This window comes from Onychostoma macrolepis, chromosome 23 (assembly GCF_012432095.1).
Source record: "Onychostoma macrolepis isolate SWU-2019 chromosome 23, ASM1243209v1, whole genome shotgun sequence".
Lineage (NCBI taxonomy): Eukaryota > Metazoa > Chordata > Actinopteri > Cypriniformes > Cyprinidae > Onychostoma > Onychostoma macrolepis.
In genome coordinates this window covers 16,445,929-17,490,622 of record NC_081177.1, presented here as the reverse complement: position 1 = coordinate 17,490,622, position 1,044,694 = coordinate 16,445,929, and the positions used below count along the sequence as shown (strand labels likewise).

The window sequence follows — 1,044,694 nt, the reverse complement described above, 5'->3', positions numbered from 1 at the left end:
CCCACAGAGGTGATTCATAAACATCACAGTTCCTTGTGGAGTCCCTTTATGACTCTAAAAAGTGGTAGCTTGCTGAAATTAAATTTAGTTTTGTTAATTTAAACTAATGTGAGCTCATGTATTTAGGTTGATTTAGTAGTGTTAAATATTCAAACCTGAATAAAAGCATTTACACAGTTTATAACAATTAGTTCCAGTTCTCGAATCTGATTGGCTGGGCGGAGTTCCCGCAGCACTCGGATTTATCAGTTTTTTGTTTATAATATTTCACTTGTCAGTGTTTGCAGTTCCGGACTGTCACGCTGTGTTTGTTATTTATATATTATTACACTTAATATATACATTGTTATATATACCTATTAAAGGTGCTGTATGTAGGATTGACAAATTAAAAATATTGGAGAACGCTTTTTTCACCCGGCCCCACCTCCTCAGACTTGCTGCCAGATTAATGACACCAACAGGAACGAGAGCACATGAGATGAATGAAATGATATCCGCCAACTGGCAACTCGCGGTGCCGAAATACAATTAGGTAAACTGGCAGTGGGCGGGTTTCACAAACCATAACAAACACAGATATTCTGGGCCTGAATACACATTTTCAAAGGAGAATAACTGACTGTAGCATTGTTTTTCAGATAAACAAGTATGTTAACTTAGCATGTTTTTTAAATATCTGCAAACATATTATGGTATTTTTATGCTTTAGTCAAAATCTTACATACAGCACCTTAAAGTAATGAGTTTTTTTTCTTCTATTTTTTTTACATCGTTATGCCCAGTAGGTGGCGACAAGTGACCGTCTTTGTGAGTGAGTCACTGACTCGTTTATTCAAAATACTGTTTCATTTAGGAACTAAACACAGCTTGCTGACACGAGAATGGTTCTGTTGTCCTTTAGTTTGAAACAATTTTTGTTGGCGGCATGGAAACTGACAACATAACTAGCAATAATGTGCCTATGTGTTGTTCAGCATTAACTAATATAGGAGGAGTAGACTAATATCTTTCCCTGCATATTTTTAATCAAAATTCTGCTGCAAACTAAAAATAGCTTACCAAGGAAAAATGAAGACTCTTGCTGCGTCCCAATTCGCATACTATCCGTCCTAAATAGTATTCGAAAATAGAATTAGTATGTCCCAAATCATAGTATGTTGAAAAAAGTATGCCAAAGATTCCCGGATGGTCTACTATTTCCGGTTAGAATTCGAAGTGCAGATCGATGCACACTCTAACGGCTAATATTGCCCACAACACATTGCGCGGTGGACGAGGAATCGATCAGAACTACAAACACGCATAAAACGTGTTAAAAACTACAAACATGGCGGATATGCGAGACCAACGAGTGATTTCAGTTACAGGATGCACGTAACTAAGCAACAGAGCGTCCCTTAAAGAAACAGTTATGAAGAAGTAGTATGTCCCAAAGCCTGCCTACTATTCTGCTACATACTCAAAAGTATGTACTTTTTCTTCACAAAAAGAGTACATACTTTTAGGGCATAGTATAAGTAGGCGAATTGGGACGCAGCAGTTTTATTTTCCTCCACTTGATGTCACTGTTTCAAAATGTAATTTGGTATAGCGTCGTAGTTCCGGTCCTTGATTCTGATTGGTTGAACCGCGTTCAAAGCTGTTGTAAATTACACTACAAATATACATCTTTTTACTTTGTGTGTTGCTTGGCAACCACTTTGTTGTAACCATAGACATAATATAGGCCTATATATATATATATATATATATATATATATATTACACACACACATATATATATATATATATATATATATATATATATATATATATATATATATATATATATATATATATACGTTATATATATATTTCTGAGGAACTACATTGTTTGGTGGAAGAATACTGTTTTATTAATATCATAACACTTTATTTGCTCTGTTTTATTTTGTGAAACCTTACTACGTATATAAACGCTTTAAACGTTTTATAAACGCAATAAGTGCCGTGAACAGCTAAGGGGCGTTGTTAGGCACGACGCGAACCACGGCTTCTTGGGGCATATTGCGTTATTATGTTATGGAATGTTAGTTATAGGTTGGTGAAGAAATGAAAGAATGTAAGCAGAAGTTAACCCAATGGAAGACCTTATAAATGATCTGATATCGCAGCTGTATGCTGAGGTTATTAGTTTGACGTGCTTTCCTGTTTCTCATCACTTTCTCACATCTCGTACTTTAAAGCTTTCTGGGTTGGTTATTCACCTTCCTGTCTAAACAGATAGGCTACTCTGTCAGTGAGGCAGAAGGTGGATGCCACAAATGCTGACATGAAGCAGAGTCGGAGTATTTCATGTTTTCATCGATTTGTAAGTCTATGAATTCAAATACTATTGCTCGTCATTCATGACTCTTGAGCTAAAACTGAACAACATCTCATCATGACTGTGTCAACACTGTGTTTGGATTCGGTAAGTATTTAATTTTACTAGCATTGCTGTTGTTGTCTTTCCTTGGACAGACTGTGCTATAATTGCTATCTTTCCTTATTATAAATGTCTGTACCTCATTACAACATTGGAAATCCATCAGTTTCAACTGTTTTATATATATATATATATATATATATATATATATATGTCCATTTCTGATTATTGATTGTTGAGAAATACCTTTTCAGTAACCACCATCCTGTTACAATAACATCTAAATTTGGCAAATGTTGTGACACGTTTGGTCAACCTCAACGACAATATTAACACTTGTAATTAACGCCTGTTAAGCTGTGCTTGTTGTCTAAATTGTCATGGCTAAGTAGTGGTAGATCATTGCTATCTGCTATACTTTGTGATATGTGGGAAAAATATATAGATATTATGATATATTTAATAAATAACATTATCTTTCGTAAAGGTCTATTTTGTTTCTTTAATAAAATAAGACATTGACAAGCTACATTGGGTTATGTAGACATTATCAGAGAAATTAATAAAAACTAAAAAATATTACTTTATTATTACATGGATGAAATTACTGGAAACTATGACATTAATCAAAATTCATCTCAAAACTGTCTCAAATGGTTCTCAGATTTGCTAAAATGCTAAAGCAAGTCAGTATAAACTTAAATATTTCTCATCAAATTCTTCGAATGATCTGCACTTTGCTATCGACATTAATTTGACAGCTCTGTATTTTTAGTCAACAATTACCTGCCTACTTTTATTGTAGGAGAAACAATAGCATTGTCCTTTCTGTATATTATCACACTTAAAATATTTCTCACAAAGTATTTAACATTTATAAGGGAACATGATTTGGGGGTCTTTGGCATTAAAACATTGGAAAACTCCTGATTTAATAACTATTCAGATTTTTTTTTTTTTTAATTTTGAGTATTTAAGTATTTAAATATGATGGTATTATTTCTTATGTTCAGAAGACAATGACGTTTATTTGATTGCAGTTAATTGTCTTTATTTCAGGTATTTATACTATTTATAGTCTCCCAATGCCAATGCCAAATTAAAATTCCACTCATGACAGATGGACGTTGTTCAGCAGGTAAACAGACATGCCTCCCACTAACTAAAATAAAAAATAATAGTAAAACCACAGTGAAAAATACCCATAAAAGATGGACCTTTGTGGAATATATTTGCTGAAAAGAAATTTTCTTTATTATTGATTATTTTGATATTTCCTGCAGGATATTACAAATTACAACAGGTCTGTGTGAAGTGTGCGAGCGGTTTTTTTTCTGAATTACCAGGTAGACTGGAACAATGTTCAAGATGTACGACATGTGATAGCGGTGGTAAGTAAAATATCAGAATACACTTATTGCAATAATCTAATTAATGCATGTGGAATTTAGGCATTTGAAATTTATATAACTGTAGCAAGGTGGACTTTTTATCTAAATATAAGACTCCTGGTTTTACAGCTAATGAAGTAGAGAATACCTCCTGTACACCAACACAGAACAGAGTCTGCGCTTGTAAACCTGGATTTTACAAGAGTAATGGTCACTGTAAACACTGTAACAGTTGTCAAAACTGCACAGAATGTAAGTACCATTAAAGGAAGTTAATTTATGGCCAAGGAACAAAGGTGATACTTTCTGCAGTATTCTAAATAAAAAACTGAAAATTAAATATTCTTAATATCTTGTGGCTAGGAAACTATAACTGAATAGTATGTTTTTCCTTTTATGTGTTACTCAGGTCTGAACTGTAAAAAGAATTGTAACCAAGAAACAGCTATTAAAACCACAGCAGTAGGGTGTGAGCTTGGAGATTTTCCGGAAAGTGGAAAATGCCAAAGCTGTGTTAAGTATGGGGTCTAATATTCACATTTTCTGTATCTTCTGAATCTTAATGGATTTTTGGTTGATTACTCTATTTGTGGAGAATAAGGATTTTTAGTTTATTCAAGTCTTTAGCTTGTAGGTTAATGGGTTGTGGTTTTCCTGTGCATAAGGTTTGGCATCCGCATCAGAATTTCCTGCATTTGTAATAATGTTCACCAGCGTCATTAGCAACGAAACACTATTTCAGTTTCCAGCACACCAAAGAATATGATGAATCTTTTGTTTTGAAACTTGTGATTATGGAAATGTTTTTATGGTAAATACATTTGTAGTTATTTTATAGTTATGTTTTACATATGTTTGTCATGAAAGTGTCTTGGGTCAAAGCACATTAAATGTAAATGCTCTATTGCTTAATGTAATTTGTTGCAGGTATAAGTGCAAGAATGAATCCTGTAAATCTTTTTGTTCAGCTATCACACCTGAAAGACAAGGTATCACAACATCCTGACATGTATAATTAGAAAAATGTATATATATGCAGACCTTTCAAGTAAGAAATACAGAGGTTAAACTTTGTGTGATATATTGTCCCTTTTCTTAGATTTTCCTGACCCGCTGTTGCTGGTGTTACTCGTCATTGTGACCTTATTGGGGGGTCTATTCTCTCTTTTTCTCATCTGGTTCTACAGACGAAGATGGCTTTGCTGCCGAGCCAGAATCTGGAATGTTGGCAAACATCCAGACATTCAGATTCAACCAGGTTCATATACACTCACGTGTACTTAATTTAGATTAATAAAGCTGGTTATACCTTTAATGGGGCCTTGCATCGTTACAAAGTAAAGCAGCTTAACATTGTTTTCTTAAAATAGGAAATGCACATTGATTTAGGAAAGCGGCATGTTGCAATATTCGAGATAAGTGAATTTTGTCTTTGTTTCAGTAAATCAACCTAATGATGTAATCAGCATTCCCACAGCAATGGTTTGTAATTTTTTGATTTAACATGTTTCTGTTGTGTACAATTAAATAACAAGGTGGAAATTATGTTGAGGATTTTATTTTTATTTTTTTTCATGTTTTCTGACATTTTAAGTGATAAGCATCACCTTAATAAGCATTTGTTTGTCTTTAAAGGAAAGAAATGGAGCCACTATCAAAACTTTACCAGTAACCAGCTACCCACGCAGCATCCTCAGTGGAGATTTACAGAGCATCATGGCCCCCCTGATAGCAAACGGAAACCCAAAATGTAATTATATAAAACATTAAAGGGGTCATGAAATGGAGAATCAACATGTTCTTGATATTTACATTCATAAGAGATTACTCTACAAGAAAAACATACTGCAAGTTTAAAAACTTAAAACTAACTCTCTAATTTTAAATATAAACTACTGAAATACCCGGATTTGAAATCGGGAGAATTGTGACGTCACAATTTCCCCTCAATGCATCCCATATGTAATGTTGTTTGTGAAGAAAAAGTACATATTTTTGTGTGTGTAGCAGAAGAGCCAGCTTTGGGACGTACTACTTTGTCGTAATCACGTCTTTAATGGACTGCTCTGTTGCTTAGTTACGTGCGCTCGGTCATTGTTTAAGCAAACCTGTAAATCATCTTATCACAGCTAACATCCTCCACATTTCATTTACAAGCATATTGAATGAAGAGGCATGTAGTTCTAATCGAATCCGCATCCAATGTGCAATGGGTTGTATGCGATATTAGCCGTTCGAGTGTGCATGGATCTGGGCTGCATCTGAAATTGCATTCTATCTTGAGTAGGTACTTTTTTGAATAATTAATTACATTGCAGCCACAAAAAGAGTACATTTTTATAGTATGATAGTGTGTAGTATGAATGTAATTTGGACATACTGCATTCATCATGTTGTCACTGTCACATGACCTATCAGCATTAGTTGAAAGATGTCACTGCCATTCATAAATCCTCTCCTGTGGCCTCATGGGAAAAGAGTCCATCATATGTACATTTCAGAATCATGACAGAAGTAGTAGGTCATCTGGGTAATTTTTGCCTACTCTTTTACGAGTACTGTGAATTCGGACATACTTCTTTTGTGTTTTTTCCCTACTATATAGAAAGTTATTACGTGGTTTTGAATGCAGCTTTGAGTACTATTTAGGGCAGATATGGTAGTATGTAAATTTGGACTGGAGCAGTCAAGATCAGCATGAATCTATCAGTGATTTCTGCATTTTCACCAAAACTTCCTTCATGATCAATGGCAAAATTTACACTGCTCAATGTGTCTCTTATTTACATTGTGTTTTCACTGTGTTAGTTATGATGGTAGTATTGGCAAGATTGCAGGAGATCAGTGTGTGCTCAGTAGACATGACTTTGTCCGGCTATAGTGCAGTGCTGTAACTGGAGTAGTTCTAAATAAAATGCTTTAATCAACACTTTTCAGGATTAGATAATAGTACAATGGCTGTTATAGTACAAATGCAGTAAAAGTTTTTGAGAATTTGCAAGGTCATTTTATATGCAAAGATGTTTCAATCATAGCAGTGGGCATTTAAATTGAAGTCTCAGCAGGCACAGCCCTTCCAACAGAGCGCTCAAATCAGAGAGCTAAATCCAGGGTAGAAAATTATCATTTATGTATAAATTATGATCTAAGGAAACATTATAAAATTTAATAATGCATTTCATGACCCCTTTAAGACATTGCAATACTTAATATAGTATAGGTTTATTCTTAGAACTGTTCAAATGTTGTGATTGCTTTTTTAAATATTTCAAGTTTTCTTGTCAACTATTTGTCTTATCCTTTTGCCAATCGTGTAGGTGTATGTGAAACTGATTGTGATCAGCTAGCCTTCAGGCTTACATTACAAAGTCTAAGAACTTCTGAGAACTGTTTAATCTGATTGTAACTTCTAATAACCTGCACACTTTTAGTTGCTTCCTTGGTGTGGTAGGAGTCTCACAGCTTTATGTTGAAAAGGCATTAAAATGTGCTGATTAAACGAAGTAGATAATTTTCAGAGTAAATGAGAATAAAAAGAAAGGAGGAAACTTGGTTTTAGTTGTCATGATATAGCCTTAATATTTTATTTTATTAGGCACTCTGCTCATCCGGCACTACTTTAATTCTTTCATATCACACCAGGGATTCGCTCAGTCTCGTTTGACAAAAGTGCAACTGGCTTATCAATTGTACAGTGAAAGAAAAAAATCAGTAGAAAAACGGAAAAGGTACTGGTAATTTTCTGCCACCACATTTTCTACGGACATTTCCCTGAACCCCGAAGCACAACGCAATATAATGAAAAAGTCCAAATACGGGGAAAACACCTGTGAAAAATCAATACGGAAAATTCCTTCATATTACCCATACATTAAACCCTATTTTTACAGACTTTTATAGAATGTAGCCTAGTGACAGTGACCTCAAGAGGAATTCAATATGTTAATGTTGTTGCAGTGCTCATCTTGTTGCTAGACTGATTGATATGTACATTGTAATGAACTATTTGGTTTCTTCGTAATGGTTCTTTTGCGATAAAACTTATAATCATTTGGCACTGATAGGCCTACTCTATGTGAGAGCTTGGGGTTTCTCAACCTTTGTATCTAAAGGCCATATCTACTTTCCCCCAGTGATGCAGGTGTTGCAGAAGGAGTCCTGGCCAGCACCAGTGCTCTATACTGTCATAAAAGCGATTCCCGTGATGCGCTGGAAGGAATTTTTGCGACTGCTTTCTGTGTCAGATGATCAGATGGAACGGATCGAACTGGAGGCAGGCCCGTCCTATCTAGAAAAGCAGTATCATATGCTGCGTCTGTGGAGCCAGAGCAGTGGAGCAAAGATGGAGAATATCTACTCAACATTACACTACATGAACCTGTCAGGCTGTGCCCAGGAACTGCAAGAGAAGCTAGAACAATTGCAAGCAATTATGTAAAACTGACTCATCTTGACTCCATCTCCTCATGTGTGTGAGCTGCAGTTGCATTTCAATCATTTACAAGGATGCTTTGTCTTGTGAGCAGGAAACCCTCATGGTTAAAAATATTCTTTGTGAATTGTTTTATTTAGCCATAATGTAAAAGTAATGCAGATTATTATGCATATCATAGGTGCTTTGTAATAACTTATTACAATTATTGTTCTTTTTTTATATGAATCAGCTTTGTGTCACTATACTTGTACAAATGTGAATATTTAAAGATTAATTGACCAATTCAAAGTTTGAACTTCGTTTCAATTTTAGCATCCATCAACTAGGGTTTTTCAGGATAAACTTAGTTGCTTACTTGTGTGTTATAAGTTCTCAGTCATATTGTACACCCGTGAGGTATTACTTCATACTCACTTTGTCACACCGGTATTCATTTGTTACTTTTCTTAATAAAAACAATGAATGTGCGGAATATGTCTGGCTCCGATCTTGACAGCAACATGTAGTTATAAAATGGAAAGTGTGACAATGAAAGTGTCCTAGCTGTGCAGACAAAGAAAAGTTCTGACATTAAGTTTAGTTAATGTCAGCAAACATTTGCTGTGGCCTCTGAACTATGCAGAAGGAAATTCCCCTTTCATCTGGTTCCCCCAGGTTCATCTGACTTCTGCTTAAACCACAGTGAAGATCAAAGCAGTTTAATTGTTTTTTTTTTTGTTTTTTTTTTTTCGTTTTTCCAGGCAAGTATATAACATAACCTATTTGCTAGGCTGTGGCCTATATTGTCAGTTCAAAGAAACACAGTAGCCCATGCTCACTGGGAAATGTGAACTATAACTCCCACCCCCAAATATTCTTTGCTAATATCTTCCAGTCCAGAAATACCCATTCAAACAGGGAAAACTGATATGTTGTGAAATTAAATTTAAGTTTAAAGTAGTTTTTCATTTGGCTATATTTGACGTTCTGTTTTATTATTCCTTGACTGTATTTTTGTCCAGTCCTCTTTAACTTTAGTCAAATTATTTAAAAGTATACATTTGAAAAACACTTTTGTGTACATTATAGCTCACTTAGAGGGACACTTTCGGTAAACAACATGAATAAAAGCAACATTACCGAGAAAACGCCAAGCTGCATAATAAGAAAATATGTTTTGATAACGTGTTACGTTTTTATATATATATATATATATTCGGAAATAACGTTTCTGTAACGTGATGGTTAAACGTTTAAACGTAAACGTTTGGAAAATGTTCTTAGAACACAACATTGTAAGGTGAGTTGGTCGTTTCCATAGCAACCAGTGAACACATGCTGCGGGAAGCGAATGTTTGCCATGAACCAAACTTTTTGGAATTTGGATGAAACAAAGTCCCTCAACAGCTGCTGAATAAAGACCATGGCGACTTCATTACATTTTTTTCTTACGAGACGAGTTTTGAATTAAGACCGACGCGTTGTGTAACTTAGCCATAAATAATTATTAGTATTTTTACGAGAGAACAAGCAAACATCTGGCCAGACCTATAAATTCGTCGTTGTTCCTAATATTATCTCCTTAACGCCTTAAGTGTTGTCTTTTGTCGATGTTAAAGTGTTTTCTTTTATGTTTCGTTTTCCTATCGTCTTTCACTTCACACATGGGGTCGGCATATTGAGTTTCGGCAGGAGCTTCTTTTTAGAGACTAAGCTTTTCTTTAACCACAGTCGGATCTTTTGACAGCTGTATGGAGTAAAGAGTAGGAACATTCATCTGTGGTCCATCTAAATCATGTTTAATATGCGGTACATCTCAGAACACAATGTTTAACTCGTACAAGTCAGAATTCGACCGAAAGTGCGTGGACTGCACCCTCAAACTCACAGACACAGACAGGTGAGTAAACCATCATTAAGAGGTGTGCACGAGCTCATGTGTTATTGGACGATATAATGTCGTGTTCTACATTATATCATATACATTATGTATGAAAATTGTAATCTGTTTTAAATTGGTGTCTGCAAGGACAGGTTCTGCCAGTTTAGAACGGACTACTGTTTAAACTAGTGCTGGTATTTAATTACTTAAAAATAACCCGACACTGACTAGTATCTTTTTCAACTTGTATTTTTTAAAATAATTATTCATTAGATAGCCTACTACTTAATTCAAACAGCGAATAGTATCTGTTCATTTAATCACTAATGCTGATTTGGGATACTAGTAGCCTACTTGTTAATTTGCTGCTAGTCACTATCCAAACAATGACAGGTAACTATTTATTCCACCAGTAAGATTATGCCAAAAGGAAATTGTTTAAGAAATGTTACTAGTAATAAATGTAACATATACTAGTAATATTAATAAAAAAATTACTAGGATCTAATAATTAAGTAATAATAATTTATTTTATTTATGGGCACCATTTATGACACTCAAGGTTACCTTACAAATATTAAAATACATAAACAATAAATGAAAAGAATAACAGTGCACAATAATACACAAAACTATATCAATCCGAATAAGCTAATCTAAAAAAAAATAAAAAAAATAGTTTTAAGATGCAATTTAAAAAAATATTTATAAGTACTAGTAATGCTGGAATTGTCAAGTGCGCGTGAAAGGATGAGAGCGAGGACTCTAATGCAGGAAGAAATGGCTTTTATTAACAATAAATATAAACAAAAACAAACAAAAACTACCCCGTAGGGGAAAACAGACTGGCAAGGCAGGACAAGGCTAGACAGGGCAGGACACCAGGCACGCACACACAACATTCGACGACGAACTCGCACGGGACTGCAAACACAAGGAGATTAAATAGGGAGCAAAAGAGGAGGGTAACGAGGTAAAACACAGGTGGGGCAAATTAGCCAATAATCAGGTAACAAGATGGGTGGGGTCAAAACAAATAGACATGAGAGCACATGGCAGACAGAAAACTAAGACAAAAGCCATGTGCTCACACAAAACAAAAACACAAGCACATGGCCAGCAATACAAATCATCAGCCATGTGCTAAACAGGACACGAACACGCAGCTAATGAGAATACTCATAAGCCACGTGTTCACACAAGACATGACAACATGAAAGCACGGAGCCAATGAAAAACACAAGCTGCGTGCCAAACAGAACAAGACCAAACAAGAGAAAGCACGCGGCCGAACCCGAACCGCGTGCCGGACAAAACACAACACATACGGACAGAGGAGCGCACGTCCCGAGCGAACTCGAGACCACACACTCCCACAGCAAGACAGACCTGGAACGTGAGTGTCCGAATCCCGACATGAAAACCAGAACAGAGCCTGAACAAGCCAGAGTTCCGGGATCCGAACACCACGCTCCAACATGAAACAGAGCACGTAGACAAGAGAGCGCTCACCAGAAAACAAGACAAGAAGGGAGTGTCAGAGCTCTGTCACAAAACCACGAATAAATTAGACCGAAGTGACAGAACCCTAACACTACCCCCTCCCCAAAGGGACGCCACCAGGAAGTCTTTAGGATGGTCCAGGGTGGGACGGGAGGGTTGAGCCAGGGAGGCTCCAGCAGTTCTGGAGTCCTGGCGGACGGCCAGGGCGGGGCCGAAGCGACAGAACAGGCAGGCTCTAGCGCATCAGGGGCCCCGGCGGGAGGCCAGGGCGGGCCAACAGCTTGGCAGGCAGCAAGGGCGGCCCCGGCAGGACAGGAAGCAAAGGCGGAGCCATCAGAGCTAGGAGCTTGAGCGGAGCCGGCAGGGCAAGGAGCTTGAGCTTGGGTGGAACCTGCAGGGCAAGGAGCTCGAGCTTGGGAGGAGCAGGCAGGGCAAGGAGCTTGGGCGGAGCCGGCAGGGCAAGGAGCTTGAGGGGAGACGGCAGGGCAAGGAGCTTGGGTGGAGCCAGCAGGGCAAGGAGCTCGAGCTTGGGAGGAGCAGGCAGGGCAAGGAGCTTGGGCGGAGCCGGCAGGGCAAGGAGCTTGAGTGGAGCCGGCAGGGCAAGGGACCTGGGTGGAGCCGGCAGGGCAAGGAACCTGGGTGGAGCCAGCAGGGCAAGGAACCTGGGTGGAGTTGGCAGGGCAAGGACCTTGGGCAGAGCCGGCAGGGCAAGGACCCTGGGTGGAGCCAGCAGGGCAAGGACCTTGGGCAGCTCTGGGACGACCTCCTGGCCAGCAGCAGGTTCAGGAACAGCCTCCAGGCCTTGAAGGGTGAGAGAAGCCTTCTTCCTCCTCCTCCGTTTCCGAGAGCGGGACGTTGCAGCATCATCGGCCGCCTCTGGGGGCATAGCAGCAACATCGGCCACCACCGGGGCAGCTGCAGCCTCCTCGGCCAGCACTTCTGGAGGCGTTGCAGCAACATCAACCTTCACTGGGGGCACTGCAGCATTGTGGTGCTGCAGCCTCATTAGCCATCAGTGGGGGTACTGCAGCGTCTTCAGCCGCCTCTGGGGGCACAGCTGCAGCAGGCCCATTCCTCCTCCTTCGTTTACGTGTCATCGGAGGACTGGGGACTAGGTTGTTTGTGAGGGGAATGGGAGGAGGGCCAAGAGGAGGAAGTCCACCCTCTTCTCCACGGTGGTAGACATACCCCACAAACTGCCAGAAGGACAGTATCCTCCAGTGTTGGGCAAGCTACTTGGAAAATGTAGTGAGCTAAGCTAACAGTTACTCTTCTTTAAATGAAGCTTAACTACACTAAAGCTACAGCCCTGGGAAATGTAGCAAGCTAAGCTACGGCAACATGGCAAAAGTAGTTTACTACATCCAAGCTATTAAAAAAAAAAAAAAAAAAAAAAAAAAATTCTGTTGAACCAACATCATGCCAAGTCAATGCTCTCTCAGTGATCAATAAAACTGTCAGTCAAGCAGATAGACAGGCATGTTCAGTTTAATTGTTTATTCAACAGCTGTTCCAAACCAATTTGGCAACATAATCAGTATCAAATACAGGGCCGGATTTACCTCATATTGTGACATAGGCAAAATAAATTTTTGCTGTTGGCCAGAAACCTCCTGGTAGTTGGTATTGTGGCTTTATTGTATACAGATACATTTATATAAATGGTAACACTTCACAATAAGGTTCAGTAGTTAACATTAGTTAACTAGTGTAGTTAACATGAACTAAGAATGAACAATACTTCTGCAGCATTTATCTTAATGTTAATTTCAACATTTACTAATGCATTATTAAAATCAAAAGTTGTTTGTTAACATTTGTTAATGTACTGTGAACTAACATGAACTATGAACGACTGTATTTTCATTAACATTAACAAAGATTAATAAATACTGTAACAAATGTATTTTAATGAAATCGTATTGTATAGTGTTACCATATACAGTGAGGAAAATAAGTATTTGAACACCCTGCTATTTTGCAAGTTCTCCCACTTAGAAATCATGGAGGGGTCTGAAATTGTCATCGTAGGTGCATGTCCACTGTGAGAGACATAATCTAAAAAAAAAAATCCAGAAATCACAATGTATGATTTTTTAACAATTTATTTGTATGATACAGCTGCAAATAAGTATTTGAACACCTGTCTATCAGCTAGAATTCTGACCCTCAAAGACCTGTTAGTCTGCCTTTAAAATGTCCACCTCCACTCCATTTATTATCCTAAATTAGATGCAACAGTTTGAGGTCGTTAGCTGCATAAAGACACCTGTCCACCCCATACAATCAGTAAGAATCCAACTACTAACATGGCCAAGACCAAAGAGCTGTCCAAAGACACTAGAGACAAAATTGTACACCTCCACAAGGCTGGAAAGGGCTACGGGGAAATTGCCAAGCAGCTTGGTGAAAAAAGGTCCACTGTTGGAGCAATCATTAGAAGATGGAAGAAGCGGGGATCACGTGACCCTTCGACGGCGATGCAAGCTTAGTCTTTCGCTCTGCTCACTTTGCCACATATTGTAAGATCCTGTCAGTAAAATTTGAACCACTCTGCATTGGACCCATCATGAGTGCTAAGGCAGACAAAGGGGATCGGAAAAGAGAGATTGAGCAATCGCCAATGAAGAAAAAATTCAGAGATTCCGCCATCTCCAGAGAAGACCTTGACGATGCTATCGCTAGCCGTATTGAACTAGCATTTAAACAACAGCAAAACACTTTGAATTCGGTTGTGAATTCGGCAGTAAGAGATGCGATGGACTCTGTACTGATTCCTGCATTGCGCGAACTGCGTGAGGACATACAAGCGACCAACAAGTCTGTTAAAGAGCTAAGAGAGGAGTTTGAGGCCATAACTACCGCGGCGAAGCAGACACGTGACCGCGTTGATTCTGTTCAAGCAGATGCACGTGAGGATAGGAGGGCAGTCACGGACGTAAGAAATCAGCTGGAGAGACTCACCGAGAAGATGACGGATATGGAGGACAGGTGCAGGAGGAACAACGTACGACTGGTGGGGCTGCCAGAGGGGGCTGAGGGATCCGACGCGGCTGGTTTCCTCAGAGTTCATCTTCCCAAGTGGATTCCTTTCTTGAGGGGCCGTGACATTGAGATTGACCGGGCGCACCGCGTGTATGACGGAGGGAGAGGCTCCGATCGGCCGCGCACTCTTATCTTCCGTGTACTGAGATGGCATGACAGATCAGATATCCTGAAGGGTGCTCGGCAGGCCTATCCGGTGAAATGCGCACAGAACAATGTTACACTACTATTTTTTCCCGACTTTAGTCCAGCTACAGCGATCAGGAGAAAGGCATTTGGTCCGGTTTTGAAGAAGATGACAGCGCTTGGCCTCCAGCCCTTCCTCATCTATCCGGCGGTGGTTAAACTACGGCACAAAGGGGAACAGAAAAGCTTCGATTCCCCTCAGAAAGCGGAGGATGTTATCAGCTCCCTGTCTCAGCAGAAGACATATGCCGCGGCTCTGCGGGTCTCTCCGGTCCAGCGGGAGGAACTTTATGGCCGGGATGGACATGGTTCTAGCTGCCCAGTAGGGGATGATGGTAGGATAGACATGGACGCTTGCTAAGTCTATTTTTTGCTTTTTCTTCTCTCCTCTCTACTACCGAGATATTGTCCCTATATATCCGGTACAACGATCTCGTTGCTGGTAAGACTGACACTCCTTTTTTCTTCTTCTTTTTTGGAGGGGACTAATTGAGAGTAGGTTTAATTAAAAATATTTTTTGGCTGTGTGGGCCTTTCGGGAGACATGTCTTGCGTTGGAGTGGATCGGTCACGAACCATCACTATTTTTGTTGCTCAGTCAGACCTATGTTCTCGGTAATGTGCGGTCTGAGTTGTTCCTCGTTTATAGTTGTTGGTTGTTCAGGTTTTTATGTTGTTTTTACTTTTTACAACAGACATTTATACTGTTATTTATTTTACCTTATTTCTAAAGGGATTTTTCATCTAGGAGGTTTGGTATCTAAAATGCACGTCAGCGTTTACATGCTATTTACAGAATGGAAGTGCTTTTGTTTTTTTTCATTTATTGAATACAATTTAGGGATTGTGAATATTCAATGCATACTCTAAATATTTTATCACTGAATGTGAATGGTTTAAATTCGCTGTTAAACGAACCCGTGTGTTAGAATATTTACACCGCAAGTCTATTTCCTGTGCCCTAATTCAAGAGACGCATTTAAAACAAGCTGATGTGGCACGTTTTCAGAATAAATATTATAAATTAGTAGCTTTTTCCTGCGCTCAAAATAAAACTAAGGGGGTGCTTATCCTTGTTAATCGAAAGTTAAATTTAACAATTGAACACCTTGGTAGTGATGAGAAGGGTAGATTTGTGTTTATCCAATGCAAAATATATAATAATAGGTTAGCATTGGTCTCTGTTTACGGTCCGAATGAGACAGACAGCGCGTTCCTTACACAGATTTCCAAAACATTACTTGAGCAGACTGACTGCCCATTAGTTGTGGGTGGGGATTTTAATGCTGTCATAAATCCTGCTTTAGATAAATCTCAATTTGATACAACAGCCAATCCATCTTCTAAATTACTGAATAAATTTATCACGGAGCTCAACTTAATCGATCTTTGGAGAATTCAGAATACTAAAGCTAAGGACTTCACTTTTTTTTCTAATAGACATAAGACTTTCTCTAGGATAGACTACATATTTCTCAGCCCATCTTTAATTTCGTCGAATTCGTCCATCTCTATATTACCAATTTTATTATCTGATCATTCTGCTGTGTTGTGCAGTGTTCCTCTTTCCGATGTTAAAGCCAAAGCCCCTAGATGGCGCTTTAACATATCATTATTAAGTAATCAGACTACATTAAAAGAATATATTAAGGAATTTCTTGAAATCAATATGCCCTCTGATGTGGATCCTCAAATAATGTGGGAATCGACTAAATGTGCCATACGAGGATTCTGTATATCTTTTTCTTCTACTCTTGCCAAAGCGAAAACTTAACAATTTACACAATTGGAAAATAAAATACAATCATTGCAAAACCTACAAAAACATTTTACTGAGCAACAGGCTACACAGTTGTCCTCTTTAAAAGAAGAATATGATTTACTTTCACACTCAAAGGCGGAATTTATTTTACATAGGACTAGGCAAAAATATTATTTTGAATCAGAGAGACCTAGTCATTTATTGGCCCTTAGGTTGAAAGAATGCGAGTCTAAGGCATATATTAGCGCAATAAAATCATCGGATGATCAGGTCACCATGAATCCTGCGGCAATTAATGACATATTTAAAGGTTTTTACATGAATCTGTATAATGCCGAAACAGATTTTGATGAACCAATTTGTAAGCAGTATTTAGATAAATTGGAACTGCCTCGGATCACACAGATGGATAAAGAATCTTTGGAGGCCCCATTAAGTTTGGAGGAGCTTCACGTCTCTCTAAAAAGCCTTCAAAAGGGCAAATCGCCGGTCTAGATGGTCTCCCCTGAATTATATTTAGAAATTTGGGATTTGGTAGGGACACTTATGCTTAATTCATTTAATTTTGCGATTGAACATGGGGTTTTCATAGAGATCAAAAACATCACTGATTTCATTACTTCTTAAAAAGGAAAGACCCATTAGATTGTTCCAGCTACAGACCGATTTCGCTTATCCCATGTGATCTTAAAATCTATGCTAAAGTTTTTGCTTTTCGTATGGAGAAGGTAATTCATAGTCTGATCAAGGAGGACCAAACTGGTTTCATCAAGGCGCAATGCATCTGACAATATCGTCGACTCCTTCATATTCTGGACTTTGCAGACTCCCACCGACCCCTTGTGCGGTCTTTTCACTTGATGCAGAAAAAGCCTTTGACAGGCTAGAGTGGAATTATATGTGGGCAGTTCTGCAATGTTTCGCTCGCGAACACTTCATTTCTATGATTAAGACATTATACCACTCACCTGCAGCATCAGTCATAACTGGTAATATTATTTCCCCCCCGTTCCCTTTGCAGCGGGGAACAAGGCAGGGATGATTTCACCCTTATTGTTTTGTCTATCTCTTGAACCCTTAGCACAAGCCATCAGGAAATCTGAAGTATCGATTAAGATTCATGATCATAATCATAGTATTTCGTTATCGCTGATGATATTATTCTATATTTAGACCACTTTGATGTTTCAGTCTCTAGTGTAATTAAGGAATTTGATAATTTTAGTAGCTTATCAGGATATAAAATAAATTGGAGCAAATCTGCTTTAATGCCAATTAACAATGTTAAAGTCAATTCTTCTATTCCCTCATTTATCCCTATTAAGGAATCTTTCATCTATTTGGGCATTACCATATATAAAACATTCATAAGATTGCCAGAGACAATTTTAATAATATCTTAGTTAAAGCCAAAAGGACATTCAAAGATGGAAGAATCTTAAAGTCTCTCTTCAAGGAAGAATTTCCACTGTTAAGATGAATTTGTTACCTCGATTTAATTTTTTTCTCTATGCTACCACTTTCTCCCCTCCAGGTTATTTTAAGGAGATTAACTCCATAATTTCTAAATTTATCTGGAATGATAAATGCCCCAGAATTAAACTTACCACATTACAACATCCTAATAGCGCAGGAGGACTGGCTGTACCAAATTTTGAACTGTATTATTGGTCGCTCCAGCTTAAGGCTCTTCATAATTGGGTTGATCCTCAATCTACAGTTTCTTGGAGAGTGATTGAAGCTGACAAGGTTAAACCAAATAGACTCCAAGATATGTTATTTACTGGCACAGGAAAAAAGGGGATAAATATAAATTTGGTCCGGTTGTGGCCAACTCTATTAAAATCTGGAAAACGGTGGAACGTCGGATAGGAGGAACCTTCAAATTTTGTAATAGTACACCTTTATGGCACAATTTTAATTTTGTATGCGGAAATCGTCCATTTGTCCAACCCTCTTGGTCCTCTTTAGGTGTAAACACATGCGGTGATATATATGATAACCAGGGCCTATGTTCATTTCAGACATTAAGAACCAAATTTTGTCTACCAGCATCCGCATATTTTGTCTTTCTTCAGTTACGTTCTGCTCTCAAAGCGTATGGAGTTCCTTGGGCATCTCCCATCTCCTCTCATCCTATGCAAGATTGGATTGCACCATCTGTTGGTCGGCCGTCTGTTTCTTTAATATATAATAAGATTATTGATTGCGTTACAAAACCTCTTTCTATTCAAACTATTTGGAATAGGGAATTATCTGACCTTAATTTATCTGTCGACTGGGAGAGAGTGTGGTCTAATCTCAGTTTAACATCTAAAAATCTGGCTCATCGTCTTATTCACTTCAAAGTCATTCATAGAGCATACATAACTCCTTACAAAAGATTTAAAATGAAACTACAACCGAATCTCAACTGCCATATATGTAATACTACATCATCAGGTACTTTTCTGCATATGTTTTGGGAATGTCCTGTCGTCATCAGTCTATGGACACATGTAAACCTGGTTTTATCATCCTTATTGCAAATGGATTGGTCTGTTAATCCAAGTTTGTGTCTTCTTAATGATGATTCTGATCTCTGTATAACCTCAATGCAAAAGAGAATGATGTTTGCTGGTTTTACAGCTGCGAAGAAGACAATAATACAAAACTGGTTTACACCGCACATGTGTGGAAAAACATATTGGATCCGTAGTCTCCTGCACATAGTGGCTTGTGAATGTACAACTGCACGAATAAATGGGGCCAAGCCTTCTACCATCGATGCTTGGCAGTGCTTTCTTTTTGATATACGTGACTGTATAAAGGAGTGACTTTTGTGTTTTTCTTGCCTTTCCCTCTTTCCCTCCCTTTGATTGGACTTTGAGATATTGAGTATGTGTCTGTTGTTGTTTTTTATTTTTATTTTTATTTTTTATTCATTTATTATTATTTTTTTTTTTGGATGTTATGTATAAAAAATAAATAAAAATGTTGATAACAAAAAAAAAAAAAAAAAAAAAAAAGAAGATGGAAGAAGCTAAACATGACTGTCAATCTCCCTCGGACTGGGGCTCCATGCAAGATCTCACCTCGTGGGGTCTCAATGATCCTAAGAAAGGTGAGAAATCAGCCCAGAACTACACGGGAGGAGCTGGTCAATGACCTGAAAAGAGCTGGGACCACCGTTTCCAAGGTTACTGTTGGTAATACACTAAGACGTCATGGTTTGAAATCATGCATGGCACGGAAGGTTCCCCTGCTTAAACCAGCACATGTCCAGGCCGACTTAAGTTTGCCAATGACCATTTGGATGATCCAGAGGAGTCATGGGAGAAAGTCATGTGGTCAGATGAGACCAAAATAGAACTTTTTGGTCATAATTCCACTAAACGTGTTTGGAGGAAGAAGAATGATGAGTACCATCCCAAGAACACCATCCCTACTGTGAAGCATGGGGGTGTTTTTCTGCACATGGGACAGGCGACTGCACTGTATTAAGGAGAGGATGACCGGGGCCATGTATTGCGAGATTTTGGGAACAACCTCCTTCCCTCAGTTAGAGCATTGAAGATGGGTCGAGGCTGGGTCTTCCAACATGACAATGACCAAGCACACAGCCAGGATAACCAAGGAGTGGCTCTGTAAGAAGCATATCAAGGTTCTGGCGTGGCCTAGCCAGTCTCCAGACCTAAACCCAATAGAGAATCTTTGGAGGGAGCTCAAAGCCAGAAACCTGACTGATCTAGAGAAGATCTGTGTGGAGGAGTGGGCCAAAATCCCTCCTGCAGTGTGTGCAAACCTGGTGAAAAACTACAGGAAACGTTTGACCTCTGTAATTGCAAACAAAGGCTACTGTACCAAATATTAACATTGATTTTCTCAGGTGTTCAAATACTTATTTGCAGCTGTATCATACAAATAAATAGTTAAAAATCATACATTGTGATTTCTGGATTTTTTTTAGATTATGTCTCTCACAGTGGACATGCACCTACGATGACAATTTCAGACCCCTCCATGATTTCTAAGTGGGAGAACTTGCAAAATAGCAGGGTGTTCAAGTACTTATTTTCCTCACTGTAGATGTTTAGGCCTACAGATAGGCTATGTTTATTTGCATCGTTGCATGAATACTCATAAGCTGCGTGTTCACACAAGACATGACAACATGAAAGCACGCAGCCAATGAAAAACACAAGCTGCGTGCCAAACAGAACAAGACAAAACAAGAGAAAGCACGCGGCCGAACCCGAACCGCGTGCCGGACAAAACACAACGCATACGGACAGAGGAGCACACTCGAAGCCGCGCGCTCACCAGAAAACAAGACAAGAAGGGAGTGTCAGAGCTCTGTCACAAAACCACGAATAAACTAGACCGAAGTGACAGAACCCTGACAGGAATAGCTACTTGGAAACAAGTTCATAATGATTAGTTACTAGTAGAAATAGACTGACTAATAGGGACCCTACTACGCATTATTCTAATAAGTACTAACTAGTGTCTAATGAATAGTTACTGGTAAAATAGAAAAATATTCTAATCACTCTACATTGAAAATAAACTAGTAATATTAAAAAAGATACTAGTTAGTTGTGTAAACAGCTTGCTACATAGTGTCATTTATTTATGCAATTTATATTTAACACATTCATTGCATGTTATTAAGAGCAAGAGGTAGATTATGTTTTTTAATTATGTGTTTTTCAATTCTTTTAAAGGTTGTTGAGGACGGGGACCCTTGTAAAGGAAATGTTATCCAAATCTAAATAGCATTACACAGAAGGGAGATGAATGGCATACATAAAGGAGCAGCTGAACTGTGCAGAGAGGGCGACAAAATATTGCTCTCTGGGGACGCTGGCAGAGCTGCAGCTCTGTACACCTATGCTTTTGGAAATAATGCCGGTTCCACTGTAGGACACATGCGTGGCCTTAACGCAGGTCATTTAGAGGAGGTGATCTCAACGCTGGAGGCCTGGCTTGATGGCGTTTCAAACAATTCTATTGAGGGCCTGAGTAAAGGTCTTGTTGCTGTATTTCTGTCTACATTATGCCCCAATAATGTGTCTGCTTCTCTTTACAAAATGGAGTCTGTCCTGCAGGGTACAGGTCATGCTTCAGATGAGATCTTTGCACGGTGTTCTGCTCTTCTAGAGGGAAAACAAATGCCTCAACCTGAGGGTCGCACAAGATTAATTCTGGAGCTAACTAGAGCTCTGGCCTGCTTGCTCTCTGACACACAAAATCCCAAAGTTCCTCACCTTTATCTGCAGGCCTTTCATGGAAATAAATCAGAAACTATTAGACTAGTTAAAGAAAGGCAAACTCAATATGTGAAGCTATTAATTAAAGCCTTTTACCAGCAAATATCTCCAAGATATTCCATTCTCCATACTAAGGGGCAGATGGAAAAAGCATTTAGTCCTACACAAGCAAGTGAAGACATCGATGTTCTTAAAGCTGTTGAGTTTTTACTTGCCATTGCACCAGACGACATCCAAGTAAGAGAGCTTCAAGCAGCAGTCTTGTTTTCATCTGAAAATTTCATAGAAAGTGCAGAAGCTTTGTCGTTGGCTCTTAAACTAGGTGAATCACAGACTGAACATGCAATGGTGCCAGAGAAAAGAGCTTGTTTACTCGTGGGGAGGGCAGCTGCTCATTTTTCTGCAGGAGGACGAGCAAGAGAAGTCTGCAAAGATCTAGGTGACGGCTTTGGACTTCATCCGGCCACAGCAAGACAGCAATTTCAGAGTCTTTTCTCGGACACTGGCGTAGGGTTGGCTGCTCGCATCCAGCTGCGTCAACAGGCCGAGAAGGGTGTCTCAGAGTTCAGAGAGGCCGTTCTAATGAGGCCTGACCTTAGGTCTTTGAAAGGAGTGGAGATGTTGGATCCCGTTATCGCTCAACTGCGAGCTCTATGCCACCTGGAGTCAGACGGAGGAGGCAGGGAACTGCGTGTGCGTCTGGCAGACTGCCTCCTCCTGCGTGGAGAACATAGAGAAGCCCTTTCCATAAGTAGCCAGCTCGCCGCTGCAGCTCCAGCCCAGCAGAGCTACCAGAACACAGTGCAAGTGCTCAGAGGGTATTCCCGACTATTCTCTGAAGACCATAAAGGTGCTCTGGAGGATTTCCAAGCGGTGATTGAGCATAGTACTCCTCACCCACCCAGCTGTGTCCGTGCACTCTGTGGTAGGGGTATCCTGCGTATGATGGCTGGCTCACACTACCTTACTGCTCTAGATTACATTACAGCAAGCCAATTACAGCTGCAGGATGCTTCTATAACTGTTAGGTGCCTGGTGCCTTGGAATTACCGTGGGTTGCTGTGCACCGTGTTGCTGGAACAGGGAAGAGTCATGCTTGAGGGGACCGAAGAGCAAAGAGCTGAGACAAACCCTAGAGCTCAACAAGAGCATGAGGAGGGTCACACCAACAACAAACAGAGGTACATTTGCGTTTTTTTCATTTGGGATGAAACTTATTTGTCGTGCTGTATCTTTCATTTTGTCTTTTTTGTCTTATTTGGGGATGCACACTATATATCGGTACCATCATGGATTACACTCTTAAATATAACGGTTCTTATTTGACATTGATGGTTCCATGATGGAACTTTAACATCCATAGAACATTTTAATTGCACAATAGGTTCGTTATAGTAGAAAAAGGTTAATCAGCTTCATGATTAAAATGTTCTTCACACAAGTTCTTCATAATGATTCTTTAAAGAACTTTTCATGGAAAGGTTCTTTGAATAACCAAAAATGGTTTTCCTGTGTCCTGTGAAAACCTCCTTTTGGAACTTTAAGTTTTAAGAGTGTACCTTTGATTAACTTTGTTAAATGTAATCTTTACCAAATATAAAAATGAATATCCATTTTTCATCACTGATTTTGATTCTCTGTTAGACAAGAAAGTATAGAATTTTAATATTTTTCAGTTATCAGCAAAGACATGGGAATTGGCCTATTAGAAACGGTCATAGCTTTATTATTGGTTCATTCCTAGTCTTATTCAGGGGTGTCCAATCCTGCTTCTGGAGGATTGGACACCCCTGAATAAGACTAGGAATGTCCAATCCTGCTTCTGGAGGGCCACTTTCCTGTAGAGATCAGCTTCAACCTACCTGACTAAAAGTTTAAAGATTCTGCAGACGTTATTTAAAAGAGGTTGACCGATAGTGGATTTTACTGATAACAATAACTTGGATTGTACTGGCCGATCACTGATTAATCAACCTCACCTCAAGTTTTTAAAATGGATACTGAATAAAAACAAACATAACACTCCAAGTAAATTAGTGCTAAACTTAATTACAGAAAATAAAAAAGTACTGAACCATGAAAATGTACTGTACTTTTTACATATAAATAGATATTAATATAATATTATACCTTATTCATTCATGTTAGTTCATAGTGCATTAACTAATGTTAACAGATACAACTTTAAAATCGAAAAATGTATTAGTAAATGTTGTAACTTTGTTGGATAATGAATGCATAAAAATGACCAGCTGGATAAAATCTAATATAAACAGATGCTAACAATTGCCACATTAAACATTCGGGTTGGACCTTCTCAGCCGGTTGACCTCTATTAATTAGTTGGTTCATGTGCGTTTAATTAAGGTTGTAGCTGAACTCCGCAGAACTTTAGCCCTACACGAGTAAGACTGGATGGCACTTATTCAGTCTCCCGTGCTTCCTTTCAGGTCTGCTGTTGGTGTGCACGCTCTCGCTCTTCTCCTAATGGAGTTACAACCTGGTGCCGATGGACCCCAGATTCTCACAGCAGATGCTCTGTACCAGTTGGGTCGTGCTGAGGAGGCTTATCGTCTTCTTCTGAACATTGAGCACACAGCCCCACGGCCACCGATTCTCGCACGCCTTGCAATATTGCAGCTGCATCGAGGCTTCCTTTATGATGCCTATCAGGTGCTAGATTATATTTCTCTTACAGTTCACCTTAGTTAAATCGCATAAAAAATGTATCCATAATAAAATATATTAATTAATTATTATAATTAATATTATAATTAATTTCCGTCTTCTCAGTAAGTAATTTCTCTGTTGTCTTACAGCTACTGAAGAAGCTGATCAATTCAGGAGACACTAGCTGTTTGCGGCCCCTTCTATCTGTAACATCTTTACAAGACCTAGCCCTTCTAGAAAAACACTGTCACACTGCTTCCAAGCGTATACTGTGTGGCCAACAAGCAGAAAGTGCAATAAGGGAAGCTGTGGCCTATTTGTCCATTGCCATTATGGCTTCAGGTAATGAGGGCATGTTGTTTTCGGACACATACAGTACAGTAATATATAAAATTACATTACAAAATATTTATGATTATCATAGTGAAATGCAGAGGGGAAAAGTGTAAATGCTAACAGGAAATCACACCATTGATTCTATCTAATTGACGCAGTTTCTATGGGAAAATACAGCAGTTTCCTTTTTTTACTTCTGCAAATTTCAGATACTTGCTTTTGTTATTGATGTTGATTTTATATTTCGTATAACTCATGTGATCAGCTTAATATAAATTGTATTCGAAAGAGAAGAAGGTAATTCAGAACACTGATGTTTTATATGTCCTAACAAGCTAACTGATTATTCTGTAGGTGGTGGAGCAATAGATTCCCTGCTGGAGAGAGCAAGATGTTATGCTCTGCTGGGCCAATGGAAGACAGCTATCTTTGACTTCACTGCAATCCTTAAAGAGCACCCAGACCATGTGCAGGCTTTGTGTGGAAGAGGATTCACTTATCTTATGCTGAACCAGCAGAAGGTGTGGTAGCAAAAACAAAGACCTCCACCTATGGGAGCCACCTCATTTTATCAAAACATGTTTTTGCAGGTGGTTTCAAAATTCAGTAAGACATGGCAATAAGGTTAATGCATAAATAACATGAAATGACAATAAACAAACTTTTACAGCATTTAATAGTCTTGGTTTAGTGTTAACTTCTTCATACACATTTCCAATAATTTTTCCTTTTAATTTGTAAAGTAACATATAAATTAAACTTAAAATAAACAATATTTTAACATCAGTGGCTGATATAACAGACGCTCAAAGTCATTTTTTCCTATATGCTTGTAAACTGACACTATAATATCAATATTTTACCAGGAATGCACACTAGACATACTGGTTGCCCTTCAGTGTGGAGCTGAGGAGGTCACTCAGAGCATGCTGTCGCTTAAAGACAAAGCACAAAAACTCGTCAGTGAATGGTTGGGTCAGCACTGTCGCAGTAGCCTGTCAGAGACTCTGTCAGCCAACCCTGTACCCTGCAGCGAGGAGCTCCTTCGAGAGGCCTTTTTGATTAGTGGAGCACTAATGAACACTGACTGCAGGGAACCCAGGTGGCACCTCCTGTACATAGATACACTACTTGCCAAAGGTAGGGAACAGAATAAAGCATGTAGGAGTCAAGTATGTGGGCCATGTCTATGTAAAATGTAACTTTTATGTTTGTGAAGGGGAGGTGAATGCTGCAGGTGCACACCTGAAGCAAGTGTTTGGTCAAGAGCCTCGAGATGCTGCAGCTAAGGCCAGGTGGGGTGTTGTGAAGGCCTGGCAGCAGAACTACAAAGTGGCAGCCAACTATCTGAGTGTGGTGGCTCAGAAAGAACCAGCAACTCTAGACTTCCTGATCACTCTTCTGCAGTCGGCTCAAAGAAAACGCCTGGCACAGGTACTTTCTTTTTTGATTCTATATTAATGTAGGGATTCAATGTGTACAGTACATTTATTTATGACTACAAGTTCAATGGTAGATGTGATTGATTTGTTAAGTTTTTTTTATCCATTCACAGCCCTTTGATTTTCTTTTGTATTGATTTTTCCCTATTACTCAAGGCAAATTCAACTCTACAGTGACTAATAAAGTGATTTTGTGCTTCCAGGCAGCTTCTCAGCAGGCCAGCATTGTTTCTGAAAGTGGTCAGTGGGAGCAGGCTTTAGCTCTCCTTACTCTAGCAGTGCGAGCGGTCAATGAGATGAAGCTTCAGTACCTCAGGCAGCGTGCAGCCTGTCTGGCCCACCTAGGGCTCCACGAGAAGGCGGTGTCTGATCTAAATAAGGTCATCCAGGGCCACAGTGCAGATGGCAGAGAGGAGCAAAGGGTTTGGGCAGAGGACCATTGCCGCAGAGGCCATAGTTTGTTGTTGTGCTCCCATGAAGAGTCTGGGTTACAGGACTTTTCTCAAGCCCTGGACCTGCACGAGGAACAGGCTCTGCTGTGTGTAGATGCTGGTCTGGGAACACAGCGCCTTGCCAAAATTTTTCTGCGCTTTGCCCTGCAGAACTATGGGCAACAGAAACTCGACAAAGCTTGGCTTATGACAGAGACCGGGCTTAAAGTGGACAGCGGCCATGTAGAACTGCGCAGACTGAGGGCTAGAATAAAACGAGAAGTCTCTGGTCCATGTACTGTACACTAGAGATGAAACATACATGATATTAGATGATGACAAAATGGTTTATGTTTTTATAGTTTATATTTATGGTTAATCAGGCAAACATAATGGCAAGAATTTCTGTTTATAAATTTGCTAATATTTCTGTAAGTTATTGTGTTGCACAAGTGTCTTACAATTGATATTTATGTAATAGTAATTTTTTATTGCTTTTTTTGTTATGTATAATAAGTTTTGTCAAATTTAACATTTGAAGTATAGTCTTGTTTGACATGTACACTACTGTTCAAATGGGGTCAGTAAGTTTGTTTAGTTTAGTTTAGTTTTACCAATGTTTTCAACACTGATATTAATAAGACATGTTTCCTTAGCACCAAAACAGCATATTATAGTGATTTCTGAAGGATCATGTGACACTTAAGACTGGAGTTATGACGGCTGAAAATTCAGCTTTGCCATCACAGGAATTCATTTTAAAATATATTAAAATAGAAAATGACTATATAATATTACTGTTTTACTGTATTTGTTTAAAAAATATTTGCAGGCTTGGTGAGCATAAGAAACTTATTTCACAAATATGAAAAATGATCCTGAAATTTTGAATGGTAGTGTATGTTTAGATATTTTAGTTTTGTTTGTAAAATGTTTCTCTTTGAATTTACATGCAATTATGCTACTTAACAACTATGAAGTTGTTGTTGTCATAAATTATATAATCTTGTTAAGATTGTAGTATAGTTATTAATTATACGAATGTTCCATAATATAAGACATGAAAGAAATTGTCATAATTGAAAGTGTTTGAAAATCATTTATTTGTTCTTGTTGAAGTCTTTGTTTTGTTTATTGAAACAAAATTATGTCCAGAAACGACTCTGCAAGACAATTAACCCATTCATGGTCATGGTAAACCCTTCTTCTGTTAGACACAGGTAATAAATCTAGATACATTTAAAAAGTGTACAATGCAAGCATAATGATATAAAGTGCACATAATATACACGACTGTTCAAAGGTTTGGGGTCAGTAAGATTTTTTTTATGTTTTTGAAAGAAGTCTCACCAATGCTGCATTTATTTGATCTAAAATACAGTAAAAACAGAAATATTGTGAAATTGTATAAAGTAAATGTTTACTATTTTAATATATTTTAAAAATGCATTCCTGTGATAGCAAAGCTGATTTTTTAACAGCCATTACTCCAGCCTTAAGTGTAAAAATTTCACATTATTATCAATGTTGAAAAAAGTTGTATTGATTAATCTTTTTGTGAAAACCATGATACATTTTCTCCCAGGATACTTTGACAAATAAAATAAATAAATATACATTTATGATATATCTAACAGTGTAATGTCATCTCCATTGGAAACTAGTTGTGCTTAGTGGGTCAGGATCTTCAGAGAGAGGACACTTTGGAGGATATTTTGTAATATTGTTCAGTAGACTGATAGGCTGCTGAAAAAGCTTCAGTCTTGTTGTTTTTGTTAGGATGTTCATAAGACTTCTCAGTCCTCAAAGACCACTCAAGTTAAGTAATTGTCACTTTCTTTCTTGTGCTTCTCAGAAAAGAATCCACACCACAACAGTCTGTCATCTCTGTACATTTTCTAGAACGATGAGCCGTCCGTCATCTTATTGTCAGCAAGCTTTATAATGTGGCTGCAAAGGTGACACTTGTGGGCGAGTTGTGAAAATTTGAGAGCTGAAAAAAAACCCAATGTTTGTTAGGGCGTACAAAATAAACATGCAGTTTTTGTTACATTTTTGCACCTTTGTGTGTGTGTGTGTGTGTGTGTTTTAATTAAATTAAATTAAATTAAAAAAGATTCAAGATTCAATTCTTGAAGTTGTATTAATCACGCGAGTCCACAAGAGGGAGAACTGCCATACTCTTTGGTATTAATCTCAGATTTGAATTTCCTGAAGGCTTACAGTAGTTAAAATATATTAAAACATATTATTAGAAGCTGTAAACCCAAATATAAATGGGGGGGAAAGCAAATAGATGAAATGTGAAAAAAAATAAAAATAAATACAGACAGTATCAGTGCAAAACAGATGTAATAATAATAATAGAAAAGATCTGACTCAAATACATTTTTTTATTCATTAATTGGATTGTACGTCTTATAAACATCAAGATTTTACAGTGATTTCCAAATCCTAATAATCCAACACCATTCGTTTGGCTGCAAAGACTCATGCGAGTCGTGTGGAAGGTTTATGATAGTTCCTTCATACTGGATGTTCTCAGAGGATGTTCAAACATGTTATGGGTTCCGAAGACATTAAGCGCGTGACGATGGAACGTTCGTTTCTAGTCTCGCGCTTGCGTAATTTGAACGTCATCGCTCAAACGTAAACAAGGAAGTAACTGATACACTGTGAATGAGCCGAGCGCTCCGTTTTACGTCTGTTCATAAATGTAGCCTACTCATGCATGAAGTTTGTGTTTATACACGTAATCAAGCACTTATAGAATCCTAACCGTTTTCAGGATCAAGAACTCCGATTTCTTATTGTGTAGTTAAAGCGCACTGGGATTTCGTTATAAGGTAACACTTGAGAACACATGACACTCTTATTTATTTCTTCATATAATATCACACAGCGTTTGACCTGTTTACAAAAGAAGGTTCACTTTAGTGTCTTAAGATGAACACCGTATATTGTTTGACACTGCAAAGATTTGGTTTATCATCAATGCTATGTTTAAACATTTACTGCATTCTGGTAAGCAGTATCTAACCCATCACAGAGTCACTGACCTTTATTATGCTGTGAAGTTAAAGACACACCTATAAAGCAAAGTCTCAACCTTACAGATCTTCAGTCTGCTTTGCATGGTAATATGTCCAGTGCTAGACTATGTAAGACATAGCTCAAATTATGTAGGTATATCTAGTATTTAATATAATATCATATAATTTGGTTGTAGGAAGAAAGAAACTTTAAAATATTATTTAAAATATAAGTCTGTGTGTTGTTAAATCAGCAGGGATCCGCTATAATGTCATCGCCTGTGGATGTTATCGTGGTTGGAGCTGGTAACAGAGGAGAAAACTATTCTGGCTATGCTGTGATTTTTCCTGACCGCATGCGGGTATGACTTCTGTTTTAATATAATTTCAACAGTCAGAAATTCTTCTGTTTCACCACCACATGAATAAACATATCTTTGACATTAATAACAGGTAATGGGAATTGCTGACCCCAGGGATTTTGCTCGAAAGAAACTTCAGGCACGTCACAAAGTATCTGATGAAAACACTTTCAATGGTATGTCCGTCTTTTTATTACAGTAACGTTATTGTAACTGTTTAGTTTTTCAAATGCATTAGATTTTTTGTTTTTACATAGATTGGCGTTGCATAGCAGAGAGAGAGAAATTTGCAGATGCTGTTTTGATCTGCACTCCTGATCGTCTTCATAAGGTATGTCCATGTGCGTTTGGTCAATGTTTACATGATAGAGTTCTCTTGATCAGCATGGTGTGCTTAGCTATTTTTTTTTACTGGTTAATGAATGGCATTTAAGTTGTCTGCTTTGAATGGGTTCAGTGTCCAACCGTTTTATTGTTCTTCAGGACCCTGCTGTGGCTTTAGCTAAGAAAGGCTACCATGTATTGCTGGAAAAACCAATGGCTGTAAGTGTTTGCCATAAGGCTCCTTGACATGATGCTTTTTGTTGGGCTCTATTAATTGATTCAAAAGCACTTTAAAATGCAGTTCACGCATTCATGATTTATAGGCTCCTCTTCTATCATGAGCACATTTTTCATTTCTGAATTAAAATTTAAATATTTTTAATGGCAAAAAAGTTATAAAATACTGTCAGCTGTCCTGATATCATCATGAAGAAAAAACTCAGAATTAGCAGAGTTTACTTCTTGGGAAAAAAATCCTTATTAAGTAGTTTTTTTCACAATCATTTATTATTATTTCTTTAAAAAATGTTATTTATGTTATTTAATGTTTATTTTAAAAAATACTTAAAACTATTTGTTAAACAGTCAGGTACATACAGGTGCATCTTAATAAATTAGAATGTCGTGAAAAATTTCAATTATTTCAGTAATTCAACTCAAATTGTGAAACTCGTGTATTAAATAAATTCAATGCACACAGACTGAAGTAGTTTAAGTCTTTGGTTCTTTTAATTGTGATGATTTTGGCTCACATTTAACAAAAACCCACCCATTCACTATCTCAACAAATTAGAATACTTCATAAGACCAATAAAAAAAACATTTTTAGTGAATTGTTGGCCTTCTGGAAAGTATGTTCATTTACTGTATATGTACTCAATACTTGGTAGGGGCTCCTTTTGCTTTAATTACTGCCTCAATTCGGCGTGGCATGGAGGTGATCAGTTTGTGGCACTGCTGAGGTGGTATGGAAGCCCAGGTTTCTTTGACAGTGGCCTTCAGCTCATCTGCATTGTTGGGTCTCTTGTTTCTCATTTTCTTCTTGACAATACCCCATAGATTCTCTATGGTGTTCAGGTCTGGTGAATTTGCTGGCCAGTCAAGCACACCAACACCATGGTCATTTAACCAACTTTTGGTGCTTTTGGCAGTGTGGGCAGGTGCCAAATCCTGCTGGAAAATGAAATCAGCATCTTTAAAAAGCTGGTCAGCGGAAGGAAGCATGAAGTGCTCCAAAATTTCTTGGTAAACGGGTGCAGTGACTTTGGTTTTCAAAAAACACAATGGACCAACACCAGCAGATGACATTGCACCCCAAATCATCACAGACTGTGGAAACTTAACACTGGACTTCAAGCAACTTGGGCTATGAGCTTCTCCACCCTTCCTCCAGACTCTAGGACCTTGGTTTCCAAATGAAATACAAAACTTGCTCTCATCTGAAAAGAGGACTTTGGACCACTGGGCAACAGTCCAGTTCTTCTTCTCCTTAGCCCAGGTAAGATGCCTCTGACGTTGTCTGTGGTTCAGGAGTGGCTTAACAAGAGGAATACGACAACTGTAGCCAAATTCCTTGACACGTCTGTGTGTGGTGGCTCTTGATGCCTTGACCCCAGCCTCAGTCCATTCCTTGTGAAGTTCACCCAAATTCTTGAATCAACTTTGCTTGACAATCCTCATAATGCTGCGGTTCTCTCTGTTGGTTGTGCATCTTTTCTTCCACACTTTTTCCTTCCAATCAACTTTTTGTTAACATGCTTGGATACAGCACTTTGTGAACAGCCAGCTTCTTTGGCAATGAATGTTTGGAGCTTACCCTCCTTGTGAAGGGTGTCAATGATTGTCTTCTGGACAACTGTCAGATCAGCAGTCTTCCCCATGATTGTGTAGCCTAGTGAACCAAACTGAGAGACCATTTTGAAGGCTCAGGAAACCTTTGCAGGTGTTTTGAGTTGATTAGCATGTCACCATATTCTAATTTGTTGAGGTAGTGAATTGGTGGGTTTTTGTTAAATGTGAGCCAAAATCATCACAATTAAAAGAACCAAAGACTCAAACTACTTCAGTCTTTGTGCATTGAATTTATTTAATACACGAGTTTCACAATTTGAGATGAATTACTGAAATAAATTAATTTTTCCATGACATTCTAATTTACTGAGATGCACCTGTATATATTTGGACACTGACACAATTTTCATAATTTTGGCTCTGTATGCCACCAGAATTAAAATCAAGAATAGAAATAAATCAAATCAAGATGAAATTGAAGTGCGGACTGTAAGCTTTAATTTAAGGGGTTGAACAAAAATATAACACAATGTTTGGGAATTACAACCATTTTTATACACAGTCGTCCCCATTTTCAGGGGCTCAAATGTAATTGGACAAATAAATATAATCATAAATAAAATGTTCATTTTAAATATTTTGTTGAGAATCCATTGAAGGCAATGACTGCCTTAAGTCTGGAACTCATGGACATCACCAGAGACTGGGTTTCCTCCTTTGTGATGCTTTGGCAGGCCTTTACTGCGGCTAACTTCAGTTATTGTTTGTTTGTGGGTCTTTCTGCCTTTAGTTTTGTCTTCAGCAAGTGAAATGCATGCTCGATTGGGTTGAGATCAGGAGATTGACTTGGCCATTGCAAAATATTCCACTTTTTTACATTCAAAAACTCCTGGGTTGCTTTGGCTGCATGTTTTGGGTCATCGTCCATTTGGCGTTGCTAGCGCCATGCTCTACTATTTGAGCTACAGGAAAGCTTACAGTAATATTATGAACAGTAATATAACAGTAATATTATGAATACCTTTATTGTCATTTGTCCAACTGTCCAAAACGAAAATCACTTTCAGTCTGTCGCTCCAAAAAAAGTACACATACCTGCTTACATTCAAAAATTGCACAAATCCCGTAAAAAGTGCAAATACTAAATACACAAATCCCTTACTTCACATTTGTCCTGAGGCATTTAAAGCTTGTACAGCTATTGGATAAAAACTGTGTTTGAGTCTATTTGTCCTTGTTTTAATGGCTCTGTACCATTTGCCTGATGGTAACAGATTGAACAAAGAGTGACCTGGGTGTGATGAGTCCTTTTATAATGCTGTGTGAGTTCTCACAAGACAGCGGGAACTTTTAAGGTTCTCCAGAGTTGGGAGAGTGCACCCAGGAGGCATCCATATACACTTCAGAATTCATCCGGCTGCTTCTGTACTCTGTCACATCATGACTAAACACCAGTAACCCAGTGCCACTGGAAGCCATGCATGCTCATGCCATCACACTGCTCCACCATGCTTCACAGATGATGTTGTTTGCTTTGGATCATGAGCTGTTCCAAGTCTACTCCATACTTTTTTCTTCCCGTCATTCTGGTACAGGTTGATCTTAATTTCTACCGTCCAAAGAATGTGTTTCCAGAAGTGGTCTGGCTTTTTAGATGTTTTTTGGCAAAGTCTAATCTGGCCTTGTTTGCACCTTGTGGTGAACCCTCTGTATTTGCTCTCGTGAAGTCTTCTCTTGATTGGAGACTTTGACAGTGACACACCTACCTCCTGGAGAGTGTTCTTCTCTTAGCTGGATGTTGTGAAAGGGTTTTTCTTTACCATGGAGAGGATCCTCAGGTCATCCACCACTGTTGTCCTTCGTGGACGTCCAGGCCTTTTTATGTTGCTGTGCTCACCAGTGCATTCTTTTTTTTTTCTCAGAATGTACCAAACTGTTGATTTGGCCACTCCAGTTCCTGCTATCTCACTGATAGATTTGTTTTGTTTTTGAAGCTTAACAATTGTCTGTTTCACTTGCATGAAGAGCTCCTTTGACCGTATGATGTGGTTTCACAGCAACAGCTTGCAAATCCAAATGGCACACTTAGAATCAACTCCAGACCTTTTACCTGCTTAATTGATGTAGAAATAACAAAAGAATAGTCCACGCCTGTCCATGAAACAGCTTTTGAGTCAATTGTACAATTGTAAAAAGAGGGGAGGTACATATTGAAGAACTGTAATTCCTTAAAGGTCCCATGACATGCTGCTTTTTGGATGCTTTTATATAGGCCTAAGTGGTCCCTAGTACTGTATCTGATGTCTCTTTCCCGAAATTCAGCCTTGGTGCAGAATTTCAGCCACAATGAGCTTTCCTTAGGACGTGCCATTTCTGTGTCTGTAGCTTTAAATGCTAATGAGGAGGAGAGAGGTGGGGCAAGGTGGAGGGTGGGTGTGTGGCCTTAACCAGCTTGCGCTACCATGCACTAATGTTGACAGTGGATGTATGGCAATGGCTCGTAGACACGCAGTCCTTCAAGCTTTTCAGTTTGACCCAAATCTGATCCGGATGGAGAAGCACCAGATGAAGAAGTTTCAACTCAGCGGCTACAGCAGGACGTCTCCGAATGGTTAGTTTAAAATATTGTGTCTGGATACGGTAATTTAGTTGGTTTGTTTATGTATGCTGTTACAGTTATTATCATGTAGCTAATGCTAGCCATAGGCTCGGATGAAGGAACTAAAAAAATACTTTGGTGTTCATTTGTACATCCAAACACTGAGCAACTGCCATGCTTTGCTCGTTTGCAAGCCATGATGTCTCTCGAGGAAAAAAAAATATTGCGCTCACCTCGCACGGTCGTAGCTCATTTTCTCATGGGCGGGCAAAGCAGAGAAAGGGGAGGTAACCTTTCCCCGTATGACGACATAAAGGGAAGATTCCAGATTGGGCCATCTGAGCTTTCATTTTCTCAAAGGCGAAGCAGGATACCCAGGGCTTGGTTTACACCTATCGCCATTTCTAGCCACTGGGGGACCATAGGCAGCCTAGGGGAACTCATATTACTGTTAAAAAAACCATTTAACAAAAATGTGAATACCCTCAAATTAAAGCTCAGAGTGTGCACTTTAAGCCCACATTTATTATATAATTGTAACTCGAACAGCAGCAGTTTTGGTCAGCAACTAAAATAATAAAAATTATGCCTGTGTCCAAGTATATATGGACCTAACTGTACATAAAAATATTTATTATACATTATATATACATTAAAACTTTTTTGGAAGAGATATAAGGAAAATATGTTAGTTACACAACATGATATTTTTAGAATTAATAAATTTTAAACTTCAAAATATATATATTTTTCAAAAGCATGAAACCACTATAAATACAAAAAGTACATAAACTACACTCTTTACTCTTATATGTCATTGACCCACAAACATCTGTGGTATTTTCCATGATTTGTGTATTGATTTAATTTTATTATTATGTTATTTATATAAAATAAATATTTTATATTTTATTATGCTTTCTAAGGTTACAGAGGAGGACTGCACCGAGATTGTAGAGGCTTGCATTCAGAGTGGCGTCATGCTCACAGTGTGCCATGTTCTCCGATACGACCTTATCATCCACAGAATTAAAGTAGTTACACTTTCCTTTGAGTCTCAATAAACTATCCAAGTCTCAGGCAGAAAAGAACATATACATTTTTTTTCAACAATTCAGGGGCTGATTGACAGTGGAGTGATTGGCGATGTCTTCCACATTCAACATCTGGAACCGGTAGGATGTGTTTAATGTGTTTGCGGTGTGCGTGTAATGCCTGTCTCTCTGTGTTGTGTCAGCGCTGTCTTCTCTTATAGGTGGGGTTCTATCATTTTGCTCACTCCTTTGTCAGAGGAAACTGGAGAAACGAGGCGGAAAGCTCTTTTGCTCTGCTTGCCAAATCCTGCCATGATTTGGATCTGATTCATCACTGGGCTGGTGGACGAAGGTACACTTGAATTTAATTTGTAACGTGTATTGTATTGGAACATGATTTATGCACATATGGTGGAGCTGAGCTGAAGAAAAGTGATAGTGAATTAACAGAAATAATGAGTGAAATACCGTAACATCATTTCTTTGTATTGTGAATTATCACAAAAGTCATTTTTTTCTAGCTTTTTTGTTTATTAGTATTTGTAAGTTTTAAGGAAGATCTTAAAGTTTAAATGATGAAAATAATATTTGTGGGAGGTTAAAAATTAAATGTTTTATTTGACAGGTGTATTAAAGTTTCATCATTTGGGTCTCTTAGCTACTTCACAAAAGAGAACAAGGTTGGTCTTTTTTATTATTATGTATTATTATTTTTTAATATTAAATGGAAAATAAAATGAATGACAAAAAATTAAAAATTAAAATTCACAATTTTCTTAGCCAGCAAATGCTGCAGATCGCTGTTTAGACTGTCGTGTAGAGGGGGATTGTGCGTACTCGGCAAAGAAAATCTACTTGGATCAAGTGAAAAGAGTAATGTATTCATGTACACTACAGTTCACAAGTTTGGGGGCAGTAAGATTTTTTTTTAAAGAAATGTATATTTTTATTCAGCAGGGATACATTGAATTTTCAAAAACATGAAAGGTGACACACAATTGCTTTCTTTACTCTGCTTAATGGAGTTTATAATCATATGATGTACAGTGGGGCAAAAAAGTATTTAGTCAGCCACCAATTGTGCAAGTTCTCCCACTTAAAAAGATGAGAGAGGCCTGTAATTTTCATCATAGGTATACCTCAACTATGAGAGACAAAATGAGAAAAAAAAAATCCAGAAAATCACATTGTAGGATTTTTAAAGAATTTATTTGCAAATTATGGTGGAAAATAAATATTTGGTCAATAACTAAATTTCATCTCAATACTTTGTTATATACCCTTTGTTGGCAATGACAGAGGTCAAACGTTTTCTGTAAGTCTTCACAAGGTTTTCACACACTGTTGCTGGTATTTTGGCCCATTCCTCCATGCAGATCTCCTCTAGAGCAGTAATGTTTTGGGGCTGTCGCTGGGCAACACGGACTTTCAACTCCCTCCAAAGATTTTCGATGGGGTTGAGATCTGGAGACTGGCTAGGCCACTCCAGGACCTTGAAATGCTTCTTCTGAAGCCACTCCTTCGTTGCCAGGCGGTGTGTTTGGGATCATTGTCATGCTGAAAGACCCAGCCACGTTTCATCTTCAATGCCCTTGCTGATGGAAGGAGGTTTTCAATCAAAATCTCACGATACATGGCCCCCATCTCAGCATTCTTTCTCCTCCAAACACGACAAGTTGAGTTTTTACCAAAAAGTTCTATTTTGGTTTCATCTGACCATTTGGATGATCCAGAAGAGGATTGGGAGAATGTTCTCTAGCAAACTTCAGACGGGCCGGACATGTACTGGCTTAAGCAGGGGGATACGTCTGGCACTGCAGGATTTGAGGCCTTTGTTACTTTGGTCCCAGCTCTCTGCAGGTCATTCACTAGGTCTCACTAGGGTGAGATCTTGCGTGGAGCCCCAGATCGAGGGAGATTATCAGTGGTCTTGTATATCTTCCATTTTCTAATAATTGCTCCCACAGTTGATTTCTTCACACCAAGCTGCTTACCTATTGCAGATTCAGTCTTCTCAGCCTGGTGCAGGTCTACAATTTTGTCTCTGGTGTCCTTTGACAGCTCTTTGGTCTTGGCCATGGTGGAGTTTGGAGTTGGATTGTTTGAGGTTGTGGACAGGTGTCTTTTATACTGATAACCAGTTCAAACAGATGCCATTAATACAGGTAACGAGTGGAGGACAGAGGAGCCTCTTAAAGAAGTTGTTACAGGTCTGTGAGAGCCAGAAATCTTGCTTGTTTGTAGGTGACCAAATACTTATTTTACCAATGTGATTTTCTGGATTTTTTTTTTCTCATTTTGTCTCTCATAGTTGAGGTATACCTATGATGAAAATTACAGGCCTCTCTCATCTTTTTAAGTGGGAGAACTTGCTCAATTGGTGGCTGACTAAATACTTTTTTGCCCCACTGTATATAGCATGAAACTAACAAATATTTTATGGATGACATTTTATTCATAAATCAGGGCGGTGTTGGCTGGCCAGTGTCAGTGATTTGCTCCAACTCAGTTCCTGACATTGAGTCTGTGACTGAAGCGCTCAGAACAGGACCTTACGGCCGCTGTGTGTATGAGTGTGACAATGATGTGTGCTCAAATCAGGTTGGAGAATACTGTATACATGCCTCTCAGATAATCAGTAATGTTGTTCCCTTTATGTTTGTCAACAAAGTAGAATACATCATTTTATTACTGATTTGTTGCAGGTAGTGAACTTGGAATTTGAAGGAGGCTTGACTGCTGCGTTCACCATGGTAGCATTTACAGAGGAAATATGTCTACGCAAAACATCTATTCATGGTAGTAAGGTAGGACATCGTGTTCATTTGTGTCAGCATTTCAGCTCTTTGATGACTGGCTTTAAAACATTTTTGCTTATCATCTCACAAGGGGGAATTGTCCTACAATGGATCTGAGATCAAAGTGTTCGACTTCCTTACTAGAAAGACCACAAAATACACTGCAGACATGAGAGTTCCTGGTAACTTTGGTACTGGGGGTCACAGTTCTGCAGATTATCACCTAATCGACTCCTTCATTGCGGCTGTGAAGGTAAGACAATGGATCTGGAAGATGGTTTTCTCTCTGTTTGTCTCATAATATCACACCTAAGGCCTCTCTCCTCTCTCTTGCTCAATATAGCATAAGGACCCATCTCGGATTAGGTCAGGTCCTAAGGAGACATTAGCGAGTCACAAACTAGTGTTTGCAGCTGAACGTTCCCGTTTGGAAAACAGAGTTGTGTACTGTGGGGACTCATGTGATGGAGAGAGCCAATGAATGTATATGTGAAAAACAAATCTGCACAGTGTGTTTTTTTTTTTTTTTTTTACATTTCACTACATATTCACATTGTCTTTGTTGCGTCTAGACAGAACTTACAATTTTTTTGTAATTTTTTTCTGTAATTTTCAAAATAGACCAACTGTGTCAAATGTGATTTTCTTAATATAATCATGTCTGTTTATTCAGATGAATTATAAAACAGTAAATGTTGAATCACATTTCTTGCATTTTATGTATTAAAGATACTTGAATTTATTAATGTAAAACCTAATATTCCATTTTTAAATGTACCTAGATCAAGTTATGTAATCAAATTAATCATGTGGACCTAAATAAAAATCTTTATATTTTATCCCCTTTTGTTCAGTTTGAATATTTTATATATATATATATATATATATATATATATATATATATACATACATACATACAGTCATGGCCAATAATATCGGCACCCTTGCAATTCTGTCAGAAAATGCAACCCTTCTCTGAGAAAATTGTTGCAGTTGCAAATGTTTTGGTACTCGCATGTTTATTTATTTATTTTTTTGTTTGCATTGGAACAACACAAAAAAAACAGAAGAAAAGTCAAATCTGATACAATTCCACACAGAACTCAAAAAATGCACTGGACAAAATGATTGGCACCCTTAACTCAATATTTGGTAGCAACCCCTTTGGAAAAAATAACTGAAATCAATCTCTTCCTGTAACCATGAATGAGTTTCTTACACCTCTCTACTGGAATTTTGGACCACTCTTCTTTTGCAAACTGCTCCAGGTCATTCAGATTTGAAGGATGCCTTCTCCCAACTGCTGTTTTGAGATCTCTCCACAGGTGTTCTATGGGATTCAGATCTGGATTCATTGCTGGCCATTTCAGAACTCTCCAGTGCTTTGTTTGAAACCATTTCTGAGTGCTTTCTGAAGTATGTTTCGGGTCATTGTCCTGCTGGAACACCCATGACCTCCGGTGGAGACACAGCTTTCTGACACTGGCCACTACGTTGCGCCCCAACATTCTTTGGTAATCATCAGATTTCATGATACCGTTCACACAGTCAAGGCATCCAGTGCCAGAAGCAGCAAAGCAACCCCAAAACATCTTTGAACCTCCACCATGTTTAACTGTAGGGACTGTGATCTTTTCTTTGAAGGCCTCATTTCTTTTTCTGTAAACAGTGTCTCATCTGTCCACAGTACGTCCTCCCAGAAGGATTGTGGTTTTGTCACATAAGTTTTGGCAAACTCCTGTAGCAAATTAGCTTAAAAGGGAATTGTATATAAATAATTACAATTAATTATGATTAATTACAATTATTTATATCGGCTGACAGTGATAACTGTAGCAGAATCAAATTGCCATCAACTGATCTGGTCGACCAGCGTCTTACGAACACCTTCGGTAGAGACCTTGTGCTTGTTAAAGGCCTTCTGTGTCAGGTCACGCAGTTGTTAAACTGGCATTGTGGGGCAAGCCATAATGCCTATATGGTGACTTACAATGGGGTGGAGGTTTCGGAGGAAAATGCTCTTAAAGCTAGTGTCTTCCTCTATCCCAGGTTTACTGCGAGCTCCGAAGTAAGCTCGTCGCAGTCTGTGGTAGTAAGCCTGGGGAGTTTCATGACGGCCCTGTTTGATGGCTAAGGCAGCGATCAGTCCGTGTTCAAATTCTGGGTCTGAGAATTCCTTTATGATAGCTTGTTTAAGCTGCTGGTAGTCTGATTGGATATGTCCTGGCTGTCGGGTCACACTGGTCCACGACTGCAGGAAAAAGTCAATCTCTCTTAAGTAAGCGTAAACATCATGTTCTCCTTCAAGTTCTGGTGTGAATGCAAGGATGTTTCTGGCCATTCGGTTGAGGTCTTTGAGTGTCACTCCATGTGCTGTTTCAGGGCTCGCCTGAATAAATCCCTTTCCTTCTGCAGCTGCAGAAGTTTTCAGGAAGCTGACTTGTGAAATGTCAGGCAGAAGGCTTTGGCTCCCCTCTTCGTATCTGTGTACAGGAGTGAGGGGATTTGCACTGCTGGCTGTGTGACGTGCAGCAGGGTGCCTTTTATTTGAATCCATGCACAGCCGGTAGGACTGTTTCAGTTCTCTCTGAACCATGTCAAGCTCCTCGTTAATGCTGCAGAATTGCTGAGTCAGAGTTTGGACTTCAGCTCTGGCTGCATGTAGATGGCCTTCTAAGGCCTTAGTTCTGGTGTCCCTCTCATTAAGTTCCACATACGCTGTTTTTAACAGTGTCTTTGTGTGAAACAATTCTCTTTCCAGGTCCTGTCTGGTGGCTTTTTCACACTGCACTTGGTGTCCAGCAGCTGTTAGAGCCTCTTGAAGACTGATGATTTCCTTCTGTTGCGCCATTCTGTGATGTTCTTTACATCCGTTCTGTGCCTTCTCTCGCTGAGCGGGTTGTCAGTTCCCTGTAGGACTCTGTGACTTGCAGCTTCAGTTCATTTACCTCCTGTCTGAGGTCCAGGAGATCGTGGACCAAGGAGGAGATGATGCTGGTCGGCTCCTGGTAGTTCAGGCTGGGTGTCAGGTGTCCACTTGTGTCACAGTCTCGCTGTTCCTTTCTCTGCCATTGCAGGTTGTTGGCTGCTTTAGGCTGAAGGATGTCCATCACCGTGCTCTGCGGGGTTTTCAGGTGGTCCTGGTGAGCTGGCAGGGCTGGATGTCTGTGGAATGTCTGAGACACACTGGCACACTTGGGAGAACACCAGAGAGAGAGAGAGAGGCAGTAGGCAAGTGCAAGTACGTACAGAGGTGTTAGGCTATCTGTATGGGGAACGGCTCTGTAGGCCGTGTAAGCTGTGAATAGCTGGTGAGGGGCAGCTAGTGAGGTAGGGTGCTAAGAACGTAAGGAGAGGGTTTGAGTAACTTTGTTGACGAGGCTGTAAGCAGGGGTCAGCTAATGACCGGCTATGCGTGTGGTCAAACTATTACTCAAAGCACTGATGGTTCACAGGTTTGGTCACTATGAAGGTTTTACATAAACAAAACTGAAATAAAATCAGGAAGAGACAGCGGGAGAAAGAAGGGCTTTCCTTATTTAAGGAGATCTATACTAAGCAGATCTCACTTGTTCAAAGGAATGTAGCAGGGTCGTAAAACCTAGGGAGACTGTTGGCTAAGCTAACAGGGGCACATCAACCACTTTAAGGTAAACAAACAGAAACAATAGGAAGTGTTTCTAGTCTGCTCAGGGCCCTGGTGCAAGAGAGTAGTAGAAAAAACAGGAATTAGGCTACTAATAAACTGTACAGCTCATTAAGGGGACAACAGTTGCTAGAACTGCTCTAATCCTATACCGAGAGGGAAGATGGTGATGGTCAAATAACTAAAATAAGGTAAGGGTAAAATGAAAATTCCCTAATAGCTTTAGGAAACTAAAAGGAATAAAAACATTTAAAAAAAAAAAGTAAAATAAAAATAACAAATTAATTTAATTAAATCTCAGATTTAATTAAAATCAACTTAGCTGAATTGGTACATTCAAGCTAAACAAAGGTAAATTAATGAAATAAAATCAAGAAGAGGTAGAATAAAGTCAAGATAAAAAAATAAAAAAATAAATAAAACAAATGGAACCAACGTATGTGAGGAGGGGCCAACCTGAATCTAAACAGAAGGTAATGGCACAAACAGGAAGTGAAAACAGGATTGAGGGGGAGAGAGAGAGAGAGGAGTGGTTCAGACGCTACACTTTACACTCACACAGTGTCAGTTAGTCGGATGCTAACAGCTAACAGTTGAGGTAAAGGGCTTAGATAGCTTATATGCCTGCTCGGCTGCTAAAGAGTTAGCTTGGGCTACACTCAGTTGTTTGTTTACACAAGGGTCTGTGGTGTGTGTGCTGTTATCAGATTGAACCGGAAGAGGCTACTCTCAACTTCCGTGATCAGACCTTGCTAAGAGACCAATGCAAGTTTACAACACGCGCAAGTGGAGCAGAACTTGCACTGCTGTAAACATGCATGGGAACTCACGCGCAGTCAGTTATAACGTATCGCATACAACTTCTTTCACAAATCAAAACAGCACATTCACTTCACAGACAATAGTAAAATTACTAGTTAGCTAGGCTAGAATTACACCATTAATTTGCTGTTCAATTGCATCACTTCAGTGACTACAATGATACGCGATGGTTACAACAAGGCCTTAAATCTGGGAGATGAGGAACATTGCTCAAATCATCATTTAATTAAATATCCTGTAGCAAGATTTCTTCGTTGCCCAGTTTTAATATCACTGCAAGTGGGATTTCTTCGCCACGCAGATTAATTTGTGCTGCTAATCTGAGATTTCTTCGTCAGAGAAGATTTACACATTTAAAGATGAAATGGGGATATGTTCGCCCAACATCAGATTAATTTAGTCTGGTACCATCTATACGGGCTGCTAATCTGAGATTTCTTCGTCAGAGAAGGCTTACGCTCTACTAACAACAGAAATTAGGGTTTCTTCGCTAATATCAGGTTAGTTCCTTATCGTACGATTTAAACACGCATTATAGCATTGATAAACTTTCTACTGCTCGCAGTAAGGTGCATTCAAGCTACAGTCTATCTGATTTTATCAGAAACTGCATGTGTTAGGCGTTATAAAATTATGAGACAAACACACAAGTTTGGTACTGGGTCTGCTTGCAAATAATGTTTAAACGATTGCCCCATCATTCTCCACCATAAATATGTAGCAAATTAGGAGTGTGTTTGTCTCAAGAAGAAGAGTTTTGAGCAAATGATTAGTCTGCGTTCAGAACTTTTAAGGGTTCATTGCCGCACCCATTTGGTGGGTGGAGTGGCCAATCAGAGGCATGCATTTTGAGCGGGAGAGACATTCTTTGTCTCCTTTTATGGCCCATTCGCATTTTATTGCTGATCTGGACCGCTAGTGCAGCTTTTAATTCAAAACATAGTAAGAATTGTTCGATGCACTTCACGATCACATAGTGTACATTATTGTGTGAGAAATAAAGAGAATATCATTTTGATACCAAGAGGGTAACCTCCAAATGATATTAAAGAAGAGATACACTTGAATATAGGCATTTAACGTCTAACTAATACAAGAAAAGGGTTTTAACTAAGTTAATATAACAGGGGAATATACATACAACACATGCATATAGCAGATACATTTATAACTGCTTAATTATGGCCTAAATAGAGAAAATGTCTTTAGGTGTGTGTGTGACGTGTATTGGAAATTGTGGAGACAGACAACTGGTCTGGTCCCTGGCACGGGGGGTCACCCCCCCTTCTGTGGAATGTGTTTGAAGCTTGATAAATGTAAACGCTGAGGCCAGGTCAGTAATTTATATGCAAATGTCAAAAGGCTAAAAGGTTTTTTTTTAAACAAAGTGTAATCAGCCATCACTGATCTTACACAGACGTTACACTCCAGTCTTGCTTTTTTATGCCTTTGTGTCAGCAGTGGTGTCCTCCTGGGTCTCCTACCATGGCGTCCCTTTTCATTCAGATGGCGACGGATAGTGTGAGCTGACACTGTTGTACCCTGTGTCTGCAGATCAGCTTGAATTTGTTTGGAAGTTAATCGGGGTTCTTTATCCACCATTTGAGCAATCCTTCGTTGTAATTTTTCATTAATTTTGCTCTGCCGTCCACGTCCAAGGAGGTTAGCTACAGTGCCATGGGCTGTAAACCTCTTGATGATATTGCGCACAGTGGACACAGGAACATTAAGATCTCTGGAGATGGACTTGTAGCCTTGAGATTGTCCATGTTTTTCTCTCAATTCCACAGACAACTCTTTACACTTCTTTCTTTTCTCCGTGCTCAGTGTGACACACAACACAGAGGTTGAGTCAACTTTTCTCCATTTTAACTGGTTGCAAGTATGATTACTATATTGCCCACACCTGTTACTTGCCACAGGTGTGTCTAAATACAAATTACAGGAGCATCACATGCTTGAAAAACAATTCTTTCTTACAATTTTGACAAGGTGCCAATAATTTTGTCCAGTCCATTTTTGAGTTCTGTGTGAAATTTTATCAAGTTTGACTTTTCTTCTCTGTTTTTTTTTTTTTTTTTTGTGTGTGTGTGTTGTTGCAGTGCAAACAAAAACAATAAACACGTGAATACCAAAACATTTGCAATTGGAACAATTTTCGAAGAGAAGGGTTGCATTTTCTGACAGAATTGCAAGGGTGCCGATATTTTTGGCCATAACTGTATGTATTAGTAGTCATCAAAAATTGTATGCTTGCATACGCTTAGAAGCCTACATTATTTTCCCTCTATTTAGTCCAGATCTTCAGCTATTTAAAATGATAGTGTGTGAGGAACTAAACCATGTTTTAAAACAACAGCAATGACAAATGATGATTGAAATACATGAAATGTAAACTTTGATGATGTGGTAATAAAATAGTCTAGCCTATAGTTATATAATAGCAATTTTTACATTAGTCACTAAATGTAAATGGCGTTTCAGACTGGGAAGAGGTGGCGTGTCACAGTGAGTTGTAGGGTGTCATAACCTTGCAGTCTGTCCACACAGTTCCCAAGCTTGTTAGTTTGCTGACTTTGTGGGGAGGTTACTGGAACAGCGCATTGTATTTGACCATTTTGAATGTTAAAAAAGAAGAAACCTTTATAAATTTAGGTCCCTCTTTATATTAGGTGGCCTTAACTGCTATGTACTTACATCAAAAAATAAGTACAATGTACTTATTGTGTTCATACTGTATTGCAAAACACTATTGCTGCTATTGAGGTGGGATACGGGTAAGGTTAGGGACAGGTTTGGTGGTAATTGGTAGGTTTAAGGGTGAGTTAAGGTGTAAGGGATGGGTCAACAGTGTAATTATAAATGTAATTACATAAATTAATTACAGATGTAATTACATATAGGTATTTTTAAAAATGTGCAATATAAAAACATGTATGTACACAATAAATGCATTGTACCAAATGATTAATTCAAATGTAAGTACATAGTAGTTAAGGCCACCTAATATAAAGTGGGACCTACATTTCTTTATGACCACCTGAACACCATGTATGAAATTTTGCTTTACAAAATGCTCTATGTAAAGGCACATTGAATCTGTTTTACAAAAAAAAAAAAAAAAAAAAAAAATGCAGAAATCGTGGATGTTGAACAGAATAAGCAGAATGAACTATGTAAATAATGCACTTAAGTTTGGGGTCAGTGAGATTTATTTAATTATTTTTTTTTTTATAAATTAATTATTTTATTCAGCTAGGATGCATTAAATTGCACAGTTACTTTAAATTCTTAAATATGCATTTATCACGCATGTCCACAAGAGGAAGCACTGCCTCGGATGACTTTGATGCAAAATCCTACAGGCGTATTCATCCAGGCAGCTCATATGAGTAAAATGAAGTATAGTAAGACATGACCTGGGAAAAGAAGCAGAAACTCTTTAATAGGCCTATTAACATAAGATTGGCATTTTCTTAAGGAAATAGGCCTAGCCTATTAAATTATATTTTAGAAGCTATAAACCAAAATATAAGTCGAAGGAGAAAAGGAGATGCAATATAATAAAGAATTTTTATTTAAGACTGACTGAAGACAGAAAACAAATAAATTAAAAAATGTAATAAATGTAATTGCCATCCAATGCAAATATCATTATAAATACCCGACTTAAATAATCCGTTTATTCATTTATTAAAGATTTTTCAGCGACTTCCTACACAATTACTCATATTCGTGTGGAACACTTGAAAACACATGATACCCTCATGTTTTTATATCACAAAGCGTTTGACCCGTTTACAAAAGAAAGTTCACTTTAATGTCGTCAAATCTAAGTTATAGATTGTATGTCAGTATAGTAGAAGTTTTGTTTAACAGTGTTAGTACAAGCCTTGGGTGATATCGATGATTTGTCAGACTTCCAAAAAGCCAGTTTAGCAGGAGTGTCTAACCTTATCAGCCCAATTATTTTGGTGATTCAAGAACAAGTCTTTTTGATTATGAGTATGTACACAAAGCATGGCAAGACTTCATCAGCGAAGAAGAATAGTGGATGAAAACTGAAAGTGAATCACAGGGATCCACAAACACTAAGATTGTGCCCAAACAACACAGAACTGCTGCTGCAAAGTAACAGCAAACATTAATATTCACACTGAAGGGTTTTCCACAAAAACTAGCCAAAGACAACTTCACAAAGCCAACATCCAATAAAGATGCAATTGCTAAAACTTGAATCAGACGCCAATGTTAAAATGCGATGGATGGAGCAACAATCTGCCCTGGCCAGCTCAATCACCAGATCTGAATACTATTAAACCATTAAAGGGTAGTTTTGGAGAGAAGAGAGAGGCAGATTTCCTCCTACAACATGCAGATGTTTCATAGACAGCATTCAAAATGTCACATTCCATTGGAGAAAAGTTCAAACGTTTTAGGAATCTCCACTAAGAAGGGAAGCTGTGTTAAAGGCAAATGATGGTCAAACACCTTAATAAAGAAATAGCTTATTTTTCAGGTGTTAACAGTATTATGTCCAAGCTCATTACGTGTTGTTAAATCAGCAGGGATACACTATAATGTTATCGTGGTTGGAGCTGGTAACAGAGTAGAAATCTATTCTGGCTATGCTGTGATTTTTCCTGACCGCATGCGGGTATGACTTCTGTTTTAATATAATTTCAACAGTCAGCAATTCAGCTGTTTCACCACCACGTTAATAAATTTCCTCACAGGTAATGGGAATTGCTGAACCCAGGGGTTTTGCTCGAAAGAAACTTCAGGCACATCACAAAGTATCTGATCAAAACACTTTCAATAGTATGTCCAGCTTTTTGTTACAGTAAAAGTGTTTATTCACATAGAGTGGGGCTGTAAAGCAGAGAGAGAGAAATTTGCAGATGCTGTTTTGATCTGCACTCCTGATCGTCTTCATAAGGTATGTCCATGTGCGTTTGGTCAGTGTTCACATGATAGAGTTCTCTTGATCAGCATGGTGTGATTAGCTTTTTTTTTACTGGTTAATGAATGGCATACTTGCACTTTAAGTTGTCTGCTTTGAATGGGTTCAGTGTCCAACCATTTTATTGTTCTTCAGGACCCTGCTGTGGCTTTAGCTAAGAAAGGTTACCATGTACTGCTGGATAAACCAATGGCTGTAAGTGTCTTTTTTGCGCTTTTTTTGTTTGGCTCTATTAATTGATTCAAAAACACTTTAAAAATTCAGTTCTTACATCTATGATTTGAATACACCTCTTTTAATTTCTGAATTATAATTAATTTTGATATTTTTGAGGGGCATAGAGTCAAAAATGGTATGACTGATATTATCACGAAGAAAAAAACTCAAACTCTTAACCTTTAGTAGTTTTCTCATAATCTTGTATTATTGTTTATTAAAAAAAAAAAAAAAATGAAAAGGCAAGGTTCGTTTAGGTTGTGATGTGATTCCCCAAAAACGTAATGATATTTGCAAATTAATAATTCACAATGTTTTTGAAAAATGTTACTATGAACTGTTAGTATAAAGTATTTTCAAAACTATATGAAACCACCATGAATACAAAGTATAGCTAGATTTTTCCTCTTCACTCTCAGGACCTACATACATAGTATTGTCCATGATTTGTGTATGTTTTTATTACTACATAAAATAAATATTATTTTTATTATGCTTTCTAAGGTTACAGAGGAGGACTGCACCGAGATTGTAGAGGCTTGCATTCAGAGTGGCGTCATGCTCACAGTGTGCCATGTTCTCCGATACGACCCTATCATCCACAGAATTAAAGTAGTTACACTTTCCTTTGAGTCTCAATAAACTATCCAAGTCTCAGGCAGAAAAGAACATATACATTTTTTTTCAGCAATTCAGGGGCTGATTGACAGTGGAGTGATTGGCGATGTCTTCCACATTCAACATCTGGAACCGGTAGGATGTGTTTAATGTGTTTGCGGTGTGCGTGTAATGCCTGTCTCTCTGTGTTGTGTCAGCGCTGTCTTCTCTTATAGGTGGGGTTCTATCATTTTGCTCATTCCTTTGTCAGAGGAAACTGGAGAAACGAGGCGGAAAGCTCTTTTGCTCTGTTAGGCTTATGCTGACATGATTTGGATCTGATTCATCACTGGGCTGGTGGACGAAGGTGCACTAAATCTAACATGACCTGTGCACATGTGGCGAAGCTAAACTCAGTGAATTAATAGAAAGAGTGCTTCTTTAATTAGTGTGTTTAGGCTGATTGCACAGGACAATAAGAGTTTAACCTCATTGGATGATGATGTGATGCTGCTATTATAATTATATTGGAAAGGGGCTCTTTTGGCTCTGGCCTGTTTTTTGAGATTTCTTTCTTCAAATTATCGTCAAAATATATCCTTTTTTTTTTTTTTTTATCAAAATTCTTCATCAATATTCATAAAGTTTTAAGGTAGTTCTTGAAGTTAAATAACATTTTTAGATTAACATTTTATTATGCAGGCTTATCAAAGTTTTGTCATTTTGTTGCCTTAGCCACTTCACAAAAGATAACAAGGTTGGTATTAACATTATTATGTTTACTATTGTGAGATCTCATGAAAAAATGTATTTCACAATTTTCCTAGCCAGCTGCAATGCTGCAGATCGCTGTTTAGACTGTCCTGTAGAGGGGGACTGTGCATAATCTGCACATAAAGAGTAATGCATTCATGTACACTACAGTTCAGAAGTTTGGGGTCAGCAAGATTTAAAAAAAAAAAAAAAAAAAAAGTAATACTTTTATTTAGCCAAGATAAAGAGTTTTATGTTACAGAAGAAGTGTTTCTTGCAAATCAGCATATTAGAATGATTTCTGAAGGATCATGTGACACTGAAGACAGAAGTAAAGGCTGCTGATAATTCAGCTGTGTCATCACAGGAATAAATTACATTTTAAAATATATTCAAATAGAAAACAGCTATTTTAAATTTTCATAATATTTTACAATATTTATGATCAAATAAATGCATCCTTGGTGAGCATAAAATATTTCTTCTTTTTTTAAAAAACAAAAACAAAAACAAAACATAACCCCATAATTTTGTAAAAGTGACACATCATTACTTTCTGCTTAATGAAGTTTGTGATCATATGATGTATATAGCACAAAATAAAAACATATATTTTATGGATGACATTTTATTCATAAATCAGGGCGGTGTTGAATCTTCTGTTGATTTATTATGCAGATGAATAATAATAATAAAAAAGGACCATGAATATAGCCCTAGATGCTGGAATGGCGTTAAGAAGAAAGTCTTTTTTATTCAGATGAATTATGAAACAGTAAATGTTCAATCACATTTCTTATGTTTAATATAACTTAAAGATATGCACCCATGTAATCAAATGAATTATGTGGAATTTCTAATTATCTAAATAAAAATCATCATATTATGGGTCTTTTGTTTAGGTTTAATAATATAAAAAAGGAAAAAAGTATTTTAGTAGCCATTCAGACTTTGAGAAGAAATTATGAATTTTACTGGCATCAAAGAAGTAGATGAGATTATTTCTTCATCGGAACAGATTTGGAAAAATTCAGCATTACATCACTGTGAATGGGTGCCGTCAGAATGAGAGTCCAAACAGCTGATGAAAACATCACAATAATCCACAGTAATCCACATGACTCCAGCTGACCAGTTAACATCCTGTGAAGCGAAAAGCTGCATGTTTGTAAGAAAAAAAAAACTTTAAACGGTCACTTCTGGCCAAAACAGTAGTCCATAACCCACAAAAACACTTCCTCCAGTGAAAAAGTCCATCCACTGCTATCCTATCACGTCAAAATCTGCCGACATATTTGTTTAAGACTGTTCTGGACTGTTTTCACTGTTTTGGAGTTGTTCATATTTCCCTCCTAATTTAGATGAGATTACTTTTTCACTGGAGAAAGCAATATGGATAAAGGACTCATTTTATTTTAGCAACAGAAGCAATGGTTTAAGTTAAAATGTCTTTTTTAGGTGAACTATTCCTTTAAGTAGATTGTCTGCATATGCTCAGAAGCCTGTTTTTATAAAAGAAAAAAATAACATTTATTAATTTTTACCTCTATACATTATGCTCCAGATCTTTAGCTATATTTAAAATGATAGTGTATGAGGAGATAAACTTTGGTGTGCTAATAAAATTATCTATAGTTATATAACAAATAGCAATTTTTACATTAGTCACTGAATGTAAATGGCGTTTCAGACTGGGGAGAGGTGGCGTGTCACAGTGAGTTGTAGGGTGTCATAACCTTGCAGTCTGTCCACACAGTTCCAAACCTTGTTAGTTTGCTGACTTTGTGGGTGGGTTATCTTGGTTGTGGGCAAATTACTTAAACAGATTACAAGATCATTGTATTTGACTCTCATGGTGGATAAAAAACCTTTTTGAACACCACATCTAAAACTTTACTTCACAAAATTCTGTATGTAAATAGGCACATTGCGTCAGTTCTACAAAACTTTTTTTCTTACAAAAATTGTGGTTTTAAATATGGCCCTTAGACAGTGTTGGGCTAGTTACTCAAAGAATGTAATATATTACTCATTATTAGTTACTCCTTTCAAAAGTAATATTGTTACTTTACTTATTACTTTCTGGCAACAGTAATTAGTTACACTACTAGTTACATTACTTTTTCTTCACGCCCCACAGAAGTTGTAACTGTGTATCTTCCAGATAAAATTCTTCTAGAATGTTACTAACAACATATTTCTGCCTCATCATTTGACCAAAATCCACATTGGGTCACAGTCAGAAGTTATTACAAACACTCAGTAGTGACTGATAGTGGCATTCAAGCAGAAGTGTTGTATTCATCTCGTTAATTGTCATGAGTAGCTTGAAGTAATTTTTCCGTTACCCATATGCGATTAAATTTCGTTATGTATTTTATCAAATCACATGAGTTTTTAAGAAACTGTTTAATTTTCCAAAAATATTTGTAATTATATTAATATAATGTACCACATGCTGATCAGAGGGATGTAATACCAGAGTAAAGTAAAGCCACAATTTACACAACATTGTTCAGATCATCGTTTTTCCTGACAAAATCAATATAATGCAATATTTCTATTTGCTGAATGTAAGCTTTTCCATATTCCAAGCTTGCCTGCTGCATTGGGGACATCACATGCATGTGCGAGTCATGAAAATTATGAAAATAAATCTAGGAATTATTTGATTGTTAGATTTTAAATCAGCGGGTTTGAGGCATCAAAAGTAATTAAGAAACTTAGCTGTCTTATGGAAAGCAACTCTAATATTATTACTGAAATCTTATTAGTAATTAGTTACACTACTAGTTACTGCAAAACGTAATATTATTACAGTAACTAAATTACTAGTAACTAGTTACTGCCCAACACTGGCCTTGGAGAAAAATAATACATTTTTTAAAAGAAATTAATATTTTTATTTAGCAAGGATGCATTCAACTGATCAGAATTGATCTCAGTTGCCACAAAAATATTAAGCAGCACAACCTTTTTCAAAATTGATATTAATAAGTGTTTCTTGAGCATCAAATCGGCACATTAGAATGATTTCTGAAGGATTATGTGACACTGAAGACTGGAGTAATGACGCTGAAAATTCAGCTTTGCCATCACAGGAATAAATGACTTTTTATAATATTTTAAAATGTTATATTCTACTGTATTTGTGATTAAATAAATGCAGCCTTGATGATAATAATCTTAATGGTAGTGTATGTAAAAAAAACATTCTTAAATAGTCGATTTCGATTAAATGTGTGTACAAACGAATTGCACAGAAAGTCCAAACGGTAGAGCTCATGAAATTTTATTATATCTCTTTCTTAAGCTTTGTGGTTAAGGCTCTCTGTTGAAGTCATCATTTCGTTCTCTCATATAGAGAGCCAGGGGATAAATCTTGGTGCATTTTGATACCTCTGCCCTAAATGACTCACAAAATGTCAAATAAATACTCTCTCCTTGCCACAATGCCTAAAATACAGGATACACCACATTGCGTCACTCTGCACACTGGCCACTTTTAAACAAGCATAGTTTCATTATGACTGTGAGGGAGGGTGAACATTGAACTCACTGGTTGTGTAATGAATCGGATGACAGCTGGCTCCCACCTCTAACATGAGCATTGTCCAGATGGATCTGGTTATTGGTGCGAGCAGTAGCCAACAGAATATGTTCTTTTTGCTATGACATCTGATCAGCCAGGCCAAAGTGAAGAACAAATGATTTCCACTCGAAACCAGCATGCATCATCATGAGCTCAGCTTGAGAACCTCGTGACTCATAAAATACAGCTGTTGACTCAGACAAAGGCAGGCTTTTTATTCTTTGGAAGTACAATCGCATTCTTATAGGGCTGTGTGATATGCTTAGTTAGTTATCTAGGTTTAGTGATGTCATTAGGACGTACTGAGTTGCACGACTTTTAAAAGTTGCACACCTATGGATGTTTCCTCACTGTAATTTGTATGATGATAAAGTCTCCAGTCTGCTTCACAGATGTTCATGCCCATCATGGGTCATTAGGGTTTGTATCTGGTGCAAAAGTCATTCAATACTGCACTTTGTTGAGAAATTCTGTTTTTAAACTTAAGCTGTTGAATAACCCACTCTTGGGATAAAATGGTTCTTATCATGTTTTCTCTCACAACTGAAGCTGAAACAGCGAACTGTCCATCCAGAAGTATTGTTTTTCTTTGTGGTCAGTTTGGGGGAAGCAGTGTGTGTTTTCTGAAAACTTGGTGAGTGGGAGTTAGAGTGGTTTTGTTTGGTGAACTATAAGTCACAGGAACACGAGGAAAAAGTGAACTTCAAAAAGTACACATGGTCTAAATCTTTGAGTGGCATCCTGAAAGACTGTGAATGACGTTCAAAATCTGTTCTTTTGATGTATGTAGGTCACGCTGATGGAATCAGGAAAAAGCTGGGCCAGGAACTGTAACTGCTCAACATGACTCTGATATGGTGAGTCACAGGATGTAGCTTGTGAGGTGAGTGCTGGCTGAAAAGCGTGGAGGCAGCAGCAGACTTCTGGATTCCAAAACAAGTTCCTGGCTGGGACCTCAGAGGAAATCTGTAGGTCTAAATAGACAAACCGCTTCCGTATTTACAACCGGATACTCCTTTCCACACATGACTTGTCACTCCCTCTCACTTTTTTTAATCTCTTCTGGCCTTCAGTAAGAATAAAGACATAAGCATAACAGTATGGTCAGCATGATTTTTTTAATGTCTCTGATGCTCTCCAGGGTTGCATTTAAATGAAAACAAAAAAAAACAGTAATATTGTGAAATATTATTACAATTTAAACTAACATTAAAAGCTCTAGGAGGAGTAGCATTCAGAAATTTTGGTCTAATAATAAAAATAATAAAAGTTTAAGTAGCAGATCAGTATCTGTTTTCTAATTTTACATATTTTAAAATTATATATATTTTTTCTGTGAAAGCTGAATTTTCAGCAGCCAATACTGCAGTCTTCAGTGTCATATGATCCTTCAGAAATCATGCAAATATGCTGCTTTTGTGTGCAAAAATCAAGAATTATTGTTTTACAGAAATTCCGTCTCTCTATCTGTCATGTTGTAGATTTAGAGCTGAATTGTTAGTCCACACTGGTTATGTGGGTTACAATATAATATAATTTCACCAGGATCATGCCATTTTAATGTTTTATTTTATTTTTTAATTTTATGGTAGAATTTATGTTTTTATATATATTTTTTTATGTTGTATTTTAATTTGTTTCATTTGATTTATTTTATGGTAGAATTTATGTGCATATTTTTAAATGTAGTGCTTTTTTTAATTGTATATATTTTATTTTGTTTTATTTTATTAACTTTTTATTTTATGATATTTATTTGCACATTTTGTCAAAGTGACCTGGTAATGCTTTGGTACTAATGCAAATGTGCTTAAAAGCACAAAATTAATCTCAGATGTTGTTGTTTTATGAATAAGGATACTGTTTTAACTATAAAATTAGTGTGTTTTAGCAGTCAAAACACATCCCTCATTCCTTAAAATGATCCATGGAAGTTTGTTCTCTCTTCTTATTCCTCTATATCAGCCTCTTTTGTATTCCTCTCTGAGTCTTTGGAGCCCAGCCTAAAGAAAAAAAGGCACTTTTGGAGGAGATTAATGTGCTGGTCTTTTCTTCACAATGCTCTGCGGAAGCCACCCCTCTGGGTGAGCAAACCTCATGCCCTTTCTGTTGCCTGGAACCATGGGTAATTGAGTGACCCGTCCTTCTATTGCCGTATCCCAGGCAAACAGCAGTAATTACCTCTTTCTTTTCTACGATCCAGCCTAAATGGCCTTTCATAGTTTCTGTTACCATGAAATCATTTGTTTTTTGTCCTCAAATCATTTGCTACTTCCTAGCACACTTATTCAATTAAAAGACTCCCTTTGTCTAAGTTCCCTTAGCATCCTGGGAAAGTGTGCGTGACTTGAGAATGGATGCCCTTGTATTTGTGTGACTGGAGCTCAGTGTTTGTGTGTGTGTTTGTCCCAGACTCCTCTTGAGAGTGGCCGTTGTGATTTTGTAAGCTAAAGTACTTGAATGAAAGGAGGAATAGATAAGCATTTTGCCTCATGTTTTTGTTATCTGTATAATACAACCACTTTTTTGTATGAGCAGCTGCTTTGGTATAAAAATACACATCTATACTTCCGTTTGCTCTTTGGTCCCGCTTGTCATGGTTGATAGTGCCGCACTTACTGTCATGCAGCTGCTCTCGCCACTCAAGGTCACATTTAAGTGACTCAGAGACGGAGGAAATTAATCCTTCCCTCCAGTAAACCTGCTGATTTATTGAAGAAACTCCTGTGCGGATTTAATCTTCCTGTCCTTTAAATATTAAAAGCCTGTTTTTATATGTTAACAGGCCATTTTTTTGTCGCTGGAGTTTTGAGTGGTATGCATATGGCAGCATGACACATCCCAGCAACCTTTGTTCAACACACAGAACAAGCAAATATTTCTAAATCAACCTTTGGGACTATTCACATTTCCAACTTTGGTATAATTTGTCTTGCGACATATCCTAAAAGCATGGCTGTTTTCATCATGCATGAAATAACAATGAGTAGCACTTTCTTGCAGCATATTCTTTTTGATACTTTTTCATTGATCCCGGTTTTGAAATATCATTGAAATATTATTGAATATCACTGACAGCAATGCAACTGACACTTTTAAGGCTCAGAAAGGTAGTAAGGACATCGTTAAAATAGTCCATGTGACTTCAGTGGTTCAACCGTAATTTTATGAAGCTATGAGAATTCTGTTTGTGCGCTACGAAAAAAACCTCTTATTCAACAATTTCTTCTCTTCCGTGTCAGTCTTCGACGCACGTTCACAAGAGTATCACGACTAAGGGGAACTGTCCCCTTAATGTTATTGTAATGTAATGTATGTATTTACATTATCATGTGGAAGGTTGAGGTCAATAAGGTTTTTGAATGTTTTTGAATGAAGTCTCTTATGCTCACCAATAATCAAAAATTCTGTAAAAACAATAATATTGTAAAATATTATTACAATTTAAAATAACTGTTTTCTGTTTTAATATATTTAAAAATATTATTTAATCCTGTGATGGCAAAATCTTCAGCTCACACTTTAAGAAAGAAAAATCTTTAGAAAATTACAATTTTCTGCAAAATGTACAGACATTTCCTTCAACCATAAAACACAACACAATGCAATGCGTAATTCTAAATACGGCTAAAAATAAAAATATCATATCACATTAGACTATTTACAGACTTTTCTTAGTGTGCACGTGATCCTTCAGAAATCAGTCTAATATGTTGATTTCTAATATGCTGATTAAGAAACTTTTTTATTATTATCAATGTTGAAAACAGTTGTGCTGCTTAATATTTCTGTGGAAACTGTGATGCATTTCAGGATTCTTCGATGAGTGAAAAGTTAAAAAGAACAGCATTTATTTACTGTCACTTTAATTAATTTATTGGGTTCTTGCTGAATAAATATTCATTTCTCTGGATAAATAAAAATCTCACTGGACATCTGTCTATGTATATAACAACATATGTGACCCTGGACCACAAAACCAGTCTTAAGTGTCAATTTTCTGAAAATAAGCTGAATAAATAAGCTTTCAATTAATGTTTGGTTTGTTAGGATCGGACAATATTTGGCTGAGATACAACTTTGAAAATCTGGAATCTGAGGGTGCAAAAAAATCTAAATATTGAGAAAATCGCCTTTAAAGCTGTTCAAATGAAGCAATGCATATTACTAATCAAAAATTAGGTTTTTATATATTTACGGTAAGAAATTTACAAAATATCTTCACGGAACACGATCTTTACTTAATATCCTAATGATTTTTGGATAATTTTGACCCATACAATGTATTTTTGGCTATTGCTACAAATATACCCCAGTGACTTTAGACTGGTCTTGAGGTCCTGGGTCACATATTAGTTAATTCATAAATTTGTTACAATTATTATATATTTTTTTTTACATATTCTGATATAAGTCCATCTAACGGCATTCTTGAATCTCTCAGCTATTTTATCTCTTTCGATAGATTGTTTAGATTGTGTGAAATGCAGCAGTACAGTGGTGCTATGGAGTGACAGGGGCAAGCAGTGTATTCGCATGACCCCGCCTATCGAGTGAAGCTCACTGCAGCGCTTGCTTACAAAGACACTTACTCATAAGAAAAAATGCAGTGGGTGATCTGAGCCACCATGACCCATTAAAACAACAACAGAGAAAGCTACTCAACAGCCCTGTCAGGTTCCTCCACCTATAAACTAACTCAGGTCAATCATGTAAAAGTAATGGTTACAGTGTTTGACAGACTATCTTCTGCAATCAACTCCTAAAACATGAACAGAAACAACAACAAAAAAAAAATTATTTTGCAGAGATGAGATCAAAGTGTTTTTGGATGCAGATAAGAACTTTTATTATTTTATAATATACGATTTTTATCTATTTAGTATGTGAATGTTTTTAAGCAGAGATCTCCTCCCATGTTATAATGTTATTTCCATTCAGTTGTTTCCTTCAATTGCCTCTAGAGATAAAGAGTATCTCTGGAGCACGTAATCAGGGCAGAGGAAATACTATCAGTCACCTGCTTGTTCCTTTCTCTATTGCTCTCCAGTGAACTTGCAAAAGAGTCTCAGCCTGCCATCATTCATGTTGTGGAGAACTCGGGCGGAACATCCAGAACAGAGAGTGAAAAGATGTATGTGTACGTCAAGGGAAGCACTCAGTGAATTGACAAAACATGCGCTGAGAGCAGTCATCCTTGTAAAATATTTGCCTTGCAGTTTATGGCACGTAATTCCTCCATGCACGCCAAATGCATGCGCTGTGCTTCAGATACGCATGGCTAAAACAGCAGTTACCATGGGTTCATTTGGATGATTTTGCATCAGGAGATAGCATTCAGATATATAGTTCCTGTAGAAATCATTTGTGGTTTTCAGAAATGCTCTGCACCGTGTTCGCCTACCTGGGAGCACTTCATTTTGACCACACACCCACAGCTCATTCCCAGAAAGGCCCAATATTCCAGATAAGCTATTTCTCAAGAATGGTTTTGGGGTTGTTAAAAGGCCCACGGGGTGCCTATTGTTCATGGCTTTCACAGGAAGTTGGTTAATCTCAAGGCTACGATGTTGGATGCTGCTCACAATAGTTATATTATGTGACTGCAGATACAATACAATACAACCAGTGCTATTATTGCTAACTGTTAAAATAGTTTTCAGTAACTGAAATAAAGCTGAAATCAAATAAAATGTATATCTCAGATGGACTTAGATAAAAACTTTTGAGTTGTTAAGAAATGTTTCCTTGGCAAGTAACTCAAAAATAAGTTTATGTACTGAAATGACTAAAATTAAAGTGATTTAATTCAAACTAATAAAAATGACAAAAGTACCTACCAAAATTGCTAAAACTTAAATTAAAATGAAAATATTCAAATAAAAGCTGTTCAAAATAATAAATACTAGAATAGAACTACAATGACATTGATTACAAACAAAAACTATAGAGGTTATAGTATTTTCAAGAGCATGTGTCATGTTTCAACTATACTTATCACTGATTTTAGCAAGATATTTTTAGTTCATTCTTTCTGATCAATAAAAGCATAATCATATCCTGTTAATTAGGATGATGCAGAGATTGTGTGTCTTTTTTATGATCATGTTGAGTTGAGCAATCAGTTCAGAAAGGTCACTGATTTTCAGAATCTGAATAATAGAAACAGAAGTAAAAATAGAAAAAGAAACGTAATATAATATAACATAATATAATAAAAATGATCTGTAAACTTATATTATTACACAGAAATACTCTGAAACACCCTGAGGTATTGTGGGTCAGCTTTGATATAGTTATCTAAGGACGTTGTTCACATGGGATGCATGGCATCAGCAGCTGTGTGGGACCAGGGACAGGAAATGAATTGACCCTCTCCTTGGGAGTTCAGTCCCCTTGTGGCTTCCAGCCTCTCTCAACAATCATCACAGGCTTCAGGGACACAAACAGCACATCAACATGCTGCTGAGCGGGGTGTTTTTCCACAATGATTTATAGTTCAAACATTCATCTGTTAAGTTAGTGTGCTGCATTTGATTGTGACTCTGTTTCCCATATGTGATTTGTCAGAGTGATTTATTCACTCTCTTAAGAGTGAATGAAATGTGTGTCTGAGTCTGAAGGTTTTATTCAGTCTTATTAATGGATTATGTGAAGCCGTCTTCTGTGACCAGAGTAGACGTGATTCATTACACGTTAGTAAAACCCTTTTCTGTAACAGCCTCAGAGTTGTTTGCGTTCTAGAGCAGTGATTCAAGACCACACATCTCCATATGGAAGAAAGATCCAGCGGAAATGATCAGCCTCCACAGAAAGTTCCACCCTCACACTCCCACTTTCTACGCCCACATGCTATGACAGCTAGACATGCCCACGTGTGCCTCCCGAATGGAGCCTGTGCGTGTGGAAACAGCAGTTTGGATTTGAGCAGTGTTGCCAGATCTTTCTAGAAAACAAGTGATGGTCTGACAGAACAATCCTAAAATAAGCAACTTGCCTTACAAAAAGGGATTTCAGTTTTTGCGTATACTTCATATGAATTTCTTTATATAATTGTTCTGATTTATTCAACAAACTGCATCTTTCTGCAACAAAATGTTTATTCATTTATGTTTATAATAATCCCACAAAAAAGGCAACCCTTCTGCCCATATTTGGGCTTTATGAAATGTCGAGTCACCTTTATTTATATAGTGCTTTATACAATACAGATTGTGTCAAAGCAGTTAAAAAATAGTGTGTCAATAATGCAAACAAAATTCAATTCTGCTGTAGAGCAGCTCTAAAAAGAGGACAACAGTAAACAGTCAATTTTTTTAGTTAAAGTCAGTTCATCCTTGATTTAGTAATGTCATCGTCCAGCGCAGTTCAGTTCCCTTCCAATAGTATCTGTGCAATCAAGTCGACAATATTGCCAAACATTAAGTGTCCCCAACTAAGCAAGCCAAAGGCAACAGTGGCAAGGAACCCAAACTCCATTGTTGACTGAATGGAGAAAAAACCTTGGGAGAAACCAGGCTCAGTCAGGGGGCCAGTTCTCCTCTGACCAGACGAAACAACACGGTGTGGTTTAATTCCAGGCTGCAACACAAGTCAGAATTGTGCAAAGGTCTTGTCTGGCTCTCGTAGTCTGACGAGGTCTTCACAGGGGATCTGTCTCTGGGGCTCATCTAGTTTCTGTGGTTTCTGCTGACATTCAGGGCTGTCGAGGTCGTCTCTAGGTGCTGATCCACCATCTGATCTGGATACTGTCTGGATCTGGTGGCTACGGTGACCTCAGAATAAGAATGAAACAGACTAATATTAGCGTAGATGCCATTCTTCGTATGATGTAACAAGTACATCGGTGTTCCTAGTTCCTAATTAATGCAGCCTAAAAATCCTTTAACGGATTTCAATTATAGAACTGTGATAATGTGTTGCAGTATGTGTATGCCAGGTTTCAGAGATGGGACTTTAACCAAGATTTAAACTGACAGAGTGTGTCTGCCTCCCGAACAATGCCAGCAAGGCTGCTCCAGAGTTTGGGCACTAAATAGGAAAAGAATCTACCGCCCTCAGTCGATTTTAATACTCTAGGTATTATCAAATGGCCAGAGTTTTGAGATCGCAGTGGACACAAAGGACTATAAGAGCTCGCTCAAGAACTGAGGAGCTAAACCCTTCAAGGCTTTAAATGTAATCAGCATGGATTTAAAATGTATAAGATGTTTAATAGGAGCCAGTACTCTCTCTCTAAAAAAAAAATGAGCCCAAAGTCGATTATAATAAATGGACATGGCAACACTGGATTTGAGCCTCCAAAACATGCAACATAGTATGAATGTTACTTCATTGCTAGCTTATCTCAAGGACCTCATAGCAATTTGAATTTGTATCATTTTGTCAATACAGGAAAACTTGCTGCGTTTTACGTCAAATAATCCAATACATATTACTCAAAACGCGCTGTTTGTCACAAGCCATATAAGGTCGCACAAAACGGCTCCTTTAAGACAGTGGGCGGCGCCTCCGAGCTGACGTAAACAGTCCTTATAAATAGTTTCTTGCTCGCAGCTTTCAGTGATGAAAGCGGCAAGTTGAGCGGCAGAATATATTACTACACGTGCGTTTTGTTTAATATATTGTTATGAAAGTTTTATGAAGACACTCAAGGATTACTCCGAGCACTCCTTGTACAAGCTGTACTGGATATAAGAGAGCACCTATAAACACAACCCAGCGAAACATTTAACCTGTAAGTAGCTTTAAATATTTTAAAGTCGCTTATGTTTTACATTCATCATACAGATGAATATGTCAAAGTGTTCAGTGCAATTCACAGTTTATGTGCAACTCCTATTATGGCTGTCCTTTGGACTGGAATATAGTTTGAGATGAGTCGCACCTGAGTCAGAAAGGGTTTGTCGATGGGTGTGTGTTGAAATAGATGTAGAAAACCTGTCCGTATATCAGATTGATCTTTATATTCCTACTGCAGTTTTGTATTTTATAAGCTGCCCTACGTCACTCCAGGGAACTGTTTACAAGACAGCAACCAGTTGAGTACGATCTGTCCTGTGTAGTAGTAACCTAGTTTATCATTGACAGCAGCTTTATGAACTCTTGCACGTCTTCTGTTATGGATTCATCGCGAGTGCGCCTGACAGCCTCGTGCCTCCAGCTGATTCTGCTTTTCTGTTAAATTACCTATTTTTTATTTTATTTTCTTGCATATGAAACTTCGCCAGCAATGCACAGAGAAAAGTATCAATTATCACTGCATACCAATCAAAGTGCCCACTGTATGTTTCTGTTTTGTGTTCAGGTGTTCATCTTTCTTGTTTACAGTCTGTCACGTAGGCCTATTGATTTAGAGGGGATTGAAATCTCTTTAGTTAAGTGGGAGTGTCTTATGGGCGTTAATATTATTGCATACATTATTATGTAATTATATCATTAAGAGAAAGAATTAATTAAGGTGAGGTACAGTGACTTATTAAAATAACTGAGTGAAAGAAATATGTCTAGATGCATACACCAGCATATAGCCAAGGGAAATACTACTTAAAGTAAATATTAAAAAACAGCCAACTTGAAACAAACAAAAATGCCAACTTTCTTGTAAAATGTATAGTATAATATAAATGCACTGCAATCAAAGCGATTCCTATCTGAATATTAATATTAATAATAATGTGCAGTGTATTTATATTATATTGTAATATAATATGAATGCACTGCAATCACAGAGATTCCTATCTGAATAATTCTATCGTAGTGATCTAATCTAATGTAGCCTAATATCTAAATTAATGTTGTGTGTGTGTGTGTGTGTGTGCGCACACACACACGTGCACACAAGATAGCTCTGGTCCTTTTATCCTTTTTAATTTTTTTATTTTATGATGATATTTAGTATTTACTTGGTAGTCTTACGCACTGTGATTAGACATACAACTAATTATGAATGTTTGTATGCTATGACAATATCAACACTTTTAGTGACGCATTGCTAGCAAGGTTTCATATGCTTGTGTGTGTATATATATATTTATTTATTTTAACCACACTTTGTTTGGACAGGATTAAAAACATAAACTACTGTAAAAAGTGGATTTATTTCCTGTCCAAGTTCTGTGGAGATTTATTGTGAAAGCTTAATTTTGTGTTCTTATGTGGTGTTAGGTTTTAATACATAATTTGCCCCACTGTACTGTTTGGCATAGTAGATGCTGTTCCTCTGAGTAGTGGATCAGTACGTCCTCTTTGGCTGCTGTCCCAGGCCCCTCTGGTGACGTCCTACCTCACACCTCTTTCATGCCTTTATAGCAGGGCTTTAACCTCACGGATAAGAGCTGACTGATGTTGAAAATGCACAGGCACTCTCCCCAACGCAAACACACAAAGAACCGTTTATGCTTTAGCGTCGCATCTGCGTAGAGGTCTTTTCTGGGAGAATTGACAATTGTTAGTTTCTGCCTTTCGAGGTTCTGACTGAGGCAAAGCAGAGGCCGAGCATGTGATAAGTTGCATAATGGAGCCTGCATGGGTATTTCATTGATTACATTCTGACTTGCGCCCAGGCATTCCAGCACATTTCTCACTGAATGGTTTTGTTTTGTTTTCTAGCACAGATGCTTTATTGTGTTTTGGTGTAATGTCTTAAAGAACTGATGTTGCATCACTGCAGCTTCATAGCTGAGCTGTTTGTTATATCTGCCTGCCCATATATAACAGTGGAAAAATAATCTTTAGTCACGTGGCTTTTGCAAGACAACCCATTTCTGCAAAGAAGGTTTTTAGTGTAATTAATGTTTTTGTCCTGTTTAAATAGGTAATTTATATTTAGAATATTAATTGGGGCGTTGATTGCTTCATGAAATAGTATTATGAAAAACTATTTGCTATGTTAATATATTTTAAAATGTAATTATTTCCTGTGATGGTAAAGCTGAATTTTCAGCAGCCATTACTCTAGTCTAAAGTCTCACATGATCCTTCAGAAATCATTCTTTGATTTGGTGCTCAAAAACATTTTGGAATATCAGTGTGGAAAACATTTTTTAATGCTTAATATTTTTGTTAGGGATGGGCATTTTTCAAAAATATTGTATTTGAATATTTGGCCTCATAAACGAATAATCAAATGTTTAATGAGACTTTTCTTTTCTTTTTTTTTTCTTTTTTTTGTCACAATTTCTGAACAAGCTTATAATTGGGCTTTATACACAATGTTCTACAACAAAGTTACCGGTAACATTATATCTCAAGGTTTTATTTGGTTGAAAATGTGTGTAAACAAAAAATATACATATAAACAACAGAAGCATTCAAGTTCAAGCAGAGCAAATGGAAAAATAAAGCAAGCCATGCCAATTACAGTACAGAATGTACATAAACTCGAGTTGGACTGTTTATTGTTTATATTGTTTCACATGTTATTTATTTGAAATCGAAATCTTTTGTAACATCATATGTTGATACTGTCACTTTTGATAAGTTTAGTGCAAGGTTCCTTAAATATTTATTTTTTTATTATAAATCTAATGATCCTGAAGACATTCATGGGCATGCTCAGGTGTGTTTGATTAGGGTTAGAGCTAAACTCAAAAAAAGAGGAAAAGTGGATCTTGTGGGCCAGATTTGAGGATCCCTGATTTGGTGTGTCCTTGCTGAATAAAAGTATTCTTTTTTAAAAAGTGGTCCCTTTTTAAAAGGGGGAAAATGAAAAATTTAGCTTTGAATAAAGATAACCTTTTAAAGATTTATCTTGTCGTTATTAAAGATAACTTTCTCTTCTCACCTACTGTATATTTAAGCAACTTTTTCTTTCTTCTTCATACAGTTTTTCCCATTGCTGTTGGAAAAGTGGAGCATAAAAGGCTTGACTTGGTTACCCATGGTTGGATTATGAGTTCTGCAGGTTCAAGGAAGGTGGAGACCCCCACAGGCCTGAACTAGCCTCCACTCTCTTTTACATTATGGCCTCAGCCCAACCGTACTGGGATCAACACCATGACCACGACACCTTGGATAAGTGAGTGTGAGCAGCAGTCCTCTGCTTAAACGGCTGTGTTCTATATATTAAGAGATCTACTTCTCCAGTCACCAGAATTAACACCTTCCATTTTCATCTGTTGTAGGCTGTTTTTTGGATTTGGTTCGGAGTCCATGGACCACAGCTTGAGAATGTATCAGCAAAACTCTGCAAACGTGGGCTTTGAAAGTAAGTGAACGCTTGATTTTGAATTTTATCAACTATATCACAATCTGGTCACCCTCTGTTCTCGAAGCCTGCTGCGGATGTTTCTCAGGAAGCGCAGAAGGTTATAGGAAGTGTATGATTGTCATTTGCTCTGCTGATAAGTGAATCCTTTGATAAACTCGCTATGTTGAGGCTGACACCATTTTAAGAGATGGAGCTATTGAAAAAATAACTTGAATAAGGTGTCATTTTAAAGGGTTTGTGCTTAAATCCTCATTTTTTTCGCCTTTGTGTTTTACTTCACAGGAAAGATGTCTGGCTCCTGTTCTCCATGTCTATCTCCCAAGGCTCACAATCCTACACAGCTGCTGTTTTCCTCTCAGTGCCACCCACCTGCGGGAGACCAGGTGGTTCCGTCCTTACAGAAACTGTCTGTTTATGAACACATACCCCCTTGTTCGCCCAGGAGAACAACTAAGCCCCTCCCGGACATAGGTGACCTCTCCTCTGATGAAGCAGAAGACGACGAGGTGGAGTTTTTCTCCAGCACCTCTGAGAGCCAATGTCTGGTGCCTAAAACCCCATCCTTCCAGTATGGCTTACCAGGGAGGCGCAGTTTTCGGGGAAACGGTCAGATTAACTTTGCGTATCACGAAGGACCTCAGTGGGAGCAGATGGTTACACAGAACCAAGACAGGCCCCAGCGCCGGCTGCATCGCTCCCATTCTGGCCCTGCCGGATCCTTCAAGGCCACCAACTTCAGACCAGCCGGCTTTCACCATTCTCCCCACAGCCACCCGCAGGAGAAACCCGAAGTCCCACCTCGCGTCCCAATCCGTCATCGCTTCAGTGAAAGCACGGACAGCAGCCGACCGTCAACCGATGACTTTGATGCAGACAAACCCCCTAAAGTGCCGCCAAGGGAGCCCATTCATCAGGTCATACCGCGTGCCATTAGTCCAAAAAGTCTTCCGATTTACGTCAACGGGGTAATGCCTCCTACTCAGAGCTTTGCTCCCTATCCAGAGTACGTCAGTAAGGCTCAACACAAGCAGAGCTGTGAGGGCTTTCCGGCTCCCCGTAGCCCCTGTATTCTGCCCATCATGGAAGATGGGAAGAAAGTCAGCAGTACCCATTACTTCCTCCTCCCTCATCGGCCCGGGTACTTGGACAAGTTTGAGAGGTTTTTCAAAGAATCCGACTCATAGTGATTATTAGTGACTGAGTGGTTAGTTGTTTGCTTGTATAAAGTGGAAATAAGGAAGGCTGGATATAAACTCATATGTTGATTGACTGAACTGATTCTTCAGTGTTACGAATTACTGGTCTGCCTAAGAATTGGATAAGTATGTATTTGGACTACACACAAAGAATTGGTTTACCACTGCTGGAAACTACAGCACAGCTCTGAAAGTGTCCTTTGTTGGAAGGGATGCATGATTAATCAAAATGAAACCGAAGTTGGGATTTTGACTTGAACAAAAGATTTTACAGTCTCCCTGTGGTTTTCTGCCAAAATAAAATCTATGGTAGATGGTTTAATAGTTGAAAAGAAGAAATTAAGACATTAAATTAAGCCATAAAAATTAGTATTGTAATTTTACAGTTGTTCTGTAAAATAAGACTATTAGTAATAAATACATTATACATTACAGTGAACTATTACAATAGTAATATTTCTTGTTTTGCTTGTGTTGTTGTTATTGTTATTATTATTATTATAGTCATATTAATAAGCAGAGCAAACATGGAGCTTTTTTTAAATTGCATTTTTAAATTACAATTGGGTTGTTTCCCTCGAATCGTGCCATCCTATTTATTGATGTCCATGTTCTTTGTTGTACTATTTCCTTGCTGTATTGTTAAATTAGAGTGTGCAGTATCCTTTAATGAAGGAATAGGATTAACTGTTACACTGTTAACACTGTGTAGCCAGAGTATAAGCTGGTCTTGTTTTTTTTTCCCGTCTCTGTAACATGGAATGGTAAAGCTGCATGTCTTTTTAATATTAAGACATTATACACCAACAGTATAAATTCATATATTGCTGAAAAATGGAAAGACTAGTATTAGGAATAGCACTCACCTGAATTCCAGATAATTAAGAGCTGCCAACTTTTATTGGTCGAGGACCATGCCATGTGATTTACACCTATGAGAAGCGTGATGATCAAAAAGACTCAGTACTAATGTAATGGCATAAAGGTCTGGGCACAGGGGTTAGTATTTTAGCTTTCATGTGAAGAATGCATATTGCTTTCTTTTGTTTTTTTTGGCCATTCAGATGTGACACATCCATTTATCTTTTGATTTTTTTTTTTTTTTTTTTTTTGTTAGAATGACACTTATAGTTGCATTTTGCTAAATAATAACGGATTCATTTGTGTTAAAGCCTTTTTTCTTTGGACATGTCTGTTACAAGGGTGGAAATGCCACTGCCTTGCTGTTTGGTGTCCAAATGGCTAGTTTAAAAAAAAAAAAAAATTTATACCGTTTACAATGAAGTTATAGAAGCCCATAACTAGTCCTGGCCTTGTGTTTCATGTATTTCTTACCAAACATTGAGCACACTTGTTGTTGTTTTTATTGTGATTTTAGACTTTTTATAATCTTGACATTATCAGACCAGTAACTGTTTACGTTTTCAGCTACTCATGTTTTGTCCATCCAACAAAATGACTTGGATATTTTCTGTGTGAAGGCTAATGTTAACTTACTTTGTTTCATCTGCTGAGGAAACATGCACTTCTAAAATGTACAGTATTGGTGTAGTTTTTCACACCAGACTATTTAAATAAAGTAACTTATTTATACACAGATTTCTTGAATTATTTTAATTGCAGTGTGTTGAATTGATCATATCCTGGGGTTTTAAATGAACTGTTCATGGCAAACCTTTTCATAGGCTATCAAAGGACAAACCAAGATGACAACACTTATCTCTCTCTCTATATAAATATGATCAGTGGATGATTCACATTTTTTTTTCTGTTCAAGCCAGTCTGTTCAAGTCAAGTCTGGTTTATCAGTATAGAGGCTATGCAGAGAGGTGATATCAGCTTTATTGTGAATGCTGTGTCTTTATCTCTGAGAGTGCTGTTTGCTCAAAGCTGTGATAGTGAGGAGACTGTTAAGCTTTTGAAACTAAAGCCTGAGTCACTTCCTTTAGAATACGACCACATCAATGTGCGAAATGTTACAGGAAAGTGGAATATTTCTAAAGTAAGCTGCCCTCAGTGAGTCACCGCTGGCGTCTATGGTTTCTGTTGTGGACTCCAAACAAAGTGTTATTTCCCTTAATGTAACTGTCAGATCATGTGTATGACCACATAACTACCAAAGGAAGCAAAAAGTCTATATGTACAACAATTTTGCTGTTAATTAGCTGTAATAGTCTTCGTTTAAGTTAACTAAAATTTCTGAACATGACCACTAAACGTTATACCATTTTAAAGCACGTTGCGCCATCTACAGCTTATAGTTAGTAATAAAGCGTTTTGAATTCTGGGAGTTTATTGAGACAGGCGAGTAGCGCCATCTCTTGTTCTTACATGATATGTGCAGAAAAATCTGGCTTCTGCGTCATTCTGTCCTGTGACAAAACATTTGTAGCGTATATATATATATATGCATATAATTTCTACCATGCCCCGTGCCAAAATGTATTATTATTATCATTTATTATTATTATTGCACCAACTAAGGTCCACACAAATCAGTGGTCTGTTACTTACGTTAATTATCATTTTATTTGATCTATTTTACGCATTTAATATTAATGTTAAGTATAAAGTAACTCTAAGTATTTTATATACAGGTGCTGGTCATATAATTAGAATATCATCAAAAAGTTGATTTATTTCACTAATTCCATTAAAAAAGTGAAACTTGTATATTATATTCATTCATTACACACAGACTGATATATTTCAAATGTTTATTTCTTTTAATTTTGATGATTAGAGCTTACAGCTCATGAAAGTCAAAAATCAGTATCTCAAAATATTAGAATATTTACATTTGAGTTTGAATAAATGACCATCCCTACAGTATAAATTCTGGGTATCTCTTGTTCTTTGAAACCACAATAATGGGGAAGACTGCTGACTTGGCAATGATCCAGAAGAAGAACATTGACACCCTCCACAAAGAGGGTAAGTCACAGAAGGTCATTACTGAAAGGTGTGGCTGTTTACAGAGTGCTGTATCAAAGCATATTAAATGCAAAGTTGACTGGAAGGAAGAATTTGGGTAGGAAAAGGTGCACAAGCAACAGGGATGACTGCAAGCTTGAGAATACAGTCAAGCAAAGCCGATTCAAACACTTGGGAGAGCTTCACAAGGAGAGAACTGAAGCTGGAGTCAGTGCATCAAGAGTCTTCTTCTGAACTTCTGAACCAGAGACAACGTCAGAAGCATCTTACCTGGGCTGTGGAGAAAAAGAACTGGACTGTTGCTCAGTGGTTCAAAGTCCTCTTTTCAGATGAAAGTAAATTTTACATTTCATTTGGAAATCAAGGTCCCAGAGTCTGAAGGAAGAGTGGAGAGGCACAGAATCCATGTTGCTTGAAGTCCAGTGTGAAGTTTCCACAGTCAGTGATGATTTGGGCTGCCATGTTATCTGCTGGTGTTGGTCCACTGTGTTTTCTGATGTCCACAGTCAACGCAGCCATCTACCAGGAAATTTTAGAGCACTTCATGCTTCCTTCTGTTGACAAGCTTTATGGAGATGCTGATTTCATTTTCCAGCAGGACTTGGCACCTGCCCACACTGCCAAAGGTACCAAAAGCTGGTTCAATGACCATAGTGTTACTGTGCTTGATTGGCCTGCAAACTCACCAGACCTGAACCCCATAGAGAATCTATGGGGTATTGTCAAGAGGAAGATGAGAGACACCAGACCCAACAATGCAGAAGAGCTGAAGGCTCTATCAGAGCAACCTGGGCTCTCATAACACCTGAGCAGTGCCACAGACTGATCGACTCCATGCCACGCCGCATTGCTGCAGTAATTCAGGCAAAAGGAGCCCCAACTAAGTATTGAGTGCTGTACATGCTCATACTTTTCATTTTCATACTTTTCAGTTGGCCAAGATTTCTAAAAATCCTTTCTTTGTATTGGTCTTAAGTAATATTCTAATATTTTGAGATACTGATTTTTGACTTTCATGAGCTGTAAGCTCTAATCAAAATTAAAAGAAATAAACATTTGAAATATATCAGTCTGTGTGTAATGAATGAATATAATATACAAGTTTCACTTTTTGAATGGAATTAGTGAAATAAATCAACTTTTTGATGATATTCTAATTATATGACCAGCACCTGTAGTGTTTATATTATGAGTGTACCTTTGGGCGTTTGTGTTTGCCTCACCATGTACTAACACTGTCTGTCTGTGATGGATCATTTCAGGTAAGTTACGATGCTTTTGAGGGACATGTATCACTCGGGTGAGTTTTTGTGTATAACTGTTGACTTTAATCACACGTGCACAGATGTGCGTTTTCTCTAGCAGTGGTCTTGGGCCTACACAATATGTTTGTTTGTAGTTGTAGGAAATGTCTTAAAGTAGATTTTATTTATTTATTTATTGGTTGATTAGTATTATACCAAACTAAAGCTACAGTATCATCATATTGTACTTTAGGTGTTGGCCAAACAATAAAATAAAGGATAATTTTCAGGTTGGGGCAAATTGTCATCTGTTTTAAAGTTTGTAATTTATGTTTGTAAAATTTGTAAAAGTTTGTGTGTGTGTGGCTAAACAAGAATTTGGTACACGTTACCTTTTGTTTATTTATTTATGCATACATACATACAGCCAGGTTTTTAATTTGTGATACAGAAAGTTACTTATAATAAATAAAATAAACCTACCCTAAGAAATATTTGAGTGAAATCTTGCTCTCTATGCCCACATTATGTACTATCACAACATATATTCATGTAGTTGAGATTAATATGTATTACTAAAGCCATAATTATATATAATTACTATATTCAGTAATGATAACATTAATCGCCACGTCTGTAGCTTGCCATTTCACGGCAAGGCATCCAGTAGATGGCGGTAAAACATTGTTTTACATTTTAAATTCTCATGCTGTAGTGTAGACAGTAAAAATGAATGCATGGAAAAGAGCAAGTATTAATAAATAAAGTTAAACCTTTCACAAAGCATGCTTTAAAATTATTATATTCCAATTAACATTTCGCTTTTTTTTTTTTCTTCTCGTTTTTGTTTTGATCATTTTGTGATGTTTTATTGCTTTGCTTACATTTTCAAAGAATTTTTTTGTAACACATTTTTTCAACCCATATTTGTCTGTTACAAATGAGAGTGATAATTGAGTATCTGCTGGAAAATAAAATGTAATGAATGTAAAAATAAAATGAAAAACTGAAATTAGAAGTTTAGAAGCAAAAGTAATCATCTCTGTATCACTGTAAAAATGTTGCTTGCTGATTCTTTGTAATTATTAGTGAAATTTACTGTCAATTTCTGTGTGAAATTTTGTTTAGAAACAAGTTTGTTTCAGCTAATGTCTAACTGTTGTTAAAACTCACTCTGTGAGTCATCAGTGTCAGTTTAACTGAATTATAGCGATTTCACCATGCAAACTCCACCATAAATACGAACTCTGTTTAGAATCAAAGAGTAAGTTCACCCAAAAATGACAATCCTGTCATCATTACTCAACCGTAACCTCTGTGGAACACAAAAGATGATATTTTGGTTACCATTGACATCTAATATAGGGACAGACATTTCTCAGGTTAGAATGATATGAGGATGGCTACATTTTTGGATGAACTATCATTGAAGGCACATACAACTTTAAGGCCATTTGTAGTATACATTATAAAATGACTAATATGTGACCCTGGACCACAAAACCAGTCTTAAGTGTCAATTGTTTGAAATTGAGATTTATACAAAATCTGAAAGCTGAATAAATAAGCTTTCCGTTGATGTATGGGTTGTTAGGATATGATAATATTTGGCCGAGATACAACTATTTGAAAATCTGGAATCTGAGGGTGCAAAAAAATCAAAATATTGAGAAAATCACCTTTAAAGTTGTCCAAATGAATTCTTAGCAATGCATATTACTAATCAAAAATGACGTTTTGATATATTTCCAATAGTAAATTTACAAAATACCTTAACGGAATATGAGCTTTACTTAATATACTAATGATTTTCGGCATAAAAGAAAAATCTATAATTTTGACCGATACAATGTATTTTTGGCTATTGCTACAAATATACCCCAGCGACTTAAGACTGGTTTTGTGGTCCAGGGTCACATATATTAAAACTACATTTACATGTTAAAAATGTGGACATTATTTATTTAATTGTCAGTGCAGCAATCTATTTAAACTTTTTAATCCTCTAAAATATTGGTCACATTTTAGTTTGGAGACCAGTTCACACTAATAACTAAGTATTAACTACAACTTTTATCTAAACTTTAAGTACAGGAAAGGACTAATGGATCTAAAATATGGTCATGCAGAATAAGCCATTAATATGTGCTTTATAGTAATAAACAGCCAATATGCTAGAATTATGGGTAACACTTTATTTTAGGGTCTCTTAACTAGTTGCTTATTAGCATGCATATTACTAGAATATTAGCCATTTATTAGTACTAATTAAGCACATGTTAATGCCTTATTCTACATCTCTAATCCTACCCAATACCTAAACTTACCAACTACCTTACTAACTATTAATAAGCAGCCAATTAGTAATTTATTGAGGGAAAAGTCATAGTTAATAGTGAATTAGTGTTCCCTATTCTAAAGTGTTACCGAATTATGTTAATGCTAATAAGCAACTAGTTGATAGTAAGAATTTGTCCCCAAACAAAGTGTTACCAAAACAAAGTGTTACCAAAATATTTCTACATAGCACTCTATTTAGTGGGAAACTGACAGTAAAACATTCAAATAAAGTCAATGCATGCATTAAATAGAGAAGCACCAGAAGCCATCTCACTCTGTTAATCACCTATTGTGCCAAATAAAGACTGAAGATGTTATTCAACCATACAACGTCATTATCATGCATTCTGTTTGTGTGTGAAAAATCTCCAAATGAATAGAGACTTCAGATAATTATTTAGCAAACAAAATGCATCTTGCATGGTGGATCTGCAGTTCTTGATCAACAAAATGCAGACATTGATCCCGGAGGTGGCTCAGCCCCGCATGAAGGTCTCATGCTCTTCTGGATTCCAAGACTGTCTGTTCCAGTCATAATCATCTATGAAAAAACAACTTAGAGATGCTGGGATGACCTGATAACACTCTGAGAAGCGCAAAAAAATACACCACCGTACTAAATTAGCTATGTTTACAACGCCTTTGCAAACACAAGACTGTGTGTTTAGTTGGCTGTTTGCAAAAGTAAGTTTTAAGACACGATTCCTGTCTGATTGCTATATTCACATTGCATCTGGTGATTTCTGCCTTTTACGATGTGACAAAATGCGATTTGATTAAAAAATAAAAACAGATTTTACTTTTTCAGACCACATGCTGGCCCATGTGATAAACTCAAGTCAAATCTCAAAATAATGTTTTTTAAGGTTAGCCAAAGTGTAATTAATTCCATTAACAGTCTTGACTGTATTTAGGAGACAAAACATAACATTATTTATTTTACAGTCTTAACTGAAATCTCCAAATGAATTTTTTAAAGTTATCCAATCGTAAAATATTTATTTATTTAAAAATCTTGACTGATATCTCAAAATCATTTTTTAAAGCTTATTTAAAATGTTAATTTTACTAAATAAAGTTTGAGATATTCATATATAAATAGTATATGCCATAACTCTCAACTCTAAAATAAGAACTAAGGCCTTCTTGAGTTTTGAGGAATTTGGGAAAGCTTTCTTCTTCAATTTGATTATCATTTGAACTAACATTTGCGTTTCAGTGTATTGCTGTAACCTCCACGCCACTGGACAGTGAATGACAACAAATTGAGACAAATTTTGCAGAGTAATTTGATTTGATTCATTGTTGATGCCCTGTTTAATGCATGCCAACTCACTCCGACTAATTAGGGTAAAAATGGGGATCAAATCAATGTTTAGGCTTTCTAGATATATTGGTATAGTTTAACAATCACTTTTTATATTTTGTCATTATTGCCATAATGTTATGTGGCTTTAGCATTTACTCTGAGCTCTACATGCTAATCATAAAAAAGATAATAAAAAATGACTTCAAGGGAAATGAATAGATTGAACATCAAGCTTCCAGTCTTGGCGTTTAAGAAAGCAACTTGAGTTAAAGCTGAGGTCGCGTGTCTTTCAGTCAAAGTTTTGGAGTTACTAACGGGAACTGAGTCATTTGATAAAACTGGGACCCTAGAATATCATGCATCCTTTTATGCACTCATTTTTTCATAACTCTTCATGTGCCTTTTTTAAAAATGAGCAAGTACACACGCAAGGGGCAAAAGTCACAGTAAAGGAGAGCCACAAGGGGCATCAAATGATTTTCTTCATGCACCAGTCTTTAGATTGATTTAGTGAAACCAATTGGGGCAGCATGTAAAATCGGGGATGTTACTTTCATCTACATGAAACAGACCTCTTTCTTCTCTGACATTTTCTGGGAAGGTCCAGAGAAACTGATTATGGCAAAAAAACAAAAAACAGCCAGTCTATCACATGCTGATAAACCTTGAGACATGTCTTGTTAGTGGAGGTAACCTCCCGTTCAGCCCTCATCATACCACTAAACAGAGAAGATGAGACTGTATCATTTTTCGGAGTATTTAATTGAGACGATTTGGGTCAATCGTGGGATGCTTGTTTTTCCTACCTGTTAGTTTATTAAACAATTCTCTCTTACAATGATACTTGAACACATTTTCTGTGTTTTTCATTTCTGAAAGAAGTTTCTGAGCATATGAGATAATTTAACCTTTTTTATGAAAACCAGTTCAAGTGGTAAAATGTCATGGGGTATGACCCGAAAGTGTGATGATATTTATGAAATATTTACATTTGCAAAGAGCCTTTTTTACTTGAAATAAATATTTTTAAATGATTTTGAAAAAAGATTAAGATGTGTACACTATAACATATATTAAAGATGTGAAGAAAATGTTATGGTTTTTAACTGATGCTTAGACCACATAACATTTTAAAACCTTACTTGAAAATGGTATCAGAACAAAAATGAAGGAATCCCGCACACAACATAATAATGAATACATTTATTTTTTTGATATGTTTGCAAGTACTGATAGTATGTGGGATTTATTCATTTTTGACTTGTTTTTGGTTGTTTGTAGCAACTATCGATTACCTGCAGGTGTGTGAGGGTAACTGTTGATTGATTGCTTGAATTGTTTTTTTTTTTTTTTAATAGTAGATTATGTGTCATTTACAGTGTTGGGGAGTAACTAGTTACATGTAATGGAATTACATAATTTAATTACAAAAAAAATAAAAAAATAAACTAAACTGTTACAGTTACTGAGACAAAATGTGTAATTAAATTACCATTACTTATGAAAATGTTAACAATTACTAACTGGGTTACATTTGAATATTTTCACACAACGTACAGATATGATTGATTTCTTTCCCAAAATGCATTGACTGCTTTATGAGACACCAATGTTTCAGGAGTTTAGGACACATACTTATTGGATAACTATTTTATTTCCTATTTAGGTTTATGTATATACTTTATTTTTTTAAGATTAACTGCCCCCCCAAGGCATTGTGAAATGCCAGTGTCTGCTTTCATAGCTATGCAAGGATTTGATTTAAAAACAGTATCATAACTATTAAACTACATCTTATGATTTTAATCTGTATTTAACCTCAAAGTAAAAAGAGGTGCTAAAGTCTGATTTTGTGGTGTCTGTGCTGTAAAATTAAATTATTATAATCTTAATTCAAGTGAAAAGGATTTTGAAAGTCTGACGGTAATCAGTGTTGAGTACTACCATAAGGTTAACCCTGTCTGCTTTTAAAGTTTCAAAATGATTAACAGTTGAAAACATTCATTAGAAATTTAGAAAAGTAATCAAATGTAATCAGTTACATTACTTAAATAAAGTAACTGAAAGAGCTACACTACTTTTAAAATAGGGTAGCTTGTATTCTGAATCCTATTACATTTCCAAAGTAACTTCCCAACACTGGTCATTGACCTAAAAACACTTGTGGTATTGGCCATAACAGTGCATGGTTTTTACTTTTTTCATTTTTTTCCCCATCCATGGACAATCAAATTTGTCTTTAACCCAAATAACTACTTGTCATAATTGTATATTTAATGATATGGCTTGCAGAATCGAGAGTTCATCCAAAATATGTCAAATGCCACATTTGTGTACTTATTTCTGATTCTCATTTCCTAGATTGTTCATCTAAGGTCAATCCATGATAATATTTACCAGGTTATGAGTGACACAGTGATCCCAGATCAGCTCAGTTATAGAAATGCCTGCCCATGACCCCTGGTTTGTATTTAGTAAGTAGTTAATAGTCTCAGTGTATTCAGGTTTAAGAGAGAAAGAAACACCCCATGCAGCATGACCTTCCTGGTCACGACCTATTGATGCTCACTCATGTCCCCCCATCAGCCTTCACAGCACTCCCCAGCACATGAAAGAGTTCATCAGAGGGGAGGTATCGTGTGAGAGGATGAGGCATAAGAGTTCATAGTGCAGTAGTTTGGTACTCCTTGACGAGATCACATGCTTGGCATATGAAGGCATCCCGAGAGCCTTCATGGTGCATTTTATGTCTGAATAAAAGATGGGAGGAGAGAGAATAATATATCTGTCGTTGGACCAAGCTTTAAATTCCATTATTTTATTGTGAGATGAGAGTTTTCAACTCTAACTGCAAGGGAATAACGCCACTGCATTAAATAAAGAGTGTCACGTTTCAATTTTAAATGAATATTTTATTGAATTAAATGTATGGTAGTTCAAAAAAATTGTTGCATTCTTCATTGTTTATTTTTCTGATTGGACACCAGGGTCACTTTATCAGCTCTTTCCACTTCAGGGATACCTCAGTTCAACAGTAATTTACAGTAATTTATTAACCGCATTCTATGGACGGAATATTACTTCTGTGTTTATTTCAAAGCCTTTTATTTTCTTGTGTTTTTGCCTGAAGGTTTGGAGATCTGTAAGATGGTTTTGAAAGAAAAGTATATATTTCTTTACCTAATTATGATTTAGATCAGTTAATACCTCTAAAGGCTAGAAAACAGACCTCATCTGTTTTGCTAGTTATTTTGAAGTATCTCAGACAATCAGCACTTACAATTGGACTAAGCTACTGTGCTGTGGAAATGGGTAGGAATGCTTGTGAGAAAGACGGGACTACCTCAGACATTCCTTCCCTTGCTTTCAGTGATGTATGGGGACAAAATGTCATTACCAAGCCAGTGATTTAACACCGTTAAACGCTTCCAGCTGGAATGTTATTCTGCCCCAATGCTAAAAGTGTCATATGGAACTCAACCTTAGTCTGCTGGGCTTTGTGTGATCTGGTGCACCTGCTCTCTTTCCCTCTCCCTCTCTCTCTTTGCTTGCTCTCCTTCTCTTGCATTCATGCTTCAGATATGCAGCTCTGCGCTTTTACTTCCCTTACTCTTCTTTTTAGTGTCCACAGGACAGCAATGGCCTAAAACACCTGTGATTTTTATATATATATATGTAAATGTTGTTTATGATTGTGTGTCTATTTCTAAAAACTTTTAAAATATAATTAATAGTTAACTATGATTGCAGAACAATATTCAGTCATGAAATCTCAGCCAGTATATGTGTCAAAAGCCAACGCCTTTTGATTTACTGTGTATTATGGACATTATAAAGTGGAATGAAATCCTGGAGTAAAAACTGAAGAATTGCATTTTTGGTTCTTTATCGCCATCTAGTGTCAAGTGCTATAATTTGTCATTCGTGGGTAACGAAGCCCTACTGTATATGCAGCATAGTTTTCACATTAGACCAACAGTGAGCACACTTGAATCAACATACATTTACATACATGTCGTGTAGATTTCTTTGTATTATTGTAGAGAAAGAAATCAAAGAAGGGTATTCAGGAAATATTTAGTTTTCTTCAAGTTTCAGAGGTGTGTGTGTGTGTTTATTTTTATAATAGGCTAATGCAAGCACATGCAACCTAATTGGAAAAAAAAACTTAAAAAAAACTTGTGCTATTGCTTTCATGCAGTATACTTAATAATTTACTAAACTGATTACTTGCTGAACAAAATATGTTAAAAACATTGCATGTGCAATATGAAAGTGAATGGAGGCATTAAAGCAACAAATCTTTGAAAAGTAACGATTATCTTCCAGAAAATTGGGTTGCGAAAGTATACATTTAAAAAATAGGAGATACATTTTCTACAGCTTGAGCACAATTAAAGAACTAGAATGTACCTTAGCTTAATCTAATTTCTATACGTCTTTATAGACATATTCGTTGAAGTCTTTGCCCAAATAAATCGTGCCAACAAGAATTCTGTCTTGCTTTACTCCGACGTCTGCAAGAGACCTCAAAGGCATTCAAGCTACCGGTCCCTTGGGATGTGACATGCTTAGTCATGTGGAAGTATATTAACCAGCAATGCACACAAATTAACGATGCCATTGTTAACAACAAAGCGCAGCTTTCAAGTCATTACTGCCTGTCTGTTCTTAAAGTTGAATTCCAGTGTTTGATGTTCTTAAGCATCCCTTTCCACACAGGATACCTAAACAATCACTGCTAATCGTAGGTTTGGCAGTGGTTAATCATGGGACTGTACAAGTTATAATTTAATGAGTTTCTTCCTGACTCGTACAAATATGTTAGTAGAGTGTGATTTGGACTGTCAATGTATGTTCGTATGGATGAACGTGTTATAATGTATCATTATCTGATGCAAGAACGTTAGAACTATTTCAGGTGACACTTTATTAGCTTTCAAATATAATATCACATTTTATAAATAACCATAGCCTATATATAAATGTTATGAAATGTTTATTGCTTTTTGAATGTAAATTATATTAAAATTATCAATCAATTATTATTGCTGTTAGACGGATTTGCCATTCATCAGCCTCACATTTTAAAAATGAAGACTGAAGACTGGCCATTTGTTGGTTATTATATCATTTATGAGACTCAATAATTTTTTCCTTATCCGCAAAACGAAGTTTTTTAATGTTTGTTAATGGTTTTTAAAAGACACTTTTGCTTTTTCATTTGGTGCTGGTGTGTACAGGTTCTGCTTAGTTTTGACCGTAATGAGGTTTTTTTTTTTTTTGGTTTTCCTTTGTTTGGTTGTTGTGGAGAGATGTTTAGGAGAGTGGTGTTGAATTAAAAAGATTAAACCGACTACTATAAAACAAATCGTCGAAGTGCTTCGTCAATTTAAAAAGTCCCACAGGGAACATTATTAGATTATCTGTGCTTACATTAAAAGTTGTATGCTATGGTAGCCTACTACAGAACAAATTAATTAGCACAAGATTTTTTTTTTTAATGGATGGACTGGGTAAACCAAGGTTGTGTTTTCGTTCCTACAATGGAAAACATATTTTAGTCGCACCGTTTTGTCTGTACAATAGGCCAAGTAGGCTATAGCAACATTTGAGAGTATATTAGTGAACAAAACACACTTATCTATAGGTAATATTATATGAAAAAAACAAAAAACTAAAGTATATAGGCCTAAACAATTGCTGTTTTATTCGCTCATGACTTTTAGGCATCGTTAACAAATGGAAGTCGATCGATCGAGTGTTTGCATTGTTTTCTGCTCAAAGGCAATCTGATGAAGTGAATGAAAAGCTAGGCACTCCGCGTGTGCGTGCGTGTTTGTCTTACCCTCTGCTTTTTGTGATTGGTGGAAAAAAACTTGCTTGTTCCCCTCCATGCCCACATGAATAAAAGAAGACTGCAAGAGCCTATCGGCGCGCGCGACACCCCTCCTACACCGCGCGCTAAAGTTATCCACTTCAACTACTCCCAACCCCTAAGCAGACTTTGTCATCCAAAACTATCAGACCTTTTAAGAAAACACTGCAAAGAATTAAGTAACCTTTGTTCACTCGAGAGCGTTTGGAGTACCCCCTCCCTGGCGCGCGCTGCATCTTGTTCTTGCGGTAGTTATTTTGCTCATGACCCCCTCCGCACAAAACGACAGTGTTTATCTTTGTTTGATTTTTTGGAGGTTTCACATCCCCGCGATAGTGTGGCTGGATAACAATTTTTTATTTTTTTCCCCCCTTTTTTGAAAAGAGGACTTAAGTGAATTTTAGTCATTAAGGAAACATTCATCAACAAGTCTGGACTTGCTTTCGCAGTTTAAACATCAGCCTTATTGTGCCTCGTCGTTTATTAAAAGTAGAATGTCATCTTTACCGGGAACAGTACCGCGAATGATGCGACCGGCGCCAGGACAGAACTATCCCCGCACTGGATTCCCCTTGGAAGGTTGGTTGGACAGATGTTAGGGTACTTTGTTTTGCTGTAATTAATTGTTGTAAATAATACCAGGCCTACAGATTTCCTATAGCCAAAAAGGATTTTACAGAGTTTGAAGTGTAAGCTATATTACACTTGTGAGTAGCTTACACCAAAGTTCTCGACTGAATAAGCTGTACGCAAATGTCCGATTGGCGTTTCGTTTAATATATATATATATATATATAGGCTATATATATAAGAGATGGTTATTGGCTTTGCCGCATTTTGATGAGCAGAACGCATGTGCATATTAGATGCACCTGAATTAAAAATAAAATAAAAAAAATAAAACTTTTTCCAGGACCATTTTGTTGCTGGTAATATTGTAGTGGTTCAAATAAAACTTTCAATTACAAAGCCTGTCCGTCACTGTAAGATTTGTTGAAGTGATCTAGTGTCGCAAGCTGATCCAAAATGCACTAAAGACAAATATTTGAACAACACCGAGTGCAAGAAAAATAATGAAGCATAACGCATGCAGGCCGAGAGGACCACTCAAGAGCAATCTGTTAAATTACATTAAGCAAATTCTCTGCTAAATTGTCTTTCATTAATTGAAAGGAAACACAATTCTTAGCGCATCTCAAGACACCGGTAGGCTAAATGTTAAACAACAATTTGCCAGATTCAAGTTAAAATTTACTTTTTACTTTTTTTTTTTTTTTTTTTTTAAATTTAGAACCATAAAGACAATTATTTATCAGTGTATTTTTGTAACAGATAGACTGGTTAAACTAAAAAGCGTGGCTCTACTATTTCAAAGTGCTTCTGGTGTTTTTTTGGTATTCGTATAGCCTAGATACAATTATTATCGTTATTGTTATTAATCCTACTTTTGAGGGGGAAAATACGTAGCCTATTTAAGAGGGTAAACTGGAAGTCTGAATTTCGAGTGAAAGCTAGCCAAAGTTAGATTCAATTCCCATTTCTTTACTGCAGTTTCAACTCCTCTGGGTCAAGGTCGAGTCAATCAGCTTGGCGGAGTTTTCATCAATGGCAGGCCTTTGCCAAATCATATCCGCCACAAAATAGTTGAAATGGCTCACCACGGCATCCGTCCCTGCGTGATCTCCCGACAACTTCGCGTTTCCCACGGTTGTGTGTCCAAAATCCTCTGCCGGTATCAAGAAACTGGCTCGATCCGTCCTGGAGCAATAGGAGGAAGCAAACCCAGAGTAAGTATAGCCTATTATTATTATTTTCATTTTTGTTATTATCATTATGCATGATGGCTTTTTGTGGCTATTATTTTTATTTGCAAAGCTAATTAAATATTTCATTTTAAATCGTTTAAGAAAAGTTGGTACGGTCCGTATTAAATGGAAAAGGAAACACGCTATGTACAATTTGTACTAAATTTGTTCTCCTGTCTTTTTTCTTTTCACCCATATTTTCTATTTTTTCCTTTCTCGTCGTATTTTCGCATTTTCAATCAAACACAAAAGCAGGTGGCAACACCTGACGTGGAAAAGCGAATCGAAGAATACAAGCGCGATAATCCCGGCATGTTCAGTTGGGAGATTCGGGATAAACTGCTGAAGGACGGTGTGTGTGACAGAAGTACAGTTCCCTCAGGTGAGGCCTCATCTGGTAAGCAGCCCCTTTTTTATCATGTCCACATCACCTATCTCATACCTCCAGATTAATTTTTATCACAATCATTTTGTATATAATCTTGAACAAACTGAATTGAAAATAAAAGCATCGATTAGTTTATTATTACTATTGTTATTTTATAATAACTAGGCCTATATTAATGATAAATTACGGATATAATTTATTTAGCCTACTTTATTATTATTATTAGCCTATTATTACGCAAATATAATTATTTTGTTCACTTTGTTCTTTTATTTATTTATTTATTTATTTTTAATTATCTCATCAGTAAGTTCTATCAGTCGGGTTCTTCGTGCGCGATTTGGCAAAAAAGACGATGAGGACGACTGTGACAAAAAGGATGACAGTGGGGAGAAAAAAACTAAGCACAGCATTGACGGCATACTGGGAGACAAAGGTAATTCATTTTAATTTTCTTCTAATCTTACGCCGAAAAACACCTGACTTCTTGTCAAAATAAATTTTGCGCATGAGTTTATTGGGGGTCTTCTCTGCACATTAAATCGGTGTTTGCTTTTTGTGTCGGTGCTCGGCGTCCTTGCGGTTTCTCTGCTTGTTGAACTGTCATTTAGTCATTTGATTTAGTGTGTATTTATACTGGCTCTGACGGATGGTATTTAGGCCTTGATCTATTTGTACAACAGACTCATTTGACGCTGAGTAAACGGTCCCTTGAAAACGGTAACTGACAGATGACCGATGTGGCAATCAATATCAATTACAGCCCATAAGTTCAACATTGCCCGCTGGTTCTCGCGATAATTCGGCACGCTTATCCGCACGTTAACAGACCTTTCCATCTGGCAACCGGTAACAAGTAACAACGCTGTAATAACATAAAATTATTTTAGGTTGTTTCATTTTCTTTTTCTTTTTTTTTTTTTAATTCATTTTTCCACGCTATTATGAAATAAGCTAATGCAATCGTATATTTTAGCTAAATTTAATAAATCGTGCTCAGAATATGTTAATATTTCGGGAGAAAAATTACTTCAACTAAGCAAACAATACGATTGTCTTTTTGAAGTAACACTACAAAACATTGTCGGTTTTGTGACAGTCTTTTTTTTTTTTTTTTTACACTTGAAGATGAACTTCAGTCCAAAGATCTCTGCTTCACTGAAGCTCTTTTGGAGCGAGGAATCTATGCTACAAAGCAAAGCCTAAAAGCAAGGCTTCGAAAGAAGGAATGAACCCTTCCTTTCACATTCAAAAATCCGTAAAGGGGGGAAAAACTTTTAACAAAAGGCCAAGAGGGGAACTATAGAGAGATGAATTATTCAATACACCCTGCTGGTAGATAGTTTTGTAATATTATGGAATCGTCTGTTGGAATAGAATGAGATTTGGAGGGTGCAAAATGTTTTATTCTTGTTTGGAAATGCCCACTGCTCTTTTTGGAATCACTATTGTGTTTCTTAGCTGACGTTTAGAGAGGTGGTTTAGATGTAGGAGCTGCCCTGTTCGTCTTTTACGCGTATGTTATTTCAACATTGGTTATTTGTAAGAAATTCGTCGGCTTTTATTTATTTTTTATTACCTATATATTAATAAATAAGTGGAACAACACATTATTTTTGTTCAGTTTTAAAATATTGCAAAGGGCTTTTCTTTGTTCCTGAAAAGGATGCGTACTTTTCTGCATTATTTAAAGCGGCTTTGAACTGTATGCACGATTGATCTAAAATTTGTGTTGTTTTAGAACACATGTTTGTGTTTGTGTATGTGTGCTTGCGCGCGAAACTCAAAAGCCTCATACAACCTCCGTGGACAGATTCACAGGCCAGCATGAGCCACAGCTATTGGATTACGGATATACAAAGTGGCAATCCGTGATTAGAAATTTCTGCCATTGCCCTAAACGCTGTGCATTAAGAATATGAATATTTCCATCCGATGAATGCATGCATATCTTCTAGGATTCATTAATAATTTGTGTAAATATCAGTTTATTTACATCTCCAAATTCACTCCACATGTCTTTTCACATTTTAGCTATACGGTGTCATGCAAACGAGATGGGGCTAAAATGCAATCTTTTTCCAGACTTAAAAAGATTTTTCTCGGGGCTTGTTTCACTTGATCATCCAACTGGCATTTAATAATGTTAAGACTTATTAGAGTTCGTAATGAAAACGTGTCTTTTGAACAAGCGGCTGTGTTGGAGATGGGTGTAATAGCTCACAGGCATAGTACGAAACTTATTTATCCCCAATCAGCTCTCACTCGCTGAGTTCCAAGCACAACGTTATTTTGAAAGGTTTTAAAGCAGATTAAATTGAGCCTTTTCTTTCTCTTCGCTTTCATCTTTAAACGGCCCTCACTGGCTAGCCTTCGGCACAACTTCATGAGATTTTACATTTTTTTCTCACACTTGTTCGTATATTTATTTGATAATATTGTTTTATTGTATTTTGGTCTATTTTAGTTGATTCGACGCACAAACACATGGCAAAAGAATGAGACCCCAAGCACGCCATTTGTGGACAAATTGAGCAGTTTTGTATGATTACGGGTGTGAAATTATTGAACAATGAAAAATTACTCCTGGTTTTAAAACCAAAAACTACTTTTTGTCCATAATCATGCAGGTTTAGAACAAAGTTGGGTTATTTAATGATTTCTGAAATAAGCCATCCTCATGGATACCTGTCATTTTGTATTTATCGAATTTTGCCCCTTTTGTTGTGCTCCTGTTTAACGTGTTCTGACGTTCACTGCCCTCTTTAACGCACAGAGCATGAAAGGCGCGTGCACCACATGGACTTTACTCGACCAATAAATATGTCATTTGACCCAGAGAAAAATTTGGCAGCCAATTAATGGGGATCGACAGATTCCCCATTTAGGCTTAGTTGATTAAACCAATTGGCTTTCAGAGACTTATCCCACAGAACAACGCAAACGATCGTTTAAACAAATCAGTGGATTACCTGCAGCTCTTACCTGATCTCGGTTAATTACTAAAAAGATGACTCTTGCAACACGACCTTAGGGTGGCACTACGCATAGCCTATTAAATTAACTCGTTAAGTGACCACGCTGAAAATGAATCGTTTGGCACATTTAAACAAGAGTTACAATAATTACAGAAGAAACTCAGAAATCCAATGAAGTGAAATATGATTTTCCTATTTGTGCATTTAGCATAGCATTCATTTTAAGAATGCTGCAAAAGGCCAAATGCATAGAGAGAATGAAGTGTTTGCACACGGGTATAGTTCCCAGATATTTGTAGAGAAACGAAAGTTATACTGTATATTTGAGACTTTGAAATAAGCCTCGTTTGAAGAAAAGAGACCATAGGATGAGTCGGGAGACCACTTCAAACAAATCCATCTGTAATGGAGAGAGAAAGAGAGAGAGATTTAGTGAAAGTATGGGGAAGTTATTTAGCTATTAATATTTTTCCTCAGGCATCGAGAGTCACTCCATCTGCACTTTCTCGCAGCTATTTGGCTGGGCTGAAATTGAGGGAGACCCAATGTTGGGAAGAGATAACACAATCATCACAGCCGCGGTCCTGCGCTCTGCATCAATGTATTAAACTCGGATTAACCTCCCCTTTCCCTACACTGCTACCCAACACATTTTATTGGAATTTTGGGAGAGGGAGCGTTTTTGTAAAATTGTATTATTATTATTATTATTTTTATTATCACTTCAGGTCAAATTTGACATTATTTAACGTTAAAAAATGTATATACACAGAATTAGCCTACTCATTCATACAAATGAACTGTAGTTAATGTGCAAGAATTTTATGGAGCTTAATTATTCATTGTTCTTTTAACTGTAGGCTATTAATAAAAATATGTTGTAACGTGGTCACCTCTCTGTGTAAAGTTCCTTGCTATTATTAGTCGTAGTGCTAGCTGTAATTAGAATGCGCATAATATGATAAAACTGTTGGGCAGTAATGATGGACAGTGACATTGGTGCAAATTAATAGAACAAGTCTGGCGTTAGTATAACCAATCTCTTTGCTAGGTTGTCGTCTAATGATGAGACTATGCTGTGAAAAATGCTAATCCATAGATCATGACACCAGAGCGCCAGTTTAGTGTCAACGGCGTTGCTTTGTAAAACATTTGCAGTGTAACTGAATTACATGCTGGTTAACTTCAGTCCTGCACTTTGCTGAGGAAATTATTTTCCAAACGTTCACCCAGGATGAAGTTCATATAAAAACTAGGCCTGCGCCAAATCCAGGTCCCTAATTCGTGGAACGAATCGAATGTCGGAAAACGTCGAATTCAGTAGTGCCCTTCTGTTTTTAACGGCTTTTGACAGCTTTAATTTTATAAATTCTTACACTGCTCTCTTTGAATTCGTTTTGGGGTAGTTTTGACAGAATAATTGTATTGTTGTATGTGGATTGTTTAATATATATCTAAATAATATTTTATCGGATACAACAAAAATAGCCGTAAATATTAGACTAAATGTGTCATCAGAGTCAGTCTACGAATGCCATTTGACGTTAATCATTTTTAAAATGTAGAAAGATTACGTAAGTCCTCTTGAACAGAATATTAATATGCAATTATTTTCAACAGCTTTGCTGACCTGTTAACCTGGGGCGGATCCAATAGATGCAATGAAGAGGATTTTGTGTGTTTCAGATGTTTAAGGGAGAGAGGAAGAAAAAAAAATAGAAAGTAGGTGCAGAAAAGTAGAGGCGTCTGGAGGAAATTGAGAGGCTTATATTCTTTGATCCTTGGGTGCTTTTTCTTATCGGAAACATTTGTGGTGACACCACGACAATGGGAGTTCATCATATTACAGGCTGCCAGTGCTGCTTTCAAGACGGCCTGTCTATTAATTAAAGTATTTCTTGCCACGTGGGACAAGGACTATCTCAGTGCACATATTACTATGCGAATGGCTTTTGGATATCTGCTAGTTTTCTTTTATTTATTTATTTGGTTAAAGGGACAATCTCCCATTTCATTTGCTGAAATTCATAAGTCCACTGCAGAAGACATGTGGTTGTTTTTCCTTCGCATAAAAAGGAAGCACATAACCCCTTCTCACTCACCTTCGCTGTCGCCAGAAATAAAATGAAACCAAGTTTTAAATTAAACCCTGACAATACGTAGGCTGCATTTAACATATTTTGGGAAATCAAACAATTAGCTGGTCAAAAATCCATGTCATTCACCGAGATTTGCACTGTGCAGTAGAGTGGGGGGCATCCTGTTGGACCAGAAGAACAAAACGAACAAACGACTGGGGAAAACTCCTGCTGACACCAATAAAAGTATTGGCCTCCGGGCTTCCTATGTAATGTCACAAAAGTGTTTTTGATGCCCTGGACTCGCCATCGCTTTAGTGCTGTATGCTGCCATAAATAGGCTAAATTGGAAGAGCACGAAACTCTTGGTGACCCTACATAAAGACGTGGATGTTTCGTCCATTGGTCCAAAGAGTCGCTAAAATTACCATTCAAGATAGAAATCGGCAAAACGTTTTGGTTGCGAACCATTTTTTATTTATTTCTGATGCAACGTGTATGTGGCATAATAACCTAATGTTTTATAGCAATATATAGCCTATAAAATAATATCAAGAATGTATCGAATAAAAATAGAACGGCTATTTCTTTTTGACTATACCAGCGACTTGTTAAACATATTTCATAACACAGTATAGGTATAGGAAATACTATGGAATAAAGCACACGGAATTAATGGCAAAATGGCAATTTCTAGACCTATATGTATGCTTTAATTGCCCCATGGTGTTCAATTTAAAGAAACAAGCAAAGACTAGCAAACGTTCAACATACAACTCGACTTGTTGATTTTGATCTCATTGTTCGTATCGCTTTCAAACCAGCTTTAATGGCCTCTTTGGGAATACAAATATACGAAAAGAGGAGTTACCAAAGTGGAAGAGGGGGGTTGAATCGGGGGAATTGCTGCCCACTCCTTTACCATGGAGTGTTCAGTAGCCATTCCTTAATCCTGCTTTCATTTTTGCCGACAAATGCCAAGAATCCTGTCTGGAGACCCAATGGGAGACTGATCAGCTAACAAAAGGGAATCCTTCCACAAAGCAGGAGTGCCAAACGTGGTTCAGGGCACTCATAAACAGACCAAAGGAAAAGTAACCTTTTGCCGATAGATCTTATAACATTTTGAGCACAAATGTGGAAACGTATCGGTCCACATAAGTGTCTGTGCAAATGAGAATATGCTCAGGCAGTGTTTATTCACTGCAGGTGTCCGTGTACAAATACGGTAAATAAATACTATCGTTGTAGGGTCACCGAGTAGACAAAATAGCCTAATAATTTGTGTTTATTTGTTTTACATTGTAATTTATCATCTTCCATTAATTTATGTTGCATAAATAAAATTTTAAAGCATGTTATGCCTCTTTCGATGTAATATTTTTCAGGCCTGAAGTCTGTTATTTTACACTATGTATTATTTGTTTTTAGTTGACCTAAAAGACAAAAAGTTTGAAATAAAATAACCTACTTGAATTTAAGCTGCTCTGACTAAAATCCCATCAAGATTTGCATAATGGGATGCCATTAATTATCATTTAGCTCATTAATTATTGTAGGAACAAATCTACCATGTGATGTTGAAGAGTTAAGACTATGTTTCAAGGTGCACCTTTATCAGTTTCATTTAAAGAGTCAAGTCCTCCATTCTTCTGTGAATTAACTTTTGTTCCTTCGGCCGTTTGCTTTTTTTGTTTGAGCAAAAATGATTCTGGTGTCTGACAGCCCTCTTTCCTGATTTAAAGATAGTCACTTCAAAAGGGAGAAAGAAAAGGGAAAAGCCAACCGTCTGTTATTTTGTGTCTCTGGCCTCTCTGCATTGGCTATTCAGGCAAGTTGATGAACTCCTCCAAAAGTTTATTAAGAGGAGCAAAACAATGGCGTCTAAAGCCTTTAGGCAGCCAAAAGAGACAGTTTATAAACTAGCTGCCATTGTTCCTCAAAGGCAGATGCATGAATACCTTTGAATGGGCTCCCTCAAACTGACACGATCAAGCTAGACAACAGCATGTTAAAAGGAACTGCCTTTCTTTCTGCTGCCCAGATTTGTATTTTTCCTGCATTAATGTACATCTGCGGTAGGAGGGTCCAAGCTGGACGAGCTCAATCCCAGTCAATACCCAAACCCACAGCCTTTGGGCTGTTTGAAGTAAAGTCCTATGTTCTGCACGCCCTCAGTGGGCTGCAGGTGTCACAAGCCCGAGAGAAATATGGTAATCTAAGAGCAAAAGAAAAGAGTCACCCTCCTTTTGACGTTTTAAACAGAGCATTTTCCAAGTGAATGACTTGAAATTGCCTGTTTGTAGGGTTTGAATTTTGTCTTAATGCAGCCAATAGGATTTACAGGGCTTCCATGTAAAGGTTTAAAGTTTTCAAAATGTAGACAGGCGGTGTGTTTAATATTTCAACTTTTAATGCCATATCTGGTTAAATAGTTCTAAAATATAGGAAAAATATAAACTAAACTAATAAATAAGCTAAACTATAAAATAAAAACAAAAACCACATTGAATGGCTTTATTTTCAAATGCTTATTGATGAGCCATAAAAAAACTTTGTTTTTTTTAATAGCAATAAATAAAGTACTTTTTTTCTGTTTTATGCTAGCATTCATTTGTAACATCTGCTTGTCTTCTCTGTGTCATTTTCAAGCAGTCTTTTTACTTGTCCCTTTAAACAAGCATCATATCATGTTATGTATTCATGTCCATAATGAGTTATTTATTGAGGACCCATAAAGAGGCTAGTGAAAGCTGAAGAAGCATGCACTGCTGTCTTTCTGGCATGAGAAGTATAATTGCACTCTCCTCCGGTCCACAATGTCGACTCTGTTTAGACATGAATAAAAGCAATTTAGTTTTGGCTGAAAATTTACTTGTTCCTGAATGGCTTTCACATTGCCAGCTCCAAAAACAAGTCTTTGAGAAACAGAGTACGTGTACAAACAAGTGATTTCCATGGTTTCATCATTACTGTTGTGATTTTAGCAAGTTACACTAATGATAAGCTGTAGCTGATTCAGTGTTTTGTGCAGTTTGTATTTAATGGATAAGATTTAACAGAATTGATAGTGAAAATTGATTTAAGCCTTCACCGTAACTTTGTTTACATCAGTGTAATTTAACATCCGCTAACTAGTTGATGAATCTCTCTGGGATGAAATTACCTATATTGTGAAAATATATGCACTATGAAAATACAAGCCTGTTGATTTGATCGTTGAGCAATAATTTAGTCATTTGAACTTAACTATGATTGTTCACTGGATGTTTGGCACACGATATAAAGTCAGCACAGTAGTATAAAAGGCCTTTAACCCTCAATTTCTCACAGTGGATGTTAGATTATCAATATGTGAAGACCGTGATTAGGAATAACAGGTGGCATTTCCGTAATATGCTGCAGTCATAAAAATACCCTTAAAATCCTGCCCAGTTTTGATGACTAAAGAAGCATGGCCCATATAAAAGGTAACAGTAATTAAGTGAGGAGGGCAATTGCGCCGCATCAGTCCTACGATTAGTGCCGAACAACATGGTCCAATGGCTTAAAAATCACCATCAGCCCACGCTACTTATGGCCATAAAATTTCCCATTTTATGCTCTTTAGCAGCCTCACCCCGAGATTCTTCATTAGCTTTATTTATGTGTGTGTTTTGCACTTGCACAAAGACAATAAACACGTTCCTAGAGTGTTGCAAATCAGAAATTTGCTCAGATTTTTTCCACCAACTTAAATGGTGAATGTGCGGGGCAGTGTGAGAGCTGCAGAGGGGCCACGCAGCTGTGAGGGAGTCTATCCCGCTCCCCTCTCCCCACGCAGGCTTCAAACAGGGCACTTGTCGTACATTTTTAACTAATGGGCTTATTTATGCAGCCTTTGTCAGTTTCTCTTCAGGCTACTCTTTCCACATTGACTTTTTTTCTCTCACCCTGCAGTATACAAAAGCAAGTGCTGCTCAGTTTTTTGCATCTGTTGATATGAGATTTGCCATTTAAAAACAACTGTTCTGGTTGCAGTGCTGAATTATTACGGCCTCCATTAAATTGTGTTTACCGCGTTGGCACGTAAAGACATCAGAGCACCTCGTTTATGTTATAGGGTCTGCATTTTGACACAGCGCTCAAAGAAAAGCTTACCTCTTCTTTAAGAAGCACTACTGTATATGGATGCATTTCAAATAACTTTTTCTTCATCTCTGATTATTTATCTGCTTTTCTTTTGGAAATAAGATTATGCCTTTTTTATTATTATTTATTTTCACTTTTGGCATTTGTATTTAAGCCCTAGGCTGTCCACTTAAAGCTCACATTGATATATTAAGATTTATTTCCTATAAGCTAAGTCAGTGGTAAAATTGACATTCAGCATTTTTTTGTTTATGCAACTGTTTTATCTCGAGAAGAGACACACGCCACCGCTGTGGGAAAAGCGGATAAAGGCTTTGCATTTAATAAATGGTAGTTTGCTAAGACATAAAGCCATGATAACACAAACATCTTTGTGAGGATGGAATTAAGTTCAGCTGCAGTTTTACCCTCAGTATTTACAGGGAAGGCCTCACATGGAGAAGCATAAAGTTTTCTGCGAATTTACTTTATTGCAGTAATGCAAGGAAACTTTTATCTGAGGCCAATGTTTTCCCCTTTGACACGATGCATAGACAAGTGATGTTAACAATGGCATTTTGTGTCAGAGCTGCTTGTAATGTCTATTATATGGAGCATTTAAAGGATATTTCACTTAAAAATTGAACATTTTACTTACTCACCCACATCTCTTTTTAACCTGTATGTATTTTTCCCTGTGCAACACAAATGCAGATATTTTGAAGAATGTTTAAGCTGTTTTTACTCATACACTGAAAGAAAATGATTGACCAAAAATGATATTGTACCCCACTGACTTTCATTGTTTGGACAACATATCTTCTTTTGTATTCCACAGAATAAAGTCATACTTGCCCTTTCTTTGTTATTATTTGTAAAATTTACTAGTTTCAACATAAATCCTACGCCATTTTTTTGTCAGTTGGAAACAACATAAGGACTGAGTAAAGGGATGAGAATGAGTAAATTAATTTTCACAAAGATGAGTAAATTCATTTTCTGCTTATAATGTATATAATGTGGGGCAGGTAAAATCTTTCATACTGACTAAATTGTGCTGAGGGATGAAGTATGCTCATGTCTTTTTTTCCTCTCTGACACACACATTATAGTTTAATAAGCTATAGGCATGCTAGTTTAAATGGCTGATTTTGCCATCTTTCCCACCTTTTAGATATTTGATTAACTTCCACGGTGCTGATTGCTTTTGACCTCAATTAGCAAGATCTCAATCCCAGGAAATGAAAACTTGATATTAAAAGAAAGACTGAGGCGGAAAGTAAACGGACACCTGCCTTTCAAACTGAATTAGAGCTCTCTCCCTCTTCCATTGACCAAGTTAAGTCAGCACTTCCCAACAAATCGACTGCGCTGCACATATCTTTAAAGAATTTCCCCCCTAATTGCCTAAAGATATTTTAAGAACCATTTCGAAGTTGTTCTTAAATAGCACTGCAGCGAAATTCAGCTAATACAGCAGAACAGATGTGATCTTCACATTCATGTTCTGTGTGGATCTGATAACTTCAGCAAAACATGATTTCTTTAATGCGATGTCTAAAGTAGGTCTTATTATCCTAACCAATTCGGTCTCTCTGTTCTTTAGCCTATCTGTCAATAGTTATAGTTTCATTGTCAAAACTCTTTTTCAGTCACCACATTCCTGAACATTTGAAACCCAAGAGATACAAGCCATCCTTAGAGTGTCCCTCTCGCTGTCTCTCTGCGCTGCCGCCCCCTTTTCCCTGCCCTTAAGTGGATTCATATTCAGGCAGCATTTTCCAGTGGCTCTTGGGCACAGAGAGTCAATATGTCAGCATTTATTGATGCCCCACAGAGCTGCACAGGGTTGTCAGGCCTCTTTTCAGGCTTAAATGGCCCCCTAAGGTGCGTCTTCTATTGGGCCTGAAAGGCCACGGAGGCCCCCGAGTCTCTCTGTTGTTTAAGGTGAGCACACTCTCATACAGGCACGGCGGACAAAAAGCCCACTGAGCCTTCATGCACATGACAAGACCTATAAAAGAGCATCACCCATCACCTCTCCTTCACATCTTCCCTCTCTTTCTCTCAAATGTTTTTGAATGCTACAAAAAGAAAGGAGGGCTAATTGTTTGTTGTGGGAGCCAAAATTACAGCGCTTTCCCTCCTTTTCCCTTCTTCAATGGTGTTCTTTTATCCCATGGAAAGAAATTAATGAACATGGAGCAGAAAGCAAATCTAAACTGAACGTTTTGTTGGTTTTGTATCTAGCATGTGGTTGAATTAAAAAAATTGGACTCATTTGGACATATTTTGGTTAACATTTTTTTCTCTCAAAAGTTTTAGCACATTTTTCAGCATTGTCAGATTTATTGATATTTGGAATAACCCAAATTAATTACTAGAATCTCTATTATGCTCAAACTTATGTTAATGGGTTTGTTAAAATCCCTAACCATAGATATTCAAAATTAGCACAACTTTCCTACACAATGCTACAAACATAAATTATTCCTAAAATTGTGTTCCTTTTTGAAGAGAATTTTAAAAATCATATTCATGATTATTGGGTGATAAGTCAGTGAAAACAATCCATTTGACCTTGAAAGATGGTCCAGAGTCATATCTATGGGCCACAATATTATGGAGATTTTTTAGGAAATAAAGTTTCCTTATTTAAATTTGGGTAATTGTACTCCTTGTGGTGTTCAGGATGTCATATTTAAAAGTGATAAATTAAACCAGTCATACACTTTAAAAACATTAAAGTTCTTTATTGGCATCTATGGATCCATGAAGAACCTTTCCATTGCACAAGGTTCTTTATATTGAAAAAAGGTTCTTTAGATTTCAAATTTCACACTAAAAATGAGTGTTTTTTTAAAAACTCAGAACCTTCTATGGCATTGCTGCTAACCCCCCTTTGTAACTTTTATTTTTTAATATAGTAAAATGTTTTTCAGCACCAAGATTTTTTCAAATTTTGCTATTCTACATTCAATTTTGGTTCATCAATTTTTTTTTTTTTGGCTGAATATTCTCAGTTGCCAAAATTTCAGTTCATCACTGATGGCACCCAGAACCACCTTGCATTGTGGAGGAGAGTTTTGCCTTGGCAAACAACTCACATTTTCTTCAGAACATGTATAATTATAGTTTTCATAGCCTTGCAACTTACACAAAAATAGTTAGGAATCAAGTGCAAATGAATGTGTAAAATAATGGAGTACAATGCTGGTATTTTACCCATATGGCGAGAGAGTGTGGACATGTTTGAATGAGAGTTCATTAATTGACAGTTTGAATGATGGTTTAAACCAGTAATCATTTAAAAATAAATGGGACAGACACTGCTGTACCTTTACTATTATTATCAATCTAGAGTCTCACAGATGAGTGCATATGTCGGAAACAAGGAGGCCAGTTGTGTGCCACATTGAATACCGGACCCAACCTGAGTATAATGTTGTTTTGAGAGCCAACTCTGATGAAGACAAATGTGTAAATGTTTGCTACCATGCTAAGCTTAGTGGAATGTGCAGCTGTGGACGAGCACTTTACCCCAGGCCCTTTAGCTCTTTACACAGAGACTGAGAGAGAGCGAGAACGAGGGAATGAAAATAAAAAGACAACACAGAGGAGAAAGAGGTCTGAGTGTGGCCGTGATGATGAATATCCCATCTGCTCACAAGCTCATCGGTGATGGAAGTGGTCTAAAGGCTTATGTTGGGTGGTCATGACTCCTCTTTGGCCTTAGTCGCTCCTCACCCGTAGCGGTTAATCACTGTCCAACGAGTAGATGCTTTCGGAGAGTTTTACGCCCAGCTGTCAGCAAAAAGCTCTATAGAAGCAGATCTATGTGAATCAGTTTGAATGTGTTACAGCGACTCTTCTGGTTCAGCTTCACCAAAGGGCTTTCAATCAAATCCATATTCAAGATATATTAGGCCAATTCTCTCCTGATTAACTGTCTTTGATGTGTAAGTGCTACAAATCAGGTTCATCCCATGGGGCATGTTCACCCTTAATAACTGATGAGATGCAAAGAGACAATTTTAAGTTCAGAAAATAATAGGATTTGGGGATGCAGTACTTGTCAGAGTTAGTTTGAAAGAAAACATCGCTCATTCGCTGTCAGATTAACTTGTTTGCTTCAAAAATAATGTTTTTTTTTCTTTTGCATCCTTTTGCTTGAAACATATTGAAACAAGTTGAACAATACCGCAAACCCTGGAGGACTACATGGATAAAGGAATAAAATTCACAGGGAATTTTTTAATTAAGCCCACATTTTAAGATAAAAACATTTTATCAGTGTCCCTTCAATTTTGTAATAGATTTAAGAGGGTCGTCTTATTGTAATTGGAATGTTCCTGTTCTTTCCCGATTAGTGGTTTGGCGAAGAGCTCTTTTTATTTTTAAAACCCAGTTTTTGCTCTATTTACCTTTATTCAAAAGCTCTCACTGCTGTCTGCTCCAGGCCATCTCAGACAAAATGTGTCATACTCCGTTATATTTATGCCGCAGCACATTCGACAGATCTGGGTACTTGCCATGGTTGCATTCGTGTGATGGGACCCAGCATGTCAATCGTGGGATCTCGCAGAGACAAAGATGAGGTCCAGGTTTAGACGCGTATCTGCATCAGCGTCTGTTTCATTTCCATAATCCTGTCCTCATTATACTGCGAGTAGGAGAGCGAGAGATGCTGACCTTTAGCAGGAGAGTACTGTCAAACTTATTCAGGTTTTATCTGTCTCTGCAGGGCTGGCTGAGGAGCAGCTTGTGGGTTGTCTGTTATGGCAGCTAAATGACATCGTAATTGTTGTGACGAGGGCAGAATGGGATGTGGCAGAATACTCATCAGTCATGCAGGCGCAACTGCATCAAGCTTGTAGCTTTTCAAATTGTGTTTCTTAGATTTGTCCCCTGATTTTCAGTCATCTGTCTGAAGGTAAAAATGTGGGGAAATTGAGAAGTTTATCTCTTGTTTTTTTTTTTTTGATAATTGTGGCAGGATTATGGCTGTTCAAAAGTTTGGGGTCTGTAAGATTTTAAAAAATAAAAATAAAATCCTCACCAAGACTTAAGAAAAAATACAGTAAAAACAGTAATATTGTGAAATATTTAGACAATTCAAAATAATTGTAATTTATTCCTACGATGGCAAAGCTGAATTTTCAGCAGCCTTTACTTCAGTCTCCAGTGTCAGTGATTTGCTGCTCAAGAAATATTTATAATTATTATCAGTATTGACAGCAGTTGTGCTGTTTAATATTTTAATATTGGAAAGCGTGATACATTTTTCAGGACCATTTGATTAATAGAAAGTTCAACAGAACAGCATTTATTTGAAATAGATGTAACTTTATACATGTATTTACTGCCACTATTCATGAATTGAATGCATGCATTAATTCTTCTAATTTTTTTTTTTTAAATAATCTTACAGACTTCAAACATCTGAACAAGTAGTGTAGTTGTTTTCACTTATAGGATATATATATAGTCCATTGTATTTTGTGTTTTACAGGTTTGAAACGGCATTAGGGTGAGTAAATGATGACAAAATTTTCAAATTTGGGTGAACAATCTCTTCAATGTCTAGCAGCATGTAGGGAAGAACAAATAAATTCCATGTTGTGTCTTTAATAAAAGTAGTGGCCACTTTTCACAAAAACCATCAGTATAGATCACTGCACCGGCCTCAAGTGGTCGTCATGGCAAGTCAAAAGCAAATCACTTTGTCACAATCTCTCCAAAACCAACAAAGGGATTTAAAGAACATGAGTTCCAATATATATGTACACTTCAGTATGATTTTTGCAGAATGTTGGGATGAGGGGAGAGTGTTGGCAAAATGAATCTTAAAAGAAAAGGCAAAGGAATTGATTTAATTAATGCGGCCTCATGTCCTACGGCCATGTGTAATCCGTCGAGAATTCCTGAGTGTGAGCTCTAGGAGACAAAAAGACATCTACCAGAGGACTCCTCAAGTGGCCTGTAATGAGAACCTCCCTGTAATCCCATAATTCCTTGTTTAATTAAAAGACAGAGCTGGCCTGGAGTCGAAGCCACTTTGATGGCTCTTTCATTGTTGTGCTTTTGTTTGGAGGCTATTTTTGGGATGTTCAGTCCAACCGGCCAACAAACAAATAGAGACGTGCACACATATTCATTCTGTAATCTGGTGTTGCTGTTGGTTAGTTTTTGTTGTTGTGACCAAACCAATGTCAGGTGACAGAGGCAAAGTAAAGACATGACATTTTCACATTTAAAAAAATTGACTCTTCCAACAAATAAAATAATTTGAACTCGAACTTGGGTAAAGAAGCCAAATGTTAAGAGTTTGTATAAGCATTTCTGTTTTTCAAACTCGCCTCATTGCTGTCCCCTATGGTGTGGAATGGGAGTGAACAGATCTGCCGTTGTTGACGAGATTTAATGTCATTGAATTACCTCTCAAATCCATCTTGAGTTTCACCTGGCCTGAAAAACCAGTTCTCACTGTACTGTACTAGCAAAAAGCGGATGCTTAGGGTGTAGAATGTATGTTCTGAAGCTCACTGTTGAATTGTGTGTATATATATATATATATATATAGGGCTGGGCATTGATACAGTTTTCCTGTTTTAATTCAATTTCGATTCAAAATGCAGCAATGCCATAGAACAAGCATTTTGGGTTCCTCAAAGTACCTTTCAGTGAACAGCCTTAAAGGTCCTTCATGGAACCATCAATGCCAATAAGAATCTTTGTTTTATAAGTGCAGAGTAAATGAAAGATTTTATCATATATATCAGGATCTTTTAAATGAAGATTGTGATTATGTGGGGGGGGGGGAACAAACATTTTTTACCCAGCCTTAACATATAAGAACAGGCAAAGCACACCCCATTCCTCTCCTCTATAATCAGCCCTATTCAGAGGGGCCAGTCTTGGAAGCCCACACCAGCATTAGCCAATAAGAAGCCAGGGTTCAGCCATCACTAATGTAGAATTGCTTCAATTTAGCGGGAAGTCATGGCCTGGATTAAGGCCAGTGTCTGCAGAGCTAGGCCCCCAATGCTGCTGAAGGGATTTTCAAGGATCAGCCCAGTGCCAGCCAAACTGGAAATAAATAAGGAATCAACTCAAATGAAATGATAAAAATGGGCTGTAAGATCTTCCCTGTCATATGTGGAAATGTGACTAAAGAATGGGACATAGGTAGATTTTTTTGAATCTCTATTGTTAGTGAGTTTTTTTTTTTTTTTTTGCCAGCATACTTGTCAATCTTTCATGTTTACACTCATTAATATTAATTCTTGCTACAATTATTTGCAAAGTTATCAGCATCGTGCATACACACCTGTATAAAGGTCACTGTTCCGCACAGCCCGGATAAGCTAATGTGTCATTTTCGTTTCATCACTAAGCTACTCGGCTTGAATTGCCACCCACACGCCTCTGGTTTGCATCAGATCAGATTTGGGCTCATTGTTTCTCATCTTTTCTTCAGCTAACCACTAAACAGAAATGCTGTAGTTGACATGGCTGCATTTGACAGATAATCCACCGCTCTTATTTTGAAGACGGCAAGATTGCAAATGGCATTTAATGAAATAAACTTGAGTTATTTACAAAGTGCCAGTTTTGTTTCATTTTAGCACCGGTATGAGAATCGCTAAGGTGGTCTGCGGAGATTAACTCCCCCCACTTTTCCCTCTATGGCCTCAGGGTGAGCTGGGATTCGCACTGATGTGGGATTGTATTTACAAGAGCTTCGCTTATATAAATAGCTATGCATTGAAATAATATTTGCTTGAAAGCCACACGAATCCATCTCACCGTGCTGCAATGCATCCGTGTTTTGGGTCCACATTCACTTACACACATCATATCAGTATGATGACAGCATTCATGACCAGAGAGCTTTCTGGTAAGTGCGTGACTTTTTTAGCGCCATGCACAACACACTTAGCTCTTCCATTATCTTTCCTCTATGACAGGTCGAATGGATGATGGCTCGGACATTGAGTCTGAACCGGACCTGCCCTTGAAGAGGAAGCAGAGGCGCAGTCGGACCACCTTCACAGCCGAGCAGCTGGAAGAGCTGGAGAAGGCCTTTGAAAGGACACACTACCCAGACATCTACACCAGAGAGGAACTAGCCCAGAGAACCAAGCTCACCGAGGCCAGAGTACAGGTATGGCACTGCCAAATACTAAAGCAGTTTCTGCAGTTGCTAGATATACACATGGTTTGACTGAGATGCAGATCAAAATGTGTTTTATTGAATCTACATAATTCTGTACATAAAACTTAAAAGGATAGTTCATCATTGTCATCTTGAACACACATACTGTAAAACTGAAGTCAAATGGGTCCAATGTTGTTTGAAATCCGTTTAGAATGACATGAGGGTGAGTAAATGATGACAGAACTTTCATTTTTTGGGTGAACTATCCCTTTAATTGTGCTCATCTGTTAAGTTTACTTATGAAAGGATGGTACCCGTAAGACTGATGCTCTCAGTTGGAGATGTAGATGGCACAATGAGAGCTCAGTAAGAGTTCAGCTATGTGCTTCGAGGTCTATAGAGCTCTAAAGTGTCACTGGATCTGCTGGACTGAGGTCCTCTGATTGATGACGCGTGTAACAATGCAACTGCTCGTCTCAAAGAAAGTGCTAGAAAAACACAGCAGGCCTCTTCCTGTCAGCCGTATCGGAGAAACGCGATCAGGTGGCTAACATGGCACTACTTCTGTCAAAGTTGGCTTGAAATGAAAGCTCACCCTATCTATTTTCTAAATGCATGTTATTGTGATCTTATATTGTGAACGATTTATCCATGCATGTTTCATTTCCTTTTTTTTTTTGACTTTTTGAATTTTTAATCCAAATGTCAATGTCATCTTCCAGAGAAATGAAAATATAGCAAATGATAAGTATGTTTATATTCACAGTTTTAATCAAGCAACTCATAATCGAGTTACATTTTTCTCTGTCAGAACATACATAACTGAATATCTGGAAGTTTAAAAACCTTCGTGTCACTTCTGACTTTTGTAGCATTCACACAACACTGAGACTTGTAGTTGCAGAAACCCCACTGGTACGATTTCATTTGGACCAATGCGTTTACATGATGAATTGCTTGTTTTAGTCTGACTGAATTTGGACTTTAAAAGTGCATGTAAATGTTGCAGAGCATTCACAGGACATAGGCTCCGCCCACCACTGGTCCTGACAGCTTGTCAACCATGTGGATAGTTAAAACAATAAGAGGGGGAAAATACAGTAGAGTTATGGCAGCAGCTGTTGGGAGCAAAGGGAGGGGGATAAAAAGAACAAGAGTGCATTCCTGATGGATTTCTCACTTCAGCTTTTGGCTGGGATCTTTTCTTCCCACCACTTTCAAGCCCACCACTGCTTCTTGTAAAATTTGCTGCATATCAGAGAACATCCCACATACTCTCTTGGGAACCCCTCTCCACCAGTTACATTAATCAATCAAGAGCTTGTAAAAAATAGGACCGCTCACCGTAGCCCTGCTGCCTGCTTCACCTCTGAAATGGTATGGGCTTGTGGTCTTCATATGCTAATGCTCTGGATGTTACCTTAATGTAGTGAAATGCCATATAAGGTCAATCTGGCTTGGTTATCCGATTTTGGAATAAAAGATTATTTGTGTGATTATTAAGTAAACACTGCATGTCAGATGTACACAAGCTGACTAAATGACATCATTGCATAATTGAAATGCAGCTGTCTCTTTCTTCTTTCCTCTCAGCCACTTTTTAGTTGGCTAAATTGGCTTCACCACCTTTCGACTTGCCAAATGCCTTGCTCTTTCTGTGATTTGACCATTTAATAAAGTCGTAGACCCTTTGTTTTGCTCTGTTTTACTTAGTAGCATTTGTATGCATGACTTTGGTTTCAAATCAGAATTTGTATATTACAAATATTGTTGGCTCTTTGACAAATTGCTTTGGATAAAAGCATCTGCTAAATGCAGAAATGTAAATCAGTCAAACGTTTGTGCCCAGACAAAATGAAAATGACTCCATTTTGGAAAAAGCTGACCCATAGTGGCCTCGTGGCAGGCTTTTTAGCAAAGAGAAGATCTCTCGCTGGCAGTGTCAGAGATCCTGCTGATTTTTTTCTGCCATGTCAGTGATTCGGCTCTCCCTGAAAGGAGCCCCATGGGACATTTGGCCCTTTTGTGCATTTATGGTGACTGATGCTAATTAGACAAGTGAATAAACATTACATCACTTCTGACCTGCATATATCAGACCTGAATTAGATTTTTAAAACTGATAATTCAATCATGAATATAAATTCAAATGTTCTTTTGCTGTCAAATGTTTGGGGCCATGTTGGATGGAAAGTCCAGATCACTCAAAGATCATATGAAACCACCACATCCTCAATATCTTGGCCCAACAGCTCATGTTTTGTTTTCTCAACCCTGTCACAGCCCAGCAGTTGGTGCTTGAGAGGCCAAGCAGATGATGTGTGAGGATCTCTGGCTCGAGATAGCTCACATGGAGATGCCAGGGCTCTGGGATCATTGCTTTTGTGGAGGGGAAGGTGTCTGACCCTGTTGGCTTTTGGCAGACCCCACGGCCTCAGTGTCAACCCACTTGAGTGCAGCTGCGCTGACACAGTATCCAGATGTCTGAGAGAGAGAGAGAGAGAGAGAGAGAGAGAGAAACTGGGAGAGAGGGAGGGAGCGTTCCTGCTGCCAAAGAGGGGAAGTCAGACATGGATCAGTGAGGATGTCAAAGGCTTTAATTTATGTGTTTGGTGCTTTTCTATTAGGTGTCATCAGTCTGTCACTGTGGTTATTCTTAACCACAGAGATTGTACTCATGCTTCTACTGTTTTACTGGTCCTTATGACAAATCAGAGGAAGTGATCCATATCTGACTAAGTGCTTCCAGGTCTTACAGCACTGCTGCCTGTCTGTCTGGTTTTGTAAGGCCAGAGGGAGAAACAAAATGAATTAACGGAGATTTACAGGAAATTTCATAGGCAGTGGCAGTTATGTCACTTCAAACTCTGTTAGACAAGAAATCTTGGTAATGTGTTCATGGATCAGGTTTGTGGTTGTGGTATGACCACTCTGAAATATGAGGACGATAAACAGATGGAGGGGAACCTAGACATTATCACAATGAAAACGGCCTGTATCTTTTAGATTATATTATGAAGTAAACTAGATACTATGAATCTATATGAACCTATACTAGATTACATTATGAATTAAACTGTGACCTAATTTTGACATAAACTACCATTAAAAACTTTAGGACTGGAAAGATTTAAAATGTTTTTGAAAGTCGTTTATGCTCTTCCAGGCTGCATTTTTTTAATGTTTTATTCATTACTCCAGTCTTCAGTGTAAGTGTTGAAAACAGTTGTGCTGCTTAATAGTGGGAACTGATACTTTTTGATGAATAGAAAGGTTTAAAAGAACAGCATATATTTATAAATCTTTTGTAACATTAATCTTAATCTGTTGAATGCAACCTTGCTGAGTAAAAGTAAATTCAGTAACACTTTACTTAAAGCCTTTATGTATAATGCATTATAAAAGTAGTTTTAATGCTTTAATTATGCTTTGTAATTCACCTTATACTGCATCGTACAATCTCATGAATAATGGCAACCACAGGGAATATGATAATATAGATAATATACACTTATCAATTCATTATTACACAATGCATTTTAAATTCGCTTATAATTATTTCCGACAAGCTTTAACGCATTACAATGCACATTATGAATACTTATAATGCATTATAATAAACCTTTATAATGCATTATACATAAAGGCTTTAAGGAAAGCATTACCATAATTTCTTTCAAAAAATAAATAAATAAATACAAATCTTACTGACCCCAAGCTTTTGAATTGTAGTGTATACCTGTCAGGCATAGAATGAGGAGACTTACCACATGTTACGTACAAGCAGGTTTGAAGATGTGTCCACTTCCTCTCTCTATTCTGGCACCCTTTGATCCAATCTGGAAACAAGACTTCCAGGGCACAAATGTCAGCCCCCTGATGTGGAGTCATATCCCATGCGTTGTGATTGATCCTTGCAAAATCTGGAGCCAATAATTCTGTACTCATGCTGCTGGCTCACATAAAAATTCAGGATTTCAATGAACAGATCAAACAAATATGTGAAAGTATTATATGTATGTTTATATGCATATATTTATGTTTATGTATAATGATGGTTATAAAAGCTAGAAAGAGGATGTGCATGGACTTAACAGTGTTCTACAACTTCAACTGAGTTTTTCCAACTCTCTCAATTCTGCTGGAAAGATGTCTCATTTTAGAGAGTTTTGCCACACTGTTTCCTTCAAGGCCCAGTCCAGCCAGCCTAGACCCTCTATCGTAACCCATCCTGTCCCACTGCCCATCCAGATTCCCAACACCCCGTATGGAGCCACTGAGATGTCTGCCTTTTTTTACGCCTCTCAGCTACTGTTATGTTCTTTTTTGCTGTGAAATTCAATCACGTTATCCAGGTTTTACTCCTCGTCTTCCTGTCTGCTCACCAACCGCCCTGCGCATGGCAAGTGGTAATCCTAGGAAGACATATAGCCATCGTTGTCCAAGAAAGACAGCAAAAAAGAAAGTGAGAGGAACAGATAGGATGGCCCGGATGATTGATATTGGACGAGAGCTCGAGATGCTGGCCGAAAGTGGAATGTGAAATCGCGACACAGTCCACAATCAGATTTGTCTTCCATTTACCTCCCTTCCTTTTGTCTCTCCCGCTCCCCCTGTTCGCTTGGAGATTGAGAGTATATTGAATTGAATTTTTCGACTTCCATTCCCTCCGAACCGAATGCAATCAAACAACAGCTCCTTCAGCCACACTCCACCAAATCTCCTCTCTTAAATGTTTCGCCAAGCGACTCCGTTCACTTTTAAGGAAATTATTCGAACTCTTTCAGAAATACGAAATGAGTTGGCCATCTCAGTTGGGCAGTGTGCTTTGTGTCTCAGCTCGAGCAGGGAAATGAGAAGAGTGGGAATTAGAGGGAACAGCAGAGAGAAAATCCCTGCTCAAGGTGCCTTTGCCATCGGGTTCCAGAATGGTGCATTCAGAAGCCCCAGCTCGCAGCAAGCCTCTTAGGAGATCCATTGAGCGTGGGGCGGCAGGCACTCTAGCCTCTAACACTGAGATACGTGCCTTCTAATGCCTTGTGCTACTCTCCACTTCTCGTTAATACCAGAAACCATCCTAAACTAAGACATGTAAAGTAATGGGGCTCGTGTCAGCAGGACTAGTGGTTTTATGGGAAAGGTCGTTGAAAGAGCAGTGTGGGACAGCTAATGGGGGATGGTTGAGTACTACTAGCTTTTATTTGAATTAAACTGATTTTTACTGGCATGATTTATTAATTAACAAGTTCTTGAAGTTGAAAAAATCCAGTTGTCTAACCTAACGTTGTGGTAAGGATGGGTGTTGGGAATGTGCTTTTTCAAGGTTGCTAAGCATGTGTGTAATTAGTCCCCTGGTGTGTTAATAAGAGTAATTATATAGGTCTTATAGGTGTTTCCAGAGTCTTATAGGTGTTTCCTAGTTTTTGTTTGGATATGGGAATGGAACGGGATTTTTTTCAAGGAATGCCATAATTGTTCCTTTTGTCCTATGAGTGGGATTTTTAATGATAATGAATTAATACTAATAATTAAAAAAATTATATATTTTTATTTTATGTTATTTTATTTTATTATTTTCTTTTCTTTTTCCAATTACCATAAAGGCCACATATTTTTGAGAATAAATTTCATTTATCAAATATATCTTGCTGTATTGGCTCACTTGAATTTTATATTTTATGAAAAATAATCAGACTTTTTATCTTTTCTTTGTCACTTTGTGTACAAAGATTGAAGGGGAGCCTGGGAGGATAAAAGCAAGAGGCAGAGAAAGAGTGTGTACTCATACAGTATGTCTACGCCAGCCCCTTGATCAATGCCCAGGCTGAAAGCGTCATTCTTGAGGAGCTGTTTAAAAAGGGACGCCCTCTCTTTGTGGTCTGATTCATTGAAGGGCCATTGTCCCCCTCTTTCAGTTCCACTCACAATGGTGGGGACCATTTGAAAAACAACAGTAGATTAACTGCACTGCCAGTGTATTAAAGTCTGAAGAATGGCCCCTCTGAGGCATAGATCAATGTCATTCACTCTTTTGCATACACAGGGGCAGCGCCTCGGCCCCAGAGAGGTGCAGGTTACTGGCCGTGCTCCCCTTTCAATGAGTCACATTAGAATGAAACTTTGAAAATGTGTCTTAATGTGGCAGAGGCATTTCATTCTTCCTTTCTTGCGTTCGTGCTTTCATTAAATAGAGGCTTTTTGTTCATTCAAAATATCATTGAAATGTCACATGCAGATTTTGATATAAAAACATTTTCTACATTAAAAATCATCTATAGCACTAACTTTTAAACTAACTATTAAAGGGATAGATTACGACAAATATTTAACTCTTTAAGGGTTTTCTCTTGAAGTGCACTTTATAAGTACATGTTGGAGTTAGTCGCGTAAAAAATATTATGCATATATACATCCCTCCTCTAATATTATGAGGTCTTTGTTTGTTTGTTTTTTGGGTAACACTTTACTATAGGGACCAATTCTCACTATTAACGAGTTGCTTATTAGCATGCCTATTATTACCATATTGGCTGTTTATTAGTACTTCTAAAGCACATATTCTGCATGACCATATTCTACTTCCCCTGCTACCTTAATAACTATTAATAAGCAGCAAATTAGGAGTTTATTGAGGCAAAAGTTATAGTTAATGGTTTGTTAACAGCTAGAACCTTAAAATAAAGTGACTATTTTTTCACCTCAATTAGTGATAAGCTATTTGTTAATATATTGAATTCGATTTGTGTTTGATTTATATTTTCTGGTTTTATTTTAAGTTAAAGTTTTCGTAATTTAGTAATATAGTTTTTAAATTTGTAGTTTTTTAGTTTTAGATATTTTAGTATTCAACGAAATGAAAAATAAATGTTGCTTTAGTTGAAAGTAACTTATTTTAAAATAAAACATGAAATATTTTATTTAATTTACTGTTTTAATTTATTTAAAGCAAAACACTTTTTTATGGTTTTAGTTTGGTTAACAATAATAATCCTTTTTCTAATTCAAACAGATTTAATCAAAATGACAGTTTTTTTTTTTTTTTTTTTTTAAATATAGTAGAATACATTTCAATAATATCAACCATTTTTCATTAGTTAGACATGAAATGAATAATTAGCTTAGTGGTATTGGCCAGAATTTCAGTGCACTTATTTTTATTTTTATTATTTCAGGTTTGGTTCAGCAATCGTCGAGCAAGGTGGCGTAAACAAGCTGGAGCCAATCAACTGGCAGCATTTAACCACCTGTTACCTGGAGGGTTTCCACCCACAGGCATGCCCACTTTACCAACATACCAGCTTCCTGAGTCCACCTATCCTTCAACAACATTACAACAAGGTAAGTGAACCAATGTTTTTGTGAAGAATTTTTCATATTTATTTAATTCTCATTACACAAACTCATCTCATACATGAATGGCAATAAAACGAACGTTCCCATGATGCATTTGAGAATAATTCTCTGACGTAATTAAACGTGCTGTTCTTCCCAGACGGCAGTGGCACGGTGCATCGGCCCCAGCCGTTGCCCCCCTCCACCATGCATCAGGGCGGGCTCTCGAGCGACAGCAGTTCCGCCTACGGCCTCTCGTCCAACCGCCACGGTTTCTCCAGCTACACCGACACCTTCATGAGCCAGTCAGCGAGCAGTAATCATATGAATCCCGTGAGCAATGGACTATCTCCACAGGTCAGTAAGGGTCACTGGCCACAGTGTTTAAATACTCTTCTCTATAGCCACATGTCAAGGAGTCTTTCAAGTGGAATTACGAGACCTCTCTGAAGATAAAACAGCGTATTCTTTGTTTGGTGATTAGATGCGTCTCATGTGTCCTGAGCAGACATGTTTTGGAGAAATCATCTTCTAGTGGATGATACCTCCCTTGTGCTCGTGAAGTGTTTATAAGATAATGTTTTCTAATTAATATTCCTTTGTTTTACTCACTCTCCTAATTAAAATAAAGATTTAATTGTTTGATTCTAAGAAAATTAGTTTTGAGACAATGCAGGATACCCTAAAGAGAAGAAATCCCATATGCAGTCAAAGAGCTGCTAGCACTGCGCCTTGTTCAGAAAAGAGCGTAATCTCTCTAAACTAATGGATCTGTATGTTTAATTGTCTAGAAGTAATTTTCAAGCGTTAACAGACATTTTAATAAGTCAGGATGTTTTAATTAACTAGAACGAAGCGAAAAAAAAGTATTGTCTTGTCTTGCTCCTTATTATAGTGGAAAGTGTAAAATGGGAAGCTAGTAAGGCTTTTGTAGGTTTCCATCCTTGTGTTTCTGAGCAAAGAAAATAGTTTAAGACGTTATGTAGCATTCTTGGATAATGGAGAGTAACAAATAGGACTCATTGCTCATGGCTGATTCCTAAAAGCTAAATAAAAGGAAAATGGCTGCTATTGATGCACATCATTGGTAAAGAGTGTATTACAAGCAATTATTCACCATTAGTGGGCAGTTCTGCCCACTATAGCCAAGAAGATCTGACTAACAGGCAGAAAATAAGATTGAAATGGTGTGTAAGGAGTTGAAAATGAAATTCAATACTGCGTTTGTCCACAATTACCCCCTTGTTCACACGTTTTATGGCCACTTCCCCCCCCCTCACCAAATATTTCTCAAAGCAGATTGGAAACTGGTATTACTATTTTTTTCCCAAAGAGAGGAAAGAATTAGGGATTTGATGACAAAAAAGAGATTTTCTCTTGTACTGCGGAGTTGGGGGATAACATAAGCGTTTCTCAGCATGTTTGATTGTTAATCGTAGTGGAGGGGCTTTAAGTACTAATGCTTTCGCTGCAAACCTGCATAAATAACTAAACATGGGTCGAACATTTTTATGCGGTTTTTGGGGGGACTGTTTACAGCCAGAAATAGATCAAATAAAATCAAATGTCTATAATTTATTTTATTTTATTTTATTTTAGAAAAGCAGCAGTTTTTATAGATGCAGCATGTCAACAAAAGCACAATTGTAGTTGTTAAAATCATTATTTAAATGATATTTTTCCCAATGGGTTTTGTATGAATCTCTCACTAAAATGAAGATGGTTCACCCGCCATCCGACCCCTCCTCAGCCCCTAACCTCCCCACCCCTGTCCAGCCCCTCTCACCCATCTCCACATGTCACATGTGGCTATTCCATCAGGCCCTTATTGTAGGAAAAATTAATGTTCTCTTTGACAGGAGTATCATAGTTCAACCCCAGCATCACACTGTGCCTCAATGTCCATGAAAGGGCCGCCAGTGCCCCACAAGGCAAACCCCCCCCATTCTTCTCAGCTACAGGGAGTCCACATGGCAGTCCTTACAAGCTTGTTTTTGTACATCACAATTTTCTCCATCATTTGTCTAATCTATTGTCTTTCTGTTACTTACAATTCCCCCTCTAGTAATTTATTTGAACACATCAATTTTGTCTTCAATGAAGACAGTTCATGCAAATCAATGCAAATAAGTGAGTGTGTGCAAGATTCTCTAGAATCTAATGTGGGGCAGTTTGTATTATACCGAGAGTGCAGTTTTTCCTAAATAGTAGGGCACTGTGGGACTGCACAGAGAGCGTTTTGTTTGGTTTATTTGCTTGTGAAATCTTATCAACCATTTTAAAAGCTTTATAGCCTAAAGTTGTTGTCATAGTAGTGTAATGGCCTTCTCTGATTTGTCTAGACAAACCCCTCTTTGACACTGAATTTTCACTGCTGCTTTGTGGCACGTCTAACTGACGGTTTCAAAGTAATTCTGCTTATTTGTTCCATTTATGAAACATTTGCGTTTACCTCAATCTCTTTCTGATTTCTTTTATATTTAGTATCCTGTCTTCTGAAGATCGACAATTTCTCAACAGTGGATAGGGATATTTCTGTTTTTCCACCATGCTTCAACTGTTTATGCCACTGGTTTATTCCTGTTATTTAATATCTTTTGTGCTCTGTTTTTGTTGACATTTTTTGAAATATTCTTTGGTCAAGCTCGTGCACAGTGGACTGCTTTCACAATGGCAAGAAAATTAATCACATGATAGAAAAAAATGACCTTACCCATCCAGAAATGTAATGACATTGGCATACAAGGTTATAATATATATAATATCACCGTAGTAAAATTCATGTATATGATGATTTTTATATGTAGCAACCATATATGTAAAAAATATGAAAAAATAAATAAATAAATATAGAGATATATGTTAATATATGAAATTGTTCCAATTTCTAATGTTTCATATATGATTTTGCTTTTTATGACAATATATTTCATATAATGTAATATATGTACATAAATTACATTTGTAAATTTGAGAAGATAGCGCTCAACACCTATAGGGACACAGCAAAAATGGCAACATTTTATTCATTGTATTTTGATATACATGAAAATCTGGTGCATGGTTGGAATGACCTGGATTTTAGTTTAGGAAAACGTGAGAAAGATGTGCTCATTTTCAGTTGCGCATTTGTCAAATTGTGTGGATGGACCGCTTTGCAGCTTCTGTCGAGTGGAGAAAACTTGTGTGTTTCAGTAAATGTGCTGTGATGGCTGCATGCCAGAATGAAATGCAACCCTGCTGGGTTCACAACACCAACAGGTGCACAAGCCTCTCTCACTCTTCTCATGTGCCAGCAGAGGCAGAGCGCTTCTCACTGCACCTCTGGAAAACACATTAAACAGCACTGCAGCTTAGTTCGGATGAAAATTATGCAATGCCAGACCTAATCTCCATTAAGCCCACTTTTGGACCGGGTCAGAGCTACGGACAGATTTCTATGGCCTTGACTGCATGTCTTTTCTGTGTTTCATCCGTTGCTGGACATTGAGACCAGTCCAAACATTGGACATGTGGAGAAGGAATGAATGCGGTAATAAAGCCGTAGGCTGCTTTACTACTACAGTCGCTCCTCCTCCTACAACAGATGCTTTGTGCAGGTGGCTGATTGGGTTTTACAGTGGGAGACGTTCTGCTATGGTTGTCTGATATGTGCAGTGTTTTTGTTGTTAGTTGTTGTAACTGGAGAAGAAAACAACACACACCCGTTTTAATGAACAGGTTTTACTAAAACCAACCATTCAGTATAATCAGTCATGCTTTTTGTTTCGGGCCCCGTAGCAACAACGCCACCCCTCAAGGCACTCGAGTCATCTAGTAAAGCTTCCAGTGCCAGTATTAATGAGCATTACTGCAATTTCACTCTGCAACATTAGTGTCAGGTTGATTGGGCCGTAACGGGTAATTATTGTGCAATATTAACTAAATTAACAAATGATTAAAACTATTTTGTTATTATAGTCATTTCTTTTTATTCATTACAAGATTTTTATATTTACAAAGATTTTATATTTTATTATAACTATTAGAAGATTTTAATTTATTAACATTTATACTTATTTAAATTTATTGCCTTAGATAATATTTATATTTTATTATAACAATACATGTATATTTATTCTTACATTTTATATTATAGTATATAATGTTATTTTATAGGACACTTTTATATTTATTTTCATTCATATTTTTTTATTTATTGTCTTAGATTTTTATATTTATTAACATTTATATTTTATTATAATACATTTATATTTTTAGAAGATGTTTGTTTATTTTATATTTTACATTTATATTTTATTATAACAATACATGTATATTTTGTCTTACATTTTATATTTACTCTTTTAAGAGACTTTTCTAAAAACATTTTCATATATATATATATATATATATATATATATATATATATATATAATTTTTATTTATTGTTTTAGGAGACTTTTACATGTATTTTCATTTATAATTATTTTTATTTATTCTCTTAGATTTTTATATTTATTAACATTTATATATATTTTATTATAATACATTTATATATATGTTTTAGAAGATGTTTGTTTATTTTCATTTATAATTATTCTGTAATTATTCTCTTGAATTATTTTTATATTTATTAACATTTATTTTTATCATAATATTTGTATTTATTCTTACATTTTATATGAACTATTATATTGTGTTATATATAGAACATGTATACTTATTTTCATTTATATTTATCATTTTACTTTCTATATTGAATAACATTATTATTTTTCTTTTAGAACAAAATTTCATCCAAAACAACTTAAACTGTTAAATTAAACCATATAAGTGACTAACAAAATTTTAATAAATTGTAAAAAATATGTTGAAAAAAATATTTTGGCAATGCTGTAAATTAATATAATAAATTTTAGCACTTAAAACATCAAAATATGATATATATATACATATATGAAGTATTTAAACTTAAAAAAATCAATACTCTTTGAAACAAATGCATCCACACACTTGTAAGAGAAGTGAAAGAAAAATGGCAAATGTATCATTTTGTGTGTGTGTGTGTGTGTGTGTGCGCGCGCCACTCCATTGCAGTTGGAAGATTTGTGTTTTGGAATGAAGGAACTTTGGCTAGCATTTGATGTTAGGAAGGGAGAGCGAATAGGCTGGGTTTCAGCACTGGGGGATCAGAGGCAGAGCAGTGCTCACCAGCACTCCCTTTGATCCGTATCCCCAGGCCTCCCTGCCTGAGCCACGCGCAAAACTCAGGCCTCACCAGTGATTCCTGACAACTGTCTGCTAGAGATAAGGGAGGGGGACTCCAACCTCTCTCCTCTCCTCCATTAGCACAGCAGCCACTTTAAACTGGATGAATTATATTTAAGAAGCCTGCACAGGGGTTGCCAAAAAAGAAAAATATATATATATATATATATATGAGAGAGAGGGGGTGAGAAAGAGAGAGAGAGAAAAAGAAGATGATTGAGTTTTGGTTCACTGCTTTTTTTTTTGCAGATTTTTGACAAGACATTGTGCACCTGAATGTCAATGAGTGAATCTATGTGCCGTCTCTGCTATTATTACCAGTGTGGTATTAAGCCGCTCGCCGGGCACGGTGTCAGCTGGCATGTGTCACCATCAACAAATCAAAAGACTAAATACATGCATATTTACATCACCCCCGTGCTCTGAGAGCAGAGGAGAAATACTTGTTAATTAGAACCCGTCTTAAATACAGATGCTGTTTCAATTTGGCAAGAGTTAAAAAGTAAGAGGCTTTAAAAAAAAAAGAAAAAAAGATGAGACCTGCTCAGAAGCTGCCAAGAAAATCAGGGGAATTTAAATCATATCCACTGGCAGAATGTTTTCTGCATCAATTTATTTGGTTTCTCTCTCTCTTCCTATCTTTTTCCCCCCTCTCTAGTGCAAGCTGAGAGAAATTGAAGTCTTGTGCGTGTGTTAATGAAACATAGTAGGTTTCTCAGGTCACTCAAATACATATTTAAATTTCACATTCAACATCTCCAGTGGCTCTAGACTGAAATAGAGGGTCTGTCGTATAACCGTATGTGTGGAAAGACAGAAAGATATTAAGAAAGGTTTAATTATGATCTGGTATGCATGAATCTGATTATTTAGAGAGAAGCGATAACCTTAATCAGGGTAAATGCCACACATATTTTTTTCAGTGAAAATGAGGCTGTAATATTTTTAGTTTTGCTGTCTATTCCTTGTTTTTGTCTATTTTTCATTCATGAAAAATTAAATGTGGTGTCTAGTAGAGTCCACACATTTTCATTTCTCAACCTCTATGTTCATTCCACTCTTTCTGCTCTTCATTTAGAGCATCTCTGATCTGTTTCACTCTCTCTTACTCGCTTTTCTCTTCTTATTCTCTCACATAGATGAAAGGCTGCAGCAGACAATAAGCACAATTTAAATTCAAGAGTGTTTGTGTGTGAAAGTGAGCTGTTGCATCCTGATAAATAAGGGATATATGAGAATGTGATTTACATTTATCTCACAGAGGCAGCCCAGGAGACGAGGATTTAAGCGAGACCAGTACACTCACTGCATTGTGGCTGAAATGCAGGAGAATTAACTGTTAGATTGAAAAATACTATTACTTATTAATATTACCTTAGCATTTACAATATCCCAAATACCTGATTGCATGTATTCATGCATATTGTTTATTTGTTTCCATAAGATGGATTCAATAAGCTATAATCTTATTTTCTTATGATGAACGAGGCAATCCTCAAATATTTATTTAAAGCACTATAAAAAGTGCTTGACCAATATGAACATACATTTGTACAGCTATTATTTTCATAAAGCATTACTGAAGTCTATTATTATTCAGTTTGTTTTGATTAAACAGACATAGTTGTGTCTTAGTGGTTACATGTTTCTAAACAAGGAGCTGCTGGGAATAGAAAATTGTTGTATATCTCATCAGTTTCATTTATGTCTTTTTAAATTTTTTATAATTCATTTATTTTTACATTTTACATTATTATGATATTTATTAACGTTTATATTTATATTTATTTATTGCCTTAAATGATTTTATATTTATTGACATTTATATTTTATTATAACAATACATATACATTTATTCTTACATTTTATATTTACTTATTTAGGAGACTTTTATATGAATTTTCATAATTACTTTTTATTTATTCTCTTCAATGTTTATATTTATTAACATATATATTTTATTATAACAATACATTTATATTTATTACATTTTATATTTACTTTTTAGAAGGTGTTTATTTTCATTTATATTTATTCTGTAATTATTCTCTTCAACAATTTTTATATTTATTAACATTTATATTTTTATCATAATACATTTGTATTTATTCTTACATTTTATATTTACTCTTTACCAGATGTTATATTATATATTAGAATAATTATACTCATTTTAATTTATATTTATAATTTATTTTATATTTATTCTCTGATTTTTAAATATTGAATCTATTTTATATGTTATTTTATTGTATTTATTTCATTTTAAAATATAACTATTATGACAGCTTGTACTGTTTTACAGTATGGATTATGCTACTCATTCGTTTTTATTCTGAACAACAAAATTTTTAACAAAATTGTATTTTATTTTATTTATTCATTTATTTATTTTTTCCGCTATAGTATCAGGATCATACAGTGAGTGAGTCTACAGGGTCACTGAGTATGAACAGCAAAACTTCCAACAATTATGAACCTGCTGAAAACACCATGAGTTGGGGGTGGGGGGTGGGGGGGTTGTGCACATGCTCCCTGTTAGTTCCAGATGCCAGTCTGACAGGTGTGAAGTTATGATTAATACTACAGCCTCGCAAAACTACAACTGCCAATCACCCTGCCTGCCCCCTCCACAGTTTATGACGGACTTTTGTAAGCTTGTCTCATTGTTTTGGATTTTGTATGTAAAGCTACAATAGTTTTACAGTTTCTGTGATGTGGTTTTACAACATCTCAGAGGTTTTCCCCCTCCTCCCCTTCCTTCACGCTCGCTCACCGTCCTTAGCGCTGGAGTCCCCAGCTGGCTGACACTAACTGCCCTGCTCTCTCCTCTCAGACTCCAGCTGAGAGCTATTTCACTATTTATTTACATGTAATTATCCCTATGAAGTGCAGATATTAACACTGTCAAGAACAATTTGACTTGACATTCTTCACTAGGCCTGCTCCCTGCTGTTTTTAGCAAACAAACACCCCCTCCTCCCGCCTCCTACGCCAGCTCTCCACCTTGCATTATTCTTGGACGGCGTTAGCTGCTGCCGAGCTGCTCCTTGTGAAATCATTTAAAGCAGACGTTTAATTTGGCAGAAGCGGAGGCGGCGGCAGCGCCAGGCGTGAAAAGACTGGCGGGTGGGATGAGAGGTCAGAGGGGGATGTTTTTTTCCTTGTGACTGAATCTATCTCACACATCCGCAAACGCTGAATAAAATAATCAGATTGCACCTCACACTTTTTACTATATCAGCTCAATAGGATGCATTAACCTTTGGTTAACTCCAGGCCTTGTAGCACTTTGTGACATTTAGGGTCCAGTGGTACTGAAAAGCCTTGTCTGTAATACACCAGAGCAGACTAGCAATGATTGGAATGTAAGATATTTCTAGAAAAAAATGTTTCAAGAAGCCATTTTTGAGGATAATGGCAGCTAAGCAGACAAGGCTTTATTTATATGTAAATATAGATGGAAAAAGACCATCCATCCATCCATCCATCCATTTGCTAGATTAAAAAAAATACGTATTAATAAAAAAGGCTACTTATTTTTGTATTTTATTTATTTATAATTAATTTCAATTAATATATCTCTTGTTTGCTAAAAATAGCTTTTGTTAAATAAATGTTTTAAGCAATTTTAAAATATTTATTATATATGTGCTCTGTACTTTGCCATAATATAATATACAGGGTTTACTTTTAATTTTCTTTTGGGTGGACAATATGCAATATACTTTTGCAGAGGAAAAATGAGTTAAAAAGAGATGTAAATAGTACTTCCTCATTTGTAGCAAACTGTGTAATTCTGTAAAATATTTAATATTTAGAAATATTTAGGTAGATGATATGTACTTATAAAAAATGGTGTAGAAACAATTTTCACTCAGAAATTGCTAGTAAATTTCACAAACACTATCAAAGAAATGGCAAGTAACACACTGAATTAAATGTGAAATGTAGAAAAAAGTTAAAAATCTTGAATATTACTTTCTTGTAAAACATTCCATTATTTATATATATATATATATATATATATATATATTTTAAAAATAAATAAAATATTAAATATTAAAAAATATATATGTGTAGAACAATTTGTTTTGGGGTTATTGTACAAAAGTTATATAGCTTTCAGCTATTTGCCATGTTTATTTTTCATGTTTGTGTCATGTATAGACATCTGTCAGTGTAAGTGATTTTTCTCTTTCACTCATCACATTGATTCCCATCATGCATTATCAGAGCTCTGGGTTACTGCACAGGGTTAAAAGAGCCATATGCAGAATATTTCCTACAGATAACATGTTGCGAGAAGTGACAGCTTGTCTGGTTGCACGCTAATCGCTCTCATCTGGGCCCAGCTTGTCAATGCCCACTTTCTGTCACTGTCAATCACATGCCTAATTTGAAACAATTAAAGACTCCCCAGCCGCCTCAGCCTCCGCTTCCACCCTATATGACAGTCTGTGCCATCCCCTCTCACAGTCAAACGCCCACCCCCCATCCTCTCCGCTTTTGGCCGACTCTTCTTTTCACTTTCAATTAATGTGCTGTGGCCAATTAGCGCAGTGACATCGAGCCAGGAGAGGAAATCATCTATGTCATCTGCTCCCTGCCACTAGGGGAGAGAGAGATCCCACGAAGGTCTCGACGTAAACAGACGGGTCTTCTAATTACCCACCTCTGCCTCCAGCCGTGACAAAACCACTAATTGATTTTATGCAATAGTGTTTATTTCAAAAATAGCCATTTTGTCTCTTGGGTGGGGGCCTGGTTTTGTCACCTTTCAAGGCGACTGGTTCTTCAGTGTGAGTTCATGTACTGTATGCTTACTAGACTCATAGTGTCTCTTCTAGTGAGAAGAAATGAAATAATTATATTGCATGATTAGCCCCTTGCACTTTGATGTTTTGTGTTGAGGCTTTATATTGAAGAATATCACAGAAGAGAGAATGTTATAATAGTTAATACGCGAATGGTGTAATTTCTGTTAAACTACAAACTGCAAAATCTGGGGTCAGTAAGATATTTTTCTGTTCAGCAAGGCCACATTAAATTAATCAGAAGTACAGTAAAGGTGCATTACATTATTTACATTATTACAAAAAATATTTATTTCAAATAAATAAGTTTCTTGCGAACTTTCTATTCATCAAAGCCCTGAAACCCTGGTTTCCATAAAAATATTAAGCAGCACAAAATTGAATATTAAGCGGCAAATTATAATGATTTCTGAGGAATTATGTGACACTGAAGACTGGAGTCTTTACCATTTTCTTTTATATATATTTATATTTTTCAGAATATTTACCATTTTACAGTCATCAGAAATACAGTCTTGTTGAGGATGAGAGACTTCTTATAAAATCTTATTGAAAAAAATGTACAGATCTTACTCTAACTTTTGAACGATAATGTACAATGGTGTGAATTTGGGGAGTGAGTAACTTGAAAAAATGATTATTATTATATTAGTAATAATAATGTTATTATTATTAATTATTTATATTTTATATACTTTATTTTTATATTATTTTAAATTATTTGTCATTTTTTTGTGTGAATTTGGGGAGTGAGTAACTTGAAAGAATTATAATTATTATAATTATTAATAATAATAATAATAATGTTGTTATTATTATTATTAATTATTTATATTTTATATACTTTATTTTTATATTATTTTAAACTATTTGTAATTTTGTTTGTGTGAATTTGGGAAGGAGTAACTTGAAATTATTATTATTATTAATAATAATATTATTTTATATTAATAATTATTATTAATTATTTACATTTTATATATATTTTATATTATTTTTGAATGAATTTTTATTATTTATTTTATTACTTGTTGCAATTCTGTATGTTGTCACTTGTGGTGCAGAAAGACACACTTTATTTTTAACTAATGAGTCATGATTGTATTGCCCAAATCCATGTGGAATTACATCACTCATCACAGCATTCTGGAACTACCACGCTCAAATGTCCACATTTCCATTTATGTGTTTTCCTGTTTGCTATCTTGCCTCTTGACATTGTTTGCTAGTTGATTCTGGCATTGTGGGTGTTGGGGTGTTTGAGGATTACGGCTTCTCTCTGAAAAGCGACTTTCCGACAAAGAATGGCAGCGCTTCTTTAATTACGGCTGCATTGCATCAGATATTGCCCCTGAAATGTAATGCTGAAGTCGGTGAGTGTTTTTATACTCATGTCACTCAAGAGAACATTGTGCTCTGTTTGCTAATCCCCAAATCCAATATCGTTTTTTTGGAAGCAGTGTCTTTTTTTATGTATGTAATGTATTCATACGGCATCTAGCCCCTTAACTCAGTTCATTTACTGCAGCTGATCTCTGTAAGTATGATATTAGGACTGGAGGTCTGAGGGTAGGACATGTAACCTTTAGCTGTGCAGATAGCCTTATGACATCAACCCTTGTAATTCCAGCTCCCTGCACAGGTGACATTTTCCCAACATGATTGTGTATATTCCAGTGAAACGAGAGCCGCTCTCTTACACACCAGCAAATCCAGTCTTGGACAGATTAAGCTGAGTGTGGATGTGCGTAAAAGGAGAGATTTTGTGTGTGTGAGTTAGCTGGCCCACAGACACACACTGTCCTCCTGGAGTCTCCACCCACATTTGTGCTACTGCTGTCTCTCTCTCTCTCTCTCTCTCCTCTCAGAGCAGGTGGACCGGCCAGATTTTGGGCTGTATTGTCAGGGACTCTGAGTGTCTTTTTATACTATTGTAGCTCTCTACAGGGGATTCACCTACAGTTAAACCTACAGCATAACGCTTGTTGTTCTTAAGAGTGTATTTTGGTTTAAATAAAACTTATAATCTATTGACATAAAAACTTGGTAGCATGCTGTTGATTACCATAGAAAACATCTTCCTTTGTCTGTAAAAATAGAAAAACTGATAAATGTACATATATTATATTATTGTTATATTGTTATATTATTATATTTTATACATGTAATACATATTATATGCTTTATATTAGTATAATATAAAATAAAATGTATAGACTGATTATAATTCTTCATTATTTAATTGGTTTGATTCTTATTCTTATTATATTTTATTTTTATTAATATTTGTAGTCAATTGTTTTTACAAAAATGGTATGGGATTTACTATGAAACAATTTTTGCTGAGAAATTGCTATTAAATTTCACAAATAATTACAAAGAAACTTTCCTTTGTCTGTAAAAACAGAAAAACTGATAAATTTACATATATTATATTATTGTTATATTATTATGTTTTATATTTTAAACATGTAATATATATATATATATATATATATATGCTTTATATTAGTATAATATATAATAAAATGTATAGACTGATTATAATTCTTCATTATTTAATTGTTTGATTATTATTGTTATTATTATTATTGTTCATATTTGTAATCATTCGTTGTTAGAAAAATGGTATAGGATTTACGTTGAAACGAAATTTTTACTGACGAATTGCTATTAAATTTCACAAATAATTACAAAGAAATGGCAAGTAACACTGAATTAAATGTGAAATGGTGAAGGATACTGAAATAGTATTTACTTGATTTTTTGAAGTTGTAAATAAATGTTTAAAAACAAAATACACATTTCAATACTGTTGTTGTTGAGTCAAAGTTATTGACTTCTATTTGACATGGAACATGGGGTTGACAATAAACAATCCTGTAACCTCGAAATTTAAAGTAACATTTATACTATTTCTCTAGCAAGTCCTAAAACTCCTGCTTTAATTTGCCTCCTGCCCACCAAATTACAATAGATTGTATCATGATGTAGTTATTATTGATAGATCTCATTATTAATAAAGAGTAGTGCTATTAAGCCATCTTCTGTGTAAGTGTTTAGTTCCAGTTTTGTTGAATTAGCCTCTCGTTTTTTCCCTGTCATCGCATTTCAGTTTTGTTCCAGTTAAGCATGAGCCTCGTTCCATTTCAGCAAGAAAAAAACCCCCAACAAAGAACCAAGTCACGTCAAACATTTACTCAGACAAAAAATATAATTTGACTGTTAAGGAAATTATGGTAGTGTGAAAAGCTTTCCTTTTTATTGCCACTGCGCTGTTTGTTTATCTGAAAGGATGCACATTGTATCAATTTCCAGTTTTACATTTACACTGCTGCAGGCTAGAGGGCTCTGAAGTTGAGAGAATTAATTACTTTTTATTATTATTTATAAAGTAATCTATCTGTCAGGAGACAGAAAGTGAAAAGAAGCGAGAGAGGGAGAGGAGCGAAACGCCTGCAGCTATGTCCTTTAAACTGGATCCTGCCTGGCATTATCTGCACTAGCAGCTCTCACACAGACCGACAACAAATGAAAGCCTAGCTACTGGGGGGATGCTTCACAGAATGAAAGAGAGAGAGAGAAAGAGGAAATAGTTGGGCTGGGGTGGAGGGTTGAGGGCTGTGGGGGTGGGGAGTTACTTTGAAAGGGCTCAAGAAAGTTAAGTGTGTCTCAGCCGGGTGTTCGCACTGTGTGCTGGTGTGGGTCGGCCTGGATTTGTCCTCTGGTGTTTGTGGGCCTGGAGAGTCGCACTGCCTGGGGATGTTGTTTGTCAGCCAGATTGATTGGCAAATATTCCAGCTTCCTCCCACCAGCCGTATCAGATACAAAAAGGTTACACATGTGGAAAGAATATTGATTTTTACTTAGCAATGGTAGTATGGCAGGAAATAATAGATTACAAGTCCGCGTTTGACTGGGGTGTCGACTCTACTCGGTTGTAGTCTTGGGTTATAACTGCAGGCAAGGTTATCAGAGTTTATACATTTTGCCCTTCAACAGAATCTCTGGCTTATACTAAAAGTTTATGTACACAATTTAAGAAATTCCTACAAAATTCTAATGATGTAGTAACCTTTTCTGCAAACCATATTTTGCATATTTAACCCTTATGCTTTGAAACAAATAATAAAAAAGTACTTTGATAGTTACTTAAAGTCTATGGGCTAAATGTACTATTTTATTTTATTCTATTTTTGTGTTTCTATTCTATATCTATTATTTTTTTTCCCATTTATTACATTTCATTACCCTTCCACTTTTTATTTTTGTCCTTTTTTAATTTAATTTAATTTTCTCCTATTTTATTGCATTTTATTTTATTTTTAGAAACTGAGTGGCAATGTTATTTTATATGCTAATCACTTAACCTTTATTTATTCTAGAACATAATGTAATTTTATTATTTATTTCTCCAATTTTATTGAATTTTTTCCCAATTTAATTTCCCCCCTTTTTAAAATTTTATTTACAAACTGAGTAACAGTGTTATTTTCTATACTTATCATTTTACTTATTTTAATTTTTTTATATACAAAATGAGTGGCAATGTTATTTTCTGTGCTAATCATTTAACCTTTATTCATTTAACCTTTATTAACTGAGTAACAGTGTTATTTTCTATATTAATTAACTTGCATTTATCCTGAAACATTCACACTATTATAGTCTCTTAAGAAAAGTGTCTTCTGTTTTCTTTAAAACAATTCAACTTTAGCACAGCAATTCCCATTACAAAAATTGTGGCTGATATATGATCCCTTTCTAAAACAGAGCCAGACTCTGTCGTTTCAGCCCCTTCTGTTTTGCGGTTGTCCCACTGTGAGTGCAGTAGCCCATGTAAAGAGTTCACAGGCCATCCTGCTGTTTGTTAGTGTTTGTGTTGTGGCTCCATGTGCACTTTAAGTTGAATGTCCTAATTACAGCTGGCTGGGCGCTGCGGTTTAAGGCAGGCCTCTCTCCGCGGTGCGCTGTGCGGCGAGAGGATTGAGCTGACAATAGCCTCACCACGTGCTGCCTCTCGTGATAAAAAGCCAGGCTCTACCTCTCACCGTTCTGGAATATTCTCCGTTTGCCACTTTAATTGATGTCAATAAGGTTATGCTAAATTTGAAGATTTGAATAATTTGTCTTCCAGTACAATAATGGCATCACCCAGGCTACAGGCTGCTTAAGCGCAGGGCTGAATGGAGGTGTCAGGCACCCGGCGCTCTCTGCCCACATTCTGGGCTGACACCCCTTGTGTTGGCGTTCCCCGCTCATCTGATTAAAACACCACTCCTGGGGAGATGCTGAACTTACATAGGCTCAAGCTTTACTATTAACTCAAATTACCTCATATTACAGTGAAACGTCAGTATTTGGGGAATACAGAGGATTACAGATTTCATGACTTCATTGCGGTTTGCTGGAAATTCTTGTTATTCCTAGTTTAAATGGATCGAGGAACAGAAATAAAAACTTTAAAAGTATTTCACAAAAAGAAAATCATTATTTAGTACTCTAATGTGTTTCCAAATCCATTTGCTGTTATATCTCATGAATCTTCATGCTGTGCTTTACTAGTGAACACATTTGTTGATGTACTGATCACAGTCATGTGGACATTAAATTTTGCAATGTAAAAGCTATATGATATCAAAAGACTTGGAATATGAACACCTTTGTGGTGCTTTTATGGCGTTTTTGTCATTTTTGAAGCATAAAATGTAAATATGGCTAAGTCTTCCAAAGTCATATAATGGCTTTGTGTTGTGATGAACACAATGAAATTTGAGACAATATGCATATCTATCAAATCCTGCAAAGACTTCAGCTGATGCTAGCTTTGGATTGACATACAAAACTGTCAAATAATATTCTTACGTTGTAACACTGTCCTTATATTGCAATCATTATGAAACATTTGTTTTGTTTGCTTAACTGAATACATAATGTTAACTAAACATAACTTGTATTTTATTACTGCCATGGACATTACTTTGATACACTCATATGTGGCTAATAATATAATTCATCCCAAATGTAACATTAAAACAAGCATTTTCGATACAGCTGCTTTGAAACAATGTGTATTGTGAATATGTGCTGCATATGGTGCAGGTCAGACATCAGTGTTTGTCTCATGACTTAATGTCATTTCAATATGTTGTCTAACATCTTCAATACTTTTCTATTTAAAGTCACGATGAAATGGAAGTAGCAACATTTCTGTATTGTGTTATATATCCAAGTAAAAAGGATTCTTAAAAAAGACAAAATGTAAGGTGTTGACTTGGGTCTATCCGTCAGTTGTTGATTGGATGGAGGCAAATCTGAATGGCAGCTTGCAGTGCGTTGTAAGAAAGGGGCGGGGTTTATACAAACAAAGTGATTGGAGAAGTCTGGCATACATCATCAGAATTATGAGGTCAAACATTTTTTGAGGTTAAACATTTTTTTTTAATATGCACAGGTGAATTGTTCACCATAATATCAATAATGTGCATATTGAAAACAGATGAAATTCGGTTTATGCCATCTTTATTATACCATATATTTAACACAACAGTGCTGTATTCAGTCCTGTGAAGGGCATTTCATTTAACGGCTAGAGCTGAATATAATCAGACCTCAATTAAGCGCCTGTTAAATCTGTCTCCCCTCCAGCTGCCCATTCAGCCCCCTGTTGGGCAGGCGGTTTGCCCCTGACCCATCGCCCCGTGTCCAGGGTCATACACCAGCGCTCAGCGGCATGACAGCCCACCGTGTGCTGCCCCATTAATTAACACATTTCCCTCTCTCTCTCCACCACCTTCATCACAGGAAGTCTGCTTGGCATATATCACATGAGAAGAGGGACTTTCCGCACTCATATAGTCCAACATGCTCCATTTCAAGTGGCCTTTTATGTATTTAATATGTTTCAAGTGCTGCATATTTTCCTGGAAACTTCGGGAGGATATTGGTCTAAATTCACTTATCTGTTTAGGCCATGCGTCTGAGAATGTATGCACACTGGTGGGCCGATGCCTTGTTGTAGTGCGTTGATTTATTTCCCAACGTGCAGCTGATCATTCTGAAGTCCTCTGTCATCTCCTGGGTCGTATCAGACTTCAACAAATAGCCCATGGATGTTGTTTTGAGTGGTGCATGTGGGCTTGATTTTGCTCACAGCAGCTCTGTGATGGGCTAATTGGTTTAGCAGGTTGGGTCCTGAGACGGCCAAAGGGCAGCCGGGCGTAGCGAGCCACAACGTGAACCTGATGTTCAGGAGCATGCTTTGTTTCAGTCTGCGGATGGGGAGCATGTGGCAGGCAGAGCAACCTCTGCGTCTCTGACCCTCTTTTTCTCTTTTCACACACTTTTTTTTTACTCTGCCTCCACCCCTTTTATCCGGTTGCTTCACACTGGTTTTGAAACAGCTTTGAATGACTCTGACTTTAACCTGTCAATTATACAATGGTTCAGTCATTATTAATAGTATATATATATATATATATATATATATATATATATTTATTTTATTTATTTTTATTTTTTGTTAATGGGTGTTTATGTGTGTACATAAATGTAAATGTGGTAGTCTGTGATATATTTTCTGTGGCTTTCTGTGGTAGTCATCAGCATGACACCATGACTTTGTGTACAGATTTCTATGAAAAACTATGAAAATAACTGGAAAAATCATTAGAATATTATGAATTATTGCATTATAATTAGGTTTTATTTCATTTTTACTTTAGATAAAATGTGAAGGGTGCAGAAACTAAAGAAAAATTTAAATTGATTTCTGAAAGATCATGTGACACTGAATAACAGAGTAATGAATCTGAAAATAAATTACATTTTAAAATATATTCAAATAAAATGTAGTTATTTTAAATTGTAAATATATTTCACACTATTACTGTTTTTACATTTAATCAAATAAATACAGCCATGGTGAGCATAAGAGTCTTCTTTCAATAAAATCATAATGATTCCAAACATTTTTACCACTAATGTATATTAAAATATTACTATTATTATTTTTTCTGAGTTTGCTGGATTACACTTGCTGTAAACAATATTACACGAAACAAGGGCAGACCTTGTAGAGTGTCTAATCTCCCAATCTCTGGGGGCATCTAATATGAGTGTTTATTATTTTAATCATTCATGAGGGTTGAGACTCTGGGATGGCTGAAGGCTCCAGATTAAATTCTCCCTGGGAGCTTGTTATGAAGAAAAGCCTCAGGACAGACAACCCTGGCACTCTCTGAACACCCCCACTACCACCCAGCTCTGCGCTGGTCCCTTCTGTGTCTGTTATTTTCCCTGACACTGTTTTCAGCCCAGTAAATGCTCCCTTGGGATGCAGGAAAGGGGTCGTTGTGAAGATGTTTAACCCCTATCAAGGATGAGGCCTTGAACTTCGCGTGACATGCAGTGACCAACAATGAATCGGGAAACCGATTTACTGCCTATGATGAAGTGGTTTCCATATCTTTTTGCTGATCCTGACTCTAGCTCCTTTCTACCCACCAGGTGATGAGCATCCTCAGCAACCCTAGCGCTGTGGCCCCTCAGCCCCAGCATGAGTTCTCCATCTCCCCCCTGCACAGCGGCCTGGAGGCCTCCAACCCCATCTCAGCCAGCTGCAGCCAGCGCTCTGAGCCTATCAAGACCGCTGACAGCCTGCCCTCCTCCCAGTCCTACTGCCACCCTACGTACAGCACCACCGGCTACAGCGTAGACCCGGTCACTGCGGGCTACCAGTACAGTCAGTACGGCCAGAGTAAGTGCCTCTCTTCTCTTTACTTCTGGTCAAAATGTATTACTTTTTTGTCGCATTTACTCTGACATACCCATCAGACTCAAGTTTAGATAAAAGCAGCTGCTAAATGAGTTAATGTAAAAATGTAACCCTTTCATTGACACCAAACCTGAATTGTGTTCCTTTATTCCTAATAGTAATTTATTTTTAATATTATACTGCAGTGGTTCTCAACCAGGGGGCTGCAGCAAACTTCTTCCAAGGGGACCTCAAGATAGCTTAAAATGATTTAAAATAAGACAAAAACTTTAGATAAGCTAAAAGCGTTAGAAACAAGACAAAACCGACATTTATATTTTATTGTTAAATTTGTTCCCTCAACAACTGTTATATAATTCAAGAACCAGGACCTTCTTAAAGAAATATTTAATTTAAAAAAGACACGTATTTCATCCATTATAACTTGTGCACTAATAATAATAATAATAATAATAATAATAATTAACAATATCATATATTTTAAAGCCATATGATAGCTTTGTGCAAAAATGGACTGAAAGTCAAATTAATTCATGCGCTATAGATCATTAGAGTTCATAAGAAAAAATAACAGATCTTTTGAATCAAATGAATCAAATTAGCTAATACACAAAACTGACCTGAATTAACTCGCTGGCTCAAAAAATTAGGTGTAGAAACAATGTTTATTTAGAAATTGCTAGTAAATTTCTCAAACAATTATACAGCAAGTAACATATTTACCACTTTTATGATACATTTGTGGTGTCACTTTCTATGAAAAAGAGTACCTGGTTATTCATTAAATCATTTACAATTCAGTTCATTTACATTCCGTTATTTTAGTTGAGTTTAGTACTGAATCCTAACGTCTGAGGAAACTATTTCTTTTAAGTACTCCCCGTGGTGTGAAATCACTGATTTAGCCCACCTGTCTAATATTTCATTGAAATTCGGGAGACAGCTTAAGGGCGCACTTTGTAGAGGTGCGTGTGTTTGTGTGTGTTGGCTGTGACCGTGAGTGTCAGAGAGCAGATTCGCTGCTTCTCTTAGGGAAGGCAGAGATTCAGTCTGAGCAGGATTTAAGGAGTAAACGGGGCTGACAGGAGAGAAAGGCTTCCTGAGGGAGAGAGGTTAAATGAGCTGTGATTACTCTCTCTGCTGGCTGTCAGCACCAGTGTCTCCTATACAGACAGCTAGCCCACCCACAGGTATGCGGCTGCTACCGTACGTGCCGCCGTTCCCTGACAGCTTCCTTTTTGCTCTTGCTTACAGACGCTAACGTGCAGCGCTTACTGTCACACTGACAGATGTCTGGCACCGTCCGCACGCACCCTCGCTCTGCCCCGCCTCAACACTTCTGCTAATGATGAATAAAGGAAGGAGAGGTTCAAATAACACCTCCTCGACTGGGGTAATCAAAGGGCCTCCGACCAAAAAACATCAGAGGCTCTTGATGTGCCAGCAGCTAATGCCAGCACGCTAATGCTCGCCTTTTTTATAGCCATTAATCGTAGACGTCTCCGTCGTGATGCGTTTTGTCATTACTGTTGACGTTTTGATCAAATGATTACTGTGTTTACCGCTTGTCGGAAAAGGAGTGGTTGTGGTCGCAATGCCAACTCCAAAAACACTCAAGTAGCGCAAACTCAATCCTGTCAGTTTCGAAATGCAAAGCCCTCAGGTTTAACCTCCTCCGCTTGACTGTTTCCACTTCCATTTTTTCCATTTCGGCTTTGAGGATGGGGGTGGGAAACGTCTATGCAAATAATTACCTGAAGGTTACAGCTAGCGCAGTGCTAACTTAATAAGTAAACCAATTCCAGTTGGACTCAGCGAGGGAGGCCTTTTCTGTGGCTAGAGGGGTTAATTGGAGCTTCCCTGGTTTTTTGCGCCGCACCACTTCCGTCCTGTCCTTGGTTTGTCCTTGCAACCCCAAACCCGATTCACTGTCTTTTTCCACCAATCAAATGTTTTTAATGTCTTTAGCTCATGTATTTAAATTGAAACAGTGTGAGAAGGGAGGCAGATCAATGCTGAGGTCCTGGGTTGCAAGCGGGACTCTGGGTGCCCTCTGACCCTGGATTAGCCCGCGGGATAGAGTCGACACGTGCTCCTGATAAAGATCTCCCAGCGAAGCCAGACTCCAGATCAATTCAATGCGAGCCGTGCCCTCAGGTGCTGTGTTAGTCACACCGTTTTGTGTGCTACACCTATCTGGTGGGAATCTCGCCACTCTTTCTGCCGTCTCTCTCTCCTCTCTCTCTATTGCATTTCGCGCAGACGTACAGATACATATCTCGATCAACAGTAACAGTTTTCTCAGGCGTAGAAAATCTAGTGGACTCATTATCTAAATCTACTCAGTAGAGCTGAAAAAGTTTTAGCTTCAACTTTTCTCCCCCAACTGATTGTGTTCAAAAGAACTTTAAAAAGGCTTGCATTTATTTATTTATTTAAATCTTGTTTATGCCAAATTGGGTGGCTTTTTTTAGGGAGATGGATGGACGGAATAGATTGGTGTGTCACAATATAATGTTATATGATGGGAAGTGTGGAATTTTGAGGAGAAGGATGACAGACATAATGAGGAATGTGCTGAGGAATACTCGCTATGACAGGAGTGAGTGACAGTGGGGAACAGGTGCTCCGTGTCTCTGGAATCAGCAGTGTGTTGGTGAAAGCTCACAGTGATGTGAAGTGTCTGCTCTGAAACTCAACCCAAAACTAAAACCAAAGTATTATGCTTATATGGATCAATGACAAATAAGGTTGTCTAAGTTAAAAAATGTAGAAAAGTTTTTTTGTTTATTTTGATTCAAAGACTATAAAACTTCAAGTGGTATAATCGTGAAGTTAAAAGTAATCAAATATTTCCCAAACGTCATCATAATTTTCAAACAAATTGCTTATGGATCAGTTACAAATAAGATGAAAATGTAGAAATATAACCTTTGTATTCATGTTTATTTAATACATTTTTAAAATGTATTACATTTTAAAAAACTGTCAAGTGGTGTCAAGTAAAAATTTATAAAATATTTTCCAAAACTTAATCATTATTTAAAAAAAAAAAAAAAAAATCAAGGTGAAAAGTTAATATATAGAAAATTATATCTATTTATATAAAAATATTGATAATACTTTATTTTTAATTGCTTATTTTTACAAAGCTATAACAGTATATTAAGATTAACAGTATATTATTTTTTTTTATTAAGACCAGTCTGTTACACCACCAAGATCTTTTTTATTTTAAGTGCCGCAAAAAAAATAATAATTTGTTCATTATAGAATAAGTGTATTTAAGTAGCTGTCTGTATGAACTCATGTACTTTATGTATAATACAAATATAATAATTTTAGACAGATTATGCCAATCTGTTTTTTAGAAAATGATGGTATTATAATTATGTTTGTTATTATAAATGCGGGTGTTCCTATTGCTGTTGCATTTGCTATTATGATTACTCTGTTTACATTTTTATTTTGCTCATGTTTAGTTCACGTTTTGAATGCTTTGTAGCATTTCTGATGGATATACACAGAGAGATGATAAATAAATAAATAAATATATATATATATATGTTAATTTTAGACAAATTATGCCAAACAATATACTATATTATTAAAAATGTAATTTTTTAATGAGATCAGAAAAAAATTCTAGTAATAAACAGGTTTATTCAAGTATTTGCTTGTATGAAGTGCATGTGCTTCACAGATCCAGGCAAAAATTGTTACTGATGCATATTATTTTCATATCACTGAGAAATGAATGAATTGTTTTTATCTTTGTGTGTAGCTGCGGTGGATTACCTGGCTAAGAATGTGAGCTTGTCCACACAGAGAAGGATGAAGCTCGGCGAGCACTCGGCTGTGCTCGGACTGCTACAGGTGGAGACGGGACAGGCGTATTGATGGATCTCGAACTGAACATCCACTCATCTGTTTCACCAGCATCCCTCCATGCTTTTTGCAGCGCCCACACATGGTCCATCTGACTAGGAGTGAACGAGACCAAGAGAAGTTACAAAATCACGGGCAGTCTTAGACTTTCTACCTATAGCAGCGTGAATACAAAAGCCATTCCACATAAAAAACAGACACTATTGTGCTGCATCTCCTTACTCGTCCCGATCCTTTCTCTCTTTCACAACAAAGAGACCCTTTCAGGGCTTCAGAAAGAAGCCGAGGGAAAATGAGCATCAATTGTCTGTGCCCAAATCACTAAAGCCCTGCCCGTCGGCATCCAGTGTTAGCACACATAGGCTACAGCTGCAGCCGTTGGCCATTCCAAACTGTTCGGACCATGTTGTTTATAGAAAATGATGGTATTATAATTATATTTGTTATTATAAATGTGGTTGTTCCTATTGCTGTTGCATTTACTATTGTAATTACTCTTTGTTTACATGTTTCATTTTTATTTTTCTCATGTTTAGTTCCTGTTTCTATTTTAACCACAGGGCCTTGCTTTGTAACATTACATTTCTGATGGATATACACAGAGAGATGCTGACATTCCACAAAACCTGGGCTAGTCAATGTGTTTCATCTGGGTTGGTGGAGCCTTGATATGGGGCAAAAAAGCAGTCTGTGACCTGCTCTATATGGGTGGAAAGTGTTTTAGGGTTATCAGTGTTATTTATGATGATTTTGTCTTAAAAACATACACTGTTCTGAAATATGATGACCAAATGATAAAAATACATTGTTTTCATTCTAATATTTTTTTGCATTGAACACAGACTAATTCTTGTCTGTGGTCACTATAATTACCATAATAATGAGCCCTTATGGGGAAATGCCAATTTTAGCATTCTATGGCTTTTGATATACTTTCTCATATGCCTCTCTGCTATTCATGGAAAGTATAGCTTATGATTTATCCAAGAACTTAAAAACAATCAGATATTAGCCACTGAATGGCCGAAGGGCGATTTGTGTATTTATGTTTCAGACGTTTGGAAGAGGATGTACTAAATTGGTAGCACTTTTTATTCATGATGAGGAAATTAATTAGTCTCTGTGGTCACTGTAAAATGAACTGTAGAATGGGAATCAGATTTTTCGCAGTTTGTAGAGAGAAGTGGACTTTTACTGTAAGTCTTATGCCATTTACATAGGTAAAAAGTGTGATGGTCTCTGAATAATTGTCTTGAAGAAAAAAAAAATTCTCCAAAATATTACATTGAGAGGTGGAATATATGGCCACATTTATGGATTCTGTGTTTACATTTAATGTTTGCCACCACGGCTCCTTATTCCACCTTTTCTCAACTGTGTTTTTAACCTCAGAGACAATTTCTGTGGCTAAGATGAACTGAAACTAAACTGTGCTCCAGTGTGCCCTAAAATGCCATATATATTCAGGACAATAACATGATAAACATGAACACGTGACCATGTGCCAACTTAAGACTGAGGACATTTCCATTTTAACACTTAAAATATTTTGTAGTAAATGAAAAAGACAAAAAAGAAATGTGAAAAAAATCATGTTTTTAGTGTGTAGCACTCATTTCTACTGCAAGCATTAATCTACCTTTGGGATATTTGAAGCACTATCCAACTGGGCGATACACCTTTCCCAAATCTCTTTTCAACCTCAGTTGCTCTTTATTCTTTCATTGTTTACCTTTTTGCGCATATGTAATTTTCTTTGATATATTTCCGTTCAGCATGTGTGTATATTATCATGGCATAATTTATTCAGCTGTATGAAATACTAGCGTAGTGGGAACTTGTATTGGCATTTACTACCTTCAGCCTGTTGGTGTCTTTACTGTAGCACTGGCATATCTGTTATGGATTAAAGCTCAAAAAAGTGGACAAAGAAACACAGATTGCTTCTTTCTTTCTCAACACCCACTATATGGATCATGCAATAGTCAAATATATGCTCATGGGGCATATATTTGAAAATATGTTTTCTATTTAAAAACGCTCAACTATTTTTTACACATTTAATAGTTGACTCAGTGATGATATATGGCCAGAAGAAGTATCGTGTAGGCCTGCTTTACAATCTAGTACTAAATTTATGAAGAGCTTTTTAATCTGAAATGCTCATTTTCTGTAATACTTAAAACATGAAAATCTATTGGCATTTATCATATACACTCTTTTCATTGCTTTGATGTTGCTGTCAACTATAATCATGATTTAATCCCCATCTTAACAATGCTGTATTTTTATAGCCACTTTGAAGTCAAGAGCATCATGACAGTTGGGGTGATTTAAGATACTAAAAATATCAGTTTCCAGTAATTGAGTTGCGCTGGAAGTGAATAGAGTGAAGTGTTGCAGACAGCGTCACAACAGAGACTCTCAGAGCACTGCATTCACAGAAGAGCTGCAGGGCCTGAGGGAATTTTCTGCGTTTCTTATGGGGGCACTGAAGGCTGGGCACTGAATACCAGCCAATGTGTAATGGCATTAATGGCCCAAGATGCGGGCGTTCGTTGCACCTCCCCTCAAAACGAGCACCTCTCTGATGATGGATTAACTCTCAGTGTTTAATTAAGATCTTTAAAAGAACGTACATTGTAAACAAGTTTTAGTGCGGCCATCTGGGTTCATTTAACATATTCACACAGTGAGGGAATCTTTCTGGAATGTGATTTTGTACTGAGGAATCCTCTTTATGATTCAGCTGTCCTCAATGTGATGTCATAAAATATCATTTCAGATATTTCCAATATTACTGTTAGGGGAGCAGCTGCTGGGATGAGCTCATAAACAGCCAAATTTGCTGTTTGTATGGTCATGACAGTTATTTGTCCTTTGACAGTCATTCCTGCTAAACGTATTTTTAGTATTTATTTATTATACTGTATATTATTTAGATATATTTATTGTTATAGAAAAATACATTTAAGGGAATTTGTGTATACACTGTAAAAAAAAAAAAAAAAAATTCTGTACAATTTACAGTAAAAAAACAGCAGCTGTGGTTGCCGGAATTCTACCGTAAAAATACAGTAGCAACATTTTAGGTTTTGGGTTTTAACTTAAATTTACAGTTAAATACCGTAATTTCATTAACTGATATAATGTTAATATACCAACCTATTTAAGTACTGAAATCTGTTTTGTACCTTTGTAATGCACTGATAACCACCAAAAGCAGGTGGTTATGAGAATCACATGATGAAACAAAGCCCATCACAAGCAGCTTTTAAACAATAACATATATAGAAGGTGCACAGCGTCATTTACACAAGCACTAAACACCATCATGGTGATACTCATTAAACTGAAATAGGCAATAAACATTAATTTAACAACATTAGATGTAACATACAACCCTAATAAGATAACCGATAAGAAAAAAATAAGAAGAAACAGTTATTTCAAAGAAAAAAAACATCCAATTTGAAATGCAATGCAGGGAATTCTGGGAACGTCAATTTACGGTTTTTCCCTGTAAATTTTACATTCTTTTTCACTTCCAAAAACGGTATTTCACCATAAAAATTGTCTGAAATGTCTATTACAGTTTTTCACCGTATATATTAGGAGAACTTACCGTTAACCATTTAACAGGTTTTTACTGTAGCATTTTCAGTTTTTTTTTACTGTTAAAATCACGGTCATTTTTTTTTTACAGTGTATGATACGGAAAGAAAGAATGAAATACTGAAGACATAATTATTATATTTGGGCTACATTACTATATTAAATTTATATTTTTGTTTATATGTATTAATAAATAATCTATGCTACATTAAATATTATATTTTTTTATTATAATAGTATAGTAATAACAATACATTATATTACATTATTTATTAAACAAATTAAAGCCTAATATTGGAAATGTTTAAAATTGCATTTTATGACCACATTACATCAAAGACAGCTGAATCAAAAATCGAATAGGCCTAACTAAATTAAATGAATATTATGGTTTAAAAATATAATAAAAAATTAGGCTAGGTGAATAAATAGGTGAAATAAATAGACACTATCATCAATAAAATTAATGAACCGACTTTGCAGTGAGGGGAAATTTGAAGAATTTCTGGGACGTGGTGCTTTCATGATAATGAGTATTTTGGGTCACTCACACGTTGTTATTTGGAGGTAGGAACATGCCACAAGGTGCAGACTGATTAAAACATGTCTGAAGAATTCACCACGACACCCCCGTCCCCTCCTTTGACTGTTATTATTATGTTTTAGAAACTCTGCGGTGTCAACCTCTCGAAAACGTAACAAAGAAAGCACTTACAAAGCCTAACATCTCCTTAAATCCCATAATTATTCCAGGATACATTATGTACCTGAGCCCGGGTGTCTGATCTTCACCGAAGGGATTCCACATTCCTACAATCAGCTTACACCGACAGATCGCATGATTGCCTAATAACCCGGATCGGTAAGTAGAGCGCTTAGCAGAAGATTGTTGCAGAGAGAAGAATGTATCCCTTTGACAGACTCCATTGTTCGACATATACTGCTTCTGCGAAGCATTATACTCTTCTAAAATGGATTTTTTTAGTACAGATGTCAATAGGGTAAGACAATTTTATTTCTCTTCGCAATTCATACGAAGTTTCCCTTTTTAAACCCAGTCTTTCATTTGCTGTCTCCAGGCACCTAATACAAGATTATAGTCCCCCATAGTAACCCTGGCATCCCTCAACCAAGCCTCGGTGTGCCCCTCCTTGCCCCCAGACTCTAATCTCCACACTCCAGCATCACTGCAAAATTAAGCTGTGAGAGAGCTGGGAGTCGTTTTAACCCCGCTCGGTCTAAAAGGCTCTCAATACACCCTATTGAAAAAAAAAAAAAAAAAAAAAAAAGCCTCGGTGCAGTCAACATTTTTTTCCTACCAATATGTCTCATTCGTAGCTATCTCTCTTTAATGTCTCGCGTCGTCTATTTCTCGCGTCTTCCGTGCCATCTCACCTCAGTGAGGAAAAAAGGCGGGATTTCAAGGTGAACATGCAGGTATAAATCCAAGAGATAAGTCGGAGCCTGTTTACAGGTTGCGCGAGAAATCTACAGTCAGCTTGCGGACTTATTCATATAATAATCCAAAACGGAGGGGAAATACTACAGAATGAAAATAATGAGCCGGCGCTGCTGCATTCTGTGGAGAGATACATACATAAACCTTCTTTTTGAAAGCAGTCAGCTCTTAACAAAGCGTGACGCCTGGGTATAGACTCTAATACACAAAGACAATTTTTCTAGATAATAGCCTATCACGCAGGATACAATTTAAATTAAAAAATGCAATTTTCACCTTGAAATGAACAAATGATTACAATTTCTATACAAATTAAGGCATCCAGGCAGCGCCTCAGTGCACAGCTCAGGCCATGAAACCTGACATAATTACCATGAAATACATTCTCAAATATTTGTATTTTGTCCATAGCTTTAAAACATGCCAGTCTGCTGCCTTCTGATCTCACCTTCTGGGGCAAACACAGAAAAAAAAAAGAGTGGAAATCATCTAAGATGAAAAGCCCTTCAACAGGCAAGATAAAAATGTGTAAAAAAGGGATAGGGGAAAAATAAAACAAACAGTAAATTGCTGCCGTTCAGCCTGACAGCCCCTGAAGTTATCTCTAAAAGCCAAATTACTGAGTCTTATCATGGGAATCATATCTAATGGTTATCTACTCAGATGTTTCTCTCTCTCCCTCCTCTCTGCACCCTCTGTTCTTTGCCAGAGATTGCATTTATTTATGATTAGGAATATCTTTGGAAGAAAAGATGTTAACTTGTACATTTCGTTTGGAAAGTTATGGTGAATTGCAAGTGCTACAAAAGAACGAGGCATGTAATTCAGAGGTAAGCGCAGCCTCTTAGGATGATGGGAGAGATGCATGCCAATGACCAGGTGGTAGCTATATGCAAATATTTCAAATAAAGTCTCAGAAAACATCATTTCTATCATAAAACATAGAATTATTATATTATATTATATTAAAAACTATGTATGTATGCATATATAAACAGATAGACAGACAGATATAAAACATGAAAAGATAAATAAACATTAAGCTCAAGAAACACTATTATTTAAACATTATTATAATGAACCAGAAACAGATTTATTATATTATATTATATTTCTTAAATATTATATATACACATATAAAAATGCTTATAAATAGAAACATTTTAATAATATAATGTAGGTGGATTAGCATAGACATAAACAGACAATAGGCTTCTGAGATTAGTATAGGGATTTATATTTGAATATATTTACCTATTTATTAAAATGATATGTATATTATAATGTAAAATATAATATAACTTATTTTAATAGGCTGATTAAGACAAATAGTCATAATAGTGATCACCCCAAAACAAAATGAGTGTGCTGCTGTACTGCATGATAGTATTTCTTCTCCAAGCAAATTGAAACCTATATTACAACACCACTTCACATACAACATATGGCCTTGTTGACCTTTTCCCAGATAGCTTTGCTCCTCAGATAGTTCTGAGTATTGGAAAAGGAGAAGAGCAGCAGTTGTCTAGTTGGAATGATGGAGGGTCTTGTGGATTTGCTCTCTCTCTCTCTTCCTCTCAGCACACATGTGAAGGCTTGCTTCATGCCTAGAGAAGCCCTTAACAATGCTAGGAGACAACTTGTAAAGACTTTTCCCTTCCTTACCTCCCCTCCCACTCCTCTATCTATCTCCGCGCACTGTCTGCCTGAGAGGCGCACATCAGATTTCAACACTTGACCTCATAATACTGGAGGTCAGCGCCACACCAGCAGCAATTTCACACACAAGATGAAAGGGAAATTAACATTGAAGTTGTTTGAGGCGGCAGCTCTGGGCTCTGGCCAGCTCAGGCGGCAGTCTCCTAACCCCACCACACTGTGAGCCACAAAGAGGGCGAGAGAAGAACAGGGCTGCTGGAAGCTGGAGGAATGCAGACGTCCTCCCGCTGAAGGCTTAGCCCCTGACCACCTCAACTCAAGGACCAGAAGGCTAAAGAGACCGAAGGAGAACACAGCGCTGCGGCATATCAGAAACAAGGTATTAAAAACAGGGCTTTGTGACCTTCAATTTCAACCGAGCCGTGTTTTTGATGGTCTCCTGCATGTGGAAATTCCATTTTAGTTTTATACTTAGACATGTGCACGTGGAAGAAAAGAAAAGTGTATTATATATTTTTGTAAATGTTTTTTTTAATTCTCACATAGATGTAAAGTATAGTGAATAAATATATAGAAGAAAAAGCATCAAATATAATGAGTCTGCAAGATGTAATAAAGATTAACATAAAACACTAAACAACAAAAGTTGATACTGAACCTTCAAAAAATCTCAAGATTTTTCCTCTCCTTCTCCATTCACATCATGCAGGTGGATCTTTTTGCATTCCTGAGCTGGAAGATGGATAAACTAAAAAGTTCATTACATTGTTAAAGTGTTACTAATCACATGTACCTGCCACTGTGCACCTCCGAAAATCTAATGTGACACACTGAGATGGAAAATCTATTCTATTCGTCAGTGTCCCTGACTGTGTTACCGGTGCTCAATGGTAATTTCCCTCACCTTAACCAACCCTCCCCCCAAAACAATTTACAGTTCTGTTGCCATTATGTCCTACCAAGACCAGTGCAGATTCAGTCACGACCTTCATATTATGTGAAAATTGGACTTTGCAAACTTGACACAAGAGGGGGAGAGAAGGCAGAATTGCTTTTTGCTCGAAAAGCCCAGCATGAGTTCTTCAAAAATCAGCCTCCTAGGAGGACCTGCAGTGCACACTAATGCCACCCACTCATAAACATACATGCATGCTCAATGAAAGCAAAATTAAATAGAGGCTCTAACGTTTTTATTAATATTTAAAAATAAATTAGTCAAAACAATTTTATTTCCAGTGTTTGTAACTCTTATTGTATCTCTGGAAACACACACACAAACTCACATTTGTGGTTTACAGGGACTCTCCTTAGGCGTAATTTATTTTATATTGTACAAACTGTATAGGCTATGTGCTATTGCCCTACACCTAAACCCACCCCTTACATGAAAGCATTTTTAGATTTTCTGAAAAAACACCATTTAGTATGTTTTTAAAGCCTTTTGGTTTACGGGGACATAGGCAGTGTCCTCATAAACCACCTTCACTTTGTAGTACCCATGTTATTATACAGATTTGTGTCCTCATAAACCATATATACCAGTTCTCTCTCTCACACACACACACACACACACTCTCTCTCTTTCTCTCTCTCTCATGTTTGGACACAAAGCAGCAAATTAACATCAATGTCAAACGTTTTCAACTGGTCTCACTTGGTTCTTTTGATTTGTTTGAATTGAAAAATTAGAATTCAAATTACTCAAATTAACTCAAATTAAGAAACTTTAAAATAAAAACATTACTTTAAATGACTTAATTCGTAAAAATGAATTTATTCACATTGTCTCATGCATTAAAATGTTAATATTAAAAATACACTGTAAAAAGTGAATATGTGCGTTCGTTTGCTTTGTTAAGGTGCTTTTTCAACGCTTTTTCTATTGATCCTTATACCTTATGTAACCGAAGTTAGACAATATTTACATATTAAATATGCTTTTTTTTTTTTTTTTACTATGTAATTTTAAGTTAATTGTTTCATTGACCAATGAAACTGAAGGTAGCTAATTCATTTCCTAAAAGGGAACACTTCAATGTTTTTGTTTTGTCTGTCACAAAGAAAAGTATTAACATTCATAACATGACAAAACTTAAGCATTAAGCAAATTATGTTGGACATACACATATTGAAAAGTGTAAAATGCTCGTCATCGATTTGTCCAATTATCTGTGTGCATTATGTTCTAATTGACACATCGCGAGAGGATCTGTTTTTGCAGCCTGTGACATATATTGAGGTGGACGTTTCCCCTGTTTACATACACTTTGTGTGTGTGTGTGTGTGTGTGTGTGTGTGTGTGTGTGTGTGTGTGTGTGTATGTATGTGTGATATGTTCAGCGCTGACCCAGCTGGGGCTCAAGAATTGTGTCAAACGTCACTGAATGTTTCTGTGTTTCATTTTGTTTTGCCCCCTACAGCACACTCGCATTGTTTATCCTCCAGCATGTTGATTGTCGCTTCTCCAGCTTTCTAATTTAATCAGTAGTCCCATCGGGCAGCAGAAATGAATCAAGCATTTGTTTATCCAACATGTCTGTGCGTTTGACTGATGTTTTGCCTTGTTTGTGTTATCCCAGAGCTGTGCCCACTTTGTTATTAATTGAGCTCTTTTTGGCCGTCATTTTGCTCTTTTTAATTCCCTTAAAGGAAAGATTCTTCTTTTCAGATCCGCGGCACTGCGGGTCATTAATTATGACGGTAATAAAAGGTGCTTGTGTTGTGCCAGTAAGCCTTTGCCAGTGCAAGGAATCTTTCTCTGTTAACCGAAGGCTTGTCTTTCTTTGCATTCAGGCTGGAGGGACAGTATTGTATGTAGCACCAACAGGCTCTTGGACACTGAGGCCAGATGCCACATCTTCATGCAATTTACAATACGTGCAGCGACAGTTCTCCAAGCCGCACGAGTGTGTTTTGTCTTTTGTGGAGGACAAGTTTGAATGGAAGGAAGAATAATTACGACAAGAGGTCCCATACGTCGTGTAAAGCCTGCAGTCTGGAGAGATGAAGAGTCTTGGTTTATTTTGCATAGATCTTCATTCCACATTTCTTGCTGAGCCATATTGTTGTTACGTTCTCACAAGCTTTGATTGTGTAAATATTAGATAAAAAGAGGCTTACAAGTAATCTTAAGAACATAAATGATCACAAATAAAATACTACTGAAGGCTCACTTGTTTAGCATTTAAAAGCTTAATCTTCATTATTTGTGGATGCAGTGATAGGCGCTACTATGTATCTTTCTTTATGAGCCTGTATTGCAGTCCTGTAGCGGTCTATAAAGTTGCCATGGACCAAGGAGAATTGTAGCAAATATCAGACCGCTAAATTGACCAATAAGAATCAAGAATTTCAGAGCGTTCGGATGACTGTTAAGGTGCTTTTTCTATTAATTCGTATAACTTATGTAACAGAAGTTAGACAATTTCATATTAAGCAAATATTGGACTTTTGAGTTAAGTTAATTGTTTCATTGGCCTATGAAATTGTATGTAACTAATTCATTTCCTAAAAGGGAACACTTTACTGTTTTTGTTTTGTCTGTCACAAAGAAAAGTATAAACATGCATAACATGCATTAAAATAAAGCATAATAATTTAACCTTTATTAAAAAAAAAAAAAAAATCCTATTAGCAAATTTATAAATTTAAAAAAATTTGTAACCGGCCTAATTAAAAATTTGTTAACCGTTGTTGTTAACAGCTGAAATAATTCGCGCGCACGCTGTTGTCCGCGGGAACGCGAAAATCGGAATGTGCGCTGAGTCAAATGGGTCACGAGCCAGAATACACGTGGACGCAAGTCAAAAATGGGTCAATAGTCGGACTAAACCCGGACAAGGGAAATAGGCTATATACTTTCATCTTTACCCATTGTTGTCGAAATAGTTATTTCCAAGGGTATGTGTTTGTAAGGCCAAGACCACTGCAGGAGTAGGCCTATAATGGTTTAGAGTTTACCGTATATAGGGTAGGCTACTTACTATGTTTCTCTTTCTCTGTCCCTTAGCTACTGATATCTTAGCAGTAATGACGTTTTATTATGAAAACATATTCAGAATGTCTTGTGGGGCTGTCCTTCACGTTTTGAGAATATGTTAATCCCTGAGACGGCAAATCAGCTGCTGTCTGTCTCCTATGCTCAGCACCTGTATTAAATCTATTATGCTCTCTGGAGTCTCATTGGGATGAAAATAAGAAATCCCCCTCTTATTGTCCCCGCGTGCAGTCAGGGGAATAGTCAGCGTCTGCAACAGACCTGTGTTTGGGAATAGGGCAATTACAAATGAATTTAACATCTAGACGAAAGTGGGATTACAAGGCCTTATATCAGTTATAGAATTTTCTTCCCTCATTACATTTGCACACACAGGCATTTGGTACTGATCTGAGAATAGCACAGAAGAGGGAGAACATTTTAATTTGAGGGATTAGAGCAACTCACATCAACCTGATTGTACATGATGCTGTCAAATGTTTCAGATCACAGTGGGAAGACTGAGATTTAGGCAGCCTACTTATTTTTAAAGAATGACGGGCTCAAATCCAGACATCAGCTCTTTGATGAAAAATATTACAACATGACATTAAAGATATAAAGAGAGATACTTTCGAACTGTTCGGTGCAATAGCTCACACTGTCAAACATCAAATATGTTTAATAATTTTAACCACTCTCTTCCAACAGATGTCATTCAAATTTTTCACATTTTGCAACAGTAATTTAGATGTTTTATTAATATACATAAGCTACATTTAGAAGAAATGTATTGTATCATGCATATTCTTTCTGCAAGCATAGTAGATGGTAACAATTGACTTCTTAACAGTCATTTGAACCATTTACTCAACTGATTCTTTCAAATGCTGATTCAGTCAAAAACAAAACAAGTTTGGCCCTGTCCCAAATCGCACACTAAAGCCTTGCGGTCTTTCTCTGAGTCCATGATTTGTGATGTAATGCCGCTTTGACTATCGGATAGAAGTCTGCTGCGGAGCTCGCCTCAGTGCAGGCTTTGAGGGTGCAAAGGGGGTGCTCATGAGCACCCTTCTGAAGCTAAAATGACGAATGGGATACCCTTGTGAACTTAATGGACATGTGTACGCAGTACAGTCTGCAAGACTGCAAGTGCCATTTAGGACAAGACCTTTGATGAGTGAGTCATTGAATTTTCTCAACCGGTTCATTCAAAAAGTCATTGAAAAACTCAACAGCACTGTGTATTGCTTGAAGAGGCAGAGAAGCAAAAAGCAAAAATAGACCAAGTTACTGCAGTTGCCAAGAATGTGTTTAAAATGTAACTTACTCAATATTGACTTAAAATCTTAGAATTAAAACTTATTATCAAAAGTTGTGGTATGTTTTTCAAGTTCCAGTACTGTATGGGATTTTTCCTTTGTTTGTGCCTCTCTTGTTTTGTTTTTTTCAAGTATAACTCTAGCTCTCCCTCTCATGTGGATTCACTGAATGGTACATTCTTATGTCTAGGCTACATAAAACAACAACACTGACAAAATGTGTACAGCTGTAGCAACCATCAAACAGATCTTCCTGTTCAAATTGAGGTGGGATCAACATCACAACTGAAAGCAGAACTTGCAATCCATCAAATTTAAAGGGAACTTGTGCCTCAATATAAATGTTCTTCTAAGCCCTTTGGTACCTCTCTCTTTTCCCTCACTGGGTATTACTTAAAATTATGATCAGAGGCAAGTCCTCAGGTTTCAGGGCATCAATATGGGGTGGGGGGAAGGGAAAAGAAAAGAACGATAGGGAGAGAGGGCATAAGAAAGAGGGAGCAAGAGAGGAGAGAACACTTTCCCAGGGTTCTGACAACTAGAACAGCTGAGATTCCGTCCTCCCCCATCCTTTAGGCCAGAGACAGCTCATTGTGCCCACAGATGTGTGTGAGGGAAGGTTGTGATGTTGTGCCAGAATGGGGAAAGTTGTGTAATGAGAAAAGTGGGGAGAATGCCCATTCCTGCTTAATGTTTTTTCTCCCACATGCATAAAGAGAGATTGGCCGAACAGCTGCAGTTCTTCCATGTGTCGGTATGGGTACCCGAGCAGCCGGGCTGAAGCTACACTCTCAGTTCTCCTGCTGATGGCCCTCTCAGTCTTTACTCTTTCAATATGCAGAGATATTTTATGAATGACACGTCAATGATTAGTGTTTTTATATTTTATAAGAGAAATTATTAATTATGCCATAATCATTTATCTTGTTTCATGTCTTAATTGGATTCCATTACAAGGCCCAGAGCAGCTTGTGGTGCCAATCAGTAATTATGCTAAATTGCAGGGCATTTTATCATATGCAGGAGATTTTTATGGGTGTACCATTTCTCCCCTTTACCATTTTATTTTATTTTATTAAACATCTAAAAACAATGTAGGACTCTTGCTAAAATTATTTTTTTATTTGTTTATAAAAGGTACTAAATATGTACACTTTAAGTACTAATATGTACCTTTAAGGTACCAAAATGGACCCTTTAGGTACAAGCATGTACCTTTTGAAAAGGTACCGCCCCAGTGACAGCTTTTGTACCTTTATTTCTGAGAGTGTGGGGTGGTACCTTGTACCTTATTTACATTGCATATTAGTACCTAACAGGTGCATATGATTACCTAAATGGTTCACATTAGTACCTTTTGAAAAGGTATTGCACCAATGACAACGTTTTGCCTTTTTTTTCTGAGAGTTTAGGACAATTTTATTGGTGTACCCTCTCTCCCGTTGAGATTTTTTATTTTTTAGAACTTTAGTGTGCCCAGGACAACATTTCCAGTTTTACCCTTCTACTGACAGCCTTAGTACCAACACAGTGATTTTTGTTTTAATAGCAGGGTTAAGAGAGGATGCAGAGGGTCATCTGCTGCTATCATTTGTTTAATGTAATTTTAGTTTGCCCATAAAAAACCTGAACATCAAACCTTGGAACCCAAATAAAACATCCTCTCCTTTTCTCTTAATATGGATAATACGACTCATATGCTCAGTTTACATACAATATCAGTTTGAGCCATGTGACTCCTGGCAGTTTGAATGCATTGACTATTTGAAATGCATTTTGGTATGCATCATGAGAACAAATTTAACTTTATAGTGCCATCAAAAATGAAATGCATGGGACGTGGCAAGCTGGAGGGTGGTTTCCCACAAATTTAGCCCTGGCTAAAGGCTTTATTATGAGTGAAATGCTGAGAGCAGATGTCAACAGTACTCATGGCCCTGCAACTGGAGGTGGGTAGAGAAAGTTGTGGTTATCGGGGGAGGCCCCCCAAAAGCCAACATCTGTTCCTATCACCATCAGTACTGCAGCTGGAAGTGATATGTGATGTCATCAGAGGGCAGCTGGCCCCCAGTAGACAACACAGCGAGAGGGTGCGAGTGTGAGAGCGTGAGAGAGAGCTGCTGTCAGGAAAGGTGAGGTGGGTGGATTTGCCTTCACTGCTGGTGGTGGGGAATATGATATAATGCTCGTTTTTGTCCCATCTGATTTATTTAAAAAAAACAACATTAAAATATCAAAGAATCAGCCTTGAGGATCCTCATGATAGTGTCAAGATCAATTAAAATAAATATAAATATTTTTTTTTAAATCAGATATTTTTACATTTTTAATGGTGCAGAAACAATTTTCATTCAGAAATCACTAATAATTTTCACAAATGATTACAAAGAAGTATGTCAAGTATGTCAAATGGCAAGTAACAATGGCAATCAAAAAATGTATTATTTTCTAGAAAGAATGAAATTGTGAGTAATTGGAAATAATGATTAAGATGTGTACACTTGTATTTAAGGTGTGAGCAAAATATGTTTCTTTAGACATACATAAAATAGTATATATGTGATTACAAACATAAATTAAAACAATATACTGTTCAAAATTAAGACAAAGGTGTTTTTCTTAGATGGCCATGTGCTAATTTTTCTGGTAATCTGAAAAATTAACACACATGCTTAGTCCACACAAAAATGAAAAGTAAGTCATCAGTACTCGCCATCATGTCAATCCAAACCTGTAGGACTGACTTTCTTTTGTGGGACACAAAAAATATATATTTTAAAGAATGTTGGTAACTAAACCAACATTCCAGTTTCAGTTCCCATTGATTTTCACTGTATGGACACAAAAATATGATAGAAATAAGAAAACAATTCAATATAGGAGCCAGAATGGTTTGATTATCAACATTGTTCAAAATATCTTTTGTGTTCAGCAGGAGTAAGAAATGCATATAGGTTTGAAACAATATGAGGGTGATGAATGATTTTCATTTTTAGGAGGCGTATCCCTTTAAGTAGTTAAAAACTCACTGGTGTTACTTAATGAGACCCATTGCATTAATCTTGTTAGGTATTTTAGATGTTTTCATAGGGCAGATATATACACCTTAATGATCATCATACTAGTTCCCATCAAAAAGCAGAGGCTTTATAGCTTATTCAGGAAATTGAGAAATTCAAGTAAAGAGTGGGCTTTACCTTAAACACTAAGCCTGCACTTGCAGAGAGGGTCCATAGATCCGTATCATATATTTGAGAGGAGATGTGATGTCTGATAGGACCCCACTGTGATGTGAGCACTGAGAAGGGGCCCTCTGCTTGAGAGAGACTCTAAGGCTTCGTTATGGAGCTTAGCTCACCATCCATGCTAATATAAACCACGTAAACCAAACATCTCCCTTTCTGTGCCTGTGTGTACAGACCATACCGAGCCACCTCAGGGACCCTAGCATTGCTTTTTAATAAGTGGAGCATTACAAAGCAGCTTCCTGAGACTGCAAACTCTACCCTTCGGTCCTTAACAGGGAGAAGAAGGTTTTACTGCAATCAAACAGGAGAGATGAAACTCTTACTGGAGCTAAAGAGAAAAGTCATTACTTTCTATGAATAACTGAGATGTTGTTTATTTCCATAGATGAGATTTTCAGTTGTAATGCCTGTCTATAATGGTCATGTGAAATGATGAGTTATTGATTGTTCTTGACTCCATCATACACAGATACACTCTGTTTAGAGCGTAATGAACCTTTAAAGTGATATTCGTAGAGAAAACCTTCTTCCCTACAGTGTATACTGTTCCCTACTCACTGGGAAGGGGAAATTTGGCAAACCTCACTTGACTTCACTTCACAAAAATCATGGAAACTTGCCTTTTTGCCCATCAGGACAAAATTCTCGCATGAACACTTGGGCCAAATAGGAAATACATCATGCAACACCCAGCTCAAGTGTTGGTATATTGAGATGGGCACTATGTATCAGATACGATGACATAATATACTTAAAACTATAAATGTACATCCCTTTGTGTTTATAGAAACTATATTATATTATATTAAATTTTGATATTAATATTTGTCATTTGTCATTATCTAAACCCTAAGTTAAGTGATACATTTGGGGTTTCAGCATGTTGCCCATGGTCATCATTATAGCATTAAATGTTGCATCTTGTGACATCGAAGACACCCAATTGGAAATTTCCAGCCCATTGAATTTCTTCTTTATTTTACCTGACATTGCTCATATCACCAATCTCTCTCTGCTTCACCAACAAAAACATCTTTCATTTCACACCATGTGGTCTAAAAACAAGTTGTTGTATGTCATCTTTGAAGAACCTTGGTCTGTTTATTCTGTTTTATATTGATGCTTACGGTTACGACACCATCAAAAGAAAAGTTCTCCAGATACTTTTTCGCTGCTGCCAGCCCTTGTGGGGCTTTATTCATACAAATTGGGTCTTTCCACTATTTGTCAATCTGTTCTTGGGTGTCTGGTTGAAAGGTTTTGTACTTTTTCTAAACTTTTCACCTCACAAATTTTCCACTCTCCACCCTCGTCCTTAAAACATTTATCATCTGCACCCTCTACCTCAGCTTTTCTGTGTTCAACTTTTACTGCTGCTAAACAGTTGGCTTCGAAATGAGCACTATGTTGGTAAAACAATAAAACAAATGAGCGGGCCACTGACATGCAACGCCAGTCTCCCTTCAGCAAATCTTTTGGACTGTTTTTGTCTGTAAACACCCAGCATCTATTTGTGTCCCACAATCATTTTATATGACCTTGCTCACATGGCCCGTCTCTCCAAACTACCACTCAAAACGTGGTGTCTCACATTGAGGAGTCTGAAAACAAGTTGTTGTATCTATAATAGGACTAGTGCTTTGTGGAAGACTGCTCTTGCCCCAGGAGATATTTTCCCCTCGGACACTGGGCTCACAAAAGCAGCCAGTGTACTGCGGCAATTCCCTTCCTAATCTTCAGTATCCTCTTAACCCCCCACCCTCGTCACCCAAACCCTCCCATCTCGCTCTCCTTCATCTTCTCCATCAATATAATAAGTCTACAGTGCCCATAATTTGGTGTCATGTCTCTGACCTCTGGCTCATGAGCAGCCACAGTGAGCACCACGCTGATAAGCAGAGGGATCCATTTTTCTGCATTGGATTTGGCTAATAAAGATAGACAAGCAGCTTGTCGATAGCCCTCCGCTCGTGACGCCTCGCCTGCAAAGCTGCACTGGGTATTTGTGCTGGGTTTCGATCTCTATGTCACTTAAACGTCGAAAATTTGGGGGCGTTTGGTGTGAGGATATTCTCATTGCACAATATCAACCACAATTTACTGTGTGATTTGACCAAACACCTGCTTGAAGTGCAGCTGTTTCTACCACTTATCCTAGCATTGTAAATTCCCTGTGATCAGCCAGTAACACAATTTATGTCTGGAAAATGTGTACCACGCACATTTTGTGAAAGTCAAAAGAGTCAATGTATCCAGCGGAAGGTTTGAGGTGAACGGTGAATATAGCGGATTAAGTTTGAAGACATTTTATAGCTTGAAATCCTGAGAACATATATTCTGTTTTGAACTAGAGGGGGCATTATTTAAACAGATTTTTAGTGCGGTATGGACTTTTCAGTCCTAGCTGATCATATTTGGGTCATTTCCTCTGCACTAGCATATATTTTTTGGAGCCCCCTATAATTGATAAGGGTGCCCTCTGTTGACATGATATTGCATTACAACTGTTTTTATCCACTTCCACATTTGGTTACTTCTAAGTGGAGAGAAGAATTGTATACAATTTCATATTATTCTTAATGGTTCTACTAACAGTTTAAAAGAAAATAAATATTTGGTAAAAGGAAAAGCAATTCCATTGCCAAGTAATGACAATTACAATAGGCATAATAAACAGCCATTTAACATTTAAAATAATTCTACGTTTACACTGTTTTTTTTTTTTTTTTTTTAGAGGCAGCATAAATGCGATCCAGTAACTGGCTTTTAATATTTAACAGCAATAGTAAATACACAGAAATGTGCTAATATTTATTTTCTTTAGAAAATACCCATGATAAAAACGCATACGTGTGTCTTTACACGTGTTCATACACTGTAAAAAGTGATAAGTTGACTTAACTTAAAAAAACTGAGGAAACCCGTTGCCTTAAAATTTTTAAGTAAATGATAATTAAAAAAAATAAGTTAAGTGAATTGTCAAGTTTTTAAAATTATTATTTACTTAATAATTTTAAGGCAACGGGTTTCCTCAATTTTTTTTAAGTTAAGTCAACGTATCACTTTTTACAGTGTATTAATAACTACACAAAACAAATATCACAGCTGAAAGCTTTAGCCTATGTGTTTGATTCATTAAAAACACGACTCGTTAGACTCATTTGTTTGGGAATCGGACTACACCTTTGTTGTTTTTGACTCGTGAAAAAGAATCAGCTCATATGAGTCATTCATTGAGGAATCGGACTACATTGAAGGCAAGGTATAGCTATATCCGAAACCACTCCCTGTCCCCTATATAGTGCCCTATATCGTTTGTCGGCCATTTTGTAGTGGTGTCCCAATTCTGAATGAACAACTTCATTTCCTACATTCCTTTCTGATATAGTGCACTCAACTGCCATACGCTGTATATATGGATTAGTAAATGAGTGAGCGATTTCAGACAAAGAGTATTTGTTTATTTTTCATTCACTAAAAATAACCGACTCATTTGTTTATTGTAGACTGCTTTGCAGTGTTATGGACCCATTAAAGTATTGCAGAAAACTCAGAAAGCATTTTAGCATTTAGTACGTGATTTATAACTTTTGAAAATGGAACAACTCGATGTAATCTGGTTTTCAGCTCTTCCCACAGTCGCATTTATGGACACAACATGGCTGTGTAATGGTTAAATCACTGACAGTAGCCCACAGAAGACATCAGGGAGCAACTGGGTGAGTAAATCCCGTTGAAGCGGAGGTGCCATGCACTGCACAAGCCTGAGATGGCAGCTGAATTCCGCTGTCCTTCCGCCGCATCCCACAATGCACACGTAGCTGGCTACCGACACACTTTGCTCTTGCACTGTGAAAGAGGCCTGAGGACGGACACCCAGCTCCACTGACCTGCATTAGAAAAGTTCAGCCAGCCTCTCTAGCTGTGACGCATGGACAGTGACTGGATGTCTTCATTGGTCAATTGGCTGAAACATCAATTTTCACCCTTTTAAGAGGGACAAATAGCCGTTCAAAATTAAAACAAACTGAATCAGCGTGAATCATCTTCTGAGTTCTTTCGGAGGCCTATCCAACTGCGATTAGAGCAAAAACAGAAGAAAGTCAGTGAGCTGCAGTCAATTTTTATATGTGTTTTGAATTTCCTCCTTTACATCTCATGATTAACAGTAGGAAAAGTCTGTGTATTTTCTTTTGTGAATTTAGAGAGCATTTCAGAGTCACAGTTAAATGTGTAGGTTGCATATACAGTAAAATCTCCAAATTGCAAATAGCATTTTCTGGATCATCCCACTAACATCCATCTTTATGATGCAACCCGCTGGGCAGCCGGAGAGCAGAAGATGAATGTTTGTGATGGTGAGTGACTCACTGAAGACACATTTGACACAGCTGACTTGTCTAATGACATGTAGGATTGAACAGAGGCAAAAGAGGGATGTAGATAAGGAAACATCTGTCCTGTTCTTCAACTGTTCTCCTCTCCCATATGGAAAAGCCTGTTTCTCTGTGCACATTTGTTTCCAATTCATTGGTGTTCAGCAAGAGGAGCTCCTTTTTTAACAGGAAGAGAGGCTGGGGCATGGCCTGATCTCTCGATTTCTTGATATTATTCAGGGTATACAGTACATTTGATCAGTCCATGCACTGCTTGAGAATCTAACCTTTGACCTTAAAGGGATGGTTCACCCAAAAATGTTCCTTCTGTTATCATTTACTCACCCTCATGTTCTTCCAAACCTGTATGAATTTCTATCTTCTGTTGAACATGAAAGAAGATATTTTTGCACAGTGTGTTTAGCCAAATAGTTGTACTCATTGAACCAAATGGTACTCATTGATTTCCATTGTATGGGGGAAAAAAAATAAGGATGATTGTGATATTGATTTTATACAACAGCTCAATAAGCAATAAATTAATATTAAGAGACTTACCTTTTAGACACCATATTGCCTGTTTTTGCTCCATTTCGCCAACACTGTTTTTTTGCGTCTCTGAGCAACAAGATGTTTAGTTCCTGAATGAATCAACCGTTAAATGATTCGGTTCAGTCGCAATGACTCACTTGTTAACAGTGACTTGCTGCCACCTACTGGCGGTTTTAATTTCACATTCAAAGTATCTGTTCATTTTAAAATAATTTCAAATATCAGTATTTAATGTTTTATGTTTAAAGTATCAAAACATTATGCATTTGTAACTGCAGGTTAAAGCACTCCATGTCCTAAACAGTGTGTAAATACATCTAAATGCCACTTCAGATGCAACTTCTGCAAAGATTAATTTTGTTGATACTGGTTTCATTTGTTTGGTAACAGCCTAAATGTCCTATTATTCAAACTGACTGATTAAATGTAACAAAAAATGGCTTTATTAAAAGTAAAATTACCCATAAAAGGTAAAAATCAATTTAAACTTACATGAAAAGATTAATTTCTATCACTGATGTGAACTGACCACGCAGAATATGAAGAATATCAAAAACTGGTAGTCAGATATCAGCACAATAACACACTCGGCAAAATATCGTCTAATTATCATTATCGAAAAAATCCCCAAAAATATCGAGATATTGCAATATTGATGATTGAAATTTGTATTTGAAGAACAGTCAGAATTATTATATTTTTTTTAGGTTCAGACAGTAATGTGTCCCTTATTGGAAGTTTTAGAAGATTAAAAAGATAAAGAGTTTTATAGAAAACAAAACAATTAGTGCTAATAAAAATATTTAAAATCAAATAAATTAAATATTCAATGTAAAAATTGGAGAATTTGCTATTAAACCCATATTGATTGACATTGAACACTGTATTTTAATATTACATTTTAATATAATACTGTTGCAACCACCAATATATATTTCAAATGTCAAAAACCATTTGTAATTTTTATGGAAAAAACTTTTATAGTAAAAACATTTTAATTGGTTAATTGTAAGTTACCTTATACATATATGGTGAAAAATGGTAAATAGTTGGTAAATAGTTTACCATTATAATGCACATAATTTTAGTGTAAAATGATCACATTTATGGTATAAGTGATATACCATATATCGTTTATGGTATAAGTAATATACCTAAGCATAAAATACCATATAATTTAAGGTGAAAACAGTAAAAGAACATTCCTAGGAGTCTGTGCTCTTTAAATATGATTATATTTGATGTGAATGATTTTTTTCTTCTAATTCTTGTTATCAGTAATGTACATTAGGGTGTTTAGTGTTGGATTTTATGTTACTTAATATTTATTGCATTATTTTATGTATGTAGAGAAAGATACTGTTACACAATGAATTTCTGGCAACCACATCTGCTGTAGAGTACAGAAGATTTATGTCAATTTTTCAGCAGGAAGTGTGAGGACAAGATATAGTTTGCATAGCTGATTTTGGCCAAATTATCCAAGGCTCTTTACAGTACTGTGATATGTGTGAGTAATCTCATGTGTTAATGATGTTTTCTACTTTAACATACAGTATGAGCAATGTTTAGAGCAAGGCCTCTCAGTGCTGGCTAATGAGGTGTTACAAACATGTAAACCAAGCCAAGTATTAACAGAAAAACCTCTGTTCTCCATTACCATTGCTATGTGAATCCATAGCACCATGACCAACAACCCAAATGCAAACATGTTGGCAGAATATAAAAGTCAGGCAAAGAGTACGAACAAAGAGAGTAAGGGGGGGAAAGAAACATTATACCATGATGTTTGGGTGTAAATCTCCCGTGTGTAAGGGGATTTTGAGGTTTTCAGAGGAAGGGATGGTAAATCGATGGAGTCCATATGTTAACGGAGGTCAGGGTCTTCTGTAAGTGACATTACGCATTGCAAAACCAGAGCCGACTACCAGATAAAGGCAACTATAGCCTGTGTGGAAGCTAATGCATGAATCCTAGTTAATTCATTAAAAATAGTAGCTATATGTGACCCTGGACCACAAAACCAGTTGCAAGTAGCACGGGTATATTTGTAGCAATAGCCTGGGTCAAAATAATCGATTTTTCTTTTGTGCCAAAAATCATTAGGATATTAAGTAAAGATCATGTTCCATGAATACATATTTAGTAAATTTCCTACCGTAAATATATCAAAAAAATTTTGATTAGTAATATGCATTGCCAAGAAATTTAATTTGGACAACTAAGGCTATTTTCTCAATATTTTGATTTCTTTGCACCCTCAGATTCCAGATTTTCAAATAGTTGTATCTCAGCCAAATATTGTCCTACCCCTAACAAACTATACTGTACATCAATGGAAAGCTTATTTATTCAGCTTTCAGATTATATCTCATTTGAACCCTTATGACTGGTTTTGTGGTCTAGGGTCACATATAGCAGCATTACTTCAGTCTGCAGTGTCACATGATCCTTCAGAAATCATGCTTGGAAGCTACTGTATGAAACAATAGGAAGATATTGTTATCCGTCATCCCGCAGCAGCATATTTGTTCATGAATATCTGTCTTTATTCCAGAAGGCTGACCTGTACTAACAGTGACTAAACTGTATTCTGTAAATTCAACTCATATCCTGTAAGAAGTATCACAAATCTTCGCGATGGGGTGGGCGATACGGAAAAAATATAATATCACGTTTTTTTTTAGTTTTTTTTTTAAATCTCACGATTCACGATTTTATCACGATTCTTTGTCATGTTGGTTTTACTATTTTGCAAGTTGTCTGAGCATTACAGGCAAACTAATTTCCCTATTATAAAGACAAAGCCTTTCAAGGTAACAAAACATAAAATAAAATAAAAAGTGGCAGATATTTAGGTCAAAGTGGGCGAAGATAAAAATCTTTGTTCTATTATTGTCCATTACAACTACACATAATATACAAATAAAACAAACAGTGCTTTATTTTCAGGTACAAGGTGTATTTAGCAGAAGCATTCAAGAAATTGACTGAACAAATATAAAAACAAAACACTATATAGACTGATTCCTAAAGCAACCGTATTAAAGTTCTTCAGTCAAGAGCAGTGAGTGATTTTTCTCTTTGGGTGTTTTGTTGTTTTATTAACGTTAAAGGAATATTTCACCCAAAAATTTTAATTCTGTCATCTGTCTGTCAGTTCTTTCGTAGTGTTATTTTTATACCACCGTTTACTCACTCAAAAGTTGTTTTAAACTTGAATGAGTTTCTTCCTTCTTCTGAACATAAATGCTATTTTGAGAAACGTGGAACAGTTGCTGGTCCACACAGTGACTTCCATAGTAGTTTTTTTCTTCCTACTATCAAATTGTTGACCAGCAACTGTTTTGGTTCTTCAAAATATCTTCTTTTGTGTTCAGCACAAGAAAGAAATTACTACAGGTTTGGGACAAGGTGACAGTGAGTAAATAATGACAGAAATTTAATTTTAGGGTGATCTATCCCTTTAATGAGAGTCGGCTGCATGTTTAATAGGCCTACTGTTCCTTTAAGACCTGCATGCATCTAATATACAGGCACGCATCCGTTTTTCTCTCAGCTGTTTACTTTCATTTTAGACATAACCAACTGAACAGTTCAGTAATCAGGAGCTGTTTGACAAGCTTTTGCGCGCGCTTCTGGTGTATGCGCTCAGAGAAAGCGCACGTCGTGAATGAAACATTTAAATAATGTATTTTTTGTGATTGGGAATAAGTGCGGTGTTCTGTGAGAGTAACTCTACCGCTGAGTTAACACTGATGTGAATGCATGTGGCTTGTACATATATGACGGCGGCGTCAGAACTGCAGCTGATAGAATGTGCGCTGTAGCGCGATACTACGATATTTCTTCAAAAGCAGATCGTGGAGACATTTTTATGGCCCACTATCAAAAATCGTCACATCGCACACCCCTACTTCACGATAAGGTCCATCGTGTCCCACTTGATGCATAGTGAACTGGTGAATTTCCCTCTCCCACTACCAACTAAATAGCCTGTAAATCTAATCACAGGCTTATCCAGCCCTCCTCGGATTCCTCCTCAATGGCTCCTCTTGTTTCCCCATTCGAGAGGATCGCGCTATGCAACATTTCATCACCATCGCCTCATAAAGACATCAGTCTCTCCCATGATGGCGGGAAGAAGGAGGGACACTGTGAGCAGTGAAGCTGTGAGTCATTGCTATAATCCCAGTGTCTTTATTACTTGGTATGGCAACATTTCCTACAGCTGCGTGCTGCCGCGGGATCAGTTGTCTCCTCGGCGCGGGAGGAGGCTCTTAGCTGTAATGGAGGCCGAGGGCAGCAAGCTGAAGGTGTTGATTTGACGTTAGGTGCGAGTGATACAAGGCATGTGGGGCTGGTCTGAGGACAGAGAGAAGAAACTCGAAAAGCTCTACAGGCATACATGTCATGCATATTGTATCTAAGACATGTTGAAAGCATAATAAAAACACCCTGTTATGTGGAGCAACACAGTGCTGCCGCTCTGAAAATTGGGCAGTTTAAGTTGTTTTGGAGGCTTTTTGTAGCTGCTTATTGAGCTTAATTTGTGTGGATTTTTTTTTTTTTTTTCCTTTTTCAGCAAGAGGAAATGTGTGTCCTAATATGGTCATATTTCCTAGATTACTCATTCAAAAAGTTAATAAAATAGCAGCTATATCATAACATTTTAAGGAAAATCTGTTGACTCAAAACCACCACATTTTAGATGATCTAATATTTCCATGACATATGTGACCCTGGACCACAAAACCAGTCATAAGCAACACAGGTATGTTTGTAGCAATAGCCAAAAATACATTGTATGGGTCAAAATGATCGATTTTTGATCATGTTCCATGAAGATATTTTGTAAATTTCATACTGTAAATTTATCAAAGCTTAAATATTTGATTAGTAATATGCATTGCTTTCCAATATTTTCTCAATATTTAGATTTTTTTGCACCCTCAAGATTCCAGATTTTCAAATAGTTATATCTCAGCCAAATATTGTCAAACCATGCATCAATGGAAATCTTATTTATTCAGCTTTTAGAAAATCTGAATTTCAAAACAATTGACCCTCATGACTGGTTTAGTGGTCCAGGGTCACATATATAATGTACAATACCATTCAAAAGTTGTAACAATTTTTTATTTATTATTATTTATTTATTACAATTTTTTGAAAGAAGTCTTACCATTTATTTGATAAAAATACAGTAAAAACAGTTATACTGTGAAGTATTACAATTCAAAAGCTCTATTTGAATATATAAAATTGTAATTTATTCATTTTATCTATTATTAAATAGTTGTGCTGCTTGATATTTTTATGAAAACTGTAATACTCCCCAAATTATTTAATGAATAGAAAGTTCTAAAGAAAAGCATGTATTTTAAATAGAACATGTTTGTAACATTATAAGTGGCTTTCCTGTCTGTCACTTTTGATAAATTTATTGCATCCTTGCTGAATAAAATAATTCATTTATTAAAAAAATATAGTGGGATTTCATTTTAATTTACAGTACATTACTGTCTTTTCATACTGTAGTTTCAGTAATATTTACAGTATTATTACCATATTGTGATTTATAGTATTAGTTCTCTTGTTTATTTTCATTTAGTTTAACCTTTTTTTTTTTACCTCTAAAAAAACTAACCAGTTGCGGTACAGCACTGTAAACCATATGTTTTACCACACCAACCCCATAAAAATCACAATATCTCGTGAGCATAAATCCTGATAATATTCTTTTTAATTTTCTTAATAACATTTTCTTTTTAAAAGTACAAATTACAAATCTTGACCTCTAGGATGCACTTATTAATCTGATACACATAATTTCAGGATGATGTGAACATCAAGAGTGTGATCATCTTTAAGCTATCAAACTATTATTTTTTATAGCTTTTTAAATGTCCAGTATAAATGTAAAGAGCAAAATAATATAATGCATTTAAACTGAAATAAATTACACTATGATTAGACTGCAGTTGATTTTCATTTATTATTACCCAGATTTCTGAGTATCCAAATTTCTAATTTCATGTCTAACATTTCTTTAAATGTCTTAGTGAAATAGTTCACTTTGATGAGTGAGTGTTATTGTGAATTAATAGTAGTTTGTTACAAAGACAAAGATTACAAACTCCAGAAAAAAACTGTCTTGCAAAAACATGCAAAGTTTTAAGAGATGCTACACAATACAGTGGATTGTTCATTTTTGCTGTGTAGGCGAAGTCAGATTCATTGAATTGATCATAAAAAAAAAAAAAGATGTTTTTATTTGCAGGAGGGAAAAGAATAGCTCAGAGTAATTAGTTTACAAAAGGCTTTTTGTTCTTTCCCTCCCTGCGTCTGGAGCGGCTTTCCCCTGCTTTACGACAACAAAGAGGGCTAGAAAAGAAAGTTGGGTGTTTAGGAAGATACTGTGCTATGGCTGATTTAAGTTTGCAGCGTTTCACAGATGGCACAGCGGGTGTATTTGCATCGTTAGTGTTTCTCAATCTAATCCCCATTCTTATGAGGTTACCTGGTTTACAAGCAAGTTTAATAAGCGTTCCCTCACTATGATCATATGCACATCATAAGCTTCTTTTGTGAGAAATAAAATAAATAAAAACACTCAGACGTCTGTATAGAGAGAAATAGCTGGTGAATCTCTGCGGTGAGACCCTAAAGCCCAGCTGCATATTTTGGTAATCACCACAGAGGCTGCTGGATTTGCACACAGTCATAGAAATAGGCTGGCTCAAGTCTCCCAAATCTTTGTTTAATCCAGTGTTTCAGTGAATGCTTTTAAGGCTCCCAGCTATTAAATATATCAATGTAACATAATGCAAACTGCTGCTTTAAAGTGCCTACTTATTTAATGTTCACTGGATACAAAATAAATATGGGATACAAATTAAATGTGTCTCATTTTTCAAACTGACCTTGATTTACAAGCACTACTACAGGCACTCTTTATTTTATATAATTTTATTTAAAATATTTAGTTTCATAGTTTTGACATCACATAAATACATTTAAATTAAAAATATGTAATTATTTTGGCATCTTTTTATTGACACACTTGTGAAGTCAATTATCCAGCAAGTGCACAGCACCTCACTCTTAACTAAACAAATACTACCATCTAGTGGCAGAATTGGGAAATAAGCTTCTCAAACATAGTCCTGGAAGACCCAGGTATACTGCATATTTTGGACGTATTCCATAGAGGCTCCAAAAACTGAATTTGATGTTTCAGATTCAAAATGTGCAGAGTCAACATATTAGGATTGAAAACCACTGCACTACGCATGGTATGACATATTTATTAGGCTTTAGGGAAATATTGTTCCCAGCCTTGTGAATTTTAGTCAGACATTTATAGGGCTGTTGTCAAAATCGTTCTAGTGTGCTGAAACTTACGTTTCTTAAAAATGACCACAATGCACTGCAAAATCCTTCAGCCTCAAAAAAAGGCATATTTTATGATATCACTATTATGAAAGAATTCGAACTGATCAGTTGAGTGAATGGTTCAATGATTAATTTAGAATGCCTCTTGGCCAATCAAATTCTGAATTGAGAATGTAGCCTATTTTAGACTGGAACTAAATGTTGTATAGTTTTAAAGACCTATTCAGAGAAACGAGTGTGCAGCCATCTTTGGAATTTTGTCTTTGAACTTCTGTTTTTGTTTAGCTCTATAGCAGGGATCCTCAAATCTGGTCCACGAGATCCTAATCAAACACACCTGAGCATGCTAATCAGTGTCTTCAAGATCATTAGAAAATCACAGGTAGGTGAGTTTGATCAGGGTTGGAGCTTAACTCTGCAGCAGATTGGCCCTCCAGGGAAAGATTTGAGGAACCCTGCTCTATAGCATCACTGTTGAAGAGTAGGCTAATTAGCTGGTGAAGTGTTAAATCAAAAATTATTTACTTAAATTTCCAAATGCCAATATTCCAAATCAAATTTTTACAAGCTTGAAATTTCAAATGTTTTATCATTACATATAGACTGTTATTACTAATACTTTGTCTTTTGTGTGTCATCTCTATCTGCAGATGCTGCTGTGAGCTGCTTCAATATTGTTATACCACGTCTGGAACGAATAGCCTAAAGAAAACAAAACCAGCAACGTCTGCTCGCGTGAAAGAATTTGATAGTTACTGCAATAAGACCATCGTTGCCTCCGCGGTGACGTCATGTCCTAACGTGTCGTGGATTACCTCACACAGCGACTCTCACAAATGGCGTCATAAACACCGATTTGCTTCGTTGCGCTGCACTGCTGCTCGCGTGCATCCGCGCTAGAGCTGGGAGCAGCGGGAGTTGTTCAGTGTCTATGTTGTTGTTGTTTTGTATTAGGAATTCCCCGACATCATCTCACAGCGAGAACGCATGTTTCACAATCGAGAGGTAAGACAGCTCGCGTGCACGAGAACGCAAATGTATGTTTACAACTCTGAGCGCGAGCATATTTGCAGACATCAGTCAGGCATACATGAAAATCAGATATGTAAAATGTATTTAGCATTATATAGAAAAAAAAATAAACAAATAGGTCCACCTGTGGTGGATTCCTCTGTCAAGGACAGTTCGGATATTTAATAAAATTTTAAACGGGCTATAAATCAGCGCGTGCTCCCGTGCTGCGTCGTCCTGCTTGACCTCGTTGACCCTGATCATGACCTAACCTTGTACATGACTTTATCTGTATTTTTCTTGTTGAAGAAGTGGCTTCTTCAACTTTTGCATAGTCATTGCATATTTTACCCATTGCATATTATTGCATGTAGCTCAGATGTAAATAAAGGGCAGGGAGCTTTAGTGGTATGTGGAGACTAACCTTCATTAATCTATAATGCTAATCTCACCTGGTTGTAACCCCATGGCAAACAAGGTAACATTGCCTTAACCATGTACTGTCCTGTGTGGTGGTGTTAAGCATTTGAACGGAGCACTATCCTCTTTACCTTTTTACTCTTTGTATTAGTTTCTTAGGTTGTCACTGCATTTCATTGCTTAAGGTGATCTCAGACTAATGGATTTGTCATTTAAGTAGATAAGTATTAATAGACATGATGAATTAGGGCTTTAGTTTTTTGGGACTCCTGTGATGAAGTTACAGTATATAAATAGGGACTGACAATATATCTACCAAATTTGTTATTGGCCAATTTTAGACTTTTCTTTTTTTTTTTTTTTTTTCATTTATTGTTATTGGATGATATTAAATATTTCATTGTGCATGCTCAGTTTCTCTGTTTACACATTTAAATGACCTTTGCTGTCTGGTCACATAAAGTTCATCTTTGACAACTTTAAAATATTTAATAACACCGTTGTTAAATGTAATCTTTAGCAAATCTGAGATCTCACTTGTAGCATTTCAGACATTTGATTTTAGGTTTTAGAGTTTTATATAGTTTTAATATTGGTCATTTATCAATTATTGGCCATAGCATAAAATAATTACATGCTCATCTGTATTGATCAGAATATTGTGCATCAATATAAAGAACTTTTGGAGCATTTAAGAGTGAAAATTAATATTTATTATTCTAAAACACAAATATGAGACATGATTGCATTTAATTGGAAGTGGATGTGATTGTCCTAATTTTGTGTGAAATTGATTTTATATTTGCACAGTGGATTTCAACATTGTATTTATATTTGCAAAATATTTATCTGTTATGTTGATTCAAAGTTTTTCTGATGCTTTTAATAATCTAACAACATCACTGGATTTAATGTAACTTTTTTCACAACAACAAGGCATCAAATTTCTGTTTTCAGAGCAAGTGACACCATCAGTATTTGACCTCCTAAATGAAATTTAATATCCATTGTCAGAGGACAGTTGAAAACATAATGCCAGTCACTGCTGTTTTTGCTCAATGCTGCTGCCCTTGGTAAAAAGACACTTGTTCAAAACATGGTTCAGAGAACGAATCTGTCCATTCAGCACCTCGTATACTTTTTATTGCCAAAGCTGAAGCAGCAGTAAACACCGATATGAACTTTGAATAAAACATTTTGGGAAATGAATTCAGCATGGTAATATATATATATATATATATATATATATATATATATATATATATATATATACACGCACGTACATGCATACAACCCGAATTCCGGAAATGTTGGGACGTTTTTTTTAAATTTGAATAAAATGAAAACTAAAATACTTTTAAATCACATGATTCAATATTTTATTCACAATAGAACATAGAGAACATAACAAATGTTTAAACATTTTTTCATTTTTTATCCACTAAATTAGCTCATTTCAAATATGATGTCTGCTACAGGTCTCAAAAAAGTTGTCACGGGGGCAACAAAGGGCTGAAAAAGCAAGACATTTTGAAAAGATTCAGCTTTGAGAACATCTAGCAACTAATTAAGTTAATTGACATCAGGTCTGTAACATAAAAGGGATGTCTTGGAGAGGCAGAGTCTCTCAGAAGTAAAGATGGGCAGAGGCTCTCCAATCTGTGAACGAATACGTAAAAAGATTGTGGAGTACTTTAAAAACAACGTTCCTCAACGTCAAATTGCAAAGGCTTTAGCAAATCTCATCATCTACAGTGCGTAACATCATCAAAAGATTCAGAGAAACTGGAGAAATCTCTGTGCGTAAGGGACAAGGCCGAAGACCTTTGTTGGATGCCCGTGGTCTTTGGGCCCTCAGACGACACTGCATCACTCATCGGCACAATTCTATCATTGACATTACTAAATGGGCCCAGGAATACTTCCAGAAACCACTGTCGGTAAATCCAATCCGCTGTACCATCTGCAGATGCCAACTAAAGCTCAATTATGCAAAAAGGAAGCCATATGTGAACATGGTCCAGAAGTGCCATCGTGTACTGTGGGCCAAGGCTCATTTAAAATGGACTGTTTCAAAGTGGAAAAGTGTTCTATGGTCAGGCGAGTCCAAATTTGACATTCTTATTGGATATCACAGACCCCATGTCCTCCGGGCTAAAGAGGAGGGAGACTTTCCAGCGTGTCATCGGCGTTCAGTTCAAAAACCAGCATCTCTGATGATATGGGGGTGCATAAGTGCATACAGTATGGGCAGCTTGCATGTTTTGGAAGGCACTATGAATGCTGAAAGGTATATAAAGGTTTTAGGGCAACATATGCTCCCCTCCAGACGACGTGTATTGCACAGCATGGCTTCGTAGTAGAAGAGTGCCTGCAGTCCAGATCTTTCACCTATAGAGAACATTTGACCCATCATTAAACGAAAAATACGTCAAAGACGACCACAAACTCTTCAGCATCTGGAAACCTATATCAGGCAAGAATGGGACCAAATTCCAACACCAAAACTCCAGAAACTCATAATCTTGATGCCCAGACGTCTTCAAACTGTTTTGTAAAGAAGAGGAGATGCTACACCATGGTAAACATGCCCCCGTCCCAGCTATTTTGAGACCTGTAGCAGGCATCAAACTTGAAACATGCTCATTTTGTGCATAAAATTTGTACATTTCTCAGTTTAAACATATGTTATGTTATCTATGTTCTATTGTGAATAAAATATTGGCTCATGTGATTTGAAAGTCTTTTAGTTTTCATTTTATTCAAATTTAAAAAACGTCCCAACTTTTCCGGAATTCGGGTTGTATATCTGAATATCTAAACTGAAGATGCTGTTTTATCAGATTTTAGTCCTCATTATCAGACGATCTACTGACGTATTAGAATATAAGAATATTTACATATGTATTTATCTATAGCTTCAAAGGTTCAGTTTTCTCACAAGGTTTTTTGCATGACGTAAGTGGTGTGACATAAAAGACTTCAGCTGCTCCAAGCAAGTCTATCACCACAATCTGTAAGACCTGAAGTGACAGAGAGGATGGAAATGTTCCTGTCTCTGTACTTCAAGGACAGGGCCTGTAGCTGAGCTTTGCCATCACCTACTTCAGCAGCTATCACCTCTATTTCCAGTGATGCTCCTTGAGCTTTGGGTGCGAGTTTCAGTAAAGTGTTGAATGTTTAGTTGGATGGAACAAACCCTGTGATGCAGAGTCACTTTATACAGCCCAGACAGAAACCGGAGCTTATCTATAGAAAGTGTTCCTTCACCTCTGTATCCCTGCAAGCAAAGTGATAGTTTAGCCTGGTGGAACTTGTAAAGTGATGAGGTATTTCACTGTTCCATGTGAGTGCACTTACAAATAGGATTTTAAGCGTATTTGGTTCATTATCGTGTCATTCAAACTGATTTTTATTCCAAAAGTACAAAAGGACAAGTAAGCTGAGGTTAGTTGCTAAAGGTGACAACTCTTGAATTTTAGATGTAAAAGCTCTGGAAGGTTGTAGGTTCAAACCCAGCCAGACCAGAATCTCATCACTATTAAAAATAAAATGAGACTTTGTCTCGTGAAGAACTACTATATAGAAAACAAAACTAAACCGATAGTTTAAGCTAAGTTTTAAAATAACAACATTTGTAATGATCATTTGAAAGGACAGTGTTAGAACATTTTCTTTTAACTGTTATTTACTTGCCCTGTAAATTGATCAGCATCCCAGATAGTATATCCATAAAGCATGCTGGGTAGTAGACATGATGATTCAGCATGAATGTTTTGTTCACAAAAAGACAATAGTCAGTTGAAGCACGAGGTTCTTTGGTGGAATGCTTATCTTAAAGGGGTCATCGGATGCCCATTTTCCACAAGTTGATTTGATTCTTTAGGGTCCTAATGAAAAGTCTATAACATACTTTGGTTAAAATTTTTCAATGGTAGTGTAAAAAACACCCTTTTTCCCCTGCCAAAATCAGCTCTGTTTTCAGCACACTGTTCTAGTCCATGTTGCTTTAAATGCTAATGACCTCTGCTCGCCCCGCCCCTCTCTTCCGTGGGGTGACGAGTAGTACTGTAAACTTCAGCCGCGAAACTTGCTAACTAGCACATATTAGGAAAGGCGATTTGCAAAGATTCATAAAAAACCATTATACTCACTTCTTCTGTAGATGAAGCTGGCTCACGATTGATTCGTGTGAACATAAACGCATTTAGGCAGATCGGGGATCGGCGCATTCCTTTCAAAAATGAAAGTAACATTAATCCTCTGCGTCTTCAGTGGCTCAGATGTCGGGAGTAAATGACGACTGCTATATTCATTATTACATCCAACAACAAAACACCTCAATCGCTCAATCGGAGACATTCTTGTCTTCCCCTGCACCAGAGTCGACACAATGGTGGACAGCTCTCAGCTCACTCAGGGCGGGTCTAAGGTAAAACAGCCTTGTCAATCAACTATCGTGGGAGTGGCCTGTGCAGAACTACGTCATCCTGACAGGAATCTCAGAACAGCCTGATTTGAGAAAGGGGATTTTAAAATGGGGATTAAAAAAAAAAAAAACACTGGGTGGATGTGTACACACACTTCCAACATACATTTATGTTCAAACAACATGTAAAGTGAATTTTGCATCCGATGACCCCTTTAATAAATTCTGATAAGGTTCAAAATAAAGGTTGTTTATTGGCATAGATGGTACCATGGAGAAACTTAAACATCCTTGGAACCTTTCCACAAATGGTTCTGTATAGTGGAGCTAAAACCCTTAATAGTTCCCCAAAAGGCATCACTGTGGCATCACTGCAATAACTTCCTTTTGGAATCTTGTGAAAAAATCAAAATAGTTCATCAGAATCATGACCATTTTGAATGAGCTGTGCAATTTTTCTACATGCATCACACATACTTTGCTTAATCCAGATCAGATATTTGTGTAAAACTGTTTGTGAAATCCAATAGAATACATATTGTCATTCCGTCACAATGTGAAATTTTAGCAAGAATGTGTTGCATCAAAAGTCAGCTCTATCAGTCAAGCACCACACTTTTAGAAAGAAAATCATTAGCAACAGACTGTTATCTGTTGCTAATTCTTGTCTAACTAGAGATGAATTGGTCCTTTTCCTAATTTATCTTCAAAGAGTGCATTACAAAGCATTACAAACCAATGGATCAGTAAAAACAGTCAAGCAATATGAAACACCTGTATATTTGTTCATTTATTTGATTTTTTTATTTTTATTTTTTGCATTCCCTATTTATGCATGTTTTGTTTGCCTGATGGTTGAAATGTCATTGTCACAGTATCTCCAGTAAAGACCTACATCTACAAGGCTGCTCTGAATGGCTTTTGTTTAGTTAACTCGGCACTTAAATATCAGCTTTTATTATGCTTTTATGTTTCAACCTCAAATACTTTTCCTCACATTGACACACACACACATTCAGAGTTGATGATCTGCATAGCTGGGTAGCAGATTCGCTGAGCTTGGAGAGGAATACATTACTGCAAGCCAAAGCACTGGCAACATCCTGAGCGCACTCCTCCCTTTCTCTCTCTTCCCTGTCTGTCTCTTCCTTTCTCTATCTTACACCTTTCAGACAGGATTCTGCTCAGCCCATCTGTGTTTCAACAGTGAAAGCCAAGCTGGAGTTATCAGGCAGAAACACAGCACAAGACACCGGTGAGTGTGCATCTGCAGTATGTCTTTTTATCCATACTGGTATATGTAGTCTTTTATTTTTTTTTTTTATTTTTTTTTTTTACATATTTAATGCCAGAATCCTTTGTGTTCTTTGATGCTCTGTTCTATGGGAAATAACCTTAACAAATGTTATGTCTGATAATGTTAGAAGAGATGTATTGCATGTTTATTTGTACGTTGATGCATCCCTTATGTGTATACTCATGTTTTAGCACTCCGTAGGTGATCACTGTCTACTTTCGCAGAGTTTTGGCTTCAGTTGAAACTCTGCACTGTGATTGGCTCACTGCAGTCATAGGGTTGCTAGGTGCCTCATATACACAGTTATACTGTATTTTCACTGGAGTGAGATGATTATTATAGTTCAGATGATCTATTCTGGAGTATATGGGAAGAAGAAGGTGGATAGCAAGTATTAAAGTGACTGGACTATCAGCTCAGGTTTTTGCTGCTCTATGTTGATGAGTTAAAGGGATAGTTCACGCAAAAATTAAAAATCATGTTGTCATTACTCTCATGTTGTTCTAAACCTGTATGATTTTGTGTCTTCTTTGGAAGATAATAGAAGATATTTTGTAAAAGTCTCAGTCAAAAAATAACATCTTTTGTGTTCTACAGTAGTGATACTTGGATTGACATTAGGGTGAACTATCACTTTAAAAGTGTTATTAATGCATTACCGAGTTGAAATGCATCAACTGTATACTTGGTTATGAATCATACCATACTAGTATTGTTAGAATGGCACTGTGTTTTTCACAATTTTATAATTGATTTACAGATCCTTATGAATTCTTAACATATTTGATAAGATCTATATATCAGTAAATGTAGAGTGCTCTGTTACTGTAAAGACCTTGATTCAGGATGAGCCTTACGTGCTAATGTTTTGGTTTATAGCTCGGACCCCAAAATCTGTTGTAATCTGTCATCACTCAAATCTCAGGATAGGATGTTAAAACTTTTTTAAAATCTTAGGATAAAATAGGATGTTAAAATTTCAAATGGAATGTAGACTTTTCACTTGTGTCCCATTTACTGCAAAACTGAAGATGAAGATGATTGTCATCCTACTAACAGACAACTTTTTGTGATTAGTAGATCAGTGACATTTTCAAGTTTAACTTTTTAAAATGATAATAATAAATTAATAATAAAAAAATTTTTTTGTTTGTTTCTAAATTCCTTCCCATAATGGTGGAAACTCCACATTCATAGTAATACCTTTTAATATCAGTCTCTTTATTGCTGAGTCAGTCAGTGACTTAGCAGCCAACATTTCTGTATGAATGTGCCTTCAGTCTTTCAAGGCACCATAATGTCATAAATTCAAGTGTGCTTTTGAGACAACCAAGTGAATTTATATTTTATATCCATACTTTTTTTTCCGGTATTGATCAGAAGTAAACAAAAAAAAACATTTATCAATTATTTTACATTTCCAACTTTAATTTTTTATTCTTTCCAGCATTATGGGATATCATAAGCAGTAAGGGATACATAGACAGGCTATACAAAACAGACACGTTGAAAGACAGCGTTTTCAGGTTTCAATTAAGCAAACCGTAAAGCAAACGAACTGTCAAATTTTTCTCAGGTTTTGTGCCTCGTATTAGCAGAGACTGTAACAGAGCACTTAGGATTGATTGTGTAGTTAACCGATGGGGAGAGAGAGACAAAAAAAAAAAAACATCTTGGATGCATTCCTAATGAGGACTGGCACGAGGGCAGCCAGCACTTTCTGTGTTCTTCAGCTCCTCTTAAAAGCCCTTGGGGAAGTGTGATGTCCACAATAGACACTGACCACCACTCAGCTCATTTCTAACACACAGCAGAGTTAGGAGCCATCCCACAAAGCACTGTAGAGGAGTTGAAGGAGTGCTGAGAGAGAGAGAGAGCGAGAGCATGCTGACAATGCAGTACACTGCCCAGAATCCTGAGGCAACAGTGAGGCTTCACTGCATTATGATCTCAAAGCCTGCCCCACCTCTCCCTCTCTAAACCTGACTCACTCCATATGTCTGAAGGGTGGATCACTCTGTTTCCCTGCCTACTCTGTTTCAGCTAGGATGTTACATAACCTTATGCATGCTGCAAACACCGATACAGACGATAAATTTAATAATGATCTGTTGCCATTTTTAAATAATAGAGCTTTCATGCACAGGCATATTAATGGAAGTTATGTATGAGTCGTAATTATGAATCAGGTGCATTCATGTCACATTGATCAGAGCAAGATGGTGATTCCCTGAACAAATTCTGCAAAATGTTAAACTTTTTATAAATATAATTTTTAACAAAATTATAAATACAGAATGCACATGGGTTGTTTTGTTGTTGTTGTTGCTTTTTCAATGTTTTTATTTTATTTTGTACATGCTAGTTTTATCATAAATGAAAATAATAATAATGATTTTTTATTAATTTGAATACATTTATCATCAATATAGACATTGCATCTATTTTCCTCTGACACTTTCCTATATTGGAAACTGTGGGCTTAAAGTTTTAAATTTCCCTCTTGTAATTTTGACTTTGTGGTGCAGTTCATGTGCATTCAACTTGTAAATGCAATCTTTCCGACGTGACTTATAGCGATATAGCCTTCTGGCTAATTCACATTTACAGTCATGTTCATTAATGTGTATTGCCCATGTAAACAAATAAACTAAACTTGAATGCACTGTAGGAGCTGATATAAACCGAATCTAGAAAACTAGTTCTTCATTTTGCGTCATAACGTTTCTTTGTTCTACATTCAATTAATAAATAATTTAACATTTTCTAAATATTGTTTAAAAATTCTAAAAGAGCAAAAAAAAAAAAAAAGTACTTTAAATCCTAGATTATTAATGTTGCCGCAATTTTTTGGACCCCACAGGATATGGACATTTCTGAATCATGATCAAATATCACTACGCCTCAAGATCCATTGAATTCTGGTTTTGATTTTGCAAGAAACTGCCGAGTCATGGAAATGACCTCTCTCTCTCTCTCTCTCTCTCTCTCTCTCAATTCAATTTAATTCAATTCAATTCAAATTGCTTTATTGGCATGACATACTTGGATACATATTGCCAAAGCATTGTACATAACAGAATAAAAAACAAATATACATCCATAAATAAACAAAACAAAATACATCCATATATATTTATATAAACATTAATGGTACTACTAATGCAGATGTGTTCACTCTTTACTTCTTAGTTTATGGCATTTATAAATATGTTGTGCAACCAAAGAGGAAATAGGTCCTTCACCAAGTAATATTCCTAGTTTGTCATTTTCATGGAGTGACTGGAACTCAGGAATAATCTGCTGTATTTGACAGTACAGTGCGTCTCTTAAGGACGTGTATTTGTCGCAGTGGAGGAGGAAGTGTTCCTCCGTCTCAACTGATCCTGATCTACATTCGTTACAGATTCGCTCTTCTTTAGGTAACCACGTCTTTTTATCTCTCTCTCTCTCTCTCTCTCTCTCAATTCAATTCAATTCAATTCAAGGGGTGCTTTATTGGCATGACAAAAACTATACATTCATATTGCCAAAGCAATTGCAGCTGGGCTGCTTACAAATAGTGCATATATGTATTAACAAAGAAAGAAAAAGAATAATAGTAATAATAATATATATAAAAGTATTAAGCATGTAATGCAAAATGAATTTCTAATGTATGTAAGTATATAAATTAGAAAAAAACATAAATAAATAAGATCTCTCTCTCTCTGTGTGTGTGTGTGTGTGTGTGTGTGTGTGTTGCAGTGGTGCTCATGTCTGACTGTGTATTGCAGCCGATACTATTCCCTCCCCCCACATTTTGCCACCCGTAACAGCATGAGACAGCAGAAATGTGAACTTGATATTATAAGTCTAACTTCCATTCCCTTGTTCTCTTTCCTCTTTCACTTTCTCTCTTTTTTTTTTTCTCCATTTTAAAATGCCACAGAAAGCAAATATCCACAGGCTAAATGTCTTACAACCGAGCTGTTATTGAGCAGAGTGTCATTCGCTGTAGGACGTTGAACTGAAGAACATATGCAGGACAATACTGGCAGCTATTATGTCACATTAATGCTGCCTTATGTTCATAACCACCTACAGTATATAAAGAAGTCACTTGCATTAAATTAATCAAAAATACAGTAAAAACAGTAATATGATATTGCTGATTTGGTGCTCAGCAAACATTACAACTTGTATAATGTAAATGATGTTAAAGTAATTAAATATATTTTATATAAATTTTGGTATGTCAAATTTCAACTAACTTTTGTAATGGAATGAACACTGACATTGCCATTGAATGCCATTGGCCCTTTACTGTAGGTTGTATTGAACATACGGTGCATGATGATCCTTGCTGTATCTACTGGAGCTAAAGGCCAATCAATAATCCTGGCTATTAACATATAGTCTGTCATGCATAAAGTCTTTCTCTCTTATATTGTGCATGTCTTCAAGTGCCTTCATGTGTGAAGTGTGTTCAGGTCATGCTGGATGATTACTAGCTCATGCCACCTGGCCTCTCAGAGGACACCTTTAGCAAACATATCGAGGGCCAGATTGTAGCTGTTGACTCTGTCACATGGACATCCAAAACCAAAGTGTTAGGCATCAGACTAAAGGGTTGGGTATCGTGATATGAGACGTATTCCGATACAAGAGTCGCGGGACGTGATGCGATAAAGACTGATAAAACTTACCTAATTGTCGGTGTAGATTTCAGGAGGTTGCTTTAGGTTCTTTAGGGTGTGATGCTGGATTTAGTTGATTTCTGTTTAGTGACTTAATTTTAAAATATCACAGCTCTTTATTGGATAAACTGTGATCATGAATTGATATAAAACAACTTTGTTATTGTATCATTGTAAATATTAACTTAAATTCTGTTTTCTGCATTATTTCCTTCCCTCAACATAGTTTTACTATATTTGTTCTTTCTGATTATTATTCTTTATAAAGTGCAGTTCAAAAGTAGGATACAAAATTATTTAACCTGAAAATAAGCAGACAGTTTTAGGATTTTTAAACATAGACCAATCAGCATCAGGTTTTCGAAAGAGTTATGTATAGTGCAACAGTCGAAATGAAAAACTCAATTCACTTAGTGAAATTGATTTTTTAACAATTACTTATAAACTTTTCAAGACAGACCTACTATGAGCTCCAAGGTTGTTAATTGATGATACGTGCTATTGTTGAAACCATTTCCTTTTTTCTTTTTTTCTTTTTGAACAATTGTTTAATGATTTATGGCAAAAAACTACATTATCCATGCAGGATTGTAGTTATTTCCCTCATTAAAGCCATTAAAGGAACACTGTAAAAAATTTCAAGAGGTTTCAACTAATTATTATTTAGTAACTAGTTCCACAGAAATTTTACGTTCAGTTAATTTCTGACTTCAAAGTGTTATCTGAATTGTTATTTTTTTAGTTGGCTCAACCTTTAGTGAACTAGTTTTATAGTCCATTCAACTAAAATGTTTTAATTGGTCAAACATTTAGAAGACTACAGCAAGTTATGCCAATACAAATTGTACCATTTACTCTGTGTTTTATGTTACATCAACTAAGATTTATTATTTGGGCATCATAAGAAATTGCTGGGGAACTACATAAACATGTATTTTTATAGTATAACAAAATATTAAAATGATTAACTGGTGTTTATCAACTAAAAACACACTTTACAACACATAATAGCCTTTATTTAATAACAGTCTCCATTTATACAATTTTTCATACAAACTAAACATACAGGAATGAAGAAAAAAAGTCACCTACATCTTGGATGGCCCAAGGGTCAGTAAATTAACAGCAAATTTTCATTTGTGGGTAAATTACCACTTTAAAGCTCCAGTTGACAAACATTACATCTGTAATACAACTGCAAAATTCAGTTTAAACTTTGTTTAATGAACTAAGAAAAAACTAAACAAGCTAAACAAAATGTTAGCAAACAAACATTTATAAATATTATTACTATTCACAATTACATCTTTAAAATGAGGCAGAATTAAAGAAAAAAAAATGAACCCGGTGTTACAGTATAAAATCAAATCAAGTCACCTTTATTTACATAGCGCTTCATACAATACTGATTGTGTCAAAGCAGCTTTACAGAGTCAAACAGGAAAATAGTTTGTCAATAATGCAAGAGGACATTAACAAGTCATTTTTCCAGTTAAAGTCAGTTCATTGGTGATTCATTGTTGACATCATCCAGTTCAGCTCTCTTCCAATAATGTCTGTGCAATCAGCCAAGCGTCCCCAAATATCAAGCCAAAGGCGACAGTGGCAAGGACACAAAACTCCATCGGTGACAGAAATAGAAAACCTTGGGAGCAACCAGGCTCAGTCGGGGGACAGTTCTGCTCTGGCCAGATGAAGCCAGCATGGCGTGGTTTAATTCTAGGCTGCAACACAGGTCAGATTGAGCAGAGGACTTGTCTGGTTCTTGTGGTCTTGTCCCGATGGCCAACGAGGTCTTCGGAGGGGATCTGTCTTTGGAGCTCATCTAGCTGACATGGTCTCCGCTGACATTCAGGGCTGTCGAGGTCATCTCTAGGTGCTGATCCACCATCTGATCTTGATACGGACTGGATCTGGGTGGCTACATTCACCTCGGAATAAGAATGAAACCGATTAATATTAGCGTAGATGCCACTGAGAACAGTAAAGCACATTATAATTGTAGTAAAAACTCTAAACATTTACACACATTACCTGGAATGAAAACAATAAACTCCTAATCTTGAAAGTACACACAGTATGTGGTTGCAGTGGAGCAGTCTGGCCATGAGCCAGTGTTTGGTGCCTTGGAAGAACTGACTGGGCTGAAATCTGAAATCTTGGAACGATGACAAAGCACCAATGAAACCTTTGGCCTGATGGAGAAAGAAAGTATGTTTTAAGTTCAAAAAATGAAATGATGCCTTTTAAATAATTTACAATGTATCAATATCAATTAATTAAATCTGTGATGAAACAGAAGTTTTTTTTTTTTTTTGGCACAAATCCATTCCACAATCCATTGCACAACAGGGAGCATTGATGCTGCTTGTAATAGAACATGTACATTTCATATTATAGGGCTAAGTTACCTCAAATAGCATAAAAATAATATCAAAATATAACGGTCATGCCTGTTGTTGATAAATACCAGTGGTGACGTTTTACAAATTGATTCACTTTTACTGAGCCAAGGTTTTTCCCTGTGCAGGGACTCCTGTGCACGATCTAGTGATTCACTACCTAGGGAACTGACTGAGACGCTTTGAACGGCCTTGTGAAACGATTCATTTGTTCATTTTCGTTTGGAACGACGAACTTCTCTTCCGAAGCGCGTTCACGAGACCAGAAACGCCGTTAATCCGCCCCGTTTGAAAAGAGCGACATTTCACCGTGGCTTGTTAGTCATGTTTAATGTCGTCTTTTTACTTCACGGGACAATTGCAAAAGTTTACACACGCAAAAACCCATTCAACACGCCCATGTTAACTCCAAATGAGCGCATTACTGTGGCTTACGTTACACGTTTCGTTTAACCTTAGTCGTATTAAGCATATGGCTTATTAAAGAGACCGCGTGATCTTCGTTTTATTAACGACACGGAAACACACAAAAAAAAAAAATCATACAACACGCCAAAATTAGCTAAAATTCATTTTAGTAACACAGCTTTTGATATTAAGTGTTTTATGGATTAAACAAGGTAAAGACCACATTCACTTACATTTCCCTCAGACATATCATACAACGCTTATTCGATGTATTTATATATACGTTTGTGTATAAATATATACATTTTAAATAAAACATTTACACCTTTTAAATATACGTTTTGATAAATTCAGTCACCTTACAAATTTTTATCTCGACTTAACCCTACACCTGAACTTGACATACATTGTCTTATTTCCACTTTTCTTCGGGTATACAACTCATAAAACACTTTCTAAATGTCCACTCAAAAAAAAAAAAAAAATTGTAATATGTTGCATGATTTTCTCGTTAAATTTAGTCTTAAAAAAATTACATTTATTTAGTGCAATTTACCTGACGTGTGAACTTGACAAGATGGCGGCGCTGTCTCCCGCGAAGTCACTCGGGTTCGTGCACGTGCAGAATGATCTCAGTGCTGGATTTGTTTTTATTAGTTTGGTCAACATTTAGCATTCTGAATGTTGACTGGGTTTGAAAATAACCATTCATTTTAATGTTTTTAAAATATATTTGTGCAGACTTAATATAATATGTCTTCTCAAACCAGATGAATCCATTAAAACCAGATGAATACATTATTTTAAACGAGACTACCCCCTAAGATTACTGTTATAAAAATGAACCAAGTCCAAAAGGCAAAGGGGGAGGTGTTGCTACAATTTATAGCAATATTCTCAGTATTTCTCAGAGGGCAGGCTTTAAGTATAACTCCTTTGAAGTAATGGTGCTTCATATAACATTATCTAGAGAAACAAGTGTTAATGATAAATCCCCTGTGATGTTTGTACTGGTTACTGTACACAGACCACCAGGGCACCATACAGACTTTATTAAAGAATTTGCAGATTTTCTATCTGAGTTAGTGCTGGCTGCAGATAAAGTCTTAATCATTGGTGATTTTAATATCCACATTGATAATGAAAAAGATGCATCATGATCAGCATTCATAGACATTCTCTATTGGGGTTAGACAACATGTCTCAGGACCTACTCATTGTCGAAATCATACTCTAGATTTAATACTGTCACATGGAATTGATGTTAATGGTATTGAAATTCTGCAGCAAAGTGATGATATCTCAGATCATCTAGTCTTGTGTAAACTCCATATAGCTAAAACTGTAAATTCTACTCCTTGTTACTAGTATGGTAGAACCATCACTTCTACCACAAAAGACTGCTTTGTAAATAATCTTCCTGATTTATCTCAATTCCTCAGCATATCCAACAGCACATACAAACTTGATGATGTAACAGAAACTATGGACTCTCTCTTTTCTAGCACTTTAGATATGGTTGCTCCTTTATGCTTGAGGAAGATTAAGGAAAAGTGTCCAACACCGTGGTATAATGAGCACACTCGCGCCCTAAAGAGAGCAGCCCGGAAAATGGAGCGCAGCTGGAGGAAAACAAAACTAGAGGTATTTCGTATTGCTTGGCAGGAAAGTACCCTATCCTACAGATCTCTTTTTGAAGAAAACCAACATAACCCCACGTATTTATACAGTGGCTAAATTAACAAACAATAAAGCATCAGCAGGTGTTGACATTTCCCAACAGCACAGCAATAATGACTTTATGAACTATTTTACTTCCAAGATCGATACTATTAGAGATAAAATTGTAACCATGCAGCCATCAGCTACAGTATCGCATCAGATAGTGCACTATAGATCCTGAGGAACAATTCCACTCATTCTCTACTATAGGAGAGGAGGAATTTTATAAACTTGTTAAATCATCTAAACCAACAACATGTATGTTAGACCCTATTCCATCTAAACTACTAAAAGAGGTGCTTCCAGAAGTCATATAGATCCTCTTTTGGCTATTATTAATTCGTCATTGACATTAGGATATGTCCCCAGAACCTTCAAATTGGCTGTTATTAAGCCTCTCATTAAAAAACCACAACTTGACCCCAAATATCTAGTTAATTACAGACCAATCTTGAATCTCCCTTTTCTGTAAAAGATACTAGAACAGGTAGTATCCTCACAATTATATTCCTTCTTAGAGAAAAATGTTATCTGTGAGGATTTCCAGTCAGAATTTAGACCTTCTCATAGTACTGAGACTGCTCTCATTAGAGCCTAATCCTTGGCAAATTGTTATATGATGCAACGTCCTATCTTTGAATGGATTTCAACATAAAAGTACCAAAATAGTAGTTTCTTCATGGTCGCACCACATGATATTTCAGAAAATGGAGATTATCAGACAAAGTTTGTTTGAATATTATGATGGAAATATAAATACAAATGCTTTGCATTTGCAAATACAGGATTACAAAACACTTTGGAAAACATGCCAAATAGTGCAGAAAATTAATCTGAATAAATTTAGGGTAATTTCAAAGATGTTTCCAAAACAACAGTTATGGCCGGATGGTCGGTTTTGAAAAATAAAAGTTGGTACATATGTGGGAGAGGTACTTCTAATATATGGCATCTTTTTTATGCATTTAAACCAATTTTTAACTGAAAAAATGCAATCGGACAGAAAATTAAGGCGTCACGTCATTGACCCATCTCTCTGTTAGTACTACTGGATCTTAGCGCTGCGTTCGACACTATCGACCACAACATTCTTTTGAATAGACTAGAAAACTTTGTTGGCATTAGTGGAAGTGCATTATCATGGTTCAAATCGTACTTATCTGACCGCCATCAATTTGTAGCAGTGAATGAAGAGGTATCATATCGATCACAAGTGCAGTATGGAGTACCTCAAGGCTCAGTACTAGGGCCGTTACTTTTCACGCTTTACATGTTACCCTTAGGAAATATCATCAGGAAACACGGTGTTAGCTTTCACTGTTATGCTGATGATACTCAGCTCTATATTTCTTCGCAGCCCAGCGAAACACACCAAATTGAGAAACTAACAGAATGCATAGTCGATATAAAAAAACTGGATGACGAGTAATTTCTTACTGCTAAATTCTGAAAAAAACTTGTGAATTATCGGACCTAAAACCCCCACATGTAATAACTTAGAACACTGTCTAACAGTTGATGGCTGCTCTGTGAATTCTTCGTCATCAGTTAGGAACCTAGGTGTGCTATTTGATTGCAATCTTTCCTTTGGCAGCCACGTTTCTAGCATTTGTAAAACTGCATTTTTTCATCTTAAAAATATATCTAAATTGAGACCTATGCTCTCAAAGTCAAATGCAGAAATGTTAATTCATGCATTTATGACCTCAAGGTTAGATTATTGTAATGTTTTATTGGGTGGTTGTTCTGCACGCTTAATAAACAAACTCCAGATGGTCCAAAATGCAGCAGCTGGAGTTCTTACTAGAACCAAGTAGTATGACCACATTAGCCCGGTTCTGTCAACACTGCACCGGCTCCCTGTTAAACATTGTATAGATTTTAAAATCTTGTTAATTACTTATAAAGCCCTGAATGGTTTAGCTCCTTAGTACTTGAGCGAGCTCTTATCTCATTATAGTCCTCCATGACCACGTCCACTGCGTTCTCAAAACTCTGGCCATTTGATAATACCTAGAATATCAAAATCAACTGTGGGCGGCAGATCCTTTTCCTATTTAGCGCCCCAAACTCTGGAACAATCTACCTAACACTGTCCGGGAGGCAGACACACTCTGTCAGTTTAAATCTAGATTAAAGACCCATCTCTTTAACCTGGCGTACACATCATATAATGCATTTATATTATTCTTGAAAGTCTTAATTTACATTTACATTTAATCATTTAGCAGACGCTTTTATCCAAAGCGACGTACAAATGAGAACAATAGAAGCAGTCAGACCATCGAGAGTGCAGCAGTATACAAGTGCCATGACAAGTCTCAGTTAGTCCAGCACAGTAGACGTAGCTAGTTATTTTTATTTTTATTTTTTTAAATAATAGATAGACATAATAGGTAAGTGTTAGTATTAGTATTAGTTGGTCAGGTGCAGGCGAAAAAGATGTGTCTTTAGATGATTTTTGAAAATGGCTAAAGACTCAGCTGTTCGAATTGAGATCGGGAGGTCATTCCACCAGATGGGCACAGTCCAGGAAAAGGTCCATGAGAGAGATTTGGTACCTCTTTGTGATGGCACCACAAGGCGTCGTTCACTTGCAGAACGCAAGCTTCTGGAGGGTGCATAAGTTTGAACTAGTGAGTTTAGATATATTGGTGCAGCGCTAGTTGTTGTCTTATAGGCAAACATCAGTACCTTGAATTTGATGCGAGCGGCTATTGGTAGCCAGTGCAACCTGATGAAGAGAGGGGTAACGTGAGCTTTCTTCGGTTCATTAAAGACCACTCTGGCTGCTGCATTCTGAATCAGTTGTAGAGGCTTGATAATACTTGGTAGGTAGTGCTGCTGTATACATCACAACGTGTGCTTTAAATATTTAAAGTCATGTCAATAATATGTTATTTCTATTCAGATTTCTTGCATCTTTCGCTATTTTTTTTTTATTGCATTAGCAGTAGCTATGCAATAATAGTATTATGAACATTAATTGGTATGAAGATTGATATAATTATTTTTGGATCGTATATGTGTGTGCGCTCTGTGGTAACTAAGATCTTTTAAATATGAAATTTAAAATTAGAGAGTAGAACATGTTCAACTAAATGTTCCTTATTTCATTCACTTCTCTCTCTTTCTCTCTCTTAGGAGTCAGTGAAGACGTCGTCCATGAAGTTCTTTCTATGTGGTTCACGTCATGAGCAAATTTGTTTTTGTGTGTGTTCAAGTTTAACTGTTGTAATATATTACAACAATATATTACAATCTTAATGAAAAGTCTGCAACATAGTTTGGTTAAAATTTCTCATTGGTAGTGTAAAAAACACCTTTTTTACCCTGTCAAAAACAGCTCTTTTCAGAGCAAGCCGTTTTGTGTCACTCTCCTTTAAATGTTGCTGAGCTCTGCTGACTCCGCCCCTCTCTTCCGAGCCGCTCTCTGAGGCCCAATATTATCCGTCTGCAATACCAGATGCCGCACTTTCAGGACCGCAGTTGTAGGACCGCACTTCTAGGACCCTAGTTTTTTGTGACAGCGCCACCTACCGAGCCGGAGAACCGCAGTCCCAGGAACGCATTTCCAGGACCCTAGTTTTGGAGGACCAAAAAAGTGCCACTAAGGCAGTATTTCCACCCAGTTTTAACTACATTATAATTTTAGAGTTTTTTAAAAGTTTTATTACACCCAAATACTACTTTCTTTATTATAATTAAACCTGGTTCCTAGCAATGTTGAGTAATTATTGGGTCTAAGTAGCATGATATAATAACTCAAGTAAAATAAACAAGGAATCATGGTATAGTCTTTTCAGTCACTAGATCAACCACATTTTCAAGTACAGAGGGAAGACACAAGGATGACTCTGGGGGTAGATTTAAGATTGTGTATATTTTATAAAATAATATATTACAACAGTTGAACTTGAACACACACAAAAACAAATTTGTTCATGACGTGAACCACATAGAAAGAACTTCATGGACGACGTCTTCACTGACTCCTAAGAGAGAGAAAGAGAGAGAAGTGAATGAAATAAGGAACATTTAGTTGAACATGTTCTACTCTCTAATTTTAAATTTCATATTTAAAAGATCTTAGTTACCACAGAGCGCACACACATATACGATCCAAAAATAATTATATCAATCTTTACCAATTAATGTTCATAATACTATTATTGCATAGCTACTGCTAATGTAATAAAAAAATAATAGCGAGAGATGCAAGAAATCTGAATAGAAATAACATATTATTGACATGACTTTAAATATTTAAAGCACACGTTGTGATGTATGCAGTAGCACTACCTACTGCCTGGACACTCTCCCCTCTTTTCTCAATTGTTTCTCTATCACCCTATTCAATTCTTCCACTTCACTGAAATAGTAAATGGAGAACATAATCACTGCTAGGTTAACAGAAATACTGCTAACGCTTAAAAAAATGATACATTGGGCATTGTGTAAAAACAATTCCAATACTTGACCAATTTATTTATTTATCTTTTGTCATACTATTGCCTGCCCTGAGCTGTGTCCTTGAAAACACTTCATATAGAGTACAGTACATAGTAAATGACATAATCTAACACGTGGTATTTTAACAGTCAATTATTATGATGGCCTCTCTGTTATGTCTGACTATTAAAATGTCATATGTCTCAACCAACATTCTAAAACCATGTCAAAATGAAGAGATGTACTCATAACATGTATTGTGGGGTAACGTTAAACAGGCTGACTGTGAGCACGTGACAGTTAAAACATTAAGATTATTTTAACAATTAAAATGGAAAAACAATGAGTAATTAACAAGCTTTCACAACGAACATGCTACAGTTTAGTGTGCTGTCAATAATTCAACACAGGCTTATCATGCTAACAATTCATTTTACAGCATTAGAGGCTAATATATGATGGCTATGAATTCAAGACTATTTAGCAACTCACGATCACTTCGGCTACGTTAACTTTCCAATGAAATGCATCACAATTGTTTTTAATGTTAAACAAATAAAAATTTATTCACATTTGATACTCACACTCTGACTGTCATCCATCTTCGCTGGTCCTCTAATTCGGTAGGTGGCGTTGTCACTAAAAACCTAGGGTCCTAGAAATGCGGTCCTAGAAATGCGGTCCTAGGACTGCGTTCCTGAAAATGCAGCCTCCGGTTTTGCAGGCAGATGCTACTCCTCTGAGGGACTGTTTACTTTAGTCGAATTCATCGTGAAACTTGGTAAGTAGCACTTTATTAGGAAAGTCGATTTGCAAAGATTCATCTAAAAAACCTTGTACTCACTTCTTCTGGAGGTGAAGCTGGATCACAAATGATTTGCGCGAACATAGACGCATTTAGGTAGATGGAGGGCGCATTCCCTTCAGAACAAAACCTAATCCTCTTCAGATGACGGGAGTAAATGACTACTGCTATGTTCATTATTACATCCAACAACAAAACACCTCAATCGCTTAGGAGTCATTCTTGTCTACATCTGCTCCGGCGGTGAAACAACTGCTGACAGATCACTCAGGTGTCTGGTAAGACACCAGTGCAGTCTGTGCTGAAAAGCTACTATCAATCAAACTATCGTGGGAGGGGCTTGGGTCCGTGTGACGTCACACAGACAGGCATCTGCGATAGGCTCGATTTGAGAAAGGGGATTTTAGTAGATTTTACAAAAAAAAACACTGTGTGGATTTTTATCATTATAGGGTGGTTGTGTACATACACTGCCAACACACATTTCAGTTCAAACAACTTGTAAAAGTGCATGTAGCATTATAAGACCCCTTTAAAGAGTTGTTAGGCTGCATTAATTAGGTCAACCAGAACCAGGAACACTTCCCATAACACCCGATGTACTTGTTACATCGTAAGAAGAATGGCATCTACACTAATATTAGTCTGTTTCTTTCTTATTCCGAGATCACCGTAGCCATCCGATCCAGTCTGTATCCAGATCAAATGATGGATCAGCACCTATGACCTCTACAGCCCTGAACATCAGCGGAGATCAGCACACCTAGATGAACCCCAGAGACAGATCCCCAGTGAAGACCTTGTCACCTAGACAGCCATCGGGACAAGACCTTCGGGAACCAGATGAGTCCTTTACACAATCTGACTTTTGCTGCAGTTGGAATTGAACCGCAGGTTTCGTCTGGTCAGAGGAGAATTGGCCCCTCGACTGAGCCTGGTTTCTCCCAAGGTTTTTTTTCTCCATTCTGTCACCGATGGAGTTTTGGTTCCTTGCCGCTGTCGCCTCTGGTTTGCTTAGTTGGGGACACTTAATTTCCAGCGATATCATCAACTTGATTGCACAGATACTATTTAAACTGAACTGAGCTGGACAATGACGTCATTGAATTCAATAATGAAATGCCTTTAAATGAAAATCGAGTATTTAATCTTGTCATTTCACATTATTGACACACTATTTTTCTATTTTGATATTGGAAAGTTGCTTTGACACAATCTGTATTGTTAAAAGCACTATATAAATAAAGGTGACTTGACTCAACTAAGCCCAAGCAATAAAATTAGTTCAGCTTAAATATTTTTGCCCTTCCAATATTTTGTTAATTGGATTTTTTTTTTTACAGTGAATAGTTCACTCAAAAATAAAAATTTTGTCATCATTTACTCACCCTCATGTCATTCCAACCCTGTATGAGTTTCTTTCTTACAGTATGTTGAACATAAAATAAGATATTTTGAAGAATGCTGGTATAGAGAAGGAAATATTATGGCAGTCAATAGGCCTTTATCACAGTCCGCGTGTCGTCACATCCGGCTCCAAATAGTAGCGTAAAGGAATTTTTGCCTGCTTTATTTGATGCAATTATCGAGGATTGCATCATAAAGTCAGCGCGTGAAAAAATGTGAGCATTATGTTTAATACAACAAGTTTGCCCTAAACCTTTAACTTAATCCTTCTATACAGCCTTTAGTCATAATTAATGTTTTAAGCTTTGGCTAATTCTAATGCTTATTAATGTGATATGTTGTTTGTATAGTTTTCTCGCTGTTCTGTAATGAAATAAGGTGATCAGGCTGTGAAGAATTGCCTATACAGTATGCCTCGCGCGCTCCTGTATAAGTCACGAAATACGCATCGGGATATCATGACAACATATTCCTTCGTTTCATAAAACTCAAGTAATTGTTGACAGAGCCACACAGCCATTGATGGAGGCTGCAGCGGAAGTTTTTTTACGCTACTATTTTAATCGTCCGCCTTTCGAACGCAGAAGAGTGATAAAGGCCTATGGGGACCATCAACTGTTTGGTTCTTCAAAATTCAAAATATCATCTTTTGTGTTCAATACAAGAAAGAAACTTATACAGGTTAGGAACAACATGAGGGTGAGTAAATGATGACAAATTTTTCTTTTTTAGGTGAACTATTCCTTTAAGTACACAGTCTTGTGCCTTGTGTCTGATTTTCAAATATGCTTCAAATTTAAACATTTGTAAATTTGTGACTCTTTAATACCCATATAGAAAAAATGAATGAGGGTGAAAAAAAACTTGTGGTGGGCAGGTACTAATGCACTCTATTAAGTGTATATGACCCCACAATCTTCCCCTCTTTTCTGCTCTTTCTATCGCTCTGCAGTAGCATCAGTACTCCACGTGCCAAACAGAGCTGTGCAAAGTGTCGACCCTACACTTTCTCTCACTTCTCTTGCCTGAATGTTTTATCTCTGCAGTTTATAATATACTGCTGGTAAAATTCTGCCAGGCTGGAGACGGGCCAGTTGGCCATGTGGTGAGAGGAGACAGCAGGTGGACCTCGACAGGCTTTCAACATAGTCATGCTTGTTCAGTAATATTCAGAGTTCGCTCATGCTGGAAACAACACACAGGGATTACAGGTTGACACCTCATGTAGTTATTAGGCATTGTTGTTTTAAGGCACAATGATCAAAGTTTGAAATTCTGTGATATGCAGTGATGGTTCTTGTTCCAGTTTCCAATCCATGAACTAACAAACAGGGTGCATTACAGCCTCATATCCTGTGTTTATATTGTTGCGTGAACTATTGGATATTGTAGAAAAACTTATTTAATTAAACCCAAAAATACTATAATAAAGCAACATAATTTTTCAGCTGATATTCAATTGATATTGACACTAAGGGATTTACATAATTTAAACTATTAATTTCTGTTACCAGAGTAAGAAAAATAATGCAACATTTGTTTTCACTAAATTTATTGAAAGTTTATTACTAACTAAAAATCACTTTGACTTGCAACTTAATGTAATTTAGGATACATTTGCCATTACTACAGTTTTTTTTTTTGGATACTTTTTGTTTATTTTGGGATTTGTTTGATGTTTACTGATTTAAAAAAAAGACAAGATACAGAATATGCACACATGATTGTATTTCACACTGATTTTAATAATGTCTCTAATTGTAGGTTGTAAACTTCATGTGAACATAAAACAACTTAAAGGTTCTGTTTTGTACCATATTTGTGCCAGTGATCATACAATTGTCATTGCATTCACAATTGTGGATTTTATTTATTTCTTTGTTATAAAAGGTGAAGACTCATTGACCTCACTGTTATGTCAATAGCAGTTAAAATAGTGTGAATACTATGTTAGCAATGACAGATCACTGCGAATAGAGGACATTCAGGATTGTTCTTTCTGAGAATCTGCATTTTTATGGCCTCTAACCTCTGAATTCATGCACTAATGAGATAGATATGTGTTAAGTGACTCCTGGGGCTAAAATTCACTGCTGCACTGAATTCTAATAGGTATTTAGATTAAAGTTACCCCATAATGCATCACTTAATCATCAGTGTACTTGTAAGCTCACCTATTTATGGCACGTGTCATTAATGTTGAAATATGCATTAGCATAGTAGCTAAATAAATTATCAGTGGGTCAAGCCTAGACCAAGATGTGCAGCAAAATCATGTCGATAACAAAATTAAGTCAAAATCATGTTTAATTTAGCTCAGGAAGGGTTTGTTTTCAGAAGCAGAATCATACAGATCTATACAAATAGAAGATATTCAGACTAACCAGCAATGAGATATACAGTAAATGGAAGTTTTCCAGAGTGCTTATGTACTGTAAGTTCTCCATGAGTGGCACAAAACAAATAAGTGGCGCCACCTCCTGGCCTTTCACTGGTTTACTTTCTTTAACAGACATATTTTCTGTGTTCTGTACAGAAGCTGAGAGTCTGAGTGAGAGCTGTCAGCTGGTCTCACGGCTCCATGTACCCTGAACCCAACACGGATTCCCCTGCTCGTCTCTCCACGCGGCAGACTGGCTCCCCCTATACGTAAGCAGAACCTTCTCACTCAAAGAGAGTCAATAGTTTGCTGATAAATAAAAATACCTATATGACCAATACATAACCGATGCGCTGCCTTTATATTATTCTTACCACCTTCACTAAATAAAGTTAAAAAGGACAAACTAAGTTGTAATAACACTCCTTTTTTTCTTTTTTGCTGTTGCTGTAGAGCTCGATATGGGAGTCCAAAGAGGCAGCTGCAGTTTTACAGGTACTGTACATCTGCCCTTCATGTGTAAATATAGCCAGCTCTCCACGAGATTACATAAAACGCTTTCATCCATAGCACTATACAGTAGAGTAAAATGCAGAGACGGTCCCCCTGGAGTTAAGTGCCTTACTCAAGGACAATGGAGATGGAGCGGGATTGTAAAATCAGTATGCTTAACTCTCCACTTCCTAACATGTTCTGAGACTGAAACTTTTGTGTTAACAGCAACGATTTTCAGCTGTGATATAGTCTAAAAATATACCTTGGGGGGCACTTCCAACTGAAAACGGAGGACTTTTTATGAATTCTGGCCGTTCTGTTACATGACAACAAAGTTTTGGGGGCCTGAAAGTACAAGTATTTGAAAACAATACCGTTACTACAAAAACACTATTTTTGAAAACGGTGATGTCACTCTTATGTTTATTACATGTTTAGTGTATGTGTGCAGGCGCGTGGTGTTTCTTCGCCAGCTAATGGCCTGGCATGCATACAGTGTTTTTAGCCATTTTCGTGGATCTGTGTGAACAGGGATTGTTTTGGCAGTGTTGCCATCTATAATTGAAACGTTTCAAAAATGCAGACTTGTAAAGGAAAACTTGTGCAAACTAGTAGTTTTTATATTTGGTATTCATTGTACTGTATATGTTGATAATTGCTCTAAAATGGCCTAAAAGGCTTTTTAAAATTTGACTTCAGTCAGAGGAGCCATATTTTAAACCTAAAAGGCATTATTGCCAAGTTGATGTAAGTATGGAGTATATACTTAAAATATATACAGTACTGTTCAAAAGTTTGGGGTCAGTAAGATTTTTTATTTATAGTTATATTCAGTAAGGATGCATTAAATTGATTAAAGTAACAGTAAATACATTTGTAATGCTACAAAAGATTTCTGTTTCAAATTTCTTTTGAACTTTCTAATTAACAAAGCAGCTGTTTTCAATATTGATGATGTTAAGAAATGTTTCTTGAGTATCAAATCAGCATATTAGAATGATTTCTGAAGGATCATGTGACACTGAAGACTGGAGTAATGATGTTAAAAATCCAGCTTTGCATCACAGGAATAAATAACATTTTAAAATATAGAAAACTAGACTTCATTCATAATCTTAAAAAAAAAAAAAAAAAAATCTTACTGACCCCAAACTTACACTTTGGTTTAGAAATTGTGTGTACAAAATATTGTTATTATTGTAAAAGAATCTAAAAAGCTAAGAGTGCCCTGAGTGTTCATCACCAGCACAGAGATATGTTCTCTATTCTCATCTTGTCCTCATTCCTGTCTCTGTTTAACTATTCCTGACATGAACATCTTACACAAAACCAAGATGTAGTGTGACTATTTCATAATGAGCTCTGCTGAGTCATTTGAGAGAATACTGAACCTACGCTTACTGGCGATCTGGTTTCACACGAGAGACGGAGGAACGCAGTCTCGAACTGGCCTATGAAATGAGTTATATATTTAGCCTGTATGTGACATCACAGGCAAATGGTGTATGCTAAATAATAGATGCTACTGTTTTAAGGCACGCCTGGAGTCTTTAGTCACAGGGAAATGAAGGAAACAGCAAAGGTCGCAGCATTGTTGCCCGGTTTGGAGAACTGTAATTAACAAAAGAGCAAATAAGCTACTGTGTTTATACATTTAAAGCTAATGTGATTCCTGCTGTAATGGGCAGCTAAGAACAGCACTCACCATACTGTATGAACAAGTTTACGGTCTGCTGGGTTTGACTTCTACTTCAATACGTAACCTCTTTCTTGCTCTCTCTCTCTCTCTCTCTCTCTCTCTCTAAAGTCTCATTCACATCCCTATGGTCCTGAATTCATTGTCATCATTATCTAAAATGGAATATTTGCACTTAAAAACAACAGAGTGACACACACAGTCACTTATGTGACATTTGCATTTAAATTATTTGTAGCACCTTATTGTTAGAGTTTATCCTATGTGTGTAGAACTTTAAAAATTTAATTGAATTTTATTATTTGTATTTTTTTTTTACATTTATTTTATTTTTTAAATAATTCAAAATGTATCAAATATTTTTTATTAATTTAAAATATTTAAATAATTTTCATTCCAATAATTTTATTTTATTTTATTTTATTTTATTTTATTTTATTTTATTTTATTTTATTTTATTTTATTTTATTTTATTTTTTTATCAAATCAAGGATGTCCTCACTATACCATGAACAAGGTAATATGCAATGCTTTTTTGTTCTTCATTCTGCTTGGGATAGCTGAGTTGTACTTGTATTTCGTACTCGTACGAAACAGAGAACAAGCAAAAATGGCTTTGAGTACACTTTCTTGTGGTACAACATCAAAGGCTTTTAGAGCAAAAGCTGTCTTGAATAATTCATGTTTGCAGAGCATTCCGGCACGGCAATAGGTTCGCAAAACATTCTCTCTGTGACTTTCGCCAGAGTGGGTGGTGTCTGATGTTTTTGAGGGGAGGAGCTTTTATTTTGCCGTTCACTAATTACTAAAGCTCATATTCAAAAGACTCTCGGTTTAAGGAGGAAAACGGCAGTCTTCTTTAGTGTGCTGACCAGCATTAAGTTGTCAGATGAGCAGTGTGGTGCAAAACCCGTACGTGACTCGACCTCCGAGGAACCGGGTAAGTACAAGGCTGGTACTTTACCTGAACATGGGTCCCGCTTGAGGATGTTGCATGGTGATCCCGCTCACGCCCACAGTCCTCTCTCAGGTTAGAGGCGTTAGTGTGATGGGGGAATGCAGAGCAGGACTGTCTTGGTCTACTGTAAGCCACTGCATCATGATGTTTTAGTTATGAGAGTAAAGAAGGTCGGTTTGCCTCATACTGAGTCACTTTCTTCTCACTGTGGAGCTTTTGCAGGGTAGAAAGAAAAACTAAGCTGTGAAGAATGAGCAGAGGGTGTAATGTTGCAGATTTGGTGGATTTGATCTCTGACTTGATGAGATCTAAAGCCGGATTCTACTTTTGTGATGGGAGAAATGTTGTTTTGGACCAAGATTGTGTCTTCAGTGGAGACTCACATGAGATGTGGATTCAAATGATTAGATCTGAATAAGCATGATTGTATATACAGTACATGCCTGTACATGCTGTCATGACTGCAGTGACACTAGTGGCATTTTCTAACAGGTGTTCTAAAATAAAATGTTCTGCACTGAATTTAACTGTCATATTTAATAACAAGAAAGCATCTCTTTTTAATGATGTGACATAGATGTTTGTTGAGTAAATTATTCAAACATGTCCTAGGTATAAAATGCTGTGCACAAGGGGTTCTTGTTTTCTATTTTCAGCATTCCTCATGACAATCTTACAAAGATTTAGACCTGTGATTATTAGTTGATTATTCATCAAAACCACAGATGACCAGCATCAGACCGCTTCACTTGTTTTTTTGTTGTTTTTTAAATTGCTTCAGGCTGTGGGTACTTTTGACCTTGTTTATTTTAAATCTCTTAAAACACACTTTTCACACTCTCTCTAGTTTCTCACTAAATTTGTCCTACAAATGTCCAGCAGTGATACATGTTCATCACAGAAGAATTTCTTCTCTTTCTTTTTTCTTCCAAAGTGTCATTTCTACCACATCTCAAATTATATGGTAGAAAGCTAAATTCATAGTTAATATTTTATGTATTCTTAAAACACAATAAAAAATGAAATAAGTATGTGTTGCATAATTTGACAATTGCAGCTTAGTTGTAAATCATTTAAATATATTTTTTGTTTTTCTTTGTTTTTGTCATGTTCTTCACTAATATTGTTGTCTCTTTGGTAACTCCGCTCGGTAACATTACAAAATTTGTAGAGGCAAAAATTGTTCTGTGTGGCAGAAACATCACATCAGAAAGCTGATGATTTACAGTATTTTGAAAAATTGGTTTAAATAATTTTCAAACAATAAATATTCAAATTGATTATTTCAATATATATAATTTTATACATCACTTTAATATATTTTTATATGATTTTATATATTTTTATACATTTTATAAACTATTAATATTTATAAGTTTAAGCATGCGATAATTAATATTTTTATGGTGGATTTGAATTAAGTTTAAATTGTGACTTTTTAGTCTATAAATAAGTAGTAAAAAAAAGTGATGAAGGCATGATAATTTTAGTGTGATCTTTATGTAACAAAGTAACTGAAAAAAAAATCTGTGATTATTAGTTTTAATTAAAAAAAAATCGACCTAAATCGACCCAAAACCTAATCAGCCTCGTACATAAAAGTGCCCAAAGTTGAAGAAACATGAATATAGACAATTATGTTGCTGTACTACAAGTGAAAAGTACATGATGTTTAATTTTAGGATTCTGGCCATTGTTGGGGTCATTGCCAGTCTATTTTTTGACCGTCATACGTTAGGCTGATTTAACTGACTGGATCCTGGATAGTTTTGGCATTCGGGGTCTCCAGAACAACTGTGGCAGGCCTTACAGCATTCTTCATGCATGCCTGAATGTCCTCTCACCTCTGTTGCTTGATCACGCATGTGTATGGAAGAATACAATTCCCACTTGACTTTATTTTATGAAGATCAGCCCGTTGTATTGGAGTCCCACAGGAGAAGAGGGGCCGGGAGGGTGGTCTCTGAATGCAGTGTTGATTGCCATGGGAGGCTGGTGCTATTTAAAGCAAGGGCTCTGACCTGGCAACAGTCTGCTGGTCTCTGTCATGCCACTCGCTTCACTTTTCTGTCTGTGTGTGTGAGACCCGGTCACCTGGTGGTAGGGCATGTTTGCCACTCACAGAAGCAGTTTGACTGAGCTGCGGGTCGGGCACGCTGGTCGCCGCCTCAGCCGCCAACACAGTGTCCCCTCCGAACCCCTGCAGGTCCCCAAGAATGGGCCGCCAGGGAACAGCATACGGAGGAGCAGCAGCATTAGCAGCGGCAAGATGCTGTCCCTGTCCTTCAGCGAAAGCATGCGGAGTGACATCGACCGCTACCTGTCTGACCAGGGCCTGTACCCTTTGCGGCAGGGTGGGGGGGGACTGGGGGAGATTAGGAGTCTGCGTGAGGTGCGGGCGGCCGCCCAGCTCAAAAACCTGGAGGACTTTCTGAGGACCAATGGAGTGTCTCTACAGGAGTCCATCTCCTTCCAGACTGGGATGAGGTACAGGTAAGAGCCACAGAGGATGCAAGTCCTGCTTTTAAATCTGGGATTGAGATTCACAAATGATTAGTGATTGATGATTGATGCTGGATAGGAATGTGGCTCCCATGTTAATCTAGGTTCATAATTATTTGTGAAGATGTGCTTTCTTTATTGGTAAGTTACTAAGTGGTCTTTCAACCAGTGAAATGTATTATTTATATGATATATTTTGAATTATTTTTTATTTTTATATTTTAATTTCTGTTTAATTTATGCAATTATCTTATGCTGTTCTCATTTTATTAGTTTAAAAATATATTTCTAAATAGCTTTAATTTTTATTTCAGTTTATTTTGAATAATTTTAATACTGAAGTAATATTATTTTGAATTAGTTTTTAATTTTGTGTTTTAACTTTAGTTGAATTTACGTACTTTTCTTATCTCATTTTATTAATTTAAAAATATATATTTCTAAATAGCTTTAATATGTATTTGAGTTTAGTTTTAATAATTTTAGTACGGAAGGTAATATATTTTTAATTAGTTTGTATTTTTATATTTTAATTTTAGTTGAATTTACATAGTTTTCTTATGCTGTTCTCATTTTATTCATTTAAAAAAAAATTCTAAATAGCTTTAATTTGCATTTCAGTTTGTTTGTTTTTTTTGCCGTTTTTCAGTTATTTGGCAAGTCAAATGTTTACATTTCTGTGTACATTTTTTACAAATTTTTTATAGGTTTTTATATTTATATTTTTATTACGTATTTTGTTTAATTATAAAAATAAATGTAGAAAATATAATATATAAATATACTAAAAATATATTTACATTTTAATTATATTTTATTTCAACTTTTTCAATGACCATAAACGAAGTTTGTTTCAACAATAACAACACTCTACCTTTCTTTTTTGGATGAACATTTTCTAGCATGGTTATGTTGGTCTGTTCGGCAGGAAAGTAACCTTTTTGATAATCATTTCGACACCAATCTTAGTGTACTGCATACATATTGCCTGTTGGTCTATTAGACTATTGGTTGTCACTTTGGAGGTGTAATGGAGTCTTGTTTTGGACCGTGTTGTTTGTATCTAAGTCACCCGGAGAGAATAGCAAGTGTTAAGCAGAGACTGAAGCGGGGTCTGGACCAGCTGTGTGATTTGGATTAAGTGCTTTGCTTTTATAAGCCATTGGGAGGGCATTGGTCCCACGATGGCCTGCTATAGTATAGTGTTTTCGGTCTTTACATGACTGTCCTGTCAGCAACAGATCAGGTATATCATGATACTTAGAAATGGTAAGTGTTTTTTGTAAATGATGCATTGCTAGTCATTCTTGTTTTAATGCTACAATCGTAACAATTCATTAACATAAGGTCTCATTTATTAGCGTTACAGTCGTTTCAATAGTATGAATTTGCTAACATGAATAAGAAAGTGTACACACATTTTACCTACCAATTTACTATTTTTCTAGTTTAGTCCTTTCATCTTCATAATGAGTTTGTAGTGCGAAAAGAAAATTGTCAAAGACCAAATATTTACCTCCTTGTGTTATCTACCAATCAGCATGGTTGTCAGGCAGAACTTCAAGCAATCAGATTGAACAGAGAAAGAGTGAATAATTTAAATAAATTGTAATTTTGAGTTTTTAAAACTTTCATTTGACAGATTTTGCTGACAAATAAATTAATTATACCTGTTTGAGTTATGATGGCAAACCATGGTATTTTAAGTAATGTTAATTTATGAGGACCTGATTGCTTTACAACATTAGGGTTTACAGTGAGTGTAGTAAATATTTAATTGTTAGTTCGTTAACTAAAGTTACCAAATGATAGGCCATCTTATTACATTGTTACCATTTTATAAATATACTATTATTCATTAATCATGTTTGTTCTTAATAGGCTGGAATTATTTCATGTATTATGACCAAATTTGATCAATGAGTTCACATGGTTAAAATAATGCTAACAATTTTTCCATTTTTAAAACGTTAAAACCTAGATAAATAAATAGGCTACTCTAAATTCATGCATTGTTAGTTCATAATACCCAATGTATTAATTAATGTTAATGAATTGAACCTATAAAGTGTTACCAATACAATCTTAAATCATAAATAGCCTAATTTACCTGTAAATGTGTATTGTGTTGTTTTCCATTGCTCCCTGTGGAGGCTTTTGGAGTCTGAGAGACAGAATCTCTTTGCACTGAAGATCAGGGACAGTTGGTGTTTTGTCAAAAGTGGTGTAGAATGACAGCAGTCTGCGTCTGTGTCTTCCAGTTTGGATCAAAGATTGCTCAGTGTGTGACATAATTGCACAGATGATTCAATTACAGAAGATAATAGGGCTGGGTAAAAGATATCGATACTCATTTTGACGGAACGATATCGATTCTTAAATCCCAATCTTAAATCCTTAAACTTCCCATCCAATATATCGTAATAAGCATTGTGCTTTGGTACTTTTAATATGAAACAAAGTCTCATGTTTCAAATTCTGTCCATTGTATTGCATTATTCAAACAATAAATGCCATTTTGTCGCTGTTTAATGTGGAGTGAGAGATCTCTGTAGCGCCTCAGTTCAACAGACGCGGCAGCGCGAGGCGCACGTGAGCTGATCATCTCCTCCACATTAATACCAGTTTCAGCACGAAATAAACATGACTAAACATCCGAAGGTAAGTTAAAAGAAAGAGTACAACTTTACAGTCCGTATCCGGTCTCATGTAATCGCTCAATCAGTGTTTCAGCCGCGTAAAGACGTCAATATAACGGCTTGTAGCATCACATTTACCTCAGAAAAACATATTCGGTGATCATAAACGCATTAGTCAGCTAGAAAAATAAACTGTAGAGAGGGGCATTTTGCTAAATATATGCACTATATAATATAATATATTCATATTCATTATAATTTTTACTGTTCTTCAATGTTTAATTTGTTTGAATAAATCCATCAAGTTTTTATGACAGCCATGTTAATATTAAAAAAAAAGAAAAAAAGAATTGAAGTAGAAATATTATGTAATTGTAACTTTATTATTTAAAAAACTTAAGTGTAATTTTAACAAATCAGTCAATTTTAACCCTCAATAGCCTATTATAATGTAGTACCAACTGACTCTCGTGTATATTTTACAGCATTATAGTTGAGAGATTTTCTTTCCTTGAGAACATTTGGCATATAGCCTACTGTAGGCCTGATATATATCCAAAATAATCGATATTGAATCGAATCGAATTGGGAATCGAATCGAATCGTGAAATTTGTGTCAAAACCCAGCCCTAGAAGATAGCACAACTAATCACAATGGCTTTAAAAAACGCAAACGGTGAAGCAAAGGTATCACTCAACACACAAAACGTGCTGTTTTTAGTCACATTCTGAATCCGCATCGATTAAACAAAGTGTCATGAGCAAGTGGTTTGCCAAGTGAGAAATACAAATGATCTTCCTGCTAAAATGTCCACTGTTTACAGTTTTCACACTACACAGGATCATTTCATAACAGCGTTGATATTCACAGCCTGGCATGTTGTTGCTTGAATTGTTGAAAGCAGTTGTCTATTTTCTACCTGCCACATGCTCTCATACATCTATATCAGTCTATTTAATCACGAAGTCCATCATCAACTTCCTTTACCGTCCTTTTTGCCTGTGTAGATTTAAATAGTCTCTGTGTTGTCATGTCTAAACAGTCCCAAGCCTTTTACTAGCGACTATCATGACATGAAAATCAGCTGCCAGGTCTATTCGAGTCCAAATATCTCCAATATTTGCATTTTATATATTGCCTGCGGAATATACGGCTACTTTTAAATGGTTGTAAACGTAAAAAAATAAAAAATAAAATAAAAAATGCTTTGTGTGTCCAGATAGTTACAGCAGCTACCAGCAGGGGCTAACTGGATCATGCTAGATAACCGGACAAATCCTGTCTCTTTTGGTGGCACTAATCTAATGACCTGCTGTGCCAGGTTTGTCCACCAGATGGCAGAAAGTGCACATCACCTTGGCATCATGTGTGCTGTGAAGTCTGTGTCTGTCAAAAACAGCATTTACCAGTCCATCTGTAGTTAGTGTCTTCATTTGTCAAATTCAGTTCTCATAGAATTACATATTTATAACGCTTACATTTTGAGATGACATTTTTATGGATTTAAGACATTCAGTTCTATGATTGATTGATTGTTTGTCCCAGAATCCCTCAGTAGTCCGATAGCACAATGCAATTAGCTGTCATCCCAAGACTCCTGGACTTGAATGTAATCAGTTAACCGTACAAGAGTAATAATTAATAACTAATTAAGTACTGTGCAGGAGGGAGCTGGAGTCCCTGCCTCTGTCTCTGTCTCTCTTTCTTTCTGTCCTGCAGAACTAATGAGGCAGGCCTCTTTTCTGCTCTACTTCCTCTTCAATTAAAGGCCGCCGCTCATTCTGTCTCTTTGTTTTTCCTTCTGTGTTTCCCTTTTATTTTTTATGCGGTATTTCCCCTTAGGGAATGTACTCTGGATTAAACACGCACTTACATAATGCAGCCTGGATTATACATAAATGCATACGCTGGTAGCCAAAAGTTTGGAATAATTACCATTTGTTTAATGAAATCAGCATATTAGAATGATTTCTGAAGGATCATGTGACACGTGATCGTGAAAATTCAGCTTTGCTAGCACAGGATTATATACCATATTAAAATATATTAAAATAGAAAGCAGTTATTTAAAATTGTAATAATATTTCACAGTATTACTACATTTACTTACTTTTTTATCGAATAAATGCAGCCTTGATAAGCATAAGAGACTTCTTTTAAAAACATAAATCTTTATTCCAAACTTTTGGTTGGCAGTGTATATACTGTATATACAGTGAGGGTTAATATTAACATGAATTTAATGTCTTTGTGTTTGTAATGTCCCATTTTAATGCGGCGGCACTCAAGTTGCATGAACTTCATGGTTTGAGAGTCATCCAAAGAGCATCTTGTGCTTCAATAGAAGAAAAAAAAGGAGAGGAGAGGAGAATAAATGCGTTATCATGTCCTCCAGTCTGGCATAATCTCAGTACATCAGACTAATTGGGATAATCACATTCTGGAAAAAGAGCTTTCTGCAGGCCGATACCAAGCTAAAGACAGGCCTATAAGACATGCTTCACTAGGCCTGGATTAGACGCTGCTGTAAAAAAAACTGCCTTGAATGGATTGAGTTCCATCACATCTTTGTCTTCCCTTTATGTGAAAGTTAGCTTTTGTGTATGATTTATACCCTGTCCGTTGAAGGTCAGAAGGAAGCATGGATTCTTAGTTTCTCCCAAGGTCTCTTGGGAGAATTTTTTCCTTGGCACTTTTGCTGATTGTAAGTCTTTTTGTAAGGCTGATTGTAAAGTATTTCATTCTTTGTAAAGCTTTGTGAAAAGTGCTTTGCAAATACATTTTAATTTCATTTAATTGTTACTGCTATGGAAAGAATATTTAATATAAATCCTGCATAAAAGGCTGTGCATTTGAACAGAATGCCAATGTAAATGCGAATATGCATTCCTGCTTTCCATATAAACATTAAAAAATGTGGATTTAACTATGTGATATGTAATCTTTTAAAATTTTAGTACATTTAATCTTTTGATAAAATGCACGTTTTTATGTTGTACACAGTTTATACTGTTGACCATTCCTATGCACTGTTTCCCACATTAATAGGAAGTATAATCCAAAGTGTTTTTTATTTTTTTTGTTTTACATAAGTAGTTAAAGACACCCAATATTAAGTGGGACCAAATGTGCTTATAAAATGTAAACTCATTGATTTATTCTGTTCTTTCCACTATTCAGTAGTGCGGATGGACAGGCTGTCTCCTGCTGTCCCCTCCAGGTCTGCTCAATAAAAGGCCAGGCTGTATGAATTCAATTTAAAGAAAGTGCAGTTAGCTTTTTTTTTTTTTTTTTTTTGAGTGTCTAGAAGATGGAGCGATGAAGCAATGTGAGAGAGAACCACAGGCGCTGTAGCTGTGAATTAAGCTGCTCATGCAGCGCAAGCTTGAAACGGGAGACCCGGCATTTCATCCTTATAACTGCTGCCTTATAATAGATAGACTTCTGGGGAGTTGAACGTGTGCAGGTCATAGCAGTCTTTCCCTGAGTGTGAGGAATTTGTCTTGTGGAAGTTTTTCTATATTTTCTTGCAAATAAATACAGTGGTGTCCAAAAGTCTAACATCTATTTTGCTTTTTTTAAATTTAAGTTAAAAAAAAATAAAAACATAGCCTACAAATAATGGTATTTATTTTATTAACAATACAAATAGTTAGACACTGTAAAATGAGATTGTAAAAAAAAAACTAAGACGTAAGCTAAGACGCTTTGGGAACGCCCTCTGGGTGTGCCGATTGTCTGAAGCCCTTATAGAATCACGCCAATTCATTGGCTGATGGCGCGTGAGGAGCTTGGCAGCAAACGCAGCGTCTCGTTCCCTATTCAGAGAACAAGGGTTAAGCGAGTAACCCGAGACGTTCTCTTTCATAGGTTCACTCAACGCTGCGTAAGCTAAGACGCTTCGGGAACGATATACCAAACACGCCAAGCTAAAAACGCTGCCCCATCTGGCCCGTTACGAACCAGACAGTTTACACGGCTGGCTCAAGCAGATAAAACCTGGGAACCTGGAGCCGTGTCAAGATCCAAGTTATAGAACCTGATAAAAGTGTGCGGAGAGGACCATCCTGCCACTAAAAAGAGCTTGAGAGGAAGCCACGCTCCTAGTAGAATGCGCCCGAACGCTGAGAGGTGAAACGCTGAGAAAGACCACGCACCTCATAAGCCAGCGAAATAGCGTCCCTCACCCAGTGAGAAATTCTATGCTTCAACGTGGCAAGCCCACGGCGGCCAGCACCGAAACATACCAACACGGTCTACATAGATCTTCAAATCTCGGACAGGACAGAGCAAGTGAAGGCTTTCATCCTCGCCTGAAGAAAAAGGAGGAGGATGGAAAGAGTGAAGTGTGACCACTTGAGAGCGAAACGATGCGGATAAAACCTTAGGAACATAGCCAGGCCTAGGCCGTAATGTCACCTTGACCAGACCCGGGGCGAAATCCATACACATCTCGCATACAGAGAGAGCTTGCAAGTCCCCAACTCTTTTCAAAGACGTAAGTGCCAACAAAAGAGTAACCTTGAGAGTCAGAATCCGTTCTGCAGCTGACTTTAAGGGCTCAAATGGGGCTACCATCAGACCCTCAAGGACGACTGATAAGTCCCAAGAAGGAACTCCAATGGGGCGTACTGGCCTCAGACGCCGGACACCATGCATAAACGCAGAGACCAACCGATGTCTCCCCAGGGGAATCTCATCCAGTTCTCTTTGAGAGGCGATGGCCGCAACATAAACCCTTAAGGTGGTAGCAGCTGCCCCTGCCGCAAGCTTCTCTTGCAGGAACTCTAGCACTGAACCAATAGGGCAACCGACTGGGTCCACTGCGTGGGCTAAACACCAAGACTCAAAGACCTTCCATTTGGAAGAGTACAGCTTTCTAGTGGAGGGGGCTCTAGCACTAGCAATAGTCTCCTGAACCTCAGCAGGAAGGCCAGAAGTCAAAACCTGTGACCCTGGATGGGCCATACCCACAGCTTCCAGATCTCGGGTTTAGGGTGCCAGATCTTGCCCTGAAGCTGAGAGAGCATGTCCTGCCTGATCGGAATCTCCCAAGGGGACTGATACAGGAGAGGAATCAGCTCCGAGAACCACGTCTGGGATGGCCAGAACGGGGCTACGAGAAGGAGACGGGCACCGCTCTCCTTGACCCTGCACAGAACTGCCGGAATCAGCTTGACGGGCGGAAACGCGTACAGCCTCATGTCTGGCCAAGGGTGAGCGAACGCATCTATGCCCAGAGCTGCCGGGGAACTCAGGGAGAACCAAAGCGGGCATTGGGATGACTCCTGCGACGCAAAGAGGTCCACTTCTGCTTTGCCGAACACATTCCAAATCTGGGCTACCGTTTGGCGGTTCAACATCCACTCCCCCGACCTGAGCTTCTGTCTCGACAGAAAGTCAGCTGCGAGGTTCAATACTCCCGGGACGTGAACCGCCCTCAAGGAGAGGAACTTGTCCTGAGCCCAAAGGAGGAGACGGCGTGCATGCCTGTTCAGGGTGCGTGACCGTGAACCCCTCTGGCGATTTATATGGGACACTACGGCCATGTTGTCCGTCCTCACAATCACATGACACCCCTTGAGAGAGGGGAGAAAGTGAATCAATGCCAGGAAGACAGCTCTCAACTCCAGGCAGTTTATCGAAGACCGCGCCCCAGCCTGTCAGGGATGCGTCCGTCGTGACCATCTGACGACGGTGAATCGCGCCCATTCTGACTCCACTCTGGAGAAAAAGGGGATCCCGCCATATTAAAAGGGTGCAAAGACAACTGCGCAACACTCTTACTAAGCGAGTGGCTGGACCTGTGAGTGGATCCCTGAAAGTTTCAACCACCAAAGGAACGGTCTCATGTGAAGCAACCCCAGAGGCAGCACAGGGGAGGCTGCAGCCATGAGGCCTAAGAGCCTGCGACAAGTGCTCACGGAGACATGATGGACTAGTTTGAAACTGGCCAAACATGTATTGAGGCCGGAAATCCGTGCAGGAGCCAGACGGGCCTGCATTTGAAAGGAATCCAAGTGCACTCCCAAAAACACAGTTTGTTGGGAGGGGGAGAGAACACTCTTCTTGGTGTTCAATCTGAGGCCAAGAGCACGAATGTGGCGTAGGACGACATCCCTGTGACGGCTCACTGACTCCCTGGAATGGGCCAGGATAAGTCAATCGTCCAGGTAGTTGAGTACACGAATGCCCTGGAGGCTCAAAGGGGCCAGAGCAGCGTCCATGCACTTTGTGAACGTCCTCGGAGCCAAAGCCAGGCCAAAGGGAAGAACCTTGTATTGGTAAGCCTTGCCTCCAAAAGCAAACCGAAGGAACTTCCTGTGCTGCCGAACGACCTAAATATGAAAATAGGCATCTTTCAGATCGACAGTGACAAACCAGTCTCCCACTCGAATCCTCTTCGGTACAAGAAAATAGTGACTGAAAAAGCCTCGTTCCAGGTCCGATTGAGGGACTTCCTCTATTGCCCCCTTGAGGAGGAGGGAGGACAGTTCCTGCTGTAGCACAGAAGCCTTTGAGGCACTGCTTACTACCGTCAGATGAACCCCGTCGAAGCGGGAAGGATTGCGGCCAAACTGGAGTGTGTAGCCGGACCGAATTGTGCGGAGAACCCAAGACGATACCCCTGATAGACGCTCCCATTCGTGAAAGAAATGCGATAGAGGAAGCAGAGTGTTGTAGTCTAGAAGACATACCTGAGTTGGGGTGTCGAGAAGGTCTGGAGGGGGTGATGTCGTCCACCACGAAGGAAAGCCTATGGCGTCCTTGGTTAGGATGATGGAGTCCACGGTGACCGAAGGCTGTGGGAGAGAACCAAATGTGTCTCCAATCACGCAAGTCGCGGGTGACGAAGGAACAAGTAGTAGGGGGAGAGAGCTTGATGCATCTCCCGACTGCCACATTGAAAGAGACTGAAGATGGCCGTTCACTGCACACCAAAACCTGCTGGGCGGATGTGACAGATCTGCGTGAGGAGAGTGTGTTAGAGGTGGGCAGAAACGTTTGAACGGTCTGGCCCTGCCTCGTGAGGATTCTGGACAAACTCTCCTCCTCCCGACCCGAGAGTCAGGAGCGACTCGATGGAGCTGAAGCGGCAGGCCTGTCAGGCCGCTTCAGATCAATCCTCCTGCGTGGTCGCTGGTGGGGCAATGGTCAGAGCCATTGGTCGGAGGGGGATGAACTGGGGCACTGCTCCTACTGGCGGTCTCCTTTCTAGGCAAGGAGCGCTCTCTAGACAAGGAGGAGGAGGGGGTGTTAGAGTGGTCCCTCCCTCTCCTAGGCATAAACTGCCTGAGGGCAGCTGACTGAGACTTGGCGGGTCGAAACTTCTCCACCACAGAGCTGACCTCCTCCCCAAATAGTCCAGTTTGAGAAATGGGGGCGTCAAGGAGAAAAACTTTCTCTTTCTCACGAATTTCCGTGAGATTAAGCCATAGGTGGCGCTCTGCAGCTACCGAACCCGCCATAGAGTGTCCTACAGCACGAGCAGTGTGTTTAGTGGCTCTCAGGGCCAGGTCCGTGGCTTTACGGAGCTCTTTGACTGCCTCTGGAGATAGCCCGCCACCCTCATCCATTTCTTTGAGGACAACCGCCTGGTAGGCTTGGAGGATGGCCATAGTGTGGAGGGCCATGCCTGCCTGACCAGCAGCAATGTAAGATTTCCCGATAAGGGCGAAAGTGGTCCTACATGGTTTGGTTGGAAGGAGGGGGCAGGACTTCCATGAAGGCGCCAAAGATGGTGAAAGGTGAGAGGCTAGTGTGTCCTCGATCACTGGAATGGCGGTGTAGCCCTGCTCCACAGAACCCACTAGGTTGGTGAAGTCAGCGGCTGCCGCCTTAGTAAGGTGGGAGGAGAAAGGCTGTTTCCAGGATCTGGAGATCTCGTGATGCAAATCACTGAAAAATGGTAGCTTCCTCCGTTCAGGTCTAGAATTTGGGCCACTAAGGAATCGCTCGTCAAGCTTAGACGCCTGAGATTCGCGGGGCTCGTCAGGCCAATCAATGGAGAGCTTTTCAGTGGCGCGCGAAAGCACGTCCACGAGCTCTGAGTAGGCCGCAGAAGGCCGCACTTCCTGGCCGCTAGGCGGGAGAGCAGCGGCTAAAGCAGGCCCGAAATCCTCAGAGTCGGATGCTGCTGTGAATAACACGTCATCTAGGCCGAAGTAAACGGCGTCGCATGCCTCCGGGCTAGGACATAAATACTCATGCGCAAACTCAACCGGAGAATTCACGCGCATGTGCTCAGGCGAGAGAGGGAGAGAAGAGGCGAAGCCTGTCTGCTCACTCTCCATCGCCTCGAGCTCCACATCCGAACCCCAGGTCGTGGATTTGCGGAGAGCCTCAGCGGCCTCCGGAGCACGACGGGGGAAAAACGGATGACTCCCTCTCAAAAACCGCGAGCCTAGTCTGGAGGGTTTTGAGACGGAAGTTTTCTCAGAATTAGCATTTCGAGATGCCGTAAACCACCTCGCACGCGTGCGAAAAACCCATACATTTAACACACTTACTGTGCAGGTCGTCGCTCGCGATGAAGCGAGAACACGGCGTGAAGAAATCCCAAGAAAAGAAAGATCGAAATCGGGCCAGAAAAATCGCAACAGAAGGGCTAATATGGCCACTTCGTGAAGGCAGAGAAATCTGAGGAGCAGATGGCGCGTTTGCCAGTATAAGGAGGCGACGTAAGAACATCGAAGACGGCATCCACGCCATCAGCCAATGAATTGGCGTGATTCTATAAGGGCTTCAGACAATCGGCACACCCAGAGGGCGTTCCCAAAGCGTCTTAGCTTACGCAGCGTTGAGTGAACCTATGAAAGAGAACAATTAAAACTTTAAAACTTTAAAATTAAATTCTGAACAAATTTAAAAGCATTACAAACATTTTCGTTTTGTGTTTTCTGCGGTTTGAGGTTTAACATGCACACACAGATGTTCGTATGTGCCTGCAAAAGTCTATTATTTTCTGCAAATGTTAATATTTTTGCGCATGCAACGCATAAAAAAACGTTTGTTAATTTGAGTGATTTGAATAATATTTATTTATTTTGCATCAGTGGTTCTTAAGGCAAAGTTCAAGTGGGCACTAATAGGTCTTAAATTATTTTAATTTAGTTATATTAACATAATCTTAATTAAAATGCTAAAAAATTAAGTGTAAACATTGAACTGACTTTTTTTAGTTTATTTTTGTTACAACAGCTACAAGGAGGCATTTGAATATTGTCTTGGACAAAGTGGGGGACTTGTAGTCAAAAATATTGAGAACCTCTGTTTTATCATACCCTTCACACATTTCTTTATGAACCACTTGAACATGTCCTCACATGTAAAGACTACTGAACCAGGACAGATGTCAGGTTCGCAATATCTGCACCTCCTTAGACCTGTAAGGAGTTTCTTTATTCCTTTGGAGCTGTGATTGCGCTTTTGTGTGCATCATTAGCGGAAAGAAAGCTTCTGGAATTGCAATTTTCTGCAACATGTTCATTTTAATTTGTTGATCATTACACTCTTCATTTTCCTTGCGGACCAGCTCAGCGTTACTGAATTGCAGCAGCTGGTATATGTAGCTGTAATTGCTGTCAGTGCTTTAATGCAGTAATTGCTATGCTGTCCACCTGGTGTGTTACTGCCTGCTCAGGCTCTCACACATCAAATACTACTAAAAATCAAATGAGATTTAGGTATTTTTCCCCCTATTCTCTTTGCTTGTCTGTCTACATGTCTCAATTAAATATGTTTGTTCCACTTATAATCTCTGAAACAGAGCCTCTAACACATGTGACATGTCTAGTATGTAACCACACAGCGTTTGACATTGAGAGGCAAAGCAGCTGCTCTCTGCTACACTGAGTTCGATTTTGCATTAGAAGTCTGCTCGCTTCATCATCGGGAGTGGCGGGGATGTTACAGTCTAATGAGATGTAGCTTATGTGAAAAAGACAGCTTATATTAAATGTATTTATTTATGGATTTTGCATGAGTTGTGAACTATATTGGCAGGCACATTTTCTAAGTGTGTGTGTGTGTGTGTGTGTGTGCACTTAAGTCTCTTTAATGTCATCAGGATTGCAGAGCTTTAGGATATGTTGAGTCTTTTACAGTAACCTTCAGGGCTCTGACAGAACAAAGTTATAAATATACATGAGAAGCGACTTTATGATTGCCTGCTTGTGTTTTCCCTTATTTGGTTTGGTTGTTTTATTTTAGATATAAGAGAGGAGTTGATGCATAATATGTGCATTAACTTTTATTATTCACTTGTTCTTGAAAATTTGCTGAAAATGTACTCGCCCTCAGGTCATCCAAGATGTAGATGCATTTGTTTCCTCATTAAAACAGCTTTGGAGAAATTTAGCATTACATCACTGGATCCTCTGCAGTTGAATGGGTGCCATCAGAATGGGAGTCCAAACAGTTGATAAAACATCACAATAATCCATGTGACTCCAGTCCTTCAATTAACGTCTTGAAGTGAGAAACTATTTGTTTGTAATAAACAAATTTATGAAGACGTTTTTAAGTTTGAACCGTTTGAAGTCTTCTTTCCATATTAGTTTCTCCAGCTGTCTTGTCTGAATCAGGAGAGAAATATGCACAGATCAAGCACTGTTTACAAGCAAAAACTTTTATGGCCAGAAGTGATGGTTTATGTTAAAGATGGGGTAAGTGGTTTCTGGTAGCCAATGTTGATATTTGAAATCACCAAAACAATCACGCCCCTACCCAAATATACTATAGAACTCATTATAATCAGTGGTGCTGTCTACATTGGATGCGCGACACAGCAAATCCCCGACATTAAACTGCTGCCGCGTTCTATTTATGACATTGACACAAATTTCAAGTGATTTTCAACGGTCGCTTTGTCGCGTCCAGTGTAGACAGACTTTAGCTGTTGCAGCGTGGCGTCCGGTGTACACACGGTGTAAGCCTTCTTTTGTTCCGCAGACGTTTTCCTTTTTTGTTTTTTATCCGCCATCTCTATCTGTTGTCGCTCGGTTCGGCTAATGTCCACCCTGTGCATGGAGTGCTCTCTCCTCCAGATCATGAGTAGACACGCCCCTTATTGCTGATTGGCTACAAGTTTGTTTTGGTACTGGGCCCGACTCAGTTTTCTAGAGTGTTTTTGAAAAAAATACATACCCCACCTTTAAAATGGCTTAATGATGGATTTGATTCTTATAAACAGGCAGCTTTTCGCACAAGACATTAATTGATGCGGAGTTGTGTGGATTACTTGTAGATTATTGTGATGTTTTTATCAGCTGTTACAACTCATTTTGACGGCACCCATTCACTGCAGAAGATCCATTAATAAAAGTGATGTAATGCTAAATATCTCTAAATCTGTTCTGTTGAACAAACAAACCCATCTTGGATGACCTGAGGGTGAGTACATTTTCAGCAAAAATAGGCTAAAATAGTCCTTTAAAATTTAAAGGTTACAATTTAAGGGAACACTATTTTTTAGGTGCCTTTTTTGCCTTTTTTAGGTACTTTCATTAGTTCATTTTAAAAGTATAAATATTTCATTTGGTGTCTCAGTTCATTTGAGCACACAAAAACTGGAATCCACTGTAATTAATCTTCTGAGAAGATATGTTTTTTTTTCTTTTTTTTTTTCTGTATGGTTGAGTCATCATCACTGATCTGATAAAGCTCTTGTTTGAGTCCTACTGAGAAGCCTCAAGCAGAATGAGTTGGCGCGCTCTTTTGTTCTGTTTTCCTGTACTCAGGGCTGAGCACTCTTGGTTCATGGGTAATTCACAGCATTAACTGCCACAATTAATGTTCAGGCACTCAGAAAGTATGTCTTACAAAGATGTGACATAAAAAAAACATTATAATAGTAGTATGCTAGTAGTAGACCATATGTAGACTTTATTTCAGCTTGCCAGCATATGTAGGGCCCTTTTTTCCCCTCCCAAATTCATTTTATTTTTTCCAAATTCCATTTTAACCTTTTAATTTTTCTGGATTCTTTTTTTCCCTAGTTTTAATGGATAAATTTAACAAAGTTTAGTTAAGTTTAACAAAAAAATAATAATAATAATTTATTTTTATTTTCTTTTTTTTGGAGGCCCTGTGAAACACCTTTTCTATCTTTCTCAGTTTTTATTTAATTTTTTTACCAGATTCTGTATTCCATTAATTTTCTGGATTTCATTTTAATGGTTTCATTAAATTTGAATAACTAAAAGCATCTCTAAATAATTGATTGTATATAATAAAAAAAAAAAAAATTTTTTTACTACTACTTTTTATTCCCCACAGAAATACAGTGTTGTGTATTATTTACATTTTTGTGGTAAATAAATTCTGGTAAATAATTTTTGTGGTAAATAATCCTTAAAATAATGTTTTATTAGTAGTAGTACTGCTATCATTCTGTCACAGTTTCTTCAAGTTAAACTGAACTTTTATTTTGATGGGTTGCTGTGAAAATGTTTTAAGTTTCTGTTTTAGTCTGTGATATGATGATAGTTTTTTTCTCAAAAGAAACGGTAAATGCTCATGAAGTGACTCATATATTGAGGCGACAGAGGCTGAAAATGAAATGAGACATGCAGAACATGGTGGGTTCATATTTAATTATTATTTTGTGGCTTAATATTCACAGACACTAGCATAGTGTTCATTGCATTTTGATTTAAGTGTACTGACCTGCTTTTGATATACACATCCAAAATTTGCTTTATACAGTAAATTCCGTTTTTATGACAGGATTCCATGTTTCTTTCTGCATTTTCCACATCGTGGAAATCATAGGGCCTTACATATGGATAATGATCAACCACCACTGAATAATTCCTCAAATATTTTTGGTTGGAACCACATGAGTAAATACTGATAGAAGTTTGAGTTTTGGATGAACTACTGTTTTAATCCACAAAGTTGTGAATATAATGAGGATGAGAGTGTAGCTCTGAGAGGTAATTGTTAGGTGTTTGCATGAGCTTATGATGAGAGCTGGAGCCTGCGGTGAAGCTCACTGTGGAGAGACTGAGCTCTGCTGTGAGGTGGTAGATGATTGAACGGCTCTGGAGGATTTTCCAGAGCTTAATTGACTGTGGATAAGTCTGGAGTTAGGCTTCTAATCAAAGGTGAAAGGAGGGTGCGCTTGACAGTTTAAATGGAGTAGAGGTGTTTGAAGTGCCAGGAGGTTAAAAGCGAGGAACAATGGGAGATTATTGCTTTTGGAGACCTATGGCCCCAGCCCAACTCCCAAATGACAGGGTACCTCCCTTTAAGAGAATAATGGAGGATCTCACAAGTGCTGACATCCAGTTGCAATTTTGACATGTTTTATGATGAAGTCATGAAGTGTAGTGTGCTGTACTCCATGTAAAACCATTCAGTTGGTTCTATTATTGTTAAACCATGTTTATGACCTCATAATAATTTATATGAACTAATTTGGAAAACACTTTTATCCAAAGCAACCTACAATGCAGTCCACATGTATTCTCTCTCCATCTGTAATACTAAGAAGGTTTTGATTCATGACTTTGACCTCCAGACTGATGGACTTTCTAGGCTGTACAAATGCCCCACTAAAACAAGCGCCCATAAAACAGAACCAGGCTTACAGCTGATGCACGATAGCCTTCTCTTTCTCAAGTACACCTCACACATCCCACCTCTCTCATTAGAAAGGTCACATCTCCCCTGGTGCAACACTAAGCCTCATACTCAACCGTTTGACACACAATGGGCTGTGGCTCTGGTTTCCTTTCTCTAATGATAATTCAATTACTGCTTGCACATCCGGCTGCACTGACATTTAAAACTAGCCTCTAAAATCCAATACTGAAACTATCTGGTACCTGCAGCAGTGGTGATGGATTTGATTTACGGTGGTGTATTGGAATGGCAGGAGGCTGACAGGTGATCGTAAGCGTTGCACTGGGCTGCTGTCTGTATGTAAACGCATAACTTCAGTGTTAATCCATACACAGGGTCACCGTGACACAAATACATTTGTGACCATGACAAAATGTACATTGTTCTCTCCCCCTTGTTTATTCACTGTGTCCGGTAAGTGGACTCTTTTCCAGGAGGATCACGTTGCAGCACTCTTTGAACACCTTAGAGCTTAGCATCTTTTTTTAGGGAACAACAGCAGCATTCAATAGATAGCCAGCAATGTCAGCAGAACAGTAGTGGCATAGTATTAATTTTTACACAGTTCTATCATGATAACTCTTGGAAGATTTTAGAATGGTAATGGATATGATATGACAATGTTAATGTGTTTGTTATTAGTGGAATAGATCTGCTACGCTGCTGAATTGCTGCTGTTATTTATTGCTGTTGTTGTAGATTATTGCTGCTGCTGCTGCTGCAAAGCAACTACAGGAACTTGTTACTGCCAATACATATGTCGATACGGTGCTGTGAGTATTTATGACATACTGCTGCTGCACAAGTAGCATATACAGTATTATAACCCATAGCAGATTTATACAGGTGGAGCAGGGGAAGGTGGAGGGTTTCAGAGAAACTCTGAAAGCCTGCTGCGAACTGCTCTAGTGAATGCTGACCAGCCATTTAAATGTAAAGCAGTGAAGTCTCTGGCTGTGTATGCAACATTAACCAGTCAGCTTGTGCCAAGTAGTTTAAAGCTGTGTATATCATCAATTTGTGTAAACGACCCATCAGCCTGCGCCATCTAAAGTTTCATGACAGAACTTTACATTTGTTTTTATTCCTTTTGATGAAAGTGTCCTTTAAATTTAGTTAATATTTTGTCTTTTTTTTGTGTGTGTGTATTTACAGCAACTCAAAATATGCAAACATTGTATTATTATATTGTGAAAGCATTATGCTTAATTTATTCGTTGTCTGTGTTTTAATGCATTTTTATGCGAAGAACCCTTTCACAACAATCTCTTGTAAATTGACAAAAACTTAACCAGCCAGCAAAGCTCTTCAGTTTACAGTGTTCATTGATTCTTCAGCTTGCACAGTTCAAGCAGGTCAGTTAATCAAACAATTTTAAGTACATTGCTAATATCACACAGTGCTATTTTTATTTTCCATATTTTTGCTGTTTCGATTAAAATCTCTTCAGTGCAAACATTGTGACTTTTAACATTATATATCAAACAACTTTGAAAAGTTTTGCTATAGATTTTTTTCTTTCCAGAGGTCATGTCAGTTTAGGTTAACATCGCCATCAATATTTGCAAAATATTTCAGTGTGTTGTGTTAGCATGTGACATGCCTGTGATTCTGGATCATGTGCAGTGGCAGATGGAGTGAAACAGGTTGCCAGTGGATTGGAGTTAACATATCCAAAGACACATTTTCTCATCTCATCTCAAGTCATGATTTCCTGTCAGTTTTATTTTTCAAGATACAGCGTGATGAAAGATGCCCAAGTTCACTATCCTGTTTTTCTGTCTGCCTGTCTGATTTAAAAGGACCGCTACTTTACTCAAGCCTGCTGGCAGAGTCTTTGTCCTGAGGCTAGCGAGTGTCAAAGTGCCATTCAGGAAACTCTGTATGTTCACTTAAGCCGCCTGTCCACTTGCTTTCATCTAGAGGTAGGATGACACGCGCTCCTCTAATCCCAAGTGCATGAAAACCGGGCAGTGGCTCTGTCAGTCAGTGGCTTTACGCGCAGTAGTGGCTTTAGGCGCAGTAATGTGCTAGAGATGCAGGAATAGCGTGTGTCATTTGTGTGTCAGATTATAAGAGAGCTCATCTCAGTGTTTACGGTCTGCAGGACGTACACTCGCGCTCATTCATAGACACCATCGCACTAAGGACCACAGCAGTTAGCTTAGACTAGAGAATTTTTTCATTTTTAATCTATGGCTTCCTCTCTGATCTCTGACTTACAACTGTGTCTTATGATATGCAGTGTTTCTGCAAATACTATGTAGAGGTATGCGGAAATGTTATTGTTTGTTTAACTGAAAAATCTCTGCCAAGATTTTGCTAATTTGTGTCCTCAAGTTTCTAGTGTAACACTATATATAAAAGACACTATCCTCTGTAAGGATCTATCTGTCTGTCTACTGTCTGTCTGTCTGTCTATCGTTCTATCGTTCCGTCTATTGTTCTATTTATCGTTCTATCATTCTATCTATCATTCTATTGTAATAATAATAAATAATAATAATTTTTATTTATATTTCGCCTTTCCAACACTCAAGGTCACTTTACAAGTCAGGCTTAAGGAACAGAGACAAATAGACATCAATACCAGAAGACATAACATACCAAGAGCTAAGAGTAATATACAGAAACCACTTACAAGATTAGATTAGAGATACAGAGAGAGTGGAGATAAACATCCATAACAGGGTACAATTCACAGACTATGACTTGAAGAGTAATACTCAGAGAAAAAATGGGTTTTTAAGAGGTTTTTAAAGGAGAGAAGGGAGGATGCCTGAAGGATGGTTTGGGGAAGAGCATTCCACAATCTGGGAGCAACAACACTGAAGGCCCTAGCTCCCATAGTCACCAAACGAAACTTAGGGGTGACTAACAATCCCTCACTGGAAGATCTTAAGGAGCGGGAAGGTACATAAGGCAGAAGTAAATCAGATAAATTTTAAGGACCAAGGTTATGGAGAGCTTTATAAGTGAAAATTAGTATCTTGTAGTTAATACGCAAGGAAACCGGGATCCAATGAAGATGATAGAGGATAGGGGTAATGTAATCGTACTTTCTTGTGTGAGTAATCAAGCGAGCTGCAGAGTTTTGAAGATATTGTAGTCGTTTGATATTATTAGCTGAGAGGCCACAAAGAAGTGAATTACAGTAATCTAATTGTGACGTAACAAAGGCATGTATAACAGTTTCAACATCCTGCTGACTGAGAGAGGATCGAATACGAGAGATATTACGTAGATGGAAAAAAGCTGTCTTTACCAATGTGATCGTTAAATGAAAGAGTGGAATCAATGAGAACACCAAGATTGCGAACTTTAGTGGAGGGCATAATCAGATCACCATCCAGATCCATCAGTTGACTAGAATGCTTAGATACAACAGCTTTAGAGCCAATCAGAATTACCTCAGTTTTATCAGAGTTAAATCTAAGGTAATTTGCCTCTAGCCAAAGCTTGAGCTATTGTCTATTGTCCTTCATTCCATCCATCCATCGTTCTTTCGTTATATCCATTGTTTTTTTTTGTTATATCCATCGTGCTATCATTATATCCATTGTTCTATCGTTAAATATATCGTTCAAATATGTCCAATTGTTTTATCGTTCTATCATTCCTTCTATCTCTATCTATCCATCCATCCATCCATCCATCCATCTTTCTCTCTCTCTCTGGGTGTCCATCTATCTGTCGTTCTGTCTGTAGTCAATATAGTATTTTAATTAATTAATTATTTGTAGCATCATGATCAATACATACCATTTATTTGACAGAAAAATTTGCCACATATATATTTATAATATATACATTTTTTTTTTTTTTTTTTTTTCATTATTCTACTATTACAATCACTGTCTGAAACTTACTTTATCCAGAAGAATTTTGAATAAACTTTTAGGCAAGAATGTGACTTATTCGTGAGATTAAAATTGTTGAATGAAATTAAGTCTTCTGCACAAGAAGTCATCAGAAATTAAGGCTAGCGGACAATCTGCATTCTGCATACTCAAATGTTTGTCATGAATATTAATGGCTGGTCAGACTGTATAATAGACCTTACTTCACTCCTACACTTAAAGAACTGCAGCAGTCATGTGCACTGAAGTCACTAAAATCTACTCGTGAGAATTCTGCTCATTTAATCACCACACAGTATATTTTTTTTATAGAACGAATAGAAAGAATGAAGAAAAAGCCACATCTGTTATTTTATCATCTCTTTTTAACATCTCTCAAACCAGACTTGTGTTTGTCCTCGGACATTCTGTCATGCGTAGGCAGTGTGGAATATCAGGTACGAGCTGATCTAACACAGCATAGTGAGAGCTTAGACCTTCCCACTTTCTCTCTAGTACACACACTCTCACTCTCTCTCTCTCTCTCTCTCTCTCTCTCTCTCTTGCTTGCTTGCACACTCGTCATACTATGCTGTTTTATATGCTCTCTCTCACTCAGCATTTATGCATTTGCTCAGCACACAGTGGGAAACATTACTGGTAGTTGATCTAAACCAGAAACCTGATTATGAAAACTTGCTGTCAGTTAACGTTAGGAATATTGGATGGACAACAATAAAGCAACTGAAGAAAGTGGGGGAAAAAAAGGAGCAAGTTCACTTACAGTGCAGTCTGAGGAGAGTGGAGAAGAGCGGATAAGTATGCGCTTGATGTGCTGCAGTGTGACGTGGATGGATGTGGGATTTCTCCCCTGTTCTGTGTGTTGATGTGATTGGTGCCCAGAGTTCACCGCTTCACAGGCTGCTGCTGCCCTGGAGCCAGAGCGCAGGAATTCACTCGCGCACACACACGCACCGAGACACTTACTTACACACATTGCACACACACACACGGCACATGGACAGATACACACTCTGGCAGCACTTCAGAGCGATAACTGCACTTGTGGTTTAAACAGAGTGTTGCACTCACCTTTTTGACAGCTGCCACATCCATTCTGACCTTTTTTAATGACATTTTCTTCAAGTTTTTCTCCTCGTTGTCCTCAGGGCAGGAAGACACTTGTCTTTAGTTGTTGAGGTAACAGCATTGGGAGATTTTAGGACTAGTTGCTCTTTGTAGTATCAGCATCCTCACCGTGGTAAAGCTGTCTGCAGGGGCACGCCGTCAGCATGCAGGTGTCTTTTGTGTGCACGGACCATCGAGCTGTCAGCCGCAGCACGGAGGACCGACTGAACCGACAGAACACCAACAGCCCGAGTTTGGGGACAAAAAGCAAGTTTCGTGCTGTGGCGATGGTGGCCCGCAGCCTGGGCCAACTGTCTGTGCAGAACATGCCTTCCTCTGGTGACCACTGCTTGAGAACTGGCATGAAGTATAGGTAGGTGAGAGGGCGACTCCAAGAATTAACATGTAGCACTTTAACCTTTCTGTGCTGTTTGGTTTTTGTTCCAGTTTAGACTGTTTGTAATCAGATGTTCATGTGATTTGAGCAAAGTAAATTTGTCTCAAACCGAAAATTGTGACTCTTGAGATTTGATTCGTTATACAGGCTCAGTTTGGTTCACAGGTTTAACAGTTTAAAGTTGTCATGGTTTAAAAAGAATGTCTGAAATGTTATTTAATTTATTGGTTGGTTCTGTAGTTGGCTGGTTAGATAGTTAGTTAGTTAGTTAGTTAGTTAGTTTGTTCATTGATCTCTTGTGGTGAAGTTAGTTGTTGTGAATGTTGAGATGGTAGTGATTAAGAAGCATATTTGATCATATTTTATTTAGTGTACTTCATATAATTTTTTTTTTTCTGCGTCAGCAAAATATTTGTGAATTAAAAATGATTAAAAATTATGATTAACTGATTTGGTTTGTCTGTTTGTATACTACTGTTCACACTACACTGCCTCACCAAGGCTGCATTTATTTGATCCAAGATATAGTGAAAACAGTAATATTGCAAAATATTATTACATAATAATAATAATAATAAATTAAAAAATGTAATTTATTCATGTGATGACAAAGCTGAATTTTCTGCAGCTATTACTGTAACCATTATACTTCATTGTGGCACGATTCTTCAGAAATATACATCAGAAAAATTTAAAAAATTTTGTATGTATGTACATTAAAATATTTTATCTAAATATTTTTAGGGCTCGTTTTTATACAAATCTGCTCCATATTTTTTCATTTCCAAAATTCATGTTTGTTTCTTTGTTTTAATACAGCAATCGATTTAATTAACATTTCCCCATTTCTATTTTAATTCATTTCCATCTAACGATCACTAATAAATTAGTAACATTAAATGTAATTTGTAAATGTCTTTTTGAAACACAATTTTTAATAAATCTCAATATGAATATCCATTTTTTTCATGCTGTACATTATAATGACGTCATGCCTAAATTTGCTTATAGCATTCAAAGCAACTGAATTCAGTTTTTAGAGTTTTTATTTTAGACAAAGTAGTATAAATAGTAATAGTTTTAATATTCACCTCTTGACATCTCCAGAGTTAAAGATCAAGTCTTTCGTTTGACTAATTGACTGAATTGGTGTAGACGCATTGCTCTGCTGTCTGGGTTCAGAGATTTCTGTTAGTGCCTGTTAAACCCATTAGCATGGTCTCTATATGAAATGGAGATGCAGTGTGATCATGTTCCACTGCTTAGCATTAGTAGGAGCACAGGATGCTCTCTCACTTTTTCGACTGCAGCGTTCATACAGCCCACGGTCGTTTGTAACATACCCGTGCTGCTTACTATCTGCTCACTGATAAAATAATAGTGTGCTTGATCCATAAAGTAAGCCCACCCTCCCTCCTCATTTTTCCATACTATAATTTGCGTAATTGTACATCAAAGGCACTTTGAAGCCATGCAAGGTAATGTAGAGTTTCTTCCACTTCCTGATTAAACTAATGTGTAACTGAACACCTGAAAAGCTTCTCTTTCTCGCTGCACTGCTACCAAATGTCTTGGCTCTTAAAGCTAATTCCCCCATTGTAATTAAGTCTTTGAAATTCAAAGCTGTAAATATGTAAATGTCATGTCATAGTCGTGAAGGATGGGTTTATTACACTGGAATACGAGATGAGGCTTACTGACGGTTTTTGGACTTGCTTAACATGATTTGTGTGTGTAATTTTAATTTACCTGATCATAATTATATCTTTATTGATTAAAAACAACAGATTTACACTACTTTTTGTTTTTTACACATTGGCTGTAGTAGTGAATAACTTACATAATTGTACAATAATGTAATGGATCTGTTTGTGTATGCTAGTGGGATTAGACAAATTGTAATGTATTTATTTAATGTCTATCAGTTTTTATGACTGTCTGAATATTTGTTTTCCGAGCTGAACCTTTTTGCGTTTACTGTGGAAAACAATAGAAGATATTTTGAAAAATGTCTGTGTTTTTTGTCCATATTATAAAAATCAGTTTGATCCCTTTAAGTTTGATCTGGTATTATGTTCACATCAATGTTGTGAGGGTCTTTGCTGGAATTATGACACAATCACAATTTTCCTCTCAGCAGTTTGCAGCTACAGTGCAATGATGTTGATTAACAGAAACAGACTATGAATGAGTAACATGGTAACCTCTCCATGTCTGATGAGCCAACATTAAATGTGCCCCGGCATATTGTGGTGAGGATGAGTTTATGCGCATGCACCTGAGGCAAGAACCTTTAAAAACCCTACATACTTGTGTGACTTGCGTCCGTTGTGGTCTTACATTTGTGAATGCTCACTCATGAAATGTCATGAGCTGATAAATGCAACCTGGAGGGTTTGTTCCTGTCGTCCCATTCTGTGGCGTGTATCTCTTTGGGCGCTGCAATTATCCCTTGACTATCATCAAGTTCCTGTGCCCGTTTTGTTCACGAATTCGAAAGACACAGAATGAGAATGATGAAGAGGGTTGTGTTGAGGCATTGTGTTAGCGTGTGTATCTCTGGGGTCTGCAGAAAGAAAACTGAAGTGGTGATTACATAAACGCACAAATGGGCTGCAGTTTCTGCCTGCTGTTCCCTGGGCAGTAAACAGCAGGACTGCTTCAGTCCGGCTAGCCCGTTATGCAAGCTACCCTTTATTTGTCCAAGATAAACCCATGAATTCAATGTGCACTCGTAACTGGGAAGACCCTAGAGTGGAAGATGATGTTTCTTAAACAGGAAGTGTGCAGTGCTGGATTGATGAAAGTTTTGAGATATACACCATAACAAAATTTCAACCCAGTCTACATTTCTGCAAAACATCTTAGAAAATGTGAAAAACAGTCAGAAAATTCTGTTTGAGCTTGGACATATGGCAAAGATTTCCTCATTAACACATAGAGGTTGTCACAATTTTTACAAATTTTGGAGGATTTGTGGATATTTACCCATTTTTTAAAAAAAGGTTTTCTTAAAGGTACTGTGTGTTATTTTTTTGTAAACAAACAGTTGATCTACTGCATAAAAAGTATAGACTTGCTTTATAATAATAATGAATACAATTTTGATTTGGTGGGAAATTTCAGGCTTCTGTCATTTCTCCTTTGTCATGTCCGCAAACAAAGAAAAGAAGGTTCTGCTTTTATGATGGCAGATACTCTACTTTTGTATGCTTAGGTGACAGAATTTTTTTCAGAGATATGTCTTGAAGGACCTTCTTTTATAAGCAGAAGATGAATACAGAAGGACAACACATTAAACGCAGCAAGAAAATAAAAATGTTCCTCCACAAGTTACTTTCAATTTTATGTTTCAACCACAAAGAGCCCAGAATTCAGCAGTGCACCTTTTTGCTGCATTGTGACTTTCACCTCTACCAAAATTTGTATTGAATGTGCATACCTTTTTCTGTCATTTTTTTAGATGATTTCTTAATCCAACCATAATCCTGTACAGCATTGTTTCTGTAGTGACTTTATCCTCTAAATTTATCGATATACTCTTCATTACTCCAAAACCATTTCTTAGCAAAGATTTGCCCAACAGGCCATTTTTCATCCACACATTGTGATATTTTGGCACCCCATGTGGAGTGTTTGGGCAGGGAGGAGTGGGCCCCTGTGGGGATAAGATTACTCATTTTGATAAAGTGCCCATGCCTCCTAGGCAATATCGTGCCTGTAGTTCTCTAGTGAAGCGTAGCCTACAAAACCCTTGTTGATGCATCCTCCTCCTGGTTTCCTAACTCTTCTTAACGTTTTGTCTTTAACTTCCCTCATATCCTTTCTACCTTATCACCATATTACTCGTGCCCCCAGCCTTTCTTATGTAACTATGTTGCATACCTTCCTACTCTTCCACTTAAAGCCCTTTTTTTAGTCTGGAGTGATGAAACGGTGAATATACTGGCTTTTTATCTTGCCTGAGTGGATCTTGTTTGAAAGTTCGGGCTTGATATGATGAAAACATTCTCAGAGGGATTCCTGGTGGATCACTGTACATTTGAATGTGTGTGAGGTCAAATGTGTGTTGTGAACTGTGTGTGTATCGCTATTCTTAACCCCTCTAAAGCCCCGAGTGTTTGCTCATCTGCCATACTAATGAGCTTGCATGAGAGTGTGTGTGTGGGTTGGTATTTGTGGTTTACGGGGACACAAATTTGTTTAATGACATGGGTATGACAGAGGTATTACAATTTGAAGGTGGTTTATGAGGACACCTCCTGTGTCCCCATAATTCAAAAGGCTTAAAAAAAAACATACTAAATGGTGTTTTTTTGAAAATCTAAAAATGCACAGTTTCCTGTAAGGGGGTAGGGTTAGGTGTAGGGTTGGTGTAGGGCGATAGAAAATACAGTTTGTACAGTATAAAACCATTACGACTATGCAGAGTCCCCGTAAACCACAAATACCAACGTGTGTGTGTGTGTGTGTGTGTCCTATATGTGTGTTCTTTAATTAAGACATCTGCTGTCTGGGTCAGCCGTAGGGCTGAAGAGGAGACCGCCATAGGACAGTTTTGGAGTCAAACTGTGCCGTGTACAGGTCAATGACGAATAAATGACGAATAAGAGTGTGTGTCCATGATAAAGCAAAGGAAAAATAAGAACCAAGGTCTTAAAAATTTAATTCGCGTTCATTTCATATGATTTCAAAAAACGTTTTCAGACTCTAAGAATGCCATGTGGTGTAACCATAGATTAAAAACTATAAAAATAATATAATTTATTGAATGCATTTGAGAGTATTTTGAGTATATTTGAGTGTTTTAAAGTCACTATGTATAGAGAGATGTATGTTTTAAAGTACTTTTGAATGTATTCATTGATCTGCACAAAAAAAAAAAAAAAAATGAGCATCATGTCATTAACCTTATGAACCTGCTGTGCAATTTGTCGTTAAATAATCTGTTTTGCTAATTATAAACACTCAAAATTGCCTAAATGGGCAACAGAGAGAGTGTTTGCTCACAGTACTATCCAGTTACTGTACCTCCATCAACTGCTGTGATAGTGTAGGTAGGCAGCGTGCTGCATTAAGAGACCCATTTTGATCCGTGGTAAAGGCCCTGTCGACATCCATTAACGAATGCCAAAGATCAGTGGAGCAGGCCCAGAGTTTCCCACACATGCAGCCTCAGCCAAGTGCAGCTCTCTGGGGAGATACTGAGTGAGTTTCTCCTCTCAATGTGCCTTTTAAACACCCATACACTGCTGAGTAGCTTTGCTGCCATTCACCTTAGAAGATCAAGAAAGCTTGGTTTGTTTAACGGCATGGTGAATTATTGATTGCAGACTTCATATGTTGATTGATTTTAGTAATGGGTTTTCCATGTGTACTGTTAGGTAGCAAGATCTCTGCCTAATAAACTAGCCTATAGTTCTTTCATCATTCAGCAAATGATGTATATTAAGCAGTCTGCATTGTCCCTCTGAAGTTATACAGTAGAATTTTACTATAAAACTCTCCAGACTACACATCTTTCTGTATTGCATTCTAGACAAACAGAACAGTATTGATCATTAAGCAAATCGGTGTGCACTAAATAATTCAGTTTCCATATCTGTCCAGCAGAATCATCCATGCAGTTGTAATATTTAACTCATTCAGTGTAAGTACAGTATAAATCTTTTATTCACTGTGACATCCAATAGACTTACTTAATCTGCCGTTAGAGTAAGTGTCTTTCTCAAGCTGCTGATAGATTACAATTCATGCCTTTCAGGGTTTGAACCATCAATCATCTGGATGCAAGGGCTGAACTGTATGTGAGAGTCATTTGTTTGTGAATCAGTCGACTCTAGTTGCACAGTAAGTGTTTGATCCTTCAAATGAAGACTACAATTATTTAAATAGGGTAAACGTACCTATTAAGCTCACCGAAGTCTACACTGAGACATTTTTAGTGCACAAGATATTGGTTTCAGTACAAAAAGTTATGTTAAAATAAAATATTAATCTCTCACACAAAAATATTTAATTTTATTTTAAATGACAAAAGCATTTCAATTAAGATATACATCATTAAATTAAAAAAGTATGGCTGTGCTTAATGGGTACATTTTTGTACCCTTTAAGCACACCCCTTTTCCCATTAAGCTCATATCATGTTTTATTACAAATTCTTGTTTATTTTAAGGAAAATTTTGAAAGAATAATTGTAAAAATATTTTTTTGAAGGTACAAAGTCAATCACAAAATAACTAAAATCAAGCAACAAGGCATTCAAGTCGATCAGTTATATATTCATAACGAAGTGTCATCTAAGCACATTGCAACATCTAGACTTGTCCACGTTCAGCTAAGTAACACATTCAAAAATCAAATAAAACATTTAATTCATGGAGATGAACACAGAAACTAGCCTCATTATGAAACCTCTTTTTAAATGGATGTCAACTTATCTATAGTCTGTTATGGCTGGAATAATACACTACATGATTTTTTCCCCCGATTTTCCACAGATTTACAGTCTGGAGAAGTTAAAGCTAGTTGCCAACGATCAGAGCCAGTCTGCAGATTTGAGTCAACTGATTCCATAGAAAATCGATTAACTTAACTTAGAGTGACAACCATCAGTTAATATTTAAAGTCTGTTTATGAAGTATTTAAATAGACATTCAATGTGGAAGAGCTTAAAGAGAGCTCACTGAGCTTAATTGGACCAGCAACAATTTTTAATAAATTTCATGTAATATTTATTAAAATTACAGGATTTTTGCTAAATAAATATTCTAGGTCATTAAGTTCATACACATTTTTATATGAACAACTATTATTAACAATATCTATGAAATTATACTTTTTCTTACTGATGTCAGACTGAAGCTGTGTGATTTTCATATTATTGCAGCCTTTAAGCTATCATACACCCGGCGCAAGTGTTTTTGCTAGTTTCAGCCCGATGCAGTTCTCATTTCTCCATCCTGCGCCACGTTGTTTAAATAGCAAATGTATTTGCGCCCATGGTCTAAAAAAGAGGTGTGTTCAGGCGCATTGTTGGCGCGTTGCTATAGACTGCGCCATAGACCAACTCAAACCTAGTCTAAAGTCAATGGCGCACTATATTTGTTTTGTTATTTAAAGAGCGCATTAGTAGAAAATGCACCTCTGGGCGGGTCCACAACACACGTTCACTTTGCTTATTACACACAGGGAAGCGCAGCAGCACACAAACATGCCAAATATTAAAAATTAAAGGATTACAGTGTAAAATAATATTATTGTGTAGGCTACATAAATATAAAAATGTCATAAATGTCATAATGGATGGTCATTGCGTGTATTGGAATTAGCCTACCTATTTGCTCGCACATGAGCAGAGCCGTTTTCTCTCTGGAAACGTGTTCAGTCCGTGAGCCTTAAAATTCCGCCGTTTAAATAGCGAATCCGCCATGGCACAAGTGCAACTCGCTCTCAAAGGGAATGGGAGATGAGACTCTGATTGGTTTATTGCACGTTACGCCCAAAAAACGGCCATTACTCATTAAGAGAATAGGGACCACCCGTTTAGACCATGTGCCCGGGCGCGCCGACAGTTTTCCTGTCGTTAAACTAGCAAAAGTGGATTTGGACACACCCTGAGTGCACTTTAGACCATGCGCTTTAGACAATGCGCTTAGATCGTTAAAATAGGGCCCAAGGAGACTCATATCTCAGAGTGCAATGATCTGATTAACTTGAAATTATAGGAGGTATATAGTAACAAACATATCAATTGGTTAAGACAACAAGTAGGATAATACATTATTTTTTCTTTTTATAATCTGATCTCAAAAATGGAAGTGTGCTTAATAGGTACGTTTACCCTATCAACTTCCAAAGCCATTTTGTTGGGTGTGTGGGACTTAACCATAGTATTTCCCAGGCTGCACCTGTGTTGTTCAGCTACATTGACCCTGTCCAGCAATCTTCAGCTCAGACGGTGCAGACAGCCTGCCGCAGATTCATGTGATTGCATTAAATTTCACCTTTGAGAATCAGAATACAGATAAAGGGGAAGGTTTGTGAGGGAGAAGTACACTTTTAAGGAAACCCGAGGTAGTGAATCAATGAGAGAGACATTTAAAAGTTAATTGCTTTTGTTAGAGGAGCTCAAAGAAAAGAAGACCACTTTCACAGTCCCTGAGCAGATCTGAGCTTTTTTCAGGCCAGTCAAGTTCTTCGACACCAAACTTCATTTTAGGCTAGTTTACTGGTGGCATGATGGCATCCTATGACTGTGTCACGTTGAAAGTCAATGAGTTCTTTGTGCAACCACATTCTACTGTAAATGTTTGTCCATGTGCTTGATTTTAGAAATTTGTGCTTGGTATTCTGTGACCTTTGAGTTTTTACTAATTTGCATTTGTATTCTCTCAATTCCAGTGTTGCCATAGTTAGGGTGTAAAGCAAAAAATACATTTTTTCATGCTCATAGACAATGTCTGTCTTTATTTATTTATTTATTTATTTATTTTATTTATTTACTTAGTATGCATGTGTGAATTTATAGTTTGATTCTTTTCATTAACAAAGGAATTCCCAAACTGGGGTTTGTGAAGTAACTGGAAGGGTTGGTAAACAAAAAAAAAAAGTCATTGATTGAATGTAAAATTTTTAAAAAATATATTTTTTTATAAAAAAAAACTGAATAACACTCAAAATAGATTAAATATTTTATTTGTTTAACTGCATATTGTGAAAATTATCAGGCATCAGAGAACCATGAACATGAGTTTGTGAAGCTGTGCATTAGCACATTATACATTTGATAGGCAATTATTGGTGCTTCAGACCACCCGAATACTATTAAATGATTATCCCAAATTATATTTTTTTAATTTCAGTCATTAAACTACTAAAGGGAACATTCTCTCCAGTTATTATGTTCTACAGTTTGCTGCGTTCCATAATTAAAGAGGGCTAAAGACGTGCTGACTGTCTCTCTCTCTGTTCTCTGGTTGCAGCCGCAGTCGTCTAGCACCAGCGCATAGTCTTAAATGTTCAGCACTGCACTGCCAGAGAGGAGCCTGTGTCTTGTTAGATGGAAAGATCAATTATGTGAGCATGTACAGGGCTTTGCGCATCAGTTTGAGCCCCATCAGCAGGTGGCCAGTTCACCTTCACAGTCCGGTCAATGGATCTCCCATCCTGTAACTCTATCTCCATCAAACCAGTTAAAAATTCATCACTGGTTTTCAGGACCTCCATGCTCACTGATCATTTGATTTGAGTTGATAAGTCCTCTGCTGATGTTCTGTTCAAAGCCACTTGGAGGTGACATTGATGACAGCCTGTTTACAGGTAATAGATACACTGTACATGCATCGACCACAGGCCTTTATTCAGAGTCTACACACAAGAACAAGTGCATATAAGTGCGTTCTTATTATAAATTTCAATACATTATGTACTGTACATTATTGATTATGGTTGATAATTCATCATAACTCATTGTAAAACTACAAGCCTGTGCCACTACAGTTTCAAGTGCTCACACTCTAAAATAATTCTGGGTTAAAAACAGCCCAACTTGGGTTATTTGGCAACCCAATACTGGGTAATTATTGGACAGAACACATTAAATGTTTTTACCCAACATGCTGGGTTGTTTTATTTAAGTCAACTAGCCTATTGTTTAAAAATTACTTTATTGCTGGCTTAAAATGGACTGGAAATTGATAATCACACACAGAATGACTAGAGGCAACAGCAGTAATCAAAGGATGAACATTTCTTATTAAGCAAGAACACATGGACAAGATACAAGACAAACAGAATTTATTTGGGTGAATACAGCATAGTTTATATACATTTAAACTCGTTTAACAAACATTTTAGACATAAAAATGTAACATTTAAAAGTAGCATTTTAATTTAAGTGTATTCAACCGTTCTGTAACGGTTTTTCAGTAATCGTTTTTTACCGAAATAGTGCTAATTTGCATGCCGGTGTGTCGCCGAAATCTTAGCCGGTGATGGATTGCTGTTCACTGGGGGAGCTGCGAACTTCAGACTGCGCAGCCTTGTGTTTCACTCGTAGCTGTAAAATGCCGTGACTAACTCCATAACCTGCCCATAAACAGTACTGAGATTAGAGAACATATTTTAAAATCAATTTAAACTAATTATAATGAATAAAATCCATTTATGTTATGCAAGGCAAAAGGCGTTTCCATCATGCTGACGCAGCCGACTGACATCTCGTCCTATGTTGCACTGCGTAAAATAGTACAATTTACAGCACATTAAAGACCTATAAATGAAATAAAATGTATACAAACCTTTATTTCCCGGAAAGAGTGCACCAAATTGGCAGCGCTGATAATCGCTCTCTACTGTAGTGGACTTAAAAAGCCCTGACTGTAACTCAGCAGCTAGGTTGTTTCTTTGGAGACAGGCTCAACCCAGTGGTTGGGTAGAAGAAAATAACCCAGCATTAAAAATGACCCAGCAACTTAGTTACAGAAAAAATCCCTGATAGCACACATACATCTATTGTATACATCTATTGACAGAGATGTCTATTTGATGTGCATGTTTACATCCGGAAGACGTATTTTTTTGTCTCGAGTGTTCGCTCATATACATCTATAGGACGTTTCCTGTCAGACATTAAATAGAAATTTAGAAAATGTGTTTAAGATGTTTAATGTTTGAATGTATGTAAAACTCATTTTTTGAAGATGTTTGTCAGGTGTTTACACACAGCAGATGCTTTCCAGATGAAGTGGATCTTGCAGATGTCCTGTATATGTACATCTGGGATCTTACAATTCAATGATGTGACTATATATATATATATATATATATATATATATATATATATATAAAATCGAATTAAATCCTGTGAGGAAACCATAAGAAACCACTTTTGAGACTGCTTAATTTGGTCTCTTCAAAATAACTTAATTTGTTTACGTTGAAGTTATGTGAACCAATTCTGTTTATTAAATCATGTAAATTCAACACACATTTTTGTCAGTGTGTGATGAAAACATGGTGAATAACTTGCCCGGAGGATATGAAACAGTAGGAATGTCTCTCAAGGATAAATTCATAGGTCTCGATTGGTTTCTTCTGGGAAATATTGTGCCTTTTCATAAGTGTTGCTGTCCTCTTCTAAAAGGTTTTTAAACTTATTTTTTTTTTTGTTTGTTTTTTGGAAACCATAAAAAGGTCTTGTAAAGCAACATCTTTGTTTTGTGCCAGTCATAAATTGCTTCTCATCCTTCAAATAAGAATCAAAAGCTCACTGAATATCTGTAATTATGAAGGCAGTCTGTGTCCTTGACTGTGTGGTCTTATAGTAATTGCTCAGCACTGTAACCTTGGCTCTTTGCCAACTCAAAAGATATCGAACAAAAGACCCAGGTGGTCTTCTGATTGGTTCATCGGGCTGAAGGTACTGTAGTGCTGTATCCAGGCTGGATTTCATTTTCTCTCTCTCTCTGTGAGTGGGAGTTACAAACAAAGACTGCTACAGTACATATGTAGCCTATGGCCCAGGTTACACATAATGAAAACGCAATGAGTTCAGATTTATTCATAACTGTGCTGCTGACCACAGGGCACAAATACAATATATATCATTAGACCAGTTTGAAACATTAAAAAGGACAATATATACATTGCAGTACATTTATTTATGCATTACATTGAAACACATTATCATTCATTGGCATTAATCAGCATGATTGCATTTAATTTTACCATGTGACTTAAACTGTGCGCTATTTTTTTTTTTTAGGAACCTTGGGAAATCCGGCTTACGGGTATCATGTCTAGGGCTGGGTGAGTAAAACAAGCTATCACTGTTAGTCTCTTATAAATATCAGAAATTTAGATTAGCTTAAGATTCACTGTTACAGTATGTAATACTGCATGTGTCGCTCTTATACATTCTCTCTTCAGGCACATGGGTGACATTTGGTGGTCAAATAACAGATGAGGTAGAGTTTTCATGGATTGCTACTGTTTATTCACAAATTACTGGGCAATAGCATTTAGCATGCTAGCATGTTTTGCAGCAAAGCATAACAACCTGAATAAACATAACATGAACACCTATGCTTTAAAGGAATAGTTCACACAAAAATGAAAATTCTGTCATCGTTTACTCATCCTCATGTCGTTCTCAACCTGTATTAGTTTCTTTCTTATGTTGAACACAAAAGAAAATATTTTGAAGACCCAAACATTTCCCCATTAATTTCCATAGTAGGAAAAGAAATACTTTGGAAGTCAGTGGGGACCAACAACTGTTTGGTTACCAGCATTCTTCAAAATATCTTCTTTTATGTTCAAAATAAGAAAGAAACTCAAACAGTTTTGGAAAGACGTGAGTAAATGACAAAATTTTCATTTTTGGGTGAACTATCCCTTTAAGTGTAGCTTTAATCAACCTCTACTGTACAGCAGCTAAATAGCAGCACAGGATGCAGTACAGATAATTACAACCATGTCATTTGAGTTTTGTACTGCTGAAGACAACATAAAGCTATAATGCCCTCTCAGCTGTCCGTTTTCTCTCCATCTGTGATCTGTCCCCATCTCTCCTCTCTCTCTGTCTTCTCTCAGATAGCTGAGCAGCTGATGACGCTGGCGTATGAGAATGGTATCAATCTGTTTGACACAGCCGAGGTGTATGCGGCAGGGAAGTGAGTACTCTTTACTGATTTCCCATCATTCATTGCTGCCGCTCTTAATCAGCGATAGAGATTTACACTTACATATGAGGAGATTAGTAAAGTATTAACTCTAGTTTTAGCAACATTATTATCTTTTATAGGACTGTATAGACCTACTTCTCACAGATCTGATGGATCTAAAATGCTTTCAGGAAGCCAAATAATTGTTTGCTATTAAAATATTTAAAAAATTTTTTACTATTCTGTAGCTTTGGCAACAAAGTTCATGTTTCTTAGCAAAGATGTGACACAATATTCAAGATTGTCGAGACCAAATGTGACCCTGGACCACAAAACCAGTCATAAGTGTTAATTTTTCGAAATTGAGTTTTCTACATCATCTGAAAGATGAATAAATAATCTTTCCATTTATGCATGGTTTGTTAGGATAGGACAATATTTGGGCGAGATACAACTATTTGAAAATATGGAATCTGAGGGTGCAAAAAAAATCAAAATACTGAGAAAATCACCTTTAAAGTTGTCTAAATTAAGTTCTTAGCAATGCATATTACTGATCAAAAAGTTTTTATATATTTATGATAGGAAATTCACTAAATATCTTTATTTAACAAGATCTTTACTTAATGTCCTAATGATTTTTGGCATAAAAGAAAAATGGATAATTTTGACCCATACAATGTATTTTTGGCTATTGCTAAAAATATACCCCAACGACTTAAGACTGGTTTTGTGGTCCAGGGTCAAGTTGAAGAACAAGATTGACTTCTATTCTGAATATTTGGGAAGGATGTGTTTTTCATAAAACACTTTTAGTATTAATACATTTTATTATATATAATTAATCAATTTTTATTATTTTAATAATCTTTTATTATAATACATTTTTATATTTATTTAAATTAAAGTGTATTATATTTGTATTTATGTATTTTTATATATATATATATATATATATATATATATATATATACAGTGAGGAAAATAAGTATTTGATCACCCTGCTATTTTGCAAGTTCTCCCACTTAGAAATCATGGAGGGGTCTGAAATTGTCATCGTAGGTGCATGTCCACTGTGAGAGACATAATCTAAAAAAAAATCCAGAAATCACAATGTATGATTTTTAACTATTTCTTTGTATGATACAGCTGCAAATAAGTATTTGAACACCTGTCTATCAGCTAGAATTCTGACCCTCAAAGACCTGTTAGTCTGCCTTTAAAATGTCCACCTCCACTCCATTTGTTATCCTAAATTAGATGCACCTGTTTGAGGTCGTTAGCTGCATAAAGACACCTGTCCACCCCATACAATCAGTAAGAATCCAACTACTAACATGGCCAAGACCAAAGAGCTGTCCAAAGACACTAGAGACAAAATTGTACACCTCCACAAGGCTGGAAAGGGCTACGGGAAATTGCCAAGCAGCTTGGTGAAAAAGGTCCACTGTTGGAGCAATCATTAGAAAATGGAAGAAGCTAAACATGACTGTCAATCTCCTCGGACTGGGGCTCCATGCAAGATCTCACCTCGTGGGGTCTCAATGATCCTAAGAAAGGTGAGAAATCAGCCCAGAACTACACGGGAGGAGCTGGTCAATGACCTGAAAAGAGCTGGGACCACCGCTTCCAAGGTTACTGTTGGTAATACACTAAGACGTCATGGTTTGAAATCATGCATGGCACGGAAGGTTCCCCTGCTTAAACCAGCACATGTCCAGGCCCGACTTAAGTTTGCCAATGACCATTTGGATGATCCAGAGGAGTCATGGGAAAAAGTCATGTGGTCAGATCAGACCAAAATAGAACTTTTGGTCATAATTCCACTAAACGTGTTTGGAGGAAGAAGAATGATGAGTACCATCCCAAGAACACCATCCCTACTGTGAAGCATGGGGGTGGTAGCATCATGCTTTGGGGATGTTTTTCTGCACATGGGACAGGGCGACTGCACTGTATTAAGGAGAGGATGACCGGGGCCATGTATTGCGAGATTTTGGGGAACAACCTCCTTCCCTCAGTTAGAGCATTGAAGATGGGTCGAGGCTGGGTCTTCCAACATGACAATGACCAAGCACACAGCCAGGATAACCAAGGAGTGGCTCTGTAAGAAGCATATCAAGGTTCTGGCGTGGCCTAGCCAGTCTCCAGACCTAAACCCAATAGAGAATCTTTGAGGGAGCTCAAACTCCGTGTTTCTCAGCGACAGGCCAGAAACCTGACTGATCTGGAGAAGATCTGTGTGGAGGAGTGGCCAAAATCCCTCCTGCAGTGTGTGCAAACCTGGTGAAAAACTACAGGAAACGTTTGACCTCTGTAATTGCAAACAAAGGCTACTGTACCAAATATTAACATTGATTTTCTCAGGTGTTCAAATACTTATTTGCAGCTGTATCATACAAATAAATAGTTAAAAAATCATACATTGTGATTTCTGGATTTTTTTAGATTATGTCTCTCACAGTGGACATGCACCTACAATGACAATTTCAGACCCTCCATGATTTCTAAGTGGGAGAACTTGCAAAATAGCAGGGTGTTCAAATACTTATTTTCCTCACTGTGTATATATATATATATATATATATATATATATATATATATATATATATATATATATATATATATATATATATATATACAATATGTATGTATGTGTTAATTTTATGAGTTGATAAATTGTTATACAGTGGGGCAAAAAGTATTTAGTCAGCTACCAATTGTGCAAGTTCTCCCACTTAAAAAGATGAGAGAGGCCTGTAATTTTCATCATAGGTATACCTCAACTATGAGAGACAAAATGAGAAAAAAATCCAGAAAATCACATTGTAGGATTTTAAAGAATTAATTGGTAAATTCCTCTGTAAAATAAGTATTTGGTCACCTACAAACAAGCAAGATTTCTGGCTCTCACAGACCTGTAACTTCTTCTTTAAGAGGCTCCTCTGTCCTCCACTTGTTACCTGTATTAATGGCATCTGTTTGAACTTGTTATCAGTATAAAAGACACCTGTCCACAACCTCAAACAGTCCAACTCCAAACTCCACCATGGCTAAGACCAAAGAGCTGTCAAAGGACACCAGAAACAAAATTGTAGACCTGCACCAGGCTGGGAAGACTGAATCTGCAATAGGTAAGCAGCTTGGTGTGAAGAAATCAACTGTGGGAGCAATTATTAGAAAATGGAAGACATACAAGACCACTGATAATCTCCCTCAATCTGGGGCTCCACGCAAGATCTCTCCCCGTGGGGTCAAAATGATCACAAGAACTGTGAGCAAAAATCCCAGAACCACACGGGGGACCTAGTGAATGACCTGCAGAGAGCTGGGACCAAAGTAACAAAGGCTACCATCAGTAACACACTGCGCCGCCAGGGACTCAAATCCTGCAGTGCCAGACGTGTGCCCCTGCTTAAGCCAGTACATGTCCGGGCCCGTCTGAAGTTTGCTAGAGAGCATTTGGATGATCATATGGTCAGATGAAACCAAAATAGAACTTTTTGGTAAAAACTCAACTTGTCGTGTTTGGAGGAGAAAGAATGCTGAGTTGCATCCAAAGAACACCATACCTACTGTGAAGCATGGGGGTGGAAACATCATGCTTTGTTTTTCTGCAAAGGGACCAGGACGACTGATCCATGTAAACGAAAGAATGAATGGGGCCATGTATCGTGAGATTTTGAGTGAAAACCTCCTTCCATCAGCAAGGGCATTAAAGATGAAACTTGGCTGGGTCTTTCAGCATGACAATGATCCCAAACACACCGCCCGGGCAACGAAGGAGTGGCTTCGTAAGAAGCATTTCAAGGTCCTGGAGTGGCCTAGCCAGTCTCCAGATCTCAACCCCATCGAAAACCTTTGGAGTCCGTGTTGCCCAGCGACAGCCCCAAAACATTACTGCTCTAGAGGAGATCTGCATGGAGGAATGGGCCAAAATACCAGCAACCGTGTGTGAAAACCTTGTGAAGACTTACAGAAAACGTTTGACCTCTGTCATTGCCAACAAAGGGTATATAACAAAGTATTGAGATGAAATTTTGTTATTGACCAAATACTTATTTTCCACCATAATTTGCAAATAAATTCTTTAAAAATCCTACAATGTGATTTTCTGGATTTTTTTTTCTCATTTTGTCTCTCATAGTTGAGGTATACCTATGATGAAAATTACAGGCCTCTCTCTCCTTTTTAAGTGGGAGAACTTGCACAATTGGTGGCTGACTAAATACTTTTTTGCCCCACTGTACATTACACTAACATTCATACTTATTACAACTGCTGTTTACTCTATACTTTAGGTATCTATGTTTAAGATGACCTAGTGAAAGAAGTTAGTGTTTTGTCAGCAGAAAAAAAGATGGAAAGGTGAATAACCAAAACCTGCTAGCTTGCAGTAAATTTAGCAGTGGCGTCTTTATTTTCTGCAATGCCGTGGAACTGTAACATCAGGGAATTGCTGATAAAGTTGAGCGGAAATAGCCTGACTCAGTGGAAATCCACTCAACGGTACAAAACGGCACTTTAATGAGGCAGACCTCACGAGTGTTAAAGGACATAACCTTATATATGTTGTTTGTGTGTGTGTGTGTGCGGGGCGTTTGTGTCGCATTTTTCATCTGTTTCATGCCATGTCAAGCTGGCGATGAGGCTCGTGCAGAATGATGAAGACAGCACTATAAATACTTCAGCACAGATTAACTACCCGACCTTTATTACTCATACACTCGCCGTTTTCACAAATGGTGGATTTACTCATATAGACTGCTAGTTAAATAAAAGCCGAAGACTAGTACTGTTTGTGAGTTTGTCTGAGGACATCTGCTGCCCTCTTGAGCCCACGTTACAATAGCGCTTCATTTGTTACAAGCTGTCACAAGGACTCACATTCTCGCAAAGGGATGACGAGGCCTGATGGAGAACCATTCATGAAGAACACATTGGTCCTGAGGGCGAAAATGTAACATCTGTCATTAGACGCTCTCCCTCCCTTCCAGTCTATCCCCTTTTTAAAAATCTGCTCACAGGAGGAAAAAAAACATGAAGTATTTTGCCTGTGTTTACACTGGGAGTTCCTTTCATATTGCTGTAAAGTGAACGCTTCATTAGCTTAATTCTCCGGAAGCTGAGAACAGGGAATCCCCCAGTGTAGAGGACGCTTTTGCTCACCGACTGTGATGTAAGTGAGGAGGAGAAGGTTTAGGCTAAAATAATAGCATGATAATTGCTTCTCGCTTTCTTGCAGGGCTGAAATGGTTCTCGGCAGTATCATCAAGAAGAAAGGATGGAGGTAAACATATTGACTTGCTGTTTTTAAGGGTTCAGAACTTTCTCTTATTTGATGTGATATCCTATGTTTGTGTGCTGTTTTCTCCTCTTCAGACTGTCAGAATAACTGCTGACTTGATGCTTGCTTGTACCTTGCAGCTCCTGTTAGTTTGTGAATGACTAATGTGGAATTTGCACTTAAGGGGACATTAACTTTTATTCATCCTACCATTCACTGTATGCAAGCACTGAGGCGAAAAGCCTCTTCCCCCCGGGGAGAGATGTCTAATTTTGGACCCATGTTTTTGCCCTTTTTAGAAACATGGCATGACTGCAGTTTCAAGTATTCAAAAAAATCTTCTCTTGGGAGAGGAGAATATTTTAGCATAAATATTCTACAAAAGCCACTTATTTAGATCATCTTCCGCAAAGAAGTGTACTTTTCTTTAACGGAAAAGATATTTAAAATTCAAAATTAATATATTTATTCTAAAATAAGAATGTTATTTTAGGGTTAACATTCTAATGCATTTTATGATTTTAATACATTATTTTTATTTTATTTGTTATACAAATAGGTTAATACATCTAGGGGTTGAAATGTTCCCCAAGGCTGTTTTTAAAAAAAATAGTTTAATTAAAATGTTTACAAATACAAATAATACAAATGAATAGGTTAAATATATTTATATATTTAACCTATAAATAAATATATTTTAAATATAATACATTTTATAAAAAGTTTTCTATTTTATTTTATTTCTATTTAATTTTTATTCAATTTTATTTGATTTATTTCATAATATAATATATAATATAATATAATATATACAGTACTTTGGATTTAATTTAGTTGAAAAAAAAAAAATTAAGCCCTGGTTATGATGTTCAAATACAGTGTTTCCTGGACTTTTCATTTACTGGACAGTGTAACTACAGTGTCATTTCCTGCACTGACACCGTTGTTTACCCATCAATCATCGTGATGTGTGGCCCGTCCTTGCCTTTGTTTTGCTTTCAACCACTTTGTCTCCTGTGTTTCATAGACGTTCCAGTTTGGTCATCACCACCAAAATATACTGGGGTGGAAAGTAAGTGCTGTGCTTATGTATGTGTGTGTGTGTGTGTGTACTGGTATATATGGTTCATGAGGACACGTGTATAATAACATGGGTACTACAACGTAAACATGGTTTATGAGGACACTTCCTGTGTCCCCGTAAAACAAAAGGCTTAAAAAAAACATACAAAACGGTGTTTTATGAAATTCAAAAATTGCCAGTAGTTTCCTGTAAGGGGTAGGTTTAGGTGTAGAGTTGGTGTAGGGCAATAGCACATACAGTTTGTACAGTATAAAAACCATTACGCCTATGGAGAGTCCCCACAAATACCAGACTGTGTGTGTGTGTGTGTCAGAAAGAGGTGAACGAAGATTCATACCTTCCCCCGACTGTGAGAGCAACAGGGGAAGCAGTTTAATGATAGTCTCTTTCATAGCAGTGCGAGTGAAGCTGTGTGTGGGATATAGTAAGGGAAGTCCTGCAGACCCTCACTGGAGAACGATCCAGATCGATTCCCCCCTCTGAGATGTGCTCTTTCACTCAGGGCAAATTAAAGGCCAAAGCCGAGCACTGACATGAGGTCACCATCAAACATTAATGGGTTTAAATTGCCACTGTGCTTACATTTTGATATTAATTAGTCTCACATACAGAATCAATGGCCATAGTAAATGTGACCTTTAGTAAATTTACCTGAGGAAGATTTTTTTTTTTTTAAATAATTAAAGAATCGTTCACAACGAGGTCAATAACAAGACTTAAAAACATAACCAGTAAGCTACTTCAATTAAATTTAGTAATACTTAAATGTGTAAATGTCACATTCTTGTTTGTTTTTTAGAGCAGAAACAGAGAGAGGCTTGTCCAGAAAGCACATAATAGAGGGTAAGTCGTGTTAAAAATATTCATGATTGCAGATAAACGGAAAGGAAAAAATTGCACATTACAGCTTTAAATAGTCTTTGTTTTTCTGGCCTTCAGGTCTAAGGGCATCACTGGAGAGACTTCAGTTAGAGTATGTGGACGTAGTCTTTGCTAACAGACCTGACCCCAACACGCCAATGGAAGGTAGGTGTGCTTGATGGGATGCTGGGATAGTTTTTGCATCTTTGACTCCCAGCACTGGAATGGCTCACTTAACTGCTTTGCACTAAAGCATGGGACTATATCAGACCAACTCATATAAGAGATCAAACACATTGAGACCAATGGCAGAGAGTTGTTTAATCTTTAAGTTGCAAAAGTTCCAAAAATAGTCTAATCATCCCACTCATTTTGTAATAAACTATGTCATACGGAATAATTAATTGTCTGTCTCGGAACGTTGAGCAGTGAATGGAGCATGTTGTCTAAGTGTGCTGCCAAGATGATTCGAGTTTGCATCACAGCAGTTGCATCCATTATGCATTTAATGGTTGAGTCAAGTTGTAATTTAGTCGAGGAAGAGTGCATGCTTTCGCTTTGGAGAGGTTTACAAACGCATTAAGTGGACTAGTACATCTACATCTCGTCGCAATAGATCTTTCATTATAGAAAGTAATAGTTTAGAGGGCTAAACAACCGAGGCAGCATGACTGAAGGATTTTAGGTTACTTAGCATATTCACAGCACTATAGCATGGTAGTTTTAATGGAGTCAGATCAATATGCTTTTGGCCCCACATTTCTTTAAAGTTCTGATTGGCTGATAATGCTCCTCTCCTTAAGAATGGTGAGATACTAAACAAATGCAATGTCAATTCAAGTTAAGCTGAGTTGACATCATTTAGTGCATAATTTTCATTACCACAGACATTAATTTTGATTTGTTCCTTCTTTTCCTTAAAATAAGGGCTAAAATCTAGCTTACATTGAGGTATTAATAATGGAAGTTAAATGGAATGTTAAAATACTAAAATGCTCATCTAAACAACTTTGCAGCTCATTTTAAGAGAAGAATCAATCTAAGTGCCCTTATAAAACCGCAAGCCTCACATTTCTGTCTTTAAACCCTACAAGCTTTGGTCCCGTTCACTTCCATTATAATGTCCTCAGTGTAACTTCTATTTTTGGCTTTTTTAAAGAAAATGAGGAATGAATGGAAATGAAATTTTAAGGTAATCAACATCTTACAAATGCTGGTAATTGAGCCCAACTTGACTGAACTGTGACGATACCTTGCTGTACAGCTGTGAGGGGTATGTGGACAGATTGAGACTGAGCCTGATGCTTCTGAGGTCATGGTTGCTCGTGCTTGTCACAGACCTCGTTCAAGCGTGGATTTGCAGAACCCGCTCTGGTCCAGTTCTGCTGCCTTTTTTTTTTCTTCTTCTTCAGAGATTTCATTCCATTTGCTGGTTGGTAAACCTCTTTTCACAGTCTTTTGTTTGTTTGTTTATCACCAGGAGATCCATTTAACACTTCAAAATCAAGAACATTCATCATAGAAGGTACATGGTACCCTCAGTGAGAGTTTTGACCTCCTGTCTCCAAAAGCATTTTATGGCTTTGATTTGTGATAGTTTGCCCTCTTTTCCTGGTGTGAGAAACCTGACCGTGTCCATAAAATGCTGAAGATTTCCAGAAGTTCCTATTAAACCTTGTATGCCGTAGAATGATTGATTTCTTTGACTATCCTGTCCATCTTGCAAGTGAAATTTGGAGAAGGTCATTGCGTCTTACTGACCCGGGATTATAGTGTCTTTTTTTAATCCATTTTATAAATTTTTTTGTTGTTGTTGAATATTTACCATTCATTCCATTTTAATATCTTCTCCATTATTCATTTTTCCTAGAAATGCAATTGTTATGTAGGTGTTGAGCGGATCAATTTTTGGGCTTTGCTTGTTTTTTTGTTGTTTTTTTTTCTGTCAGTTCAGACATAAATACAGTACAGTTGCATATATTATTCATATTATAATCAAATGTAAATAATTACATTTATTAAAACACTTTAACCTGCTTCTGCTCATACTATGCTTTAGCCTAATATTTAGATTTTCTTAAAGCCAATAAAAAACTATATAATAATTTTTTGCAAGATGATTGACTGCAGTGTCCTCAGCTTCCCTGCATGTGAATATTTTATTACTGCAAGTGGTTGCCCTCTTTTTTGCATGTGTCTGTCTTTTTTGATATTTTCTCTTTGTCTACTGATTGTTCACACTGATATTATTCACAAATCTTAAAAAAAAAAAAAACATAAACTGCTACTGGTGAATTGCAAAAATTCTACCATATGAACACATAGCTTGTCTTCATATGTTAGTACAGATTGGAAATTTGATTTACTAGAGGTTTGTGAATGCTGTCCTTTCCTGCCTGCAGTGTTTTACTTACTAAATAATAGTAAAAAATAATTGGATGATTTGTCATATGACCTTTTTGATTATGTTTGTCTATTTAAGTATATATTTTCTTTTTTTGAAGTTTAATATGTGGGAATTTCTTGTGGTGTAGCCTCATCATTAAACTATAAAATACAGAAATAAAATAAAATAGTAAACTATGTGAATAGGAACACAGTAAATATATTGGCATCTAATGTGGGTTTTTTAAAAGAGACTGTAGAGATTTTTAAATGAGCAGCTTTTTGGAATCCTTTAAAATGTTGCTAATCTCAATTTTTTGAGAATTTAAGTCTGAAGGATGGAGACCTGCTACTTCTTCTTACATTAATGTTTGTGTGAAACTACTGCAGTGTTCGCTACAGTGCTTGACAGATATTTTCTATTATTAACCGTTTTTTAAATCCATTTTATCTGGTTCCTTTCTCATAATAGGATATGTTCATGCAGCAGTGTAATAATCTCATAACATGAAGAAGATTGTAGGCCGGACCGTGGAAAATTGCTTCTCTGCTAAATGTCAATGAAATGCAGCCTTGTGGAGATGTCATGCAGTCCGGAGTCACACTCTGATTTATTTTCCACCCACTGAGAAACTCTTTGAGTAGAGTTACTATAACATGCATAACCTTCAGGCCATTTTTAATTCCCTGTCACTTTGTATAAAGAAAATATGAATAATGGCTTTTGTTGCTCTTAGCCTTTCTCAGAATCTACTTCTGCTCCACTTCCATTACTTTACTGTTATATTCGTCCTTGTTTTTTACTGGCTAGGTGTATTGCGGCCATCTTACTATCTCTCTCTGATCACATCTGCTTTTGTTCCTCGGTCCCTCAATATCTGAGTGTTGTCTGGACTTTGATAGTTAATATTTTGATTGACAGAGACGGTTCGAGCGATGACCCATGTGATTAACCAGGGAATGGCCATGTATTGGGGCACGTCCCGCTGGAGCTCCATGGAGATTATGGTGGGTTTGAAAGCACAGTGAATTGTTTAATGCATTAAAATAAAGCCTTTTTGTTTTCAATAAGATAAATGTTGTATAAAATAAGTTTTTGGGTTGTCTCATTTGCTGTCAGAGTATTTTGGATACATAAGCATTATGCTGATTTATCTAATTTAACCATTACTTACCCACAAAATTGACCTTTTTTGCTGTCATAATGGCAAATGACAGTCATCCTTTTTGGACCTTTTTTTAATTATTTTGCTCTATGTATGAAAAAATATATATATCGTCGTGACCACAAATTATTATTTTGCTACCTTGTTTTAGTTAATCGTAGCTACATTATACTAATTTGTCCCTTATTTTATTTAATCGTGGTCACATTATACTAATTTGTTCCCTCGTTTTAGTAAATATGGGACACTGTGCTAATTTGTTCACTAGTTTTAGTAAACTGTGGCTATATTGTATAATTCATTAACTAGTTTTAGTAAATTGTGGCCACTTTATATAATATGCTCCATTGTTTAAATTGTGTCACATTGTACTAATTTGTTCGCTAGTTTTAATAAATCATGGCTATGTTGTACTAATTTGTTCCCTTGTTTTAATCAATTGTGGCAAAATTTTTATTTATTTTTTTTAGTAAATTGTGGCTACATTGTACTTAAAACATGGTCACAAATGAAACATATATTTGTTGTTGAGCTAATGCACTGAAAAAATGTTGGTATAGAATTTACTTTTAAACAACTTTCAGATTTACATGGCAAGTAACACATTAAACTTGTAGAAGTAGAAAGACTAAAATAGTATTTTCTTGTAAAACATCCTCCAGTTGTCTTTGTTTTATACAACTAGAGGGGAAAAAATAATATCTTACAGTGTGCATGCAGGGAGATGCTTTTGATGATAAAGAAATCTGCACACACATATAAATGGATTTGTTCTGAGCAGCTGTGAATATGTGTGTATTATTGAATGTTTTTCAGGAGGCGTACTCAGTGGCACGACAGTTTAACCTGATCCCACCTGTCTGTGAGCAGGCCGAATATCACATGTTTCAGAGAGAAAAAGTGGAAGTACAGTTGCCTGAACTCTTCCATAAGATAGGTGTGTGTATGTGTGTTTTTGCTAGATAAACATTATTTTTCATGCAACCTCAGAAAATGAAATGAAGTAACGGAGTTGTTGTAATGGTGGCTGGTTTATTTGTGCAGGTGTGGGTGCCATGACGTGGTCTCCGCTGGCCTGTGGAATCATCTCAGGGAAGTATGACAGCGGTGTGCCTCCTTATTCCAGAGCCTCTCTCAAGGTATTCCTCGGCTATGTGTTACCATCTGTCCTGGCTGTTGTTGGTGGTGGTCTTCATTGATGACTCTGTGTGTGTGTGTGTTTTAAATGAAGGCCTTGCTTGAATTTTCGTTTGTATTTTGGGATTTTTTTCTATCACTTTATTGGATTGTGAAATGCTCCAACTCATCTGCACACGTGTGTAGATGAATGCACAAACACTTTTGTGTTTCTTCTCTTTTCTTTGCTGTGATTATAGTGGCTTTCCATACATATCTTTACACACAGCCATTGAGTGCTTTTGATTTCTGAAAGGTTTTATTTAATGTACATCGCATTGTATGCATAAGAATACATACAGATGTACAGTAAGTAGACTGCAACACACGCCCAACATCTCAGTAGCATGTTCACCTGATGTACACATGAACATTTGTAAATATACATAATTAGCATGATAATACATGATTAACATGATTAGAATTAAGTATGGAAGCAACAAAATTACAAATAAAAATAATAAAAAACAGTAAAATCCAAACGTATAAATACTGTAGGCTATTCCATTGAAAAGTATTCAAAATATGAAAAGTAGCATGCATATTTTAAATATAGTTTAAAAATAGTTTAGAATTTATTTGCAGATAATATTTTACAGTTTTGTGCTTGTTAATCATTTTGAAATATCACCCCCAAAATTGTAATTCTGCTATTATATACGCTATACTAAAATTAACATTAGCATTTAAAAGTTTGGGGTCAGTTGTTTAAAAGTGAGATTAAAGATTACATTTATAATATATATTTAATAATATAAACATTAAAGAAATTAAAGTTCAAAGGTACCGCATTTGTTTAAAGAATCCTGATAAAAATGTATCAGTTTCAACAAATGTGACCCTGGGCGACAAAACCAGTCTTAAGTGTCAATTTGGTTTGTTAGAATCAGATAATATTTGGCTGAGATACAACTATTTGAAAATCTGGAATCTGAGGTTGCAAAAAAATCAAAATATTGAGAAAATCGCCTTTTTAAAGTTGTCCAAATTAATTCTTAGCGATGCATATTACTAAACAAAAATTAAGTTTTGATACATTTACGGTAAGAAATTTACAAAATATCTTCATGGAACACGATCTTTACTTAATATCCTAATGATTTTTGGCATAAAAGAAAAATCGATAATTTTGACCCATACAATGTATTTTTGGCTATTGCTACAAATATACCCCAGCGACTTAAGACTGGTTTTGTGGTCCAGGGTCACAAATACATTTTTCTTGGGCACCAAATCAGCATATTAGACTGATTTCTGAAGCACACTGAAGACTGAAGTAATGATGCTGAAAATTCAGCTTTGCCATCACAGGAATAAGTGACATTTTAAATTGTAATGAGATTTCATAATATTACAATTTTACTGCACTTAATTAATCAAATAAATTCAGTCTTGGTGAGCAAGAGAGACTTTTTTCAAAAACAAAATCAATTACAATTTTGAACAGTAGTGTATGTGAAAATTCTTTAAAACATTACTTTTTGTGTGATCCATAAAAAAATATTTTTTTTTTAATTAATTTCTTTTTTTTTTTTTACATGAGATGGGCTTTCGTCTAGCAGCGAGTAGCATACATTATAACATTTATACAACTTTCATTTAATAATTAATAATTAATATCTACAACATAGCCCTGTCCTATTTCTTGTGAGAGATTCTTCAGTTGAGCAAAATTTTGAGAAGTATGATGTTCACCACCTTTAGGCAGCTGGCACCCATCATATTCCCACTCCACTCCCATCAGCACCCGCTCATAAAGCATGTTCCTGTGGCTGTGTGTGCAGATATCATCCATTCCATCATTACTTCACAAACACAATGAATATCCAGCAGCTATTCCTGTGGCTCATCAGCTGGTGGCGTGTGGCTCTCTGAGCAGGTGTGCTGTCTGTTTGAAACAGGGCTACCAGTGGTTGAAGGACAAGATCCTGAGTGAGGAAGGCCGCCGTCAGCAGGCGAAGCTGAAAGAGTTGCAGGCCATTGCGGAGCGGCTGGGCTGCACGCTGCCCCAGCTGGCCATCGGTAATACTGTCCAGGCCTTGCTGCTCTCTCTCTTTCTGTCTGTCTGTCTGTCTGCCTGCCTGGAGCTCAGGACAGGCTGTGTGTCCTCGTCTCCTGCTTCTGTCCTGTGTCTTGTTGTCTGGGGTCTTGTGTTGGCAATCTTGTGTCTGTTAAATATCTGTTTCTGTTCCTGAACTTTGTCGACCATTCAGAGGTTTTTCCATTCACTGACCTGATGCCATGGGATAAGGTTTGGTTGATCAATATGGACCTATTAAATTATGCCGGTAAATTAATTTGACCTGTTCCGTGCTTCAAGTCTTTAAAAGTCATTAAGTGCCTTAAATGTTTTGCTTAAAGGGATAGTTCACCCAAAAATGAAAATTACCCCATGATTTACTCACCCTCAAGCCATCCTAGGTGTATATGACTTAATTCTTTGTGTTCTGATTGAACACAATCAGAGTTACATTAAAAAATGTCCTGGCTCTTCCAGACTTTATAATGGCAGTGAATGGGGGTCAAGATTTTCAAGGACAATAAAGTGCATCCATCCATCATAAAAAGTGCTCCACACAGCTCCAGGGGGTTGATAAAGGCCTACTGAAGTGAAGCGATGTGTTTGTGTAAGAAACTTTAGAAACCATAATCTCTAGCTTCCACTGTCGTATGCTCATTCACAAGAGAGTGGCATTTACTAGAGATTAAAATAGATAAAGTTTTAAATATTGATGTTTTTCTTACACAAATACATTGATTTGCTTCAGAAGGCGTTTTTTAACCCCCAGAGCCGTGTGGAGCACTTTTTATGATTGATGGATGCACTTTTTTGGGCTTCAAAATCTCAACCCCCATTTACTGCTATTATAAAGATTGGAAGAGCCAGGACTTTTTTAAAACAACTACAATAGTATTTGTCTGAAAGTAGAAAGTCATATACACCTAGAATGGCTTGAGGGTGAGTATATAATGGGGTAATTTTCATTTTTAGGTGAACTATCCCTTTAAGGCACTTAAGGCAGGAATACATTGGACAACTTTTGCCCAGATTTTTCTGCAATTTGCAGTCTGGTCTCTGGAGGAGTCATGACTAGTTGGTAAAAGTCAGAGACAGTCTGCAGATTTTGGGCAATTGGTATAGTATGTGATGGAAACAGACTTGAATTTTTGTAATTTCAGACTTTTAATCTATACAGGGTGGAGCATATCAAACATATTTGATATCCGTAGATTTTAAAACACATTGTTTATATTTCTCATGCTTCATCTAACAAGGAGGTTCATGTTTCTGTGTGAGTTTGTTGTGTTAACAATGACTTGAAAGTCTGGTAGTGTGTGATCTTTAGTCGTTTACTCTGTATGTGCACAGCAAGTGATGCCCAGTGACTTAAAATCTGTTCAGGTTTTAAAAGTCACGTCGTGTATTCCAGCCTTTAGTAGTAAGAAAACTAGATATCCATAAGAATTCCTCTCTAGATGGACAGTGAGTATAATTAAACGCTGATTTCTTGTCTTTTGTATACAAATGTTTAAAAAAACTAATTAAAAAATGTTCAAAAGCTGTCGCTGGGGTGGCCCTTTTTCAAACAGTGCTAAAATGTACTATTAAGATATTAAAATGTACACTTAAAGTACTAATGCACACCCTTTAAGGGTATATAAAGTACAAAAGTGTCCCTTTTGAAAGGATGCAACCCCAATGACGGCTTTCGATTGTGTATTTCAGTGTGTAAGGCAGGCTTACCCGTGGTTCTTTGCATTATTACTTGTTGTTCAGGTGGTCTCTTCCTGTCTTAGTGGGCTGTTCTTGGCCAGAATAAGTTGTAATGGACCAGACTAAAATTCAGAAGTCTGCCAATGTGAGACTTTCTTAACGCTAAACCTGTCCCAGAAGCACAGAGGTCAGTGTTTGCTTTATAGGAACAACAAATGATGTTAGTCCAGGAATGTGTCCTAGTTGTGTAAACACACTAAGCATATAAAACAAACAAGTGATGGCTATCATTAATCAAAGGGGAAACAGCATAAGTAATTGCAACATTTTAGATTAGGTTTCCCTGTGTAGCTTCAGGATTTGTTGCTTGTATCCACACTAATAATTTGTATAAGTTTATTTAATAGAGCAGTAAAGGTCAGAGTAACAGCAGGGGTTCAGTAGGTTAGTCCTGACTGGTAACTGCAGACCAGATACACATTGTTTGGCACTTTATGTGATTGTGTATCTGTTCTTGTGGTGTGACGGTTTTAATGTGATGTGGCTTTCTGCAACCTGTGAATGTTTTTTTTTAAACGTCAAAGTTAACATTAAGCTCAGTTTACTTCTATATTGTTAATTATGTCTGAGTGAAACAGGATATTCAGTGATAAAAATGTTGTGGATTTACTGTACAGTAAGACAAAGAACATGTTTTAAGCTTGGACAACTTATTTATTCAAGTTAATGCAAGTGAGTTTAATAGCTGGGTAGAGCCTAAAATAAGCTTCCTCCTGTGTGTCGGTAGTAATGGAACAAAATTCCAGTTTATTTTTATAGTTTAAAATGCACCTGCTTCAGCAGTAACTGCTAAGTTCAGGTTTAATGCCCACACTTTAGCTTTCTGTCAAGTACACCTACCTCTGTCTTTTTGCTGTTCGGTGTTCTGACATTGTTGGTTATATAAAAAGCACACAGGCCTGAATTGCTTTCATCTCTCCTCAGAAAATCTAATATCTAGAGAATTAGCTTTTTGCCTGAGGCTAGATCTCAGGTTGAGCTTTCGAATGGCTTTCACATTTACAGTTCTAGAGTCTTCTGTTGACTGTTTAGAGAGATGTGAAGTGTCTGTGCTTTGGTGTGTCTCTAGCGTGGTGTCTGAGGAATGAGGGGGTGAGCTGTGTGCTGCTGGGAGCCTCCAGCACTGAGCAGCTGATGGAGAACATAGGAGCCATTCAGGTGAGCCACTCGCAGCAGGATGCATATATGAACATTTATTTTGGCATTGATTTTCATTCTGTTAGACATGGTTTTCATTCTGTTAACAGAAAAATATTGATGAAATGCTGAGGTTTTCTCAAACAGCAATTGCACAAGAACAATGTGTCGTAACAAGCTGTGAAAATTAGCATTACGTAATTTTTTTTAAACAAGCTACAGCTTAGAATTTTTTAATTAATGACGAGATTTCACTGTTCACACCAGAAATTCGATATATATAAATGCAAATATGAAATGTATTATGTAATTACAAAAATAATTCTGGTGATTTTTTTTTTTTTTTTTTTTATTACAGAGCATGTCAGGGCTATATTGCTTAAGCAAATATTTAAGCCAATCAATATTTAAGAGTATAAATATACCTCAAAGCCACTCAACACTTCCACAATTATTGCCCTAGAAAAAGCTCATTACACACACACATTAACCTCTTTTATTATTATTATTATTGTTGTTGTTGTATTTTAATACAAATTGCGGTTACAAATAAAACATTTTGAGCAAATAATTTAAGATTTTAAATCAGTAAGATCACATTAAAAATATGAATTTGATTACTAAATAATACAACTGTAAAATAATGTATTTTATTATATTACTATTACTATTGTACTACTGTTGTACTATTGAATTACTTTAAAAAAACAATTAATAATAGTGATTTTATTTTACAGTACAATGAATATACTAATATTTATGGATGTGTTAATTTCTACATTTTTAAATGTTAAACTATCAAGCTTTTATTGTGTTGGAAAACCGCTAGGAGCCCTTAAAAGCTTCTTGTTTTGATATTTTGATGGTTGATGCATGTTGCATTCCCAACATTAAAAAAAAAAAATTATTAATGAAACAGCAAAAATGGAAAAGGTAACATAAAAAAAAAAAACATATTAGGTGTTTGTGTTTAGCCAACGGATTTTGTTATTAATAAATTTGTAACATTGAAAAACACATTAAACTTCAACCCAACGTTCTTTCAGGTTCTTCCAAAATTATCATCATCAGTTATACATGAAGTGGACAGTATCCTAGGCAACAAGCCCTTCAGTAAAAAGGACTACCGGTCTTAAAAGGAAAGCCAGTGACACTGTGTCGACCTGCTTCTTTCTCTGAGCTTTGACTGAAAAAACATTGGCACATGGGACCAGCACTGTCACAGGTCCTGCAGGAGACGCCAACTCACACACTACATGGAGTCTGCCGACATTAGCCTGATAGGAGGCCAAGAACCGCACGGGCAGAAGGGAAGCATGCTCACGTACAAATCAGCTAGGCCGGCTCAATAAGCAGAACGCTGCTCCAAGAAACCACTGAAATCAAACGCACCGGCTCGCTTCCTCCTCCCCTTTGAAGTAGTGCAGTATTAGAGATCCAGAATTTGTACTTAGTCTAGAAATGCATGAGATCCACTGGCCATGGCACATGCTTTTTTTCCTACATTTTGGAAAACAAATACATTTGCATACGCTCACAGGAAGTAATTAAGTTGATGAAGCACTTTGGTGAATGCAGAAAGTTACATGACTGAACAAACTAAATAAGGCATTGGATGTTACTCATCTCTAGTTTCATATCGAAATTGTTAGCCAATATGCTTGTTTACAAGACCTCATTTCTACAAGCTCTATCATTTCTGGTTGTGTTTTAGTTTTAAACATAGAAGGGAAAGCTATTGTAGAGTTACACATAATACTGTATAAAGCTTTGGGTTGTGAGACCGTCAGAAATATAGACATTAAATACAGGCCTCAACAAATGTGCAATATTTGAAAGTGTTTATAAACCCATTGTTCTTTTCTTTTTATTTTATTTTTTTACTTTTTAGAAGCAAATGACCTAGAACAGACGGAAGTTGAGTGGTGGTCTGTGTGCTCATTTGTCGTCGCTTCGTCGGGCTGCAACCAAAGAAATTTAGCTCCATCCAAACCACGCATACAAGGTCGTTTGATCACGCGACTTATTGTTTAAAATGTTGTTTGGCACTCGTCGTATGTACTCAGTGTTTTATGCCTTAATGTTGTGCATTTTAAGTCGTTTTCGATGTGTGTTACTATTTATTTCTATATTTTAATGCATGTTAAGTTACCAGAATCATTTTGAGCGCACTGGATTTCATTTTTCAGTCTGCCAGATTTTTTGAAGGCATTGCGAATTTAAGGTTTTATTATTTGTTGGTATTTATCAGTTTTACCTTGTCATGTTTAATGTGTGTTGTCCTCCTGTATATGTGGTTGTGTGCGTCTTAAGTTTATTTTTTTATTTATTGTTTGTCCAATGGCGCCCTCTACCGGCCGGAAATACAGCACTACACATTAGCCTAGTACTCATTCGAAAAAAGTTTTAAAAATTAATAATATGTGCAAGGCTGTGGATCTTTTCTTCTTAGTATAAGTTATTTCGCATGTGTTTTCCATGAAACATTATAACATTATTCCAGATGTGTCTATAAAACTGGTAAATCATATCTTAGACTTTTTCAAACTAATTACTAGATTATATGCCTTATTTAGTATTAATTCGAAATATTCAGTGCTGGCAATCAGAATATAGAACAGCGTAGGCTATGCATTATGGCATTTTAAAACCATTAGTGGTGAATGGTAGGGGTAACACAGGCTTTATGGAGTAATTTATATGTTATAATAATTATTCACTTTAAAATAATGCCAAAATAAATGTATAATATTTCAAGGCAGTTCAAAATATTCTGACACTCATTCCAATATGAATGGACTTTTTACTGAATTTAATCTTCAAGTCGCAATACAGTTGGCCGCATGTACATAGTAATGAATTTTAATAATGGCCAATTATTTTAGTGTAGAACGATGCTTATGCTTGGCTGGGTATGAACGTGTTGACCAGTAGTTGGAATGCAATGCAGTTTATATGGGTATATTGTCGCCTGAGCTACATCGAGTCTTAGCAGAGGAAATGTGTCAAACATACTGTTAAACAAGAAAAAAAGCGGAGAGATTATTAATAATATCTGTAAGGCTTTTTAAGGTAGCACTTTAACCAAAGACCACAGGCTTTGATAGAAGTGGAAGGCGTTGCTTCAGTTGCCTTTAGCTGAAAGTCATTGTAAATGTCCTTATATTTGTCCTTTGTATGTTGAGTCAGGCTGCATCTATCATATGAGACTTTAGTGGTTTGCTTTCGCTCAGGAAGCCATAATATGTTGTCAGTAATTAGATGGTCAAATTGAGCCAGTTTTACCAGTTTAGTCATGTGGAGGATAAATATCATTGAATGAGAATTTGTTGGTGTACAGTTTTTTTTTTTTTTTTTCCTGCAAGGATAAAGGTTGTTGTCGAATGAGCCCAAGTTGAGTACTTTGCTGTAAAATCAGTCCAATATTGTCAACAGAATTAACTGTATGTACAGGAAATCTGATGTTTTGAAGCTGATTTGATAAGAATAGACTGTTTTTTTGGTATGACCTATGATTATGACTTTTGTTAACTGTAATATGACCATTACTGTAACAGATATGCATTACGTTATGGTGATTTCTGTAGATACATATATGGAATGGTTTGATAACATGTATATAATCTAAATATATACATATACTATACTGGTCTTAATGACCATTATCACATTTGCCTTCATTTATTTTTTCATTGGCAATTGTTGCTTATGACATTGTGCTTGAAGAAAAAAATATGTACAGCTTCAAACAACTGAAAATAAATTATTCTAAAATTCTTTAATTTAGTCTTTGTGTTTTATGTGTCTAAAGACCATAAAGGGAATACATTTATACATTTATTATGGTTAAGTGCACAACAAATTTTACACATGATTTATTTATATATAATTTTTGAAAATTATTCAGAACATTACTGGGTGCCAAGAATTTATTATTTTTATTAAAACAGAGTATTTTGTTCTGGAAAACTGATTAGAAGAAGGAAAAAGTACCAGTACAATGTTTTCCCCCCTTTTTTGGTCAATCTAAAGAATTCTAGTTCAATCATGTGCAAATTGCAAAGTAATGTCAATGTTCTTGTGATTATTTCTGCCCATTAAACACCTAAAGAGTGCACACGTAACAGCATATGAAATATCTCAATTATTTAACTGCTGTTATCAAAAACATTCTTTAAAAATGCAATGCCTATTTCTACACCCCTTAGAGACATTTAACCATGAATAAAACATTTGTAAGCTTCCAGAAAATCAACCATTACAAAACAAAGAAAAGGCATCAACCATGTTTGCCATGGTTGCTGAGAAAACAAGGTTTTAAGTACTATCTTTGGCCCTGGCTTAGCTGCAGAAGTATTGAAATATACATTTTCTTTGAGTTCATTGAGAATGCAAATCACACTTTACAAATGTATTATGTAGAGATGGTACTGTACAAAAATAAATCTGTAGCAAAAACTCTAAAATGACAAAACACTGGTTCAGTATAACAGAAATCATAGTGAGTATAAGGTTTACAGTACAGTTTTCTTTAAAATAAAATTGTACACAAGAATTCACATATGAACACTTACATTCATACAGTATGTACACAGGTTAAAAAACAAAACAAAACAAAAAACTCCAGTTTCATATTTTTGTATTACTTGAAATATTTTGAAATACGGACAATATGTCAACACCGAAATATTATACACCGAAGTAACACATTTGCTCATATTTGTGCAACAGTCTACCTAAATTCTTAAAGAAATTATTACTTAAAATATTCATTATGAATGATGCAAGATACCATTAAAAAAAGTATTCCAAAAATTCTCACTCAAGACAAAACCTGGGGTTAAATGGATACCAAACCATAAAATATGAGGTTAAATAAATGACAACAGAAGTTTGATTTTTGGGTGCACTGTCCCTTTAAGGCCCTTGTTTTCCGATCACTTTGGCACTGGGTGAAGCCAAGGCCTTGATTTGGTGCTTTTCTTGATTAGAGATCAACTGAAGTCATCAGGAAGTTCAATCTCCCTGAGCAGAACTGATGCTGAAAAAACTCCTTTGAATTCGTCCTCATCCAGGAGGAACTTCGATATGAATAGTCTTCTCCTTCACGTTGGACTTCATGTTGTCCACTTTTCCTTGAGAAAGTGTATCATTTATTGACTAAGTAATGGAAGTCTCCAGCTTAACTGCCACAAGAGTTTGTCCTCGTCAGAGTCATCTGATGGTTTGGCGGACCTTTGTGTTCAAAGATATAAAAAACCTGCTACAAGGCTTTAATTTTAGCCAGAAGCCCACTCACAAATTCAAGCAGGTCAGTTTACAGTCAGTGAAACTCTTCGTGTCTGTTACTGAACTGAGTGGGATTGCTATACTGACGAGTCCTTCCTTTTGCTTCTGCTAGTATTCTGACTAGACGTGAGCCCTGTTACAAACAAAATGACTATTATTTGAGCTTGCTGTAAAATATGAAGGTTATTTTGAATTACTAACAGTGAAATTACCCTCTCGACAGCTCGGTCCGACCCAACCATTGAGACAGGAGCAGCGTCCATTGCGTGGATTGCACTGACCTCCGTTGAGGCATTCACATCTCTCTGAGCAGTCAGGCCCAAACTGATTCACTCCACAGTCTGATAGGAATTTAAAAATACATTTTTGACTAAATAACTCAAAAAAAAAAAAAATTGACTCAAATTCGGTGGAAGGCTTACCTATATCACAGCGAGAGCCCATTTTCCCAGGTGCACACAGACACCTGCCACTGACAGGGTCGCATGGTGTGTCTCCGTCACAGTCACATTTGTGGACACAATTAGGCCCAAATTGACCTGGATCACATTCTGAAACACAAACATACAGTTTTTATATATATATATATATATATATATATATATATATGTATGTATGTATTAATTATATCTAATTTATCATCCACATCATACAAGAACTCCTCTGCACCTCTATCACAGCGGAGTCCTTGATATCCTGGAGGACAGAGACAGCGGCCAGTTCCAGGGTCACAAGGTGCATTGGCACGGCAGTCACACAAAAGCTGGCAGCGATGTCCATGGAAACCAACAGGGCATGCTTTTGAAAAAAAAAAAGAAACATTACATAACTGGCTAAAAATTGCAAAATTAGATGAAATAGGTGCTGTGTTTTCTCACCATGCTCGCAGAGATGACCGTAGTACCCAGGAGGACAGTGACACTCGCCCGTCACTCTGTCACAGGTGCTGTTATTTTTACAATCACACATTTCCCTGCAGTTGGCCCCATATCGGCCTCTGGGACACTCTGATCAACACAACAACATGTTTAAACAGCATTTAATAACCTATAAGCCATTTTTTATACTATACATTAGAATGTTAGATTCCTAAATGTATTACTTACTTTTTATTTATTTATTTTATAATTATATAATCGTATTTATTTTAATTTATTTTGTTTAGACAAAATTGTATTTAATAGAATAAAATTATATATTCTATTATAATTTCAGATATTTATTATAGCACATTAACAATTTATTTTAATAAACATAATATTATAAAAACAAAAAATATCATTTATTTTAGAATTTAAAATTTCAGCTGAAAATTATTATTGAATTTTTATATCCATGTCACTGTGTTTTCATTGTATTGAAAGCTGTGTCTGCAGAATTTCTATGTCCGTGTGAACTGTGCACAATCAGCTGACCTCTATCACAGCTGTCTCCTGTCCAGCCCAGCCCACAGGTGCAGTTTCCTGTGACCGCGTCACACAGTCCTCCATTACTGCAGTTACAGCGCTGAGCACAGTCCTCCCCAAACCAGCCCTTAGGACAACCTGAGACACAATTACATCAGCTTATTTCATACAAACTCAGCAAAATATTACTCAATCCCTTCACCGTCACTTTTAACAGGAATACAGTCAGACCTTTGCCACAGTCTTCCCCTCGCTGGCCTGCTTTGCACACGCATCTGCCTGTGACCGGATCGCTCCGGGCCCCTTCACCACACAAAGCCACTCGTGCACAGTCCTGCCCGTAACGCCCTGATGGACAGGCTTTAGAGAGAAACTAGTCTGTTAGTAATTACACTGACCTTTAAAAAAAGAGAGACAATAATTGTAAAAGTGTGACTAACTGATATTGCAGTTTGGTCCAATGTATCCCGGTGGGCAGGTGCAGGTGCCAGTGCTGGTCTTGCACACTCCGTTATTCAGACACTGGCACTCCTGCTCGCAGTTGGGACCATAACGGCCTACCGCACACTCTAAAACAACAAGGCATTATGGGTACGACATCCTTCATGCGACATTACAGTAGTAATGAGGATTTGCACCTTTAAAACCTCTCAGAATGTTAATGTGGATTCTTCAACAATGGGCATTTTGACCACTAATGAAAATTACTACTTTTTTTTTTGCAATAAAAAAAACTGTATCCTTTGTCCTGTTAAGGCTGATTTCATAGCTTTTATATCCTAAACACATATAACACATAAATAACATTTTCACACTTTTTGCATTATTTGACAGTTACAGATTGGAAATTACTCACAATAAAAATATTCTCCACGCAAATATCTAGATTTTTTTTTTTTTAATTCTTACATCTCTTATTTAATCTCAAGCACATTCCTACCATGCTTTCTACTTGGTAAATAGGTTTTGATAAAAGTTTATAAAGTGTGATGGCAGTAAATGGTGCAAATATATAAATATAAAACTTTTAATAATACTACTTTTTCACATAGTAAATATTGAGTCTTTTTTTTTTTAGATTTTCATACAGTAATTGGATAAAAATATAATTAATTTATTAATTTTAAATTTTAAGATATGGAACAAAGCTAAAACAATATCTATATATTTAAGGCATTTGAAAGGTAAACTGCGAATAAAAAATCAAAATATGCATATAAAAAGGTATTTAATAAGACATAAGGTACCATTAGTTAACAATGTTTAATTAACTAACAAGGAGCAATACATTTTAGTATTTATTTATTTTTGTTTACATTAGTTAATAAAAACACAAATGTTCACAGTGTTAGTTCATTAAATAATATTAACAGATACAACTTATGATTTTAATTATGCATTAGTAAATGTTTAAATTAACCAAGATTAATAAATTCTTTAAAAGTATTTTTCATGGATAGCTCATGTTAACTAATGTAGTTAATTAATGTTAACAAATGAAACTTTATTGTAAAGTGTTACCATTAGTTTAAATAAAAATCAACACCTGTGACATAACAGTACTTGTATTCAAATAAATAAGAGCATATTTGACCTGTCTGGTGTGTTTATCAATGAATTACTATATTTTTTCCACCCAGCCAATATTGTCAAATCTTTTCTGTTCATCTCGAATGTATGTGACTTTTTAAGACGAAAGAAAGTGAGATCATGAAGGCCACACCTGTATCGCACTTGCTGCCTTGATATCCTGGAGCACAGTAGCAGACACCAGTGACAGGGTGACAGAGCTGATTAACCTCGGAGCACTGGCACACCTTATTACAGTTCAGTCCGAACGTACCTGACTGACACACTGCAGAGCAGAGGAACACAACAACCTTTGAGATCCAGGGCAGCAGGGTTAGTGTTTAACAACTGATAAGCTGTCAAAGACATTTCGTTGAGTGTAATGAGATCAGGATATAATCACTCACTTCGCTCGCAGCCGTTACCAGTATATCCAGGTGGGCAGCCACACTCCCCGGTCACATGGTTACAGGAAGTGCTGCGAAGACAGTGGCATCGCTGAGCGCATCGCTTCCCATATGAACCAGGCAAACAAACTGAAAGAGCACAGATGAGTTACAGTACTCTGGATCTACCAGCAGGGGGCAAACAAGATAGACTTTGGGTAAATTACTTTTCTCGCAGTGCAACCCTCTCCAGCCTGCAGGACAGATGCAGGTGCCAGTGATGTGGTGACATGGGGCGTTGTGATCGCACGTACACTGCTGTTTACAGCCTGGACCGTATAAACCTTGAGTACATGCTGATCAAAACACACAGGATGGAAATAAATGTATGTTATGTCTTCCCAAAATAGATATTTTTCCTTATGGTCAGTTTTTAAAGCAGACATTATGATGACTTCTGAGGCACTATGTTGTTTTTTTACCTGTCTCACAGCTTGAGCCCATCCAGCCTGCTGGACAGGAGCACCTGCCATTCTGTCGATCACACACGCCGCCATTCTCACACTCACACTTGCGTTGACAGTCGATGCCAAAGTTTCCAAGAGAACATTCTGAACACAAAACACATAAACAGGGTGTTTGAAAAACTAAATTGGCAATTTGGCAACTGAAAGTTGCTATATATTTTCACTGTTATGTGAATTTTTAGAAATGCTGTTGTGTATCAAAAATGTCTGGTTTATGTCTTACCCAGTTCACATGCCACTCCAGTCCATCCACTTAGACATGTGCATTGCCCGCTGATTCGATCACATGACCCTCCATTCTGGCACAAACAGTGCTGGTGGCAGCCCACACCATAGAAACTAGATCGGCACTCTGGGAAAAAAATGCACAAAATAAAGACAAAGATCTTCTCTATCATGTGAACTTTCAGTTGAACATGATTCTTGAGGTGTCAACTGATTACATTTCATTTAAATCATTTCATAATGGAATGCATAGAGTAAGTGTGTGTGTGTGTGTTAATAATAATAATAATAATAATGGTGTTTTTTTTCCAGTGGCGGTAATATCTTACACCATTTTACAAGGCTATTAAGTTTACATTAAGTTTTAAACAATACAGATTTAGACCCCCTGGAATTAATTCTGTTGTGCTCTATCTAGCTGTTAATATATACACAGTATATACAGGTGCATCTAAAAACAATTTGAATATCGTTTTTTTTGTAACATATTTCAAGAAGTGAAACTTTCATATATTCTAGATTCATTACATGTAAAGTAAAACATTAAAAAAAAAAAAAAAAAATATTTTTAATTTTGATGATTAGAGCTTACAACTCATGAAAGTCAAAAATCCAGTATCTCAAAATATTAGAATATTTGAGTTTCATTAAATGACCATCTCTACAGTATAAATTCCGGGTATCTCTTGTTTTTCGATACCACAATAATGGGGAAGACTGCTGACTTGGCAATGGTCCAGAAGACAATCATTGACACCCTCCACAAAGAGGGTAAGTCACAAAGGGTCATTACTGAAAGGTGTGGCTGTTTACAGAGTGCTGTATCAAAGCATATTAAATGCAAAGTTGACTGGAAGGAAGAAATTGGGTAGGAAAAGGTGCACAAGCAACAGGGATGACCAAAAGCTTGAGAATACTGTCAAGCAAAGCTGATTCAAACACTTGGGAGAGCTTCACAAGGAGTGGACTGAAGCTGGAGTCAGTGCATCAAGAGTCACCACACTCAGACGTCTTCAGGAAAAGGGCTACCAAGCCACTTCTGAAACAGAAACAAAGTCAGAAGCATCCTACCTGGGCTACGGAGAAAAAGAACTGACTGTTGCCCAGTGGTCCAAAGTCCTCTTTTCAGATAAAAGTACATTTTGCATTTCATTTGGAAATCAAGGACTGGAGTCTGGAGGAAGAGTGGAGAGGCACAGAATTCAAGCTGCTTGAAGTTCAGTGTGAAGTTTCCGAAGTCAGTGATGATTTGGGGTGCCGTGATGTCTGCTGGTGTTGGTCCATTGTGCTTTATCAAGTCCAAAGTCAATGCAGCCATCTACCAGGAGATTTTGGAGCACCCTATGCTTCCATCTGCAGACAAGCTTTATGGAAATGCTGATTTCCTTTTCCAGCAGGACTTTAGCACCTGCTCACAGTGCCAAAATCACTTCTAAGTGGTTTGCTGACCATGATATTACTGATTGGCCAGCCAACATGCCTGACCTGAACCCCATATGGAATCTATGGGATATTTTCAAGAGAAAGATGAGAAACAGTGAATCCAACAATACAGATGAGCTGAAGGCTCAATAGTGCCTCAGCAGTGCCACAGGCTGATCTCTTCGATGCCACACCTCACTGATGCTGGAATTTGTGCTAAAGGAGCCCCGACAAAGTATTGAGTGCATAAATGAACATACTTTAAAGAACTTGAACTTTTCTGTTCTGCAAATCCTTTTTTTGATTGATCTTAAGAAATATTCTAATATTTTGAGATATTGGATTTTTTACTTTCATGAGCTGTAAGCTCTAATCATCAAAATTAAAAACAAACAAAAAAAAAAACTTTTGAAATGTTTTGCTTCACATGTTATCAATCTAGAATATATGAAAGTTTCACTTTTTGAAATAAGTAAAAAAAAAATGAACTTTTTCACAATATTCTAATTTTTTGAGATGGACCTGTATATATATATATATATATATATATATATATATAATCATTCTGTGTGTGTGTTTTTGTGACATGAGGACACAAAATTGTATAATGACAGGTATTAAAAGGAGAAGGTGACCTATGAGGACATTACCCCATGTTCCCCTTTTTCAAAAGGCTTATAGATCATACAGAATGTTTCCTGTGAGGGGTAGGTTTAGGTGTAGGGTTGGTGTAGGGCAGGGCTCCTCAAATCTTTCCCTGGAGGGCCAATCTGCTGCAGAGTTTAGCTCCAACCCTGATCAAACTCACCTACCTGTTATTTTCTAATGATCTTGAAGACTCTGATTAGCATGCTCAGGTGTGTTTGATTAGGGTTAGAGCTAAACTCTGCAGGAGTGGGCCAGATTTGAGGATGCCTGGTGTAGGGTGATGAAAATACGGTTTGTACAGTATAGAAACCATTACGCCTATGGAATGTCCCCACAATTCACAAAAACAAACGTGTGTGTGTGTGGCCACAAAACCAGTCATAAGTTTGAAATTGAGATTCATACAATAATCTGAAAGCTGAATAAATAAGCTTTCCATTGATGTATAGTTTGTTAGGATCAGACAATATTTGGCTGAGATACAACTATTTAAAAATTTGGAATCTGAGGGTGCAGTAAAATCAAAATATTGAGAAAATCGCCTTTAAAGTTGTCTAAATTAAGTACTTAGCAATGCATATGACTAATCAAAAATTAACTTTTGAACGGTAGGAAATTGACAAAATATCTTCATGGAACATGATCTTTACTTTACATCCCAATGATTTTTGGCATAAAAGAAAAATCGATAATTTTGCCCCCTACAATGTATTGTTGATTATTGCTACAAATATACCCGTGCTACTTATGACTGTTTTTGTGGTCCAGGGTCACATATATTATATATATACACATCTCTATTAAAGTAACATCAGTTAATCAGATATCCCTGGATAAATGTAATAAGAAAAATCTCTGCATGTTTTTGATTAAAGAAAGTATAAACATCTCTCAGGATTGCGTGAGGACAGTTAAAACACTACCTTGTTCACAGCTGTTCCCTGTCCATCCTGCTCCACACTCACATTTTCCATCAGCAGGGTCACAGGTGGCATTATTGTGGCAGTTGCAGGTTTGACGGCAGCCAGGGCCATAGGTGCCAGCTTCACATGCTACGACAAGACAGATATAGATACAGACAAACATGACACTCTATACACAAGGAACTACAACACATTCTGAAATACAATGCCACCAGGTTTCCACATCAAAGGCAGAGCTGTAGCCTGCAGACACACATCAGGATGAGGCTGTGCCGCCATTCGTTACTTCACATGCAAAGTGTGCCGATACATGGACACACAAACTCAGAGCATCTGTTTTATTGCTTTACTTTTACCTTACACGAAAGACAGAGGGAATGCTTTGAACATGCTTCTTGTTACCATTTATTGTTATGGGAAGTTGACTCCAGTAAAATGACTCACTGGTGTTGCAAAGAGGCCCGACCCAACCAGATGGACACTGGCAGTCTCCAGCCACGGGGTGACAACGACCACCATTCAAGCACTGGCACTTCTGCTGGCATTCAAAACCATGAAAACCCTCAGGACAGGCTGTTGAAGATACATACATACACTTAAATACGTTAACTGGACTAGTTTCAGTGATATTATGCCCCTTCTCCTCTCCTACGTTTTTCACAGTACGTTCCAGTCCAGCCTGGTAAACAAGTACAGGCACCGCTCACATGCTCGCACGCTGCTTCATTCTCACACTGGCATCTGTGACGGCAGCCCTGGCCGAAGAAATCCTCTGGACACTCTAGAAAACGCAATGAAAACATCAGAAAATGCTAGATTTGTGTTCCCTGGAAATGCCAGTAGTTGCTCATACTTTGATCACAGCGTGGTCCCGTGTAGCCCGCTTCACAGTGGCACTGCCCAGTCACAGGGTCACAGCTGCCCACGCTGCTCCTGCAGTCACACTGGTTGGCGCAGTTTGGCCCCCAGCGTCCCGCCTCACAAACTGCCACAGAGTATACATGTCTCATTACATCAAATAATTAATTCCCACTCTACCACTGAGATCATGTTATGAGTGAAGTAAAAGGACCAGATTTATTAAAGCAGTTAACTGGGTTATTTTCGGTTTTCCTGGCAGATGTTTTTGCAACAAACTGCATGTAGTGGATCCACTGAGGGCAAGGATCATTTATGTGCAGAAACCTGATGCAGGTGATTGCAATGGTTTGGCTGGAATGTATGGTGAGATAGGCACTCAGAAATAAATAAGGCAAAGTCATAAGCTGACTTTTCACTTCTTTTTACAAGTCATTAATTTAAAAAAATAAAATATATAAAAAACTAGCATTGACGAATTCTTAAAATTATAAATTCATTAAATGATTAAGAGTATTAGATTCAAAAGATATAAAACAAAACAACAAAAAAATACTAAAAATTCAAAATACAATATAAAAATAAATGTCAGTGGAGCAAGAAATATATTGATATATTTATAATATAAATAAATAAAAAAACATGTCAATGGATATTATATGTGTGTGTGTGTGTGTGTGTGTGAGAGAGAGATAATTATTTGAACTAAATAATTATATTTTGCAATTTTGCTTAAAGTGTATTTATTTACAAAAATGCTGATTACAATTATTAAATGCTGAAAATAATTTATGCAATTAGATCTTATTTAAAAGACTTGTTTTAATTACAACCTCATTAAATTATAAAGATTTTTTAGATTAAAATTAATAGAAAATAAATGTATTTATTTATTATTATTATTTAAATAATAATAACAACAACAACAAAACACATGCCAAAAACAATTTGCCATTGAAATAAGAAATATATTTATATATTAATTATAAAAAATGTTGTCATTTTTAAAAATATATATTTGTCATTTTTTAACTCATTTTTTGCAATTTTGTTTCTCAAATGTGTATTTATTTACTGGAGACTGATTAACATGAATAGAAGATTACATTTATTTTTGCATTGATGGGGTAGTGATTCTACTTGAGCTTTGTCTACATTGAAATAAGTATGTGACTGTTTGACTGGATGTGATGTGACGCCAATTTAGAGAACAGTGTAAAGGCATTATGTGGAGCTTCATTTTGGGTGAACTCAAGGTGCTGTATTATAAATGCACATAGATTACCAGATGCAAGCTGACCAGCAACGGGTGAGGTACAAAAGTGTGTGTAGTGGCAATGCAAGAAGGTCTGGATTTTGTTATTTTATGGGGCATGACGAGGCAAGAATGGGTAGTTGCCACAGCGTGACCAGCAAAGGTCAGCCGGTCCTGTAGGACAGCTCAGTCTTATGTTACATGGCTGAGGAGAAACAAATCTTGTAAAAGCTGAGCCTAAAGCAATGTGTAATAGTGATAGATGTCAAAGAGGCTGCCTGACATCCATACAGTCTCAGTGATTACTGAATGGCTGCCTCATATCTATTGTGCTTTCTTTCGCTTCTAGGTTCAAACAGCTAAATCTGAATGAAGTATAACTTTTAAGTGTGCCCTTACCTTTCGCACAGTTGTGTCCTGTCCAGCCGTCTTTACAAACACAGAAACCTGTCACATGGTGGCAATGCCCGCTGTTTTCACAGGTGCAGCGCAACTGGCAGCTGAGCCCAAAGTGCCCAAATGGGCAGACTGATCGAAAGAAAACAAGATTCACCACCATGTCGGTGTAATCAACAGATAACGTAAAAGCTGAGGAAAGCAGACTTCGAAAACCAGAAATATGCAACAGACTCTTACAATGTGTTACACAAAACCATGGCAGACGTCTGGTACTGAACAGAGTTCTGATGATCCATTAAGATTATGAAAATTAAATATTAAATCTTACCATTCTGACAGAGATTTCCCATGTATCCCGGTGGACAAATACAGCTGCCGTTTTGCTGATCACACAATCCACCATTATCACAGGAAGGGCATAGCTCTGCACATCCCAGCCCCCAGCGGCCCTCTTCACACTCTGTTCATTCATAAAGGGATAGTCCAAAAATTTAATTACCTAAAAATGTAATAAATATGAGATAAAAAAATCGAAATTATGACATTAAGTCAAAATTCTGAGATTAAAAGTTATTGGCATTGTGTCATAATTGACTTTTTAGGCCAAAATGCTCTGATTATTTTAACTTTTTAGGGTCACAATGTTGATTTTATCTCATAATTATGACTTTTTGTCATAATTTTTACTTTGTCAATTTCGTATTTTTATCTCATAGCTGGCATGTCAGAATTTAGTGGTTTCATTCATAATTATGACATAGCATGTTATAATTTCAACATTTTATCCCATAATTATAATCAAGTATATCATCATTTTGACTTACTATCTCATAATTATGATTTACCAAAGCATTCTTTTTTTCTTCCATACTTTAAAGGGATAGTTCACCCAAAAATGAAAATTCTGTCATAAACATGACATGAATACATGAACTGACATAACCAAATAATCAAGGTAAGGGGTAAAAGTTTAAGTAGACTGTAATTTTAAACCGGTGCTTGAAGACTGTATATAACTTTTTCTTATTCATACTTGTCAACATGGGAGTCCTGACAGCATCACAGCACACTTCACATTTAAACACACACACACTCAGCCAAAAGCCACAGACTGTTCATTAGCAGCTAATAGTCGCCACTGGCTCTGTGGCATGGCTTCGCTCCTCTCTTTCTGCAATGCGGCTCATTATGACTTTTTGTATTTGAGAGAGGGTCCGTGAGGCCCGTGAGCAGGGATATATTACCATGCTTATGTCTGTGATCTTTGGCTCAGCAAAATGCGGCTAATAATAGACCTCCAAAATCACAGCAATTTCTCCGCTCTAAACTACCCTGTCCACTCCAAAACAGAACAGAATGAAAAGTCATTAATGGCAAAACAATTTTCCTCTCTTTTAAACATGTGCAGAGCAAGGAGAGAAAGCAGAGGTCAGCGTGTTTAATTTGGTTCAGATGAAACACCATGTAAATGCGGTTCCAGACCAATTTAGAATATGTGATTTGGAAAGTGAATATGATGGTTCGCTTGCAAACTCGCAACTATTTGTCTCGTTTCTTTTTTTTGTTTTCAGTACTTCTTAATGTGCTGTTTTTCTTACCTTTCTCACAGTGTTGTCCCGTCTGCCCAGCAGGACAATGGCACTTCCCAGTCACTGAGTCGCATGGAGCTCCATTACAATCACAAGACTGTGAACATCCAACTCCAAACTGTCCCACAGCACACTCTGTAAAAGATAGTACTAATAGTTTTTCACAGAGTGAACAGTTCAAAATAAACCTAATACTGTTTGTTTGTACTTGAGCAGGAGGGGCATTCGGAGGTTCATGTAAAATTTGCTGGAAAAGAAGTGTATAATATTAAATTGTTTAAGAATATAAATATTACTATTCAACATTATCCATAAGTTTATACATCTACTCTAACAGTGGGTAGAAAAAGTAACAAACAATAAGGTAAATACTATACTATAGTATTTTACAGTGACAATACTAAAGATATATATTAAAAAGTATAAAAAAAATTTTTTTTAAATACAGTATTTACAGTAATTAGGAAAAAACACAAGCTTTGTTATCATGCTTAATATTTTGCCACACAGTATAAATGTGTATTTTACATGGTTTGTCAACTGAGTATCCAGAGAAATGAATGGACAGGTCAAGCAACCACAGAGGCTATGACTGAAATGCAGAGGCAAGCCAAATCGACTCCCTTCACAGCCTGTTGTTCCTAATTGATGGCAGACGTAGCACTCTGATCATTTAATGACTTCCAGGTTGTGAGGTTTGACTGCCAGCTCAGTGTTTCTGTCGAAATATTCTGGATATTTCCGTACCCCCTGCCAAGTGGACTGGACTCAGGCATGAAAGCTGCTGGGGCTCTGAACATCATGGCAGGAGGACAATTTTATTTTATACTCGTAAAAAAACATATATACATATCAATTCAAGTAACCAACTGTCATCTGGGCCGGATATCATTAATAAATAAAAGTGTGCAGGTTCCAAAATGGCCAGCTTTGGTTTTGAACTCTTTCTTACCTTGAAAGTTCCTTATTCTACACTTTTGTAGCATGTTATTTATTTCTCAGCTAAAGCACAATTAAACTGTATAAGATTTCTTTCATTAAAAAGAGTCTTAGTTTAGTTTTCCACTACCATTTTCCGACCTCTCTGACCACTTGTATTAAACAGGCTAGTTTGACTACTGTGTATATGTACAGTAAACTGACAAATTCTTGTAGTTCAGTTCATGTTCATAGTTTAAGGATGAGGGAGGGTGTGTATGCAACCATATACATCAAGTGACAGATGAACTCCCACTAAAATACCAAAATAACACATTTTTACTGCATGTACATCAACAACAAATAGGGGGGAATTATCTCCTCCCTTTTAGAAGTTTATTTTGCTATTGAGCGCTGCAAGGATGATGTATAGTTGTAGACATAAATCCAGAAATGAGTTAGCATTTTTAGCCCTTCCAGTTCCATAGTCCTGAATTGAATGGATTTTTTTGAAGTTTTAATTTTTTTGTTTATAAAGTCATGCGACCGTAGTGTAGTTAGTTAATAGCTTTATACTTCTGAAGATTGCTTCAAAATTCATAAACGTTATGTGAAGATTATCATGAATAACGAAATGTGTAAGAATCATAAACCTTTGTTGGCCACAGAGCTTATTTTTTGCAATAATCCAAAAGCTAATGGAGAAATCTTGTACGGTTTCTGTCAAGGGAACTAGGGTGATGGTAATTTACGTGTTGGCCTACAAAAATACGAAATCAATGTTCTAGCAATACATGGTTAAACTTAGTTTTAGCATTTAATTATGTGGATTAAGCACTGTTTTCCCCTGTTGACCATGTCAGAACTGACCTGCAACCTCCACAAAGTTCATCAAAGACCCAAAAATTCCTGTTATTCAAGACATTTCCCCTTTAAAATCTGTTTTGTAACATGTTGGGCTGTAATATTTATTCTAGATCTTCAGTTGAGTGAAATACAGGAACATATCTGTGTTAAGGGAGCACACTTTATCAGCAAGCCAGGAGATAAAGGTATTTCCATCATGTATTCCAGTTTTTGGCAGCTGTGTTTGGCCTGGCTGCTTATGGTATTCATACTGTCAAACGCTAGTCAGCGAAACTTACACAGAGACTCTCAGAGGTGGCCATAAATTCACTTTTATGGAAGCTCTTCTAGCACCGTGTATTGCAAATGTCACTGCATTTCAGCTAATGCATTACTTTAACTCACTTTGGTCGCAGTGATCCCCGTGCAGACCGGCTGGGCACTGACGCTGACATTGCCCGGTCATGTGATGGCAAAACACTCCCGCTGGACACTGGCATTTAGATGTACATCCTGGACCATAATATCCACTATCACACTCTAAAAAACAAAGAACAACAGATAAAACATGTTTGCCACACACAAGCTATCTATCAAGTGAATGGTACTCCCTGAACTGACCCAGGTTGCAGGTCTTGCCCTGATAGCCAGGCTTGCACACACACGTTCCATGACGTCGATGGCACTCAAGCGTGTTCTTCTGCACACATTGACACTCCAATGAGCAGCCAGATCCATACGACCACTTGGGGCAAGCTGGAAAAGACATTGTGTAGGAGAAGCAGGAGAAGCATCAGATGTTAAAAAGATAACATGATTAACCCAAATACGACATGTTCCTGGATCAACATTTTTGTTAGTTCTGGAACAACAATCTACTGAATCAATGTATCATTGAATCAGGTATTAAATTAAATTAAATTCAATTTAAGTTTTAGGAGTAACACTTTAAAATAAGTTTCCATCTGTTAACATTAGTTAACATAAACTAACAATGAGAAATAATTCTAAAAGATTTATTAATCTTAGTTGAATTTGTTAACATTATTAAATGGACTCTAAGCTAACATGAACTAACAATGAACAGCTGTATGTTTATTAACATCTCTAACAAAAATTAATAAATACTGTAACAAATGTATTTCTCACTGTTACTTAATTTTAATAATAATAATTCCTTACATTTATGTAGCGCTTTTCTGGCCGCTCAAAGCTCTTTACATGGGGGGGGGGGGGGTGTCTCCTCAACCACCACCAGTGTTAATAACATTAGTTAATAACATTAACTAATGGGACCTTATTGTAAAGTGTTTTTAACATTTGTTCCATATGATAGTAATCAAAATTGTGTGACATTGATCATGTGTTGGTCTTTGTACAGCATTTGTACAGATTTTCATTCTTCCACTGAAGCTTAAGATGCTTTTTGGATCCTATCAAATCATGCGGGAGAACATGACTATCAGGTTTTACACAAACTTGTATTCAATTAGTGAAAAAATATTTTAAAAAAGGCAAAACAGAAGCCTTTTCGTTAGTGGTCTCAGACATCTGGACCTCGCTATATCTTTTCCCTTTGATTTTATGGTTATGGTTTGGAATAGGATTAGGGCTTTGATTGCTTCATAGGAATGTTGTGAAAGTCCAGAAAAGGATGTTGATCCAGGAACATGTCCTACTTGGGTAAATCACACTGTGCGAGTATCTCCTGGAGTTTTAAAGTCATTGTCGGTCTGAAATACTGCTGGACTTACGAAGGTGACAAAACCTGCCATAGAGTCCTGGATCACACAGACAGGCTCCATATGTGCGATGGCAGCGGCCGTTATTAGCACAGTTACATTTCTTGTTGCAGTGCTTTCCATATAGTCCCTTCGGACAGCCTAAAGAACACAGAATAAAAATGACACACTCTAGCTTTAAATGAAAGATTAACATGATCTAAAATCATATGAATGTAATTTGAGACATAAAACACAAGGCATATTTCATCTAAACATGCCAACAGTGATTGGAACAGCAGATTTGGCACAGATACGGTTTCATTTTATGCTGTAATCTCACAGTCACTCACCGTCCTGGCACAGGTCTCCACTGACTCCAGGTGGGCAGCGGCACTTCCCACTAATCGGGTCACAGGTGCCACCGTTTTTGCACTTGCAAGTGAATGAACAGTTTCTACCAAATGTTCCCTCTGGACAGGCTAAAATGGACAAAAGAAAGTGTTATTTTATACAGGGCAATTATTTGAACAGTAGTAAGTATAGGCCTACACTACTGTTCAAAAATATTTTTTGAAAGAAATGAGTACTTTATTCATCTAAGAATCCTGAAAAAAAAGTATCACAGTTTCCATAAAAGTATTAAAGCTGCACAACTGTTTTCAACATTGATAATAATAATAATGAATGTTTCTTGAGCAGCAAATCAGTATATTAGAATAATTTCTGAGTAATGATGCTGAAAATTCAGGTTTGTCATCATAGAATGGAATTAAAGTTTCAAATATATTAAAATAGAAAACAGTTATTTTAAATTGTAATAATATTATCATTTTTACTGTAATTTTTAATAAGTAAATGCAGCCTTTGTGAGCTTAAGAATCTTCTCAGAACATTCAAAATCTCAAACAATAGTTATACAGAATATAAAATACACACTTTGGTTACAAATGATTGCTGTCCAACCATCTGGGCAGTCACAACCATCTCTGTCCATGTTACACAGTCCTCCGTTAGAGCAGTCGTCACATGTCAGGCTGCAGTCGTGGCCAAATGTCCCATTCAAACACACTGTGACAAGACAAAGGTAAAGGTAACAAGAAGCAAGAGCCACTAATAATAAATAAAGACACTTGATGTAACAACAGACCAAATTTCTCAGAGAGGGTGCTCTCAGCCCGCAGCTCTCCAAAGCCGTCGTCGTCCTCATAGTCGTGATAGCGCTCCAGGGGTTGTGGGTAGTCCTGGAGGAGAGTGAGATGAAGGAGAGGTCTCTCAGCCACCACTGGACTGGACAATTCCTCAACCGTTCTCTCCAGCGCTGCACAGAACAGAGAGAGAGAAGTAGATATATTGACATGATCAATGTTGTCTTGATGTTACACCAACTATGCAAGTAATAAAGTCTGTTATTACTGCAAAATAAGTCTTGACAGGATAATTAGATGTTGCTGGCTGGACAATATCCTGCTTATTGGACAGATATTTATCAAATACTAGATGCACATTCTTTATTCACATGCCCTTTAGCTTTCACAAAGTGGTTGCTAGTCTTCCCAGGGCCCATTCAACAATATTAACTATATGACAAAAACAAAGATAAAACTACTATAATCAGACCACCAGACAATACTTATTCCACATTAATATGAATAATTAAATACATATTAAAACAGATAACAAAATATTATTAAAGAATATTATTATATATTAATATTATTAAAGAATTAAAATAAAAAAATGCAGATTATTTAATTGTGTGAAAAAAGGCTATGTACTGTAGGAAATCAAAGCACAATTATGTAGAAAATTAATTACATCTATTTTACAAAATTATTACTGATACATAGCTGTCTGGAAGATTTGACTCTGATTGGTCAGCATTCTGAGGTCAATTTTTGTATGATGGACCCTCAACGATTTATTTGTTTATTAACGGTTTATATGTTTATATTGTGCTTTAACAGTCTCTTTCTACTAAACTAAACTAAACTAAAATACTTATTTGTTAAGCAGCCATGAAATAACATAATATATACACAGCTGATTGTTATCACAAACATAACCCTTTACAATCTAAGTAATGCACCACATTGTGTTTATTTTGCAATAATGGCTAGATGGCTGTACATTAATCATTACAGATCTGACCACAGAATGTTGTGATTGACCAATCAGGATCAAGTATTCTAGAAAGCTGTGTATAAAGCCATCCTAATGCACACCACATCCAGTAACTGATATCCACTGTGCCCACCATGGTGTACTTACGAATACAGGAGTGTCTGTCTTCAGCAAGCCGGTTTCCAAACTCACAGAAGCAGTGATAGGAGCCAGCTGTGTTCTGACATGTGTGCTCACAGCCCCCATTATCAGACAGACACTCATCCACATCTAGACACAAGTGGAAAACACAACACTCTTTATACAATGTGACTGCACTGTGATGTAACTAGTGCTGTTTATTATTATAGCACATTGCCAGTAACTGATATGTCTCCTTGCTCTTCTTTAATAGTTGATCAGCAGTGAACAGGTTGTGAAGTACCGTCACATCCACATCCATCAGCGTTGAGTCTGTATCCTGCCCTGCAGTAGCACTCATAACCTCCGGGGTAGTTTGTGCAGTCCTGCTCACAGCATGAAGTTCCCTCCTCACATTCTTCCAGATCTAAAGCAAAAAAAAAAAAGCAGTACAGGAAGCGAGGCCACGAGCCATCGGCATGTATTAGGACTCTGTAGACCGAGTATTTATATAAGCACATTTCCAGTTATAAAGAGGGGTCAGTATTTGGAGAGAACCTTCAGGGCACAGCCAGAAAAACACAAGACTATTGCTGAGATCCAGCTGGCTGACATTTGCTTTTGCAGGAAATGGTCATTAATATTGTTTGAGGAATGATGATTTTAAAGGTTTATCAGTGCAGCTGGATGCACGCTGAATCCAAGAGTTGGATTTCATTGGAGTTATTCTGTAAAACTTATTTATGTATCTGTCTTTACACCTGCACACTCACCCAAACAGGTTTTGAGGTCCTCCGCGAGCTGATAACCCTGGTTACAGCTGCAGACGGGTCCAAGTGTGCCGTGCTGACAGTGGTGTGAACAGCCACCGTTATCTGAGTCACAACTATTAACAATCTCTATTTCAATACCTACAGAGAGTCAATGATAGAAAGGAACAAGTGTTAACAAATTATTATGAACATACAGTAGCATGAATGTGATTGTATTAGATAACAAAAACGCTAACTGTGTGTCATTTTCTTCAAAATTTGTTAGGTTTTGTTGGACACATTCTGGTTGTCAAATGTTAATGGACCATATCCAAAATCAAGTGCACGGCCAAAATTGCTGATATTGATACCAATACTAAAAGTATTGTTATAGGTTCAAGGTTTTCTCCTCAACGATAAACTAAAGTAAACTAAACAAAATTACAGAATATGATGAATTTTAACTTCTAAGCTCGTCATTCAGAAGTTTTGTACATGTTCAGATAAGAAATAGTTTCTATCCTAACATTATTTACGGTTAGTTTTACAGTTAATTTTTATCACTCATTGACTATTTTTTTGCTAAACAAATAATATAAACTACCATTCAAAGGTTTGGGGTTAGTAAGATTTTAAAGAAACTAATGCTTTTATTCAGCCAGGACGCATTAAATTGATCAAAGTGACATTAACGACATCGATAATATTACAATATTCACATTTCAAATGAATGCTGTTCTTTTGAATTCCTCTTTAAGAATCCTTAAATAAACACTGTTTGCACAAAAATACTGATATTTACAAAGATATTTGAACGCCATGTTCGCATATTAGAATGATTTTTAACACTGAACACTGAAGACTGGATTAATGACTGCTGAAAATTCCTGCACAGGAATAAATCATTTTAAAATATACTCAAATAGAAAACAGTAATTTTGAACTGCATTATTATTTCAAAATATTTTGTTTTTATTGTATTTATGATCAACTAAATGCAGCATTGGTAAAGATTTCTTTCAAAAACACTAAACCTGCTAACCCTATACTTTTTAATGGTGGTGAAGTTAAATCCGTTATCACTTGCTCATCCACTAAAATGATGAATTCTCTTAATACAATATCATGATTTAAAGTATCAATATTTCACACTTGACCCACCGATCTCTACTTTTTGGGACCACTGTGGTATGTTTCTGTGCTTCTCTGAACCGTAATTAAGTTTACGGTAACTCACGGTAGCATTTCCTGCCATCAGAGCCCAGCTCGTATCCTGGATTGCAGATGCATGAGAACGAGCCTGGAGTGTTCCGGCAACTGTGAGCACACGCCGCCAATTCAGTTTCACACTCATCGACATCTGAAACATACCAATTACAAGTCACTGATGACATGTCGCCTTTTTCTATTTATACAGAGATCTAATTAGACGAGAATCCCACTCTGGATTTGTTGAGTCACTTTTTTTCAGACAAACAGAAATTTCTGAAATTTTAAATGAAAATCAATGAGTGCAACCTCTCAAGCGCTAACAGATTCCATTATGGACTCCAGAGTGGAAATCTCTGCTCACTGTCTCACTGAGAAGATGAACCATGTTCTACAGCCTTCAGCCGTCTAATCAAATACAGTGCTTCCACTGTTCTCACACCATGGGAAAGAAACGTTTTTTAAAACTTTGGAAAAAGAGGATCCAGCAGATGAGAGACCATTTAATACTTTCCATGACAGTGTAACTGAACCCTTGCACAGTGGAAAAGCCCTTCACCGCTGCTGTCAGAAGCTTTTACCTTCACAGCTCTTCTGGTCCGGGCCCAGCGCGAAGCCTTGGTGACAGCTGCACACAGCATGACCGCCATCACTTCGACATAAGTGCACACAGCCGCCGTTCCTCTCCGCACATGGGTTCCTCACTGAAACACATGCTGTTTAAGTCAGATTTTATATGTCATTTCATGACTGTCTCCCTCACGCACACAAACTCTCATTATCTTGTCAACACAATCCATGTAATACACATACATAATTTCTGCAGTCTTTCTCTATCTGAATTCCAATACTTCCCTGGCCTGATTTTTTTGCCTCAGTCACATTATGACATAAAACACATCATACATATACAATGCAGTTTTGATACCCCTTGGAGGACAGATTTTATCCAGAATAAATAAGAAAAGAAACGTCATGTATGGCGTCATATACTGCATTTGGAGAGCAACAAATAATGTCAGGTTTATACCAGCCATAAACTTACTTTTCAACATGTTTTTATAGATTTGGGTGAGCAAATCTGGGTCATATCTATTTAAAACCAAAGAAAAATACACATTAACTAAGTACTAAAAGTACCCTGGTAATTGCATGTCTTTTAGAAGTACTTCCTTGGAGTACCACATAAATACTGTGAATATGATATTTATTGTTGATATACTTTGCACTGTTTCACTGTATTTGTGAATTCCAGTGGTGGGGATTTTACAGTGATTCTTTCTGCATATTACATATTATGCCAGTAGGTGGCAACAAGTGTCTGTTTATATGAGTGAATCACTGATTCATTACCTCAGCCAATTCATTCCACACCGATATATTAAGGAATGGAACAAATGGCTCCCACTGTCCAAATATGCCTATAGTAGGTGAAAAACAGTATGCGAAAAGAGTAGTATGATTCAAAAATGTTGAAAATCTGATTAACATCTTATGAAGTAAGCAACGGATGCTGAAGGTCATGTGACAATAACAACATGACTAATGTACGTACTACATCAGGAATTAATTTTAAACTATATAGTACATACTTTTTTACAGTTTGAAAAGTAAGCTCTTCATCAGATATAGTATACTCGGACTGTATGTGATTTTGGACACAGCTACTGTCTTTAAGAGTCATTGAATCATTCACTTAAGTGATTTATTCAAAATCACAAATTCACTTAGCAACGCCATTACTGTGTCTTGCTCAGAGATGTGTATAAATTCTTTTAAATTCTGTATTTTGAACTCTTTTTACTGGTGGATCAAAAAAAGAGACCTGGCAAAATGCATCTAAAAATTAACCAACAGTTTTGAATCTAAGTTACTCAATATTAACGTTTGGCTGTATAATCACAATCATGTTTGTCTGAATATCAGTACTCATATACATTATTTTTTAACACAGAAGGAATCTATTTCCTGCAAATGTGCAAGACTTCCGATTCACTATAGGTAAATAACCAGAAAAATAAAAATTAGCAGTTAAATTGTACAACTATTTATCATCCCTATGCTACAAATCAATGTACTATGGTATTACCATCGCTGTAGCATTTCACAGCCATAGTAGTGTTTTTAAGAATTGTCTAAATGTGACCCTGGACCACAAAACCAGTCTTAAGTCGCTGAGTATATTTGTAGCAATAGCCAAAAATACATTGTATGGATCAAAATTATCGATTTTTCTTTTATGCCAAAAATCATTAGGATATTAAGTAAAGATCATGTTCCATTAAGATATTTTATACATTTCTTACCATAAATATATCAAAACTTCATTTCTGATTAGTAATATGCATTGCTAAGAACTTCATTTGGACAACTTTAAAGGCGATTTTCTCAATATTTTGTTTTTTTTGCACCCTCAGATTCCAGATTTTCAAATAGTTGTATCTCGGCCAAATATTGTCCGATCCTAACAAACCATACATCAATGGAAAGCTTATTTATTCAGCTTTCAGATGATGTATAAATCATTTTGTGGTCCAGGGTCACAAATATTAAACTAGCACAGAGACTTTTGTCCCAGGACTCATCTGTACTTTGATCACAACAGTATGAAAATAGTTTAATGGTAATGTTATCCATTTGCTGAACTGCACTGGTCTCTCATGAACACTCACAGATGCTAGAATGTTTTTTGTCAGTGTCAAAGAGATACAAGTTACACAAGACACACATTCTCTCTGTCTCTTGTTCTTTCCCCTTGTCTTCACCTAACTCTCAGTGGTAACACTTCATAGGGGAACAATTGGCTCTGGTGAGTGTCAAGACATTGGATCTGTGGGGCTGTGTACAGTGAAAGTGAATTTTGGCAGACACACTGGAATTGACACAGTGTTTGCCAAGATGATGATGCTGTAGTCTGAATAATATAAGTGTTTCTCTGTGAAAATGCCTATTTCAAGCAGGCCAAAATGCACAGTGGTTTCAGATATTGCTGTTCAAGTGACTCACACTGCACTGAGGTCTGTTTTCAAGTTCATAGTTACTGGAATCCTTGACCCTGTTAATACGGTTAGTTACTGCTTTTGAGCTGTACCATGTTTTGAAAGTATACAAGTTCAGTCTAAAGGTTGTCATTTGTGATTTAAGATACCAAGTCAAAGTATCCAAGTCAAGGGTCAAGGGTATCTCTGAGAAAACAGCACATCTGGGTTTTAGAGATGTTGATCACTTTCTTTAGCTTCCACCTTTCTGCCAAGAACCCTTCCATCCATACTTCCAAGAGCTACATACTGACTTTATGACATAGCCTTAGACCAAAGCTTTTCCTACTTTCATCCTCTCGTCAGCATGCTCTTTGACTAACAGCATGTGATATGCACTGCAGGGACATTTTATGGACGACATCATGAACATAACAAAACTTTCAGAAGGTAAAGAGTTTAAATAAGCAACAAAAATAACTGCTTCTACACCCTGCTGAAACGACCAGCTTTAACCATCATCAACTTCTATACCGGTCCAGACTGGTTAGCACTAGGATCCAAAACATACTGAATGATATATGACTTCTAATTACTGTACTGTAAAGTACTGTACTAAACTATCAATATTACTGTACAAAACATGAAGCTAAGTAAAACAACAATATTAACTGTTACAGCAAGTTGAACATGGAGGCTTGCTATTTTGAAACGGCAAACAAAGCATCATTTGATGTTAATTTTGGTAGACTTTTTTACATTTCTTGCAAACTCAACGAAACTGAGCACAATTAAGACAAGCCGTAGATTTCTAATTTAGATCAATGAAGAGAAAGACTCACGTCTGCAGCGCTTTCCATCAGCTGTGACCTGGTACCCACGTCTGCAGCGGCACTGGAAGTGAACTGGAGAAAGTTGGACACATTCATGCTCACAGCCTCCATTATTCACTGCACAGGATAGGACAGCTGAGGGGAGGTATAAGGAATACAAGAAAGGACAGTTAAGAGCCATTCACTGTTGAAAAAAATACATGTGTGTTTATACACAATATAAGTCCTTGCTGAATAAAAGTATTCATTTCTTTCAAAAAGAAAAAAAAAACCCTGACCCCAAACCTACCAAACGGTAGTGTACTGTTACAAAAAAATCTCTATTTTGAATAAATGCTGCTGTTTTTTACCTTTTATAAAAGAATCCTTTAAAAAAAAGTATTACAGGCTCCAAAAAATATTAAAAACTGCTTCCAACACTTATAATAAATCAGTATATTAAAATGTTTTCTGAAGGATCATGTGACACTGAAGTCTGGCGTCATGGCTGATGAATATTCAGCTTCAGCAGTATTATTGTTTTTTTATGTATGCTTGATCAATTGAATGCAACCTTTATTAGCATAAGAGATATCTTTAAAAATAAACAATTTAAAAACTTACTGCTCTCAAATTTTTGAACGGCGCAGCGTATGATACATTTACACATGCACACACACCACATGTCTGTTTTAATATCCTTGTGGGGACTCTCCATAGGCATAATGGTTTTTCTACTGTACTAACTGTACATGCCCTACACCTAAACCTACCCCTCACAGGAAACTTTCTGCATTTTTACAATCTCAAAAAAACTCATTCTGTATGATTTATAAGCTCGTTTACCCATGGGACCTCAATTTAGGTCTCCACGGTGACACAAGTGCCCATGAGTTGGTGTGTATTCAGGTCTAAGTCACCACCAGGACAGAAAAACAAGACCCACACACACATTTATATATATATATACATTTATAATGAATGGAATTCTATGCATTAAAATTCAAACAAATCATGTCAGGTTTTTTTACACTTTAATAAGACCTTGCAGCGTAAGACATTAAACTGAAAAACAAATGTATTATTCTTGGAGGAAAATAATTAAAAACTGTCAGTACTTTGTTTGCATAAGAGTGCACTCACTTTATATAATACTTTGTGGTAGCACCTTTGGCTTTAATTATATCAGTAATTCTGTTTATATTGGACTCTGTCAGCGTAGCACATCTGGATTTTCTTTTTCTTGCAGAAAAGTTCAAATTGCAAGAAGACTTCCAGTTTACAGTCCGGTGTGGGTCAGTTCACAGATTTGTTACACATCTGAAGCCTGTCCACTGACACCAACACCATTCCTGGACACTGATCTTTCTTTTTTTTAAACATTTTGCATTAATAATTTAAAAAAATTAAAATTAGTGTATTTTATTAGTAGTTTTCAATATCCACTCTTTAAATAAATATTTTCTCCAGTAATAGAAGAGAATGTGGAACAATCATTGAACAGTCCTGTCAAAAGAATTCTTCCCTAATCATCCAAAATAGTACCATGCAATTATTTTCAGAAGCTGAATCATTTAGTGAAAACAGTTCACTGCAAACAGACCATTTTTTCTCAGATGACTGATATGAAGCTTTGATGGAAAAACAAACGGTCTTTCATTGTACTCAAGTGTTTGGATTGTGATGTTTGGCGATGTTGCCATTCTTCTGTTTTTCAAAAAGGATAGTCATCTCAGGATGGAAACCAATCATAATATTCAGTAAAATACCACTAAATAGCTTTGTTCTGCGCTATTTAAAAGCCATCTGGTGTGGTGATAAGCGTGAATGTTTGTGGTTGATAACCGACATTGAATACACTCTGAATGACCAGGAACCTGTAATGCGTGATCTTAGATCTTGAATGACTAGCAAAGATGCCTTTGGAGTAAATCCTGAGGTGTGTAAGATTTAAGACTAAAGACTGCTGCATTTGCTCTTTCATTATCTTGTTTCTAATGATGCAGCGGGTAGGCGGATGATGACCTATTGTCAGCGACCTTTCAGTCTGTCTTCTCCACCCTTTTCCTGTGAATGTTCACTCACCTCTTTCATCAAACAGGGTCAGACAAAGGTTCCAGCTGAGCTCCAGATAAACACATAGTATAGTTAATGTAGTCTCCATTCACCGGCCATCTGATGTATACTGCACTCAAAAGTGGCAGTCTTCACTGAGGCTCTCTCTGTAAGTATGCTGTTGTGCTGCCGATAATACAATAAGTGCTTTTGAGGATCAAATAATCACTATTATTTACCAAATAATCACTAATATCCAAATAATCACTAATATTTACCAAATTTTGCATCAAATCTTTAAAAGAGTTTTATCTGAGGCACTATATCCAAGAGAAGAACTGCTTGTTTGCATTGTTTTCTAAATTACTTAGGTTTGTACTTACGTTGCTTAGGTACTTCGATTTTTTTAAGGTTGTTGAAAGTCACTTATGCTCACCAAGGCTGCGTTATTTGTTAAAAAAACAGTAAAACAATATTAAGAAATATTATTATAATTTAAAATTGTATTTAAAATAACTTAAATGTAAAAAATTATTATATATTATAAAAATGATTACAAATATATATTTTTTTCAGACTTCAGTGTCACATGATCCTCAAAAGAAATGATTCTTTATGCTTAAGAAACATTTCTCATTATCAATGTTGAAAACAGTTGTGCTGCTTTCTGTTAATATTTTTCCAATATAAATATTAGACATTTATATATTTTTGATGAATAAAAAAAGATTTATTTGAAATGGCAAACTTGTGTAACAATATAAATGTCTTTCTGATCAATGCAATGCATTTTTTCTGAATACATATTATCAAGAAAAGACACCTAACTTTTGAATGGTAGTATATATTATTAATTTAGTAAGGACATTTTTCATGAAGTAAGATTTGAAGTGAAATTTTGTTTTATTGTGTTAGTTGTAGAATATGAACTATTTCCCATCTGAACACACACAAAACTTAAAGCTAAAAAGTCTTAAAAGTTCTGTATATCTTGATCTCAAAGCTTTGAACAGTATTACTTTTAGATGGAAAGATATTCTGATCACAAAGTCTATACATATCAACACTGCTGAAAATTCATTTGAATTTTTATTTATAAATTCCACACCACTCTATCATTTTGTAATAATATATTTCCGATAACAATGTCCCTAACTGACACAAAACAAAAAAATGACAGTCACAATCTCACTTACAGTATATATATGATCACTATTAAAATATCTCACCATCACAAGGAGAATAATAACTCCAAACCAAAGCCATTAAAGACAAGTGCTGCCAAATGTCCCCAATGAACAGGCATAGGCATATATATGAATATATATGATATGAATAGGCATATCAGTCATCCTGAACGTGGAGGATTGAGCTGTCTGTCCTCAAAAATCCTTCCATATAATATTTGCACACCATCCAAAACATATTTAAAAATGTTCTATAAATCCCATATAATCAGACAACTGTCACTCTTTTGAAATAAATGTGATAATTTATTGAAACAGGATACGCTTTTGGAGCAGTGTAATGGGAAAGCAGTTGAAAAAATAAAAAATCTTTACATTATGAGAGTGTGTCTAATAAAGGATAATGATAATATTTCTTTTGGCAGAAAATCCTTGGGTGAATTAAAAATAATTAAGGTTTTATCTGTCGTTCATAACTCACAACTTAATAAGCTTCTGGCATGAAGTATCAGCAAGATTACTAACTTCTCAAATTACCGTTAACCAAAACCAAATGATCCTGGATAAAACCCTCACTGATTAATTAGCGGCATCTGTTTCTGGTTTATTCTAGTAGTGTGTTCCATCCCACTCAGCATTGGTTCAGATTGTGGTTGTATAGAAGATTCGGTTTGATAGCGGAAAAAACTGATAAACGAGCCTGAAGCCTGACTGGAGCTCACAGCCCTGGACTCTTCAGGTCTCTTGGGAAGGTAAAAGATTTAGCTGCTGATTCAGCTAAAACAGAATGAACGGCAATGCTGCTACTGCATCAGACTCTCAGCAAAGTGAACAGATCCCAGAATGCATCTGGAATATAAATGTCATTTGCTTTTTTTCCATGTCAAACTGCCTTGGAAACTGAAAAGAAAGTTCAATACAAGTTGTGCTCAATCATCAGAATATGTGACATGCAATTGATTATGACAGAATTTATTTATTTTTAGTAAATACAACAGCATTTCAGTGTTGTTATTGTTAAAACTAAATTGAAATAAAGCTGAGATCAAATCAAATATAAATATTAGACAATAAACTTAAACTTCAAAAAACTTAGAAGTATTCCAACTAATTTTAAATACTAAGATTACTAAAACTAATATAAAAATAAATTACATTATTTAAAATCTAAAATAACAAAATCGCTCAAATTTAAACTGAAGTTAAAATGAAAACTTAAAATATAAAATTAAAGCTAATTCGAAATATAAATAAATACTACAGTATAAGAGTACATATTTTAACAAAATACTAAAAAAATAACACTGCAGCAGTCCCATAGACTTCCACTGTCTGTTTTGTTTTTTGTTTGTTGAAAGTATTCTATGGTAATGAACAGCATATCACGGATGGTATTGAATAATCTGATGCCATTTCACATTCCTTTAATGATTTACTCAGTAATCTGATAGAATTTCATGTATTTTACGGGAAGTATGGGAAGTTTGGAAGTAAACTGACAAATCTCAGAGCCAAGAGTCCCAATGAAACATTTCACCCCACGAGCGCACACAGAAAACCACAAGATTATAACCATATTACAAGGGAAAAAAGCTATAACATTTCCAAGTCATGTCCAAATGAAAGTCTTATTCGGTTGACATGTGGCATTCCAGCTGGAAGATGATTGTGTGGCATGGCATTGGCTTTGAAGAAGGTATTTGACTGGAAAGTTGGTTTAATGTTTTCAGTGTTTCTATAAAGAAATTCCTGAGCTCTGGACTGGTACTACACAAAATCCATTCTTATTATTGCCACATATTTGAAACACAAAACCCCTATCCAAACAACATTAGCTAAATTGATACGCAAGAACTGTTTATTCCCACAGGGTTTTTCCTTTGAAAACTAAATTGTTGGGTTTCACCTGACACCTTCTACACCATAGTCACATTTGAATAGATGGATGTGATGGTTTGATAGCAGGCCTGGCAAGAGAACAGTTGGGTCCTGATCTGGTCTATCTCAAAGGTCCATCACAAACTCACCATGACAAGACCCGAACAGTACAGAACAGTAGCAAACATTCCACTATTAAGCAAACAAGAGGCCCTTTGATTCCCCCTTATACACAGAGCTCAAGGTGGGGACCCCTGCTAGCTTTGAAGAAAAACCCGTTCTAAGCAAATTTTTCTTAGGCCGTGATGATTACAGTCTCTAAACCTTTGGATGCAGGCCAGTCTGTCAGCTCTCTGTCACTGACCTCTCTCGACCCCCGAACGACTCACCTATGCAGGTGCGGCCATCAACGTGCAGACGAAACCCTGGGTTGCACTCGCAGTAGAACGAGCCTCTGGTGTTCACACACCTATGCTGGCAGCCCCCGTTGTGAACCTGGCACTCATCAATGTCTGAGGAGGAAAAAGTAGACACATGAGGCCCACAAGTTAGAATGTGATTTGACTCTTGCACAAGTTTTCAAAGCATTCACCTAAGAAAACAAAGCATGTCATTCTAACTTCATAAATGAATTTATCCACTCCAAGAAATATGCAAAACCATTTATTTTGCTGTGTCAGATGCTGTTCTGTTTTGTTTTTACTGAAGTCTCTCTAATCTCCAAAATCAACAGCTGGCAGCTCAGATACCGCTGATACACTGAATCAAAAGCAAACTTGCTTTTAATCCATAATTTTTGTCCTTTGATGAAACTGAACCAATATTTTGTAATTTTTCATACATTTTATGAAGTTTTAATCCATAAATTTAGGTAGATAATAAAACATAGATCATAAATAATCCATTCTAATCCAATCTTTTTAGATTTTTCTTAAAAAAAACAAAACAACAACAACAACAACAACAAAAAACACTAAAACAAAACACTAAAACATTTTTTCATCTTCTTTTGTGTTTCGCAGACAAAAGTAATACATGATGAGAACTTTTGGGTCATTTTTTTTGAGTGAACTATCCCTTTAAAACTGCTTGTAGGCAATTCAAAAAGTTATTACTTTAAGTGCACTTATGAAAATGTGGAAATGTGCAATCTGCTAAATGATAAAGATCTTCAGGTGAATAAGCTCTTTGTCCCGTCTGATTCAGGCCATGTGTCTTACAGTCACCCTGACCTTTAAAGTAGTATTGCCTATGCTTAATTTAATTACAGGAACAGAGCTTTTCCCGAAGCGGAACGCGATCAGGTAAGGCTCAATGTTGACAAGCTGAAACGCAGGATTCATTTTTGTGAACTATATGTATGGTGCATTTAAAAGGTCAAAACACTGCCATAAAATATGGCAGCAGCATAATATTAAAGTGAGTTTGAATAGATCTGACATTTTGAAAGGAAAAGCAAGTATGTTTGACTCAATACAGTCTACCTTCATTACTCGCATTTCACTCAACATACTTGACCCAGTGGATTCCACTGAGTAGCCTATTTAAGTAAAAGATGCAGAGGGGAGATTTTGGATAAGACTAGTACAAGTGGAGTGATGATCTAAGAGAAATCAGAGATCTGTAGCAGGTCTGTGTAAGCCCTGCTGGTGAGAGACTGTAATGCCAGCAGACTGTGTCAGTGAGTGAGTTATGAGCTCTGTTCTGTGGGCTGCAACTTTATTATATGGATCTGTAATATCAGAATGAACTTACTAACATATTGTACACAAGGAACTGATTCAGGGAGTAGATGTCAGCTTGCCATTTGTTTCAATATCTACAAGCGGCATTAATCTAAATAAAATATTAAGGGTGCTTATAATTTAATATTAGTTGAATTAATAAAAATGAACTGTTTACACATATATTACACATTTACAATTAAAATGGATTTATTATAAAGAAACTTCAAAAACAACTGAAAATCTAAGCGCATTAGGGGTTTGAGTGTAAATAATGACATTATTTTCATTTTTTCTTTTATTTAACTACCCTTCACAGTGCTGCTTGTCCTATAGTTTTATATATCTTTCCAAGAGATACAGTGAAAGAGCCTTAAGAAAATTTTCTGTAGTACTTGTTTTAATCCTCTTTATCTATAAATGAATTGGCTTATAAACCTTTTGGACAAATTAATGGAGGACTAAATAGTATTTTAAAGAAAGCAAACTTTTTCAACCTCCTTAGAGCATACGCAGAAATGGCCAATATTCTGTAAGCAAGAAATATTTTCAGGACAAATGATACCAATACATTAAAATAAAGTTACTGTAGAGCCAGAGAGACTTTTAGCTGTTGGATGCATGGCAAAAACAGTAGAATTCAAGGAGAGGATAATTCAAAGTATGAGTTACTGCAAACTATAATGAGGTGTCTACATAACTGCTTATATTTTGGCGATAAATTTAAACAAATCAGACTCATTTATAAATGATATATTCCAGTTTGAACTCCACCAGGACTCCTACTGTTATAAAATACATTCCTGTGAAGAATTAATGTGTGTGAAGGTGATTTAAGTTCATATAAGCACGTACCATTCATCTTCAGATCATCATATGTGTATAAAAAACTTAGTTAGCTTTTATAATTCATGCCTTTAATGATAATCTCAAGCAACCATACCACTAGCCAGAAAGATGGAAGTGATGGTCCACTTGACTGCAGTGGTTTTACTCATTAAGACTGAACCTTAAAACTTTAAATCAGGCATTTAGACAGACTGTCTGACCCTGAGCAGTTCTGTTTAATGAAAGTGCTTTGATTAAGTGCAATAACAGCCCTGGAGCAGAGAAGACTAAAAGGTCCACTATGATTAATATGATTTAGTGAAGATTAATTCAGCTCCATGCACTTAAAATAGAGAAAGGCATGTTACATTACAGCTAAACATGCTAGTCCAAAAAGTATCTTAGATTGCAGATTTATTGTTATTATAATAGTAAATCAATATTGTAATGTTGTGGCTTGTTGCTAGGCAGATTATTTTCTTCTTTGTTATGGACTGTTGTTATTAGCAAAAGCTTAAAGCTAATCTACAAATTTAAATCTCAAATCAGTATGTTATGTCCACACATTTATTTATTTGGCAAGAAGCCATGAAATAAGTGGGATATTGTCCAGTCAGCTGGTCATTATCCCAAATTAAACCCCTTCAGGGTGAGCAGACCAGCTGGCTATATATTATCTGTTAGTTATTTAAACCACAATGACATATAACAACAAACCCGGTTTAGATTTGGATGACAGTTAATACAGCAGTTAAAGGCCTATTTTTCAATATTTCAATATGTAGTTTAAATAACTGTTACTAAAGATGGATCATTTCTGTTTTGTTGCCAGACAAACAACTGCAAATGGAATGTAATAACACACAGCCAAGAACCAGATGAAATCCATATTTGATTTAGAACAAACAAGTAATTATCTGACACAAGGGACACATGCTTGATGTGACATATAAACAGAGGAGAAAATAGCACCATGAATATAAAGATGTTAATAGGCAGACTTTTTACATTAAATATTAAGTGTGTACGCTGAAAAAAAAAAAAAAAAATTGGCAGTGAAACAATTTTCACTCAAAAATACAAGTTAATTTCACAAATAATTACAAAGAAACGGCAAGTAACACGCCTTTTTTCTTTTTTTTTACCACAGCCTTTCCTATAGTTATATAAGTTTAAATAAAAATATTTTTTTTCTGCATAGATAGATTTATTGAAAGCCCATCTTGCCAGTGGTGAAATACCTCTTTAATATGCAAAAACAATTATAAGTAAGACATTTGTTCAATTATTTTTGCAAACTGTGGCTCTGTGGTGTGAGTATCTCGACCAGCCTGACACAGCAACACTGGCTCAGCCAATGGCGTGAGATTGGGGGCGGGACTATCAGCTTGCCAAACCAATGGAAGACAGGAAAGTGTGTAAGAAGAACTTTGATTGTTCAACTATGTGTCTTCCTTTAAGTTTTATGAATAAAGATAAGATGATAAGATACCGTGAAGGTAATCAAGACCACCTGTCCAGGAAAGCCTGAAGGAACCTTAATTACAAGAGTGCTGTACACAACTGCAAAACTGAGCTCAGACAGAGGAGGAACTGTGGTCCATTCACAGCAGCAGAGTGTAAATAAACAGAGAGATTTTAAATGAGACATGCAGCAATGCAGCAATTGAATATGAGAGCCCAGATGTGGACCCAGCAGCAGCCCATGAGCTCTCTACAGACCCCTGCAATTCATCACAGAATGCAGGAAAACATTGAAAATTGAGTTTAATTATGTGCTATCTTATTTAATATATCTAATTTGCTTTAATGTCAGCAGCACTCAAGCTGCTTGAACTCCACAAGTTCTTCCACAAGAGCATCTTGAGCTTCAAGAACATTTAACCACATGTACAGTCACTGACATGATCAATGTCACAAATTTGCTTAGACAAAGTACAGAACCTGAAATTTCTTTTTCAAACCTTAAAACTAAGTTTATTTCCAGGCTAAAATCTCAGAACTTCAATGTGGTCTCAGACTTCTGGATCCCACTGTGCGTAATAGTGAAACCCACATTTCAACTAAAATAACAAATGTTATGTTGTTTGGCCCTCAAAGTCCTGCAGTTATGTGAGGTACAGCTAGGACACTGCAACTGAATCAGAAGGTAAAATCAACGACACATGTGAACTCCTCAGGTCTACAGGTTAGAAAAACAACTGCTTCTTATCACGATAACCCTGAGTTGAGATCACAGACCTTTGCTTTGAAGTTTAGCAAAGACCTGGCTTGATATCATAGATGCAAGCCACGCTTTAATCTTGCATTACTACCTGTATTACAAACATTACAGGCTTGTGTGAGGACTGTCACATTTGGTTTGCCAGGTAAGCGCAGCGTAAAAATGCATAGTTCCGTGGTGCCAGAATCTAAGTCTGTCTCCCACATTGTTGGAGTAAAGAAGGCACATCAAATAGCAAATCAGAAGGCAAAATGTTAGTCCAATATTCATAAATAAAGAGGATCAGAGGAATTCTTAGGGATGAAAAATAATGGACATCTCTGACTGCAGACTGATTATGCCAAGCAGCCTCCCTTTAATCCAAAACACGTTTCTCCTTAATCTTGCATTCCGTGTAAGAGAGCATTACCCTGGAGCACGTTCATTCAAGACCGGCTCTCCGTTTAAGGTCATTAAGGAAACCTTGGAACCTCAAACCTTAAAAGATACAAGACCCAGATTAAGTCAAAGCGACCACTAATTCCAACTGCAATCATTTGCAATATAGACTACAGTTGGAAAGTTTTATTCAGTAAGAATGCATTAAATTGACAAATGATATACAAATGATTTGTATTTCAAATAAATGTTGTTCTTTCTAACTTTAAAGAAATTATTTTAAAAATCCTGAAAAAAAGTATTACAGTTTCGACAAAAAAACGTCATATTAGAATGATCTGCTGAAAACTCAACAATCATTTTGCCCACAGTTAACAGAAATCAATTTGTCTGTAGAGATTCTGTAAAGCACCAATTTGGCAGAGAACGAAAGAATGGAAGTTGAAGAAACTGTATATGCCGGAACATTCTTGTCTACCTGAAAGATTTGATCTTAGCGTGTGTCATCTTCATAGGTGCTGCAGAAGATATAACCCTGAGGGTATTTTAAAACTCATTGATCCCAAAAACTTATAAATAATTCTTTATATGCAAAACAGATCCTGTTTTCACCAAATGAATAACAGGCATGGAAGAAAATGCAATTTTCTTACTTTATCACTGTAATGAATTCTAGGATGACAAATGCTGAGCTAAAGTTAGTTTACTCTGGTAAAGCAAACTCAAGGTGTTCCAGTGATTGGTTACATTCTGACAGTCTGCCTAACACTGTCAATCCCTCAATTTAGAGCAAATCCATAAATCCAAGTCTTTTCAACACAGCCTAAACTCTTTGTCACTTAAAAATTGCAAGTGAAATATTACTTGAAAAGACTAAGTAGTCTAAATTACACAGTTTTAATTAGCTGCAGGTTCCTAAAACTGAAAACAAAACATTAGTCGTTCTTATAGTATTTGGCAAACACTAATGTACCAGCTTATTATTTGTTTTGTTACACATCTGACATCTGTTCACAGCAGAGTGAAGGCATTATCGTCTCCAGTCCTTCACGGTGAATTATGAGTGCTGAAAGAAGCTTCTTTAGTCACAGCCAAGACGTTACCAAATCATACAGCACGACTGAATTCTGTCCCAGAATTTCTCTGAATTCACACAGTCATTAAACTAATGCGTTCCACCACATTCCGGCTCTCAAGAGTAAAAACATAATGAAAACCACAAAATAAAATAGCAAAAACCTCAAATTTAATGCTAAATAACAATAAAGGTTATTCCCTTAACCGAGGGGAATCAGTTCACTGAATCAACTGAATCGATTCACAGTGAATCCAGTAACACTCACCTGCCCCCAGGTGTCCTGTGTTGTATCCCTGATATCCATTGAAGCAGGTGTAGCAGTTCCTGTGATAGTAGCGGTAACGTGTATTTCCAGCACCCAAACATGGGACCAGCTGAGTCCAGAAAGTGAATATGAGCACTAACCTCAGCCAGTTGGACAGCATTGTCCAAGCGCAATGTGTTACAGACCTCACTCAAACAGAAAGAAATAAGATCATGCAAACAAAACAGGATAAACAGACTCTCAGCATGTCCATTATGCAACAGGAGAGAACAACTGCTGCTGTGGGCTTGAGAAGCTATTTAACAAAGCTGTGTGATTCAAGTAATTTCACTCTCTCTCTCTCGGCATTGACAGGCATGTAGTTTCTCGCGGCTCTGTCTCTCCTGTTATGTCTCCATCGCCTGTGTCCAGGGCAGGCCTCCGCAGTCCCACCCTCCTGTCTGTCTCTGCTCCTCCCTTCTCCTCTCTTAGGTATTGATGCTGAGAAGTTTACCAAATGTTGTTTCAAATGTTCAATCAAAACAAAACAGTGAACAGTGGAGATTTTCACAATTGGGCTCACATTCTGGACACTTTTGCTTTTACTATATTGAGTATTTCTTTTAATCTTAGCATTACTAAATAATTTTTACTGTACCTTAATTATTTTTTCTGTAATTTGACTGCGCAGTTACTTTTGATGTAATTGCTTTTAATACTGTATAGACTATAGAACAATTTTATATAAAACAAGAGTGGATTGGTTTTAAGGTCCAATTCTCGCTTTAACAAACCATTAACTATGACTTTTGCCTCAATAAACTCCTAATTTGCTGCTTATTAATAAAGTAGTTGTTCATTTTAGGTATGCAGAATATGCGCTTTATAAATACTAATAAACAGCCAATATGTTAATAATAGGCATGCTAATAAGCAATTAATAGTGAGAATTGGTCCCTATACTAAAGCGTTTCCATTGGCTTTAACATCAAAATGTAACATCTAATGTTAAAATGTATGTTTCTAATGTAACCTTCACCCTTTAAATATACTCAGTTCAAGAATAATTTATGCAATTTTATATTATTTATTTGAAATAAAAGAAATAGTTTGTATTGTTCAACTGGTTGAGGTCGATATGGGATTTAGAAAGTATTAGTAATAAGTAATGCAATATTTCTTGGTAATTAGTAACAGTAATCTAATTACTCTGTTGAAGATGTCATTAGTAGCTAGTAATTAATTACTTTTTTAGAGCATCTTACCCAACAATGATTGGCAATAGTATACAAAGGTTGAGCGCCATTTACAATTGAACTTTTATTAGTGAGGAAATAAGAACAGGAAGCTGAACTTTTTAATAACCTGTCAAATATGGGCTTTCACGATTACAAAACCGCCTTTACAGCTGTCATGAGATCGTTTTATTAAAAAGATGAAAGAGCCCCGGTCTTGAATTCTCATATAGCCATTCCTGTCATAAGCTCAGTGATTTATAGAGCCTTGGTTATTAATAATCTTTACATCAATTCAACTTTTATTCTACAGCTCAGAAGTTGAACAGCAATACAAATGAGTCACAAATAACCCTAGTTTTGACAAGTTGTTGGTCCATTGCAGTGGACCTTGAGAGAAAACATGGAAAACTATTTTACAGGAGGGTAAAGGGGAACCAAAGAAAAGCTAAAACGCTGCACTTAAACAAAACATGGTACAGACTTACAAATAAGTCATGGAATAAAAGCCTGACCAGTCCAAACATGGCATATGTGCTCACAGTATTAGATATCTTGCATCTTGAACAAGACAGAAATCTATCCAAAGTGACAAGGACAAGGAAATAAGTAATTAAAAATAAGAGGGAAAGCATGCAACCAACGTAGTATCAGTTTTTCCAGAGGATATGAAGGTTGAGGGGAGTTTAAAAGGTGCAGCTGGACACAATTCAAGTGTCTCTTTTCATGTGAGTTTTGTGAGTCAGATGAAAGGAAGGTCACTACACGTCGTATTCTCTGTGTGAATGCCTTTGTGGCAGTGCGGCAGTCTAAACTGCTGCCAGGTGTGGGTTAAGGCTCATCTTAAACCATTTGATTAAATTACATTAATAAGGACACACTGAGGCTTCCCTAAATTACAGAATTCACAGATACACAGAATACAATGATAAAACAGACCATTACACATTCTGCAGCTATTTATTCTGAGAAAAACCTGAATGTATGCCATACAAACAGTAATTTCCAACAAATGATACGCATTAAACCTACTTAAGCGGGGTCCAGTGGGTTACGACTTAAAGTAGCTGAAATATAAAACTAGAGCTGTTTTTTTAGAAGAAAAAAATGGAACCTTTCTTTTTTTTTAAATAACTGATTTTATATTTTCATTTGTTTTCTTTTTAAATTGCATTTATTATTTATGTAATGTAAATAATTTTATTAAATTGTATTATGCTAATTAAAAATAAAACTGTAATAAAACTATTTGCATCATAAATGACAAATTTGACAAATGACATCATATGCAGATTATGAAATCAAATTAAATTGCATATATAAATATTTACTAAGAAAAGACATCAAATGAATCATTTTTAAGCTGCTACTACTTTAATAGATATTATTAACAAAATCTAATTGTGATTCTTCTCATTTTTCAGCCCTGTTTCAGAATTTAAATAATGTGTGAAATAAAGCTTTATGCACTTTTACAGCAGAATGTTCTGTTTTATGAGTCCGTTTTATCCAGACTGACACATTTCTGATTTGGTGTCACTGAAGAGTATAGAAGAGCCTTATTGTTGAGGCTGTGGAAGTAGGTAAGAAAGATAAAAATTGTTGGGAAACACTGACAAAGAAAACAAATAGAAAACATAGGCCATTGCCATTGAACTTGCTTATATTTCCAGCAAGAACAGCAAAACATTTGAAAATCCATTATTCACATAATTTTATGCTGAAGATATGCTTGCTTCAGTCTTGCATATGAATGACAAATGAAAAGCACCTGCTCATTTTCTATTTGGTTTGCTGGAACCAAAATCATTGATCCTAACAAATACATCAAACTAAACTGAGCATAAAATCAGTCCCATTAAATTATAGTCAGCTTCACAAGGATAAAGGCTCTGTTGGGGAGACAGAGTACAAAAACAATCAGTTCTCCAACATAGATCTGATCTCAGAGTGTCCACATGTGTCTTGAGACACACAGGATCATGGTCCAGTATAAACTCACAGAGAAGATACAGCGCACTGCCTCAAACCTGCAGAAATATTTGAACGGTCACAGCAGTTGCGATTGATTCTGGTTAAATATCCACATGAAGAACAGGACTTTTCTTAATCGGTTTTATAGGAGTACAGCGTAACTCTGAAGTTTCTTCAGAAATCCATTCTGCCACAATAAACTACAGTATGAGATATCAATCTTCTTGAACTGAATCTTCTTGCCATCTGCCTGGCACAGGTGTCAGGACTGGGAAGCATTAAACGGACAAATACACTTGGTGATTTTCAACTTAAATTTCAAGAAAAAAGCTTTCCATTTTACAGGACATTGAATTTTTAATTATCTTCATTAAGTCATGAATTAAGTTAAATAGACCATATATCTTGGAGCCCTGAAGCTGTTCCAATTATCCCTCCAGTGATTGACCATAAATCATATGGTGTCTCAGATGTTAAAGGTAAGCAGTTAAGGGAGTTAAGAGAGAGCTGTTTTTACATAATCCATCAAAGCTGCTGTATTTGGATTGAATGTCAAGCAAACTGCCAGTTTCAGCTCAGCTAAATATTTAGACCATTGCCATTTAGCTTTAGTGATGTGCCAGGTAACTTGTCGCGGATCCACAAAAAATACACAGCTATAGTTCATATAGATACGGAAAGTCTTGCCCTATAGTTTTAAAGTCAAAGTCTCTTGCAAAACGGAGACTTCAACAAGGAGGGTCTGTTAATTATTGTTTGATTCCAAACTAATCAAAACAACAAAACAGAACAAAACACAAAACAAAGCAAAGTATAGCAAAAAAAAAAACATCAATTTTCTCCAAAATGCTTGTCCGATGAAGGGTCACAGGGATATTGGATGAAACAAAAAATAATAAATAAATAACTGAATTCACACACACACACATACACACACATTACAATGATTACTAACGTATATTATGAAAAAGTCTTTGCTAAGTCCTTCTATCCGCTATGGGATATTTGACCTGAAACAGGTGGAGATGGATATCAAAGGAAAAGTTCATGCCATTGGCTTTCAGTGCCATCACTTTAGACAGCAATTGTGTTAAATCCAGTGCTCACAATGCAAGCCTTAGCGTTGGAAGTATCCCAGAAGCTCTTCCGTCTTTTCCATGGATCTGTGACCTCTGGGGAGATTACAGAGGAAGAAATGTTCCTTACATTTATGACACCGTCCTCTCGCCAGCAGGACTGATCTCACAGCAAACTTCACATATGCAATAAAACCCATCTCAGGTTGCGGGATTTTCAGCTCATCTTTATGAGCTGCAGTTCTTTGAGAGGAACTTCTTAGGAGATATTATGCCCTGCAACCATTAGCGTGAGATGGAAAAATGTGGTTTGCTAAGTATGTTGGTTGCTGAGTGGTAAAGTGGCTTCGCGAAATGGACTAAAGCAGATAAATAGAGTCATGCTTCTCCATGTATCTAATATAGTTGTCAATATAATGCACTGCCAGTTGAGCTCACTAGTATTTCCTTTGATTAATGAGGAGAAGGAAAGACCTACATTTTTAGCCAAAACCTAATGCAAACCGTGCGCTATCTTGATTTATAATATAGTCCAAACCTCCCTCTTTATCTCAAAAGCAAATCTTATTGATGGACTTGTAGATGGCTCAAAGTTTATATTATTGGCCGATGGTAGCTTTGGACTGATCCATCACCCATGCAGATGTGAATGAACATGTGCCGTACTGTATACATACAATAAACCATTTAGACAAATGAACTGCAGCCTCGGTAGTATGCATTCACTGTGGAATGTCTTTATGAAAACAGTTTTGATAACATTTCTTTATCCAGCACACTTCGTGGGAAGAAAATAACTCCTACTATGGAGGAAAATGTGATCCAAAATTTGACTATGTAGTCTCATTCATTTCACTTAAATGAAGGGTGTGGAGACAAAACAATATATTAATCATAATGCAATGATTCATGTGGCAGTCAGGTGTCATTTTTTGTGACACCTTTCAGCTTATGAAGAACATGATAGTATACTGTTGAAACATTATGCTGACGCAAACCTTACTGCCAGGATGTTTACAAAGGGTAAACTGCCAAAAGAACTCACTCCCAAGTTTCTAAGATTTTACCTTGATATGCTTGGGGTGCTTTGGTTACTGTGTGGCATTGCTATGTGTTGGCTGGAATGTTTTGGACAGATCCTATTTTAACAGAGGCTAGTAAGTGCAATCATCATAAGTCAGGTAAATTAGAAAAGTCATGCCTTCTCAATAAGCCACATGATTTGAGATCTCATTAATATCCATATGTCATAAAACAGTGCTGAAGGAGTAACTCACCAAACGTTTGTCTGGAAGAAGAATGCATATGCAAGAATTTTAACCGACACCACTAATAGGCTCAGTTTAAACAAAACTATTTACTCCGAACCCATGTACTACTTGTGTTTTCAGTTACTGACCTAAATAGTGGTTGCATGGTATGAAGGTCTGGACAAAGACAGATAAATTAATGAGTACTCCCAATGGCTACATGCCTTACCCAGTACTTAAAGAGGAAGTTTACTTTGGCCCCTCCAATGAAGTGTCAGCAGTCAAAGCACCTTTTGATGTCCACGTACAGTAGTTCACTGAGTGTCATTACAAAGACAAGCCTGTCCTATCTAATGAGAGACACTTCAGGTTTAGGACACTATCCAGAGTCCACAGGCCACACCTAAACACTTTAAAGCAGATCTAATGGAGCAGGGAGTGTCCGTCTGAACTCTTGCATGCTTATTAGGAATTCTTGGGCGTATCCAACAGACACCTGATTGGTGTGACATTTCCATTCGTTTTTTTAAATTAAAATGATAATTAAACAAAATAATGACATACATATGACAGGTCTTTCCATTCTCTCTGAGTGTTTGGTTAGTGTTAAAGCAAACTCTTTCCCACTGGTTCATGTGTATAAAATAGAGATCGAGAGGTGTTAAGTGTCTAGCAGTGGAAAATGTAAAGTGGTTGTGGTACTGTGGGAATGCAGCCTTTCCAATAAGCAAAATTGGAAAGCTGGTGCGGAAAAGCTACTATGCCATTTCTTTTTCCCCCAAGTGCTTTTGAGAATGAAAGGCCATAAAATTTTACTGTATGAACAAAGTAAGCATTCTTACTCCAGAGAAAGCTGGACACAATTTAGTTGCAGGATCGGCCTCAAAAAGACTTTCTGTTTTATTTTATTAATAGAATCACATAAATAGTGACAGAAAAAAACAAAACAAAAAAAAACAGCCAATGCACTTTCCAACATCACAAAAAGCCATTTCCCCTAATTTCACAATTTGGAAAATATGTTTGGTTTATTATATAAAACTATGCATCCCTCCTTTTTATGTGCAGCTGCAATCTGAACAGAGGCATGAACCAATTAAGACCAAAAAGGGAAATAATTCTATATGAAAAGCATTTAATCTGAACACAAGAATCAATCGTAACACAGAAGGGACCAATTCTCACTATCAACTAGTTGCTTATTAGCATGCCTAATATTAACATATTGGCTGTTTATAAGTACTTCTAAAGCACATTTTCTGCATGACCATATTCTACATCCCTAATCCTACCCGACATCTAAACTAAACAACTACCTTACTAACTATTAATAACTAACTAGTTTATCAAGGCAAAAGTCGTAGTTAATGGTTTGTTAGTAGTAAGAATTGGACCTTAAAATAAAGTGTGACCAAATCAATGCCTAACTGGCAATCATTATCACTAGCATATGTATCTACAGTATTGTAAATATTATGGAATTAGATCATTTGAATTCACGCACTGAAATATTAAGGTTTCAAATAAAAGGCATTACAACTTGAATGACTCTTTGAAGTTCCTCAGAAACCATCAACCATCTAAACCATCTTAAGCGCTTTAAAAAAAAAAAACCCAGAGACTGATACTGAGGAACCTACAGTACAGTATAATGTAATATTAAAAGAAAAGTTCACCAAAAAATAAAAACTATCTCATTATTTACTTTACCGCCCCAACCTGTTTAACTGTTTGGAACACAAAAGAAGATATTTCGAAGAATGTTTTAACTGTTTTATATGTCAATGGCGGGTAAAACAACACCGAAACACCACTGACCTTCGCTGTATGGACAAAAACTACTACTATCCACTACTACTACTTTCGTGTTCCATAGAAAAAAAATTTTAATCGATGTAGCCAATTTATAAACCAAAATTTCTTCATAAAAAGTCATAATGGAGTTTTTATGACTATTTTTATTGTCATTTTTAACAAATATTCTAACTGGCATCTGTACGTTTGTATAACAAACCTTTTTTTTTTTTAAGTTCAATGCAAAATATTGAAGCCAATACTGAACCACTGCTTATAGATTACAAAAAAGACTAATATTGTCAATAGAAAACTTCTCAAGGCAAAACTCATTCAAACGTACTCCTGACTCACGTTATTTTCCTGCTCTGACTTGACAAATCCCATTAAATTTAGGATTAAATGCTCAAGACATGGGTGTGTTTTGAGGCTGAAACCCCAAGGGAGCAAAGCCTTGCCAGTTTGTCTCTGCTGAACACCAATACTGTTCTATCTTCCGAACAGATAACCATTCCAACAAAAACACAGTGCTAGTCACGTCCCAAGTTACCATGTTCTGACGCAAACCAGTAGATAAAGCACTGAAGATGTCAAAACTGTCTAGACAGGTCTGCTGCCACTTATCCCAACACCACCTACCGATTTATGCAGCAGAGATTAGGAAAAAATATTGCAACATATTTTATGCAATTGAAATCTTAAATGAAAATTAAATATAGACTTTCCCTGCTGGGTCACATATTGTGAAATAACCAATAAAAAATAAAAAATAAATAAAAAGATGCCTTATAGTATCTTATAATGATATAATTAATCAAGCTTTCACTATGGACGTTTGGGTTCATGGGAAGGAACGGAGATGTAAAGTGTCTGCTTGATTGCAGAGCAAAGAAGTAAGCGAGGTCTCAAAGTATGGCTATATATTTAGACCTTGTTTTATTTGGGCTTTTTGCCCTAATAATTCTCTCATCCAAGTTGTACATTTGAACTCCAAGAGCACTGCAGGGGGAAAAGAAATCAAGCAGTTTGGATCTAAATAAACAGAATGGATGTAAAGCCACATCCATCACAGAGGAACGTGGAAGTCAGGCTGCTGAAGGAGTAGAGGGTCAAACATGTACAGTAAGTCTTTGTTTTACAAACATAATACAGGTCAAGTTATTTTTCCTGACACTGAAGTCTACAATAAATACATCAAAATGCAATATCTAGTATGAAACGTACAGTGTGTATCAGTTTCAAACATCAAGGTGAGGTTGGCAGTTTGGAGTATTTTTTTTAACCTTTAGCTTCTAAATCCCCCGATAACATCTAACCCAAATTCTGATGAGGGTGAAGGAGAGCACACGTCGGGTAACTATGAACAGATGGGAGGTTTTTGTCTTTATAGTCATCCGGGCAGGGAGAACAAAGGGCTCAGCATCTTTATGACAACAGTATGCAAACTGCAAAACTAAATCTTGTGGGCCCTGACACACTGACCTAAGCAGGATATTTGTTTCTTCATTTGGACTCAAATTCAGGGTCCGCCCTGAGGCTCAATTACTGTCGACACCTGCAACAGCACACCACGGGACGTTTATTCACTTAATACTTCCACATTAATCAAATGGAGAGACTGCACCTGCTTCAAGATGAATCATTCAACATTTTCTGGAATATATCTCATTTTATTTCTATGAAATCCCAGAATCAAAGCAGTAACCCTTGTAACTAAGAATTTAAAAAAAATTAAATAAAAAAAAAGATTTAAAAAAAATATACAAATAAATAAATAAAATCATAACACAAAATGAATAAAAAATAATAATATTTTTATATTTTCAATTATTTTTCAATTTTATATATTGTTTTTATTATTTTGTATTATTCTTTTTATTTTATTTTTGTAGTATTTTTATTACGAGTCACCACAGATTTTTTTTCAATTGAAAAAAAAAACAATAAAAAAATACACCTTCCCCACATGAACGGTTCAAAAAATATTTCAAAAAGTAAAAAAATGTCTGTGATCATTAAATGTCACAGTTGTGTTACAAGTACAGTAGTAGTTTGTTTTAAATAGAAATATCCCATGTACATCTCTAAATTTGGTCAGTCTAATTGAGTTAGAAATCCTTACCTGAGAAATCTGTCATCATTTTTTACTCTCATAACATTCAAAACTCATGTGATGTATTATTTGAAACAAAAATGAACCAACTGTAAAGTTTAATGTTTTTTTTAATTACATTTTTATATATATTTATAAAACATAATTTTATATGCATTTATTTTATAAATATTATATTTTTAGATATTTAATTAAAATTTTAGGAATCTGAATCAAAGTTACCCTTTCATTTTTATTTCTTACCTTTGTATATGACTCTGTTATAGATAATTCGTAATGATATCTAAATGAAGATTTCGATTTTTTTCTTAGTTTTTATTTATTTATTTTAATTTCATAAACCTTTAGCAAATATCTCATTATTATTCAGCAAACAGAGAAATGTACATGCCGAGATCTTACCACCAAAAATAGTACATATTGCCCCCACTAGAGGGCAACATTGACACATTTCTGGAAAAGTGTTTATTTTGGTGATATACTTGTCATTGTCATAACAGTGTATTGGTTTGGAACAACGAAGATGAATAAATACTGGCAAAACTTTTTTTTTTGGGCCGAACTATCTCTTTAAATCAGGGAAGAACCATTTCGTTACAAAAATAAGTAAAGGTAAAACTCATGGCAGAAAAGAGCTTCAGGTAGCATGTGGTATCATGTTCCCAAAAAACTAAATGGCCTAAGTGAGTAGAGAAGGATGTCCCAGTGAGGACAGTAAGAGGAGAAAGTAAAGGTCCCTGCAGTGGGTCCCTGCCAACACAGGTGTGCTGAGAACAATAAAGGAAAATCTCTCTCATGAGGTAATGGTACTGTCCAGACTGAGGGAAACTATATGAGGACATTTTAGCTTTGGTTAAACATGTATATGTAAATCTGCAAACGAATGAGGGGTGAATTCACTTACTGTATGAGGTATAGTGAAAAAAATAGCTTGTTTTAATTCTTATTTTATTATTCTGAGGAGCTCTAGCTATACACATCTTATGCCACTAATCAAGCCTAACACTGGATTTCCTGTTTGCTAGCTTTCTATGAAAGAAACCATTAGTGCCAATAGGATCAGAATCAGAATCACTCATCCCTTCCAGTCCTCAACATTCTAGAGCTCCTTTCTGAATGCACTGGGTACAACAGATCCTTGTGTTTTTCTAGACAGGTCAGGTGAAGTACAGGTTACAAATATGCAATCAGGGAGTTCCTGCATATCCATGCAATTTGATTTGATTCACATAGATTAATAGAAAGGATATTCCAAAACAAAGCTATGAATACAAACAAAACTAAAAACTTATTAGGACCTTATCCAAATGAAACATTCATGAACACATTGATGAAACTGTGTACATACATAGAACAAAAAAAAACATCTAAGATCTCAAAGGAAGCAAGTCCTACTGCTAAAGCTGAAGATTTATTATTTCAACTTATCTGCCACATATCAGTCAGGCTGATGCAAATCATTTCTTTCATACTGAAAGCTCTAGTGTTATCAAAACTGAGCACCCCATCATGTTGCCACAGAACTGAGAAAAAAAACAAAGCTTTCATTTTTATGCATTTCCCAGATTTTTGGACCAAATCATTTCCTTGACTTTTATTCAAATTCCAAGTTATTCAGACCAATTTGTGAACCGGTTCGATTGATTCATTGAACTGACTCGATTCAGCAAGTTTTACTCTATCCAAGAAAAATATCCATGTCTTTTCCAGGCCTGGAAAACATAATTCTAAAATTACCTGGCATTATTTCAAGAAATACAGTGTCTCTTTTTCCTTATTTATCATCTAGGGTGGAAAAATTGCATGTACATAAATAACAGCTAAAAGCCCCAGCATTTAATATGATTTTGGTAAGGACTTCATTCTAATCGAATAAATATTACATACAGAACACATCATACATAATATTTTGAATGGATTGATAGATAACACGCAAAAGCCAAAAACAAAGATGGATGGATGGACAGATACGCATAAAAACCAAATATGGATTGATAGGTGGATGGTTGGATGGACAAACAGACTTAATAACATCTTAATGTAAAGCAACACCAAACTGTGGTTTTGGCTTTAGTGACAGGCTTATGCCGAATCATGGTTGTGAAAAAGTAATAAAGATCTACGAGTAATCTGATACAGAATTGCACAATAACATACTGAACAAACCTGAACATGCTTTACATATATATGTAACCTTTAAAAATGATAGATGGCATAGACTCTGACAGGAGAAAGACGATCCTTATAAACTCTTGATTGCTTCTAAACTTTTTCCTTGTTATTGGATATTAAGTTTATATTTTGGGATCCCCACAAGGGAAATCTCTGATTAATCAGGCTTAACTGTCTTGGTAATAACTGCAATTTACTGCTGATAAATATATTTGTGTGATTTTATTATTCGTGATAAATCTTTCCTGGGGGGAAAAAAAAAATCTGGACGAGTTTCCTTTTCTCTCTTCACTAAACCCAGTGCCAACATAGAATACTGATCTCCTAATAAGCTATTATCCGGGCAATATGAGCCTTTAATACCTTGCTGCAATTCCCTCACAGGTAAGTGAATTCACAAGTAATAGCCCATCATGACAGACCAGAGACACAAACAAAATAAAGAATGAGATGGTAAGAGAAAATAGACATTTCCATTTCACTTCAGAGACTCCTAACTCCATGATCCCTCTCACATTAAGAGTAATTAATGAGAGTTAAGACCTTATACAAAGCTACTATTCTCATGAAAGCCTTTCCTCTGCACATGTCTCCAATCAGATCTCAGTTCATGGCAGGAATACGTACTGTAACTCACATACATATATTTCATCAAGTTCTAGTGGAAGCTGGATGTCTTCCAGATACAAATGCATGAGACTGAACATGCACATCTTGACAACTTGATGGCAGGCGTCATATAGTCCAGGGGAAAAAATATTATTGTCTACTCTATGAAGTTAACATTTACTTTAGCATTAACTTTACAACTAAATTTATACTAAACTTAAAGACAAACTTCAGAAACAGTCTAAAGGTTAGAGAATATAGAATAAGGTCACTGAATACCCACATATATGAATTATATCTTGTAACTACTAATATAAATACTAAATCAAAAGGCATGTGAAGGAATTATGGATAGGAATCATGAAGAATTGGTTTTGGATCCAATTCCTCTCATCAGTTCCAGTTCCTTAATGGTTCCATTAATGATTCTTGTAGTACAGTAGTAGGAATAAATATAAAAAAAAAAATAGATTTTAAAAATGTCCAATCCAATAATTAACCTTAGTTATATATTAAAAAGCAATATTACACAAACCATAGTAACAGTAAATGTTTATAAAAATGTAATCTGTAGCCTAGTTGTTTTATTCAATAAAAAGAATCTACGTTGATTGCACTATGTTTCTGATTCACTTTTTGTCGTCTTGTATTTGTCACACTTTAAATTCAGTAGCGGTGTTGCTGCACCATTGAAACGGTACAGTATTCATCCCACAATAGAGGAGGAATGCACATAAGAAAACCATTAACAAACTGATTTGTTACAGTATATATTTGTTTTAATGGAACTAATTCTGCATTAGATTCGGTTCATAATTCCCAACCCTAGGAAATTACATAAAATGTTTTCCATTTAATCACACTCATATGTATCCATTTCCAAAACAATCATTAAGAATCGATCTAGCATAAATTTCTATTTTTAAAGCACTTGTTGTTTCTGTTCTTAGGGTGCTTAAATGTCCCTCGAAGGCATCTATCACAGGAAGAAAACAATTAATCACCCATACTGCTGTGCAGCATTACTCAAAGCTGTCACTCTGCCCTGCATGGTTTTAATGAAAAAGCTTCCAGATATACAAGTCCCTACAGACTTCATGCTAAAATGCATCACCTGCTACTGCTAGTACAAACTGTAGCTCTGCGAATTAAATTACAGCCACTTAACAAAGTGTGTGGCATGAGTGGTTAAGTTCAAGAAATCTTAAAAGTATTTGAAAAGCATGCTGTAATGACTCGTCTGGCTTTACTAATGCCTGCAGAATACCTTTGTGTCATCTGTAAGTATTTGTGCCATAGCCAGCAGAGCCATGGAAAACGTCAAGGATATTGTCTAACATTTATCTAGGAATGTGGGAGCATGACCAGCATTTGTCTTGTATCAAGGGTTTAGCGATATGGCAAAGTGCTGAAGTATTTCCTCCTTTATCAAACTCATTTCGGCACTGAATTTTCAGTAGATACTGCAGACAAAAAACATTGCTACCACACCTAATGACAATAAACACAAGCATTCAGGGGAATGTAGACAGCAAGAACAGCACATCTTTCGAAAAATAACAACGTTTTTAAAAGTTATAAGGATATATAAAACATCCAACTTTATCCACAAATAAATCTGACTTGAATTTACACATCTTTGTATCATTCAGTGAAAAAGGTCAATCATATTCAGACTTTAAATTTTTAGGTGAACTGTCCTTTTAAAGGTGACATATCATGAAAATCTGACTGTTTCCGTGTTTAAGTGCTATAATCGGGTCCCTGGAGCATCTACCAGAAAACGTGAAAAAGAACAACCCAGTAAATTTTCTTTTTTTTTTTGGTTAGCCTTCCTCTGCAAGCTTGTGAAAAACAAGCCACTCAGATTTCGTTCCCATTTATTGACTTATTTACTGTATATTATGCTGCTGCCACACAGATCTAATATAAACGTGCAATTTCTTTCCCAGCTGTTTACCTTCACAGACATAACTGACTGTTTTTGTAACTCTTGTGTTTTAATATAAACTTGTGTGTATTTGACAGTTTAAGCACAATAAGACATGAAAGAGAACTTAGTTTAGTACTCACATGCCGTGTGACAGACACTTTCTGTGTGTGCTTCAGATGTGTGCGCTCAGAAAACCGTATATCAGAAGTTTAAACTAATATGGTTTGAAACGTATGATTTCAACGCGATAGACATGATAATCAAATCCAACCAGATATTTTTTGACAGAAATCTGAGGTAAGAGCTGTAAAGGCACAGTACTATTCTGGAAAAGGGGGCGGGGAGCAGCAGCTCATTTAGATTTAAATATTTAAATATAATAAATGATCTGTGGGGTATTTTGAGCTGAAACTTCACAGACACATTCTGGGGACTAGTGCTGTGTTCCATATCATCCATATCGATCCGACGATGTATCGTCACAGAGATTTGAAGATATCGATATAGTCTCTGTGTCTATATTTTGGCACGTGTGCAGCAGTGGACCGTGCTTAATTTGAATACAAGAACACCATTTAAAATGGAGTAGAAAAGTGCGAGGTTTCTAAAAAATAATGAATAGAGCATAATATATAGGCCACAACAATGCTTAACCAGGCCACAGAGGAACACAACTGGGTTGCCTGATATAAAGAGACGAAATTCCCAGTGAAGTCATGTATCGTGATACGTATTGTATCGTGGCCTCTGTATCGTGATACGCATTGTATCGTGACTTTATTGGTGATACACAGCCCTACTGGGGACACCTGAGACTTATATTACATATTGTGAAATGGGGCATAATGGGTCTCTTTTAAGACAAGATTAACCCAATTCTATTTAAAATGAAATTCTGCATAAAATATAAAAACTGTTTTTTTGCCCATTCACCAAAGTTCTGCCCACAGACAATCATGAATGCTCCAGTCTCCTCTGTGCCCATTTCTTTGACTTCAGCGGCACAGATCCTTCATGTTGCAAATACAGCCCTGTTTGCTGAAGGAAACACTAGCCCATTTCCCACTGATACTGCTTCTGTTGCTTTTTCCACTGTCTACTTAAAGGCTCTGACTACAGCAAGAAAATACCAAAAGCAATTAACTTAATCACACATCTGAGATTCATTGAGTCTCAGCAAATTAAGCTCCCGTCAGTGATCAAAATGTTTTTTTACAGTTTTACAGCACTCATCAAGAAAAGTCATTTTTAAAGCACATTTGTGTACGATATTTACATGAAAGTGATAAATGAGGCATATAAGGCATACTGAAATGGTTCAGGAAGCCTGGCCAATGGCTACGTCTCTCATGACAGGATGCCTACAGGATGTTTGCATTGCTTCTGATAGAGCACTCATCACTGACACGATGAAGGAGACCCACAAAAAGTAAAATGAGGCTTGACAAGAAGAAAAGAGGCAAAGAATCTGTATTAAAGACAACAGTGTTCAAAGGACTGTTCTTTTTGTGCAGCAAATGAAGAGTTTATATAGGGCTGCATAAGTTGTTTGCACACCCGGGATGCTCACCCAGGCATTTTTAAATACAGAATATTGAAAGTGTTTTTTCAGTAGGAGTGCAACATTTTTTTCACATTTTGTTATATTGCTGCCTTATGTTAAACTGCTTTAAAGTACTTTTTTCCCCACATCAATCTACACTCCACACACCATATTGACAAAGCAAAAACAGAATTGCCACAACTTCGTAAATTTATTAAAAATAAAAATAAACTGAAATAAGTACATTGCATAAGTATTCATACCCTTAACTAAATATTTAGCTGAAGCACCTTTACAGTCTCAAGTCTTTTTTTGTTTGATGCGACAAACTTTACTTATCAGCATTTGACAATTATCTGCCATTCTTCTCCTTGCTTCTTCACCTCTCAAGCTCTGTCAGGTTGGATGGGGGCAGATGCACATTTTCAGGTTTCTCCAAAAATATTTGATTGAGTTCAAGCCCAGGATGGGGTCGGGCTACTCAAGCACATTGACAGAGTTGTCTATAACCTACTCTTGCTGTGCTTAGGGTCATTGTTCTGTTTGAAGGTGAACCTTCTACCCAGTCTGAGGTTCTGAATGCTCTGGACTGGGTTTTCATTAAGGCTATCTCAATATTTTGATGCATTGAGCTTGTCTTCTACTCTGATGAGTCCCTCAGTCCCTGCTGCTGAAAAACAGCCCCACAGCATGAGGCTGCTACCACCACACCTTACTTTTGGGAATTGAGATTCATCAGAGCAGGTAATCTTGTTTCTCAGAGTCTGAGGGTCCTTTAGGTGCTTTTTTGCAAATTCCAAGTGTGTTTTCATGTGTCTTCACTTAAGAGAGGATTGAGTCTTGCCACACCGCCATAAAGCCCAGATGGAGTGTTGCAGTGATGTTTGTCCTTTCTCCAATCTCCACATATGTGACCCTGGACCACAAAACCAGTCTTAAGTCGCTGGGGTATATTTGTAGCAATAGCCAAAAATACATTGTATGGGTCAAAATTATTGATTTTTCTTTTATGCCAAAAATCATTAGGATATTAAGTAAAGATCATGTTCCATGAAGATATTTTGTAAATTTCTTACCGTAAATGTTTCAAAATTAAATTTTTGAATATGCATTGCTAAGAACTTCATTTGGACAACTTTAAAGGCGTTTTTCTCAATATTTAGATTTTTTGCACCCTCAGATTCCAGATTTTCAAATAGTTGTATCTCAGCCAAATATTGTCCGATCCTAACAAACCACACATCAATGGAAAGGTTATTTATTCAGCTTTCAGATAAGGTATAAATCTCAATTTCGTAAAATTTACACTTAAGACTGGTTTTGTCATCCAGGGTCACATATGATCATGGAGCTCATCTAGACTGACCATCAGGTTCTTGGTCATCACTCTAACCAAAGCCCTTCTCCATCAATTGCTCAGTTTGGCCAGGAGGCCAGCTCTAGGAAGAGTCCTGGTTGTTTCAAACTTCTTGACAGAGACTACATGCTTCAGTGAAGCAGAATTTTTTTCTGAGCTCTTCCCCAGATGTGTGGCTTGACGCAAACCTGTTTCTAAGCTCTACAGGCAGTTCTTTTGACCTCAGGTCAAAACCTTGGTTTTTGCTCTGATATATCAGCTGTTAGACCTTTTATTAAGATTTGTGTGCCTTTCCAAATAATACCCATTCAGTTGAATTTGTTGAACAGTTAACTTCACTCGAAGGGTAAGTAACATCTACAAGCAATATGAATGTTCCTGAGCTAAATTTCAACTGTCCCAGGTAAGGGTATTAATACTTATGCAATGGAATCGTTTAAGTTTTTTTATTTTTTATAAATTTGCAAATATGTTAAAAACCTGATTTTTGCTTTACCATTATGGTGTATGGAGTGTAGATTGATCTGGAAAATAAGTAATTTTAAGTAGTTTAACATAAGGCGTTAAAAAAAAAATGAAGGGGTATGAATACTTTCGCAAGGCACTGTATATTGACATTGCTAGCTACTTTATAATGTCCAAGATTCCTGAACTCAAAACAACCTCAGAAAATCTACTGTTAAAACAATCAGTTTTGCTTTAGCCACTGAAAATATTACAGTAAGAAAACTGTCATGTCCAATACATCCATTGAAAATTAGATTCACAGCCTCTCAATGTAATGACATCCCTTGAACATCAAGACTACACCAGACACCTCAGCCAAAGCTATTTCACACAGACTGGTTTAGATGTAATTCATGACACAAGGTGCATCAAGGGACCACATACTGGCTTGTTATGTATGTTTTATATATGTGCTAAAATTAATAACAAAGCTTCAGAACTTGAACTGGTCACACAATAACCAAAGGAAACTGATGACAACATTAATGATTTAAATAACTTTGATTTCCCATTTACCCCCTCGCAAAACACTGGATTTGATTAGTTTTTTTCCTTAAAATGAGTTGGAAACAAATTTGCTTCTACAAGTGAAAAATAGCCTTCAATATGTAGGCTATTAATATCATTGTAAAAAAGAATAATATGAAGAGAATTTAATGCATGATATTTTTTTCTTATAGTTTATGTCTTCAATTTCCTTTGACCGTTGTAATACTTGGTATGTCTTTAATCTCTTAGTTAAAGTTAATTTTCTTTTATTATGGATCTGGACGCAGTATTTATTCAACTTCAGAGAAACTTTTGAGAGAAAAAAAAAATCAAATTACAGAACAAAAAGAGAGCGCGGAGGGGAGAATTATCCACCGATTAATATAAAATAGCACTGTCAATTGCGATTAATTGGGTCCAAAATAAAAGTTTGTGTTTATATAATACATATGTGTGTACTGTGTATATCTGTATGTATATTTATTCAGTGTGTATCAATACACACACATATTTAAAAAATAAAATAAAATTAGCTTACATGTATATAAATCGTGATCAGTCATGATTAATCGATTTGACAGCACTAAAAGGTGTGATTAATTGGGCTAATTTGCTGCAGTTATTAAATCTTGTACTCTTCTTTCTTTCTTTTTAAAGTAAGAAAGTTCATAATATAGTGAGTTTCAGTCATCTACAATTGCTATTTTGCCAACAATTTTATGCACAGGAGAACTTCTCACAAGACAAATGTGCGCACATGAATTTGTTCTTAACCTCATTCTAATGTTAATGTATTTGGAGTATTCTAAGTGAGCAATCATTTTCTGAGGCGAGTCATTTGCATGAAACATGCCCAAACCATCTCCATATAAGGGCTTTCCACCCAACTCTCATTTATGGCCTTTGATCACTCTCAGCAAACATACAATGCTCTCTAAAGACATGGTCTATGGCAGACATGCAGAAAGATCCGAGCAATGCTAAGTGTGCCATTCTCGAAACCAGTTCAAACACAACACCAGTGCACTTTGAGTAACTAGCTCAGTTCTGGCATGAGAACTCTCTGAGAGTTTAGCATGGTAATGTACGTGACCAGAGGTGTCATTCCCATTCAAATTAAGGGGGCACGTGCCCCCTCAGATTTTTGAGCTAAGTGGATTTTGAATGCACCTTCCAAAAGACAAAAAATAGCCGAATATAATTTTTTAGATATATTTGATACAATCACACCGGCATGATTCAGTGCATCACGTCACTAGCTGCTAAATTCAAATTGCGTTTGCTGGCTGGTGCTGAGCCAAAGACAAACACCTTTTGACAGCACTGCGCATAATAATCAATCACACTCGATTCTGTTGAGCTTATGAATGCAATGACCAATCAGAGGCGTTCAGATGAGTCATCGCTGAAACATCTGTGTTTTCTTTACTCGCTAGCTGACTGGCGAATTCTCCAATCAGAAACAACGAAGTGCAGATGTACGAATGTAAGATATACATTTCACAGTGTAAACAGCTTCAGTGATTATAATGGGAGTTTTTGAGAGCGCTTGAACTCTGGCAAGACAATGTAAATGTTCTTTGCTTCTGTACAATGAAAGTGTTATAATTAGTAGCCTAACTTACTTTTTTTTTTAATTAAATTCACATTAAATATAAAGTCAGTAGTATTAAAAATATTTTATGGCATGACACCCATATCTATCTGGTACTTAAGTAAAAATACGGGTTTTTATTCATAGCTAATAGATTACACTATTAGCCTTTGCCCATTGCCCATTATAGATCAACTATAATCTATAAAAGTGCAAAATGCATTTACTTACACATATTTGAGAATCGAGATATTTCATGAAATGGTTAACATGCTTGGGAATATTTCGAATAAAAATGCAAAATAAAAAAAATGTTTTTAATTAAACATAAGCCTATATCAGATATACAGTTCTATCGTGGCTGCTATGTCAGACAAGACCAACCAATCCAACCTACTCAATGTGAATATTGAGCAGCAGCAAGCTCATTGGCTGTTTATGTGAAAAGAAAACAATCAGCTGCGCCATGTGAATAATGATGTGATTATATAAAATTGAGTCAGAACCTGTCAGCCTGCGCCATCTAGAGTTTCATGACAGAACTTTGTATTTACAATGAAATCAGTTACCGCTACAATGGGGCTTAAACAAAGTGATTAATGTAAACCTGTGTGTCAAGAACTGTTTTCTCTGATGTACAGTCATGGCCAAAAATATCGGCACCCTTGGTAAATATGATCAAAGAAGGCTGTGAAAATTAATCTGCATTGTTAATCCTTTTGATCTTTTATTAAAAAAAATTCACAAAAATCTAACCTTTCATTGGATAATAAGAATTTAAAATGGAGGGAAATATCATTATGAAATAAATGTTTTTCTCAAATACACGTTGGACACAATTATTGGTACCCCTAGAAATTCTTATGAGTAAAATATCTCTGAAGTATATTCCCATTCATATTCTGTCACGAATCCTGTCCGTGGCCTTCCGTCCACTTGCCACCAGAGGTCGCCCTCCAATTACATTGACTTTCACACCACACAAACTGTTACACATCACCCTGGACTACGTTTCTGATGTTCCACTGCACTGATTGGATTACTCTGCACTCAATTACACACACATAGCTGTAACCAATCAGACACGCTTTATAAGCCTTGGACTTCCACAGTTATGATCTTCGAGTATTGTTTAGCGTTTATCACTGTGATAGCTGATAGCTACTTTACGGAGCCTGCTCTAGTTTTCATAGTCTAGTCATAGTCTTGCCTTGCCTGTTTTCCTGGTTCCTGATTCTTGCCACGTATCTTGGATTAACCCTTTGCTTGCTGTTTCGGACTGTGTTTGCTCCTCGCCTGGATTTATGCTCACGTTTACGGATTACCCCTCTTGTCAAGCCCTCTGGATTACGTTTGCTGTCATCTGACTCAAGCCCGTTTAGGATTGCTCTTTTGTCTTAACTGTGCCATACCTGTTTGCTGTTGATCGACCCTGCCTGTGTTTTTGACTATGTTTATTAATAAAAGCTTGCACATGGATCCGCACGCCTCTCGTCTCGTCAGCTCCGTTACATATTCACAATTTTGAGCACTCCAGGGTGATTATGAACATGAAATGATCCAGCCATGGCTTCCTGTTTCACTGAAATATAAATAGGAGGGAAAACAAAGCCCAAATTCCCTTAATGGGGTCATATAATGCCCATTTTCCACAAGATGATATTATTCTTTAGGGTCTTGATGAAAAGTCTGTAACATAGTTTGGTTAAAATTTCTCATTGGTAGTGTAAAAAACACCTTTTTCACCCTGTCAAAACAGCTCTTGTCAGAGCAAGCGGTATTGTGTCATTCTCCTTTAAATGTTGCTGAGCTCTGCTGACTCCGCCCCTCTCTTCCGAGCCGCTCTCTGAGGGACTGTTTACTTTAGCCGCATTCATCGCGAAACTTGCTAATTAGCACATTATTAGGAAAGGCCATTTGCAAAGATTCATTTAAAAAACCTTGTACTCACTTCTTCTGGAGGTGAAGCTGGATCACGAATGATTCGCGCGAACATAGACGCATTTAGGTAGATGGAGGGCGCATTCCCTTCAGAACAAACCTAATCCTCTTCAGCCGCTCAGATGACGGGAGTAAATGACTACTGCTATGTTCATTATTACATCCAACAACAAAACACCTCAATCACTTAGGAGTCATTCTTGTCTACATCTGCTCCGGCGGTGAAACAACTGCTGACAGATCACTCAGGGCAGGTCTTAGGTAAGACACCAGTGCAGTCTGTGCTAAAACACTACTGTCAATCAAACAATCGTGGGAGGGGCCTCCGTCTGTGTGATGTCACACGGACAGATGGCTCGATTTGAGAAAGGGGTAAAGATTTAACTAATTACAAAAAAAACACTGGGTGGATTTTTATCATTATAGGGTGGTTGTGTACACACACTGCCAACACACATTTCAGTTCAAACAACTTGTAAAAGTGCATGTAGCATTATATGACGCCTTTAATCATCCATCACAATGAGAAAAACCAAAGAATATATTTCTGATGTGCAGCAAAAGATAATTGAGCTTCACAAATTAGTGACGTGGATTTAAGAAAAGAGTTAGAGCAGTGAAAATTCCCATTTCCACCATCAAGGCAATAATTATGAATTTCCAATCAACATAAAATGTTACGAAACTGCTTGGAAGAGGACGTGTGTCTATATCGTCCTAATGCACGGTGAGAAGGAGAGTTTGAGTGGCTAAAGACTCTCCAAGGACCACAGCTGGAGAATTGCAGAAAATAGTTGAGTCTCGGGGCCAGAAAACCTTTAAAAAAATAATTGTCAAACAGCACCTACATCACCACATGTTGTTTGGGAGGGTTTCAAGAAAAATTGTCCTCGCTCATCCAAAAACAAACTCCAGCATATTCAGTTATCAGACACGACTGGAACTTCAAATGGGACTGGCTTCTATGGTCAGATGAAACTAAAAAATTAGCTTTTTAGCAGCAAACACTCAAGATGGGTTTGGTGAACACCGGGATAAAAAGTACCCCATGTGTACAATGAAATATACTGCTGTATTTTTGATGTTGTGGGCCTATATTTCTGCTGGAGGTCCTGGACATCTTGTTTAGACACATGGCATCATGGATTCTATCAAATACCAACAAATAAAAAATCAATAAGTGACTGACTCTGTTAGAAATCTTATAATGGGCCATGTTTGGATCTTCCAACTGTACAATAATCCAAACACAAAACTCAAAAACAACACATAAATGGGTCACTGAGCACAAAACCAAGCTTCTGCTGGCCATTCCAGTCCTCTGACCTGAACCCTATAGAAAATGAGTGGTGAACTGAAGAGAAGAAGCACCAACATGGAGCTGGGAATCTAAAGGGTCTGGAGTGATTCTGGATGAAGGAATGGTCTCTGATCTCGTGTCAGGTGTTCTCTAACCTCATCAGGCATTATAGGAGAAAATTTAGAGCTCTTAAACCGGCAAATGGAGGTTTGAAAAAGTATTGAATAAAAGGGTGCCATTAATTGTGGCCAATGTGTATTAGAGAAAAACATTTATTTCATAATGATATTTCCCCCCATTTTAAATTCTTATTATCCAATGAAAGGTTAGATTTATGTGAATTTTTTTAAATAAAAGATCGAAAGGATTAACAATGCAGATTAATTTTCACAGCCTCCTTTGATCATATTTACCAAGGGTGCCGATATTTTTGTCCATGACTGTATATCTGAAAACATCCTTGACAAATCACGTTACACTATCAAACAGGTTTTCTATTACGATGAATTATTGCACACCAAAACTGTTCTTCTACCACTTCTAGAGTGATAAAACATCAGATCAGGACAACATGATTAATGCCATAACTGTAAAAGAAAGGGCTGTTGTTGTACCATCAATTGAAGACAACAATTCCCAAGATGTTCTCAAAGACAAATGGACAGCACAGGACACAAAAGCAGCATAAATCTGCATTAAGCACTTGGCATACATAAGAATTCGGATTTGGAGATTTTCTTTTGCCCTGTTGTTGATGATTCTCACTGACGTTCAGCCAAAACTTTTCCTCCAGTCTGATACATGTGGTGTGACCGATGCCTGAGGAGTGTGATAGAATACCGCAGCTGTGCTGCGACTAAAACCTCAGATTTGTTCTTGCAGTCAGCGATTACTATCAGGGTTTAGTGTGCTCTGAGGTCACATCTCTGGTTGGTTTAATACAAGGTCTACTCAATGATGTGAGTGTCATAAAGGGACAGCCAATCGAACACTTCGTTTGACTACAGGAATGAGAGTCATTCCATCAGACCCATGAGACAAAAGGGGTTATAACAGCACGTCCATAACTACAAGTCCAGCCTCTTGGGCTGCATCACACGCAATCTTCACAAGGCAGCAGATCTGGAGAGGAAGACAGACCACCTGCTGAGGTTTGTGTGTCCAATACAATCACTTGACTAAAAAGACTCTGACTGAGGGCAGAGGAGGCCAGAAGAGAATAATTCAAATTTCCAATGGTCTCGAAGAAAACTGAAGAATTATTTCTAGTAATCATGCATCCAACAAGGAAAATAAATCTCTTACAATTACTTAGAGCAGGGGTGTCAAACTCAGTTCCTGGAGGGCCGGAGCCCTGCAGAGTTTAGATGCAACCCTAATTAAACACACCTGATCCAGCTAATCAAGTCTTTCAGGCTTATTTGAAAACTACATGGTTTGTGTGTTGGAGCAGGGTTGGAACAAAACTCTGCAGTTTGACACCCCTGACTTAGAGGATATGATTTAAAAAAGCAATGAACATAACATACTGTCAATTATCACCATTCATGGCTACTAATGTAGCACAACTGAGCAGTCAGAATCATTTCAATCATCTCACATCACACTCTCACCGACCCTGTTATAACTGCAGGTATTACTGCCACCAAAAACAAATTCAGAATGCATCCTGTTGTTATTCTTGGATTTTTTCAGAACTCTGAGTGATTTCTTTAGAAACTCTCAGGCTTTCCTGTCATATTTCAGAGAAAATAATCTTAAGTTTCTTTGCAAATAACACATAGCGTCCCTTTGGAAACAACGGAATACAGGCAAGATGGAAACTGTGAGACAGCGTTAAATTGGAATTACATTTCTGTGATATTGACCATACATATCTCAACAAACAATCCAACATTTTTTGCGATTCCATTGTTTCTTTGGGGAGCTTTCCAAAAAACCACGTCAAATCTTTTTCACATTTTTCAAATTTTCACAACAAGAGTTTTAGTGAAGCTTAATTAAATTAAGAAAAACGTTTCCAAGTAGCCTAGATTAAGCCTTTCTACAAAAAATAAATAAATAGCTTGAATGAATCTGTTGTAGTAGTTCAGCATTGTTCTAGTATTTAATCTAGTATTTAACTAAATTAAATGAAAATCTTTAAAGATAAAGAACGAAAATATCATCACCATCCTCATGTTCTTTTATTTATCTTTTAAATAATTATCAGCAGGATCATCTTTTTCCTGTCAGCAGTAGTTAACGTTATGTCTGTAAGACACTTCTCATCCGGTATTATAAAACTCTTCCGGCAGGATGTGTCTGCACATAGTTGGCTTTCGTCCTGTGGGCTCTGCCAGCTATACTTACTTTACAACACAAACTTTTATCACTGCCCACTTTTGATGATGTCACAGCGCAGGGTGCTGATTACTTTTTTGTCAAAGCCTCTATCGAAGCAGGTCTAAGAAAATTAGAAACTACCTGATTAAATGTGTTACAACCTGCAAATTCGCTAGGCACTGCAGAGATGGAAGGCTGCTTTGCTATTGTAGAATGCTAAGCTACAATTTAATGATTTTCAACCTGTTCTTTTGACAACAAATAGTTAGAAACACTACACGCTGCCAAACAATAACAACACTGAGGCTACTTAATGGAGCCATAACTTTTTAAACACATTAAAACCAATAGAAGAACAGATAAACCAGTAAAAAAGCTAAGACAAGCAAAACAAATTTTTTTTAAATTAAACATATAACATGAAATCATAGGATTTAAAAAACTTTGCAACGAACAGCAGTAATCTAATCAGTAAAAATAAATTCATTTATTTGAAAAAAACGATTGCCTAAAATTTTAGTGACTCTACAAAACCAAGACCTTTTGAGCAGATCTTTGAATATTTATTGTGAGACTAAATCACATTTTTACACGTCAGAGCATCTAACACCCCCATAGTTTTGTCTGAAACACAAAGCAGCCAAAAGGTCTTTGGTAACCTGCATGAATTTCCCACCCGCACAGACAATGCAGCTGTGCATAAGGACCCCCGAAGCCTCCAGAGATCTGCTCTAAATCACAGTCACTTCACAGAGAAGCCAGACTCTCTTCCAGAACTGTATTCTCACACTCACTTTCACAGAAGTGCCATAAGGGAACACTGATCCTACAGTGTTCAGAAAGGGATTTGACTGCCCTATCAGCCCTGCTGTGACCTTAGAGTGGTTATGTTCTACTGATGCACCTGGAGGCTGTTCTATACAAAAGCAGCGGAAATGCTGAGGAACAAAATGAGTAAAGCAGAATGAACTGACTGAGAAGTCCAGAGGATGCAATAATGAAAGTGAGAAGCCCTTTGGGAGGACAACATATATTCTGATACAGGGGTTGGAGGTGCATAGAAAAGTGCACACATCAGTATCATAGGAAGGAAGAAAAACAGCCTTTCGTTTAAGTGTTATCATGACAATGATGGAACATAGTCTGTTAAAATTCATCACACAAGCCAACTGACATTCACCGAGTGCTATAAGAATGAGATAGAGCCTTAGTTCAAAGCTCAGATAACTTGTGTACTCACCATACTGACAGCTGGATCCATTGAATCCTGCAGGGCAGTCACACAGTTGATGCATGCGCCCCGTACACACCCCCCCATTAAAGCAGACTCCGTAAGTGCAGAGAGCTGGAGCAGAAAAGAGATTTAGAAGCAGACAGTCCAGTAAATTGTTCTACAGGGAAATGTAACAAGGACAATACATCTTCACAGAAAATATTGAAAGTTGGTTCAACAACATGATCAAATTATTCATCATTTGTTTTATTTCACCAGGCAGTGATAATGACAAATCACTTACAATATTCTGTTTGTTATGACAATTCAGATGCTAAATCAATTAGAGTAAATAAGAGAACCAGATGAACTAAGAAATAGAATTGCGCCTCAAAATTTAGTTGTAGTTTGATGACTGTCATATTAGACAAGTAAATAAATCAATAAAAGGAATAAATAAAGTAATACTATGAATTCATATTGTGTCCATTTGACAGCCTGTTCATTTCTTTCTAACTGAAGATCCAGAAAGCAATTTGATATTAAATACCCCTTCTATCTGACAGATGTAACTCAAAAAAGAAGAAAACAGCATAGTATAGCTTTGTATGATATTAAATGCCAACGACTACAAGTGTTGATTATTAAACTCCTGACAGAGCCTGAGCTTAGCAGGAGCAATTCACTCTCATAACCTAATTACGGGATTCATATGATAGGATATTATTGTTGAATTAAGATCTATGGGGGATCCAAAAAACAAACAAACAGTGATTTACCCTGAGATGCTCTCCAAACTCATTGCACCGAAAGCTACAGTAAATGTCCTCCACCTACAGCTGTCTTTTGATGATCACAAAGGTTCATTGTGTCCTAGCTCACTGCAAGAAGAGGTCACTAAGCCTTCCAGATTCTTACAAAGCCACTGATGAGAAGCTATGTTCTGCCTTTTTATGGCCTTTAAGCATCAAAGCATGTTTAGGCTGCAATGAACTGGCTGCCATGTCATTTCTAAAATACAAATACATGCTATGCCATATCATCAAGGGCAAACCACTCCATAAAATAAAGCAGAAGTGACAGTAGTAAGAGACCCTAAAGAGATTTAGCAATGTGGGCTAACCATCTTTTGGATTATTCTCATAGATTTCAACACAACACTGACTAAATCCAATGATTTACTATTTGATATTTAGAGAATATACAGTTCCATTGTGCCAAAACAACAATCCTGAACCAAGATAAAGAGTCTATTGAAATGTTGCTGGTCCCCAAAATGAGCATCTGATGAAAAGTTTCTGTACATGATTGACAACAGCAACAAAGCCGAAATCCCTCTCATGGAATCTCCAGAGAAGAACAGGAATCTCATTAATCATGTAAGCCTTTCACTACACAATCCTTCAGTGAATGATGTTTATGAATCCTTAACCTCAACCATACAAATCTACACAAAGTTTAGGGCCTATATATTTGTTTTTCATGTCATTTGGATGAGATATAGGACAGATCTGACAGTGGAAATACTTACGATAGAGGCAGCCTGTGTCTGCATTGAGTTGGGACCATCCAGGACAGCATTTGTTTGTAGTCTTAAAATCATGTCTGTAGACCTGCCTGTAGCCTATGTAGTAGGCAGTCCTACAAAGTGATAAAAATATGATTACTATGAAACTAGTTCAGCAAAATTTGAGACAAATAGCATGGATTCTCACAATTGGCCAATCAGAATTAAGTGTTTCAGAGAGCCGTGTAATAATAGACTTCTAAACCCCAATTAGTTCAGCATTTGTTCAGTGCAATGGCAACATTTAGCAAGCCCAGTGTCTGTTTAACGAGGGCTATTCAATGATCTTCCATAATTGCCTAGGGGGTTGATGGCTCTGAGAGTCTTGAGCTTCCTTTTGATTCCCAAAGCATCTGAGACCCTTAATAACCATCGTCTCTCAACAACAGGATCAGTTTCTAACTGCTGTCTTTCTCTAGCCCTCTGCCCATTCTCAAAAGCGGCAAGAAGTTGGCTGGCACTGAAAGGTGTGCCAAAGAGAAATGGCATTCGGGGTAAAAAGGACTATTGATAGTGAATCAGGACAGAGGGACTCTTTACTATATGTAAAATCTAGTGCCAACTTTTAAAATATTTCATTTCTTTTGTTGCAACTGTATTGAATCTAACTAGATCTTTAAGTCAAATTAATATGTACCTCCTTTCATAGTCCATACACCAAGCATGACCTGTACATCCTTGCCTCCAAACCTTCACCATACGTGTAAAAGCCTGCACACATGGCTGTTTCTCAGCTGTGATGATTTTCTCTTGTTCCGAGCATACATTTGGCCTGAACAAAGAAGAATGAAAGAATTACTTTCCATTTCAAGTGCATAATGCAGCTCTTACATCAACAACTCTGTTTTGAAGTCTTTTAGAACACAATAACTGGAAATTGATTTGTAATTAATAATAATAATAATAATAATACATTGCATTTTAATAGTGACATTACTGCATATAGCTATTTGAACAAAAGAAATAGTCATTTGCTTAATAAAACTTTTTTAAATACTATATTATATAGTATAATAGTACTGCATCAAAAGTACTTTATACTTATTAATACATAATTCTGTAAGGAAAATTTATTTTTTTAAATTAATTCATATTCGCAACAAACGTTTCATGCAAGAAAATAAACAGATTTGTGCATAAAAACCAATCTTCGATAAAATTGCAAAATTAAAATATTAAAAGCATGACTAAAATGTAATTTATTTTCATGCTACTTACATAAAAGGCTGCAGAGCTCGATGACAGCACGATGAACGGATCTCTGTAAGCAGGAATAATAACATCACCGCGTGTATATCCATGTCACAGAGCTTCACAACACTTTTCCATACAGATTAAACTGAGTGTGTTCAGCCTGTTTCATCTGGAAGCCAGCAAACAGCTGAGAAGGAACGGCATATCTGGTACTGTAGTCCTGAGTGTTTACTAAAAGCATTTACAGTAACGTGTTGCATGGATGGGGCAGGCGTGGACACGAGTGATATTTTAGAGAAGGACATCTATTAACCCATAGATTTTTTTCAAATTAATTTTTTAATTAGTTCTGGTCCTGGGCAAATAGTTTTAATTGCCTTATTTCTCAGTTGCATAACGTGTTCAGTGAACATGCTAAAATATATTTTCAAAACCCAGATATTTAAACATAACTTAGTCGTTAGAGGTAAATCGATTTGGATTACAATTGTTTTTGCGATGAGTTTATTAATAAAACAACAGCGTTTGAGCTGTAGCACACACTGAACACCTGCGTAGGTACGAACTAAAAATGTTTGAAATTGTCTTTAGATTGTGCTGCCACCTAATGGCCTAAACTGCACTACAGTAACACTAGACCATTTCAAATGAAAATTGTAAATCCCAAAAATATTTTAAAGCAGGACAAAATCATATTTAGAATTTTTTTTTTAAAAAGCACGCCCTGTATCCATGTTGATTCACATTGAAATCCATTAATAAAGCATAAATGGTGTACAATATATGAAAAAGGTTCCAAAGTGTATTACGATCGCATCTGTATTTACATTTTATACAGCTGAATAATTTATATTTTCATAATTTATTTAATAATTTGCCTAAAAATAAAAGTTCAAGAACTTTCAGACACAATTTATCCAGATCTTTCAAGTTATTTTCAATCTTTTTGGAAATTTATATTATCATCTCGCTCATATTTTATAACAGCTTTCATATCATTATTAGTTAATGTACTGTCTGTATTGTAAATGACCCTTTAAGAAGCATTTTAAATCCAGTCTATAGGCATCTCAAGCGAATGCCTGATGTAAATATGTTGAGCAGCAGTTAACACCGATACATTTAATTACATTTTTAAAAATATTTGTCTATATCAAGAACTAAATTAAATTATAACCTCTTATAGGATGGAAAGAATGCCTAAATACATTTTTATTGTTTCATTAAAGGTTGGTTATTTGGGTCCTTAACCGCAGAGCATTGTGGGAGTTGTTCCTCTGCAGCAATGGCTTGGCTTGTAGTAAGATTAGCAATATCTGTGTCTTTATTATATACTGCATCGGCGGTATTTGAAGACCAAGTTGGAAAGTTTGATTGGTATGTAAACGGAATTTATAGCTGTGTGTTGGTTTGGCGTGTAATCCATTGTGGGATTTCTGCGACTGTAAAAACAGCCGGTACTTTAAGCAAGCTGCGGACTGATGTCAGCTACACCGGGCTGGTCAGTCTTCATGTCTTAACATCACTCTAAACTACCTGCGATTTCTTTCAGGAGGCAACAGTTTATCGGCAAGGTGCGTTTTGCCTTGTTTGACACTCATTCTCAAGCGTCTAAAAAGCTCCTGGTGGCAACTGACAAGAACGTGTTTGCTTCCCTCAATTCAAGGACTGGAGACCTGTGTAAGTCATTCTGCTTAGCTGACTATCGTTTTACGTTAAATCACATATAGGCTTTCATAAATTGCAGTCAGAATCTGTTTATTAGCGTTTATTGGTTATTAGACTGTGAAAGAATGAGCGTCCATAATCAGATTTCAGCCCACAGTGTTGCTCCTAACACTGTTATAAACCACCATTTGACACTTAACCATAATTATTTATTTATTTATTTTTGGACAAAATAACTTTTACATGGCTGACAAGTGATACATCATTTATCAGTATTTTCTTTCTGTCTTCTTTTGAAGTAGACAAATGTGCAATACAAGCATATTTAAAAAAAACATGTAACCAGAAAATTTTAATAGTTTGTGCAATAGGCATAACTATTTGATTTTAAAGATTCAGTTTTATTTTTGAACCTTTACAACATTTAGAAAAATGTAGATGAGCTTTGTTGTGATATAGGCAAATTTATTCCTATGTTCAATGAATAACAGTTTGTTTATTTACAACCCATACTTAAAGCGACAGAACTTTTTTACTCAAAAAAAGATTGTCTAGACAATGAATCCTGAAATTTTTAGTGGTTGCTTCATTAAAGGGATAGTTCAACCAAAAATGTAGGTTCTGTGATTGTTTATGATTTGTTGTTACAAATGTGTATGACGTCGCTCCTTATGTGGGACACAGAAGAACATGTTTTGAAGAATGTTGGGACCCAAACCGTTTCGGTTTCCATTCACTTCTATTATACGGACAAAAAATATATATATATTTATGTATGATAGTCAGAGGGATAACTGTTTAGTTATCAATATTCTTCAGAATATCTTTTATGTTCTTCTGAAAAAAGAAAGTCATACAGGTTTGGAACATCATCAAGGGGAGTGAATGATGACAGTATTTTCATTTCTGGTTGAACTGTCTCTTTAAGGGTTATGCTATTATGTAGCCTAAATTATAGTTACATACAAACTTTAAAAGGTATTATTGTAATTAAAAACAATAGTATCTATCCTAATTCCTTATTACTTCACCATGGTTGTGCTAACTAATTTTCTAAATTCCAAATGAGAAAATTCATCCTGGGTTTCTTAATCATAATCAAAATAATCTGGCTGGACAGGTGAGAGAGGTTTGCATTATGGATAGTAGAATACACCTTCCTAGTAATGTGAACCTGTTTATTAAAAAGCAATGATTTTGTATGATTCATTCATTTAACAGTGTAGTGAAATGTTTTTGTTTCTTGTAGTCTGGCGGCATGTGGATAACACTGGACCAGAGGGCCATATTGATGCACTGCTTATGTATGGACAGGGTAAGCATGCAATAAAAAGCGTATGTTGTGAAATTAGGTTTTGTATTTTGCCTCTGAATCTGTGTTTGTTGTCTCTTAGATGCTGTTGTTGTTGTTGGAAATGGCCGTCTGCTTCGCTCCTGGGAGACCACAGTCGGTGGCTTGAAGTGGGAGACAGTACTTGATACAGGAAGGTTGTATGCTGTTTATGTTATTTTGTGACAGTATTAGGATTAACTGGTGCATCAAACTGACAGTGTCCACTTTTGACCACAGCTTTCAGGCTGCTGCTTTAGTTGGAGTTCAAGACCATGTGAAGTATGTTGCTGTGCTGAAGAAATCAGCGATCTCGCTCCATGACCTTTCAAGTGGCAGCCAGATATGGGTGGAAAACTTACCTGACAGGTGATGTAAAAAATCTTGGAATTCAGAATAACAGCTGTTCCTTTTTTTTTGCAACTTCTTATTACAGTTATTATTTATGTAATGAATTGTTTTTTTTTATTGCTGTAATTAATTATTGTGAATTCATCTTTTTGCATCCTACAGTGACTCTGTTCAGTATCAAACTATTTATTCTGGTGGGGATGGACTGGTCTTTGTTTTTGGAGTTGTGCCAAACTCCCATATTGTTATTGTTGAATACAAAATTGAAGATGGAGAAATCATGAACAAGGTATGGAGTTTACTTTCTTTAGGATTTTTTTTTTTTAAGAAATTAATGCTTTTATTCAGCAGGATGCATTAAGTTGATCATAACTGACAGTAAAAACATTTATAATGGTACACAATGCAGTATAATTTACATGTATAATTATACACAATACAGTTTTCTTATTTAAAGACTCAGATTACTTCGATAATACAAAAAGATGGAAAATATATTGAGTTTTGTTATTGAGAGAGTCAAATTACTTGGATAATAATACAATCACACTTAATTTTCTCAGAAATCAGTTGAAGCCGCATGGATGTCAAGCCTGGAGAGCAGCTGTACAGTCATCAGCTCAGGGATCCTATTGTGTGTGGATCAGATCACACAGTCCCTGTATACTCTACTACTGCAGTCTGCAGAACAGACAGAAATGAGACAGATCCACCTCCAGGTACAGATGTCGCTACGCTTGTATTTAACATACAGTGCTTCCTCAGTCTTCTGTAACTATCTATAATATCATGGGTGGCTCATCTTTTCAAAGACGCTAGATTTGGAGGTGGCATCTGGATTCCAGCCTGTTCTGACGTCTGCTCAACCCAATCCAGCACAGCCTCCTCTTTCTGAGTTCTTCCTGCAGCTCAGTCCAGATCATCACATCCTGCTGCAACTCAAAGACGGCCTCATCGTTCCGCTCCGAGACTTCAATCCAGTAAGAACTAATACATCTCAGAGTGAAACAGAACCATTAATTTCCATACAATTCCAAGTCATCAAATTTTATTGATTTACTGGTTACTCTTCACTCAAAGTCAAAAGCCCAATGTCCTTCATATTTCAGTCATATCTGGCTGCTTTTGCCACATCTGGAGAGAGGACAGTTGCTGCTGTGATGTCCCCAAAGAATGATACTGTGAGTCACATTTCAAAAACAAAACAAAAATGTCTTTCTTTGTATGTACTTGTATGGGGGGCAGATCATTCAGTGTTGTTGCCCCTGAATTATGGAACTCTCTACCCAGATCCCTCTGTTTTGCCAATAGCCTGTCTGAATTCAAATCGCTGCTTAAAACTCACTTGTTTTCAGAATGTTATCTTTCTTAGTTAACTTCTGTGTTATGTTGTATATTACTCTCTGGATGTCTGATTTTCTTTTTTCTTTTTGTATTACTGTTTTATGTTTTCCTCACATTTCTGATGTTTATTGTAAAATGTCCTTGAGCTCTGGAAAGGCGCTATATAAATGAAACTTATTATTATTATTGCCTTAATCAGTTATTATTCTTACTCAAGGCTTGCAGCATCAACCTGTTCAGTGCTGACACAGGGCGGAGGCACCTTGACACCACCATTATCTACCACATGGACCCTAATGGAGGAAAGCCAAACAGAGTGAGGGCTGATGCTGAAGTATTTAAGTTTAACCAATTATTAGCCAATCATTTTGATGTAGGTTAATTTGATTGGTCTGTTCTTTAGTTATACGTCCACGCCTTTCTGAAGAAAGATGATTCTGTTGGCTACAGAGTCATGGTGCAGACGGAAGATCTTACACTCACTTTCCTACAGCAACCTGGTATGAACTACACTACGGAGAAATTGATTTATTAAAAATAAAAATGTAAATAAATAATTCTCATTTAAGAATATGGAAAATAAATATAGAAAAGCTGTTTCAAAATCCTTTCATTTAAAATGAATTTAAAAATGTTTATTTAAAACTCATTAAAATGATTATTTATTACATTCTAAGTTTAATCAAATTAAATAAATAGCTTTGAATAAGTCAATGAATTGATTTCTCTCCTGGACCTCTGTACTAGTATAAACTACAAAAGACAAGAAGTTGATTTTTGTGTCTCACTGTAGGCAGGGTGGTCTGGATGAGGGAGGAGGCCCTGGCTGATGTGGTCACGATGGAGATGGTCGATCTGCCATTCACTGGAACACAGGCAGAACTGGAGGGAGAGTTTGGAAAGAAAGCCGGTAAAACCTTTGTTTATTATGTCTTTGTTTGCTTATTACATATTGTTTGTAGTCTTATTTTTTCATCTTGCAATTTTGGAGCAATCCAGTTAAGTGTTAGTTCAAAATATGAAACGCATCTTAAGGTCAAGATAAAATGTCATTTGAAGGCCTTTTCTTTTTTTTAATTTTAACATTTGCTAGATATAAGTGTTATGTATACCTCTATGTTTGTGATGTATGGCTAATGTATGTTGTGACATTTCTGCTTTGCTTGCTAAGCAAAAAAAGAAAAAAAACTCCTGTCTCACTCATCTGTCCTATTTTCCATGGCTTTCTTGCTATGTCTTTTTGTATTTATGTCCTTATGTGTTTTCTTTTGCCTATCTGCTGCACTTGGATCCAGCCATTCAAGGTAAAGTAGAGAGCTTCCTCTAATGTCGCTTCTCTTCCTAATCACATGTTTATTTTATTTAATGTCTTTGTCAGTGTCTCTAATTTTTGGACAATGAATTGGCTCAAGAATGTAACTAATGTGATGTTAAAGCTGAAGTGACTTTTTTCTTTTTTTTTTTTGAGATTCATTTACTTCTGTTATTCATCGCTGTGGTCTCTTGCTGCCTGCAGATGGTCTGTTACCCATGGTTCTCAAGCGCCTCTCTTCCCAGTTCATCCTGCTGCAGGCCTGGCTGGCCCATCTCTGGAAACTCTTTTATGATGCCCGGAAGCCCCGCAGCAGTGTGAAGAATGAGGTCAGCATAGACACACTGTCTCGGGATGAATTCAACCTGCAGAAGATGATGGTGATGGTAACTGCCTCTGGGAAGGTAAGTTTAGAAAGCACAGCTGTTGCTTTGTTCTTTTAGCTGTTTTGTCGGTTAACATATGGCTGTCGTTTTTCTACTCAGCTCTTTGGCATCGACAGTAAATCAGGAACGATTTTGTGGAAGCAGTATTTAGAAAACATCCAGCCCAACTCTGTTTTCAAACTCATTGTGCAGAGGACCACTGCTCACTTTCCTCATCCTCCACAGTGCACACTTCTTATAAAAAACAAGGTTTGCTTTTGTATGATCTAATGCTATTTGTTTGTTTATTTGGTTGCCTGTTTTTGTTTGCTTATGTTATGGTTTGCTTGCTTTCATGTTTGTTTACTCCTTTGTGCATTTGTGTGTTTGCTGCTTCATTTGTTTACAGATTTGTGCATTTGTCTTTTAGTTTTATTTACTTGTTTGTGTTAAATTGTTTTTGTTATTTTGTTTAATTTTTTGTGCGTTTACTTGTTTTTGTTAGTTTTTACTCATTTGTTTTTTGTTTGCTTGCTTAGTTTACACTTGTCCCCTTTTTTCATTCATTTTACTCTGGTTTTTTTTTAGGACTGTGAAGTGTTCATATGTTAAATACTGCATGTTTTCATTTTATTTATTTTTTTCTCCCACGTATATATTTCACATGTGTATATATTTTTATTTATTTGTTTATTTACTGTTTTCTAAATTTAAAAATGGACTGTATTTATAGGACACAGGTATTGGAAACCTCTATGTCTTCAATCCCATCTTTGGCAAGAAGAGTCAAATTAGTGTCCCTGCCTTACCCAGACCTGTCCTTCAGACCCTGCTGCTGCCTGTCATTGACCAGGACTATGCTAAAGTCCTTCTACTTATTGATGACCAGTACAAGGTGGGTCTCTGTTCTTCTGACAAACCCTCTGTCTTCCTTGGAGAATGTGAACCTGTTTATTTTCTCATACAGGTCACAGCATTTCCATCTACAAAAAACGTTCTACAGCAGCTTCAGGACACGGCATCATCCATATTCTTCTACCTAGTGGATACTAGTCAGGGAAAACTGTCAGGTTTCCGTCTGCGCAAGGTTAGCGTCCATTCATGCAAAGCAGATGAAAAGCACTTTTGATGCTAGTGTTCATAAATGATTTTGTTCCTTTAGGATTTGTCTACAGAGCTAATCTGGGAGGTGGTCATCCCCACCGAGGTGCAGAAGATAGTGGCTGTCAAAGGAAAGCGTGCAAATGAACATGTGCATTCCCAGGGCAGAGTCATGGGGGATCGTAGTGTGCTCTACAAGGTACTGCTGATTTGATGACTGTTCTTATTGGGCAAAAGTAATTACACTCTTTTCTAATCATATATCCTACCTGTTGTTGTTCTGCAGTATCTGAACCCTAATCTCTTGGCTGTGATAACGGAAAGCACAGACACCCATCAGGAGCGGAGCTTTGTTGGAATCTTCCTGATTGATGGTGTCACTGGCCGTATTGTGCATGAAGCAGTGCAGCGGAAAGCCAGAGGACCTGTTCACTTTGTACACTCTGAAAACTGGGTGGTGGTAAGTGCACAGATGTATCCATGCATTTATCCATTATGATTACTGTGATAGATATAAATATTTGTGGTACAGAATTTAAACCTATTTTTTTGTGTTTATTACCTATAGTATGTGTACTGGAACTCCAAGTTCCGCAGAAATGAGTTTTCTGTGTTGGAGCTCTTTGAGGGAGCGGAGCTCTATAACAGCACAGTGTTCAGCTCCCTGGACAGACCACATCCACCTCAGGTTCTGCAGCAGTCGTACATATTTCCAGCTCCCATAAGCACTTTGGAAGCCACACTTACAGAAAAAGGCATCACCAGCCGACACCTTCTTGGTTAGTATTGTGCATATCAAGCAGTTTAGAATCTTCAGAAACTGACAGTTATTTTATTTTTTGATCTATAAGATCAAAGTCTTATGAAAAATATCAGCATTCTCATATTAAATTCTGTGTATTACTTTTACTTTATAGTTGGGCTGCCATCAGGCAACATTTTATCCTTACCAAAGATGTTTCTGGACCCACGGAGGCCAGAGGTGGTCTCAGAACAGAGTCGGTAGGTTTTCAACTAATATTTACTATGTTGGGAAAAATCACATACGATTCAGACTTTGATTAACAATTTGCTTGCTGAGTAACCAAGCTGAACAATGATTGTCTCACCATGTAGGGAGGAAAACCTCATACCATATGCTCCAGAAATGCCCATTCGTGAAGAGTGGTTTATAAACTACAACCAAACTGTGTCAAGAGTAAGGGGCATCCACACTGCTCCCTCTGGCCTGGAGTCTACCTGTTTGGTAAGAGTGATGGTTTAGTCCTTTTTTTTTTTTTTATTATTATTTCACAATATTAAATAACTTTTTGTTGGTAGGATTTGTCTTAATTTGAAGGGATAGTTCACCCAAAAATGAAAATTCTTTCATTAATTACCCTTGTTGTTCCAAACCCGTAAGACCTTTGTTCATCTTCGTAACACAAATTAAGATATTTTGATGAAATCCGAGAGCTTTCTGACCCTCTATAGGCAGTAATGCAACTACCACGTTCAAGGCCCAGAAAGGTGGTAAGGACATTGTTAAAATAGTCCATGTGACCTCAGTGGTTCAATTGTAATTTTATGAAGCTATGAGAACACTTTTTATGCGCAAAGAATGCTCTTGGATTTCATCCAAAATATCTTAATTTGTGTTCTGAAGATGAATGAAAAACCTATTTTAACAGGTTTGGAACGACATGTGGTTGAGTAATTAATGGAAGAATTTTCATTTTTGGGTGAACTATCCCATTAACATCCATGCCATTCTTATTACATGAATGAAATGCATTTAATTTCTTCACCCTGTAGGTGGTTGCGTATGGTCTTGACATCTACCAGACCAGAGTGTTCCCCTCCAAGCAATTTGATGTCCTTAAGGATGACTATGACTATGTATTAATCAGCAGCGTACTCTTTGGCCTCTTCTTTGCCACCATGATCAGCAAACGTCTAGCGGAAGTGAAACTGCTCAATAGGGCTTGGCGATAACTCATCCTGATGGCCTGTTGACTTCACTCTCACCCTCACTGCAATGTGGTCGACACATTGATGGCAGGAGACTAGCTGGTGACCATGTCAAAACTGCAAGATCATTTGATAAGTTTGGTGTATTTTTGCAACCAGCTGTCTTAGAGATCTTGTGGTGTTTTGAGTGTAAGTGCATAGACGGCCATGATAGTTTTTCCCTTTTCAGAGAGCGAAGTAATGATGTAGGTCTAATCTCTCCCCTCCCCCCTCACCCCTCCCCAAGCATTGAAAAATTCACTGTCTAATTTATTTATTGTGCCTTTCGGGGTAACATAACTCATGTGATTTAAAGGTAGACTCGCCAGGTATAATATAATACCCATCCCGTTTATTTATTTAATTTTTTCTCCATTTTAGATTTCATTCAGTAAGTCTGAGTCTGCCTTTTTGAAGAAACTGTGTTATTTTGAAAATTAATACTGAGGGAAGGAGTATTGTAAAAGGACTGCCATTTTTATTTAAATCAATGAAAAGATTTAATAAAATTATTGGGTTTTAAATTTGATATGATCTGATGAGCTGTTAAAGAATATATTGCCTTTTGTACAGGATTTGAATGGGCAAACACTAGTGCACATGAGAACTGTGAAATTGTTTTCTCCTGTACATTAATGACAGAAGGTTCTGCATAGGAATTTGAATAGTCTTTTGTAGTTATTTTATGGTATGTCAAATGCACTGGATGGTTTGGAGCCATGTTCTTTCTTGATATATTTATGAGCAAGATCCTAATATGCCATATCATACTTTGATTTTGACTTGTACTCATTACAAATCCTTGTGATTTTACTATTGTGTAAAATGTTTCTACTCTTGATTTTCATGAATAATAGGCCTGTTTATATACATAATTTTGAAAGCATCCCCGCTGCTGCAAACTAATGATGTCAGAGAAAAATGAGTTTAATAATAATATTTGTAACAAAAGAGTAGACATTCAATTAAGTTGGTAACAAACCTAATGCTTTTTTTAAACATGCATAAATTGTTTGTTCTTTTCCCCCTAATCAATAAAAAAAAAAAAAATCCCCTTCCTATTCTTTGACTCTTGAATCGTTTCGAAAATTTAAGGTAGAACTGCTGCAGTTGTGGATAGTCTGGCAATACCAGTTGAAATATTTTCTGTTTGCATCATTACAGGGGTCATTCATCCAAGAAAAAAAATAAAATCTATCATCTTTTACTCACCATTATTTTATTAAATACTTGTTTGACTGACTGACTTCTGCAGAATTCTGGGAACCATACGGTTTAGTAACCACTGACTTAAATTGTACAGACAAATAATTTTGACATGTAGCCTACAATTTGTATTATTTTGGATAATATTATAGGGATAGTCACCCAAAAATAAAAAAAAATCTAAAGCATTTACTTACCCTCATGTCTTTTCTTTTTCTTTTCTTCTTCAGCAAAACACAGATGATGATATTTTGAAGACTGTTGGGACTCTAACCGTTTTGGTTATAGCTGACTTCCATTGTATGGACAAAAAATTATGGCATGTACAATTGGTCTAATTTTGGACTATTTTAAAGGGATAAGTAACCACCCAAAAGTGACATTTCTGTCAAGTTTACTATCCCTCATGTTGTTTGTCAAGAGTCAGTCACAATTCACTTACTGCATCTTTTTCCACATACAATTCTAGACTCATTCTGCTTAACATTTATGTTTGGGTTTAGAAGACAATTTTGGAAAGACATGGTGACGATTCACATAACGACAGAATTTTCATTACTGGCTGAACTGTCCCTTTAAGCTCACGTTTCCTGAGCTGTTTGGCCACAGTCGTAAATAAACAAAGGTGTTTAAGCTCATGAGTAAAACCGTTAACCACAGTCCTGTTTTTATCTTAGAGGGTTTCTACGTGCTCGCATGACATAATAACACGCGAGCCTTTTCATGTTTATCTCTGACGACAGTTCCTGTTATTTGGCGTCTGATGATTAACCTCATTTCCGCTCTTGGATTCTAATAGAGGATCTCAAGATGGCGTCGAGTGGAGGAGATGGAGAACCTGAGTGGACCGCAGCCGTGCGGCCACTTTTATCAGCGTCCTACACGGCTTTCGAAACGAAAGAGCTACCTCAGCTTATAGGATCCATCATAAACAGGTCAGAAGAGGGCTTGTTTGTTGACTTGGCTCGTGCGGGGCTGAAATAAACTGTTGAGTGACTCTGCATTAGCTGTGATGCTATGGCAGCACCGAGGCTGTGTCTCAAAACCTAGTCAGCTGACTACCTTGACAGCATATCGGGGCATCGTGAGGGGTTTGGACGATTCCAAATGCGCTTATGATTCTCTTTAAAAATACTTTCGGTGGTCAAAAACTATTTCGAATCGTTCAGACTCGCATTTGATGACTAAATGTACCGTCTACGAATGCAGCTCACCGTGTTTTGAGACACAGCCGGAGTGTTACTGTGCATTTACAGTAGCAGATGCATCAGATTCTGCTTCATCATCAGGCCGGAGATCCACTCTTTTACGTTCATATAACCTGCCTGGTTGATATTTTAACAGTGCCGCTTACTTATAATGGACGTACAGGATCCCACAACATCCCCCCTAAATAAAGTGATTTTATATTTGTGTCGGAAGTGAATTAATTGACACCGAATGAGCATGTTAGCCTCCCTCGATTAACCCCAACCAACGCTAGCTAACCTGCTAGCCACTGTCAAGAGCTATTCATAATTCTCATACTCGTCTTTTTCAATTGTCATCCTGATAAGTCTTCCTCTGTCAGTCAGCGGCAACCACATTAGACCTAGTTACTCAAAGCTTTAATTGCAGTCGGTTCAGTTTAATGCATATAGGGGGTGTGCCTGCTAACTAGCGAGCCATGACTTAGCAGCTGGTTCGCTAAATGTGAGTTAGCCTCTTCGGAATTCTCTGTTTTAGTTTGTTGTAGGGTTTAGTTGTCCATTTCAAAAGCTTGTTTGTCTGTGTGTAAAAACATGTGTACTGTCATCAGTTTCGTTTTTACGGAAACGGTGCTTGGTCTTCCTAAACAAACAAATTACGGTGTTTGTCATTTACATCGGTGTTAATCAACTATTTAATTACGAGCCAAACAACTGCCTGACCTTTAAAATAAACAGTAAACGCATTGAATTGAATCTGTGATTTGAAGTCTTTAACTGTCGTTTTGTCGATGTGCATGAACTAAGTGCAACTTAGTCAAAAGTGAAAGTAACACGATTGATAATGAATTGAGCTGCTAACCTGTTCTAGACTAAACCAGTTTAATAATAGTGTTAATTGTTTTCATTGTTTGTTACTTTTCCATATGACTGTGTTCATCTGACTGGGCTCAGATTCGTTTAATGTGATCAGTGTGTAGAATGTTTGAGTGTATTTGTTTAAAAACGTTTATTTCCAGTGTCATTCTCTGAATGGATAAAATGAAGCTGAAATGTGTATTTTTCCTAAGAGTTTTCCCTGAAACTCATTCAAAAATATGAATAAATACTAAAATAGTATAGAAATAGTAGTAAAATAACACAGGTACAACCGTTATCACACAATATTTTAGGAATCATTTAAAACCCTAAACAGCTTTTGTGATGTTTGTATGTTGTTGTTACAATTAAATCTGAAAGCAATATCTAAGTTCCCCATAAGTGTTCAGTCTGTCAGATAAGGTCATGTGAGTTTTTACTACTCCTGTGAGTTTTTCTTACAAAGAAATTCCCTTTTGTGCTTTGGAATTTGTTTTTCACCTTTTATTGCTAACCAGTTGTTACATGCTCCCTATAGGAGAGTTTTTATACATTTATCTCTGCAAGAATCATGTAGATTGCTGGATTGATCAGCATTTTGGGAGTTCTTTAGTTATTTTAGCTCTCTGTTGGGAATTTCGACATTACTGTAATTATTCATTTGCTTCCATTCTTATTGTCAATTTTTCATTTGATAATTCCAACAGAAAACATTCTGTCTTCATAATGTTTCATTAGAATATAATAACTTGCAGCTTTATCTGTAATAATTTAGCTTCTCCGTCTACGTCAGAATGGTCAGATCATGCAAACTACTGGATAATATTATTAACCAATAGCCAAATAGCTGTGTAGGTATTGGTTTAGCACACTTGCATTCTGATGCACACTGACTTTCACAATTCGGTGAATTCCTGATGGATAATCAAGTCCCTTCTTGAATTTGATCTTATTAAATATGTGGTTTCACTTGGAAGTATCACATTACAGTAGTTAAATGAGATGCAGACTGCAATTTACATTGATTTCAGCGGTTTCTCTCTTCTTTTTTCTACAGTGAATCTGAGATTCTTCACCATGACAAACAGTATGAGCCATTCTACTCCTCTTTTGTGGCACTATCTGCACATTACATCACCACAGTTTGTGGACAAAGTATGTCACATTTCAATGTTTTATTCTAAAACTGTCATTTCTAGCTAAATATAGGCATACACTGGTTTAACTGGCTTTTAAAAAATGTTCCAATTTTATTTTTTATAACAATTTTCTCTCCCATTCCAGTCCCCAGAAATCAGTTGCTGTCAGTAGCTGCAGCATGTAAAGTATTGATTGAATTCTCATTGCTCCGTCTGGAGAATCCTGATGAAGCATGTGCAGTCTCTCAGGTCAGATATGAACCTTGGTGTAATACATTTTGTCTGTTTAAGCATAGCATTTTTTAATAGACTAACTTCCTTTCTCCTTCCGCTCCACAGAAGCACCTGATCCTCTTAATAAAAGGCCTTTGTACTGGCTGCAGTCGATTGGATCGGACAGAAATCATCACCTTTACTGCAATGATGAAGTCAGCCAAACTACCCCAAACTGTCAAGACCCTTTCTGATGGTAAGAGTAGTTTCAAATTGTCACAGCCCTGTGTTACCAGATAAATGAGCGCTCTGGTTCATGTAAAGATGACGTGAAGTGTCGGGATTGGTGTAATGACCTGTCTTTATAGAAGTAATCTCTATGATTTAGCTAGATAGTGTTCCTGTGGCTCAGTGTTCCTGTGGCTCAGTGGTAGAGCATTGCGTTAGCAGCGCAAAAGGTTGTGGGTTCAATTCCCAGGGAACACACATACCGATTAAAAAAAAAAAATGTATAGCCTGAATGCACTGTAAGTCGCTTTGGATAAAAGCGTCTGCTAAATGCATAAATGTAAATGTAGATATTATAGAGCCAGGATGGGGATATGCAGCAGCAGTGTTTTGGAGCATTTGAATGTTGAGTGTCTTGCTTGTAAATTCAACACAGCTGTTCAGAAATAAACAGCTTGAGGTGGTGAAGGTGTTTCATTTGTAGGATTTTCTTGTTTGCTTTCCTTTTTGCCTTGTAATTAAAACCTCATAATATCCAGTGAAGACTGGCTCAAGTAATTCTTACAGGTCTAGTTGTGCTGATTTTGAAGGACCAGGGGTACCTTTATGATGTTATTGAAGTTCCAATAGTGTGTAAATGTGGAATTTTAAAGGGACAGATTCCATGTGGACAGATTGCCTAAGTTCTCTTTAATACATTGTCTTGCAATGCTGATGCAGTTCAGGCAGTACACAGATGCGTCATAACTATATTTGTTCTCTTTACAGCTTGTTATCTGCTGTACATGAGAATTAACGCAGCATCGTTTTCTTGTGTGCCTGCTATGCTGCTCATTTGATTATTGTGGCTAATTATATGCTCTCTTGTGAGTTTTACTCAGTTTAGATCAAGTCAGGAGGGAGCTGTTCTGTTTAGTAATTGAATTCTTTAATAGTACACATTAGTAAGACATTCTTTTAGCGTGCTAATTTAGTACAATTAATTATTAAGAAAGGGAACATGATTTAGAAATGAATGGATTTTGTCAGGCCTCCTGACCAGTACATAAATTCCATTTTATGGAATTGTCCTAATTTGGGGGCAGTTCTCAGCAAATATTTTTTTATAATTGTATGCAATTCATTTGATTGATTAAACAGTGCATCAAGCCCTACAAATTAATCATGAAATCTAATTTTTACAAAAATAGAATCCTTCATCGTGGCACAGTTTGGCAAGTAATTGGTGGCACAGATTAGTCCAGACAAAGCATTGTTATCTGAGTGTGTTAACCTTTTTTTCTCATGTGAGTGCCAGGCTGGCAGAAAGGATGCTTTGTTCTCTTTCCCCTGTCAGAGAGGATTCGAGTTTGTCCAGAATGGTTAACTCAAAGACGAGATTCTGTCTGCTGATATTCTGCAATAATCTTTGGTGCTCTTGTTTTCCAGTGGAGGACCAGAAGGAGCTTCCCTCCCCTGTTAACCCTGAACTCAGACAAAAAGAAGTCCAAATGAACTTTTTCAATCAGCTGACCTCGGTCTTTAACCCCGACATTACCATGCTGGCCTCTCCATCCGCTCACATGCAGGTCGGTGAATGAGATGAGTCTTTCGATTGAGTTCACGATGATGTGACCACTCCTGGGTTTACTGCTGTTTTGTTAGGAGCAAACAAATGTTTTTGGACACAACCATGATTTCATGTGTTTTACAGGGTGAGAATGAGTGTGATGACCAGACAACAACAGATCAGGCAACGCAGGCCAAAATGAAGAATGCCTTCATCTCTCAAAATGTGTCCAGTTTACAAGAATTAGGTGAGTTGCACTTACACTTTGTCAGTGGTTCTTAAATGTTTGATTTCAAATACAACCTGTTGAAATGAAGTTGCTTTCATTTTGTTACACAATGAAATCCTTTATTTTTGTCCCATGCATTACAGGGGGCTCAGAGAAGTTGCTGCGCGTGTGCCTCAACCTTCCCTACTTCTTACGGTATATCAACCGCTTCCAGGATGCAGTATCCGCCAATTCTTTCTTCATCATGCCGGCCACTGTGGCAGATGCCACCGCTGTGCGAAATGGGTAAACCAAGGTCACCCTCAGCTCACTTCTGTTCATTAAATCTGTTGAGATTGAGTAATCCTGATGTTCCCTCCCCGTGTTTAAGTTTTCACTCCCTGGTGATTGATGTGACCATGGCCTTGGACACACTTTCTTTGCCTGTACTGGAGCCTTTGACCCCTGGGAGACTACTTGATGTGACTGTGTTAGCACTAAGCTGCCTCTATGCAGGTGAGTTAATTGAAAAAGCTCCTTTTGTCTAGTTCAGATATACACAAAGAGATTCAGGAGTGTATTTTTCTCTCAGGTGTGAGTGTGGCAACTTGCATGGCCATACTGCAGGTGGGCAGCGGCTTGCAGCTTCGTGCGGCCTCCACTGGCTCCAAGGAGGAAGACTATGAAAACGACGCTGCTACCATTGTGCAGAAATGCGTAGGTGTCAATAGTCAAGAAGACCGTTTTATTGTCTTTGGAATACTCCTCATCTTACGCTTTCCCTCTTTTCAACAGCTGGAAATCTATGAGATGATTGGACAGGCCATCAGTAACTCTCGCAGAGCTGGAGGAGAGGTAGGTGAACCCTTTGCCACAGAGTATATAAAATTAATGAGGACGGCCCATGTCTGAGATCGTGCTTCGTGTTTCAACAGCATTATCAGAACTTTCAGCTCTTGGGTGCCTGGTGCCTGTTGAACAGCCTGTATTTGATACTGAACCTGAGCCCCACGGCCCTGGCTGATAAAGGGAAGGAGAAAGATCCCCTGGCAGCACTACGGGTCCGAGATATTGCCACCCGAACCAAGGACGGAGCAGGATCTCCTAAACTTGGCCCAGGGAAAGGGTAAGTGCCTCTGTGTTCTGTGCTTCAAGTGATGACCTAATGAATGTGGGATCATGAAATATAAGAGAGCCCTAAAATGCAAGTGCCAAGTTCTTAGAAATAGTCTGTTCATGTTAGTTTTAAAAACATTCAGTTGAGTGATTTCAATGTAAATGTCATGTGGTGTGATGATCAACTAAAAAGTAACAACCTATTTTCGTTACATCTTGATTTCATGTGAGAGAACACGGCTTAATCATTTAAAAAATATATATTTTTAATATATGTATGTATTAGGGGTGTAAATCGGATGGTTCGTCATGATAATATCGATTCTCATACCCAGCGATACAATATTTGCCGATACCTCAAAAAATTCTACGATACGATTCGATACAGGAGCATATTGATCGATATTTCGATATTATATACCTATTTTAAACGACCATCTACATTTTTATTAACTCACAAATGCAGCCAAAATATATAACATGAACATTTATCTGAAATTTTCACATCCTGTACCTCAAATGGGACACACACAACAAAAAGAATAGGCCTATATATATTTTTAATAAAGAAAATAAACAATTGGAAAAACAATTCTGGCTGCTAAAAAAAAAAAAAAAAAAAAAAAAAATTCTACAGATAAATTACAAGCAATAGCAGAAAATAAATACAATAGAACAAAAACACAAGTTCAATAAACAGTGCTTTTCAGGTTTTTCAGCTCAATCTAAAAGAAATTTTCGCTACAGAAATGTAATCAAATGTAAAATAACTGCATAGTCTTCACTGTATAAATTAAATATAGATGAATCATTGTTGATGTTACAAAGGTTATTTAGTCAGGAGCAGTGAGCACTTGTATTTTTCTTTGACAGCATTAGATTTATTAGTTTGCTTTCATGAATTTAATATACTGAGACATGTGTTTTCTTTCTCAATTGTTTACGTTAAGACATATGCCTAACCGACTGTGTTTACTATGTTATTTGCCAAAACACGCATTTTGATGTAATTTTGTCTGTATTTATTCATCCATGCACAAAAAAGCGGAAGAGAGCTCAATTTAGTAACGTTACTCGCGCGGTGTAGACACGGCTGTCTGTGTGCGTGCGCAGAAAACTTCTCTCACAGCGCTCGACTGTTCCGCAAACAATCCCGAGTGTCTTTTATGCTCGCCTTGTGCCTTCGGGCAGTCCTTATATCGAGTCCTGAGACGTGAGTTTGAACGAGAATGCACGCGTTGGCGGTAATGCATAGACGGACATTATGTGAAAATGTGGATAGTGCCAAAATAAAGGTGCCTATTTATACTACAGATATCAATATTTTACACATGGTATCGATCCATATCGATGAATCGTTACACCCCTAATATGTGTATGTATAAATTGATATTTAAATATTTATAAATTAATAATTCTATATCAGGACAGTATCATTGTCACTTTTGACTTTATGTACCCCAAACAATATCAAAGTTTTAATACAGAAATTAAACACAAAAGGTGAAATGTGTTGAATGTATGAGTTGCGTATTTTGTGCATTTTAGATTATTACAAAAATGGCACATGTAAGTAAGTGTGTCAGTAAATGTGAAGTATTTTCTCTCATCAGGCACCAAGGTTTTGGGGTTCTGTCAGTCATTCTGGCCAATCATTCAATCAAGCTGCTCACATCACTGTTCCAGGACTTACAAGTGGAGGCTCTTCACAGAGTAAGACTGAACACAACTGCTTCTTTTAAACTACTGGAGCATTTCTGTGTTGTAAATACGAGTGAAGCTGTTTTCTGTCTTCCAGGGCTGGGCCAGTGACGGGCCTCCAGCAGAGCTGAACATCATGGCCCAGAGCACGTCCATACAGAGAGTGCAGAGACTCATTGACTCGGTCCCTCTCACCAACCTGCTCTTCACGCTGCTCTCCACCTCCTATAAAAAGGTATGTGACCACAAGACTTGATCATGGTTGCTATGAGGACGTGGTCTGTTGTGTTTGATGAATGTGGTACCTCTGGTTCTGCTTGATTCAGGCGTGTGTGCTGCAGCGGCAGAGGAAAGGTTCGGTCAGCAGTGACGCCAGTGCTTCCACTGACTCCAACACTTACTACGAAGATGACTTCAGCAGCACAGAAGAGGACAGCAGTCAAGGTAGTAAACACTACAGATTTCTCAGTATTTAACCTTGTAAATAAAGGCCACAGTGAGGTCAGACATTGAAGTTGATTTAGTTCATATAAACAGAGTAGTTGCTTTTAACTGTAAATTTTCCCATTCGATTGTCTAGCTGGGTGAAACTCACAAAAAATGTCCAAGTTATATTTCAAAATCAAAAGGAAAAATTATATATTTTGCAGAAAAGGAAGCATATTTTTGGACTTTGCTCATGAAAATTGTATTTCCATTGAAGAATGTCACATTATCTGTTTAATTTTATATTATTTAATTTAATTATTTCTTTTTACAATTTATTATTTTATTTTTGTATTTATGCACACTATTATTGCTTGGTTTTTTTTTTTAACCCCCGAAGAAGTAAACTAGATACATGAACTTTATAGTGAATTAGAAATGATCTTGTTTTTGCATTACAGTAGGCTGCTGACTATAGTGAAGGGTTTATTTAAATATGCTTATTTTGATGACAGTGATGTCAAACACAAACTATTTTATTTTATGCACATTGTTTCCTTGTTGATTTTATTTATTTATTTTTTTAATTAATTAATTTTTTTTACCCCTGAAGAAATAAACTTTATAAATGTACTTTACAATTAAAATATGCATTACTGTAGTTCTGATTTCACAGGAAGCTACTGACGGTTGGGAAGGGTGGATTTAAATTGCTTTATTTTGATAACAATATTGTCAAAATGCATTTTTTCATTTTCTTTCTGCAAAATATAATTTTCATGTTTTTCCCCACTTTTGATTGAAATATAACCTGTGCATATCTTGACATCTTTAGTAAGATTCCCCCAGCAGTCTTATTTAATGTTATTAGCACGAGTTATTTTTTATACAGCTGAGGTCAGGGTTTGCTTGTGGTTTACTGAGCTAGTGTCAGGGCTGAGGAATCTCAGGGACATTCTTAGGCAGTTCCTGAGCACTGCACGCTGTAGTAGAAGGACAGCGGTCAGACCTCCCCAGAGCTCAGAGTCAGGTCAGTTTACTTCCTGTTCCTGAACACTGTGGCACGCTAAGCATGCTCTGCTTACTGTGCCGTTCTGGCAGCCGTCGCAGCTAGTGACAGTGTTCGTTATTTCAGCAGAGAGAAGACAGGAGAGGACAAGAGCAGCTTGTTTCTCAGGTCAGCAGATCTCTGTCTTAGGTCAGAATCGTAGTGTCTCATTATGCTTCTATTTATTGTGCCGTAAACAGTAATAAGATCTTAAGTAGATTTATTTCCAAGGCTAATGTAGCTTTGTTTGCATACAGTACAATGACTTGATTGAATGCGGTGCTGAATGTGGCTCTTGGCGTGTTTTCAGATGATGATAGTGAGCCCATTCTGGGGCTGTGGTTTGAAGAGACTATTTCTCCCAGTAAAGAGAAGGTGGCACCTCCACCTCCCCCTCCACCCCCACCTCTGGAAACATCCCCGAGACTCAAGAGCCCCAGCAAGCTGAACACAGCAGAGAATGGCAACATCCTGGCTAGTCGCAAGGACCCGGAGTTGGTAAGGCCACGATGTGTAGAGGAATGCTGATTTTGACTAACTTTGCTGCTAGAACTTAAATGTTTGTTAAACATTTGTTACATAACTCATAACCAACTTTGTCAAAGCAGAGTTAAAACTTGTTTATGATTTAGCTGCTCAAAATCTGAAAACCTCTGAGGCTGCTTTGATATTGAATCAAAATTTAATTGATTAAGTGCATTAAATTTTGTCATTAAATGTTTTTCTTATAAATACGTAAATAGTACTTTTAACTATTTAAAATTATTCAAATACCACTTTTATTTCTGTGTGATATTTCAGCCATGCCATTAGGTTGTCAGTATAAGTCCAATATAACTGCCATATCAGCCAGTTTTTATTTAAAAAAATATATATATGTATGTATGTTTTATATATATATATATATATATATATATATAATTTTTTAAAAATTTATTTAGATGACATAATGACAGAAATGGGTTGCTGTTTCATGTTAACTTTTTATTTTTCCAAATTTTTGAAATATATTATTTTTCAGTAATACATAATTACTTTTGTATGCTATTTTATTTATTTACTTACGTCACATTGCATGAGTGAAGTTTTCGTGTTGACCTAAAGACACGTTTCTTGTTCCAGTTTTTGAGTTTGGCTTCAAGCATACTGAACTTCATCACCACTTCCATGCTGAAGTCCAGAAACAATTTCATTCGCAACTACCTGAGCGTGTCCCTCACAGAGCAGCACATGGCCACCCTCGCCAGCATCATCAAGGATGTCGACAAAGATGTCAAAGGTTTTTTTTTTTAACTCCTAACTCTGATCTTATGTTTAGGCTTCCATTTAGGCTTTTCCTAACATGTAACCTTTTTTTTTTTTTTTTTGTCCAGGTTCCTCTGATGAAGAGTTCGCCTCAGCCCTCTATCACTTTAATCACTCTCTGGTAACATCAGACCTGCCCTCTCCATCCCTACAGGTAATTTTGAAATATGCTTTTAAAAAAATCTCAATATTAATTTAAGATTTTTAATAGATGTCAAGTATCTGATACCATGTTTTCTTTAACTTTTCTTCAGAACACACTTCTGCAGCAATTGGGTGTTGCCCCGTTCTCAGAGGGTCCCTGGCCCATGTACATCCATCCTCAGTCCCTCTCAGTGCTCTCCAGGTTACTGCTGATCTGGCAGCATAAAGCCAGCCAGCAGGGGGAGCCTGATGTACTAGAATGCATGAAGGTCTGGGAAAGGTACGACATCACTTAATCTTACAGAATTACACCTCTTTTCTTAAATCTAGAATTGGATTCTTCACCAAATTCTCACCCATGTGTATATTATGTGTTAGCATCAAGTTCATATAACATTGCATAACATTCTCAATCTGAATGTGTGGGGTTTTTTTTAGGTTTGTGAGCACTCTGAAGCAGCACACACTACAGGGAGCAGTGCCTGCTGACGAGGACCTCAACGTTGAACACCTTCAGCTGCTTCTGCTCATCTTCCATAACTTCTCTGAAAAGGGCCGCCGCAGTGTACTCACTCTCTGCATGCAGACCATCGCTGAAATCGCAGCCCACACGGATTCTCAGCTTCAGACTGTACCCCTCAACCTGGCCCGCATCTTGCTTGTGTTTGACTACCTGCTGCACCAGTACTCAAAAGCTCCCATATACTTGTTTGAGCAGGTACGGATGTAGCTGTACTTTCACTGTAAACATACCACTGTTTTGTTGCTAGTTTGTTACAATAATTTTTTATTTGATCACTCAGGTTCAGTACAATCTTCTGACACCCCTGTCATCTGGGGCCAGTACAGGACAGGAGGGAGGAAAGAGAGGTGCTGTCCCGCTTTATTATGGTTTCAAAGAGGTGGAAGAGAACTGGGCCAAGCACTGCTCGGCAGGTAGGAGTAAGTCAGATCTCTTATATTTCACTCAATTGTGCACTTGATGGTCGATGCAATAGTGCAAGAACTGTTTTATTGTTGTATGTCTGTCGTCACTCTCATTAAGATTCCACAGTGCAGCCGAAATTCTACTGCGTTCTGTCTCCTGAAGCCTCAGAGGATGACCGGAGTCGACTTGACAGCAAGGTGAGGCTATACATCACAAGTCTACACGAGTATTAGAGACATGGGAATGTCTGTGCACCTAGTTAAAGAAAACCATTTTGGTCTTTACCAAATATAGTGGACCGCTTTAATTACTCAAAATATAAAAAAAAAAAAGTATTTATTTATTTAAAAGTAATTAAATAATATATTATTATATTGTATATTAAAATTTAATATAAGAATATTATATTGTATATTTTAATTGGGGCTGTCAGTTTAACTCGTTAAATTAAATAGTTATGAAAATAACGCGATTTAAAATATTTTAACGCAGTAAACGCACTGGCCCCACCCCCAGACCTGTATGTCATCTTATGTTTCATGCAGTTGACTGTTGACAAATGATGCAGGGCAACAACTCCATAAATGCAGTTATGTCCTGAAATTCAAGATATTGGGGCAAAAAATGCCCTTGTATGAGTATTTGTCTCATATTTATATCACATAAGCAGTATTTATGTTTGAATAGCACGAGTGCAAATGTGATTTTATACAACAGTTCAGTAAATAAGAACATTAGGTATAGTACAGCATCAGGTATAGTTCACAAAAAAAAAAAAAAAAATTCTGACATTTACTCACCCTCATGTAATTTCAAACCTGAATATTTTGAAGACTGTTGTTAACAAAGCTGTTTTGGTTACCAGTGACTTTCATTTCATGAACAAAAATTGAGATGTTTCTCAAACTATCTTCTTTTGTTATAGTTTGTTAGGCCCTTGTAGCCTAAACATTTGTGTGTAATAAATTTGATGTTGAATCAAAAAAAAATTCTTTCTATAGCTACTATTTGTAATGTCTACTTGATACTTTCTCATTTAACACAATAATAGCTTTAAATAATCTTTTGTGGGTATTTTCACAGCCAAATTTAGTTTGCGATCAATTAGATTAATCAACCCACCAAGTAATTAGATAAAAAAATTTAATCGACTGACAGCCCTAATTATAATCTAATGTAATTAATAAAATATTATACAATTATTTTAATTAGAGTAGTTTTTGTACTATTTTGAGAGATAACATCAAATATTTGTTCACGATTTTAAAAAAGATGCTTATAAATGTTTATTTTAAATGTTTATAAATAAAACCACAGAAACATTACAAGATAATTAAAAAATATAGCATACAATAAGGACTCAGTACACAAAAAATTGTATTATGTACCAATAATAATTATTAAAATAAACACGTTAATATGGTGCTATAAAAATGCTATTATAGGCCAGGCTTTAATGCAGCACTCAGTTTCATACATTATGAGGTTCTTGGCATTAAAAGTTTGAAGACTCCTGCTTAATATTTTATATATATATATATATATGTGTATAATATGAGAATACAAGAAGTTAATGTGCATGCTATTTGTCGACTGTTACAGGCCTTCCAAGTGCTGTTCAATGGCGTGGTAAAGTATGATGACTTATACTCCTCTCTGATCTCCCTGCTGTCTGCGGGTTCCAGCTTTGACACAGCAAGACGGCAAGAAAACAAGCCCATCACCCCAGTAGTGAGTTACACACATTCTGCAGTTTTTACAATCAACCTTGTGTTTGCGCTGGTTGACTTTGCCCTAAATGTTGCTTTCAATCTCTGGTACAGGAAGCATGTTCCTTGCAGTACTACTTCCTGGTGCTGTGGAAAATCCTGGGAGTGCTGCCACCCTCAAAGGCCTATGTTGAGCAGCTTAAGAGCGGCATCAGTGACCCCAGTGAGAGCGACATCTTGCACACCCTAAGATGGTCATCAAGGTTACGAGTCAGTACCTACGTTAACTGGATCAAGGTTAGTTTTATCATTTTAACACTTAAGAAAATATAACCAACTGATCAAGATGCCTTGAAGTTAAGGTCAATCATCCTTTAACACTCTTTAATCAGGAGCACCTAGTGAAACAGGGAATGAAAGCTGACCACGCTACATCTCTGATCGAAGTGGCCTCAGCTAAATGCAGCGCAGTGAAATATGATGTGGAGCTTGCAGAGGAATACATCGCCAGACAGGTACACTCTTAGAGTAGCCATTAACAGCTGATATAGATTTTTCTGCTTGTCTCCGAATATATGGCCTCATAAATCCTCTCCTTCATAGATTTCGTCATTTTGCTGCGTGGACCCCAACAGCATCCTACCTCTTCACCAAGTACCCTCTCTACAAACCATCTACACATTGGATGCTGTGATTTCCAAAGTGCAAGTGTCTTTAGATGAGCATTTCTCCAAAGTAGCTGCTGACACAGACCCCAACAAATCCTCCGAGATCACCAAAAACCTGCTGCCTGCGACGTTGCAGCTCATTGATGTCTACACAGCCTTCACCAGGTGCTGATTACACCATATGCACCACAAGAAAAAAAACAACCTTAAAATAACATGAGAGTCCTTAATGAAGTGAATTCATTTCATTTTTGGATGAACCATCTCTTTTAAAGTAGTCAAGTAAACATTCGAAAACCAAACCTAGTTCTTAAGCCCTTCCTGATTGTTTTGTTCAGGTCATACCTGCTGATGAGCCTGCCAGAAGAAGGAGAAAACAAACCCACAGAAGCTAAACTGCAGGGTTATGCTGCTGTGTTGTCCATCGGATCCACACGCTGCAAAGCCAATTTGCTTGGTAAAAATTCTGGATAATATTAGCAGCTTTTATTTAATAAATATATTTGAATATCTAATCCATTTTGGTTCTGTTTTCACTCTTTCAGGTCAGACTGTGATGCAGAATCTGCCGTCAGCTGTTCAGACATTGTGTGAAACATGGAACAACATTCACACCAATGAATTCCCTAACTTTGGCTCATGGGTTAGAGTGCTTATCCTTCAGCTCTTCAAGTGAATATACTCTCTCACTACTTCACCATAAACTGATTGATTCTTTGTCCACAGAGGAATGCCTTTGCCAACGACACTATCCCATCGGAAAGTTACATCAGCGCCATTCAGGCTGCCCACCTGGGGACCCTCAGCAACCAATCACTGCCCTTAGCCTCCTCGCTCAAACACATTCTGCTCTCATTGGTGCGCCTTACTGGGGATCTCATTGTGTAAGTCTTGAGCAACACTTAAAACAGACATATCTATATAAAAGATTGACATATGCTAAATATTATTTGTGTGTTGCTGCAGCACAGAGGAGCTGAACAGTCCACAGGTGATCCGTACGCTGCTGCCCCTCCTGCTGGAGAGCAGCACAGAGAGCGTGGCGGAGATCTGCAGCACTTCGCTGGAGAGGATCCTGGGCCCTGCTGAATCAGATGCTTTCCTGGCTCTCGTCTATGAGCGCCTCATCACAGGCTGCTACAACATCATCGCCAATCACTCTGACCCCAACAGGTGGGACCCCAGATAACCATATGACTTTTAAGCAGACTCTGGAACTGGAATCTAGATTAATATGGTTCTGTTTCCAATTAGTGGTCTGGATGAGTCCATTCTTGAAGAGTGTCTGCAGTACTTGGAGAAACAGCTGGAAAGCAGTCAGGTCCGCAAAGCTATGGAGGAGTTCTTCTCATTCAGGTAGGTCTTGGCTGAATATTATTTCCTTAGAAATCGCTGAAGCATTTTTTATCAATTTAATACATCCTTTTCCTCTCTTGTCTTGTAGCGGAGAATTGGTGCAGATCATGATGGCCACTGCCAATGAGAATCTATCCGCAAAGTTTTGTAACCGGGTTTTGAAGTTCTTCACCAAACTGTTCCAGCTCAGTAAGTAGCCATGCAACGTCTCCCAGAAATATGCCATCTGATTTTCCCCTCTCACACGTTCCATCTGTGTTCATCCCTCAGCGGAAAAGAGCCCCAATCCCAGCCTTCTGTGCCTGTGTGGCTCACTAGCCCAGCTGGCTTGTGTGGAGCCCACGAGGCTGCAGGCCTGGCTGAGGCGAATGACGGCCTCCCCTCCTAAAGATTCGGACCAGCTGGACACAGTGCAAGAGAACAGGCAGCTACTGCAACTCCTCACCTCCTACATTGTCCGTGATAACAGCCAGGTGGGCGAGGGCGTCTGCACTGTGCTTCTGAGCACTCTCATACCCATGGCAACAGAGATGCTAGCCAGTGGGGATGGGGCGGGCTTCCCTGAGCTCATGGTCATCATGGCCACTCTAGCCAGTGCAGGACAAGGAGCAGGACATCTACAGCTACACAGAGCTGCCATTGACTGGCTTACGAGATGGTAAGTGACTTGGAGATATATATGTATGAAGAAATATAATAATAATAATCATAATCATAATAACTATTATTTAGAAATAATATATTTTAAATGTTATAAATTCTGAAAACAAATTATATATAAAAACAGAAGAATAATGAATATTTTAAAATAGTATTATATTAATTTCAATTATATCAATATTAAAATATTAGTGTATATATTATGTAAAATATTTAACATTTAAATAATAATAATAGTAAATAAATAAAGTATAAGGTGTTTTAATATAAGATACAATTTAAATTTAACAAATATACTTATTTAAATGTCAGCATTTTATTAGACATGCTTTTGAAGTGCATGTTCCCTAGAAGGGAGTGCTTTCTATTTTTTTCCTAGAAGAGAATAATAGGCAAAGACTATAAAAGTTTCGACCTCAGTATGACCTAAAAACTACCCCACACAGACTGAAGCCACAAAATTTCTACCTTGATTTCATGGGGTCTTTTACCTCCAATTTAATCTAAACCTGACCTTTTCATCTTTTTCTTTCAGTAAAAAATACTTGTATCAGAAGAATGTTGTGGAAAAAGTTACAGCCAATGTGTCACAAGGCAAGGTAGGTGTTAAGTCCATTTTGATGGTAACCATTTGCACATATTTGCGTCGGACCATAAGTGAAATACTCTTGTTCGCAGCATGCCAGCATGCTGGAGTGTGCCTGCCACATCATTTCCTACCTGGCAGATGTGATGAACGCTTTGAGGCAGAGCAGCGGCCAGGGCTCTTCCCAGCTCCTGATGGAGGGAGAGGAGAAGGCTATTGAAGTTGACTCTGACTGGGTGGAGGAGCTGGCTGTAGAGGAGGAAGACTCGCAGGCCGAAGATTCGGTCAGGAGACAGTCTGCTCACTGTGCCTTAGATTTAAATATTGCTTCAATGTTTCCAGTCATATCTGAGTTTCTTGTGTTTTAGGATGAGGATTCGCTCTGCAATAAGCTATGCACCTTCACCATCACACAAAAGGAGTTCATGAACCAGCACTGGTAATGGATCAACTCGGCATTCCTTTGCTATGCAACAGAAGCGTTCAGAAGCTGTGCTGTGGGTCTTTAATCTGCTGCTCTTCCCCATACAGGTATCACTGTCACACCTGTAAGATGGTGGATGGGGTAGGTGTGTGCACAGTGTGTGCCAAGGTCTGTCACAAAGACCATGAGATCTCCTATGCCAAATACGGCTCTTTCTTCTGTGACTGCGGTGCCAAGGAGGATGGCAGCTGCCAGGTGAGACCGAATACTTCAGGTCATCATGGGAAAAGAGCAACTGCGGTAACTTTGGCTTGCAAATCATTTATCATTGACTGCCATTAGCTCATTTCAGACCTCCCTCAATTCATCAGGGTTTGCAATGAATTTCATTTTTTGCTTTTTTGATAGTTAAGCAAGTTTATTCTCTACTGTGTAGTAGTATGTTGTTAAAGGAATAGTTCACCCCCCAAAAAATTCAACATTTACTTGTTGTTTCAAACCCACAGGAAGAGTTGTGCAGCTGTTTCCAAAATAATAATGGCTGTTAAACTTAAGACAAAAAAAACAACAACTTAAGTAGTGCAGAGAACTACTGAATGAAGACTTGCATTATATCTCACAAGCTGTAACAATTAAAAAGTTAAATAATAATGTCATAATTTCAGATTCTATTGAATTAATATTCAGTTCATTTACTGATCAAGAATGCAGTATTTAAGTCTACAACAACTTGTCTGCAACTCTGTTATTGCATGATTTTAGATTATTACAACAACAAATGTAGCATTCCTTAAAAGTTTACTCAACACATTACAGTCCTTTTGTACTGCATGGATGGAAGAAAAGTAAATAATTGAACCCTGTTACAAGTAGCATAGGCTTAAGTAAGTTTAACTTAGACTAAATTTGCAACCTTTTTTTGATCGCTTATCAAATATATATACTAATGTTTAAAGATTTGAGTCAGTATATTTTTTTAATGCTTTTGAAAGATCTGTTATGTTCACAAAGGCTGCATCTAATATTTGTGAAATATTAAAATAGAAAAGCATTTTTTTAATTTAATAATATTTTAGTATTTTAATATATTTTCAGCAGTCATTACTGCAGTCTTCAATGTCACATAATCCTCCTAAAATCCTTCAGAAATCAATTTCTTAAAAAATATAATCTTACGGACTCTAAACCTTTGAATGCTAGTCTATTTATGTACTTTATTCAGTGTTTATTTCTAGAAAATTGTGACATTACAATTCAAATTGTATTTAGATTGCAAACCCTCATAGAAAATGAATTAAAAAAAATAAAACCACTTCTACAAAAAGTAGACAAAAATAAATATTTAATTTTTAGTTTTAGTTTCATTTAATGCTTTGTTTGCGAAAAAGTATGGAGCAGCATGAGGCTAAGTAATGTAACAATTTTAATGTTTGGGTGAACTGTTCCTTTAATCTTCAATATAGTTGTAGTATTTCCTTAAGATTTTCGCTTAATTTTGTAATTAAAAATTTTCAGATGATCATTTCAACATTTAAGCCATATCCACTCATGCATGTCTCCTTGATGGAAACACAAAGCATGTAACAATCAAATTTGATTCCCTCTTCCCTGTGGTTCCCCCTCCTGACATAAACATCCTTTGTAATTAAGTCTGAGTTATGAAATGTATCCCATATCCCTGATCTTGGGTCTGTATCCTTGTTTTACAGGCTCTAGTGAAAAGAAGTCCCAGCAGTGGAATGAGCTCCACCATGAAGGAGTCCTCGGCGTTCCAGAGCGAGCTGCGCATGCCGGAGAGCGCCATCCGTCACCAGAGCTCCTCACCCGCGGACAAGGGAAAAGTCACCATCTGTGATGGCAAAAGCAGTGACGATGACAAACCTAAGAAGAGCAGCGTGTGTAAAAACGTCGAGGGCTGCAGAGAGGATCTGCTCATCCAAGTGGTATGAGAATTTCTTCGCTCTTCATTCTCTGAATCTGTTTTGATATTAGACGTGCATCTGACTCACTACAATCATTATTTTTCGCAGGCGAGCTCCTCCACAGCAGCCCTGGTGCTGGAGTTGCTCATTTTCCTAATGGACGCCATTCAGACCAATTTCCAGCAGGCATCGGCGGTGGGCAGCAGCAGCCGGGCTCAGCACGCTCTCAATGAACTACACACCCAAGACAAGATGGTTGAGATGACAGATCAACTCATGGTATGAACCAAACACTTGAAGACTAATTCTAACACCCATGTCGATACCTGACATTAAACATGTTTTTATCCTCCAGGTTCCCACACTGGGCTCACAAGAGGGTGCTTTTGAGAACGTCAGAATGAACTACAGTGGAGATCAAGGACAGACCATCCGCCAGCTCATCAGCGCCCATGTGCTTCGTCGGGTGGCCATGTGTGTGCTGTCTTCCCCTCACGGACGCAGACAACACCTCGCTGTCAGCCATGAGAAGGGCAAGGTAATCCAGAAATCCCGAACACGAGCTTGTGCCTTCGCTACGTTGTGTTTAATTGTGACTACATGGTGGCTGGCTGTATTTTTTGCAGATCACAGTTCTGCAGTTGTCTGCGCTGTTGAAGCAGGCTGACTCCAGTAAGAGGAAGCTGACTCTGACTCGCCTGGCTTCCGCTCCAGTCCCCTTCACAGTGCTTAGTCTCACAGGAAACCCCTGTAATGAGGACTATCTGGCAGTGTGTGGACTCAAGGTAACAAACGCAGGCAGAAATTAAGGAATTATTTAAGTTTCCACTGAATAATTTCACAGGGAGATTTAGGAATTATTTCACAGGTTTGTTTCCACTGACTTTAGTCGTGTTTGTCTGTGTCTCATCTACAGGACTGCCACGTTCTGACATTCAGCAGCACAGGCTCGGTCTCAGATCACTTAGTCCTGCATCCTCAACTTGCCACTGGAAACTTCATCATCAAGGCCGTATGGCTTCCTGGGTCACAGACTGAATTGGCTATCATCACTGCTGATTTTGTCAAGGTGAGTAATTGTACTTGTTATGGAACAGCTTATATTTTATTTCAAGTTAATCGATATATTGGCCTGGCCAAAATTTGGTCAATAATGATCTGTTCATGTGCTTATAAATGTCCAATTAGTTTGTCAGTTTCAAAATGTGTGAACAATTTATAATGCAAGTTTTCTTGCAAACATTGTCAAATATATATATATATATATATATATATATATATATATATATATATATATATATATATATATATATATATATATATATATATATATATTTTATATATAGTCTTTTTTTTTTTACTTTTTTTTTTTTTTTTTTTAAAGAAGTCTCTCTTGTTCACCAAAGCTGCATTTATTTGGTCGAATACTATCATTGTTAAATATTATTACAATTTAAATGAAGTTTTCTGTCGATAGCCTAGTGTGCCGACATATAATGCCGTTGTGTTGTGGGCGTCCTGAGTTTGAATCCCGGCTTGAGAACCTTTCCCGATCCCACCCCCTTCTTTCTCTCCCACTTCACTACTGCACTATCCTATCTTAATAAAGGCAAATATATTGATTTAGTGCTCAAGAAACACTTCTTATCAATGTTGACAGTTTTTTTTGTTTTTTGGTAAACGATAATTTTGTAGAATCTTTGATAGATTTTTTTTTTTTCAAGATTTTGTGATTAATAGAAAGTTTAGAACAGCAGCATTTATTTGAAGAAACACTTTGTAACATTATATATATATTTACTGTCACATTTGATCAATTTAATGAATCCTTGCTGATCAGCTTTCTTAAAAATTCTTACTGACTGCAAACGTTTAGAACACAACTGTATGTATAACGATAGTTCTTGCTGTATTTCAATTAAATACATTTATCCTCAAAAGTGACACACATTTGCCTATATAGTCATGTCATCAGTTCTATCAAAAGTAATCTCCCTTAAATCACTATTCTTTGCAGATTTATGACTTGTCTGTGGATGCCCTGAGCCCCATGTACTACTTCCTGCTTCCAAGTTCAAAGATCAGAGATGCCACATTCCTGTTCAATGAGGAGGGCAAAAACATCATCGTGATCATGTCCTCAGCTGGCTACATGTACACTCAGGTGATGGATGAGTCCAGCAGTGCCCAGCACGGCCCTTTCTACGTCACCAACGTTCTGGAGATCAACCACGAGGATCTGAAGGTTTTACAATGGTTTATTTTCCTATATAGTCAGATAAATATGGCAAGACTGCAGTAAGTTAACCAAGTGGATTCAGAATGCATTGAGTGTGACCGCATGCTGAGTTTGTTGTGTGTTTGCTTCGCAGGACAGTAATGGCCAGGTGGCTGGAGGCGGAGTCTCAGTGTACTACTCCCACGTCCTGCAGATGCTCTTCTTCAGCTACAGTCAGGGCAAGTCATTCGCTGCCACAGTGAGCTGCAGCAACATGGAAACACGGAGACTCTTTACCATCAATGTCAAAGGGTAGGATTCCTCTTCCTCTTCTAAATTTGTACAGAAAAGTGCAATCTTAAAATTAGATTGTAACACTTTCTCTCAAGTGTTTTGTTTTTCTCTAATGTTTGTTCTCTTGCACATGCAGATCTAATGGAGGAAGTAAGACATCTCCAGCTCTCTGTCAGTGGTCAGAAGTCATGAACCACCCAGGCTTGGTGTGCTGTGTCCAGCAGACCACAGGAATCCCGCTGGTCATCATGGTAAAACCAGATACATTCCTCATCCAGGAGATCAAAACCCTGCCTGCAAAAGCTAAGGTCAGTTCCTAGAATGTCCTAGTGGTCCTAAGGACATATAGAATATATATTGTGAAACTTATGAAAAAAAAAAAAAAAAAACGATTGATTTCTGTGATAAGTGTGAATCATTTAATGTAACATCTGTTGTTTTGTATTTTTGTTCCTCCCTGCCCACCACTTCTGAGGCTGCACTAATGTTTTTGCTCATTTCCTGTGGCTAGCATATGCTCTCACTAATTAATTGCAATTAATAATGTTAGATGTGATTAACCACAAAAAACTGTGCATTTGATTTCAAATTTATTCACAGCCTTGGAAATATTATAAAATTATAAATAAAAAAAAGTTTAGTTGTATATGTGAGTGATTTTACTGGCAATGTGCTAGCATGTTTGTATTGTATTTCTTCTTCGCTGCTCCAAATAGTGGTTGCTTGTGGCAACACAGCACAACTTCCTGTGTTTGCATTCTGAGCTGCGAAGAATTGATTTCCGATTTGCAGCTTTAAGCAAAGCTAGCAGGCATAACTACATCTTGTTTAAGAAAATGGTATCGGATCGGTACATGGGTTCAAATACTCGCCGATACCAGAATTTTTTGTGGCATCGGTGGAATTTCCGATACTAGTATCGGAATCGGAACAACCCTAGTGCAAACACAAATAAACAATTCTCTCTTTTCCCCTAAGATTCAGGACATGGTTGCAATCCGTCACACAGCAAGCAACGAGCAGCAGCGCACCACCATGATACTGCTGTGTGAAGATGGCAGTCTCCGTATATACATGGCCAACGTGGAGAACACGTCCTATTGGCTCCAGCCCTCCCTTCAGCCTAGCAGTGTGATCAGCATCATGAAACCCGTCCGCAAGCGCAAGACAGCCACGGCCAGTGAGTCATGCCACATGTGCTCTGATTAATCACATTGTTCAGTGTTTAGAGAGATTTATGTTGCGTTTTGTGTTTTTCCTCATCAGCCACACGTACATCCAGCCAAGTTACTTTCCCTGTGGACTTCTTCGAGCACAATCAGCAGCTGACAGAGGTGGAGTTTGGAGGCAATGACTTGCTGCAGGTCTACAACGGCCAACAGATCAAACATCGCCTGAATTCCACAGGGATGTATGTGGCCAACACCAAGGTAACAAACATGATTCCAGCTACAGTATAATTTAGAAATGATCATTTAATAGGTCGCTAAGACATTCTCACTTTGAGTCATTCATGTTGGTTCCTGTCAACAGCCTGGAGGTTTCACGGTGGAAGTAGTGAACAATAACAACTCAATGGTGATGACGGGAATGAGGGTGCAGGTGGGCACTCAGGCCATTGAGCGAGCTCCCTCTTACATTGAAATCTTTGGGCGCACCATGCAGCTCAACCTGACACGTTCCCGCTGGTTTGACTTCCCTTTCACTCGCGAGGAAGCCCTTCAGGCAGACAAGAAGCTCTCCATTTTCAGTAAGAGCCCAACAGACAAAACAAAAAGAAAAGAAAAATAATTACATTAAATTAGATTAGCTTCAAAAATAAAACTGCATTACATAATTTTTTTAAATTCTGAATATTATATTGTGAAATAAAATTAAAGTAGATGTTGCAGATTTTTGTTTTATTTAATGTCATTTACTTAAAGAAATTGTGATCTGTTATGTCTGAGTGTGTGTGCCATAATTTAAAAAAAAGACACTTTTAATATTTATATATTTAATTTATAAAAATAAATAAATATTTTTTAATCATAACTTTTGTTTTTAAAATTGAAGCTCTTAACATTAGTGGTGATTATAATGAATAATTCTGATGGTTTTTTTGTTTCAGTTGGTGCTTCAGTCGACCCAGCAGGTGTCACCATGCTGGACTCCATTAAGATTTATGGCAAAACCAAAGAGCAGTTCGGCTGGCCAGATGAGCCCCCAGAGGACTTCCCTTCAGCTGCAGTCAACAACGTGTGCAGCCCCAACCTAAACCAGGGCAATGGCACCGGAGACAGTGACATCACCAGCCCCATCACAACAAGTGGCACTGTACTGGAGAGGTATACTTGTTTCCTAAGCCTGGGTGCTCTGATTTCAACCTATTAATTAATATGATTTCCTGTAGAGAAATGTCTTCTATCTGTCTTCATTTCAATTAATTCACTGCATTTAATCTGTATTATTGTCTCAAGAGTGCCTGTAATTGATGTCAATTAACGTAACTGAGACGAAGAGCAGAGGAGAGGGAAGGGAGTGGGGGTGTGCGTGACGTGTCAAGTGCATGGCTGCCATCATAATGACCTCGTGCTCGCATGCTTACGTTTCCTGTGTTTGACATACAAATCATTTTTACACATTTCTTTTCTGTGATCCTCACACATTTTTCTTTTTCTTTGCTCCCTAAAACAAAAAAAAAAAGTTGTGAAACTGAGTCCTTATCAGCCTTGGACCGGTTAGTAACCGCCCTTTCTCTGCTTGTGTGCATGGTGGTTTGCTCGTGTGTGCGTGTATGTGCGAGAGACCGCAGTCAGACTGAGCTTGCTCTGGTGTAGATCATGCAGGACAATTACAACATTAGTAATCACATAGGTGTTTTACTTTAATGCTTTTAACGTTTGGTAATGTGTTATGGTTTGAATATGGCAATGCTTTGAGAATGATGTAGAATTGGAATATGTTAGTATGGATTGTTATAATTTTAATATTATACATTGTTTTATTCTAATCTATTTATGTATACGTTCTAGGTTGGTGGTCAGCTCACTGGAAGCTCTAGAGAGCTGCTTTGCTGTGGGTTCCCCCAATGAAAAGGTAAGGAGATCTTGTTCTCTTTGTGATTAGAGCTATCAAAAGTACCAGTTTAAAATGATGAGCGCTTGCATAGGATGAAGAATCCAATGGAATAAATTATTCATGGTTGGCTGTCAATAGCGCATTTCTAAAGTGGGATCAGTAACTGAAAACTTTGCGTGAATATAATTCCAAAGATTATATTGGCCTCCACAACAAATTAAAAATTTAAAAACTAAAAATTATACCATTGTAGGAAATGCATCGTACATAATTCAGTGCTTGTAAAATATTTGCTGTAATATCCATTTTGTTTTCAAAAATCTGATTAACTTTTTGTTTTGCGATAAATGGTTTTATATATATATATATATATATATATATATATATATATATATATATATATATATATATATATATATATCAGTACACGATATATACAGTACACGTAAACTTATTTTGGATGCGATTAATCACACTATTGTTTTTATTTTTATCATTTGTTTTATTATTCTTTATTTTTATTTCAGTTTTAGTAATTTAATACTATTATAGTATTATATTAACTTTTTTTTACACTTTTTAGTTCAGTTTTCATCTTATATTTATCATTTATTTTATATTTTATTTCAGTCAACTAAATCAACTTTTAATTGGTTTAATATAAAATTACAATACTGCTTTGTACTGCGAGATTTTCCCCTTTATTTTTGATTGTTTTCAATGAAATTTGCATTTACATGTGACTTTCCATCCCTACAATCTATAGGAGAAAAATAAAACTGCGGCTCTAGAGTTGGCCACTCTCCTCCTGTCCATCCCCACTCCTGCTGGAGTACAACAGCAGACCAAAGGCCTTCTGGCTAGCCTGCACACCAGCCGAACAGCCTACCACAACCACAAGGTACAAACATGATCACTTTATCCTGTGATAGACATGAATCACCATATCGTTAAGCTCAGCTTTCTAACTGCTGCTTAATCTGTGTTTAGGATCAGTCTCTGTTGAGCAACGCAGTACAGTGTCTGAACAGCTGCAGTAAAGAAGGGAAGGAGCTGGACCCTGATGTGTTCCAGAGGCTGGTGATCACAGCCCGCTCCATCGCCATCATGAGACCCAACAACCTTGTGCACTTCACAGAGTCCAGACTTCCTCAGTCAGACACTGGTACACCCCATTGAACCTCTTACACGTTCATCTTGTTGTCCTTTTATGTGCCTTTTCAGAAAGTCAGTGTTTCTTCTCTTCAGATGTAGGTGATGATGGGAAGGATGGACTGAAGCAAGCTGATACCGAGCTGTAGCTTCATAATGCAGCTGGTCACTAACTTCTGGAAGCTTCATGCTCTCAAACCCAAGAATGCTTTTTGGCTCCTGCCTGTTTGCCAGGTACATAGTCACACAGTGGTGTTTATTGGTTTGAGTCACACTAGGAGTTAATTGAATTGTTTTAGGAATCTGACACATTTTTACGTTTTTCATTTAGGTCTAACTCACATTGAAGCCACAGTCAATGCACTGGTTGATATCATCCACGGTTACTGCACCTGTGAGCTGGATTACATCAATGTGGCATCTAAAATCTACATGCAGATGCTGCTCTGCCCTGTACGTGTTCTATTATCGGTTTTCTCCATAATCAGTACATTGAGGAAAAACTAATATTGCAATTCTTACATCTTTCTCATCTACAGGATATCTCTGTGAGCTTTGCTTGCAAACAGGCTCTGATTAGAGTTTTGAGACCCAGAAACAAACGCAGACATGTGACCTTGCCTTCTCCTCCACGGTCCAACACGCCTATGGGTATGAGCCGTGACTTGTACAAACCTCACAACGAATCAACCCCAAAAATAATGCATTGCTGTGCTTTCATATCCTAGGAGATAAAGATGACGACGATGATGACGATGCTGATGACAAGATGCAGCCCTCCAACATGACTGGAGGGGAAAGCGGCAGGCAGGAGAGTCAAGAACAAAGCGAGGTGGACCACGGGGACTTTGAGATGGTGGTGAGTTTCGCAACCAGTATGAGCCCAGCTGTTGAACATTTAGAAGTGTTAATCTGCCAATGATTAGACTGTGATATGCATGTATGTCAGCAAACTAACATTTACTGTAATATCCATTTTGTTTTCAAAAATCTGATTAACTTTTTGTTTTGCGATAAATGGTTTTATATATATATATATATATATATATATATATATATATATATATATATATATATATATATATATCAGTACACGATATATACAGTACACGTAAACTTATTTTGGATGCGATTAATCACACTATTGTTTTTATTTTTATCATTTGTTTTATTATTCTTTATTTTTATTTCAGTTTTAGTAATTTAATACTATTATAGTATTATATTAACTTTTTTTTACACTTTTTAGTTCAGTTTTCATCTTATATTTATCATTTATTTTATATTTTATTTCAGTCAACTAAATCAACTTTTAATTGGTTTAATATAAAATTACAATACTGCTTTGTACTGCGAGATTTTCCCCTTTATTTTTGATTGTTTTCAATGAAATTTGCATTTACATGTGACTTTCCATCCCTACAATCTATAGGAGAAAAATAAAACTGCGGCTCTAGAGTTGGCCACTCTCCTCCTGTCCATCCCCACTCCTGCTGGAGTACAACAGCAGACCAAAGGCCTTCTGGCTAGCCTGCACACCAGCCGAACAGCCTACCACAACCACAAGGTACAAACATGATCACTTTATCCTGTGATAGACATGAATCACCATATCGTTAAGCTCAGCTTTCTAACTGCTGCTTAATCTGTGTTTAGGATCAGTCTCTGTTGAGCAACGCAGTACAGTGTCTGAACAGCTGCAGTAAAGAAGGGAAGGAGCTGGACCCTGATGTGTTCCAGAGGCTGGTGATCACAGCCCGCTCCATCGCCATCATGAGACCCAACAACCTTGTGCACTTCACAGAGTCCAGACTTCCTCAGTCAGACACTGGTACACCCCATTGAACCTCTTACACGTTCATCTTGTTGTCCTTTTATGTGCCTTTTCAGAAAGTCAGTGTTTCTTCTCTTCAGATGTAGGTGATGATGGGAAGGATGGACTGAAGCAAGCTGATACCGAGAGCTGTAGCTTCATAATGCAGCTGGTCACTAACTTCTGGAAGCTTCATGCTCTCAAACCCAAGAATGCTTTTTTGGCTCCTGCCTGTTTGCCAGGTACATAGTCACACAGTGGTGTTTATTGGTTTGAGTCACACTAGGAGTTAATTGAATTGTTTTAGGAATCTGACACATTTTTACGTTTTTCATTTAGGTCTAACTCACATTGAAGCCACAGTCAATGCACTGGTTGATATCATCCACGGTTACTGCACCTGTGAGCTGGATTACATCAATGTGGCATCTAAAATCTACATGCAGATGCTGCTCTGCCCTGTACGTGTTCTATTATCGGTTTTCTCCATAATCAGTACATTGAGGAAAAACTAATATTGCAATTCTTACATCTTTCTCATCTACAGGATATCTCTGTGAGCTTTGCTTGCAAACAGGCTCTGATTAGAGTTTTGAGACCCAGAAACAAACGCAGACATGTGACCTTGCCTTCTCCTCCACGGTCCAACACGCCTATGGGTATGAGCCGTGACTTGTACAAACCTCACAACGAATCAACCCCAAAAATAATGCATTGCTGTGCTTTCATATCCTAGGAGATAAAGATGACGACGATGATGACGATGCTGATGACAAGATGCAGCCCTCCAACATGACTGGAGGGGAAAGCGGCAGGCAGGAGAGTCAAGAACAAAGCGAGGTGGACCACGGGGACTTTGAGATGGTGGTGAGTTTCGCAACCAGTATGAGCCCAGCTGTTGAACATTTAGAAGTGTTAATCTGCCAATGATTAGACTGTGATATGCATGTATGTCAGCAAACTAACATTTACTGAATCAATAATAAAAAAAAAAAAAAGTAAGTGAAGTTATTGGGCAGTAATAATGATCATCTTTAAATGATATATGGTCATATAATTATATATTAATATACCACGTACTGAACAAATAATCATCACAAGTCAAGATGCGTTAAAGTTTTTTCATATTCCAGAATGTGCACAAAGAAAACAACAACAATCAACTATCTTTGCCCAAATGGATTCGTCAAGTAAACTGAGAACACTAAAAAGTTTAATTCATGCTTTTAAGAGCCAGCCCCCTAAAACATTGTTTTGAACAATGTAATGAAATATTTGAGATGGAGGTAGTTGTTTTAAAATGAGTCTTTGTCCAAACTACTGTATCTGAAGAAGGCGGTTGTTATATAATCCTCTCCTCTCTGTGTTTGATCTGCAGTCTGAGTCTATGGTCCTGGAGACGGCTGAGAATGTGAACAATGGAAACCCTTCTCCTCTTGAAGCTCTGCTAGCAGGGGCGGAGGGCTTCCCACCCATGCTGGACATCCCTCCAGACGCTGATGATGAGACCATGGTGGAGCTGGCTATAGCTCTCAGTCTGCAACAAGACCAGCAAGGTCACTGTTTACACTTTTCTGCCCTCTGAGAGAAACATTTTATAATGAAATGGACGCTGCTGGTCAAATGTTTGGAATTAGTATGTTTTTATACTATTCACTTGAATATTGTCTGTGATGGCAAAAATGAGTTTTCTGCAGTCATTACAGTTTTGCCATCACATTAATAAAATTGCATTTTAAAACGCATTAAAATGGGAACTGTTCTTTGTAATCATATTTTACAATATTACTGTTTTACTGTATTCGCCAAATAAATGCGGCCTTGTTGAAAATTGGAGACTTCAAATGTTTCAAAATTTTGACCGGTAGTGCATATGGTCATTCCTTGTCTAATGTGGAGTGTATGTTGTGTCTGCAGGCAGCAGCAGCAGTGCTTTGGGCCTACAAAGTCTGGGCCTATCTGGTCAGGCCCCAAGCTCCTCATCCCTGGACGCAGGAACCCTTTCAGACACCACTGCATCAGGTAACTGCACCCATCTCTCCACAAGACTCTTTCAGTCAGGGGTGGACAATCTGACCATTTTATATTGTGGTCTTTTATGCCCTCGTAATAATATAATAATAAAACTACAGCAATGACTGCCTGCTAGATGGCTGTGCTGACTGGCCAATTTATACCATATGTCTGTATCATGTGTCTTGAATTCGTTGTGACATATTTGAAAAGCAGTTCAGTGTGAGCTAGCAGCAGAGCTGTGCGACAAATCAAATTTTTCATTTTGTTTTGATTTCAAATGGAGTGAAACAAGAACAAGCAAAGTATATCTGAGGTTTCAGGAGCGTGCCTAAATGGTCAAATATACACAAAAATCTCAATGTCCATCTCAAGTATTTACATAGTCGTAAGTGAACATAAACAGTAGTATATTAGATCCGTGCATTCAGTCTACTGAAATACCTGCTGCTGTCTGTGTCATTAATGTTAATCAAACAAAAAAAAGTCATTTACTGCTCTTGACTGAATGACTTTAGTAGCTTTAATAAGAATCAATTTAATTCATATAGTGAAGACTATGTATTGATTTAAGTTTAACTTAGGTTTTAATTACCTGATTGTTTAATGCAATACTGCTTTAAATTGTGGAAATTGATAAGTCTGTAAGCTTGTTCCAGTCTGGATATTCTCAAGAGTACATCTAAAAATTGGGAAGATTGCGATTCAGATCGTGATTGAGTTAAAAAAAAAAATAATAATAATTATGATATTTTGGGAAGATTGTCCACCCCTACTTTCTGTCATGCTTACTGCATGCTCACCCAGCATTCCTCTTGTCATCCCTTCATGTCCCATTATTCCTTTCAATTACAATCATTTTCAAACAAATGGCTGTTTTTCTATGTATATGTTCGTGTGCACCTTTAGAAACCCCCCTTAGCAAAGCCTGCTGTTTTTTTCCTGTAACAGCTCTGGTTATGCTTTCAGCCCCAGCCTCGGATGATGAGGGGAGCACAGCGGCCACAGACGGCTCCACGCTGCGCACCTCTCCTGCCGAGCACGGGGGCAGCGTGGGCTCTGAGAGCGGCGGCAGCGCCATTGACTCGGTTGCTGGAGAACACAATGGTAAGACTGGATTTTTACTGTTTGTCGTTTTTTAAATTTTTATGTAAATTAGTTTGAAGAGGATTGTTTTGGATAGTTTAATCAACTCGGGATGATGTGTGTGTTTCAGTGTCTGGCCGCAGCAGTGCTTATGGGGACACAACTGTTGAAGGACACCCTACAGGGCCGGGCAGCGTGAGCTCCAGCACAGGAGCCATCAGCACCACCACAGCCCAGCATGAAGGAGACGGATCAGAGGGCGAAGGAGAGACAGAGGGCGACATCCACACCAGCAACAGGTCTGTCTACATGATGGAGCACTTGTCTCCTACTATAAACTAGAATAAAATGCACTTTATGTACTGTCTCACTCCTTTCTCCAGATTGCACATGGTGCGTTTGATGCTCTTAGAGCGTCTCTTGCAGCATCTACCCCAGCTCCACACTGTAGGTGGAGTTCAGGCCATCCCCTACATGCAGGTCATCCTCATGCTGACCACAGATCTGGACGGAGAGGACGAGAAAGACAAAGGAGCACTGGATGACCTTCTGGCCCAGCTCATCGCCGAGCTCAGCATGCATAAGAAGGTGAGACTACATTAAGAGAGAACTTGAATGCATTTTTCTTGTATGGAAACAGAATATGGATTGTCATTTTTGGTTTCCAGGATGTTTCAAAGAAGAATGAGCGAAGCTCCATAAACGAGGTGCACCTGGTCATCATGAGGCTCCTCAGTGTCTTTATGTCCCGTACCAAGTCTGGCTCAAAATCCTCCTCTGAGGTAACTCTCAACTTCAGTCTGGTAATACAGTACTCAAAAGGCTTTGTTTCTAAAGGTTTAAATGATATTTTCGTTTGAAAATGATATTTTCAAACCTGAGAATTAAACCTCAATCCAAACTACCAGTCAAAAGTTTGGAGTCGATAAGATTTTTTTTTCTTTGTCCCTTATGCTCACAAAGGCTGCATTTATTTGATTAAAAAATACAGTAAAAATAGTAATATTGTGAAATTTTACAATGTAAAATAGCTGTTTCCTATTTGAATATATTTTAACGGGTAATATATTGCTGTGATGGCAAAGCTGAATTTTCAGCATCATTACTCCAGTTTTCAGTGTCACGTGATCCTTCAGAAATCATTCTAATATGCTGATTTGCGGCTCAAGAAACATTTCTTATTTAAATTAATTAATTCCATTAATTTCTTTTTAAAAAATACTTTTTTAAACATTTAACAGTTTGTAATTCTCTGAGAAATAAAATGTAACATTTATTTTCTTTTTTTTTTTATATATATATATATATATAATATGATAAAATGGTCAGCATTTAAAATGTCCCTGACAACATTGATTGGCAGCCACACACTTTGATTGGAATTTGGCCGCCTTTTTTATATATCTATTTGCATACTCGGTTTTAGATTAGTCTTCCTGCCTTAAACATAAGCTTGCATTAACACTGTTTTGCTTCAGGAAGTGTACATTTCTAATACTGTTGTTTACATGTTTCTACCAGGTTCAGTTTGCGGAGCAGTGAATGTGAAAACTGTTAAATAATTCAGATTCGTCTCTGTTTTCTCGCCAGTCGTCTTCTCTCATCTCCAATGCAACAGCTACCGCTCTGCTCAGCATGGGAGCGATAGACTACTGCCTGCATGTGCTCAAATCCCTACTGGAGTTCTGGAAAACTCAGCAGGGCGAGGAGGAGCCAACGGCCACCAGTCAGCTCCTAAAACCCCACACTTCCTCCTCACCGCCAGACATGAGCCCCTTCTTCCTGCGTCAGTATGTCAAGGTACAGGCTGGGTCTTAAAAAGCTTGCTCTTGTGTATATGTATTGCATAAGAAAAATCATGATCTTTAAATTATGGGTGTGTTTCTCAGGGCCATGCTGCTGATGTGTTTGAAGCGTACTCTCAGCTTCTCACCGAGATGGTCCTCCGTCTGCCATACCAAATCAAGAAAATTGCAGACGCCAACCCACGCATCCCACCGCCAATCTTTGATCACTCCTGGTTCTATTTCCTGTCAGAGGTAATGCACGTAATTCACTTTTGGCCTGTGCTGAAGAGTTTTCAGTGAATAATTTAGCATGAATCAACTTTTTTCAATCATCTTCCAGTATCTGATGATCCAGCAGACGCCGTTCGTGAGGCGACAAGTGAGGAACTCCTGCTATTCATCTGTGGCTCCAAAGAGAAGTACCGTCAACTCCGAGATCTCCACACGCTTGACTCCCACGTGCGGGGCATCAAGAAGCTTCTGGAGGAGCAGGGCATCTTCCTGAGGGGAGGAATCGTGACTGCGACATCTGGCTCCGCTCTACAGTATGACACTCTCATTAGTCTGGTGAGTAAACAGGCTTGTGTGACGCCTAGGAATTTTACTCTTCTTTGAGGATTTGCATGACCTTTTTTCCTTTTACACAGATGGAGCACCTTAAAGCATGTGCTGAAATAGCCACTCAGAGAACGATCAACTGGCAGAAGTTCTGCATGAAGGACGACTGTAAGTGTACAATGTGTCCTACATTTACATTCATGCATTTGGCAGATGTTTTTATCCAAAGTGACTTGCATTTGCAGTTCTTGCTATCCCTGGGAATCGAACCCATGAGCTTGGCGTCACTTGTGGTACTAATAGATTCTCTTTCTCTGTGTAGCGGTGTTGTACTTCCTGCTGCAAGTGAGTTTCCTGGTGGATGAGGGTGTTTCTCCGGTCCTGCTGCAGCTGCTCTCTTGTGCTTTATGTGGCAGTAAAGTCCTGGCGGCCTCCTCTTCTGGAGCTTCAGGTGGAGGTTCTGGAGGTTCATCTCAGCCCTCTCAGAGCAAATCCTCCAGCAAGAAGAGCAAGAAAGAGGACAAGGAAAAAGACAAAGAAGGTTTGATTATCTTTGAGAAATACCCAACTATCATTAGGATTAATAATAACTTTGAAAAAAAAAAAAACAGTTCCATGGTACTTTTCTCAATGTTCCTGTTGTGTTTTCTGCAGGAGATGGAGCTGGCAGTCAGGAAGATCAGCTGTGTACAGCTCTGGTCAGTCAGCTCAATAAATTTGCAGATAAGGAGACGCTTATTCAATTCTTGCGTTGCTTCCTGCTCGAGTCCAACTCTTCCTCTGTGCGCTGGCAAGCCCACTGCCTCACACTGCATATCTACAGGTACTTAGCTACTACATGCAAGCATCTTCTCTAAACACACTCTCATGTCCTGTGCTTTGAACTTGATCCAGAAGTTCCATCATGTTAAATCAAATGAATTATTTACCTTGCAGGAACTCAAACAAATCCCAGCAGGAGTTGCTGCTTGACCTGATGTGGGCCATTTGGCCAGAACTACCCGCTTATGGTCGTAAAGCAGCTCAATTTGTGGACCTACTCGGATACTTCTCTCTTAAAACACCTCAGACGGAAAAGAAGGTAGTTATACTCGAATATGTGATTCGGTATTAAATGACTGGGTAGAATTTGATTTATAATTTATGAACATACATTGCTGTTCAAAATTTTGGGGTCAGATTAGAATAGGAATTTTTTTTGCTCACCAAGGCTGCATTTATTTGATCAAAAATACAGTAAAAAGAGTGAGATTGTGCAATATTACATTAACAATTTTTTATTTTAATATATTTTATAATGTAATGCTAGATTAAACAATTGTGCTGCTTAATATATATTTTTTTTTCAGGTTTCTTTGATTAGAAAGTTCAAAAGAACTGCATTTATTTGAAATAGAAATGTTTTGTAACATCACAAATGTTTCTTTTGATCAATGTAATGTGTCCTTGCTGAATGAAAGTATATATTTATTTCAAAATAAAATTTAAAACAAAAATCTTACTAACCCCAAACTTTTGAGTGGTAGTGTAGTGGTAGTTGGTAATTTATAAGATTTAAAATGTTAGTGTGAGTGTTTTGCCTCGCAGCTAATGTTTTGATTCTGTGTTTTCCAGCTGAAGGAATACTCTCAAAAGGCTGTGGAAATTTTGAGGGCACAGAACCACATCCTGACCAATCATCCCAATTCAAATATATACAAGTAAGTGTTCCCAGCATGCTCTCATCGGACTAAGATATTTTGGGTCATGGATGCGATAACCCTGAATTTTTCATTTTTTCACACTTACCTTCTCAGCACCCTCTCTGGACTGGTGGAATTTGATGGATTTTACCTGGAGAGTGATCCTTGCTTGGTGTGCAACAATCCTGAAGTGCCCTTCTCTGTGAGTGACGTTCATGACATGTCACGTCACATTTAATGGTTGTTAAAGTTGCTATGGTTCTAAATGTTGGCCTACCTTATTCCCTGTGCTCTTAGAACATCAAACTCTCATCTATCAAAGTGGACACGCGTTACACCACTACTCAGCAAGTGGTGAAGCTGATTGGCAGCCACACTATCAGCAAAGTCACTGTGAAGATTGGCGATCTTAAGAGAACCAAGATGGTTCGCACGATCAACCTTTACTACAACAACAGGACCGTACAGGCCATTGTAGAGCTGAAGAACAAGTGAGCATGCTAATCATGTCCATTTTTTGGAGCAGTATTTGTACAAATTTGATGATACATTAAAATAATTTGAAATTTGTGTTCACAGACCTGCTCGCTGGCACAAAGCTAAGAAGGTGCAGTTGACCCCTGGCCAAACTGAAGTGAAGATCGACCTCCCCCTCCCTATTGTGGCCTCCAACCTGATGATTGAATTCTCTGATTTCTATGAGAACTACCAGGCATCTACAGAGACCCTGCAGTGTCCTCGTTGCAGCGCCTCTGTCCCTGCCAATCCAGGAGTCTGTGGCAACTGTGGAGAGAATGTGTATCAGTGCCACAAGTGCAGGTAGGCATAGTTTGAATATTGTACAAAGACCCAAGAAAACTGACAGAATTGCAGTGAAACTGAGATTGTAATTGTCTGTTTTGAATTTTCCAGATCCATTAATTATGACGAGAAGGACCCATTCCTGTGCAATGCCTGTGGTTTCTGTAAATATGCACGCTTTGACTTCATGCTGTATGCAAAACCCTGCTGTGCTGTGGATCCTATAGAAAATGAAGAAGACAGGAAAAAGGTATGACAGGCATAAATATCTAATATAAAAAAATAAATGTCCATTTATGTAGATTGTGCAATGTAAAATAGGAATGTGTACAGCAACAACAGAAAACGAGAGAGACAAACAGACCTGCGGCCTTTTCCATAAAACAAATTTGCCAAATAAGCCAGGCTTATTTCAGTGTGTCTGACTTATTTTGAACCAAATCAACGGACAATAAGTCAGACTAACTGAAATAATACCTTGCTTATTTGATAAACTTGTTTTATGGAACAGGCCCCAGGTTAAGTTAGGAATAGTCTAAATGTAAAAGTACATGCTGTTATAAGTCCACTACTAGAATATATGTTAATGATTTATTGTGTCCAGGCTGTGACCAACATCAACACTCTACTAGACAAGGCTGACCGTGTTTACCACCAGCTCATGGGTCACCGGCCGCAGCTGGAGAGTCTGCTGTCTAAAGTAAATGAGGCTGCACCTGAGAAACCACAGGTCAGTCTGTCCGCTTCTGCTTCAGACAGATCAAGGACTTTTCTCTCTTGAATTACCCAAATGAGTTTTGGGTGTGTTGTTCATGTTTTCATGGCTCTTCACAGGATGATACAGGAGCAGGCGCTGGTCTCGGTACCTCCACCGCCAGTGTCAATCGGTACATTCAGCAGCTGGCACAGGAATATAGCGGAGACTGCAAGACTTCATTTGACGAGCTCTCCAAAATCATCCAGGTTAGAGATCAATAGAGCTGTTACTGTACCAGAATGGAAGCCAAGAACAATACCAGAGAATGTTCATCATACGGTTCATACCGCAAAAAATTTCAGTAGCAACTTGTGTTATAAAACTTAAATAATTTTATGTAAATATTTAATCATTAAGTAATTAAAATGTTCAAATTTATATTAACAAATGAATTTTAATATTAAATAACAGTAACAATAATAAGAATGACTATTACAATTGTTGTCATTTTAAAATTGTTATTTTTGTTATTAATATTATTATCGTTATTTTAAGTTTCTTTTTAGTAGTGTTGATTAATTATTTTTAATTATATAATTAACTGTTTATGGGTCTGGTATTGATGATAATTCTACATTGAAATTATAATGAAATTAAAGTTTTAAAAATTAAAATATATTTTATTAAATTATTTTATTTTCATAATAATGTTATTTTATCAATCTATCTTGTTTAAGTGTTGATATTTTTACATTATGTAATATATTTGTGCAGCTAGTGATGATAATTTAATATAATTATAAATTAATAAATCTTTATTATATTTATTAGATAAAGCTAAATAATGTTAATATTTATTTAATATAGTAATAATTAAATACTTTTATTACAAAATGGTTGTTGTAAAGTCTCTGTTTTTATTACTCATTCAGAAAGTGCTTGCATCGCGTAAGGAGCTGCTGGAGTATGACCTGCAACAGCGGGAAGCTGCTACCAAATCATCCCGCACCTCCGCTCAACCCACCTTCACAGCCAGCCAGTATCGCGCCCTGTCTGTGCTGGGATGCGGGTACACATCCTCCACCAAGTGCTACGGCTGTGCGTCTGCAGTCACGGGCCACTGCATCACTCTACTGCGTGCACTGGCAACCAACACTGCCATCAGGCAGATCCTGGTACTGCAGGGTCTCATCCGAGAACTGTTTGAGTACAACCTGCGCCGTGGCACTGGAGCCATGAGGGAGGAGGTCCGCCAGCTCGTCTGTTTGCTTACCAGGTATATACACGCATAAATATCCAAATCTCTGAAGAGAATAGATAATACTGTTTGTTCTACGAGATGTTAACCCTCTAAGCGCCAAAGTCGCAAAATTGCGACAAGACGTCATACTTAAAATAGAGTATAGACTGTAATTCCTAATATGGTGTAAAATATCATTTGTATTCCCTACCACTAGATGGCAAACATGTAGTACTTCGATTCTAGACCAAAATTACGTCATGTTCCTATTCAAAGTGTTCGAGGAAATAGCAGAGCAAGTGAGCCATCGTGTCAGTGATACGGAAGCAGTTCAGTTCATAGCGTGCGAGTAAATTGTGAGATTTGTGAGAGAAAATTGCCAAATGGCTAATAAAAAGTTGTACCGTGAGGATGTTGCAAATGTTATTCGCCGATTCTGACTGAAGGGAAATGACGATCGGTCATCTGATAATCACACTTCTCCCGGTACATCTTTGCAGCACAATGGTGCCGCCGTGCAAGGCGAGAGTGTTCACGAAGCACAAACAAGTGATCATTTCGACCCTTTGCCCAACGGGGATGGGGGTGGCAGGGCAATATCTATTATTTCCTGAATATTACTGATGAACTGATCAAAAAGTAGGCTACTGTTCACATGCGTTTTACTACTATATAGTATAATAATATAGTAATAATTTAGTACTTTCTCTTGTTTTATTGTTGGTTTCCTCTTTTCTGATCATTTGGAATGAGGATAAAAAGACAAAAAAAAATGCAAATAAGTTCAAACATCAATTTAATATCTACTATTTCCTGAATATTATGAAATTCAAGATGGCCACCCCCTGATGACGCCATAATATGCTAATGAGATGAGTATATTTACTCCCCACATAAACTTTCGGTCATGCCCAACATTTTTCTAATTTACAGTAGATCTCTATCTTTAAGCCCTTTCACGCCACAAGCTTTTGAAATCTTGATGTCAAAATCCAGCATTTTTCCAAAAACCCCTTGAGCCTAAATGATTAACTACTTTTACGTCAATGTATTTTGCAGAGATCACCCAGAAGCCACACAGCAGATGAATGACCTCATTATTGCCAAGGTGTCAGCTGCCCTTAAAGGTCACTGGGCCAACCCTGATCTGGTAACTGTTATTACATAGTAAAGATCACATGTAGATATTGTTTTTGATGCCTGTGGTACATCTTGTAGTACTTATTTGACTGTTTCTTACAATTGTCATCTCTTCTCATTTAGGTCAGTAGTTTGCAGTATGAAATGCTGCTTCTTACTGACTCCATTGCTAAGGAGGGAGGATGCTGGGAGCTCAGACTTCGCTGTGGTGAGTCCTGTGGCGGATTTCCAGAGTTAAAAGTCTGAACCTTTATTTTTCCTTAAAGGGGTCATCGGATGCAAACTTCATTTTTCAAGTTGTTTGAACATAAATGTGTGTTGGAAGTGTGTGTACACATCCATCCTATAATTATAAAAATCCACCCAGTGTTTTTTTTTTTTTAATCCCTATTTTAAAATCCATTTTCTCAAAACAGGCTGGTCTCAGAGCCCTGTCAGAATGACGTAGTTCTGTACAGGCCCCTCTCACGATAGTTGATTGACAAGGCCGTCTTACCTTAGATCCGCCCTGAGTGAGCTGTAAACAGACCAACTGCCATTGTGTCGACTCCAGTGCAGGGGAAGACAAGATGTCTCAGATTAAGCGATTGAAGTGCTCTGTTGTTGGATGTAATAATGAATAAAGCAATCATCATTTACTCCCGACATCTGAAGACGCAGAGGATTAACGTTACTTTTGCTTTGAAGTGAATGTGCCAATCCCTGATCTGCCTAAATGCGTTTGTTTGCGCGAATCATTCGTGATCCAGCTTCACTTCAGAAGAAGTGAATATAATGTTTTTTTTATGAATCTTTGCAAATCGCCTTTCCTAATAATGTGCTAGTTAGCCAGTTTCGTGGCTAAAGTAAACAGTACTGCTCGTCACCCCATGGAAGAAAAGGGTGGGGTCAGCAGAGTCATTAGCATTTAAAGCAACATGGACTAAAAAACAGCTTGATGAAAACAGAGCTGATTTTGACAGGGTAAAGGTGTTTTTTTACACTACCATTGAGATTTTAACTAAAGTATGTTATAGACTTTTCATTAAGACCCTAAAGAATTATATCAACTTGTGGAAAATGGCCATCTGATGACCCCTTTAAGCTGTAGCTGTTCCACAGAAATATAATCTCTGTGTCAGATCATATCAGTTATTGGCCAATATTTGAGATACTGTGATCAATAGTGAATATGTATTGAATTTGTTATATATTGGGTCATCTAATGCTCACAGTTCATCACATATTATATAGGTAATTATTAGTGCTGGACAATGATTAATCGCGATTTAATTGCATCCAAAATAAAAGTTTGTGTGTGTGTACTGTGTATATTTATTATGTGTATATATAAAATAAATATACACGGTATATGCACACATATAAACACAAAATTATTTTGGATGCGATTAATCACGATTAATCGTTGCCCAGCACTAGAATTATCTTACTTGGTTTGGCCAGAATTTGAACATCTGTGCTTACCTACTCATGCTTCTTTTTTTATTTAGGTTTTCTTTTACTGAATTATATCCTTATAATTATTATAAATGTTATCATTATTACATATTATGTAATTATGATGATTATATAGTTAATATATTTGTTATGAATAATTAACATTTTATCTGTAATGGCTAGAACTTCCTACTCAAGCCTTGCTGTTTATTTTCAGCACTGAGTCTGTTCTTGATGGCGGTGAATATAAAGACCCCTGTGGTGGTGGAGAACATTACACTGATGTGCCTCAGGATCCTGCAGAAACTCATCAAACCTCCTTCCCCTACCAGCAAGAAAAACAAGGTTTGACAGACTCATAGTACTGATTATGTTTTAATCGATACGTATTGATGCACTTGCCTGCACTTGCCTGACTTGTACTCTTTAACAGGATACTGCCGTCGAATCACTGACTACAGTCAAGCCATACAACAACGAGATCCACGCACAGGCCCAGCTCTGGCTCAAAAAAGACCCCAAGGCCTCTTATGAAGCCTGGAAAAAGTGCCTTCCTGCTAGATGTAAATATCCAGATTCTGTTTCCGCGGTGTTCTAGGCTATTTCCATGAAACGGTTTACTTAATTTTGCTCTCTCGTCTATCACAGGTCAGGAAACAGTCTCTAAACCTTCGAATAAGGCTGAGATCAGGAAGCAGTACCTGATGGAGAAGTACGTGTGGAAGTGGAAGCAGTTCATGAGGTCCAGGTCAGAGGGCCTGTTCCCTCGCCTGCTCAAACTGGGTCATAACAACTGGCTGAGACAGGTATGTGCTCTCTCAAAGGACTCTAGTGTGTCTGATTCTTTTCTGCTTAATGTGCTCTAATGTAATCTGACTCTTCTCGTAGGTGCTCTTCACCCCAGCCACCCAGGCAGCAAGACAGGCGGCTTGCACCATCGTCGAAGCTCTAACAACAATCCCCAGCCGCAAACAGCAAGTTCTGGACCTGTTAACAAGGTACATTTGACATGGATGAAGAAAACGATCCTTTTTGGACCAAATTTTTCCATATTAGGCTCAATCGACCCAAAAGTAGGAGCCATTCTCAAGTTTTTATTGTTTGTTCTTCAGTTATCTGGATGAGCTGAGCATTGCAGGAGAGTGTGCTGCAGAGTACCTGGCTTTGTACCAGAAGCTCATCAAACCTGCTCACTGGAAGGTTTACCTGGCTGCCCGTGGTGTCCTACCATACATCGGCAACCTTATCACCAAGGTATCGTCAAAAACTGTAGATACTATAGTTTTATATAGTGAGGATGTGTCATCTCCATTAACCTAAACTCATGTGGTGTTCTTTAGGAAATTGCTCATCTACTAGCCCTTGAAGAAGCCACACTGAGCACAGACTTACAGCAGGGATACGCCCTCAAGAGCTTGACAGGTGAATTCAAGCTTTTGTGTCATATTCAAGTTCAAGTTAAACTCTGAGAACTTCATGAGAGCTTGTGGCTTGTTTTAATGGTTTCTCTTCTCTCACAGGCTTGCTTTCCTCATTCGTGGAGGTGGAGTCCATTAAGCGTCACTTTAAGAGTCGTTTGGTTGGCACGGTCCTTAACGGCTACCTGTGCTTAAGGAAGTTGGTGGTCCAGAGAACCAAACTGATCGATGAGACCCAAGACATGCTGCTGGAGATGTTGGAGGACATGACTACAGGTTCCAACCTACACCTTCAGGTCTTCTCTGATATTTTTGTTATTAGAGACCAAATCAGCTCAATGCTATGTCTTCTGTTGTAGGGACAGAGTCTGAGACCAAAGCATTCATGGCTGTGTGCATCGAAACTGCGAAGCGGTACAACCTGGATGATTATCGCACCCCTGTCTTCATCTTCGAGAGGTTATGTAGCATCATTTATCCGGTAAGTAGACTTCAGCTCGTTGACATTTGCTTCTAACTTTTGGAATAATGATTTTGGTAAAACTCATTTCTCCCATCTGTGTGTATGAAGGAGGAGAATGAGGTGACGGAGTTCTTTGTTACGCTGGAGAAGGACCCACAGCAGGAAGACTTCCTGCAAGGCCGTATGCCAGGAAACCCATACAGCAGTAATGAACCAGGCATCGGCCCTCTCATGAGAGACATCAAGAACAAAATCTGCCAGGATTGCGATCTTGTGGCACTACTGGAGGATGACAGTGGCATGGAGGTACGTAATCTGCCTCAGTACTATGTCCTAGGACTTTTTCAAATAAATTACTTGGTATTTCTAAATCATTTTTAAACCTTAATAAAGCAAGAAAAAAAAAAACATAATAAAATGGGTAATTGAGGTGTTAGGGACAACTACATTAGCGATCAAATGTTCAAGGTCAGGTTCTTTTTAAAACAATGCATTCATTCAGCAAGGTCATTTAAAATAGCAAGGTCTATTTTAAATATATAAATATTTATAAAATGTATAATATACATTACATTTGACAAATATTAGAAAAAATGTTTGACTGCCAAAGTTATGAGCTGTGCCTAACTATGTCAAGTGGTGCAACCAGAAACATGCATGAAAGAAAATGTTTTTGCATAATTTAAAAAATAAATTAAAATAACTTTTTTTTTTTTTTTTCTTAGTTTTGGGCACTCTTATCTGATCCTCTTGAAATATGATTTTAAAGATGACTTTTCTTTGCAGCTCCTTGTGAATAACAAGATCATCAGTTTAGATCTGTCTGTTGCTGAGGTCTATAAGAAGGTTTGGTGCCCCACCAACGAGGTAAGCTAAAGAAGATAAAAATGTACTTTATTTTTACATATCAACCATGGTTTAAAAACTCTATTTCTTACAATAAAGGGTGAGCCAATGAGGATCATCTACAGAATGAGGGGGCTTCTGGGAGATGCAACAGAGGAGTTCATTGAGTCTTTGGACTCAACTACAGGTTGGTTTTATGTTGCAGGACCCAATATTATTTTCAGTTTTTTTCCCCCCCATGGTTTATCTCATGTTTCTCACTTGTAATTGGTGTTTTCTCTCTGTTCAGATGAAGAGGAGGATGATGAGGAGGTATATAAGATGGCTGGAGTGATGGCGCAGTGTGGAGGTCTGGAGTGCATGTTGAACAGGCTCTCTGGAATCAAAGATTTCAAACAGGGCAGGCACCTTCTCACAGTGAGTATGAAGTTCACCTCCCTAATTCATCACACTCTACAGATTTCCTCAGAAACTGAAGAAAATTCTTATAATTTTGTTTTGCTTTGTAGGTTCTCCTCAAGTTATTTAGTTATTGTGTGAAAGTGAAAATCAACAGGCAGCAGCTGGTGAAACCAGAGATGAACACACTGAATGTTATGTTGGGCACGTTGAATCTGGTTAGTAACATACCAGAGGAATCATCTGATAGGATAAAATGTAATATTTAAGAGAATATTTGTAATTGGATGTTGTATTTCAGGCATTGGTGGCTGAGCAGGAGAGCAAAGACAGTGGAGGAGCATCCATAGCAGAGCAGGTTCTTAGTATTATGGAGATCATCCTGGATGAGGCCAATGCGGAGACTGTGTCTGAAGACAAGGTCAGCAAGACATTGATTTATGCAATGAATATTATAGCAAAATCATATAGCTGTATTCATATCTCTCCTTTGTGTTTCTCCTCAGGGTAACCTGCTGCTGACGGGTGATAAGGACCAGCTGGTGATGCTGCTGGACCAGATCAACACATTGTTTGTGCGTTCCAATCCCAGTGTTCTTCAGGGGCTGCTCCGCATCATCCCTTACCTGTCCTTTGGTGAACTAGAGAAGATGCACATCCTGGTCGAGCGCTTTAAACCCTGCTGTAACTTCGACAAGTATGGAGTTTGTTCATCTCTGTAACTAGAACTCTGACTTTTCTTTGTAACAATAGTGAAATTTTGCTGCATTGAACACCTTTTGTTTTCATATACAGATATGATGAGGAGCACAGTGCAGATGACAAGGTCTTTCTGGACTGCTTCTGTAAAATAGCTGCTGGAATCAAGAATAATAGTAATGGACATCAACTGAAAGACCTCATCTTGCAGAAGGGCATAACGCAGAGTGCTCTGGACTATATGAAGAAACATATCCCCTGTGCTAAGAAGTATGACATGTCATAAGTATATTGTGTTTTATATATGAAGAGTTCAGATGCAAAAGCCTCTGTGCCATCTGAAATTTTCATCTAAAATGAGCATTTTTATCAGGCTGCTATGTTTAGGTTCAGTTATTTTACTCTAATGGCAATATATAGGTTATTTTCTGTGCAATTAAAGTGAAATAACTGAACATAAATATAGAAGAAAATTTCAGATGGCATTTAGAGGCTTTTGCATCTGAACTCTTCATATATTATATTATATTATATTATATTATTATATTATATTATATATATTATAGAAATAACAGTGTTAATTTTTATTTATTGTAAATACTGGTATATGCATTTATATAATGTAGTACTTTTATACATCCCACATTTTGTAGATATTATACATTATATTTAGATACTTATTATTTTTGTTTCATATTATTTTATAAATGTCATTTATTTATTTATATTTATTCAAATACACTATATATATATATATATATATATATATATATATATATATATATATATATATATATATATATACATATATACATATCATATACATTACATATACATTACATATACATATATATATATATATATATATATATATATATATATATATATATATATACACACACTATTATAAAACGTATAATTTATAATACTGTAATTATAAATACTGTATATAATATACTATAATAATACTAAATAAATTAAAAATAATGAAATTTTTAATCATAAAAATAAAACTAACACGCATATATGTAAATATATAATACATATATTTACTATAAATAATTGCAGTATTTATAAATTATGTCTGTGTGTGTAGAGTGTCTTTTATTCATATCCTGATATCTATAAAATGTATTTCTGGATATTTATTATCTCTATTTTCTTATGTATTAGATTTTGTTTTATATTTATAAGTTCAATAAGTTATTTATTCATATTTTTTCATTTATACAATATAAAATAAATAATTATTTTTGAATTAAAGAAAAATATAAGACAAGAAATGCAATGCATCTACCTTATCCAAAAACATTACTATTTTTAAGAGATTACCTAAACTATAAATAATATTTTGCAGCCTGGATGCAGACGTTTGGAAGAAGTTCCTTGCTCGACCAGCCCTTCCGTTTATCCTTAGACTGCTGCGTGGTCTGGCCACCCAGCACCCCCCTACACAGGTAACACTTTTATCACTAGTTTTGAATCTGTATTTTTTTATTTTATTTTTTTTTTATTTCGTGCAGTGTCCCTGTACACAGACAACAGACATAAATCATCTATTCTCCTCTTCTTATAGATGCTAATCGGAACAGATTCAATAACCAATTTGCACAAGCTCGAGCAGGTGTCCAGTGACGAGGGTATCGGCACTTTAGCAGAGAATCTTCTGGAGGCACTAAGGGAACACGCAGAGGTTAACCTGAAGATTGATGCTGCCCGAAGGGAGACTCGAGCGGAGAAGAAACGCATGGCCATGGCGATGAGGCAGAAAGCTCTCGGCACACTGGGAATGACAGTGAGACGCATATATAGAGAGAAGCTTGATGTATAATCCAGAAAAAATCGACTTTGAATTCAAATATTTCTGTTTTTCACTTTCTTTTAGACCAATGAGAAGGGCCAGGTGGTGACCAAGACATCCCTACTTAAACAGATGGAGGAGCTCATAGAAGAACCTGGGTTGACTTGCTGTATTTGTAGAGAGGGCTACAAATTCCAGGTCCATTTATCTACTAATGACGCTTTATTTAGCTGTGGATGTAAATGTTCAACCTCTTCATAGTCTGAACCTTAATCATACTTTGTACCCCACAGCCAACCAAAGTTCTTGGCATCTACACATTTACAAAGCGTGTGCCCCTAGAGGAGTTCGAGAACAAACCCCGCAAGCAGCAGGGCTACAGCACTGTCTCACACTTTAACATAGTCCATTATGACTGTCACCTTGCTGCTGTCAGGTGCGTGTAACTGCAATAGATTTGATAAGGAATATTTCACCCAGAACGACAATCATTTACTCCAAACAGTTGACGGTAGCCATTGACTTCCATAGTATGGAAAAAAAATACTGTGAAAGTCAATGGCTACCGTCAACTGAGGGTGAATAAATGATGGCAGAATCTTCATTTTTGGGTGGACTATTGCTTCAAGGAAGGTTTTATCATCTCACTTGTTTCATAATTTTCTCTCTGTCGGTCTGGATCAGGCTTGCCAGAGGGCGTGAGGAATGGGACAGTGCCGCACTACAAAATGCCAACACAAAGTGCAATGGGCTCCTACCAGTATGGGGGCCTCATGTACCCGAATCTGCCTTTGCCACCTGCCTGGCAAGGTACGTCATGCCTGCAGCTTGTTTAAAGCTAAGATGTACTCCTGAATATTTACAGGACGTTAAGCTTGTTTTATACTGTTACAGGCACAACACATATCTGCAAGAGTGCACAGGGCAAAGGGAACCCACGTACCAGCTCAACATTCACGATACCAAGCTGCTGTTCCTGCGCTTTGCTATGGAGCAGTCCTTCAGCGTGGACACAGGGGGAGGAGGCCGCGAGAGCAATATCCACCTCATCCCTTACATCATTCACACCATTCTCTACGTCCTCAACACGTACGTTTATCAAAGATGAGAACTGAGTTCCAGTGTATTTCGAGATTCTAAACATTTTTCTGAATTTAGAACAAGGGCCACGTCACGGGAGGAGAAGAATCTTCAGAGCTTCTTAGAGCAGCCTTGTGAAAAGTGGGTGGAGACTTCGTACGAGGTGGACGGGCCGCACTACTTCACTATATTGGCCATGCACATCCTGCCACCTGAGCGCTGGAGGACTACGCGTCTCGACTTCCTTCGTAGGCTGCTGGTGACTGCACATGCCCGCAAGGTCTCACCAGGGGGTGCTAACAAGTAAGGCAACAAAGCATGACTGTGCATGTGTTGGAGCTTGAACATTTAAAGAGCTTGTACAAGCATGTGCTGTACTTTACGTGCTGAGGGTGTATATTTTTGGTTTTGGCAAGTGTTTTGTGCTTACTCAAACTGCCGATGTTGGCTGTAAGCCTGTATTTTGCCTTAGAAGATTTATGCAAGATTATATCAGACATGGCTTGTACTGGGTGTGTCGGATTGTTTTAGGCCTCAGTATTACTGTTTGTAAAATTGTGACTCCTGTGTTTCAGATTTTTTTTTAAATTTAATTAAACATTATATTTTATATAATGTTATATATCATTTTTATATAATATTTAATGCAATATAATTATTACATATATGCATGCATTTTGTGTATGTGTATATACATATACACACACATATATAATGTATTATATATCTTGCATTATATATCTCTCATTTTTAAATTAATTGTGAGATACTGTATGTATACGTAATTTGTGATACATTACATTAATTTCCTTTTAATTATTTTTAATGATAATTGTTTAATTGAAGATTTTTGTTTTATTAAATGTATATTTTCTATATTAAAACTATATATATATAAACTATGTATGGTATACATAGTTATGGCCAAAAATATCGGCACCCTTGGTAAATATGATCAAAGGCGGCTGTGAAAATGTATCTGCATTGTTAATCCTTTTGATCTTTTATTTAAAAAAAGTTCACAAAAATCTAACCTTTCATTGAATAATAAGAATTTAAAATGGGGGGAAATATCATTATAAAATGTTTTTCTCTAATACACATTGGACACAATTATTGGCACCCCTAGAAATTCTTATGAGTAAAATATCTCTGAAGTATATTCCAATTCATATTCACAATTTTGAGCACACCAGGGTGATTATGAACGTGAAATTATCCAGCCATGGCTTCCTGTTTCACAGAAATATGAATAGGAGGGAAACAAAGCCCAAATTCCCTTAATCATCCATCACAATGAGGAAAAACCAAAGAATATATTTCTGATGTGCAGAAGTGGCTTTAAGAAAAGAGCTAGAGCAGTGAAAATTCCCATTTCCACCATCAGGGCAATAATTAAGAATTTCCAATCAACATAAAATGTTACGAAACTGCCTGGAAGAGGACGTGTGTCTATATTGTGCTAATGCACGGTGAGAAGGAGAGTTTGAGTGGCTAAAGACTCTCCAAGCACCACAGCTGGAGAATTGCAGAAAATAGTTGAGTCTCGGGGCCAGAAAACCTTAAAAATAATTGTCAAACAGCACCTACATCACCACATGTTGTTTGGGAGGGTTTCAAGAAAAATTCTCCTCGCTCATCCAAAAACAAACTCCAGCATATTCAGTTATCAGACACGACTGGAACTTCAAATGGGACTGGCTTCTATGGTCAGATGAAACTAAAAAATGAGCTTTTTAGCAGCAAACACTCAAGATGGGTTTGGTGAACACAGGGATAAGAAGTACCCCATGTGTACAATGAAATATACCGCTGTATTTTTGATGTTGTGGGCCTATATTTCTGCTGGAGGTCCTGGACATCTTGTTTAGACACATGGCATCATGGATTCTATCAAATACCAACAGATAAAAAATCAATAAGTGACTGACTCTGTTAGAAATCTTATAATGGGCCATGTTTGGATCTTCCAACCGTACAATAATCCAAACACAAAACTCAAAAACAACACAAAAATGGGTCACTGAGCACAAAACCAAGCTTCTGCTGGCCATTCCAGTCCTCTGACCTGAACCCTATAGAAAATGAGTGGTGAACTGAAGAGAAGCACCACCAACATGGAGCTGGGAATCTAAAGGGTCTGGAGTGATTCTGGATGAAGGAATGATCTCTGATCTCGTCAGGTGTTCTCTAACCTCAAACCTTTTTTAATAAAAGATCAAAAGGATTAACATTGCAGATTAATTTTCACAGCCTCCTTTGATCATATTTACCAAGGGTGCCGATATATTTGGCCATGACTGTATATTTATGTCAGTTTTATTCGTTTTGAATAATATCTCTCTGATAAGTGATTTTAATTGCATATTTGATTTTAATCATTTCAGGCTCACAGACAAAGCCGTGAAGGAGTATGCCGTTTACCGCTCACCGCTTCTCTTCTGGGGTCTGGTGGATCTTGTCTTTGATATGTTCAGGGTATGAGAGAGTGTTATTTTTTTGCTGTTCCTCACACTTGTCATTTCATATTAAGACCCAGTCCACAAGGACACGTGTTTAGCTGTATACGCAAAAATTTTGTATCGTATTGGTGTTTCGTCCAGACGGATCCGGCGTTTTGGGAGAGTGAAACTGCTATTTTTTGAAACCGGGTCCCAGAGTGGATAAATCTGAAAATGACGCCCTTGCGTTTTCGTGTGTACAGTAGGGCTGTGCAATTAATCGAAATCGTCATAAAATCACGATTTGAGCTTGCGTGATTTCTAAATCGCTTTATAACACGATTTTATAGCGTCCCCGACCTCCAAACCAATCCGAATGTAGCGCGCCCAAATGGAGCGCGAGAACAGAACAGACCGGGCATACAGACAGACGTAATGCCATACTCCGTCTGTGATGCGTATGCAGTGTGTATTTTCTTTCGCACCCATGTTAACGGTTTAAAGCGTTCACTCTGTATACTGTTGCGGTGCGTCTGCAGCAGTGCAAAGATCATTTCCGCACAGAGTCTACTTTTGCTGTGCTGCACGCGCTGAATTAAAGTGACAGCGCATTGTTCGCGGTAAAAATAAACATGGATTGACATGAAAATGTAGTAATTACACCATAATTGCATATAGTTAAAATCTACTGTTTCACAGTAAACGCATGGCTTTTGGCTAGATTTAAAACAAGCAAAAGTGCACTTTTAGATAAACGAGGCAATAATAGATGGCATTCCTGGAGGTAGGAAAACAAAGTTATATTTGAGTTTAAACGTGAATAAGTCTATGAAAGATTGTATTACTGTACTATGATAAAAGAGAATTACAATGCTAAAAAGCATTTTCAGTGACAACATTTGCATGTGAAATCAAAATAATGGATAAATGTTGTGTTTGTGATGAACAGCTGTAATATTTGCCATATGTCTGATCTAGAGACATGTTACAGCTTTTTGATAAAGTTCTAATTGGCTTTCTTTTGGAAATGTTTCAAATTCACACTGAATGCATTTATGACTGTAAAGTATGTCTGTGTGTGTCAAAATCGTGATTAAATTCGGAATCGCAAAATTGATCAAAGAAATCACGATAGGTTTTTTTGTCCATATCGCACAGCCCTTGTGTACAGCCTATCCGTATCCACCTTTTTCTTCAACGCGGAAGTAAGCCTATGGGTGAGACTTCCGGTTCATTAGCTGCTATAGGTAAATAACGAGGAGAATAACAACGTGCAGTAAATGGTAAAACTGTTTGCACTACAAACCATAATTTCATAATTCAGATAATACATTAAAATAAAATAAGACCACTAATTTTCAATATCAAGCAGCAAAACGAACTGTTTTGTACAGCTAAAAGTAGCTGGATGTGGATGAGACCGGAAGCTAGACCCATAGAATTTACAAATGGCCGCGCCCATTTTTACGTCAAGAAAAAGGTGGATATTTTCTGGCTTCTTGTGGATGTTTCCTAAGTTCATATTTCCATGAAATCTAATTTTATCTGCCCATTCCCACAACAGAAAGTGCCCACCAGCAACACAGAGGGAGGCTGGTCCTTCTCGTTCGCGGAGTACATAAGGCACAATGACATGCCCATCTATGAGGCTTCAGAAAGGGTTTTGAGGGCTTTCCAGGATGAGCTCATGCCTGCTGAATCCTTCTCAGAGTTTCTGGATGTCGTAGGTCAGACATTTTTAATACACTTTCCTGAACACAAAGCTCAGTGGAAAGTAATACAAATAAAAAGTGTTGAACTGTAGAATATTAATCTCTTGTACCGACTCTTTTCCCAGGTCTTCTCTCAGACATCCCAGACCCTGACGCCTTCCTGCAGGACCTGTTGAACTCTGTGCCCTGATGGCACACATTTATGCACCTCACTTATGGACTGGTGACCGCTCTGTCCAGTGCAGGTGTTCCTTAAACACGGAGTCTGTCCGCTACCCGGACACCGCTATTCGCAACTCCATAAGGACACCTTTCAATCGGGGCCCAGGCTCCCAAAACTTCTATCAGCTCGCATACACACTCATTCACCTCCACTACTGCTCCTGATCTCCGCGTGGGTTCATTCAGTTATAACTCTCTCCTAAACAAGAAAGTGACGTGTAGCCTGACGAGTTAATGCGCATTTATTCTACAATGGTTTTGTAACACCTAATACACACAAAACACAACATGCTGTTTTGATCCGACATGTTGCAGGTAATTATTTCATAAACAACCCTTATGGCTTTTTTTTTTTCTTCCCCTTTTTTGATTCGTTTATGGTGTTTTTTGACTCTAAATTGGCCAAAAGTTACAGATTCACTAACTAATCTCTCATCGTCTTGTTCTATGTTTCTGGATTTTTTTTTTTTTTTTGCAGTGGTGTTCTATGAATTGTTTGCAGTTTGTGAGAAAGGCAAGGCCTGACAGTGGTTCTGTGATGCGAAGCAAATGTGTGACGATTGTTTTCCATGTGTAAATGGTTAAAGAGTGAGATGAAAGCTTGTTTAATGTGTTATTCCCAAGAAATGAAAATACTTTCTGATTTGTAAAGGGTTTTACCTGCATTAACAATGAAACAAAGATAAAGAATAAAAAGGGCCTGCATATTTATTTTGGGAGCCTTTTTCCACTTTGTTTTTCTGGTTGGGTTTTTGTGTGTTGATCAAAATCAAGATGACTAAATTTCTTTTCCGTTTTGTCTTCCATGTGACCGTAATTCACACCGTAATATTCCGCAGATTAAAGATTTTCCCCAGAGCAAGTTGTGCCTCTGGTAAGCAAGGTGCCACTGAGAGAAGAGTCTCAGTGATTTTAAGTTTATTCTTACAATATAAACGCACACCTGCGATAGGGTGTTTTTGAGCTGAATGCATGGTGTGAAGTTTGTTTTAAAAAAAGAAAACAAGAAAAACCCAGTTAGTGTCTATTCGCCTATTCCCGCTGCTACAATGTTCAACTGTTGCTGAATGTCTGCTTTTGAATTAGCTCAAATTAATAAAAGTGTAAGAATACCATATCTGACTCACTGTGTCATCTAAGCAGTGTTATTTAGTACTTTCTGTATATACTATTATTGCATTTAATACTTTTATTTTTATATTTTCAGTTTAAGTTTTAGTATGTAGTAGGCCTATGCCTTACTGCATAGTATTTAATATGTAGTTTATATTTCTGTTTAGCTTTATTTCTTTTTTCAGTTTTAGTAATTTTAGTATCTCCTTTAATTTCTTTAACTTTCAGTCACAAAAAAATAGTCAGCAATACCAACACTGCATCTAAGATAAAATAAAACAGCAAAGGGAGGGTTCTTTACTTTTGGAAGTTTCTTCAAAGATTCTCTAAATCCTTCTGTCCAGTATGTTTTTCCCATACTGTAATATACAGTATAAAATATGAAGACCACAGTTTTTAAAGACAGAAATCCTTTTTTTCTTTCTGCATTATTACAGTTAATTGAAAGTAGGAGTGAATTTTAATTAATTTCACAACTTTTGCTTGAGTGGATGAATCATTATAGCCAAGTTCTACCTTTTCCAAAAGGGTTTTCTTCAAGGTTTCCTTTCTATAATCAAGACTTAACTTGTTTTCATTAGTGTTTTAATTGAGTTAAACTGGTTGTCAAGTCACTATGACAATATCACTTTCCATCCTGTTATGTCTTCTAGTAATAACCCTTAAAGTGACAAAAGACTTCCTCCGGGAAGTGACATCATTTTGGTGGGAAAAGAACAGCACAATCGCACCTATATAACTATTAATGGATCCTGTGCTCTGAGTATTAATCATAATGATTTACAATTATAAATGTTCTAAAATTAAAAGTGTAAAATCGTGATTTAGCATATTTATAGCATATTTAAACATTTCTGTACCTTTTTATAGAAACATTTGCTTAAATTACAACACAAAATTTTTTTTTATTTTAAGTTACTAAGGTCAAATAGGTAGTTACTGTAATAATGACCCCATGTCTTATTTATCAAGATGACAAACAAACAAAGTTCTCTTTTATAACTTCTTGAACGCTGTATACAAAGACAAATATTTAATATGTAAATACTTTTAAAGGCACAGCGATAAATGCCCGCGCCCCTCATGTAATATGCTAATTAGAAGGGCGTGTCTTACAGACAGGAGTAGCCAATGCGACTGTTGCTGGAGGGCGGAGCGGACATGTCTTCCTCTCCTCCCGTTTCCGTCGGATGGTGTTCTCAGACTGGGCTGAAACCTGAGTCTCTACGACGAGTTGAGACCAATAACCAGCCCGTTTCATCACCAGCGGATGGTACGAGGGCAGCTGTGAGTTCATGAAATGTGTACCGGTCAATGCGCTTTATCCGACCGCTAGAAGCGCGACTATGGCCTATTATTTGTGTGACATTAGATAAAGGGAGTGCACCTTGCGTCCGAGAGCATGGAGGTGACGTATGCTGCTTTACAGCATCTGCAGTTTGATGCGTAGAAACACTGCTCACGAATAAAGATGGATTTACCTCGTCGTTTTCCGGACCCGGTTCTCAACCCGATATTGTTCAATGAATCAGCGGGACACTTCGGTATGAATGAAGCTTGTGCTGCTGGGAGCGGGTCCGGCGCCATGGCAACCAGCGCGTTGAGAAACGATTTGGGTTCCAACATTCATGTGTTAAAAACTCTAAATCTCCGCTTCCGCTGCTTCCTTTCCAAAGTCCACGAGTTAGAGCGCAGAAATAAGTTATTGGAGATCCAGCTGCAGCACGCCCAAGAGCAATCCCGGTACCGACTACTGTTTTCCCGGGAGCAAGCGGTCCAGACGAACTTCGAGCTGCCTTATTCAAACGCACCGTGTCAGTCGAGACTCCCCGGTAGAATCTGGAGTTTCTCGCACACCGCCAGATACGGAGGACGATTTGAGACCCATCAGGGGCCTGGAGTGTCCTGGACTCATCCCGACGGTGTCGGGGTTCAGATTGACACCATCACACCTGAACTCAGGGCCTTGTACAATGTTTTGGCCAAAGTCAAGCGCGAGAGGGACGAGTACAGGCGAAAGTAAGTCCAGCTCGAGCTCATATTTCAAGTGTTTTACTGCAAAAAAGTGGGCAGGTTAATGTCTTTATCAACAGTTTTCTTGTAAATCAAGAAACACGGTTACTGCAGTTATTGTTACGATAAAACTCTGGTAACTTGATATTAGTTACCACTGTCATATTGTCATCCACTGTCTGAAACAAAATGAAAGCTTGTTACATTATTGGTTGGTTTTACATTAAGAACAATAACTGTAATATTGTGTTATGGTAAGTATGTACTTTGGCCAAAACTATGCTTACCATTAGATAGATATAGAGCAATAATTGGTTTGACCGACCAAAATATTGAGTATTGGCTAGCCTATTATTTACCAAAATGTCAAAGTAACCTATTTAATCTATTATTGATCTAAAATAATAATAATAATAATAATAATAATAAAACAAGCAAAACAGCCAAAATCACAGATTTGAATAAATGTTATATTATTAAAATTATTTTTTGTTGTTAAAATTATTTTTTTTTATCTGCATATTCCCAACAGGGAATGTTTTCAGAACTTTGGTTCTGTAAGGTAAAATTCATTAAACATTTGTTCTGGTCTTTAATAGTGTTCTCAAAGCTGTTAATGTTTTCATAACCAAGAAAAAACATAAAACGTTTTTGGACCTTTTGAACATTCAGAAAACATTCAAATAAAAATGTTATATCCTAATGGGAATGTTAAGAACACATTCTTAGAAGATATTTTTGTTGGCTGGGTTATCAAATATTTTAAACAAAATAGCCCTTCTCATTCTAAAAACAAAAACTTTGCCCCCTGTGTGTTCGTAGTAAACAAGAGTGTGTGATTCCTTTCTATTGTGCGACTGTCCCTGGGGCTTGGTTTTTTTCCAGTGTCTTAACAGTAAGACTCTATCAGTAACCCCTGTATGTTCTCTCCAGTATCCTATTACAAAGTGTCCAGTTTTGGATATGAAACCTGAGTAAGCAGGGGTGACATTTTATCTGACAGAAACCATTAGCTTTTTCTCTCCTCCAAATGGGGATCTGTGCAAACCCATCCCATTCAATAGCAGTTTGTGGGATCTGCCCTAGAACTTCAGTAGAATCTCTTTTTCTCTTTGGGGACCAATAAGTATTGTTATTGGTCCACGCAATACACTTCCACATATTTTGTGCGGGTTTGGTTCATACATAAGGAATTTCCCCTGATTATATTCTCTTTTCTCTGTGTCATTCAGTTCATTGTCTGATTCAACCATTTATTTTTGTCATCTGCAATAGGAATGGACCTATGCATGTTGATTTAGAAGAAAAAAAGTACATTTCCTGTTCTTGTTGCTAAAAGATGCTTGATTTATGTGTCTGCTGCTGGGAAAGTGATGAACAAAACATTTGTGCCAAATTCCTTGTTTCTGACCCACACCAGACTCATTTGTTGCTCAACACAAATGAGTTACTGTAACTTTAAGGCATTTCCGGTCATCTAGAAACCCCATAACTACAGTAACCCTGAGATGCTTTTGTTTCTCTCAGACTGTTCCTATTGGCTGTGCTGCTATCTTAGTTTGTGTCAGTGGCTCTGTTGTAACAATAATTTAATAGTCTGGCTATAGAAGGCCCATAGAGGGTTTTCTCGTCTGCCAGAACAGATGTAGTCTGTCTGTGAGAAGAAGTGGACGAATGAGCCACACAATGATTCATTTCCAGATCTTGAGTGAGCTAAAAACCCCACTTCATAAAGAGTGCCTGCTTCCTTTGATTATTCAGTGCTTACAATAGCTGTGCTGTTAGGGATGTGCTGTTTTTGAGATAAATGATTGAGTAAATAGTCATATGTTTGCCTTTCCTTAAGTGGCAAACACAAAATTAACAATTTTTTGCATTGCTGTCTCAGTTCTGCTGTCGTCTCATGTTTGTTTTGGCCCGCAGATAGAATGTCACAGTAGCAGCCGGTCAGTTAGGATGGATGTTGGTGGTCTGTTATATTAAATGTGATCCGTGGCAGGTGGAATGTGTGGCATTGGGCTCATATGCAAAGACTGTCTCATAGGAAATCGTTTAAACAAATATAAAACCGGCTTATAAATTAGGCATAGGTTTGGCAACAGGCTGAATGTTTTGAGTAGCTTGTGTTCTTTAAAGTACAAAGTAATGTGGAGCCAAATTAAAAGGAACTGCAATCTGTTAATGTATTTGCATTTGCCGATTTTAATCGCACCAGGCTATTTTCAGAGTTTCTGAGGTCTTTAGGAGTGGGATTTGTTCCTGACTTGAGCACAGCATGCTAAAAAACATTATTGTTGAAAGGGAAAAAAAGACATTCAACCCAGTTATTTTCCTGACTGTCAAAACAGCACAAACCTACAAATCATCCCGATAGTGACTGACTGAATATTTTAGGGAGCTTAACATATCTAGAGAATGGAGTCATCTGCCCCACCCCTCAGAGTGTCGTGCGAATTCTTCGCCCATCCTCCCGTTCTATTGGAGTTCTTTATCTGATTAATCCTTTGTGAGAATTCCATGGCTTTGATAGAAATTCAGGTTTATTAAATTGTTCTGGACTTCCATGGAAGATGAATGTCTTACTCTTTTACTCTTTTATTGTATTGGAAATACCAAACACTAGAAGTCTCTTTTGGTTTTGCATAATATTTTCATTTGTATCTTCATTGGCATTTCTAAAGGTGTGATTCTGGCAAAGATTAGATTAAGAAACCGTTTTAAATCATATTTATTTATCCACATGCCATGTGAATGTTGTTCTGGGGGACAGTGTATCATGTCTAAGCTCTAGCTTTGTAATTAAACACATGCCAGATTTCAGTGAAATACACTCAAGTTATAAACCTTTCCTTGCACAAAAGCCATGCATTCTGCAGATGATGGCTTTGAGGAACGCACACTTTCAAAAGGTGTTTTATAACCGCAGCAGACGCTCTCCACTGACCCGTGTGAGTCGGGCTGTAAAGCCAAGGCCGTAGACGTTTGTCCAGTTCTGGTCAGGGATGTTGGCAGTAGCTGCATGTGAGGTGATGTTTTGTGTGGGGGATCAATGGTGTGTGAACAGGAGGTAGGCTTGCAGCAAAGTGAGTTCATCTCTCCAGGGAATGATTCAGTAGTGCTGCCTCACTGGACAAGAAATCAGCTCTGACCCCCACTCATGCTGGGAGTCCAAAATCATGGGAACTAGTACATTCTGAACATTTTTACACTTCCAAGAAACAGCTATCAACTGGTGTGAGGAAAGAAAAATCCACTTTTGTGGTAAATTATTTTTTATTTTATTTTTTTGCTTGAGGGGACTTGAATTTCAAATGTCTTATTTATTATTTAAATGTTGTTTTGAATATAGATATTATTAGATATTATTTTTGTACATTATTAATAATCATGCTATTTCGTTGTTTTTTATTATATAATTTTATGTTACATGATATGATATAATAATTGAAACTGAGTTTGACAAAAGGACTGGACTGACTGACATTTTTCTTATCATCCCATGAGTGTTCCTTTAATAAACTGCAGGCAAATATTGTTTTAGTTTCTACATATGTACAGAATAGACATTGTTTTCATGTTGTGGTCACTCAGGACTGAGTAGCATATTCTTTCACACTATATTGATCCATCCAGTCTTTACCATCGCAATAAAAATCAATGGGATAATGATGCTAACAAATTATTCAGGCTTGCCAGTTTCCCTGAAAGAGGTTATTCTGCCTTTTTCTCCTGAGCTAGCAAGTTATTCATGATAATGCACATGAGTGACTTTCAAAAGATTTTATTTCCGCTAGATAGATAGATTCAGCTGGTGCAAAGCTGTCAGTTATGAGGTAAATAGATGCATTTCTGAATGACTGTGTTTATTGTGCAGGTTTGTACATTTTCAAGCTAGTGTACAGACGGATGGAGCAGCAGACGCTGCCAGCCAAGACATTATGCATTCAAAAACTGAACGTTAAAAGCCCCAGTGAAGCAAATGCTGTAATAAAAGCCTGGCTGTCCCATCTTGCTAGTTTGGATATTGTCTGTTCTCCTGTGAACAGAGGTACACTTTAACATACTTTAAAAAAAGAGTACTTCTTACAGAAATAGTACACTTCAAAATAATATGCTTAAGTGTGAATTGAATATAATGGTTTTGAACAGATAATTGCATGTTAATTGCATTTAAATGAAAATGTATTATAGATTTAATATAATTTAATGCAATTATCTGAACTTTAGAGTACTTTAGAAACCTCTTTATATGTCATTTCATAATTACTTCTATTGTCTTTGAGATAATGTGCTCAAATTGCACTGCCAAATATTCTGATAAGCATTAATGGTTAACTAAAATATAATTTAATGCATGTTTAATTTTTAAATTCTCGGTAGGATGTTTACATTACAAGTCAAACTGATACAATTTGGACTAATTTCAACAAAAATTTAAATTAAAAAAATCCTGGATGGACCAGTACTGTATTTCTGAAAACTGGCCTGAAACATAATACAGGGGTTAATGTTATTTCTATCAAAAGTGTTTGTTGTGTATTTAAATACATTTGTAATTAGACATTTGTAATGATTATTTAGCAATTTAGTACATATAAAACATTTTAGATTTAAATGTGATGTTGAATGAATAACATTCTTAAAATTATAATAACCAAGTACTATATGTCTAAATAGACCCTCTTTGGTACAGAAGGGAGGGGTTTAGATCTGCATGTTCATGTGTGTGTGATTGCTGAGAGTATCGATCTGAAACGCAGCTCACTCTTCTTCTGGTGTCCGGGTGCAGACACAGATGTGCACTCCTGAAGACCCATGGGACTGTCTGGAGATGGATCAATATGTAGGTCAACTTTGCACACATTGTCTGGATTTTCATTTAGCACTCTTTTTTTGGAAATATGTTTATAACTGAATAAGACCTTTTGAGATTTCAGCTAAACTAGCTTTAACCATTTCCCGGCAATACGCATATTTTTTGGCTTTAAAAAAATATTAACAGTATGTGGACATTACAGAACTCACAAACATGATGTTAGAGTGTTTTAGGTGGTTGCTACCCCTTTTTATCTCAAAAATATGAGATATAAATGTATACATTTCAATCATGACAACTCTCGAAGGATTTTAGTATGGTGATGGATATGGCAATGTTAATGTATTTGGTCTTGGCGGAATAGATCTACGCTGCTGCTGAATTGCTGCTGCTGTTGGTTATTGTAGATTATTGCTGCTGCTGCAAGCAAGTACAGGATTTGCTACTGCCAATGCATATGGCGATACGGTTCCATGAGTATTTAAGACAATTACTGCTGCTGCACAAATGGCATATAAAATAACCTGTAGTAGATCTATACAGGTGGAGCTGGGGAAGGTAGAGGGTTTCAGAGGAACTCTGAAAGCACGCTACAGGAATCTCAAGTGAATTCAAGGCAGTAAGATCATTGGCTGCATATGCAACATGAACCAATCAGCTTGATTGCCAAGTTGTTTAACTCTCTGAATATCATCAGTTACAGCCTGCACCATCTAGAGTTTCATGACTGAACTATATATTTTCTTTCTTTCTTTACCTCTTGTTTCAGAGGGTTTAGGACAGAAAGACATTGGCACAGGAAAAATGTTCCATCATGCAAATGAAATATTGTGTACAGCCTGACAACTTTTGTTTTGTGTTAAGCCACAAATTGTATATTTACAGCAGTATTTGTTATTTACAGATGTTGTAGGATTCTTTTAGTTTTGTAAAAAGGAAATTTTGTTCCTGTGAATCAGTATCCGGCAGCAGACCTGCATGTACAGGGATTAATGAGCCCGCCATATATCTTGTGGGGGGAAGGTCGTTTTCTAAATTCAAACGTCTGAAACAGACCTGGCATGAGGCATTCATTTTAGTTAAAAATTAAATCACAGGCTTATTTTCAGATTTACTTTGTAACTCAGTCAGTACTGAATAGTTTTATCCCATTGCAGGAACGTTTTGTGAAACTCAGAGGTGCCAGATTATATTCAAGTACTTTACATTTCTTTTAACATCAAATTGTATAATACTATTAGCCTATTGTAATTTCACTTTTGCCATCCCCCAACCTCATTTTGAGTCATTTTATGGATTTATTGACTGGTAGCAATTCCAATGCGGTTTATTGTTTTAAAATGGCTGATAAACCACTTTGATCAATCAATTGAAAACTTATACTGAATAAGAAATCAAAGCAGTTTAGAGATCATTGTCTTAAGCATATGACTGTGCAGAAACTGAATGTGGCATATTCCTTGACAACAGTGGTTAAAGAAAAGACATCTATAGAAAGCAAAGGTGATCATTTACATGCCTAACATACCACTGAACTCATGATTACAGGAAACATCAGTCTGCACCAAGCCACTTTCTACAATTTATTTTTTTTTTCTTTCTTGAAATAGCTGAGAGCTTATTGAATTACAAAATCACACCCTGAGAAAACTATGCTGAAGAGTTTCAAGACATCTTAGTAGTCATATCAGCTACCAAAAAAACAAAAAAAAACTTTTTTAGCACAAGCTATTTCAAACCGTGTTTGCTCATTTTCATTTTCAGTGTTGGGCAGTAACTAGTTACTAGTAATTTAGTTACTGTAATAATATTACTTTTTGCAGTAACTAGTAGTGTAACTAATTACTAATAAGTTTTCAGTAATAATATTACAGTTACCATCCATAAAACAGCTTAGTTACTTAGTTACGTTTGATGCCTCAACCCCGCTGATTTAAAATCCAACAATCAAATAATTCCTAGATTTATTTTCAAAATTTTCATGACTCGCATGTGCATGTGATGTCCCCAGTGCAGCAGGCAAGCTTGGAATATGGAAAAGCTTACATTCAGCAGAAAGAAATATTGCATTACGATATGAATACAACACTTCTACTTGAATGCCACTATCAATCACTATTGAGTGTTTGTAATAACTTCTGACTGTGATCGAATGTAGTTTTGGTGAAATGATGAGGCAGAAATATTTTGTTAGTAACATTCTAGAAGAATTTTATCTGGAAGATACACAGTTACAACTTCTGTGGGGTGTGAAGAAAAAGTAATGTAACTAATTACTGTTGCCAGAAAGTAATAAGTAAAGTAACAATATTACTTTTGAAAGGAGTAATATATTACATTCTTTGAGTAACTAGCCCAACACTGGTCATTTTCATAATAAGGCTAGTAATTTTTTAACATCATGAAAATCGTCAAATGGGGCATGGAATGGTTGGTGTGGCTCATTAGTCCCACTTTGAGATGAGTTCAGATTTTAAGAAGAGGTCATTTACATACCTAACATACAAGCTCATGACTACATTATGGCCTGTATAGCTTCTCTAGCTTTGTACACCATCTCTGTCTGCAAAATATGTTAAAGGGGTCATATGACGTTGCTAAAAAGAACCTTATTTGGTGTAATGCAACGTGTTTATTGCGGTTTAAGGTTTAAAAAACAAATTTTTTCCACATACTGTACATTATTGTTGCTCCTCTATGCCCTGCCTTTCTGAAACGCACCGATTTTTACAAAGCTCATCGTTCTGAGAAGCGAGGCGTGGTCTGATTGGCCAGCTATCCAGTGCGTTTTGTGATTTGTTGCATCCAGTGGGGACATAATTACTGATTATAATGACTTGTACTGTCTTTTTACGCGTTTACCATGTCTGCATTTGTGATCGGAGAAACGACAAACTAGTGCTACTCTACACAGTTCAAAACTCATGTTTGAATAGTCGGTGGCAAATTCTTTAAATATGAAAACATACTTACAGGCTGTGAGTCAGCAGCTCCGGACTGTTCTTGCAAAGTTGGAATTGCCCCACTTTATAGAAACAGCCTTTGAGCATAGCTGGTAGGCTACTCCCAGGTTCAGGAAATAGTCCTCCGTAAAATGTGATGCACACAATTTGGGTTGAACTGTTCTAGAACAGTGTTGTAAATACAACTTAACCACTGATTTCTAGTTGTGTGCTCTTTTGGAAGCCCAAACAAAGTAGTTTCACTTTCACAACAAAACACAGCGTCTCCAGGACATGGCGCCGGCGGCAGCAACAACACTAAAGCGAGAATAAAAGTCCCGCCCTTTTTCATTGTGTATACGTTTGGGCGGTGTTATGCAAATCTCCCCACACAGTGACGTAGACATGTGGGAGCGTGTTTGAATGAGCCGTTTTTGGTGGGCGTGGTCAAGTCTTAACTTTTATAAAGAATATCTCTTTGGTTTTGAGACTTCAGTCTTTGCAACTTCAGGGATCTTATCTATGCACAAACAGCTTGTAACACTCCAAAGAGAAAGGAAAACTTGAATTCGCATCATATGACCCCTTTAAGGGGGCAATAGTGGGTCATAGGTCGTGTCTTCCTCTGTCTTCTAGGTTACTTCCCTCCCCCATCTCCTGAGAAATGGCATGCATATATTGTTTAGCCCTCATATACATATATGTTTGTGGTTGGTGAGGTTTTTTTAAATTATTTTGAAAGAAGTCAAAAACTAGATGTGATATTGTCTCTTTGCACTGACTGAGGCATTTCAGAAATGGTGGACAAATGAGACAATGGGTGTGTCTCTACATAATGCTTTTAAGGTCTTCACAGGTGCTATGATAATCCCCTCACAATCACCTTGTGTTATTCTCTGCCCTATTCACATGTACACTTTTGAAGCGTTTTAAGATAACAATGGTACTCTCAGAACTTCTGACCTAAAAACAGATTTGCTTCTTTCTTTACCTATAATAGCTCTTTGAAACATAGGCAGAAGTCATTTGAACTCTCCCTTAAACTCAACAATGTGTATTAATATCGACTGGCCTGATCTCACACAATGGAAGAAGTCACAGCAGTGTGTACAGTGATGGCTTATGGTGAAGAACAAAGCAAGCAGCTCTTCATTTTGTGGTGTGTCTCATCTTTCTTTTCCTAAATAGCGGTTCATTAAATAAGTTCTAATCCTGTGCTTATTTTTGACCAGGTGAGCATTCAGAAGCTTTCAGTACGTAGTATTTGTTTCTGTGTGTATGAGTATGTTTCCTCATGCCATTGTCCACACTGCCTTGTTTTGGAGAGTTTCTGTTTGGATTGTGTTCAGTGTCATTTGAATGAAATGAAAGCTCTCGTGTGCAGTCTGTGCTGCAGCAGAGGAAATGAGAGGAGTCTGATTCTCATGACCTTGGGCTGTTGTCTAGTCAGCTCCACTAGATCCCACTGACATTCAGAGAGATCCACACTGTCCCTGCACTGTCTGATCGCCCGGATCCATGATATGTCTCCACACGTGTGTGTATCTACCAGGTATCTGGAGTTATTGACCTGTGGCTACTCCATAACCAGAACTGTCTTTCTTAAAGGGATAGTTCACCCAGAACTGGATATTTTGTCATTATTTACTCGCCATCAGTGCAGCCTGGAAAACTTTTTTTTCCCAGAAGCTTATTATATAAATACATAAGGGTATAGTAGCCTATATACACTCGTGACCAAAAGCTTGGAATAATTAAGATATTTTTAAATGTTTTTGAAAGAAGTCTCTTATGCTCACCAATGCTGCATTTCTTTGATTAAAAACAATAATATGGTGAAATATTATTACACTTAGGGTTGCACGATTATGACAAAAATCATAATTGTCGATTATTCCCTTGAGATTGTAATTGCGATTATAAATAACGATAATTTTGAACAGATTTATGCCATTGTTTGAAGCTGCATGCCATATTTTTATATAAAATATATATTTTAAAAAAGGCTGAAAACCCTCTTCCTGAACTTTTATTGCTTTTCTATAGCATTGAGCCTCAAATGTCAACTATATAATTGGTTTGGTTTCTTCTTTAAACAAAAAAAAAGGTAAAATTATGCATGGTATAATAATGTTATACTAAAACTAAAAGAAAAAAGAAAAAGAAAAAATGGTTTACTAAAGCTATATATTTCATTTACAATTAAACAGACGAAATTTCAAATTACAGTAACCTTTTACAGTACAATTTATATTATCAGGGCTCCAGACTAACATTCGAGAGCAGTGGCACCAGCACCTGATTTGGTAGCACTGAACATGTAATATTACAAGTTTTTGTCTCTTAGAAATGCACATTAGAACAGGAGCTTGAGTTCAGAGTAGGGCTGCAACAACGAATCGATTAAATCGATAAAAATCGATTACTAAAAGCGTTGGCAACGAATTTCATAATCGATTCGTTGTGTCGCGCGACGCGGAGACGTTTGATTATTTAAAAAAAAAAAAAAAAAACTTTAGTTGAGCGCGGAGCGGAGTGAACACACTCGGTCTCTCTCGCGCACGGATGCTAGCAGAGTTTGGCGCCTCATAAATAAAAAAAAAACGAGCGGAGGTAGAGGAAAGATATGGCGGAGGCAGAGAAATCCGTGCGACCCAAGTCATCCAAGGTGTGGGAGCAGGGGCGGCGTTTGCGTATGGCAGAGTATGGCACAGTCAGGTGCTGTGAAAAATTATCCAAACTTGAGTCGCTTATAATTCGTTTTTATTATTTTAAATCAGAGAGTTTTAAAAGTAGTAAATCAATGATAAGCATTAAAATAACTTGTCAGTAAAACTTCGTAACGCCATTGGATCATCGAGCTCTCAGCGAGACCTCGTACCTTCACCCGCCTCCGTTCAGATTGACGCGCGCACAGCCTGGAGAAGATGAGATGTCTGCTTTTTCGCAATGCAAGGGTGAATAAATAATTGGTGTTTGAATAGTACAGCGTTTTCTTTACTCAAACACTATGTCAGTAAAGGATAATGTTTTTGTGTGTTTGAAGAGTGGAGAAGAATTAGTTATTTGCCGTCTATATACGTTTTAAATATCCTGTGCATTATGTGCATAAGCGCTTAATTTGAGATTTTGGCCAAGTGTATTAAACAACAAGAAAAAACTAAGCGCTCATATAGCTACAATCAAAGTTATATAACCTGTAAAAGTTGATGAAAGCATAATGCACTTGCTGCTTCAGATAACAGTTACAGCCGTTCTAATGACAAACAAAACACTCCATCTCCGTCATTCTCTGGTCAAAAACATTATTAACTCCATTTGAGCTTGATTTTCATATAATGTTAAATGCAAGTGTCTGATACAATACCAACGCTAACGACGCAGTGTTGTTAAATTATTTAATTTTTTGCACTCCCCCCCCCCCCCCCAAAAGTCTATATATTTGGCAGATGTAAAGCATACATGTGTATGTTTTTTGTGTTAGTCCATTTTATTTTATTTTATTATTATTATAACAGCTCAGGGATGTTCAAGGAGCAACATGTTTGTGCACTTTCTAAAGATTTTAGTTCTGTTTTTGAATAAAGGGTTGGAAATGAATGCTTTTTTTTTTTTTTATCCGATTCATCGATTAATCGAAAAAATAATCGACAGATTAATCGATTATTAAAATAATCGTTAGTTGCAGCCCTAGTTCAGAGTATAGCAGGAGCTTGAGTTGAGATGCAGATGTACATTTGAAAGTACCATTGTGAAAACTGTAACAGCCTCATCTTTTATACATAACCAAAAGTACAGCACCTCATTACCATGGTAAAAAAGTAGCCTAACTATATGGTTTCTATGGTGTTTGCATTGAAAAACAGTAGCCTAAAGACATTGTCAATTACAAATCCACATCAACTGATAGAATACTGATAGCTGTTTTCCTTTGAGGCGAGCAGATAAAAGGTTCATGTGGCGCGCAGTTCAACGAGTACCGCTATTTTTTTTCACTTTTGACATGTTTGGCATTTAATATATCTATCATGCACAACAGAGTGACAACGACTATCAGTTAGACAAAATGTCTTTTTATCCAGTGTGTTTGAGTTTGTTAAACCCCGTACTGCAAACACCTCTTAAGCACACAGATTGGGCATTTTTAATTGTTTGTTTATTTATTTTTGTAATTGCGGCCTCCATAATCGTAATCGTGATTCGTGATTCGCGATTAGAAATTCGATTAATTGTGCAGCCCTAATTACACTTTATCTTATTCCCTGAGAACTTGTGACGGTAAGGAACTACGATACCCAAAATGCAACGTGTCAATTTTGGGAGGAGTCAGTTAAGTAGTTACGCTGAGTGAAATGGAGATAAAATTGAACACAGGTGTTTGTGGAAGGGGAGAGGAGAGTGCCCCTTGTTTGCTACACAGATCTTTACGTTGAAAGTGAGAGTTTTCGTTATTAAGAGTAAGAAGTATGGTCAGTTTGTAGATGTTAATGAAGTGTAAAATGGAACGAAATAATTGAAGATTCCGAGATATGAAAGTTGCCTTGCTACGTTGAAGAGTTTTCGGATTCAATGTTCCTGCAAGCTGCTCCTTTCTTAAGGGTGTCCGAGCCATGTGAAAGCGGAATCTTCTAAAATAAAGTCGAAATCAAGGAAACTATTAGATTCAAAATCATCGTGTTCAAAAAGGTTGCTGTTGCTGGTTGCACAGAGGACGAGTTTGGAGGTTGCTGCACCACTCGTTAATTGGCTGTGTGAAACGGCACTGGATCGGAATCTGGTACTGGGAGTTTGGAGTATCTTGGTTTGAAAACAACCTCATTGATTATGTTTGGTCTTCAGGTAGGCCTTGATCCATTCATTCAGCTAACTCGACGAAGATAATTACTCATCAGTAACTTTCAGAAAAGATGGGCTTAGCGGAACTTTCAAAACAAACTCTCCTACACACTCTCAAACAAACTCTCATACACGCTCTCATATACGCTTTCGCACTTGAACTGAACTCACTCACACAACAAACAAACCTCATTTATTTCTTTGTGAACCTTACATGTAAGAAAATTTCTATCACCATGTTTGGTTTGGATGAATCGATGCATGAATTACTGTGTCTAAAGCTTTGAATTCAAAGCTTTAGACAAAGTTGGTATTGATACTTTGCATTGTTTATGATATGCTGAATGATTCATGAGATGACCTAAATTCAGTGGTTTAATTGTGATTGTTGGTATGTTTTGAATAAGTCAAGCACCTTAAAGTTCAAGTCCCATTATTAGATTAAAATGAAAAGAAAAGACAGTTGAAATTGTAAGAGTGTGTTGTGTTTTGTATCGTTTTGTGACAAGTCACAGGGGAGGGCTGGTCTCACTACGTCACAGAAAATGGCGCCCGAACAGGGACTTGAACATTAAAAATTGTTAAAAATTGACTTGACATTAACTTGAACTTATAAATTGTTGATGGTTATTTGAACACTGAACTTTGACTTGAATTTAAAGAACTGAATATTGAACTGACTTGAAATGTGACTCAAAGATTGAAAAAAAAAAAAAAAAAACCTTCTTGAACTTTGTAAAACTTGTGATAAATGTTCACGTTTGTTTGTTTGTTTGTTTGCATTTCATATACAGACAACACATACATACTCTATCTTTCACACTGTACATAATGGCAGATGCTTTGCACCCATCATCAACTTTGGTGGACATTGATGTGCCAGACATTCCAGATGTTGCCACTCCAGTCTGGATACCTGTCCTACAACCTCAGGTACCTAATTGTCCCTATAGTCCAATTCGATTTACTGCATTGCATTCAGGAAACCATGTGCAGTTTGCACCTTCAAGCTTTTCTTCTGGTACCCCCGTGCAACCTTTTGTATGGAAAGGAGACCAGGACCAGATGCAATTGTGTACTCCCTCTCCAGCAAGGGATGGTTCTCAAGTATCTTCAGGTACTCCGTATGATTTGCCTGGAACGATTCCCACCCCCGCAATGGAGATTGGTCAACTTACTGCTCAAGTTCAAGGTAAATGGGATAAATTGTCTGACACCATGGAGAAACAAGAAACGGCTATAAGCACACTTTCTAGTGAGTTAAAGCTGAGTTCTTCACAACATGAAAGCCAATTAAAAAATCTTGCTGATAAAGTAGACAATCACACACAACAAATGTCCAAGATTGTGTTAAAAAAACCAAGTATGCCCTTTACCTGTCGCTGTGTTGAGAATCAAATCACTTGCTTATTCAATGATCTTGGGTCTAGACTTTATCTTCTTCAGTGGAATACAGATGAAAGTGTCTCAAGGAAAGTATTCATTCATCTCTAACCCAGAAGTGGATTATTTCTTTCAGCCTGGTTATGCCAGTGTGCCATCCCCTCTGAGTGTCACTCTGCAAGACGGAAACACCATTCACTGTTCCATTCCAAGTATTTCCCTACTAAGTTCTCTTCCACCCATAACATTACCATTTGCCTTGAAAGATGGTGACTGTGAAGATGATGCAACTCTCATCCACTAAGCAGTGGAGGCAGCTCAGTTACCATCTGATCAAAAAGCCAAGTTAAATCATCTTCTACAAACAAGTCAAGAGTGCACTCTTCGGTTGGGACGAACCGATGTACTCCAACATCAAATCTATACCCATCATCAAATACCCATAAAGCAACGGCCTTCTCGAATGTCACCTTCCAAACAAGTCATTGTGAATCAACAGCTACAAAAAATGTTGGAGACCGGCATTGTGGAACCGTCACAATCAGGATGGTCTTCCCCAGTGGTCTTAGTGCCGAAAAAGAATGGACAACTTCGATTCTGCGTAGACTATCGTAAGTTAAATGCTATAACAGACAATGATGCATATCCATTACCCAATCTTTCTGAAATCTTGGAATCACTTTCAGGATCTGCAATCTTTTCTACCTTAGACCTTAACAGCGGGTACTGGCAAGTTACTATGGATTCTTCCAGTAAAGCGAAGACTGCCTTTACCACTCCTGCTGGGCTATTTCAATTTAATGTAATGCCCTTCGGACTTAAAAATGCCCCAGCCACTTTTCAACGTCTGATGGAGACTGTCTTGGGAGAGCTACGTGGAAGAGTGTGTTTTGTGTATATCGACGATATTATCGTCTATTCTCCATCTATTGCTCAGCACTTCCTTGACCTCCAAGCTGTCTTCTATAAACTACATAAGGCTGGTTTAACCATCAATCTTCAGAAAATTAAGTTCTGTTTGCCTGAAGTGACATTCCTCGGTCATGTAATAAATATCCAAGGTATTACCGCTGACCCAACTAAAGTTGAAGCTATTCGAAACTATCCCATTCCAAGAAATCTTAAGGAAGTTCAACGATTCCTTGGCTTAGCCGGATGGTACCATCGATTTGTTGAAAACTTCTCTCGAATTGCTGAACCACTCAACTCTTTAAAGAAAAAGGGCAGAGTTTTCCAATGGACACCACAGTGCCAAAAGGCCTTTGAAGAATTGAAGACATGCCTGATGACACCACCTATCCTTGGACATCCCAATTTCGAGCATCCCTTCCTTGTGTATACAGACGCTAGTGAGATTGGACTGGGTGCAGTGTTAACCCAAAAGAGAAGCCAAGGTATAGAGGAGGTAATTGCCTATGCCAGCAGAACTCTTAATTCTGCTGAATCAAATTATTCTGCAACTGAAAAAGAATGCTTAGCCGTAGTATGGGCATTAGAGAAATGGCAGCATTATCTGGAACACAGAATGTTTACTGTTGTTACAGATCACTCTGCATTACAGTGGGTGATGAGTTCTCCTAAAAGCACTAGCCGTCTCATTCGATGGGCACTGCAATTGCAGGAATATGATTTCATTGTCGAATATCGGAAGGGAAAACTGAACGCAGCACCTGATGCACTTTCACGGATTACGCCTCATGTAAACTGTAATTTGTATTCACCTCAAAAGGATGTCAATATTTTTCCAATAACAGATGAATTAATCTGGGAGAAACAACACAGTGATCAGGAAATTGTGCGGATACTTCAAACTCTGGCTGAGAACCAAGGAAGTCAGCAAGAGAAATATAAAGTAATCGAAGACAAGCTATATCTAAAAACCCTGACTGAAAATCACACCCTTTACCGGATCTTTCTTCCTAAAGATCTTGTGCCATCTGTATTGGAATATTACCACTGTAACCCCATGAGTGGACATGCAGGAATCTTCAAAACTTACAAAAGAATTCAAGAAGTCGCCTTCTGGCCTGGGATGTGGTCAGACATCAAACAGTTTGTGAAGAGGTGTGTAAAATGCCAGACCTTAAAAAGTGACCAAAGAAAACCTGCTGGGAAAATGCAGAAAATCAACAGTACTCGACCAAATCAGCTCCTTGGGGTAGACATCATGGGACCATTGCCTCGTAGTACTAATCAAAACGAATATCTTTTAGTATTTGTTGATTATTTCACCCGTTGGGTCGAAATGTTTCCCATTCGTTCAGCTACTGCTCAGACTGTTGCCAATGTATTTCGAAAAGAGATACTAACTAGATGGGGAGTTCCAGACTTTCTTATCTCTGACCGAGGTACACAGTTTGTATCAGCAATATTCAAAGAAGTGTGTGAAAATTGGAATGTGACACCAAAGCTAACTACAGCCTACCATCCGCAGACAAACATGACTGAAAGGATCAACAGAACTCTTAAAAGTATGATTGCTGTGTTTGTGGATGACAATCATAAAAAATGGGATCAATACCTACCAGAAATCAGATTTGCCATTAACTCTGCAGTACAGGAAACCACCGGAATGTCTCCAGCCGAACTTCAATTAGGAAGAAAACTACAAGGGCCGATGGACAAACTTCTGAAAGGTGAAAGTTATGATCTGTCACCCGATAGGGCCCACTATGACACAGTGTATCATTTAAAACAACTACAAAGGAGAGCAAAGGAAAATAGTAAAAAAGCACATCAAAGACAACTCCGCAATTACAATAAGAATCGACGAGACATGTCATTAAAAGAGAGAGAGAGAATTTGGATGAGAAACTTTCCACAGTCAAGTGCAAAGGATCGCTTCACCGCTAAACTTGCACCGAAATGGAAAGGGCCCTATCGTGTAATTCAACAAATGGGACCAGTAAATTACAAAATAGCACTGGAATCTACAGGTGAAGATGTTCGTGTTGTACATGTTTGCAACTTGAAACCTTGCTTTCCAACTGCCTCTGAACTAGAAGAGCAAGAGAAACGTAAGCTCATTGATCTTTTTCAAGAATCTTCAGATGATGAAGAATTCTTATGAGAGGTTTAAACATCAGAATCCTAAGGAACTATGAGATGTTTGGATCAATGGAGGGGGAGTGTGACGATAAGGAACTACGATACCCAAAATGCAACATGTCAATTTTGGGAGGAGTCAGTTAAGTAGTTACGCTGAGTGAAATGGAGATAAAATTGAACAGGTGTTTGTGGAAGGGGAGAGGAGAGTGCCCCTTGTTTGCTACACAGATCTTTACGTTGAAAGTGAGAGTTTTCGTTATTAAGAGTAAGAAGTATGGTCAGTTTGTAGATGTTAATGAAGTGTAAAATGGAACGAAATAATTGAAGATTCCGAGATATGAAAGTTGCATTGCTACGTTGAAGAGTTTTCGGATTCAATGTTCCTGCAAGCTGCTCCTTTCTTAAGGGTGTCCGAGCCATGTGAAAGCGGAATCTTCTAAAATAAAGTCGAAATCAAGGAAACTATTAGATTCAAAATCATCGTGTTCAAAAAGGTTGCTGTTGCTGGTTGCACAGAGGACGAGTTTGGAGGTTGCTGCACCACTCGTTAATTGGCTGTGTGAAACGGCACTGGATCGGAATCTGGTACTGGGAGTTTGGAGTATCTTGGTTTGAAAACAACCTCATTGATTATGTTTGGTCTTCAGGTAGGCCTTGATCCATTCATTCAGCTAACTCGACGAAGATAATTACTCATCAGTAACTTTCAGAAAAGATGGGCTTAGCGGAACTTTCAAAACAAACTCTCCTACACACTCTCAAACAAACTCTCATACACGCCTCATATACGCTTTCGCACTTGAACTGAACTCACTCACACAACAAACAAACCTCATTTATTTCTTTGTGAACCTTACATGTAAGAAAATTTCTATCACCATGTTTGGTTTGGATGAATCGATGCATGAATTACTGTGTCTAAAGCTTTGAATTCAAAGTTGAGATCTAAGTTGGTATTGATACTTTGCATTGTTTATGATATGCTGAATGATTCATGAGATGACCTAAATTCAGTGGTTTAATTGTGATTGTTGGTATGTTTTGAATAAGTCAAGCACCTTAAAGTTCAAGTCCCATTATTAGATTAAAATGAAAAGAAAAGACAGTTAAAATTGTAAGAGTGTGTTGTGTTTTGTATCGTTTTGTGACAAGTGACTGAGTCACAGGGGAGGGCTGGTCTCACTACGTCACAAACTTCTTTTCTTGTTTTTACTGAAGATCCACAGCCTCCACATGCTTTTCATGCTTGGCCAACAGGTCAGCTTAACATAACGAGTGCAACTCTTTGTACTGAACATATGATCCCTTCTGGATCTTGTCATGTTGAGTCAGCACTTGCCCCCTCTTGGCGGGTGTCTTGATGTCTGGACCCAGTCAGACTGTCAGACAATGTAAGTGCAAAACAAATTGAGTCTCTAATCCCTTGAGCATGCAAGAAATGAAAGGATATAAGGAGCTTATAAAACAAGAGAACCTGTCATCCTATAATCCAGCTGATGAGGAATCTCACTGCATAACTATTCTACAGAATCAGACACGGGGAATCCCGAAGCATGTTAACACTTTGCAAGTGGTTATTTAACCCTCTGATGGATGAAGATATCTTATGTTTATTTTTACTTTTTAGAAATGTTTTTATTTATTTTTTATTTTATTAAAATCAGACGGTTGATCGTGGCATTCTTTTATCACATCTTGAAAAGTGTGTCGGCATCCAAGGAAGTGCCTTTAGCTGGTTCAGATGTTATCTTGGTAGCCCATATTGTTTTCGTTGTACATGCTTCCACTAGGTTTTTAACTGGGGTCCGTAAACGAGAACACAGTACTCTGATTTTAGTGTCTGTCAATTGGTTGCCAGTGTGTTATAGAATTGAATTTTAAGTTGTGTTGTTTGTGTTTAAGTCCTTAAAGCAGTCCATATATGATGTAACTGCTTTGATCGATAGATTCATTTCAGTTAAGGATTCATCATGTTTTTATGATTATGAGTGATTATGAAAGAGATATTGCTGGAGATAAGACTGTCTGCTAAAAATTAAGCTTTACAACCACAGGATTAAATTACATTTAAAAAAAAATATTAAACTGAAAACAATTTTTAAATCGTAATATTTCACTATATTACACATTTTTGCTCACTTTTTGATCAAAAGAATGCAGCCTTGGTGAGCATAAGAGACTTCTTTCAAAAACATTAAAAATATTCTAAATTATCATAATTAAATCATAATTATTCTAAATTTAGGAATATTTGTTTATTGCTTCACTTTTATACCCTGACACACTATAGATTCCCAGTTGCTGAAAAGCAAGAGCAAAAATAAAATGGCACAGTAATTTACCTCAAACATTTCTCCTGCAAAAGTAAAGCTTTTATTTGCATATTCTGCAATGCACTACAGTCTCCATAGTGATTTTAAGGGAGCTTTAAAGATCTCAAGAAGATTCTCAATGGTCAGTGGTATTGGATGGATACTGAAGTTTTTCTCTAGTCTCCTTTTGAGTACTGTAGATGTAACGGAACATGCCGTGCCTTTTGATACTTGTATTGAAAACCCTTTATGTACATATTTTTCTGCAGTTATATTAATACGCAGTTTAAATGACTGGTGAATTGAATTACTTTTAGTAACTTTCATCCTCCTTTGAGCGAATCATTTGAATCATAATTGAATTGACTCCAGATCATGACTTTATGACACTGACACACTGTGCACATTCATTCCAAGTACAATCAATGCCCATGTGGGCTGTTTTTGTGTTCCAGATGGGAGGAGGAGGTGTCTAAACGTCAGCAGATGGAGTCTTTGGTGGAAACATTACAGGAGGTGAGATTTCAGACCTGTTATATTGTGACTGTGTTGATGTTTGACATCCATACAGATGCACTGATGCATGGCTTGCTGTAAGTAATGCTAGTGTATAGAAGAAAATTCCCCCACCCACACTGTAAAAATATATTCTGAGACCAAGTAAATAATGCTGAAAAAACAACCAAAGATTTGCTTGATTACTGTAGTTTTGTAGCATGGAAACTTGACATTAAGTCCAGTCAAAACATTTCATTAAAATAATTAAGTAAATGAATTCAGCTAAAAAAAGACATGCAAACTAGTGCTTTCATTTTCACCCCTCATTTTTTCAGTGCACAGCAAATCCTACTAAATGCTCTCTTTACAGACTGTTCAGTCATCTGAAGCTATGCAGGGAGAACTGAATGAGAAGATGGACCGTCTTAAAACGGAGCTGGTAGTCTTCAAAAGCCTCATGCCTCATGATGTAAGTTTCCTGCTATATCTGCTATCAACTTCTGCACACAACTGATGGCACGCAAAACATGCAAATATCCATTGACAACAGCACCTTATTTAAAATAGGGAAACAAAAGCATCATTTGACTGCAGCTGTGAACAACAATAAAGATTACAAGATTGACTTTCAGGGAAATAAAGATGAACCCGTAGGTAAATTTCTCTGGAATCAGGCTGAATAGTTGCCCATAGATCTGTGTGGGCAATAAGCAGTGAAGCAGTCAGTCTTCTGGCCCTGGAACAGATGTATATTGTTCCCTCATGTTGAGTAGATGTTGCTCAGTCCCAGTAATAAAGCACAGCTGACTGCTGCTTCCCTGGATGTGTCAATGTGAATGTACACGCTTGCAAAGCAGTTCAAAAGAAGCTGTACCATCTGTTGCAGCCAAATTAGTTTGGAGTATTTATCTGCTCTTTGAGGTTTATTTAGGCCTACAAACCTATAAAAAGGCTGTGTACTGTGTAGTGCTATTTATGAAGTTTTCTAACATATAGTATAATTATATAATATAATATAAGTGTTGTAATATAAGATAATTAAAATTTAATTTATAATGTAATACTCTTTCCTTTCATTTGAGGGAATATTAGTAAAGCCAAATAAAACACGGTTTAAGCATAAAGAAATAGCGGGGTCAGTATTATCAATTACAAGTCTAGTCAAATCTTTACAAAATTATTTTACATAAGAGCTATGCTAAAATAAATTAAACAAAGGTTCAGTCAACATATTACAAAAAGAACAGTTCAAATCAATATCATTTTTAAATTTAACAAGAAAATGATTTACTGGGCAATATGTGTGTAAAAGTCCAAATTACCTTCCATAATAAACCTTTAACCAGTCTGTTCCAATAAACTATACAGTTTGGAGTAGTGACAATGTCTTTTTGAAGTAAAGAAGAAATAGTTTTATTAACATTTATAATTCCAGGGTCAAAACAAAGTTTTGCAATTGTAGTATTAAATAGATCGCCTGCAGAAGGGGCGTGCAGTACTTTTTTTGGGATTAGTTCTGAATAATGCCAAGACTCCTGTGGAAATTACATCCATGACAATAGAAAACTCTTCACTGGAATTCCATGGACAGCTAGAAACTCAGAATAAGTGAGTAAAATGCTTTCTTGATTCAATAATTGATTAACTTGTATTATGCCTGCTGAAAACCAATTAAAAATAAAAATAAAAAATATTTATGTATATATAAAATATTGTAATTTTTTCAAAATTAGGTACCTATGGGCAGAAAAGTTATGTTTATACAGTAGGGACCAGCCAGCAACAATTGTTTATGAAAGGGATAAGCTCAAAGGAATTTGATCAATTTTGTAATTGCAAATCAAAAGAAACCTAAAGCTTTGAAGAGCCAGGACATTTTTAAATATAACTCTGATTGTATTCGTCTAAAAGAAGAAGTACATATACACCTAGGATGGCTTGAGGGTGAGGAAGTCATGGGGTAATTTTCATTTTTGGATGAACTATCCCTTTAAGTCAAGGTCTTAAAATGACTAAAGTGATTATACACAGGGTAACTTTTTGAGCAGTGTTGTCAATGTTGCTTGGCCACTTTCCCATTGAGAATGGGCAATACATTTCTATTTGGATACTTTAAATCAGTCATGGGCCCTGTGTCTCACCTGGTTGCCTGTTGACGCCAACGTTGCCCAGCAACATTCCTCAAAAAGTTGCCCCATGTATCATCACTTTAAAATTAAAATAAATATAAATTAAAGCTAAATATAAATATAAAAAAAATAATAAAAATGACAAAAGCAATTAACAAAATTATTAAAACGTAAACAAAATTTTAAATATAAAAATAAAAGATCATTTAAAATATTAATAAATGCTATAATATTATATAAACAATACCAGAATAAAATTTTTACTTATTTTTACTGCATTTTTACTTTTAAAAATTAGTACTGTGAAATATTGCTTAAGTGTGTTATGTAGTTTTCCTGTTCCAGTTTTCTGCTAAATCAGCGCATGACAGATCAAGTCGGAAATATGTTTTATTCACATTCTCATGCATTCTTGTATAGGAAGTGTCTGACTTGGACACTAAAATCCAGGAGAAAGCCATGAAGGTTGATATGGACATCTGCAGACGCATCGACATCACAGCCAAGCTTTGTGATGTGGCACAGCAGAGGAACTCAGAAGACATGAGTAAGATACTGCACAGCAGCCCATCCAGAGCTCCTCCTGAACAGAAAGGGGTATGGAAACTTACACTCCCAACAGAATCTAATAATACCATCCATTCTACTGCAGCAGTGCTCCGGTAATGATGCATTGTTTCAGATACGGATTTAGCAATACAGCATGCAATAATGTGCTAATTTGGAGTACAGATTTGATTTGCATTACATGGAGTTTATATAACAGCTTATCACGCGATTTGAATCTTTCAGCAATCAGTGTGTGTGTGTGTGTGTGTGTGTTGTAGGGGATGGCGGTATGCAGGAGGAAGGAGTATAAGGGTGAATCAGAGGAGCAGAGTGTGGAGACTGATAGTGATTCTGGTCAAAAGGAGGAGGATGTGCCTGGTTCTCTCAACATCACTGATGAAATGAAGAGGATGCTTAACCAGCTGTGAGTCCTCATAGCCGTTAGAGGGCATCCTCTGATGCTTTTTGTGTGTGCATGTAAATAATTTGTGTTTAGTGGTTGTAAAAGAGCATTTTTTAATTATTATTTTTAAAAAAAAGGTACTGCAATAGTTAATTCCATTTCCATGTTTAAAAGTTAATTCCAAGTTTATTTGTGTGTGTGTATGTGTCCTTTTGAATCATTCATGAATTGCCATGTTGTAGTCACAACCATGTCTACTGCTCTAAAAATGTCTGCATAGTAAATTTATTTTTTACTCTTTTATTTCAAAAGAGCAAAGAAAATGTTATTTCCTATCAGGTGGCCCCCTTAACAATCCATAAACAACTAAAAAATAAATGACCACAAATATTGTACACAAACACAAAACTAAATATCAGCATTTTTGTTGTTGTTTAACAAATCTTGTGTATCACTGTAAGTGGGGGAAAAGGCTACAAAAGTAGTATCTATCCAATATAATATAATATAATATAATATATGCATGTTGTTAATTAAAACAAACAATTTAAAAAAAAAATGGTTTTCGGTAATTGAAATAAAGGTGAAAAATAAAATATTATATTAAAAAATGCAACTTGTGAAAATTAGACTTGCTAAGTGAAGTGTTTAAGTCAAAGCACTACATTTACTAAAACAACAGAAATAAACATCAATTACAATATTTAAATAATAATAAAAATGACAAAACCACATAACTAAATTATTAAAATTTAAACTAAAATATAAAAATAAAAGCCAATTCAAAATTATAATAAATCTCAGCATTTTGTTGTTTAAGAAATATTGGCTTGCTTGTTGTATGATCACTTACTGCCATCTAGTGTTCATATGGTGAACATGCTCATTTTGTGTGCTGTATATTTTCCTGTTTGATTTAAGATCTTTTATTATCTAATTGTTTATACTATCGACTCTTCTTACTTTCATAATCTCTTTAATAAAATCTGGTTATTGGCATGTTTTCCTTATTATATTTATTCTCCCCTTATGTTTATAGTCTTTTGTTTGAAATCTTTTAGATTGTAGATCTGTTGATTTTCCTTTTCTGTTCTTCTGTGTGTCTCCTTTTTTCCCTCTCTTTTCTCTTCCACATCTGTGTCTGCTGCTTGTCTTGTGAGCAGAGGTTGTTTAGCTAATTGGTTTGTTGGCAGGCGGGAAACGTTCGAGTTTGACGATGACTGTGACAGTCTGGCGTGGGAGGAGACTGAGGAGACGCTTCTGCTTTGGGAGGATTTCAGTAACTACAACAAACTGAACCTCGCCACCAACGCTGCTGGCACAGTCACCACAGCATCCTGCTCATCTGACTCTCATGGAGAGACACACGAGCAGGTACCTCACCAAGTCACCCCTCTCTGTTAGAGGGGTGTAAAATGTAAAGAAAAAACACATTGTCTACATATGACAACTACGTTCTGAGGAATCATTTTAAACTTACCGAATACAGTAGGCAAAATGCTATTAATGCTCACTCACAAGCACCACACAAAATACAGCTTGATAGAAGTATGTTGCTAAGCTAGTAACAATACAATACACAAATATTGAATAAAATACTATCATTACTTAATTAGCTCAATTATATTTTCTATTGATATTGATTGGTACATGTATTTTTAAATATTCAATTATAAATAAATTAATATATATATGTAAGTGTAATATAATTTTCATTATATTTAATTAGATATGCATTTGTATGTACTATTTGTAAGTATTTAAAATGCTTTAAAAAAAAAATGGTTTTCGGTAATTGAAATAAAGGTGAAAAATAAAATATTATATTAAAAATGCAACTTGTGAAAATTAGACTTGCTAAGTGAAGTGTTTAAGTCAAAGCACTACATTTACTAAAACAACAGAAATAAACATCAATTACAATATTTAAATAATAATAAAATGACAAAACCACATAACTAAATTATTAAAATTTAAACTAAAATATAAAAATAAAAGCCAATTCAAAATTATAATAAATCTCAGCATTTTGTTGTTTAAGAAATATTGGCTTGCTTGTTGTATGATCACTTACTGCCATCTAGTGTTCATATGGTGAACATGCTCATTTTGTGTGCTGTATATTTTCCTGTTTGATTTAAGATCTTTTATTATCTAATTGTTTATACTATCGACTCTTCTTACTTTCATAATCTCTTTAATAAAATCTGGTTATTGGCATGTTTTCCTTATTATATTTATTCTCCCCTTATGTTTATAGTCTTTTGTTTGAAATCTTTTAGATTGTAGATCTGTTGATTTTCCTTTTCTGTTCTTCTCTGTGTGTCTCCTTTTTTCCCTCTCTTTTCTCTTCCACATCTGTGTCTGCTGCTTGTCTTGTGAGCAGAGGTTGTTTAGCTAATTGGTTTGTTGGCAGGCGGGAAACGTTCGAGTTTGACGATGACTGTGACAGTCTGGCGTGGGAGGAGACTGAGGAGACGCTTCTGCTTTGGGAGGATTTCAGTAACTACAACAAACTGAACCTCGCCACCAACGCTGCTGGCACAGTCACCACAGCATCCTGCTCATCTGACTCTCATGGAGAGACACACGAGCAGGTACCTCACCAAGTCACCCCTCTCTGTTAGAGGGGTATAAAATGTAAAGAAAAAACACATTGTCTACATATGACAACTACGTTCTGAGGAATCATTTTAAACTTACCGAATACAGTAGGCAAAATGCTATTAATGCTCACTCACAAGCACCACACAAAATACAGCTTGATAGAAGTATGTTGCTAAGCTAGTAACAATACAATACACAAATATTGAATAAAATACTATCATTACTTAATTAGCTCAATTATATTTTCTATTGATATTGATTGGTACATGTATTTTTAAATATTCAATTATAAATAAATTAATATATATATATATGTAAGTGTAATATAATTTTCATTATATTTAATTAGATATGCATTTGTATGTACTATTTGTAAGTATTTAAAATGCTTTAAAAAAAAAATGTCGCCATCTATTTTAGGATTGTTTCAGGTACACTAGCGTTCAAAAGTTTGTGGTCAGTATGTTTTTTTTTTTTTTTTTTTTTTAAGAAATAATGCTTTTATTTGGCAAGGATGCATTAAATTTATTAAAAGTGGCAGCAAAGACATTTATTCAAATTTTTAGAATGTTACAAAAGATTTCTAGGTCAAATACGTGCTGTTATTTTAAACTTTGTATTCTTAAAAGAATCCTGAAGTATATCACCAAAAACTTCAGTTTTGCCATCACAAGAATAAATTACATTTTGAAATATATTAAAATGGAAACAGTTATTTCATTAGTAATAATAATTCACAATATTAGTTTTTATTGTATTTTTAATCAGACTCCTAGCTTTTGAACAGTTGTGTATCTTATTATTGACTCTTACTGGCTATAAAATTGAGAATGCATATTTACTACTTTAAAATATTTAGTGCTGTCAAAACGATTAATCGCGATTAATCGCTTCCAAAATAAGTTTTTGTTTACATGATATATGTGTACTGTGATTTTATTTATTACGTATATATAAATACACACACATACTGTATATATTTAGTAAATATTTACATGTATATACATTTATATATTTAGATTACTGTATTTTATATTATATAAAAATATATAAACATAACATTTTTGTTAAATATATATACATGCATGTTTGTATTTATATATACATAATAAATATACACAGTACACACTCGTATATTATGTAAACAAAAACTTTTATTTTGGATGCGATTTAATCTTTTGACAGCACTAAAAATATTACATAATGCAATAATACATTCTGCATTTATATATTGTCTTGCCAGGATCGAAGTCTAGGAAGCCTCATAAATGAAACGGAGTCCCTCTTTAAGACCAGAGAGCAGGAGTACCAGGACACCATCGGTCAGATTGAGGTGAGAGAGAACGTTTGTGAATAACGTGTTTCAGCCAGTATTAGTTCAAGTTGTGATTAAACGCCATCTTCCTCCTGCAGCTGGAATTGGCCACAGCCAAGAATGACATGAACAGACACCTGCACGAGTACATGGAGATGTGCAGTATGAAGAGAGGGCTGGACGTACAGATGGAGACCTGCCGGAGGCTCATCCAAAGCACAGCCACCCCCGGCAGGTTGGTTTAAACTATCGATGTCATCTGCACTAATAAAGCACAACAGTATGTCTCTACACAGGAGGTTTTCATCATTTATGTTCATTTTTCCTTGCAGACAATCGCCCTCCCTCAGCTCTGTGGCCAGCAGTGATTCAGGAAACACTGACGACATCCAGGACGAGCTGGAGCCTGATGGAGCGAGAGATGGAGAGAAAGAAGGGGCGGGAGAGATGAATGGAGAAGTTAGATGATGATCGGCCCTTCATCATTCTGGTTTCTCAGCTTCTTTGTGAACCAGTCACTCTTTTAAGTGTCTGGTCACTTTTTCTTACACAGTACAGATGAGTGTGGAATTTTTAGATTCCCAAAGAGCAAGTATTGGTGCTTTATATGCTGTCTAAGAGCAGGACTAGCCAAAATAAAGCAGTTCCCTCTTCATCAGCACTGCCAAGGCATGGCTCCATAGTCTTTCTCACTAGCTTTAACTGAGGTCACACTCTTTATACTGTGATGAATACCATAGATAATAATGCATACTAAAATATATAAATAATATGATATTGTATTTTATTATAATAATATATTATTAATGTAATATAAATATTATGGTATATTTAGTAAATACACAATTTCTGCTATCTATATTGCTCATTTGTTTACATAAATCTGAAAGGCAAGTTACACAACCACAACCAGTTTAAATAACAAATTAAAACACATTATAAAGGAAAGTATCGCTCTACATCGAGCTCTGGAAAAAGTTTAGACTTTCAACGTCACAATAGTCAATAGATCAGCCATGCAGTATGCTTCACAAAAATATCTCTGCTCCGAGTCCGTTCAGATGTTTTCACCACACGTAATTGTTGCTGAACTAAACCACTGTGCACTAAGATCTATGCAATAATCTGGACTGGACTGGCGTTATATTCTGTGACTCTCTTTGCTGGAGGCAGGTTCAGTATGTTTGAGGTGATTCTCCTTAAGTGCAGTTTTTCCTTTGTTTCTTTGTATTGGTTCTTTCAGTGTTGGAGAGTAGCAGTAAAACCCAAACTTGTGTGCCTACAAATATGCTGTATACAGTGTCTTGGTTGCCTTATATTTTTCTCTGAATATTTTGAGGACACGCTTTTGCTTTGTTATACACCATTAAATCGTCAATCATATCCTATCCCTGATGATGTAAAAACTGTTGTCTAAGATGTTAAATGGTGTGAAATAAGGTTTTGGATGATCTCAAGATTTGGAAGCCATACATATATCTGTCCTCAGGTGTTGGGAGGTTACTGAAAATTAGCTATTACTTTTAGTTCAATACGTGGGTCATTCTCAGGAAAATATGCCATTTGTGCTAAAAATTCTGACTTCTTTTTGTTTCTAAAAAAATAATAAATAGGTTTACAAGTTACAATACCGATTATCAAAGTACATATACTAACCCCAAAGCGCTACGTTATTTCAGCCGCGTCACAATAAAAAATTAAATTGATATACTTATAATACAGAACTGAGTAGATTCTGTAGATTTAGTATCACTCAGTTTCATTGTGCCTTGAAATATATTCATAAAATAAAAAATAACTAATAATATTAATGATAACATGGGAGTGCAAATTCTGCATTTCTCAGAAAATGCATGAGACTTTTTAAAAATACTAGATAGTCAAAGCATGATATGTAAATTTCAATAAAATACAAATTTAGTCTAAACAAAAAGAAAATATTTTTTATTCTAAGTGTAATAGTGATAAACGAGACACAAATTTCCAGGCATTTCATTAAAAAACAAACGTTTAAAATTAAAAATGTTTAACTTACAAAATATACCGTTTTTTTTTTTATTATTTGATTTTTTTATTACAAACAGTCAAATTGATTGATTGATGTGACTGAAGAGGCACACTGTCATCACTTCCTTAGAATGACCCACACTGTCCCCGGCACTTATTCAAGAGGTGGCCAGAAAAATAGAAATGATTATACATTATTTATTTCTTTTATTCTACATGTATAATTTGGGTTTTGAAACAAAATGGATGCTCATGTTATCATATAACTAGTTTTTTAAATATATTTTTGTTACCTTTGTTTTCCAATTGATTAACATGTATTGATTGATTGATTGATGAAAACAGTATCTGGGTTATTGAGGTTTGCTATTATTGTCTTTTTTAATTAATGGAAATGAATCATTCCATATTTTACAATGCTCTATATGGGTATTCAGATGTTATATGTTGATAGTTTATGATTTAATATTTCTTGCCTTAAATGTGGGTCATTCTAATAAAATGTATTAGTTTATGCTGTATACTAAAGAAATCTGTGCTGAAATCAGCATGTCTGATAATGTCTGGAAATGAGAGTTTGTTTTTGGAAATCTGGAGGACTATGCAAGTCTTATGTAATTGTAGTCTGATTTTATGCTGGTTTTAAATAATAAAAAAAAGTTTGCCTTATCACTGTTCCATGTTTTTCATAGATTTCACATGGAAATTTATGGTTTTGCATGATTAAGCAATTCTCACTTACTTTGCATGAATTTGCCTGTTGCTGTGGAATTGAGGTAGTGTTCAACATAACTCTAGAGGACCAAATAAAAACTTTGGTTATGTTTAATAGGTCAAAGTTCTGGGAAAACGCTGTTGAGATGTTGAGACAGGCAAATCCATTCCCAGTGGTTCAGCTGGTGGTACAGAAGTCACGTTTCTTGAGGAATACAGCTTTGTTTTGCAGATGAAGGCCATCATTATAGTGTCACATCCCCATAACAGCATAAAAGCAGCATAAATGTCAGTTTCTCATGTTAGACAGCACAATATGGACACGTAATAAAATAATAGTTAGACCTCTAGCAGCATTCCAAAAGCGTTTCTGCGTCACACCAACAGGAGGCGATAAGCGAGTCTTTATGAACGAATGAATCATTTGCTCATCCGATTCGTTCAAAAACACTTATTCATTCAGGTTGTTGGTTGCAGTGTGCTGGCTGTTGATGAAATAAAACATCTAACATTATGGATTAAAACTGTCCCAAAACATTTCTCTTTTTAGCGTTATAAATCTTTGAATCATTTGCTCAACTGATTCTTTTGAAATAAATTCATTCAGAAACTAAACGGTTACTATTGTTCGGTAAGGCGGATCAGTTCATTCTGAGCCGCTTCGTTTGCAGTTATTTTTGTTAAGGGAGCAAAAATATAGAAAGTGAATTATACTATTGTGTCTGAAATGTAAGTTAATCAACATTAATGCCTTGTTTACTGAACTGTTCAAAGAACAGTCTTGGCTTATCTGAATGCATGGATGTGTAACAGCACTATTGCTGTTGTTGCTGATATTGCTTCAATTTCTAATGAAGAGACATACAAAATTAGTTACAATATACAGACTCGAGTATCGCATTTGTTTGTGTTTTTGCACTAGACATTCAAACACCTAAACGCTTTGGTAACAAATTTCAGGCAAATGCATCTCTCTGTGGTAATTACACTTAGCATGCAAATCCTTGCCACCAACAGAGTATGGAGAAACAGTGGGCTGGTGTGAAGAGAGTGTTTAAAAGCTCATATGTTTCTGAATAGCCCATAACAGAGGCAGAATGGATAAGATGCTGGTCTGGTTTGTGTTTCTCTGTCTCTTTGGCTATAGTGACAGTGGAGGGCTCCACCTTCAAGGAGATTATATCATCTCTGGCTGGTTCCCTCTCCATAATTCAGATTCCACCATCCCACCGACACCTTACCTGACTGACTGCACTCAGTAAGAATTATATAAAATCTGATATATGTCATTTTACTGTACTTTGCATATTCCATTTGTCTGTGATCATGTCAGTGTTTTCTACAGGTAGGCCCTATGTATTTCTTTTCTTTTTTGATCAGTGAAAATATTTATGGGGTCTTCCAAACAAAAAACAAACAAAGAATTATTATTATTTGCCATACTTTGCAGAACACTTCTCGTCTTCAATTTTATTTCCAGAGGCTTGACCAATAAGCATGGCTATCATCTGGTGCAGGCCTTCAGATATGCAGTGGACGAAATTAACAACAGCACCCAGAATAAGCAACTCCTTCCAGGGGTTACGCTGGGCTACCAGACATATGACCTATGCTCCCTCCCAGCCAGCAATCTGGCCACCCTGGATCTGCTGGCCCAGCAGGATGACAGTTCAGTTGTGGACAGCCGTGCTGTGGCCATCATCGGTCCTGACAGCAGTTCTTACTCTTTCACACCAGCCGCTGCTCTTGGTGCATTCCTGGTCCCTCAGGTATGGCATAATCACAACAGCAGTCACTTGATTTAATATTAATAAATTCAATTTTTAATAGCAGTTACACTGTAATCAAACCAGGTTTTATGCGTATTTCAAAGATATTCCTATTTAAAATGAATATATTAATTTATTTAATTTATATATATATATATATATATAATATATTCCCATCAGATATATGATGTCTGATGAAAATGCCATGTCAAGTCAACAACTCAAAATTGTCCTATGGTGTGACTGTCCCAAGCATGGTTCAATAAATTACAACTTTTATAAATGAAAAAGAAAAGCATAAAAATGTTAATAAATACCTCTGTAATAAGTGTCTATTTTAGTAAATGGCAATCATTTTTTTTCATCCATATATTTCCGAAAGCGTAGGAACTTGATACATTGTCTCTGAAAACCATGTCCTCTGGTGTGACACCATATTCTGATTTAAAATCGGCCAATTCCAGAGAAAACTTTAATTAGTTGAAGGACCCCATTCATGGTCGTGTTACTGAAGCCCCCTGGGAAGCCCATGACATGTGCACATGGTCAATCTTTGTCTCAGAATTGTTCAAATATTTAACTTTTTTGGAACCACTACAAAAGTGTTACGTTTTGTTGTCCTTTGGTATGACACCCCTAAATTATATTTTTTAATTAAAAACTGCATGTTAAACTAGATAATTGTAACGGGGCTGATGAGACGTGAGACGTGCAGATCCATGTGCAAGCTTTATTTCAAAGACAGAGATGAGGTAATAACAGGCAGGGTCAAACAATGGCAAACAGGAATATCACAGGCTAGGCAAAGAGTCATCAAAAACGGGCGTGGGTCAGACTACCGCGAACAATATCCAAAGGGGCTCAACGAGAGAGATAATCAGAAAACGTAAGCAAAAGTCCAGGCAGGGGAAAACACAATCCAAAACAGGCAAGGCAAGACTAGGAAAACTATCAAGGGCTCTGTAAAGTAGCTAAAGCTAGGAGAGCGATAAGCGCATACAATACTCAGCAGTGAGGGAGAGAAAGTCCATGGCTTAAGTATGGTGTGCAAATGGGAATCAGCTGTGTGTGATCAGTGCAATGAATGATGGGAACTGTAGTCCAGAGGTGACTTGCAACAGTTAGTGTAGTGCAAAAGTAACTGTGGTGAGTGAGTGACCTCTGGTGGTGAGTGAATGGAAGTTCACAGACCGGATTCGTGACAATAATCATGGACAATTATGCAAATGTGTCCTGCTAACTAATGACAGGTTAGCTCGGAATAGCAAGGTCATTAATTGACAGAAAAAGGCTCCTATGGTGTGACAGATAATGTCCTCCGGTGTGACGCCTGTACTGTTTTTATCTCAAAATATTTTTTAGGACACCATAGGACAAATTTATGGTACAGTTCAGTAAAAATGTTTTTTTTTAAAAAGCAGTGAAAGAATTGACGAAGTTTATATTTCCCTCTAGGAAACCCTTTATATTTTCTCAAAGATCAGACTTCACACTACATAAATATATGCATTTCTTTTACAAAAAAAGTTTTTTTTACAAAAAAGCATTTTTTTACTGCCTACTTATCAACTACCCATATGTATATATAGCCTATATACATTCTATATTTATATGATATATATATTTTTTTTTAATTAATAAAAAATATATACATTTAAAAAACAAATATTTTTGAAAAATGCATATATATTTTTATGTATTTAAAAAGTTTATTTTTAATTATGTTTTTTTTGTCAGCCTTCCCCCGTTTTTCACCATTTTTAATTATCTATATCTGTATTTATATGTTTCTGTATATAAATAAATACATGTATATATATGTTTTTCTTCATACAATTTTAATTTTCCTTTTTTTTTTCCTTCTTTTATTTGTAGATCTCCTACGAGGCATCAAATGAATTGCTGAGCAACAAGATCCTCTATCCAGCTTTCTTCCGCACCATTCCCAGTGACAAAAACCAAGTCAGTGCAATGATACAAATCCTCGTTAGATTTAACTGGACCTGGATTGCTCTTCTCGGTAGTGACAATTCATACGGTATACAGGGAATGCAAGGCTTATCCCAGCAAGCGTCGCTTTACAATTTATGTATTGCATACCAAGCCGTGATACCCGCTGTAACTGACAAGACGAAGCAATACATGCAAGACATGGTGAAAAACATCCTCAAAACCAAAGTCAACACTATAGTTGTCTTTGCCAATAAGAGGCGGGCCGCTGGCTTCTTTCCTTTTGTTATTGACCAAAACGTGACAGGAAAAGTGTGGATTGGGACCGAGGATTGGTCAGTGGCGTCAACAGTGAGTAGTATCCCAGGGATCAGTACGATAGGGACTGTCCTCGGTGTCGCAGTCCAATATACTGAATTCAGTGGTTTTGAAGATTTTGAAAGGCTTTCTGTGCCCAGGCTTAAAGCAATTGGTCTAAACAGCCCATTCAAGCACAGTGTCCCATGTATGCAAAATACAAAGCTTTATGAAATAGCGATTCAAGGCTTTTCTATGTCGCAGTATGACGTTGTTTCCTCCTTTAACGTGTACAAGGCCGTGTACGCAGTGGCTTATGCGCTGCACAACATCCTGCATTGTGACTCTGGACTGTGTCAGAAATATAACGTGCAGCCATGGGAGGTGAGTGCTTTCAGAGAAAAATCACTGAAATATTATAGCACATTTGCAATGTGTATAGTGAATTTTTAATGAAATTACTTTCTTTGAATCCCACAGGTGTTTCATCAGCTAAAACTAGTTCAGTTTTCAATTCGAAATACGTCATTTTATTTTGATAAGAATGGAGACCCTCCTACAGGTTATGATATAGTGACATGGGTATGGACGGATGGCCAGTGGTCACTTAAGGTGGTGGGAAATTACACTCCAGGTCCAACTGAACTTCAGTTAGATGCCTCTCAGATTAAATGGACAGGTCAAGTGTCTCCTGTAACCAAGGTAAGTTTAGTTCCTTATATTTTCCTTATGTACTGTATAACAAACTACTTGCAGTACCGTACAAAAGTTTGGAGTCAGTAAGTTTTCCTTTTTCGTTTTTAAGAAATGAATAGATTTATTCAGCAAGGATGCTTTAAATCAGACAGGCCCGTGGCAAAAGTTGGGTCAACCATGCTGTATCATAAGAGTGGAGGAAAATGGGAAAAAAATATTTTCTAATTTGTCATTCATTCATTCATTCATTCATAAAACAAAATAAAAGGACTGGAATACAACTGGCTACTAAAAATGTATTTCTTGTATTTTAAATTATATTAAAATAGAAAACAGTTGTTTTAAATGATAATATTTCAAACTATTACTGTTTTGCTGTATTTTTGATCAAATAACTGCACCCTTGGTGTGCACTTGGAGAGACTTTTCAAAAAACATTAAAAATATTACTGTCCCAAACGTTTGAAGTGTGCATGCTTCCAAATAGCTTTCCATCTGCATCAATAGCTACACAACAAAAGCAGTGACAAAAATAAATGAATAATAAAATAATAATAATTATGATAAAAATGTAATTAATGTATTAAAAAAAGAAAATAATTCAAATATGGTGCAAGAAATGGTAATTATAATAATAATAATAATAATACATGTGTATCATTAATATTTTTGCTCTGTCCAGGTTCCTGAGTCACTATGTTCTCCAGAGTGTCCTTACGGACACAGAAAGCTCATGACCGGACAGCATAAGTGTTGCTTTGACTGCATGGCATGCCCTGCTGCCACCTTCCTAAACAAAACAGGTTCAAAAACACTCTGAATATTATATAATTATAAAGTGCTAGTGGATAAGGTTGTTCGATGGAGGAAACACGTATGGTGTTGTTCACAGTGTATCCAGCAGATGGCACACTTTCTTTATCCTCACCCTCCGTACTCACCCTCATGTCGTTCCAAACCCGTAAACTCATTCATCTTCGGAACGCAAATTAAGATATTTTTGATAAAATCCGAGAGCTTTATGACCCTGTTTATGAACATGAGGGAGAGTAATTAATGACAGAATTTATTTTATTAGGTGAACTATCCCTTTAAATTCTGTAATGTAAACATTTTAAAATGCGCCTTATACTAACTTGACTTCATATGTTCTCATAGGTTACACTTTCTGCGAAGCGTGTGCCAGAGACTACTGGTCTGAAGCAGAGAGTGAGACATGTAAGAAGAGAGCAGAGCTGTACCTGCCGTGGGGCGCTCCGCTCACTACAGCCCTGCTCATATACCTGGGGGTGACCCTGTTTCTCACCCTTGGCACGGCTGTCATCTTCCTGTTCAACCTCAATACCCCTGTGGTGAAGTCGGCCGGAGGGAAGACCTGTCTGCTGATGCTGGCGTCTCTGACCGTGGCCTCCTGCAGCACGCTGTGCCATTTCAGCAGACCCTCCCACATCGGCTGCCTCCTCAAACAGCCCCTCTTCATTATCAGCTTCACCGTCTGCCTGGCGTGTGTGACTGTGCGCTCTTTTCAGGTGTATAGAGCTCTTTATTTGACAGTGTAGTAGAGGTTAATATCTATTAAGAGCTTAATACGTTAGATAACAAACTTTTTTTTTTTTTTTAAATGAAATATAGCATACTTTTCAAGCAAAACATTTTGCAATAAGATGTTTGTGAGATTTATAGTTGGTGAAACCAGTGTTAATGAAAACTAAATTGATTAAAATCTGAAAATGAATTTTTATTCATTGAAATAAAGTAAAATATAAATATTAGATGAAAAATTAAATTGAGAAATGTTGCTTTGGCTAATAAATGAAATAAAGTAAGTTGAAGTACTAAAATGACTAAAACTGAAATGAAAATAAAAGTTAATAGAAATATTTTTTTTTTTTAAATTATAAAGGTCAAGAGCACTAAAATCAAATTACTAAAATTTCAACTAAAATGAAAACTGAAAATATCATTTAAAATACAAATAAATATTGTAAGAGTATATAAACAATACTAAAATAACACTAGGTGAAACAGTGTTATTGTTCAAAATTAAGAAAACAATATTTGCTCATTGTGATCAAGTTTATCTACTAATTTTTTCACGTTATAACCAAAAACTACAACTTTAAATGTTAAGTGAATTTAGGCATTACAACATTATAATGTGCAGTGTGAAAAATGCATATTAATTTTCAAATGACAAAGTTATTAAATTATTGGTATTTTTAAAGATTAAATTTAAGGGAGTGTTAGATGACAAGGTAATCTAATGGTAAAAATAGGGGAAATGAGCACGAGCAATTAAATATCCAATATTTGCCAATCACTAATATGATATATCTATATTGTGCATTCTTAATAATTAACTTTCATCCTCATCAGTTCTCATAATATGACACAAATCTTTCTCTTTTCAGGTGGTTTGTATATTTAAATGGTCCTCCAAACTGCCAAGATTCTATGAGACCTGGGCTAAGAATCGAGGCCCTGAGATGTTCATCTTCATCACGACAGTGGTGGAGGCCTTCATCTCTCTTCTTCGCATGCTCCTCGACCCTCCCTTTCCATCTCGGGACTATGACTTCTACAGTGACAGCATTATTCTGGAGTGCAGTAAGACTCTGTCTCTCGGGGCCTTCGCCGAGCTCATTTTTGTGTGTGCGTTGAGCTTATTTTGTTTCTGCCTGAGCTACATGGGAAAAGATCTGCCGGCCAATTATAATGAGGCCAAATGCATTACATTTAGTCTCATGATATATATGATTTCTTGGATCACGTTCTTCACAGCTTACTGCATTTCCAGAGGGAGCTTTGCCATGGCCCTAAACATAGGTGCCATCCTGTTTAGTGTGCTAGGGATACTCGGCGGCTACTTTTTGCCAAAGGTGTACATAATGTTGATAAAGCCCCAGTTGAATACAACAGCTCACTTCCAAAACTGCATTCAAATGTACACCATGTCCAAGCAGTGACAGCAAATAAGACTTTCTACTATGTCTCTCAACAATAAGATAATCCAGTAGAGCCTATTAACAATACAGAGCAACATAATCCCAGTTTCAGTCTTTTAGAAGCAGCCGATACTCTAATTGTCTCTGGACTGTGAATGCTTGGCATATGCGTAGCAAGTGGGCAGAATGACAGAGAAAGCCTAATTGTGTTGGCTACCGAAAGGGCAGAGCACCCGGTTCAACTGGCCTGCGTGAACATCTGTCATGAGCTCCGCTCTCATGGGTGCCCAGTTTCACTCTAAACAATTCGGAGAACCGATTTAATTGGGCAGCTGATTTAAATCATGATCTTGGTCTTGCAGATACAAGGACAGATGGTTTTACTTGTCCTGTTTGTCTTTAGTAAGTCTTTAAAGGAATAGTTCACCCAAAAATGAAAATTTGTTGAAAAACTTATTCACCCTCAGGTTATTCAAGATGCAGATGAATTTGTTTCTTCATCGGAACAGATTTGGCAAAATTTAGCATTGCATCATTTTCTCACCAACGGATCCTCTGCAGTGAATGGGTGCCGTCAGAATGAGAGTCCAAACAGTTGATAAAAACATCACAATAATCCACATGACCCAAGTCTATCAATAAATGCGAAAAGCTGCGAGTTTGTAATAAACAAATCCATTATTTCAGCACTTCTAACCAAAATAATACGTCCATAATCCATAATAATACTTGTTTCAGTGTTGTCCTCTCATATCAAAATAAATTTGTTTTGGCCTGTAAACAGTGCTTGATCTGTGCATATTATCTGTTCCAGTGAAGAAACAAACTCATCTACATCTTGGATGGCTTGAGGATGACTAAGTTTGCAGAAAACTTACATTTTTGAGTGAAATTTTCCTTTAATATTCCTTTAGGAATCTGGCCCTTCAGCCAATTAGAAAAATGGGATTTAATTTCTGTATCAAAATTATGCTGAATATAGGTTGTGCATGTTTTCGAATGCACTTTGTTTTTACAAAAACAGGTTTGGTAAAATACAAAAGATGAAAATAAAATATTTTTGATGAACTGTGATTCAAATGTTAATTTTTGGGTGAAATATTCAGCATTTGAGCTTTAATGGAGGAACATCTGAAAAATTTCATTTGATTATTGACTTGGAAATAGTGTAGAATTTAAATATTCCTGCTTCTTTGTTTTACTTTTTTCTTTTTTAAATCCTAAAGCTTTCTTTTTATTAGCAGATTTAAATCCAATTTTAAATCCTGAATTTTCCATATAGACTTTTGGACTCCACTTGTTGCTTGTCTAATTGTTTAGTGACACACACAAACTTGCATCAGCCCCTGGGAAAAGATAGGATGAAAGGCTTGCTGTTGTTAGGGAGGTCATCTCCATTGACTCCGGAACGTGTGAGTTGGGAGCACGGAAGTGTTTCCCACACTACTTTCCTATTGTGAGTGTGATATTCTCAGGAGGGGAGAACAATAGAAGTGTGCCTGTAGAGGGGAGGCTGCGTAATTGTATTTACTTGACGTTACCCATCTGTGCTGGTAGAAACCTTATATAGACATAGTCTAGATTCATTTGAGAGCCTAAAATTGTACAATTGTGCTTAAAATAAAACATTTGTATTGTGTTTTTTATGAATGCCATATGAAATTTGACTCTATTCCAGCAAAATAATAATAAAAATAAATAAATAAAAACCAGTATTTCTCTCTGTCTGCCTCAAAAAATAAATAAACAAATAAATAAAAATTGATGTGAAGTCATTTAGAATTTTTTAAGCTTGTATTTGCTTTATTTTTATATTATATACAATTCGGGAACACCTTATTTGACTTCAAACTATCAATTACAAGTAAAAATCAGTGGTTAACACAAACTGAGAGTAAGTTTTTAAACCAGTTAGCTCAGTAGATCAGCCCACAAGTGATGTTTTTAGTTTAGTTCCCTAACCTGTTAACATAAATTGTTAATATATATTGTCAGCTCTTTTAGTCAAACTATTGCACATATTGTGCCAGTTTTTTAAGCAATAAAAAAAAACATATTAGATGTCTATAACATGCAAACAGTAATTATTAAAACACCAAAAAACATGAATTGATAATGTAGAATTTTATTAACAGAACAATTTGACATAAGAGCTCATTTTCAAAACATCATTGGTCAAGACAACAAACTGGGTCCTTTATCAAAGGTACATCATGCCTTACCTAACAAACAATGGAAAATTCTCAGTGCAAACATAAAGATACTATGAAAAACTTTGAAGTACAATTTCATTTTAAAGGTCTGATACAACAAACTCCACTGGAGTCAACCTCAATTAAATATGCATACATCAAAACATACATATACAAAAAAACTATTTAAGAAATCACATGTGGTAAAAAAATCACATTAAGAGCTATTAAAACAGAACAAGAAGCACATAAATCCACCTCTTTCTATTGACAAACACATGTTTGTCTTAAGTTTTTGTCAATCAATATGATGACAACACAAAAGTACACTTTGGAAATTAATCTCCTACTTTCATGAGAGACGTTAATACGACTGTCCCTCAGGGTTTATAGTTCACAGCATCTCTACCAGGGTCTCCAGACGGGCCTCCTGATGTCAAGCTGTTGCAAACCAGCCATGCTCAGTTTAGAGAAAGGTGCCGGTGGAGTGGAGCCGATAGCAGCGCTCGCTCGCTGGGCGTTGTGGAGATGCTGGAGCTCCCGGCCAGATCCTCCTCCGGTGGAATGAAGAGTGAGGAAGTGGACAGACTCCCTCCAGCAGTGAGAGTAGCCTTCATTAAAGTCCCTCTGAGGAAGCTGCTGCTGCTGCCGCTGCTGTTTGAGAAAGCTGACGGTCATTTCCAGGATATCGGCCTTCTCCAGTTTGGCGCTGGGGTCGTGGCTGTGGAATTCCTTCTCAAGGAGACTCTTGAGCTGGTCGATGCAGCTGTTGATGCGGTCTCTGCGCATCTTTTCAACAATTGGCTTCCTCAGCTGAAATCAGGTGCAGGAACATTGATTAGAACATCTTTCAAACTGCACAGAATGCAATTTTGGTGAAGCATTTGGAAGAAGTATTGCATTGAAATTAAACATACCTTCATTTTGTCCTTGTCACTAAAGTGAAGATGGTCAAAAGACGAAAGTGTAACAGAATGGGGTGCCATGTCCAGGCTTGGACAGCTTGCTTTTCTTCGGTGGCAAAAAGAGTTGTGAGTCTCTTTGAGGAACAGCCCCTGTATTTATACAGCAGCATTAGCATTACAAAGCCATGTGGCCTGTGCTGTGTTACTGTTCCCACACTCTGAGACCAGAGGGCTGGCTCATCACAACAATAGAGGACATTAATTTTATGGTTAACTGCCTGCTCGCCTTCCACTGAAGGAATGTTTCCCAAGGTATCAGAGGGACGCCACACTTGAAGGTTTAGTGAAGGAATTTGACCCCTCAGCCAATTAGAAATTTCTGTATCAAAAAAATCATGATAAATATAGGTTGTGCATGTTTTCAAATGCACAAAAGCTGGTTTGGTTGAGTACAAAAGATGAAAATAAAATATTTTTGATGAACCATGATAATGCTTGATTGATGTTTGCGCACGCATCTAATTCACACTTTGTGTAACTAAAATATAATGCAATACAAATTCAACATAGCACAGAGTGTTCACATACATATTAATGCAATAAAGTATATAAAATATATTTCAAAAATTCTAGATAACACAAACCGTCCAGTGATTTAAAAGAATACAGACTGTAAGTTGTAAATAAAACAAAATTATTAGAGTATGTTTTACAAGAAAATAGTATTGGATACTACTTAAAATTTTAACATTTAATTCAATGTTACTTGATGTTTTTGTAGTTAATTGTGAAAATTACAAGACATTTTTGAGTTAAAATTGTTTCATTGTTAATTTTTTTAGTGTAAGGACATGCATTTTTTTTAATGCAATAAAGTATATTTTATAAACTATGCAGGGTTAATTCATACATTGTGTAACCAAAATATGCAAAAACTCTAAATAGCTCAAATTGTCCAGTGATGAAACATGATATATGCATATACATTATTAACACGAAATTTGATAAACCATGAAACAATAGCTCCATGTAATGTGTTTTTTTTTTTTTCTTTTTTCTTTTTTTTTCTTGTGGTGGGGAGGGTGCGAATTTTCCAGGAGCGTGACCAACTACTCAATGGCACGTGTTTAAAACTGCTACATAAAGGCACGAGACACCCAGCTGGAAACACAGACTCAAGTCCGTTCCCAGGCCGGCAATATTCCTTTGATAACTGTTAACAACATGACTGTCAGTTCTACTGAAGTTAGGTGGCAAAACAGACGCGTGCACGTGCCAGATTACGGAAGTTCTCATGTAGCTGTTAAACAGCACGAGAGCCGTGAAGGCACGCGTGAGAAAGATCAAGATGATAAAACACCTCAACTTTTATCTGCTAAAAATATTTATATAAGACGAAATAATTTGATTTGTAACATGATTAAAAAGTGACCTGGTTTTGCTTTCATTTATTGTAACGTGGCAGCAGGCTCCAGTGAGGGTGATTGCGCGGCGCGGTCTGCTGAGTCCGGGCGCACGCCCAGCAGACGCCAAGTGTTTATCAAAAGCCAAAAGGGTCAGAATTCGTCTACTACTAGACACAGACAAAATACGAGCACGTGAGTAAAGTGGTTTTACAGCGGCAATGAAGCGCATGGGAATGAGCAGGTGAATATTGATTATGAATGGTGCTATTTGAAGACATTACACCTAAGCAAACTCACAAATACGCACTCGTGTATAGTGGCAGCCTTTTTTTTGTAGCTATATGTAAACAGCATTCAGATTTTGTTCAGAAGACTAAAATGTGAATATTGGTCTGCTCTTTTACATTAGTCTTCAACTTGAATGGTGTAGTAGGTGGTATATTCTAGTTATTCTTTGATATCCAGTGAAAACCAGCGACATAATTATTGATATTACAATTGTAGATAACATTTTGAATAACATTGTTTAATTTTAAAGTTTGGTAACACTTTATTTTAGGGTGTCTTAACTAGTTGCTTATTAGCATGCATATTACAAGAATATTAAGCAGTTATTAGCACTAATTAAGCACATATTAATGCCTTATTCTACATGACCTTATTCTACATCCATAATCCTACCCAATACCTAAACTTAACAACTACCTTACTAACTATTAATAAGCAGCAAATTAGGAATTTATTGAGGGAAAAGTCATAGTTAATAGTGAATAAGTGTTCCCTATTCTAAAGTGTTACCTAAAGTTTTAGTGATTTTGTTTTTGTCATTTTATTAGTTTCTTTTATAGCCTATATAGTTTTTTATGACTTCATTTTAGTTTATTTAGTTAGTTATTTTAGAGAAAATTTGAATTATTGCCTTGGCAATAGATGAAATTAAAAAAATGTAAGTTTGTTTGTTGCCTCTTTTTGTATTGTGATGGATAGCAAAGACTAGTGTTTATGCTACATACATAGTGTGTGTTCTTTGTGTTTGTGTTTGCTTGTATTTTTCACATATATGCTATTGAAATACTGTGAGTTTGTGTTTGAGGACATTCCCACCATCCTGGGTGCTCTAATCTGACGAGTGCAAACAATGCACTAATTGCTCCATTGAAAATGTTAATTGCATCTTTGTTGTAAAACAAACAGTCAGTCTTAGTGTCACACACGAATTTGGTAAATCAAGCTTTGTGCAATAGTGAGGAATTCAGACCACCTTATTGCATTTTAAAGCATTTTAGCAAAGAAATATAAATTATATTCTCAGCTATAGCAGATATGAAGCCTGTTCTAAGTTTCAATTGAGTTGGATGTATGATTTTGTTCCTGTGATTCCTTTACGCTCAACCACCTGTAGCAGCAGGCCTGAAGACAAGGTTTGTGTGACATAAGGCACAGGGCTTTTACTGAAGTTCCCATGAGTTCTGTATGAGAGGCCAGCCTTCCTTTCCCACAGTCTGTTCATTGACTGCCCACAGTAAGGAAACAAAAGAAGTGTGTCTTGTTACACATCACATTAGTCACGGTGTTTGAACTCTCTTTATTAGAAGGGGACCTATAAGACGTAGCAAGACCATCTGGACTTCAGACACTGTTCAAACACTTTTAGGACTTTCCCAGGATTCAGCAGGAGATTTCAAATCAGTTCAAACCTAGAAATTCTTACCAATTCTGTCAGGTGTTTGTTCATATATTTCTTTTTTTTTTTCTCTCGCTTTATATTATTTATTTAAAGTGCTAAACAATATAGGGATATTCCGTGTCAACCCAACCAGAGGTCCCCGTTCATATTTTTGATATTGCTAATATAGAAGGATAAACATGTATAGTGATGAAAGCCAAAAGATTTAATGTCATGGGTGAATATTTATGGAGTAATCCACTATTTTGTAGAGGGGGGTCAAAATGGCAATTTTCACCTGTGCTTCAGAGCCAAATTACAGGGGGTTAAAAATGACTTCAGAAACATGGCAGTATCATTATGTTACTTTTACACAGAGATTGGTAGGTCTATTAGTAAAATCTGTTGACTTTAGCTGTCTTTGTTGCATTATGTGCCAGTGGTGACCATTCAAAAATGGGGAAAAGAGCGCACTTCAAGTTTTTTCTTAAAGTTTGCAGGCATGTAACTCAAAAAGTATTAAAGATATCTTAATGCCCTTTTAGACATTGGGTCTTAACCTACTTCCCTTTTGGCATCTTAATTTTTAAGGCCCTATATGGTTCAATATCTTTAATACTTTTTGATTTATAGGCAGGCAAACTTTGGAAAAAGAATATATAGGGCACTCAGACACTCTTTAAAACAAGACACATTTCTAGTTTAAACATTATTTGTTCTTCAGACTTTCCTCTTTAAAAGAAAAGAAGTGTCATATTTTTTCAAAGTGACCCACATTTGGTTTTTGACCACTGAAAATGTGTACAATTTAACAATTTACTCCTGGAGCCATATTGAAATTCCAAAACCTCCATAACTGAGCAATATATGGCCTTAAAAATGAAGATACCAAAAGGGAAGTTTGCTAAGACCCAGTATCTAATAGTGGCACGACTGGTCTTCAACGAGCCCAAAAGAGCCCATGTCACACCTCTCTTTATCTCCTTGCACTGGCTACCGGTTGTGGCTCACATCAAGTTCAAGACATTGATGCTTGCATATAGAACAACAGCACCCGCCTACTTCCACTCACTATTACACATCTACATCCCCTCCAGAAGTCTGAGATCTACAAGTGAGCGACGCCTCGTGGTACCATCGCAGAGGCTCAAAATCACTTTCCAGAATATTCTTGTTCACTGTTCCTGGCTGGTGGAATGATCTTCCCACCCCTATCCGGAATGCTGAATCCCTGACAATTTTCAAGCGACAGCTGAAAACTCATCTCTTTGGACACTGCTTGACTTCATCCTAAAAAAAAAACACACACACACACACACACACACACACACTTTGTCTTTCCCTTTATTTATTCCTTCACCTTTACTGTCTTGGTAATTTAGATAATTATTGATTGAGTGGATAACAAAGCACATAAGAGCTTGTTTGTAATTACATATTTATCAAATATGTAACTCAAACTAACTGATGCAATTAAAAATTTAGTGGAATGTGTGAATATGAAGGTAGGAAGGTGAATGAATGAGCACATTGCCAAAGAAAATTTGATGTAAAATAGACATTTATTACTTTTATGAAACATTTGCAGATGATATCCAGCATCTTCATTTAGTGCTTAACATTGTTTTTCTACCACTGTGCTTGATTGTTTGTCACATCTTTCACTTATTTAAAACGCAGTTACCTAAATAATCTTTATAAAAGAATTTGTTGGCCATATAGTTGATTATATAAAATCTACAACACCAACAATAAAATATTCAAAAAAGAACAAGAGGTTAATAAGAATCATAAGATCCATTGGATCTATTCAGAAACATAGAACATGTTCATAGAATATCAATATTGCATCTCGGTATGAGATATATAATTGCTAACATAGCAGATTCAATTAGCTTGAAGCATAATTTGCCAATGGCAAAAATACAGTGAGATCCAAATATAGGAATACAGGGCAATTGTTCTCTCATGAAAGAGGTAGATCTGAAATAACATGTTCTCTAATAACAGAGTTAATCGTGGTAGTTCACATTCAAATAGAACGGCTTCTACCAGGGTCTCCAGAGGCCAGCAGAGGCTGGATTTTCCTCTTTGCTGCTGCTCTGTGCGGCTGGTGAACTGATCTGAGGCGGCACTCGTGTGTTGTTCTCTGTGTCAGGCTGCGTGTGCAGGAAGTGCTTCAGAAGTCTTCTGTGGGACTCCGTCTGCACCGGACACTGAGACAGGAAGTTGACGGCCTCCTGCACACATCTGGAGCGTCCGTCACGAGCTGCAGTAGAGCTGCAGGCCGAGGGATTCTGGGAGCTCTGCTGGCGTCTCAAGAAATCCAGCGTCATCTCCAGGATATCAGCTTTCTCCTGTCTGGAGTCGGGCTGTTGCTTTAGGAACTCTTGACCCAGAAGAGACTTGAGCTTCTCGATGCTGCTGTTGATTCGTTCTCTGCGGATCTTCTCCACTGCTGGCTTTCTCAGCTGAGGAAACATTAGGACATGCATTTAGAAACACTCATCCACATTTTTATATCTCAGAAGAATATATGATTCTGTGGAGTGAGATATGAGATGTTGAATATTTACCTTGTTTGTGAGTGGAAGTTGTTCTCTGCTGAAGATTGATCCTGTGATTGTAGGTGCCATGGCTGTGTGGCTTGTGTTCAGTTCTCCGTTAGGATCAGATGTGATCTGTGCTCTGCTCAACTCTCTCTCCTCTCCCTCTATTTATACTCCCAAATCTCCATATGAATGTGTGAGTCTGGAGTTTGCTGGAGGTTCTCACAGTCTGCAGCCAATGGGAGTGTTTGGGCCGCCACATGGCTGCTGAAGCCCTTATTGCTGCCACACAATGAGCACATCTCTGGGGAGCAGGTGGAGGGTGGGAGAGTGTGTGAGAAAGTGCAGCCTTGTTGCCCACCATTAGGATTAACTGCTCACAAAAGCACGTGCTGTTTATAAGACCTACAACGAAAATAATGGTTCAAAATTTCTTCCATTTCTCCCTTATTTCTAGAATCATTTCTAGAATTATTAAATATCATTATTAATAGTGATTTTAAAAAGTCAAATACAATCATAAGGACAATAAACAGGTGGTTTCAAATTCATTTTTCTGCCAATAAATAATCAACTACTAATCATCAACAAAATGATTACACTATAGCAGAAATATTTGGAAAATTATAGTTTCACACCATTTTATTGAATGAATCTATTTATTGAATTCTCATTTCTAAGTATGAATCTATGAGTCCAAACAAGCAAACAAATGCCCATCTCAATTAGGGACAGTGTCATAAACACCCCTGTGAGGGTTCTATAGAGTCCCTTGACGACTTGCCTAATTGCCTGCAGCAAGGCACACTTCTATTCATCTCTGATGAATGGACAGACTGTGGGAAAGCTGTGGAAAGTGCAGTCCCAGTCCTGAGCTACATCACTTCCAAGACTTCATTCTGAGAGGACATCTGAACTGCAGCTGAAAGAGTAAACCTGTGGCACCGTACTATCGAATTGCTGTCCTGTCCTGTTTTTTTTTTCTTCCCAGAAAATCTTAAGCAAATCTTTTAATTAAAGGCCAATTAACTGTCATGTTAGGAAATGTCAATACTGTTGATTAAACCAGGAGCTATTCAGAAAAGCGTTATGCTTTTTGCAACAGGCTGAATTGATTCATTAGGCATTATAAGAGAATTATGTCTTCTGAAACATGACTGGATATTTTCCACTTAAACTTGAAAATGAAACTTTTTTTTTTTTTTTACAAAAATTAATTAACCATTAAAAATTACAATTCATTTACAAAAAACTTTTGATTCTACAGTACTAATAGGTCACTTATCAAATATGCAAATTGCCTGATGGCATTGATCAATTAAACAACAGATTTAATCTGTTTTTTAAATGATTTTAATATAATCTGCAAATAATTTGAATATTATCTGCATTTTCACTAGTGGTCTCAGACATACAGTTAATAAAAATGGCGCATACTCTTTTACTGCTTTCTCAACATCAGATGTGACTTCAAAAGGGGTTTCCACTTTCTCACAAACTTCCTCCCTGTAATACATCCCCCTCCACCTGCCTGTCAGAGGCAAGCTCATTGTTTCCCGTGCAATAAATGCCTCACTGAGCATGTGGCAGCCCTCTGCTCCTTTGAGACTTTCGAACGCTCCCATTGGCTGCAGACTGTGAGAACCTCCAGCAAACTCCAGACTCACACATTCATATGGAGATTTGGGAGTATAAATAGAGGGAGAGGAGAGAGAGTTGAGCAGAGCACAGATCACATCTGATCCTAACGGAGAACTGAACACAAGCCACACAGCCATGGCACCTACAATCACAGGATCAATCTTCAGCAGAGAACAGCTTCCACTCACAAACAAGGTAAATATTCAACATTTCATATCTTGCTCCACAGAATCATATATTCTTCTGAGATATAAATGGCATAAATGATGGATGAGTGTTTCTAAATGCATGTCCTAATGTTTCCTCAGCTGAGAAAGCCAATAGTGGAGAAGATCCGCAGAGAACGAATCAACAGCAGCATCGAGAAGCTCAAGTCTCTTCTGGGTCAAGAGTTCCTAAAGCAACAGCCCGACTCCAGACAGGAGAAAGCTGATATCCTGGAGATGACGCTGGATTTCTTGAGACGCCAGCAGAGCTCCCAGAATCCCTCGGCCTGCAGCTCTACTGCAGCTCGTGACGGACGCTCCAGATGTGTGCAGGAGGCCGTCAACTTCCTGTCTCAGTGTCCGGTGCAGACAGAGTCCCACGGAAGACTGCTGAAGCACTTCCTGCACACGCAGCCTGACACAGAGAACAACACACGAGTGCCGCCGCAGATCAGTTCACCAGCCGCACAGAGCAGCAGCAAAGAGCAAACTCTGTCGCTCTGGAGACCCTGGTAGAGCCACCGGCACCCGTATGATTTATCAGACAGAATTCATAATGCCAGTCTGAGATTGGCATGGACTGAAATTCTAACGTAGGAATTGATTTCCGCCTCTGCTGCTTATGCAGGACCTTTAATCTGCTTTCAGAGAAAGTTTGTGTTTCATTGAAACTGTATGACCAGTGATATTTGATCAGAATGTACAGAATCATTTGCTGTATAAATGATTACTACCTTCGTGAAAATTAAGATTTAAACAAACGTTAAAGACTTATTCAGACTGTCTTTTTGAGCGTTTGAGCTCTTGTAGCTCTTTCACCCATACTGGGTTTATTCTTTCACTGCTTTCATTTACTGAAAGCTCTTTGTTATATTTCTGTTGTTTGAAACAGACCTAATGCTTCTCTTATTATATGAGAAATATTTTTTCATTTGAAGAAAAGATTTGATTGTGTGTTGAAAGCACAAATGATTGTTTTTAATGTTTGCATGTGTTTACGTGAATGAGACGTTTCCCCTGTAAAGGGCAGTTGTTTATTGTCACTGTTTAGTGATTTCAATTTTATTCTTTGTATTCAAAGTCAAATTCTTACCTTCTTTGAAGGTGTGTTCTGCATTTGTATGACTTTATATTGAAGTGCAACATGAAAATAAATTTTAAGAATATAATCTGTACGATTTCTTCATCAATCAAAATAAATCACAGCACTTTTGCACACTATAAAGATGTTTTAATTGCAGTTTAGTCAATCTGCACATCATGGTCCTTTGTGACTACATTTAAACGTAAAATATAACCTGAATATTTTCAGTCAGTTCTTCATCTGTCAAGTCAAATGAAATCACAGCTACACTCAAAGGGTACGAAAGCTGTCAGTGAGGCGCTACCATTTAGGTAATAATATGTACACTTTAGGTACTATGTGCATTTACTAATATGCACCCTTTATGAGCAAATAAGCTACAAAGATGTAGCCTTTGTAAGGGTAACACATCAGTGACTCTTTTTTTTCTGAGAATGCTTATAATAAGTTTGATTATGATAGTATGGTTTGCCCCGTAGTCTTGTTGACTGTCTCTTGTTTACATCTGAAGGAACCATATTTGCTGTGATAATGGAATGAGGGATTCTGCTGCTGTTGTCTCAAGAAATGATCTCCTCTACACATATATATCTTTATTTATCGACTAATAAACCACACATTCGCTTACTAATTATGTTTTGTCTCTGCTTGGTGAAATTCAGGTATGAGCTATACTGGATGTTGAGTGCTCAATGTGATGAAAATGCATTATTTTTCATTGAATTAGTGCAGTTAATGTGCTAAAAGGTCAGTTGTCAAATATGGCATGAATAAATTGCAAACTAGACCTGATTAGAGACACTTTAATTTTGCTTATAAATCTGAATTGATAAATGCATCATCTATAACGGGAGTGGTGAGCTCCGGTCCTGGAGAGCCGCAGCCCTGCAGAGTTCAGCTCCAATCTTAATTAAAACTCACCTGCCTGTAGCTTTCTAGTAACTCTTCAGACCTTGATTAGCTTGATCAGGTGTGTTTGATTAGGGTTGAAGCAAAACTCTGTAGGGCTGTGGCTCTCCAGGCCCGACGTTCACCACCCCTGATCTATAGGCATATTTTTTTAAGTTCATGTGCATCTTGAACCACACCATTAAGTTTAAACTAAATAGTAGATTTGAATAATAGATTTGAATAACTTTTAAAGTGTGCAGATATGCTGTGATGTGTTAAACTCATGCACAAGGAATTATAGGCAGGAAATATATTCAAATTTATTTTTATTCTCTACTTCAATATGAAGTATTCACAGACACCTTCACAGAAGGTAAAAAACTTAATTTTGCCTATAAAAGATCAAATTTAAATCACTAACAGTGACAATACACAACTGCCCTTTACAGGGGAAAGGTCTCATTCATGTAAACACATGCAAACATTAAAAACAGTAATTTGTGCTTTCAACACACAATAAAATATCCTTCAAATGAAGAAATATTTCTTATACAATAAGAGAAGAATAAGATGTATTTCAAACAACAGAAATATAAATCAAAAGCTTTCAGTAAATGAAAGCAGTGAAAGAATAAACCCAGTATGGGTGAAAGAGCTACAAGAGCTCAAACGCTCAAAAAGACAGTCTGAATAAGTCTTTAACGTTTGTTTAAATCTTAATTTTCACGAAGGTAGTAATCATTTTACACAGCAAATGATTCTGTACATTCTGATCAAATATCACTGGTCATACAGTTTCAATGAAACACAAACTTTCTCTGAAAGCAGATTAAAGGTCCTGCATAAGCAGCAGAGGCGGAAATCAATTCCTACGTTAGAATTTCAGTCCATGCCAATCTCAGACTGGCATTATGAATTCTGTCTGATAAATCATACGGGTGCCGGTGGCTCTACCAGGGTCTCCAGAGCGACAGAGTTTGCTCTTTGCTGCTGCTCTGTGCGGCTGGTGAACCGATCTGCGGCGGCACTCGTGTGTTGTTCTCTGTGTCAGGCTGCGTGTGCAGGAAGTGCTTCAGAAGTCTTCTGTGGGACTCCGTCTGCACCGGACACTGAGACAGGAAGTTGACGGCCTCCTGCACACATCTGGAGCGTCCGTCACGAGCTGCAGTAGAGCTGCAGGCCGAGGGATTCTGGGAGCTCTGCTGGCGTCTCAAGAAATCCAGCGTCATCTCCAGGATATCAGCTTTCTCCTGTCTGGAGTCGGGCTGTTGCTTTAGGAACTCTTGACCCAGAAGAGACTTGAGCTTCTCGATGCTGCTGTTGATTCGTTCTCTGCGGATCTTCTCCACTATTGGCTTTCTCAGCTGAGGAAACATTAGGACATGCATTTAGAAACACTCATCCATCATTTATGCCTTTTATATCTCAGAAGAATATATGATTCTGTGGAGCAAGATATGAAATGTTGAATATTTACCTTGTTTGTGAGTGGAAGTTGTTCTCTGCTGAAGATTGATCCTGTGATTGTAGGTGCCATGGCTGTGTGGCTTGTGTTCAGTTCTCCGTTAGGATCAGATGTGATCTGTGCTCTGCTCAACTCTCTCTCCTCTCCCTCTATTTATACTCCCAAATCTCCATATGAATGTGTGAGTCTGGAGTTTGCTGGAGGTTCTCACAGTCTGCAGCCAATGGGAGAGGACTAATGACACAAGGAACAGAGGGCTGCCACATGCTAAATGACATGCTTACTGCTCAGGAAACAATGAGCACGTCTCTGGGGAGCAGGTGGAGGGATGGGTGTTAAGGATGGAGAGTGTGTGAGAAAGAGGAGACCCTTCGTTTAAAGCTTTATTTGTTGTGTGACACTGGGGTCATTTATTGACAAAGCACGTGCCATTAATAGTGGAACATTCCCATCGCCAAAACACAACGCAACATATTTCAATATTTATTCAACAGGAGTGGAATCAATTGATTCATCATAAGGTTTCATTTCTGGTGGATGTGCAAGTAGTTTAATAATAACTGTTCTGTTGAGTATCTTTTCAGTGTAATTCAGATGTCCCTTTTCAAAATAAATTAGTGATTCCTATAAAGCAGGCGTGTGTGGACCCCTGGGGGTATTTAGGCAGGTTCCTGGGGGTACTTGGGGTATTGGGGGTACTTTTGGTAAAAAAAAAACGTATTCATTGTAATTAATTTAATTCTTTTTCAGTTTCTTGCAAGTATAAAAATCATAGCAATTACACTGTAAAAAGTGATAAGTTGACTCAACTTAAAAAAAATTGAGGAAACCCGTTGCCTTAAAATTATTAAGTACATAATAATTTTTTTTTAAAAGTTAAGTGAACTTGACAGTTCAATAAGCTTATCATTTACTTAAAAATTTTAAGGCAACGGGTTTCCTCAATTTTTTTAAGTTAAGTCAACTTATCACTTTTTACAGTGTATTTTTTACTTAAATAATACTGGCGACTCTAATAATAATGATAATGCTAAAAAAAAAAAAAAATCAACTATTATGAATTAAATTCTGATCTGATGGGACTTTGGGGATACATAAGACAAAAAAAGGTTGCAAGACACAGGTATACGCTACCAATCAAATGCTTGTGGACAGTAATATTTTATTAATTTTTTTTTTAATAATAATAATAATAATAATACTCTTATTTAGCAAACATGCATTAAATTGGTCAAAAGTTAGAGTAAAGACATTTATAATGTTACAAAATATTTCTTTTTAAAAATAAATTAGATTCTTTTAATCATTCTATTTATCAAAAAAATCCTGAAAAAAAAGTATGACATTTCTACAAATATATTAATCAGCAAAACTGTTTTAGTCATTGATAATAATAGGCTAATACATGTTTTGTTATTTATTTATTTATTTATTTATTTTTTAAACTGAAAATTCAGCTTTTTCATTAAAGGAATATATTTTAAAATATATTGAAATATAATTTTTTTTAATAATATTTCACAATATTATTGCTTTTACTGTATTTTTGATCAAATGATAGCAGCTTTGGTAAACATAAAACAGACCGCAAACTATTGAATGGTAGTGTAAACATTAAGTTATACACCTATGAGGCAAACAGTAGGAATTACAAAGTATTTCTTGTTAGTCATGACTCTAAAATTTAACCATAATTTAAAATAGAAGTTTCAGACTCAGATAAAACATTATCTAGCTCAATCTGTCTCTATGTTTTATGTGTATAACAATGACTTAAACTTTAAAAGAGTAATCTCCAAATACTCTAAATATGTATTTCAGTAATTAAGATGAATGCTAATGATTCAGTAGAATCTGTCCCATGGGTCTCTGTTGAAGTTCTTATGGCCATGTGCTGAATTGTTCTTAATGAAACACACTATTGTTGAGTTCTCTGAATGGACAGAGTGTGGGAAAACTCCAGGGAATGGAGTCTCAGTACAGCTTTACCCCATCAGTCAGGCTTCAAACAGAGACAGTCCTCTATTGTCTCCTTATCAGTGGAGGTTGATATGTAATGGGTTTTAGGTTATTAATTACACAAAAACAAAGTTTTGTGTAACACAGACTATGTTCTATATTTTGCGGTCTCTGTATTTTAACATGAATATTCATTCACTGTGAGAACTATATGAGTTGCACCTGCATGGAAAAAATATGCAGGAATTTATTTCACAAGTAATTACTGTAAATACGCACATTTTCTGAGAGCTAGAAACTTATATCAAGTCAGGTTCAGCGGTTAGACCTAGAAGGTTAGAGTTTTTGATGAGACTCTTAAAAAATATGAAGAATATATGAAACATAACACCAAACAAAACCTTTGATTGTACAATTTATTTGTCATAAGCAATATGATTGCTGCTCTTCATGTGAGCAAATTTGACAATAAACATTTGCCTTGACTTTGAAGGACATTCAAGTGTCTTAAAGTAACAAAGCAGTAACATTAGTAACAATATGTCAAAACATATTTTCACAATCATGAAGAACTCATGTTATTATATCTGTAGTTCTCTTGAACTGGGAAGAAATTAACAATGTCACAGACATTTAAAAGTATTAAGCCAGTGCAATGTGCAATGCAAGACACCTTCAAAGAAGGTAAAAACTTGACTTTGAATACAAAGACTAAAATTGAAATCCCTAACAGTGACGATAAACAACTGCCCTTTACAGTGGAAACATCTCATTCATGTAAACACATGCAAACATTAAAAACAATCATTTGTGCTTTCAACACACAATCAAATATCCTTCAAATGAAGAAATATTTCTTATACAATAAGAGAAGAATAAGATGTATTTCAAACAACAGAAATATAAATCAAAAGCTTTCAGTAAATGAAAGCAGTGAAAGAATAAACCCAGTATGGGTGAAAGAGCTACAAGAGCTCAAACGCTCAAAAAGACAGTCTGAATAAGTCTTTAACGTTTGTTTAAATCTTAATTTTCACGAAGGTAGTAATCATTTTACACAGCAAATGATTCTGTATATTCTGATCAAATATCACTGGTCATACAGTTTCAATGAAACACAAACTTTCTCTGAAAGCAGATTAAAGGTCCTGCATAAGCAGCAGAGGCGGAAATCAATTCCTACGTTAGAATTTCAGTCCATGCCAATCTCAGACTGGCATTATGAATTCTGTCTGATAAATCATACGGGTGCCGGTGGCTCTACCAGGGTCTCCAGAGCGACAGAGTTTGCTCTTTGCTGCTGCTCTGTGCGGCCGGTGAACCGATCTGCGGCGGCACTCGTGTGTTGTTCTCTGTGTCAGGCTGCGTGTGCAGGAAGTGCTTCAGCAGTCTTCTGTGGGACTCTGTCTGCACCGGACACTGAGACAGGAAGTTGACGGCCTCCTGCACACATCTGGAGCGTCCGTCACGAGCTGCAGTAGAGCTGCAGGCCGAGGGATTCTGGGAGCTCTGCTGGCGTCTCAAGAAATCCAGCGTCATCTCCAGGATATCAGCTTTCTCCTGTCTGGAGTCGGGCTGTTGCTTTAGGAACTCTTGACCCAGAAGAGACTTGAGCTTCTCGATGCTGCTGTTGATTCGTTCTCTGCGGATCTTCTCCACTATTGGCTTTCTCAGCTGAGGAAACATTAGGACATGCATTTAGAAACACTCATCCATCATTTATGCCTTTTATATCTCAGAAGAATATATGATTCTGTGGAGCAAGATATGAAATGTTGAATATTTACCTTGTTTGTAAGTGGAAGTTGTTCTCTGCTGAAGATTGATCCTGTGATTGTAGGTGCCATGGCTGTGTGGCTTGTGTTCAGTTCTCCGTTAGGATCAGATGTGATCTGTGCTCTGCTCAACTCTCTCTCCTCTCCCTCTATTTATACTCCCAAATCTCCATATGAATGTGTGAGTCTGGAGTTTGCTGGAGGTTCTCACAGTCTGCAGCCAATGGGAGTGTTTGGGCCGCCACATGGCTGCTGAAGCCCTTATTGCTCCGACACAATGAGCACATCTCTGGGGAGCAGGTGGAGGGGCGTTTAAGAGGGATGAAGACTGATTCAGCTAGTGGCCTTTGAATGTGGGAAATTTGTGACCTCGTAAAGTGATCCAAGTGACTGCAAGTCGCTTCAGTCTTTAAAGCACAGTTTATTGTGTTCTTCACACAAGGCACAAAATTGTCCCGTTGTCTCTTGAGAATTAGACATGAGCCTCAAGGTATCTACAGTATGTTTTGCAAATTATTCAAAGGAAAAAAATTGTGCCACATACATACATATTTTTGTTTATTTATTTAGTTATCATTCTAGGAATAATTATGACATGTTCCACATAAAAGCGACAAATAAATATAACAATGAATATAACAAATATATTATTTATTTATTTTCATTTTTTAATTTATTTTTCTTTTTGGGTTTTTCAAGCTTATGCCATGGCAAACTAAAGTACAATGTCTGAAGTGTGTACAGGCTCTTTTCCTCTCAGCTTTATGAGGTCTGGGCAGCACACTTCTGTCTTGGCACACTCTCCCCACACATACTTAAGACACTTCCAGCTGTCTGGCCTGCTGTCTGCTGACGACTCTCGGTCACACGCTCCACTCAGTGAGAACCTGGGAGCGCTTGTGCAGCACGGCTTCCCACACTTATTCACTGACACTGATCCCACTGATAAAAGAAGCGTGGCCCATTACACAATGTCAGAGTGGCCCTGCCTCCCACTTCCCAGCACTCACTGTTCTCACAGCACCTCCCATGCAGCCAGGCTCGCCATCTGGAGGCATCATTCAATTACCACCCTTAAACAACAGCGTCCCAGTCCTAGAGTGTACAATATAGGCTATATCAGATAACATCATCTGCTCATTCTAGCAGTTTTTTGTTGTTGTTGTTGTTGTTGTTGTTCACAGAATTGTGTCATAATGCAGCAATTAATCTATATTCAAATGATACAATTTTATCATGGTTTCACGCATTTATTAAAATTTGTTTTAGAGCTATGCTTGTTTTAGAGCTACGAGCATAATAATCCACCACTGTATATTTAATAAATAGTAATATAAGTATGTACAGTAGACAACATTTGAAGTGGTTCAAAACCTTTCATCAAAACCTAAAACCAAAATGCGTTCTTGTCTTAGGACAACTTTGATTAACTTTTTTGATCCACTTCAAATGCTGTCCACTGTATATAATAATAAAATAGGAATAAATAAAAATAAATAATAAAAAAATATTGCTATCAACTTTTATGTTGAGTTTCACTTGTTTTAGAGCTATGAACAAAATAAACCATCATTGTATATGAATGAACAAATGAATATAACTAACTAAATCAATTAATGAATTAAATATTTAACAGTCTAAACATTTAATATCTTTGCTGTCAACTGTGTTTTGCTTTCTTGTAGTATTTCTGGACAGATGTTTAGGTGCACATTCCCACACATATTATTGGCTGACAGCATGAATGAGGTCAATGCTAATTCACATGCTCACTGTTGCTCTTTTAGCAATGTCTCAGTCCTTGACTGACAGACAAAATAAAACCCACCTGCTCATTTGGTTTTTAGGGCCTTGGCATTAATTATTTAAACAATCCTCTCTTGCACTATTGTCATTCTGCAGTTTCCTGATTGGTTAAAAAGTGTGAGAACATACATCTCATTAAATTCTGCCAGGCTACATATAAATTCAACCCAAGGGGAAGAGAAAAGTCAATGCATATCACTTCTCGACACGGCACACTGAGGAACGACCCAGTCCTTCACCATGAGAGAACTGCAGAAAACGTAAGTTAACAAATAGTCATGACATAAAGTTGTTGTGACAGTTATCTTAAAGCTTCTGAACTGAATGTAACTCATGTAAATGTTTTCTTGTCTCTTAGGTGTAAAATTATAAGTCTGGAGAGGAAATGCTCAGATGGTGTGGAGCAGATCATGGGTGTTCTGGAGCAGCGGCTGCACAATGGTGTCTCTCCCACTGACCTTTGGGGGAAAACGGTCTCTTTCTTCACCCCAAAGAAGACCTTGCTCTTCCACAATGGATACTCCAAGTATTCGAGGGAGACACTTCGCTTATTCCCAGACTCAGCAGAAGATGTGGCTCCTCTGTGTTTTCAGTGACAAGAGGCAGTGCCTTGGAAGAGAAAGAAATGCATTTGCCAAATCTTGGTTTTCTGAATGAAGTGATGAACTGAACTCACCCTGTGTACTTGAAATGGAGGACGTTATTCTCCTATCTTTTTTCCAGAAGCATATTAATGAAGAAAAGTCTTTTGTAAAGACTAAGTGGAAAAATGAAAGGAAATGAATGCTGCCCTGAGGGGATTTTTTTATTGGTCCAGAAATGGATCTTATGTTGGGATTTGTTGTAATATCAACAATTGTAGGTAATTGCTGTGATGCAATATACAAAGAAAAAACGTATTCAGAATTCAACATATGTTGAATTATAAACTTATTCCTTAATAAAAAGGAATGTCTTGAATGCTGTTTATACAAAAGATTATGTTAGTCTTGATTACTTCAGAATATTCAAATTTCATGTTTGATGAAAATAAAAATCATTTTTTATATAAAAATCCATTTCATGTGTATTATTTGCATCCGTTTCAGCTTTACTAAATAGTATATTATTCAGGTTTAGTTGTTGTCAAGTCATGCTGTGTGAATTCAGTAACAGTGGCAAAACTAGGTACAAATTAATTAACGCCATATGAAGGTATTGACTTCATAAAATCATTGCATTAAATGTGGCAGGGATTGCTAAAAATTCATATCTTTTTAGCATTTTTGTGTTTTCCTATACAAATAACTAAATCAATTTTTTAAATCAAGATACATTTACTTGAGATGCAAAGTGAAAAACAAAATTAAATGAGTTTATGCTTAAAACAAGAACAAATATCTGTCAATGGGTTTTCCCCCTTTGAATTAAATCTTACATTTTAATTAAGATTTTTCTAAACCCATTGGCAGATATTTGTTCTTGGTTTAATCTCTCTCTTTTAAATTAATTTCACAGAAAATTTCACTTCTTATCTCATGTCATTTAGCTTCTCAAGTAAAAGTGTCTTGATTTAAGAATCTTTAGACATCTGCACTAGAAAACAAGACGAATCCATGTTCTAGTGGTTGGGAGCTGAGATGTTTAAGTCTTAAACATTTTTGTGTGTGTAAAATGAATAAAAAAATATATAGATCCACTGGAAGTCGTAGGCTATTTTCAAACTTGGATATGTTGCTAATACACATTGTATGCTCCATAGACATTTACATTTAGAGAAGATAAATGCGTTGTTATACTGGCGTATTGTGTTCCTTTAAATTTATTCCTTAAAACTGCTCTTTTTTTTAAGTCTTAAATTTACCTTTATTAAATCTGCAGAAACCCAAAATAGTAGTGCGCAAGCTGTTCTGTACTGCCACCTTGCGGCCCCCAAGAGTTACTACAATGACATTCATTTGGGGGTCTGTGTGTTATATTAGTTAAATGTTACTTAACAAAAGACGTCATTGTTATAGACAGCAAGGACATTTAATATATTTAAGGAAACTTCACACATATATGACAGTGTTTTAGTTGCCTTGAAATAAATGTCATTCTAACCTAAATCCTCTCAGTTTGTTGTTTCATTGCGATTTACACGAAGATCACTGTGTTCCAGAGTGTGTCGAGCCTAAATTGGTACATCTCAGCGGTGTGTGATGCACTTACATTAAAAAACAGGAGCAGGAGGGGGGCGGTTGATTTATTGCCTCCTGCTGAGGGGCAGCGCACGTGCGTTCCCCTGGAGATGTGAGCAACTAATTCAACTGCTGTTCCACTGGACCCCAAAAACCTCCACCTCCACATTACTACTGTCATCCACCAATCACTCTCTGGGCTTCTGGCCTGGTTTCTTTATATGATCAAACCCCTGGGAGATGTACTGGGAATGAACCCCTCCCAGTTTAATCACACTTACAAGAATGCAGCGGGTGAGAACAGAACAGCAGTAATGTAGTTCAGAAATATCTTTCAGTGCATGACTGCACAGAGACATTATTAGTCAGAGTCGTACGGAGTCACATAATTAACCTGCACAGAAAATAAAAACATTTTCGTGGCCAAGACAATGCATTTTTAAATTTCACTGTCCATATTACACACTTTCCGCGTTACTATAATTAATGGCTAGCTATATAGGTCCTGCTAATTACAATTAATTATTAGGCATACACTGCTTTCTGTAATGCCTGATTGTAATTAGTCTGTTGCGGTACTGAACGTTTTAAAATTTTGTCTTATGGCAGCAGCTAAATGAAATATTTCCACACACCTGCGCTACTTTAATGTCATTTGTATTACTCCGCGGTCTCGCTCTTGTCATATCAGTAACGAAACGTAAAATAGCGCCATCTAGCGACTTAAATTAATTGATATAAATGGCCCTGAAGATGCACAGTAGGCTGTTCATTTTAATACATGGATTGTAAACATAGAACGAGATCAACAACGAAAAGAATTAACCAGTAAATGCGATACATGGGGCTGGAAGAGAAAGGACAAATAGGGTTAATATAGGACTGAATCACGGATTAATAATAATAGGCTATAAAAATTAATTTTATTATGTTCGCTTTTGCTATTGTTGATTGTCTCTTAGCAGAAGTTTTATATTAATCTACAAGTAAAATATTAACGATATGATATAAAATATTAATTTAACTAAAAAAAAAAAAATGTTTGTAGCTATAGCCTATAGCCTAATTGAAGACTATATGCATAGGCTACGAAACTATGTTACTAAATTTTGAATGGTAACTGATAAAGGATATTGATAACTGAACATTACAAACACACATAGGCCTATTTTATAAAATCACACAATTAGTTCCTTAATATATAGCCACGTTTAATAGGCTATAATATGTTTAATATAGCCTTAATGTATAGCCACATATAACACATTTCACTGGGTACAGTATTAAACATTCGCCAACACATTTCCTAAAACCTAAACCGTTAAAAACTGTCACACCTAGACCATTGGTTGAGTCAGTGTGATGAGATGAGAGCGCTTCTTTTGTTCAGGTATTTAGGTTAGGCGACGCCCGCGACTCGCAGTCTTCAGTGAGAGCTCGAGACTGTCCTCCACAACTCTCACACGCGCGCGCGCTCGTTGTGGACTGACTGCAAACAGAGAGAACGGATCACACACCGGAGAACAGGTGAACACTTTCCTTAGTCTTTTCTCTTGAATGTTTGTTATTGTTCTTTAGTCATTACTGAGCTGTTTTACGAGACATAGGTAAACAATGCAGCTGTACATAGTAAAACTATTAGCTATCAGTAGATGTTAATTCAGGATAGTATAGATGCATTAAGTAGACTATGCATTATGTTAACGGAATTACCTCAGAAATTGTTGAAATGTATTTACTGCCAAAGTATTAGCCTATATGATATGCATATTACATTTGCTTCTAAAGTGAATAGTTTTGCGATACTCGTAAGTAGGAAAAGTGGAGTCTCTGTATAAAGGAAGAACAAGCCTAGATTCCCCAATGAATTAATCATGTCACTGTTTACACAGACTAATGAGAGAAAGGGGTGAAGCTTTGATATTTTTAGGCTCCTGAGCAGCATTGGCGTGCACAGCATGGGATCCTGAAATGAATAACGATAATATGAACACATGATCAGCTGCATATGCAGAATTTGAATAATTAAATGCATAGACACTTATTATGTGTTTCATTTTCTGGGAAATTATGCTGTGCTTCAAAGAGAAATGCGTTAATGCAACAAATTTCAAATGATTGTATTTTCTTTTTGTGGTATATGGGTTAGCCCATGTGAACAAATGTTTAAAAGATACTTTCCTGAAGTTGCAATTTGTAATGTTCTCATAAAACTGTGCTGCCATATATGATATGATTTTACACCAACATCTGAAAAAGTTCTACTAAACTGAATCATTTAACTGTAAATCTTTCAACTTCCTCAAGCTTTATCTACAGCATCCAAATCATAAGCTCTTGGTTAGTTTTGCCATATATGTAAATGCAGCAGCAATTGGGAAATGTTGGATTTGTCACAACTCTAGTCTGTCAGTGCTTGAAAGCTTAATTCGCTTGTTTAATTAGTCACACTCATCTGCTCAGTGTGTATAATCCATTTTCTGAGGATAAAAATCCCTTGGCTTGGATCAGTTCTCTTCGTCCTCATCTCTAAGATGCTTAGAAAAATTACAGTTAGAGCGAATGCGCTTACATGTCTGTTTGAATATTATATTGTAATAAGTCAGATAGGGAATATAACACTTCTAAACTCCCCCAGACACCACTGCTTATGAAGAATCTTTGCACAACATATATTCAGTGCTGTCCAGTGGTGTCAAGATCAAAGACGCGACTCCCAAAGCACTGCAAATGTTCACAAAAAGAAGAGCAACATAACATCAAATGGTCTGTCAAGCTGCTTTGCTTTGGTTTATTTCAAGACATTATTATTCCTTTTCGGTGTGCGTTGAGTCCTACAAGCTTGTGGTGAGACCAGGTGGTTTTTTGAAGATCTGATGTGTGAATAGAGGGAATTTTCTGCCCGTCTGCATTTAGTTGTCTCAAAGCCAGTAACTCAATCTAAATGAATTTCTTTTTTGTACTGTGACACATTGCTTAAAATAAGAACAGATTTTTGGAGACTGGCATTATATTACAGTCTCCTTGTTCACTGCATTTTATCAGGCCATCATCATATAAATCTTTATATTAATACATTTTACATAAATATATAAAATATATTATAGAAAATAATTTATTCCTGTGATGGCAAAAGCTGAATTCTCAGCAGCCATTACTCCAGGCTTCAGTGTTACATGATCATTCAGAAATCATTTTAAAATGCTGATTTGGCGCTCCAAAAACATGTCGTCTTATTATCAGTTTTGACTCTTGTGCTTCTTATTTTTTTTTTTTTGATGAATAGAAAGTTCAAGAGAACATAAAGAAATAAATAACATTATAAATGTCTTTACTGTCACTTTTGATCGGTCTAATAATGCATCCTTGTTAAATAAAAGAAATAATTATTTTTTTTTTAAATAAATAAAAATCTTACTCACCCAAAAGTTTTGAATGGTAGTATCTAGTGATTCACTATTGTTTAATGCTGTATTATTTATTTAATCTTTTCTACTCCTAGAATGGTGGCTTTATGTTGGTATTTCGGCTCGTTTCTCCTCCTTGACTTGGTGACCATGACACTGAGCACCGAAACGGGCCACAATTCAGCCATGGAAGTTTTCAGAGGCAATGTCATTATCCCGCCCAGGTCAGAAGCATCCATACATCAACACAGTCATCACAGGAAGCACAGAGGTCACAAGGAGAGGATGACAGCAGGTCAGCTCAGAGAGAGGCCACACATTACTGTGTTCCACACCCAAAATGAAGGGCCAGACCTGGAGGGCCTCAGTCCCGTCCGCTTAGAGATGGAGCCAGATAAAAGACGGATAATCACTCCGAAAAAGAGAACCTCCATGGGGTTTGATTCTTTCATTCCAGAGCAAATGAATATTTCTCCTGGTGCTGAGACTCCAGAGAAGGCAATAAGACGTCCCACTGGTCGCAATATGTTTGGAGGGCACATCGTTAGGACTCATGATGAAGGTAAAAAGAAATCCTCAAACTTTCCAAAGTAAAACTCCTTTATAACTGTCCTGCCATTTCTTAATTATCTACTTGGCATTTTCTTTGCATAGAGTCTTTGACATTAGGGAAGAAACGGAGGGTTTCTTTTGATCAAAGGCTCAATAAAAACTCCTTTGGGAGTCCCACAGAGCCAGTGTTCCCTGCAGCCACCGTTGGCTCCTTCATATTGCCTGTAACTGCAGCAGTCAGTGGGGAGCCCGCCACAAAGCCAACCCCCTCCAGAAAACCACAGGTAACCATCATCTAGCTGTTCAGTCTTTTCAATCACACTGATTAAAAAAATATCTCAGCATCTCATCTATCAGTGTCTAGAAACAGGCGTAATAAAATTGAATCCTTGTGACCTACATTATGAGGGATAATAGGTTCATGCCATCAATTAAATCCACACATGAAACAATTTCTTGTTTATTGGCTTAAAAGGTATAACACATACCACCATAATTTGTTTAATTGATTTATGGTCACATGAAAAAGTGTAATTTCAACACTTCATATAGTGACATGAATACTTGAATATGTTGTTTTGTACCTCAGGTCAGAAGTTATTCAGGTGGAGATGTGACGCCCACTTTCGACATGGCATTCTTTGACTGGACTGATTATGAAGATATGAGGCCTCCACACAAAAAGCAATTTTCTAAGAAGCGAGGTAGATCAATATTTCAGACATATTGTTTCTGCTTTTAATGATGGGAGTTTCAGTTTTTAAGTGTGGTGGTGACTTGAGATAATTTTTGCATGTTTTGCAATGTATGCTACATTGTTTATCAGAATAATGTGTATTGCTTTACATGTGGCACCACAGGAATGAACCATTTAGGACTATTAGGCAAATTTTTCCACATACCTCATTAGCCCCTGCGTGAAATACGCCAAGTGTCAAATGCCCTAATATACAAAAATGAAATGGAGTAATTGTTATTAAGATGTTTTAACTTCTGGTGTCTGTTGTGAGGTGTTGGTGAATTACTATACTCATAACACAATTGCTCTATTTCTATCCAGGTTCTGACAAACTGGCCACAAAAAGCCCCAGCACTCAACTTGTGACACTTGCATCAGATAAGAGCTGCAAACATCACCTAGATTGTCTGCCAGGTGACTTTTCCCCCATGCATTAATACAATGAGTCCCTTATACTATATTGTATCTGTTATCTTTGTAATTTGAGTAATTATAATGTTATATATATTACCACTCAGAATATTTTTAATAATACTTTTATTCAGCAAGAACGTATTAAACTGATCAAAAGTGACAGTAAAGACATTTATAATGATACAAAAGATTTCTATTTCAAATAAATGCTGTTCCCTTTAACTTCATATTAATCAAATAATGCTTCTTGATCATCAGTTCATCACATTAGATTGATTTCCGAAGGACATGTGGCACTGAAGACTGGAGTAATGATGCTGAAAATTCAGCCTTGTCCACAGGAATATATTACCCTTTCAAATATATTCAAATAGAAAATCAAATCATTTTTGATCAAATAAATTCAGCCTTGGTGAGCGTAAGAGACCCCCATGTCGTTCCAAACCCGTAAAAGCTTTGTTCGTCTTCGGTACACAGATTAAGATATTTTTGATGCATTCTGACAGCTCTCTGACCCTCCCATCGACAGCAATGTAATTAACATGATCAATGTCCAGAAACGTATCAAGGAGATTTTACGAAGCTACGAGAATACTTTTTGTACACAAAGAAAACAAAAATAACGACTTTATTCAACTGTATTCATTATTCAGTGGAGAGTATCCACTGAACGCAAACAGTGTATGCTGTTCTGTGTTAGCTGTGCCATGCGGATTTCGTCATTTACGCTTTGATTTGAACGAAAACAATGTATCCGCGTGGCGCAGCTGACACAGAACAGCATACGCGGTTTGCGTCACATGCATCAAAAATAGCTTAATTTGTTTTCCGAACTAAGACGAACTAAGCTTTTACAGGTTTGGAACGACATTGGGGTAAGTGATTAGTGACAAAATTTTCATTTTGGGGTGGAGTAACCCTTTAAGTCAAATAAATGATGACACCATTTTTACCCCTTTTTCATGAACTTTCTCAGGGTCTTGCTGCAACCTCAGAACACATGTATGTGAGCTTCACAACCGCGGCTTCAACAACAAGTGCTATGATAGCTGCATGTGTGAGGAAGGTGAGCAAGTGTTTTTGGACTGATTGTTACTCATGCTGACAAAACAGAAACCATATTTAAAATGTTCCTTCCCTGTTTTTACAGGGCTTCGGTGCTATGCTAAATTACACAGGCATTACCGCATCACACGCAGAAAGGGACAATGTGTTGATCCTGAGGGTATAAGCTTAAACCGTGGCATGTTCATTATGGTTTAAACGAGGCAAAAGAACTTGTCATATTTTCCTTTCCAAATGCATGTGATTATATTTTCCTTGTCCATGTTCATGTATATCCTATGATTGCTTTCTTAATTGTTTCCGAAATTTGTAAAACAGCAATATTTTGGGAATGCATAAGACTGATTATGATATTTGCAGGAGAACATATGTATACCTGCAAGGCCACTTGATTCAAATGAATGAAAATTTAGCTACTGTGTGTATATATATATGTAATATTAAGATTGAGAGACATGTCATTGTGAAACAACAACAACAAAAATATTGTATTCATTGAAAGTTATTGCATGTAGACATAAGTAATTAGTATTTTGTGTTCATGTGTGGTTGAGTGTTGAGTTATAGATCAACTTGACTTGAGCATGCAAAGCCAGTCTATTTAATGTTGCAACTACAACGTCTGCCAGGTCCCCAGCTTCCAATTGGACAAGCAGCTTTGGAATGAGAAGGACACAAGGGAGATCTCCATCTCACATTATTAAACCATTAAATCTTCCTTTCAGCTCAAATCTGAATTACTCTACAACTGCTTGTACTACGCTACAATAATGCTTTTCATCATGCTCATTGAGAGCCATGCAATTGTTATTATAGGAGAAATATTGTGCTTTGCTGATTTGACACTGGCAGTATGTTTTGTAGTATTCATCACCATCTAAATTCCACATATTACAGCTGTAGATTAATGCATCATTCTTTATTTTATCAAGTGCACATGGGTTGCTGATTAAAAACAGGACCCTTTTCCACATCTTGAGTGAATCATCATTTTGGTATTATTGCTTTATTAGTAAACTGTACAATGTACATGATAAAAATACTTTCATTAAAATGGATTGTGTAATTATAATAATATTTTGTAATATTTTTTATGTAACATTAACATCTTGGCACAACCGGTTTCTTAATTTATTATTTCCTTACCAAGAAACCCATAGTGCCAATATGTTGTCAATAATGTGTGTACGTTTTGGCAATTTGTATGGTTTTACAGAAATATATTACATATTAATATTATTGTAATATGTATTATCTATTATAATGAGCCACAAAATTATTGTTATAATCATTATGTATTTATTATTTCGTTTTTTAGAAAGCATGAAATTATTCCTTGAGTTTTCAGAATACTACTACTAATAATAATAATAATAACTGGATAATTTAATTGTTTAAAATTAAATCCGTACATCAGGATAAATTAATTTTTAACTACAGTTCAATGAGCGTGAAAAAGCTGTCAAACCAATTAGTCAGCAAGTCAGCGTGAGCTCTGAAGTCACGCGAGATTTCTCCGCGAGAGCTTGCTGTTTTCAACATGGCAGGCAGCAAGTTGGTGCTAGAAGGGAGGATAAGTATTATTAGCTTTATCTCAGGACTGGGCGTCATCATAATACCTTTACTTGTAAAATTCGGCGCTCACATTGACTGGATATTCGATTACCTCACGGATGTGAACGGGAAAATAGCCATTGCGGCGTATATTACAGTTATCAATGGCTTCCTGCTAATCATATACAAGGGACCTTTATATAAGGTAAGACTCAGAGAGACAGTGTGAATCGGATGTGTGTTGTACAGATAGAGCACATGTGTAATTACTGTGTAACTGAACCACTGTCTGGTGCTATATACACGTTTTAAATGAATTAAGATATAAAGATACCTAGATGTGTAGTTGAAAAGGCTACAGGACTATGTCCTGTGTGAAGGTATAATCCTATTACATTAGCTCTCTAATGGGATTTCGTATAGGTTTCTCTGTCAATATAAATAAGCTCTCCAAGACGACAGCTTACTGTATGCGAGTTTGCAGAATGAGGAACTGGCTCACAATTTCCTTCCTCTTTGCTTAATCAGGTGGCTGTTCGAGCCTGCTTTCTTGGCTTTACCTTTGGATGTGGTCTCACTTTAAGTTTTGCAGATACAACATGGACACACTTTGGCTGGTAATTCAACTTTTGTGAAATGGGTTATGTCTATTTGAGGTTCATTTACTCATTTAACATACATAAGGACTAAAAATAATTCTGAATGGTCTTAGAAGTGAATGCATTTTTATGAATTATGGAATAATAATGTCACTCTGTATTGACTTTTATTTTGTTTCACTAGGTATATGTGTTCGCTGTCATTTTTTCACTACTCTGAGTACCTGGTTACTGCCGTCATCAACCCACGCAGTCTGTCTCTAGACTCGTTCCTGCTCAACCATAGTGTTGAGTACACAGTAGCAGCTGTTTCCTCCTGGATAGAGTTCACTGTGGAAAAGCTTCTTATTCCAGGTTTGATGCAATCTAGGCCAGCGATTCGCAGCCGGAGTTTGATTTTGCTTTGTTAAACCTATAGAGCTTTGCTCATTCAGTTAAAATAAAAACTGATACATAGTAATGTAATATAAAATAATATAACATAAAATAAAATAATATAACATACTGCCAAAGGTTTTTTTTGTTTGCTTTTTTTGTTTTTTTTAAGAGTGATTGAAGTGAAATTATTCTAAAGTTTCCAGAATTATTATTATTATTTATGAACTCTTTTTTTCTTATTATTGAAATTAAGTTTCCAGAATTAATTGAATTTCACTGTTTTTCCTCACAGATTTGAAGCAGATGAACTGGCTCTGTCTGGTGGGTCTGTTGATGGTTCTCTGTGGGGAGAGTTTGCGCAAAGCTGCCATGTTGACAGCAGGATCCAACTTCAACCACATAGTACAGAATGAGAAGGCCCAGAGCCACGTGCTGGTCACCACTGGAGTTTACGCTCTCTTCAGACATCCTTCCTATGTGGGCTGGTTTTACTGGAGCATTGGCACTCAGGTACTTTAACCATTGTTTAAAGGTGCCATAGAATGGAAAACTGTATTTACCTTGGTATAGTTGAATAATAACAGTTCTGTACATGGAAATGACATGCCGTGAGCCTCAAACACCATTGTTTCCTCCTTATGTAAATCTCGTGAATGCAAAAGACCACTGAAAAATAGGCGAATCAGAACATAACACCAACTGTGACGTTACAGTCAGGATCACTAATATGTGCACCCATGTTCTATGCCAGCCGAACCATCAGAAGTTCTGCAGGTATTGTGAAGAAACAAGCGAGGACAACAGCGAAAATGGCAGATCATGGAAATAAATGTTATGTTCCAGGCTGTGCAGGGGATGTGAAGTGCAGGGATGGGTCTGTATTCAGAAAGGCACGGAAAGCAAATAACGCATTCTAATAAAATAACGCGAGCCACTAAAGGGACATGGTTAGCTCCTTGCTAGCAGTAGCCTGTTACATTACTGAACATAAGATTTCACTTACCACATAATGATGTTTTATTAACAAAGTTCGGGAGGAGCACGTGAGATACTTAGCCTAATTAACACAAGATGAACGCACTCAAGTTAATCAACGCACGGGTATAAATACAGCTGACATACCTCTATCCATTTGACGGTTAATCAGCATCCCTTCATCGCCCCTTCTCCATACTTGAGTTCTACCACTTGGGTTCGGTAGATTTAGGTACTCTGGGTTCGGCCATTCCCGAGCTCGGAGCCCTTCCCCAGGACAGCACGCCAACTACCCATTACCATACTCGCCAAATATGCATTACTAAACTCCGACTAATTATATGCAAGTATGAACTCGTGAAAACAGAGTAAGGAGAGATGACTGAGGATGATGGTGAATGATTTACAGATCCTGAGCACCACTGACAAGCATCTGATCTTGTAAAATGTGTGGTAAGTACTGCCGCTCCATAGTATAAACAGAGTACGTGCGATCACGAATCTCTAAAGTGAAAGTGAAACTAAAAAGCAATCGTGCATTCGAAAGCAGTTTCAATGATCCGCATATTAATAGCGGCTCCCTGATGCCCGCATTTTATTTACAGTATAATTACCCAATGAACTGTGCGAGAAAGTATTCCAAATAAGCCAATAACAGACCATTTCATTCTATGAAGAAATCCTAGGGTTGTAAATGGACATGTAAAACAGTTTCTGGAGATTTTTTGCCCTTACCTAAGCCACATACCTTCTATGTAGATATCGGAGAACAATTTAAAATATTGTATCAGTGCATTCTATGCCACCTTTAAATGGAATTTATATTTATAGTATTTCACAGTACATATTTTTCTAAAGCAACTTCACTAATAATTTTTTTTAATACTTATAAGTATAATAGTAATACAAATAATAATTGTTATTATCTTTTACTTTTAAATATATTATTTACGTTTTGTTTTATTATTTTTTGTGTCCCTAAAATTCACATTACCAAAAGATTTTTTTAAAAGAAGTCTCTTGTGTTCACCTAGGCTGTATTAATTTGATTTAAAAAAAAAAAGAAAAAAGAAAACCTGTTTCTTAAATAAATACATTTGAAAAGGTAATTTATTCCATCTCAATGTTGTATCTATATGTTATTATCAATGTTGAAAAATGTTTCTGTGGAAACCTTGATACATTTCTTTCAGTATTCCATGAAGTTCAAAAGAACTGCATTTCTTTACTGTTACGTTTGATACATTTTTTTTAATTCCTCCTGAATTTTTTTTTAAAAGGGGACCTATTATGCCCCTTTTTACAAGATGGAAAAAAGGTCTCTGATGTCCCCAGAGCGTATGTGAAGTTTTAGCTCAATAGACCCCACAGATAAATTTTATAGCTTTTTAAAATTGCCACTTTTAGGGTATGAGCCAAAATGCGCTGATTTTGAGTATGTTGCTTTAAATGCAAATGAGCTGTTGCTCCCGGAGAAGGCGGAGCTTCAAGAGCTCAAACAAGTTCCAGTCCAGCATTAGCAGTGCTAGCCTATGCAAATAAACATTCCACTATTAATACAAGCCTGTTATCTTTACAGAAAACATACTCTGTTTCAAAGTCAGTCATCTGATTATATTGTGCATAATAAATTCGCATTTATGAATAACACAGACGGGGAGCACGGCGGGATAAAAATAACAACATTAGCTGGTCTCATGCTATCACAAACTTTATAAGTCCCACTTCTGATTATGAGCTCGACAAGTTGCATATGAAAGCGATCGACTCACATTGCTTTCATATGCAACTTTTAACTAAAACATTCCTATTTAAGATAATTCTGGAAGCACTTGAAGGCAGCATCAATGAAAACACGCAGAGACAATGATAGCTTTAGCCATTAGCCTTACAGAGTGCCAAGAAGCTCTTTCAGAAAGGCAATTTGGAAAACAAACGTGTGATACTTACTTTGTCTGGAGCTGATTCCTAAACATTTAGGGGACTTCACCGATTTTTTTCCAGGAAATTTAACCACAGTGTCCTCGGCTCAGATGGGGGGAGATTATGGCGACTCCTATGTTCATTAGTGCATCCCAGAACACAATGCTTGTAATGCCTCTTTGGCGCTGACACTGTATATATCTCCAGTAATGGTGGACTGCAGCTTCTCACTCAGGGCTGTGTTTATGCTAATAGGGCAGAGAGCGTCACAAATGGGCAGGACTTTTTCCCCTCAGTGACGTGAACAGAGGGAGAATCTGAAACAGCTCGTTTGGAGAGACGCTTCATGATTTATTGGTTTTATAAAAAAATTAGTTGGTGGATTTTTAACATAGGCTGGTTGTTTTCACACACTGCAAACTGTTCAAACACCTTATAAAAGTGATTTTTGCATAATAGGTCCCCTTTAAATCATTGAAGTAATTTTGAATGTAGTGTATCACAGTTTCCAAAAAGTGACACCAATGACTTGAGTAATGGCTGCTGAAAATTCAAATAGAAATTTTTCAACATTACTGGTTTTCTTTTTTTTTTAATCAAATAAATACAGGCTTGGTGAGCATAAGACACAAAAATCATAATTATTCCAAACTTTTGACTGGCAGTGTAGTTAGTCTAAAAGATATGTTTTGTCTTAAATGTTTTGTTTTAAACCTATTTTTTTTTTGCTTATCCTTTCCTCCAGATAGTGCTGTGCAACCCAATATGTCTACTGGGATATTCGGTTGCCAGCTGGCGCTTCTTTCGAGAGCGTATTGAGGAAGAGGAGCTCTCACTCATCCATTTCTTTGGAGAGGACTACATTGAGTACAAGAAGAAGGTCTTCACTGGCTTGCCCTTCATCTCAGGGATCAGGGTTAACTCCTAAAGCCGTACTGCACTGAATGGAGGAATTAGCCTGAAAGTGCACACCTGGACACCTCTGACTGGCACTCTGAGCGAGCTAGTTGCCTGGTGGCATCATGTCGCGCCCCCTGGGGGCGGCACAGATATATGAGGTGGCAGCACAGTAAAACTGACCCGCTGATCTGCTCTGAGACACATTGGTCTGCTCTGAGCAGGGTGGAGCTTCCACCCTCAACACCATCAGAGATACTAGTACACAAACACCACATTCGTCAGCATCTGTCTTGTCTCCTACACTTCATCACATTTCTGTTCTTACATTCTGTCTTACTCCTACTCGTATGTCACATATCCTCATATTTACAGTCTTTGCACCGTGTAATTTCATACACTGGTTTCTATTTTTTATTTTATTTTATTTTTTTAAATCCCCTGGTTTTGTGGTTAGAAACCTTAGAAGTGAGATTCAAGACATTGGTTTGTTACCACTTACGAACGTCCAGAGTTTTTCAGTAGATTTTTTAAATCTCTTGAGGTATTTTTATTCCGATAGGCTTTGAATTGAACTTAAGATATATTTACTGCAGTGGCCATTTAGACATCGTCTCAGAAAGATCAGCTAGAGCTGATTCTCCGGGCATACACATTTTAAAACAAATTTTTGACAATCTCTGAATATCTGATTTGTTAATGCTGTTGGACAATTTTAATATTGTGATTAGAAAAATAAACGTGATAAATTACAGGCTTAATTCCTCTTTTGATTATTTGTTCCCCATTGGTCTTTCTAGTCCTTCAGTTATGCGTATGTCCTGTCATCTAACTCTTGTCGAATGCATTAGTGTCTTTTTAACTTCACTCCCACACTCATCACCATATCCATGTCTTGTCACTTTCCTTCACACTTGCATGATAATTCAACAAGAAAATCGGTTTCAACGAAAGTGGGATTCAGAGTGGCGAACGCCGGAGAGATTATGCTGTATCCAAAGTCTTAATCTTTCTGTTTTTACATTTCTGGGAGGAAGGCTCCACTCTTCTCCTGGCATGATGTAGCTTATGTAGACATTGGGTAAAGAATAGGAATTTCTTGCACACTTTTAACCAATGACGAGCACTATAATATATGCGTACAGGTAATGGACATTTGAATACTTGCAATAGGTTTTTATGATGTTAGAGTTGCACTACGCTTGTGCAAAAAGCTAATGGGAGAGGACCACCCTACCTCTTGGATGATAACTGTACCGCTTATTAACATCTTCAGCAAAATGTAACAAACCTTTAAAATAAACACTGATTATAATGTTTATTTGACATTACTGTTATTCTCTAAAATACAATCACTGTAAACTAGTATTTTTCCTCTCTTTCAAGCTTCCATAAATTAGATTTTCATAAGTGCGTACTTGTTTTTTGGGGTACCATGTCTAAACTGACAGCTCAACACAACAGAGATTTCACATTGGTATCTCTTTGCGATTGGCTGTATCAGTGGTGTTCTTCTGCTTGTTTGGCCTGTAGTAATCTTTGTTCTTGGGATTGGTCTCTTCTGATAGGCTGTTTAGAGTCCAGTTGTCTTCAGTATTACAGGACAGCTCATTACTGTATTGGTGAAGCATGGAATGGCCATTAATGCTTAATAATTAATAACTCTGTGTCCATGTGTATATAATATACTTTGAGAAAATGCTGGTAACTCACCTGGGCTGTGTGTCTGCAGTAGAGGTACTGTCTTCATACAGCTTCAGCATGATCTCTGTGCGATCATCTTTGAGCTCTTTAGGCTCCTTCAGCCTGTTGAAGATAAAATCAGATAGAAAAAAAAAAAAATCACAAAGCCCCAATGGGAGTATTTTATATATACACACACACGAGTATGGGTGATTTCAAAATCAGCTGGGCAAATGTTAAAATATTTTTCATTTATTTTTTAAGAAGAGTATTATTATTATTATTTATGCTCATAAATGCTGCATTTATTTGATCAAAAAAAAAAAACAGTAATATTGTGAAATATTACAATTTAATCTATTTTAATATACTTCAGAAAATTCAGTTTTTGCCAATTTTGTTTTTTTGATCAAATAAATCATGGACAAGAGAGACTTATTTCAAAGACATTAAATCTTACAGATAATACTCTTACAGATACCATACATTTGAACGGCAATGTATATATATTATTTATGTAACTATAAGCATTGTGAATGATACATCAAGCTCCAGTACCTGGGCTCCAGACGCTCTTTCACTTTTGCTATGGAGCGAATGTAGGGGCCTATTTGTCTGGAAATAGTGGTCAAAAAGGAGTTCTCCTGTTTTAACTGAAGCAGGTCGTGAAGTTGTGCTAAAAATGAACACCAACAAAAATCACTTGATATGGTAACTAAGATATAACTGCAGTGAGCAAATAAATCTTAAGTATTTATTTACTTACACACCTTCATATATCTCCTGTTCGTTTGCCACCCTCTGTAACATCTCCTCCCAAATCTAAGAGCAAAATTAATTGCACAATGACATCTCTTTTTTTCCCCCTCCTCCTACTGTCAGTATTGGTAAGTATTGTCATCTCACCTCCTCGAACACGGCCCGCATGAGCTCGACCGAGGAGTACTCTGCTGAGATCTGTCTGTCCACCTGAACAGACCTCTCCAAAATCTCATTCATGGTGTCGGGTTTGGTGAGTGAGTGGTGTTTGGTCAGGTCTCTGTGAATCTCCTGCACCTGGTCTTTGAGCTTCTGGATTTCTGTCTGTAAAGTCTAGTTAAACAGACATGGAGAATTTGCCAGTTGCAGTACAGTATTTCTTAACTTTCTTCTATGTAAACATGCATTTAGTGGTTGGACAAAATAATACCATTCAATTTCATTTCCTGTAATTTCCTCTTGGTAAGAATATTAGCCTGGAAAATGGCTAAAAATAAAATATCATGGACTGAACCATGTATGCATAAGAAACGTCACCCTGTAGCTGTTCTCGTAGTTGCAGCAGTGCTCCATAAAGGGCGTCTCTCCACCCTCCGCCAGCAGGACCTTGGTGCTAATGTAACGGTGTGAGGTCGGCCTGCGCACCACCGAGGAGCACAGTGACATGTCGCTCATGGCTGGAGAGTGACACTGCACTGACAGAGATGATTGCATCCTGCAGGAAGATAATCAAAATATAAATTTAATATTTTCAATGTTACTTTTTAAATAAGCATATTTAGTTTTCTTTAATAAACAGACTCACAGTCCACTGGTGCTTCCCAGACCTAAAGCCACACTCCCTGTAGTAGACACCGAACGCCGCTGCCCCAACAGCAAGAGCGACTCCAGGCAGCGAGCAAACTCGGAGCGATACTCTGTGTTTATCTGTGGGGATAGATTACAGCAGATATAACCTAAGCACTGACTTATTTAACATACTTGAATTTAGTAAACTAACCTTACTGCTCTGTGCTGGTCTCAGCCTGTGTGGTAGTTTCACAATCTTCTTTAGTCTCTCCATTAATTGCTGTGTGAGGTGAAAATATCAGTATAATTCTTATTGTCGGTACCATGCCCTGAAATAATTTTATTTTTTATTATTTGGTAAGAATATTGTATTTGTTTAAACTCACATATCCCATGTCTAAGAACTCAAACTTATTTGCTGAGCTTAGGAAGGCAGAACATGTAACAAGATGAACCTGGAGAGAATTCAATGGAAACATGTCTGAAAGCAAGAAGAATATGTGAAAATATTAAGATGCAAGAAGACATGAAGAAAATGCGATTACCTGGAGAGTTGGCAGGAGTGCTGCAAGATGAGATAACTGCTCTTTGAAAGCTCTCTCCTTCTCCTCATGCTGACTAGAGGATAAAAACATAAGAGAAGATTATTAATAAATGTTTTCTTAAGATCTTTGGTCATCCTTTGCCTTTGTCATTTTGTGTGCGCTTAGATTACATATATTATTAGTACATTAATATGCATTATTAAAATATTTCTATATCTCAATTATATATCAAACAACAATATAATATATATAATTAATAGTGATGCACTGAAATTAAAATTCCAATAACGATAAATATGTTATGGTCAATAAATGGCAAATATTAAAGTTTTAATATTCAAATATTCAAGTATAGAGATTGAAACCTCTAATAACTAATAAATATATTAAGCATCTCTAATAATTAATATTTCACTCCACTATAATACATTTTTGATCAATATATTTTTGTCTGACAAACAGCATCATGGTACAATTAGTGCTTTAATTTCATGTTTTTATTTCTATATACCTATTTTTAAGTTATATATATATATATATATATATTTACCTTCGTGCTGCCTTGAGTAGAATCTTTTTTCTTTCTGCTAGTCTTTCCTGAGGAAAAAAAAAAACATGTGAATCACCAATTTTATTATTAATCATTTCATATTAACATCACATTTAAAATTTGTTTTAAATTATTTGACTTTTTTTTTTAATCCAAATCACATAAGTGTAGCCAGAGACCCAAAAATGAAAGTTTTGTCATCATTTACTCACCCTCACGTCGTTCCAAACCTGTATACGTTTCTTTCTTATGTTGAACAGAAAAGATGATATTTTGAAGAATTTTGAAGAACCAGACATTTATTGGTCCTTTGACTTCCATAGTAGGGAAAGAAATACTTTAAAATATCTTCTTTTATGTTCAGCGTAAGAAAAAAAACTCATACATGTTTGGAACGACATGAGGTTGAATAAATGACAAAATTTAAATTTTTGGGTGAACTATCCCTTTAAGTGATGTAATTGTGCATGACACCTGCATATTATTGAACAGAGTGCAGATGGCGCTCTCTTCTTCATCCACATTGGCCCTGACCTCTCCAATCATGGCTTTGAGCAGAATAATGGCTTCTCGCGCTGACGTCTGAAGCTCCTTAACAGCCTGAGGAGAGGGAAATGACTTCAATAGGTGCTTCACAGCTCCACACAATACAGACACAGATGAAAGTACACATTACTGTTGGAAGAAAAGGATGGGAGAGAAACTCACTAAGACGGCTTGGTCCAATTTTTCACAGCCTTGTATATATGCTGTCTCAATATCAATGCAGTGTGCTCTGCTCTCCCTATGGAAATAGATAAACCCAGATTATTTTGAAATCATATGAGTGATATGCTAATTATATGCTCTGTGAGTCAAGTTTATTTTAACTCACACTTGCATGTCTCTGAAGCAGTTGATGCAGAGCATGGACTTTTTCTCTGTAGAGAACATGATGTAGAGTTCCTCATGGAGGGCTGCAATCAGACAGAAACTGCATGAATCTCAAGACTTGTTATTGACAAAATGAATTTTATTCATTTATATTTTGCTGGGGAAAGTTGAGAAGTGGTTTTCAAAACACACACCACATTTTTTGTGGGCTTCTTTGGTGCGCTTTGCCAAGGAGACGATCTCGTGGCAGGAAAACATCTTGGCTTTGTGGGTGGTTTCCCTGCAGTCTTGACACAGTGGCTGGCAACAAGTGTTGCAATAATACATTGCATCCACATCCTGGGGTTTGTGACAGGAGATTCAAATGCATAACTAGACAAAACGTAATCTTTTTAAAAAATAAAGACATTCAGATGTACAACATAATTGACAGAGTTTCATGCCACAGACACTGCTATGAATCTACAGCTCGACCAGTGTAGTCTGATTCTCAAATTCTTTAGTGAATCAGAAAGGTACAGTGCAACTGTCAGCAAACGGAAGGAGACCATTAGGAGCCGAACAGGTATGTTTCACAGAGTTTATTCACAGGATTAGCAGAAGATATGAGAAGCAGGCAAGTGACAGGTAAACAGTTCAATTGAAGATTGGTTCAATAGACTTAGACTTGAGACTAATAGTTCCTTGTCCCTTTTCCTTGCGGGAAACACAGATGAAGATGACCGAAGACAGATGATAACTGGGGAAATGCAGGTAAGTGAGTCAGGTAAGTGGTTTGTAGTAGCAACGATGAGACCAGACAAATGCAGAGCAGGTGACTGCTTATATATGGTGGGTAATGAGGTGAATGGTGGCAGGTGTGTTGATTGGGGATCAAGTGCAGGTGTGAAGCAGGCGGGATGCTAGTAAGTGGAGTCTGTAACGTGGATAGTAACTGGGCTACTGGGCTCTGTTTGAGGGCTAAAATGTGCTCTGGACTCTGGTCGGGGACTCGTGCCTGCACTAGACCTTGGTCAATGGCTGGGGCTTGTACTAGACTCTGGTCAGGACCTTGCTCCAGGGCTGAGGCCACCTCTAAATCCTGGACAAGGGCAGGAGAGAATGCTCTGTACTCTGGTCAGGGGTTTGAGCCCTTATTGGAAGCTGGGGCTGGAGCCTGCACTCTGGTCTGAAACTGATACCCTTTCTGGGCCAAACTTGGCAACAGAATCCTTCTCTGGGCTAAACTCGGGGACTGGAGCCCTCTCTGGGCTGAACGTAGATACAGGAGTCCTCTCTGGGCTGGATTCGGGAACACAAGCCTCCTCTCGACTCTGGTCAGGGGCTAGAGCCATCTGTCGACTCGGGTCAGGGGCTAGAGCCATCTCTCGACCCGGGTCAGGGGCTAGAGCAGATCTGGAGCTGTGCGCAGAGACGGGTGCGTGATCAGGATGGTGTTCTCGTACTTACATAAGAAGGTAGGGTGAACTGGGATGAGAGAGGTTTACAAATGGAGATGGTGTGGGCACTGGATCAGACTTAGGGACTAGACTAGGTTCTGGAACTGACACGGGGACTGGACAGGGCTTAGGAGTCACACCAGGGACTGGAAAAGGTTTGGGAAGGTACACACGGGCTGAACTGGATACTGAAAAAGGCTCTGGGATGGCAGCCATTGTGAATACAGACTCGATACTGGTGGCCTTAACAGGTGGTGCTTCCGGAATAGCAGCCATAATGTGTGATGTCTGGTGATCAGCGGCCCGTGATTGGTGATGACTCAGGATCTGCGGCAATGATGGGTAAGGACTGGCCTGTACCCTGACGACCGGCTGCCATACTGGGTGATACCTGTTGATCGGTGGCCCTGATGAGTGACGGTCGCCCATGTTGCAGGCGGACTCGTGACTGGTGGCCATGATGGCTGAGGACTGAAGGTCGGCGACTATCAGAGCATGTGAGCGGTGAGAATTTCCGCTCCCCGCTCACGTGGGTGTTCGCTCCCCCTGCTCGACTGCTCAAAGTCGCACCAGACCACTCCACTCAATTCCGCTCCCCTACAATTTCATCCCGCGCCGGTGAAATCGCTCCACGCTCGCTCAAATTTAAAATTCCTCTTTATGCCTAACACCTGCCGTTTTCAACCGAAGCCTTACGCCAGGAACACACTGCCTGTGTAGCGGATGTGGAACGGGTTTTTCCGCTTCACTTCTATTCGGTTGCGGGGCTGCGGTTGCGGTGTGGTCGGACCGCACCTGATACGTGCGTATTCCGCAGGCAGCTTGGCTGCTCTAATCTGTTAACATAGGCGGAAAGGAAGATCAACACGCAGCAAACCTGCTCCGCGACGCGTCCGCCACACAGCCTATATCCTATAAAGAACTCACAGCAACATCAGTCAAAATAGAATATAAAAGTTTTGAACATAAATTAAGAGTTGGAGTGATGTCACTGACATCATGTCAGTCTGAGGCTTCATGTATGACCTGTTGGTTTGCTTTTGGAAATATTTCACGAACTCCATCTCTCCTTCACAACAAACGATTTTTCTAGTGTAGGCTGACAGTTTTGTTAATTGTTGAAGGCACAGGTGAATTCTGGGTGGATTTGTGCACGCCCTAGACTCGTGGTGTGAGCAGTATCGGAGCGGAACTGGAGAGAGACAGAGCGATCGCTCCGGCCTTTGGATAAAAACCTGCTCCACGCTCCGACTATATTTCGCAAGCTCTGCTCCGCTCACATGCTCTGGCGGCTATGACGGGTAATGACTGAAGGTCAGTGACCAGGTTGCCTGCAGACTCTGGGCTGGTGGCCATGACAGAAACTGGTTCTCTGGCGGCTGCCACAATGGGTGATGACTGACAATTGGCAGCCATGATGGGTGATGACTGTGACGAAGGACCGGATTGACTCAGTTGCAGGGCATAATACAGGCACTCTGTGAGCGAGCCCTTGAGAAGATTCTTGGGCATTCTGGAGGAACACAGATCGTCTAAGCCATCTAGAAACAAAGCTATTAGCCCTGAATCGCCCAGTGAGGAAGTTTTGGCTAGCTCCCTGAACTCTAACACAAAGTCCACCATTGACCGGCCGTTCTGAGCGAGAGAGTATAGAGAGTGGTCTTTGTTGCTCAGCTTCACCTTATTTCTTGAGTTGTTAATCCTCTTTAGTGCCGACTTAACGGATATGATGGGTGAATCTGCTACTTTTGACACCAGTTTCGCAGTGTTAGAAACCACCGCTTGTGGCCGGAAAAAGGTGAGAGAAGTTACCTTCTTAGACAGGTGACTGGGGGAACCTGGACAGGCAGAGGCAAAGGAACTGGTAATAATATGTCCAGAATCCTTAGATGAAACCACAGGTCCAACTGTATAGGATGAGCCACACCGCCTCAGAACAAGATCCAAGAACTGCTCCAGATTCTCAGATCCATCAATCCCTGATAATACTTAGCAGACATCATCATCTAATCCCTCCTTGAAGCAGTTGATGAGGATACGATCATTCCACGTTGTCAGATAACTGTACTCTAAAAATTCCTTTACATTGTGCAGGGGTAAGCTTCAGGATCAAAATAAGGTCTAGTTGAGTCCATCCTCTTTTTAAATTTTGGTCTGTTCTTCTGTCAGAAAATGGAAGGAGACCATTAGGAGCCGGAGCAGGTAAGTTTCACAGAGTTTATTCACAGGATTAGCAGAAGATATGAGAAGCAGGCAAGTGACAGGTAAGCAGTTCAATTGAAGATCGGTTCAGTAGACTTAGATTTGAGACTAATAGTCCCTTGTCCCTTGTCCCTTGTCCCTTGTCCCTTGTCCTAGCAGGAAACACAGATGAAGATGACCAAAAACAGCTGATGACTGGGAAACTGCCGGTAAGTGGTTTGTAGTAGCAACAACAAGACCAGACAAATAGGGAGCAGAAGGTGACTGCTTGTATATGGTGGGCAATGAAGTGAATGGTGGCAGGTGTGTTGATTGGTGATCAAGTGCAGGTGTGAAGCAGGCTGGATGCAGGGAAATGGAGTCCGTAACGTGGATAGTGACAGGGCTGGTGACAGGGCTGTGACAGCAACCACTGTTTACCAAATCCTGAACAAATTATTCAAATGACTCTTTGATTGACTATAATGGTTCTTTTTAGTGAATCAAACACATAAAGTCATGGCCAAAAATATCGGCACCCTTGGTAAATATGATCAAAGAAGGCTGTGAAAATTATTCTGTATTGTTAATCCTTTTGATATTTTATTTAAAAAGTTCACAAAAATCTAACCTTTCATTGGATAATAAGAATTTAAAATGGGGGCAAATATCATTATGAAATAAATGTTTTTCTCTAATACACATTGGTCACAATTAGCGGCACCCTCTTATTCAATACTTTTTGAAACCTCCATTTGCCAGTTTAACAGCTCTAAATTTTTCTATAATGCCTGATGAGGTTAGAGAACACCTGACAAGAGATCAGAGACCATTCCTTCATCCAGAATCACTCCAGACCCTTTAGATTCCCAGCTCCATGTTGGTGCTTCTTCTCTTCAGTTCACCCCACTCATTTTCTATAGGGTTCAGGTCAGAGGACTGGAATGGCCATAGCAGAAGCTTGATTTTGTGCTCAGTTACCCATTTTTGTGTTGTTTTTGAGGTTTGTGTTTGGATTATTGTACGGTTGGAAGATCCAAATATGGCCCATTATAAGATTTCTAACAGAGTCAGTCACTTATTGATTTTTTATCTGTTGGTATTTGATAGAATCCATAATGCCATGTGTCTAAATAAGATGTCCAGGACCTCCAGCAGAAATATAGGCCCACAACATCAAAAATACAGCAGTATATTTCATTGTACACATGGGGTACTTTTTATCCCTGTGTTCACCAAACCCATCTTGAGTGTTTGCTGCTTAAAAGCTCATTTTTTAGTTTCATCAGACCATAGAAGCCAGTCCCATTTGAAGTTCCAGTTTTGATAAACTGTCTGATAACTGAATATGCTGGAGTTTGTTTTTGGATGAGCGAGGAGAATTTTTCTTGAAACCCTCCCCAACAACATGTGGTGATGTAGGTGCTGTTTGACAATTTTTTTTAAGGTTTTCTGACCCCGAGACTATTTGAACTATTTTCTGCAATTCTCCAGCTGTGGTCCTTGGAGAGTCTTTAGCCACTCAAACTCTCCTTCTCACCGTGCATTAGGACGATATAGACACACGTCCTCTTCCAGGCAGTTTTGTAACATTTTATGTTGATTGGAAATTCTTAATTATTGCCCTGATGGTGGAAATGAGAATTTTCACTGCTCTAGCTCTTTTCTTAAAGCCACTTCACTAATTTGTGAAGCTCAATTATCTTTTGCTGCACATCAGAAATATATTCTTTATTTTTTCTCATTGTGATGGATGATTAAGGGAATTTGGCCTTTTTTCCCCCTCCTATTTAAGCCATGGCTGGATAATTTCATGTTCATAATCACCCTGGAGTGCTCAAAATTGTGAATATGAATAGGAATATACTTCAGAGATATTTTACTCATAAGAATTTCTAGGGGTGCCAATAATTGTGTCCAATGTGTATTTGAGAAAAACATTTATTTCATAATGATATTTCCCCCCATTTTAAATTGTTATTATCCAGTGAAAGGTTAGATTTTTGTGATTTTTTTAAAATGAAATATCAAAAGGATTAACAATTTGTTTAACAATTAATTTTCACAGCCTTCTTTGATTATATTTACCAAGGTTGCCTATATTTTTGGCCATGACTGTACCTAAAATATGTAGTTACTGACTGGTTGTTCATATGACAATGTGTTTCACTCGGACGTACATCGCAATATGGAAAAAAAGATCTTTAAGGAACAGTTCATCCAAACAAGAATATTTGCTGGAAATGTACTCATCCTCAGGCCATAAGATGGAAATGAATTTGTTTATTGATCGGAAAAGGTTTGGAGAAATTTAGCATTAGAAATTTTCTCACCAATGGATCCTCTGCAGTGAATGGGTGCCGTCAGAATGAGAGTCCAAACAGCTAATCAAAACATCACAATAATCCACAAATAATTGACACGACTCCAGTCCATTAATTCATGTCTGGTAAAGTGAAAAATCTGTATGTTTGTAATAAACAAATTCATCATTTATATGTTTTTAACTCCAAACCGTTGCTTCTAAAAATGCGAGCTCCCGCTATAATATTATTACTTTCTCCAATGAAAAGTCGACTTGTCTGAATCAGGAGAGAAATATGCACAGATCAAGCATCAAAAGCGAAAACAGTCCAATACAGTTCTAAACAAATATGTTAGTGGATTTTTATGTGTGAGGACAACAGGGGATGGACTTTTTACCCGGACGAAATGTAATAGTGAACTTTAGCAAGAAGTGACGGTTCAAAGTTAAAAGGCCTTAATGATGGATTTGTTTATTACAAACACAGTTTTTCACTTCATAAGACATTAACTGATCATCTGGAATTGCATGGATCATTATGATACTTTTGTTTGGACTCTAATTCTGACGGCACCCATTCACAGCAGAGGAGCCCTTGGTGAGCAAGTGACGTAATGCTAAATTTAGCCAAATCTGTTCCGATAACAAACAAACTCATCTACATCTTGGAGTAAATTGTCAGCGATTTTAACTTTTTGGGTGAACTATTCCTTTAAAAATTCTGTGTAAACAACTTTTGCAAGAACTAAATTTATGAAATTGCATTTTTTTCTCAAAATATTTATTCCGTAAAATTACTGTCATATTATTACTATATCAGCTCACATTCAGATCTGCCTCCATCCAATTAACTCCTGAATATAATCCGCACCCTACATTTCACTAGTTTCACTCGGTACATCACAATATATGACAAAAGAATCTTCCGCTATTTCTATTACATTGTGACTTAAATATGAACATTTAAAGTCTTTATGAAGTGCATGTATCAGTGTTGTGATGGTGATAATGAGACCTGTTTCTTGCACTCCAAATCACAGTTAGCACACTGCACGGTTTCCTCACTGTCTGCTGAACTGTCCACCAAGAACTTTAGGAGTCGATCCTCTGGGGGGAGTGCATTTATTCCTTTCACAACGGACTGATGTCTGCAAAAGAAACAGACAGCATTGTGTGCCTGTGCAGAACGTTTGACCCATTGCCTGATAATGTCTTAGTCATACATCTGGCAATGACAAGTTTATCTCTCCCTCATAGCAACAACGACACAAATAGCTCTCTTTTGAATTCAGAGATATAACAGAGACTGATGAAATTGAGAATACGAAACCCCCATAGAGTCAAAAATAGACACAAACCTGAGACTCAAATAAACATAATTTCCAGCAAATAGCCTATTTTAATATTTCTAAGCTTAATAGTTCAAAGATTCCCTGTGAATTCACTTTCATGAGAAGCATTCACAATGTATTTGACAAAAAGTGATTTAAACAATGACATATTACTCTACTTTGCATTGCTAATGCATAACGACGACAAATACATATAATGCATGCAATCACAAAGCCATAATGTAACACTCATGCTGCAGCACTCATAATGCAACACAAATAGCCTACTGAGAAATTTGCAGTAACTTAACCTTCAAATTAACACTGAACCAGCTAAAAACAAATTCATACTTACTCTAACATTCTGCTTTATAAAGACCACCAACTTTTTCCCATTTTTTAATATATTTCTTCCATAGGTGCAAGAACTACAGTGTGCGATTAAGCTGCTGCTAGTCTTACTATATGGAAGCAGAGGGGTGAGCACACAGGCATTCCAGCCATCTCTAACTGTAGCCAGCCCAGGACTCATGTATCCAATGTCAAGTGTCAAATAGTGTTAGGTTTATTGTTTGATACCACAGTGGCCTTGGCAGAATGTGCCCAGAGACTTTCGATAAAGTCCAACACAAAGGCAGGATTTATGGTGCAGCTGTTGAAGGTAATCTCTCCTACAAATGGCCTTGGCAGCATATAGTTGATCAGGCGATGTCGTTTGACCATTTAGATCTATAAATCCAATGTTAGATTTTTCAAATGTATACATGTCATATGTGAACGCCCATTTCCGCCACAGAATAAAGTAATTGCAAATTTTTATCTTACAATTATGACTTTTTTCTCACAATTCTGAGTTTATATCTAAGAATTCTGATTTTTTTTCACAGAATTGCTAGAAAAAGTCAAAATTGTTAGCTATAAACTCTAAATGCTAAATTCATTAATAATAATGCATGCTTATGAATAATCTTTTTGTGTGTGTGTGTGAATTGTCAGAATAAGGTGATCAAAGATTAAATAAAGTATATTCTTACCCACAGAGAGGGCAAGTCAGTCGGCTGTCCACGGCCCTTCCACGCAGGCAGCTGGCACAGAACGTGTGGTAACAGTCCAGTAAACATGGATGCTCATACTGTTCTTGGCACAAATGGCACACCAGAGGATGGCAGTTGGCACTGTCCGGGTCATAGAGATTATCCAGAGGGGAAAAGATCTCTCCAGACATCTGAAAATACTCTGATATAGTATATGCGTGAACACATTTACACATTGTATTTATACAGTATATATATATATATCATAAATATTATTCTAAGCATGCTTGGTGTCCTTGGGCTCTCCTTGAATCAGAAAATATACGTAAAAAGTTATTTGAGATCCAAGGTCAGTATGCATTATTGAAGCTATAAACCAGAAACAAGCCTCTGAATGAGGCCATACGCTCTTACGATAATATGACCTAAAAGATACAGAAAGAGTAAATGTACATATTTAATTCACAAATAATGAATATCTGAATACCTTCCTGTCCGAGTGCTTCTGCTGCGTGGAGTGAATGCTGTGTGAAGGTTCTCTGAGGGTTCCTAGATGCAGGACATGACTTCAACAACAAACAATCAATTCACACTCCTGTATCTGCTGTATGAGGGGGTAATATGTTGGGGCCAGAATACTCAGACCCTGATTATACAACACAAACCAGGTGCCATTGTCTGTCAAAAGCAGAGCCCTGCAGCTAAAAATAAATCACACAGTATATCTTGCTTAAACTAACATGTCATATCAGAATAATGGCGTCATTCAAAACATTAGTTCATTTTCATATATACGTGTAAATAGAAGTTTGTAAGTCATTTTCCGTAAAAGATCAACGCCTGTTCACATTTAAAAGGATACTCATTCCACGAAACCGGTACGATTTGGACTTTTAGATTTTTTACCAAAATGTATTACTTTTCTGAACACCCCACAGACATATTTAACTTCCTAAAAAACATATTTTCCCACCTCAGGCATCAAATCCCTATTATTATTGGTCATTATTTTAAGATATGGGCACTATTAATCTTCAACCCCGTTATGGACACTATGGGAGCTCTCTGAATATGATCATAAAATGTATTTGTAATGAAATCAACATTTTTCTATTAATCAGATGTCCCTCACACTAATTCAGTTTTTGCAAATATAAAAGTTACATAAAATCTCACACTTTTGCTATACTAAAGCCTGAAATGGAACTTTTTGTGACAGCAACCTCATAATTTTTGATCAAAGAAGTGGGTTAACTTAAGAATTTGAACTAAAATCAGTATTCTTATGATTGCTCTGAACATTTTAGACTGAGTTCAACAAAAAATAAATTACTTTTTCATAAACGTAAAAAAATAATAAAAATGTAGGTGTGACGGGGTTGAGACTAGGGTAACGGAGTTGAAGATGGAAACGGGGTTGAAGAGACAAATACAGCTTAACATATAAATAGTTGTTTTTTTGCCTCAAATTCACTGTAAGATTTTCTATAAACACTGTATTTCATTATGTGACCAAGAAAGACAACAAATATAAATTGCAGTTGAACTGATTTTTATTAACCTGACTGAAGGAAAAACAACAATAACATAGTATACATTATAACATTATAAACTGACTGAATAGGTCATCAAAATAAAATATATAACTTGTGTGGCTGCTTCGTGGCATTCAATATCTGGCCCACACCTCTTTCGAGATCTCCACATGGAGATGGTGCTGAAGCACACAGGCTCTGGTTTTCCACCAACATACAACACCCCTGTACAGTGCATCCGGAATGTATTCACAGCGCATCACTTTTTCCACATTTTGTTATGTTACAGCCTTATTCCAAAATGGATTAAATTCATTATTTTCCAAAAATATCTAAAAACGACACCCCATAATGACAATGTGAAAGAAGTTTGTTTGAAGTTTTTGCTAATTTATTAAAAATAAAAAACGAAAAAAAAAAAATTACATGTACATAAGTGTTCACAGCCTTTGCCATGACACTCAAAATTGAGCTCAGGTGCATCCTGTTTCCACTGATCATCCTTGAGATGTTTCTACAACTTGATTGGAGTCCACCTGTGGTAAATTGAGTTGATTGGACATGATTTTGAAAGGCAAACACCTGTCTATATAAGGTCCTACAGGTAACGCTGCATCTCAGAGCACAAACCAAGCCATGAAGTCCAAGGAATTGTCTGTAGACCGCCGAGACAGGATAGTATTGAGGCACAGATCTGGGGAAGGGAACAGAAAAATTTCTGCAGCATTGAAGCATGTAGTCTCTGATACCCTTAATGGAAGAAGTTTGAAACAACCTGGGGTGCGTTTCCCAAAAGCATCGTTAGCTAACTGTGGTCATTAGTTCCATTGAACTCTATTGGTAACGATGTAACTTGCGACCATAGTTGTTTTTGGGAAACGCACCCCAGGACTCTTCCTAGAGCTGGCCAAACTGAGCAACTGGTGGAGAAGGCCCTTGGTTAGACTGGTGACCAAGAACCTGATCATCCTCCACCTCCATGATCATACGTGGAGATAGGAGAAACCTACAGAAGGACAAACATCACTGCAACACTCCACCAAACTGGGCTTTGACAATGTGGCAAGACTCAATCCTCTCCTCAGTGAAGACCCATGAAAACACACTTGGCATTTGCGAAAAAGCACCTAAAGAACCCTCAGATTATGAGAAGCAAGATTCTCTGGTCTGATAAACCTCAATTTCAAGCTTCGTGTTTGAAGGAAACCAGCTCTGCTCATCACCTGCAAAGTACCATCCCAAAAGTAAAGTGTGCTGGTAGCGGCCTCATGCCGTGGGGCTGTTTTTCAGCAGCAGGGACTGAGGGCCTCATCGGAGTAGAAAAAAAAGGAGAAACCTTCCAAAAATAGATGTGCCGAGCTTTTAGCATCATAATCAAAAAGACTTGAGGCTGTAATTGCTGCCAAAGGTGCTTCAACAAAGTATTGAGCCAAGGCTGTGAATACTTATGTACATGTGTTTTTTTTTCTGTTTTTTATTCTTCATAAATTTGGACGGACGGATAGACAGCTAGATATAACATGGACATTACTGCATTCACATATGCATGTGGTATAAGACTCTTGATCAAATATAATAATTAATTTAAATTACTGGATAACTTCAGAACCAAAGTGTTGAAAACACAACCCCATCACAATCTCACAACCCGTTATGATCAAATAAGTAACAGGGTTGAGTGTGACAGGGTTGTGATTTTTTTGCTCAAAATAGCCCCTGCCCTAAATGTAGTGAATAACAGGAGAGTACATGGCATGCATGATATTAAGAAATCATGTATATTGTTAAAATAACAAAGATCATTTTCATAAGTAATAGTTTTCTATCTTTATTTGATGTAACAGGGTTGAGTCATTAAGCTTGACTATCACAATATTAAGTTATATTTATAAAAGAAGGTGGTAACTTGCCTATATCTGCTCACAATGTTGTTCAGAAGAGTTATATGATCTCACTTTCTGTTAATGATGTCACATAAGGATCAGTTCATTATTTTTATGGGGGGAGAATGATTTGTGTAACGGGGTTGAGGGGTTACTGAGGTACGGAACTAAATAATATGATTTTAATGAATAATCATGAATTTACTTCGAAAGAAAAAACATTACCAGCAAAAAAGCACAGATAGATATTTATGAGCATAGCAAAATGCATGGACTTTTTTCTAATTTTATTATTTATATCCCAAGTAGCTACACTTTCATAGAAGGCCATGAGGGACATGACAAAATAGGTGGTGTCAACTGAAAAAAACAAGATAATTTCTAATACATAGATCAAATGTATGTCATGTTTTTAAACCTTATTAAAGGAAACAGATTTTGGTGACCCAATAGATAAAATAGACTTAAAAGAGGGACTCAAATCGTACCGGTTTCGTGGAATGACTCAGTTCTTCCGAACATGAAATTTGTGTCATCATTTCCTCATCCTCATTCCAAATTCCTCAAGAAATTACTATCATCTGTGGGTCACAATTTTTGGTTAGATTAACGTTATTCAAACGTCTCCTTTTAACAAAAGTAATTTTTTTGTATGGTCAAATCTTACACAGAGTGCATTATTATTATTATTATTGGGTTAACCGTCCATTATTATTATTATAGCCAACAACAGACAAATCGAACACATCGATTACATCAGCGCCAGATTAACCAGTCTGTAACGTCACGCTCGCGCAGCCGTGGTTCTTCCTTTCGACGAAACCTCTCGCTATGGCGCCTGTTGTAAGTTTGAACATATGGACCTAGTTAATTAAATAACAGACGTTTCCATTCACTGTCTTGTATACAACTCATTCGAGATTGCATAATATACTCAATCGCTTTCACAAAATAAGTTTAGTAATGAACCTGTACGTAAAGCAATCGTTATGTATCATTGAATGAATCCGTGCAGACAAATTCACAGAGAACTTGATTCAGTCTTGCGCAATGGTTTTGCTATTCTGATGATAATGACAGGACTGTCATAGACACAAGACTAAAAGTATACATTTTTTTTGTATTTAATTGCAGAGGAAGCAGCAGAGCTCTAAAGGAGGAAAGAAGAAGAAGCAGGTCCTGAAGTTCACGCTGGACTGCACGCATCCCGTCGAAGATGGCATTATGGATGCTGCAAACTTTGTGAGTAACGTTAGATCAAGCCCTTAAAAAGGCTTATTGTGTAAAACGGACTTTATTATACTGTAAAAGTCAGATAACCGCTAGCTGTCTGAGTTTATGACTTGTCATTTGCGTGTGTGGATACAGGAGCAGTTTCTACAGGAGCGCATCAAAGTCAACGGTAAAGCAGGAAACCTGGGAGGTGGAGTGGTCACCATTGAAAGAAGCAAGAGCAAAATCACAGTCTCTTCTGAGGTGCCCTTCTCCAAGAGGTGTGTGCTTGATACATCTCGACTTTGTTTTGCCAATTATTTTATATTTAACTGCTGCTTTTTTACATTTTATTCCACTGTTCTCATCTTTTCTGCAGGTACCTGAAATACCTTACAAAGAAATACTTAAAGAAGAACAATCTCAGAGATTGGTTGCGTGTTGTGGCTAATACTAAAGAAAGCTACGAGCTTCGCTACTTCCAGATTAACCAGGATGAGGAAGAGGAGGAGGATGAGGATTAAATTCTTGCTGGTTTTTTTTTTTACCTTTAAATAAATTCATATATGATTAAATTTTATGTATCCAGATATGGTTCTTTATAATTGGCGTTTCGGTGTTAGATAAGCACATATCTATTAATTCATATTTATCTACCACAACAATGAATTGGCCTCAGATCTTTTCTTTTATATTGTGGTGTACATCTGAGTAACAGATTATTAGAAAACAATATTTTTAGTTCAAACGGATTTGGTTTTATGCATCAGTTTTGAAGTTTGAGCTGTGGGAATTGGAGGAAGATGAGCTTGCAGAGGGGGTTTATGCAGGCTAAATGATTGAAGAAATCCTCATGCTTCACCAGAGGAAAAAAAAATCAATTGGTCCAGTTCTGATATTTGATTTAAATGAAACATGCAGATGAATTGTTCACAACACCTGCAACAGGCATTTTGGAAAATAAATAAGGTATATTTTCACTTAATGGCAACTAAGATAACAGCACACTGTTCTGCTAACTTGAGGGATAAAAATAAAGCATATGCATGGGTTAAAAAAAAAAACTGCATCAACATATACCAACTTACATGAACCTTTATTTAATATTAAGAAAAAAAAAACATTTTAGAATTCAGAATAGGAGTTTGGAATTCCAGTTTCTGGACATATACTGCCTAAACAAATGAACACATTGCTTGTAAGTACACAATTTAAAATTATAGAACATGAAACACATCAGCTTGTTGCTCGCCCAAAACTGTGGATGGATTCTTGTATGGATTTACAGATTATGAAACAACAAATGTGATCACAGTTTAAGCCCAGATGAACACAAAGAAATGGCACAGTATTCAACATATTGCATGAAATGATGCTCTGTAAAGACATTGTGGTCCCAGATGATGGGACAATCCTACTCTTCTCAACATCAAGTCCATTATTTCAAAAACATGCTAACATCAACACATGAGAACAGCATTTCTGTAGTTAACAATACTAGCAAGGGCATGAACATTAAGGATTTACATTTCTAAAAAAGGGAGAATGAATTTAATAGAAATCTCACAGCTGTTGTCTCATTTGCATTGCAGGAGTTGATAATACTTCCCTGATCAGATTAACAGGAGTCTGTATATTAAGAGTGAGGGAAAAAAGATTACATATTAGCTACGCAGTCTTGAGGAAAATGATGTTCTTATGCATGGTGATGATAACATGGAGCTGGAAGTAATGAAAGTGATGTTTAAAAGATGAAGTGCCCCATAACACGAGTTGTCATAGGACTAACTGAACTTCCTCAGCCTGAATCATCTTACTTAAAAAGGCACAAGAATGGAGTGAGTTTGTCTTTTAGTTAACCATTAGCCCATTGATAGTCTGCATTAGAATGATTTAGCACCAGTTTTTGGAAGAGAGCAGACATGGATCTCACAGTCATCATTATGGAAAAATAAACAACAAAACAATCTGTGATATACTTCCATTAGGAATGTATAAGTAAAGGGGATGGATCCAGTGGAATCCGAGTGCTCTGAGTAGTTGCTGGCTCTGTTGTGAAAATAAAACAGGCATGTGATGCCACAATTAGCATTCTGAAACGCCCGAGCCTAGACAGATCAGTTTATGAAAGAAGTTGCATTCTTTTATCCGACATGTGGCATGTCTTTCGAAAATGTAATATGATGTCCAAAAATAAAGGAAAAATAAACAATCCCATCCCAACCAAACTGTGATTACCCAGGTGACCTAGTGAGCAGAGGCATTCCATAAAAAAAAAAAAAAAACGCCCCTGCAGAAAATGTGAATGGTGTCCAATCAGAGCGTGCGCGGGTTGTATTCGGGAAGCTTCTTGAGCTTTTCTTTCTCCTGCTCTGTGTCTTGCCGAGCAATAACCAGGGAGTGAGAATAGCCCATCACCACCTGAAATGACAAAGTTTCCAGTTGCACAGCCATACGATTATCACACATAGAACAGAATTCTGGGAGGATATGATATGAGCAGAACTCACCTGTTCAGCGTACACGCCATCCAGAGTTTTGACCTCTTGAGCAGTGGTGGATGACTTGGGTTTGTTGTCACCATACCCCTAAAAATGCAAAATTTAAATGAGAAATTTGCCATCTTACACTACTGAAAACAGTTGTGCTGCTTAATATTTTTGTGGAAACCATGCTACATATTTTTTCATGGTTCTCTGATCATTTGAAAGTTCAAAAGAGCAGCATTTTTTTTTTTTTTTTTTTAAATCTGGTCACACTTTATATTAGTAGTTAAGGCCACCTATGCACTTACATCAAAAAATAAGTACAATGTACTTAAACAAAATCCAAATGTACAGAAATTAATTACATATAGGCATTTTTAAAAATATAAGTACAATGTAAAAACATGTACACAATAAGTGCATTGTACCAAATGATTAATTTAAATGCAAGTACATATTAGTTAAGGCCACCTAATATAAAGTGGGACCAAAAATCTTTTATTTGCCGTCACCTTTCAATTGAATGTATCCTTGCCGAATAAAAATATTAATTTCTTCAAAAACAAATATATAAATAGGATACAAGATAGATATAAAGATATACATAAGATATATCTTACTGACCCCAAACTTTTATGTAGTTATAGACTTAAAGGGATAGTTCATCCAAAAATTTGATGTTTATCTGCTTACCCCCAGGGCATCCAAGATGTAGGTGACCGTTTCTTCAGTAGAACACAAACTAAGATTTTTAACTCAAACCGTTGTAGTCTGTCAGTCATAAAATGCAAGTCAATGGGCACAGAATCTTTGAGAGAAAAAAAAAAAAACCATGCACACGCAAATCAAAATTAAAGCTTGCAGCTCATGACGATACATTCATGTCCTAAGACACGAAACGATCGGTTTGTGCGAGAAACTGAACAGCATTTATATAATTTTTTACCTCTGATAAACCTCAATGTCCGACTGTCACAACGTCCGGCGCGTGACGCATCAACCTGCTCTGGCACATAGATATATACAGTGTGTGCAGAATTATTAGGCAAGTTGATATTCTGGTCATATTTTTTCCCAAGAACATTTTACCAATTCCAAACCACATCAATCTTAATAACTACTATTGATTTTGTATTTAATAATTTATAAGTGATATATAATTGTCCATGAAGGCTGATAGTCAGAAACTTCTTATTTCAGGTGTGCAGAATTATTAGGCAGGTTTTCCTTTACAGATAAAATTAGCCAAAAAAGAGATTGAACTCAAGAATAAAAGTTTAAAAAATTATTAAAATGCCCATGAGAAGGATGCAATACTAATGCAATAATAGAATTAGCTAAGTTAAGGCATGATCATTGGGCAGCGAAATGCTCATTGGGTCAGCAAGGTCAGAAAAAACAGGTGGAGAGGAAAAGACACATGTTAACTGCAAAAGAATTAGGAATTAATGTGAAGAATTAGGTGAGAAACCATCAGGAATCATTTAGTCTCCAGCACCATCATTTTCCAGAACTGCAACCTTCCTGGAGTCTCCAGAATTACAAGGTGTCAGGTTCTCAGAGACCTTGCTTGGGTAAAAGATTATTTAAAATGGCCCTCACTTAAGAATAACATGCTGAAGTGTTGTGAAATACATGAAGACTGATTTTGTATAGGCTTTATGGACAGATAAGTTGAGAGTGACTCTTGAAGGACCAGCCTCTTGTACCACTGTTTGAAGAATTTATCTTCCAGAATCTGGCAGTAAGTTTTGGGAGCTCCAAAACTTTGGTAAAAATATGACCAAAATATCAACTTGCCTAACAATTCTGCACACAGTGTATACATAGATTCCTCATATGCGACTTTTTCTATGGGCTGCGATACATAAGGATCTACATATACATCTATGTACATATCTATGTTGCAGAGCTGTTGACGCGTCACGCCGGATGTTGTGGATGAGCTCAGGAGAGTTGGACATTGCCTGTATCAGAGGTAAAAAATGATATAAATGCGGTTCAGTTTCTCGCACAAACCGATCGTTTCGTGTCTTAGGACATCAATGTATCATCACAAGCTGCAAGGTTTAATTTGGATTTGTGTGTGCATGTTTTTTTTCTCTCAAAGATTCTGTGCCCATTGACTTGCATTATATGACTGACAGACTGCAACGGTTTGAATCAAAAATCTTCGTTTGTGTTCTACTGAAGAAACAAAGTCACCTACATCTTGGATGCCCTGGGGGTAAGCAGATAAACATCAAATTTTCATTTTAGGGTGAACTATCCCTTTAATCCTTAAACAGGTTTTATCAGAACACAGATAAACATACCAGCTCTCCAAATGTGGGCGATGGTCCCCAGCTAATGGTGCTATCATCAGCTGCTATGACAATACTGCTCTTGCTGAGAGGAGTTATAAGATAACACCTAATCAACATTCTGAAAATTTCAAAATATTTTATAAAACACATTTTGAGAGTCCTCTGTTTTTACTTACCCACAGGCCAGACTGCGAATCTTCCATCCGCACAGATCCTGCACAGCTTTGGGGTACATGGTGGACTCACGGGATGTGTTTGTCACTCCCCAGAAAAACAGACCACCTGAAAAATGAAAAAGCAGCATTAACCACAAATAGATGATGGGTATGATAGGCTGTTTTTTTTTTTCCCAGGGAGGAATTACACACTTACCTGTTTCACTGACAGCAAAGGAACACTGATAGCCACAGTATATTTGAGTTGCTCCACGGCCAGGGAAGTCAAAGAGCTTGACTAATCGTGGGACCATCTCATCTTTCTGCTCGGTGTGGCCTAGTCGTCCATATCCCCCAAATCCCCATGAAAACACACGCTTTTGGGAATCTAGCACCAGCTGTGTGGACGCAACAATGTAATCTTATATAAATGTTAATTCATTCATATTTGACTTGCACCACTATCCACAAACTTGCTACTCACTGTGTGATTGGACCCACATGCTACATCCCGAGCCACGACATTGGGCACAGGAAGCACTTGGCCATCCTTGGTCTTCTCAATAAAAATGGCCACCCGTCTAGGGATCAGCTCACAGTCAAACTCAATGCGCTGGGCACGAGCGATGAACTTCCCATCTGAGTTATGCCCTTTTAGATACAGTACAAAGAGAGTAAATAATCCAAACAGATGTGTTTGGTGACTATTTCAGTTAAACCCCATTTTACGACAGCGTTACCTAGTTGGCCGTATTCAGGGCAACCGAAAGAATAAAGGTTCCCCTTGCAGTCCACAATCATACTGAACTCTGCACCACAGGCCACTTTGACTATCGGCTGCCCGTTGTACTGGATCTGTAGGTAAATCAATGCAGATGCTTTGTGAACATTAAAAATTCAATGAACGTGTTACATTAAAGCCCCATTAAGCAAGTGAAACCAAGAGAGTCTTACTGTAGCTGGGCTGAGCACCGCATCTGTCTGATTGCCTTGGCCGAGCTGCCCCAGTTTGTTTTCGCCGAAGGAGTAGACAGTACCATTTTCTGCGAGACAAAGCATAAAAACACCACATTTGCAGTTATTATTATAATTACGGCAATTACATGACAAACATACCACAAGTTTGCCTACCTGTTAAAGCCATGGTGTGGTTTCTACCACAAGCAGCTGCTACAATCACTTCCTCCCCCAGGCCCTCAACTAGCTTCGGAGCCTCCAATCGTTTAGTGTCTCCATGACCCAACTGCCCTTTTTCATTACGCCCTGAGAAGGACCAGAGGTAGAAATTCATATCTTTAAGTTTAGTCGATTTCTTTTATGAAAATGGATATTAGTTTATTGACCAATTGTTATTATATGGGAGAATATACACACACATATATACATACACATACAGTCATGGCCAAAAATATCGGCACCCTTGGTAAATATGATCAAAGGAGGCTGTGAAAATTAATCTGCATTGTTATTTAAAAAAAAAAAAAAAAAAAAAAACACAAAAATCTAACCTTTCATTGGATAATAAGAATTTAAAATGGGGGGGGAAATATCATTATGAAATAAATGTTTTTCTCAAATACATGTTGGACAATTATTGGCATCCCTTGAAATTCTTATGAGTAAAATATCTCTGAAGTATATTGCCATTCATATTCACAATTTTGAGCACTCCAGGGTGATTATGAACATGAAATTATCCAGCCGTGGCTTCCTGTTTCACAGAAATATAAATAGGAGGGAAAACAAAGCCCAAATTCCCTTAATCATCCATCACAATGAGAAACCAAAGAATATATTTCCGATGTGCAACAAAAGATAATTGAGCTTCACAAATTAGTGAAGTGGCTTTAAGAAAAGAGCTAGAGTAGTGAAAATTCCCATTTCCACCATCAGGGCAATAATTAAGAATTTCCAATCAACATAAAATGTTACGAAACTGCTTGGAAGAGGACGTGTGTCTATATTGTGCTAATGCACGGTAAGAAGGAGAGTTTGAGTGGCTAAAGACTCTCCAAGGACCACAGCTGGAGAATTGCAGAAAATAGTGGAGTCTCGGGGTCAGAAAACCTTAAAAAAAATAAAATAATTGTCAAACAGCACCTACATCACCACATGTTGTTTGGGAGGGTTTCAAGAAAAATCCTCCTCGCTCATCCAAAAACAAACTCCAGCATATTCAGTTATCAGACACGACTGGAACTTCAAATGGGACTGTCTTCTATGGTCAGGCGAAACTAAAAAAAAATGAGCTTTTTAGCAGCAAACACTCAAGATGGGTTTGGTGAACACCGGGATAAAAAGTACCCCATGTGTACAATGAAATATAATGCTGTATTTTTGATGTTGTGGGCCTATATTTCTGCTGGATGTCCTGGACATCTTGTTTAGACACATGGCATCATGGATTCTATCAAATACCAACAGATTAAAAAAAAAATCAATAAGTGACTGACTCTGTTAGAAATCTTATAATGGGCCATGTTTGGATCTTCCAACCATACAATAAATCCAAACACAAACCTCAAAAACAACACAAAAATGGGTCACTGAGCACAAAACCAAGCTTCTGCTATGGCCATTCCAGTCCTCTGACCTGAACCCTATAGAAAATGAGTGGGGTGAACTGTAGAGAAGCAGCACCAACATGGAGCTGGGAATCTAAAGGGTCTGGAGTGATTCTGGATGAAGGAATGGTCTCTGATCTCGTGTCAGGTGTTCTCTAACCTCATCAGGCATTATAGGAGAAAATTTAGAGCTCTTAAACCGGCAAATGGAGGTTTCAAAAAGTATTGAATAAAAGGCTGCCGTTAATTGTGGCCAATGTGTATTAGAGAACATTTATTTCATAATGATATTTCCCCCCATTTTAAATTCTTATTATCCAATGAAAGGTTAGATTTTTGTGAATTTTTTAATAAAAGATCAAAAGGATTAATAATGCAGATTAATTTTCACAGCCATCTTTGATCATATTTACCAAGGGTGCCGATATTTCTGGCCATGACTGTATATACACATACAAATACATCCATTCAATCGGTTGGGGTCAGAAAGACTGTTAAATAATGAACTGTTACTGTTATTCTTATAGTTATTCAGCAAGGATGCATTAAATTTATCAAAAATGACATACTATATTACTTCTACACAAACACACATAGATAGATAGATAGATAGATAGATAGATAGATAGATAGATAGATAGATAGATAGATAGATAGATAGATAGATAGAGTTTTATGTTACTCCTCATGATGTGGCATTTATGAAGGCTGGGTTAAAAACTTGAATAAAACAGGAAAGACTGTTCTTGTGTGGACACTTACCCCAGCTCCAGAGTTTGCCCTCTGTAGTGATGAGGAGACTGTGGGCAGCACAGGGTCCAGCCACCACACAGCTAACCTGGACATCATTGAGACATCCATAGCGATGGGGGCCCCACAGATTCTGCCCAAGGTTCCTGTAAGCAGCTGCAAAAACACACAGACACGCATGAAAAGTAGATCAAAGATGAAGATTCTATAAATGACTGGAACCCACACACTTCCTCTTTTTTATCTTAAGCGTGAAGTTGATTTTTGCACCTGGCCGATTTGTTCAGCAAAGACGCATTAAATGCATAAAAAGCAAGATTAAGGTCCATTACATTGTGAAGTACTGTTACAAAAAAAAAAAAAGTCTACTTAAAATAAATATTGTTCTTTTGAATATTCTATCGAGGAATCTTGAAGAAATATGTCAGTTTCCATAAAAATATTAGCAGCACAATGTTTTTTTTTTTTTAATACTGATAATATTAAGAATTTTTTCTTGAGCACCAAATCAGCATTTTAGAATGATTTCTGAAGTATCGTGTGACACTCAAGTCTGTGATCACAGGAATAAATCATATTTGAAAACATTAAAACATCAAATAATTTCACACAATATTACTTTTTTTTACTCTATTGTTTAACCAAAAAATAAAAATAAAAAGATGCAGCCTTGGTGAGCTTAAGAGAACATAAGAAACATCTTACTGACCCCAATTTTTTTAATAGTAGTGTATGTATATGTATGCATATATATATATATACATACATACATTTTGGTGGGAATATTTTATCTAGCTGATATATATTAATTTTCACTTTGTTTTGATATTTGCTTTCATAACAGCACTGTCAGGTCTGTCTTGCCTATGGCAGCAGAAACAGTGATCAGAAACAGTGCTTACCAACCTCTTCAAGAGAAAACCAAGGTGCAAACTAAAGTGCAAATTCAATTCTGGTTTCACAATGTCTCATTAACAGATTAACGCAGATGACTCACTCAGGCGAGACTACTCTTCTAACGCCTTTAAAACTATACTGCAACCCAGATTTCTCAGGCTCACACGTGATCATACCTTGCTGTTTTGGCACTTCTTTTCTGCCAATCAGGTCCCAGTTGGTGGCTCCAAAAACGAGCAACTGACCTTTGACTTTGGGAACCTCGAGTTTCTGCACAACAGAAAAAGCAAGAAATCAATCAACCATCCATTAATACAGTTTTCAAACTGAGCTCCAGAGACCCTTAGGGGGTCTATGTAAAAAATAAATAAATAGAAAAATTTAATTTTCAGTTATCAAAATCAATGTTATAGCTTTATACATATTTTTAAAAGGTTTCTACATCTGCGTTCATACATCAGTAATAGTGAGCAAAATAGTGTTATTTTAACGCCAAGTAAATAATCTCAAAATATTTTAATACATAAAAAAAACCAAAAAAAAAAACCTTTGTAATATCATGCTTACTATTTTTCAAAAAAGGAAAAGAAAATAAGTCTCCAAACATATCTAATATACAGCTGCTTTATATTTTCATGGGGCCCCTCACAAGATAGTCATATTTTGGGCTCCTTGTCATCAAAAGGTTTAATACCCCTGCACTTTATCACATGCTTGTGTATAAATATAAATAATAGGTGTGTGCATGTGACTGTATAGGTATATACAGTATAAAGACAGAAAGAAGCAATAAGAGCCAAAATATTTCCTTACAATCTTCTCCTTCACATCATCAGCCACAGTGACCGGCTGCAGACCGGCTTTAGCTGCAGGTTTCCCAGGTTTCTTTGTGTTTTCCTGTTCAAAGTCATCAAACTCATCGTCACTGCTAAACTCCCTGTCCTTTTTCTTTCCACCTCCTCTTTTTCTCTTCAGTCCACCGTTTCCAGACACATCTGTCACCTTCTTGCGTGGCATAGCTCAAAATCCTACAATAAAAACAAAAAAAGTAGTAAGCGAACAGTTTACTGGTCCGACTACAATTTGACAGAAAGAAGAATCAAACGAGTCGAAACATGGCAACGAAGACATAAAGTCAATGTGATTCATATCCCTTGTTGGTTCAATTTCCCAATTATCTCACAGCAAAAGAATCCTTAAGAAAACACACGCATGCTCTGCTTATTAGTAATGGCAATGTCTTATTTCTTCCTATATCTAAAGATATAACTGTAAAGCGTTATGAAAGCAGAGGTCTCGTGCTATGCTAACACACTAGCAGCGCTGTAACAAAAGAATCAGCAGCAACGCGTCTGTCTCACTCAGTCTCCATTTGTTTCTTTGTTATGTTTTATAACGCAGCCGCCGGTTAGCCAACTAGCACCGCTCCGCTTCAACCAGACTAGTAACTAAACTACTCCCTTACCCACGTGTTATATCTACTCTGTCCCGTAAAAACGGTCCAAATCATCAACTTATGCCCCGCGGAAAGTGCGTTTGAAAGACATATCGTGTACAGATGTGTATGATGCAGAAGTAGCCGTGTTAGCATGCTACACTGCATTTGCATCCGAAGCCGCAATCATAAACATCGAGAATATCATAACTCACCTGAGTAAAACTTTCCCCTATCTACTTTAAATACAAATATCTAAGTTCACGGAATATAGCCGCGTTGAGTTAAGCGGCTGTGGCTTGGTCTCTTGTGCTGGAAGATGCGATTATTATATAAGTAGATTTCCTGATTCAGATGCTCTACTTATGTCTGTCCGTCTTCCTCGTTTTTTTGATTGATTCGGAACAAAAGACTCGCAGCCTCGCGATCAAACCACGTGGGTGCAGCGCACACTCAGGGCTTTATACCGCTCACATCTGGCTGCAGAGCTCGCGGAGTTTGTGGAATAAAATCTTGAAAGAAATACACATTTAACGTAATTTTACACTCATTCGTGTAGAAGTACACGGAAAAGTTTATTTTACTTTAAGAAATGTAAGTTTACCTGTGTTGCTTGGAACGAAAGTGTTGAGCTCGAGAGATCTTTTTCCTTCTATTTATACTATGTTAAATTATGTTCAGATGTACAATTAAAACATTCATGTAACTTTCATGACAGTGAGCGTGTAGTAGTAGGCTACACAAAACAAAAACACGAGGATGGGATGCAGAGCTGAGCGAACTACAAATTTTGAGTCCTGTTGACTAAGCTATATAGTGCCCTCTGCTGAGGCGGTGGACGTATTATGCATTGTAAACAACTTTCTTCACCATGGAGGAATTGAATGCCGACAAATTTGCTGCAGCGCTTGCTCTCTCTCCAAATTTTAATCGGATTGTTTTTATGGCCTGAAAATATGCATCTATCCCTACTTCCGACTACAACTTCTGTAATTCTTACATTTCTTGTATTCTTGCAAAACTGTATCCGTTGAAATGAAAGGGTAAAGGGAATTCTGTAGATGGAGTGTGCATGGTAAGTGTGATTATTATATGTTCCAGATAAACAAATCCAATTTGAAATATAAAAGGTTGTGCAATTATTATAGAAAGTAATATGTAATATAAAACTGTTGCATGTTAATGAGAAGAAAATCATTCTACAAGGCATTCACTGTTACTGATTGAGATATATTAAATTCCATCTTAGGCATGATGTCTGTATGCATGTGTACTTGTTTAAAAGCTAACTGTTGGTTTTTATTTTACCAGTAGATTTGTTGCTCTTTTGAAACAAGTTGCATGTTAGAAAATAGTACAGTATGGTTCATTTGAACCAATACCAACTGGCATTTAAATTGAGGTCCTCAAGATAAAAGCAAGCTGTTTTCCTCTAATAGTAATAGTCTAATTTCTAATAGTCAGAGACAATGTTCATGTAAAGCTAAAATAATCAATATATAATAAAAAACCTTGAATGAGGGGAAAATCTAAATACAATTTGAGATATTAAGCAATATCATGTTTTTGAAGTAACTTAATTTTATTTTGTTTATTTTACTTGTATTTATTCCCCCTTAACATTACACAGCATTGTCTTCTATACATGAGAGGGGGAAATTATTTTACATTTAATTAAATATGCTTTAATTTTGCCTGACACATTTATTTTTTTAATTAAGTTATTTTATTTCAATTAACTTCTTGTTCTTAATATGAGTACTGTCTATCTAGCATATGAATGCCTCTCTTTTTCCTTCTATCAATGCTGTGTCTCCCCCCAGCAGCATGGAACTATTGAAAGAAAAGTTGCTGTTCTGTGATTGGTGGGATTGCAGGCCTGTTGGTCTGCCATTGGCTGGTTGTTTCTTTGAGTGTTTGCATACTGCAGGGAGGCTCTCTCCTGATGTACGGCAGGGGGAAGGAGTGAGTGCAAAGAAAGGAAAAAGGGAGGGACTGAGGGAAAAGAATAGAGGGAGAAGAGTTTTCATATTCGTGGGAGAAGCCGTGTCAGTTAATGGACTGGGAGTCTCAGAACTTGTTCCTTCACTAAAAGAAACATTTGAAATCAGCATTTCACAGGTGCTGTGCTTTCTGAGGAAGATACAGTGGTGTCATCAATGGTAGATTCACAGATGGCTGCACTGCGCAAAGATGGGAGCAGACATGACAATGGATTTATATTGATAGCTTGTGATCAATAAGGACAATATCAGAGGGGTGACATTTAAGGGACGTAAAGCCAGGCTTGTGAGTAAATCTTTCTTTGGAAAAAGAAGCTAAAATTCTAATGCTTATATTGTTTTACATATGAAAATCAGACAGTGCAAAATAACCTCACTGGGGGGGAAGTGAGTGATGAAGCTGTAGATAAAAATCAAAAAGCATCCACACTCTCAAAAATGATTGTGCATAATTTGACCACGTTATGCCATTTGATTTATGTACTGAGATTATTGCTATATAAGAAAGAATGTTGTAAATTCACTTACAGGGAAATTGTTTTGTTCTGATAATTATTTGATACTTATATGATTGATATTAATATAAATCTGGCCTCTACTTAAACAAAAATAGAACATTTTTGACATTTTGATAGATAAACAGATTGACATAAATAGATCGTATTGATCCAAGGGGGAAATTTAAGAAGCCTGGTGGACAATAACATTCAATCTAAGCTATATTTCATTTGATGGCAATAGTGGATGACATTTACAGTGGTATATGTGTGGCATTTAAAAGGTAATCTGACATCTGTATGTCAGTTCACTGCTAAAGCTAATCTGAGAGCAGATTCATGGTCCGTCCTTCAGCCTTACCTCCCAGTGGGTTTATATGAGCTGACTCACATAGGATGACCATTTTTTTTAACCTCAAAGCTACACTGTTTTATCAGAAAATCTCGTCTTCCTTCACTTTATCAGATCTGCTGTCTAATGCATTGATTAAATGTAAATTCACATTGCAACTCCAGGAAGTAGAGAAGGATATCATTGTAAAAGAGCGGCCATGGAGAGTTAATATGTGTGGAGGTCCAGATGCCTCTGTCTTTGTGCCTGTGTCCAAGGTGATGCCTATGTTATTTATTTGAAAGGAGTTGCTGGGCCATTCATTGGGCCTGCAGCTCTTACTATTTGCTTTACTCTCAACCATTCAACCTTGCTGCGTCTATCGAGGTGGGAATTTGCCTTTGTCTATTCACTGGCTTCAGCCTGGTCTTCCCCCTACCCGTTTTTTCTAGTAAATAATTCAAGAACACTGACCTCCAGCTGTTAGGTTATCTATCGAGAAATTAGATAAACTCTTTACAAGTATTTTGTGAAGTTAGGCAGTAACTTTTATCCAAAGCAAATTATAGTGCATTTAAAGTCAGTATCCGTTAATCAAACTCATTACCTTAGCATTATTAGTGCCACATGTTATGGGAGGGAAGATATCTGATGCGGTAAACAAATTGCTGACTAATTTAATAATAAATACTGGTACTGACTAATGTAACTAAACCTGTCCTGAAGTCTTTGCACATTTTTCTGTATCAGCCTCCGGTCAATCCTCTTGGTTGAATTGTGTTGTTCTGACACACGCTGAGAGTCTTTCCCAGTAAATGTGGGAGGAGATATTGTGCAAGGATTCAGCTGGTAAGGCAAGCCTGGATCTGCCACACACTGTTGAGGAATTTAACATTTTCACCCAGTCTCCTTTAGTAACCTGTAATGTCCATGAACAACATAAGAAAAACTTTAATTTCAGCAAAAGTCATATGTCACTGATATCCAGGGGTGTTGTTAGTTGTGCTACAGTTTAAAAGCATTGTTTCACTAGACCATCCTGTGTGTGTTTAGGGACTTTGAGTTGAACATTTTAGAATACATGTGTTGACGCAAAGCTTTTCTCTTTTACAGGAGTGCAGATATGACTATATATTAACTTCATGGCATCTCCACAGTCTCTTAACCCTCCTGAAAAAGGTTCGTACACGGATCATGCAGCTCATTGTTTTCTGGATGTATTAGATGTTTAAAATGTAATTAATATCAACTGATTTATTAAAAGAGTTATTTTAATATTATGTGTATACTATTGTAGCATTTATTAATATTTTGAATTAGCTTTTATTTTTTATTTGTAGGTTTCATTTTAATTTTAGTTTGTTTTATTAATGTATAATTTTTAGTATTAGTCATTTTTATCACTTTAACTTTAAGTGCTTTTTATTTTATTTTTTTTACCAAAAACACTTCATTAGTTTTAGTTAACAATAAGAACTCTTCTGCAGGACCTTATGACTTTGTGTTACCATCAATGAGTCTCTTAAAATATGAGATCATTTGACCTTTTATGATAAGGTAAGGTTAGTCATGTGGTGTTAATCATTTATAATATTTAAAAAAATACTTTTTTACCATTTTTTCATTTGAAAATTATGATTGAGATGTGTACACTCACATATATTCAAGGTGTAAGGAAATGTACTTTATTACACTTACATTTAAACACTTTAAACATGTAAAAGATCATTAAACCACATTACATTTTTTATTAAACTTTTTTTTTTTTTTTTACTTTATTTTTATGAACTTCAACACAACAACAAACAAACAAAACTCCTTCATGGGTACATACATTAATATTTTTCCACAAAGTATAATACAAAAAGCAAAATAAATTTTGGTCTGGTCAACTGGTTATGATATAAGCAAATATTTGTAAGCATATATACATGATATTTGTGGTCATACATTCATAAACATAATACTCATTTCCGTTCCGTACATACATTTACTTTGCTGAACATATTCCACTTTGGCATTTATCTGTCTTCTCTCTGTTTTAGTAAATTTTTTAAAACAAGTTTTTCAATACCATATGAAATCAACATAAATACATTACTGTACATTTTAGGAACTTGATGTGTGTTTTAAACTATATTTTTAGCAGATTTTCTGTACCGGGGACACTCATGCGTCATTAACCCACATACTATGATTTAAATTCAAATCTTCCGAGCCCGGTGGGGCTTAGTCATGATTTGCTAGTCCTGCCAAGATGCTTGAGGAGGTGCGTCATGTGACATCACACTGTTCACTGAACTCTCTGGTATAAACAAGGCCCAAACAAAGGGTAGCTGTGCATGACACATCAGGGTGCGCACTTTTCAAACAAAGAGAAACCATAATGACAGCATAAGAGCCGTTAATGACCTGTGCATGTCACCTGTTCTGGTATATTACAGAACAGTACAGTGTGTGAAACTCTGAAACAGTTACCCAGTTGAATACAGCATTACCCTCTTAATCTCCAGAGAGCTTGTGAAACTGCTTGAGGGCTCTGTAGCGCTCAAGGTAACTGACCATATGCTGCAGCAGAGCAATTCTTCCACCATATGCCACCTGTTCTTGACACACAACTATCCTGCAGCCATGGAGACTGCTTGCATGAGACAGTCGCTTAAATTTCTAGTTTCACCCAAAATCCACCTGGCCGGGTCTAAGGGGTTCTCATACTTTTGCTGGCGAGAGGGGGATGAGGACAAGAGGCACGGTAAACAACTGTTTTGTTGGTTTAGTGATTGTTGAAGGGAATAGAGCGCCTGAGCACTGCGTGGTTACTGACCTTTAGAGTCATTTTCAAGTCATGTGAGTTTATATTGACTTGAGTAACCGATTTGTGTTATTTTATAAGGTAAATCTCCACCATGGAAAAATTGGAGGGAAATGAAATCAGAAATTTCAAACATAGAAATGTGAGCATGGGAATTTCTCTGCTTTAATTTCCCCTCCAATTTTTCCATGGTGCAGATTTACCTTATAACATAACACAAATCGGTTGATCTGCACCATGGAGAAATTCCCATGCTCAAATTTCTATGTTTGAATCTAAAGCAGAGAAATGTGAGCATAGGAATTTCTCCTTTGTAACTGGTTGTTACACTGTTGATTTGCACAACCCACTTCCTTGGAGCAGGTGAACATTTACTAGTATGAAGTACTTTCAGTTGAGTATTCTCTATAGAGACCATATGGTCACATGTGTAATCCTGCTCATCACATGATCTGTTTTTCTCCATCCAGTGCAGAAGAGTCTGTAATCTCTATTACTGTGTTTTGGCTTCTTTGCTAAATGTAACGTTCCAATAACTGGTCAGAAATTGCCAAAAAGTGATGTCATGTTTTGTTGCTTAACTCGACTTTGTAGTTTACAGCTAAAGTTATTTGCTGTCATTACTCTATTATTTCTGGATTCAGCTCACAACTCAGTCACACTTTTGGTGTATGTAACAGATTGATTTCATCTGTATTATTTTGTCCATCTGTTCGATGTTTGTGCTATGTGTTATCAGAGGGAGGGAGTTTTGGCTTTTAGCTTGTGAGTTTTGGGTGTTTTTTCCGAACAAATCTGATGACTCGTAAGGGTTTTGTCTCCAATGTTATGGTCAAAACATATTTTTGAGCCTTTTCTTTGACTCAGTCTGGCATCATAATGGAATACAAATGTAGCTGCTTAGATACAGAATGTGTACTGAATCGTAAAGACCTCATTTTTGTTTGTTGTGTTTATGCTTTAATGTGAAATTGCATTATGCATGCTAATTCAGAATGTTTCATTGCAATCAGTCCATAGCAGGCAGGTCCTAGGGATTATACTGTGACTTAGTGGTTACACTGATAAAACATAATGCTCATGAAATAAAATACAGTAGATGTACAGGATTATTCTCTATTCTTAAAACCTTTTTAAAAATATTTCCAAATCCACATTTTTAGTAATGTACAATGAAGTTTAGGGGGTGGCTTTTTTTGAAAAACAATCACATAGCAGTCCTTAAAGGAACACTCCCCTTTTTTTGAAAATAGGCTCATTTTCCAACTCCCCAAGAGTTAAACAGTTGAGTTTTAGCGTTTTCGTATCCATCACCGGGTCTGGCGGTAGTACTTTTAGCATAACTTAGCATAGATCATTGAATCTGATTAGACCATTAGCATTTTGCTTAAAAATGACCAAAGAGTTTTGATATTTTTCCTATTTAAAACTTGACTCTTCTGTAGTTACATCGTGTATTATCATGTACACCATCACAGTGCTTATACAAACACTCAGAACACCATCACAGTGCTCATACACTCAGTCAGAACACATTACAATGCTTCAACAAACACTTAGAACACCATCACAGTGCTTCAACAAACACTCAGAACACCATCACAGTGCTCATACAACCACTCAGAACACACTATCAGTCACATAGTAAAAACAAAAACAACGCCTTAGCAACACTCATACAACCACTTAGAACACCATAGCAACACTCAAACCACCACTCAGAACACGCTTGTCAGTCACATAGCAAAAACAAAAACAACCACTTAAAACACCACCACAGTGTTTAAACAAACACAGAACATTCTTTGCAATTCTATAGCAACACTTAAGCAACCACTCACATTGAAAACACTTAAACAACCACTCATAACATGCTATCAACCACATAGCAGTGCTCAAACAACCACTCAGAACATCACAGCAACCCTCAAACACTCAGAACATCACAGCAACCCTCAAACACTCAGAACATCATAGCAATTCCATTGCAATGCTTAAATAACACTCAGAACACGCCAGCAACTGCATAATAATGCTCGAACAACCAATCGGCAATGCTCAAAGTAACTACTTGCAGCTACATAGCAAACACTCAAATAACCAGTCAGAATACCCTAGCAACTACCTAGCAACACTCAAAAAACAAAACAAAACAAAAAAACACTCATAACACATTTTCTGTCACCTAGCAATGCTCAAACAACCACTCGGAACACCATAGCAACTGCATAGTAAAACACAAATAACCACCCTTAAAGACCCAACTACCACCTACCTAGCAACATTCAATCAACCACCCAGAACACAGTAGCAACATGGATGTATACACATAGATGCCTCATTAACGCCTATTTCTGTGGGCCTCTATACATAAGCTGTCGGCCATATTGGATTGGTCAAAGTCAGTCTGTGAACATTTCCATTGGACTGTGTCTGCAATCATAGTTATACACATGTAGGAATATCTATCACATTTCTTTGGGGATTTAAATCTCAGCAGTTTTTAAAATGTAAAAATATGATTCTTAACCTATTTTTATCAGTTAAAATGAAAATTGTTCTGTTATTTCAGAGTCCATGGTCACTTCTGTGACTCAGAAGGCCCAGGAGGAGGAGGAAGAGGATGATGAAGATGAGGAAACTGGCCAGAAGTTTGAGTTTGATGACAGCGAAGATGAGCAGAATACAGTGGAGAACTCTGTTGAGAATAAAGAGTCAGGAACTCCTCATGTGGAAGCTGAGCATTCAGAAAATACTAATGGTAGCACTGCCACAAATGCACTTTATTGTCAAGCTATGAAGCGTAATCAGCAGGCGGTAAACGGAGGGATCCCTGCTGGTCTGGAGGACCAAAATATCCCCACACATCCTTGCACAACAAACTCAGGTTAGTCTGCAGTAGTAACAAAATATGACTGTTTTTATGTATGTTGTATATTAGATTACCTCACTGATTCTTGAAACATGGGATCAAACTCGTTTTTGTAACTTAATTTGTCCCTGACCCAAGAAACAGTGATCTGTTTGTTGGAAAATTATGAAACATACTTTCTGTTCTTCCTACAGAGATGGTGGCCAGACAATCTCCTGATGGGTAAGAATGTTTGTGTTGAATTTTGAATGCTATACTTCAAACATTTTCGACTTGAACAACTGGAACCTTATTGCTCCTACATGATGTCAATATAGACACTATAAATCTTTATAGGCTTACTGTTTGAGGTGTTTGTCCCCCAAAGGACTTTACTCTGTCTTAGCTGTATAGTTCTATGGTTAAATATTTACCTTTTATGTTAACATATTTCCTACTGTATTAGTTATTAAACGACTTGCTCTGGCTCTAGTGACATCTAGTGGTAACGTGATGTGACCATTAGCACACAGTGACTGATAAGAACAAACATGGAGGGGCAGTATTTCAATACTTCTGCATTTCTGTTTTGTTTTAGGAGTTCTGTCTCCGCTGAGCCTCAAGTAGCTGATGAACAAGCAAGCTTTTGGAAAAGAAATAACATTTATGAAGGTATTATACTTGGAGAATATCTCTAGTGTTTGTGGTTATAAATGTTGTGAGATGAATCTATTTAAAGCAGTCTACTTGGACTAGCTGGACGTACCAAAATGTGTCACCCCAAGAGTTCAAATAACCAGCCGTCTAGTGACTGACCGTCAACACTGAAACGTGGTTGAACTTGAAATAATGCAAGTTCTTGTTTCATTATTGAAAAAAAGTTGGAAATGTAGAAAAAATGCTGACATAAAGTTATTGAAAATATTTAAATAACATTGAAACAACTTTTTTAAAAAAACAACAACTTATAAATCAATGTTGAAATTTTAAAATTATAAATGTAAGAAGTTGATGTTGCAACAATGTTGAAATATCAATGCTGATTCCCGAAATGTGTCCCTCCCAGAGTCCAAACACCCAGCCGGCTAGTGACTGACCTTTTGACTTTGAAATGTGGTTAAAATAATGTCAGTTGTTGTTTCAACCTTGAATTAACATCGAAACAATGTTAAAAATGTTGAAACAACGTTGAAATAATGTTTTATGTTAGACATTGTAAAAAAAAAAAACAGTTAAGAAAATACTAAGTCAATGTTGAAATTTCAAAAGGACGTTGTAAACGTGCTACAATATCAACATTGGTTTGATTAACAAAATGGAAACAAAGCTCAGCAGTGATTCAGCCTTCTTCCATGGCGTTTGGGAATAAATGCTAGAAGGATTTCAGTGCTTAAATCTGACAAATCTGTTTGAAAATGTATCTCCAGGTTCACATTTTGAGCCAGAGTGCCTCTATGCATCTATCCAGAAGTCTCCCCACAAACATGCACAGACAGGTTGGTGGCTCTGTGAAGGGGCTGTGCCATGCCTTCCTGTAAATCCACACTAATGCACAAATCAGCATGGAAATCAGAGATCTGAAAAATAGCAATGACTAATCCAGTCCAGACCCACAGGAATCTCACGGGAAAGAAAACAACACACCCATGCCAAATGTCCACTCTTGGTTCAGCCTAATAAATCAGATCCTTTGGAGATTTTTCTTAAATTCTGTTGCAATCCAATCAAATAACACAACAAACAAGTGATTGAGCAAACTAAATCATACAGTGAATATAAAATCCCTTGTCAATATAATTCATTATATTCCTAAATTGTGAAATCTGCAATGGAAAAAAATGTATGCATGTTCCAAATACTTCATGTAAACTAACAAACTACTTGGCATGATTTTGAGAAGTCCTGGTAGCGTCAACAATTCAGCGGCCATAGTAGAAGTGACTTCAAAGCTGTGTCCCTTGGCTGTTAAACAGTCTCTGCTATGTGTGTGCAGCCCCAGTTCACTCTCGGGAATGGTTCAGTGTGGTTTCAGAGCTCACTCTGCGACTGCATAAAGGTACAATCCCCACTCCCCAGGACAGTTGGAATAGCTGTGCCGTTTTTGCATATGACTGTAGATCTCCTTTTTCTATTACACGGCTCTCTGGAATACTTGATTCTGATTGGTCAGTCCCCACCTTCAGCCGTCTGATATTTCATAATATTCTATGTCACCTTTTTTTCTCAGTTATTAATTGTATTGATAATTACCTCAGAGGATTTACATATTAATATTACTGCAATAGTTGCAGTGTTGGTCTTGTTGCTAAGCTGATTGTTTTGTATGTTATAGTTGACCATTTTTAATAGCAGAAACTTGTAATATTATTACAATTTATAATAACTGTTTTCCATTTTAATATATTATAAAATTGTATTTATTCCTGTGATGACAAAGCTGAATTTTCACCAGCCATTACTCCAGTGTTCAGTGTCACAAGTTCCTTCTGATTTATTACTATCAATATTGAAAACAAACAAAACAAAACAACTGCTTAATACTTTTGCGGAAACCGTGATACTTTTTTTTTTTTTCTGGATTCATTGATAAATTCAAATGACCGGCATTTATTTGAAATATTTGTAACTTTTGATAACTTTAATGCATCCTTGCTAAAAAAAAATCCTCAGAGTTTTGAATCGTAGTGTATTTATTTGTTTGTTTGATCAGTAGCCGTGCAATAATAACCAGCTGACTGTACATTATCCTTTACATAGAGCATAGTTAGATCTGTCTTGATCCCTTTGAATCTTTTGTTTACCAACATTCAGGAATAATTAGCAACCCAGTCAAGTCATTTTTTGTTGGAGTATTTTAGCATCATAGTACTGACGTTTCAGGCTGTAGATAGACTTACTGTAGTGCACTGTATTGACACTGCTGTGCCATGACTAATAACGAGAATTGGCTTCTATATCCACTCCCTGCTGCTGTCATTTCTACACCCTTTTAGATCTTTGTGTCTTTTCCTCAGTGTAGAAACATTTACGTATGTACAACATCACACTGACAATCATTGTCATCTACAAAGCCACATAAAAATATCCCGGGTTCAATACAATTAAAGCTATATCAACAACATCTGTGACATGATGTCAATTATTGCAGAAAATCATTTTGAGCCGCACATGTTGAGAGAAATGCACTTACGCAAGCGCAATACCAGAAATACAACTGTTTCCCCATAGATTTCAATAATTCTTCACACATTTTTACAAACTGCAAGATAAGAAATGATTTTCTGTGGTAAACAACATGCCACGGATGCTTAACTTGGGTATAACCTGGAATATTCCCAAGAAAGATATTTATATTGTACTCCTACTCCTAATTAACGTGTTCTCAGAATTTTAAATGATCTCCCTCTGACATCCCAGACAGTAGTCTCGATATATCCTTCAGATATTCAGAGGCCTAAACAGTTTAAAGAACCTTTCACTTTGAGATATTTTAAGTTCCCGTGGGGGAGACTCAGCAGGCGACTTCATTAGGTAAAAAGAGGTTGTCAACAAATCTCTACACACTGTCACAGTACAGACAAGTGTGCCTATTGTCAATCCGCCGTTTGTGTAGGATTATGTTTGTTATTTTGTAGTACTGTTGTCAGAATACAAGCTCAAATCTATGTCAAAAGGATTGTTAATGTGCTTTTCTGTGTTAATCAGGGCTGAATTTCATTTGCGCTCAACCTTTCCTCAGCCTGCACTGAGCTTAAAGTGATAGTCCACCCAAAAATTTAAATTTTGTCATTTACTTACCCTCATGTCGTTCCAAACCTGTATGAGTTTCTTTCTTATTTTGAACATAAAAGAAAATATTTTGAAGAATGCTGGTAATCAATCAATGGTCCCCATTGACTTCCATAGTATTTCTTTCCGTACTATGGAAATCAATGGGGACCAACAACTGTTTGGTTCTTCAAAATATCTTATTTTGTGTTCAATATAAAAAAGGAAACTTATTCAGGTTTGGAACGACATAAGAGTGAGTAAAGGATGATAACATTTTTATTTTTGGGTAAACTCTACTTTTAATGCATCGCTGAAGTTCTGATGAATGATTATCAAATGATGTTTGCATTTATTGTGCTTCAAATTAGATTCTTAACCCAATGTTCAGCCCACTTAAAGTAGTATCCTATCCTTTTTTTGATATTTGTGCTTAGAATATGCTCAAGAATCCATCAAACAGTTCTATTGGAAGTCTATTATCTTTTATGATTAGATGTATTTAGAAGTTTCTGTTGACATTCTAGGTCTCGCTCCTCAAGGGAAAGCCGTTCCAGAATCAGATGAAAATTCACCCTCTGAACAACTGAAGCAGAACTCAGCTCCTCCTGCTCGCTCAGAGGTCATCTACGATGATGTGCCCTGTGAGAATATCACGCCACCAGATGCAGGTCAGTGTCTGACTGTGGCCGTCATCTGTCCAGATCAGTAAAGTCACCCATAGGACAATTCTCACTTGAGAGCTATTGAATATCTCAAATAATTCAAGATAGCAGTGAGGTGAAATGGAGAGCATTTATCGTAAAATTAAGGAATTTTCTTCATTGATTTTTCACAGTTGTTGTACGTGTATTTTAAGTTATGAATTCAATTTTTGAATTGAAATAGAAATTTGAAATTAATACAGTGCTGCTTGAAAGTTTGTGAACCCTTTCTATATTTTTCTATATTTCTAATTTTCTATATTTCGGTCGGCACCAATTGCCTCGTGGTTAGTGCATCGATATACAGCGCAACTGTGCTCACAGCGACCCGAGTTCGATTCCCGTCTTGAGGTCCTTTACCGATCCTGCTCCCATCTCTCCACCCAATGATTTCCTGTTGCCAGTCTACTGAAGCAAATCGAAGTATTTTTGTAAGAATAACTGATATTTAATACTTTATAAACTGCAATATCTAGCTTCCGCTAACTGTCTTATGTTTTGGGTGAACTATCCCTTTAAGGTCTGGACTTTGACTCGGCCATTATAAAGTTTCTTATGCTGGAATGCAGTGTGTTCTTTTCTCCAAACATAACCCTTCTCATTTAAACCAAAAAGTTCAATTTTGGTCTCATCTGTCCACAAAACATTTCTCTAGTAGCCCTCTGGCTTGTCCACATGATCTTTAGCAAACTGCAGATGGGCAGTGATGTTCTTTTTGGAGAGCAGTGGCTTTCTTCTTGCAAGTCTGCCATGCACACAATGGTTGTTCAGTGTTCACCTGATTTTGGAATCATGAACATTAACATGAGCCACCGTGAGAAAGGCCAGTTGCTTAAGTTACCCTGGGGTCTTTTGCAACCTTGTGGACTATTACAAGTCTTGCTTTTAGAGTGATCTTTGTTGGTGGACCACTCCTGGAGAGTGTAACAGTGGTCTTGAATTTCTTCAATTTGTCCACAATCTGTCTGACTGTGGATTTGTGGAGTCCAAACTCTTTAGAGATGGCTTTGCAAGCTTTTCTAGCCTGATGAGTAACATCAACTCTTTTTCTAAGGTTCTCGGAGATCTCCTTTGTTTGTGCCGTGATACACTTCCACAAACAAGATCAGACTTTAAATGATCTCTGTTTAAATAAAACCTGCAAATCGATTGCATTGATTGAAAACACCTCTGAACAGATGGACTCTAATTTTACCTTCAAATTAACTGCTAATCCTAGAAATTCACATACTTTTGCAAAGATATGTTAAAGGATAATTTTTCATAAGAAAATATTTTTGCCTGATTTGATTGATTGGATTCTATTTTGTCTGCTTCAGGACTTGGGCGAAAATCTGATGGTGTTTAGGGTCATATTTATGCAGAAATATAGAAAATTCTAAAGGGTTCACAAACTTTCCAGGGCATTATCTGTTTTCTTCTGATTAGATTAGTTTCAAAAGACTCAAATGTTACAAACCATGCACAGATTTGCAATGTTTTCAACAAGGAATCAGATTTCAGACATTTTCTTAACTATAGGAATTTGAATTCAATTTCCAAAATGTTATATCTGCAATAAGAACTTTTAGAAGAAACATCTGACACAAAAATGTACATAAATTCTCTAAGGAAGGTGACAGATCTTCCAGCCTGGGCCATTGAACGGGGTACTTGAAGGGGTAGGGGCATTCATGAGTTTGAGGAGGCCATGCAACCCAGAACCAAAAAAGTCTGAGCAATAATTCTACAGTCAGTGCATTCATATAGCATGGTTTGTTTTCACCCTGTAGTAACTTGCTTGTACTAACCAACCAACCCACGTACAGTATGTTTCCGGTTTAGATGTATCTTGACTCAGGACATCTTACTTCCTCCTACCTCGTATCATTTTTTGTTGATTTATTTTTTAGTGGATGATGTGATCTACGAGGAGGTGCAGAGGTCTGGCGAGTCCGGACTGATAGACAATGGCTGGGGCTCCAGTGAGTTTGAGAGTTACGATGAGCAGTCAGACAGCGAGACCAAGCAGCCCACCCGCAATAAGGTACAAATACTGCCCATTTATTATCAAAACTGTCTAAATAAGTAATCAAATTAATAAATTAGATATTGTGCACTGTTAAAAGGTAGTAGCACACAATCACTAACAAAAGTCAAAAGCAATATCAAAACAGTACTCCATTCATGCTGCCCAGCATTAGCTTAGCCAATGGCGTGTGTGTAGGGGCGGGGCTGTTGATTTGTGTGACCAGTGGCAGATAGGAGCGTGTTTGAATCCTGTTTGAAAACAGTCGCTATTTATGCTAAATCTGTTCAGTCATACTAGAAGAGCAGACATGATACACTTCAGCTTTAAAAAAGGAAAGGATTTTTTTGGCACTCGGTTTCTTTCAGTTCTCCTTCCTTTCTGGGTTTACCCTGTTCCTGTTCTTAGTTAATGTCTGTTGATGCATGCTGAGAGGATCAGGTCTTAATCCACAGATGTTGCACATCATGCATGAAAACAGGTACAGAAAGACTTAACTAGACTAACCAGACTTTGCCTTATGCAGTCTAAACTTGGGTACTTCTGCTCAAGGAATAATTTGTGAGTAGCAGAGCTATTTGATGTGTGAAGTTTTAGTACTGTGAACCAAGACAGACACTCTCTGAAGCGAAATCTCTGGTCTTCTTCACGCTGTTATGTCTATCTTCAGTTCCCTCTGTTGTTGGCCTTGATGTTATCACTGTCTGCCTTTGTTTGTCACTCCCTCAATCTCATTGTTTTCCTCCTTCTCCCCTCTTTTTTTGCCGTCTTTCTTTATGCACTGATATATTTCAACCCCCACCCCCCGTACCGCCTGTGGACATGGCTTTACGGTAATGGATATAGATTTCCCCAGATGTACGACGTCTGAAGCAACGCTGCGTCCAGACCAGACGTGAGCTAGCCATGCGGTTAGGGGCTCGAGATGTCGGCCAGCTCAAACAAAACTATGACATTAAGGTACAATTATAGAGTGGTGGGTGTGTGGTTATCACTGATACTTGAGACATGTGACAAAACTTATGAGTGTGCATATATTTTCTGTCACAACTGTGACATGTCAGCTCCATAAAGGAATTGTTTTGGATTTTAGATTTTTTAATTTTTTAGAATTTCAAGTCCAATTAGTAATTAGCACCATCAGACAAACAAAATGGCTCTTGCATGTAATACTTATGTGATATTCAAAATATATTTAAAGTAATATTTCTAAATATATTGTATTTTTTAAAATACTTTTATTTAGCAGGGATGCACTGATCAAATGTGACAGAAATCTTTTGTAACAGTATAAATGTCTTTACTTTTTATGAATAAATGTGCTTTCTATCAAAGAATCCTGAAAAAATGCATTATGGTTTCCACAAAAATATTAAGCTGCAAAGCTGTTTTCAGCATTGATAATAAAAATAAATATTTCCTGAGCACCAAATCAGTATATTAGAATGATTTCTGAAGGATCATGTGACACTGAAGATAATAACTGAAGTAATAATGCTGAAAATTCAGCTTTGCCATTACAGGAATAAGTTACTTTTTAGAATATATTAAAATAGACAACAGTTATTTTAACTTGTAAAAATAGTTCTGAATACTGTTTAAATGTGTTTTTAATTTTGAGAATGGATGAAAATAGGAAACTTGTTTCAAAGACATGACAAGGAAAAATGCACATGGAAGAAGCAGTAACGGAGCTCTGCGGCATGTTTTGTCTCAGTTTTAAGGATCAGTGTTATATTACACATTAGACTAAATCTAGATTATGTAGATTTAGTTGCAATTTCAGCTGTTCACCAAAATTCATATACAGCCAGTAGTTATGTAGTAGTCCATGTCCATCATGCTAATCATTGTACAATGGAGAGTTTTTGTACAATGAAAATGAAACTGTGTGAAATCCACTGAGTGTTGCAACTGAGCAGAGAGGGACCTTGAGGCTTTGTTCTGGTTCTGCTGAACACACTGATCCACAAACAGGAATTTCTCTCTTCTCTTTTAGTTTTGCTGATTCATTTTGTTCTTTGCTGTCATCTTATGCACTCAACCGATTTCTCTTTCCTCCCATAGGTTCAACAGCTCATGAAAGCAGCTAGGAATGGCACGAAAGATGGACTGGAAAAGACCAAAATAGCCATGATGCGAAAAGTGTCCTTCCTGAGTAAAAAAGACTGCACAGGTTTGACTTTTTGACTCTCATTTCCTCTTGTTAGTTTCTGGTGTTTTTTTTCTGACACCTGGTAGGTTACAGTGCAGAAACAATGCTAGAGACTAGATGCCTCTTTGAATGTTTTGAGTTATTCTGAGATAGCAAGTGGCATGTTGTTACAGAGCTACAGAATAGTGTTTACCTAGAGGTAGAAGTGAGCCGAGATGGAAGGTATTGGAATAGTAGATGCCAGTGGGAATGAGGAGTTTAACTGTGCTTTTGACTGTCAATATGCAGATGACACAGAGGAAGATTCTGGATATCTGGATGTGACTGTATCTGAACTCAAACATCCACCACCTCAACTCTCTCCAATGCCAGAAGGGCTCAGTAGCCAACAGGTGCGTGTTTCTATGTACTTAAGTGTGAATCGGCCTACATTACTGTTAGTATCATATTGCCCTGCTCATTTATGACATTTACATACACTACCTTAAAAATATTTGTGGTCAGTAAGATTTGTATTATTTTCGAAAGATATTAATACCTTTATTATGCAAGGTATCATTAAACTGATCAAAAGTGACAACAACATTGTTATCAACTAAAAAAAAATTCAAAAATTCAAATAAATGCTCTTCTTTATTTTTAAAGGTGCCATAGAATACATTGATACGATATTTGAAATTGTTCTCTGATATCTACATAGAAGGTATGTAGCTTAGGTAAGGGCAAAAATTCTCCAGAAACGGTTTTACATGTCCATTTAAAACCCTTGGATTTGTCCCTAGAATGAAATGGTCTGTTATTACCTTATTTGGAAGGGTCATGAATAATAATGTTGAGCTCTGCTCTGATTGGCTGTTTCACAGTGCGGCTCATTTCAGTAGCTCACACAGCAGGAAGGAAACACAGGGAAAATATATATTTCAATACTTTCTCACGCATTTATATCGTTGGGTAATTATACTGTAAATAAAATGTGGGCATCAGGGAGCCGCTATTAATATGCTGGGCATTGAAACTGTTTTCGAATGCACAATCGTTTTTTAGTTTCACTTTCACTTTAGAGATTTGCAATCGCACATACTCTGTTTATACTATGGAGGGGCAATACTTACCACACATTTTACAAGATCAGATGCTTGTCAGTGGTGCTCAGGATCTGTAAATCATTCACCATCATCCTCAGTCATCTCTCCTTACTCTGTTTATGTGGTAAGTGAAATCTTATGTACTGTAATGTAACAGGCTACCGCTAGCAAGGCGCTAACCATGTCCCTTTAGTGGCTCACGTTATTTTATTAGAACGCGTTATTTGCTTTCCGTGCCTTTCTGAATACAGAACCATCCCTGCACTTCACATCCCCTGCACAGTCTGGAACATAAAATTTATTTCCATGATCTGCCAGTTTCAATACCTGCAGAACTTCTGATGGTTCGGCTGGCATAGAACATGGGTGGGTATATGCAAATGTTGGGGGTGTACATATTAGTGATCCTGACTGTAACGTCACAGTCTGTGTTATGTTCTGATTCGCCTAGTTTTTAGTGGTCTTTTGCGTTCTCGAGATTTACATAAGAAGGAGGAAACAATGGTGTTTGAGGCTCACAGTATGTCATTTCCATGTACAGAACTGTTATTATACAGAACAGTTTTCCATTCTCTGGCACTTTTAAAACTTACTATTCATAGAAGAATACTGAAAATATATCTATTTTGGGGGTTTTCACAAAAATATTAAGCAGCATAGCTGTTTTTAACATTGATAATAATAAGAAATGTTTCTTGAGCACCAAATCAGTGTGTTAGAATGATTTCTGAAGGATCATGTGACACTGAAGACTGAAGTAATGGCTTTGGCATCACAGGAATAAATGGCTTTTAAAAATATATTAAAACAGAAAACAGCTATGTTAAAGGGATAGTTCACCCAAAAATGACAATTTTATGTTTATCTGCTTACCCCCAGGGCATCCAAGATGTAGGTGACTGTTTCTTCAGTAGAACACAAACGAAGATTTTTAACTCAAACTGTTACAGTCTGTCAGTCATATAATGTCAGTCAATGGGACTCACGGCTTTGAGAGAAAAAAAAAAAACATACACAGACAAAACCAAATTAAACCCTGTGGCTCATGATGATACATTGAGGTCTAAAGACACGAAACGATCGGTCTGTGCAAGAAACTGAACAGTATTTATATCGTTTTTTTACCATCTGATCTGCTGCACTGTCCAACTGTCCTGAGTGCGTTCACAACAGCTGGCGCCGCCTTCTTGCTTTACGGCAGATCGCAGACTTATAAGTGCATTACTGCCACCTATCTCTCAAATGGACCATTGACACTCCTAATTGAGATTGTATATAGTGTCACTGGTCCATTTGAGAGATTGGCGGCTGTTTTTTTTCTCTCAAAGCCGTGAGTCCCATTGACTGACATTATATGACTGACAGACTGCAACAGATTGAGTTAAAAATCTTTGTTTGTGTTCTACTGAAGAAACAAAGTCACCTACATCTTGGATGCCCTTGGGGTAAGCAGATAAACTTTTATCATTTTTGGGTGAACTATCCCTGTAAATTGTAGTTATATTTAACTGTATTACTGTTTTTACTGTATTTTACTGCTGCCTTGGTAAGCATAGGAGCATATTAAGCCGCTGGTTTGCTGTCAGTTAACCTAATTGAATTCAAATTCCTATTTTGCATAATTTTGTATGTCACAGGTTGTCAGGCGTCATATTCTTGGCTCTATCATCCAGAGTGAAAGAAGCTACTTAGACTCACTCAAGAGGATCCTGCTGGTCAGTGACACAATTATGACATTTCATATGACTGTAATGCTATATCAGGATTCTGAATGCAATAAACAGAAATATTCCTCAAATTTCTTAAAGAAGTGTAAAGGAGGGCAAAATTAGGAATATAACACAAGAGGGAAAATATACCCTGTTAAAAAAAATTTAGCCATCTGGTCCCTCAGCCTGAGCAGTTGACAAATGCCCAAAACCCCTCTAAAACCATTCAAACTGACTGTCCATTCAGCAGGGTAAAGACAAAAACAAAATTTATGAATATACCCTTATCTTATTGTGCTGTTAAATCTGGGAGATTCATTAATTCTATTGTGTTATATTAAACTGACAATAACAAATGTTATATTTTTTTTAAATTTAAATCAACAGAGATATTAAAACCCAAGCTGAACATTCTGACCAGACTCACTCATACCTGCCATCTGAATTTATGTTTTAGGAATATAAGAAGCCTTTGATGGAGGCGGAGCCCCGGATCCTGAGCTTGAAGAAGGTCCAGCCTATTTTTTATAGGCTGAAGGAGATCCTGCAGTGTCACTCCATGTTTCAGATTGCTTTGGCCTCCCGTGTAGCGGAATGGGATAATACTGAGAAAATCGGAGACCTTTTTGTTGCTTCAGTACGTCTCCTGTTGTTCTACTAAAACGTTCAATTTTTGGTGTGTTTAACAGCTTCTGTTTTTTTTTTTTTTTTTTGTTTGTTCATTGAACTTTCTTTTTTTGCTTTAGTTACAAAGACTTTTAAGATTTCATTGATTTGCCTCATTTTTTTCACACTTGTTTTTGATTTGAAACACTGCACAGTTGCATAGCATTGATCCAGATGATTTGTATGGCCACAAATATAACTTTTTGTATTTCCCTTCATGTTAAGATGAAGATTTTTGCATAAGGGTTGTCAGATCCGCTTATCAAAGTCAGTTGGACTTTATAATGCTCTGTATTTAAAACCTAACATGACTCACTTTCTTTTGTTTCTGTGATGAGAGATCTTTGCAAATGGAAAATTGGAACATCCTATAGTCAGCAGTTCTATTTAAAGTGTGCTAATTTCCTCTGCATCACGCAGACTGTGCTCTGCAGCTGAGCACATAACGTTTAAGACAGTTTGATCAGTAAATGCAAAGCAATCTTGCAAATAATCCCTTCATATTGGCAGTTATAGTACCCTTTCAAATAATATATACACTTTAGGTAACGTTAAAGTACTAATATGTACCATTTAGGGATAAATAAGATATAAAGATGTTTAACTGCCCCATTGACAGCTTTGTACCTTTTTTCCCGAAAGTGTGTAGATTACAGAGCTTTGGGTCTCGAAGTACATTGATCTTATTGTTATGTCTGAATTGTGGATTGTTATGTCTGCCACTGAGCTGATCGTTGTTTTCATCTCCTCCAGTTTTCAAAGTCAATGGTGCTAGATGTGTACAGCGACTATGTCAACAACTTTACCAATGCTATGGCTCTTATCAAGAAAGCTTGTATGTCCAAGCCAGCATTCCTGGAGTTTCTCAAGGTAAACTTCTCAACATGCTCCTAATTGTTCACCACTTTATATGGGAAAACTGCACTTGCATTTACATTTAGAAGTATAAAAATCTAGTTCCATTCTAGTCCCTGTCTTTTCTGACCTGTTTTTGTGTTCTTCTGGGTTGCAGAAGAAGCAGGCTGCCAGTACAGACAGAATCACTCTTTATGGCCTGATGGTCAAACCAATTCAGCGCTTTCCTCAGTTCATACTCCTACTGCAGGTTAGTACTCTGAAATCTCTAAACTCTCTCTCTCTCTCTCTCTCTCTCTCTCTCTCCTTCTCTCTCTCACACTCACACACACACACACACAAACAAACAAACAAACCTAATGAGTGACAAATAAGAAGTTTAACTATTTTATAATGGTGGAATTTCCTCAGACTTTTACACATGGGGAAGTGAAAGACAGAGTACAAGTATAGCACATTACATTTACACACAACACGTACTTACTATCAAAACCATGATGTGATACTGTGCAGATAATGCTCAAATATGTAAAACTTAACCCTGATGAAATCCCTTGTGTATGCTGATTACTTGTATAAGACTTACTTATTTTACTACAGAAGCAAAAGTCAAGTTCTGCAAGGATTTTTTTGTCATTAAATCAGTCTTATATTCAATGACTTCATTTGCATGTAATCTCTGGGGTGCTGAGGCTTTTCCCGGAGGCTGTTTTTCTGGGACATTTGAGTTCATACAGCGAGTGTACTATAGCATGGTTGTTTCAAATGTGTTTGAGACTACAGTTAAAAATGAGCTGAAATAACTAAATTAGAGCGATTACAGAAAGGTTGCCATGAAATAGAATTAACAAATGTTAACTGAATAAAGTTAAATTCTAATCTGGTAACTGGATTGTTATTTGTGTATATACCACAGTTCATGGTTTTTGTGGCATTGAGCATGCCACTTAACATCATTTGTTTGCAGGAGACCTTGTAATAAGTGTATTGTAGGTCACTTTGCACAGAAGTGTTGGCTAAATGAAAAATTAGGTAGTAATTACTGAATATATGCAGACATATCTGTCTGTGTTTCACAGGACATGCTGAAAAACACCCCTGTAGGGCATCAGGACAGGCTGCCACTGCAGCTGGCCCTCACTGAGCTTGAGACTCTCGCCGAGAAGCTGAACGAGCAGAAACGGCTGGCCGAGCAGCTCGCTGAAATCCAACAGCTCACTCGCAGCGTCAGTGACCGTAACCTCAGTAAGGTCAGAGACCACCGCACTACAAACACACACGGGATACTTCAAAGCATTACCAACCCAAAAAACACAATGATTTGGCTCTACAAGATAATCTGGCAGGCAGTGTGAAAGGACATGAGCTGTCAGTGTGATCAAACTGCTATTTTCCACATTTGCTCTTTCTAGAAATAGCTTTGACAAAGATGTTTCCTTGCCAGGGAGGCATGTTGTCAGTGAAAGTAATTTTAGTAGCAGCTATTAAAGACCCCATTATATCAAAATTTTTGTGTTTTGTGGCTTTCATTTCATGTCTATTAGCTCTGAGGTCATCTATCTGCTAGCGCAAGGGACCCGCTTCCTAAAATATTGTATAAAGGCAACTATAGCAAATGTGAAAAGACAACATATTGTTTATACTGTCAAGCCAAAAAAAGTTATTAAAAGATTATCTAGATTATTTACTTTTATTTATTAGATTATTTATGAAAGAGTATTTACTTCGTATTGAGTTAACAGCATATTTTTGTGTATGTCTTTCGTTCCACTGGAAATTAATGTTTAAATATAAACTAGAAAGCAAACATTTTTCAGTTTAAATTTATTTGGAAACAACATACTTGTTGTTTGCAAAATGCAATTTGGTTTTATACTATCATACTGTATAAAATATACCATCATTTTACTCAAATTCCAAAAGAAGTTATCTAAAAATTATTTATTATCTGAAAAGTATTCATATTTTACTTTGTATTCAGTTAACTACATTTTTTGTTGTTGCTTATTTCTTTCTACCCACTATTAGCAAGATTTTAAATTATAAACCTGAAGACAAACACATTAAATTCAAATTTATTTAATTTTGTTTAGATAGAAATTTAAATAGAAAGCAGGATGAAAACCAGAAATGTCAAAAATAACATTTGAAATTAATATATGTGACCCTGGACCACAAAACCAGTCTTAAGTCGCTGGGGTATATTTGTAGCAATAGCCAAAAATACATTGTATGGGTCAAAATGATTGATTTTTCTTTTATGCCAAAAATCATTACTATATTAAGTAAAGATCATGTTCCATGAAGATATTTTGTAAATTTACTACTGTAAATATATCAAAACGTCGTTTTTGATTAGTAATATGCAATGCTAAGAATTCATTTGGACAACTTTAAAGGCATTTTTTGCATCCTCAGATTCCAGATTTTCAAATAGTTGTATCTCAGCCAAATATTGTCCAAATAACTGTCCTTACAGTTCAATTAAATACAATTTATTTAGTAATTTCAGAAGGTTCAAGATCATCATGTTTGTACTGAGGAGGAAAAAAAGAAATTGGATTTATTTTACATTCAGTTTGTATGCTTTTTTTGTATTCATTTTAATTAAGTTACAATGACAGATTTTTTTTATATTAATATTAGTTATATTAGTAATAATAATAATAATAATATATTCATTTTGATCATCTTAATTCATCCTTTGGTTAAGAACCACTCCACTACAGCGTTCCCATATCCTTCAGCAGCTGCAATGCACACATACAGTATCTCACCTTCATATGCAAATAAGCAGTTTTTTAATCCCCAAAGGTTGCATCACTCTAACCTCTGTATTTGTTCAGTTGCAACTGTGTTACATTCAAAGATGTTAGAGTGAGAATAGGAATGAAATTAAGATGATGAAGATCAATCAAAAGACATTACTTCAAAGGCAAGAATCTAAACTGAAGAGCCCAGACATACATGTGATGCAAGTGTTCTGTCATGGCGTGGATATATTCATTTACTTTTTAAAACTGTTATTTTTTTAACAGCAACTGAACTCGGATCAGAAGCAGTTGATTCTGTCTGAGACACTGATTGAGACCGTCTATGGTGAGAAAGGTCAAGTCCTCAAGTCTAAGGAGCGCAAAGTCTTCCTCCTGAATGACATGCTCATCTGTGCAAACATCAATGTGAAGTAAGCAGTCCTCTCATATGTGCACATAACAATTCTGTCTTGTCTTTCACGAGAGAGGTTTTAGCAAAATGAATTAAACTGCATTATAATTAAAAATATAATTGAAGTTGTTCACCCAAAAATGAACATTTTGTCATCATTTACTCACCCTTATTTGGAATAAAAAAGAAGTTTAGCGAAATGTTCATGCTGCTTTTTATATAATGAAAGTATCTGGTGACCTAGAGCTGTCAAGCTTTGAAAATGATGACAAAAGGCACTTTAAAAGTAGTTCATATGACTCATATGCTATATTCCAAGTCATCCAAAGCTGTATGATAGCTTTGTGCTGAGGAAAAGACAAATTAAAGTTGTTTTTCACTGATAATGTCCTCCTCTGACATATCTTTTAAATTTTATTCATGTTCAAATCTGGCGTGTCAAAACATGTCACATCAGCTTTGACATAATTTGAAGTCATTGGTTCTCTGCTGTTTTCGTAACAGATTTCAAATGCCAGGTTTAAATATGTACATATGCATGCTTACATATGTACATGTTTAAATTGCACAAATGAGGTTTGGTGGGGAGAGAGAATTTTTCTGTGAATAATCTTAAATTAAAAACGATCACTTGGCTTCAGAAGAATTGTTATATACAGTGGTGCATGATTCATATGATCTACTTTTATGATACTTTAATGTCATCTTTGGAGGTCACTATTTACTTTTGTTGTATGGAAAAGAGCAGTGCAAACATCCTGCCTAAACTATCCTTTTGTGTTTAACAGAAGAATGAAAGCCATAAGGGTTTGGAATGATATGAATGTGAGTAAATGATGACAGACCTTTCATTTCTAGGCTAATTAGCATTAAGTAATAAATGAATACAGTTAATTGCTACAGAAAATTAGAATTCATTTACATGCTCATAATTTATGAATTAAGGCCATCTTCTTTTTAACTCCCTCTCAACTGACACATAGATACATTGAAACGGGCATTGATAACATCTTTGAGGAGCCAAGGTAACATTCTCACATCTGCCAGGTTTTTTTCATTAATGACCACTGGGTCATGCTGTTTTCAAAGACTTCGGATCAGAATGATTTTACACTGGCTTCAAAGTTCTGCTGCATTCTTCAATCTCATCGAACGGTTCTCAATGCAGATCATGCATAACAGAGGAATACATGAATAATAATTTCCTGAAATCACAGTAGGTGGTGTGAGGCTCTCTGGGAATCTTTCTGATCACAAAGCTCTAATTGCCTGATTCCTGGATCTCCGTCACTATCGTTCAGACGTCCTCTGATCATGTATTATTTGTAATTGTGAGTCAGACTTTGTTGTGCAATCTTAAAGTAATGCTTTTGTATTTAATCAGGGGCCCACCAGATATCAGCAGCCTAGTCCCCATTGGTCCAAAATACGCAGTTAAATGGAGTGCCCCCCTGCTGCAAGTGCAAGTGGTGGAGGTGGGCCAGGAGACCCCCCAGCGTAAAGACAGCATCTACCAGCAGATTGGAAGCAAGCGCCTGAGCTCCACCAACTCTCAAGGTTGCTATTTTTAAAAAGTGCTCCTTTCATGTGGTTAGATGAGCATAGATAAAATGATGAACTTGGTTTTTTGATGTAGTTTGTAAAGCTGGATCATATAGAATAGAAAAGTTATTTTAAAGTGTAGTAATATTTTCAAATATTACAGTTTTTATTGTATTTTTGAATAATTGCAGCCTTGAACACAAACTATCTATCTATCTATCTATCTATCTATCTATCTATCTATCTATCTATCTATCTATCTATCTATCTATCTATCTATCTATCTATCTATCTATCTATCTATCGCTCTGTCTATCTGTCTATCTATCTATCTATCTGTCTGTCTGTCTGTCTGTCTGTCTGTCTGTCTGTCTGTCTCTGTCTATCTATATATCTATCTAGATACATAGATAGATTTAGATATATATAGTAGATAGATAGATAGATAGATACAGTAGAGATATACACACACACGTTTTAATATTTTGAAGATTAAATTCTCAATATTTTATATTATTTTCTTTTCTTTTTAAAAATGTAAAATATTTTGTCATTTTAATTAATTAAAATATCATAGCAGCATTATTTTTTAAGAATTATTATTTATAATAATAATAATAATAATAATAGTATTATCTTTACCTACATGTTGTAATATAAACAGTCTGTCAGGATTGACACTAAATGCTTCTTGGTTCGAGTTACCACATTATTGGATGTGGTGTTCTCAATAACTTTTTGTGTGCTTCATTAAAAGAACTGGCTCATAAGAGTCCTTTATGAATTGTAAAGCAATGGAAATTAATTAATTAGAGTACACTAGTTGCATTGTTTGTATTCTAGAGGAGCAGAAAACACTGTCAAATAGTATTAATATTCAATCTCCTTACAAATTATTATATAGATTTTTACTGTTCTCTAACACTGGCAAACACAAGAAATTCCAATTTCCCCACAGTTATACCAGCTATACCTTTAACAAATCATCTCAGAGCTAATATCAGTGCACAGTCCTCCTGCCGCATTCATCTTGTTCAGCAGACTTCAGGTTTCCTCAGGGCTCAATGTTAAACCCAGCTCATACTCTCCAGCAGGGGAAATATACACTGACAGTCAGAGGACACAACAGAGGGTCTAATTCCAGGATAAGATGAGCCGAAAGTCCTTGGGTGACTTTTTTTTCTTTTCTTTCTTACATCAGAACGTTCACCCTCTCCTCTACATCTTTCCTGCTGTGTTTGAGCTTTCAGTCTGATGCAAATACTGCACAGAATTACAATGTTAGTTGAGTGCAGCCATTCCGTTGCAAGAGTTTGCTGGGGGTGTATCATTTCAGACCCAAAAGCTTTAATGTGAATATAATTACTGATTATAATGGAAATGTTATTTGTTCAGGAAAGCTGTTTCTGGGACCACCGCGGCTATATCAGGATCTGCAGGAGTTACAGCATGATCTTTCTGTGGTGGAGGAAGTCACGTTGTTGGTGGGCACCCTGCAGGGATCATACCAGGTAAAGTCCTTAATCATCCGCAGCTTCGCACACCTGATCATTTTCTGACTGCCAGTGAATAATTTCCTTCCTATTAGAGATGTGCAAAGCTACGTAGTCAAATAGTCTAAACGACTTGGTGGTCTTAAAGGAAATTGAAAATTCTGTGTTCATATATTCACCCATGTTATGCGTTATATACTTTGTGAAACACAAAAAATATGCAAGATAAGACCAAATGAATCACTTTTCTCAAACAGAATTTTCATTTTTGGGTGAACTATCCCTTTAAGGAAGCCCTTAGGCTGAATTAAAGATGTTTCTACCAGACACCAATTAATAAAAAATTAAGTATTTAACATTTGACATTATTAAATATACATTCACCCAATATCCAGGCGTTACTTACAACTATTATTATATATATTATATATTCGCTAAACATCTGCAAACTTCTGCACAAATTTTGTTCACACAAAAAAAACGGATTATGCATGCTAACAGAAACATTGCTCACAGCAGGCGATTTGAAGTCCGACAGTAATTGTCTTGAAATGTATTGTTGAAGATGGTGGATTTGTAACAAAAGCTCTGCTGTGATAGCTGTAGCAGCAGTGCTTTCAAGGGGGTGAATTTAAAGATGCAACTTCTCTGAGAGAGTTTACCGCACTGACAGTCTAAAGCACAGCACGCTGTCAGCATGCTAACACTCTCCACATGAAGTTTCCATTGTAAATCAATTCCTTTTAAAGCACACCTGCTAAAAATATTGAAAATCAAAAACAAAAAATCTGAAGAAAAGCTGGTCAACCTCATTGATCGCCTAGTCGACCCATTCGTAGTCCCTATAGTGTGCAACGGTCTTCTCCATAGGGAAATTGCTTTTTAACAACAATAGGTAAATAGTCTTGTACTGTTGTCTTTTTTTGGTCCAATTTTCAGTTACTTTTTTGCTTCAAATCAAAGTTTGCAATGTTGAGGTTCACCTCAGAGCTGGTTGGTTTGGTTCATGGCTCATAATGCTTTAACAAGGCCTTTTTAAAATCCCTGTGGGAAAAATGAATGGAAAAAACACTTCTGGAACCAGTGTCGCTGAAAAACCGGGTGGGCATTAATGCACTCTATTGAGTCGCTTTCACGCTCTTTAACCTCTCCTTGTGCTAATTATGTTGCAAATGTCAAAAAGCAGGGCGCTAAGTGTGGTAACCGTGCTTAGTCAGTCTGACAGCTGTCTCCCGTAAATGTGACTGTGTACGTGTACAGAATCTCAACACTACGGTGGGGCAGGACTGGTGCATGGCTCTTCAGAGGCTCATCCGCATCAAAGAGGACGAGATCCAGTGTGCCAACAAGTGCCGTCTACGGCTGATGGTTCCTGGGAAGCCTGACAAGTGAGTGCCAGTGGGCACAGGTTACACAAAACAGAGCTGTGTATTGAATTCCCCTCAAATGTGGGTGGATGTGACATTTACACTGACTGAAACATAGTCATTCATTTCATCACACTTGTACCAGAACGATTTACATTTTTTGGATTTGTCTTGGACAGGCTCTTTGGAGTTACTCTATCAGTCCACTGAGCCAAAAGACTTTTGCTGATCAGTTGGAGGTTGACTGAACAGCTTTTAAGATTTAAGCTTTCTTAAACTCTGATGGACCATAATGGTTTAAGGCAATGAAAAGTAATGTTAAATTGCAATAATATGTCACATTTATAGTTTTTACTGTATTTTTATTCAAATAAATGCAGCATATTCATTATTTTACAGTTTACTTTATACACTGTAGCATGGGAAGCACAATAAAAGCTTTGTTTGAAATAAGTTCATTATTTTCCGTTTTTTTGAAACAATTATTTTGAGATCAAACAGTAATTGGCGGACCCCCTGCCGTACCATTGTGGACCCCCTGTTGAAGTCCCCTGCATTAAGCTGAATTATGTTTTTTGTTGTTGCCATGTGCTTTTTTCCAGCAGACACAAATTATTTTGACTCTTGGCACAAATAGAGCTGTACATACTAATTTTAGTCATGCGTGGAACTGAAAGAAGCTTTGTTTCACTTGGATTGTGATTGTGTTGAATCCCTCTTGGATTTTCACAGTTTGTGGATGTGTGTGTGCGTACATCCCTTGACAGGTCTGGCCGTCCAGTCAGTTTCACAGTGGTCTTCAGTACGCCCAGTCCAATTAGCAAAATCTCCTGGGTCAATCGCTTGCATCTGGCCAAAATCGCCCTGAGTAAGTGTGGGATCTCAAACACGAGTAACACATTGTTGACATGAATCTTTCACTTATTATTTTCATGGATTCATTTTCTTGTGTGTATAAAAGCTTTGAGTTTCAGTGACAGTATTGCGCCTCTGGCTAAGCTTATTACCGTTTGTGTAGGAGAGGAGAACTTGCCTGGCTGGGTGTGCGTAGAGGATGATGAAAAGACTAAGCCTCCGTTCTGGTGCCCGTTGCTGGCCTGCCGGTTGCCTGTGTTTACCCCAAAAATGCAAGATCTGAAGGTAAGTGAGAGCCAACCAACCAATTTGTATTTGTGTAAACTTAAGAAAGAACACTATTCAGCTACTGTAGACATAGAAGTCATTTTGTGTTATGCGTTTTACTAAAAACGACTGAAAAATTAAAGTTCTGTTATCATTGTAAGTGAATTGCAGGTGGTTAAATGTAAGCCTGACTTGTGGTGTTATACCTGTTGGAAGAAAAAATTATAAATGAGATCTTAATATGTTTCTCGTAGAGTTTTCAAGAGAATGTTAAGGGTCTGCAGATATTAAAGATTTAATTTTAAAAACATATTTTTTAAAACACTATCTTTTGGAATAATATTTTTCAATTTAATCAAAATACTTTTTAGTAACATTTCTGAATATTAATATATTTAATATATTTTGTGTGTAAAGTGTGTATATGTGTGTGTGTGTGTAATAATAATATATTATGGGTGTAACGGTTCACAAAATTCACGGTTCGGTACGAATACGATTTACGAATACGTGTATCGTTACACCCCTAATATATATATGAAGGATCCAAAGTACAGCAAAAACAGTAAAATTTAGAAATATTTTTACTATTTAACATAACTGTTTTATATTTTAATATATTTAAAATGTAATTTATTCCTGTGATTTCAAAGCTGAATTTTTAGCATCATTACTGCAGTCACATGATCCTTCAGAAATAATTCTAATATTCTGATTTTCTGCTCAAAAAAACATTTATTGTTGTTATTATTATTATTATTAGGTTGAAAATATATCAATTATGTATTTATATATATTTGCTATATAAAATATTTCCCTTTGGGTTTATACATCTAATATTACGGTAATAATGGGTAGAAAACATTCAGTTAAAAATTATATATATAAAATACTAATAATATTTTCCATATAATATTTAATAATTGGCTTTTAGTACAGACAGAATCAAATTGAATTCATTTTGAAAAGTCATCTTTGTGATTATATTAATAAAATATTTTATCACTAAGAGCAAACATTTTACTTTTTTTTTTTTTTTTTTTTTTAAGTAATTACTCTTAAACATGAAAATATAGCTAGCTGCCTTCTACTTTAGAAAAGGGGTCCTTCTAAGACTTAGACAGCAATGAGATTAAATGGAAAACATATGAAGACTTTTGCTTAAGTCTCATGCATTTCAGATTTTTCTTAAAAGTAACAGTTTTAGGAGAAACAGCTATTGAAATATCACTGCACACTCTTAACTGTGAACTCCTGAAAGAGCAACCTATGTGCAATGTTTTCTGTGGAGCTGCAGGAAAAACATTTCCTCTGGGTAGTCAGTGTTTGATCTCAGACAAGGCAGATTGTACTCAGATTTAGATTCAGACATTCATTGGTATGCATGTGGCAGACGATAATTCACTGCATATTCCTTGGCCAACATGCTAAACTTTTATCTGCCCTATCAGTACTGCACAACTTGGTGGATTGGAAATCTTTCTAACATAGTATTTGCAATCGGACATGGTATCTGCATCAAACACATGTTTCCTTACATTTACATATAGCTTTGATCTTCTATTTTGTACGGCATTGCTATCCTACACCTCCAGGTCGGTGTGCAGCTTCTCAACATCTGGTCAATACTTTGGATCCACAGGACTTCATATTTTTATTCAAGACCTTCTGCCGGTCCAGTTTTGATTATATTTATTAGTGATGAGTTCTGTTCATTGCTTTTATAGTACTGTTATGATTTGTTGTTGAACTACAGTTTGTGTTGAGGTCAGTATCTCATATTCATTCTCAATGGGTGGCTCGTTGATTTCTGTAGTGTATTTAAAAATTTTTTATCTGTGGATAACACAGATGAGGTTTTGTCGAAATTGCAATACCGACTTGTTAATAGTCATTAAAGCATCAGTAAAAATGTGTTGTAAGCCACAAACCATGTTGTTCACCGGATACCACAATTTTCCAGGAAAAAGCATGTTTGTAAATGTATGGATTTACAGTATAGCCGTACAAGTTTCGATTACGTTTCTGTACATTTTGTACATGTTATTTTTGTAACAAAGAAAAACAGTTGCAAACAAAACCAATAGCTCTAATGTAATATAGTTTTCTCATTGTCCTCAAAAAGTTCTGGTTCATTAGTTTTCTGTCTGCCTGACAAAAAATGATTTTTTTTGTGTGGCTCAAGTGTCTTCCCAAATCCCTAATGTCTAATAGCAAATGTGTTCCATAGGTAGCACTATGACAAATGCTTCAGCTCATTTGCTGTCGGTGCATTCACTTTATTATTTTCAAAATGTGATGCAATCACCCTTTAATGATTGCTTTCCATACCTCTATCAACTCTGGATGAGTGGCTGATGCGTCTTCTGGCTGCTTTATGTGTCGCTCTTACAGCTACAAACGTCACATGCTCGTCTGATCCTACACCTGATGTTTTTGATGTCTCTTGAAGGTGGATGTTCTTTTTGCCTGGGATGTGTAGTACTTTGAAGTCATACGGTTGCAGCCTTAGGACCCATTGTTCAGTACTGGCAGAAGGTTTAGATTACGGACTAAATATAGTCCCTAGTATTTTGGTCTGTGATCAAATCAAACTTTCTCCCAAAAGCTAAGGCTTCTCTTTCTGTATGCCTATATTTGCATTCAGTCAGCCTGTGATTCACCAAGCGTGTATACATCTTTCCTCTTTGGTACTGAACAAACGCTCGTCTTTACTTACGGAATGTGCATCTGCTTTCATCTGCATTCTGTCATCATCCTTTTTGAAGTACACTTCAGTGCCAGACATGCCCAAAATGAGTTTGAATATGTTGCTGTACTGTAGTTTACAAGTCCCAAGAAGAAATGTCTTCATAGCTCGTGTGCTCTTTGCAGTTGATTTGATTACTTGGTTTAATAACAAAACTTCCATGAGGTTCAGTGTACTTGCTTACCGAAATATAATACTTGGATATGAAGTGTAATGAAACAGAAATAGCGACAGATCCATATTTCTTCCATGTTGTGACAGACTGTGTACCAGATTATTGAATAAGAAACAAATCTGGGGCATTTTTTTATAAATTACAATACTAAAAAAAAAAACTAAAAATTGTGTAAAATGTTTTTTTGTGTAGATATATATTTTGTGTGTATGTATATGTATACACACAGCTGTGGTCAAAATTTTACATATACTTTGCAGTATCTGCAAAATGTTAATTATTTTACCAAAATAAGAGGGACCATACAAAGTGCATGTTATTTTTTTTATTTTATTTTTTAGTACTGACCTGAAAAATATATTCCACATTAAAGATGTTAACATATTAAATAATAGTTGAATTTATAAAAGTGAACCCATTCGATGTGGATGATTCACAGGTGTTTTTTTGTTTGTTTGTTTGTTTTTTTGGATAGAAAAGTCCTTCAGGGTCTTTTTTTTGTTTTTTGTTTTTTCAGCATAATTTGTATTTGAACCCTTTCTAATGACTGTATGATTTTAAGATCCATCTTTTCACACTGAGGATAACTGAGAGACTCGTACGCAACTGTTAAAAAAAAAGTTTAAATGCTCACTGATGCTCCAGAAGGAAATCAGATGTATTAAGAGCCTGGAGGTGAAAACCTTTTGAATTTGAAGTTCAGGGTAAATTGAACTTATTTTGTCTTCTGGGAAACATGTAGACATCTTCTGTAGCTTCTGAAGGGCAGTACTAAATGAAAAAAATATGATATTTTGGCAAAATAATAAAAATGTACACATCATCATTCTGTTCAAAAGTTTTCACCCCCAGGCTCTTAATGCATCAGTTTTCCCTCTGGAGCATCAGTGAGCGTTTGAACTTTTTTTTAACAGTTGCATATGAGTTCCTCATTTATCCTCAGTGTGAAAAGTTGGACCTCAAAATCATACAGTCATTGTTGAAAAGGGTTCAAATATGCAAAAGATTCTGGAAAACCAAAGAATTTGTGGGACCTGAAATATTTTGCTAAATAATACAAATTACTGAATAAAAAAAATAACATTCATTTTATTTTGGTAAAATAATTAACATTTTGCAGATATTGCAAAAAAAGTAATTTACAGCACAGATGACTGGCTAAAAATAAAAATAAAATACAGTATATATCCTTATATCCTGAGTTGTGACATCAAAGTCTTTTAAGACCTCCAAATAAAAAATTATAAATACAAAAAATTTTAATGTTGTAGACATGACATACCATCAGAGGCTAACTGGACCATGCTAACAAACCCTGACCCCTTGCACAGTTTTCTCCTAGTGCATGACAGGCAACGCTGTGAGCAAGCCAATTAAATCAGTGTTGAAAAATCCTTGTTTTCCAAGAAAAGTCAAAAATGGAGCAAAGTGAATGATTGTCTTCTTCAAAAGAGAAGCTTCTAGATACTACATGAATGGAAGCATGTGTTTATATTTTGTACATATACAAATGTATGTTTGTGACAGAGTAGATCTAAAGAAGTTGTTAGATATTACTTGCATAACTTATGTAGGAGAAACGTTTTTGTGGGAAATGTTTGATGGTTTAAAGAGTGGGGGGAGAAAACCTTTGTTACTGCAGATTAAAGCGAGGCAGATCTGTGCCTGCTAGAGAAGATGCAGGAATAGACGAGCGTTTGCATGTGATGTGAAGTGAGGAACACCCATGAGATAAATGTGGCTGTCTTTTAAATCACTCTTCTCATAAATACCCTTTCCACCTCCATATTATCAGAACGCAAAAAGCAATAATGAGCTTGAGAAGCAGAAAGAAGGAATGAGGACACTAGAAATCGTCAGGTCATTAAGATGTCTTTCTAAAATGCTACAGTAAGATACAGCAGCGCATAAGCAGCACATTCTGAAAGAAAATGACAAGCCTGACACAGAACCTTGTATAAATAATTCCAGTGGGCTAATTCATGTACATATTAAATATTCTGCCTGTTTTTTCCACGGAGGGGAAAATGTGAATAAAAGCCGTGGCCCCAGTAGATTGCTTAAGATGAAAAGGGGCTCCATTCCCACTGTGCATATCCAGGAAGAGCAAGTTTTGCACATCAGAGTATTGAGCATCAGGCTCACAGCAGGAGAAGGACAGCGGCAGCCTCCGATTCCCACACAATATCCTCCTCAAACACAATAAGGACCGTTTCATCTAAACAGGTCATTCTCTTGCCATGAAACTCTGCTATAGGCTAATTTGTCATGAAAATGTAATGTTCTCATTACATTACAGATAAAAGCCGTTTAGTAGTCCCCCGTTTCTATATAATGTGAATGATTCAACAAATTACATTTATTTATTTAAAATATAAATTGTTATAATCATTTTAAAAATGACTATACTTTATTATTTATAAATAAATATTTTTGTAAGCCTACATGTAATCAAATTTGTACAGCTTTGTCTAAAAGTCAAGAAATTGCTTGTTGTCTATGGCTGTACTTTTCTGCCATCACCGAGGATAAATTGTCCCATCTAATGGACATTTGAAACGCAATCACAGGAAATGTCTTGTGTGTGTGAAAAAGCAAAACACTGTAATTATGGTCTTTTAAAGCTGCTAAAATGGAAAAGTTCTATCATTATTTACTCACCTTAATGTCATTCCAAACATCACAAAAGGAGACCTTTTTTGTACATTTCCTGGTAGTTGTTTTTCCATGTGATTCGAAGAAATGGAACCTGGCGTTTTCAAAGTTCAAAAAGCAATATGTACTAGTACAAACCCGAAACAAAATAAATAATTAAATTGACTGGATGGATTTTGACATGATGATACATTCATTATTATGTTGCAATTATGTTGAAAATAAAACCCTTAAAACCTTAGCTGTATACTTCTCATGAGCTGTAATTACAAGGTGCTATAGTTAATATTAAGTTATGTGCTGAATGATGTGTTGTCTTGCTGTGGTAAACAGTGTGCTCTTAATTAATATTAGCACAGTGTCAGCAGGGGTGGGTTTGTCACCAGACATGTGGGCCCTGATGATTAAACCTGGAATAATAGCTTCTCTGGCTTGTGCATAAATTATATGTGAATGGCAATGGGTGTTTAATAACCTTATGTCTGTCTAATTTGAGCCAAAACACCCTGCAGTCAATTAACTTCCTTCACTTCTCTTTCCAAGCCAAGTGTTGGCTGTGGCCACCAGCTCTTTTAGATGTGAACTAACTCAGCATGTATAAGAGCCGCCACAGCTGCCAAAACATGGACAACAAAGTGTATAAAATTAAGAGTGCCCCATGCCTTTCCCACCCTGAAATAAAATGCAATGAATTGTACAAATCTGAAATGCAATCGTTTTTCTCTGTCTTTCTGAAACGGGAAACATATTTATGATGCCCCATTTAAAGCCTTCAATCCAAAATAAAATAAATAAACGTATAATTCTGTCCTTTAGTTTAGATAATCCTTTGGCTCCGAGTTGGTGTTTTGAACATGCAAAAAACAGTTTTTCTTCTTTGATCCCACTGTTGCAGCAGTACTCTAATGTTCATGTTTTAGAACAAAATGTGCATTCAACACAGTTAAAAGGATACTTTCCTTTCTTGACATGAAAATATCCCTTTAAGGCAATTCAGTTCACTTGGCAGCCATCTTGGTGATACCCCAGGCAGCTATGTCTGTAATTGGCATGCAAGTACAGCTCCATGAATGATGAAAAACCAGAGTTTGTCAGGATTAAGTTTAAATGACTTTCCTTTAGCATTGAGCAAACTGACATTTCTCTGAGCTCGAGCTTAAGGTCTATGAGTGACACTGTGTCATTTTGATTAATATCAAAGATTCCTGTAGTCAAAAGCAGGCTACTCTTAATGCTTGCCTGCTTGAAATCGAGCCTCAAGATGCTTACTTTGAGGGTAAATGGAATAATATCCTGCCTTTTTGTTGATCGACTCAGAATTTTTGCTGATCACTTGTTAGTGTTCAGAATAAAACTGCAGTTGCACCAGAATAGTCCGCTGTATTTGTCTGCATCCCACATTGCAGAAGCTGAAATATAGTGGTAGACATACAAAGTGAGAGTAAAATTGCACGTCTGCCAGAAAATAGAAATTACTCAAAAAAGTGTATAATTAATTCTATTTAAATATATTAACAGTTTTGTTGAAACCATGTTAGACTACCATTCATAAGTTAGGGATAAATAAGATTTAAAAGGAAAACAATTTGCAGTTAAATTGGTTAAAAGTGACAGTAAAGACATTTATATTGTTATGAAAGATTTTCTTTTAAAATACACCCAGTTTTTTTTTTTTTTTCAAGAATTCTAAAAATATTGAACAGCACAACAGTTTTCACCAAATCAACATATTTAAATATTTTCTGAAGAATCATGTGATACTGAAGACTGGAGTAATGACTGCTGAAAATTCAGCTTTGCCATCACAGGAATAAATACATTTTTAAAATAAAAAAGACTTCTTTCAAACACATAAAAAAATCTTAATGTAGTTTGTGTGTATATAGCAATTTAAAAGACATTTTATTGTATTTTTTTAGTATTGTAATTTTCAACTGATTTCCAGAGCTGCAGCTTTTAATGCTAATTTCCTGAAGTGATCTCTTCATCTTTTTTTTTTTTTGCAGTTGCAGGCTGCCCTGTATAACCCGGTCCACTGTTCTCTTCTTGGGTTTTCTGCCGCTAGCACATCCTTGCCTCAGGGCTACCTATGGGTAGGTACACTTTTCACAAAGAGAACATCTTTTCTTCTTTATAAATCATCACCACACTTGTGCAGGAATATCATAATATCTCTGCACATCTCTGATGGTGCACTTCCCTCACCTCACCTCTGATGCACCTATGGGGAAACAAATCACCCACAAACATTTGAATAGTCCACCTCTAACCAGAGCTGTCATCAGGACCGTACAACTGAGAACATCCTGAGCCCCTTACTTAAACTTAATGACAATATGCCAATTTCCCAGACCTCCAGTATCACATTTTACTAAGTAGTCATTTAGCAGGTGTTCTATTATCCACATACAGTATACTTGGTCAAAGGCACAATGGAAATAGTTCATGGATCATTCCCTGCAGGGTTTGAACCTCCATAATTTGCCTCAGCACAGTATTCAGTTTATATTTAAGCGATATTTCATAAGCAAGTGTGATGTCGTTCTGAATACTCATTAAGTAAAATTCATTAGATATTACATATAACTTGTATTTTTACAGCAAGTGTGGGTATTATTTAGGAGAGGCCTACGATCACTTGTTTTATTTTTGAATGAATCAGTGTTTGAATGAATCGGTTGAATGAACGATTCAATGACTCATTCATACTTGTCGCCACTTGCTGCCGTAACAATTTAACTTTCAGAAGGAGGCACTCCTTCACAAACTGTGAAAAGTCCCGATGCCGTTAGACCAATTTGTTAACTAACTTGTTTAATTTCCAAAATAAAAGTTTCCAGGCCATGAACCAGTTCTTAAATCTGACTGAATCACAACTCTACATTAAAATGTACTTTTGTGTGATATTTTTCTCTCAGCTTACAGAGCTTTTCCACCTGAAGTAAGTGATGGTAGCAGGAGCTCCACAAAAAAAATCACTGTTAGAATAGTTTGATCGACGTTTAAAAGAAAGAGGGAAGCAGGATTAAAAGTTTCTCGAAAGGCAGTTCTAGAAACAAACATCAAGTATTCCACATCAAAAGACATGGTATAAATCATTTATCTCATGGCTGTGCTTCCACTTTTTTTTTTTCCCCCCATCATTTTTGCCTGCAGCCCCTCAGAGGGCTATGTCAGTGAGTTCAGGCACTGGATGTCCTCCTTCTCATGTTTGTTTTCTTTTTGTTGTCTCCCCGACTGCACAGGTGGCTAGTGGGGGTGACAACTCCCACGGGCAGGTGGAGATTTTCTCCCTTAACAGACCCACTCCACGCTCCGTTAAGAGTTTCTCTCTAGGTTCCCCAGTGCTTTGTCTGGAGTATATCACAGAGCCCAGCACTGACGAAGAACTGGAAACACAAACCTCTGAAGTTCCTTCCAAGATCGGCAACACCATCTGTGTAGGATTATTGGATGGCAAGTAAGTCTGAATACATACCTGTATTGGTCTGGAATGATTTGAGTCATTACATTGCTAATTTTATGCAGTCAGCCACAATTAATTTACTTCTTTCCCAGGGAAAAGCTCTTGATATTTTGTGTGTGTGTGTGTTTTTCTCAAGCATCCTGGTTTATGGAAGCGTGGACACCGCTGCTCAGTGTCTGCTAACATTTTGTAACCCAGAGGGCTGCCCAGTTCTGTGCCTAAAACAATCTGCCAACTTTCTCTTCGCTGGACTGAGTAATGGAAAAGTCGCTGTTTATAACCGAAAGAGTGGAGGTAGAATAATTGCTGTGCAATTTTCAGTTTAAATATAGATTCAAGGGATAGTTCACTCAAACATAAAAATCAGTCATCATTCATGACTTTCTTTTTTCTGTGGAACATAAAAGAATATATAGAAGTCAATGGTCACCAAAACTGTTTGGTTACCAACATTTGTGTTCCACAGAATAAAGTCAAACATGTTTGGACACAAGCAAGAATTTTTAATTTTGGGTGAACTATACCTTTTATTAACTCTACAATAATACATTTTATAAAGTCTATTCTTTTTTTTTTTTTTCATTTGCTTTGGATTTACATTTGCAGGAAACAATATGTGAACTCTTGGATTTCTGCATGAATTCCATAAAATCTTCAACAAAAGACTAACACAATCTGTTTAAACAAATAACAAAAGCAATGATGCTTTTGCATGTCTTTATTGGGCACGCCATGTAAACAGTCACAGGGCAGGGAGGGAAAAAAAGTCTTTCCTCTTTACAAAATCATTTCAGTTCAGCAATATTTTTGGGATGTCTGGTGTGAATCACTCTATTGAGGTCTTGCCAAAGCATGTCAGTCGGGTTGAGGTCAGGACTGGGCCATATCAGATGGGGTATTTTATTGTTGATTTAGTCCTGGGCTTGGGATCACTGTCCTGTTGAACCGCTCAACTTCTGAGTTCCAGTTGAACTTACATCCTGCTGCAAAATGACCTGATAAACTTGGGAAGTGATTTTTCTGTCAATGAATGTAAGCTGCCCAGACCCTGAGGATGCAAAGCCCCATGATGCCCCTCCACCTCGTTTTTCTGAAGAGCTACTAACTACTTTCAAACACCTTTGGCTTCATCTGTCCACAGAATACTTCGCCAGTAGCACTGGCAAAACATCCAGGTGCTCTTTTGCAAAGGTTTTTTTCATATATACCTCCAGGCCCATCTAAATGTTGAAATTTCAGTTCAGCCAACATACTCTCGTAGCAATTTGTACCTATTTTTTACGTTTTGTGAAGTATAATTTGTGTGAATTTCTAAGATCTCATACGTTTTTGCACAATTTGTTTATGCCCGATTGGCTGTTAGGTTTAGGGGTGGACCTTCATGCTTACGTTTCTTCTAAAAATAGTTTATTTCCGTACGAATCATATGAATTCATACAAAAATAGTTATGTAGTTGGGTTAGATGACTCCAATTAAGTTAATCAGAATGAAATTCTGTCATCATTTACTCACTTCATGTCTTTCCAAATCTGTATGATTTTATTTCCTCTGTGGAAAACAAAAGAAGATACTGAGAAAAATGTCAAAAAATTTTATCAATGCAATGTTTGTTTAGAACTCCAGGTAAAAGGTTCACATATTTTTCCTGCAACTGTATACAGCACCAATGCCTCATTTTTGATATTGCTTTGTGCTTACAACAATATAGTTTTGAGTATTTTTTTTTATTTACTTGTTTACTAGAAACAAGTAAAGCTAAGTTCATTCTCTTCAATTTGATTTGATCCTCTCTGAATGCTGCTTTATTTTTAAAGATGTGTAAATATTAGCCATTTCCAATAGCGCCTCTAAAACCAGCATGCATTTTGTGGTTACAGTGGGGTTGTGGGATCCAGATTCCTGCAGACATGTGGTTATTGGATGTGCACCCGTCCTCAAACTTCTCCAGATAGACGAGTGTGTGTGGGCCAGCTGTGTCAACCAGGTCTCTGTAATTGAAGGCTCATCTCTCAGGACTCAGGTAGAGACTCAGAAATCATAGACATTAGATCCTTCTCCTCTGAGAAATGCGCTGGTGAAATGAAAATGTGTTGAATATGATTCCACCACCTTCACAATGAAGATGCAGTGCACAACTGCTTTTCATAAGACCGTATGAGTCAAAAGAGTGAACTGTCACATCACCTATCTGTTCTGTAACAAAGGTTGGTTTAGGAAAGCTTGAAATGATTCTTTTATTTCAGAGTTTTACATTTCATTTTTCTGGCTTCCCGTGCTAGATGCATTATGAGAGAGCATCTTAAGCCACACATAAAAGGTATCCTCCCTGTAGAAGCCCAACAGCATGTTAGGGTGCTAGCCTTTGATCACTTCTGACAGCTGAGCCAACCTCTCTATTTTGCCGCAAGGAGCACACCCTCCCTCTGCCTTCCTGATGCTTAATATCAGGATTAAATTCAGCTCTGGAAGTTGGAAGTTCAGTTCAACCAGAAGATAAGATGTGGGTACGCATATGGACATGTTAACCTTTTTAAAATTGCAAGTCAGTAGTTGTTTGCACCTATAGAGAATGCAGAATGTCAGAATTTATCTGTTGTAAAACAGAAGTAAGGTCCAGGAAGTACAGCAGGATCTATAGACATAGTCTGCAATTATGTGGCTACAAAAAAAAAGTAAACTGCAGGGCATGTAACAAGGAAACAGTAATATTGTGAAATGTTATAACAATTTAAATGAACTGTTTCTAGTATCATTTAAAATGCAATATATTCCTTGTATGACAAAGCAGAATTTTCAGCATCATTACTCCAGTCTTCAGTGTCACATGATCCTTCAGAAATCATTCTAATATGTGACCCTGGACCACAAAACCAGTCTTAAGTGTCAATTTTTCAAAATTGAGAGTTATACATCATCTGAAAGCTGGATAATTAAGCTTTCCATTGATGTATGGTTTGTTAGGATCAGATAATATTTGGCTGAGATGCAACTATTTGAAAATCTGGAATCTGAGGGTGCAAAAAAATCAAAATGTTGAGAAAATCGCCTTTAAATTTGTCCAAATGAAGTTCTTAGCAATGCATATTACTAATCAGAAATGAAGTTTTGATATATTTACAGTAAGAAATGTACAAAATATCTTCATGGAACATGATCTATACTTAATATCCTAATGATTTATGGCATAAAAGAAAAATCAATAATTTTGACCCATGCAATGTATTTTTGGCTATTGCTACAAATATACCCCAGTGACTTAAGACTGGTTTTGTGGTCCAGGGTCACATATGATGATTTGCTCAAGAAACATGTATCATTATTATTATTATTATTATTATCATTATCATTATCATTATGTTGAAAACAGTGCTGTTTAATATTTCAGATGTTTTTTTAGTAATAGAAAGTTCAAAAGAGTTGAGTTTGAATTATAAATTATATGAAAAACTATTTTTTTTAACATTATATGTCTTTAATGTCAGTTGTGATCAATTCAGTGCATTCTTGTTAAATAAAAGTATTATACATAAAACATTTTGATGCAGAACTTAAAGTCTTGGCTACAATAAATAAATACATAAATGAGAAAGAAAGAGAGGAATAAAGGAAGAAAATATGCGTAGCATACAAAAATATCAAAACATTATTTGGTCCAACAAATATTATTACTAAAAAAGTGTATAAATAAATATTTACACTTGACAGCTTGCCCTAACTTTTTTTTTTGTATGTTTTATATTTTGTGATTTATATTAGAAATATATCAAATATAAATTATACACACACATATGTGTATACACACACACACACACACACACATATATGTATATAGAGAGAGAGAGAGAGAGAGAATATAATATTTTCCTAATATAATCAGAAAAAGATAAAGTGTGTGTGTGTGTGTGTGTGTGTACACAAACACACACAGATATAAAATATTATTATTGCATCTTACTGTTATTACTGCTGTGTTATTTTGATTTTGAAATTATCCATTTCCCAAAAATTCTTAGTGGATTTAAGTGGATTATTTATTATACTAATGTAAGCTTTTATGGTTTTCGTTAACATTTGGCATACTGGACTCTGATGTAATATGCCCAGCCTCATATGCCCAAACAGACTTTCATTAGGCAGTATATACCCTGACATTGAATCATACCCTTTCTTGAGCACTACAGTCCACAGTGTTGGCCTAAACTTTGATGTTTAGCTTTGATTTTTTTGTCTCTTTCCCTCTAAATCTACCATTCCTCTTGCTCTTTCTTGTTTTTATGCATTTTCATCATTATTTTGTATCTTTTATGATTCCCAGAGTTTTGAAGTTCATCCAGACCCCATGGTTAGTGTGACCCACATGGTGCGCGCTGGAGGAGGGGTGTGGATGGCGTTTTCAGAGGGATCATCCCTACGTCTGTTTCACACAGAAACATTGGAACACCTCCAAGAGATCAACATTTCAACACCCTCTGCATATTTGAGCCCTGGCAAGTCCAACGTGTGATTATGGTGCAGGATATGAATTCTGCAGGATAATGTTTTGGCACACAGGTCCTGAAAGGGGCATGAATGTCAAGTGGATCCACAAAAATGTTTGAAATTGAGCTAGTTGGTAGCAAAATACAATACAGTACAATAATGACAATTTATCATATTTTCTTCATAGGTCAAAAAACGGTGTGTGTAACCAGCCTACTTATCTGCCAAGGACTGCTATGGGTGGGCACAGCTCAGGGCATTATTGTCACCTTGCCGGTGCCCAGACTGGAGGGCATTCCCAAAATAACAGGTAAGCCACAATTTAAACAAACAAAGCATTGCATCTAAGCCTTCTTTGTGTTACCAAATACAAACGCTACCTCTTTCCCATCAGGAAAAGGAATGACGTCACTTAATGCTCACAACGGCCCTGTTGAATTCTTGGTTGCCACCTCCAGCATTTTATCCCATGATTTTCTAAAGCGGGATTCTGTCATGGAAGGTGCGGATTCAAGTAATGGAGCTGAAGATAAGGAGGCGACAAATTCCTCTCAGGAGTCCCTCCAGCAGGCAGATGTCTCTCCTCAGGTAGAAGCCAAAGCTAAAGGAGTGCTGCTGCAGTACCACCTCCGTTCTACCTCTCAGCTCCCAGGAAAACTCCTGACGGCCCGCCCCGAAGAAACATCCAACTCGACCCAGGACTCTCTGGAGCACACCCTAGAGGACTGTTCCATCTATGAGCTGAGCGATGACCCCGAGGTTTGGGTCAGAGGGCCTGGGCCGTCATCTAAGGAAGCGGCGCGTAGGGAGAAAGTGACTTCAGCCGCCGTTATAGCCGGTGGAAAAGGGTTCCGTCGACTCGCTAATTCCTCCAACTCCTCTGACTCCAATGAGAACATGCTCATGGTCTGGCAGCTGCCCATTACAGTTTGAGGCAGTAATGAAATCTCCTTCCTCTGGCTTTCATCATGTTTTTTTGCAGTGATGGAGGATTGTTGGATCATTGAAGGACAAACAGACTGTAAGCCTGTATGGCTTATGAGGATTATTTATTCCACTTCTCCTCCAGAAGGTTTTGAAGGAATATTCCAGGTTCAGAAAAAGTTAAGCTGCGACAGCATTTGTGACATAATGTTGATTTGCATGAAAAAAATGTCCTCCTTTAAAAAAATAAAAAATAAAATCAGAGTTCCAGTGAGGCCCTTACAATGGAAGTGAAAGGGGCCAGTTTGTAAATAATTTTAAATACTTAGTTTCAATAGCATAGCCACAGGACATAAAACAATATTTTAACATGATTTTAATGTGAAAAAAGTAAAACAATGCAGTGCCATAAACCTTCTAACCCTAAACTGACTTTATTTTGGATGATTTAAAAAGCTTTGTAGCTCAAATAATACTAATTTTAACAGAATAATTAATGTTTAATAATTAAGCTTAACAAATAAATCCTAAATTGGCCCCAATCACTTCCATTTTAAATGCCTCAGTGTAACCATCATTTGTGACCCTGGACCACAAAACCAGTCGTAAGTCACACAGGCATATTTGTAACAAAAGCCAAAAATACATTGTATGGGTCAAAATTATCAATTTTTATTATATAGAAACATATCAAAACTTAATGTTTCATTAGTAATATGCATTGCTAAGAACTCCATTTGGACAACTTTAAAGGCGATTTTCTCAATGTTTTGATTTTTTTGCACCCTCAGATTCCAGATTTTCAAATAGTTGTATCTCAGCCAAATGCTGACCTTCCCTAACAAAGATACATCAATGGAAAGCGTATTTATTCAGCTTTCAGATAATGTATAAATCTCAATTTCAAAAAATTGTTTGCAATATGTATCTGAGTATTGGCTGTGACCCAGTTCTTTCTTGTTTAAATGATAAAAGATATTTTTTTATGCCGCACCACCAAAGCGGTGTGCACAGAAAAGTAAGGTAGTTGAATATTCGGAGTCGGTCTATTTAAATGTGTTTTAATGTTATTTTAGTGTGAAATGTGATAAGGAGAAGCAAAGTCTTCGGTGTAGGTACTTGTGTCTGATGGTTCTTGTTGTTCGCAGTGTCACTTTGTTAAAAAAAAATTAAATCATATTTACAATGATTGAAGTTTCTGCAATTTTTCCATTACCATTTCATTTCATTTAAAAGCTTTTCATTTGATTTTAAACTGACTGAACATTAAATGGCTTTGAAATGGCATTGTGTGTGAAGACCTGCTGTAAATTAATAGTGCAGAGTAATATTTTATGTTGAATCTCAGCATATTTTCAGCCTTTTATCTCTGGGCAGCCACTGCCAGCTCTCACAGTAAACATATCAGCAAACGCAGTATGGCGCAGCTCAGGCAGCGGTTAATATATGCACGTTGTGACACCAGTGCTACGTGAAAAGGATGCCAAATCACGTCTCTGGCAGACGTGAAGTAAAACTGACCTGTCAGGATTCAAAGGAGCTGTCTAACAGCCACTCATCGTTCTTATAGTAGACGTTTTTGCTCATTCCATCTAATAATTTTGTGCTATTCCTGTTGTGTTTTTCAAGGAAATGACACGATGCATTTAATTCATTCTCAAATGCATCAAGCTAGGCTGGTATCGAATATAAAAGCTATTATTTTTGCAGAAGAGAAACTTTGGTTTACTTTGAGGATGTTTTTTTTCCTCTATGACAGTAAGTTACTTTTGTGTTGTGATTGGTAAGGAGCCTCATTTAGTTTGAGGAGCTGTTAACTGTGCTTACATCAAAGGCTTCTAATTAGAGATGTTTGATTGCTTTGTGTCTAGTGGGAAATCAAGAATCTCATTATTGCTAATTGAAGGACTCGATCAAGATAATGCCCCTCCTTTGTTAAACTTAAATAGAAGCACAATGTTCATACCTCTGTGACTATGGAGGGTGTGCAAATAACTGTACTTACTTATACTACAAAGTGTGTTGATTTAAGATGCGCTGTAAAGAAAACAAATCCTCTTACATTTATGGAAAAAATACAAAAAATAGCAAGTATAGTTCCAAGTATATTGCTACCTATTTACAATTCATAGCCATTCATTTTTTATATTTTAATATATAAACCTGAACATACCAGATTTAACTATTTAAATAAAATGTTAAATTAAAATAATTTAAATTCTGTATGTCACATAAGAACTTATTACACTGTATTTTTTGACTCACAAAAATCATACTTTGAATTTATTTTATTTTTTATTATTTTATAGTGTGTAAGCAATTAACAAGTTTTTCCTATAGCATTTTTACATTATTTTTACATTACAATCTCTTCATATTTTTACAAGGTGGCTTGTGCTTCACTTCTGAGCGTGAATATACAGGAAAAGAAAAGAAAAGAAAAGCTGCTGAGAGAGAGATGAAAAAAAATAACCCAGTTTCTCTGGAAAAAATGTCTGACCTGCTCCTCTATGATCACAATACACTGAGGGGTATCTAAATGTCATGTAGGCTACCCTTTTATAATGTGTATTTGTGTGAGTGCCGAGAACTGACAATCCATCCATTTGGCTTTCTATAGCAGCATACAATCCTTGTATATTAGTAAACCAAATAATTTTTTCACTTAAAAATGTCCCCATTAATAAAATGCATACAATTTTACAGTAAACACAAAAGCGTTTTTATAACAACGTTAATATGTAAATAACGTAGCATTAAGTGTTTTTCCCTGGCAGTAATTTGTTCAGATTGCTCGAGGTTACGGAGCGAGTGTGTGTGTGTGTGTGTGTGTGTGTACGAGCGAGTGTGAGTATAAGAGTTAATGACTGCGCGCGCACGAGAGAATGAATTCATTCAAATCTGTTGCTCTGGTGAATCTCCGCCCGACGGAGCCCAGAGAGATGCTGCTGCTGCTCCCTTAGAAGGACACCATGAGAAATCACAGGGAGAATCGCGACGAGTTACTCAATATTTCTGCTTTATACGGAGGATGACATTAACATAATATTAAGATGGGATACTGACACTATTGCGGCATTGACTGATATTAAAATAACGCAAAAGAGATGAGTATAATTACTTTATCTTTGCTCCTGTGTGCTGACCTACTGGATTTCGTTATAGGTAAGTTTTACTTGAATTATGTATGATTTGAGCAGTCAGCTGTTTAAAGAACAGCTGTAAAAGTCATACCATATTGATATTTTCTCTGCACTTAAGAGTCGCGCTTTGGACTGAATGTATAGTCTATATGTCTTTACTTTTTCATTGTACATTTTGGTAGGCTGTTAATACCAAACTGCCTATAGCACATGTGCAGTATATATTTACAGCCTCAGGCTATTCTGTTCCGCACTATATGAATGCAGTACTGATTGAATGATTTCTAGATTGAGGTGGTTTATCCTTTAAACTCAGGTGCATTTGTTTAATGATTTTGATGGGTGGTTATTTTGAGGATAAAGCTTAATCTTTTGTCCTGACCCAGTTTTATGAGGGGTTATCTGCACTCTGAAATAATTAAAGATCATTGATTGCAGAACAGTAGTGCAGGAATATCTACAGTTAATATGTTTTTTCTTTCATATGCATGCATAAGAGAGACAGAGCGCTTGTTCTTGACATGAATCAGTAATTGCAGCCATCAAACTCTTTACTGTAACTCAATAATGCTGCCTTGCATCGTGCCATGTCTCATTCCCTTGAGTTGAGCACTTAATGTCACCGGTCAGATCATATTAGAGGTCCAGAAGCTTTGAGAAGTGCATCATTAGCAGTGTTTCTTTATTTGTAATCATAGATATGTGATTTAAGCCTTATGTGTTTTGCTTTGGTTCTCCAAGTCTTTACAACAGACATCATATTCAAGTTTTATCATGATGCATATTGCATGATTTTTGGATTTTTGTTTAATAAGGTTGACAGAATTGGAAGTTACACTGGAGTAAATTATAATGATACTGTTTAGTACAGTTCAAGATTTACAGCAAAGATTGGGGCAAACTAAATGTAAAGGTTTAAGAATAAGTCATTCAAAACCAATATTGATTGGATGTTAATATAAATATGGGTGTGAACATAGAATACACGTCTCCTTAATTATATATGGTGACCTAGCAATCAGTTTAACTGATGTCATTGATTATTTTTGATCAATTTCTCCACTGTTTTAGACTGTATGATAAATGTATCATATTCACAGATAACACAAATGCCTTCTTGTGACTACACTAGACATCTTTAATACACTCTAACCTTTGATATGCTTTTATGCATGTTTATATAATCAAAGAAGATTACTGAAATCACCACAGTGGCCCAACTAATCCTTATACATCACCATTAACATTTCTAACCAACAAATAAAACATTTTTTTCTGTGATTTCCAAGATTATTGCAGTCTATAAAAGGTCAACCCTCAAAATCGACATGGTCTCCACTCACTAAGCCTTCAAAAGGACACTCTGCAGCATTTGCTCAGTAAATGACGGCATGAAGAAGTGTGTGCTTGAGGGTCACAGGACATTTCCAGTGTCCTGTGCTGCATGTGGGGCAGCCTACAGAATCACTTGGTTGATGGAGAAAATACCATGGATTAGGGAAAGAAGAAAACACACACACACTGAAAAAAATAATCCATTCACTGACGTCACAGTTAAAAAAGCCAATACGGTGGAGCAGTGGGATTTTGTAGGTCAGTGAATCTGTGACAGATTATAGGCCGATTGCCTCCCACTCTGATGCCTGTGCTCGGTACACGGTGACTGTTTCAATGGAACTGCATCACTCAGCAAGACACGGCTGCTTTTCATGGTTGTTCAAGACATGAAGGCATTTCATGCTTTCTGTCTGATGTTGGTAAAAATTTGAGTAACAATTGTAAGCTAAGTCCTTTCACTTTATTTGGACAGGGACACAGCTCCGGCAGCACCGATGGCTGGAAGACTTGGAAGAGATGAAATATAGCTTTAGATCTTGAAGCATCAAACTACACAAAGAATCCATCTTTGTGACAAGCCATTATGTAATACTGTAATGCGCTGAACAATGTGTGTGTGCAGCATCTTTTCAAATCTATTCTAAACAGATGGGTGTTTGATTTATAGTGTAGCATTTATAGTCTACTTAGCTTTGTTTTTTGTTTTGTTTTGTTTTGTTTTGTTTCGTTTCACTTTGCTTCTTTTGATTTTACTTTTTTGTGTCTTTGTTTGATTTTGCAGTATTTATAGCAGATTTTGCATTGCTTTGTTTTTTGTTGAGTTTATTTTTTGTTCACATTTGTTTCACTTTGCTTCTTTTACATTTACTTTTTTGTTTCTTTACAATTTGTTATTTTGCTTAGCTTTGGGGTTTTCGCTTTGATTCTATTCATTTTATTTTTTGTTTCTTTACAGTTTCTTATTTTTCTTAGCTTTGTTTCTATTTTTTAGTTTTCTGTTTTGTTTCACTTTGTTTCTTTTTAGTTTACTTTGTTTTGTTTCTTTACATTTTGTTTTATTGTGTAGCATTTATAGTGTGTTTTGCTTTGCTTTTTTAGTTTTTTTTTTTTTTGCTTAATTTTATTTTTTTGCTTCTTTTACTTTTATTTTGTTTCTTTACGTTTTGTTATTTTGCTTTGTTTTGTTGTTTAGTTTTGTGTTTTGTTTCACGTCACTTCATTTCATTTGACTGTTTCTTTAACTTAACGTTTTTACTTAGTCTCTTTATATTTAATTAAATTTAGTTTTAATTTGTTTCATTTCATCAGAGAGGTACAATACATTACAATACCTGACAGGCATGCACTGATGTTTTGAAGTTTATTTTTTTTATAGTATACTTTACTTTGTTTATAGATATATAGATAATATAGATATTGATTTTTGGTCAGTTTTTCTGGATCAATGTCATTACAAGCAGAGTTTGATGAATAATGAATAATCAAGGATACACGTCATGTATTAAAAATTAAACTGATTAAAGTCTATTTTAAGTTTATTTTTATAGAGTAATTTAATTTGGTTTTTGTTTATATAAATTTTTTTTTGGTTTATGCTTTTTATTTTGCTGTTTTATTTTGACATGGTTGAGAGCAAAAAATCAGTTAATACTAATATGTTTGTAATATAGACATTGTTTTAAGAACATTTTTTTCTGGATCAATGTCATTACAATCAGAGTTGGTTGAATAATGGATAATCAGGTATACCTGTCAGGTATGTGCTGATGAAAGACTGTTATTTCTTGCTGTGAGGAGATTAAAAATTAATGAAAAATAGCACAGAGACATCTTCTTGCGGACTTCTCACAACATCCATTAATATTGGTTTTTGCAATCATGCTTTTTGATCTGAAATATTCACAACTTGGATCAAGAGCTCATTATATGCTATAATTTCACTGTCATTGCAGTATGACCTCTCTTGGGGGAGGTTTATATTGCGTTCTTCAAAAGCACTCCGTTTTGCTAACTTATGACTTAATGATTTCAGAAATGAGGAGAGCACTGTAATTTTGCTAGGACTCGTTGCTGGTAATTTAAAGGAGGGCTGTGCAATTGTTGGATGTAATAATGCATTCAGAAAGTGACACTGCTATCTTTTTCCAGGTTATTTAACAGTCACCATTGAGCCTCTCCCTCCTGTGGTTATGGGGGACACAGTGACTTTGAAGTGCAATTTCAGGACGGATGGCAACTTACGAGAGATTGTGTGGTTTCGGGTAAGTGGGGTCCGAGTTTCATCTTTGCATGATACGCCTTTTATTTCAGCATCCTAGAAAAAAATAATCACTTGTTTTTCAGTGTGCTAGTTTTTGTGCCTTTTCAAACTCTTTTAGGTTGTTGTTCTGTTGGCAAACTGACATTGTGAGAACAGAAGCTGTCAAAAATATGAAAATATATTCAGGATTAACAGTGAACGGCTCAGTGATTTTAGGACAAGCTGTTTTCATTTTGTCGTCACACAGAGACATAAGTGTGACAGTTTTGATGAGCCAATGGATAAAACATTCAATTAAACACATCAGTATGCCAATATATTTCCATGACATTTTTAAAAAGACTCTGCCACATCATTTCCAATATATCATATGTTTATTTAATATTACTTAGAAAATCATAAATTATACAGTATTTGCTTTTCTGCATCTATCCCCCTCCACATCATACAAAGGTCACATTCTAATAGTGGTCCCATAAACTATTAAAAATGTATTGATGTCTCGGTATTAGATAACAAAACATCAAACTATTTTATTTACTTTTCAAAATTAAATATTTGACAACCAACTGGTAAAACTTATACCTTATCTTAAAAGCAATGACTTTGCTTTGAGACTAAATGTCTGCCAGGTGCATAACTGTAAATGTGGTTGTCAGATGTTAATGGATCTTGTCCATAGTTAATAAGATGATACATGTACAAAAAACCACTTTGACATCAACTGGTTAAAATTGGCTGAGAAAAATGAAGCCATTTCTGAACTTACAAGAACTTGCACCATAGATGCAGTTGCTTTAATGCTGAAGTTATCTTATACAATGAAATTCATACATTTTTAAGCATGATTTTAGTCCAGATGACAGCTAAACATTTATGTGAATTATTGCAAATAATCAAGCATTTACTGTAAGTAGGAAGCATGTAAATGCAAAAAAAAAATAATAATAATAATTCTCTCAACTTTCTTTTAGCCAGTACATGATAGTATATTGTCATTGTTTTCAAAGGTGACTGAAGGTGGAACATCAAAACAGAAAATTTTCACCTACGACGCCATGTACAACACCAATTTTTCTCACATGGAGGACTTTCGCAGACGAGAGGACCTTGTTTACCAGTCAACTGTCAGGTTATAGTTATATCCAGCAGAGCACAGTTTATAGTGGATATTACATGGCTTTCCTCTCGGCACGCACAGTGCTATTTTTATGACTGCTGTTATGTGTTTAGACAGATTGTTCCTCACTGTTCTCAGGCTCCCTGAGGTTCAGATGGAAGATGATGGACCATATGAATGCCATGTGGGGATCTATGACAGGGGATCTAGAGAGAAGGTGGTCTTGGCATCTGGGAGTATCACTCTTAATGTCATGTGTAGGTTCTAGTTATAAACCATCATACACAATTTTTACGTTGAGGCATTGTATGTGGTCCAAAATTATTCTTTTTTTAAATGCAGTGATTTGCTTTAGTATCTGGTTGGGTCAACAAAATCCATTATATTCTGTTATTAACTGCCATAGTTATTCTAAAAACCTGTATGACTTTATTTCTTTTGGGCACATGAAAGAATAACTTTGGGCCCAACTGACATTCATTGTACTGACAAAAATATCTTCATTTGTGTTCCACACAAGAAAGAGGTTTGGAACAATATGAGAAAGAGTAAAAGATGACAAAATTCTCATTTTGTGTGAACTATATCTGTAACCTCTGGAAAAACACACACACACAAAAAAAACATTTCAGTGCACTTTTCTGTTATTTGAAAGGATTCTCTTTAAATAGAAAATTCATGATTAACTACTTGATAAAGATGCTTATTTTGATTCAGCAGTGTTTTAGCCTAATAATATAATAACAGTGTGTATATCTTTTCGGTATCAAAACCAGGGCAATATTTTAAATTCTCATTCTCTTTCTTAATTGCTTGCGCAAGTACCTACATGCCCATAAAGTTTGGGAATATTCAGCAGGGTATTCATGCAATTTCCCTCTGCATGTACTTGTAAATTAATAAGTTTCAATCGGATGTAATATGCCGTGACATGTAAGTGAGATACGAGCTGGAGTTCATTTAATGGCAGCTAAGAAATCATCAGAAAGATTTCACATGGATTACTGACTTAAAACAAGAGATTTTGCTATTGTGATATAAATCTTGCCTACTAATGCACTTTGCTTATAAACTGAAAGCTCATTAAATGAGGATCTCCTGGCTTGCGGTCTGAAGCACAAAAGTGCCCTTGAGGGAAAGATACTAATAATTACTTTGAATGCTGCACTGTCATCTCTGCTTATCTCTTTGAATTGCTGGTGTGAAGCTATCGATTTATAATGAGTTTTCAATGTCTTTGTTTTTCTCAGCTCCACCAAAATCAATATCTGTTGAAGCAGCAAATCAGCCAGCTCGATTCAGTCGCTACGAGGCTCAAAATTTCACACTTGTTTGCATTGTAACTGGAGGAAAACCTGCCCCCGTGGTTAGTAGAAGAATTAAAAAACAAGCTCTAAATTAAAACCTAAATAAAGACGGACATGTATACAGCAGAGGTTATTTAAATGGAAATGTGTTTCTTTGCCATTTAGTTGTACATTTTTGTAATTATTTCTTCACTAAACTCAGGTGTACTTCAAGAGGGATGGAGAACTTATTGAAGTACATCCTTTCACGTCTACTGAGAAAGTGGAAAACAGAGGCTTGCTCGCTGCCATGGATAACCAGCCGCTTATCAGTCGAGAACTGGATGATACAAAAGTGCAGAAGTCTCTTTCTTTCCTGGGCCCTTACAGCGAGCCGGTGCGTCTGGATAAGGACCGGCCCCAGCGCCACTACACGTCTGTAGCCCCTGGTCGGGAAGAAGCCAGTCCCACCACAGAGGTCATCCCAGAGACTGTGATCAGCCGAGAGTTTCCCCGCTGGGTGCTGAGCTCAAGCCCGATGTATTATTTCAACCATACGCAGTCTGAGCTTCATGACGGTACATTGGAAGTCCAAGCTATGCTGACCTGGCACTTGAACCCACAGCTGGACAATGAGGCTCTGTTCACCTGTGAAGTCAAGCACCCTGCTCTTTCCATGCCCATGAAGGCAGAGGTTACACTCTGTGAGTGTCACTTTATATACGTCACCGAATACAGTTACTGAGGGGGTCTAAAGGCCCGTTCACACCAAGGAAGATAACTGTAAAGATAGTGATAAAGATATAGGCCTAGTTTTAAAAATCGTTCTCAATATAAAAGAATAGCAGGGCCCACACCACAGCTAACGATAAAGGCACAGAAAAACGATATCCTTGGAATCACTTTCAGAATGATTTTTTCCAGCTGATAAACAAAATAAAACAGATAAGCAGATTATATTGTCCGCTGGTGTGGACGCTAAAATAGTTATCTTTATAGTTACCTGTTATGGGAACAGGCCTTAAGTATGTTTATTAGGGTCTCACAATATATTAGAGTTTTTTTTGCTCATATAGTTCTTGTTTTGCTATATTATTACCAAATATTGGATTTCTTTTGGGAGCTGATTGATTGTAGGCCTCATTGAACTAAGGTTATGCATATTGCCAAAATTATCCACACTAACAGTACGTTCCAAGAAGTAATACAAAACCTGTGTGTGTGTGTGTGTATATATATATATGTAAATGGAAGACCTTGACTCTCTGCCTCCTCTGACATAATGACAACAATTTTATTTCTCACTGTTTACAAGCTGCTCCAAAAGGCCCGAAACTCTCTGTGGTACCAAGCCGAGCAATAGTGGGAGACACGGTTCGCATCAAAGTGGAGGGATTCCAAATGGGGCCCAAAGCGGTACAATCATGAAAGAAGAAATGTTTCTAGTATATAAAGTGGTGCAAAATAATTATTTGTAAACAATGCAACTTAACAGTAGCAGTGATTATTGTTTTTGTCTCAGCAGAATACTACTCTAATTTGAATGCAGGGCTAATGTTTTTTACATTATAATGCCCACCAATGTCTTTTGGAAATGTTGAACTAAATAATTAAGTTGCTTTTGATGATTTATAGTGTACCATAAATGTTTTTGAGAGTTTCTTTTGAAAACTGTTTAATATTCTCTTCAAGTACAAAATATGAGCAAATGAATACTGCCAGTGGTGTTTAGCAATGTATATAAATGATTAAAAAGAGTCTCCCTAGCAACTCCTCATAAATATTTTAGCTTTGTTTGTAATGTTTCACACTTGAATGCCGAAAAATATAAACTATATACTCTGCAGGGTATAACCATGCTCAGTGTTTTAAATGTATGAAGTGTTTAATGAATATTTGGGTTTTCTCTTTGTGCTACAGAACAAAGTGTTTCCAGAGCCTCTGTTCACATGGACACGTGTGGGAGGACCTCTGCTGGATGGAAGTGAAGAGAGATTTGGTAAAATACTGGTTCTGGAAAGAGTCCCAGCTGAGCTCAACGGATCCATGTATCGCTGCACGGTCCAAAACCCATTGGGATCTACCAACACTCACACTCGCCTCATAGTATTTGGTCAGTATACTAGAAGATGCATCACACGTAATTCAAGTGGTCTGTAGCCAAAACTCAGATGCCTCATACTGTTCAGTTTCTACCTTAGATGTATCTGCTTCACAATGCTGGATCCACATCTGACGCTCAGAGTGACTTGTCTTTATCCAGCACTCGCATACATTAAAATTTTCAGACCATTCCCAAACATCCTTATTTCTCACAGTATTTTGTTTGTAGTCAGTAATTAAATGCCCCATACTGTTTAGTGAGACATAATCGCAGTAAGCTGTTTATTTTCAAAAGACATCACAGTGTTTGATCAGTAGGCAAAAAAAGAAGAAAAAGAAAAAACTGTGCACACATAGTGTATAGTAAGTTTTTGATACCAGCATGCATAACTATTTATGGACTTAAAGTTGCACTCAGTAATGTTGTTTCTCATTAACATGTTTTCTTTTTCGGAGTGTCTATTTACACTAAGTGCAAATAGCCAACCTTGTTGGCAGAGGCTATTTACACTAACTCCGCTCACCAACGGTGATTGGGGCAGTCAACTGTACAAAAGACGCTTGATAAATGTCAAGGCCAGTTGCGTAGATAGTAAAACTTGTGCTTTTTGACGCAATCGACCCGGATTTGAATCTACCTTTTGCCAAACTTTTTTTTCTCCCTTTTCAAATCTCATATCACATCGGAAAGGCATTTATTTTCAATAAAAAATAAAGGAAATAATCAAAAAGTTGAAAATAAAGTATCGGGTAGGGTTAGGGTAGGTGTAGGGGGACTTCCATTTAATAATTTGAATTAAAATGATCATTTACACTCAATACATTATTATTACATACTTTTTTTTTATAATGTACTACAATAGTGAGGTGCAGATAATTGACACTGTTTGCAATGAGTAGTATAAATAGCAGAAAATCCAGCTATTTTCACTCAGTGTAAATAGCATTCATCGCTATTTGCACTTAGTGCTATTGCTAAGAAAATATACTATTTTCACTTAGTGTAAATAGCATCTAATACACTAATACACTAAACAGCATCTATCGAGTGAGCCACTGCTTTTTTTTTTTTTTTATAAATATGTTTATAATTTTGCAGAGGAAGAGGAAGATTCCAGTCATATTGGTAGTTTAACAAAAGCTGTTTTCTTTTACATAGAGCAGGTAGCCTCATGGTGGTCGCCATGTTGAGATCACATGACCAGCTAATACTATTCAAATTTCAATATCAAATTTCAATATATAAAAAGGAAGATCAGCTCCTATGTGAGGAAATGGCTAGGGGTACCACGATGTCTAAATACCATCAGCCTGTATGGGCATGGCATCCTTGAGCTGCCCCTTTCGAGTTCAAGTGCACTAAAGCAAGGCAAGTGGGGAAGACGCTACGGTATGCGGAAATGGCAGATGATGCTCAACAGCGTGGCTGGAAAGTGTCCGTCCGCCCTGTGGAGGTTGGCTGCAGGGGCTTTGTAGCAACATCCACCGTCAAGTTGCTTAAGGAGCTGGGAATTCTTGGCCAAACCCTTCGCCAAACCATCAAACAAGTACCAGACTCAGCAGAATACTGCCTGTCGGCGTTCCACGACAGTTCGCACCTGTTTGCTGTCCCTGACCTCTGTCCCATTTAGCCACCTTTTTCAAGACATGTAAAAGCTTTTAAAAAATCACAAGGGTGTATTAATAATGTTTTTATTTCAGAATAAAATATGAAAATATCTTGAGCTTAGGGCTGTGCGATATGACGATATATATCGGATGGACGAAATAAAAAGTCTATCGTTTCATATTATGTTCTATCGTTTATTTCGTGGTGTCGCAAAATACATTGTTTACGGTAATACTTTTTAATAATTTGGATGAGTGCGATCTTTACACACCACCACGGGGTGCGAAGGGGAGACAGAACCAGAACAAAACGAGGAGCTCGTTCCTAAACGAGGGACTACATCTGTAGCATGGGCACATGTTTTTAAGCACTGCAGTTTTAAAACAACCGATTTTAAGCCGTTGAAACACAAACAACAGAGCTATATGCGTGCGTCGTCTCTGTTTCTGTGTGAGAGGACCGCGCATTTTTTTATTTATTTTTTTGCCGCTTTATTGACTTTGAACGATTACATAAACACACTTATATGCGACAGAATCCCCGTCTTGGCAAGTATCCTCATAAAGACAGCGATTTAGGTCTTAAGAGAGAGGAAACGGCTGAATGAGAAAACGCATATGTAACAGTATATTGGATCCGGACTTCGGTCTTAAAGGGGAAGCGGTCCAATATTCGTTCTGTCTGCCATTCATATTAATCATAGCACATTGCTAGATTGCTCTCTCACTGCTCTTGACTAAATTACTTTTGTAACTTTAATAAGAAGTAATAATAATAAAAAAAAATTATATTTATATATTTGTATAGAATCTATACATAATACAGAGATAGATAATCATAGATAGATAGATAAATATAATTAACACAGTGAAGACTAATTAATTTACACAATGTATGTAGCATTTCTCATTTATTGTAGTTTTTTGTCTTATTGCTTGCAATTAGTTTCTTATACTTATTTCATCACTGACTGTTTATTTATTTTCAGTGAGCTTGAGGGGTTTTTTTGTCTATTTTTAGGATTGTATTAGTTTGATATTGACATTGTTGAGAAGGATTATGAAAATTCTATGGTATCAAAGATTTTAATATCATAAAAACCTTTTTAAAAGAAAAAAAAATTACTATATCGTGATATATATCGTTACCGTGATATAAAATGAGTCATATCGTGATATAAGATTTTGGTCATATCGCCCACCCCTACTTGAGCTTGTGTTAAACACATGCCTTATTTAATGCATTTGACTGAAATGCATTAAAAAAAACAGTGACTTGACAATAGAACCCTCAAGTGCTAAAATGCTAACTTGTTTTTTGGGTTTTGGCCTGCAAAAATCCCTTCAACGCTATTATGGCTGAATGCAAATAGTGGAATACAATGGCATTAGTAACTGCTAACTCACTTTTGCTTGATGTTGCATCCGCACCACTAGGTGACTGTAAAGGTCCATAATGACCAGAATATCAGCAAGTTCAACATAACCAAACTACCGAGTGCACCTTTAAAGGGTTACTCCACCCCAAAATAAAAATTTTGTCATTAATCACTTACCCCCATGTCGTTCCAAACCAGTAAAAGCTTTGTTCGTCTTCGGAAACACAATTTAAGATATTTTGGATGTCCAGCGGATATTCTCCAAAATGGCGCTACGGTGACGCAGATGAGATGAATTGTTGAATAAAGTCGTCATTTTTATTTTCTTTGCATACAAAAAGTATTCTCGTCACTTCATAAAGTTCAGATTGAACCACTGATGGCAGATGGACTATTTTGACGATACCTTTCATACTTTTCTGGTCCTTGACAGTGTTATTTACTTGGCAGTCAAAAATATCTTAATTTGTGTTCCGAAGATGAACGAAGCTTTTACAGGTTTGAACGGCATGGGGGTAAGTGATTAATGACAAAATTTTCATTTTGGGGTGAAGTAACTCTTTAATGTTACATATTTCTATGCTTTTTTATTTCTCTGTTTTATGTGATTTTATTGATAACTTTTACGGTTTAACTAAAGTTGACTTTTTTTTTAACAGAAAATCCCAGGATCAAGAAGAATATACATCTGAACTGTAAGGCACAAAAACATCCTACACATGACATATCCAACAGTATTGTAGATAAACTCTGACCATGACTGTTAAATAATTTTCAGCTGGCGATTCTGTTGGAGACATGGTTGGGCCCTCACTGATGCTGCTGCTGTTGTCATTGACTCTGGAGTTAACATGAGCACTATGGGATGCACTTTCCATTAGTACCCTCTCTGATACTCTGTCAGCTCCTCTGCCATCTCTCTTGCTGTCCAGCAGCTACGCAATAATCCAGGACTGAGATTGCAGCAGAGAAATATGTGCTCAGAATGAGAACGATAAGATCAACCCTCCCTGACCACCCCAACCACGTGACAACGGTTCAGCTCAGTTTGTTCCACACCTGTTTTGTCACAATACAGTGACATATTCATGCTTTGATTTCATTTTCTACATTGTATTTGTGCACAGCTGTGTTGCAGAAAAGGATTAGAGTGAAGTGGAATGGGACGGCCCACATAGCCTACAGATAATCCTGGACATACATTACAGCTTTCATCATTCTAAACAGCTTATTGTAATATCATTTCATTAATGTTGTTCTTTATATCCGAGCTGTTGAGTGCAAAATCACTTACTTGATATCATGGCTGAAGCTATTGAATGTTGAGTATGAGATTCACCTACTTCATATGACCTCTAGATGACGGTATAGATCTTCAGACCGAATACCTTTTTTATGCCTAATATGTCCATAGACCCTTTTGGCTGGTGTGCACTGAGAAGCACCTCAAGCAGTTATGTAATGCATTATAACGCAACGTCATTATCTCTGCAGTGAACAAGGTGTGTTGCTACACGTGATACAGACTAATTAAAGGCAACTTTTGAAATTAACTTAATTTTTTTTTTCTGTTTATACAAAATTCGTACAAAGTGTAAATGATGGTGTGACAGTTTACAACGTCCAATTAATTATTATAAAATAAGATTAACGCAAACTTCCGCAAAGTAATACAGTGCTGAGCACATGAATGACCTGAGTTGTGACGTTTGGAAGGGGCGTGTATGTCGACGCGAAATATGGCGGCAAACAAGTCGGTTGTGAGTGGTTATGAGCGATGCAAAATTATTTTAATTTTATTTTATGGATGAGCAATGTTCGAAGCCGCTGTAAAATTACTAAACATAAGATACTTTGCTAGATTAGGGTAATGACCCAGCTAACAAAAATATGTTTTAAGAACGTTTTGGTAATGTTCCCATTAAGTTCTAAAAAACTAATTCTGAATGTTCTCCGAACGTTCAAAACGTCCAGCTTTTTTGTTTGTTTGTTTGTTTTTTTAATAAAAAATATTTTTCCTTGGTTATTTGAACGTTAAGGGAACATTCCATTTTTTTATAATTTTGCAAACATTATGGGAATGCTACATTAGATGAACATCCATGAACAAACATTCTATGGGAAAAAAAACTCCATGAATAATATTTTGTGCTATTTTAAGAACAGCATTAAAGACCAGAAAACTTTGAACTACTGTTTTATAGGTCTACTGGAGGAACGTTCATAACATTGAGAACCGAGAACTTTCCCTGTTAGCTGTGGAACTCGATATTTCCGAGTCCACTTGAAGGCCACATTTGGATTCTTGCTAGTGAGATTAACCTTTTTTCACATTAATTCGAAGACCAGCATTAAATTGTAATTAAATTGCCGCGTGAAAACGTCTAAGGATGTTTGAAAGTTGGATGACAAAACAGATGCACATTACTAATGAGTCTCACAGCAGTTCACACGATGAGCCCCTTTAAGTCTTTAACAGTGATCAGCATGACTTCACGTATAATGAGAGGATAACAGTGTAGCATAAATAATGAATAAATGTTTCACTAATTATCTCTCTCAATCTTCGTAAGACACTTGAGTTCCGTCCCGCCTCTTGAGCTCACGGAGACTGGCTGATATTATACCGTTCTCCATGCGCGATGCATGTTGAGAGAGAGAGAGAGAGAGAGAGAGAGAGAGAGAGAGAGAGAGAGAGAGAGAGAGAGAGAGAGAGAGAGAGAGAGAGAGAGAGAGACGTCTCACATGTGACAGTTCTTCATTCGTAGGTAGGTAAGACACTTGGCACGCTGATGGACCTCCTCTGTTAGACCTGCTCGCACTTTAAGGGACTTTCTTCTTACAGACCAAGAGAGCAGGACGCATTTCCAGTTACTCAGAGAACTTCAGCGTGCCTTTTGACAGCTGACAAGTTACAAGCACATTCGCTTCTTACGAGCTTGTTTTATTCCACAAACTCGATAGAAAGATCGGACTATCTGAAAGTCATGATGGAGATGAAGGTGCTGGGATGCGCGTTGCTTTTTCCTCTCCAGATCTTATTTTGCTTATTGAGGGCGATCGTGCGCTTCTTTACGCGCCAGAAGCGCAGAGATCTGGGCACTGATGTGATCCTCATCACTGGAGGTGGAAGAGGAATCGGCCGTCACCTGGCTAAAGAGTTTGCCAAGCAAGGAGCAAGAAAGGTAAGGCTGCGTTAGTGTTTTTATTCGGTGTAACGCAATTCATTACGATCTACTCACTTGCTCTTAATTAAAAAAAAAAAATGCTTTCCATTTCACTCTTGATCAAGGACCGCATATAGAAAATGAATTTGAGCTTTTAAATACATTTTAAAAGTCTTTAAAAAAAAAAAAAAAATTAGTATTAGTATGTACCTAATGTATTGTGAAATGTAAATTTCCAAAGCGCAATCTGAGGTTAGTCTCGCGCAACACAAATTGTAATTTGGAGCCACTAACGCGATTGATTAGCTAAACAAACGTAGCCTATTTATCTACAAAACTTTTTTTTAACAGAACAATAAAGTTCTGTGATATATTTGCATAGACATATGATCAAATGAAACATAACAAGGCTATATATCGATGTAACCCCGCCGTCACGGGCAGCGCGCAAGTGGCGTACCGTTGTTATGGTTACCTCATCTGGCGAATGCCTCTTCTCTTCGTTAGCGGACCAAGCGACCGGTGAAAATACGCCTTTTTAATATCACTATCAAAATTGCTCACTTGCTGACATGGATTAAGATATAAAAATTCACAGAACTCCTACAGTACTCACACACAGGGCCTACGTTTTAAAGTAAGAAAGAGAAATAGAAAAGCTCAGCTCAGCTCAGATCTATGTGCCTATAAGAAACGAACAAATGTGAGTAGGACATTTTTCTGTTACATAATTGATCGGTTTGTTTATTATTTCAGCATTACTGACAACCAAACAAAACCAGTAAGGGTCATGTTTACCTGATTTATTCACATTGCAGTAAACACACCTTTTTGGTTATGTAAATACACTTTGAAATGGCCGAGTTTGTCCTGATGGGGCACAGTGTGGTTTTCCAGTCAGTGCAGTCAACAGAAGGTAGTGACCTGTTGCTGCCCTCATCTGAAGCCTTGAGTTCTGTTTTATATTCCTCCTGCACACAAACACAGGTGTTTCCTAAGCCTTTATGTCTTTACAAATGCCCAACAATGGGCTGCTGACAGGCACGGCTGTTTTGTTGAACTCAAATCATGTGTGACTCTTTAACCTTCCAGGGAAGTTCAAACTCACCAGTCGTACAGGATGGACGGTCACAAATCATTTTATTTATTATTATTATTGTTAATGAATATAAAACTGATTTAAACTTACTATATCACTCTTCCCAAGAATAGAGTAAGACCACTAAAAGCACAAGCATCAAGTGTCAGGAATACAGTGTGCGTGTGAGGGAGCACATGTGTATGTGCTGCATTAATGTGTGTGAATGTGCGCCCAACATGTGTAGGTGTGTGAATGGATCAATTGCAAGGGGATGTAGTAGGCAGAGAAGCACCTTGCAGATTGGTTACCACAACCAAGTTCATTGGCAGGTCAGCCAGCTTTTGCAGAGCAGGGCTGATGATGTCATTTGTGTTATTGTGTGGGCTGCTTACGGCTGAATCCCAGAGGAACAGAATCAAACGGAAATCCAGCGGAGCTGAAGCTGTGTATAAAAAGTCAAGTCAAGCAGACACAAGTTAGGCCTCCTCAATTAAATATTGATCAAATATGTGTTTTATTTCCCTAAGAGGAGATTAAAATAGGATGAAAATCTTTCACATCTTTTCCTTATAATCTACTGCATTAGTCTGTGAGTTTAGAAACCTTGAACAGCATTAAAATATTTTAAAAGTACATTTATAATTATGAAGTTCTGCAAAGTTAATGATGAAGGATGAGGTATAAAGGTGGGAAGGTAAAGGTGAATAGAGGCTGGCACTCCCATACTCCCAGCTGGGCTTTGGCCCATGCCTGACCCCTCTGGGCCAGCACTAATGAGGGGGTGTTAAGCTTCCCCTGCCCATGTCTCCCGGTGACTCTGTTGCTTGAACTTTTACTGATAATGGGACACTCACCATGTGCTGTTGTTTGTGACATTGGTGGGACATGAGTCAGGCAGTATGTCACGAGAAAGCACATCTGTTTCACTCTGTCCCTCTCAAAATTATATTTTATATAAAAAAAATTAAGCCAATTTTACTACTATTAACACTTTTTTAAATTGCACTGTGACTATATATTGTCCACATGGGATTGTGAGGATAATGGAGCCTCTGCAGAATCTCGACCCATAGGCAAGGAAACACCCTGGATATATTATTTTTATTTTATTTTATTTTTTAATTTTTTATTATTATTTTATTTTATTGTCCAGTTGTCCCATGTAGGGTTACCAGAGATACTGGAGCATTTTCCTGGCAAGCAGGGAAGTACCCTAGATGGATTATTTTTTATTTAATTTTATTTATTTTTAATTTTATTTAATTTAATTTAATTTTATTTTTATAGGCCATAGGCCATAGGCAAGAAACCACCCTTTATTTTATTTTATTTTTTATTTTATTTTATTTTATTTTCCTGTTCTCCTATGTAGGGTTACCAGAGATGCTGGAGCGTTTTTCTGGCAAGCAGGATTATTTTTATTTTATTTTATTTTATTTTATTTTCCTGTTCTCCTATGTAGGGTTACCAGAGATGCTGGAGCGTTTTTCTGGCAAGCAGGATTATTTTTATTTTATTTTTATAGGCCATAGGCAAGGAACCACCCTGGATAGATTATTTTTATATTATTTTATTTAAATTTTTCCTGATGTCCTATGTAGGGTTACCAGAGATGCTGGAACATTTTCCTAGCAAGCAGGGAAATACCCTAGATGGATTATTTTTTTATTTAATTTAAAAACTTTTTTTCTGCACTGTCACAATGCAAAAAAACAACAACAACAACAACAACAAAAAAACAACAAAAAACAATTGGGGTGACCCGGACATGTTCTTGACAGGTTATGTGAGATTCCCCCACACTAATGCTCTCCCTTGAGAGGCTTTGAATACTGAAGGGTTCCTCAGAAGGTCAGAACATGTGACTGTTTTATGTGTGTATGTTTGTTTATAAGGTGGATTGAGATTGACAGGATGGGGAGGGGACGGACTCATCCTTGTGTTCATTACCTCTCGCTGACCTTGCTGAGTGATGGATCTAATAGCCAGAGAGTTAACCAACCTACACAGCCTGACCCTGTCCTCTAGCACTCTCACTGGCTCTCCCTAAACCTTGTGTACAATGATAAGGAAATACTTAATTCAGTAACTCCTTAGAGAACTCAACCTATACATCAATGTGTAGCAATCATGCATAATACATCACAGGGTTGGAGAGAGTTGTCCCTCAGCTTACAATGTAAAAACTCCTCCTGTTGTCTTGAAAAGTGTAAACGATGTTCTGCATTTACTTTACACCAATCATGATTTTCCTCCCTCAGGTGATTTTGTGGGGCCGCACAGAGAAATGTTTAAAAGACACATGTGAGGAGATCTCCATGACTGGAACAGAGTGCCATTACTTTGTGTGCGACGTGGGCAACAGAGAGGAAGTGTACCAGCAGGCCAAAGTGCTCAGGGAAAAGGTATGTTTAAACTCCTAAAAAATATTTTAGCCAAAAGGACTTTACATTGAATAACCCCGTCTTAAACAGCTAGTCCTGTGGCTTTTGCTTGGGTACATCCATCTACAAGACTGCGAGTCTTATTTGTCATTTTAGGTTTCAGAAGGGTGCTCTCTAGCACCCCCTTTGTGGCTGCTAGGGTCTAGGCTAGGGATTTTCAAGGATTTTAATGCCGAAGACTCCCATATGTAGTGCTTCCGTGTGTGGGACCCTTGTTCATGTTGTTTTCTAAATTAAATAATTGCATTATTTATATTTATTTTACATAAACATGTTGCTATTTTTGTTTCATTTTATTTTTACATTATTTTATTATATTATAAACGTTTTTTTTCTAATTTAAACAATTGCCTTCTTTACATTTATATTTTTTGGTTTATTTATTTTTTTATTATTTTAGTATATTTTTCTCTGCTTTGATATCTATTGTGGTACAATGTTAAATTAAACATTTTTGGCATATTTGGCATCTATTATTGTATCTTTTCATTTCCTTGGAACCAAAGTAATACAATTTTACTTATCCACACAGTAAATTTGACTCTAAATGGATGTGATGTGGTCTCACACAGGTCGGGGATGTCACCATTCTTGTCAATAATGCAGCTGTTGTCCATGGAAAAAGTCTTATGGACAGTGACGATGACGCACTCCTGAAAACCCAGCACATAAACACACTTGGACAGTTCTGGGTAAGAAGCTAATCAATATCTTAACTTACTCGCTGCTCGCATGATTGTCAATTTATTGTAGTGCAGTAACCGTGCTTTGAACCGAACATGAACTCTAGATACTCCTTTGTGTTTTGCAGAACATTTTTCAGTTACTTAATGTTAAGTCACTTGGCATGCTGTAATTCTTGGAAGCGTTCCTCATCATTAAGCATGTTTTTGCCAAGAGAGAAAAAGTAACACCGCATTCCTCACATAGAACAGTCAGAGACAAAAATACAAGAGAGATTCACAAACAAAAGCAAATGGTCCTAACAGAACTGGTGGAATAGTTAAATGTTTAGAAGAAAATGGACTGCTCGGAAGATCTAGGCTACACACAGTCATGCTTTTTAGGACACATTCATAGTCAATGAGAACAAGAGCTGATCATCCGAGACTTTCGCTGCAGTAGTAGCTCATGCTGAGGATTGCTGTAATATATTGTTGCTCTAATCTCAAACACATGGCGTTTTCTGAATGCCAGTTTTATATAGAGTTTTGCAGAGGAGCCATCATCTGACTTGAGATCAAACACTGAATGTGGGCTCATATTTCTGCTGAGCCGGTCAAATATGCTTGTTGACTTTCACCAAAGGTAGTCTAGAGAATACTAGACAATTAACACATTCCCGACCCCGAAGTTCTGAAGCTTTCATTGTTATTGTTGGATTTTCCAGAAGATGATTGAGGGAACAGAACAATGTGTAATTGTGTCTGTCTCCCCCACAGACCACGAAAGCATTTCTGCCTCGCATGCTGGAGCTCTGCAACGGCCACGTGGTGTGCATTAACTCCATTCTCTCCCTCTCCTCCATCCCTGGAGCCATCGACTACTGCACGTCCAAGGCCTCGTCTTATGCCTTCATGGAAAGCCTGACGCTAGGCCTGCTGGACTGTCCAGGAGTGGGCTGCACCACGGTGCTTCCCTTCCATACTGACACAGAGATGTTCCAGGGCATGAGAGTTAGGTAATGATCTGCTAGTGCTGATAAACATGAAGACCTAGTTAAAATTTAAAAAAAGTGGTCCATCATTCAATGAATTCATGTTTTAGGTTCCCTAAGCTGTTTCCTCCTCTGAATCCTGAGATAGTGGCTGAACGCACTGTGGAAGCTGTAAGGACCAACACTGCCTTTGTTGTCCTGCCATGGACCATGCACTTTCTTGTCATCCTTAAGAGGTGAGACTATCACTGTTGTAGGAATCAGAGCAGAATAACATATTTTTATTCACAATTCATTATTTCATAAAAGATTATTCATTATTCTATGCATTATATATTACATATTTCAACAGGCTGCACATAACATAACTGATTTTTTTTTTTACAGTCTTTTGCCCCAGTCTGCCCTGGAAGAGATCCATAAGTTTTCAGGAAGCTACACCTGTATGAACACATTCAAAGGACGGACTTAAACTTAGAAGCAGTGTGACTGTGAAAAATCCTCAAAACCAATTTTTTAATGCAAAGCAAGCACTACGTCCAGGAACATCACTCTGTTGCTTTGTGGACGCAAAAAAAAAAAGACTGTGAAAGGGTCATTGGGAACAAGCGTATCAAGGTGGATTGTTTTTCCAGGAACTGTTATGTCTGCGAGATTTACGTGGATAAATTTGGATTTGTTGCCCTATACTGGACTGCACACAGGCATGTAGGTGAACGTGTTCTTTGGACATTGTGATAGTAAGGAGCACAGACTGTTATAGTTAAAGGGATAGTTCACCCAAAAATGAAAATTACCCCATGATTTACTCACCCTCAAGCCATCCTAGGTGTATATGACTTATACAATTAGAGTTGTATTAAAAAATGTCCTGGCTCTTCCAAGCTTTATAATGGCAGTGAATGGGGCTCGAGATTTTAAAGCCCAAAAAAGTGCATCCATCCACCATAAAAAGTGCTCCACACTGCTCCGGGGGATTATTGAAGGCATTCTGAAGCAAATTGATGTGTTTGTGTAAGAATAATATCCATATTTAAAACTTTATAAACCATAATCTCTAGCTTCCGCTAACTGTCGTATTCGTGTTTACGAGAGAGTGGCATTCCAGCAAAACAAAACACCAGTCACGAATTAGAAATACAATACAAAATAAGAATTTGTACAGAAAAATGTAAAAGTATTTCAATATATGCCAAGAGGAGACTGGTTTTCTTTTTCTGTAAACAAAACTTGGTTCTCAAGAGACTAGCGTATTCTCATCGGAGCTTATGCTACGCCTTCATCCTACGTCACCTGCTGGAACGCCACTCTCTCGTGAAGGTGCATACGACAGTTAGCGGAAGCTAGAGATTACGGTTTATAAAGTTGTAAATATGGATATTTTTCTTACACAAATGTATCAATTCACTTCAGTAGGCCTGTATTAACTCCCCAGAGTTGTGTGGAGCACTTTTTATAATGGATGGATGCACTTTATTTTGCTTCAAAATCTCAAGCAACATTCACTGCCATCATAAAGACTGGAAGAGCCAGGACATTTTTTAATGTAACTCCGTTTGTATTCGTTTGAAAGAAGAAAGTCATATACACGTAGGCTTGAGGGTGAGTAAATCATGGGGTAATTTGAATTTTTGGTTGAACTATCCCTTTAATAAAGAAATGGTTCTTACAATGCTCTGAGGTTTTCATCAGGGCTTGTTTGCCCTTGTAAGGTGTGACATGGGAGTTTTATAGATTTTCACTGATTCATTTTTGTAACAAAAGTCAAGTCTTTAACCACATACGGCAAATGTATATATATATTTTTTCAAATATTTATATTTTCAAAGTTGCTAATATAGATGTTAAAATATATTTACATAAACATTAAATTTGAGTAAGTTTTAGTTTTTTTCTCATTTATCTTTTGGCCATTTTTTATATTTCAATCCAAACGTAATACTGTCCAAAACATAATTAAAAAAAAAATAATTTTTTTTTTGCATTTACTCAAGTTAAGAATGTAAGTGTATGTTCTTTCTCGAAGTATATTTTGTAATATATCTTGGTTTAAACTAAATATATTTTTAATTTAAGCAGTACTGTTTACCGCATATATTAGAAATATATTTTGGCCAGGAAAAAAAAAAAAGGATATTTTTTGCCGTATGGGACTTGTTTAAAGTAATTCCAGCATGTCTATCTTCATATTACTGTCAACTTCAAATAAACAGTATTTGAGCTTAAAAAAAACATGGTGAGTGTTATTTTGTGGGTATTCATGTTGGTTTGAAAACAGGGAAGTGTCAGTCCCTGGCAGTGTGCTTGTTCTGTCTCTGCCAAAACTCACAGGCATTTCATGGTCAGCATTCCACCACTGCAGGCCAGCCAATCGTGAGCTCATTGTACACTAGGCAGGGTTGTCATAACAATAACTCCGCTAAACAGGAAAGCACACTGGAGAGGGGTCAGCCACTGGAAGGCTAATAGATGAATCTAGAACTTGTCATTTTATTCAGCTTTGTCACTCACACCTAGCTGAACGACTGATATTCGCTGTCGATGCAGCTGTATCGCACCAAACAGATGGGTAGGTAATGCAGTGCCTGTTCACAATTTTCTCCTACGCCTCGATTTGCCAAATTGGATGCGAGATCTAAGACTGTGTAACCTCATAAAATCAAATCTACAGGCAGATGTTTTTTTCTTTCGGCGTCTCTCCCTCAAATTCTTTCCATGCGGTGCATCCCTGCTGCAGTATTAGAAGACAATAGAGTGTTATCAAAGCACACTGGGGACTGAAACTGACATACAACAGGCACGAAGCAGCTATTGCAATTATGTGATTACCAATTCACATCACATTCTTCATTCTACACTCAGCTGTTATTTTGTGGCTGAAAGGAAAAGTTACTTTCTGATAAACTATATAAAATAAATAATGTACGCTGTGGGGCTGGGGGAATAATCACCAAAAATGTTGTATAATACAAATGACAAAAACTGAAGAATGAGTCTTGGCATGTCTAACGGCAATGATGGACACTGTTGAGAGTGGGATCAGGACGTGAAACTGTGTCATGGAGTGCATGTGTGTTGGAGAAGTCAGCTCAAATCTCAGGGGGTGAGTTCAGAGCAAGGTTAGCCAAATAGTAGATAAATCTGAGTAGGTTGTTGGACAGACAGCTCACCCTGTGATGAACCCTTTGCCCAGGAAAATGAAACTGCTTAATGTGACCCAGCACAGGTGGAAAAGAAGTAGAAATGGGTACTAGGAGAATTGGTAGGGCACATGGTAACTCGTCCCTATTGTAACAGATAACTTCAGGGATGTTGAACATATGCCATTAGTTTTCACAGGTTTATGAGATCATATTTGAACCAGATTTTGTCAGACTGGTCTGTGTTACCACATATTGTACTTGTTTGTTTGAACCCATGTGTTTCTTATGACAGCATCTCATTAACGAAAGCACGCTTATGTCTGTGCAGTACATGAATGCTAGATGTTAGCAATAGTATTGTTCTTTTCAATGTTATTCATCCAAGCAGGGTAGGGTTGTGTGGCCACTGCACATCCATCTTTAACTAATGAGGGTGTCACCCTGAGGGAAGAGACCATTGATCTGACATCACACTGTCAGTCAAGAAGAAGAATGTAGACAATCCCTGCGTCCCAATGTGCATACTATCCACCCTATCTGCCCTAAATTGTATTGAAAATTACTGATAGCATTTAGGATGGATAGTATGCACATTTGGAAGCAGGCAAAGTGTTTGAAAATGCAGCCGTGCTTAACTAAAAGAAACCTCTTAAAAATTAAATGTTACAGAAAACGCATGTATAATGACAGATATTTTCTCTCATTTTAAATACGTTTTGATATCTTTAAATCACTGTTTTATTGACAACTAAAATTTACCATTATAAGCAAATTATCGTTTCTTACATCTCGCGATAATAAACATGGTGCGTCAACTAGTCAGTTCACCGCTTTCGCGCCGTTTTTGTATAGGCTACTTGGCGCGAAATAACCGCAAGCAGCATGTGACCGTCAGCCGCAGAAATAGAGACTTTAATTAAAAAGGTTTGAGCAAACATTGGTAAAGTCTAGATGCTAAAAAACGATTTAAAAGTTACAAACATGGAGGTTCATCTAATTTCACAGAAGGTAAGCAGAAATAATCCTGTTTAACCTATTTATTATGAGGGAAAAGTTGACATTTTCTGATACACAAAGCAGAAACGCTGGATAAAGCACATGTAAAGAACTATATGGCAGCCTATATATCATATCAGGGTCATTCTACAGAAACGTCCACTTTTGGTGGCAAGATGTCTTAAAATGTATTTATTTTTTTTAACATTTAAACTTAGACCACATTATTAGATTACCTTTTGACTTTATGAATACACATAAATGACAGCTTAATGATTTTTTTTTTTATCTTTGTGCATTTATTTAAAGACCACATGATTTTTTTTTCAGCACATGTAGTCAGTTACAGAAAAATAATGATAATGCAACAAAAAAGGAGATTATGTTTTATTTATTTTAAGCAGGTTTGTTAAAATTGTGATTGAATGATATTAGTTCATTTGCGCAACCATGTATTTGTTATAACAATGAAAATATTTGAAAAAAAAAACAGTTATAACAAGTAATGATGCAATCCTTTAAATCTCTAAACTCTTGAGTGTAGCAGAATTCAATGGATGTGAAATTATTATCATGCCACATGTGACACATTTTATTTAATGTGATAGAAAAAAACATGCCAACACCAGTGACGCAATGAATCACCAGTGAAATACATTAGACCAAAGATCCTTATTCTTCAACTATATTTATTAGATGAGACTAAATTGTTACATTTGGCTTTTAGTGAAAGCAGTTAGTAAAAGAACAAACATAAACTGATCTTCACTGGTGTTACCTATAAGGAAGGTAACACCAGTGACAATTTACATGAAAAATGCATTTTACAAAATGTCTGCTGCAAGGTATCAAACCACATGTTAAACTACTAAATTAAGTAGTTTAATCCGTTTGTATTCTAGTTTTTTACAGTTCCCTAACAATAAAGTAGGTCATACCAGTGACTTCAACAAAAAGCTTCATATGAAATCATGACATGAGAAAATGTCTGATAACTGAAAAGAGACAGTGGACTTAACATGGGCCTTTCTTCATAGATGTTCAGGAAATAGGTGGAAGGAAGTCAAGTGATGTCATCACTGTGATTTTTGTTAAACACTAACACTAGTGACAACTCCACTACTTTCATTATATATTTTATATTTATTTGGCATTTTGTTTTTTTTAATGTCATTTATATCATATATTTGATAGTCATAAATACATTATTGCATTTTAAAATGGTAGAAAAACCTGTTTTTGACCTCAGAATAAAGCACTTTCCCTCTGTACATGGCTGTGTGGACGAGCAGTTTTGTGCTTAAAAACAAATATTGCCACACTGATGGCTCAAGGTGGTGTAATTGTTCAAATGACACTTTTTTTTAATATATTTTAAAAATTAAACAAATTGTAACCCTAAAGTGTTTTTCAAGTGTAATATTTCTGTAAAGGCTAGGGACAGAAAAACGAACATTTCTATAGAATGACCCATCAATAATAAGAAAAAAAAGCACACCAAAATATTACAAATGAATCGTTATTGGGAAAAAACGCAATAATTACAAATACTGTGTTAAACCATAACTTTTATTTTGCTTTATACATTTGCATATTAAAACAAATTAAATGTACACACTATATTTACTTTGCATATTTGTGCAGTTATAGAGGAAACCAGCTTTGTAGGTTTGTATTCAACATATTAAGATTTAAATAATAGACAACTTAGAAAACACATTAGGTGTACTGTTCATATTATCCTAAATTATACTGACCAGTGTTTTCAGAGGCACTGTCACATAAGTTAAAAATCTACTGCACATCCAGTTTTTTTTTTTTTTTGAAAGACCAGTATATGAACACAGTTAAGATAAGCGAGGAAGGTAATTCTCTAAAAGAGAAAACATTAATAGTGTCTGATCTTTGGTAGCAACTTGTAACAACTTAAAATGAACAGCTTCATTCAGTGAAACTTGATGAATTACTTGATACTGATCAATTTAAAACAGTGAGTAAAATAAGAGTTTGAGATGGGGAAAATAAAGTAAAATAGATTATTGTCTCTGTGATGTGAAAATAGCAATGACAAATCTTCATATTGATTGTATGCACAAAAAGGCAGAGAATCATTATTTTATGTGCTACAGAACACCATTATTTTATGTTGAAATATGTTAAAGTGTTTCATATCTTAAGCTTGAACTTGTAAAAGACCTTAGTTAGAAACTAAATAAAGGGTAAACATCAAATGTTTCATTCATATTTTTCATTACCTTCCTTAAGATGAATATAAAATAGACAAGAAAATAAGAAACTGGGAGAAGAAAAACATCAGACAGATGTTTTTGCGGGTGGACTCCATGTGGAGAAGTGAAAAACGCAATGACAGTATTTACAACACTCATTCTCTGTGTTGTGTTTGTGTTAATGTTGGCTCACCAGGGAATGGTGAGAGCAGCTTAAGTTTCCTACATTTGTATCAGTGCAATTCAATCATACAATCAACCTCCAATCACTCACATATTCAGAGCAAAATGAACTTTCTTTTAAAGGCAGTTTTGTACAGCAACCCAAGATTAATTTCATACCATATTCTTATTTTCAACATTATATATACATGGCAGATAGTCCTATTGGCTTATGCCTATCTATATACATAGAGGATCTATACACAAACATATACAGTGTCAGAATAGCCGTGTACATCTAGCGACAAACACCAGTTATTTTACCAATCGTAAAACAAAATTAATTATACTTCTAAGGTTTGCAAGGAACTTAAAATACTTGCATATGTTCAAGTTAAATCTGTGCTTGCTGGAGCTTACAGCAGCCCCTCTAGACTAGTTTGCATCACTGAACAAACCACATGCTGTGAGCATGTCCCGTACACTGGCTTAAGTGGGTGATCACGCTCTGCTGATTTATTACTGTCCTTCCACAGAAACAGAAAAAAACGAAGTAGCTGTTGAAAAATGAGCGAGAAACACCTTCTACCCTGCAGGTCAGTGTAGTTAAGAGTCTAATAATAAGCTATCCTCATTCTCACTGGGAGGCAGCATGAGCTGCTGGTCATAGTAAAGGCTCTTGGCGTAATTGATTTCTTGTGAAATCTTGATGGCAAGGCTCTCACTTTTCACATGGACCTATGGAGAAACAACAAATGACATCTGGAGTTGGACATTTGGAATGGAGTTAGCAAAGAGATGACAAATGTTTCACCAAAATCATGTATTATGTATTTTTATAATACAGTAATGGTATATCATCACTGCTGGACATTCAATCCCCAAACATAAGTATTGCACCATTTAGTAACTTTTTTTTTTGCTATTACAGAAATTCTAAATGACATATATACCTGGAGGGACACATCTCTTACCATAGGTTTCTGGTGTGATGGACCTGGAATGGCCACTCCACTACTGGTGCTTTCTGCTTTCTTAGTAAGCTGTACATATACTTTCCCATGGTCCTTGGACACCAGACAATGATAGAGATCATCATATTTGACCTCTAAAAAGATTGCTTCACGGTCTGCAAATTCTCCAGGCTTAAGGAAATATACTACTTTGGAGGAGATCAGCACACAGTATGTGTCTATGGGTTCCACTGCAATGAAACTGCAGAAGAAAACAGGCATATGAATAATCGTTTCATCATCACTTTACAAAGAACAGAAATGGTGTTATGCCCTGGCAAAATCTGGGTTAATACAGTTTAAATTGCATAATAGCAAAGCAGATGTATTATGATTCAATTCAAATTCTAATGCAAATCTGTAAAAAATTATTAACTCTGCAGTAAATGAAAAAGGATTAAGTCAAGCGTGTTATCAAATGCATAGACTATGTTCAGAGAAGTGAAGATTAGTACATCAAATTAAGCCGGTTTCAGTGTGAGAGGGAAGAAAGGCCGAAAGTGTGCAGGCTGCAGCTGAGAAGACTAATGGCCTGTGTGGCACCTCTGAGGAGAGAGGTCATATGGGCCAACAGGGGGTCTGCTGATCTGGATGGATTAGCCTCTTTGGTGATAAATGTCTTTTCAGTCTCACTTTGAACACAGAAACAAGCCCTGATGCTTCCAACCAAAGACTAAAATGATGTACATACAAGTTTGGTATTCTTGAACTAGAAAAATTTGTAGTTGGTTTCAAATCCTACATTCAGGAACAGAAGAATTTCGCAGAACAACTTATCCTGGCATTACCATCACACAAGATACTCACTATTCAGAGTGGATATTGTCCGTTAAGTGAAAGAGCTGTTCTTGTCCATCTGCTTGTAGGGAGGAGAATCGAGGCAGCAGCCCCTGAGGGCCCTTACAGCAGCGCGGCTTCCTTACTCGCTGCACGCTCAGCCTGAAATACGCACACAAAACACACAAGGATCATTACTTACAAAACCAACAGCCTTAAGAGGGTTAACGTTAGGGAATCCAAGTTGGAATGAAGCACCTTTTTACTGGAAAGACTGGATCTTTTTTCCTCTTTCCCCCATTTCCCGTTAAAGAGTTCAACCGAGTCTCTTGAAATAACACCTGTTGTGGCACAATCCAAGAAACCCAAATACTCAAACTCCTGCTATGCCTGTTAAGGTGCTATCCTGCTAACATATGTCATTCAACTCCGTTACACATTCAAGCACAGTGTTGGTTATAGGTGTGCAGTTCAATCGATGGTCAGGGGCATGATAGCTCCAAGAGTTCTGGTGGCCCTAGCCAAAGCTGATGGGACTAGCCAGCAGGCTGCAGTGCCAATGCAAAGCTTGGGTCTTGCTTCTCCTGCAAACAACCCCTCTCTTCTTTTCAGCTGCCACTGGTGGGCCAAGTGGAATTCCTACATCTGGCTTGAATCTGGGCCAGCAGGCATTTGATTAGAGCTGATGGTTTCCAGTTGATTCACAAAGACGGCAGTGTACTGCATTTCTCTGTTCTGTTTAAACTGAAGCCCGGGTGAATGCAGCTGCCTCTGTTCATCAAGAACTCAGAATGCAAGGCATTGGGAAGAGAGGATAACCAAGAATGGACAACCCTGAAGTTTCGAAGTGGGTCACATTTGCAAGTATTTCACATTTTGCATTTCACATCAAGTCTCTAATATTGAAAACAAAAACTAAGTGACTCATTGAACTTGCTATAAACTCCGCTGATGTCATGCAAAGAAAAACAGCAGCACCCTGGCAAATTTTAGCATTTGCAACTAAATCAACTATTCCGAAGCCACTGGTTACTTCATTATGACATATTAAGGAGAATGTGGTGTTGTTTTTTCCTTAGAAAAGCCAGAACTTCCACATGGACTTGGCTCTCTTTTTGACAGCAAGCCACGGTTCATAATCATAACCGTAAGTCATGAGATCTGGCCCTGTACTTGACAGGACTGTAACAGACCCACGGAGACTCTTAACCTCTCTTTCTCTCTCTCCCTCTCCAGCCGCTCCCACTGCTCTGGAGGCGATCAAGCACAATGCCCCGCACCCGATTGTGGGATTGGAACAATAGGGTTCAACTCTAGGTCAGGCACAGGGCTTGGAGCCCAGCCAGTCAGCCGTCAATGGGTGCAAACAAACAGCTCTTACTTCTTGCTTCTTTCCGAGAAAGATCATGAGCAAAATGGGTTGAGGGCGGGCGTGATGTGGAAGGCTGCTGTATGTAGGTGTTTAACTTGGTTCTCCACTGACATAGCCACTCAAAGCATGTCTGCTGGAATATAGGCAAATTAGGCCACCATTTCTTGTCATCCCAAAGAAAGGTTTATCAGTTGTGATCAAGCTACAGCAGGTTTATGCATAGTTGAGGAACAGTTTTCATTTGTCTGTTTAAGGATACATGATAGAGGTTTTTGAAATACACATTGCATGTCACTGCTGTCTGTTGGAGCAAGTGCACAAGGGCAAGGACAACTGTAGTCTGATTACAGCAGTGGCGTCAAAGTCTGCTCTTGGAGGCTCACTATCCTACAGTAAGCAACATCTTGAAGTTTACTAGAAATTCCAGAAAAGAGTGTTGGGGCAGGTTGAAGCTAAAGTCTGTAGGACATTGGCTGTCCAGGATCAGATTAAAGTGTATACGTGCTGTACGAAGCCGAATTACAAATCACATTATCGAGGTGTGTTCGTTTTACTATGCAAAATCTGACTAAAATATACACACTCGACTTGTGGTGAGACATCATATTTTCTCATCTGGTATGTTTCAGACTTGGCTGACTAATATTGCTTATTTTTCTAATCTTATCTTTGGTTTGCTGGGTCAGCTGTGGGTCAACTGTGTAATAAAGTTGTATTTAGTATGCTGATTCCAAAACAAGTTAGAATTAGCAGGTACAGTAAGATTACCAGAAATGCACATTCCTTTTTTACAACAGCAAGAAAAACCACAGTTGTATTCTGTTGTCTCAATTAAATGCCACAGAACAAGTACTGTCATCTTTTACAGAGGAAGAATTTGTGGTTTACCAAACTTTAGTAAAGGCAGAAAGGTTGTCCTTGATGCATTTGCCAAAGGTGACATTCAAATGCACATCAAGAGGCAAACCACATGAGGGACTTTCTTTAATAAAGCTTGGGGTAATAGAAAATGCATGCTTTTCCAAACTGACAGCTAAAGGTGGGGAACAGGGTGCTTATTCAGTCAAAGTCTGAGCCCCTACTGCTGCCCCAGGCCAACCCCCAGCACTTCTTTGCCTTTGTTTTGAAATTGTAATTGAGCTGCCTCTGGAAGACTGCCTGGATTGCATAGTGCAGTTGGGAATGGTGTATTATGTGTGTGTGTGTGTGTGTGTGTGTGAGTGAGGGGGGGGTCTGGGGTCCGGGGAACTGATGTGGGAGGCTGAGTTCACTAGCAGGGCAGGAGAGCAAAAAGAATTGTGCGGACACTTCCACTATTCCTGACCTTGCTACAGTCTGCTTCTCATTTACTTGTTTATTTCCTGTTTGCAATCTTAGAGGATATGTATAATACATATTCAGAGACAAGCATCACTTCATTGTCACTACAGTGACACTACTGACAGTGTTTGCAAGAGAACGTGCAAAATGTGGGAAATATCATGAACGTTTCAGACAGGAAGGGAAGAAAGCTCAACTGGGAATCACCATGGCTGGTTGCTGATGCATAGAAACTGATCCTTGAAGACTGAGCACATGTGAAGATTTGGTGCAGAAGTGCTACCTGAGAATGTGTTATTGAGAACATGTAATAGCTGGGTCAGACTGTGTCCACTGAGACCCACGAATCCTGCACATTTTCTGTGTGAACTCTGGCTGAACTCTTGGCCGCACTGTGGCAGGCACGCTCCGAATGCCTCTCCCTTAAACTCCCCCAGCTCTTCACTGCACAGTTCACCAGCAGGTCCCTTTTCCACACACACACGGCCTCTCTCCATTCAAGGAGAATGGTGAGAGGACCGGAAACTCATTCCTCCTCCAGTTGGAGCAGTAAAACCACAAACACTCTCCGCTGCACATACACATAGGCAAATGAAGAACAAATGGCTTTACATACCAGACAGCCTGTGTAATATGACCAGCTTTTGGGCCCCCTCATAAAACCTCAGGTAGAGCTGCTGGCTTTAGAGGATGAAGTGAAGGTGAGACCCTGAAGGCTGCTCTTAAAACAGTAGGCAAGTTTTTTGGACCAGTTTTGGACTGTGCTTTGGATCATTAGCAGGTGTTCATTAGTGTAGAGCTTGGATTGCCACAAGCTAAACTCATCAAAAGACAGGTGGGATTTATGGGCACATCAACAGAGAGGTCACGAAGGCTCTGCAGTTGTAAGTTGTAAGAGCTATAAACATTAAACCACAGATACCCCTTATCCACTGAAATGGTGATGGTTCTTGTGCTGGAGCCAGTGCTCAACTAGATGATTTACTTCACTGATGTCCAGCAGAAAACTGATGTTACTGACTGCATGACTACAAACATGCTGCTTTATGGTCTTGGTTTACCACTTTTAATGTTAGTAGTTTTAAGTAATTTAATGCAATCACAAGCTGCATATGTGATGCAGTGTTCATAAGATAAAACTAAAACATTTATATTAATAAATTCCAACAAAATTTGAATAATTTTAGACAGTCATTGAAAATGAAGTGACTGGAGCCGCTGTGCAATGTGACATTACTGCATCGTTTCCAGAGTCTGGTTTTTCATCAATCTTGCCAGACTGATTTGCTGCTTTTGTTTTGAAAAATTTTATGCTGTTTTCTATTCCAGCTTGGGCACAGGCTCTGGCACCCTGTAGTTGGAAAAGGGCCATGCAGAAGGCCATGGATAAGGCATTCATATAAATATTTCTGTCATCCTCTTCCATAATAGAAAAAATAACCTGAATACATAGTTGAGAAAAAAATACCTGTTGCTTAGGCTGGCCATGTCTCGGACAGTTTGTGCTGTTTCTGAGGCAAAATCCAGGGCTCCTGCCACAGGTTTTGTCACTGTGCCAACCAGTCCCTTCCCCAGACCAGAGAAAAATCCACTGACACCCCCCTCGGTCTTCACTCCCTCCACTGTTGATGTTATCACACTGGTCAGACCGCCAATGATGCCTACACAGCATTGAGTGTGAAACAGCAAGTTGGGTTAGTTTGATATGAGTGGACCAAATCATGGTACAATAAAGTGCCTGAATATTGAGCATTTAAAATGCAAATATTCTGATGTACCATGAGCAAGACCATGAATCCCTGCCACAAGGTGCTCTCCACTGGTTGCTCCATGATAGCGAATGCACTCTCGTTCAGTCTGATGGCGATTGTCCATTGTCTTGCCCAATCCATCTGATAAGGTACCTGCAAACTGCACAGACAGTTCTCATATTATACTGGATAGAACATTATCACTTAAATTAATAATGAAACCCCAATCTAAAAATAAGACAATACAATAATTAAGCAATATTATTAAGTTTACTGTACCAACAAGCAAACAATTCAGTCCAAATCACATGTGGTATGAAATACGTTTATAAAGAATTTGTAATTTAAATGCCAGGACACACCAAGCTGACAGTCAGCCATTGGCCAAAATCTGTCAGACTAGTTATATCTTGTATATTCTTGTTATGTTTTCTCCTTTTGAATGACAAATATAGACTACTGATACATGCTGATATAGAAAGTTAATTTCTATACGCAGGCACTGAATGCACGTGCTAGTTTGCAATCGGATGTAGTCTGTGCGTGTTCAAGCACAGATTTTTGGCCCAGACGCAGCCAATGCAAGGCGACAACACTGTCGGCTTTTGTTGCCTCTAATTCTTTGAAGTCGGCTTGGTGTGTCCTGGGCTTATAATGTCAGCCATTGGAACAGTTGCTGACACTGGCCTTTTCAGTTAGTGAAAGCCCCCCACAGTGACCCTAAGGACTGAACTGCCTGCAGTGACCTTAAGGAGTGGACTGTCTACTTTAGGACACTTCCATGACTTATTGTGGTTCCCATTTCGTTTACTCCAAAAGTTCATGTAGTTCTTCAACTGTTTATGCTATAGACTACAGTCAAACAAAATAAATGAAAATCAACTATTCTACCTTTCTGTGAGTTCTTGAAACATATTTATTTCTAATATCTTACAGTTACTGAAAATGGAAACACTATTTGCAAGGTGCCATATTCTGGGCAACCACCATTGTTCTCAAACACTTCCATTGCTGAGCTATGAGGATACACACCGATTTTACAGATAATTGATTTTACACACCATCTCATCCAGCTGTCAAATATATCAGGCCGTAATTTGTCTAATGGGGTGGCGCTTCCCCCTCTTGGCACAGTTGACCTGACTTTGCCCAGTGTGGCCCCCCTCAGGTCCCCTGCAGGTGCCTCCTAGAAGGGAGTTTGTGTTACAGGCCCAGTGAGCTCCCTACTGCAGCCGGAGCACTTTATAAACACAGGCACATTCTGCAGAACTCAAGCGAAAGCCAGGCATGAACTTGGAATGACCCCTCCAAGCAAAGTCCCTGGTGAGTTCATCTGAAGGCCAGCTCAGATTCTCTGCTCCTCCTCCTCCTCCCTCTCTTCCTTTTTAAAAAAAAAAAAAAAAAAAAAAAAAAAAAAAAGCTTGGCTGTGAAATTATACCAATACATTTACCAGATATGAGTTTGTAGGAGGGAGAGGAGGATCAGAACACTTTCAAGTTTATGGCCCCTCACACCACCCCTGCTTGAGCCATTAGACCATCCTATCTCAAAGCAGGGCCCCTAGAGGTGTGCAAGAATGTGTTTCAGTGTCTACATGTGAGAAAGAAGATGTAAAGGAATGAAAACCACGGTGTGATCAGCATAAAGAGGCTGAGTCTGACAGATGAGAAAAATTTTACAAACTGTCACTGATAATAAAAGGTAGGCTAAATTCTGTTCACAGTGAGAGAGTTGCTTCGAAACATGAAACAGTGATGGAAAAATCAGCTTGAAGCTTTGCTGAAGACGTTGCTGAATATGACATTAAAGGCATTATTTTTAAAAATAAAATAAAACAATACTGGAAAATGTCAAAGGCACAGGGAGTTTGCAGTCAACAGAGCATGCTTTAGCTAAAATGCCTATTAAGAAAGGTCCAGGCCCCCATAAAGGTAAAACTAACAACAGAGAATTCTTGAGGACTGCACATGTTCCAAGATAAATTCTGGGTGGCCACTGACATAAGTTACACAAACTAATGGTAATCTTTGCAAATACAATAAACCTCAAGCTTTCTAGGCACTTGATCAAACCAAAGCTCTCAAATGCCTTTTATATCTTTCATTAAAGTTTTTCCACCCCAAGCAGCACGACATGGAGCCTTATACAGTTGGTGGATGATTTTGGCAAAGCATTTTTATTCAAGCTGGAAGTTCTCCAGGGGGTGTAATAATTTGTTTATACTTTTGAAATTGAGTTAGTGGCAAAAAAAGAAGCCAGAGAGAGGATTTTTTTCTTTGGTAAACCTAAGCATTTCTTCAGCAGTTCAGTAGGTTATTTAGAAAGACCTTAAAAGATATTACAGCAAAAGATACTAGACCAAAGTCTATTTTTAAATATCACCTAAAATTACTGTAGTAGTATGATGAGCATATTTAAACCAACTCACCTTAGCTAAAAAAGCAGCAAAGTGAAATTAGAAAGGGTCAAGTGTGAATGTGAAAGATTGCTGATTGAGACCTAGTGTTGTCCCATTCTATGAGTACTTTTGGCATGAGCTTGGCCAGTGTGGCTGGAAGGAAAGTAAATGAGAGCACAGAGGGAGCGGACAGAGGGAAAAGCACACAAAGCCCTGTCTGACAGTGAGCTGGCTGCCAATGAAGGACGTGGTGCAACGGCCTGTCAGACAGACATGCTGAGAGCTGGCTGCAGGACATGAAGTGTAGGCTCAGGTCTGACCACACACAACTGTAGCCACATGAGTATACACATTCATACACTAGTGCCATGAGCAAATTAGCTTTTTAAGCTCATTAATCAGAGTCCATCTGCTCAAGCTCAACACTAAGATCCTCACAAACTTACAACGTACATGAGAATGTTCCAGGGCTGATATTCAACTTTTATGCTGACGAAAGAATTAAATGCTGGTGTTCCCTGATTCTGTAAACAAGCAGAAACCTGCCCGTTTACACAAGGAGACCAAAACTAATAAACTTGCTGAACCTTCACCTCTCCATTGCATATTAGGATGAAAATCAGGTCAGATTGCTTTGCTGCTGAACATCACGTGCATCTGACCTTTCAATGCTGTTCCCATGCTTTTCCTGGAAATCATCAAATGACAACATGTGGCTTGTTCTAGCGTTCCTGCTTAGGCAGACTGCTTGGATGGTTCTTCAAAAACATATTCAATAAGAAGTCTGAGAAATAAACAACTTCAGCTTCTAATCTACATTTGAACAGACCCGATCACAGAGGACAATTCGTTCTCTTGTTTTTTTTTTCTCATTATGACTTGGCCTTGCACCCAGTGAATCCCTGTCTTGTGGTTACTGCTCTGGTACTTTGCAGCTGAACTTTACCATATATCATACATTTGGGAATAATATGGCAAAATAACCCTGTGAAATACTTTAGTGATTGAGAATCATGCAATGCCAAATGGACTGGTGAAAACGACGGTAAGAATGTGAACTTTTGCTACCTTGGCAGCGGAGTTGGAAACACCATGTGTAACACTGCGGATGAGCCCTCCAACGTTGCCGTACTTGATAAGTTCATTCATACCCTCAGTAACGTCATTCAGTAGTCCCATGGGGTTACCCAGGAAGTCCACTGAACCCAGGATCTGAGCTGCCTGACTGATAAGCTCCTACAAAAAAAGCAAAGAAAGTAGACGTAAGACCAAGAGCTAATGAAAATCACACAGTTGTGATGCAACCATTGAGAACTTATACCGTAAAATTGCAAAAAAAATCTAATGTAAATATAACAATTCAGAATGAAGAATGTTTAAGACCTCTTTGAAGTGCTTGAGAATGTCATTGATGATCATCTCCTGCGTCTCATAAGGATGGACTCGAGTGTAGGGATACATGTTAATGATTGCATCTTCAAACCGAATGAGTGGCAACCCAAGGGTTCCCTTCAGAGCCTGTGCAGAACAACATTTGATTATGTTACAGACCACTTCATAAACTGCATCCAGTGAAGAACTGACAGTACTCCAGCTGATTCTATTGTGGCTCTTGTACCTTCAGGTCAGGGGGTAACTTGTGAGAGGTGAAGACACTCAGCTTGACCTGAGGAAGACTGATCTTCAAGTTCTCAAAATAATAGCGCTTTGGAGTTCCTGCATCTTCATTGGTTTTCTCATAAAGGTTCTCATCCAGCTTCTCCACCTCTGAAACACAAAATCATATACAGTACTTAGCAGAGAATCATAAGGTGCATTCCCTATACTGCACATCAGTGGGATACCCACTACACACCTCCCTCTGTCTGACCGTAGCCAAAGAATAGGAGCAGCTTCATTAGGAGCTTCTCCTCAATGATGACAGTATAGCGGCGGGCTGTGACCATCAGATGCTGTAAGGCAGAGAGTAAAATCTATAATCAAACTTCTATAGACAAAAGATGATGTACAAATAGGCCTGAAGCATTTTTTGGAGACAAAGTGAGTCCATAAGTTGGTTTCACCTTATAAAGATCTGTGAGCATAAGACTGCTGGGCACTTTAACAGAGTTGACCTGCAAAGCAGGGCCTGAGTCCACTGCAGAACTTTCAATGGAGCTTGGAGTCACACACAGCATAACAGGGTGAGTGGTGCCCAGGAGCTGGTTGTCCACCTGAAATAGATGAGAAAATAAAGACATGTCTATCAGAACTTTATTGAAGGTTGCTAAGTCAGCACACCCACAATCCATCCTTGTATGTAGTGCCCATATACAAGGAACAGCGGTATAAAGACATGGCTTGCACATTAAATATATACATAAATGTCCACGAATGTTAGATTTGGTAGGGTCTGTACTAACTGAGATCCATAAAAGTGTTTTCTGGGACCCGGTATGCATCAAATCCAATGAACAATGTGTTTTCTTGGAATCTCTGCTGATGTGTTTTTGTATTAACAGTCATCACTTTGCCCAGCTGATGGTCATAAATATGGCGGATGGGCAAAAAATATAGATAGTCAATCTCACTAACTGGTAAACCATCTTGACCTTTCCCTAATCCAAAGTGAGAAATTCTCAAACATTAAAGAAGTATGTTTTGGTCTGTGGCTGCTTACCTGAATATCTTTCACTGTAAGTTCCAGCACCTGGTTGGCAGTGGTGCGGATGAAGTGCACATCAATGCCAGACAGGGTGGCAAAAACTAGCTCTTCAGGAAGCTTATTCACAAGTGACAGGCCTACTCCTTCCTCTAGGTTCACCAACACCTTCACATAAGGGCATGAATTAGAACATCTTAACTTCCAAGTTCAATATTTGTGAACCCTGTGCTAATTCTATTTTTACTGGAAACACAGTCAAGGTAAAATTCTACATCAGAAACATGGTTTTTACCTCAAGCTCCTCCTCAGGAACCTTCTTCTGAGTGCTCTCTTTATTCTGGTCTTCCTCCGTGCTGGGAGAGGGTCTATTCATGCGCCGTTGGTTGAAGTCACTGATCTGAAATGAGGTATGCAGCTTCTTATTATATTAGAAAGTGTGAAAGAAAGACAGGAACCAATTCCATTTCTTATGGTTTCAGATGGCATGTTACCCCAACCATGTCCTTCAATAACAATGAGAGTGTCTTACCCTAATAACAACGGGGTGCCTTACCTGCAATACTCGCGTTGGCCCATCAGGCAGGACTTGTACAGACAGAACCCCTGAGCCAGGCCTCATTTTCTGGTTGATGAACTGTTGCTCTGGTAACGGTTCCAAAACACCAGAGTCTGGTCCCAGTACCACCTCAGCACCATCATATAGTCCAGAAACTCCCCTTCTTACCTAAAACACCATAGAGCACTTTTTAAAGAGCCACAGATTGCTTAATACTGAAAATAGCCATTGAGGAGCAAAAAAAATCAGATGAAAGAAGGACAGACCTGGACGACTAGTCTGGGTAAACCACAGGTCAACATGCCAGAGCTGAAGTGCCATGTCTGGGTGGTGCTGCGGCGGTTGTCTGGCCGTCTCAACATCAGAGGCTCGTAGCTAAAAAAGAAATACAAGATATGTGAGAAATGACACCCGCACACCATGATAATGTTTACTCTCTACATGGACAAGAACACGCTTAAAATAAGACAGCACAAGTTGTCTTTTGTTGCACAGAAGCAGTTCGGTAACCTGTTGTCTGTCACCGCAGCCAGTCCAGCAATGTCAAGCACTAAAGATGAACTGAGGGGTCGAGGCTGAGAAGGTTTGCTCTGTGGAGGAGACGAGCCCTCATGACAGAGCATTCCTGTTCCTGTCATCCGCCAAAGCTGGGAGCGCTTTCCAGGCTCCTGAACAGATAAAGAAATGTGAGAACTTTTGAGAACAAACTATAATGAGAAACTGGAAGACAGATGGCTGTGGAAGAACATAAGCAGACCTTTTTCTTCAGGATGACTCTCTGTGTTTTCGTCTCCACATCCAGCACCAGTTCAGCACAGCTGACCACCCGTTTCTTCCCCACAGGCCTCTTTCCTGCATCACTGTAATAAAATCAAGTGAATATTTACTTATATTTACAAACATCAGTTTGAAGAGGTAATAAGCAAATGCTGCGGCCAGTGGAAAGTTTCCTGCTTGAAATTGGTCAATTTCAAAGATTAGTGTGCTATTTGGAAGATTAGAGGTTGAGAACTCACTCTGAGAATGTGAAGGACGCAGCAATGTAGATGAAGTTCTCATAGTAGAGCTTGTTGTATTCTCTGAAGAAGTTCATGTCAGCAGTAACCTCTGAGGATCCAGCTCCCTTCACAATGAGGGTGATGTAGGGTTGAAGAATGGGTTCATCGCAGGCATAGTCCAGAACTGCCCCAGGTTTTACCTCTGTGTGTAGCCTGATATCAGCCACTCCATGTTGCCAGAACTGGATAGGCACCTGAAGTAAAGAGGACATGTATAATGGAGAAAAATTTGCAAATGCTACAATAAGCTGGTACAAAATTCTCAAAGCTTTCCACCAGCTTGAATAAAACAAATAACATGGCAGAAATGGAAGTTGACAATGGACCTGGGAAAACAACTGAATTTCTCTCAAAATGTTGGCAAGCCATCTTTGGACTTTATTGTTGTCAGAGACAACAAAGAAGATGCTGGAATAACGCAGGAGCTCACAGCGCTTTTAGAGTAGACCAATGAGTGGAGAGGCACATCACTGACAGCGACAGTAGAGCAAGGTGCTTGCGGCTAGATGTAGGATATTTCTATCCTCTGGATGTAGGCTCTGGAGTGGATGTGTGTGATATTGCTGCTAGAGCATAAACAAAAGTTTGATCATCCTCAGCTGGGTAGCCTAGATTCATGTTTGATGATGAAAGATCTGAAACACCCAAAGACTCCAAGATAAATCACTAAGAATGTGTCTAATCCCAGCACCAACTGACATTTTGTTGTTTAATATCAAGACCCACACCAAAGAAGCAGCTAAATGTCTACCCAAAATAATCATTAGCAGATAAAAAAAAAAAAATCTGTTTTTGATGTAAGGGCAGCAGTGAGACAGAGAAACCACTGGACGCAGAGCTGTCAGGTGTGAATTCAATGCTTGACGGATGAATCGATTGCTTAAGTCATGCCAGAGGGAGTAAAAGAGCTATTTTGTGTGACAAAAGCTTTATATCTACCTTTTATAATGGCTAGAATGGTGTCTCGCTCAGTAAATTTAAAACCACCAACAGATCAAATGACAGGAAATCTGGCTAAGGGGTTGGAAGAAGGTGAGGGAAAGTGTGCACACCTGCAGAAACCCAATTAAACCTCAAATAACAGGCTAATATTGATTACAGGTACAGCTTTTAAGAAGAATGTGCTTTATCTTGCTATGCCTACTCTTTCAAACATGTTATGGTGTCCAGAATTGAACACTGAAAGGAAATATTTTCTGAATAATATTATTATTTTAAAAAGTCAGAGGCACAAACAGAACCCAAGTCTCCCTTGAGCAAAACTGAAACTTCTGAAATGAAAGAGCCCCACCACAATTTCTTATATGATTTAGGTTGAGATTGTGGTTAGCACTACATTCTTATTCATATGTTTTGACAAATTGAGCTGTGATGCCCGTGGGCGACCCGAGTTCAAGTTCTAGCCAGGTCATATTCCCAACCATCTTAGTGATACTCTTTATTCTCAAATCTTATGAACCGTTCTACAGCTTTACAATACTTGATAATGAGTACCCTCTAAGGACTTACCTCAGAGATGTTATCTATACGGAAAGGTGGAGGCAGCTGGTCAGTGTCACTGAATGAGATTTGATATGTTGCCCCTTTCAAAGCAATCTCAGTTCGGAGGAAGAAGCAGTTTCCCAAAGTGTCCCTATGGAACACACAATGAGAGGAAAGATGTCTATGAAATTGAAAACTCCTCATTTTCTGTTCTGTTCAGATATCTCTAGAGCATATTTGGTGGCATTGGGTACCTCATGTTGATGTGGAAGGATTTAGCCTTGTTAACCTCAAAACCTCCAGACCAGGTGCAGTTGGGAACATCCATGAGACGGACACAGAGAAGCTGATCGTAATCGTTTCTGGGCCAGTGGAACACAACACTAGAGCCTGGCAGGGTGGAGATATATCCCTCTGGATTTGCAGTACCCTACAAGCAAACAAAACATTATCGGTTATTATCCCGTGTCTTTCATCACAAATATCTAAAACATAGCACAATGAAAACTTGCATTCCCACCTTTCCTCTGACAAATTCCCGCTGAGAAAAGGCTAACTTGTGAGATGATCGATTGTCAAGCAGGTATCGTGGAGCAAAGGTCACAATGTGTGTGTCACGATAACGTCCTTTCCCTTTTCTCACATTTATTCCTATAATGAGACATTACATTATATTATTACATCAACTTAGCACAGCAGTGTCCACTCATGCTTCTGGGCAGCGATTGTCCTGCAGAGTTTGATATAAAACATACCTGAACCATCTAATCAGTGTCTTCAGGATTACTAGAAACTTCCAGTGAGGTGTTGCGCCAAGTTGGAGTTAAACGCGGATGGAATCCAGTCATAAAAATGGAAATTACTGTATAACGCATAACGTTATGGAATTTGGCAACTTTTGGACGAATAAAGGTCAGGATACTAAAATCAAAACGCGATATGGACTAGTGTCTGTGAATATTAAGCCGCAAAAATACCATTTAAATAGGAATCCTGCAGGTTCTGTGTGTCTCCGTGTGAATGAATGTGAATTTAATTTACTACACACATACTGAAGCGCACATGACACGTTTTCAGCCTCCACCACCTCAATACAGGAGTACATAAACACACAAACAATCTCTAGAACTGCTCTGAAAGTCACTTCATGAGCATTTTACCGTTTCTTTTGAGAAAAACGTCATATCATGTACCAACTGCAACCATCACAGCAATCGTCAAAATAAAAGTTTGGTTTAAAGCTGCAGTCTGTAAGTTTTGCCTCTTTGTTGCCATCTCTGGAATTGCAGCTCTGTGCAGAATTATCTTCCGTGCGCGGGGTTGTGATCCGGCGTTCCGATACGGCTCCAGCGCACATGAATCTAATGTTTTGAGGTGAATGTGTGGCAGTCAGTCACCGCACTGGTGTGGATACTGTACTCAAGAATCACAGATTCTAGCCTACGTCTTGGAATATATGACCCAAATAAGAATTTTCACCATATATTGCCATCTGAACAAGTAAGTAACAAGTCTGCCACGTTTGTTCTGACCAACTGAGGAAAAAAGAATTACAATAAAATCACGCTACCAATGGTGATTAAATCTAACGATCGTTTAGGTCATATCACATCTAACCGTGCGAATTATTATTATTTTTATACTTTATTCTCAAATTATTAATGTTAACAACATCAGCATTACCTGACAATGAGTATAGTGTGTAGATTTCAGTTTCTGTACAGTCTAATATCTAATTGTCAAACCATTCGAATTTCATGTTAAGAAATTCTTTTAACCCAAAAAGCAAACTATGCTCCCTTCAAACTGGTTTTCTTTAAAATACAAATCCTGTGTAATCCCAGGCTATCTGTAATCACAAGCACATTTAAAACTGGAATATAATTTAATTTCATTCACGTGTGTTTCATATAAACACATAATCTTTTCTGGATTACAATCTGCAACCAAAATTATACATTTAATTATTCCAGCTGCTGTGAGAAAAGGCTATAAATGTTCCATCACCTGCAGGATCCTCACATGCGATATAGCTAGTAGACGGGACAACTACTTTATGTTTACAGACTTGACTTAATGACGCAGCGGCATGCTCGAATTTCCCGCGGAAACCTACCCGTGCCACTCAAATTAGAAAACATTATTATAAGATAACCGTTGTAAATCAGGCTAAAGTAAGGTGATAGAACACTATTTGAACACTAGCTGGTTATGTACTTGCTCAAATATTGATTTCGGATCATTTTTAACCCAAAAAAAAGTTACGGACTGCAGCTTTAACTTAAAGAAACTGTGACAGAAATTTATTACTAAATGTAATGATAGTATTACTACTACTTCTAATAAAATTATTAAGATATTATTTTCGAGGTTTATTTACCAGAAAAATTATTTACCAGAAAAATGTAAACATAAAACATAGCATTTCTGAAAAAATAAAATAATATAATAAGTTAGTTTTTTTTTTTTTTTAAATCAAATCAATTATTTAGAGATGCTTTTGATTATTAAAATGTAATGAAACCTTAAAATGGAATCAAGAAAAATGATGTATGTATTTGGTCAAAATAAAACTGAATTGAGAAAAAAATAAAACATTTCATCTGGCCTTAAAATTGTAATTTTTGTTAAACTTTTAATAAATTGCTATTAAATTGTGTAAGTTTCATGATTTATATTAATTAGACATGCTTTTTTTATTAATAAAATTTTATTTAACCATTAAAACAGAGTCTAGAAAAAAAAATGGAAAAATAAAATGGATTTCATAGGGCCCTAAAGATGCTTATCTGAAAACAGGATAGGCATTCCGTATTACCTATATTGTAGATGAGTCCGGGTCTGTTACCATGCTGGATGACTTTAACTGCTCTCACTCCACTCCCCCCATCCAGAGAGAAACCTTGGCACCATCCTGGAACACCATCTGGGTGGATCCCTTTACCGATCCGCATGGTGCACCTGTTCAAAAAGGACAAGACTTTAGAGAGCTTTAAGGAATAAAGGGTAATTATGTAGTTAAATTACATTTCTGCTATGTTGAGTAATGAATAAATGACTCTGGTGGTGGAATTTATGCAGGCTAATTGAATAAGATATACAAAAGCATTGGATGGGTGGGGATGGTGGGAACACACAATGAGAATTCTTTGGATTTTCCCCTTCTCTTGCACTCACATATTGGGTTGCTCTTTGTCAGTGTAGCAAAAGAGCAATGGGCTCAAACTCCTGGCTAACTCATGCTCCTCAAACTGCCCAGCGGCATCCGTTTTCCCATTGTCTTGGCGGAAGATCAGAGGCAGCCCTGCAGACACAATAATCAATGGAAGTATTACAGATGTGGTGCAGTACAGTTGTGTTCGGTTAAGGTTTTGAATTCATATCAAGTCAAGTCAAGTTACCTTTATTTATATAGCGCTTTTAACAATACAGATTGTGTCAAAGCAATTAACAGTATCAAATTGGAGGATAGAGTGTCAGTAATGTATAATGATAAGATTAAACACTCAATTTTCATCAATATCATCAATCCATAGTCAATGTACAGATCTGAAAGCATACCAGTCTTGTTGACAAGCCAATAAGGAGCAGAGATGAGGATTTTTAATGCTCCTTGGGCTCTGAGAACAATCCGTATGGTGAGACAGAGCAGCCGTTTGTTGACATCATATAACCGCATGCGCACCACATAGTTTTGTGTACCGGGAGGAATGAGCAGCTCCTTACACATAGGAAAGTTCTCCAGGAGCACACCTGAGAACAAATAGCAAACTCATGAAGCTTTATGTCAACAGAAATGCGGATTAATAAAGCAGCTTTTATTTTAAATATGTGATAAATTATCATGTACTCCAATTCACCTAATTCTATATTTTGTGACGTGTCTGCTGCATGCAGCACTGCCTCTTTGCCAGGTTTCATGTTTCCCTTGATTGAGGTCCCTTTGATGTAGTAGTTAAGGTCACAGGGAAGAAGGTTGGCCAGCACCAGGGTGGGCAGCAGATAGATGGTGTGACCTGGTTGGCGGTAGATCTGCTTTGTAGCTCCTGCCACAGTTTTGGCAGGCTGCTGATCGGGGTAGTTCTCTTTTTTAATGACAACACAAAACCTAAAAAAAGTACAAAAGTGTTTAAAACGCTAGGTTCATTCTTCTTTGATATTTTCTTTTCCAGTCAGCCTATTTTTACCTGAAGTTGCGCTTGAGTTGTTCATCAAAGTCTGCTGACTGGCACTCTCTCTTACTGCTACTGACCTCACCAGGCCGCTCCACAGAGGTCCAATGGATGGGCATTTTACAGAAGAACAACCCCAAGCCTTTAGGTCTCGCCTGAAGCCTCCAAGAGGTCAGATGGAGAGGGATGGCCAAGGCCTCTCCAGGCAGGATGGGAGGCAGGACAACAGGCTCTATAGAAGGTAAACAATTCAATTTAGATTCATAGTTGATAAACACAGGTAAATCATAAACAATAAGGTGTGTGCTTACTGTCAGGAGCTGAAGGGCTGTCTAGTCGCACTTCCATGGGAACCTCAAGGCGATTCTTCACTGTGAGTGCTGACTGCACTGTAATGACCTTACGTGCACTGCCCTCCATAGTGATAGAGAAAACCACTCGAACAGGCGGCAAAGCTGAGAACTGAACAGAGATTATAGATTGTGTACATACTCTATAGAATAATTTAGTATAATGTTATGAGATACAAACACTTACATATACATGAGGGTGTATGATGTTGGTTCTGCTAATTGGGCTGCCAACCTAGAAAAGCCGTATCATTACATTTTTATGAAGCATTTTCATTTTTCATGAACTACTCAAAGATTTTGTATTTCAAAATGATGAAATGACAGAGCAGAAAAAAAAATGTTTGTTTCAAAGACCCATGAGAGAAGTCAAAGACTTCAAAATGCATGTAGAGAATCACTAATATAATGCATTTGTGAATTACTAATGAGTTTAATGGTTTAAATGAATGTCGAAAAATTAATTCTCCACATGACGACCCATTAAAACTCACAGTGCTTGCGGGGTTGTTTCGATCAGGAGCGGCGTAGCGGAAGAATACTCCAACCTTGTCTACTGACACCGGCTTCACCTGCTCCCAGCCTACAACACGCACCAGCAGCTGGTGGAGTTTCAGCTCATGGGTGTGTCTGTGGTCAGAGCACATCAGCAGCAAAGAGGTGGAAAGTAAAATAAATGAGGTATTAAAAGGACAAACAGCACAGCAAAAAAACAAAAAACACATTTTTCTTTTTGGTAAACAATTAAAAACATTTAAATATTTCTGGTCATGCTGTAATATGATAATTCAACAGTGCATGGCATTATATTGTTTATGAGAACTTGCTTTTAAGTTGGGCTCCATTCTGATAGCAGTGTTATTACTGTTAGCTTTTTTTTTTTTTTTTTTTTTAATATTACCTCGGCTACTTACTAAATATGTTTAAGTTGAAGATCTAAAATTACTACGTAAAATTGAACAAACTAAAATCATAAATTAAAATTATTTTTTAAAAAGCAAAAGCTTACACAAAAAAGCACAAATTACAAAAAAAACTAAATTACAATGAAAACTGAAATATAAAAATAAAAGCTACTTTCAAAATATTAATAAGTAGTATATAATATTAATGTATATTAAATAGTACATGTAATCGTATATAAATAATACTTTTCATGACCCAATAAACTACAGATGAATCGAAACAAGTTCAGATCAACATTTTTTCCTGAATATCTTGCCTGCTAAATTACAGGTTAGCAATCTAAAATGACAGTACACAAAATGTGGGGCAACCTTGGATGATTGCCATGCACAAGGATAAAATGTTGGTGGAGCAGGACCGTGATTTTTGTAACTTCACAGCTTTCTGCATCATTTGGTCTGCATCACTATGAACAATCCCAGAGTTGGAGAACTGCTGTAGTTACAATCCATTTCTATTATAAAACCAGGTTTTCTCCAGAAAGTTTGTCATGAAGCTATAGTCTTTAAGTCACTTTGTATTAAAAAAAAAAAAAAAGCCTGAAATTCACATGACATGAGAAAGCAACGCTAGCACATTCAAAGCCAATTGTATTTATGAAAGAGACACCCTCTTCTACCTGTGTCTCAGTTTCTCCCGGGCCTCAAACTCAAACGGGATCTCCTCCCCTGGCAGCACCTCTCTCCACTGGCTGATGTTGTGCGTATCGTCGGTCCCAGGCCCATGCACATCAGATATGGAGTCAGCACTACTGCTGTGGGACAGCGCCACTCTGTGGACACAGCAGAACCACCTTGTATTTGTACAAACTCTTCAATGCAGCTGAATATTGTAAGAATAATATATATATAGCATTCTTCTGACCTGGTTGGTGTGGTAGTGAGAGTAGCAAACAAAATAGTGCATCCAGTATGGTTAAGTAAGGCATAGGGCACAAATGGTTGTCTCCTCTTGGACAGCTTCATATCCGCTGAAACAAGGCATGAATATAAAATAAGCCACAGGCTTTCATTAAGCTTGTGAACAATGCCAACTATCAGGTATTATGCCCCAAATACTGACTTTGAAAATGTTTTGTTGGAAAATGAACATGAAATGTTCCTCCCTGAAGTACAGCCCAAATCATATTTATATTAATGGAGATTCCACGGAAAGGAAAGGCTATAAATTAAGTCAGTGACAAGTTCACAACACATTCATTAACTCTGTAATAAGAAAGCATGGTTTAAAGAAAAGGATGGCGTCAGAAACTACTATTTAACACAAAACGGGTTTAATTTATATGGTTGTAGGTTAAGAGAAAGGGGTAAATGAAGGGTTAGGGTTAGAACAAAAGCCCAGAACTCAGAGAACGTGGCTATCCTAAGCTTTATGACACCAAACACGATCTTCTGACTTCTTTATAGTTGGCTGCGCATCTATGAACTGTACCTCGGGCATGAATCTGCTGCTCGAGACAAGTCAAGCTGGTAGAGCTTCTAGTTCTAAGGTAGGCAAGAGGAAGACCTGACAGCAGAGAGAAAGGGTTAGGGAAAAGAGAAGAGATAGATACATGCTAGGAGTCTGTGGGAAGAGGAGGGGAGACGCATACGGTCAAAGAGAAGGGTAGAATGAGACGCACACATCATGATAGTATATGCTGTGGTCTTATCTTACAAACACTTTGAAAACAGCTCATTGTTAGTCACCAATTCAAAATGATATTAAGATTTATGTTTATATTAAAAAGAAATAAACCTGATTTAAACTGTTGCTTATTGTAAAATACATTTATTTGATGGATTTACAGTTTCAAACCATTCAACATTAACTTGTCTAAAGCTGAAGTGTGTGATTGTGAAGTGTTTTGATGTTAAAATACTATCCTACCATCTTTCTATCCTAGCTTAAAATGTAGAGACAACTAAGTAAATGTTTTGTAGGTTGATTTCTCAGGTTTGTCTGACCAGTGGCAGACACAAAGAGTATATGGGACCCCTGTTTGATAATCAGTATTTCTGCAATTACACTACCGTTCAAAAGTTTGAGGTCAGTCGTATTTTTTTAAATAGAAAATAATACTTTTATTTAGTGAGGATGCATTAAATTCATCAAAGGAGACAGTAAAGATTTGGATTACAAATAAATGCTGTTCATTCGACCTCTCTATTCATCAAGGAACACAGAAAAATGGTTTCCACAAAACTATTAAGCAGCACAACTGTTTTCTATATTGATAGTAATATAAAAAAATGTTTCTTGAGCACCAAAACAGCATATTAGAATGATTTCTGAATGGTTTCTCGTGAAAATTTGACGTCACAGGAACTAATCAAAATGTAAAATATATTAAAATAGAAAACAGTCATTTTAAATTGTAATAATATTTCACAATGTTACTGTTTTTATTGTATTATTAATCAAATTAATGCAGCTGTGGTGAGTATAAGAGGCATCGGTCAAAAAATAAAAAATAAATAAATCTTACTGACCCCAAACTTTTGAACAATAATGTACATATGCTGACATTTGAGGTGCAAAAATTACACACTTCAGCTTTAAAAATGATGTATAATGTATATTAAGCTCTAATGTAAGCAAATATGTAACACACAGTGTTGCAGTGCAGTTCATCTTTTTTTTTAAGAGCTGAAAGAAAGTACAGGTTAAGCAAACGGCTGTTACTCACTCTGGCCAAAGGAGGGGGGATCCACTGATGATCCCATCCAAGACAGGGCGGCAGAGGACTGTGGCGACTGCTCGTCTTCCTTGCAGTAATCTGCTAACCACGAAGTCTTGGTGGTGCTGTACTGCTCTGTGTGTCAGAACGACAGGCCGCAGCAGAGTGTCAAAATGAACATACCACTCATAAATGTGGAAGCAAACAGTTAGAGAAAAGCATGGAGGCCTATGAGTGTGTTTGACCCAGACTATGTACCCAGTAAGACAGAGGTGATGTTGACATCCAGCCTCTGCTTGGCTCGAACTCCGATCTTCAGGCGAGGAGGATGGAGCCGGCCTGCCGCCTGTCGCTGCCAATCCAGGAAACATGGCCAAGGCTCGATGAATGGCTCCCAGCCTATAGACCGGCAGACACAAATGTGTGTGCTCATGAATGTACACAGAAATACCTAGTGAACAGTTTACACTCAGTTCACAATTAGCTCACAACTCAATACTTGAAAATGACCCATATGTCTTCCGTGGATATGTGACATTAGTTAAAATGTCAAACAGAAAATGGTAAATGTGTCAAGCTTTCATTTTAGTTTTAGTAATTTTGTTATGTGCTTTTCACATTTTTATTACTATATATGTTTTATATTCTATTTATACTCTAATTTATTTACTTTATTTAGCTGCCAAGGCAGAATTTGTCATTTTCAGTTAAGGTTTACGTTTTCAACTAATTTTTAAATTGTGTTTTATTTAAATATATTTACCTGAAATTAGCAAATTGTCATCTAACAATCAAAGTAACAATCAAAACAAATGTAATTTAAGAACACTGTTAAATGTCCTCTTCAGCAAATCCCAAAATGAATATCCACTTTTCATACTGTACATAATAATGATATAAAGCCTAAATTCACTTTAGCTTACATAACAATATAGTGAAACAAAATAGTATTCAGTTTTAATTTTATGTATTGGTTATCAGCTATAGCTAGGGTGACCATACGGGCCATTTTTACAGGATGCGTCCTTGCCAGAATTTCTATATTGCCTAAAATATCCAGGTTTTGTCTGTTTGCACTGTGCAAGTCGATCGTTGTGTGACATTCATGAGATATGCTATAGAGAGCAGAGCTCTCGTGCCTACCTTGGTGTCTTTTTTGATCGGTGCGCAGCGACGCTTCAAGTCAAACGAACGAACATGTGCGCATATTTGCATCGCTTTGATAGTTCTCTGTAGATCTCACCTTCTCACGCGCAGCGCCACGATTGGTTGATTATGTACAATACCTGCATGTTATTGGTCAAACTACTTTGGATGTTTTAGACAATATTAAAATCCTGGCCAGGACGTGTCCCGTATGAACGGCACATATTGCCACCCTAGCTATAGCATAAAAATATCTATTAGGCAGAATTTTAATAGCAGTGCATCCCTACTTTCCAGGTATAAATTAGCTTAAGCATCCCCTTTCAATGTCTCAGATTTTAATTTAAACTCCATACTTCAAAATGAGATAGTCCTATAAAATGACTCTAAACCAGTGAGTTAAATGTTATTTGAATAGCAAAAAGGATTGACTAACTTTTGAGAAGGTACTGAGATCCAGGGTGGCACACAATGCTGAGATCTTACCTGAGAGCTCTCTGTTGTAATAATCTCCAGACAGAGTGAAACTAGCCTTGCCTTCCTGCATAGACCCAATCCTCTGGAGAACATAAAGACCTGCAATAGAGGAGAAAAGATGCTAAAAAACTTCCTGCCTACAGTATATTTGATATTATGGAGTATCACAGTATGCGGCCATCCTCACGTGAGAAGGTGAGCTCTGCCAGAGGGACGTCACAGTCCAGGCAATCATCGATAAAGCAGATACACACGCTCTCGGCCTTCACTTCCACTCCAGATAGGGGAGGAGCCGAGTGACTGCTGGAGTCTGAGTCGGTTCGGCTTCGGCCAGACATGCTCTCTGCGTTCACCAACAGCCATGTGGCGGCTTGGTCCAACTGACCTGTAATTCAACACACACACACACACACACACACACAGACAATGAATCACACTATTCACATGTGTGTTTTCTGCGATTCTGGTAGACAAGTGCACTGGTGTACCTCTAGAGTGAATGAGTGCCTGTCTGCAGTCTTCCCTTTTGAACCCAAGATCCTGTAACCGTTTAAGCTGACCCTCTAAAATGAAATATTTTAAGAAACTTCAGCAAAGCTTTTTAAATAAAGGGATCTCTTTGAGATATTCGAATAGAAACAATATATTTTTTATCAATTTACAAACCCAGTAAAGCCTCTGTCTTGTGCCTGAAGCTGTCCTTTGATGTGGATGGAGTGTCTGTGCTGGCAGTGGACGCTGAACTCTCAGCTTCTGTGGCAGTGTCCGAAGGGCCGGTGGATCCTGTGGTTGGAATGGACTTAGCTATTGCCAGGAAAAGCTGCACATCATTGTAGGAAAGACGGATGTCTAGAGCTGGAAACTGGATCTGTGGGGGAAACGAAATCTTAAATTGTGCACCTATAGTTCATCCTGACCTGTGGTTCAGTTTAACTCAATACTGACCTCCAAAAGAGGTGGAAAGTCCTCTATGTTAAAGGCATCAAGGAGTCCTGAACTGCTCTGGTACGTTGGGCTGCCACAGAGCTCCATTTGTACATTGACAGGATCAATGATAGACAAAGCCGTTTCCTGTTCACTCCCCAGTCGACAGGAGAATACCTAAGGAGGGGAGGAAGAAAACAAACAAACGGACAATCAAACCAACTACAGCACTGCTTTCATTTATGGATACTGTAAAATCATAGATATCCAGGGCAGTACCTCAATTCCTGCTAAGCTACCAGAGAAAGGTCTGTCCAGAAGTCGAGGCTTGTACGTAAGCACAGTAGTGCCTTTCAGAATGATAGCATTGGTGTCCAAATATGAAGAATCTTCAACGACCACAAACTCTGTCCCTAAAGAAAAAAAAAAGACAACAGAAATTAGACAATGCAATTTCAGATATATAAATTGCCATCACATGATTATTTTTATTATTGTAATGATATTTCATAATATTACTGGTTTTACTGTATTTTTGATCAAATAAATGCAGCCATTTAACTGCAGTGTATATACACTACAGTGGGTGTTTTTATATACAGTCAAATCAAAATTTGTTTAGACACCTTCAACATTTCTCACATTATCACAGTTTATTCGCTATAGTTTAGAAAATGGTAATAAAATATGACAATATATTAACTCAAGAGTTAAAATGTGTCAGAACAAATTCATCTTGATAATGTCAGATAACTTTGATAGAAAGGTATGTACTGAATTAGGTTGAATAGCTGTCAGCTGTTAAATGTAAGTACAAAATTAGATAATACCAATTTAGGGCAACCAATTACCAAGCAAAAGTTAATTTAGTTGAGTCTGTGGTATAAAAAGGTTGCATTAGCAATTAAAGAAAAAACACTTAAGCAAAACATGGTAAGGTCAAAGTGTCTGAATAATTTTTAAATTCTTTATCAATTTTACAGGTATTCCACAGTATGAAGAATATAATTTTTGGGTACAATGTGTCACAGGCTTACTTTATTTTGAAATTCTCACTTACATAAATAAACTATTGTGTCCTGCACCCACTAATAAAAAAAAAAAAATCTAAACTTACATGTGGTGAATGAATAATTTTTGGTTCGACTCTAGCTTTTGAATTTTTGATCTAATCAAGAAAAGCACTGATCTAAATCAATGAAATTTATATAATCTCAATTGTATGATTTGTGTGCCCAAAAATGTCAGGATGTTACCTGTCACATTGATTTTGACCTCCAGGTATTTATCTTGAGTGACTGGCACAGTGGATCGTTTAGTGACCACGCCGCTCTTGACTGTTTTGGGCATGACGGCTCCTGTGCCGCCTTGGTCGCTGCTGCCACTAGGCCAGTGCTGGTGGGTAGGTGCTGCTCCTTTTTCTGCAGGCATATGCAGAAAGTCCCTCACCAGCTGTAGCCAATCAAAAATGAGGAAAACTCGCAGATTGTTTAAAACCACAGTGAAGCATGAGGAGTCCCGCGTAGATCTGTGTGAGAGAGAATATATAGTAGAACAAGCATTTACTTTTTAGATTCATTTAAATGCTTTCAGTGGCGGCCCCAGACCTGTAATGTAGCTCCAGCTGCAGTGAGGCTCGGTTAGTGCCGGTCCTGGACGGCTGGAGAATGCAATCAAACACATTGTGTTTCCCTTCTGTGGGTCCAGTGAATCGCGTGTCATGTGCCAGGAGTGAATGAGACACCAGATTCACAGACTTGGAGCTGTTAGAGAAACTCTCGAACAGGAGCTTCGATTTCATAAAGTCAAACCTTTTAGGAGTAAAAGAGTAAGCACATTAGTTATCCCTATGGTCTATAAAAACAGTGCAAAGAAATAAAACATTTTGAACAAAGAAGTACCTGGCCAAGGAGCGTTTATGGCCTGTGGATTTAGGGTTGTCCAGTAACTCCAGACTGACATCCTTCATGTCCACCAGAAGAGACAGGGATGTGTACACATCACCACTTAACACGGTCTGCAAGATGACACTTGTATTATTACATTGTTAATGGCCTAGAAAGCCTAAAAAAAATAAATAAGCCTTAAACTTTTGCCTTTAGTTCAGACAATACTGTTTAAGAGGGGAGAGGAAGCGATGGGGGAAGAATAAAAAAATTAGCTATTCAGTTGTCAGCAATATTTTTGACATCAAAGGCCATTTTTCACTGTGTTGAAACCCTTATTGATGGTGGTAATTTTACATTTTTATTAACTGTTGTTCTGAAAGCTAAAAGTCACTATAAACAAATGCCTGTTATAATTACAATGATGCATCCATTAATACATTGTCACAGGTCTGCAAAGCCTGTAAATTACCTTTTAATTAACAAATTCTTCATAATTTTTATTATATCAGTGGTCAGCGATATTTTTTAAATAAAGGGTCATTTCTTTTAAATGGTGGCAATATGCCAAAAGTGTTCCCACTGCAAAAAGAGCATCAGCATAGCTGCTGTAATAAGCTTACATAGGTGCTGGGGTCTTGCAGATTGTAAGGTCTGAGGAACTCCTCCACAGGCTCTCCCAGGTTGTGCTCCAAGAGTCCGCGGATCAGCTGATACCTCTCCAGGTCTAGGGAGCAGTGGACAGAAGACAGGCTGCCATGGATGGACATATCCGGGACAGCATGACTTAGTTCCCTAAGACAAGGCGGAAATAAAACACGTTCAAAACAAAGACAAATAAAACCTAAACTGGGAGTAATGTTTGAATAAGGCAGAAAAGCTTAAGAGACATAAGAACAGCTGACTGACTTGTCAAGGTTGCGCTCTACTTTCAGCTTTAGATGGCAGCGCTCCTTTAGCAGCCTCTCTCCACTCCTGCGCACTGCGTAAGATGGGAAGATCAAGTCTGTTTCCAGATGCTTTCCAACACTGTCCCATGGCTCACAGGGCAGCCGCTCTGCTGAAAATATGTCCATCTCCTGAAGGTCCAGAGCTATACAGTCCAGGAGACATACATGATCTTCTGTAACAAAAGGGCATGTCAGTTACCAAAAGAGTTCAGGCAGATATAAACATACAGAAGGGCCCAAAGAATTAGTCCACTAGTAAAAATGCTTTTATTACAATACTTTGGGATCAGTTGCACCCTATTTGTATCCCCACAATAAAAAGTGCATCTCAGATTCTGGGTACTGACCTGGACTCAATAGCATATCTGTTTCCGGGATGCATTCAAGGCCGGGCTGGGGTCTGCCCAGGGTAAATCCAGAAGTTGTGCTGGAACTTGACGACTTTTTATCACTAGTCTTCCCAGCATCCGAGGCAGACTGGGCATCCTTCACTCGATCCTTCAGGAATGATTATTATGTTAATAAACAGCCAAAGAGAGATAATTTTAAAATTGCAACCAAAGTATGAATTGTTATTTATAAAAGCAGTATAGAAATTTAATTGGAAATAAGATTGTGTGATCTTAAAACGTTTAAAAGATACTAACAAAAGTGTGAGCTTAGTTCAGTGTGCACTGCAGCCAAATGACTGACATAGAAAACAGTGTTGGCATCAATTCCACCATATTTCACTCATGTAGGATAATTACTTCAAATTCACAAATACTTTGCTAATCTTCAAAGGCATGCATGGCTCACTTTTAATATCAAATAAAGGTATAGTTCACCCAGAAATGAAAATTCATTATTTACATAATGTTATTTAAACACCATAAAGGGATGTTTTAAATAATGTTTACATAGATTTTTGCAAATGCAAATAAATAAAAATCAGCATAAATAAAATGTATAAGTGAGTAAATAATGAAATACTTGTCATTTTGGGTGACAATTACATAAAATTTCACTGAATTGGAAATTCACTCAATGAGAAACTCATGAAAAAAAAGCAACTCATGAAAAAAGCAAAGATAGAAGGGACACCATCATATTACCAAATAAAAAAACACACATCAGATTAGCATTCCCTAATACCTTATAATATGAGGGATCCTTGTATGAATTAGCATGCAAAATCAAATTCTTCAAACACAAATAACAAGATGAATGTTAATGTTCATAAAATGTTGTTAATTTGGGTCTCATATTCACACAAACTGTAGACAACCACACAGGGATTAAATTAAAGGTGAATTCATACTAATATAATTTTTCTATACTAAAAAACTGTGACCTTTACCATGCAGAGTAAAGAATGGGACTACATCCATGAAGCACTTTCCTCAATGTTTGTTTGAGAAATTCAATTTAAGCTATCAACCCTCAATGCGTTTCCCCGTCCCCAAGTCTCTTCACATTATGAAATCATTCTCAGATTGCAGCAAACCGACAGTAAAATGCTCCTTAAATGCATCCCGCATGTGCAGAGTGGTGGTGTAGTGTGTATATGGTGATGGTAGGACTCACCAGAGAAGGGAAAAAGGTATGTGCCATTGTAAGTTTCTCTACCTTATCTCTGAGAGAGAAGGTGCCACGAGTGCCAGCAGGCAGGAAGCGGTTACGCACTCGGAGTTGGCCCAGGTTGGCCACTATGAGGCGTTTAGAGCGGGAGCTCTCTGGGATCAAGAGGACAGGAGCACCTGCCTCAATGTCCAGCAGCACACGAGCAGCCCGCTGTGGGCGCTCACGCACCTGTAGGGTAGAAGGTGAATTAAAACAATCCCCTTTAAAGATCACTGCAATGTCATGACGGCCTAGAATTAAACGGCATCTCACTACATGTCCGAATAAAGTCATCTATTTTTAAAATAAGCTAATTTAGAGCGATTATATTAAGGTAAACAACATGACAGTGTTTTACATTTTCTGTTCATCATGTGTAGACAAACTCAGTACAAAGTCGTTCATTTGACTTCAAAGCTAAAAGCTTGTTTTCAGTTAGCATTCTAACATCTTAGCACAGCACTAACTGGTTTGAAAAACACAACATTTTGATTAGCTAGATCAAGAATGCACAATAACCATGTTGTCTGACAAACCCAGAACAAAAGAATTATCTGTGAAAGCAACAAAATACTCATTTGACCTACACATCTGGGCATTTCAAAACATTTCAAAGAAAACCAACCCATTTGCAAGATAACACTGTTGGTAAGATTAATTAATCAAATCAACAAAAGCCTGTTAAGTAGATGCAAATATTGGTACTTTTGCTAATGCAAAGCGGAAAAAGGACTGAGAGCAAGACACGAGAATGTCCTAATGGGTAACTGCTGATCTCTAGCCTGTGGTATGTAAGAGGGGATTAGAGCCAGGACGGACAGCTCAGTGTCCAGCCTCATCACCAGTGTCTCCAGTTTGAAGGAAATGGGTGTTGACAACAACTTGTATAACTCTATTTTGTCTCTGCAGGGAAGGATTGAGGACATCCAGCTGATTACCCAAATGGTTATCTGAGCAGCAATGGCTGGTCTGTTTTCCCTAGGATACATGCATCCTTTGTACAAATCAGACACAAGGATGGGCCAAATAAAATTTAAGGATGCTATCTCAACATTTCAATTTATTCTGTCTAAAGTTTACAACTGAACAAACAGAATTAAAATGGGTCCTTACAGCTTGGCCCTCAACGGCTGCTCTCTGCCTGCCCAGGACATCCTGTAGCTGTGTGAAGTGCTGGATGAAAGCCACCACCTCAGCCTGGAAGCGCTGGGTATGGACATACTGTACTGAGGCCATCTGAAGAGACACCTTCATATCATATTCCCGCAGCAAACAGAGGTCAGGTTCGCCATACCTAGAGATAGAGGCAATGTCAAAATTAAATACGTCAAAATGCGGAACTGTATGTAATATGCATGAATAAAATGATAGACAAAAGGAAGAAAATACTTGTGTATGTCATAGACAAGGGCCTCTCCACCGTGTGTTGTGAATCGCTCTCTGTATAGATCCCCATGGGGTGTCAAATCACTCAATGACAAACTTCCCAGACTTCCTTGCAATGCCAGATCTCCATCTAAAATTGTGGCGTACATAAAACACAAATTTTCAGAAAACGCTTTTTTCTGATTTTAACAAATATTATTATAATTATACCCACCAATCATTTCCATATGCGTAAACAGTTTAGAGACACTAGCTTTAGCAAGCTCGTTGGATTTCTTCCTTAGTACCAGTGATAAAGAGTGAACCTGTGGAAGAAGAACACACGTCATTTTCACAAGGCAAGTTTATACTGTCCATAATTTATTTTATTTTTTTTTAAATGCAAGGAAACATATGTTGTTTATTATATATTATTTTTAAAACATTTATTAATTGATACAATTATTATAATTTCTGGCATTATTTCTACTGTACCTTTAAATCTAGCTTTGTATTGACCCTTTCCTCAATCTCTGTATACAAATCTCCCAGATCATTGAGGGTACTATTTTCCAGTGAGTGTTCGGGTTTAGGCTGAGGTGTGGTGGTAGGCACTTTCACAGCATGGTTATTAGCAGTAGAGCCGATGCCAAAGAAATCTAGAATCATTACCCAGGTTTGCAGTGTGATGAGAATATCAAGGCAGTTGAAGTCCACATCCACACTACGGCCGATACTGCCATATCGTGTCTTAAACTCTGGGTGCCGCCTATCAACCATTAGCACGTTGATATGTACCAAAGAATCATCAAAGTCTGGCCGTGGGTGTGGAGACGGAGTATGGCGGGTTGGGGATGGAGGAGGGGTACTGGGGCACTCTGCATTCTTCTTGCTCTTCCGACTGGATGCAGATGGTGTACTGGGGTGCCTTTGATAGAATTGAAAAACATTCTGTGCCTCTTCAAATTGTGCTGGAAGAGAACGGGGCATTTCTGCAGATAGAACATTGGACGTTGTTGGGCAAGATTGTGACAGGTATTCCTTTGGACTGAAGGTGGAGGGCTTTGGAGCACCTCTGGACACCATGAGGTGTTTGTACTTTGATTCAGGGTTTTGCTCTAGCAGGTCTTCCATTAATAAGGAGTGAAGGGTTAGTTGGATGGAGGCTGAATGGGGATGATCTTTGGTGAAGTCCCCCTCCAGGTCTTGAAAGCGCAGACTGACCAACCCTTGACATCCCTGGCTAAGGTCTCCGCTCAATTGCACTTGCAGCTCAGAGACCCGAAAGATGGCCCTCACTTGGGTAAAAGAGGGAGGCTGGAGAGGGGGGCTCTCATTTTGCAGTGGAAGTGTTGCTGAAAGGGATGACGACAATGAGGAGTAAGAAAGGCCAACATGAGGAGGGTCACGAGCAAAGAGTCCACCTTGCAGATCAGGGAAGCGATGTGGTTTTGTGGAGGAAGGCGTGGGAGGTGGTGGTGTGGGGGGCTGACTGGGCGTTACTCTCTGATCTTCGATGAAGGTGAGATTATCGAGAGTCTGAAGGACCTGCTCATACACAGGCTTACACAGACACACCTGACAGAAAATATGACAATTTAAAAACATGGAATTTACAAATGATAAAGAGACAACTGTTATGCATTTGTGTAGTGCTTTACCTGGATGGCATCAACAAATCTGCCTTCCACTTTCAATAGCCCAGTGCTCTGGTAAGGGTCTTCACTTGAGAAGGTAAAGTGCAAGTTTTCATCAACAGGGAATTTCTCAACAGTGAGCTGGATGGTGGCATCTTTTAGAATATGAAACGCTGAAAGAAGAAGATGTAGATGTGCCTTGAAAGGACTTAAATATAAGGAAGGGGGAAAAGCTTCATGAATTCATCAAATTTTATTTCCAACTTACCTTTTCCTCGGCTCAAGTACTCAAAGAAGTCATGTCGTGTAAATTGTGTCTCGGTCAGATTCATGTTGCCACCATGAGAAGGTGAGGGTCCAGACGTGGCTCCTTTTCTTAAAACCAAGTTGCTTGTGTTGACTGAATAGAGTCTTATATCTTTCACTTTAACCTGCAGTTTCTCCCCTTCTGAGTCATGCCCTGTAACAAAGTTTTGAATTCGTATGCTCCCTAAATGTCCAACAAGCAACTCAGGGTGACCAGGTTTTCTAGGAATAGACACAACTGGGGATTCTATACTGACATCTAGAGTCAGCTTGACCATAAAAGAATCCAAGCCTGGTTCCTTTTCAGGGACACAGAAATTGTCTTCCTCAAATGGGTCAAGTGTCCAGTTACACTGACTCTGCCTCCTAGATCTTCTGTATGGGTTCTCAAAGAGAGACACCATACCACTGTACTCTGCTGTTTTCGTTGCCAATACAGTAGAGACCTTTGTAGCTGCAGTTTTCAGCATAGACCGGAAGTTGTCTTCTACTTCATTTGCTGATAAACTGAGCTCTCTCAGGAATTTTGCTGAGTGGTTATAGTGTAAAGATGCCATCTGAAGTTGGAGGGAGCATTCTCCCTGAGATTTTTCCATAAAACGGAAACTCAAAGCTTCAGAGGGAGCCATGCCAGCAATGGAAAAGAATGCCACACCATCTGTAGAGGAGCTGTCTTCTACACTTCCAATACTGACCACAAACTGACTTCTGCCACCTTCCTGAGTCAAGTCTACGAGCTGAATGCATCCTAGAGAACCATTGACATCCAATCGACTTCCCATTGAAACATTGACTTTTGTGCCATTTATACTGGCAGTAGCAATTTTCATGCCTTTTTTCTCACCTCCTAAAACAGTCCCGGTGGTAACAGTTCGCAAAAGCAGCAAGTTTAACCTGTGAATTTCAACAGTTAACTCCTTATTCTGGACATAAGTGGACTGATAGGTCTCCTCGTTCTCTTCTCCATTAGGCAGTGGTGGTAGCTGTTGTGCTGGAGAGTTTTCATCTTTGGGGAAAGACTGCTGAAGGAATTTTAAAAGCTCTACTATGGTTTCAGGGTTAAGGATGATATCCAGGTTGTTGACCTGCATGGAGGTGACCTGAAGAGAGCTGTCCAAGTTCATAGACGGGCAGTCTGAGCTGACAAACTGGTATTCCAACTTAATGAGTGCCTCCTGGTCTCTCAGGGGAGAGCCCCGTGGAGATGCCTTGTCAAAATCAAGATCTGAGGAGTCCCTGTGCAGACCTGGCAGTTCTGGAGATTTACCGTCTGGTGAGACAGGTGATGTGGGCTGGCTCTCTCTCAGACTTCCAGTAGGAACATCAAAACTTAGGTGTTTATGAGATGCAACAAGAAGATCAAAGTCAGAGCCATACGTCTGCAATGTGTCCACAAGGTAGAGTCCATGGACTGTGAGGGAAACCATAGCATCATAAGGTCGCTTCACAAAATGTGCATTTGTTCCAAATACTTTCAGAACAGAAATATACCGGCCTCCACTTTCAATGCCAAGTTGCATGTAATTGATGTTAAACTCTACAAGGAGAAGTCTAGATTCCACAAGTACCTCTCGAGTATGTTGCTCAAGTGTCATCACACTCTTGGTAAGATTTTTATCAGAACTCTGGATCTTCCAATCACTATCTTCCCTCTGAAAGATCTTCTCATGACGAAGTATAAGAGGGTCAGGGGATTTGAGGTTCTCCCCCTGTCTGTCACCTCCATCTGCCCCTGAATTACCAAGTCTAGCCAGGCAGCTTCTCAGGGCAGTCATCTTCTCCAGGTTGACGTGCACTTTAAGGTCTGGTAGTGTTCCTGAGAGAACAGCCCCTGGAAACTGAGGGTCTGATGTGTATCGTAGTCTTTGCTCTAGCTGTAGTAGAACATTGAATTTCTCCACCACATGAGTGGGGCCCACTTCACTGTCCTGTAGATGCTTCCAGTTGTCTTTATAGTGACCAACCATGATCTGGAGGTCATTGAAAGATAAGGAGTACTTCTCATATAGGTTTTTGCTGACAATTTGGGCACATTCTGTTGACTTAAGGCTGGTAATATCACAGGGCCTCTCTTGATCTTTGACATCCATCTCTTTCTCTGGAGGTGGAGTCCCAGGAGGTGTTGCTAATGGTGTCTGGAATTCTTCATCACTTTCTCCTTCTGTCTGAGAGGTCTTAGGATTTGTTTTATGATCTTCTGTGGGAGGACAAATAAAACTGTCACAAGTTGCCATGAACTGCAATAAATTCAGAATGTATGGAAAGGCTACAGCAGAAAATTTGATTTGACCAGAACCAGTTACCTTGGGAATTAGTAAGAAGAATTCGCCCAAGGTCTACCACAACTAGCATAGGGTCTTCAGACTGAAAATCATCTGGGAAGATGACTTGAGGGGCACATATATCTAATTTCATAGTCCAATGCTTACTGTTCTCCTGTGAAAAAAAACCCACAGCAGAATTATTACTTAATATCTAATTGAGACCGTAACTGATTGCAATTAAATAAAGTCCTCTCTTACAATGAACTCTCCAACTAGCAGCTGATCAATGGTTTGTCTGATTTCTGCCTTGGTTTGCATCTTCAGCTTGTTGTATTGCCTCCTGGCTGCTTCAGCCACTCTCAGCTCCAACTCAGACTGATATCCAAATCCTGGAAAATGTTATATAAACCATAATGAACTGATATTTCACAAAACCAATTCAAACTAATCTAAGATGGGTGCTTATCCTTAATGCGCACCCGAGGTGTGAACCCTTCCTTTGTAGAAAAACTCAGCGACTTTCTTGATAGCCTGAGGGTTATAAATGATATTGAGAGGACTGGTATTGACCTCCAGTCTCCTCTCAAATTTGCTCCTTATTGGATTACGTTCATAAATCATCTCAAAGACAGGAGGTGCTGATGCTTCCACATCAGAGGCTGAAAAAAGACAAAATAAGTTCTTAATCAGCCCTCATAGACTTTTATTTGTATTTTCATACAACAGATATGTGTTTTAATTTATTACTCACATAGATTGCTCATTTCTGTGCAGTTAGTCTGGCCAAAAGGCTGACTGATAGCAACAGCAACCTTGTCCTTAAAATGTAGAAAAGTTATGAAATCAATTATTACACTTATATTTCTGTCACAGATATTTTCAGCACATGCAGATTACTGTTCTATGGCAACAACTAAATTTAAATGTGAGAAGAAAAAAAACTAACCGGTTTTGGTGAAACAAGGACAGGAAAGATGGAGCCCTGGGTAGTGAGATCACGAAGAAACAGCCCACCAAGTTTCACTGTGAGTAATGAAGACTCTGAGCGAGGAAGAGACTCGACTCTGATCTTCACACCTGTGAAGCAAATTTAAAATGTAAAATTAACCTTCAAAATTGATTCTAAGCCATTGAGACTTTATTGCAATAATAAGTAAACATATATATATATATATAATATAATATATATAAAACCTGAAAACTCTAGCTGAATAACCCCGCTCTCATTCAAAAGAGGTTTCATTTTGTCTTGATGGTACAGGGTGACAGCTGCTTTCTCAAGGATAAAGTCTAACCGAGCAAAGAGATGATCCCTTCTTGTAAAGGTATTCAGTGTTTGTGAATCCTCCAAAGGATCAAAGAGATCATCTGTCTCAGCTGTTTGGAGAAGAGAAGGAACTTGATACATGGTGCATAATACTATGAAAATGTTCTATATAAATGTAATTTAACACAAACAGATATTTGTAAGAAATTAGTGCCTGCAGAAATTATTTAAAAAAATCATCATTACAAATCCTTTTTCCAGGTAACATTGATGGAAGGCTCACCAAGAATTTCCCACTGGGCAGTGCCAGGTAGAAGGTCATCTGAAACTGGTTGTCCATCTGGCCCTCTTTCACTTCCCCCATACCAGCCACCCCAGCCTGGGAACCAAGACTGCAGATACTGGATCATGCCAGAACTCCCACTTTTAGGTATAGAGCCTGAGGGAGAGGAGGCTGGGGTCTCATTTATCATAGGCTCTCGTAGACTCTAAATGGATATGAGGGATGAATAAAATACATGATTAATTAGTGTTAAGCGAGACTGAATTCAACAAATGTATGAACAGTGATTATATTGATAATACAATTTGATTTTTTTTTCTTCAATATTACGCAACACAGTATCAGCCATGACTTTCAACTCTGACATTTTCAAAGACCCACAACTGTGCCACTAAAGTAAGTCATCTCAGCTTGCCTCTGCAATTTCCTCATGTTTGCGGAAGGAGACATAAACAGTGTCCCGGAGAATCTGCAACTCCTCCAGTGTTTGTTCATCTTCAATCCTCTCTAACTCACACTATTGATGTGAGAGACACAGATTACAAATTAAGATTTCAAACTCAAGAACCACTTATGCAAAGGTGAATACAGAGACATTGTGGCAATCTAACTCTTCAATCCTGTAAGTACATAATTCTTACCTCCTCCTGTGGACTCAAAGTAACTCCCCTAAGCCTCTGGAAATACAGGCTAGTGTAGAGTTTGGCATCACGCGCCCTGTGCAGTGCAAAGTCCCAGCTTTCCCGTCTCCGCTGTTCTCTGATCTCATTCAGGTTGGCATTAATGGCAAACATCCACCACTGTCGACAGCTTCAACCATTGTGAAACAAAATGTTTTTCAGGTTTTAATCAACATGACCTATTAAGAGGTTTCAAAACATATTTAGGCTTGTTTGTAATAGAAAAAAGAAATCTCATTACTTTCCAGAAATGGGATGTCTTGGTCTCCACTTCCGAAAAAGCATCTCCCTTTCTCGTCGATCCAGTTCTTTAAGGAATGCCATCATCTGCTGATACTGAACCTGTAAACAAGCACCAATTTAAATCATAAATGTGAGTTAAACAGTAAAAGACAAAACTAAAAGTAGTTTCACATATAGTATATTTGGTAACACTATAGAATAGGGAACACTTATTCACTATTAACTATGACTTTTCCCTCAATAAATTCCTAATTTGCTGCTTATTAATAGTTAGTAAGGTAGTTGGTAAGTTTAGGTATTGGGTAGGATTAGGGATGTAGAATAAGGTCATGTAGAATAAGGCATTAATATGTTCTTAATTACTTCTAACAAATGACTAATATTCTAGTAATATGCATGCTAATAAGCAACTAGTTAAGAGACCCTAAAATAAAGTGTCACCGTATATTTTAAATGAACCAAACCCAGTTCGGTTAAAGTCACCTAGAAAAGGAACCAGCTGCAAGTAACTACTTTTGATGTTCACATTGAAGCAGATATAAAAGGGGACATCATTGCACAAATCAAATCAAACAACAAAAAGTGCTCAAGTTTACATGTAATGTTGGGCCAATATTCCTTGGAGTGCCAGAAAACAGCCTAAAGGAAAAGTCCAGATATGGGACCTAAAAAAAAAATAAAAATGTCACCTGTGACAGACGAAGTGAGAGGGGTTCCAGTTGCACTTGGCCCTCAATGCGAGGTGTATTACGAGATCGTAGCGGCTCTTTAGAGGCATTCCTCCTCAACAGCACAGAGGCACATACTGGCTCAAATATATACTGATGCTCACGGCTCTGCATATATTTACTCATCATCTCCTGTAACAGACAATTGATCGAGAAAAAGTTCACAAGAAGCACTAGCCTTTGTGGTATTGAGTGTCCTTACATTATAAAAAAAAATCAACCTGTACGTCTGTTGAGGGAAGATCTCCAAGCATGGTGCACTCCGAGTCCCAGTACACACTGAATTCACCAATTTCCAGCTCCTTCTGCCGAATAAGCTTCTGAGCCTGTCAATGAAAAGTTTACCTTTCATGTTCCAACATGTAAAGTCAGAGCCACTTCATGAAGATACCAAATAATATGGATGACTCACTGGTTCTTTAGAGCAGTTCTGTGCAGATACATTCTTGATGCAAACACCAAAGGCATAGGGCTTCTCAGGGTTGGAGAAATCATCTTCAAATCGTAAGTGGACACCTTGAATTTTCAACTAATGACATATACAGAATAGCAAAATGAATATTTATTTCTGAAATTAAACTATAACAACAGCAGAGTGCACGCAAAGAAGTAACAATGACAATACTGAAAATTACCTCTATATTCTCAACTATTCTAGTCACAACAGACGCTGTGACAGAGTACCAGTAAGATTCTCCTTTCTGCTCACATTCACTCTGATAAAATACAAAAAAATTATTAAAACACACATAATTGAATTGTGCATTTCATATATAAAAAGTTCAAAGTGATTCATAGATCACAGCACAAAAAGCAAGCATTAAAAACAACAGTGAAATATTAATATAAATAAAATAAATACAATTTAAATACAATTGAAAGTTTAATTAAAAAGATATATCTTTAGAACCGTGAGCGATTGGTCTCATTTTAATCATTTCAATAGCAAAAATGTGTTTTTAAAGCATAATGGCTCAAATAAATAAATAAATAATCAGCATTAGAAGAAAAATCAAATAGAATGTAACAGACAAATAAATCACTTAAAGTCAATGTATATGTACACTAGTACACAAGTAAAATATGAAAAACGTCAGCATTTAACTACAGCAATTCAATGACATTTTGCAACAACCCGTACCTTCCACTTGTCCTCTAGTGCCTTGAGCAGCTGTTTCTTCTGCTCTCTCTCAGCTTCTCTTTCTCGCACCTCATCATATTCCTGTGGGGGGGCAGGGCCAATAATCAGGTTCAGCTGGGACATGCAGATGACCCATGGGTCACTGTGCGGTCGATAAAAAGGGATCTGGAGGGTGATCTTCCCAATGACACCTGAAAGAAATATATATACATAATATTTATGAAATACACACAGAATTTTGCACACACACCAGTGTTCAAATGTTTTTTAATTTTTGGAAGACATCTCTTATGCTCATTTATTTGATTAAACTACAGTACAAACAGTATTATTGTTAAATATTTTTACAATTTAAAATAACCCAATTATCTATTTGACTATATATATTTTGCAGAATTTTCAGCAGCCATTACTTCAGTCTTCAGTGTCACATAATCCTTAGGAAATCATGCTGATCCAGAAACATTAATTATGGTAAAATCTTTAGTACAGGGACTAACTCTCCCCATTAACTAGCTGCTTATTAGCATGCCTATTATTAACATATTGGCTATTTATTGGTTCTTATAAAGCACATATTCTGCATGAGCATATTCAACATCCCTAATCCTACATGATACCTAAACTTAACAACCACCTTACTAATTATTAATAAGCAGCAAATTATGAGTTTATTGAGGCAAAAGTCATAGTTAATGGTTTAATAATGGCAAGAATTGGACCTTAAAATAAAGTGTGAACCTTATTATCAATGTTGATAACAGTTGTGCTTAATATTTTATGTAAACTGTGATACCATTTTTTTTAGGATTGTTTACTGAATAAAAAGTTCAAAAGGCCATATATTTGAAAGAGAAATCCTTTGTAACATTATTAATATATTTTCTGTCATTTTTGATCAATTTATTGCATCTTGCTGAACAAAAGTATTAAAACCTTACTGATACAAGCTTTTTAACAGTAGTGTAATATTTAATAATAATATTTATGTCTATTAATACCATTGAGAAATTGATAATTCCTAAATGTAAGAATAAAAAACACATTCTCAAATATCATCATGTCACAGCAGAAGAATATCCAGATAATACTGTTCTGACATATTTCTGCTGTGCAAGAGTTTCCTTAATACCCACAATTCAGATCACAAGATGCAAATACCTAACCCTTAGTTAGCATATACCATGTTTGTGCAAAGACCCAATAAGCATCCAATTTAGGTTTGAAGATGCACTTAGATTAATGCCCAAAATATAAATCTTACTTCTGACAACTATACTTAAAATGGAATACAAACACAAAATCAATACTCCACTCATCACTGGCCAAGGAAAAACTAATTTACTCAAAATAAGGTTTCACCATCTCACATGCTGGGATAACATATGTCATGACCAGCCAAATAACTGCTCACTTTATCTTGAAAAGCTTCTCTATAAACAGACACTTTTGTTGATTAATACATTAATCAGCAGGGTATTTCCATAAGGGCACACTGACATGTGTAGTATAAAGTCCAAGGTGACTGTCACATCAGCCAGCAAAACAAACAAATTACTTACTGAATCTCTAACTGGTTACAGCCCAAAGGCTGGACTACCACTAACCTGCTTTAACCTCAAAGGGCAGATCAAATCCTCGGAGAGCATCTTTTCTTAGTGGGAGGTTCTCCAACTCCACTGCCCCTGGATCAAAACAAAATGCATACTTCACAAAATGATACACAACACAGACAGTAAGCTCAATTAGCACAGACTGAAACAAATGCATTCAAATACCTTTGAGAAGAGCAATAGAGAGCTGGTCAGTGTTAAGGTTGCTCACATATTTGCCCAGATATGTGTTGAGCACCCAGGCAACAAGTCCCTCCAACATTATAGGAAGGGAAGAGTGCACTGGGATTAGTCAGTTAAAGTAAATCCTAGCAGCCGATGAACTTCACAGTTAGCGTTCACTCCAGTCATCTGAAGTCTGAGGAGTCAAAGAAACACAAACAAAACAAAACACAAAGTTTGTAGCAGTGCTCCTAAATCAGCGGTTCTCAACCCTTTTGACTTGAAGGCCCCCTATTGACATCAACAATATTTGAAGGCCCCTTGACTTGACTTATGACTTAAGTTGTTCGTGATTTATTGGATAAAGATTAAGGACTTTTTACCCAATAAAATATTTTAGAGCTTGGAATGGAAAAATGAAAATTCATTACAAAAATCCCCATGGAGTTGTAAGATTTTATTACTTTACATGACTTTGCCAGGTCTAGAAATCACACCTAAAATTGTTTAGTTGTTGAGGGAGTGAAAAAAAAAAGAAAGAAACATGATTAGAAAAAGCTAACTGGTCTTTACAAAAAATAATCACACTTGTGATCTTCACTGTCAAAAATGACCATCAATGGAAAAAAATAAAAAAATACATAGAATTATTTTGGGGCTACAACCTACAAAACAGCCATAATGAAGTAGCATTTCATGTCTAAATATATATCCAAATGCAAAATCTAATAAAAGTAATTACACCATGGTATTACATATGATTTTCTTTATTTCTCCCACTGGATTACATGGATTGGATTTTAAATGCCTGCTATATATATTTTTTTTTTAACTTCAACACTGTATAAATTGAAAATAATATAATTTTTATATTCTTATATTTACATTATTTAATATAGACATACATGATTAATATTGTGTAGCATCATGAAATCCCATCAAAATACAAAATTACAAAGAATAAATATTATAAAAACAAAATCTAATATCTTTAGTTCATTATGAAAGATTCACACTAATCGTCTTCGGAGTGTTTTGAACACAGAGAATCACAACTCTGACTTCTAAATGAATAATATGAGAAGTTTAATGTTTGCTTTGTCTAATCGGAAATCATCTTGAGGCCAGGAAGTTTCGTGAGGCCCCCTAGTGGACCCTGGCTCCCTGGTTGAGAACCACTATCCTAAACAATTATTTGCCACACTAAAACAAACAGACTAAGACCAATATAAGTGATTTTTCTGAATATCTGCCAGACAATTTCTACAGTTTGTACAGCAGAAACTTGGGAGTCGGTCACTTTAACTGCATCTTTTCCCATTCAACGAAAGTGAGGCTTTCGTTTTGCAACTCATGATAGTGAGTCAATAATGACAGAATATTCGTTTTTAAGTGAACTAACTCTGTAGAGAACTTACCATTGCTATAAGACCGTCTGCTCCTCGGTCAACCGCAGTCTATGATCATTTCAGTCCAAATAAAGTTAAAATCTCCACTGTCCAAGCCAAGCAAAGTCCTCCTCTCTGAAGAGAAGCTGTCCCTGCTGGCTAAAAAGAAAGTAAAATATCTCCTTTCTTTTTAAAGACCCTTACATAACACACCCCAGCTGACAACCACAAACGAAAACAAACTACTGTTTGTGACGAACAAAACAGCACGGCTCTCTGTGACTCAAAGGCGGTGACACTGGGGCAGCGCTAGCATGTGCGCTCGTCCTTTAGCATTGCGCGACAACTGCCTGCCAACTTTAAAACATGACAAACAACTGGACAGAGTGACCGGTCACAGTCTGTAGTCTAGTTCCGTATTAGTCCGAGTCTCTTGTGAAATGCGCCCTGACCTGTAGGCACAGTTTGTCGTGGGTCCTCTGCGTTCATCTCTCAACTTCCAACATGTCAAACTGAATTCATGAAACGCTTCCTGGAACCTGCGCCGCTTCCGGTCACGTGCCAAAACAAAGCGATTTCTACCTACGTCATTGGGGTCGTCATGTGACATCTAGCGTTTGGAGGTCGATTTGATAACACATTAATTACTGTTGGGCTATTTTCAGTGATTCGCGCAAATATGGAATCTTGAGAAATTAGATACAGCAACAAATCGCCAGACGATATCAGATCGACCTATTATTGTGCGCAGTCATATTGTTTTCAATGAGTGCAATTCCTGTTTAGTACATATGGGGGCGGAAGAGTAGCGAGTAAAGTGGCGGCAGTGCTATTCAACTTCAACAAGTTGGCCATGATAACATTTCGAGGCAAGAATACTTTGTCTACTATTTAAATATAGCCGATTTACTATGTCGTATTATATTCGTTTATTAGATAAATAGATTCAGACAAAAATACAGTTTAACTAAAAATTCCTTAAAACTGCTTTCAAAATTGGTCCATATCACAATAAAAGCCACAAACAGTAGCAATAAAAATTATTTATTTATAATGTATTTAATATTAATAAAATACATTTATAATATGATTCATGATTTAATAGAACACACACACACACACACAGACAGACAGACAGACAGACAGATAGATAGATAGATAGATATTTAATAATCATTGCATCTATCTCATTTATTTGTCAAGCAGCAGCTCGATTATACATCTCTAATTACTAAAGTTCACTACAGCGATCCCATGAATTCATTAGATCTGACAAAATGCACTAAGCGGTGTAATCCATGCAGACCCTATATCCAGTGTAATCCCCCAGCCGTGCCAGGACTTCCAGAGGCCGTAGGGGTTGTTGTCCCATTTCAGGGGCAAGTAGACACGAGGACTTTTTGCCATATATATCTTGAGATGAAATACACCACTCTTCTGCTGAGCACATACAATAACAATAATCCCAGCACATGTGGAGCTCTGCACCCCCCTGGCTGGTCGTGTGCAACCACATAATCCCAGCCTGCCTATAATAGCATAGAAGGCCATCTGTTCATCTCATAGCCCTTTAAAACTCCACAGCTGGACACTGGAGTGGGGGCAGAGCTCGTACTCTTCTTTCAGTCTATATCTCTTTTTTATACCCTCCCTCCTGGAGTTCACAATTGAGATTACATATTCTGTCATTCTGTATTTTGCTTAACACGATCATGCATTATAGAGATTCTTGATATGACATACTGTATGTCTGTGAGCATAAATATCTCTTTTGAAGGTAAGAATATACATACAACTGTATAATTTAACTTGAATATAACTGTCTGTATTTTACCTTTACCAGATTACAAACCAGTGGTTCTCAGCTAGTTTTGCTTCAAAATCAGGATTTTACATTGGTAAAACAAATGGTAGATTTGACAAAACCCATGTCAAAAAATACATTTCAAAATAGATTTTGAAAATATATGTTGTAAACTGCAGTTTAAGAAATTTTTAATTTTTTTTTGCTAAAAATGTAATGTACATCAAGAGGCAAGAAAATATATTTCTAATTTCAGATTATATTTTGGGTAAATGCAAAAAAAAAACAAACAACAAATGTATTTATACATTAATGAAATATGTAAAAAAACAACAACTAAAATGTATAAAAAAATTATTTATGTAAATAAATTTTATAATCAATTTTTTGTACATTTTGATATATTAATTTATATTTATATTATATTTATTTCTTTTTTATATCTGGAAATATATCTGTTTTATGGGAAGTAAATATAATTATCCTTAAAATCAACCACTGATATGGTATAATATTGCCATGAACTGCATAAAGGCGACAGTGAGGATTTGGGACAAAACCTGTCCTCGTTGGCTGGTAATTTATCTATTCTACCAAGTCACATGTACCAAGATACATAAATTAGTCACAGAGTTTCATATGCATTAAACAAGCGTGCATTTAAATGCATGCTTATATCGCTAATTGTATTCTATTATCTGCATATTTCTCTGATCAAAAAAACCACTGCTCCAAATCATTATAATGTAGCAAATATACAGTGGTGTGAAAAAGTGTTGGCCCCCTTCCTGATTTTTTATTTCTTTGCATGTTTGTCACACTTTAATGTTTCAGATCAAACAAATTTAAATATTAATCAAAGATAACAAGTAAACACAACAGGCAGTTTTTAAATGAAGTTTTGTATTATGAAGGGAAAACAAAATCCAAACCCACACGGCCCTGTGTGAAAAAGTGCTTGCCTCCTAAATCTAATAACTGGTTGTGCCATTCTTTGCAGCAACAACTGCAGTCAAGCGTTTGCGATAACTGGCAATGAGTCTTTCACATCGCTGTGGAGGAATTTTGGCCCACTCTTCTTTGCAGAATTGTTTTAATTGTTTAAGGTCATGCCACAGCATTTCAATTGGATTTAAGTCCAGACTTTGATTTGGCCACTCCAAAACCTTAATTTTGTTTTTCTTGAGACATTCAGAGGTGGACTTGCTGCTGTGTTTGGCCGGACATTCTCCTTCAGGATTTTCTGATAGAGTGCAGAATTCATGGTTCCATCAATTATGGCAAGTCATCCAGGTCCTGAAGCTGCAAAGCAGCCTCAGACCATCACACTACCACCACCATGTTTGACTGTTGGTATGATGTTCTTTTTATGAAATGCTGTGTTGGTTTTACGCCAGATGTAACGGGACACACACCTTCCAAAAAGTTCAGCTTTTGTCGCATCAGTCCACAGAATATTTGCCCAAAAGTCTTGGGGATAATAAAGATATTTTTTGGCAAATGTGAGACGAGCCTTGGTGTTCTTTTTGGTCAGCAGTGGCTTTTGCCTTGGAACTCTCCCATGTATGCTGTTTTTGCCCAGTCTCTTTCTTATTGTTGAATCATGAACACTGACATTAATGTCAAGTGAGGCCTGCAGTTCTTTAGATGTTGTTCTGGGTTCTTTTATGACCTCCTGGATGAGTCGTCATTGCGCTCTTGGAGTAATTTTGGTAGGCCAGTCACTCCTGGGAAGGTTCACCACAGTTCCAAGTTTTCTCCATTTGTGGATAATGGCTCTGATCATGGTTTGCTGGAGTCCCAAAGCCTTAGAAATGGCTTTATAACCCTTTCCAGACTGATACATGTCATCTATTTTGTTTCTCATCCGTTTATGAATTTCTTAAGATCGCGGAATGATGTGTTGCTCTTTAAACATGCTTCACTTTGTCAGACAGGTTCTATTTAAGTGATTTCTTGATTCAACAGGTCTGGCAGTAATCAGGCCTGGGTTTGGCTTGTGAAATTTAACTCAGCTTTCTAAAATAATGTGGTTAATCACAGTTCTTTCATGATTTAATAGTAGGGGGCAATTCATTTTTCACGTAGGGCCAGGTAGGTTTGGACAGCTTTTTTCCCTTAATAAATGAAATCAGCATTTAAAAACTGCATTTTGTATTTACTTGCATTATCTTTGTGTAATATTAAAATTTGTTTGATGATCTGAATCTTTTAAGTGTGATAAATATGCAAAATACTTAAAAATCAGGAAGGGGGCCAACACTTTTTCACACCACTGTATATATTAGTGCTGTCAAACGATTAATCGTGATTAATCGCATCCAAAATAAAAGTTTTTGTTTACATGATATGTGTGTGTGTCAAAATGAATACGCACACATACAGCATATATTTTGAAAATATGTACATGTATTTACATGTATATATTTATATTAATATAATTTATTTTATTTTATAAATATATATACATGGTATATACATAGTACACATACATATATCATGTAAACAAAAACGTTTATTTTGGATGTGATTAATCGCGATTAATTGTTTGACAGCACTAATATATACATTTTATACTTAGCAATGCTTTTTGAAAATGAAACCTCTAAAATGAGCACAATGTATCTTCCTTTTTAATCACTATTGACAGGCTTTTCATACTGTAATCACACTCACCACTGTAAACTAACCAGCATCGGTGTCAGAAACGGTGAAGAGGATCAGGATGCAGAGTCATGCTGCTCTTGTTTTCAGGGATTTTGGTTTCGTTCTCAGGTCTTAGTCCAGCACTGGATAATGAGTGGACATTTGAAGGATCGGTTTCATTTGCCCTGAATGTAAAACAATCTTGGCCCCTGTCCAAGTAAACAGGCCTTGACACATACCTTCATACCAGACATATAGCTTCCTCTTCAATTGACCTTTGAAACCCACCATTTAATCACCTTTAAAATCAAATTGATAGGAAAATATTTCTATGAGTTCTAGTGCTTCACAATGTTACAATCTTTTAATAAAAATCTTCTAGCTAATGGCCATCTAAATCATGTAAGGAAAGAAGCAGATATGTTAGTATCACAACAGCTGAACATGCTATAAATCAAGTCAATTTTAAGGAGAGGAAAGTTGGTTACAAGTCAGTGAGCAATGGCAAGGGACAGGAGGAGACTTGATTAGTCAAATATTCCAAAGCCATCCTCAGTAGCGGTGTCTGAATTCAACACAACTGGCCCACAGACACGTAACCATAGCAACAAGAAGATCTGAATGTTGAAGAATCGTAGCCTCATTTTGCCAAATTTTTTCCTCTGTCTCATTCAACTTTTCGCCTAGAAAATAAGCAGGCAATATGAGCACAAAAAAAGCATTGTGTGCTTTCCATCCTCTCTCATCTCCATCTCCATCTGAGGGGATGTTTGTGGAATCTATACCTCTCTGTCACTTGCTTTCATCTGTCGTCTGTTAAATTCATGACCCTGAGTAAAACTCAGATGTCACTGTTGCTAAGTCATGGATATCTCCCAACCACAGCATATATATTAAGTTCAATTTTAAAAGCTTTCATCGAGACAAAAACCTCCTCCAGCATCAACCTAAAAAACTAAATTCTATGTGCAGCAGAAGCAAAATGAGATTATATAAAGGCACTACATTTGCTCTATTGTTTGTTTTGCACTTTGAGAGCTTGCAGGGCTTTCCGGGTCAAAGGAAAAGAAGGAATGATACAGCATGTCACTGGCTGCACCTGCAGGAACTTACTGTTATTTTCACGAGATGGTGGCAGAAAGCAGGACAGCTTCATCTAGTTACAATATGGCCTAGACTGTGACCAGTTTTCTTGTTCAGAGACAAATGTAATAATTATTTTAGTACTAAAAAGGGTAGTTAATTCATATAATATATTCAGTGTTGGAAAGGTTACTTTGGAAATGTAATAGGTTACAGATTACAAGTTATAACCCTATTTTAAATGTAATAAGTAGAGCAACTCTTTCGATTACTTTATTAAAGTAATGTAACTTTCCATTTGATTACTTTTTAATACATTTTCTAAACTGGTCTAAACATTTTCAAACATTTAAAGCAGGCAGGTTTAACCAGTAGGACTCAACACCGATTACTGTCAGACTTTCAAAATCCTTATTCACTTGCACAGGCACCACAAAATCAGACTTTAGCACCTCTGTGTACTATACTGTACTATAAGTTATATACTAATTTAAAATCATAACAATATATAGTTGAAATCAAATCATTGTATAGCTATGACAGGAAACACTGGCATCTAACAATGCTTTGGGACATACAGATTAACAAACAGTTAACTTAAATAAATAAATAAATAAATAAAGCATATACATAAAACTACATAGGAAATAAAACCGTTATCGAATAAGCATGAAAACACCTGAAACATCGGTGTCTCATATTTTAGAGCAGTCAATGCAATTTGGGAAAATATCAATTAAATTTGTGTGTGAAAATATTTAGATGTAACCCCCTTTGTAATCGTTAGCATTTGTGTAAATAACTGTAACAGATACATTTTTTTGTAATTAAATTATGTAACTCCGTTACATGTAACTAGTTACTCCCCAACACTGAATATAATATAACATAATATAATATAAAAATGTATTTAAAGAGTGCTACCCACTTGGGATCAGGTACAATGTGTGTGGAAAAAAATGATTAAGGCATAATAATTGATCTTTTTAAACACTTTGGCGTCAATGTTTATTTAGTCATAACATAAAGTAAAAAAGGAAAGAATGTTACGAGACAAAATCGACATAAAATGAAGGACAAAAATCTCCCTTTTAATTTAGCCTTTAAAATACCTTGATTGAGTACTTGATATACAGTATATAATTGCGACCCATCTGTAACTACAGCAAGCATATTAAGAGTATGCATGACATTTATGAAGTCGTTGATAACCAAACATGTCTTATGATATTTATAATAAAACCGAATTGAATGGTGTTTTGAAACTTTTAGATGAAAAACATGTCACAATGTATGCTCATTTTATGTCAATTCTTTGGTGATAAGTGCCATTATGATTTACTGTATGAAAAATGGCTTACAGTATGGCTCACTGGGATTGTGTGCAATATGTCATTTGTACTTTAAAGTGCAAGCAGCTAAACCTTACTAAAACTGAGCAAGATTCATGTACACAATACCAAAAATAACTGTAAATGTAGAAAATACTACAGTAATTAACTCACACATTTCCATAAAAAGACCATTGTTGCTATTTGATGTCAAAATATAATGCTGATCACTTTTGAATACGGGGCATGAGACACTGCATTTTCAGGAACAGTTTTAGTCTTAAGGCTCAATTCGATCATTGGTGTTCAAGTATAAAAAACATGATGCTCCATTCAAGCATCATGGATGAAGGTTGTGAGATGTGAGATGGCTCTATCAGCCTCACCCTAGTCACACAGGGGCCTAATTCAGGGTTCTTTTGTCATGGAAATAAGGTTTTTCACCTCTTTATCCAAACCCTTGGCTTCCACTGTGTGGTGCATTATGGGTAATTCGTAATCTCCATTCTGTCCAATAAGTCCCCTCAGTCCTCTGCCTCCTCTTCATCTGTCCTTTTGGATTTGAGCCGCTGGAAACAGTGGATGGTGGAGGCCAGAAAGAAACTGGCAATAATGGCTGCCACCGAAATACAAATTCCAGAAAAAATGACTATGAGATAATCAGTGAGAGTCAACAATCCCCGACACTCCCGGAAACTGTCCTCAGAAAGCACACTGAGGGACACCTGCCGCCCGTCCCCTGGAAGAGAGCACTCCATACCATCTAACCCTGGAACAGAGAAAGACAGAGAGGGGAACACTTAGTATTGAACACGCACAATCTCAGAAAAGACCTTGTGGTGTATCTAGATTAGATTTTTCTTCATTTTACTTTTTGTGTTTTTGGACTAAAAGATAAAGGATATTTTCAAAGTGCATTGAACATTTGTGTCAAAAAATTAAGAATTACTTAAAAACAAATATTATTTCACATTATCTGACCTCTTTATTTGAAATCCCTTGATAAAAAAGGGCACATTGAATCTTTTGGTGAAGAGTCTATGGAACATTCAGTTTAGTCTCTCATGACTAGTGTTCAGTTACCGGACTTGTATGAGTTTCCAAACCAGCTCACATGTCAGGTCACTAATGTCACAAGCATCCTTATCATGAACCAACATTATCCGACTTTGACCAAAGCACCCACTTTCTGTAATTTTTAAAAATCTCAACAATTTCAGCGTATTTCACATCATATGATGATAAAATGATTCTAATGAAATTAGAAATGTTTCGTAAACAGCAATCCAGTATATTAGAATGATTTCTGAAGGATCAGGTTATGCTGAAGAGTAATGACTGCTGAAAATTCACAGGAATAAATAACATTTGAAAATATATTAAAATAGAAGTTATTTTAATCTAATATTATTTTTGATCAAATAAATACATACTTTGTGAACAAAAGCTAAAAATATGTAATTACACATCGCTAATTAATTAAAAAGGTTTTTTTATTTTTTTTATTCATTTTTTATTTCACTGTCTGTTTCAGTATATACTTCCCATTTAATTTCTTTTTGTTCAGCTCCTTAAAGGCCATTTGATGGTCACATATCCAGACAGCATATCGCTTCAAAGGATAATAAATGAGCAAGCAGACTTCATTAACACACTCAAAACTCAAGGCTATACACTCCATTTGAACATGTGCACTAGCACTCAATGCCATTATATTCAAGTGCCATTATATTCACGCCCTCTGATGGCTGAGCTCCACCTATGAGCTTGTTTTCCAAATTCATGCTTGATTTGCAGTGGAAAACAAAGTGTTTATGAGACCGACATCTGTTTGAGATCAGGTTTAAAAAAGGCATCTATATGAATTATTACTAAATAGAATGTTACAGAAATAAATAAACATATTATAATAATCAGTACACAGAAATATGCCCTACTATAGAAAAGTGGTATTATTACTTGGAAATTTTTGTATCTAGCAATAACACTGCAGCTATGACTCAGAAAACTCCTGTTACATAACGGCAAGATAAGATGCGAGATGGGATGCTTTCCAATTTTGTTTGGCTTTTTTTCCCTCTCTTTATGAGAAACGTTTGTGAAATATTCCTCGTTGGTGTGTATTTAGATTTTCACAGAGGGAGGTTTAATCTCCTTTCAGCTGTGTGATCAGCGGACACCAGATGACAGATTTGAAGCGGAACATCGCCTACGTAATACAGCCACGCTGACAGACAGACACAACAGAGCAGCAGAGCTCCGCAGCCCCATCTCGCCTCTAATTGCATTCACACTCAAACCCCCTTGTGATTCTGTGTAGCCGTTTGTGCTTTGGCAGAGAGAAACTGGAATTTGTGAGGTAAAATAATAAGAAATGGCATTCTCATCAATATAAACCCAATGCCACCATGTTTGTTCATGTCATTGGCCAAAGTCAGTTGACATCATCATCAAACGTGTGAGGCAGTAAGTGCGGATGAGTCACTTCATCCAGAAGGGGTTTTCCACATGCAGGGGATTCAGTGACCTCAGCCTCCTTTGTTGGGTCTGTCACGTGGCCGTTTGCCCAGCTCTACGAGCTCATCTAATGTTTTATCACGCCAGAGCTTCAGTGTTTTACGCTGGAGATCCCCCAGAGCGAAAATCACAAATCACCAACACGCGCGCACATGCTTTTACCCATTTAGAAAATTCTCACAGCGGCCACAAGCTCAGTCAGCCGACTAGTGTCGTCTAGCCTGCTGTCACCACATATGTGTAACACGAGGAAGACACTGGCATGTTCTTATGTTTGCATCAGTGAAATGAATCAAACCTGAGCTTTTGTAGTGTAATACAGCTGAATATATGAATCCCATTATCATTAGGTCTCTCTATTCAGATTACGCTGATTTCATTCAATACATTTGATGTGCTCAAAATCCTGTAGACCTGAAAAAATCCATCTTGTTTTATTGTTTTTTTTGCTACAGTTACAGAATGCATGCATTACTCGTGGTAAACCTCTCAGGCTCTGTCTTTGACCTTTGAGGGTTGTTTAAAGAGTTGTGTGTGTGCCTGTTACATATATGTATGTCACTTCACATGCTTTGCTTACATACTCAACAGTGTATTTGGTGGAAATCTTGGTTGTTGCCCCTGAAAGACTGAATATCCAATTACCAGGCAACTGAAAGTGTGCCAAAAGTGTGCTATCATCAGTATCAGATTCAATGTTGGGTTGAATAATGGATGTAACGTGTTCATACATACCCAAGTGCCAGAATTACAAAGCTGTAAGGGAGTTTAAACTAGTGGCCCCTGGACTATCTGAATTAAAGACTACATTATGATGGATTCTGAGTTTTTCATATAATATTTTAAAAATTGTGTGTCATTTTTGTTTCTTGAGTTACAATTAAAACAATCTAACTGCCAGCATTTATAGCATTATGTAGCTATGTAACACCACAGTTTAATTGCCAGGAAATGAATGATGAAATACATACATTGAATACTATGTCAATTTTGGTAGACATGACTGCCAAATATAAAAAGTAAATAAATACTAGATATCTGGAATGTCTAAAATATCTTCACATATTCTAAACAATATGGACTCCTTTGATTCTACCCTGTATTTGTTCATCAATACAGAATGTAATTACATTGAATTTAAATTAATTTAAATGTTGCAATAAAAGGATTACTTGTAGAGAATTGTGTATATTCTTTGACCACAATGAAACAATGCCTCAACGTGCAATATCTGCCCATAACATTTAGAGTTTCGCCTAAATGTCATGTCCCCCTTGCTTAAACCGACATATACAAGTGCATCTCAATAAATTAGAATGTCGTGGAAAAGTTCATTTATCTCAGTAATTCAACTCAAACTGTGAAACTCATGTATTAAATAAATTCAATGCACACAGACTGAAGTAGTTTAAGTCTTTGGTTCTTTTAATTGTGATGATTTTGGCTCACATTTAACAAAAACCCACCAATTCACTATCTCAACAAATTAGAATATGGTGACATGCCAATCAGCTAATCAACTCAAAACACCTGCAATGGTTTCCTGAGTCTTCAAAATGGTCTCTCAGTTTGGTTCACTAGGCTACACAATCATGGGGAAGACTGCTGATCTGGCTGAAGCTGGCTGTTCACAGAGTGCTGTATTCAAGCATGTTAACAGGAAGTTGAGTGGAAGGAAAAAGTGTGGAAGAAAAAGATGCACAACCAACCGAGAGAACCGCAGCCTTATGAGGATTGTCAAGCAAAATTGATTCAAGAATTTGGGTGAACTTCACAAGGAATGGACTGAGGCTGGGGTCAAGGCATCAAGAGCCACCACACACAGACGTGTCAAGGAATTTGGCTACAGTTGTCGTATTCCTCTTGTTAAGCCACTCCTGAACCACAGACAACGTCAGAGGCATCTTACCTGGGCTAAGGAGAAGAAGAACTGGACTGTTGCCCAGTGATCCAAAGTCCTCTTTTCAGATGAGAGCAAGTTTTGTGTTTCATTTGGAAACCAAGGTCCTAGAGTCTGGAGGAAGGGTGGAGAAGCTGAAGTCCAGTGTTAAGTTTCCACAGTCTGTGATGATTTGGGGTGCAATGTCATCTGCTGGTGTTGGTCCATTGTGTTTTTTGAAAACCAAAGTCACTGCACCCCTTTACCAAGAAATTTTGGAGCACTTCATGCTTCCTTCTGCTGACCAGCTTTTTAAAGATGCTGATTTCATTTTCCAGCAGGATTTGGCACCTGCCCACACTGCCAAAAGCACCAAAAGTTGGTTAAATGACCATGGTGTTGGTGTGCTTGACTGGCCAGCAAACTCACCAGACCTGAACCCCATAGAGAATCTATAGGGTATTGTCAAGAGGAAAATGAGAAACAAGAGACCAAAAAATGCAGATGAGCTGAAGGCCACTGTCAAAGAAACCTGGGCTTCCATACCACCTCAGCAGTGCCACAAACTGATCACCTCCATGCCACGCCGAATTGAGGCAGTAATTAAAGCAAAAGGAGCCCCTACCAAGTATCGAGTACATATACATATAAGGCCAACAATTCACTAAAAAAAATTTTTTTCTTTTCTAAATTGGTCTTATGAAGTATTCTAATTTGTTGAAATAGTGAATTGGTGGGTTTTTGTTAAATGTGAGCCAAAATCTTCACAATTAAAAGAACCAAAGACTTAAACTACTTCAGTCTGTGTGCATTGAATTTATTTAATACACGAGTTTCACAATTTGAGTTGAATTACTGAAATAAATGAACTTTTCCACGACATTCTAATTTATTGAGATGCACCTGTACTTAGTAAAGACACGGTAACAATGTGTAAGTATACCTGCTGGGAAGACAAGAAGTGTTACTTTGTCCATAATAAGGTCCATATTGTTATTTTCTTTCATTTTAGCTTTTTAACCAAAGTATCATATATTATATAATTATCCTCAAGACTTAATAGTAAACTCAATTTATGTTTTGCTAATAATCTGCAAATTACACAGAAGAAGCGACATTGATAAAAAAAATTAAAAAAATGTGCAAGGTCTATAGTCTGGAAACATTTGTGAATGGGTGAAAGGGTGTTGTTTACAAATACAACTGACCTTCTTTGTCACTGCTGACAAAGGAACAAACATCCTGTTCATGTTAACTTAATGGGTACAGTAAATATTATTACTCTGGAAATGGACTCAATTAAATGATGATGTGATTTAGAAGATACAAATAGAAAATGCAATACAGTCAGATACGATCTCAGTCTCATAAGCTACAAAATAGTCAAATAAACTTCAAATGTCTGAGGATTAAGCAAATATTTCTCTTAATATGGAGTTTAATCCAATCACAAAGATTCACACCTATGACGTTAAGTAAATTCTGTTAAAAATATGTGAATTGAGACTTCAAATCAAAGTATTTGGTTACGTATCCAAAAGTAAAAATGTTCATTTTAATATGAAATGCATATATTTTTGTATTAACTCACTTTTGTACTGCACAAACAAAGATAGTTTTTTAAAGGTTTTGTTGTGTAACAAAACCACTACACATGTTTCCAGCACTTGGTTTGTATACATTATATAAATGTGCAACCAAATTTTTTATATTGACATGTTCGGAACTTGCAACCTAATGTTACATTAGTCTCTTAAACAGACACCGGGAAAGAAAAGTGACTTGTGCTTCTAAGGGACAGTGAGGATCATGCATATATATTTGATGTAGCTGTGGAGCTTAACCTTGGACTAGTGGTAAGTGACCTAATGACCAACGGATACTGTAATCCAAGGAGTGTATTTCCCTCAATTTTGTCCTTTAGTTACCACTCAAATTAACGTCAACAAAGAGGACAAGACATGAAACAAAATTAGGGAACATGTTGTGTGGCATATGTTTCATGAATTATGCACTAGAATATTTTGCATATTCTAGTGATCACCTACGGTGTGTTGACCTCTTTGTCTTGGTTTGAAAACATTCTCATGCATTATTGAGCTAAACACAAGATTCAGTGGAAGCATGTAATATCACAAGTGTTATAATTTAAAATTTTACTTTCGATTGAGTGATTCAAGACATTAATCAATTGAATTACTAGCCCATCATGCTAATGTGACAAGTCAAATGAGTTATCTCTCAGCTGTAAGCAACCAATGGGTTGTTAAGCATCTCTATCCCAAACAAAATCAGTCCACCCACATGTATGTCCTAGTCAGAAAGTAGATCTAAAGCATCAACACTTCTCACCCTCAGATTTACTGACCCTTTGGATCTTTCACAGGTGAACCACCACAGACTGTGAGGGTTAAAGTGATTCAAAAGGTCTTTAGTGTATGAAAAAAAAGTATGACATTATTTCATGCAGATCAGGAAAGAAAGATTTAAGCAGCTTACCAGTTGGGAGCTTGTGACGATTCTCCAATAGCCACAGAAAGAGTTTGGCAAAGTTGCAATTGCACAACCAGGGGTTCCCTTCCAGGCGTATCACCCGCAAAGAAGGCAACTGGCTCAACACCTCAACGTCCAGGCCAGAGAGGGCATTCCTCTCCAGCTCGAGCTCTCGTAAGGAGGTGAGGCCCGCAAAGGCGTCCTTGCTGACCATATTCAAATACGGATTGTTACCCAGTCGTAGCTTGATCAGACTACGGGATTCCCCGAAAGTTCCCGAGGGGATCTCAGTCAAGTTGTTGCTTCCCAGGTCCAGGTAGACCAGTCTGGAGGATGTGGTCAGAGTCCCAGGCTCCAGCCTTGTTAGGGAGTTATTCCTCAGATCCAGGTACACCAAATCACTGTAGAGAACCAGGAAATCAGAAGGGATCCAGGGAATCCAGTTGTTAGACAGAAGGAGTCTCCGTACGTCCAAAGGGATGGAGTCTGGAAGACGGGTGAGTCCTTGACCTGTGCAGTCCACGGTGTGATGGTCTGGACACAAGCAGCTGGATGGGCAGTTGTACCCCCAAGTTAACAAGGTAGAGGATAGCAAGGCAAGGAAAGGCTGAAACCAGCGAACACATGAGAACATTGTCAAGAGGATGCGAGGTGAAGGGGAGATCGGGGGGATTAAGAGAGGGAGGTTTGGAGAGGGGTAGAGGAGAGGGGATGGGGTAAAGGGTCAGGGGGCGAGATACTAGGAAAGGGGACAGGGGCGCATCTGGAGATGACAGGAGTCAGGGTTGTCGCGAAGGCATCTTTCCTTGTCTCCTAGATTGCAATCTACAAAGGCTCAAGCAACAGCAAGCGGCTACAAAGACACGGAGCTCTGTTTTCCACGAGATCATGTAGCAGGCAGTGTAGGTCGTGTGGCAGCCCGCTGGCTCTGAGAATGAAAGGGGAGGAGAGACAGCGATCGAGAGAATGTGGGGAAGAGAGAGAGCGCGCAATGCAAGGGATTAGCAGAGAGGTAAACAGAGACGAGTGAACCAGAGACTGGGAAGCGCTGGGGGCATGGAGAGGGGAGGGGAGTGTGACGACTGAAGGGGAGGTGTAGCCCACTCGGTTTACCCACAGTCGAAAGGGAATTCTGATTCTTTAATTCAATTGTACACTGTGTGTTGATCTGTATCTTGATCCATACGCTTCTGCTCTTGAATGCGTGCCAGCTGAACTGTGGTGCCCATAGCACATTTGACCCAAGGCTGTGGTTGCAATTCTAATTCCATCCTGGATAAATGGCTAATGACTTGTTGGCAACACATTTGGCTTCTTTTCTGTTGTCCTCCGATTCAGTCAGCGTAGTGCATAATTTTATATTCTGGCTCCATTGCCATGGTGATGGATGTGACGATTAACATGGGGCTGTGTGCATACAGATTACTGCCCTGAAAGTGAGAGATGGTGACTGTGAATAACTGTGTGAACCTCAGTGAAGATGATCATCGCATGCTACAAATCAGAAATTGCATGCAAAACCTTCCGACCGTGTCACAGCTGCACAACTCAGACACACTTGTTTACGTCCTGAACGTAATGGCTGTCCTGAAAATCGCAACGCTTTCAAAAAGTCCACATTTTATACGAATTGAGAGGAATACAAAAAGATTTTGACAGTACCTCTTCTCCAGTGCGCTCATGAAAGCGGTCATTACTCATCGCTTTTCCAGCTGTTGTTGTTTATTTTTGTCGCTCTGTGTTCTGAATTCATGTTTACTCCTGTGCTGCTGTAAATCTTCAGGCAAATAGAACACATGCTGTGACCACAGACAGCTTTCCTCTTACATCACACGCACTGGAGAATAGCATGGCACAGCCCAATGGAATTACACAATACTCCCATAGGTCATATTTTAACCTTGACCTTTCTGGCAGGCATCACCAGGGGAAAACAACAAAAAAAATACTTGCCTTTGACCTTTTTCATATGGCACATCTTTGAAAAATATCAACTTGAAATGTTACTTCCCCCGGTGTCCCTGTAAAAGAAACAAATGTCAGGTTCATTAGTGCAAAGGAGGGTAGGTACAGGATATCTTCTCAGTAGGGCATTTGGCAGTGTCAGGAAAGCCGTGCAGATTTTCCATTCACAGTTAAAGTCTGACACATGAATAAATGATAAATATCATGAGCAACATACTGTTTGACACAGCTGGGCTGAGGATAGGACACAACAGGAAAGGACACAAACAAAAGCTAATGCTACTTACTGCGATTTGAAAATGTGGCTTGCGTGCAAGACAATAAAATGTCAACTCTATCTCTCAACCAATTCGTACGTATTTTACGAGGTGGCTAATTCGTACAAATTTGTATGACCTCACTCATGCGATTTTTGCACGATTTGTCTAAACCCCAATGACGGGTAGATTTAGGGGCGGGGTTAGGGGTAGGTAATTCGTATACAAATTGGGGAACTCATAAAATACGTATGATTTAGCAAAAATCATATGAATTTGTACGAGTGAGGTCATACGAATTCGTATGAATTAGCCACCTTGTAAAATATGAACAAATGGCCATGAGATGGAGTTGAAAATGCCGATAACTTTGTGTGCCTTGCTTTGGCAGAGTTGAGTTGATTCATTTATGGAATCAAACTATTCATCGTCAAGGAGGGTGCATGACAGGGCTTAGTGGAGAAGATCATCCAGCTCGTATTTTCTCACCAGGGTCTTTAAAGAGAAACATGAGATAATCCCATATACACATTCACACACTGCAAGAAGACCATGTGCCAGCACCCCTAAAAAGAACACCTGTCAGCCTCGGCTGAGGACATGGTGACACACTTTCCTTCCAGGTGCATTCTGGGCCCTCACTCTGGATGATCCTCACCAACATGCCCAAGAGCAAGATACTGTCACCCTACTGAACCTAAGCCATGTTGAGACAACTGGCCACAAAATAAATAATGGAAAAAAGCACCGATAGTCACAAAATATGAATGTCTAGAAAACTAGGACACCCACTTAAATGCACAGCATCGAAGTCCTGACTACGAGGGATCAACGAAACTGGGCCAAGTCATTAAAGCACTTTCAATCACAACAGTACTGACAAATTCAATTTATGTGGATATAAGTGCACCATGGTATATGTAGAATTACATGGCCACATATTTAGTACTGATTACCGGATTTATATTTCATTGGTGTGGTTTGTTGTGGTGGCTAATTCCACTGGGATTAAATAAACACCATTGTCCACTGCAGCCAATGAAGTGATACTACAGTTATCAGATGGGCATGACACAGTTTGATCGTGTTTCAAAGATTAGCCATCGATGCGACTTTACTTGACCCCTATTTGTCAAGACTGTGAGTGCAAAACTGGTGTCCAGCAAGCTACCTACAACATTTAGCACCACCAAATTAGTTGAAAAATGTTTCCAGAACACTCCCCATGTCTGCCATTGGTGGATTAGTCACAAATCACCTGCAAAATGGAATTAATGAATGACGATTTAGAAGGAACAACTACTGGCAAAGAACAGATGGTCTGAATTCAGGCTCCACACAGAAGCACCCAGATCACAGCCCAAGGTTTTCTAATCTTTCTAATACTACAGTTTGAGAAGCTTATTCCCTATCTCTCTTTCTCTCACACACATACACAGACTATTGACAGCTCAGTAATTTGTTTGCTATCTGGGTGACAGTAGAGGATGCAATCAAAACAAGACTGGGCTGGATAGATGGCAGGAGGCGTAAGTCTTTAGTTCAACTGGCAGAGCAGGTTAAATGCCGATGGCTTTTGAGGGATGAGTTTACATGCCTGCAGAAAACACTTTCCAAATGAACTACAGGAGAATAAAAGGTATAGGGGGGAAAAACATAGCAAATTAGTGGCATTTCAAAAAAGCTGAAATTATCTTGGCAAGAAACAGATCAAATATAGGTAATATTTGCTAAATATTGAGAGACCTGTGACAAACATTTTTAAAGATAATACAGCAGCATACCATATCAGAAGCACATTAATCCAAGAAGAAACAATTCTTGGACAAAAAGCCATCTGTCTTAAAAAGTTAAGAAATAAATACAAAAACATTAAATCATAGCATAAAATCAAACATTCAGAAATGATGCGTTCGGATTAGAAAAATACTAACAAAATGTACATATAGCTTTTTTCACATTTTGTGGTTTCTCCAGTAGTTGTGCTGCTACAGTAGATATGTTTCTAATAAGCATGTCAACAGACCTCATTTTGCAGCCTACAGCTCCCCCTGGTGGTCTGGAGCAATACAACAACACAAAATAATCATTTAGACTTTAGAATCATTCTGTAAAAAATAAAACACTTATCACATGACCCATGACACTGACCCTTGCTCCATATTTTATTGAAGAAAAACATAACGGGCCACAAATGTTCTTTCATAGAAAATAAACCAATAGCAATACTACAAATTATTTAACTGTAACATCATTCACAGGGTTACAGTAAATGTACATTTATACAAAATCCAGAGCCTCCTGCTTCACTCACAGTGGTCATGGTGGACAGTACAGTGTGTGTGTGTGTGTGCGTGTATGACGAGTCAATACCAATGAAAGTGAGTGCATACTATGCATGTACATGGCCTAATCCACAGTCATATGTTTACCACAAAGAAAAGGATCTTTTATCGAATAGAGAGTGAAACGGAAAAAATTGCCACATTACAATTAAAAATGGTAAAAAAAAAAAGTTATACATAAAGGTATTTTCTAATATATTAACATATGTACATTCTTTTCATACAACCTTATGTTCTGTCATTATGGTAATGACATATTGTATATAAAATTTTTATTTTTTTTTAAAATTTAAATCACAATGACAGTCCACTGAGCCTGAAATTATAATTTTTTATTCCCTTTATAAAGTTGATTCCTGGTGCTTTCGTGAATTGTTAAAGTTTCAATTAAAAGGGAAAGAAGAAATGGTTTTGCAATAATAAATGATGTTGCTAACAAATCATTGCACTTTCAGTTTACATTTTACTATAGAAATTTACCCAACACTCTGAAAAAAAAAAAAAAAATGCAGTTTAATGTAAAATGAAAGCATGGAATATAGATACGGGCATATTTACCTAAATATTGCAGCACATAACTATTAACAGTTATGAGTTTGTCAGGCAAAGCTTTACAAAAGGACAAAGCAGCCTGTCTCACATTAAAAGTCAGTATGCCTACGGAGGAAAACAAGCAAAGGTCGGTAAAAGAGGTATTAGTGCTGAGAGAGCGAGAGCGAGTGAAACAAAAATGTGTGAGATTCAGACCTATTAAGAAAGTGAACAAGAGTATTTCTATACAAGTGTAAAGTGTTTAGACGTGGAAGACCAGTCAACAAGTTGATAGGAAGCACATTCACTTTAGAGAGACGGTGTCACAGTGTCAAAGTGTCAACTCAACAACTATTTTGGGTTACAAATGTGCCGTGCTCCAGGAAGAGCAACAGACAAGAACTGCTTATTAACCAACACTGTATATACTGAAAACAACAAACAAGCAAGCATGTATTTTGCAAATTACTTTACAATAATGATGAATATGTCATGAAGTTTAATGTATCAAACATGTCAAAGATATATAAAAAAAAAGAAGTATGGTCAGTGAAGCTTTTTCACTTAGTCCAAGCTCATACTGTCAAAATGACCTTTGCCACACCACTATAATTCAGATAAACTGCACAAAACTATACAAATAAGACAGCATATTGAGGTTAAAATTCATAATTCATAAAACATATCTTTCAATAAAAGCAGACTTTAAGTCTTTTCTAATGTGTCTTTAGGTCTCCCTCTTTTCATCTCATTCTTTAATTTCGTAAGCTGCTCTTTTGTGTGTGCAGTGCTTCAATTGTGACAAGAACGTAATACTATTTCATGTGGACAGCAATACTTCTACAAACAGGGTACAAAATAAGGCCCGAAAATGAACTTGGACAGGCCAAATCCAAATTTGAAGGGGGAGACGGGGACATTTAAACTAGTGTTCAAAACTAGCTATTTTTATGCTAATCTTATGTTAGATAATAGCTTGTCAAACATTTAATAATTCTTACAACAAAAACATTGGATTAGTGCCTATAATGCTTTTAAAAAAAAAGTAATTGGACAACATATTGTACCCTATTTGTGAAGTGCCAGCATGTATACATACACACATAATTATATATGTATACATATACATAAATACAAGAAATTGTTAAAATATCGAAAGAAAAATGTGGGGGGAAAACTTTTTCAAAACATGACATCTAATGAAAAATTAACACTTAGGGACACTTACTATTGGGATAAAAAATAAACATCAATTTAAATCCGGCATGCACCTCTATTATATTCTGTCGCCAGGCTCTGTGAGGAAATCAGCACATGAAGTGCTTTCGATATGTGACTAGAACATCTGTAGTACAACACTGGTGCATGATTATATGGTTAATTGGAAAGTATTGGTGTTAAAAAGTATAAAACAAATAAATAAAACTCATGAAGAAAATAAAAAATATCACATTACTTTGTACAAAAAAAACAAACAAACAAAAAAACATACCGAACCAGTACTGGTTGCTTTGCCAACTATTCACATAGTTCTATAATAGTCCTCATATTGGCAAATTCTGCCAGCACAAGATCCATCACATGGATCATTCCTCATCATACATGAGCATCACACATGTATAATTGTTTCTCCTTTTTTTCTTGCTATTAGTCCATTGTCCATTTCAGATGCACACCAAAACAAAATTTTACATTTTAAATGATCTTGTCAACACATTTCTGGTGAATATGGTTAAGAGTAAAGGGGCTATATATAATCAAAATCTGATTTAATCTCATTTAATGAGATTGCAGATTTACCCAAAAAACTAACAGCCAAAATAACGTGTAAGTGGCTACATTTACATGCATGAACAACCTTTTCAACCCTTTTATTCTTCATATGGAAACGCCATGAATAAATTTATACCCAATATAACACTATCATAAAAAGGTGACTGCATTTTATTCTTATTCTGTGAACTGTGACATATTCTTCTAATATTTGAATTTTAATGGATGCATTTTATAAATGCTTTTTTAAATGGACCCAGAAGGTGCTCAAAAATATTTTCATTTGTTGATTTTAGAACTAATGAACTTTAGCAAAAATAGTTACTCGGCAGGTGATTTGCAGGTAATCGATAGCACACAATGTAACAATAGAGAAAGCTGCTTAGAGCAAGCAATTTACATACAAAAGGCGATTATTTTTATGCAAAGGGTACATTTAACGAGGCCGCCACCTTAAATTAGAAATGTATTTTTAAATGTCTATTAAATAATAGATATACCAACATGAGAGGCTTTTATGTGGTTTATTAGAAATACTGCAAAGTCAGAGATAATACTGGAACATAAACTTGCATGTAAATGCAGCCAGAATGATATTTATGGATAATTTTGGCCATTGCAAAGACTACAGCTTGCCTTCAGTGTGCTGGTGCTGTATCAAGACCATAGCGGTCTTGCAGGGATCTGTTCTTGATCATCCCCAGAGAAAGTGACTACTGCTGGGCTCTGGACACAGGGCTCGCTGAGGGGGACGTCTTTCTGTGAGAAGGTCCACAGGGGTCTGGTGTGCACAGGCTGGTCCCATCCTCCACTCTTATGAATCAAACCTCCACTGACTGGATCTGGTTCATTTGGGCTCGCATCATCTGCACACTGTTGAGAATCTTCTTCTGGTGGCCCGCTAGTGTGACTCCCACCCTCATAATGTCACTGTGAGGACAGAAAGAGGGCGTCAGAGAAGCGACTGCATAATGTCACAGTAAAAGAATGATCTAAGCAGACAAGACTATCAATCAAATTTACAGTTATAGGTTTCTGGTGGCTATAGCATCTGGTTCTGTAACTTAGTAATGAAAATGATTGATTTGTATCTGTTGAGCTGTATGGAAGATAGCGAAAACATACTCCATAGTCATCTGAGACACGGCTTCAAAGGTAGTAAGGTCTTCATTGGCAAAGTTCTCTTTGTACTGGCCCATTTTGATGGCGTCCAGCCATTCATCCACTGTGCTGAAGCTGGAGAAGTCTGGTGTGCTGCGGTCCAGCAGAGGTAGATGTACACTGTAAAACACCCACAGAATCAACATCTCTACAGGGTTCCTACACATTTTCCATTTCAATATTCCATACTTTTCCAGACTCAAATTTCCAAACCTTTCAGACCACGTGACCCTGGACCACAAAACCAGTCATAAGGGTAAATTTTTTTAAATATTGAGATTTATACATCATATGAAAGCTGAATAAATAAGCTTTCCGTGTGGTTTGTTAGGATAGGACAATATTTGGCTGAGATACAACTACTTCAAAATCTGGAATCTGAGGGTGCAAAAAAATCAAAATACTTCCTTAGCAATGCATATTACTACTCAAAAATTAAGTTTTGATATATTTACGGTAGGAAATTTACAAAATATCTTCATGGAACATGATCCTTACTTAATATCCTAATGATTTTTGGCATAACAGAAAAATCGATAATTTTGACTCATACAACGTATTGTTGGCTATTGCTATAAATATACCCGTGCTACTTATGACTGGTTTTGTGCTCCAGGGTCACATATTTAACATAAATGGTTCATAGAGCATTATTTTCAGCATTGAATTTGGTATATAGTGCAGTCATCTGTAAATATTTGTATTTTCTCAAGGGTTTTTTTTTTCATTGATGTTCTCTACGTGACATTAACATAAAGAACCCCTAAAATAAATAATAATAATAATAATTTAAAAAACAAAAGAAAAAAACCCCCAGACGTTTACATACACAACTTTTTGCATGCTTACGCATTACAGTTTCTAGTTTTATATAACCCATTTCCTTTGTGCATCACTGCCATCTTATGAATAAAACAAGAGCATGGATGAACATGAAGTAATAGAAATCTACTTGCTCAAATTTAGGCTTTTCTTATGGTAGTACCTCTAATATTAAGACCTAATGACCTGGAAAATATTTAAATCAAATCCCATGCTTTTCCAAACCCTGTAGGAACCCTGTAGTCTCTAAAATGGGACTTAAATCATGAGTATTCAAAAATGGATTCTGCTTAATTATAAAAAAATATCTAAACACCACCTGACCCAGTTGAGCACATTCAAAATGACAAACTACATCTGTAACATGCACTCAAAACAGCAATATTGTTAAATATTAATACAATTTAAAATAACAGTTTTCTATTTTAATATATTTTTCAAAGCAATTTATTCCTGTTATGCAAAGCTGAATTTTCAGCAGTCACTACTCCAGTCTTCAGTGTCACAGGATCCTTCAGAAATCATTCTAATATGCCGATTTGCTGCTAACGAATCTTTAAGGATTTTTTTAAATAGAAAGTTTAAAAGAACACTTATTTGAAATACAATTTTAACATTATAAATGTCTTTACTGTCACTTTTGAACAACTTAACGCATCCTTAAAATATTAATTTTACAAATGAAAAAAAATAAATAAATCTTACTGAACCCCAAACTTGTGGATGGTAGTGTATACTAAAAATTGTAACAAAAATAAAGCATTCTTGATGAAATAGGAGTCTTTTATGGACAAATCATGACCTATTTTTGAAACCTGTTTTAACCTGTTAAACCTTATAAAACAATACAACTTTGTTTGCCCATTAACATTAGTTGTTACTCTTCAGTGTTTATATTTTTGATACTTCTTTGTGTATTATATACTATATATTATGTATTGTAATATTATGTAATGTATATTATGTATAATATTATATAATATTGTGTATTATATAATCTGTATCTGTAATTCAATTTATTATTTAATTTAAAAATGATAAATTGGTCATTTTCTGTATAAACACTATTTCTTAACTTAAAATAAATTTTAAGTTTAATTAATAAATTTAAAATAAAAAATATACTCATCACTTTAAAATGCAAATTAGGCATGCTTTTTTATTATGATTATACAGTTCAGACTGACAAACTGAATATGATACAGTGCTCAATGCTTGCTGCCCCCTTCTAGTCTGTGTTGACCCAGAATAAAATCTCTTACCCTGAAGAGAGAGGGGTGGTGGCCTTCAGGCTGCCAGGATTACGGATCATTTTATCCAGAGTGTTAACAATCTGATTGAATTTCGGACGGTTGTTTCTGTCCTTCTGCCAGCAGTCCAACATTAGCTGGTGCAGTGCATTTGGACAGTCCATAGGAGGAGGTAACCTATAATCCTGTTCAATAGCATTTATTACCTGAATTGATGGGAAGATAAATGACTTATTAAGCATGTTATACTTAATAATACATCCATATAACAATACAATAAATGTTTTAAACATGTTCTTGTATGCACTTTCATATGGTGTTTAATGACATTGCTTGCCCACTAGGGGACATCCTTATCCAGCTCTTCATGAAAAAAGCTAGATGAAAACTATCATCTATAATCATCAATATATAAGAATTGATTTCATACATCTTGATTGCTCATGTCCCAGTAAGGTCGCTCTCCATAGGACATGACCTCCCACATTACGATCCCATAGCTCCACACATCACTCGAGGATGTGAACTTCCTGTATTGAATGGCCTCGGGAGCAGTCCATCGTATTGGAATTTTCCCTCCCTGTGTGGACATTGAATTTAGTTAGGAATATTTCATTAGCATGAAGTATTAGGTGCTGCCACATGACCCATTAAACACACACTCACCAGGGCGCTTGTGTATGTAGGATCTGACGTGTCATCTTCCAAAAAGCGAGAAAGCCCAAAATCGGATACTTTGCAGACTAGATTGCTGTTAACCAGGATGTTGCGGGCAGCTAGATCACGATGTACGTAGTTCATGTCACAGAGGTACTTCATGCCAGCTGCAATGCCACGCAGCATGCCAACCAACTGGATGACGGTGAACTGGCCATCGTTTTGCTGAGATGTCATACAGAGAATACAGAAATATGAAATATATTAAAATATAATCAAATTATGTGTTTAAGACAGAGGATACACATATGTTTCTTCTCTGGATTAAGGAAAAAAGCATTTCTAACATTTTAAAATCAGTCTTTCTAACAAAACATCTTTGTTCTGTGAGCTTGTGTCAAATTCTTGTGGCGAAACATCTGGACTTCAGTCCAGCTGTGCCTCTTGGCAGACACATCTGGGCCCTGCCCAATGGGATCCTGGGTCAGTTAAAAACAGCACAAGGACAAGTGCCATCACACACTATGAAATAAAAAGCTTTAATAAATTGGTTTTAGGACAACGTGTGGGCAAAAAAATATAGTTATTTTTTATAGTTTATAGTTATTTTTTAAATAGGTGGCAAAAATCGAAATTTACAAAGTTAAAACCCGATGTAGCATGTAATCATGATTAAATCGCAGGTGCAGCCTAATTAAAGGTGCACTCGATTTTTTGCACTTTTAAAAAACCCCCACTACAGTTCAAAAGTTTGGGTTTAATTAATTTCTTGGGTTTTAGAAATAATGCTTTTTTTTTCAGCAAGGATGCATTAAACTTATCAAAAACGATAGTAAAGATATTTATAATGTTACAAAAGATTTCTCTTTTAATTTCTTTTAAACTTTCCATTAAGTTTCATGTTTTTGACAGAAATTTTAAGAACTGTTTTCAACATTGATAACAATAAGAAATATTTCTTGAGCAGCAAATCCGCATATTAGAATAATTTTCAAAGGATCATGTGACACTAAAGACTGGAGTAATAATGCTGAAAATTCAGCTTTGCTATCACATGAATAAATTAAATTGTAAAATATATCAAAATAGAAAACAATTATTGTAAATAATAATATTTCATAATGTTTCTACTGTATTTTGTGATCCAATAAATGGAGCCTTGGTAAATACTGTATAAAAGAGGTCTTTCCAAAAAATAAAATCTTAAATCGACCCCAAACATTTGAACTGTGGTGTTAATATTGCTTTAGAAAAAAAAAAAAAGAGTAAATGTTTACAATCATGTATACTTAAATAAAATAGCCATATCATTAAATCTATTATATTCTACATAGAGCAGGTCACCTCTTGGTGGCACGTGTGTTGAGATTACATAAACAGACGAATTTTACTGCCATTGGACAATTTTACTTGTGAAACAAATTAATGATGGGTAACTGTGAAAACAGCATTTGAAGAGTTTACTTGCAAAAACAATTTTTTTTTTTTTTTTTCAAAAATCATGTTTTTTTATTGTTATCATGTTTTTACTGTGTTTTATTGTGTTAGTTAGCTGTGTTTTTTTTTAAAGTTATTTATTAACCTAATCAAAATAACCCAATTGCAGTTTGACTTATATTAATTGGAATGCACAATGAAAAAACATGATTTCTGAAAATTGTTAAAAACGGAGTTATCTGTTTTCACAAATAAACTCTTCATTTCTAAAATGGCATCGATAGCTGAAAATATTTTTTGCATGATACTGCATCCACACCACTAGGTGTCAGTAAGTCCAAGACAACTTCTACAATTTAAGCGCACGCTGCTGTTGTTATTTTCTTGCAGCAACACTGAAATTTACCCGAAGGAAAGAGTCCAATGATCCATTTTCCATGAATTCAGTGATAATCATTACTGGCGTGCTCTTGGTCACCACTCCTTCCAGGTGGATGATGTTGGGATGGTCAAACTGCCCCATGATGCTGGCTTCACTCAGGAAGTCCCGCCGCTGCTTCTCCGTGTAGCCTGATTTCAGAGTCTTAATGGCCACCAGAATCTCCCTCTTCCCAGGAAGCCTGAGATTACCGCTGCATACCTCTCCAAACTCACCTGAAAAGTTCAACCATTAAGACCAGTTGATTCCATCTCAGGAAAAGTCATTTATAATTCAATTAGATGAAAATAATTAAATTAGCAGCCTGATTTACTAAAACTTTGTTGCTCCTTTAACAATAATTAAAGGTATGAACACAATAAAGGCTCCAGGCTTTTGCTAGATTGCAGCTGCTTTCTAATTAACGGTTGATTTGCTTATATGCACTCGACTAACTAGATGAGATGCAAAGATGTTGGTTAGACTGCAAATTAGCACTCTATGCAATTAAATCTATGCATATTAAAGTATTCCTAATTTACGTGAAAAGTGACATTTACCTGCACCAATGACTTGCTCGATTTTCACACAGGTCACATCTATTTCTTTGGCAAACTCACGCACTGCCTCATTGGGATCCTCATATGTGAAAGGATCAATGTAGATCTTCATTCCTGGAGACACTTGGAAAAAGAAATAGGAGCTGCAGCGTATGCAACAGAAATACATTGCCTATACTGTAAAAATTACATATCAATTATTCTTAAAAGAAGGGATGGGAAAAAACTTGAAATTTCACTTGAAAATCAGATCACAAACTTAACACAAATGTACAAGATCATTTTATTTTCTTATTTTAGCATAATTATATTCTTATATATATTGTGCTTATATTTTCACAACCAATATGTCACAGACATAATTTGAGATTTAAGTATACATTAACCTGAAAAATTAATTTATTTTAAAATAAATGTTTTTTTTAGTGCTGTCAAACGATTAATCGCATCCAAAATAAAAAAAATTGTTTACATAATATATGCGTGTGTGCTGTGTATATTATGTATATATATTTCAGAAAAATATTTTATGTTTTTATATTAAATATATTTATATATAATATAAATTATACGAATATAAATATATATGTGTAAATACATGTAAATATTTTCAAAATATATACTGTATGTGTGTGTGTGTATTTATATATACATTATAAATATACACAGTAAACACACACATATTATGTAAACAAAAACTTTTATTTTGGATGCGATTATAACCGCGATTAATCGTTTGAAAGCACTAGTTTTTTAAAGGTTTTGTCCCATATCTCAAGAATCAGTGAAGTATATTTATCTAATTAAATTGTCTGTCAATATTATAATACCCATCAATGACAGAATCATATGACAAACAAAATAAATGCGAAAGTTGGAGTATTCTGAGCATGTAAGCGCTTTTGGGAGAGGAAATGAAGTAAAAATTAATTATGGTTTGTGCATGTACAGCACATGCTGAGTCAACTAGCACATTTTATCAATACCATATGAACCACTTCAATACACTGGAGTTCATAGTGTGGTATTGTGTGGTAAAATCTTCAAATAAGTAAAGTTGTGCCGTGGTTTAAATGTTATGTTTATATGTGCTGTGCAGCATTCCGCTGTTTTCATTTATTGACTTGAGCCTTGTTTAAAAAGATCAAGTAAATATTATAAGCACAAATGAAATATTATAAAGTCACTGAATGGTTTACTCACTGTGGCCGCTGGTGTAATGCTGAAGCTTGTCCGTGTATTCAGATTCTGTCCTGTCACTACCTCTCCTGATGAGACCCCAACAGGAAAAGAAGAAAAAGTCAGAAAAAAGGGGGCTACACTGAAACACTATTTCTAAGTTTATAAGAAAAAGAGGAAACCAAACATCTGTTTTGTGTAATCTATTCCAGATCATGGTAAGTAACAGACTCACCGATTACAGACGATAATGAGCACAACCACAGCGATGAGAAAAACAACACCAGCAGCAGCAGAGCCGATTATGAGGGGCAGTTTCTCCTGCAGGCTGGAGCTGTACTCCTCTTCAGATGTACACATGGTGGACACAAAATCAGATCAGTTTTTGTGCCTTTGTGATTTTTAAATCACAAAAAAGGCTATAACATTTATTTTGGGGGAAAAAAACGTCGCTTTGCATACTGTCTGTACTAAAACATTTCCTGCTTTAGCCAAAGACATTTCAGGTTTTGCAATAGAACAGCACACTTTAAATATGAATACTATCATTTAAAATTCACAGAGGCATTTTAATCTAAATGTTGGCAGAAAGACATGATACACACACAATATACTACCATTCAAATATTTAAAGGTCAGTGTAATTTTTGTTTTTGAAATAAGTCTTTTATGCTCACCAAGGCTGCATTTATTTGATCAAAATACAGTAAAACAGTGATATTACTATATATTATATAATAATAATAATAATAATTATAATTATTATTAAATTATGATTACACTATTATTATTATTATTATTATATATTAGGGGTGTATCAGTACACGTATTCGTACCGAAGATTTTTGGTATGGGTCTATAGGTTCGGTATTCGTACAGTTAGGTTTGCATGTGTACCGAACAAATACAGTTTTATATATAGTTACTTTGACAAAAAAAAGTTTCATCTTTCAAATGCTGAAATTTTTTTTAGGAAATTCAAACAATAAATGCTGTTCTTTGCTGTGGCACGACAGATTGCTGTTTAAATGGTAGTTTAAACTGCAGCGCAGAGCGTGATCATCCCTTCCTCTTTACTACTAGTTTTAGCACAAAATGAACATGTAATCGCATTTACATTTACCTCAGGCAAGTCATCCACAGCTTGTTAGTTCGCTAGAGAAATGAAGGCTAGAGAAGAGAATTTCGTGAAATATTAGACTATATACTCATATTTTACTTTAACTGTTAGTGATGTCTTAATTATTTAATGTACTGTATGTTTAAATAAATCTGTTATGAAACGAGTTATGACTGCCACAGTGTAAATGAATATATTTCAACAACAAATTGAAATTTTTATCATTTTCTGTTTTAATATATTTTAGAATGCAGTTTATTCCTGTGACAGCAAAGTTGAATTTTCAGCAGCCAATATTGGTGTAAACAAAATGGCACGTAACTTTGTGCAACTTTATACATTTTTCCTGGGGCTCTGCAATAAATAGAAAGTTCAGGAGAACACCATTTATTGGAAATAGAAATCTTTTTTTTAACATTATAAATGTCTTTACTGTCACTTTTGATCCATGTAATGCATCCTTGCTGAAAATATTTTTTTTCAAAAACTTTCTTACTGACCCCAAACTTTTGAATGATATTTTACGCAGAAATATGATTCAATTCGTCTCAAATATTTTTGTATTTTTGTACAGTATTGTTGAAGTCTTGGTTCTGATTGGCTGACAAACCTTCTTAAGCTGTTGATTCATCTTCAGCAATTGACTGTCAACACTTTTTACATGTGTGACACCTTAATTATAATTTGTCAACAGTCACTTTCTGGATTTTGTCAGACATGCCACAGAACATTCTAATGCCAGCTAAACACAAATAAATGTGTTTCCAAGTAGCAAAGTGCTCCTTGCTGTCAAATGTTTCCATTTTCATCAAATTGAACATGTCTCAGATTAGTATTGAGAACAAGCAGCATGCTGTGATGGCTTGGCCACTGGCTCATGTTTCTGGCTTTGCCCTTGGCACATAGATCTAAAATTGTGGTTAAAGCTATTTAAGAGACCAGAAAGCAGTTTTTGACAGATTGTAGCACCTGAAAAATTAGACTTTTAATTGGGAAAGTAGAAGAGCAAAATCAATGTGTCTAGTGCCAAATGTCTGTTAGAGTCCAATACCTTCAGTCATTGTTTGGAAGTACATCTTCCCACTTAAACGTCCAAAACCCGCCACTGTTCTGGCCCGCACCTGGAACACGTAGATGGTCCCCGGCTTCAGGCCCCGGATAACTGCTGTATTAGTCTGACTCCGCAGTAGAGAGGAGTTTGACTCTGCTGCATTCTAGATTTGAACCAAAGATCAAAGATCACACACAATAAAATCCATACAGAAGCAAGTAAAGTCATGTTTAGAATTATAAAATGGTCCATATTTTAGAATAAATTTCTTTTGCTTTTGCTGCTTGACCCATTTGGTTAATTAAAATTATGTTAATGCAACACAGTATTTGAACTTTTTAATCACAATTTAATTTAATTGCAAATAGTTAATTTAAATGGAAGTCTACTAAATACATTTTGTTGGGACTACATTAACAATTTCATTAGCAAAACAGGATATACAGAACTTCACAGACACTGGAAATTGATTGAGTGTTATGTGTTAAACTAACATCATTATTCATGTAGTGCATTTAATTTAGTTCTTTATTAAATTAAAAATCACAGGCACTTCATGTGGCCTGAGCTCTAATTCCACCCTTAATTAATCTTAATTTAAATTTGCATAAGAACATAACAAATGTTCAATAATGAACAAATTATTTTTAAAGGGATTTTTTTTAAAGTTCACCTCAATTGAATTTCATTGAATGTTTCTATTTTTTGAGAGAACAACTGGACAATTTTGAGTGTGTTTGTATTTGTTGACTTACTACCTTCTCATAATATTGCAGCTCATAGTCCAAAATGACTCCATTGGGCTGGTCTGGTTGGGACCAGGACATTGTGATACTGTCCACAGTTCGACTGACCTGATGCATGATTGACACAGCAGATGGAGCTGTAGAGGATGATAAAAAAGGAAACAATTAAATGAGAAATAAATATTGCTGGATACATTAAGTGTGGGAGTTCATCTGAGAGTCTTTTCATGAAAACTAAGGTCATAATAAGGATTACATTAGAGAGGTTTAGATCACCACACAGAATCTCAGCCAAGCCAAGGTCCCTCAGTTTAAAAAATGGTTTTCATTAAGAACATTAAAATTCATACATTGCATAATCCTTAATAGATCAAAAGTTAAAGTTTAAAACTATTCAGTAAAACTGATCATGAAAATCTTGTTTGTTTTAATAAGTTAATATAATATTACAAAAGATGACTATTTCAAATGAATCCACTTCTTTTGAACTTTATTCATCAATTAGTCCTGAAAAAGTACAAGTTTTCACAAAAGGATTAATCAGCCCAACTGTTTTCAACAGTGGTAATAATAAGAAAAGTTTACTGAGCATCAAATCAGCATATTAGAATGATTTCTGAAGGATCATGTGACACTGAAGACTGGAGTAATGACGCTGAAAATTCAGCTTTTCCATCCCAGGAATAAACTAGTGCACATATAAGGGGATTTTTTCAAAAATATTTACTGTAAATAAAAAAAAATCTTACAGACCCTACATTTTTGAACGGTAGTGTAGGGACCTCTGGTTGAAACTTCTTGGTTTGTAGATAATGAGTTTAGAGAGTTCACTGTTTTTGACATTTGGAAAGTACTGAAACAGCATATAAAATTTCCAAAAAAGATCAGCTATAACGTCTACAGTTCTGGAGCTCCCATGCTAACTGGCCACTGTGTTGCACTCACAGTCCTCTGGCATCCGTGCAGTTTTGGATATAGAGGAGCCATTATATCAACTGCAGCTTCAGGCTGACTACTAAAAGAAAGACTCTGGAAGCCCATGTAACACTTCATTATCATTTACAAGCATAAAGAAGCAAAAAGACAAGCGTGAAAGCTGGCAAACACTATGTCTGCTAGTAAAACTGCACTTGTGGTTTAAAGATCAAACAAATCACTGTGCCTTAAAGCCAATCGATGCCTTGAACAGGGTTCAACTGTAGCAGCGGGGTGGCGGAGTAGTATATGAGGTTTGCTCCTGGCATGCTTGCTTGGGCTTGTAGGGAGGAAAGTGATTCTGTTTATATGCCAAATACTGATTCCCTAGACATGCGTGATAAAATATAATAGGTAAGACAATATCTGAGCATTTTAAGACCATTTTAATATTTTTTCAAAATAAATTGGTCAAATAAACGACACTGATACTCTTTCACGTGTGCCATCTATGTATAATTATGGCTGTTAAGCCCAAAAAAAGACGTTTTATACATTGTATTTATAGTTGGCATAAAGTTGATGGTTGATCGCTCAGAGAGTTCGAGGCCTCAGGTTGTTATGCTTTCTCTGTTGCCGATCAGAGCTCAGGAATATTAAGCACACAATGTTGTGTAAAAAAATATGTCTTGTGCTATTTAGTTTCTCTGTAAACTTCGATCCTGAGCTTTGATTAAGTGTTTTTCCATGCGCTAGTTTCAATGGGCAGAACAGGCCCTGTGTCTTGATTTACTGCACTGAATGATGGGATGGTGTGTGAGGAGGATGGGATTGTTGAGAAGTTGAGCGTGCCATTGTGTATGTTGGAGAGATTCATCCAAACAACACTAGGAAAGACAGATGTGATTAGACTAACACTCCAAATAGGAAGACGAACCATTTCAAACAATCACAAAATTCAATTCCTCAGGCGCATGTAACTTTTTGACCCCATAATTTGTTGTTGATGACAGGACTACACTCTGGGAAATATTAAAGACAAGCCAATGTCACTTTCATCCATCATTTATTCACACTTGTGTCTTTTGAAACCTGTATGACTTTCTTCAGCGAAACAAAAAGCAGAAGTTTCATGGAATGTTCAAGCTGCTCTTTTCTCAATGCAAAATTTCAGTCTTTCCTTCACACAAACTATCATACGGCTTAAGGCGAGACACTGCAGGTGAATAGGGTACATTTTTTTACTAATAGTTATTGCCTTATTTACCTAGTTGATTGATTACATTGATAATTGCAAACATTTTTTGTATTACAAGTTTTCTAAAATGTTAGGTTTAAATATGCAAATGAGGCATTATTTAATGAAATATGCACTAATTTGCATACATTTCTAGTACAAAAATCTAAACACTGGATGAAGTCAGTTTCAAAATTCTTGTTTAATTTTTTTGACATATTACAGTCAAAAGTTTTTACAGAGGGAATTTTGGGTATCTCATTTTGTCACTCCATAATCCAGAAAATACTTAGAACAGACAGAAAACACTATATTTTGACAATTTTGGGGGGATTCAAATGTTGTATATAATCAAGCAAATTATATATGAACAAATCCCTGTAAACCTTCAGGATATAGACAGGAATAAAAATGTAAAGTTTGGTGTGTGTAAGTGCTACTGAAGTGGAGATTTATGGCTCAGTGTAGGAGAAAAAACTCATTTTGAGAAAATGGCCTTTAAAAATATGTATTGTAATTGAAATCTATTGACACAAATAAATAAAGTGCTATAAAATAAACAGTTAATAGTGTCTTTTGGATGTTTTCGTTCTACTAGTCTGAAAAAACACTTTATGAAAAACCAAAAAGCCCAAAATCTCAAAATTGATAGGTGCATGAAAAAACTGTGTTTTTGCCTGCAGTGTCTCCCCTTAAGAAGACTTGGCATGTAGTGCACAAGTTGTATGGACCACTTTTACGGTATTTTGGTCCTTTTTGAAGCCTTTTTATTCCTATGATGGCAAAGCTGAATTTTCAGTTTTTAGTGTCACATGATCCTTCAGAAACCATTCTAATATGCTGATTTGCTGCTCAAGAAACATTATCATCATCAATGTTTAAAACAGTTGTGCGGCGAAATATTTTTGTGAAAACCATAAATAAATTCTTCAATTTATTATTCATTATAAATGCCTTTACATAACTTTTGATCAATTTGATGTGTCCTTGCTGGATAACAATATTCATTCCTTACAAAAAAGTTTTTTTTTTTTAAATGGTAGTGTATATAAAACTCACTGGAATGGCAACAACAAAAATGCTATTAGCCTTTGAATCTTGTTTATTCCAAGCAGCCATGGTTCTTTAACAGACCACAATGTTTTCAAGGAAATGCAGTTTTCTAAAGTTCAAGAAACTCCAGAACGTCTGGAGAGAATCCACCACAGGTATGCGTCTATAAAATAGAGCAAGTCATTATAAATGAAAATAAGTTCTCTTGGTTTGATGAGGTGATTGGTTTTCCAAAGAGTCTGCAGTAAGTGGTACTTCATCATTCCGCTGCTCTCTTTGACTGCAATTTATGAGAAATACAAGTAGTACTCTCTCAGTGAAAAACATAAATTCATATGTCCTTGTGGTATTCTGGAGGAGAATAAGAGGAACAGATTACGAGCATTTCCATCTGAAATGGATCTCAGAATCATTCTTTCCTCCACAAGAATTTCCACTGCGGCAAATGACAAAGTAATTTCCTAGTTGATCGCAGCATAAAACAAAGTATTAAAGACTTGAAATCATTAATAGGAATACCTATAGGCCTAATGTTTTTTAATTGTTTTTTTCTCAAAATTCCTTCCCTGAAGCTAAATATCCATTTGTTATTTTCTTATACTGTTTTTGCTTATTTGATGTGCACATCCTGTATTTTATAAAAACCATTAGCTTGTAAGTTTCTCAGAACAACATTATTAATAAATCCCTGAGTCTGGGAGGACGTTTATAGTTCCTGAGTGCAGTGTAAAGCTGTAGCTGTTGAGCTCACGCTTGGGCTCTGGCTGAGCAGCCGGTTCTGGCATTGTCCCTCTCTCTGTGTTTGGGGGGATGCGGGTGGTGTGAGGTGGATTTTTGTCTTTTAATGGCAGCAGTGAAGCGGTAATGTGGACTGACAGGCACACCGGTGGAGCCCCAGCCTCCAGTGATAGGGCCAGCGAGTTCACTGCAGCACAGCCGGGGGCACGGCTCTCATTAAAATGCTCTATTAAACACTATTATGTTCCTTTTGAACTGGCTCTTTTTGACTGGCATTTAAAATCCCTGTACAGAGCAATATGATGAGTGTTGTGGACTAGATTTCAGTTCTCAGATAAAAATTGAGGGAACATTAGAAATCTGATCAGGTGAAGATAAAAACATGCAAACACATCACTTTCATGATGTGTCCTATAAAATTGAAGACACTCAAAGCAGCTTTCGGTCGGGGAAAAAAAACTTGGCAGTGTGAACAGTGAGACTGACAGAGATACTAGAGTGTAACTACAGTCTGGTGATGTGCAAAATTGCATATTTTCAAAACCAAGCTGGTGGGTTGCCTGAATAGACAGCTAGACAACTAATTGTTTTAAAAAGGCTCTAAATAGTTACGCTGGTTTTGGCATCAGCTGACTACAATTAATAATAATAAAAGAGTAAAGAATAAATAAAAAGTAATAAAATAAATAAATAAAACCAAGTAAAAATTTACCAAATTTGATAGTATTGCCATTTTATTCTAAATACCAGCTAGAAAAGATTATGTAAGAATATAATGTAGGTTTCAGATAAATAAAAATTAAAAAGATATATATATATATATATATATATATATATATATATATATATATATATATATATATATATATATATATATATATATATATCTTTTTAATTTTTAATTAAAAATATTTTTAATATATATATATATATATAGATAGATAGATAGATATAGATATAGATATAGATATAGATATACAGTGGGTACGGAAAGTATTCAGACCCCCTTAAATTTTTCACTCATTTGCCATTTGCTAAAATCATTTAAGTTCATTTTTTTTCCTCATTAATGTACACACAGCACCCCATATTGACAGAAAAACACAGAATTGTTGACATTTTTGCAGATTTATTAAAAAAGAAAAACTGAAATATCACATGGTCCTAAGTATTCAGACCCTTTGCTGTGACACTCATATATTTAACTCAGGTGCTGTCCATTTCTTCTGATCATCCTTGAGATGGTTCTAATCTACACCTTCATTTGAGTCCAGCTGTGTTTGATTATACTGATTGGACTTGATTAGGAAAGCCACACACCTGTCTATATAAGACCTTACAGCTCACAGTGCATGTCAGAGCAAATGAGAATCATGAGGTCAAAGGAACTGCCTGAAGAGCTCAGAGACAGAATTGTGGCAAGGCACAGATCTGGCCAAGGTTACAAAAATTTCTGCTGCACTTAAGGTTCCTAAGAGCACAGTGGCCTCCATAATCCTTAAATGGAAGACGTTTGGGACGACCAGAACCCTTCCTAGAGCTGGCCGTCCGGCCAAACTGAGCTATCGGGGGAGAAGAGCCTTGGTGAGAGAGGTAAAGAAGAACCCAAAAATCACTGTGGCTGAGCTCCAGAGATGCAGTCGGGAGATGGGAGAAAGTTGTAGAAAGTCAACCATCACTGCAGCCCTCCACCAGTCGGGGCTTTATGGCAGAGTGGCCCGACGGAAGCCTCTCCTCAGTGCAAGACACATGAAAGCCTGCATGGAGTTTGCTAAAAAACACCTGTATAAGATTCTCTGGTCTGATGAGACCAAGATAGAACTTTTTGGCCTTAATTCTAAGCGGTATGTGTGGAGAAAACCAGGCACTGCTCATCACCTGTCCAATACAGTCCCAACAGTGAAGCATGGTGGTGGCAGCATCATGCTGTGGGGTGTTTTTCAGCTGCAGGGACAGGACGACTGGTTGCAATCGAGGGAAAGATGAATGCGGCCAAGTACAGGGATATCCTGGGCGAAAACCTTCTCCAGAGTGCTCAGGACCTCAGACTGGGCCAAGGTTTACCTTCCAACAAGACAATGACCCTAAGCACACAGCTAAAATAACGAAGGAGTGGCTTCACAACAACTCCGTGACTGTTCTTGAATGGCCCAGCCAGAGCCCTGACTTAAACCCAATTGAGCATCTCTGGAGAGACCTAAAAATGGCTGTCCACCAACGTTTACCATCCAACCTGACAGAACTGGAGAGGATCTGCAAGGAGGAATGGCAGAGGATCCCCAAATCCAGGTGTGAAAAACTTGTTGCATCTTTCCCAAAAAGACTCATGGCTGTATTAGATCAAAAGTGTGCTTCTACTAAATACTGAGAAAAGGGTCTGAATACTTAGGACCATGTGATATTTCAGTTTTTCTTTTTTAATAAATCTGCAAAAATGTCAACAATTCTGTGTTTTTCTGTCAATATGGGGTGCTGTGTGTACATTAATGAGGAAAAAAAAAAAAGAACTTAAATGATTTTAGCAAATGGCTGCAATATAACAAAGACTGAAAAATTTAAGGGGGTCTGAATACTTTCCGTACCCACTGTATATACACACACACACACACACACAGAGATGTGCTCAAAATTATTCATACCCTTGGTAAATATGATCACAGAAGGCTGTGAAAATAAGTCTGCATTGTTTATCCATTTGATCTTTCATTTAAATTTTTTTTAAAAGTCTAACCTTCAATTGAAGTAAAGAAAATAGTGAAAGTGGATGGAAAATCACATTAGGAAATCAATATTTTTCTCTAATACACAATGGTCACAATTATTGGTACCTCTAGAAATTCTTATGATTAAAATATCTAATATGAAATATATTCCCATTTATATTTGTATTTTTTATCTAGAAATCTTATAATGGGCCGTGGTTGGATCTTCCAACAGGACAATGATCCACAAACAAACATGAAAAACCAAAACAAAAATGGGTCACTGAGAACAAAACCAAGCTTCTGCTATGGCTGTCCCAGTCCTCTGACCTGAACCCTATAGAAAATGAGTGGGGAGAACTGAAGAGAAGCACCAACATGGAGCTGGGAATCTAAAGGGTCTGGAGTGATACTGGATGAAGGAATGGTCTCTGATCTCTTGTCAAGTGTTCTCCAAACTTATCAGGCATTATAGGTGAAGATTCAGAGCTGTTATCTTGGCAAAAGGAGGTTGCAAAAAGTATTGAATAAAAGGGTATGATTATTATTATTATTTATTTATTTCAGACCATTTGGTCCATATCAGATCCATATCAAAATAAAATACACAAAAGAAGAAAATTGCATACCAACATTCATTCACATACAACAATCACTTAAGAAAAAACATACACACTTGAATTCCAGTAATTAATTTCATAATGAGATTTCACTCCAATTTTAAATTCTTATTCTCTAATGAAAGGTTAGATTTTTGTAAAATAAAAGATCAAAAGGATTAATGATAATATTTACCTTGGGTAAGACTAATTTGGAGCACAACTGTATATAAAATTTCAAATTTAACAAAATATTTTTATAAATATATAATATATAGTATTATACAGTATACCATAGCAATATAATTTAAAATAAACTATTTAAATATTACATAATTCCTCATATAATTACATTATACTAATATAAATATAAAAATAAATATATAAAATATACCATTTATTTATTAAATAAAATATAAATAGCTCTTTGCACATTTACATATTTAGCTACTTTAATATTTTAGGAAGGAGATCGGAAGGTCCATGACATCAAAATGTTTGCAAACCCCTGAACTAGTCTCATACTAAATATAATACATCCTTATACTAAATTCTAGAAAAGTTGCCCGGCAACACAAAAGCTGGTGTAATTCAAGGTCGAATCCAGCTCCCAGCAAGTTAAAAATATTTTGAGTATGAACATCATCTGCGATGTCTCAAAGTGTTACCTGTGTTTACTGCTGTCTTACCGGCCTGGTTTGTGGTGATGTTGACAGCGGTGAACTGAGGTGAGAAGGGACTCTGGTCAGACACTCCATTCACAGCCTGGATCTCAAAGGTGTACTGCGTGTGGGCCAGCAGGTCACTGATGTGGATCCGGGGATCAGTCAGGCCCAGTTGGCGGGGCACAAACTGCACATTGTCACCGCAGCGAGTGCAGGCCCCTCGACCCGAACCGCAGCTCTTGCAGATGATGTTATAGACTACGTCCTCCCGGCCTCCACTCTCTTTCGGCGGATCCCACTCCAGCCGCAGGGAAGTCTCGTTCACGCTAGAAATCACTCTCTGGGGTGCGGACGGAACCGCTGTGGAAAGTAAAGCCACACTGCCTCATCAGCAAGTCCACATCTTATCGGGACAGGATTTTAATTAAAACCAGCCTAGGAATAGATTCTTGGATTATATGGCGTAAAGTTGCAAGAAAAAATATGTGACCCCTTTGAATTAGTCATAAAATTGAATCTCATCATCAAGTCACAACAATAGCCCACCTAAATTGTCCCTAAATTAGGCCTATGTGATGCAAAGTAACTGTACGCGTCCCGTCCCATGGTTTTTTCCCCCCTCATAGTCTGCTGAACTGCTGACTCGAGCACATTCTAACTGCTCCGTCTTGTGTCTCTATGATCTGATTTTCACTTATTCATTAGCCTATTATCACTGCTCTTTTAAAAAAGAAACTGGATCAAAGTAATCTCCGCTTTCTAACAAGCCACATTAAAGTAATAATTTCATAATGGGTAATGACAAGAGATGAAAAGAGAAGTGGTTCATTGTAATGTAAAACAAGAGTGAAAGGGAAGAATGTTCTCCTCCCTCTATTCTGGACACAGTGCAGCAGTTCAGATTACTGACAGTGTAGAGCACTACTCCAGCATTCACACAGGCCCAGCCTCCCCAAAAGAACCGAGCATTATGCAAATCCCGTCGGGCCAATCTCGCTGCTCACTGAGTTACAGCACTGAATGAATGTTCAGTGAGTTGCACACTCGTGTTCTTTTTGCTGCACTTAACTGAAGCTCTAAAAAGGGCAACCTAATGGAAAAATGAAAAGACAAAAGATTCAAGAATGTGTACAATTCGAGTCTCCAGTTCTGACGTAAATATTACGTTTTTAAGTAGGGATGTCAAAATGACGGGTACTTTGTGACTGAACCGATACTAAATTACAGCTGTTTACTGCAACAGCAGTTCTTTTTACAGGATCAACTCAATTTTAAAACTTCTTTTAGTTGTTATTCGTGTATTTGGACTGGTGCATTACAGAATGTCTTGCAGTGTAAATGGTAAAATATTGTAAAATAATTGTAAATATTGTAATACAAAATAATAGCTTTAATAAAATAATAAAATTCACTGCTGTTACTTTTTTCATTACTAGAAGTGCACCAATAATAAACTTTTGTTCGATAAATTGATCATTTTAATTGCTATACTATAATCAATACATCTTGGATATTAAAACTATATTATTATGTAAAAAATAAAACTCTATTTAAATGTTACAGTGGAATCACTACAAACCATATGAAAAAATTATAAACATTTTGACAATGTCTTGCAGTGTAAATTGTAGCTTATTAAACTGCTGAATTCTAATACGTCATGATATATTATGATTATTATTAAAGAATTTAATAACAACAACAACAACATTAATATTATATTATTACATATAATAGTAAATAATGACAGCTTTAATAAAATAAAATGTTCTGCTCTTACATTTTATTACTAGAAATCACCAATAATAAACTTATGTCTGATAAGTTAATGATTATTTTCATTTTGTATACTATAATCAATACATTTTGGATATTAAATTCCTATATTATTATGTAAAAATTAAAATTAATCAATTTAATGTTACAGCTGAACCACAACATAACATATGAATGAAAAATTATAATCATTTTGAGATTTACAATTAAATTACTTTTTTTAAAGATTAACTTTAATTTAAATGTTAGATGATGGCAAAGGTAAACTAAATGTACAATTACAGTAAATGAGCAGCACAATTAAATATTAATGGAGAAATAATAAAACTTATTATAAGCAAGTACTCATAATTAAAGAAAAAAATACTAATATCAGCGGATATGCATAAAATCATGCATCCTTATTTCTTACCATCTGTACTGAGAAAATCCTATTTCTGAGTGCTTTGAAGATAATCAAAATTGACTTGATGTTTGTGTGGACCACATCAAAGCCTGTCTGATTTTCAAAAAACCACCACAAATGACATAAAATAGCATAAGGGAATGACATACTGGTACAGGGCATCTGTAGAGGGTCAGAGTCCGCACGGTAGTATCCGCTGCGGCACACACAGTTGGTTGCACCCTCGCTGGTGGTGCGGCTGTTGATGGGACACTGGAGACACTGCTGGTCCCCTTGAGATGCTTTGAAGGACCCAAATGGACATGCTGCATTAAGAAATGTAAAAAGAGACAATAGTGAATGGTAAATCAGAATCATTCATTTAGGAATTGATTTGATAAGCATGTTATAAGATGCATCACACATACATAAATGTCTGGAGCTCATTATTATCACTCTCACTCTCATTAATGTCTCCACACATTAAGCACATTTTCTTATAAAACAGCCATCTTTATATTTCTGTTTGGAATCAAAGAGAAACGTAGTAAGTGAAAGCCCTCATAATGTCTTCTGATGGGCCTCCTGTGCAGTTTGGAAGCTTGGTCTCGCACTGATGATCTTTTGTTTGGCATACAAAGAGCCGAATAGCACTCAGATATATCTGTGGAATAAACTAACAAAGACCTTGTTAAATCACAGCACAGTTTTTTTCCCTGCTGCCTAGTTTTACTGAAAACAAAATGCAAATGTGCTTGTGCTATTCAGAATTCTTCCTTAAATGAAGAATTTAATTACTTTTTGAAAGTTTCAATGGTGATAAGTCCTGAACTGGATATTTAGGAATTGATTATATGATTTCTCATCTGCTTCACAAAGAATCTGTCATGGCAAAAAAAGATGTTTACATGATATTGTATATAATTTATAAATAAACCAACTTTTTAACTTTCAAATCAGGAAATACAGGGTGAGGAAATACACCCACCCTTGAAATGAAAGAAATGAAAAAAAAAAAAAGGAAGCAGAAGAGGAATAACAGCCATTTTAAAAGATGTTCTCAAAATGTGAGTAAATGCCTTAAATGTATTATATTATATATTAGATTAGTTCATGCCTAGTGTTTTAGACATCTTCTGGAGCCTGTCACATTTTATTCAGTTTCCCACTTTCTGAACAGAATCAAAATATACAGTAGGCCTAAATAACAATTTTTTTTTCTGTTATTATATTCTGTCATTTCTATATTTTTCTGATCTTAATGTTCACTTGGGAATTCATAGCAACAACTTATTAACATATTTCGTTTAATATTAGATTTTTTTTTTTTTTAATTTGAATAATACAAATTAACCATACAAAAATCATAAAATGTAATTCCATGTGTTTTCCATTGGGCATTACTCTAGCTTGCTAGCTAACATGACAATCTGCCTGCATTGAGAGTATGATTGGGAGAAGCAGCCAGTGCATGAAATTATTATGGCAACCGTTCTGATTTGCTGAAAGTATTAAAATAGGAAACATTATGTCAATTATTTTTAAAGCAACTTTAAAACAATACATATTATGAAAAGTGCTATTTAAATAAAACATAACAGCAAAAAACAAAACAAAAAACAGCTTTTTCTCCCTTCAGTGTCATCTGGTTGAGAACCACAACCAAGATCAGAGAAGGTGGCTAAAAGGATAATTTGGATCACGTTTCAGCTGTTTTTGTCCATATTAAGAAAGTGAATAGAGTCCAAAACTTTCAAGCTCTAAAAAGGACATCAAGTATTTATGAAATAAATATATAAAAAATCATCTAATGTCTGGCCTAATTGCATCTCACGTGTTACATGCCCAAGAACATGATGTTAGCATCACCATATTTAATGGTCTATGTACACTATACCATTCAAAAGTCAGTAAGATTTAAAAATTTAATGCATCCCTGTACTAGCAAAGCTGAATTTTCAGCATCATTAATCCAGTCTTCATATCAATGTCACATGATCCTTCAGAAATAATTATAATATGCTGATTTGCTGCTCAAGAAACATTTATTATTAATGTTCAACAGTTGTGCTGCTTAATATTTTTTTTAAACTGTGATACCTGTAAATTTTTTTCAGCGTAATAATGTAAATCACAGACGTTACAATTTTGGGTGAACTATCCCTGTAATATTAAGTTACTGATTCTAGCAGCCAAAAATGTGACATATTTACATTTTTAGTAAATAGTCAGGAACGGTGTTGGGCTAGTTACTCAAAGAATGTAATATATTAGTCATTACTATTTACTCCTTTCAAAAGTAATATTGTTACTTTACTTATTACTTTCTGGCAACAGTAATTAGTTACACTACTAGTTACATTACTTTTTCTTCACGCCCCACAGAAGTTGTAACTGTGTATCTTCCAGATAAAATTCTTCTAGAATGTTACTAACAACAAATTTCTGCCTCATCATTTGACCAAAATCCACATTGGATCGCAGTCAGAAGTTATTACAAACACTCAGTAGTGACTGATAGTGGCATTCAAGCAGAAGTGTTGTATTCATCTCATTAATTGTCATGTGTAGCTTGAAGTAATTTTTCCGTTACCCATATTTGATTAAATTTCGTTATGTATTTTATCAAATCACATGAGTTTTTAAGAAACTGTTTAATTTTCTAAAAATATTTTTAATTATATTAATATAATGTACCACATGCTGATCAGAGGGATGTAATGCCAGAGTAAAGTAAAGCCACAACTTACACAACAGATCTTTTTTCCTGACAAAATCAATATAATGCAATATTTCTATCTGCTGAATGTAAGCTTTTCCATATTCCAAGCTTGCCTGCTGCACTGGGGACATCACATGCACGTGCAAGTCATGAAAATTATGAAAATAAATCTAGTGATTATTTGATTGTTAGATTTTAAATCAGCGGGGTTGAGGCATCAAAAGTAACTAAGTAACTAAGCTGTTTTATGGAAAGTAACTGTAATATTATTACTGAAATCTTATTAGTAATTAGTTACACTACTAGTTACTGCAAAAAGTAATATTATTACAGTAGCTAAATTACTAGTAACTAGTTACTGCCCAACACTGGTCAGGACATACGTCATGAAACCGAGACTCTCTCTGGTGAACCAGGACGTTACCATATTTATAATTTAGAATATACTTAAAAATGAAGACTACACCATCCAGTCGTGCGACTGCAGAATGATGTGTTAAATTCACGCAGCATTTTAACAAAACCCAAACTCGCCTCATTTCCGAGTCACAGACTGCAAGACAGACAGCATCCTTTATTTGCTCACACCAAATCGGTCAACAGCTGCCACGTCTGCCCGTCGGCCAAAATAACCTCAGTGCTCATAATAATACAAACGTTTGTACCACACAGAAATAGCCCACTGACTCCGACTGGGAATATATCAAAGATTGAGGGTAAATGTAATACGTGTCACATATCATCTGCAGGTGCAAAGCAATCAACACTTACCAAGAGCAAAGTGTGTTCTAGGAAGTACAATGAAACTCATTCTATTAGCCTAATACCCCAAATGGCTTTGACAGTAAAACATTACTCTTGGCTGGCGCTCTCAGCCTATGATTGATGATAGAACATTCTCTTTCTGCCAGAAGGAATATAAGGCTTCCACGCTCACACATCAGAGTGAGTTAGAGCGGTGGACGCAGTGAATGAGGTGTTGGTTACAGTTGAATGAGGCAGAGTGGGTGTGAGTGACAGTGTACAGGAGTGGAATTAAATTTGTGGTACCACAGGGCTCCACAATAGAGACCGTACCGTGTGTGAGGGAGAACGACAGCAGAACAATATCCCGCCGACATATTAGATGTGTGCACCGTGTACTGAACATGACTGGAGTATTTAAGTAGGTGCAAATGGAATTCTGGGAGAAATTGATTAAAGACCTTTATGGCACCGCACATTTTTTTTATAATCTTTCAGATCTGTTTATCTTCATTCCTGTGAGCAGTTGTGCTTTTTTATGAGGCACATTTTACAACAGGGAAATCACAGTAAACACTTTATTGCCTCAGTATAACAGTTTATCCTTTGGTGAAAGACAATTTCTTGCCTCTTAAACACCAACTCGCTAATTTAAAGGTGTGTAATTTTCTCAATGTTAAAGTACTTTCTTCCTTATCGTCTTAAAATGCAGAGACAACTTTAAGTAAGACATTCGTAGGCTGATTCTCACAAAAAGTGTAAAAACTGTGGGTCTGTTTGTTTGAGAATCTAGACCAGCCCAATATACCTCATCCAATGGTATGAGTTTGGGGGCGGGGATATCTGTTTGGCTGACCAATGGAAGATGAGGGGAGTGTTTGGGAAACCTGTTCGAAAACCAGTCATTTTTGCAATTCCGTCTGGAGATGTCATGAGTGGTTGAGATTTTGATTCACTGAACAAATCATTGTAATATAATGAACCAAATGATGAAATTAATCAAAAGAATTATGTGTTAAGTGAGTCTTAATGTGCATTCACATTTTTAGCTACTTTTTTGAAATCCAGTCGTTTTCAATAGGCACCTGCAAAATCAAGAAAGTGATTTCTGTGTGAGAAGTGCTTCATACATCACTACACTATTCACAGTGGACAGTGGGAATTTTATGCAGAAATTTGTGACCGCTCCTTTACATTACATCATTACCAGTAGGTGGTGACTTATTGAGTCTTATACAGTTATTAAATAAATGACTCAAACTGACTCAACAGAATCGTTCAAAAACAGAATCATTCACATAAGAGTGTCTTATCCTTTATTAAAAGGATGGTTATATGGATTTATCTGTAGAAAACGACAAAAATAGCCTAAATAAATGAATTGTTTTAAAAACATACTTGAATCGTTTACTTTGTGTATCATGAATCATTTTTACACATTAAATAACTAGGATAATTCTTCCACCCAAAATTGATTCATATTTCACACTGAATAAACAAAATGCCCCCTTTCATTCAGCCGATTCTCATTCACGAACGACATGTCTCAAATCGAGGCTTGTTTAAACTCGAAAACGCCAACTCATTCACGAACAACACGTCCTAATCCCCCATTCCGCTTACTAATAAGATGTCCCAGTTTCTTCAGTGTTTCCACTCAAGAGTCTCGTTCAGACTCGAAAACACAGACTCATTTAGTGCATTCGTTCAGTAGGTCCAACCAATGAAATGGTCCTTCACAGTCCACACTCGAATGCTACTCGCTCGCGCTACAGTCAGTCTTTTAAGGTAGGAAAATCCACCAAAGTAGTCACACGTTTAAAAAGGAGAGACTTATGAGTCAGTGCATGGTGACTAAATGAGAACGATTCGTTTACTTAAAATGATTCATTCAAAACACATAGAAACATCAATAGTTCTGTAACTCAATCGACAATAAATGTCTTCAAAACATGACAGCTAAGTCTCAGCACATTTGCAATGACTAAACTGCAAGTAAGCTGTATTTTAAAGCTTTCATGTTAAAAGCTTTTTGCATCTCCATCAATCAGTAGGATGAATCAAGCTTACACTATACGACTCCATCTTCACACATTTTGTCGCTTCATAAATAAGCTGCTCAGCTCAAAAACCACAGCCTGAGATCACAGCGGTTGACAGTGAGGAAATTAAATCTGCAGGAAAGAAAAAGGTCCATTCTTCCTCAGACAATGCAGAGACTGACATCACGGGCCTTTTTCATTGACAGACATAATTTCATGCAGTATAAGATATGGATGCAGTCTTTTGTAAGCCCTCTCCAACAATTTTCTTGGCCAACTTGAGGCCACAGATGTGTCTGTAACCCTCCTTGGCAAAGCAGGCGGTTGCAGAGACATTAATATCCATTAGAGGTGCCACGTCAACCTGCTGAACTCATCTCAGGATTCACACAGGGGAGTTCACTTGTTTAATGGGGGTGAAGGACTGAACTCATCTGTGCTATACTGCCTGTCATCTCCATATCAAGGTGAATGAAGAATTTAAGGAGTTACTAAGATAATGAGCTTTTTCCTTGAGCATCAATGTTTCATGAAGCCTTCAGAGAAGTAGCATAATTTGTGTTTGAGGAGTTTACTCTCCAATGTTGCTATTATATACAATAAACAGAAGTCAGTTAATTCTCAGCACATAGAGACTCTTTCACCTAGATATCACACTATAGAGACTGTGTCTGTTCCCCGAACTAGAAAACACAGAAAACATCCAAACCAAACAATTTAACTGATGTTCAACAAATAAAAAAAACAGATTTAATACAGATAAACAAATGATAAAGCTTGGCTTATTGAATATTAGATCACTTTCTACAAAAGCACTTTTTGTAAATGATCACTGACCATAAACTAGATGAGCTCTGTTTGACAGAAACCTGGCTAAAACCAGATGATTACATTACTTTAAATGAGTCTACCCCCCAAGATTACCGTTACAAACATGAGCCGCGTCCAAAAGGCAACGGGGGAGGTGTTGCTACAGTTCATAGCAATATTTTCAGTCTCAGAGGTCGGATTTCAAGTATAATTCGTTTGAAGTAATGGTGCTTCATACTGTATAACATTATCCAAAGAAACAAGTGTTCATGATAAATCCCCTGTGATGTTTGTACTGGCTACTGTATACAGGCCACCAGGGCACCATACAGACTTTATTAAAGAATTTGCTGATTTTCTATCGGAGTTAGTACTGACTGCAGATAAAGTCCTAATTGTTGGTGATTTTAATATCCATGTTGATAATGAAAAAGATTCGTTGGGATCAGCATTTATAGACATTCTAAACTCCATTGGTGTTAAACAACACGTGTCAGGACCTTCTCATTGTCGAAATCATGCTCTAGATTTAATACTGTCGCATGGAATTGATGTCAGTGGCGTTGAAATTTTGCAGCAGAGCAATGATATCTCGGATCATTATCTAGTTTTGTGTATATTCCATATAGCTAAAGCTGTAAAGCCAACTCCTTGTTACAAATATGGTAGAACCATCACCTCGACCACAAAAGACTGCTTTATAAATAATCTTCCTGATTTATCTCAGTTCCTCAGCATATATCCAATAGCTCAGAACAACTTGATGATGTAACAGAAACTATGGACTCTCTCTTTTCTAGCACTTCAGATATGGTTGCTCCTTTACACTTAAGGAAGATTAAGGAAAAGACTCCAACACTGTGGTATAATGAGCACACTTAAAAATATATCTAAATTACGACCTATGTTCTCAATGTCAAATGCAGAAACATTAATTCATGCGTTCATGACCTCGAGGCTAGATTATTGTAATGCTTTATTGGGTGGTTGCTCTGTGCGTTTAATAAACCAACTCCAGATGGTTCAAAATGCAGCAGCTAGAGTTCTTACTAGAACCAGGAAGTATGACCACATTAGCCCACATTAGTTCCCTATTAAACATCGTATACATTTTAAGATCTTGCTAATTACCTATAAGGCCCTGAATGGTTTGGCACCTCAGTATTTGAGTGAGCTCTTATCACATTATAGTCCTTCACGTCCGCTGCAATCTCAAAACTCTGGTCATTTGATAATACCTAGAATATCAAAATCAACTGCGGCCGGGAGATCGTTTTCCTATTTAGTGCCCAAACTCTGGAACAATCTACCCAGCACTGTTCGGGAAGCAGACACACTCTGTCAGTTTAAATCTAGATTAAAGACCCATCTCTTTAACCTGGCGCACACATAATACACTATCGCATTTCTAGAATTCAAATCCGTTAAAGGATTGTTAGGCTGCATTAATTAGGTCAACCAGAACCGGGAACACTCCCCATAACACACGATGTACTTGTTACATCGTTAGAAGAATGGCATCTATGCTAATATTAGTCGTTTTTTTTTCTTATTCCGAGGTCACCGTAGCCATCCGATCCAGTCCATATCCAGATCAGATGGTCACTGCAGTCACCCGAACCCAGTCCGTATCCAGATCAGATGGTGGATCAGCACCTAGAGATGACGTCTACAGCCCTGAATGTCAGCAGAGACCAGGACAACTAGATGAGCCCCAGAGACTGATCCCCAGTGAAGACCCTGTCTCCTGGACGGCCATCGGGACAAGACCACAGGAACTTTGCACAATCTGACTCTGCTGCTGCCTAGATTTAAACTGCTGATTTTGTCTGGCCAGAGGAGAATGACACTATTTCGACACACTATTTCCCCGTCTAAATACTGTAAAGCTGATGTAAAGCCACGCAGCTTTATATCAAGCTGATGTAGAGCTGCTTTGACACAATTTGCATTGTTAAAAGCGCTATACAAATAATAGTGACTTGACTTGACTTGATAAACAGACAAATCAGTTCTGTACTTCAATTTCAGCAAGGCTTTCAAACTTGCTAAGGACCCACAAATATGATCTTCCCCTTGTATGGGACCCTTTTTCTGAAATAAAAAGCCAGGTATAACTGTTCAAAAGTTCAAGGTTGGTAAGACTTTTAAAATATTTTTTCTTTTACCAAGGCTACATTCATTTGACATTAATTTAGTAAAAAGAGTAATACTGTAAAATAAAACACTTTAAAATAACCGTTTTCTAATTTATATTTTAAAATAGAATTTATTATTGTGAATTTTCAGCATTATTACTGCAGTCTTCAGTGTCACACAATCCTTCAGAAATCATTCTAATATGCTGATTAGCTGCCCAGAAACATTTCTTATAATTATCATTTTTATTATGTTGAAAACAGTTGTGTTGCTTAATATTTTTGTTGATTTCTTAGGATTCTTTGATTAATAGAAAGTTTAAAAAACAGAATCTATTTGAAATGGATATTTTTTAACATTATAAATGTACTTGCTGTCACATTTGATAAATTTAATGTGTCATTCATGAATTCAACTCAATTCAAAACGTTTGAATAAAAAAAAAAAATAAAGGTTCTTTATTGAAGAATCTTTAAACTTCTTTAGTTCTTTAGATTATTATGTTTTTTACACAAAGAAAAATGGTTCTTTTAAAGGACTGATCACTGAAAGGTTCTTTTTCCACACTTTTCCAATAATTGATTTATTCTTTAGAAAGAATGGGGGAAAAACTTGGTAAATACATTAAAGTTTACTGTGTCACAGGACAGTCAACATAAAATGTGTGACACTGTAAACTTAAATAATCTCTTATTTTCAGTGCATCCCACAGCAACCTCCACACTGTCACACTACAGGAACCTGAAATATCAGCCCAGTGAAGGTACGGTCACAAGCAGTCAGACAGCATGCGATGAGCCGGAGCAGAACCGTCAGTAAACACAACTAAGAGCTCATCTCAAGAATGTATAAACAATCTCCACAGTGAGCCTCCACAGATGCTTCTAGAAGCTTGTTAACACTTAGCATAGCAGGAAGTCTACCAAAAATCAATTACACCCACTAAAAGAATATTTTATTTGCACATGCTGTTTGTGTTGTTGCACCCTATACAGTAAATGAATTATGAAAAAGTAACATGGCAAACATATATATATATATTTTTTTTTATTATTTATATTCATTTATTCCGGTCCTCACAATAACTTCTCACAAAATAAATAAAAAATACATAGTAACTAAAAAAGGTGTAGGCCGAAGCCTTGCTTATTATGCCTACCCTTTGTACATGGTTAACTGAATTGGCGACACTTTTCACTAAGTTAAATAATACAAATAAACAATATTACAAAAACATTTCCCAAAATGTACATACATAATTCCAAACGTACATAACAAAAAAAACACATTCCAGCTATTACTTCAATATTTTAACAATCCATTCTCAATTTATTGATACGGAGTCATATAATCATTTAATCACCCTATTTTTATACATTTTCTTAAATTTTCAAAGTGAATTACATACACTCTAAAAAATAATTCAGCGGATCTGTTGCCACTACTTAATTTAATGCAATAGTGCAAGTTAAAAATTCCAATTTATTGATTTAATTAAACATTTTAAGTGTTTAACATTTTTTAATGAGTTGTCCTGACATCTTAATGTTGATAATTACATCAACGTAATATTGTGTGTAACTTCAACTTAAATATCTGTGTTAGTTTGTTTAAAACATTATTTAAGTTGTACTAACTCAATGTAATTAGCTCCATAACTTCCCAGCACGCTTTGCATGCGACTGAATAATGAGCGGTAATGTAGAAATAAACTCATATTTTATGCATTTCTATTCAAGATCAGAACAGGAGAAGATTTATTAATGTTCAGTGTTCTGTTCTTTTGGTATTTAAAAGTGTTTCTGTTATGTTGGTGGTTTTTAAGAGATTACCATTGTGCTGAAGAGTAGAGCATTTGCTTAGGTTGAGAACAGACTCACTGGGCATTGTCTTACATGCTGTTTCAATCAGAATGCATTTGGTTGAAAATGCTAAAAGACTGGTTTCTTGACAGCGTTAAATATTGTTTCATCAAAACAGAATATTTTAGTAGTTTTTGTAACCAGTGTCCATGATTGAATCAAATTTAAAGCAATGTGAAAAAAACAAGTTAAAACAACTTAATTTTTATGAGTATTCAACTTAATAATTGTTAGTTTTAACACAATTTTCTAAGTATACAGTGAGGAAAATAAGTATTTGAACACCCTGCTATTTTGCAAGTTCTCCCACTTAGAAATCATTGAGGGGTCTGAAATTGTCATCGTAGGTGCATGTCCACTGTGAGAGACATAATCTATAAAAAAAAAATCCAGAAATCACAATGTATGATTTTTTAACTATTTATTTGTATGATACAGCTGCAAATAAGTATTTGAACACCTGAGAAAATCAATGTTAATATTTGGTACAGTAGCCTTTGTTTGCAATTACAGAGGTCAAACGTTTCCTGTAGTTTTTCACCAGGTTTGCACACACTGCAGGAGGGATTTTGGCCCACTCCTCCACACAGATCTTCTCTAGATCAGTCAGGTTTCTGGCTTTGAGCTCCTCCAAAGATTCTCTATTGGGTTTAGGTCTGGAGACTGGCTAGGCCACGCCAGAACCTTGATATGCTTCTTACAGAGCCACTCCTTGGTTATCCTGGCTGTGTGCTTGGTCATTGTCATGTTGGAAGACCCAGCCTCGACCCATCTTCAATGCTCTAACTGAGGGAAGGAGGTTGTTCCCAAAATCTCATAATACATGGCCCCGGTCATCCTCTCCTTAATACAGTGCAGTCGCCCTGTCCCATGTGCAGAAAAACACCCCAAAGCATGATGCTACCACCCCATGCTTCACAGTAGGGATGGTGTTCTTGGGATGGTACTCATCATTCTTCTTCCTCCAAACACGTTTAGTGGAATTATGACCAAAAGTTCTATTTTGGTCTCATCTGACCACATGACTTTCTCCCATGACTCCTCTGGATCATCCAAATGGTCATTGGCAAACTTAAGTCAGGCCTGGACATGTGCTGGTTTAAGCAGGGGACCTTCCATGCCATGCATGATTTCAAACCATGACGTCTTAGTGTATTACCAACAGTAACCTTGGAAACGGTGGTCCCAGCTCTTTTCAGGTCATTGACCAGCTCCTCCCGTGTAGTTCTGGGCTGATTTCTCACCTTTCTTAGGATCATTGAGACCCCACGGTGAGATCTTGCATGGAGCCCCAGTCCGAGGGAGACTGACAGTCATGTTTAGCTTCTTCCATTTTCTAATGATTGCTCCAACAGTGGACCTTTTTCACCAAGCTGCTTGGCAATTTCCCGTAGTCCTTTCCAGCCTTGTGGAGGTGTACAATTTTGTCTCTAGTGTCTTTGGACAGCTCTTTGGTCTTGGCCATGTTAGTAGTTGGATTCTTACTGATTGTATGGGGTGGACAGGTGTCTTTATGCAGCTAACGACCTCAAACAGGTGCATCTAATTTAGGATAATAAATGGAGTGGAGGTGGACATTTTAAAGGCAGACTAACAGGTCTTTGAGGGTCAGAATTCTAGCTGATAGACAGGTGTTCAAATACTTATTTGCAGCTGTATCATACAAATAAATAGTTAAAAATCATACATTGTGATTTCTGGATTTTTTTTAGATTATGTCTCTCACAGTGGACATGCACCTACGATGACAATTTCAGACCCCTCCATGATTTCTAAGTGGGAGAACTTGCAAAATAACAGGGTGTTCAAATACTTATTTTCCTCACTGTATATATAGCGCAATATAGTTTATTGGTTGAACTTAATTTCAGAAGTTGCCTTAACTCAAAAAAATAGATGCAAACTGTTGCGTTAATTTTTTTTTGTTGCATCCAAACAATATTTTTTAGGGTGTACTTTTAATCCTTATCACATTTATTCCATAGATTTACTCCTTTGACAGATAAATGCCTACTTTTTACATTAGTTCTTGCCCTTACTTTTTTAAACATGTACAGTCCTCTTAGATTATACTGACTTTCTCTTATTTTGAACAGCCTCTGAATACAATTTGGAAGTAAATTATTATAAACTTTGTACATTAACTGTGATGTATATAAATGAACTAAATCTACAAATTTTAATGCATGGAAATTAATAAACAATTTATTTGTTGGTTCATAATAATCAACCCTTTTAACAATCCTAATCCTAGCTTTCTTTTGTAACATATATATTGAATGTAAATTGGATTTATGTGTGTGACCCCACACCTCCACACATTAAGTAATGTATGGAACTCGCACAATACAATATATATAAAGTTTTTTCATTCAAAATGTGTTTTATTCTATTTAATATTGCAATGGATTTGGACATCTTTGTTTTTACATGATTTATATGTGATTTCCAACATAATTTATGATCAAGTATAACACCCAAAAATTTGTTTTCATACACTATTTCCTCATTGTTAATCATTAATTTCACTTTATTGTTATTTTGTTGATTACTAAATATTATAAACTTGGTTTTACTTAAATTCAGTGAAAGTCTGTTATCATCAAACCATTTTTTGAAAACCATCAGTTCGATTTCCACTGTATTCAGAAGCTGTTCGAAATTTTTCCCGGAACAATATAAATTTGTATCATCAGCAAACAGAACTATTTTTAAATCTTTCGACACTTTACAAATATCATTTATATACAGGACAAACAACTTAGGGCCTAGCACCAAACCTTGCGGAACACCACAAGTAGCTTTTATTAAATCCGATTTAACATTATTTATTAGTACAAATTGATATCTGTCATCAAGGTAACTTTTGATCCAAGCAAAAGCTTTTCCTCTTATACCATATCTCTTCAGTTTCATCATTAATAATCCATAATCAATAGTGTCAAAAGCTTTTTTTAAGTCTAGGAACACCCCCACAGTATATTCATTATTATCCATTGAAGAAGAAATCTCTTCTACCAGTTCCATCACAGCCATTGAGGTCGACCTGTTTGCTCTAAAAAAAATACTCATGATCACTCAATAATTTGTTTATCTATAAAATTATCAAGCCTGCGCACAAATATTTTCTCTAAAATTTTAGAGAACTGGGAAAGAAGAGAAATTGGTCTGTAGTTGGAAAAACAGTGCCAATCTCCATTTTTAAAAATAGAAATAACTTTAGCTGTTTTCATATTACTTGGAAATATTCCTGTTAAAAAGGACTGATTACAAATGTGTGTAAATGGTTTTACTATATGTTCTATAATATTTTTTATTAACGACATGTCAATATCATTACAATCAGTGGAATATTTATTCTTACAGTTGTTAACAATGTCAAGTATTTCCTTTTCGTCAACTCCCCTTGTAAACATTGAATAATCATTACTGGAAATATTAATTTCATCTATCCTATCCCCAGTTCTCTGCTCCACGATCACTTTTGCTGAATTTTATTGCCAAGTATGCTTGCGCATACAAGGAATTTGTTTTAGTGACATAAGCTTCCAGTACACAGAGACAAGAACACACAGACAATAAAAATAATAAAAAAAATACACATATGTAAATGTAAATAGACAAAAATTTAAAAGTAAATAAACTGTATTCACAGTTGTGCTATAGATGATGGAATGGAATAGAAAAGAATGAGATGCAGGGATGTGCTAGGATGGAAGGGGTAACAAATAAATAAGGTTATTGCACATTTTTATTGCATAATGTGAGGAACATTTAACTGTTCATAAGGTAGATTGCCTGGGGGAAGAAACTGTCCTTGTGCCTGGCTGTCCTGGTATTTGGGGCTCTGTAGCGCCGGCCAGATGGCAAAAGTTCAAAAAGGGGATGACTTGGATGTGAGGGATCCAGAGTGATTTTCTGAGCCCTTTTCCTCACTCTGGATGTATACAGTCCTTGGAGGGAGGACAGGGGAGCACCAATAATCCTTTTAGCAGTCCGAACCGTTCTCTGTAGTCTTCTGATGTCTGATTTTGTAGCTGAACCAAACCAGACAGTTACAGACTCTATGTTGGCTGAGTAAAACTGTTTCCACAGCTCCTGTGGCAGGTTAAACTTCCTCAGCTGGCGAAGGAAGTACAAACTTTGTTGGGCCTTTTTTACAATGGAGTCGATGTGAGTGTCCCACTTCAGGTCCTGAGAGATGATGGATCCCAGGAACTTGAATGCCTCCACTGCAGCCACAGTGCTGTCTATGATGGTGAGTGGGGAGAGTGCAGGGGAGTTTCTCCTGAAGTCCACGATCATCTCCACCGTTTTGAGCGTGTTCAGCTCCAGGTTGTTAAGACTGCACCAGACAGCCAGCTGCTCAACCTCCTGTCTGTAAGCAGACTCGTCACCGTCCTGGATGAGACCAATTACTGTAGTGTTGTCTGCGAACTTCAGGAGCTTGGAAGAGGGGTCTTTAGAGGTGCAGTTGTTGGTGTAAAGAGAGAAGAGCAGTGGGGAGAGAACACATCCCTGAGGGGCACCAGTGTTGGTGAGCGGCTGTTTGACATGAATCTCCCCAGTCTCACTAGCTGCTGCCTATCTGTCAGGAAGCTGGTGATCCACTGACAGATAGAGCTAGGGACAGAGAGCTGGGCTAGTTTGGTCTGGAGGAGTGTAGGGATGATGGTGTTGAAGGCCGAACTAAAGTCCACAAACAGGATCCTCACATAAGTCCCTGATTTGTCCAGAAGCTGCAGGATGAAGTGCAGTCCCATGTTGACTGCATCATCCACAGACCTGTTTGCTCGGTAAGCAAACTGCAGGGGGTCCAGTAAGGGTCCAGTGATGTCCTTCAGATAAGCCACAACCAGTTTTTTGAATGACTTCATGACAACAGACGTTAGTGCCACAGGTCTGTAGTCATTGAGTCCTGTTATCTTGGGTTTCTTTGGGACGGGGTGGAGCGTTTGAAGCAGGAAGGGACTTCACACAACTCCAGAGATGTATTGAAGATATGTGAAAAGATGGGGGCCAGCTGGTCAGCACAGGTTTTCAGACAGGCTGGTGTCACACCGTCTGGGCCTGGTGCCTTCCTTCTCTTTTTCTTTCTGAAGACCTGGCGCACATCTTCTTCACTGATCTGGAATGCAGGTGTGGGGGAGAGGGGGGATGCAGGAGGTGTTAGCGGTTGTGTAGAGAGATGGTCAGGACGGGTGTGGGGGGTTTCAAATCTACAATAAAACTCATTCAGGTCATCAGCAAGTTGTTGATTCACCTCAGTGCTGGGGGATGGAGTCTTGTAGTTGGTGATGGCTTTCAGACCTTTCCACACTGAAGCGGAGTCATTGGAAGTGAACTGATCTTCCAACTTTTTAGCGTAGGTCCTTTTAGCTACTCTAATCTCCTTATTCGGTGTATTCCTGGACTGATTGTACAAGACTCTGTCCCCATTTCTGTAGGCATCCTCTTTGGCCTGACGAAGATTTCTGAGTTTTGCTGTAAACCATGCCTTATCATTGTTGAATGTTAAATAAGTCCTGGTAGGAATGCATATATCCTCACAGAAACTAATATAGGATGTTACAGTCTCTGTGAGCTCATCTAGATCAGTGGTAGCAGCTTCAAAAACTCTTCAATCAGTGCAGTCGAAACAGGCTTGTAAAACCCACTCTGTTTCATTGGTCCATCTCTTTACAGTCTTTAATACAGGTTTAGCAGATTTTAGTTTTTGCCTGTAGGTTGAGATGAACCAGGCAGCGGTCAGAGAGCCTCAAATCTGCCCGTGGGACAAAGTGATATGCATCTTTTATTGCTGTGTAACAGTGATCCAATACATTACTGTCTCTGGTGGGACATGTGATGTGCTGTTTGTATTTTGGCAGTTCACGGGAGAGATTGTCTTTATTAAAGTCCCCGAGAATGATTAAAACAGAGTCCGGGTGTTGTTGTTCTGTGTCTGTGATCTGATCAGCAAGTTTCTGTAAAGCTGAGCTCACGTGCGTTTGCGGTGGAATGTAAACACTCACAAGAATGAACGAGTGAAACTCCCACGGCGAGTAGAAAGGCTTACAGTTAATGAAAAGCGCTTCTAGATCTGAACAGCACATCTTCTTTAATACTGTTACATAGGGCGTGGCGATATATCTTATGCGATATGCATGCGCATCTTGTCAGTAAAGCCGGTTCCTTGATTAGCGGTAAATCTCCATCGCCTGTTTTCAAATGGAGCAGCATTTAATACACGGAGCCGTAGATCACTGACAAGCTACGCAATATCTCATTCATTATTGCAGATGAATTGCCTGCGATAATGAACGCAACATTGCCTAGCTTGTAAGTGAACGATGGCTCTGTGTATTAAATGCCACTCCATTTGAAAACAGGTGATGGAGATTTACCGCTAATCAAGGAACCGGCTTTACTGACGAGATGCACATGCATATCGCATAAGATATATCGCCCAGCCCTACTGTTACATCTGTACACCACCTCTCATTGATGCAAAAGCATGTCCCGCCGTTGTGTGATTTCCCCATGATTCTGCGTCATGATCTGCTCTAAACAGCTGAAAGCCCGGCAGACTTAACACGCTGTCTGGAATGGCGTTGTTAAGCCAGGTTTCCGTGAAACACAGAGCAGCAGAGTGTGAGAAATCCTTATTTGTCCGGGAGAGAAGAAGTTCGTCCATTTTGTTGGGTAGAGAGTAGAGATTCACCAGATGGATGCTAGGCAACGCTGTTCTAAATCCGCACTGTCTGAGCTTCACGAGCGCGCCGGCTCGCTTCCTCCGTCTGCGCGTCCTGAAGGGTCTGAACAGCGCCGCTACTCCTCCTACTACTATGTTCAGCAAAATGTCCGAATAATCGAAAACTGGTAGGAGATTTTGTGGTGTGTTCTGCAGAATGTTCAGAAGTTCATCCCTGGTGAAACTGATCATGTTTGAAAAACAAAAAACAGGAAAAACTAACAAAAACACTAAAACAACTGGAGAGCGAAGCACCATCATCTTGTACTTCAATCTTGTTCTTGTACTTGTACTTAAATATTGAAGCACTAATTTAACCAGGCAAATTATTTTCCGTTTGTGGATTACTGTGATGTTTTTATCAGCTGTTTGGACTCTCATTCTGACGGCACCCATTCACTATAGAGGATACATTGGTGATCAAGTGATGCAATGCTAAATTTCTCCAAATTTGTTCCAATGAAGAAACAAACTTATCTACATCTTGGAAGACCTGAGGGTGAGTAAATTTTCAGCAAATTTTCATATTTGGTGGACTGATCTTTTAAAAAGTTAAGATGCTTTTTAATCTTATTTTTCACAAAAAATATTAAAACCACTTTAAAACTAAATATTTATAATATATCTTAAATACATATTTTTCCCCTCACCTAATTGTTAAGATTTTTTAATAAACCTAACAACTTCTTGCACTTCAAATTAATTTTGTTTAACAAAAGGCAAAGGGGTCTTAATATTTTGTTCTCTTTGTTCCCCAGTTAATTTCTCATGTTTTAAAGACATTTAGATATTTCGCTGAAAAAACACAGATCAAGAACATGTTATCATAACGTGATATACGATGTTTGGTCTAGAAATTTGCAAGTGCATATCAAACATATGTCCAACAGCATATGTCTTCATAAAATGTCAAGACACAACAGCTTGAGCAAGTTGAACACTAATGCACATAGAGCTCCTTATTACACTGAAGTCACTGAAGTCTAGTACTGTACATTCTTACAGAACAATGACAACAGCTGTAGCATGTATTAGCTCACGCCAACATCTTGTTTTCATCCTCAGTCAAGGTCATTAATTCCCACCAATGTGTGAGGGGAACTCTCCCAGACTTTCATCACCACGGCTGAGTGCAACAGAAGATTCTGATTAATCTCGAAATTCTTATGAGACGGCCGGGATTACCCAGCAGGACAGGACGGAGCCTGGGAGGCACTAAGACAGGAATCCAGCCCCGCCGTACCCAGAGAGCCAACATGGCCAAGCAGCGCCCAAACTAGTCGTGTAATCCGAGGGGCGCCTGGCCAAGACACATGCTTGAGAGATATGAACATAAACCACAAGAATAAAGCAAAGGAAGCTCTAGAGAGTAAAGTCATTAACAGTCTCTTTCATGCCTTTATTATCACTAATGTCTGGAATCTGAATAATTATGGGCCACAGTCAGACTGAGTTGAAGGACATTTAGGGTGTACAGTCCAGAGGGAAGAAAACAAATCCTTAAAATACTGACAGGCTCATTTAAATAACAAAAACTCATCTTTTTTTGTTGTGTCTATGGAAAATGTGTCCTGGTCACAACATTAAACACTCACTAGTCTGTGTTGGATTTAAATGAGAAGGGGCCTTATTCATTTTTAGGAGTGACAAATGTCGACATAATCATATTAGTAATCATAAGTATTTGTGTGTAAAGTGTTTTAGGACACATACATTTTTGTACATTTGTATAAAAACTGAAATGAACATTAATTTATATATGTAAACTTTAGATTTATTTTAGATGCTATCAGAACATTCTTAATGTAACATGTTTACATGTAAATACATAAAAGATAAACAGCTTTGAAAGTCTCTTATACTCACCAATGCTGTTTATTTGATCAAAAATACAGTACAACTGTAATATTGTGAAAGAATAATACAATTTAAAATAATCATTTTAAATGTAATTTATGATGACAAAGCTGAATTATACCAGAATTCAGTGTCACAATATCCTTTAGAAATCTTTAATATGATGATTTCCTGCTCAAGAAACATTTCTTATTCTAATGAATGTTGAAAACACTGCCATTGAAAAGTTTGGGGTAAATAAATTAAGATAAGAAAGAAAGATATTACTGCAAAGATGCATAAAATTGCATTGAATCAAAAGTAACAGCGAAGACTTTATATTTTTATTTAATATAAATGCAGTTCTTTTGAACGTTCTACTTGTATAATTGAGCACCAAATCAGCATATTAGAATGATTTCTAATATGCTAAAAATTCAGCTGTCTCATCACAGGAATAATTTACAATAAACAGAAAAAAAGTAATTTTAAACCTTAATATTAAGATTTAATACTAACCCTAACCCTTTTTTCAAAAAATCAAATTATTCCAAATTATAAATTATTATCGATCTAGTATATTTAATATAAAGATTTTTGTGCACATGTAAATACTTTAGATGCTATCAGTACTGTTTAGTGTAGATACATTCATATTGCACATTTTCACCTTCAAACATATAAATGTGTGTAAACATTAGCCTATATATGAACACCATGCTGGAAATCTTCAAATATGGCAGCAAATGTACAACAGCAAAAAGCAAACAACCATATTCTCTTAATTAAAGCATTTTTTGTCAGTGCTTTTCTAAGCATCATGACAGGACTCTCCAACTAGCACCTGATACCCACAGACAAAAACACACCTCAATGGCTTCATAGTGACTGCAGTATAGAAGCACTCAGAAGTGCCAGCGTGGATTGATTTTCTTTGTGAGCTTTATTTTTTGATCCAATTTACGCAATTTTGTGCACATCAGCTCTTTGCATGTCACTGATAAATGTAGGAAGTAGAGAGACACAAAAGCTTTCAGGCTGGCTCCAAGGTTTGTTACCTCCCCGAATATTGATTTTAGTCACACTATTCATGTACAGAGCTCTACTATACTACAAATGCAAAAACATATTTACATTTTCAAGGCTCAGTGCGTTAACACTACCGAAAAGGGCAAAAAAATCCTTAACACTCTCAGTTTACCTGCAAAGCTATTTTCCTCAGAGAGTGATTTTGTTTTATTCATTCATAGTATTTAGTGTTAATATTTCAGTGCTCACAGACACCTCAGCCTCGGCTCTCCAGGGAGCTTTTTTCTCCTGACTGCCTCCATTGTGCCATGACTGACAGTCCAAATGTATTCATTTCATTTAGAGTTGTAAATATTAATGGTGTCAGCTCCATCTGCTAACCTCTACCTGAGACAAAGACCCCCATATTCATAGAACAAGATCTTTTATGTGACGTTATGACACCCAGACCAGATCTTACTGTGTGGTGTCAACATCATGCATCTAAGATGCTCTATGTTCCTTTTGTGAGGTTGTCAACCGTATCTGAATGTGTCACTCAGCGGCACTGCTGGGGACAGAGCTAGCAGAAATCGCACGGCAGCAGCGAACAATGAAGCTGATCCAACAGTGATGAGTGTTTCAGATGGGGCATTTCAAATCGCGGATCTTCAGTATGGATTGGCTAAGCATTCTGATGATGATCCAGAGGCTTGATTAATAACTTATTCGAATGACAAAGGTAAATATGCCTCACACAAGTAAACAGCTTTATCTAAACAAAGGTCCAGAGTAATAAATCAAATCGGGGTGACTGCTCGCTAAACCTCTTAATTGTTTGTAACAAGTCGTCAATGCTAATCTTGTCCTTTGTCTATACAAAAAGACATTAAGCAGTTAAATATACATTAATCAAAGCACTGTTTCTCCCCTTGGATCAGCATGCAAAGTCAAAACTGATGCGTCTTGTGTCAAACTAGATAATAGGAAATTGATAAAATGCTAAATTAATACACTGTTGGAGAGTTAATGTTATTATGGAGATGGTAAAGAGAGAAGATTAGCAGTATTGTGTAAAAAAAGCATTTAAAATGGCTGCTAATGCAACATTTGTTTCATTTTTTTGTGTGTCAGCCTTACCAGCACACTAAATTAAGGAGATAGTTCACCCGAAAATTAAAGGTCTGTCATCATTTGCTTACCCTAATGCTGTTCCAAACATGATTTTTTTCTTTATACTTCATAGCAGAAAAAGAGGTCCAAATAACACTTAAAACTGACTTTTATTATAGAGACAATAAATAAATAAATAATAGTTATTATTGTTTATCATATTTTACAATTAAATAGTGTAATTGAAATATAATATCATAATAACAATAGTATTTTATATTATTTATATATTTATATATATATATATATATATATATATATATATATATATATATATATATATATATATATATATATAAATCTAAAGAATAATAATAATTAATAACAAATATTTAATTCTAAAAAACAATTAATAATAACAATAATTATTATTATTATATTTATTACTACTATTATTATTATTGTTGGTGTTAATATTTAACAATTAAATACTGAGCAATTTAAATGTAATAATTCTAATAATAAAATTATATTTTAATTAGAAAATATTTAAATACAATATTTTTTAAATTAAATAAATTAATTACAAATGATTAATAATAATAATAGTAATAATAACAATAATAATAATGATGATAAGAATAATGAATTAATTTATCCATCCATAGAAACATACCATGAATAACCATACTATGAATAAAATGACTGATGTCGACTTTGGATAAAATCATTTGCAAAGGCATAAAAATATTTAGGATTATGCATAGTATATGTTAGGTTAAAATGATTTAGCCCAAAAAAATACCAAATAAAATGTGATGTGACACCATATTTTTGTGATCTGTGTATATTTCTTTTTATGTGGAAGCAGTCCTTGCTCAGCCAGGAAGAACAGATAACATCTCTGAAGGACGCTGGAAGCGAGGAGGAGACTTTTGCCTTGTAACTTTTTCATGACATGGTCTATTTTTAGAGCTACAGATCTATGGTCAGTCTTCACGCACGAACATGCATTAATGTTTTTGGTCAACGTTATATTAAAAGCACTGTTGCTATGTGTCATTGTGTATGCTACAAGTATGATAGGTATGCTAACTGTAGGTATGCTAACACATGTTGCAATATGTCTTCTGGTGCATGTCAATTATTAGGGCCATAACTATGGGTTTTCAATAGTTGCTTCCTACATTTTGTAAGTCATTATGACCTTAAAGCAGACTTTAGAACACGGACATTAAAACAGTTCCCAACAATATATAAGTGGTTTCTTTCTGTATGTCCTTCAAAAAGTTAGTTTTTACTACTAATGTCCTGATGTTAAAACAAATGTTGAAAAAGTCCAATTAATCACACTTTTCTAAGTAGCCGTGGGTATGTTCAAACTATATAATTTTCTTGTCTTGTTCTCTACATTCCCTCCCTAAATAATCGTCCCTAAATGTCAACCACCCACATAAAAATGACAACTACATAAGGCTCATTTGTAATGCTAACATTTTTACTAAATAGGTTCAGTAAGCTAATGTTTGATTTTACAATAAATCCTTTTTTTGGAATTTGCTGGTTGAGAAGACAGACAAAAAGAAAGAAGAAAAATGGATAAAATCCCATTTCAACAGCAGCCCGTTCCAATCAGACGGCCGTTGGCTGAGTTGGGATTCAGCCCCATTTCACAGCTGCACAACAGAGACCTCACATGCCCCTATTTCTCTGTGCCCCCCGCACGGGCCTTTTGTCACTCATTTAAGCAGGTGTGCCAATGTGTGAACAGAAACGACGAAGGCCAGCCTGCTTTAAGCACCATTTATGTCCCCATGTAGGTCAATTAGCTGTGGTTTGATACGCTGGAGGCCTTTGACTTTTCCAAATTACGTCTGTTACACCATGCAGCACATCGTAATCTTGCCCATATGTATAATCACCGTTCTTAGGGTTTCACAATTTAGAACAAAACTGACACGGTGTAATTTTGATTTTCTGAAATATATACTGAAATATGAAAAATACAGGAATTTTCACCATATGACTTCAATAACTTTGTCTGGAAATAGTGGGATAGTTTTGTTGGGGAGTGTACATGCATAGGAAAAAATAAAATAAAATGTAAATAATGGGGAAAAACTTAAATTTGGGGTTTCATATGACACAAACCTCTTTCAGTAACCATTTCAGAATTTAAAAAAGCCACATTTTATACGCCACATCCCCATTGTTTTTAACCAATTCAATATGACTTTCAATGAAATAGAAATATTAGTTGGCGCTGATAGCCTTGTGGGCAGCACGATAACATACAGCACCATGGCACTACGGATGTCCCGAGTTTGAATCCCGACTCGTGGACCATTCCCAAACTCATCCCACTTCTCTTCCTGCCATTATCTGTCCAATCTAAATCATAAATGCATTGTAATAATACTATAAAATAATACTGATATTTTCATTTCTACATTTTCAATCAGTAAACTGTCAAGAATTTCTTTTTGTAGGTTGCAAGCAAATCAAAAGTTTGTGAACCCTTTAGAATTTTCTATATTTCTGCATAAATATGACCCAAAACAATCAGATTTTCGCACAAGGCTTGAAAGTAGACAAAGAGAACCCAATCAAACAAATGAGACAAAAATATTTTCTTTGTCATTTATTTATTCAGGAAAATGATCCAATATTGCATATCTGTGCGTGGCAAAAGTATGTGAATCTCATGGATTAGCAGTTAATTTGAAAGGTGAAATTAGAGTCCATCTATGCAGAGGTGTTTTCAGTCAGTGCAATGACTATCAAATGTCAGTACGTGACCTGTTTTATTCAAAGAACAAGGATCTATCAAAGTCTGATCATGTTTGTGGAAGTGAATCATGTCACGAACAAAGGAGATTACTGAGGACCTTGGAAAAAGAGTTGATGTTGCTCATTAGGCTAGAAAATGAGCTACATGGTTACAAAACCATCTCTAAAGAGTTTGGACTCCACAAATCCACAGTCAGACAGATTGTGCACAAATGGAGGAAATTCAAGACCACTGTTACCTTCCCGAGAAGTGGTCAACCAACAAAGATCACTCCAAAGCAGAACGTGTAATAGTCTGCGAGGTTGCAAAAGTTCCCAGGTTAACTTCTAATCAACTAAAGGCCTTTCTCACATTGGCTAATGTTAATGTTCATGAGCCCACCATCAGGAGAACACTGAGCAACCATGGTGTGCATGGCAGAGCTGTAAGAAGAAAGCCACTGTTTTCCAAAAAGAAAATTGCTTGCTAAAGATCATGTGGACAAGCCAGAGGACTATTGGAGAAAGGTTTAACGGATGGATGAAACCAAAATAGAACTTATTGGTTTAAATGAGAAGCTATTATGTTCAGAGTAAAGAACACACTGCATTCAATCTTAAGAATCTTATCCCATCTGTGAAACATGGTGGTGGTAGTATCATGGCTTGGGCCTGTTTTGCTGCATCTTGGCCAGGACAGCCTGCCATCATTGATGGAACAATGAATTCTGAATTATACCAGCAAATTCTAAAGGAAAACGTCAGGACATCGGTTTAAGAACAGAGTCTCAAGAGAAAGTGGGTCATTCAGCAAGACAGCGACCCCAAGCACACAAGTCATTCTACCAAAGAATGGTTAAAGAAGAACAAAAAGTTAATGTTTTGTAATAGCTGAGTCAAAGTCCAGACCTTAATCCAATTAAAAGGTTGTGGAAGAACCTAAGCAAGCAGTTCATAGGAGGAAACCCACCAACAGGAATGGGCTAAAGCTCCTACATGTTACTGTGCAGGACTGATCAGCATTTACAAGAAACTTTACCTTCAGTTACTGCAGCAAAAGGGGGTCACACCAGATACTGAAAGCAAAGATTCACATACTTTTGCAACGCACAGATATGTAACACTGGATCATTTTTCTCAATAAATAAATGAGAAAGAAAATATTTTTCTCTCACTTGTTTGATTCGGTTCTCTTTGTCTACTTTCAGGACTTATCTGATGATGTTTTGGGTCATATTTATGCAGAAATATAGAAAATTCTAAAGGGTTCACAATTTCAAGCAGCACTGTCGTGCTTCTGGTTTTAGAGCGAAGCTCGACACGGTGTTCATTTACACGCATGCAGCATATGATATTTGTGTCTCAGAATGGCTTGATTCACAGTAAATTACACTGAAAACGCTGGAATATTGATTTTTTTTTCATACTGTATATCGTGCAACCCTACACTATACGAGTAGCATACTGTGCTAAAAGAAACGAGTTCGGTCTATGGGCCCACATAAAAAGAGAAAAAAAAAGCCCTCCTAGTTGACTTTTTTGCCTAGCCAGTGAAGCGTTTTCTTTCATGGTGATGTGCATGGAGGAGAGGCACTGACAGTCCTCGTTTCCGTGACATTGCCTGGCCGCTGGAGTCTGATGGATGAGCACTGGACTCCTGAAGGGCCTTTGATCAATGAGCCCCTCATCGATGACAACAGGACACCTGCTTCCCATCAAAGAGACGAGGGCCAGGCAGCTCCGGTATGGACATCCAGCTCTCAGCATTGATTAACCCCGTGCTCCACTGAAGCCTCATCTTTTATCTCCATGCAGGTTTTCATGTCTCTCCGAAGGAACAGGAACTGATTGTGGACAATTTGTACTCGCTTTTAACTGTAAGTTTAGTATTTGTACCGAATGGTAAACACCATAAAAAAGCTGCTGTCAAAAAATTTAATTTTTTTATGACAACGTTTTGACTTTAATTCAACAAGCAACACACTCAGAGAGCTAAAACTCTGACTTGCCCTTATCGTAAGCCTAACACCTTTAGACACAAAGGTCAGCTGAAAAACAGTGTGCTTCAATGCACAATCCAATACACGCAAAGCACTGCCTTGAAAGCCTTTAAACAAACCACGCTGAATGCTGACATAAGCTACTGACAAACAAGAGAGTGACATATACACCACAAAGAAAAATGGCAAGACACAAAGCATTTTCAGTCAGTTGCATCATAAAAATCTTACAACATTCATAAACCCAATAAGCCCAGATATATATGGAACGATTATGTTATAAACTCTGAAACATTATTCAAGACAGAATATTAAATATTAAATGTCTCCACTTGAAATCATGTTTTTGGCTTGCTCCATCTTAGAGCAATGGATAAAAATTTTTGTACTGATTTTAAAATCCTGTTACCTACTATTATTATTGCTATTATTTTTGATGTTGTTGTTGCTGTTGTTGTTTATAAGAAATAAAAATAACACTTATAACTGTCTCATTTTTATCATAATGCATGGACATAATATTAGTATTATTACTATTGGAACTATTATTTAAATAATATTAATCCCCACAAATAAGGGTTTTAAACATAATTTAGACAAGTATTTTTGGTACCAGGATAGATATTTTTTTTTTTTTTTTTACAAAAATTACAAAATACAATTAAAAAACAGATCAGCTCCTATGTTATTCAATCTGACCTCCTGAGGTTGATTTAACTTCCATTTGCTGAAATAAAAGAAGAAAATGTTTTGTTTACCCATTTTGTACTATATTTTATGCTAAGTGCCATATACTAGGAGGCCTTCACACTGGTTGTGAAGTCATGGAAATTACACTTCAGTATTACCTGCAACCACAGATAATTGCAGCACTTTCAAATAGAACATAGAGTAAGCATTACTTAAACATAGTCAAAATGCATGTGTCAAGCCTTGAAATTCATGTTTTACACACATTTTACAAGGCTGTTAAATGCTGGAATCTGAACGTTGTATGGTGTGCAATTATTTTCATGGAAATGCACAGCTAAAGTAGTTTCAGGCAGGTCTTGACCGTATTACATGTCCATATCACTTCGCCAAATGATTTCAATTATTTCAAAAGGTCCTTACAGCTTACAACAGCAAAAGAACCAATACCCATAATGACACTGACGAGGCAAAGAAATACAGTAAACAATAGGATAAAAATGACAAATTATTTCCATGTTTTCACAACAAAATTAAGTTTTATTATGTACGGAAAGCACATACTATCTTTCTCCCTCTGTCCCATACAAACGCACACACATAGTACAAACACACACGCACAGAAACGTGTTGTCAGCACTGCTCTGATGATTTTATCAGTAAAGTTTATGCTACATGTCATTTCTCACTAGCTAGGTAATAACGGCACTGTTCTTGAAGCATATGAACTTAAAATTTCGCTATTCGTAGAAATGCTGCTGCCGAACTCTGTTGAGAAACAGACTCAGGTGATTCACACATGCTTAATCTATCTCTCTCTCATAACTCCATTATTGACTGCATTAGTCTGCTATCAATGGTTCAAGGCAAGCCTCCGTTACTATGTCTAAAATGTTGTTTTGGAATTAGCAACGGAAGCGTGGGATGAGATGTGTAAGAAATTAATCCTACACAAGAACATTTAAGGACAAAAACTGCCAAATGTCTTGAAATATACCATCTGAACAACGTCTTGAGGTGTGGTAATGGTAGTATAAGTGGAATAATTGACTCCGGTCCATTGAATTATTAGAATATAATGCACACCTGAGGTGTAATGGTCACGACACCTCGGGTGTGCATTATATTCTAATAATTCAATGGCCTGTCGGCAACTATTCCTTACATACACTGTAAAAAATAAATCCGTAAAATAACAGAAACAATATTGGCAGCTCAATACACACGACATTATCCATTAATTATCCGGGCATTTCTGTTAACTCTAAAATGCAATGCAATGAAGTGTTAAATTCAAAATACTGGTAAAACACATGTAACAAATAAATATGGAAAAATTCCTTCAAATTACACAGTATATTATGCCCTATTTTTACAGATTTTTTAAAAGAGTGTATAAACACTGTATAATGATTAATTGAATATTAGAGTGGATCGTGACGCATGGAGGTTTTTCACAGCAAAGAGAAAGATCAAGGATACAGATACAAGTCTGGCCTAGTAGAACATTCAATAACAATCATCATAATTTTAATAACTATTCATCAAACTCTAGTTACAACTCAGTTGCTAGTGAAACTTCTGCATCTCAGCAGCTGCAGTGTCTATCACAGCAAGCCAAAATGGCATGAAAATATCTCACCAGTCACCACACAATAAAAACACACAATCCTATTCTCATCATCTGCTTTCCAAGCTAAACAAAAATGTCAGTGAAGAAATGGTCAGTCAACTCAGTAATATCCATGTTTTGTGAGATACAGAATGAGGAAGCAATCCAAACAAATCCTCAATAATCCTCTACTGTACATGACAGAAAACAAAAGCTGTGGATTAATGGCCTGGCCTTGCATGACCACTTACCCTTCTTCAGAAGTATGAGATATATTTTTTAAGGCTAAAGCTTTTGATTTAATATCTAGAGACCGTAACATAACCCTGCAACCCAAGGGCAAGAGATACATCTATAGCATCTGTCAGTGTGCAAATAAAATATGCAGATATTGTATGCATGTGGTTTTCCTCTGCTTGGACAAATACCAATCTGATTTGGTGTCCTTATAGCTCGACTGCAGTCTCTTTACGTCCAGTGCTGCGGTGAAACAAATTGAAATACATCCTGTGTCACAGGAACAAATAAGGTAGCAGACGACCTCCCTGCAGCAATGTGCTGCTGAGATTGGATTAGAGAGCTGTACCTGATAAAGTCAGTTCAGGAGACAAGCTCCAGCACCCTTCTTTACTGCCATGCCGAATAACACGGTTCATCTTGGGACTTTCCAGACTCCACATCCACAGTGCATTCTCACTGCCATATATAATTACATCCAGACATATACAATACCCTATGCCACGGTGAATGTGTCATATGCCTGATATTCTAGAACCATTTCCAATGTGATGACATTGAAGAAGCTCAAGTGATCTATTGTACTGTTATCTACATACAGGGCTGGGTATCCATAATGATATCCTTATTTCGATTCAGTTTTGCTAAAACATTTAAATATATTTTTAGATGAAAATAATAATTGAAATAAAACAAATAATATTATACGAAAAAAATTAAATGCAAATTAGAAATATTGCCTTGGCAACTAACTAAAATAAAATATGTTTAAGTTGTTAAAGTACTAAAATTAGTAGGGGAGGGAATCACAGGGTACCTCATGTTACGATTCACAGATCACGATACCGATAATATCACAATACAGCAATCCTGCGATAGTTGATATGTGGGCTAGACAATCCTATAATGATTGATGCATCGCGATATCGAACTATGAAAACAAAATGGCCATGAAAAGGTTATGTGCATGTTTCCTCTCTTTATTCATGTCAGCAGCCATGTCACCCTGCAGCCCAAGACTGGTTACTCACTGTAGCTAAGCAGGGTTGAGCCTGGTCAGTACTTGGATGGGAGACCTCCCGGAAAAACTAGGTTGCTGTTGGAAGAGGTGTTAGTGAGGCCAGCAGGGGACGCTCACCCCGTGGTCTGTGTGGGTCCTAATGCCCCAGTATAGTGATGGGGACACTATACTGTAAAAAGCACTGTCCTTCGGATGAGACGTTAAACCGAGGTCCTGACTCTCTGTGGTCATTAAAAATCCCAGGATGTCTTTTGAAAAGAGTAGAGGTGTGACCTTGGCATCCTGGCCAAATTCGCCCATTGGCCTCTGACCATCATGGCCTCCCCATACACTGTAAAAAAATAAAAAGTTGAGCGAACTTAAAAAAACATTTTTTACCAGCTTCAGCAGATTTTTGAGTTCGCTCAACTTGTTTTTGTGGGAGATTCTCACATTTTTGTTGTATAAACTTAAAACAACAAGTTGAGAAAACTCAAAAATCTGCTGAAGTTTGTTGCCTTAAAATTTTAAGTTGGCTCAACTTTTTTTTTTTTTACAGTGTATCTGCTGATTGGCTTCATCACTGTCTCCTCTCCACCAACAAGCTGGTGTGTGGTGGGTGTTCTGGCGCACTATGGCTGCCGTCGCATCATCCAGGTAGATGCTGCACACTGGTGGTGGATGAGGTGGATGAGGAGACCCCCCTCACAATGTAAAAGCGCTATATAAATGTAAGGAATTATTATTATTAACTGCTGAAAATTTTGCAAAAATTCAGCAAAACTGAAAATGAATTCTGTCATTTACTTACTCTCAAGTTGTTTCAAACCTGAATGGGTTTCTTTCTTCTGCTGAACAAGTTATTTTGAAGAATGTGGGTAACTAAACAGTTGCTGGTCCCCAAGTGACTTCCATAGTATTTTTTTTTTTAGGGATGCATAGATCCGATACTCCGTATCAGTATCTGCTCCGATACTGGCATTTTCTGCCAGATCGGGTATCGGTCAGATGACCCAGGTGAAAAACAAGTGCACTTCCATAACGTACTTAAAAGTGCTCTATTTTTGCACACTAATTTTGTACTTAATATACTAAAAATTATCCTTTAGTACTTCTTAAGATAAACTTAAATCATCTAAGTGTACTCAACTGTGCTATTTTGAGACACCATGAATTTGAACTAAAATGCACTTTTAACATACTGTCTTTGTATTTAAAATATGTATTTAGTTACCACTTGTAGTACACTTGAACTCATCTTTCATTCACTAGTACACTCAAGTGTAACAACTTAATTTAATTTAACAACTTAAACATACATAATTTATTAATTTCTTTTTTTTATGTGTCAAAATATATCTTTATTTAAATAAAGTTTTCTCTAACTACAAAAAGCAACAGCATTCAATAGTTTATTAGGTTTTCATGCAGGAATCTATAAATTATACTGACCCTAAACTCTGTCACACTGGCCCTGGGCCATCAGGCCATTCTTATTGTTGAGCCCTGTCAAATATTTAGCCTATTGAAACATGACTAACCGTCCTTATGAAAGGAAGTACGGGAACAGCTTGTGAAACAGCATTTATGTGTGTCTTGTGCCAGGAACGCCTCTCCTCTCCATGGCCAAGAGCTGAAACTCACCCACACCTCAAGTAATTATAGTGGTTGCACTAATTCAGTTAATCCAGCTGACATTCTGACCCTCTTTGTTCTCTAGAGATCATCTTCAGTCCTCTTGCCATCATTCAGATGTGGTTTGTGATGGATATTATTGACTGGCCTTCTAGATTGCATTTCATAAGTAATTACATAGACCTTAAAGTACAGTCTCTGCTTTTTTTTAACGTTTAATGATTATAAATAGCAAAATTCAGCCGGACGGTGTTGGCCGCAGATGAATTACCTCTACTGTATAGAGCTGGACTGTGGCCAATCCCTCAAGCCAAGCCCGCCTGGGTCTCCTAACAAGATGAATGTCGGCTGATTTTGCTTATATTTTGTTATGGCCAATCAATACATTCCTCCACAGACAGCTGCGATGTGCATTTGTTTTAGTATGTTGACCTTTCAATTAGAAGTAATGGATTTGTTATATTGTTATCTTTGAATATGATATTTTATTATCTAGGGAGTACCTTAGGCCTAAACCCCACTTTTTGATTTGTTGGAGTAAACTCAAAGCTAAAAGCTTACAGTAAATCAAGGCTGTGCATTCTTAATTATGTAAATGCAATGTATCTGAAGTGTTGCATTTGCTAAATCCAGTAATAAGTGTCCGCTGGAATGTTGTATCGGTCTTTTAATCTTTCACGGTCACTGTTGAGGGCCACTCAGTGACCTTTGTGCAATGCCTCCGCTGTTTAAAAGCTCTAGTTTCATGTATTTACGCTGGATAATGTGTTCAGATGGGCACTATAGATCATAATGTATCAACACTCTCTGTTTTCAGCACGTTGGGGTCACAGTGTCTGTCTGTTCCTCAATTTTACTTCAACCTTCATGACTGTAGATATTTTTCCTGACATATAGAGAGCTATGGCTGAGTATAAACATAGATTTTCTGACTAATTGTGATCTTTGTGAGTATTCTGACTTGGACACAAATGAGCTAGTTCTTTCTAATGAATTAAAAACATACTGGGGAGCAGTGTTGGCTCTCATGTGACAGTTCTGGGTAAAGAATCAGGTTCTTTGTAGAGAATCAGCAGTATACATCGAGTAATCTTTATTTGAGCAATGATCGGCATCTGATTCATTAGGAAGCCTGTTAAACATTGCCTGATTACTGGACTAAGTTAGGGTTGTGCCGATAGACAATATTGTGTATCAACGATTGTCAAAGATATCGCCTGTGGCTAGTAATACCCATATAATTAATATTAGGGCTTATTTGTTCCATCATTTCTTTTTACATGTTTTTACAGTGTTGCGCATTATAACCAATCACAATCCACTGACTTTCTGAATGCAATGACCAATCAGAGGCGTTCAGATTAGTCATCGATGAAACACCTGAGTTTTGTTGTTGAGTGCGCCTTGGTAACTGAATTTCTGCTCTCTTGCGAATTCAACAAAATAAAAAATAAAAATGTAAGAACATTATGTAAAAATTATAATTATACTTTTGAATAAAAACATTTATTTAAATAGAATGTGTTAATTTATTTTATTTTAATGTGCACATTAAAATAAAATAAAATAATTTTAGCATAAAAAAAAAAAGAAAATCATTTTAGCATTACCCAGCATTAGACATAAGTCATTTTATATATTGGGACCATTATTAGATACATGACAAAAGAAAACAAACAAAACCAAATATATTATGGCAAATTTATTTTCACATTTTTTAAATTAAATTAAAAGTCCTTATTGTTCAGCAAATTTAATAAAAATTTATTTAGAAATAAAACAAAGCCAATTTTTCAAAAATATAAGTAAAATTTGTGAGGTGGAGCCATTAAAAATATTGGCAGGGCAAGTACAAAACTACTAGCCTGAGTCTAGCTAAGCCAGCAGACAAAATCCTTATTGTTGAGCACTGGAAGGCTTAAAAAAAAACACACACACAGCCTTGAGATGAAACCACTCACGTAGGGCTTTTGAAGTTGCATTGACCTGAAGCATGCAGTGCTGTGCCATTGTTCCAGTAACATTACAGTATAAGAGAATTACACATCAAGCTCACTATCAATTAGACCATTATGTCTCTACTTGGCTTTAATGAGTACTGCTATTGCATATTTCCTTTAGAGACAGAAAATGGAACTCATAAATCCATTTGTCTACATGCAGCTCTTGGTTAACAACCACAGGGGGATTCATTAGTTGTGCTTGATTTCTGAATGGACTCGCCAGGGAGAGCAGCGTCAAAGCGTCCACCCAGCTCCCTCTGCGCACTCCAAATTAGTCAATTAGGAGTGTCATTAAAGTGGTGGCAGCGAGGAGGATTAACACCAGGGGAAATAAAAGAGACGGTCTGCCTTGTGCTTGCCCAGGATATTGCCGATTTCCATCCATCAGCTGCTCCAGATGGGGGGATATTAGTAATTTAGATTCTGTCAACAGTACCCAGGAGAACCCTGCCAAAATCGTTCCCTCATCGCCGCCCTGCTCTCCTTGAATGTAATCATATCTGCCGAGTGCTGAGCGAGGGTGAAAAAAAGAAAAAAAACCAAAAAAAAAAAACACCTTTTTCTACCCAAATCCCTCTATTCATTCCAACCTATCAATGCAGCGTTACAACTGACTGGAGGATTTCTATTCATTACGGCTCCCTTGTTCTCATACACAGAGAGCTACTTCCTTGTCGAGTAATGCAAGAATAACGGCAAAATCTCATGTTATAAAAACAGTTTTAAGGGTCAGTGCTTGTGTGCATGCGCGTGTGCACATTTCATTTGAAATAACACTGTAAGAAAACTGCTGCACATGGACAGGCACAGGCTGGAGGACACAATGGCCCGATGTCTTTCAACTGGCTTTCATAAGGATAAGGCCAGTGAATGTTTTGTTCCCGCAGGGCAGCTCTCAATAGTAAGACTCTATAACGTACATGTGTGTGCATTCAGGAAGGACATCAAGTCTGACTGTAAATCTGCATGCAGGCATTTTCGTAATTTGGCGAAGCTGAAGCTGAGGCCATTCATTATTTATTTATCATTGCTGGCATCCGGCACTGTAAAAAATGTTTTGTCAGGCAACCTAAAATGTGCTTCATGTGGTAACATGTAAATCAATCTGACAACATCCAGTTACACCTACGAACGTCCTTTTTTAAGGGTCAGATCTGCTGGAAATTGCTCCCCAAGTAACAACAACAGTTTCACTTTTTAGTGTGCCATTAAAACCAGACCAGACAGGATGAGATTGGCAGACTTTAAAAAGTTCATCCAAAAATGAAATTGATATTGAATTATTAATTACTCGGCTTAATGTGGTTTCAAACTCTCATTTTGATACTATCTTCATTAGACACAAAATATTAAGATAGAGATCACGTGCTGCTGTCTAGCTCCAAAAAGGATGTAAAAGTACTATAAAGCACTATAAAGTCTATATGACTCAATATTTCATATCTTCTGAGACGGATTAACAAAACTACTAAACGAATCAACTTTTTAATTCTCTAGTAAGAATGAGTTAGCATAACTTAGTTCTAAGTTAGGAATATTACATTTTGAATGTTTTCTTTTTCTTTATTATTATCTTTATTAAAACTTCTGTCATTAATTACTCAACCTCATGTCTTTCCAAACCCCTAAGGCCTTTGTTAATCTTCGGGAACAGAAATTAAGATATTTTTGATGAAATCCGAGAGTTTTCTGACAGCAAGGGTACTACCACGGTCAAAGCACAGAAATGTAGTGAGGACATTGTTTTCTTGAACAAGGTCTTACGGGTTAGGAACAACAAGAGGGTGAGTAATTAATGACAGAATTTTCATTTTTGGGTGAACTATCCTTTTTAGTTTTAATAAGAATTCCTGAAAATAATAATAATAAAAATACAAAACCAAGCGCTGAACTTCAATCATGCCAGTTAATCAGAATGCTAACAATATTTTCTGTAATCAAGATTTTTATTTTTATTTTTTTATTGACATTCTTATGAACTTATTAGAATTTAAAACACTTCTTAACTACTTCTTTCAGAAGATTTTTGTGCAATAAGCCCCTAAAGCCACACAATACAAACTTTATATACACTTTTGATCTTTAACTGCAGCTCTCAAATATGATGCCTATGGTACAGGTTTGAAGTCACAATGAATTTTGATGTTATTTACATATTTGCTTTGAGAAGGGAAAAAATGAATAAATAATTATTCATACTGTGGTCTACCAGAAATTACAGCTTCAGAAGACACGGAATACGGTGCATGAGTATATGAACTACTTTCATGACACTTTTTGTCCTTTTTGGAGTTTGACAGCCTGTTGATCTTAAAAAGAAAACCCTCAAAAATAAAAAGAATATGGGTGTGGAATATCACGAGGGTGAACAAATAACAGTATTCAAATACTCAGTAAGCAGCACTGAATAAGAAACAAAACTCACCTCTACACACTGTCCCGTTGTCCACGGACTCATACCCAGCCTTGCACACACAGCGTCCGATAGGTACCAGCCACTCCCCATCTCCATTGCAGTACAGTTTAATGGGAACATCCACTTCTTCTCCATTAGGTACACAACTGCCCCGGGCAGACACCAGAGATGTGCTCTCCGCACCTGACAAGGTCTCCTCAAAAATGGCCCCATTCCGAATAACTCGGGGGCATTTGCGATAGAAAACCTTCACGGCGATGAGCGACATGCATGCTCCATAATCCTGAAAGGCCAAGTAGAAGCCTTTATGTGACACCGGCCCGAAACTGCGTATTTCCGTGTTGATCTTCATCACACGGCCGCCCAGGTCCACCTGGGAGAAACTCTCATCGGCCGCAATGGTGTCCACCTTGATCCAAGGGTTCTCCATCCAGGCGGGATACACCTTGGAGGCTATGTCCTTGTCAGACTCGAAGTAGTACAGATTAAAAGTCTCCTTGCAAGAGCCGGTGACGTTCGGGATGCTGCTGCAGTCTCGCACAGAGAACTTCATCTCCACATGGATCCGTTGGGCTCCTCGCCGCTGGATGTATTTGGTGCGCACCCAGTTGTTCTGGTTGGCGTTGAAGACGTTGCACACCTGGTAGGTGCGGATGGTGTTCATCTTCTCGTCGTAGCCACTCACCTCTTCCCACTGGGAACGAAGCACAGATAATAAAATTTGAATAAGCAACCTGTGCTTCTAATAGTAAATGCCTGTTTTTCATGCTATTTGCATATTTATGGAACATTTGTTCGTGGTTTCGCACCATTACAGACACATGATGACATCCAAGGTAAAAATGTGCAGAAATGAGACAAACGGCATGGATTGCATTAAAAATAATCTAATTTGGAATTCATTCAAATTCTATTTCTGCACCACATGAGTCACGCTGAATTTGTGCACTGAATTATTCATTTTTGCTAGGTCTGATCATCTAAATTATTTCAATGAGGCTCACCCCCAGTGATGGATATATCGTCCAGCCCAGCTCTGCCGTTGCCGTTGTGGAGTCCATCAACACATCTGAAAAGAAATGCATGTCAAAAACCTGTAAGTTTAAAATGCTGCCGCTAAGAGCCTTTTACTGCACGTTTGAGCATTTGTGAGGTCATTGTTCTTCAAGTCTCTTAACAGTAATTATGATGCATAATGGATAGCTTTTCTGAATGTTAAATGAAGGATGACTCACACCGAGATGCAGAATAACAGTTGCCCATTTCACAGCGGTAATAGCTCGCTATTTTTGACTCTTATTGTTAATCAAATGTTACAAATGGCCATTACTAGATTGGAAGTGTTATCCATCACAGATGATAGATCACACCATGTTCTAACATCTGCTTCCCTTCACATCTAGTTCGTAATTGCCCTGGATGACAGAGGGAGCCTTTCTATTCAATATGGCAAATTGGACAGAATAGTTCAGAAACATGACTCTGATCTGACATTTTCAATTATTTAGCCAGGTACAACTGGTTTCTGCATACAGCCAAAATCAGCATAATGAGACTCTAGAGAGGTTTTTAGTGCAAAAGATTTGTTGCTTTGAAGCTGGCCTAAGGAAGCAAAATACAAATGAACAAATTAGGAATGCATTGATATTAAAAGTCTGTCTGAAACCACAAAGCAGATGATTTTTTTTCACCTTGCGGCCAATATAAAATTCTAAAATAGTTTGTCAAAATAAATAAATATGAAAAACTAAGTGAATTTATGCATCTTAACATTATAATGTACAGTATGAAATCCAATACTAATTTTAAAATTGGCAAAAGATTACATTTGAGTGTTATTTAATTATGAGTGGTTTTTTTTAAAGATTAACTTTATTTTGGGTGAACTATCCCTTTAATGGATTTACAAAACAATTCAATTACAAATTTGGAAAGATGGTTGATGTGTGTTACGTTTTCATATGCACATTATATGCGTCCCAAACTCACAGCACTTGAGGAGATGGAGTAAATGTTGAGTGGCATTTACTCTGAACTGAGCCATTCTGAGACACTGAAAACAGTGAATCGTGAGCTGCTTGTGTGAAAAAGAACACTGTGCCACACTGAGCTATGCAGCTCGCAGCTTATCAGATATCTATACATCATAACACAGACATCATGTCCTGTGTCATTTGATAAGCCATAATGGGTTTTCACGACCACGATTTGTTAAAATTCATAAAAAGTAAATGCCCAACTGGCGTATAACACGGTTTCACATAGGCACTTGCCAACGACTGTGATTTTTAATCAGATTTGGCACTTGATGAATGAAAAGTTTGGACCGTGACTGAGATGCTAAGGGTGTCCAGTATTTGTTTAATAATCGTTTAAGGCCATTTCAAAAATCCCATCACGTAAATATGAAATAAATACATACTATATGCTAGTTGGAGGCAGGTTGTGGGACATTCATGTCTGCCAATTAGATTCTGTTTCCAGTGTTAAGGAGCACACTTATAGACAGCCTCAAAGTGAACAAACTTAAACTAAAAGTCACAAAACCTCCCAAATTTAGATTTTTATATGGTCTTAATCTGAAAATCCCATAAACCAATAGTGTGAAACATTCAGAATGGAGACGGGAAACTTTTTTCCCAAATATTTAGAAAAATTAGAGTACTACCATCTGTCCAAAGCTGTAGTACGGTGTATAGCTGTTTATTTTCATGTATATAAGAAACGTGACTGAGCATTTTTCATGTCTTGAGGGATGATCACATATGGGGTCCTGCCAGGGCATATGGGCCTCAGTCAAGGCAACATAAACACATCCAGTGTGACACACAGACTCCCCGTGGCATTTATGAATCGGGATTTGGCAAGTGGAAAGAGGACTTCCTGAGATCGAAGCCAGAAGCCCCGTGACACACAATCCTGGGATCCCTGTAAACACTGGCTCGATACAGCCTCAGCCATTAAGTGTCTCATTTATATTTCAGCAGCTTCTGCAGCTCGGGGGCAACCAAAGATATTTCTCTCAGGAACAGCACCATCGCTGTGTATTTAGTGCTGTGAATGTGAGAATATGATGAGGCCAGGAGGAAAATACAAGAGGAAACAAACAATCCTCTTAGAAGTTATAAGCCCATGGGTCAAACAAAAAAGCACAAAACACGATTACTAATACAGCCTCATGCATTCAAATAAAACATCCATGCAACAATATAATGAAATCCAGTATATTTACAACTGTCTGTGCATTGAAAGAGAAAGTTGTAGCATTTCCCAGTACTTGGTGCACTGTTTAATCAAACCCCCACTCCATCTGTCCAGGCATTCATGCAATCTCTCTCTCCCTCTCTCTCTCTATATTTTAATGAAAAGTAGGGCAGCGGGAGCCCAAGTCCAGTACATATAATCCTTACAGGCTGCGCTACACTCTGTATGCCACACTGGATTAATCCCACGGGAAACATGGCGAGTCTTCACTGGATTTTAGGTCAGCGTGCCAAGGCACAACTTTCAGTCCCACATTTTTTATTTATTCATTTCATCGCCCAGTTTGCACATGCTGAGCCGTGCCAATGCGGTGAACAAGCACACACCCCAAATCCACAGAACCTCATCATCCTCATACCAAATCACTCTCGTTGGGACATCATGTTATCTATGCTATGTGTAATTTTATATGTATCATAGCATGGCATTTAAATGCAGATGAATAAATCTCAAAATACCCATACATAATGGCACAACATCATAGCAAGCAGGGAGGATTAAGGAATGTTGATTTTTCTGTCAAATGCGCTAACATGATAAACATAGAATCCTCCCTCCAGACGTGACTACGAGTTTGAAAATATCAACAGTGAAACTTTAAGTGGAGAAACTGGTAAACACTATTGGTAACAAATCTAAACTGGATCGGTAAACACCACTTTGTGGCTGAGAAGCTGAATACTTGAAGTCTAATTTGTTCTTGTGATGGTGCTCTTTAGAATCTACTGTATGAGCTGCACTTAATGTTTTTTTTTTTATGGCCGCACTGCTCCTTTCCATGCTATGGGACATAGATTGATATAAAAAGGGATATGAGATTGTATAAAAAGACTTGGTTGAGACACATCTAGAACTTGATTATATACAGGGCTTCAGATTGCAACTAAAAAAAGACAACTAAAAAAGACTTGGAAATAGCCTAAAAAAAAAGTAGCCAAATAATAATTAAAAAAAAAAAAAATGTATGCTATGTAATGGCGAACAAAGAATGAGCTATGATGTCTGATTCAATAACAAATGACTCATACATACCAGTTCAAGTCAAAAAGATTCACAGTTAAGCTGCAACCACATTATTGTCATTTTGGCAATTTTATGTTGGCAAAAAAAGTCCACTGTCCATTGTCAATAAAGTCGTGATGGATAAAGCAGCATTCACACAGAAGTCACTTTCAAACCAAGAAACAGTTTCAGCGAGCTAACGTGGAATCGCATTTGTGAAATTTTGGCAAATTTTGGCAGCCAAAAAAGGTCCATTGTCAATAGAGTTGTGATGCATAAAGCATCGTTCACACAGAGATCATTTAAAAGCAAACAGCTTTCTGTTGGTCAACTTGGCGAATTCGCATGACAAACTTGAACCTGATGCAGAATCTGCCTAGAAAAATCTTTTGCCCTCACAGGAAACTCCAGATTGCGCAGATGAAAGTGACTGCACCTTTAGCAGTTTGAATCAGACTCACTCAGCCAATGAATCAAACAAATCTCTCACTGAATCAAGAATCATTTTTTGTTTATGTCCAATTTGAAATAAACCAGAAACTGAATGTGATGTAGACTATATTTAAGATAGAAGTAGACATCAGTGTATTTACTAAAGTCTAAATAAACACATTGGGCCTCATTCATGAAACATTCGTAAATATGAGTAAATTCTGAGTAATTTGTGCGTAATACGGACCTTCCCGAAAACTCTCCTCCGAATTCACAAACGCTTCATACACATCAGATCTGATAGTTAAACACGTGTATGTTAATGAATTCCAATCATTCATAAATAGGGCACTCGTGCACGCTCAGCACAATCCCCGCATATGAATTACAGCCAAGCAAATTGCGTGTCCAGGAGCGCAGTGGAATATTCTGGTCTACTTTTGATGGCACTTTGGTTGCTATGATTTGAAATATCAATGGCAGTAACGTATTACTACTATTACCTCATTTTGAAGAATATTACTGAATTTAAAAATGCAGTAACCAGCAATATTAACTTCTCTATTGTTGTTCAGTTGTTGTACAAGTAACATTAGGATGATTGGTCGGTGTATTATTTGTCCCGCCCCTCCTCCATTGATTGGATGGCTGGGTAAAAAGTGACAGTGACAAGCACTGCGTTTTAACCTTTACCCAAAGCTAAACAGTTTAATCAACTCTCAGCTACAAAAAAATAAAAATAAAAAATAATAATAATAATAATAATAAAAACCAGAGCAAACGAACTTGTAAAATATTATAATGGCAGTGCATTGAACACAATGAACACAGAACGTTTTACACACCATTTACAAGTGGTAGGGAGCAGGTGTAAATTTCTTTCGTACCAACTAACATTTAGAAAATACAAACATTTTCATGAATTCGAATGTTTACGTCAGAACGGCTTTACGAATGATTTACACAAAAATATTCTTAAACTTCTTTTCTTATTCTTATTCTAGAGCCTTGATATACAGTACATTCTCATTTCATAATGTTTTTTATTGTCCTAATCTCCAATGCTGGCCTTCTTGTCTGTTTTATTCAGATGGAAAAAGCACAAACATTGCCCTTGAAACATACTGAAAAATTAATGTAGAGTTAATTAAATCAAGCTTTGATCTACACGACACACAAACCCTCACAAACTATGCAGATCCTTACAGTCTTACATTCCATTATATTAAATATTGCCAACACACGCAACTCATATATTATATACTGCTTATGTTACTGACATACGTTAGGATCCAAAAGTCTGATAATCTGGGATTCAAAATCTAATATTATCCTGCAAATAAAAAAAAAAAAAAAATGAATACACTTCTAGCTTGATCACTAATCAAAAAAATGTGCTATTGATCACGTGAATCCTTTGCACAGATGGTATCTCATTAAAGCAAGAACATCTGACCAAACTCATCTAGTTCATGTACATAGATTGATTGCCGGTGCTGTAATGTAAAAAGGGAAAGAATGTAACCGTAAACATGATTATGCAACTGAAACAGCATGTCTCCAGTACATGATGGATTCAAACAGTGCTGATTGTAATAGATATTCTAAACTAATCAATAGCTTTCATGTCCAACAGTGAGCAACTATGACACATCATGAACGTGTGAACTAGTGTGAGGACATGCTCAGAATTCCGCATCCAAAAACAGGACAGAGTGCATTGATCCTCTGTGCTCCAGATCTGTCAGTCAACCTGTGGGTGGGATGCTAAAACATTCACTAGACCACGGGGACTGCCGCAGTGTGTCTGAGTGTGTAAATTCACAATCCATCTTCAAAAGAACAATAGCACCAGTCTGCAACTGATGACAAGTCTGACATAAAGAAAGAAGGAAATGGTTTTGTAGTCTCACAGTAAACTTAAAGCGACAGTTCAGCCAAAAATAAACACTGTCATCATACACTCACCCGCATTTGTTTTTTTTCTTCTGTGGAATATAAAAGAATATTTTCTGACAGTTATTTTAGCATTATTTTTTTATTCTTTACATTTTCAGTTTTTTTTATTACTAATATTGTTTGTGTTAAACTTTTGTGATTTCTTTTATGCTTTTAAAAAAAAAAAATTTCTATATAGCTTAGTTATTCATTTTTATTTCATATTATATAATATTTATATTCTGTTTTACTATTTTAATTTTTTTAATTACTTTTTATATTTTATTATTTATATTTAATTACCAAAAATGATTTTCAGTAGTTTCAGTTACTAAAACAATAACAACGCTGTATTTTGAAGAACTTTCCAGTTGTTTATATGGGGACCAAAACAACATTTGACAACAGTGACTTTAATTTTATGGACAAAGAAAAAAACATTTTGACTTTTTGACTTTTTGAAAATCATTTGGAACGACATGATGCAAAATATTAATTTTGGGGGATGAACTATCCCTTCAAGAAATCAAACAAGCATTTCCCTCATAAATCCTTTGTTGGATACAGAACTGGGATTTACTGACCTACAAAAGCTATCAATGAAACATGTCTGTGGTACAGTGGCAATAAAGCATTCGCTGAAGTCCAACAGGAGATTTGTCTCACTCTGTTATGTCAGGATTCTGAGCAGACGTCAGGGGGACGTTTTGCCTATAAACCCCTGCATATCTCTGCTATGTGACTGTCTAACATTTGCAGACAGGAGCCAAATGTGATGGCGCTGAATGAGCAGTGGGTCAGTAGAGCAGCCTGCTCACAGTTTACAGACCCAACACTAATCCCCTGTTTTCCCAATTTACAACTCTCATCTCTATGGCAATGTGGGCCAAGAGCTGAAAAAGCGCCCTGAAGCAGACAAACCAGTCACATTCAGAGGCAAAAATTAACCACACCTGGCAATGGTGGGTGTACTGGGAAAATTTATAGGCCAATGAATCATATTTTGCATTACTGATTTTTATCTCTGTTGCAGGGATAAAGTGCATTTTATTTCTGTGACACAAAGCTGAATTTTCAGCTTTAATAATAAGCAGATAATTTTTTTTTATTATCAATATCATTAATTTTTTGTGGAAAACATTATACACTTTTTTTCAGGAATCTTTGATGAATAGACGGTTCAAAAGAACAGAATTTCTAACTTCATAAATATCTATAATGTCACTTTGATCAATTTGATGCATCCTTGCAGAATAAAAGTATTAATTTCTTTAAAGAAATATTCTTACTGACCCCAAACTTTTGAACAGTTGTGTATATTTGCTTCAGACATTCATTGATTAAGTCAAAGGTGCAGAAATGAGCCCAAATGGAGATGCAGAAAAAGAACATTAGTGAATTACTAACGGAAAATACATTAACTTAAAAATAAACTACTGAATGCACTGAATGCAAATCCAGTCTGCATGACTAATGTATGAGGAGGTGGACAATATAGCATCGCATGACTATGATTATGCATACATGTTTTCCACTGAGGTGATGATCATCAAAAAGACTAAGTACCGGGTAATCAAATGATATTAAACCAAAACATGTACCCTTGTGTTTTCAGATAATCATAGTTTGAAAATCGAGGATAGTGGAGAAGTAGGTCATGAGCTTTTTGAAGTTCAATATTTCATGTCAGCTCTCTGTGGAATAACAGCGCCTCTGCTCTGACGGCAAAACCGCTGTGTATTAACTGTGCCTACGTCTGTTACTATTGAGGATATTATGATTATGCAATATCAGCTCATTATCTGGGATGTCCATTCATAATCATTTTTGCTTGCTTTGAGACATTCAGTACCTGAAAATCAGGGAGAACACATAATGAAGCTTACACAGATCAAAATTATACATTATACACAAATTCTCTCCATTTAAAAAGATTACTGAGTAGATGAATATCTATAATCTTAAAATCTAAGATCAACAAATACAGAACATGGTTACAAATGATTCCAAATGGTTCCAGTTGAGAAGGTTTTGACTGAAGACTGACGATCACTCAACAACAATCCATTTGCAAATCAGATCCTTGGTGGATATCAGAGTAAATTAGCAGCTTCAGGCTATGGGAGCAAATTAACTTTTCATCTGATTTTTAATCACTCTGAATAGAGATTTTTTAGCTCAGGGATCTCTCTTCTCTTTTCGTTAAGTTCATTTCGGAATGTAAAGCTTCTGGGTCAATGAATACAATTTATATCCAGATTCGTTTTCAAGAAAGAAAATATCAATTTAGCACGCAGTCCATTAGACACCTGTGAGTATAGTGACTGAGCCAGGTTTCAGATACAGGGGCAGAATTACATTGCACTGCACTTATACATCCATTCTGTGTATGGACTGGCATAAAAACATTTTCTTTTTTTGTAGCAGCAAGATAAACATCTTATTCCATCTTGGGTGGCATGCAGATTTGACTGGTGTGAAATGCTTAATGTACCATATGATCCAATATATCTTAATCAAATAAGCACAAACACAATAATGCCATGTGCTCAAATAAATCTTCATCAAATAAACAACACAATAATGCAGAATAAAACCACATGCTCAAATAAATCTTCATCAGATAAGCACAAGAAACAACTGGACTCAATTTATCAGTGTTAGCCTAATGTCAAATTAAAAAGTCCACATCAAAAAAGAGGAAAAACTTAATGTGTTTTATGTGCATTTTTAAAACTTTTGCCATATCCTTAATGTTTTCATTTAGTTAATTAAGCTTTTTTCTTCATTATGATATCAGGACAGTTTTATCACCCTGACATTTTTGACATTCATTTTTGCCAGAAGTATTTTAAAAACAACTTTGTTAAACCTCTAGAAGTCATGAACAAGCCAACCAGCTATGATATACAGTACACTCTTTGATTTGAAGCAAAAAAGCTTTTGAAAAGCAGACAAAAAGACAAAGGTAAAAGACTGTATACTTAATGGCTTTAATGAGGCATAGAATTACAATCTCAAGAACCACTGCGAATGTAGGGACCAATGATTTCCACGATGCGGAATTGCGGAATCCAGTCATAAAACCAGAATTTACTGTATAACGCAGAATGTCACGGAATTTGCCAAATTTTGGATGGATAAATCAAAAGTAGGTCAGTACACTTAAATCAAAACGTGATATGGACTAGTGTCTTTTGTGAATTTTAAGCCGCAAAAATATCCTGCATGTTCTGCGGGTCTCTGTGAATGAATGGCGCAGACGCACGGTTTCCTTTACTACACACATACTGAAGCACGCATGATGCTCACGGTGTCTTCAGCCTCTGCCACCTCAATATAATAAACACATGAACATAATCTCTAGAACTGCTCTGAGAGTCACTTCATGAGACAGAAATATAAAAGGTCTTCACAGCAACCTGTCAAAATATTTTAAGTTCAGTTTAACTTGAAGAAACTGTGACAGAAATATTACTTAATGTAATGATAGTACTACTACTACTACTAATAAAATTATTATTAAATCATTATATTTTTAAAGGAATATTTACCAAAACAATTATTTACCAGAAAAATTTCATAGCAGAACATTTTTCATAGGGCCTTAAATGTAACTTTTAATAACTTGCTGTTTAATATTGTAAGTTTCATGATTTCATTTAATTAGACAGGTTTTTATAATTTTTTAGTCTATAAAAATTAAAACGGAAAAAAATGGAATCAGAAAAATTAAATCGGAAAAAATGGAATTTGGAGAAAAATAAAATGGATTTCATAGGGCCTTAGGAATGACATAATCAAATGAAAAACGATGGAGAAATATAAAACTACCCATTTAAAGTTGTTGATAGCATATATTGAAACAATATATGTTAATGAAAATTCTGTTATTAATGTCGTTTATAAAAATATTAATGTCGTTGGAAAGACCTTCATGTCGTTCCAAACCCATAAGAACATTGTTCATCTTTGGAAAACAAATTAAATTGTGTTCTGAAGATGTACGAAGGTCTTGCAGGTTTGGAAAGATAGGAGGGTGTGTAATTAATGACAGAATTTTCATTTTTGGGTGAACTAACCTTTTAAGTTCTGGGGAGACCGACTCGATTGCATAACTTGCAGTGCTTCATGGGATTGGGCGAAGTTCAGCGCTGTGGTATATTATTATATACCATCAATAAACAACCTCAGAGCTCACAGCTGGTCTGACTTTAAAGGTTTGTAAGTTATTGTTAAAAATAATTTTCCCCATGGAGAAAATTAATGGCATTTTTACTTCCAGAACCCGACTGCTGCACTCCACAACTCTCTGAAATGCTTGATTCTGATTGGTCAGTGGCGACGTTCCGAGGTCTGTTATTTCCCTGATAATGACTGCCATCAATAGCAAAGCTGAATAACAATCGGTTATCTGAACTTGGCGCTTCTTTTGTGTCCCTTGAATCACAATGTGGACTAGCTCTCGTTTCATAAAAATGCAACTCGTGCAACTCAACTTACTATCTCAATTAGTGACTACTGAAAATGAAATTGGAGGACTTCAGTATTAATAGTAGTGCAATATTGTACTATTCTCTTCAACTTTGGAGAGAAGCTACAGAGTATCATCCTGTCCTGTGTGATGCTTATTTCCATAAAACGGATGGATTGCTACTTTAACTGACCACTATACCCTGCTTATGGTCTCCATTTAAAAAATGGCTGCCCACGCATGTGTGGTAGTTAGAGATATATTGCTCCTCAATAACAGCTGACACTTTGACATTTTATTAAATGAGATTCTGAGTGTTTACAAACCAAATTTGTTTTGTACTCTCATCTCTGCACTCAAAAATAGCATGAATTTAAATCAATATGATGGCGCTCATCAAACTGGCTAATAATTAACATTAAGAGGACAATCCATTTCACCTCATTTTATTCAAAATGATCACTCAACAAGACAGAGAGACAGATGGATAATTAAATTGTCAAGCAGATGGCAAGTCCCTCTTGGATACCTGATAATTCACCATTTTGACCCCCTCACAAGCCTGTGGACAAAATCTTGTCATTTCATCAGAGGCCATATGGAAACTCCCAGTTTCCCATCACCCATAAATTCATTGATTCAGAGACAGTTTGTTCTGTCTGTCGCTCTGCAAAGCTGACAGGCCACAGAGCCGGCACTGTCTGACGTGACTGAAATTGGTCAGGTTTGCCATGCTTATGTAAAGGCTCAGAAAGATGCCGCAGATGCCAGAGGCAGGTCTTGGTCCTAATAAAGAGGGATGGGGGAGTGCAGCTAGGACTGAGGTCTGCATGACACACATCACACGGACCCCTGTGCTCATACACATCACATGATCGAACGATCAAACCCAGGTGCTTTCTGGGATAAATGGCTGCTGTTTTTGTAAGGGGAAAAAAAGTTGGTGGTTGCATACTCTGATTAAAGGTCAGAAACAACTGCAGAAGTTAAAAATCTCCCATGCTTAGTCAATGACATACAAGAGGCTCCACAATAAAGAAAAGGAAAAATCTTAGAAAAATCCTGGTCATATCATAAGTGTATTTATAATGGTTTCAAATTGCTTTGAAAACTGAAAAAGACAATACCAGATATAAGAACAAATGTGATATAACCATCATCATTGTTGCTTTTATGCATGTATAAATGTTATTAATTTTTAGTTTATTTTAGTACATCAAGGTTAATGAACATGTGAAATAATTCCTTTGTATCAAGCTAAAATGAAATAATTTTACTTCAGTTAACATTTATTATTTTATCTCAAATAACAATTTTTATGGTTTAAGTTCCTTTTAATTATATAATATATAGTTATAATCTGGTAGGGAGTCATATCAAATGACATTTTACAACCTAAACTAAACTTGAAGATGTGTATTCAAGTCATTGTATGCATGAATTGCATTTTTAATTTTTAATAAATTAATAGCACCACCATTAAAAACATATCAGTTAAAAAAAAAAATTTTTTTTTTTAAATTTACCCATCCCCTGCAGTGATATTACAGTATGGGTCAGATTCACTAGTAAATCTTGTGAAAACTTTAAATAATGTATTTTCTAACAGAACAGACAGCCACTATAATTTATGCACACACTACTTTCTCTACAAAAGCTGAGGGGGTCTGCTTATCCCACACAGTCCTGTCATTATAGCTTGCAACAGGATTGACAGAACAAAACAGAACGGGAGCTTAAGTGCCAGTCCAGCCATGTATTTTCTTCACATTACAGAAAATCATTTACTCACTACCCTTGGGCAAACAAAGAACCCAGCCAACAAAATTGAAACAGGACGGATTCATTAGATTAGTCAAAGTGGGGTCTAATTCACACAGACATCCTCACTCACTTGAGGAAATATCCATGTCCTTAGTTGCAGCCTAAGTCATGCGTTTCTCAATGCTGTAAACAATTATTTCTCTCCTAAGATCTGTATCTGCTCTGAGGTGTGATAAATGAGCTTTTACTCCTCACATCCATCAGACAGAACCAAACAAACAGGAATGGATGGTGTGTTTTCAGGGTATGGCTAAGCGTCATGTAAGCACTGTTCATAGTGAACCACTATAAACTGATGGTTTATCATCAGAATAGCTTAATAGACAAAGCAAAACTCTCATTTGACATTCCACAGAGAAATGTCCATACAACAGGTAACAAATATAAATTAAATCACTAGTACTACACTCTTCAAAAATAAAAAAATAAAAATAAAAAAAAGTTTTCTGCTGGCATCCATATTTCCATGAAGAACCTTTAACATCCTCCGTAGATGGCTTTCCATTGCACATTATTTATAGTGGTCAGTGGAAAAAGGTTCTTATTCAGATGTTCTTCACATTAAAGAAAAAATGGAACTGTTCACTGAAAGGTTCTTTGGGGAATCATTACAAACCCCCTTTTGGAACATTTATTTTTAAGAGTGAATAATGAGAGTGATTAAGAACAAGATGATAAAATCACAGATGAAATCATGCTCAAAAGAAATGTGTAACAATTGTAATGTTTCTCCTCCCATGTCTTGCTGCAACAGGTCCATCATACCAACAAGAACCTACTCCAAGATATAACAGGTATAGGAAGAACTTCTAGAAGCACATTGACTGAGAATCTAATGACTTTTTATGAGAATATAAATTACGTCAACACACATCTGCTGTCTTAATTATGCTACTGTTTTTGTTCATATATTAAAGACAGAATTTACTGTGGAGTTTAGAAAAAGATGAATGTCCTTGTAGCTCTCCTGGAGGTCTCAGGTGGTGATGAGGTGCTGATGCAGATCTCCAGGCAGAGATTTGAGATAATGGCCCACGTGTATTAACAGAAAGACTGGAGCTTGACAGAGAAAATGCACCATGGAAAGGACTAGATATTTTCAGTCTCAATACTACTCTATGGATTTCAAAACCTAGACAGCTTTCTGGGCACCTATTAAGCACCTATTTGCATTCTTATAGCATCAAAAAAATGCTGTCTAGTTACTAGACAGCGCACTAGGTTTGAGTCTATACGTTCTCAAATGTTACTAAAGATCATTCTGTGAGAGATACTGAGGGACCTGATAATGAGACATCATTTACACCCTTTTGCTGTTCCAAATCTGTATGACTTTCTTTCTTCTGTGAAACACAAAAGGAGATGTAAGGCAGAATGAGCCACAGCCACCATTTACTTTGATGAAAGTGAATGGAATAGACTGCCTAACATCTTCTTTTGTGTTACACAGAAATAAAGGAACAACATGAGGGTGAATAAATGATGAAAGAATTTCATTTTTCGGTGAACAATCCCTTTAACTTTTGCTCTGATTGAACATTTTATACTGTGTTGATGCAAATGGAGAATAACAGTTGACCAAAGGAAAGCTATTCTAACTCATTTATATCCACAGACAGTTGCAGTGCACCTGTTTTCGGTACACTTAAATAGAAACGAAAGCCTTTAACTTGAGATAATATGACATGACTGTAAAACACTAGTATCGGGGGCTTTATTTAAAAAAGTATCAGCTTAATTTAATCAATATCATCAGCATCATGTAGCGTAAAAAGTAACAGACATTTCAAAGCACGCACGCTTGACACAGACACATGCTCTTACCTTCAACAGCCCACACAATCCGTATTATCCATAACAAACGAATTATATCCATAATTGCCGTGAATTTGGGCATTTGACTGTAAAGACCTAGAATATTCATTGAAAACTTGTCCGGCAGGCCATCTGTGAACACACTATGATCACAAGCACTCGAATAAACCCCATCGGACTGGAAGAACTAAAGCAAGTTTGGACGAAACCAATGAAACGCAGACGAGGGGGCGGGATGACTGTATGACAAGAGTGATGCTCAACACCCTGATGATAATCACTAGTGTCTATATTATATTAATTATATTATATTATATTATATTATATTATATTATATTATATTATATTATATTATATTATATTATATTATATTATATTATATATTATATTATATTATATTATATTATATTATATTATATTATATTATATTATATTATATTATATTATATTATATTATATTATATTATGTAAAGTGAATTATTTTCTAAATTAAATTTTAAATGTATTAATTTACATTGATTTAAAAGTAGTAATATTAAGTTAAATATTATATTATGTTATATTATATTATATAAGTGAATTATTTTCTAAATTAATTGATACATATATTAATTTGCTTTCATTTAAAATTACTAACATTAAGTTAAATACTATTATATTATATTAGTGAATTATTTTCTAAACTGAATTTTAAATGTATTAGTTTGCATTCATTTAAAATTATTTATATTAAGTCAAATATTATATTATTATTAATGAAAATACATTACAATACTTTTTAAATGTATTAATTTACTTTCATTTAAAATAATTAATATTAATACATTAAATAATAATACTTATAAATAAATTGTTCTAAAAAAAAAAACCGGAATAATATTCTGAATTAAATGGCTTTTTTTTTTTTAATGGAATTTAGCAACTGATAAACTAATATTTATAATGTTAGTCATTAAATAATGATTAAACGACTAAAGACACTGTGCAATGCGGCATTTAAATCAAAGAAATAATTATTTATTTCGAGATTTGAAATTAGTAGCATGCTTTTAATGGATACACAAGCCAAGTAATTTGCACGGAATTCACTTGGGTGATCAATGACACAATAAATTCATATTATACCAACAGTGCCCCCTGGAGTTTAGGTGAAAAATGTGCTGTCTAGGCGCAGGGGGGTCGAGGGGGTGAACTGATAGAGTAATGCATGTGATCGTCTATCAAATAGTTCTCTAATCCCTTGAGTCACTTGCAGACTTTATGGTCTTGAAGATTACAAAGCTGACAGATCACACAAGGGGCTGGTGTGAAGAAGACAAATGGCCTCGTTTCTCAACACCGCCGCTCGTGATCTTTGACTCCCATGTGAGAACCTCCATTACTTCAGCCCTCATACATGGATTATTGTACTCTAGTGTATCACTGCATTTAAGATATCATTTCAGATCCTGAATAGTGGAGATGTTAGCAGAGTTAAAATTAAAAATGTACATTTTTCTTTTAGTACATTTAGTCAAAAACATCTTTGCAGGAAGAGCGAATAAAATGAATAAATACAGATTGTAAATCACTGACAAGGAAGTCATAAAACAGTACTGTACTGCACATTTGCTTGTACCTAAAAACACACAACTGAAGAGGAAAATCAAAATAACTCATTAAAAATAGAGCATGATTATACACATTTCTGTGAAATTCCAAACGCCATACAACAGAGCTCTTAGCAAGAGCAAGAGAGGGAAAGACCACAGGAAAGACAGAGACGGAGAGTTAGGGAAAGAGAGAGAGGGCGAGAGAGGGAGGAAATAGAGCAGAAGAATATGGAACTGACATAAAGGAATCTAGGATAATTCAGCCTCAAGATGAGTGAGGACTGCAAAAACGGCAGACTAGAGAATCCAGGGGTCGTTTCCATGGAAACCTTTGCCCAGGGAGATTGGCGACCCTCCTGTCTACTAATGCTAGCAGAGCGCAGATTGTAGGTCACATATGGCACCAACAACCCAATCAGGTCTAATCTGTCTTGACTTGTGGGTCATGAATTGAACCATGAAACTGGTTTTTACTCTGGCTCATATCACTGACTGTTATATATATATGTGTATCACGTTTTTAATACAAGACCGTGAAGCACTGTTAAACCAATTGATTATACTACAATTTTAAACCTAATGTGGGTGTGTTTTAATAAGAGAACAAAAGGTCTTCATTTAAGCTCACAAAGATATACAAGAGAGCAGTGACATCATACAGTTGCACTCTATAATTACAGTCGCAATAATGAAAAATAGCTTATGTTTGTCCTGAATGGTGACGAAAATGCTTCGTTCTGCTTAATAATTTGAATTAATTACATTTCACTGGGCTTTATGGAAATTTTCGGTTCATTTTTTCTTTTCTTTTTTTTTTTTTTGTCACTTGGAAACATGCCTACAGTATTTTCTCTTTACTTCCACTCATCTGTGTAAGTGATTACTGGGTTATTTTGGAAAGTGACCATGTGTCTGTCAGGCTACAGTGTTCAGTCATAACGTGACAGGGATGGAGATGAGCCAGTTTACTACAAGCAAAACACTCCCATAATAACTATATAAGCATTTTTTAAAATTAATTTTAATATATTTAAATATTTTAAATATGTTTTTTTTTTTTTTTTTACAAATATAATAGATATAATAATATAGAATATATATACACATTCATATTCATATATATAAGATTTATTTTTGGCATTTTTGCCTTTATTATGATGGGACAGATCATAGCTGACAGGAAGCGAAGTGGGAGAGTGATAGGGGGCAGGGATCGGGAAAGGTCCTCAAGTCAGAATTTGAATTCGGGATGTCCGTAGCACAACAACGCTGATTACGTAGTCTAAAGTATTTAGAATAAAATATATAAAATATTTAACATGTAATAATATTTAAAAAATATAATAATATAAATATGTAAATAAAATATTCAATAATTTATATTTCAATAAAAAATTACACATGTATTTTATAGATAAAATACATATACAAATTTAGAATACAAATACAGAGTAAAAATGTTCAACTTATTTAATACCATTTAAAATGTTAATATAAATACAATATTTAATAATGCCTGTACAAATGTAAAAAAATGTTCTGCATGATCAATACAATCACATTACTGTTTGTATCAATGATTCAGCACTAAAGTCTGAAACTAACCAAGCTCAAAGAAGGTCAGCGACCCTTAAAGAAGGTCAGTGCGTCTTGCTCCAAACTCTCCCATGAGCGCACAGACCCACAAAATACTCTCTTTTGTGAGTGTAGAAGCAAACATGACACCCCACCGCGCCATTTTGAAGGCTTCTGATAGTAACACGTACTGATATGGGTCTGGCTTACTAATCCTGCTGCTCTAAATTGGAAAAATTGACCTTGCTCACAGAGGTGACTCAGATTTGCTCTCTTTGACATTTCCGGGACTTAGCAGAGTTTTCTGTAAAGATGAACAGGGCCTGGAGGACGAGCGAATATTTCATGAGTAATTTAATATCTGGAGCATGCACGTGGTCCTCTGTGAATTAGGCTCTGAAAATAGAAGGACGGTATCAGTTGACAGCACCCCAAGTCTTCAGTTTTGGGGAAAGTCATCAAGGTATGGGCTCAAAGAATATGTGAAAGAAAGAAACAGAATAATTAAACGTAATAATGAAAATAATATAATGGTCTGGGTAGGTAAATTCTTCCCCATCTCACGCTACTACATTTAGGTGACACACAATTGATTTTGTCAGGTATAATTAGCAGATTAACATATGTTTATGTTATTAGATATGGGAATGTGTGGGCACAATAAAACCACCATCAAGCAGTCACAGCTTGTGCAGACAGGCTGATGGTATTGATCTCACTATCAGTTTAGACATGGAGCCCGAGGGCAGGGGTCTGGGGAGCAGCTCTCTGCCACGCTTCAAAACCAGGAGAACAAGATCAAATAAGTAGTTCAGTCAAGCAAATGGCTACCAGTCAATAATTCTCTTTTTATGGCACTGATATCCACTTCACGCCTGATTCATTATTGAACTGGCTCCCAGGCACGTAAGCGATGCAATGCATCTGATATTGTGTCAACAAGGCGATTCAATTACTTTAACAGAGGCACATGCTAGTGTTTTTTTTTTTGTGCAAATATTTCTTTAAAATTGTCATTCTGACCGTTGGGGGTTGCTGTCTGATGGAGATTTAGAGAAAAACAAAACAGATACAAAATAATACAATAGAATTTGCTGCCCTCTTGTGACAACTGTTGAAAAAATGCAAGATTATCTGCATGTTTAGCCATTAAAATCATATTGTGTTTCATGAAACACAATGTGGTACAATTGGCATGTAACAATTGTTTTTGTAAGAAATAATATATGAAATATATAAAACTACTTTTTCAAAATAAGATAAATAACAGTCTTTTATACTAATCTATTAAGACGAATAGCGTATTGTGCAAATGGTGCTTTGAGTCTACATAATCAACTAACAGCATTTTGTTAAATATTATAATATCTAATATTAATAACTAAAGAATGTAAGCTAAAATAATTATTATATTATATTATTTAATTAATTATATTGCATTTTATGATAAAAAAGTAATATATTTCTTTCCCTTTGCTTTTTTAAATCAATAATCTAAAAAAGTAGTCAGAATACATTACCTAAAACGAGTAACCTAGATTACTTTATTAACTATTTAATAACGTTTTCATCATATAATGTGTAATCAGTAATGGATTACAATTTGTTAGTCATCTACCCAGCTCTGTATATTATATTATATTATATTATATTATATTATATTATATTATATTATATTATATTAGATTATACTATTGAATTAATATAACTGAATTGATATAACTGAGTATAGCTGAAAAAGTTTAAATTCTAATTATATATATGTGTGTGTGTGTGTGTGTGTACTGTATATATATATATATATATATATATATATATAAAAAAATACATAAAAAATAAAAAAAACTATAAACTGAATGAACAGAATGGATGTGTAAAGATCAGGAGTGAAGCTTTAAAGAAGGATATCTTCAGATTATGACGTGCAGGCCTGCAGTTGGCCGAGAGGATGCTGAGAAGTCAGTGCACGGGTTATTGTTAAGATTAAAGCATGGCTGGTGAGTGGCTAGTAAGCTCTGGTTATGTCTCTATGTTATCAGCTTTAATGGAATTCCACTTTGAATGTTTTTTTTTTTTAAAACAAGCATGGATAGACCTAACAGTTGTGGCAGGATCATACGCAACTCTGAATTTGTCTTAAAGGAGTAAACCCTGTGGTAAGACATCTTATGATTTATCCTGAGAATATTACACCTAACAGTAGAAAATACAGTGGAAATAATATCATGAGCAGTACACAATGCTGTTTTTTGTTGTTGTTGTTTTTATCATGCTTATATAAAATATTACAGTAATCAGTGTAACTTTTTTTGATTCTTGTTAAAGATTAAATATACATTCTTTATGTGCAATATATGTGTTATGACTATATATAAAAAATTCTGTTCTTTCTCATTAAGCCTGCCAGAGAAGGAGACCACCAGACTGCAAAGATGAAAGTGAAATGGACAAAATTAGGAATGGTCTTCTTTCTGCTTCTCTCCTTTGTAATGACGGGCTGTTTCATTTGGCAGTACAGGCTTCCTAAAGCAAAACCAGGTAAATTAAAATCCAAATTAAAAGAGATACTGTACAATAGAACGATTGGCCATCAAACCTCAATGAATGAATGGCGAATGCTTATTTTGAATAAAAGAAGCATTTTGCTCTCAAAAACAGAAAATCTTGTTCTTTTTTTTTTTTTTAACTTAATGGTTAGAAATGCCTAGACAGCTTCAGGGAACATCCTTATTTGGCTTTTCGATCTCTTTGTGCTTAATTAATGGTTTGCAGGAGTTGTCTATGGATTACCCAGAGCTCGACATAGTGGCTTGTAGATTACTGTGTGCTGTAAAGCCTGATTATCACTGGGGGAAGGGAAAAACAACTTTGTGTAAAATACATGATTATGGACCGAACACCCGCCCCCATGCTCCATTTCATGTCAAATGCAGGTTGCAAATGCACTATATTATATGATAAATGACATATGAGTGATTCAGGCATTAACATGTTATTTTATGTTCAGCCCCAATGTTTTGTGCTGCCTTTAACACAAAATAGTTCATAATTGTTGTGTTTACATAAATTAATGTGGGTCACACTGACAGTATTATATGTTTACACATATTTGTCATAGCATATGATCTTTTTACTTCGCAGTGGATAAAAGTTATGCAAAAGAAGTGAAAGAGGAGAAGATGTGCCCACGTTTCCCTGAGCCTGTGCCATTGGAGCACCCGATACCTGTCCTCATGGAAGCTTTGGACAAGGTCAGACCGCCAAGTCATTCACAAGTTCTTTCTGTCTGGATTCCTGACTAGAACTGTCTGATGCTGAAAAATAAGTTTGATAACTATTACAAATATGATTTACTCCAGGTGGATGCTCTTTTGAGGACCAACATTGACGCCACAAAACTGCCAGCCATCTCTGCCATTGTAATATTTAATGATTCTGTATTGTGGAATGGTAACTTTGGCAGAAGGAATGGAAGTGACCCCACATCTCCCCCAATAAATGAGTATACAATTTACAGGTGGGTTAGAATGGCTTTGCACACTTATGATTTGATGATTATGCTCCACCTTCTCTTGCTTTAGGGCTTATGGGTGTTTCACGATTAATTAAAGTTTAAATAACAGGGCATAATTCAACTATGTATTCTTTTTACATATACAGTATGTTCAGTTTATATCAGTGTTGCCAAGTCCACAGTTTTCTTGCAGACTTGTGCTGCTTTTATACTGGTGCAATTGGGCTGGTTTTGTTACACAGACCTGGCAACCCTGGTACACACATAAAATGTTTAAGTAAATACAAAAGTTAGATTACACATTAATAGTAAGGTCACATTTACAGTTACTCCGTAAATTTTCATTTCAATGGGAATCTAAGCAATCACGCAGGGGCAAACGTTTCCCCAAGCATCAGTTACACCAACAAAACATAAGTAACAATAACTGTTGTTTAAATATCTTTCCCACTAATTGAGAACATTATTAGTAGGCTACTGGCAACCTTCTGGCAAGGTTATGTAAAAGTTATGAACAAACTTTTTTCAAGTTGCCTAATGTTAATAGAGCGTTCGTTGAAAGTTATTTGGTCATTAATATAACATTCTCAAAACATATTTTTTTATTTACATGAAATAATTTGATTAAATATTTTAGCTGAAGTTTTTTTAAACGTTAAAACTTAGATGTTTCAGTGAACATTAAAAATTAACTTTCACATACTGTTTGCAAAATTATAACATGGAATTAATGTTACCTTAATGTTTTCTCTAATGTTCACATAATGTTAGAAAAAAAGTTTACATAAATACAAAAATGTTTTCAAAACTTAATGGGAATTTTAGAAAACTTTTCTTAGAACATTTTTGTTAGCAAATGTATTTGAGTTGCGCAACTTATGAGAGATGAATACATACACTTAGTGACAATAAATTTCATCAAAAAGTTGATGCCACCACCTTGAAATTTAAATATAGATATATACATTTATATAAACATTTATCATTATACATTTATAGTTATGGATCCTTTTGTAATGTGCTTCTTTGTTGTTTGTTATGGTTATACCACCAAAGAATTGCAAGCCTGTCTAAAATCTTCCCCACCTTGATGCTGTACAAACTTTGGGAGGATGGAAAAGTGGGTTCCTTGGATGACCCTCTGGGGAAGTATGTTAACTTCACCATAAAAAACCCTCTAGGGAAAAGAAGGGATCATGACCTCAAGTCCACCTCTGACGGCACGAGCAGTAGAGAGGCTCAAGTCCACATCTCCTCAGTTACCCTGAGACGGATGGCCAGTCAGCTGTCAGGTGAGGACCACAGTATCTGTAACTGACCTCAAGGTGTTTAGATCAGTAATAGATGATGATTAGCATGTATTCAATTAGTGCTGTAAAAATAAAGAAGGTGAAACCTGCAATTAGATCAACTGTTTTTAGACTAAGAATTTCCACGGCTACCCTAATCAGCTCTGTTGCCTAACATGACTAAGTGGGTTTGCCTCTAGTGTAGGATTAGGCCTGAAGGAATGGCCTAACATACTGTACTCAGCTTACCCCAAGCTGATGTTTATATAATGTGCCAGAAATAGTGGTGCTGATTATGCTATGCCTTGGAGTAAAAAAGAAAAAAATCATGCTTTTATATCTTTATTTCCCAATTGTGATTTTATATGCAATTTTATATTTCACAATGTGACCTTGTGTCTTATTTTAAAATGTATCCTATATATATATATATATATATATATATAGGAATAGGTTGTTTTCATTGCCATTAAAGTGAAATAATGGAACATAAACATGGAGCCTGATAAAAATACAAATTTTAGAAGAACATTTCAGATGGCACTTAAAGGCTTTTGCATCTGAACTCTTCATATATATATATATATATACACACAGTGAGGAAAATAAGTATTTGAACACCCTGCTATTTTGCAAGTTCTCCCACTTAGAAATCATGGAGGGGTCTGAAATTGTCATCGTAGGTGCATGTCCACTGTGAGAGACATAATCTAAAAAAAAAAAAAAAACCAGAAATCACAATGTATCAATGTGTCAAACGTTTCCTGTAGTTTTTCACCAGGTTTGCACACACTGCAGGAGGGATTTTGGCCCACTCCTCCACACAGATCTTCTCTAGATCAGTCAGGTTTCTGGCCTGTCGCTGAGAAACACGGAGTTTGAGCTCCCTCCAAAGATTCTCTATTGGGTTTAGGTCTGCAGACTGGCTAGGCCACGCCAGAACCTTGATATGCTTCTTACAGAGCCACTGCTTGGTTATCCTGGCTGTGTGCTTGGTCATTGTCATGTTGGAAGACCCAGCCTCGACCCATCTTCAATGCTCTAACTGAGGAAGGAGGTTGTTCCCCAAAATCTCGCAATACATGGCCCCGGTCATCCTCTCCTTAATACAGTGCAGTCGCCCTGTCCCATGTGCAGAAAAACACCCCCAAAGCATGATGCTACCACCCCATGCTTCACAGTAGGGATGGTGTTCTTGGGATGGTACTCATCATTCTTCTTCCTCCAAACACGTTTAGTGGAATTATGACCAAAAGTTCTATTTTGGTCTCATCTGACCACATGACTTTCTCCCATGACTCCTCTGGATCATCCAAATGGTCATTGGCAAACTTAAGTCGGGCCTGGACATGTGCTGGTTTAAGCAGGGGAACCTTCCGTGCCATGCATGATTTCAAACCATGACGTCTTAGTGTATTACCAACAGTAACCTTGGAAGCGGTGGTCCCAGCTCTTTTCAGGTCATTGACCAGCTCCTCCCGTGTAGTTCTGGGCTGATTTCTCACCTTTCTTAGGATCATTGAGACCCCACGGTGAGATCTTGCATGGAGCCCCAGTCCGAGGAGATTGACAGTCATGTTTAGCTTCTTCCATTTTCTAATGATTGCTCCAACAGTGGACCTTTTTCACCAAGCTGCTTGGCAATTTCCCGTAGCCCTTTCCAGCCTTGTGGAGGTGTACAATTTTGTCTCTAGTGTCTTTGGACAGCTCTTTGGTCTTAGCCATGTTAGTAGTTGGATTCTTACTGATTGTATGGGGTGGACAGGTGTCTTTATGCAGCTAACGACCTCAAACAGGTGCATCTAATTTAGGATAATAAATGGAGTGGAGGTGGACATTTTAAAGGCAGACTAACAGGTCTTTGAGGGTCAGAATTCTAGCTGATAGACAGGTGTTGAAATACTTATTTGCAGCTGTATCATACAAATAAATAGTTAAAAAATCATACATTGTGATTTCTGGATTTTTTTTTTTAGATTATGTCTCTCACAGTGGACATGCACCTACGATGACAATTTCAGACCCCTCCATGATTTCTAAGTGGGAGAACTTGCAAAATAGCAGGGTGTTCAAATACTTATTTTCCTCACTGTATATACTATTTATTTGTTTGTATTATTCAACCTAAATTTGATATTTCATTGAACATACCAATGTCCTCCTTTTGCATTACTTTTGCTGTTCATTTAAAAGGTAATCTTTAAAAACATTAAGATTTTAATGACACTGTTAAAAAAATCTTTATCAAATATACATTTTTTTATGATGCACATTATCGTAATGGTGTAGCATTCGAAATGACTGATTCATAGTTTTATTGTTATAATTTTTTATTGAGACAAAATAGTATGTATTTTAAATATCTGCCAAAGCCATAACATGAAAATAATCAGCTTGAAAATGAATATTGGTGCATCCCCAATAAATGTAATCTTAAATTGCAAACTTCCAAATACTAAAATATCTTTGATAAGGAAACTTTAATAAATGAAAAACTGTGTGTATTTTGGATTCATCATTGATTATAGGTTTACCCAGGCGGCTCCGGGCAACTACTTTACTGTGGAAAGGCAACACTCAGGCTGCTGTAGATTTATTACAAGATGATGTTCTCGTGGCTGACCCTGGAACAAAGTAAGCTAGTACGAAGATAGTATATTTCCCTCTTCAAACTTGTATTGAGAGGATGTTTAATGAATGAGGGGAGGTGTAAATAATTGATGACAGCAGATGCAATGAATGCACTTGTGGATTCTCCCTAGAGGAAGTAATTCTAGTCCTCTGCTGTCCTCAGATGCCACTACAGCAACCTGGCCTTCTCCCTGCTGGCCCACGTGATGGCGGAGAAGGTAGCAGGGATGGATTATCAGCGATGGGTGTCTGAAAATATCCTGCAGCCGCTAGGAATGGAGGACACTGGATTCGAAATCACCTCTCAAATAGAGAACCGGATGGCGATAGGTGTTTACTCAAGCGGGCGTCCCGCACCCCTCTATGACCTTGGCTGGTATAGACCATCAGGGCAAATGTACTCCACACCTGCAGACATGGCCAAACTGGTGATGATGCTCCTGGGCGCATACTACCGCTCAGTTCTCCAACCCGACACCCTAAAAACCATGCTAACTCCTCTGTTTCGCTGTGAAAATAGCTACTTTGCTGAACAAACTGGCACACCGTGGGAGGTCAATGAACAGTTGGGCTATGACGTAATCCGCAAAGATGGAGATCTAGATGGTTATTCGGCCTCAATCTCCCTCGTTCCTCGCTTGAACCTGGGGTTGGTCATCCTAATGGCTGGAACCAAACCTGAAGATGAGGATCTGGTGGCTAAAGTCTACAGTTCACTCATCCCTGCCATGGAAAGTGCCTTCAGAAATGCACCTCGTGTTCTCATTCCTACTCCAGACCCTGTTCCCTACATAGGTTACTTTACTTATAGCAACATAACGTTCTATGAGATCAAAGCAGATTCAGATGGAGTGCTGTCTCTGGAGCAGTTTGGACCTCAAGTAGACACAATGGTTCCCATGAAGTACAGAAGTTTGAAACTCAGTTATCTGCAGGATAGGGTGTTCAGGGTGGTGTTTGAGAAGGAGTACCCATGTCAGCTCAAAGTTAACGCTGCTTCGGTGTCTCTTGCATCTCAGGATGGGCAGCTTTTTAACTTTTACATCTTTAACAAAAAGGGGCTCTCACCAGGTTTTGATGTCCCAGGGTTAAACACTTATAAAGTCACACGAATACCTCGCAAACCGATTTTTTAAGTGGTTGAAGAAATCATTTGATCATGCTTTTGGAGTTAATAAGCTAAAAGGTGCTCTTTAGGATGAAAGTGTCAGATTCTGAGGAACTTCAACCCATGATTGTGTACATTTTAATAAACTTTTGTCTCAAGATGCTGAATGTATATTTAGAATACTTTTTCTTATTCTGACCATTTTGAAAATGGTAATTTTATGTACAGTATCTCCTGCTGTTGTTTTCCCTTTCTTCAGAGGAATATCTATACACAGTTGACAACCGTCCATTCATTTGTGTGTTTATAAGAAGCTTGGACTGCATGTCTTAATTAAAAGTAAAGTGTGTGCCTTTCCTAAGCATTTGCACCTGTGCATCAGTTTCCAAAGTACCCAATTTTGTGTAACCTTGATCAGCACATTGCTGAGTTCAGCTAGAGGTAGTAAAAAGCAAATTTCAGCTCTAATACTAATATCTTGGTCTTTGAATGCAAACCAGTGTAAAGGCCCATTCACATCAAGGATAACTATAATGATAACTATAAAGTTTTAAGCAATCTGAAGGTATGAGAAAAGGGAAATCCATAACACAAATAAAATGATATTGACAAAGAGAAACAATATCATTGGAATCACTTTCAGAACTTTTTCTCAGCTGATGAACACTAAAAACATCCACAACCAATCAGAATCCAGCATTTAAAGGTCCAGATAACAAAACTGCAGCGTGTGATTAATATAATGTTATTGTGAGTTGATGTGGATGCTAATACCGTTACTGTTATATTTTTATTTATAGTTATCATTCTTGGTGTAAACAGGCCTCATTTTTGCATCTTGATTTTTATCCATAAAGTAAATGTTGTTTTTCTAAATCTGTATACTTTTACACCGTAGCTACTGTATATGCACTAACCTAAACAAATAAAATACATATACTTCAAAATCTATAGTATATATATATATATGGATGTATAGTATTATATACATACAATGTGGGATGCTACATGTGTTTTGATTATTTACCAGTAAATTTGTATTCTCCAATATTTCAGATTAACGAAATAACCAAACTTTTTTAAACGGTGCATTTTAAACGAGAACATTTCATAATGTTTCTTAACTTAATGAGAACATTAGCAAAACATATTAGAATATAGAATAATTGTTGCACTGTACAATGTAGAAAAACTGGATATACTTAAGAAATGAATTGTGACTTACCAATTAAAAATACATTTATTTGTGCACACAAAGTCCATCAAAGGCCTGAACATTTGAGCTAACATATGGTCTTGCTGAGATAAACACTAGCTGTAATCCGCTGTCATGGCCCTGTTGTTTCTTGGGAATCAAGTCTTGAGGATACTGTCAACTGGGAAAATCAAGCTGTACATCACTGTTGACCTACAAATCTTCAAAAATCAATATGTTAGAGGACAGTTCACAAGTAACCATAAACTGTGCAACTGAAAAATAAGTGACCTGGAATATTGTACTGTATCTTTCTGTTATCCTGCACAATAAAAATTTATAACACAGTAAACCATCTTACAATTTATGATATCTTCCAAATCAGGGAGAAAAGAAAAGACACAAACACTTTAGACTGAGAAAAAAAGAAATAAAAATGTTACCAGTCATCCTCTTCATGGGTGTTCAAGTGAATGTTTTGCATCTTGATGCTGGAATCCTCCATGTAAGATTTTACAAAAGTAAAGAATAGCTTTAACATTAATACATTTATACTAATAAATAGGCTACCAATTGATTGTGATTGAGCTCACATTCTCTATGGAGTAAATCAGGCTATTCCTTTTATGGATATAAATGTGTTGAAAGTATGCGCTTGGCTACAAGAGAAGATTACCATAATTATACTGTATATATATAGAGACTAGGCTATATGTCAGTCTCTGGACTGCGTGTTCAGCTGTGGACGCAAGATGTCACTGTAACATCACAAATCGGGGCCGAACCGCTCCATAAACACGAAAAGGTTTGCATATTTTATATGTACACATACAGCGATGGCATTTAAACCGCAATTTTTTTTTTTTATCTAAAGCCATTCTTTTTGGCTGTTACAGCGTTTATTATTATTTCTTTGGCTGACATCCAAGTAGGTTATGAGTTTCGGGTAATACATTCCGTCCTTCCGTATACACTCGTTGCAAATTCCACTCTCCGAAGTGTCACGAAAACACCCGAAGTAAAACGAAAGGTCGGTCCTGTAGGACTGCTGGAGGCGGCCACAGCGCCATGTTGAACGGAATCATCACACTCCGTGTAGATACTCTCGTCAAAGAGCAGTTGTAAACAAAGTGTTATTCATTTTCCAAAGGGGCTCACCTGTCAAGATCGCCCTGGCAAGAAGAGGCCAACTAGATCCTCGGAAACCCCGGCCGGGGAGGGGGAACAGCCCCCCAACCTTCAGCAATGAAGATAAACCACAATAAGCGCTAGCTGGCTAACTTTAGCCTGCTATTCTATCAATAAGCTAGCTAGCCTGTTAGCTCAAGCTTTTCTATCCGCTCAGACACCGGCAACCTGCTCCTAAAAGGCCCGGTGTTGACGTAACTCGCCAGCAATATTTTTTCTTAAGTGCACAGTTTAGCCGCTAGCTAATTTATTATTGTAAATATCTGTAAAACCGTGCGTTAGTTTTTTTTTTTTTTTATTTGCGATGAGTTTGCCGCCGAAAGCGGTGCCGAAACCAGCCGCTGCTGCCGCCGCTGGAACTGGACCTGGAACCGGGCCGTCACCCTCGAGTCAGCTGCGGGCCACCCTGACCCCAGTGCCGCTACCGCCGGGGACTCAACAGCAGCAGACACAGTATCCTTCTCTGAAAGCTTCTTGCTCCATCACAAATCTGTATCTGTGGTTGTGTTTCAAAACCTAGTGAGCCGCCTAACGTTACCTGGACAGCTTTTTTTAAACATCATAGGCATTCGATGGAATGTGTATATGATGCCCAAAACTGCTGTCTAGGCAGGCGGGCCACTAGGTTTTGACAGCGCTAGAGTATGTTGTACTGTGAACCGGCTAACAGAGTGTCAGCACCGCGAAACAATATGTTTGATTTGGTTTGGTTGTGGTTTGAGTCAGGTTTTGTTTCTTGCATATGGAGGTGCTAGTAGTGTAGTAACAGTGTTTATGTGGCTTTCAAAAGCCGAGCTGTCATCCCGCAGCTGGTTTGGGCTGATCCAGTCGGGTCGGCGTGACAGTGCTAAAACTAGCTCTCTTTTTCTGTTTCGCTTGAAAAATAAGATAGCGCATTTAAATGATATTTATATATTTGTGTCATGATTTACTCACTCTTTATGCTGGTGTAAACCAGTGACTTAATTTCCACTGCGAAGCACGTTAGAAATGTTAGTCTGATTGACAGCCTCTGTCACCATTCACTGCATCTGTTTCAATACACTGACAGTGAATGGTGACTGAGTCTGTCATTCTGACTAAAAATCTCATGAGAGTTAGTAAATTGTGACAGAGTTGTATTTATTTATTTATTTAGGATGAACTATCCCTTTAAGCCATTGCATCATAGGTGAATAGGTTAAACTAGATATCACCATATTTACCTTTTTGATTAATTACAGTGTATTGTTAAGAGACAGTACATGTTTTGATTTACAAGTTTTCTGAAATGTTGTGTTATTATGCAGATGAGACATTTAATTAAAGCCGCCAGGCTGTTCGTGGTATCTCTTATCACTCAGAAAATAAATCCTATCAATGCTGCCAAAAGTCAGAAAAAAATAAATGTTTATAAATCAGGTGATTGATATATGAAATCTATAAAAACCTTCAGATTATAGATAAGAATTAAACTGTAAATTTCAGTGTAAATAATTGCTACTGAATGGAGATTTCTGGTGCGAGATTTGAAATATTTTGTATTTTAATGCATAATGTTATGTGTATAGTGCAATTTGGATAAAATGTATAGTGTATTCTTAAATGTTTATTTTGTTTTTTCTTTGGTCTGAATGAAGACATTTTATGTAAGCAAACTATCCCAAATTTTTAAACTTGACAAGTGCATTAAAAAACAACGACTTTAAAGGATTTTCACCTAAAAAAAAATAAAAATTCTGTCATCATTTACTCTGAAGTTGTTCAAATACTATGGAAGTCAATGGCTGCCATTAATGCTGTCAAACGATTAATTGTGATTAATCACATCCAAAATAAAAGTTTTTGTTTACATGTTTATTTATATGTGTGTACTGTGTATATTTATTATGTATATATAAAGACACACACACATACAGCATATATTTTGAAAATATTTATGTGTATATATTTATATTCATATAAATTACAATATAGGCTATAAAAATAAATGTAACATATTTTTCTTAAATATATACATGCATGTGTGTATTTATATATACATAATAAATATACACAGTACACATACATATATTATGTAAACAAAAACTTTTATTTTGGATGCGATTAATCATTTGACAGCACTAGCTGCCATCAAATGTTTGGTTACCAACATTCCTCAAAATATATTCTTTGTGTTCAGCAGAAGATAGACACTCTTACAGGTTTGGAACAATTGGAAGGTGAGTAAATGATGGCAGAATTTTCATTTTTGGGTGAACTATTCCTTTAAGATTGTTTCACATCTTGGTAAGCTATATGCTTCCCACATATACCGCTTATATCTCTTCCTTTCAGTAAGGTAGGGCGGACTAAACAGTGTTCAGGTTATATGTTTTCCCACAGAGATAAACTGTCAAAAAGATATACTTTTGCTTGATCTCAGTGTCTTGTTGATATTTCTTTATGGCTCCAAAGCTTAATGCCCTTCTGTTGTAACTGTCCGTGTCCCTATGTCAGCATCTTGGTTGCTGGACAAACAAGCTGCTGTTTGACTGTGTGGGTTTACAGGGCAGTTTTTGTATATCTGACTTCTACTCTAACTTCCGCTTGTCATTATAAGCAAGTAAATATCTTGACGTGTTGATTTGGCAGTTGCAATGAGTCACTTAAATCTATCTTAATTGTTTTTGGGAGTTAAAATAACAGGGCTAAAGACTAAATTAGACTATGTGTACATTGGAAAATAGTGCTAACAACAATGCGTAATAATGCAGTCAGAGACATTGATGGCTTTCTCTAGAGTTTTTAAATAATTGTGGGAGATTCCCCAAAGGCATTTACAGTTGATGCTTTCTGTTTCCTTTTTTGTCTATGTAAAAAATGTATCCTCAATGGACTGGTTTCATGACACATGTCCATTGGCAGGAAATCTACTTGCAAACATTTCCTAGCTGAGAATTATCTGCTATACACTCTGTATAAGAGATCAACCTTATAACAACATATCGGTTTATATTTGCATTTATTGTTCTTCATGTAGCGCTCTGATTTAAGCAAGAGGTGTATTTAGACCATGATGCACTTCATAGCAGAGGAAACTTTTAGAGTGTTTAAAGCAATTGAGGAGAATTTTGAAACACAGAGAAACCAAGGCACTGTGACTGCTGTGTCACTGCAAATGTATATCTTAGTAAATGAGACTAGAACTAAAAATAAATCTGTAACCTACAAACCAGTTGAAACCGTGGCTGTCAAAGGGTGACGTGGTTTTGTAGCTTGAGATTACTGGGAAAGTTTCATGGCAGGGCGCCAAGGGAAAGTTAAAATGAGTAACTAACAGCTGTTGTTTTACCCTGGTTACAGTAAACTGAACATTATCTCTGTTTGAACTCTCTCTGTGTGTATGTGCCTGTGGTGCAGTGGAGGAGGAAGGGTTTCCCCGCCCTCTTAACAATAGCCTGGTTGTACAGACAGAACTGAGGCGGCACGGTTCTGCTGCTAGGCTGGAGATGGAAGACGCATCTCCATCCTCTGTACTCCAGCGGCATGTTAATACACAATCAGCTTCTTGTGTATGACAACCTTGTTGCGACGGATGTTTTCTTTGAGGAATCGCACAGTATGGCTCCATCATTCAAAAGACACTGTTTGTTCAGTGATGTGAAGTGTGGTTGATACATGGAGGAATTATGAGGACAGTTGTTATGTAAAGTTTGCATCTTTTTTCTGGTGTGGCTGGAGGTTGTTAATGCTGATGGGAGCCAGCGTGTCTTGACAACAATGTGAATTCCAGTTTGTGCCACTCGGCCCCTGTGTCGGACCTCATGCTAGCTTATAGAGGAACAGAAAAATAACACTGCAACATGAGTAATACTAGTTTCTTTCAGAATGTTCACTTCTTTTTAAAGACGCATGTGGAAAGGGAGAGCAGGACTTGACAGTGAGGGTTTCACAGGGCAAGTGTGATGGATTGATATTGGGCCCAGAACTGCATTGTCATTATGTTTTCTGATTGTGTTGGTATTTTTAAGCCTTGCAAACCTAAACATTTGAATTTCTGTGATGTATTGAATATTGTTGTTTAACAAGGTACATATTTTGTTAGTTCATGCTTTCTTTAGGAATCAAACCCATGACCTTGCTGTTGCTAGGACCGTCATTTACTGTTTAAGCAACAGGAATGTGTAAATTTTACTTATTTAAAAATCAAAAGTTGTTTAAATCATAAACATATTACAAAAATATTACGTTCTTATTAAAATTATATATTTAGCATATTTTAATTAATAAATCTGCATATTTAAATAAACATTCCAAGGTGTATTTATGTATCTGTATAGATGATTTGTGATAGATATCATTTAGAATGTGTTGAAAGTGATAAACACATTTAATATGCTTCAAAAGTTTGTACGATTTTTATTTAATTTTTTTGGAAAGGTAATACTTTTATTTGGCAGGGATGCATTAAATTGATTGTTGTTTGAACATTGTTACCAAGAAAAAAAAAAAAATCCTTTGAGCTTTCTATTCATCAAAGTGTCCTGAAAATCAATGCTTCATGGTTTTCAAGTATTAAGCAGCAAAACTTTTTAACATTGATAATAATATGAAATGTTTTTTTAAGCACCAAATCGTATTAGAATGATTTCTGTAGGATCATTAGACTCTAAAAGCTGGAGTAATGACTGCTGAAAATTCAGCTTTGCCATCACAGGAATACATTTTAAATTGTAATAATAAATTCTCAATATTACTGTATTTTTGTTCAAAGAATTGCAGCCTGGGTGAGAATAAGACACTTCTTAAAAAAACAAATGAATAAAATGTATTTAAAAAAAATCTCACTGACCCCAAAAGTTCTAAGCAATAGTTCACCCAAAAATGAATATTCTGTTATTAATTACTCACCCTCATGTCGTTCCAAACCCGTTAGACCTTAAAACTTAAAACGTCATAATTGAGCAGCCCTATATGGACGGTCAGAGAGCTCTCGGATTTCATCAAAAATATCTTAATTTGTGTTCTGAAGATGAACAAAGGTCTTACGGGTTTGGAACGACATGAGGGTGAGTAATTAATGACATAATATTAATTTTTGCGTGAACTATCCCATAAAATAGTAGTGCGTTGCTATATTATATATATATATTTATTTCTTTTTTAATTGGACCAGTGAAAATATTGGCAGGACATGTACAAATCTGACAATCTGGCCCAGCAGAAAAAAAAGAGGATGATTTGTACGATTGTGATCTGTTTGATTGTGTCAGCTTTTCTTTCTGATATCACTGCACTTGAACAGTTTCCTTCATGCATCATGTGTGTTTTCCCACCTTTTTGCTGTGTTTGGCCTTAAGTACTTTCTGCCCCAGAGTTTTCCTTAATATCCCCTCTAGGATCCCAAGAGGGCACCTGGAAGAGCGACTCTTATCCACGCAGTCCGTCACTGCTGTCTATAGTGTGAGTTGAATGCTTCATTTACCTTCTTTGCTGACTTTCACATCTAGACACAAACCTGTTATCAGGCAGCTTTACCTTAGATGATCTGAGCCTGCCCCTTTTGCTGCAACCATTTTAAAGAATATAATTGGTTCTTTAAAGTATGTTACAGAAATAAAGCTGTTCTTGTACATATGGTTGCTTTGACTCTAACTTGGGATTAGACCACTCCTCTGTCCCCGCAAATGTAATATTGAAATATTTAACTCCTAACCACAGTGGATTTGAGTCATCAACATGAGGACCACCATGTGTACTGGTGGAAGCTGTTTGCCGCTGTATCCAAGTAATGATTCAGGAAAGCTCCAAAAATGGAATGCGTTATTCATTTCTCTTTCAGTTTTCTTTTTTTTTTCTTTTTGGTTTTACTGTCAAAATGTAACATGCAGAGTAGAGTTCAGAGATGCTACACTGTAAAAAGTGATAAGTTGACTTAACTTAAAATAATTGAGGAAACCCGTTGCCTTAATTTTTAAGTAAATGATAATTAAAAAAATAAGTTAATTGAATTGTCAAGTTCACTTAACTTTTTTTAATTATGTACTTAATTTTAAGGCAACGGGTTTCCTCAATTTTTTTAAGTCAACTTATCACTTTTTACAGTGTAGTAAATGTTTCTACTCATTTTGAAAATGATGATCGACAATCATCACATAAATTATACATCAACTTCCAGAAATGTTACTAAAAAAGGAATCCAATGAATAATCCAGAAAGTCTCTATATGTGGCTTTTACAAGGTGATGCATCTTCGTTTACATGCACACATTTTTTTTCTTTGCTGATCCCTAATATTTTAATGGTATATTCCGCCACAGGAAGTGGGGAAAAGCATTACGTCAATCATAATTAAATATTTTAATAAATTTTGAGAACACTCATAATAAAAAAAAAATATATAAATAATAATAACTAGATGTCCATGTGTTTCACATGCTGAAAAATGAAGGTTAAATCAACCTGTCGCACGATGTATTATCTACCAGATTTATTGAAAAAAATACCACAAAATGTCAGTCATGGATACAGTGTGGTTACAAAAATTGGCCAAATTGCAGTTATCTGAAATTTTCCTTGGTTATGTAACTATTTCTTAATATTCTGTTCTAGGCCAATCTAGTGTAGAATGACTTTAGAATATTTGACACAAATAGAGGGCATGCTAGGTGTTTTATATTGTTGCCCCAGAAGGCAAATATTACCCATTGATAAGAAAATTGATTTCTGACAGCTGGCTGGACTGACGTGAGGTTGGGCGAGCAGGACTGATGATGTTTGAACAGTACCATAGTGAGGGAAGTGGACGGGTGGGGTGCTTTTTTTTTTCTGCTGAGCTGGTCTTTCTCCTGTTCCTGCTTCCTGTGTTGGGTCAGAAAGCCCCTTGTTCTGGGAGCCATAGGGCTGTGTGTGTGATCTCACCCACCCCTTCTCAGCACAGCAGCACCCCACCCTGGAAAAGCCCAGGCTGCTGGGTAAGCTGCGTAATCTCTGCAAATAAGTGGGTCATTCTCCACCTGCTGATGTTGCCTGGAAAAGCCAGCAAGCCAGTCATGTGAAATTTCAGGTGTTTAGTTCAGACTGACTGATTGTCATTGAATACATACGCCGTATGACAGAGGTGGAGATGTTTATTTTTCTGCAAGCTTCCAGATGAACATGTCTGGCTCGCAGATGGCTGTTCTTTAGCCCTCACAGTAGGTAAAAACTGGCCGCTTTCTGTTTGAAGCCTTTGATCTGTGAGGAAGACGACAGGACTGCTGGTTTCTTGTTTTCTTTAATGAGTTATGGAGTAGCTCGGGCTACAGTCTCTCGCCGTGCAACCACCAACTTAATCTCATTATCAGTTTCTGGCCCGCATTTACGATTTATAATTACAGCAGCAACTTTGAAAATCCAGGGAGAACCGACAATGACACTGCACTCTCTCATATGCCTGTGTATGCGACGATAACAGACCGTAACCACTGTTGCCACTGCTGTAATGAGTATTCACAGGAGAGTTTCGTGTGGTGGCTGATTGCTATCTACATGTAAACAGAGCTTGCTTGTTGTAATAGAAACAACTGGACCTGTAGTATAGTTGTATAGAGTACACAGAAATAAAGCCTACTTTCTGTTGTTTAACACTGTTTAGGCTTTGTTCACAGTTAATTTGACTATGAGGAAAGCTGCCTCAAACTATGGCGTTTCAGTTTAACGCATTTGAAGGGATTTACTTCCTTAATACATGTTTCTGGTATTACTGAGCATGATTCATCAGTTTTTGTCTTTCATCAAAATGTAATATAATCTGAAGCAAGGTGAAGCTGCCTGATGACTTCCTTGATGATACAGTATCAAGGCTGTGGACGGGGAAAATAATGTTAACTAATAGTCATATAGCTGTTACAGGAATATACAATACTGTTGAAAAGTTTGGGATCTGTAAGATTTTTTTAAATCAATACTTTTATTTAGCAAGGACAGATTTAATTGACAAAGTGTTAATATAGACATTTATTATGTTAAAAGGTTAGTTCACCCAAAAATGAAAATTAGCCAGTATTTTACCTAACCCTTTAATGACATTTATAATGTTTTGAAAGATCCTGTGGCACTGAAGACTGGAGTAATGGCTGGTGAAAATTCAGCTTTGCTCTCATAGGAATAAATTACATTTTAAAACATGTTAGAAAACAGTTATTTTGAATTATATACATTTTTCAACTTTACTATTTTTACTGTATTTTTTATCAAATAAATGCAACCTTTGGTGAGTATAAAGAGACTTTTTTTTTCAAAAACAATCAAACAAAAAAAATATTACCGACCCCAAACTTTTGGATGGTGGTGTAGCTACTCTTAAAGGGATAGTTCACCCAAAAATGAAAATTCTGTCATTAATTTACCTTCATGTCGTTCCAAACCCGTAATGCCTGGCTCACACTACAGGATTTTTTGCCAGATTTAGCCCCGATTTCCCCCTCCCGAGAATCGGAGGGAAAATCTTGTCGAGCACCTCAATCGGTCCCGATGTTCGGCGCGGATTATCTGGTAATGTGAGGCGTTCACCGATAGAACTTTGCACCTCCCGATCTTCTAGCAGACAAATCGGGGCCGCCCCGATCATATCAAACATGTTTGATATTAAGGATTTAAATCGGGATGATGACGGCTATATGATTACGTCAGCACTTATAACAGCCAATGCAAGACCGCAAAACAGCTGCTGTACGGCTCCATTGAATAGTGGAGACGGAGGAAACTGCTTCTTGAAGTTTTGTAGTAACACGATTGTCTGTATAATGTATCGAACACGTATCACAACCGATAAGGAGAAAGAGAAGCGCTAGGGTGAAATCACCTCAGTTTTGAACACACCCGGTGAGTGAAAGCTGCTAGCATGCTAGATAACAGATGAGCTGCTGCGTGAGATCACGTGAGGCACTCCCTCTGGCATGATAATCGTAATAATATCTTGTAGTGTGTGATGCGCCACGAATTTCAAATTTTGTAGTGTGTGCATGTTTAAGATTTGATGGAAGATAATCTGCAAAGATTCTCCTTATGTGTGTGCTGCAACCAGATTTCATAATTGGTTAGGATTTTAAAACTCCTGTAGTGTGAGCCAGGCATAAGACCTACATTCATCATCGGAACACAAATGAAGATATTTTGATGAAATCTGAGAGCTTTCTGATCCGGCATAGACCTACCACATTCAAGGCCCAGAAAGGTAGTAAGGGCATCATAAAAATAGTCTATGTGACATCAGTGGTTCAATTAATGACAGAATTTTCATTTTTGGGTGAACTATCCCTTTAAAATCAAAATAAGTGAATTGTGGTACATGTTAATGTACAAAAGTTACAACAGCAGCAAGATACCTTTGTATCAAACTGTAAGAAAAAACCTACAGGGAGCATAGGTTACATTTTGATGTTGGAGGAAAAAAATATATATAACTGAAATAATAAAATGAAAATATATTCAAATCTTCTTATCTTTTCAGTTCAAACGCATAGTGCAAACAAAATGTCTCAAAATGTAACAAAAACTTACCGGGAATATAGGTTACATTTTGACTGAGTTTGAAGGAAGAAATACAACTGAAGTAACGCAATTAATGCAACAAATGTTGCTTTATTGTAAAGTGTTATTCTAACAGTCAAAGTAATATTCAAAATCACGTTATTATTTCTCTCTCTCTCAGATTGTTTTCAGATTTCAGCCTCAGATAGCCAAATAAAAAGCATTAAATATAAATCTCACTCGCTCGCTCTCTCGGCTGCTTCATATTAGCGGTCGGCAGCGCGGGAGAAACATTCCCTTCATATTATTGATAATAAAATTAATATAGCAAAACTCTTGCTTAGTTCAAATCCAATTAATTTTCGATTGTATGAAATGCAGGTGCACATATTACGTGACCAAAACTTCACTGGTTCATTTGCGCTTACTGGATCACATCTGTATGTGCGCTTATCAGTTGTTAATAAAAGTTCAAATTAGGTCTGAATTTATGAATGATGCACTCACCTGTCGATCTCTCAATTCTCTGAAAAGATCAGGATGAGCAAGCGACAAATGCTTAAAAAGTTTGATGTGTTGCCTCCTGTGGCAACACATGATTTATAGCAACGCTTGCATACAGGTGCAGTAAGTTCAGTTCGTTCACCTTTGTCATCTGTTTTGAATGCAAAGTAATGCCATATTTCACGTCTACTGTTCTCTTTATTTATTAATTTCGGGTGCTTTGATAGAGTTTCATGTGTTTGATCGATCGCGTTGTTCTGTTGTCACATTTACCGGTTGCGCAGCAATTTGGGAAGCACTGCCACCTACAGGTGCACTTCGCAACAGCAGCGTATGAAATACCGAATTGAGCAAAATTATGATATCTTACCGTTTGAAACATAATATATACCGGTATTTCCCCTAGTTAGGAGATGTCGTGATATTCTTGAGGATGAACTTTGACCTTCATACTCCACTTCCTGGTCACAAAGCGTCCTCCAACGTAGGAGAACTAGTTCTCTATTGGCGCTTTTCCACTGCGTGGCATGACTCTGCTCGGCACGGCTCGGTTTGCGTTTCCACTGCAGTTTAGTACCGCTTTAGAGTGGGCAGGATTATTTACATGTCGTTATAGTTGTGCCGCCTCTACTGCCGTGACTCCTGAAAAACGTTTTAATTCTGCGTCGCTCCATCAAGCTCTCACTGGAGAGGAACGTCTATACTTCTTCAACAGACAACGAAACATCTTAAAAAAAGATGCGCTCATTCAAAACAGTCGCGTTCAATCCTTCGCTGGCTGCTGATTTAAATGTAGCGGGTCTGTTGTGTTTCATGCCCAAGTTCAATGACGCAGGCAGTGACGATTTTCTCCAGCCAATCAGTGATCAGCAGAGTTTACACGTCACGTTTTGGTAACGGAACGGTTCGCTTGGAACCTCAGCCGAGGTGGTACAGAAAAAAGTACCAGGTACCAGGCACTGTACCCAGTGGAAAACCTCCCAAAAGTGAACCGTACCGAACCGTACCATGCAGTGGAAAAGCGCCATATACTAGCTTCTTGGCCCATTCTGGTATATACAGTTCAACCAGTTCCCAATGTCGTTACCAAATAAAACAATATTCAACATCTCCTGTTACAAAAGTAAAGAGGGTTTGCGAATGTTGTTTCATGTTGACTTAAAAAACAGTAATGGTTATTTTGTCTGACTCTTCACTGTTGACACAGTTTTCCCTTTGTTTTCTCAGGTACAGAGACCCCCTGGCCCCCCATATACAGCACATGAAATCAACAAGGGACTCCCTAGCCTAGCGGCCACACCGCCAGGTCACGCTTCCTCCCCTGGACTCTCTCAGGTATCAGTTTCAACAGTATCCACTGCGCATCTGTATGGTCACCCTAAAGGCTGGGAGGCAGGAGGAGGGGTGAGTCCACCCGCATAACTGCCTGAGTCTTTCTGTCTGTCTGAGTGTGTCTTATATGTGTTTGTATGCCTGGTAGGGCTGGGCAATATGTTAAATATTTGTAATACTATTACAATATAAATACAAGTAAGCAACATTCTGACCACTGCAGAGATCTTACTGCAATTTTAACTTGACAATTAAGTTTTCAAAAGCATAGTTCACTCAAAAATCAAAATTTTGTCATCATTTACTCACCCTCATGACAACCCATAAGACTTTCATTCATCTTCGAAACACAAATACAGTTTTTAATCAAACCCGAGAGATTTCTGTTAGGGATGCACCGAATATTCGGCCACCTAACATTTTCGGCCGAAAATGTCCCAAAAGTGCATTTTCGGTTTTCGGCCGAAAGACCTTTATCACCGAAACAATACAGCCGAAATGTTGTGATGACGCAAACAGAAACCGCGACCTGCACGTGCTTGTCTGAAGCAACATGTCTGCGGTGTGGACGGATGTTTTCAAATGGAGCGGCATTTAATACACAGAGCCGTAGTTCACTGACAAGCTACGCAATATCACGCTCAATATCGCAGACGATTCATCTGCGATTCTGAGCGCCGACCGCGAGTTTGTCAGTGAACTACGGCTCTGTGTATTAAATGCCGCTCCATTTGAAAACAGGTGATGGCGATTTAGCGCTAATCACGGAACCGGCTTTACTGACGAGATGCACATGACTATCGCATGCAAAACATTCCGATCGCTACACTGAATATGAGAGGAACGCGGCACAGAAATGGAAAACGCCCGAGCACGCCCACTCCGTCTGTGGCGGACGTTTTGAAAAGGCAAGGAAGTTTCCCAGTGATGGTGTCAAGGCAAAGGGCATAAAATACACAAAAGTTAACATATGGGATATGGCAGTCTTTGTTTTGATACACTATTATGTTGAAGGCCTACAGAGAAAATATTACTGTATCTTTAAGCAGTTGCACTTGTTCTGAATGCACTTTCTTGTAGTATTCCTACAGAGAAAAATTTAAAATGCACTTGACCTAAATGCACTTTGTTTTTATGAGAGAACATTTAATTTTATAATCTTTCAGCAGGCCAGTAGGCCTGTACATTATTATTTAATGTACACATGAGTGGGGTCAAGTTAAACATTTTAGTTTGAATTTTATTTTATACTGTGCATTGTTGCAATGTGCTAAATAAATATTTGCATAATTTGTAATTGATTTATTCTTTGAAACTTTAATATTAATTTATGCAATTGCAATGCCTTGATTTTAGTAAAGTTAGTACACAGTCATGGCCATAAATGCAATGGTACTAATAATTGGCATAATTTCTTTCGGTGTTTTGGTTTTCGGCCTTGGTTTCCTCTTTTTCGGTTTTCGGTTTCGGCCAAGAATTTTCATTTCGGTGCATCCCTAATTTCTGTACTTCCAATGAAAGTCCATTCCAGCAAAACTTTGACACTTCATGCTTTATATGATGAACAGATTTAATGCAGTTTAGTATCTTCCACACTTGATGTGCTTTATGTATTTGCATTGATCAGTGTTTATATGTGAATAAAAGCCTAAAAGAATTTGCTCCTATTATAAAACTATCAATGACAGAATTTTTATTTTTAGATGAACTTGAATTTTTAGTCTGGACTACTTGTGTTTGTGTTGATTTTCATCTAATTTTAAACATTATTTGCAAAAATGATCTGGTAAGTTTGATTCATTTCTGTGATTCAGTTTAAACTCAGTTTCTGAGTCACTGAATGACTCTGAGCTCTGATTAAGCAATTACTTTCATATGAATTAAAATGTGTCTGTATATTGGAGCATATGAATAGTTCAACTTTTTTTTTTCTTGTTCATTTAGTGTTTCAACAGTCTGAAAAACATTTTAATTTCAAATTAGATCTAATTTAATTTAAAAAAAGAAAAAAAGAAAGATGGTTCCTTTGATTGAAAAAAATACTATTTAATCTCTTTAAAGCAAATACATAACTACTGTGATATAGAATGAATATTGTCAAAAACCTCAGAATACTGAGGGAAAAAAATGACATTTTTAGCTATATTTCCCAGCCCTAATTAATGCCTGCCACAATTAATCAGCACATGCACATCACTGTTTGGTTGTCTTGTTTCTCACAGATACATTACACACAGGTCTTTAGAGGTCAGATGGAAGGTATTTCACATAACTGGATGCAGATGTCAAAGATTTCCTATGACACACATGATATTAAGTAATTGATTTCTGTGGTGAATCATATCTGATCTGTAATAACACTGATTTCTTAGACCGGGTGTAAAGCCTAGTGTGTTCGCTTTAGTTAAGACAGATTTGATCGCTTTTTTGCACTCAGCGAAAATCAGTTTGAGACCTGAGCAGATAGGATTGTGAGTTTGCATAATCTTTGGGAACCTGCTGTGCTGGCTGTCAAAACAGAAAGCAGTGCGACTTCCTGTGATGATTAAATAAAGCTGGCAAACTAAGAAGATGCTTGACATATAGTCATACCAGTTCGCTAGACTCCTCTCTCTGCTGTGGTGTGCTTTGTAATGGTCTGTATTGTTAATATTTGATTGAGACCTGGCATATCTAGGTATGCCGGATGTTCTCTATCATAATTAGCCTGCAGGGAAGATTTTGTGTGTGTCATTGTGTAAGTATGCTCATTACTAGTGTCCGTGGGTGTGTAGAGGTCCGCCGAACTCACGCTTTGTCACGCAAATTCACACACAGCCACTCGCGCACATGTACACTGTACCCATCTGACTCTGCCACAGGAATAGAAAGTCTGTCAGGGTGACTCAGCTGTTCTCAAGCTTGTTATCTGTCTGAGACCAGCACTCACATTCCCACTCCACGCCTGCACCGCACTGCCAGTGCGACTGCCTATTAATAGGCTAAGAGTGCTCCAGAGGCTAAACCTTAATTACGCATCTACCCTTTCCTCTATCAAAACCTGAGCATGTGAATGCAGAGGAAGAATCGCTGAGGTTTGTGGATGTCAGAGGTGGATGGAGATTTGGGCTGTTCGATTATGACAAAAATTATAATCACGATTATTTTTGTCAATATTGTAATCATGACTATTTAACACGTTATGAGTGGGTCATATGACCAAAACTTTATATGAATGATTTATTTAAAGATAGAGATATCAAATATATATTTTCTGTAAATAAGTTTGCTATGACATCTACATTTTGAGACCAGTGAAATGTCACAATTCTCAATACCAAGGCAGAATACTATAGGGTAACCAATATCAGTAGGTTAAAAAAACAAAACAAAAAAAGTCCTCAAAATTATTGAAAATAATTAAACTAAAAGTAATGAAAAAGTAAAGGATTTTTTCAATATCGATTCTCAAAAGCTGCAAAACGATCTTTTCCGGTATTTATTTCAGCAAACATTTAACACACGATCAGATTAACGTGAATCTTATTATCATTAGTCTTCTCCATTAGATGTCACCTTCTTATTTGACAAGAACAAAGCAATATGCGTGATTTGTAATGCTCAGGTGAAATGCTATAGTACTGCAAATCTGCGGAAGCATTTGTTTTCCGCAGTGAATGAATGGCAGATGGCACAGACACATTGTTTTGTTTACTACACACATACTAAAGCGCGGTCCATGCTCGCAGTGTTTACAGGCTCTGCCGTCTCACTACATGATGATATGAACACACAAATATCCAGCTGCTCTGAAAGTCACTTTATTAGCATTTTACTGTTTTATTTGAGAAAACTACCATCATATCACATACACAGCAGCAGCAAGTTCTTCACGGCAACCCGTCAAAATAAAAGTTTGCTTTAATGTGAAGAAACTGTGACAGAAATACGTTAGCCTATTGTGCAGTCTTAAGACTCAATGTAACAACAATACTACTACTAATAAATGTTTATAAAACTTTATTTTTAAAGGAATAATAATGTTTTCTTTTTCATTTTAGCATATGAAACAGACTGTGTTTTAATATTTTTTTTAAAGCAAATCTAAAGTATTCTGTTAACAGCTTACTACAGAAATTGAATGATCTAATGTAAAAACAAAACAGCATAGTTTTCACTATAACAATTAAACTTCCTTTGTTTCTTATGAAAGCTAAAAAAAAGTCCTTCAGCCAAGAGCAGTGACTGATTTTGTCTTTGTCTTTTGTTGTTTGATTAATATTAAGCACACAGTCGACGGAAGGAATGTAGCCCGCTGTCACTTTAAGAGCTGCACGGATCCAATTTACACACGTACTTTCATTCTCAGCTGTTTACACTCATTTATCACATACATTTATGTAATAAATATTACATTTATTACATATAATACATTACAAAACAAAGAGGTTTTACGAGAATGATCCCTAAGCACGGCACTTTGACACATTTTTGTGTGTATTTGACCGTTTAGGCACGCACCTTGAGCTCAAAGATGACTTTACATGTCTATGTTCTGTTCCTTCTCTGAGCGCATGCACAGAAATCCTCACGAGAAACAGGGAAAATAATCTTTTGCGCTTTTAAAGGGGTCCTATTATGCTCTTTTACAAAGTCTTGATTTTGTTTTGGGGGTGTTCTAGAACATGCTCTCATGCTTGGTGGTTCGAAAATCGCATTATTTTTTACATAATTTACATTATTACAATACCTTTCTCCCCAACCTGGCACAAACGGCTCGATTAGTTCCGGGTTTGATGAAGGCCCGCCTTCCGAAAAACGAAATGTGTTGTGATTGGTTAGCTGTCCCAGTGCATTGTGATTGGCGAACAGCTTAGACGGCATTTCAGTACTGCCCCGCCCCTTGCCAAAGCAGCAAGTTCGTCAATATTGCTACATCAATTCAGAACTCGAGAATACTGAACAAGAGGATCGCGCAGAACCTTTGCACGCACGAATATTGCAAGACATATAAGTCGTAACGTTATTGTTGTTTTGTTTTTTTGGCTAAATCACATTTTAGATAGGATGTCAACAACAGCTTAAAAATAACTGCATTTACTATGTACAGATAAGTGCAATGGTAATATGTATTATGTTTATTGTTCTTTAATTCTAACATTATAACATGAATTGCAGTGAATTTCGAATTTCCTTTGGCGGGATTTGTAATGTCACAAATACAGGAAAACAACTTTGTAGTCCAAACGAGCCGTTCGTTGTAGTTCTTGAAAAGAGATTTAAAAAAAAATGAAATGTCTCCCTTTGGAGTCGACTTAGAGATTTGTAACTTTGCAGATCTTTTTATGCACAAAAATACACACTACTCACTGACTAAAATTCAAAAAGTGAAAAAGCATAATAGCACCCCTTTAAAAACATGAATAAATTTAATCAGTTTTAATACATCAAGCACGTCCCATTTTGCAAAAGTCATGTTACATGATTTTACTGATTTGCATGTGAAATTGGGATTTTATAAAGGAGCGAAAGCGCACCGCTGGAAAGGGGGTAGAATGGGGTGTGGAAATCGAAACTGTATTTTGATTAATTGCACAGCCCTAATGGATATATCAGCTGTTGTCTAGTGGTTTGAGGTCTGATTACTGGTAACAGGTTTTGTAACTATTGGGTATCGAAAAATGAACACAGATGAGGTTTTTTTTCAAGTGGATGACACTGATTCTAGAGAACAAGCATCCAACACTCAAAGACGCTAAGCATTAAATCTTATGATACAATCAATGAATCATTAAATACAATCAAAATTGTTCTGGCTGCATGCAAAAACAGCTTGAAACCCAGTGACACATTTATTATTTTGTATGTATTTATTAAATGTTGAATAAAAACATAAATTACACTACACTACTGTTCAAAAGTTTGGGATTGGAATTTTTTTATGTTTTTGAATGAAGCACACTCTCCAAGGCTTCATTTATTTGACCAAAAATATTCTGAAATATTATTACAAATTTTTTTTTCAGCAGCCATTTCTCCAATCTTCAGTGTCACATTATTACATAAACCAATATAGCATTAGCCGAAAACTGTACTCCCATGGCCAGACATAGTTTTGATGTTGTGTTTTCAAATTTTTAAGAAACATTGTGTAAAATATGAGTTTTTTACTTTTTAAATATTATTTGCTGGAGTAACATTTGCTAAATAAATATTTGCAGTCGGCGCCAGTAGCCTCGTGGGCGTTGTGCCGGCATGTAGCGCCATTGCGCTTCAGGTGTACTGAGTTCAAGTTCAAGTCCAAGCTCACAGACCTTTCCAGATCCCAACCCCACTACACTTATTGTCTATATACTGTCCTATCATAATAAAAGGCAAAAATGCCAAATATAAATCTCCAAAAAATAAAGAAATAAATATTTGCATCTGCATCAGCCATTAAAAAACTCGTAGTGGTTGACCACTATATAAAAAAACCCTATGTATATTGTTTTTGCCCAATCATTTTTTAAATCCTCTAAGGAAAACTGAAAGGTTTTAAGTCCCACGCTGGGCAACCCACAAGCCATCACCATTCTTCCCCTTGAGCAAGGTAGACTGACGCCAAAATAAATGCACTGTAAGTTGCTTTGAATGAAAGCAACTGTTCTGTCATCCTGTATAGTTCAATATATCCCAAACCCAGTGGCACACAAACACTCCGTTTGCACCCACTCACGTCTGCACAGGACTACGCCTCTATTTCTCTCTCCCTTTCTCTGCCTTGAAGGCAGCGTTGAGAGATGGCAGATTTGTCAGTGTCAGCAGACCGCAGTGTTTGCAGCGGCAGGGAGTGGACACACTCACTCTGTCACCCACACTCACGCAGCACACGCTCACTCAGCTGTAGGGATTTTATCAGAGAGGGTAAAACTCACATCCGTCCTAACTGCTGTTTCTCTTTCTCTGCCGGTCTCTACTCGACCTCACTTGGACCCCGTGACTCTGCAGTCTCCGTACACTCCGGGGCAGAATGCCGGCACGACCCCTCTGGTCTACTCTCCGCCAACCCAGCCAATGAACGCACAGCCTCAGAGCCGCACGGTGAGTGCCTGTGATTCCATGTCATCTTTTCAAATCAGATTTCTGTTAGAAATGCTTCCTTTCTGCTGAGCGCTATGCTGTTGTTTATGGTGTGGTTTGTGGTCATTAGTTGATGCTGTGTATATGGTACATATAATATAACTTGCGTCATTACTTCCTCTCGGGAAGTGTGCTGCATATGCCATGCACAGCTTGTGGTTTATGTGTTTGTGGGTAATCATTCTTACCTCTCGCTTCTTTCTTTCTCTCTGATTCTCCCCCTCTGCCATGCCACTCTTTGTCTTCAATCAGTTTGCCCCTGGGCCTCGTCCTACCCATCACCAGGTAATGTACACAAATGCATGGCATCCTTTCTCACATCTCATAAGCTTTCTTAGACTAACGTAAAACATTGATCCTGTTCATTGTGATCATTAGGAGAGATTGTTTACAACTTCAATGTACTCAGGACCGAGAGCTGGAAATGTTGTCACGGGCCGCAAAACTGTCCACTATGGCAGTGGTTCCCAACTTTTTTTTTTACTTCAAGGCCATAGGCTGATATGTACCCCAGGTACGTTTCTGTTTTTATTACAACAGCAGTAAAAGGGGTACATATCAGCCTATGGCCTTGAAGTAAAAACAATTTGGGAACCACTGCTATAGTGGACAGTTTTGGGGCCCATGACAACATTTCCAGTTCTCGTTCCTGAATTGAAGTAATTTTTAAGGGTTCATGTCATGAGAAATCAGCTACATCGCAAACACTAAATGCAAAATGTCATAACACTCTGTCTGTAAATGAGGATTTAATATTGATAATATTTTAAAAAACATGCAATGGTGAGGGTATACATGCAATAGTGAGGGTATACTGATACTTTTTCTCATGCAGTAACATTAGCCAGTAGCTGTTTTATTAATAAACCTTAAAAGAGCCGCTCCTTAAAAATGGATCATTTAAGACAGAGGGCCAGAATGAGAGTTGAAAACAATCTTTTACGTGCATGTTTTTTTTTTCGCTATAAACTATATTAACATTATAAATTTACCTCAAGGAACGTATCACAATAATTTTTAAAATCTTAAAAAAATCAATTTCCCCAGGGATTTTGTCAGGGCCCCCTGGTTGAGGACCACTGCTTTGTGGTATTGTGAATTTTTGTACCTGGCGATGTGGGCCCTCACTACGGGACAGAATTCGCTCTGCACACATTTAAAGGGACAGTTCACCCAACATAAAAATGGTCATCATTTACTCACCCCATCTGTATGACTTTATTTCATCTGTGCTACTATAGGAGATGTTTTGTCTCATATTTTTTTTCAATGGGGCCCAGTGTTATTTTAGAACATGTTTACATTTGGAAGATTTGGTTTGTTTAAAATAAACTCTGGTGCGATTGCTCTGTTAGCACAGATCATGTGAATAAGTGTAAAAATACCACTATATAGTATGTACAAAAAGTGCATTTACCCCAGCACACAGCATTGTTTTGGATGTTTGCTAAGTTTGCAAAATATGTCATAAAAGTTGTCCTATGACTGTTATGACTATCTTTATGCTTTTGTTTTGTATCGTTAGATTTGGTGTTAAAAATCACAGTGAACACTAAAGGCTCAAGTATACTTCTTTTACGTGTACGCTAGCATATGCATACAGCCGAACGCGTAGCCTTTCAAAGTATAGTCGATTTGACTTACGCGCACGCAGGCGGTCCATCTTTGTCCAGCGTCTGCTCTATTTTTCTCCAGAACTCAGGGCTCCAGACTACGCTTAAAACGGTTGCATTTGCGACCAAAAATATTAATTTGCGAGTGCAGTTTTTGCTGAGATCACCACTGGTGGTGACTATATAAATTTGCATGTAATGCCTTTTTGCCATTGTTTTGCGATCGCATCTTTTGTTATTTTGATGTAATAAACTGAGACGATGCGCATCAAAGTTTTAATAGAAAAAACAGGCCTCATCTCTGCTGAACAGCAGCGGTTAGTGTTTGGTTAATGCGTGAACTTCATATTATTTGTAGTTCACTTGCCGTCCAATTAGGGCTGTGCAAATAATCGAATGCGATGATCATGCGCATCTAGTCAGTAAAGCCGGTTCTGTGTTTAGTAGTTAATCTCCTTCATGTGCTTTCAGATGGAGTGGCATTTAATACACAGAGCTGTAGTTCGCTGACAAGCTACACAATATCGCGCTCAAAATCGAATGTAATTCATCTGCGATTTTGAACGTGATATTGCTTAGCTTGTCAGCGAACTACGGCTCTGTGTATTAAATAATCACAATAAGCTTTGTGCTCTGTTACCTTAATCCATCTAGATGGATTAAAATGCTGATAAATACAAGAAAAGATGAGACATAAAGACATGACAGTATGACTGTGTTAAAAAAAAAAAAAACACGTTTAAAAAAATTATTTGGTGCCGAATACTTATAGGGGCCAATGGCCAGAGCCCTGAGAACTTATGACCGAACTTATTATTTTGTTTTTTTTTTGCTGTTCCTCCGTCTCTTTAGATTTGTTATCTACTGTGAAACAGCGGCCCGGGACATTGCTGCTACCTTATTGAACAACTGATTAGTGCAAAACCGAGTTATATACATGTGCAACCTGTGCATACTAGGGCTGGGAAAATAAATCAATGCATCACGAATCAAGAAATGATTCAGCATCGACTCTGAGATTTTCTGAATGCATCACGATTCTTTCTCGAGTTGATTCTGAGCTTAATTTTGAACAGCTGATGGCACTGCATGCTTTACAAGCGGCCGCGCTCTGCTTGTTTCCAAATCCTTACACACACTTGAACCTAAAATAATCATTCATAAAATTCGAAAAGGTTGAAGCGAATTACAAGGGTTGTTCACAGTGGGCTGTGTTTACATTAATCTTGTGTCATAAAAGCATTCTGAGCCGAGGTGAAATCTGTGACGGGGTATGGCGCGGGGGGAGGGGATTAATGACACACTGAAACACTGAAATATAGGGGAAAAAATTATTTTTTCAGTAATTAAACAATGCATCGTCAGAGTTGGTATTGTAGTTTTAACAGACACTTGCACCTAACATATGAAAATTAAGCTCAAATGGAGTTAACAAGGTTTTTGACCAGCGAATGACAGAAATCTGAGTTTTGTCTGTCTTTAGAACAGCTGTATCTGAGTGCATTGCATTACACTTTCATCAACTTACAGGTTATAATGTTAGTTTTTCTTGTTGTTTAATATGCTTGGCCTAAATCTCATGATATGAAGCGGTATATACACAGGATATTTAAAACGTACAAATGTATATTGACTACAACTAGACGGCAAATGTAACTCTTCTCCACTCTTCAAACAAACAAAAATTTTGCCTTTACAGACATAGTGTTTAAGTAAAGAAAACACTGTTCTTATTCAAGCATAAGTTACTTACCCAATTTACCCTTGCACTGCGAACAAGCGGAGATCTGTCTCCTCAGGCTGTGCGCGACGCGTCAATCTGAAAGGAGGTGGGGTGAAGTTAGGAGGTTTCGCTGATAGTTTGAGGATCCAGTTGCGTTACGAAGTTTTACTGACAAGCTCTTTTAATTGCTTTTCATTTGTTAAATATTTGTAAAACCCTCAAACAGACATAAGGAAGACCAATAGCACTTATTTAAAATGACAATAATGAAATATTATGGAGATATGAAGTTTGGATATTTTTCCACTGCACACCTGACTGGGCTAGGGTATGGCGACTGCCATACTCTGCCATACGGAAGTGCCGCCCCTGGGTGAAATTACGTGACTCAGCCGAGCGCACAAGCGCTCTTCAGCACTCTTCTTCTTGCCTGTTACGTTATTTGGGCTGCCTTGTTGAGCATAGTGGCACTGAGAACATTATATTTCACACACTGTAAGCTCTTTTATTTTCCAAATGTAATAGGATTAGTCACACGAATCGTTCAGTTTGTAATGTGTACCAAACCGAAAGCCTCGTACCAAACGGTTCAATACAAATACGTGTAACATTACACCCCTAGTGGTGACGAAATTTGCTTCATGCGCACTGTATGCAGACCCTTGGGTACACGTAAAAACCGAAGTATACTTTGGCCTTAAGTGAACCAGGACTCAATGTATCATTTTCTTTTTTGGTTTGGACCAAATGAACCAAGAGAATTGGAACTACAAGTATAAGCACACCCTTAGACCTCAAAATGTCTTTTGTGTTTCGTAGAAGGAAGTAATTCAAACTGGTTTGAAATTACACAAAGGTGATTAAATGATGACAAAACTTTTTGAGAGCACTCTCTTTAATGACTCCCAAATAGTTGTTTCATAAGTGACACTAATAATTGATCATGAAAATAATGGTCCATCGTGGTCATGCATTGTGACTTTTTGCTGAATTGGACAATTTTATATTGATTCCACAGAGTGATTTTTGGCAGTATCTTGCAATCCATTTACTCGGACAGCATTTTGTCTGAGGCAGAAAAAACAGCGAGACAAATGTGATAATCTATCAAAGAGGAAAGAAAATGATTGAAGTTTAGAATGACATGGATTAATAAAAAGGGTGAACTGTATCTTTAAAACATTAAATGGAAACACACTTAAGTCTTGTAATGTTTAGTTTATTAGACTGTTTGCTATTGTGAGCTTAAACTGTTGCTCAAACAAAATAAATCATTTTGTTGAGAAGTAATAGCCTGGTGTAGATAGTAGATCTTGTCTGTTGTAGTCCATTGTAAGCTTGACTAGCTACATGATCTACTACATTCAGGGATCACCCTGTCTGGCTCTTTAAGCAGTTTTGACACACAGACAGAAACGCACACGTGAAGGAACACACTGTTCAGCAACATATGCAGTTTAGAATTGTGTAATTTCATTGATCTTTGTAGATCGCTGGGATGTATAATTCTGCCTGACTCCACAGTAATGACTTTTTAATTGACATCTGAATCTTAAGGCCATTTAACCATTGTTAAGGTCAGAATTTAGGCTAAAGGTTATTTTTCTGTGTCAAGTGAACATTCACTGTGTAATACAAGGAATCCCAGCTCTCTTTTTTTTATTATTATAAATCACTATGCCCTAAATTATTTACTTGAAGTACCACCTATGGTTTTAAAGGTGCCATATTGTACACATTTCTGGAGTTTTATTTTAGGTTTTGATGTCCTTAAGAATATATATTTGTGGTAAAAGTACCTAAAACCATCTCAATATATTTTTACAGCTCTTCTCTCATGAGCTTTTCCAAGAACAGGTCGATTTTGGCCTGTCTAATTAATATTCATGAGCCTCTCTTCTGATTGGTCTGTTGTTTTCTGAGTGACACACGGCCAGGCCAACCACAGGTAAGTAGGGTAATATCGTGCCGACGTCACAATTGACCTATCGGTAAGCCCCGCCCCCCTTAGTTACTGTTGCTCCCTCGGACAAACAAACGGAGTTGCTCACTGTCTTACAATAAGCCCTTTCACACATACAGACTTTTCTTTTACCGTAACATTCAAACCAGCGCAGATTCGGCTACATAAGGAGCTTAAAATATCATCTTGTTGTGATGTTGGGTGCCAGAATCGATGTAATGCAGCCTCAAATAAAAATTTGATCGCATACCTGCTGCCACTGCCAGACAAAAAACCGACGACAGCGGTGGTTAAACGCCATTAAACGAGCGAACTGTACAGAAACGATCGTCAAAAATGCTCGCGTTTGCAGCTCACACTTCTTATCAGAAAAGGTTCAGTAAAGTATTGTCTTTTGTTGTTATGGGCGCGTCTGAAGATTTCTTGCATCTCACGAGTCGAGTATGAAATAATGTCTGTGTGCATGTGTGTAGAACAACAAACTGATGATTTATATATAATCATTTGTAATTGTACATTGTTGTGATTAATTGTGGCTGGAATAATTATGTAGCTGTAAAAATAGTTGCCTGCTGAAATTGAAATGTATTTACATCTTCATCATGACTAGATAGACACGGTGAGTTTGTCTTTACTATAAATGTTAGACTTGATCAATCTCATAGTAACAATCCTGTCAGATCGACCATCCTTTGAGTAACGTTACAGGTCCGCCGATCTGGTTTCGTCCGTTAAAGTCAACCTTTTCGACATGTTTCCGTGTTGTTGTTGTTCAGCAATGTTCGTGTTTGTCCATCTCTAAAGTAGCCTACAGTAAATTATCATCATTTGTGTATAAAATCCCAATTTAGTGCTGATCCGTGGTCTGCCGATCCTCAAGGAAATATGAATGAAGCGCCATTCAGACCGAAGAACCCGGAGGTGCCGTCATCAAGAGTTTATTTGTAAACAATGACTTCATCTGACTAAAATTACCATGGTTACTAAACAGATAATAATTAAGATAGGCCTATGATTCTAGAGTTAGCACATAATATTTCTGTAATATGGCCAAATTAAATACAATATCGTACACAAAGGAAAGCGCATGCTCGGGTCTACACCAATACGATTTGCCGTGATATAAACCAATGGAATTGGGGGTGGGCGGAGCGACGCGTGTCGTCCAGATTGCACTCTGGAGTACTTGACTGAAGGCGGTGACTGAGTAACGTTAGTTCAGACGTCACATTTTTACGGAAGTCACAGGGGCTCGTGAAAAATCACAGCTACTTTCTGCAGGCTGTGTGCACTTTACTGTGGATTGACTGTTTTGAAACTTATATGGTAGTTACATAGCCCCTAAACCGCTGTCATCATGAAAAAAGCCAGGAAATTTCAGTTTTGACAATATGGGACCTTTAAAGTGATAGTTAATCCAAAAATGGAAATTCATGTCATTCCAATTTTAAAAGGCTTGCTTTCTTCATGAAACACCTAAGGAAAAGTTTTGCAGTATGTTGTTCACGCTACTTTCTTCCATACAATTTAGATACGACCAAAGGCTGTCAAGCTCCAAAAACAAAACAAAAAAGCATAATTTAAGTAGTTAATACTACTTTTGCTCTGTAATTCAAGTCATGTATAGCTTTGTGTGAGGAATAGACTGAAATGTGAAACACTGACCAAAAATCTTGCCTTGGAAAAAAAAAAAAAAATTGTATCAAAAAGAGCAGCTTAGACTGTCTGCTTGAAATATCTCCTTTTATACTCCATTATAACAGAATTTTCCCTTTAAGTAAGTAAAGTTAACCTTTAAATAAACAATGAATTATTGAATTAATTTTTTTTAGAATTACATGTCTTATTTAATTCTGCATTGACATTTCTTGAAGCCCATATGCATTTAACACTATCACTATGTGTCTTCATCTGGGTCTGTTGTTTCTTGTCTGAATTATTATCCTGTGATTCATCCCATTTACAGTGAGCTTTGAACTTCTGTCTCTTTAAATATTGTCACAGGAACTTGTTTCTGTTCAAGCCTATTTATCTTTATGTCGTTTTATCAGTTTATTGTGAGCATCTGTGAGGGTTAGCGGATTTCAGGTCCCATTTCTTGTGCGTTTCCACATAAAGATGATGTCACTTGGCTACCTAAAAAGCAGAGTATAGTGCCCTCTTGTTTTGTAAATGGCTTTCCCTGAAGGAAAGGCTCTTTGCATGCTCTGTACTGCAGATCTCTCCTTAAGTGTGTGTGTTAGTCTCTCTCTATCCCTCCATACCAATTAGTGCATTATCCCATTAGCTTCTCTCTCTTTCCTGCTTCAATATTCAAGGGAGGATTCAGACCCATTCAGGTAATTTGCAGTCTTGAGGAAATTGCATGGCATGAAGTCCTCTGTTTCTCTTTCCACATCATCTTCCTGCTTCTCAGCCCAGTCAACTGCACTGCAGCTACCCACCCCAAAGACAGCAGAATTTCCGTTTACCTCTCCTCTGTGTTTGTTCATGTTGGTCTGATTGATTTTAAAGTGCTTGCTGTATTTTTATTTTGTTAGGGTTGCATGTCGACCGGTTTCTTTCTATATGCATTGATTGCTTCCTGTTGGAACTGGTTGTCGACGGGTAGATTCACTGCTCTGCAATGTTGTAATGCTCTAGGAGACATGACTGCTAAATTGCAGACATTGAGACTCTGTGTGACTGTTACAGGAGGATTTTCATGCTGCTTTTCAGCTGTTAGACGTGGATTTCTAACAGTGTTAATGTCTTCAGTGAAATTAGTGACATGTTTATTGATGATGGGGTTTTTTATTGCATCAGTGGTAATAAATACTATTCAAAAAAGATGCAATTAAATTGTTTTAATTAAAACACATGGTTGATGAGTACAATGAGAAGAAACACTGCAAGACATTATGCACCAAAAAAAAAGTGAAAATCCAAATAACCCAGTTGAGTATTGATCCGCTTGTGCTGGAAGAGCAAAGCACTGGTGAGCTGAAGCGCTTGCTTTGCCAGAAGGTTCATTTGCAACATATAACATATACTATCATTCAAATGTTTGAGGAATGGTAAGACTTTTTAAAATGTTTTTTGAAGGAAGTCTCTTATGCTCACCAATGCTGCATTTATTTAATCTAAAATACATTAATATTGTGAAATAGTATTGCAGTTTAACAAAAAAAGCTTTCTTATTAAATATATTTCAAAATGTCAAAGCTGAAATTTCAGCTGCCATTACTCTAATCTTCAGTGTCACAAGATCCTTCAGAAATTATTCTAATATACAACATTAAAAATAATTGTGCTGCTTAATATTTTTGTAGTCCAGATTCATTACTGTAGTTTTACTTTTGACTCTGGCTCTGTAGATCCTGAGGTTGACATTTTTTGGTATGTTTAAGTAGGTATTATTTGTGAACCATAAACTCATGACTCAAGAACCAAAGTTTCATTAACCATATTTTAACATTAAAAGAATAAATTATGAAATTTAATGATGTGATGAAAGAGTATTGCATTAATATGCTGATTGTTGTCTAAAACTGGACAGTATCATTTGATTAAAACAGCTTTTAGTCTTTTCATTAAAAGCATCATTGTCTCTGTGTATGATAGAACGGTCAGAAGCAGATCTGTCCCACTTTGTCCTTACAATTTATGTTTAAAAAAAATAAGCTGCTTAGCAGAGTGATATTAAAAAATCTCTAAGCTCGTAATGTTAACTCAATATGATGTGGCATTGAGACTGTCAAGAACTCTGAATAAAACGGACCACAGAACTATTATGTTCAAAGTAGTTTCAGGCCAGGGATGGAAATTTAGTTCAAAAGTAGTCAAAATTGTGGACAAAGAGGCAAATTATTACATTCGGACTTTAAAAAAAGTTTTAAAAGTCACTTTCAGTTTTAGTTTAGTTTCATTAAGAATTGTCATTGCGATGCATCACTAATTTTTCGTTGAAAAGATTATATATGTGTATTTTACATTTCCCTTGTTTCATCTAAAGAAGTTATCTTAAAAGGCACCGTCTTGTTGCCTACTTATTTGGTACGGCATTTTAATTGGAAGTGTGCCCAATGCTGCCTCTGTAGGTAGAGCTGCTGGCTCCTGATCATCTGTGGCAGTTAGAGTAATGATGCATCTGCAGATAGTACAGCCACTGTCTGTGTTCAAAGGGCAGCATGCTGACTGTCCTTAAGGGAACTCTGCTCTTTTGGCCACACCCACAGTCTCCAATTACTGTGTGTTTTGGTGTACTGTCAGCATCAGAGAGTTCAAGAAAGACTGTTTACCTGTGACAAGCTTCTTCCATCCGCTTAATAATTAAAATCCTTTTCACATCACCGTAACTCACTGCTCTTTAGGGTATGCTGGTTCAGACACGGCAAATGTTTGGGATCTTTTTAATTAAAGGTTTCTGTTGGATCAATCAGTCTCAAGTGAAACGAGCTTCATATGATCTATACTTGTTTGTTTACGTTTATTAATTCAACAATTTAGCTCACGGCTGTAAATATATTATGGTCTGATGGTTGTTATTAAATGGGATGTTAATATGTACAACTGTTTGGAGTTGGTAGGTTTTATTTTCTTCTCTTATTCACATCAAAGGCTGCTTTTGAAATGAAACGTGACTGAAACGATTACAATGGTTTTCTATTTGAATATATTTTAGAATGTAGTTTATTTCTGTGATGGTAAAGCTGAGTTACTCCAGTTTTCAGTCTCACATGATCCTTTAGAAATCATTCTAATATGCAGATATGTTGTTTTCAGGGTTGAAAACAGTTGTGCTTCTTAATACATACATTTTTCATGGTTCTTTGACAAACATGAGGTTCAGAAGATCAGCATATTTTTTAAAATAGAAATCTTTACTGTCACTTTTGTTAAATTAAATGTGTATTTCCTGAATACTTTTGTTTTTTTCTTTCATACTGACCCCAGGCATTTGAACAATAGTATATATTGTTTTTTAATCAAAAATAGCTAAACCTAAAAAAAGCTAACAAGCTTTTCTGAAAAGACTTCTCTTTTCCACACACACACACACACACACACACACACACACACACACACACACAATGATAATTGCTTAAATGTGGTTGTCACTCCTAAAATGTAACAGTGTGACCTTTGTATATAAAACATAATTAAGCACCTAGAATAGGAGTGACACCCGTATTTAGCCGGAGTGTGTACGTGGCCCTTATGACTCACACATTTCCGCAACTGTTAATACACTGATATAGTGGGAAACCAGTTGTCAGTTTGTTTGGATCAAAAATAATGATTCACTGTTGTTGTTTGGCATTGGTACATAGTCGCAAGTGTGAGAGCTTGTGTCAACAGTGTTATTTGAGGGATTTATTAATAGGAAGTGCTCTTCACAGTATAGCAAATAAGCTGTTTTAGTTTGCTAGTTCTTTTCAGAGTTGAAAAGAAAAAGCTCCCTAATGTGAAACCATTGTAACTGAAGTCTTAATACTTTTGTATTGTTTTAAGTGCATGTTACTTAGGATGATGTGGTTTGTCTTTTTTCTTGCATGCTTTTAGTTAAATAGTTTTACAAATATGTTTACTTCGTCAGTGGACTTCATCTTAGATACACAACATGGCTGAAATGTTACACTTATCGGTTTGCCACATAACTGATCTCTGTTCTCTGTCCTCACAGTTTTTCCAGAGGACTCAGATGCAAACGGCGCGGTCCACCATTCCAAGCAACAACCCTCCCATTCGGCCCACGTCTCAGACCCCCACAGCAGCGGTCTACCCCCCTAATCAGCCCATCATGATGACCATGGCCCCCATGCCCTTTCCTTCCCCACAGACAGCGCAGTACTACATCCCTCAGGTCAGATGGCACAAGACTGCAGACAGGAATCACATTACACTTACTATATCTGGAGCGTGTGTTTACATCAGGATGTTTTAATGTGCTAGACTTTGTTTGTTGTGTTGTTTATGTACAAATTTGATTACAGAGTCTTTTCCGGTTAATGTATTGTTTGCAATTATATTTCACTCATTTGTCATTTGTAATTCTACAGTACCGTCACAGTGCTCCTCCATATGTGGGGCCTCCTCAACAGTACCCAGTCCAGCCCACTGGACCCAGTACCTTCTATGCTGGACCCAGTCCAGGGGACTTCCCTGCACCTTATGGTGAGTTTAGCACCCTCATCTGTGGATTGCTGTTGACTTTATCATCTAGTCGGCTGACTTGCATTGATTTGCTGTTTACTGTGTTAATGTTGTACAGCAAGTCTAAATTTTTAGAATGAAAACAGTATTTTAGATTTATCATGCTGATGTGAAGGTTGGTCATATTCATTTGTTTTGGTTAATTTTTTCGGTTGTAAAGGTTTTTACAATTTCACTAGCTGACATGTTTTCAGAAAATTACGAAAAATGTGGCATATGATTGTGAGCAGTTTACTTTTATGTGATCTCCTTGATTTGTGATTTACTGCAACAACTATATAAAGTATAGTTTTAAAATAAGATTTGTAAAAATTGATGGTGATAATAGGCAACACATTTCATTATCGAATTTCACAAATGTTTAGGTTTCATAATTTTTTTATGTAAAGTTATATAATTGTTATAAAAACAAAAAAAATGATAAAGTTATTATATTTTACACTTTTTGTGTAGCATAGCTTACATTCATGCATTTATATTTGTATTTAGATCCTTTAATTTTTATAACCTTTAATTAATGTCATTATTCAATTTAAAAGTGTTTTGTTTTATACGTTTATATACTGTAAAGTTATCGTTATAAAGGCATTTTATTCTAAACCATTTTTGTTTTTTGTTTTTTTTATACAAGTTTATACAATTGTTCTAAGTTTTTTTTTTATGAATTGTTTATATTTTAAACTTTTTTTTGCACATAGCATAGCCTGCATTCATGCATTTATATTTGTAGTATGGCCTTTAATTTGCATACATATTGAACATCAGGAAGAGCGTTGAAATGATGTTTTTCAGCATATATAAATTTAAAATTAGGCTTTGTCAATTGATTAATCAGAAATAATCAACAAAATTATTTATTTTGGTGTGAATTATTGTTAATATGGAACTTGTCTTGTGTGGTTTGTGTGCAACAGGACCTACCTACTATCCTGGGCAACCCATGTACACACCATCTCCATCCATTATAGTGCCTACACCACAACAACCTCCACCTGCTAAGAGGGAAAAGAAAACAGTGAGTGTCATCATTGAGTATCTTTATAGCTGTATGTAAATCCATAATGCCTTCAGGAAATTTGTAAATTTGTAAAAATTATTTAATTCTCTGTCTCTTTATTGTCCTCCAAGATCCGCATCCGAGACCCCAACCAGGGCGGCAAGGATGTGACAGACGAGATATTATCGGGGGTGAGCGGAAGTCGGAACCCAACTCCACCTGTGGGACGGCCCTCCTCCACTCCTACACCTCCACAGGTAAGACGGCCAATCACAGAGATCAAATCAAACACCAAAACCCACATGCACACATACAGATTTAGCTCGATATTGCTCCCTTTTTAATTTCTGCACCTTGGGAATCAGCTCCTATGACTTGAACCAGTAAGCGACCATCGAGAACAGTAAAATCCAGTCTGAACACCATAGCAACCTCACTGACTGACTTTGTAGCCACACTACTGAAGTTTCCATTCCTTTATAATCAGGAGTTTATCTTCTTATCTAAAGCCACAGCTTATGTCCGTGGGTCAGCACCTTTACTTAAGAGTTTGATCTTTTACCCACAAGCCACCAATTTTATGCTATGCACTTTTAATGAAGAACTCTTTTTTTCCTGTGGAAGTACAAGTCTATATATGTTTATTTTTTAGAATGTAAGAAGTTTCAATCTTGCATATTCTGTCATACGTGTTGTAGTTCTGCCTCGTGATTGTTTGTTTCATCCTGATCCCTGTGTGTTCCCTTTACAGTGACTACTCATCTACACACTCTAGAGTCTAGAATATCCCTCGTCCTCTCTGTGCCTAATCTAAAACAGGGGTTTTCAAACTAGGGTCCACGGACTGCAAGGGGGTGCAGGGCGTCCATGTCAAAAGTGATATAACAATATTTTATGAAATGTATTTTAACAGGAATAAAAAAATGCAGTCTTTTAGGTCTAAAATCTAAAAAACATCCTTCAAAAGTTTGAAATCAGTAAATATTATTATTTTTATTTTATTTTTTTAAGAAATTAGTACTTTTATTCAGTAAGGACACATTAAATTGATCAAAATACTTATTAAAGACATTTATATTATTACCAAAAAAATCATGGTTTCCACAAAAAATATTAAGCAGCACAACTGTTTTCAACATTGATAGTAATAAGAAATGTCTCTTGAGCACCAAATCAGCGTATTAGAATGGTTTCTGAAGGATCATGTGACACTGAAGACTGAAGTTATGGAGTAATATACATTTTAAAATGTTTAGGGGTGTCCCTGACTAAGGATTTTCATAGTCGAATTGGAATTTTCGATTCTTGCCAACAGTCGACTGTAGGGCTGCAACAACGAATCGATTAAATCGATAAAAATCGATTACTAAAAGCGTTGGCAACGAATTTCATAATCGATTCGTTGTCGCGCGACGCGGAGACGTTTGATTATTAAAAAAAAAAAAAACTTTAGTTGAGCGCGGAGTGAACACACTCGGTCTCTCTCACGCACGGATGGTAGCAGAGTTTGGCGCCTCATAAATAAAAAAAAAATAAAAATAAAAAAATGAGCGGAGGTAGAGGAAAGATACATAGCGGAGGCAGAGAAATCCGTGCGACCCAAGTCATCAAGGTGTGGGAGCAGGGGCGGCGTTTGCGTATGGCAGAGTATGGCAGTTGCCATACCCTAGCCCAGTCAGGTGCTGTGAAAAATTATCCAAACTTGAGTCGCTTATAATTTGTTTTTATTATTTTAAATCAGAGAGTTTTAAAAATAGTAAACCAATGATAAGCATTAAAATAACTTGTCAGTAAAACTTCGTAACACCATTGGATCATCGAGCTCTCAGCGAGACCTCGTAACTTCACCCCGCCTCCGTTCAGATTGACGCGCCGCGCACAGCCTGGAGAAGATGAGATCTCTGCTTTTTCGCAATGCAAGGGTGAATAAATAATTGGTGTTTGAATAGTACAGCGTTTTCTTTACTCAAACACTATGTCAGTAAAGGATAATGTGTGTTTGAAGAGTGGAGAAGAATTAGTTATTTGCTGTCTATATACGTTTTAAATATCCTGTGCATTATGTGCATAAGCGCTTAATTTGAGATTTTGGCCAAGTGTATTAAACAAGAAAAAACTAAGCGCCCATATAGCTACAATCAAAGTTATATAACCTGTAAAAGTTGATGAAAGCATAATGCACTTGCTGCTTCAGGTAACAGTTACAGCCGTTCTAATGACAGACAAAACACTCCATCTCCGTCATTCTCTGGTCAAAAACATTATTAACTCCATTTGAGCTTGATTTTCATATAATGTTAAGTGCAAGCGTCTGATACAATACCAACGCTAACGACGCAGTGTTGTTAAATTATTTAATTTTTTGCACTCCCCAAAAAAAGTCTATATATTTGGCAGATGTAAAGCATACATGTGTATGTTTTTTGTGTTAGTCCATTTTTATTTTATTTTATTATTATTATAACCGCTCAGGGATGTTCAAGGAGCAACATGTTTGTGCATTTTCTAAAGATTTTAGTTCTGTTTTTGAATAAAGGGTTGGAAATGAATGCTTTTCTTTTCTTTTTAAAAAGAATCCGATTCATCGATTAATCGAAAAATTACTCGACAGATTAATCGATTATTAAGATAATCGTTAGTTGCAGCCCTAGTCGACTGATAGTCGGATCATATGTTTGGGGGGCGGGGCAAAATACATTACCAAGAGTCAAGTCAGACATTCGACAGTCATAATTACTGACGTTAACACACAGGGAAAATGTGTAACGGACACCTCGCAGATACAAAAATAATGTTTTATGTTTTGATTAAAATATAGTTAACATTAAACATCAGCAAAACCCTAAGAATCACAACTTTTTTTACAGTAGTGCTCTCATTAAAACATTATGTACAGTGCGCTCCACTAATATTGGCACCCTTGGTAAATATGAGCAAAGGCGGCTGTGAAAATAAATCTGCTCTGTTTATCCTTTTTATCTTTCATTCAAAAAATTCACAAAATTCCAACCTATCATTGAAGTAAAACAATTGAAAGTGGGGAGAAAATCTCACTGTGAAATAAATGCGTTCTCTAGTTCATGTTGGCCACAATTATTGGCACCCAATTATTGCAACGTCCTTTTCCCAGGGTAACAGCTCTGAGTTTTCTCCTATAATGCTTGAAGAGTTTGGAGAACACCTGATAAGAGACCAGAGACCATTTTCTTCATTCAGAATCTCTCCAGATCCTTCAGATTCACAGCTCCATGTTAGTACTTCTTCTCTTCAGTTCACTTCATTCATTTTCTGTAGGGTTCAGGTCAGAGGACTGGGACAGCCATGGTAAAAGATTCATTTTGTGCTCAGTGACCCATTTTTGTGTTGTTTTTGATGTTTGTTTTGGATTGTTGTCCTGGCGGAAGATCCAACCAAAGCCCATTATAAGATTTCTAACAGAGTCAGTCAGGTTTAGATTTTTTATCTGTTGTTATTTGATTGAATCCATGATGCCATGCATCTGAACAAGATGTTCAGGACCTCTGGCAGGAAAACAGGATCCAGCAGTATATTTAACCGTGGACATGGGGTTCTTTTTTATCCCTGTTTGTACTATCTGGTGGGTTTGCTGCCAAAAAGCTTTCATCAAAAAGTTTCATCTGACCACAGAAGCCAGTGCTATTTGAAGTTCCAGTTGTGTCTGATAACTGAATATGCTGGAGTTTGTTTTTGGATGAGCGAGGAGAATTTCCCTTGAAACCCTCCCAAACAACATGTGTTGTTCAACAATCTTGTTCTGCACTATACTCTTAGGTTTTACTCCTTTTGATGGATGATTAAGGGAATTCAGCCTTTGTGTTCCTCGTATTTATCCTGTGGAACAGGAAGTCATGGCTGGACAATTTCATGCTCCTAGTCACCCTGGTGTGCTAAAAAATGTGGATGAGCTAGGAGACTTTCCCTTGAAACCCTCCCGAATAACATGTGGTGATGTAGGGGCTGTTTGATTTTTTTTTTTTTTTTAGGTTTCTGACCCCAAGACTCAACTAATCTCTACAAATCTCCAGCTGTGGTCCTTGGAGAGTCTTTAGCCACTCAAACTCTCCTCCTCAGCGTGCATTAGGACGATATAGACAAACGTTCTCTTCCAGGCAGATTTGTAACATCTTTAGTTGATTGGAACCTCTTAATTATTGCCCTGATGGTGGCAATAATTGGTTTTCAATGCTTTAACTCTTTTCTTACAGCCACTTTCTATTTTGTGATGCTTAACAATCTTGTTCTGCACAACAGAACTATATTCTTAGGTTTTACTCCTTGTGATGGATGATTAAGGGAATTCGGCCTTTGTGTTCCTCATATTTATAATCCTGTGGAACAGGAAGTCATGGCTGAACAATTTCATGCTCCTAGTCACCCTGGTGTGCTAAAAAATGTAAATATGAATGGGAATATACTTCAGAGATATTTTACTCATAAGAATTTCTAGGGGTGCCAATAATTGTGGCCAACATTCATTGGAGAATAACATTTATTTCATCATGAGAATTTCTCCCCACTTTCAGTTGTTTTACTTCAATGATAGGTTGGAATTTTTTGAATGAAAGATAAAAAGGATAAACAATGTAGATCTATTTTGACAGCCACCTTTGCTCATATTTACCAAGGGTGCCGATATTAGTGGAGGGCACTGTATGTGACAGTAGTTATTAAATGTTCTGCATTTCTGTTTTGAACTGCACGTGCTGAAGATGATCAGTAGAATGAAGCATTTAATAGCAAGTTTTTAATCGATGGGATTTAACTAATCATTTATCATATAGAATACGGTGCGTTATTTATACAACATAGCGTTAATATTACAACTTATTGGCTATCTGCCCAAAATCCCCGAATGCAGATAGTGAACGTGTCTGTGCGGCTCTGCATGAACTCCTTTTGTGAATGCCTTCTTCATGCAACAATGTGCAGAAACACAGCACAGGGTTCCCACGTTTCTTGAAAGTACTTGAATTTCAGACATATGGATTCAAGGCCTGGAAAGTACTTGAAAACAAACATAGGGCCTTGAAAGTGCTTGAATTAAATTTTAAATACATTTTTGAAATAAAAGGCATGACCATTGGGTCAACAGGGTTAGACAAAAACAGGTGGAGAAGAAAAGACACATGTTAACTGCAAAATAATTAAGAATTAATGTGAAGAATTAGGTGTAAAACCATCGGGAACTATTTAGTCTCAAGTGCCACCATTTTCCAGAACCGCAACCTACCTGGAGTCTCCAGAATTACAAGGTTTCAGCCTGACACTGTCAGGTTCTCAGAGACTTTGCTTGGGTAAAAAATCCTAAAAAATGACCCTCACTTAATAAGAATAACATGCTGAAGTGTTGTGAAATACATGAAGAAATGAATTTTTTTTATAGGCTTTATAGACAGATAAGTTGAGAGTGACTCATGAAGGACCAGCACCACATCCTCTTATACCACTGTTTGAAGAATTTATCTTCCAGAATCTGGCAGTAAGTTTTAGGAGCTCATTTTTAGTCAATCTTTGCAAGACAGACTTTTCAGGATTGGAGATGGAATAAAAATGAACTCCCAAAACTTACTGCCACATGGAGCTAAGGAGAAAATGTAGAACTTGAAAAATTGGAAAAACAGCTTAGTGAAAAGCGTTTAGTTTAAAAGCAAATAGAAAGTCCTATTTTTATTTCTTTTCTTATATATATATATATATATATATATATATATATATATATATATATTTTTTTTTTTTTTTTTTTTTTTTTGCAGATTTGCACACGTACAAGGTTTAAAATGTTTATGAAATATTTTCAAAAATATTGAAGTTTTGAGCAGCTGCATATTTGAGCACTTGCATTCCTCTAGGTCAAAGATGAAAAAATGGGATTTACAATAAAATGGGATTTACAAAATAATTTTGACTGGAGTTTATTTATTAATGAGTAACGTCTCTATTGAGAGAATGTGCACATTTTTAATATTAACAGGTTTTACTGTGTTATTACAACATTTAACCACTTTTTATTAATTAAAAAATTGCGAAATTCTTTCAAATTTAAGTCTTGTACAAGAACTACAGCAAAAACCAGTTTGATGCATAGATTATCAGTATTTTAGAAATTGTATTTGAATATTACCAGTATTGACTTCAATGGATTTCATTAAATTCCTTTAAACACGACTGCTCAAAACAGTCTAAATTTATGAAACTTACACATTCAAAACATTATTACTCTGAACTTTTTAACGTAAATGTTAAGTGTAAGTAAAATGTTAAGTACTGTAAGGTCTTTCCTGACACTGCATATGCTGGGGTGTGAATTTGATAGGTGCTTGATTTAAAATAAATGGTGCTTTAAAAAGTCCTTGAATCTGGTGTTCATGAAAGAGTGGGAACCCTGACAGGCAACTAAACTTGAAAAATTCACAGCGTTTTATTATAATAGTGTTCTCATTATAATGTTATGTATATGACAGTCCCAGTCATAGTTATTAATATTCTGCATTGTTGTTCTGTGTGAGACAATGATCACCCCCATATAGCCAAAATAGCATGATCATAACACCTCTGCGAATATTCGACTGTGAGAATGGTAAAAATGTTAAAATAGAAAACAGATAATTTAAATTGTAGTAATATTTTAGAATATTACTTTTTTATTGTATATTTGATCAAATAAATGCAGCCTTGGTGAGCATAAAATAATTTTTTTTCAAAAACATTTAAAAAAGTCCTACCAACCCCAAACTTTTGAATTTGTTAATATATATATGTGTGTGTTAAGAATTATTTTATTTGTGTTGTATCTTTATAGGGATTTTTCTTATTAGATTGCTCACTACTTAATTTATAACAATATTTATTATGCTATTTATTATTATATATAATATAATATTTATTATTATATACATACATGTATAAATATGAATTAAATAATTGATAATCTTCTATTCCAACAGAATAATGAAGGATATGCTGTTAATTTAATACATTAATTAATAGTTAAGTAAATAGCTAACAGATAAAACCCAGTAATTTCTTTAAACTTATATATATATATATATATATATATATGTGTGTGTGTGTATATATATATATATATACACACACACACACACGCACAGTCATGGCCAAAAATACCGGCACCCTTGGTAAATATGACCAAAGAAGGCTGTGAAAATTTATCTGCAATGTTAATCCTTTTGATCTTTTATTTAAAAAATTCACAAAAATCTAACCTTTCATTGGATAATAAGAATTTAAAATGGGGGACAAAGCCCAAATTCCCTTAATCATCCATCACAATGAGAAAAACCAAAGAATATATTTCTGATGTGCAGCAAAAGATAATTGAGCTTCACAAATTAGTGAAGTGGCTTTAAGAAAAGAGTTAGAGCAGAGAAAATTCCCATTTCCACCATCAGGACAATAATTAAGAATTTTCAATCAACATAAAATGTTACAAAACTGCTTGGAAAAGGACGTGTGTCTATATCATCCTAATGCACGGTGAGAAGGAGAGTTTGAGTGGCTAAAGACTCTCTAAAGACCACAGCTGGAGAATTGCAGAAAATAGTTGAGTCTCGGGGTCAGAAAACCTTTAAAAAAATTATCAAACAGCACCTACATCATCACATGTTGTTTGGGAGGGTTTCAAGAAAAATTCTCCTCGCTCATCCAAAAGCAAACTCCAGCATATTCAGTTATCAGACACGACTGGAACTTCAAATGGGACTGGCTTCTATGGTCAGATGAAACTAAAAAATGAGCTTTTTAGCAGCAAACACTCAAGATGGGTTTGGTGAACACAGGGATAAGAAGTACCCCATGTGTACAATGAAATACACTGCTGTATTTTTGATGTTGTGGGCCTATATTTCTGCTGGAGGTCCTGGACATCTTATTTAGACACATGGCATCATGGATTCTATAAAAAACCAACAGATAAAAAATCAATAAGTGACTGGCTCTGTTAGAAATCTTATAATGGGCCATGTTTGGATCTTCCAACCGTACAATAATCCAAACACAAACCTCAAAAACAACACAAAAATGTGTCACTGAGCACAAAACCAAGCTTCTGCTGGCCATTCCAGTCCTCTGACCTGAACCCTATAGAAAATGAGTGGTGAACTGAAGAGAAGAAGCACCAACATGGAGCTGGGAATCTAAAGGATCTGGAGTGATTCTGGATGAAGGAATGGTCTCTGATCTCTTGTCATGTGTTCTCTAACCTCATCAGGCATTATAGGAGAAAATTTAGAGCTGTTAAACCGGCAAATGGAGGTTTCAAAAAGTATTGACTAAAAGGGTGCCGTTAATTGTGGCCAATGTGTATTAGAGAAAAACATTTATTTCATAATGATATTTCCCCCCATTTTAAATTTTTAAATTCTTATTATCCAATGAAAGGTTTGATTTTTGTTTTTTTTGTTTTTTTTAAATAAAAGAAATAAAGGATTAACAATGCAGATTAATTTTCACAGCCTCCTTTGATCATATTTACCAAGGGTGCCGATATTTTTGGCCATGAAATTTTTGCCCCCCCCCCCCCCAATCTAAGGCACTGTCCCTGTAGATGGAGCACTCACTACTATGTTTTGACACTTCCTCTGTCTTCTCTCCCTGAACGTTAACAGTATTCGTCTCTCCTCTGCTCTCTTTCCCCTTTTCCTCCCCATGTTTCGTTCATTTGTGCCCCTCTTTCTCTTCTCCATTCTCTTTATTTTTCTGTTTTTCCCACTCTGTCTGTGTGCTGCATATGTGCTTGTGCCTTGTGTCTCTCTGTTGCTAGTTTTTATGTCACCCTCATTATCCTCACATTTTCTACCTCAAATCCCAGCAGCTGAACAGCCAGGTAGTGGATCACGGGCACGTCACGTATAACGTGGACAGCGCCCAGCACCTTCCTCCACGCATCGACTTGAAAGCAGGTCAGGCTTTGCAGTAATTGCCACCTTCTTCCCACAGATTCAGAGCAGTGGTCCTCAGCTGGTGGGTCCTGACCCAAAAATTGGTCACAGGTCTGAGAGTTATAGACAGCAGGGAATAAACTATCCTAAATGCAAATAATAAAATGCAAGTAAATAGGCTTATTAGGACAAAATAATTCTCATGTCTTGTTGTTGTTGATGTCAAGGCCTTTATTGTATCTCTAATGTGTTTTTGCATCTATTAATTGGTAGAAACTCACCAAAATAGGTAGATGTCAGCCTGCAATGGTTCGCATGTCATGCACTTGTTTTTAAAACCATGAAAGTATAGTTTTTGCATTTCGTGTCCAATGTAAAATCTGGGTCCTGAAGCTAAAACAGTTGAGAACCACTGATCTGTTCTTCAGCCTTTCAATGTTTTTGAGGTTATGTAAAAGGTCACATAAAAGCATACACTGTATACTGCACAAATAAAAATACATGCCTTTTTATTTATTTATTTTAGAGATATTAAAAAGCACCATTTTCATGATTGAATAATTTTATATAACCCCAACAAAATTACTGCAAATTGTTTTTATTAATTAATTAATTGATTCAAGTATGTATTTATTTATTTATATTTTATTATTTAAATAAATAATATAAAATATAATTGAATTTATATTTGAATTTTATTATATTTTATAAATTTATATTGTATTTTATTTAATTACTGAAAAGGATCCCATAAATACACTGTGTAATTTAATTATTAATTAATTAATATTTATATTTACATTTATATTTTAGTATTTAATTTTTAAACACATTAAAAAGTTTGAGATCAACGCTTTCATTGTGTTCCTTAATTTTATATTGCCAACAAAATCACTGCAAATACATTGTATGTTATTTATTCATAAATTTATTCAATATTTATTATGTGTCTTTAGTGTATATTCTATTTAATTTTTAATAATTCTTTATCCGAAAAAAAAAAGCTTTCATGATGTTACTTACTTTATATTGCCAACAAAATCTGTGCAAATATATTGTGTTATTAATTCATTAATCTTTATATATATTTAGTGTATATTCTACTTTTTAATTTTCACTTAGAAATTCCTAACCAACACTTTAAAGCTGTTGCTTTCTGTTATATTGCCAACAAAATCACTGCAAATACATTGTAAATTTTTAATATATCACTTTGATATTCTTTTTGGTAATATATGATTCTCACCAAAACCATGAGCAAAGTATGAAGTGAATTTCTGTATTCTCAGGATTGTATCACAGTATTTATTCTATCAGTTTATATAGCTCTAATGCATTTCCTTGTTTACTTTATGGCTCTAGATGACAAGCCAAAACTAGAGTTTGCCTCGCAAAGATCTGCATCTCCTGGATTGCGGCAGCCACAGACTCCATTGGAGAGAAGAGATCCCAGCAGCCCAGTCCAGGCGCCCTCTCCCCCACAGAAAACTGAGCTTCCCCCCTCCGGCCCAGAGACGGCCTCAAGTGTAGCTACAGCCCCGACTCCTTCCATACCTGCCTCAACAGTGGATTCAGCTGATGCCCCGAGCCCATCAGCTGAGCCCGCCCCCACTAAAGCTATCACACCAGAACCTGAAAGCTCAGAGCCGGAGAAATCCTCCTCAGAGCAGCCCTCACCTCAGAGCCTGCCAACGTCCCTTGCCCAGCCTGAAAAGGCCATCAATGGGCTGACGGACACCGATGCTGCTCCCTCGAGTGAAGACTTGGAATCCCAACCCAGGGAAGTATCTCCGTTGCTGCCTACTTCCAGCGTGCCCCAGTCCCCCAGCCCGGAGCCCAGGCCCATCACACCGGCGCTGGAGGCTGAGTCTGTGGCGGGAAAGGCGAATAGCCCCTCGCCCCCTGCTGAGGACAGCACTGGATGTCCCGTCACCCCATCCCTCTCCACTTCCACTACTGCTGCTATCTCCACCACGCCTGCTCCTCCGCCAGGCCTCACGCACCCAAGTCAGGTTTCTGCAGGGTCAGCCAAGAGACCGTCTACGGGAGCAGAGCTCAAGGAAACAGGGAAGGAGACCGAGGCCTTGCCGGACAAGAGAGATGAGCCCTTCTTGCAGTCCAGAAAAAGCTCAAGTCAAGGTGAGCAGCCGGAATATACGCCTAAGATGAATTGCCATGATGTGGGGGTAGGTGGAATAACACAAGTCTTTTTTTTGTACAGCTACATCTAGTGCACCAAAGACCTGGAAGAAGCCAAAAGAGGACATACCTGTAGGGCAAGATCAGTGTCCGGAAAAAGAGGTAAAATAATTTTGCATGTGTGCTTTTTGGGTCCATCATATTAATGCATCGAGCTTTTATTATATTGATCTATTATAAATAAAGTAATTTGTTATAATTAATCACAACAAACAAGCATTTTTCATTGAATTTACAATCTTGTCAGTTTATTTTATAATTGTTTTATATGTATAAATGGATAATATATTTGTAGTTTAATTATATATTATTATTTATATAAACGTGTGTGTATACACACACATATATATGTATATATATATATATATATATATATATCATAGCTTATACTCATTTGATACATCAGGCTAGTGTGTGTGTGTGTGTGTGTGTGTGTGTTTATTAAGACGCATCATTTTTTTATAATTATTTATTTTTATGTAGTGTGTATATATAGACAGATAAAATTATTAAATAGAATTGCACTTTGAATATAAATTAAATGTATTATTTTATTTAATTATAAAAATGTTAGCACTAACATTATTATAGTGAAAAATTGTAATATTGATAGGGCAGGCTGCATATATAAATGTGAGTTCCCTCTCTAAATGTGTCTTAGTAAAATGCTATTTCAATTTTATTTAATTGAATTTAATGACTAAATGGTTACTGATGATTATTATTGTGGTAAGTATAATACCTCTTAAAATGCATTATCATTTTCAATATAACAATTATTTCAAATTAGAAAAAATTCATAATCATGACAGACCTTTTGTATTCGTCTCTACATGCTTCTTATATGTGCAGCAGTGTTTCAAGAATTTGAATGTGATTTGACAAATCCAGTTGCTTATATTCAAATTAGTTTAAGATGGGCTTAAAATGTGTGTGTGTTTGGTAGGAGGACATGGATCAGTCCTCTATGGAACCGTCTGCAGAGAGCCCCAGTCCTCCTCCTGTGGAGGTGGAGAGGAGGCCGTCAGCAGGAGCTGTGCTTGAGGAGAACGGAGAACAGGAAGTAGAGCCTCTGAGAAACGGGGCTGAACATGCCTCTGAAACCGAAAGCAGTGACAGCATGCACCTGCCTGCAGTCAAAGAGCCGCTGATCAAAGCAGTGCCACGTAAGGCCATCTCTCTACAACCCTCTCTAGTTTCCTGCATGTGTATCTGCCAGGTTTTACCACTGAAAGCGTTTCTGCTCTTCTGCAGAGCCTGCAGAGAAGAATGGAAAGAAGCAGTATGACAGAGACTTCCTGTTGGGCTTCCAATTCATGCCTGCATGTGTGCAGAAACCAGAGGGGCTTCCTCCCATTTCTGATGTTGTGCTAGATAAGGTCAGACAATATTACACAGACAGTTCATTAATTGGTTAAAACAATAGCTTCTACTATATGAACACATTCAATTGACAGCCCTAGTTTGAACATATATATCATGGTTTTCAAAGCAATGTCTATTAAAGTTAATAATTGAAAATTCCCATAGAAATTTCTCTTGTACCATAATTAATTTGCACCGCCCTATTAAATGGACTGCTATGGAAATAAAGGGATATTGTAACCTGATTATGGCCTTCTGTTAAATCCTTGTAAAACTCATTACTGCTCTTGTACAGAGCAGTAAGTTGTTCTTTAAGAGAAGCCTAATGTGTTTCTGCTTCACTGAACAGATTAACCAAAATAAGCTGCCCATGCGGTCGGTAGACCCACGTGTGATTTCCAGAGGCCCGGACTTCACGCCAGCGTTTGCAGATTTTGGCCGACAGATTCCAGGAGGCAGGGGAGCACCGGTTCGTCCCAACTTCCATATTCTCACACTCATACAAAAAAAAATATATATGGAGTTTTGTTTAATTACTACAGTACGTCAATTATTATGCTCTTGAGATCTTTAATTTAGCTACAATTTATTACTTCACCCACAAATTAAAAGTATTTCCAATTTACATTCCCTGCACTACGCTCCAACGAAAATCTATTTTCGTGAATATTATGCATGAGTAGTAATACAAAAATCAGAGAAACATGAGCCTTAACTAAATGAGATGTAAAATTAACATTTAAAACTATTATTTATCAAAACATTTTTTATAAGTATGTGCATATGAATCATCAGACGGATACACAGAAATTAATATCAGCTGCTCACCTTTATCTTACTCCGAACTCGTATTTTTCCTCAACACACAAAAGGAGACATTTAGCATTTATGAGCGGTTTGTCGCACATTCCTTTACTGATCTCTCACTGCCATAAATGTATAGTACAATAAGTCATTTGTTATGCTCTCTATCTTAAATGTTATTAAATTCTAATACTTCACATACAAATAAAAGCATTTTCAATTTATATTACTTTAGATACGTTCTTAAACACCTATTATTTCTGCCTGTACTACATGATTATTTCTGTTCCCTCAGCTGCTGAATGTTGGCCTGCGTCGCCCAACTGGACGCAAGATCATCACAAACGTGTCGGTGAATAATGAGGTGCAGCTGAAGACAACAGAGAATGCCTGGAAACCTGGCTTGAAGCGGGACAATGTCATTGACGATTCAGAGACCCAGAGATCTCAGGTCTTCCTGCACTTTCACTCCGTCTGGAACCATATACATATTTCAGATGCCTTATTTTGCAGTACAAAGAAAGCATGTTGTGGTATCCAGATGTTCAGCTATGATTGAATAATTTATTACATCATTACTTTCTCTAATATGGAGAGGAAATGGAGCGATTGATTGTTGCCTTGGAGGACATTCAGTAATGTGTTCATCTATATTTTTACAGGAGCTTTTCCGAAAAGTGCGTAGTATTCTCAACAAATTGACGCCACAGATGTTCAACCAGCTGATGAAGCAGGTGACTGACCTCACCATCGACACGGAGGAGCGGCTCAAGGGTGTCATAGATCTGGTTTTTGAGAAAGCCATTGATGAACCCAGCTTCTCTGTGGCCTATGGCAATATGTGCAGCTGTCTGGCCACGGTGAGTCAGACTTTCCATTAAAACTGGGGTCTGTTCGAAATGATCAATGATATACAAGTTTAGTAGATCACTGATTAATTATTTAAATGTTTATTTGTGATTTTGGGAGCAAATTGAAATTGGAAACTATGTGTGTTTAGTTTGGTGAGTGCACGTCTAAATTAGTCACATGTGTTTGTAGTTAAAAGTGCCCATGACGGATAAGCCCAGCAACACTGTGAATTTCCGGAAGCTTCTTCTGAATCGCTGCCAGAAGGAGTTTGAAAAGGACAAAGTGGATGACGATGCCTTCGAAAAGAAACACAGGGAGCTGGAGGCAGCTACCTCAGTAAGTCCTGCAGCACCAAAAGTATCACTAAAACTGTTCTTAAATGGATCACAGGCCATTCAAATTGCCTTGATGTAATTGCCTAGAATAACATGTGATATGAGAAGGTTTCTTAGAATTATTTGTGTGGATTTAAATGGCCTGCAAAACATTTTCAGCAATTATATTCCATACATTTTCTTTTTTCTTTACTAATGATAAGGTATATCTTTAAAAAAATGAATGGTACATGATAGGGGTGTAACGGTTCACAAAATTCACGGTTTGGTTCGGGTAATTGGTTACGTCGCAATGTTGGAAATATGTCTGTTTTAAACCATGAAGGTGAGCCAATGGATGTTGCACAAGCAACGTGCAAACTTTTGCAAGAGTTATGCCGGTGAATGTCTTAATCTCAGTCAATTCACTATAAGCAGAAAGTGAAAGTAAAAACAGAATGACGGGGTAATGACAGAGCTTTCGGCATCTAACGCCACATATTCTCTCAGAGACGACGAGAGACGAATCTACTTCAACATATGCTGATAGTGGTATACAGCTGTTTTCATTTATTCCCTTAATATTTCTCTTGTGGCCAGTACAAAGTGAAAACAAATGTGAAGAAATGTATTTCGTGTTAAACAGGTTGTTTTTGAAAGTCAGTGCTTGAATTAAAAGCTTTTTATTTCATTGATTTTTATTGATGACTGCAGTGTTAATATTTTGATTATAGGCCTATAGTTCATTGTATAATAGACCTGTTTTAAAAGACCTTTTTTAAAAAAAAAACAAAATAACATTTTAACCGAGTAAATAGCCTAATCTTTTGTTATCCTCACAGCGCGTCAGTTATGTGGTAATTACTGCGGGGCAAATTAATTGTAATTTTAATTTAATAAAAGTAACTTCATAATAATAATAATAGGCCTAAATTAATAAAAATAAGAATGTAACAGGTATACATTAAGAGAAAATGCCAAATCCTCTTAATAGTACCAGTAATGGATGTTTTTGACAATATCTCTGGCTATCGTCGATACAAGATCATTGTCTTTCGATGCACCCCAACAAGGGGAGGTTATCACTGGGCAGACAGCATGTTGCCTGTTATGTCATTTGGGCTGCCTTGTTGAGCATAGCCGCACTGAGTACATTATATTTCAAACACTTTAAGCTCTTTTATTTTCCAAATGTAATAGGATTAGTGCAACGAATCGTCCGGTTTGTAATGCGTACTGAACTGAAAGCCTCGTACCAAACAGTTCAATACGAATACGTGTATCGTTACACCCCTAGTACATGATCCTTAACTCAAATATAAAATTAGTATTTAAAATTATTTGTGTACTGTACATTATTTTTTACAATTATATGCATATGAATAGTTAGTTACTGTCATCGACCCTCATTTTACTCTGATCTCATATTATTTTTACCGTAAAAGCAGTCAATATAAGTCTTGTGCTGTTTTTAAGTCTATATTAAAAGTCTTTGTGTAGCGTTGTGATTCTGAAATTCTCAATTCTGAAAATCTTGTCAGTATGACAATTCACCCTATGTATTTTCTAAATGTATTATTTTATTTCTCAGACTTCTCAAAAAAAAGAATTTTTCAACCAAAATACTTTTTGAGGGCCATAATATTTGACTGATGCATGATGTGTTTTGACTGCTTTAGCGGGTTTTTTAAAAAAAAAAAATACATACAATATAGATATGTTACAACAGGTGAACGTCGAAAAAAAAAGATGCTTGAGTAGCGATACATAAAATTTGACATTTTGAGAGGCAAATTGTTGCTAGCCTTACTATGACTGATTTGATTGATCAACTGAGGACATGACACTATAAACAGTGTACCGAGTTGAGTTACCCAAATTTAATTGCGAAACCTTAGTTTCAGTTTAAGGATGAAAACTTTAATTTTGGTTTTGGTGTTTCATCACATCACTACTTCTGTCTGGTGACGTATGCCAGATTTCTCCAGTCATTTAGTCTGCTTAAACTCCACCCTTTTCTGACAATCCACTGCTAGCTCACATTTAGATCTGCCTTCATCCAATCAACAACCAATGAATTGAACCAAGTCCTCCCGCTACATTTTTTGCTTTTTAGATGGTCCGTTTCTTTCGGAAAGAGGTCACAATACAGAAGAAAAGGTCATGTCATTTCCGTTAAATCACAATTAAATTCACAAATATAAAACAAATTCCAAATTACAGTGTTACATTTTTTGCAATTAAATTGTATCAATTTAATCAAAGAAATAAAGACTGAAAACTCAATATTAAAAGTTACTATAAGGGCTTCTGAAAATAATCTCCATTTGTAGTCTGGGTGCTTCAATTCTTCATAAGCAAAAAGATGCAGATTTTACTGCAGCGGACACTGCGATCATTTCTGACTTGTCCTCCTCTCTTTCATTCTCACTTTCAGGCTAGCGAGCGGGAAAGGCTGCAGGAAGAGCTGGAAGAGGCGAAAGATAAGGCCCGCAGACGCTCCATTGGCAACATCAAGTTCATCGGTGAGCTCTTCAAGCTGCGGATGCTGACAGAGGCCATCATGCACGACTGCGTGGTGAAGTTGCTGAAAAACCACGATGAGGAGTCGCTGGAGTGCCTGTGCAGGCTGCTCACAACTATTGGCAAGGACCTGGACTTTGAGAAAGCTAAGGTCAGCGTTTATCCTAATCGGGAGGATGTCCTATATAATGGGCATTAAGAATAACTGTCCTTCTAATCTGTTAATTGCTACTGCAGCCCATGTAAATGCATAGAGACTCTTGTGCAAAGAGATTTCATATGCAAAGAAATCTATGTGTTGGCCATTCTTTGCACTGCAGTGGTGGAGTTCTGCAAAAACTAGTATTCTTTGGCCTCTCACATCCACAGAGCCTCGTTTATGTCATCTGCTGTTTGGAAACAAATCCCAAATGAGTCATTTTAATGTGCTCTGCTTCCAAAACTCACTTTGGATTCAGCTGAGAACTGTGAGGGTGGTGCCTAATGCACTTGAATGGGTAGTTCATCCAAAACTTTTTACTTTAATTAAAGGCAAATGTCAATTCATGTCAGCAAAGAAGTCCATTATATAGTATATGGGGGTCTATTGATGTTTTCAAGTCTTTCAACTTTTTGAAGCTTGTGAATCTTATTCACAGTATTAATCTTATTCCTTTTTAGCCACGAATGGATCAGTATTTTAACCAGATGGAGAAGATCGTAAAGGAGAGAAAAACTTCATCACGCATTCGGTTCATGCTGCAGGACATTATTGACCTGCGATTGGTGAGTTCTGTTATTCGTTTGTTTTGGAACGGTGATCAAAGGAACCTTTTCAGTAACCTGAGCAACCAAACGTACAACATTTAGTTTGAAACTCATAAAATAAAGACAAATGTACAAGATTATGTCATTAAGATCTATTTGTGAGAGGGAATGAATTAACTACTTCTCAAAAAGCTTAAACTCAAGCATGTGTTTAGTTTGTCAATTTTAACTGTGATATCATGCTTACATGTATACGCTATTGTTCAAATGTTTTGAGGTCAGTAAGATTTGTATTTGAATTTTTTTTTTTAAATAAGTCTCTTATGCTCATCAAGGCTGCATTTATTTGATCACAAATATAGTAAAAATAGTATTGTTGTGGAATATTATTTCAGTTTTACCTGTTTTCTATTTTAATTTATTTTAAAATGTAATTTATTCCTGTAATGGCAAAGCTGAATTTTCATCAGTCATTACTCCAGTCTCAGTGTCACATGATCCTTTATTATCACAGTTCTGCTTAATATTTTGTGGAAACCATATATACATTTTTTCAGGATGCTGGAATGGAATGGAATGGAACGGAATGTTCAAAAGAACAGCATTTATTTTAAAATAGTTTCTTTAAAAAAAAAAACTAATACATTTTTAATACATAATACAATTTAATGGTAAATAGGACATTAAGAAATTAACGAACATTTATTTTGTACAATATTTATTCAAAATATAATGAAATTGAGATAAATAATTGTTTAGCCATTGACCAATTTGTAGGTAGGGATGTGATCCTTCTGTTAATCGGCCAAGTAGACACTCAAAATAGTTAATATTTTTTAATAATATTTATGAACCCTGTTGTTGAACTTTATATAGGGTGAGTACTTTGAATATTTTTTCTTCCCTCATTTCAGCACAATTGGGTGTCTCGGAGAGCTGACCTTGGCCCCAAGACTATTGAGCAGATCCATAAAGAGGCAAAGTTGGAGGAGCAGGAGGAACAGAGGAAGGTCCACCAGCAACTGCTGTCCAAGGACAACAAGAGGAGACCAGGTCAGAAAGAGACTTCTGCTGTAGGCTAATCCTCTTTACAGCTTACTCAGTCCTGTGGGCCTCCTTTCCTTTTTTCACTCTCTGATGAAGCAGCTGTACTCTGTTCCAACCGTTCTTTCTCTTCGTGTTGCAGTGGTGCAGAGAGAGGAGACCTGGAGCACTGTGCCTATGACTAAGAACAGCAGAACAATAGACCCCACTAAGATTCCCAAGATCTCAAAGGTAAAGTCCAGATGTCAAACTAAAAACACATTTTCTTTCTAGTCACGTCTTGAGATGGCTAGCATAATGGTGTTTTAGAAAAAGAGATTCTGCATCTGCCGTTCTGCATTTTTTCCATACTCCCCCATGATCTGTTTGGAAGTAAGGAAGCTGCATCTTTATGTAAACAATTGATCTTATCAGCTGAATCACACTTATGGAGGTTGTGCAAACTACACCTTGCTCCATGTTATTGATTGTGCTTTGCAGAGTGCTGCTTTAAAGCATGCCGACATAAAGCTTTTCACCTAAAAATATATATTTATGAAGATAAATTTGATATATATATTATTTAATGCATTCATTCATTCATTTTATGAAAAAAACTTTTTGACAAATTTTCCAGTTAAAAACAAAAAAGAAAAATAAGTAAAAAAAATTTACTTCTGAATCTGGATGTGCTAAACAATATATTTTCATATTTTGTGAAGAACTATTCTACTAATTGGTCTTAACTGGAGGCCCTGTATAACAACGCTTGATTTGTCTGACAGCTAAAGCACAGCATAAGCACAATTAAAACACTACCGCAAAACACATCTGGACTAAAACAAAAAAGATCTGGATGAACTTTCTAGCCCTGTTGGCAAATCTCTTGTTGTAAGCATAAATATAACAATATTAATGGTGTTAAAAGAAGTTTTAACAGGAAACAAATCAAAAATATTAAGAAACATTTTTTTTTTGCTTAGCATGGTTACAAGTATGATAATTAACTGTTTGACTCAACAGCTCCACCTGATGGTTCTTCTATTTCCTTGTGTAGTAGCATCTTAGTATCTCATTGATTCTTAATTGTGATTCTGGGGATCTGCAGTGCTGATCATTTTGTCCCTTTTCTTACAGACCAAGTGCAGTTCATAACTGCTAATTTGAATCATGTCTGTAGATCCCCCAGACGAAGATTAAGAAACACTAATCTATATGAATGCATGAGTAAATATAACATGATCTTACTAAAAACTGGGTGTGGGTGGGGTTTTTCTCAGCCAACGATAGATGAGAAGATTCAGCTGGGACCGAGAGCTCAGGTGAACTGGATGAAGGGCAGCAGTGGAGGGGCTGGAGCCAAGGCCAGTGAGTCAGGTAAAGAAGACTGTTTTAGTCAGACGTGGGTTGCTGGCTCTTGTCAGTTCTGGCTGTTTTATAGTTTATGTAGGATTTTCTGGCTCTATACTTTGTTTACTAATGTAAAATTGATCTCCTTCTTTTTTTTTCCCCTGTATCACACCCTTTTTCTTTTAGATGTCTCTCGTCCCAGTGCCAGTTTAAATCGTTACTCACCCCTGCAACCCTCAGCGTCCCCGGCCTCCTCTTTACCCTCTGCATCCCCAGATTTTGATGCCAGGAGAGTTCTCAGCAGGTATTGTACGCATGTAAAATATAGTCATTGAGAAGGAGAAGGCACCTTTTCATTAATACATTTCGTCTGTGTTAATCAAAATTGTATATATCTAAATATGTATTGGACATATTTCTGAATGCAAGAACACACCTCACTCATTCTGAGCTGCCCTATTATTAATATTAGAAGCTTTATAACTATTATTATTATACCTTACTATACCCTTATAACTAATATTTGAATAATTATTCAATTATACAATACATTCAAATGAACATACAGTAATAATTAAACAAATTTTTGCAAATTTTTAAATAAAAATATTATTTCATTTGTAATGAATTGAAGGAAAACACTTACATTTGGAGATTCATGAATGTGTGTTTTTGTGTGTTTGTGAATTTTTCAGTCGAGGAAGCTCAGGACGAGAACGTAATGACAAGCCTTTGAGTACGGGTCCCGCTCGGACAGGGCCCATCACATTGGGTAGCAGCAATAAGGAGGCTCCTGAGGAGTCAGTCCAGGAAGTGTCCCGCAGAGACTCGAATGCCTCTGACACGCCCAAGCTGCCCGCCAGCACTGCAGACAAAAGCAGACTGGAGCGTAGCCAATCCAGGGAGTCTGGTGAGCCGCATGGATCCTCTCGCGCACATTATAATGATGCACAAGAAATGATGGTGAAATACATAAAGAGAATCCAACATTAAAGGCTGTCTCTCATTGCAGCTGTTAAACTTGAAGTACTGTCAGGACCCTCTCCAGATAAGCCTACATTAACAGAAGAGGACATGGAGAGGCGGTCCAAGTCCATTATTGATGAGTTTTTGCACATTAATGATTACAAGGTTCGTGCCAATTTTTTTTTTTATCACCAAACATGCCACTTATAATACCGTATATTCCAGTCCAGAATGGCAGTAGAGGGTTTTCTAAGCATAGTACACTTGTGATGCAGGAGGCAGTGCAGTGTGTGGAGGAACTAGAGCAACCTGCCATGCTCTATGTGTTTGTGCGGGTGGGTGTGGAGTCCACGCTGGAGAGGAGTCAGATCACGCGAGACCATATGGGTCAGCTGCTCTACCAGCTCCTGCAGGCTGGAATCCTCCACAAACTTCAGTTCTTTAAAGGGTGAGATTGCAGTACTTGCAGAAATGCAGAAGAAAACTGTTTCTTATAGTCTTTGCATTGGTTATGTTATGTGTGCTAGGGCTGTGCAATTAATTGAAATTCAGTTTCAAATTAAAATTTGGCCTCCAACAATTTTGAAAATGCAATAATCAAGATAAAACGATTATTGCGCTCCATTCCTCCCCCTTTCCAGCGCTGCTCTTTCACTCCTCCATAAAAGGCCGTTTTCACGTGTAAATCAGTAAAATCATGTAACGTGACTTTTGCAAAATGGGACGCGAGTTATCAAATCGTGAGTTATCAAAGTTGATTAGATTTAGTAATGTTTTTAAAAGCGCGAAAGAGAACTTGCGCTGTTCCTCGGGAGGCTTGCACCCAGAGACGGAACAGAACATGGCCATGTAAAGTCATCTTTTAGCTGAATGTATGCGCCTAAACGGTCAAATACACGAAAAATGATTATTCACGTAAACCCTCGTCGGCTATGTGCACGTATAAATAAACGTAAATAGAGACTGAAAATACATGTGTAACAGTAAATTGGATCCGTGCGGCTCTTAAAGTGACAGCAGCCTGATATTCCTGCTGCGACTGCTTAATATTAATCAAACAACAAAAGACAAAATCACTTTTCACAGAAGGTCTTTTGTAGCTTTAATAAGAAACAAAGGAAGTTTCATTCTTACAGTGAAGACTATGCTGTTTTATTTTACATTTGATTATTCAATTTCTTTTTTTTCAAATATGTTTTTTATTCAGTCATCCAATAACCTTACAATAATCACAAGTTCCAGGATTAATTTTCTTATATGCACAAAAAATTACAAAAAACCCACATTAAATGTAATCCCCCTTCCCCAGCCTGTTAATATACAATACAGTGACATTCAAAAAACTTTTAAGTTACAATACATTGCATAAAGGAATAGAATTGCTCTTGAGGTAACAGAAAAAAGGGTCCAAATCTTGTGAAATTGTCCAATGTTGCCTTTTAAAAGATATCTGGTTCGTTCCAAGTGCAGAGTAGATATCAGTTCCTCAAGCCATAGTTTGGCAGCAGGAGGATTAACCTTTTTCCAGAACAGTAATAACAGTTTCTTGGCTGTTATCAAACAGTACGTAAGGAATTTCTGTTTAGCACTGTTCAATGAACATGTATAATTAGAATGTCCTAATATAATGAGCACAGGGTCTGGATCAAAGTTTACATTAAGGGCATCATTATTCAATTTCTATAGTAGGCTGTTAACTGAATACTTTATACTTGCATTAAAAAAATGTGGTTATATGGCCCACTAATGATCGTGTTAAATAATCGTGATTACAATATTGACAAAATAATTGTGATTATGATTTTTGTCATAACCGAACAGCCCTAATGTGTACTTTTGAATTTTGTTCCAAAATGTAGTAAGTAGCCTTGCTATCCATTGTCTATTAAGGTAGCATGAGGCGATGACCCTTTTTAATTTCAGTGTATTACTGATGCTGACATTTTTTGTTGACATAATTTTAACGATACCATTGTCAATACTACATTCAAAACAATGTAATCTTTCAAAATCAGCTCAAGCCAACTTTTAAAAAAAATTGTTGTATCCAATTTTGGGATTTGAATATATTTGTTTCTTCCCTCAGGTTCTCTGAAACTCTTGAATTAGCAGATGATATGGCCATTGATATTCCCCATATATGGCTGTACCTTGCGGAGCTGGTGACCCCTGTGCTTCGAGAGGGGGGAATCTCTATGAGAGAATTATTTAGGTGAGGTTTCACCCAGCAGGCACTTGCCACAGAGTTATTGAACTCGTCAGTACACGTGTTTTATTTGCTTATTTTGTTTCTGCAGTGAATTTAGCAAACCATTACTCCCTGTGGGAAGAGCTGGGATATTATTTTCTGAAATATTGCACCTTCTATGCAAACAAATGGTAAGCTGAAAGATTCTAATCAAACATTTTGTTTGTATTGCCACAATACAACAATGTAACATTTGTTAGTGTGAGAATTTTGGAAATGATTAGATTGTGTGTTTGCAGAGCCATAGGAAAGTGGGATCATTATGGAGGGACTCTGGATTGAGCTGGGCAGATTTTATACCTGAAACGGAGGATGTGCACAGCTTTATAACAGAACATGTGAGCCTTCATTTACATCCTGTTAGATATCTAATATATGCTAACCATCGAAACTCACCTGTTAATCAGCTGTTCCACACTGAAGGAGTGATCGTAATTTACCTTCCAACAGAAACTAGACTTTACACTTTCTGACGGCTCAAACCCGACCGAGGCTGTCTCTAAGAGAACACTCTCGCCTGAGGAACTGAATAAGCAACTTGAAAAACTACTACTGGAGGACATGGCTGGTGATGAACGAATCTTTGACTGGGTTGAGGTAGATTTACTCTTTAGGCTTGTTTTATTATAGGATGTGAATAATCTTGTCATTGATGTGTGGTGGTGTATTACAGGCCAATCTAGATGAATCAGAAATGAGTTCACCTCCTTTCCTCAGAGCTTTAATGACTGCTGTGTGCAAGGCGGCAGTGAAAAGTAAGTGGCTTAGTATTTTTTTTTTTTACACAATAACAACAGAAAGCTGTTTTGGGTAGTGGAGTGTAATTTATTAAAGAAATGGCTAAGCCATATTTGTGGCCCTGGACCAAAAAACAGTTATAAGGGTCAATTTTTTAAATTGAGATTTATACATCACTTATACATCTGAAAGTTGAATAAATAAGCTTTCCATTGATGTATGGTTTGTTAGTATAGGACAATATTTGGCGGAGATACAACTATTTGAAAATCTGGAATCTGAGGGTGCAAAAAAATCAAAATATTGAGAAAATCACCTTTAAAGTTGTCCAAATGAAGTTCTTAGCAATGCATATTACTAATCTAAAAGTACATTTTGATATATTTACAATAGGAAATTTAAAATATCTTAATGGAATGTGATCTTTACTTAATGTCCTAATGATTTTTGGCATAAAAGAAAAGTCAATAATTTTGACCCATATAATGTATTTTTGGCTATTGCTACAAATATACCCCAGACTACTAAAACAACACAAAAAAGTGCAAAAATTACTAAAATTACTGCCATTTACGTTGTAATGAGACAGGTTTTGGGATTTTTAACAGCTAATGATTACTTGATGTACAAATAATATTTGTGAAAAATATAACATTTCATTTTCTTTCCCACATTAAACATAATTGTACAAAAATGTAAATAAATAAATAACAAACAAATATTAAAAGTTTGAAACGAAATAAATTCATAAATGCAATGAATAAATACAGAATGTATTAATATGTTATGCACATCAAATTATTAGGTATATTTATATAATAAAAATATATTTATACTATAAAATGAATACTATGGAAACTATAAATAATAAAAGTTGATCGTAACTGGATAGTAGTGGACATACAGTTAAGCAAATTTTTGCACTTTAGTTTGCAATGGCACAGGCACCTTGTGTTTGTCTTCTATGTGGTACAGTTTCAATTGCTAAAATGTCAAATACTCCAATCTTGTGTTTTCTGTCTGCAGCTGAGGGCTCCTCATACAAAGTGGATTTGTCCATAATCCAGAGGAGATTGCCTGTATTACACAAGTACCTTAACTCAGACACAGAGAGACAGTTGCAAGCACTTTACGCACTTCAAGCATTGATAGTAAAACTGGACCAGCCTGCTAGTGAGTAAAATTCCCATTTAGACACACAACACATGGAATATCTGTGTTATAAACGCTATTCTACAATGGATGTTATTTTTTTGTAATGTTGATATTTGAGTGATCACCACGAGATTAAAATCATGTTATTTTCTTAACATTTTTGCAGATTTGCTTCGGATGTTCTTTGACTGTTTGTATGATGAGGATGTGATATCTGAAGATGCTTTTTATAAGTGGGAGGTCAGTAAAGACCCCGCTGAACAGCAAGGGAAAGGTGTGGCCCTGAAATCAGTCACTGCCTTCTTCACGTGGCTACGCGAGGCAGAGGAGGAGTCAGAGGACAATTGACGAGGGGACAAATGGACACATTTGCCAACTAGTTATGAAGAGACAATAGTCGCTGAAACAATAACTGCATCAAATTAAAATGTAACATAACAAGCAACACATTATGCATCAGGATGGATGGAGTGCAGCAAGATTCGGAATGGTACGGTTCACTGACATACAGCGACCCTACGACAACTTACAATTGCTGGAGCACTAAACAAAATGTATTATTTATAGAAATGTTGCATTTAAGTTTTTTATTTTTTCTTTTGTTACTTTTTAAGAGGACTTTAATAATACAAAAATGCAACTATGAAATGAAACATAAGTTCAGACTCGTTAATTTATTTTTTTTTTAAGAACAGCATAAACAAAAGGGTATTTAACATTCGCGGACAGACACAACGAGCAGTTATCGGTGGATAGAGAAATAACAATGATAATTTTATTATTAATATAATGACAATAACAATGATTAAACAACTTCCATGATTTTCAAATAGTTGAAAAACAGTTTTGTTGGATGAGCACAGAGAAGACCTGGTCTGCGTTTAGTACATCAGTACTGAAGTGTTTAGTACATGTTTAAGGTTATTATCTCAATAACCATACCAAATGTTCCTCTGCTTTAGCTTGCTCTTTGTGAAACATTTAATCCGGCAGAAACTTGCAGGAACTATGCATTCAGGGGACTGCTGGGATCACATGACGAGAGCTCAGAATGGACATCAACGAGCAGATGGTGACGTGTACAAAACCACTAAGGAGATGTTGCTGAACCTAAAGTGCTTGTTATTCTTCATACTGATAGAGCAAATTTAAAGCTTGTAAATAAATTAAAGACAAAAAAGATTCATAAAAGTACAAAACCGTGGTGATGGTGTGCATTTTCTACGGTGTTGTCAGTGAAGCCTCTCTGGTTTTGTGTGACAATACACTGATTTTTCTGAAAGAAATCTCTTCTCACCAAGGCTGCATTTATTTGATCATACATACAGTAACAACATTAATATTGTGATATAATACAATTATTTAAATAACTTTTCTGTTAATAGATTTTAAAATGTAATTTATTCCTGTGATGACAGCTGAATTTTCAGCATCATTACTCTAGTCATTGTCACATAATCCTTCAGAAATCATTTTTATATGCCGATTTGCTGCTTCAGAATGATCAATTATCAAATATCAATGTTGAAAATGGTTGCGCTGATTAATATTTTAGCGGAAACCAAAATACTTTTTTCAGGATTCTTTAATTAATAGACAGATCAAAAGATATTTTGATTAATGAATCCTTGCTGAATATAAGTACTTCTTTTAATACAAAAAATAAAGTTAGTGTATATGTAAGTAAATAATTGAAAAAAGGGGAACAAATGGTAATGCTTTACAATAAGATTTAATTTGTTTACATTATTTAATGTACTTATGATCAGTGTTAATTCATACCACCTTAAATGTCAAAATTAAAGTGTTGTCCATTGTTAATTATAATTAATGCATTGAATTAATGCACATGGCAACTATATGGCAGATGTTTGATTCCAGCTGATTTCAACTTGTAAAAGGCAAATAATTTACTTTTTCCAAAATTGTTATAGCGATTCAAGAAACTTATTTCAATGAATAGGCCTGCTGTCAGGTAGTTTGGATATTTTATGATTGATATCCTACAGCATTTATTAGTTTTGTGCTAAGATTAAGACACCCCCCATCGCTTTTAGGACAGACTCAAAGAGGAAAACACCGTGGCAGGTGTCGATTTAAAAGTATGCACATTCCTACCTTAGGCTATTTGTAAATTAAATTAATCTCCAATCCTCCTTCTATCGTTTCAGGTTTATCCATAGTTAACTCGAATGCTAGAAAACAGCTGATTTTCCAAGTAAAAACCGCCAAATAACGTTTACACGTAGTTACGTTATGATACGTGATATTCAGAGCGTGGGGAGATGCCCCGGTCTACGTCTCTGCATCAACTGAATGAATCTTTTTTTTTTTTTTTTTCATTCATTTTTTATTCCCAGTGAATAGGAGTTAAAACTCCCACCTGGATGACAATAATAGACCATGCAAAATACCAAAAATAAATAAATAAATAAAATATAATAATAATATCTTTAAAATATTGCCAAGTAACGTTGCAAACAACAATAAAATCACAGAAGGACTTTAACTGTAAGCGACACAAGTATACGGAAAACAAAGGTATTGTTTCCTATTTTTTCCTGATGTTTGTTATTATTTCAAATTTTATATACATTTTTATAAACTTTTTTTTATTTATTTACTACTTAGGCATGTTGACAATAACGCCATCAACATTGTCTATGACCAGATATATATTTTAGTGGACTTTCAACATTTGCTTTGCTTGAGAAAGCATGAAAATATACAGTTATGGTGCTTTTTTTGTTTGTTTGTTTTTCATATGATTTCGTCGGGTTAGTTTTGCATCAAACACAATGTAATTTTCGGTAAATCGAGATCTGGCAGCAACAGCGCATTTTTCCGCTTGGGCGAGCGCTTCTCGGACAGCTTACCTCGCGCATGAAATCACGCGCATACCAGCAAATCACTGAGAGCGCGCTTACAATCCTGACGAGTCACAGCTACAGAGCGGAGGCGCCAAAGCTGCGGAGAACCCGCTCACCCGGGAGCTTCCGTCACTCACGTAGATTTACAGAAAATGACCATTGTTTTCAAATAAATAATTTTACATACTTATTCCCAACACTTTATTAAGCTGTAAGTCACATCTCAAATGACAAGGGATCAACTTATAATCATGTTTATATTCATTAGCCCGTGAACTATGCGGCGCATTGGCAGCTTATATGGACGGAACGCCACTGCTATCTATCTATCTATCTATCTATATATATATATCTATATATATATATAGATATAACATTCCCATTTGCTCAAATAGCAAAAGAAAAAAAAAACTCCACAATAGTGCTTTTATGGCTTTCAATCAAAGGAAAAAAATAATGGCAGTCTGAAGAGAGCCACTCTGCATTAGAGTTTATTCATTCTTTCTTTCTTTTTTTAATAAGTAATTTAATGCAAATGTGATAATACAAAGTGTAGTGTTATAAGTGTACATACATTTAAAAAAAAAATATATATATATATATATATATATATATAACACTTTCGAGAATTTACGATGTTGATGACCGTTGAAACGCGTCATCAACTGAGACAGAGGGCGAAGCAAAAAGGCGCCAAAAGAAAAAACTAGCTGCGTTAACATCTGCACTGCGTGGCAACATCCCAAGGGTCATCGTTTAGTTGGACAGGTAAGGGGATTCATTTTTGTGTAAACTGCTCTCTAAAACTAATATCAGTGTAATTTACATAAAACAACAATTCTGACCAACGTTGTTAGGTGGCAGCAGTTAAATTGGGCCGGGGCCGTCCGGGGCTAAGCCCCGGCACATACACTCCAGGGCTCGACATTAACGCTTCATTAATGCCAGACAAGTAATTAAAACATCAGTAAACAAAAATAACTATGTAAACACCAAAACGCAAGTATTATTCTGATTTCATTACATTTAGACTAGAGTAAGTGGCGAATAGTGGATATAGTATACTGTATATAATGCATCTGTTGACAGTATAATGTTGCGCTGCTGAGGCGAGGTTCACGCAGCCTCTCGAGGAGAAATCAAAACACACAACACTAAGAAACTCAGCATACTGAGGTAAAAATTCAAAATGGAAAGTTTTTATATTTAAAATACAGTTAGTTAGGCAAAATCACTCACCATTACGACTGTTTAATAGTTCTATAAACAGTTCAATGAGCAAATACAATAATATTAGGTCACTTACATTTTTGGCGGAAGCACAGCGCATCTCATAGCAACCATCCGATTCATTGCTGAATGATTCAGTGTTTTGAACGAATCGGTTGAGTCAAAGTATCATTAGCCCATGCATAAACATCTGATGAATCTGCCGTTTGAACGAATCGTTTGAATGAACGACACTCATTAAACGCTCACTACTGGCACCTACTGGCGTTTTAATTTAGTTTAAAAGTATAATTTCCACCCTTTCTTTTTTGTATATTCATTTTTTTTTTTTTTTAAAGAATCTCATAATTTAATGTAGTTGTATTTTTCAGTGTAAATGATTTTACACTGAAAATCATTTACGGATTTTACATCCCCTCCAGAAATCTGAGATCTGCTAGTGAGCGACGCCTCGTGATACCATCACAGAGAGGCGCAAAATCACTCTCTAGATCATTCTCATTCACCATTCCTGGCTGGTGGAACGATCTTCCCACCTCTATCCGGAATGCTGGATCCCTGTCAATCTTCAAGCAACAACTGAAAACTCATCTCTTTCGACAGCACTTGACTTCATCCTAAACTTAAAAAAAAAAAAAATTATCTTTACTTATTCCTTCCTTTGGTAGTTTGTATTTATTTGAACAATGCCTGAGACTTGGTGTTGCAAGCACTTCGTATGTCTGATTGCCTCTTCAAGATTAATCGCTCTATGTATTCCCCAATTGTAAGTCGCTTTGGATAAAAGCGTCTGCTAAATGACTAAATGTAAATGTAAATGTGATTTAATTTGATAACGTATAGATAATAACAATCACATTATTATAATTGAATTTATAGATCAAATGTAAGAATTTGAAATGAAAGTTAATGAGATTAGTGGGAAAATGCCCTCTATAAAGGTAAAGAAAAAAAATACCTTGGATAAAATGTAAAAAATGTCACAGCTGATAGAAAACCGATGAGAATTTTGCATTAGAATAAATCATCTTTGCAAAAAAACAAAACACACACACACACAATACATATATATTTCCATTGTCCTCATTTGTAAGTCGCTTTGGATAACAGTGTCTGCTAAATTACTAAATGTATATATATATATATATATATATATATCCAGGGACGATTCTAGGATTTTCATTTTAGGGGGGCTCAGCCCCCAATGAGGGTATAATAATAAAAAATAAATATTTACAAAAAAATTGATTGAAAATTTGTACAACAAAATTGTAGAACCGTTCTACATAAATTCAATTCAGGCAATTTTTTTTTTTTTTTTTAATTGATACAAAACACACACACACACAATGTTTCAATCTCTGTCAATCACTCTGATAAGCAATTAAAATGAGTGCACTGACTGAGTGCTGTCGGTCACTGTCTTTAATCATTTCTATGCATAACTGTATGGTAGTTAATGCCACATGCACTGTAATATTATGTTCTATATTGAAAGCTAAATTTTCAAATGAAAATATCAATAACGTGATCGTTTTATAAAGTATGCGTTCATATGTGTTAAGGGCTTTCGCTGAAGGAAACAGCTGTGGTGTGATGAGTGGTGAATGCAGCGAAAACTTTGCTCTCCCATGCATAGATGTAGATATTATAACGATCTATCGATAAACACACACCTTGTCCTCTCCTCTGCGCCACCGCAGAAAGATGGGGAGGAGCCGAAGTCTGCTGCCGTTTTCATTTGAAATTTAAAGGGAAAGAATCGCAAGATTTTTAGGGGGGGCTGAGCAGAAATTTAGGGGTGCTAAAGCCCCCCTAAAAATGGCCTAGCGACGCCCATGTATATATCAGTGGCGTTCCGTCCATATAAGCTGCGAATGCGCCGCATACCCAGGCCGTCTGAGAGAATGAGTTCACGGGCTAATGAATATAAACATGATTATAAGTTGATCTCTTGTCATTTGAGATGTGACTTAAAGCTTAATAAAGTGTTGGGATTGGGAATAAGTATGTAAAATTATTTATTTGAAAAAAAAAACGGTCATTTTCTGTAAATCTATGTCAGTGAGACAGTGACGGAAGCTCCCGGGTGAGCGGATTCTCCGCAGCTTTGGCGCCTCCGCTCTGTGGCTGTGACTCGTCAGGATTGTAGCGCGCTCTCAGTGATTAGCTGGTCGACGGCTGATTTCATGAGCGGGGTAAGCTGTCCGCGAAGCGCTCGCCCAGGTGGAAAAATGCGCTTTTGCTGCCAGATCTCGATTGCCGAAAATTACATTGTGTTTGATGCAAAACTAACCCTACGAAATCATATGAAAAAATAAATAAAAATCATAACTGTATATTTTCATGCTTTCTCAAGCAAAGCAAATTTTGAAAGTCCACTAAAAACATCCTTAATCTTAGCACTCAGCATACTCTGTTAAAAAAAAGTCACCGCTCGCCACTGATATATATATATATATATATATATATATATATATATATATATAAAAGCTCGATTACCCCCATAACAAATCCCAATTTAACCCCTGGGTGGCAGTGCAGCATCTGGTGCATTCAAGCCTGTTTTATATTTATTTATTTATTTATTTTTAGTCTATCCATGGTTCAAGCCCATAAACAGGAGATTCCAAAGTCGAATTGGAAACCATTTCTGAGCTGTGAGCTTGATAGTTTGTTGAAATGGTTTGTGGAAACAGATTTTAAAACATGGACATTAACGACTTTGAGGAAAATGTACTCTTACTTACTGAGGACCATACACAACAGATTTTAATGTTGTTCTGATCACCAACTCATGCAGAAACGTGTGCATAGGAGACGCACGATATTTTCTGTCTAGAGAGAATCATAGTCTGAAGCTGAAAAATCAGTCTTTGACCATCATACTCAACGTGATTTTCTATGAAATCGGTCAACTCAAATCTGCAGACAGGTTTTGACTTCAAATTCTTCAGAAAATCGGTGTCTGTGACCATCATACATTACACAATTTTCTATGCAGCTAGTAACAGATCTAGTGAATGTTTGGAAAACACCCAGTAATCAGTTTTAACCACTTAACAATCCAGAGTTAGAAATAAAATAATCTTTTATCCACTTGCTTTATGATACTAGGATCTGTGAGGTTTTGATTCATTGGAAAAACAATCATCTGACATCTTCAATGTTTTCTGAGTTTTATTTTCAAATATAAAACAGAATCAGAGACTTGCTCTCAATAAATACAGAATTTTGATCAAATGATGAATGTAAAAATAGAGACACAAGCTGCACTAGCTTTCCAAACATGAGTGCACACATTGATGGTTGGGATAACAGTGATTTATGAAAAATCCCAGTTTATTAGATCATACCAAGATGGGTTGTGAACTTAAATGTAGAGTGATATTAGTCCTTAAACATGAATGCTGGGAAATGAGTTTTGGAAATGCTGCTTTCACTTGAACTAAAAACATGAACATTTGTGTAATCTTTGGGCTATTTAGAAAATATTAGGCACGTCTTGGAGAGTCAGAGTTTTAATTCCCGTTATCCCTGTGTCAAAATGCCTCATTTGAGTACAAAATCTGATGTAATTGTTTTGAGGAACATCCTGTGAGATGAAGAAACCTGAACAGTTTACTACCTACAAATGTTGGCACACTGCAAGGCTAAAGGTACACAATTTTTCCTTAGCTAACCAAACTGTGACAATGAGAACCAGAACTACAACAATGTCACTTTATGACAGACAAATCACAAAGTCCATTACAAAACAGTGAAAAAAAACTGTAAACCTGCTTCCATGCTACCATATGATGAACATTTGTTTGCACAAATGGAAAAGTACTTGTGCTTGTCTTCTTGACATGATGGATTGTTGCCCCCTCCCAGGCCTGGCACAGCTGAATACACGAGAAATTCGTAATCAAGTCACATCATCATGCTTTAGGAATGAAACCATTTGACTGTGACGAGAACTATACACAAGTTTGTGGTTTTGAGGAGCAGCAATCCCCAGGACCCAAAGCCACAACGGGATGAGGAAACCAGTGCAGAGCTGTTAGGATGTCCTTTCCAAGCTAGATAAGGCTGTGAGAAAGGCTACGAGTCCTTGAGCATACTGATGCGGGCAAAGATTTTCAGAGCTGGGCCCAGTTTGATGTTCATGGTGCTCATGAGATGATCCTCTTTGAGGAGCATCAAGGCTTGGCCATCGATCTCCTGAGATCGGAACTCTTCAGCGATCTCCTGGCAGCCTGGTGCAAAAGACAGATAGTTAGTGACTTAGGTCACTTGTAACACAAAAAAGCCATTTAGGAACATTATGGTAGCTACCTGGCAGAGAGCAGATGAATTCATAGACGTCCTTGACATTCCACTTGGAGGGGTTGCTGGCCAGGAAGTGCTGCGTCAGGAGAGGGAGCGCTCTACTGTGATCAAATCTTTCCTCGTTCTGAAGCCTTTGGACTCCAAAGCTGGAGTTGGACAGTGGCGAAATGGGCTCTTCAAAGCTGGACATGTCTGAGCACTGGCTGGACTCACCGTGACTTGGATGAGAGGGGTGTGGGGATAACAAAGATGCTGCCATGGTTGTTTGAGCACTAGGATTCTATGAGAGAACACAAGGGAGACAAGTAAGCACATTTCTGCATAGACAAATCAAATATGACACTGCAACGAGGCAGGAAGAAACAGCGATTACCCGTTTCCTGACATCCATGCTGCTGTTATGATGATTGGCGTTGGAGGCTTTCTGTTTCTTTGGGTTCTCTGAGGTTGATTTTCTTGGGAAAAGTCCCATCCGCTTTGTGCATCCAACATTATACCTGGCAGAGAAGAAAAACAAGTCAAACCAACACTTGAGCAAATGCGGATACAAAATCTAAAATCATTTACAGGCTACAGAAGGATCAACATACCTCTTTGCACACACCGTAGAACAAAACCTCTTGGATCTCTTGAAGTTATATGCGAAGTCTACAGTCCCACAGAATTCACATGACAGCATTGGCTCAGCGTTCTGATTATTCAGCTCTAAGAAAGAATTTACATTGCTGATTGGACAACAGTCTGAGCATCAAGCGTGCAACTAAAGGCTTAAATACACTACACAATCTGAACAGATTTTTAAACCACTAGGCATCATTTATTTGGTGACTTTGTAAATGGTTACACAGAAAAAGTAGGCATCAGGCACTAAACAACTGAGGATCAAACACTAGCAGACTTTCAATTCAATCCAAATACAAACTCACACCAAAACATTAGATTGCTGTAGGCACATGACAGATGAAAATGTAAAACTATCAAACATGTCTGTTATCATCTGACTAAATGGAATTATGAGGCTGTGCCCATCACACACTGTGGTTTTCTGTGAAATCTGTCAACTCTGCAGACTAGCTCTAACATTTGGAAATTGTGGCAAAAGTCATGTGGTGTATTTCAGGCTTAAAGTAACCCTTACCTTGCTGTGAAAGATCCTCCATCTCAGAGTCGGCATTTTGAAAGGTCTGAGACCTCTTATCTAGGTCTGAATAAGCCTGATGCTGCTTCTGCTTCTTTAAATTCTCAATCAACAAGGACGGACGTTCAACCTGGATAGATCCACAAGGTGTTGCATAAAAACATTATTCATTACACAAGGACATATATTGCATGCTCAAATGTACCCATGTATGGGGTATGTGCTTGCTCACTGTGTTTGAAACTTCTACCAAAGTCTGCAGATGTAAGCTATGACTGAGTTATACTGTCCACTAGAGGGAAGTGTGCCCCTCTTATATATGTATATATAAAAAATAAATTGTTTTGAAGCAATAGTTTGCCCAAAATCCATGTTACTTTTTCCTGTGGAAAACAGAATTTATATTTAAGAATATTGTTGTATGAGGACTGGAGCTGTCAAACTCCAAAAATGACAAAAGGTAACACAAAGGTATTGTTAAAGTTGACCATAAAACGCTACATTCCAATTATTTTTTGCAGTATTATTTGACAAAGGTGCTTTTTTTTTAAGCTTGACAACTCAAGTCCTCATTCATTGTAATTAAGTGTAGAAGGAACGATCAGCACATTATTCAAAACTTTTCCTTGTATTCCACAGAAGAAAGTCAAAATGTTACTTTACATTTTAAATGCACAATTTGCTATTGTAACAGTAACTTTAATATTTAGGCTTTTGCCATTTTATTACAAATAGAGCATCTTTAGTTGTTGTTTCTAACACAAGCAAGTTCACAAGTGACATGTATCTAACCATAATATAAAAAAAACCCTTCTTAAATAAATATAGTTAAAACAACAGTTTACTAAATGCAAACTATGATAAATTATTATGCAAGAACCCGAAACGGAAAACAGCAACTTAAACACCCAAGCGGGATGGATTGAAATAAAAAGCACTCACTGGAAAAGGCTCAGCACCCTCCTGAATCACGAATCCCTCGATGACATGCGTGAGGATCTGGGGCTTCACTACCGCCTGTGGCGGCGGTTTACTCTCGCCATTTTGCGGAGCGCTGCCGGTCACCGTGGGCGTATTGTTGCCGCTGCCCGAGGTCATGGCTGGAAGTGAACCCACACCTGCCTTCACATTCACTCTGCCTGCTCAACACAAGCACAACAGCATCCATCAGAAACACCATTATACGATTCGCGATTCATTTTCGCGAATCGGTTCTTTAGAACAGCTTGTTTCAAAGATCCGGTTCAGTGACAATTTCACGTAATTGCGTAATTACGTCACGGGGCACATGATGACATCTCACCATGGCATTTTAACACCGTTCCAAAAGCCATATGTGGGTATATACCGCTGTTTAGTTTAATACGTTCTTTTTAAGTTTTAATAATAGCGTTAGTACTTTCACTAGCAGAATATAGTACTTTCGTGTCTAATATCAGTTTGTTGTTGCGATGATTTGGTCATTTCGAAAGTAAAGATCTGCACCTTAAAAGTGATGCAATTTACATTTCTTTGCGAATACATAACTGTACGTTTTATTAAAATTGTATTTAATAAAACTAACCAGGTGTTGATAAAACTGCCATACATTCGCGTAATAAACATTTACAGTATGCTTTACTTTATTATTGGATATTAGAGAACCGCACCGAACGCTTCGATGCTGTTCGTGCTCACTAATCGTTCAGAACGCTTTAATGAACCGGATTCATCGAAAAGACCCGACTCAAAAGAACAATTCATTCACGTTCTTTCATGACACTCTCATAGGTCATGATGTGTGAAAGTTTGGAGTTAGCGCACACTGTAATATGTATAATCATGATACATTTATAAACTACTCTCGCATACAGTTGTGTTATACTATATGTGTGTGTGTGTGTGTGTGAATAAAACATATTCAAGCCACCTGCAACCACTTGCTTATTTCTATCTGATCTGTAATGTCTGCACACAGCAAACTGATTTATGAAGAGCTACGCGACTATTATTATTTCCAAGAAAGGTCCAGATCAAAACCATAAGTTTTTTTTAGCACTACCCGTTTTGAAAAACTGCCAAATTTTACGCTTGTACTGTTGCAGCACTATTCCCATGCTTCCTCGAGACGGCTCAAACCACTCACACTCGCATGCAAACAACATCTCGGCATCCTAAAAGACCAGTCGCACCTCTCCGTCCCAGAACAAGTACAGAGGAACTTTGTAACTTTCTATCTCGAACATTTGGCAGGGTTTCACACTGCAGACAAACGCTCACGCACAGGCGTCCTGGTGATTGTCAACAGCACACGCCTTTGTTCCGCTCGCGCACTCTTTACTTACACTTTAAAGCGCCAGAAGAAGAAAACACTAAAGTGAATTTAGCATTCCAACGCTTCCGAGTACACTTCCATAATCCACTGGTGTTATATACAAAGCAGTACAAGAAATGATCCGATCCAAACTTTTTTGTGTGCGTGGATTTGTTTGTTCTAACCGATTCCCTCAATGTGAGCAACGGGGCCGCACTCTCTCTCTAATCCTCTTTGTATGGGGGAACTGAATAGGAAACATCGCGCAGCTGCGATTGGTCTCGCACGCTTGGAATTCTGTCCAATAGCAGGTCGTGTTTAGCACAAAGCCATTCTGCGATTGGTTAAAACTTGTGAGCCACTCTGTGACAGAGGCGCACGTAGGCAGAGAAAGAGCATCTAGTACTCCAATGCTCTCTTTGGAATAGCATACTACTCATACTATTTTAGCAACATGGAATGCCACATTGCAGTACGTTCGGCTTTACTTTCTCATTTATAGTGTGATGAATGAACAGGAAGCAGTATCTAAACTTAAATCATCTCTTTCTTGAAACATTACTTTATTAGACTGTCAAAGTTGAAATTTTTTATATAAAATAAGATTGAAAATGGAAAACAAATGACATTTGTTTCTGAGTGATAACTCGCTAAAATATTAGGTAATTTGACAAAGTGTAGCATACTAGCCTACTTGAAACATTTCTTATATTAGGCAATATATACAGTATACGGAGCCCCTAAAGGGACATTGGCAAAAAATAAAAAATGAAGACTTTCACGTGCACACGAGAAACTTTTTTGAGCTCAGGCATTACAGTTTCCGGTTGCGTCACTTCTGCCATCTTACAAAGAAGAAAACAAGAGCATGCATGTGCATGAATTAGCCTAATTGAGATCTATTTTGGCCTTCAGTACTAAAACATTGTTTCTGTTCTTGCATTTGGACACAGATAAATCATCACTGAACAGCATAAGAACAGCTTTTTCCCTCAGGCTATATTCCACCTGAACAAAACATAGCCTAACATCTCAGGACTGTCCATCTGTACATAACTTCTCAAAACTTTTCATCTGTAAAATAGCACATTCATAATTCTTTCTATTTTCTCTATATTTTCTACATAACCTCCTAAAACATTTGCACATTCATAATTCTATTTTATCTATATTTTTATTACCATATAGTTTTTTTTAATGCATTGTCTATTCTGTTTATTATTAGCCTTATATTTCATTCTATTACCTTAAATTATATGCATGACTGCACTCTCTCTGTACTTTCTCCACTGGATGCTCCTGTCACCAAGACGAATTTCTTGTGTTTTTGTGTGTGTAAACACACTTGACAATAAATCTCTTTCTGATTCTGACATTTAAAATGCATTTTGGGGTCTAGAAGGATTGGTAGTTACAGTGTAAAGCTCAAATTTTAGATTTCGATATGGCAATAGCCTATTGTCCCACATAAAACTTTAAAAGCCAATCAAATATGTATATAATCGAAAAGCGATTATTTATTTTTGATAATTATTACTTTACTTCAGTTTGGTTTTCAATAACTGCTGTTAGTTTCGTTTCATTTTCGTTTTTTTATTTCTTTGACATTTTTCTTTCTTTCTTTGCCTAAATGCCTTTATTTTCGTTAAATACAGTTCCTAATACAACATATTTTACCGTTTATACAATATTTAATTTAAACTGGTTTAACAAGAATTTTAGAAGTAAAATTAAACATTTAATCGTCGTGAAAAGACTAATTTTGAGCTATACAGGCAAAAAAAAAAAAAAAAAGTGAAAAATGTCAGTTTTGGTGAGAACAAAAATTTGTTCATTAAGCCCTCTTCTAGCTATCCCAATGCTCCAAATAGTAATTAAACATCTAAAATGATCTTTATTTGTACGTTTTCTGAGAGGAGTACCTTTTCTATGCTCGCTTCTGGACGACTGCTGATTCTCACCACATGTTGTAGGTCTATTGTCTCAAAGAGCAGCATTCCAGCTTTGTGAATATTCATATGGAATTCTCGATTACATGAGTCCAAACCAGAAAAATATGATTTTCAAACCTATGCTGATGAAACAATACGATCGCGCTGACTGACATTTGCAAAGCACGTGCATAAGACGCGCCTTTCCTCGAGTGTGCAATCTCCCTTATAAAGTACAATTATTGCGTATTGATCTATGCATTACAGTAAGTCTTAATATAGATCTGTCTCAATGTTAATCATACATAAAAAGAAAATACGGAATCACTCGCTGCTCTTTATTAAACTACCGTTTATTTGCCTATTTGTTCTTATTTTTAATAACAAAGATAAAATAAAAAATAGCTATATTGTGATTAATAATATAGTAATTATTATTAAGAAAAGAATTGGAGGAAAATATCCTTTAACTATCCTTTAAAAATCTTTAACTCGGTTTTTCTCGAAATCAGATCTGCTGCCCTTCAAACGGCTGTAGCTCAGTCAATTTTTGTCTGATTCCAACAAGTCATATATAATTTTTGAAGGTATTTTAATGGAGAATGAGAAAATAATATTTTTGAAAATTTGCACAAGTACAGAGAGAGTGCAGTCATGCATATAATTTAAAGTAATAGAATGAAATATAAGGCTAATAATAAACAGAATAGACAATGCATTAAAAAAATAATAACTATATGGTAATAAAAATATAGATAAAATAGAATTATGAATGTGCAAATGTTTTAGGAGGTTATGTACAACATATAGAGAAAATAGAAAGAATTATGAATGTGCTATATTACAGATGAAAAGTTTTGAGAAGTTATGTACAGATGGACAGTCCTGAGATGTTAGGCTATGTTTTGTTCAGGTGGAATATAGCCTGAGGGAAAAAGCTGTTCTTATGCTGTTCAGTGATGATTTATCTGTGTCCGAATGCAAGAACAGAAACAATGTTTTAGTACTGAAGGCCAAAATAGATCTCAATTAGGCTAATTCATGCACATGCATGCTCTTGTTTTCTTCTTTGTAAGATGGCAGAAGTGATGCAACCGGAAACTGCACTGTAAAAAGTGATAAGTTGACTTAACTTAAAAAAATTGAGGAAACCTGTTGTCTTAAAATTATTAAGTAAATAATAATTAAAAAATTAATTTAAGTGAATTGTTAAGTTCACTTAACTTTTTTATTATTATTATTATTTACTTAATAATACAATTTTTTTAAGTTAAGTCAACTTATCACTTTTTACAGTGTGTAATGCCTGAGCAAAAAAGTTTCTCGTGCACACGCAAAAGTCTTCATTTTTTATTTTTTGCCAATGTCCCTTTAGGGGCTCCATAGTATAGTGATAGCCTACCCAATAATCCCAATATCCCAATAATATAGCCAGGTCTAGATCAAATTTTGGTAATAATTTTGGTAATAATATAGCCAGGTCTAGATCAAATTTTGCATGTATTTAATTGTTAGTTTATTCATGAATTGGCCCTAAACCTATGCCAATTCTTTGTACCAGTGGAACAGAGCACATTAGTAGTTTTGAACAGCTGATCCATGCAAATGAATCCACATGAAAAAATTAGTTTACCTTAGTAATCTTTGGTCAAAATCTGAAAATGTAACCACTCCTTTCCAACTGTCAGTCTGCTGTGAGCTAGAGATTGCACTAAAATCAAGCCCCGTCCTCTATTCTTCTCTCATGCAGTATTCAGTTTCACTGGGAAATATGTCACAATACTGAAGTCGGTCACAACTTCTGGTTCACACAGACTTCAGAGAGAATTACATATTTATGAATGCAAAACTTGCTTATGGTTGCAGACTGTTGTTTATAGTATAAACATGTATTAAAACTTCCCCTTGTGAATTAAACATTAGAAAATAAAATATTATAAAATTTATAAAGTTCTCTCAGTAACTAATTCACACTATTGTAGATGTCCAATACATCAACTGAAAAATATATATTTTTAAAATATTTTTTAAAGGCTTTTTTGGTCTACCCGGCATTAGTTGCAAGATTATATCCTACTGAGAGCAGACACAAATATTTCGATAAGAAGGGTCTTGGGATCCTCAGGGACAAAGAAGACCCAGGGTAACCCAGGGTGCATGTATAGTGAGTCTATCGCTCGTAAGATATACTGTACACAACACTTCTCATGTGCCACACTCAGCAGCTGGGAGTCGAACACAATGGAGTCTAAGTATCGTAAGCTAAACCCAGGCTTGTCTCGCACTGCAATGTCAATGTCTGGAGCCATTACCTTTTATATATTGCAAGCAGTTTTTTTCCAGCTAACATGGAACGTTCTCAGAATTTTCTATCAGAAACATAATTGCAAAAGTTTTCTCAAATTTATGAACATACATTCTTCCAGTAACGTTAATATAACCTCAGTTCTATTAATAATAAATGATATTATTACAACATATCTTTTGTAAGCTTGGCTATTGTCTGCTTTAAAAAGAAGAGTTATCTCGCTCAGTGATCAGTTCTGTGAGGCATGTATATTAGCATTGAAATACCCAATTAAAGTATATGCTTTTTAATCCCACACATCCCACACATAAATGTGTTTTATCTAAAACAAAAGACGCGTTAAAACTTTCATGAATGTACCATGATCAATATAAAGCGAAATTATCTGAAGCCAGCATGATACAATTAAAAGCCTGAAATAATTTATGATTCAAGTGCTCTCATGCCTCAAGCCATTTCCGTTCATAAAAGAGCAGTTTATCATCATTCATAATTTATTGTCTGAGGTTAGGCCTCCGACACACCTGCCAGACAGCCAGAGTGTGTCCACCTTTATTCTCACGTCCCACAGAGAACAACGGAGCTCAGACCCTCACCCCTAATTATAGCAGAAGCTGTCACACTCTCGCAAGTGCAGCGACCAGACAATAGACACTGGGGTGTGACAGATCTACTCTTCTGCTTGAGGGGAGAGCTCGCGTTGTTGGCCTTTGTGTTTTTGAGACTGGCAAACCTACAGATGGTGGTGACGTAGTAGTAGGCACTCTGTCTGGCTAGGTCAAGGTTGCTGCAGGAGTCTTTCCTCTTGCTTTTGCAGTCAGTAGCTAGATGTGACCAAAATAGTTCCAATATTTCATGCCTTTTTTAGAGATTTATCATACTGTATTTTATAGAGTGATATTTTGTGAATCTATAATTAATAGTGTTTAAGCTGAAAGTATTTAATGTTGATTTGGCATTCTCAATTGAGTTTCAGAGAAACGGAGTAAGATAAATCAGCTACACTGAACAAAATTGGTGTAGAAATCATTTTCACTCAGAAATTCACTCACAAATAGTTACAAAGAAACACATAATACTGAATTAAACATGACATTTTAAAGTAGAATGACTGAAATAGTATTTTCTTGTAAAATATACACCATACTGCGCAGTACAAATTCATACAAAAATCATTTTACAGTGTACACTATAGTGCGGCGGTTTTCAATCCTGGTCCTCGAGACCCACTGCTCTGCACATTTTGTATGTCTCCCTTATTTAACACACCTGATTCAGATCATCAGCTCGTTAGGAGAAAAATCCATGAACTGAATTGAGTGTGTCAGATAAGGGAGATATACAAAATTTGCAGAGCAGTGGGTCCCCAGGACCAGGATTGAAAACCACTGCTATACTGTATAGTGCATTATAAACAACTACATAAAATAATATTTAAATCTATATTAGTGTCATTTTTAATCAAGCTTTTAACATCAACAGCTGGCTGTTGTGTATTATAAAATTCCACCAATTCCATAGATCCATAAATTCACCTAACAATATGCAGTCTTGTTATGTCTAGTTTTTTAAAATAATTGAAACAGACTCCCCAAATCCCCCATTATCTGCACCCTAGTATTTTTAACACTTTTGTTTTTGCCCCCAATGCCAAGACTTTTTCTATGTACACAAAATGCCTATTTCTCTCAAATATTGTTCACAAATCTGTCTAAATCTGTGTTAGTGAGCACTTCTCCTTTGCCGCGATAATCCATCCACCTCACAGGTGTGGCATATCAAGATGCTGATTAGACAGCATGATTATTGCACAGGTGTGCCTTAGGCTGGCCACAATAAAAGGCCACTCTAAAATGTGCAGTTTTACTGTATTGGGGGGGGTCCGAAAACCAGTCAGTATCTGGTGTGACCACCATAATTTTGTTCAGTGTATTCGTTCATCAAAACACAATACACTGAAATTAGTTCAAAATAGTTCCAATATTGCAGGGATTGCTTACAATAAACAAAATGCAATAACCCTTTTTAACCAACAAACTAAATAAATGGAAGTCATTGAGATGAAACAACATAATAATAAAATAATCAGTACCTTCTGTGTTTTCTGTCACTTGGCTTTGTTGAAATTGTTTGACCGATTGGCATTGTTCTGTCTGGGTTGGCACTTGTGTTGGTATGGATAGCAGCTGCGGTTCGAGAGGAGCAGTGGTGTCCTTATCGGACACATCCTGTGTGGTTACTTCCAGCTGGAATTAATGTCAGAACAGGACAAGGTCAGAATAGGAGAAAATTAGGATACATACAAATCAAGAAACAGACAAATAAATGATGTTCATTCCACTTACTTGAGTTTGAACTGGCTGGATCTGGACATTAACTGCGGTAAGCTGTAGAGGTGCTGCTTTACTGTGGCTCAGCATGGGTGGCTGTCCATTCTGGGCAAGGGCCTGCTGACTCACAGAAGTAGAATGGAAGATGGTTGCTTGTTGGCAGGTAACAGGCACTTTGGGCAGCAGAGGGATAGGGCACTGCTGAGGCTGAGCTGGCAGGGCAGGCTGAATGGCTACAGCTTGCACTGTGTGAGGATGAATGGCGGCAGCCTCTAAGAGCTGCGCTTGACCTCTCTGCAGTATATGAGGCTGCTGCTGTATCACAAACTGCTGCTTGTGCTGCTGGAGCAGCTGATGGGTCTGAATTTGGGTATATGCTGGAATAAAAACAAAAGACAATCGTATATGGTTGATGTTTCAGTTTCAGAGAAACACACATGATAAACCTGCTACACTATAGTAGACAATAGATACACTATACACTCTTAAAAATAAAGGTTCCAAAATAAAGGGTTTTCATAGCGATGCAATAAAAGAACCATTTTGGGAACCATATGAGTGAACAACTCTTAAAAGATTTTTTTACTTAGTATGAAAAACATTTTAATAATCTAAAGAACCTTTTATTGCTATAAAGAACCTTCTGTGCGGTGCATTTTTTCCAAGGATGTTCACTGTTCTTTATAGAACCATTGATGCCAATAAAGAACTTCTATTTTTAAGTGCAAGATGAATAACTACAAGTTCTGCATCAAATTGTCCACATAATTGGTATTTTTAAACAAGTTTGTACGATTAGAGGGATAGTTCACCCAAAAATGAAAATTCTGTCATTAATTACTCACCCTCATGTCGTTCCAAACCCATAAGACCTTCGTTCATCTTCGGAACACAAATTAAGATATTTTTGATGGAATCTGAGAACTCTCTGACCCTCCATAGACAGCAAGGATATTACCACAATCAGCGCACAGAAACATAGCAAGGACAAAATAGTCCAAATTAGTCCATGTGACATCAGGAGTTCAACCGTAATTTTACGAAGCTACGAGAATACTTTTTGTGTGCAAAGAAAACAATAATATCATAATTTATTCAGCAATTCTTCTCCCCAAGTTACTGTCTTCCATTATTTTGGAGAGTACCCCAGAACGTAATCAACGTAATGAGGGTTGTTTACATTCAGCATGTACGCACTGTCTACTGAACGTAAACAACGCTGATTACATTGATTACATTCTGGGTACTCTCTAAAAATAGCGGAAGACGGTAACTCAGGGAGAAGAATTGCTAAATAAATTATGATATTATTGTTTTCTTTGCAAAAACAGAATTTTCATTTTTGGGTGAACTAAGCCAAAAATGTTGTGCATAAGGAATTTCCACTCAGTAAATTCATCTAACAACACCAAATACACAATGGGGTTAAAATTCTGACTGAATATATATGCTGTATGTTAATGTATATCACCTACAACAATCGGTTTGGAGATTGGATTTGTATATATTTATTATAAAATTATATACATTTTGCTTGGTTGATTTTATATATGAAATCGTCCCAATATGTGTCCCAATATATAACTTATATAAAAGAGTCTCCAAATATACACCTATATACTCAGTTGGGATGATTAAATTTAAACGATGGATTATTTTAGACAAACCATTTTACTGGCAATTAATGTGTATACATTAATACAATCATAAGTAAAATAATGTCTCACTGTAAGATGTAAGACTATAGCACTACAGCCTAAATGTGATGCCTGAGAGATTCCCTGAGGGCTTCTCACTGTTATAGCAAGTTTATCTTGTTGACTTGAGGTTAATGGGTTCATTTGGCTGAGTTCAGCTTTCTGATCTGGAATGTCAGCTGCAAGGTGTATAAAGCATAGCTCTACTCATCCACTCGTGAAGCACCATATGACCTGGATGAATCAGATGGCTCCAAGTAACCTTCAGTTAGACATACTCTGACAGCCTGTGCTGTGGTAACTCGGAGGAATGTCAGCCTAATTTGTGCAGGACCTTAAATGTGCAGTGAGTCATTTTAAAATGTTGAAACTTAAGTTTCCAGTCTCGAAGAGCGTAAACAATGTGGCACTTTTAATATTGCTCTGTTTGTTTGAGCAGCCCAACATAGGGCTAGCCAATTGTATAATTTGGGTGGCGGGACAATCTGAACAATGGAGGACAATTGTTTTGGACTGTGTGACACAATTTTGCTTGTTTCACTTGGTCTTAAACTTTCCGCACTCTATATTAAAAGATTACCTTTGTGTTACTGAGTACTGTTGAGACCGATAAGCATAATTAAATTCTCATGCCATGCTTTGCCTCAAAGAAGAACTACTTTTGATAAGGCAAGCGATCAAACGTAATGCTCTTGATATCAAAATCCTCCATACAAATAGAAGGTCTGTTCAAAGATAGTGGGAGTGTGTTTTGTATCATCTATGTGCTGTTCTGATAGTGTTGAAATGAACACAATATCAGCTTGTGTGTCATATTCGCACATTCCTCTGACAGCCTGTTAAGTTCAAAGCATTCATAGAATAGCAACAACAGATGCAGGCCTTTCTTTGAGCACGGAAGACCACATTCTGGTTTAAGTTCCACCCATGTTGATAAATAATTAACCGTTGCCCTTTCTCAGCCCAGTTTAATATGACAAAAAAAAAAAAACGTCTGCAAGACTTCCTGGCCTTTGAGGGATAAGTGCGAAAGAATAGCATTTCCCCAGCTTCAATACTGAGTGCTACTTCAAACACAAGTAAAAACCAAAAGAATGGTTGTGGCAGTGGCATATACAGTTTTTTTTTTTTCATGTAAATATGCAACAAGCGTTTTTTGATGTTTTTAAGTGTCTCACATTTTCAAGACGGTGTGTGAAAGTGAAAAGAAAATTGAACTTTATAAAAACTTAAATTACAAATTTTGCTTCACAGCATCGCGATTTTAAATGCAATGAATGTGTTCTGTGTGAACTTGAGTCGTCTCATTTATCCAATACAGATTGTTTCAGAGCAGTTTCACAGTAATACGAAAATAACAGTATTTGTGTTGTTCAGTTATAAAATGAATACAATTGCAGCTGTAAAGTAGCTCTAAAAAGACAAGTTTCATTATTCAGCTCATTTAATTTAATAACAGTGTTTGCAAAACAAAGTTTATTAGTTATGAACTCAATTCAGCTATAAAGAAACTCTACAGAAGGTAAGAGTTGAAAATTAAGCTCAAGTCAGTTTAGTGTTGATTCGTTTCAGTCTAATGAGAGAGTCGATGTTGCAGAGTTCATCAATTATAAAACAAATTTGATTCAGCTATAAAGCATCTCTACAGAAGACAACTTATACAGCTCAATTTAGTTTACTTGACATAGACTCTTTAGTTTACTTCACATTGCCAAAGTGGCTTGACGCAACAGTGTAATTTGTCAAAGATGTCAGTCTAGAGCGGGGTTCCTTACAACTGATCAAAGAATCTGTGGGTCCACAATTTCAGACTTGATCAAAATGCTTCACGGAGACTCAACACCTCAATTCTGCAGTGGTCATTCCAAGAAATGTCTGGTCTTACTTAGGTTTCTCTCCAGTCGTGGTCCAAATACTTTGAGTTTCATGCTCCTGGCTATATGCTTTTCTTGTCTAATGAATTCCTTATGAAGAAAACATGGGCAACGGGAGGGTGAGCCATTCAACACACCATTTACATTTACCAATTGGTTTCTCCATAGTCTTTTCCTCTCTAAATATAGTATTTCCACCAAGATTTACCATAATGACAGGTCTTCTTTTAGGAGCTACTGGCAGATGTTTAAACAGAGCTGAATTCACTTATCATAATGCTATTTGTAGGTGCATGAAACTCATTTAAGCAACAAGTGTGTAAAGCAAAATATACTAATGGCTGGTGTTGCCAGTAAGTACTGACTCTTCTCATGGCTTCAGTGGTTTCTCTGGCTTTGTCTCTAGTATTTCTGTGTGTGTATTGGTGCTAGAATCCTCTCTGTTAAGCTTTCATGACAGGAAATGGTCAGGACCTTACCACATGGACAGAAACCCACACCCACAAATAACACATTAGCCCGCTTGTGGTTTCCATTTGTATCGGATTTAGAGTGGCTCTACTGAAGGGTTTGCTTGTTCTGAGTGTGGCCTGTTGCTATTAATATGTCTGTAACGGATAATGTGTTATGAGATTAATGGACAAATGCAAAAACGAGAAGTGAAATCTCTTGATGCAAGGTTAAAAAAGTATCTTTCTTATGAGCCATTTACACAGGACATGTTTTTGGGTTTAAAAATGAATAAATCAGAATAAATCAGAACACAGTGGTGTGTTCTGTGTGTTCAAATGCATTTTTTTTTTTTACAAGGTTAACTGGTTTTAATTTGAGATGCTTAGATCCTGCATTTTTTTCATTCGACAATGTATGTGTGTGTGTGTGTGTAAGCATATATATAATTTCCTGGCAGAAAATGTTTTCTGTTAAGTTTATGGATAACGCTGAAACACGACGCAATGCAATGCATGATTCAAATACAGTTAAAAATCCATAAGGAAAATCCCTTCATATTAACATAGTACACTGGGCTGTATTCTTATGGACTTTTCTTAGAATGTACAAAGCTCTTTATATTCCTATTCCTGTTTCATACATGCAAACCAGTAGAAAGAGTTGGTCATTTTTATGCAATGAAAATCAGGATGAGGTTTGGTCAGCCTCTAAAAGTCTATGGTTAAAACATTATATTAAAATGACATTAATAAAATAATATACTATTTAGTCTAAATAAATTATAATCAAAACATAAACTAAAATCAGTCATTTCAAAGACTAAAAAATGAATTTAGACATCTAATACATGATATAATAACCTGATACAGATTATTATGTTTTAAAAGATTAAATTTAAGGAAGTTAGATGACAGCAAACAATTGTCATTTAAATAAAAAAAAAATCTCTAATATCAGACAGTAACTGATATGTGAACCTGGACCACAAAACCAATCATAAGGGTCATTTTTTCGAAATTGAGACTTATGCATCACCTGAAAGCTGAATAAATAAGCTTTCCATTGATGAATGGTTTGTTAGGATAGGACAATATTTGGCCAAGATACTACTATTTGAAAATCTGGAATCTGAGGGTGCAAAAAAATCAACACTGAATCAATACTGAGAAAATTGCCTTTAAAGCTTTCCAAATGAAGTTCTTAGCAATGCATGTTACTAATAAAAAATTAAGTTTTAATATACTTACGGTAGGAAATTTACAAATATCTTCATGGAACATGATCTTTACTTAAAGGTGCTGTATGTAGGATTTTGACTCTACTAAAGCATAAAAATACCATAATATGTTTTCAGATATTTAAGAAACATGCTAGGTTGACATACTTGTTTATCTGAAAAACAATTCTACAGTCAGTTATTCTCCTTTGAAAATGTGCATTCCGGCCCGGAATGTCTGTGTTTGTTATGGTTTGTGAAACCTGCCCACTGCCAGTTTACCCAATTGTATTTAGGTACCCTGGGTTGCCAGTTGGCGGAAAACACAGTGTATTTAATTTCATTCGTCATGTGCACTCGTTTCTATTGGTTTCGTTAATCTGGCAACCTGCGTGTGCCTCAAGTCTGAGGAGGAGGGGCTGGGTGAAAAAAACCTTCTCCAATATTTTGATTTTGGACTGCAATACCTAGTTCAACCGCTAGGTGCCAATCCTACATACAGCACCTTTAATATCCTAATGATTTTTGACATTGTATTTTTGGCTATTGCTACAAATATACCCCAGTGACTTAAGACTGGTTTTGTGGTCTAGGGTCACATATGACACCAATATGTTGTGCATCCATAGGTATAATGACTCACTAATAGCTTATATTAAATACTGTTTATGTATATCACTAATTGAATGTCAGTAATTTAGGGGTCAGTTTACAAGCATCTCACTTTACTAGTACGTGGAGAAAATTGTGTCGTTGCACCAGAAAGGCAGTGCATCTGTCTCAGTGAGAAAGGATATCCTTTCAGCTTGGCTTTGGGGGGGCGCAAACAAACAGAGAATCCCACCAGCCACAAACACACATAGCAGGTGTGTTATCGTGAAACACTGCTGCCCTGTGTGCTCCTCAAGACGTCTGCCACAGCAACCCGACACCCCGTTTAATGCTCAAGGCCAGATGTCCCTCGTACTTGAGCTTTTCTTGTTGCTTTCACTTCTCCATTAGTAAGACAATTGAGATGCTACACTTTCACTGCATCTGCACGTGAAGACAGCATCCGGACAGTGATGGCTTACCTGTGCTGATGAGAGGATGGCCCGCCACCGAGGTCACATTGGGACACACATTAAGCTGCCTAGTTGTGAGGTCACTGGTTTTGTCATTTTTTCCCATAGTCTCTGAGGACGTGTCTGCAGGACTGCTCTTCGCTGCAGCTCCCTGAGAGTTCGGCTCCGCTCCAGGACTCTTGAATCGGGCCACTGGTTGGCTAGTCACAGAGAGCTGCGCTGATGCCCCGGGGCACTGTTTCACACTCAGGCTCTGTAACTGAGACTGAGAGAGGGAGGAAGTCAGTGCCCCCTGCTGGCCACGAAGAGCCAAGTTCTGCACCTGAGCAGGGAAAGACAGAAGTGACTTTAGTGGGGCATTCAAAAAACAGCACATATTGGTATAGATGTAAGTCAGGCTGGTGTATGTTAGGGTTACCTGTCCGCTGGTGGGTGGCGTGTTGATTGACAGCGCAGAGGTCTCCGGCTGAACTGCGGTAACTGAGGCAGTTGGGGTGAAGATAAGCTGAGGGGACAAAGGAACAGCTCGTCCTAGACTCCTTGCTACGTGCACAAGATTGGTTTGCTGTGCCTGGAAATCACACCAAAAATGGCTGCTTCATCCGAATGTATGAGTCACATTTATATAACAAAACCAGGCTATCAGATTTGACATCAGAGAGAGCACTTGAGCCATTTCAGCTGTTACAGTGCTGAAAGGGCTGCATTTCAAATTCTGGCAGATCTCAAACAGCTCATTTACTGCTAATCAGTTCCTAGCCAAAAACCGTATTTGAGAAAGTAGAGTTGATGTGCCAGTGAAAACATTTTTGTCAGCATTCTTATTGAAGAGCTGCAGCTGTGCCACGTTTACTCTCCAAGGCCAAATGAAAAAGATGTTGTAAGATGGCAAGTATGAATACTACACACACACAGACAGACAATCCAGGAAAAGAGGTATAAGCAGGCCACTGTAAAATGAAGTCAGATGCCAATCATTTTTTTCCATTTTCAAGAAAATTACTATTTATTCATGAGGAAATCTTGGAGAAGGCTGTCTAGTAGCAGTGTGTCTGACTTGGCATATCTGTATAACCCACAGTACAGTGAGCGCAGCCATTAGGGGTGGGGGGGACCAAAATGATCCATTTATATATAGGATTTGAAATACGACCAATCCACAATTGCACACAGGGTTTATGGATTTACTTGCTATACTTTAATGCCAAATTTGAAAACAGAAGTTAGCTAAACATGACAAAACCTCCTTTTAGGCACATTTAGGGACATTCTTATTTTATATATTGAATAAAATATAAATTTTTAAAGAGGGAAACTGTATGAAATTTCACAATTTCATGATTAAATAAATGTACAGGTGAATCTTAAATAATTTCTGTACTTTTGGTTTAAGCAGATGTTGCTGGATGTTGCGGGGGGCAGTCGTGACCTAATGGTTTGAGAGTCAGACTTGTAACTGAAAAGTTGCAGGTTTGAGTCTCAGGTCTGGCAGGGATTGTAGGTCGGGGGAGTGAATGTCCAGTGCTCTCTCCACCGTCAATACCACGACTGAGGTGAGACCCCAACTGCTCCCCGGGTGCTGCAGCATTGGCTGCCCACTGCTCCGGGTGTGTGTGTATGTTGACTTCTCACTGCTGTGTGTGTGTGCACTTGGATAGGTTAAATGCAGAGCACAAATTCCAAGTATGGGACACCATACTTGGCCTCCTTTCTTTTCCTTTCCATTTTTACTAACATGAAAAACTAGCAACTTGTTAATATATTACAAGTGTCTCTTCTTTTTTATTTATTTTTACCATTTCTCTAATCAAAACAGTTTAAACAAAACAAGATGGAATTCTTTTGGAAATACTTTTAATAGTAATATGTAGTAGTAGTAGTAATAATTACTAATTTTATAGTTTTATAGTTCTCATTATCATTTAACATCCTTTTTCAATATTCCTGTCACTACTAGTTTCTTAATGACATCATCCTTCAGGAAATTGCATCTTTCTGGTGCAAAAATAAAATAAAATGGGCTATGGTTAATATGTGGTCATTATAAGAAAAATTATGTAAAAAAAAAAAAAACAAGTCTATGTTATGTCTTTATTTAGACTGCACATTTGTACATGTGGTTGGGCGTGTGTAAGAGGATTTACCATCTGAGCTCGTAAATACATCTGTGCTTGGCTGGCGGTGAGTGTGGGTGTGGAGGAGTTTCCCAGCAGCACGGCCTGCTGGGCAATGCAGACTGGAACAGAGCTCCCGCTATGGGCTCGACTGATCAAATGAGCTGCCGCTGGGGATGTGGCAAGGTTTATCTGTTTCAACAAGGAAACATCTTAACAACATATGCTTTTATCTTCTGTAAGCTGTGTAGTTAAAATAATAAATCATAATCTCAACCCGAAACATTACGAATTATCACAATCAGCCAAACATTAAGGAACCTGCCAGGTAAAAAGGCGGTTGACTGTAAGTAATACCCACTACCATTTTTTTTTCTGTAGCACTGGAGACTTGTTGAGTGAGATATCAATGTCAGGTTTAATAATACTTACAGTGGTTTGGGAGGCCACAGTCTGCTGGGATGTAGTGCCATTCTGACTACAGCTTTGTCTTCCTGCCACTATACTAGCCTATGGGGAATGAATGAATGCCAGAGAGAAAGAGAGAGAGATGGTAAAAGAAGGAAAGACACAGAGACAGGTCACAAGTCAAACACAGCACTCATTAATCAATAACAACAGCACAGAGCAAGAGAGAAGGAAAGAGAGAGAGAGAGAGAGAGAGGCAGGAAACAGATCCCTCATTCCCACAGCACAGTGTGAACACACTGCCACTCAACACTACAACCACACAATACATTCAACTCTACTTTACTTGACCAAAGGCTTTTCCATTTTGTGAACCAAAATATTTGTAATCTCTATAAATAGAAAAAGGGTCATTGTTAGTTAATTGCTTTCAAATAAATTATGTTTTACCAGAAAATACTATTTACATTTTTCAATTTCAACAGTTTTATGTTTAATTCAATGTTTTATGGTTTAAATTTCAATGAAATTTACTAGCAATTTCTGAATTAAAACGGTCTCGTCACCAATTTTTTTTAGTGTAGGTATTAAGCCATTTTTAATATTCAGCAGTATATTTTCATGTGTTCATCAAATATTGAATCAAACATAAACTTGTTTTTACATATAAGATGAATTGAATATAGAAGTGATTTTTTAAATAATTTCACTAGTTTTGATTTGAGTGAATATTGCCATTTTAACCATATGCATTTCTAACTAACAAGAATAACTGGCAATTTATTGGGAAATATAAAAGATGTTTCTTCATTTTTTCATTTCTCTAATCAAAATGTTTTAACAAAAAAAACATGCTTTCTTTGAAATATTGTTCAGATTGGTAATCATTTTTGTTCCCAATCTCACTTTCCAGCCTTATGCAATATTCCTTTAACTAGTTTCTTAATGACATCGTCATCCAAGAACTCGCATGATTTTGGTGTGAAACAGCACAAACCTCAATACTCACGTAATAATTTTGCGATGTTTTGTTGTAATAATTGGTTTGTGTCTTCTTAAACATTTCATGAAATGTGCATATTATCAAAATTTCAAAATCTGGTTAAAAATATAAAAATGATTAAATGACTCAATCACATGCTTAGCAATGGCTTAGCTGACTTTAGCACTTTATTTCTACCTATTAATTTAATTCACAGCAATGAGCCACTGAACAAATAATACAAGCTTGTCATGCTGGCTAAAAATATAAATCAAATCCTTTCTTAGGTGTTATGAAATGCTTGTTCCCCTTGGTTCCCTCAAATATCCACAGGATGTGGCTCTGCCAGAGCAGATTTCTGTTAAACATTGCAAAACACGCCTCTGGGTATTGCAAAGGATCCCACATCAATACTTGTCACAAGAGATGAATGACCCTGTACATGAATTACTGACTGCACAATTCATAAAGAGCCCTGAGTGATTTTCATTAGACTTTACGTGCTTTTATCATCACACAGTATTGTATTTTAATCACTACCTCACTATCTTCACATACAGAAAAGCACTACCTGAATAAGAGCATGCTTGTGCATGTTGAGTAATCACTGAACAAACTATTTCTTTCATCTTTCCAAATGAAAAACCTTAAGTAGAGACAAACAAGAAAAATCTTGCCTGAGCTGATCAAATATTAGAACAAGAATTAGTTTGTTAGATCAGAGAATAATTTCGAGTAAATATAGATGTTCCAGCATACGTTACGCATTGCCAATAAGCTTGAGCAAGCATTTAATGCATGCATATGTTGCTGTACAGTGGAGTCCAAAAGTCTGATTCAAAATCTAATTTAAATCTGAACATTTTTATATGAAAGAAAAAGTTATGGCATAAAATTATTAAGTAACATTTATGATACAGCACTATTTCTAAATCATTAATCAAATTTGTGATGTGAATTTATTGTGCAGATGGTCAAATGTTCTTTATTGAAGCTCAAGATCAAAGAGCATCATTCTCAAATCATGCTGGAGAACATGATGATCAGGTTTTACACAAACGTGTGGAGTTCATGCAGCTCAAGCAGACTAGGCAAACTATTTTTAATGGCTTATGGATCCCACTGTATATGTCTATGAGGTGTGTGCCCACCTGCTGCACTGCAGCCAGGCTCAGGTGCTGTTGCTGTAGTGCTGCGGTCTGTAGCATGAGGTGTTGTTGTTGAGCTGCATACATCTGCTGTAGATACTGAGCTGCCGCTGTGCTGGGCTGCCTGTTCAAGGCCTGCTGGATGACCTGAGTAAAATGAGATGAGATGGGATTATTAAATGAACATTTGAATATTCATGGTGTGTTTCATACCACAGAAGCGTAAAGAAAAACATTTTGTGTTGTATAATGTGTAAAGAGCACATAATGTTCTATGCAGAAAGAAGACCAGAATAATTTCTTTGTACACACAGAGGGTTGCTGGGTGTACTGATATGGCATGTGGGGTCACTGCCATCCATCACAGCAGCCTGACAGCATGACTACATTCCCTTCACAGCTAAAGTATCCCACCAAACATGATCTGTACACACTGTCCTCAGGGCAATCACTAGACTGTCAAACACTGGATATCTTTTGTGTGTGTGTGTGTGTGTGTGTGTGTTGTGAAAATGAAAAATAACAGAACCACAGCTTTTCTCTCTCTCTCTCTCTCTCTCTGTTTGAGCTGTCACTTGAATTAGTTAGTCATTTGGATAAAAGAGTTTAATAAATTAAACTAGGTAACAGGTAATTGTTTTTGTGCTGCAAAAAATCATTTTCTAATTCAGTATTTTATCTTGTTTTCCACTTGTATATGTGTTCATATCTCATCCTTAATTCATATTATTTAAATATATATTATTTAATAATTATGGTAACATTTTACAATAAGACCTCATTTGTTAACATTACTTAACTGCATTGTTTAACATGAACTAATGAACTATACTTCTACAGCGTTTATTAATCTTAGTTCATCTTAATTTCAACTTTTACTAAAACATATCTATAATTACCATTAGTTAATGCACTGTGAAAAAACATGAACTATTTTTGTATTAACTAACATTAAAGATTAAGAAATACTGTAAAAATATATTCCTCATTGTTAGTTCAGGTTAGCTAATGCATTTACTGATGTTAAAAAGGGGAACTGTATTGCTACCAAAGTGTTACCATAATAATTTTATAATATTAATATTACATAATATATAACAATTTTAATTTCTGCAATGTATTTAAAGGGATGACCTTAATTTGACTTAATCTGCATAAAGAAATGGTTGTTCCTTAAGTCAGATGAGGATAGATATCCTTAAAACAAATCTACAAAAGAAAATGGTCAAAACATTCACATTCTTATTAAGAAGCAAGATTATGTATCTCACAGTCTCTTATATAATATCAAACTTGTTTAACAATGGCAAAAAAAAAAAAACTATTTTACCCTGTGAATGGCCAAATGTTAAGCTCTCTTGAATAAATCCAGCTGGATCCTTACTGACCATGTGCTTAGTGTTACCGCATACTACCATTCAAATTCAGCTGACATCAGAGATCCTGTTCTATGTAGCCAATCACTCGCTCTGTATCATAGAGGAGTTCTGGACTACCATTCAGGATTGTTGAGGATATAGCAATAAAACGTATATTTATTTAAAAATACTGTGTTACTAAGTAAACCAACAAACCTAATTACATTTAACTTAAAAAGAACACCACATTAATGATGAATATGAGACTCTCAAACTGATTCATTTTAGAAGTATACTTGCTGCACATGGCCTGTAGATGGCGCCAGAGGATAATGCAATTTTAGGGGCACAGGGCACAGTTGACTGACTGTTTATTTCTACCTGAACAGTCTGTCTGTCTGTGATTCCTCCATATACTGATATCTGAGGCACAGCCTGCTGTCTGCTGAAGGCATTTGTTGTAGTGTTGCTGCCAGTGGAGACTGAGGTGGTGCTGGGGATGGTGGCATTGGCACTAGAGGCCATGCTTCCCTGCTCCTCCTTCTCCATGGGGGGCCTCCGCCTGCCTGTGCCCGATCCACGGTTACCGTCAATCCTTCACACTCCCCTCCAGCTGAGAAAGACAGAACAGCAACATGTCCATCATTGGAAGCCTTTTTTACACAGCTGACAATGAATAGTACATGTCATTGTGAAAAGGTTCGGAACTTAACAGCATCTTATATTTTAGGGTTGTAAAACTTATATTTAAAGCAGATGTTCTAATAAGAAGTACCCCATAATGTCACCACCATTTTAAAGACAAAATTATGCCAATAAGTGTGACTCTCAAACTGTGTATGAATGAACTGGTGTGACTCAATCCTCATGATAGTCGCAAATAGAATCTGTAACCATAACAACGTGCTTAAAGCAAATATTTACTTTTGTCAAATCTTAATTAACTGCTTTCAGTGCATTTTATTGAATTATAAGTGCAGTATTTGGACGACAACACTGATGGGAGCAGCCAAGGACAGTGACTTGATCTCAAACCTATGGATAATACAGTTTATATTTCCGACTGTGTGAGTACTTAAACCACACATGAAATGCGGAACACTCGATGCAAAACGGTTGTGTTTACAGCACAGGTTTACCGAAACAGCAGTTGTAAATGTCAATTCGGTTATATATGCAGTCGTCACTTTCGTTTCTAACCGAGTGTGTGTGTGGACTGTGGAGGTAAGTGTATTTAGCAGTCTAGGCCTGTGGCCTGTGGCCTGTGGCACAAAGATGGATTCAGTTTTTGCCCAGGTAAGTTCGAGTTTAGTTTGAGCAAACTCTTGAGTTTTGGGCTGAAGAAGATGGTTTTGGTTTTGAGCGGGTTTCGTCACCATGGTAACTTACCCTGCTCTGGAGCAGGTTTTATTCTGGGTTAGGGATCGCAAACCCAAACTGGACCAAACAGCTGTGAGCAACGTGACATATATGCAATGAAGCCACTCCCCCGTATCTCTAGCTCCAAATTAAAGCAGTTAGAATTTTAGAGACAAAATTGCCCTACTTTTGCGGCTACTTATTTTTTATATTTATATTATATGTTTATAATTCATATAATATTCATATAATTATTATATGAAGTGGCAATTCATTTTAAGCTTTGCATTTGAATTAAATTAAATATAGATACATATAGACAAGCTTTAATATATCCAACTTTTAAAATGACTAAACATGTATGTTTCCCTTTTGAGCCCTGTGTGAAACTATAAATAATTAAATTCAGTTGATTCCTTTGCATAGTCATATTTTCTTTCTGCTGCCTTCTCAAACTTTTGCTGCAGCAGAAGTGTTTATTCCTGCCTTAATGTAAATGCATTAAAATTTATTTTTAACAACAACATCTTTTAATTTTAAGCAGAAAAGTGAATTGCGCTGATTCTCTTGAGAAGTGAATCCAACTGACGCTTTGCTGATGCTCTCCACATTCTTTTGTGCACACGTCACACTTTCAGGTGTAAACTTTCAACAGTTAATCTCAAACTCTGAGTTGACAGAGAACGTTTATATCCCGCTGATACTGATCTAAACCAGGTTGGATTTGTTTGGTTTTGTCAACTCTACTAGTCTCAGCCTCAGATTGGCACGGACCATTGGCTGAACGTCAATCTTCAGCCGTCAGTCTGAAGGTCTGGCTACGCGAGACTAACTCTAAACCTACTTTGAAACTCTGAGTTTGTTCATCTCACTTCCTGCTACAGGCCACAGTTCACATCAAGTACGATAACTAGCGTCACCAATTCAGGATAACATTCTGTTTATCCAGTGCAGCTTTAAATGCTCAGCTCTTTAATTCTGATTTCAATGTTTTCTTGTCATTCATTAGCTGAAAACAAAGTTTTGAAAGTGATTCATTCCAGCAATATTGCTGGTCTGTGTCATTATCATTACAGTATGTTTGTGTTGTGGACTTCCTTTTAGTTATTTTTTAAAAACTTTTTAGTTATCGTACTCAGTGTGAACAGGCGAAAACTAAAAACCATATTCTGCTGCTGTGTGAAAGTGGCCTGTATGTGTTTGTGTGCACACATACAGTCGAGTTTATGCTTTTGTTTTGCAAATGTAATTCATTTTTTTCATCACAAATTATATAATTAGCACAATAATTGAATTGCAAATTTTAAAGGAAATGCATGATATTAAAATTCTGATCATACAGAAAAAGGCATAAATTATTTTCATCCTGGTGCTAACTATTCTATTTTGTCTAAATTCATTAAAAATAAAACACTAAAAGCGAAAATCAACTAATCAGGTGAACTCAGGCATGTTGTAATCTACAGTGGAAACTGGATATTCATTTCGAGATTTGATAAAGATTACATTTATTAGTATTATTCAATTGGCCTAGTGGTTTTACAGATATCTTTAAGTGAGCGTTAGATGATGGCAAAGGTCATTTAAATTTAAACATAGGGAAAATGAGCATGATCATTAAACCCACCAGCGGTTTCACAAGCTACTTCCAAAGCTGCGAACAGATTCATTCAGGTTACCAGCAAATAACCAAGCTCTCTGCTACCCTGAGGGGAGATCAGCATTGAACCAATCACAGACTTTTCACCTGTTTCCAATATACTTTAGTGGTTTGCTGTGCATTAAAATCCATGTCACTCTCACACTGAGTCCCATCAGACAGAATCGTGATTTAATCCGTGCAGACAGATCCTTTTCACCACTAAATCCTCCTATTTTGAATTCTTACTGAAAGTGACAGCTACAGCATTTGTTGGATGTTTTGTGGTTCTTGACTGCCTAACTGTAACACTTCTCACAATTGCAGGCCTCAGTTCATTTATGATCCACGTGCCCACGCCAGCTCCAGTAGCTCTGAACAAATGCGAAGACTGATCGGCTGGAACAACATAACGCAGTTACGACAACAGCACCAGAGGCAGCCCAGGCTTTGATCCATCTGGGGATCTCATAGTCCGTAAGAGATGTATCAACAGGCTCTATAACGTGCTGAAAGCGTGATTAATTCTTTGATTTCAACTCAGGTAAAACTGCATTTGTGTCTTTGGAATGCATTAGATAACGTCACTCTTGAAGTGGTGATTTTTGTTATTTAGAGGCAGTCAAACGCATAGTATGCCAAAAAAAAGTGCACTTGGAATAACAGAAAGATCACATTCTCAGAACTGTGGCAAATGTTCTAAGGTTCCCTCAAAGTTACAAACAAAACATTCTTGCAGCACACTCTCAGAAGACAATGGCACAAAAACAGTACCCTTTCAAAAGATACTAATATGTTCCATTTAGGTAGGTTTAGTATTTAAAATGTTGGTACTAATATAAACCCTTTAGGTGTAAATAAGGTACAAAAGTGTAGCTTTTAAAAAAGTACCGCCCCATTGACAGATTTTGGACCTTTTTTACTGAGAGTGTACATTCATTCAGTGTTAACAGGCTTTAAAAATATTATGTTATTTTTTAGTTTGTTCTAAAAATAGCCACATTTGAGTTAATGATCCACCTGCAGTTAAAACCTTTCAAGGACATAAATGTGTTTACAATGTCATATACTGTATATACAGTATATATATGGCTGTCCAGTTAACACGTTCATGTTCACATTTTCCTAATGTTTCCTAATATCATGACAGTTTGTGGAGTTTTTTTAAACATTAAGAGTCAACATGAAATTGCACTCTCAAAACTTTCATGACGCAAAATACTTTCAATAAAGATAGAATATTATTACAAATAATGTAAGGTGGAACTTTTGGCTTTGAAAAAAAAAGAAAAACTTGAAAAACAGAACAATATTATTAGTTAACATTTTTTTGATAACCTTCATGACGTCAGAATAGAAAGGTAAATTTAGAGGCAGAGAAACTGATTAATGTCTCATTTTTTATAAGTTGAACAACTTTTAATTTAAATGCCATGTTTTTAGAATGCTGTGTCATGTGCGAGACACTGCAAAAGATGGGAAACACAAGCGCATAAAGTTGAGAACATTTCACTAATGTTTTTACTGCAGCTGATTCATTAACTCATGCATGTAGAGCATAAAATTACTAGCAGGGAACTCTCTAAAGTCAAACTTTAAAATGTTGTAAAAGCAGTTCACAAGCCAAAACCAAATGAGTTGCACTGTACTCACTCAGATAGTCTGACAGCTTCCACCACAACTTGTGACAGGATACAACTGGCAGCTAGGAGAATTCAAACTCTGACTGTTCTCTGGACCAGAACTCCTCCCATCACAGATGACTGGGACCCAACAAACACACATCAAAGGCTGCTGCCGGGGGAAATGACCTGGGGTTTCTTCTTGGGGGCTGGGAGGACACTTGTTGATCAAAATAGACCCGGCCCCACTTCCTTTACTCAGCCGAGGAACAGCTAGACCAACAGACAGGCCACTGAACCAAATGGGAGAGATCTTCTTCTATAGTGCAGTACACCTGCTGTAATGTGTCTAACACGTTCAGACGGGCCTAAAATTTTTAGTTATTTGTGTTTGTTTGGGTGCACATTAAGAGAGAAAGAGACTTCATCCAGGGAGATTTTCTATTACAGTTCAAGATATTGAAATCATCAGAATACATTTGTGGAATTTGTTTGATCCCACTTAACCTTCCATTAGACGTGGAATCTTTCAAGGACATATAAAAGCTTAATACAGTCCATTCTCCATTACCTTGAAAGGGAGACTCGCCCTCTCTTTGTCGTTCTCCCTCTCTCTCTCTCTCTCTTTCCTCTCCTCTCATTATTTCACTGGCTAACACAACACACTACACATTATTCCACTCGATTTGCTCTCTAGTCTGCATTAGAGACCTCCTTACCACACAGCTCTGTAGCTAACTGAACATCCAGTGCCATCATCATCTGAGTATCCTGCCCGCAAAACCCTCTCACAGTCAGACACCAAATTGAGTTACACTCTTTGAAGGCAAAAGTGCTTTTGGTGTAGCAGCCAGGATGCAAAGTCTGCACTGAGCAATACAAATAGCGAGCCAGAGCAGTAAAAGATGAGGTTAGGTTGAGGCGTTCAGGTAGAGATGGGCTATCAGCACAATGCAGAGGCCACATCAAACAATCGGGGCTAAACCCTCAGGGTGAATGACTACAGATGGATGAGACACCCAATCTGTGCCTGTCTGGACAGGCCACAGCCAGGTTAAACCAGTCCGCTAGGATCACAGCAACGCGGCCATCAAAAGATGTTGAGTAACTGCCAAAACCAGTTGTGTGTCTTGTCATGCATTTGTCATGTCATAAACTGACAGCATGACTGAAGAGAATTGATTAATGGTCAGTCATTGTTCTGAGTACTGCACATAGCCTATGTGTATTCACATGTCCTGCAGTGTTACATACTAAACTTGTATTTTAAACAGCATTTTGCTGTATATAGTAGATAGATAGATATTATACTCTAAATAAATGCTCAGTGAAAAACAACCCTGCGCTGGGTGAAATATGGACAAACCCAGCGATTGGATTGTTTTGAAAATTACGGTATTTCTTGCTTAAAATGAATCCAAAAGTTGTAAATGAACATTTATTCATATTTTCAATAAATTAACATTAATAAGTTGAATAAATAATAATTAAATAATAAACATTTTTTAAATTGCTTATTAGTAAATTTTCACCTTTTGATTATTGCTGATGCCTCTTGTAATTATGTCTGATCTTTAATTTACAACCTATTTTCGATTCATTTTAATCCAGCCATAAAGTAAAATTTAAACAATAGTTGAGTTAAATAAAACTACCCAGAAGGTTTTCATATTTAACCCAGCATTTTTTAGAGTGACAGTTTCTAATATATATTCATATTTGTCACACTTCTCAGGCGCTGGAAGCGAGGAGACGAGGAGATGTAGTATGGAATGCCAATCCTGCCATAATTAGAAATAAATAAATGTACAAAGAAATGTAAAAAAGCCTAAATAAATAGATATACAAAGAAAATTAAAAAAGCAAAAATAAATAATTATTTATAATTTTATTTCCTTATTTAAGTTTTTTTTTCCACATTTATTTTTATTTATACATTTATTTATTTCCACTTTTATTTATTTTCACATTTATGTATTTATTTACGTATTTATTTCTTTATTTTACATTTATTTATTTCTACATTTTTTTTGTCCTTAGGGTAATGAGGAGGGCGTGTTTTACCTCAGGACTAGCAATCCAGCCAGAGTAGTCGAGGGATAAGTTTTGAGGCCACAGTGACACCTTGTGGTGCCCAAACGAAGTACAAGAAGTGTAAACTACATGACGCGCCTGTTGGTAGTGTGGGATGAATGACTTAGATGGGCAATATGTGACCTTGGACGAAAAAAACAGTCTTAACCCTCTACTGCATAGTGTTGCCCTCAGGCAACGGAAAGTTTTTCTTATGCCCCATGTTCAGTACATGATTTTTTAAATGATTGCAACCAATTAAAATGTTTGAAAAGTATCAAAGAACAGTCCAATAAGGTGTGGGAGTCACTATCAAGCACCACTTGAAGGCGGGACATCCTGTTCTGACACATATGGTCACAGGCGCACATGGTGTGAGAAAAAGGCAAGATTATTTGCTTTAGTAATCTTATTTAAAATGACAAACTGTACATAAAAAATATGTGTATGTGTATGAAGGTGTAGAGAAGACTTTTGTCAGGTTGTATGATTTTTATTTTATTTTGCATGTTCAGGAATTCAGCTTTTCTTTTCGTTGCCTCAGGGCAACGTTTTGCAGTAAGGGGTAAAGAAGCAGGGGTCCACAGCTCCCATGCCTACGCAGGATTTCCCACTGTTAATACATGCGGGCAAATAATGGTTGACAAAAAGGGAAGATGCAAGTTTCCTGGGTGCACAGGAACACCCAAAGTGATGTGCAAAAAGTGTAACATGCACCTCTGTTTCACAGCAGAGAAGTTTAACACAAAGTAAAATCTCATTCCATGAAGTACATGATATGACACGACACACTACATCAGGGCTGGGAAACTTCGGTCCTGGAGGGCCACTGTCCTGCAGAGTTAGCTCCAACCCTAATCAAACACATCAGAACAAGCTAATGAATGTATTTTAAGATCACTAGAAAGCTACAGGCAGGTGTGTTTAATTAGGGTTGGAGCTAAACTCTGCAGGCCAGTGGCCCTCCAGGACCGAAGTTTCCCAGGCCGCACTACAATACAAAACTACGTCTGTATCAAATGCAATACATCAATGCGTTTCAAGTGTTTTTCCCTTTTCACTTATTGATTTCTTGACTTTTTTTTACAGATTTGTGATTTTGTATTGCTCTCTGAACATTGTCCTATGATATGTGAATGGAGAATTTCCTTCGTGATTTTGCACCTTTGTTGCATAATGTTGCCCTGAGGCAACGAAAAAATATTTTGGGATGGGGGGGTGAGGGGTGGTCAAAAAATGTTTTATCAATAAAATGTTCCCAAATAAACCAAAAAATGATGTGGAATAATTTTTTATCATGTACCATCAAAATTCATTCAGAGGGTTAAGTGTCAATTTTTCAAAATTGAGATTTATACATAATCTGAATAAATAAGCTTTCCATTGATGTATGGTTTGTTAGGATCGGACAATATTTGGCTGAGATACAACTATTTGAAAATCTGGAATCTGAGGGTGCAAAAAAATCTAAATATTTAGAAAATTGCCTTTAAAGTTGTTCAAATGAAGTTCTTAGCAATGCATATTACTAATCAAAAATTATGTTTTTGATACATTTACGGTAAGAAATTTACAGAATATCTTCATGGAACATGATCTTTACTTAATATCCTAATGATTTTTGTCATAAAAGAAAAATCTACAATTTTGACCCATACAATGTATTTTTGGCTATTGCTACAAATATACCCCAGCGACTTAAGACTGGTTTTGTGGTCCAGGGTCACATATGGCCAAAATCTTATATCACAGGTTATTATTTCAGTTTCACATGGGGGGTTGTTTCGGCTGGGAAGCGTGCAATCTGTGATCACGTGCATTTGCTGAAGCTCGCGAAAGCGTGCAATCGCTTTCTTATGCGCGCTGTTTTTTTAGGTTTCACTTTCAAAGCATACAACGCATGTTTCCAAGATACGGAATAAAAGGAGGCATCAGTTACTGTAGAAGATTTGTCGCCTCGCCCCACTTCCCATGTGGACAGTCACCACATCAACTGATTATAATGGGTCCTCTTGGTGTAGACATGGCTTTAGATATGGATTAATCACACGTCTTAGGCTGGAAATATCCAGAATTAGGTCAAACAAAAGGTGTCCATGGGAACGGAGCTAGTGAAACACACACGCCATGCATTGAACATACAAGCATCATGCTCATCATGTGCCCTCAGCTTTTTGAGCTAACTGCATATTTTTAATGTTACCAAAAACCAAAAACAACATTGACAGCATCAGAAACAAACACATAAACTGATGTCCAGGGGCATTTAAAAAAATTAAAAAGCGTATTAAAAGTATGCATCATGAATATGGAATGCCACGTTCTTAATTCCAATCGATAGATTCAGTTAAAATAATAAAGGGCTGTTACTAGTAAAAATCCAATCAGTGTCAACAAAAGCCATCAGAGCCATCATTAATGAATGCATTTACATTGACCGGTTGTTGAAAAACAAGCAGATAAAATACATATAATCATTTATTAATCAATTATCATTTTGACTTAACCCTTTTCTATATTTAAAGGCTGTGTGCGAGATTTACCTTTTTATGAAACTTTTTCAAAACTTTATTTGAACATTTATATTAGATATTTGAACATGCTATTAAACTGTTGTTAGTCAAGTTGTCATTTAAAATCCAAACATCATTGGTAATGTTATTGTTTTAGTGATTATGCAAACAAAAATAATTGTATTTGTTGTTTGTTGATTTTTAAATATAAAACTTGGTGAAGTGATTTATGTGTCGGTACTTTTTAAACATCTCCAGCACATTAACAACACCGTGATAATACTGATAACCATGATAATTTTGGTCACTATAATCATGATAAGAAATGTTCATACGTTACATCCCTAATTCTGTATCTTGGAAACATGCGTTGTATGCGTTGAAAGTGAAACCTAAAAAAACAGCGCGCATAAGAACGCGAGCTTCAGCAAATGCACGTGATCACAGATTGCACGCTTCCCAGCCGAAACAACCCCCCATGTGAAACTGAAATAATAACTCGTGATATAAGATTTTGGCCATATTGCCCATCTAAGTCATTCATCCCACACTATCAACAGGCGCGTCATGTAGTTTACACTTCTTGTACTTCGTTTGGGCACCACAAGGTGTCACTGTGGCCTCAAAGCTTACCCCTCGACTACTCTGGCTCGATTGCTATTCCTGAGGTAAAACACGCCCTCCTCATTACCCTACGGACAAAGAAATGTAGAAATAAATAAATGTGAAAATAAATAAATGTGGAAATAAATAAAGAAATACATACGTAAATAAATACATAAATGTGAAAATAAATAAAAGTGGAAATAAATAAATATATAAATAAAAAAAATTAACAAATAAATAAATGTGGCAAAAAATACATAAGGACATAAAATTATAAATAATTATTTATTTTTGCTTTTTTACTTTTCTTTGTATATTTATTTATTTATTAATTTTTTTACATTTCTTTGTACATTTATTTATTTATAATTATGGCAGGATTGGCATTCCATAACGTAGGAATAACTTCAACAAAACAGACTCTAATAAGCCAGTCACTGGGAACACACCCGACAAGGAAACATGAGGCAGACTACACATTATATAATAAACTTAACGAGGGATAGACAGGTGCGGGGAATCAACTAATAATCAAACTAATCAGACTGGGGAGAAACTGGGTCACGGAGCACATGGGGAGGGAAAACACAACAAAGACAGTCCATAATCCTGACAATATTAGTTAATATAAATTAACTATTAGTTAATGTAAAATTCTAAATTATTATAAAATATAATATCTCTTTTTAATATAAGTTCATACAAAATTAACTTCATAAAATGTTACATATATTGTAAATATGGTACAATTTATATAATATTAGACATATATGTATATAATATTAGACATATACATTTTAATATTAATATAAATTAACTATTAGTTCATGTAAATTAAAAATGATTATAAAATCCATCATTTGTTCATGTATTATTAATGCACATGAATCAACAAAGAACAAAAGTATATTTATAAATAAACATAATACCTATATTAATAAATGCTGTAAAAATTATTAACTGTTCATGATAATCACTGCGTTTAATAATGTTGTTAATGTATAATGTATTTTTATTGTGTGTAATATTGTTTTGTTAGATTGTTTATAACGTTATGAATTGATAAATCACAGTGGTAAGATTTATAAAGGTCCATTAAACTGACTCACATGTATTGTAATCATGTGACATTTAAGACCTGAAATTAGTATGTCATGCTCACCACTCTGCTAGTTAAACTAACAGTCTCTCAGGATATTAGCTTCATCACAGGATGCTTGCTGTCAGCTTTGACACTTTTGGCCAAGTGTGAGTAAACAGTAAATCAATTAGAAGCTTCTACAGTTAATGGATACGTCAGATGTGTTGTGTCACCTCGAGATCCGACACTCTGGAAATTCATTCTGTCAGATTCAGTGGTGCTCTGTCGCACAAGAGCGTATATCACTCAGAAAGATTTCACTGCAGCGAAGGACCTTGACAAAACATGCTGCTTAACAATGTGCCTGTTGAGCATACATCAATGCTTGTCATAAATCAGAGACATGGAGAGCACACATATAGAACCTCATGCGTGAGTCAGTAACATTCTCTTCTATCATTATCTATCTCAAACACATGCAATGACTCAACTGAGCAATTCTTCAGTACTTCAGATGAAGTTCTCCTCCTCGAGTTGCTCTCCAAACTAGTCACCACAAAATAGTTCAAAGTGAGAAATTTATCTTAAACTTGACAAGCCATTGTTCTGTCCTGCCAGAACTCTCTCTTCTCTGGTATCCATCATTCTCCACGTTAGCACATTCCCTCGATGTGGCAACCAGGCAGAGGAGATTTGTGGCCCTCATTTCCTTAAGATCCACCATAAAACTGCCGGCTTTGTCTGCAAGGGCCACATCGTTGTTGAACTGAGAAAGCATGAAATATGACCCCAGTTGCCTTGGTATCAGTGTGAAGAGCCTGAGAGAGGGGGGTTTCTCTGTCTGGCAGCTATCAAGTGTTTTTAGAGGTACTGTAGTTTGCATGACCCACCTTTAAAAAAAATAAAGGTTCTTTATTGGCATTGATGGTTCCATGAATAACCTTTAACATCTATAGAACCTTTCCATTGCACTAAAGGTTCTATATAGTGGAAAATGGTTCTTTAGATTGGTAAAATGTTCTTTACACTAAGAAAAATGGTTTATCACTTCAGAAAACCCCTGAGTATATATGAAAGAGGGGATTTGAACATAGAAGCCAAACTGAATTTTGCACATGCAAATATCCAGGCAGCTGAAAAAATCTGGGTGCCCACACTGCATGTAAATGGAAGGGGAAATGAATATACAGACCATGTGTTTGCATATTTAAATAGTCCAGTTTAAATATAGAGCTACCTTATCATCAGCAACGGAACAGGAATGCCAAGTATGTGGTGCAATTTCACAATGATTTGGGATTCTGTGCGTTCAAGGCTACAGTACCATTTAAGATGAAGCCATTAACATATAAATTAGGTGCTCACAGAGCCAGACAAATTGGAACAGTAGCATGGGTTTGGCTATTTTGCTGTTGTTTTATTCAGCCGAGTGCTCACAAACTGGATGTGTATCATTTCTGATTATCGCGTGGAGTCCAAGCGTGAAATAACCTGAATTTGAACATCAGTAACGCATTTCCTAGCTATAACAAAGCAGGCCTCCTAGGCACACAATCGTTAGCACCATCTCATTATTATGTCTCAATCAAAAAATAATGCTTTTAGTTGCACAAAACCACTTAAAAACATTCAAACAGCACTCTTGGGAGGCCTAAGTTCTTCCTAAGGCATGCCTAAATCTGATAGCTGACTGTAGCCCATTAAATTCCTGATTGTCAGGATTATGAGGTGACACTAAGAGTAAAAATATAAAAAATATTCATGCTGCTGATACGGAAATTAACAAATGTTTTGTCTTCGAAAGGGATAGTTCACTCAGAAATGAAAATTCTGTCATTATTTGTTCTGAATTTTTTTTCTTTTTTTAACCTGTATGATTTACGCAAAAGGAGATGAAAATGGATAGGGAGATTTGTCAGTCTTCAAAAATAGCACTGTTCACTTTCACTGTATGGAAAAAAAGGAAAATTTTGCTATTAATATCTATTTTTGTATTGCACTGAAAAAAGAAGATCATATGGGATTCAAAAGACATGAGGGTGAATAAATGAGAGAACTGGGGTGACCTATCCTTTTAACTGAAACATGAAATGATTGGTCTGTCTAAAACAAGTATTTAGTCCAGCTCAAAGATGCTCTCACACTGGGACTATAAATTTCTGTCTTACTGCCAAAAGAGTGAGAGCTTTTTAGGCTGTATTCTTCCCCTTTGTCTGAGCGTAAAAAGACCGCAGCCAGCAGCACACGTGGCCCTCTCTGTGCAAACTCCCAGAGCCGTAAAACTACATTACCACAGGGAAGGAATCAGATACACAGATGCCCCAGAGACCACTCAGTTTACAAAGCACCTCAAAGCATTCTAGCCTAAATGAGTTATTACTGACAACCTGAAGAACACAGGTGAAAATCAGTTTGCGCTTTCTCTGAGTAACAAAATTTAAAGCTGAATTGTGTCATTTTTAGGTTACAGGTTTCTCAAACACTACCCCCTTCTGCCATAAAATTTCATTTAAAATGACTGAAATACAAATGTGGGGGTTTAATAAATATTTTGCAAAAATAAATAAAATTAAATTAAATCTTTCAATCAGTAGTTTTAAATTTGGCATTTGAATGAATATGAAAATGAAGGTCTTGATTACCTTGATTTACCTCATAGCTTGGTTCATGGCTTATATCTTTTCCAGATAAAAATAATTACAAAACTTCAAGAACCAAGGCAACTAAAAAGTGAATGGGCACTGTTGTACTCTATTGGCTGTTCACTGATTGAAATGTTGTTTTTCAGCTTTAAATTTGCAACTTTGTAACTTTTTCTCATTTTGAAACAGTACATCAAATACTTGTAGTGGACGTTATGTTTCATAGCAAATGGTGACTAGTAATTTTCCAGTTGCACACATAGTTAAAACACCTGAGCAAACCTTGTTCTTGTGAAACACAATCACCTGTCATAGCCACATTCTCTGAGTGTGAAGCTGTCAGACAGTACTTAGCAAACGCGGAGGAAGAGATGACAGATCCTGTATGTAATTTAAACCCTCAGAGTTAAACTGTCTCTCTGATCTTTGATTTACTTCAGTCCTAAGGTGGAAAGCCTAGAGTGTAACACAAGAAATGAAAAGTGACTGTAAATATTGAAAACCTCAGAACTATGAGGGTTTTATGTGTCTTAAGAAGCTCTGTCACTCTAATTTGTCTAACAATGTCTAGAGATGTAACACTAAAAAAATCCATTAGCCCAAGTGGTAAAACCTCCTAATCTGATAAGAAGAGACAACGTCAATTTTAATTAAAAGACTCTTAATTGATAAATGTGCCACTTTAAGGCTTTCCTCCTTTGTAAGAGATTTAGCAGTCATAGAAAAATTTATATTAATCTTAGATTAAATGTTAATCTTGCAAATTATTTTGTTATGTGTTATAGTGTACATCTTTATATTATTATATTAAACTGCGAGTATATTGTATTCCTTTTTTTGGTATATCTTTTTTTTAAATCACACTCATAAATTACTTTATTTAAAGACCACTGAACTGTATATTTGATTGTTGTCCCAAAAATCGTTTCAATTCAAAAATCAGTATTTCTTGTTCATTTATGTATTTATTTAGTAGCTTTCTAAGGTGGAATAATGACTGATCACAGTGATGAGTATTTTGCAATACTGACCTACTGACTCTCCATTATATCTTATTTTAGATATGCAGAGGAGGAAATGTGACAGTATTTCAGCATTTTGGGGAAATCCCAAATCCCAATGTCATGACATCCACAGAAGCTGAATATTTACATGTGGATGTTTTTACATATATAACCCTAATAATATGAGCCAGTCAAGTCACTGATATTTGGCCTATGGAATATAGGCCAAATATCAGTGGTTGCTGCCCTTGCTGGTGAGGAACCAAATCATTAATGCCTTAAGCTTTGCTTCTCCAAAAAAAGGAAAGAGAAAGGAGATTTATGTCAAGCAGCTGTGTAGCTGTCGGCTGCTGAGCTGGAGAGCTGAGTGAGAGGGAGAGGAGGACAGAGAACACCTGGGTATGGAGCTCAGAGGCAGGCAAGAATCACTTTCATCTGCTCAGGCAGCAGTGGAGGGAGAGAGAGTTGTCTGCACTCACTTCATACTCTCTCAAACAGTTACTACAGGCTGTCAGCGGCTCTCACACATTCTCATTCTCTGAAAAAAAAAAAGCCCCCTCTGCCAGGAAAGTGAGACCTGTGCATATCGAGAAAACTATTTTACTCATTATACATAAGTTAGTTCCGGTTCTCAAATTTAATTGGTCAAGAGGCGATACAAGAGTGCTGGTCACTGTGACTTTTTACTGTTTGTATCACTCCGGTTGTCTGTGTTAGTGCGTTCTGGACAGACAAACAGTGGTGGAGATTTTTGGTGACTCTTTTTGCATTTTTATGAGCAAGTCACTGAATCATTCATTCAGTCATTTTGTTCAAACACACAGATTCATACAGGAACTAAAAGTCAGGAACTGACTGCTGTTATCAAGCGTCCCGCACAAGCCCTAAAAAGTGAAGCCAAAGCGTCTTGATCCCCCAAAAGATGACAGCAGCCATACTGAGATGCTTTGGCTTCACTTTTCTATAGTGGAAGGAAGTGGAAATGTGACGTCCATCTTTTTTTACAGTCTATGGTTGTTATGAGTGAGTCACTGAATCGTTCACTCAACCGATTCTTTTGAACACACTGATTTATTCAGAATCAAAACACCACTGTGTTTGTTCAAACACACTAATTCATTCAGGATCTAAACAGCTGTTAAGAATCATTGAATAATTCACTCAACCAATTTGTTCAAACACACTGATTTGTTTCAAAACCCGAATATGTAAAAAGTATCCATAGCCAGCCATGTTATGCTTAAGTTACTCAATATTAATTTCTTATTTACTGTTGTTTGAAATTAATATCACACACATAAATATGCTGTTGCTGTACAGCACTCTTTATGGTATTATATTTCTTATGCAATATGAAATAGCAAGTGTTTTCAAACATACTCAATTGAAAATAACTGAAAATATTACCTCTCCAAGATTCAAGGCATGATCAGAAACTTGTTGTTGCAAATATTGGCAGATTTAGTAGTACTGACCTACTGAACTCTGTGACTGAGAATTATCGGTGAGTTATGCTGATTAATCACTTTCAGCGGTTTTTGACTCTTGAACCAGGGCTTCACAAGCATACACCCATTCTGCAAATATTTCTCTGAGGACAAATCTTGTCATTCTCAGGAAAGACAGGAGAGAAGAGCTGTGTACATATCTAAAAGTCAGATAAGTATCAGAAACTGTCAGAAAAGAAAGAGAGAGCCCTGACATACGGTCTGTTTTGAGTTTGTGTTAATGGTTGAGTCACACGGGAGCATCATCAGGCATGACAGAAGAATGTCATGGTGAGCGCTGAGGTGAACGCGTTCATTCGCTGGGTCTGCATTTCATCTTCATGAGGGCTTGGACAGTGCTTTATGAAAAAATCTCGGCTCATCTGTTACCGTTTCTCACCGCTTTCATCGCTGGAGATGGATCTCACCATTCAATGCCACATAACACATATTGCTGAGTCCTGTATAGCTCATCAAAGATCAAGGGGTCGTTGCATGTGCTCAAATACAGACCTCTTCCCTCAAAAAAAACATCATCAGCATGTGACATATGCCCTACACTGGACTGCTGTCTGTTAAAAGTGAAAGCAACTGTGTTTAGTGTGAAGAGATTTGGTCTACTGAAGAAGCAAGATGGAAAAGTTAATTGTCAACTGGACTTAATCAACTGAATTTTTTTGTTTGTTTGTTTTTTTGAACGTTGTAGTAATACTTCAACTGCTTTAGAAAGAGTACAGAGACTCATATTTTTAGGCAAACTCTCAATACACTTGAGTGTTTCCTGATCAAAAAACAAGCCTAGAAGTCGCAATGAAATGGAAGTATTGGCAGTATTGACAGATCTTTTCTTCTGTATTCTGACATACCTCTGCATATGTAGCGGGTGTAGCGAATTATCAAAATGTAAAACATGTAGGCCGAGATCTTGGTTGTATGCCTCAGTTGTTGATTGTATTTTAGCATGTGGGCATTGCATGAATGTGAAAATGAATGAGATCTTGCAGTTGATTGTAAGGGGTGGAGTTTAAGTGAAACTGAAAAATTTTAGCAATCTGCAATTTTCACTGGAAGATTGAGTTATGACAGTTTGATAAAAAATTAGAAGATCAAAAAAACAAAAACATATATACATACATGAATTTTTCACAATATTATCTATAACATGCATTAACGGGATAGTCCCCCCCCTCAAAAAAAAAAATGAATACAATTTTTATAATACAAATTTTTATCAGTTATTTCAATCCTGCATGAACTTATTTCTTCTTCTGAACACAAAAGAAGATATTTTGAAGAATGAATGTCAATGGGGACCATCAACTGTATGGTTATGCATATTCTTCATAATATCTCATTTTGTGTTCTGCAGAAGAAACTTATACAGGTTTAGAACAACTTCAGGATAATTAAATGATGAAAGGTTTTTCATTTTTGGGTGAACTGTTCCTTTAACAAAAGAGATAGGTTGATTTTTTTATTTCAACTTTAAATAAGCTTCCTTAGAGACACTTCTGTAAATATTCTGTAAATAATTCCAAAAAAGCAACTGCCCATATTTATAGGTAACTTTATAGAGAAAAAACCCCAAAATCACTTACAATACATGAACATGCAAACACTAATACATTTTTCTACATGTGTTTTCTGACTGAGAATTGAGAACTACTGTTTGTGTTGTCATGCATTCTTGTTTTAATTAATTCCTTGAAAATAGTTTATGGTCGAAGGTTGCCTTTATTCTAACATGTTATTGAATTTGTGTTGTTGCACTTATATTTTGTTTGTTTCCTTGACTAGATTAAATCAAAGGCATTTTATTGAACTACTTGAGTACACTCAGGTATCTAATCACTTAATGCAACATTTAGTTCTTCCACAGAAAATATCAGGCCTTGAGAGAGAATCATAAAGGAAAAACCTTGCATGAGTGTGCTAATTTCATTCTCTCTCTTTTCTCGACTACAGGAGCCTCTTGCGCTACTCAACAAGCCCCTCATTTCCTGGTGCTTTAAGGGGGACCGGAGTTGTGTCCCTCTTCTTTGACTGATTATTAGAGTGACCTGAGGGTGAGGGTGAAGGTGAACTACTCAAGCTTGTTGTGAGGCCCATGACACAGAAAAGGCAAGTGTAAAACATGAGGGTCTTACCCCAATTACCGTACAGAAGTGACCTGCCCATTGGCGGTTTGAGAGAAACAAGCTTTGCTCGATTCATCTGCAGTAACCTGGAAGTACCTTAGTACTATAATGAACAACAAACTTTTGCTTCCTGCACTCTATAGCACGATTGCACAAGAAACCATACATATAAAACACACATCACATATAAAGCTAACACACAACAATTGTCCAGATGTTCAGTGTCAAATTCATAAGATGACACTGGCGAGATTACACACAAGAGTCGCTCCGCTTGGCTTTGTTTACAGAGCGTTGGGTCAAACTAGCATGTACCGAAAGAGTAGATGGTCTTGTTATTTGAGAGGCGATAGGTTAAATGAATTGTATCAGCACTAGCTGTCAGTCAGTCAGTCTACTAGTGCAACACTCCCCTGTCCGGGAATGCATTGTCTCCATTTAGTCTTACAAGAGGTCTAAAAGCTTCTTGCGTATATGTGTGCTGAGCAAACTCATCGATAATCTTTAAAACATCGCAAATGGACGCATGTCCACGTAAATCACTCAGCTTCAGCTCTGGTGGCAATACTACAGTCATAGTACTTGTCTTATTGATAATATTGAGTAATCAGGTTGACAAGGGATAATTAATCCAAAAATGTATTCACACTTAAGACATTTTGACGTGTATGTCCATACAATGAAAGTCAAAGGGGCCCGAAACAACACTGGACCCCTCTGACTTTGACTGTATGGACAAAACAACACGATTATGAAAGAAAATCATGCAGGAGGGTGAGTAAATAATGACAGAATGGGTGAAGTATAATTTGAAAGGAGGGTCTCGAGTTCCTTGAGCCCACCTAGATAATATCTGTCAATCTGTGCTGCTCTCTCTGATGTTAGTAACCGTGCTGAAAGCAGTGGAGACATGTGGTGGAATTCTCCAAAGTAAACAGTTTTCATTGTGCCAAGACGGACATGCACAGGCATACGCACATTTATGCACTCTATTTAACATACAGACCACACATACTGTTGATATAAGACACTAAGCCTTAAGAGACATAATTAAATGTAAATAGGGCTTCCTGCACAAGTGACATTTACAGTCACATATGAAGCCAAAAACAACAGCACATCTTAATAAAGCTCTACGTACCCTCAGCACAGGCCTCGTCTCAACTTCAATCGCTTGTTCCTTTCCTGATATCCTACACCATGTCTGAGGTCTGCTCTATCCGACAGGCACAGACTACACCAAGCAGAGAGGAGGAGAAAAAATACAGCATGAATTAGCATTCCTAAAGCAATCATGTGACTTCAAAGCACCAATAGGCCGCTCTGGATTCGGTATGATCCACCTCTAGCTCCTCCCTTCTCTTCTCTCTTGTTTCGCTGTCTTACAGAAACCCTTTGACAGGGTTGTTGTGATACATGTGGTCTGTCGATGCACCTATTTTTGCTATCAAACATCTAATATTGAAAATCATACCCTCAGTTTGTATAATCAAAGTAAATATGTGCAATATATAGAAGAGTACAGTATAATAAACATATTTAGGTTTGTAAATACTGTAATATGTGAATGAAAATGCAAAAATGATGTCACAAAGAGGGTTTAAGTGCAAGAAGTGTGAAGCAACAATGCATGTCTTTTTGCTGTCAGAATTCTACTATTGAAAATCAAGTAAATATATACAATATATAGAAGAGTACAGTATAATAGCGTAACAAAAATCACATATTTAGGGTTGCAAATACTGTAATAATAATGTAAAAAATAGTGCCACAAAAAAGGGTGTTAATGCAAAAAGTGTGAAGCAGCAATGCTTTTGCTATCAAATTTATAATCAATTTGCATATTCAAAGCATATGCATTCATATATAATAAGAGTATGATAGAATAATATAAAATCCTATATTTAGGGTGGCAAATACTGTTCTATATGAATGAAAATGCAAAAAAAAAATGTCACAATGCATATATACGCACTCATTAATGCATAGAAGAATATAGTATGATAGTATAATGTAAATCCCATATTTTGGGTTGCAAATACTGTTCTATGTGATGAAAATGCAAAAATTGTGCCATAAAGAGGGTATAAATGCAAAAAGTGTGAAGCAGCAATGCATGTCTCCTGTCGTAGATGCTGTGAGAAAGCGAGCAGAGGGAGGAATTGTAGTCTAACAACAGTGTTCTAATGTCCTGTCTGCATGTGTGCACTATCCTCCATCTTATTAAGCCTCTGTGTCTCATTAGAGCCGGTGGGGGGTGGAAGCCTACAACACACCTCTGTTGCTTGACCCTGACTTTTACGAGCCCACCTCAACAAAGAGTATTAAACAGCAATCATGGCTGAATGCTGAACACCTCAAGAACACGATTGCACCGGTCTCGCTCAAGGGTGATTCAAACAGTAGGTTTTTTCGGTTGTGGCGTGAGGCAATAAATTGGCTGAATGTGGAACAGGATGCTGCGATACTAAAAGCCGTTAAGTGATGGGAGGTGTAATAGTCTGGGACACACAGGTGCATAAGCAGCGTTGGCATAATTAAACAGGTCAGAGGACAGCCAGGAGAATGAACGGAGTGATTGTGCTATTTTCTGCTCTGATAATAAGTTCCTCATGCTTCTGTTATGTCTGTATGTGTGTGTGTGTGTGTGTGTGTGTTTGTGAGAGAAAGAGAAGATCGTTATCCTGTAATGAGCCTGTACAGTGTTTTATGTTTTAGAAGAAGTGAGAGCCACTTAAACTAGGGAAATATATCAGTGTTTTTAATTTAGATAACATGAAGACAACATGTAGCAGATTTAAATGATCCGTTTCATTTGTGATTGTAGCCAAAATAAATGATTACGATATTATCTGGAAAATATTTGCTTATTTTAATGATTTACGTTATGTATAAAGATTTACATTTTTCAACTCAATATTTAAATTTGAATATGATTTTCAGTTCAAATTTGCATATTGATTTTAATAACATATGGTTTCAAAGCAGTTATAGTGTAGCAGAAAAGAAGCAGGCAGTGACAGTTGACACAAAAAAATACAAATTACAAATGTATATGCATACTCAGTTTTTACTTGTTTACATTTTCCAAATAGCACTCTCTTGCCCTGGACCCCAGTTTGAAACCTCCCGATTTAGTCCACTTGTGGTTTATTGAGTTTATACACTATAAGACTTGTTGTTGTGATTCTTGGTATGAGGTATAGCCATATGAGGTCTAACCTTTGACCTTGATTTGTATTAACAACTAGATAATAATTATTACAGGTATGTGAGCATCCACATTGGTAGGAAAACATCCGCCAAGAACATAAGAAAATGGAAATCCAAGACATTTTGTGTATTGAGTGTATTGAATAAGGGGAAGTCAATCTGGATATTTTAGCACCTACCCTACATGTAAAGCAGGCCTGTGTTCTATAGTGGTTTGACGTGGCAATACATTATTCTAGGTTTTCTGACACATTTTATTTAAATATCATTTGAACATGTTTGCATAACCATATCATCCAGATGGGAGTTTGCCAGGTGTGGTCACAGTTGTGTATTATGTTTGTTTTATTAATATGTTATGTGATAGTTTTATTTGTTGAGCTTTTATTTTGATCATAGGCCATTTAGTGAAACTCTTTGGAAACTTATGTTCAGCTGGGTCAACTAAATATGTTTTAAAATGTAAGAATCAAGTTTACAACAAGCACATTTGGATCTTGCTGTATTATATATTTGTATATATTAGTATATATTTAGTTAGTTAGTTAGTAAGTAAAATGAAAGATCGTAATTTAAGTCAGTGAGATCTTTATAGGTTATTAGATGATAATTAAATGCTTAGTTTTATGATCAAATTTCTGTGTTTTTTATTGTGGGAGACAAAACATAAAATACAATTAAAGCATGACTGAGAAATAAATGTTCTTCAAAAGCCTGAGGTATCATATTTGATATACTATTTTTGCATGAATTTCTAAAAATGTATGGATAATCAAGTAAAACTAAGTTGCCTCAGTCCTGTAAATATACATCTTGAATCTATCTGAAATATTGAAAACACACACAGATATATACTGTATATATATATATATATATATATATATATATATATATACACACACACACAGATCATTTCTTGTAAGAAAGAGCTATCAAAAGAATCAGAAATTGAGCTGAAAGACTTGAACTTGTTTTGATTACCAATAGCATACGCTCATTCAAATTAAAATGGCACAGGATGAACACCTGATGTGTGACTGATTAGCATTAAGCTTGTCATAACATTTTATTCTAATAGATGTCACTGATGCAATAGGAAATGGTTTTTCATAAATCCAGTAAGGATTAAAGAGTGTAGGTGTAGGCCAGTGTAGTGACCTGAATCCATTTTATATAGCTGATATGAACCAACATGAACGGCTGCCACCACACAGGCACATTCCTTCTCAAAATTACCAACAAGGCATTGACAGATGGTTGGTAATTTTCATAGGAATTCACCCGACCAGCCAAGACAGTGAAGTTTCACAGTGTTGTAAGATTCCCTCAAGAAAACAGTGAAGGGAGCATTAAATTGAGAAATGGTTGCGTCACACATCTGTGTATCCGGTTAATGAGAACATCCCATTTCAATTTCCAGAGCAGTAAAGACTGACACTTGGATTAGCAGGATCCATCACACTTTACAAAGCTGTTGTCAGGGGCCAAAAAGAGCTCACCCCCACTCAGTGCTGTTCCTTATCAGCCGTAAACGCCCCAGCGTCACTGTAATTGCCCCCATATATATGAGACACCCACCCCTTTCCCATCCATCTCCCCTGTGTTGAGCTGTAAATCACTCACCTCCTCTGAATGGGGGCAGACTGCTGCCTGTCCATCCACACATGCCATCAACAGCCTACTGCTCATTTCTCATCCCTAGATACACACATTCACATTTGTAATGGCAGGACTGATTTTTCCCCCCAACTGACATCTTTAATGTTTTCATACAGTGAAGTGTCTTTTACTGGTTATCTGTGGTGGTTAATGCTGTCAGTCTGTCTTGCACTGGAAAGAAACATTTCCATCTCCTGCAGTGAACACCGCAAAGGTTCAGAGGTCATAATCAATGTATACATGACATCACACACAATTACCGTCAACATGATCCATTATGCAAGACTTTCCCTCTGAAATATTAATGATAAGTACAGGAATATCCCTGAGGTATTTGCTCACTTCTTTATAAAAATATTTTTTATTCCAAATATACACTGTATGGAAAGTAATAAGTGAGTAGAATTTACCTTTTGAAAGCCGTGTCAAATGTGCAACAGAGATAAAAATAGCAAAGAGACATTTCAATCTTAGTGCTTTACTGCTGCCATCTACTGGCAGGTCACTGAAAGTTCACGTCAAAGTACCCCTTACAGAAAGAAAATATATATACAGGTGCATCTCAATAAATTAGAATGTCGTGGAAAAGTTCATTTATTTCAGTAATTCAACTCAAATTGTGAAACTCGTGTATTAAATAAATTCAATGCACACAGACTGAAGTAGTTTAAGTCTTTGGTTCTTTTAATTGTGATGATTTTGGCTCACATTTAACAAAAACCCACCAATTCACTATCTCAACAAATTAGAATACTTCATAAGACCAATAAAAAAAAAACATTTTTAGTGAATTGTTGGCCTTCTGGAAAGTATGTTAATTTACTGTATATGTACTCAATACTTGGTAGGGGCTCCTTTTGCTTTAATTACTGCCTCAATTCGGCGTGGCATGGAGGTGATCAGTTTGTGGCACTGCTGAGGTGGTATGGAAGCCCAGGTTTCTTTGACAGTGGCCTTCAGCTCATCTGCATTTTTTGGTCTCTTGTTTCTCATTTTCCTCTTGACAATACCCTATAGATTCTCTCTGGGGTTCAGGTCTGGTGAGTTTGCTGGCCAGTCAAACACACCAACACCATGGTCATTTAACCAACTTTTGGTGCTTTTGGAAATGTGGGCAGGTGCCAAATCCTGCTGGAAAATGAAATCAGCATCTTTAAAAAGCTGGTCAGCAGAAGGAAGCATGGAGTGCTCCAAAATTTCTTGTTAAAGGGGTGCAGTGACTTTGGTTTTCAAAAAACACAATTGACCAACACCAGCAGATGACATTGCACCCCAAATCATCACAGACTGTGGAAACTTAACACTGGACTTCAGCTTCTCCACCCTTCCTCCAGACTCTAGGACCTTGGTTTCCAAATGAAACACAAAACTTGCTCTCATCTGAAAAGAGGACTTTGGACCACTGGGCAACAGTCCAGTTCTTCTTCTCCTTAGCCCAGGTAAGATGCCTCTGACGTTGAATACAGCACTCTGTGAACAGCCAGCTTCAGCCAGATCAGCAGTCTTCCCCATGATTGTGTAGCCTAGTGAACCAAACTGAGAGACCATTTTGAAGGCTCAGGAATCCTTTGCAGGTGTTTTGAGTTGATTAGCTGATTGGCATGTCACCATATTCTAATTTGTTGAGATAGTGAATTGGTGGGTTTTTGTTAAATGTGAGCCAAAATCATCACAATTAAAAGAACCAAAGACCTAAACTACTTCAGTCTGTGTGCATTGAATTTATTTAATACACAAGTTTCACAATTTGAGTTGAATTACTGAAATAAATGAACTTTTCCACGACATTCTAATTCATTGAGATGCACCTGTATATATTACAAAATGTATTTGTCAGATTTGGTTACATATATATGTAACATACATGTTCCCATATAAATGTTAATATGTCTATATATGTGTTATTAATATATAGTAAATATAATATTGTTAATATTTACTAAATGTAGGCCTATGTGAAAATACATTTGTACTCTCGCTCTCCCTCTCTCTCTCTATATATATAACTTGCTACGTGTACTGCATTAGGCTAACCGAGACTTGTCACAGCACTTACATATTATTGCTCTTTTGTTGGTTTGATTGCTATTGTCCTCATTTAAGTAGCTTTGGATAAAAGTGTCTGCTGAATGATTAAATGTGGACGTTAATTTGTCTGTATAGAATTGGGGACCTTTGTAGGCATATTGGGAATATATTTTTGAGACATTTAATTTTGTATGTAAACCCATGTGTTAATAAAAAGGAATGAGTGTTTCAATAAAGCTGTGTAGTACTGTATTGTTATTGTCTTATTGCTAAATATATATTTTATATGTATCAATATATGGCTATACATGGTTCATGCATATATTGCAGAATATATATATATTATATATATAATATAAGCACTAGAGTCCCATATATCAAAATATATTATTCCATATATCACATTATATCTTCCAATATATTCACATATATTTTTGTTTCATAAGGGACAGCACAGTACAAGCATGTCCACTCATATATGAAAGCCTTTAGCCTTTGTGGACATTTACAAATGTATTTAAAATGGAGGACTATTTCACCAATTTTTCTGCACATTCAAATAAAAAAGTTCATTTAAGGGAAGGCCTGCCATTATATTTGGTTTGTTTACGCAAAGCCAGAGGTAGCTACCTTGTGAAGGACTCCCTTTCTTAAAATGTAAAGTTAGTTACATATTTTCATATAGTGAAAAAAAAATAATAATAATACATTTTATATATATATATTGTGACGCGTGTCCCGAGACCTTATCAGCGTCGCCCTGGAAACGGAGGAGGATCACCTGCACGCCATTAACGCGGGCTGGCCGGCCACACCTGAGCCCAATCACGAGACGCCAATATAAGCTGCCAGGAGGCTCAGATGGGTGAGACATGACTCCAGTCATAGCATCGCTAACTTTCCTCTCCATCTGTTATAGAGAGCAGCGTCTGACCGGCCAGCCCCGAGGCACCCTCACCGCACGGACACCAGACCCTCACTCACGTGGAGCACGGAAAGCGGCTGATCCTGGAGCACGAAGAACCCTCACACGAGCACTACGGCACGAGCACTAAATACAATAAACGCACCCTTCAGGGCATTTATTGATCTCCCTTGTCGTGTGATTCTTCCACCAGTTACACTGGTGGAGAATGCTGGCATAACACCGGAAGAATCACCGACAAGCAACAAATTTTTTCCCCACTAACGCCTATCACTCTTTTCTGTTCTGCACTCAGGTGGCGTTTCCTCCCCAGCCATGGAGGAACTCTTAAAACACCTGACCGAAGTAAGCATCCGCCAGCAGCAAATTGTGGAGCACATGGCTGCCCGGCAAGGAGAGGTGGAGCGGGAGATCGCCGCCCTCCGGTCCGCCTCCGCCCAGCGGGTTCCGCTGCCCGACCCCCGCGTCCGAGCGCCGACCCTGCTGCCGAAGATGACGGCCCACGATGATGTGGAGAGCTTCCTGCTCATGTTCGAGTCAACGGCAAATCAAGAGGGCTGGCCACAGGACGAATGGGCGCGCGCTGGCGCCGTTGTTGACGGGGGCGAACCACAACGGGCATATTTCTCCATGCCACCGGAGCTGAGGGATTCCTACGAAGAACTCAAGAAGGAAATCTTGTCCCGGGTGGGTCTTTCACCCATCGCGGCTGCCCAACTGGTGCACGAGTGGGAATATTCCAGCCGGTTGCCAGCCCGCGCCCAAGCCGCCGATCTGTCCCGCCTCACACGCCACTGGCTGCTAGCCGGGGACCCCAGCGCCGCCCAAGTGGCCGAACGGGTGGTAGTGGACCGTCTTCTTAGAGCCCTCCCGCGTCCCATCCGCCAGGCCGCCGGCATGCGGAACCCGTGGGAGAGCTGGTGGACGCCATCGAACTGGCGGTGGCGGCCCAACGTCGCGAGGCTGGGGAGCGAGCGCCGCCGATTCCCTGAAGGGTGCACCAGGAGCGACACTCGCCGGAGGGTACCTTTCGGCCAGTGAGCAGGCCGGCGGCTCCCGAACCCCAGGACGAACCGATGCCCACGGAGCCGCCCACCGCATCACGCCGGGCATGGCTGGCAGGTTGCATCATACACCACGAGCCCCTCCTGGCGGCGCCGAAGGTAGAAGTGGAGGTCAACGGCCGCCCCTACCGGGCCCTCCTGGACTCTGGCAGTGCGGTCAGCCTGGTCCAGTCGACGGTGGTTTCCCCACGGCCAGGTTCCAGTGGGGCCCGTCACCTACCGGGTGCGCCAGCCCGGAAAACGAAAGGAAGAACAACTCTACCACGTAAACCTCCTTAAACGGTGGGTCGGGACTAGGACCCAATTAGCCGCCCTGGCCACCTCCAGTCCCGTGGTTGTAGATGTCAATTCTCCGACGTGTTCTCCCCACTCCCCGGGCGGACCCATGTCCTTCAACATGACGTCCGCACACCACCAGGAACCATCATTCGGCAGCGGCCCTACCGAGTGCCGGAGGCTCGGCGACACGCCATCGAAGAGGAGGTGCAGGAGATGTTGAGGTTAGGGGTAATAGAGCCCTCGCGCAGCCCATGGTCCAGCCCCATCGTCATGGTCCCGAAATCAGACGGCACCCTCCGCTTTTGTAATGACTTCCGCCGCTTAAATGAAGTCTCCGAGTTCGACGGATATCCCATGCCGCGGGTGGATGAGCTGCTGGATTGGCTGGGGAGAGCCCGATACATCTCCACACTGGACCTCACGAAGGGCTATTGGCAAGTGCCCCTGTCGGACGAAGCAAAGCCGAAGACCACCTTCTCCACCCCCAGTGGGCACTGGCAATATCGGGTTCTCCCCTTCGGCCTTCATGGGGCCCCAGCCACCTTCCAGCGGATGATGGACATCCTGCTGAGGCCCCACCAGACCTACGCCGCGGCCTACCTGGATGACGTCGTTATCCATTCGGAGACCTGGGAGGACCACCTGGAGCGGCTGCGGAGGGTGCTCGTGGAGCTGCGCAGGGCCGGACTGACCGCCAATCCCCGGAAATGTCACCTGGCCCTCGACGAAGCGAAGTACCCTTCGGAGCATTTATTGATCTCCCTTGTCGTGTGATTCTTCCACCCGTTACAATATATATATATATATATATATATATACAGTATATATAATAGCCTATATATAAACTATTTCATCTGGAATATAAAATATATATATCAATAAAATATTGACATATGTATGTTGACAACACATTTCCTTAAGAGAAAACATAAACCTTAAAACTATATGGCTGTCAATAGAACATAATCTTTTGATTTTAGAAAGCAAATTGCTGTGTTAATGTAATTAGGTAAATGTTCAGGTTATTTATTTTATTTTATTATTACTACTTCTACTAATTTTTAGATTATATAAATTATAATTTTTAATTATGTATTTCTTTTAGTGAAACATGTTTGTTTATTTACTATTCAAAATTTGAGGGTCTGTACAATTTTTTTTAAATGCAAAGGAGTACTATTATTCAGCAAGGATGCATTAAATTGATCCAAAGTGGCAGTGAAGCCATTTAATGTTAAAACTTTTATATTTGAAATAAATGTATCAAAGTTTCCAAAAATATTAAGCAGCACAATCATTTCCAACATTTATAATAATAAGAAATATTTCTTGAGCATCAAATCAGCATATTAGAAGGATTTCTGAAGGATCATGTGACACTGAAAACTGGAGTAACGGCTCTGTGCTATCACATGAATAAATTACATTTTAAAATATATTTAAACTCAATATTATAACTCCGTATTATTATTATATTCATCATATCCAAACTGTTGAATGGTAATGTATTTTGAATAATGCATTGCATTATGTAGTGTTTTAGAGTTGAAAGAAATGTCTGGCTTTTTTTTTTTTTTTTTTCACGGTGTAGTGTACATAGAAAGAACTTTGCATTCATGGTAACCTATGATCAGAATAGGCAAGGTGCAGAAACTTCCAGTAGCCTGATTGAATTAGACAGTACTTTATGTGTATAGTAATAATCTGTAATGTAAGTCTGAACAATGAGTGAGCCTTTCCAGTGTGATTTGTTCAAATGGTGGTCAAAAGCTGATGACATGGATATTTGCTCAGTTGCTGAATGAGGCATCAGGTGATGAGAAGCATGTAATGGGGGTGTTTTCATATATGTGATGAATGAGATGTGGGTTGTGGCTTGTGTATTCCTTTGTGCTGGAGGAGCAGACAGCTGCTTCTCATTCTGCGTTCTGGTCTCTCTCTCTTTCTCTCGTCAGCATGACCACCACAGACAAGAGCAAACCTAACGAGACCACCAGCCTGGTTAGGCCAAGTGATAACAGCAAACAGGTACGTTTTATTTTCAGCATCTTAGTATTTTGATTAAAAGCTAATTTAATTATGAACAATTTTTGATTCAGAATTGTCTGCATAAAACATTTATACTATTTATGTGCTAATGGTTAGTACATACACCTACATATATTTATTTTGTGCATATCTGGCTATATATTTGTATTATATAGATGCCTCAAAAAGTAAAGACACATAAAAATAAACAAATCTTTCATTGCATTATAAAATGAAGTAACTCCAAATACTGAATATATATTTTTTAAATTATATTTATTTATTTTTAAACCTAACATATTTCTTTAGTGAAACATTTTCCTTAAAAAGTGTTTATTTTTCCAATTAATACATTTATTAAGTGTCCATATATTTTTTAGGCAAATACATATATATATATATATATATATATATACACACACACACACACATACATATAAACAGATTTTTCCCTTTCCATCTGTGTTGAGTGTGCTGAAGTGGTCTGGACGGAAGTGGTGCTTGAGGTTTAATCAGATTATTAGATGGGACTGCATGTGCTTTGTAGCTCTCAAATGATACTCCCAGCCCAGCCTGTTATCATAATATTTCCATGCAGGTTTCAATTCTCTGGCTGTAGTCTGAGTGGTCTTTGGTTGAAACATGATCAGTACTTGGCATCACACATCAGTTCATGTTCACATTTCTATCACAGATGATATCAAATCACATGATCCAAACCCTTTCACACATATTCTCTAATGTGCAAGAGTAGTAACACTGCAGTTAATGGAACAAACGAATTTGACATGCTTTGTTATGTAATCCAGTCAGGCACAGAAGATACTTTAATAGAGCATAAATTAGATTAAATCTTAAAGGGATAGTTCACCCAAAAATGAAAATTTGATGTTTATCTGCTTACCCCCAGGGCATCCAAGATGTAGGTGACTTTGTTTCTTCAGTAAAACACAAACAAAGATTTTTAACTCAAACCGTTGCAGTCTGTCAGTCATATAATGTCAGTCAATGGGACTCACGGCTTTGAGGAAAAAAAAACATACACAGACAAAACCAAATTAAACCCTGTGGCTCGTGACGATACATTGAGGTCTAAAGACACAAAATGATCAGTCTGTGCAAGAAACTGAACAGTATTTATATCGTTTTTTCCCTCTGATCTGCCTCCTGGTCCAACTGTCCTGAGCTTGTTCACACAACAGCCAGCGCGTGACGTGTCTTCTTCTTCTTCTTGCGTTACGGTGGATCACAGACTTTTAAGTGCATTACCGCCACCTATCTCTCAAATAGGCATTCCTAATTGAGATTAAAGATAGAGTGTCAATGGTCCATTTGACAGATAGATGGTTTTGGTTTGGTTTGGTCTGTGTATGTTTTTTTTTTTCTCTCAAAGCCGTGAGTCCCATTGACTTGCATTATCTGACTGACAGACTGCAACGGTTTGAGTTAAAAATCTTCGTTTGTGTTCTACTGAAGAAACAAATTCACCTACATCTTGGATGCCCTGGGGGTAAGCAGATAAACATCAAATTTTCATTTTTGGGTGAACTATCCCTTTAATCTTAATGAAATCTTAACCTAATCTTTATTTATTGGATAATGTGTGTCAAAACATAAAATTAAGTTCAACATAACATCTCATTTGTCTTGGTGAATCTAAATATGTAATTCAGTGATTCACATGTAAAATCTAATAAGATCTCATTTTCTTTTTTTACGTAAATATATCAAGGACAGTCTCAAATAACATAATAAAGTGCAAAACTATATAATAAATTAGAAAATAAAAAAATTATATATGTTTATCATATAAATATCATATTTATTTATAGGAGTTAAGGATGACAGTGAAAGAAAGTAATATATAATATAATAAAAAAATAAAATGTTCAATTATATTACAAATACACATTTTTTTTACAAATTACACGCTTCAATATGAAACACATAAGAGCTACTATTAGTGTAAACACTGCGATAAGTCCTGCAATAAAACCAATGTGCAGAGACATTTTTTCCTCAGTCATACTTGAGGAAGCATCTGTTCATGAGGGATAGCAACAGAAAGATCAAGTCAGTCACGTCATAACAAGTTGCACACTTATTTTATATTAAATAATGATTTTTTTTTTAATAGTGTTTTATCAAAAGAATGTTTGTGATCTATTCTTACCCCATGCAAAGACCATCGGTTCTTGAAGACTGCTGTGCATTATTTGACAGGAGTAGTTGTGTGTAGTGTCAGATAACAGAATTGCCACCTGAATTTGGTATGTTTGGTCATGATTTGGCAGGAAGCCTGTTGATATCCCATCTAAGGCTGGCTGTCCATTAACCATCCACTCCACAGTGATATCTTTAGGGTAAAACCCCGTCACCACACAGTTAAGTGTTCCAGCACGCTTGTGCCTGATCACAGCTTCAGGGCGAACTGTAAACGCAGATGAATCAAACACAATCAACAAGATTACAAAAATGCATTAAGATGAGTACAATATGTTGCATGTTGTAAGCTATATGTAACCTGGTTGGATGCATGAATATCTATAAACAACAACACTGGATACATTTAAACATGCATAAACACACTTGCCTTTCTGGTCAAGTATTGTTCTACTGAGTTCATAGAACTTCTTGAGTCGAGGAACACAATCACGATGAATGTATATAAGATTATTGTGATTCCAGAGATCAAACCTGTCTAGAATGTTTTTAATGTCCAGATCTTGTGGCAAGTATGAGTACCATTGAGGGCTGTCCATATCCATAGAAAGACTATACTCTCCATTGACTGAAAAATGATACAGTCCACTTGACGTTCCATTATGGCTCAGCTGACAGCCATACATTAACTGCAAGAGTGGACCTGAAAATACAAAATCATCTTTTAATTAGAACTGGAACCATTTTTAGCAATCTTTTTCATTTCTACTATGCAATGTAGTATTATATACTACAATGGAGAACTAATTTGCTGCAGCGTTGAATTGACACCAGCTCTCCATTAAAAAGGCAAACAAAAGCTTTTGTGATTCTGAGCGTAGTGCCCATTACACAGTCCCAGATTAATATAATATCTGCAGTTATTAAATCTACAACTCTGTGTGCAGAAGCTGATAAATTAGATGACACTGGGTTTCCAGCTTTTCTTGTATGACAACCATACTATGAGCTTACACAGAGTTATTTTATTAAAACCCAATTAATCAGATTGGTGCTGTCTCACAAGGCCACTACGCCACCTACTGTTTAAATCATTAGGTTTAAAATTACACATTTCTTGACTGGACAGATGCCTTGGTGTACTGAAGTAATCTACAGAGATTATGTAAAACATTATTGTTTATTTTATTGGCAATAACCTGTACCTACAGCATTATTTATTAAAACACCCTCATACAATGCATATTTTTAGAAAACAAAATCATGTCAGTCAAAACGTGTATAATATTATGTAGTATAACAAGTATTCATTCATTCATTTTCTTCTTGTTTATAGTTTTAGACTAGTTGTAGAAGCAGAAAGAGATTTCCAAACCTACTTTTCAACCCCAAGGTTAAATTTGCATATCTTGAAAACAGGTTGAAATAGCCTGTTTTAAAGTTTGTGCAATCCCTAAGATCTCTCCAGACAGTGGACAGAGATTCCAGTTGGCCAAAGGGATGTGAAAATACATCAGAGGTGCTCTCATAAGTAAATACTCTGTAATCATCAAGCATCCCATAGGATGAGTATTTAGGTAAATATTGATGTCCAGGAGCGAACGTCACATATATGATCAAACTGTGATGCCCTGTGGGCAAAAAAAAAAAGACAAGAAAAAATTATACATTGCTCATGTGACTGTGAATATACTGGGTATTTTATAAATACTTTGCAGTACTTATGAACTTTTGTGAAGCTTTAAATAATGATGATAATCTCCCACTGATTGCTTAATATTGTATCATAAATGTAACATGGACACTTGGCAATTAGTGAAAAGGAAATAAAATTTGACAACCCACCAGAGTATTCTGCGTACAAAGCCACCAGGGAGGACAGCAACAAGAACTGTAATAATATTCAAGAAAATATGTAAACAGAATGAATAGAATGTAAAAATATTCTTTCTATTCAGACACCTACAGTTATTCTTGCAAATAGATCTCCCATCAGCACTTAGTTCTTACTACTAGTTGGCCATTAGAAAATTAAATCAATGTCAATATGTCCATGTATTTATTTCTTTGGTACGTAGCCAAAGAAAAACAATCAAGATTGAACATTTAAGACTAAACTTAAATTGAAAGGCTATAAAAATGGAAACAAAGGCGAAAAATAAAAAAAAAGGTTCAAACATTCACTGATGCTCCAGAAGGAAACACAATGCAATAAGAGCAGGGGGGTGAAAACTTTTAAACAGGATGAAGATGTCCAAATTTTTCTTATTTTACAAAAAGTCAAATACAAAAAGTTTTCACCCCCCGGCTCTTAATGCATCGTGTTTCCTTCAGGAGCATCAGTGAATGTTTGTACCTTTTTTAATAGTTGTGTTTGAGTCCCTCAATTGTCCTCAGTGTGAAAAGATGGTTCTCAAAATCATACAGTCACTGCTGGAAAGGGTTTAAATATGCAAAAGATGCTGAAAGAGGATTTTTCTGAAGAACAGTGCTCAGTTTAACTGTTCAGAACAAACAAGGAACTCAACAATCATCACAAAACAAAACAAAACAAAACAAAACAAAAAAACAGTCGTAGATCATCCAGGTAACCACACACAGTATTAAGAACCAAGGGTTCCCAAACTTTTGAAGGGGGTTATTTTAATAATTTCAGCTATTTTTATTTATTTTTGTCTTGTGGACTATATGGTAACATCTTTCATTTAAAATATCTTACTCAGGACAATACTAAATAAAAAATGACATGCATTTTGTATGATCTCTCTTATTTTGTTAAAATTATTCACAGATTCTGCAAGGGGTTCACAAACTTTCGCATGCCACTGTATGTATGTATATATATATATATGAAGAGTTTATTTGCAAAAACAGATAACTCAGTTTTTGAAAATTTTCAAAAATCATGTTTTTATTATGTTAACGTGTTTTTATTGAGTTTTATCGTGTTAGTCAACTTTTTTTTCTTTTTTTTTGTTATTTTTCAACTCAGTCAAAATAACTCAATATAAAGCTTTAATACAGTACGGCAACCGCACATGCGTCCATTTATAACGCTTCTTATTGCTATGTGAAAATGTATAATTGGAACAGTTTGTTGGAGCTGATCTGACGATCTGAATGAGAGAGAGATTATTATTATTATTTATGTTGTTATTTATTTATTTATTTATGTTGTTGTTGTTATATATATGTTAATGCTTTGGCAACATTGTGTTACACAGTCATGCTAATAAAGCTTAATTGAATTTAATTGAATATGAATAGATTTTTACGTGCATCCCTAGTTTTCTCTTCCTCTTCTCTAAAGCAGCACAGCATGGCCTCGCCCCCTTCGTTACATGTTCCTGGGGGCGGGGTTTATCTGGGTTCGTGACATATCGGACCCGGGAAGTAGTTCGTTGTAGTCCCTTACCAGCCATTTTTGTAGGCATTAAACTTCCAGAATTTTAAAAAACGATATCTCTGTTTGCATTGAACTTTCAGTGCTGCAACTTTGCAGATATTTTTTTATGCTCAAAAAGCAACATTACACACTAATGTTAAAAAAGTGAAATCGCAATCAACCACCCCTTTAACAATTCTTTTTCTCAAGTCTAAACTAATTTTTATGTCTTTGCCATTATGACAGTACATATTATTTTACTAGTTGTTTTGAAAGATACTAATCCTCAGCTTACAGTGCAATTTAAAGGCTTAGAGGGTTAATTAGGCAAGTTAGGTTAGTTAGGCAAGTCACTGAACAGCAGTGGTTTGTTCCGTAGCCAATCAAACAGATAATTTCTTAAGAGGGCTAATAAAATTGACCTTAGCAATTTTTTTAAAATAATTATTTTATTCCAGGCAAATTTAAATAAGGCTTTCTCCAGATGAAAAATATAATAAGAAATACTGTGTTAAAATTCCCTTTCTCTGTTAAACATCACTTGGGAAATATATAAAAAAGAACTGAAATTTCATAGGGGGGCTTATAAGCACAAGTCTTCTAAGTGTTTAAAAGAATCCACTTACTCTGCATGTTTACGTTTTATAAGACAAACAGCTCAGATTTATAGGTTTCTTTTAACATGTAACATGAAAAACTTGCTAATTCAAAAGGTTCAGAGCAGGAACCTATTGCGATTCACTTCAGGAAGGTTTGCACAGATGCTGTCAGTGTCAGCTGATCTGAAACACCCTGTACTGTACCTGTATTACTGCAATAACAAACAGTACGACAGTAGGTTGTTAAGAAGTGGGAATAAGATGTCAAATTCCAGTTATCACACAGCACAACATCTTATAAATCTGATGACATCTTGTTTATGTTATAGGCTACTATAAGCCTACTCATCAGAATCAGAATCAGAATGAGCTTTATTGCCAGGTATGTTTACACATACAAGGAATTTGTTTTCGTGACAGAAGCTCACAGTGCAACAGAATGACAGTGACAGAACAAAAACACAGATAATAAAAGAAGAATAAAAACTAGAACAAGTAAATAGGGAATAACAATATACAAATTGGCAACTGTATGTACATGTATGTTACAACAGACAGTTTTGTATGTACAGGTATATTATGTGCATATCGAAATGTAGACTAAGTAGGCTATGTATGTTAGATAAATAAGTGTATAAATAGTGTGTGTTCCACAATTATTGTCAAGTGTTCATGAGATTGAGTGTCTTGAGGGAAGAAACTCATACTCATGCTAATACACATTACACAATACATTTTAGCAAGTATTTTACTTTTAGTGGATTTGCAAAAAGGCTACATGAATGGATACTGAATCGTTTAGGTAAGTTGCCAAACTTGCTTTGCTCGTGTTGACATCGCGTTACAAACAAAGTTACTTTTACTTTTGTTTTCAACGTCCGTTTACAGAACACAAACTGCAATCTTACCAGAATCTGGTAAATATTCACGTGAGATGGTTGAGACATCCCTACGCTGATAATCGCTCTCAGGTCAACGCACTATCTGTTCATTTCTTAACTTGGTCGAGGCAGCTTCCAACAGATAACCACTATGTACAATATAAGCAGCGTCAGCTTTTGCTGGAATCCCATTGGTCAAACGCTCTCCATATTTGGGTAGTTGACGTGACATCATGGTTTTACTGTCAATCACGATTAAGACTTATGTGTTGAATTTATATAATTTAACGGAAAAATAACATTTTCCATTATTGTTTTTATTTAATTGCATCAAGTGTCATGGCAGTTTCCATTGGCTTATATTAAAAAGTTAATTTAATTAATAAGATAATAATAATAATAATAAAGATTTGACAGTAAGCTCTCAAATGTTTGAAAAACACAGCTTTCCCCAAAATCATTGTATTTAACATAGTTAGGTTATATGATTGTTTTTATATATTATATAAATATAATATTATGTTATATGTATGTATCCTTTTGTTTGCCTACAAAACCACCACTGACTCTGCACCCCTTTACCTAAATTCATTAATTCAGACCTATGTGCCCTGTAGAAGCTTGCATTCTGCAAGTGAATGGCGCATTATTGTGCCATCCCAAAGAGGCACAAAATCACTTTCACGGACTTTTAAATTAAATGTTCCTTCCTGGTGGAATGACCTGCCCAACTCAATCAGAGCAGCTGAGTCCTTAGTCATCTTCAAGAATCGGCTAAAAACACATCTCTTCCATCTTTATTTGACCCTCTAACTCTAGCACTCTCTATTCTAATTCTGTTCTTAAAAAAAAAAAAAACCTAACACTAGCTTCTTTTCTGTTTGTAGTCTTGTTTTCTTTTTATTTACTATACAGTTAACAAAAAGCAAAAAAAAAAAAAAAAACAGTAACAGTAGGCCTCTAACAGTAGCTTGCTCAATTATTTTTCTATTCTATCTGTTTTCTTTTTATTTATTGTATAATTAAAAAAAAAAAAATTTAATAAAAAAAAAAAACTTGCTATGTGTACTGCGTTAGGTTATAGCACTTGCATACCATTGACAAATTCGGTAGTATAAATAAGGCATCATTGCACAAAAAAAGGAAGTCCTGTTCTAGAACATTTCAAAGTAATCATGTGACTATTACTTCTCAAGTGAAAGCTCTTGTGACACAATACTTGATTACTATTAACAATCTCTGTTACATCTATTTAAGGTATTTAGTTGCTGGAAATTTTTTCTTCGTCTAAAAACAGCAGTTTTATTTTGCCATGAAAAAAAGGAAACTTGGACCTTTGAATTTAGACTATATATCCACTCCAACAAATTCTTAGCAGTTACACATTCCAGTTCACTAGAGGGCAGAATTACACAGTGTTAAATAATAAGTAGTCACCTGTCATTACCTACTTACTAGGTAAAAATACTGTCTTTTTGTGACTGAGTTTGTCATAGGAAGACCTGTTTAGTCTATTACAATGTGAACGGCAGTTTATTTTTGCATTTGTGCTTACCAAGAGGAAGAACAACATTGCCTTGTCACCGTTATTCCCAAGGCTTGTGGGGAGTCCTGACATCTCTGAGTCCAGTTTTTGTTGTTGCTTTGTTCTCTATTCCCTCCCCTCAGCAGGGTTCTTATGCAAAATATTATTCCTTATGAATAAGAGACTGAAGCTCTGTGGCTCGACCGGAGAGACTCTCTCTGTAACAATAGATGGGCAGACGGAATCTGTCCCTTGTTGTGTACTTCCTCCGTCCCACCCAGACTAAGAAAGAAATATATAAAAACAGTAGGGGGATATTTTACTTAACATGTTTTAATTATGCTCTTATTCCTTTCATGAATCATTTGTCTTTAAATGCTTTTATGTAACCTTGTATTCAACCTGCCCCTTAATCGTATATATTTTATAAACTGAATTTATACATTCACAGTAAGTGCAAGATATAAAATACACACTTAAATAGAGTATATTTTCATTCCAGTTGTCATAGACAGTTATACTCCTTCAATTCAAAATAATCATATTTTTATGTCTTTTGTGGGATGATATGTATCACTTTTCCAATCTTCCCAGTGGACATTTTGTTTGTAAAAAAAAAAAAAAAAAAAAAGAAATGGTGACCAAAAAAATCAAACATGTATCTGAAACAACCTGTCCTCCAACCAATACGCCCGTATAAGTCGTTTGTCCAAATCCCTGAAATACGACCCATCAGAGCGTATGCTACAATTGTGCCCCTATCGGCAACAGGACATTTTAATATTAATGTTTTGTACTCTTTTATCTGCGTTATAGTTCGGATTTCGTGTAGCTCGGTTGGTAGAGCATTGCGTTATACGGCGATATGTAATTACGCGATCATGGGTTCGATCCCAGAGAACGCTCGCGCTCATAAAATGTGCACTAAAAATCATGATTTTGCATGATTCCTGTAAGGGGTAGGTTTAGGGGTAGGGTTAGGTGTGGTCATTCGTACGAATTAGCCACCTAGTAAAATATGTACGAATACTGTGAGGTCGGTGTAAAAAGTCCACATATTGCATTTAAATAAAGACGCATTTTGATTGGTAATGACAGTCATACGTCATTTCATGACGACAGACGCAACACGAGACTGTCATTATTTTTACGCGTGCTAGAGGGCGCTTAACTTTAAAACGTAAATATAGGTCGTAATAAGGGCTTGCACAAACCTATAGGGTCGTTTTTTGTTGGAGGACAGGCTCATCTGAAACCTTGCTAATTGTATTTTATTTTATTTATTACATAATTCAATTATTTGACTTTTTAACCCATTTACCAGTTTCGTTTATTCAGAATGACTCATACTGCATTCAAGTTACATTTTATCAGTTCCTGCATTCTTTGGGAACTGAACCCCTGATTTTGGGTTTATATATTGACATATACACATACTGTGTGTTCTTATATTATATATATAGTGCCTTGCGAAAGTATTCATACCCCTTCATTTTTTTCACATTTTGTTATGTCGCTGCCTTATGTTAAACTGCTTTATGGTGCATACATGTAGAATAACAACTTCGGGAACTTCTTATAGATTGCAGGATCTCCAGTGGGAGGTCCTCCTGACAGTATCTATTGTTTCTAGCCATTTGTCTTGAGGTATAAAGTTCTGTAAGACAGAACTTTATATTTGTGTTGAACATCAACAGACCGTGTCTGTGGTCTTACGGACAGAACTTTGGGAGAATTTTGGAAGAAGCTAGGAATCTTACAAGGGTTAAAATTGTTTGAAGGACTGCTGCACTGCTACCGTCAATAAATTATTCTCCCCACAAAAACTTTGGTCAAGCTTACTTATTTTATGTATTAGATAAATCTAGTACATTGGCGAGCCACCCAAACTACTGTTCAGCCAAATACAGCAAAATCTAACAATTTGGCGAGAGCCAGCCAGGAGAGACTGGCAAGAAGTGAACTCATCAACTGCAACAAGAAGTGAACAAGAGAGTTTTGGAGATTCTACAGTTTTTGTGTTGAAGATCAACAGACCGCGTCTGTGGAAGCAAATTATTTGAATCAACTGGATCCTGTCTCAAAGATCCTAATTTGGTGAGTGAAACTATCAGCTCTAGTTTCATAAGTAAGCAGATCAATCAGTGTATGGAGTGTAGCCATAATACAATCCGAATTCCGGAAATGTTGGGACGTTTTTTAAATTTTAATAAAATGAAAACTAAAAGAATTTCAAATCACATCACAATAGAACATAGATAACATAAATGTTTAAACTGAGAAATTTTACAATTTTATGCACAAAATGAGCTCATTTCAAATTTGATGCCTGCTACAGGTCTCAAAATAGTTGGACCATGGTGTAGCATCTCCTCTTCTTTTCAAAACAGTTTGAAGACGTCTGGGCATTGAGTTATGAGTTTCTGGAGTTTTGGTGTTGGAATTTGGTCCTATTCTTGCCTGATATAGGTTTCCAGCTGCTGAAGAGTTTGTGGTCATCTTTGATGTATTTTTCGTTTAATGATGTGCCAAATGTTCTCTATAGTTGAAAGATCTGGACTGTAGGCACTCTTCTACTACGAAGACATGCTGTTGTAATAGCTGCAGTATGTGGTTTTGCATTGTTAGGGTTAGGGTTAGGCATTCCCTGAAATAGAAGTCATCTGGAGGGAAGCATATGTTGCTCTAAAACCTTTATATACCTTTCAGCATTCTTAGTGCCTTGCAAAACATGCAAGCTGCCCATACGTATGCTCTTACGTTAGCACCGACATTGGTGTCTAGAAGTATTCCTGGGCCCATTTAGAAATGTCAATGACAGAATCATGCCGATGAGTGATGCAGTGTCATCTGAGAGCCCTAAGACCACGGGCATCCAACAAAGGGTCTTCGGCCTTTTCCCTTATGCACAGAGATTTCTCCATTTTCTCAGAATCTTTTGATGATGTTATGCACTGTAGATGATGAGATTTGCGTATTTTTGAAGACAGGCAAACTCGACGTTACGTCTTTGTAAAGACGATGTGGGTCTTGCTATAGACAACGTGTCACCCATGCGTTTCTGGATGCGGTCTTTACCTGGCACCGGGTGATGGTCACGATCGCTGCCTCACGTGCGATGCAGTTGTGTCCTAATACCACCTCCACCCAGCAGGGCGGTGAGCGGAAGAGCAAGAGGCCCTCGGGACGGGCGACCCAGAGAGAGAGGGAACTGCTTTTGGAAGATGGTGAATGCAGGAGGGCCGGGTAGAGAATCTTTTGTTTCCAAGAATGAATGAATTAATGAGGCATTTACAGTGAGGAAAATAAGTATTTGAACACCCTGCTATTTTGCAAGTTCTCCCACTTAGAAATCATGGAGGGGTCTGAAATTGTCATCGTAGGTGCATGTCCACTGTGAGAGACATAATCAAAAAAAAAAAAATCCAGAAATCACAATGTATGATTTTTTAACTATTTATTTGTATGATACAGCTGCAAATAAGTATTTGAACACCTGAGAAAATCAATGTTAATATTTGGTACAGTAGCCTTTGTTTGCAATTACAGAGGTCAAACGCTTTCCTGTAGTTTTTCACCAGGTTTGCACACACTGCAGGAGGGATTTTGGCCCACCTCCACACAGATCTTCTCTAGATCAGTCAGGTTTCTGGCCTGTCGCTGAGAAACACGGAGTTTGAGCTCCTCCAAAGATTCTCTATTGGGTTTAGGTCTGAGACTGGCTAGGCCACGCCAGAACCTTGATATGCTTCTTACAGAGCCACTCCTTGGTTATCCTGGCTGTGTGCTTCGGTCATTGTCATGTTGGAAGACCCAGCCTCGACCCATCTTCAATGCTCTAACTGAGGGAAGGAGGTTGTTCCCCAAAATCTCGCAATACATGGCCCCGGTCATCCTCTCCTTAATGAGGATCTCCTTAATCCCATGTGACGAAAAACACCCCCAAAGCATGATGCTACCACCCCCATGCTTCACAGTAGGGATGGTGTTCTTGGGATGGTACTCATCATTCTTCTTCCTCCAAACACGTTTAGTGGAATTATGACCAAAAGTTCTGTTTTGGTCTCATCTGACCACATGACTTTCTCCCATGACTCCTCTGGATCATCCAAATGGTCATTGGCAAACTTAAGTCGGGCCTGGACATGTGCTGGTTTAAGCAGGGGAACCTTCCGTGCCATGCATGATTTCAAACCATGACGCCTTAGTGTATTACCAACAGTAACCTTGGAAACGGTGGTCCCAGCTCTTTTCAGGTCATTGACCAGCTCCTCCCGTGTAGTTCTGGGCTGATTTCTCACCTTTCTTAGGATCATTGAGACCCCACGAGGTGAGATCTTGCATGGAGCCCCAGTCCGAGGGAGATTGACAGTCATGTTTAGCTTCTTCCATTTTCTAATGATTGCTCCAACAGTGGACCTTTTTCACCAAGCTGCTTGGCAATTTCCCGTAGCCCTTTCCAGCCTTGTGGAGGTGTACAATTTTGTCTCTAGTGTCTTTGGACAGCTCTTTGGTCTTGGCCATGTTAGTAGTTGGATTCTTACTGATTGTATGGGGTGGACAGGTGTCTTTATGCAGCTAACGACCTCAAACAGGTGCATCTAATTTAGGATAATAAATGGAGTGGAGGTGGACATTTTAAAGGCAGACTAACAGGTCTTTGAGGGTCAGAATTCTAGCTGATAGACAGGTGTTCAAATACTTATTTGCAGCTGTATCATACAAATAAATAGTTAAAAAATCATACATTGTGATTTCTGGATTTTTATTTTTTTAGATTATGTCTCTCACAGTGGACATGCACCTACGATGACAATTTCAGACCCCTCCATGATTTCTAAGTGGGAGAACTTGCAAAATAGCAGAGTGTTCAAATACTTATTTTCCTCACTGTATATAGCGCTTTATTGTGTATTGCAATACACCCAAAGCGCTTTACAATCATGTGTGTGTGGGGAGGGGGGGTCTCTCCCCAACCACCACCAGTGTGCAGCATCCATTTGGATGATGCGACGGGAGACACAGGACAACGGCGCCAGTGCGCTCACCACACACCAGCTACAGGTGGAGAGGAGAGAGACTCATAGAGCCAATCAAGTGGATGGGGATTATTGGGAAGCCATGTTTGACAAGGGCCAGTGGAGGGAATTTGGCCAGGACACCGGGGTTACACCCCTACTCTTTACGATGACTGTCATGGGATTTTTAATGACCACAGAGAGTCAGGGCCTCGGTTTAACGTCTCATCCGAAAGACGGTGCTTTTTTTTTTTCGAGAAGAATCTCGATAAAAGAGCAGTTTTCTCTGTATCTGGGTCCCAAGAGAGCATGGAGAGTCATGGACGGACCACACTCTTGCCAGCAGGCAGCAGCGGGCGGTTCGAGAGGGTCATCAAAGGCCCTACTCACGCGTTGCACCGCACACTCAGATGGACGGGCATATCAGTACAATGTCCTGCCCTTCGGGCTGTCGCTGTTGCCCCGTGTCTTCACGAAAATATCGGAGGCAGCCCTTGTTCCTCTGAGAGAACAGGGCATTCACATTCTCAACTACCTCGATGATTGGCTCATACTAGCTCAGTCTCAGGATCAGTTGTGCGAACACAGGAACTTGGTGCACTCGCACCTCAGCCAGTTGGGCCTTCGGGTCAACTGGGAAAACAGCAAACTCTCCCTGAAGCAGAGGATCTCTTTTTTCAGTATGGAGTTGGATTCGTTCGAACAGACAGCACGCCTCATGCAGGAACGTGCACAGTTGGTGTTGAACTGCTTGAATATGTTTAAGAGTAGGATGGCTGTCCCACTGAAACAGTTTCATGGGGCATATGGCAGCTGCAGCGGCAGACACGCCGCCGGGGCTGCTTCATATGAGACTGCTTCAACTTTGGTTCCATGGCCGAGTCCCAAGGTGGGCGTGGCAACACGGCACTCACTGAGTCCGAGCCTGCCGCCAAACTTTCACCCCGTGGTCAGACCTTTCGTTTCTCCGGGCAGGAGTGCCCCTGGAACAGGTCTCCAGGCATGCCGTGGTTTACACGGATGCCTCCACCACCGGCTGCGGGGGCCATGTTAGACGGGCTTGCAGTGTCGGGGGTTTGGACGGGCCCCCAACTGCACTGGCACATCAATTGCCTAGAGTTGATGGCAGTACGCCTGGTCTCAAGATGCGCTTACGAGGCAAGCACGTCTGCGACCGTTGCGTACATCAATTGACAAGGTGGTCTACGCTCCCGTTGCATGTCGCAACTCGCCTGCCACCTCCTCCTCTGGAGTCAGAAGCATCTGAGGTCGCTTCGTGCCGTTCACATTCCGGGCCTGCACAACTGGGCAGCCGACGAGCTGTCATGAGCTGAGCTCCCCGGAGAGTGGAGACTCCATCCCCAGACGGTCCAGCTGATTTGGAGACGTTTTGGAGTCGCTCAGGTAGACCTGTTCGTGTCTCTAGAAACCTCTCACTGCCAGTTGTTTTAGTCCCTGAACGAGGGAACACTCGGCATGGACACACTGACACACAGCTGGCCGCAGGGCCTTCGCAAGTATGCGTTTCCCCCAGTGAGCCTTCTCGCACAGACACTGTACAAGATCATGGAGGACGAGGAACAGGTCCTGCTCGTGGCGCCTTACTGGCCAACTTGGACTTGGCTCCCAGAACTGATGCTTCTTGTGACAGCCCCTCCTAGGCGAATTCCCCTGAGGAAGGATGAAATTAAAATTTAAATCTTTTGACTCAGAGACGGGGCGCCCTCTGGCATCCGCGTCCAGACCTCTGGAAACTTCATGTCTGGTCCCTGGACGGGACGCGGAGGTTCTAGGTTGCCTACCCCAAGAGGTAGTTGACACCATCACTTCGGCGAGAGCACCGTGTACGACACGCTTACACCTTCAAGTGGAACCTGTTCATTGAATGGTGTTCTTCTCACCGAGAAGAGCCCCGGAAATATCCGATCAGAGTCGTGCTGTCCTTTTTGCAGCAGGGGTTGGAGCGAAGGCTGTCTCCCTCCACCCTTAAAGTCTATATGGCTGTGATTGCTGCCAACCACGACCCCGTGGATGGGAAGTCGGTGGGGAAGCATGACCTGGTCATCAGGTTCCTTAGTGGGGCGAGAAGGCTAAATCCTCCACGGCCCCCCTCTATACCCTCTTGGGACCTGTCTCTAGTGCTCAGAGCACTACAGCAGGGACCATTTGGGCCTTTGCAGACAGTTGAGCTGAAGTTGCTTTTAGTGAAGACTCTGCTCCTACTTGCATTGGCCTCCATCAAGAGGGTAAGGGATCTGCACGCATTTTCGGTCGACGATTCGTGCCTAGAGTTTGGGCCAGCTGACTCTCAGGTAATCCTGAGGCCCTAGCCCGGCTATGTGTCCAAGGTTCCCAGTACTCCCTTCGGGGATCAGGTGGTGAGCCTGCAAGCGCTGCACCCGGAGGAGGCGGACCCAGCGCTATCTTTGCTTTGTCCCGTCCGAGCATTGAGATGCTACGTTGACAGGACGCAAAGCTTCAGGACCTCAGACCAGCTCTTTGTCTGTCACAGAGACTGGCAGAAGGGGAATGCCGTCGCTAAGCACAGGATGGCCCACTGGATAGTGAATGCCATCATCCTGGCTTATCAGGCACAGGGTGTGCCCTGCCCTTTCAGGTTGAGAGCTCACTCTACTAGAAATGTTGCATCCTCCTGGGCACTAGCTCATGGCGCCTCGCTGGCAGATATTTGTAGAGCTGCGGGCTGGGCAACCCCCAACACGTTTGCTAGATTCTATAGCCTTCATGTGGAGCCGGTTTTCCTCCTGTGTTCTCACCTCAAACGGGTAGAAGCACTGAGAGGCTTCGGCTTTGGGTCGGCTAGCTAGAACCACTCCAGAGAGTCTTTACTGTAGACCCTGTTGAGCACCTCCATCCCCTCGGCAGCCAGACGTGGCGGAGCATCCGGCGCCAGACCCTCACTCAATGAATCTGTGAGAACCGGTAGAGGGTTGGGTTCCATATGTAGAGACCTAAATGGACCTCATATGTGTAAATTCCACGGTACAACCCCTGAGCCGTGTTCCCTGGCAAGGAAGTCAGACTCAGAGCTTTGCAATCCAAAACATTGTCATACAACAATAGGACAATAGGGTATGAAAAAAGTGAATATCAGAGACACTCAAAAGCAAAAACTCAGGGAAGATGTAGACATTGCAACGACGAAGGACACTGGGTTTGTGATTGTAAGCTGAGTTTGAGACATCATGATGAGGACAACCTGTTGAAGAGGTTTCAGCAGTTGCATGACAGCCAACCAAAAACAGACTCTGCTAAATGCTGTGGAGCCGTAGGGATACTGAAGAACTTCTCTCTATAGCACCAGCTAGCAACGTCTCATCCAAAAGCTGATGGACTCCATGTGTGTCCAAACAAGGCAAGTGAAGACACCATACAGAAGGAAAAAAAGCATACACAGAAACCTCAACAAAGATAATGTCCTAGTAGGCAGTACTGCTAAACAAGCCATAAAGGAGAGAGGTGAACATACAGCGGCATTAAGACAACTTCAACAAGTTCAGCAAACAATTGTTTGCATAGTAAACAGTTTCAAATTGAAGTGTACAGAAAACCACAAGGAAAATCGTCTATGCCCTTTTGAACATTTCACAGGCCGGCCCATGTCCAATGAAAATCTGACATCTGACAGCCTTGTCCAAACTGATGAAAGACTCAGCCTGGCAGTACACAATGCCAAGAATCAAGTTTTGGCACCTCCAAAGATTTAAAAAACTGGTCCCACTTTATGTGTCCCTAATACCTGTGTACTTACATAGTAACTAGATGTGTACGTAGTATGTAACCACAGTGTAAGTACACATTGGTACATATTATCTACAGCTCTAATGTTTGTGTAACTACACATATGTAACAATCCACTGAATGGTATGTGTAAGTACAAATGTGTAACAGGACACTGGTAACAACACTTTTTGGTAATGAAAGTACAAATGTGTAACAGGACTAACAGCACTTTTTGGTAAAGAAAGTGTAACACTTTATATTAAGTAGACAATTCCTATGGATTTACAATGTAATTGCTTTAATGTTACACAGCAGCGGTCAGTAAGTTAGGCTTTACATATAAATTGTGGTTGGTGTCCAGAATGTTACACTTTATATTAAGGGGACAGTTCCCGAGGAGTTACCATGTAAGTGCACTGGTATTACAGTGGTGCACCAACTCCACCAACTCGAGATCCAACTCCTCCCACTTTACATATCCCTAAACCTACCCGTTTCCACCCCCTGGATCAAATTGTTCCAATTACTCTTATACATACTGTTGTTACAAAATGTAGTTATATAATTTCTGTTACACGAGTACTTAGCGAAGTGAAAAAAGTGTTGTTACCAATGTCCTGTTACACATTTGTACTTGCACATACCATTTTGAGGGTTGTTACATGTGTGTAGTTATAGAAATATTACAGCTGTAGATACTATGTACCAATGTGTACTTACACTGTGGTTACATACTATGTACACATCTAGTTACTATGTAAGTACACAGGTATCAGGGACACAATATAAAGTGGGACCAAAAAACTCATATGTCACAACAAGACTCCAGGTGGGAAAGACCACTTGGGGATCTTTTAGTAACTGATGCAGCAGTTAAAGCGCAGGGTAACAGTGAGTGGAATGATGTAAATTTGCCTAGAGACGAGGGATAGATGGCAGTAGTGTTTTCAGAGTCCAGATATGGCGGGACTAGTGTTTATAGGCTCTAGCTTATCGCCTGAGGACTAAGATATGAACGTTTCACCAATGTAGGTGTCCTGCCAACATTAAATAGGGACAGTTTTATTGGTAGTTAGGCATGATTTGTTTAAAATCTTTTCTTTGGAAAGACACGTTTCACTTTTCTCTTGTGTGTGATTGCAGGTGTTCCAGCATTCCAGAGGATGAGCAAAGACATCCAGCGCTTGGGGACCATACTGCACTGGCCACCTAGATGAACACGCCTGAACATCCACAGAACACAACAACATCCGCCACTTCCACAAGATCGCAACATCAAAATAAAAAAAGGACTTAGGCATTCAAGATCATGCAAACCTATACATGCGAAGTCCCTTCATGCTTCAAACACTCCACCACCATCCCCGTCCCAAAGAAACCCAAAATTACAGGACTAAATGACTACAGGCCTGTGGCTCTAACTTCTGCGGTTATGAAGTCATTTGAAAAACTGGTGCTGGCCCACCTGAAAGACATTACTGGACCCTTGCTTGGTTACCATGGTAACCAGGACACCTCAGCCAGACCAGATAAACTTTACAACCTAATAGCATGTTGAGAGTTCTCCCTCTCACCATCTTTCAACCATAGGAAAAACATAATGGCCATAAAAATGGACTCTTCTCTAATTAATTCATAGAAAAACCTTTCTTTGAATGAACACAAATATCCTTCAGGTCATTGTGTATATTATTACTGTTCTTGTATATTGTCTTCTGTATTGTATACTGTTTTATGCATGCTTATGATAGATCACTAGTTAATATCGCCTCACTTATACCATGTTTGGTCTCTATCAATTCGTCTTCGGATGATCTAATTGAGAGTGTATATTATATGTTGATACATATGCAACATATCAGTGTTCTAAGAATCTTTAATAGTTTGTATATCAAAATCCAATCCAGTTGCATATGCAAATTACCATGCTTGGCCACAAAGAGTCATAAACTTTCCCTCCAAAAGCTCAAGACACCATTGGCTCTTTGATCCCCCAGAGGTGTGACCTCGATAGAAGATAAAGGTAATCACATCACTGCCCTGCCCAATCTAGGTTCTTTTAGATTCAGAGAAAATGAGGATGTGAGCTAGAACCATACCTGTCAACACTCCCGTTTTTCGCTTTTTTTTTTTTAACAACAGCTGTGCGGAAGAATTTAATTTCTTGTCTCGAAGCCATGTAAACAACGCCCACGCCTTTTGCAAAGTGTGTCGCACTAATTTTAATATCGGACACGGTGGGAATAACGACATATCTCAGCATCTTAAATCACAGTGGCACATTCGTGCAGCCGAGGCACAGAATGGCAACCTTATACAGTCTATGATGGCAACACATACTATAAACACACAATGTTAATGTTATGTACAATGTTACAATGTAATTTCTTCCACGGTGTTTAACAGTGTTTCTGTTTAATTTCTAATATATATATTCAGCACTGGATCTGTTTTATTTATTTTAAAATAAAATAAATATATATTCTTCCCCGCGAGAGTCTCCCGGATTTTGGTACCCAATGGTTTAATAAACTGCCAATGGTTTCCCCCACTATCAAAAAGATACAGTAAGTAACTATAATACCCTATGCATCATGGGAATTTTCTGTGACGTCAGACCCCACATACAGAGACTTACAGTATTTTTAAAAATTGCTGTATACTAGATAGTATATAATATATAATGGGTTCTATATTGTTGTTTTTTTTATCGAGTCGCGCCGCGCCACTGGCGTCCGAGGAAGACACGGATCCAGCGCAGCGCCGCGGGTTTTTCTCAGGGATGAACCCACTAGAGTGGGAGAGTTCCTGAGAACATCTGTGCTGTGTGTCGATGCACCTTAAGAGAGAATAAGACCAAGCAAGGTAAAAATATATGTACGTTTGTCTGTGTGTTTGTGTCAGATTTTTGCACACCAGTTTACCTAACCTTAGTAACATTTACCTGTCAACATGGCGGTAACAAACTTACTATGGTAAACTGCGCAGTCGTTTCAAACGACGTTTGTCAGTTTATTGAATTAAGTTACCGAATTAAAATTATTTTTAACGAGCAACACTTATCTTATATTAACATTAGGTTAACTAATGTGAAATTTTGTTCAGGTGAAATGTTGGCCAGTTGCCTATTGAGAAAATAAAATCGTATGTTAGCTAAATTGGTAACACTTTAGAATACCGTTCCATCGTTAATGAATAACTACACAGGAACAAATGGCTATAATGCACTATTAACATTGTAGTAACTACTATTAACTAACAAGAAACTCTGATTAACGATTTATTAAGTAAAAGCGCTAAGTTGAAACTGGTAGTTCACTATTAGCTAACCAGTAACTACTATTTTTTATATCCTGAGAACTCCTAAGACTATACTTTATACAGGTTCATAATTAATGTGAATTATGCATAATGAATAATTAATTCTAAAATAAAGATCATGGTAACCCACTAGTAAACAGCAAACATAATATAAATATGTATGTGTAGTTTGGCAGATTTGGTAGATCTGCACTTTTGGTGCATGGTGCAGTACATTTTAAGACTCTTCTATTATGATATTTACTGTAATCCTATATTCAAAGGATTAATGATTTTAACCCTAATCCAAATTCTTCAGTTTAAAGACCAACACAAGAAGCACTTTCATTTAGACTTACTACTGGGCCAGTGCAGCTGATCCAGGCCACCAAGATAGATATTCAAAGTTGTGGCAGAAATGGGACTTCTGCCCATTGCACAGGGGCTTTCGATGCTTTGTTGCCTCCAGGCTCCAAATGAATGCTTTGTAACGAGCTCATTATCTGTTTGACAGATTTCTAAGGACAGACAGGACATGTCTCTAATTGGACCACATGAAAAAGAGGGTCCAGCACTACTCATGGAGGAACACAAGGCTCCTCACCAATACAGTTGGAATGTGCCTCTCCATTAGTCTGAGTCACATTGTTCCATCATTGTTAGTGTAAAAGTTTCCATTTAATCCACAAGAAGGTGCTCTTTCATTCAGTGCCATGAGCCTCAATGACAGTGTCACAGCAAATAATGAAAATGACCAAGATGAGGACACAGAGAGATGGTGATGTGGACGCTCGCTTTATCAGATTGGTCAAGCTTTGCTCTGACAATGGCTGTCTCCGTTTGAACTTTGTGAACTGGCTGACCCAAAACCAGTGCTTGTGTCTACCCATGTCAGATTCACAATGTTTCAAAGGGCTCTTTGAAACTGAAATATCATCTGTATTTAAATAAACACTTGACGACCTTACGATAAGAACACAATGGCTCCGGATCATTCTTAACTGTGGGTTAACAGAATGCTATGTTATCTTTTTCAATGTTTCACACTTTTCCATATTTTCTTTTAGTTATAAATTAAGTTTTGAGGTTTCACACATTCAAAAGCTGCGATGTTTATGCTCTTATTTGCATATTTGTAGTGTCAGCATCATTGATTGGATGAACTTAGCATGTGACCTGATTAAAAAATGGCTTGTATTGCTATACAGTATATTAGTTTATATGGTGTCACAATGTTGCTGAATAGACTTTTTGGACCATAACGGTTTCTTTGGTTACTTTGTCACTCCAATTAACAGGTATTCCCTCAAATGCTGAAATGAATATAGTGCATGCAAGTTTCTAAAAATGCATACCCATACGCAAAGCCCATACGCAAAAGTTTCAAAACTCAGGCAAGTCCAACCAACTTTCAAAATCACAAGTATGGAGCACTTAACCCAGGGTTTAAAAACACTGATTACATGGTTAAACATAGCATGAAAAGCACTACAAAGTCCCTTAAATCCAATGTAGCCTGCTGTTTTCTAGTGTTCAGTTATTTTAAAGCCACTCAAACATGAAACAGCCATATGACCAGACAACGCTACTGTGATTGTTGTGCTCAGGTGAGAAAATCGTGCAAATGAACACTTATAAAGCTGAGACGGAATTCTAATGGCCTAACAAACAACTCCAGAATAGGTCATGCTTGATAGAAACAGCTCTTACACAAGCACATTCCACTGATAATAAAGGAATTCACAACTTCCAAAAAGTACACAAATATCTCTGTAAATATAAAACTGTCATTTATATGATGGGTGGGGGTGGGGACTAAGAAAAAAGAAAGCAGAACTACCCAATAAAATAAACATATGAACAGGACAGGCAGCATTCCTGCTGAAATATTGATCAAATGTAAACCTAAAAAGTTGAAGCAATGCAGGATATGTTTAAATTATAAGCCTTTCCTCTCTCCTACATATTATAAAATGTTAAATGCAATAGACTACATATTGTGTATGGAATGTATAGATGGTTTAGTCAAGGTTAAGGTTAGTCAGAGAGAGTGATGCATCCATGTTTAAGCTCAAGAGGTCACATGACCTGAGGATTACAGTATCATGTCCTTAAACTCATCCTTTACAGGAAAATGTCTTGGCAACCGTTAACACTACACTGTAATTGTTACCTTAAGACGTTAATTCTACCTGACCTGACCTTCTAAAAATGACTTTTGTTGCTGTCATCTAATGCAGTCTGCTTGATTTAGTCATAATAATAGTATTGTTTTGACTTAATTCAGATATAAATGTTGATGATCATAAAAGCCAGTTCATTTAGATGTTACCACGTGACTAATTTTTAGGTTAAATGACAACAATGTTCTTTTTATTATAAAATGATAGTGTATTACTTTTCAATTCAAACAACATTTAATATAAGTGCAGTCCTATTTTGGTAAAAGCTATTTTGAAGATTTTAGTATTTAACAACTGCACTTCACATTTATGTAGAATGAATGACCTTTTATTTCATCATGCTCAGTTTCACTGCTGTCAAGCAAGAGGTGCTGGCAATCATAGTCATGCAAACAATAATGCTTTCATTGATAAGTCTCCCATTCAGAAATAGCCATGAGATAAGTGTGTAGTGCCCTGTAGAACAAACTTTCACCAGCTCAGTCACGTGTGGACCAACACTTTCTGGCCTATTACAAGCTGGACAAATTGCTTACAGATTAAAAAAAGAAAATTACATTTAAGACAATAAATAAGCAATGGCATAGACATATCTTTGATTTAATGAACAATACCAACCTACAGACACCCACCAAACCCACCCTGTCTTTGATCCATCGTTTGTCTGTTATTGTTTACAATGCCTATCAAAGAACATTTATTTAGTCCTGAGGAACCAACGTCAGCAGAATCTTTCCATTCTTTTTGAGGAAAAATCCTTTTTTATGATATGAAGACAATGAAAGAGAAGTTTTTTTTTCTTTTCTTTTCTTTTTTTCAATTTTACCGGACTCTTTCCTACTGTGAAGAACAAAGGCTAAGGATATGGTGTTAGAATGAAAAAACAATGACAAAGCTACCAGCACTACCAAACCTGTTCCTGTATTTACTTATATTATTATGACATTTTATTATAGACAGCTGAAACTTTCAGATCAATATTTTTTTTTTTTTTTTTTTTTGACGAAGGTGGATATTTTCATAGGCTTAGGCTATGTTCATTTCAGTTATGAAGCATTAATTACTTTGTCTGTTACCATAATAACAGTAATAGAAATTACAAAAAATCTAAAAGGGAAATTATAGAAATTATAAAAAATGAGATTATTTATTTTCGTCAACATCAAGATTAAAATATTTTACACCATTTATTCCTTGTAGTCTTGTAGTTAAAAATACATAAAATTTGCATGCCTAATAATGATTAATTACGCGTTGATAATTAAAACTATATTTTATACATATATGCATATTGTATATGGATATCTAGAAACACACTCAGGATTGTCCAGATTATAACGATTAAAAGTCGACGCATTTGAATACGAGCAGGCAATCGGGGTGTCCGTTTCCAAGCATGCCTGTGTGTACAAATCGCCATTCGGACAGAGGTAACCAAGCAACAGCCAATCAGAGCCGGTTTTAGAGAGTTTATAATAAGCGCTTTACTCCACTGATGGCAGTTGTCTGAACGCACCTGACAGACTGAAAGACGATATAAAATCGACTAACAGAAGACATGAGGGCTTCTTTCAACATGACAAATTGGATGCTACATTGTGGATTTTAAATTGTAATAATTTTCGTGCTTTTTTAAGTGGATTTTAGGACTGCAATTTTACACCACAACGAAAAGAAGAAAATAATTGTTCTGTAATTAAAAAAAAAAAAGCATTTTTAACCTGCCACTATGGAGTCTAATAAAAAGGTAATGTCATATTGCTTGTTTTATAATTCTTGTGTAGTGATATTTTGCCAGTAGTACCTGAGGAATATAACTCGAGGGGAGAGAGTTTCAGTTAAAACATCCAAGAAAGCAAAATTAGATTTGTCTTGTTCTGTCATGTAGGGGGACGAAAGTTGTTGTTTGTTTGATTAGTGACTCCAGTGGTCAAGAAAATGAAAACACACATAATTTTGCCTGACAGAACTGAAAACTCTTCAACTCTCATTTATATTTTTGAGTTGAGGTTTGGTTTGTATGCATCTGTACCTAGACAAATAGTGAAACTTTATCTTAATTTTTTTTTTTAACTTTATCTATTATCCATTTACCCATCCATCCATCCATCCATCAAACAAACAAAACCTATTTTTTGTCTCCAGCAACAAAGATCTCGTGTCATCGGTTTAAACCCTTAAGTAATGGAAATATGTGGTAAAACCTTCTAATAAGACCTCTTAGACCACAGCCTTACTCAGGGGTTTAGAGGAGAACAAGATTAATTACACCAACCCTTTGTGTCATTGACACAAGTCTCATTTATCTTGTTTGCCAGAAAAGTAAAGTGATGAAAGAGAGAAAAATGTAGTGGGTGAACAAAAAAGCGATCACTACCTCTTCTGAACAGGAGAACTGGACAGCTGCAGGGTTAGTTAAGGTCACAAAGGAAGTATTGACACCAACCTCTGCATAATTAATATTTACAGGATATTTACAGAATAAAAGAAAACCTATTTTGAGACACATCACTTTTGAAACACTTTCAGACAGAAGTCTGTTTCAAAATTGTCAAATTAATTTGTAACAATTAGAGTTTACATGTCATATTGATTCTCTTTATATTCCAAAATTAGTGCTGTCAAATGATTAATCGCGATTAATCACATCCAAAATCAAATTTTCTTTTACATAATATTTATTATGTATAGCCTATATAAATACACACACATGCATGTATATATTTTTAAAAATGTTGTTTATATATTAAATATATTTATTTTCATACATATTTACTGTATATGTGTGTGTGTGTGTGTGTGTGTGTGTGTGTGTGTGTTTATACATACATAATAAATATACACAGTACATAAACATATATTATGTAAACAAAAACTTTATTTTTGGATGAGACTAATTGCGATTAATCGTTTGACAGCACTATCCAAAATACTTTTTGTTGTTGTTGTTGTTGGATCCACCAGTACTTTGTACTTGATTAATATATATGCATATGCATTATAATAAGCACATTTTTGACGCTTGGTTTATTATAACGTGTGCTTAAGTGCACTAGAAGAGCAGTGCTCTTAAATTGAGATTATTAAGAAAAAGTGCTGCTGTAAACCCTTTGAAGTCTAAACCCCTTTGATTCAGTGGCTCAGTGGACCTTGCGTTGCTTATTAATTTTCTATATGTTCATTTCATCAGGAATGTTATGCTTCTAAGGACTTGAGACCAATGTTACTCAGTGAACATTGCTTAATGCACATCAATTTATGTTTTTATTCATGCATTCTTATTGCAACTGCAAATAATTGCATGTATTGACCTGTGCTTACATAATATTTAACAAGGTTTAAGTGTTACATGTAAGCACACGTGCTGTGGTCAAGTCAGATCTGCACAGAGCACGACAGCCAGGAGGTGCAATTGTTCCACAGCAAACCTGCCATAACAGTTAGTTTCTATTACAGGGAATGTTTGTTAAAACACAGCGTTTCTGCAGTTGGCAGGGTGGCAGATTAAAACACTATTAAAAGGCTACTGATGTAACCTTCTTAAGCTTGAAACTAACTAGTGTTTGCCTACCTAATGTATGACAAGCAGAGGATTCACAGAATAATATTCTGGCCTATATTCTCAAAACATTTAGTTTGTGGGATTTGCCTTTTTAGTAAACTGTTGTAGCTCTAAATATATACTAAAGTGTTATTTAGTGTAAGAATGCTTAAGAGCACGTATGAAATCACATACCGGGGTTAGCAGTATTTTATAGTTAATCTGACCCTACGTGCTAGTGCTCAGGATGAAGTCATTGTCTTTGAAGGCCTGTTGAGCCTGTTATGTAAAAGCCTGTGGCTGTTTGAGTGGATTGGAATAAGAGGCTGGAGTAGTCATGGTACGTGTGTGTGAGTTGGTTCAGGTGCTGCTGTAATAGGATCATACTGATAATCAACAGGGTTTCCCTCATTTGGCATCTTACACGATGCCTGCATAGTGGGTTCACAGTTCTGTGGAATAAACCGAACCATTGTTCACATGATGGTTAGAAAAAAAAGATCCCAATAATTTGAACAGTTTAAGCTATTTCATGTCTTTTTTTGGCTTTAGCAAAGCTGTAAAAGGAATGCAAAGGCCATATAGACCTGACTATTGTATAATGCATAATATTGTTATTATGCAGAGTGAAACTGCACATTCAGTACACACCTTTTTAACTCCCTTGCATGTATAAATAAATAATCAAGCTCACAAAATCTATTAGTATGTAAGCACGTTTCCACCATGGGATAAAAAAATAAATAAAATAAGAAAGGTTTATCTCACAATTCTAACTTTTTTCTTGTAATTCTGACATTTTTCTCAGAATTGCAATATATAAACAGAGTTCTGACTTTTTCCCTCACAATTCTGAATACATATTTCAATGTTAAATTTATATCTCTGTCTTTTCTCAGAATTCTGAGTTTACATTTCGCAATTCAGATTTGTTTTCTCTGATTTCTGATTTACATCTCAAAATTCAGTTGTTTTGTTTCTGCCACATAATTTTGTGAGTTCATAGCTCACAATTCAGACTTTTCTTCTCAGAATAGCAAGTTTACATCTATTATATTTATACCTTTTTAATTCTTTTCATTCCGTGGCTGAAATGGGATTTCCATATTTTAGTAATATTCCACGTCATATTATTAAATTCATAAAGTCATTATCAGCAAAATGCTCCTGCATTTCAGATTTTACTATAAACATCAATATTCTCTATCTTTTTCCTTAAAAATCAGGACTGAATGGTTAATTGTGAACCATATTAAAATATATTTAAAAATATTAAAATACGTAATTATGTTGTTCTTCTACTTTTACAGCAGTTGACGCTTCAGCTATTGATGGCTGTTGGGACTGCTGTGATCGGCTCCTTGCAGTTTGGCTACAACACAGGAGTCATCAATGCCCCTCAGAAGGTGAACAATTTTAGACATGTAACAGACAGGACATGATTTGTCATATAAGCACTTAAGTATCAGCATATTGCAATTTGACAAATTGATATATGGGTATTGTTGATGTTTGTATGTTAGTGTTATTGTGCAATGCATCTAATTTTAGATTAGCTGTAAACTGTATGCTGTATTAATCCTCCTTCTTGCGTGGCCTATTAAGATATGCAGAGCGTTCTAATAATAGACCAGCGCTACTGAAACTCTTCAGAAGAGAATCTTATAACAGCCTTTCTTACTTTCCATAAAAGGGCAAGTACAATGTTTGGCAAATAGATTTCTATTTCAAGGCTACTGTTATGTGCATCAAGTAAAAAATATTAGACTTGCCTGTGGTTTGCAAGAAATATGTTTTTTTTACAATGAATGATGAATGAATAAATGACCTTGACCTCTTAATACGTCACATCAGCTAAGGTTTCTGGATAAATCTCACATATACTTGAGAGAACTCTATTTATAGAGTGAAAATCATGTGCCATAGTTTAGTCTTTTAACAGGATAAAGAGAGAAAGTCAAAAGTCAAGGACGCATAAGAACATATGTGAAGTAATACTGTGATATTAAGATTATTAGTAAATTGCTGGTGAGCATTTTTTATATTTTTATATATTTCATATATTTAAAATGTTTTTTTGTTTGTTTGTTTTTTTTAAAGAAATCTTTATTGTCACTTTTGACCAGTTTAATGAATCCTTGCTAAATTATTTTTTTGTTTGTTTTTTAAATAAATCTGACCCCAAACTTTTGAATGGTAGTGCACATTTTCACTGTAATAGCATGCAGGAAATGTTTATGAGTGAAGAGTTTTGAATATTCTTTTAATGTCGTTTCTTTCTTGTTTCATATTTATTGAGGAAGAAACTGTTCAATCACAACAATAAGCCGAGGCCTAATCTAGATCATAAGCCTGTTTGCAGTTTTGTATGTTTGATGATTAACTTAATCAAGCTTAATTAAGCAGCTTCTTATGCAATCTGTTCGAACACTGTAGTCAGCGTGGAGTACTGCTCCCTCTGCTGACGTAATGTAGAACTGCTGCAGCAAATGACTGTTGACTTACTGTACAATATAATAAAATCATAATTTATTTAATAATAGTGTGTTAATGATTATTTTTAAAAGAAATGTTTGAATTGAAATGAAATATCAAATAAACACCCTCCCTAATGATTTTCATAGAGTATGTTCTTTTCTCTCATAGACCATCGAGGCTTTCTACAATGAGACGTGGTATAAGAGGAACTCGGAGTACATACCGACAACCACTCTAACTACACTCTGGTCTGTATCAGTGGCCATTTTCTCTGTCGGTGGCATTTTCGGCTCCTTCTCAGTTGGGCTCTTTGTAAACCGCTTTGGCAGGTAACTTAACCAACCAATTCAGAACTTTACAAATACTCATTTCTGAATTCATGTGTCTTTAAACATTTTATTTCTGATATTTTAACAGGAGGAACTCAATGCTCATTGTAAATGTTCTGGCCTTCATAGCTGCTGCTTTAATGGGCTTTTCCAAGCTGGCTGAATCCTGGGAGATGCTTATTATTGGACGCTTCATTGTAGGCCTTTACTCTGGCTTGTCCACAGGCTTTGTACCAATGTATGTAGGAGAAATCGCCCCAACTTCATTACGTGGTGCACTGGGCACACTTCATCAGCTTGGCATTGTCACTGGCATCCTCATAGCACAGGTTAATTAAAATGTTATCTTTATTATGAGACCACTTTTAGTAATCAAACTTTAAAGGCTTTTACATTGCATAGATAGGTGGGACCTTTGTGGTTTTTTGTGTATTTCATTAGAAACACTCCTGCTTTGTTCTGTAGGTCTTTGGTATGAAAGAAATAATGGGGACCCCTACAATGTGGCCCTTCCTACTTGGCTTTACTTTCATCCCAGCCATACTCCAGTGTGCCCTGCTGCCCTTCTGCCCCGAGAGCCCACGCTACCTCCTCATCAACCAGAAGGAGGAGGCCAAAGCCAAGAGTGGTGAGTTTTTAATACTCAACTTAACATGGTGCCTAGGGTTTCTCCAGTCAGCCTAACTAACTCATTTCCACAGTGCTGAAGAAGCTCCGTGGCACTGAAGATGTGGCTGAAGACATGCAGGAGATGAGGGAGGAGAGCAGGCAGATGATGAGGGAGAAGAAGGTCACTATCCCCGAGCTCTTCCGCTCATCGCTTTACCGCCAGCCCATCTTCATTGCCATCATGCTGCAGCTCTCCCAGCAGTTCTCCGGTATCAATGCTGTACGTTTTCTTTATTTCTTTATCTAGTGTTTATCAGATGATCCATCAATATACTGTTCCATCAAATTCTATTGCTTGTTGTATTAGAAATACCAGCTATAAAGATGATACATTTAATTTTACCAATATGCCGTGCAAAAATTAATATTAAAATATAATATGAATAAAAAGAATTTTGTTATTATTATTGTTATTATTAAAATTATATAGTAGTAGCATATATATATAAAGTTAAAAGTTTACATACACCTTGCAGAATCTGCAAAATGTTAATTATTTTACCAAAATAAGAGGTATCATACAAAATGCATGCTATCATTTATTTAGTACTGACCTGAATAAGATATTTCACATAAAAGATGTTTACATATAGTCCACAAGAGAAAATAATTTTGTGTATTTGAACCCTTTCCAAAAGGACTGTATGATTTGAGATCCATCTTTTCACACTGAGGACAAAAAAAATATGATATTTAGGCAAAATAAGAAAATTTACATATCTTTATTCTCTTCAAAAGTTTTCACTCGCTGGTTCTTAATGCATCATTTTTATTTCTTGAGCATCAGTGAGCATTTGAACCTTCTGTAATAGTTGCTTATGAGTAACTCAGTTGTCCACAGTGTGAAAAGATGGATCATCATACAGTCATTGTTGGAATGGGTTCAAATTCACAAAAATGCTGGAAAACCAAAGAATTTGTGGGACCTGAAGGATTTTTCTAAAGAACAGCAGGCAGTTTAACTGTTCAGGACAAACAAGGATCTCATGAACAACTATCACTTTAAACAAAAAAACACAGCTGTGGATCATCCCGGTAACAACAGTATTAAGAATCAAGTGTATGTAAATGTTCATAATTAAAACTACTACTACTGCTACTAATATTACTACTAATAAAGTTTTGTTTTAAATGATGTTTTATGGTTTAATTTTGCTTTTTTATTATTTTATTTGTTTTATGATATTCAGCAATTGGATAAAGCATGTGTCAAATGGCTGTAGCAGCAAGAGTAAATTGATGGAAAATTTCCTAAACTTTTTAATGATATGTTTATCTACAACAAATTTTTTCCCAGTTAATGATATAAATAAATGTTTTACAAAGCTAGTTAGTTGGCCATTGGTGCACGTATTAATGTTCAGCTATAGCTGTCATGTCTCTACATTAACAGTGATTTGCATGTTAAGTGCATGTAATTGTATTTTTCAGGTTTTTTATTACTCCACTCGTATATTTGAGAAAGCAGGAGTTTCTGAGCCGGTCTATGCCACCATTGGTGCTGGAGTTGTGAACACAGCATTCACAGTTGTGTCGGTAAGTTACGAACATATTTTTTTTAGGTTTTGTCCTTTGTTGAGGCGCATGACAGTGTTTTGGATGAAAATGCTTGTATCTCTCTGTAATTTAGCTGTTCATAGTGGAGCGAGCTGGTCGGAGATCACTACATCTTGTTGGGCTGATGGGAATGGCTGTGTCTTCTGTTCTCATGACCATAGCTATGGCGCTACTAGTATGTATCTACATTGATGTACTATATTTCTGTTAGTGTTCATGTGTAAACTGGTGTTTAATGGTGTTTATTCACTAATTGTCCTTTGCAGGATCAAGTGAAGTGGATGTCATATGTCAGCATTGTCGCCATCTTCAGCTTTGTGGCATTTTTCGAGATCGGACCAGGCCCAATCCCATGGTTCATTGTGGCAGAACTCTTCAGTCAAGGTCCCCGGCCTTCTGCCTTCGCTGTTGCTGGTTTCTCCAACTGGTTTGCCAACTTCTTGGTGGGAATGTGCTTCCAGTATGTTGAGGTATGGAAACATTACATAACACAGTTATAGTCTTTCTTTTCTCGTTGTTCTCACATTTCTTTAAATACTCACATTTTTTCTGTTGATAGGAACTGACAGGGCCATACGTTTTCATCATCTTCACTGTCCTCCTGCTGATATTCTTCGTCTTCACCTACTTCAAAGTTCCTGAGACCAAAGGGCGATCATTTGAAGAGATCTCTGCAAGCTTCCGCACAGGGTCGGAGAAATATACCCGAGATGATCTGAACACATTGGGAGCAGATTCCCAGCTTTGAGCTCTGTGCCACGTTTATACAGTAATGCTGTGTAGACTAACCAAGTGAGTGTCCTCGGCTATAGCACAGTGGGTATGTTCACAATGGCAAACTACCATATTACTCCTACTAGGAATGCTGTAGGCTATGCACTAGTGTTGTCACGATACTGAAATTTCTAACTTTGATATGATATTCAGTACCATTTTCGATACCACAGGAAAAAACTGGCACAACGTTAAGGGCATAACATTTTTGATTTCTATTAAAGTGCCCCTATTATGGATTTTTGAAAATTATCTTTCATGCAGTGTGTAACACAGCTCTAAGTGAATGAAAACATCCTGCAAAGTTTTAAATCTGAAAGTGCACGGTGTATAAAGTTATTGTCTCTCAGAAAAAAAGAGTTGACTGAATCATTTTTAAAACTAATCCCAAGCCGTTTCATGCTGACGTCAACATTAAACATTAGTATATTGCCTGCCCACTTGTTGGTCTTTTCGCGTTGGTCTGATTGAAAATGCAAATTCATTCTTTGCCACTAGGTGAGCTTTTGGAGCGGTAAAAATAGCGGTTTCCCCGGTAACACTGTACACAAAGCAGCACTGCGCTCACAAACGCTGCTTTATCAGGCATTACAGGCATGATGAAATGAAAATGAAATCAACCAATCAGACCAATCACCACAGATCAGCGTCACGCAAAGGAGGGCTTTGGAAAAATTAATCGTGGAGCGAATCGTTTGGGAGTCGTTGAGCAAGTAAGGTAAAAATAAATGCATATTATAAGACAACGAAAGTGTTTTTTGACCTTGCATGCATGTCAACCTGAGTCCCAAAACAAAAATATGAACCTTTCATAACCCATAATAGGGGCACTTTAAAAGATAAAAATGACAACGTTATTGAGGAATATTTTTTACAATAATGAAAACGTCTTGAGGTGGTAAAACTTACACTACACTGGAGAAAAGCTTATGGATTTGCATGATTACTTCAAATGTTTTTTAAAGAGAAGGATTATTTTTGCTATTTTATTACCCAGAATAGGGTGTTGGGACTATTATGGAATATAATAAGCACTATAAACACATGTAATGCAACATGGCATTTAATAAAATATAGAATACTGTAAAATAATATATTTTCTGCTTCGTTCTGTGATAAGAAGCCAAATCAGATCACAAAAAGTGTTGATATTGATGTTATGAAGCAAGTTTAGAGCTGGTATCGGTGTATCAATACTACAGAGACAGAGTTTTGAAACCGTGTATGATCAAAACTGTTTCATATATTTCAATATTGATATGTATCAAAAAAAATGTATATTTTTGACAACACTAGTATACAGATTTTCTGATTGCATTGAATACTCATATGACTTACTCATTTGCCAAACTGTGCAATATTTGACCAGTTCACTGCTTCTAAATAATTACTCATTATTTCACTTGACTTACAAAAGTGTGAATATTTGTTTACAAAATTGTATTAAATATTGCAAAATTGCTATATTTATTTCTGAGATGGTAACCAGACTCTTCTCTCTAATGTAAAATATGCGACACTGTGACACAGTGTACCATATTTTTGCATACTGCAGACAATTTTTACATTACATATTACGGTAACACTTTATTTTAAGGTGTCCGTAATACAGAGTAATTACATGGTTAAGTACTTAGTAGTAGCCGTTGTACTTAAACATGAAACAAAATGTACCTACCATGTAACTAAGTTATGGAACAGCCTATACTTACAGTTTGTAATTATGTAGATGTAATAAGCAGCTACTGTTACGCATATGTAACAAACCGAGTCTGTTACACAGCTACTTAAGTAAGCAAAAGATTGTTACATATGTGTTGCAGACTTTATACAACGTAATTATAATTGTAAATACACAGATATAAGCTACTTAAAATAAAGTGTATCAAGAGTTTACTTAAGTGTACTTCATGTGTACCTATACTGTACACATTATCCAGCTGCACCTTAGTTTGATTTAACCCACGAGTACACAGCTTAAATACATGCAATACCTTTCTAATTACATTAAAATTACAGAATATTACATAGGCATACGCTACTTAAAATAAAGTGTATCAAGATTGTACTTAAGTGTACAAGTAGCTGTGTAACAGACTCTGCCTGTTACATATGTGTAACAGTAGCTGCCTATTACATCTACATAATTACAAACTGTAATTATAGGCTGTTCCATAACTTAGTTACATAGTAAGTACATTTTGTTTCATGTAAGTACATTTGTTTCAACGGCTACTACTAAGTACTTAATTAGGTAATTACTCTGTATTATGTCACCTTAAAATAAAGTGTTACGCATATTACATACTGTGCGTTTTTTTTTTAAATACTATATTGTAGCAATAACATGTAGTACACAGTATGGTGTAGAATGCAGTATGCAGTATTTAGTATTCCATTCTGAACATTCCCACTGTCTTACCTCAGATACAGTAGATGAACAGTAGCACAGGAAGTTCTGCTTTTTTCCTCAAATCAACTGTTTTCGTAATTGTTTGTTTTCTCATTCTGAAATGGAGAATAGTATCTATAAATAATAATCACAATTTCTGCATGTTTAAATGCATATGAATACGATTATTGTAGATTTGTGTACTATTAGGTCATTTGAATGATTCAATTCGCACAATTCAAGTTATATTATTTTTTAGACTAGAACTTTTAACAGTTTTAACTGTTTTTGCTATTTTCCAGTCAACACATGATGAGTTCTGATATAATATGTCCTAATGTTATATCAAGTATAATGATGTCAGAAATTATTATTGTGGCAGATTATGATATATGTTTATCAATACTTGAACTGTAGCTTTACCAAGGAGTGGCAAAATTAATTAACAAAAAGAATACAAATTCACTGAATTAGGGTCTCCAATACGATGAGGTTTAATATCTTTCCAAATTGGACCAATCTTATTTTGACCTACAGCAAATGAAGTCAACTAATATATTTGTTATACTATGATATAAAAAATTATATTTTAGATTTGTGCATAATGTTTGATGTTTGTGTGATGATGAGTATTTACTATATTGTTAATTTTGCAAAAGTGCAATAATTGTTCACATCCTGTTCATTTATTCCACATATTGCTAGGCATTATGAATGAAACAGGCTTCCAATATTTCTTATGTAAAAAAAATATGTATTTTTATGTATAAGAGTGTTTTCACTTAACATGGCATAGACTGACATAGAGCCATTCATCCAGAGGATGTAAATAGGTTCAGGTTTACTAAAGCATTTTTTTTTTACTAGATGTGCTTAGTATTTTGAATTTTTTAAACTTCCTAAAAGATGAGATATGGTTTTGTTCAGTATGTCACAGAAATTTTATTAGAAATCCAAGAAAAAATGTGCCAAGACATGTCCTTGCTGGGTATCCTACTTTTTCTAAATAATCAATTCATAGTTGCAAATAAATCAAATAAACAAAACTGCAACAGAGGAACATGTGTCATTTTTGATGTTTCTGGATGTTTCTGGATCACTGTTTAGCAGAAAAGTCAAATAAAGGTGTATAAGTATTGAAATGCATAAAGCCACAATTAATCTCAACACCAAAAGATGGCAGTATTTCTCTCTACAGTAGTACTGCCTATCCACTGTCGGATGTATGAGATACATTTTTGCTTACATTGACTTCCATTATTGACAAAAAACCACGGTTAATTTATGGCTACCACGGTTTAACCATGCTTTTTGGTTTTATTAAACCATAGTTAATTTTCATAAGGGCAGGTTTGTGATGGCATGGGGGTGAGTAGCCTAAAGGATTACATAACTTTTTTGGGGTGAAATAAAAAAAAAATTTGGGGGGTTATTAAAAGTATGTTTACAGGTCAGATGCTACATTGACACAAAAATATTGTATTTATTGTTTTTAATAATTTTCTAGGTTTGTTCTTCACAAATAAAAATCACATTGTGATACACCTGTAATAAATAAAGTATAGGCCTACCACAAAGTGGCACTAATGTGACTCACATATTTTACATTATGTGAGCAATATTTGGCACAGCCTAATATTATACAGCTAGTTGTGTTAAAGGAATAGTTCACTCAAAAAATTTTATTTTGTTGGAAATTACTCAACCACGGGACATCTAAGATGTACAGTAGATGAGTTTGTTTCTTCATTGGAACTAATTTGGAGAAATTTAACATTAGCTACCGCTTGTGCAATCAATGGGTGCCGATAGAATGAGAGTTCAAACAGCAGATAAAAACGTCACAATATAAATTGTAAGCACATTTTCAGCAAATTTTTCTTTTTGGGTGAACTGTTCCTGTACTGTAAAACCTATAATGCAGGAAAGCATCTCAACAGTGATCCTCCATCTTTTGATGCATTTGGAACTAGTTACAGTTTAGTGGCCAGTCTGTCGATTGCCAGCAAAATCCTCTTAACGTAATGGACAGAGCTAGAGACGTAATGACTGTCATTATAACAGCACCACCGGGTGTCTTGTGATTTTGTCATAAAGCAACAGATTGCAGCATCTTGCCAGAATAAATGATGGGTTTTCATATGTGTTGATGGGATATCAACAATTTCAGTGGCAACAAAAATACTGTAGCACTCAACACTGCCTTTAAAATGTACAATATAAAATCCAGCAGTTCTACCATGAATTTCCTCAGGGATAAAAATCAATGAGAAACAGAAAGATTACTGTCCATTCTATGTCATATTAAAGACAAAACAAAGCATAAAATGCAGACACTGCAGCTGGAATGCTGACATAGTGTGCATAAACTGAATTGATTTTTCAAAATTAAAAAAGGGAAGAAGAAATCCATTAGTTTGCATGTGCAGTCATGCTGTCACAGTCTCCTGAAGAGATTATTAATTGCTTTCTCTCTCCAGCTCCTGTTCTCATTTTCAGCTCCCCTCCATTTCGAATCAGTGTCGTAGCCAAACTCCCACCACATTACAGTTTCATAGCACTGGAAAATATTTTCCGAAAACCCTTTTTCAGATTAAAGAGGAACAAACAAAAAAAATCCACTAATTTACCTTAAGTAAAGGCTATGCCTTGAGGCAGAACTAGGCCACAGAATGCATTGCGTTGTGTATAATGACCCTAGCGAGAGAGTTGCGGTATGACTTCGCTTCACAGTCCGCTAATTAAATTTGCTCCTTAGTTGGATGTATAGCTAGAGACAACATCCTAGTTTTAATGAGAGCCTGATCTTTTCACCCTCTATTGGCCTACTCTTCACATTGATCTATGCTATGATGCACAGACCATAAAACCTAAGAGAGCACATGGAGCCTGAATCGTAAATTGCATCATGCTCTATTACAGAATTTTCTCAGTTTTCTTGCTTTAATGTAGTTTTATGTATTATTTATTTTTTGTATTTATGAATTTTTGTGAATTAATTATTAGTTCTTTGGTATCATCCAATGTATTATGTCTTAACATTTACATAAACAGAACGTGAAAAAACAAGGCATGACAAATTAAATTAAATACCAATTACTTTTTTCATAGTATGTTGCTAAGTTTGTTAGAGATTTAATGCTGAATTTAAGTGCTAGGCTGCTGACTAGTGATCTGAATGATAGACATTAAAGAGCTTTTTTGTGTAAGTGCTTTTCTACAAAATATCCTTCGGTCATGCGAAGTTCCCAGAAACCACTTGCACATCATCTAATGCTAAAATGAGATTGCTTCTTGATTTAGATAAATAATATTATATGCCATCTACTAATCTATATGTAACTAATCATTTGCATCAAGGTGGAATTATTAAAATTATATAGATATTATGAAAAATGTTTTCATACGGGTATTTAATTAATATTTTTATACTGAAGATTGGAGTGTTTTGAGATAAAAATACAAAATTGTTCAGTGAGTCAAATAAGACTAAAATTGCTTTGTTTTAGGCACAATGACTGATTTGAAACAGATCAATGGAGTATTGTGGTTACTTTATTCAGTCTCTCAGAAAGAGTAATTTATTCTGATAGAGCACCAAGTTGTTCAAATCAAACTGGAGCCATGACTTACAGACAAACAACTATCTTTGCTGAAGATAACTTTGATCATTTTACTCTGAGAGCTTTATTTGCATATGAAGGGAAGTTGGTTGCATCTTCACAGAGCTGGTGGGGCACACTTTCTACTGATCGAATGCCTTTTCAGTTGTTCCTTATATGGAAACCAATGTCAGATTGCAGATATTTATTTTTTGTGTGTGCGTGCACGTATGTGGTTGCGCATTTAAATATTTCATGGTGTTTTCAATATTTATGAAACAGCAAGAACAGTGTGTGCTTCCCGCTCTGAATTTCAGCTCAAGGAATTCATGCTAATTTGCTTTTGTTTATGTAATCATTGTCTATCCAGCTGTTCATGTCATTCACTGTGTGAATTTATTCTCTATGATTTCACCCTGTAACAACAAAAGCTCTGCAGAACAGCATATTGAACATTGCAGGAATCCAAAAACACTGCAGTGTGAAAAATTCCAAATGTGCTTAAATAACTGAAATGACACAAAGAGACAGTGGAGAAACACTGAATCTGCAAAACAGAATGACGTGTGTGTGTGTGTGTGTGCACGCGCACGTTTTTGTGACAAGGGTATGGACATAGGTATTACAAGGAGAAGGTGACTTCTCAGGACATTACCCCATGTCCCCACTTTACAAAACGCTTATAAATCACACAGAATGGAGTGTATTGAAAATCTGAAATAGCATGTTGATGTAGGGGAATAGCACATACAGTTTGTACAGTATAAAAACCATTACGCCTATGGGATGTCCCCACTTTTCACAGAAACAAAACACGTGTGTGTGTGTGTGTGTGTGTGTGTGTTATTTATAAAATTAGTGTTTATGATTATGTTTTATATATATTTTCACAGTTGGATGGAAAAATGAATGTAAAAGGACAAACAGAGTAATGAAAAGAAACAAAACAGGAAAATATACCTAATCCCAAATATATTATACATCAGCTACATAAGTTATTTAATGACTAATAAACTTATAAGCACTTTTGCACCAGTTGTGGTGCAAGTGAACTCACTCCTTCATTTCTAGCATCAACAATTCATAGTGCAAGTGCCTTTTCCATCAAATATACATTAAAATAGGCCAGCCTGTCTTGGATTGCTTCCTCCCAGGGAGATCTGGGTTGAGGATGAATGACGTCTAAAGTTGAGAGAGTAGGAATGCTTAGAACAGCCTGCAGTCAATACAGAAAAACTCCTCAGTTCTTTATTCATGCATCCGGAGCCAAATAAAGTCAGATTTGTTGCCCTCGCACAGTTGCAATTGTTCAGCAAGACAGTCTTGACACTGTTGTCCTGTTATTATGGCCCTGTTATTATTTCCTGATAATTACAGGGTATGGTTAAAAAAATAAATAAAAGAAAAACAAGGTGACTTTCCAACTCTCTGGATTGCAACAATTATGAGAGCAATTTGTATCACGTCCTCCAGTCCCTGCCATGCAACAAAGAGCTTTGACACTATTGTCTGGTACTCCTCCGCTTCTCTGCGGCTCCAACAAGGAAAGAAGCTCTGAATTTCATTAAGGCACAGATAATGACTATGTATAAGACCGGTTCAGGGCATGAGAGGTGTGATTAACTTTCTCTCTCCAAATACTGAGCCGACCGGGCTGAAGGGACTGGAGGAGGGCCCATGTTTTAGAAGGTTTGGTTGTTCTCTGTTCGCTCCTGAGGGGCCGTCTTTGATGTGTGTTTTGGACATCAGAGAGTCAGCCAGGGCTGATGTGGTGGGATTAGCATTGAGATAAACACATGAAAAAAATCAATGACTTTCACTGTACAAGCCATCTACTGCTGTGGGTGGAGTGGAACTGTTATATTGGTTCAATGTAGAAGCGTGTCTCCCACTTGTCCCTTCTGATTTCAGAGCCAAGTGGATGCATCTTATGATTACAAATAGTGGGGGCATTTATTCACCCTCAACTGTATGGAACACAAAAGAAAATATTGTCTCAGTGTCTTTTGTCCATACAATGTAGCTTTAAACCTCTTTGACTTTGACAAAAACATTCTTCAAAATATCTGTTCTGCAGAAGAAGTCTTACAGGTTTGGAATGGCGTAAGGGTGAGTAAATGATAACAGAATTTTCATTTTGGGTTAAATTACCCTGTTGTATATGGTTCCAGGTCAATTTGACCCAAACACACTTTTGAATTGTCATATAAATACTGGTTAACCCAGAAAGTTTTTCTTAAAAACAGGGTGGTGTGGATTGGAATCTGCATATGAATTTGACCTGCTATTTTCATTAATTTCGTTAACAACCCATCTGAGGATTTTTACATTAATATTTATGCATTTGGAAGATGCTTTTATTCAAAGAAATGCAAAATGCATGTTGTGTTGAAGACATACAATTGTTGTTACAAAATATTTAAAATACTGTTATGAATATTTACATTTAAAAAATAAAAATAAAAAATCATATGTTTTCATTGTAATGTGTGAGAAGTATTCATGTTAACAGTTAAAAAAAAAAAAAAAAAAACTTCAATAGTGTGATTATTGGAGAATTGTACTAGGGTAAATTTAGCCTGTACCATAATGATAATACCCAGAATTGTAACAAAATACAGAAAACTATGCAAGCTCCCACACTCGCCTAAGTCGCACTGTAACCAGCGTGATCTCATGCCTCAGGGCAAGGTCTGTGCAAAGTATTTGACAGGAGCCTGTGTGTCTATGCATATAGCTGTGCATTTCAAAAGGAAATCATCCTATTATTTTCATTTGTGATATGCTGCACGTGCATGGACAGGAGTGCCGCAGGGGAAAGAATGCACTGCTTACCAGCTCAAATAACAGAAAAGAAAATAGAAAAAAATATGATAAAGAATGCATGTGTTGTCATATCGTATGTGTGATCTAGCTGGCGGCTGGAGAGCGAATACATCATGTTAGTGAGCAGCTAAAAAGACATTAGAGTCCATCAGCAGACGGGATATACCATGAAAACGTAATAAAGAATAGTTATGGAAGCACACACTCAATGTAATATTTTGATCAACTAATTTAAAAAATATATATATTCTTATAAGAAGAGCTGTCCTTTTTAGCATTACATGGATAGTTCACCCAAAAAATGTAAATTCTGTCATTAATTACTCAATCTCACGTCGTTCTAAACCCGTAAGACCTTCGTTCACCTTCGTCAATCTGGGAGTTTTCTAACCCTGTAGCAACGCAACTGACACATTCAAGGCCCAGAAAGGTAGTAAGGACATTGTTAAAATAGTCCATGTGGCATCAGTGGTTTAACTGTAATGGTATGATATTTGTGCGCAAAAAAGAAAAACAAATTCTTCTCTTCTGTTTCAGTCTGAACAATGACACATGCGTGTGGTTCTGCTGATGCAGGAGCCAGCGAACTATCCCTTTAAGACCGAAACAGACTCTACACAATTTGAATGCAGTCACATTTTGCTATACAACATCATTTTTAAGTGCAAAAAATCTTCCGATTCTGAATCTTGCTGCAAATAGGTCATCTGGGGACTTTTTGCCTTCTGTTTTATGAATACTGTGAATTTGGACATTCTACTTATGCGACAAGGGGCACATCTGACTTTTTTCTTTAACATAAAATATGTGAAAAACAGCAGGCCTACACCAAAAAAGTGGTATGTCTGAAGCCATAGTATTTAAAAAATGTAGTATGTCGTATAAGATGTAGCATGTTCATACTATCCATATTCATACTATATAATGTAGAACATACTTTTTAACAGTTGTGAAGTAGGTTTCAAACAAAATGTACTGTAGTATCTACTAGACAGTATGCGATTTCAGGCTGATAGCTTTCTTTTTCAGCTCAACTAATGCCATGGAACAGCAATAGTTTTTGGAGAATCTTGCTATGCAAATTAGTTTTGTTTAAAGCAACTTACAGGCTCAAAACAACAGTGATCATTCAATGGCTGCTGCATGATTCAGCTCTGGGGTGGCCGTGGACAATTATGTGATAAAATAAAAACCATCCACAACTTTGATGGCCAAATACATGTGGGCATGGCTGTGTGGAAGAATGAACACATGATTTTGCAAATATGGCAAGACAAAATTACAAGGCCGTAAAAGGAAAACAAATATTTCTGCAAAAATATGAAGTGACTGCATGCTCGAGCCAATGACTTTGGTTCCCCACTTTTGACTATGCAGTGCATGCATTAATTTTTCCTTGGTGAAGTTGATGTATCTTTTAAGCTTGTTACATAACTTTTTCTCAATCCCTTGTCAAGAGCATAGACTATTGAAAACCCTGAAACTTATAAATGAATTAGCTGCTCCTTTTTACAGTCAAAGAATTGTCAGAGATATAGGCTACTGTGGAGACAGTTACTGTCATTTCACAGAAATGCTGCCATTTTCCTGGAAAGGTAAATCATATCTAGGAAATGTTTAATGTCTCAACCCTTACCTTAAGTCTTAAAGCATTCAGAATTAAGTCTTCACCTTGTTTTTGTTGGTACCACTGATCATTAAACAAAATGTCAGAGTTACTTAAGGGGTTTAGTGGGTCATTTCTCCAGCTCAGCACTCACCTCAAAACTGCAAAAGATGCAACCCCTTGACATTTGAAATGTCAGTGGCAGTGGTGATGTCATGTGGTTGCAGCTTGGGTCTGGAAATTGTATAATAACATACCTGAGGATTTTAAAATGAAAAGAGCAATCAAGGATGCAGTTTTACACTCATGGATAAAAAATGGATTACATTCGACAGGCTAGAAAGAAATTCAAATGAAATGTAGAAATCTGAAATTCAGAGCCAAAAGCTCTTTGTAGTGCAAGATCCACTGTAGTAAAATTGCAGCACTTAAACCAATTAAAAATAGCTATGTTTCAATAAACAACATGCATTTTTGAAGCATTCAGGTTTATGCAGGTTTATGTGTGTGAGTGTGCATGTGTACAGGTGCTGGTCATATAATTAGAATATCATCAAAAAGTTGATTTATTTCACTAATTCCATTCAAAAAGTGAAACTTGTATATTATATTCATTCATTACACACAGACTGATATATTTCAAATGTTTATTTCTTTTATTTTGATGATTAGAGCTTACAGCTCATGAAAGTCAAAAATCAGTATCTCAAAATATTAGAATATTACTTAAGACCAATACAAAGAAAGGATTTTTAGAAATCTTGGCCAACTGAAAAGTATGAAAATGAAAAGTATGAGCATGTACAGCACTCAATACTTAGTTGGGGCTCCTTTTGCCTGAATTACTGCAGCAATGCGGCGTGACATGGAGTCGATCAGCCTGTGGCACTGTTCAGGTGTTATGAGAGCCCAGGTTGCTCTCATAGTGGCCTTCAGCTCTTCTGCATTGTTGGGTCTGGTGTCTCTCATCTTCCTCTTGACAATACCCCATAGATTCTCTATGGGGTTCAGGTCAGGCGAGTTTGCTGGCCAATCAAGCACAGTAACACTATGGTCATTGAACCAGCTTTTGGTACCTTTGGCAGTGTGGGCAGGTGCCCAGTCCTGCTGGAAAATGAAATCAGCATCTCCATAAAGCTTGTCAACAGAAGGAAGCATGAAGTGCTCTAAAATTTCCTGGTAGATGGCTGCGTTGACTGTGGACTTCAGAAAACACAGTGGACCAACACCAGCAGATGACATGGCAGCCCAAATCATCACTGACTGTGGAAACTTCACACTGGACTTCAAGCAACATGGATTCTGTGCCTCTCCACTCTTCCTTCAGACTCTGGGACCTTGATTTCCAAATGAAATGTAAAATTTACTTTCATCTGAAAAGAGGACTTTGGACCACTGAGCAACAGTCCAGTTCTTTTTCTCCACAGCCCAGGTAAGATGCTTCTGACGTTGTCTCTGGTTCAGAAGTGGCTTGGTAGCCCTTTTCCTGAAGACGTCTGAGCGTGGTGACTCTTGATGCACTGACTCCAGCTTCAGTTCACTCCTTGTGAAGCTCTCCCAAGTGTTTGAATGACTGTATTCTCAAGCTTGCAGTCATCCCTGTTGCTTGTGCACCTTTTCCTACTCAAATTCTTCCTTCCAGTCAACTTTGCATTTAATATGCTTTGATACAGCACTCTGTAAACAGCCACACCTTTCAGTAATGACCTTCTGTGACTTACCCTCTTTGTGGAGGGTGTCAATGTTCTTCTTCTGGATCATTGCCAAGTCAGCAGTCTTCCCCATTATTGTGGTTTCAAAGAACAAGAGATACCCAGAATTTATACTGTAGGGATGGTCATTTATTCAAACTCAAATGTAAATATTCTGATATTCTGAGATACTGATTTTTGACTTTCATGAGCTGTAAGCTCTAATCATCAAAATTAAAAGAAATAAACATTTGAAATATATCAGTCTGTGTGTAATGAATGAATATAATATACAAGTTTCACTTTTTGAATGGAATTAGTGAAATAAATCAACTTTTGATGATATTCTAATTATATGACTAGCACCTGTATCTGTCTATCTATCTAGATCTCTTTTATAGAGATCAGTGCGGCTGCATGCATAAATAGACTGTTTTCAAGACTATTCAGATCTTTCGAGAATGGTGCAGGAATATTCTATTTCCAGGATCATGAAACATATCCAGATGTTCTCCTACAATGCTCAATCTATAATACAAGTCTCAAGAAAGTCAATAGTAGCCTATAGCCTATGTTTACCTGCAGGCTACTTGGTTACGTTTATGTTCAGTGGAGGAATTTTGCATCTGTAACCTTTTCATAATCATTAGGCTGTATTATCTGTAAACTTACTATTCATTGTAAATTATATCTTTTTTCAATGATTAAATCCGCCATTTAATATTATTATTATTATTATTTTTTCAGTTGCCTTACATTGTGTCTGTGTACTGTAGCTATATAGGCTATTAGTTCCAAACCTTATGTGTTCCCCATAGAACGTTAATTCAGGGTTCACTCACAGCACAGGTGTTCTGCACGTGTGCAGTTGTGATCATAGCTATTTACACGGTTGTAAATCCGTTTTCGTGGATGCTCTGCCTCTGGTCAAAGAAAAGTTCGATCGTACTCTTTTATTTTAACCCACAACGACAGAGACCGGAGACGATACGGACATGCGACATATTGGTTACACAACCATGAAAGCCCAGCGTTGCATTTTTGAACACTTCTTGAAATTCACCCCATAACAAAACCCTGTATGCATTCTGATGTTTACAACCAATGACTTCATAAAAACACATTTAGTAGGTCGTCTCTAGGGGTTGAATCCCAACAGCCAAAATCTCAAGCAGAGCGCTTGCACATCACATCAGATCAGACATTTGATCTGTGAGTATAATTAGGTTTGAACGGGTTTCTGACCCTGTCCACTTTATGCTGTTTTGCAGAATGCTCTTTGGTCCTTCATGGAAAATTGTAAAAGAGTTGTTAAAATGGATGTGGGCTTTCATAATGCAAAATAGTCAGTCAGATCATGGAGGACTAGGGAGTTAAATTACTTATGGATAGTAGGCTAAGTCAAATTGAAGCAATTGTCACCTGGACTCTATAGCCTTTCTTTTAGTCAGTATAGAAACACAAAGTTCATCTTCTTTATATAGGCTATATACATACAGGGTATATATATATATATATATATATATATATATATATATATATCCCCCCCCCCCTCTTTCTCTTCCTGAATCAAATGATTTGCGATTCGAAAAAGTGAATCATTTTGCGACGCAATGGTAACTGACTCAGAGTTTCAAAAAGCTCTGTTGATAATGTTCTTTGTTCGCTTTCTCTGTTTAATTTATTCGTTGTTTGAATCACCGGGAAAATGAAATCATTACAATTAATAGGCCTAACTTACAATGTTTTTTTTAAATTGTGATCACGTTAATTTCCGTCGTATTAAAAACATTTCATGACGTGACACCCATTTACTTGCCTAAAAGGATGGATTTATGATGTGCTTGTTAACAGATTAAACTAACATTAGGCTATAACCTTACTCTGGAGAGAAAAAAGTTTTCAAAATAGTTTATTGTACATAAAGTTTTTTTTTGGTGTTTTTTCCCCCCACAAATCGCACCCTATATATATATATATATATATATATATATATATATATATATATATATATCCCTTATATAGTAAGCAATTGGATGTCTCCAGGTTTAAGCATATTAGGCTATTCAACACAGTCTCTGTAGGATCAGGGCTGTCAAGTGTAGATGTCTCAGACTCCTCGGCGTCGAACTGAGGAGGAGTACAGTTGTATGAGAGGAAAAGGAGAGCTCTGTATTATTCAGTAGGCTACATCGCTGTGTGGCATAGCATGGACCTTTCCGTTGCTTGTGTTCTGACAGTGTAGTTAACTGAGTGCACACACATCACCGGACTTCACATTGGTGACAACAAGAGAAGTAAACCAAAGAAAACAGAACAAGGTAAGCCGACACACCTTTTAAGCTTTACTGTAATGTGAAGTGAGATATGGAAAAAATAAGGCAGAGGAATACAGCTTACGCAAGAGCACTGGATTCGTTTTGCGCTTTATCTGTAATAAGATGAAACAGTAGCTTTAAAAAAGAGTTCTTCCGTTTGGTAGCCTATCCGCGCTATAGATTTTTTCGTATGACACTATTTAAAATATAGTAAGCTGCTTACATAGACTGTGTATGTTTTGAATGATTTCTGATGCGTTCACTGATTTGGAAACGCGCCCAAAATGCTGTTTTAGTTTTGAGAGACAGTCTCAATTCGAGTGCGTAGACTGTTGAGGATTATTGCGGATGTATCTAATGAAAGACTATGGCAGATGAATTTGGGTTATGAGGGTGGACTATACCTAAGGCTACAGTAGGTTTAATGTGATTATTGTCTCATTTTGAACACATGACATAAACACTGAGTTTCAGATGCTTGTGCCGTTTCTTGACTCGTGCAGTAATGTACAGTGTTTCTCAAACAACCTACAATATTTCTGAGTGGTCTAAAATTAACTGCCATCTTAATTTAGGATGAATTAACTTTTTTCTCAAAAGGACACATTTTATATATAGGCTATTAAGTGTGGTATTTAGGCTACTAATATTTAAATAAGTTGATACAATGCACTTTTTGTGTGCATGCATGTTTTTACGTTGTAAAAAATATAGGCTACATCCATGTCTAATTAATTACACTGTTGACCCTACACCTTAACCCTCCCACAAAGCTAACCTTAACTGTATCCCACCTCAATGTTAGCTAAGGTGTTTTCTCCAATACAGCATGAACTAAGTAACATAACATAACATAACATAACAATGTCCGATGCAAGTAGCCTATAGGTAAAGACACCTTGTATAAAGTGGGACCATTAAAAATATTATGTAATATAGTCTATGAATCATCCTGACTTTTTTTTTTAAGTTTGTCATTATTACTCATCTTTGTCATAAGGAAAACGTTTTTTTTTTTTAATGAGGAATACAAAAGGTTGCTCTCCTGGTTGCTGAAACTGAGTGAGGACTGGGGCTGTCATTCTCCAAAATAACAAAAAAAGCAATAGACCAAGTAGTTCACATGACTCCTGTGCTATATTTCAAGTCTCCTAAATGATCAGCAGACTTTGTATGAGGAACAGGCTGAAAAGTAGCCTAAGTCAGTTACTGATAATCTTCTCCTCAGTGAGCTATTTACTTTAGAACCGCTGCGGCTGGAGCATCTTGAGAACCTGATTAGTCACAATGAATCATTCAGCCTGTTTTTGTGAACTGGATCAACATTGAAAAGAGCACAACTCTTATGATCTCTACAGCAGCAAATGTCCATATTTTCAGTGCATAGCGATATAAACCTGACCTGTTTCTTACATAAAACTATTATATGACTTCAGAAGAAGTTTTTTTTGGCATCCTTTTTCAAGCGTGGTAAGCTCCAGGGTTTGGAATGACATGAAGGTGAGTAAATGATGACAGAATATTTCTATTTTTGAGTAAAATATTTCTTTTAGCTCAGATCAGGTAGCAGTGTAATAGCTTTTTACGCTTTTTCGAGTGTAAGTGCTAAGGAGATTATTGTAGCTGTCAGTCAACAAACACACTACTTCTGTTGAACTAAGTTTTTTTGAACTAATCTTTTTAAAGTTTTCTGAATTTCTGTGCTTTCATGGAGAGATTGAGTTTATGGTGAATGCTTGGTCCTTTCTGAGCCATTCTGTTTGATGCTGTAATATTCCTCTCATCTCTGTCACTACACGCAGAGCAGAGCTCCCTTTTGCTTGCACTGTCAGCGGTATTTCACAGGGAAGAAGGCACACCCTTATATATCTTTCTTTTTCCATTCCCTAAACCATCTCAACTGAAAGAATGAAGGAAAATTTGAGGGTCTGTGGGTTGCTTTCCATTTGCCTGAATATCAAAATGTGGCCTATATGATGCATGTCAGTAGTTCTGTATTTGTTGTTGTTGTTGAACAGTGTTCCTTTTCTAATCTATTTAGAATTGATTCAGTTCAATCAAGTAAGTAAACAGCAGCAGTTGTAGCAAGGATAGAAACTTTCTCTTTGTTTAAAATAAAGCTTGCAAGGATTAAGTTTTGGCAAGCAAACTCCCTTGAGAAATGTTGTTTTGTGGATACTGAATCTACAGTACATTATATCTATATGCAAATACTGTTAAGACAAAGATACACACATGAAGCTGTTGTGTGGAGCAGAGGATTGTGAGACTGATCGGAGACTGTGGATTGAGGGCAGTGTATTGTTTTCTTTTGCTCTGATGCTCAAGCTTTAGACTTGAGGTTTGCTGGAAGTCACACGAAAAAGGTTGAGTAGTCAAGTCAAGTCACCTTTATTTATACAAGACAGAGTGTTTCAGGGATAAACAGGAAAAATGTGGTTCAGAGATCAGTGCGGCTGTAAAGCTAAAATAAAATTGATTTAGTTTCGAAAGGGTTCAAATCAGCTGTAATATGTTTAGCCTATGAATATGTCTTCATTATCAAAAATACAATTTTATAGATAAAACATGTTATTTAAACATTTACATAAAATTTACATCAAAATCATTTACATCAAAGATAGCATTGTACATATGTAATATCCAAAAATTCATTTAACAATCTAAAATGTATATAGAAAATATAGTATATTTCTACAAATATTTATAAAATATTTGTTATTATTATTATTATAGATATTTGAAGGAATAAGATTGCTGTGAATGGTGCAATCATCTAAGGCATTATTTGACTAACTAAGCATGATTTCAATAGACTCTTGTCTTTTCCCCCTTGGCATGTTTCACAGTCCAGAAATAATCATCTATTTAATTAAAAACTTTTGTAGACTCCCTAATTAGCTCTTTTTATTCCAAGCATTCATGAGTTCAGCAGTGTCAGAATTCAATTTCACTCAGGGTCAGTGTAGATTACATCCCTCTGCTCTTCTGTTTGCTTAACATTTAGAAATTAATCTCTGGCATTGTCACAGACCTGTCTGTTATTCCTCCTATCACAACACACGCCCGCACCTGGTTTCACCTGAGCCTTGATTGAGCACACCTGCACGTCATTCAGACCTCATCACCACCCCTACTTAAACGCATACCTCACAGCACTCCATTGTCTGATCTCGTTTGTTTGAAGTGTTGATACAAAGTGGACTGCTTACTATATCTCAGTGACTTTTCTGCTATTTACCTCCTTATGTACTTACCTCCCGTGTTCGCTCCAGTGTGTGTTCTCCAGTGTTCTGCTCCGGAATCCGCTTATGTGAGGTGTGTGTGTCCTGCTCATAGTTCCAAGTATACCTGTCAAGACAAGGATATCGTATCACTCCCTCATCGCACTCCAAACTGGTCCTTCTAAGTATCTACTCACCGTATCCAGTCAGCTTTGCTCCACTGTATTGTAAATAAATGTCTGTTATTGAACTAATCCTCTGTTTGAGTCTGCTTCCCGTAACAGGCATATTCTGCATAATGCTTGTCCTTCGGATATTCATTGGCTGCAGAATCAATAGTGTTGTAAAGACACTGTCTTTAATGTGTTATAGTGTGATACAACACCCTGTGTTGTAAAGATGGCTGAATTTGGACAACTAAATAAGTTGTAACTTTATGTGATTTAGTGGAAAAGACAGGCACATGTTTGAGATGTCCACACTCTTTGTACATAAGATGGAGACTGCATCTTTAGTTACTATTTCTGTGGTGAAAGTGTATATCACATGGTGTAGCACATCTGCTTCTCCTCCTGTTGCGCTCAGCTGTGATTCTGATCCGGCCTCAACAGCAGCACAGCATCTTAAACAGTGTGGCTCATCAGCAGACAGTCTGATGTTATACCTCATGTGAACTTGTGTTTTCCAGCGACTCAAACAGGAAAAATAATTCAAACATTATTTATTGATCTGCTTGCTGCTTTTATCTCTTTGATTATGAAACTGCAGTTCTTTCGAGTATAAAGATGATTTGAAATTTAGTCTTGCAGTGTATCCGGAGTAGCAGCGTGTGGTCCAGTTCTAGCCAATAATGGCTAGAAACAAACCATATTACATATAAGAGATCAATCACAGATTTCTTCTTTTTTTTGGATGCGATTAATCACGATTTATCGTTTGACATCACTATTCAAAATAGAATTTATTCCTGTGATTGGAAAAAAAAGTTTTCAGCAGCCATTACACCAGTCACATGATCCTTCAGGAATCATTCTAATATGTTGATTTGGTGCTCAAATATTTCTTATGTTGAACAGATGTGAAAACTGTAACAGCCAGCTCTTGCTATTTTGTATGAAGTAGGTGTCAGGTGGCCAGAGAATAGACTGTGAGTGAGCTGTCTGAGACTGACAATAGATGTGGAAATACGTTTATGGTGTATGATTAAGGACACACAGTGTGATCTGTTGTGTTCTTATTGTACTTTACGCCATTTTTATCTCCATTTCATATGGCTCCAGAGGGAAAAGATAACACCGGGGGGCTGGTTGTGTTAGATCTGCTGGTTTGTAGCCTGGTGAACCTCAAAGTAAAGGATCATTGCTGTTATTTTCACCAGCAGTGGGGTTTCTGATATGGATTATGGACTTAAAAGACATGTTGGCGATGGATTTAATTGAACGTTGGAAAACAGTTTTATGTAGTCTTTTCTTCCCCCATTCTCACACTGTGCTTGTATTAATGCTGAGGTTAATACAGTATGTACGGTGGATCAAGGTGCAGACAGTATGCCTTTTATAAGAACTTAATTAACATGCTGAACAGGGGTCAGGTTGATAAGAATTGGCTGCTAAAAATTATGACATACAAAGTTATGTGACACCTTTTAGTGAAAGGCCAAAGCTTGGTTCACACGTCTCTGTTGGGCCTTTTTTGAGTGAGCTATGATCCCAGAAAGCCTAATTTAAAAACACCTTTCAAGGTTAAAATAAATGAACAGAGAGCTGTGTTTGCCTTTGAGGGATTGAGATCTTTCGCATTCTGTTGATCAATTGTAAATGTTTCCTAATCTTGTGGGAATGATGTGTCAAAACAGAACAAGCAGGAGCCTTTGTCCATTTTCAGAGTTTGACCTCCACAAATGGGGCCCTTGTGTTCATGTTGTGTTCAAGAAATATGCATACACAATAGACTTAAGGTGTTCTTCTTATAGTATCTATTCATAATGGCAAATCTGGTCAACAGAGCGTCATTTTTCCAATTACATAAATCGATAGGAGGTCTCCAGTGTTGGCCCTTACCAAGTCATCGCTTTACCACTAGCTACCAAGACCCTGGCCGTAAAAAAAAGAAAGAAAGAAATATATATATATATATATATATATATATATATTACGGGTGGCACGGTAAACACAGATGTCACGGTTCGGTACGTACCTCGGTTGAATCTACTATGCTCAGTTTCTTTTCATTTATTTTGAACAGACAGTAGTGCAAATTACAATTTTTCCATCTAGATGTGAAAATACTAAATATTATTACAAGTTATATATATAAAATCTGTTTTGTTTTCATTGTGAGTGTACATAAATAAAAGCAGACCTTTATACAGTGATTATTAATAAGACAATAAGTGTTTAAAGTTGATTCTGCTGGTGTAAGGAAACAGTTGAAGTGATTGCGCCGGAGTGCGCGCGCGCACACACACACACATCAGTTCCAGCATTGCTAACTTGACAGCACAGTTGGTACTTTATCAAAATAAAATACAGTGAGCCAAACACCAGCGCGCGCGCCTCTGTGTCACTGTTGGAACGCGACTGAAGTACAAAGCCTATCATTTACATAATCAGGGACGATTCTAGGATTTTCATTTTAGGAGGGCTCAGCCCCCAATGAGGGTATAATAATAAAAAATAAATATTTACATTTGTACAAAAATTGTAGAACCGTTCTACATAAATTCAATTCAAACAATAAAAAATATATTTTTAAAAATTAATACAAAACACACACACACACACAATGTTTCAATCTCTGTCAATCACTCTGATATGCGATTAAAATGAGTGCACTGACTGAGTGCTGTCGGTCACTGTCTTTAATCATTTCTATGCTTAACTGTATGGTAGTTAATGCCACATGCACTGTTATATTATGTTCTATATTGAAAGCTAAATTTTCAAATGAAAATAGCAATAACATGATCGTTTTATAAAGTATGCGTTCATATGTGTTAAGGGCTTTGCTGAAGGAAACAGCTGTGGTGTGATGAGTGGTGAATGCAGCGAAAACGTTAGGTTACTGACGTAACCCCGGTTCTCTAATAACATGAAGTGAGGTATCTCACTATGGGAACGCCTCGGGCGTGACCGATCGCGGAAGCACCAATAACACCACGTCTGCCAACTATGGCAGACCAATCGCTGCAGCGATCAGGGAGTCCCGCCTCCCTGTATATAAACCGCAGCTACCTGCCGTTTCGTCATTCTCCGCATATCTCTTCTCCGTGCAGTAAGGCAAGGAGGGCAATGTTTAGAGATACCTCACTTCATGTTATCAGAGAACCGGGTTACGCCAGTAACCTAACGTTCTCTTTCTAACACTGCTCGGTATCTCACTATGGGATATAGACCACTCCCGTATTGCCGATATGCTGACGAAGCAGACTAAAGAAAGAGTAGGTTATTATCTAAATCATAAAGCCCAACTGAGGTGAAACAGAATGCAAAGGAATACTCCCCTTAATAAATTGCATTATACCCCCTGACTACTCACTCCCAGAACTGAGTGGGCCAGAGATGGTTCTGTCACATCCAGTCTATAGAAACGAGCAAATGTGTGCGGAGAAGACCAGCTGGCTGCCGCAAATTTCTTGAATAGAAATGCCCTTAAACAGAGCCCAGGATGTAGCCATACCTCTAGTTGAGTGTGCTCGTAATCCTATTGGGGCTCTTTATTCATATTATTGTAACATAACACGATAGCCTCCACCACCCAGTGGGAAAGACGCTGACGGGAGATAGGCTTTCCTTTGTAAGAGTCAGCCCACGAGACAAAAAGCTGATTGCTCTTACGAAGTGTGCGGGTTCTCTGAACATACATATACAGAGAACGAACCGGACATAAACTGTGTAACCTCTCCTCCTCTGGGGATGAAAAGGGCGGTGGATGAAAAGCTAGCAGGTCCACTGATTGAACTGCACCAGCGTGATCAAACACTTTAGGCACAAACGCCGGGTTAGGTCTAAAAGTTACTATTCGACCCCCCGGAGCAAACATCATACATGAGGAGTGAATAGATAAAGCATGTAGCTCACTCACCCTTTTTGCTGTAGTGAGAGCAAGTAACAGAGCCGTCTTCAAAGCGAGCAGCTTCAAGGCAATGTTATCAATGGGTTCGAAAGGGGCTTTTGAGAGCGCGTTCAGAACTATGGACAAATCCCAAGGCGGGACCAGCGGCTTCGATACTGGGTGTAGCCTACGTGCCCCTCTCATAAATCGACAGACGAGAGGGTGTTGGCCAATAGTACCTGTGTTAAGACCCACATGACATGCCGAGATAGCGGCCAGATAAACCTTAACTGTAGAAAAGGCTCTGCCCTTGTCCAGAAGGTCCTGTAGGAAGCACATCACATCCGAAGCTGAACACAAGAAAGGAACAATGTTTCTATCGGCGCACCATCCCTCAAACACCCTCCATTTGAGATTATATAAAGAACGTGTCGAGGCAGCCCTCGCGTTCTGAATTGTCTCTATCACTTTCGGAGGTAACCCAGCTGCATCCAGATTTAGCCTCTCACGGGCCAGGCCCAGAGAGCTAGTTTCTGAGGGGAGGGGTGAAATATTTCCCCCCGTGCTTGTGAGAGGAGATCCCTGCGTGCTGGTAACGGCCATGGCTGGTCGTAGAGCAGTTGCGCAATCTCCGCAACCCACATTCTCCCCGGCCAGTATGGCGCGATCAGAATCATTACATGTCTGTATTGTCGAACCCTCCGTAGTGTCGGTTCGATCAGGCTCAACGGAGGGAACGCATACAGTAACACGTCTGGCCACTCGTGGGCTAGAGCATCCACACCCAACGGTGCATCGTTGCCGGCCAGAGAGAAGAACAGGGGACATTGCGCGTCTTCGCGCGATGCGATGAGATCTACGGCTGCACGGCCGAATCTCTGCCACACCTTGAGCGTCACTTGGGGGTGGAGTCTCCACTCCCGCACAGAGGATTCCCCTGGACAGTAAGTCCGCCCCTGTTCATTATTCCTGGAACGTGTGTCGCGCGTAACGATAGGAGGGTCCTGCTGCTCCACATAATTAGTTATTTCGCTAACAAGTGAAGCTTGTGAGAACGAACTCCTCCCTGCCGATTTATGTAGGCTATCACCGTTGTATTGTCCGTCCTGACCAATACATGATGATTCTTGAGAAAATGCACAAAATGTCTCAGAGCTAGTAACACTGTTAGTAGTTCCAGAAAATTGATGTGCTTCTCTCTCAGTGCGGAGACCAAACTCCTCTCACTGTTCTGCCTTGAATACCGCCCCCAGCCCGTGAGAGATGCATCTGTCGTCACCACTTTCCTTAACATAACAGGACCCAGAAGGCATCCTGTTCTGAGAAAAGACGGAGCTCTCCAATGACGAAGAGCGTTCATGCATTCTGGTGAGATGCGCACACTGCGGCTGAGACGGCTCTTTGGGCGAATGCCCTGTGACGCTGTCCAGTTCTGAAAATCCCTCATTCGCAGCAGTCCCAGGGGAACCACTGACAGTGTTGAGGCCATCAGACCCAGTAGCCGAAGACACATTCTGAAAGAGACTGATCTCCCTCGTTGAAAAAGGGAGAGGCAACTGTGAAATGTCTCGATGCGATCCTCTGATAGGAAAGCTCGAAACGTCACTGAATTCAACCTGAGACCCAAGTAGACTATTTCCTGTGCAGGAGTTAGACAACTCTTCGTCTGGTTTATTCTGAAACCTAGTCTCTCCAGATGCGTCACTAGTCTGCCCGTATCGCTCTCTGCTTGCCTCTGGGAAGGCGTGCAGATGAGCAGGTCGTCCAGATATGATGCGACTCTGATCCCTCCCCTCCTCAATGGCATCAGAGCCGCTTCCACACACTTGCTGAAAACCCTGGGGGCCAAAGCGAGGCCAAAGGGAATTCTTGTATACTCGTATGCTGTGCCCTGATAAGCAAACCTCAGATATTTCCTGTGAGCAGGAAAAATATCTATGTGAAAATATGCGTCCTGGAGGTCCACTGAGGTGAACCAATCTCCCTGACGAATACTCTGACACAACGTTCTGAGCGACAGCATTTTGAATTTGTATTTTCTGAGGTGTTTGTTGAGGACACGTAAATCCAAAATGGGACGGAGACCTCCTCTTTGGGAATCACAAAGTATCGGGAGTAAAACCTAAGTGGCTTTCTCTCGATGGAATCACTCTTATCACTCCTTTTCTCATTAAAGAGGATATTTCTTCCTCTAAAACCTGAGCTGCTTCCCCTTGGGGCCACTGAGATTACCACTCCATTGAACATAGGAGGTTTTACAGCGAATTGAAGTCTGTAACCCCTGTCTATCGTGGTTAAAACCCAGGGATGAACTGCGCATGCGCCGCCAGTTCGCGGCCTGAGCTGCGAGTGGGCCCTTCTCGCCTCGCTCACTAGTGGTGTTGCAGCACACTCTAGTGGCGAAGGAGGGGAATGCCGCTCCAGTAAAGGAGTAAGATTCGTCTTTATTTGTGATTGTTTTAATTTTTTGTGATCCTTCTTTATTTTTATTCCACTCTGCGCCCTCAGCCCTTGGCCTGGATGCGTCAGAGAAAACTTTATTTGTGATGGGATGCTTTGGAACTTTTGTCCTTGCTCCCTCGGAACAAACCTCGTAGGTGGAGGGAGAGACAATTCTTTGGGGGGCACCAGAAGAACATGGGCCATTTCCCCGCAAACATTGGACTTTGAACTGACTGCACACGTCCATTCCACACTTAAATTCCTTCTCCTTTTCCCCGCGGGAGGGAGAATGGAATCGTTCTGCAGGGATGGGACAGAGAAACCCTGGGTGCTGTCTCCAAACCCTTCCTGATGCCAAGCTGACATCTCAGGTCGCCCGCCTCTTTTTGTTTACCTGAGGGGCTGCCGACCGGTGTTTCGCTGCTGCGGCTGCGAAAGACTGCTTTGGTTTCACGAAACCGGGCTTTGACTGAGGGCCCGCGTTTCCCGGCTGTTGCGGTGGAGCAGGACGGAAGGCTGATAATCAGAATGTCCCCTCTCCTGAAGGTCTGAAGTTCGGTCGGCTCGGGTGATAAGGCCGAGCTGCCGGCTTTCTGGGGAGACAGACCTCGAATGCCTCTCCCTCCTTTTTCCGCAGATCACATTGCTGACGCATCGCTGTTACCGTTGCGCCGAACATAGCCTTTGGATCAATAGGGGCATCCAAAAACTCCACCTTCTCTTTGTCAGAGAGGCCTGACAAACCGAGCCATAGCGATCTCTCTCCCACAACCGCTAAGCCCATACTCCGACCGCAGCTTTGAACTGCTCCGCGGGATGTGCGCAGGTTTAAATCTGCAATGACACATATCTCCTCCCAGATCGCTGGGTTGGGAGATCTGGAATCCAGCTGACGCCCCATCTCCTCTAATAACTCCGCTTGGTAGGCAGTAAGGAGGGACGTCACGTTCAGAGCACGAACTGCCAGTGCCGATGACTTATAGATCTTTTGAAAAATAGAGGCGGCGAAGCGCTCTGTTTTCCCTGGAAGCGAGGCTCTGGTTGAAGAGAGCGCCGCCCGCCGACCTGGGTGCAAGTGATTAGCCACCGATGATTCGATAGGGGGAGGGTCCGCCATCCCCACATCCTCCATACCCTGAACGTCTAGCCTCGAGAAGCCCTTAACAGGCACTCGGTGGGAAAAAGGCTTATCCCAAAACCTCTTCATTTCAGCCACACAAGCCGGGACGGCTGGAATAAACTGCCTCGATGGAGGGAGACGTGACGGAAGTCTCTTTCCATCATACAGATCTCTTTCAGCCCCCGGACCTGCCGGTTGGGATGGCCAATCGATCGACAGTCTACCCGCGGCCCTGCGACAGACCTCGAGTAGATCTGTGTCCGTCTGTACGGGGGAGGGTGAACTCGCCTCCTGTGCACTCGGCGGATGCGACTGATTCGGGGGAAGAATAGCATCTTCATCGTCGTCATCCTCGTCTTCGAGGATGGCTGACAATACTTCGTCCTCGTCATCTTCCTCTCCCGCTAACGGATCGAACAGCGGGGGAAGGACTGGCGACACCCTCTCCATCATCTCTCCCCACGAGCTGCTGGCCTGCGGACAGTCCATCGGTTCCTCTCTGGGTTGAGCAGAGAGGCATGGGTCCGACTTACCAGCTACTGTCACGCGGACTCTCCGCTCTCGGGTCTTAACCGAGAACTTCGAGCAGTGAGGACAGCCCTCGGGGTTTGACAGAGCCGCCTGAGCATGTTTTGAGCCCAAACAGGAGATGCAGAGCACGGCCTGTGTGAATCCTTCGCAGAAATCCACATTCCGCAAGCACACGGATGGGGAGGATTACCTTTTCCTCCAGGGCTCTCCGGTTCTTTCGTAGTGGCCATGGGGCCTACACTCTCTTCGTACGGTAAGCTGCTAACTAGTACGGAGCTGTGCTACAATAGAGAGCTGTTCTTTTCCTTCTCTGTTTTGGTGCGTGGTGAGCGCCCCCAAAACTTGGAAAATAAGTATAAAACTTAGAGCAGTAAACTCGCCGTAACGCGTTAGTTATCCCACTCTAAGTGAAGCTCAACAAACGTTAGGAATCCTGCGTTCGGGACGTTACCTTGCGGCTCCGTCTGTAAACTGTTGAGCAATGATTCCCTAAGTCTGCTGAGCCAGCTTCCGAAGTCTTCACGGGGAAGAGAGCGAGAATGACGAAACGGCAGGTAGCTGCGGTTTATATACAGGGAGGCGGGACTCCCTGATTGCTGCAGCGATTGGTCTGCCATAGTTGGCAGACGTGGTGTTATTGGTGCTTCCGCGATCGGTCACGCCCGAGGCGTTCCCATAGTGAGATACCGAACGAGTGTTAGAAAGAGAACTTTACAGTAGATTGGAAACCGATTGCTCTCCCATGACTTTTTGTAAACTGTATTTATGACAAAGAACTGCATAGATGTCAATATTATAACAATCTATCGATAAACACACACCTTGTCCTCTCCTCTGCGCCACCGCAGTCTGTGAATTGAAGAACGCGCAGAAAGATGGGGAGGAGCCGAAGTCTGCTGCCGTTTTCATTTGAAATTTAAAGGGGAAGAATCGCAAGATTTTTAGGGGGGCTTTAAAGTATACTCCCTTGTCAGTGAGAGATGCATTCAGAATCAGCACATGATCACTGTCTGGGGGCTTTGTTTTCAAGTGCACAACTCATGGCATTCGCTGTTCTTCTGCTGGCGGTTATCAAACAGCGTTGCATTACTGCGAGCGCCCCCTTCTGGATTGGGGGTGAATTGCCTGTATTCGTCGTAAGACCTCATGCACCGAACCGAGATGCCCGTACCGTGACGGTTCGGGACGAATACATGTACCGTGCCACCCCTAATATATATATATATATATATATATATATATATATATAGCCTATATATATATACTGGCATATTTCCATGAGAAGCGACCTTGCCATGTCCCTTTTGACTGCTCAGCATGCCATCAGAAAAAAGGCTTGCCTGCCACTCAGCACTCTGCCATGTTTGTACGCTCATCTAAGAGACAAGACCTCAGATTCCTCAGATTCGCAGGCTTTGTTTGGACAGCTGAATGAATAGTGCTGCTTTAGGTGGTGTATGAGTTTGCAGTAGCTTGCTCTTCATCATAGTTGAGCTTTAAGCAGGAACAGATCTGTCACCCTGGATCCTGCCTGAAATGCATCAAGCTGCCTCAGGGCTTCCGCTAATTGGCTGCTGGATCCCTCCAGAGGGACCTGAAGTGATAGGCTGGAACCTGGTTGGAACGCTTTTGAATGAACGAACAGCGGCGCACACATACTGTAGCCTTAACTGACTCCTGTGATCATGTAGTTTATAAATCCCAGCCATTAACACTTTAACTTTGAAAAATGTATGTACTGTACATTATGCAAGTGTCCGGCAGGCTGATGGTTAACGTGATTATCATTCTTTTCAGGCCATACATCTGTTTCTCTGTATTGCTGTGATTTATGGTACTTTCTGAGAACACTTGCTCTTCCTTTGATAAATGTTGTATGGCACCTTGCCAGTTTCTGCTAGATGCTTAACATCTGGAATGAGCTCTATAAATCAGTGTCTGATAAGAAAACTGCTGTAGAGGTTGCTAGTTGAAATATTGTAGCTGTTTGTTATAAAAGGGGATTTAAACACATACTTATTCAGATTTTAAACATACCATAATTGGCTTTTAATTGGAATAATTGGAAGTCTTTTTGTTCTTTTTTTTTAACTCTTCCTTTTACAATCTCTGAAAAACCTATGCGGCATAATAGGTCATTTATTTAGTAAAAATTAAATTTTCTAAAGGAAACCTAACATTCATTTCAAGAACTAGCATTTTGATTTGTTGGTTGATGGTTGCCAATATTTTCTCTGTATAGAGAATAGCACACAAATGAAAAAATCAAACGTGGAGAATGCCTCTCAGCTAAACACTACTTTTAGCAGATCTGAGCCTCTAGATTGAACAGGAAGTGGCTTAACGGCAAGATTAACTTGCTGTTTGTTGATGGAAAATTGATTTTGTGGTTTTGTGTTTGTAATAGATGTATTAAAGCACATTGGGTCATTCAAGCTTAGAATGAAATACTGTAGCCTTAGCTTTTTTCCACATGTTTTGATCTGTGTTTTATATATATATATATATATATATATATATGACAAAAGCACATAAAAAATAAAAGCTTATTTAAATATTAATAAATATTTTATGGCTTACAAATAATGCTAAAATAACACTGATATTAATGTAAAATGTAGGAATGCACAGTTAAATATTAAGTATCTAATATTTCACATTTCAAGTCTGTTTGCCTGTTTCCAAAAAAGCAGAACTACATCTGACTGCATTTGATCTGATAAAAAATAAGACATTTCAATGCCATGTTGACAGATGAAAAAAAAAAAACAACTTTGAGGAGAATCTTCAAAATTACTGTTTTGTAATGTTTAAGGAGTCTGAAAAATTACAGATTTACCAACAACTTTCAAAACTTAAAACAACTTGCTCTTATAACAGTCTAGAAGTGTGTCCCAACTTGCCCTCTGTAAATTCAGTATTCTCTCTGCTCTACTTTGAAGGATATAAGACAATCAAATTCTAAGTAAGAGATACAATTAATAGGTTTGTGGGGTTCAGTAGAGTCTAAGACAAGATACAGGCAAATGTAAAAAGCCAAATAAAGTGAATATGCAGGGAAGACACATCCATCACAGAAGCCCGCCAGTAGGTTTTGGCTCTCGTGTAAGTGTCATCTTAATGAATCATTCAGTAAAAGCAGGCTCTTCAGCTCAGCAAGAGGACAGGGCATTAAGTAGAAGCTATCTGTCAGCTGCAGACACTGTCAGTCCATCCTATTTTCAGTTAGGCCTTCACTCTCCGAAGGCCATCCGGTTTATCCAGCATTCTCCTCACCTACTGCGACTTTTCTGCCTGGGAAGCTTTCCAAAATAAAATGACAACATTTCATTCAGAGCTCTGAAGACTTGGAGCACTGTTCTTCTAGCGTTCTAATAACTTCATGAAGACGAAAACACACACACCCATACCACCTGTTCATCTTATGAATTGAAAAGACACATACATTTGTCCCTTATGGAAGCTTGTTTCTACCACGGGGAGGGGGGACTTAATTGTGACTTTATATCTCACAACAAAATCTCACAACGACTTTTTTTTCTTTTAATTCTGACAAAAATAGTCATAATTGTGAGCAGAGGTGGGTAGTAACGGGTTACATTTACTTCGTTACATTTACTTGAGTAAATTTTTTGGGTAACTAATACTTTCAGAGTATATTTTAAAATGGGTACTTTTATATGGAGTCAATTTAATGCCGCATATATATGCAAAAGAAAATAGAGTTTTGCAAAAGAAAATAAGTTTTGCAAAGAAAAATAAAGAATTGCAAAAGAAAATGAAGTATTGCAAAAAGAAAATAAGTTTTGCAAATAAAAATAAAGAATTGCAAAATAGATAAATAAAACAGAGCAAAAGCAATGATTTTGCAATACATATTTTCCATGGCCATATCTACTAATTTATTTGCAATGCAGCTTTTATTTTGCGTTTCAGTCAAGTTTGAGTTTGCGATACTGTTTTCCCTTTGCGCTTCACGTTTCTGCGCGTCTCACTTTGTGGCGCTGTTTTGACATGGGGGTGGAGTCAGGGGACGGGGGCGTGTCCAACAGGCCTGGGCATGCCTCCCTGGAAGTGACGTCATCGGCCCGAGACGCAGATCACAGCTGATCCAGGCACCGTCACTGAGCAGAGGCATGGGGCGGATCGTTTCCTTTATTCACTAGCTTTAAAACATGCATGCTTTCGTTTTATTAACAAATGTATATGTGTATTAGCAGCGTTTGCTCAAGTTAAAGAAGTTGTTAATATGAACATCTGCTGTTTATTTCTCTCAATGTAGCATTAAAATGTGTATTGTTTCATCTGGTTAACTAAATGTGCATTAATAGTGCTTGTTTAAAATCTCTTAACCTGTGCACAGCGCTCTTTGTTTACATTAGTTCAGAGTTACTGCTAGTTTTAATGTAAAATAATGCAATTAACTTCACAAACTATACATCAGACTCAAGCTTCATATCCATCTCGACTTCGTTTTTCATTTACATAACTCCTGGCATAAATTAAGAAATGACTGGCACTGGAAGTTTAAAAAAAAAAATGAAGCTTGAGTCTTTTTGGTTTAAATTTCTCGTGGCCACGAGATATTAATGAGTAAACAAACCAGCGTGACCATAGCAACCTGGGATTATCAGAGATGCATTTATTAATATTTTATTTTTAATTAAGAAATTATAAAAAAAAAAATGCATTATTAAATTATTATATTAACACCACCACGGGGTAATTTTACCCATGGCTGTTTTTCAAATAGGCTACATAATATATTTTCAATTAAAAATATCCAAGTCTTACAGTCATTGACTTTTACTAAAATTGTGTTATTTACAATACCCTGTTTATTGTTAAAAAAATTGTTTAGATAAAACCAGAACAAAAATGGGGCAGTTATACCTATAAGCGCCATCAGGACAAATTTACGCATAATTCCTGTCATCACGTTCAAATGAAGATGTTTATTCCTCTACTCATAAATGTTCAAACTTTGGATTAAATATTAATTTGTGTTTGCAATTTTTTTATCGTTTATGGTTCGCTACTGTGTTGCTTATTTATTCCTGAAAAAAAAATCTGAATTATGATGTAATGAATAAAACAATTTTTATGATTACCCCAAGTTTATTGGTGTTGTTCTCTTATTCAAATGATAAATTATATAACTAAACAAATTCATTAATTAGGTGAAACTGTGCACTTGAATTTGTCATTGTACATCTTTGCAATGTGGTGAATTAGTATTGCTTATAATAGTCTATTTAGGGTGTTTTAGTCATTTAAATAACATGGGTTATCTTGAAACATTTTATTAGCTATAATATTACAACACCCAAATATGTATTTATTTCCTCGTAATTCTTGTTGTCATTGCAGACTGGTTTATATTCATCATTAAGAAAAGTGATTAGTGTAACCTGCTTAAAAATAGCTGTGAACTTAAAACAACAGGACAAAAACATAGCTGATGACTAAAATAATAATTTTATGACTCTAGACATTGTGAAGACAGTGGCATAATACAGTGACATACTACGTTTTACATATCAAAACAGTAGTCATGGCATGGTGAATTTGACCGCTGGCGCTTTTAGGTATACAGCGACCTCTGGTGGTTGAAGTGTTAACCATAGGCTGCGACTGGACTGTATTGCACACATGTAGACAGCATTCGAATTAAGTTTATTATGAATAAATGTTACATAAAGTATAATAAAATAGGCCGACAAGAAAACATTTTTATTCATCCCACAAGTCTTGTAAGTCCATGTATTTTATTAGTATTAGTAATATTTTCATATTCGTTGTCATGTATTTGATTTATTTTCCCTTCATTTCGATCTCTTAACGTTCAGGGCTGTATAATAATAATAATAATAATAATAATAATAATAATAATAGCCTAATATACACATATATTACATAAAAAGACACGATCAACGGACTGTGGGATGGATAAATATATTTGATCAGTCTCTGATAATCCCAGGTTGCTATGGTCACGCGGGTTTGTTTATGCATGATTAAACTCATGGCCACGACATACAGTATTATCATGTTCCCACGACTTAATATCTCGTGGCCACCACAAAACTAAACCAAAGTGACTTTTTAATCTTTTTTTAAACTTCCAGTGCCAGTCATTTCTTAATTTATGCCAGGAGTTATGTAAATGAAAATGAAGTCGAGATGGATATGAAGCTTGAGTCTGATGTATAGTTTGTGAAGTTAATTGCATTATTTTACATTAAAACTAGCAGTAACTCTGAACTAATGTAAACAAAGAGCGCTGTGCACAGGTTAAGAGATTTTAAACAAGCACTATTAATGCACATTTAGTTAACCAGATGAAACAATACACATTTTAATGCTACATTGAGAGAAATAAACAGCAGATGTTCATATTAACAACTTCTTTAACTTGAGCAAACGCTGCTAATACACATATACATTTGTTAATAAAACGAAAGCATGCATGTTTTAAAGCTAGTGAATAAAAGGAAACGATCCGCCCCCATGCCTCTGCTCAGTGACGGTGCCTGGATCAGCTGTGATCTGCGTCTCGGGCCGATGACGTCACTTCCAGGGAGGCATGCCCAGGCCTGTTGGACACGCCCCCGTCCCCTGACTCCACCCCCATGTCAAAACAGCGCCACAAAATGAGACGCGCAGAAACGTGAAGCGCAAAGGGAAAACAGTATCGCAAACTCAAACTTGACTGAAACGCAAAATAAAAGCTGCATTGCAAATAAATTAGTAGATATGGCCATGGAAAATATGTATTGCAAAATCATTGCTTTTGCTCTGTTTCATTTATCTATTTTGCAATTCTTTATTTTTATTTGCAAAACTTATTTTCTTTTTGCAATACTTCATTTTCTTTTGCAATTCTTTATTTTTCTTTGCAAAACTTATTTTCTTTTGCAAAACTTATTTTCTTTTGCATATATATGCGGCATTAAATTGACTCCATACTTTTACTCTTACTCAAGTACATTTTTAGTGAAAAAACGGTACTTTTACTTCGTTACTGTGGGCGACGCTCCTCTCGTTACTTTATCTTAATGCAATACAAGTTAAAAGTCCTTCAATTTATTCCAAACGCGCCGTCTACTTTTTTCTGGGCAATGAGCGATGCCCGTTCGCGAATGATTCATTCTTTTGAGTCAATTCTGTTCGAAGGCTTGATCAAACCAGTTGGCAAACCAGTGAATCGGTTCGCGAATCAGTTTGAATGATTCGTTCAGTTCCCTGCCGCGTGCGCTGAGTCGTCTGAAGCGGTTGTAACATCAGGAGCGTTGAAGACGTGGCTTTGGATCTACAGTCAGTTGAAAGCAAAGGCTATTGCTAGCTATGAAGATCTTTATTAGACGAACACCGCGTGTGCTGTCGGTTCCACAGGTATAGATTCGATTACAGTACACGATACCACTATGACATTACAGTTTGTTGTACATGTACCTTACACATTAAATACAATGTATAATTTATTCATTAAATAAGCTGTCACAGAGTATGAAATGAACACCCGCCAAACCCGCGTTAGTTCCAGGAGGAATGCCTTTGCCTAGACACAATTAATATTGATATTTTCACAATATTTACGCTTGCAGAAATAAAGGCTACATTTGTTTACATTTTGCAGAACAGACGGAAGAAGTGCATTTGTTTCGTTGTGTGAGGAGTTTTCACTCTTCTCCGTGTCAGAGGTTATATACATATATACATTTATAATACATAATTAAATTTATTTCAGTGATGCAAATCAGAATTTTTATCAGCTGTTACTCCAGTTTTCAGAGTCGTATGATCCTTCAGAAATCATTAAAATATATTGATTTATTACCAGTGTTGTTGAAAAAAACAGCATATGGTGGTTAGGTATGTTTTGAAGCTGGGATGCTGGTTTATGCTGGTTTAAGATGGTCCTTAACTGGTCATGTGCTGGTCTTAAGCTGGTCAGACCAGCATAAACCAGCAAAGAACCAGCTTAAATCAGTTCAAACCAGCATCCCATGCTTCAAAACATACCTTACCAGCATATGCTGGGTTTTTTCAACAGGGAACAGTTTTGCTGCTTAATATTTTTTGGAACCTGTGACATTTTGTTTAGGATTATTTTATGAATAGAACGCTAAAAAAAGAACAGCATTGATAATAAATCAGGCTGATAAAAATTCTGATTTGCATCACTGAAATAAATTACATTAAAAAAAAAAAAAACGTTAAAAGTATTTTGAACGGCAGTGTGTGTGTGTGTGTGTGTGTGTGTGTGTGTATGTATATGTGACGCTGGACCACAAACCCAGTCATAAGTGTCAATTTTTTCAAACAAAATCAAAATACAGAGAAAATTGCCTTTAAAGTTGTCCAAATGAAGTTCTCAGCAATGCATATTACTAATCAAAAATTAAGTTTGAATATATTTACGGTAAGAAATTTACAAAATATCTTCATGGAACATGATCTTTACTTAATATCCTAATGATTTTTGGCATAAAAGAAAAATGTATCATTTTGACCCATGCAATGTATTTTTGGCTATTGCTACAAATATACCCCAGCGACTTAAGACTGGTTTTGTGGTCCAGGGTCACATATGTATATGTGTATATATATATATACAGTGTATGTATATATAAATTTGATCTAAATATCTATATATCTACATAAAAATAAACTATATTCAGTATATGATCCAAAGTAACTAGTAACTAACTACTTGAGTAGTTTTTTTATCCAATACTTTTTTACTCTTACTCAAGTAACTATTCAGACTATTACTTTTACTTTTACTTGAGTAAATATTTCTTCAAGTACTTTTACTTTTACTTGAGTACAGTTTTTGGGTACTCTACCCACCTCTGATTGTGAGATATGAATTGAGAATTATGAGAGATAAGTTCAAATTGCCTTATTAATTAATTTATTTAGTTTGTTCCATGGCTGAAACAATAAAACAGAACTGTGAGATAGAAACTCAGAATTGCGAGAAAAAAAAAAGAGTCAGAATTGTGAGATTAAAAGGTCGCAATTAAATTTTTAATTGCAACAAGCCTCTAGTCCCTTCTGCAATCCGTCACAAATTTTTTTTTTAATCAATTATATATGTGACCCTGGAGCACAAAACCAATCTTAAGTCGCTGGGGTATATTTGTAGCAATAGCCAAAAGTACACTGTATAGGTCAAAATTTAAGATTTTTCTTTTATGCCAAAAATAATTAGGATATTAAGTAAAGATGTTCCATGAAGATATTTTGTAAATTTCCTACTGTAAATATATCAAAACTTAAATTTGGTTAGTAAAATGCATTGCTAAGAACTTCATTTGGACAACTTTAAAGGCGATTTTCTCAATATTTTGCATTTTTTGCACCCTCAGATTCCAGATTTTCAAATAGTTGTATCTCAGCCAAATATTGTCCGATCCTAACAAACCATGCATCAATGGAAATCTTGTTTATTCAGCTGTCAGAGGATTCAGCTGTCGAAAAATTTACCCTTATGACTGGTTTTGTGGTCCAGGGTCACATATAGACTCAAATGCCAGTAAATGCTAATAAATATTCAAAAAAGTGTACAAATTTACTGTAGATACCCACCATGAATATGATCCATATCTTTAAAGTTATTACTTTTAGCATATGTTTTGGGTCTTACTGTGAATTATTCATTGGTGCACGATATTTCAAGTTCTCTTCATCTCCTCCAAACACCTGTTCCACTTGGAAAAACATCAAATAATGCAAGTAAAATGGGTTGCAATGATGTTTAGTGTTGAGTTTAAATATAACAGATGACGGCAGCTGTGAAAACAAAACATGCAAATATCTCAAATTTGGGATATCTCATGTTCCCTGTGACTCAAATAATATATGAAATGCAAGTAAATGCTAATTAATCTCAAATCTTAATCTTCAAAAAGTTCACAAATATATGATGCATATCTTTAAAGTTATTACTTTTTACTTAGCATATGTTTTGGGTCTTACTGTGAATGGTTCATTGGTGCACAATATTTCAAAAGAACATCAAGTTCTTTTCATTCCCTCTAAACATCTGTTCCACTTGGTAAAACATCAAATAATGCAAGCAAAATGGTTTGCAATACTGTTTTATGGTGGCAGATATAACAGATAACAGCAGCTAAGCAGTGAAAACAAAACTTGTGAATATTCCTCCAAGCAATCACAAATGAATGTCAGATTGTTTTATTTTTCAAAAGAGTGAAGATGACATCAGTGTTGAATAAGAGGCTCCAATGGTCACTTCAGCAAATAAACAAAATAAGCTTTTGCACTGAGCATATGTCAACAGGCATTCTGCAGCCAACAAACCCATTCAATTAATGAAGCATTTGGCATTTTTAACCAGGAAAACAGCACATCTCAAACAACAAAGTGCTTTGCTGGCAATTAGATGGGCAATTTAATTTCTTAAAATGCCAATGCTACATAAAGCATCCTGTTTGTTTGCCAGCTTACAGAGTAAACTAAATCTTCCACTTAAAGTGAACTGAACATCTCTCAAGGAGAAAGGAATGAGACCTTCGCTCCTAAAAACCTCCTTAGCTCTCTATTAAAGACTTTTGGCTTATTTAAAATCACAACAGCTAAGCAGTCAGATCTAAGCCACTGGATGAAATCTGTCTTAAAACAGAATGTGATCTGCAAACTAAATATTGAAAATTAAATACTACCAATAATAATAGACTCCAATCCCGTCTGCTCACTCTTCTGCCGCAGACAGAGACGACATGAATGCTGACTTAATTTTTCTCTGCAATTGCAAAGAGCTGAAGAAATGAAGTGCAAATGGCATAGCTTATGCTAATGACATTACGGTGGGGATCCGCAATGAGCCAAGCTGCTAACTGAGATTGGCAGCACATCACTGCTAGAATCCATGAATACAGATGAAGAAGTGTCTGAACTGCACACTTCGTAATCAAGAACATAATAAACATGCTCTAATAGATTGTGTCGGTATGCAAATTAAAACTAAATGACTTTGGCTGATTTTTAAGGACTTCTCATCCAAATTTATAAACTGGGGTAGATTTTAGAGAAAGATATAAAAAGGAAAATGTAATAGATTTATCTGAGGAAAAACAGGCACTTCAAAATATTCATTTTTTTTGTGGGGCTGGAAATATTGAGTTCACATTCAAAAAGGCTGGGGTCAGTTAGAGCTTTTAAAGTTTTTGAAGAAAGCCCTCTTATGCTCACAAAGGCTTTTAAAAATAAAAATACAGTAAAAACAGTGATATTATGGAATATAATTTTTTTTATTTTAAATGTAATTTATTCCTGTTACGGGAGAGCTGAATTTTCAGCACCCATTATTACTTCAGTCTTCAGTGTCACATGATCCTTCAGAAATCATTCTAATATGTTCAAAAATATATATTTCTGTCATGACAACTCTCGGAGGGATTGACGTCAAGTGACTGACGTAATGGTATCTCGCCCGAGAGCCCAATCACCTTCGAGTCTTAACAAAACAAGCCAATGACAGTTGGCGTGCGTGTCGCCACGTGCACCCCGCCCCACAACGCGGGTATAATAGGAGAGGGCGTGCAAACGCACATTAGTTTTTTTACTTCGGAGCCGAGCCTTTTCAGTGAATCTCTGAGTGTTTCCAGACAGCAAGTCTCGGCGTTGGTGTTACAGCGCGTCAGCGGGAGTTGCCGATCCAGTGCTGCTGCTTCTCTCACGGTGTGCTGCAGCCTATCAAACTCTCGCCGTGACCTCCCATGGGCGCTTCAGCACTTTCTCTAAAAGAGTGTTTTTATAAAAGAGCAATATTTAAAAGAGCTCCTCGAGCAATGGGCGTCTTTTTAAAGGTGGCTGCCCGCTCTTGTGTTTCTGGATGTGGTCGTTTCCTGGCTTCATCTGATGGTCACGATCGCTGTGTCTCGTGCTTGGGCTATCAGCATGCTGAGGCAGCGCTCGTGGATGAGTCATGTTCTCATTGTGGGAACATGACCATTGCGATGCTGCGCTCCAGATACCTCCTCATCAAACGGGGGGTATTCCCCTTGTCATGCGCCGTTCTAGCTCCTCCGGTTCTCGGGGGGCTACTTCGGCTCATGATCAGGGTGACTTGAGGATCACAGCGAGAGCTTCCCTGTCGAGTGTGTCTCCGCGGGCCTCTCACTCCTCCAGCGCATCGCGCCATCTGGTGTTTCCGGACGAGCTTGCGGGATCCTCGGACAGGGCAGGGCCCAGCATCTTGTTCGGAGCACATTGCTGCATCGGAGGGTGAGCTAGGCTCTGGAGATGACGATTCGGCTGCGCTGCCTCCGTCAGGAAGAGTGGCGTTGCCTGAGTCAGATCCAGAGCTGACCGCTATGCTTTCCCAGGCCGCCGAGAGTGTCGGGCTGCACTGGAGGCCTCCTCCTTCTCCCAAACGCTCGAGGCTGGACAATTGGTTCCTGGGGGTGCAGGCCGATCGCCGGCAGCCGCCTCCAGTTCCTTTCTTCCCATAGGTGCATGAGGAGGTGACTAGGTCTTGGAGGGCACCTTTTTCTGCCCAAAACAGGCCTGGTGCCTCCTCCGTCCTCACCACCCTCGATGGTGGGGCGGCCCAAGGGTATGTGGAGATCCCCCCAGTCGAGCGTGCTATTGCCATGCAGCTCTGCCCGCAAAGTGCTGCCGCCTGAAGGAGTAATCCACGCCTTCTGTCCAGGGCCTGTAAGTTCTCGTCCGCTCTAACGGACAAGGCTTACTCCCTGTCCGAGGGGACCCTCGGCATGGACACGCTGGCACACAGCTGGCCTCGAGGGCCTACTCAAATATGCATTTCCCCCAGTGAGCATTCTCGCACAGACCCTGTGCAAGGTCAGGGAGGACGAGAAGCAGGTCCTCTTGGTGGCGCCGTACTGGCCCAATCGGACCTGGTTCCCCGAACTGATGCTCCTTGCGGCAGCTTCTCCTTGGCAAATTTCTTTGAGGAGGGATCTCCTTTTTCAGAGAGGGGGCACCCTCTGGCACCCACGTCCAGACTTGTGGAATCTCCACGTGTGGTCCCTGGAAGGGAACGCAGAGGTTCTAGGTGGGCTACCTCCAGCGGTAGTAAACACCATCACTTCAGCTAGAGCCCTGTCTACAAGACACGCTTACAGGCTGAAGTGGAACCTGTTCGTCGATTGGTGTTCTTTCAGAATCAGAATCAGAATCAGAATTAGCTTTATTCGCCAGGTGTGCGCAAACACACGAGGAATTTGTTGTGGTTTTAAGGTGCTCCTGGTACATACATACATACATACATACATACATACATAAATACACATGTGACATGAGAACAGAAAAAAACATTTAAATAGTAAGACTTAACAATGGATAATAATCCTAATAATAATAAGTATGAATCTGGAACAGTAGATTTATGTACAGATTTGTGCATTATTTACTCTATATACAGCTGTATAGATAAACATATGTATGTGTATTTACATAATACTTGAGAGGGAGGCAATAATTAAAGATGGAGAATGAATTACAGAATGAATTACAGAACACAGGTAATGATCCACGTGTTAGCTATTTAAGCTGGAGATGGCATGGGGGAAAAAACTGTTTTTATGCCTAGATGTTCTAGTGCACAGAGATCTGTAGCGTCTGCCTGAAGGGAGAAGTGCAAACAAGTTGTGTCCGGGGTGAGAGGGTTCTTTGATGATGTTACCTGCCCGTTTCTTCACTCTGGAGTTGTACAAGTCCTGAAGGCTGGGCAGGTGCACACCAATGATCTTTTCTGCTGTCCTAACGTCCGTTGGAGTCTTCTTAAATCTGATTTGCTGGCTGACCCAAACCAGACAGTTATGGAGGAGCACAGAACCGACTCAATAACAGCTGAATAAAACTGTTTCAGCAGCTCCTGTGGCAGGTTGAACTTTTTCAGCTGACAAAGGAAGTACAACCTCTGCTGGGCCTTTTTCACGATGGAGTCAATGTGATTGTCCCACTTCAGGTCCTGAGAGATGGTGGTGCCCAGGAACCTGAATGACTCCACTGCAGCCACAGTGCTGTTCATGATGGTGAGTGGGGGGAGAGGAGGGGGGTTTCTCCTGAAGTCCACTATCATCTCCACAGTTTTGAGCGTGTTCAGCTCCAGGTTGTTGTGACTGCACCAGACAGCCAGCTGCTCAACCTCTTGTCTGTAAGCAGACTCGTCGCCGTCGTGGATGAGGCCGATGACTGTGGTGTCGTCTGCAAACTTCAGGAGTTTGACAGAGGGGTCTTTAGAGGTGCAGTCATTTGTGTAGAGGGAGAAGAGCAGTGGGGAGAGAACGCAGCCCTGAGGAGCTCCAGTGCTGATGGTGCGGGTGTTGGATGTGAGTTTTCCCAGCCTCACTAGCTGCTGCCTGTCTGTCAGGAAGCTGGTGATCCACTGACAGATGGAGGTGGGTACAGAGAGCTGAGTCAGTTTGTTCTGAAGGGTGTCTGGGATGATGGTGTTGAAAGCGGAGCTGAAGTCCACAAACAAGATCCTTGCATAAGTCCCTGGTTTGTCCAGATGTTGCAGGATGTAGTGCAGTCCCATATTAACTGCATCATCCACAGATCTGTTTGCTCAGTAAGCAAACTGTAGGGGGTCCAGCAAGGGTCCAGTAATGTCCTTCAGGTGGGCCAACACCAGTCTCTCAAATGACTTCATGACCACAGACGTTAAGGCAACAGGTCTGTAGTCATTAAGTCCTGTGATTTTTGGTTTCTTGGGTACAGGGATGATGGTGGAACATTTGAAGCAGGAGGGACTTCACACAGCTCTAGTGATCTGTTGAAGATCAATGTGAAGATGGATGATAGCTGGACAGCACAGGCTTTGAGGCAGGCTGGAGAGACACCGTCTGGGCCTTTAGCTTTCCTTATCTTCTGCTTTCTGAAGACTTTGCATACATCATCTTCACAGATCTTGAGTACAGGCTGAGAAACAGTAGGGGGGAGGGAGGGGGAGGGTGTGGATGGCTGTGCTGTGAGACGGTCGGAGCGGGTGTGGGGTGTCAGACCAGTCTTTTCAAACCTGCAGTAAAACTCGTTCAGGTCTTCAGCCAGTTGTTGATTGGCCTCAGTGCTGGGGGATGGGCTCTTGTAGCTGGTGATGGCTTTCAGGCCTTTCCACACTGATGTAGAGTCATTGCTTGAAAGCTGTTTTTTTAGCTTTCCAGAGTAGTTTAATTTTGCTACTCTTATCTCCCTATTCAGTGTGTATTTTGCCTGTTTGTACAAGGCTTTGTCCCCACTCCTGTAGGCGCCCTCTTTGGCCTGGCGGTTGTTTGAGTTTTGCACTGAACCAAGGTTTGTCATTGTTAAATGTTAAATAAGTCTTGGTGGGTACACACATGTCCTCACAGAAACTGATGTAGGACGTCACGGTGTCAGTAAGCTCGTCCAGATCAGTAGCTGCAGCCTCAAAAACACTCCAATCAGTAAGTTCGAAGCAGGCCTGTAAAACCTGCTCTGCTTCAGAAGTCCATCTCTTTACAGTTTTTACTACAGGCTTAGCAGATTTGAGTTTCTGCCTGTAGGCTGGTAGGAGATGAACCAAACAGTGATCAGAGAGTCCCAGCGCTGCACGGGAACAGAGTGATATGCATCCTTTAAGACAGTGTAGCAGTGGTCCAGTATATTTCTGTCTCTGGTGGGGCATGTGATGTGCTGTCTATATTTAGGCAGTTCACGGGTGAGATTAGCTTTATTAAAATCACAGAGAATGATAATGAAAGAGTCCGGATAACGCTGCTCTGTGTGTGTGATTTGATCGGCCAGCAGTTCTAGCGCAGCGCCACGCCGCTGGCCAGGAGCAATGTACACACTCACCAGAATAAACGAGGAAAACTCCCGCGGTGAATAAAAAGGCTTGCAGTTAATAAAGAGAGCTTCCAAATTTGGACAGCACATCTTCTTTAAAACTGTCACGTCTGTACACCAGCCTTCGTTGATATAAAAACATAATCCACCGCCTCTCGTTTTCCCCGAGGACTCGGTGACGCGGTCTGCTCTGAACAGCTGGAAGCCCGTTAGATGAAGCGCGCTGTCCGGGATGGCTCCGTTCAGCCAGGTTTCCGTGAAGCAAAGCGCAGCGGAGTTTAAAAAGTCCTTGTTTGTGCGGGTGAGGAGTTGTAGTTCGTCTGATTTATTTGCCAGGGAGCGGAGATTCGCCAGATGAATGCTCGGCAGCGGAGTCCTAAACCCCCGCTGTCGGAGTTTCACGAGCGCGCCGGCGCGCTTCCCTCGCCTGGGTCGCCTGGAGCGCTTGTATATGAACGCAGCTCCTCCGATTAAAATGTCCAGTAAAAGGTCTGAATGCTCAAATGTAGGCAGAAAGTTATTTGGTGTGCCGTTTCTGATGTCCAGGAGTTCGTTTCTAGTAAAGCTGATCGGGAAAAAGTTGCTTAAGACAGGACAAACAAACAAAAAAAGAACAAGTACCAAGCACCGACAAACCATGGCTGCCATCTGCGGCGCCATCTTGATGGTCTTTTTTCCCACCGGGAAGACCACCGTCGATGCCCGATCGCAGTCGCGCTCTCTTTGTTGTCGCTGTTGTCGCTGCAAGATGGGTTGGAGCGAAGGCTGTCTTTCTCCACCCTCAAAGTGTATGTTGCCGCCATTGCCACACATCACGATGCAGTAGACGGTAAGTCTGTGGGGGAAGCACGACTTGGTCATCAGGTTCCTCAGAGGGGAGAGGAGGTTAAATCCTCCGCGCCCTCATCTGGTACCCTCTTGGGATCTCCCCTCGGTCCTGACGGCCTTGAAGGAGGAGCCCTTCGAGCCTCTGCAGTCAGTAAACCTTAAGTTTCTGTTGTTGAAGACAGTGCTCCTCACTGCATTGGCCTCGGTCAAGAGGCACTCTGGAGGCCCCTCAGGACAGACACAGGGAAGACCTCCAGGACGGATCAGGGGACTCCGGAGCCATGGCCCTTATGTGGGTAATTGTGACAAAAATAACATGGTATTTTTGGTTTATGGAAACAACAGTTACCATGGTGAATATACAATACTAACATGAACTGCTAATGAAACGTGGAAACTGCTCCTGAATAGAATGAATGTCATACCTTCTGCAAATCCCTCCCAGTTAACACACGCAGTACCAGTTATGAGATTTATCGGTATTGTACTTTTATTTTACGCGTTGCATGCTCATAGCTTCTGCGCTTTAGTGAAGTGATGTACAGCGCGGCGTCACGTTCGCGTGTGCTATAGAAGAGTGCGCGCTACGAACACGGTATAACATCTGGCAGGACAGGATAGTTTGCTTTTCTGAGGTGAGAGATTTTTTTATTTCAGAACAAGTTACGAAAATAGCGATAGAATAATGACACTGACAATAAACCTGTCAACATCTCATCTGACTGCAGATACAATCGGGACAGCACGTTTTTCTTGGGCACTCTTTACTTAAACTGCATCTGACAGAGGTGTCAACAGCTTTCATGCACATCTTTTAAAATAAAAGTCTTGCATCAGAAAAACATTTAGAATTACGTTTTTTTTTTTTTGTTGATGTCGTTTTTTTGGCCACACACTCCGCGACCCACCAGTTGAGAAACACTGCCCCATAGCATACATGAATCGCCTCGTAGCAGATCTATACAGGTGGAGCTGGGGAAGGTGGGGGGTTTCTGAAGCACACTGCGAAACTGCTACAACAAGCATTAGTCCTATATTTGAATGTTGACCAGGGAGCTCATTGGCTACCGATACAGGAGAGAACCAATCAGCTGCGCCATGTGATAATGATGTCATCGGAATGCGCCATCTAGAGTTTCATGCCAGAACTCTGTATATTTCTTACTGACCCAAAACTTTTGACAATGTATATATATATATATATATATATATATATATAGCATTTTATTTTAGTTAGTTGCACGGGAGGCATTTCTTATTTTTTATGCTTTTCATGTAATCTTTATATTTTTAATAACACTGATTCATATTAATTATGCTGTCATCTAACACTTACTTAAAGTTAATCTTTAAAAACACTATTAAATGTAATCTTTAGCCAGTCTCGAGATGAATATCCATATTTCATACTGTAAATGATAATGTTGTGATCACTAAATTCACATTTAAAATGACTGATTTTAGTTTTTAGTGTTTTTAATTTAAACAGAATACTGCAAAATGTTAATACTGGCTATTTACTGGTTATCAGCCATAACATGACAATGAGTATTGGCCAAAATTGGAATACCCTTACGCACACGAACACACACACACACACACACACAAGTGGTCCATACAACTTACATATGCGCTATATTTCAAGTCTTTCAAAACCAGACAGAATTTTCTGTAAATAATGAGCTAAGAAGAAATAATGAGCTGACTGAAATCAATCAGTTATTCATTATCGGAGTATTATTGTCATTTATTAATAAGGTTGCATTTATTTTCCACAATGCTCTCAAAGCTGAATGCTCTTCTGTTCCTCTGAATCTTGCATTTATGTATCTCAGAGAATCCATCCACATACTCCTTGGTGATGCACAGACAGCGTAGCACTTGGCCGTTATGGTGTCGTGAGTCTGTACAGTGTGCTCTGAATGAATGTGCACTGATATGCTGAGTTATATAGGGCATCCCTGGAAGCTCCAGGTGTATTGCTGCATCACAAAGATAAGAAAGTCATTTAGCTCTGCTGTGATACATAAGTACAGCTCTCTCTCTCTGCTGGACACCTTGCGAGATACTACACGTATGACTTTCTGAATGGTCTCACTGGACACGAAAGATGCTATTTTTGCTGTTTACTTGATATCCTGCAGTATGCAGCATGATAATGTCAAGGACAGCAAGTTGTATATACATGAAACTAATTTATTAATTTAAAAATGTGTGAAGATTTGAGTTTTTAAGCAATTGTCTTAATTGAATTCAGAAATACTTTACTTTGTTTAGGTCATTTGAAACAGTTAGTGCAGTTAATCCATTAAACTACTTACACTTTACAATTTAATTAATTAAAAATCATTATATCATTTTTATATATGGGTTTAAATGAACTGCCATCTTAAGAAAATACCATCTTGCAAAAAAAGAGCCTCATTTAGTAAAAAGTTATTCATCACTAAACAGCAATTATCAGCAGCTCCAACAGCATAATTAATACATTGAGGAAATGACAAGACATTAATCCTAGTCACTGGATAATTTGTTCATGCTTCATTGCATGTTGTGAACTTGCAAAGCTTTAACATGAATCACAAGATTATGGTGAAATACTATAAAAATACCAATAATATCAAAAATGTCCTCCAGTAGTAGAATATTTGTTCATCAGTACTCTATCTATCCATCCAGACAGTAGAAAACATGCTTAACAACCTGCAAGAACCTCTCTTCTCCCGTCTTTCTGTCCTCCTCTCTTTATTTCTCTCAAGTTTGTGCAGTCTTGTTAATGAGGGTGTAGCCTAGAGAGACTAACACATGCTGTGTCATGCTGTCTCATGACATACATATTAGAAAAGAGAGTTGCTTTCATACACTACTTTTATGCAATACTATTGGAATTTTTATTTATTTATTTTTGACCTGTAAAAGGATATTCATCCTCAGAAGTGCTTGTTGGAAGCCAGCCGGTCAGATTACAGTTTGTTAGTTTACAGCTTGCCAGACTGAGAAAGTGCTTTCCAGTTTTGTGTGTAAAATACATCAGATGGCCAGGGAACGGACTGTGGGTAGTTCATGGGCATGTTAAAGCTGAGTCAGAGAATATAATTTAACACACACACAAACACACACACACACACACACACACACACACATATCACTTTTCCTTGCAGTTTCAGGATCTGCCAGTAGGTGCCAGTGTTGCCCTGAGCAGATTGTGCAACTGACACCTCTTCAAATGTTTACAAATGTAAATGCATTGATATAGGAGGCATATATCTGTGTGAAAAAGAAGGATTGAGCTTTCAGCCTCAGAAGAGAGAAATTAACTCTGGTTGTGCTTCAGCCTTTGGTTGTAGGTCTGGTCTAGCTGGCACAGGAGTAACGTGGCACCAGGTATCCATTATTACTATAATAGATCTTCTCTTCAAGGCACTCAAAATCGATGGGCATGGAAGATGCCCATAAACAGTCACTTAGTCAGGTCATTGATCCAGTGAGGAGTTTCCTGGGAGGAGACTGATCTAGTATCTGCTGAGAAAGTGAATTTGATGGTCTTCTGTTAATGCACTGTGATGAATTTTGAATCTGTTCAGAAAAGACCGCCTCTGCTTAGCTTTCTAACAGTAAACATGACAGAAAGTGTGTAATGTGTGTCTGTAATGTTTGTGTGTACTGTATTTATGAGAGGATTCATCAAGGTGTGTTATGGCAAAATTCAGATAAGCCTTAAAGAGGTCATGAACTGAAGAATCAAAATTCCCTTCATCTTTTGACATTTAAGAGTTCATTATACTATAAAAACAATCTGTAAGTTTCAGAACTCAAAACGTTCTCATTAGTCTAAAAACAGCTTATTGAAGCCAATCTGCCAAAACGACAGGTTGTGGATTGTGCCACTTTATGATGTAATAGTGTGGCAGTGTTCCAGACCACATCAATAAGAACTTGGTCCTTTGTTCACTTCATTTTACCACAGATTCTTTTAAAAACAATGCACAGTTCGATGCAGGATCTTCAAAAAGGCTGACACTAAAAGACGAAGCTGTGCCGACTATATTGGCTCCGACAGTAATATCGCATGAGTAACTGTTTATATTACGTGGTCACTATTGCTTTGTCTGTATTACAGATCATCTGACATGTACTGAATATTTATGCGTTTTATTCTAAATCACAGCAGCATCCATCTTTGAATGATATAGGCTGTCAAACATTCACAACTTTAATCCAATCATTTTGTGTGGGCATTTGCTTCCAAGTCTACGTTCTGATGATGGGGTCAAAAACAGGACAGAAAATAGCCTATTACTTCTAAATTATGATGTTTTTTGATGTAAAAATCTTGATAACATTATAAGTGGACCCCAGAGAACAGTACAAAACAATAAAAAACTGATCTCCTTTAATGTTCTTTTTTGTTGGCAGTGGTTTTCGCTTCACCACTCTTTCATGGATGCCATTTTTGGCCAGTGTCTTTCGGGTAGTGGAGTCCTGAACAGTGACCTTTAATGATGCAGGAGAGGCCTGCAGTTCCTTCGACATTGTCCTTCTGTCTTTTGTGACTTCTTGGATGAGTTGTCGCTGTGCTCTTGGAGGAATTTTGGAAGGTCGGCCAATTCTGGGAAGGTTCTTTCCATTTGTAGATAATGGCTCTTACTGTGTTTGTGAAATAGCTTTGTAACCCTTTCCAGACTTGTGTATTTCAATCATCTTCCTTGTCATTTCTGGAATTTCCTTTATGTTTGGCATAGTGTGCAAATATAACTGGGTACGACCTTTTAACCAACTTCATGCTGTTAATTAGGTTCTTTTTAAGTGTTGATTTAATTGAAAGGGGTTGGCAGTAACCAGACCAGTTTGTGTCTAGTCCAGCTGACAGCTGAAAAATGCTACTTCCACAGACAGTCAGTTCCACTCAGAGATACATTCATATAAAGCCCCACCCCACGTTTCTTTTAACATTTCAACTGGCTTGAATCATCACATATTTTTTATTTTCTACTGGCTTGGGATGCAGCGTTACATCCCTAGTACCTACAGCAGGATATATGTTTTCACACAAGCCCAGCTGGTATTAGATAACATTTTTGCTTCAATAAGAAACATTATCATTTTAAAACTATATTTTGCATATTCTTGGGTTGTCTTTATGTTAGACTTAGTTTTAATTTCTAAAACAATTAAGTAAGAAATAAACACAAAAACAGAAGAAATCAGGATGATGGCAAACACTATTTCAAAGCACTGTAAATTCATTTTTATCATATTCTAAACAGAATGTAAATAGTTCATATCTATTAAAGGGGTCTTGAACTGAGAAACCAAAATTCCCTTGATCTTTTGACATATAAGAGGCTATTTTACTATAAAAACATCTTGTAAGTTTCAAAACTCAAAACTTTGTTGTTAGTCTAAAAACAGCCAGTCTGCCAAAACGACAGCTTTTGGAATGTTCTACTCTATGATGTAATAGTGTAGATAAGCACCGCCTCCGCAGAAGAAGATTGACATCACTGCCTGTTTAGCCCCGCCCACCGATTCGTGCATAGTGTTTATGAGAGGCGAACATGCAGGTCTATGCAGAAACCAAACGATAAAGGTGCTCTGAAGACAACAAGATGCTGTGTCAAGTTTTGGACAAACAGTCTTTGCATTGCCTTCCTTCTGATCCCAATGTTTGAAAGAGTGAATGAACTTTATTTTTAACAAAGATCCAGACCGCGTCAGTAAGGTCTTGGTCATTTGTTCTCTTCATTTTACTGCGGATTCGTTTACAAACATGGCACAGTTCGACGTGGGATTTTCAAAAAGATTGAAACTAAAAGATGATGTTGTGCTGACTAAATTCAGTGTTGCCAAGTCCGCAGTTTTCCCGTGGAATTGGGCTACTTTAACACTGTTGCCACGGGTTGTTTTTTATGTCCGCGGGTTGAAGCAACCTCAATAATGTGATATTTATGGAATGTGAATTTTACCAAGGGAACCCCACCAAAAAACATCTAATTTACATTATGTGGTCAGTATTGCTTTATTCTTACAGATCTTTTGATATGTATTGAGTAATTTATGCGTTTTTGACCTAAATCACAGCAGCGTCCATCTGAAGAATGCAGACTGCACACTGTCAAACGTACACTATTAGCCAATCATAGCATTGGGCATTTACTTCCGAGTCTACGGTTCATCATGCCTATTCAAACAGAGCATTCTGAGGAGGGGGGTTAAAAACAGGAAATAGATTATTGCTTCTAAATTATGAGAACAGTACAAAATAAAAAAACAAAGTCAGTTCATGTCCCCTTTAAGTTTCTTGTTTTTCTAAATAACTCGTTTCCATGTGAGTCCAGTTTTATGTAAGCTTATGGCATGCTTGAACAACCGTCTCTTTCTCAGTGTGTCTGCAGCGCTGCAGTGAGCTGCAGTGAAAGGGTGCAGTGTGTAGGAGGCCATGTCTGCTTCCCTTGCTGGGACGTGGGGTCATGTGGACACTTCTAAACGTCTCCTAGTACATCTACGGCCTCTTTAAACATCACAAGCCCATGACTGCCTGTGAAAAGTAGTTCTGTTTGATTTTTTTTCCATCTGAAACAAGCTCCAGACACCCATAAAAGAGTTTTATGAGTGAAGTTTTACAGAAAGTAATTTTGTTTTAGCATGGCTGAAGTGCAGTGTGAAAGTTGATTAAAAAAAAAATGAAATGCAGGCGAAGATAAGCTGTAATTTATTTCCAGCACAATTACTTTTTAAATACCTGACCCCATTAAATCAACTCTTCTCCATTTGAAATATAGTCTTAGCCTCGGTCAAACCTCCTTCATATGCTGTGGCCATAAGCAAGGTGTTTATCATGAGACAGAGTAAATGTTATGGTGTAATTAACCCTCCCGTCTGAAGGGAAGCAGGCTGAACCTTTTCACGCCACAGGATCAACAGCTCATAAACAACTACACCACTGTCTACACTTTTTCATTTCAGCTGAAAGCAGATCTTTGATGGAGCTGTATTTTTCAGAGCCTCTCTGTTATTACAGGAGTTTTCGGACTACAGCCTATGAATTTTCACCTCGACTCTGACTTTTGTCTTCACCAACATGCATAGGCGTAAATCCGGGGACGGGGACAGGACCCCCCTATCTGAGGCTTGTCCCCCCTAAAAATATAATAAGTGACTCTGTGTATTGAAAATAATATAATGGACATATACTTAAAATAATTGTGTGATTAGTAAAACAAAATAAACGCAAAAAAACGTTTTAAGTTCAGAAATGTTTTGATTTACGCACCTGCCAACATGTTATAAGTTCAAAGCTCATATTAGTTCCTTGGTCTCACTGTTGAAAATCCCATTTGCTCAGGTGCTGTAAAGGACATGAGGGTTTATTGGCTTGTGAATGGGACCTGCCACGTTCATTTGTTTGAGATGTGACTGATATGGCCTCCGTTTGCCCCTCAAACAATAAGCATTCTCTGTGGAGCATCTGGGTCTGTCTCAAGCCTTGAAATGATGAACAGCGGTGGTCCGAAGCAAAAAAATAAGAGCTGCGTAAACATTATTCTCATTTGATCAATGTCTACCTGGCAGTTTATTCCCTAAGAGCAAATGTCTTTCAGTTGAGAGCAGCCATCTGAGTCAATGAGGACAGCCTGTCCACTCTGCAGACGGATTGACAATATATCATGGCACATGTCATGGCTTTCATGTAGCGGGACTTTCTGTAGGTAGATAAATCCATTTCATTTGGTTGGCCAGCCAGTCACAAGAAAGTTAGATTTGAATTGAGGACTTTGCCCCGTTTCACACTGCATGAATAAGCAGCTGCATGTAAATATTTGATGATATATACATATGTAATGTTATATTGATACACCTAAAACAATGAAAAATTAAATAATAAAAATATAATTAAAACACTATATATAATATATAAAACTTATGGTGATTATGGTGATTAATCGCGATTAATTGTTTGACAGCACTTATATATATATATATATATATATATATATATAATATTTTACAAATATTCCAAAATATTATATACATTTTTAAAAATAATTTAAAAATACAGTATAATGTATAACTGTATATAATAATACATTTTTATAAATATAAATTCTATATTTATTTATATAACATGCTCTGTTTTTTTAAACAGTGGGTGAGTAGTTTGCTTATATAGCTTTTAAATTCTGTTTTGCTAAAAATTGTTTAAAAGGTTTATAGTACAATTTTCTGCTGATTTCAGCACACTATGTATGTACAACCAAAATACTAAACAAACAATCAAAAAAAAAAAAAACACGATAGGTGCTACAATTCTGCTATCTAGCACTTTTTTTTGTTTACGTACACAATGTAAACCTGTTGTACTTGTTGATATGGATGCCACATAGACATAAATATGATCTGTTTATGTGTGCAGTGTGAAACAGGCCATTTACTGCATGTCTTTGTGTGCATGAGTTTTGTCTTACAGATCTTTGAGTCAGTGGAAAAGTGCCAAGTAGTCATTTTATTGAATTCGCTGTTGTAAACCTGGATTTCACCCATGAGTCAGCAGTTTTCCACTCTCTTGTCAGTGTGGTTTCAGCCGCTGGCTAGATGTGTCGGACTGTCTGGGTTTGAGAGCAGCACGTCAGGGTCGACAAGGACTGTCTCTGAGGAGATCTCAGCTTTTGCGTTCTTTTGGAAGTCTGTGTGCCATCCACTCCTGATAAAGGACAAAAACATGTACCAGCTAGAGTCGAAGAAGACTCGAAACTGCTTAAAACCAGATAAATGCTCAAACTCAACCATGGTGCAGAGCAGCCGTGTTTTGCTCGGTAATCAGAGAGACATTACTGCCAGACTCAGCCTTTACTGTCTCACAAGTCCTTCTGTGCAAAGCAAGTCTCTTAATGACTGACCTACAAATACACTTCTCCTTTGACTGTGTCCAATGCTCATTTATTATACATGCTCACGACAGGTATGTGCGTTAGGTAAATTGTTAAGTGACTTTGAAAAAGAACACAAGTCTGTGTCAACAGTTGACACAATGCTTTTGTTTGAGCAGCTGTTATTATGAACGACACGATCCCTTGTGTTTTTTCCCCCACTAGTGTCACCAATAATGATTTTATGGTGCATGATATATTGGTACCATATCAGCTGATATTAGAGATTTCTTTTATTTATTGTAACATGTTTTTAGAGATTATTATTTTAAATTTGTGTATTGATATTTTTCTTTTTTCAATAATTTTAGCACATTATTATTATTATTATTTATTTTGGGCATTTTCACATTTATTATAATAGAACAGATCATAGCTGACAGGAAGTGAAGTGGGAGAGAGATAGGGGGCGGATTAGAAAGGTCCTCGAGTCGGGATTTGAACTTGGGATGTCTGTGGCGCAATGGCGCTGTATGTCGCGTGCTGCCCACAAGGCTATCGGTGCCGACTCATTATTATTTGTTTATTTATTTTTAATATTGGCTATTGAGCGGTTATTGTCTTTAACAAAAAATAATAATTATACAATTATTATTGGCTTTTCTGCATTAGCCAAAATGTAAATATGGGCGCATCCCTAATTGATTGTTTTGAAACGGGTTTCTAAAACACACCCCACTTCTGCTATTGGTCAATCAAACTGGTATTCCTGCCCAAAACTCATGCCATTGGTTGAGGTAACGTTACTGTTCTGGGCTTTTGGTAACACTTTAGTATAGGGACCAATTCTCACTATTAAAGGTCCCATGGCATGAAAATTTCACTTAATGAGGTTTTTTAACATTAATATGAGTTCCCCTAGCCTGCCTATGGTCCCCCAATGGCTAGAAATGGCGATAGGTGTAAACCGAGCCCTGGGTATCCTGCTTCGCCTTTGAGAAAATGAAAGCTCAGATGGCCCAATCTGGAATCTTCCCTTTATGTCGTCATACGGGGGAAAAGTTACCTCCCCTTTCTCTGCTTTGCCCGCCCATGAGAAAATGAGCTACTACCGTGCGAGGCGAGCGCAATATTTTTTTTTCCTCAAGAGACATCATGGCTTGCAAACGAGCGAAGCATGGCAGTTGCTCAGTGTTTGGATGTACAAATGAACACCAAAGTATTTTTTTAGTTCCTTCATCCGAGCCTATGGCTAGCATTAGCTACATGATAATAACTGTAACAGCATACATAAACAAACCAACTAAAGTACCGTATCGAGACACAATATTTTAAACTAACCATTCGGAGACCTCCTGCTGTAGCCGCTGAGTTGAAACTTCTTCATCTGGTGCTTCTCCATCCGGATCAGATTCTGGGTCAAACTGAAAAGCTTGAAGGACTGTGTGTCTACCAGCCATTGCCATACATCCACTGTCAACATTAGCGCATAGCGCAAGCTGGTTAAGGCCACACACCCACCCTTCACGTTGCCCCGCCTCTCTTCTCCTCATTAGCATTTAAAGCTACAGACACAGAAATGGCACGTCCTAAGGAAAGCTCATTGTGGGACTGGCTCGTAGTGGCTGAAATTCTGCACAAAATTCTAAACAAGGTTTGTACAGTATGTCAGTTTGAAAAGTGATTTATTTACATTTTTATTTTTGTATTTTTTGATGACGATATTTTTTTTTTAGATGGAAACTTTTTTTTATAACAAATTTTTAATTTAACTTAATTTATTTTAAATGTTATTAATTTATTTAATTATTTTGATTAAAGCTTTTAATATTTTTCTTTTCTTTTTTTTCTTTTTTTTTTCTTTTTTTTTTTATTCCAGTGTTTGTGTAGTGATTGTTTGTCCTTTTTTACAATTGATTAGCTATTGGTCCATATCAAGATTTTTTTTTTTCCTCCAGTCCATTTGTTTTTTTTTGTTATTTTTTGTTATTACTTTAGCAGACCTGAGATGTAATGAGTGTATTTTAAAGGACATTACGTAGACATTAGGTACTGCTCCATTTCTGCCTCTTTTCAATAGTGCTGATATGAATGAGAAGTGGGGAGCGGTTACCGGGGCGACTAAAAGTGGACAGAGCCAGCCTCTCAGTCCCTTATTTGCCAAGGAGGCGTGAGAGAGAGAGCCTGGGGAGTGGAAAGGAAGGAAAGCGTGCTGCATGTGTACAGTTACACACAAAAACACACACGTTCACACATATACCCAGTCAGTCCAGGGAGACAGAGGCAGTGCTGGTGTCTCTGTAGAGTTCTGTCTCTCTGTTTTTCACTCAGCTGTATCCATTAGCCAAGATGCCGCAGAGAAAGAGGAGTTTCACTTTTGGAGCATACGGCGGGTAAGAGCAATTGCTGTTTACCGAAACATCTCACATTCACTTTTCTTACTCTGTGCTAAGTGTGATTATAAATGATCTGTCGGGATATCAGCAACTGCGGTTACGCTCTCAGTAGAGAGATCAAATATCAGCGTGTTTGAATGCTAATGCATTGTAAAAGCGGAGTGTTATCGCTACAAGCATACTTGATTTCATCACTGCTATATATTTGAATGACAGGACTGCTCTCTCGGAGTGCAATGATCTCGTGAACTGCTCTCCTGCAAGTAAACCCTGTTATTAAAGGCCATTATAGCGGCGAGGGTAATTGAGTTTGTATTGAATTAGACACTGCGGTTGACTGAAGCAGACACACATCCAGGCAGAAACCTTGTGTCTGAGAAGCAGCCAGGGAAGTTAACGTAATCACGGGCTGTTTACCCTATCAATCTGTCCTTAAGGATTCAATTAAGCCCGCTTTAAGTGATCTGTTGATTCAGTAGGGAGGAATTCAAACCCGAGATTTCGTTTGACTGAATACCCACAGACTCCAGTGAGATTCTTCTGCCTGTTAAGGGATCCTGTCCGCTCAACAGGTGCAAGGCTGCCATATTTCAGTTCTGTGTTGTCAAGTGTCCGTGTGGCTGATCTGATCACAGGAATGCTGAAGAAGACACATTTAACCTGTCCCGCCAGAACTGTCCTTAAATAGATGTATTACCAGGACACATTGCACATTTCATCTAATATGCTTAAATGATTGAAAATGGTTTAGCAGACCAATATAAATACACATCAATTTCTTAAAAATACTAGAATCCTATATACAAACTGCAGACTGAATACTGTTTAAAAAACATTGTACTTATGACCACTTTCTGGATGGAATTAAATTCATATTTAAATGAATATATTTTATTAAAATATGGCTGAATATATTACTTTTTAAAGAGTAGGCATTTTTAATCCTTAATTCATGTAGCAGTGGCATAATATTATATGTAAAAAAGATGTAATTGTAAAATAATAGAAATTTGAAATTGCAACAAAACAATACATTAACTTTTTTTAATTAATTAAATGGAGGATTTAAGGGATTTGTCAATTAAATTTTTATTGTTACATTTAAATACAAGTGTCAATTAAAGTCTATATGTCAATTTTAAAAAGTGATTAATTTACATTTTTATATTTTTAATTACACTAGTTAATATAAATTTTTAATTGTTTTTGTTTATTAATTTCTAATAAAAAAAAAATAAAAATGTATTATAAATATTTGTGTAATATTTAGTGCTGGGCAATGATTAATCATGATTAATCCAAAGTAAAGGTTTTATTTATAAAATATAAGTGTACACACACACACACACACACACACACAGTATATATTTAGAAAATATTTACATGAATTTACATGTAGGCTATATATTTATATTAATATTATATTTAAATATAATATATAAACATAAAATTTTTCTTAAATATATACATGCATGTGTGTGTATTTATATATACATAATAAATATACACAGTACACACACATTGTACACAAAAACTTTTATTTTGGATGCAAATAATCGTTGCCCAACACTAGTAATATTATATGTTTTTGATTATATACTGTATATAATATAAAAATTAAGGGAGTTTGGTTGGTGGTGCATTCAACACTTTAAAGGGCAGCTTGTACTTTTATGAGTTTGTTTCACTGACTTTGTTGATGGAAGGAAATTATCCGTATTGATCCTTTTTCTCATTTCGCTCAGTAAATTGTCTTTGGCTGCGTTTTGACATTTGCTTGGTCCTGAAGATTGTGACATCTAAAAGCCATCTTTGAAAATTGCTCCGGGTGAAGATAACAAGTGAACAGATCTGCTTTGCAGGTGATTGGTGTTTACATGGCCTCGTGAACATGCACCTGTTTACAGAGTCTAGACAAACACTGTATAACTCAGTGTGATGTAGCTGCCTTTATATCTCGTTGAGATCTTTATGTATTTGCCTTTGATGACAATCCCATTTACAATTACTCATTTGGCAGATGGTTTTATCCAAGTAACCTACACTACAAGGACAGTCCTCCTAAACAATGATCAAGGGCATAATTCATGATGGCTTCGGTTTCCAGCCCAGATCTTGAAGCCACAGCCATATAAAAGAAACAAAGATTTAGACTCTTTTCAAATAATGATCTCATTATGCAGGTTCAGCATGTGGATCTGCATGTGGACAATCCCCTCAGGTGACCTCAGACTGAAATATGGAGTCATTTTCTAAATGAAGCCTGGTTGATTCTATTGGCCCATCTCTCTGGCCTCATGAACTCTTAATGGAGTCTAATGAAATAAACAGCAGGCCCAGGCTTTGTCCCAGATCATGAAATGCTTTTCCTTTTTGTCTTTCTCTTTCCCTTAGTTTGGCACCTGGGTTGAGTCATAGGACTTGACTCTAGACATCTCAAAAAGACTCTGAGTTGTCCCTGTTCAGAAACAACCATGTGGAAAAGCTACTTGTTGTGCAAGCAGTGGTGCCGATCGCTGGTTTTTGGAGGTCAGCAGATTCTTTATGCCCAATTTCAGTGTTCCAGTGGGGCAAAGAATGGGTCAGGGAGCGAACCGAGAAGAATTGGAAACACTGAAAAAAATCCCTCAGAAATTGCTAGATAATTTCACAAATAATTACAAAGAAATGGCAGGTATCACGTTGAATTAAAAGTGAAACATTGAAGTACATAGTATTTTTTTTTTTTTTTTTGTAAAACATACTCCAATAACCTTTATTTTACACCGAAAAATCATTTTTACAGTCTAATTGGTAATCGACCATTTCATGCCATTTTCCTTTGATTCTGGTTTGTACATATTGTTTTCCATTAACACAGATTTAGTTAAATGACAAAGATTAAAGGTGCTTGTCAGTATTAGTTTTTCTAATCCACTGTTTACTGAGTGGCGTTTTAAAGAGGCATCTGAACCGTTTTCATTAGGGTTTTGCTTTGCATTACAAAGACCATGTGTTCATCTCTCAAGGATCTGTGAGCACTCATCCACCTCTCTCAGGAAGGTTACTAAACCAATGCAAACCCCTCTGTCCTCTGAATTTACACTCACGTTCACATTCAGGGCTGAATCGAAGACTTTTAATTTTAGTGTTATTGGAGGAGACAAAGACTATTGATTAGTTCTGAAGCAGCTGTTAGACACTTCCAGTCACATAGATGGCTCATACATAACTCATTTCCTAAGAATGAATTGCACCAATAATAGCACTTTTTTTTTGTACATGCTGTCTTGTTTTAACACCCGATATACTAAAGTGAAAAGGTGTCTGGTTTATGCCATTTAACATCACATTATCATCATCATCATTTGATCAATTGCCATTACTCATATTGGTAGATAGAAAATATACACAAACATGTTTTATGATATAGTATATTTGTGAATTTAGAAATGTATCTATAATATTGAAATCTGTATTGGTCATTATTGGATATTTAATTATCTTTGCCATGACCTAACACTGACTCAATCAAAGGTAATCTTTAAAAATAGAAGAAAAAAATATTAACACTGATAAAAGTAATCTTATCTCAAAATTAATATCAGTTCCATACTGTACATTAATTTTGTGATGCCTAAATTCACATGTAGCATGTGAAATGGCTGATTTTACAAATGTATTCAAAAGATTGTTTTTAAATAAATGTATGTTTATTTATCAAGGATGCACTAAATTAATCACAAGTGACAGTAAAGACATTTATACTTTTTTATGAGGGTAGGCCTATAACAAGACTGCTTTAAAATTCAGCTTTTCTATCACAGCAATAAACTGCATATTTTTAAAATATAAAACAGTTCATTTAAATTGTAATATTTCACAATATTACTGTTCTCAACTGAATTTTTCATCAGATAAATGCAGCCTTGGGGAACATTAAAGACTTATACATTAAATTCATTAAAACATCTCACCGACCTCAAACTGAACAGTAGTTTGAGAAAATAATATAGAGATTTAATATTGTCAGTTTAACGGTTAATACAAATAATTTTCAGCTTTTTTTAGTAAATACTGAGCCTAATTTATATTTATTTAGTGAATTTACCTTTAAACCCCAGGTCAAATTTCCAAATGCTGTCACATGTTTGATGCATTCCAGCACTGTGTGTCACATGACAGGTGCTGCTGCTGTTTTAATGGGTCTCTGCACCTGTGCTGTTTTGTAACAACAAATGTGGACATTACGACTTGGAGACACACTTCTGCTGACACCTGAAGAGCTGTGAGACGGTCTGCATGTGTTAAGGCACCCGCATACATTCATCTGGCTGTCACATTGTAGACTTGCGACTGGTACCACTGCGTCTCAGTACAGTACATCCACTGTACTGTTACTCTTTACTGTCTTTCAGTGGCAGCTTTCACATGTTGAATGTTGATATCGAGGCCTGCATTGTTTCACACTTTGTGGTTTGCATATGATGTATATCACTTGAACAGTATTCATTATTTAACAAGAAGATGGGCATGTAAACATATAAACATGTGCTGTTTATACACATGGTGTTTTTTGCTGGGGTATTGTTCCTCTGTGTTCCAGAGTCATGAAAAATTGATGGGCGTTTATGTAAGGTTCTTGTTATGATACACAGTGTATTGGCAGTGACTAGAGACTAATGTCTGTTCCCCAGACAGCAGGTGTAACTCCGTCCTCCTTAAACACTCACATACTGAGACATTATAGTATCTGTCAACACTGACGTACTGTTTCCTCACTGGTCACTTGCATCATTTCTTAAAACACACCAGTATTTATAGTTTAAAAAGAAGAAACATCTTTCTTTCTGATCTATCAGGAATGTCTTATGTTTACTGTATTGTACAATATGCTTACTGTACTGTATATTCCTTCTAGGTATAAAATTTTTCCTTTAATCAATTATTACTATTCACTATTTAGCAAGGGCGTATTAAATTGACAGTTTAAATTCACTGAAAAAAATGATACTAAATGTTTTAAGGTAAGTGGTTGCAATCAATTTATTTTAGCTACATTTAAATAAACAAATTTAGTTGACTAACTTTTAGCAAAATTTGTGTATTTAAATGTAGCTAAAAATAAATTGATTGTAACCATTTACCTTAAAAAAATGTTGTAAATTAAATTAATCATTTTTTTCAGTGTTGACATTAAGTTGACAAAAGTGACAGTAAAGACATTTATAATGTTACAAAAGATTTCTATTTCAAATAACTATTTTAACTATTTATCAAAAAAAAAAAACAAGGTACAGTTTTATATAAAACTATTAAGCAACAGAACTGTTTTCAACATTGATAATAGAAATAAAGAAAAAAATAAATGTTTCTTGAGCACCAAATCAGCATATTGGAATGAAAAAAAAAATTAAAAATCAGCTTTGCCATGGAATAAATTACATTTCAAAATATAATAAAATAGACAACAGCTATTTTTAATTGTAATTAAAATGTAATTTCACAATATTACTGTTTTTTGCTGTATTTTTGATCAAATAAATCCCGCTTTGGTGAGTACAAGAAACTTCTTTCAAAAATATAAAAAATATACTTTTACTTTTTTTTTTTGGCCTTTGACAGCATCTTTGAACATGGTTTATAGCACAGATACATGTAAAACATCTTTATAATCTATCGTTGCTTACATCAGCAGTCTCAGTCTTTATTGTTTATTTATTTATTTTTTGCAAATTTTTTTATCATCTTTGTACTTTTTAATCTGCTGCACTCCTTTGTCATTTACTGAACTCAACATGACAAAACACTACTAAATCTGCCCAGTTTAGTTTGCTTGTTTCTCTGTTAATCCATTATATACTGTAGTCACAAAGTGAACAATTTACTAGTCAAGTTGTAATGGGTTAAGTTTGCATCATGCATTTTGTTTCCCATCACAAGGCCACTGATCTGTGACCCTGAGGAGAGTTTAGGAGACTATTGATTAGGAGATCATGGATTTACTGAAGTGGATAGGACAAAATTAACATTTGGGACATCAGTTTGAAAAAAAGTGTTCAAAATGTGTCAAAAAACATAGACCCACTAAAATGTGTTGACTTACATTGCAAACTCATACCATCAAAGTTTGTTTTATTCATAGCATGAAAGTGTCTCTGCTTTTTCCAGTTCGACTTCCTTAATTATCTAATTATTTTCCTTAATTATTTTATTTTTTTATTTATTTTAATTAAATTAGTTGTTTAATGTATTTGTTATTATTTATTAATTAATTTCTTTCGGTTAATTAATTTATTTATCCATCGATGCAGTCACCAAAACACTTCTCATAACATCTGTAGGGTCGTGGAGATGCTGGAGCCTATTCCTTCATCTCGGGCTGTGGGCGCGGGAAACACCCCGGACAGATGGCCAGTCCATCAAAAGGCTAACACATATTCATAAGCACATTTTATTTATTTATTTTATTCTCAATTGCTTTATTTAATTTTGACCATTCTCGTTCCTTTGGAGATGAACTGAACCATCAGTGGATGATGCTTGTGAATTGTGCTTTCTAAATTATAAATGATATCCAGCAAGATTGTTGTGCTCTCTACTCCAGTAGCCCTGAAGTGTTCGAGACATGATTTATGATGCACCTGCACCATGTTACCTTACCAGAGGCATCATAGGCTGTGATGGTCAACGAGCTTGTGTTAGAGCCAAGTTAGCTTTCACATTTGATTCAGTAAGTCATTGTATCCTGTGTAAATATCCTCTCTGGCCTCAATATTGTATCTCGTACTGTACCACTCACTCACTCCGAAACCTTTATTGCAGTGTTATAAATCCGAGCTAACACAACCCGCTCGTTTAATATATTGTGTGTGCCCGCAGAGGTTTGAGGGCAGCAATGGTATATTATTACATTAATTCAGAAGATCCTGACAGAAAGGACCCCAGGTTCTCCATAGGGCTCAGGAAACCCTCTAGTTTATGCTCAGAACCCTAGTGATGAATTACACATCCTTACTGTAGTTCCACAGTATAAGGAAACACAGACGTCCATGTACTGATGTGTCTGATATAATAACGCATTATCTATGATGTACTTTCAATTAAAAAGCAATCCATTCAATTAACCTGCATAACATTTATTTCTGCACGAAGCACAGCAACCAAGAGGAACGAAACTGCCTGAGGTTGGCAAGATAAAGTTCAACGTGACACATTTTTAATTAATTTATAGGCGCAGATATTTCATTTAGAATATTTGCGAAAAAATTGTGATGTCAAAAGGTCATTCATATATTTAGGCAAATATTTGGTTTAGTGTGCGTTTAATATGTCTTATGCTTCAGTCTATCGTGCATGCCATTGAACTGTAATCCCCTGCAGATACTTTGGCTCAGTCGAAGCTTTGCTTCAGAGTTTTACCACACCCAGACTCAATTTCCCCTTTATGAGGATTCTGTGCAACACGATAGGAGGTGAACATGAAAAAAATCAAGTTTTATGAATCTCCTGTGGGCCGCTAACACATGACTGGAGTTCTGATATAGTCCTCATCCTTTTGTTGGCCGAGCAGATTTGTGACCATTTGACAGTTCATAAACATCATAAATCTTAATGTGCATGAATATAGCAAACAATAAAATGTATTGATCTGTCAAGGCATTATTTACGTACAGGTTGATGGCACCCATGTTCCCTGCAGGCTTCAGTAGTTTGAATCTGTTGTGGTCTTTTGGGTGCATTTGAGTGATGTACCGTTTATGTGTTTGAGCAACTGGGGATTTTACTGTTTATTTGCGGATATGAGGCAAAGCTAATTAAACTGGAGAGACTATGAGCGTCCCCACAGCACAAACGTCAGAACTGACAGCAATTATGTTTTGTAATCTACACACAGGAAGTCTGTCTCCTTTTGTCAAACAGATTGTGTGGATTGTTTGAGGATTGTGGGATGTTTTTATAAATGGATAAAAGTATAAAATAAAAGCCTACCAGCACACACACACACACACACACACACACACACAAATTAATATAGCTGCTGAGTAAGTTGCTCAAGGTCACCTTTTTTTTTTTTTTTGCTGATAAACCCATTTGAGATTTTTTGCTAAATGTTTCTCTGTCAAATAAATGCTGTTGTTTTGAACTTTCTATTCATCAAAGAATCCTGAAAAATTTTATTACAGTTTCCATAAAAATATTAAGCAACAGAACTGTTTTCAACATTAATAATAATATGAAACGTTTCTTGAGCTTCAAATCAGCATATCAGAAAGATTTCTGAAGGATTAGGTGACACTGAAGACTGGAGTAATGACTGCTTTGCCAAAGGAATAAATTACATTTGAAATTATATATAAATAGAAAACAGTTATTTTAATATTATTAGTTATTGTAATATATCACAGTAGTACTGTTAATATATATATACATAAATGCAACCTTGGTGAACAAGGTAAAAAGTCATGTCAACTCCAAATTTTGAACAGCAGTGTATATTGTAGGTGGAGATTTATATAAAAATCCATTTGTTTGTTGTGCAAAGCAGAAGCCATTGTATCAGTTCATGGAGGTGAGTAAATGATCTTTTAAATGGCTTTAGTGAAGTGTGAACCTGAAAGCACATACTTTAGGCTTGGTGCCTAAAGGCAACAGAGATGTGAGCCAAGGTCTTCACTGTACTTTAGGTCACCTGCACTGAGTGGAAAAAATGTAGACGGCCTAATGTCTTTCAGTTTGGCTGAGGGTTAATTACTGAACCTACTGAACTGTTATCAGTGTTTGCTTTTGTTCCAGTAATGAAACTCTGAATTGTATTAAGGAAGCCATCTTTTGTCTCCTTTTGTAATACACAAACAATTCCAGACAAAAAAAACAAGCCATGTGTCAGAGTGAAGCTGTGAATGAAATGAAGCTCTGTGGCAGGATTGGTGTGAGACTCTTTCTCCTAAACAAAACACTGTGCTGGTTTTCGCCTTGGGAACTCATGAAAACTAACTACGATCTTGTGACTGGCTATTATTCATTTTGAATAGTAAATCACGAGTGTAAACAGATACTGATTTGTGACACATTAGCATTGCTAGCAAGGCTAGTCAACACATTATTGGCAAAGTCTATCAAGCCCCACAGAGAAGGTGTATAAAAAAAAAAGGAAACAATGATCTTCCCTTTTGAAACCTCACACTGCCTCAAACATGCATGACTTGAGGTGACGATATACTAAAAATAACAGGTAATGTAGTTTTCTTTTGGCACTGTACCTTTATGGAAACAACCGTTGATGTACTTGACCACTAAAGGGGTCAGCGTTTAACATCAGCTGTCTTATTTGAAACGAGAGGCTGTCAGAGGAAAGTCAACATCCGTGACATCGATTGTCCTCTTGTCTATTATGAGGAGGTGAGGCAGGATAGTGAATTCAAAGTCCACTGTATAGCAGCTGTCAACAACAACACACACACACACACACACACACACACACACACACAGCAGTGATGCTTTCAGTCCATTTAAATTCTGTTAGTGCGTTAGTGTCTAAGAGCGACAACCCTGCGTCTATTTCTAGCTCTAGGTCAGAAATACCACAAATGTTAGCCGGTATAGTATGAATCCTGATAGTATGCCGCCTAATCCATGACAGACAGGTTCCTGGAAAGATGGATTGCTGTAAAGCTGCGGGCTCTACCGCCTGTCTGACTGAACGGGGTGAATGTGCACTTTAAGTAAAACACACTGGAAATATGAGAATAGCTAAACAGCAGCAGGGGAAACATGTACAGAACCACTGATACTCTGGTAAATATTTGTTTTATTTATCAGTTGCAGAGAATATTGCTTATTTTAGGGTACTATGTAAATGTATGTCCCATGTGTTGTGCACAATTTGCAGTATAAGATGGTAAGCAGTTTTAATCTTCTGTGTTGCTGCGATGCATGTATGAAGTGCGGATTTTGCACTGTAATTCTTCAGCTGACAAGCGAGTGTTGCATCACAACACCATCTGCTGGTGGCCAGGATCATGCCTGAGTCAACATTTTCCCCAAACAAAGGGTCATTACAAACAATAGGAAAAAAACATTATTACTTCCCCAATTACTGGAAAATAATTTTTTGAATAAAGACTAAATCATAAGCAATGCATATTCTTTTTTTATTATTTATTTATTTATTTTTGCTCACAATGTTGGAATATCTTAAAATGTCTTTTGAGGATAGCTCCTAAAATGTTTCAAAACACAAACATCTGCGAGTACTGGCAGTAGTTTAGTTATTTGGGCAACCGGTTGTACTATGAGAGAAAGGTGCAAGGAGTTTTCTTTAACTAAAATGCTTTTTTTTTTTTTTTTTTTTCATTTCAGAGTTGACAAGACATTTTCCAGAGCCAGGAGTTTGTGGTAAGTACTGTCTTTTTTATTTAACTCAGTCATAGTCTGAAACAGCCAGTCCAGAAACCACAAGCTTTTATGCTGTTTTGCTCAAGGGTATCGGCCTGGACACCGTTACTGAGGAAAGACAATTTTCTGTCTGCTGTAAGTGACTTGGAAGAAAACCATTCAAAGGCCCTTTGGTGTTGTAGCTGCTTTTGCCTTCGTAATACCATTTAGATTTCATATTTAGCTTATTGCCAATTTAAGGATGCTGGTTTCAAAACTTTTCTGGTTACTGTTGCAGGGATGTGCACCATTGAAAATTACATTTAGATTTCAATTTTAATTCAGTTGGAATTAAATTAGAGAAATCAAAGAGGATACAGAATTTATACAGTATTGTCTTTGAAAGTTTGACAATTTACACACTGAATTTTGAAGATTTATAGGCCTTATGGGTGGGTGGGTAGACAGATACCCTAGTTAAAAAAAAAAATCCTATGCCATAATTTATTTAAAATTCATTTATTCCATACAAAGTATACTTCAAATCTATTAACATATTTATTGACATATCCCTAATACTTACTGATATCAAATTATAATTAAACTTTATTTTGAGTAATTCTTTATTACACAAAGCACATTTCTTAACATTATGCCTAAAATGTGTTTTAATATCACTATTTATAACGATTGTATGTATAATATCATAATGTAATAATCTCTGTATAAAATCAGTCTTTAAATGTAAGAGATTTAATGTGTACCAGAGGTATACTTGACCAATAGATGGATGGATAGACAAATACAGATAGTTGATAGACAAATAAGGTATAGACAGACAATTTTAAAATTCTAACTTGTTTACTGATGGTTTCAACTCTGTATCTTAAATGTCAAGAATCAAGACATGTGGGATTGTTTGACTCTGCTCAGGGAGTGTCACAATGCCGTATAGAGCGAGGACAGACAGATTAAATGTTTTCGATTCGGGCAGTGGTTTTGGGATGAGAATGGTCCGGAGCGCAGAGGACATGCTGCAGCCCTGCTGCCTTGTTGCCACAGCGACGGGAGACAGCTCTGCAGTGTTGGCAGGACGAACTGGCTGAGGCGCACATGCGACACTCTCACGCCCCTGTCTGTGAGTGAGAGTGTGTGTGTGTGTGCTGGCAGGCCGTGTGTACAGGCCTGCTCAGGATGCCAGGCACAGATGGACAGTAGCCTGAAGGTCGGTCCTAACGAACCCATGGGATAAACCAGATTCCCGACTCCGACAGCATCCGTCCCTCCACGGGTAACCTCAGGACCCGGCCTGCATCAGTCTCCGCCTCTGTAGCAAACAGCCTGCAGGACGAGAGCCCTACCGCATCTATCCTTCCTCACTGTTTTCTTCTAAAGGCACAGAGCAGTTGAGGACAACTTGAGGATTTCTTCATATTTACGGCAATTGCAGCTTTTAACATCATGCTTCAGTGACTTTGTGATGGGACATTGACAGTTAGTCCATTGCTGGAGTTGCAGTTTGTTTATATATTTTGGAACTTGTGCGAACTAGATGCGAAATATGAGCTATGATCATGAAATATGGTCATTTATAGAAAATGTATCTTTTTTTAATTTTAATGGTGTATATATAGTGGTGATAATTCATCAAAAAGACATGCAAATTTATGTATGAGACTTATTTTGAGTCTTTGAAAGAGACTGAGAGGAAGAGGATTCATTAGCTTGTCAGAGCGAGACAGGATCTGACTACTGTGATCCAGAATTAGGCCATAATCCCATCTGTAGGCCTGAGACCTTCAGGAAGGAAGACAGATCTCAATTAGCCTGACACATCCACAATGCCTTGCTCTCCCTTTCGAATCAGGAGGCCGAGGAAGTTCTGGTGAGTTTGAATTCGGGAAGGTTTTTCAGTGGCAGATCTGAATATGAAAAGAATGCCAATTTTTCGCCAGCGGCGCAGCGAGTGTTTGTTTAGTGGTCATTATGTGCGGATTGTACTCGTGGACGTGGCATACATTAGCATGAATGGATTTAGATTGGTTTGCTTAATGAAGGCACCTTGCTTAGCGTCACAAAGCAATCTTTGCACAGATCCAGCAGGAATGCTTCAATATTTCTGCAATGATGCTGCATTAGAGGTATGGAGTGTGAATCAAGACACTTTTATCTGTTGATAAGGCATCTTTATCTCCCTGTCTCTTTCACTCACACTTTCTCTATCTCTCACATTCAGACTATTTCTCTTTCTTTGGTACATATGGGCAATCTAGGTCACTGTCATTATGTGCATATAGCAGCATTAGGTTTAGGTCTTGGGATAAAGATGGCATGAAATTGCCTGACTAGAATAGTTTTTGTTCCTGTGTTGATGTGTTTGAGCCATGAACTTTGCAACTTTCTAGTAGATAGTCCGCTGCATGTGGTGTTAGGGGGACATCATCAATATAGATTATTCACTGTTTATTGTCTGTTTTCCCAGAAGACAAATAAATGTGTTTAACAGTTTAACCTTAATGTTAGGACATGGAGTTGGTTAGTTGATTACATTACAGCTTTGACTGTGGTGCATTAGGCTGTATTGGGGAAATCTGAAAGAAAATGTAGATACAAGAAATCGTACTATATTGTTTATGTTACAACCCATTTTGTCTTTGACTGTAGTCACATACTTGAGTGTTGTACTGCTTTTATAAGACGGTTAACACATAATGATAATAATTAAAAGAATACTAGGGCTGTATTCTGTTTAGAAATTTGGGGTTTTGATCAGTTTAATATGCCCTTACTTGTTCAGTAAGGACACGTTAAACTGATCAAGATAGAGGTGAAGACATTTACAATTTTACAAATGATTTCTATTTTTAATACAATGCTGTTCTTTTGAACTTCCTATTCATAAAAGATCATTCATAAAATCATTCATATTCATAAAAGACAAAAATAGCAGCACAACTGTTTTTAACATTGATTTTTTTTTTCTTGAGCAGCAAATCAGCATATTAACAGGGGTGCACATAAGTGGTCCGCAGGTCCGCATGCGCGACCAAAATTAAAAATGCGCTGTGTAAATAAGTTCTGATTTGCATACCGACATGGTTGACAGCTGTTAATGCACAATTACCATTTTAGATCGACAAACTGTACTGAATAAGATTTCTATTCAAACTGAAGGCATAATCTAGGCTACCCGCTGCCGTTTTCAAAGCAAAACTGTGACATTTCATTCACTGATGCTCTTCCATCAGCAGCGCTAAACCCGGAAGCGCATAATACTTACTTGTCGGCAACCCGCCAAAATAAAAGCTCGCTGATTTTACGTTTGAAAATGATGAAAATAAAAATAAAAATAATGATAATAATAAAAATATTAACATTTTATTTTTAAGTTTACTATAAAATAATTGCATTTGTATGTAATACTTCCTTTTTATTTAAAAATAAAATAGTATTATCACACTTGATTATTTAGTTTATTATTTTTAGTTAGTTCTTTTATAAATATATATATAAAAAACGAAATAAAGTGCAATAATATTATTATCACTATTATTAATTAATTGTTTTATAGTTATATTTTATGGGTCACACTACATGCCATGGCCCGTGTGAGGACCAAACCAAATCTCCAGGTTCTCATATGAGAACCAGGCTGAAAAACTTATGTGCACCCCTGCATATTAAAAAGATCTCTGAAGGATCATGTGATGCTGAAGAAATAATAATAAAAAAAAGGTTATTTTAAATTGTAATGATTTATTTTTGCTTTACTGCATTTTTTATCTAATAAAAGTAGCATCGTAGAGCATTAGAGACTTCTTTCAGCAGGTAGCATTAAGAAATCTTACCAACCCCCAAATTTTAAATTATAGCGTAAATTTTCATGAAAAATTATTTAAAGAAAGCATAGTTCATTTATTCACCCCATGATGAAAATATGTGTTTTTTTGTTTTTCTCTATTGAGCATCTTTCATTGTATGGACAGACAGACGGAAATAGATAGATAGATAGATAGATAGATAGATAGATAGATAGATAGATAGATAGATAGATAGATAGATAGATAGATAGATAGATAGAGCAAAAAAACAGCATGAGGGAGAGTAAATGATGACAGAATTGTAATTTTTTTGGGTGAACTATAACTTTTGTTTGATGCTAGTATCAAACTCCAGACCTTCTCTTTCTCCTTCAGGTAAATGAATGCTCCAGATGCATGTTTTGCAGCTCTGTAGCATATAGTCCTCCTCTTCACAACAGCATCCCTAATACCAGGCCAGCGCTAAATCCGGAAGCACTTAACACACAATACGGCACTTAGATTACAGGCTGCTGGTCCCACACTATATCTAACCTATCACAGGTCAGCTAAACCCATTCAAGGTCCAGAGAGACTCACCTCTCTTCCTGTAGCGTAAATAATACAGATGCTGTATATTTTTCCCATTAACTCAGTGGACTTTAGCTTTCATTAATCTCCGAATGACCTGTGGCTATGAGAAGGCTGCTGACATTCTGAGGAGAGGTTTGAAAGCAATCAAGTGTCTTTCCTGTTGCCCTTTTTTACTTCCCTAACATCAAAGAGACATCCCTGGCTTTGATAAAGTATCTCTGAAAAAAGTGCAGAAATATGTCATGTCAGTACAGAGTGACAACAGTTCATTTTACTCTTCTTTCATCACAAAGTGCAGGCGTCACAGTGAGGAGAGACATGGTGTCCTCGGACTTTCTGTTTTAAGTCGAAGTCGATCTTTTCCTCTGGAAGTATGCTGCCATAGTGTCCTATTTTGCTTTATATAATTGAGCACGTTTGTCTAACCAATGTTGAGCCGAGTTCTGTCTGGCGTTATTAAACGAGACAGAGATATACGGAGGCTGGTTTAAAATAATACAATGAGCCATTAAGAGCACACAATGTCCTTCTGTCCCAGACAGCCTGTTGGGAAACAGGTTGTGTTAGATGAGATCGATAGAGTAGAGCAATGTCCACCGCACACAATCATACATAGACATTGGCGGATTGTTTTTACCATACTAGACTGTTGTTTATTTAGCCCTGTTTTGGCAATTATGGTACATACAGTATAAGTCCTCCTGGGAAGTTTGTATTTACAAGTTTGTGTCATCAGAATCACTGCATGTCGTCAGGTGCATTTATATCACTTGGTTAGAGCAAGATGCCGATATATCTTTTCTACAAAAAATATATATATACTCTACTTCTAGAATGATGAATAATTGCATTAGGTATGTTTTTGTTTGTTTTCTTCAAATTTATGTAGGTGCTGTAAACTGAATATATATAGGCCTACATATTCTATCATATTTGTATAATATGATTGTAATTTGAACATGCAGTTCAGCAACTTTTCTTTTAAACAATAATAATTTAATTAAGTTCATCAAATTTATTGATGAACCATGTTTTTTCACTGACGCCTCCCCAAATCGGAAACTCTGGCCTCAAAAAAAAATCCAGAGTTTCCCAGTCTTAATTATGAATTTGTGATGTCGTTCATGTGTGTTTTACTCATAAATGTAATAATTTGGACATGAATTGGTTGTGCAAGACAGGAACTAGGCTACTACTTCTGATTCCAGTTTGCTGTTTATTTAATATTAATGATGGCAAATTACCCATTATATCTAAAACAAAATCACGAAACATTTGCACTTTATATTTAATAAAGACATCAGTACTGATGTTATTGATTTATAATTTAAATTTAGGGTGTTAATGCATGAAGTCATCTGCCCTCTGGTGGTGGTTTAGATTTCTCCAAGAGTTGTATATCTTCTAATCTTCATATCACTCATGTCAAAGTAGTTACTTGGTACCTAGTGAAAATAGCAGTGCCTTTTTTTATATTCGACAACCCAAGTTCCTGTATACTGTACATTCATGTATGGAATAGAGCAGCTTGAACATTTTTATAAATCTCCTTTTGTGTCCATAGAACCAAAATCATACAAGTTTGCAGTGACATGAGGGTGAGTAGACAAAACTTTCAGAACTATACCTTCCCTTCTTCTAAATAAGTCTCAGAGAAGCAGCATGTTCAATCCTCTCTTTTGTCTGTATAATGACACTCCAGAGATGTTTGAGAACTGCCTGAGTGATCTGCTTTCCTTACTAGACTCTGTGCGCCCGCCACAGATCATAGTTGTAGAGCAAAGAAGTATGCTCTGTTCTAGTTTAGGACTAGTTTAGTTTTTCACAGTATGCATGCACAAGAACCGCATACAGGTGAGTTTGCTTGATCTTTGACATGCACTCCTGTATCTGTGTGTGTTTATGGGATCTATCGGCTAGAGTTTCAAGGAGAAGGGAGGAGAGAGCTGTCAAACTTAATCAGCCCAGACTGTCTCTGTGTGTCTCTTACATGCAACTGTCTGACTAAATATAGCAGCAATGTGACAAGCTAGTCGCTGATTCTCTGAGACAACATTTATAAATGGAAACCCATCGAACGGCATTCAAAATGCGTATTAAAAACAACATTTGCAGAAATATGCATATTTGGAAATCTGTTAGGTGTATGAAAACGCTCTTTTATGATGAATACACTTTGATGAAGTCTTACTGTATCTTCTATTAATCACATATTCCCGTTGTGTGATTCATTGATTTTGTAAAGATGCTTGTCTGCATTTTTAATCCGTATCTCTGTCACAATAATTTTCTGTGTATAATGACTGTTATCAGATTGTCAGAGAAAGCCTTTAACAATGAGAAGATAGGTCATCATTCTTCATTCATGCACATACACACACACCTTTTGTGGCATAGTGACAGTTTTCTATACAGTAGCTTTATAGTAACAATGCATAGGAAACAGTATGGACTTCAGTGTGAAGGATGAGCGACCTTTTTAAAGCATAGTAGCGTTAACTGAAGCATGTGCATTTGTATGGTTGATGGAGAGCAGCAATAGTCAAGGGACGCATGAATACGCTCCCATGGGTCATAAAAATGTGATTATGCAATATTGTCACAGTTTGAGGCAGAAGATTCATTGACTCACAGTTTTGAGTCACAAGTATTTTGTTAAAAAAAAGGAATGGCATTTAAATTTATGAGGAGCATTAGTAAAGACCTAGTCAGCATTTCTCCAAGCTTCTTCAACATTTGTACAGGCAATAACTCTAACACCCATTTGAGCTTTTTGCTCTATTTCCATTGGATAAGGTATCATATTTTCCCAGAAGCTGTTTTGTAATCAGATTTAGCAAATTTGCTAAAATTCCAAAAGAAAACCAGATATATCCACACAACTCTTTTTTGCTTTTTCAGCTCACGCAGAGATCTCTATAGAGGAAGAGTTAAAGTGAAATGATGATGGCCCGGGCCTCAGGGAAAGCAGCAGGTTTATCAGTGTGGATATCAGCACTCATAAAAATATTAGACCCGAGCATGCTGTGATGTACAAGTTCCCCCTCCTTGAACTGAAGCTGCCCATTTGGGTTTATTCCATCAAAATACCTTCAGGGCCAGAGGCACCATGGGGTATTCTGATGGCAGAGACATGGGGAGATGAGAGGCATGTCAGATTGATGTGCCATGCATCAAAGCTCAGTCCAAGCTCACTTCTGGAGTTTCTGGCAGGCAGACACTCATCTGACCCATTACAGACTCAGTAGGCAGGCAGCTAGTGGAGGGCATTAGCTGTACCCACAGAAAGAGCCAGTTGTGGTGGTCACGTTTGGACCACTAAGATGAAAAAAATGTTATTTGAATTTCTAATTTTGCTGGGGTTTCTTGAAAGAACTTATGGTAATATATACAGCATTATGGTAATATTTTTCAAAAAATAAATAAATACACACAGTCACTTACTCACATATAAAAATTTTAAATATTTTTTAAATACAAAAATATAAATGAAAGTTTATTCTTCAGAATAGTGAGGGATGTTTCTTAAAAGAACATAGGGTAAAAGTTCTTGGTAACACTCGACCAATTCTCACTGTTAACTAGTTGCTTATTAGCATGCCTATTATTAACATATTGGCTGTTTAGAACTCATAAAGCACATATTCTGCATGACCATATTCTACATCCCTAATCCTACTTAAACTTAATAACTACCTTACTAACTATTAATAGGCAGCAAATTAGGAGTTCACTGTGGCAAAAGTCATAGTTAATTGTTTGTAAATGGTGAGAATTGGACCTTAAAATAAAGTGTGGCCAAGTTTGTATGTATGATATGTATGATATTTGTGGAACATGGATAAAGGTCCACATGATGCTTTTGCTGCTTCTGGCCTTGGTAGGTTGAGGAATGTCAGTGTCTAGTAGCCAGCTTAATATCAGAGCAGCGACCTGTGCTCGCCTCAGACACCCTTCTTACTGTCATCCTCTGGGGCCTTTGTTAAATGTTCTGCTGTTACAGGAACCATCTGCAGTAACCTGATAGGTTTGTACTTTTTCCAGTTTTCTTTTGAACAGGCCCTCTTAGAGTAGATTTACTCCAGACAGTTTGCATCAAAAGAGATGTTTGCAGAATTCAGAATTTAAATCTCTGAATGAGTTGCATAATGTATTTTTAAATAGTTGTTGTCAACATGAAGGAATTAGGAGTTAATCTCAGATGCTGCTGCTTGAGTTTTTAGCAGGGCCAGCTGGGGGCAGGTGATGTATAGCTGTTCCCCATCTGCGTCCTCCTGGGGCGGGTCATTTGGGTTCTCATCTGCTGAGCCAAGGAGAGAAGGGGAGACTTTAATTGCTGTAAATGGTGGTTTGGGTTCGTGGGTTCATGAGACGCCTCATTCGCTCTCTCTCTCTCTCCCCAGCTGAGAGAAGCTCTGAGTCATGCTCTGGAGTTCACATTCTCTTTTTGCAAAAACAAAGATATTATTAACTGCTCAGTAGTGACAGTGGTCTGTTTAGTAATTATGTGAATGGTTTAACCCAGTGGCTCTCAGGTGGTGGTTCATCAGGAGAAACAATGACAAATATAAGCCAGAAAATGCAATATAATCATGCACAGTTAGGATATTTGCAAAACTTTATGGGTATTTCAGAGCGAATTCATGTGTCACACGATGGAACTAAATAACTTAGACAGATGCCATGGATAGGTTGTGTGAGATGCCCTCATCCTCAAAAACCATGAACCGAACTACACAAAGAAATTATGAGTCAGACTACATTTAAATGCAGTTTCACATGCAGCAAGGATGAACATGAAGATGATTTGTTTTGTTGAATTACTGGAGAATTATTGGAGCATGAAACTTGCATCTCAGCAGACATTTAGAAACATAAAATATATATGTAACTGAAAAATGTGTGTGTGTGTGTGTGTGTACACTTTAACCTATATAAACATATTTATTTAAAATGTTTAATTAAATATATTAAAATAGAAAGCAGTTGTTTGGAATTGTAATGATATTGCCGTGTTTTCCACTTGATGTCCATATAATTTCATGGTCTTGAAGCAAAACCACTTGAGAAAATCCCATCTCGCCTCATTTGTGTGAATTATCCTGAAGCAGTACAGGAGATCAAATAGAATAGGTGAAGGACATCTTGCCTTTTTATTTCTTTATCGTAAATCCTAAGCTTGTCTCGCTGTGGAGGTTCCTCAGTGGATTGGAAGTGAATAGATGTGATTGATGTCTCCATGTTGCTTTGAGGGGATTAACAACATACAGTAGGCTTATATATACTAGCCACTTTGTTAAAGGAAAATCAATGTTTATAGATAATGAAGTGCATAGGCTGACTGCACCTGCTCATTTGGTGGGAGGAGTCCAACATAAATAGGTGTCGTCTTCCCAAAGGGTGTTTCCATGTCAATGGGACCTTCAAATCCAGTGTGTTTCTAGAGGTCGTTTCCTGGTCACACAGCATCAGGCCTTCATGAGTTACATCATTCTGCCCCTGAGTGGATGAAAACATGTCACTGCATCATGTGATGCACTTGTCATCCGGCCCCTCTACGACCACACATTACTAGACCACAGTTTATATTATGGCTAAAAATGAAAACCCATCATCTGACTTATCCAACAGCCGGATCATGCAAATTGTATAGAGGTGAGATGCGTTGCCTCTGTGGGGAATGGGGATGTCTTTTTTTTTTAAAGCTAACCACCCACACAGGAGATGAGGTCAGTGGCAGCAGTTGTGATCCTGTTGTGTAAATGTTTTGAACATGACTCAGTTTGGCTTCGATGGAGCTAGTGCTAATCTGAGTAATGTTTTCTTCACAAATGCATAAGGGAACTGGAGTGGGGGAAGTGATAGAGAGCAGGAGGTCTGCTGAGGTCATTCTGCGTGAATTTGTCCTAAAATATATGCAGATGAGTTTTATGGCTGAGGTGATGTGATATTTATTTTTAGTTTCATTTCTGTTTTGTTAATTTAAGCTTTAAGCCTATGACAGTTCAACTAAAACAGTTCAGTATAAACAGACATTGGCTTATAAATAAAGACACAGTGTGCAAAACAGTGTGATTTGTTTTTAATGTTCAATCCATTATATCTGATATTTAAGATTATTACAAGTAGTTCTTGTAATTTCGACAAAGTTCAGTTGTTCAGAGCTTTATTTTTGTTTTGTTGTTCAGGGGTTTAGTTTAGTTTAGTTTGGTTTTGTTGATCAGGGCTTTATTTTATAAGCAGACTGTGCTTGAAAATGAGGACACAGTGTGCAAACCTGATTTATTCTTTTTTTTTTTAATTATTCAAAGTAGATTGTAAAGTTTGGACAAAACTATGACAAAATCTAGCCTGGTCTCATTGTTGATACGTAGGTATTAATACGTAACATTTACAAGCACAGAACGTACATTTTTGTACGTTTTTATTGATGCTAAAACGTACAATTTAGATGTATTTCAACATTTAAAACATACAAATCGCTATGTATTTTTAGCTAAAAAAATATTTGCGTATCTTTTATATCATTAAGATATTCATATCAATATGCCTTTTTATCATTTTATTAAGCAATTTAGATTTTTAGACCCCTTAACCTACCCCCAAACCTTAACCTACCCATTTTATAGTGAATATAAAAGGATATAAAGCGTAATTGACCGAAATATGTTTCCGGAAATGACCATTTTAGTAACAATATAGCATTCAAAATATTTTTATAGTTGCTAATCCCACTCCTTCCTCTAAACCTAACCATAACTATTTCTGTACAGTATAAGAAAAACATGACAGACAGATGTCAAAAGTGTCAAAAGCAAAAATGTCAAAAGCACTACCAAAAGTAATCCAAATGGTGATGTGTTGCAGTCGCAGTCCTCTCTGGCGGAATAAAGAAGGTTTGTGTGAGGTGCAGAGCAGAATTTTTGTTGTTAATCGCCGAAAATATTATCCAGATTATTTTCTTGTCCCGATTCACTCCGTGGTTTTGTAGAACCACATTTTACGTAAAATACATACAAATCATCATGAGATCATGTTGCAAAATGTATGTCAGAAACATAAGTAACATTTTGTTGGTGATTGTATCTGCAAAATTTACAACAACAGTGTTTGCAAAGCATAAAAATCAAGACTGTAATCAATGATGTACATTGTACAATGTAGTGACATTGCAGCCAAAATTACTTTCCTGAAACTCTCTCATGCTTTTTTGTGTGAAATGAGAGAAAGCGAGCAACAGAGCGAACTCCTTCGAGATTTTCTTCCTCCCCTGTGCTTAAGTTAGGGTTGTCACATTATTATTCATATATTCTAAGGCATTTTGGATTATCATTTGAATAGATTAATATTCTTGGAGTATGCAGGCATGCCGTTCAGGAGGAAGAGTCTTTAGTAAGCCTTTATTAGTCAGAACGGCACAATGTATTAGTAAGGGTTTGCCACATTCAAAAGCACCTAAAAGCTCACCTACACACTAAACCAAGTATCGTTTTGAGATCTTGTGGTCTATTCAGTTTACAATTTTAATGTGCCAAATATATCTTTAGTCTGAATCACTCTGCTTTTGTGGTTTTGTCTTTGTTTCCCTAAAGACAGATACTGAGACAGGAACAGGATCTATTTTATGGCAGAAAAACAACTTTTTCTCTCAGGCTGTTGTCTAGACTTACTAACTGATCTCTGTTTTAAGATCATTTTTTTGTGCTGTTCTCCACCTCTCGGAGGACAGATGGAGATGCGGAACACCTGCGAGGCTCAACGGCCACCATTAGAAGAGGTTTTAGTTATCAGGGAGAGTTAGAGATCAGATATGAGCATGACAGCTTCCGGGCAGTTTGAAAGACAACACTCAGTGTGGGATGACACTTTTAACCTGGGTGTGGATCAGGAGGAAAAAATGCAATAGGTTTAGACTTTTTTTTAGAAATTCTTTGTGAAATACACAGAGCAGTCAGATGAGGTCTCGTAAAGTAAGATGCCCTTCCATAAAAAGCATTGGACGTTAAAATATAGGATGTGGAATGTCCCAAAGAGCAATACCCTGACAGAAAATTATATTCGGTAAGGAATATCATTTACATGCTTTCCTTTTTTGTTTTTCAATAAAATATTAATTAAATAAATCTCTGAAAATAGCTGACTTACAATGAAATAACTTAGATAGAACATTTTTGATTTATATGGTGTCTTTTTATCTGCCATCTTCAACATCTTATTCATATTCTAATAACAGCTCTTCCAGTTTAACGTGATCTTCTTTATTCTCTGAATGGGAAGTTGTACATGAGCCGTGTGTTTTCTGGTTTCCAAGGCCAGCAGATTATGCTCACTGATTACTACAAAACACGTCTCTCAGAGGGGTAGAAGATTTCCTTCTAATCCTGCATTATCTCTTTGAGTTATGCAGTGGACAGCAGTATTTTGCTGTCATACGGTACACATGTGTTGTGTTTGCAGATGTCTGATGCAGCGAGGTGCTGTCTGTGTGTTTAGCTGAGCTTATTTGACTCAGTTACTTGACATGTTTGCATCTTAAAGAGACAGTTTACTAAAAATGGGTATTCAGTTCAGCCTCATGTTGTTTAAAGCCTGTATGACTGTCTTTCTTCTGTGGAACATAAAAGATGTTTTTTTTTTTTTTTTTTTAATATCCTGGCCACTCTTGTAAATATAATGAAACTCAATAAGGGTTTTGGCTGTCATAAAAAATATGTAAAAAAAAAAAAAAAAAAAAAAGGGTATCATAATGTATTTCAAACATCTTGTGTGCTGAATTTAAAGTGCTCTTTAGTGGGTTTATCTCCGTTTGTGAATAAATCATTCTTTTTAGTCAAATATGATTTTTTTTGGAGACAAATCATTCTTTTAAGGTTTTTTTTCAATGGATCAGATCATAGCTCATAATTGGAATATAGAACATTATTGGACAATTGTTATATATTACATATACCTATGGCGTTATTTATAATTTATTATATCAATCTTAATGCAGGCCTATAATTTGCTGAGTAGGCTACCAAATCAGGATATTCGATTGATATCTGAAGGATCATGTGACACTCAGGACTAAAGACTGAAAACCGTCAGCCATCATAGGAGTAAATTACATTTTAAAATATATTAAGATAGGAAATAGTTCTTTAGATTGTTTTTTTTATTCAATTATTCAAAAGCAGCCTTGGTGAGCATAATAGTCTTCTTTCAAAAACATAAAAAAATATATCAAATAAAATATAAATTATTCCATAGCCTATATTCACACATTACATTATACATATGTTCATTATCTTTTTTTGTGTGGTGTATGGAAGAAAGGACCTCATATATAATTGAAATGAATAAATGATTCAGAATTTTACATTTTGGCTGAACTATCCCTTTAATTGTTCCATCTGTGGACCATGTGTGCCATCATCACCCCTAAGACAAACCAGGACGCTCTGTCAAGATACTTCCTATATTTAACTTTCATATTGTATTTATAAGTAAATTACCACTGTTTCCATGGTTTCCCATTCATTCATCGAAACCACTTCCTTTACATTAAGTGCTTTTAATAGATCCTTAACTTAAGAGAAACGGGCTCTTGAATACATAAACGCCCTGGAGGCTCAAGAGCGGATGTCAGGAGCAGACAAAGAGAAATTTGTTTTAAAAAGCACGAAAAGGTAGGATTACAGTTTTTAAATGGGATATAGGACATCACTTGTTAGTGAATTGGTTGCCTGAGCAACAGTCTGTGATGGGGAGGTGAGCGTTTAATTAAGGCAAAGCACGATGAATGCAAATTACAGCCCCATCAGACAGCTCAGATGGACAGCCCTCAGTGTTTGAGCGAGCGGGGGAGGGGAGGGGACGGGACGGGTGCGTAAGAGTGCAGACGGGGAGGGTGAGAGACACATAAAGAAAGAAGAGAGAGGAAAAGAGCAGTAGAGTAAGAGCAAGAGAGCAATACATACAACAAATGAAGAGATAGTGGGAGGATCAATGCTTCTAGCAGGTGTGCGACTGCCTTGAGAGGTTCACCGCTGCAAGACGAGAGAGGAGATCCTACGTCTGTCCGCACGCAGTGAGTAATAGCACTGTATATGTGTACAGGAATATGAAGTGTGACAGTTGTAAGGGGTTTGGTGTGTCTGGCATACGGCTTGAGATTGGTGGGACGGCCAGAGCATCTGGCAGGTGTGCGACGCATGAACGGTGGCATGTAGAATATGCTTTTAGAGATGAGCAGATTGGCAGAGTCTTCATTAACACATATAGAGGGATTCTGGGAGAGACAGCAATGAGTGCGTTTGCGAGCATAAGCGACGTTCGTTCACGGCTCATCGTTTACAATTAACTTCTTAACGGGTGACCTACCAACCTCTTTAGTCGTGCTCCGAGCTTCAGCGCTCAGGAATTGACTTGTGAGCTTTTAGCGCTTTGTACTTTTCTCCAGCACCACATTTGAGACTGCAGTTCATATTTCATTAGTTTCTCCTCCTTGTTTGTGCATTTCATCCTGCATCTGCTGTGGTTACTCAAACTCTCTGAAGACAGCGGTGGGATGCTAATGAAACATTGCTGCATGGCAGAACCCCAGGAGTGAATGGTTTACGTAATTTCACATGGAACTGCACTCCTCTCAGACTTTAAATATCTGATTTACTCTCAATCGAACTTCGATCAAGAGGAAAACAGGGGAGAGGCTGGGGTTTCATTTGAGTCTTTAGATATTAGCAGCCGAGAGGAAAACGATTTCACGTCTTCATCAAATCAAATCAGTTCAGATGTTTAATAATTCAGTTGTTTAATAAGATAGAAATTAGAGATTGGGAGATGTGTATTATGAATTTGTCTTTCCTGGAGTTATTTTCATAAATGTCAACTTAACTTAATGATGCTCTTGTGTAATAGTGATGCACCACTATTAAAATTTGCAGTTATACCATTAAACATAATTATATGAAATTATGATTCTTAATTAAAATAATTTAAAAAAAGGAATGTAATTTTCATGGTCTGTATTTAAATGTGATACTGTTTTGTCTAAATAGAACAACCAAAAAATACTAAAAACTCAAATTTAATTTAAAAAATTGAATAAGTGCATCAACTATTTGATGTACAGTATGGAAATATAGATATTCATTTTGAGATTTGCAAAAGAAATATTTAACATTTTGAAATTATTAGTGTTTAGTGAGTGTATATATATATATATATATATATATATGTATGTATATAAATCATGGATACTGATCAATTAAAACACTTGTTGGTCAAAAACTAATAAAATACCAATATATATTGTGCATCCTTATTTTGTAAACATCGTGACTAATGTGTTTTTGACAGAAAGGTTTATATGTTTTGCTGAAAAATCTAGCATTATTTTAATGAAGTAAACTTTTTAACTGCATCAATAATAAAATTCATAATTGAATCTTTGGCACTAATAGAAAAGTAACCGTTTCTCCATGATGTAATGTTTATCAAGACTTTTGAATGTCAAAACAGGTTGTGTTTGAGCATTAATAATGATTTATATAATGTTATGCATTTAATTTCATGGCTGTACTCCAGTAGTGTAGTTTCACAGGCCTGTGATGCCTGCAGACTTCAGTGAGGATTTTGTCTGTTTGGTGCATAGAATTGGTTTCTGGGCTGTTCAGCTGTAGGGAGTGAAATAATGATCCCGGTTGTGAATGCAGAGTGTTCCCTCAGCAGTCCGGTGGGAATTTCTTGCCTGTGTGGGAAGAGAATTAGTACATAGGAATTCTAATCACTCTGTACTGTAATAAACCAACCAGATCTGTGTGTCAGTAACGGTACAGTAAGTTACCACCACATGCTGAGCCTATAATATTCCATTTTTATAGCTAAAGTGGGATATGCACTTCCAAGATCCTTTCATTGAAGTTAATTTAAAGGATGCTCAGTTAATAGAGGTTGGTTTAATTAAGGATATCAGCACAGTAGAGCTTTCTGAGGATGTTCGTCGTTTATTGAGCTTTTCTGTTATCATTTGTTTTGTAGATGAGCTGCGGTTCATTTAAGGTCTGTGTTCCAGCACTGCTGATCACTCCCGTGTTACATCACATCCATTATCCACAGCAGAAATCTACGCCACAAGACATCTCTGGATCAGTTAAAGGCAAAAGTTCACATGAACACCCATATGTGGGTTATAGGGCAATCTGGAGGTTAATTTAAAACAAGCCTCAAATGATGATTTGCGGTAATGCATTAATGTGAACGCTAAAAGCCAAATGGCCATGTCTAAAAAATCTCATTTACCTTTAAAGTAGCTGTCTGGTTTTGATGGATGGTGTTGTTGGAGGGGGTAGAATGTGCAAGCAATGGGGCGGCTGCTGTAAAGCTCAGACTCTGGGTTTATTTCCCACAACAACCCATAATAGGCATCAATGAAACTGACGCAAGAACTATTGAGAAGAACAAACTGGAAAGTTGCCTTTTTGTTTGATTCATCACAGGTCTCCTTTTGACCTTCTCTTACAAACTGGAAAGATTTCAGCGGTGCACATTTGTAATAGTTCTTAACTTTAATAACCCCTCCTTGATGTCAGAAAGAAGGATTTTCCCAGATATGGATCTTCAGACAAGTCTTTTTGCCAAAAGCAACACAAGCACCTAACAGGTACTGAAGGGCAAATTCAGTCAAGATTTACACCACCTTTTTACCAGATACTAAATGCACTGAAACACTGCTTCACTGTTAAAATAGAAGAAAAAAAAGGGGGGGGGGGGGGGAGTGTATTGAAATGTTAGAAACACTATTTGCTTGGCACATTTAATTGTATTTTTTTATTTTATTTTAACACATTTTATTGACCACAAAGATTGTGAATTGCACTGTGCAAATTGAATTCAGTGCTAATTTTATGTGCACATTTGCTCTATTACCTGATTTGCATAAAATCCCTTAGTGGTGCTGTACTAGGTATTCTTATTCAAATCCCCCTTTAATCTTTTAAGTAATTTTTTGGTGCAAGTGCAGCATCTATTTTGTTAGTGTGTTAGCATACAGTTTCCTTTAATTGTACTCATTATTTTATATCCATATTCATTTCCTAAATTACCATGGAAGATTTGTGTCGCAGCAATCACAGTTAACTTGTTGGAGTTTCTGTCAGGATACATCTTTATGAAAACATTTAGGAAAGAATAAATTCACCAGTTGTCTTATTATGGAGCATCCAGGGTCATTCTTTAGCTCACTTACATCTCCCTGAACCGTATTTAGCCTGCAATGTAATACAATCTGTTTCTCCTCAACTAAAGTATAATGGGAAATCTAATCATGGCCTCATGTCAAAACAATAGGAGTCTGAAAAAAATTTGATTATGCCAACCCCCGCATATTGCACATCATCTCTTCAACTCCATGGAGCTTTGCACAGACGGAGAAACCTGCTAATCTAAATGCAAAGCCTGCTCAAAGGTGCTGCCGTACGGCCATGTGGGTCAATGATACAATTGTCATTACTCAAGCTATCACAATGCTAAACCTTCCCCTGCCTGCCGTGACCCCATGGCCTTTGACCATTTAGAGCAGTGGTTGTCAACTTTCGGACACCAAGGACACATTATACATCAAGTAGTAACAAAATGTCCTTAAACTCAAAAATATATTATTATCTTATGTTATATTATATTATATTGTATTGTATTGTATTTGGCTATACAGGAAGCATTTTCCTCCCTTTAAAAAGTTAGTAAGCCTGTTTTTGGTTTTTTTTAGACTTGAATAAGTAACTTTAATTTTAATATGATTTAATTATACAGATAGTTACCAAGGTAAAAATTAAGGGAATTAATCATGACAGGCCACAAATAATTAGCATTTTACGCTGTTTTCCCTGCTGTGACCCTTTTTAGAAAAATGGTGGGTGCGAATTTGTGTATGTGCACATGTACTGCTAGACTGAAGTTTGTCTCTCATTTCAGGAAACAGGATGGAGGAGAGCCCTGTATCTCTAACACACTAGATCCTTCACTGTTCCAGCCGTCACTGCCTCACACCGGCCCTGCGTTCCTCAAGGTACAGTATCACAAAACTCCTGCGTGCCTGCATGCTGAGCATCCTCCCATCCTGCCAGTGCTTGACTTCTGCTTGCTGAGTCTGTCTCACCTCTTCTGACCCATCTGCTCCGTTACTGTGAGCCTGTATAGAACTAACACTGATTTGCATGGGGCCATTGTTTGGAGCAGAGGTGGGTAGTAACGAGTTACATTTACTTCGTTACATTTACTTGAGTAAATTTTTTGGGTAACTAATACTTTTAGAGTATATTTAAAAATGGGTACTTTTACTCTTACTCAAGTACATTTTTAGTGAAAAAACGGTACTTTTACTTCGTTACTGTGGGTGACGCTCCTCTCGTTACTTTATCTTAATGCATTAAAAATCCTTCAATTTATTCTAAGCGCGCCGTCTACTTTTTTTTTTTTTTTTCTGGGCAATGAGAGATGCCCGTTCGCGAATGATTCATTCTTTTGAGTCAATTCTGTTCGAAGGCTTGATCAAACCAGTTGGCAGACCAGTGAATCGGTTCGCGAATCAGTTTGAATGAATCGTTCAGTTCCCTGCCGCACGCGCTGAGTCGTCTGAAGCAGTTCTCACTCAGAGTTGTAACATCAAGAGTGTTGAAGACGTGGAAAGGCTATTGCTAGCTATGAAGATCTTTATTAGACGAACACCGCGTGTGCTGTCGTTTCCACAGGTATAGATTCGATTACAGTACACGATACCATGACATTACCAGTTTGTTGTACATGTACCTTCTATACAATGTATAATTTATTCATTGTCACAGAGTATGAAATAAACACCCGCCAAACCCGCGTTAGTTCCAGGAGGAATGCCTTGCCAAGACACAATTAATATTGATATTTTCACAATATTTACGCTTGCAGAAATAAAGGCTACATTTGTTTACATTTTGCAGAACAGACCGAAGAAGTGCATTTGTTTCGTTATGTTCAGATATTCTGTAGCGGTCATGTGAGGAGATTTCACTCTTCTCCGTGTCAGAGGTTATATACATTTATAATACATAATTAAACTTTAAAATATAATTTAATTTAACTCAGTGATGCAAATCAGAATTTGTATCAGCTGTTGCTCCAGTTTTCAGAGTCATATGATCCTTCAGAAATCATTCAAATATATTGATTTATAATGTGTTGTTGAAAAAAAAACAAACAAACAAACAAAAAAAACAGCATATGCTGGTATGGTATGTTTTGAAGCTGGGATGTTGGTTTGTGCTGGTCATGTGCTGGTCTTGAGCTGGTGCTCAAACCAGCGTCCCATGCTTCAAAACATACCATACCAGCATATACTGGTTTTTTCAACAGGGAACAGTTTTGCTGCTTAATATTTTTTGGAACCTGTGACATTTTGTTCAGGATTCTTTTATGAATAGAAAGCTAAAAAAAAAAACAGCATTGATAATAAATCACGCTGATAAAAATTCTGATTTGCATCACTGAAATAAATTACATAAAAAAATTAAAAAAAAAAACATTAAAAGTATTTTGAACGGCAGTGTGTGTGTGTGTGTATAAAAAATGTATCTAAATATCTATATATCTAAATAAAAATAGACTATATTCAGTATATCCAAAGTAACTAGTAACTAACTACTTGAGTAGTTTTTTTTATCCGATACTTTTTTACTCTTACTCAAGTAACTATTCAGACTATTACTTTTACTTTTACTTGAGTAAATATTTCTTCAAGTACTTTTACTTTTACTTGAGTACAGTTTTCGGGTACTCTACCCACCTCTGGTTTGGAGGCATGATGATTATGGACTTTTCTGTTTGTTATTAATACACATGATTGACATGCCATGCAGTTAAATGAGAGTGATGTAATTAAATGCCAGATGCTATTAATTAACAAATGTCAGGCCGGTTTCTCAGTCACACCCCTTATTCCATGAGACAAACTAATGGCTGTCAAAATAGCATTGATTAGGAAAGGTCATTTATCCACTGACAGTGGCTTATAGCTCCAGGGATTTAGCAAACTGCTCTTGTGACCCTTAAAGGAACAGTTCAAACAAAATGAACATTTTTACTCACCCTTATGTTGTTTCAAACCTGAATGTCATTTTGGGGGGGGGGTGCTTTCAATCTTCAAAAAAATGCAAAACACTATAAAAAAAAGTATTATAAAGTGGCCCATATAGCAGTAGTCCAAGTATTGTGAACCTATACAATAGCTTTGTGTGAGGAACAGACTTTTAAGCTTGTAAGCAACTGGATCATTGAGTCAGTGAGTGTAAACCATTTGGACTTGTTTTGTGAACTGGATCAACTGATTCAAAATCATTTTTCCTTTAATATCACTATCTAACAAATTTTTAAATGAAAAACAAAAAAGGAAGATTTTTTCAAAGAAAAAAAAATTAAAAATTAGATAAAGAAATTTATAAAGGTTTGGAACGATATAAGGACATATTTTCATTTTTGAGTGAATCCCTTTTATATCCAAACTTTATCTTTAATATCCAAATGCCTTTTCTGAGGTACTTCACACCAAACTTCTTTCATTACACAGACAGAGCTTGTAATCATCTTCTAAAGTGTTGAAGCTTCAGTGATCATGCTAATGAATTATGAAGCCAAACTCATGCATGAATTTTACTTGCATGGTTGAACTTTGGCTAATGGAAAGCTAAAATCTCTTTTTAGTTTTTTTTTCATACTGATCAAATTTATTGCATTTTAATATTTGCTGATCCACAGATCATCTAACATTCTCAACAGTCCTAAGAGAGTGAATACAAGGGCCCTTTAAACCCCGCTTTAAGTCAAATGTTATTAGTTTCATTGTTGAGCCGCATTTTGTTTGGAATTGTTTGGCGATCTTGGCGATTGTGTCTGACAAAGTTAGATTTGACAGTCAGCTTCTCAAAGCGCAGGGCTAAAGAATAAGATCCTTTGTGTATTGTGTGTAGTGTGTGTAAGTAGTTTGAGTGATCTCTGTGTGTGTAGGAGATTTTAGTGCTTTTAAACTCGGTGCGCTGAGCCTGCGATTAAGAGGATAAAGTTTGGGTGATGTCAGAGAGCTTTAATGGCATCCACAATTCTGCAGCGTTGCTTATCTACAGCATAATGGAGGGTAATCTCACATGTATGAAATGGGAGAAAGAAAATTAATGGAAAAAGAAAAGAGAAGATGTCTTTGGAGGTCATGGCATTAATTTTGAGTCTATCCTATGGTAAAAGGAAAGGTTTGTGAAAAGGAAGCATCCTTCAATGTATTCCATGTATTCCCATAGGCAATTTTATTGCTTGGTTCTCGTTTATGTTTAATTAAATGGCTAGTTTACCCAAAAATGACACTTCGGTCATCATTTACACATCCTCATCATGTTATTCTAAACCTTTATGACTTTCCTCTGTGAAACATAAAAGGAAGGTACTTTGAGGAATGCCTTTTCTTTCTTTTTTTTGTCCATACAATGGAAGTCAATGAAACATGTCAACAAAACTGCTTGGTTACCAACATGAAGGTGTGTAAATTATGACCGAATTTTCATTTTTGGGTGATCTATCTCTTTAAGTATCAACTTTGCCTGATGTTTCTCCTGAAATTTGAGAAATAAAAATAGATACAGTACAAATGATGCAGTTGTCGACAGAGTGAAGGTTTAAAAAACAAAATAAAATAAAATAATTATTATTATGTGGGTAATGGTCAGATAATTGCATATTTGGTTCTGAAAATTGTAGACTTTTGTATTTTCTGCAAATCCAAACAAAGCGATCTCTGAAGAGGGAGTCTTTTCTCAGTAGATTTACGCAAAAATCAGTTTTCTCACTTGCTCTCCATTTAATTTCATTGCTGTCTAGGAGAAGATTTGAAATTATAAAGAGATCGCATTTGTCCTTATTCTGTTGGTTAGGGGTTTCATTTATGATGGTTTGTTGCTCTATAGGTTTCATATGTCATTAGTTGTCACTTGTGTGTACTTATTCTGTTAATTTTTCACAAATAGTTAATAAAAAGTAATCCTAAAAAAAGTGACTCTACACATAAATAATATTTTGATAATTTTATACTTAGCTATACAAGCTAAACAGATATCAACCAACAGACCTGTTTGTTCAACTTTATAGTTGCATTGCCAGAGCAGTTCTCTGCTGGATTGTGCTTTGAGCAGTTTGATGTCATTTACATTAGAGACTGCCAAGTCAGAGAGGATTTTAGTTTTACACGCTGTCTAATTCTGTGTGAGATGTAAGTCTTTTTTACCCTCTGACGTACATGCTGGAGGCCTGAGATGCCCTTCTGTGAGCTGCTGTTGTTATAAGGCTAATGGGAATGTCTCACCATTCTTTTTTCGTTGTTTCGAAAGCACACAAAAAAAATTATCCAAAGTTACACACAGTAGCAACAATGGCCTGCAGTGTTAGCATGTGTTAGATCAACTGTAAAACGAGGAGCATATGGGGGCTGCTTGCCTCCACATGACACTCCTCTGGAGAGAATGGGCACTAGCAACTTATAACTGAGAAGATGAGCAGCGTCTGTGAAGATCTAAATTAATAATAGGAAAAAAAATGCATTGTCACAAACTCATGATATGTAAGAGCTCCAGTGTTCATGAGGCTCTGGCATGTGTCACAATTCCCTCGCTCTCCCCAATAATTTCCTGTTGCTGTCCTCTATCTGATCTCATAAAAATGCTGAAAAGCCCCAAAATATATATACTGTATAAAACACGATCCTATTCATACAGACCTGTGACACCAGTGAAGCATTGTTTTTGCTCTGGGCCTCGTGACCATGAGAAGAGAGATGTACTGCCTTTTGCTAGTCTAATAGCAGCATCTTCTAAAGTTAGATTTGATTTAATTTGTGTTGAGCTGAGGATCATCGTGGATAGGATGGAGAGAGAGTGACTAGAGAATCACATGAAGGGGATCATTAATTAAGGATTGGCCTGATTTCACAGTGGAGATAATGCCTCTGACTATCTATGTGTATCAGTCCAGTAAGCCCTTCAGTATTTCTTTCTTTCTCTGAGCTTCATTAAAAAACAGGCTATTTTTCTCCACCTTTGTCTAACAAAGTTTTTATAATGTCTATTTTGATTACACGCTACACTTTAGCCACATTTAAAAATGCCTAAATGTCATTACTTGCAGGCTAACTTCACTTTTCTGAGCCATTTTTGCGAGTGTGTTTATTACTAAATGGTCCCAAGATGATTGTTAGTGGATATATGAAGTCATTTCCCCTCAAATGAACAGTGTTTTATAACTAGAAAGTTTCCAGTGACTTTTTAATCTTCATTTTGAATGCACAACTTCCTATTATTTTATCTTTGGAATGTAACCTAAAACCTGTTTTGCCTGAAGTTTGTTTGCGCTGTCATTTTCTAAGAATAAATGCCATTGTTTTGATATTTTGTTATACAGTACATGCAGTGACATGTGCTTAAACATACATGTGGATGAAGTATTCAAATTGGGACACTTTTGTTTGATTATTCGTCATTATAAGTTAAAAAAAAAGAAAAGAAAAAAAAGTGGTATTTTTTGTTGTTATTTGCAAAGGCTGAAACAGAGGTAACCATACAAGCTCTTTATCATTTCTTTTAAAATTTATTCACAATGTCTTTTTTAGACCAGTTAAATAGATTTGCTCATTTCTGCTGAGCCCTGGAGACATTTCCATTTCCAAATCCACTCGCTGGCTTAAAGCTTTATTAGAATAGACTGCCAGTTCTGTCTGGCAGGTTGGCATGAATCATAGATAACTATGAAAAAAATGTTCCTCAGAACATTTTGGAAAAAATCTTCTATTCACTTTTCTCTAAGCTCTCTAAGCATAGTCACTACAGTCCAGCCCAAATCTGCTGATTCATCTAAAATTTATGCCATTGATTTATTTCTGGGTATATTTAAGCTATTTATTTCAGTCAATTTGATATGCAGAAAAAGATCATTACTGTTACTTGTTCGCATACAAGTATACAGTGAGGCTAAGCTATTTATTTATTTATTGACATTTGATTGCAGATTTGGCATTGATTACTGTATGTGTCAATGACTGTTAGCAGGCTATTAGAGTAGGTAGAGTTTACTGGATGGTTTAGGAAGATTAGCTTACAACGTCAATGTGAACTAATTAATATTCATGAGCTTAGTCTTTTTTTTATAATGTTGTTCCAAAGTACATGTTACTTTTGATCATAAAGGCAGTCAGATGACTGATCAAACAAGGTTGTTCCATTTTAAATAGATATTTTATTGTGTATTTGTATCAGTGATTCCTGTAATTGCTGTGAATTGCTTCTCAGAAGGAAGTAATGAAAGATCAGTGGGGAGGCTGAGCAGGCTCTGCTCGAATCTCCAAATAGAGTTGAAGTGTTGAAGGCCGATTAGAGTTGACACGGCTGGTTTAAACTGGACGCATCACTCTAATAATAATGCCAGTCAAACTAACAACAGACCTGTTTAAGCTGACATAATAAGAAATCTGTCTTGCCCTACAAATCTGTCTATCACCCACACATTTCTGACAATATTGATCGCACACGTACGTGACAGTGTTTTTAATTAAGATTTTGTCCAAAGACTCAGGAGTCAAACTAAAGAATGATCTCTGCATGCTGATCACCTTGGTGTTACTTCACTTTAGCTAAAGTCATGTCTCACCTGACCTCAACTGTATATTAAGTTAAGTTAAGTCGTGACGTATTGTCAACCCATACTCGAAATGGTGCTCTGCATTTAACCCATCCAAGTGCACACACACAGCAGTGAGTAGTGAACATACACCCGGAGCAGTGGGCAGCCTTACTCCAGCACCCGGGGAGCAATTAGGGGTTCGGTGCCTTGCTCAAGGGCACCTTAGTCATGGTATCGAAGGTGGAGAGAGTGCTGTTCATTCACAATCCCCACCTTCAATTCCTGCCGGCGCGAGAATCAAACCAGCAACCTTCAGGTTACAAGCCCGACTCCCTAACCATTAGGCCACGACTACCCATATAGTATATGAACTATTCTGAATTTTTTGTTAGGTTCAAGCCTAATAATCTGCCAACATAAGCGGCATTGTAAGGCATCATATTTGGAAATTGTGTTTCCAAATGTGTGTTGTCTTTTAAGACGCTTATTTTGGCCAAATCCGAAGGCAATGTGTACAGTTTGCTTTACAAGGAACACAATCCCAAAATGCACTGCAACAAATTCAATGAAAATTCAAAATGTGGTCTAGGCAAGACAAATGTATAAATGGCTAATACATATCTAACAAATATATTAAAAATAACCGATATTTCATTCAATACCAAAAAGTACTTACAAACACAGTTTATTCACCAAAAATCACAGCATGAAAAATAGTAAATAAAAAAATTGTAAACATTGCAAAAAGCAAACAAATTTGACTTTACAAAACCATTCTAGAAACATTAAAATAGATATGAGAACATTATGATAAATAAAACTATTTAATAAATATTTGTACTTTTTTAAAATTGTATTTAATATTTTTCTGTGAAATTCCTGTATAATAATAATAATAATTTTGACTTTTAAACGATTAAAATGTTATTTTATGTTTGTGCTTTTTTTACATTCCTTAATTAGACTAATTATTTAACATTTCAGGCTCATTTTGAGCATATTCTGCAAATGTAATTGTTGAAAGTGTAATTGTTTTGTTGATTAATAAAAAATTTTCATTAAATAAATTATTAATTACACTGGGTGTAGTTTTACCCACATGGTGTGGTTAAGATATGTGTGTGGCGAAGTTCATGAACATTTAAAATTGTGAGCAAAACAATCCCAGACCCTGTTCTGGCCCTGTTATATTCTACATACAAACAGTATTGCATTATCAGTTGTTGAATTGATTATAACAGTGCTCTGCTCACACGTAGGACACCAATTAATTTCTGAATCACAACTCGCTGTTACGTCCGTGGGGACGGAGAAAAGGCAGGAGGCTCAATGTAAAGATATAATCGATCTTTAATAAACAAAACACTGAGTAGACATCAAACAAAATTGAAGTAGTAACAAAGTAGAACAGACCAAGGTTGTAACGAAACTGAATGCTTATAAAGAACAGGAAACAAAGGAGTAAACGAGATGATTAATACAAAACAGGTGGGGATAATAAATGATGATTAACTAATGACAAGAACCGGAACAAAACCAAATAAGGGCAAACAGGAAACTAGAAGGGCAAACACGTAACATATCGCCATACACATAACGAAGTTCTACATGGGGGGGGGGGGGCGCCCTGGAGGCCAGTGTAGGACCAGGACAAGGGAGGCCTCCAGGGCGGGTCCGGGGACTCGGCAGGCCATGGTAGCTCCAGGGATTCGTGAGGCCATGGCGGGACAGGAGACTCGGGAGGCCATGGTAGCTCCGGGGATTCGTGAGGCCATGGCGGGACAGGAGACTCGAGAGGCCATGGCGGCTCCGGGGATTCGTGAGGCCATGGTGGGACAGGAGACTCGGGAGGCCATGGTGGGTCCGGGGAGTCTGTGGCCTTGGTACTTGGCCCGGCCACACAGGCAATGGCTAATATAGCCCCCCCCCAAAAAAATTTCTTGGGAAAGTCTATAAAGTCTGGTGGGTGCTCGAGAGGAGTGGGCACTTGGGGAATGGGCCCTGGAGAGGTGGGCTCTGGAGGAACGGGCCCTGGAGAGGCGGGCTCTGGAGGAACGGGCCCTGGAGAGGCGGGCTCTGGAGGAACGGGCCCTGGAGAGGCGGGCCCTGGAAGCGCGGACTCTTGGGGGCCAAATAAGGGCAAACAGGAAACTAGAAGGGCAAACACGTAACACTCGCCAAATTGTCGACGGAGTTAAACATTTAATTTTTATCCACATTTGGCAGGTTGTCGGACGTTAATTTCAAATCCTGAGTGCGATGTTGTACTTGGTTTTGGAACAGAGTTGATGAGTAAGTAAGACTCGGCTCAGGCTTGTCTGACTGAAAGAGAGCAGATCCAGACTCAGATCAGCTCCGTTTTATCCTGAACTTCTGCCAGTTAGAGAAAGAAAAAGTGCAAGACGGAGAGAAAGTTAATTCTGTAGGAATGCAACATCTCCACAATTCACTCTGTTCCCCCGAGAGAGGAAAGACTCCAGAGCACCTGGAGTTAAGGGATCTTAATGCTTAAATACACAATTAGACTTCAGGTTACAGACATGCACGCACCTCCCAGAGTACACACAGCAGTCTAGTGCTGCCCTGCTGGAGTTTCTCACTTTATTGACATGGAACCTGCTGCAGCACTCGGGGCTGGATGTTTCCTCTCACTTCTGAGGACAGAGGACTTTGTAGATTTGCAGCCTTCAGACAATATTTGGCTTTTTGACTTTTGAAGTTTTGGTTTTACTTTTTGAAAAATGGCTAAAAGTCTGTATGCACATCTCAGCCCACAGCAAGTGACAGTTGCTCACTGGAAAAGACCTGATGCAGTAAGTATGTCAAATCTGCAGTCTTAACAGAAATATTGGATAAATGCTGGGAGGTAAATATCTGATTTGAGTTGAGTACACACATCAGTAAAAGTAGATGTTTAATGGTTGATTCTGTGCCGCAAAGCATTGCTAAAACCAACAGCAATGAATTTATATATATATAAAAAGCAAATCGACTTATAATAAAAGATTATCATGAGTTTGAAGAGAGCAGGATGTATTTGATTTGTGCAAGTTCTGGCATCTCAGAATATATTTCATGCTTACCTGATACATTGTCATGTTCTTACAGCGAAATATCAAAGGCTTTCCTTTTCCTTGCACAGCAATTTTTTAATGCAAGCAAGAAAAGAGAATATGGATTTTCTCCCATCACTGACAGAGCTGCTATCAGGATAGACTGACATGCACTATAATTTTGCTGCAGATTCATCTTTTCAAGCTAATCACAGTCCATCATGTTCAATTACCTTTAGTTTTATCTCAAGATCAAATGAATTTTGCCTTTTAAATGGTTCTTACATCCATACATCTGCTATTTGAGAGGCGAACAAAGGAAGCTCATACAATTAAAAAGATTACACTTTTTTTGCAGTACAGGTTACTGTAATATATTTCTGTATTTTATCTTTTCATTATATTTACAGTATTTCTGTAATTCAATAGGTGTTCATCTGTGCATGTTTGTTTAGGGAGGTTACTGGTTACTTTGAACCATAAAGTGCATATGGTATGGAGTTTATTAGTATTATTAAATTACTTTATGATCTGTTGTTTTGGTAAGTCATTTGGCTGAAGAGGCTTTTGATAATGTGTTTGTGTTACAGGACTATCAGTCTGACTCGTCTGACCTTGTGTCAGTGTTTTTTATCTGAGATGATTCAGTTTCCCTGAAGCTTGTTTTCCAGGCAGCAGTGTAGATTATGTTTGCCGATGGTGGAGGACTCGCACAATGTGTTTAAACAATGTGCTACAGTACACAAAGTATTTGTTCAAGACTGTGAGAAATTCATCCAGTCTTCATTCTCCACACTTCGAAGATAATTGTTTCCACTCTCGTTCACATTGTCTTTGGGTCTGTCCCAAAGGCTGGACAGAACTCTACTGTCTGTGTCTTGAAAGTTCTCCAGACTAGAATAAGCTCACTAGAGTAAACTGGAATCACATCATCTGTCCGTAGATAAGAATATGGTAATGTGTGTGGGAATAAATTAAGTGAATAATCAGAAACAAAACAAGTGTATTTAGGATGTAGAAGTTAAATCTCCTTAAATTAAGTTCACTTGATCCTCAGATTTAAAAAAAAAAAAAAAAAAATGCCTTGTGTTGTGAACACTGTGTCATATTGCTAATTGGCATATACATGGGAAATGATTGCAAAGTACTTCAGCAGCCAATTATAACACTTATATCCAATTATAATTTTAGACAATTGTAACCAACTTCATGGCTACAAAGACAGTCAGCTACAAGCATTTTATCCAAATATGAGTGCTGTTGATTAAGTTATCTCTGTACTTTTTCTGCATCATCTAAAAATGACATGCTGCCATCGGGGCTAGAGAGGAAATGCCAGCTCTACCGTATCCTGCATGTTGGGCCAAAACTAACTTTGCCACCAGCCAATATGAGTGTACTTGGCATTACTAACTCATAGCTGGATCCAAAAAAACTATCATGTCCCTAAAGTTGTGCTGATGTTAACATCAATTTTATGTAGGAAAACTGGTAACAGTAAGGTCCTTTACATTTATGCATTTGGCAGACGCTTTTATCAAAAGTGACTTACATTCCATTCAAGTTACAGTTTTTACATTTTATCAGCTCTTGCTTTCCCTGGGAATCGAACCCATGATTTTGGCGTTGCTAGCGCCATGCTCTACTATTTGAGCTACAGGAAAGCTAGTTTAGTTAATGTTAGTTAATGCATTAACAATAAGCAATATGTTACAATATTTATTAATCTTTGTTAATGTTAGTTAATAAAAATACAACTGTTCAGTGTTAGTTCATGTTTGTTCAGGTCCATAAAATAATATTAACAGAAACTACGTTTAATTTTAATAATGTATTAGTATACTATAAATGCTGAAATTTACACTCCAAAGGTGGCATAGAAGTGCTTTTAAAGTGGCTTTTATGTGACTTTACAGACTGTTTAATCCTGCTTAGAAGAGGCATAAATGCATTTATACAGCAATCACAACTGTATGTTTTGATACTAAGGTCAGAACTGGGATAACTGATTCTGGCTTTTATACAACATTGCGACTTTACACTGAATTTTAAGCAGGCACAGAGCAGCCTTAACTTGACACCTTAAGTGAAATATTTTTCATTGTTAGTTCATGTTGATGTAGTTAGCTAGTCGAGGTGTCTTTACACAGCTAAGTTAAGGCTGGTCTATGCCTGCTTAAAATTCAGTGTGAAGAGGCAATGCTGGATAAAAGCCAAGGTAAATTATGCCTGCTTTGTCTCACCTCAATACCTAGTATGAAAGTATACAGTTGTAATTGCTGTGCAAATGCATTTACGCCACCTCTGAGCCACATTAAACAATCTGTGGACTCACTTTGTCATCTTTGCATTGTAAATTTGACATAATGTTAACAAATAGAACATTATTGTAAAGTGTTACCGGAGTTAAGGCTGCTCTATGCCTGCTTAAATGCTGCGTAAAAGGCCCATTTCAGGCCTTTATTATTAAGGTGGAATTGCTGTGTAAATGCATTTGTGCCACTCCTGAGCAACGTTAAAGAAGAAGTCTGTGAATGTGGTCTGAATGCTTTAAATGTCTGATTCTTGATGAAGTCTGAGTAATAAATGGGATATTTTCAGTAGGCAGCTGCAGTCAGATGTATCCTGCACTGCAGCATGTCGCCTGTGTTGTTGGCCACACCCCCTCTCACAGGAATGTAATCAGGGGTCAACTCTAAACTCATCTCATCTCATTACATCTCATCTCCTCTCCTTTCTTCCAGACTACTGATTTATTTGAAATGATTGAGAAAATGCAGGTAATGTGTTTCTTTTACTTTTTTCTTTTTTCCTTCCCTCTGCCTTTCATCTTTGAAGTAGATATTTTCCATTAACCCCTGAATCAGCTGTCCTAACTGGCTACATAGTTGCATTTGCATGTTTTTTTGTTGTAGTTGAAGGTCATCACTGTAAATAATGAGGACATTTATTCATTAGAAACCACAAGAATGACCCCAAGGTCAGTCACTTACCCAACCACTGCTGCACACTATACTGTATCTTACTTTAATGTACATTTTAATGTACATGTGAAAATGTGTTATTTTGTGATGTAGAATGTAGTTGCAAACAGTTTAAAGAATTCATTGTTTATATGAATAAGAAAAATATTTTTAATATAATCTGGTTACATAATAGTTAAATTTTTTTAGCAGTTATTGCAAATTAAACCTTATTTTTATAGTCTTATAATCTAATTTGTAATTTAGATTTATTTATTTATTTTAAATAAAATTATATTAAAAATATAACAATTTTTCTGACCCAAGTAAAATCTGTCGTTATTACATTTATTACAATCATGTTATTACAGTTATGCCAAAAAATGTACATATTTATTCTTGTGCCCTGATTATCATAGTTCTGCAATTGCCAAATCTATAATGAGTACATGATTGAACTACAAAGAGAACAAATTTTCTGTTGTCTCTGGTGCTGAAATACAACACGTTCCTGTTGTTGGGCACACAGAGACATATTGATTTTAGTCATTTGATATTACTGCTGTTATCTCTATCTTAGAATGGACAGATCTCTATACAGAAACTATAAGTGCACTAAATGCACCATAAAGCTTCGGAGAACATGACATTGAAATTGGATCTGATTTATTGTTGGGTTGCAGCTGGAGGACATTATACAGTAAATGAGAAGCTTAGCTAGATGTACAGGATGTTTTAAATAACAAACGTGTTGGTATGTATATCACAGTTGGTCTGTCATAAAGATCCCTTGATGGAATGCGTCATCAGATAGATCAGATAGATCAGACATTCAATCCCCACTGCATCTCAGTGCAGCATTTCAAATCTACAGCAGCTATCAGTAGAATCTGATGAGACTAGCTCATACAGTATTTTCATATTCAGCTGTACTGAACTGTATAGGGCTTCACTCTTTTGAGTCACTGAGATGGTTTCTTTTTTGATGTTCATCACTTTAGTGAAGTAAGTGGACAAAGGGTTTGATACTTGCAACTTTAAGATGTTATATTTTGTATAATGGCTGTAAATAACCTTGTTAATATTTGAACGTCTTCTCCCTGCATGCTCACAATCGCGCTTTGATCTTGTGTTTCACTGTCTGCCGTATTCCTAAAACCTGATTAAAGGGAATAAAAAACAGTTCATTGTCTAAGACTGATCTAAAGGTTTTTTCTGTCTCTCAGTTTGTCTTCGTAAAATAATGTGCTCTTTTCTAATATTTTTTAAATGCATGTGAACTTTCTTTAATAAAATGTTATGGTCTTTCATAATCATTTTATGAATGTCCCATTATGCTGTTTAACTTTTTCCCCTTGGCTATTGTCTGTTTTCCTTGCACTGACCTTTTTTATGAATTACATAATATTTTGTTGTAAATTATACAGAAATAATTTCTCAAAATTCATTCCTCTTTAAATACAAATTAATAATGACATTAATTAGTATGTTTTTATATTTGCTAAGATTGCAATATATTATTAATTTTTATAGAAATGAAGAATACTTGCATTAAAAAATTATATATATATATATATATATATATATATATATATATATATATATATATATATATATATATATATATATATATATATATATTGTATTAATTGAAACACTCTCCAGCACTGTTTTTGAACATTTACTGTAGAATTATCAGTGCTTAGTGAATCCTTAGTGTCTTTTTCAAGCTATATAATTTTAAAGAAATTTCCAGAATTCCTATAGTTTATAAATTGAGATTATCCCACATATGCGTTTCATGTATTTTTTTTAAAGGCATGAAAATATAATTAGATTCCTCTTCGTCAGTAGATCTAACCTAAGTGTTATTTTTGCTTTCACACGTGGGCTAACAGGGCTGCTATAGGGCTGACAGATTCTCTCTTTTTATCTTTCAGAGCAACAGAATGGATGAGCAACGATGCACTCTTCCTCCTCCTCTCAAAGTACGTTCACCTCACCAGCTCCCTTTTGTCCCTGTACACACGAACACTCACAAAAATACAAAACATGTATTGTCTGAGGGCCACGGACTGCTGTTTTTATCTGCGGGCAGACAGCTTCAAATAGAAGAGCTGGTTATCAGTCAAGCTGGTGCGCCTAGTTTTCAAAGACATCCCTAGCCCACTTTCCCTTGCACTAATGGAACTGCAATCAAATAAGATTAGCTGGTGCTGAGCAATATTCTCTGGCCTAAAGCCATACTGCCTATATAGAATCAAACTGAGTACAGATAGTGAGTTAGTTCTCTTAAATAAACCAGCAGATGAGCAAGTAGAGTGTTTTTTGCTCCTTGGGTCATTGGAGTTTAAAAAGGGTCTGTTGCAACCAAATAAATCTGCTGCATTATTAATGTTTTGAATGTCATCTCCTTACAGACCGAGGAAGACTACATCCCTTACCCCAGCGTCCATGAGGTAAACCAGTTCAGAAAAAAGAGCTGACAGAAAACATTTTGCTGGCGATGTCTCGGTGGAATTTATTTTGCGCTTGCACGACTGACTGTCACAGTAATTGTTTTTATTCGCCGTCTCTGTCAGGTTCTCGGCAGAAAGAGTCCATTTCCCTTGATTCTGCTGCCCCAGTTCGGGGGTTATTGGATTGAAGGGACCAATCATGAGCTGAGCAATGGGATCGACCTGGACCAGCTCCTTTCTCCCAACTTCCGCTTCAAACTGGAGTGCAACACCACCGCTAAGATCTACAGGAAGCATTTTCTGGGCAAAGTAAGGATTTGCTTAAAGTAATAGTTCATCCAAAAATGATGGTGTCGTCATTTTCTCACCCTCATTTCGTTCCATTTCTTCTGTGAAACACAATATGTGAATTTCTTGAAGAAAATTGTTATAAAAGTGGTCCATACTACTTGTTCACTATATTGCTCTATGCACTATATGTTTCGTGCACTAAAATTATGAATTATTAAGGGCTTTTCACACTTGTAATAGTTAACCCTGGGTCATTCTAAATCCTGGGTAAAAGGAATCCAGGATTATCTTGCTTCACGTTTAACAACAGGGTTTAGAATGAATGGCAATAACCCAGGGTTAAGCTTTTAAAGTCATATATTAGCTTTGTGAGATGAACAGTCCAAAATTCAAGTTCTTACTAACTGCACAGCCACTCCTTGGTACGTTATTGTGAGTTTGAAAAGTAGAAATCTCAAATTCACGATCAAGCTTTGAGTCAGAACTTTTCAGTGAATCAGTTCACAAACTGGTCTGAAAGATTCATTGACTAATCAGAATGTTTAGGTACTCGGATTCAACTCAATGATTTGCCCAAAACAGTCCACTAGAGATAAAGATAATTAGTGAACAATATGTCTGCAGAAGACCTTAAATATAAAATGTTGAAAATGCATAGAAAAGCTGAACATTCAGATTGAAATCACCTTCAGCCCATCCATTTGAATAAGTTTTAATAATGTAATTGTTAACAAATGTAACCTAATTACATAGGCCAATGTGACACTGCAGCAGGCAGACATAATGAAGATTTATTAGGCTTTAGCTTCAATAGGCTTAATGTATTCACATCTAATGTCCATTATAAATTAGACTAATGTGCATAAAGAAGTGGTCGGTTAGCCCTTAGATCTGTGGGGGAGTGTTGGGACTGAAAACTGATATGAGTTTGCAAGTGTGAAGATGAATGAGCGCTCACAGCTTCGCCTTCTGCTCCTTCATTAGGAACACTTTAATTACTATACAGTGGACAGTGCCCTGGGCCACCTGGTGTTCTCCATGAAATATGATGTTATCGGGGACCAAGAGCATCTCCGTCTCATGCTCAGGTGTGACCTTCTCTCTTTTAATACTGCTTTTTATTCTCAATCCATTCTAGATTGCTTCCCCCGCTGTCATGTCTTATTTTCTTTTCTCGAATCACTTGTCTCCTGGCCTTGTGTCCTGCCAAACGTCTCTATCGTGTAGATGAGGGCAGCTAATGAAGGGCTTAGTGTCTGGCACAGTTTCACTACTTTGTTTTGAGATTTGGCTTTTATTGTGGACATTAAACAGAGCACACTGATATCTATTCCTTGACAACTGTGAATGTTTCCTGGGACCCATAATAAAACCTCTTTTCTCACAGATTAAACAGGCCAAATGTACACGCCACCCTCGTTTCCGCATTAGGCACCAGATGGACAATATAGGGCAATGTGTGTGGGTGGAGGAAGACAGCAGGATGTTCCTGTTATCAAATCCATGTGACACATTTAATGATGCCACAATGACACTGATCTGAAAACTGTTAATAAGTGTTACTGTTGTAGGTCTGGGCCATGTTGTGCTTTAATTCCACTAGAAACTTTTTTGTTGTTGTTTTTGAGCTGCCAGGGATGAGGATGTATGTGTATTTTTAATGCATTACTGAAGCGAAGCAAAACTGAGAATGATAATAAATCTTGTTTTCAGAGAATATATGTGAAACTAAGTTTAAAACTATATATATATATATATATATATATATATATATATATATATATATATATGTGTACCGTATATATAAAAAGAATTCTCCAATGCATGTTGGCCACAATTATTGGCACCCCTATAAATTCTTATGAGTAACGTATCTCTGAAGTATATTCCCATTTATATTTACATTTTTTTTAGCACACCAGGGTGACTAAGAGCATGAAATCGTCCAACCATGACTTCCTGTTCCACAAGATTATAATATGAGGAACACAAAGGCCAAGTTTCCTTAGTCATTCCCTTAGTGCCCAGAGTAAAACCAAAAAATATAGTTCTGATGTGTAGAAAAAGATTGTTGAGCTTCACAAAATAGAAAGGCATTATAGGAGAAAACTCAAGAGATGTTATCTTGGGAAAAGGACATTGCAATGTTTGGGTGCCAATAATCTTGGCCAACGTGAACTAGAGAAAACATTTATTTCACAATGAGATCCCCCACTTTCCATTGTTTTACTTCAATGAAAGGTTAGAATTTTGTGAACTTTAGAGTGAAAGATCAAAAGGATAAACTACGCAGATTTATTTTCACAGCCAACTTTGCTCATATTTACAAATACATATTGCATATATATTATATATTACATATAATATATTACATATTATATATAAAACAATATTTAAATGTATCATGTTTTTCATTTAAATTTAGCTATTATGTCATATAAAATAAATTTTGTCATTGGGTTAGGAAAAGTGTATGCATATATATTATATATACAGTGGGTACGGAAAGTATTCAGACCCTCTTAAATTTTTCACTCTTTGTTATATTGCAGCCATTTGCTAAAATCATTTAAGTTATTTGTTTTTTCCTCATTAATGTACACACAGAACCCCATATTGACAGAAAAACACAGAATTGTTGACATTTTTGCAGATTTATTAAAAAAGAAAAACTGAAATATCACATGGTCCTAAGTATTCAGACCCTTTGCTGTGACACTCATATATTTAACTCAGGTGCTGTCCATTTCTTCTGATCATCCTTGAGATGGTTCTACACCTTCATTTGAGTCCGGCTGTGTTTGATTATACTGATTGGACTTGATTAGGAAAGCCACACACCTGTCTATATAAGACCTTACAGCTCACAGTGCATGTCAGAGCAAATGAGAATCATGAGGTCAAAGGAACTGCCTGAAGAGCTCAGAGACAGAATTGTGGCAAGGCACAGATCTGGCCAAGGTTACAAAAAATTTCTGCTGCACTTAAGGTTCCTAAGAGCACAGTGGCCTCCATAATCCTTAAATGGAAGGCGTTTGGGACGACCAGAACCCTTCCTAGAGCTGGCCGTCCGCCAAACTGAGCTATCGGGGAGAAGAGCCTTGGTGAGAGAGGTAAAGAAGAACCCAAAGATCACTGTGGCTGAGCTCCAGAGATGCAGTCGGGAGATGGGAGAAAGTTGTAGAAAGTCAACCATCACTGCAGCCCTCCACCAGTCGGGGCTTTATGGCAGAGTGGCCCGACGGAAGCCTCTCCTCAGTGCAAGACACATGAAAGCCCGCATGGAGTTTGCTAAAAAACACCTGAATAAGATTCTCTGGTCTGATGAGACCAAGATAGAACTTTTGGCCTTAATTCTAAGCGGTATGTGTGGAAAACCAGGCACTGCTCATCACCTGTCCAATACAGTCCCAACAGTGAAGCATGGTGGTGGCAGCATCATGCTGTGGGGTGTTTTTCAGCTGCAGGGACAGGACGACTGGTTGCAATCGAGGGAAAGATGAATGCGGCCAAGTACAGGGATATCCTGGACGAAAACCTTCTCCAGAGTGCTCAGGACCTCAGACTGGGCGAAGGTTTACCTTCCAACAAGACAATGACCCTAAGCACACAGCTAAAATAACGAAGGAGTGGCTTCACAACAACTCCGTGACTGTTCTTGAATGGCCCAGCCAGAGCCCTGACTTAAACCCAATTGAGCATCTCTGGAGAGACCTAAAATGGCTGTCCACCAACTTTTACCATCCAACCTGACAGAACTGGAGAGGATCTGCAAGGAGGAATGGCAGAGGATCCCCAAATCCAGGTGTGAAAAACTTGTTGCATCTTTCCCAAAAGACTCATGGCTGTATTAGATCAAAAGGGTGCTTCTACTAAATACTGAGCAAAGGGTCTGAATACTTAGGACCATGTGATATTTCAGTTTTTCTTTTTTAATAAATCTGCAAAAATGTCAACAATTCTGTGTTTTTCTGTCAATATGGGGTGCTGTGTGTAAATGATTTTATCAAATGGCTGCAATATAATAAAGAGTGAAAATTTAAGGGGTCTGAATACTTTCCGTACCCACTGTGTGTGTGTGTGTGTGTGTGTGTGTATATATATATATATATATATATATATATATATATATATATATATATATATATATTCAAAACGATACATGATGCATATTATGTCATTCATCTTATGTCTACAAATGTCTTTCCCTTTTTTACAGAACAAAAATGAAAACATATCACGACGTGATTCCAATATCTTGTCTGACCGAATTCCCCAACATTGTCCAGATGGCCAAGGTGAGAGTGAATCAAGTGCGGAGGGGGTGAAGGGGTCAGCACTATTGTTTTCAGGCCCTCCAATTCATCACACTTTTCTCCGAGTGACATGACTGATTGTCTCACTCTCCCATGAGCCTGTTCTGTCCTGCCTGGACAGATGACCGTAGTGTTGCATCACTTTTGCAAGATCAGATGAGAATGAGGAACGAATCAATATGTGTTTTCTCTTTTCGTTATCATCAGCTTGTCTGTGAAGAGGTGAATGTGGACCGATTTTTCCCGGTGCTTTACCCAAAGGTACACAACAATTACAATCAATCTTTTTGCATGACCCACCTGCACCAAAGTGATACGCTTAACTCACTAACACATAATCCTAAATCATTTGTTCTGGTTAATTAAAGTGTGGCACTGGGAAATATGCTAGTTTCTGCAAAAGTAATGCTCATCGTCTCTTTGGGTTTGCAATGTTGACAAAGCAGTACCTAAAGGACATTCATCATGCTATTGAAAACGTCTACTCTCCCACAGGCCTCCAGGCTCATCGTCACTTTCGACGAACACGTCATAAGCAACAACTTCAAGTTTGGAGTCATTTATCAGAAGTTTGGACAGGTGAGACGCATGGGAAGCCTTGTCTCCGTTAGCTTCTTCACAACCGTTTTCCTCTCATTTAGCCGATGCACAGAGATGAATTGGTGCTGTAACTCACCATCATAATTCATCTTTATTTAGAACAACACCTTTTTTTTAAACAAAGTAGTCCTTCCTCCTCTCGACCTCACAATGGCTCCTCTGCTTAGACAACAATCAAGCCGTTGTCTTCATTTGTCTTTTATTAAAATCATGAGGCTATTGTTCCCAGAGGAGAGCTTTGATTGCATTAAGACAGATCCTTGACCTTTAAGGCCGCCGAGAGTGAGAGGTGCCTGAGAGGTTCTTCGAGGACGCTTGCCAGCAACGCCCTTAGCGTATTAGCATGACAGCAGAGGCTGCGAGATGCGCTTGAATAGCCTCTTCATCTCACGGATTGGTGTTTACACACTCAACCTTTCCAATGTGGGCAGCACGAACACCGAGGCCCTTAATTAATGGGACGTTCTCATGTCTGAAACGCACCTTATGGATCAGCCCTTAAAACTTCCGCTTGCCCTCCTTGACTCTAAATGGGAGACAATGTTTATTCAGAGGAACAATTTGCATTTTCATCAAGCTAATTGACTCATGATGAGCCATTTAGGTTTGCTAATTTTAGAGTTTGCTTTTGTCCTCATCAAGATGTTCTTGTTTTTTTGTCTGTGGGTTCGTTTCATATGGGGTTTGTTGAATGTCGGACTTTGTGCTGTAACATAAAGCGCCGTCATTATGTGTTCTTGTTTTTGTGATGAATGAAAGACTGAACTACTTTGTGATTTTGTTCAGTAATTGAAGTAATGATAATGCATGAGGCTTCTGTGTTATGTTGACCTTTTCTTGTACCTGAAGGCTTATTGTGTCTGCTTCCAAGGGCACAATACAAATGTTTGTTTGAAACTTTTAAGCTTTTTATGTGTTTTTATCTGTGTAGACCTCAGAGGAGGAGTTGTTTGGGAATAGCGAGGAGAGTCCTGCTTTGGTGGAGTTTTTAGAGTTTCTGGGACAGAAAATCGAGCTCCATGACTTCAAAGGGTAACACTCTCTCTCTTACTCTCTCTCAATACGGCACAAGCAAGATGTAGACGCGCTAGATGAAATGTTTAACCGCATGAATTAATTAAAATATAAGCTTTGGATGTTGGTGTTTGTATTTGTGCACTTCTGAGGAGAGATTTCACTAAGAATGAACTGCACTTTCTTATAGCTCTGTTATAGCTCCTCCAAATCACACAAGAAGTGTTATTATTATCAAGCCTGTGTTATTATTATTAAAACTATTAAAAATTATTTTGTTAATTGAAATAAAGATGAAAAAATAAAAATGTTACTAAAATAATGATAATATTAATATATTAATACATATTACTGAAATAAACTTAAAATGTTGCCTTGGCAACTAACTCAAATAAAATGTTTAAGTTCAAGTATAAAATTACTAGAACTAAAATAGAAGTAAATTAATGCTAAATAGAAATATTTAATGAAAAAACAAAAATTAATAAAAATGATAAAAGCATTTAACAAATTTCTAAAACTTAACATACAATTAAAATGTAATAATTAGTAAATTACTAATAGTATATACTAATCATATAAAAATAAATAAATACATAATAAAATAAAACAGTATAGAACAAGGTAAGCCACTTAAAAAATAAAGGAATGTAATTTAATTTATGTTATTCATTTAATTCATTTATTAATAATTATTTACAAAATAATTAAAAATAAAGATGTAAATGAATCACTTTTAAATGGTCATAAAATTAAATATATGTTGGTGTAATTAATGTTTATATAGTGAAATCTAACAATAAATAATAAATTATCTTTTAAATTGACAAATAAATACTGTAGACATGTTTAAAACCAATAGATTTTCTTATCCTTTTCACATTTTTTAAATTAAATTAATAATGTATTCCTTACTTTTTATTTTTATGTGGCTCTCCTAGTCCTCCATAGATTGTGAGTGGTTACTGAATAATAGAACACAAGTTTTGTGCAGAAATATCGTTGCAAACCATTTAGCAATTTTTTTTTATGTAACCTTTACAAAGATATCCATATGATAAAGTTTTGCTACAAAACTAGGATTCATTGTCTTTGTTAATGCTAACGATATCCTTCATGTTTGACAGCAGAATCCTTGAATATGCTTTCTTCTGTAGGTTTCGTGGAGGATTGGACGTGACACATGGACAGACAGGCTCTGAATCTGTGTACCACAATTTCCACAACAAGGAGATCATGTTCCACGTGTCAACTAAGCTGCCTTTCACAGAGGGCGATACACAGCAGGTACTCACAATGCTGTGGGTTCAGACAGTGAGAGGGTCACTCATAGCACATGTGTTTTCCCTGCTTCTAGATCCTATAATCAATACAACTGTGGAACAAAATATAATCAGTTGTCCCTGATAGTACATAATGTCCTGATGCAAAATAAAATAACAAGCCACATAGGTATGAGCCATCTGGATTGACAGAAGGAGAGAAATCCATTCCTTAGCACTGGGGCAGATGCTGTTTTCTGCAGCCACACACTGCTGATGTGCTGGCAGATGATTGTTGACTCACAAAGTGACCTTTATTCTGCACCTTCACTGGCAGCGCTGTGTCCTCTGAGGAAGAGTGTTTTTAGAGCTCACTCCTCAGGGAATCTTCTACATTTAGAACACATGAAGCGCGCTCCTCTCTCTCTGACTGTCATGTGTGCACACACACACTCTGCAGTGATTGGAGGTTGACAGCAGATCGAGTTGGTGAACTGATGTCCATGTTTAAATGAGCGGCTGCAACCTCTGTGTTTGCCCTTGCCAGCCATCTGTTGAGACATGTTGTGAAAAACAACTTCAGCACATGGCATCATTGACACATAAATTAAACCCTCAAAAATTAATGGAATTTATCATCAGATGTCTGCCAGAAGAGCGTTTTTAACGACACTCATCGCAACTGTGGGTTTGTTTATTACATCAAAAATGTTTGGACTGGCTCATTTCATTCCTAAGTAATTAAGTGCAAGATGTTGCGCTATGATTTGAATATATTCATGTATAAAAGGCATAATATGCAATGGATATTCAGATTATAGCACATATTCTGCATAAGTGCCTTAGTGATTTTATATAATAGCATGATAAAAATATTAAAGACATGAATTTTCATTAAAACAACATTTTTAAAGCTAATTTATTATGTCTTGTTATTCTTTAGCAGTATACACTACTGTTCAAAGGTTTGTAAATTAATACTTTTAGTCATCAAATGCACATTAAATTGACCAAAACTGACAGTAATGTTGCAAAAGATTTATATTTCAAATCAACGCTGTTATTTTAAACTTACTATTCATTAAAGAATCCTGAAAAAATATTTGAATGATTTCTGAAGAATCATGTGACACGGAAGAAAATTCAGCTTTTCCACCAAAGGAATAAATTACATTTTAATAATATAATAAAATATTAAAATAAAATATTTTAATTTATTTGTATTTTTGGCCAAATAAATGCATATGTAGTCTTAAGAGAATTGTTTCAAAAACATTAAAATATTCTTATAGCCCCCAAACATTTTAACTGTATGTAGGTTAAATAAACATTAATAATTGGCTTTTTATAAAACTATTGTGAACAAGTGTTTTGCATCATACATTACTATAGTTTCTATTTTAGTAGACTGCAACACTGTTTTGACCAATCAGCATCCAGGACCCACTTTTTTATTCTTCTTTGGCTTGAAAGCTGCTAATACATTTTAAATTATGCCAATGAAATCTCACTTTAACAGCTGTATAGTATTTGAGTTTGATGAAAGTGCTAATGTTACTGTTACATTTAAATGAAAAATTATAAAAGTGAACTCTCTTGTTTTGTTATCACAGCTACAAAGGAAGAGGCATATAGGAAACGACATTGTGGCCATCGTGTTTCAAGACGAGAACACTCCATTTGTGCCAGACATGATTGCCTCCAACTTCCTGCATGCTTATGTAGTGGTGCAAGTTGGAAATGCCTGTTCTGACAACGTCCTGTACAAGGTACATCATCACAGTATTACTGCAATCTAGCGCTTCTGTAACACTACTCTGCGAGTCAGTAAGTGATACATGCATTTGTCATTGTCCAGGTTTCAGTAACAGCGAGAGATGATGTCCCCTTCTTCGGACCACCCCTCCCCAACCCAGCCATTTTTAAGAAAGTGAGTAGATGAATCTAAATAAATGGAAGTGGAGTATTTATGCATTGCACTAGCAACGTCAGGGTCATGGGTTCAGGTCCTAAGGAATGCACTGATGAAATATATACCGTAAATGCTCTTTAAGTGGCATTTCAGGGAAAAAAGTATCTGCTTAATACAATTCTTTTCATTTCAAATGTTTTGGATCAGTAAGATTTTATTAAAGGCTGCAATTATTTGATTAAAAATACTGTAGAAACTGTAATATTGTGAAACAGTATTACATTTGAAATTTATTCCTGCGATTTCACAATTTATTGCTGTGCATTTCAGCAACATTTATCATTATTATTTTCAATGTTAATAACAGTTGTGCTGCTTAATATTTATGTGGAGGACTATAAAGTTCAAAAGAATGGCATTTGTTTGAAATATAATTTTTTAATATTTTAATGCCTTTACAATTACTTGTGATCAATTTAATGGATTCCTGCTAAAAAAAAAATAATAATAATAATCTTTTAAATGGTATTATATGTAAAGAAAAAAAAAACAATTGTTCCTCTCCATCCACCTGTATCTCTCTCATTTGTTCTCCTTCTGCATCTTCCTGCCTCTCTCAGGGCCCAGAGTTTCATGAATTCTTGTTTACCAAGCTAATCAATGCTGAATACGCTTGTTACAAAGCTGAAAAATTTGCCAAATTAGAGGTGAGTGTCATTAAGTTGTCAGAAATCAGTGCTCATATGCAACACCAAGGTTATGGTTTTAAATGCAATGTATTAATCAAATGTATTTTGTGACTAACAAATGCATACATGTAAATGTCCTAAAATAAATTAGCATTAGTTTACTATGTATCAAATGTATTCTATGTCTAAATACAAGGATGCTATCCCACTTTTATCACCAGGAGCGTACCCGGTCTGCTCTGCTGGAGACGCTGTACGAGGAGCTGCACATCAACAGTCAGGCTATGATGGGGCTGGGAGGAGAGGAGGACAAACTGGAGAATGGAGGAGGAGGGGGAGGGGGCTTCTTTGAGTCTTTCAAGGTAATCCACAAGGACACAGGGCTCTGGGGTCTCTGAGAGGGCACTTACGTCCAGAATAGAGGAGGATGGGGATGTTTGTGAAGCATTGCTGTGGCTTGTGTGTGAATGCTGGACGGGGTGGATTTGGTTTGTGGTCAGAAATCTTTTCCTGACATGAGATGAGTTGTTCATTCAGAGCAGTGTTATTTTACTGTCTTTATATACTATTATATTTGTATAATAATATAATATTTTTGATTTTATTTTATTTTTCTGTTTTCATTTTAGTTAAAGTTTTAGAAATCTTGTTGTTTTGTCATTTTTATTAGTTTCCTTTTTAATTTGTCTATTTAGTATTAGTTATTTATTAGTTTTTATTTAGTTTAGGTTTAAACAAAACAAAAATTAATTCAGCCTTAGAAACTAGCTGAAATAAAATAAGTTTAAGTTTTTTATATTTTATGTCAGTTAACAGTTTTATGGTTTTTGTTAGTGATAATAACTCTGGTTCAGACTAGTCTTTTTTATCTTGCTGCTGTTATTCTTTATGAACAGTAGCATTTTTTTCTCTCTTGGGATTTAGATAGCGGTGTCTTTATGACTCCAGCTGCCAAGTGATGTAACCGATGGTACCTAAATTAAATTAATCATTACCATAATTAACACTAATTATATCCTATTAGCACATTGTCGAGCATAGATGCACTCATGAGATTTATCTTATGCTCTACAGTGTTTTGCTTCCTGAAATACTTTGCAAATGAATCAGTAGTACGTGATTAATCATACAAGACATACAAGGCATTATGCCAGACGAGTATATAGAGGTTATCTTTCAAGTAGACTGAATTTTCCATAGCTATAATTCATTACAGACAGAACATTTGTATGTGCGTGGCAGCCGGGTTTATAACTGAAGGTGTTCAGTGGTGTTCACGCATTGATTGTGGTGTTCACGCATTGATTGTGGTCATCCAGACATGAAAAATCAATAACTTCTCATAAATCATTTTCATTATCTGTCTTTTAACCTATTATATTTGCTTCCGCAACCACTTATTCACACAATTTTCATCAGCAGCTGTCAATAGCCGAAATCATTAGCATAGACACAGCTCATCTGTGGTTATGGCATTGTGGGATTTTCCCATGAAATCGGGCAGCACTTCAGTGCGTGATGTTTAATCAATATCCATTAACACTCAGGCAGTTCTGCCCTCTAATGGTTGCAAGCTTCAATCGTGAGTAGCCAAGCTCTCTGCTAGCTTCATGTCATCTGTCCTCCCTCCGCCCACTTGCTTTTTTCTTTTACGAACAAAACTGCACTCTTCGCTCAGGTGTTGCTCGGGTCGTTTTAGCTACTTGATTCATTGGCTTCAGACCCACTCCATTGGCCCTCGCTGACCTGCCGCTGCTCACCGTGTCTCCTCCTCATCTCTCCCTGTGCTATAGCGGGTGATCCGCAGCAGGAGCCAGTCTCTGGACACCATGGGCCTCAATATCAGGAAGTACACAGTCTCCAATAGTCACAGCGGCAGTTTCACCCACAACAACAACAACCACCACTCACCAGAGACCCCCAAATCCCCTGGGATAGTAAGTAACCCCCCGCCCTACTGGCTTTCCAATGGGCCAAACTATGCTAGTCCCCTCACTTCCCTCCACTTTGAGGTAAAAACCCCAGTCCTGGTTACACATACTTCACTAATTCCTGACTACACTGAGAGTTAAGCACACGCACAGATCCTCTGAGTTGCCAAAGTGAGAACAAAACAACACAACGAAGATGAAATAATTCATGATTAATCATTCCCATTCCCCATTCCCCATTCCAATTCCCATCATGCTTTTTGTATGTCATCTCTGCAGCCACTGATCTTATTCACTGGACCTTTTATAGTTTTCCTCAAGAACGTTTCTTGAAAGGGTCACTTAAATGCACTGGTCTTGCTCATGTTCGCTGCTCTACAGTCAGGATTTCCTGAATTAAAAGGGTCAATGACATGAAGTTCCTATCTATTCATTTATTCTAAAGTACATTAGAAATGTAATTAATAGATTAATTGACTTCAATACATCTCTTCTATGATAAGTCTGTTTATAATTTCTGTATTAAAATAAATTTTGATATTTTTTAGAACAAAAATAGAAATTAAGGGAAAAAACCTTAGGTAATTTGGCATGCATACATATATAGATATACAGTATATATATGACATGAAGTTATGACATTATATATATATATATATATATATATATATATATATATATATATATATATATATATATATATATAAATTTTATTAAATAATTTGTAATATTCTTTTAAAAATAGTACTACCTTGAAAAATATATTTAAAAACCTTTTGAAAATAATGATGATTGCATGGCATTTGTCACATGACATTTTTTCAGACAATTTTATTTCAAAAATGATATTATTATGATATAATAATGATATTATTATAATTTTAGTTTTTCAAATCCATCCATCAGAACTTGACACAAATGTTTTAAACTCGATTTTTAAAACTGTTTTCTTTTTCTTTATTGTTTACTGTTTCACTTTTACTGTATAAATATGTCATTGACCCAAAAGCATGTTATATGAATTTGCGCTTTCCCCAGAGAAGACTGTTATTCCTTTAACCCCCATAATAATCACAGGAGGTGTGTGTGTTGGTTATGGTGAAGATGAGGTCTTCTGAGGGGTGCATGACATAAAGTAGTCTGGAATGTGTTGCATGTTGCTCATGAGGGAATAAAATGCTGTCAGATCTACAAGGGGTCATGTGAGAAATTATTTTGTTATTTTCCTTGCAGTGTCTCTCAGGAATGAATATTATCTGATTTTGAAGTAGGATAAGGCGGCCTGCAGCAGTGTTAGTATAAAGATGGTTGTGAATGTTTTGACCTTACCACATCCCCCACAGTATCAGACACACATCAGCACCGCGTAAGAACCTGCTGGGAGAGTTACATATTTATGTGTGTGCATGTTGAATAGATTCTGCTGCGCTTATGTTTTAATATGCAGGTGTCCTGTTGGTAAGTATAATGCTTGCACAGCTTAAGTGCAGAGACAGCGTCCTCCGGCCGGCCAGCCAGCTCTTGCTCCATCAAGCGCAGCGGCTGTTATAGTGCTGCTTCTTGCCCTGGGGACTATCACACACTGAGAGCCATGCTAAGTCATGCCAGCGCCCCTCGTGAGCACAACTCATATGAGTCGAGTGAAATCCCACTTTCCCCACAGGGACTCGCACTGGAACAGACTTCAGAGTTACTGAGCCATGCCTCTGTCACAGTTAATGTTTCTGTTATTTATAGCGCTATCATATGCCATGTCAGTCAAATGGCCTTCACAGAGGTTATGCAATGAAGAACAAAGACCAACATTTTAATGGTGAAATGAGTGTAAAATTAGAAATGGTGTATTGATTCACCCCCTTATGGTGATTAAGTCAGAACAATCAGGGCCATTGAGAGTGATCTAAGGTCCTCTGTGACAGTGGTTATCAACTGGTTTTGCTGCAGGACCCATTATATTGCATGTCAAGTGACAACTGAAGACTTACCAAAATTATTTATCGTAAACAAGTAAATAAAAACACATTTTAATTTACACTGAAACTTGCATAGGTCCAACAATATGCAAAATTAGTAACATAAACTGGATAGTAAAAGTAACAGTTTTGTAAATTCAGTTTTTTATTTTAATATTTACTTTTTTTTTTTGTATTTTATTTTAGTTTTTGTGCAATTTAATTTTATTGTAAATAAAAACTTCCATAAAGTCAGATTGAAACTGTAAGGTGCTTAGGTCCAACATTATGCAAAATAACAAACTGGAAATTTGTAAATTTTATTTTATTTTATTTTATTATTTTAGCATTTTTCCACATGTGGGACCCTGATATGAAAATGGATTGGCTTCAACAGGCCAGTTGAGAGCCACTGATCTATGATATAACTATGAGTATGCATAGTTTGCATTTTTGCAAGTTTAACATAACACCTGGTCCAATTAAACAGAGCTCAGTTACCAAAATAATGCATAAATGTTTATTTAACAGCATGATATATATGAACTTCCTTGTCTGACTAACCTGACTTACTGTTAAACTGTTCAAATGTCAACTGTCCCAATGTCACCAATTGTGTGCTATGTGCTCCTACTTCAGCTTTCTTGTCCTTCACAGGTCCCCGTACCTGCTGAGGTTCCTCCGGCCCTTTTTTCCTTGTGTGGTTACTCTGTTGTGTTCATGACAGCTTCTTTCTTGCTGTTCATGCTTTGATGACTGTCTCTCCAGCAGATGTTTGTAGGCTATTTTGTTTGTATAACACATAACCTGCTGCATGGACTCATGATTTCTCTCGTTCTCTCTCTCTTTCTCTGTGGGCTCTGTGCAGTCATTGCTTGTCCCAGGCAAAAGTCCCAGTAAATATGGACGGCGTGGCAGTGCCATAGGAATAGGAACCATAGAAGAGGTTCATGTATAACTCTCACTCCTCTCTCATATGCATCATTTGTTCTCACCGCATGACTTTTACAACATACAGCTGCAGTTACAGTCAGCTAAAGCCCTTTTTTCTGATCATAATATAAAATTATTATATTATGTATAATATTATATATAATATAAAATTATTCAATTATTCACTGATCATAATATAAAATTAGATTATGGAAATTCATATTAAGGGCTGATGCCATATTTAATTTTACACAAAGAAAAACGAGGCTGAGAAATGGATGTGCATCCAGTTTAATTTGTTTTACTTCCTTTAAGTTTTACTTACATTTTTTAGAAATGAGGTTTATTTTTTTATGTTTTGTTAACAGAATGATTGCCACCAGCTATACACCCACCCAGTTTAAATTAATCAAAATAAATAAATTAAAATTTCATTTAGTTTCAAATTTCAATTAACTTAATTGATATACTAAAACTAAACTAAAAATGAATAAAAACTATCTACATATATATAAAACAAAAGATAATAAAAAGGCAACACAGCAAAATTACTAAAACATACATGAAATATAAAAATAATAGCAAAATTAGCATTGGTCTATTCTTCACAGCAATGTTTTTAATTGTTTTCAATTAAATATGGCATTTTACCCTGAATACATCTACACGTCTACATCTAACATTCTAATTTCTGTTTTATTTCATTTAAATTTTTACATTGTATTTTCACTTTTTTCCCCCCCAGTAATAAAGTGTGGCCGATAACCGATAAATTATTTTGCTTAAAATCAGTCATTTTAAAAGCTAAAGTGAATTTAGGCACCACAAAATAATAATGTGCTGTCTGAAAAATGGATATTCATTTTGAGATTAATTTAACCAAGTATTTCATTTAAAGTGTTAAGTTATTATTAATTCATAAATTATTAGTATGTTGCAAAGATTAACTTTAAATGAGCTTTACATGATGGCGAAGTTCAACTGTAAAAGCAGAGGAAATGGGCATGCACAATTAAATATCCAATATCGGCCAATAACAATAAAATATCTTTAATATTGGCCGATAACTGATATGAAACATATATTGTGCATCCATCATTTTAACAGCAGATATTCATGCCATAATATCCAGTCTTACTAAACAGGCCATATTCCTATTGAACATAAGCAACATTGACAGCAAGAATTGTTCAGTTAGAGTCATATTGCACACTTTTATATCCTCTACCACAGTTCTTTTTAAATGACCCATGTACATCTATATAGATTCATCTACGTTCAGCAGCATTGTTTCAGTATTTAATGTTCATGGTGAAAAGTCACAGATTTCATCATAGCTCCCCTTCCAGCATCACTTCCTGCGTGCAATGCATAGCTCTGCTACGTTTTTAATGTCCTACGTCACTTCTTGTTGTGTAGTATGTACTATTCAGTGTATTTCTATCCCCTCGTCTGATAATTGTACACTCTTTGCGAGCTAATGGCATAGAAACACAAAGGAAAAAGGCAACAGAGAGTCTTTCCGAAGCCTTTGAAGCCATTTTAGATAAAAGCCTTTTTTGAAGGCCTTTCATTTGAAGTCATAAAGCAGTAGCTGTAAAATCCCAGCGCTCAGGCTTGAAGAGAACAAAGTGTCCCCAGCGAGAGCACAGCCGCCCAATGATGCTCAGGAGATCCTGCTCCCATCTTTCATCTCTCAGTTCAGGCCAAAACCCTCAAGCGCACACTTCACATCCACCCTGCCAGTCAAGCTACGAAACAGTGTCTTTTGTTCTCAAAAAGACTGGAGCACGCCACAGATAAAAGAAATAAATAGACTACAATTGCAAGTGGTATAACATAGACCTGACCTATAGAGGACGTATTATCCTTAAAGATTCCTTTGAGACCACATGGTGACCATCAAAGTGTCAAGGTGTTTCTGTATGAATCCTTGACTCACGGACCTTCTTGTTCTCTCCTACAGTCTTTGATCATTCCGGGAAAAAGCCCAACTAGGAAAAAGTCAGGACCTTTCAGCTCTCGACGTAGCAGTGCAATTGGCATTGAGAACATCCAGGAGGTCCAGGAGAAGAGGTAAAGGGGAGGAGGAAACTTCAGAAGCTGCTATTGTGAAGCATGACAATTTCAATGTGACAGATTCGGGCACCCTTGTGCTCAAACCTGCTTTCAGAAGCAAGATTTTCTGTGAAATTCATATATGCACTACAATTCAAAAGTTTGGGCTCAGAAATGTTTAATTTGATTTCAATTTTAATTTGATTGTTTTGATCAAATAAACGCAGCCTTGGTGAGAAACATATAAAATGAAATAAAAATAAATCCAAACTTTTGAATGGTAGAGTATGTGTGTGTGTTCGAGAAAGAGCAGGGCTCAAAAATAGCAATCACATTATGGCTCAGGCCAGTTTGAGAGAGATATTATTGACAATGTTAGTACTGGTTAGACGGAATGGTTATATCTCAAAAATCGTACATTTATTGATCATGCACTGTACATGCAAAAACAATACAATACTTAATATAAAATAAAAGAGTTATAGGCAGAACATAAAGTGTAATATTACATTGAATTTTACACTCCTTTTGTGTGTGTTTATGTGTTTGGTGAAGAATTGCCGCTCTGTTGTCAGAGGACAGGACAGTGCTCTGTCTCTCTCTACCCAGCGTCACTCTCAAGAATGGGAGGCTCACCGTGGATCCCTCCAAGTATAAATGCCACCATAGAATGCCACCTCTATAACCATAGAGTAGCTGCTTTCCTCACCTGGCCATAGCAATGCATCTGAAATGCTATGAATTATGGCCTTTAGCACATTATTAAACTGGTCACACATGCAAAATCAGCATGCTAACTGATTGGTGGTCTGCTAATTTTTCAGCCAATCAATGTCTGTTTTACTGATTTTGCATGAGCTGGCCTTTGTTGTATGTGCTGTAGTACTTACAGGCCCTTTGATTGGTGTTTCTCCGAATTCATGTGTTTCAGTATAGTGATGTGAATTGGCATGCACTGTTGTATCTAACCTAACCTAACTCTGAGTAGACTGCAGTTGAGCTTAGACTGTCGCCTCACCTTTGACGTGTAGTTTCAAACACAATGCTTATGCTGCCCTCTGATGGTGAAAGTGTGTGTGTGTGTGTCTGCAGCAGTAGAGAGTGCTCCCCCAGCACACAGAAGACTCCTGACAGTGGCCACGCCTCCCAGGACCCCAAGTCTGAAAACTCCTCCAATCAGAGCTCTCCTGAGGTCCTCATCACCAAGAACAGGTAAAGTCAAAAGCATTATCCTGAGTGATGATTGATTTGATTTGTTCACATATTTCAGTGAGCCTTAAACCTTGTGCTTTTATGTCTCAAGGGTTGATTTCAGCTTTTTGCGTTAAGATTTGTTCAAATTGTTTTTGAAACTTTCTACTATGCCTTTGTTTATTTTTGCTTATTTTCAAATGTATTTTAATGTGTATATTATATTGTTTTAATTTTGTCCCAAACCCAGATCTATCTTAATCTACGAAAAAGATAAAGTATAATAAAATATAGATACAATATAAATTATTATAATATTTAAATAGTTAAATAAACATCTTTCATTTTAATAAACGTTTCATATTTAATTTGAATACTTCAAATGTTGTGTGAGAATGATGTAAACACAGTGATTTATTTTTGAAAATTGAAATTGCCAGTACTGATGGACTGGTTATGTTCCAAAAATCTTACATGTAGTGAGTGATCATGCAGTGATCAAGCAGTATGATACTCTTTGTGTGTGTGTGTGTGTGCACTTGTACAGCTATCTTTGTGAGGGCCGGTTTGAGTTTTAGACCATCGGAGTGAGGACAATCTTGTAAAGTGAGGACATTTTGGCCGGTCCTCACTTTCTGAGACCCCTTTAAAGGCCTGTTTGAGGGTCAAGACTTGGTTTTAGGGGTCAGGTTATAATTGGGTAAAGGGTAGGTTTAGGGTAAGGGTTTGGGTGAGGCACTTAGTTCTGAAGGTTAGGGTTAGGGTAAGGAGCTAGAGATTGCATTGTGTCAATGTATGTCCTCACAAAGATAGCTCTACAGAGTTGTGTGTGTGTGTGTAAGTAAAATGTATACAGTATAATATATATAAAATCTCTATAGATAATCTAAAAATTCCGTTCTTGCTTAGACACCTGTGTTAATGAAGAGCAAGTTTGAGATGATAAATAAAAAGGTAGAATTTTTTATGGTGTGTGGTGTCCAAAAAGGCTGTTTTTTCAATTATACAAAACATGGAGATTTTTTTTTTTTTTTTTTAAATTACCATCACTTCCTTAATTTGAGGTGAAAATTACATGATAATGACGGAGAAAAAAATTGCTGAAAAAAAATGTTCACTGCTGGACATTGTCAGTTATTGCTCATATTTGGTGATTGATAGGGTTTGCTACTAAACCCTGGATGTGCGTTTTGTTGGATGCAAGCGATCTGACAGCAAGAACTATGGGAGTTGCTTGTTACAGATGAAGGCATTAAGAACATGGTTTTGTATGTATGTATGTGTGCGTAGCTCAAGCATCTACTGCCGGGCTCCCTCCATTCCTGAGGCTCATGACCTGTCCCGCTCCTCCTCTAACGCAAGCAGCTTTGCTAGTGTAGTAGAGGAGAATGAAACCACAGAGGCCACAGAGGACTATGACACTGGCATGGTGAGAACAGCGCATTTATCATCAACACATTCAAGTAATGAACATCTCTAGAAACAACACAGTCATTGCATGCAAACTGTCTTTGGCACAAACATGTTCACAGCACAGACTACCATTTAAAAAAAAAAAAAACACTAAGACAAATTTCATATGTTTTGTCAGTATGTCTGCTAGAGCAATTTGTTGTATTTGTCCCATTCAGGAGAGTCTGTCATCAGCAGATACTCCTCATAAACGAGACTCGTTCACATACAGCACATGGCTGGAGGACAACATGAGCACTGCCAGTACAACCAGCAGGGGGAGCTCACCTGGTAAGAGACTCACACCCTTAACATATTTATAAAAAATAAAACATCTTTGTGTAGTGGTGTAGCTTTATCTATTATCTATTTATCTATTAAATAAATGTTCTTATGTTTCCAGCCGGGAAAACAGATGGTGGAAAGAACCAGGAGCAGAACCGTACAGACATCCGCATCAAACTTGAGCGACCGCATGACCACAAGTCCACATCTGTGAGTCTTTACTAGCCTAGTCTAAACATAGTGAATTTAATAGTACCTGTTTTAGTGTAAAGTTAAAGCAACTGTTAATAACCTTTTCAAAAACATAAAAAAATCTTATTGACTCCAAACTTTTGAACAGCAGTGTATATATTATGCACACAGTTTGCACATAAAGGATGGCAGCTTCATTACTCAGTTATTGGGTGAGTGTGTGCCTTTTATTTCTGTCTGTCTGTTGTAACTGTTGCTGTGTGTGCATCTGTGCAGAACTGCTAGCCCCTCCTGCTTGACTGCCTGGACATCCATCAACAGGTTAGATATACTGAACCATGACTGAATTCATTTTCTTTCATCAACTGAAGATGTGAACTCATAATCTAGTATTTTGTATAGCCTATATTATAATATTAAGACAACCTTTTAAAGTTCTGCAAGTATATGACCAGTGCATAAAAGTGGTGCATATTTTATATAATTTACATATGAATCATGCTATTTTTTAAGGCTGAATGAAATAATACATTTCGGGAAAACTTACAAAAGATAGACCACATAACTTTTTTCTACTTGAATGATGGAAAACGTTTTGAGATATTGTTAGTGTTTTCAAAATATGCCAGAAATTATGAATAATTTTTGGTAAATGCAACCTCAGCACCTGAACCTTTCAAATGTATTGTGTTTTGCTCAGCAGCCCACAATGTATTTGTCAGTCAGTTTTTTTTAAAGAAATTAATACTTTTATTCAGCAGTGATGTCTATAAATATTAATCCTTAGATGTTCTATCAAAAATGTATCAACTTGAACTTCTCCACAAAAAATATTAAACAGTATTATTATTCAACATTGATAGTGTTTCTTGAACTCCCAATCAGCATATTAAAAGGATTTCTGAAGGATCATGTGACACTGAAGACTGGAGTTTGCCAACACAGGATTAAATTACATTTTTAAATATATTCAAACAGAAACTGTTGTAATTCTTATAATATTTCACAATATTACTGTATTTTTGACCAAAATGGCTAATTTTCATTGATAATGTGTGTAATTAGTTTATGCAGTGTATGTGACAACTCTTATACATTTTTAATTTGTTGTTCATGCTAATGCAATGTCAGCGACCTGATTATTGTTCCAAACCTTATTGTCCAAACAGCATTTCCATTAGAAACACCTTAGAGAGAAAAGGAGAACTGGAGTTTATGCCGTTACTTGATGAAGAAGAGGATGACGATGATGTACATGCCCCAGAACCACAATCATGTGACCATACCTCCATCAGGACACTCACTTCCCTCGCAGACTTGACCAGAAACAGGGAGGAGTTGGTTACAGGCAGCCAGAGACTGTGCATTGGCCCTCCTTCTGGCTTGTCCTTCTCACCTTGTGAGTACATCAGTAAATGAATGAGAACCTCCTCTGTAGCAGCATCTACTGACACGCCACTGTTCTGGTGAGTGGCTAAACTAGCAGGTTATTTGAGGTCCTAACACTGTGCTGAAATTAAATTCTGTGAAGTTTGTCTCCTATAGAACATTTCATCTGCTTGCACGACGAAAGCTTTTTAGCCCTGTCCCAAATGGTGGACTCTGCAACAGGGAAAGAGCATCCTTCTGAAACCTAAAATGACAAATGGGAGGCACTACGGTCTCGAGGACTTCACTATAAGTACAGTACACATCAAATGTGCTATTTAGGACAGGGCCATAGAGACCAAACCATGTCTCATATTCTGATACTGATGTTCTGTCGTTCAGATTTCAGGTGTGAAAACTCTTCATCTGATGTTCACTGATGTACATTATTTAAGAGTAACATCACTCCAAAAGTTCAAAGAAAAAAAAAAAAGATCTTGTTTATCAATGATTGATATTTCAGTTCAGTTAAAATGCGTAGGGATGCACCGATATAAAAAAAAAAAAAAATAGCATTACAGACAAGCTGCTAATAATTTCGTGTTATGGCCAATATTAAAATTCTATACTATTTTGTAAAGAAATAACAAACAAAAATGAACTTTTTAAATGCTACAAGTGAATTAAGTTATCACAGCATTATAATATACAATATGAAAATGGATATTCATTTTGAAATTTGTTAAATATTACATTTAACAGTGTTAAAAATATTTTTGTTTTTTAAGATGAATTTTAAGTGAGCATTAGATGACAGCAAAAGGTAATCTAAATTAATAAATAGAGTTAAAAAAAAGCACGAACAATTATCCAATATATATCCAATATCGGCCAGTACTGATGAAGTAAGACTAAACAGTTTTTTTTATTACTAAACAGTAGTTTACTGAACAAATTGTTCTTTAAATAAATTTCATTATAATTACAATTTATAGGGATAAAAACCTACCTCAGCTTATGCTCTAAACTACTTTTACATTACTATAAGGTTACAGAGCCCAAACTTAAATTTAATTACTATTTATTTTAAAATATAATCAACACTCAACTTTGTATGCAATTGTATGCAAACATGTAAATTGCACATTTAAATTAACTTCTAAATTATAAAATTTCTATTTGTTGTTGAAATATATTCATTTACACAGTAGGCCTACCTAGCTGTCATTATAATAAATCTGCTTTCATAACAGATTTATTTGAACATGCATTAAATAATTCAGACCTCACTAACAGGTGAAGTAAAATAAGAGTATATAGTCTGATATTTCACAAAATGCTCTTTAGACTTCATTTCTCTAAATAACGAGCTATGGACACTGATGACTTGTTGTTTACAAGCTGTTTTATTGACGTCGTTCCGTGGTTGAAACTCTGATTGAGTGAAGTAGTAGTAAAGAGTAAGGGATGATCACGCTCACTTTGAATTGAGACGATTTGTCAGGCCACATTAAAGAGCATTGTTTTTGTAAAAATTGTTTGAATTTCCTGAAAACATTTACAAAATTCACATAAAGTTGAGACTTTGTTTCTTATCAAAAGTAACAATATATAAAACTGGAAGTTCCCAATGAAATTTAACTTGTGCAGTGGTTACCGTTACACCCCAAATATAGTGTAGCTCATATTTATTGGTGAGAATTTGTCAAAAACTGGAGTGTGCCGTTACTCTTAAATAATGTATTCATCTGCCATTATCACCTGTGCATGGAGAAATGGGGCATTTTAATGAGTGCAACTCAAAGAAAATATTTATATCTGATTAGCGTCAAAACATGACAGTTTCATGAAGTGTGACAGATGCCCTCTGAATATATTAGATTAGACATTGCAGATGCCTTACCTTACCCTCAAACAGATGATATGTGCATCCATGTCAGTGTTACAACAACAGTGAGTTAACATACTAATTCAGCTTAGTTTCTTGACCAGCTAACCAAGCAGGACTAACTGTGAGTCATTGTTTATGCTCAGCTTTGTTTCACCAATTGGACATGTGGATTGTTTGCCACATAAGCAGCCCATGATAAATGCTTGAGTCTTGGGTCTTGAGTGTCATTCTTTATGATGGCTCTTTTTTTATATACAGGAAACTGTATAAGAATCCCTTGTGGAGATACTTTCCTTATGTTCACTCAATTCAAACTGGCTTTGTGTTTGAACGTACAGATGGTTTGATGTCTGAACTGTGTGCCAAGGTGACGGTCCTCTTTTAAACACTCAGTCTAGACAGGACTTTTGAGTTAAAACAAATGTGCTGTTGCTAATCTATAAACCAATCATTAATGCCAAAAATCAGTCAATGTGATGTTTGCTCTTTCTGTTAAAGGCAAAAAGCATTGAATGGAGCTTAAATATTGCAGAGTGGTTTGGGGTTGCCTTACTCTAAGTGTCAAAATATATGAAGGGGAAAGCTTAGCAGAATTTTTTGTAATGTATTTATGATAAATATATTGGCCTTACTGGCTTCCATTAAACTGCCTTTATACCATCTTGTCCTACACCATTAAAATGTTATGCAGTTCTCGTAGCTGATCCATGTTTGTTTTATACATTTCCTATAATTGATCCGTCCTGATGACACACTCAGACATTGGCTGCGTCCAAAACCTGAAAAATGTTTTGCAGGATCATGTGACACTGTAGGCTGGAGTAGCTAATGGCTGCTGAAAATTCAGCTTTGCCATCACAAGAATAAAAAAAATATTAAAATAGAGAACAGTTCTTTTAAATTGCAATAATTTTTGGTGACCTTAAGAGACTTATTTGTAAAAAACATTAAATAATCTTGTCTGTCTGGAAGCGGTTTTGTTATGCCTGTGAATTTTTAGACTGATTAGGCAGCTGCTTGAGGTTTTGGACACAGCCATTGTGAGATATTGCATTAAAAAGCAAATAATATTTGGGTTATTTTTTTCTGTTTCACACCAGTCTAAAAGGCAACAACCTCTAGAGGTCCTGGTATCAGTTGTGTACCAATAAAAATGCTCAAATATGTTGGAAATATGTTTTTAGTCTGCTTTTGTTTGCGCTGCGCAGGGCTTCTGTGCCCCCTTGTGGTGAATTCTAGCACCTTTTATTTGCAGTGTCCATGTACATAACTGTAATTGCAGTTCCTGTGCAGAAGTCGCATTTGTCTGGGGAATAAAAATGCAGCACAAAATCCATGCTGATGACAGGGTATGAATTTTTAGACATTGTTATGCTTTTCTTTTAGCTGCTGCTTCTGTGACCTTTTCCTGTGCAATCAATGTAAATACTGCTTTTTTTGTACATACTGCCCAGAAAATCTGAAACAAATAAACTTGAGTGTGATATTTCATTGAACATGTTTGTCTGATCATCTGCTTTTTCGATTTAAATAGCTGAATGAGTGTAGATATACATCAATGCCTGTGTATTTTCCCATCTAAGCATACAGAATGGGTTTATAGCATAAGTATGAGGAATCTTTGTGTGGTTTACTGGCTGTATGTGGTTATTACAAAGCTTGAAATGCTATGGATGTGTTTTATCAATTAACTTGCAAGTACATTCTCCACACCAGCAGAGGGCAACATTTACATAATTCAGTAATTATATTCTTTCAAATGCTGCTGCTGAAAACATGAAGTCATTCATAAAGGATGTAAAATAAAACCAAATGCTTTACAAATTCTTCAGATGACAGACAAATCACAATACTAGATGTTCAATTCATTTGTGCATCAAGTCTAGACATGATACAATAGAAAAAAACATATTAAAGACATTTCTCAAAAGCACCCTTTATCAATGTCAGTTTAAAATATGAGAAAATTGCTCCAGAATCTCTGTCTGACAACATTTTATTGAGCATAACTGGTATGACGTGCACTAAAATGTTGTCAGACAGAGATTATGGAACACTTTTCTCATTTTAACCTCTGCCTGTATTGTTATTGTTAACTTAAACGATTAACATTAATTCTTGGTAATTGAAATAAAATATAAGTATTAGATAAAAACATGCTTAAAAAAATAAGAATTAGAAATGTTGCCACAGCAACTAACTGAAACAAGTTGAAATGCTAAAATTAAATAAAACTAAAATCAAATTAATTAAAGCTCTATTAAAAAAAATATAATTAAAAACTTAACAGAGACTCTTATATATACTAAAATAGCAATATGCTACAACATTGCATCACAGGATACTTTCACTTTGATATACAATATCTACAATGATTGAGTACTTGTTCCAATAAGTCCAGTATCTGTGCCCTGGGTCCGAGGTGGGATGATGATGTGGACTGATGTCAGACACAGCTGGTAAGGTGTGAGGGTGGCCATGAATCAGAGTTTGGAGGAGACCCAGTCCCTCTTCCAGCTCTTGTAAAGCGGTGCTGTTCTCCCAAACCCCCCAACTGTGAAAACAGTTCCCAGGGTCAGAACACAGACTTACGAGCAGTGCCTGTCAACACGGCTCTGATGGCTAGAGCTGATGACAGTTTAGAAAGAGAACAGCGGAATAAAAGCAGCAGGATTTTGCACTTATTTACACTTTTGCACATTATGCTGATTCCTTAAGCTTTGTAAAAGTAGACTTGGGTTTTTCTGTTCATAATATGCACACCAGTGAACAACAGCACAAACTAATGCAAATCACATGATTACATATCACATGATATACTATTTGAGTTTGGTACATTCCTTGATTGCATAACAATTCTCATTACCGTCGCAGAAAGGCCAGACTGCCCATCTAAATTACATCTTCCAAACCTGTTGACCCTGTTATGACGTGCTCTCCTGGTACATGTGAAATGAATAACCCCGGCTGTTTTTCTCTCTAGGTTTGACCCTGCCTTAAGGGAATATCCTAGGTTCTGTGTCCCAAATTGCTGTTAGCATTTGTGGCATTAATGTTGGTTACTACAAAAAAATATTCATTTCAACTTGTTTTCGAGGTTAAAGTAAAGCACTTAGTACAATGGTACAATACAGTCTAATTTTGAAGCTTAATTGTAAAGTATTTAAATTTAAAGTATTTGTTTTAGTTCTCATGGCTACCACGTATATAATTACAGAAAAGGTTCAAATGTAATATTTTCACACTAAAATAATGCTAAAACATATTTATTTACATATTGTGCCTACGATTTTCAGAGAATATTTTAATATTTCCGAGGTTACAGTAAGGCCCTTCCAATGGTTAATGGGACCAATCTGTGACAAGTCTAAATAAATAAATATAAAGTAAATATTTCAGACTATTTTTGCATTGCAAATAAAATATGAAAGTTTTGACAGAAAAAAAAAAAAATTGGAAGTGCTTTTTATACATTTTTATTTTTAACCTTGAAAACAAGAGCAAGTCAAAATAAATCAATTTTTATTATTATTATTATTAATCAGCATTATGCTACAAATGCTGTCAATTGAGCTTAACTTACATTGAAATTGAAAAATTCCTTTCTTCCACTTCTTTTAGTCTGCCAAAGAAAACAGATTCACAGACTTTCTTGTAGATCCTGTTTTGTCCACCGAGTTGGATATCACACTGATGCAAGCAAATGAGAGAGAACTATTACATAAATTTGTGTTTGCTCTGTTTAGTTTAGTCAGAGAACTGAGGTTGGAGCCCATGTGTTTGGATTGTAGATGTGCAGCGTGAGCAGCTGGCCGTGAGTGTGAAGAGACCGGAGCCAATCATTTCACACTTTGTCCCATAATATGATGAATAATTCACACACTGCTTTCATCAGCCCTCATTTAGTGGCTCGTTTGTCCCCTCACACCCTCGAAGTCCTTGCTCACACACTCCTCAACGCCTCGCAGAGTCTGGAGGACAGTCAAGGCTAATTAACTGGCTTTTTACATCCTTTGAAATGTTTAGTTTTCATCACAATATCCTTTTGCTTCTCACTTTACCATTAGAGCGTTTAAGCTGACACAGAGGTCCTCTATTTAAACCAACAACCGATCTCTTCACAGTTTTACCTAACACCTCATTTATAGCATACAATGGGTACAAAAATTAGATTAGTTCAAATTCTTCTATTTTGCATTTAGGCTACTGTTTGACAAAAAAAAAAAGTTATAAATAAAGACTATTTCAGTCTGTATACTTCAAAATTTCACATTTAATTCAATGTTGCTTGCAGATTCTTTGTAATTATTTGTTCAATTTAATTTCTGAGTGAAAATTGTTTCTACAATACATTTTTGGTGTTTTTTTAAATTTATTTAATAAATTTTTTTTTTTTTTTTTTTTTTTTTTTAGCATAAGTGACAATCTGGACAAGTTAAACAGAAATGTGGACCATGACAAAAACTTTTTTTTCTTTTGGCCATAAAGACTTTCTTTGAAGCTGTCTAGGAACATTTTACAAAGATGAAAGGAATAAGTGCACTGAATTAGTGCTGATATTACAACTTCAACTTCAGTATTACATGTGATCAAGTTCTACAATGTCACACTTGAGAAATGTGGGGCCTCTTTCATAAAATGTTACATAGAAACTGTCCAACATTTGATCTTACAATCATTTTTCAAATGTGCGTGTGATTCGGAGAACGAATTTACGCACAAACATTTTTATACGCCTGTCTTTCAGATGTGAATTGTATAAATCGTAAATGATCTCGCAGCTGAAAAGTTTCAGATCTCCGCTCGTAAATGCCACCAAATTAATGTCATTAACATTTATTAGAGCACCATTCAACATCTAAACCCTTTATTCAAGAATGACAAGCGGCAAGAGTTGCTTTATTTCCAAAAAGTACTCTGACATCGAAAAGTGCGTACTGTATGTCTGCCTTGACCCTGACGTGGCGCTAAACACTTTTCCACGTCATAGACCGTTTTTATACATTTTATGTGGATTTTAGCGAACACACACTCTAAGTTCAAATCTGTGCGTAGGCCTACACTTTTTTTATAAACGAGGCCCCTCATGTCATTCCTGCCATTTTTTTTATTTGTTTTGAAGAATGTTTCCATGTGGTTTGTGCAGTAAAGCTTGAGCTGGACTGAAGTGGACATGTAACTGAGTGAGCAGACATGGAAAGACATTCCAGGAACCACATGGACAAAATAGCATGTAACTTTACACAGCTGAGTGTCTCGCTGATGGAAGGGTATATTCTAGCAGTCAAAATATACATAAAAATAACTTCTAGGCAACTGTGAGAGACGGAATCTGATGATGTGGGCAGAGTTTGCATTTAGAAATAGACCAGTCTGATAAAATGATGTACTTGAAATGCCAAGGTCTTTGCACAGACGTTTCCTGAATGTCTAAATACAGTGGGATGAACAGGATGGTCTTAAGAGAATGTGACATAAGAGGACAGTATTGAAGTGTAAGTGCCTGGCGGTCAAGGCTTCGCCGGTTAGCATGGACCTGTAAAGTTTTTGAAAGTCTCTAACGATCATTTAAGTTTGCATTTATTTAAAAAAGAAAACGGTAATAATGTGAATATTACAATTTAAGATAACTTTTTTATGTATTTTTACATGTAATTTATCCTTACATGTAATTTACTCCAGTATTCAGTGTCACATGATCCTTCAGAAATTAATGTGCAAATTTGCTGAAATTATTATTATCAATGCGGAAAACAAATGTGCTGCTAAAACTTTTTTTTCTGATACATTTTTCAGCGTTCTATGATAAATAGAAAGTTTAAAGAACATTATTAATGTCTTTAATGGCTTTGCAGTCTAAATGTATCATTGCTAAATAAAAGTATTAATTAAAAAAACTTTTGAATGGTAGTGTACAATTATTTACAAAATGTATTGTGTTTTTGTAATTATTATTTATTTATTATGATGTATAATTATTTATATATGAACTAATATTTAACAAATTTTTTTTTATTAATTTATTATTTATATTTTTGGCAATTACGCAAAAAGCATGCTTCACTTTTGATGGCTATTTAAAAGGAAGTCAATAACAAAAATTGCAAGCAATGCACGAATTGCAAATATTTTATAGGTGATTATTCCCAGAAATTAGCACCAATTGCCTGTCATTGCTAAGCTATTACTCTCTCCAGATATTACAGATATTAATTCTTCAAGTTTGAATTAAGATAATGTTCTTAACATCAAACAGCTGTGAATAAGGCATGAAGAGCCCACCCACACTGTCTCATCAGAGCTTACAGATTACACGGCCCCCACTGACTTTGACTTTAAGTGTGTTGTTAACCTTCATATTCATAACATCTGGCTGAGATTTTCTTCCATTTGGGCAGCATTCAGTAATGTCCACCTCACTTTAGCTCAGGCGCAGGCTTCCTTATTTGACACGTGCTCTAACTAGAGAACGTCTAGACTGCATCCATACTGTTGACAGGCAGGAAAAGCTTGCCATTTACGGGAGGGAGAGCGGATGATGCCGTCAGGGAGAGCTGTTGTGGTTTGTGTGCCACTAACGGCACAGGGAGTGTCTGGAGGTTTAGACAAGACCGTCCACACTGAAGCCCCCACAAAAGCAAAGACTTCCTCTGTCCCAGAATCTTCACCCATCCTGTATTTGTCTCTGGGCATGAATATCAGGTTGGCCACTGTGAAATTTGAAAACCAAACATTACAGACTAAACTCAGTGCCAAAGTCTCAACCTCTGACAGAAAAATACATCATAATTTTACTGCGGCTGAGGTCACTTTGAAGTAAATGAACCCTCCATTAGAGAGGAAGGGGAGAGGGGTTAAACGCACATCTTGTTAAACCTCCACACAGTATGTGTTATAAAACCTCACACAAAGATGTGATACTTTGTATCTTTGGGAACAGACTGAAAGAATGAACAAACACAACACACTCAGTCTATAATTCTATATGTATTTCTATTTGTCTGAGTTAAAAGAGGAGCACATTGCCATCACGGTGTCCTCTCAGTTACGCTGGAGAATTAATAGACATGAGATATTTCATACCTAGAGTTTTCCCAGAGTCAGCGTATAAGGGTGTGTGTCTATTCAAATCAGAGGTAATTCACTGCATATTTAGATCTCCAAGATAGGTTGCAGTTCTGCATGCTTCATCTCATTTGCTATAACTAATAGAACAGCTTCAAACACCCCGATTTCTTCTAGGCCCAGCCATATAACTTTATAAATTGTATTAATTTGAATGATATCTATTTATCAATTTTCTAATGCTATAATATTTCATATATTTAAAAACAAGATAGTTTTGTTTTGTTTAACTTTTATTCTTTTTTTTTTTTTTGGTCACTATAAAATTGATTTTAATTTTATGTATTGGTTGTTTTTCATTTTAAATGTTAGTTATGTTTAACATTTTTTGGTCATTACATAAGGGACATAACACACATAGTTTCTGCCAATCTCATGTTAATCTTAAATACCTATACAGTAGTACTGTATCCTTCATATCTTCAAAGAGTCTTTAGTTTTATCAGATTTGTAAAAGAAAGATAGGCTACTGCTGTACCGCTTCTCTCTGAAAACAGTCGAGCTCTTGAAGGCGTTCCGTGGGTGGAGCTAAAGAGTCATGAGCAAAGCTTTTGTGTAGCGATTGTCTGGAAGCTGTGACATCGACAAAATTCCCTTAACCCTGGGTTCTTTGGGAAGCTGAACAAGGTTATCTTTCCCTCACAACCAAAAATGAACGGGGTCCTCCTCAGTAGAAATCGCGATCGATTCCCATAGATCCCATAGAAGAAATCGGGTTCTGGGGGGTCCCCTCGATAGAAATTGCATTCCGCAGGACCCCACACATTTGTGTGGGTTGCATGGTGCCTAAACACGCTACTGACTTTTATTTCTAGTTATTTCAAAGTTTGATGACTTCACTATTATTTTTATGTGGAAACAACCCTGTTGAAAAAAACAGCATATGCTGGTTAGGTATGTTATGAAGCATGGCTGCTGGTTTAAGCTGGTCATGAGCTGGTTTAAGCTGGTCCTTTGCTGGTCATGAGCTGGTTTAAGCTGGTTCTTAACTGGTCATGTGCTGGCCCTAAGCTGGTCCTAAGCAACTAGCTCCTGCTTAGGACCAGCACATGACCAGCTTAAATCAGCAGCCATGCTTAAAAACATACCTAACCAGCATATGCTGGATTTTTCAACAGGGAAGTTGTAGCCTGAATTATAATTACAAAGAATGAGTAGGTGTGGTCAAACTTTTAACTTGTAGTGTAGTTATTTAAAATAGTTCTTTTGATTATCACCTCCATACCTTCAGCTAGAGTATAACACAGTATAACACAGCATTTGTTCTCTTACACTTTTTTTTTTGCTTGTTTAAATTCTTACGACCCTCAACAGTCATCAAAGTTCATGAAGGGAAAGCAGCTGAGGACATGAGAGCAGACATTCAAAGGAAATGTCTGTGGTCTCCCCTCAAAAAAACAGCAGTGAGTGAGTGAACTCTGTCTGAACGCTCCAACTATTAGATCATGAGAACCTGCAGCACCGGCACTGCCTCATTATACCCAAAGAAAACAAGAGGAACAGCTGCAGGCTGCAACAGTCCTGACATACGGAGACAGAAACAATCAGTGACTAAAAGAGAGAGAGAACCAAAGAAAGAGAAAGACAATACATTTGTCCTCTAATTGCCTCTTTAGCCAGAGTCACAACCCTATGATAGATTGTACACTAGACAGACTCACGCTCTCTCTGCCTCTCCTACCAGACAGGAGCCCATCTGAAAGCCAGTGTTTTTTGGCACATTGGAAAAGTTATGATTGGACGTACGATCTGTGAGAACAGTGATGAAAAAACACCAAGGGCTTAGTTCACCGCAGTAACACGTGGCTTGTATTATGAACTACAACAATTTCAAACCCTTTCTGTGTAAGGATTTCTGAAGGTGAGTAGCAAAGTCATACTGACTCTGAAGTTGTAAAACATTCCAACTCAAGCGCTGAAATTACATTCACTAAACCATGAGGATTTACAGTCTTAAAACTACAAGCATTAAAACCAACCTGCAAAAGAAAAGAAAAATCATGAATAATTTGTCTGTTGATTTGTAGCCATTAATAATGCCTGATCAACAGCAACTGTATAAGTACAGTATGAAGTTGTGCCCTTCAACTTCAGAGTATTTGAACGACAAAACACAGTTGTATCTACAAATGGGAAACAAATAAATCTAGATGATAGACTGGACGTTGGGAGAGGCATGTCGATTTGAAATACCATGGATACACTGATCTATAATATACGTAGATATTAGCCTATAGTCTACAGTATATAGAGATCAGTGAGCGGAAAGCAAGTCTGTAGTGAATGGAATTAATCACTCGATTTTCATGGTTTGATTCACATTCACATCACAGGTGATATCATTTTGAATTGAGATAATTTGGGTTTATTGTTCACAATACAATTGTTTTGTTTACACTGCTTTCATATTATGTTTCAGACTTCAATGCATGACATGTTGTAACAATAAACAGCCAGAGGAATGAGCTTCCCAGGTGCACTTAAAGGATACATATGTGCAGGGTATAGGCTAAGCTAACATGCTATGTTATGTTTATGGTAGCCTAAGCTAGCATGCTGAGCAGCTGCCAAATGTAAGCTATAAAACCATACTGTTATATACTATTTTATGAAACATATCATTTAAAAGACATTAATGGTCATAATAACATAGTTCAGATAATATCATAAAGGTAGCATCCAAAATTGCATACTTAGATGAAAAAAAGTATGTGAAAAGAGTGGTATGTCGTGAAGAACGTGAAAAGTACACACTCCATTGAGATACTGAAATAGGGTGCCCATAAATGCTCTTTTTTCCAGACGCATCCTGGCCAGGATTTCTATATTGCCTAAAATATCCAGGTTTTGGCTATGTTTTCCTGTTTTCAGACCGATCGGTGTATAAATGGCTCTTTATGCTTGATCGGTCTGGACAGCGCCACCTGGATTTTTTTAGGCAATATAGAAATCCTGGCCAGGATGTGTCTGGGAAAAAGAGCACATATGGTCACCCTAACTGAAGTGCACCTCTGATAGACACTATGAAGCCACGAGAGGAGTTGTGAAGCAAAGCTGCTGACACTGGTAAGTCACATGACAATGACAACATGAAGGATGTAGTACGTTGGGAGTACACACCCTATTTAGAGCATACTTTTTACCAGCCACAAAGTACTTTGCAATATAGGGGGCAGCCAAAGTGATTTTTTAGGATTTCTAATCAGGCACTATATAGTGTCTTCAGCCAGTGGAATCATTTTGGGGTCCTCGGTGGACACAATCGTTGATACAAGCATCCGCTGTTGATTTTAACACTAATGAGCAGCAATATGGCGACTGTGACCTCCATGCTGCATTTCAAGTGCACCTGGGAAACTCGTACCTCAGAGGTATTCATTATTACGAGACGTCACACATTCATGTTGGAAACATAACGTAGAAAAAAAGCCTAAACAAAATCATTCATTATAACTACAGATTTGATTTCACCTCACTGATCTCTATAAATAGATTATTGAGATAATTATATAATATTGTCTATAAATCCACACTCTCCTTCAATTTCACAACTCATGTATCATCTAGAATTCCCAAATTTTTTCCTGTGACTCCTCAGAGCAGTCCAGAAGTAGGAGGGGCTCAAAACATTAATAATCGTACATATTTCAGTGGGATCGACATGTCATTTTCTGGGCAAACATGGGCATGGAATTGCTGAACATGTCGCTATGAGCTCTTTAGTCCACTTACGGAGTGTCGCAGACAGTTTTCCGACTGTCGTAATCCCTTCACATAAATTGAGGCTGCCTTCTTTTTTATTTATTTTTTCAAGTATGCAGGACATGTTTGGTGGCTGTGGTGCTGGGTTGCTGGGAGACGGTAAGTGGGGCTGAGACTCAAACAGAATGAGGTTTAGGAGAGAAGGACCTCACCACCTGCTTGTTAAACAACCAGTTTGACAGCCCTCTAGAGTTTGCTGTTACAGCAGACTAATGTTTCCAGTTAGCAATGGAGCATGCCATGATAATAGCGGCTCTAGCATGAGAGCTAGCTGCACCAGCATGGAACTTAGTGCCCTGTTTATTCAGTTGGGCCAGGGATAATACTGTTGACCCGGCGTTGACACTTACTGTCAGATGACTGTTATGATGTGATGCTGTCATAATAGATAGCATGATAAGTTTGCTGCTATGTAAGCAAAGTACTGCTGCACATTTTTGCACTAGGTCATTGCGCTTTGGTGCAGTGAAAGTCAAAGAAACTGACTATGTCAGCATTAATGTTGAGGGGTAACTAAGTAAATTTAAAGACATTAGCATAGGCATTAACAATATTTACAATAGCTGTATTTAATATACTATCTAATATAACAGTAATGCTTGGCTTTTTTAGTGAAATATAAATGCTGTACTCTTTGTTCTCAAACATTTGTTATTTGTTCTCATATATAGGTTTATAATTATATAATCTGTTATATGTTTTTAGATATAAGTAGTTTCAAAGTAGTTATCTACTTTTGTTTATAACTCATATTGTATTTTGATAAAAGAGACATTCTACGGGGGAGGAGACGAATAACTTATATGAAAACAGTTGTACTGCACTTGCATACTTAGAAAATGGCTGCGTCTGAAATTGCGTACAGTAGTTTAGTACTTCTTTTGAATATTTTATATGCAGTAGTATTAATGTCTGTAGTATGAACATGATGTGGATGTACATTCATCACATTGTCATTGTCATGTGACCTACTAGAGTCGGTTGCATCACTTCATTGCCATTCACAACTTCTCTCCCTTGGCCTCATGAGTTAGTAAACTGTTCACTGGATGTGCAGTACAGAATCTAGCTAGGAAGTAGTATGTCATACGTGTACTTTTTGGCTACTGTTTTGAGTACTATGAATTTGGACATACTACTCGTCTCACATACTGTTTTTAAACATCTATGTAGTAGGAAAGTAGGCAAATTCAGATGCAGTCAGCAGCATATTACCAAAATGGCTTACTTAAGGGACTACGCTGTAATTTTTCTACTTTAAACTTACTAAACACTTCTAAAAATAAAGGGGTTTTCACAGCAATGCCACAGAAGAAACATTTTTGGTTCCCCAAAGAGCCTTTCAGTGAACAGTTCTTACTTTTTTTTTTCTTAGTGTGAAGAAATTATTTTTTTGTAATGGAAACCCTGAAACAAAAAATGGAATGAAAATTAACCATGGTTTTATTGTAGTAAAAATAAAGTAACCATGATTTTTGTCATATTGATTACCATTTATATAACCACAGTTTCCTATACAAATACCATGATTATATGGTTAGTGTAGCAAAACAGGTTAATTTGTGGTTACCACGGTTTAACTATAGTAAGCATGTTTTTGGTTTTATTTGTAGTAAAACCATGGTTAATTTTCATAAGGGAAGGTCCCATGGATGTTAAAGTTTCTTCATGGAACCATAGACGCCTATAAAGAACCTCTGATGATTTGAAAAAAAATAAATACCGGTTAGCATTGCAAAGGTACAATTACTTTATTACTAAATGATCCCAATAAATTCAAAATTACACAACATGAATTAGTTTTAATAACGGAGTAAACTGTTTTCAAAAAGATCATATTGACATAGCCCCAGCAGGAGTGTTCTTCAAAGTGCAGTTCAATGGGAGCTCTGAGAAGGGAAAGCCCATCTTATTCGTAGCTGGCCGCCAAACCACAGCAGGCTTTCTTGGAAACAATGCTACTAAAAGAAACCTCTTGTTTCTCGTAAAAATGTCCATAACATTCTACTCCTTAACATAATGAATTAGTCTATCATTTTACCAAGGCTGTCTGCAAGCTTTATTAAAGACAGTGTTGAGGCAATGTACTGTAGTCATAGTGGTGGGACATAATCTGACTCTGCTATTGTTCATAAATCCAGTGAGTTCATATGAACAGTTTAAGGATTGTAAAACCGAGTAATTGTTGTGACTTATATTTTGGTTTGTTCCTGACAAAAGACTATAAAATATAGTCATGTGGACTACTTTAATGATAGTTTTATGGTACTTTTTGTTATTTTGGAGCTAAACAGCCCCACTCCTCATTCACTTTCATTATGAAAGACTAGTCAGGATGTTCTTCATAAGACTAATCTTTTGTGTTCCACGCAATAAAGAAAGTCATATAGGTTTGGAAGGAATTCAAGTGATGACAGAGTTTTCATTTCTTATTATTCCTTTAATGCTGTTTAAGCCTTTTTCTCCACATCCAAAGTAGACTGTGTTCCCCTCTGCAGTGAACCGTGATCCTATTTGCAGTGACATGCCCTCTATTCCCTCTCAGAAACATGATCTCACCTTGGCCACATATACTCTTGAATGAATTACCACCACAATAGCCTCTATTCACAAACATTTACTGTCATCCTGTAAATAATGTGCTGATCTCCATTTTCCCCTCCACTTGAATAAAATCGCTTTTGTCCCAGTTGTGCGTGAACCCATGGCTCTGTACATGGCTCCATGTGGCCACATTCCCAACAAAAAACACCATTGTGTGAGGCTGGGGTAATATTCTTTCAGTAAGAGAAAACAACTGTATCCTGTGTGCGTTCTGGAGTCATCATTTCTAAATCATTCACAGAAAATGTCCTTGAAGTTTGTGAAGAGAAAGTCTAAAACCTCTACCACGGCTGGGTGTTTGTCTGAAAGTGTACAAATGTGTTTTCCTGCCCTCAGCCAATAATTGCTCATTAAATTAAATTAAATTAGGCTGTTTACTCTAATGCCTATTAAATGGAACAGAAAGAACCTCTTCTTCTCAGTTCCTTTATCCTGAGGTCACTATTTGTTTACTGTCTTCTGCTGCACAACATATCAGCTCGAAAATTTCCCCTGACCATATGATGTCCTGTCACTTGTTTATGAATGCAAAAGGCCAGAGGACATTTTTAAACTTATCACTGGAATGATGGTCTAAATTTCAACTCAGTACCTCATTGTTGCATCATGGATCTCCAAACTCAAAACAAAAAAACAAAATCGTGTTCTTAAGTATGGGCTTAAGGTCACTCTGATGTCCTCCAGAACATGTCAAGAAACACAAGCGTTTATAAATCTTATTTAAAATAAAATTATATATATATATATATATATATATATATATATATATATATATAGAATAAAATATTATTAACTATTAACTATTTGGTTTAAATTAATTTAAAAATAAATAAATAAAATAAAGTTTAAAATAAAAAATAAAGTGAATTTAGGCATCAAAACATTAGAATAGTGCAATGTGAAAAATCGTTTTGTTCAATTCCAAAAAGGTTCAGAAGTCATGACTTGGAGCACTGGGAATGTCTGAGCGTAAATCATAAATGAATTAATTTAATAAAGCTTTTGACTTCATTTAAGGCCCACATATCTGAATGAGAGCCTTAGTTCATGAGGTCTTGTTGACTTGTAGCAGGGGTTCCACTATAGCACATAAACACGGCAGACGCAGCTGTTATCTGGAAAGCTAACCGTTTCCAAGAATCTTGTACAGCCTGCCTTGTTTTTTAAAGCTTGTACACAAGCTTTGATAGGCCTCGGTAATGCATATTATCTTGGTTAAATTAGACCCAAAAAATTTTCAGACTTAGTGTTTACTGTTTGTGATTTGAGCACACTGACAGAACTGAATTTAATTTACAATAACAGTTTCAGGAAAAGACTGAAACAGAATAGAGATTCTATGTTTTGCATGTGTAAAAGGTATCACTTTTGGAGGCTATGCTACTCTAAAGCATTGTCTGATATTATGTCATATCCTGTGTTTGAAATCAATCCGCCTAATCAAATAACTGTGCCAGTGGTCCAATAAAAAGGATTGAGTTCAATGAACCGAAGAAACCTAGGACAGCCAGAGTGATATAACATTTAAGAGTTTTACAGACATGAAAACAGACTGATGTTGTGAACAAATTTTTTAGTAAGTCAAATCAAAATTAAATTACTGTACCCAGAAAAAAGAGACACAACATAGACACAAGTTATAGTACATAACATACATCTTCTGCTGCTGTTCATGAACAATCACTTCTTGAAGAATACAGAAGATCCTCAGAAATCCCCTGTGAATTGTATACAGGTACCCTATTGGTACCAAACAAACCTTGACAAAACCCTTTAAGCCTGAACTGCACTGTAAAAAAGATTAAATAAGCATAATTGGAATATACTTTACAAGAAAAATACTATTTCAGTTTTTCTTATTCAAAATTTCTCATGTGAATTAATACAAAACAACACAACCATAATGTTGTATACATACTATATGTAATAATGCATAATACTATGGCTACATTTGATTCCTCATGTTGACTATTCTGCAAGTTCTGAAGAGTTTCATGACAATCATGTGAATTACAAAGATGTCTACATTTAGTCTGGCCATATGACTGAATTATCATGGACTGAAGGATAAATGAGTGTGACAGTAATGACTCTGTCAGATAATATCTGTACGACTCATAATGAATGACGCAGTCCAGCCCAGATATGGGATGACTGATCTCTGCCCCTTAACAATTACTTCTCTGTGTCTACCATATTTTGGGTTCCAATAAATGACTTCTGTTTTAAGTAAAAGTCATCTCACTGTGTTGACCTGACAAAATATGTTGATCTGGCAAAATGAACTAGGTTTCTTTGAAACACCGATCTCCGTTTATATCATTTGAGTCTTACATTACACCCCAGCCCACCCCAGTGTCAATAAAACCCCATACTTCTTTCCATTAATCAGTGGAAGTAATGAATAAACCTTGACATCTCATAATGACACAGTCCGTTCCAACTATGCAAAAACTGACCTTTACCCCATATGTCTTATTCATAGCAGACATTATATCTGTTTTGCAGGTGTTTACCATCACACTTCAGCTTCAGATCTTACATTTTAATTTATGGAATTAATGTCAAGGTTCATGGACTGAACATCTTAGTGTGACTCTATATCTGTGCTCTACTTTTTGCTATATATATTATAGTATACAGGCCATTCCTCCCACTTCTTTTATATAATTGCAGAACAAGCCTTCAGGATGACAGCAGTTAGTAGTTAGCAGTTAGCAGTGACTAGTTCAAGTGAACCTTAAAAGCACAGTTCAGGAGAGCTAATCTTAACCATCTCACATATAACCAAGCTTTATCTATTGCTGCCAAGCCTATTAAAAGGCCTTACAGGCACCCACCTGCATGCATATCATGTTACACCCATATCTGTCCACACCTTTGACTGCAAAACACAGTCTTTCTGTCTATGGTTACTTTCAATGCCCCTCAGTAAAACGTGAGGTACACCAGAGCATGATTCTCAAAATCAAATGCTCGAGCATAGACAGAGGCAAAACCACGCTCAGATTACATCACATAGGAAGGTATATATTACAGAAAATTAAACAACAATCCCTAGGCCTTGATCAGAACTCTGATAAATTACATCTCGGCTTCCAATCTGGTGTTCGGGCAAAAGAGGGAAATAATACCTGGAGAAATCTAGCTGTTAGTTAGTATTTCCATTTATGCACCATCTGTGCATTACGACGAAGACTAGTTATAACCGAAATAAGCCCTAATTTGCATGCTACTACATATGGAGCATTACACCATTACACTTAGTTGAAAAGTAACCCGATACATACAGGCTTTTAAAAATATGTATTAATTCTAAATCTACAGATGCAAATAGATAAAGTGCTATAAAATGAACACTTTTCTTCAAACTAGTTTGAAATTAGACATGTTATGGGAGCAAAATAGCCTAAAACCAGTGCATGAGAAAAGCAATGCTTGCCTTGAATTTACTATTTTTGTTAACAATATAATTTATATGATTAACTATAATACATTTAGATGATGATTATGTATCATATTTCACCCCAAAATGAAAATTCTTTCATCATTTATTCACCCTCAAGTTGTTCCAAACCTATATGAGTTTGCATGAGTTAAACCTGTATGAGAATGTTGGTAAACAAACTGTTGACAGTAGCCATTGAATTTTATAGTATTTTTTTTCTCCATACTATGGAAGTCAATGGCTTCTGTCAACACATATGGGTTTGGAACAATTTTAGGGTAAATAAATGACAGAATTTTTATTTCTAGGTGAACTATCCCTTTAAAAGAAAATTAAGATTTATTGCCATTGACAATAATGCATACATGGCTTATCAATGTAGAAAACTTATAGTATAGTTACAGCATCTACAGTACCATCAGCAGCTAATGGGACTATATACGACCCCTCAGTTTAGGCCTATTCTGATACATCACATTTTAAGTGCACAAACTTTTTTAGCAGGTCAAAACACAATCTATCCTGATTTCCAGACCTCAGCAAACGTAGCACACTGAGAGAGCTAAGTGGCTCACCGTGCAGTCGCTCATTTCACAAGGGCTTGGTCATATCCAGCAGCTCCGAACCCAAAGCAGGGGAGACCAGACATCTTCCCGCCGATCCGGGGTGAGAGACAAGCAGCAGGTCCTGCCCACGCCATCCCCTCCGCCACACTCTTTCGCATGGATTAATGCAGCTAAATTACAGTTTGCGGTCAATGCAGTGAAAATAGCAGAAAAACAGCATGTTGTGGTGTCTGGCTAGGCGTTGTGATGTCTAGCCGATGGGAAGAGCTGTGAACCGCAAAGGGCTGTGAATAATTCTGCCACAGGAAGCAGGCCTGTTCACATCAGCTCCCAACTCTTTCCTCTACCTCCTGCTCTTGAGCACATGTTCTCAATCAGCACTCACAAAACAAAGACAAGAGAAAGAATTAAGATCTGCCTGGGATGAAAATCTAATGGGGTATTTCTAGCCATGCCAGAGAATTGAAACAAATGTTTGACCACTGCAGCTGCGGGGTGCATTTGAGGACATTACTTGTGTCTATCTATTGAAGCTGCATTTATAAAACTTTGCCTTAGTCTAACAGTGTAAATTGATACGGTCAGCTAATATCAGCTCCACCGTGATTGTAAATATTTGTTTATAACAACGTCAGAATTTGGTTTTATGTTTTTATGATATGATTCAGAAGTGGAACTTTGCACAGTAGCACAGTCATCAGACCACACTCCTTCATGCTGTAAAAACTGAAATGTTTTATAGTGGCATGATTCAGAAAAGGGACTTTTCACAGTAGCATGGCTACGTTATGCTCTTAAAGGGATAGTTCACTTAAAAAAAAAAAATCTGTCATTACTTACTCATTTAATACTTAACCTACAGTATATGCTTTTAGTCCATGGAACATATATTTTCATTGAATTACACTGATATTTTCCAAGCATTTTTTTCATACGTCAATACAATATTTCATACACCAAAAACAGCACAACATCTGTTTTGTACAAGCTGACAAACATCTTTAAAACATCAGTTTACATAGATTCCAAATCAAACATCTTAAATACATTTTCTAATTGTCTGTTTGTCTTCTGACAGGAAACATTTTAGAGACATATTGCAGATGAAAAAAAACATCCTAAATCATAGTTAAATACTCTTGCAGAGTTTCTTGCACTAAAACTCTGAATTTACAGTGCAGCAATATAGTCTAACTCCCACACAACTAACTCTTATCAACTGGTTCTTTTTAGTGAATTAAACACAAAGTGCAACCAATGCAATCCAACTCCTACAAGAATGACTCTTATAATCTGGTTCTTTTTAGTGAATCAAACACATAAAGTGCAACCAGTGCAGTCCAACTTCCAAACAAATGACTCTTTATAATCTGTTTCTTTTTTAGTGCATCAAACACATAAAGCACAACCAGTGTAGTCAAACTCCCACAAGAATGACTCTTATGATTTGGTTCTTTTTAGCGAATCAAACACATAAAGTGCAACCAGTGTGGTCCAACTCCAACAAGAATGAATCATATGATCTGAGTTTTGTCATTGAATCAAACACATACAGCACAACCAGTCTGACTCCCATAAGAATGACTCTTATGATTCTGTTCATTTTAGTGAATCAAACACATAAACCACAACCAGTGCAGTCCAACTTCTGAACAAATGTCTCTTATAATCAGTTTATTCTTAGCGAATCAAACACAAAGCGCAACCAGTGTGGTCCAACTCCAACAAGAATGACTCATATGATCTGATTTTTGTCATTGAATCAAACAAATACAGCACAACCAGTCCAACCCCTACAAGAATGACTCTTGTGATCTGGTTTTAGAGAATCAAACACATACAGCACAACCAGTCTGACTCCCACAAGAATGACTCTTATGATTGTTCATTTTAGTGAATCAAACACATAAACCACAACCAGTGCAGTCCAACTTCTGAACAAATAACTCTTATAATCTGTTTATTCTTAGTGAATCAAACACATAAAGCACAACCAGTGTGGTTCAACTCCAACAAGTATGACTCATATGATCCGATCCTTGTTTTTAAAGCAGACAAATACAGTACAACCAGTCCGACTCCCACAAGAATGACTCTTATGATCTGGTTCTTTTTAGGGAATCAAACACATACAGCACAACCAGCCCAACTCCCACAAGAATAACTCTTATGATACAGTTCTTTTTATTGTAGTCCAACTCTCACGATAATGACTCTCATGATTTGATTGTTGATAGTGATTCAAACACATACAACATGAGTAGTGCAGTCTGATTCCCCAGTGACACTTATGGGCCATTTCTTCATAGTGAATCAAACACATTCAGCACATTAATTTTAAAAATGTCTTTTAGTACACTGTAAAAAACAATTCCATAAAATTTACGGTAAAAACCAGCAGCTGTGGTTGCCGGAATTCTATCATAAAAAATACGGTAACAACATTTTAGGTTTTAACTTAAATTTACAGTTAAATACCGTAATTTCATTAACTGATATAATGTTAATATACCAATCTAATAAAGTACTGAAATCTGATTTGTACCTTTGAAATACACTGATAACCACCAAATGCAGGTGGTGATGAGAAAGTCACATGATGACCCAAAGCCCATCACAAGCAGCTTTTAAATAATAACATTTTTAGAAGGTGCACAGTGTCATTTACACAACACTAAACACCATCATGGTGAGACTCATTAAACTGAAATATGCAAAAAACATTAATTTAACAACATCAGATGTAACATACAACCCTAATAAACATAACTGATAAGAAAAAAACTAAGAAACATAGTTATTTCAAAGAAAAAACATCAAATTCAAACAAAATTTGAAATGCAACGCAGGGAATTCTGGGAACGTCAGTTTAAGGTTTTTCCCTGCAAATTTTACAGGAATTTACTGTTAACCATTTAACAGGTTTTTACTGTAGCATTTTCACAGTTTTTTGCTGTTAAAATCAGAGTAATTTTTTACAGTATAGACTGTGAAAACCAGTCTGATTACCTCATTATTTTGCAATGGAATTGCATACAAAGCTTTCTGCTGGTGTATGAAATTTCCACTCTTTGTCATTCCCGACACAACGGTCTCAGGGCTTATACAGAGCCACCAACTCCCAAAAATGTCCTTAAAAAACCTTATAGTCAAAAGCATGTCATCAAAAATGCTGTATCATCTTCCCTCTTACAACACAAACACTTAGCTCATGCCCGAATGATTAACACAAAACTGTTGCAAGACTTAGAGTTAGTTTCGACCAAGTGTAGTGAGTAAGTCAGCTAGTTTTGATGAATCAGAGGAATATATGGGAGAAGCTGCGGCTGTCTAAACCACAACCTCCCGACACGCTTCAGCTATCATTCAACGGCCTGACCATCACAGCATCACCCATACCCTCTTCAGCCTCACACATATTGAAAGAGTGGAGTAATTACTGCTGCTAACTATGATAAATTGACTGCCTAATTAAACGGGACACTTAAACAAACAGCCTCTTCATTAATCAGTCTTGTTCGCTGTTTTCCACTTTCAAGTGGGCTCTGGCAGCCATTTGTGGTAATTACACTCTTTTCCATGACTGGGATTTGCCACTTAACGCTCAGGGGTGCACCAGGCGTGAGTTCACCCGGCCTGCTCCTCTTCTGGGTGGTGGTGCTCTAGCTGTGCCCTTGAGCTGGGCGGAACATATGGCCAACATTATCCCTCCTATTTTAGCATGGCGTTAAGGAGCTAAATTGTGCAAAGAGCGCATTTTCGTCATGCACAGCCCTTTAAAATTAGGAAATAAATTGTTTGCATTTCAAGCACATCAGTAATTACATTCATAAGGAAGTTGATGATTGTGTCATGAGTCACTGCAATGTTTGATACGCATATCAAAAAACAGTTTTTCGCTTACCAAGATTCAAAGTCAAACATCACAGTAAATGTCCTTTTATGTCTGACTGAGAGAAGATAAAGCAGTATATAAAACAGTATTGGGAACATTTTGAATAGTTAATATATTTAATAAAGATCAAATTAATAATGCTTCAAGGGTCAGTGATTCCCACTGACCCTTGAAGCCGGATTCCTATTAATCCGGATTATATTATGATTATTAATAATAGTATTGTAAAAAACTGACTCCTTAAAAATTTTTGAAAAGACTTTAACACCAAATATAAAATTGACAGTCACAAACTAAACTTTTGAATAATCTGTCAAGTGTCACGAATTGTATTTACTTCATTTATTATTAGTTTTTGTTTGTTGGTTTGTTTGTACAAAAATTGGGGTAGTGAAGCAAATGTGTTATTTATATAAATGGCATTGCTAATGTTCACATCCAGGGTTATTATCATTGACTACAGCTAAAACAAACAACAACAAAAAAAATTATAATAATATATAATAATTATTAATAATAATAATAATTATAATAATAATTATAATAAAATAAAATAACAATTATTTTAGCTAGTTTCCAATGCAGTATTTCTCATTTTTATTTTGTTTGTTGAGGTAATAAAATAACAAAAAATAAATAAATTAAAACGTGATTTAAAAAAAAAACTATATTGACATGTAAAAAAACCCCACAAAAAATTACTAAAACTTTAACTAAAATTACAATGAAAACAAAATATAAAAATTTAATTGAATTCAAAATAACAAAAAAAAATTATTGTATATTAATGATACTAAAATAACACTGCTCACATCCCAAATATTTGAGAAATACAATGATTGAAATAACTACTGTACCACTGACAATTTTAAAAAAAAATATATATGTATATATAATATTATTATGATAGGACCGATCAGAGCTGACAGAAAGCGAAGTGGGAGAGATATAGGAGCGAGATCAGGAATGGTCCTAGTCGGGATTCGAACTCAGGACACCCGAAGCGCAATAGCGCTATATGTCAGCACGCTGCCCACAAGGCCATCCAGCACCAACACAACTAATTTAATAATATTCATGATAATGCTAAATAATCTACTATAATATGAGGTAAAAGGAGCATAATTTTGGTTTGGTGTCGATGAAACTGAAATTTCAACCATTGCTGCCAGTTTACCACAGTACCATGTACCAAGTGATACCGTGTACCACAGTGATAAACTGGAACTTGTTCCACATTTTGCAGTACAAGATGCTTAAACAATAGCAGTAAAACATGTAATATAGGACAGGCATTGTCCTATAATTATGTTACTGACCCATTTTTCTCATCAAATCAACCCAGGCTAAAAAGGGTCAGACTGTACTTATCCCAGGTTCATTAATACCTGGCAGCAGCGATGCCCCTGTGTTACTCCCAGAGAAGGGAGGGAGAGTTGGAGCAGCAGATGGTACCGAGGCCACAGTGACACAGACACTCTATCACACTTCCTGTTTGGCTCCAGACACTGAATGCAGACACCATTCCAACCACCAGGACACAGTTTGGCCTGTATCTGAAGTCACAGCATTTTATTCCCATACACGTCACTCCCACAGTTAACCTACATAGACCTTGATGAAATGAAAACGCTGGTTATTGATGTTCGACATTTTTAACAGTGGAACTGTGACAGTCCTGCTGTCCTAGTACATCAATTGCAAAATTATTACCTTTTAGAGCTTATAAACTTCTCTTAATGGGCTCAGTGTGTGCACATATGGGTGAGAGCATAACGGCACAGTAAGACGATCTGACTTTTCATCTTTTGAAACAGTCTTGAGATAGGACATGCCATATCTTGTGTCCTCCTGCTGACATCAAAAGGCTGATAGGAATCAGATGCAAGTTTGAGATGAGTCACAGGGAGTGCTGAAGCTTTTAGCTGTTTCATGAGAAACCATTGTGCTATTAAATACGTTTTGAGGGAAGCCAAAAATATTGCTCATCTTTTAGCCCCTATAAACAAGCAGGAAGAAAAAGGACTGCCTTAGTTCTCAAATCTTGTTTAATTTCACACTTTCATAACCAGTGAATTTGTTGCAAAATTCCTTTGCATTATATGAGGGATATTCAATATTTTGAATGCCAATGATTTCCAAAATGTATTCTTGGCTTTTTAGTCATCAATCAATCGAATATGATTTTTGCCTTTGTGGTGAAAGAGAAAAGATATATTTTCATCTATAAATAACCCATTTATACTTTGTGATACTTTGACTTATTCTATGCTTTAACTATTTCTTCTATTCCTCCCTGTTCTAACTTGTACTATTCTGAAAATGATACTGTATTGTACTTATATTGTAAGTATTGTAATTATATTGAACTGTATATAACTTGTGTTATTGCCTCTTTAGGATAAATTGCTTCTTGTATTCCTCATTTGTTAGTTGCTTTGAATAAATTAATAAATATAAATGTTAATGTAAATAAATAGGCATCAAATTTAAATAACTGTATCAAGCATTAAATAATTGTATTTTATTTTAAATTTCATTTTATTTCAAATTGTTAAATTGTCTGAAAATTATTTGCTTTTTATTAAGCTAACAATGCATCTGAAATTTAGATTTAGAAATATTTCTTATTTATTTTAAAAATGTAAAAATTATTAGACATTTTTAACATTTAATAAAAGTTTATTAAACAAATTATTACAATTTTTAACTTTTTCTTCCCTACTTAAAAAATAAATAAAATTAAAAGCAAAATAAAATGAAATGTTATATATATATATATATATATATATATATATATATATATATATATATATATATATATATATAATTATTTATATATTTTATGGTGAATGTAAAGGTCACCATAATAATAATAATATTTATGGTATACATTAACATGATCATTCATATTAAATATTAATATTATGACTTCACATTTTAACTTTGACAGTAATAAAAAAAATCTGTACAGGTCAAAAAAAAATTGCTAATGAAAATATGACAAACAGAAACAATGCATCACACCCAATATTCAGACTAGAAAAAACTGTGGGAATGATTAATTTTGGTAGTATGTCTCTTCCAACTTGACACTGCTGATCATAAATCCTTACGGACCGGTGTAAATCTTTACAGTATCCTATGTACCTGTTTTCATCCTTGAAAATATTCCTGAGGATACATAAAGCTATAGGCTAATAATGTTTAGACTGAATCTCTCAGAGCAAATATTGTGAAAACCTAAATCTCACATCACCAGGAGTTAGTTGCTTTAGGAATTATTTTACTATTATCGATTTATTAAAGCTTCACCCAATTCAACGCTGGGGAACGGTCCGGTAAGGCTGCATTTATATGAGCAACATATAAAGACATTGGATAAATCCTTTGCCTGGCACAGGGAGAGTAGATGGAGTTGTTTTGGGGGCCCAGGCTCTAGAGGGGTGTTCCTGTTTAGGAGGCAAAGGCCCTGTGAGATCCATTGGCATGGAGCTAATTCAAGTGTGCCAAGAGAGCAGCTTGATTCTAAAACCCTTCCCAGCCTCCATGACTACTCACTCCACTATGAAGCATCAGGCACTGGCAGCAGCCATGACGGACTTGGCAGGTGTTGGGGACATGGATGGCGTGCCTGAAAGACAAGAGAGAGGAAAAAGAGAGAAAAGAGACATTCTTTGGCACAGACAAACCAAATGAATCTCTGTACTGTCCATACTGCGTATCAGAAACACAAGGCGATTCTTACTGTAGATTGGCCATCATATTTGCAGGATATTTCAGAGTCAGCTAATGATAAGACACTGAATCAGTCATTTCTGAAAAGAGCCAATAGCGAATGGCAAAAAGGCAAAAATATGTTTTGACTGAGTGAGGAATCTTGACTCATTTTGAACTCATAAGAGTAAACAGAACTCATATGGAGGACTATTAGTTAACTCATCTGTTATCACTAAGCAGAGCTACAAAAATCATACATTTGTATACATTTGCATTAGACCCCATCTCTACATAACAATATTCAGCATTCACAATATTCAGACTCTTTGTAACATGAAAACATTCAGAAAAAGCCCATAAAGTTTGGGCCCATAATTTTAATTCAGCATCGATGCTTTAAATTAATCAAAAGTGACAGTTAAAACTTTTACATTGTTACAAAAAAAAAAAAATTGAAAAAAATGCACCAGGGTTTTCACAAAAATATCAAGCAGCACAACAACATTTTCAACATTTCTAAGAAATGTTTCTTGAGCAGCAAATCAGCATATTAGAATGATTTCTGAAAGATCATGTGACAATTAAGACTGGAGAAATTATGCTGAAAAATCAGCTTTGCCATCACAGGAATAAATTACATATTAAAAATATATAATATATAATAAAAATAAAATAAAATAAAAATATATAATATATAATAATATATAATATATATATATATATATATATATATATATATATATATATATAATAAAAATAAAATAAAATAAAATAAAATAAAAATATTTATTTTTTACTGTAATAAGTTTTATTGTATTTTAATAATAAATGTGGCCTTGGTGAGCATAAAATTATTTCAAAGACATTTATATCTTATCAACCCCAAACCTGAATTGCCGAAATGTAAAAATATAAAATAATATGTATATAATAATCATAAAATTATTTTATCAGGGTACATTCTGAAAATTAAACTGTTCCTTGTCCAGTTTATGTGAATACTGTCCTATACATTTTTTTTAATTTAATTTAATAAAAGTTATTTCATATACTCCCAAATAATTTTGATTTGGTGTGGTATGGCTTGACCCCTAAGGGCAAGTTGTGCCACTAGATTTCTGAGAAGTCATATATGTTATTGTCTCATTGTCATTTCTCCTTGCATAAAGGACACGTTTACTAAAAAGTGGCACATATTATCACACTTACCCCTACATTTTAATAGACTCTGACAGTTCAAACTCTGGAAAAGGATGCCTGTCAACGTTCTCCATCAAGCAGACCAGAGAGCTGATTCTCGGGTAACTTATTACCATTCTTCCATGAGCTAAATTCCCCGCCGATAGTTACAGGTCAGCTATGGCATTGTTTCTGCAGCTGGGGCGGCTTGTTCACACAGACTTTGAGACAAACGAGAGCCTTTCCACATGTATTCTATCACTCTCTGCCATTTTTTCCCCTCCGTCTTTCTTTTAAAATTTCATCAGTATATATCATGGTTTGGAAACAACCTGAAAAGATCTACTGCCAGCCCCCGTGATGAAGTCTCCCTCCCTGATATGGCTCATTCTCAGCACTGCAAGTGGTTAATGGCTGTTTTCTTTTTCACCGTCTCTCACTTTACCTCTTAAAACCTTCACATGGTAATGATTTTCAGTGTCTGGTTTGATCTGGTACCTCTCCGGCCCATCTGGAACAGTCTAAACTGAGTTTTCCCTTTGATTCAATCCTCAGAGAACCACGCATGAGTGTTGCTCATTTATATGTCTACATTGTTTTATTTGAAACTACAGGACAGGAACCCACCGTACAGAAAAGCACAAACTGTAGCATGTGAATCCAACTACGAAGAAAGAGTTTGACGTCATTTAACTCGGGGGATATTTACACATATGACCACAGGACATATCAGATTAGTGTCTGAAGTAACACCTCATGAGTGCGTTCAAGCAGGGCATCATGTTCCTCCAATCACACTTTCCTGTCAGTGCAAGATGATCTAAAATTGGTCCAGTCTACAATAACTCATTTTCTAAAATGGTTTTTGTATCTCACGAGAATAACCATGTTCCCTTACATATCTTAAAAGCAAACAGATGAAGTTGGGACATCCTGCATACTGAGAGGCTTAACGCTCTCTTTGTGCAAACATTTACATGTTAATAATGCTCTTGTTATACAGTACAGATGGGTAACAGTTAGTTTAATGGCTATTTAAGACAAGAGACCTTTAGAGAGTTTTTGTTTCGTCTTCCTAGACTAAACTAAGAAAGAACAGTCCATGTCAAATATGCAAACAATGATGCTACTCAGAGGAGAAATGGCACCATTATATGCCAGTTACTTTGTATGAGTAGGAGTCTCTACTCCTTGAAAACATTGACTGGCTTCTTAATTCTGTAGCTGACAGACAGAACAGAGTGCGAGTTTTGCTGTCTCTCGCATCCTCTGATTTGGTGGTTACGTAACAGGAGATCCTGTATTCAGAGAATTTTAACAGGAAAAACTCTTTACACCTTAAACCATGCTTCCTGTGATCTGCACCCGAGGCCAACGAAGCCCCAGCAAAAAGCTGTTAAAGACATCATTTGCATGGCTTCCTGTAGCTCAAACAAGCATAGCACTAATGGCAAGGTCATGGGTTCAATTCCCAGGGAATGCATGAACTGAAGGCATGAAGCATGCCTTCAATGCAAATAGTTGCTTTGAGTGAAAACGACTCCCAAAAGCATAAATATAAATTTGCAACAAAAGTACTTTTTAGTGGTTAAGAGCTATGCATTTGACTGCATTCTGCTTTGCCTAGTCACAATTAGTTTCACACCAACCCAGGGACCATTTCCAAAAAAAAGATTGCATTTGTCAATGTGAGACATTTATTTTGCAGTCTACAATGAAGACATCCCACATAGGACAGATCATCCAGCTGGAATGGGCCATTCTGTCCCTTTAGTGTCCCACTGGTCGCCTTCTAAATGAAGATCACTGAGATTTGACATGCAACCCACACTGCTACAAAATTCACTGTAAATTTCAATTTGTTAACTTCACCTTGCTGCAAACTTATCGTCTCAAAAAAACCTAATTAAGGTTACCTTGTAGTTTCCATAAATTGGCTTCTGAGTAAACTTTTGAGTATATTTATATTGAACAACCAACTTGATTTTTCTGAGGCAGTAAGTTTGCAAGATTTTTTTCAAGTAACTAACATATTGAAAATTAGTGTTGCTGGCAACAGCCAATATCACAACAGAAACTGAGACACTCTTTAAATTATTTAACAATTAATTCTAACTAGAAGATAAAATAGAATGAAATTTAAAAAGATAAAAAAAATAAAAGAACAGAATAAAATAAAATAAAAATTAATAATAATAAACTAGTATTATTATTAGTATTACTACTACTATTAAATAATAAATATTACCACCAACAGTAACACTTTTTTAAATATCGGTATTACTATTTTACCAGTTACAATTCCATTTCACAGATTTTCTCCTTAAATTTAGCATAGGAAATATTACAAAAATAAATGTAGAAAGTCCAGAGACTTTGTCTGGCCTGTTTGTAACAACTGGTTCAAAGTATCACATGTTGACAAAGACAAAAAGCGGATAGACATCATGTACTATACTAGTACATGAAGAAACAAACATAGAATTGCAAGTTCCTTGAAACATGACTTCAATTCATCACAGTAAAGTCCGTTGAACCTCCTGAACCTGCAACAGTTCCTCAACCGATAACACATTTCTTCAGCTGTAAGCCAACTTGGACTCATTTCTCTCATAAAAAGTATACACAGAAACTCCCAGCCTTCACCATTTTGAAAATATTACTGGGAGGAATGTGCTGTTCCAGACACCCAAACAGCACACTGTTCCAGCCAAACTGCATACTTGAGATGAGTGACCTCACGCTGAAGCTCCAGTGCTCTGTGTACGCAAACACATTGCTATGGCAACCGCCAAGTCAGGATGACAGTGGGAACATTGATATCAAAATCCACTCCATTACACACAGCAACTCATTTACCTTGGGCTCAACGCTAGCCGAAGATTGCTAACCTAAAACAACTGTCAGAGGAGATGCTGTTTGCTTGGAACAGATTTTCCTTGTTCTCGTCTCGCTGCAGAGTTGTTATGTCTACAGATAAAGTTTCCAGTGTTTATGTTGGATAAATGAATAAAACGCTTACTGACATCAACAAAATGAGTTGCTGAAGAGAAGCTCTTTCAAGCAGAAGAACAAAGACGTAGCCTGTTGGTAGGGTGAGGGTCACTGTGTATCATTCAACTTCATTTCTGTCTCTGGTGTTTTTGTAAATAGCACAATCATTAAGCAATAAGACAAAACCTGATTTTTGCTTGACATTTTGTCCATCTGAACATTTTAAGCTGTGTTAAAGTGCAAGTAATTTTTCCTTTGAATCATTACATTATTGATTGTATAAGTAATTGATCAATGTGCAATCTTGTGTTACCTGCACCAGAATACTCCTGTTTATCAGTCAGATTTTTGACTTATTTTTGGCATTTTCGCTTTTATTATGATAGGACAGATCAGAACAGACAGGAAGCAAAGTGGGAGAGAGATAGGAGGCAGGATTGGGAAAGGTCTTCGAGTCGGGATTCGAACTCAGGACACCCGTAGCGCAACAGTGCTCGGTGTGGGCTGTCAAACTGTCAGCTTATTTTTTACTTTTCTGAAAACTACAGATCATATTTCTGCATTTTACACCCCTGTTCACAGTCTGAAATGGCCCCAGTGCATTAGGGGTATTCAAGTTTCCTACCTTTTCCAGTTTTCTCTGGTCATATAGCACTATATTTCTTTAGGCCTATACTTTTTTTTTTGGTGTTGTGTTTCTACTGCATACACAGTCAAGTTGTTAAAAACCAACTACCCTTTTATTAGCAAGACGGACAAATCAAGTTCATGTCAGCTAACTTTGACCCTATTAAAAAAATAAATAAAAAAATAAAAAAATAATATAAATATATGCATTTAAATGTACTTCTAAAAATAGTGATGACTCATCCTGCACTGCACCGACTGCAGTCCAATCAAATGCCCTCTAGAATGTTCCGCCCCCAATACCATTTGCAACTGCAAATCATGATTCATGTCTGTAACAAATAAATGAGAATTTAATACATTTAAATAAGTGATTTCATAGGGTTTTCATGGGCATAAAAACCACAAAAGACATCAATTATAATAAACTTTATTAGATAGTTACCAATATTATCTACATCACTGAATACAAAGAGAATGGTGGTCTGCAGGCAGAAAGGGTTTAAAAACAGGGAACCAAACTATCCCTCTCATGCGTAGCAAAATGGCTGCCAAACATGAACTACGTTTACACATCTAAAAGACTAGAATGAAAAAAAAAAAAAAATCTGGAAAACAAATGACAATAATCGGCAATCTTATCTTCTCTGCATCAAGACTTTAAAAGAACAGAGCAAAGAAACATCAACATTTGCCTGCGTGTCACTTTTGACATGGTTATCTCATAGACAAGGCACCACACAGCAGTGTCACTATTCCATCCCTGCTTTTCTTGACAAATCATCAACAGGTTAAAAACGGTCCTCAAGAATAAAACAGGCAAAAACATTATTTGTAGGATATGGGTGTTCACAGGATTTTTGGGGCCATTACAGAAAGCACACTATACAACCTCTTATTGATTAATGTATGCTACATAGTTTCACAGTGATGCAATATTTAATTTAATATAAAAAGGACTTCAAATCATGGCTTTCTCTTAATATACCAGTATCATGAGCCAGGCACTTCAGATATTGCAGTGTGAAGAGAGGCGAGGGACTCGTTGAGTGATTAAAAAAAGCTAGCATAGCACACTGTGCTTGTTTCCATGAATGCTAGCCTCTCAACTCCCCCCCTCACAGACACAGACGTCAAAGACTGTTTTTCCAGGCCAGACGGTCAGACTTACAGCTAAAACCAGGCTATTTTTAACCTGCCAAGAGCAAGCAAGGGAAGACAGCGCCTTCCATTAAGTGTTGTCAACTTGCTAACCGCGGCCATGGATCCGAAGTGGACTCAGCTACTTTATTATACTGACTGCAAGGGGAAGGACATTTGAAAAACATAAAAAAAAGTCTATCAACATAAAAACTTGCTGGTTGTTAAGCCTAAAGGTCTTGAGAAGGTAATGTATTTTGCATTGCCCGCAAAGAGTCACTATATGGACCCTCAAGTTAATGACATGATACAAAAAGCTTAAGGTATGCCAACACCTCATTTAAAAAAAAAAAAAAAAAAAAAAAAAATTATAAAAAGGAAAAGGCCTTGACAAACAGCTGAAGTTTCACTAGCCATGATTAGAGAAGAGAAGGGTTCTTGTTTTCATATCTGCCATATGTCTTCAGTTGGATTTCCAGTATATGAATGAATCAACAAGAAACACACTAGATCCTGAAAGTATCAAGCATGATACTACCTCAGTCCGATTTGTAAAAAATATTGTTGGTACCATACTCAGTGACCGAGAATGGCACCGAAACCAAAACCAAGATGTAATGAAACAGGCTTGCCAGAAAGATGATTAATCCCAGAGAGTAACAGAGGCGGACACTATGCCTTGAATGGTTGTAAAGGCACTACTATCATCATTGGTAGAGCAAATAGTTCTTAAGGGATGCAGGTAAGGGCAGTCCATGGATTTCACTCAGTCGCTCTCTTCCCAACGCGACCCGCACCGAGCGCCTACAGAGGTCCATTAACGGCAGAGGTTCAGCTACAGGGAGAGAAAGAGACAGACAGAAATTCATTAGCAATGATCACTCACAAATACTGTGCAAACTTGTAAAGCTGGGTGTAGGCTGTCCAGATCTTGGGGTAAATGTCAATACAGACTGTACAATGGGGCTGTGTGCTAGACTGGTTGTTTTATATCAGTCATGTTCTGACATCCTTATTTACACACAAAACTGACATGATACAGCACAAGCCCAAGACCTTGCGCAAATGTTAGGAACGCCCGGCGTCTGTGGCTAGGCGTATGAGGAGCAGACATGACGACTGATTGTTCTGAAGATGAACGAAGGTCTTACGGGTTTGGAACGACATTAAGGGGAGTAATTAGTGACAGAATTTTCATTTTTGGGTGAACCATCCCTTTAAAGGGGTTATGAAATGGAGAATCGAAATGTTCTTGATATTTGCACGCGAGAAGTTTACAAAAAAAACAAAACATATAGCAAGTTTCAACACTCTAACCCCCAGTTTAAAACATGAATGATCCTTTTCTATCCTTCTGAAAGGCCAGGATTTGAAAAACTGGAGAAACGATGTTACGATTTTCCCTTGACATGCGTCGTCATTGTATGTAATGAAAGGATGCGTGTTCTGAACAATGGATTTGTCGGTCCATCAAACAAGAATGATAGCTACTACTGTTAGGTACCGAAAGACTTTCAGTGCAAACTTTACAAACTAACCTCTATAAAAATCTGAAACTGCATTTCATGACCATCACGTCATCAAGCCGGTGAATGAACTATCGACTTCACACTGTTCCTGTTAGCAGCGTGAAACCATCTGTTATCTATACTGTGATTATTTTATATTCATAAAGCGATCAAAGATCGTTCGCTTTGTATTCGCTGGAGTAGTCAATTCAAGATCAGCAGGAGTCTAACGCAGTAAAAGTTTAAGAGAGTTCCACATGTAAAGCTCTTTTAATGTTAGCCAATCATAGCAGAAATAGGAAGGGGCGTGTCTGTTGGGAGACTTCCTCAATCAGAGCTAAATTCAAGCTCGAATATAACTAAATTATCATTGTTTTAAAACATTTTTAACCATACTAAAGATTACAAGTGCACCTCAGGAAGCATTATAAAATAATTTTTAAAAAAACATTTCATGACCCCTTTAAGAGCAGGCATGTGGTACTATAACTATATTACAATGATATTTGCTGTGGATGTTTTAAAGATCTTTTTATAAAAGTACACAGGGCCAAAATCTCTTCAAAGTTGAAGAAATATTCATTATGTATGACCCTTAGGTCACAAAACTGACAAATGCAATTCATCAGCTGATGCTGAGCGAATGAAGACTGCCGATTTGTGTTTTACAATTACCAAGAGAAGAATCGGTGTCCAAAAAAAAAAAAAAAAAAAAAAAAAAAACACACAACCCATACAGTGTGCACCTGGCTTAAAGTATTACAAGTTTCCCCACAGGTCCCCTTTAGTCCAGCCATATAACAACCCCAAGTACTCCGGACTTCAGAATGGTTTCCACACAGCACCACCTGTTCGGATGTTGAGATTACTTCATAAAATGCACACTTTAGCAAACGAGACACTCGGGAAACCAGAGAGAGTGATGTAAGGGATAAATAACAGTACAATTATACCTCTGTTGACCGCGAGCAAGACGAGGAATGCATTAAAGGCACTGACACAAGACAGAGACAAAAGGAAGCCAAGGCCTTGGAGTCAGAGGCTGAGTAATATTCTGGCTACTCTCTCACACATAGAAGGGATGAGAATTCTCCAAAAATGGGAACACCTGTGTCCTGAACTGATGCATTAATACTTTCCCACATTCAGACCTTCATTAAATGTTGCTAAACATGGCACACTCAGGAAAGACATTTAAGAGTCATTCCATCACCTGACAGCATGCAAAACATCAAGGTGATTAAACGCGTATTCCATTGGACAGGACATCATTAGTGGCCCGGAGACTGTTTCCACTGAGAGTAAGGTGGGTTGCAGCTGTCCAGACATGAGCAAGTCTGGCCCTCACATGCATCCTTTCATTATATGACCACAGAATGATAACATCACAAGAATGTCCTCCAAAACTGACTCATTACAGCATGCTGGGTTGAGGAAATGAGTCAGATTCAAAGAAACTACATGCAAAAAACAGCAGAAATTATGTAACCTTGAGAATGCGCAATTTGAGGGAAGAAATTTCACGCTAATATGACTGAGTAATATTGAAAACCATACACTACTCAAGAAATCCATTGTAGGGGGAGGGTTTTTTTTTTTTTTTAAATCAGTGTCAGCTTCTGTGTTAGCCATATCAGCTATCTAGAGCAAGGGATATCTCAAACATTTTCATGCAAAGGACCTCCTAATTATGATGACTGCCACTGCATGGGACCCCATTCCTAAAATATAAGCATAGCTATGCGTGTAAAAGCATTTACTGTGCAAGTAAAAAATTTGGTCACGATAAAGACATGTTCCTAAAACTTAAATAACCGGCAATCCACTATCAAAGAAAGTTAATATTGTCCAGAACAATTTACATCAAATACACATTGTAAATATTGTCTGTAAAGCAAATTCAAAGATTCAAAAAATGGAAAGGAATGGTCTTAATTTCGGCATGTTAAAACTATGGTTGTCACTAGAATAAAATTAAGAATGATTAACCTAACAATTATGAAAGTGTTTTAGCGAGTGAGAAAATGAATTTAACCAAACACTTTTCTTACATTTACTCATATTATTGAATCCTAAAACAGAAAATGTGTTTTAGTCATTGAGAAAACTGGTAGAACAGAGATTTGAAATTGACTATCAGGCATAGTTTTGTCACAATCTCAAATAAATAACCGGCCTGGCCTATCACTACTTTCCTGTTAAACAAAAGCTCAATTTTGCTTCCCTATAATAATGGATGCAACGACTTAAAATATTTATAATATCAGCAAGAAATGGCAGTGGAATCTAATCAAGATGTAATAAGGAAAGAGCAGAGCAAAGCGTTCAATTTAAAGATTAGATTGCAGGACGCATAAAAAAAAAAAAGAAAGAAAATAAAGTACTAGTAGTAATATTTTTATATCCATCTATATCTATAATATATCTATAGATATGCATCTATCTCTCTATGAATATCTAAATATAATCAAATTTATTTTCATGTTAAAAATTAAAAAATCTATTACTATTATTAATAATAAACACAGAAAGTAGCAAATTGAGAAGCTACATAAAAAATAAATAAAAAAAATACATTTCCGTTGCCCTCAAACTCTAGCAGGAAAAAACCCCCTAAAAAAACTAATATATATATAAAACACAACTGTGTTATACAAGCAGATAATTCTCTATAATAATGGATGCAACGACTTTTAAAATGATTTCAATCAGCAAGAAAGTCTGTTTAAATGCTCCACAGGCAATAGTGGAATCTGATCGAGATTTGATAAGGAAAGAGCAGAGCAAAGTGGCCAGTTTAATGATTAGCTTGCAGGAAGTGAAGATAATGAATGATGTCATGGTCTTTATCAGGTAAATGGAGCTGGTTTCACATAATTAATAGATGGGAAACAAAGCCTCCCAAAGACACACTAGCTCCAGCCACTTTCAATGTTTAACAAACGACAGCACCAATCTTGTCATTCAAGAGACGACTGGAGGAGCCACAGAGAAACAGACACAGATAACAGACAGGCACATTCAAATGAGCAGAAAGGATGATACTTACGATCAAGTCCATTGATGTACCGGATTCGGATTTCACAGTGTCCCCACACAGCACTCACTACAGGGTATAGCTTCTTTCCTTTGAGTCCTCTGAAAGCAACCCCTAAATACTGTCCGTCGACGATAAAACTTAAAGTCCCCTCATCCATGTCCAGGACCACCAAAAACGAGTCTGGGACAATAAAGGTTTCATCAGGTTCAAGAAAAGCTGGATACGTCCTACTGGGCTGGTTCTTGCCATCATGATAGAGTTTGTTACGTCCCAGGTCCCAGCCCCAGGACTCACTATTGTTTCCTACGAGTGCAGTGTATCCTACAGAATGCAGCGGGGCTTCACCCGTCGCCACCCCAACAACTGCATGGGTGCCCCGCTGGCGCATGGCCCAGCTGATCTCCCACACATGTAGTCCCCGCGTGTATCCCACTCGGCCCCGGATAGCATCTGTGCTCTGCGCTACAGGGTGCCGGTGAAATATGAGTTTATTGTCCTCTTTAACAAAGATGTTTAGCGACCGGTCGTCGTTGTTCCACGAATGCTGAACTTGGACTTCCTGCGAGGCTGATGGCATGTCTAACAACATATCCAGGCGGGAGGGCTTGGTGTAGTCCAGGGCCTGCAGCTCTAGCTTGAGAGGCCGAAACGCCGGGTCCCGCATGTCCACAGTCTTTATGCCTCCCGGAACCTTCTGCCCCATGCTCTGGGTGGTCTTATTAGCACCTTACTCCCCCTCGTGTCACAAAACGAAGCAAATAACAGAAAGGCGGCAGTCAGGGTCCACTCCTTCACCTATGCCCCTCCGCCAATAAGGAGGCCAAGGCTGCTGTTTTTATGCCAGTGGTTGCTGGGAAACCAGGTCAAAGCAGCTGCTAGTTAAGCTCACCTGGGAAGAGTAAAGGAAATAAAAACAAGAGGCACACAGTTAAATGACTGGGATAAAATTAATGTTTTCATTGTTGCCTTCTCCCAGAACACAATAATAAATCAACATCTAGTAAATATTATTCTCAAATATTAATACTTGACAAAGTAAAAATTATGATCACTTAATACTATTAATATAATTTACATAATATGCTCAAAGATTATAAACCATCAATACTATTAGTTCAATACATACTATATATAATTCATATAACATACATCACATTTTACACACATATGAATAAAATATAAAATGAAAGCAGCAAAAATTCAAAATTATTTTGCAGCTCTTTATCATTCATAATTTCTCATATTGTGTACGTGTGTCTGTGTGTAAATGATAAAAGAAACCGCAAATGGAGAAACTGTAAAAAAAAAATATCAAATTCGGCTACTAGATTCTGTAAAACAATCTTGAAAATAAGGTTACACATTTTGTAAGATTTTAATGAAAACACACCCCGATTATCTTTATTCTGTCCACGATTGAGAACACACACAAAAAAAATAAAAATAAATAAACAATCTACACTCCTCTACAAACTCAGACAACAGTGGACTGTTAACAGCACAGCAACTGTATTATTCTGTCAGTTGCATGCTCAATGCCTCACTTGTGTGCATTACAATACAGTTTATTGGTCCAAGGCCCTTTTCAGAGTCCCATTACATCACATGACAAGGCAGGAGCGAAATAAATCTCTAGCTTTACCACAACCAAGCCGCTCCTGTTGACTGCCTCACACAATGCCCTTTAAAAATAGGAAATAAGGGAGGGAAAAAGACAGGCCATTTCCTCTTTTAAGCATGTCTAGTCTGAAGATATCAGGAAGAGCAATAAAAAGTCTGTCTTCAAGAATATACAGCCAAACGGTTTTCAGCAAAAACCGCAAATTCGGGCCAGCAATATTCCACCAGACAGGTCAGTGGCAAAAGAGGCTACTAGGAGGGAAAATAAAAAAAAGAAAAGAAAATTCATTAGACATGCTTAGAGACTAGACATACCAGTGCAGTGTGTGAAATCCCCACCCGATGTCCTGGTTTCTAACGCAATTCCTGCCCTCCTAAATTACGTCACATTTAAATCTGATATTCAACAATTAGGACAGTCTGCTACAAACAAGTTTAAAAAAAAAAAAAAAAAGCTTTGCGAATTTTTTTTTGGACATGTCAAAAGTCATGTTTCCGTACAGTGCAGAAAACTGCTAATCGAAAACAGCGATTCATAATGAGCTGCTGAAGGGCCCCAAGGGTAATTGAATTGTAGACAAGAGTTCATTGAGGAGCATCTTAGCCCTTTCTCTGATACAAGTAAACAACCTTTTAAATGGGTCACGCCTCTCCGCCGCTGGCCTACCCGAGGCAGAGGAACACCAAGAAGTGGGTGGCAAGTTTGTGAATGCCAAACAATACAGTCTTCAATGGCTGTCCAACCTTTAGAAAGTAGGAAACATGTTAATTTGCACACTCTCTATGCAAGGGGCAATTAAGCTCCGTGGCAAAGCACCAACACACACAGACAACGGCCTTTTACAGATCTGTTAGAACCTGATGACCATTTTAAATATCGTCAAGTTATTGCATGATATTCAGGGGTGAGGTGATGTCATCCAGCAGGATCGTCTCCACTCTTTGCATAGTTTTGACTGCCTGGCATGTGATATGGACATGACACCCTGACTGTTTCTGGGTTGTTGTTTTTTTTTTAATTATTATTATTAGTGTTTATGAGCAGTGGCTTTGCAGGTGGTTTGCCCCCTCTGTGTAGAGCTGATTGAAATGCGGATGAGGGTTTGGGGGGAATTTGTTGGACCTGGGGAACAGTGCTGGCTTTTGTCTTGACCACATTTAATACTTATGCAAAACTGGGCTCCTCTAGACTTTTTCGGCTTCTGTAAAACCTGTGATCTGCCAAAATCCCAACCTTGCACCTACTTGGATGCAAATCTGTACTTCTAAGTGTAATTTCCCTATGTGCCACTCAAAACTTGCCTTTGTCAAATAAATAAACAAAAATGGTCATAAGTGCATCACACTTTTGCTCTTTTTGTTATGTGAAGCAGTCTGGCCAAGGGGTGGGAGAGAGAGAAAAAAAACAAAACACCACCATTCACCTAACTATCGCGATTCTTTTTAAAACGATTTAAAAATCGATTGGTTTACCTCAGAATCGATTTTTATTTCATTATTTTATTTTTCCTAGAAATTAGCGCTATGTAATTCCAACAGAGGGCGAACGGTATGCAAAGTAACATAGCACTTTGTTATTTCAGAAAGTATTTTTTCTGCTCATTTTGTTGAACATTTGACTTATATTAATGTGCAAGTTCAGGGATTTGGTACTTGAAAGTTTCATGGTTCAAGGTACTTTAAAGGTACACTGTGTATGTGTATGAGTATGCTCATGAAATAAAGGTTTAGAAAGATGTGATGCATTGTTTTTGTTAATATGACTCATATACAGTCTCTTTTAAGGGTATATCAACTATTTTCCATTGTCTAGACTTTAATAAGCAAACAACAAAAAATAAATTAGTAATATCGAATCGCAATAGTAACTGCAATGATGTGTTTTTTTTTTTTTTTTAATTCTGACAGTCTGTATATTAAGTGCATCATTCAACTTTCCCATGGTCTAGCGTTAACAAACAAAATCGCAACAGCAATAATCAAATCGCAATACTTGTAGAAAAACACTTCTTAAAAATAAATAAATAATAATAATAATAATGCAATACAATACATTACCGTATCGGGCACCCAAGTATCGTGATAGTATCAAATCGGGAGGTAGGTGTATCTTCCCATTTATTTATTTATTTATTTATATAAAAAGTGACACTCACGAGGCCAATGTCTTTATATTCTTCCCTAAAAGTGCAGGATGCATTTTCAACACGAAGGACGCCACCCTGAAACAGGGACATTATCTTCAACAGGTTTTAATCATGAAACTGAGGCATCTGGCAGGCAGCTGTGAGTGAGGGGCAAAGCAAGACCGAGAAAGATGACGACAAATCATGGTGTCAACCCAAATGTCACACAGACGCTCTATTCAGACAGTGGGCAGACGGGGTGAAAAAATGGCAGACAAACGGCACTTTAACACTGCTTGAATAAAGAAATCATGTAAAGACTACCTGAGAGACTACCTAAAGCCTAGAATATTTAAAAAATAAATAGATAAACAAAAGCTGCATCTGAAGGGGCATATGCGCCCCACCATGAAAGGGGTATAAACAGTTACAACTGCAGAAATAATTTTACAAAATGGTTTTAAATATCAAACAATGCTGGAGAAGAGACAGAGGGTTGCGTATTGTTCATGACATACAAGAAACTGTTGTGCTCATGGGGTCCCGGGTTCGATTTGGGTCATGTCCTGAACCCAGTAACCCCCTCTCTGTCGCCCACTACTCTCCGGTCAACTTTCTTTTCAAGAAGAGATAAAGAAACAAAACAGTTTGTATTTTAAGCCAATAAAATGGCTTTAATAATATTTAGACTTGCATCATTTTTTTCCCCACCTCAAAACTGAGGCAATAGCCTCTACGCAGCCTTAACTCAGCGGTGTAATTATTTTTAAAAACGAGGTTAACCTTTTATACCAATTATGGGCTAAATTGTATATTAGCTAATAGATTGTTTTAATGCTTGGGGGTTAAATTGCTGACACTTATGATGTTCATAATCACACAAGCTCTCTAAATGCCTTAATCTCTGCTCTTTAGAAAAACAGGTTTGCAACAGCATAACGCGTCAAACCAACAAGACAAAGCATGAGCAACAGTAAGAATAAGTTTGAGAAAGCACATAAAGCCTGATTTGTATTGAAAGAGATAAGGGCGTCTTTATATTGACACTCCCTTGGACTCCACGAACTTGGACTCACCCTGGATTAAAGCAATCATATTGTTCAGTTGTCTAACAGGGTTCTGTGGGGCTGACAGCTGTCAACGCAGCAGTTATGAGAGAACAGGAGAGCTCTAAACCAGCACTTACCCACTAGACAAGTTCAACAGCTCTAGGCAGAGCCACAGCAGGTGCCATCATGATGCAGAACTGTTTCATGCTTTAACAGAAAATAACACTCCTAGACAAATATATAACATACTGCAATATGATAGGAATCTTCTAAACGTTGCTAAATCGCACAAACACACTTCTGTAGTCAAAATAGAGAACCAAAATTGGGTGATGCAGTTTCTGCCATGATGTTAGGGGAAGCCTCGTGTTTTTGACAGCCCTGTGTTCCCCACCTAAAAACCAAGTCTATATTTTGGAAATGAGTCACATCAATTCAGAAAGACTGAGTATTATATGATAACAAATATGGCTCAGTATGTTTAGATTTTTAGAACACCCTCACGTCGTTCCAAACCTGTATGACTTTCTTCTACAGAACAAATTATTTCCAAAAAAATAAATCCACAGAGCAAAACAAAGGGGTCCAGTATTGTTTTGGTCCCTGTTGACTTTCATTGGATGGACAGAAACAGGTGAAGCGAAATATTAAACATTTGTGTTCCACAGAGGAACATCAGTCACAAAGCTTGGTTACCAACTGAAGTGTGTTCATTGAACTGGATAAACTCACATTACAGGTAAAAGATAATGCAGGACAGGTTGATGTAAAAAGCAACTCGACTATGCAAGTATGGCGGAATACTGTATACTGTTGAAACCGAGCAAGGAGGTGAGAAGAAACTAAGACACCACACAAAAATTAAAAACCTAAATCACTAAGTCATCTGCCAAATATCCTTCCTCAGACATACTCATAATGAGCAGACATGAATGGCTGCCGAAATCCCAATATATGAAACATTCTCACCCTCAACTGCACCAGTTATCAGATATGAAACTATACCTCAACCAAGCAGAACTAAAAATAGATTTAGTGCAGCTCAGCATTCCTTAGTTTATAGTAACTGCTGCATGTCAAGACCTGCTGTATTGTTAGCCTAATGAGTTATTTTACCAAATTAGTGAAGTTACATAAGCAAATTAAATGCTCAGTGTAACAAAGCCAATAGAACAACAGATCATATGGTTCACAAAGAACCCCAATGATCTCCATTTATCAGACAGGACTGGGAGCTTTAGTTTGCAACAACAAAATATCAAAAGTTATTCATACAGCTTCAATCACCCTTGAATGATGTGGAAAACTTTGCCTAATAAACTTTCCTGATCAAAACAGTCATTCTGATATTTATTTAGAAGCATGAGATGATAAATATGCCAACTGAAAACAGCACAAACATATAGGACTCCAAGTTCACACTAACACAATAATTCATTCAGCCGAACCGATCCAGTGATCCTCACCAAACAGAAAAGAGTCCAGAGGGATGTTATAGGAAAACTGGGCTACTAAAAGACACCCATTAGTGAAGTTTATGCGACAAACATCAGGGGAGCTGCAGTAACACAGACAGACTTGTGTAACTTTAGGTTTAATCTCAGCAATCGATTCACCTCTGAGGGCAGCAGTTCAAACCAAGACCTTGCATAGGTGTCTTAAGTCCACTGACAGTATTGTCTGAAAGTGATAATGTTCTGTTACTTTGTGACTGATACTGCAGTATAATTCAAGCACAGGGCAAAATGACTAAGCTTTTGATCACAAATGCAACTGAGCATAAGAGACTTATGCTAAGATAAGAGCCAAAGCATTACTATTCAAAAGGTCAAGGATCAGTTAGATGTAGTGTATATTTTATAGAAAATCGAGTGAGACAGAAAAGCACCTTGGCAATGGACTTCCAGGTATAATAATTATTTTAAAAAAAAATAAATAAAAAATAAAAGTTTCACAGTCAAATATCATAACGTTAAGTTACTTTTAGAAAGATTGAGTTCTTTCTGAAAACAATACACTAACCCGAAGAACCTTTAATATGTCAAGAACTTTATTCTTCAAAAGGACCAAACAACACCACAATAATGTTATAAACACTCAAAAAAAAATATTCCTGATAAGATAGTTGCCGAAGAACCACAGAAGAACCTTTAGTTTTAATGATTTCATTTCTTAACACTTCAAAAGCCAGGCCATTCTATGTTAATGTAAACCAAACCCAGACAAGCGGTCTTAGTGAATGGGAAGGGAGCAAATCACAGTTTAATATATTACAGCATTGGCACTGCTGTAATCCAGGTCAGTTCAGTAGGATGTCCTCTACAGCAGAGAGTCAGAGGAGTTACCTGTAACACAGGCCTACAAACATCTGTGTGCAGTCGGGAGCATTTAGTACAGACACGGTTAACCCCCTCCTTTGACGAGAAAATCAGTCCTACTGTTCCTGCAAACACAAAGGCAAGATTAATCTGCCTTGAATAAATCAACCACAGTAATCTGACATTAAACAGATCAAACAAGGCTGATGTCTCTCAAAACCCATTGACGAGAAACCCCTTACAAACCATGAAGTTACCACAGTTTGCGCCTAAATACTAGCTCAAGTTTGAGTTGCAACAATAAAACCGTGGTAACTAAGACATTGGCTGACACGAAGACTTCTGTATCTTAAAATATACGACATAAGATATTTGTTGAACTTTATATAAAAAAAAAACACAAAAAAACACAAAAAAAAAAAAAAGGGAGTACCAGTTAGTTATTTTCCTTCGCCAATGAATAGTTCAGGAGAAGCCAAAGCATTGCTTATTACAAAGCAACACAGATCAAAGTCCGGTCTGGAAATATCATTTGACTGGAGCGGGAACACAGAGTTCCCTTTTCCCCTCAAAGCGTTCTGCAATCACTCCGCTCCAACTCCACTCCGTGTTTTTAAGTTTCCAGCCCCCCGGTGAATGAAACCAGCTAGGAGAGATCTGGCGCGAGTGAAAACAGCAATGCTGATTTTCAAAGGCCCACTCCCTGCTGCAGGTAAATACACGTGATTCCACTTAATTTACAAAAGAACAAACTTAAACCTTAAAAAAGACAAAAATAAATAAAATCCTCCTCTTCCCTCCAGGTACATTACACAAACTCCAGTGCTACTACACTATTAAGACTCCTAGAACACCAAACAGGTTATAAGAGAAACGGGCCTAATTGTATATACAGTTAGTATGCAAACCATAAATAGTCGATGCCGTTTATCTTCATTTAGCATATAAGTACAGATAGCTTAACACAAATGCCTCCAAACCAAATGTTCAAGGTCTTTAAAAACCTTAAACCGAAAGTAAAGCCTCTCCAGCACGGTCTGGGCCAAACACCTTTGCTGTCGTGGAGTACAACTAGAAACGGCTACAAACACAGTTCTCACGTAAACACATCAAACTTATTAGTGCATTGAGCTTCGCTAGTCACCAGTAATGCGACTACCTGGCCTTTCGCAGAGGTTAAATGTAACCAACGAACAAAATAATCAGAAACACAAATCTCCTGATGCTGCCAAACATAACTAGGGTTGGAAACTCTTTAATTGTAGGTCCACGAGACATCTCTGCTGCTTTAAAAGTCCATTTAGACTCATTACAAACCCAGGAAGTAGTTGTTGTTTAGTGCATATTAATTTATTATTTACACTGAGACGCAATAGGAAACGTGCCACAATCTAGCGCGTTTGTATCGCGTTTCCCTTTCAACTTCGGCTTGTTGAATGAGCACATCGACTGGATGTTTGAAAGAGAAAAGCTTGGGAAAACGCGAGTGTGTGCATGTGAACACACAGCAAAGACAAAAGACAGGCAAATGTGTTAAACCATAATTATTTCAGACCGAACCTGCAAATGATACATACCGGAAAATAAACCATAGGCGAAGGAGTGGATCGAGTATGTTCCTTTCAGTCGGTATTCTTGTGGAAATCCATGACTATATCTCCTCTCTGTGTCTTTTTAGCATAGGCTTGTATTGGGTGAAATGATGGCTGCTTACAGCGACAGAAACATCTCTCCAGTCACGTGGTCAAATAGCTCCCAGCTGCTGCTGAACGTCCCTCCCAATTGAGCGGAGTTGTTGTTTAGCTCATTTCCCCTGATAAACCCTGCTAATTGTGGACTGCATAATGATGGCATAATCACTGTGTATGTGCATGTCAGATATACATTTAGGCGCTAGAACTTTCTTTCATTTTTATTTCATTTACCATTTTTATAGTCCTAACAGTTAGCATTTCAAACTAAGTAGTTTTATTTGTGAGCCATTGACTCGCCCTCTATGTTCAAGTGAATTGAATATGGACGATATGGGTATTTTAGGTCAATTTGTAAACATTTCTCCAGTGTCTCTCTCTCTTAATGAAACAAAAAGGTCAGAAATGGGAAAAGAAAAAGAAAAAGCCCCATATATTTAAAATATTGATATGCCCTGCAGCAAGTACCTCCGTTTATGAATGAACTCAAATTTGATATATTTTATAATATTTTTATTTTAGAGATTTATAAGTAAGTTTTTTTTTCTTAATTTAATATCTTAAATATGGATATTTTAGATAGTATTTTAATTATTTAAATATACAACAGTATACAAGTTGACAATTTGTTTAAATTAATTCAGTCATTTGTCAGATGGATGCTACACTGGTTGCTTTATGTAGTTAGAGAAAATATTCTTTGTTTTGCTTACTGATCATCTCAAATTTGATGTGTTTCATAATATTCTATTTAAGGAACTTATATTTAGTTGTTTTCTTAGTATAAGTAAAATAAATTAATTATATTAACATATTGTGCATATATAGATATTTTAAGTTTCATGCTGATTAGATTTTTTAGGGAGCAGTTTGATTATTTTAATTATATAATAGTATAAAATTTTTATTTAAATATACTTTTAAAATAATTTTAATTACTTTAATCACTTTCATTTACTTAATTAATTCCTTGAACCATTTGACATAAATGCATGCACTGTTTGCTTTGTGTAGTTATGTAAGAAAGTTTTTTTTTCCCCAGAAGTTAATATTGCCTTTTAATAAATAGTTATTTTCTGACAGATTGTTTAGTTAATTTCTGTTAATATTTCTGACTTTGTTGTTAGAGGTGTTTTGCTTTAAGGGCCACATCCACCACTGAGGGGGGACACATCCTCCAGTATTCAGAGTAGTGATTGGTTGATATTGCTTTTCAGTGACCCCAATCTTGAATACTTGGTCACAGCCTCGTTTTCAATCGCAGTAATGTCTGCACTTTCATATTCACTTTCAGCCTGACTGCACTCCGACCTAGATGTTGTTGCACCCTTTTGTGTGATGACTGCATTTCCATGCTTAAAGACACTGATTCATGTGGCTCCTCTCTATATGACTCAACAGACAATGAGGCATCTTGGCAACCCAAACTGTCTGGAGACACTGTAATAACTCCTCCATAGACCTTACACAATGTACCACTCCTCCTGAGCCCATCTCTGCGGTTGCTAGTGTCTATCAAACCATTCTGTTGTAGGGTGGAGTAGATGTTTTCCCTCTGATGTAGACTTCAGTGACAGCGAAGAGGTGAGCAGTGATGGTAGAAACAAACAGCAAGTTATATTAAACGAGCTAAGAATCATATTATTGCCTTAACCATAGTATTATCTGTGAGGGACATGTGAAGTATTTTACTGTCCCCTTGTGTTCACTCTGATTACTCACAAATCCAAAGCTTCTTTACATGCCTGGAACAATCACACAACAGAAAGGCATATTATTTACCAGCAAAATCCCAGATCTTACAAATCCAGGTTTACATTGGCTTTGCTTTTCAATAGTTTAATGAAAGGTTTTCAACCTTCTCAGTAGCAGGGTCTTATGGACCCCCAGTAAAAGAAGGCTAGATTTCCTCAGAAACATTTTATAATAAAATTTTTTTTATTAAAAACATTAAAGGAACAGTTAACCCAAAATTGAACATTTTCTCATCCTCAGGCCATCAAAGATGTAGATGAGTTTATTTCTTCATCGAAACAGATTTGGAGAAGTTTAGCATTACATCACTTGCTCATCCTCTGCAGTGAATGGGTGCCGTCAGAATGAGAGTCCAAACATCTGATAAAAACATCGCAATAATCCACACAATTCCAGTCCATCAATTAGCATCTTGTGAAGTTAAAGTCTGTGTATTTGTAAACATATCCATCATTAAGCCATTTTTTAACTTCGAACCGTTGTTTCTGGCTAAATTATGGCATTAATGGCCTTCTCCTAAAAAAAAAAAAAAAAAACATCACATATGAATCAGGAGAGAAATATGCACAGATCAAGCACTATGTACAAGTGAACACAGTCCAAACCGGTTCTAAACAAATATTTTGGTGGATAATGAAGTGATATGACACAAAGGGATGGACTTTTTTTTTTTTTTACTGGAGAAGCTAATGGATTATGGACCGATGTTTTACTATTAAAATGCCCTAATGATGGATTTGTGCCTTATAAACATGCAGCTTTTTGCTTCACATAATGTTAATAGATGGTGTCGTGTGGATTACTTGTGGATTATCGTGTTGTTTTTATCAACTGTTTGAGCTCTCATCTGACGGCACCCATTCACTGCAGAGGATCCACTGGCGAGCAAGTGATGTCGTGCTAAATTTCTCTAAATCTGTTCAGATGAAGACACAAACTCATCTACATCCAGTATGGCCTAAGGGCGAGGAAATTGTTTTAGCTAATTTTGGGTGAACTATTCCTTTAATCAACCCTTGGAGTACTTTCAAGGATCTTTGGTTAACAACTCTGGGTGTAGTTGTTTTAGATTTAGATGATTAGCCTCAGTTCTTTATGCCAAACCAAGTGTGTTTCAATAAGCCTGAATAATGGCAAGCATACCAAGGTTGCACAATACCACTGACTGTTTTTGTTTAGCCAGACAACCACTGCTACCTTTCACTTGAGAAAAAGCAAACACATTCATCTTAGCTCTTTCTCTCCTGCGCAGAAAGCCACACTGTCCATATTAAACTATATAAATGTCACAAACAATCAAACTCGGACTCTAGTGGAAAAAGTTACTGTGTACTTTCTAAGAATTATGCTGTCAGCTGTGGAAAGGGATTACACAGTTACAGTTAAAATATTTTGGAGATTATTGCTTTTACAGGAGCCAAAGAAGAGTTAAAATGGTTACACATGATATACTGAATCCTTCCTAAAACTACTGTTACATAACAGTTTCTCTCGTATCCAGAAAAGCACATCTTTTAACACCAGCTCTATTGTATTATTTATACCATTGCAGTCTGGTTCCCTTTTCCACCAGCAGCAAAAAACGAGTGCTTGATTCCGAGTGACTCACCTGCTATGTTTCCTCACCAGAGCTCCAAACATCTCTGCACAAGCACCTCATTCTTTTCAGGAACTGGAATTGAGTTGCAGGAATGTGAGCATGAGTAGCGTGTCATAAGGAAAAGGAAATTTACTGTGAGCTAATCCCACCGTCACACAACACTCTGACACATTCGCTCTCTCTGTGCACTGAGTCATTCTTACAGCAGGCTGGGTAAACTTTCTCCAGCACAGATGCTGTTTATTTCATATGGAAGCCATAAGTGAGGTCGTGCTGTGAAATGAAGGACTGGCATACTGGTGAACGGATGATTCGCTTTGTTGGCACAGCAGAAGTATACTGTAAAACAGCCTGATACTTTGTTTTCAGATTTAATTTGGATTGAAGCATTTGCTTGTGTAGTTTTAAATCTTTGTGCTGGTAATTGCATATGTTGGCACTTTATTGTCTTTACAAAGGAATGTTCTTATGTATGAGCTCAGCTTAAACTGTGAAATTTGGCATTCAACATATGCACGTTTTTGCATGCAAGTGAAATATATGGGCTTCATTGTTTTCCTTTATCCTAATAAGCAGGCCTCTTTTTTCCAGGCTGATTATTTTGAGGCTTTGACATTCAAAGCAGTTTTGGAAGGTGAATGGAGGTGATGTGGAAAAAGGAAAAGTTGTTATATTCAGTTTTGTTAGGATTAGTCAAAATCATTGTTTTTATGATTGTCATTGACTCTCTTGAGCTACAGAACAATAATGCAATGTAATGGCTTATGAATAAGGGAAAGACAGTCCTTTCCTGCCACCTTGTGTTTAGAATTGTATGGCACAACTGCAGGAAGCCTTCAAATATATTCTTAAATGGCCTGAAAATATATGAAGGTCAAAGCTAAAGTGCAGAGAATAAATGGGTTTTTAAGTAACAGAATTGCAATGCTAAAATTCATATAACATGAGTTTAATAAATGCTATGAAACTATTATTATAATTTATTATTTTTATTGCCCTTGTCAAAAAATCCTAAAGGATTCCAATAAGAACATTTTAGAATTTCTATCATATTTTTAAACCATTCCCATAAGTTTCATGTCTAGGACCCTTGTCAAAAAATCCTAAAGGATTCTAATAAGAAAATTGTTCTAATTAGAATTTCTATCATAATTTGGAACCATTCCAATGAGATTCTTATGAGACTTGAGATTGCTATGAGTATTTTTTTAATGGGATCCAGAGGTGTCCTGTTTAAATCGTTCTCTTTTGTGCATATATCATAAATACATAAATATACTATCAGAAGCATTTGAATTGAAATATGTACATTCATTTCGTAGTATATAGTTTGTGTAAAAACCTGGTGATCGTGTAATGCAGCATGATTTATGATTGATCTAAAAATCATATTGTGCTTCAGTGGAAACAGGAACATCTGATTAGTAACTTAGATATATAGCACAATCTTAAATATTTATTTTTTCAAAATCCTAAATCTTTCTGTTCATTCCAAGTTTGAATTAGATTTGAAATCACTTCTGGAAAGAGTTGAACTGAGATTTCTTTGCCCTTTGTTTTTATACGCAGTCATTTGCTGATCAGATTTCTGCATGAGCATTTTTCAGGAACGGTTTTCAACATTTGACACATGTAATTTCCTTAAATGCTAACTGCTCTTATTTGTCAGTCATCCTTTATGATCAGATGAAAGGTTGTGTGGTTTTGAAGGTTATACGGCTCATTTTACACTTCTGGCTGAGAGAGAGAGAGAGTCCTGAATTAAATTACCCAGCACTCAGCTGTCTCTCAGTGAAATTCACATTTTCCTGTGCAGTGTTAGCACAATATGCTGAAGATGCTGATTACTGCCGGGGAGCATGCAGACACTGCTGCGAAAGGGCAGCTTACATCTTCTCTTTTTCGCCAGCCTTTTAAAACCTGTAATTTCGAGGTAATCAATACACAGTCCCACCAGGCAACCCGCAAATCACTCCCCCTCTATAGCAGAGCATGTGTGGCTGACAGGGGGTTTGACAGCCAACAGTAAACTATCAACCCCAGACCCGGAGAAGATAACGCATAGTAAAAACCATTTTGTCATTTATATTGTATTGCAGTTAGAGATGCCTTTCTTCAGATGTGCTTGAATGCGTAACACGATGAAACCAAGTTTTAAAAATCATTTTTCCATGTTTATTATACCCAAAAATATAAAGGGATATTCATTCATATTAACACTGTAAAAACCTACTATTACTATTGCTTGTTTTCTAAAATATACTTTATGTAACTGAGAAGTGAATTTATCTTATATTAAACAAATCTTTTTAGCGTTTATTTTTTGTTTTTTGTTTCAAGCATAAACCACTAAATTTTGTTATATTTTTGCTTAAAAATTATTTAAATTATAATAATTTTATAATTAATTATTTCGATATATTCTCAGAAAACAATCACTGCATACAGTTTTACTTAATTTAAATGAATAATTTCCTTTGCCTACTTTAAAATAAAAGTACATTTATCTTGATAATACATTTTCTGAAAATATCTGAAATTAAAAAGTAAAAAAAATAGCTTTGTTTTTCTTGTTTTAAGCATCAACCTCACTACCTCACCTTGTTAGATTTATGCTTACAAAAAATGTATTACATTTCAAATTAAATTTAACTAAAGACATCACCTTACATCATTTTGCTCAATTTAAATGCTAAATTTAGTTTGTCTAATTTAAAATAAAGGTAAATATATCTTGATTATACATTTTTTGAGAATTCATTTTGAATGAAAAAGAATGATTTTTAGTTGTTTCTCTTGTTGTAAGCATAAACCTCACTAAATGTTGTTAGATTTATGTTTACAAAAAATGTTATTACATTTAAAATTAAATTTAACTAAATACATCACCTTACATAATTTTGCTCAGTTTAAATGCTTAATTTAGTTTGCCTAATTTAAAATAAAGCCAGATTTGTCTTGATAGTATGATGAGAATATATTTGGAATTAAAAATAATATTATATTTAGTTGTTTCTCTGGTTTTAAACATAAAACACAAAATTTTGTTGGATTTGAACAAAATGCTTAAAAAATAATTAAAATTGTATTAAATTTAAATACCACCTTGCTCAGTTTAAATGCTTAATTTAAATTGCCTAATTTAAAATAAAAGCACATTTTAACTGAAAAACAAGGATATAAAATAAAGATTCAGCAAGGACAAAGTACTTCCGTAGTATTAAGGGTCTGTGCTCAGTGCTGCATTGTGAAAGTAATTACTGGTGATGGAAGTGCTCGCCCAGAGCAGATACCTCAGCTTTAGGCTAAAGCCAGAACATCAGTGCAGCATTGCAGCTGCGAGAGAGCGTGAGAGTGTGCATGCATAGGGCTGATGGTATGTTGGGTGTAAATTATAGCGGTACCGGTTGCGGGCACGTGCGCTCTGGGATGTGTGCTGCAGTAGAGGCATCCCCCTCAGCTCAGATCGTAGCTCATTTGTCAAATTGCCTGCAGGACTTGAATGCTGCATTGCTGCTGAGAAAGAGAGAGGCAATCAGCTTTTCTCCATGGTTGGGGGTGGAGGAGCACAGGAAGGCCCAGGGCAGCATGCTTTGAGCAGTCTCCTTGCTTTAAAATGTGCAGTGGACACAGAATTGGTGGCAGTCGTGTGAAGGTCACTGCCGAGTACAAAACGCTATGATGCAATTGCATCAATTCTGACAATGCATTATTTGTAGCTTTGATTCTCTCCTACATGTGTAATTGCATCTCTTGTTATTTCCTTTCTTTTCTCACTTATTTTTTGCTTGCTTTCTTCTTCTTTTTTTTTTGTTACTTTCTTTCATCCTTATTTTTTGTTTTCATGCTATTTTCGTCTTTCCCATGATAAAGAATTTAGAAAAATGGGCTTATTTCCTATGCCTAATTTCTTGTTTCTTTTCATCTCTTATCCTCATATCAGCAGATAGAAGGCTGATTTTAAGAGTGTCTTTAGTGCCGCTGCCAGTAAGGATTAGTTTAAGAGCAGCTCTGTGGATACAGTCCCAGGTGCAAGTGTGCTGATCAATTCAGCTTTGGTGTTTTCTCTCAACAGCAGCTGGAGCAGGTGCCAACTGTGCGGTACATACACAGTCCTGTTACAAAAAAAAAAAACTTCTCTGCAATGTATGACGATGAACAATGAACAGGCTTTCGCCACTATGTTTAAATCTAAAAATAGCAATATTTTAATCTTCATAAGATGTGTTGGGGGAAATGGGCTTTATTAGGTATTTGCAATTCAAAAGCATTTTTGTTTTCCCTAAAGGCATGAAATGGTTACTAAATTTTTAAAATGCATATTCATAACACATATCTGTGACCTTCACTGTTGAAATAATTCTACTGGTAAAAATGACCCTAAAAGGTTCAAATCACAAAGTGCACAGTTAAATGGACTATGAATCATAATTTTGACTACAGCATAAGTAGTAAAGTACATTTTTTGCATTTTCAGATTAAAAAAATAAGTAGATTCATTGTGGCACACACATACACATGAAAAAATGAAAAATGATAATGTTTCGGGCATTTCATGCGCTAGAAGCCAAACAGACCAAAAAAAACAGTAGTTTGCATTTCTGGATACTACTGTCAGACCTTTAACATTTCTATTGTAAAACTGTTGTTAAATATTAAATGTTTTCTTAGCTACATCTTGCCTCAAACTCTTGCCATTAAAACTGTAGCATAATGCTGGAATTCACACTTGGCTCCTGTGAACAGTAACGCCTGCCTTCTTTGATTTGATCTCAATCATTTTGACATTGACGAGTGCTGTTAGACTTCTGAGGCAGACCAGCCTAAAAATGTAACTTTTAAAACTTTTTGTCATTCTTATACCAAGCAAGGTGCTGAGTAATGTAGTGAAGCATAGCAAAATCAGAAATATCAAATATTAGGGGGTCAATTTGGCCATTTCGAAGAACCTTTAGGGGGGGGTTTCTTCATCTATGGCCTGAATGTCTATGGCAGTTATGGCTCTAGTGCAATATCCAAACAGGATAAATTATGTGAAGATATAATAATCAAAGCAAAATTAAAAGGTGCTCATTGTTCATAGTGATATGAAGCATTAATCATATTTATAATACATAAATTGGCATTAGCAGCTCCCTGTACTCTTTTAATGAGCTACCTGACTATGCTCAGGAAAATCACTGTATCAGTTTGCCATTACTGCATTAAACTGCCTTTTTGTTCTACTCTGAGCCAATAAACTGAGTAATATAAAGCCAAAATTGTAGCACTGGTACCAAAACTGCAGCTTTATGTATGTATGTATGTACATGTCCGACAAACATTCAGTCTATATATGGGTGGTTTTGCATACAGATTAGATTGTTGATATAGAATTCCTCATATTTATACAAATTCAAATGCGTTAAAATGGATGTGATGTGTACGGTTAATTGGAACAGCACTTATTATTATACTTATATTATTAAAAAACATCTAATAAATGTTTGTTAATGAAAGATCTGTATGAAATTCATCAGCCCTAACCTGATAATTACTATGTAAAAATAAGAGAAGATAGAATTAATAAATTAGCTAATTTATCATTTTATTTAAAAGTAGAAAGTAATATTTAATTAAAAAGTGTATTATATACTGGGAAATATACTGAAAATGCCCCTTGGAAATATGACTAGCACATTTATTTTAGAAATTCAAATGTAGCCTACTTACTGTGGCACATTTATGCAAATACATTCTCTGCAGGTCATTTCGGGCAATACCGTACTGTCCCTTTAAGCATTGTACTGCAAAATGTTCTCCCTTGATATGTTCCGCAAAGCAGCAGAACTGTCCTGAGCTTCCTTGCTGGGGAAAGACAGATTTTCTAAAGGAGCGATTCTTTGCTGCGTGCCCTTGAAATCTTTTGAATCACTCATTTTATGAACATATATTATTTTCATGACATAATGGCCTTTACTGTGGATTACACATTATTATAATGGCATTAATGTTTGCATATGACCTGCTCTGTGATTGTGACAAGGTTCATCTGTGCAAAGCTGCATCAGCTCAGACCCCTGGAGCACCGGCCCCTTTAATAGAGGTCGAAAGGGCCCCTCCAAATGCTCTTACCATCTCACGCAGCTCTTAAAGATTAATGATGCCAATCACTCACGATGATTTTTTGAACTTGCACAGAAAGAATGTGACTTGCAAGACGATTTTTCTCCCCCATATTGGCAAATCCAAATTTATGCTAACTGTGGATGACTTTTAGTAGGCACATACATTAATATAAGTACAGAAAATTTATATTCCAACCAATAACAAAGAAAGAAGAAAGAAACAGGGAGGGGGAATTTTCTTCTTTCTTTTTTGTCTAATTTCACAGAATGTTTTAAATTAATTTTTAATATCTTTTTTTTTTCAGTCTAATTTCACATAAATAAATGTTTTTTATTTATTTTTATTTATATTTTTCCAGTTTTATCTTTTTCAGTCTCATTTCACAGGAAGGAATATTTTCAATGAATTAATTTTTTTATTTTATTAACTTTACTCTAATTTCAAAATAAGTAATATTTTTTAATTCAATTCAATTGTTATTGTTTTTAGTCTAATTTCACAGAAATAAATCTTTTTATTTTATTTTTTATTTTTCATTGTTGTTTATTTTCTTTAGTCTAATTTCACATGTAATCTATTTTATTTATTTATTCATTCATTCGTTCATTCTGTTTAATTTCACTATTTTCATATAAATTGTACTCATCTCCAACAGCAGGTATTGTTCTTATGGTTCATTTTCTGGATGATCATCCTTGAACATAATCTAGGCCTATTGACTCTGTTTGAACTGCTACTCCACTGCTGTCCTGTAGAGGGAGTGATAATGTTGTGTGACTCTTATCATATGGTGTGTGATGCTGTTCTCCTTAGCTCAGCAAGTATGCAGTAATCACCAGTGTTGGGAAGGTTACTTTGGAAATGTAATAGGTTACAGATTACAAATGACAAATTACCCTATTTAAAATGTAATTATTTTATTAAGTACTTTATTAAAGTAATGTAACTTATTACATTTGATTACTTTTTTAAATTTATAATATTTTCAACTGTTAATCATTTTGAAACATTTAAAGCAGGCAGAGTTAACCTTACAGTAGTGCTCAACACTGATTACTGTCACTTTCAAAATCCTTCATCACTTGAATTAAGATTATAATAAATAAGGGATAATGTGCATCTTTATTTTGCGATAACAACTGGCTGGATGTACATTATCCCGCTTATAACACAGCTGCTTGCCACAAAAGTAAATAATTAGACACGAAACACTGATCTGAGTAGAAATATTTGAACGCTAAGCTTCCATGAAGAAAGCAGTTGCTAGCAAGCAGCAAGTTCAAACTAGACGGACAATTAAGGGATACGGTGCAGTCATACCACATAAATTTCACCACATAAATAAATAAGTATTAGTACTTACAGTACTAGTTTGTTAGTTATATTATAATCCATTACAGTGTACGAAACAAAATGGCAGCAGCTGTTTGTATGAAACGAGAGAGCGAGTCCACGATACCAGGTAAACAGAATTAAGAAATTGTACACATAATATTAAATTGAGTTTTCATAATTTATTAGCTAACCAAACGCAAAGCTTCCACCAAGAAAAACTGTTCCTAGTAAGCATATAGCACCGACTTAAGTTACCCGGATGAGTGTTATTAGCTTTTACCGGTTGTTATAGAGGAATAACATACCTTGGAATGTCACGACTGACCAATCAGAATCAAGCATTCCACAGAGCCGTGTAATAATTTAATGTAAAGCACAGCCACCACAAAATAAGACTTAACACCTCTTATTTACTTTGAGATCATTCTGAGGTTAAATACAGATTTAAAATCATAACAAGAAATAGTTTATTAGCTATGATACTGGTTTTGAAATCAAATGTTTGCATGGTTATGTCAGGAAAAACTGGCATATAAGAATGCCTTGGAAAAAAACATTAATCTTAAAAAAAATAAAGCATATGCATAAACCCAAATAGGAAATAAAACAGTTACCGAATAAGCATGTGTCCTATTCTGTGTCCTAAACTCCTGAAACATTGCTGTCTCATATTTTAGAGCAGTCAATGCAATTTATGAAATAGGTCAGTTAAATCTGTATATGGGTGTGGGTGTGTGAAAAAAATTCATATGTAACCCCCTTTGTAATCATTAACATTTTCAAAAGTAACTGTAATTTAATTACACATTTTTCTCAGTAAATCTAACTAATTACAATTACATTTTCCGTGACATGCAACTTACTCCCCAACACTGGTAATCACAGACATGCATGCATCTCATTGAATAACTGGCATAAAAGCATATATATTGGATAAATGCGTGCATCAATAACCTGCATTGTAGACATGTGTTACACTCCCTCCCCATATATATGCATACTGTATCTATACTGACTGTACAGAAAGTGCTGAAATGCAATTAACCGAGAAAAGCTGCTGCTGAGGCTGAATTAGTTAATGACTCTCTGCAAGCAGCAACTCCGTGAAATACAGCGATATGTTTGTCTTCATTTAGCTCCCTTGTGTTTAATACAGCTCATGTGTCAGGCTAATTCAGGCATGTAATATCAACTTTAAAAATCAATGTACTGCTGGATATCATGAGAGGTTTTAAATGACCCATGACTGCTTTTATCATCACGACCATCCAAAAACACAAGAAAAGAGTGGAATGCAGAATATTTAGCCGTCAAAATTAAAAGCCCTCTTGACCCAGTACCTCAAAAGTTATTCACTCCAAACATTCGTTCAAGTCAGGGATGTAAATGACTCAAGCCTTGACAGCTCATGGGGTCAAATGTAATTTTGTGGCATAAAGCAGCCGTATACTTAAGTTTAGCCGATGCGGGGGAGGCCGTTAATCAAATGTGCCGACGACTGCAGGCAGTCATTCTTCACCGCACACATGACTCTGACACCACAACAATCCACTCCAGCCGTCCACCTCCTCAAATTAACATGCTGCCGTTATGTTTTCTCTAGGTCAGTGCCTCACTGGATGTTGAGATAGGGCACGTGTTTCAGACATCTTTGTCGCAGACCCTCAGGCGATCACTGACTGGCCTTAAACTGCTTTATGAAGTTAATGAACATGGCTACAGCAAGATATTTTACAGGCTTTATGGTTCCATGAAGAACATTTAACATCCATGGAATCTTTCCATTGGAAAAAATGGAAGAGAAATTCTTCAGATCATTAAAATGTTCTTCGCATTAGAGAAAAAATGGTTCTTTTAAGAACTGCTCACTGAAAGATTCTTTGGAGAACCATAAATTGTTCTTCTATGGCATCACTTCCATTTGGAACCTTTTTTCGGAGTTATTATTAAATTCACTTTAGCTCTAATTTGCGAGTGGTTAGCATGCTAGTTTTGCTGCAGTCTTAGGCCTAGGGAGAGATCTGGCCTGTTTCAAAAAATGAGGTCAGCTGAGAGCTACAGGCTCGTTGAATTCCTAGCTGCTCTCTGTCAATTAGTTAATCCATTCAGCTGGTAGTGAGAGGTAGGGATGGGATGAATGAGAGAGGGAGAGGTGAAGGGGTGCTCTGATGGGGCTGCAGCTAAACTCTTCTGGAGGACAGCTGGCTCTGTCAGACCAGAGTGGGAGCTGCTATTGTAGATAGATGGGTTTCGGTTAGGGTTAGATCTTCCAATCTGAGATCTGAAGATTAACCTCAGTGTTGTGTCTGTTTATGTTTCTGTTAGTATTTCTGTAAGAATACCAAGCCAAATTTGCATTTATTTCTAGTAACAGTCAAATGACTGCCAAGAACTCCAAAGAACACAAATTATATGCATTTCTTCAACTGTAGGCACTTCTGGCTCTATGTACACACAGTTAGGAAATTAAATTAAAAACATGCTTTTCACACTGTGACTAGTTTATGAAATTTGTCTTCTAACAACATAAACAACATTCTGAAATGGGACCGATAGTGGTGGAATAAACGTTAAGGATAAAATGGCTTTTTTTTTTAATAACGCATTTATTTATTAATGGATGTATTAAATTGATCAAACATAACAGACTTTTTCATTTGAAAATTCTATTTCAAATAAATGCTGTAAAAAAAAAAGATCGTTTCCACAAAAAATAAATAAATAAATATTAAGCAGCACAACTCTTTTCAACATTGATAATAATAAGAAATGTTGTTTGAGTAGCAGTTCAGTATATTTGAATGATTTCTGAAAGATCATGTGATAATGAAGACTGGAGTAATGGCTGTTGAAAATACAGCTTTGTCATCACAGGAATAAATCACATTTTAAAATATATTTTATGCTATACTTAGTATATACACAACAGTTACTTTTTTGTATTATTTGACAACATCACATCTTGATTGGAAATGATGCATACTAAAATGAAGTGTTTTACCATTACGTTTTGTTTTTCACACATCACATGTACAGACACTGTTGTTCTCTGTGGAAGAAATGATGATTTGACCGCTGTAATTTTCACACATAAATACCGATAAAATGTTCAATGTTTATTTCACTCTTTGTTTAAAATCATCCTGAAGTATCAGTGCAGCCAGTGTACACCTGGCTGTGAACAGTCATCGCAGGCGGGTGATGAAGCTGCTCCCGTGGGTATTCACAGCCAGCTCTAATCCCAGAACCATGCGGAGGCGGAAGGGGACACTCTGACAGCTGACTCAGAGCGTCAGGTGAGGCGAGGGGTAATGTGATCAGCCATGTAAAAGGGCCCTTCACTCATGTTTTATTTATCAATGGAGATGCCATTACCCAAATGCACTGCTCATGAAGGAGATGCTGGTGAAGGCATTTCTATCTGTGTCAAAGTCAGCACAGGATGCTCAGAGGAGAGACGCAGAGCCCCAGCAGGACTGAAATGCTGAGAGGTGCATGTGTACAAACTAGTTGTGGCCCGATATAATGGGTGATGTTGATAGCAGTATGGCTGAGCCTGGATATAATAATTAATACTTGGTGATTTTTTTAAATCAAATATTATCTAATAATAAGATGTTTAAATGAACAAATGACTTGAATGACATATGAACTGCTATAATATTACATTAAATATACATTATTTACATATATAAATATAATCTAATACTATAAGTACAAGTTTATGTAAACAATAATTTGACACAATATGTCAAGAAATATTTATAAATACAAATGTCAAAATGGCCAGATATCACCTGTATTTGCTATAATGACCCATAAGAATTAAATCAAAATAAAAGGAGAAAATACTGTTTCCATATTATTTTCAGTGGTACTAGATTTAATATAAAAAAAATATATAAAATTAATATGCCATTCTTTTTTCATTTTTTTAAACACTTATTTTAAACTTAAGAAATAAATAAAATACAAATGGCCAAATATCAGCTAAAATTAAATTATTAAATTAAAAGCCATTTTAAATAATATTGTTTGTTAACTATTTCTCACTTGCATCACTATTCTAGTCTATACTTCTCTGAACAATCATGAAACTTTGTATTGCAGCACTTCTCATGTTACTCCTTTCTTAGGATGAACTGCTGATGTAAACTCTCATTGGTAAATTGCTTTGGATAAAAGCATCTGTTAATAGAAATGTAAATATAAAATATGAATGTATATCAGTATATCACTTGTCGACAAAAGCATCAGGAGGTGTAATCATCCAGGTTTTGTGTCCATGATGAGCATCTTTATTTGATGTCACAGATGAGACAGAGGAAAGTAAACACCATAAATCATTTGAATGCCTCAGTGAGGATGTGAAAGTTTTAGGATGTTTCATTAATACTCTCCCCACCCCCACCCCCAAAAAAAGTATAATTTAGAGATTTTAGGGTTTAAACGATTTGGAGAGCACACTGGAAAGTGCGTTCCCAGCCACGCAGATGTGCGAGATCAGCACACAGTTTGCTCGATCGCTTTCTGTTCCACTGGGCAAACTCGCAGGTCACCAATCAATACAGTTATGATGACATCTGCCATTTCTACAAAGCCCCCTCACCGGTTGCCAGTACACAGCAGCCATTTAGGTTATCCAGAGGTCATGGTCTTGTGAGCTCATGTATTTCCTGCATTTCAGTAAATGTAACTGCTCGGTGGGCTTTCTGCAGTGGCGCTTGTAGTAAAAGTGTTCGGACTCAAACATCATGCTTTACAGAAAGAGAGCGGGAAAAAATCCACTGCAGGGTTGCAGCTCCAGCTTTGCTGATGCAAAGAGTTGCGATTGATTTACTGTACATGGTGTGGGCCAACCCTCTCGAAACCCCCTCTGTTAGAAGTTACCGTAATGTCAGATCTCTCGCCGTGTAAGTCAGGATTTAGAACGTATGGCGAATGGAACATGAAGCCTCAATCATCCTGATTGTCAAAACGCTTCATGGTCTGTACAATATAATGTTGCACACCGCTGGTAATGTATCTCTCTAACTCCCAGACAGTTGACCTCCTGGTTGCAATGGAAGCAACGATACACCTCAAACACCCCCTGATCTGGTTTCTCAAGATCCTGGTTTTGTATTTCAGTTTTTTTCGCCACCATCAGTACGAACATTTTCTTTCATTCAACATCCATAGTTTTTGAACTCACCTGACGAAATCGCCCACATAGCCTCATTAGGCGGATTTGGGCCACTGTCAGTGGCCAAGATGGATGGTGTCCGCACTACAAGCATAGCACACTGTAGTTTCAAAAAGGGTCACCCGTTTAATTCAAAGGAATTGAGGTAATTTCGACACCCCCTCCTTTTTTTAAGGAATGTCTTGACCAGCTGCTGTGGGGGAAGATGGTGGGGGGGTCGTCATAGTGGGAGCGTAGGGGGGTGGTGATGAGGCGCACACTGACCCTGGAGGTTGCGTTCCCCTTTAAAAGTCACGGCACACTCGGATACGCAAGGCTCATGCAGGAGCTGCTGCGGCAGTGGGAGAACACTGCTGAGCTGTGCAGTTTGTACTGCCAGTGAGCGCGCAGAGAGGAGGAGGGGGAGCAAGAGATAGAAAAAGAGAGAGAGAGAGCCAGAGAATGAGGCAGGGAGAGAGAGCGAACAATGTCATTCCATTCAGCAGGCAATGCTGCAGTCAACTTTACACTACCGGAGAAGAAGACACAGCTGCTTGTGCATCATCCCTGCAAGACCCGGAGAGGAGCGGAGGCTGAGTGAGTATGTGGAAGTTTGTCTTTCTCTACAGGGATAGAGGATGCATGTTGAACTTTTCACCCGTACACGGGGGGTTCAGGTTAGTGGGATGTTTCTGTCCGACTGCAGAATTATTCACTCACCTGCTCTGAGGTCTTAAAGGACCCGTTTGCATTGACCTACATGATGAGTGATCTTCTGCAGTCAGGCTACTGATACTTTGGTTGTCATATCCCTAACAATTCCGGCCGGTCTTACTTATCAACTTAAGCACACACAGGTGCATGCGGGATACCAGCCAGCAAGAGCACTTAGCAAAGGAAGAATAGATGCACTAGCTTGAATTAGGATTAGTCCCGGTTCAGAACCGACGCCTGCAGACATAAATAAAAGATGTAGGCCAGACCTATTCAGCTTCAGGGTGCTGTACTTTTTGCTGTGTTGTCTAGCTTGAAGTACTGAAGCTGCAGTTTGTCTTGCATCCAGAATGTCAGGAAGGGAAAGAGTTAAAGAGCTTGCAGCAGATGGGAAAGTGGAAGTAACGTTATAGGACGGCCTGGGGAGGACGGAGCGTGTGTCAGCTAGCAACTGTCACCGCCATAGACTCCTAAGAGCGCTCGGACAGAAGATTTTGACAGGATGGTTTAGCCAGGTGCATAAGGGTCTCAGCTTCAAGTGTTTATGAACGTGTGTGTTTCACACTCTCGGTTGGACGTTGCAGCACTCTTGCTAACCGTCCCATCCGAGAACGAGAGAGAGTGACTGAAATAAAGCGGTGGGGGGACTCATAACTCTTTCACTGCAGGTCTTTTTCTGCTTCAGCTTGCTTTCTACTCAACTATAGATAATACTTGCGTACTTGAAAATGCGCCATATTTTTGAGACTTCTTGTTGCAATTCTTGTTGGTTCCAGTTTGACTACCTACATACATGAGCATCTAAAGTGAATAGGTACTGGAGCGTAACGTTCATGTTTAGGCACCTAGCGCTTTGAAATGTAATAAGGTTATGTCATGACACTTTAGCGATTCGTGTAGGTTTAAAGTTGAGCGTAGCGCTCATTACCGACACACGAACCCAACGATGATGAGTTCAACTCAGGTTACGTGCATAGCCCATCCATCCCCACTGAACGTTGAAGAATGGCCACGGTTGCGTATATTGCAAGCTATAAGGCAGGATTAGATCTGTATACAGCAGGAATGCGAGGAGTGATATATCACTGTCAGATCCACTGCCTGACATCATTAGCAGAAACTGCAGTTTCTCTTGGCGCTCACCAAAGGGGGGTGGGGGGGAGGTCGCTGCTGCTCAGCCAAAAAGCGTATTGCCGCACTCACCTGATGTTCTTAACACCCATCCTCCCATCTCCTCTTACTCTTCCTCCCCCATTCTCTCCAGAGATGAGCTTCGAGGTACAGAATGACGTGAACGCATGAACCTTACCGCTTTTTCCCTCCAAAACGGCTACTTTTTCTTCATCACGTCACCTCGTGAAAAGTTACAGATTGAGAGGAGGACCGAGAGGGAGAGCGGATTCCCTGCAGTGTCCTGCAGCACAGTTCCTGCAGTACTGCCAAGACGTGGCAGCAGCTGCAGCAGCAAGAAAGACAGGCAGCTACACGGTCACGTGGATGATGTGAGAAAGAAACGGAGAAAGCAAGTTAACGGAGGGATGTTACAAGAGTGTATTGCTCTTGTCTAGAGTTTGGCAGCCCGGAGTGTGGATATGCCATCCTGACAGGATGAGAGAGAGAGAGAAAAGACAGAACAGCTAGATTAGCCGGCTTACTCCACCACCTCCCCCAACCCAATGGTGCATTGTCCCGTACTAGTGCTCTAGTTCCGATGATGTAATCAATGCAGCAAGCTTTGATCTTGCTGGAGTAAGGATTCCATGCTTGCCCTCCAACCTCTCATAGTACTGCAAGCATATTTGCACATGATGTTTAGGGATTTCCTTTATTTCAGTGGCATCCGCCAAGCTACTAATCTGCCAACCAATTAGAGCGGCGTTGTAGAACATTTCAGGTTCATGAAGGGATTTTTCTGATGACTCAAATGAAACAAGGCTCCAATGCAGCAGAGAGTAGGCCAGTGAGCGCCCTCTGAACAGCCACTGCAGCATCTGTGTCTAATCAGTCAGCATCAGTCAGCTCTGACACACTAAACCAATAGGTACTGTACATGTCAAGGATGGAAAGAACAAAATGGACACCTCAGAGTGGGGTAAAATAATCAGAAGAGGGGTAAATGAGAAGGACGAATGTGAGCTACAGGACAGCGTGTGCTGATGGAAATGGAAACGCTGGCATTTGTGACTCTGTTCTTTTTATTGGTAAGGTCATCAGTCTTGGACTGCTGCAATCCAGTGAAGTGCAGTCCTAGTACTGTAACATACAGTGGAGCAGACTGCAGAGAGAGAGAGAGGAAGAGAGAGAGAGAGAGAGAGAGAGGCCACAGTGTTACATTTACTGTGGTGCTGAGCTGTGCTGCTGCACTGCAACTCTGCCTGGTGATGAAGTTTCTCTAGAGCGCTGTGCTCTCTGCGTTGCTGCTCTGGTGCCTCACTTTAATTAAGGGTTTGTGTTTAATTGCTACATAAATCAGTGCTGGCTAATATCTGAGAAATCATTTGTGTGGATGCGTATTCCACTAAAGATTCGGGTAAGTGTAAATATTTGTGTAAAGATTCTCTGTGAAAATTCGATTCGATAATTTGATTAAGCGATGCATAAAAGTTTTTTTTTTTTTTTTTGTAAATTAGCCTAAAAATTTTTAAATATTTAAAATATACTATCTTTTCAAATCTTTTTTATGTTGTCAAACTGAAAAAAGTTTTTATAAATGCATTATTAATTGAAATGATTATTATTATATACAAATTAGTTGAAATATGTATATTATTTTATATTTATATTATTTATAATTGTGAAAAGTTTTATTCGCTAAAAACGCATTATTCATTTAATTTTTTAATAGAGATTATTGTTACAGATTGTATTTTTACTATTTATATATTTTTGTTAAATATTTTATTTTTTTACATTTTTTATTCGCTTAAATTTTTATAAGTTGAAAAGTACAGAGCTTTAATTTTAACTTTGGTGCAGTAAGAATTTGCCACCAGGGGGAGCAGTTCAGGGTCCTTTAAAATCTTCCTCAGGGAACAAACTGCACTTACTGCATGTCATTGACAAAAACAGATCCACTCTACTGTACATGATTAAAAGTTACCATATTAAGATTACAAGACATTCACTGCTGAAAACCTAGAGAGTTTTAATAGATTTATTAATTGTATTACAATTAGCTTTAATCCCACTTATGTGAATGGGTTGAAATGTTTGTGCACACAAATAATTGTACATGTGAATGAAATATAGTTATAGTATAGTTTTAACACTGTAAATAATACCCATCATGTTACTAAATATTCTTGACTGGCATAATTGTTTTCTTTCAGCGTGTCTGTATGTAACATCCTGTCTGAGTCGCTTATTCATGCATTGTTCTGTTGCGCAGTGACTGTCTGAACATGCTCCTGCCTGTAAAGACAGTACAGTGACCTCTGAGAGAGAGGTATCTCTGATTTGTCCTGTCACCTCTGATGCTAAGTCTTCTCTCTTTGCTCCTCCTCCAGTTTTTGCTGCTGAAGCCTTAGAGCAGAGGGCGCTGTGCAGAGCAACAAGAACATGCCTTGACTTGTACCGGCTTGTCAGGAGGGAGTTGAGGCTTGTGGTCAGCACCAGTAACTGTATTTGCATTCTCATCCAAATGACCGGTGAAAGAGGACAACTGCATACTATCGACTGGAGAATATATGGATATTGGGACAGACTGGGCTGAGAAGTAAGTGTGTCACTCCTCAGGTGTAGTTGGTGTAAGAATAGAAGTGCTTTTAGTCAAAATTCCTTTTTGCTATTTTGTGCACTTAAAAGTACATCATTACACTGCATTAAATTATTTTCTTAATCAGTATTTTTTTTTTAATTATTATTATTAAAAAACATCTATGCATCTTAAACAGGAGAAACTGCATGAGATAAGATTTATAAAATATATGAAGAGTTCAGATGCAAAAGCCTCTAAATGCCGTCTGAAATGTTCTTCTAAAATGACAATTTTTATTCAGGCTCCTATATTTATGTTCAGTTATTTCACTTTAATTGCATAGAAAAGGACCTATACATTGCCATTAGAGTAAAATTACTGAACCTACCGAACCTCATTTTAGATGAACATTTCAGATGGCACTTAAAGGCTTTTGCATCTGAACTCTTCATATCTCGAATTAAGTTTTTTAATTAAGTCATTTTTCTAATGCCGTTGGCAATGTCTTTCTTGTTTTAGCATAAATCTAACAAAATGTTGTGATGTTTATGTATAAAGTGAGAAAAAAACACTTGCCAATGGGGTCAACTAAATTTTGTTTTAAGTATGTTTATATATTTTTACTGGGAAACGAGACAAACTTTTAGATATAAATATTTTAAAAATATATATATATATAAATATTTTTTAAAATGTTAAATTAATATTAATATATTATTCCAGTATTTTTTCTCTTTAAAAACATCTAAACATCTTAAACAAGAGAACCAAAACTGCATGAAATAACAAAACTTATTTTTAGAGAATACATCTTGAATTGAGTTAATTTCTCTAATGTCATCTGCAATTTCTTTCTTGTTTTATGCATAAGCATAATGAAATACGGTGAAGTTTATGCTTAAAATGTGAAAAAACTATTTGCCGATGGGGTCAACTAAATTTATGTTTAGATATTTTAGCTGTAAAACAAGATAAAAAATATGGATAGAAATATTTCTTTATGTGTGTGTGTGTGTGTATAAATATATATTAATATATATATATATATATATATATATATATATAATACACGCACACACACACATAAAGAAATATCTCTATCCATATTTTTGTTTTGAGAATATTTTGCTGTGTAACACAAAATAGATTTATTTTAATTTAGCTACATTTAAACTGCTATAAAAGTAATCTGCACTGTCAAACTTTGTCATTGTCAATAGTCATTAATTAATTTCTTTAAGAGTCACATTCTTTCCGCCTCTGTGTCGAAATGTAAGCTGATTTTTAGAGACATTATTGATAAACTGTTCAATGACCCTGCACTCGTCAGCTCTGGTGCTCCAGCCTCCATCCGTGAACAAGTACTGCTGACCTTAAAAATAGAGAAAATCGATCTATAACAGTGGAAGAATCACAGATCCCTTTTGTGTTGTCCAAACACATATATGAACTGATTGTATGGCAGACTGTATAAAGGGATGTGTTTTTGTCTTTGATTAAACAGTCTCGGCAGGGATATCCCCTCTCTGGAAGATCCCTGACTTCACCTCGGCTAATCGGTCCTCTGATGACATGACCCCTGAAACAAAAGGTGAGAGGGTTTGCCAGTCTTGTTTTACTGACTGTCTGACATCTGTACATTTATTTGGTGGTTACTTCCATAAACCAGTGGTTAACTCACAAGCACCTCTGCTGTTGCCAGAAGCATCAGTGTGCTGATAGTAATGTATTTCACTGGCTGAAAGGTGGGCTGTGTGAATTATTAATGCTTTCTAGCTCTACAAATAGAGCTTGCATTGATCAACAGTCTCTTGGGTAAAGTGATATTGTTTAGGAATGCAATGTTTGCACTTCGTCTCCCCATATAGCCTTGCAAAGACTTGAGGTTCTAGCTTTTTTGGTAAACAAACTGTTTTTCACCTGTCAGTCCCCTATGACTTTTTTCTGGTTTTCCCGGTCTCTTCTTTTATTTAAGGATTTTTATTTTCAGTACTGTTGGATAGTGAAATGCAGTGGTCCTCATCATGTCCATGAAAAATGTTAGAAAATGTGTTTTTAGTCATTCTTCTTCTGAAATAATAGCTACCAGTGTCAGAACTGAACAAGGCCCAGGGCAAAAATGCAACTGAATGTGACAAAAATGTCTCTAAAATAGAAAATGTTATGAATGTTTATTTGTTTATGTCTAATACATGTTTTAATCTTCTGCTTTAGTCCTGGTTATATAAATACATTTTGACATTTTCAGAAAAAAACGTACAAAAGCTGTCACTGGGGCGGTACCTCTTCAGAAGTTACATATTTGTACCTAAAATTCAATATTGGTCCCTTAAAGGTACATATTAGTACCGAAAGTGTACAAATGAGTATCTAAGGTACAAAAGAGCAGCTTTTGAAAGGTACTGCCACAGTGACAGCTTTTGTACCTTTTTTTCTGAGAGTGTATGGATGTAAATTTATAACTAATAGCCTAATAAACATGCATTGTAAATGTATTTTAATTATAAATTCCATTTCGGTATTCAACATAAAAGAGTGGCATTGAGTGTATTTTATTATTAAAAAATAATATTCTCTCTTAAAGGTGAAGTATGAAAAAATATTGCCCTGTAGTGGAAAATTTAGTTTCCGTTTTTTATTTATTTCTTTAACTCTATTTATTGACAGTGGTTTCCTGTGACTTACCCTGTTTAAATATTCTATTTTTATAATATCTCTTCTAACAATAAAGTATCAACTACTACTAAAATCACAGAGGGGAACTTACTAGCACAGTAATCAATTAATTAGCCGAATAAAGGAACAAACAGGAGAAGTTTTGCTCAGTGACATTTAGCAGTACTTTCCCTTTAAGATGATTAAGTCCGGGGAATGAAATGACTGCTGTTCTATAGACAGAGTGACACAACCGTGGGAGAAAGAGGGCGAGAAAACAACTGTGTAGACGGTGGTCAAAACAAAGTGCTTCTTTTACAGAAATGTGTCCAGATGTCCTGGAGAAGATGAGAGACCCTGTGTCAGCAGTAAGGTGAGTGTCTGGTCCTAGTTATTTAATGTTTAACTGTCCTTGTTGATATACATTCTTCTTTCTGAGATTAGTTTCAGTACTAACTTTAGCTTCATTACATATGTTGCCAAAAATATAGAAAAGACTAGGTTTTAGGGGGAAATTAAAAGGGACAGTTCAAAAAATTCAAATTCAAATTCAAAAAAGCATCTGACTTTCTGTGGAACACAACAGAAGATATTTTGAGGAATGTCTCAGTGTTTTTGTCTATACAGTGGATGCCACAATTAAAACAATAAATTATTACATAATTTTCATTTTTGGGTGAACTATCCCTTTAAGAGATGCTATATACATTAGATGCCTAGATATCGAATGGTTTCACTCCATTTAATTGCAAGTTTTAGAAATTATTAGACGTTCAGCTTTTTCCGGTTCACTTAAACAGATTAACCGACAAACTTTGTGACCCATAAACGCATGAACGTGATCTGCCAGTTAATGCAGCACCTGTGTATCTTGGTTCTGAAGTGTGTCAGAGGCATACAGGCACACGCCAGTGCCAGCTGGCAGGTGTGTGTGTATGCGCGTGTGTTTTTCCCCTGCTTCCTGAAAGCCTGTATTAGCGATTACATCAGGCCCAAAGCAGCCAGGAATTCCTGCCATCATGTGGCCTCAGCAAGCCGTCGGCCTCACGAGACAGACACAGGGACACAACACTGCAATTTAGCAACTGCAGCAGAAACCAGATCACGAGGCGTGTGTTTGTGTATGAGTGTGTGTGTGGGCAAGTGGGGGTCTGAATGCTTTTACAAGGCACTGCATGGGATATAATGATTTTCTACATCTGTGCTGATTTGGGTGGCACACATATGGCGTTCTTCTGTTTCTAAAGACCGTCAGACAGCTGTGTGCTCATCCATGGGTGCGTGTGTTTATGTTTGTCTGTCCAAAGAGCCGATCATATTTCCTCAAAGCAGCCTTCAGATGTGGTCTAATGATACTTTTGGCTGACAGAATTCAAAGCCTTTAATCTGATAATATGTACCAGTGTTGGAGATGTCATTTAGCATGCATTCTGTCATGTTATATCGCACAAAACACCAACACTCTGACGTAATATACATGTCCAGTATCTAAAAAGCCAGCCAAGCAGGACTGGCAGGTTGTCAAGTCTCAGACAAACAGAAATTATGATGTACAGTCTGATGGGTTATACACTTTACAAAAAAAAAAAAAAATCAGTATTTCTGTTTTTACATTTACATTTACTAAGTAAGTAAATTACATTTACTTAAGAAACGAACCTACATATTGCATTATGTATTTTTCGCTTTGTGTTTTAGTGCAGTTATTTAAAAATATTTTGCGTAATGCTTGTTACATCTTGCATAATTTTTCCTAATTAATCTAACAAAATTTAATTTCTAGAACAATTTGTGGAAATCGAGACAAACTTTATATATATATATATATATATATATATATATATATATATATATATATATATATATATATATATAAATATTTAATTAATATTTAAAATAAAAATACAACGATTAAGAAAAATAAAAACAAAAGAGCGATAAAAACATGTATTTAATAATTATTAAAAAACAAGGATGTTAATTTTCGTATATATATCTATATATATGCAGGGCTTAAAGTTCTCTGGCGTGCGGCGTTTGGCTGCGGAAAAAATAGAGAACTTGTTGATATCACGTTCGAGTTCATGAGTTCGCCTACCAGTGTATGAGAGGAGCACAGCTTTCACTCTCAACCAAACTAACTTTACTTTCCAATAAGTAATTTGCACGAGACGCGCATAATAGTATCCAGCTGATGAATGGAAAAGAAGCCTGGGTCTCGAGCGCGACACGTTGAAAAAGCTGCGAGGCACAATGATCAAAGATGTCCATCTAGCGCCATATTTACATAGAAAAGCTTTTTAAAAAGCAGCGGAGCTTTGTAAACTGCTCAGAGTAATCATCTCCATAAGGACGATATGATTGCCAGAACAAATATACCGGTAATCTTGAAAAGGTCCTGTTCACACATGATCTACAGTAGTTTACCAGTAAAGAGTGAAAAGGGGCTAAACTCTTCATCTGGGAAAACTCACTTGATTTGTAACTTAAATCATTTATAAACCTACGCCAACACAGGAGAGTACATTAACATATGTGCGATTTATTGTACATTTATTGTACAAAGTCATGCATGACTTTGCATGTGGCCAAATATTAAAATTAAATGGATTTAAACGTCGTTGAATTACATGAAAAATCACCAGGCCGTTGGCGCCCTCTGCAGGTACTTGTTATAATATAGGCATATTACGTTATGTATTTTAACAGTGTTGTTCAATAAAACCATGTACTTGGTTTTGATACTTTATTTGAGCTAATTATTATTGCCTAATCGTTATTTTATATATAAATATAGTCATGATAAAGCCTTTTTTTTTTTTAAATTTCTTAAAGTATTAAAATATTGTGTCATCCCAGTGAACCAAGTATCTGCATTTTGTCTCATCTGGTGAGCTAAGTGTATTGTCACACCCCTAGTGTCGATAAGCAGTGATATAGCTCATAATAAAATATGAGTATTCATTCTTCAGGTCAACCATATATTCATGAAAAAAAAAATATATATCAGTTTGCATAAGGAAAGCAATAACTCTGCCATGTTGCCATGGTCATTGCATTCTTTGCATGTGATGTGCTTTATTTGTACCATTTTGTTTTATTAGTTTATTTATTAGAATTTAAAATACAATAACAATATTGTTTGATAAGTGAGATCTGATTTTAGTCCTTGAAAACCAAAAAAGTAGGGCTTGAAAAGTTCTTGAATTTAATTTTGCAGTATCTGTACGAACACTTTTTAAGTTACCAGTTCTTGGAGCATTTTAATGTTTTTGTTGTTGTTAATTGAACTGAACTGACGTTTTCTGTAGTAAACTGTCTTTGTATATTTCCTATTTTATATTAATTTCCTAGTATTTAATTTACCATTATTTCTTTTCAACAGAACAATTTCAGAAATGTCATGTTTTAGATTGTAGGTCATCTTGTACCCTGTCAAGGACAAAGCTAACCAGCAAAACTTGATATCAAAATCATCCTAAATGTTTTGCACAATAATGTAGTGAGTAACCTTTCTTGGTATTGCTATTTCAAATAGCCCACCATAATCTGTAGTCTGAGTCTGACAAGGGCTAATGGCAATGACAGATACATTACTAGTTAGTTTCAAGGAAAATAATTGTCAAATAATGTTCTTTTTTTTTTGCCAAATGTGTATGTGTCCACCCCCGCAACCCCCCAACCCCCGAAAAAAGTTCAGGCTCAGGATTTTTTATTTTTTTTGCTTTAACTCCTGTATATCTATATAAAATAATTATAAAGTGTATATTGTTGATCTATAACTTTTTAACCTTCAATCTAATAAAGTTTAATAAAATGCATGCTTAAAAACTTGTTTTAAAATAAAAAGCAATAAAAATATACATTTATATTTTAAATAGATTTTATTTTATATAAATTTTATTATATATTTTATATAAAATTATATGTTGTTATATAGAAATATAGAAATAAATATTAAAATGAAATATGTATATAACATTTATATCAGTATTTATATATAAATATAAATAAATTAATATGGTTTAAAAAATTGATATATAAAAACTTTTTTTTTTTTTTGGCTTTTAGTTCTATACACTCGGTGAGAAACTTTCCACTTACTGTTTGTTCTTCCTTGCAAACCAGTCAAAGGAATCCCCATATCACTATTCATTTCATGGTTTGTTAGCAATTTGGATGAAATGTAAAAGCAAAGGAAGCTGCTTGAAGTTTTTTCTAGGAAAGCCTCACCCTGTTTCTGCCCCCCTCCCCCTTCCCACGGTGATGTCAGCATTCATGTGAGGTACTGTAGCAGTCAGCGCAAGCTAAAACAGTCTCATAATTACAGGTGTGTTTGCTCAGACTCAGATAACGCAGAGGACGCAACGGAATATTGTATCAGCAGCTGCTGTAAAAAGGTTTCACTGGTGCCTCTCGCTCAGACCAAAGAGCAAGGAACGAAGATAATATCACATGCGCTACTTAGCCCTCTCTTGACCTCAACCTGTTTTCATAGGCAAATGCTCATGCTTTTATTACGTGCCATAGCTCGTCACCAAACTGCACTGCTGAAAAAAGAAAAAAAAAAAACAGCCGGGTCACATTGCCCCTTATTGCTTCAGTATGGGATTTCGAGCATCTGATGACAGTGACTAAGCCTGGTGTGACGCGCAGCTAACGCTGCAAGCGCTTCTACCGCATTTGAAGACACTTATCTGATTTTACTGTCACAGGCAGCCACACAACCATTTTTCCAGCACTTTCTTTCTCTCTTTCACTTTTTATTTTTCTTTAATTGTGCCTCCACTTTCTCTTCCTCACTCTTCTGCTCTCCCACGCACACGCTAACTCTCTCCCACTCTCTTCTAAGCCTTCTTGCTAAGTGAGCAGAGGCCCTTCTTCTCTGGCAGAGCCCTTAGGAGAGAGGCTGCCTGCCCAAAATAGCTGCACTGTGGGGAATACCAACAGATAGGGCCTTCACACTGCTTGTGGAGGTGAACAACAAATCAGGAACCGGACCGACCCCCTCCGTCATCTCACTCATAAACATATGACACACTCGTGCAAATGCTTGTGCTCTTTCACACACATCCATTCCGTTCTCACAATTTCTTATAGGCAAATATAGGCTGAACACTTTGAACCTAGATTCGACATTTATTTGAGAATAAGTGAGTCACAGCTCTATTTGCGGTGTAGAGGGTGAGCATAGTTCATATAAGTAATAAAGGAAGGTGTGCTCTCCCCTCCCTGAGGTGTGGCGGCCTCTCAAACTCTCTTTTTTTTTGTAAGAGTTCAGTCTTTCTCTTTCAGATGTAAGCTTTAGAGGCTTGTTTACATTGGAGGGAGCCTTAGCAAGCTAGCGCTACTGTCGTAAAGTGTTGTAAAGCACTACGTCAGTGTATCCTCAGGGTTTGTATTCATCTATCTTGTGATTATTAAAGGTAAGTGTTGTGGGTTCTGTCATAGGTTATTGTTAAAAGTTAATGCCTTTGTGTGTCATGCAGTTAAGATGAAATGACGTCATATGGGAACTGTGAATTTTTTTGGTACTTTCTACCATCAGTTATACAGTCGTCATTGTCCCTTTGGACTTTGGTTTCTTTTGTCAGTTGCACTGCAAAAAAAAAAAAAGAAAAAAGAAAGAAATCATTTTATATAAAAATTAATTTTAGACATTCTTAAAATGATTTTAAACGTGTTTTAAGCATAACCTTCCCTAAATTTATGCTATAAAAAATGCCAGAGATCTTGATTATTTCAAGATAACTTGTTTTGTTTTTTATATAAACTACCTTTTAAAAGTTTGGGTTCAGTAAAAAAAAAAAAAATTCTGCATAAAAATAATACTTTTATTCAGCAAGGACGCATTCAATTGATTAAATGTAACAGTAAAGACATTTATGTTACAAAAGATTTTTATCTTGGAAAAAATTTATCACAGTTTCCACAAAAATAGTAAGGGCCACAACTGTTTTCAACACTGATAATAATTAGAAATGTTTCTTGAGAATCAAATCAGAATAATTTCTGAAGGATCATGTGATACTGAAGATTGAAGTAATGGCTGCTGAAAATTCAGCTTTGTCATTACAGAAAAAAAGACTTAAATTATATTAAAACAGAAAAGTTACTTTAAATCATATAAATATTTCACAATATTCCTGTTGTTTGTAGTGTATTTTGTGATAAAATAAATGCAGTATTAGTAAGCATAAGAGACTTCTTTCCAAAAAGATTTTACTGGTCTTACTGACCCCAATTTTTTTTTAACAGTAGTGTTTATATATGGTATATATTTTGTTTTGTTTTTATGCTTTATTGTCTTATTTATTATATTTTATAATGTAATATAATTATATAATTTATATATATATATATATAATATAAATATATATATATATATATATATATATAGGTATTTGTTAATTTATACAAATATATACTTTATATATTGTAAATTATTATATTTTTACCTAAAAAAATACTGATTGAGAAAATAATTGTGAATGCTGTCATTCCCTGTGTTATGTCACACAGTTCTGTTTTCGCATGTAGCGGTGGTGAGGTGTAATAAACTGGAAGTATTGGATGTTTTCTGTGTTTTCAGGAAACCTCTCAACTACCGTCATCTCTTGGAAAGTGAAAGCAGAACAAAGGCTTATTCTTTCAGGGGAAATCTACCTCTGTCCCTGGCTGTCATACAATTACTGTGGACATTCCATGAGCAGAGTATTAAAGTGTCCAGAGCTCACCAGCAGGAGATGGCAGAGTCATATACTGGAAGCCTTTACAGTCACCGACAGCTGATAGTGATGGAAGGGAAAAGAGCGAGTGAGGGATGAGGGCTGCTGCTGTGAGTGGTTCTTTGGCAGTGTCTTAGCTGGTTGTTGTGTGGAGTGAGAACGAAGCAATCAGCAAGTATACTGCCGCAGAAACTCGTCACCTTGGGAGGCCCATCCATCCGACCCCGCTCACACACTCGGCTGCCCACCTGCACTCAGAGGCTGGGAGAGACAAGAAAAGAGAAACCTCAGTCTGTACTCATTATCAAGCTTCTCTACCCATTCATTCTTCTTCTAATTGTGAGTGTCAGCTTTTGTTTATTGGCACCGCTGCTTCAACACTTATAGCGACTTGAGTGTTCCAAGTGAAAGATTGGTTCATGCTTACAGTATGTTTGCTCTTTTTTCCATGACATTGCTGTCATAGTTTAGGTCAGTCTGTTCTTCCATGAGATCAGAAGTGAATCATTCAAGTGTTATTGTGAATATCAGCTGACTAGATTTCACAGTTTCAGTATTGGTATGACATGGTGTGGCCTGTTTATACTTGGCCTATATTTAGCTTACAGTCTGATGACATATTCGTATTGTTTTGTGATGTGTTTATGTATAAGTTTGATAGCGGGCCAAAACATTAATCATATGATAAACCAAAAATACTATTCATTTACTTTTCACTTATATACTAAAACAAATAGAGAGAATGTATATGTGAAAGAAAGAAAGAAATATATCAAATTCACTTATTCACAATAATTTTTGTATTTTGTAAATGTTTATTTTTTGTAATATTTTTGTATCAATTAATATTTATTTTAAAAAATTAACTGTATCAAAAATATATAATAATTCTATATAAATGTATTTTTTATCCAAATAACAATAAAAACAAAAAAAAATTGTCATTAATGTTATGTTGTGTTATTTCTCTATTTCTGGTGTATATTTAGTCTTTAAAGCGGTTTTAAGTTGAGTTTAATTTTCAGGAAATTTCATTAGAGTTTCAGTTGTTGATCTTCAAAAGGGCAGTTTGTTCAGGTGAATGAAACGCCTGTAACTCACTTGAGGTTTTGATGTAATTACATCAGTGTGGCAGTAAGTTTGAACTTGTCCAAAAAGCTGGAAATCAATTTAGTAAGGTCTTTCACAATGTATTAAAGCAAATTTTTCAATCATAACCTAAAAGTGTAATTATAATAAATGGAGTGTAATTTAATATCACAAACATGTTAATGTTATTTTAAAAGGTATGTTAAACACCACATACAGTATCTCACAGAAGTGAGTACACCCCTCACATTTTTGTAAAAATGTTATTATACAGGTGCATCTCAATAAATTAGAATGTCGTGGAAAAGTTCATTTATTTCAGTAATTCAACTCAAATTGTGAAACTTGTGTATTAAATAAATTCAATGTACACAGACTGAAGTAGTTTAAGTCTTTGGTTCTTTTAATTGTGATGATTTTGGCTCACATTTAACAAAAAACCCACAATTCACTATCTCAACAAATTAGAATACTTCATAAGACCAATAAAAAAAAAACATTTTTAGTGAATTGTTGGCCTTCTGGAAAGTATGTTCATTTACTGTATATGTACTCAATACTTGGTAGGGGCTCCTTTTACTTTAATTACTGCCTCAACTCTGCGTGGCATGGAGGTGATCAGTTTGTGGCACTGCTGAGGTGGTATGGAAGCCCAGGTTTCTTTGACAGTGGCCTTCAGCTCATCTGCATTTTTTGGTCTCTTGTTTCTCATTTTCCTCTTGACAATACCCTATAGATTCTCTATGGGGTTCAGGTCTGGTGAGTTTGCTGGCCAGTCAAGCACACCAACACCATGGTCATTTAACCAACTTTTGGTGCTTTTGGCAGTGTGGGCAGGTGCCAAATCCTGCTGGATAATGAAATCAGCATCTTTAAAATGCTGGTCAGCAAAAGTAAGCACGAAGTGCTCTAAAATTTCTTGGTAAACGGGTGCAGTGACTTTGGTTTTCAAAAAACACAATGGACCAACACCAGCAGATGACATTGCACCCCAAATCATCACAGACTGTGGAAACTTAACACTGGACTTCAAGCAACTTGGGCTACGAGCTTCTCCACCCTTCCTCCAGACTCTAGGACCTTGGTTTCCAAATGAAATACAAAACTTGCTCTCATCTGAAAAGAGGACTTTGGACCACTGGGCAACAGTCCAGTTCTTCTTCTCCTTAGCCCAGGTAAGATGCCTCTGACGTTGTCTGTGGTTCAGGAGTGGCTTAACAAGAGGAATACGACAACTGTAGCCAAATTCCTTGACACGTCTGTGTGTGGTCGCTCTTGATGCCTTCACCCCAGCCTCAGTCCATTCCTTGTGAAGTTCACCCAAATTCTTGAATCAGTTGTGCTTGACAATCCTCATAAGGCTGCGGTTCTCTTGGTTGGTTGTGCATCTTTTTCTTCCACACTTTTTCCTTCCACTCAACTTTCTGTTAACATGCTTGGATACAGCACTCACTCACAGCACTTATTGCAATACACATTAAAGCGCTATATAACTGCCTCATTCATTCATTCATTCACTCTGTGAACAGCCAGCTTCTTTGGCAATGAATGTTTGAGCTTACCCTCCTTGTGAAGGGTGTCAATGATTGTCTTCTGGACAACTGTCAGATCAGCAGTCTTCCCCATGATTGTGTAGCCTAGTAAACCAAACTGAGAGACCATTTTGAAGACTCAGGAAACCTTTGCAGGTGTTTTGAGTTGATTAGCATGTCACCATATTCTAATTTGTTGAGATAGTGAATTGGTGGGGTTTTGTTAAATGTGAGCCAAAATCATCACAATTAAAAGAACCAAAGACTTAAACTACTTCAGTCTGTGTGCATTGAAATTATTTAATACACAAGTTTCACAATTTGAGTTGAATTACTGAAATAAATGAACTTTTCCACGACATTCTAATTTATTGAGATGCACCTGTATATTTTCATGTGACAACACTGAAGAAATGACACTTTGCTACAATGTAAAGTAGTGAGTGTACAGCTTGTATAACAGTGTAAATTTGCTGTCCCCTCAAAATAACTCAACACACAGCCATTAATGTCTAAACCGCTGGCCACAAAAGTGAGTACACCCCTAAGTGAAAATGTCCAAATTGGGCCCAAAGTGTCAATATTTTGTGTGGCCACCATTATTTTCCAGCACTGCCTTAACCCTCTTGGGCAGGGAGTTCACCAGAGCTTCACAGGTTGCCACTGTCGTCCTCTTCCACTCCTCCATGACGACATCATGGAGCTGGTGGATGTTAGAGACCTTGCGCTCCTCCACCTTCCGTTTGAGGATGCCCCACAGATGGTCAATAGTGTTTAGGTCTGGAGACATGCTTGGCCAGTCCATCACCTTTACCCTCAGCTTCTTTAGCAAGGCAGTGGTTTGGGGTCATTATCATGTTGGAATACTGCCCTGTGGCCCAGTTTCCGAAGGGAAGGGATCATGCTCTGCTTCAGTATGTCACAGTACATGTTGGCATTCATAGTTCCCTCAATGAACTGTAGCTCCCCAGTGCCGGCAGCACTCATGCAGCCCCAGACCATGACACTCCTACGACCATGCTTGACTGTAGGCAAGACACACTTGTCTTTGTACTCCTCACCTGGTTGCCACCACACACGCTTGACACCATCTGAACCAAATAAGTTTATCTTGGTCTCATCAGACCACAGGACATGGTTCCAGTAATCCATGTCCTTAGTCTGCTTGTCTTCAGCAAACTGTTTGCGGGCTTTCTTGTGCATCATCTTTAGAAGAGGCTTCCTTCTGGGACGACCAATTTGCAGTGTGCGGCGTATGGTCTGAGCACTGACAGGCTGACCCCCCAAACCTCTGCAGCAATGCTGGCAGCACTCATACGTCTATTCCCCAGACACAACCTCTGGATATGACACTGAGCACATGCACTCAACTTCTTTGGTCGACCATGGCGAAGGCCTGTTCTGAGTGGAACCTGTCCTGTTAAACCACTGTATGGTCTTGGCCACCGTGCTGCAGCTCAGTTTCAGTGTCTTGGCAATCTTCTTATAGCCTACGCCATCTTTATGTAGAGTAACAATTATTTTTTTCAGATCCTCAGAGAGTTCTTTGCCATGAGGTGCCATGTTGAACTTCCAGTGACCAGTATGAGAGAGTGAGAGCGATAACACCAAATTTAACACACCTGCTCCCCATTCACACCTGAGACCTTGTAGCACTAACGAGTCACATGACACCGGGGAGAGAAAATGGTTAATTGGGCCCAATTTGGACATTTTCACTTAGGGGCGTACTCACTTTTGTGGCCAGCAGTTTAGACATCAATGGCTGTGTGTTGAGTTATTTTGAGGGGACAGCAAATTTACACTGTTATACAAGCTGTACACTCTCTACTTTACATTGTAGCAAAGTGTCATTTCTTCAGTGTTGTCACATGAAAAGATATAATAAAATATTTACAAAAATGTGAGGGGTGTACTCACTTCTGTGAGATACTGTGTATGTGTGTATATAAAAGAGCAATTAATAACGTATTGAATAACTTAAGATATTTGTCCTATAGGCTACTTACTAGATTAGATCTTAACAGACAATGTCAATTACATTTTTTATGCACAAAACAATATGCAAGATAAATGCCCAACTCCCAACAAACGTGTTATGTTGTTTCAGTTGTATGGTTAACCCAGACATAGACAGGAAGTATTTCGCATTTTATTGTAGTTTATCTCTTGGGTCTGAATTGTATTATGTCAGTGGCTCTGTAGTTTAATTTACATGATCTGTGATAACAGATTCAAAATGAACTTGAACATATCAGTATACAAAATAGATGTTTTTACTTAGTCCTTCTCAATTATATTTTACATCAAATTACACAGCATGCAATACAATAAAATAAATGTATTAAAATATAAATCATTCAACACAGTTAAAATATAATGATTCCCTCTGCTGAAGGCCTCGTCATTTATGCTCACTTTTAACAACTTTTAGGCATCTTCACACCTTACTGGCAGAATTTAGGAATTAATTTAATTAATTATGGATGCATGGCAGAAGAATACAGAGTGCTGATGTCATATTTATGGTGGTGATGTCTGTCAAGCCTAAGGGTATTTTTGAGAGCAAAAAAAAGACACCTCTGCACTTTTTTGAATTGTAACACTCACATGGAGTAATGAGAATAAGAGAGTGAAATTCCTCTAAATAACACTCTGCATGCACAGCTCACAGAGGTGATGGGAAGAAAACTATAGGTTGCCTTTAATGGAGGATCAAGCAAAGCATTGATTTTTTTTCTCTTCTCCACTTTCTTCTTCCCTGCCTGAAATAAAACGATGCACCACATTGGGACAGAATGCTGCAGTTCTCCAGGAAACAGTATTCTTAGAAAACATTACTGCTCTACTGGTGACAGTGTGATAAAAGGAGATGCATTTACCTAAAATTAATCCTGGCCTAAATAATAGACACAGAAATCCACTGTAAGCTGAAATATAGGCTACTTTTTTTTTTTTTTTTTTTTGACAAAAAACAAACTCTCTTCAATAACTTTCATTATGATAGATGAAAAAATAATGATATAAAGAGGTTAAAAGAAACGAGACGAAGAGCTTGATGGAAGTTCACATTGCGCCATCTAATGGCGTATTATAGTGAATGCATGTATTTAATTGTTAATAATTGCAGGCACATTTGCAATGCC

General features: G+C 37.0%; 33 protein-coding genes, 1 long non-coding RNA gene and 3 pseudogenes across 94 annotated transcripts; 22 read left to right on the top strand and 15 right to left on the bottom strand.

The window, feature by feature from the left end:
- The first annotated feature begins 1,991 nt into the window (after positions 1–1,991).
- Positions 1,992–8,703, top strand: si:ch211-112c15.8 (tumor necrosis factor receptor superfamily member 1A). Of its 5 annotated transcripts, none has more exons than XM_058763140.1 (11): positions 1,992–2,168; positions 2,266–2,455; positions 3,470–3,548; positions 3,694–3,801; positions 3,931–4,053; positions 4,211–4,319; positions 4,729–4,790; positions 4,901–5,059; positions 5,243–5,283; positions 5,437–5,551; positions 7,935–8,703. In XM_058763140.1, exons 2-11 carry the CDS (start codon positions 2,426–2,428, stop codon positions 8,237–8,239), a joined length of 1,131 nt encoding a protein of 376 aa, XP_058619123.1. In that variant the 5' UTR covers positions 1,992–2,168; positions 2,266–2,425; the 3' UTR covers positions 8,240–8,703. The 5 variants fall into 5 exon arrangements, with proteins under 5 accessions (XP_058619123.1, XP_058619124.1, XP_058619120.1 ...); XM_058763138.1 differs by having other exon boundaries at positions 2,013–2,104; positions 2,229–2,455; XM_058763141.1 differs by having other exon boundaries at positions 1,992–2,455; positions 3,757–3,801.
- Positions 8,704–9,558: 855 nt separating this feature from the next.
- Positions 9,559–28,753, top strand: ttc34 (tetratricopeptide repeat domain 34). Its single transcript, XM_058762273.1, has 8 exons — positions 9,559–10,115; positions 21,300–23,026; positions 24,296–24,518; positions 24,665–24,857; positions 25,206–25,372; positions 25,718–25,991; positions 26,071–26,285; positions 26,497–28,753. Exons 2-8 carry the CDS (start codon positions 21,369–21,371, stop codon positions 27,031–27,033), a joined length of 3,267 nt encoding a protein of 1,088 aa, XP_058618256.1. The 5' UTR covers positions 9,559–10,115; positions 21,300–21,368; the 3' UTR covers positions 27,034–28,753.
- A 609-nt stretch (positions 28,754–29,362) lies between these two features.
- LOC131532624 (uncharacterized) lies at positions 29,363–39,503 on the top strand. Of its 5 annotated transcripts, none has more exons than XM_058764442.1 (14): positions 29,363–29,570; positions 30,014–30,118; positions 30,210–30,294; positions 30,376–30,449; positions 30,602–30,661; positions 35,759–35,866; positions 35,951–36,007; positions 36,088–36,218; positions 36,492–36,546; positions 36,647–36,739; positions 38,333–38,467; positions 38,572–38,673; positions 38,756–38,917; positions 39,008–39,503. In XM_058764442.1, the coding sequence occupies exons 2-14, from the start codon at positions 30,026–30,028 to the stop codon at positions 39,143–39,145; spliced, it is 1,293 nt and encodes a 430-aa protein (XP_058620425.1). In that variant the 5' UTR covers positions 29,363–29,570; positions 30,014–30,025; the 3' UTR covers positions 39,146–39,503. The 5 variants fall into 5 exon arrangements, with proteins under 5 accessions (XP_058620425.1, XP_058620424.1, XP_058620423.1 ...); XM_058764441.1 differs by having other exon boundaries at positions 30,011–30,118; XM_058764440.1 differs by lacking the exon at positions 29,363–29,570 and adding an exon at positions 29,844–29,885 and having other exon boundaries at positions 30,011–30,118.
- A 6,894-nt stretch (positions 39,504–46,397) lies between these two features.
- LOC131532365 (uncharacterized oxidoreductase SP_1686-like) lies at positions 46,398–54,463 on the top strand. Of its 3 annotated transcripts, XR_009268882.1 has the most exons (5): positions 46,398–48,071; positions 48,231–48,290; positions 48,816–48,923; positions 49,008–49,064; positions 49,145–50,369. XR_009268882.1 is itself a non-coding variant. In XM_058763936.1 (4 exons), exons 1-4 carry the CDS (start codon positions 48,195–48,197, stop codon positions 54,098–54,100), a joined length of 318 nt encoding a protein of 105 aa, XP_058619919.1. In that variant the 5' UTR covers positions 46,398–48,194; the 3' UTR covers positions 54,101–54,463. The 3 variants fall into 3 exon arrangements, 1 of the variants encoding a protein (XP_058619919.1); XR_009268881.1 differs by having other exon boundaries at positions 46,398–48,290; XM_058763936.1 differs by lacking the exon at positions 49,145–50,369 and adding an exon at positions 54,044–54,463 and having other exon boundaries at positions 46,398–48,290.
- A 7,333-nt stretch (positions 54,464–61,796) lies between these two features.
- On the top strand, positions 61,797–68,253 carry LOC131532664 (ERBB receptor feedback inhibitor 1). The gene is made up of 4 exons (XM_058764507.1): positions 61,797–61,990; positions 65,081–65,272; positions 65,379–65,461; positions 65,747–68,253. The coding sequence occupies exons 2-4, from the start codon at positions 65,217–65,219 to the stop codon at positions 66,646–66,648; spliced, it is 1,041 nt and encodes a 346-aa protein (XP_058620490.1). The 5' UTR covers positions 61,797–61,990; positions 65,081–65,216; the 3' UTR covers positions 66,649–68,253.
- Positions 68,254–80,440: 12,187 nt separating this feature from the next.
- On the top strand, positions 80,441–131,864 carry pax7b (paired box 7b). 2 transcript variants are annotated; one of them, XM_058764478.1, is made up of 9 exons: positions 80,441–80,944; positions 81,917–82,152; positions 82,423–82,552; positions 82,866–82,994; positions 99,695–99,891; positions 107,058–107,223; positions 107,378–107,574; positions 125,793–126,042; positions 129,845–131,864. In XM_058764478.1, the coding sequence occupies exons 1-9, from the start codon at positions 80,860–80,862 to the stop codon at positions 129,958–129,960; spliced, it is 1,506 nt and encodes a 501-aa protein (XP_058620461.1). In that variant the 5' UTR covers positions 80,441–80,859; the 3' UTR covers positions 129,961–131,864. The 2 variants fall into 2 exon arrangements, with proteins under 2 accessions (XP_058620461.1, XP_058620460.1); XM_058764477.1 differs by having other exon boundaries at positions 82,423–82,567.
- A 22,263-nt stretch (positions 131,865–154,127) lies between these two features.
- On the top strand, positions 154,128–243,568 carry kcnab2b (potassium voltage-gated channel subfamily A regulatory beta subunit 2b). 7 transcript variants are annotated; one of them, XM_058763019.1, is made up of 18 exons: positions 154,129–154,327; positions 158,204–158,558; positions 164,586–164,668; positions 183,122–183,234; positions 183,419–183,460; positions 222,020–222,063; positions 222,184–222,221; positions 222,850–222,929; positions 228,166–228,210; positions 229,235–229,279; positions 230,091–230,134; positions 230,231–230,317; positions 233,460–233,545; positions 234,520–234,640; positions 234,748–234,842; positions 236,781–236,901; positions 239,724–239,812; positions 240,838–241,825. In XM_058763019.1, the coding sequence occupies exons 4-18, from the start codon at positions 183,167–183,169 to the stop codon at positions 240,925–240,927; spliced, it is 1,095 nt and encodes a 364-aa protein (XP_058619002.1). In that variant the 5' UTR covers positions 154,129–154,327; positions 158,204–158,558; positions 164,586–164,668; positions 183,122–183,166; the 3' UTR covers positions 240,928–241,825. The 7 variants fall into 7 exon arrangements, with proteins under 7 accessions (XP_058619003.1, XP_058619002.1, XP_058619001.1 ...); XM_058763020.1 differs by lacking the exon at positions 164,586–164,668 and having other exon boundaries at positions 154,128–154,327; XM_058763018.1 differs by lacking the exons at positions 154,129–154,327; positions 158,204–158,558 and having other exon boundaries at positions 164,449–164,668.
- A 74-nt stretch (positions 243,569–243,642) lies between these two features.
- On the bottom strand, positions 243,643–309,150 carry megf6a (multiple EGF-like-domains 6a). 2 transcript variants are annotated; one of them, XM_058763010.1, is made up of 37 exons: positions 308,574–309,150; positions 307,993–308,127; positions 307,320–307,429; positions 305,816–305,920; positions 273,277–273,399; positions 267,798–267,923; positions 264,559–264,681; positions 264,006–264,128; positions 262,790–262,927; positions 262,321–262,443; positions 262,044–262,166; positions 260,923–261,093; positions 260,712–260,843; positions 260,126–260,254; positions 259,806–259,934; positions 258,673–258,807; positions 258,457–258,591; positions 256,297–256,422; positions 255,027–255,158; positions 254,699–254,827; positions 253,040–253,171; positions 252,839–252,967; positions 252,631–252,759; positions 252,187–252,315; positions 249,192–249,320; positions 248,924–249,052; positions 248,669–248,797; positions 248,463–248,591; positions 248,210–248,341; positions 246,927–247,055; positions 246,718–246,846; positions 246,496–246,624; positions 245,959–246,087; positions 245,750–245,878; positions 245,503–245,631; positions 245,293–245,421; positions 243,643–245,213 (listed from the first exon to the last, which is right to left on the bottom strand). In XM_058763010.1, the coding sequence occupies exons 1-37, from the start codon at positions 308,654–308,656 to the stop codon at positions 245,158–245,160; spliced, it is 4,656 nt and encodes a 1,551-aa protein (XP_058618993.1). In that variant the 5' UTR covers positions 308,657–309,150; the 3' UTR covers positions 243,643–245,157. The 2 variants fall into 2 exon arrangements, with proteins under 2 accessions (XP_058618993.1, XP_058618994.1); XM_058763011.1 differs by lacking the exons at positions 305,816–305,920; positions 307,320–307,429; positions 307,993–308,127; positions 308,574–309,150 and adding an exon at positions 279,385–279,640 and having other exon boundaries at positions 243,645–245,213.
- A 662-nt stretch (positions 309,151–309,812) lies between these two features.
- On the top strand, positions 309,813–319,063 carry emc1 (ER membrane protein complex subunit 1). The gene is made up of 22 exons (XM_058763012.1): positions 309,813–309,926; positions 310,102–310,229; positions 311,467–311,532; positions 311,612–311,705; positions 311,788–311,916; positions 312,061–312,187; positions 312,462–312,617; positions 312,711–312,878; positions 313,008–313,079; positions 313,460–313,558; positions 313,646–313,742; positions 314,036–314,152; positions 314,759–314,958; positions 315,040–315,189; positions 315,653–315,814; positions 315,887–316,006; positions 316,082–316,219; positions 316,307–316,480; positions 316,589–316,799; positions 316,938–317,022; positions 317,137–317,266; positions 317,815–319,063. The coding sequence occupies exons 1-22, from the start codon at positions 309,835–309,837 to the stop codon at positions 317,992–317,994; spliced, it is 2,895 nt and encodes a 964-aa protein (XP_058618995.1). The 5' UTR covers positions 309,813–309,834; the 3' UTR covers positions 317,995–319,063.
- On the bottom strand, positions 313,986–319,955 carry LOC131531877 (uncharacterized). Its single transcript, XR_009268804.1, has 3 exons — positions 319,413–319,955; positions 314,721–314,919; positions 313,986–314,124 (listed from the first exon to the last, which is right to left on the bottom strand). It is a non-coding gene; the product is annotated as an uncharacterized LOC131531877 (long non-coding RNA).
- Positions 319,956–319,995: 40 nt separating this feature from the next.
- ubr4 (ubiquitin protein ligase E3 component n-recognin 4) lies at positions 319,996–371,771 on the top strand. Its single transcript, XM_058763021.1, is given in 105 exon segments — positions 319,996–320,150; positions 322,318–322,415; positions 322,545–322,648; positions 322,739–322,868; positions 324,269–324,408; positions 324,534–324,636; positions 324,762–324,903; positions 324,989–325,113; positions 325,190–325,314; positions 325,393–325,452; positions 325,533–325,723; positions 327,327–327,426; positions 327,512–327,649; positions 327,741–327,858; positions 329,199–329,386; positions 330,011–330,167; positions 330,262–330,347; positions 330,448–330,617; positions 330,776–331,055; positions 331,141–331,273; positions 331,383–331,462; positions 332,868–332,996; positions 333,089–333,271; positions 333,367–333,489; positions 333,578–333,807; positions 333,981–334,099; positions 334,188–334,285; positions 334,369–334,526; positions 334,609–334,815; positions 334,897–334,998; positions 335,087–335,187; positions 335,269–335,656; positions 336,194–336,257; positions 336,337–336,528; positions 336,613–336,683; positions 336,776–336,923; positions 338,378–338,611; positions 338,699–338,869; positions 338,946–339,128; positions 339,217–339,375; positions 339,507–339,659; positions 340,608–340,835; positions 340,963–341,120; positions 341,239–341,410; positions 342,081–342,282; positions 342,369–342,532; positions 342,636–342,852; positions 343,213–343,429; positions 344,117–344,180; positions 344,929–345,063; positions 345,153–345,327; positions 347,229–347,369; positions 347,467–347,588; positions 347,675–347,786; positions 347,864–347,994; positions 348,506–348,683; positions 349,045–349,149; positions 350,110–350,247; positions 350,357–350,525; positions 350,610–350,814; positions 350,895–351,008; positions 351,817–352,026; positions 352,116–352,265; positions 352,354–352,396; positions 352,399–352,580; positions 352,661–352,739; positions 352,894–353,112; positions 353,226–353,394; positions 353,508–353,652; positions 354,186–354,271; positions 354,368–354,455; positions 354,551–354,744; positions 354,833–355,072; positions 355,166–355,304; positions 355,659–355,784; positions 355,889–356,017; positions 356,684–357,027; positions 358,051–358,141; positions 358,255–358,339; positions 359,786–359,913; positions 360,002–360,131; positions 360,217–360,374; positions 360,457–360,566; positions 360,681–360,822; positions 360,909–360,990; positions 361,089–361,262; positions 361,346–361,467; positions 361,558–361,755; positions 362,236–362,316; positions 362,395–362,482; positions 362,585–362,712; positions 362,805–362,912; positions 362,996–363,115; positions 363,201–363,391; positions 363,490–363,663; positions 364,751–364,850; positions 364,970–365,188; positions 365,279–365,392; positions 365,488–365,630; positions 365,879–366,004; positions 366,089–366,283; positions 366,353–366,577; positions 368,662–368,752; positions 370,280–370,442; positions 370,553–371,771. Coding segments are annotated over 105 exon segments (15,447 nt in total). The 5' UTR covers positions 319,996–320,025; the 3' UTR covers positions 370,618–371,771.
- Positions 371,772–372,762: 991 nt separating this feature from the next.
- iffo2a (intermediate filament family orphan 2a) lies at positions 372,763–403,282 on the top strand. The gene is made up of 10 exons (XM_058764046.1): positions 372,763–373,781; positions 393,568–393,628; positions 393,981–394,079; positions 396,160–396,336; positions 396,567–396,712; positions 397,885–398,022; positions 399,216–399,288; positions 400,542–400,631; positions 400,712–400,848; positions 400,946–403,282. Exons 1-10 carry the CDS (start codon positions 373,234–373,236, stop codon positions 401,079–401,081), a joined length of 1,605 nt encoding a protein of 534 aa, XP_058620029.1. The 5' UTR covers positions 372,763–373,233; the 3' UTR covers positions 401,082–403,282.
- Positions 403,283–404,431: 1,149 nt separating this feature from the next.
- Positions 404,432–412,582, top strand: LOC131532318 (taste receptor type 1 member 1). The gene is made up of 7 exons (XM_058763854.1): positions 404,432–404,592; positions 404,815–405,103; positions 406,979–407,734; positions 407,831–408,052; positions 408,729–408,849; positions 409,205–409,575; positions 410,458–412,582. Exons 1-7 carry the CDS (start codon positions 404,432–404,434, stop codon positions 411,010–411,012), a joined length of 2,475 nt encoding a protein of 824 aa, XP_058619837.1. The 3' UTR covers positions 411,013–412,582.
- Positions 412,583–413,532: 950 nt separating this feature from the next.
- On the bottom strand, positions 413,533–414,169 carry her12 (hairy-related 12). Its single transcript, XM_058764237.1, has 2 exons — positions 414,101–414,169; positions 413,533–413,996 (listed from the first exon to the last, which is right to left on the bottom strand). The coding sequence occupies exons 1-2, from the start codon at positions 414,167–414,169 to the stop codon at positions 413,589–413,591; spliced, it is 477 nt and encodes a 158-aa protein (XP_058620220.1). The 3' UTR covers positions 413,533–413,588.
- A 4,626-nt stretch (positions 414,170–418,795) lies between these two features.
- On the bottom strand, positions 418,796–419,935 carry LOC131532405 (transcription factor HES-5-like). Its single transcript, XM_058764021.1, has 2 exons — positions 419,737–419,935; positions 418,796–419,631 (listed from the first exon to the last, which is right to left on the bottom strand). Exons 1-2 carry the CDS (start codon positions 419,794–419,796, stop codon positions 419,209–419,211), a joined length of 483 nt encoding a protein of 160 aa, XP_058620004.1. The 5' UTR covers positions 419,797–419,935; the 3' UTR covers positions 418,796–419,208.
- A 1,355-nt stretch (positions 419,936–421,290) lies between these two features.
- On the top strand, positions 421,291–422,665 carry LOC131532395 (transcription factor HES-5-like; annotated as a pseudogene).
- A 1,234-nt stretch (positions 422,666–423,899) lies between these two features.
- LOC131532402 (transcription factor HES-5-like) lies at positions 423,900–425,206 on the bottom strand. The gene is made up of 2 exons (XM_058764020.1): positions 425,009–425,206; positions 423,900–424,895 (listed from the first exon to the last, which is right to left on the bottom strand). The coding sequence occupies exons 1-2, from the start codon at positions 425,066–425,068 to the stop codon at positions 424,482–424,484; spliced, it is 474 nt and encodes a 157-aa protein (XP_058620003.1). The 5' UTR covers positions 425,069–425,206; the 3' UTR covers positions 423,900–424,481.
- Positions 425,207–427,484: 2,278 nt separating this feature from the next.
- LOC131532280 (transcription factor HES-5-like) lies at positions 427,485–429,423 on the bottom strand (annotated as a pseudogene).
- Positions 429,424–434,111: 4,688 nt separating this feature from the next.
- On the top strand, positions 434,112–439,091 carry draxinb (dorsal inhibitory axon guidance protein b). Its single transcript, XM_058763305.1, has 7 exons — positions 434,112–434,222; positions 436,198–436,664; positions 436,757–436,938; positions 437,244–437,358; positions 437,715–437,807; positions 438,784–438,873; positions 438,958–439,091. Exons 2-7 carry the CDS (start codon positions 436,199–436,201, stop codon positions 439,068–439,070), a joined length of 1,059 nt encoding a protein of 352 aa, XP_058619288.1. The 5' UTR covers positions 434,112–434,222; position 436,198; the 3' UTR covers positions 439,071–439,091.
- Positions 439,092–440,270: 1,179 nt separating this feature from the next.
- On the top strand, positions 440,271–445,959 carry icmt (isoprenylcysteine carboxyl methyltransferase). Its single transcript, XM_058763306.1, has 5 exons — positions 440,271–440,631; positions 440,955–441,043; positions 441,210–441,379; positions 441,696–441,913; positions 445,047–445,959. Exons 1-5 carry the CDS (start codon positions 440,413–440,415, stop codon positions 445,227–445,229), a joined length of 879 nt encoding a protein of 292 aa, XP_058619289.1. The 5' UTR covers positions 440,271–440,412; the 3' UTR covers positions 445,230–445,959.
- Positions 445,960–446,107: 148 nt separating this feature from the next.
- Positions 446,108–459,313, bottom strand: rnf207b (ring finger protein 207b). 4 transcript variants are annotated; one of them, XM_058763303.1, is made up of 18 exons: positions 459,175–459,313; positions 458,688–458,878; positions 457,338–457,470; positions 450,592–450,736; positions 450,399–450,480; positions 450,233–450,308; positions 449,999–450,124; positions 449,525–449,571; positions 448,975–449,047; positions 448,816–448,884; positions 448,641–448,709; positions 448,446–448,567; positions 448,178–448,355; positions 447,788–447,973; positions 447,652–447,703; positions 447,440–447,557; positions 446,912–447,004; positions 446,108–446,812 (listed from the first exon to the last, which is right to left on the bottom strand). In XM_058763303.1, the coding sequence occupies exons 2-18, from the start codon at positions 458,876–458,878 to the stop codon at positions 446,668–446,670; spliced, it is 1,905 nt and encodes a 634-aa protein (XP_058619286.1). In that variant the 5' UTR covers positions 459,175–459,313; the 3' UTR covers positions 446,108–446,667. The 4 variants fall into 4 exon arrangements, 3 of the variants coding, with proteins under 3 accessions (XP_058619286.1, XP_058619285.1, XP_058619287.1); XM_058763302.1 differs by having other exon boundaries at positions 458,688–458,889; positions 459,175–459,312; XM_058763304.1 differs by lacking the exon at positions 459,175–459,313 and adding an exon at positions 458,009–458,382 and having other exon boundaries at positions 458,688–458,822.
- Positions 459,314–462,854: 3,541 nt separating this feature from the next.
- LOC131532015 (large ribosomal subunit protein eL22) lies at positions 462,855–463,892 on the top strand. The gene is made up of 4 exons (XM_058763308.1): positions 462,855–462,948; positions 463,240–463,347; positions 463,474–463,598; positions 463,697–463,892. The coding sequence occupies exons 1-4, from the start codon at positions 462,937–462,939 to the stop codon at positions 463,839–463,841; spliced, it is 390 nt and encodes a 129-aa protein (XP_058619291.1). The 5' UTR covers positions 462,855–462,936; the 3' UTR covers positions 463,842–463,892.
- A 502-nt stretch (positions 463,893–464,394) lies between these two features.
- Positions 464,395–474,656, bottom strand: rcc2 (regulator of chromosome condensation 2). Of its 2 annotated transcripts, none has more exons than XM_058763059.1 (13): positions 474,515–474,656; positions 473,289–473,503; positions 472,652–472,745; positions 471,591–471,734; positions 469,396–469,527; positions 469,219–469,307; positions 469,005–469,119; positions 468,749–468,915; positions 468,482–468,662; positions 468,286–468,391; positions 468,119–468,191; positions 465,828–465,905; positions 464,395–465,738 (listed from the first exon to the last, which is right to left on the bottom strand). In XM_058763059.1, exons 2-13 carry the CDS (start codon positions 473,490–473,492, stop codon positions 465,634–465,636), a joined length of 1,488 nt encoding a protein of 495 aa, XP_058619042.1. In that variant the 5' UTR covers positions 473,493–473,503; positions 474,515–474,656; the 3' UTR covers positions 464,395–465,633. The 2 variants fall into 2 exon arrangements, with proteins under 2 accessions (XP_058619042.1, XP_058619041.1); XM_058763058.1 differs by lacking the exon at positions 474,515–474,656 and adding an exon at positions 474,126–474,352.
- A 142-nt stretch (positions 474,657–474,798) lies between these two features.
- arhgef10lb (Rho guanine nucleotide exchange factor (GEF) 10-like b) lies at positions 474,799–519,681 on the top strand. 6 transcript variants are annotated; one of them, XM_058763053.1, is made up of 31 exons: positions 474,799–474,985; positions 477,855–477,920; positions 482,126–482,440; positions 482,620–482,647; positions 483,003–483,076; positions 483,832–483,900; positions 484,398–484,460; positions 486,700–486,843; positions 488,769–488,902; positions 489,731–489,844; positions 490,952–491,060; positions 491,328–491,431; positions 493,762–493,839; positions 494,291–494,470; positions 495,253–495,369; positions 495,512–495,604; positions 496,434–496,604; positions 498,393–498,538; positions 499,503–499,544; positions 499,904–500,076; positions 501,457–501,572; positions 502,815–502,942; positions 503,689–503,789; positions 503,940–504,061; positions 511,629–511,715; positions 512,868–513,082; positions 513,225–513,382; positions 514,967–515,109; positions 517,405–517,576; positions 517,756–517,878; positions 517,963–519,681. In XM_058763053.1, exons 2-31 carry the CDS (start codon positions 477,884–477,886, stop codon positions 518,499–518,501), a joined length of 4,095 nt encoding a protein of 1,364 aa, XP_058619036.1. In that variant the 5' UTR covers positions 474,799–474,985; positions 477,855–477,883; the 3' UTR covers positions 518,502–519,681. The 6 variants fall into 6 exon arrangements, with proteins under 6 accessions (XP_058619036.1, XP_058619034.1, XP_058619038.1 ...); XM_058763051.1 differs by lacking the exon at positions 474,799–474,985 and adding an exon at positions 475,894–476,199; XM_058763055.1 differs by lacking the exons at positions 474,799–474,985; positions 484,398–484,460 and adding an exon at positions 475,894–476,199.
- A 1,783-nt stretch (positions 519,682–521,464) lies between these two features.
- igsf21b (immunoglobin superfamily, member 21b) lies at positions 521,465–534,264 on the top strand. Its single transcript, XM_058763888.1, has 10 exons — positions 521,465–521,657; positions 525,122–525,234; positions 526,244–526,365; positions 526,492–526,610; positions 527,604–527,719; positions 527,863–528,343; positions 528,955–529,055; positions 529,560–529,752; positions 533,389–533,424; positions 533,508–534,264. Exons 1-10 carry the CDS (start codon positions 521,600–521,602, stop codon positions 533,582–533,584), a joined length of 1,416 nt encoding a protein of 471 aa, XP_058619871.1. The 5' UTR covers positions 521,465–521,599; the 3' UTR covers positions 533,585–534,264.
- Positions 534,265–535,429: 1,165 nt separating this feature from the next.
- dhrs3a (dehydrogenase/reductase (SDR family) member 3a) lies at positions 535,430–542,060 on the top strand. Its single transcript, XM_058762310.1, has 6 exons — positions 535,430–535,914; positions 539,239–539,382; positions 539,994–540,113; positions 540,864–541,102; positions 541,189–541,314; positions 541,466–542,060. Exons 1-6 carry the CDS (start codon positions 535,717–535,719, stop codon positions 541,548–541,550), a joined length of 912 nt encoding a protein of 303 aa, XP_058618293.1. The 5' UTR covers positions 535,430–535,716; the 3' UTR covers positions 541,551–542,060.
- Positions 542,061–546,768: 4,708 nt separating this feature from the next.
- Positions 546,769–590,715, bottom strand: vps13d (vacuolar protein sorting 13 homolog D). Of its 3 annotated transcripts, none has more exons than XM_058762643.1 (70): positions 590,219–590,715; positions 588,804–588,996; positions 588,633–588,710; positions 587,026–587,216; positions 586,520–586,600; positions 586,297–586,413; positions 586,106–586,210; positions 585,846–586,016; positions 585,155–585,255; positions 584,875–585,043; positions 584,649–584,750; positions 584,234–584,438; positions 583,878–584,060; positions 583,630–583,760; positions 583,435–583,501; positions 583,163–583,342; positions 582,942–583,072; positions 582,723–582,855; positions 580,382–582,616; positions 580,138–580,286; positions 578,972–580,054; positions 578,712–578,802; positions 578,501–578,627; positions 578,225–578,405; positions 577,076–577,300; positions 575,857–576,007; positions 575,469–575,682; positions 575,183–575,354; positions 574,575–574,690; positions 574,281–574,484; positions 573,930–574,201; positions 572,953–573,086; positions 572,695–572,850; positions 572,416–572,617; positions 572,238–572,312; positions 571,937–572,134; positions 571,759–571,848; positions 570,385–570,525; positions 570,136–570,261; positions 568,899–568,973; positions 568,332–568,437; positions 568,087–568,239; positions 566,996–567,131; positions 566,689–566,736; positions 566,463–566,613; positions 566,167–566,383; positions 565,840–566,087; positions 565,541–565,732; positions 565,157–565,283; positions 564,798–564,940; positions 562,500–562,630; positions 562,234–562,409; positions 562,007–562,130; positions 560,456–560,691; positions 560,197–560,299; positions 559,950–560,107; positions 559,706–559,814; positions 559,437–559,607; positions 559,176–559,280; positions 558,899–559,048; positions 558,303–558,452; positions 558,095–558,191; positions 557,858–558,006; positions 557,623–557,757; positions 557,308–557,475; positions 553,868–554,000; positions 553,558–553,750; positions 549,428–549,559; positions 548,582–548,822; positions 546,769–548,345 (listed from the first exon to the last, which is right to left on the bottom strand). In XM_058762643.1, the coding sequence occupies exons 2-70, from the start codon at positions 588,898–588,900 to the stop codon at positions 548,214–548,216; spliced, it is 13,173 nt and encodes a 4,390-aa protein (XP_058618626.1). In that variant the 5' UTR covers positions 588,901–588,996; positions 590,219–590,715; the 3' UTR covers positions 546,769–548,213. The 3 variants fall into 3 exon arrangements, with proteins under 3 accessions (XP_058618626.1, XP_058618628.1, XP_058618627.1); XM_058762645.1 differs by having other exon boundaries at positions 577,118–577,300; XM_058762644.1 differs by lacking the exon at positions 568,899–568,973.
- Positions 590,716–596,380: 5,665 nt separating this feature from the next.
- lrrc38a (leucine rich repeat containing 38a) lies at positions 596,381–605,715 on the bottom strand. 2 transcript variants are annotated; one of them, XM_058763964.1, is made up of 3 exons: positions 605,604–605,715; positions 603,948–605,371; positions 596,381–597,821 (listed from the first exon to the last, which is right to left on the bottom strand). In XM_058763964.1, the coding sequence occupies exons 2-3, from the start codon at positions 604,573–604,575 to the stop codon at positions 597,577–597,579; spliced, it is 873 nt and encodes a 290-aa protein (XP_058619947.1). In that variant the 5' UTR covers positions 604,576–605,371; positions 605,604–605,715; the 3' UTR covers positions 596,381–597,576. The 2 variants fall into 2 exon arrangements, with proteins under 2 accessions (XP_058619947.1, XP_058619948.1); XM_058763965.1 differs by lacking the exon at positions 605,604–605,715 and having other exon boundaries at positions 603,948–605,576.
- A 2,602-nt stretch (positions 605,716–608,317) lies between these two features.
- ephb2a (eph receptor B2a) lies at positions 608,318–681,566 on the bottom strand. 5 transcript variants are annotated; one of them, XM_058763859.1, is made up of 16 exons: positions 681,413–681,566; positions 667,659–667,723; positions 666,664–667,348; positions 631,454–631,609; positions 629,126–629,482; positions 621,223–621,350; positions 620,468–620,630; positions 618,532–618,640; positions 618,321–618,385; positions 617,118–617,240; positions 616,546–616,793; positions 614,712–614,927; positions 614,476–614,625; positions 614,058–614,251; positions 611,938–612,093; positions 608,318–611,742 (listed from the first exon to the last, which is right to left on the bottom strand). In XM_058763859.1, the coding sequence occupies exons 1-16, from the start codon at positions 681,510–681,512 to the stop codon at positions 611,634–611,636; spliced, it is 3,024 nt and encodes a 1,007-aa protein (XP_058619842.1). In that variant the 5' UTR covers positions 681,513–681,566; the 3' UTR covers positions 608,318–611,633. The 5 variants fall into 5 exon arrangements, with proteins under 5 accessions (XP_058619842.1, XP_058619845.1, XP_058619844.1 ...); XM_058763862.1 differs by having other exon boundaries at positions 617,118–617,231; XM_058763861.1 differs by having other exon boundaries at positions 621,226–621,350.
- A 5,436-nt stretch (positions 681,567–687,002) lies between these two features.
- On the top strand, positions 687,003–693,140 carry lactbl1a (lactamase, beta-like 1a). Its single transcript, XM_058764243.1, has 6 exons — positions 687,003–687,108; positions 687,733–687,821; positions 687,930–688,087; positions 689,141–689,376; positions 691,902–692,007; positions 692,168–693,140. Exons 1-6 carry the CDS (start codon positions 687,003–687,005, stop codon positions 693,138–693,140), a joined length of 1,668 nt encoding a protein of 555 aa, XP_058620226.1.
- Positions 693,141–694,432: 1,292 nt separating this feature from the next.
- On the top strand, positions 694,433–752,896 carry eif4g3b (eukaryotic translation initiation factor 4 gamma, 3b). 2 transcript variants are annotated; one of them, XM_058762772.1, is made up of 35 exons: positions 694,433–695,948; positions 700,832–700,919; positions 706,701–706,877; positions 713,775–713,867; positions 714,159–714,191; positions 721,524–721,544; positions 724,871–725,050; positions 725,247–725,361; positions 726,315–726,415; positions 726,529–726,654; positions 735,249–735,336; positions 736,678–737,454; positions 737,537–737,616; positions 738,461–738,680; positions 738,769–738,893; positions 739,229–739,348; positions 739,979–740,134; positions 740,346–740,543; positions 740,725–740,871; positions 743,287–743,523; positions 744,033–744,137; positions 745,034–745,172; positions 745,306–745,394; positions 746,423–746,519; positions 746,679–746,796; positions 747,188–747,402; positions 747,505–747,623; positions 747,734–747,906; positions 749,545–749,670; positions 749,756–749,837; positions 749,946–750,044; positions 750,157–750,303; positions 750,380–750,461; positions 751,471–751,617; positions 751,766–752,896. In XM_058762772.1, the coding sequence occupies exons 1-35, from the start codon at positions 695,800–695,802 to the stop codon at positions 751,945–751,947; spliced, it is 5,151 nt and encodes a 1,716-aa protein (XP_058618755.1). In that variant the 5' UTR covers positions 694,433–695,799; the 3' UTR covers positions 751,948–752,896. The 2 variants fall into 2 exon arrangements, with proteins under 2 accessions (XP_058618755.1, XP_058618754.1); XM_058762771.1 differs by having other exon boundaries at positions 694,434–695,948; positions 735,246–735,336; positions 751,766–752,895.
- A 5,958-nt stretch (positions 752,897–758,854) lies between these two features.
- phc2a (polyhomeotic homolog 2a (Drosophila)) lies at positions 758,855–805,393 on the bottom strand. 4 transcript variants are annotated; one of them, XM_058764264.1, is made up of 16 exons: positions 805,328–805,393; positions 801,633–801,725; positions 782,709–782,940; positions 780,973–781,116; positions 778,864–778,941; positions 778,462–778,623; positions 776,736–776,888; positions 776,327–776,639; positions 770,029–770,390; positions 769,776–769,929; positions 762,094–762,290; positions 761,152–761,281; positions 760,604–760,718; positions 760,387–760,510; positions 760,020–760,293; positions 758,855–759,940 (listed from the first exon to the last, which is right to left on the bottom strand). In XM_058764264.1, exons 3-16 carry the CDS (start codon positions 782,874–782,876, stop codon positions 759,786–759,788), a joined length of 2,529 nt encoding a protein of 842 aa, XP_058620247.1. In that variant the 5' UTR covers positions 782,877–782,940; positions 801,633–801,725; positions 805,328–805,393; the 3' UTR covers positions 758,855–759,785. The 4 variants fall into 4 exon arrangements, with proteins under 4 accessions (XP_058620247.1, XP_058620249.1, XP_058620251.1 ...); XM_058764266.1 differs by having other exon boundaries at positions 776,736–776,822; positions 805,328–805,392; XM_058764268.1 differs by lacking the exons at positions 769,776–769,929; positions 770,029–770,390; positions 776,327–776,639; ... (5 more) ...; positions 801,633–801,725; positions 805,328–805,393 and adding an exon at positions 763,476–763,698.
- A 6,210-nt stretch (positions 805,394–811,603) lies between these two features.
- On the top strand, positions 811,604–845,502 carry slc2a1a (solute carrier family 2 member 1a). Of its 2 annotated transcripts, none has more exons than XM_058764165.1 (10): positions 811,604–811,687; positions 839,337–839,432; positions 840,673–840,833; positions 840,922–841,162; positions 841,299–841,461; positions 841,535–841,722; positions 842,934–843,038; positions 843,133–843,234; positions 843,326–843,529; positions 843,619–845,502. In XM_058764165.1, exons 1-10 carry the CDS (start codon positions 811,616–811,618, stop codon positions 843,805–843,807), a joined length of 1,521 nt encoding a protein of 506 aa, XP_058620148.1. In that variant the 5' UTR covers positions 811,604–811,615; the 3' UTR covers positions 843,808–845,502. The 2 variants fall into 2 exon arrangements, with proteins under 2 accessions (XP_058620148.1, XP_058620149.1); XM_058764166.1 differs by lacking the exon at positions 811,604–811,687 and adding an exon at positions 836,006–836,232.
- LOC131532481 (hereditary hemochromatosis protein homolog) lies at positions 813,220–820,455 on the bottom strand. Of its 3 annotated transcripts, none has more exons than XM_058764167.1 (6): positions 820,271–820,455; positions 815,696–815,741; positions 815,230–815,481; positions 814,281–814,553; positions 813,861–814,118; positions 813,220–813,728 (listed from the first exon to the last, which is right to left on the bottom strand). In XM_058764167.1, the coding sequence occupies exons 1-6, from the start codon at positions 820,331–820,333 to the stop codon at positions 813,586–813,588; spliced, it is 1,035 nt and encodes a 344-aa protein (XP_058620150.1). In that variant the 5' UTR covers positions 820,334–820,455; the 3' UTR covers positions 813,220–813,585. The 3 variants fall into 3 exon arrangements, with proteins under 3 accessions (XP_058620150.1, XP_058620151.1, XP_058620152.1); XM_058764168.1 differs by lacking the exon at positions 820,271–820,455 and adding an exon at positions 818,743–818,880; XM_058764169.1 differs by lacking the exon at positions 813,220–813,728 and having other exon boundaries at positions 813,986–814,118; positions 814,385–814,553.
- A 12,543-nt stretch (positions 845,503–858,045) lies between the features above and the next one.
- Positions 858,046–962,803, top strand: rap1gapa (RAP1 GTPase activating protein a). Of its 19 annotated transcripts, XM_058763451.1 has the most exons (27): positions 858,046–858,271; positions 907,878–907,913; positions 913,851–913,884; positions 926,240–926,333; positions 938,745–938,780; positions 940,904–940,951; positions 941,384–941,422; positions 941,546–941,731; positions 942,698–942,801; positions 945,933–946,011; positions 946,237–946,290; positions 946,525–946,608; positions 947,561–947,661; positions 948,801–948,930; positions 950,519–950,674; positions 950,764–950,835; positions 951,438–951,524; positions 951,728–951,868; positions 953,300–953,518; positions 956,258–956,335; positions 958,289–958,398; positions 959,473–959,592; positions 960,862–961,000; positions 961,203–961,314; positions 961,427–961,518; positions 961,777–961,821; positions 962,670–962,803. In XM_058763451.1, the coding sequence occupies exons 5-26, from the start codon at positions 938,763–938,765 to the stop codon at positions 961,783–961,785; spliced, it is 2,178 nt and encodes a 725-aa protein (XP_058619434.1). In that variant the 5' UTR covers positions 858,046–858,271; positions 907,878–907,913; positions 913,851–913,884; positions 926,240–926,333; positions 938,745–938,762; the 3' UTR covers positions 961,786–961,821; positions 962,670–962,803. The 19 variants fall into 19 exon arrangements, with proteins under 19 accessions (XP_058619434.1, XP_058619433.1, XP_058619432.1 ...); XM_058763450.1 differs by lacking the exon at positions 913,851–913,884; XM_058763449.1 differs by lacking the exons at positions 858,046–858,271; positions 913,851–913,884 and adding an exon at positions 876,916–877,033.
- Positions 865,009–866,373, bottom strand: LOC131531551 (uncharacterized; annotated as a pseudogene).
- Positions 962,804–995,127: 32,324 nt separating the features above from the next.
- On the bottom strand, positions 995,128–1,009,281 carry spsb1 (splA/ryanodine receptor domain and SOCS box containing 1). Of its 2 annotated transcripts, XM_058763152.1 has the most exons (4): positions 1,009,058–1,009,281; positions 1,007,508–1,007,605; positions 1,000,377–1,001,256; positions 995,128–996,654 (listed from the first exon to the last, which is right to left on the bottom strand). In XM_058763152.1, exons 3-4 carry the CDS (start codon positions 1,001,068–1,001,070, stop codon positions 996,527–996,529), a joined length of 822 nt encoding a protein of 273 aa, XP_058619135.1. In that variant the 5' UTR covers positions 1,001,071–1,001,256; positions 1,007,508–1,007,605; positions 1,009,058–1,009,281; the 3' UTR covers positions 995,128–996,526. The 2 variants fall into 2 exon arrangements, with proteins under 2 accessions (XP_058619135.1, XP_058619134.1); XM_058763151.1 differs by lacking the exon at positions 1,007,508–1,007,605.
- Positions 1,009,282–1,044,694: the final 35,413 nt, after the last annotated feature.

Excerpts from the sequence above, each read along its gene's own strand:
- slc2a1a (XM_058764165.1), top strand. The coding sequence starts at position 811,616 with ATGACCACCACAGACAAGAGCAAACCTAACGAGACCACCAGCCTGGTT. Across the intron at positions 843,039-843,132 it reads CAGCATTCACAGTTGTGTCG|CTGTTCATAGTGGAGCGAGC; the intron begins GTAAGTTACGAA and ends TCTGTAATTTAG. Across the intron at positions 843,235-843,325 it reads CCATAGCTATGGCGCTACTA|GATCAAGTGAAGTGGATGTC; the intron begins GTATGTATCTAC and ends TGTCCTTTGCAG.
- pax7b (XM_058764477.1), top strand. The coding sequence starts at position 80,860 with ATGTCATCTTTACCGGGAACAGTACCGCGAATGATGCGACCGGCGCCA. Across the intron at positions 82,995-99,694 it reads CGGCATACTGGGAGACAAAG|GTCGAATGGATGATGGCTCG; the intron begins GTAATTCATTTT and ends CCTCTATGACAG. Across the intron at positions 107,575-125,792 it reads GCAATGGACTATCTCCACAG|GTGATGAGCATCCTCAGCAA; the intron begins GTCAGTAAGGGT and ends TCTACCCACCAG.
- LOC131532405 (XM_058764021.1), bottom strand. The coding sequence starts at position 419,796 with ATGGCACCTACAATCACAGGATCAATCTTCAGCAGAGAACAACTTCCA. Across the intron at positions 419,632-419,736 it reads AACTTCCACTCACAAACAAG|CTGAGAAAGCCAGCAGTGGA; the intron begins GTAAATATTCAA and ends ATGTTTCCTCAG.
- ephb2a (XM_058763859.1), bottom strand. The coding sequence starts at position 681,512 with ATGAATATTCTAGGTCTTTACAGTCAAATGCCCAAATTCACGGCAATT. Across the intron at positions 621,351-629,125 it reads TAAGACAGCAGTAAACACAG|CTCCATCTGCTGTGTCAATC; the intron begins GTAACACTTTGA and ends CATCCTCTACAG. Across the intron at positions 618,386-618,531 it reads CTCATTATCGTCTGTAATCG|GAGAGGTAGTGACAGGACAG; the intron begins GTGAGTCTGTTA and ends GGGTCTCATCAG.
- lactbl1a (XM_058764243.1), top strand. The coding sequence starts at position 687,003 with ATGAAAGTGAAATGGACAAAATTAGGAATGGTCTTCTTTCTGCTTCTC. Across the intron at positions 687,109-687,732 it reads GCTTCCTAAAGCAAAACCAG|AAGTGAAAGAGGAGAAGATG; the intron begins GTAAATTAAAAT and ends GTTATGCAAAAG. Across the intron at positions 692,008-692,167 it reads GTGGCTGACCCTGGAACAAA|ATGCCACTACAGCAACCTGG; the intron begins GTAAGCTAGTAC and ends TGCTGTCCTCAG.
- LOC131532624 (XM_058764438.1), top strand. The coding sequence starts at position 29,859 with ATGGTAATATGTCCAGTGCTAGACTATGTAAGACATAGCTCAAATTAT. Across the intron at positions 30,450-30,601 it reads CTCCTGATCGTCTTCATAAG|GACCCTGCTGTGGCTTTAGC; the intron begins GTATGTCCATGT and ends ATTGTTCTTCAG. Across the intron at positions 36,740-38,332 it reads ACTTGGATCAAGTGAAAAGA|GGCGGTGTTGGCTGGCCAGT; the intron begins GTAATGTATTCA and ends TTCATAAATCAG.
- LOC131532402 (XM_058764020.1), bottom strand. The coding sequence starts at position 425,068 with ATGGCACCTACAATCACAGGATCAATCTTCAGCAGAGAACAACTTCCA. Across the intron at positions 424,896-425,008 it reads AACTTCCACTCACAAACAAG|CTGAGAAAGCCAATAGTGGA; the intron begins GTAAATATTCAA and ends ATGTTTCCTCAG.
- LOC131532365 (XM_058763936.1), top strand. The coding sequence starts at position 48,195 with ATGGGTTCAGTGTCCAACCATTTTATTGTTCTTCAGGACCCTGCTGTG. Across the intron at positions 48,291-48,815 it reads TGCTGGATAAACCAATGGCT|GTTACAGAGGAGGACTGCAC; the intron begins GTAAGTGTCTTT and ends ATGCTTTCTAAG. Across the intron at positions 49,065-54,043 it reads ACATTCAACATCTGGAACCG|GTCACGCTGATGGAATCAGG; the intron begins GTAGGATGTGTT and ends TGATGTATGTAG.
- arhgef10lb (XM_058763053.1), top strand. The coding sequence starts at position 477,884 with ATGGCATCTCCACAGTCTCTTAACCCTCCTGAAAAAG. Across the intron at positions 484,461-486,699 it reads CACTCTGCGACTGCATAAAG|GTCTCGCTCCTCAAGGGAAA; the intron begins GTACAATCCCCA and ends TTGACATTCTAG. Across the intron at positions 499,545-499,903 it reads AACATCTTTGAGGAGCCAAG|GGGCCCACCAGATATCAGCA; the intron begins GTAACATTCTCA and ends GTATTTAATCAG.
- spsb1 (XM_058763152.1), bottom strand. The coding sequence starts at position 1,001,070 with ATGGGGCAGAAGGTTCCGGGAGGCATAAAGACTGTGGACATGCGGGAC. Across the intron at positions 996,655-1,000,376 it reads GTACATCAATGGACTTGATC|CTGAACCTCTGCCGTTAATG; the intron begins GTAAGTATCATC and ends CTCTCCCTGTAG.
- ttc34 (XM_058762273.1), top strand. The coding sequence starts at position 21,369 with ATGAATGGCATACATAAAGGAGCAGCTGAACTGTGCAGAGAGGGCGAC. Across the intron at positions 23,027-24,295 it reads CACACCAACAACAAACAGAG|GTCTGCTGTTGGTGTGCACG; the intron begins GTACATTTGCGT and ends GCTTCCTTTCAG. Across the intron at positions 25,373-25,717 it reads TTATGCTGAACCAGCAGAAG|GAATGCACACTAGACATACT; the intron begins GTGTGGTAGCAA and ends ATATTTTACCAG.
- rcc2 (XM_058763059.1), bottom strand. The coding sequence starts at position 473,492 with ATGCCACGCAAGAAGGTGACAGATGTGTCTGGAAACGGTGGACTGAAG. Across the intron at positions 468,663-468,748 it reads CATGTGGGTCCAATCACACA|CTGGTGCTAGATTCCCAAAA; the intron begins GTGAGTAGCAAG and ends GCGTCCACACAG. Across the intron at positions 468,192-468,285 it reads ATTCGCAGTCTGGCCTGTGG|CAAGAGCAGTATTGTCATAG; the intron begins GTAAGTAAAAAC and ends AACTCCTCTCAG.
- icmt (XM_058763306.1), top strand. The coding sequence starts at position 440,413 with ATGGCAGGCAGCAAGTTGGTGCTAGAAGGGAGGATAAGTATTATTAGC. Across the intron at positions 440,632-440,954 it reads ACAAGGGACCTTTATATAAG|GTGGCTGTTCGAGCCTGCTT; the intron begins GTAAGACTCAGA and ends TTGCTTAATCAG. Across the intron at positions 441,044-441,209 it reads ACATGGACACACTTTGGCTG|GTATATGTGTTCGCTGTCAT; the intron begins GTAATTCAACTT and ends TTGTTTCACTAG.
- iffo2a (XM_058764046.1), top strand. The coding sequence starts at position 373,234 with ATGGATTTACCTCGTCGTTTTCCGGACCCGGTTCTCAACCCGATATTG. Across the intron at positions 399,289-400,541 it reads ATGGAGAGACACACGAGCAG|GATCGAAGTCTAGGAAGCCT; the intron begins GTACCTCACCAA and ends TTGTCTTGCCAG. Across the intron at positions 400,632-400,711 it reads ACACCATCGGTCAGATTGAG|CTGGAATTGGCCACAGCCAA; the intron begins GTGAGAGAGAAC and ends TTCCTCCTGCAG.
- eif4g3b (XM_058762771.1), top strand. The coding sequence starts at position 695,800 with ATGAGTTTGCCGCCGAAAGCGGTGCCGAAACCAGCCGCTGCTGCCGCC. Across the intron at positions 706,878-713,774 it reads GCTGGGAGGCAGGAGGAGGG|TCTCCGTACACTCCGGGGCA; the intron begins GTGAGTCCACCC and ends GTGACTCTGCAG. Across the intron at positions 750,045-750,156 it reads ACAGCTTTATAACAGAACAT|AAACTAGACTTTACACTTTC; the intron begins GTGAGCCTTCAT and ends ACCTTCCAACAG.
- lrrc38a (XM_058763964.1), bottom strand. The coding sequence starts at position 604,575 with ATGTTCTCATGTGTTCGCTGGTTTCAGCCTTTCCTTGCCTTGCTATCC. Across the intron at positions 597,822-603,947 it reads TCGTCACAAGCTCCCAACTG|GGTTAGATGGTATGGAGTGC; the intron begins GTAAGCTGCTTA and ends TCTCTGTTCCAG.
- LOC131532664 (XM_058764507.1), top strand. The coding sequence starts at position 65,217 with ATGGCCTCAGCCCAACCGTACTGGGATCAACACCATGACCACGACACC. Across the intron at positions 65,273-65,378 it reads GACCACGACACCTTGGATAA|GCTGTTTTTTGGATTTGGTT; the intron begins GTGAGTGTGAGC and ends CATCTGTTGTAG. Across the intron at positions 65,462-65,746 it reads TGCAAACGTGGGCTTTGAAA|GAAAGATGTCTGGCTCCTGT; the intron begins GTAAGTGAACGC and ends TTTACTTCACAG.
- rnf207b (XM_058763303.1), bottom strand. The coding sequence starts at position 458,878 with ATGTCTGGAGAGATCTTTTCCCCTCTGGATAATCTCTATGACCCGGAC. Across the intron at positions 449,572-449,998 it reads CTCTGTTCAATAATATGCAG|GAAAGACTAGCAGAAAGAAA; the intron begins GTGTCATGCACA and ends TTTTTTCCTCAG. Across the intron at positions 446,813-446,911 it reads ACTGCAGACACACAGCCCAG|TAATGAGCTGTCCTGTAATA; the intron begins GTGAGTTACCAG and ends TCACCAATACAG.
- LOC131532481 (XM_058764167.1), bottom strand. The coding sequence starts at position 820,333 with ATGTCAGGACTCCCCACAAGCCTTGGGAATAACGGTGACAAGGCAATG. Across the intron at positions 815,482-815,695 it reads TTTGTACGCAGAATACTCTG|GGCATCACAGTTTGATCATA; the intron begins GTGGGTTGTCAA and ends TTTTGCCCACAG. Across the intron at positions 814,554-815,229 it reads TTTAACCTTGGGGTTGAAAA|GTCCACTCTTGCAGTTAATG; the intron begins GTAGGTTTGGAA and ends TTGTATTTTCAG.
- kcnab2b (XM_058763013.1), top strand. The coding sequence starts at position 188,222 with ATGTTTGCCACTCACAGAAGCAGTTTGACTGAGCTGCGGGTCGGGCAC. Across the intron at positions 228,211-229,234 it reads ATCAAGAAGAAAGGATGGAG|ACGTTCCAGTTTGGTCATCA; the intron begins GTAAACATATTG and ends TGTGTTTCATAG. Across the intron at positions 234,843-236,780 it reads ATTCCAGAGCCTCTCTCAAG|GGCTACCAGTGGTTGAAGGA; the intron begins GTATTCCTCGGC and ends TGTTTGAAACAG.
- igsf21b (XM_058763888.1), top strand. The coding sequence starts at position 521,600 with ATGAGTATAATTACTTTATCTTTGCTCCTGTGTGCTGACCTACTGGAT. Across the intron at positions 526,366-526,491 it reads GTTTACCAGTCAACTGTCAG|GCTCCCTGAGGTTCAGATGG; the intron begins GTTATAGTTATA and ends CACTGTTCTCAG. Across the intron at positions 529,753-533,388 it reads CACTCGCCTCATAGTATTTG|AAAATCCCAGGATCAAGAAG; the intron begins GTCAGTATACTA and ends TTTTTTTAACAG.
- emc1 (XM_058763012.1), top strand. The coding sequence starts at position 309,835 with ATGGCTTGGCTTGTAGTAAGATTAGCAATATCTGTGTCTTTATTATAT. Across the intron at positions 309,927-310,101 it reads CAAGTTGGAAAGTTTGATTG|GAGGCAACAGTTTATCGGCA; the intron begins GTATGTAAACGG and ends GATTTCTTTCAG. Across the intron at positions 315,815-315,886 it reads TTATTGATGACCAGTACAAG|GTCACAGCATTTCCATCTAC; the intron begins GTGGGTCTCTGT and ends TTTCTCATACAG.
- si:ch211-112c15.8 (XM_058763140.1), top strand. The coding sequence starts at position 2,426 with ATGACTGTGTCAACACTGTGTTTGGATTCG. Across the intron at positions 2,456-3,469 it reads CAACACTGTGTTTGGATTCG|GTATTTATACTATTTATAGT; the intron begins GTAAGTATTTAA and ends TCTTTATTTCAG. Across the intron at positions 5,284-5,436 it reads TCAGCATTCCCACAGCAATG|GAAAGAAATGGAGCCACTAT; the intron begins GTTTGTAATTTT and ends TTGTCTTTAAAG.
- LOC131532318 (XM_058763854.1), top strand. The coding sequence starts at position 404,432 with ATGGATAAGATGCTGGTCTGGTTTGTGTTTCTCTGTCTCTTTGGCTAT. Across the intron at positions 405,104-406,978 it reads GTGCATTCCTGGTCCCTCAG|ATCTCCTACGAGGCATCAAA; the intron begins GTATGGCATAAT and ends TTTTATTTGTAG. Across the intron at positions 408,850-409,204 it reads CACCTTCCTAAACAAAACAG|GTTACACTTTCTGCGAAGCG; the intron begins GTTCAAAAACAC and ends ATGTTCTCATAG.
- LOC131532015 (XM_058763308.1), top strand. Across the intron at positions 463,348-463,473 it reads TTATGGATGCTGCAAACTTT|GAGCAGTTTCTACAGGAGCG; the intron begins GTGAGTAACGTT and ends GTGTGGATACAG. Across the intron at positions 463,599-463,696 it reads GAGGTGCCCTTCTCCAAGAG|GTACCTGAAATACCTTACAA; the intron begins GTGTGTGCTTGA and ends TCTTTTCTGCAG.
- dhrs3a (XM_058762310.1), top strand. The coding sequence starts at position 535,717 with ATGATGGAGATGAAGGTGCTGGGATGCGCGTTGCTTTTTCCTCTCCAG. Across the intron at positions 541,103-541,188 it reads TTCCAGGGCATGAGAGTTAG|GTTCCCTAAGCTGTTTCCTC; the intron begins GTAATGATCTGC and ends TTCATGTTTTAG. Across the intron at positions 541,315-541,465 it reads TTTCTTGTCATCCTTAAGAG|TCTTTTGCCCCAGTCTGCCC; the intron begins GTGAGACTATCA and ends TTTTTTTTACAG.
- rap1gapa (XM_058763439.1), top strand. The coding sequence starts at position 897,490 with ATGCCGCAGAGAAAGAGGAGTTTCACTTTTGGAGCATACGGCGG. Across the intron at positions 897,534-907,877 it reads ACTTTTGGAGCATACGGCGG|AGTTGACAAGACATTTTCCA; the intron begins GTAAGAGCAATT and ends TTTTCATTTCAG. Across the intron at positions 938,781-940,903 it reads AAATGATTGAGAAAATGCAG|AGCAACAGAATGGATGAGCA; the intron begins GTAATGTGTTTC and ends TTTATCTTTCAG.
- draxinb (XM_058763305.1), top strand. The coding sequence starts at position 436,199 with ATGGTGGCTTTATGTTGGTATTTCGGCTCGTTTCTCCTCCTTGACTTG. Across the intron at positions 437,359-437,714 it reads GCAATTTTCTAAGAAGCGAG|GTTCTGACAAACTGGCCACA; the intron begins GTAGATCAATAT and ends ATTTCTATCCAG. Across the intron at positions 437,808-438,783 it reads TCACCTAGATTGTCTGCCAG|GGTCTTGCTGCAACCTCAGA; the intron begins GTGACTTTTCCC and ends GAACTTTCTCAG.
- phc2a (XM_058764264.1), bottom strand. The coding sequence starts at position 782,876 with ATGGAGAAGGAGGAGCAGGGAAGCATGGCCTCTAGTGCCAATGCCACC. Across the intron at positions 781,117-782,708 it reads CAGACAGACAGACTGTTCAG|GTCATCCAGCAGGCCTTGAA; the intron begins GTAGAAATAAAC and ends CATTTTACTCAG. Across the intron at positions 776,889-778,461 it reads TGTATTTACGAGCTCAGATG|GCACAGCAAACCAATCTTGT; the intron begins GTAAATCCTCTT and ends TGTGATTTCCAG.
- megf6a (XM_058763010.1), bottom strand. The coding sequence starts at position 308,656 with ATGGATATACACGCGGTGATGTTATTATTCCTGCTTACAGAGATCCGT. Across the intron at positions 262,444-262,789 it reads GGACCTCAAAACCTGTTTGG|ATCTGGAAGAATGTGAGGAG; the intron begins GTGAGTGTGCAG and ends TTTTTGCTTTAG. Across the intron at positions 249,321-252,186 it reads AGGGAACAGCTGTGAACAAG|AGTGCCGATCTAGTTTCTAT; the intron begins GTAGTGTTTTAA and ends TTTTTTTCCCAG.
- vps13d (XM_058762643.1), bottom strand. The coding sequence starts at position 588,900 with ATGTTGGAGGGACTTGTTGCCTGGGTGCTCAACACATATCTGGGCAAA. Across the intron at positions 566,614-566,688 it reads TCATACACCCTCATGTATAT|TTCTCAGCTTTGCCGCCTGT; the intron begins GTAAGTGTTTGT and ends ATCTCTGTTCAG. Across the intron at positions 559,281-559,436 it reads GGCCAACGCGAGTATTGCAG|ATCAGTGACTTCAACCAACG; the intron begins GTAAGGCACCCC and ends ACCTCATTTCAG.
- her12 (XM_058764237.1), bottom strand. The coding sequence starts at position 414,169 with ATGGCACCCCATTCTGTTACACTTTCGTCTTTTGACCATCTTCACTTT. Across the intron at positions 413,997-414,100 it reads GTGACAAGGACAAAATGAAG|CTGAGGAAGCCAATTGTTGA; the intron begins GTATGTTTAATT and ends ACCTGATTTCAG.